The sequence below is a fragment of the Bos taurus genome, chromosome 12, assembly GCF_002263795.3.
Source record: "Bos taurus isolate L1 Dominette 01449 registration number 42190680 breed Hereford chromosome 12, ARS-UCD2.0, whole genome shotgun sequence".
Classification (NCBI taxonomy): Eukaryota; Metazoa; Chordata; class Mammalia; order Artiodactyla; family Bovidae; genus Bos; species Bos taurus.
Window position 1 is genome coordinate 2025787 of NC_037339.1, and position 1153433 is coordinate 3179219.

The 1153433-nt window shown below is 40.1% G+C and overlaps 1 protein-coding gene, 5 long non-coding RNA genes and 1 pseudogene across 8 annotated transcripts; 5 read left to right on the top strand and 2 right to left on the bottom strand.

Annotated features, from left to right (window-relative positions):
- Positions 1 to 92679: 92679 nt before the first annotated feature.
- LOC789865 (large ribosomal subunit protein uL3-like) lies at positions 92680 to 93889 on the top strand (annotated as a pseudogene).
- Positions 93890 to 155047: 61158 nt separating this feature from the next.
- DIAPH3 (diaphanous related formin 3) lies at positions 155048 to 718661 on the top strand. Its single transcript, NM_001192614.2, is given in 29 exon segments — positions 155048 to 155381; positions 184714 to 184746; positions 207243 to 207410; positions 230971 to 231075; positions 287974 to 288104; positions 322969 to 323043; positions 323126 to 323195; positions 327985 to 328121; positions 329880 to 329985; positions 350185 to 350295; positions 350583 to 350701; positions 351504 to 351620; positions 357626 to 357744; positions 360358 to 360422; positions 365775 to 365879; positions 368518 to 368799; positions 369558 to 369672; positions 411046 to 411141; positions 422546 to 422589; positions 422591 to 422641; positions 426720 to 426821; positions 469263 to 469502; positions 483542 to 483671; positions 502419 to 502543; positions 510342 to 510506; positions 539392 to 539527; positions 576851 to 576946; positions 577433 to 577492; positions 717431 to 718661. Coding segments are annotated over 29 exon segments (3546 nt in total). The 5' UTR covers positions 155048 to 155201; the 3' UTR covers positions 717694 to 718661.
- On the top strand, positions 288805 to 295911 carry LOC132346732 (uncharacterized). The gene is made up of 2 exons (XR_009496647.1): positions 288805 to 291486; positions 295243 to 295911. It is a non-coding gene; the product is annotated as an uncharacterized lncRNA (long non-coding RNA).
- Positions 354058 to 354818, bottom strand: LOC132346733 (uncharacterized). The gene is made up of 2 exons (XR_009496648.1): positions 354661 to 354818; positions 354058 to 354290 (listed from the first exon to the last, which is right to left on the bottom strand). It is a non-coding gene; the product is annotated as an uncharacterized lncRNA (long non-coding RNA).
- Positions 405048 to 422717, bottom strand: LOC112449030 (uncharacterized). Its single transcript, XR_003037477.2, has 2 exons — positions 422507 to 422717; positions 405048 to 405375 (listed from the first exon to the last, which is right to left on the bottom strand). It is a non-coding gene; the product is annotated as an uncharacterized lncRNA (long non-coding RNA).
- LOC132346731 (uncharacterized) lies at positions 603985 to 613851 on the top strand. Its single transcript, XR_009496646.1, has 2 exons — positions 603985 to 609896; positions 610819 to 613851. It is a non-coding gene; the product is annotated as an uncharacterized lncRNA (long non-coding RNA).
- Positions 718662 to 913407: 194746 nt separating the features above from the next.
- LOC112449031 (uncharacterized) lies at positions 913408 to 960133 on the top strand. 3 transcript variants are annotated; one of them, XR_003037479.2, is made up of 4 exons: positions 913411 to 913756; positions 922341 to 922424; positions 951744 to 953037; positions 959007 to 960133. It is a non-coding gene; the product is annotated as an uncharacterized lncRNA (long non-coding RNA). The 3 variants fall into 3 exon arrangements; XR_003037478.2 differs by lacking the exon at positions 959007 to 960133 and having other exon boundaries at positions 913408 to 913756; positions 951744 to 953151; XR_009496649.1 differs by lacking the exons at positions 913411 to 913756; positions 959007 to 960133 and adding an exon at positions 919300 to 919394 and having other exon boundaries at positions 951744 to 953151.
- Positions 960134 to 1153433: the final 193300 nt, after the last annotated feature.

Below are 1153433 nucleotides of genomic sequence, written 5' to 3' on the forward strand. Positions count from 1 at the left end.
GAATCCCTCACTCTCCGTGTCTGATCAGACTCAATATCTAATCTCATCCTCCACCACCTTTGGGGTGATGTCTGATCACCCTGAGGTTCCTTCAGCAAGAATCCTGCTAGGTTGGTTTAGCCAAGATTCTTCTTTTCTTCTGAGGTTTTCCGGTAGCAATTTTCTACTCACTGACTCCACCCTCCTCCTTGACTCTAAATTCCCATTCTTTGTTGTTGTATTTGGAGTTGAGGCAATTTCTCTCCGCCTGCCCCCGCAAGACCCCAGCTCAGAGCTCCCTGCGTCTATCACAGTAGTCCCCCTGAATCAAGTCTGACTTAACATTCTTTAGTGTCATCAATGTTTTTCTTCAACATCAACAATTAAATGTGGATTTAGAAAGGTGACCCAAGGGACTTCCCTGTTGGTCTAGTGGCTAAGGCTCCAGATTTCTAATGCAGGGGCCATGGGAATGGGAACTAAGAACTCACATGCTGAGTGACATGCCAAAGAACAAAACCAAGTGACCCAAGCCTCAGTCCTCACATAAACTGGTCAAACCACAGTGAAGTGGGTCCCATGATACTGTGATACCAGGTGAAATAATTATCTTACTTTAGGACAAATCATTGGAAGGACAGATGCTGAGGCAGAAACTCCAATATTTTGGCCACCTGATGTGAAGAACTGACTAACTGGAAAAGACCCTGATGCTAGGAAAGATTGAAGGTGGATGGGAAGGGGACAACAGAGGATGAGATGGTTGGATGACATCACCAACGCAATGGACATGAGTTTGGGTGAACTCTGGGAGTTGGCGATGGACAGGGAAGCCTGGCATGCTGCAGTCCATGGGGTCACAAAGAGTCAGACAGGACTGAACTGAACTGAGGACAAGTCCTTTAGGTGTATGGATCCAAGATATTTCTATTTTCTATTACTTCTGTTGTTTTATGCCAAAGCAAAAACAACACCCAGTTGTGGATGTGACTGGTGATTGAAATAAAGACTGATGCTGTATGAACAATAATGGATAGGAAGCTGGAATGTCAGGTCCATGAATCAAGGCAAATTGGAAGTGGTCAAATAGGACATGCCAAGAGTGAACATTGACATTTTAGGAATCAGTGAACTAAAGTAGACCCGAAGGGTGAACTTAACTCTGATGACCATTATATCTACCACTGTGGGCAGGAATCGCTTAGAAGAAATGGAGGAGCCATCATGGTCAACAAAAGATTCTGAAATTCAGTACTCGGATGCAACCTAAAAAACAATAGAATGACCTCTGCTCGTTTCCAAGGCAAACCATTCATTATCACAGTAATGCAAGTCTATGCCCCAACCAGTAATACTGAAGAAACTGAAGCTGAATGGTTCTACGAAGACCTTAGAGAATTAAAAACCAAAAAAGATGTCCATTTCCTTACAGAGGCCTGGAATGCAAAAGTAGAAAGTTAAGAGATACCTGGAGTAAAAGGCAAATTTGACCTTGGAGTACAAAACAAAGCAGGTAAAAGGCTAAAAGAGTTTTGCCAAGAAAACGCACTGGTCATAGCAAACACCCTCTTCTAACAACACAACAGAAGACTCTATATGTGGACATCACCAGACGGTCAATACCGAAATCAGATTGATTATATTCTTTGCAGCCAAAGATGGAGAAGCTCTGCTGCTGCTGCTAAGTTGCTTCAGTCCTGTCTGACTCTGTGTGATCCCATAGACAGCAGCCCACCAGGCTCCCCCATTCCTGGGATTCTCCAGGCAAGAACACTGGAGTGGGTTGCCATTGCCTTCTCCAATGCGTGAAAGTGAAAAGTGAAAGTGAAGTCACTCAGTCACGTCTGACTCTTTGAGACCCCATGGACTGCAGCCCACCAGGCTCCTCCAGCGATGGGATCTTCCAGGCAAGAGTACCAGAGTAGGGTGCCATTGCCTTCTCCAGAGAAGCTCTAACGGCAGCAATAACAAGACCGGGAGCTGACTGTGGCTCAGATCATAAACTCCTTATTACAAAATTCAGACTTAAATTGAAGAAAGTAGGGAAAACCACTAAGCCATTCAGGCATGACCTAAATCAAATCCCTTATGATTATACAATGACAGTGACAAATAGATTCAAGGGATTAGAGCTGATAGAGTGCATGAAGAACTATGGATGGAGGTTCATGACTGAACAAGAGGCAGTGATCAAGAGCATCGCCAAGAAAAAGAAATGCAAAAAGGCAAAATGGTTGTCTGAGGAGGCCTTACAAATAGCTGAGAAAAGAAAAGAAGTGAAAGGCAAAGGAGAAACAAAAGATAAATTGAATACAGAATTCCAAAGAATAGCAAGGAGACATAAGAAAGCCTTCCTCAGTGATCAGTGAAAAAAATAGAGGAAAAAGATAGATCGGGAAAGACTAGAGATCTTTTCAAGAAAATTAGAGATACCAAGGGAGGTGATGGAATTCCAGTTGAGCTATTTCAAATCCTAAAAGATGATGCTGTGAAAGTGCTGTACTCAATATGCCAACAAATTAAGAAAACACAGCAGTGGCCACAGGACTAGAAAAATCAGTTTTCATTCCAATCCCAAAGAAAGGCAATGCCAAAAAATGTTCAAACTGCTGCACAATTGCACTCATCTCACACGCCACCAAAGTAATGCTCAAAATTCTCCAAGCCAGGCCTCAACAGTACGTGAACCATAAACTTCCAGATGTACAAGTTGGATTTAAAAAGACAAAGGATGAACACTGGGGTACACGTGTCTCTTTCAATTCTGGTTTCCTTGATGTGTATACCCAACAGTGGGATTGCTGGGTCGTATGGCAGTTCTATTTCCAGTTTTTTAAGGAATCTCCACACTGTTTATAATAGCCAGGACATGGAAGAAACCTAGATGTCCATCAGCAAATGAATGGATAAGAAAGCTTTGGTACATATACACAATGGAGTATTACTTAGCCATTAAAAAAGAATACATTTAAATCAGTTCTAATGAGATGGTTGAAACTGGAGCCGATTATACAGAGTGAAATAAGCCAGAAAGAAAAACACCAATACAGTATACTAACACATATATATGGAATTTAGAAAGATGGTAACGATAACCCTGTATGCGAGACAGCAAAAGAGACACAGATGTATAGAACAGCCTTTTGGACTCTTTGCGGGGGGAGGGGGGGATGATTTGGGAGAATGGCATTGAAACAAGTATAATATCATATAAGAAATGAATCGCCAGTCCAGGTTTGATGCAAGATACAGGAGGCTTGGAGCTGGTGCACTGGGATGACACAGAGGGATGGTATGGGGAGGGAGGTGGGAGGGCGGGTTCAGGATTGGGAACATGTACACCCATGGCGGATTCATGTTGATGTATGGCAAAACCAATACAATATTGTAAAGTAATTAGCCTCTAATTAAAATAAATAAATTTTAAAAAATAAATAAATAAAAAGGCAAAGGAACCAGAGGTCAAATTGCCAATATCTTCCGGATTATTGAAAAAGAAAGAGAGTTCCAGAAAAACATCTATTTCTGCTTTATTGATTATGCCAAAGCCTTTGATTGTGTGGATCACAGGAAATTGTAGTAAATTCTTAAAGAGATGGGAGTACCAGATCACCTGACCTGCCTCTTGGAAAATCTGTATGCTGGTCAAGAAGCAGCATTTAGAACTGAATATGGAACAACAGACTGGTTCCAAATTGGGAAAGGAGTAGGTCAAGGGTGTATATTGTCACCCTGCTTATTTAACTTAAATGCAGAGTACATCATGCCAAATACCAGGCTGAATGAAACACAAGCTGGAATCAAGATTGCTGGGAGGAATGTCGATAATCTCAGATATGCAAATAACACCACCCTTATGGCAGAAAGCAAAGAACTAAAGAGCCTCTTGATGAAAGTGAAAAAGGAGAGTGAAAACGTTGGCTAAAACTCAACATTCAGAACACTAAGATCATGGCATCCGATCCCATCACTTCCTAACAGATGGATGGATAAGCATTGGAAACAGTGGCTGACTTTATTTTGGGGCACTCCAAAATCACTGAGATGGTGACTGCAGTCATGAAATTAAAAGATACTTGCTCCCTGGAAGAAAAGCTATGACCAACCTAGACAGCATATTAAAAAAGCAGAGACACTACTTTCCCAACAAAGGTCTGTCTAGTCAAAGTTATGGTTTTTCCAGTAGTCATGCATGGATGTAAGAGTTGGACTATAAAGAAAGCTGAGGGGCAAAGAATTGATGCTTTTGAACTACAGTGTTAGAGAAGACTCTTGAGAGTCCATTGGACTACAAGGAGATCCAACCAGTGAATCCTAAAGGAAACCAGTCCTGAATATTCATTGCAAGGACTGATGTTAAAGCTGAAACTCCAATTCTCTGGCCACCTGATGTGAAGAACTGACTCATTGGAAAAGACCCTGATGCTGGGAAAGATTGAAGGCAGGAGGAGAAGGGGATGACAGAGGATGAGATGACTCGATGGACATGAGTTTGAGTAGGCTTCGGGAATTGGTGATGGACAGGGAAGCCTGACATGATGCAGTCCATGGGGTGGCAAAGAGTTGGACACAACTGTGCAACTCAGCTGAAAATATTTCTATCAGTTTATGGCTACATTTAAGGCAAACAAGATGTTGGACCCTCCAGGAAAGAAGGTGCCACTTCCAAAGGGAGCCTCTTTGAGTCTCTGCTTAATCTTCATGAAGTCCTTGAAGACTTGTTCAAAACAGCTGGTTCAAGAAAACTTTTGGATTCCAGGCACTGGAAAGTATGTGAAACTATTAAACTTGAATATTATACATATGTGAAGAAAACAAGAGAATACGTACCATCTGAGCCAAACCATACTGAAAATACAATTTCATCACTCACCTCCCTCTATAGCCAATTCACATGGAAATCAAACTTTTGTGTTGTATAGACTGCAACCATAAACTTAGATGCATGGCTAGGAGAAAGAAAATGATGAAGCTGCATGATGCCCTAGAAATAGTCAGGGCTGATTCAAAACAATGGAAGCTCTGTTACTTAGAGCACAGTTTGTCTACTAACAATCAGCCCACAAAAGGCTCTTGTTGTGGCTAGTCCAACATGTGTCTGAGCCTGGGACTCTGTGCTTTGATAGTGAGTACTGATTTGAAAGTCACGAATTTTCAGTTCAGTTCAGTGCAGCACTCAGTCATGTCTGACTCTTTGCAACCCCATGGACCACAGCATGCCAGGCCTCCCTGTCCATCACCAGCTCCCGGAGTTTACCCAAACTCATGTTCATTGAGTCAGTGATGCCATCCAACCATCTCATCCTCTGTTGTCTCCTTCTCCTCCGGCCTTCAATCTTTCCCAGCATCAGGGTCTTTTCAAATGAGTCAGCTCTTCGCATTAGAAAGCCAAAGTATTAAAATTTCAGCTTCAAGATCAGTCCTTCCAATGAATATTCAGGTCTTATTTCCTTTAGGATGGACTGATTGGATCTCCTTGCAGTCCAAGGGACTCTCAAGAGTCTTCTTCAACACCACAGTTCAAAAGCATCAATTCTTCGGTGCTCAGCTTTCTTTATACTCCAACTCTCACATCCATAAATGACTACTGGAAAAATCATAGTCCTGCTAGAAAGGACCTTTGTTGACAAAGTAATGTCTCTGCTTTTCAATATGCTGTCTAGGATGGTCACAACTTTCCTTCCAAGGAGTAAGCATTTTTTAATATCATGGCTGAAGTCACCACCTGCAGTGATTTTGGAGCCCTAAAAAATAAATTCAGTCACTGTTTCTGCTGTTTCCCCATCTATTTGCCATGAAGTGATGGGACCAGATGCCATGATCTTACCTTTGTGAATGTTGAACTTTACGCCACATTTTTCACTCTCCTCTTTGATTTTCATCAAGAGGCTCTTTAGTTTTTCTTCACTTTCTGCCATAAAGATGGTGTCATCTGCCTATCTGAGGTTATTGACATTTCTCCCAGCAATCTTGATTCCAGCTTGTGCTTTATCCAGCCCAGTGTCTCTAATGATGTACTCTGCATATAAGGTAAATAAGCAGGGTGACAGTATACAGCCTTGACATACTCCTTTTCCTATTTGGAACCAGTCTGCTGTTCCATATCCAGTTTTAACTGTTGCTTCATGACCTGCATACAGATTTCTCAAGAGGCAGGTCAGGCGGTCTGGTATTCCCATCTCTTTCAGAATTTTCCACAGTTTATTGTGATCCACACAGTCAAAGGCTTTGGCATAGTCAATAACACAGAGATAGATGTTTTTTCTGGAACGCTCTTGCCTTTTTGATGATCCAGCGGATGTTGGCAATTTGATCTCTGGTTCCTCTGCCTTTTCTAAAACCAGTTTGAACTTCTGGAAGCTCACAGTTCACATATTGTTGAAACCTAGCTTGGAGAATTATGAACATTACTTTACCAGCATGTGAGATGAGTGCAATTGTGTGGAAGTTTGAGCATTCTTTGGCATTGCCTTTCTTTGGGATTGGAATGAAAACTGATCATTTCCAGTCCTTTGGCCACTGCTGGTTTTCCAAATTTGCTGGCATATTGAGTGCAGCACTTCCACAGCATCATCTTTTAGCATTTGAAATAGTTCAACTGGAATTCTATCACCTCCACTAGCTTTGTTCATAGTGATGCTTCCTAAGGCCCACTTGACTTCACAATCCATGATGTCTGGCTCTAAGTGGGTGATCACACCCTCATGATTATCTGGGTCATGAAGATCTTTTTTTATAGTTCTTCTGTGTATTCTTGCCACCTCCTCTTAGTATCTTCTGCTTCTGTTAGGTCCATACCATTTCTGTCCTTATTGAGCCCATCTTTGCATGAAATGTTCCCTTGGTATCTCTAATTTTCTTGAAGAGATCTCTAGTCTTTCCCACTCTATTGTTTTCCTCTATTTCTTTGCACTGACCACTGAGGAAGGCTTTCTTATATGTCCTTGCTATTCTTTGGGACTCTGCATTCAGATGGGTGTATCTTTTCTGCTTTACCTTTAGCTTCTTTCTTTTCTCAGGAATCTTGGAGATCAGCAAAAAGGTGAAAGTGAAAGTCCTGTCTAACTTTTTGCAACCCCATGGACTATACAGTCCATGGAATTCTCTAGGTCAGAATACTGGAGTGGGTAGCCTTTCCCTTCTCCAGAGGATCTTCCCTTCTGCAGAGGATCTTCCCAACCCAGGGATCAAACCCAGGTCTTCTGCATTGCAGGCAGATTCTTTACCATCTGAGCAACAAGGGAACCCAAGCATACTGGAGTGGGTAGGCTATCCCTTCTCCAGCAGATCTTCCCGACCCAGGAGTTGAATATTCCTCTCTTAACAAATTATTAACATTTGGATTGTTGGAAGATAAGTTTAGCAAATGTGCTTAAACCCAATCATATCACTTCATTTTGCTCCTCTTTGGGTGTTCTAGAAGAAAATGTAGAAAAGAGCCTGCAACTTTCAGGACTTTGTTTTATCCTAGGCAAAAACAAGTGTAATCTACAAAAGGACATCTTTCCTCTGTTTTTGTAAAATAAGATCCTCTCTCTGTTAATAGTGGTATATCAGTATTAGTATTAGTTTCTTGATTCTAATAATATATTATGGTTATAAAAAATGATATTGCTGTGGAAAGGTGGGTGGAGGATACACAGAAATTCTTCTCCAATTTCTTATGAGTCTTGAATAAAAATTTTTAAAAATCAACCAATCCAAACAAAAAGATCTTTCTGCAGACACATTTGTCTCAATCTGCCCCCAATTTGTCAGAAAAGATTGTTGTTGTTCACTCACTCAGTCATGTCCAACGTTTTGTGACCCCACGGACTGCAGCATGCCAGGTTCCCTATCCTTTACCATCTCCCAGACCTTGCAAGGACTCATGTCCATTGAGTTGCTGATGCCATCAAACCATCTCATCCTCTGTCTTCCCCTCTCCTTATGCCTTCAATCTTTCCCAGCATCAGAGTCTTTTCTAATGAGTTAGCTCTTAGCATCAGGTGGCCAAAGTACAGGAGCTTCAGCTTCAGCATCAGTCCTTCCAATGAATATTCAGGACTGATTTTCTTTAGAATTGACTGATTGGATCTCTTTTCAGTCCAAAGGATTCTCAAGAGTATTCTCTAACATTACAGTTCAAATGCATTAATTCTTTGGTGTTCAGCCTTCTTTATGTCCAACTCTCACATTCATACATGACTGCTGGAAAAACATAGCTTTTACTAGACGGACATTTGTGGGCAAAGTAATGTCTCTGCTTTTTAATATACTGTCTAAATTTGTCATCGCTTTTTTCCCAAGGAGCAAGACTCTTTTAATATCATGGCTGCAGTCACCATCTGCAGTGATTTTGGAACCCAAGAAAATAGTTTGTCACTGTTTCCATTGTTTCCCCATCTATTTGCCGTGAAGTGATGGGACCGGATGCCATGATCTTTGTTTTCTGAATGTTGAGCTTTAAGCCAACTTTTTCACTCTTCTCTTTCACTTTCATCAAGAGGCTCTTTAGTTCTTCTTTGCTTTCTGCCATAAAGGTGGTGTCAAATGCATATCTGAGGTGCTTGATATTTCTCCCGGCAATCTTGATTCCAGCTTGTGCTTCATCCAGCCCAGCATTTCCCATGATGTACTCTGCACCTAAGTTAAACAAGCAAGGTGACAATACATAGCCTTGACCTACTCCTTTTCCAATTTGGAACCAGTCGTTTGTTCCATTTCTGGTTCAAACTGTTGCTTCTTGACCCACATACAGGTTTCTCAGGAGCAGGTAAGGTGGTTTGGTATTCCCATCTCTTTAAGAATTTTCCACAGTTTGTTGTGATGCACACAGTCAAAGGCTTTAGCTTAGTCAATGAAGCAGAAGTAAACGCTTTTCTGGAATTCTGTTGCTTTTCTATGATCCAATGGATGTTAGCAATTTGATCTCTGGTTCCTCTGCCTTTTCTAAATCCAGCTTGAATATGTGGAAGTTCCCAGTTCATGTACCTCTAAAGCCTAGTTGGAGAATGTTGAGCATTACTTTTCTGGCTTGTGAAGTGAGTGCAATTATGTGGTACTCTGAACATTCTTTGACATTGCCTTTCCTGGGGACTGGACTGATAACTGATCTTTTCCAGTCCTGTGACCACTGCTGAGTTTTCCAAATTTGCTGGCATATTGAGTACAGTACTTTCACAACATCATCTTTTAGGATTTGAAATAGCTCAATTGGAATTCCATCACCTCCACTAGATTTGTTCGTAGTGAGGCTTCCTATGGTACACATGACTTCGCTTTCCAGGGTGTCTGGCTCTAGGTGAGATAGAGCACACCATCGTGGTTATCTGGGTCATGAAGATCTTTTTTGTACAGTTCTTCTGTGTATTCTTGTCACCTTTCTTAATATCTCATGCTTCTGTTAGGTCCATACTGTTTCTCTCCTTTATTGAGCCCATCTTTGCATGAAATGTTCCCTCAGTAACTCTAATTTTTTGAAGAGATCTCTAGTCTTTCCCATTCTATTGTTTTCCTCTATTTCTTTGCATTGATCACTGAGGAAGGCTTTCTTCTCTCTCCTTGCTATTCTTTGGTACTCTGCATTCAGATTTGTATATCTTTTCTTTTCTCCTTTGCCTTTTGCTTCTCTTCTTTCTCAGCTATTTGTAAGGCACTTCAGACATTTTGCCTTTTTGCATTTCTTTTTCCTGGAGATAGTTTTGATCACCGCATTCTGTACAATCTCACGAACCTCTGTTCATAGTTCTTCAGGCACTAAGTATATCAGATCTAATCATTTGAATCAATTTTCACTTTCACTGTATAATTGTAAGGGATTTGATTTAGGTCATACCTGAATGGTCTAGTGGTTCTCCCGTCTTTTTTCAATTTAAGTTTGAATTTTGCAATAAGGAGTTCATGATGTGAGCCACAGTCAACTCTAAGCCTCCTTTTTTCTAATTCTATAGAGCATCTCCATCTTTGGCTGCAAAGATTATCATCAGTCTGACTTAAATATTGACCATCTGGTGATGTCCATGTGTAGAGTCATCTCTTATGTTGTTGAAAGAGGGTGTTTGCTATGAGCAGTGAGTTCTCTCGGCAAAACTCTGTTAGCCTTTTACGTGCTTCATTTTGTACTGCAAGACCAAGCTTGCCTGTTACTCCATGTATCCCTTGACTTCCTACTTTTGCATTCCAGTTCCCTATGATGAAAAGGACATCTTTTTTGGTGTTATTTCTAGGTCATCTAGGTCTCCATAGAACCGTTCAACTTCAGCTTCTTCGGCATTAGTGGTTGGTGCATAGACTTTGATTACCATGATACTGAATGGTTTGCCTTGGAAACAAACATAGCTCTGGAAAAACCATAATTCTGACTACATGCACTTTGTCAGCAAAGTTCTGTCTTTGCTTTTTAATATGCTGTCTAAGTTTGTCATAGCTTTTCTTCCAAAGAGCAAGTGTCTTTTAATTTCATAACTTCAATCACTGTCTGCAGTAATTTTGTAACCCAAGGAAATAAAGTCTGTCACTGCTTCCACTTTTTGTTCATCTATTTTCCATCTATTTGCCATAAAATGATGATACCAAATAGCACAGTCTTTGTTTTTTGAATGTTGAGTTTTAAGCCAGCTTTTTCACTTTTCTCTTTCACTTTCATTAAGAGGCTCTTTAGTTCCTCCTTGCTTTCTGCCTCTTTCTGCCATAAGGAAGTGTCATCTGCATGTCTGAGGTTATTGATATTTCTCCCTGAAATCTTGATTCCACTTGAGTTTCATCCAGCCCAGCGTTTCTCATGATGTACTCTGCATATAAGTTAAATAAGCAGGGTGACAATATACAGCCTTGATGTACTCCTTTTCCTATTTGGAACCCATCCATCTTTCCATGTCCAGTTCTAACTGTTCCTTCCTGAACCTACATACAGGTTTCTTGGAAGTTAGGTGAGGTGGTCTGGTATTCCCATTCCTTTAAGAATTTTCCAAAGTTTGCTGTGATCCACACATTCAAAAGCTTTAGTGTAGTTAATGAAACAGAAGTAGATGTTTTTCTGGAATTCTCTTGCATTTTGTGTGATGCAACAGATGTTGGCAATTTGATCTCTGGTTCCTCTGCCTTTTCTAAATCCAGCCTGAACGTTTGGAAGTTCTCAGTTCATGTACTGATGAAGCCTGACTTGAAGGATTTTGAGGATTACCTTGCTAGTGTGTGAAACGGTTGTGTAGAAGTTGGAACATTCTTTGACATTACCCAGTCCCTTCTTCGGAACTGGAATGAAAACTGACATTTTCCAGTCCTGTGGCCACTGCTGAGTTTTTCACATTTGCTGGCATACTGAGTGCAGCACTTTCATGGCATCATCTTTTAGGATTGAAAAGGCTCAGCTGGAAGTCTGTCACCTCCGCTAGTTTTGTTCATACTAAGCTTCCTAAGGCCCACTTGACTTCACAGTCCAGGATGTCTGACTTTAGGTGAGTTATCACATCATCGTAGTTATCCAGGTCATTGAGACCTATTTTGTACAGTTCGTCCATGTATTCTTGCCACCTCTTCTTAATATCTTCTGTTTCTCTTAGGTCTTTACCATTTCTGTCCTTTATTGTGCCCGTCTTTGCATGAAATGTTACCTTGGTATCTCTAATTTTCTTGAAGACATCTCTAGTCAAGATTATCTGTATTTTTAGCAGAGGAACCTTACTCATCGCCTTGAGATGACATAAAGGAGGTGTGTGGAGAATGCCTGGTCTATTCTGGTGCAGCTTTGGGGCAGAAATATATTAGGGTTTTGGGCATTTGTCTTCTGTGGGGGAACAGAGTTCACAAAGGCCATGGTTTATGAGGAAACAGTAGAACAGGGGCCAGACTGAGCATCCAGTACATGTCACACCCCAGTGACCAGATCCCTCTCCAGGGTCAAGCAGACAGGGAAGGCAATTCACCAGCCCTTCTACTTTTACCATTGGTGTCCCATCCTCCCTGAACACCCACTCTCAACTCTCCCAGCTAGACAAAACCACCACAGAACTCACCTCATTGCCTAAAGGCTGGCAAGAAAATGTCCTTCTCTGACTGGATAATGCAGACTCATTAGGCTCCCATGGAATCCCCATTGCTCAGTACTCCAGACCCACCCCATGGCCAAGCCCTTCAATTTCCCACCCTGCCAAAGCCAGGGCCCCTCCCTTTTAAAATATATAATTTTATTTACTTATTTTGGGCTGTGCTGGGTCTTCATTACTGTGTGTGGGTTTTCTCTAGTTGCAGGAAGCAGAGGCCATGCTCCAGCTGTGGTGTGCAGGCTTCTCACTGCAGTGACTTCTTTCATTTCTGAGCACGGGCTCTAGGCCATGTGGGCTTAATAGTTGTGGTGCATGAGCTCGGTAGTTGTGGTTCCTGAGATCTACAGCACAGGCTCGATAGCTGTGGTGCATGGGCTTAGTTGCTCCATAGCATGTGGGATCTTCCCAGAACCTGCATTGGCAGGTGAATTCTTTACCAGTGAGCCACCAGGGAAGCCAGCCAGGCCCTGTTATTAGTCAGGGTCTAGCTGCTCCTTTTCTATTTTTAAATTTGGCCTATCCTGTTGGTTGCTGTTGCATTTGAAATGACTGTACCACAGCTGCTTGGATCAGCTGGTACACATGACTAATTCATCAAAGATATGTAGAGGAAAGCATTAACATTGTCCTGGTTAGCTGACTATGAAGCTTGGCCAGTTTAGACACTGGCCCCAAGTCTTCAGAAAATATAGGAGAGATTAATAGTAGAGGTAGCGGTCTTCCATCTCTGTATGCCTCTGAGTCCCACAATAATTTTATTACTTGGCTACTATATGTGGCTGATGTGGGAAAGATCTCAGAAAGATTATGAGTAAAGCATTGGAAGAAAGTATCATTAAATACACTGATCAAGCCAATTCTTCACTGTGGCAATGGTATTGGAAAGTGTTGGGTATGTGTGAGGAATACAAGCCAGAGATGATATCAGATGTGAGAGAACAGAAGGAGGCAAAAGATAAGAAACAGAATATAAAGTTGAACCATATGAAATAGCCATTTGTGTAGGTCAAAAACAAAATATCAGCAATTTCAGTGTTCAGCCTAATAAAAAGATGCTTCTATGGTCTCAATTAAGATATGCTTCAAGAAATAAATAAGCTATTTCATATCATTGAATAGCTCATTCATATCATTGAATAGCTCATTCACTTTGTCATTCATTTGACAATGATTTACTGAGATACTACTATGTGCCAGGTAACATTCCAGGTGCTGGGATTCAGTAGCAAGTAGGACAGCCAAATATCTCTACCCTCTGGTAAAGAAAGACATTCAATAAACAAACTATACACATATATCAATATACACACTCAAAAGCATCAAATATGCAATATAATGTGTTAGCAATATATGCGTATACATACGTATGGTCAGGCCACTCAAAATGACTGTTCTCTTGCTCTCTATACATCCCCTGCATGGCCAGTGCTTGACTCGCCTGCACCCTACTCACCTGAACTTCTGTATCTTGCCCCAGTCATCAGGTGATGCTTGTTCTTATCAAAGGGGCAGTGAAGACAGTGCCCCACCACAGTTTTCCCTGGTAACCGATGAGCCAACATGATGCTTATTCTGCCTATAACTGGCAATCTCCCCATCCCCCTGGGCATGAAGCCTGCCCATCATGCACCACACTTAGTAGGGTGTTGCTCCAGGATCTTGCTTCAGACGTATAAGATCCCTTATCCATTAAACCACTGATGGCTCTGCCAACAACTCTGGTTTCTTTCTTTGGTCTTGAGGCTGGGAAAGCACAGGCCTTTTGGCCTGAAGAGTGCAGCCCAACAACATAGTATCGCTATCTATCACAAGCAATGATATACTCTAACATTATATGTAATAAACATATCAATATGTTTATGTACATGTATGTATACACATTATCAGATAGTGATGCCAAAAGCTTGACATCTGTGCACCAGTGCCAAATTCAATCTTGGAGAAAGAGTTTTGGGTGAAGTAGAAAAGAATAGCTTTGTTTTTTTGCCAGGCAAAGAGGGAAACAGTTGGTCCCAGCCTTGAAAACTTAAGTTCCAACCTAGGAGGCTTTGACAAGGAGTTCAAAGGTTCAAGGGTAGGATTGATGATAGGATTAGAGTGTGTGTACAACCTCTGCTCTGCATCAGGGACTCATTTGAAAAGACCTTGATGCTGGGAAAGATTGAAGGCAGGAGGAGAAGGGGACGACAGAGGGTGAGATGGTTGGATGGCATCACCAACTCAATGGACATGAGTTTGAGCAAGCTCCAGGGGTTGGTGAAGGACAGGGAGGCCTGGCATGCTGCAGTCCATGGGGTCACAAGAGTTGGACACGACTGAGTGGCTGAACTGAAGTGAACAACCTCTGCTCCTCTAATCTGGTCTCAGGTAATGTTAATGACCTTCTCTGGTTCCTTTAATGTAGCCTCAGGTGGTCTTTTCTCTGGTATGAAGAATGCTGACATCTTATAGAGTTTAAAGACATAATTACGTGTATTCTTTGAAGCAGGACCCTGCCCCAAGACGGCATTATTGTTTCCTGGCTACCCCTCCTTTGTCTTTTAATCCCTTCCCTTCCCTAACTAGCAACTAATTGAATCTGCCCTTTGGAAATCAGGGCAAGACATGGAGGCTGGAGTCCTTTTATCATGGAGGATAAAAAGGCTTCCACAACAAGGAGTCCTACTGGGTCCTGCTTGTTTTCGATAATAATATGTACTATAAAGAAAAATAAACAGGAAAGGAAGATACAGAGTAATAGGTTACCCAACAGTATGCAATCGTAAATATAGTGATTAAGAATCACTTTATTCATAAGCTGACCTTTGAGGAACGATCTAAAGGAGATAATGGAATAAACCATGGGGATATTTGGAAGAAGAACTTTCAGGAGGAGGGAAGAGCAAAAACATCAAGGTGACCCCAATGCAATGAGTGAAGGGTAGAGTAATAGAAGTGCATTCAAAGAAGTAAAAGGGAGCCTACCTTTTCAGGCACTATAAAACTTTGTCTGTTGCTCTGAGTAACGAGGGAGCCATTGGATAATTTTGAGCAGAAGAGAACTACGCTCTGATTTATATTTTAAAAGAATTCTGGCTGTTCTGTGTGAGTGAGAAGAGGACATGGAAACTGTTCTGGTGATTCAGGGGAGAGAGTGAGAGGTAGTGGTCAGGCTTGAGGCATATTTTGAGGATTGAATGAGTAGTGTTTACTGTAAGATTGGGCATGGGATGTCAGAAAAAAAGGAATGAAGGAAGACTGAAGTTTTTGGTCCGAACAACTGAAAGTGATACCAAAACGCCCTCTCCGTGCAGCAGTTCCAGATCAAATCTGAGACTCAGAGTTTTGGGTCAGGTAGAAAAGAACAGTTTTATTGTTTGCCAGGCAAAGGGAGACATAGCGGGCTCATGCCCCTCAAAATTCTGTGTTCAACCCATGAGAATATGACAAGGAGCTTTACAGTGATGATTCAAGTGTAGGTCACTGATAAGGACCAGGATATGTGCAGAGCCTTCATTACTTTAATTTGGCCTCACTTCCGTTCAGTTCAGTCATTCAGTCATGTCCGACTCTTTGTCACCCCATGGACTCCGGGAGCTTACTTAAACTCATGTCCATTGAGTTGGTGATGCCATCCAATCATTTTATCCTCTGTCGTCCCTTTCTCCTCCCGCCATCAATCTTTCCCAGCATCAGGGTCTTTTCGAATGAGTCAGCTCTTCGCATCAGGTGGCCAAAGTATTGGAGTTTCAGCTTCAACATCAGTCCTTCCAATGAACAATGAATATTCAGGACTGATTTCCTTTAGGATGGACTGGTTGGATCTCCTTGCAGTCCAAGGGACTCTCAAGAGTCCTCTCCAACACCACAGTTCAAAAGCATCAATTCTTTGGCCCACAGCTTTCTTTATAGTCCAACTCTCACATCCATAAGTGACTTCTGGAAAAACCATAGCTTTGACTAGACAGACCTTTGTGGATAAAGTAATGTCTCTGCTTTGTAATACGCTGTTTAGGTTGGCCATAGCTTTTCTTCCAGGCAGCAAGCATCTTTTAATTTCATGACTGCAGTCACCATCTCAGTGATTTTGGAGCCCAAAAAAATAAAGTCTCTCACTGGTTCCATTGTTTCTCCCTCTATTTGCCATTAAGTGATGGGACTAGATGCCATGATCTTAGTGTTCTGAATGTTGAGTTTTAAGCCAACATTTTCACTCTCCTCTTTCACTTTCATCAAGAAGCTCTTTAATTCTTCTTCACTTTCTGCCATAAGGGTAGTGTCATCTGCATATCTGATGTTATTGATATTTCTCCCGGCAATCTTGATTCCAGCTAGTGCTTCATCCAGTACAGCATTTTGCATGATGTACTCTGCATATAAGTTAAATAAACAGGGTGACAACATACAGCCTTGACCTACTCCTTTCTGAATTTGGAACCAGTCTGTTGTTCCATGTCCAGTTCTAACTGTTGCTTCTTGACCTGCATACAGATTTCTCAGGAGGTAGGTCAGGTGATCTGGTAGTCCCATTTCTTTAAGAATTTAACACAGTTTGTTGTGATCCACACAATCAAAGGCTTTGGCATAGTCAATAAAGCTGAAATAGATGTTTTTTCTGGAACTCTCTTGTTTTTTTGATGATCCAGAGGATGTTGGCAATTTGATCTCTGGTCCTCTGCCTCTTCTAAATTCAGCTTGAACATCTGGAAGTTCACGGTTCACATACTGTTGAAGCCTGGCTTGGAAAATTTTGAGCATTACTTTGCTAGCGTGTGGGATGAGTGCAATTGTGTGGTAGTTTGAGCATTCTTTGGCATTGCCTTTCTTTGAGGTTGGAATGAAAACTAACATTTTCCAGTCCTGTGGCCACTGCTGAGTTTTCCAAATTTGCTGGCATATTGAGTGCAGCACTTTCACAGCATCATCTTTTACGATTTGAAACAGCCCATCTGGAATTCCATCACCTCCACTAGCTCTGTTCCTAGTGATGCTTCCTAAGGCCCATTTGACTTCACATTCCAGGGTGTCTGGCTCTAGGTGAGTGATCACACCTTCGTGGTTTTCTGGGTCATGAAGACCTTTTTTGTACAGTTCTTCTGTGTATTCTTGCCATCTCTTCTTAATATCTTCTGCTTCTGTTAGGTCTGTACTGTTTCTGTACTTTATTGTGCCCGTCTTTGCATGAAATGTTCCCTTGGTATCTCTAATTTTCTTGAAGAGATCTCTAGTCTTTCCCATTTTATTATTTTCCCCTATTTCTTTGCATTGATCACTGAAGACTGCTTTCTTATCTCTCCTTGCTATTCTTTGGAACTCTGCATTCAAATGGGTATATCTTTCCTTTCTCCTTTGCCTTTCACTTCTCGTCTTTTCTTGGTTATTTTTAAGGCCTCCTCAGACAACCATTTTGCCTTTTTGCATTTCTTTTTCTTGGGGATGGTCTTGATCTCTGCCTCTTGTACAATGTCACAAATCTCCATCCATAGTTCTTCAGACACTCTGTCTATAAGATCTAATCTCTTGAATCTATTTGTCACTTCCACTGTATAATCATAAGGGATTTGATTCAGGTTATACCTGAATTGGTCTAGCTGTTTTCCCTACTTTCTTCAGTTTAAGTCTGTATTTGGCAATAAGGAGTTTATGATCTGAACCATAGTCAGCTCCCAGTCTTGTTTTTGCTGACTGTATAGAGCTTCCCCATCTTTGCCTGCAAAGAATATAATCAATCTGATTTTGGTATGACCATCTGCTGATGTCCATATGTAGAGTCTTCCCTTGTGTTGTTGGAAGAGGGTGTTTGCTATCACCATTGCGTTCCTATGGCAAAACTCTGTTAGCCTTTGACCTGCTTCGTTTTGTACTCCAAGGTCAAATTTGCCTGTTACTCCAGGTGTTTCTTGACTTCCTACTTTTGCATCCCAGTCCCCTATAATGAAAAGGACATCTTTTTCGGTTTTTAGTTCTAGATGGTCTTGTAGGTCTTCATAGAATCATTCAACTTCAGCTTCTTCAGCATTACTGGTCGGGGCATAGACTTGGATTACCATGATATTGAATGGTTTGCCTTGGAAATGAACAGAGATCATTCTGTTGTTTTTGAGATTGCATCTCAGTACTGCATTTTGACTATGATGGTTTCTCCATTTCTTCTAAGGGATTCTTGCCCACAATAGTAGATATAATGGTCATCTGAATTAAATTCACCCATTCCAGTCTATTTTAGTTTGCCAATTTCTAAAAATTTGATGTTCATTCTTGCCATCTCCTGTTTGACCACTTCAATTTGCCTTGATTCATGGACCTAACATTCCAGGTTCCTATGCAATATTGCTCTTTACAGCATCAAACTTTAATTTCATCACCAGTCACATCCACAACGGGGTGTCAGTTTTGCTTTGACTCTGTCTGTTCATTATTTATGGAGTTATTTCTCCACTGACCTCTAGTAGCCTATTGGGCACCTACCAACCTGCATCTTTCAGTGTCCTATTTTTTTTTTTTTTTTTTTTTTGCCTTTTCATACTGTTCATGGTGTTCTCAAGGCAATAATGCTGAAGTGGTTTGCCATTCCCTTCTCCAGTGCACCATATTTTGTCAGAACTCTCCACCATGACCCATCTGTCTTGGGTGGCCCTACACAGCATGGCTTATATTTTCATTGAGTTAGACAAGGCTGTGTTTCATGTGGCCAGATTGGTTAGTTTTCTGTGACTGTGGTTTTCATTCTATCTGCCCTCTAATGGAAAATGATAAGAGCCTTGTGGAAGCTTCCTGATGGAAGAGACTGACTAAGGCCTCAGGTTGTCGCCTAAAGAGCCTCTGTAGTTCTCGGGGTTATCAAATTGTGGCCTTCTCTGTGGAATTAAGAATATTTCATCAAGTAGTTAACACCTTCCATAATGGCAGGTGGGGGATTATTTCTGCAGAAGAGCTCAAAGATATTGGTATGTGTATTCCTTGCAAGGGAACCAGAACCCTGCCCCAAGTTTGTGCTATTATTTTATAAAAATTATTTAGTTATTGGTTGTGCTGGGTCTTTTTTGCTGCATGCCAGCTATCTCTAATTGCAGTGAGTAGACGTAACTCTCTAGTTGCAGTGCATGGACTTCTCATTGAGGTGACTTCTCTTATTATGAAGCACAGGCTCTAGGCACACAGGCTTCAGTAATTGCAGCACACGGGCTCAGTAGTTGTGGCACATGGGTTAAGTTGCTCCGTGGCATGTGGAATTTTTCTGGACCAGGGATTGAACCTGTGTCCCCTGCATTGGCAGGTGGATTCTTGTCCACTGTACCACCAGGGAAGTCCCTGTGCCATTATTTTTTGGCTGCTCCTCCCTTGATTTTATATCCTCTCCCTTTTTCTCATTAGCAACTGTTTGAACCTGCCCTGTGGAACTCTGATAAGACCATGCAGGTTGAAGCCTATTCCCTTCAAACAAGAAATGGGGGACACAGAAAGGCTTTAATGCCCAGGAGCCACACAGGGTCCTACTTGGTTTCAAAAGCATGGAAAATTGAAAGAGTAAGGAGCAGAAAACTGCCATAAAAGTGAAACTGCACACCTCAGATGGGACTTGAACCCACTGTCTTTTAACTGAAGTCACATATTAGGTCTCAGGACTTAATGAAGCTCAGTCTTTCATGTGTCCTCACAGAAGGAATTCAGCAAGGCAAAGTGATTGTTAAGAAATATCAGTAAGATCTTACCAAAAAAAAACGTGAAACTTATTGAGGGAGATACACTCCAGAGACAGAGTGTGGTCATCTCAGAACATGAGAGACCCCAAATGTGAGCTAGTTAGTTTTGTAGGCTTTGTAATTTCATAGGCTAATGAGCAGGAGGATTATTCCAACTATTTGGGGGAAGAGATGAAGATTTCCAGGAACTGGGCCATTGCCAGTTGTTGGCTGTTTGTGGTTGGTCTTGGAATTGTCATGGTACCTACAGGCATGTAATTTAGCACGCTAATGTACTACAGTGAGCATATAATGAGGCTCAAGGTCAACTCAGAAGTCAAATTTGTGGCCATCTTCAACTCAGTTTGTTCTAACCAGTCTATGTTATATTCTGAATGTATGTCATTATTTTAAAGGTTGTACCTTGTCCCCTCCCCCCATGTTTCAGAAGTAGTTTTGGAAGGTTGAGGGGAGATAAGCTATGAAGAGTTCAGTTTAGTTGTGTCAAATTGGAGACATCTATTACGTATCTAAATGTTGCTGAACACTCGTTCTTATGCCCAACACAGTGAAGCCAAAAAAACCAAAATGTCCAGGTTTGGAGCAGAGAAACGCTTATTGCAGGGGAAAGCAAGGAGAATGGAAATGTCACATGAGTGTATGTTCCTCGGTTCTTTGTCTCGTCACAACAAAGATTTGGAGCAACGGACATTTAAGCTCTCGGCGCGTCACAGCTATTGGGTCTTGGACAAACCGTGCAACAGCTCTTAGGCAAATCAGTGTTACAGCTCTATTTTATTTAGAAGATAGCAGGAGAGTGAGGGGGGGGGGCGGTGGGAGGGAGAGAGAGAGGGAGAGAGAGAAAGAGAGAGAGAGAGAAAGAGAGAGAGAGAAAAGAGCGCACGCACGCGGGAGAGAGACTTCGAGAGAAAGCGCTTTGGCTCCTCCTTTTATATGTTTTTTTTCCTCCACCTGGGCCTGCCCTATGCAAATTGGGCTTAGCCAGGAGTGCTGTTTGTTCTGCCTGAAGTTTTCACTCTGGTCCTCGGACCTTCCTTGTCTTTTAGCCACCGCCATTTTGGACTCCTTTTCCCTATTCTACCTACCTAACAGAAACCTCAAATTCCCAAATAGGTTTCTGGGGAAAGTTTTTATAAGCAAAATTTAGGATGAGGGCTACAGGGTATATGACTTTCTTCTGAATGGCTGACTGTGAGGTAATAGGGCAGTGCTTCAGAAATCTTCTGCTCAGCCGAAAATCACCCTGCTCCACCTGGGTGGAGACCTTGGAGGAAGAACTCTGACCCTGCCCCAAGGTTGGACTTTTGTTTGTTGACTCTTCCCTTATTTCTGGATCCTCTCCCCTAATTAGCAACTGCTTGAACTAGTCCTTTGGAACTGAGGGAAGATCAAGAAGGTTGAATGAAGCCTATTTGCTATTAAAAAAAAAAAAAAGAAAGAAAGAAACATGAAAAGGACTCCACTGTACCAACAGTGTCCTCCTCAGTTTCATGAGGATCATAATATTGTTACCTGAAATCTGGGTTTGCCTCTAGGTAAATGACACAACCAAGCCAAAAGACACAACCAAGCAAAGATGGGGAGAGGGAAAGATGGATTACTTATAGCAAGTAAGGAGAATGTTGTGGGAGTGGGGGAGGGTGGGCAGTAGGATTTTCCCAAAGCAGTGTTTCCCTGAACAGCAAAGCTGGAGAAGGCTTAAGCTAAGGGTGCCTGCATATTCATGAAGGGCCTCAGGCAGAGGAAAAGTCAGCATAGAATTGGGGCAAAGGTCAACAGAGTTCAAGCTTTAGATGTATGAAGTCACAAGGGTCAGAAAGGTCAACATAATTGATCCTTAGGTTCCAACTGGTCTGGGGTCTCAGCAAAAAGCTACCGTCCTCCACCTGGGTGGGGGCCTTCGTTCTGACAGAACTCAAAGACGTGTGTTAGATTATGATGTTCCTTTGAGGTGTTCCTTTGAGGAGGAACTAGAACTCTATTTTATATCACTCAACCATTGTTTCTTGACTGCTTCTCCTTTGTTCCTGCATTCTCTTAAATCATTAATTCAGTTCAGTTCAGTCGCACAGTAGTGTCCGACTCTTTGCAACCCCATGAATCGCAGCACGCCAGGCCTCCCTGTCCATCACCAACTCCCAGAGTTCACTCAGACTCACATCCATCGAGTCAGTGATGCCATCCAGCCATCTCATCCTCTGTCGTCCCTTTCTCCTCCTGCCCCCAATCCCTCCCAGCATCAGAGTCTTTTCCAATGAGTCAACTCTTCGCATGAGGTGGCCAAAGTACTGGAGTTTCAGCTTTAGCATCATTCCTTCCTGAGACCTATTCAAGGGCACGTAGAAGGCAATGGCAGTACTCTTTCCAGTACTAATTTCTAGTAGTAATTTCCAGTACTCTTGCCTGGAAAATCCCATGGACACAGGAGCCTGGTAGGCTACAGTCCTTGGGTCGCAAAGAGTTGGACATGACTGAGCGACTTCACTTTCACTTTTCACTTTCATGCATTGGAGAAGGAAATGGCCACCCACTCCAGTGTTCTTGCCTGGAAAATCCCAGGGACAGGGGAGCCTGGTGGGCTTCTGTCTACGGGTCACACAGAATCGGACACCACTGAAGCGACTTTGCAGCAGCAGCTCAGACACGACTGAACTGACTTAGCATACATGCATGCATTGGAGAAGGAAATGGCAACCCACTCCAGTATTCTTGCCTAGAGAATCCCAGGTATGGAGGAGCCTGGTGGGCTGCCATCTATGGGGTCACAGAGTCAGACACCATTGACGTGACTTAGCATTCAAGGGCAAGCACTGAAGCAGACTTAGACCACAAAATGACTTAGGCCAAAATTGACTTCTCTTATGTTAGGAAAACCATGCCTGTTTCTTTTTTGAGGGGATCCACTAACCTAAATAGAATAACCCACAATTACAAAATGATAATATTCATTCCAAAGCCAAGTGCATAAACATTTTCATATATTTATAATTTTTAAGACCCCGCTAATGATTGCTTATGTGGTTATATAAATATCTGGAGGTTTAAAATTAATTAGCCCTTATATTAACATATTATTTTCCCAAATGAATAGGAATTATAACAACTAACCACAAAGAGTGTTATACAAGAATAAGCAAAGGTAGAATTTGATCTAACTTATTTTTCATCTAGGCAAAGCTATGGTTTTTCTAGTAGTCATGTATGGATGTGAGAGTTGGACTATAAAGAAAGCTGAGCACTGAAGTATTGATGTTTTTAAACTATGGTGTTGGAGAAGACTCTTGAGAGTCCCTTGAACTGCAAGGAGATCCAACCAGTCCATCCTAAAGGAAATCAGTCCTGAATATTCATTGTTCATTGGAAGGACTGATGTTGAAGCTGAAACTCCAATACTTTGGCCACCTGATGTGAAGAGCTGACTCATTGGAAAAGACTCAGATGCTGGGAAAGACTGAAGGCGAGAGGAGAAGGCGATGAGAGAGGATGAGATGGTTGGATGGCATCTCTGACTCAATGGACATGAATTTGAGTAAACTCTGGGGGTTGGTGATGGACAGGGAGGCCTGGCGTGCTGCAGTCCATGGGGTCATAAAGAGTTGGACACGGCTGAGTGACTGAACTGACTGGTTTTGCATATTAATCACATAATTTGGAATTTTTTGTATTTAAAAAAAAAAGTAGACACATTCCTCCACTCTGGCTACTGTTGATTTCCCTTCCAAAGTCATCTGCTCTAACAAAACTATGAAAATTGAAAACTATTGATCCCAGTTTATCCACATGTACTTGAGAGAAATAAAATCTGGTCCATTTTTAATTTTTTTTTTTTAATTCATGAGCTTATATCTGGCATTCAGTCATGCAGAAGTGTAATTTGCTACTCATGTTCTCTTCATTTTAAAGTCAGCTTATTCGAGTCTCTGGTGTCAGAACAAATGTATCCAGAGTTCCAAAGCATGTACATCACCCCTTTCATTTCACAGCATCCCAGAGAAATCAGGATCTGAGGCCACTCAGAACACAATCTATGCTGATCCCAGGCCAGTGGGTCATAGTAACCCTCAAACCTGTGGGTCAGAGACAAATGGATGTGTGAAGCAGAAATACAGTTACATTTATGTCATTACTTCTGTGATTCAATTGATTCAACTTGGACATTTTATCACATTTTTCACTTGTTTCAACAGCCTTTAGGTAAACAATAAAAGAACCTTGGATTTCAATTAGCAGGAAAAATTCTTAGATGGCAAAAAGAATGAAGAGAGGAATGAGGGAAGGATGCAGTTAAGGATAAAGATAGAATTTTTTTTAAAGAAAAGGAAGGAAGTATGGGAAGGAGGGAGGGGAGAAATGAACCAAGGACTCCTCCAAATCCAACTCTGGGTTTATTACATTTTCTTCAGTTTTTTTCTGCATCTCATTTCCTAGCCACTACTTTGCTAAGTAGTTTTGAGATTCTGACTAGTCTGGTTTTGTGATTTCTGTCCATCTAATTATTTTCCTTCTATTGATAATAATCCTCAAAGAACTTAGAAACAGATATGTTTGCCTATTTACCTAAACATAACATTTTGATCTAAGCAAAAATCCAAAGTGAAGAGCTGATTATACAATTAACAGCATACTCCAATTTAGCCTCAAAATCACCAAGGGTTCCTTCCTAACCTCCTGAGGAAGGGATAGGCTCCCCCTCATCAGCGAGAACTACAATAAATCTGAAATCTCATGCTTGGGCTGCTATCTGTGAATAAAATGTGTTTGAATACAGAAAGCTTCAGACTGGTATTTTTAAATTAAATTATCCAGGTAATTACACAATTCTTCATATCATTACCCTATTAGCAGCTTCAGCTGATATATGCATCAACTAAGCTAAGGGCTTGTCTGAATGCTAACTTTTTATTCTGCTTAGTTGCAACCACTGAGGTTCCCTATATTCCTTTTATTGGCCAGTCATGTCCGACTCTCTGTGACCCCATGGACTGTAGCCCACTAGGCTCCTCTGTCCATGGGATTTCCCAGGCAAGAACACTGGAGTGGGTAGCCATCCCTTCTTCCAGGGGCTCTTCCTAACCCAGGGATCAAACTGAGGTCTTCTATATTGCAGGCAGATTCTTTACCATCTGAGCCACCAGGGAAGCCTTTTTTAGTCACTAGTTTCAAAAGAAATGTAAGGAAGGAAAAAAAAAAGCTAGAAAGAAGAAGGAAAGATGAGTGATTTGATCATCACAAACCCCAGAACCCTGTTAAAAAGTATTTGTACTTTAAAAAATCTTTTTTGCTGAAAGCTTTTTCAGGAGAAATAAATTATACTGACTCTATATAAATAAAAGCAGAAAAAGAGCAAAGACGAACATGAACATATATTACCAATGCCATTCATCAAATATACTTGACACTTCAATCTAATCCGGCAAATGAAAACACAGAAGTTTATAGAGTTATAGGAAGTAAGCAATTTAAACATACCAGGGCACGAGGTCATCTAACAATACAAGAAGGAAGATGTTCCCTTTTTTCTCTTTCATTCTTTCACTTCTCTCAGATACTGATTGATATCCATGTTTCTCACAGGGTGAGGTGATCTTCAAATCAGATAATTAATAATAGCAGTCCAAATGTTCCTGAACAATCCTCCTTGCTCTAATGTCCTAAAATAAAAGGACTTTTCATGCATTTCACACCATCATTATAGTGCAGGGTTTCTCTTTCCATAATAAAGTAATACATTTCTTAACTAATTAGTTCATTAATTTTAAATGTGATTCCAGTTTTAAAAAAAATACTCATTGAGACAGTTAATCCTTCTTAAAAGTGTGTGAGGTTATAAAAAACAGTTCCCTGAGCACTGTCACCACCAATCATTAATGGTCTGAATGGGTGAGGAAATACAGAGCTGAGAAAAACACATCTCATTTGTTTTTGAAGGCAAACCTCCAAGGCTGCTTTATAACCAGAAATCATATCCATGTCATGCAGATGCTGTGGTAAACTTTACGGTTCCAATTAGGAAAGGACAGTTTTCAATGCACTGCTCAAACGCTTTGCTAGTCTATATGTAAATACTTCACTAAAACCACTGAACGGTGATGGAGTTCAATATTAATATCGCAAATTAAAGATGACATCTGAATGCCTACTATCCAGAAGAGTGATCAGCGCTCATGGCAAGGCAATAATCAGCGGCTTAAGCAACTTTCAAGCACCATGGGGGAAAAAACAAATGTGATGGAGCTTGGAAATTGCATTGGTGCATGAAGAACATACCATAGAGCAACTGCAGATTGACCTGGTGATGAAGTGGAGGATACGACCATATGCTGCCATAAAGGATATTTGGAAACAGCCTCGAGAATATCCCCCAAGAGCTCATGACTATTACCTGGTGTATTCCCATTAATTGACAAAGTAAACTATCTGTAAGAGTGAAATAAGCTGTCAAAATAATTGCCTGTCCTGGGAGGAAAAAATTGCATGAAAGATGATGATCACACCCACCACATTTTTCCACCAGAAATACTGAAGGATTATGATGCCTAGATTTCCCTTAAGTTCCATCATCACTGCCTTGAAGAGAAGAATGATTTCCATTTCTGTACTTGGATCATCTGGATTGGGAAAATAAGTATGTGAAAGTGAAAATTGGAATAGAAAGTCATATGAGAGGTAAGAGATGATCAGAGAATTTAGAATCCCAAACACACTGGGACTCTAAATCCCAGACTTAGAATCCCGAGTCTGTGATATTCTAAGGATACTACTCTGAGCCTGCATCCTCTGGGAAGTCAGGTTTTATTTCCAGAAACCAGTCATATGAAGCAAGCAAGGGAGTGAGCACTGATGGCCTCAGACACGAGGCCTAAATCTAAGAATCCCCTCAAAGGAAGCCACGCAGCTCCGCAGACACCGGTCCCTCACTTCTTCCTTCTTGTTGCGAAAAAGTCAAGAAGTGAAAATGAACACAGATGCAAAGAGATATTATTTTCCCATGACAGCCTGTGCTGGGGTCACAAGGACAGACTGTGAGGGAAAGTCTGCCGAGGTTCAGTTCCTGGCCCTTCTACCTCCCAGCCGTGTGGCCTTGGGTAGGTTACTTAATCTCTCTGTGCTTCAGCTTTTCTCTGTAAAACGTGGCCGCCTCACAGACCAGGGCCGGCCCTGTGTCCTACAGCTGCCATGCTTGCTGGGCTTGGTTGCTCAGTCGTATCCGAGTCTTTGCAACCCAATGGACCACAGCCCAGCAGGCTCCGCTGTCCGTGGGGATCTCCAGGTCAGAATACCAGAGTGGGTTATCATACCCTCCTCCAGGGGATCTTCCCAACCCAGGGATCGCACCCAGGTTTCCCGCATTGCAGGTGGATTCTTTCCTGTCTGAGCCACCAAGGAAGTTGTTTTTGTCTTCCTGGCCCTAGTCTAGGGCCATGTTGAGAGAGTAAATTAAGGATCCAAGGTTGTTCTGGCCTCAGTTCATCCTCTCTCTGCTTCAAAAATGAGAAAGGGGATTTTTTTTTTTTAATGTCCAATGGATGAGTTGTTTTTAACTCCAGTTGTTGGATTCCACATTTCATTTATCTATTTAATTACTTATTTTTGGCCGTACTGCAGCATGCGAGGATCTTCGCTTTCTGACAGGGACCAAAGCCATGTCCCGTGCAGTGGAAGCAAGAGTCTTAACCAGTGGACCTCCAGGTAGGTCCCCAGAAGGGGAACTCGTCTCCTGGAGCCTCCTCATCCTGGCTGCTGAATCAGGGCCCAGGGGTGTTCCTCCCCGACGCCCTCTCCACCTGCAGACCTGACGGCGGGCCGGGCCCACAGCGCCGCCCTGTGGCCTGCTGTGTGCTGTTTTCCCACCAGGTTGCTCTGCTTTCAAGCAGGGGAGATAGATAGATCCAGCCCCAGGCAGAAAGTGGAGCGAAACGGCCCTGAGCCCTGTGCCGACTCCGCGTGCCTCGCCACTAGGGAAACTCAAGTCTTCTCCCCTGGTTTTTTTTCGGGGGGGATTTGCATTAGAATCCTTGTCTCAGGGTCTTCTGGGCAAACCCAGACTAAGACACTCAGTTGGTGTCTTCTGCTGCTGTCACTGGAGTGTGAAAAAGGTTAAGGAACGCCGGTGGTTGCATACCTTTGGGTGTTAGACACTGTCAGCAGGCACCTGTGAGCCGGTGAACCAAGTGGAAAATGACCCTAAACACTGGCAGGCCATGCTAATCTTCATTACTTTTATTTGTCAACTACTCTCTTCCTGAATATTCTTTTGTTCCAAGAGGCTTTCAACTAGGAGTATGTAAAGGAAAGAAACAGGAGATAGAAAGAGTACCGAGAGAACCCTGCTTTCTGCTCTAACTGCTGTCCGCAGAGACAGGCTGCGCAGAACAGATGCTGTGTCAGGTTGAGATTCCCTCACCTGTACTTTTCCAGGAGGCTGACACCAGCAGGACGATGTGACGCGAGAGCAGGGTCCCTGTAACAACCATCTACCACGGCTGCACAATCCATAACAGCTGTGATAGAGAAAGCAACTGTAATAAAGACACATTACCTCGCCTCTGTGAGATCAAACAATGCTCAGATTGATGGAGGCTGCACTTTGATGTCTCCTGAAAAGTCCGTGTTTCTGGATATCGCTGAACTACCAAGGCTTTTCCTAAGGTAAGGTTAAAAAAATAATTGTGGTTTAGGCTCCTATTTCAAAAGGAGAACAAACTGCTATTTAAGTTCTGTGTGAGGACAACAGAGACCCCAAATATAGACAGTGTCTCTGACCTGCTGTACCATAGAAGAAAAATAAAGCTGGGCCATCCATTAATACCTGCCTTGAATTCAGGAGTAGTTGGAGTGCAGGCCAGGCAGGAGGTATTATTATTTCTTAATGGCTACTTTAACAGAGATGTACATGTGAGCCTTCTTCATGGGCAAAAAGCTTCCATTCTCTAAGATGCCTGTCACTCTCCAATTAAAAACATATTTATTGTCAAGGGGTAGTAGAATATTGGTTTCCTTCCACCTGTATTTTGTCTATTGTTGAAAACCTTACATAAAGAAAAAGTTAGAGGACGAGATGAGCTTCTTGTAAGTCCAGAGTGGGGAAATACTGCCACTTAAAAAATAACATTTCTGAAAGAAAGCAGAGGTGTCAGAGACAAAGAGAAAAGGGGGTGATGTGTCAGTCAGTCAATAGTCTTTATTGAACACTCACTGTGTGGGGAGAACACGAAAGGCATAATACACTCCTTGCTTGTTCTCCAGGAGCTTGGGATCCAAAGAAAGGACAAGCATTAACACAAGGAAACATGCATAAAGCATATGACTAATTGCAACTTAAGAGAGCCATGTGTGAGTGAATGAGAGAGAGTATGTGCATGGGTGGGTGGGTGTGTTTAAAAGGAGCTTTTCAGTGTTTTCAGGACTGAAAGTAAGATACAGTCCTGGTAATGAAATCAGAGAATAAACCACTGAACACGGGAGAAATGATACAAGAATACCAATTATCCTGTAGTACTTTTGTCTTTCAGTTGACTCTTCTCTGAGTGTAAATCAGAAGTGGAAACATAACACAGGATACGTTTCTTCTCATTGGGATGTCGAGTAACTGGCATCCTCCCTTGTCTGATAGCTGACGCTTCAAAGATATGCATCATGTGTATTACTGTTCCACCTCACGAAAGTGATTTGACTTGAAAATGCAATGACAGAGAGCCATATTGGGGAACAGAAATTGTTTACATAATTGCTTGGTCTGTTGGTGAATACAGACCTTCATTTAGAATTCATTATTTTATAAACTGCACAAAGGGATTTCTAAGTTGTCAAGCTTGGTTTGTAAAAAATAAAATAAAAAGATAATGATAAAATGTCTGGCACCAGCTTTTCTGACTGTAATTTTTTTTCCTTCATTCTATTCATCTTCCCAGTCATAGCAGGTACTCCATCAGCTGTGATAGCTGCTATTTTCTCTGGATTTAGATCAAACAACCTCAGAACATCCATCAGGGCCATTTTTACATCCTTTCTCCTTTGATGCCAAACCCCAAAGATTCCCTATCACGTAGAGTCTGCAAGTTGTTGGACTGACGAGCATTAGTAACCTTGGAATGTCACCCAGACGCAGCTTTCATACTGGAGGAGGCTAATGAATTTTGCTGCAACCAACTTGGTCTTGAAATGATTTTTCTTTAGGTCACCTTTCATAGTTAAAATACTTTGCTTTCTCATAGTTTACTTTTTGTCTGCCCAGTGAAAGTGGCAGAGAAGACTGGGCCAGAGAACAACAGTTTGGAGTGCAAAATTCTGATGTGTGCTTTTAACACTGAACATTTTTAAATCATCTCAACAAAACCTTATTTTTTACACACACATATTAAAATTATATTAAGTGTACATATATTGTTTGGTTTTATTTTTAAAGGATATCTTACGCTTAAAATGTTAAAAACCCTAAAGTGTGGACTTTACTTTTATTATCATATTTAGCAGATGAGGACCATCTAAGCAATTAAAGTCTTGTCCAGATTAAAAAATGTACAGTCTCAAAAGCCCATATCAGAATTTTGTGCTCTAGACTCTCTTGTTTTGGGGCTCAGTCCTCTTTGCCACACGTACTCAGCAAGCAAAAATAAAACCAGGAGAAAATGACCTAACAAAAAATCATTTTACACACACACACACACACACACAAGACTTTTAAGTATAAATACAATTTTCATTCAGTTCAGTTGCTCAGTCATTTCCGACTCTTTGCAACCTCATGGACTGCAGCATGTGAGGCCACCCTGTCCATCACCAACTCCCAAAGCTTGCTCAAACTCATGTCCATTGAGTCGGTCATGCCATCCAACCATCTCATCCCCTGTCGTCCCCTTCTCCTCCTGCCCCCAATCCCTTCCAGCATGAGGGTCTTTTCTAATGAGTCAGTTCTTCACATCAGGTGACCAAAATATTGGAGTTTCAACTTCAACATCAGTCCTTTCAATGAATATTCAGGACTGATTTCCTTTAGGATGGACTGGTTGGATCTTCTTGCAGTCCAAGGGAATCTCAAGAGTCTTCTCAGACACCACAGTTCAAAAGCATCAATTCTTAAGCACTCAGCTTTCTTTATAGTCCAACTCTCACATCCATACATGACTACTAGAAAAACCATATCCTTGACTAGACGGACCTTTGTTGTTGTCAAATCAACGTCTCTGCTTTTTAACATGCTGTCTAGGTTGGTCATAACTTTTCTCCCAAGGAGTAAGCGTCTTTTAATTTCATGGCTGCAATCACCATCTGCAGTGATTTTGGAGCCCAAAAAAATAAAGTCTGCCACTGCTGTTTCTCCATCTATTTGCCATGAAGTGATGGAACCAGATGCCATGATCTTCATTTTATGAATGTTGAGCTTTAAGCCACCTTTTTCACTCTCTTCTTTCACTTTCATCAAGAGGCTCTTTAGCTCTTCTTCACTTTCTGCCATAAGGGTAGTGTCATCTCCATATCTGAGGTTATTGATATTTCTCCCGGCTATCTTGATTCCAGCTTGTGCTTCTTCCAGCCCAGCGTTTCTCATGATGTACTCTGCATAAAAGTTAAATAAGCAGGGTGACAATATACAGCCTTGACATACCCCTTTTCCTATTTGGAACCAGTCTGTTGTTTCATGTCCAGTTCTAACTGTTGCTTCCTGACCTGCATACAGGTTTCTCAGGAGGCAGGTCAGGTGGTCTGGTATTCCCGTCTCTTTTTTCCCCACAGAATTTTCCACAGTTTATTGTGATCCACACAGTCAAAGGTTTTGGCATAGTCAATAGAGCAGAAATAGATGTTTTTCTGGAACTCTATTGCTTTTTCGATGATCCAGTGGATATTGGCAGTTTGATCTCTGGTTCCTCTGCCTTTTCTAAAACCAGCTTGAACATCTGGAAGTTCATGGTTCATGTACTGTTGAAGCCTGGCTTGGAGAATGCTGAGCATTACTTTACTAGCGTGTGAGATGAATGCAATTGTGCGGTAGTTTGAGCATTCTTTAGCATTGCCTTTCTTAGGGACTAGAATGAAAACTGACCTTTTCCAGTTCTATGCCCACTGCTGAGTTTTCCAAATTTGCTGGCATATTGAGTGCAGCACTTTCACAGCATCATCTTTTAGGATTTGAAATAGCTCAACTGGAATTCCATCATCTCCACTAGCTTTGGTCGTAGTGATTGTTTGTAAGGCCCACTTGACTTCACATTCCAGGATGTCTGGCTCTAGGTGCGTGATCACACCATCGTGATTATCTGTGTCATGAAGACCTTTTTTGTACAGTTCTTCTTGCCACATCTTGTTAATATCTTCTGCTTCTGTTAGGTCCATATGATTTCTGTCCTTTATTGAGCCCATCTTTGCATGAAATGTTCCCTTGATATCTCTAATTTTCTTGAAGAGATCTCTAGTCTTTCCTATTCTATTGTTTTCCTCTATTTCTTTGCACTAATCACTGAGGAAGGCTTTCTTGTGTCTCCTTGCTATTCTTTGGAACTCTGTATTCAAGTGGGTTTATCTTTCCTTTTCTCCTCTGCTTTTTGCTTCTCTTATTTTCACAGCTATTTTTGTGCATGCCAGATACAATTTTGGCATGCATAAAAATTTGCTGGTCCTTCAAAACAACTGAGTTCCACAGGTTTAAGAGCCACTAGTGTAGGGCTATAATATGCAAAACTATTTATGTTCTGTAATGTGCTCATGTAGAGAAGAGTGTCCATGTGGGCAAGTCGAGAGTTCAGGATTCACTTATTTACATAATTAATAACATTTGCTGACGACTAATGATATGCATTTCGACTGTTTACCCCCACCCCCATGCTCAGGGGCAGAAGAGACCCTCAAAATTTCAGTCAGGACAAATTAAAGAGAATGCAACTTGAGTTTTCCTCCCTCTCTCCAGTTTCTAACTACCAGCTGCGTTACCATGGTAACAGGGGTCCTGCCCTCGGCAGCACGTAAGGAGCGTGGGGCCTGGGAAGACTAGCCTTGTCCTGCTGCGCCTGCGCCGCTCTTCTCCACCAGGGGACGCGCTCCGCGGTTTCCGGACCCGCCCGCCGGTCAGCGCGGAGGGTTCGCGCACCGCTGTATCACTCCATCCGCGGGCGCCCAGAGCGCCCCGTCTCCCTACCCCGCCTGAACGCGGCTCCCACGGCTTTGCCCCTCTCTTCTAACCCCGCCTGAACGCGGCTCCACGGGCGCTTGAGGACCCCGGACCTGAAGCTGTCTGGGGCTGTCCTCCCGTGCCGGCCCCTCTCCACACACTTAATGCCAATTCTGATTTAGTAAGACTGGCCTGGGCCTGCATCTCAGGGGCGGGTCTAGGCACAAAATTCAGGGGAGTGACAGAAAACTTAGCAATCAAGATGAATGCAGTTTTAATGCAACAGTAATAGTATTTAATGCAATATTTGAAATATATTTATTAAAATTAAATTACCTTGCTGTTTATTAAATTATAGTAATATTTGTTAATAATTATTATAATACACGTTTATATAAATAATAATGCAATGTTGATATTTAATGCAACATTTTGAAAAATACAAATTTTACCCCAAAACCCATGATGAACAGAATATCCAGCTTTTAAATGCAGGATTAAATATCCCAAGCAATGTTAATCTGACCACATTTTTAGCAGCAAGTCCCCAGAGTCTAACACATCTTAATTTCCTCCAAGAGGTAACATTTACCCCCCATTTTATCAGTTGTGTCCCAATGTGCTTAATCTGAGCCCATGTTAGGACCACTGATACTTGTCCAACATCTGTCTGACCCTTACCACTAAGGTGAAGTGGAAACTATAACTTGATGAGGAAACACTCTAGAGCAGTGGTTCTAAAGTGAGGGAGCAGATTTACCAATGCTTGGGAACGTCTTGGGTTGTCACAAGATCAGAGGGCTCTACTGGCATCTGGTAAGGAGACGCCAGTGCTGCTGCTGAGCATCGTGCATTGCACAGGTCAGCAGTGCGTGCGTGTGTGCTGAGTCGCTTCAGCTGTGTCCAGTTCTGAGGCCCTATGTACTGCAGCCCACCAGGCTTCTCTGTCCATGAGATTCTCCAGACAAGACTACTGCAGTGGATTGCAAGTGCCCTCCTCCCAGTGATCCTCCTGACCCGGGGATCTTCCTGACCCAGGGATCGAACCTGTGTCTCTTACATCTGCCTGCATTGGCAGGCAGGGAAGCCACCTGGGAAGTCCAGTGTTAGGTCGCATAGTCATATTCAACTCTTTGTGACCCCATGGACAGTAGCCCGCCAGGCTCCTCTGTCCATGGGATTTCCCAGGCAAGAATACTGGAGTGGGGTGCCATGTCCTACTCCAGGGAATCTTCCTGATCCAGGGATTGAACCCAGTTCTTTTATGTCTCCTGTGTTGGCAGGTTGGCAGGCAGATTCTTTACCACTGAGGCCACCTAGGAAGCCCGTATTATTACTTAATTATAGCTATACGGTGGGGTTTCCCTGGTGGCTCAGACGGTAAAGAATCTGCCTGCACTGCAGGAGACTGGAGTCCAAACCAGTCGAACTCCAGTCGGGAAGTTCCAGATCGGTCGGGAAGTTCCCCTGGAAAAGGGAATGACTACCCACTCCAATATTCTTGCTTACAGAATTCCATGGACAGAGGATCCTGGCAGGTTACAGTGCATGGGTCACGAAGAGTCGGACATGACTGAGCGATGATCACATAGCTATATATAGACTAATTTATATATAATATACATATAACATTATATATAATGTTAATATAGCATTTTCATCTCATAATAATCTTTTAGGAGCATTTCAAATGATGGCACTCAAACTTACTCTGTATACTTTTGATGACAAAGCTCCAAGCCATAAAACAACTGCAAGTGGTTTTAAAGAGTCCTAAAGTAAATTTTGTCTGCTCTGTACAGAAATCTAAACAAAGCATTACTATATGCATAGTGGTTATTGCAGAGCTCTGGATTGATGATTTGCATACTGTGTCTCAGCTCCAAAGCCACCTTTTTGTGACCTGCTCTGTGGTGCTGGGGCTGAGATTCTATGAACAGTGTTTCCCAGGCTCCCCGTGGGCCCCCGTTCTGTTAGGTTAGCTAATGGAAGGCAGGAGGAAGATAGACGGTGTTTCTGTCTTGTTCTCTTGCTCCAACAGTCCAGCTTCAGGCTCTTTGAAAACTCTCAGCACCTCTGGCCCCCACACCAGCTATGGGGTGAAGTAGAGCCCCCCTGAGGTAGAAGTTGCTTCCAAAAGTTACTAACCCTGGGGCTACTTGACAAGTTCCTCTCGGCTCTTTCAGGCTTCAAAGTCATGTAAATAATACCCTGCATGAAATCCCTGTGCTTGAAATACCTATTTTGGCTTCTGTTCTCCTGACTAAAAGCTAGCTGATATAGCTTATTATGACAATAAAAATATGGATTATATAATATATAACAACAAATGCATGCAGTGTGATTGCACCTTTTCAGATACAGCTTATTGACTGTGCATTTCTCAGTGACTCTACTAGAAATTTCATATGCAAGACATTATACCGCATGGTTGGAACAGAACAGGTGCTCATGAAAGAGTGTACTTCCCTGCCATTTGTGCTTCCTTTTTTCCCAACCAGAGGAAGTTAAAGAACAAAATTATTTTTTAAAAAAGATTCCCGCTCTTGATCAAAAGAAGCAATCTCTGGAATGTATTTCAATAATGTACCTCAACCAGATGTTAACTAGAGTTTTCTCCTTTTTAAAAAGCAACGGTGCCCATCCAAGAGGAAACACTAATCATCTCACTCTCCCTTTGGGACAGTGGAAAATTGTTGCTTGCAGATGCCGCCTCGTTGATCACATGTGGGTCTCTGTAGGTGACTGTGTATAACTCCCATTGCTCTATTTCTGACTTGCCTGTTTATTTTTAACAAATACAGGTCCACTTTTCTATACATCCTGAGTGTTCTTAAGTCTTTAGGAAACCTGAATATTTTGGCAGCCTGGCTTCAGTCATTTAAATTATACTATGCACAACTGGGAATGTTTTTCCTAAAATATAGACTCCTAGGAAAGTTGAGATTTATGAATATTCTGACAGTCATTTTATTTTATACAAACACAGCAGTTAGTGATTTTTATACCACTTCAATGACACTTGGTAAGTAGGTAGACAATAAATAAATGACTGCATTTTTATAAAACCAGTTAGACATCTTCAAAAATACAATACTCATTCTTCAAAATATTCCTGTTAAAGGAAAATTTGTGTGTGTGTGTGTGTTTTGTCTTCATTCACATCAATCAAACTGAGTGAAGTCCACGGTTCTGTTTATATGGCCACTTTCTGCAAGTTACCAGTGGCCCAACACCACGAACTATCCAGTAAATGCAGGACATTTGGGATGCTATTTATAGTAGAAGTACCAAAGGGACAGAAGATAGAGGTCCTGCTTTCTTAATCAGTAGTCTTCGGCAGGCAGTGATGGGGTCATCATGTGTCTTTGTATCAGCGTGGGAAACTTTGTAGATACACGCACACGCAAAGGGCTGTTTGGCTGCACTGACCCATGCTTAAGTGATAGATAATTCATGGAAGAGAAGCCGTGTGGAACTTAGGGGAATAGTCACAGTGATCTGCATAGTCTATGTAGTCTGTTGTTTTAACGCAAGTTCCTCCCCAAAAAACAAAGCCTGAGCCCTAGGCTTTTGTGCAGGTAGTTTATGTTGGAAACTGATCCTATGTATCAAATGTGAAGGAGCAGGGAGAGTGAAAGCAGGAAGGAGGAGAGGGCAAATGGAGTATGCAGTGCTGAGTTGGTCACGGTTCCGGAGTTCCACCCTGCGGGCACCTCCTAGTGCTGAGAGGAGCGGTCTGGTCCGCCCTAAGAACCACAGGGAGAGGCCCAATCCACAGGCTCCAGGATCCCCCTTGGAGCTCCTCTGGTGAAGAACCGCCCACTAGGTGTTAACTCTCTCCTATTCCTGAGGCTGCAGGTGTCCCCCACCACAGGCAGGGAGCCCAGGCAGGTGAGAGAAGCAGCACTTTCAGCAGGAGATGTGCAGACCTGTCCACGGTAGCCACAGCCTCAACAGGAAGCAAGACAGAGGACCTAGGGCAGGGCTCTGATAGGACCAAGGGAGTCTGCTACAAAAGAGAGTTCAGCCTTAGGCTGCCGTCAGCATTTTCACTGCAAGTACCTTTCACTACATTCTGGTTTATACTTCCTCTCTTTCGTTTTTTTAGCTGCACCGCAGCTTGTGGGATTTTAGTTCCCTGATCAGGGATTGAACCTCTGCCCTCAGCAGTAAGAGCGCGGAGTCTTAACCACTGAATCGCCAGGGAACTAAATCGCCCTATATTTTCTTATTTTTGTAAAACATTTTATTTTCCCGGATGTTTTACTACTAAAAATTAATTTCTTGGCTCCTGTGTAAGTGATATCTCACCAACTTTGAAGAAAGGTAAACGTTCTTGTCTTTTAATGTGGCTAGGGTTTTAATTCTTGCTGTACACCGTAACTACTCACAGAGCCATCCCTACCTTGGGGTGAGGGGAGACAAATATTTTTTCAAAGAGCAACTGTCCATATAAGCAACTTGTGTTATTTGCTCAGTTGTGTCCAGCTCTTTGTGATCCCATGGACTGTAGCCAGCCAGGCTCCTCTGTCTGTGGAATTCTCCAGGCAAGAAGTACTGGAGTGGGTAGCTGTTTCCTTTTCCAGGGGATCTTCCTGCCCCAGGGATTGAACCCCAGTCTTACTCACTGAAGGCAGATTCTTTACCATCTGAGCCATCAGGGAAGCCCAGACAATAAACAATTTGAGTTATATAGAGTCAGTCTGGTCCCCAGTATGTTCTGGTGGCCCATACATTGCTCTGACAGAAAGACTTTTTGCAAGAACAATTTGTTCAAGGGGCTGCCCTCCAAGTATGGGCAACCAACCGCAGGGCTCCAGGCAAGCTACCAGTGTGGGTCCAGGAGCTTCGCAGAGCATGTGGCCTCCACACCTGAGGCTGGGGCAGGCCACCTTACTGGGCTGGCTGCCCACCGGAGGGGGCTGCAAGGGTTTGCAGAGGCGCTCCACCCACAGGGGAGGGGAGCAGAGAGCTGGCAACCCCGGCCCAAGGTCCAGAGCTTTCTGTGAGGGTCTCAGCACAGGGTTCTCCTGGACACCTGGTTTTTCAACATATGCTTTCTTGTGACCTAATCACTGTTACTCTGGCAGCCTAAACACTTGGAGGAATGGACTTCTCCTTGGTGAGCCTGAAGTGGAGCGGGAGCCTGTGCTCCTTCCGTCCCCTCCCCTCATGTCCTCTGCTTGCCTTCTGCCTGTAGAGAACTTCAGTCAAAGATTAAGTTTAATCAGAGAAATGAGAAGTACAGAAACAAAGGAAAACAATTAAAGGAGACCAGATAATAATAATGTCATCATTAAACATAGTCAGGGACCTTCAGTTCTTCCTCAACGGCTGTAGACAATATTCTGAGCCACATCCTGTGAGCTATCCTATAGATACTAAAATATCATGGACATCACCAGATGGTCAACACCGAAATCAGATTAATCATATTATTTGCAGCCAAAGGTGGAGAACCTCTATACAGTCAGCAAAAACAAGACCAGGAGCTGACTGTGGCTCAGATCATGAACTCCTTATTGCCAAATTCAGACTTAAATTGAAGAAAGTAGGGAAAACCACTAGACCATTCAGGTATGACCTAAATCAAATCCCTGACAATTTTTCAGTGAAAGTGACAAATAGATTCAAGGGATTAGATCCGATAGAGTGCCTGATAAAGTATGGATGGAGGTTTGTGACATTGTACAGGGGACACAGATCAAGACCATCCCCAAGAAAAAGAAATGCAAAAAGGCAAAATGGCTGTCTGAGGAGGCCTTACAAATAGCTGAGAAGAGAAGGGAAAAGCAAAGGAGAAAAGGAAAGTTATACCCATTTGAATGCAGAGTTCCAAAGAATAACAAGGAGAGATAAGAAAGCCTTCCTTGGTGATCTGTGCAAAGAAATAGAGGAAAATAATAGAATTGGAAAGACTAGAGGTCTCTTCAAGAAAATTACAGATACCAAGGGAACGTTTCATGCAAAGCTGGGCTCAATAAAGGACAGAAATCATATGGACCTAATAGAAGCAGAAGATATTAAGAAGAGGTGGCAAGAATCCACAGAAGAACTATACAAAAAAAGGTCTTCATGACCCAGATAATCACAATGGTGTGATCACTGACCTAGAGCCAGACATCCTGGAATGCAAAGTCAAGTGGGCCTTAGGAAGAAGCATCACTACAAACAAAGCTAGTGGAGGTGATGGAATTCCAGCTGAGCTATTTCACATCAGGGTAAAGAAGTTAACTACAGGATGACCAGACTGTACTCCTGACATCAGCTGCCACAATTCTGAGAATTGGCCTCAACGAAATGGAAACAAACGGACCCTGGAACTGAAGACTAACTGTACCTAAAATAACCAAGATGATGCTGGTCAGAGCACCAGAGACCACCGTGAAGAGGACCGTCGGAGCTGCCTGTGGTGCTTCTGTGTGTGGCCCCTCCTCCTTTCCCTAAGTGCTCTTGCCCCGTGAGGTGCCTGCGGTGGGGAGTCAGCCTTTGGTCAGAGGTCCACCCTCCTCCCCCAACCCAGTTGCCAGCATCTGAAATAAAGCAAACTTTCCTTTCCACCGACCTGTTCTGTTTATTGGCTTTTGAGTGGCAATCTGGACCCTACATTCTTTTGGTAACATGCTAAGGCCAAGCGTTTATAAATTGGGCTTAATGCAGGACAGAAATACATATATATATATATATGTATGTATATGTTTATCAGGACCTGATTTTTATGTGCAGTGTAACAAAGGAACAACTCACTAGCAGTATTAAAACACCATCTTCATGTTTTATATATTACTCTCCATACATTCACATTACACTTAGAAGATACTTCTGGTTTAAACAGAATGGAATGTATCTCACTTTCATTTGATCCGTAACACAATCTATAGGTAACACTGTATATTTTCATCTTTAAAAGATACCTCTTTGTTATTTTAATGCTGGCTTAATATTTCTTACACCTATATTTATATCACAGATTCTACTGAAAACATGATTATCAAGGTCAGACAGTGCAGATATTGTCACATACACCCTTTCTTCAGATGACAGCGTTATGCTGCTGCTACTGTTGAACTGTTTCCATGAGGTTAACATATAAAAATGTATTATTCATGAAAGAAAATGCATTTCATATATTTTGCCAATTGTTATTATTGTTCTAGAGGGGGAAATAAATGAAAACGGTGGTAGTTGTGGAAATGCATCCTTATTTGGAACTTAATATACAATACCAATTTAGACTACTTACCTTTTTCAACTTTATACCTTCCATTAAACTCAAAGCTTGATGTCAGCTAAACTCTATAAATGTTAATTTAAGGTCAAGGTGCTCCTGGGAAGCATTTGAATGCTTAGAGCAGAGCCCAAGAAAACTTCTTTTCAAAGATTTATGGGATAATATGTCTCTTTTCTGAAAAATAGGAACTCTATTTCTACTTTTTCCAATCACTTTCTATTTCAAGCTCTAGGACACACTTTCCTTTATGGACCTTTCTCAGATGTTTAATGGCATTCTGGAGATGTTAAAATGCAAATTTTTTTCCACGTGTAAGGTATAGTGTCTCTCCTTTAATCTTCATTTAGTAATGCCAAGTGCTCTCTATAGTGAGGAATGAATGAATCATCTGTAACTTGGAAGCCCGTTCATCCAGAAAGTAGCCACAACACAAATGCATCCCTTTCAATATCCAAACTATCATGAGGTGGGGTTTTTGGTCAGTGGTCACTTCTGAAATCATGAACAAAATGCATTTAAGGTTTGGTTCCAATGAGGCCCACGGTCCATTTTTCTTTGTTGTCTATGTTACTAAGTGAAATAAAGTTGGGCACACAGGATGCTACGCACGTCCCTCCCTTTAGTCCATCAGAGTTTCTTTCAACAGGGTTCTGGAATCTTTGGGGGGGAGTGGTTGGGGGAGCAGCTCGCCTTGTTATTTGGTGGAAGCCGCAGCCCTCTCTGTTCTACGCGTGAATGCAGACTTGAGAGTGACCTCTCCTGAGGAGGGGGCGCGTCATCGCCACGCCCACACAGGTCTCGGATTCAGGGAGGAGACAGGCCACAGTCACTGCTCTGCTAGGATCCTCTGCCCACTCACCCAGCAGCTGGTCATGGGAGGTAGGTCTTCATGGCCCCTTCAGCATTTTCTATGACATTTTATGCAGCACACCGTCTCTGAGAGCAAGTAGTGGAAGGCCAGCAAATACATGGGCTCTCCGGAGGTTTATTAGATGGTTTGGCACAGCAGCTTTGTCCAGAAAGGGGTAATGTTGATCAGGCAGGGCGATGACATTTTTCTCTCAGAAATTTGAAAGCGAAAAGACCAAAACCCAGAATTGAGCAATTAGCAGAGGGGTTGGAGGTGAAAGGATACACAGAGCAGGCTGTTTGCCGAGGCTACCAGGCAGTAAAGGTTATAAACGAGCAGAAGCTCTAATAACGCCAGAGTCATAAAGCAGAAAATGGGCATCGGAGAGAAATTCCTCAGAAACATCAAGAGAGAGAAGTGAAGTCATGTTAATTACAAAATACCAGGATACAAACTGTCTCCCTGAGACCATGCTGTAAACCTCTTCCTAATTCCCTGAAATACTCATTGTCCTCATTCCCTGCCTTTCCTGTTAACTGAAGTGACCCGAATTCTTTGCTTAGGACTAACAGAAGGGGGCATGCAAATAGCTTTGGAAGCTTCCAGGTAAAGCCTGGAAATTAACTAAAGAACCCTTATCTTCTGATGGAGGACTCTTGGAATCACAGGACTGACCAGAGTTTGAATCATACACTTAACGACAGTCATTGCATTCCTGAGGCAAATCCTAATTAACACCTCTTTGTCTGATGAGGCTGAGGGACCCTGGGGGTTGGCATGGCTGTGACAACAACAGCCACAGGAACCCTGAGACTTCAGAGTAACTAATGCCTGAGGGCCTGGGGGAAGGGTCCTGTCCTGGACCACTCTGCTGGTGCTCAGTTGCTCAGTCGTGTCTGACTCTGTGATCTCAGGCTCTTCTTTCTGTCCACAGGATTTCCCAGGCAAGAATACTGGAGTGGGTTGATATTTCTTTCTCCAGAAGACACACCCACATTGACACTATGAAACCTGGTTTTCTAGATAGGAGCACATCTTGCGGCCTCTCTTGGGTATCTGAGTGTAGAAGAAAGATTCCACAATGTCTCTTGGAGACCTCGACACTACAGATTTCCTGCCATTCACGTGGGCTGCCCACTGGGAGCTCATTCTCTCAGGGAAAATCTGGTCTCAAATGATCAGAGTTAAGAGGACAGAGGGAAACTCCAGTGGCCTCGCCCAGCCTCATCTCTGAGGTGGTGGGGGGTGGACAGAGCGCTGAGGTGAGAGCTGAGGGCACTTCACCTCACTTTCTGGGTCTCAGCTTCACCAGGGGAAACTGGGTGATGGCTTAGATGAAAACGGAGACCCCAGCTCGAAAAGCCGAGGTCTGGGATTTGACGCTGACATCTCCACAGGTTTTGGAGCCCTATTCGCTCTCCCGGGTATAAACTGGGGGATGGGAAGGAATATTTTTCTGTTAAGAGCTTTGCAAATGTGGGCTTTAATTGCCATTCGATAACATCCAAGGTTGCAGATACATATGGAAATACTGTCACAGTCAGCTCAGACTCTCTAATATTCTGACCTGATCAAATTTGAAAGATGCATGAGTATGAGTGTTGTAGCCATGCGTTCCAGGAAACAAACCCACTCAGAAGGACAATGCAGACAGTGGAGTGCAGTTTATTACACCGGCGGGCCTAAGGCAGAGTCTCCTCTTAGCCAAGGACCCTGATCCGTTTTTGTGAAAACCTTATATACCCTAAGTGTACGTGCCCAAACCCACCTCCCCAAATTCCCTGAAACTAGTCTGAACAAAGGAAAAGAAAGATCAAATCAAAGTTAACCGGTGATTCATATGCCTTAAGCCTACGTAGTTAACAGTGGACAATTATCAATAGGCCTGTGGTCATATCCCAATAAGCATAATAGAATTTATGATTCTATTAAATTACACAGATAATAAGGGTATTCTTTTAGGAGACAGAGAGTCTAGGTATGAGCCCTGGGCTCTTCCATCAGGAGGGGTGGGTCTGGTTTTCCAGTTGGTATGTCCTTTCCATAGATACTGGGCATATAGCTCAAAGTCCACAGTCCAGCCCAAGATGGAGTCCTGCTTTCAAGATGGAGCCTGTTCTGTCTGTTTGCTCCTAATGAGAAAGGGTACAATTCTTTTTAGCAGGCAGTGTAAGCAACTGTCCATCAGGCAGTCTGGAAAGATCAGGGAATTGACTTTTCTCTTGAACCTCAAGCAAAGGCTGACCAGAGCCGGTCTACAACTGCCCCTCAGGTAGGATATCATTAAGGCACATGTTCTGCCTGGTATTGCAGAGTTTCTCTAGTGGGATTTGGCTCCAGATGCCCTCTGTTGAACCAGTGCTTAAACTGGCCTCTGAGCCAGGGTCCCATCTCCTGCCTGCCCAGTATATCTCTCTCTATGTGTGGTGTGAGGGCAGGGTAGTTAGTTTCAGGAAGAGAATGCACATGTGCAGAGGTCTGGGGCAGAGAGAGCAATGGTGAGTTGGGAAAATAGCAAGTAGGGTCATTGTACCAGAAACTTAAAGTGGAAAACAGTGAGAGGTGAGATGAGATGTGAAAGCAATGGCCAGTTATGCCTAAGAGGCCAGATTGAGGGTTTGGACTTTAGTACATGGTAATGGGGAGTCACTGAGACTTGTTAGGAGGGAAATGACACCATCAGTTTTCCTTTTTGGAAAATTGGCTGCAACATGGATAAACAAGAGGATGCAGAAAACTGGAGGCAGAAAGACCAGCCCTGAGTCAGCTGGAGGTGTTTAGATGAGAGACCCTGGGGGTTTAGATGAGGCGGTAGCCGTGGGTTTGGAGAAAAGTCGGCTGTTATGCAGAATTTCCTTGGCACCCCCAAGCAGAAACAGGCGGCCTTTCTCTACTCTCTGTGAATACTAAACGTCTTTCTGAATACTATACATCTCTCTGTGGTTGCGTTTATCATAGCAGATTATAATTGTTTGCTTGCATGCCTATTTCTCCACTGGACAGTAAACTTCCTTGAGGTGAATACATGTTTGTTTGTTTGTTTTTCATTTTCATCTTGTGTCCAGTCTGCCAGTTCTCTGCTTGGCTCATGGTAATTTCTTAGATATTTGTTGAAGGAGAAATGTTTTCTCCCTTATACATTCCACCCATTCTTCCAGTTCTGCTACTTGGCAACAGTAAGGAATATATTTAAACCTGTGTTGTTGCAGGAAGAGGGACATTTTCCAGGGCCTGGAAAGTGTTAGACAAGCGGGCTTTTGTCTAACACTCAGAAATGAATTGTACAAGGAGACACACTTGCTGACAAAGCAAGAGACTTTATTGGGAAGGGGCGCCCAGGCAGAGAGCAGGAGGGTAAGGGAAGCAGAGAGGACTGCTCTGCCACGTGGCTCACAGCCTCAGGTTTTTGGTGACGCGATTAGTTTCTGCGTTGTCTTTGGCCAATCATTCAGGGTCCTTCCTGGTGGCTCACGCATTGGTCAGGCAAGATGGATGCCAGTGAGAAGGATTCTGGGAGGTGGTCGAACACGTGGCATCTCCTTTTGACTTTTCCCAAACTCTTGAGGTTGGTGGTGACTTATTAGTTCTGCGTTCCTTATCAGGACCTACAGTTGTGAAATAACTCACACAAATTGTTACTATGGTGCCTGGCCAGGGTAGGTGGTTTCAGTTAATGTTACCCCTAACAGTTTTGTATTTAAAGTCTCTTCAGAGCTCCCCTTTCCTCTTCCAGTTTCAGCAATCTAATCCTTTCAATGGTTCTGTGGTGTCTGACTTGGTTTTGAATCCTTCACCATCCTAGTTCACCTAAGTAGGCAGAACTCCTAGGACTGGGCATCACACTACAGGGAACTTGGAGGAGAAAAGCCAAGCTCCAGAAGGTAAGTGAGACTGGAGACCACCCAGCACTGTCTCATGGACCACTGTCCACATGCAACCTGCATGATTCTTTTCTCCAAGGGCCAACCTAGAGACTAAAGCAAAAAGAAAGTGCCCCGGGGAGGTGAAGCACTTGCCCATGTATTGCACAATACTGTCCTTTATGTAAAGACTGGGGAGCGTGGGTAGACTGTGGAGGAAAGGTCAGGTGGGCAAAGGTGGATGTGCCTCCTAGCAAAGAGCACAAGGACAAACAGCCCCCGAAATAGGAACCCAAGGCCGTCTGTGTTGCAGTGCATCCCTTTGGAGGCCAAAGGTCAGAGTATCAACTTCAATCCCACTCACAAGTTAGCAGCCATCGCTTTCCCATAAAACTGAAGTTTTTAACATTCTTTGTCATTTTCCTTTAGATACACATGTATAAGCACATACTTTCTAGCGGGAGAAGGAGAAAGACAGCAATATTGAAGGAGAAAAGTTCCATTGTTCAGTTGCTTCTAAAGTAAATGATGGAAAATTATAAGCTAATTTACATATGGGAGATTAGCAGAGTATCCCTTTATTCCTATTAATATATTTTCCCTTCCTAATTATAAAGATTTGAATCTTTTTAAAACAACTTTATACAAAACATTTGTGTGGATATAAGAACTGCATGTTAAATGCTAATTCTGGATGAGTTATTTGCATAACCTTACAAAGGAGCTAAATTGCTTGTATTTAATAATAAATAGAGAGTTTAAAAGGATTGCGGGTATCTTGAGAAAACTTGAAACAGAGAAAAAATTTGCTTCTATTTTCAGATACGGACTTTTTTTCCCCCCACTTTGAATTTAAAACTGTTCACCGCCCTCTAGGGAAAACTTATCCTAACTTTTTGATAAGCTTGATATTTCAAGGCTCCAGCAGCATAACAATTCAAATACATTGAAGGTGAAGAGCTAATATGTTTTAAAATTAACATGGATCATTTTCAAAAAGATAATAAACTGCATCTAAAATAGTTCTACATTTGGAAAATGGAAATTTTTGAAGATTCTAGATATGATAGCCATATGGAGAGAATTATTGAAGTTATCCAGAGAATACAAGGAGAATCAAAATTCATAAAGAAAGAAAGATGGAAGACTCTTCTTTAAATAATGTGATTTGACAGTGTTATGACTCAGCAGTTGTTATTTCTGCAGGTGAGCAGGTAAAACATGCTAGCAGGTATAACACGTGCAGTAACTAAGATGCTAAATACATCTTAACTTTGATTTGATGTTCACACTTTGTGAAATCAGGAACCAGTCTCTTAATCAGCATTCCGTACAGCAGACCCTTCATCTTTCTCTTCCCCTTCCTCCCCTCAATTCCTTGCTCTCTTGATTTTCCTCTGTCTCTTTGCCAATTCTTCTTCAGACTCTTATGTAGATCTTTCTTTCTCTCTTTGATATCTCTTGTTGACCTCTAATTCAGTCCTCAGCCCTCCTTTATTTTCACTTATCCCCCTTTTTCTCAGCGATCTCTTCGGTTTCCATGGCTTCAAATTCTATCTCTATGCCCCAAATACCAAATTTATATTCCCAAACCTATCTTCTGAGTCCTGGTTAGCAGATGTTTGTCAGCCCCCTCCTCTCAGATGTCTGTCAGCATCTCAAATGCAAGAAGTCAGCCCAAAACTGTACTCGCGATGTGGCTCACCATTCATGTCTCCCCAAACTTCTCCACTTCAGCAATTAGCATCACGTCCACGCACTCTAACTGCTTGATATCAACATTCTTTCTCTGTCGTGTCATGGGAAAAGCATGTCAAATCTTTTCACTGTCTTCTTTTACTCTGTTGTCACCTTAGTCTAAGCCATCACCCCACGTGTTGGCTTTCCTGCCTGCTACTGACACACATTTCTCCTCCAACCAGTTTTTCCTACAATAACAAGAAAGTAATCTTTGTATGTCATTCATTATTACCAGCTACCTTTCCTTAGAATTGACTTAGAATTTCCTTATAATTCCTTGGTTAAGCAGATTCTATAGCTAATTGCAAAATGGCTACTCTGAGTTGTCACAAGTCTGACCTGGTCTATGAACATGTCACTTTTATATTAAAACCCTGTCAGTGGCGTTCTATTACATAAGAGTAAAATATAAACTCCTGACAAGGGTATTATATACTGATTGTTTGTGTCCCCCATAAAATTCATATATTGAAATCCTAAACCCTAATGTGATGATATTAGGAGGTTTAGGTCATGAGGGTGGTGCCCTCACGAGTGGGGTTAGTGCCCTTCTAAAAGAGACCCTGGAGAGCTTCCTCACCCACTTCTGCCACGTGAAGAGACCTCAGAGAGCTTCCTCACCCCCTTCTACCATCTGAAGACACAGCAAGAAGATGGCCATCTGTGATCCAAGAAGCTGACCCTCACCAGATAGTAAATATTCTGGTACCTTGATCTTGGTCTTCCCGGCCTCCAGATCCATGAGAAATAAATGTTTGTCTTTTAAGCCACCCAGTCCCCAGTGTTCTGTTACAACAGCCCAAATGGACTAAGACAAGTGGTCTACAAAGACCCCAGGTGATCTGACAAATTACCCCTTGCTTATCTTGCAAAATTAATCTCTTGCCCCCTCCACCTTCCTCATTTTCCTTCAGCCTCACTGGCCTTTCAGCCCTTCAACTGTTCTGTGCTTTTTCCAGTCTCAGAGACTTTGCATGTGTTGTCCCTTTATTGAGAATACCCTGCCCCTGCTTTTATGAAACTGACTCAGTTCTCAGCTTAAATGGCACTCTCTCAGAGAGGTCTTCCCTGCCCAGCAGTTCTGAGTGAGCCCTCTTCTGCAGTGTACCATGTTTCATTTTAACCTGTTTGTTTCCTTCAAAGCAATGATCATAATTTTTATGTCTTTTTTTTTTTTTTTTTTACTTGTCCAGTAACAGCCTCTTCTACTAGATTGTTAATACCCTAAGGACAGGGATTATATTTGTTTTATTATCTAAAGAGCTTAGTACAGTGCCTGTCACATCCTAGGCCTTCAATAAATATTTGTAGAGTTAAGGAAGAGTAAATGAATGAGCTGAGGGCAATACAGGAGGAGGTTTCCTACAAAGTTTTTCATGAGTGAAAGAAACTAGTCAGCTGCTAATTATCTAAAAACTGAGTGGTAAATGGCTGTAGTTTGCTACCTGAAAACTTGATACAACTTCATACATAATTTCTTTCAGGAAGAAATTATGATCTACAGCAATATTTTCAAGTCTGGAGAATATTAAAAGTTTTAGAATGTAGCCTTTCAAAACATCAAGTGCCTATTGTATTGAGGTTTTTAAATTTTTCAAAAGATTTAAGCTGAATTGCATTCTCTTTATTTACTCACAAAATACATGCACAGCCTGAAAAAATAGTCAGGTCCAACAAATGACAGGGACAGCACACAGAGACTGAAGTGGGCTGTCTGTGCAAGTCTCCAATTTTCCTGGTGGGAGACAGATAAATACCATAGCAAGGTGACTCTGGAGTAGAATTACTCACCACTGTGGGTTGAGACCAAATGCCTCTGAGAGTATGTGATTCTATGACTCTCAACATATTTAATGAGTTGATATGGCTCCTTGGACTTCTATACTATTTTCTCTGTTCCAGTATAAATTTTCCTTGAGTTTTAAATATTGCTTCTGTAATTATCTAAAATAATTACTTATGCAAGGATATTGTAAAACCCTTGGCAATGGCCCCCCCCCCACCCCCGCCAAAAAATGTTTTGCATCCTACCAGGGAATAGCCTCTGCCCTGCTGATTCCTTTGAGTGACATTTCAAAGCTGATTACTTAGTCCTATTCAGACAGATATCCCACTGCAATCAACATCCTTCTTGTGTTTGCCTCAATAGGGATTTTGCCTTAATAAGAAATATAGAATTGGTTTCTTAGTGATAATTACGATAATAATTTTCAAAGGACAAGTCTTCCCCTTAATAAAAAATTCTTCTGTAAGAGCAAGCATCCTTGAATCTTATCTATGCTAATTTTCAAGTGAACATTTTTAAAAATCAATTTTGATACTGGAGACTTATGGAAGGATAAGTAGAACTCAGAAATGATAGATTCTGTTTTTATGTGGATGTAGATGTTTACCTAATGCCAACAGTAGGGGGAAAATAAGCAAATTTGTTTATTAAGGTCTTCTTTAATCTTCCAATGCCAGAGATAACCTCAGATTCATATAAAATAAAGCATCCCACCATTGTCCTAAATTAATTAATTAAAACCAATAGAGGCAGCCTTATCAGAGTATTGTCATCATTGGAATTTAATATAAAGCAGGCAGTGTTTGGATGGCTTGTGACTATTTAGCACCTCCTATTTCCATCCATTTCAGAGAAGGCAATGGCACCCCACTCCAGTACTCTTGCCTGGAAAACCCCGTGGATGGAGGAGCCTGGTGGGTTACAGTCCATGGGGTCACTAAGAGTCGGACACAGCTGAACTACTTCACTTTCACTTTTCACTTTCATGCATTGGAGAAGGAAATGGCAACCCACTCCAGTGTTCTTGTCTGGAGAATCCCAGGGACAAGGGAGCCAGGTGGGCTGCCGTCTATGGGGTCGCACAGAGTCGGACACGACTGAAGCAACTTAGCAGGATTTCCATCCATTATCCACCATTCACCTCCAATAACATATTTTTAAGTAAAAAGAGAGCATTTGTTAGGGTTTAATTCCTCAGCTCTCCCTTAAATTCACATTGCTGCTTCTAAGCTGCTCATATTTCAGGACTCTGGATCTACCAGTGGAGATGACAATGTAATGAGGTAGCTAGACTATGCAAAGATTCTGAAGGAACACAAAGTAAAACATGTGACTGGGAGGCAGTGAGTACAGGGTACGGGTACAGGGTTCTCATAACACTGTCTCTACAGCATCATAGATCAAGGCAGATGCCTACATTTCACTGTTACAATGGTGAGAGCACTGAACAAAGAGTTGAGTGAGCAGGAATCTAATTCAGTCATGCCACTGCTAGCTGTGGGTCCTTATCCAAGACTTCAATTTCCTCATTTTAAAATTGAATGTATAAGAGTTCTGTTCGTGGGAACATAAAGTAAACATCATTTCCCTGTTTGTCATATAAAATAAAACTTTAAAACACCAAACATATATATAAAACACACAAGAAGCCACTGAAAGATGGAGAGAAGAAGGCAGGCAAACAAGAGACTTTGGAACATGAAAAAAAACATGGTGCTGAGTTCTCTAAGCTTTCTTTTAGCCTCATATATCCAGACTTGGAGCTGAAAAAGCCAATGATATGGGAATGCCAATGGGAGCAAGGAAAAACAAAAAAACAAAAAAAATCTGCTCTTTCTAGACAAGAAATAAAAAATGGGCAGCCCATTAGGACAGAAACTTTGGGAAAATAAAAGCCAAGCATCAGAGAAAAGACCATGGAGCTACCCCACTCATGCTGGCAAAAGCTGAGTGGAGTACTTACACTCAGACACACTATAGCAGAGTGCCCCAGCAGCCCTCCTAAGGTGATGTCTGAGAAGACCACGTGAGAGGATGGAGCACTCACCCCTGCTGACCAGTAGTGAATCCCCTTTCTTATGCAGTGTTACTGGAGGCCACATGAGAGTCTGTAGTTCCACCCCCATCCAGCACTAGGGAGACCTCCCTCCCCTTCCCTGTTGAGGTAGTGTCAGACGAAGTCTAAGGAACAGTTGGTACTTTCACCGTCAACCAGCAAGAACAAGGCCACCTCTACTGTGGTGTCAGTGGAGACCACAGCTGTGCTGAAAGATACTCATCCAGCCCTAATGAAGATTCCTCCCACCGGGTGTCAACAGAGGCTGGATGGCCACAGAGGTGACCTTTACTTGGCAGTAACGAGGAAGTGCCCTCCTCTTTCCCCAAAAGAACAAGTGTCAGAGAAAGACAGTTAAAATAAATGGCGATCCACAGTCTTAAAACAAAATGCAGAAATAATCAGGTTTGCACTGAAAATTACTCATCATAATAAGAACAGGGAAGATCTCAAAATGAATTTGAAAAGACTATTGATAGATGTGCGGAGAAGGCAATGACACCCCACTCCAGTACTCTTGCCTGGAAAATCCCGTGGATGGAGGAGCCTGGTAGGCTGCAGTCCATGGGGTCACTAAGAGTCAGATACAACTGAGCGACTTCACTTTCACTTTTCACTTTCATGCACTGGAGAAGGAAATGGCAACCCACTCCAGTGCTCTTGCCTGGAGAATCCCAGGGACGGGGGAGCCTGGTGGGCTGCCGTCTATGGGGTCACACAGAGTCAAAAACGACTGAAGTGACTTAGCAGATTGATAGATGTGAACACTGAAATGGTAGAGATGTTAGAATTATCTGACAAAAATTTTTAAGTAGCAATTAAGTATGCTTCAGTGAGGGGCTTCCCTGGTGGTCCCATGGTTTGGAATCTGCCTTGCAATTCAGGGGACACCAGTTTGATCCCCGGTTTAGAGGATCCCATGTACCTTGGGGCACTGAGCCCGTGTGCCACAGCTACTGAGCCTGCACGCTGCTGCTACTAAAGGCCATGTGCCCTATAGCCTGTGATCCTCAACAAGAGAAGCCTCAATGAGAAGCCCTGTGTACCCCACTCACTGTGACTAGAAAAAGCCTGTGTGCAGCAACAAAGACCCAGCACAGTCAAAAATAAATAAATAAGAAGAAAAGAAATTGCTAAAAAAAAAAATGCTTCAATGAACAATTACAAACTCTTGAAACTTTTGAAAAACAGAAAACCTCAGCAAAGAATTCGAATCTATAAATAAAGAGCCAAATGGAAACTTTTAGAACTGCAAATGCAATCAATCACTGAAATAAAGTAGACACAACAGCAGAATGGAAGTGACAAGAGTAAAGAATTAATGAACTAGAAGATAGAACAATAAAAATTACTCAATTTGAGCAAAAAGAGAGGAAGTAAACTAAAAAATTAAATGATAAGAGCCTCAGAAATCTGGGGTACTATAACAAAAGATCTAACGTTTGAGTCATTCAAGTCCTGGAGGAGAGGAGAAAACAATGACATTTAAAAAATACACAAAGAAATAATGATTGAAAACTGCCTAAATTTGGCAAGAGACATACAACCAGAGACTGAAGGAACTTAGTGTAGCCCAAGCAGGGAAAAACTCAATGAAATCCGTCACAAGACACATCATCATTAAACTTCTGAAAGCAAAAGACAAAGACAAAATCCTAAAAGCAGCCAGGTAAAATGACATACTTGCAGTGAGGGAAAAATAATTCAATGACAGTGGAATGCTCAGCAAAAATCATGCAAGTCAGAGGGAAATGGAAATCAAAAAATATATTGAACTGAATGAAACTAAAAACACAACATAAAAATTTGGCATTATACGCTAAAGCAATGCTAAGAGGAAATTTATAACACTAAAATCTCTGTTAACAAGGAAGAACATTCTCAAATCAGTCATTTAACATTCCACCTCATGAACCTGGAATAAAAAGAACAAAGTAAACCTAGGCAAGCAGAAGGAAGGAAATAATAAACAACAGAAGTTGGTGAAATTCAAAACAGAAAACAACACAGAAAATCAATGGAGCAAAGAGTTGATTCTTTAGAAAATCAATAACGTTGATGAAACTTTAGTATGACTGACAAAGAAAGAGAGAGAGAAGACAAATCATCAATATCAGGAATGAAACAGAAGCTATCACTAAAATCCCTACAGGCATCAAAAGATAATAACTGACTCTCCTTCAACAAATGAATGGATAAAGATGTGGCATATACATACTATGGACTATTATTCAGTGATTGAAAAGAATGGAATGCTGTCATTTGCAACAACATGGAGGGTATTATGCTTAATGAAATAAGTCAGACAAAGATGAATACTGTGTGATACCACTTATGGAGAGTGACAAAGCTGGCTTGAAACTCAATATTCAGAAAACCAAGACCATGGCCTCTGGTCCCATCGCTTCATGGCAAATAGATGGGGAAACAGTGGAAACAGTGAGAGACTATCTTTTGGGGCTCCAAAATCACTGCAGATGGTGACTGCAGCCATGAAATTAAAAGACACTTTCTCCTTGGAAGAAAAATATGACCAACCTAGAGAGCATATTAAAACACAGAGACATTAATTTGCCAACAAAGGCCCGTCTAGTCAAAGCTGTGTTTTTTCCAGTAGTCATGTATGGATATGAGAGTTGGACTATAAAGAAAGCTGAGCGCCAAAGAATTGATGCTTTTGAACTGTGATATTGGAGAAGACTCTTGAGAGTCCCTTGGGCTGCAAGGAGATCCAACCAGTCCATTCTAAAGGCAATCAGTCCTGAGTGTTCATTGGAAGGACTTATGCTAAAGCTGAAACTCCAATACTTTGGCCACCTGATGCGAAGAACTGACTCATTTGAAAAGATTCTGATGCTGGGAAAGATTGAAGGTAGGAGGAGAAGGGGATGACAGAGGATGAGATGGTTGGATGGCATCACCAACTCAATGGACATGAGTTTGAGCTCCGGGAATTGGTGATGGACAGGGAAGACTGGTGTGCTGCAGTCCTTGGGGTCACAGAGAGTTGGACATGACTGAGTGACTGAAATGAACTGAGGAGACTAAGAGGTGCAAGTTGCTATGTAAAAATAAACAAGCTATAAGGATATATTATACAGCACTAGGAATATAGCTAATAATTTATAATAACTATAAATATTTTTTAAAGGCTTCCCTTGTATTTATTATTAATATTTTAATTATAGATATATTTAAATAACTATTTAACATATGAATCACTATGTTTTACACCTGAAGCATATAATATTATAAACCAACTATACCTCAATCAATTAAAAAAAAGTAAAAACAAAAATAAATAAACATTTATCCAAAAAAAACAGTTTGCTACAGTACTATACAATACACAATTGGTTGAATATTGTGATATGGAATCATAGACATGGAAGGTCAACTACAGGTTATATGTGAATTTTTTACTATGTGAAGAGCTGGTGTCCCTAATCCACATGTTGTTCATGGATCAAATGTACTAAAAACAACTCTATACAAATAAACTTTACAACGTAGAAGAAATGGACCAAATCCTCAAAAACACAACTTACTACAAGTCACCCAATAAGAAATAGATAATGTTAATAGCCCTAAAGCTACTAAGGATATTGGATCCATATTTTGTTAAACTACGGAAAATAATTATGTGACTTTAGATGATTCTACTGGAGAATTCTACCAAATGCTTAAAAAAGAAGTATCACCTATTCTACATACAAGCTCTTCAAGAAAATAGAATAGCAAAGGACAGTTCCCAATTCATTTTATAAACTAGTGTTACTCTGATACCAAAGCCAGACAAAGACAGAACAAACAAGAAAACTGTACACCCAATATGCCTCATGAATATGGATGCAAAGTCTTTAACAAAATATTAGCAAATAGCATTCAGCAGTATATTTTAAAAAAGAATTATATACCATGAGCAAATGAGAGTTATTCCAGGGATATGAGAGAGTTCCTATATTTAAAAATCATTCAATGTAATCAATTTGACATAATCCACTATATTTAAAAAAGAAGAAATAACATGATCAAATCAATCAGTGCAGAGCATTCAACAAAACTCATGAAAAATAGGAGTAGAGGGTAATTTAACATAATTTGACAAAGATCATCTACAAAAAGCCCTACAACTAACATTATACTTAATGGTACACTGCAAGTATACCTGCTTTCACTGATGTTCTTCAACACAGGGCTGAAATTTCTAACCAGTGCAATAAAGCAAGAAAAGGAAGTAAAAGCATATAGGTCAGAAAAGAAGAAATATAACTGTCCCTATGACAGAAGACATGATTGCCTATGCAGAAACTTTCAAATTCTACCAAAAACGTCTCCTAAAACCGATAGGTGGATGCACACAGTGTGATAGGATACAAGATCTACATCTGAAACTCGATTGTATTTTCATAGATTGTTACTAACAATGAACATGAGAATACAGAAAAACATAATACTAATACAGGAGCTTAAAAAAATCCTTACATGTCAACCTAACAAGACCTATATAGGAGTTGTATGTTAAAACCACACAATGATGATATAAGACATTAAGGATTTAAATAAGTGGATGTTTATGGACTAGAAGAGTCAACATAGTAAAGATAACAATTTTCCCTAAACTGATGTACAGACTTGGCACAATTCCTATGAAAATTATCACAAAAATTTTTTGTGGAAATATATATGTATTTATTTATAACTGCATGTGAATTTACAATTATCTCAAAATAAAAGTTTGACGTAAAAAAAGAAGGTAGCAGGGTAGTCTCTCATATAACTTCTCAGAGAAGTTATATGAGAGATTCTGAGAGATTCTCATTCAGTTATCATTCTAGTTGAACAAGTGTAAATACATAGACGTGTAAACATAAGACACAGCCAGTCAGAATGGCTGCGATCCAAATGTCTACAAGCAATATATGCTGGAGAGGGTGTGGAGAAAAGGGAACCCTCTTACACTGTTGGTGGGAATGCAAACTAGTACAGCCACTATGGACAACAGTGTGGAGATTCCTTAAAAAACTGGAAATAGAACTGCCTTATGATCCAGCAATCCCACTGCTGGGCATACACACTGAGGAAACCAGAAGGGAAAGAGACACGTGTACCCCAGTGTTCATCGCAGCACTGTTTATAATAGCCAGGACATGGAAGCAACCTAGATGTCCATCAGCAGATGAATGGATAAGAAAGCTGTGGTACATATACACAATGGAGTATTACTCAGCCATTAAAAAGAATACATTTGAATCAGTTCTAATGAGGTGGATGAAACTGGAGCCTATTATACAGAGTGAAGTAAGCCAGAAAGAAAAACACCAATACAGTATACTAACGCATATATATGGAATTTAGAAAGATGGTAACAATAACCCTGTATATGAGACAGCAAAAGAGACACTGATGTATAAAAAAAAAAAAAAAGACACAAAGGTTAATTTAAGCTAATACATTTTTAGCATTTATGACTGAAGTAGAAATAGGTCACTAAGTTGAAAATTAATAGACTATATTCAGACTGGTAAATTCTTGCATATTTACCTCAGGTTGAAAATAGCAACTATAGGGTCACCTAGTGAAACTATCTGGAATAATGCAAAAATCTCACGCACATTTCTTATAATCCGCAAAAAGCTTGTAGACAAAAATTCTATCACAGGCTCGTGGCCTGGGGCCAGACTTTGAGAGAGTGAAACGACAATCTCCCATTCTCCACAAAATAACATTTTAAAGAAGCACAAGGTTATACAAACACTGTGTTAATCTGGCAAAAGCAAAGAGAAACTATACACATCAAAACAATACAAAATAAAACAGAAAAGATGACCTATTCTCACAGTATGTTATTGTTCAGTCACTAGGTCACGTCTGACCCTTTGCGACCCCACTGACTGCAGTGTGCCAGGCTTCCCTGTCCTTCACCATATCCCAGAGCTTGCTATTCCTTCCATACAGAAGAAGCCTGGAGACACTGTCCACACCACTGGGGCGAAACTGAAGATGTTCATTCAGGGTGCCTGTGTTTTCACTACAGGTTAGAGAGCTTCTAAAGTTTTGGGTCAGTTCAGACACATCTACTCAGCAGCTTTTTAGGAATCTCTGTATGTGCTGGGCTTTGTGCTAGCACTGAGGAAGCAAACGCTATTTAAGTGCTTACATGGTTCAGTTGAAGGCAGGGATAAGGCAGCCCCGACCAGCACTGTGAAAAGATGGAGGGAAGCACCGGTGGGGGGGGCGCCCCCAAGGAGGCACTTCTGTGATCTGAGGGTTCACAGCAGTGGAGGGGTGGAGAGAGAGCAGGCCAGAGAAAAGGTTGCCGAGATCACACCACCAGACTGGGTCTTGAAAGTACAAACGTGAGAGGGAAGGATTGGGAAAGAAATTTGAGACACAGGAAGGGAGAAGGAATCTGTGTGAAATACTGAGGCTTGAAGCCTATGATGCCTCAAAAATTCTATTTCTGGAGCAATTGGTGAAGCTGGGGACTCTGGGGACACTGAAGAGAGACCCCGAGGAGAGTGAGTCACAGAACTAAAAGCAAGGGCATTAACCCGCACAAAGGAAGGTGGGCCGCCATGCAGAACGCCAGCCTCTAGCCTCTTCCACCAAAGGCAGAGGTTCACTCAGACTTCAACCTACACGTCATTCTCTAGAGGATCTTGCTGAAAAGCACTCTGATACAGTAGGTTTGAGGATGGGCCTGAGATGCTGCATATCTAACAGACTCCCCGAGCGATGCTGAGTCTCCGGGTCCATAAACCACACGATGAACATTAAAGGTTTAGAATGCTCTAGTCTCCAGAGTGGACATGGACAGTAGCTAGGGAAGGAAATGTTAGGGCTTATATCTATGTGAGCATACTAAATCGCTTTAGTCATGTCCGACTCTTGCAACCCCATGGACTATAGCCTGCCAGGCTCCCCTGTCCATGGTATTCTCCAGGCAAGAATACTGGAGAGAGTTTTTATCAAAAATGTAGGAAATCAAACGTTATGCAGTAGTATACAGATCAAATCTGGCACCTTCACTCATTCTGTCTCCTGGGCAGTTGGCGTGTGTCATATGTAAGGTGTCCTGCAGGAGGGGCAGACATTCTGTAACGTGGAGGAGTTGACAGTGGCACCTTTTCTCCTATGTCAAATTTCAATTTATAGCCACATACTGCAATTATAACTAATTATTCAGTGGGTTTCTAGATTCTATTATCTAATGTTAACAACTTGAATTACATTAGGAATATAATACAAAGTGAACAATCAAGTGACAATTTCTGCTACTCTTGGAATGAGGTCTTGGTAGCTACATAGTGACATCAAAACAATGATTCCAAGATCTAATTCCAAGTTTGTTAAAAAAAATAAATCTAAATTATGAATAAGATTATTTGCAGTATTTTTTACATCTACAAATATTAATAATTAACAATTAACCCCACTATGACTGTAGATTGTTCCTTGGGATATTCGTGAAACCTTGGGATATTCATGAAACAGGACTTTCCAAAACAAAGCATTTCCATGGAGAAAGACTATAATATTTTTCAGCCACACTTAAAGACATGTAATTGTCATCCTGGAGCAAAATTTTACTAAATTTGATGTTACATTTTTAGAAACCACTTTTGCATCTTCTTACATAATAGCAGAGACAAAAAGTCACACACTGGGGAGTGGCTTGATCTTTCTGATATATCCCACCACCAAAAATGAACATGAAAAACAGACGCTAACCAACACACAGAATACCAATAGTGACTCAAGGAAGGACTCCCCATCTTATAGGTCCCCAGGTCAACACCACTCAGCTAAAGGTTGAGAATAGTACACGGGAGATTCTTTATTCTTATTTACAGAGTTGTGATGGTCTCTGTCGTACATCAGTGCCAATCAGTCATAATTATATATATACACCCCCTCCCTCTCGAGCCTCCTTTCCCCCTTCCACCCCTCCAGGTCAGCGCCAGACTGGGTTCCCTAGGTTATATAGCAGCTTCTTGCTACACAGGAGATTTTGATGGGCCTGGAAAATGGTTTACATCACTTTTGCTCAGTTTCCATTGACCTGAACTCAAAACTTGACTGTAACTAACTGCAAGAGAGACTGGGAAATATGTCTACCAAAATTTTAAAAAGAGCTGGTTTTGAAGCCAATATCTCTGTTGAGTATGTAAAGCTGAGAAGTGAGCCAAGGAAGTATTGATATCATACTTGATGGTTAAAATGTGTGCATGTTGGCTTTTTAAAAATTATTTCAAAAAATAAAAAAAGCATAAAATAGAACTAGCAGCCAATCTGTTTTGGGTATATGATTTTCTTTTACAAAGTTTTGTTTTATTTTGTTTTTGAAGATATACCAGTATTTAACCCTATTTGAAAAATATAGCTAAAGAAACAAACAGGGAGAAAAGCTTAAGATCAGCTAATATTTTATTCAAAGTACATATAATAACTTTTTACTAGAATTCTTATAAAACTAATGATCACATTAATAGATATTAGGGTATATTATGAAGACTAAGCATTAAAATATGTGAATCTAGATGGGTTTACTTGCTTTTAAAATTAGTCTATAAACTAGTATATAAAATATCCATTTCTGAATGCTTAATTGATATCTAAAAATATTCTTTAGAATTTGGGGAATTAATCTAATTAATTTTGCTAGGCTGACAACAAAATCACAGAAAACAACTCAAGAAATGCAGACCATATAACAGATGACTGTTCTTATTATCTCTGGAAATAATAATTCCCAGAGAAGATAAAACGTTCATCATACTGTTGTAAAATGAATGAAAGCTGCAAATTAAAATTCCAAATCCTGATAACATAACTGTACAAGAGGGGAAAGTGAAATTTACAAGGAACAATTAGAAAAATTATAAATACTTAGGATTTCAAAATTATTTTATAATGTATTTGATTGCTGAGCTATTAAGATTTTTCTCTCATAAAATTATAATAAATTCTAAGCAGTCTGAAAATCCTATCAGCAGGAAGCATGTGTCTTTTTTTAATACAATGTGGCTTTAAAATGAGCAATTCCCAATTATTAACCTTAAACCATCTCAACAGACAGAAATAGAGATAAATGCTTTGTTTTTCTAGAGCCTCACACCAGGCATTTTCATCCTCTCCTTGCTTCATAGGAAGCAATTAAATCTTTGCATAGAAGATTTACAAGTCTTTGGAAAAGCAAAATCATTAGAACAAAACAATGTGGCCATTTAAAAAGAGTATCAGGGTAGGTAATAACAATTGAACTTTGAGTTATTAAAGCAATAAATTTTTTAATCAATTTGGGAAGTATGATGAGTATCCAAAATCTTTACTTGGTATTAAATGATTTTTCTCTCCTAAGAATCATTCTCAGACTGACCTCTTAAGCTTTCTTCAAGACTTAACTCAATTATTTTTTTTACTCAGACTTTCCAAAGAAATAAAGTACTTTTGAAAATCAGCATGGTACACAGTAGTAGCTATCTGAGGGGGAGGGATATGGGCGGAGGGCAAAATAGGTAAAGGAGGTCAATTGTACAGTGATGGATGAAAGCTAGACTGCTGGTGGTGAGCATGCTTGCTGCAGTGTATTCAGAAGTCAAATATAGTGTGGGACACACGAAACTCATAATGTTATAAACCGATGTTACCTCAACATAGTCATTATGGTATTTGTTTTATTTTGTATAATTCTTTTTTTCTTTTTGGTTGTGCCTTCTGGCATGCAGGGATTTTAGTTTCCAGACCAGGGGTTGAACTCATGCCCCCTGCAGTGGAAACAAGGAGTCTTAACCTCCAGACCACCAGTGAAAGTGTTAGTGGCTCAGTCGTGTCCGACTCTTTGCAACCCCATCAGCTATAGCCTGCCAGGCTCCTCTGTCCATGGAATTCTCCAGGCAAGAATACTGGAGAGGGTAACATTCCGTTCTCCAGGGGATCTTCTCAACCCAGGGATCAAACCTGGGTCTCCTGCTTTGCAAGCAGAATCTTTATCATCTGAGCCACCAGGGAAGCCCAGAATCTTAATAGAAGTTAGGTATCATATAAGTTTTAGGATATTTATAAAAACTACTTCTCTTTTTTAACATGATGCAAAGTTTAGGGTTGCTAGAAGCAAGAGCACCATTGTTATTGCTCTAAGTAGAGCGAAAGTTTATACATAATGATGTTTGGCAGATCATAGTTTATGACATCATGGTAGGATGGTCCCCAAAGCAAAAGAATGAAGCAAGGTGCTTCAAAGGCCCAGTTTTAAAGGAAGCATACTTGAGATTGCAAATAGGAGCTGAGAAACCAAGACTGGAATTTGCTTCAAGTCTCCTGGGGAAGCTCTTTCAGCTACAGAGAGTGCAAAGACCATACAAAAAAAAAAAAAAATCTTTCAGCTGAATGCTGATGAATGTGTACCCGAAGTGCTCACACCGGCAGACTTACTGGATATGGTCCCAGTTGGGAGAGGCAGCACAATACCATGCACTCATGACCTATCAGAGTCAAAGGACAGGCTGATAGGGACAGCCAAAGACACAGTTCAGAGGCACACAGCTATGAGCCAAGACCAGTTCAAAAAGGCCCCCAAATACTTCCAACAGGATAGAAGCATTCATTTCACGGTCCCTTTTAAGAAACAAATAAAAATCCTCAAAATACTGCCTCTATCCTTGGCCTGAGTGAATGGTCTAATCTGTTTTAACCCCGTCTGAAACTCATATGCTGCAATCTCAACTTCCAAATATGATAGTACTAGAAGGTAGGGCCTTTGGGAGGTGCTTAAGTCATGAGGTGAAGCCCTTATAAATGGGATTAAGACTGTTGTAAAAGACATACCACAGAGTCCCCAGCTCCCTTCCACCGTGTTGGGACACAACAAGAGGCCCCGGCTACAGCAAGGAAGAGGGCCTTCACCAGAACGCGACTGAGCAGGTGCCTCCAGAGCCGTGAGGTATCAGTTTCTGTCGTTTAGAAGCCACCCAGTCTGCAGAGCTTTGTTACAGCCGCTTGAACAGATCAAGACATGATCCTACACCTTTTACTTGGATTATTCATGGAGCCCCTTATCTCCTTCAGCCTCTTCCGGGACTTCTCAGATTGGAGCATGCGCTCCTGTCAAGCTAATCTTTCTAAAAATATATTTCCATGGTTTCTTTATCTTTTCACAACTTCTGTAGCTCAGTGAGGTTGACCCACGTGGAAGACTGTTCACAAAAATGGCCCCTGCCTGTGGCCCACGCTCTGACCAGTGATTTTTCTGCTCCGCCCATTAGGAGGAAGAGTGTAATCCCCCACCATCTTAGTCTGGCATTGTGATCTGAGTTGACCAACAGAATGTGGCAGAAATGACAGTGTGCCAGGTGTAAGCCTGGGCCTCAGGAAGTCTTGGCACACCTCTGCTCTTCTCCCCTGTGCCCCTGATGGGTGGCACCAACCAGCCAGCCAGCGTATGAGGTCAGCTGCAGCCCTTTAGCCAAAGGCCAGCCAGCCTAGTTTGTGAGTTACTCTGGATGAGTCAGTCGTTAGTTGCCCTCTTAGCTGACCACAGCACAACTGACAAAAAGCTCAGTTGAGGTCCACTCAACCTGGTGCAGATCCGTAGAGCAACAGACAGCAGCAAATAGCTTTAGGTTGTGAGGTGATTTGTTACATAAGGAACAGCTAAGGAGTGTAGCCTCCACACACCCATGCTTACTCCCACCTCTTTGATTACATCCTCCAATCGTCCTTCCTAGAATGTCTCCTTCTCTCTCCTCCATCTTCAACTGTCCAAACACTTCTAAGACCCAAGTCAAGTGCTATCTTGCAAAGCCTTCTCTGCTTCAACCTGTACGCTTATCTCTCTTTAGTTTAGTAAAAAATTTTTTTCATTTTTCTCAGTAATATTTCATGTATCCCATATTTGATTATACAAACCCTGAGTTAACCTCAGTCCCTGACACAGAGATAGCTCATCTTGAATGTTTAATTAATAAAATTCACTACCTGAAAGCAAACCGACCTGATAGTCTTTCCACTCATCCAACCTGTGACCTGGTTTAGGCACCAATACAACTCCCTCAACTGACCATGTCTTGGAACCGATTAACAGGTGCAAAACTTTCGCTGTTGAAGCTCTTTATAAAGAGAATTGATGACTATATAACTACAGTTTACTTCAGCCATCAATTTCCTTTAAATAAAAGAACTGTGTTAGTAGATTTCTCATATATATGTATATAAAAGCTTAAGGGGATTTCTCCTTTGTTAGAGCTATCAGTTTCTGTTTCTGCTTATTAAGGATGCACTTCATATTCATTTTACTTGACACTACAGGAAATTGTGCATTCTCGGGCTACATAATTCTGAGCTTACTTCTGAATTGCTTTGACTATCATTTCAAACTGTCACAAGGTCATTTGATTCTTAACATGCATCAGGTAAAACAAGAAATATGTACATACATACTAATGTAAATTCCATAATAAATTCCTATATTCAGTATTATCCATGACCAACTCATGTTCTAACATCACTTTTTTCAGAATGTATGATACTTACACAAGATATGGCAAAAGTTACAGCATTGGATTTCAGTCCAATAAACAATTATAGCATATTTAACACTTTGGATTCATTTGCCACCTCAATACAATTCCAACAGTTAGATGAGTAATTTAGCTACTTAAAAACTAATTTCTTTTAGAGTAGTTTTTCTTTTACTGACTTTTTCTTAGTATGCTCATTACTTAAAATCTTGTCCCAGCTCTTATGCTAAGATTAGTGTTAAATAATAATATTATTGGATATTACTATTACACGTAAGACTCTCAAGAAGTCAATTTAAGCCTAACAGTTTACAACTTGACTCATGCAGAAGCGGTCTTCTGTTAGAAGTGGTACTACTTTAGAAGGAGTAAGAGTAGCTCTTCCTAATTTGAGGCAAAAATTTACTGAGTATTTGTTAAGTGTCAGATATGTGGAACGAACTTGAGCTTTATAATCTGATATAATTAGCACAATAATCCTACAAATAGGCATTTATACTAGTCTCATTTTTTGTCAATAAGGGAACTGAGGTTTTGAAAAGTTAAGTAACTTACCCATGATCACACAGATAATGAATCATATTTTAAATATTACATTCTTCCCAGGTTGCTCTTGTTTTCAAGAAGCGCAGAACTATCTTTAAGGTTCCTCTTGAGATCACTGCGATGGCAAGTCTCCCACCTGTTTTCACACTGTATCTCCTTTATCTAGATGACTGCTGCCCTCAGTGAGACCAACCCAGGGGACTGGGTTACGGCTCATGTCATTTCTTCACATAAGTAATTTTAATTTTTTGTCTTGTCTGCTAAACTCATCACTGTAAATTTAACTCAGTTTGAAACTTGAGTTTTAAATCTTGAAAAACACTTATGTTTTAAAAAGAGATATTCAAAGAGGAATTGTTTAACCCAAAGGAAGCAATTGCTGGGGATAGAACTTGAGGCAACTGTGAAGATGTAGGAATAGATCAGTGGTTCTCAGTCTTGGCAGCACTTTAGATCACTTTCAGAGATTTAAAAAAGAAAAATCTTGATCCAGAATTCCCCAGAGGTCTGATTCAATTGCTTTGTACGGTAGATACTAGGTACCAGTCTGCTTTATAAAAGCTTCAAAGGTAATGATAATGGTGAACGAGGGTAGAAAACCAATAGTTTAGATACGAGATCACAGAATATCTACATATCTAAAATATTGGATTCGGCCTTCATTTTTCTCTAATGCTGTGTCAGTCTGTGGCAGTGAGCTTGCTCTCTCAATGAAACACAAATTTCTTACCAAGATGTGGGTGGTGGTTTAGCTGCTAAGTTGTGTCCAACCCTTGCAACCTGCCAGGCTCCTCTGTCCATGGGATTCTCCAGGCAAGAATACTGGAGTAGGTTGCCACTTCCTTCTCCACTTCAAGATTTTTAAACAAACTTTTTCTATGAAAGTACTAGGAAAAAAACAAAAATGGGGAGAAATGTTTGTAATGCTGAAATGTAAAACGCCTGAGTTAGACGTAAATCCCAGAAGCCAAGACAACAACAAAAAAAAGATAAATTAGGCTACAATATGAGCAATTATTTTTGCATAGGCAAAATAACCATCAATTCAGTTCAGTCGCTCAGTTGTGTCCGACTCTTTGCAACTCCATGAATCGCAGCATGCCAGGCCTCCCTGTCCATCACCATCTCTCGGAGTTCACTCAAACTCACGTCCATCGAGTTGGTGATGCCATCCAGCCATCTCATCCTCTGTCGTCCCCTTTTCCTCCTGCCCCCAATCCCTCCCAGCATCAGAGTCTTTTCCAATGAGTCAACTCTTCGCATGAGGTGGCCAAAGTATTGCAGTTTCAGCTTCAGCATCAGTCTTTCCAAAGAACATCCAGGGCTGATCTCCTTCAGAATGGACTGGTTGGATCTCCTTGCAGTCCAAAGGACTCTCAAGAGTCTTCTCCAACACCACAGTTCAAAAGCATCAATTCTTCAGTGCTCAGCTTTCTTCACAGTCCAACTCTCACATCCATACATGACCACGGGAAAAACCATAGCCTTGACTAGATGGACCTTTGTTGGCAAAGTAATGTCTCTGCTTTTTCAATATGCTATCTAGGTTGGTCATAACTTTCCTTCCAAGGAGTAAGCCTCTTTTAATTTCACAGCTGCAGTCACCATCTGCAGTGATTTTGGAGCCCAAAAAAATAAAGTCTGACACTGTTTCCACTGTTTCCCCACCTATTTCCCATGAAGTGATGGGACCAGATGCTATGCTCTTCGTTTTCTGAATGTTGAGCTTTAAGCCAACTTTTTCACTCTCCACTTTCACTTTCATCAAGAGGCTTTTTAGTTCCTCTTCACTTTCTGCCATAAGGGTGGTGTCATCTGCATATCTCAGGTTATTGATACTTCTCCCGTCAATCTTGATTCCAGCTTGTGCTCCTTCCAGCCCAGCGTTTCTCATGATGTACTCTGCATAGAAGTTAAATAAGCAGGGTGACAGTATACAGCCTTGACGTACTCCTTTTCCTATTTGGAACAGCCTGTTGTTCCATGTCCAGTTCTAAGTGTTGCTTCCTGACCTGCATATAGGTTTCTCAAGAGGCAGGTCAGGTGGTCTGGTATTCTCATCTCTTTCAGAATTTTCCACAGTTTATTGTGATCCACACAGTCAAAGGCTTTGGCATAGTCAATAACACAGAGATAGATGCTTTTCTGGAACTCTCTTGTTTTTTCAATGATCCAGCAGATGTTGGCAATTTGATCTCTGGTTCCTCTGCCTTTTTTAAAACCAGCTTGAACATCTGGAAGTTCACGGTTCACATATTGCTGACGCCTGGCTTGGAGAATTTTGAGCATTACTTTACTAGTGTGTGAGATGAGTCCAATTATGCAGTAGTTTGAGCATTCTTTGGCATTGTCTTTCTTTGGGATTGGAATAAAAACTGACCTTTTCCAGTCCTGTGGCCACTGCCAAGTTTTCCAAATTCCCTGGCATATTGAGTGCAGCACTTTCACAGCATCATCTTTCAGAATTTGGAATAGCTCAACCGGAATTCCATCACCTCCACTAGCTTTGTTCATAGTGATGCTTTCTAAGGCCCACACATTCCAGGATGTCTGGCTCTAGGTCAGTGATCACACCATCGTGATTATCTGGGTCATGAAGATCTTTTTTGTACAGTTCTTCTGTGTATTCCTGCCACCTCTTCTTAATATCTTCTGCTTCTGTTAGGTCCATACCATTTCTGTCCTTTATCGAGCCCATCTTTGCATGAAATGTTCCCTTGGTATCTCTAATTTTCTTGAAGAGATCTCTAGTCTTTCCCAGTCTGTTGTTTTCCTCTATTTCTTTGCATTAATCGCTGAAGAAGGCTTTCTTATCTCTTCTTGCTATTCTTTGGAACTCTGCATTCAGATGCTTATATCTTTCCTTTTCTCCTTTGCTTTTCGCTTCTCTTCTTTTCACAGCTAATTGTAAGGACTCCCCAGATAGCCATTTTGCTTTTTTGCATTTCTTTTCCATGGGGATGGTCTTGATCCCTGTCTCCTGTACAATGTCACGAACCTCAGTCCATAGTTCATCAGGCACTCTATCTATCATAACCATAAATAAAGTCAAAAGAAAAACCTCAAACTGAGAAAAGCTTACTTGCCACATGTTGACAAATGGATAATCTCTCAAAGTACAAAGAGTTTAAGAGCTGAGAGGGCTGGGAGCAGCAATACCCCAAGAGCAATGAGCACACTTGGAAACCAAATCTTGTTTTCTAAATGAGATCCTTCATTAAAAGGAACTGGCTTGTAATCTTCATAAGTCTCAGGATCAGGAAAGTCAAGGAAAGACTGAGAAACTGTTCTAAACAAAAGGAAACCACAGATACATTACAACTAAATGCCACACCTCACACCAGATCCTTTTTCTATAAAGGATGTCAATGGGACAGTTGGCAAAACTTGAACAGAATCTGAGGACTAGATGGTAATAAAATATCAACTTTGATCACCTGATTTGGGTACTTTGGGTTATACAGGAACATAATCCCTAAAGTATTTGGGGGATTATGGGGTTCACATCTTAATCTCAATGGTTCAAAAAAAAATCTTTGTTCTGTATTCACAATTTTTCAATAAGTTAAAAAAAATTTTTTTAATGCAATGCACTGGAATTTATTAGAAAGCTCAGTGAGATGGAGATGTGAATCTACATATTTTCCCCCAAGGAAAGCAAGAACAATAACGGCTCTCTAGGTACTAGATATGGCTAAACTATACAGAATTTGTAGATATCAAAAATGCTACCTTGAGGCTCCCTCAGTGACCTAACCTTGTCCTCTAACATTTAGGATTGCTGGGAGTAGAGGGACTTCCAATAAAGGAAATTACTTTTATTTCCTTCTCAAAATTCAGTGGAAGAAATCTAGAGAAATATATATATAAATAAATAAACTTCCACAGTAAGTTTGAACATTTATGCATTTGCAGTTTAAAAAACCGCTTTTTAAGTACAGACATTTATGAAGTTCCAACAAATATTTCACAAGTACACTTTTTTTCAGAAGTACACTCAGTTTTTGTAGAATGCTGCCTCTTATCAGAGATAAGAAAAACATACTGTTCATTGAATTAGACCTTAAAGAGACCTCTGGAGCTTATCTGACCCAAATACCTCCTGCTGGGTTATAACCACCACCACCACCCCCATCCCTTTGCTCTGCCCTGGTAAGAAAAGAGATAGAAGTCATCCTCTGATCCTGCGAGCTCGGTGGTCTGCCGCAGAGAGCCCGTCCCTGTACGGCCAGGCCTGCTTCCCTGCGGATCCTCCGGCCAACGTGGATGTTGATGTTCCGTGATTCACAAGCTCCGCGGGCAGCAATGCTTCCTCCCAGCTGGGGGTGTTAATCCTCCTGAACCATGTGGCCTGTGGACCAAGCTAAACCCAAAAGGGCAGAAACTGCCTTTCATTAGACTCCAAGGATATCTACGGGACACACAATGGTCCTATTTCACCCCTTCCCACCGTGTAATCACCTTTCACACAAGATTGCTTCTTCGAGTCACCTGTCCAACGTCTCCTCCCGGACTTCACATGCCCTGCAAAAGGGACATGCACTCAGTCCCCTGCTCCCCCTTCCTTACCCAGCCCCCTGTAAAATGGACCCATCAAGTGGACGGACTGAATTACCCCCACATTTTTGGCTGTCACCTAATAGGAGATGAGGGCCCAATGTGGAGAACACCACAGGAGAGGAAAGCCAAAACCAGAGATAATGCTAAAGATAGTGGAATGACTGGGGAAATCTGTCCCTGGAAAATTGGGATTCAAATGTTTTATACCTGAAATAAACCACAGGAAATCAATGAATCTTCATAAAACCACAGAGTGGGAAAGACTTTAGAGTCGCTTTTTCTGGCTGAACCCTGTTCACCATGAATATTCACAGTTCTTGAACAATAATCCACATTCTTCATTTACAAAAGTTTTTTTTTTCTTTCCTCCTTAGATACAGAAGAAGCCAAGTCTGTGTAGTGTGGCCTGGTCCCTATACTTTGTTAAGGATGTAGAGTCTGTATTTCCTGAGTCTCAACCTCATTATGAATGAGGAGCTATTATTTTCCCCATTTCTCAGATGAGAAAAATGCTCCCTAGAAAGGTTCAGTGGTGTATCCAGGGCCACACAGCATGAGTCGCAAGGCCAGGCCCTGAAGCCAGAATAACATGATTCCAACAGGCTATTTTAGTCATCTCATTTTTGAAAAGTAATTGACTATATGATAGACACAGGAGAATATCTGTGACATATGCATAATATTCCAGTTATTTATCGCAAACCATGTGGCTGAAAACAGCCGTTTAGGCCACTGGGCCGCCGGAGCCGCAGTTTGCTCAGCGCCCTGCGCAGCTCACCGCCCCCCATGGAGCAGCTTCCAAGGCTGACAGCCCAAGCCGACCGGTGGCGGCAGCGGCCTTCGCTTTCCCGGCCAGAGTCCTCTGCCCTGGGGGCAGGTGGCCGCCCTGCGAGGTCTCCTGGGGGACTCGGTCCACGGATGAAGGTGCCCCCGGCCCTGTGCGAGGCCCCGCAGGGTGGGTGACCCCGCGGATGGACTCTCATGAGCTCCGACCCCAGAAGAGACCGCAGCGTCTGGGTCCTCTCCCAGGGCCCCCGTGGGGCCAGCGGGTGCGGGACGGACCCTTCCTTCTGCCCCGAGCGGGTCCAGCCTCTCCCTCCAGCCTTCGACACTTCATCAGAGAGTATTCCTCCCTGTCTGGGAAAAAAAAACAAAAAGCAGCCTCCAGGAAAATCCATCTCTTCCTCAAGCTTCAGAACACGCTCGAGGACTGATGCCCCCCCCCCACGCCCCCACACCCCACTTAAGGAGCTCGGGTGAGGGCGGTTCTGAGGTTCTGTCCCTCTCCCCAGCCCTCAGGAGGGGCATTGCTTTAAATTCTGTTATGAAAACACAGCCATCTCCTAATTTATCTCGCTTGGAAATCCGGTCTTGAAAGTACCCTTTCTTCAGTTCAGTTTGGTAACTCAGTCTTTGAGACCGCATGGACTGCAGCAGCCAGGCCTCCCTGTCCATCACCAACTCCCAGAGTTTACCCAAACTCATGTCCATTGAGTCTTAATGGGAGCGCCATGCGGTCAGTCGGTCCCCGACTAGGAGGTCTCACAGCTCCTTTCCTGTTGTTCCCATTGTGTATGTGTTTGTGTGGTTTTTAATAAAATGTTGACTTAACAACAACAATAAAAAACACCAGTTTATTACTACTGCTCACAGTTCTGAGCATTGATGCAGCTCAGTTCCCACTTGGGTCTCCACAGGTAGTTGCAGTCAGGTGGTGGCTGGGGCTGATGTCAAATCTGCAAACTCTCATGTGCTAGACATGCATGATGACTCACTCACTCATACATCTGGGGCCTCAGCTGGGATAGCTGTTCAGGCATCACCGAGTGTCTGTGCAGCCTCTCCTGTGGCTAACTTGGGCTTCCGCACAACATGCTGTTCTGCTTGCTTTCCCAGTGTGTGTGTTCTAAGAGGCCAAGAAGGCAGATACAGAGTTTCTTACCATTTAGGCTTATAAATCACATAGTGCTACTTCTACCAGTTTCACTGTGGGAGGGGATTATACAAGAGCATGAATACTGGGAAGTGTCCAACGTCCCATTGAAAGTCCAACTTTGTAGACTAATTACTAAATACAAGTTAAGATGCATAATCAAAGCACCAATAGCCATCAAGCCACCCTTCAATAAAGAAGTAAAACATTACTAACACCACTGAAGATATTGTGTTTCCTCTTGACCCTTCCCTCTACAAGTTGTAAATACTATCCTGAATTGTGTGTTTTTATTCTCTTGCTTTGTTTAAAAAAAAAAAGGAAAAAAATGAAACAGTGTCTGTATGTGTACAAGTTGTTTAATTGTGCTCATTTTAAAACTACTGGAATGGTATCAAACAATGTGTAGTCTTCAGTTACTTGCTTTTTTTATTCTCAAAACTCTATTTGTAAGTTTCACCTATTCTGCTGTATGTAAGCAACAGTTAGAACTGGACATGGAACAACAGACTGGTTTGAAATAGGAAAAGCAGTACGTCAAGGCTGTATATTGTCACCCCGCTTTTTTAACTTCTATGCAGAGTACATCATGAGAAATGCTGGGCTGGATGAAGCACAAACTGAAATCAAGATTGCAGGGAGAAATATCAATAACCTCAGATATGCTGATGACACCACCCTTATGGCAGAAAGTGAAGAACTAAAGAACCTCTTGATGAAAGTGAAAGAGGAGAGTGAAAAAGTTGTCGTAAAGCTCAACATTCAGAAAACTAAGATCATGGCATCCGGTCCCATCACTTCATGAAAAATAGATGGGGAAACAATGGAAACAGTGACAGACTTTATACTTTATTTTGGGGGGCTCCAAAAACATTGCAGATGGTGACAGCACCCATGAAATAAAAAGACGCTTACTCCTGGGAAGAAAAGTTATGACCAATTTAGACAGCATAGATGCTTTTGAACTGTGGTGTTGGAGAAGACTCTTGAGAGTCCCTTGGACTACAAGAAGATCCAACCAGTCCATCCTAAAGGAAATCAGTCCTGGGTGTTCATTGGAAGGACTGACGCTGAAGCTGAAACTCCAGTACTTTGGCCACTTGATGCGAAGAGCTGACTCATTTGACAAGACTCTGATGCTGGGAAAGATTGAAGGCTGGAGGAGAAGAGGACGACAGAGGATGAGATGGTTGGATGGCATCACCAACTCAATGGACATGAACTTGGGTGAAGTCCGAAAGTTGGTGATGGACAGGGAGGCCTGGTGTGCTGTGGTCCATGGGGTCACAAAGAGTCACACACGACTGGGTGACTGAACTGAACTGAATTGAATCAATACTTATTTTTACTGTTGTAGAATATTCTATTTTCTTGAAAGATACCACAATTTAACCATTCTCTTGTTAGAGGATATCTGGAGTGTTCCTGTTTTTTGCTACCATACTCATCACAACTATGAACATTCTTGTGCTTGTCTCCCACGGTCCAAATATTGGAGGCTTTCTCAGACATATACCCAAGAAATGACACTGGGTCATGGATCACAAGGAAGATAATCTTTCAATCAGTCTCCCTGTCTCCAAGTTCACACTCCTTTAGTCCATTCTCTACATACATGATAGAGTGATCTTTCTAAAATACAAATCTGGTGTCATTCCCTTACTTTGGGGCCTTTGGTGAATGCCCAATGACCATACCAGTTAGTCTCAGACTTTGTGTATGTTAGATGAACCTGAGGGGCTTGTCAGAAACAGTGTCCTGATCCTGCCACTGGAGATTCTGACACCATCATAAAGGCAGATGTGTGTCTTTAACAAGCTCCCCATGTAATTCTGTTGCATACCAAAATTTGAAACTCATTTCATAACATGATAAAATTCCAACCCTATTTTACTTTAAAACCACTCCACAATTTGTTTCCTGTCTATGACTCCAGATTTATCTTCACCCCACCCCTCAAATACAGCAAGACGAAAGGCTTCAAGTTCCTGAAATGTCTCCTCTTGCCCCAATGCCCATTCCATTTACTTCTTATTGTTGCATCATAATTCTATACTCTTGATTATTTTTACAGTCAGTCTCTCTTTATTATGGGGAAAGAACCTGGAAATCAAGGATTCTTTTCTATTACCAAAATATTTCCAACATTGTGCATAGTATTCAGACACTTAAGCAGCATCAAAATCATTGATTTTCCCAAGGTCCCAAAACCAGTTAATGGTGCATCTGGGACAAGATACCACAGTTTTTTTTCATTTCTAGTCCAGTGGTATTTCTTTACCATGTAGTCGGTCTTAATGACATTATCATAGTGTTCCTGGTATCTAGACTAAAAGAACGGTGACCTTCATCCTCATTCTTAAGAAGGACTGCATATTCACTCCTGAAGGAGTATGTTGAAAACAGTGTGGGAATCTATGTAAATCCTCAGATTCTCCAAAGCATAGTAAATTCTGATTTTCCAAAGCATAAGAAAGTTTGCTTTGGTAAGTATTTTACCTTTGAAAATGATTCTATCAGTGTTTTTAAGGTTGTCTTTGGGAAAGTGTTATCTAGTTATTTTAGCACTGATTTTGTTTTAATTTGTTTTAACTTTTACCTTCACTTGCATTATACACCCTTTCCCTATTATTTATAGTTGTTTCCATTGTTTTAATAAAAATGCAGACCATTGTAGAATCTAAACTACTCATATTTTATAATGCATTTTGGGGAGATGCTCTTTGAAGATTTCCCATAGAACAGAATGTAAATAGAGTTGTTGTTGCTGTTTTTTTGTTGTTGATTTGGCTTCTAGCTTTAGGATTCTCTTCAAATGCTTTCTCAGACTTCTCAGCTCTTCTATAATTTAGTGTTTCCATGTTTCTGAACTGCTCCTTTGTAGAAAAGCCATGCTATAAGCAACTTCAAATATACATATAAACAACAAAAAGATTTTTCTGAAAAAAAAAATCAATTAAGGTGATTTTAAATGAGGTTAATTGCACCCTGAAATAAGCCAAGATATTTCCCTTTAGTGACAGATCTTATTTTATTAATATGAATTCTTGCCCTGATAGTGAGCCACAGAAGACAATTTGAGACAAGAATAATTAATTAAAAGATACATTTCATGAAGCAGATGACATTGACAGAGTAAGAAATAAGCAAAGCAGAATTCACAGTCTGAAGATGAGGTACTAACAAATTTCAGCCCTTTCAAGTGGTATAGGTATTTTCTTCTGATGCACAAAAATGCAGAAGGCAATTCAACCCTTTAGAGGTCTGTTTTTCATCAGCTTTGATCTTAAAATTGAGACAAGTGTTTGGAGTACTGTCGCTGATAAGGAGCAAAGCGAGGGCTGGAAGCACACTTGAACAGAATGTGGTTGCTCACACCCGGAACGATTAAACACTCACTGCATTTTTTCAAGGCAAATTCCACAAGTCACATAGTTTTAGAAATCATTACAGAGAAAAAGAACACCACACACAGTACTTTCATAAGAGCAAACGCTGTCATGACCACAGAATACCAAAGAATAAGCTCTGCACATATTCCCAGTTTCATCTTTAGTTTTCCTTGTTTGTTTCTAGACACTATTTTCTCTGCCACTGACAGTGTTTACCGTCTCCGGTTGTCACATAATGAAACAGAAGCCGAAAGCCTGATTATGGCGTTAGTAGTTTAGAAAGACACCAACATAGCTAGGTGTCATATTACCTTTGTTTTATTTTTATTATTTTAAAAATTCTCTCTCCTGAGACAGGCTGTTTTTTTAGTCTGAGGATCCTGAGGAATCCTAGGTCAGCAGAGTTTTGGTAACTGGAAGGTTACGCTCATAGCTAGCTGCAGGGTTGAGATGGGCTTCCTTGGTTGCTCAGTTGGTAAAGAATCCACCTGCAATGTGTTCAATTCCTGGAGAGACATGTGTTCAATTTCTGGGTGAGGAAGATCCCCTGGAGAAGGAAATGCAACCCACTCCGGTATTCTTGCCTGGAAAATCCCATGGACGGAGGAGCCTGGTGATGTCACATGAGTCAGACATGACTTAGCAACTAAACCACCACCATAGTTGAGATGCAGTCCAATAAGATGGAAATTACTAGAGATGTTTCCCCCCTGGAAGAGGAAGCGATGTCCCAGATGCCAACCCTTCCTTGCCATTATAAAACCCTAGGGCCCAGGCCAAAGGTGGACTAATAAAGTGTGGGACTTCCTCAGCTGTGCATTTCATTCACTGCCCCTCTTCATTTCAGGTGGGGACGCACCTGAAAAACAGAAGCTTCTCACTTAACTACTGGGCTTTAGTTTCCCACTTTGCTTTAACAGAATGTGTGAAATCTCTTGAGAATTGTACTTTTTTGTTATCTATGCTAAATATTCATGTGAGACAAAGTAGTATAGTTCATGAAATCATTTAAACATTACTCAGGAGATACTGCAAGGCCCTGGAAGCAGAAAAGGGAGTAAGACATAACATGCCAGACCTCAGACTGTCAAGGTCTAGTCAGAGACACAGAGAGGCAAACATCTGATGACAGCTTAGCATGGGAAATGCAGTCATCACCTCCGCAGGGAGCTGCAGGAGCAGGGGGAGGGTGAACTCATCCTGCTGAGGTTCCGGGAGAGAGGGGCTGCGACACGGTGACAAAGGAAGGATCAGCTGAGGTGGAGCTCTCCAGGAAGAGAAGGCATGGAAAGCCGTTCCAGAAACAGCTACCGGCAGAAGCCAAGGCTGGTGCAGTGTTTGGAAAAGCGTGTGGGAAGCAGCTCGTTGGGAAAGTTTGTTAGCGAGTGATCTCTTCGGATGAGGGAGAACCTTGGAGCAAAAAGTTAATTCCCGTACCTCTAGCACTGGCACCCAGAGAGATGCAATCATCTTTAGAGTTGCTCTGAGAAAGGGAGGAGAGGTGGAGATGGGGCAGAGGCTGCAGGGGGTGCGAGAGGGGCTGCTGGGAGGAGGAGGTGGCAAGGCGCCCCGGTCGTGCCCTTCTGTTTACAGACTGTTTCTGCATCTAGGTCTTTACCAGGAGGATTCTTTTTCATTTCTGCACTGGTTACCTCAGTGACGGGGCCTCAAAAATGACTAATGGACCTCATGAGTGACCAGAATCAAAGATGTTCCCAGCTTTGCTATGTCCTAGGACAGCGCTGTCTAAATCCCAAGAAAGAGATGCAGGTTAGAGATCTCTGAAGAAAACCAAAAGTAGGAAAGAGACAAACACTTCCTCCATAGGTAGTGGGGTCCTGAGGAGAGCAACTCTTTGGGAGAGCTGAACCTCTGACAGCAGTGAAACAGGAGAAAAGCAGAGGCCTGTCACCTGCAGGACCGGGGACTCTTGGCCAGACTTACTGCTAATACTGTGAGGGGTGACTGAGGAGACAGTATTTCCAGCCCTAGAGGGGTGCTCCACAAAGATTCAAGGCAGACCGAAATTTGAAAAGAACAAAGACACATTCTCACTGGTGTCCAGGTTTTCACACTTGCTACTCCTTCTGCCCCAGCTGACACTGTGTCATTGGGTTTTGAAAATTCAAACTGTAATGAAACACGGCCATGCCCATTCTTTCAAACATTGTCTACAGTTGCCTTTTGGCTCCAATGGCAAGGTTAAGTAGTTGTGACAGAGCTTTGTAGCCCATAAACCCTAAAACATTTACTATCTGACCATTTCCAGAAAAAGTTGGCCAACCGTTACTCTGATCTATCTTAGAATTTTCGGGAAATACAGTATATATACGATCAAATCAAAAATGGTACCACGATGATGCAATCAGCCAGATCCAGAATGTTTCACATTCCACCCCAGCACTGAAAAGAGGAGAGGGGTATTATAGTACACAAGAGAATTAACACACACAAATTCATAAAATTCGCCAAATGTAAAACAAGAGGGAATGAGTGGCAGGATGTCTGTGAGTTCAAATGCAGATTTCTAAAAAATGTCACAGATTCAACAAAACCTGATGATTGAATCTGACCAGACACAACAACCTGTGAGCTATTGTATGGATGGTGAATGCTCCTTCATGCAGCTGATTATTATTATTATTCATTTGTTTCTCAAGCTTTTTCAAATTAAATATCAGTGATTTTAATGTCTTAGTTATTAATAGGTCTATTTATCACGCCCTATAGAGTTTTATCCTCTTGGATTTCTTTTAACTTGGAATACCAGCGTTTTCTCCCAGTGCACCATAGTTGGTATTTTCCCAAGATTAATCATGTGTCACGATTGTCTACTGCATATTTCTAACCTTGTTAGTTCCATGTGTACCATGTTTCTATTCTTTCCTCTGTTGAAAACACCTCATTTAGTACTATCTGCAAAGTTTAATAAATTATTCGTTCTCTCAAAGAACTAATGAGAATATGAAATGAAACCTTCTAAATGGTAACCAGAGTCTGTGGCACTGTATGTGATCTTAGTGAAGCTGCTTAATCTCTAGGTACATCTCCATTTCAATACTTTTCACCATTCCTTCATTCTTTGCACTTATTTTACTTATTATCTTGAGTGCAATTACTTATAAAGCTACTTCTTGCTTTTTGTAAGAATGAGTATCAGAATTATGGGATGGACAAGTTGATATACTTCTTTTCTTAAAAATATTTGTTTGTTCTCCTGAAAGTAAATATTTCATGGAAGAGTTGCATGAAGGAGTTTATGCATGAATTTGTTTTTTGATTCTGCTGCTGCCATTTAGCCACATTGTGATTAAAATGTGTGTTTGTAAAATGCAAACAGGATAACTACAAAAAAGATGTGAAGTGCTGCTCTAAATTCTTTCTAAGGAATGAAATTGGTTATAGAAGTTAAACACAACCATGTAAGATAAATGAGAATTTACCATATAAGCATCAGAATCTGTACAGAATTTCAAATGACAGATCCATAGAAAGATGCCTAAATGTCCTCTTTGAAAATTGAAGGATAAAGGACTAGGAATTTCATGGAAAAAATGGAGAAAAGACACAAACACAGCTCACCAAAAAGGTATAAAAATAGTCCACAGTATATGAAAATATTTTCAATAAAAATATATTATAAATATCAATTAATTAAATGTTTCACACATAATTAGAGAAATTCTAATTAAAACAACACTGAGATACAAGTTCTCATTATGTAATTGGTGATATTAAGAAGTATGACAATATATTCTGTTGACCAGGCTGTGGGGGAATAGGAACTCTCATACATGGCTGCAAGAATGTAAAATAGTTAAAATGAATCAGGAAGTATAGGAAACTCAAAACACTCCAGGCAACAAATTTGGAAAAGAGTGTTGGGACCATATATTATAAGGCTAAAGACAAAGAACTGTACCCAATATCGTTACTAAACTTGCTTTTCACTGTGATCTTCACTGGGTTTTCACTCACAATTTAGTAACTTCATTATGTGTATTCCAGAATGGATTAAGTAAATAAATATATTGCAGATCATGAGAGTTTGGCTTCCCACTGCTGGAGAAAGAATGAGGCAGGCTAGAACAAACCACGGGGTGGAAATTTGGAATCAGAGGTATCAGTATGAATTCACAGTCTTTAATATATTCAGAGAGAGAGGGAAGAGTGTATGTGGAATGTATGTGTTAGACATACATTATACTAATATTTCTTATATTTTGTCCTTACTGGAGCCTAGAAACAGTGACATTTCAGCATTGAGCCCACCTGGCACTCAGATTTTGGTTTTAAATCATTATCCAATAAAAGGAGTATATTCTTGGCTGATTCCAGAACTGAGGCAAGAAAAATGCGAGAGGAATCTGAAATGTATTGTGGTGTCAGAGAGTAAGGAAATGATGAGGACATGTGAAAAACACAAAAGTTCACTTGAAGGAGCTTCCCTGGCTAACGCTGGGGAAAGGAACAATATTAATAATGAGACTAATAGGATATAACCTATAGAATGAAATAAAATTCCATGATTCATACTGAGAGAAATAAATCATTAATACTTTTATGTGAAACTTTTTCCCCCACAGTATCTTCTTCTATAACAGTAAGACTAGAAATATTTATCTTGCAATATTGTTATGAGGATTAATTAAGAGAAAGGGTTTGAAAGTACAATTCAAACTACATGAAAGGTGTCTACAAATTAATTTACTTTCCTACCTAGAGGGACAGGAAAGGTGGGAGGTGGGAGGGAGGTTCAGGAAGGAGGGGACATATGTAATTTACTTTCCTGCCTCATTTTCTTTTTGTACAATCATTTCCTAGAAAGCCAGAATATCACAATTTTGAAGTGAAATGACTGTGGAGTTTTGATTTAGTTTTAGAAACATGATCTTACTATTTTTTTTTTTTTTTAGCAACCTCCTTCAAAATGGAAGCATATGCCTATTGACTTGTCAATGATTGTTAGCCTAGAATAGTCTTGAGAAATTCACCATTTCCGCATGAATTCTGCCCCGGCTGCTTCTTACCTCCAGGTGCGTTCTGGAAGTGATGCTGAGACTGGAGCCTCAGAACACGCGATCCTGCTGCCTGCCCTGGACAGCTGGCCGTTAGAGAGCACTGCAGGCCTGCAAGAGGCGCCTGTCCTCTCCTTGGAGTTCAGCTCGCTGGGTAAGCAGCTGTCATCTGAACAAAGACGCTGATTTCCCGTGGAGGAAGTTTCAGCTTGGTTGGAAACTTTGGGTGGTCCTCTTTCATGGTTGTTAAAAAGAGTCTGATGAAGCCCTATTTTCTATGCATGTTGTCCTCTCCTTGATTTAACATAATCTTCGAAGGCAGAGAATGTTTATACTTTTCTTTGATAATCCCTTAGCATCTAGTTTAATAGTCTGCACACTGGACTTGATACTATCAAGCCAGTTTTGGGTGCCAACTAATCTTAGGATACAGATATAAATCCAGTGTTCCTTCTGTTAGAGGGAGATAACCCTACCTGCCTTTTACATATTATATAGAGCTATGTAGTCATACTATTTCTTAAAGTTAGACAAACACTCTGTGATTTTTTAATAAGAGCTTTGAACTCTAGCATAAGGGTAAATAACTCATTGAATATACTATGACTTCACTTATTCAACAAATATTTATCGAGCCTTCATGATACCCTGGCATTGTATTAGTAGTAAGGGTAAAGAAGACTTGCTGCTGCTGCTGCTAAGTCGCTTCAGTCGTGTCCGACTCTGTGCGACCCCATAGACGGCAGCCCACCAGGCTCCCACGTCCCTGGGATTCTCCAGGCAAGAACACTGGAGTGGGCTGCCATTTCCTTCTCCAATGCATGAAAGTGAAAGTGAAAGTGAAGTCGCTCAGTCGTGTCCGACTCATAGCGACCCCATGGACTGCAGCCCACCAGGCTCCTCCATCCGGGGCAAATAAATGGTAGTATCTGCCCTCAGTGGGCTTGCATTCAAATAGAGTATAATAGCTGTGTAAGTAAGTGTAGCAAAGTGCCATGGTATATGAGCTGTGATAACTACTTCTACAAGATACACTGGGACTCAGGGAACGTCCAACAATTCCCCTGAAGTTGTTGAAAAAAATGTCAGAGAAAAACTATCAATTTGAGCTAAGTTGGAAAGAGAATCTTGCACAGCATGATGAAGAGGTAAAAGGGAAGCTTGACTGAAAACATGGAGACCAGTGAGGGGAACAGTTCCAAAAGTATTGGCTGGAGACAGGGCAATCTGAAGCAGCAGGCGGGCCCCAGCTCTGTGCAGGGCTCAGCCAAGGGTCGAGGGCAACATGTATTGAATGTGTGAAAGAGGACACTAATAGAGATGATACATGTTAGAGTGGATGTGACAGGAAATCATCGTTCATTCATTTAACAATCATTTATTATACATCTACTAAATGTCAGACATTGTTTTAGGTAATGATTTTACAGAGTTTATAAAATAGAGTCTGTTTTCAGGAAATGTATACATACTGATGGGAAAGGACAATAAACAGTCAAATAAATATTGATATAAGTCAGATGCGTATAAGCGATGTGCACAAAAGTGAAGCAGATGAGGGCACGAGGGGCAGCAGGGGAGTGGGCTGCTGATTTTATGTCAAGTGGCTGGGGATGGTCTTTCTGAAGCTTTCTGTATTAGCGGAGAACTGAAGGAAGGAAGGTGGGGAGATGAAAGGTGCAGAGGAAACAAGAAGGCTCGTATTTCTGCACAGAGGGAGGGAGAGAGGGCAGAAAGGCAGTGGGGTGGCAGAAAGGAAGAGTGGGACGGATGCCCTGAGCAGACCGTGGGAGGACGGCCTCCAGGAGCTCTGTGTCCCAGGGGAGTGCACAGATACTGAAAGGGGCCCTGGGGCCTCCACTGGCAGCTCCTTCCATGGCGGAGGTGGCATCTCCAAGGGCATTCCGGGCTCCTGAGCCCTAGGCCGTTGAAAGGGAAGACTCAAGTGTCTTCTTTGTTGGCTTCCCAGGGCCACCTGAACAGTTTGGGAAAAGCAGACTGAGGCAGTGGCAAATGATGGCCGTTTGGATATGTTGAATTTGAGTTTCCTAAGGGAGGGCCAAGGGGGATGGTTTATGTAGGAATCTGTAGCTCAGGAAAGACTTGGAAGTGGACAAGAGTCATGTGCTCCTTGGTGACAGTGATCTGTGGGGAGGTACGTGGTCACCAAAGGAGGAAAGAGAGGAGAAGAGGACTAACGTCAGCTCAGGGGAATTACCGACATTTTAGACAGGGCAAGAATAAACAAGCCTGCAAAAAGTCTGAGGAGGAAAGTTGGGGAGCAGGAGAAACGTGGCATCATAGAAGTCAAAAGAGAAGAGATTCCTCAAGAAGACAGGGATGAGGACTTCTCTGGCCGTCCAGTGGTTACGACATGGGTATCACTGCTGTAGATCTGGGTTCAGTCCCTGGTTGGGGAACTAAGATCCCACAAGCCATGCAGTATGGAAAAAAAGAAAAAAACAGCACATCAGGAATAATCAACATTGTCCAGTGAGAAAACACCAATGGGAAGTGAGAACACAAAGATACTGAACGTGGACTCTTTTTTTTTTTTTCAAGAAACTTGAAACATGTAAAGGGAAGATCAGAGAGTCGACAGCTGGAAGGAAGTCAAGGCAATTGAGGTGAGGCAGTCTATGTTTTGTTTTAAAGCTAGCTGATGCTTAAGCAGTTTGTAGCCTTTGGGGACCAAGTCGTCCCTGAGAGGAATCTAAAGGTCTAAGAGAGAGAGGAGATAACTGGGTAAACGCTCACAAGAAAGGAGAGAATGGAAAGAAAGCAGTTCATTTGGAAGACTGGTTTATAAATAAGAACTCTCACTCTTCTTACTAAACTATGATGCTGTTGTTATTTAAAATGTGAATATTTCATCCAAGTTTTTGGAATATTTAATTAAAAAATTGTGGATTTTTACATTAATTTTGCTATCTTGAAACATTGCATTAAAGTATTTATCTTGATTATGAAGTTTTTGTCCTTTAAACTTTGCACCAGAAACAATCACCCTAGTCCCAGCCCTATTTGAAACAGACACACCTTATCTACCAATGAAAGTGTTGTTAGGATTAATCATCAAGGAGAGAGGCTAATTCTAGAAAAGCACTGGAGACTAGAGGTACATTAGCGACTTAGGCAGAGATGAACACTGCCTGTATTCAGAGATGTAAAGGTCCCGAGTTCCAGGAAAGCAGACACATTCAATGGCGTCCCTAAAAGGCCACAATACAGAAAGGCACCAGCAAGTAACACATCCCTCCCACACACAGGTAGGCCTGGCCTTGGGCATGAGCACATATGATACTCACCATTAGATGCTCACTAACTCACTCTTCTATGATCTAACCCTCTAACTTCAGTAAAATCTTCTTTCTACCAATGACAAACTATTGCCTAGCAAAAATATCCCAGACTCTAGCTAATAAGTTCACATATCCCCCAATTGTGGACCCATTCAGTGCATTTTCTCGTTACATACATTCCTTTCTTTTCACCTAACTCAATTTATGTCCTTCCTCTTGGGACAGCTTCTTCTCTATCTCTGTCCGATATGTTTATGCAATCGATTTATGAGTTCCATATCTTTGCTGCTTTTCTAACAATGTAAGGTGTTACCCACACAGTTGATTGACACAGTGTTTTTATTTTTTGTTGAAACCTAAGTACTCTTGCCTGGAAAATCCCATGGATGGAGGAGCCTGGTGGGCTGCAGTCCCTGGGGTTGCTAAGAGTCAGACATGACTGAACGACTTCACTTTCACTTTTCACTTTCATGCATTGGAGAAGGAAATGGCAACCCACTCCAGTGTTCTTACCTGGAGACTCCCAGGGACGGGGGAGCCTGGTGGGCTGCCATCTATGGGGTCGCACAGAGTGGGACACGACTGAAGCGACTTAGCAGCAGTAGCAGCAGCAACTCAATTCTTCATTACTACTGATTTTCAGTGTTCACTAGTGATCACTGAAGAACAAGGGAAACCACTTGTGACCATCAGAGTTCACAGCATTATTAGAAAATAGCTAGTTGATGGGAAACTGTCCCACAAACCAGTCGTGGAAACTTAAGTCAGGGTTTGGTCAGGCATCCACAAAGAAATAGACATCCATTGACACTGTCTTTGCCAAGAATGTGATGGTAAACATTTAACAACTAGCTCTCCAGAAAATAAAAAAGCCCTAACTTTTTTGTACTGAACAATTTCCATAGCGTAAATGCTCTTGCAAAGATTGATTTCAAGTTGCCAACCTGATATCACTGAATGTAGAATGGAAAGAAGTCACAGAATAGCATAACCTTCTATGAAATTTCTGCCATAAACACAATAAATGCAGGCAGTTGTAAAATAGCAAAGAAGTGACGAATTTTGAGTGTTTATTATTTTTAAAAAATTAGCTTAGTTCTAAGTTTACACAATTCAATTTTTAAGAGTGGCTTGCAACATTTTTGAAAATTTAACAATCATAAGGAGCCTGTGTGACAGAGCTCCAGGACAGCCTTACTCCTTACTACCCTTAGTGAAAAGGAGTCGGTTATAAGGAGACAGACATGAAGCATAAACCTCCTTATTGATAAGACTAGCAGCAGCTCAGGGGAATGGTGCAGGCCTGCATGGAAGGAACAATGGCAGAGAAACTGGGAGACAGAGCAAAAGGAACGTTTCAATGCAAGGGTTCAAAAGGAAAATGCACAATCACGACTGTCTTACCCTCTGAAAAATTCCTGATGCATTGATATACCTAGTTTTGTGCTATACAAGTAAGACCATGCTACTGTATTTGCCCTACTCCACTAGTCTGCTGGGTAACTTTTTGTTTAGAAACTTGAAAAGCTTTTCCTTTCTAGGTTTACAAAAAACCAGTATTTCACTCTGGAGTTAGAAAATGGGGCTCATTGTAAGGATGGTTAGTCTTCTCAAAAATAATACAAGGGGTTGTTATTATAAAATAATGCCTCTAGGATCCTTTTTTTAAAAAATGTATCATGCTTGGGTTGGAGGAAACATTCCATTCTCTCCAGTCTTATGTCAAAGTCAGAGCAGTTTGGGAGAATGTCTTTGTACCATCTTTGGGTGGGCCATGGTCTGGACCCACATTTCCAGTGATCAGTCCCCAGAATTGAAAGGCCTGGACTTAGGATGTGTGCAAACTAATTACTGAGGGGAAGCTCATTCTGGAGAGAGGCAAGAAAGCCAACTGCTTATTATGGGTTGCTCCAGAACTCCAGCCTGTCACACCTTGGCGAAAGCAGAGAATGCAGACCTGAAAATGCAGTCTTAAACCTGCAGCCATTTCTATGCCTAGTGGCAAAGCAGAATACTGTAAAGCAACTTTTTCATGAATGTAGCTATTATATATTATTATTTTATATTTGTGTGCTACTTAATAAATTGTCATCCTTTGAGCAAATTGCATGTTGATTGCTTCTCTATTCTGGCTATGAAGTCTGCCAGTCAGACAAAGCATTCCTGGCATAGGGCGGTGGTTTTCCAACAATCTTCCTGATAGGAGAACTTCCTAAACTGTTCCTCTCTGCTGTTGACTTCTGAGTAAGATTTTATTTGATAAAAGAGTTTCCCCAGCTCAAAAGTCAAATTCAGAAACCACTGGTAAGAGAGAAAAGAGTCTGTACCTGTGTTACATGACAAAAGTAAGAAAGGATTAATCTGGAAGCATTGGAACATCATTGTTGGAATTTATACTTTGATACAAGCCAGTTGGTTTAAAGCTAAAAGAGATGTGAAAAAAGCCCTCAATATTAAATTGAAGATTGTTGTCCGGATATCATTCTTACTCAAGGACTATTGATTTTTTAAAAAATCAAGCTGTTTAAAAATGTTGTGCTAAGGATGAGACCATATTCAATGACAAATGGACTGCATAAACTGTCTTCCCAGAGCCTTATCAAAGCTTTTCACATGGTGCTTGGATAGTTCATTTTTTGATGGGCAGAATCTGAGTCGTGCACCCTTATCTGGCTTCATTATTATGGATATGAACATGGTTCCCGAGACTCTCACTGGTTCCACAAAAGGAGATTTTTAAAAAGGCAACCTGATAAATTCCCCATTCAATGAGAGCTGAGGAGTGTTTTATTCCACTGTACTGTAGTTTAAAGGCATGTGACCTGAGTTTCTGCAGGAAGTTGTTTTTAATAGGGAGACTATTTAGGTTACAAACCTTGAACCCTCCTTCTCTTCCTCTAAACTCAATTTAAGTGCTTTTCCCCTCACATCTATTTATGCAAGAGAGCCTGGAATGAAAGAAAGGAATCTGGAAAGAGGAAATTGAGAGCCCTGCCAAACACCTGGAAAAGCATTTAAGAAGAACATGCAATTCACTTCATACGAATTCAGATCCATCCAATTCACATCTGAAAAAAGGAATAGTTTTTGATCTGAAGCCCCAGAGGACCACATTTCTACTACTGATGCTCTCCAGTGTGTGCCGTTGATCCCTTGTTTTTTCATGACTCAAAAGTTGAAAAGGGCTTAACTAGTCAGTCAGGAAAGAAAGAATCTTATCATTAGGGTAAGTAGTATCGGGCTCTCAGTTTCTTGGCAAGGATATTCACTACAGGCTGGGCATTATGCTAACACTATCCGATTATTTCTTATAGCAACTCCAAGGAATGAAACCTTATTATCTCTACTGTGTAGGTTAGGTAATTGAGGTTTAGAGATATTATATGATTTACCCAAGGTCACTCAGCCAGCAAATGATAGAAAAAGGATGTGACTCGCCCAGCAGTGGGACCCCAGGCCTGAGCATTTCACTGCAGATCCTACCACAGTGGAGGTGAAGGAACCCGTCAATGCAGGGATGGAGAGACAGCAAAGGTCAGGAGCAATTGTCCTTTTCCTCGTAAGGGCTATTTTAGGCCTTGCTTCTTAGCATTCATCTACACACTAGAATACTTTTTGTTTCCATACATAATGCAAAATTGTCTACATCTCTAAAATTTTATTATGAGCCTTATGTAATAATTTGTATAAGGTCAAATTTGCATAAGTCAAGTGTTAAATAACCCGGTTAGCATCTGCACATCACTATCTGTAACTAAATAGAAAGGGAAATGAGAAAGACTGGTAGGATAGGTTTTTCACACAGAGTCTGAGAGAAAAAGGATTATAGGGAATAAAAAAGCGGGTATGGAGAGGCAAACAGAAACTCTGAGAAAGGAACCCAGTTGAAGGGGAGAACTTGACTCTTTAAAAAAATTTTTTTTAATTATGAAAGTATGATATATTTTGAGCTTCCCCAGTGGCTCAGCATTAAAGAATCCACCTGCAATGCAGAAGACGCAGGAGATGTGGGTTTGATCCCTGGAGGAGGGCAAGGCAACCCACTCCAGTATTCTTACCTGGAGAATCCCATGGACAAAGGAGCCTGGCGGGCTACAGTCCATAGAGTCACAGAGTCAGACAAGACTGAAGTGACTGGGCGCACACAGCACATGATAACATATTTACAAGAAACCTGGAAAATACAAAACAAGGTTACATATAGTTCCACTATATCTTACAATTATTTTTTACATAAATAAATTTTGGGTAGATTTTTAGTTGGAGTTTCAATATCAAACTCTCAAAAATCAATAGAATGAATACACAGAGAAGTTGAAGGATATAGTAGACTTGAAAATTACTGTGAACCAATTCAACATAATTAAGATTTATACAATTTTCACATAACAATAGGATACAAATTCAAGTTCCCATAGACTGTAAACTAGGAGACACTGGAACATATCCACGGACATAAAACAAGGTGCAAAAATTCCATTGTCTAAAGGTAGAACTTAATTCTTAAGTCAATTATAAAAATTCACATGCTAGCCTGGAGCCTTCTCACTTCTTTTTCTCTTTCTCCTTCTTTCCCTCCTCTCTCACACTCTGCCCTCTTCCTACCTCCCTCTTTTCTCTCTTTCATTGCTTGTTTGGTTATTAAGCTCTTTCAGATTCTCAGAAACATAAATATGTTCAGGACAGCTCAACCACGGTAGTTACTTATAAGAATACTGGAGAAAATAAGGAAATAAGAAAAACAAGGAAAAGTCCAGCATTTAAACCACCAGGTCTTGGGAATAATAGCTCTCTGTTCCGAGTAGGACTGCAAGGACACTGAGAACAGCATTCAGCGGCTCACAAGGTTGCTGTTGGCCCTCCCCACATCAGAGAACTCCGCCTCTGCCTCAGCTTCTGCTTCACTCAAGATCACAGATTCTACTTACTCTTTCTGCCTCATGGCATTTTCTTACTCTTGACTTCAACTATCTCATAGTTTGTTTTTTTTTTTCCCTCCTGTATATATCACAGCTTTTGACAAATCATACGAGAAAATCTGGTTTAACTCATTCTTTTATTTGAAGAATATTTAGCATGAGACACTTCTCTTATATGTTTCCTGGACACCCATTTCCTCCCTGTATTGAAGACTTTTCAGAACATCTGACCAGTTCTCAAGAATCCCTTTAACTATTCGTCTACCTCCTTGTCATTTTGTACATGATCCCACTCACCTGTCAAACAGACCAGTCCCAAGACCAGCCGATCAGAGTTCCTCCTCTGGCAGCATTGAGAGAATGAGCCTATCCAGGTAGCTGGGTTTCTAAGTTATATAAGAAGGCTGTCTTCCTTCTTGCCATGGACTGTCTCATTTGTTCCAACCCAGACAGAACTCAGTTCTCTATCACCATTATCATTACAAATACCTGGTCATCAAATATCTTTCAACTTCTGTAATCTGTTGTTAATGAGGAGAAGGGTAGTCATGCAGTTTCTTCCCTCCTCCCTGTCCTTTCTAACCCTGTCCCTCCTCAGTCACACTCTTCTTGGTTTATGTGTAGATTTTGTAGCACTCAGCTTGTGCAATTTGAGCATGTCCTCAGGGCTCACCCACTCAGCCCACCAACTCATCCGAGGATTACTTCAAACTAGGTATTCCTCTTCAGAGGAATCCTAGGCAATTTATTTTCCTTAGATAGCTTTGTTCTTGGGAGCTGTGACCAGATTTTTAACTGTGACCAGTGCTTTAGAATAGCACTCAGACTGGTGAACCATCTTGGGGAACAGATGAAGAGAAGCAGAGAGGAGAGTCAGAAAGAACACTTCTGGTGGACAGTGTCTCTCCAGTCCCTGTCTCTGTCCTCTCTAAGGTTAGGCTGCATTCTCTCCCTCGGGTTCTCTGAAACAGCCCGTTAGTTAATAATTCCTTCTTTGCTTAGATAGCCTAGATTAGCTAGGCTATCTATCTGTCAGCCAATAACCCTAAGTAAATACTCCTCTGTCAAGAAAGCCTTACTTTTTATCACCACTGCCAGTTATGTCTGTGCTCTTTCTTGACTTAAAGCTTCTCAAGGGCAAGGGCTGCATTTGTCTTGCTCACTGTTTTATTCCCAGGACTTAGCATGTTTCCTGGATACTTAATAAATATATTTGGATTGACTCTACAGTTATCGATTACCACCTGCACCAAGCACTGTGAATGAAAGACAAAAGACATGATCCTCACAGTGCTTAGAGTCTGTGCATCCTTGCTCAGCCCTGTCCGACTCTTTGCAACCCCGTGGACTGTAGCCCTCCAGGCTCCTCTGTCCATGAGATTCTCCAGGCAAGAATACTGGAGCGGGCTGCCATGCACTCCTGCAGGGAATCTTCCCTTCTCAGGGATCAAACCCATGTCTCTTACCTCCTCTGCATTGGCAGGCAGGTAGGTACTTTAACCGCTAGCGCCACCTGGGAAGAGTCTAGTTGCTTTCAAATCAGCCCAGTTCTACTTCTACTTTAAGTGTCCCTTGTATTAGTGAGGACTTTTTGAGCTTTTGTGAAGGAGGTAGGGTTGGCTCGAGTGATCAAATCTCACAAGAGGCAAGGATAAAACTGGGCTGGGGGAACAGCTGGAGCCAGGGATAAATGTGGCCAGGACTTTTCTCCCTTTCTTGTCTCTGTCTGTGGGTTAACTTCTCCACATCAGGCTTACTTCCTCCTGATCTGTGGTCCATGGGGTCGCAAAGAGCCAGACACAACTGAGTGACTGAACTAACCTGATGGAAGAGAGACAACCAGCAGTCTTCACGCTTACATTTTCCCAGCTTTATCATGAGTTTCCATGTTTACAATTTTTAAAGTACTGGGGAGGCCTTCCAGTTGGCTTGGATTTTGTTTAAGGCACTTCTCTGGGCCATCACTGTGGAGAGAAGGTACCAGGATTGTTTCAGTTTGGGTGTCCATCCCTACACCAATCACAACCAGCAGGACCTGTCAGCTGGTGGCAGACAAACTAATAGGTGTCTGCCTATTCCATCTCCTTGACCTCACATGTACCAACTCCTTTCCCTGACTTTATTTGACAAATATCTATTAAAAGCTCATTTAGTGCAAAGTATTGTGCTAGGCTATTAGATTAAGCATTTACATTTAATGTATCAAAATTAAACTTTTTAAGGAAAGCAAACATGTTTCCTTAATCCCTACAGTCATAATTCAGTCTTTTCTGCATTTATTTTTCAGAGTCAGTGTAGCAAAACCTTCAAGCACTGGTTTATTGGGACCATCCTAGTACACATGAGTCGGGTGATTTTTATCTTTTGTTCCTATCCTTGCCATCTTTAATCTGTCAGGCAGTCCTGAATCTATACCATCAGGCTTGTTTGTTCTACTTCTCTATCCTTTTATCATGGTTCCATTAACTCACATCCAAGGGTGTCAAGAGAATAAATAGTCCAATAAAACAGAAGAATATACTTCCAGTTTTAAAAAGAAAGAAGCATACAAGAAATACATAAATCATACCATATGACAATAGCCTAGAAGATTGCATGGGAGGATCTTTGTGCTTTCTGCAGGAGAAAAGAAAAATGGAATTTCCGTGCCTTGCATCAGCACTTGACAGCTGAATATTGGGCAGTAAAAGGAGGAATGGGTGTCAGGAATGATTTTGCCTGAAATAAGCACAAATCCATGGAGTATGACCATATGTTTTCCCTGGCAATCATCTTATAATTCAGGATAATTTAAATCTAGCCTAAACCTACATTTTATCTAAGAAATTCTTAATCATAAACATTTCCTCCTCATAGAACACAGTCTCTTACAACATGGGCTTGACACGCAACTCCCTATCACTTAATGTCACACCTATGTAATGGACACTCGTGTCTCAATGAGCTCTTCCCAGATAAACAGAAGGCACCTGTCCAAGAGTAATAAACACTTGGTACACAGGTTGCTAAGAGCACAAATAAAGATAAATTTGTTAGCCTGACCTAAATGTTCTCTGGATCTCAAATTAATCTAATGTTATCTGTCATTTGGCACTTTCTCTATCTAAACTGAAAAGACCACTCTATTGTCAGGGTCTCATCACTCTTTTTCAAGAAGTAATTGTTCTTTTGCCTCCTGGTGCCTCCCTGCTGCTTCAATGGGGTACACTGTGAGCTCTAAATGTAGCACCCAGATTCAAGCAGAATATAATTCAAAGTCATTCAAAATCAAATGTTGGGTTCCTGGAGTCAATGCTGATGTAAGGCTAAGCCTAACATTTAAGGGGAATTTTTTTTAGATTTTCTACATGACTTGAATTAGAAATTTATTATATTAGCATTTAAAAATGCACTTTAGAATTCTCAATTTAAAGTCATAGTTTTACAGTTGAGGAAACCCAGACTCCAAGAACTAATTTCCCCAAGGTCACACAGACCTTAATGACTGCCAGCTTATTTTACCTTAATTATAGAGAAACTGAAACTATTTAACTGCTCAAAATATGTTCTATACATTTTAATTTGTTTAGTTATGACAAACAAAGAAATTTTCTCTGTCAATAGAAAGCTGGATTAATGAGCAGCCAACAAGCTTACCTGCCAACTTCTGTAGATATTCACAAGTTAATAATTAGTTTTCCTTTCTAGGAAATAAAGATTCGTACACCAGTCTCTAAGAAGGAGAAGAACCACTGAGAAGGTCACCAGCTATAAATAGAGAAAACTCGTGCCCCAACCTCCCCATTAAATAAGAACACTTACACTAATATTATTACTACTATTACTATTTAACATAATATAACCTCTGATGTCCTCCCAGAGCAAGTTCTGGAATGAGGTTTATAGCTCTTAGGGACAGATTCTCCTTTTACAACCAAAGCTTGTTTGCTGTTGTCTAGAAACCTGGTGTTTGAAAAAAGTCGCTTACTGACAACTATGACCAAAATGAAAGCTTTTCCTCATCTGAACCTAACCTGATCTTCTGCCTGAAACAGGCAAGATAGCTTTACAATAGGACAGAATCACACTGCAAGGGTCATGTGACCACTGTGTGCTCCCTGCAAACCCTCCCAGGCTTGTGAATTTCCCTTGTTTGCCACTTCTGCCACTTGATCGGTCCTTCTACTTCACCTACCCTCTCCACAGGATTGCCATACAGTGGTACAGATTTTTCCCAAGCATCAGCCCATTTTATTTGTTTAGAAGCAACAGTTCTCCAGCTGACTCTGTTTGTCCTCCTATCAGGACCAAATGCTCTTAGGGAAATTATTTTTTTATTATTATTATTATTTTAAACTTTTTCCTCTTAAGATAGTTTATATAATCCTGCATTTGTTTAACATCAGAGTGAAATTTAAATAAAAGGAAATTTGCTAGCCTTCCTATGTTCTACAGGAGGCAGATGATAAGAATTGTAAATCCTGTACTACACAGCACTGAAACAGAATGCACATGTGCATCATGGAGGAATCTCCCAGCATAATGCTTAGCAAGAGAAATGGGACACAAAGAGAACATGCTGAGCAATCCCATATTTGTCAGTTTCAAAGTCAACAAACCTAAGTCTATGGTTATACAGGTCAGAGAGTGGTTGCCTTTGGCTGGGGTATCAGCCATCAGTGGGCATCAAGAACCTGCTGGTGACGCTAGAAAAGTAGTGTCTTGATGTGGGTAGCGGCAAAAATACCTTATATAAGTACTCACCTAGTGTAAACGTGAATTGTGTACATTATGATATGTAAATATGCATGTATTCTGCTTTAAAAATATATCTTTTTTTCTTAACTTTTGTTTCAAGATCCAGTGATGTTCTTGATGTGATTTATATAAGAAGCATTCCTCAAGGTCAGGTTTCCCTTTTGGCTCAGCTGGTAAAGAATCTGCCTGCAATGAGGGAGACCTGGGTTCAGTCCCTGGGTTGGGAAGATCCCCCGAAGAAGCGAAAAACAACCCACCCCAATATTCTGGTCTGGAGAATTCCATGGACTGTATAATCCATGGGGTCACAAAGAGTCAGAAATGACTGAGCCACTTTGCCTTTTATTCCTCAAGATCACCATTACTGTAACTATAAATTTCTTTTTCATGGTGCACAGAGTCTGTTGTCCCAGCCTTGATCAGTGAGGAAGCCTATGTTTACCCCCACCAGCCTGGTTGCTCTTCCAGGAGACAATGTTAGCCAGGCTGTTCTGCAGAGGATGTGGGCTCCCATCTCCCTCCACTGGGCTGCATCTTCCAGTGTTGTTATGATCACCTGGTGTTTTCTCCTGGTCAGAATTATCTTCTAGATATCCAGAGTACACACACATCTTTATGGATATGCCAGGAAAATCCAAAAGAACACTCAGAAATTTTCCTTCAAGTATTTTTAAAATATTTTAAATATAAAAGCATCACAATACCAAAGAATATTGTGTTCGATTCATAATCTTAATAATTAATGAAGGAAATGAAGGAGTGTGATCCCAATGATTATAGCATGCTAACTAATCACTTGGTTTCCTGTGTCCACATTCTTTGTCCATCCTTGTCTGCACATACAAATAATTTAAAAGATATAGTCATATCATATAGGCATTAAAACAGGTACACAGATAAATAGAATGTAAGAGAGTCTTTCCAATCTGGATGTCTTTTATTTCATTTTCTTGCCTAATTGCTCTAACTAGTACCTCTAGTATAACACTGAATAGATGTGGTAAGAGCAGATATTCTTGTATTATTCCTAACCTTGGAGGATCTAGTTTTCCTTCTTTAAGAATGATGTTAGTTGTGGATTTTTAGACATGGCCTGTATTAGGCAGAGGGCATTCTACTTTCAGTTTATTGAGTTGTTTTTTTTTTTTCATGAAAGGATATTAGATTTTGCCAAATGCTTTTTCTGTGTCTGTTGAGACGATCATGTTGTTTTTTTCTCTTCACTGCATTAATGTGGTATAATATATTGAATGATTTTTGTGATTGAATTACCCATGCTTTGAGCGGATAAATCCTACTTGGTTATGGTGTATTATATTTTTATATGTTGCTAGTATTTAGTTTGCTAGTATTTTGTTGAAGATTTTTGCATCTATATTTATAAGATATTGGTCTGTAGTTTTCTTGTGATGTCTTTGTCTGGCTTTGGTATCAGGGTCATACTGGCTTCACAGAAAGGATTCTTGGACTTCTACAGGCAGCATCTGATGGCAGGATGTCTCCCAGGCATTGGTTCCTGGGCTTCCTGCCTTAGAAGTGCAGCAGCCAGCACCAGGGGAAGGTGACAGGCTTCCCCAAGGATGGTTCTTCCAAGCCCGTGTACCTCTCAGCTTTCCTTGGCTACCAGGCTGGCATGACCCATGTTGTGAGAAAGGTTGATAGACCAGGGTCCAAAGTGCATAAGAAAGAAGTTGTGGAGGTTGTGACCATAGTGGAGACTATGCCCTTTATGACTGTGGGCACTGTGGGCTGCACGGAAACCATATGGGGCCTCCAGACCTTTAAGTCCGTCTTTGCCAAGCATATCAGCAATGAGTGCAAAAGGTGTTTCTATTAGAACTGGGATTAAATATAAGACAAACACCTCACCAAATACTGTAAGAAGTGACAGTATGTAGAAAGCAAGAAGCAGCTGGAGAGGAACTTCAGCCCTCACCCAAATGTGCCTGCTTCCTCTATGCCAGAAGAAGGCCCACCTAACGGAGAGCCAGGTGAACAGAGGCCCTGTGGCCAAAAAAATTGGACTGGGCCCATAAGAAACTAGAGCAGCAGGTCCCTGTGAACCACATATTTGAGTAGGGTGAGACGATTATTTGTCATTGGGACGACCAAGGGCAAACACTACAAAGGGATCAGCAGCCATTGGTACACCAAGAAGGTACCCTGGAAAACCCACCAAGAGTTTCACGAGGCTGCCTGTATTTGGGTGTGTCATCTTGCCTGGATGGTCTTTCTGTGGCTTGGGCTAGGCAGAAAGGCTGCCATCACTGTACAAGATCAACAAGAAGATCTATAAGATTGGCCAGGGCTACCTCATCAAGAATGGCAAAATAATCAAGAACAATGCCTCTACTGATTACACCCAAAAGCATCAGCCCTTTGGGTGGCTGTATCCACTGTGGTAAAGTGACCAACGACTTTGTTATGCTCAAAGACTGTTTGGTAGGAACCAAGAAGAGAGTACTCAGCCTGTGCAAGTCTTTGCTGATGCGGACCAAACAGCAGACCCTACAGAAAGTTAACTTCAAGTTTATTGACACCACCTCGAAATTTGGCCATGGCTGCTTCCAGATTGTGGGAGAGAAGAAAGGGTTCATGGGACCACTTAAGAAGGACTGAATTGCAAAGGAAGAAGGGGCTTAGTATCGGAATAGATTGTACAACTGGCAGAATCTCAATAAAGTTAATTTCCAGTGACAACAAAAGAAGAAAGTGTTCCCTCTTCTATTTTTTAGAAGAGTTTGCAAAGGACTGATGTCAATTCTCCTTTAAATGTGTGGTAGAAATCATCAGGATATAATTTCCTTTACACATTTAAATGGTATGGTATTAACACAGTGCTGCTTTAGCTTGTATTTCTTTGATAACTAGCAAGGTTAAACGTCTTCCCGTATGTTTCCTTATTAATTATCTCTGTTGGTATGTACTGTTTGTTCATATCCTTTCCTCATTTTTATATTGGGGTCTCAATGTTTTTCTTATCAAGTTTAATGAGCCTTTTAGAGTCCAGTTCAGTTCAGTTCAGTCGCTCAGTCGTGTCCGACTTTTTGCAACCCCATGAACCGCAGCACGCCAGGCCTCCCTGTCCATCACCAACTCCCGGAGTCCACCCAAACCCATGTCCATTGAGTCAGTGATGCCATCCAACCATCTCATCCTCTGTCGTCCCCTTCTCCTCCTGCCCTCAGTCTTTCCCAGCATCAGGGTCTTTTCAAATAAATCAGCTCTTTGCATCAGGTAGCCAAAGTATTAAGAGTTTCAGCTTCAACATCAGTCCTTCCAATGAACACCTAGGACTGATGTCCTTAAGGATGGACTGGTTGGATCTCCTTGCAGTCCAAGGGACTCTCAAGAGTCTTCTTCAACACCACAGTTCAAAAGCATCAATTCATCCACGCTCAGCTTTCTTCATTGTCCAATTCTCACATCCATACCTGACCACTGGAAAAACCATAGCCTTGACTAGATGGACCTTTGTTGGCAAAGTAATGTCTCTGCTTTTTAATATGCTATCTAGGTTGGTCATAACTTTCTTTCCAAAGAGTAAGCATCTTTTAATTTCGTGGCTGTAGTCACCATCTGCAGTGATTTTGGAGCACAGAAAAATAAAGTCAGTCACTGTTTCCACTGTTTCCCCATCTATTTCCCATGAAGTGATGGGACCAGATGCCATGATCTTAGATTTCTGAATGTTGAGCTTTAAGCCAACTTTTTCACTCTCCTCTTTCACTTCATCAAGAGGCTCTTTAGCTCTTCACTTTCTGCCATAAGGGTGGTGTCATCTGCATATCTCAGGTTATTGATATTTCTCCTGGAAATTTTGATTCCAGCTTGTGCTTCCTCCAGCCCAGCGTTTCTCATGATGTACTCTGCATAGAAGTTAAATAAGCAGGGTGATAGTATACAGCCTTGACATACTCCTTTTCCTATTTGGAACCAGTCTGTTGTTTCATGTCCAGTTCTAACTGTTGCTTCCTGACCTGCGTATAGGTTTCTCAAGAGGCAGGTCAGGTGGTCTGGTATTCCCATCTCTTTCAGAATTTTCCACAGTTTATTGTGATCCACACAGTCAAAGGCCTTGTCATAGTCAATAAAGCAGAAATAGATGTTTTTCTGGAACTCTCTTGCTTTTACCATGATCTAGCAGATGTTGGCAATTTGATCTCTGGTTCCTCTGCCTTTTCTAAAACCAACTTGGACATCTAGAAGTTCACAGTTCACGTATTGCTGAAGCCTGGCTTTGGAGAATTTTAAGCATCACTTTACTAGCATGTGAGATGAGTGCAATTATGCAGTAGTTTGAGCATTCTTTGGCATTGCCTTTCTTTGGAATTGGAGTGAAAACGTTTTCACTGTCAATCCAGGCATACACACACAGGTGCACACACACACACACACACACACACACACACACACATATATATCAGACATACCTAATCCATAAGGTAATATCCTCCCTCTGAGTCCCTGCTGATGGTTCCATTTAGGGAGTCAAACTTGCTGAGTGCCATGCCTACATGCTCAGCTCAACACAACATCTAATTCAACTTCCCCCAACTTTTTTACACAAAGTGTTAAGTGTTAGTGTAGTCGCTCAGTCGTGTCCAACTCTTTGTGACCCCATGGACTGTAGCCCACCAGGCTCCTCTGTCCATGGGATTCTCCAGGCAAGAATACTGGAGTGGGTTGCCATTTCCTTCTCCAGAGGATCTTCCTGACCCAAGGATCGAACCTGGGTCTTCCACATCACAGGCAGATGCTTTACCCTCTGAGCCACCAGGGAAGCCCAAAGGAAACATCAAAATGGAAAAGAAGCCATTTAACTAGTATGTATCTTGAAAAATTCATTCAGTTCACCATTTTAATGAAAAGCTAATGAAGAGGACTTGAGTCTTCTATAGGGACAACATTGGTTTAATAAGACCAATTGGCATATGGTCTGCTTAGAGGATTTTAAACTAAAATGTTATTCCCTACAAGCCTATAACAATGCCTGGACAACCCTCGTTAGAAAATGTGTTATTTGTGATTAGATTTGGAAAAGACTTATCCCATATATATTTTGTGTGGGTTATGTGTGTGAAGGTGAGTGAAGGTGAGTGGACTGTGGGTGTGTGAGTTTAAATGAAAGAAAAGGAAGTAAAACACATAGTTTTTTTTTTTTTAATTCCGTAATTTTTTAAATAAAATTTTATTTACTTTCTTAAATTTCTCACAATTTAATATTCCACAGAGGCATTTTTGCTAGTACAGAATAAGAGACAAATCACTCAAAGTCAGCCTCAATAAAGTAATTTAAACTACCTAGTATAGATTTTTCCCTGGCTCTTTGCACTGTCACTGGAAACAAAACAGCTGTTTATGTTTAGGAGATTTTCATCTCCTAGTCTCTTGTCACTTTAGATGAGTACACACACAGTTATACAATGTTTTCTCACACCAAACCTATAGGAATAATATACATGTTGACTATATGGAAGGTGCTTTAATTATTCTTGTGTTTTTCATTCTTCTTTAGTCTATTTCTCCTAATCATAAATTGAGCCTATTCTGTACATTTTATTCCTTTAAGAAGTTGTTGTTTAGTCTAAGTCATGTCAGACTCTTTGCTACCATATAGGTTGCATCATGCCAGGCTCCCCTGTCTTATTTCTTTTAGGATTAACTGGTTTGATCTCCTTGCAGGTCAAGGGACTCTTAAGAGTTTTCTCCAGAACCACAATTCAAAAGCATCAGTTCTTCCAAGCTCAGCTTTCATTATACTCCAATTCTCACACCTGTTCATGACTAATGGAAAAAACCGCAGCTTTGAGTGTATGAAACATTGTTGGCAAAAGTGATGTCTCTTCTTTTTAAAACATTGTCTTGGTTTGTCATAGCTTTTCTTCCAAGGAGCAAGTGTCTCTCAATTTCAAGGCTGCAGTCACTGTCCACAGTGATTTTGGGGCCCAAGAAATAAAATCTGTCACTGTTTCGACTTATCCCTGGCCTATTTGCCATGAAGTGATAGGACTGGATGCCATGATCTTAGTTTTTTGAATGCTGAGTTTCAAGCCAGCTTTTGCACTCTCCTCTTTCACCCTCATCAAGAGGTTCTTCAGTTCCTTTTCACTTTCTCCTGTTAGAGTGCTATCATCTGCATATCTGAGGTTTTTGCTATTTCTTCTGGCAATCTTGATTCCAGCTTGTGCTTCATCCAGCTCAGCGTTTCACATGATGTATTCCGCATATAAGTTAAATAAGCAGGGTGACAATATACAGCCTTGATGTACTCCTTTCCCAATTTGGAACAAGTCTGCTGTTCCATGTCGAGTTCTAACTGTTGCTTCTTGACCCACATACAGGTTTCTCAGGAGGCAAGTAAGGTGGTCTGGTATTCCCATTTCTTGAAGAATTTTCCACAGTTTTTTGTGATCCACACAGTGAAAGGCTTTGGTATAGTCAATGAAGCTAAAGTAGCTGTTTTTTCTGGAACTCCCTTGCTTTCTCCATGATCCAACACATGTTGGCAATTTGATCTCTGGTTCCTCTGCCTTTTCTAAACCCGCCTTGTACGTCTGGAAGTTCTCAGTTCATGTCCTCCTGAAGCCTCGCTTGAAGGACTTTAAACATGACATTGCTAGCATGTGTAATGCAATTTTACAGTAGTTTGACCATTCTTTGTTGTTGACTCTCCTTGGGATTGAAATGGAAATTGACCTTTTCCAGTCCTATGGCCACTGCTGAGTTTTCCAAATTTGCTGACATGTTGAGTGCAGCACTTGAACAGCATTATCTTTTAGGATTTTAAATAACTCAGCTGGAATTCCATCACCTCCACTAGCTCTGTTCATAGTGATGCTCACTTAGGCCTACTTGACTTCATAGTCCAGGATGTCTGGCTGTAGGTGAGAGACCACACCATCATGATTATCTGTGTCTTTAAGACCTTTTATATATAGTCCTTCTGTGTGTTCTTGCCACTTCTTAATCTCTTCTGCTTCTGTTAGGTCCTTACCATTTCTGTCCTTCATTGAGCCCATACTTGCATGAAATGTTCTCTTGATGTCTCCAATTTTCTTGAGATTTCTAGTCTTTCCCATTCTATTGTTTTGCTCTATTCTGTGCATTATTCATTGAAGAAGGTCTTCTTATCTCTACTCGTTACTCTCAAGAACTCTGCATTCAGTTGGGTATATCTTTCCTTTTCTCCCTTCTTGCTGGGGTCCAGCCCCGGCTGATCCAGGGTATTCGAAGGAGAGACGGCATAGGCAACCTATTTATTTAAATATTTATCAAAGATATAAAGAGTAATAGAATGAGGATAGCTCAGTAGGAAAATTCAGTGGAGAAAAGAGGCTGAGTAGCTTGGTTTACGCGGGAGACCAATAAAACTTCAAGACAAAAAGTTTGCACCACTTACATACGCCGCAGGCATCCTTCTGTTCTCCCGAAGGAGAGGAGACACTGAGGCCTCCCTGGTCGGATCTTAGAAGCCCAGGCATAATTAGCAAGCATGGCAGGTTCCACACTCCAGATGGAGACTCAGCCAGAATTTGAGAGAGAGAGTGACATGGGGAGACCAAGTTTTGGTGAACAAGGCCCGCACTTTATTTTCCAAAGTAGTTTTTATACCTTAAGTTATGCATAGAGGATAATGGGGGAAGGGGTGGAGTCATGCAAGGACAGCAGCTCCTGGTCCTAATCGAAGCCAGACTTTCAAACTTATCATATGCAAAAGTTCAGGTGATTTACATCATCTTCTGGCCAGGAGGCCTGTTAACATTTTAAGAAACTTATTTTTCTCTAAAGGTGATTATTCCAAAGTCAGGCACCAGCCTTCCAAAAAAGCATTGGACAAAGCTGCACTCCTATAAGGCAAAGGTGAGGTGGGCTCAATCAAGAAAAGAATTAACTCAAGGGTCCAAGGTTACAAACATTAAAGCTACTACTTACACCAATCATATTAATCAATACACTGCCAGGGACACAGCAGGTAAGGGATATGGAGACTTAGCAGCAAACATTGGCCCAATAAGTGAAAAACCCTTCACCAATACAGTTTCTAATCAATCTTTTAACTATTCAAAAGAATCTGTGTTTAGACAGTTTAGAACATCTCCTGCCTCTCACAGTTGGGAGGCTCTGAACAATCACTTGTGGCCGGAAAAACCTATTCAGGCAGGCTAGAGGACTTCCAAAGGAGTTTGTAGGTTGAAACACTGTCACACCCAGGACTTATTAACTGGAGCTGTAAGCTAACTCTTTTTTCAGAGAGAGGTAGTGGGGGACAGCTCCCCGTAAAGTCAGAGGTGTAGGTGAAAGCACAAAGCAGAAAGCAGGCACACTCTGGTTTTGGGGGTAGATACTCGAGAATTTCCAGGGGGACTCCTGAGGCTCGATCCCGCCTTTGCGTATGCCGAGCCTCCTTCCTCATGACCTTTGTCATGGGCGGAGTTCCTCACTCTGGCTTCCAGCAGTGATAGAATTCCAGTTGAGCTATTCCAGATCCTGAAAGATGATGTTGTGGAAAGTGCTGCACTCAATATGCAATATGCACTCAATATGCAATATGCTGGCTCCTGGCACCTTCTGTTTCACTTTTCTTTTCTCAACTGTTTGTAAAGCTTTCTCAGACAACCTCTTTGCCTTTTTGCCTTTATTTTTCTTTGGTATGATTTCGTTCACTGCCTCCTGAACAATGTTACAAACCTCCATCCATAGTTCTTCAGACATTCTGTCTGCCAGATCTAATCCCTTGAATCTATTCATCACCTCCACTGCATAATCATAAGTGATTTGATTTAGGTCATAGCTGAATGGCCTTGTGGTTTTCCCTACTTCCTTTAATTGAGCCTGAATTTTCAATAAGGAGCTCATGAGCTCAGCCACAATCAGCTCCAGATTTTGCTGACTGTATAGAGCTTCTCCATCTTCGGCTGCAAAGAATATAATCAATCTGATTTCAGTATTGACTATTTGGTGATGGTCATGTATAGAGTATTCTTATGTGTTGTTGGAAAAGTATGCTTGTTATGACCAGTATGTTCTTTTGGTAAAATTCGGTTAGCCTTTGTCCTGCTTCATTTTGTAGTCCAAGGCCAAACTTCCTGTTACTCCAGGGATCTTTTGACTCCCTACTTTTGTGTTCCAATAATGAAAAGGACTTTTTTTTTAATGTTAGTTCTCAAAGGTCTTGTAGATCTTCATAGAATCATTCAATTTCAGCTTCTTTGTCTTTAGTGGTTGGAGCATAGACTTGGATTATTGTGATGTTGATTGGCTTGGAAACAAACTGACATCATTCTCTTCTGTTGACTCCATTTCTCCTAGGGATTCTTGCCCACAGTAGTATACATAAGGGTCATCTGAATTAAACTCACCCATTCCCATCCATTTTAGTTCATTGATTCCTAAGATGTCGATGTTCACTCTTGCCATCTCCCGCTTGACCATGTCCAATTCACCTTGATTCTTGGACCCAACATTCCAGATTCCTATGCAATATTGTTCTTTAAAGCATCAGACTTTACTTTCACCACCAGACACATCCACAACTGAGCATTGTTTCTGCTTTGGCCCAGCCGCTTCATTCTTTCTGGAGCTATTCATAATTGCCCTCTGCTCTTCCCCAGTCATATGGAAGATATGGGGCTCATCTTCCAGTGGCATTTCTTTTTGCCTTCTCACACTGTTCATGGGGTTCTCTCAGCAAGAATACAGGAGTGGTCGGCCACTTCCTCCTCCAGTGGACCGTGTTTCATCAGAACTGTTCACTATGACCCAGTCTGTATTGTGGCCCTGCATGATATGGCTCATAGATTCACTGAGTTATGCAAGTCCCACTGCCACAGCAAGGCTGCGATCCATGAAAGGGGTTTTAAGAAGTATCCCTACATATTTTTATGTGTAATTTAATAAAGCATAAGTATCTCTAGAAGCTTAATAGACAATGTATGCCTACATGATCCTTGCAAAATGTACCTAACCTTTCTGGTCTGTTACCCCATTCCTAGTAGGATGATAGCTCTTTCAAGATTGTTGAGAGATTCTACCAAACCTTTGCTCCAGCCATCTTAGCAGATGTAACAAGAATAGAGGCCACTGAACAAATAAAAGGCAGCATAGGATCAAGGAGCATCATCAAGGACCAAATCCTGTCCTCTCTGCTGCCCAGATGACTCAAAACCCTTGCCCTTTAGCTGAAAAATCACCCTGAGTGAAGGGAAGGAGAAAAGAGACAGAAAGGCCTTAACGTTCTGTAACTATGTTAAATCATGGGTAAGTAAGGAAACACTGGACTGACTGAGTCCACCATGAATTGCCCAGATTGACTTTTCTACATTAACCTGCCACTGTGAGGCTCCTTCTTTGAGACAAAAAAAAATACCAGACGCCTATTCTCTTCAATCACAGTTGGATCTAGTTTAACAGAGTAGTTGGAAGATTTGCGGAGGAGGGGTAGGTAGAGAGAGGACTGTTTCTGTAAACTTTCTCCTCATTATATCTTCATGGATATCCTATCCATTATTAGATCCTAAGCACTGACATCAACACTTATACATGTGGTTTCTTTTGAAGTAGACAAAAGTGTGAGTTGCAGCTGGTGCTGGAGAAGACTCATGAGAGTCCCTTGGACTGAAAGAAGATCAAATCAGTCAATCTTAAAGGAAATCAACCCTGAATATTCATTGGAAGGACTGATGCTGAAGTGGAAGCTCCAATACTTTGGCCACCTGATATGAAGAGCTGACTCATTGGGAAAGACCTTGATGCTTTGATTGGGAAAGATTGAGGGCAAAAGAAGAGGGTAGCAGAGGATGGGATGGTTAGATAGCATCACCAACTCAATAAACATAAATTTCAACAAGCTCTAGGAGATAGTAGAGAACAGAGGAGCCTTGTATGCTGCAGCCCATGGGGTCCCAGGGTTGGACACGACTTAGCAACTGAACAGCAACATCATTGCTGGAAAACTTTTTTCCAACCTCATGTCAGTCTTTATGTTTGACCTATTGCTAATGGAAATGTTCTACCAAATCCAGGAAAAATACACCCTTTACACACCTTACTCACATAATCATCAAATTATGAAAATATCTACAGTCCTAAGTGTATCAACATTGCCAGTAACTGTAACTGGGTCATCAGAACTTGAAATAGCTAACAAGCATTACCATTAGCAAGAGCCCATAGAGCAGAGGTCGAGAGTTAGAAGTTCATACAAGTGAAAGGCTTCTAAAAGCTTTAACATGGGAAATTGTTTACCAGCTCTTTCCATGCAGTGACACGGATACGCTTTATTCATCCTGGGAGCATATACACATTGATGTTGTGAAGCAAGCACCTCTTTCCCGTAGACAACTTTCTTACTGCCATTAGTGATCATGCTTCAGATAGGAGTCAACGTGGCACCTTCACATTATCTCTTTCTACAACTGTGAACCCCTCTCAGCACATTGCAAGAGCAGGAAAATGAGTAAATGAAAACCTGAAAACATGTTGGAAACAGAAGCACCCCATTTAATTGAACTGAAAAGTTCTTCCTAAGTTTGTGGCAAACTCACTTGGCAGCAAAGTGTGAACTGATATACAACTGTTTAAAGACTATTTACCCTAGTTAGCATGAATATTCATTCATTTCTCTGCAGAAATAACAATGTGCTTGATTACAGGGCAAAGACCTGTTGGGAACATTATATTATACATCAGCACATTACGTAAGTTATATGCATTTGATTATCTTTCTGAAATTCAAAAATCTCTGAATTCTAAAATGTTTGTAGCCTCAAAGGTTTTAGGTAAAAAAGAGTAAATTTGTACTCATTTTTCTAATTAGGTTATATAGCATTAGTCTAGCCACTTTAATTTCATATGGTAATATACTTGGTCCATATTCCTGATTCTAGTTTCCTCATTTATATCCATGCCATAATATATCTCATCTTAACTGAAGTACTAGGTAATTTATGATAGCTGAGCACTTAATTTGAATATATGTATGTATACGTACGTAAAACCTATATGTTTATGTGACACAAATACACACAGAGAACTGCTTTGGGAACCACCTCAAATTTAGTAAACACAGGCATATAACTGATACTTTCATTCAACAACCTATTTCTCAGGAGCAAAGTTTAAATCAAGTGTGCTGGCAGTAACAGAAGGAATATCACTGAAAAGCCTAGTTTTAAAGAGGCTGTCTTCACGAGGGGAACTCTCAGATATCTCTTCAAATTGCTGAATATCTTAAAGGAAGTTGATCATCATGCTGGGAATCAATTTATATGTAAACTGTTTAAAGAGCTTGTATGTGACATCCACAAACACAGAGAGCACTGCAAGAGTTTCTTCTTGAAGATATTGCAAGAAGAGCTTAGGTTTCTATTTTTCAAAGAACTGTAATACATATTCTCTGTATTTGGTTTTGTATAATGAGGCTGTTAATAACAGCCACCCCAAGAGTTGTTTTGAGAGTTAGATAACACGTTAAAGGAAAAAGCAAGAGAGTTCCAGAAAAACATCTATTTCTGCTTTATTGACTATGCCAAAGCCTTTGACTGTGTGGATCACAATAAACTGTGGGAAATTCTGAAAGAGATGGGAATACCAGACCACCTGATCTGCCTCTTGAGAAATTTGTATGCAGGTCAGGAAGCAACAGTTAGAACTGGACATGGCGCAACAGACTGGTTCCAAATAGGAAAAGGAGTACATCAAGGCTGTATATTGTCACCCTGTTTATTTAACTTATATGCAGAGTACATCATGAGAAACGCTTGACTGGAAGAAACACAAGCTGGAATCAAGATTGCTGGGAGAAATATCAATAACCTGAGATATGCAGATGACACCACCCTTATGGCAGAAAGTGAAGAGGAACTAAAAAGCCTCTTGATGAAAGTGAAAGTGGAGAGTGAAAAGGTTGGTTTAAAGTTCAACATTCAGAAAACTAAGATCATGGCATCTGGTCCCATCACTTCATGGGAAATAGATGGGGAAACAGTGGAAACAGTGACTGACTTTATTTTTCTGGGCTCCAAAATCACTGCAGATGGTGACTGCGGCCATGAAATTAAAAGACGCTTACTCCTTGGAAGAAAAGTTACGACCAACCTAGATAGCATATTCAAAAGCAGAGACATTACTTTGCCAACAAAGGTTCATCTAGTCAAGGCTATGGTTTTTCCTGTGGTCATGTATGGATGTGAGAGTTGGACTGTGAAGAAAGCTGAGCACTGAAGAATTGATGCTTTTGTACTGTGGTGTTGGAGAAGACTCTTGAGAGTCCCTTGGACTGCAAGGAGATCCAACCAGTCCATTCTGAAGGAGATCAGCCCTGGATGTTCTTTGGAAGGAATGATGCTAAAGCTGAAACTCCAGTACTTTGGCCATCTCATGCGAAGAGTTGACTCATTGGAAAAGACTCTGATGCTGGGAGGGATTGGGGGCAAGAGGAGAAGGGGACGACAGAGGATGAGATGGCTGGATGGCATCACTGACTCGATGGACGTGAGTCTGAGTGAACTCCGGGAGTTGGTGATGGACAGGGAGGCCTGGCGTGCTGCGATTCATGGGGTCGCAGAGTCGGACACGGCTGAGCGACTGATCTGATCTGATCTGAACACGTTAAATGTCAAGCCCGATGCATTCTACATGGTACCACTGTGAGGTAGAATAGCTAGAATCATTGTCCTCAGTTTTCAGATGGGGCCCAGAAACCGTAGGTGGCTTGTCCAAAGTCACATGATCAGTACACTAAAAAGTGACACCTGATCTTATTTTGCCAGCAGCAAGTTCAGTGTTCTTTCCACAACTTCTTACTATCTAAAATAAATGAGGAAGACACGGCAACCCACTCCAATATTCTTGCCTGGAGAATTCCACAGACAGAGGAGCCTGGCAGGATACAGTCCTTAGGATCACAAAGTGACAGACAAAACTGAGGCAACTTAGCAAGCATGCATCCTTTATCATAACTTTTGCTAAGTGGAAATAGCTTTATTATTTTTACTGATTATTTAAACAAAACATGCTCATTGTATAAATAACTGCACAGATTGGAGAGATGTAAAGAAAAAAGTACAGAAAAATCACATCATCCAATCACCTAGAAATACCCATGTTTAATTAGAAGCATCATCTTTAAGACATTTTTCTATGCATAAACAAATGTAAATACAATATAACAGGGTTTCCCTGGTGACTCAGCGGTAAAGAATCCACCTGACAATGCAGGAGATATGGGTTCGATCCCTGGTCCAGGAAGATCCCACGTGCCATGGAGCGAGTAAGCCCGTGTGCCACAGCTACAGAGCCTGTGCTCTAGAGCCCAGGAGCCACAGCTACTGAAGCCCACACGCCCTAGAGCCTGTGCTCCACAGCAAGAGAAACTCCTGAAATGAGAGCCCAGCACACAGCAACAAGCGAGCAGTCCCTGCTCGCCACAACTGCAGAAAAGCCCACAGAGCAATGAAGACACAGCGCAGCCAAAACTAAATAAATAAAATTTAAACAAATAGCTATGGCTTCCCAAAAAACCCCAAACAATGTAACAATTAAAATAGGATAACACATATCATTTTATAGTGCATTTTTTATAAAATAAATTAGACATCTTTACATATTAATAAATATAGGTTTTAGTTATAAATTTTAAAATATTTACTAAAGTGCACAAAACTTACAGTTATACTGCTTAATTTATCTTAAGACCACAACTAGTAGAAAAGTCCATCTGGGCAATTCATGGTGGACTCTGTTAGTTCACTGTTTTCTTGGTTACTTATGGTTTGACATAGTCACAGCACTTTGGGATTTTTTCTCTCTTTCTCAGTCACTTCACCCATGGTGATTTTTCAGTTGATGGTCAAGGGCTATGAATCATCTGGGCAGCAGAAAGAACAAGGTTAGACCCTTAATGATGCTCCTCTGTCTTATGCTGCCTTTTATCTGCCCTTTAGGCAGCAGGTTTCATTCTTGCTATGTCTGGTAAGAGAGTTGGAATCATTCCCTGACAGCTGGCTGTCAGATTGTGTATTCTGCATCCACTTTATCCCAAACACAAGGTCTCTTCAAGTCTTACCACCAACCCATCTGCCTTAGTCTGTTAAAACTAAGTATACCATAGACTGTGGCTTACACAATAGACATTTCTGTTTCACGGTTCTGGAGGCTGGGAAGTCCAAGATCAAGGTGTCAGCAGATTCAGTGTCTGTTAAGAGCCTACTTCTTGGTTTGTAGACAACTGTCTTCTAACCATGTCCTCACATGGTAGAAGGGGCCAGGGAGCTTTCTGGAGCCTCCTTCATAAGGGCACTAACACCATTTATGAGGGCTCCACCCTCATTACCAAATCACCTCCCAAAAGCCACACCTCCTAACACTGTCACTTTTCAGGGTCAGGATGTCATAGGTGAATTGTGAGGGACACAAGCATCCGGTGTATTACATCATCTGCACCCTCTCAGTCACCTCCCGATGCCAAGCTGAGATCAGCCTTGGGACTACCGCTGAGACACCTAACACAGGCATTGCTATCCCACTGCTCGGGCACCATGCCACTGTGGCCCTCAGAGATGTGCATTCTCATGGTCAGAACTTACGAGTATGATACTTTACGTAGGAAAAGGGACTTTGCAGATGTGATTAGGTTAAAGATCTTGATATAGATTATATCAGATTATCTTGGTAGGCCCAACATAATCGTAAGAGCCTTATTGAAAAGGGAAGTACGAAGATCAGAAGCTGCAAAGGAGATAAACAGAGAGAGGGAGATGCTGGAAGATGCTACACTGCTGGCATTAGAAATAAGAAAAGGGTTATGGGTGAAGGAAATCTCTAGAAGCTGAAAGAGGCAAGGAATACATTCTCCCCTAAAGCCTTCAGAAGGAATGTAGATTCCACAACAACCTTGATTTTAACACACTGAGACTGATCTTGTGCTTCTGACCTCTAGGATTATGAGGTAATAAATTGTATTAAGTCACCAACTTGTGGTAATTTGTTATAGCAGCAATTTGAAACTAATACACATACCAAACATAGAGCTTCTTTAAAGGCAGTACCTAGAGAAGTAAAGCATAGGCACCCTCTTCACGGGTACGCCTTAATTGAAATTGGGTTCCTATTCTCCCCACTCACCCCACTGCCAAAGCTTGGTCAACACGAACGCAGAGAATTATATTCCTTTTCAGAGAACACTGATGGCGTTCAGGTTTGTTACTCTACTCTCTCTCTGTGAAAAATAAAGCTGCTGCTTTGCCCAGAAAGGAGAAAAACTCACTAGACAGTTACTCTTCCAAATCTATCACTTGTTCTGACACTTTAAGACTTCGACTTCTAATATGAACAGCCAAACTTTTCAAACTAAACATTGTTCTCTCACAAAGTCCAGCTCTTTAAGCCTAAGCTTTCTAATTTTAAGTTTAAAATTTCATTCACATACATACGTATTAAGTTTAATTTGTTCTTTTCCTGAGCCAGTAAACGCATTGATTTAGTGATAGGTGGAGAGAGAACCTGGGTTAATATCACCACAATTTATCTCTGTTCGTATAAACCTCCATCAACAGTTTTTATTGAAGTACAGTTGATTTACAATGTTGTGTTAATTATTACTGTTCAGCAAAGTGATTGAATTATATATATATAATATATATATTTTAAAAAATACTCTTTTTCATTATGGTTTATCATAGGATATTGAACATAGTTTGCTGTGTTATGCACTATGAATTTGATGTTTATCCATTTTAATATATAAAAGCTTATGTCTGCTGACCCCAACTTCTCACTCCATCCCTCCCCCAAACCCTGCCTGCTTGGCAATCCCCAGTGTGTTCTCTAAGTCTGCGATTCTGTTCCTGTTAACAAACGTAGCTTCATTTGTGTCGTATTTTAGATTCTACATATAAGCGATATCATATGGCATTTGTCTTTCTTTTTCTGCTTATTAATATGATAATATCTAATTGCACCCTTGTTGCTGCAAATAGCATTATTCCATTCCATTGCATATGTATACAATATACAATTCATCCATCTGTCATCCACCAACATTTTTAATGATTATAAAATATTCTACTATATGGTGACTCCAGAATATATTTACCTAATTCCCTTCTGATGGACATTTTGATTGCCAAGTTTTTGCTAATATAGTGTAGACATGGAGTGGAAGGGGAGGGTGGGACAGATTGGGAAATTAGCGCTGCTAAGTCACTTTAGTCGTGTCCGACTCTGTGCGACCCCAGAAACGGCAGCCCACCAGGCTCCCCTGTCCCTGGGGTTCTCCAGGCAAGAACACTGGAGCGGGTTGCCATTTCCTTCTCCAAAGCATGAAAGTGAAAAGTGAAAGTGAAGTCACTCAGTCGTGTCCAACGCCTAGCGACCGCATGGACTGTAGCCTACTAGGCTCCTCCACCCATGGGATTTTCCAGGCAAGAGTACTGGAGTGGGGTGCCATACCAGGCATAAAATAGATAGCTGGGGGGAACCTACTATAAAGAACAGGAAGCTCGGCTCAGTGCTCTGTGATGACCTAGACGGATGGGATGGGGGTGGAGTGGGAAGGAAGTCAAAGAGGAAGGGGATATGTATACATAGAGTTGATTCATTTTGTTGTTCCACAGAAACTAACACAGCATTGTAAAGCAATTATACGCCAATGAAAAATAAAGACCTACATGATTCTAAGTTTAAAAAGTGCAGAAATGAATTTTGATCAGTTGTGACATCATTTCTTTAAAAAAAAAAAAAGCCTTGGAACAGATATTCTAGTTCAAAGTGTATGCACATTTTACACTTGGAAACTTGTTACCAAGCTGATTTTCTCTTATGCTGGAAGTACCAGTTTTTCTTTTGTGTATAGTCCAGTGTATGAGAGTCCCCTTTATCCACACTCTGTCCAATCAGAGGAGTTAGCAATTTTTCTTTATCCACAATGGATCAACAATAATATTGAATTGGTATTTTATTTTGTATGCCTTTGACTATTGGATTAAATGTTTACTGGTCATTTTTAGGGTAGCTCAAACTGTAAAGAATCTGCCAGCAATGCGGGAGGCCCGGGTTCGATCCCTGGGTTGGGAAGATCCCCTGGTGGAGGGCATGGCAACCCACTCTAGTATTCTTGCCTGGAGAATCCCATGGACAGAGGAACCTGACGGGCTACAGTCCATGGGGCGCCAAAGACCTTCTCTAGATTCATCAGTCATATCCTCAGTCCATTTTGTTTTTACGTTGCCTTCTTCATATAAGCTTTTTCATGCCATCACAACATTTTTTCCTATGCTTGTCACTTATCTTTTTTCCTTTATTTATTTCTATGGTTTCTCTGCCTCCATTAGATTGTCAAGTATGTCAATCATTCCCTTAAATGTTCTGATTTAGCTAGCACTCCTGCCTTTAATTTTAGTACTGTTGGTGATTTGCAGAATGTGATATCTGAATGTTTGGATTAAGCAGGAACATTTAAAAATAAAACCTTCTACTTTTCTCCCCCCAAAGTATTTATTTATTTAATTGATATGGTTGCATTTAGGTCTCCAATCTTACTATTATTTTCTTTCTTTTTAACATACAATTTTATATTAGTGTTATTGTGATATTTTGTGATTTGATATCTTCATGTTTTTATAAAATGATCCCCACATTACTGTCCAGTTACCATGTCACACTTGGAAACTTGTTACCAAGTATAACAAGTTACTGGCTGGTTACCATTATAATACAGTTATTACAATATTGTTGACTATATTCCCTATGCTATATATTGTATCCTCATGATTTATTTATTTTATAGCTGGAAATTTGTCCCTGTTAATATCCCTCATTTATTTCACTCAACCCTTTACCCTTCTCCCCTCTGGTAGTTTGTTCTCTATATCTGTGAGTCTGGTTCTGTTTTGATTTGTGTGTTCACTTGTTTTGCTTTTTAAATTCCACATAGAAGTGAAATCGTATGGTATTTGTCTTTGTCTGACATCGCACTTAGAATAATATCCTCTATGTCCACTCATGTTGTTGCAAATGACAAGATTTCATTCTTTTTTATGCTGAGTGAAATATTATATATAATGGAATATTATTTATTTATTATATATAGCTCCACATATATGATAGAATGTTTCATATATATATATATGGTTGCAGATGATGTGATACTATATATATAAAATCCTAAAGACACCACCAAAAAGTATTAGAACTAATAAATAAATTCAGCAAAGTTTCAAGATAAAAAATTACATACAGAAATCTGTTGCATTTCTATACACTAACAATGAATTATCAGAAAGAAAAATTAAGAAAACAATCCTATTTCAGATCAGATCAGATCAGTCGCTCAGCCATGTCCGACTCTGCGACCCCATGAATCTCAGCACGCCAGGCCTCCCTGTCCATCACCAACTCCCGGAGTCCACTCAGACTCACGTCCATCGAGTCAGTGATGCCATCCAGCCATCTCATCCTCTGTCGTCCCCTTCTCCTCCTGCCCCCAATCCCTCCCAGCATCAGAGTCTTTTCCAATGAGTCAACTCTTCGCATGAGGTGGCCAAAGTACTGGAGTTTCAGCTTTAGCATCATTCCTTCCAAAGAAATCCCAGGGCTAATCTCCTTCAGAATGGACTGGTTGGATCTCCTTGCAATCCAAGGGACTCTCAAGAGTCTTCTCCAACACGACAGTTCAAAAGCATCAATTCTTCAGCACTCAGCCTTCTTCATAGTCCAACTCTCACATCCATACGTGACCACAGGAAAAACCATAGCCTTGACTAGACGAACCTTTGTTGGCAAAGTAATGTCTCTGCTTTTGAATATGCTATCTAGGTTGGTCATAACTTTCCTTCCAAGGATTAAGCGTCTTTTAATTTCATGGCTGCAGTCACCATCTGTAGTGATTTTGGAGCCCAGAAAAATAAAGTCTGACACTGTTTCCACTGTTTCCCCATCTATTTCCCATGAAGTGATGGGACCAGATGCCATGATCTTCATTTTCTGAATGTTGAGCTTTAAGCCAACTTTTTCACTCTCCACTTTCACTTTCATCAAGAGGCTTTTGAGTTCCTCTTCACTTTCTGCCGTATTGCATAAAAATAATAAAATACCCAGGGATAAATCTAAACAAGGGGGTAAAAGCTTATACTTAGAAAACCATAAGATACTGAAAAAAGAAATTGAAAACAGCACAAATGGAAAAGCATAATGTGTTCATGGATTGAAAGAATGAATTTTGTTAGAATGACCATACTCCCCAAAGCAATCTATAGATTTGATCAATATCTCTTAACTAATTGTTCATGGGTATGTACTTAATTTTCATCCGGTCATTCATGGTGCACAAGCTTCTCTCGTTGCAGAGCGTAGGCTCTAGGGGGCGTGGGTTTCGGTAGTTGTGGAGTGTGGACTCAGAAGCTGTGGCACACGGGCTTAGTTGCCCTGCGGTGTGTGCAGTTTTCCTGGACCAGGGATCGAACTCATGTCACCTACATTGGCAGGTTAACTCCCAATTACTGTACCACCAGGGAAGTCCAGTTTCTTAAGTTTGAACACATTGGAACAGCCTTGCATTTTTACTCTCTACTTCCCTATGTTTAATGTTGTTTTATTTTCTATTACTGTTTTGTATATCCCTTAACTACTTATTGTGGGTGTAGATGATTTTGCTATTAATATTTTGTCTTTTAACTTTCCTACTAGCTTAATAAATGATTGGTCTACTACCTTTGCTGTATGTTTGCCTTTACCAATGAGATTATTTTCCTTTCATAATTTACATATTTCTAGTTGCAGTCTTTTGCTTACAGAAGTCTCTTTCTGTGCTCTAGTTCACTGATCCATTCCTTTGTATTATCTAATCTGCTGTTGATTTCTTCTAGTGTATTTTTTTATTTCAGTTATTGCAGTCTTTCAATCTAGTTCTTTATCTTTTGAAACTCTTTGCGAACTTTTCACTGTGTTCATCCTCTGTGATTAACCTCTTGTCAATCCAGTTTAATGGAGCTGAACTCTTTTGTTTGTAAAATTCTTCCTCTTCCTTCAGATCTGAATGGACTTTCTGTGTACAGCATTCTTGTTATAGTTTTTTTTGTTTGTTTTTCTTTCATCTCTTTGAACATATTTTGCCACTCTCTTCTTGCCTGCAAAGTTTCTGCTGAAAAGTCAGCTGATAGTTTTGTGGGAGTTTCACTCTACCAAAATAGTTGCTTATCCCTGCTCCTTTTAAGATTCTCTCTTGATCTTTAACTTTTGCCATTTTAATTAGTGTCTTGGTGTGGGCTTCTTTGGATTTCCTTTGTTTGGGACTCTCTGTGCTTCCTGGTCCTGTAGGGAAGTTTTCAGCTATTATTTCTTCAAATAGATCCTCTGACCCTTTCTCTTTCTTTTATCTTTCTGGGGTCCTATAATGTGGATGCTAGTATGCTTGATGTTGCTCCAGACATCTCCTGAACTATCCTCAATTTAAAAACTTTTTTTTTCTTTTTCTGTTCAATTTTGATTATTTCCACCACTCTGTGGTCTAGTTCACTGATCCATTCCTTTGTATTATCTAAGCTGCTATCGATTTCTTCTAGTGTATTTTTTTATTTCAGTTATTGCAGTCTTTCAGTCTAGTTCTTTATGTTTTGAAACTCTTTGCAAACTGTTCACTGTGTTCATCCATTCTTCTCCTTAGTTTATTGAGCATCTTTATAATCATTCCATTAAACCCTTTATCAGGTAGTTTGTTTAGCTCTACTTTGCTTAGTATTTTTTCTGAGGTTTTTATCTTATCCTTTAATCTGGAACATAGTCCTCTCTCACCTCACTTTGACTAATTTTCTGTGTTTAGTTTTACGTGTTAGGTATGTTAGTTATGTATCCCAATTTGGAGTAGTGGTCTTATGGAGGAGACATCAACGGGCCCCAGCTGCATACTCCGCTCAGGTCATCAGATATATATGCTCCAGGATTATCTCCTATCTGAGCTGCTTGGGCATTTCTGTTGTGGCAGGCCTGGCCACGGTGGGTATACTAGTAGGCAGGGCTGGCCTATGGCGCAGGGGACTGCTAGGCCCTGCCTCATGTGGTGGCTGCCGACCCACTTCTGTGTGTCAGGATCTACCTGTGGGACCAGGGGGACCCTGAAGCTGGCGTCAGCCTGCTGGTGGTAGCTGGGGTCAGGTCCAAGGGCAGTCCATGCTGGTGGGCAGGTAAGCTCCCTGTGTTAATGGGCTAAAAGGGGGATTTCAAAATGCCACTTGCTTACAGAGCGTCAATACCTTCTTTGTAGAGCAAGCTTCCAAAAACGGCAGCCACCAGCATTTATGCCCCTGTGGGGAATCCCAGTTGTCTCCTGCCTCTTCAGGAGGCTCTCAAGATCAGCAAGTGGCTCTGACCCAGAACCCTTTCAACTTACTGCTTTTGCACTGAGGCTAGAAGAGTGTGAGATTTCGCTTATACTCTTTAAGAGTAGAGTCTATGTTTTCCCCAGCTCTCCTGTATCCAAGCCCCACTAGTCTGTAAAGCCAGTTCTTCCAGGGGCTCATCTTCCTGAAGCAGGACCCCTGGCTTGGGGAGTCCAGCGTGGGGCTTGTAGCACTTGCTCCTTTAGGAGGACCTCTACAGTTGGGATTATCCTCCCATTTATGTGCTGCCTATCTGAGGATCTGGGTCACAACCATACCAAGCCTGCGCCCCTCTTCTAACTGTTGTTTCTTATACCTCCATCTGTGGAAAACCTCCCCTGCTAGTCTTCGGGTTGTTCTTGTAGATAGTTGCACGATAGATAGTTGTAATTTTGGTGTGCCCATGGGAGGAGGGGAGCTCAGTCAAGTTCTTCCTTCTCCAAAATCTTGGCCATATTATACAAATAAACAATGCAAACGTAGTTACAAATAGACATTTCCTTGACACATCACCCGGCTTAATTTTATGATAAATAAATAGGTGTACTTTGTTTACCTGAAGATTTGTTGTTTTTACTAAGTTGTGTCTGATCCTTTTGTAACTGCATGGACTGTAGCCCACCAGGCTCCTCTGTCCATGGGATTTACCAGGCAGGAATACTGGCGTGAGTTGCCACTTCCTTCTCCAGAGGATCTTCCCAACTCAGGGACTGAACCCGTGTCTCCTGCATTGGCAGGCGGATTATTTACCACTGAGCTACCAGGGATGCCAACTGAAGAGTAAGGGTCTTTAAAAACTGTCAGCTGAATAACTTTCTGAACTTATCCAGTAATGTTTGTAACAGTTTGTCCCAAAGAAAGCACAGTCACTTAATATTTGTGATTCCACTAGGTGTCACACTTAGCATCTTTTTCTTCTACAAATTAATAAACTCTAAAATCCATTTATCTGAGATTTCTTTCTGCCATGTCTGTTCTTTGCAGAATTATTTGAATTTTTGAGATGGTTTGGAACATTAGTCTCTAGATAGTTTCTTTCAGTGTATACTTAGGTGACTGGAGTTGAATCACTGTTGGGCACACCAGAATTGCCTCCCCAGAGAGCTCTGTCTGCTTTGTTAGGTAGGCATATAAGTTGCATCTCCAAAATAAATGAATCCTCTAAAATCACCAATGGGGAACCTCAGGGCAGTGTTTATATTAGACTACCAGATCAAATATTTTAACTAAAATGAACAGTCAATTTAGTCAGGCTATTTAACTGATAGTAAAGCAAGCAGTTTTTTGTGTGTGAAATTAAGGAACTAACCAGAGATTTTAAATTAAAATAATTTTCATAGCCTTGATATTTAAACACAGTGTTGCCCTTGGTTCTCTGTGAGGTGTGTGTGCCTGAGTGTGTGTGTGTGTGTTTGTGTTCATGTGTATATTGAGAAGTTGTAAGTAGTAAAGAGAGAAATTCATGTATGTAATTGTTTTATAGGTAAAAGTGCTTAACATGGGGTTTTTTCCAAGTATCAGCAACTCCTGCAGAGACATTCTTGATAAACTGATATAAATGAAGAATTATCTAAACAAATACTATTATGGTTATGTTCCAGATAACCTACATGTCTCCACTTAAAATAACTAAGTAAGTGATACTGTAAAACAGGGGTCCCCAGATGCTGGGATCTAATGCCTGGTGATCTGAGATAGAGCTGATGTAATAATAATAGCAATAAAGTATGCAATAAATTCTCAAATCATCCTGAAACCATCCCCCCCATCCCTTGGTCATGGAAAAATTGTCCTCCACGGAATCAATCCCTGGTGGCAAAAAGGCTAGGGTTCACTGCTGTGGAATACGACATAGCTATTAAAAAGAACAAACATAAATTTAAAATTCATAGTGTTTATAATTTTCCCCTCACATTTGTCTGACAATTGAAACTTACTTCAGTCAGCAAACAAACCTATTCAAGAATTGGCAAGCTACAAATGGAACCAAAACCAATGCACTTATTTAAAAGAAAAATTAACAGCTGTGACTTAAAAAGTGTTGTATTGAATATTTCTAAATGTCAGATATCTTCAATCTAGGAATCTTTAATTTTACTAAAACAGCTTGGTTAAAAGTTGAGTATTATGTTTTTTCACTGATAAATTCAAGTAGCTTGTACAAAAAGTATCTGACATATTTTCACCTTAAAATCTTTACTACAGTCAAAAAGCTTTGATTTCTCTTGACCACATTCTATCTAAATCAAATTCATTTTTGTCCAATAAAAAGTTCAGGAAGACTGCATGAAAATACTATGAATGTTGAAATACCAGACATTTTCTAGATAATTTTATAGAAAAGATAATTCTGAATAGGATTCTTTTATCTTGATAATGTGCTGTTATTCATTTTTCTTGGAACCACTTTTTTCCGATACAGTTTTTCTCCTGTAGTGGAGAAACCATTATTTTGCTAATAGTTAACAATATATTTCCCAGATGGTCATTTCCTCTGCATTGCTTCCTTGACCTTTCTCTTCAGCAGCACGAAATTCTTTTCTACAAATTCTTTCCAAAGATATCTACTAGCTTTTAACAAGGAACCGAACAAACTCCCTAATTGCTTTTCACCTCTGACCAGCTAGTCACTTTTGGCTGCAGATTTATGTGTCCAGAATACCTAAATTCCTTATCATGCTTGTTATCAATTGTTCCTTTTCAAGATCTTTGCTATTTCTAACTAGTAAAAACATCTCTTCGTTTTTCTTGTTATAGAAAATTTTTTTTTAAAAATTCCAGTGTCAAAGGACATAATTAATTTAGTACTTACCCTTATTTATTAGTAAGTTTGCTTTCTTTCTTTGTAATTTCTTCCCCTGATATATTTGTTAACACTCTGCTGATTAGTGTTAATCCTTTATATTAATAGAATATTTTGCTTACTTGCAAATATATATGTCTTTTCAACTAAAGTTACCCCTTATCTGATGTGTTTACTTCCTTGTCATCTTCTTATTTCCCAAATAGATTTTATTCATCAAAATCTTTTGGTGGTATGTGCTCAAGTCACTTGTTCTATAGAGTTTTCATTTCTTTAAGGAATTAAAGCTATGCTGGGTTTGCATTAAAATCCTAATTCCTTCACACCTCTTGATTTAACATTTTTATTCTGCACTTGGATTAACTGTGTATTTTTTTTCATGAATTATTATATAGTCAAGTCTCTAATGTTATACTGGAGTCATTAATTTTCTCTACCTATATCTGCTTTTATATCCATAATGTTCTAGAAAATACTGGGCTTCCATGGTGGCTCAGTCAGTAAAGGATCTGCCTGCAATGCAGGAGACACAGGTTCAATTCCTGGGTGGGAAAGATCCCCTGGAGAAGGAAATGGTAACCCACTCCAGTATTCTTGACTGGAAAATCCCATGGACAGAGGAGACTGGTGAGGGTTATAATGGAGCCTGTTATACTGGAGACATTAATTTTCTCTACCAATATCTGCTTTTATATCTATGTGAGTATGAGTGAAAATCCCTCAGTTGTGTCCGACTCTTTGCGACCCCATGGACTATACAGTCCATGAAATTCTCCAGGCCAGAATACTGGAGTGGGCAGCCGTTCCCTTCTCCAGGGGATCTTCCCAATCCAGGGATCAAACCCAGGTCTCCCACATTGCGGGTTGATTCTTTACCAGCTGAGTCACAAGGGAAGCCCATTATGTTCTATAAAATACTAATTTATATTTCAACAAAAAAAGATCTTAAAATTTCCTAAAAAAAAAGAGGCATTGTCTTCTATCTCTTCCACAACATCTTAAGAATCTAACATTTAAAATGTGTAAGTCACTCAAATGTGTCTGACTCTTTGTCACCCCATGGACTGTAGCCCATCAGGCTCTTCTGTCCATGGAATTCTCCAGGCAAGAAGACTGGAGTGGGTTGCCATTTCCTTTTCCAGAAACAAGTAGTAGTAAGACGTAAAACCAATGCTTTGGAAAGATAAAATTAAGGAGCAGCAAAAATGGTTAGAAAAAAAGGAGACCAGGTGGGAGAATACAGCAATAATACAGGAGCATGAACGGGAATGGAGAGAACACTTCAGGAGATTGTGTTTAAGACAGAATATTCTGAATTTATGGACTGGATATGTGGGGAAAGGGAGAGGGCAGAGCTAGAGATGAAGCTGTGGTTTCCAGCTCAAGTGGCTGAGCAGATGCAGTGCCTTTTAAAGGAATAAGAAAGTCAGAGGAGGAGGCAAGTACAGTTGACTATTCAACAATCAGAGTGGGGAAGGGAGTTAGGGGCTCCACTCCTCCAGAGTTGAGAGTGGGGAGATAACTTTACAGTCAGCATCCATGATTCTGATTCTACAACCACAGATTCAAATAACCAGAGATCATATAGTCCTGTAGTGTTTATTTTTAAAATAGGCATACCTGCCTATTTAAATAGAGTACCCCTACAGTTCAAATCTGCATTGTTCAAGGGTCGTTGTAGAGAGTGTGCAAAATTATCAGTTCTATTTTGGACAGAGTGTTGCTGGAATTTGGAGAAAATTGGTTGTAGTTACCCTGACTACATAGCACAGAATTTAAGATTAGGGCCAAATAAAAATGTAGGATTTAACCCAAGAGGATAGTTCAAGTCATGACAGAAGACGAGATGCCCCCAAAATAAGAGAAAGGAGAGTAGTACACCTTTATGGGTAAGAGAAGAAAAAGGACCCAAGAGGAAGAAAAGCTCCAGAGAGAGTGAATTAAAAGTGGCAAATGCTACTGAAATGGAAAGATGAGGCCCGAGAAAACAGCATCTCTAATAAGAGTAAGAGGTACGTTGAGTAGTGGAGGGAGAAGCCAAATTCAAAAGGGTTAAGCAGTAAGTGACGGTAAGAAACTGAAATAAATTTGAATTTGTCTGCACCCCTCCCGTTTTTTTTCATCCCAGAAACACTGGTTAGGTTTGTAGTCACAGGCCTCTTTCCTTTTTTTGGCGTTCCATGGCCCTCCAGATAGTGATTTGAGTAATTAAGTTCTTCTTAAATAAAGAACTAATTTAAGAATATAGTGATTAACTTGTTGAAATGGGAAATTCACCAAATCTGTTTTAGGAAATGTTTGAGTCTTGGTACTGCAGTTTACTAACTATGATCTTGATTGGGTTACCTAAGTGATCTGTGTCTAGTCCTCATCTATAGGTGTTAATATGAAGTAATTTTGAGAATAAAATAAACACATTATTGAAAGAGCTATGTAAGTTGTAACACACTCTACATAAATTAAGTTTTATTGAGACTCCCTTATTTATGTAAGGGATCAAGAAACACGATGTTAATTGATTTAAGGGTAAAGGTTTGACCTGGGGGAAAGTGTATACATTAAAATAAGATTAGGTGGAGTTATTGATGTTAGAGAAACAAAGAAAAAGAGAGGCCTTCTTATTCTTCTTTTGAAGACTTAATTCTTTCTTGTTTTTCTTCTGAGTAATTAAAGTTAATTGAGAGCTCCTCTAATCTCTCCCACTATCTCTCTTTTCTACCTACCCTGTGTCTCAGAACAGCTGTTCCTAGAGCTGGAGAATGCAGCCACTGCAAGGACTGTATAGGGTGGGTCCCTTTCTCTGTCTCAGAGATCCTTTACAGAGATTTCTACCTAGTCACCACTCCCTCCTGAAAGTTTAATAGTGCAGGTTTAGTTTGTTTCTTCACTGTGGCCCTTTATATAGCCACAAACCATTGCAACGAGCTAAATTTCATTGTCCTTATGTACCAATTTTCACCTTCTGCAAGGTTATTATTGCCTCTGTGGAGAATTTGTGCTTCAACTTCTTTCCCCTCTGTCCATTCTCATGGTAAGTCTCTCTGTAGCTGAAAATATCTGAAAGCCATGGGGAGGAGGAGCTCACAAATGCAGTCTATACAGACCACCCTCCTAAGGCACAGGGCTGGGTGGAGAGGGTGGAGAGTGGACCCGTATGGTTAAACAGAAGGTATCAACACAGAAAATATGCCAGTAGCCATGAAATACATCTTCCATGTGGGGTGGGTTGGAGAACAGGCAAAGTCAAAAGTCAGAGGAGGTGTGTTCTAAAGAAGACAGAGCAGACAGGCAATCAGATTGATAAAAAGAGAGCTTAACACAAAAGCCAAACTAACAGCAATGGCTGGGATATCTTAAGACCTAGTTCTTTTCCAATATTTAAAGCATGAATCCTTAATCTCATGCAAGGATTGACACTCTCCTGCTGCTGTCTTAGTGGGTTCTTAGTTCATTAAGCTTCTGCCAGGGATGTAGTCCAAAACTGTTGAGTACAACTTTTCATTTCATGAAAGGATTAATGAGACTTAAGACGTGATGTGGAAGAATTAAAACTTGTGTCCAATTTCTAATAGACTTCCTGGCACATCACATTATACTGCAACATTTCTTTGACCCAAATTTCTCAACTATTTCCTGAAAGCTTCCACTTAATTCTTTCACATTTCACTTGACTTCCCTTTAGATTTTACAAACAGTTACAAACATTCACACTGGAAAATTATACCTGGTAAATAATTCTCAAGCATTCACACATGGGACTTTTTTCTCTTATCACTAATTATTAGTAAACCCCAAATTTTCATATTATATAATAGTTTGCCATTTTTCTGTGGGTATTATTTTTATTCTTTGTCTTACAAGGTAGCTGTCCCTTAGCAAGTAAGTAAAGCTAGCTTATCAACCCACATTCATATTTAAATCAGCCTTGTGCTTAGCAACTTTCAGGACCATCCATGAAGTGACTCATAAACACAAAACATTTGTGTACAGTGAGCTGTCTCTTCATTTTAGGGCACAAATTATGCATTGTGGTGGTTTTTAGAAAAAAAGAAATTTGCAAAGATATAGTAAGGGTGCACAATAATTGAACATCTATGGTTATAAAACATAGAAGAAATATATTTCTCACAGGATTTTCATTTTGTTACCCTTTTAGATGGCACATAGAGAAGTCTTCAAATATGCACAATTAGAAAGAATAAAGGAGTGACATAGTCATTATTCTTTTCTGATAAAGCCCTGAAACAAACTGAGTTTTCTCAATTTATCTAATACTCTTTATAAAAGGCACAAAAATGAAACAAATGGTAATTTTAAGAGAATAAATACTGATTCTGTTCTGCTTAAAATAAAATTATGTATTCGCTTGTAAAAGAAAAGACGTCAGAGCTAGCACAGAAGAATGAATTCATGTTATTAAGAATTCACAATTAAAATATTAAAATTCTGGCATTATAAAAATGCTCATAAACCCACAACCATCACTTGATGTCAGGATGATATTATAGTCATTAAAAAATAATATTACCTAGAAATTCCATCTGAACAAAGAAATTATGTAGAGGAATTTTATTAAATAAAATTAACATTCCTAAAGATATTTGCAATCTACTTTGTAACTTTTGTGATTGTGAACTACAAATAAGAACATTAAGTACGTATTTCAACCTGGTGATGTACAATCACTTTTTATTTTGATCACATATTGAGTTCTGCAATTTGTAGGAAATACTAGCAAATGTATATTCAGATCAGCTTTCAATGTTTATATGAATATAACATGTTTATATGAATATTTAAACATGGTAAAGATACATTTCTTAGCAACATGACAACTCAATAGGCACTAAGGATAGTGAACTTAGCACTGCTGCTGCTGCTGCTGCGTCGCTTCAGTCGTGTCCGACTCTGTGCGACCCCATAGACGGCAGCCACCAGGCTCCCCGGTCCCTGGGATTCTCCAGGCAAGAACACTGGAGTGGGTTGCCATTTCCTTCTCCAATGCATGAAGTGAAAAGTGAAAGTGAAGTCGCTCAGTCGTGTCCAACTCTTATCGACCCCATGGACTGCAGCCTACCAGGCTCCTCCACCCATGGGATTTTCCAGGCAAGAGTACTGGAGTGGGGTGCCATTGCCTTCTTGAACTTAGCACTACCAATATGTGAATTCACCAATATATTCATCAGCAAAATATAGAACATTTTTATTTATTTGTTTTTGCCTTCATAGTACAGTACTATAATCAATTTCTAAATGAAAGTCTGAACCCATCTTTTAGATTTACTTTATCTGGCATTAGAAGCAAGAATTGAGTAAAACAATTGAGACAAATTTGGAAATATGTAATATAACTGCAAACTTACTAATATAAATGATAGTATAACAACAATAAATGGACATTTTAAAAGTATATTTTTTCTTATACCATGTAAAATAGAAAAATTCATCATTATGAAAAATTAACTTTTTTCATTTGTCAAGGTTCTTTCCTTTCTAGACTGTATGCATTAACAATTAAATTCTCAAAATTTGTTAATGGAGGTATTTTTCTGTGGAAAAAAAAATGTCTTTTTTCTTTATAATGGAGAAAATGATATGTACTACTTCCCAGAATGTGACACTTGGCTTTATTATACTGCAAATATGGGAATAAGGATTTTATGATTTTAGGGGAAGATTAAATTTTGTATAACAAAATTATCATTTTCAATATATTCCAGCAAACTGTTATTTTCACTATCTTCATACATATGTTGTCTCTCTAAGGAAACATATTTGAAATCTCAGGGTTCATATATTCAGTTTACCCAGAAATATCTCTGCAAATCTTACCAAATTAATTTTTCCATGCCTGTTTTTAGTCCTCAATTCAGTTCAGTCACTCAGTTATGTCCGACTCTCTGCAACCTGATGAACTGCAGCATGCCAGGCTTCCCTGTCCATCACCAACTCCCAGAGCTTGCTCAAACTTATGTCTGTTGAGTTGGTGATGGCATCCAACCATTTCATCCAACTTTTAGCCCTAGTAGTATACATTTGTTTGAAGTAACTACCCCTTTGCCTTAATTTGTAAATGAAGCAAATATATAAGTTCTGCTATAAGAATATTTTAGTTACTTATAAGTAGAATACACTGAGACATAGGACACCCTGTCCACAGTTATTTATTCTACCTGTATGCTCAAGAATTAATGTTTCATGCTTTCTTTTTCACTGCTACCTACATAATAGCTTGCTCTTCTTGGTCAAGTATATTCCTTACCTTCTTCCCAGACTTACTGAAGTCCTATCACTGTTCCTTAAACTTTTTCCAAAACCATAGAATTGTGCAATTGCCTTCATAGTAAATGGCAATAGACATTGACCACTGTGGGCTTCCCAAGTGGTGCTAGTGGTCAAGAACCAGAATGCCAACACAGAGATGCAGGTTCAATTCCTGGGTTGGGAAGATCCCCTGGAGGTGGGAATGGCAGCCCACTCCAAAATTCTTGCCTGGAGAATCCCATGGACAGAGGAGCCTCGTGAGCTACAGTCCATCAGTCACAAAGAGTCAGACAAGACTGAATCTACTTAGCACTCATGCATTGACCACTGTGGAAGGCGGAATAATGGCCCCACAAAGAAGTCTGTGTTCTAATCTCTGGAATCTGTAAAAACATTACCTTACAAAGCAAAAGAAAAGTCAGGGTGCAGATGGAATTAAAGTTGCTAATCTTAAAATAATGAGATTATACTTAATCACTTGGGTGGAGCCTTAAAAACAGAGGAGAAGCCTAAAGAGTCAGTAGAGGTGTGATGATAACATGAAGAGGCAGGTGAGATTTGAAGCTTGAGTAGGACTTGCTCTGAAGTTACTTTAATATGGAAGGAGAGGACCATCAGCTGATGCATGTGAGTGGTCTGTAGAAGCTGGAATGAGCCTTCAGCTGACAGTCAGCAATAAATGGGAATCTCAGTCTACAACAGTACGATGTGGATTCTGCCAAAATCTTGCATGAGTCTAAACATGCATTCTCCCCTAGAGCCTCCAGAAAAGAATCGGCCCTATTACACCTTAGTTTTAGCCTGGTTGAGACCTATTTTGAACTGACTTCCAGAATTATAAGATAACAAAATGTTTCTGTTGTTTTAAGCTTCTAAGTGCGTGCTAAGTTTCTTCAGTGGTGTCTGACTCTTTGCAGCCCTATAAACTGTAGCCTGCCAGGCTCCTCTGTCCATGGGATTCTTCAGGCAAGAATACTGGAGTGGGTTGTCATTCCCTCCCCTAGAGGATCTTCACAACCCAGGGACTGAATCCACATCTCCTGCATTGACAGGCAAGTTCTTTATCACCTGGGAAGCCCTGTTTTAAGTTTAGTTTTTGGTAATTTGTATGACAACAATAGAAAACTAATACAATCACATTCACCTCCAACTGTTAATATACTAATTAATTTATTCTATCATCCATTAACTCTCTTATAGATATATAGGGTTGGTTCTGTTCCACTGTGACCAACTGAGTGAAGGGATTCAGCTCCCGTTCTTCTCAGAATTATATTATTAGCATAGGAGCAAATAGGAGAATACATTGACTAAAGAGTCAAAAACAAGAGTGGAAACATCAACAAACAAGAGATTTTAATGAATTTGTGGAAGACAGAGAATGTGTGCATGCTAAGTCACTTCAGTCGTGTCCGACTCTTTGCAAACCTATGGACTGTAGCCCAAGTTCCTCTGTCCATGGATTCTCCAGGCAAGAATCCCAGAGTGGGTTGCCTTGCCCTCCTCCAGGGGATCTTCCTCACCCAGGGAGCGAACCCTTGTCTCTCATGTCTCCTGCATTGGCAGGCAAGTTCTTTACCACTAGTGCCACCTGGGAAGATACAGAGTAGTTGGCAGCATATTTGTGAGTAACCCGGATTGGAAGAACGTACAGATCAAAACCTACACAAGAAAGTTAACAGGGAGAGTCAGTTCAGTTCAGTCACTCAGTCGTGTCTGACTCTTTGCAACCCCATGGACTGCAGCACACCAGGCCTCCCTGTCCATCACCAAGTCCCAGAGTTTGCTCAAACTCATGTTCATTGAGTCAATGATGCCATCCAACCTCTGTTGTCCCCTTCTCCTCCCACCTTCAATCATTCCCAGCATCAGGGTCTTTTCTAATGAGAAAGCTCTTTGCATCAGGTGGCCAAAGAATTGTTAGAAGTACAGTTATTTCCTGCCAAGCCCTGGGAGACTTCAGAATCCGTATTGGATGGTTTTAAAATAGAATGAGATGGAAATCAAGGTGATTATGTGAAGCAAAGTCTAAAGATCAGCTGTGCAATTTTCCTCATCAGCATCTCTAGATTAAAAACAAACGAGGTAAACTGCCAGAGAAGGCTAAGGATCTAGAGTGGGGATTATCTACCAGAATGAGCCTCCTTCAGACTGCAAGATGGGAGAGAAGAGGATGTCCTGTCTATTCCTTCCCTTCAGGTGAAGATAATCAATAGATTTCATTATATTTGCCAGGCAAATATTATAAACATTGACAATGTGAATGATAGACATGGCAGGGGGAACTGCTGAGAGAAGTGGAAGGAATTAATTTCCTCCTTTTATGCTAGTTGAGAGATTTCATCTAAAGATGCTGAAAGGAATGGGCTCTATTACACCTTAGTTTTAGCCCGGTTGAGATCTAAGAAAGAAGATTCAAGTATGCATATTATTTAAAACCACTGTGAGGTAACTTATCGTGGTGGGCAGTCTCTAAGTAGCCCACAATTATCCCTACTTCCAGCATTCATGTCTTTGTGCCATCACCTCACCTTGAGTGTGGGTTCGGGTTATTGATTGACTTCTAGGAAACAGAACACAGCAGAAATGAGGGGCTATCAATTTGAGATTAGGTGATTAAGAGAAGACTGAGACTTTAAGCCTGAGTGCTTCCTTGCATTGTGAACCAGGAGGGCCAGCAAGCGATCCTTTCCCTATTGGTGAGCCTTCAGATGAGACCCAAATCCTGGTTGGTAATTTGACTGCAATCTCAGGAGAAATCTTAAGTCAGAGGCACTGAGCTAAGTCACACCAGATTCCTCACCCAAGGAAACTGTGAGATAGTAACTGCTATTGTTATATTATTTATTATTATACACCTATTACATGGGTAGTTTTTTATGTAGCAGTAATGAATATACAAATTTGTATACATTTTTACATATAATCCACACATCATTTTTATTGATTTTGTAAATAGATTTTGCTGTATAAAATTTAAAATTTTTTATTCAAATGTATCTCATAATTTTTCCATAAATTAACATTTTCCTATCTATAAATTATACATAGAGTATGCTAGATTTTTTTTGAAGGATAATTGCTTTACAATATTGTGTTGGTTTCTGCCATACATCAACATGAATCAGCCACAGGTTATACCTATGTCCCCTCCCTCCTGAACCCCCCTCCCATCCCTCTAGGTTGTCGCAGAGCATCGGGTTGAACTCCCTGTGTCACACAGCAAATTCCCACTATCTTTTTTGCATATGATAATATATATGTTTCTGGGCTGTGCTCCCAATTTGTCCCACCCTTTACTTCCCCCACTGTGTCCACGTGTCTGTTATCAATGTCTGTTTTGTGTAAGGATGTTTTTTAAAATTTTACAGCTATAATTTTAATTCATGTGATGTTTACTTTCTGGCCAGAAGAGGGTCCAAATAGACTTTTCCTGTATGCCTAGTCAATTTTACCAAAAAATTTATTAAATAATCCATCATTTTCCTACTTTTGTAAACAAATAAAATAAATTTAATGAATTGTCATATGTAAGTGGATTTGTCTCTGAAGGCTATTCTGTTCTACAGACCCACTTGCCTCTTCCTATACCAACAGCTTATGGATGTGCTGATGCATGCTCTAGCTGCTTACTAACAAAAGCTGTGACCCCATCCGAATAGCTTTTCATTTCTACTTTTACTGGCTACTTAAACTACAATGTACAAAGAGCTCAAGATGAATAAGAAAAAGACACATCAATTTTTTAATTGACCAAAAAAATGTTATCTGCCAAAAAAAAGCAAATTCAAATGACCGACAAACATAAAACTCTCCAATATGCAGTAACAATCTATTAAATTAACAATGGCTTCCCTAGTGGCTCAGACAGTAAAGAATCTGCCTGCAGTGCCAGATACATGGGTTCGATCCCTGCATTGAGAAGATTCCCTGGAGAAGGGAATGGCTACCCACTGCAGTATTCTGGCCTAGAGAATCCCATGAACAGTGGAGCCTGGGGGCTACAGTCCATGGGGTTGCAAAGAGTCAAGCACGACTGAAGTGACTCAGCACACACAAATTAACAATAAGATATATAACCTTACCCTATCTAACTGGCAAAAATTTGAGAGTTCAAGTTTCTATTTCCAGTGAGAATGCAAAGTAAAAGAATACTTACCTTAATGGCAAGGGAGTGAAATTTGCATTGTGCTGTATAAACCTAATAGAAGAAGCAGATATTAAGGAGAGGTGGCAAGAATACACAAAAGAACTGTACAAAAAAGATCTTAATGACCCAAATAACCATCATGGTGTGATCACTCACCTAGAGCCAGACATCCTGGACTGTGAAGTCAAGTAGGCCTTAGGAAGCATCACTACAAACAAAGCTAGTGTAGGTGATGGAATTCCAGCTGAACTAGTTCAAATTCTAAAAGATGATGCTTTGAAAGTGCTGCACTCAATATGCCAGCAAATTTGAAAAACTCAACAGTGGTCTAAGGACTGGAAAAGATCAGTTTTCATTCCAATCCCAAAGAAAGGCAAGGCCAAAGAATGCTCAAACTACTGCACAATTGCACTCATCTCACACACTAACAAATAATGCTCAATATTCTCCAAGCTAGGCTTCTATAGTACATGAACTGAGAACTTCCAGATGTTAAAGCTGGATTTAGAAAAGGCAGAGGAACCAGAGATCAAATTGCCAACATCCACTGGATCATAGAAAAAGCAAGAGAATTCCAGGAGGACATCTACTTCTGCTTCATTGATTATTCTAAAGCCTTTGACTGTGTGGATCACAACAAACTGTGGAAAATTCTTCAAGAGATGGGAATACCAGACCACCTTACCTGCTTCCTGATAAATCTGTATCCAGATCAAGAAGCAACAGTTATAACTGGACATGGAACAACAGACTGGTTCCAAATTGGGAACCAGTATATTGTCACCCTGCTTATTTAACTTATATGCAAAGTATATCATGCGAAATGCCAGGCTGGATGAAGCACAAGCTGGAATCAAGATGTTGGGAGAAATATCAATAACCTCAGATATGCAGATGACACCACCCTCAAGGCAGAAAGTGAAGAAGAACTGAAGAGCCTCTTAATGAAAATGAAAGAAGAGAGTGAAAAAACTGCCTTAAAACAACATTTAAAAAATGAAGATCATGGCATCTGGTCTCATCACTTCATGGCAAATAGGTGGAGAAACAATGGAAACAGTGACAGACTTTATTTTCTTGGGCTCCAAAATCACTGAAGATGGTGACTACAGCCATGACATTAAAAGACACTTGCTCCTTGGAAGAAAAGCTATGACCAACCTATACAGCATGTTAAAAAACAGAGATATTACTTTGCCAACAAAGGTCCATATAGTCAAAGCTATGGTTTTTCCAGTAGTCATGTATGGTTATGAGAGTTGGACCATAAAGAAAGCTGAGCACCAAAGAATTGATGCTTTTGAACTGTGGTGTTGGAAAAGACTCTTGAGAAGTCCCTTGGACTACAAGGAGATCAAACCAGTTGATCCTAAAGGAAATCAGTCCTGAATATTCATTGGAAGGACTGATGCTGGCACTGAAGCTCCAATACTTTGGCCACCTGATTTGAAGAACTGACTCATTGGGAAAATGAGTCATAGGTCACACCTAGGAGTTCCACTCATGGGAATCTGTACCATAGAAATAAATAGCACTGAAGAATACTCATGATCTTCATTTTCTGAATGTTGAGCTTTAAGCCAACTTTTTCACTCTCCTCTTTCACTTTCATCAAAAGGCTTTTTAGTTCCTCTTCACTTTCTGCCATAAGGGTGGTGTCATCTGCATATCTCAGGTTATTGATATTTCTCCCAGCAAATCTTGATTCCAGCTTGTGCTTCTTCCAGCCCAGCGTTTCTCATGATGTACTCTGCATAGAAGGTAAATAAGCAGGGTGACAATATACAGCCTTGACGTACTCCTTTTCCTATTTGGAACCAGTCTGTTGTTCCATGTCCAGTTCTAACTGTTGCTTCCTGACCTGCATATAGGATTCTCAAGAGGCAGGTCAGGTGGTCTGGTATTCCCATTTCTTGAAGAATTTTCCACAGTTTATTGTGATCCACACAGTCAAAGGCTTTGGCATAGTCAATAAGGCAGGAAAAGATGTTTTTCTGGAACTCTCCTGCTTTTTCGATGATTCAGTGGATGTTGGCAATTTGATCTCTGGTTCCTCTGCCTTTTCTAAAACGAGCTTGAACATGACACCAGATCATGGCATCTGTTCCCATCACTTCATGGGAAATAGATGGGGAAACAGTGGAAACAGTGTCACACTTTATTTTTTGGTCTCCAAAATCACTGCAGATGGTGACTGCAGCTGTGAAATTAAAAGACACTTACTCCTTGGAAGAAAAATTATGACCAACCTAGATAGCATATTGAAAAGCAGAGACATTACTTTGCCAACAAAGGTCCATCTAGTCAAAGCTATGGTTTTTCCAGTGGTCATGTATAGATGTGAGAGTTGGACTGTGAAGAAAGCTGAGTGCCAAAGAATTGATGCTTTTGAACTGTGGTGTTGGAGAAAACTCTTGAGAGTCCCTTGGACTGCAAGGAGATCCAACCTGTCCATTCTGAAGGAGATCAGCCTTGGGTGTTCCTTGGAAGGAATGATGCTAAAGCTGAAACTCCAGTACTTTGGCCACCTCATGTGAAGAGTTGACTCACTGGAAAAGACTGATGCTGGGAGGGATTGGGGCAGGAGGAGAAGGGGATGACAGAGGATGAGATAGCTGGATGGCATCACCAACTCGATGGACGTGAGTCTGAATGAACTCCGGGAGCTGGTGATGGACAGGGAGGCCTGGCGTGCTACGATTCGTGGGTCGCAAAGAGTTGGACACGACTGAGCAACTGAACTGAACTGAACTGAAGAATACTCATTTGTCTCAGTCAGTGAGAGGTATCTGACTCTTTGCAACCCTATGGACTGCAATCCACCAGGCTCCTCTCTCCATGGATATTCCTGACAAGAATATTGGAGTGGGTGGCCAGTTCCTCCTCCAGGGGATCTTCCCAATCCAGGTATCAAACTCACATTTCCCGTGTCTACTGCATTGCAGGTGAATTCTATATTGCTCAGCCACCAGGGATAAACAGCACCTAAGAATACACTATAGAATGTTTATTGTAGCAGTGATCATTGTGGCACAAAGCTAAAAACATTTTTCATGCCATTAATAAAAGTATATTCAAGAAATCATAGTACATGTATATTATGAAATCTTCAACTGTTTAAAAGGTGTCTCATAACTATCCTAAATGAGCAAGAAGAGGAAAATGCAGTAAAGTGTTGGTAACACGATCTCAATTTTGTAAAATAACTAATGAGCAAAAAAACTATGAGTATCATCTCTTTGCATGTAGAATAAGATCATAAAAAATGACTGTGTCAGCTGAAACCTTGCACATTGATTTTAATAATCAGTAGAGAAAACTATGATTGTTCTGAAACCCTTAACAAATTTGGTCAATACTTTAGTTCTCTCAGTGTCAATTACACATATACATGCTACATATACATGCTAAGTCCCTTCAGTAGTGTCCAGCTCTGTGTGACACTACAGACTATAGCCCGCCAGGCTCCTCTGTCCATAGGATTCTCCAGGCAAGAATACTGGTGTGGGTTGACATGCCCTCCTCCAGGGGATATTCCCAACCCAGGGACTGAACTCGTGTCTCAAGTCTCTTATACTGGCAGGCGGGTTCTTTACCACTAGGGCCACCTGGGAAGCCCCAATTATATAGAATTAGGTATAAAAGTATAGAGAAATTATCAAATGTAAAATGATATATTTAGTACACTTTAAGTTCAAATGTTGGGATCATTAAGAATTAAATGATTTTATTTCACTGTAAAAAACCTATTAAAACAAACTTACCAAGGATGATTGGAAGAGTACGGCCTTCTCCACTGGGTAACTCACTATAGCGGACCAAGTCTCTTTTCTGTGCCTTGGCAAACATTGCTCTCCTTCTCTGTGTTTGGCCACGCCATGTTTCTGGGCCAGTCTCAGCTCCCAGCCAGAGTTTGAATGCTGGCTGTGGCAGTGAAAGCCCAGGATCCTAACGGCTAGGCCACCAGGGACTCCCGTCATTCTTCTTTTAAAGACTGACTCAGCTTCTGATGTTTTATCCTTTTAATATTGCAAAATATCTCTAGAAACAACTTAATGTGAAGTTTTCTTTTTTATTTGCGTCACTTCCTCGGGGACCCGTTCTCCCATCACAATCACGTTCTTTACTGATGTTGGTAAGTTCACCATCACTCGGTCCCTCTGGCTGCGTAGCTGGAGTCTCTCAAAGGGCAGTAGTGTCAGCATCCCCATGGCCAGTATTTTCATGTTCAGTTGGAGTTTCACTTCAGCATTGTGACTTTCCATTTTTTTCCTGCACTTTCATCTTTGTTGTATACTTTCATTTTTGATTATTCATTTCGCAAAATGTTACATAGTTTTACCATTGGGAGACAAGGAAACAGTATACTACATGCTTTGCTGTCAACACACTGAATAAAAAAATAGGCAGTGATCAGTCACTAACAGATTTTGAAAAAAGTGTCATGATTGGTCATGATCATAATGTATATTTGTTATTTACAAGGTGACTTGTAGACTAACAAGTTGGCAGTGAAGTTTGTACTTTATACGTGCATTCACAGTTAATATATTGTGGCAACTGAAATTCAAACCACGTTCTTAGAAGACTGGTGTTACTTCACTGAGCTGTGGTCAGAAAAATCTGTTTACGTAGTAACTGCGCAAAGTGAAAATTTGCTATAGGTTTACTCATTTTAACCATTTTAAGTATGTAGTTCAGTAATGTTAAGTATGTCCACATTGTTGTACAATAGATCTCCATAAATTTTTCATCTTGCAAAACTGAAACTCTTCATCCATTGAGCGATGTGTATGTTTTAATCATGCGACCTCATGGACTGCAGCACGCCAGGCTTCCCTGTCTTTAACTATCTCCCAGCATTTGCTCAAGTTCATGTTCACTAAATTGATGATGCCATCCAACCATCTCACCCTCTGTCACACCCTTCTCCTCCTGCCTTCAACCTTTCCTAGCATGAGCATCTTTTCCAATGAGTCGGCTCTTTGGATCAGGTGGCCAAAGTATTGGAGCTTCAGTTTCAGCATCAGTCTTTCCCATGCAGATTCAAGGTTGATTTCCTTTAGGATGGACTGGTTTGATATCCTTGTTGTCCAAGGAACTCTCAAGAGTCTTCTCTAGCACCACATGAAGAAACATCAAAAGGTTTAATTGGCTGTTTAATAGGCAGGAAAGCTATGACAAACCTAGACAGTGTGTCAAAAAGTAAAGGTATCTCTTTGCCAACAAAGGTCTGCATAGTCAAGGCTATGGTCTTTCCAGTAGTCATGTATGGATGTGAGAGCTGGACCATAGAGATGGCAGAGCACTGAAGAGTTGATGTTTTCAAACTGTGGTGCTGGAGAAGACTCCTGAGAGTCCCTTGGACAGAAAGGAGAGCAAACCAGTCAAACCTAAAGGAAATCAGCCCTGAATATTCATTGCAAGGACTGATCCTGAAGCTGAAGCTACAATACTTTGGCCAACTGATATGAAGAGGCAACTCATAGGAAAAGACCCTGATGCTGGGAAAGCTTGAAGGCAGAAGGAGAAGAGAGCGACAAAGAGTGAGATGGATGGATGGCATCATGAATTTAATGGACATGAACTTGGGCAAACTTCGGGAGACAGTGAGGAACAGGGAAGCCTGGCATGATGCAGCAGTCCGTAGGGCTATGAAGAGTCTGACACAATTTGGTGACTGAACAACAGTAACAAACATTTTTGAAATGGGAATTAACAGAGGGAAAATTAGGCAAAAAGGAAAGAAAGAAAGAAAGAAAGAACTGCGTTAAGATAAAAACATATACCGTATTATCACATTTATGTATTTATGATAAGCGTGTGCAAATATTTGTGTATATATGTAAATAAAAATAAAGGTAACATTAAACAGAAATAAAAGTTCAATTAGCAAACTTTGAAAGGGAAAGATAGCAGAAGAGGTAGGGGTAAGCTAATTTTCTCATCTTTCATAATACAGTCAGTTGATACTGTTGAATACTATTAAACTGAGAAAACAGGACATAAGTATAATATTCAGTATTACACAAGTAATAACCAAAGGAACTTGAAATAAAAACAGGTAAATGTAGTTATCTCTGCTAAATAGTACTAGGAGTAAAGAATGGGAGATTTTTGCTTTGTGTTTTATAATCTTCTATAAATTGGATTTTTTATTACCATATTTATTTTATTTTTATAACTTGAAAAATGGTAAACTTAGTACATATCTCTGGGTGCTTACAATCAAGTTTCACACCACATAAGAATTAAAGTACTACATAGGGCAGTAATCATTCTACAGCATAATTATCTGTTTTGAAATATGCATATAATATAATCATTTTTCCTTAAGAAGTGAAGTTTAGTAGTAGCATTAATGAGGAGAGAGGAGGCCTGCACTAAAACTTCTGTGATCATTATGCAGAAGGTAGTGTCTAACACCGTAAAATACTAAGATGAATGAAGGTAAGTAACAGGACAGCAGTGAGAACATTAACCTAAAATTTGAAACCAATTTAAATATTCTATGGTCAGCTCTACTATATAATGAAAAACCATGTCAGTTTCCTCCTTAAGTGAATCAAGGCACTTTAGGATTACTATTAGGCAGACATAATAGAAAAATGGATCTTGATCTAAGAAGTTTTCTAAAACATGCTTGATGTTGAGTAATTTTAGAAGTCATTCATTTCCTTTAAAACCAGTCACATCTAAATTATGGCTTTAAAAATAATTGTGGGCAAATTTGTGACTTCCAGAGAATGTGTGAATGTGCATAAATATGGCAGGAGGAGAGTGATTGAATTGCCAGAATTTATAAGTAACAATGATAACCTTTTATAGATGTTAAATACCTTGGAAAGCATGATAGTGTGATAGCTGTGTTTGCTCTCCTGCTGCTGTTCTTAGAAGAGTGTGTTGGTATTTTTGGATAAAGCTAAAGGAAGGTGTGGACTTTTTATTTGAACATAATGTAAAGCTGTGGTTGGTAACAGGCATTCTTCTCTCGAAGTTTTGGCATTGAAAGATAACATATTAATGGGAGAAATTAGATTTTGTTTTTCAGGAGGAGCAGAAGATTCAATTACACTTTCTCAATTCAAATTTTCAGAATGGATCATGTAAAGAGACAGAAAGAATGAAATAAATTAGCAAGCCAAATGTAAGAAAATATCTGTTGTTCAGTCTTATACATGGCGTTTAAGGCAAGTAGACTATTTGCTTGATCCCAGCTATCTCCAAATCCATATGAAAATTCCTCCTGAAGCTATTTCCAGGACTTTTACAAAAGCATTGACTCTTCAGAGTTTAAGAGAGAGAGAGACAAAGACAGGGTAAGATAGATTAGTCGTTTATTAACATTAGCATGATTTCTTCGTGAAAATGTACAGAGGAGTTTCCATGAATTAGTGTATACAAAATCTCTGTATTTTCAATTTATGTGCTTTATTTTGTAACCACACACTCAAACCTACTAATCACCTACCATGATTAAAATTTCTTTTTACTTCTCAATTTAGTCCTCAAGATATAGTCCATATTAACAAAAATAAAGCTGTGAAAAGAATTGAGTAATCAAACCAATAACTTTCAAAATGTTTAGCATTTAAGATGACTGGCAATTCACATTAGTGATTGGGCAATTCTCCTTGTTACTCTGGGTAACAAAAGCAAAATGTTGATTCTATCTTTATGCTTTTTTTTTTTAACCAATTCAGTCTGCAATAAATTCCCAATTGAGCTCTTCCTAAAAATTAAACTTAATTCCTTTCTCTCTGAGAGTATGAAGAGCCTCTTTCTACTCTTCAATAAACTTTCAATAATGCATGTGCCAAGGCGTAGTCAGTAAACCCACATATAGAAGAAAGGAAACTCTAGAATATAGTTCAAAAGTTGAATGAGAAAAGCAAAGAAATAAAATAGTCTGGATATCTGAATAGGTAATGGCAGGTAAGGAATGTATAAAAGGGATTCTTAGGATTGTTAGGAAAGTTACACCTGGTAAATGTTTAAAATTCCCTCTTGTTATTTCTGAATCTTCAGACGAGCCTTGTATATCATGGCAGACTGCCCATCTACACTGAGGGGAATTGTGAGAGAGGTCAAATCCTTATAGATAATGTGCACTGGCTCTGCTTATGAAAACCTGCCCTGGAGAAGAGCCCTGGTCTTCACACTGTAAACACACGTTTCCTGTCACTGTCCGTCCATTGGTCCTCTCAGTCACATCATGTGTGAGTTTTGCAGAAAAGGGTTAGGGCCAGCAAGACTCACTGTGCTGTTTATCTTTTATGCTATGCTGCTGCTAAATCGCTTCAGTCGTGTCCAACTCTGTGCGACCCCGTAGATGGCAGCCCACAAGGCTCTGCCATCCCTGGGATTCTCCAGGCAAGAACACTGGAGTGGGTTGCCATTTCCTTCTCCAATGCATGAAAGTGAAAAGTGAAAGTGAAGTCGCTCAGTCCTGTCCGACTCTTAGCGACCCCATGGACTGCAGCCTACCAGGCTCCTCCGTCCATGGGATTTTCCAGGCAAGAGTACTGGAGTGGGGTGCCATTGCCTTCTCCAGTTTATCTTTTATATAAAAATCCAAAAACTTTACCATAATCCCAATTTAATGATGACATTTTTTATAACCTTGGATGCACACTAGCATTAGAGAATGTATAAGAAACTAATCTTTATTGAATGTTCATACTGTAATATTATTCATCTCATTTAATCTTTACACTGTGGATCAGAAAGATTAAAAAACTGCAAACAATAAAGATGACCAGTCAAACCCCACGGGTTTTGTGTGGATATCTCAGTTTTGCCTGGTAAGGATACTGTTCCATCTCACCTTGATCGATGCAAGCATCCCAGTCTCCTTTTAGGAATTCCACAGCAATTCCTCATGATTTGAATGCACCTGCCCACCTCATTCTCTCCCTTGTGTGACTTCTCCTCTGCCCCATTGCTTCCCCTCAACAAACCTAGGCATTTCACTCAGATGTGATCAATCAGAGCCCTCCTTAAACTTTATTTGCTTGAATTAGTGAAGACCAGCTAAACCATTTCAGTAGGAGAGAAAAAGTGGATGTGAGAGATGTCAGGGAGAAAGAGAGGAAAGGTCCCGGTTGACTTGATCTAGTGCACCATTCTCACGGCCATGCAACGTGCACGTCGCACAGGAGTGTGAACTTGGAAGGGCCTCACACAGAAAGTTCAATGCTCTGCTGTAGCCATCATGAATACCTTATTAAATTTTAAACAAGGCATCTTGTTTTTTCATTATGCAAATTATATAACCAATCCCAAACCCTGGGTCCAGCTTCTGAGATCTAGTTCTTTTTATTATTATATTTTTCTGTTATTTAAAAAGACATGCCCTTTTCTGCTTAAGCTAGTTTGAGTTGAGAATTTGTGACTTGCAATGGAAACACTTGTGACAAGCATATCTTCAAACCTGCACTTTCTATCAGTCTTCAGGTGAAACCATCAACCCTTGATCATATGGAAGGATAAGTTATTCACTTATGAATGATTTATGCCACAGTTTTAACACTAAATGCTGTTTTCCTGCCATCTGTCATGCTTTCAGCCAACTTCACAACATCAGTTAGATCGTCCATGGAATGAAAACTAATGTTAACAACTCCAAAAAATATGTATGTTGCATTTAAATAAAATGTAAATACTTAAAATAAAATATAAATTTAAAAAAAGCATATATGATACCTATATAGCAGGCAGCAAATGCATGCCAGGGAAAATTATATACATACTTTAGAGTGATTTTCAGTTTATAAAATGTTTATATATACAACATATTGCTATGCTGCTAAGCTGCTAAGTCACTTCAGTCGGGTCCGACTCTGTGCGACCCCATAGGCGGCAGCCCACCAGGCTCCCCCGTCCCTGGGATTCTCCAGGCAAGAACACTGGAGTGGGTTGCCATTTCCTTCTCCAATGCATGAAAGTGAAAAGTGAAAGTGAAGTCGCTCAGTCGTGTCCGACCTCAGCGACCCCATAGACTGCAGCCTTCCAGGCCCCTCCATCCATGGGATTTTCCAGGCAAGAGTACTCGAGTAGGGGTGCCATTGTCTTCTCCAAACATATTGCTATAAGCAGCACTAAAATCTGTTTAGAAAGTTCAGTTCAGTCGCTCACTCGTGTCCAACTCTTTGCGACCCCATGGACTGCAGCATGCCAGACCTCCCTGTCCATCACCAACTCCCGGAGTTTACTTAAACTCATGTCCATTGAGTCAGTGATGCCATCCAACCATCTCATCCTCTGTCGTCCCCTTCTTCTCCCACCTTCAATATTTCCTAGCATCAGGGTCTTTTCCAATGAGTCAGTTCTTCACATCAGGTGGCCAAAGTATTGGAGTTTCAGCTTTAGCATCAGTCCTTCCAATGAATATTCAGGACTGATCTCCTTCAGAATGGACTGGTTGGATCCCCTTGCAGTCCAAGGGACTCTCTAGAGTCTTCTCCAACACCACAGTGCAAAAGCATTAATTCTTTGGCACTCAGCTTTCTTTAGAAAGTTAGGTTAAACTAAATGTAGTACTTAATTTCTAAAAGCATTTGAGCAAATTTATTAAGGACAGAGGAACATGCGGCTACTAAAAGTATCAATAAATAGATTAAGACTGAACACTAAGGTTTAACAAAGTTTTGGTGGAGGGCTAACACGTGTTTTCATCGCCTTGTGGTTCTGTCTGTCAAAAATACAAGAATTAGGAAAAAAAATCTGGGCCTGAGTGTCCTGGGTGTCCGTCCCCCTGAAGACTTTAACAGGGCCTCATGTACCCGGCTGTCTGTTCAGCCTCCTCCTGAATGCTCATTTCTTCCTTGGCCAGACTAGTTTGTCCTTGGTCAGCACCACTTTTCAGGAAACGGGTGAAGTGCAGCTCTTCCTTGTCATGGTGTAAATGAAGAGAGGATGTTTTATTTTGTTTACAACAGTTCACTGCCTCCTGGTAGTAAGAAATGAAAATTAGGTTTAGGGAATCACATAACTGAGAGAGGTGAAAATAGAGTTAGAGCAATGGCAGGACCTTAAAATGAATTCAGGATTTAGTAACCATCTGAAAGACAACAACAGATGGTAAGTTTAGAGGTGTACAAATATAATGGGAAGAGGTCAGATGAATTTCGATAGCAATCGCAGGAGAACTGCGTGATTGTTTTGAGGAATAAAGAAGAGAGGAGAAACCATATGGTGAGATAGTAATTAGGCTCCAGCATTTGCCTTTAAGAAAAGGAAAATCTTGGAAACTTATTTATGAAGATGTAACCTGAGGTCAAGGAAAGGATTTACTGGAAAATAGAAGAAAGAGAGATGACATTAGGGTCTAAATTGCAGACTCTTGAAGACATTTTACAGTAAAATTGAAACTAGAAAGATGAAAAAAGGAAAAACAGTCATTTAAACAACACTATGAATCAGGCTTCCTAACGATAGAAAGAATAGAATAGTACTGAGAAATTGAAGAGAGATCCCAAAGAAATTATTTATAAAACTAACCCAAACCATTTGACACTGAAGATAAACTTAGTGAATTCTCTGCTTATTAAAATGCAGATCTCTTCTTCATGTCCAGGAGGAAAAGCAGAGACAGTGCAGAGAGAAGTCTCCGCAGTGTGGTGACCACCTAAACATATTAAGAGCTTGCTAAACGCCTTGCTAAAATCATTCCATTCTCCAGGTTAGGCCAAGTTTTCTTTTAAGTCAACAAAAGGTATATATTTCATGACTTCAGGGAACTAGTCTGAATGCTTTTCGGCTGCCTATTCTCCAGTCAAGGCAACCTGCAGGTCACGTTGGTTTATGGCAGTTTCTGCCTGAGAGGTTTCCCCTCTTCTTCTTGAGAGGGATCAGGGAGTTGTGGTAGCTGGAGGAGCTGGATTTTAAACCTGAGGAGAAAGTAGGCAATCGATAACCTTTCAGAGTGCTCTATGGCCCCTGTCTGTACAGTGCGCTGGGTGGGAGGTCGGTTCAGCCTTGCAGGAGAACAGGGCCTGGGGCAGGGCAGTGGTGTGGAGAGAACGGATTTGAGGTGTATTGAGGATTGACAGGATTTAGAGGCTGAATGTGAAACGGTGCAGGTTTCTGCATAGGTAACTGGGTCAGCCGTGTTGCTGTCTGCTGAGGTGACTGAGTGAGAGGCAGAAAGATGTTGATCTCACTTTTTGTGTGTTGGATTTAGGTGTCTGTGGGATGATCTTTTTTTTTCTCCTCTCCAGTTCTGACTGCCAGCCTTCTGATGAATATTTTTCTTAACAAAGATTAATGTACTCTTGATGTCAAAGTTATCAGCCCTTTAACCTAGGAAAAAACCCAACAGCTTTAATTATCTGATTCTCAGAGGGGCAAACATTCCTCCTTTTCATACTTTGGGCTGGTGCTCACTGTTCACCCTGTACCACCTTGACCTGGGTATAAGTTGTCAAAGGCAAGAAATGTCAAAAATAACTTTCAGGATTTCTGCCTGGAATGCTGAAGAACTATGGTGGTCAGATCAGATCAGTCTCTCAGTCGTGTCTGACTCTTTGCGACCCCATGAATTGCAGCATGCCAGGCCTCCCTGTCCATCACCAACTCCCGGAGTTCACTCAGACTCACGTCCATCGAGTCAGTCATGCCATCCAGCCATCTCATCCTCTGTCGTCCCCTTCTCCTCCTGCCCCCAATCCCTCCCAGCATCAGAGTCTTTTCCAATGAGTCAACTCTTCACATGAGGTGGCCAAAGTACTGGAGTTTCAGCTTTAGCATCATTCCTTCCAAAGAAATCCCAGGGCTGATCTCATTCAGAATGGACTGGTTGAATCTCCTTGCAGTCCAAGGGACTCTCAAGAGTCTTCTCCAACACCACAGTTCAAAAACATCAATTCTTCAGCGCTCAGCCTTCTTCAGAGTCCAACTCTCACATTCATACATGACCACACGAAAAACCATAGCCTTAACTAGATGAACCTTTGTTGGCAAAGTAATGTCTTTGCTTTTGAATATGCTACCTAGGTTGGTCATAACTTTCCTTCCAAGGAGTAAGCGTCTTTTAATTTCATGGCTGCAGTCACCATCTGCAGTGATTTTGGAGCCCAGAAAAATAAAGTCTGACACTGTTTCCCATCTATTTCCCGTGAAGTGATGGGACCGGATGCCTTGATCTTTGTTTTCTGAATGTTGAGCTTTAAGCCAACTTTTTCACTCTCACTTTCACTTTCATCAAGAGGCTTTTTAGTTCCTCTTCACTTTCTGCCATAAGGGTGTTGTCAGCTGCATCTCTGAGGTTATTGATATTTCTCCCGGCAATCTCGATTCCAGCTTGTGTTTCTTCCAGTCCAGTGTTTCTCATGATGTACTCTGCATATAAGTTAAATAAACAGGGTGACAATATACAGCCTTGACATACTCCTTTTAGCAATTGGGATGGAGATTGTGAGAGGTTCAGTTTTGTTAAATGTTTAAATTGGGAAAATACTAGAATTGTGATATCATAAAATGTCAGCCTGGATGGGACTTTCAAGGAGAAGGAAGAATAACACTGAACACCTGATGTGTACCCAGCACTTTGCTGGAACCCTTTCGTATGTGTGCTAAGTCGATTCAGTAATGTCTGACCCTTTGCGACCCTATGGACTGGAGACCTCCAGGCTCCTCTGTCCATGGGAGACTACAGGGAAGAATCCTGGAATGGGTTACCATGCCTTCCTCCAGGGAATCTTCCTGACTCAGGGATCAGCATCTCTTATATTTCCTGCATTGGCAGGCTGGACTTACCACTAACACCACTGGGGAAGCCCCGAACCATTTTGTATATGTTACTTCAGTTAATCTTGAAAATATGCTTGTAAATTATTTCTCCTGTTTTGTAAATGGAAATAGAGATTCTCAGAGGATGAGTAAGTAGCTCAAGTCACCCAGTTAGTTAGTTATATAGTGAATATTTTACAGCATTTAGAGGATGAGAAGTGAGCTGATATCACTGCTGGTATCGCACGCCTGGTGGCTCAGATGGTAAAGACACCCGTGTATTGCACGGGTGTCTGCAATACATGATACCCGTGTTCCATCCCTGGGTTGGGAAGATCCCCTGGAGAAGGAAACAGTTATACATTCCGGTATTCTGGTCTGGAGAATTCCATGGATAGAGGAGCCTGTCTGTTGCAAAGAGTCAGACAGGACTGAGCAACTTTCACTTTTTTTAATCTCATGCCAAAAGTATGAAAGCTGGTTCTTAGGTGGCAAAAAAAGTCCTCTTTTTATGTATGAAGCACTGATAAATAAGTACAATAGACAGTGTATCCAAACTATTAAAAATGTACAAGGGGGCAATTAGGAGAAACGTCTATGAAGACTCTTTAAGGGTGTGATAGTATAAAAAACAAAATTGAGAAAAGCTGATTTAGATCTCATGTTATTTAATAATTTTTTACTCTATTTTTCCAAATCCTTTTTTGTTTCATATGAAACCTTGTGTTGAAGAATTATATGTACTATAAGTAAAAGCGGTGTTAAATATCCCTTGGAAGAGGGCCCAGAATCATTCCATTTCCTTTTCCCTCCCTGTCTGTAGTGGCCTTGGAAGGACTGATATGAAAGATTAGAGCTCTGAGCATCTTAGCTGGAATATCTGAAGAACAATTTAACCTCTTAATTTTGCAGATAAGAAAACTGATACGTTCTTGTATCATAGAATCATGAACTCCTCTAGTCATTTTGTTACTTGAAAGCCATGTAAAAAGTGGAACTGAACCAGATTTTCTACCTTGAGGCATACTGCAAGGTGAGATGTTATACCCAGCAAAGGTCAGGGAAAGACCGTTTAGAGAGACATCAAGAGAAATAAGCAAGTAGAGATGTTTGAGAGGATACTCGTCACAAGAAAAAAACATTTTTTTTGTAATTATATAAGGTGACATGTGTTAAGTAGAATTATTGTGGAATCATTTCAAAATATGTACAAGGTATTCCCTGGCAGTCAGTGGTTAGGACTCTATATTCTCACTGCCAAGGGCCCAGGCTCTATCCTTGGTTGGAGAATTATGATCCCACAAGCCGAGAGGCACAGCCAAGAAAAAAAAAAAAAAAAATATATATATATATATACACACACATATGAACATCAGTTCAGTTCAGTTGCTCAGCCATGTCCAACTCTTTTGACTCCATGGACTGCAGCATGCCAGGCCTCCCTGCCCATCATCAACTCCCAGAGTTTACTCAAACTCTTGTCCGTCGAGTCAGTGATGCCATCCAACCAACTCATCCTCTGTCATCCCCTTCTCCTTCTGCCTTCAATCTTTCCCAGCATCAGGGTTTTTCTAAGGAGTCAGTTATTTGCATCAGGTGGCCAAAGAATTGGAGCTTCAGATTCAGCATCAGTTCTTCCAATGAATATTCAGGGTTGATTTCCTTTAGGGCTGACTGATTTGACCTCCTTGCAGTCCAAGGGACTCTCAAGAGTCTTCTCCAACACCACAGTTCAAAAGCATCAATTCTTCACCGCTCAGCTTTCTTTATAGTCCAACTCTCACATCCAAACATGACTACTGGAAAAACCATGGCTTTGACTATACCAACCTTTGTCGGCAAAGTAACGTCACTGCTTTTCAATATGCTGTCTAGGTTGGTCATAGCTTTCCTCCAAGGAGTAAGCATCTTTTAATTTCATGGCTGCAGTCACCATCTGCAGAGATTTTAGAGCCCCCCAAAATAAAATCAGCCACTGTTTCCATTGTTTCCCCATCTATTTGGCACGAAGTGATGGGACCAGATGCCATGGTCTTCACTGTTTGAATGTTGAGTTTTGATCAGCTTTTTCACTCTCCTCTTTCACCTATCAAGAGGCTCTTCAGTTCCTCTTTGTTTTCTGCCATAAGGGTAATGTCATCTCCGTATCTGAAGTTATTGATATTTCTCTTGGCAATCTTGATTTCAACTTGTATTTCATCCAGTCTGGCACTTCACATAATGTACTCTGCATAGAAGTTAAATAAGCATGGTAACAATATACAGCCCTGACCTAGTACTTTCCCAAATTGGAACCAATCCATTGTTCTATGTCTGGTTCTAACTGTTGCTTCTTGACCTGCATACAGATTGCTCAGGAGGCAGGTAAGGTGGTCTGGTATTCCCATCTCTTTCAGAATTTTCCACAGTTTCTTGTGATCCACACAGTCAAAGGCTTTGAGGTAGTCAATTAAGCAGAAGTAACTATTTTTCTGGAATTCTCTTGCATTTTCTATGTCCACTGGATGTTGGCAATTTGATCTCTGGTTCCTCTGCCTTTTCTAAAACCAGCTTGAACATCTGGAAGTTCTCAGTTTGCATACTGTGGAAACCTAGCTTGGAGAATTCTAAGCGTTACCTTTCTAGCATGTGAGATGAGTGTAATTGTGCCATAGTTTAAACATTTTTTGGCATTGCCTTTCTTTGAGATGGAAATAAAAACTTACCTTTTCCAGTCCTGTGGCCACTGCTGAGTTTTCCTAATTTGCTAGCATATTGAGTGCAGCACTTTCACAGCATCATCTTTTAGGATTTGAAATAGCTCAACTGGAATTCCATCACCTACACTAGCTTTGTTTGTATTGATGCTTTGTAAGTTCAACTTGACTTCACACTCCAGGATGTCTGGCTCTAGGTGAGTGATCACACCATGGTGGTTATCTGGGTCATTAAGATCTTTTTTGTATAGTTCTTCTATGTATTCTTGCCATCTGTTCTTAATGTCTCCTGCTTCTGTTAGATCCATACCATTTCTGTCCTGCATTGTGCCCATCTTTGCATGAAATGTTCCCTTGGTATCTCTAATTTTCTTGACAAGATCTCTGGTCTTTCCCATTCTATTGTTTTTCTCTATTTCTTGGCATCCATCACTTAGGAAGGCTTTCTTAACTCTCCTTGCTATTCTTTGGAGCTCTGCATTCAGATGGATATATCTTTTCTTTCTCCTTTGCCTTTTGCTTCTCTCCTTTTCTCAGCTATCTGTAAGGCCTCCCCAGACAACCATTTTGCCTTTTTCCATTTCTTTTTCTTAGGGATGGATTTGATCATCACCTCCTGTACAATGTTACAAACTTCTGTCCATAGTTCTTCAGGCACACTGTCTATCAGATATAATCCCTTGAATCTATTTGTCACTTCCACTGTGTAATCATAAAGAATTTGATTTAGGTCATGCCTGAATGGTCTAGTGGTTTTTCCTACTTTCTTCAATTTAAGTCTGAATTTTGCAATTAGGAGTTCATGATCTGAGCCACAGTCAGCCCTAGTTCTTGATTTTGCTGTCTGTATAGAGCTTCTCCATCTTCGACTGCAAAGAATATAATCAATCTGATTTCAGTATTGACCATCTGGTCATGCCCATGTGCAGGGTCTTCTCTCATGTTGTTGGAAGAGGTTGTTTGCTATCACTAGTATGTTCTCTTGGAAAAACTCTGTTAGCCTTTGCCCTGCTTCATGTTGTACTCCTAGGCTAAACTTGCCTGTTACTCCAGGTATCTCTTGACTTCCTAGGGAATTCCAGTTCCCTATGATGAAAAGGACATTTTTTTTGGTGTTAGTTAGAGAAGGTTTTGTAGGTCATCATAGAACTGTTCAACTTCAGCTTCTTCAGCATTACTGGTTGGGGCATAGACTGGGATTATTGTGATGTTGAATGGTTTGCCTTGGAAATGAACAGAAATCATTCTGTCATTTTTGAGATTGAACCCAAGAACTGCATTTCAGACTCTTCTGTTGACTACGATCGCTACTCCATTTCTTCTAAGGGATTCTTGCCCACAGAAGTAGATATAATGGTCACCTGATCTAAATTCACCCATTCTGGTCTCTTTTATTTCACTGATTCCTAAAATGTCGACGTTTACTCTTGCCATCTCCTGTTTGACCACTTCCAATTTGCCTTGATTCATGGACCTAACATTCCAGGTTCCTGTTTAATATTGCTCTTTGTAGCATCAGACTTTATTTCCATCACTGGTCACATCCACAACTGGGTGTTCTTTTTGCTTTGGCTCCATCACTTCATTCTTTCTGGAGTTATCTCTCCACTGATCTCTAATAGCATATTGGGCATCTACCAACCTGAGGAGTTCATCTTTCAGTGTCCTATCTTTTTGTCGTTTCATACTGTTCATGGGGTTCTCAAGGCAAGAATACTGAGGTGGTTTGCCATTCCTTCTCCAGTGGACCACGTTTTGTTAGAACTCTCCACCATGACCCTTCTGTGTTGGTTGGCCCTACATGGCATGGCTCTTAGTTTTATTGAGTTAGACAAAGGTGTGATCCAAGTGATCAGTTTGGTTAGTTTTTGTAATTTTGATTTCCATTCTGTCTGCCGTCTGGTAGATAAGGTCATATATACCTATATGTGTACAAATATAAAATTATTTTGTTGTATACCTAAAAGTAATACAATGTTACATGTCAACTAAAAAAAAAAAAGAACGATACTTTATCAATGGCAGCAAATGGAGAGGTGATCAAGGATTGAGATCTGACATAAAATTATCTGATCACATGTGGCTGCAGTTTCAGAGTAATGTGCAGCCAGAGCCTGATTTCATTGGAAATTGTAAATATTTCAGACATGTAGGCAAAAAACCTAAGGATGCTAACTTTGCTAGGCATCGCAACTAATTATACAATATGCTTTCATGACAAGATAGAGACATCAATAGGTTAGTCACAGCAAATTAACAAAATCATTGTCAGTCTACTGTGTTAGGATGAGCTCAGCTAAAGAATTAGAACCAATGCAAATAGTGCATACAAAAGAATGCCTTTAGAAGAGACCTCAGTAAAGAAAGGCTTTATTAGATTTATATTAGATTTTATAGAATGCCCAGAATACAACAATTCATCTAAGATTAAAAAAAAGAGAAACATATATGGTGATGAGAAAGAGATATTAATGAAAGTAAAAGAATATATGAAAATCTCTGTAGGGTACCATAGAATTCTAGCTAATTTTACATGTATTTTTTGGCTTTGAGTGATATTGTTACTATTTGTTATTGTTAGACTAATTATCATCCAAGTGACTCAACAAATTATATCTATGTGTTAGTAATTGTGTTTTAATATGAAGGAATTAAACTGCAATCTTATCATAGTCTTAATGATTTCTTAATTTCTTTTTGCTATTTATTTCAAATATTGGGATTGTGATCTGGTAGTAACATTTAACAGTTTCAGCTGAACCTTGAAAGTGTTAGTCCCTCTGCTGCTGCTGCTAAGTTGCTTCAGCCGTGTCCGACTCTGTGGGACCCCATAGATGGCAGCCCATCAGGATCCCCCATCCCTGGGATTCTCCAGGCAAGAACACTGGAGTGGATTGCCATTTCCTTCTCCAATGCATGAAAGTGAAAAGTGAAAGTGAAGTCGCTCAGTCGTGTCAGATTCTAGCGACCCCATGGACTGCAGCCTACCAGGCTCCTCTGTCCGTGGGATTTTCCAGGCAAGAGTACTGGAGTGGGGTGCCATTACCTTCCCTCAGTCGTGTCCAACTCTTTGCGACCTTGTGGACTGTGGCCCGCCAGGCTCCTCTGTCCATGGAATTCTCCAGACAAGAATACTGGAGTGGGTTGCCATTCCTTTCTCCAAGGCATCTTCCCAACCTAGGGATTGAACACAGGTGTCCTGCATTGAAGGCAGAGTCTTTACTGTCTGAGCCACCAGGGAAACTCCAACTGAAACTTAGCTAAGTGTTAATATTAGCTAATGTAAGTTAATTAATATTTAAGGAATGCTCCTGTTTCCTTTTAAACAGCTCTATCATCTACAAACTTGGGCAGATTATTTTTCTAATAACAGCATCATAGGAAACTATTAAGCATGACATTAAACTATGCTATACTAATTACATTCCTTATGAAAAATTTCTATTTGAACTTACAGCATAAGACCCTGGAGAAAACTTAGCAGAGCACAAATTACTTAAATGTGTTTTAAGAAGAATAGCATACTATATAATAATTTTGCTTTTCATACCTTAAATCAACTGTTCTCCACAATGATTCATTATGGTAGCATGATCTTCTTGACCTTGTTAAATAGATTATTTTTTTAAATGTTAAAGCCTCTGTGATTGTATAATATAGCAAAGGGAAGAGCTTGGTTCTATCATGAACATTTGTTCAAAGTTAATATTTTCTTCTTACTAGAATATTGCTCTCATTGAGGAAAAAACCGGATAAAACTAATTGTGATACACGAAGGGGGAAAAGAGTTTATCAGGAGTCAGAAAATATTTTTCTATAAAGGGCCAGATAGCAAACATTTTAGGTTTTTCAGGCCAGTGTATCTATCCCAAGTATGCTACAGTTACAGAGCAAAAGCAGCTATAGACAATACATAAAAGAATAGGCATAGGTCTATTGCAATTACATTTTCTTTACAAAAAATAAGCAGCATATAAAAATTACAGTGAGGTGCCTCTTGACACACACTACCATGGCTAAATTTAAAAAGTCAGGGAAAAAAATTTTTTTGGCAAGGATGTGCAGAAATTGGAACCATCTCTGCTGATGGGAATGGACGATGGTGCAGCCACTTTGGAAAGATATGACAGTTCCTTTAAACAGTTAGCATATGAGCCAGTAATACCCCTTCTGTGCATGTATCCAAGAGAAAGAGACACTTAAAGCCACACAAAAAGTCATACATGAATATTTATAGTAGCATTATTCATAATAGTGAAAAGAAAGAAAAAAATCCAAATGACCATTAATTGATGAGTGGATAAACAAAATGTGTTATGTGCTATACCCATACAGCGAAATATTGTGTTGGCCAAAACCTTCCCTTGGTTTTTTAAGTAAAAAGACATTTTTCACTTTCATCAAAAATTTTATTGAACAATATACTCATCGTTTTGTTCTACTATCTTCTCCCATTTTTCAAGCAACTTCATAATTCCATCTTCTTTAAAACTTTTTTTCCCCAAAACTTTTTATCTTTTTGAGCAAAGAATTCTTCCAGGTGCCTTTAAAAGTCTTCCAGGGAATTGAAATTTTTTCCATTAAAAGAATTTTGTGAAGACTGAAATAAATGGAAATCTGAAGTTCCATTGTCTGGCGAATATGGCAGATGAACCAGAAATTCCCAGGCAAGCTGTCACAGTTTTTGGCCGGTCATCAAAGAAACATGTGGGCTTGTGTAACCTGGATGGAAGATTATGAGTTTTCAGTCAGTGAGATAGTTTTCATCGAGTGATACTTTCAGCTGGTCTAATTGGGAGCAATACTTGTTAGAATTAATCGTCTGGGTTTCTCGAAGGAGCTCATAAGAGAGGACTCCCTTCCAATCCAACCATACCTACAACAATCACCTTCTTTGGATGAAGACCAGCCTTTGGTATGGTTGGTGGTGGTTCATTTCACTTTGCCCCATGATCTCTTCCCTTTCACATTATTGTACAGTATCCACTTTTCATTGCTTGTCACTATTTGTTATAAAAATGGAACATTTTCATTATGTTTCAATAGAGAATCACATGAGGAATTGTGATCAAGAAGGTGATTTTTGCTTAACTTATGTGAAACCCAAATATTAAAGTGATTATTAATAACATAATCAAGCTGGTGCAAATAATTTTCAACACTTGATTTGTATATCTTGAGTATGTTGGTTATCTCCTGCATGGTATAGCATTGATTGTTCTCAATTAATATCTCGATTTGATTGTTATCAATTTCAATTGGTCTACCCAACTGTGGAACATCATCAAGTGAGAAATCTCCAGCATGAAACTTTGCAAACCACTTTTGACATGTTGGATCAGTAATAGCACTTTCTCGATACACTGCACAATTCTTTTTGTGTGTTTTGGCTATGTTTATACCTTTCTTGAAATAATAAAGCACAGTACACTGACAATGTTGATTGCTTTCCTCCATTTTCGCTGTTAAAATGGCTATACAAAAATTCACCAATTTTAATGTTTGTTTGTTTTTCTTTTAAATGCAACTGAGAAGACAGCTGTCACACACAATCTAAAAAATTGTTTCTAATTAAGTTAAAGACAACTAAGCGCTGCTACAGCCATTTTATGGAAAAAACCGAATGAACATTTCGGCCAACACATTGTATCTCAGTCCTTCAGGGATTCTTGGCAATGTTTGGGGAAAGCGAGTAGTTAAAGTCAGGAATGCTACTACACTGTATAGGATGGTCCCTCCTGTAACATCCAGCTCCAGAAATTAATAGTGCTGAGTTGAGAAACCTTGTATAGACCCATGCATGATGTGTCAGTGATAATTCTGTGAATGTGATTTGACTTTTCTAACCTAACATTCTATTGTAAAACAGCAGCGATTTTAACCAAGACAGATAAACATGTAGAAAGAGTGGTAGAAGCCATGACTCATATCCAGTCCTGGAGGCAGCACTGCTTTATCTTGCCATCAAGGATTTGGAAGAAAAGTACAAAGTCATTACTAATGGCCGGACAATTATTTGAATACCCTGTCATTAAGCACAAAATGCTACAGAATTTATGGATAGTGAGGCATTCCTCCACTGGAGTCAGGTGTTAAAGCAATGGTGAAAATGGTAATATTAAATTTCACTAGGTTTGAATTAGTGAGTGTGGTTAAAGTCGTATCTGTGATCCCATGAATCTCGCCAGGCTCCTCTGTCCGTGGAATTCTCCAGGCAAGAATACTGGAGTGGTTGCCATTTCTTAGTGGTTTGTATTTTAATACACTGACCACTTGGAAAGTATTCCTGGCAAAGAGTAGAATTTGTAATTTAACTGAAAGAGGAAAATATAGTGATTTTCCTTGTTTGCTCTGTACTAATTTAAGTGAGAGAATGCATTTGAGAGGAGAGAATAGAAAAAAATGGGAAGGCAGGTGGAGAAGGATATCTGTTTGATTACTCAAAATTAAAAAAAATCAACGTCATCCTAAAAGGGAATTAATTACTTCACTTTTCTTTACATGAACTTAAGGAAAAATTAAATAATTACTTTAATTATTTAATTAATAATTACTTTAATTAAAATGAACTTCCTTACATGTTAGCTCAATGCCAACAAATTAAAATTTTCTGAAGAAATTGGAAGAGTTAAGGGAGCTATATCTAAAGTTCCTTTATTTCTGTCAGTTTATGTATTTTGTTAAAGATTTGATATTAAAAAAACTTATTTTCACACCAAAAAACCCCTTAATATGAAACATTTCCAATAAATAGAAAATTACCAAAAAATAGACACAAATATTCCCACTTACTGAGATTAAATATGTGTTACCATTCTGCCAGATTTACTGTGGATCTTTCCCTTTTTTTAAAGCTGTAATTCTCATAATATTTTAATTCTGTTCTGAAATTGGTTTACAAATATCTCTACATAACACCAAAGTCAGTGATTCAATAAATAAGAGGAATGTACTGATTGCTTTGCCAGAAAAATAAGCCTTATAGATTTATATCTATTTATGATATTTGTGGAATCAGTTTCCCAAGGCTCATGAAACTAAAGTGCGTGCACACCACATACACACACACCACTATATTAAAATCAAATAGATTTATAGTATCAAACTAAATACTGTGTAAAATTTATAGCCAGATACACAAAATATGAATTTGACTCATGACTACACTGTGGATCATGGGTACCATACCTCGGAAGTATGAGTTTCAGTTAAGAAGAGGGAAATAAGTGCTTGGGTGGATTTTAAGTGAGCATTAGTCACCACCACCATCACAAGAAATTAATTTAATTACAGTATGCAAAGAGTTAACATACATGTGGATATTAAATTGACCCTACAATAAAACTTTAATATCTGCAAAAAGACATTTGAATGTATGGTTTATAAAACCACTAGCTGCCACAGATTTGCAGTAGATGGTGCGGACAATCAGGTTTTTATACCACCATCAGGGAAATGGTCTTGGTGTGTCTTCTATGTATCAAGGAATAGCAGAGTGCAGAATTCAATATGCTGGACAAGGTTTGTTTATTCCAGGGTCTTTTCCTTTTAATAGATAAAAACATTTACAGAAGCTTTAGCGATAACATTTCAGCTTAGTTCCTTCCTTATTCTTCCTTTCTTCTTTGGAACTAGATGACATCATTGTGTTTATTTCCCTCATGTTTTTGCAGTGCTATCACACATACACATTACATTTATATATATTATGCTATATATAAATGTATGTAGACACTTAATTTCTCTATTTTTGAGATTTATCCATATGTAGGTCTAGTTATTTGTTTTAAATGCAGTGTAGAAGTCTACTGCATAACAAGCCTCTCCGTATTTTATTCTCTCCCTGACTGCAGGATATTTAAATGCTTTACCCTCTTCAGTTCTTATAAATGTTCAGGAAATATATTTGCACAACATCTTTGAGCTTCTCCAGGGAGACATGAGACATGGAATTGCTGGGTCATAAGTACATGCACCTTTACCATTTCCAAGTTGCTGCCTACACTGGCTTTACCAGTTTTGCACTCCTATCATCTATGCAGAAATCCCTACACATAGGTGAAAACTCGGTGACATGGAACTTTGTCATTTTGCCAGTCTGATGAGGGTAAAATGGTATCTCATAGAATTGTCATTAAAAAAAATATTGAATGGAAATGATCCATCCCTTCCCGCAACTTTTCACAACTTGCTTATACAATCATTAAGAGTGAACCCTCATAAGGATTGCATTACTAATTGTTTGGACGTTTAGACTGAACAGAAATGATAAAGCCAAGAAACACATTCCTAGATTCCAATCTTCTCCAGGTCTGCTTTTTGCTTCATTCAGCTTTGTTCCAGTCCTGGGCATGGAGGCCGGCACAAGGTAGCGCTTCCAAAATTGCTGACTCGGGGTTTCATCATATACTTCTTGTTGGGGCATCAGAATGAGGGGCAGTGCATGCTGCTGTGGTGTTTAAGTAATAAACATATATAAAATGTACTTTAAAAATGTGAAGTTTATTAATAGACAAAGATATTTTCATAGGTGCATTATAGTTACAAAGAATTTCCATGAGAAAAATGTAAAGGTGCTCTATATAAAGCTTGAAAATCAATTATAATAATAGTTCCTGCTTATTTATATTTAGTACCTTCTCTATGCCCAGGACGTGAGGTGGGCCTTGGTGTTTTTGGAAGCTGGCCTGACATTCACAGATAGGCCTTATTGTTCTTCTCAAGGACACAACCAGTTTTACAGAATACGGTTGGTGGGAAGTCACTACTAAACTTTTCGAGACTATCAGTGACTGTCCTCCTTTGTCAATTATGGCTTTAGCCTCATTCTTTAGCCTGCCATCCAACCAGATAAGATTTACTGTTACCGAATCTTCAAACAGTCCCCAGTCCCGGACAGCACTGAAATTCAGAGTAACCCTTCTCATTCTGCTTCTGAAGAGTCTTCCAAAATCACCTAACCAAAGTCCAAATCCTTTCAGGCCTTTCTAGCACCTCTTACTGAGCAACCCCATCCCAAAGTGCATGTTCTCATTCTTTATGAGTAATAAAATTCCAGTGGTTCAACTACATGCGTTACTCCTTCCTGGTAGTCTTTGCTGGGAGGGGCTTTCACAGACATTTCTAAGAACTTTACATATGCTGTCTCATTTAAGGCTGACAATTCTGATTGTTAGGTATTGTTATTACCCCCTACTGCATTTGAAAAAGCAAAGGAAAGAAATTTTAACATCACCTTCAACATCACATAGCTAGTAAATAACAGGAGTAAAATGTGCATATAGGTCCAATGATCACGCATAGGTAGTTACTACATACTTGCAGTTCTCCTGACCTTTCTGTTCTCCTGAACTTTCCCCTAAAGATTAGGTACTTTCTGAGTATAGATACTGGCACAGAAGCTTCCTACAAATAAATAAACATAATAACAAATACAAATAAAACAAATAAACAATCCTCCCTCCCTCCCCTGCCCAACTGTAGTGTGAAGACTTTACTTGAACAAGGCCCATTTTCTCAACCTCTGTGCTAGCCCACATCCCATCCAGTTAGGACATCACAGAGGAACCTGTGCTAATCAGCAGGTTCCCACTGGCTATCTATTTTACACAAGGTAGTGTATATACGTTAGTCCTCATCTCCCAGTTTGTCCCACCCTTCTCTTCCTCACAGTGTCCATATGTCTGTTCTCTCTCTCTATGTCTCTATTCCCGTTATGGAAATAGGTTCATCTGTACCACTTCTCTGGATGAAGCACAAGCTGGACTGAAATCAATAACCTCAGAAATGCAGATGACGGGCTTCCCTGGTAGCTCAGATGGTAAAGCGTCTGCCTCCAATGCGGGAGACCTAGGTTCGATCCTGGGTTGGGAAGATCCCCTGGAGAAGAAAATGGCAACCCACTCCAGTACTCTTGCCTGGAAAATTCCATGGATGGTGGAGCCTGGTAGGCAACAGTCCATGGGATCGCAAAGAGTTGGACATGACTGAGCAATTTCACTCATGCAGGTGACACCACCCTTACAGCAGTAAGTGAAGAAGAACTAAAGAAGCTTTTGATGAAAGTTAAAGAGGAGAGTGAAAAAGTTGGCTTAAAGCTCAACATTCAGAAAACTAAGATCTATGGCATCTGGTCCATCACTTCATGGCAAATAGATGGGGAAACAGTGGTAACAGGGGTTGACTTTACTTCTGGGGGCTCCAAAATCCGTGCAGATGGTGACTGCAGCCATGAAATTAAAAGACGCATACTCCTTGGAAAGAAAGTTATGACCAACCTAGACAGCATATTAAAAAACAGAGACATTACTTTGCCAACAAAGGTCCGTCTAGTCAAGGCTATGGTTTTTCCAGTAGTCGCGTATGGATGTGAGAGTTGGACTATAAAGAAAGCTGAGCACCGAAGAATTGATGCTTTTGAACTGTGGTGCTGAAGACCCTTGAGTCCCTTGGACAGCAAGGAGATCAAACCAGTCCATCCTAAAGGAAAGCAGTCCTGAGTGTTCACTGGAAGGACTGATGTTGAAGCTGAAACTCCAATACTTTGGCCACCTAATGTGAAGAGCTGACTCATTGGAAAAGACCCTGATGCTGGGAAAGATTGAAGGCAGGAGGAGAAGGGGACGAGAAAGGATGAGACGGTTGGATGGCATCATGGACTCAACGGACAGGAGTTTGGGTAAACTGGGAGTTGCTGATGGACAGGGAGGCCTGGCGTGCTGTGGTCTATGGCTCACAAAGAGTGACTGAGTGACTAAAGTGAATTGAACTGTACCATTTTTCTAGATTCCACTTATATGCATTTATATACAATGTTTGTTTTTCTTTTCCTGACTTACATCACTGTTTGACAGACTCTAAATCTATCCACATCCCTACAAATAACCCAATTTCATTCCTTTTTAAGGTTGAGTAATATCCCATTGTACCTATCCATTCATCAGTAGATGGACATCTAGGTTGTTCCGATGTTCTGACTATGACTCCTCTAGACCTTGCCCCTGCCTGGAACGTCTTTTTGCTGAAAGTCACGCCACTCTTTTCTGTCCTAAGAAAGTCTTTGCATCCTTCCTTTCTTCTTTCCAAATCCTCTCCTTCAGATTTAATACATTTTTTTATTCTCAAGAACTTTTAAATTAACTGCTATAACATTTATGTTATTTCATCTGAGTAAGGATTTGTGAAGCATATTATTAGACCGTGAGCTCCTCTAGGAAGCGCTGTCTGGTTTTTGGTGGCTGCCTCTGCCACCCTTGAGCGGGCTCCCAGCTCTCAACAGGTGCTCAGTCTGTGGAGAAAGCGTCCTCCGGGGCGTCCTGGGAGCTGCGGTCCTCTCCTGCTTAGCGGCCCTTCAAGTACAGATCCCAGAGGAACTACTTTTCCCAGTGGCCGTCACCCCGGGGCCTCCCGAGACGTGCGGAAACGGGAAGCAGATGACTTCGCCTCCAAGCTCTGCTCAAGTGGCTGCGCTGGGCGGGTCCCGCCTGGTTCCCAGGTCAGCCGGAACCCATTCTCCGAATTCCGAACACACCCAGACTAGTCACTTCCCGGTACGCTTCCCACATTTCCAAGGCCGCACCTTCAACTTGGGCCGCCTGGGACCCCAGAGGCTCAAGCGCCGCAGAGAACGGCGGGCCCGCCAATCACGCTTCTTCTTGCCCGGAAGGGGCGGTGCCCAGGGCGCTTCACTCCGAGCGCAGCTTCGGATTGGCTGGGCCCTGGCTCGGCGGCGGCCCCGGATTGGCTGGGCCCAGGTACTCGTCGGCGGCGGGACTTTTCGGATGTGTTGGTGGCGGCCCGGAGGCAGCGGTTGGACTGATCCGGGCAGGCGCCGTCGGCGGCGGGACTAGGGACGCGCGCGCCGCGGACGCCGGGCTCCCGCCAGTGGCTTGCAGAGCTGCGGCCTTCTCCCCCCTCGCCTTCCCGGAGCCGCGGAAGCATGGACCGGCACCGGCCGCGTCTGCGTGCCCAGGCGCAGCGCTCGGCTGTCGGGGCCGCCTACCCTGCGTCCTCCCTGGGCCGCAGCCGCCGGGACAGCGAGGCGCCGCGCCGGAAGGGTCTGCAGCGCCCTCCGGCCCCCCGCGGCCCCGCGGCGCCTGCGGAGAAGCGCCCCAAGTTTGTAAGTTGGGCCTTGGTCCGGGCGGGCTGCGACCCAGTGATAGGTCCCTCGGTTTTCCTCAGCTCCTTTCCTCAGCTCCAGCGTGGCCGACAGCGTGGGCGGGTTCCCTGGGCGTAGCCGTGAGCTACGCTTTATTCTAGATCGTCAAGAGTTGCGGTCTCTAAACGGGTTACGACGGCAGGCCCAGTTCTATTTGGATCCTTTGACAAACACCTGATCACTGCCCCAACTTCCTAAGGCTGTCGTGAGAAGCAGCTTCAAGTATAAGTCCTGATGTCTCTCGTGCACTTTGCATTTTTAAGTTAAACTTTTCCTTTTTCCCATAGCATCTTAGAGTATGAGATATATGGAAGTGATCTTTACTTGATAGGATTGCTTTTTCTGCTTCATGTTTTAATTCCCAAGAAGAAGTTTTTAAAAGTAGATTCAGTTCCTTTCAGTTCAGTCGCTCATTCGTGTCCGACTCTTTGCGACCCCATGAATTGCAGCACGCCAGGGCTCCCTGTCCATCACCAACTCCTGGAGTTCACTCAAACATCTATCGAGTCGGTGATGCCATCCAGCCATCTCATCCTCTGTCGTCCCCTTTTCCTCCTGCCACCAATCCCTCCCAGCATCAGAGTCTTTTCCAATGAGTCAACTCTTTATAACTTTACGAATTGAAACGGCTTTTTTTTAAAACTTGGCGGGTCATGCAGTCACCGCTAAAGAATGTTATGTTTAGCTTGGAAAGAAGTCTGAGTATTTGAAACCTGCTATTCCGGTTGCTTCTCTTACTCACTTTAACGGTCAAAGAAGTGTCGTGATTAGCGCCTTGTAAATCTTTGTATTGGCACTAACTAGTGAAAGAACAGACAGAGAAGATTGTTTTGTTGTCTGTGTAAATAAACCACAAGCAAATTACATAGAGGGTTGATACATTTGGAGTGAGACAGAATTGAAAATTTAATACCCCTCCATTTTACTTAGGAATACAGAAAAACATTTTAGTCGTAGGTGAAATTTTAGAGTACAGCTTGTTCCTTCTGTGAACATTGTTAGAAATATGAGTCAAGATACACAAATTAAGGGATGAAGGCTTGTGGAGGAGGAGTGAGTAGCTACATATAACAGTCAAAAATGATACATGAATAAAACAGAGCAGAGCCTGAGATGTATCAGAATATTGAAAATGAAGGACAACATGGATTAATGATGCAAAATTAAGTATAAAGTTGGCCATCAGTTCAGTTCAGTTCAGTCGCTCAGTCGTGTCCGACTCTTTGCGACCCCATGGACTGCAGCCTACCAGGCTCCTCCATCCATGGGATTTTCTAGGCAAGAGTACTGGAGTGGCTTGCCATTGACACTGCTTACTTTACTCTTTTTCTTCTCTATTTGGCATTTATGGTATGTGCACCTTTGGACTACGTACACTGACTTGCACCCGTGGTAGAGTGGTCTCTCCCTCTGTGCTTGTTAAATTTTGTATTGATAATTTCAATGCTTAGTCTTAACCTGTCTTCTAGGAGGCCTAACTGGGGAGAGTTTTCTTTGGGCATGATCTGAGTCTATGTCTACCAGGAGCCTGAAAGAGCCATCTCTCCGTTGGATTGGCCTCTTAGAGGGCCTGGAGTTCCAGGGTCAACTCTAACTCTCTAGCCTAGGCTCAGTATCCCAGTATCAAGGTTACCTTCTGAGCAGGCGTTCCCAGCCCGCCTGCTTCTCGCTGTTCTCAGTCCCACTTCAGTGACACTTGCTAATCGGTTGAAGGGTGATTTTGGACACTACTCCTTCCTCATGAGATCTCAGCAGTGCCCCAAATAGTGATTGTTCTGTCGTTCAGTCTGCTGTACTGCTGGACCTCAAGTCCGTTTTTGGCTTTCTCTTGATTTGGAATGAAGATGCTAGCTAGTCTGAATCCCTCCGGGTCACATAGTCATTAGGTCACCTGGTTGCTTTTGACTGTAACAAGTCATGCAGGTTGGTGATAATGTGCGTGACTGGTGTTTGCAAGCCGCAGAGCTGCAAGCTTGTGTGGAACTGCGGGTAAACTGGCCACTGGCTCCTTAGTGTAAGAAGGTAGGAGCTCTGGTCCCCACTGAATTTCTGTTGTACTTTGAACCTAGATAAAGCAGACGAGTCCTTGTTTTCTGTTACTTGTATAGTTGTGGGCCTCTAGTTAGTTTTGAATTGTGTATACACGTCTGTACCATAGACCTTCTCCCCATAGATGTATGAAAATACTAGAGATTTGTCTGTTGTAAACATAGGATAGTTTGGCTGCACAATAAATCAGCTTCTTTTGGGCTGCTTGTGAACTCACCCACTTGGTTTCAGCAAGGGATGTGGCAAGCAGCGTGTGTGTGTGTGTGTGTGTGTGTGAGTGTGAGAAGGTCCTGGGGATAGTTACTGGGGACAGCGTGCCACCAGTGGAGGCTGGAAGGACAAGGCAGGAGCCTGGGTGAAGACTTCGTGAAGGTGAAGAGAATTCAGTAGGATCATTAAACTGGTACTTGCCCTAGGTCACACCATTCGTACCTGGACCCAAGTTCTATTTCCCTTCTAGAACAAAACAAAACGGTTTCCTACTCATTGTGAAAATTCTTCAGTGACACTAGGCGTTTAATTCTTACCTCCCATTACTAGAAATGCACAGTAGAGATGGGGACGCTCCCAGATCCAAAGCGAGAGCAGGACGTGTGGCTTCAGGTGGTCTCCATCTCCAGGATGTGGGTCCCCCTTTGAAAGGGGGCCTGTAAATTCTGTGATCCAAGCTGGCAAAGTAGCTCATCTTTTTCAGTTAGGATATCCTTTAAGAGTTCTCAAAGACTTCAGTGTAAATTTCATATCTCATCTTATGGTTTCCATTGTATAGATTGTTATTACAGTATCTAGTTCTGTCATTACAGTATCCTCAGTTTTGAAATGAGAGCTTTTTCACCAGATCCATTAACATCTGTATGTCTACTGTGGTTGATCATTGTTAGTGATAATAGTTAACCATAATGAGCCAAGCACTGTTTTAGGTGTGTCATAGATTTCAGCTCCTGTAATCTGTTTAACAACCCAGTGAGGTAGATACTATGAATTAGCCTTGTTTGCTAGAAGGGGAAACTGAGGTACAGAGGTTAAACTGCCTTTGCTTGCATTGTTGCCTGGGGGCGAAGCTGGGATTTGACTCCAGGGAGGCTGGCTCCAGAGGACACATCCTTAGTCCCTGTCCTGTGTTACTCTCCCATGCTAGTGGGAATTTTACTCGTTGCTGCTGCGTTTTTCAGAGAAGACAATGGCACCCCACTCCAGTACTCTTGCCTGGCAAATCCCATGGATGGAGGAGCCTGGTGGGCTGCAGTCCGTGGGGTCGCTAGGAGTCAGACAGGACTGAGCGACTTCACTTTCACTTTTCACTTTCCTGCATTAGAGAAGGAAATGGCAACCCACTCCAGTGTTCTTGCCTGGAGAATCCCAGGGACGGGGGAGCCTGGTGGGCTGCCGTCTGTGGGGTCTCACAGAGTCGGACATGACTGAAGTGACTTGGCAGCAGCAGCAGCAGCTGTGTTTTTCATTCAGGAACCATTAACACTAGTTAGTAATGTCTTTAAGCGATATAGATTTAGTGATTTCCTGATTGTAAGCATGTTGTGAGATGGGAAGAGGTGTTCGGTTGGAGGACTTTTGCTTATTGTACTGGGAACTTGAGAACTGGAATTGGGGTGGGCTTGGTGAGAATCCTGTCTGCCCACCTCATTTCCTTGGGCTTCTTTGGAGGTAGAAGTGGTTGGCTGAATAATGATCCCCCCCAAGATTCAGCTCAATTCTGTCCCTCAGTTGTGTCCAACTTTTTGTGACCCCATAGACTGCAGCACGCCAGGCCTTCCTGTCCATCAACTCCCAAAGCTTACTCAAACTCATGTTCATCGAGTCCGTGATGCCATCCAACCATCTCATCCTCTGTCGTCCCCTTCTCTTCCTGCATTCAATCTTTCCCAGCATCAGGGTCTTTTCCAGTGAGTCACTTCTTCACATCAGGTGGCCAAAGTATTGGAGCTTCAGGTTTAGCATCAGTCCTTCCAATGAATATTCAGGACTGATTTCCTTTAGGATGGACTGGTTTGATCTCCTTGCTGTCCAAGGGACTCTCAAGGGTCTTTTCCAACACCACAGTTCAAAAGCATCACATCTTAATTTCTGGAGCCTGGTTACCTTATGACAAAAAACGACATTGCATGCATAATTAAGTTTAAAAAAATGGAGATATTCTGCGTTATCTGGGTGGGCCCTACATGCAAACACATTTACTTAGGAGAGGAGGTAAAGGGAGATTTGACTACAGAAAGGAAGAAGGTGAGGTGACTGCAAGGGAGATCCAGTGACACACTAAAGAATGCTGCAGTCATCAGAGGCTGGGAGAGGCAAGGGGCTGCTCCCCATAGAGCTTCCTGGGAGATCGGCCCTCCTGACACCTTGATTTTAGCCCAGTTGAAAACATTTCTGTTGTTTTAAGCCATCAGGTTGTGGTATTAATAATCTGTTACTGCCGCCACAGGAAACTAACGGCAGGTGTGGTTATGAGGTTGACCACATTGAAAGTTGGCTTCACAACTTGTAAGTGTATGCTTTAGGAGAACCATCAGATCATTTAAATCTCTTCTTGTGCTATCATTTATTTTAGATTTGTGATCTGAGTGAAAAGATGCCCACAGTTTGGTTTCCTGGAAAGACTAGAACCTTCATTCATCTTGCTGTGCTGTATCTTTCTCATAAAGTGACTATGATAATGATACAGGCGATTTCTGTGTGGTTTTTTTTGAATTAATTTCTTCATTGAGTCCTCAGAAAAGTGATGCTTTCAGTTGTCCTAGATTTGTACTGTCAAGAATTGGAGATTATGTTCTTAGCTGAAGGCTTTAGGCATCTGGATTTTATTCATATCAAAACTCCACCTAACCCAGCAGGCACAGAAACCTATTTAAAGTAAAATCGCTTTATTCAGCCCAGTCTTCTAAGCAGAGTTGTCTTTCGGTATCCACAGGGGATTGGCTCCAGGACCCTCCTTAGATGCTAAAATCCATGGATGCTCAAGTCCCCTGCATAAAATGGCATAGCATTTGCATATAACCTATGCACAGTGTGTTAGTCCCTTAGTTGTGTCCGACTCTTTGAGACCCCATGGATTATCCTGTGGCAAATTCAAGTTTTGCTTTTTGGAACTTTCTGAAGCTTTTTTCCCCAAATATTTTTGATGTGTGGTTGGTTGACTACTCGGACTTGGAACCTGCAGATAATAGAAGGTTGAATGTAAATTACTCTGAATCATCTCAGGCTTTCTTTTCTTTCTATCCTTCCAATAGAAAAAAAAGTTTACTTTTGTTTGTTAATATGACTTATTAAAAGAAACAAAATATATCCAGTGGCTTTTGGGGAGTATATTAGCTGCTGAAAATAGATGATAGATGGTACATACACTTCTGGATCATGTGGATCTTTGTGAGTAAGAAGGGGTGGGAGCAGGGATGATTGTTTTAGATTTAGAGAAGGGCTTAATTGCTTTTTTCAAAGACTCATGTCTTTAATTATGAAGCAGCAAACTGACATACATTTATTGCACTGTGAAACCTTGCATCTCATCTAGTCTGTCTTGCAGCAATTGCTTCTGAACAGATGTTACCTGAAACACCTTTGTGCAGTTGGTAGAATGCTAAAATTTGTCATGCTTTTATTATTGTTGTCTTAAATTAACTCTGCTTTATGGCATAACTTTATTGCTGTGTCCTAGAATCTTTATATATTTATTGCCTTATAAATTGGATTTAAAATTGGCTTTTTATATGGAATGTAAATTAACATGTGTATAACTTGTTTATGCTTACAGAATAATACAAGACAAAACTGCTTTGTCTTACACTAATGCAGTTGTCTTTAACTCAGCACATAGTATACTGTCTCCAAACTTGGAATGAAATGAATGCTGCAGAATGTGCTTACCATCACACTCTGCTTGTTTATCACAGAAACTAATTTGACTTTTAGATCTATAAAATATAGATTAAGCATAACCTTTTACTTCATGGGATATTAAGGATCAAAGCATGAGCTTTCTTTGAACAGGATCTACAAAGGTAACTCTCTCTCAATAGCAGCAGGGTGGCATTGAAACCCCTTAGCGCTGAGAGTAATTTTCGCAAATAGCAAATCACATAATGATTATTAACTTAGGGGAGAATTTAAGAGATTCAGTAAGTTAAGTTTTGATGCTGGAATATTCAGAGTACTGTCTAATGAAAACTACTTGGAAATGCTTGCCGTAGATTTTGTTCTTCAAACGATCCACTGCCATCCTTTCTCACAAATTTTCTGTAGAAGAGACATTATGAATAATTTTTCTGGGCAGTGACTTGTATCACTTTTAGGGCTTGGGTTCCCACTGAGTCACTTATTAGCTGTGTGAACTCAGGCGAGTTGTTTAACCTCACTCTGTGCCCGTTTCCTCATGTGTAAAAGGAAGCTGTTGGGAAGATTAGAAATTAAATGTGATGGGTTGTGAGGTACCTGTAACAGCGTTTAGCCTTTATCTAAATATTTACGATTTATAGTTTTGTTGTTGTCATCATTGGTAGTAATAGTAGTAGTGGTAGTACAATTTTTGTGTAGGCTTTAGAGCATTGGGAACATTACAGTGCATATTTGAATATTGGGAAATCTTAATTGGGCCATACTTTTTCCTCAGATGAGATGGAAGCATTCTGTTCCCTAGTTTTACCTTGACATTAGCTGACATGCACAGTGATGGAGACTTCTGATTCTTACCACTGAAAGGTCAGAGCAAGTTTCTGAATCCTTGGGAGGGGAATGTTTTTATTTGTAAAACGAGTTTCATGCAACTATGAAACTTGAGTACCAATGAAGCTTACAAAAAGGAACTTGCAAAGGAAACAACCTCAAATTTAGGGAAAAAATTCTTGTGACACTCCATTGTGAATTGAATGATAGTAAAAATAATGTTACTTACATATGTATATATAAAAAGTTAAGTATAAATCTTTATGCTTTTGGCTCTTTTACAAAACAGATTTATATATAAAATCCAAAAGAAAACTATAAAAAACCAATAAAGTTTAAGTTGGTAACACTGATTTAATGTAATTGATGATTTTTGTTGAAATTGCATCCTCATTATTAGATTTAATAGTGGAAAGATGTGTGTGGTTTGCTGGGTTCCTTTTGTCACCTTGGCTCTTGGGGCAGAAGTGGAATTCCAGAGCTGAGGAGGCTCAGCACAGACCGGAACATCCAAAGGTCCAGCTCCGCATGGCGGGTGGAGTCCTGTCACCGAACACCTTTGTCCTTCTCATGAGGCCTGGGCTTGAGGCTCTAAAGTGAACAGTCTCACTGGCTCTTCTGGCTGAAGTAGTGAACTCTTATAATGTGTTTATGATAAAAAAGAGCCATATGTAATTTTTTTTAAGTAAATTATATGAAACTGTTGAAAAAGAGCAGAAAGAATTGGAGCCAAGGCCACCAGACCCTGTATTCATTTTTTCTTAACTTTCTGTAGCTGTAGGTTTATTGTTCCTTGAATAGTGTCATTTTCGAATTATACCGCTTTTTGGACCTGAATTCTTCCAAAGTGTAGGAGTTGTGAAACCTTGGTATGCTGTCCATGTTGTTGGGCCTGCTGACACCATGTTGGTAGTGCACATAAACGCAGGCGTGTTCACCAAAAGTGCCTGAGGGAATGTGGTTGAGAGAGCTTCCCTGGTGGCTCAGCTGGTAAAGAATCCACCTGCAATGTGGGAGACCTGGGTTAGAGCCCTGGGCTGGGAAGATCCCCTGCAGAAGGGAACGGCTACCCATTCCAGTATCCTGGCCTGGAGAATTCCATGGACTGTAGCAGCTTTCACTTTCAGATTGTCCAGGACGTGCTTGGTGGTGATGGTTTAGTCACTAAGTTGTGTCCGACTCTTGTGACCCCGTGGACTGTAGCCTGCCAGACTCCTCTGTCCCTGGGATCTCCCAGGTGAGAATATTGGAGTGGGTTGCCATTTCCTTCTTCACCAGAATGGGCTTGCTTTATTTCTAATGTTTAATATAATCTTAAAAAAATAGAGAGTTTTAAAATTCTGATAGAATTGGAGAGTCTGTAGAAGGGCCCTGCAGACCTCAGTTTGAGGAACTTGGAGATGACGTAAGAAGTGAGGAGAGTCCCCGAACAAGCAAAAGTTTGTCCCTTTGTTTAGTGTTTCATTTTGTGATGAACTAAAAGTGATTAGTAAGTATTTATCAGTAGCGGACCAGAAGTGATTAGTATTTATCAGTAGTGAAAGTAAAGTCGCTCAGTCATGTCCTGACTCTTTGCGACCCCATGGACTGTAGCCTGTCAGGCTCCTCAGTTCATGGAATTTTCCAGGCAAGAGTACTGGAGTGGGTTGCCATTTCCTTCTCCAAGGATTGTATATAATGTGCTTTAAAACAGTCTACCTCTAAATGGTTTTCTGAGGGTCAGCATTTCCCTTGCAGTCTTTAAAAAATACATTTTATCTTACAAAAGTGGTACAGAACACCATGTACTGCTCACCAGTGAGCTTCAGAAGTGAAACATCATAAATCCTACTGAAATGTTCATTTCTTCCCCTTCTGTCTGTGTCTCCTTATTATCTTTGCTTTTCATTTCTTTGAAATAAGGGCTTATGTGATTTAAACTTTTTTTCCATTTTAATTTTTTTTGGTGAGGGGGTTTCCAATTTATATATATCTCTTTTTCCCTAAAAATAGACCCACCAGAGCACCTGACCTGCCTCTTGAGAAACCTATATGCAGGTCAGGAAGCAACAGTTAGAACTGGACATGGAACAACAGACTGGTTCCAAATAGGAAAAGGAGTACGTCAAGACTGTATATTGTCACCCCGCTTGTATAACTTATATGCAGAGTACATCATGAGAAACGCTGGACTGGAGGAAACACAAGCTGGAATCAAGATTGCTGGGAGAAATATCAATAACCTGAGATATGCAGATGACACCACCCTTATGGCAGAAAGTGAAGAGGAACTAAAAAGCCTCTTGATGAAAGTGAAAGTGGAGAGTGAAAAAGTTGGCTTAAAGCTCAACATTCAGAAAACGAAGATCATGGCATCCGGTCCCATCACTTAATGGGAAATAGACTTCCCTGTGTGCTAAGGGCCTTGGGATATTCCCAGATAGCTGTGGTCTGTGTCAGACCTTCAAGGAAAAGATAGCTAAGTAACCTGTCCAAAACTCATCAAAGAAATTATTGCTAATTCTAGGCTATTATAGATGTTAAAAAAAAAAAAAGTATATGCTTTTTTTGGAGATAATTATCTGGTGTAGAATTTCTTAAAACTCTCAGTAAGATATTGATATGTGGATTGATCTAATTGTAAGATACATAATGTTACATTTATTTTTCCAATTTATTGTGAGGTATCTTTACAGGATGTGGGGGACTTTTTCCTGTAGTCACTGCATTTTGCTGAGGTAGGCTGTTTATTTGGGTGTCATAAAAATGAAACTTTGTTAACATTCAGTTTTTAAACAGGATTTGCAAATTGGTGGCATTAATTATGGATTGTGCTATGGTATTAAACTGTTGCTGTTTACCAAAACTTTGGATGGAATGCAATTCAAATGACAATTACAATTCATTTCTAATGAAAAATTTGACAGCCTGAGAAATGAACATGAAAAATAGAATGCACATAATCTATATTCAGAAATCCAATGTGACAGTTTCATTTCTTTATAAAAAGTGATGGTTTCCATTAAAACCATGTTCTCACTGCACTCACCTCTCTTCTGAGGGTATTATTTTGCTCTTATTGATATGTTATCTCCAGCCTTCTCTAGTTGCTATGTGCATATGTTTGTAAGCTTTGGAAGTCATTTTCTCTTGGTGGTGCCTGATATAGGCTTAAGCTTACAATGTGAACACTTGGTTAATTGAAAATCTATGCAAAACTGTTCTTGTAATCTTACACCACCTGATTCACTAATCTATTCATGATTAATTTACATTTAAATGTTATCAGTATACCTTTAATGTCTATTTTCTTTTCTCTAAAAGATTGCAGTTGGGGGGCGGTGAGGGCATGTAAGTGTGTGCTTAGTCGCTTGGTTGTGTCTGATTCTTTGCAACCTCATGGATTATAGCCCACCAGGCCCCTCTGTCCATGAGATTTTCCAGGCAGGAGTTCCAGAGTGGATTGCCATTTCCTACACGAGAGGATCTTCTTGACCAGGGATCGAATCCATGTCCCCTTTGCAGGTGGATTCATTACCGCTAACACCACCTGGGAGGGCATGCAGAGACACATCTGGGTCATTGGAGGACTGAGCCTGCTGACTCAGGACCTCCAGAGGCCTGGCAGCGTGGCTTAGAACCTACCTCCCGCCCCTAACCGCTGTGTTAGAGAGGCTAGGGTTATATGTCCTTGGGGTAAATTAGCTTCTGTGCCTCAGTTACCCTGTCTGTAAAATGGAATAGATAGTCATAGTATTGTGAGGATTAGTCGAGGTAATGCTTGTTATTATAATAGCTTGGGCACAAAACTAGCAGTTAATACATGACAGCTGTTATTACAGCTCTTTCTGGAATTGCCATGGGATTAGGGTCCGATAAACTCATTGAAAAATAGTGGAAAATTCTGAAAGAGATGGGAATACCAGACCACCTGATCTGCCTCTTGAGAAATTTGTATGCAGGTCAGGAAGCAACAGTTAGAACTGGGCATGGAACAACAGACTGGTTCCAAATAGGAAAAGGAGTACGTCAAGGCTGTATATTGTCACCCTGCTTATTTAACTTATATGCAGAGTACATCATGAGAAACACTGGACTGGAAGAAACACAAGCTGGAATCAAGATTGCTGGGAGAAATATCAATAACCTCAGATACGCATATGACACCACCCTTATGGCAGAAAGTGAAGAGGAACTAAAAAGCCTCTTGATGAAGGTGAAAGTCGAGAGTGAAAAAGTTGGCTTAAAGCTCAACACTCAGAAAACAAAGATCATGGCATCTGGTCCCATCACTTCATGGGAAATAGATGGGAAACAGTGTCAGACTTTATTTGGGGGCTCCAAAATCACTGCAGATGGTGACTGCGGCCATGAAATTAAAAGACGCTTACTCCTTGGAAGGAAAGTTATGACCAACCTAGATAGCACATTCAAAAGCAGAGACGTTACTTTGCCAACAAAGGTTCATCTAGCCAAGGCTATGGTTTTTCCTGTGGTCATGTATGGATGTGAGAGTTGGACTGTGAGGAAGGCTGAGTGCTGAAGAATTGATGCTTTTGAACCGTGGTGTTGGAGAAGACTCTTGAGAGTCCCTTGGACTGCAAGGAGATCCAACCAGTCCATTCTGAAGGAGATCAGCCCTGGGATTTCTTTGGAAGGAATGATGCTAAAGCTGAAACTCCAGTACTTTGGCCACCTCATGTGAAGAGTTGACTCATTGGAAAAGACTCTGATGCTGGGAGGGATTGGGGGCAAGAGGAGAAGGGGACGACAGAGGATGAGATGGCTGGATGGCATGACTGACTCGATGGACGTGAGTCTGAATGAACTCCGGGAGTTGGTGATGGACAGGGAGGCCTGGCGTGCTGTGATTCATGGGGTCGCAAAGAGTTGGACACGACTGAGCGACTGAACTGAACTGAAGTGAAACTAGTTGAAAGTTAAAAATATCATAAGTCAAAAGTGCATGGACCATGCCTTACCTGCTGAACATCATAGCTTAGCTTAGGCTACTTTAAACGTGCTTGGAACATTACGTTGGCTTATAGTCAAGCAAACTCTTCTAGCAGAAAGCCTGTTCTGTGATGAAGTGTTGAATGTCTCTTGTCATGAATTGAACACTGTTCTGAAGGTGGTAGACAGGCTGGTCGTCCTGTCCGGAGCGGTTGCTTCTGCCGTGACCATGTGGCTGACGGGGCTACAGGCGCCTCCCTGCCCAGCATCAGGAGAGGACCCTGTACGTGTTGCTAGCCTAGGAAGGGCCAGAATTTAACATCTGGAGTACAGTGTCTAGTGAGTAAGTATAGGTTTTGCGTCATCGTAAAGTCACCCCTTTCTAGATGGGAGACTGTAGTTGTATTCCTTTGAATCTTTCCCAGACCCCAGAGTGGGGGAGATATCTGCCTCTGCAGTGTCGGACATCCTGAAGGGCAGGTGACCAGATCTCAGTTACTGACGGCGTCTTGACCTTTCTCCTTCCGCTGCTCACCTCCCTCCACCCTCCTTCCCCCATTCCTGGTGTCCAGGGCCCTGTTCTTGTGTCCAGGGACCCGACCTCAATTCCAGTGGGTACACATAAAGAGCTTGGTCCCTGGATGCATTCTGCTCCTTTCTGTTTCATCTAGACCTTCATCTTCTGCCCTTGCCTCTCTTTCTTTCTGTCAGCCTCCTGCTGACAGCATTTGCTCCACACCGTACAGAAGTAACCCAGGACTTTTTGAACTAGGATGCCTTCACATTCTTTGCCTCTTCAAACCTGATAGAACATGGAATATCAATAAATAAAAGAGCACTGGCCTCCATGTCCACTTGCTTCCTGTCTCCAAGCCTGGAGCGACCTGACAGGCTTGTGATGGACCCATGCTCTGTGGCCTGGGGGAGACCCCGCCAGCCCTGCAGACTGCACCTTAGACATCGGGACTCTGTGGACCTACTGATTGGCAGGGCCTTCAGCCTGTCGGTCACAGGCATTATCACTGGCACTGCACTTACTCTGCTCTCTGGTGGACTGTACACTCCTTTAATCACTTACCACAGTGCTTTGAAGCAGGACTCTCATGACCCTGGTGTTACACTTGATGGGACTGAGGTGAGGAGAGAGGTGTGGGCCGTCCCAAGGTGTGGCTGGGGACGGAGCCTGTGGGTGGCACGCAGCCAAACGGGCCAGGGCCCGGGCTTTGAGCTAGCTTTCTGGCTGCTCCTGTTGCTTAGTTGCCCCATTGTGTCTGATTCTTTTTCGACCCCATGGATTGAGATTTTTCCAGGCAAGAATACTGGTGTGGGTTGCCATTTCCTTTCTCCAGGGGATCTTCCTGACCCAGGGATTGAACCCACATCTCCTGCCTATGTCTCCTGCATCGCACGCCTGCATCAGCAGGATTTGACTGCCGAGCCACTGGAAAGCCCCACTTTCTGGTTACATCCTTTTTTACTTCTCTCAGCGTTTGTGTTGAGACTATTCACTCTTTTTACCTTCTCTATGGGTCTGATTCCTTTTTGTTGTTAACAGTTTTTTAAATTGAAAAGGTAACGTATGAACCTCTTAAAAAGCCCAACAGTATAAGAGTTCAGAGTGAAATTCACTGACTCCCTTACATCCCAGTTGAGATTTCCCCACACAGAAACAGTGATGACTTTCATTATTTTCACTTGGATGCTTTACTGGTACTCTGTGTGTATGTGTAGCTCCCTCTTGGAGCTGCCCCGGGATAGCATTCGTTGAAACTGTCGTAGAGATCGTTTCTCCTGCCTCTCCACACTCAGCCTTGACACCTTCTTCAGAGAGAAGATAAAGGCCATATTGCTTGAACCGGCTTAATTTCCTGCTGTTGCACCAACAATCTATATCTGTAACTCTTCCTCCTTTCTCCTCCAGTATCTGTAGAAGTGTCAGGTTAACCCCTTGGCCCCTGATCTTGATCCAGTTCCATTGCAAGAGGCTGTTTCACTCTCCACAGGTCCCGTCTTATTAAAATGCTCAGATATCTTCTACCCTGAAAGAAAAAGCAGGAGCAAAACCAAACAGCCTTCCTCTCCCAACTTTCCCATGACCCAGACACCTCTCTGTACCATGCTCTGTTTCCTTCCCTGATAGCCAAATTCTGTGAATTCATTGTTTTCATTTATTCTGTAAATGTTTGAAGGGCACAGTTGGGTACAGTTTGGTCCCTGACTTCAGGAGGCTTGTGCTCAGTCTGGGAGATGGTGGGCAGTATTACCAGGGAACCCATGTTGTGTCATTTTTAAGAACTCAGACTCTGAAGTTAACCTGGGTTTAAGTCCTGGCTCTGAAATTGGTAGTTCTGTGACCTTGGGAAATTACTTTTGTAACTGTTGTTGTTTGTTTATTCATCTATGAGGTGGGAATAGTAGTACCTGAATTACAGTTAGACATGGTGTTTCAATGTTATATTGGGGGTTAACACGTAAGTACTAACAGCTCTCAGCTCATTGCTCCTGTCATGATGGCATTAGCCAAGGGTAGAGAGCGCTCATAAAGGGAGGATTCAGACACCTCCCACAGGCTTCTCAACTTTTGCTTCTGTCTTTCCACTAAAATTTGACAGGTCAACAACTGCCAACCCAGTGGCTGGTCTTCATCTTCAGTTCAGTTCAGTTCAGTTGCTTAGTCATGTTCGACCCTTTGCAACCCCATGGACTGCAGCACACCAGGCCTCCCTGTCCTTCACCAACTCCCGGAGTTTACCCAAACTCATGTCCACGGAGTCAGTGATGCCATCCAACCATCTCATCCTCTGTTGTCCCCTTCTTCTTCTGCCTTCAATCTTTCCCAGCATCAGGGTCTTTTCAAATGAGTCAGTTCCTTGTATCAGGTGGCCGAAGTATTGGAGCTTCATCTTACTAGACTTCAGAGTATGACCCATCATTTCTTCACATGTTTGCTCTAACTTGTTCTTCTCTTCTAATGTTTGCTTATCTATCTTCCTGCCCTCTTGGTGTTCTAAGTACTATCTTTTTGACCTTTTACTTTTTTTGACTTAAGATGTCCTTCCAGCATGGATTCATTCATTTCACTAGCTACCTAGTGATACAGGAGTCTACCTGTGTCAGTGCTGTTCAGTACAGCTTTCAGTGATGATGGAGCTTTCTGTTCTGCTGTGTCCAGTTTGATATTCACCAGTCATATGTGGCTAATGCTATTAGAGGGCTGATTTTTAATTTGATTTAGTTGGAATTAACTTTTGAAATAGCCATATGTGACTAATGGCTAATGCCATACTTTGACCCACATTCAGGGACTGCCTGTGGCCTCAGAGTCTTTATTTGTAGGTCAGACTGCCTTTCAGCGATGTGATGGTTTGTTCCTACTGGATAACTTGCACATCTTGTTCAGGCAAAGATGATGCACTTTCACAGCCTCTGAAGCTACCCTCAGCGATGGGTTTTTAGTGAAACGCCATCAGTGAAAACAGAAACAGGCTTGGGATCACATCTGTTAGAACGGCTGTCATCAAGGGGAGAGAGAGCAAGTGTTGGTGAGGATGTAGAGGAAAGGGAGCCCTTGCGCACTGTTGCGGGGAATGTAAGCTGCTTCAGCCTCCAAGGAAAACAGTATGGAGGTTTTTCAGAAGGTAAAAATAGAACTATTATATGACTCATCAATCCCAGCTGTGGGTATATATCTAAAATAAATGAAAACTGAACCTTGAAAAGGTATCTGTGATGCTTCCCTGGTCTAGATTGGTCAAGAATCTGCTTGCCAACGCAGGGGACATGGATTCAATCCCTGACCTGGGAAGGTTCTACATGCCACGGATCAGCTGAGCCCGGGGCCACAACTACTGCACCCTTGCTCTCAAGCTTGTGAAGTACAGCTAATAAACCTGTGTGCCTAGAACCCACGCTCCCCAAGAGAAGCCCACTGGAGTGAGAAATCCATGCACTGCAACTAGGGAGTAGCCCCCACTTGCCTCAGTTAGTGAAAAACCCGCATGGAGCAACAAAACCTGGTGGAGCCAAAAGTGAAGCTACCTGGATTCCCATGTTTATTGCAGCATTATTCACAGGAGCCAAGATACGGAAGCAACCTCAGTGCCCATCCCCAGGTGAACGGATAAAGAAGATACGGCACACACTGAATATATACAGTGGGATTAAATTCATCCAGGAGAAAGACATGCTGCTGTTTGTGACAACGTGGTTGGACCTTGAGGGCATTATGCTAAGTGAGAAAAGCCTGAGGGAGAAAGACAAATACTGTATGATATTACCTATATGTAGAATCTGAAAAAGCAGGGTAGGGGAATGTGTTAAAGGAGATCAACTTTGGAGAGATGAATTAAAGGGTATAAACTTAGAAGATAAGTTCTGGAAATCTAATGTACAGCACAGTGATTATAGTCAACAATGGTGTATCATAAAATCAGAGTTGCTCAGAGATTAGATCTTAATGTTCTCAGCATTAAAAAGATGATAATTATGTGATGTGATAAAAGTGTTAGCTAAAGCTACTGTGGCAGTCATATTGCAAAACATAAATGTATCAGTCAACATGTTGTATACCTTAAAGTTACACAATATTATATGTAAATTATATCTCCATAATATAAAAAAAAAGCAGGCACAGTAGATTTATCTTCATATCCTCACAGGAGCGACAGTAATCAGTCATTTGCTCTAGGTTATTATGATCACTGAGAGACTTCCGTGCCTGTGGCTGTCAGCTGCTGACTCCCCCATAACCCTTGCTGACTTGTTAGTGTGCTTGAATGGTGCGGTAATCAATATAGAACTATGTGCTTTCAGAAGTCTTTACAAATATACTTGGGTTATTACTAGAGAGTCATCACTGAAGTCTCCTTGGCTTTGTTGGAGGATTGCCAAGGGCAGTTTAGGCTGCAGTTGCTTGATCTGGCAGCTTGACTATAGAAATTGTTGTGTTCAAAACCCAAATTGTGACACAGAATGTTATGTGTTGGAATGTGGCTGTGTCATCATGTAACACAGTGTAAGTTTGATACAGTATTGGACTGCTCTGTATCTGATCTCATTCATGAATTTCTGTCTCCAAGTATCTCAAATGTCTTTGGATAAGAAGTGCAATGAAGAATATTAAGGTGAGGAACCCATGTGTTTCAGCACGTGTAGCACTGGAAAGATAGTTACTTATATTATTTTTTGAATAGTGGAAAAGGGAAATAAGTGACCTAGGTTATTTATTTTTTCCTCTGAAACCTATTGAATTGTAAACTCCTTTGAGGGCAGATGCTCTGTTTTATAGGTATTTATATACCAGACCAGACATGATGTCTTGCTAGCTTGCATTCATGCTGAGTCACTTCAGTCATGTCTGACTCTTTGCGACCCTGTGGACCATGGCCCGCCAGGCTCCTCTGTCCATGGGATTCTCCAGACAAGAGTACTGGAGGGGCTGCCATGTCTTCCTTCAGGAGGTCTTCTGAACCTGCATCTCTTAGATCTCCAGCATTGGCAGGCAGGTTCTTTACCACTAGTGCTGTGTGGGAAACCCCTTGCTATCTTAGATGCTCAATAATGATATCTTGCTTGGTTAGCATTTCTAAAAGAAGTGTCAAGTGTAACCACATTTTATGTATAGTACTGGGACTGTATGTAAGAGCTGGAATTGTGCTCTTTTTCTCCCTTCTTCAGACGTCAAATTTGTAAATATACAATAATCTTTTTAACTCATTTTAAGTAACAAACCAATTTAGAAGTAGTAATAAAAAGTAGTAATCAAATTATGCAAGAAAACTTAGTGGTGATTTAAAATGTTATTTTAAAAAGTTCAAAGTTATCAATAATTTAAAAGAAATTTTCTTTAATTAGACTTGTGTATGTATGTATTTTAATGATATTTTGAAATGTGGATATTTTTGTGGCTTATGTTTAGTCTTATTTGGAAGCACGTGGTATATAAGGCATGTACTAAACTGTAAATTCTGTGAATAACAAAAAATACTCATTACATTTCTATTTTACACTTAAGCAACTTTAAAAAATAAAAGGGAAACTCCCTAGCAAAACATATATTTTTGCATATATATGTTATAAACATATAAAATTGACTAAACATAAAATTTAGTCAATTTTCAGAAGTTACAATCCTCCTGGCTTCTTATATTCATCACCTCAACTTTCAAGATAAAACTTTTTAGTCAGTATTATAACACTTAATAACAGTCCAGTTGGAATTACGCTTGTGTTTCTTGCTAAGATTTTATCTTCAATTTCTTTGCCTCATAAACAACTCAGAAACTGCTTTATTTCTGCTGTGGGTCTTCCTCCCTAGGTTTGGGATGGCGAAGACTGAGGGAAGGGAAAGGGAGGGGTCTGAGCCTGGGTTTGGGTCTCATTGACCAAGACTCCGTTCTCAGACTGGCCACTCTGGTAGATCACTTGTGTGACAGTCAGTTTCCTGATCAGTGAGATGGGGATTCCCTGGTGACTCAGTGGTGAAAGAATCTGCCTGCAATGCAGGAGACACAGGTTCGATGCCTTGATTGGGAAGATCCTGTGGGGTAGGAAATGGCAACCCACTCCAATTTTCTTGCTTGGGAAATCCCATGGACAGAGGAGCCTGGCGGGCTACAGTCCATGGGGTCACAAAGAATCAGACACAACTTAGTGACTAAACCAAGGTGGGATAATGGCTAATTTGTAAGATTGTTGGGTGTGTTAGTAGTTACAATAAGGCTCACTAAGTGTTGCTAGGAATGGTGATGTGCAGTGGGCTATATCATATGGCCTTCATTTTTCAGTCTTGGTTTCTGTCTCAGTCAAGGCCTTTTTTGGGCTTAAAGGCACATACATGATGTAGTTTAAGCTTAGAAAGAGCAATTGTAAAGAGGCATGCGGCTGTCCCTGGGATCAAGAACAGCAAGTTTAGCTGTTCCTCTCTTGGTCTGGAGCTGAGAGCTGAAAGCTGGCAGCTTCCCTTTGCTGGGATCACACTGTCCCCTGTTGCCTCCTAAGAGGCATCTGCTCCACTCTTGTGTGTCTGCATTGTGTTGCTTCTACTGCTTTGATTTTCACACAGCTAATCCCAGAGCCTCACAGTCCTAGGTGTATGTAACGCTCTCGGTCCTAATTCTCATATCTGAATCCCAAGTCCGGATTTCTGGGAGAGTGAGGGTTTGATTGGCTTTGCTTGAGCTCTGCTTACTCAGCTGTGGCAGGGCTGGCTTTCAAAGAACAGGAGGACTGCCAGTCCCCCCTCTGATAGCAAGAAGGGATTGTGTGCTTGAGACACATAAAGCAATAGATGTCTGCTTTAGCTGCACCTGTGGGACTTTGCAGATTCCCTGATGCTAGGCACTGAAAGACAGAGTTCGTAATAGTTTGCCCAATTTAGTGGGCAATGGTTATATACTAGAGTCACCAGGAGGAGCTCAAGTACTTATGACAGGCCCTATCTTTGGGTATTTTGATTCAGTTGCCTTGGGATATTACTCAGGCATTTGTATTAGGAAAAGAAAACAAAAATTCTAAACCATTGGCTTAATATGTTCCCCTCACTGTGGTAAGTCTAGTTCAAAGATAAGGGAAACAAGGTTCCTGATATGTTTAAGAAAAGAGAAAAAAGATATACACATGATCTGCCAGATAGTGATTGTAAATGAAAGAGCCATGGACAACAGAGGTGGAGTCACCATTTCCTGACAATAGTGATGGTTCACCCACGCGTACTGTAAATGTATATGTGCATTACCTACTCGGTCTGTTTGCTTCCCTCACATCTTATTCTCCCCTGAAGCTGTCGATGTCCTGAGGCCCAGGCAGCATGCTGGCTTTAGGGATGGTGCTGAGAAACTGCTGCTGATTGGAATTCTCAGCCCCAAAGAAAAATGGCAGCATGTGAGAGATGCCAGCAGCTGAAAGGAGGGTGGTTGAATACCAGTGACACTCAGCAAAACCTGAGAAACCTTTGTGCAGGTCAAGAAGCAACAGTTAGGACCAGACATGGAACAGTGGACTGGTTCCACGTTGGGAAAAGAGTGTGTCAAGGCTGTATATTGTCACCCTGCTTATTTAACTCATATGCAGAGTACATCATGCGAAATGCCAGGCTGGATGAAGCACAAGCTGGAATCAAGATTGCTGGGAGAAATATCAACCTCAGATATGCAGATGACACCACCCTTATGGTAGAAAGCGAAGAGGAACTGAAGAGCCTTTTGATGTAGGTGAAAGAGGAGGATGAAAAAGCTGGCTTAAAACTCAACATTCAGAAGATGAAGATCATGGCATCTGTTCCCATCACTTCATGGCAAATTGATGGGGAAACAATGGAAGCAGTGACAGACTTTATTTTCCTGGGCTCCAAAATCACTGCGGATGGTGACTGCACTCATGAAATTAAAAGACACTTGCTCCTTGGAAGAAAAGCTATGACCAACCTAGACAGCATGTTAAAAAGCAGAGACGTCACTTTGCCAACAGACGTACATCTAGTCAAAGCTATGGGTTTTCCATAGTCATGTATGGATGTGAGAGTTGGACTATAAAGAAAGCTGAGCACCAAAGAATTGATGCTTTTGAACTGTGGTGTTGGAGAAGACTCCTGAGAGTTCCTTGGCCTGCAAGGAGATCCAACCAGTCTGTCCTAAAGGAAATCAGTCCTGAATATTCATTGGAAGGACTGATGCTGAAGTTGAAGGTCCACTCCTTGGCCACCTGATGCCAAGAGCTGATTCGTTGGAAAGGAGGAGAAGGGGACCACAGAGGAAGAGATGGTTGGATGTCTTCATCGACTCAGTGGACATGAGTGTGAGCTAGCTCCAGGAGGTGGTGAAGGACAGGGGAGCCTGGCATGCTGCAGTCCATGGGGTCACAAGTAGTTGGACACACCTGAGGGACTGACAACAACAGAAGCAGAGTTGCTGATAAAGTGGAGTCAACTGTCACTTAGCGTTTATGTTGATACTTTTAGCGTGTTGTTATACGTAAGCATTTGTAACTGTTGCGTTCGGAGAATGAAGGCCCTTATCCTCTAGATGGCCTGGTTCGGATCTGCCCCTCTTCCTCTTCTCTGATTTGATTCCTGTCACTGCAGCTGCGCTGACTCTCTCCTTTGAACACTAGATGGGCTCTCTCCTAATCGCCTTTGTTCTGGCTGCTCTTTTATCTACAGTACTTTCCCCACTTGTCCACGTAGCTACCTCCTTAGTCCACTTCCAGTCTGCTCAGTTGCTGCCTTCTCAGTCAGTCTTATGCTCACCCCAGTTCCTCCTTTTAAAACTGCATCCTGCAAACCCTCCCACTCTGCTTTCCGGGCCTGCCTTCCTTTGAAGAACTTTTCATTTTTAACAGAGCTCTCATCACCTTCTAACATCTTCTGTAGCTTACTGTGTTTGTTGTCTGTTTCACCAGTGGAAGGTGAGCTTCTCTAGGACAGAGATTTTTGTTTTACTGATGGATCCCTTGCCAGTAATGTAGTAATATTTAATAAATAATGTTGAATGAATGAATGTTTTAGGAATCTCATTCTGTGAGGGTAAATTTTGCCCTACTAGTTTTCCCTAAATCATGGCTAAAACTTATTTCTGCTTTAGTTTTAGATCATTATTAAATATTTGCGTGTTAATTAGCAAGTATTTACGCAAATGTAATTAGTATATAATTAGCAAATATAATTAGCATACAGCAGAGACTCTGCCTTTTCTCCCTGTCAGCGTTAAACACTTCTGTTATGGTGCTTGTCCCACTGCCTTGCATTTGGTTATTCACTCACTTGTCATGCTCATCCTTTGGTTGTAAACTTGTAAGGGCAGGGCTTGGGTCCTCTTTATATTTACCGAGTGTCTTGCACATTTTGGGAGCCTAATTGTATTGTGTAGTAGCCAAAATAAGGATTATGGGACTAAATTGAAAAATCATGTCTTATTTCTTATACTTTGTTATCTTGTCTTCATTTGCATTAAGGGGTTATCAAGTGAGTGGTATTTACCTTAGCTTTCTCAGGATGGCATGGGATCACTTACATTTACAATAAGGAACAAAGATAGATTTCTTTTATTTCTGACATTAATAAGTGTCATAAAGTAGAAAAATAAAGCTAAGTCAATATATTATTGTTGCCACAGAAATTGAATTTATGTCAAAAGGATTTGTGCTTGTGATGTAGTGATTCGTATATTTTTCTTGAAATTAAGTCTCTAGCAGGTGACAGCATCAATAATTCACAAAACCAAGGAGCCTTTTGAGATAGGTTAATTTATATATATGGATTAGAAAACAAATGAATAATGTGCTTAATGTATTCTGACATATTTGAAAATATGCACCAAGAAACTCAGCCTATTAAAAAGGCTGTTCACAGTATTTATTAGATTTTTATTCTTACTTCTTTTACTGTCTCATATATAACATTTTTATTTAAAAAGGAACTAATCTGTATTTTCTGCTTGGTGTGAAAAGTATTATCCGTAGTAATTAAAAACCTTTCCTCATTAAAAAATAAATATGCTCATTCTAGACAACTGAAGAAATACAGAAAAAAAATGTAAAAATAAAAAAAGTTCCAAATCCCACAATTCAGATAGATAAAATTAACAATGGTTCCTGTCTGATTTTTTCCCATAAGTGTATATATTAACAAAGTTAGAATTATATTGCAAATGCAATTTTACTTCAACTTTGTTTCATATAACATTATATTATAAGCATTTTCCCTATGGCAGAACTGTAATCTATTTACTCTTTCCCGTATTCTGAGTTTTAGGTTGATTGCAATTCTGGTTATCTAAAATAACAGTGTAGTGATATATATATATATATATGTTTGTATATAAGAATACTTGATTGTCTTTCTTATTCTTTCTGTAGATTCTAGAAATAGAATTACTAGGTTAAAGAATAATTACTAGTAGAATTCTTAGTTTGAACATTGGATTTATTTCACCAAAATTGTTCTCTAAGGTTTAACCAAATTTATTTTCTTTATGGTGATGCTAGAATGTAAACAAACAAAATCCTTCTCAAATAATAGATGCACTGATGCTTGGTACCGTATGAGCCTCAGGAATATCCAGTCTAACTTTGTGTCTTATGCGTGACATCTAAGAGATGAGGCAGTCTCAAAAATAACCTAGTAGTTGGATAAGCTTCAGGCTGATCCTGGAATCTCTGGGACCATTTAAAATCTTCCTACAGCCAATACCCAGCCTTCTTCGGGTGATGAAAAAGGTTTTCGGTTCTCATGACCTGGAACACGACTTACTTGTAAAGGGGCTCAGGGGTGTGAATTGTCTTTTCCTGGACCCATTAGAGAAGAGTTTCTGATTGGGCAGTTTAGGTGAAAGAAATTGGAACAGCTGAAGAGAATATCTTAAAATAGATATGAAACCTGTGTTCCTAGGATTAGTCATTAGGTTTTCCCTTTGAAGGAAGAGGAACACTAGAATTCTGCTAGAATAAAACATGACTTGTAAGGTGTTCAGCCCCTGTGATGTGTAATCCAGGTGAGAGTGCCAAGCAGCGATTTGAGAATTGCTTTTTCTGGAGAGGTAGTTGTTTTCTCGCAGTTACGTGGCAGACTTTTGATCCTTTTGAAAACCTTGTGCCCTCTTAGAAATGAATCTTTTCTTTTCACATGTGTAAATGGTTGAATGATGCCTCCTCCTGAAAGACAGTCTTTTATAAAGAAGGAGTTATGGAGAAGGCAGGTCTGGCTTCCTAGAGGGTAGGAGTGCTGAAGCCATAGATAATGGACAATGGACAGGTGTTTATTGTCCTGAAATAGGCAGAATTACAGTTTTGAGTAAAGGAACAGATGAAGGTGCTGGTGAGCTTTTTCTGCTTCTCACTTGTTCTAACATCGCCTCACTCACTTTCTTCTACCTCAAACTACAAAAATGACCACATGAACATTGAGGCGACTGAAAAAAGCTTTACTTTGTAGTATCGAAGAGCCAGCTCTGCTCTAGTCCTCAGGGCTGGGGAAGCGTCAGTGTTATTTTTGAACCCTTCTGAGATATTGGAGCCCTTGAAGAACAGTATTTTCCAGGTGTATCGTGTGGTTCCTGGGAGATGACCCTTAGATTTATCCACAGGTGTGTCTAGTGTCACGGTTGCTAGTGGTAGCGTTTCCCATTTCTATACTCTTTATAATTAGCATTGATATCAAAATAAAGACAGGTGTGTGTGTGGACCAGAAATGTTACTAGGTTAAAATACATATTCATTACTGCTTTAGTGGAAGGGAATAATCTGGACTTAAAAAAAAAAATTTGAGCAGATTGTGATTAAGAGAGGGTTGAGTCGGGCCCTTTGCCCTCAAGGTGTAACTTTGTTGTGTTGGTCAGAACCTGTCACTCATTTTATCAAGCAAATAGTGTCATGTTGTGGTTTGATATAATAAACAATCTTTGATACTTAGGTACTAAATATATGCTTATGAGACTGAATATTACCTTAGAAAGAGATTAAGCATTTGAATAAACAATGCAATTGGCAGTTCATCCTGCACCCAGAGATTGTTGAATTCCCTTAAATCAGTGCTAATGGGTGCCTTCAGGGACTGTCCCCAACTACTGACTCCCTGTCTCTCACTTCTCTGAAATCATCTGCTTCTTCTCTGCAGCCTTCTGTTCATTTGTTTCAGGGACATGGATTTTAAACGGGCCGTGGGACCGGTGTTGATCTGGATGCCGCCCCGGGGATGTTTAATGCTGATGGTGGTGGAGTGGGGTCCTGGGCTCACTGCAGCAGAGTTCTCTTGGGCCCCAAAGTGTGCAGGATCCCGGGCCCCACCCTAGACCTGCTGTACCAGGACCTTCAGAAGCTGAGGCCTGTCACCTGCTTTTACAAAGCAGGTCTTGGTGTGTTTCTTGTGCACACTAACAAGCTGAAAACCAGCTGGTCTGGACGGTCAAGTTGATCAGAATTGGGTCTGAGTCACTTGTGTTTGAAGACTTCAGTCTTCCAGTTTTCCTCTTGTTGGTAATTTCTCATAATGAGCCAAGTAAGCGGTATAAACTTAATAGAACTAATTGCAACAGCTTGTTGCAATTGTTCTGAAATATTTCCACGCTCTGACTCTGCTGACAGTGATCCGAGCCTGCTAGCTTGATGCCTGGTGGGCCTTCATGTGTCTGAGGACATCAGTAGACAGATCCCTTGCTCCCTGCTAACCCACAAGTGCCAACCAATGAAAGAAAAGGTAAAATTTGCTAAGAGGCTTGGGCTACAGTTTAGAATCTTTTTCTCATTGCATATGAACCTCAGAGGTTTGTATGTTGCTTTGTATTATATAATTTATTTGGTCTTTGTTACTTGTTAACTAAGTTGGTGGGAGAAGGACTGTTCTTCATACCTCTTGATATTGACAGCGTTTTGCACAGTACTCTGAAAGCTGTAGATCTGGTTTTTGACAGCATGTGCTGTCTTCAATAAAGGTTTTGATGCCTTGCTTAAATGGGAATATAGAAGCCTGTGTTCTGTGTTTCTGTGTCCTCACCCCGCCCCGCCCCGGCTTTTTGATTCTTATGTTCTTTTGAAAAAAAATATTTAAAGACTTGTTCTCTCTTTCAATTTCAGAGTGATCCTGTTGACCATTCATCCTAGGAGCTGTCGTTAGTAGAAGGCCTGTCTATATGCAGAGCTGCTTGCTTTTTAGGGAGAAATAGAATTAGCAATTTGAGATACATCAGACCGCAGGAAGATGGGTGAGGTTTTGCTGAGGAAGAGACTCCCAGTGTGCAAGTACCACACCTTAACCAGTTACCAGTGGTCCTGGTTTCAGAGTTATTGGTATTTTGATATTATCACCACTTTTGTTTTTATCCCATGGTTATAAAGCATTGACACTTATAGAATCATAGGCCAGATAATGGAACTAAAGGTCATAAAGCCACATCTAGGTGTAAATGCTTTAATAGGTCTAACATTCTGTGCTTTTAACTTTATTCCCCCACTCCCGCAGATACAACCCTAATGTTGCTATCAGGTTGTTATTTTTAAAAGTGTTCCTATTTGATTTCATTTACTAGTGGTTTTATGTTTCTGTTTCCTTTCTGGTGTGGATGTCAGCAAATTCTGCTCATAAACTGGATTGATGGGGCCATTCCTGTTTTCGCCACCAGACAACGTAGTCAGGGGCATGCTGGTAGCTATGAAACAGAAATACTTCTTCATTTCTTTAAGTGTCTTGGTTAACCAGACATTTAAACAGTATTTTATGTACTAGTATAAGACCAATAATATAGTAAAGTTTTTTTTTTTTTTTTAAATTAAGGGTGTCACCCTTATAGTTTTGTATCTACAGAAGCAAGGCCAGAACTCCACAGTTATCTGAGGCTTCTATGTCATTCTGTCTCAACTTTTTTTAGAAGTCTGTAATCTAAACAGGTAGGACTTTGACATAACCTAAATTTTATAATAAATTTGAATTAATAATTGATTTTCAGAGATCCTACAAAAGATACCGCTTGATCTAACCTGTACATTTTTTCACTAAATATTTAGTATTTCTCCTCCCCCACCCCCTATCATGTTTGAAATGGACTGTGATTAGACAATTAAGTTTTTAGGAGAAATTACTCACCTTTCTATCTACTCAGATTTTTTTAGAGCTAGTTTGTCTTTAGTGGTTTGTTTTAGATTGCGTGTTGGCTGAACAAATAGCTATATAATCTCTGTTTGCTGTAAGCTGAATCTTGAAGTAGAGCTTATTCTATCTTTACTGTTTTGATGTAGCAACCAACACTTTCAGATGCGTTTTCTTTAAGTCAGCATCTCTCGTCCTGCCATGGGCCCTGGAACTTGCTGCCGTTGTGCCTATTGGCTTCTGCTGGAGGGAGAACGGATAGATCAGTGTGTTCCAGGAGAGACGGAATTGTGAACCCGACCTGAACTTCTTGCTCGTCTCTCAGACTGTTAAACTACCCCTTCCCATGCTTTGACTTTCTCACTTTTCTGTGTAAGCCTTATAATTCTGTTGTAATACATCACATGTTCTTTTTTGTGAAAGATTGTCTGTAATAATGTAGTTTGTAATTGGACTTACATGCATGCTTGTATAGTTTCTGAAGAACAGGCCAAGCATTTAACAAATTGATTGAGTTGCTAGACCCTCAATGAAGTAGTTTAACGACATTAAAAAAAAACTATTACCCAAAAATGAATCCTTATGTGTCTTGTTTCTACTCAAGAGCGACTATTTTTCTGAAAGTTATGAGTCCAACTCTAGTTTAAAAGGCTGTCCTATTTTTAGGTCTTTGAAGGTAGATAAAAATATTCCTCTTGTTTATTTACATGTTCTGAATTTTACATCGTGTAACCTATATTCTCTACATTTTCTGTACAATACTTTATCTTCTGTGCTGTTTTTAGTTCATAAATCTTGCATAGGTTCTAGTCTCGTTTCTCTTAAAATTGTTTGTATGCTTCTGTTGTTTTTTCTCTCTCCTTTAACGTCACTTTATGGCATTTTCCTCAGACAACTCAAACTGGCATTTTGGGATTATTCATTTGTGTCAGTAACAGTTTTTCACTGTCTTAAGACATACTCTCCCAAATAGGACTTCAGCATGATGCTTTTTCATTAGTCTCCCTTTTCAAACCTTAGGCCGCTTAGAATGCTGTGTATCAGAAGTTGGCTGTATTCCTTTTTTCTTCTCAGATGAACTTGAAATGATCCATTTCAGGTGTGATGTGAGTTGCGATTGGGCTGATACTTCTAGTTGGAGAATAAGAGAGCTGTGTGTTTAACCAGGTGGCGCTAGTTGTAAAGAACCCTGCTGCCAATGCAGGAGACATAAAAGACATGGGTTGGATTCCTCCTATGGGAAGATGCCCTGCAGGAGAGCATGGCAGCCCACTCCAGCGTTCTTGCCTGGAGAATCTAATGCACAGAGGAGCCCGGCGGGCTGTGGTCCATAGGATCTAAAAGAGTCGGACACAACTGAAGCTACTGATGACACACACACGTGGTCAACCAAGTGCTGGAAGCCTCTGCTGGCGGGAGGGCACACACACAGCTGGCAGTTAGAGGAGGGGACCCCACACAGGCTTGCCTCTACTCCTTTCTCTGCAAACTCAGGAGCAAGGTGGACCTAGGTTTAATTCTAGTCCCGGTCTCTGGGCCGAGACTGGCCTCTTCGCGCCTCAGGGCCACTCCCGCTCTCACGGGCCCCTGTGTGTGCTTGTTAATTTCAGTGCTGAAGTTTGTAGTGATTAACTAAATTCTACAGCCCAGGCTTCAACATTACTCTTTCATTAATCCAGTATTACTGCTAGTTTGCTCCTAGTTGAGAGTATGTAGTCTGCTGATCCAGCAGTTCAGTCTGGAGCCTAGTGGCATGCTCACGTTCTCTCTGGTGTACACTCAGCTCATGCTGGGCCCCTTCCATCCCCGTTTCTCCTGCTCTATGAGGAAGAGCATCTCTGAAAGGGAGAAGAGTCTAGGGTAGTGATTTATGCTGTACAGATTTTCAATCTGGATTGTCATTGAGAATAGATTCATGAGTGTAACAGTGAATTCCACTATGTACAAGTGTGAATGATAAATTTCATTCTGTCGATAAATGTTGAATTTACCTACGTGCCACTTATTCCATTAGATGATGAAGTGTTAGTTGGTCAGTCGTGTCCAACTCTTTGCTACCTCATGGACTGTAACCGACCAGGCTCCTCTGTCCATGGGATTTTCCAGGCGAGAATACTGGAGTGGGTTGCCATTTCTAGCTCCAGGATTAGATGTTCACTGCTAACCTATGTCCTTTTATACTAATCGTAGACTTGACCTCATTTCCTCCTTAGGAAATGGTGCTCGATCCTTTCTCTACCATTTTAAAGGTCTAACGCTACAATGAATAATAAGGAGAAGTGAAACTGACTTCAGCTACTTGAGTACAAATCTCCCCCAACTCCAGAATTTATAAAAACTTGGATTGTTTTTCCCCCAAATGCTTAATTTTGCTCTTGAACTCTACTTTGCAGGAAACCAATTTATTCACTTTCTAAAGTGGCCTAGTGTTTGTCTAGCAAGGAAATCAGCAAAAGGGTTCTCAAAGAAGTAGCAATGAAATTGAAAAGTGTCTACTGTCACCACTGGTGATAAATCAAACTGATGTTAAAGATGCAAATAGTCATTCCAGTGCTCTCTTCTCTGCTATTGGAATTGTTTAAGTTAATTAAGCTAGCAAAGTACTTCATTATCTATTATGCTGCATGCTAATGGCAGATTTTAAAGTTTCACTTTTATCATTTGAAAAATTTTCTGAAAATCTTATCTAAATTCCTACATCCATTGCCATCTAAGTCTGTATACTTAATGGTAACTAATACTGTTATTTGGGAGAATATATTTATTGTACCACAGTGAGGTTTCTAGTTTGTGAGGTTTACAAAGCCAAGAAATTTTAGGAGACTAATCACATTCAAGGTAACTTTTGTCCATCTTTTTGAGAAAGTGATTAAAACAATATACAATGCATTTTTATTAGACTCTCAGGAATTTAATTATATTCAACTTTGTAGTTTCCAGTTTGTAGTGATTAACTAAATTCTAATTTAGTTAATTAATTTAGTAGAATTTTAAATGTACTCTATTAACTAAAATTAAAAAAAGCTGTTATAAATTACTGATATGATTGATTTCTTTCATTTGCAGCATTTGAATATCAGGACACTGACGGATGATATGGTAAGATGATCCTTGAGGTTTCCTTTGTTATAAATCTTAACTAACCCTCTTATGTTGATGGTGTGCTCCACTAACACCTTTAAGATTGCTACAAACTGCATGTTTTGAAAATGGACTCTTTATTGTGCTAAAGTAAAGATTGAACTGGTGAAATATATTATATTGTTGCTTTTGAAAATAAAAGGGACTAGTCAATATGTTCATTTAAAATTTTTGTTTAATCACAAGTTGTTAGTCAACTTGGAATCATTCAGATCAGTTCTCTTTCTTTGGGGATGAATTGCACACTTCAAAAAGAGGTACAAAAAATAGTTAAAGACATGTCAGCTTTTCAAAAATATGTAGTTACTAATTAAAGTAAGCCAGACTAAAACATCACTGATATATTCTTAAAGGTTTGTTTAAAAACGAGAGAACTAGATATGCCTTACCCTGTATTGTGCATGCTGAAAATAATAAGCTCTTATAAGTACTTAAAACTTCATAGCACCATTATAGATTTTTATATATTCAAATAAATTTTTCTGAGAAATATAGTTTTGAATGTAACACTAGGTTATTGGTAAAGGATGACAAGACCCAGATAAACAATACAGAAGCATGATAAAGGGCCAAACACAGCACTCTGATAACGAGGATTTGAATTCAGCTTCACTTTATGTCCAATGTGAAACAGTACCTAAAATACAGTGAGCACTCAAAAACTTCAGCACCTCGCTATCCAAAATACCATCTTAGGCACGTGGTTCAGGGGGCATACAAAGATGAATGAGACATAGATCTGGACATGCACGATTTAAAAAACTGAATTAGAATTCTACATTTTACTTCTCTGGTAGAATCTAAGGAAAGGATATTTATATAAGCTTCTCTGGATAACATTTTTTTAATAGGATAATATTCAGAAACGGTGGTAATATTGAGCAGTAATGCAGATTTTGGGTATAGCTTCTCACCCTGCCAGGTGGGTGATGTCCTTATTTAGTGCTGAGCGCAGCGGGGCTCAGGCAACTGAAGTAGGTGGCTCGCCCGCATGTGCACGGCTGGCAGTGGTGTAGCTGTGGCTGAAGTCCTGTTCTTCCTTGCTCCAAACCCACACGCTTGCTGTGCTGACTTAGCTTTCAGATGATTTCTTAAGGCCGACAGTAAAACCATGTGTGATTATTATGTGTGATCTTTTATGAGAATTTACAGTGGTATATTTGTAAAGCCTCATTGAGATATAATTCATATAGCATGTAGTTCACCTATTTAAAATGGACAGTTCAGTGGTTTTTAGTATTAATATATTTGCAGAACTGTAAAACCATCACCACAATCAATTTTAGAACATTTTCATCACCTAAAAAGAAACCTCATACCTATAAACAGTCACTCCCAATTTATTCCCAACTCACCTAGCCCTAGGCAATGGCCAGTCTATTTTCTGTCTGTAGATTTGCCTTTTCTGGACATTGCATGTAAGTGGAATCGGTTGCTCTTTCGTGACTGAGTTCTTTCACTGGACATCGTGTTTTCAAGGTGCGTCCATGTCGTGGCCTGTGTCATTGCTTCCTTCTGTTGCTGAGTGCTTTCTGTGTGATGATATTCTTGAGGCTTGTTCATATTTTATGGGCACTCTATGTTTTTTTCCCTCTTTTCATTCAGATCCCACCCTTATCTTTGTTTTGTTACTCTTTTTTTTTTTTGCTTTGCCACCCCTCAGTCTACCCCACGTTCTAGAGTGGCTGCAGCCTACTGCGCTGGAAACCAGTGTGCTTTGATTTTCTGTTAGTTAATGGGCTCCTTCTCAGGGAAGACTTTCTCCCTCCCGCCTCTTTTCCTCACCTTTCTCCTTCTCCTTGTCCCTTGGTCAGAACTTTTGGGCTCTACCACACCCTGTGCATATTTTTGTCAAAGCAGTATATGATTTATGATCCGTCTTTCTCACTAGTTTAAATCTTTTGAAGACTGAGACAGTATGTTGTTATTAATACTTCCAGACAAGTTGTCTGGCACATGTTAAGCATTTTCATCAGTTTGTTGAACAAATGAAAGAGTGAGTCTCGGTTTTGCTAACCTGGTATTGTGTTTGTCTTGCATCTGGTCCTGGCATAGCCCTGACAGGCTTTCCAGAGATGGATCTTGGCTCTCCACAGGGTGGATCAGCTTTGACAAGGACCTGCTCTCAGCCTTTCCGACCACCTGCCTGGGTCACTGACTGTTGCCTGCCTTCAGCTTAGATGGTTCCATGTTCCCCTTCTCTCCCAGGGGAGGCTTGAGCAGGCAGGCTAGTCTGGGCAGCTGGCCCAGGGTTCTGGAGGCCAGAGAATAAGCATGGCTCTCTTGAGCAGGAGACCCTGAGTCAGCCCCTTCTTGGCCACTGCTGACGCTGCCCTGTGGAAAGAGCAGTGGACTCGGAATCAGGAGTTTCTCGTTGGGAGACAGAACTTCACCACTTCTCTGCTCTGTGACCGTGGTAGATCTCTTAGATGGTTCACTTACACATAAAGCAGGACTAATCTTATACCTTTTCTGCTTTCCTCTTAGGGTTTTGGTGAATCTCATTTAAGCTCAAGTATGTTGAGCTGCTGCATTCAGTTCTGTCCCTATTTACAAGCTTTAAAAGATACTTCCCGGTGTGGACAGAGGGGTGGTGTGACCAATTCATCTGCAGTTGAGTCTTACAGGGGGTGTGTGTGTGATAGATCGTGTACAGATTTGAGGAGAGAAAGGAAAGCTGGATACTTTGAGGGCTCTTTAAACTGTTTCTGATGAGTTGCAGCACATGGAAGCATTTGCCACTGATGTTTGATGTGTGCTAGCAGTGTGTTTTGGAGAAGGCAGTGGCACCCCACTCCAGTACTCTTGCCTGGAAAATCCCATGGATGGAGGAGCCTGGTAGGCTGCAGTCCATGGGGTCGTGAAGAGTCGGACATGACTGAGCAACTTCACTTTCACCTTTCACTTTCATGCATCGGAGAAGGAAATGGCAACCCACTCCAGTGTTCTTGCCTGGAGAATCCCAGAGACGGGGAGCCTGGTGGGCTTCTGTCTGTGGGGTCTCACAGAGTCGGACACGACTGAAGCGACTTAGCAGCAGCAGTAGCAGCAATGTGTTTTCTAATTAAACTTTCCCACCACTGCAACCTGTGCTGCATGTATGCCTTTAATATAGAACTTCCTGATGTGAATAGACTTTTTTGGGGCAGGACTTGGGACAAGGCATATAGGAATGATGTCTGCTGTAGTCATGTGTTTGAATAACAATATTTTAAAAACATTAGTCGAGACATCTTGGGAAACACTAATGTTAGAAACTAATCTTAGGTTGCTTTTTGTTAAAGGCCTGCAAAAGCACTTCACATTTCAAGGTAGTTTCTTAAATTACTGTCAGAATTAAATTTCATAGGACACTGTTGGATTAAGAGAACGGAGTATTACTGTAGCCTTGAGGTCCATAGGCAGAATTAATATACTTTAAACAGTGTTCGTCCTATGAATATCTGGGCATCTGCTGTGTGTAAAATGCTGTTCAAGGTGCTAGGGTAATATAAAGGTGAAAAAAGTAATTTAGCTTAAAACACTCTTTTGTTTATACCTGGGTTGAAAAGAAAGGTTTCCTTGTAGAGACAAAAAGGTTGGGAGGAGGACAGTGAGGGCCAAGTGTGAAAGGTAAGCTGGATGAAATTGAATGTGCGTGTCACCATGCTAAGTTTTCCATCAAAGTGTCCCCTGGGTGTTTTTGTGGGGAAGGGGTTATTTTTGACCTGCTTTTTTCTCCCTTGTCCTTCAGAACCATTTGTCTAAAGTGCAGTCCTCCTGCTGATCTTCCTCTCTCCTTTTATCTCGCTGTAGCCAGCATTACTATTGTAATCCCTTGTGTGGCCTGCAGCAATGGTTTTCAAGCTTCTTTGACTAGGATCCACGGTAAGAAGTACACTTTAGTTTGTAGCCCAGCACAACAAACACAGATTCTCTCTGTTGAAACAAAAGTTTTTAGGAACCTATATTTAATGTTTCTAAGCGTAATGGTTAAACCAGATCAAACCAGCCCATCCTAAAGGAAATCAACCCCAAACATTCATTGGAAGGACTGACGCTGACGCTGAAGCGCCAGTACTTTAGCCACCTGATGCGAAGAGCCGACTCTTTGTAAAAGACCCTGATGCTGGGAAAGATTGAAGGCGAGAGGAGAAGGGGATGACAGGGGGTGAGAAGGTTAGATGGCATCACTGGCTCAATAGACATGAATTTGAGCAAACTCCAGGAGATGGTGAAGGACAGGGAAGCCTGCATGCTGCAGTCCATGGGGTCGCAAAGAGTCGGACACGACTTAGCGACGGAACAACAACAACAAAGCCTAATGAACTCTGATCTTTTTCTTTCCCTTCCTTTCTACTCCTTTTACTCCTATCCATCCCATGAAAAAAAAGAAAGGTGATCCAGTCCACTAAGTGGGCTTCATGACGCCGAATAGTCTACAGTTTTATTGATTATTTCAGAGGACTGGCTTTTGGTCTCACTCATTTTCTTTATTGTTCTTTTATTTTCATTTAATTGTTTTATCTTTATTATTTCTATACTTTTGCTTTATTCTTTTAACAGCTTCTTTGGGTGGAAGCTTAAATAATTTATTTGAGAACTTTAGTTTTCCAATGAGAATTTTATGCTGTAAATTTCCTTCTGAGAACTACTTTAGCTGTTAATCTTCTGAATATTTGAAATAGTTTTAAGTTTCCTATTGATTTCTTCTTTTCCCCATTGATTATTTAGATATATCTTGTTTAATTTTCAAATATTTGAGGATTTCCCGGTATCTTTATGTTGCTGATTTGTAATTTAAGTCCCTTGTGACCAGTGGTTTCGTACTTTGTGTGATTTCAGTCTTTTCAGTTTGAGGCTTGCTTTCTGCCCCAGAATGTGGGCGGTCTTGGTGGATACTCCATGTGTATTCTGTTTGTGTTAGAATTGGTCTATAAGTAGTAAATATGCCAAGGTGGTTGATAGTTTTGTTCACGTCTTCTATATTCTGATTTTCTGTTGCTTTTTCTAACAATTACTGAGGAGTGTTGAAGTCTCCAACTATAATTTTGGATTCTTAAATTTTTCTTCTTAGTTCTTTCAACTTTTGCTTCATGTTTTATGAAGCTCTGCAATTAAGTGCATATACATTTTGTATTGTTTCAATTTATCATTATGAAATGATCCTTTTTATCTCAGTAATATTCATTACTTTTTAGTCTTTGTACATTTAATGGATTTCTCTGCTCTGCCTGATACAGTTATCTCCTTCCCTTTTGAAGAACAAAGACTTGGCTTCTGTGGCCCACACTTTATAGGTTTCATACCCCTTGGACTGTTCCTTCTCTGTCTCTGCTGTGTGTGTGTCTCCTCTGCCTTTAACCTTACACATCTTGTAGACTGTTGTCATCTCTCAGCCTGCTCTCCTGCAGCCACTCTTCTCTTTGTCTCTGGTGCTTGGCTTGGGTGATCACCTCTGTGTGTATCTGTCTTGACTTTTCCTCAAGCTGAGGCATCCATGCGTTGGCCTATTGAATACCTTCAGATCGATGTCTCATTTTTATGTGAAACTCTTTGTGTCCTGAATTAAATTTGTCACTTCCCTCTTAAGCATATTTCTGTCCTGTATTTTCATAGAAGGTAACTTCACCCTTCTAATGTTTCGTTAGGACTCACAACTTTCTGTTGCTTCCTAAGAAGCCAGCTTCTTGGGGGTACTTCCCTGGTGGTACAGTGGTTAAAACTCTGCACTTGCCATGCAGAGCACATGGGTTTGATCCCTGGTTCAGGGAACTAAGGTCCACCATGTCGGGGAAAAAAAAAAAAAACAAACTGAAAAAAAAAAAAGCCAGCCTCGTGCACCGCAACCAGAATGACCTATCTGAATTGCATGCCTGACAGTACTTTGCCCTGTTTGTAACTGCGTAGTTGCACCTTTACCTATAGGTCAAGCCTAAAGCTTTTTGCTGTGGCACATAGGCCTCCGTGGTAGGACCCTGCTTCTCTAACTTGATATACGTCTCTCAGTCAGCAAGCAGGAGTCAAGTAAGTTGCTGGAGAATTTACTCAGGGAATGTGAAAAAACAGCTGCTGCTTGGAAAAAGGTGTGTTAAGTGATAATGAGGACTGTTTATTAGCTGTGTGCCAAGTAGCATTCCAAATACTAGCTTTATGAACACATTTAGTTTCCACAACAAGCCTCTGAGTAGGCCTTGTTACTATTCCATTTTTCAAAGATGAAGAAACTGAGGCAAGAGAGAGTACGAGTAACTTGTGTAAAGTCATGTGAAGCAGCCAGGAAAACTGACAGATAGGCCCCAGGGAGCATGATCTTTGCCACGAGACTTACACTGCCACTTAAGCTCTGTCCCTGTCTCAGTGTAAAATCTGAAAGTGTTTCCTTATTTTCTGCTTTTCTCCTGCAGTCATTGGAATGAGTCTTCTGACCTTGAAACTGACCAGGAAAAGTTGTATCCTAGCCATTGATCTTAATCCTAAGAAATTATAATAGTAAAGACATATTGTATTTAAGGAGTTTTCTGTGATAAGAAATGAACTGTTTTGAGTATTTCTAGTAAGTAAACAAAACTGGAAAAGTCGTCTCAAAGGAGTAGTGATGTGTGTGACTGAGAAATAGCAACAGGTAAAGGATATGTTTTCTTAATTGCAAAGAACATAGAAAAACTTCTGTCTGGAAACCACAATCTTGCAGCAGTGGCAGCTTGCCCCCAGGTGTACAGGTAGGCTTTCTAGGTGCCCCTCCCAGGTCCTCCTGGAAGGGACTCCAGACTGTCTGTGGTTTCGTGGTCTGGGCGTGCATGCAGGGGGATCTGTGAGAAGCTCCCCCTGTGCTCCGTGGGCTTGCAGACCCGCTCGGTGTACCTGACTCTGCTGCGTTCCCAGGTGTTTTTCCTTCTGCTGCTGGGCACTGCAGGCTGAGAGCTCAGGCGAGTGTGCCTGCCCAGCCTCCGATTTGTCTACCTGCATGCTGTGCCTGTGGAGAAGGCAATGGCAACCCACTCCAGTACTCTTGCCTGGAAAATCCCATGGATGGAGGAGCCTGGTAGCCTGCAGTCCATGGGGTCGCTAGGAGTCGGACACGACTGAGCGACTTCACTTTCACTTTTCACTTCCATGCATTGGAGAAGGAAATGGCAACTCTCCAGTGTTCTTGCCTGGAGAGTCCCAGGGACGGGGGAGCCTGGTGGGCTGCCGTCTATGGGTCGCACAGAGTCGGACACGACTGAAGCGACTTAGCAGCAGTAGCAGCATGCTGTGCCTGTACCTACCTGGATGTGTGGTGTCTTGTGGAATATATATAAATTAAACATCACAGTTATGAAAGAAAATAAAGTGATTTTGATTATCTGAATTTGTGCCTAAGTCCGAAGTCTGGTCATGGAACCTAAATCATTAACTTTTTCTTTTTAAAGTTCAATGGAAAAGAATAATTTAAAATAATTTTATCATATGGGCCTGCTGCTACTGTTGCTAAGTCGCTTCAGTCGTGTCCGACTCTGTGCGACCCCATAGATGGCAGCCCACCAGGCTCCCCGCGTCCCTGGGATTCTCCAGGCAAGAACACTGGAGTAGGTTGCCATTTCCTTCTCCAGTGCATGAAAGTGAAAAGTGAAAGTGAAGTTGCTTAGTCGTGTCCAACTCTTCTCGACCCCATGGACTGCAGCCCACCAGGCTCCTCTATCCATGGGATTCTCCAGGCCAGAGTATTGGAGTGGGCTGCCATTGGGCCTAGTAAGATTTAAAGCTTTCTGTACTGAATTTAAGTTTATTTGCATTTTTATTAATTTATTTTTCCTTTTAAAGTTAAAAACAAATGATAAAGCAAAATGTATCATAATATATTCCACAGCTGTCCTGCAAAATTATATATTCAAAATATTCTGTGGAAATTCAATATACCAGGAACTTACCCGGTGGTGCAGTGGTTAAGAATCCTTCTACCAGCGCAGTGGAGTGGGTTTGAGCCTTCGTCCGGGAGGATTCCAGGTCCCAGGGGCAGCCTGCGGGCCTCGAGCCTGCGCTCTGCAGCAGGGGAAGTCCCCGCACTGAGAAGCCGGCACACAGCAGCGAAGGCCCAGCGCAGCCAAGAATCAACCAATAAGGGAATAAAGGAGGTGCACCAGCGGGACAACTGAATATACCTGAAAATAAGTCGTAAAAAACTTCAACTATTCACTCAGTTTGGTGGGCCTTTCAGAGCATATTAATATGAGTTAATTAGCACTTCCTGTATTTAGATTTTCAGTAGTTAACACTTCAGTGCTATCTTGGATTTTTAAATATTTATGGGCTGGTTTAGAGAGCTCCTCCTCAAATCAGTAGGAACTTGGAAATAAGATCAAGAGTTCTCAGAGCTGAGTATGCTAAGATGCAGTAGGGTATGCAGACTTGTTTATTCATCCTTTTATCCATTAATTCATGGAGCCTTTATTGAGGGCTTGGTACTGTTATAGACATGGCAAAGATGAATAATATGTCTCTGCCCTCTGGGAACAGTGAGGAAAAAAACTTGTGTACAAAACCAGTATGCAGTTGAAGTGGGCTGGAATGGTGAATGGTAAGGTCAATTTTGGTCTTGGAGAAAACTTCATAGAGAAGGTGACTTTTCAGCTGTTTCAAAGGACAGGTTGGAATACAGACTGGCAGGAGTGGTAGTAATTTTTTTTTTCTTTCTAATGATTTTACTCGTGGATATCAGTGGAATGGATTACAGTGCCTATGTCAGGTTGGCAGGTAGAAAGCAATTGTTGATATCTTCAGGTAATTTTTGGGTATGATTGGTCTAGGTCTTGAAAATAATGTAACATTTATAGAACTAATTTATATTTCCTTTCAAGCATATAGTAGTATAATATTTGAGTATATGTAATTAGAAATTGTACTTTAAGTAGATGTGGATAAATATAACTTTGAGATATTTGGAATATTCAGTTCAACTCAGTTCAGTCGCTCAGTCATGTCCAACTCTTTGCAACCTCTTGGACTGCAGCACGCCAGGCCTCCCTGTCCATCACCAACAACAGGAGTTTACAAAACTCATGTCCATTGAGTCAGTAATGCCATCCAACAATCTCATCCTCTGTTGTCCCCTTCTCCTCTTGCCTTCAGTCTTTCCCAGCATCAGGGTCTTTTCAAATGAGTCAGTTCTTCACATCAGGTGGCCAAAATGTTGGAGCTTCAGCTTCAGCATAAGTCCTTCCAATGAATATTCAGGATTGATTTCTTTTAGAATGGACTGGTTGGATCTCCTTGCTGTCTAAGGGACTCTCAAGAATCTTCTCCAACACCAAAGTTCAAAAGCATCAATTCTTCAGCGAAAAACTTTCTTTATAGTCCAACTCTCACATCCATACATGACTACTGGAAAAACCATAGCTTTGGCTAGACGGACCTTTGTTGGCCAAATAATGTCTCTGCTTTGTAATATGCTGTCTAGGTTGTTATAACTTTTCTTCCAAGGGGCAAGCGTCTTTGAATGTCATGGCTGCAGTCACCATCTGCAGTGACTTTGGAGCCCAAGAAAATAAAGTCTGTCACTGTTTCCATTGTTGCCTCATCTATTTGCCATGAAGTGATGGGACCAGATGCCATGATCTTTCTTTTTTGAATCTTGAGTTTTAAGCCAGCTTTTTCACTCTCCTCTTTCACTTTCATCAAGAGGCTCTTTAGTTTCTCTTTGCTTTCTGCCATAAGTATGGTGTCATCTGCATATCTGAGGTTATTAATATTTCTCCTGGCAGTCTTGATTCCAGCTTGTGCTTCCTCCAGTCCAGCATTTCTCATGATGTACTCTGCATATAAGTTAAATAAGCAGGGTGACAATATACAGACTTGACGTATTCCTTTACCGATTTGGAACCAGTCTGTTGTTCCATGTCCAGTTCTAACTGTTGCTTCCTGACCTGCATGCAGATTTCTCAGCAGGCAGATCAGGTGGTCTGGTATTCCCATCTGTTTCAGAATTTTCCACAGTTTCTTGTGATCCACACAGTCAAAGGCTTTGGCATAGTCAAGAAAGCAGAAATAGATGTTTTTCTGGAACTCTCTTGCTTTTTCAATGATGCAGCAGATGTTGGCAATTTGATTCTCTGGTTCGTCTGGCTTTTCTAAATCCAGCTTGAACATCTGGAAGTTCACGGTTCACATACTGTTGAAGCCTGGCTTGGAGAATTTTGAGCATTACTTTACTAGCATGTGAGATGAGTACAATTGTGCAGTAGTTTGAGCATTCTTTGGCATTGCCTTTCTTTGGGATTGGAATGAAAACTGATGTTTTCCAGTCCTGTGGCCACTGCTGAATTTTCCAAATTTGCTAGCATATTGAGTGCAGCACTTGCACAGCATCGTCTTTCAGGATTTGAAAGAGCTCCACTGGAATTCCATCACCTCCACTAGCTTTGTTTGTAGCGATGCTTCCTAAGAGCCACGTGACTTTGCTTTTCAGGATGTCTGGCTCTAGGTGAGTGATCACACGATCGTGGTTATCTGGGTCATGATGGCCTTTTTTGTATAATTTTTCTGTTTATTCTTGCCACCTGTTCTTGGTATCTTCCACTTCTGTTGGGTCCATACCATTTCTGTCTTGCATTGTGCCGATCTTTGCATGAAATGTTCCCTTGGTATCTCTGATTTTCTTGAGGAGATCTCTAGTCTTTTCCATTCTATTATTTTCCTCTATTTCTTTGCATTGATCTCTGAGGAAGGCTTTCTTATCTTTCCTTGCTATTCTTTGGAACTCTGTATTCAGATGAATGTATCTTTCCTTTTCTCCTTTGCCTTTCTCTTCTCTTTTCTCAGCTATTTGTAAGGCCTTCTCAGACAACCATTTTGCCTTTTTCCATTTCTTTTGTTTGGGATGGTCTTGATCACCGCCTCCTGTACAGTGTCACAAATCTCTGTCCATAGTTCTTCAGGCACTCTTTTGGATCTAATCCTTTGAATCTATTTGTCACTTCCACTGTATAATCATAAGTGATTTGGTTTAGATCATACCTGAATAGTCTAGTGGTTTTCCCTACTTTCTTCAGTTTGAACCGGAATTTGGCAATAAGCAGTTCATGATCTGAGCCACAGTCAGCTCCTGATCTTATTTTTGCTGACTGTATAGGGCTTCTCTATCTTTGGCTGCAAAGAATATCATCAATCTGATTTCGGCATTGACCATCTGGTGTTGTCCACGTGTAGAGTCTTGTCTTGTGTTGTTGGAAGAGGGTGTTTGCTATGACCAGTGTATTCTCTTGGCAGAACTCTATTAGCCTTTGCCCTGTTTCATTCTGTTTCCAAGACCAAATTTGCTGATTACTCCAGGTATTTCCTGACTTCCTACTTTTGCATTCCAGTCCCCTATAATGAAAAGGGCATCTTCTTTGTGTGTTAGTTCTGGAAGGTCTTGTAGGTCTTCATTGAACTGTTCACCTTCAGCTTCTTCAGCATTACTGGTCGGGGCATAGACTTGGAGTACCATCATATTGAATGGTTTGCCTTAGAAACCAACAGAGATAATTCTGTCGTTTTTGAGATGGCATCCAAGTACTGCATTTTGGACTCTTTTGTTGACTATGATGGCTCCTCTATTTCTTCTAAGGGATTCTTGCCCATGGAAGTAGATATAATGGTCATCTGAGTTAAATTCACCCATTCCAGGCCATTTTAGTTCGTTGAGTCCTAGAATGTTGACGTTCACTCTTGCCATCTCCTGTTTGACCACTTCCAATTTGCCTTGATTCATGGACCTAACATTCCAGGTTCCTATGCAATGTTGCTTTTTACAGCATCAGACTTTACTTCCATCACCTGTCACATCAACAACTGGGTGTTGCTTTTGCTTTGACTTCATTCTTTCTGGAGTTATTTCTCCACTGATCTCCAGTAGCATATTGGGCATCTTCCGACCTGAGGAGTTCAACTTTCAGTGTCCTGTCTTTTTGACTTAGAGTGGTACACATATACTAACATGTGGTATACTATATAATGGGGAAGCGCTAGGTGTATGGGCATCTAATCCAGTCTTGAGGTGTCAGAAAGGCTACTGCATGAGACGTTGTGCAAACTGAAGCCTAAATTGAAATTATCCAGATAAATGGATAGGTTCTAGGCACAAGAAATATCTTGTGCATGTGTAGAAGTTTCTAGGTTATTCATTATGTCTAGATGATATAGTCTAATGGTGGTGGGGTCACGAAGAGATTTTCTTAAGAGGAAGTAAGATTAAGGTCAAAGTGGGCCTTTGAGCCATGGTAAGATATTTGAGTGTCATCCTCTGAGCCGCGGGATTACAGATGATGAAAGGTTTGAAGTACAGCAGTGAGGGACATGATTTGGTTTGGATTTCAGTAAGATCTGCGCAGAGATTAGTTTGGGGAGTGGTAGGGGCAGGGGCCAGTGGAGACACTGGAGCAAGTTAGGAGGCTATACCAGTTGTCCAGGTGGCCTGAAATAGGGCAGCAGTGGTAGCGGCAGAGGGCAGAGGCAAGATGACTTAAGATACGGTCCACTTGGTTTGATTTATGTTTCCTAGTTAATTTTCATTAAAGTTATTATAGTTCAAATCACTTTTCTGCTGACTGGAGACAACCTCAGGAGTCCACATCTTCAGTATGCGTCTGTATGCTTCTCCCCCAGTCCAGGGCCGTGTATTTTTCTAATCTGACAGTATCGCCCAACTTCTGAAGCCTTCAAAAACCCTCCTACTTTGCCCTTTGGAACTCAAAGTCTGTCATCTTTGAATGTTTGCTTTCCTTGTTGCAGTACTTGAAACCTAGGGGTTATTTGAAGACTTTATTTTCCTGTTAGCTTTTTCCTTCAAAGGCTTCCAGCTCTTCTTGAGCATTTCTATTGCATTTCTCCATGTTAGTCTCAACTGTGGGTCATCTCATCCCTCCCATTGATTCATTGCAAGCATTAGAACTTAAGTTCCTCTCTTTTACACCACTATTTATGTTATTTTTCCATTCGTACCTACCAGGGACACTTACTCCGGGGTCTATGGTCCCCCAAGGGGTCTGTGGTAGAATTCATGGTATAATTGAACTTAATGGGAAAAGGATTAAATCTTTTAAATTAAGCTTTAAGTAAAATTTAGTATTTAAAAAAATTATACACATAAGCAAGACAAAAAACCAAATGACCAGCTAAACATAGGAACAGTAGGTTTGGGCCTGTGACTTTATCACAGATAAAGAAAGCCTCTTTCCTGTGTGGGCATTTCCACTGGCTAGTCTGCATATGGCACTTGGCTGTGGAATACATATTGCATATTCAGTTCAGTTCAGTTGCTCAGTCTTGTCCGACTCTTTGAACCCATGGACTGCAGCATGCCAGGCTGTCCGTCACCAACTCCCGGAGTTTGCTCAAACTCATGTCCATCGAGTTGGTGATGCCATCCAACCATCTCATCCTCTGTTGTCCCCTTTAGTCCTGCCTTCAGTCTTTCCCAGCATCAGGGTCCTTTCCAGTGAGTTGACTCTTTGCATCAGGTGGTCAAAGTATTGGAGCTTCAGCTTCAGCATCAGTCCTTCCAATGAATATTCAGGACTGATTTCCTTTAGGATGGACTGTTTGTATTTCCTTGCAGTCCAGGAAACTCTCAAGAGTCTTCTCCAACACCACAGTTCAAAAGCATCAGTTCTTCAACGCTCAGCCTTCTTTATGGTCCAACTCTCACATCTGTACATGACTACTGGAAAAACCATAGCTTTGACTAGACGGACTTGTGTTGGCCAAGTAATGTCTCTGCTTTTGAATATCCTGTCTAGTTTTGTCATGGCTTTTCTTCCAAGGAGCAAGTGTCTTTTAATTTCATGGCATAACTTATTATCAAGCAATTTAAAGGAATTTCAAGATTATAACTGTTAAGCGTATTTCTCACTTAATGATATTAAAACACTGTATAAAATCTAAATGTGAACAAATCATTGTAAGTAAGTAATTTTGGGGAGGTGGTGATACATTTTCATCTTTTCAAAGAAGGATCCTCTGGTTAAAGAACTTTTTATAAATTTCAGTAATACAATTTAAGAGTGGGAAGTGGCCATTTTAGGAGCATTGAAGGTAGGGTGTAGTAGTTGGTAGGTTGGTGGGAATTGTTACCAGGTGATAAGATTGTACCTATGACTGAGATGCTTAGCTTATCCACTTGAAACAGTGAATGGGCAGTTTTCCTCCCCAGAAAGATGTCTCTGTGACAGTGATGTCACTAGCATTTTAAAGAGCATGGGACTCGTTAGCTGTTCACATGCACCATCTCCTGTAATTCTGATTTAGCCTCACCTGATTTTCTTTGCATCCCTTTCCAAAGACTCTTTTGAGGTTCCTTCTCCACCCCAGAATTAATCACTGGTCTCTATCTGTTGCTAATTTACTCGAGGGCGTTTACAGTATTTTTTACCTTTATTTGTAATTTGTTACTGTATTATTTTTTTCCCCAAGTGGTAATCATCTGTGGGATGGCACTATTTTTTGTATATTTTATCATCCAGTAATTGCTTAGTCATACCTTCAGGTATGACTGCCAGCTACTATTTTGTAGGCTAAACACACAATGGTGCCTATCAGTTGTCTGCTGCTGTGTAACAAATTAAGCCAAATCAGCAAACATTTATTATGTCATATTGTTTCTGTGGGTCAGGAGTTTGGAAGTTGCTTGGCTGGGTGGTTGTGGCTTCGTGTCTCATGAGGTTGCAGTGAAGATGTTGGCTAGAGCTCTCATCAGCTGAACGTTTGGGGCTTCTGGGATGGCTCACACACATGGCTGTCGGCAGGATGTCTCCCTGCTTCTCTAGCTTCGTTAGCTCAGTTCTTTGCCCCATGGGCCTTCCCCTAGGTCTTCTGAGTGTCGTTGTGATCTGGCAGCAGGCATATCCTAGAGTGAGTCATCCAAGAAGGAGCAAGACAAAAGCTGTAATGTCTTTTGTGACCTAGTCTTGGAAATGACACTCCATAATTTTCATAGTGTGCTGTTGCTTATACAAGTCAGGAGATCCCTGAGGACTGTCCTTGAGAATGGCCAGCACAGCTGAGACAGCTGAAGATTTGTCTAGCGCGGCACTTACATTTTAGTGGGAGAGAGGCAGAGTTCAACACAGAAGAAAATGACAAGCTTTCTTAAGTCATACTCAGCACAGATGAAGGAAATTAACCGTGTGCTGTGATAGACGGGAACGTGAGTGGGCTCATATACTACTTTAGATGGAGTGGTCTGCCTTTTAACCTGACGCTGAGAGGTGAGAGGTACTTTTATTTCTATTAACTATTTCTATTAATTAATATGGCTCACTGCCATATTAATTCGGAGAAGGCGATGGCACCCCACTCCAGTACTCTTGCCTCGAAAATCCCATGGACGGAGGAGCCTGGTAGGCTGCAGTCCATGGGGTCGCTGGGAGTCAGACACGACAGAGCGACTTCACTTTCACTTTTCACTTTCATGCTTTGGAGAAGGAAATGGCAACCCACTCCAGTGTTCTTGCCTGGAGAATCCCAGGGACGGGGGAGCCTAGTGGGCTGCCGTCTATGGGGTCACACAGAGTCAGACACGACTGAAGTGACTTAGCAGCAGCAGCAGCCGTATTAATTAAGCATGGCGTCCCTCCTCCAGATAGCATTATAATGGCACTCCCTCAAGTCTTCTGTGAATGTAACCAGTTCTTCAACAAAGATGCTATTGTGGAAATTTGAGGGGTTTGCTTAGGGTAACCCAGTAAGTGAGGGGCTGGGCAGGATTCAGAAGTCAGACTCTGGAGTTCTATTTTTAATCAGCAAGTTGCTTGGTTAGTAATAAATTAAAAAGCCAGGTTATTTTAGCTGTTAGGTTTTTTTCCTCCTCTTCAATGTAGTGCAAGATTGCGATTGATAATTTTGAGTGCTTTTTTTTTTTTATTTCAGGTATGTGTTGAAATAGAATTAATTCAATAATTAAAATGAACCTTTATTTGTTTAATATTCTCCTGGATTGCATGAAAATATCTTCTCCCTTCTGGATTCTAAGAATGTGTGTTTATGATCACACATAGTTTTTCCATCTTTTCAAGTTTTAAAATGACTAATAATTACATATCTTCCTTTTGTTTTAAATGTAAAAAAATCACTACTCTGTTAGTATTGAAAAACATTGTAACAGTAAAAAGTGTGTTTCCACTCTTACAGTGTTATAAAATAGCTAAGCGTCCAGATAGTTTTTTAGAGCCTGTTTTTGGTTTAATTAATTTTTTAAACTGTCATTACTGATTATCACTGTTAGATAATACTCAGTAGGGTGCTCATTTAACTTCCCCTGAAGATAAGTGATATTAATTTATAAAATCCAGTACACCCCAGACACAGCTGAAGCCATATTAATTAAGTGTGTGTACCACCTCCAAATAGCATTATAATGGGATTCCCTCAGTGTTCTGTATATTTAACCAGCTCGTCAACAAAGGCAAACTGTATACTTTGCCTACTTGGGTTGTGTTTCTATCTCAACTTTAAGAGAATTTCACATGAAATTAAGAGTAGCCATCCAAGTGCACATTGTAAAATACATACAGTTGCAGTCAAATTGCCAAATGTAAACAAAAAGTGATGAACACAGTACGATGGTGATTTCTGTCATGTTTTTATATACAAAACTGTTTTAAAAGTTTGCTTTTATGTTCTCTTGTGCCTTGCTTTAAGCAAATTGTGTGTGTAATTCCATGAAAGATGAATTAGGAGTGATTTTTCCCCCCTATTTATGAGTAAAGTCATAGAATCATCCCTTTAAAAAAGATAAAACTTCCTTAGAACATTTACACTGATTTGATAATAATGTTCACTCTGTACCTGGCTTTGTAATCGTGCTCACAGTATTTGGAATCTTCTTGTAGCACTCGATAGAGCATCACATACCTGGAAATGTTTTCACTTTAACCCTGAGGTCTTCAACAAATTCAGTTTACTGTTTGTTCTAGTATAGGAGGAAGGGTTGGATTTATTTTTCTCCTGTGGCTCCTTCCTTATTTTGTCTTTCATTCCTTTCTGATCTAGTAAAATGAAAGCATTGAAATTATGAAACACTGATTTTTTTTTTTTTTTTGCATCTTTATAGATTTAGGAGTCAGAAGGGGGATGTGCTAATTTTTCCTATCTTGTCATTAGCTAGCTAGGCTAGAGATCTGGTGCACATTTTTTTCAACACTTGGATAAAAGCCAACCCTCGCCTAGAGTTCAGGTGCTAAGCATATGGTGGAGATGTGCTAATTCTGTATTATTATTGTACAAATTGTAGTATTATTTATTGATACTAATGCAGTTCTATGTCTAAAATCATAATGCATTGAGTTTTAAAATTTTCTTTGTGCTTTTTTGTACTCTAAATTTGTTGCTCAGTCGTGTCCGACTCTTTGCGACCCCATGGACTGCAGCACGCCAGTCCTCCCTGTCCATCACCAACTCCCAGAGCTTGCTCAAACTCATGTCCATTGAGTTGATGATGCCATCCAACCATCTCACCCTCTGTTGTCCCCTTCTCCTCCTGCCTTCAATCTTTCCCAGCATCAGGGTCTTTTTCAATGAATTGGCTCTTCACCTCAGTGGCCAAAGTAATGGAGGTTCAGCTTCAGTCCTTCCAGGGAATATTCACGGTTGATTTCCTTTCATATTGACTAGTTTGATCTCCTTGCTGTTCAAGGGAATCTCTAGAGTCTTCTCCAGCACCACAGTTTGAAAGCATCAGTTCTGATGCTTCTTTAGGGTCAGCCTTCTTTAGGGTCCAACTCTCACATCCATACATGACTACTGCAAAAACCATAGTTTTGTCTCTATGGACCTTTCTTGACAAAGTGACGTCTCTGCTTTTTAATATACTGTCTAGGTTTGTAATAGCTTTTCTTCCAAGGAGCAAGTGTCTTTTCGTTTCATGGCTGCAGTCACTGTCCACAGTGATTTTGGAGCACAAGAAAATAAAGTCTGTCACTGTAGTCTAAATAGCATGACATTTTTATGTATAAAAGTGTGTTGGAGCTTGTTTGTTGTTATTTAAACAAGTAGTTTCCTCATTGAAGAATTAAACAAATGCATTGAACTTGATGGTTCATTTCAGTCTCTTAGTACAGTGTGTAGATATAGAAGGGGCTCAACTAATAATTATTGTTATTTTTATGACTTTTAGAGATTTTTATTTTAAAGCATTTTGATTTTTGGTGAAAACTAAAATTTTGATTTCTTCTACCACTGTTGGAAGCTAAGTATTCATAAATTAGCTTGTGAATTGCTTAAGCTTACTCCTCCCATTTATTGACATGTTTACGTTTATAATATTGATGTTGCATTAATAGTGTTTTGCTTAATTTCGCTTCCTTATAAGTTATTAATGCACTTTGTGTGTGTGGTGTGAAGAGGAGTCAGTATAGTTTCTACACTCAAGGGTTGATGTTACATGTATAGACTCAATGGCAATGAAGTAGTGATTCAAAAGACTGAGGAACCAACCCCGTTTCTTAACTGTTCAATGTCCCTAGTGTTTTAAAACAAGTATCAAGAATTGAAGTACTGATGTCCATAGAGATAACTTGTGGACATATATTCATGTGAAATAATTTCATATTTCTGAGCTGTTTCACAGCAGGGAGGTTTTATGTTGGTGACTTAGCTGCCCTTTTTCTTTTGCTACGTTGTATATACTTCCTATTACATTTTCTACATAGCCATATAATTACCTGTTTATGTGCTTGTCTCCTCCACCGGATTGTTAGTTATTTACATTCACATAGCTCATTTATTTTTGTATCACTGACTTGCTCTTTATTTCTTTTTGTGTATTTGGTATTCCGTTTCCATCAATTCTGCATGAAAAACCTCTTTTGACACTTTGTAGTGGAGGTCTGCTGTAGACAGATTCTCTCAGCTTTTGCTTGTCTGGAAATGTCTTTATTTTGCTTCTGTTTATGAAAAGTAGTTTTACTAGACATTGAATTCTAGGATGAAGGTATTTTTCTTTCAGTTTCTCAAGGATGCCATTCGGTTGTCTTTTGCTGGCATTGTTTCTGGTGAGAAATTTGTATCATTTTTGTTTGGTATTTAATGTCTTCTTTTTATGGTTTGCTCTTTATTTTTAATTTTCAGTAGTTTGACTGTGAGGTTCCTACGTATGGGTGTTTTGTTTGCTTGTTTTGTATTTTTTCTGGGGATTGCTGAGCTTCTTGGATCTGTGAATTGATAGACGCATATGTCTATATCTGTATTTATAATACTCTTTTCTCTTCTGCTGGGGACCCTAGCCACACTTGTGTCACAACATTTCATAGTGTATCATGAATATTGGTTATTCTAGTTTGTTTGTTTGTTTCAGTTTGAATACTTTCTATTGATCTGTGTTTAGGTTCACCAGTTCTTTCCTCAGCAGTGTTCAGGTTCTTTTTAAGCCCATCTAATGAATTCTTCGTTTCTGATACACTTTTCATTCTAATAGATTAAAAAAATAGTGTCCATGATTTGCTACTGAAAGTCCCCAAATGATGGTCGTAGTTTCATTATACCCTTTAGCATTATTTTTATGAATCTTCTTTTAAATAGTCTGTCTAGTAATTCTGCCGTCTAGGCCATTTCTCGGTCACTTCTTTTGACCATGAGCCACATTTCTTGCTCCTTTGTGTCTTCAACATTTGATTGTATGGTGGACATTTTATTTAATTACAGTAGAAGTTAAATAATATTTGCTTCCAAGGGAGGGCATGCCCTTCTTTCAGACTCTTGAAATGGGGGCTGTGTCTCTGTGATTGCTAGTTGAGCTGGGTTTGGTCTTCCTGCTGCTAGAGTTTTATTCAGCTTGTCTGTGGCCTCACATGCTTTGTGGACTTGGGATCTAAGTGCTAATGAGATTCTGGCAATTTGCTTTTTGGCATTAACACTTGAACTTTGGCTTTGGAAACCATGGAATATCTCTTTCTGCTTTAAAGTCTTGATGCCCATTTTTAGGATTTCTGTAGTGTTCTTTTTTTGTTTTCAGTTCCATTGCTGACTCTCTTTCTTCAGAGACTTGGTATCCTGCCCGCAGCCTTCAGATAGCAGCTGGCGTGTGTGCTCTGAAGGTCTGGGTTTCTCTCAGGTCTCCTGGCTGGTCCAGAGGCTTTGGCAGGCAGCTGCTTTGCACTGGGAGAGGCCTCTCCTGCCTCGGAGCATCCCCATATTCGGCTTTCCTTCTCTAACCCTGGCCACAGGCATCTACCCCATGCAGTGTGTGAAGATTGAGGGAAAGAGTTGATCGGAGGGTGCAGACTCGCTCCATGGCTGGGACTTCATGACCCAGGGCCTGGAAGTCATGCCAGCGCTCATGTGGCTGTCAATAGTTCGTTAAAAAACTTGGCTGGTTTTTCTTTACCTGTACTGAATTTATTTTTCTTCTTCAGCTGCTGTCAGGGATAAGAGCAGTCTGTTTCCTCCCAGTATTTAGTCAGTACCGGTTTCCTTGTGTCCTCAGCTTCCTGATGGGTTGAAAACAACAGCGAGAAGAATTCTGTAGGGTGTCTGGCTTCTTTTGGTTGTTAGGATGAGAGCAGTGGTGTTGTGGACTACTCTGTAATCCTGCCAGAAGCTGTCGTGTTGTTAGTACTTTAACATTTAGTTTGTGTTAGATGGGCCATGTGTGAGTATATGTATTACATGGTATTTTTCCTTAGGATTATCTTCAAAGTGAATTTAAAGGCCTGTTTTGAAAGACAAGTCTTATTATCTTTGCATATTATTATTTGAAGGCTTCCTTTGTGGCTCAGCTGGTAAAGAATCCTACAATGTGTGAGCTCTGGGTTCAATCCCTGGATTGGGAAGATCCGGGGGAGGAGGGCATGGCAACCCACTTGGACATTCTTGCTTGGAGAATCTCCATGGACAGAGGAGCCTGGCTTGCTGCAGTCCATGGGGGTCGCAAAGAGTTGGACATGGCTTGGCAACCAAGCACAGAGCATTATTATTTGCAAAAAATCCTATTTCTTTAGTGAAGTGAATAATCAATACTGTGACTTACTATCTCTTTAAATAGAGAATTTAAGTGTTATATTTCTTTAATGGGCCCTAGTAGCTCTATTCAGTAGAACCTCTGTCATGATAGAAGTATACTTTATGTTTTGCCCAATATGGGTGCCACTAGTCTCTTGTGGTTCTTGAACACTTGGTATGTGACTAGGGCAGCAAAGGAACTGAGTTTTAAAATTAATTTATATTTAAATAACCACATGTAGTTAATGGCTACCACAGTGAATAGTACAGGTTTATGTACTATACATATATATGGTGAAAACAGTAGCTTAATGTGTGCACAGTTATGCTGAACAGTTCCAGAATCATAGTGTTTTTTAAGTACCCTTCTTTCCCTTTTTGATGGTTACCACTTGAAACACTGTGTGTGTCTGGATTCTCTGTGAGGAATAGAACTTGATAAGTACACGCTATTTTCAATGAATGAACAATTAGCTTTGTAAAATAATCTATGCATTTTCAAATATCCGTGGACTATTTGTTGATACAATTGTAGAAGAAATCTCATTGCAATAAAAATCCAGTTTTATTTCTTGAGGCTTCAGTCTACTCTGTGGTGGTGGTGGTGGTGGTGGTGGTTTAGTCGCTAAGTCTTATCTGACTTTTGCGACCCCGTGGACTTATGAGCCCACCAGGTTCCTCTGTCCATGGGATTCTCCAGGCAAGAATACTGGAGTGGGTTGCCATTTCCTTCTCCAAGTCTACTCTGTAGTTATTCATAAAGTTCAAATACAGACTGATCTGAGTAAAGAGAAATGTGATGTCTCTCAGGCCAAGCTATGGAGATATAAGTAAAATTCAGTTCTCAAAGTGCCTAAATCACATCTTCCCATCCCCTCCCAGTCCTAGTGTAGTATGTGCTATGAAAAGGACGCTGGAGGAGGGGGCTCGAGGGTGAACTCTGAGTACCAGTGTGATTGCCAGCCACCAAATTAGCTGGGCTTCCCTCGTGGCTCAGTTGGTAAAGAGTCTACTTGCAGTGCAGGAGATCAGGGTTCAATTCCTGGGATGGGAGGATCCCTGGAGTAGGGCATGGCAACTCACTCCAGTGTTCTTGCCTGGAGAACCCCATGGATAGAGGGGGCCTGGCGGGCTATAGTCCATGGGGTTGTAAGAGTCAGACAGGATTTAGTGACTAAACCACCAAATTAGCTAAATTACCTTTGTAAAAATGCTTAATTTGTTAATCTGTAGCAAAGGTCATTTATCATTAGAATCTTCATTCTATAATCTTAAGATTGGAAGGAATCTTTTGAGTTTTTCTCTCTCTCCTGCCTTCAGACAGGATAATTATGGAGACTCTTCACTTATTTTTATATTTATTATTTCTTTTAATCTTAAAATTTACGTGCTAAATTGAATGCCTCCTGATGAAATCACAATGATGATACAACTGACCCTGTTTTTTCATTTTGGAAATTAAATAAGTATTGTTGAGAAGGGATTACTTACACGTGTGCTTTTTATTTTATCTTTCTTCATAGATGGATAGATTTGCCAGCATAAGAATTCCAGGGAGCAAAAAAGAGAGGCCTCCACTTTCCAACCTGAGGACTGCATTTTCAAACAATGATTGCTCTTCAGAAATGAATGAAAACATTCCAAAACCACTGTCAGAGAAGGAAATCTTAGAGCTTTTTGAAAAGATGATGGTAAGAATTTTGATTCATTATACAATTTTTGATGTAAAAGCCTTAGCTTTGGCTTATGTTCATGGAACTAAATGTGTATGAAACTTAGGTTCCATAGGTGATTTCTGATATCATTGAGATAGCTAGCACTCAAGGCATAGAGAGGTTTAGGATTACAAAAATAAGAATCTGAAGAAAAGTGTCATACCAGTTGTTTTACACAGAAGTACATAAAACATAAACCCTCTAAAGTATCAGATATACTTTTATCTTGAATAGATTATCTAAGTGCTATGTCTGGCTCAGTTGCATTTGACAATGACAGTCATAGTGCTTTGCTGTGTGTGTTGTTAAGTAGGCTGATTTTTGGACCTTGTTTAAGCTCTTAGTTCTCACAATAACCATGTTTGCATAGTCCTGCAACAGTTAAGTCTGCAGACACTTGAACTCACTTGCTTTGGGGTGTGCCTTTATAACTCTTCTATGCTAAGTCACCTCAGTGATTCATGTCCGACTCTGTGCGACCCCATAGATGGCAGCCCACCAGGCTCCCCCGTCCCTGGGATTCTCCAGGCAATAACACTGGAGTGGGTTGGCATTTCCTTCTCCAATGCATGACAGTGAAAAGGGAAAGTGAAGTCACTCAGTTGTGTCCGGCTCTTAGCGACCCCATGGACTGCAGCCTACCAGGCTCCTCCGTCCATGGGATTTTCCAGGCAAGAGTACTGGAGTGGGGTGCCATTGCCTTCTCCATAACTCTTCTATCAGATCAGATCAGATCAGATCAGTCGCTCAGTCGTGTCCGACTCTTTGCGACCCCATGAATCGCAGCACGCCAGGCCTCCCTGTCCATCACCAACTCCCAGAGTTCACTCAGACTCATGTCCATCGAGTCAGTGATGCCGTCCATCGAGTCAGTGATGCCATCCAGCCATCTCATCCTCTGTCGTCCCCTTCTCCTCTTGCCCCCAATCCCTCCCAGCATCAGAGTCTTTTCCAATGAGTCAACTCTTCACATGAGGTGGCCAAAGTACTGGAGTTTCAGCTTTAGCATCTTTCCTTCCAAAGAAATCCCAGGGCTGATCTCCTTTAGAATGGACTGGTTGGATCTCCTTGCAGTCCAAGGGACTCTCAAGAGTCTTCTCCAACACGACAGTTCAAAAGCATCAATTCTTCGGCGCTCAGCCTTCTTCACAGTCCAAATTTCACATCCATACATGACCACAGGAAAAACCATAGCCTTGACTAGATGAACCTTTGTTGGCAAAGTAATGTCTCTGCTTTTGAATGTGCTACCTAGGTTGGTCATAACTTTCCTTCCAAGGAGTAAGCGTCTTTTAATTTCATGGCTGCAGTCACCATCTGCAGTGATTTTGGAGCCCAGAAAAATAAAGTCTAACACTGTTTCCACTGTTTCCCCATCTATTTCCCATGAAGTGCTGGGACCGGATGCCATGATCTTCGTTTTCTGAATGTTGAGCTTTAAGCCAACTTTTTCACTCTCCACTGTCACTTTCATCAAGAGGCTTTTTAGTTCCTCTTCACTTTTTGCCATAAGGGTGGTGTCATCTACATATCTGAGGTTATTGAGATTTCTTCCAGCAATCTTGATTCCAGCTTGTGTTTCTTCCAGTCCAGCGTTTCTCATGATGTACTCTGCATATAAGTTAAATAAACAGGGTGATAATATACAGCCTTGAGGTACTCCTTTTCCTATTTGGAACCAGTCTGTTGTTCCATGTCCAGTTCTAACTGTTGCTTCCTGACCTGCATACAGATTTCTCAAGAGGCAGATCAGGTGGTCTGGTGTTCCCATCTCTTTCAGAATTTTCCACAGTTTATTGTGATCCACACTGTCAAAGACTTTGACATAGTCAATAAAGCAGAAATAGCTGCTTTTCTGGAACTCGCTTGCTTTTTCCATGATCCAGCAGATGTTGGCAATTTGATCTCTGGTTCCTCTGCCTCTTCTAAAACCAGCTTGAACATCAGGAAGTTCATGGTTCACATATTGCTGAAGCCTGGCTTGGAGAATTTTGAGCATTACTTTACTAGCGTGTGGGATGAGTGCAATTGTGCGGTAGTTTGAGCATTCTTTGGCATTGCCTTTCTTTGGGATTGGAATGAAAACTGACCTTTTCCAGTCCTGTGGCCACTGCTGAGTTTTCCAAATTTGCTGGCATACTGAGTGCAGCACTTTCACAGCATCATCTTTCAGGATGTGGATAGCTCAACTGGAATTCTATCACCTCCACTAGCTTTGTTCGTAGTGATGCTTTCTAAGGCCCACTTGACTTCACATTCCAGGATGTCTGGCTCTAGGTCAGTGATCACACCATCATGATTATCTGGGTCATGAAGATCTTTTTTGTACAGTTCTTCTGTGTATTCTTGCCATCTCTTCTTAATATCTTCTGCTTCTGTTAGGTCCATACCACTTCTGTCCTTTATCGAGCCCATCTTTGCATGAAATGTTCCTTTGGTATCTCTGATTTTCTTGAAGAGATCCCTAGTCTTTCCCAGTCTGTTGTTTTCCTCTATTTCTTTACATTGATCGCTGAAGAAGGCTTTCTTATCTCTTCTTGCTATTCTTTGGAACTCTTCATTCAGATGTTTATATCTTTCCTTTTCTCCTTTGCTTTTCACTTCTCTTCTTTTCACAGCTATTTGTAAGGCCTCCCCAGACAGCCATTTCGCTTTTTTGCATTTCTTTCCCACGGGAATGGTCTTGATCCCTGTTTCCTGTATAATGTCACGAACCTCATTCCATAGCTCATCAGGCACTCTATCTATCAGATCTAGGCCCTTAAATCTATTTCTCACTTCCACTGTATAATCATAAGGGATTTGATTTAGGTCATACTTGAATGGTCTAGTGGTTTTCCTTACTTTCTTCAATTTAAGTCTGAATTTGGCAATAAGGAGTTCATGGTCTGAGCCACAGTCAGCTCTTGGTCTTGTTTTTGCTGACTGTATAGAGCTTCTCCATCTTTGGCTGCAAAGAATATAATCAATCTGATTTCGGTGTTGACCATCTGGTGATGTCCATGTATAGAGTCTTCTCTTGTGTTGTTGGAAGAGGGTGTTTGTTATGACCAGTGCATTTGCTTGGCAAAACTCCATTAGCCTTTGCCCTGCTTCATTGTGTATTCCAAGGCCAAATTTGCCTGTTTCTTCAGGTGTTTCTTGACTTCCTACTTTTGCATTCCAGTCCCCTATAATGAAAAGGACGTCTTTTTTGGGTGTTAGTTCTAAAAGGCCTTGCAGGTCTTTATAGAACTGTTCAACTTCAGCTTCTTCAGCGTTACTGGTTAGGGCATAGACTTTGATTACTGTGATATTGAATGGTTTGCCTTGGAAACGAACAGAGATCATTCTGTCGTTTTTGAGATTGCATCCAAGTACTGCATTTCAGACTGTTTTGTTGACCATGATGGCTACTCCATTTCTTCTGAGGAATTCCTGCCTGCAGTAGTAGATATAATGGTCATCTGAGTTAAATTCACCCATTCCAGTCCATTTTAGTTGGCGGATTCCTAGAATGTCGACATTCACTCCTGCCATCTCTTGTTTGACCACTTCCAATTTGCCTTGATTCATTAACCATGAGTTAATATAATTTCAGTCTAGAAGAAAAAGAATATAACCCCCCTTTTTTTTTTTTTTTTGCTAGCCTTTGCATCTGTTTATGAGACTTGTATAAGGCAGATTTATTCAACACTGCCTTTGAGGACTCAAAATAGTAAACTGCCCCCTTCTTCATGCATCGTGTGTTTGAACCACTGCCTAAATTGTCTGTGATATTCTGGAATGGTACTGTTTTGGTTCACCTATTAAGACAGTTTTCTCCCTTGTGTCATAGTTGCTGGTGTCATCTGAGTAAGTAGAGCAAGTAGGCCAGTGATAGGCATTTGCGAAGGCATACCACCAGCTGTTAAAGTATAACCACATAGGAAGTACAGAACACAGTCGATGGTTTTCTGTTCTGAATATGATGACTTTAGAAGTATTTTTCTGTTAGTCTTACCCTTCTCCTAGCTAAGAGTATTAGTTTTATTTATATGAACAAGGCAGATGGATATTGGCATCTTTGAAGTGTTAATATGTTTAATAACTGGACCAGATCACTTTTTAAATCTTAAACAAGTCTCCCTGTTGGCAGAAGATCTTTTGCAGTCAACTCACTTTACTCAGCAGAAGTAAAGTGAATTATTGCTTTCTTAGGACTGCCAGTTTGCTAATGGTGAGTTTGTCACAACTAAAGGCTTTAAAAGAAATAAGGACTGGGTTCTTCTTTTCCTTTCTGATACCTTGACCGTATCACAATACATTGCAGGGAGAACTTGGAGAAAAGTTCTCCAAGCTGAAGCTGAGAAGGGCCTTTCTCCTCCTATAAATATGGACTCAACTGGTGTTTCTCAGGCTTGTCAAGCAGAGTACCACATCTCTGACACATTTAAAGCTATTTCTAGGTCTGGGGAGAATGCTAGATTTAAGTTGGGGTTTATTTTTGGCTTTGCCTATCTGTACCATTTTTATTAATTAAAATCCTTCAGAGGAGGCAATGTTGAATACTCTCCTGTTTTTGTTTTTTGGCATTTGCTAAAATGAGATTTCATTTAAAAGTAGTGTCTAGATTCTTTGTCTTGGCATTGTACAGTTTAAAAAACTTACGTTCTCAGAGGTACTTAGATACCTGATTTTTTTTGCATTGAAGTAAAAACTTTGTTTTAAAGAACGAAACAGAGAAAGGTTTTTCCATTTCCTTTCCTCTCTTTTTCCTCCTCACGATGGTCCTTTGAGAGACAGTGTGCTGACTTGATTGCTTAGTGCGAAGTACAGTGTCATCCTTCAACATTCGTACTTATTTCACTTTTACTTAGAAAATGATTTAGTTGGTCTCTGGGTAACAGTTTTAGTGAATTTTTAAAAAGTAATGATGTGTTTTTAGTTCTGCTACTTAAAGGCTTTTCCCCCCTGTTGTCATCTAGTGAAAGGAGAATTTTGATCTGAAAGCTCATTTTGCTTCCTCTGTGGATCTTAGATACATGAAATAGTTGTATGAGCATCGCTATATACACAACTTTGATTTCTGGATGTCAGATTTCAGTGGTTGCTCTTGAACTCACGGTGGGTCTGTGTAGCTGGCTTTTTGACCAAGGTGAACATGGCAGGTGCAGATTGGAAGTGACCCGTTGTTCCACCCAGTGCCTCTTTCAACCAGCCCTTTCAACTTATTCCTGCCTGCTGCCAGATAGCTTTCACCACAGGCCCAGGAGGTATCCATTTGCTTTTAAGATAACGCAACCCTAGTTTAATTTAAATAAGTTAACCTCTATCCGGAGAAAGCCTCTCCCTTGCCCGTTCAGGGCTTCTCCGCTCAGAGCCTGCCGCGCTCTCGGTGGGGCTGTGGGGGACCTGCTCCGTTCCCCGCCCTGTGTTTCTCCTCCCCCTGCTCTTCAGACCCAGTCTGTCTCCTGCAGGGTGAGCTTGGAGGTGAAGGGAGGAGAGCAAGGGTACTCTGCCGGCCAGGGGGTGTTGATAGTCTGGCCCTGGTGTCATGGAGTGTCGTGTTGGTGTTTTACTGCTGCTTGTAGCTTATTGCCCCAGGTTTGATGGCTTGAAACCACACCAGTGTATCAGCGCCTTGTAGTTCTGTAGGCTGAAGCCCAGGATGACTCAGCTGGTTTCTCTAGGGTGACAAAGCTTAAGTCAGTGTTGGATGGGTGGACTCTTCTTCAGAGATTTTGGGGAACACTCTTTCTTCCGAGTTCATGTTGTTGACAAAATGCAGTGCCCAGGTGTTGCAGGTCTAAGGTCCCAGTTTCCTTGCCGACTGTCATCTGGGGCTGCCTTAGCCTTGAGAGGCCCCTTTCCTCCCTTCACATGAGTCCTCACGTCTCAGACACATCAAATCCATCTCACGCTTAGAATTTCTCTGAATCCCCCTTCTGTGGCATCTCTTGCCTTCATGTGGAGAAAGTTCTCTGCTTTTAAGGGTTTGTGTATTAGATTGGGCTCAAACAGAAAATCCAAAATACTTCCACTGATTTAAAGTTTGTAACCTTAAGTACAACGAAAAAGCCCCTTTTGCCATGTGATTTAACATATTTGCAGAAGCCAGGGTTTAGGGCATGGATACCTCTGGGGGACCATTTTGCCTGCCACAGGTATTGTTGTCGTTTAGTCACTAAGTTGTGTCTGACTTTTGCAACCCCAAGGACTGTAGCCCACCAGGCTCCTCTCTCCATGGGATTTCCCAGGCACGGATACTGGAGTGGGTCGCCGTTTCCTTCTCCAGGGGATCTTCCTGACCCAGGGATCAAACCTGTGTCTCCTGCCTTGACAGGCAGATTCTTTCCCACTGAGCCACCTGGGAAGCCCCTGCTAGCAGTATGAGAGACTACAGACGTGATTACAAACACCTTTCTCCTGTGGATCTCTGTGGCTCTCCTGATCACGGTGTCACCTTTGTGCTGGTGGCGTCTCCTTTGAACATCAGAGGAACCTTCTCCCCCTGCCTCCCACGAGCCCGTTCCTCTCGTGGGTCCCCTTGGGGTGCAGTGCCTCTGAGCCGGCCAGGCCTGCTCCTCTCCAGGATCCATATCCTCCATGGGAAGCTAGTGTGTGCTGTGCCCCAGCCCCTGTCTTGTTCCATTCAGAGCCTGGCCTCCACAAAGCATAGTTGACTCTGGCGCTTTCTGCTCACAGCTTTTCCTTTGGGGATTGTTTTGTTGCAGATGTGTGCCCCTCTAGCTGCAGGTGGCTGCCCAGCTGTCAGCCCCTGCTTGTACTGTGTCACACTGCATAGCTGGCCTCTTATGTTTCTCGTTTCCTTTGGGTGTCAGGACACTTCTTCCGTCTCCTGAGTTTCCTCCTCTGGCCAGTTCATACTTGTTTACTTTCCATGTTTCTTCCTCTGTCTGTCCTTTTATTTCCTCTGAGTGTTGCGTCTGTCGCTTTTGTTTCGTCTTTGTCTACCTTGGTTCACTATACAACCCCTTCTGGGGAATTGGAGCCCTTTCATTTTGTAGAATATCCCATATATTCTGACACTCTGCTGTGTCTTTTACAAAGAGCAGCTATAATTGAGAGCTCTTTAAAAGATGTTAAACCTCAATTCATTTTTTTATTTTTTCCCAGTGTTACTGAGTTACAATTGACATTTAATATTGTGTAAACTTAAAGTACACAATGTGATGATTTGATAGATGTATATTTTTTAAAATGATTGCCACAATAAGGTCAGTTAACACATCCATCACCTCACGTAATTATCATTTTTTCCCCTGTGGTGAGAACGTTAAGATTTATTCTCTTCAAATCTTTCAAGTATGATTTTTTTTTTAACTAGTGTTACCATACTGTTCATTACATCCTAAGATTTGATTCATTTTATAACTGTAAATTTGTACCTATTGATCATTTCTCCACCCCTCAGCCCCTGGCAACCACCAGTCAATGCTGTTTCTATGAGTTTGGTATTTTTAGATTCCACATTTCAGTGATAGCATACACATTTGTCTTTCTCTACCTGATTTATTTCACTTGGCATAGTGTTCTCAGGGCCCATCTGTGTTGCCACAGGTGGCTAGATTTCCTTTTTAATGGCTGAATAGTACTCCATTGTACCCCGTCTACCCCCCCACACCCACACCCACACCAGTTTCTTTATCCATTTATTTCTCAACAGATATTTGTTTCTTTATATTGGCTATTGTAAGTAATGCTGCATTGAATAGGGGCATGAAGATATCTTTTCAAGTGTTTTTACTTTCTTCGGATAAATACCCAGAAGTGGAATTGTTGGATCATATACTTCTATTTTTAATTTTTTGAGGAACATCCATACTACTTTCCATAGTGATTGTAACAATTTTCATTCCACCAGGAGTGCATTTTTTTTTTTCACATTCTCCCCAGCACTAGATACTTCTTTTTTACACCATTCTAACTATGTGACCACTCCAGTATTCTTGCCTGGAGAATCCCATGGACGGAAGAGCCTGGTAGGCTACAGTCCACGGGGTTGCAAAGAGTCGGACACAACTGAGCGACTTCACTTCACTAACTGTGTGAGGTGATATATCGTTGTGATTCTGATTTGCATTTCCCTAATAATTAGTGATGTTGTGTCTCTTTTCATGTACCTGTTGGCCATTTGTTTAACTTTTTTTGAAAAATGTTTTTTTAGTTCTTTCCAATTTTAATCAGATAATATTTCTTTGCTTTTGAGTTGTATGAGTTCTTTATGTATTTTGGATAGTAACCTCTTATCAGATATGTAGCTTGCAAATATTTTCTCTATTTCACAAGTTGCTATTTAATTTTGTTGATTAAATTTTTTTTTTTGCTGTGAAGAAGCTATTTAATTTGATAAAATCCTTCATATTTATTTTTGTTTTTGTAGCTTGTGCTTTTGGTGTCATATTCAAAAAGCTCATTGCCAAAACCAACATGGAAAAGCTTTTCCTTTATGTTTTCTTCTAGGAGTTTTAGAGTTTCATGTCTTACATTTAAGTCTTTAATACATTTTGAGTTAATTTTTGTGAGTGCTATAAGGTGGGGTCCAGTTTTTTCTTTTCTTTCTTTTTTATTTGCATGTGATTATCCAGTTTTTCCTTCTTTATTAAGGAGACTATTTCTCCCCATTGAGTATAGTTGGCTCCCATTTTAAATATTAGTCAATCATATAGTGTAGGTTTATTTCTGTACTCTTGATTCTGTTCTGTTGTTCTCTGGGTTTGTTTTCATACCAGTGCCGTATTGTTTTAATTTCTGTAACTTTGTAATATAGTTCAAAATTGATATGTGTCATGTCTTCAACTTTGTTCTCTTTTAAGATTGTTTTGGTTATTCATAGTCTTTGGTGGTTCTGTTTCTTTTTTTCTATAAAGAATACCATTGGAATCTTGATAGCATTGCATTGAATATATCGATGGCTCTGAATAGGATGGACATTTTAATTATGCTAATTCTTCCAACCCATGAACACAGGATATTTTTCTATTTATTTGTGTTTTTTGTAGTTTTCTTCATCAGTGACTAACAGTGATGAGTGTCTAGATTGTTCACTCCTCAGAGCTTGTGTGTAAGTTTCTTGTGTAATTTTATCCTTTATTTATAGTTTTGATATGTCTCTATGCTAGATTAAGTCCATGCAACATTATCCAGCTGGTTTATCATCTCAACTGCCTGTTGAATTAAGTGTATCTTTTTAACTTTTAAGATGTTTAAGATTTGATGTTTCTTTTCACCTTCAACTCTATGTTTTGGTGGTGGTGAACTTTAAGATCACGGTATCTGGTCCCATCACTTCATGGGGAATAGATGGGGAAAGAGTGGAAACAGTGTCAGACTTTATTTTTTTTGGGCTCCAAAATCATGGCAGATGGTGATTGCAGCCATGAAATTAAAAGACGCTTTCTCCTTGGAAGGAAAGTTATGACCAACCTAGATAGCATATTGAAAAGCAGAGACATTACTTTGCCAACAAAGGTCTGTCTAGTCAAGGCTAAGGTTTTTCCAGTGGTCATGTATGGAGGTGAGAGTTGGACTGTAAAGACTGAGAGCTGAAGAATTGATGCTTTTGAACTGTGGTGTTGGAGAAGACTCTTGAGAGTCCCTTGGACTGCAAGGAGATCCAACCGGTCCATTCTGAAGGAAATCAGCCCTGTGTGTTCCTTGGAAGGAATGATGCTAAAGCTGAAACTCCAGTACTTCGGCCCACCTCATGTGAAGAGTTGACTCATTGGAAAAGACTCTGATGCTGGGAGGGATTGGGGGCAAGAGGAGAAGGGGATGACAGGATGAGATGGCTGGATGGCATCACCGACTCGATGGACGGATGGACAGGGAGGCCTGGCGTGCTGCAATTCATGGGGTCGCAAAGAGTCGGACACGACTGAGCAAATGAACTGAACTGAACTGAACTTTATCAAATTTTGGTTTGCTGGATAACTTAAAAATGTTAAAATAATGAATAGGAAGAGAAGTTTCATATATTCATACCTTTTTTGTCTTTTCACTTTCACTGTATGTTGAGAGAACAAAAGCTGCAAGGTCATCTATCAAGCTGTGATCATCAACAGGCGTTAAATGAGTGCCAGTGATGACAGAATTACTTTGAAAAAAATTATTTAAATTCTGGACTTCCTGTCATCACTTGTAAGCATGGAAGAAATGATCTAATAAAATTGCACAGAGTACTTAAGTATGAATAGTAATGCTCTAATCTTTTCTTGAGAATATGTTTCCCAGGCTCTGTTGTAATGTAGGAGAGAGTGCATTTATCGATTGCCATTAGTATTGTCTCTTCAGCGTGTGTTTGAAGTGTCCATTGGCATTAAGAGCTTAGATGACCTGCTGTATAATACATATTTTAGCTTTAGTGTGAGGAAACATAGTACAGATAATACTGAAGCCATTCAAAATTTAATTTTGAAACAATTTTCAGATGTATTATAAAGTTGAATCTACTTTGTTCAATGGCGTTGTTTTTAAATAGGGTATTTGAGGTACACAAAAACAGTAGAAGCTATATAATTAATTGGACTACTTGGTGTGCTTTTGCAATCCCAGCCTCCTTTTTGAGGTATACAAAAAAGAATAGAACACATGTAATTAATTGAAATACCTGGTGTACTCCTTTCAATTCCATCTTTCTTTTTGTGTTGTTAACCAAAATTTCAGAGAAACAGGGACCTGACTGAATAAAGATTGGGGTTTGTTAGGACTGTAGCCCAGGAGATACAGATTCAAGGAGCACTTGAGTTGTGTTCCTTTGGCCTACAAATTGGGGGAGGCTTAGGAAGACAAAAAGCCCTGCAAGGTTAGTAGAACTGCAGTTGGAAAGAAGTAAGGGTACTTGTTGAGCAGGGATAGGCTGGGGTCTGAAATGATTCCACAGCTGTGAAGGGGACGGACTTTGAACCTGTTAACCCAGTCCAAGCTGGTACTTGCTTCTTGCTTCTCAATAAGTGGAGAGACAAGCTGTTGGGGCAGGGGATAATTTTTTCAGAAAGCCAGCAGGTCTAGAAGATGGTGGACTAGGTTCCCCAGAGAACCATCCTATCTGAGTTAGAGTTCAGGCTGCTTTTATACAGGTGGAGGTTGTTGCATACTTCTTGGTGCAGAAATTCTTTGTTCTTGCCATTGTCCACATGGTTCCTGTAAGTCTTCAACAACACAAATATTATTTCTGCTCCTCAACATTTTTTCTCTATATAAATGAAAATGTTATACATTTAAGGACTAAATATTTAATCCCTCTGTCCGTGGAATTCTCCAGGCAAGAATACTGGAGTGAGGAGCAATTCCCTTCTTCAGGGAGTCTTCCCAACACGGGGACTGAACCCAGGTCTCCTGTGCTGCAGGCAGATTCTTTACCGGCTGAGCCACCAGGAAAGCCCAGTGAGTAAAGTGCTATACATTTAAGGGTTAAACCTGGAAGGTAGAGCCTTAAGAATAGGCTACCAAGTATATTTCAGGCTATAGGCAACATTTTTTACAAAGATACAGAGCCAGCATGACTAAGCAAGGCAACAGAGCACAAAGGTTAGAGCTAAAGGAATCGATCCAGAATGCAGTCAGGTTTGTTCTTTGTTAGAAAACTACAAGGGTGCAGCTAGCAGATACTATTTTGAAGTGGTTGGTTGTGTTCTTGAGTTTGTTAAAGTTGAGAGAAAATTCACATTCTCAGTGAAGCAGGAATGTGTCTAAAACCACATCTATAATGGTCTGGCTCCCTTTGGATGCCTGAACCATAGTTACTCCATTTTGATTTTTAAATAGTCTTAAATATATCATCAGTATATTTTTCAAGAAATTCTCTATCCTGACATCATAGGTCTGTTCTTACTATATTCCTAAAATCTGATATGAGACAGTATTTTTCCTACATGGGTAACTAGTTTTTCTATTATATTAATATCATTATTAAATAATAGAATATTATATTAAATAAGCATTCTTGTCCATCATTTGTAATATCTCCACTGTTATATATCAAGTTATTACTCGTATCTGTGTTTGTTTCTGAGGTCTGATTTGATTCATTGTTCTATTTGTCTGGCTCTGCAGTTATATCCATTGTCTTAATTACTTTATAATAAGCCTTGATATCTAGGACTTCCTCTCTTCAAAATTATCCTGACTGTTCTTGGCCACTTTGTGATTTTGTATTAATTTTACAGTCAATTAAGTTTAATTATAAATCTTGTTTGGATCTTGATTGGAATTGCAATAAATTTATTGATTTAGATAGAATAAATACCTTTGTGATATTAAATTTTCCTGTGAACATTGGGTACATTATATCTATCTATTTATTTAGAGATTTTTCTGTTCCTAAACTGTAACATTTATAATTTCCCCTTAGAGGTTGTGTGTATCTTTTATAAGATTTATACCTTGGTTTGTTTCTAAAATGTAACTAATATTTTTAAAAACTTAAAATTTTTAGTAAGATTATTAATTTGTGTATTGCCTTTTAACATTCAGTAATCTTACTGAATTCTCAGTTTTTATTATTTGTAGAGTTCCTCATATTTTTCTATGTATATAATTAGGATATCTGTGGCTAACTTTTACATCTTTTTCTGTTCTTATTCCTTTCTTTTTCCTTTTGTTGCACTGAGTAGAAAACCCCAGAAAAGAGTTCATATGTTTTTTTTCCCTCTGTTCCTAAAGTATTTAGTAAAGAATTTTGTTTTTCTTCATTTTCCATTTCAGTTATGTGAATAAAGTTGGCCAGCCCTTCACTAGAATCTTCTTCTGATAGGGTAGACGCATGGCTCTGCTAATTTTTATCCTTTGAGTTGAATATATCATCCGTTACTGATCAAATGAGTGACTGTTTTTATTCATTATTTCATTAGATCAGTTTTCTAGTACTTTCATAAGAACTGTATTTTGATGGGCTTTGAACATTGAACTGTTTCCCTTTGTTCCGTTTATGCTTTCACGAGTATACTGCATGAATTGTTGAATGAGTTGCTTTGTTTCTTCTGCTCTGGTGAATACCATGTCTAAGCAAGAAGAGATAAGTACATATAGAGTTAAATAGTGAAGTAGCTTTGTGTTCTCAGCTTTGTAGTCAGTTCAGATATCTTTGAAATGTAGGGTCCAGAGGAAAAAAAGAAGAGCTCAGGTGAACTAATGAAATCGAATTGATACTTTTTGGTACAGTTGCTGGGAGCAGAGTTCATCTCACTGTCTGTATTCATTGTTGTCACTCTTTGGGCACATGCTAAAGATAATTTTTCTTTTTTAATCTTTTCTTTTCCTTTTTCATAGTTGTTGTTAAGGATTTATGCTTAGCTATTTCTTCAGTCAGACAAATGAATGAATCCCTGTTGTGTTTGATGTGTAAGTGGTGTCTTAAGGGCCACCAGGAGTCTGAAGGAACAGAAGCCAAGGAGGACTCCTTTGTGTTAGTTCCCTAAGTGCTTATTGGCTGCTGTAGATTCCTACTAGCACTTTGTTGATTTCAAGCATTAGCAGTTTTTACAAATCTACTTTTTCTGTATTGTGGGTTTTTTTATTTCTTAAAAACTGTAAAAGTGTATTTTGGGCTGGCGAGATAAAATGAGAGAGGTTCTATGGTAATGCTTTGTTCTGATCTATTAGTTGTCACCTTTCTCCCTCTCCTTTAGGTAGAAATTGAAAAATTTGGGGAAAGATTGTTTAAAAGCAATCCAAATAATAATCCAAAAAGGAGGAGGAGGAGAAAGAGAGGGTGGAAGTGTAAGGCGATTGTCAAGTTGATTCATGGGCTGTGTTTGTCAGGGGAGTGATGTCAGTGCTGCGTTGTTTCTTCTAGAGCCAGATAAATGAGAAAATAAATGATTTAGGAGCATTGGATTTTGCCTGATGGGAGTTTGTTGACCCAGTCAAATGATTAGAAAGGGGAGTTTTCAAAGGATAAAGGTTATGCTAATGTTTAAGATTCTGCTGTCGCTAATTAGGAAGTGTGCAAGTAGAGCCTTTTCCAATGGTGAAGGTTTTTTTTTTTTTCAGTCTGATTTTCTTCTCTAGGGAAGTCGGCCTTTGTGTTTTGTCAGATGACCATTTTATTATCCTTTATGTAATTTATGAAGAATTGGCCATTTGTGGAGAGCAAATAAGTGAGTTAAACCCCTTTTATAAGTAGCACTGTTCTTTTCTGCTGGACTATGTAACAGCTGTGATTGTAGGTGCTTATGCATAAGCTTGAACAGTTCCAACCAGATTATTCCAAAATAAATTAGAGTTGAGCAGCTTGCTGAGTGTTACTCTCATTTCTTGTCTGTTCTGCTGAAATTTATAGTATGTGAAAAATGATACTTAAGTTTCTTGTGTGTTTGTTTAGTCTCTGATACTGGCTTTAGATTAAATTAAAATTTGGTTTCAAATGGAGATAGTTTGAACTCTTTGTGCAAGCTCCAATTAGAATATTTGGTTGAATAAGAATTTTATGAGTTCACTGTCAACCTCTGGATAAGTGCTGTTTTCTGGCTGCAGTCCTGTTACTGAGCTAGCCATCTGATTTCCCATTAATTTTAATTGGATTGAGTAAGGACATTGAGAATAGAATAGTGAATCTAACCCCACTATTGGTGAAACCAAAAAACCGACTCTTCATAATCATGCTGCTAAGTCACTTCAGTCGTGTCCGACTCTGTGTGACCCCATAGACGTCAGCCCACCAGGCTCTCCTGCCCCTGGGATTGTCCAGGCAAGAACACTGGAGTGGTTTGCCATTTCCTTCTCCAATGCATGAAAGTGAAAAAGTGAAAGTGAAGTCACTCAGTCGTGTCCAACTCTTAGAGACCTCATGGACTGCAGCCCACCAGGCTCCTCCATCCATGGGATTTTCCAGGCAAGAGTACTGGAGTGGGGTGCCATTGCCTTCTCCGTTTCATAATCATAGTTCTGTATAAAAATGAAAGGATTATTATAAAGGTTTATATAAGAACATGAGCTTCCCTGGTGGCTCAGACGGTAGAGTCTGCCTACAATGCTGGAGACCCAGGTTTGATCCCTGGGTTGGGAAGATCTCCTGGAGAAGGAAATGGTAACCCACTCCAGTATTCTTGCCTGAAGAATCCCATGGACAGAGGAGCCTGGAAGGCTGTGGTCCATGGGGTTGCAAAGAGTTGGACACGACTGAGCAACTAACACTTATTTAAGGACATAGTAAACGTGATGGACAAAGAAAGAAAAGCTGTGTTATAGCTTTAGCACATTTATGGGCATCTTGAATATAAAGTAGTAATATAAAGTTAATTCCAAGTTCCAGGGTTTTGGTTGTACTTATCTTTTACAGGTTTCCTGATTTTACTTAGGCTTAATCTAAGAATGGAGTTTATTAAATTGCTGAGCTATGTGAGATTCAGTTATCGTGTACTGTTTGAGAGTATGTGATTACCTGGAATGAGATCATGAAGCCTTCGATTTTGCATTTGGCACTACACTGTTCCTGGTGGTGAGAACACAGCTCAGTAGGGCTAAGCATCGGTAAGACCTTTGACACTGTGTGATGGGGAAGCTGCATTCCAGTGAGGGGAAGCATAGAATCACACTTCTAGAAGAAATATGGGTAAAATTGTGCTTATAGTATGTTGAGCTCTGAGGTCTCAGAAGTAATTAGGGGATCAGGGTGGACTTCTTAAAATGCTTAACCAATTTGTGGCTGTACTGGAAAAAATTTTAGCAAAACTGCTACCAAGAACAATTATTTTGGCTTTAACCCATGGAATAAAGCATTGAACACTATTGAAATCAGATGATAACTGTTGACTTAGTAAGAATGCTTGATTTTGGTATTGCTCTGCTTCCGGTTTTTACATTTTAATATTTTGCTTATTCATCCATATGGATGTTTTGATCCACTGTTGTACTGTTTTTCTAGCACCTATTTTATAACTCTAGTCATGCTTCTGCTTGTCTGTAGTGTTTTTCCACTGTGGGTGAATTTCCTTGCACCTGACCATCTTCAACTTGCTGCTTGTATATTTGCTTAATTCTCCAAATAGTCAATCATTTTAAATTTATTCTCTCCATGGCATTAACTATCCCACTCAACTTGATGTATGTAAATTTAATGAGCATGCTGTCCTGTAAAATCCACATTCATGAATGAAAATAGTCTAATGTTTGTAGTTCAGTTGAAAAAGTGTCCACTCTCTGTTTGCCATTCTCTGCTTGATTACTCCTCGGTGCTCACTAGTTGCGTGTATGCGCGTGATTATTAAGATTACATCTTTTTCCCTTTCTCAGTTTTGCCAAAGAAAATGTGGGAGGTATATATTTTGTGTCAGTGTTTTATCAGCCTAGGATGGAGTCAAGGTATGTAAAGATAATAGCAAACTTGAATTATCCTGGTTTGTGGGAACTTCCAGCCCCATCTGACACACAGGAAGAGTTCTCTGGTGCATCTTAAAAGCTGCTGGCTTGACTCCATGTCATTGACCTGGCTTCCAGGTGAGGGCCACAGCTCCCCATTTGGTGTTCTTGTGCAGGTTAGGAAAATGTGTGCCCCTTCTTTCCTCTAAGAGGATGCAGCACCGCACAGAGTCACCCCCTCTGTCTTGGCGGTATCTCAGCCTTATTCGCATCTCAAGCAGGGGCTGCTGTGTAGGCGTAGGCTGATCTAGGTGAGTGGCTGCGTGTGGTTCTGCTCGTGCTCCCTGAAGACGTGACAGACTTTTAGCTTGGCCAGTGCTGGCACCACCGCCTGGAGACCCTGCCTCTGGAGCTGGACCTGGTTTCCGTCATTGTTCTAGTCTCAGACTCTGATTATTATCTCTGGCTCTGGCTCCAACTCCATCTCCCAGAAAACTACCTACGTTTCATGTTTGTCCCAAAGAAGTTTAGCAAATTCTATTTGGGAGTTTTTGTGATGTCTCATTTGATAGATATCTAAAGAGTATATGCACTGTGAATGACACAGCAAGTGTAGAAAAAAAATCTTTTAAAAATTATCTGTGATGGAGGAAAAACAAAAGCATATATAAAGGAGAACTAGGGCTTGAGGGGAGGCTTTTTTCTTTGAATTTTTAATCCATTAGGGATTATCATCTTTATGTAATGAGACCCAACAAGCTAGAAGAATTTAGTGAAATGGGATGGAAGCAAGGTAATTGATGTGCAGTGCCCTTTTAGGAGGGGAGAGGAAAGAGGATCCAGAGGATAAATGAGTGGGATTATCTTTGAATCGATACAGGAGTTGGTACAGGAGAATGAGTGTGCAGATAAATTGGTAATAGAACAAACAGGAAATTGATGGTGTGTTCCTTTTCCTGGAGAAAATTAAAATGTGCTTACTGAAAATGATAGGTAGACATGATGGTTTCGTAGCTTCTGGCGAATGGCCAGTTTGAAATAAGTACTTTAGGGAATGTGAGGAGAGATTCCTGTGATTTCCCATCAATGTTAGAGGAACAGGTAGATCACAAAGTTAGCCTGCTTGGGAGATAATGGAGTAGGTCATAACACTGAGGTTTCACTGAGGTCGAGAAATAGGTGGCTTGGAAGTGGGAGAAGTGAAAAGATGGAAGATTGTGATCAGAGAGGAGGATCTTGGACATGATGATGATACTCGAGGTAGGACTGTTTTTAGATAAAAGGCCCAGGTGTGGTCATGAAGACCACGGGTGAGGAAAGTGGAAATGAGGGTTGCTGGTTGTGGGGAAGGCAGGAGGGGTGTCACAGCATGGGCAGTAGGGGGAATCCGCTCCCAAGGGTGTGAGATGGCCTTAGCCCCAAAGGAAGGGGGCTGCAGATAGTAGAGATACATAATATGGAGATAAGAATGGACGCACAAAGCTGAGCTGCAAGGCTTATGGTCAGCTTACAGAACTTCCTTCCGTCTCACTTCTCTAATCAGTAAAGAAGAGACAGTACATAACCCAAAGGGTTTTTACTGAGTATTAAACAAATGGTGCTTCTGAGTGTTGTAGCACAGTGCCTGGCTTGAATTTAACCATTGTTTAAGATTAGAAACATGGTCCTTGTGAAAAGATGTAGCAAGGGATGCTAGGAGAGTGCGTGAGAAGGGTGGTTCACAGAGCACCTTTGGAATGGGTATGGGAGGACATGTGAACAACTTGAACTTTGTGTTTTGGAAAATTCCAAAAGATACCTGACCTTTAGGTTTCTAATGGACTTCTGTTAACGTGTGTCTGATTCAGATTTATCGATAGTGGTTCCTTTACTTCCCTCTCCTCTATCAAGTTTGTGTGTATTTACTGTAACCAAATACACTACAAATGTACTCCTTTCATTTAATGGACTTTTAAAAAATTGCTATATATATATTTTTGTTTGTTTTTAGCCTCACTGTGCAGCTTGTGGGATCTTAGTTCCCTGACCAGGGGTTGAAGCCCAGCCCTTGGCAGTGAGAGTGCACAGTCCTAACCCCTGGGTTGCCAGGGAATTCCCCCCAAATTACTGTATTTTTAAAAAATGTGGGATGTTCAATTTTTCTTGTTCTTTTCAAGTTATTTTATATAGCAGAATTTTTATGAGTATTTTAATTTAGTTCTTAAGAACTTTATTTTGAAATAATCTTAGAAGAGTTGCAAAAACGGTATGGAGGATTCTTTTATACCCTGCACCCAACTTCCTAGAATGCCAACGTCTTATATAACTTTAGTGCTGTTATTAATACTAAGAAATTAATTAGTTTCTAATTAATTAGTTTCTAACCAACCATCATTGGTTCTTACTAAACCACGGACTTGATTTAGATGTTGGCAGTTTTCCCACTGAAGTGCTTTTCCTTTTCTGAGATCCAGCCCAGCATCCCATCTTGTGTTTGGTTTGCCATGTCTCTTGCGTCTCCTCATCAGTGGTACTTCTTCATCTCTGATCATCTTGACACTTTCCAACAATCCTGCTTATTTTGTATCATGCCCCTCAGTATTTTTTCCTTCAGTATTTCTTCCCTGTATTTTTGAAATCTGTCCCTAGTGCTAGTCAGACTCACATAGTAAAACAGCACAGTGATTCAATTTAGGTGTAGCTTTTAATTAGAAAGTAATTAACTAGAGGAAAATTACTTTTTGGTGTTGCAACTCCCAATTTCCCCAGGCAAAAAGGTTGTGTTTAAACATGTATATGAAGGTAGTGCTATAAATGAATTAATTTACAATGTATGTTACTAAGGCATTAGTAGTACTTTAGCAACAAAACTGATAATTACTCTTTAGACTGATCAAAACTGAAGTTTTGATTGATGACTGCTCAAAAAATATTTTTGAATGAGATATATTCTGTTAAATAGCCAACTGATAAGGTTTTTCCAATTAAGGAAATCCATATTTATCTTATATCCATGGAAGTATTAGTCTCATTCAAAGTATTCCTCAGACCTTGTAAAGTTATGTATTCTATGCATCATTTGTTCATTATTTTATTTATTATAGGTATTTAATGAATTATATATCAATGTTTGCATATATGGAAATAAACTGTTTTTTAGGGCTTTTATAAAATCCGTAACTACCGTGTCCTTCTCTGTCCATACAATATGTAGCCGTATTGATTGACTTATGCTTGAATGGAAGAATTGGTAAACATGCATAAGTTTGTGTTGCTTGTATCAGCCATACACGAGGCCCTCTGTATTATTCAGTTCTGCTTAGAAAGTAATCTTGTTATAACACTAAGTACGTTGTACTCAAATGGTGTCCTGGATGCCGTTGCTGCCCCTCTAAGACCCCCTTTGCATGGCTGGTACAGGCACACGTGGGTGTGCGTGTTGACTCCTGGTGGCTCACAGCTGCCATCTTAATCCAGAGCCGTGGCTTCAGGGAGCCGTGTTCCTGCAGACAGTGGCTGACTGACTCGGGTGGTGTCAAGCTTGTCTGTCCATCTAGGGACTACTACTGCCCACTGCATTGCAGGCTCAAGTGAGAATCCAGATGCAGCTGCTTTTTAATATATATATAATTTAATTTATTTATGGCAGTTCTGGGTTTCTTCCTTAAGTCCACATGTACAACGTTTGTGCATAAGCTCATGTCATCTTGAAAAGGCATTTCACGAAAGAAAGCAGTAGTCTTTTCTTTCTTACAAGTCTCCGTCTTACAATTTTGTTTTGATTTCAGTCACAGTAATGGGCTTTCTGTTTTTTAGTTTTCTGTATCTATTAAGTATTTTAATTTGCAGGTTAAAGAGGCTGGATCATGTTTGGCCATTAGATGGAAACTAAAAAACATAGTGAATAATTTAAAACACAGGTTCTTATGTACCCACTCCTACCTTTTGTAACAATTGTTTCTTAACTTCCTCACCACTTTTCCTTAAATATTGTTTATAGATCATATAAGCTGTCTTCACTCATAATTAAAAAATCAATTTATTACTTTACTGTTCAGTTCAGTTCAGTCGCTCAGTGGTGTCCGACTCTTTGCGACCCCATGAATCGCAGCACGCCAGGCCTCCCTGTCCATCACCAACTCCTGGAGTTCACTGAGACTCACGTCCATCGAGTCAGTGATGCCATCCAGCCATCTCATCCTCTGTCATCCCCTTCTCCTCCTGCCCCCAATCCCTCCCAGTCTGACAGTCTTTTCCAATGAGTCAACTCTTCGCACGAGGTGGCCAAAGTACTAGAGTTTCAGCTTTAGCATCATTCCTTCCAAAGAAATCCTGTGTGTGTGTGTGTGTGTGTGTGTGTACGTGTGTTCAATTGTATCCAACTCTGTGATCCCCATGAACTGTAGCCTGCCAGGCTCCTCTGTCCATGGAATTTTCCATGCAATATTGGAGCGCGTTGCCATTTCCTTCTCCAGGGGATCTTCCTGACCAAGGTATCAAACCTGCATCTCCTGTGTATCCTGCATGAGCAGGAGGATTCTTTAGTAGCAGAGCCACCGGGGAATAATACAAACAGTTGGCCATTGACTACTCAAGAAGGTGCAGTAAAGTCACATCCTGGAATCTTCGCCTCATGCCACTGTGAATGCAACAGCTACAATGTAGGTTGATACAGGTATTGTTCTGTTCTGTTGGTTCAGATACCACAAGCAGTATTGTTCTGGGATACCTGAATTTCAGAAATGAAGCACAAATGATGGTGCAGCTTAAAACGAAAACTGGAACTATAATTTACACAGTAGTTGGATTTTTGGAAAATTCAATATATATTAAAGATATATAATATAAAGTATTAAATAGGTAACAACTTACCTATTAATTCCATTGTATGTCTAATTTCACGGAATTGGAGTCTAGGCTTAGGTAATTATGATTTTCCCTCTCTGTTTGTGCATCTCTCAGTGGGAGACAGGAAAATTCCTTGTGCAGGACTAGTCCATGTGTCGCAGAATGTCTAGCATACCTTTCCCCTGTAAATACTGGTAGCATCACCTCAGTCACCATGACAACTGAAATGCCCTGAGACATTTCCAAAATGCTTCCTAAGTAGTGTTAAGGCCTGTTGAAAATCACTGGCTTAGAGAGAAAATAAGAAAATAAATAATTATTCACATAATAGGATGTTTCTAACCTGAACAGCCAAGAGTGACATTACTAATTACTACCTTTTATTGGAATTTCAAATGCAACAACTTCTAAGATCTGAAATTTTATATCAAGGTGAAATGAAGGGAATTTTGACTTTTAAGTGCTTCAGAGGTTTGCTAGCCAAAACCTGAGTCAGCTAAAGGCATAAACTGTAGCATCTGAATTGTAGCACCCTTATAAAACTTAGAAAAAAATTTAGCTTTCAGCCTCCCTAGGTGATCCAAAGCCCTGATTTTTATGGGCCCAGTTCTGAGTGTATATGGAGTTTATATACATTCAAATGTCTTAGCATTGCACACAAATGACCCAAGGCTAAGATCAGAAGGAAGTCCATTTGAACTGCTCTTTCCTTCAGCCACTTTTGTCTTACCTCAGCCTCCCTTCCTTTGTCAGAATAACCTTTTCCTTAAGCAGATTAATTGATAGATTCTGGTTGCATTTCATATCTTTATCTGGATATTCATGACTTGTGTTTTTTAGTCACAGTTAGACCTATAGCTGGATCTAGGTTACATAAACCCTTATTTTGAATGGTGCTGTTAAGAAATGTTAGGTTTTTAGGTGGTACCTCTTTTCATGAGAGCAACTTTTATGTGATTTAGAATATTCAATAAATTAATTAATGTATGTTTTTGATAGGGATAGGTTTCCTGGATAGCTCAAACAGTAAATAAATAATCTGTCAGCAATGTGGGAGACCTGGGTTTGATCACTGAGTCAGGAAGATCCTTTGGAGAAGGGAATGGCAATCCACTGCAGTATTCTTCCCTGGAGAATTCCATGGACAGAGGAGCCTGGTAGGCTACAGTCCATAGGGCTGCAGAGTTGGGCACAAGTGAGCACTTAACACTTCATTTCTTTGCTGGGTAAAGAAGTGACAGTTCAAACTGTAAAATTCTTTGCCTTTTGTTGGGATCAGTATTAGGTATTTGGTATATGCGGGAAACAGATGGGGAAACAGTGTCAGACTTTGTTTTTTGGGGGCTCCAAAATCACTGCAGATGGTGACTGCAGCCATGAAATTAAAAGACTCTTACTCCTTGGAAGGAAAGTTATGACCAACCTAGGTAGCATATTCAAAAGCAGAGACATTACTTTGCCAACAAAGGCCCGTCTGGTCAAGGCTATGGTTTTTCCTGTGGTCATGTATGGATGTGAGAGTTGGACTGTGAAGAAGGCTGAGCGCCGAAGAATTGATGCTTTTAACTGTGGTGTTGGAGAAGACTCTTGAGAGTCCCTTGGACTGCAAGGAGATCCAACTGGTCCATTCTGAAGGCGATCAGCCCTGGGGTTTCTTTGGAAGGAATGATGCTAAAGCTGAAACTCCAGTACTTTGTCCACCTCATGCGAAGAGTTGACTCATTGGAAAAGACTCTGATGCTGAGAGGGATTGGGGGCAGGAGGAGAAGGGGACAACAGAGGATGAGATGGCTGGATGGCATCACTGACTCGATGGACGTGAGTCTGAGTGAACTCTGGGAGTTGATGATGGACAGGGAGGCCTGGCGTGCTGTGATTCATGGGGTCGCAAAGAGTCAGACACAACTGAGTGACTGAACTGAAATGAACTGAATTGATATGCTTGCAGCTTATCAGAACCTGGAAAGGGACTGGCTTATTTTTTACTTTTTACGATATGTGAAACGGTGCTTTCAGAATGGTGCAAGATGGCTTTAGGTGCAACTGTTGTAAAAAAAAAAGCTTATATATTTTTATATAATATATATTTCACAAATATGTATAAATTGTGACTCCTAATATATTTATGGAAGGCAGAAATCTTCAACTGTCTAATTATCTATAATGATGTCAGTGTAATTTTACTAGCCTGTTGTGAATTTTAAGTTTTTCTGGTAAGTATTTTACCTGCTCAAATGATCTAGAATACTCTTCTCTGTATCTCAAAGTTTCTTTCTTTCTTTTTTCCTCCAGGCAGAGCTACATGGAAATCATTCCAAAACAATTACTGCTGCTTTAGTCACAAATTATTGATTTTCTGTTCATTGTGTATGTAGAATTGCTGCTCTACTTAGATTCTAAAACAAGGCTTTTTAATTGTGTTTTCCAGGAAGATATGAATTTAAATGAAGCTAAAAAGGCACCATTGCGGGAAAAGGACTTCAGTATCAAAAAAGAAATGGTGATGCAGTACATTAATACTGCTTCCAAGACAGTAAGTAAAGCTGTCAAGTTGAGAAATACTGCTGAAACATGTCGTAGTACAGCGAACAATGCATGTGTCTAATGGAGCACCTAAGTTTGCGGGCAGCTGTAGTCAGAGAGCTTTTAAATGTATAATTAAAGGTACAAGTATTATAGTAAGTTTGTTTAATTTACAAGTATTTCTTACCTTATGGCTTTTAAACTTTTATTTTTTAGCCATTCACAGTGTTAAGAAACACTGTGGTTGCTTGATCTGCTCACTTTAGATCATCTCTCCTTGTTAGTGAATTAAGATGGGTATTGATCTCTCATGTCACTTATAAATTAGGATAATATTTGTATTTTAGAAAAGTGAGACTGATTTGACTCTAACTACCTAACTCAGAATGCATAATCGTGGCTTAGAGGCATATGTTTAATGTGAGTTTCCCTGTGGGTAAAATTAGCTTGTAACAAATTGTAAATGTAGACACTGAGAGGAGCCTTACGTCTCCACATGGCTGCTGCTTTTCTAGGGAAACATGAAGTATGTGGGTGGAAGTAATGACTAAATGTCTGAGAAACACGACTGGCACATAGAATTTATTTCATGGAACAACAAATGAGCTTGACCAGTCATAGAATTGTGACTAAATGGATTGGATGAAAAATATACAGTGGAAGCTAATGAGGAAGCAAGGCTCAGTAAAAAGACAATAGAGAATGCTTTTGGCTGAACATAAAATAGAACTGAACTGGAGAAAAATAACTAAACACACTGTTGTTTTCACGGGATACTTTAGCCTATGGCCAGTTTACAAGAATATGAGTTATTTATACTGTGACTCCATTTATCTACTTAGGCCAGTCAGTGACTCAGGTATTGCTTTTGGAAGAAAGACTCAAGTGATGTTTAATTTTTAAGCATGTCTCATTTTTTGGCAGCCTGATGTTCAGATGTGGAATTCACTGAGTACTGTGTTTTTCCCAGCTCTTTCTATAGATGGGCCCTGCATCCTGCCACTGAAATTAGCAGTGGGGCTTTAGACTGTGTTTTAGACTGACTATCTTCTGTTTGATCTTGGACATCTAATTTTGTCTTTTTGATCCTCAGTCTCCTTCTACATAAGATGGAGCTAATACTAACTTCACCATATGCTTGTTGTCAGAATTAAATTAACTGTGATTAGAACATAACAGATTTTTAACTGGTTGGTTGCCTCTTGTGGTAGCAGAGGTTGTAGTAGCAGTTGTTTACTTTTTATTTTTCTTTGTGATTTATTATTCTTACTGTTGAAATCATTATACTACAAAACACAATTAAAAATATAAGTAAATGTATCTTAGTAAAATACAAGTTTCTCATTAGTCTGCATTTCTAAGACATTCACTAAACATAAAGTGTCTGTACGTAAGGCACTACTTAAGGCCCTAGTGATTGAGCGCCAGAATAGTGTGTCATTGTGTTGTATGGAGCAACATGGGACACACATGACAGAAACACACAAGCATGTCATGGGAGGTCAAATGTGACGTGGGGGGAAAGCAGGGGGAGTGGGGATGGTGTAACTGGTTTCTGTAGAGTCATCGGGCAGAGTCTCCTGTTGCTGCTTTTGCTGCTGCTAAGTTGCTTCAGTCGTGTCCGACCCTGTGCTACCCAGAGATGGCAGCCCACCAGGCTCCGCCGACCCTGGGATTCTCCAGGCAAGAACACTGGAGTGGGTTGCCATTTCTTTCTCCAATGCATGAAAGTGAAAAGTGAAAGTGAAGTCGCTCAATCGTGTCTGAGTCCTAGCGACCCCAGGGAGTGCAGCCTACCAGGCTCTGTCCATGGGATTTTCCGGGCAGGAGTACTGGAGTGGGGTGCCATTACCTTCTCCAGAGTCTCCTGTTAGAGAATTTTAAATCCAACAAGCATGAATTCACTTAATATAATTACAGGAGATAATACATTAGTTAGAACTGGTTTAGAAAACCTTGGCATAGTAGTGCAGTTTAATTCTGGGATTTCAGATAAACTTTTTAATAGAACAGAACATTCTGAACTTCTACACAGTGGATCTGTTTCAGTTCACATTCACTGATTTTAAACTTTAATCCTCTAATTATTTTGGACTCCCCGAATTAGATAATTAGATTATCAGAATTGAAATAGATTAACTATCTGAAGTATGAGTAAAGCTTTTAATTGGTGTGTGAAGGGTCATGACTCTCCTAGAAGGGTTCTGAATAATTTGGCAAATGGTTAACATTGTAGAGAGTTCAAGCTGACCAGTCATCTACTTTTGCTGTGGAAGTAAAAACACATTCATTAAGTATAGGATGTGGACTTTGTTATGCCAGTATATTTAGGTTAATGAGTACTGAAAAAATTTCTCTGAGAAAGGCAATGAGTTCATAGATAGGTTGTTCTAGGGAGAATGTGGCAAGTTTGTGTCAGATGTTACCATTTTAGCCTTAGAATCTGCTTTGAGATTCTCTTTTGTGGGTAAGCATTAATATTCTTTTTTGGAAGATAGTATATTGATGATTTGATAACACTTTAGCAATGTTAACCCTTAAATTAGCCCTGAAGTAGATCAGCTTGACTTTAAAATAGGGGGGAGGGGAACACTAAAAAAGCCATCAATCAAACTAGATTGTTTTCAAGATCTTCCAAGTTTTGGTTTAGGTGGCTGAATACTACAACTGAATTTCTTCAGTTAGGAAATATTATTAAAATGTACTAAGCAAATGTCATATTTAGAAGCTAAAAATGCCATACTCACATGTTTCTAACTTCCTAGGGCCTTTTGGCCTGTGCAGTCTGATGGCTGGCTCTGGTGAGGCTTCCGAGAATGCTCTCCCTGGACCAGAGTGGGCAGGCTGCCTTTCCTGCTGGTCGTGGTTGGGCTGGGTATGCGGTGCTCGGCAACTGACGCCCTGGAGCTGCTGCTCTGGCTCGGTGCAGGCCTGTGCCAGACTGTGCTGTGACGTGAGGTGGTGTCTGCTGTTATTTAAGCTGCCTGGAGCTGGGTTTTGCTTTGCTGCTGTAAACATCCTGTAGGCCATCCAGATGTCCTTTTGGGTATGTGGAGTGTCTCTTTAATTCCCTCTGGAAATTTCTCTTTCTAACCAAGTCAGTTCAGTTGCTCAGTCGTGTCCGACTCCTTGCGGCCCCATGAACTGCAGCACACCAGGCCTCCCTGTCCATTACCACCTCCCGGAGTTCACTCACACTCAAGTCCATCGAGTCAGTGATGTCATCCAGCCATCTCATCCTCTGTCGTCTCCTTTTCCTCCTGCCCCCAATCCCTCCCAGCTTCAGAGTCTTTTCCAATGAGTCAACTCTTCTCATGAGGCGGTCAAAGTATTGGAGTTTCAGCTTTAGCATCATTCCTTCCAAAGAACACCCAGGACTGATCGCCTTGCTATCCAAAGAAGTATCTAAAAGATCTTTGGAGTCACTGCAAGGCTTGGTGGCCATTTCTTGGTAAATGACTTGCTTTAGATGATTAGCAGCAAGTTTGTTGGAAAATTGGAGAAGGAAATGGCAACCTACTCCAGTATTCTTGCCTGGAGAATCCCATAGACAGAGGAGCCTGGCAGGCTACAGTCCATGGGTCACAAGAGTCGGACATGACTTAGTGACTAAACCTATTGGAAAATGCATGCATGCATCCTTGGTCGCTTCAGTCATATCCGACTCTTTGCAACACTATGGACTGTAGCCCTCCAGGCTCCTATGTCCATGGGATTCTCCAAGCAAGAATACTGGAGTGGGTTGCCATATTCTCCAAGGGATCTTCCTGACTCAGGGATTGAACCCATGTCTCTTATGTCTCCCTCATTGGCAGGAAAGTTCTTTACCACTCGCACCATCTGGGAATTACTGGAGAACACTTCTTTCAAAAAGACAGTGGCACTAGTGGTAAAGAATCCGCCTGCCAATACAGGAGATGGAAGAGATGCAGGTTCAATCCCTGGGTCAGGAAGATCCCTTGGTGTAGGAAATGGCAACCCGCTCCAGTACTCTTGCCTGGAAAATTCCATGGACAGAGGAGCCTGGTTGGCTACAATCCATAAGTCTCAAAGAGTAATTAAAATAAATAAATTTATATATAAAAAATGTGTTGGACACGACTGAGCACACATCACTTGCCATTTCCTACTCCATGGAATCTTCCTGACTCGGGGATCGAACTGGCATCTCCTGTTTGTTTGTCTTCTGCGTTGCAGATGGATTTTTTACTGCTGAGCCACTGGGGAAGCCCAGCCTGTTGCAGAGGATTAGTAAAAATCTCTTTCCCATCTGTTGAGAAGAAAGAATTTGCTGTTCCACTTTTAGGCTTTTTCAGGGTAATTTGTGGTGATTCAAAATGGAGACAACCTGAGAGGCCAAAACCTGTATCTTAGAAAGTGAAAGCAAACCCTCTGGAAGAAGAAGACGGTCAGAGCTGTGAGAGGGAGTGAGGAGAGGAGTCAGCCTGGCCAGGAGAGAAGGGACGGGCCGGAGGGGCGTCTGGTATGGGGAAGAGGGGGGAATCGGGGGTCTGGAGAGAAGGGATGGGGCAGAGGGGCATCTGGTGTGGGGATGAGGGGGAAATTGGGGGTCTGGAGAGAAGGGACAGGGTGGAGGGGCGTCGTGCCCTGGGGACGTGGGGTTTCAGGGGAGAGAGGGAGAGACATTTGAAGGGTTTGGAAAGACATTGTGTTTTACCCTATATAGTGAAACACCTTTATTATGTCTTTAAGAACCACTGTGTCTCTAAGAAGGACCATTCATCTTCTTTTTCTTTTTCCCTAATTTATTTTTATATACTGAGATGATGACACTGTCCAGGCAAGTTCACTTCTATACAGACTACAGCCAGACACCTGTCAGCATATAGTCTTTTTTGGTTGTAGATATAATGCTTTAAAGATCTTTCTTCAAAATGTATACTTCTAGTTCCTGAGGATTGTGCTAGCTTGGAATCAAAAGTTTTTACAGGCTCCCCAGCCTGTGCCTCCCTCCCCCTGCCCTCCCATCCATATGTCTTTGGAATCTGTCCCTGCTACAGGTAACAAGCTCGTTTTAGGTGGGCTTCATGAAAAGACCCAACCTCACATTTCTAAAGTGCCTAATGAAAGCATCCATCCTTCATTCCCTGTTTGTGTCTTGATTTTTCCTATTTGATTTCTTTATCCAAGGAATGAAGCATAAACCCTCTTTTATAAATGCGCCTGGAAGTTTACTAGCTTCCTTTGACTTTGTTTCTAGTTTTTTTCTTTCCTAGGTTATCAGGTCGAGTGGAATCAAGTGGCTTCAAGTGTTCCTCTGTTAGAGAAGTTTGGATGGCATTTAACTTTACTCTTTGAATTCTTTCTTAAATATTATTTCTTCTTTAGTCTTCTTTAGTAAGAAATATAAATGGCAACTATTAAGAACATAATTTTAAAAGATACATAGAAGACTCAAAATTTTTTCAAAAAGTGTGATGAAATGACTGAGCGTATATTGAGTTCTATGTAGGATTATAGACTTTCATATATGTATATATATATACATACATGTATGTATGTATATAGGTGAGTATATGTAGTGTTCAAAAGTCTTTTGGAAAGGTATTAGCACTTGTTATAGCTCAGTAGGACGTGGTATTCTCAAACACGGAGGACGTGGTTTTCTGCATTATCAGCCTTCTAGGCATATTTTGACCAGGAAAGAACCACTTTGAGGAAATATTAGTTGTATGCTCATTTGTATGTGTGCTTTTTCTCTAGGTAGAAAATCTTAGACTTGATTTGTTAATATTTAATATCAGTGAGGGTATTTTCATACCTTTTAGTATGCATTTTATTTTTTAGAGTTCAGTTTCATATGTTAATTTTGGAAACCTAGTCAGATATAGGTCAATCAAGTTGTTGTCTCTGTTTTATTTCCTCACTTTTTGTCATTATGGTTATTTAAACATAGAAACTTAGATGAATCATAATTAGTTACACATTCTTGGTAGAGTTAGCATGGATTTTTCTGGCTTATATTTCAGGTTTCAGATTTGATCAAAGCACCCCTGTAACATAAAAGCTTGGTTAAGTGTGTGCTGGTACTTGGTGTTAGACACTTATCATCAGTGCTCTTGGGATACTTTGCCTGTTTGTCTCCAGGTCTTGAAGAGAGAAAATTTCAGAGCCTCAGAGCAATGGACCAATTTCTTGTTGAGAGTATTTCCTAATCTATCTGGCATTTTCATTTTCATTTGTGCCTTTATAGGGCAGGTTTTTGCAGAAGGCAATGGCACCCCACTCCAGTACTTTTGCCTAGAAAATTCCACGGACGGAGGAGCCTAGTGGGCTGCAGTCCATGGGGTTTCGAAGAGTCGGACACGACTGAGCGACTTCACTTTCACCTTTCACTTTCATGCACTGGAGAAGGAAATGGCAGCCCACTCCAGTGTTCTTGCCTGGAGAATCCCAGGGATGGGGAAGCCTGGTGGGCTGCCGTCTATGGGGTTGCACAGAGTTGGACACGACTGAAACGACTTAGCAGCAGGGCAGGTTTTATTTATGTACAACTAAAATTATCTTTCAACAGCTCAAATTCATCCAGCTTTCTTATGAGTTGTTCTGAGCAGCACCAGTGGTATATTGTATTCTCTGTTGTTACCGTATTGCGTTTTTGTTTAGGCAGGAGATGAATATAAAGGTGACGGTGATCTTTTCTTTTTTAATAGGAAGAAATTATATTGGATTCAAACTAGAATCGTATATTTTTGGTTTTTTTAAAATCTTACTGTTAGTTAAGACATTTTTTCTTTTATTATAGCACTTTAAAAAAGATTCATCAGATACAGAAACACTGTTAGTTATTGGTAAAATTGACTAGAATTTTAGAGCCTGACAGGGTCAGTGGTGCTTTTACCGGTAAACAGTTGTGGCATTAGAGGTCATCTGAGATTGTTTTCATCTTGCTTATTGAGTTGTTGTTTGATCTATGATATTTTGCTGTGTTTGTGATTACTTTTTAGATTTTATGAATATAATTAATCTTATGTCTGATAACTGCAAAAGGAGTGAAAACTTTGCAAGTGCCAGAAAGAAGAGGCCTGTGATTATGATGTAGATGAAAGGGAAGAGCAGGTATTTGTATGGAATGGACCTTCTGAAAGCAGGAACGGTTCTAAAGAATAAGTGAAAAATTGAGAAAAACGCTGTGTATGTATGATTGTTTTTCAGTGAATGAAAGGGAAAAGTATGTCAGTGGAAATAACAAACAATCTATAATAAAGAATAGAAAAGAATTTTATTTGAGGAACAGTGGTGTTCAACCTTGATATATCCATTAGAGTCATTTGGGGAGCTTTAAAAATCTTGATGTCTGGGTTCTGTCATTTTCAATTAAGTCAGGTGGGACCCAGGGATCAGTGTTTAGTAATGCTCTCCTGGTGATTCCAGAGTACAGTCAAGGGTGAGAACTACTGGACTGGACAGGGTGAACCTTGTCACTAGGTGCCTTCATGTAACCTTAATTCAGCCAAAGACTAGAAGTTAATAGGATTGAAAGGCTGAGCATGGTGAACATTTACTCATGAAGCCGTTATTAAGCAACTGTGGGTTCTGGGCTAGTTTGCCTGTGTGTAAGTGAAAATGAATGTTCAAAGGCATGCTGTAACTACAAAGAAATTCTCTGACACTTGGCCTCTTGTGAAAAATCATCAAAGTAGGGGAAGGTTATCTACTATAACAGATGGAAGAACTTGGTCTTTTTTTTGGAAAAAGATGCCCAGCAAGGAGGGAGAGGGTGTACCTGGTTTTCAAGTTTCAGTGGTGCCAATAAATTTAAACTCCTCTTAATTTTGGTTTGTATTAATACTTAATAGACATACTTTCAGTTCTTACTTACTCCTAAAGAGAGTAAATCCTATCCATGCTTAAAAGTGGGTTGACCATCTTGTGTACAGAAGGCATTCCTTCCCAATTTCGTGCTTCCCTGATACACTACCATTTCCTCACTGGTACAGTATTCTGTCCTTGGGTTTCTGTGAGGTATGAAATTGTCCAAAAGTAAATTCAGACAATCTTTTTGTCTGCATGCATGTGTGCTAAGTTGCTTCAGTTGTGTCTGACTCTTTGCGACCCCATGGTCTATAGACTGCCAGGCTCCTCTGTCCATGGGGTGGTCCAGGCACGAATACTGGAGTGGGTTGTCATTTCCTCTTCCAGGGGATCTTCCTCACCCAGGGGTTGAATCCACATCTCTTATGCCTCCTGTATTGGCAGGCAGGTTCTTTACCACTAGAGCCACCAGGGAAGGTTTTGTCTATTCCTTGTATATAATTGCTGTTAAACTAGTCTTTTTTTTTTTTTTGGTAGCCTTTGGGAAAGCTGTATTGCATTGATCAGTGAGTTAAAAATAATTTTGCTGTTTTTGTTTGTTTCTGTTAAGGATAGTTTTGTTATTCTCTTTCATATGGTAGAGATCTTTTAATTTACTCAGGTGGTCTTTTACTTATATTAGGTCTGAAATTATCTTAGAGCATTTCAACATTTTTCAAATGAAGTATGTGAGAACCTCCAGATAGTAACTAGGACCAGAAACTAGGGTTTCTGATTTTCTAAACCTTTTTATTGTAAAGTAAAACACAGTTATAGAAAATACTAATAAATATGTAGCTTAATGATTTATAAGAATATCATGATATCAATAAACAGAACCTTGGCAGCCATCTTAGAAACTCCATCATAAACCCTGTCAAACTTTGCTTTTTTATCCTTAAATCACTACCTTGAATTTTATGGGAATTATTTCCTTGATTTTCTTTAATTTTATCACTGAAAATTGTATTACCAGATACCATTTGTTGTTGCTTATGTTTTGATATTTGGAATATCTTAAAGATATTTTAAAATATTTTAAATATTCAAGTTCCTCTCCTTCCCTTTATTTTATCTGAGGCAGTCTGGATTTTACTGATTGCATCCTTGTGATGACATTAATGTTTCTCTTTCTCTTTCTTTTTTATTTCCTGCAAAATGGCAGCTAGTTCAGAGGCTAGATCAGACTCAGGTTTGATCCCTTTGGTAGGACCATAGGAGTATGTTCTGTATCAGAGGTTACTTTATATATACTTTATAGTTCTGTAATTTTGATTTCTGTAATTTTGACTTCATTTATTAGTTGGAATATATTTATAAAGAGGCATTTTCTCTCAAATACTGATTACCGTGTGATATAGGAAATTTAGGATAAATCCTTGATTCTTTTTGCCAGTTTTCAAGATACTGAATTAGTTCCCTATCATCCTATAAAAAAGGTGATCCTTTATTTTTGGTATTATTAATGAAGCTCAAATTTTCCCATCTTCAACCAGTGGGATCTTGTCCAGCTGGCCTCTAGTCATTTTGAGGTGACCCTGCTGTTCTACATAGTTTCATTTCTATCTGGTGGGATAAGATGACCTGCACTCCCCTCTTTTCCCACACTAGACCTGGAATCGGTCATTTCTTTTGGTGGGAAATAATACTTCAAGAACAGTCTGGTTGTCAATGATACTTATTGCTAGTGGGTTAATTACGGTTTGTAGGCCTTTTCAGTGGAGAGATAGCAAAGGAAAAAAATAAATGTGTATGTGTTTAAAAGTTTTTTCTTTTACATTTACTGTCCACATCTCCAACTGTTTTTGTTGTTATACTATATTTACATGGAGTGTATAGCCATTACATTTTATATTCTTTTAGCCTTTACTATTAGATTGGTACAAAAGGAACAGTGGTTTTGGACCCTGAATTTTAAATCATTATAACTAGGCTCAAACACATCTCTATTAATCAAAATAGGAACCATTACAATCAACACATTTTTTGCCAAAAAGGAATAAGTGTTTAGTTCTAGCAAAAAAAAATCCATGTTGTGGAATTCAGTGACCTCCTGGAAACCATTTTCTGCTTCTGCTGCTTGTGGAAGCGTTTTCCCTGCAAACAGTTGTTGCGATGCTTGAAGAGGTAGCCGACGGGCGAGAGGTCAGGTGAGTACAGTGGATGAGGCAGAACCTCGTAACCCGAGCGCTGGTTGGTTGTGTCACATGCGGGCGCACGTTGTCGTGGAAGAGAACTGGGCCCTCTCTGGTGACCAGTGTTGGCTGCAGGTGTTGCAGTTTTCAGTGCGTCTCTTTGTATTGCTGAGCATACTTCTCAGATGTGATGGTTGCGCTGGAATTCAGAAAGCTGTAGTGGGTCAGACTGGCAGCGGACCACCAAACAGTGACCGTGACCTTTTTTGGTTCAAATTTGGCTTTGGGAAGTGCTTTGGAGCTTCTTTTCAGTCCAGCCACTGAGCTGGTTGTCTCCGGTTGTCGTATAAAATCCACCTTTTGTTGCATGTCACAATCTCATTGAGAAATGTTTTGTTGTTGCATAGAATAAGAGAACATGACACTTCAGAACAACAGTTTTTTTTTTTTTGATATTTGCTCAGCTCTTGAGAAATCCACTTATCAAGCTTTTTCACCTTTCAATTGGCTTCAAAGGCCGAATGACCATTGGTCAGCATTGAGTTCTGTGGCAACTTCTTGTGTGACTGTAGAGGATCAACTTCAGTGATTTCTCTCAGTTGGTTGTTGTCAATTCCAGTGGCTGACTACTCTGCCCCTCATCGTCAAGGCTATCATCTCCTTCACAAAACTTCTTGAACCACCGCCCACAATGTACATTCATTAGTAATATCTAGGCCAGATGTGTTGTTGATTATTGTGAATTGTCTCTGCTGTTTTATGACCCATTTTGAAATTTAATAAGAAAATTGCTGAATTCGCTTTTCCCGACCCAGGGATCGAACCCGGGTTTCCCGCATTGTAGACAGACACTTTACCGTCTGAGCTACCAGGGAAGTCATATAATTTCCATAGTCTAAAATAAATACATGAAGAAGAACTAAAGAGCCTTTTGATGAAAGTGAAAGAGGACAGTGAAAAAGTTGGCTTAAAGCTCAACATTCAGAAAACTAAGATCATGGCATCCAGTCCCATCATTTTATGGCAAATAGATGGGGAAACAGTGGAAACAGTGTCAGACTTTATTTTTCTGGGCTCCAAAATCACTGCAGATGGTGATTGCAGCCATTAAATTAAAAGACGCTTACTCCTTGGAAGGAAAGTTATGACCAACCTAGACAGCATATTAAAAAGCAGAGACATTACTTGGCCAACAAAGCTCCATCTACTCAAAGCTATGGTTTTTCCAGTAGTCATGTATCGATGTGAGAGTTTCTGATCACCGAAGAATTGATGCTTTTGAACTGTGGTGTTGGAGAAGACTCTCGAGAGTCCCTTGGACTGCAAGGAAATCCGACCAGTCCATCCTAAAGGAAATCAGTCCTGAATATTCATTGGAAGGACTGATACTGAAGCTGAAACTCCAATTCTTTGGCCACCTGATGCGAAGAACTGACTCATTTGAAAAGACCCTGGAGCTGGGAAAGATTAAAGGTGGGAGGAGAAGGGGACAACAGAGATGAGATGGTTGGATGCATCACCAAGTTGATGGACATGAGTTTGAGCAAGCTCCGGCAGTTGGTGATGGTCAGGGAAGCCTGGCATGATGCAGTCCATGGAATTACAAAGAGTTGGACACGACTGAGTGACTGAACTGAATTGAAAATAAATATAAACTATATAGCAAATAATAAGTCATTAGCAAAAAAACATAGAGTGAGAAATGTGCATTAAAATGATGTATACCTACATTTATTTAAGAATGTATTCTAATATCAAATGACAAAGTTCAACAATGCAAAACCACACTTAGTTTTGCATCCACCTAATAATTCTGCTTTCTGTGTTTGTCTCATTTATTTTTAACATGTATATATTCATCTCTCTTAGTTCATTTTGAAATGGTGAGTTGCAGTTTGCCGCGTTTCCAGTTGTGTTTTGTTGTCAGTAGGGTTGCTCAGCCCCATGTTGGTCTCCCTCTCAGCACTCTCTCCACAGCGGGGATCCTGGAGGGAGCCCTGACCGCAGTGCTGGGACAGTGTCCTCACGGGGACACCGGCGACTCCAGGATCTGCAGATCTTCCTACCTCTGACCTGCACCCAGAGCTGGGGTGGGCCACACCCCTCCTGGTTCCAGCTGCTGTTCTCACGCTGTTTAAGAATAGCTCTGGGCTGTTTCTGATATGTTTTCACATCTTCAGATGTCTTGTTGCTTTCTCTGCTTCTTTACATCAGACCATGATGCTGTGAAGATTTTGTGACTGTTAAGTGGTTTCTCTCCAAATGATTGGATTTTGAGGATCATGGAGATACCTTATTGCTCAATATTGTTAGGTTTTGCTGTTTAGTTGTTTTGTTTGTTTTTCTGTGGAGATCCAAAAACTATACTGTTGCTGTCACCTACCCAGATCCTCTAGTCTTCTGATTTTTGAGTCTCGTGTTCTTTTCCTTATTTTTGGTCAGTTTATGTCTTTGGTTAAAAACCGTTTCTGAATTGTTAGTATTCTTCCTGTTGCTTGCCCCACCCAGTCTTGACTTTCAGGGGAGAAAATGGTATATTAATGCATAACATTTTCCTATGTAATGTCAACTGATAGCACAAGGTTTTGCTGTTTGTTTCATTCATAAACTGTCATCAAACCTTTTAATGGTTCATGACCTACAAGTATAATTAAATAAAGCACTAACTTTAGTCTTAATTTCTATATTATATTTGTGCAGTGCTATCATGTAATATAATTTAAATAAGTTATGCAGAATGCATTGTGATTTATATCCCATTGATCATTGGGAAATTCAGACTGCCCTTCAATACTCTACCCCACCCTGGAAAAACAGGTCTCATCTGCTTGTGTGTGTCTATAAATTAGTGAGTGTGTTAAATCTATCTCAGCATGAAATCACTTCAAGTGCTGAAAGACTATCTTAAAGAATTTAAATTGATTGCAGATGTTGGTGCAATTAAGCAGGCCTGATGAGCTCAGAATCATGTTTCTCAGATTTGAATATGAATATATTTAAAAAATTATAGAGATGTACTCCATGTAAATGGAGTTCATAGGTATCTGAGAGTTTCTGTCACCTTGTGCTTTAAGATGGTTCAGCACCGTAAAAAGTGATGTGTGACCCCTTACGCGTATACCTGTATTACTTAAATGAAAATGTGTTACTCATCTTAAGGATGTGGTTCTGTATATCTCTAACCAACTAGAATTGACTTTGAATGAATATTTTTCCTCGTTATTTCATTTGCCTACTAATTAGTCTACTTTTGTGCCTATAATTCATTTGAAAATTAGTCTATAGGTAGAGCCCAGTGGCTTGTGGGATCTTAGTTGCTGAACCAAACCAAGGATTGAACTTGCACCCTTAAGTCCTAACCACTCAACTGCCAGGGAATTCCCTCTCCTTTAATTGCTTTGGCTTTAAACTGCTGAGATGTAAAAGAAAATTTTCTATTTATTATTTTAAAATATAACATACTGACTTGCAAATTAGAAAGTGAATTCTGAATGACTGTCTTAACAAGATTAGAGTGTACAGTGTGCTCATTTTCAATTTATTTCAGATTGATTTGTACACATTAAGTAATTAAACTCATCAGTTTTTGCAACACATTGTAAAATGTTATGGACATTAGGACTTTATTATGTATACTGTAGTAAAATAAATTACAAAAATGGTGAGTAATTATATTTAGAAACTATTTTTAAATACTAAGAAAATTACTGAAATAGTATAGTAACACTAGTGATTTGAAATAGGAACAAAGAATACCTTATACTTTTTCTGGATGGTGTGGATTAAAGCTCTGTTCTATAATATTTTATAAAAGCTTATTTTACTCATCACACAGAATGTACTTTGTCTTCAGAGGTTGAGAATTACTTTGTTATTTCTAGCTTTGTGATTCCAGAACATTCATTATACCTCTTAAAGACTTAGTTTACTGAACAATAAAATTTAGGAGTGTTTGTATGAGAATGATGGGATGAGACATAGGGCAATGATTAAAGTCTCATGTTATCTTTATTTTAAGTCTCTTGCTATTCATCTTACTGAAGTTTACGGTAAAGTATAAAATGGGACTGGGTGAATGCTGTAGATGAAGCATTCTTAAATCTGATTATACTGGAATAAAAAATTGAATACAAATTATTAAAACTGGTCATTGTTAAAAATACATAGTCTTTTTTTTTACATAGAAGATAAAATTATATATTCATCTGCTAGTACTGAATCTAGAGCCAAGCCCTTTGCTTTGAGTAGGAGTTTCTCCTACTTTTTTCTACATAAAGCATGAAGCATCATCCATGATCACCACTTGTGTATTTTAATGCAACCAAGAATTTATACTTGTAAAAACAGTCTAAGGTCAGCTTTACAAGATTTGTATGATTTTTATAGTGAGATCTTTTCAGTTATCTTGATCATCCTAATATAAAATTAATTTTTTTCAAAAGCAGGTCATCCTAATCTTGATTTTTCTAAGCATTAATTTGTCACAGAAGCAACCATTTTCATTTTCATATATTATTACATTAACAAGAGCAAAATTATCGTACTTCATAAACAGTCTGGGGTTTATTTTAAAAAATCAGCTCTTGGTGTTTACAGATTTCGATTCCTAGGAGTATGGCCTACAGCATACTTTGGGCTTTGATCACTCTGTGTTACACAGTTTGGTGGAAAGCCCGATACTGGATGTCTGTCTCTAGCATGTCAAAGAAGTCACACACTGGTGAACTTTATTTTTTTCTTTCCTTTCTCCAATGGGGTCAGAAAAACAGGAAGATACTGGCTCCTGCATCTGAGAAGCCCTGAGGTATGCTGGCTTCAGAGAGGCCTGGATCTGGATTCTCAAGTGACATAAGGACTGTGTCTTTTGTATCTCTTAGTACTATTTTGCCATGTCTTGTCTTTATTCATGTAGGTTCTTTCCATGCTGTATCTAGATGGTTTATAGAAGCTTCTGGCTTAAGTTTCTGTATTTTAGGTTAGCAGACTCAAAATTTTTGATCACTTACCCTATCAATTAAAAGAAAAACAACTGATCATATGTGTGTGCAGTGCTGTGTACTATGCTCAGTCTCTCAGTTGTGTCCGACTCTTTGTGACCTTGTGGACTGTAGCCTTTCAGGCTCCTCTGTCCATGGGACTCTGTAGGCAAGAGTACTGGAAAGAAGAAAGTGTTAGTTGCTCAATCATGTCTAACTGTTTGTGACCCCCTGGACTGTAGCCTGCCTCTCTGTCCATGGGATTTCCTAGGCATGGATACTGGCTGCTGCTGCTGCTGCTGCTGCTGCTAAGTCACTTCAGTTGTGTCCGACTGTGTGCGACGCCATAGGTGGAAGCCCACCAGGCTCCTCCATCCCTGGGATTCTCTAGGAAAGAGTACTGGAGTGGGAGTGGGTTGCCATTTCCTTCCCCATGCATGCATGCATGCATGCATGCATGCTAAGTCGCTTCAGTTGTGCCTGACCCTGTGCGACCCTATGGACAGCAGCCCACCAGGCTCCTCTGTCCATGGGATTCTCTAGGCAAGAATACTGGAGTGGGTTGACATTCCCTTCTCCAGGGAATCTTCCCAACCCGGGGACTGAACCCATGACTCTTGCATCTCTGTATACCACTGAGCCACATGGGAAGCTCTTATGCTAATAAGCCAATAAATGTTTATTATAAACATATCCATTATATTAATACTTCATATATAAATTATATTAATGTTTTATCTGTAATATATAAATGAATTGAGGATATTAAAATATAAATCAAAGTACTAATAATTAATTAGACAATATTTTTGTCTTATTCACAAATTCTTTTTTTTTTTTTTTTTTGTAGTTTTTCATCACACTTTAGGTATGTTAGATTCATGACAAACAGATAAATATCTCTTTTTCCCCTACTCATATATTTTTATACAACGTACAAATTACTGATGACTTGTTATTTTCAGTTCTAACTGTTGCTTCCTGACCTGCATACAAGTTTCTCAAGAGGCAGGTCAGGTGGTCTGGTATTCCCATCTCTTTCAGAATTTTCCACAGTTGATTGTGATCCACACCATCAAAGGCTTTGGCATAGTCAATAAAGCAGAAATAGATGCTTTTCTGGAACTTGCTTGCTTTTTCCATAATCCAGCGGATGTTGGAAATTTGATCTCTGGTTCCTCTGCCTTGTCTAAAACCAGCTTGAACATCAGGAAATTCACGGTTCACATATTGCTGAAGCCTGGCTTGGAGAATTTTAAGCATTACTTTACTAGCGTGTGAGATGAGTGCAATTGTGCTGTAGTTTGAGCATTCTTTGGCATTGCCTTTCTTTGGGATTGGAATGAAAACTGACGTTTTACAGTCCCGTGGCCACTGCTGAGTTTTCCAAACTTGCTGGCTTTTTGAGTGCAGCACTTTCACAGCATCGTCTTTCAGGATTTGGAATAGCTCAACTGGAATTCCTTTACCTCCACTAGCTTTGTTCATAGTGATGCTTTCTAAGGCCCACTTGACTTCACATTCCAGGATGTCTGGCTCTAGGTCAGTGATCACACCATCATGATTATCTGGGTCGTGAAGATCTTTTTTGTATAGTTCTTCTGTGTATTCTTGCCATCTCTTCTTAATATCTTCTGCTTATGTAGGTCCATACCATTTCTGTCCTTTATTGAGCCCATCTTTGCATGAAATGTTCCTTTGGTATCTCTGATTTTCTTGAAGAGATCCCTAGTCTTTCCCAGTCTGTTGTTTTCCTCTATTTCTTTGCATTGATCGCTGAAGAAGGCTTTGTTATCTCTTCTTGCTGTTCTTTGGAACTCTGCATTCAGATGTTTATGTCTTTCCTTTTCTCCTTTGCTTTTCGCTTCTCTTCTTTTCACAGCTATTTGTAAGGCCTTCCCAGAAAGGCATTTTGCTTTTTTGCATTTCTTTTCCATGGGGATGGTCTTGATCCCTGTCTCCTGTACAATGTCATGAACTTCATTCCATAGTTCATCAGGCACTCTAATCAGATCTAGGCCCTTAAATCTATTTCTCACTTCCACTGTATAATCATAAGGGATTTGATTTAGGTCATACATGAATGGTCTAGTGGTTTTCCCTACTTTCTTCAATTTCAGTCTGAATTTGGGCAATAAGGAGTTCATGGTCTGAGCCACAGTCAGCTCCTGGTCTTGTTTTTGCTGACTGTATAGAGCTTGTCCATCTTCGGCTGCAAAGAATATAATAAGTCTGATTTCGGTGTTGACCATCTGGTGATGTCCATGTATAGAGTCGTCTCTTGTGTTGTTGGAAGAGGGTGTTTGTTATGACCAGTGCATTTGCTTGGCAAAACTCTATTAGTCTTTGCCCTGCTTCATTCTGTATTCCGAGGCCAAATTTGAGAAATTTGTATGCAGGTCAGGAAGCAACAGTTAGAACTGGACATGGAACAACAGACTGGTTCCAAATACGAAAAGGAGTACGTCAAGGCTGCATATTGTCACCCTGTTTATTTAACTTACATGCAGAGTACATCATGAGAAACGCTGGACTGGAAGAAACACAAGCCGTAATCAAGATTGCTGGGAGAAATATCAATAACCTCAGAGATGCAGCTGACAACACCCTTATGGCAGAAAGTGAAGAGGAACTAAAAAGCCTCTTGATGAAAGTGAAAGTGGAGAGTGAAAAAGTTGGCTTAAAGCTCAACATTCAGAAAACGAAGATCATGGCATCTGGTCCCATCACTTCATGGGAAATAGATGGGGAAGCAGTGGAAACAGTGTCAGACTTTATTTTTCTGGGCTCCAAAATCACTGCAGATGGTGACTGCAGCCATGAAATTAAAAGACGCTTACTCCTTGGAAGGAAAGTTATGACCAACCTAGGTAGCATATTCAAAAGCAGAGACATTACTTTGCCAACAAAGGTTCATCTAGTCAAGGCTATGGTTTTTCCAGTAGTCATGTATGGATGTGAGAGTTGGACTGTGAAGAAGGCTGAGCGCCAAAGAATTGACGCTTTTGAACTGTGGTGTTGGAGAAGACTCTTGAGAGTCCCTTGGACTGCAAGGAGATCCAACCAATCCATTCTGAAGGAGATCAGCCCTGGGATTTCTTTGGAAGGAATGATGCTGAAGCTGAAACTCCAGTACTTTGGCCATCTCATGTGAAGAGTTGACTCATTGGTAAAGACTCTGATGCTAGGAGGGATTGGGGGCAGGAGGAGAAGGGGACGACAGAGGATGAGATGGCTGGATGGCATCACCGACTCGATGGATGTGAGTCTGAGTGAACTCCGGGAGTTGGTGATGGACAGGGAGGCCTGGCGTGCTGCGATTCATGGGGTCGCAAAGAGTCGGACACGACTGAGCGACTGATCTGATCTGATCTGTTATTTTTAAGAACTATACAGTTTTATGGGCTTGATACCTTTTTAAAAGTAAATTTTTAACTATTTTTTATTAGTTTTCTTCTAAAAATTGTACTCTAACCCTCAATTTTAAATCCCCTTTTAACTTTAATTACCCATTATTTTTATCTTCTTAGGACAGAATCTGTCATACCTATTCAGGAATGTTCTGGGAGCACACACAAGCGTGCTGTAACCTTTGTTAATGGGGGAGAATTTTGTTCCTTGAAGTTGCTGTTGACTTCCATCTTGTCCACATCAACCCTTTCTGGTTCCTCTGTCTTTGTACCAGTAATTAGCTCCCATCCTCCACTTCAGTTCAGTTCAGTTCAGTTCAATCGCTCAGTCATGTCCGACTCTTTGCAACGTCATGAATCGCAGTATGCCAGGCCTCCCTGTCCATCACCATCTCCCGGAGTTCACTCAGACTCACGTACATCGAGTTGGTGATGCCATCCAGCCATCTCATGCTCTGTCATCCCCTTTTCCTCCTGCCCCCAATCCCTCCCAGCATCAGAGTTTTTTCCAATGAATCAACTCTTCTCATGAGGTGGCCAAAGTACTGGAGTTTCAGCTTTAGCATCATTTCTTCCAAAGAACACCCAGGGCTGATCTCCTTCAGAATGGACTGGTTGGATCTCCTTGCAGTCCAAGGGACTCTCAAGAGTCTTCTCCAACACCACAGTTCAAATGCATCAGTTCTTCAGCACTCAGCTTTCTTCACAGTCCAACTCTCACATCCATACATGACCACTGGAAAAACCATAGCCTGGACTAGACGGACCTTTGTTGACAAGGTAATGTCTCTGGTTTTCAATATGCTATTTAGGTTGGTCATAACTTTTCTTCCAAGGAGTAAGCGTCTTTTAATTTCATGGCTGCAGTCACCGTCTGCAGTGATTTTGGAGCCCCCCAAAATAAAGTCTGACACTGTTTCCACTGTTTCCCCATCTATTTCCCATGAAGTGATGGGACCGGATGCCATGATCTTCGTTTTCTGAATGTTGAGCTTTAAGCCAACTTTTTCACTCTCCACTTTCACTTTCATCAAGAGGCTTTTTAGTTCCTCTTCACTTTCTGCCAAAAGGGTGTTGTCAGCTGCATCTCTGAGGTTATTGATATTTCTCCCGGCAGTCTTGATTCCAGCTTGTGTTTCTTCCAGTCCAGCGTTTCTCATGATGTACTCTGCATATAAGTTAAATAAGCAGGGTGACAATATGCAACCTTGACGTACTCCTTTTCGTATTTGGAACCAGTCTGTTGTTCCATGTCCAGTTCTAACTGCTGCTTCCTGACCTGCATACAGGTTTCTCAAGAGGCAGATCAGGTGGTCTGGTGTTCCCATCTCTTTCAGAATTTTCCACAGTTGATTGTGATCCACACAGTCAAAGGTTTGGCATAGTCAGTAAAGCAGAAGTAGATGTTTTTCTGGAACTCTCTTGCTTTTTCGATGATCCAGCGGATGTTGGCAATTGGTCTCTGGTTCCTCTGCCTTTCCTAAGACCAGCTTGAACATCAGGAAGTTCACGGTTCACATATTGCTGAAGCCTGGCTTGGAGAATTTTCAGCATGACTTTACTAACGTGTGAGATGAGTGCAATTGTGCAGTAGTTTGAGCATTCTTTGGCATTGCCTTTCTTTGGGATTGGAATGAAAACTGATGTTTTACAGTCCTGTGGCCACTGCTCAGTTTTCCAAATTTGCTGGCATATTGAGTACAGCACTTTCACAGCATCCTCTTTTAGGATTTGAAATAGCTCCACTTAGCCACATTTATTAAAGGTCTAATTTGTGCTGTTTTGATCTCAGCACTGCCACTCTCCTTGCTAATTTAGTTAGGTGTTAAACTTCCCAGGTGGCTTGGTGGTAGTCTTTCTGCTGGTGCAGGCGATGCAGGAGAAGTGAATTTGATCCCTGGATTGAGAAGATCTCCTTGAGGAGGAAATGGCCACCCACTCCAGTATTCTTGCCTCGGAAGTCCCATGGCAGAGGAGCCTGGCAGGCTTTAGTCCGTGGGGCCCCAGAGCATGGGGCACGACTGAGCACAAGCATGAATGAGCTTTCTCTTTGCTCATTGGTTAGTGCTTGAGGGTCCTGAGGAGGTACGTGTACCCGGGCCTTTTTGTATAGTACCTGGAGGAAAAAGAAAGACACGCGTCAAGGTCATGTGTCATCTGGACAACATAGATTCCTTTGTGACAGTATTATCTTTGTGAACTTATGACTGTCTACATGTGACAGATTTTGAAGCCTGACAAACTTGGATGTTCAACATTCTAAGATGTATGTATGTATTTTGTGGGCAGGTATACAATCTAATCTAATGTATTAAAATCCAAATATTATTTTAACATTACACAATCAGAAATACTATTATTGAGGAGAAAATTCTTGTATTGTCTTCTCTCTTTGTCGGCTGGTGTATATAAAATGTCACATGACAGGAAGTTGCTTACTTGGTTTGTTGGATGAGTCACTGTGAAGATATTGGGGTGTGTGCTATAGCATCATGTGCTTTCCCTGTCTTCACTGTCATCATACTTCATGTATGAATTACCTTAATTGAGTTAATGAGAAGTTAATGAGTTAATTCCTTGAGTTAATTGAGAAGCTCCATGTGGACAGGGAATTCCTAATGCAGCAGAAATGAGATCGTTGGCGCCCCTTTTCCGGGGGAGTCTCCGTGGAACTCTGAAGAACTTTGGGTCTCTGGATATGTGTGCAAGTAGCCCCACAGACTGCCTCCTCATGTAGCGTATACTCCCTACTGTTAGAGTACCCCCGAATTCCTGAGGCCATACTTTATACTGTAATTAAAATAAATTCATTTTATCTTGAGGTTACACTTGGTCTTGGTGCACATGTGTAAATTCTTGGGTCATTTTAATAGGAGCCGCCTTATCTGTTATATTTTGATTTTTACTAATTCATCATCTGAAGTCAATTGTAATTTAAGGGATGAGGGCATTGTAACAGTTGGCAAAATGCACCTCCCTTGAGGTTCACTTGTTAAGTCCTTCTAGAGGAGGATGTGACAGGAGCTGTTGTCCTCATTTACTCTTTCACTAAGTATTTTTATTTTTATAGCTTGTGATCTTTATACATTTCCCCCTGTCATTTAAAATAAATTTCCTTAAGACACGAAGGCTGTTTAAATGATCAAAATGATTAGAAATTCTGAGATCAACTTATTTTGTAATCAAGTAACATTCTAGTGTCATTCATTTATTCAGATACTCAAATTTTAAATTATTAAAATCAAAGATACATCTTAAAAAGATAAGAGTATTACTTAATGAGGTGGTCTTCAACCAATGTGGAATAATTTCTTAACTATTCTATTGCTTTTGTCTGTTATTCCTTACTGAGAAAGGAATATGATTTTTCAATACTTTTCACATTAAAAGTTCTGTAGAGGTATGTTTTTTTATGAGATATGATCAGAATTCAAATATCATCTTAATATGAAAATTAAAAATAAATAAATGGCTGTAAGTAATTATTTAGTTTTGTATAAAGCTTTAATGTGACTAATGGGGAATGCACTGAATAAAGGTACTAAAACTGTAACAATTTTAACATTTTTTTTCTTATTTCAAAAATACTTCCATTGTTACAGAAAGTTTAGAAAATATGACATCATAAAGAAGGAAAGAAAATCTATCAACCCAAGATACAGTCTAAAAAAGAATAAAAGAATCTAAAGAGAAATTATTATAACAATAAAACTAAGGTTTCAATAGTAGAAATATTAAATGTGACATTTCCTTCTGTGTCAGCAATTCGGCAGAAGTCCAACGGCTAAGGATAGCAAATGGGCTAAAGATTCAGTTCAGTTCAGTCGCTCAGTCGTGTCCGACTCTTTGCCACCCCATGAACGGCAGCAAGCCAGGCCTCCCTGCCCATCACCAACTCCTGGAGTCCACCCAAACTCATGTCCATTGAGTCCTTCTGGACTGTAATGCTGAAGCTGAAACTCCAATACTTTGGCCACCTGATGCAAAGATCTAACTCATTGGAAAAGATCCTTATGCTGGGAAAGATTGAAGGCTGGAGGAGAAGGGGACGAAAGAGGATGAGATGGTTGGATGGCATCACCGACTCAATAGAGATGAGTTTGAGTAAACTCCGGGAGTTGGTGATGGGCAGGGAGGCCTGGTGTGCTGCCGTTCATGGGGTCGCAAAGAGTCGCACAGGACTGAGCGACTGAACTGAACTGAATCCTTAGCCCACTTGCTATCCTTAGCCTTTGGGCTTCTGCCTAAGAAGATACCGGAACAGTGTGGCCTTGAAAAGAGACTGAAGTGGGTTGTGAATGACCTAACATTAGCTCAATATTTTAAGCTAACAATAGCTTACAAATATTAAAAAATAGAAAATTGAAAGAGAGGCTTTCTCTGGAGGTACAGGTGTCAGCTATGGCATTATCTCTAGCACCTTTTGAGGGAATGGGAACCAGATGAGTAGACACTCGAGAGACCCACTCAGGAGCTGACTGTATTCTTTTCAGTTTAAGGACATAGGAACTGGAAACTGACTCTTGTCTGTGAATGATATTTCTGAGGCAAGCGGCTATGTGAGCTGCTTTGGTGTCAAAGCAAGGAGACAGGATTAGACCTGGTGTTGGAACAACTTGGGCTTTTATCAGAACAGTGACTAGATATGGCCTCTTAGAAGGGAGTTGACTTTGAGTTGTCTTGGAAGGAATTTTGTCCAAGGGGCCCACCTGCACATGCAGTGACCCCACAGAGAAGGCCTGTATGGGCTGGACTGCCAGATCTCAGCGAGGGAGGCTCTGAGTCACCCACATTTGCAGCATCTGCCTGCCAGCCAGGACAGAGGACGGTGTGGCAGTGACACCTGATTATAGTAGTTTCCATGCCTTAGCTTTCTTTCCTCCCTATTCTCTTTAGCCCCAAAGGTGTTGGAGGAAATCCGATGAGTAGGGATGATGGAATTGAAGGACAAGGTGGGAAAACAGTGAAGCTTCTCAGCCATGTTCAACATTATAGATTTCCTAATCTCAGTGAGGCCACGCTGAGGAATGGGAGGAACTTTAAGTTAGTGAAGCTTGAGGTTTTAATATTAGGCCTATCTGTTCAGTAAGGAAAACGCAGCCTTGCTAGGCTGGGTATGTTATATGATGTATAGAGTATTACTCAGGGGTGATATGACTAAAAATAATCTTGGAGTGAGAGTGTTCTTAAGGAAGTTTAAATCCAGAAAATGTAAAGGAAAAGGTAGGTACATTAAAAAAAAAACTTTTATTTGGCTGCTTTGGGTCTCAGTTGCAGCTCTTGAGATCTTCGTTGTATCACGCGGGATCTTTGGTTCTGATGCACAAACTCTCTAGTTGTGGTGTGTGGGCTCAGGAGATACCACGCGCAGGCTTACTTGTTTTGTGGCATGTGGGATCTTAGTTCCCCTGCTGCTGCTGCTGCTAAGTCGCTTCAGTCGTGTCCGACTCTGTGTGACCCCATGGATGGCAGCCCACCAGGCTCCCCTGTCCCTGGGATCCTCCAGGCAAGAACACTGGAGTGGGTTGCCATTTCCTTCTCTATTAGTTCCCCTACCAGGGATCAAACTCAAGCCTACTGCATTTCAAGGTGGATTCTTAACCATTGGGCCACCAGGGAAGTCTGTACATTTGTTAATGTAACAACTTAAGGTTTCTGTATGGACAGTGACAGGGAGAGGGAGGGAGTAAACCAAATTAGAAGAAATAAAAAAATGGAAGAAATAGTTGCTGCATGTTACTAATGTGTAAAGAACACCTACAAATCATTAGGAAAAAGATGAATAACCCAATAGGAAATTCTTTACTTAATATGAGTAAGCAATTTACCTAAGAAAAATACAAATGGCAAACAGCCACTTGAAAAGATGTTCAATCTCAATATGTAAATTAAAATAGATATAGAGAGCATTTTTCATCTCTCACAATAGAAAGCTCAAAGAGTGCCGACAGTGCGTGTTTGGTGAGAGTGTAGGAATATGAAGTAGTGCAGCCTTTTTGGAGTCCAATTGGCAGTATTTTTCAAAATAAAAAACTTGCATAGCTTGCTTATCTAACAATCCCACTACTTTAAATCTATTTTTATCACAATACCTTGAAGATAAAAGATGTAAGAGATTGTTCATTGTAGTACTGGTAGAATAGCAAAGGAATTTAAAATAACTAAAGTATCCATCAGTGGAGAAATGGTTAAGTAATTTACAGCACATTCATGCTGTGATCAGTAATACAGCTATTAAAATGAATGAATTTATGATTTGGAAAGTTAGCTGATACAGAAAATGATAGAGAAGCATGTGTATAGCACAAACCAAATTTTGTTTAAAGAAAGTTGTTTTGTGAAGACATACATGTATATGTGAATAAGTTGGTGCCTGTGTATATTTATCGATTTTAAGGAAAACTATTGATATACTCTAACCAAACTAGTTAAAAGCACTTGCAGATGTCTGTCATTTGGGGCTAGAATTGGAAAATTTGAGGCAAGAATTTCAATTTTTGTCTCATCCTTAAATAAAAGGAGTCCTGGGATTATGTATGATCTACTTTTTGATGTTTTTGTGTATTTCTCAAGATGTAAAGAGTGTTTTTTTTTTTTTTTTTTTTGGCAAAGAGCAAAGAGGATGATGTGGAGTGAAGAGCAGAATGGTCACTGACCAGATTACATCAGACTTTTGCGTGCGGCTAGGTGCCTGCTTCTTTATTTCAGGCTGCAGTAAGCCGGTCTTGCTTCTACCACATGCAAGAAACTTTGGGAAGCTAATGTAAGACAAGGTCTCAAGTATGTCAAGGAGCTCACAGTTTGGTAGAGACAACATGTGTCAGCAGATGGAATCAGTACAATGGGATCCGTGGGCCCTAAGTGGATAGTAAGGTGCTGGATTGTTGCCTGCAGCTGTGTTGAGAATGCCTCATGTTCTTTCTTGGGGGGGGCTCATGGGGAGACCCTGGACTCTCCCCAGTCACCTGGCTGGTGCCCTAAGCAGGTCAGTGGGCCGCTCCTACTGCAGCTTCCTTTATACAAGTTTTCAGTATTGGTACCAGAAACTGTCTTTTTAGAATAATATTTTCTTAGCAGAATCAAAATCTGATGTTGTTGCTAATATAAAATACCATTTTTGTCTTGTTTACCAAGTCATTTTGCCATAGTGCAGATGGCCTGATAACACGGACCACATTTCAATTAGGAAAATAAAAACAAATCAGCAGAGTTAATAGTATGCTGTTTGCAAAGCTTTTAAATACAACTTGGAATAGCACACAAATTCATTTTACATTTTTGTAGTAAATTGGCACTCATTTAATAATCACTTTTATTTACTAGAACTTAAGTTTTGGAAACATCTGGATAAATCTATGGCTAATTTAAATGTTTAGTTTGTGATCATTGCCAAATAGTGTTTATTAAGCATTTACCTATGCGTGACAATGCTGGATGATGTAAAAACCATAATAAATGAAAAATATAGGAAACCTTGGAGACTTGACTCATAAGAGTTGTATTAGCACATTAAAAATGTATGAAAAGAATTATTTATATTTGAAGTATTTCTTGTGATTTTTTTTCTGTTTGCCTTAGAATTTATTTAGTATTACTGTAATCAATATGAAATAATTAGGGCGCTAGATCTGATAACATCTAAATTACTTTTCATTTTTGAAAATTCTTTGTTTCCTCCCTTTACCAGGAAATGCTTCTCATGTATTATTCCCTGCTTTCAAAAACTTGATGTTTTTATCTTAATATATTTTCAAAAAGTAATGTATATCATTTTATCAATAACCTCAGATATGCAGATGATACCACCCTTATGGCAGAAAGTGAAGAGGAACTCAAAAGCCTCTTGATGAAAATGAAAGTGGAGAGTGAAAAAGTTGGCTTAAAGCTCAACATTCAGAAAACAAAGATCATGGCATCTTCATGGGAAATAGATGGGGAAACAGTGGAAACAGTGTCAGACTTTATTTTTCTGGGCTCCAAAATCACTACAGATGGTGACTGCAGCCATGAAATTAAAAGACGCTTACTCCTTGGAAGGAAAGTTATGACCAACCTAGATAGCATATTCAAAAGCAGAGACATTACTTTGCCAACAAAGGTCCGTCTAGTCAAGGCTATGGTTTTTCCTGTGGTCATGTATGGATGTGAGAGTTGGACTGTGAAGAAGGCTGAGCACCGAAGAATTGATGCTTTTGAACTGTGGTGTTGGAGAAGACTCTTGAGATTCCCTTGGACTGCAAGGAGATCCAACCAATCCATTCTGAAGGAGATAAGCCCTGGGATTTCTTTGGAAGGAATGATGCTAAAGCTGAAACTCCAGTACTTTGGCCACCTCATGCGAAGAGTTGACTCATTGGAAAAGACTCTGATGCTGAGAGGGATTGGGGGCAGGAGGAGAAGGGGACGACAGAGGATGAGATGGCTGGATGACATCACCGACTCGATGGACGTGAGTCTGAGTGAACTCCAGGAGTTGGTGATAGACAGGGTGGCCTGGCGTGCTGCGATTCATGGGGTTGCAAAGAGTCGGACACAACTGAGCAACTGATCTGATCTGATCTGAATGTATATCATTGCAGATAACACATTGCCGACAACATATAAACCAAAAAGAAAAAAAAGTAGCCATCCACAATTTCTTCACCAGAGATAACTGTTTTTAAACATTTTTGGTTACTTTTATTCAGTATGGAAAATGAGGCTGAGACTATCAGCTCAAGAGGTAGTATGAAATACTGTGTATTATGACTGCACGTATGGTGTCTGGCACATATGTTAGGTAAAGCATCTCATAGTACTAATGAAAGGAACATTATTTTTACAGTTTCAGCCTTATTTCTGATTTTTGTTTTTCCTTTTTTGTTTTAGCAGTGTCTTCATTATGTTCTAACTCTTCTTATTCTGATACTTATTAGAGACCCTTAGTAACTGTAACCTTATAAGTAGTATAGGATACTGTTTGTAAAAAGTACATTTGTCATGTAAATGTATTTTGATATTATCCAAGCTCAGATGGTAAAGAATCTGCCTGCAATGCGGAGACCTGGATTTGATCCCTGGGTTGGGAAGATCCCCTGGAGAAGGGAACAGCTAGCTACCCACTCCAGTATTCTGTCCTGGAGAATTCCAGGGACTGTATAGTCCATGGGGTTGCAAAGATTCGGACACGACTGATTGACTTTCACAATGCTCCATTTCAAACAAAACTTTAGTGTTTGTATATATAAAAATTCAGTCTGATCAAATACTTGTCTTTGGAGAGTATCAATGAGTATATTTTTTTCCCTGAAATTCATGAAGTTGGTCACAGTATGTCAGAAATCGGTCGTGGCATGCCAGAGATTAGTTTTCATGTTCACTGGTATAAGGACATGATTGAAAACTTCTTAATGAAGTTAACTTAGCAAGAACAGGGAAATGATGGAGCCATTTTGGAAAACCTCTGTTAAAGGAATAGAGGGAGAGAACACCAATAAAAAATTCTGAGGCGGTACTGCAGCTTTCTCTTCAACTGTAGATATGATACAGAGAGTTCGAGAAGAATTAAATGGTATATTCTAGGGAGAGGAGGGCTCAGGTGGAAAAAAAAATGTTTCGCCTCAGGAAGATTGGCAGAGGGGCACTGAGAAGAGACATGGATTAGGAGTTTTCTGTTGGTCATTTGTAAGAGAAACTCTGGGAGAGAGCTGGTGAGGGCATGTCTGTGAAGGCTTAAGCAGTGAGTATATTGAAGAAGGAGGGACAGTGAATACACAGCGTACTTGTCAGTTTTTAGTGGTGATAGAAAAGAAAGAAATGAATTAGTAACCTGAGGGGAAGCAGAATAATTGAGGGAGGTTTGAGTGAGGGTGTGTCTGGTTGAAAGGTTTGTAGAAATGGAATCACTATACAGAGAAAGGGAAGTAGGGGCTAGGATTAGACTGACTGTTTAATGTTAAAAGTCATAAAAATAAAGGAGCACACATGTTTCTCTGTGTAGGGAGTCTTGTAAAGATGGAAGAAACTGGTTTCCTTGATGGAAGATGAAAGATAACTGTTCACTGTTCTGAGTCTTTGTTCTAATAGTCAGGCAAAGGTAGGGATAGAACTGAGCTGATGGGTGTTAAACCGGTGTTGAAGGAATGGAATATGAGTAAAAACATCTGAAAATTCTCTGGAAAGCCCATTTGAGGTTGGAAGATATGAACAAATACTAATGAAAATTCTTTTTAGTGTGATATGAAGCGTTTGTGAAAATATAGTCTTATGTAGCTCCCTCCCCACTCCCCCGTCACGTCTCTGGAGAGCCTGTGGTTAATGCCCTTGTGGTCAACTCTAGCCGTGTCTACCGAAGCCTGGAAGGGTATGCAGTAGAGATTCACATGGCCTGTCCTGATGGGGACAAGTAGGAGGCACAGAAAAAGAAGGTGATAAATTGGAACTATGATGTCATCTTCTGTTTAACTACGAATAGACCAGGACAGTCTAGATCGGACAAATAGCACCAGTTTAAGTGACTCGGGGATTAAGGCCAGGTTGAGGAGCAAGTGAATAGCAGAAGGTCAGATAAGGAGCTAGAATATATTCTAGGAAATCAGCCAAAGGAAGAAGCAACATGTGGATCTGAGAACTTCATGTTAAGCATGTGCTTCCTTGGAGTCCGGAAGTCAAGAGATGTATAGAAGCAGTGTAACAGATGAGGTTAATATCACGTGACTGGCCCTCTGGGAGTGGTTAGATGATGTGGTGTGTGTGTTGGGAATGAGGTGTGGGACTAAAGAGAAGTGTTGCTCCTGGATTGACTCATGGTTGCTGTTGGGAGTGAGTGTCAGGAACCTTCTTTGGGATCCCATCATGTGAGTGCTACAAACAGCGTGCGATGCTTCCCTGAGTCCGCGCCGCTGCCACCTCCATACAGTCTTCCAAAGCTCCGGGAAGGCACTGTGGCAGCCTGTCGCGTTGGCTAAATCCAGAATGAGCTTTAGTAAAACTTCTTAGGCATTCTGGGGGCTGTTTTTGCCTGATTGAGAGCTCCTGTCCCTCCTGAGTCAGAGCTGCTTTTGCTCCCCTGGGTGCTGAGCCTGTGGGTCTGAATCCTCATTCCTTTCCTGCCAGCATGAGAGGAGCTCAGCACCAGGTTTTGGGGCAGAAAATATGGCCAGAAATTTTGCCTTCTGTGGTTGTTATCAAATGGTTATTATGTAGACGAACTCATCTTCTCTAATTGTTAAGAAAAAGAATGGTAGAATTATATATACAGAAACAAAGCCTTCAGGAATCTGGGTTTTAAAATGTAAAATTGTAAGTACTTTCTAAAATTAAGGATTAGCTATTATATCCATAACTTTCTAGCCCAGTATCTGGAAATGAAGCTTACATCACTTATGGTATAAAAAGATAGAAAATTCAAAGGATAAAAATTCTGTGAAATTGTATGCTGAGCAAAAGACACATTTGTCAAATGGAAACTCTAAGTGTATTATTACCATCGTTCTTAGGGGTAATTTAAATAATACTGTCAATTATACTTAAATTCCAAAAGCTTTAGCTATTGTGCATTAAGAAATAATTAGATTCATTTTTCTTAAACCATGTAGTGATATTTTCTCTGTATAAACATGTGGAGACTTAGAAACGTTGACATGGGTAGTGAGAATAGGAAATGATTTGTACAGTACCGATTTTCTAGTACTAGCGTCAAAGCCGTAGTGTATCAAACTTAGCAATTCATGTGGGAAACAGCATTGCATACTAACCAAATCTCTTTTAGTTGTCAGTTATAGAAGCCCAACTTAAACTAACTAGAGCAATAAAGGTAGTTGATTGATTCTTCCCTGGAAGAGAAGGGTGTGGCTAGGATGAAGAGCTCATACCAGGATCATCTCTCCCCTTGTCCTTTGGCCTCTGAACACTGATGTCTTCTGACTACAGATCAGCTTCTTCCAGAAAGGGGAACCTTGAAACTGTAGGAGCAAACATCAGGACTTCTGAAGGTACAGTGGACAAGAACCCACCTGCCGACGCAGGGACACGGGTGCTGTGTGCCTTTTGTGCAGCACGTGGGCGTCTCCAGTGGTGGCACGCCAGAGCTCCAGTGGTGGTGCACGGGCTCCTGAGTACTCGGGCTCACTAGTATGGTGTCTGGGCTCAGTTGCTCTGCAGCATGTTGGAATCTTAGCTCTCCAACCAGGGATCGAACTTGTGTCCCCTCCTTTGGAAGGTGGAATCTTGGCAACTGCACTGCCAGGGAAGTCCCTTACAATCTAATTTAAAAGAAGGGAATATATGCTTGTTATAACAAATCAGATAAGGTATGTTTCAAGCATATTTCAGTTTTTACAGCTTCATCCACTCCATTAACACTGTAAATATTTTACACCGAGGAAACCAGAGATCAGAGTGGGATGTAATTCTGATGCAAAGATCTTGTTTCTTCCTCTCTGCTAATTATTTTGTCCCATATTTAGCTGTGAAAGTGAAAGTCACTCAGTCATGTCTGACTCTTTGCAACGTGGAATTCTCCAGGCCAGAATACTGGAGTGGGTAGCCTTTCCCTTCTCTAAGGGATTGAACCCAGGTCTCTCACATTGCAGGCGGATTCTTTACCAGCTGAGCCACAAGGGAAGCCCAAGAATACTGGAGTGGGTAGCCTATCCCTTCTCCAGGGCATCTTCCCGACCCAGGAATCAAACCGGGGGTCTCCTGCATTGCAGGTGGATTCTTTACCAACTGAGCTATCAGGGAAGCCCTGTCGTTTATAAGAAGAATAATCTGAGAAACAGATTAGCTTTTATGCTGTTATATGTTTTTGAGCTTTTTACTAACACGAACAGATTAGATCTGTAGGGTACCTTGTGTATGTGAAGAGGCAGGGTGATTTTCTTCTGTAAATCAAGGAAAAGAAGAAACAAAGAAGACGGGCTTTCACTATAAATGTTAACAGTGATACTTGAAAGTACTACTCAGAATTGTGGAGGCAAATAATTGTGTAATTAGCTGGAGGGATAGAAAAACAAATTGCTTCATTTTAAAGGCTGGAACAGCTGGTGGTTTTGACAGCACTCCCCCAACATTTTTTGGTAAATTCCCAATGAAGTTTTGTTGTGTTTTTCTTTCTACATAAACATAATCAACACAATAAAGAAGAAAATGAACCGATGACTAAGAGCATCAGCACATTTTTTTCTTCAGATGTGCCAGATCTTTATCCTTCACTGAACCATCAAATAGAGACTGGCAAATTAGAACATCCATGTTTATTTAATCAGCTCTCTCCACCCTGACTTTGGACTCCACCTCCCCAATTCCAAAAAATAAAACTTGAGGGTGCCAAATAAAAAGAAGTGTCCTTATTTGACATAGTGTAACTTTTTAGCAAGAAAATATACAAAATTTTATATAAAATACTTTAAATGCCATGTTTTAAAATGTAAATTAAACATTTAAAAGGAATTCAATTTGCATGTACCTATCTAACCTTAGAAATAGCATAAAGCATCAAAACCAGTATATTTGGAAATGGCGTTCTAGCACTTTACAGGCATTGAGTCCGCCTATCTTTAGTGTGTGTTGGGCAAACTACGTCAGAATAAGTGCGCCCACATGACCACGGCTTCACTGGGGACTTGGCAGCACTGGCAGCCCCAGTGTCCTGGTCCCTGCCCACCCTCCTCCTCAGATAATTCCTCTCCTGACATCTCACACTACAGATTTTTTTTTTCTGTTTTATAAATATTTTTTAAAAAGTTTATTGTGGTGGCATACAATTCATCATTTTAGCCATCATAAAGTATACAACTTATTGGCATTTATTATCTTTGCAGTGTTGTGCACCCATTGCCACCATCTAGTTCTAGAACATTTTCATTAACACCAGGGGAGACTGCGTGCCCTTTCAGCAGCCACTCCCCGCCCCCTACTTCCTGTATATTTGACCCATAGAAGCCTCTTCAAAACTGGTTCGTCTATCCTTCAGCACACCCCCTTCCTTCTTTGAGCACTTCGTCACTCTCCATCCAGCATGAAATCTTCCAGGGTCATCTTGTGCTGTCCTAGCCTGTCCTTTTTGTGGAGAATGCAATTTAAAAATCATGAGTGATAGGTCTTCTAATAGGATGTCTTAAACTTCTACGCCCTGTAGACAAATTTAGGACACGAATATGTATATGTATGTGTATGTTCACAGACATATATATATGCTGTGCATGAAGGTATATGACACATTTATATACATGTGTTCATATTTGGATATTACATATGTATATGTATAATGAATACATATAAAATATATGTACATCCATATGTGAACATCACATGTATACAGACACCCATCTTACATATATTTTTTACCATCTTTGCATGTGTTTCTTTTCCTATCTTTATGTATTTATCCATTCAAATGCACCCCCTCTGTCAAAACCACACCTTCAAATTTTATACTCTAGCTTATTTTTCTGACGTTATTGATCACTTAAAATGCAATTAGGTTTATTTGATTTGAGTTAATTTTAAGATTGTCTTTCCATTGTTCTTAATTATTTTTTCTTTCTGAGTATATGAAACATCAACATAGTACTAAAAATCTGAATTATACAAAAAGGTATATTCAGAGAATTGTCACTTGCTGTCCCATTCTCTCATCTTCTCTACTAGGTTCTTTGTGTGTGTGGTGCAGTGTGTTTGTGGGTTGTGGCTCACTGTGGTTTATTCAGTAACTATCCTCTAGCCTTTGGTAGAAGCAACTGACTGTTAACTGCTATCGCAGTCCCCTTTTGAGGCTTAAAAGCTAAAGAACACCTCAATTCTAATCATGGTTAAGTAGGTGGAAAAGTTATTATGCATTCAATGGTTGGAGCAACACTTCTTAAGTAAAAATAGTCTAAATATTCAAGTGGGCCAGCAAAGGAAAGCTTTCTTCTGAATGGAAGGGTAATTGATGCTAGTTAGGTATAGGTAGATAATACAAGAAACATAGCATGTTGAATGTCTTCTATAATTTATTCAAGCTAATATCTTAGAGACTAAAATTAATGTGGGATCAATTTTTTTTTTTTTCTTTGTAAAGATATTTTACAAACAGTGGGAGAAGAGCAGCAGATTTTCTGTATTTTATCATGTTTCTTTGTAAAATGTACTTGGTAGTAATTCTAACCTTTTAACATATGCTATTTTTACTGTATGCTAAGGCAACTTCTAAAGTTATAGGAAGAATTCTTGGCACATAATCGTGTTCTTCAAATGCTTGTGAAGAAAAATAACCTTAGCTCTTTATGAGAGCTCTGTGCTAAACTTAGTTTTGTTAGTGAATGCTCCTTTCTGTAGTGCTTTTCATCACTCATTGTTTCTACTGCGAGTTTGCATAATATCATCTCTGAATAGCAGATTTTATTGGCAATGGAGATCTATTGGGGTTGTAAATGTTCTGGAAACAAGTAATTCATACTGCAGTGACAGCTTAGTATTTCTTTTGATAAGTAACATTAGAGATGCTAAAAATCATTTGAAAAATGCAAGGAAATTGTTCCAGTGCATTTTAATAGCAATATCCATGATAGTAATTTAGGTTATAATGACCTTCTTGGCACCAACTGTGCTTACCCCTTTTTGTACAGTGCTGACTCTGTTGTTTTTTAAAAATGTTGTTATTATCAATGCAAACTATTTCTTTAAATAGTCTTCACATTTTTTATCATTTTATTTATCTTCTCAAGTCTCATCACCTGAATAAGTATCAAGAATTGGGGAATTGGCAATGCTAGTGAAATGAGACAGTTAATTTAATAGTTACTGACATAAATAGACAAGCACAGAGACATATACACACTCATGCAAGAGTACACACCCTCTCTTTACTCTGTGAGCTTAGGTGTTTTGACTATTTTGGCTTTATATTGATGAAATTTTTCTATTTTCTGCAGTTAACCTGCTGAAAATTACAAAGTGAATGCCATGGAGAATGGTCCTGCGTCGAGTAACTTTTCATACAAAAAAGCACTTAAAATTCCAATCTATTTTTACAGTCCCCCAATATTTTAAGTTTGTAATCTCTAGAGGCTGTACTTTGGATCTTCATGTTAAAAAATGCTGATTTTTCTTGATGGATTTATGTGTAATTACAAAACTAACAAATTGCCTGCCGTTGGGGATGCTGCATGGTGAGTTTTGGTGTCGAGTACCTACTTTCTGAGAGGAATTACTTCCGATTTAGCAAGCGGAGTGATATTTTACAGTGATTGGAGTAATGTGTTAAGAATGTAGTGTCTGCCTTCTGTGATATCTCAAGTAAAGTGGGCAGAGTTTTGCTTAAAGCAACTACCATGTTTTAGACACTGTGTGTGTATGCATGTGCTCAGTTGTGATCCACTCTTTGTGACCCCATGGACTGTGGCCCACCAGACTCCTCTGTGCATGGAATTTTCCAGGCAAGAATCCTGGAGTGGGTTGCCATTTTCTACTGCAATTAGACACTCTGAAAGGAAAGTGAAAGTGAAGTCGCTCAGTCATGTCTCACTCTTAGCGACCCCATGGACTACAGCCCACCAGGCCCTCGGTCCATGGGATTTTCCAGGCAAGAGTACTGGAGTGGGGTGCCATTGCCTTCTCCCGTTAACAGCGGCTGCTGCTGCTGCTAAGTCGCTTCAGTCGTGTCCGACTCTGTGCGACCTCATAGACGGCAGCCCACCAGGCTCCCCCATCCCTGGGATTCTCCAGGCAAGAGTACTGGAGTGGGTTGCCATTTCCTTCTCCAATGCATGAAAGTGAAAAGTGAAAGTGAAGTCGCTCAGTCGTGTCTGACTCTTAGCGACCCCATGGACTGCAGCCCACCAGGCTCCTCTGTCCATGGGATTCTCCAGTACTGGAGTGGGGTGCCGTTGCCTTCTCCGACTTTTCACTAGTACCTTGGAAATATAACATATTTTTAATTTGTCATAGAAATGGTATTCCAAATGACTGCTAATAAACAAATGAGACAGAATAATGAAAAAACATATGCTGATAAATCTTACACCTGAACTGAGATGAAATGCAGGCATTGAGGCAGGTACAGATGAATCTGTTCTAAGAGGTCAAAGGAAGTGGTTGCTATTTTCTTTAAAATTCAATAGCAAAAGAAAGAATGTTGATTTTAGAAAAATAGAAATGGTAAGGGAAATAAGTACTGAAAATATATTACTTTTTGTACTTTAGAATACTTTTAATAAAAAAATATGACAAGAATAATGTATGTACTTTTCTGTCTATCCTGCATGTGGTATTTTAGAATAGAATTTACTAAGGGATTAAAAAAGATTTAAAAACTGTGTTGGATAAATACCCTTCTAATTTTTGTGATGTCAGGCAGACAGCCTTATCTCACTAATGTGTTTCGATACCACAGGGGATAAAGCTTTCTAAGTATTTTCATCTTCGTGGCTAATGGACTTAGAAACATGCAGGCATGAGTATCCTCCTCCCTCCCTGGCTGCCTGCTTCCTTTGAAGTTATGTGAAATGGAAGAAACACAAGAAGGGCCGTGTGTAAAAGGCATAGTTCTGATTATTCATGTAACATAGTATGTTCTCCCCTGAATTTCTTTTCTTTTGTACATGTATTTTGATAGTAATATAATAGGGGAGAAGTGGTGCTGAAAACTAATCTTTTGTTTATCTTTATTTCCTATGTCTTTATTTTTAAAGTTTTCTATTTTTTAAATTATAAAAGTGTGATAACACATTTATAGAAGACTGGGAAAATACAGAGCAAAGTTAAATATAGATCCAGTATACATTGAAATTATTTTTTAAGTAAATAAATTAAGATTTTTAGTTGGAGTTTCAGTATCAAGCTCTGAAAAATTACTAGAATGAATAGACAGAAAGGTAGATGGGTATAGTAGATCCAAAAAACACTATGGACCAATTTGACATAATTAAGATTTATACAATTTTCACACAACAGCATAATACAGATTCTGTTCAACTTCCCAGACACTGTAAACCGAGAGATACTGGAGCATATCCAGGGACATAAAACAAGGTGCCAAAAATTTTATGATCTGAAGGTATTGAAATCGTACAGTCTTCTTATCACTGTGGAATTAAGTAAGAAATAAATATCACAAGATAAAATAACCCACATATTTTCAAGTGCAATGTGACATTTACCAAGAGAGACCTTTGACTTAGTGATTGAAGGCCTCAATAAAGTTAAAAGACTGATAAAGCATGGAGGGTAATTGCAGAGCAGAAAGCATTTACGTCAGAAATTAATTTCAAGATAAGGAATTAATATCAAAGATACTTAAAAAAAAAACCCATGTATTGGAAGTTAAGTGTTTACTTTTAAATGATGGATTTATCTAAGAAGGAAAATTAGAAAATATTTGTAACAGAATAAAAATGAAAAGAGAAATTTTCAGAATATGTTGCATGCAGCTGAAGCTACTCAATGCAACTAAATACAATGTGGAATCGTGAATAAGGTATGAAAACAAAAATAATGGACACTAGCATAAATTTTGTGAAATTTGAACAAAATCTGTGCTTTAGTTGGTAATACTATATCACATATTAATTTCCTAGGTTTTATTTTGTTTGGATACATGGTGTTTCTTAATATTCTCAGAATTGGATTAGAAGTTTCAAGCCTCATTCAAATTAAAAAAATAACTAAAATAATAAGCTTTCTAGACTTTAGGAGTAATATTAGTTGCCAGAGTAAATGGAACTATATCAAAGTTTTTATTGAATATAAATTAGAAATCTAGCACTCTATTCATACTTAGTCAAACAACTGGGAGCAAAAATGTTATAGATTTTTCATAAAATTTGTAAGTTTTCTAAAATATCTATATTTTATTATACATGCTATTTATTTTATATACATGCTATATATATACATATATATACACATATATATATGTGTATATATATATATATATATGTAGGTGTGTATACACATAGGTTTCCCAGGTGGCTCAGTGGTAAAGAATCAAGCAGGAGACACAAGAGACATGGGTTCAATCCCTAGGTTGGAAAGATCCCCTGGAGTAAGAAATGGCAACCCATTCCAGTATTCCTGCCTCAAAAATTCCATGTACAGAGGAGACTGGCAGGCCATATTTCTATGGGGTTGCAAAGTGTTGGACACAACTGAGCACATAGGTTCACTAGAATCATATGTAGAGCTTTGGAGGAAAAAACAATACCTGGGCATTTATATTTTTCAAAAATTTCCAAGATAATTCTAATGTGCATCTGAATTTTAAAAAGTGATTATAGGTTTTTCCTTTAAAAGGTAATTTTAGTGATAGAGAGTTCTATTATTTTCTGTTGATCAATCATGATACAATGATAATAAAAGGAATAGTAGTTAATAATCACTTTGTAAAGATATTTCAGTTTTCACAATCAATAGCCAGTCAAAAAATAAAAGATAATTACAATTGCAAGCCATAATGGAAACATGATTAACCTAATATAAAATAGTTGCATACTATTTGAGGGATTAAATAGAGTGATGTGGTAAATGAAAGTGCATGCATTCACATGTTTTCATCCACCCAGCCAGTCTGTGTCCTTTGCTTGGCTCATTTAATCCATTTACATTGAAGGTGATTATTGACATGTATGATCCTATTACCACTTTCTTGTTTTGGATTTATTTTTTGTAGGTCTTTTCCTTCTCTTGCATTTCCTCCCTAAAGAAGTTCCTTTAGGATTTGTTGTAAAGTTGGTTTGGTGGTGCTGAATTCTCCTTACTTTTGCTTGTCTGGAAAGCTTTTGATTTGTCAAATTTGAATGAGAATCTGGCTGGTTGTAGGTTGTTTCCTTTCAGTACTTTAAATATATCATGCCATTCCCTTCTGACTTTTAGAGTTTCTGTTTAGAAGTTAATTGATAACCGTATGAGAGTTCCTTTGTATGTTATTTTTCATTTTTCTCTTTTTGCTTTAAATATTTTATCTTTGATTAATTTTTGTCAGTTTGATTACTGTGTGTCTTGGTGCGTTCCTTCTTGGGTTTATCCTGCCTGGGACTTTCGGTGCTTCCTGGATTTGGTTGACTGTTTCTTTTTCCATATTTGAGAACTTTAAAGCTACTAGCTCTTCAGATATTTTCTTGGGTCCTTTCCCTCTTCTCCTTTTGGCACCCCTATAATCAAACATTGGTGCATTTAATGTCCCAGCGGTCTCCTAGGCTGTCTTCTTCTTTTTTATTCAATTATTTTTTTCTTTATTTGGTTTTGCAGCAGTGATTTCCGCCATTCTTCCTTCCAGGTCATTTATCTTTTCTTTTGCCTCAGTTATTCTGGTTTTGATTCCTTCTAGTGTATGGTTCATTTCTGTTTGTTTGTTTTTTAGTTCTAGGTCTTTAGTAAGCATTTCTTGCATCTTTTCCATTCTTTTGCTGAGATCTTGGATCAGCTTCACTATCGCTATTCTGAATTCTTTTTCTAGAAGTTGCCCTTATACGCACTTTATTTAGTTGTTTTCCTGGGATTTTATTTTGTCCTTTCATCTGGGATATAATCCTCTGCATTTTCATTTTGATTAACTTCCTATGATGTGAATTTTCCTTCTGGTTGAAGAAAGATTGTCGTTCTTGCTCGTTCTTGCTTCTTCTGTCTGCCCTCTAGTGGATGTGTCCAAGTGGATGGGAGGGACTAGCAGTGGAAAAAAATTGAGTCTTGCTCTGACGGGCAGGGCCATTGTTTAGTTAATTCAGTTGCTCAGTTGTGTCTGACTCTTTGCAACCCCATGAATCACAGCATGCCAGGCCTCCCTGTCCATCACCATCTGCCGGAGTTTACCCAAACTCATGTCTGTCAAGTCGGTGATGCCATCCAGCCATCTCATCCTCTCTCATCTCCTTCTCCTCCTGCACCCAATCCCTCCCAGCATCAGGGTCTTTTCCAATGAGTCAACTCTTCACATGAGGTGGCCAAAGTATTGGAGTTTCAGCTTCAATCTATCAGTCCTACCATTGAACACCCATTCTCCTTTAGAATGGATTGATTGGATCTCCTTGCAGTCCAAGGGAATCTCAAGAGTCTTTTCCAACACCACAGTTCAAAAGCAGCAATTCTTCCGTGCTCAGCTTTCTTCACAGTCCAATGCTCACATCCATACATGACCACTGGAAAACCTGTAGCCTTGACTAGATGGACCTTTGTTGGCAAAGTAATGTCTCTGCTTTTCAATATGCTATCTAGGTTGGTCATAGCTTTCCTTCCAAGGAGTAAGCGTCTTTTAATTTCATGGCTGCAATCACCATCTGCAGGGATTTTGGAGCCCCCCAAAATAAAGTCAGCTGCTGTTTCCACTGTTTCCTCGTCTATTTCCCATGAAGTGATGGAACCAGATGCCATGATCTTCGTTTTCTGAATGTTGAGCTTTAAGCCAACTTTTTCACTCTCCTCTTTCACTTTCATCAAGAGGCTTTTTAGTTCCTCTTCACTTTCTGCCATTAGGATAGTGTCATCTGCATCTCTGAGGTTATTGATATTTCTCCCAGCAATCTTGTTTCCAGCTTGTGCTTCTTCCAGCCCAGCGTTTCTCATGATGTACTCTGGATATAAGACTCTACACATGAACATCACCAGATGGTCAACACTGAAATCAGATCATATTCTTTGCAGCCAAAGATGGAGAAGCTCTATACAGTCAGCAAAAACAAGACCAGGAGCTGACTGTGGCTCAGATCATGAACTCCTTATTGCCAAATTCAGACTGAAATTGAAGAAAGTAGGGAAAAGCACGAGACCATTCAGGTATGACCTAAATCAAATCCCTTATGATTATACAGCGGAAGTGAGAAATAGATTTAAGGGACTAGATCTGATAGAGTGCCTGATGAACTATGGAATGGAGGTTCGTGACATTGTACAGGAGACAGGGATCAAGACCATCCCCATGGAAAAGAAATGCAAAAAAGCAAAATGGCTGTCTGAAGAGATCTTACAAATAGCTGTGAAAAGAAGAGAAATGAAAAGCAAAGGAGAAAAGGAAAGGTATAAGCGTCTGAATGCAGAATTCCAAAAAATAGCAAGGAGAGATAAGAAAGCCTTCCTTAGCGATCCGTGCAAAGAAATAGAGGAAAACAACAGAATGGGAAAGACTAGAGATCTCTTCAAGAAAATTAGAGATACCAAGGGAACATTTCATGCAAAGATGGGCTCGATAAAGGACAGAAATGGTATGAACCTAACAGAAGCAGAACATATTAAGAAGATGTGGCAAGAATACACAGAAGAACTGTACAAAAAAGATCTTCATGACCCAGATAATCATGATGGTGTGATCACTGACCTAGAGCCAGACATCCTTGAATGTGAAGTCAAGTGGGCCTTAGAAAGCATCACTACAAATAAACCTAGTGGAGGTGATGGAATTCCAGTAGAGCTCTTTCAAATCCTGAAAGATGATGCTGTGAAAGTGCTGCACTCAATATGTCAGCAAACTTAGAATACTCAGCAGTGGCTACAGGACTGGAAAACGTCAGTTTTCATTCCAATCCCAAAGAAAGGCAATGCCAAAGAATGCTCAAACTACCGCACAATTGCACTCATCCCACACGCTAGTAAAGTAATGCTCAAAATTCTCCAAGCCAGGCTTCAGCAATACGTGAACCGTGAACTTCCAGATGTTCAAGCTGGTTTTAGAAAAGGCAGAAGAACCAGAGATCAAATTGCCAACACTCTCTGGATCATGGAAAAAGAAGAGAGTTCCAGAAAAACATCTATTTCTGCTTTCTTGACTATGCCAAAGCCTTTGACTGTGTGGATCACAATGAACTGTGGAAAATTCTGCAAGAGATGGGAATACCAAACCACCTGACCTGCCTCTTGAGAAACCTATATGCAGGTCAGGAAGCAACAGTGAGAACTGGACATGGAACAACAGACTGGTTCCAAATAGGAAAAGGAGTATGTCAAGGCTGTATATTGTCACCCTGCTTATTTAACTTCTATGCAGAGTACATCATGAGAAACGCTGGGCAGGGCCATGCCTCATGCCAGTTGTCTGCTGATGGGTGGAGCTGCATTCCCTTCCAGGTAGTGTTTGACCTGAGGATTCCCAGCCTTGGAGTCTGCAGGCTCTGTTGTAGGCACATGCCAAGGGGCGTCTCCCAGGATTGCTGCTGCCAGTGCCCTGTCCCTGTAGTGAATCCACTGCCTACCCATCCTCCACAGGAGACCTCCAACACTAGCATGTAGTTCTGGTTCAGTCTCCTATGGGCTCACTGCTGCATTCCCCTGGGTCCTGGTATGCACACGATTTTGTTTGTGCCCTCCAAGAAAGGAGTCTCTGTTCCTCAGATTCCCTGGGGCCTCCTAGTCTCTTTCCTGGATCCCAGGCTGGGATGCCTGACGTGGGGCTCAGAACCTTTGTAACAGTGGGACTGCTTCATTGATACTGTTGTTCTCCAGTCTGTGGGTTGCCCACTCGGCTTGCGCCCCTCCTACTGTCTTAATTGTGGCTTCTCCTTTGCCTTTGGATGTGGGCTGTCTTTTTTTGATGGGTTCCAGAGTCCTCTTTTCGATGGTTGTTGAACAGCTAGTTGTGATTTTGGTGCTGTCAAAGGAGGAGGTGAATGCAGGATCTTCTACTCTGCCATCTTGAACCAATCTCCTATTTCCTATTTAAATTGAAATATTCCTATCAAACTAAGCATTCATTCGTAAGAGTGTTTTTTGTGTGTGACTTACCTGTTTGTCCATTCTTGTTATCCGTAGTCTCTGTATGGCTTCTGTTTAACAACCTCATTCATTCACTGAACACTAGGTACTTTTCAAGGCACTGGTGACGCAGTATTGAATTCAGTTCCCATGAGGCAGATGCTGCCCTAATAACCTGTGTTCTAGTGGAGGAGATGGCAGCACACAGAGGTTGTGATGTTCCTAGAAGTTTTGCCCACCAAGCTCATTGCTTTTCTTCTGCTCCACCACTGTCGTCATCCTTCCTGCGTTGATCGTTCCTGTAGATGGTCAGTTTAACATCTCATGCTGTCATTTCCTTGACTTTATCACTTCCAAAAATCTCTGTTTTTCTACCCAGTCTCAACCTCCCATTACCTTGGATAGTAATATACCACCTCTAAATATGATTGCAAACTTCCTTTCCTGAGCATTATCTAACCTCATACTTACTTAATATTCCCACTGTAAGAATTCTGTCACCCTTTAAGAACTGGACTTCCTTGGTTGCTCAGTGGAAAAGAACCTGCCTGCCAATGCAGGAGATTTGGGTTCAGTCCCTGGGTCAGGAAGATTCACTGGCAAAAGAAATGTCAACCCGCTTCAATATTCTTGCCAGGGAAATCTTTAGGACACGACTTAGCAACTAAACAATAACAACCACAATCTACTGACTCTACAGTTTTTTCATGTCCATCACCTTGTCATTTTCATCCTGTTCTTATCTTTTTGACCGTAGATGCACAGTCCTTTGTTCTCTTTCATAAATATTCAGTGCGTTTGCCTCTCTGTTCACATACACTCTGCCATTGGTTAATGGAACTATCTGCTTGCTCTGTGTTTTCATGTCAGCCTAGCATACATCTCAGTTCAGTTCAGTCGCTCAGTTGTGTCCGACGCTTCACTACCCCACGGACGGCAGCACGCCAGGCCTCCCTGTCCATTGCCAACTCCCAGAATTTACTCAAACTCATGTCCATTGAGTCGCTGATGCCATCCAACCATCTCATCCTCTGTTGACCCCTTCTCCCCATGCCTTTAATCTTTCCCAGCATCAGGGTCTTTTCAAATGAGTCAGTTCTTTGCATCATGTGGCCAAATTATTGGAGTTTCAGCTTCAACATCAGCCCTTAATGAATACCCAGGACTGATCTCCTTTAGGATGTACTGGTTAGATTTCCTTGCAGTCCAAGGGACTCTAAAGGGTCTTCTCCAACACCACAGTTCAAAAGCATCAGTTCTTTGGTGCTCTCACATCCATACATGACTACTGGAAAAACCATAGCTTTGACTAGATGGACCTTTGTTGGCAAAGTAACATATCTGCTTTTTAATATGCCTTCTAGATTGGTCATAACTTTTCTTTCAACGAACAAGCGTCTTTAAATTTCATTGCTGCAGTCACCATCTGCAGTGATTTTGGCAGCCCCCCAAAATACATTCTGTCACTGTTTCCACTGTTTCCTCATGTATTTGCCATGAAGTGATGGGACCAGATGCCATGATCTTAGTTTTCTGAAGTTTGAGTTTTAGGCCAACTTTTTCACTCTCCTCTTTCACTTTCATCAAGAGGCTCTTTAGTTCTTCACTTTCTGCCATAAGGGTGGTGTCATCTGCATATATGAAGTTATTGATGTTTCTCCTGTGGCAGTCTTGATTCCAGCTTGTGCTTCACCCAGTCCAGCGTTTCTCATAATGTACTCTGCATATGAATTAAATAAGCAGAGTGACAATATACAGCCTTGACATACTCCTTTCCCTATTTGGAACCAGTCTGTTGTTCCATGTCCAGTTCTAACTGTTGCTTCCTGATGTGCATACAGATTTCTCAAGAGGCAGGTCAGATGGTCTGGTATTCCCATCTCTTTAAGAATTTTCCAGAGTTTGTTGTGGTCCACACAGTCAAAGGCTTTGGCATAGTCAATAAAGAAGAAGTAGATGTTTTTCTGGAATGCTCTTGCTTTTTCAGTGATCCAGCAGATGTTGGCAATTTGATCTCTTGTTCCTCTGCCTTTTCTAAAACCAGCTTGAACATCTGGAAGTTTACGGTTCACATACTGTTGAAGCCTGGCTTGGAGAATTTTGAGCATTACTTTACTAGTGTGAGATGAGTACAATTGTGCAGTAGTTTGAACATCCTTTGGCATTGCCTTTCTTTGGGATTGCAATGAAAACTGACATTTTCCATTCCTGTAGCCATTGCTGAGTTTTCCAAATTTGCTGGCATATTGAGTGCAGCACTTTCACAGCATTGTCTTTTGGGATTTGAAAGAGCTCAACTGGAATTCCATCACCTCCACTAGCTTTGTTCATAGTGATGCTTTGTAAGGCCCACTTGACTTCATATTCCAGGATGTCTGGCTCTAGGTGAGTGATCACAGCATCATTATTGTCTGGGTCATAAAGATCTTTTTTGTATAGTTCTTCTGTATATTCTTGTCACCCTTTCTTAATATGTTCTGCTTCTGTTAGGTCCATACCATTTCAGTCCTTTATTGTGCCCGTCTTTGCATGAGATATTCCCTTGGTACCTCTAATTTTCTTGAAGAGATCTCTAGTCTTTCCCCTTCTATTGTTTTCCTCTGTTTCTTTGCATTGGTCACTGAGGAAGGCTTTCTTATCTCTCCTTGCTATTCTTTGCAACTGGGCATTCAAATGTGATCACATGGACCACAGCCTTGTCTGACTCAATGGAACTATGAGCCGTGCCAGATAGGACCACCCAAGATGGATGGGTCACGGTGGAGAGTTCTTACAAAATGTGGTCCAGTGGAGAAGGGAATGGCAAACCACTTCAGTACTCTTGCCTTGAGAACCACATGAACAGTTTGAAAAGGCAAAAAGATAGGACAGTGATAGATGAACTCCTAGGTCCGTAGGTGCTCAATATGTTACTGGAGAAGAGTGGAGAAATAACTCTAGATAGAATGAAGAGATGGAGCCAAAGCAAAAAGAACACCCAGTTGCGGATGTGACCAGTGATGGAAGTAAAGTCTGATGCTACAAAGAGCAATATTACATAGAAACCTGGAATGTTAGGTCCATGAATCAAGGAAAATTGGAAGTGCTCAAACAGGAGATGGCAAGACTGAACATTGACATTTTAGGAATCAGTGAACTAACATGGACTTGAATGGGTGAATTTAACTCAGGTGACCATTATATCTACTACTGTGGGCAGGAATCCCTTAAAACAAATGGAGTAGCCATCATAGTCACCAAAAGAGTCCGAAATGCAGTACTTGCATGCAGTCTCAAAAACGACAGAAGGATCTCTGTTTCTTTCCAAGGCAAGCCATTCATTATCACAGTAATCCAAGTTTATGCCCCGACCAGTAATGCTGAAGAAGCTGAAGTTTAATGTTTCTTTGAAGACTACAAGACCTTCTAGAACTAACTCCCCCAAAAGATGCCCTTTTCATTATAGGGGACTGGAATGCAAAAGTAGGAAATCAAGGGATACCTGGGGTAACAGACAAATTTGGTGTTGGAGTACAGAATGAAGCAGGGCAAAGGCTAATAGAGTTTTGCCAAGAGAACGCACTGGTCATAGCAAACACCTTCTTCCAACAACACAGAAGACTCTGCACATGGATATCACTAGATGGTCAATACCAAAATCAAATTGGTTATATTCTTTGCAGCCAAAGATGGAGAAGTGCTATAGTTATCAAAAGCAAGACCCAGAGCCTACGGTGGCTCAGATCATGAACTCCTTATTGCCAAATTCAGACTTAAATTCAAGAAAGTACGGAAAACCACTAGACCATTCTGATATGACCTAAACCAAATCCCTTAGCATTATACAGTGGAAGTGACAAATAGGTTCAAGGGATTAGATCTGATAGAGTGTCTAATGAGCTCTGGACAGAGGTTTGTGATATTGTACAGGAAGCAGTGATCAAGACAATCTCGAAGAAAAAGAAATGCAAAAAGGCAAAATGGTTGTCTGAGTAGGCCTTACAAATAGCTGGGAATAAAAGAGAACCAAAAAGCAAAGGAGAAAAGGAACGATACACCCATTTGAAGCATGCGTCTGGGAGGAAGCATGCAGCCACCCTGACTAGTGTTTTCTAATGAGCACAGCTGACAGAGCGAGCCTTTAACAGGTATTCTACCACACGACCCTTGTCAGCGTCCTGTTTTGCTTTCTCAAAACGGTCTCTTATCTTCTCTCATACCTGCAGCTCTGCACCCTGACTTTTAGCTGATTGTATTGCTGCTTCTGTCACTGAGACTGTCGATGTAATCAGAATAGAACTGCCCTACCTTACTTCCTAATCAGCAGATCTGACAATCTACCTCAGTGTGTTCCCTTTGGTTTTGCTTTTGCTCTTTTTAGAGTGCAGTTTCCTTGCTACTGCGTAAGGTCAATCCTTCCTCTTGTAGGTAGGTCACATCTTGAAAAACCTTCTTAAGGATTTTGGTTGTTATTGTTTACTTTTTTGTCTTCCTGCATCAGTACCTATCCTTTGCATCTACCAGTTTCTTCCTGTCTGCTTGGGTTATTCCCATCAGTATGCAAACAGGATGTGGTTTTCCCCTCATCCCCGGTATCACGCCACAGGGGTTCCCTTCTAGCTAGTTTTCCTGATTCTTTGCTCTCATTTACAGAATCTTCTCAGAAAAGTTTCCCATTCTTCTTGCTTTGTCCCTTGAACTTCTGATCTGGCTTATCTCTAGTCCACCACCGAAGCTGCTCTTATCAAGGTGATAGTTATCAGTAGGTGGTGACACCATTCACTTAGTTGTTGACACCTATAGCTTTCTCATCATCTTTGTGTTTTCATTCTTTCACACCTCACCCCTCCCATTCAGACTGCCTGTAATTCTAATCTGATCTTCCTTCCTACTGAGCAAATCTATGCCTTCCATCACTGGCACTGGATACTAGGCTGCTTTCAACTCTTGACCAGAGGATGGAAAAGACAGATTCTAATTCGTTTCCTTGTTTCATGTTTTGCCTCTGTGTTGCCACACTGTAGCTAGAATAATCTTCTAAAAATGTTTATTACGTCTCACAATTTCTATTCCTGGTACTCTCAAATGTTTTTCCGTCTATTCTGAATAAAACCTAAAGTCTCTACCATGGTTTATAAGACTGTCTGGGACCAGGAAGCTTTCTTAAGAGGCCAGATCTGAAACAGTTCAGGCTTGCGTGTTATGTATGGTCTCCAGTGGCTTCTGCTGCTGCTCTTCTTCTGTCTTATCTTCCTCTTCCTCTTCTGTATTGCAAGCTTTTAGAAACGTGAAAACCATTCTTCGTTGAAATCATATGGAAACATTTGGCTGTGGGCTGTGTTTTGTCAATCCCGTGCCTGTTTTATCTGTCCCTGTCATCTATAAGTCTTTGCCACCCTGACTGGGATTCAGATGAGTTTCCTTGCTGTCCTTTAGATATGCCAAGTTCCCTCCTGCCTTAGTGCTTTAATTTGCTCTTCTGTTTGCTTGAAGGACCCTTCTCCCAGAATGCCTGTGCTCCTTTCCTTTCTTCATTTTGCTCTCTTCTCAGATTTTCTTTTCTTCTTCTTTTAAAAAAAATATTTATTTAGTTATTTGGCTGCATTGAATCTCAGCTGTGGCACTTTGGATTTTTGTTGCACCACTAGGTTTCTCTAGTTGCGGCATACAGGCTTCGTTGCTCTGTGGCATGTGGAATCTTAGTTCTCTGACCAGGGATTGAATCCGTGTCCCCTGAGTTGCAAGGTAGACTCTTAACCACTGGACTACCAAGGGAGTCCCTAGGTTTTATTTTCTTAGAAAGAAAAAAATGTCATTTGCTCAGACCTATGATTCTTAAATAGCTGTTTCCCCTACTACTCATTCTTTTTCTTCTGTCTTCCCCATTTAGGTAGTTAGCACTACATTTGGCTCATGCCTAGTATCTAGGAGTCATTGTTGACTTTTATTTCACCACTGTATCCACATGATACAAACAATGTCTGGTACATAGTAGGTACTCAATATATCGTTTAAGTAATAAATAGTAGTTAAAGTTAGTTTTTAAAAAGATTTATTTGGCTTTATTCATTAATTCAGCATCCCATCTAATAAATAGAAAAGCACTCCGAGGAACTGTACAAAATGGAAGGTGTTTACAGAAGAAGGAGTGGTGTGTAGGGAAGTTTTCAGCAAAAGAAAGAACTTTTTCAGTCCCAGTCATCTCTTCTTTTCAGGGGAAAGGGGACAGAAGCGGGTCTTCTGTCTTCTAGCCTCACTAGAAGCACTAGCCTCACTAGTGCTTATCAGGAAATTTCAGATTTGCCTGTTTATAGGTCACATCCCTGGAAAGATTGAAACTGCAATCAAGTCTTGGTTTGCTGTCCTGGGGGCAGAGACTCCATTTTGGGTCTGTTTCTTCTCCTGTTTTTTTAAAAAAAAACCAGCAATGGTTTATGTTCTGCTAGTATCATCACTATCTGAGTATCAGAAGGGCCATCTTATACTTTCTTGATAGTCCTAAAACTTCACATTGATGTCTATTAGAAAAAAAAAGCACCTCTGCTTCAAAGATATTAAAATATAGGGGAAAGTGCTCATGCTAGATTTGATGAAATAGGATCCATGCTGTATTACCTTAGACTTAAGGCTCAACTTCCTGCTCTTGAAAATGGAAACAATGCAGCCTATCACCTAAGACTTCTGAGGTGTAAGAAATAATGTCTACAAACTGCCTGGTGTAATACTGGTGTATTATATATAATACTAGTGCATCACTTGGGGTCCAGCCAGGCAAAGAAGAACCTCTCCAAGTATGTAAAGCACAGAATTTAATGCTGGGTTTTGGTGACACTGTGAAAGAGGTGATGAAAGGACTGGGAAACCCAAGAGAGGACAATGAGACAACCTAGAGGTTAGCAGAAACAAGGAGCTGCCCACACTCCTAATCTGGAGGGACAGATGGAGGAGGTGACGTTAATGGAGCCTGGGGAAGCAGCATCCTGTGGGAGCTGGAACCGTGCAGCATATCCTATAGGAGCTGGGGCTGCAGGGGAGCCTGTGTGCTTCTGGAGACGTGCCAGAGCTCACACAGGACAGGGAAAGAGAAAGCACCCAGCTTTTCCCTCCCTTCTACCTCCAGTCTCCTGCCTTTGACTCCCGTTGGCCAAACCCACACCTGAAGGCAGATGCTCTGGAAGCCTGGGAAGCTGTGTCGTGCAGGGACAGGACAGAGCAGAGCAGAGGGCAGGGATGGGATCTGCAAAAGGGAGAGCGGATGTTCCACAGAATTAGGGCGAATGGGCTTGTATGCGCATCCTAGTTGCAGTTGTGTCTGAGTCTTTGCAGCCCCCTGGACTGCAGCCCACCAGGTTCCTCTGTCCATGCGATTCTCCAGGCAGGAATACTGCAGTGGGCTGCTGTTTCCTTCTTGGTAAAACAGGTTTGGGAAAACCTTTATTCTGATCTGATACAGTGGCATTCTGAGATAGATTTCCAACCTCAGGCATGTTCTCCTTTGAAATCTCATGAGAGCTTCTACGCAGACAGATGCCATTCTGCGTCACTGAGCTCACAGCTCGGCCAGAGTGGAGTTGCAGTGTGGCAGAGTCAGGACGACCAGATTCTGCTCTGGGTTCTCCAGGGCTTCTGAGTGAGCTTTGTAGAGGGCCACAGTCTGCACTCACGCTCGAAAAACGGAAATCATAGCTCTCAGGCGGCTTTCTCTCGCCTGTAACACACTCCACTTGGCTCTTCATCTTTGCAACCCCCTGTCTAGAAGTCTCTACAGTGTTTTTTAAAGAAAGGAGGGAATAGTCTAAGAAAATAGATGACGTACCCAAGGTCACAGAATTGGCAAATCTTAAGGAATTCAGTCTCCCCTCTTCCCACGCCAAGGCCGCTGGTTCTTTTTTTTGCCTGGGGCATCTTCTGGTCCAGGAAGGCTTGTGCAGAGAAAGGCAGGAGTGACACCCACTAAAACCCTGTGGCACCTGGTGGTGTGCTGCGTGCAGTGTGCTGATTGGCGTGGCAGCAGAGGGTGACCTGCTGGGCTTGGCTGGCGTAGGACGCACCCACCCTGGGGAGCTCAGGGTCGTCTCCTGCTGGCTGGTGTCCGGTGCCTCGGTGCCTGGGGGCAGTTGGAAGCCCCTAAAGTCCGTCTAGTCAAGGCTATGGTTTTCCCAGTGGTCATATATGGATGTGAGAGTTGGACTGTGAAGAAAGCTGAGCTCCGAAAAATTGATGCTTTTGAACTGTGGTGTTGGAGAAGACTCTTGAGAGTTCCTTGGACTGCAAGGAGATCCAGCCAGTCCATTCTGAAGGAGATCAGCCCTGGGTGTTCTTTGGAAGGAATGATGCTAAAGCTGGAAACCCCAGTACTTTGTCCACCTCATGCGAAGAGTTGACTCATTGGAAAAGACTCTGATGCTGGGAGGGATTGACTGGGGGCAGGAGGAAAAGTGGACGACAGAGGATGAGATGGCTGGATGGCATCACCGACATGATGGATGTGAGTTTGAGTGAACTCCGGGAGATGGTGATGGACAGGGAGGCCTGGCGTGCTGTGATTCATGGGGTTGCAAAGAGTCGGACACAACTGAGTGACTGAACTGAACTGAACTGAAAGGTAGTTTAGTGCAGAGTGGTGAGTGTTTTGAAAAAGAAATCCATAGATAAGGGCAAGGACTCAGTTTGCGTGGCTTAGAGAAGCCAGGTCCTGGTACGGTAGTTTCGGCGAGGTGCGACTGATGCCGGGGGAGCCCGTGCAGGCGCGCAGTGTGGTGTCGAGGTGAGCGCGCTGAGGCAGGGAGTGCCTTACGACAGTGCGGAAGCAGAGGGTTCAGACTGGACAGACTGGATGTGGTTCAAATAGAGAATTCTCTTTTGCCAGTAAGTTTATTCTCTTTTGCCCAGCGTCTGTTGGAAAAGCCTGTGTACTGCTCCGTTTCAGACGCTGTCTGTAACCCCTCGTTCTCTACCCAGGCGCACTGGTGATAGTGAACAGCTCTGCTTTCTTGTCTTCAGTCACCGTGGCCCCAGAGGAAACACTGACAGGTTGCTCTTGGTCTTTCCTATAAAGGGAAACATACACTGTGTTCTATTTGTTTGTTTGTTTGTTTGACTTCTTTAACTCAGCATCGTTTTTGTGTTCATCTATCTTGTTGCATTATGTAGTGAACTTTTTTTTTACTGTTTCATAGTATTCCAGTGTATGGGCTTCCCAGGTGGCTCTGTACCCACAGAAAATCTGCCTCAGTGCAGGAGATGCAGGCGATGCGGGTTCAATCCCGGGGTCAAGAAGATTCCCTGGAGGAGGGCATAGCAACCCACTCCAGTATTTTTGCCTGGAGAATCCCATGCACAGAGGACCCGGGTGGGATACAGTCCGTGGGGTCGCAGAGTCCGATACTGAGCATGCTTGCACACACTCCACTGTATGGCTATACAACACCTTGCTGATGAGTATTTGCATTGTTCCCAGTCTTTGGCTTTTGTGAATAAAGCTGTTCTGAATGTCACAGGGAATTTTTTCCTCTCCTGCTTAATACCTCACTGTCTACTTGCTGAGTCAGTATGTATTTAACTTTAAAAGAAATCTCTAACTGTTTTGTAAAGTGCTGGTGCCATTTCACGTCCCCACTAGTTGTGTGGAAGCATTCCAGGTGCTTCACACCCTCACCATTCTAGGAGGGGTGTAGGATTATTTTGCTTCTTGTTTTGTTTTGCAATTCCGATTACAAATGATCCTGAATACTATTTCTTGTGCTTATTGCCCATTCATATATCGTCTCTTGTGAAGTCTTTTATTCATGTTTTTAATTGGACTGCTTTTCTTATTACTGTTGAGTTGTAGGAGTTTATTAAATGGTCTGAATAGAAATCTTTTATGAGATATATTTATATTAGGAGATGAAGTCTCCTGTGGACCCTAGATATTCCTGTATATTCTTTCTGGTTATGCCAGCAGTGCAAGGCCTGAGGATTGTTTATCCAGATCATTTTTCAGGATTGTGTTTACAGTGAATCAACCTTAGAGATCACCTTAGAGAGGATTTCCCTTGTGGCTCATCTGGTAAAGAATCTGCCTGCAATGTGGGAGACCTGGGTTTGATCTCTGGGTTGGGAGGATACCCTGGAGAAGGGAAAGTCTACCCACTTCAGTATTCTGGCCTGGAGAATTCCATGGACTGTATAATCCACTGGGTCTCAAAGAGTCGGCCTGAGCAACTTTCACTTTTACAACCTTAGAGATGAAGTTATATCTCTGTGGATAATTAATGGGCTTGTTACTGTTCACTGTAGAAGTGGTGATTACCCTAAGCTCAGGGTTCTTCTCTTGTGATATTGAATACGATCCCTTGCATGTGTAGACATCCATCATCAGCGATCTCTGCATCATCTGTTTGGGACTTTGTTTGGGTTGGGGAACCAACATGTGTGATAGAGTCCTTTTGTCACTAACTCAGAAGTCTTAAGTTTTCTCTCAGTACTCATGAAGCAGTAACAGGCTAATTTAGCTCGTATATAGAGTAGAATATTAGACTCTGCATAGTTCTTGCCATGTATTGCAGTGTTTTCTCAATCTGTGGCTTACATTTCCTTTTAATGAAACTGTCTTAATAAAAGAGTCTTTTGAGAAGTGGAAGATTTACATTTTGATGAAATCCAATTTTATAGTTAGTGCCTTTTGTATGCTAAGGAATCTTTGCTTTCCCCAGGATAGTGAAGGTTTTCACTATGTTTTCTTCTAGATATTTTTTAATTTTAGCTTTTTTAGGCTCACATTCTTTCATATGGATGTTCGGTTATTCCAGCACCAATTATTGAAAAGATTGTTAATACCCGATTGAATTGCATTGAGATCTTTGTGAGAATCATTCATTACATAGATTCAAGTATATTTCTATACTTCGTTCTGTTAATTCTATTTTGATTACTGTAGCATTTCAGTAAATCTTGAAATCAGATGAAATGTCCCCAACTTTATTTTTTTCAAAATTACTCTGTTGTAGGTTCCCTGCATGTCCATATTAATTTTAGAAACTGCTTCTCAGTTTCTTCAAAAAAGCTTGCTGGGATGTTGATGGTTATTATATTGACTTTGTAGATTATTTTTCAAAAGCTGTTTTTCTTAATGGATTTCTGGAGATTGAGTCATCTGATCCATGAACATGGTATAACATTTTCATTTATTTAGGTCATCTTGTCTCCACAGTGTTATAGTTTTTAGTGTATAGATAGTTCTCTTCTTCTGTTAAAATTTTTCTTAATGATTTTGTATTTTTTGATGTTATTAGAAATGGTTTATTTAAAAGTTTTGTTTTCCAATTGCTGATAGTATTTAGAAATAAGAATTATTTTTCTATGTTGAGTTTTGTTCTATGACTTTGGTAAATTCCTGTAGATAATCATCTTGTTTGCTTATAGACAGGTCTACTCTTCCTTTCTAATCTGTGTGTGTGCTGTTGTTATTATTGACCTTGCTATGTTCCTGAATAGAATGATGGGAGCCGACATTGCTTCTCATATTCCCAGTTTTAGGGGCAGCCAACATGTTGATTTGGCTAACAGGAAATTATAGTAGTTGGAAGACTTTATGAATGGAGACATTCTGTTCATTGAGTGCCCTATTCTGTGTCCCTAAAGCAAATTAAAGCATTGTTAAGGTTTTTGGATGCCTGTGCTCATCTCTCTAGGAACTTTGTTGTGAGGATCCCATAGAATGTGAATTCAGCTAGCTCTCATTTCATGGATTGGCATCATTTGGTTCAATTTAATTTACTTATAACTGTAGCCAGAGGGAGCTGCTGCTAAGTCGCTTCAGTCGCGTCCGACTCTGTGCGACCCCATAGATGGCAGCCCACCAGGCTCCCCTGTCCCTGGGATTCTCCAGGCAAGAACACTGGAGTGGGTTGCCATTTCCTTCTCCAGTGCATGAAAGTGAAAAGTGAAAGTGAAGTCGCTTAGTCGTGTCCGACTCTTTGTGACCCCATGGACTGCAGCCTACCAGGCTCCTCTGTCCATGGGATTTTCCAGGCAAGAGTACTGGAGTGGGGTGCCATTGCTTTCTCCAGCCAGAGGGAGGGAGAGTAGAAATTCTAATGTTTTTATAAGTCTTTATATTTTTAAGTCTTTATATTTTATATATTTTATAACAGAAGTCCAAGGTAATATTGAAAGGTTACAAGTTTAAATATATCAGAATAAGCACATAATTTACATATATTAAGTAGCTCTCAGAAGAAACTGTTCAGGGACTTAAAAGTGGCTGTCTTTGTGAGATAGGATTAAGAGGTGGGCAGGTGGCTTTTTACTTATTTTAAAAAATACCTTTATATCACTTTTAATCCAAATGCACTTATTGCTGTTATTCTTATATTTTAGAAGTATTTTCTTTAAATACTGGAGTTTACCTAAGTATTGTTGAAGGAAACCATTCATCTATTCAGTCTTGGTTTATTTTGATTCTACCAAAGTTGTAATTCTTTTCAATAATAAATTCAGAAAGGACTACAAAAGATTATCTAGTTTAACCTCTGTTGATATATATTTGGATAAAATTATTGGCCTGGCAGCCTACATCAGAACCTTGAAAAAATTTACGATACAATCAAACTAAATGCTCATTAATAATGGTGTAAATTAGGTAAGTGGTAGTATGTTAATCATGGAAAAAGGCATGGCAGTCCACTCCAGTATTCTTGCCTGGAGAATCCCCATGGACAGAGGAGCCTGGCAGATGACAGTCCGTGGGGTCACAAAGAGTAGGATGCAACTGAGCAGCTAAGCACAGCACACAGCACAGCGTGTTAATAACAGTCTGTAGGCAGAAAGAAAATAATTTTCTTTGGGAATTAAGTGTTAATACTGGACTATGTTCTTTAAATATTACTCACTGATAAAATATCATATATTTTTATAAGTATGAAAGTTTATATATTATATATAATGTAGGAGAAAAAATACTTAAGACATAGAAATATCAAACTAATAGTTATTTTTAGACACTTTTTCTTTGTTTTTCTGTTTTCCAAATTTTCTGTGTTGAATAAGAAGCAGATTCATAATTTAAAGCAAAGAGATGGATAAATGATATACTGGTACAAGTTGAATATATTCTCTTTTTAATGAGAGATAGCATAGTCACTAATTTAAAAATCTGATATTTTCAGTTTTCTCACCATTTCATTTTTATTTTATCATTTGTTCTTTGAGATTTTGCCCTGAAATTTTCTTTAGTAAATTAGGACTTGCTGACTATGAAAATCACCTGTTTACCAGGGCTAATTTGTTTTGCTTTATGGGAATGTTTCCTTGTGCAACAGTGTAGCCAAAAAATGAAAAAGAAATGGGAAAAATACATCTAATTTCCTACCATCCCAACGAATCTACTTTTGGACATGTACAGATCCTTTCCTTCCCCTTGGATTTATAATCTGTAATTTAAATAGAATTCTGAAGTTTATTGTTGGTTGGACATCCTCATGTTTAGACGTCCATCTGTTAGATGGACATTCTCATGTGGTCCATCTGGACCATACACGTACACCTGTTCAACAGGTCTTTCTGCTTCTGATGCTTCGGATCTCAGAGTGGAAGTCCAAGTTCTTTGGTGGCCTATAAGGCCTACAGTCCTCTCCATCACAGATCTCTTTCCAGACTTCTACAAGGTTCAAGCTCTCACATCCTTCAGACTTTGATTCTAACATTCAAGTTTGAGTCCTTAAGAGTCTTCTCTGGGAGACTTCTTTGACCACCCTGTTTGAAATTCACCCCACTTCCTATGCTGCTTATTCCTCCTATTACTTTTTTTTTCCTCTGTAGCACTTAACACTATCTACATTTGGATGTATTATAATTACTTTTCAGTTACTGTCTGTCTTTCTTTACCCTTCCCTGTGGAGAGTAAAGTTCTGTGCAGGTAGCGATTTTTGTCTCTTGTTCACTGGTCTTTTTTCAGCACTTAGGACATTGACTGGCACTTACTAGGGAATTAACGTGTGTTGAATAATGAGTGAACACCAGCTCTTCTCATCTGAGTTTCATACTGCTGCTGGTGTGATGAGCTGTTTGTGGAGTCGTGCTCTACTGCTCTACGACCTGGCCTCTCATTTTCAATTGTATGTGCTTTCGTATATTTTTTGGGGGTGTGCTCATGTGTTATATTTTTGTCTGAAAGGTATTCTTGACTAAGTTTTTGCCTCCTTAACTCTTCTTTACTTTTCCCTTTGCTTCTTCCCTTTTCTCTCTGCCAAGTTGGCTCTTCTTCCTTTGAGCCTTTGGTGTCATGTTAGAGAAATTAGGAGCTTCCCTTGTGGCTCAGATGGTAAAGAATCTGCCTGCAATGCAGGAGATCCAGGTTTGATTCCTGGGTCAGGAAGAATCCCCTGGAGAAGGGAATGGCTACTCAGTCCAGTGTTCTTGCCTGGAGATTTCCATGGACAGAGGAGACTGGTGGGAGGAGTCCATGGGGTTGCAGAGTTAGACGTGAATTAGCACTAGAGGAATTAGACTGCACTGAAAAGTACTGTTTTTTTTTTTTGCTTGGGTTTCTCCTTCCAGACTTAGGTATTGATAATCTCTGTGTCTGTAATGCCTTGAACTAGGTGCTTAATGATTTACAACTTTTTCTGTATTGCTTAGAATATTTATTTTAATGGAGTTATTCTTATATTGAGGTTTGGTTTTATTTTGCATGTTCCTAAAACACATTGGTATATTTTTGGATATTTCCTTCGTTTTCTGTGATAGTCTGGATTTGACAAGGCCATTATTTTATAATTTGAAAACCTGTTGATGATATGTTGCTATGTTTCATGGATACCATGGATTATGAATTTATAGATTTATGGGCAGAAGTAAGGAAATCATTCTCTCGAAATATTGCTGTTAATGTGAAAGGTGCGATTAATGCAGTTGTAACTATTTTAATAATCTTCACACAGCATGAATTCAGTTTTTTTAACTTATTTTTCAGGGAAGTCTTAAGAGTAATCGACAGATCTCACCTCAGGAATTCATCTATGAACTGAAGATGGGGTCTGCGGATGAGAGACTCTTCACGTACCTGGAGTCCCTCCGCGTGTCTTTGACAAGTAATCCTGTGAGGTAATTTGTCTATCTGAACATGAGGGCATGTTACTGAATTAAACAGATGCTATGATTTGTCACTTTTATACTTCATGGTGCCTGTGAATAAATAGCTGGTCTATCTCAACAATTTTTCAAGGCAACAATTGAATACATAATATTTATATGCGTGTGGAAATATAGTCTCAATATACTTATTGTGTTTATTACTGAGTAATATATAGCTTTAAAAAAATCATGCCTTTTTTCCCTTAGAATTTTAAAAAACTTAAGCTATTTTTCAAAAGAGAATTAATCATGATCAGAAACTATTGATTTAATGTGGTTGAGTTTCACTCTGAATTTTGGCATTGTGTATATACTGGCTCATTCCTGTTTGACATAGCAAGAAATGCCAATAACTGGTTTTTTTCTTTTATTGGAAGGGGTATCTTTATAGGAGCCCATAGGTTAGTGTTGTGAAGTTTAGCAAATAAATATATAGGATGCCTGGCAAAATCTGGATTTTAGACATACTTACACTAAGAAATTATTTGTTATTTTCAGAAATCCAGATTTCACTAGGTGCCCTGTATCTAGCCATACTACAGTAGGTTCCTTGATAAACCAGTTTTTAGACTTTTTAGCCCAGCATAGTCTTGAAAAATTTTAAATAGGGGTTGTTATAAAATGAGCAGTCATAGAATTTCCAAGCTGTAAGAGTTGAAGGTAGGTTAGTTTTGATTTCTTATTTGTATAATAAATGAATGCTTATTTCTATGTAAATATATATATATATATAAAAATATATTCTAGTCTTCTCTCTATATGCATATATATGTGTATGTGTGTATAAAATGTAGATAAAGGGCCAGAGGGCCAGAATGACAAACTATATTTGGAGGTTAATGATATGTAAAATAATTTTTTTGATATTCTGATATTCTGGATATTTCTTAATTTTGGCTACAGTAAGATAAAAATCCTTGACAGTATAATTTTTAAAATAAAAAGACCCTACCTGCTGAGAGACATGAGAGTGAGGTTTAACTAAGGAGTATGAAGAGTGAGCAAAGAATCTCTATTATTTCAACTTTATCTTTATTTTTCCATATTTTACCATTTTAGTCTATTCTCTAGGGTATAAGGAGAAGGAAATGGCAACCCACTCCAGTACTCTTGCCTGGGGAGTCCTGTGGACAGAGGAGCCTGGGGGGCTGCCCTCTATGGGGTCACACAGGGTCGGACATGACTGAAGCGACTTAGCAGCAGCAGCAGCAGCTAGGGTGTAAATTAATGGTGGGCGTGAGACCAGGGACTTCATGTCTTAATATTTATTTGACAGGTGTAGTCATATATGAAGAGTTCTGGTTTCCAGTTTAATCTGTACTGTTAAATGTTTTCATTTAAAAAATGTTGATGAGCACCTGCTGTTTTCTAAGTACCATCTTAGATGTGTGGCTTGAATAAACAGCAGAGTAGGTCCAGGCCCTGTTCCTGTAGAGTTTAAATGTAGGAAAAGGATATGTTGGGGTCAACTGAGGAACTATACTCATTTTCAGTTTATCTCCAGCCACCTGACACTGGAGATAATCACAGAATTTCAATGTAATTAGAAGTAGACTCTGCCATTACCTCATCTTCTTATTTTGAGTATTTGAACATGTTAGAGAAAAAAGCTGTGAGAGGACTGTCTGTGTGAATTCAAGCATATTACAATGGATTTAGTATTTCCTGTGATTCTACCTAAAGGTACTGGGAGATGATGCTGTATGTTTCATTTGAATCTTGTTTCAAAAATAAAAGTTTGTGGAATTATTTCCTTGAGACTGGCCAGTTCTAGAATATATTATCAGGAAGTCACAAGTATTTGTTTCCTATGAAATAGTATTTTTGACTGGAAAGAATAGAAAACCATATTATTAGGGAAATGTTTCTGAAATCATGGTGCTTCATGTAGAAGGAAACTGAGGTACTCAGGAACATTTCTGTGCCCAGTGCTCCAATGAGAGGAGAAACTGAGCTGAACATGTGCAATGTGAATCTGTGTCTCTGATCAAATCTTTGGACTTTGCAGTTATGATGCAGTTAGCCGATAAAATCAATTTTTCATATTTTCTTTTTAATACATTATGTGATTAAATTTCAAGAGAGAAGGAATTCTAACTTTTTGTAAGCTTTTGAGATTATTATTAGATCTGTAGTATTACTGAGAAAATCAGAGTTAAATTTTTTAATGTCTGTGAATACAGTTGAAAAGTAAAGTAAGCAAGTGAACTGATTAATAATGGTTTTGGATCAAGATTTATTTAAATCAAAAATCAAGGAAAAATTAGGAGCAAACCCCCCGCCCCACCCTGGCGCCCCATCCCTGATATGCAATATTTTAGAGCCATTCATCAACCTCTGAAACTCTGCCTAGTGATTATGAAATATGTTATCCTTTGACTATCTGGATAGGGAATTAAGTGTAAACTAGTGTTTAAAATACCAAATTATTTGCTTTGTTTTATGAAGAGTTGATTTGAAGATCACATAGTTCTTCTGTTTGAAGTTTTATTGATTATTCAACATTCTTAAGTACAATTTTGAGCTTAAAGACAGTTCCTTTGTAACGTTTTAGTTGATGTCCACTAAAAGATGAGTCAACAACTATCTTTACACTTTCAAATATATGGATGTAAAGATGTAAAAAGTAGATACTAGTATCATTATGATTGATGTGCATTTTAGTCCGTACTCATCTTTGCAAGTAGCAAATTATAGAATGCATCTTCATTTGCCCAGTTTGACGTGGCTGTCAAGAAAAAGACTTCTGTCTCAGGAACAGCAGTCTTCTTGGATCTTTGTGTTTTGTGACTTTTAGGCATTAGTTTCTTTTATTCACAGTTAATGTGTACATTTTGAAGTTTACTGTTACTATTTTACAAGATACCATTTGGTTAGAAGATTTGTAACAAGATTTTGGAACTAGGTTTGATTAAGTTAATAACTGAAACTTTGAGAAAATCACTTTAGGAAAATTTTTCATAAGATGTAAGTTGGTAGCTCAGCTGGTAAAGAATCTGCCAGCAATGAGGGAGACCTGGTTTGATCCCTGGGTTGGGAAGATCCCCTGGAGGAGGGCATGGCAACCCACTCCAGTGTTCTTGCCTGGAGAATCCCATGGACAGAGGAGTCTGGCGGGCTGCAGTCCATGGGGTTGCAAAGAGTCAGATGACTGAGTAAGCACATGTTTACTGAAAAGCAGGTAAGCAGTCTGTGTGTGTCATTATTCCATTTAATCAGTATGTTTGGAATGTAGGTTTTCTGCATTTCTGGGCTTGAAAACACAAAACTGGTAGGAGAACTTACTTTTGGAATTGCTGAATGTTTTGTGCCGTGCGCCGCATGTGTGAGAACAGAGATGGAAGAGCTTGTGGTGAGTGATGAGATCACTATATTCCTTCTTGTCAGCCTGATCTGAAGAAAAGAAGTCAAGACCCAAATTTGAAGTTACTGATAGCTTGACTTATTATAAAAATTATTTGTATAAAATGTTTAACATTAGAAAGGCTACAGTGACACAAATACCCACTTTTCACTGATGAGGCTACTGATGAGGCTAACCTGCAGAATGTTGCCTATGACTTTGAAGCTTCCATGCCCCCCTCCTCAATTCAGATCACTTGAATTTTGGATTTATCATTTCTTTCTTTGCATTGTAGATAATCATGTATGTATCCCTGATATTCTTCTTGGTTTTTAGATCTTTTGATCTAAAATGATCTAAAATTAAGTACTTAAATGGCATCATCTTCTGTGTTTTCTTTGAAGACTTTCATTTTCCTCTCAGTTTTTATGTATTTATAGCTGTTGTGTACAGCTACTCACATTTCATAACAAGCATTTTTCATACCTTTTTCTTATATTTTAAATGCTATCAGTTCAGTTCAGTTGCTCTATCGTGTCTGACTCTTTGTGACCCTGTGGACCACAGCACACCAGGCCTCCCTGTCCATTGCCAACTCCCAGAGTCTACCCAAACCCATGTCCATTGAGTCGGTGATGCCATCCAATCGTCTCATCCTCGGTCGTCCCCTTCTCCCACCTTCAGTCTTTCCCACCTTCAGGGCCTTTTCCAATGACTCAGCTCTTCGCGTCAGGTGGCCAAAGTATTGGAGTTTCAGTCCTTCCAATGAACACGCAGGACTGCTCTCCTTTAGGATGGATTGGTTGGATCTCCTTCAGACCAGGTCTTCCCAACACCACAGTTCAAAAGCATCAATTCTTTGGTGCTCAGCTTTCTTTATAGTCCAACTCTCACATCCATACATAACTGCTGGAAAAACCATAGCTTTAATTAGATGGACCTTTGTTGGCAAAGTAATGTCTCTGCTTTTTAATATGCTGTCTAGGTTGGTCATAAGTTTTCTTCCAAAGAGCAAGCATCTTTTATTTCATGGCTGCAGCCAGCATCTGCATTGATTTTGGAGCCTCCCCAAATAAAGTCTGTCACTGTTTCTAGTGTTTCCCCATCTATTTGCCATGAAGTGTTGGGACCAGATGCCTTGACCTTAGTTTTCTGAATGTTGAGCTTTAAGCCAACTTTTTCACTCTCCTCTTTCACTTTCAGCAAGAGGCTCTCTAGTTCTTCACTTTATGCCATAAGGGTGGTATCATCGGCATATCTGAGGTTATTGACATTTTTCTCCCAGCAATCTTAATTCCAGCTTGTGCTTCATCCAGCCCAGTTTTTCTCATGATGTACTCTGCATATAAATTAAATAAGCAGGGTGACAATATACAGCCTTGACAATACTCCTTTCCGGATTTGGAACCAGCCTGTTCTAGTCTGTTAGAACCAGTCCAGTTCTAACTGTTGGTTCTTGACCTGCATGCACATTTCTGAGGAGACAGATCAGGTGGTCTGGTAGTCCCATCTCTTGAAGAATTTTCCACAGTATGTTGTGATCCACACAGTCAAAGGCGTTGGCATAGTCAGTAAAGCAGAAGTAGATGTTTTTCTGGAACTCTGTTGCTTTTTTGATGATCCAGTGGATGCTGGCAATTTCATCTTTGATTCGTCTGCCTTTTCTAAATCCAGCTTGAACTTCTGGAAGTTCATGGTTCACATTGTTGAAGCCTGGCTTGGAGAACTTTGAACATTACTTTACGAGTGTGAGATGAGTGCAATTGTGCAGTAGTTTGAGCATTCTCTGGCATTGCCTTTCTTTGGGATTGGAATGAAAACTGACCTTTCCCAGTCCTGTGGCCATTGCTGAATTTTCCTAGTTTGCTGGCATTGAGTGCAGCACTTTCACAGCATTATCTTTTAGGATTTGAAACAGCTCAACTAGAATTTCATATCCACTAGCTTTGTTTGTAATGATGCTTCCTAAGGCCCACTTGGCTTCTCATTCCAGGATTTCCGGCTCTAGGTGAGTGATCACACCATGATTATCTGGGTCATAAAGATCTTTTTTGTATAGTTCTTCTGTGTATTCTTGCCACCTCTTCTTAATATCTTCTGCTTCTGTCAGGTCCATACCATTTCTGTCCTTTATCGAGCCCATCTTTGCATGGAAAGTTCCCTTGGTATCTCTGATTTCCTTGAAGAAATCTCTGGTCTTCCCCAGTCTGTTGTTTTCCTGTGTTTCTTTCACTGATAGCTGAGGAAGGCTTTCTTATCTCTCCTTGCTGTTCTTTGGAACTCTGATTTCAAATGGGTATAATCTTTCCTTTACTATTCCTATTTAAAGCATTCCTTTAAGTAGTATATGAACACTTATTTTAAAAAAAATCTTGTCTGATAATCCTGTGTTGACTTTGTAATTCATATCAGTTTAGAAATATATTGGAATTTATATGATGTTTCCCTTCAGAATTTCAGCTTATGCTGCTTTTTCCGTGGTCCTCTTCTTCCTCCTTCTGTTCGTAATTCCCCTATTCTTCTCTGTATTTTTTTTCTTCTTCTTGCTCAGATTCTTTTAATAGATTTAAAATTTCTCGTTTTATTTTTCTTCTTTTACTAATTTGGAAGACTTTCTTTTTGATCTTAAATAGAAGAGAAGTTTAACATCCACATACTTAGAAAGGAAACTGCTTGCATGTACTTTAAGGAACAGAAGAAAGCAATATCTTTTCTTCTGAACCTAAAATACATCAACACCAATCATCTTCTCTTAATTTGTATGCTAGTTCTGTGTGATGTTTTAATTTTTTCTTTTTTCATATTGTAAATTAGCTGTCTTTTCTACTGAGATACTTCCCAGGTGATGCTACTGGTAAAGAACCTGCCTGCCAGTGCAAGAGACACGGGTTCGATCCCTGCTTCTGGAACATCCCCTGGATGAGGGCATGGCAACCCACTCCAGTATTCTTGCCTGGAGAATCCTACAGGCAGAGGAGCCTAGCGGGATACAGTCCGAGGGATCCCACAGAGTTGTACACAACTGAAGAGATGTAGCATGCACACACGCACCACTAATATATGCTGCAGATAAATATTTATATGTGTTTATATACACATACTTATCATTTGGTTTTGGTTCATCATTCTTTTTTTCTAACTTTATTTTTGTTTCAAATATATCATTATATTTCCCTAGTGAGAGTACTTCAGTGGTAAAGCTCTCTTTTGTTTGAAAGTGAATTTCTTTGCCTTTACTTGTTTGAACAATAGTTTTCCTAAGGGCATGAAATTATTTGATCTTTTCTTAGTCAATTGAGGATATTGATACCGTTTTTCTTCTTTGTTACATTGCTTTTTTGAGAGGCAGGTTCTTTCTCTAAAACTCGCTCTGTTCTAGGTAATCTGCCTTTTCTCTCTGGCTTTATTATATCTTGTTTTTGATGTTCTCTAGTTTGTCCTGTGTGTCAAGGTGGATTTTTTTCTTCTTTATTTTTACTAGGGATTTTTTTGGGTTTCCTGGGTTGAATGGTGTCTTTAATAAATTCTGTGAAAATATCAGTCATTGACTCTTTGAGTATTGACTGCCCTCCCCATTTTGTATGTTTTCTACGTTCTTACTCCATGTAGTGTTATTTCCTAACCTCTTTGAAGTTTTGTCTGTTTGTTTCTCTGTACTGTTAATATATTCTAGTTTCCTAATTATTTTCTTTTCCATTGTCTAATCTGTTGTTTAATTTGTATGTTGTATATTAAATTTCCACTCCATTATAATTTCATCCCTAGATGCTTGCTCCTTGGAAGAAAAGCAATGACCAACCTAGACAGCATATTAAAAAGCAGAGACTTTACTTGGCCAACAAAGGTCCGTCTAGTCAAAGCTATGGTTTTTCCAGTAGTCATCTATGGATGTGAGAGTTGGACTGTAAAGAAAGCTAAGTGCCGAAGAATTGTTGCTTTTGAACTGTGATGTTGGAGAAGACTCTTTAGAATCCTTTGGACTGCAAGGAGATCCAACCAGTCCTTTCTAAAGGAGATCAGTCCTGAATATTCACTGGAAGGACTGATACTGAAGCTAAAATGCCTAATACTTTGGCCACCTGATGCGAATAACTGACTCATTGGAAAAGACCCTGATGCTGGGAAAGATTGAAGGAGGGTGGAAAAGGTGACGACAGAGGATGAGATAGATGGTTGGATGGCCTCTCCGACTCAATGGACATGAGTTTGAGTGAACTCTGGGAGTTGGTGATGGACAGGGAGGCCTGGCATGCTGCAGTCCATGGGGGTCACAAAGAATCGGACATGACTGCGCAGCTGAACTGAACTGTAAACTGTATCTTTATTCATAATTTTTGCTTTGTTACTTTTGTCCTATTTATTATTTCTCTAAATATATTACATATTTTATATTCTTTGACTGTAATTCCAGCAAATAAAGGTTTCCTAGGCCTACTCCTGGAGGTTTTTTTTTTCCTGCTTTACTTGTTTCTCGATTGTCTGTGTGTTTTTAAGTTTAGAATGTGTCCTCCTATTCCTTGGAGCTGCTTCTTTGAGATTTATTTTGAAAATATTTTGAATTAATCTAAATGATTAGTCTAATTAAATTTTTGTTTTTCTATTACTGAGTGCATAGTGACCGAGGGCTGCCTTAAAATAAATTGATTTCTTTTTCCCTCCACATACATATGCAAGGTTGGGTTATGAATTATCAGAAGACATTTGCCTTGATGTCCCTCTTTATTGGATTGTCTATTGCTGGTCTCTTTCCTACTGAAGGTGTGGCCTTCTGAGAGCCTTGTGTGTCTCAGGCTTGATGGTGGCTTGAGGCTGTAATTCTTGTCTCATTCACTCTGCTCAGCTCCCACAAAGGAGATGTTGGGTTTCCAGGGCTTTATGTTGGCCCCAGAGCAAATGAAGTTTGAGGCAGGCTTTCCTGTCAAAATTTTTTTCATTCTCTCAGGTCCTGCATTTACTTTAGTCCTTTTTTAGTATCTTTCTTTTGTTTGGCCTCTCAAGAACCTTCTTTATGACTCATCCCTAAATCCCACAAAAAAGAGACCTTTTACCATTTATTCAATTTCCTGTAATGCAGCTGCTGTCCTCTTTGACATGTGCAAAATACTGGGTTTTACGGCAATACTAATTACACTTCATTTTTACTTTTGTTTTCTGAACTATGTTAAAAAAAATAGATACAGAAAAAGAGCAAGGAACAAAATCAGCTGTACTGCTGGAAAATAGAGTGAAAAACAAAACTGGGACTTGAAGGTGAAATGTACTTCTTAACTTCTTTCCACTGAATCATTTACCGTGTTGCCGTAGCTAGAAAGACCAGGAAGCTGCCGGCCAGAGTCCTGTGCGTGTGTGTTTTGTGTACTTCATCAGGTTGATAAATCAGTTCTTCTTGGGGAATATTCTAATAAGGAGATGAAAGGAGTGGCCAGAAGTAAGCCTTAATGTTGTTTTCTGGGAAATATAGAAGAAGACCTCTCCCCCTGTAGAAGTGAGGGAGGGTGGATAATATTCTTATTAATAACATGCTCTAGTTTGTTTTCATTCTCATGATGTTTCAGAATTTTAAATTAAAGACATGAAATATAAAGTTTCTTAAGAAAAAAACCAGCCTTAGAAAAATCAGCAATATGTGCAGATTTACAGTGATAGTCACAGTGATAATTTCTGAAATGGGCAAGAGAAGTAAACGTTTTCCTTGGAGATGTACATTCTTGTAGTCTTCCTGTCTTGCCTTTTCCTGCCTTTTCTCTCTTTCTCTTCCATAGTTATGTCAGGAAGATATGCAATGCAGGTGACTCTGTGTTTTCTTTCCTATGCTGTTCACTACAGTAGCTATCTTATGGCTATTAATTAAAATTTAATGAAAAAAGGCAACATTTCAAGTGCTCAGGAGGCACATGTGGCTAATGACTCCCATGTTGGACAACACGTATGTACTGCTTCTGTTGTATTTTACTAGATAGTGCTGCTTAAATGCTTTGGTTTTTCTGAGTTTTTGTATATATACATAAAGATATCAAACATTTCTTTGATATGTTTATTACATGGTTGCTATGTTCTCAAAGTTATGTTCAGGACTGTGAAAATACATAAGGAATTAAAGTCTGAAAGATTAAAGGGTATTTTTTAAAACCTCCAAGGATGAATGAATACTCATGTAAAGAGAATCAAAGAGTGATATAAGGCAGCGGTCTTCAACGTTTTTGGCACCAGGGACTGGTCATGGAAGACAGTTTTTCCACGGATGGAGGGAAGGCAGTGGTTTGGGGATGATTCATGATTCACATGATTACATGTGTTGTGCAGTTTATTTCTATTATTCTTATATTGTGGTATGTAGTGAGAAGATTAAACAGCTCACTGTAATACAGAGTCAGTGGGAGCCCTGAGCTCAGGTGGTAACTCGAGCCCTGGGGAGTGGCTGTAAAGACAGATGAAGCCTTGCTGGCTCTCCCACTGCTTACCTTCTGCTGGTGCTGGCTGGGGACCCTGACCTAAGGGAGGCTGCCTACACAGGGACTGCTGCCTTAGCAGTATATGGCTAAGGGAGTGGGCTTCATAGCAATGTCCAGAGCCAGAAAGGAAGGGAGAGGCTGGGGTGACAGGCCGTGCTGTAGCTGTGGTCCGTGGTAGCTTTACTGGGGCTGCCTGTAGTCAGGATGAGGGAATCACCAATACGGCACATCCTAGAAGTCATGGAAACATCCTCTTCGGTAGGTTGAACATATTAGTGAGGTGCATGTTTCTTTTAAACGGAATTTTCCTCACAGATGTGCATACTTTGACCTCTTAGAAGCAATTTTTCCAGGTTGTTTTCCAATAAGAAGTCAAAGTGAAAGGTAGGATGTTACTATTCTTTACCTCTTTAGGTACTGCCATATATGTTAGGATATGTCTTTTATTATTTATGTGTAAATGATCATTCAGGATTCATAACTTTTATGATAATATTGCTTATTAAAGAAATATTTGTTGAAAATGACCTCTAATTTTAGGCCATTTTGCTGTTCTTTCTGAAGTGGTTGAAATGAATGAAATATTAATGAAAAATGCCCTGGAAGAAAATAGCTATTAATGTTTTCAGGTGCATACTAACTTGATATTTTTGAAGGGCAAGCTATTACTTCCCAGTGCATTCACAGCCCGTCCAAAGCTGGTGTCATTTTTCTGAGAGCCTCTCTGGAAGACTCAGTGTTCCCCCGTGGTTGGGAGACTTTCTCCTTTGTGTATTGTCATTCATACTGTAGCTTGATTTTGGCTTATTGATATATTAAAATGTATTATAATTATTTGGTTGTGAAGTTAACTTTGCCTGTACTTAAAGCTTTGACTTTGAAGGCAAGGTTAACAATAAAAGTAGAGTACGTTGAAAATAGAGTAATTGCTTTTAACAGAGAAATACATATTTTCTGCACAAGGTGAATAGAGCATATATAGCTCAATTTATACATGAGCTGAAAAGTCCTAGAATTATAAAGTGCTGCCAATGTATTTTAAAATATGTCTCCCAGTCTTTTTAAAATAAAATATAAATTGCTGTTTGAATTGCCAAGATTAATTTAAAAAATCCTATTCAAATATTAAGTCAGTTACAGTATAACATAGGGTCTCAAATTTTGCTTTTAAAATAGAGTAATTTGATATTTAGGCATAAAAGGAATAATGTATGAATGAAAACTAATTATTTGTAAAATCAGGTTGCTCTTTGCTAAGTCACTTCAGTCGTGTCTGACTCTGTGCGACCCCATAGACAGCAGCCCACCAGGCTTCCTGTCCCTGGGATTCTCCAGGCAAGAACACTGGAGTGGGTTGCCATTTCTTTCTCCAATGCATGAAAGTGAAAAGTGAAAGTGAAAAGTGAAAGTGAAGTCGCTCAGTCCTGTCTGACTCTTCACGACCCCATGGACTGCAGCCCACCAGGCTCCTCCATCCATGGGATTTTCCAGGCAAGAGTACTGGAGTGGGGTGCCATTGCCTTCTCCAGGTTACTGTTTAGAAGACTACAAAAAGTTTTATGCCATAACAATTTGGGAAAAATACTGCTATTAATCTGAAACAATTTCTCATGTATCTAGAGACAAAATATAAGAAAATTACTTCTTTCCAATGATAACTGTCTCCATTTTCAGAGAATGTAAACCTTCTGTCTCAAATCTGTAACGGCTATCAGTATGATGTTATTTACTGAATACTTTGGTTTCTTTGGTAAAGATAAATATTTTTAGTGGGAAATTATTGTATTGTAGGCACTAAAGCTTCTAGTTACTTAGTATCCTACATACAAGAAAATTAAATAGTTTAGTTCTGAGACTAATTTTTTGGCCTTGTTACTATGTGTTAAAATATATTGCTGTGTGCATTAAGTAAAGGATTTAAAGTATGATGATCCTTGTGTTGGTATTCCCTGACATATCTGTACATAAAGAAATATGTAATTGTACATAAAGAAAGGCAAGAGAAAGAAGTTTCAATTTTCATGATTCAGAAAACCATATAGAGTAAATGCAGTTTTATATTGCTGCATATTTCTAGTTTTTTTATTACAAAGGGTAATGTACATCAGAAAACAGGTATACTTTTCATATGTTAAACATCCTTTGTGTGTTAAAATTTATAAAAGAAAATTATAAAATTATAAAGATGTATAATTACAAAAGAAAAATATTTTGTTAAAATTTAGAAAAGAAACATTGAATTTTGATTAATTTAAATTTAAATATCCACTTGTTACTTGTGGTTACCCTGTTGGACAGCACTCTTGTAGAGATCTGAAACTCATATAATTTTACCGTGGCGCTTGTTTTGAGCCTTTGCACTCTTACGTGTAGACATGGCTGCTCCCTTTATCATGCTGTGAAATTCCGAGGTGGGGGGTAAACTGTTCCACTGTTGTAGAGCCTTGATATGGGGCTCAGAAGAGAAGATCAGAGGCAGGTTAAATAAACTTCATAGTAATGAAAGAATAGGGAAATTCAAGCGTGAAAGGAAGTGACATGAGCCTGGCTTGCTCGTTCTTCAGGATCGAGGGCAGGTATTTGCGTGTTTCTGTGGACCTTCCTGTTACAAAGCTAGAAGAGATGCAGGTGCTTCTCCTGGTTCTCACACTGCTGAGAGTCCGTCTGGAGAGGAATGTCTTAACAAACATCAAAGAGTAAATGGTACCATCAGGTGTGATCTCAGTAAGTTCTTAGGTATGTGGTATGGATAACATGCCCCTAGAGTACAGCAGAGGGTGTATTAATCTACCTGGGTGAGGTCCCACAGTACCAAGAGGCATACTGGGGAAGGATGTAGAGAATAGAAGTTAATGAAACAAAAGAGGTCATCAGTCCAGAAAAAATAAGGGACCCACAGTGAAGCTTTTAGGTGGAAGCTGGTCAGACTCTATAGTCTGTGATGCCATCCAACCATCTCATCTGTCATCCCCTTCGCCTCCTGCCTTCAACCTTTCTCAACATCAGGGTCTTTTCCAATGAGTTGACTCTTCATGTTAGGTTGGCCAAAGTATTGGAGTTTCAGCCTTAGCATTTGTCCTTCCAATGAATGTTCAGGACTGATCTCCTTAAGGATTGACTGGTTTGATCTCCTTGCAGTCCAAGGGACTCTCAGGAGTCTTCTCCAACACCACAGTTCAAAAGCATCAGTTCTTCAGTGCTCAGACTTCTTTATGGTCCAACTCTCACATCTGAACATGACTACTGAAAAAACCATAGCTTTGACTGTACAGACCTTTCTTGGCGACGTGATGTCTCTCCTTTTTAATATGCTGTCTAGGTTTGTCATACCCATCTTCTAAGGAACAAGCATCTTTTAATTTCATGGCTGCAGTCACTGTCCGCAGTGATTTTGCAGCCCAAGAAAATAAAGTCTGTCACTATATCCATTTTTTCCCCATCTATTTGCCATGAAGTAATGGGACTGGATGCCATGATCTTCATGATCATGAGGATGTCATGATGTCCTCTTTCACCTTTATCAAGAAGCTCTTTAGTTCTTCTTCGCTTTCTGCCATTAGGGTGATATCATCTGCATATCTGAGATTGTTGATACTTCTCCTGACAATCTTGATTCCAGCTTATGATTCCTCTAGCCCAGCATTTTGCATGATGTACTCTGCATATAAGTTAAATAAGAAGCATAACAATATACAGCCTTGTCATACTCCTTTCCCAGTTTTGAACCAGTCCCTTGTCTGGGTCTAACTGTTGCTTCTTTGAGCCAATGGAGAAACTTAAATTAGCCAGAGTTCAAACAAGAAGGATGCTACTGGGAGGGATTGGGGGCAGAAGAATAAGGGGATGACAGAGGATGAGACAGCTGGATGGCATCACCGATGGCATCACCGACTCGATGCACATGAGTTTGGGTGAACTCCGGGAGTTGGTGATGGACAGGGAGGCCTGGCGTGCTGCAATTCATGGGGTCACAAAGAGTCGGACACGACTGAGCGACTGAACTAAACTGAACTGAACCAAGAAGGAAACTTGAATTGATCCTTGAAAGATGAGATCATTCCATTTGTTACAGAAGAGGCAATTCTGTAGAGGGGAGCCTTGTGAGTGAAGCTAGGAATGACCTTGATAGAATCAAGGGCAGATTATGAACTTAATAATTAAGTTTATGAATTGATCTGATGTAGTGGAGAAGTATTGAGCAGTAGTGGCGAGTATTTAGAATGGGAGCAAATAATGGAAGGTCTGAAATGTGGTAACAGTTTTTCTTTCCATGTATGTTGGCTGTCAAATTAGTTTGTACTTGAAATGAATAATTTAGTTAATGCTTTCCTAAAGAAAAATACGTTTGATACTAAGAAATTTACTTACTAACACTTAAACTATCTGATAGTTTTAAACTATTTCATTTTCTGCAGTCTGTTTCTTTTAATGGTTGACAAGTTTTGAATGGAGCGCATAGGGGTATGTGTGTATGTGTTCAGTCGCTCAGTCACGTGCAACTCTTTGTGACCCCCTGAGCTGTAGCCCACCAGTTACTCTGTCCATAGGATTTTCCAGGGAAGACTACTAGAGTGGGTTGCCATTTCCTACTCCAAGGGATCTTCCTGATCCAGGGATGGAAGTGTCTTTTATGTCTCCTGCATTAGCGGGTGGATTCTTTGCCACTGCACCACCTGGGAAGCTCACCCAATGGTATATATTATTTTAAATCCATAGTTCTCTTCCTGCGGTTTCATCTGAAGATAAAGAACTCATGTTTCTTGTATAAGGTGGTTCATTTTTTCATCATTGCAGTTAGTCTGCTTTTCTTTTAAGTTTATCTGTAATACTTTCTCTGAGCATTTTATCCCCTTTAATATATTGTAGCTAAAATAACTATGAGAATGGGTTATTCACTTTGTTTCTTCATTATCTCATCTAATATTAGAGGGGGGTGAATAGTTTTAAGTACATAATTTCTTTAAAAGTTAATTCCTAGAAAATATGCATATTAATTGTTTGTATTTTGAAGTTTGGTATGTTTTACAGTCAGAGCATTATTTAGTTCCTGAATTCCCTGTCTGCCTGTATAATATAGTGTAGATTTTGTGGATAGACTATTGAATGGGATGTGGGTGTGTTTGTTTTGCCCTGCTGGGCATGTTAATTGCCTTGTACTCTCCCCTAGAACTCTTCATCTTAAGTGTTAATATTTAGTCACCTTGCTAAGAGTGGGTGAGAATGAAAGCTTAAAATAAGCTATAATTATATTCAGCATTGGTGATATAGTGCTCTGACAGAGGAATATAAATTGGATCTGGATATTATACATATTAAAACTGACCTTCTAAGTTTAAGATCTGAAATTTGTTTCTTTGTTACATGTGGCCAGTAATATATTTTTTCCTCTTTCAAGAACTCCTTATATTGATTTTTAGCAAAATAATTTTGTATTTCCCTAGGCATTAGTGGAAAATTATTATTTTTGGTAAGTAAAACATAGTGTCTTACAGCAAAAAGTATAAATTCTTGCCTGGAAAATAAACAGTACACAAAAGCAAAATGAAAGAGAAATGAACAGCATCACCTGTGTGCAAAGACACTGTAACTGCTGGGTGGAAGTGGGGGTGGATAAGGAAGCGCCCTTGTTTACTGCCGTGGGGCTCATTTAAAAGTGTTGGTAAAGTAGGGAACCATAAACTGAACGATTCATGTATACCCTTAGTGGGGTTTTTTTTGATTCACAACATCAGCCTGCATTTTGCTCCTGGACATGAGGCGTGGAGCCCAGAGCTCTTCTTGCGGGGACACGGGCTGCCTGCCCGAGCCACAGCTGTGTCGTTGTCCTCGTGGCGGTGTTGTCTGTGGAGCAGAACTGTGAGGGCTCTGCAGAGCAACCTGAGTATACAGTCCTTACTCTTAAAGAAAACTTCTCTTTGATCTCTCCCAGTAAGTTTACACTTGTGTCTACACCTACTTCTATGGCACTTTTTAAATGTCATCTTTTAAAAAGTGTTTGCAAAGCATTAGACTTAGTTTTCATAGAAACAGCAACTCTTCCCAATGATTTGTTGTCTGTGTAATTTAGATTATATAATAAGAAGTGCAGCTTGCAAAAATGGGTTTGGAAACAAATCCAACTGATTCTTAGTGGGAGCAGAAGTGTGTGGATGTAGGGAGTGTTCATTTTGCCATGGATGTTAGCCTGTATTTCAGACATGAAGAGGAAGCCAGTAGGTAAGTAAGTGAGCTGATTGGGTAGGAGATAATTAACAATGTGTTTGTGTGGCTCTGCATACATGACTCATTTCCAAAATATGAACAAGAACATGTACTTTTGAAAAAAGTAGAAAATATCATATTACCCTATGGTAAAATACCATATTACCATATCTACTTTTTAAACTTCACATATGTTAGCATATTTCCATAGCAAGTTTGTAGGCATAAAAGTTTCTTTGATTAAGGATTTTTTCCTAGCCCATGCCATGTTCAGTAGTTATCTTACCTGCTGCTTTAGCATCCTTTTTTTTATGTTTGTCCTAAAGCTTATTTTAATTGTTTTTCCTTCAAATTTCTGCCATCAAATCTTTGTCCCCTATTATGTTTATTTTGTCTACTCTTATCACCCTTTTTCTTTTTTAATTCTTCTGCAATCACTGTTTTACTGTTCAGAGTTATTTATAAACTGGTCTTGAATTGAGCCTTTTAATGGTTCTTTTCGGTTTTTATTTGAGCTCACTTGAGCAGTTGATCCCTGCCTCTTATCTATTTTCTCTTTCCACATGATTTGTATTTTTAAAAATATTTTTTATTGAAGTATAGTTGCTTTACAATGTTGTGTTAGTTTCTGGTGTGTTCCTTAGGATTTATTAGGTCATCTTCACTGTCTTTTCTCAGGTGCCTTGGTTGAGAGTTTCTTTGTATTCTCACATGTTAACTGTAGATGCTTCAGACTTGTGTTTCTAAGAAGACAGAGTAGATACACTTTTACCTATTCCTCCCACTAGGCATAACTAAAAGAATAAGACATTGTATGTGAAATAAATCCCTAGTGACATATAGGCTAGGAATCTTGGGACCCAAGAGATAACATGAAGGTGAGCTCTCTGGATTTTCTTTTGCCTCTTCTACCCCAACTTTGGACCTAAAGAAGTCAGCAAGCTAGAAACACCAGTAAGCACAGACAGAATTCCGATAAAAGGCTGCTGTTTACTCTTAAGCCAAAGGGCCATGAAAAGGCAGCTGGCAAGATAGAAAGCTATGATACTAACCGGTGCAGGCCTTCTGAGGACCACAGAGGACAACCCTTGCCTCACCCAGCCCTCCATCAGAGCCTGCTAGAGCCCTGGACTCAGAGCCCCAGGCCGCAGGAACGCGGAGCTCGTCTCTCCCCACTGTGGGGGCGCCATAGGACGTCACGGAGAGTCAGAACTGTCTCCACAGTCCAGTAGTCACAAGCTCGCTCTCCTCTCCACCTCCCATGTTGGTGGAAGTTCCGTGCAGAGCATGGAAGAGGCAGTCCTGTCTCTCCCTGCCAGAGAGGTGCCACGGAGGGCAGGTGGGGAACCCACGCTCCCACCTGGTCAAGCACCTCTCCCCTGAGTGGAGGCCAGGCGCGGAGCCTGGGCTGAGTTCCCAGCCGGCAGAGTTGGTGTGCCGCCTCTCCGTCCTCTACTGGAGCAGTGTCACAGGGAGCCAGCCTGGAAACAAGAGGATTAAAGAGGTCAAAATCTCCTAGCTTGATACCCAAGTTTCTCAGATTCAGTATAAAATCGTCATCCCAAGAAGTAAGATATCAGACTGAATGAAAAAAGACAGTTTGTAGATACCAGCACTGAGGTGACATAAATACTGGAATTATCTGACAAGGATTTTTAAAGCAGCCATCATAAAACTATTCTAGTTAGCAATTATACACATGCTGAAACAAACGAAAAAAATGAAAAGTCTCAGCAAAGAAATAGAAACTTTATTCTTCTTTGAAGATCCAAATGGAAACTGTGTAAGTGAAAAATACAGTGATTGAAATTAAAGAAAAAATAGTTTACTGGAGGGGGCTCAATAGCAAAATTTAGGGATGAGGGGAAAGAATTGGTGAACTGCAGTGTAGAATACTTAAAATTAAAAATTACCTAATCTGAATAATAAAGAGAAAAATAAATAAATAGATGAAAAGAACAGAGTCGTAGGGGCCTATGGTACTATTATCAAAGGTCTAAATTTTCTGTCTTTAGCGTCCTGGAAGGATTTGAGAAAGAGAGCAGGATAAAAAAAATTGCTTGAAGAAATGGTGACTGTATACTCCTCAAATTTGGCAAAAGACATCAACTTAAAGATTAAAGAAATTGAATGAGCCAGAAGTGGGATAAACCCAAAGAAATTCACACTAAGACACATCATAGTGAAACTTCTGAAAACTAAGGGCAGAGAAAAAAGTCTTGAAAGCAGCAAGAAATTACACTTTAGTTATGGGAAAAAACAATTTCAATGACTTTGGATTTCTCATTAAACTGTGAAGGCCAAAAACAAGTGGTGAAAGTTTTGTGTGAAGAAAGGAAATAACAATCAGCTCAGAATCTTACATGCTGTGAAAATATCCTTCAGTAGTGAAGGAAAATCAAGACATACTCAAAGGGAAGAAAACCAAGAGAATCTTTAGCCAGCAAACTTACCTAAGAAAATGAGCAAAGTATGTTTTCTACATAGAAAGGAAAAACTAGAAGAAGGAGCCTTGGGATATTAGGTAGAAGAAAAGAAAACTGTAAGTAAAGGTAACAGTCAATACAATATACTTTCCTTCTCTTGATGTTTATAAACTTGATGGTAGAAGCCAAATTTATAACACTGTCTGATGCCATTCTAAATTTGTGAGGAAGAAATACTTAAAAAACAATGATTCTATAATGGGAAGAGTAAAGGGAGGAAACTGCAGACTGGGTGGCTTAAACAACACATTTATTTTCTCACAGTTCTGGGGGCTAGCAGCCAACAGGGTTGGTTTCTCCTGAGGCCCCTTTCCTTGACCTGTGGATGCCTGCTGTCTTACCGCGTCTGTACTTGGCCCTTCCTCTGCATCCTTGGTGTCTCCTCCTCTTAGAAGGACACTAGTCATACTGGATTAGGGCCCTCCCCTTATGACCTTGTTTAATTACTCCTTAAAAGACTGTATCTCCAAATGGAATCACATTGTGGTTTTGGGCTTCAGCGTATGAGTTTTGAGGGACACTTTTCCATCTGTGGTGGTCTTCCCTGGTGGCTCAGATAAAGCGTCTGCCTGCAATGCAGGAAACCTGGGCTCAAACTCTGGGTCAGGAAGATCCCCTGGAGAAGGAAATGGCAACCCACTCCAGTACTCTTGCCTGGAGAATCCCATGGAGGGTGGAGCCTGGTAGATTACAGTCCATGGGGTTGCAAAGAGTCGGACACAACTGAGGGACTTCACTTTCACTTTTCCATCCATAACAGTAGGGAAGATTTCTATAATTCATTCAGACTTGTGAAGTGATGACACCAAGAAAAAATGTGATTACATTATGACGTAACATCTAGAGCAGTCACTTCAAAGGGCAATACAAAGAGATATACATAAAAACACAGTAGGTAAATCAAAATGGAATGTGAACAAATGCAAATAAACTGTGGGAAAGCAGGAAAAGGAAGATAAAGTGAACAAACAAAAGCCAAGAAATGGTAGAATGAAGCACTAACACATCAACAATTATATTATGTGTAAATGGTTATATGCTAATTAAAGGAGATTTGCAGAGTTGATTAAAAATATCACTAGTTATATATTTTCTATCAGAAATTTACTTCAAATATATTTATATAGGCAAATGGAAAGTAAAAAATATTATACATATATATATAAATATTAATAAAAAAGCACTTGTGGCTATTTTAATATAATTTAGACCTCAGAGTAAAGAAATAAAAGAGATTGATTGTATATAATGAGTCATACCACCAAAAGCGCAATCCTAAACATGTATGTGTCAAATCACAGATGTGTAAAACACAAGAAGCAAGAAGAAAAAGGAAGAACTGAAAGGAAAAATGGATAAATCCACAATTAGATTTGGAGACTTCACAATTCAGTTAACAATTGATACAACACATGAACAGAAAACCACTGAGGGTATATAAGAAACTCAACACCGCCATCAAGCAAAAGTATATATTTATAGGAGACTCCATCCAGTGGTAGCAGAATTCCTTCTTATTATCACTGAACATATACCAAGACAGACCATGTCTTGGGCTAGAGAGCAAACAAACCTCATCACATTTAAAAAAAAGTGAAATCATATCAAATGTGTTTTCTCACCAAAATGGTCTCAAATTAGAAAGATAACACGAAGCTCTCTGAACATCTGGAAAGTAAACAACAATAGCAAGTAATACACTTCCACATAGTTCTTGGGTCAAAGAAGATGTCTTAAAGGAAATTAAAAATAAATACCCAACTTAATGAAAATGAGAATTGTTGTTGTTTGATCACCAAGTTGTGTCCGACTCTTTGTGACCCCATGGACTGTAGCATGCCAGGCTCCTCTGTCCTTCACTATCTCCCAGAGTTTGCTCCAATTTGTGTCTATTCAGTCAGTGATGCCATCTAGCCATCTCATCCTCTGCTACCCCTTTCTCCTTTTGCATTCAGTCCAGCATCAGGGTCTTTTCCAGTGAGTTGGCTGTTGGCATCAGGTGGCCAAAATATTGGAACTTCAGCTTCAGCAGGAGTCCTTCCAATGAATATTCAGGGTTGATTTCCTTTAGGATGGACTGGTTTGATCTTGTAGTCCAGGGGACTCTCAAGGATCTTCTCCAGCATTATAATTTGAAATCATCGGATTCTTTATTACTTTAGCCTTCTTTATGATCCAATTCTCATATCTGTACATGACTTCTGGAAAAACCATAGCTTTGACTAAACAGACCTTTGTCAGCAAGGTGATGTCTCTGCTTTTTAATACACTGTTTACATTTATCATGTGGGCTTTAAAGGTGCCTCAGTGGTAAAGAATCTGCCTGCCAGTGCAGGAGATGCAGGAGACATGAATTTGATCTCTGGGTTGGAAAGATCCCCTGGAGAGGGAAATAGTAACCCACTGTAGTATTCTTGCCTAGAAAACCCCGTGGACTGGAGCCTGATGGGCTACGGTCCATTGTGTCACGGAGTCAGACATGACTGACCAACTGAGTATACTTAGAGCTAGGTTTGTTATGTCTTTCCTTCTGAGGAGCAAGCATCTTTTAAATTTTGCATCCTCAGTGGTTCTGGAGCCCAAGAAAATAAAATCTGACACTGCTTCCAATTTTCCCCCTTCTATTTGCCAGGAAGTGATGGGGGCAGTTGCCATAATCTTAGTTTTTTGAATATTGAGTTTTAAACCAGCTTTTTCATTCTCTTCTTTTACCTTCATCAAGAGGCTCCTTAGTTCCTCTTCACTTTCTGCCATTAGAGTGGTGTTATCTGCATACATGGAACAACAGACTGGTTCCAAATACGAAAAGGAGTACGTCAAGGCTGTATATTGTCACCCTGTTTATTTAACTTATATGCAGAGTACATCATGAGAAATGCTGGACTGGAAGAAACACAAGCTGGAATCAAGATTGCTGGGAGAAATATCAATAACCTCAGATATGCAGATGACACCACCCTTATGGCAGAAAGTGAAGAGGAACTCAAAAGCCTCTTGATGAAAGTGAAAGAGGAGAGTGAAAAAATTGGCTTAAAGCTCAGCATTCAGAAAACTAAGATCATGGCATCCGGTCCCACCACTTCATGGGAAATAGATGGGGAAGCAGTGGAAACAGTGTCAGACTTTATTTTTCTGGGCTCCAAAATCACTACAGATGGTGACTGCAGCCATGAAATTAAAAGACGCTTACTCCTTGGAAGGAAAGTTATGACCAACCTAGATAGCATATTCAAAAGCAGAGACATTACTTTGCCAACAAAGGTCCGTCTAGTCAAGGCTATGGTTTTTCCTGTGGTCGTGTATGGATGTGAGAGTTGGACTGTGAAGAAGGCTGAGCACTGAAGAATTGACGCTTTTGAACTGTGGTGTTGGAGAAGACTCTTGAGAGTCCCTTGGACTGCAAGGAGATCTAACCAGTCCATTCTGAAGGAGATCAGCCCTGGGATTTCTTTGGAAGGAATGATGCTAAAGCTGAAACTCCAGTACTTTGGCCACCTCATGCGAAGAGTTGACTCATTGGAAAAGACTCTGATGCTGGGAGGGATTGGGGGCAGGAGGAGAAGGGGACGACAGAGGATGAGATGGCTGGATGGCATCACTGACTCGATGGATGTGGGTCTGAGTGAACTCAGAGTTGGTGATGGACAGGGAGGCGTGGCGTGCTGCGATTCATGGGGTTGCAAAGAGTCGGACACGACTGAGCGACTGATCTGATCTGCATACAACATGAAAATGCAACATTAAAAATTTTGTGGGACACATCTAAAGTAGTACTGAGACAGAAATTTATAGCACTGAACACATACATTAGAAACAAGGAGAAGCCTCAAACCAGTAATTTTAGGTAACACCTTAAGAATCAAAAAAAAACCCAACAAAATGAAAATTCCCTGGTGGTGCACCGGTTAGGAATCTGCTGAGAGTGCGAATTTAATTCCTAGTTGGGGAACTAAAATCCCATAAACTTTGCCGCAAGGCCAAATAAATAAATAAATAAAGGAGCACATAAGCTCAAAGTAAGCAAAAGGAGGGAAATAATAAATAGTAGAAATCAATTAAATTGAAAGCAGAAAAACAATAGAGTAAGTCAGTGAAAGAAGGAGCTAGTTTTTTGGAGAGATTGATAAAATTGACAAGCCTTTATTAATGTTAATGAGGGAAGAAAGAGAAGACAAATTACTAATACCAGCAGTGAAGCAGAGTATCACTACAGGCCGTACATCAAGAAGGTAATAGGGGAATGCTACAAACAACTGTAAACACACAAATTTGACTAGTTAAGATGAAAAAGACTGATTCTTTGAAAAGCATGAAGTACTACAGCATACCCAAGATGAGACAGAAAATCTGAATAGACCTCTATTAAGGAAACTGAATTACTAATTTAAAATTCCTTGAAAGAGCAAGTACAGATGATTTCGCTGGAGAATTCTACCAAACATTTGAAGAAAATAGTATTATTTCTACAGTCTCTTGCAGAAAATACAAAAGCAGGAAACAGTTTGCAATTTGTTTTATAAAGTTTGCACAGATAGCAAAAAGAAAAAGACAATAAGACAAAACAAAAAGAAACCCCCTACTTTTACATAGCAGTGTCCATCATGAATAGAGACACACAAATCCTTTTTGTAATATACAAAGTTAGAGAAAAAGAGTCACATGATCATATCAATCAATGCTGACAAAGCATTTGACAAAACCCAACACCTATTTCATGATAAAAACTCTCAGTAAAATAAGAACAGGTGTTATGGATTGGATTGTGTTTCCCAGAAAGATGTGTTTAAATTCTAATTGGCGCCTTAGAATGTGACTTTATTGCAGATGTAGTCTTTTATTGGCTTCCCTGGTAATCAGCTAAGACAGTAAAGAATCCGCCTGCAATGTAGGAGATGTGGGTTTGATCCCTGAGTTGGGAGCATCTCCTGGAGAAGGGAATGGCCACCACCCCAGCATTCGTTCCTGTGAAATCCCATGGACAGAGGAGCCTGGTGGGTGTCCATGGGGTCACAAAGAGTTAGACACGACTGAGCGACTAGCACTTCTACTTTTTAATCCCATATAAGTGGTGTCCTTATAAGAAAATAAGAGACACAGAGAGCACACAATGTGATGACAGGATGGGCCTAGATTAACAGTTACACCAGAAGCTAAGAGGAGGCAGGGAGAATTCTCGCCATAGCCTCAGAGGGAGTCTGATTCTGCTCTGACAGTTTAATTTTGAGTGTCCATCCTCCAGAACTATGAGAATAATTTGTTATTTTAAGTCACCCACTGTGTGACACTTTGTTATAGCAATCGTAGGAAACTAGTGCATAGGGGTACTTTAACTTGATAACATGAGTCTACAAAAAAGGCTTAGAGCTATCAATACTGTCGTATTTAATGGTGAAAAACTGAATGATTTTCCCTGTGATTTGGTGCAAAGTAGGGACATTCCCTCTTACACTCTTAATCAACTAGAAGTTCTAGCCAGAGCAGTGAGGCCACAAATGAAATAGAATACATATGAATCAGAAAAGAAGAAATAAAGTTGTCCATTTTGGAGATGACATAATTATTTACACAAAGTTCAAGAACTAATTTGAACTGAGTTCAGCAAGATTACAGGATTCAAGATAAAAACCAGTGTGTTTTGCAAGAGGAAAGTTTTAGAGCTCTGCTGTACAACTGTGGGGGTGCAGTTGACAGTAGAGTACTAGGCACCTAAACATTCTGAGAGTTGTTGTTCAGTCACTCAGTTGTGTCCAACTCTGTTCAACCCCATGGACTTCGGCATGCCAGGCTTCCCTGTCCTTCACCATCTCCTGAAGTTTGCTCAACTTATGTCCATTGAGTCAGTGATGCCCTCAAACTATCTCATCCTCCATCTCCCCCTTCTCGTCCTGCCTTCAGTCTTTCCCCAAATCAGGGATCTTTTCCAATGAGTTGGCTCTTCTCGTCAGGTGACCAAAGTATTGGAGCTTCAGCTTCAGCATCTGCCCTTCCAATGAATATCCAGGACTGATTTCCTTTACGATTGACTGCTTTGATCTCCTTGCAGTCCAAGGGACTCTGAACGGTCTTCTCCAACACGACAGTTCAAAAGGATCAATCTTCAGTGCTTAGCTTCTTTTATGGTTCAACTCTCCGATCCATATGTGACTACTGGAAAGACCGTCACTGTGACTATGTGGAACTTTGTAAGCAAAGTAATGCGTCTGCTTTTTAATACAATCTCTAGGTATGTCATAGCTTTTCTTCCAAGGACAAATTTTTTTTTAATTTCATGACTGCGGTTACCATACGCAGTGATTTTGGAGCCCAAGAAAAGAAAGTCTTTCACTGTTTCCCCATCTATTTGCCATAAAGTGAAAGGAGATCAGCCCTGGGTGTTCTTTGGAAGGAATGATGCTAAAGCTGAAACTCCAGTACTTTGGCTATCTCATGCAAAGAGTTGACTCATTGGAAAAGACTCTGATGCTGGGAGGGATTGGGGGCAGGAGGAGAAGGGCACGACAGAGGATGAGATGGCTGGATGGCATCACTGACTCGATGGACGTGAGTTTGAGTGAACTTCGGGAGATGGTGATGGACAGGGAGGCCTGGCATGCTGCGATTCATGGGGTTGCAAAGAGTCGGACATGACTGAGCGACTGAACTGAACTGAACTGAACCGATGGCATAAGATAGATGCCTTGATCTTATTTTTTGAACGTTGAGTTTTAAGCCAGCTTTTTCACCTCTTAGATCTTCATCAAGAGGCTTTTTAGTTCTTCTTCACTTTCTGCCATAAGGCTATTGTCATCTGCCTATCTCAGGTTATTGATATTTCTCCCGGCAGTCTTGATTCCAGCTTGTCCTTCATCCAGCCCAGCGTTTGGCATGATGTATTCTGCATCTAAGTTAAATAAGCAGGGTGACAATATACAGCCTTGATGTACTCCTTTCCCAGCTTTGAACCAGTCCATTGTTCCATGTCTGGTTCTAACTGTTGCTTCTTGACCTGCATACAGTTTTCTCAGGAGGCAGGCAAGGTAGTCTGGTATTCTATTCTAAGAATTTCCCACAGTTTATTGTGAGCCACAAAGTCAGAGGCTTTAGCATAGTTAATGAAGCAGAAAAAGATGTTTTTCTGGAATTCTCTTGCTTTTTCTGTGATCCAAAGGATGATGGCAATTTGATCACTGGTCCCTCTGCCTTTCCTAAATCCAGCTTGTACGACCCAGATAATCATGATGGTGTGATCATTCACCTAGAGCCACACATCCTGGAATTGGAAGTCAAGTGGGCCTTAGAAAGCATCACTACAAACAAAGCTAGTGGAGGTGATAGAATTCCAGTTGAGCTATTTCAATCCTGAAAGTTGATGCTGTGAAAGTGCTGCACTCAATGTGCCAGCAAATTTGGAAAACTCAGCAGTGGCCACAGGACTGGAAAAGGTCAGTTTTCATTCCAATCCCAAAGAAAGGCAATGCCAAAGAATACTCAAACTACCACACAATTGCATTCATCTCACACGCTAGTAAAATAACGCTCAAAATTCTCCAAGCCAGGCTTCAGCAACATGTGAACCGTGAAATTCCTGATGTTCAAGCTGGTTTTAGAAGAGGCAGAGGAACCAGAGATCAAATTGCCCACATCTGCTGGATCATCAAAAAAGCAAGAGAGTTCCAGAAAAACATCTATTTCTGCTTTCTTGACTATGCCAAAGCCTTTGACTGTGTGGATCACAACAAACTGTGGAAAATTCTGAAAGAGATGGGAATACCAGACCACCTGCCTCTTGAGAAATTTGTATGCAGGTCAGGAAGCAACAGTTAGAACTGGACATGGAACAACAGACTGGTTCCAAATAGGAAAAGGAGTACGTCAAGGCTGTATATTGTCACCCTGCTTATTTAACTTCTATGCAGAGTACATCATGAGAAACGCTGGGTTGGAAGAAGCATAAGCTGGAATAAAGATTGCCGGGAGAAATATCAGTAACCTTAGATATGCAGATGACACCACCCTTATGGCAGAAAGTGAAGAGGAACTCAAGAGCCTCTTGATGAAAGTGAAAGAGGAGAGTGAAAAAGTTGGCTTAAAGCTCAACATTCAGAAAACTAAGATCATGGCATCCGGTCCCACCACTTCATGGGAAATAGATGGGGAAACAGTGGAAACAGTGTCAGACTTTGTTTTTTGGGTCTCCAAAATCATTGCAGATGGTGACTGCAGCCATGAAATTAAAAGACGCTTACTCCTTGGAAGGAAAGTTATGACCAACCTAGATAGCATATTCAAAAGCAGAGACATTACTTTGCCAACAAAGGTTCGTCTAGTCAAGGCTATGGTTTTTCCTGTGGTCATGTATGGATGTGAGAGTTGGACTGTGAAGAAGGCTGAGCGCTGAAGAATTGATGCTTTTGAACTGTGGTGTTGGAGAAGACTCTTGAGAGTCCCTTGGACTGCAAGGAGATCCAACCAGTTCATTCTAAGGGAGATCAGTCCTGGGTGTTGTTTGGAAGGACTGATGTTAAGCTGAAACTCCAGTACTTTGGGCACCTCATGCGAAGAGTTGACTCATTGGAAAAGACTCTGATGCTGGGAGGGATTGGGGGCAGGAGGAGAAGGGGACAAGAGAGGATGAGATGGCTGGATGGCATTGCCGACTCGATGGACATGAGTGAACTCCAGCAGTTGGTGATGGACAGGGAGGCCTGGAGTGCTGCAGTTCATGGGGTTGCAAAGAGTCGGACACAACTGAGTGAGAGAACTGAACTGAACATCTGAAAGTTCTTGGTTCACGCACTGTTAAAGCCTAGCTGAACGATTTGAGCATTTCCTTGCTAGCATGTGAAATGAGTGCAGTTTTGCGGTAGTTTGAACATTCTTTTGCATTACCCTTGTTTGGAATTGGAATGAAAACTGACTTTTCCAGTCCTGTGGCCACTTTTGAGTTGTCCAAGTTTGCTGGCATATTGAATGCAGCACTTTAACAGCATCATCTTCTAGGATTTTAAGTAGCTGAGCTGGAATTCCATCTCTACCACTAGCTTTGTTCGTAGTGATGCTTCCTAAGGCCCACTTGACTTCACATTCCAGGATGTCTGGCTTTAGGTGAATGATCACACCATCGTGGTTATCTGGGTCATGAAGATCTTTTTTGTGCAGTTCTTCTGTATATTCTTTACGCCTCTTCTTAATATTTTCTGCTTGTGTTAGGTCCATACTGTTTCTGTCCTTTATTGATCCCATCTTTGCATGAAATGTTCCCTTGGTATCTCTGATTTTCTTGAAGAGATTTCTCGTCTTTCCCATTCTTTTGTTTTCCTCTACTTCTTTGCATTGATCACTGAGGAAGGCTTTCTTATATCTCCTTGGTATTCTTTGGCACTCTGCATTCAGATGGGCATATCTTGCCCTTTCTCCTTTGCTTTTTCTTTCTCTTCTTTTCACAGGTATTTGTAAGGCCTCCTCAGACAGCTATTTTGCTTTTTTGCATTTCTTTTTCTTGGGGATGGTCCTGATCACTGCCTCCTGTACATGTCACGAACCTCTATCCATAGTTCATCAGGCACTCTGGCTGTCAGATCTAATCCCTTGGATCGGTCACTTCCGCTATATAATTGTAAGTGATTTGAGTTATGTCATTCCTGAATGGTCTAGTTGTTTTCCTTACTTTCTTCAATTTAAGTCTGACTCTGCCACAGTCAGCTCCCTGTCATGTATTTGCTGACTGTATAGAGCTTCCTCAGAGGGTATATTTTTAATTTTCTGTTTTTTTTTTTTTCACCTGAACAAAGTGATACATTGTATTTCTGTATGCTAGGAATTACTTTTGGAAAATGACACTTTTTCACTCCTCCAAAAAAACTCTATTGTAAATTTAACAAATTATCTATAGGATTTATATGCTGAAAACTACAAAATTATGATGAAGGAAATCAGAGAAGGTCTAAATAAATGAAGAGATATCCTGTGTTCAAGAATGAGAAGACCCAGCCCTGTTTGCTTGATTTTTTGGGTTATTAGCAGAATTCAGTTCCCACAGTCCTGGGACTGGCATCCGGGTTTCCTTGCTTGCTGTCAGTTTATACTTGTCTCAACCTTTTAGATTCCCCGGGCATTCCTTGGGGCTCATAGCCCCTTCCTCCATCTTTACAGCCTCTGACGGCACGTTGTGTCCATCTCAAGCTGTGAATCTCTTTTCCGTATCATCTCTCTAACCCAGCTGGGGAAGGGTCTCAGCTTTAGTGAATTATGTAATTATATTTGGCTCTTCTGGATAATCTAGTTTCTCTATTTTAAAGTCATATGATAGTAGTCATAACTCTGTAATTAATTTCCCATTTCTCGTGCAAGGCAATGCCTTCCTAGCTTCTGCTGTTAGGACGTGACCGTCTTAGTGGGACGGGAGTGGGGTTGCTCTGCCTGGCACATGTGCACCCAGTGGTGGCTGCCTCCCCTGCCGTGGCCTGTCAGTGCCCGTGGCATTGTTCAGTCATTCCTTCATTTGCGTGGTCAGCACCAAAATCAGGTGATGTGTAAGTCTCTTACATAAAGTAGTGTTTGCATATAATCTATATGCGTTCTCATGTATACCTTAAATCATCTCTAGATTGCTTATAATACACAATACAATGTAAATTAGGCTAGGCAAATTGGTGTTAATACAACAGAAAGGCTATGTAAATAGTTGCTGGTATGTGGCAAGTTCATCCTTTGCCTTTTGGAACTTTTTGGAATTTTTGTTTTTTCAAATGTTCTCGTTCTGCAGTTTGTTGAACTGATGGATATGAAGTGCTGACTGTGCATAGGTTTTACACAAGGTCCTTGTTATGTGTTTATTACAAGGTCCTGATCCAGCTACTTGTGCTTGGCATAGGCCTTACCTTTCGTATTTAATGGTTTTGCACGTGTTCCCTCTGGCTTAGCGACTTCTGTTTCTTTCTGCCACTGATCTGTTAAGACTCAAGGCAGACATCAGCCTGTTTGGCCCCTGGAGGGGTCGATGCTGCTGCACCTTCAGTTCCTTTGTTGCCATGATTATAGTGCTATTTACATTATGGAAATAATTTTGCTTGACATTTCTTTTAACTGATAGTCTGTGCATTTTCTTTAAGGGCAGAGAACGTGTTTTTTCAGCTTTGTATTTCTCATTCATCTGGTCCCATCACTTCATGGCAAATAGATGGGGAAACAGTGGAAAGAGTGGCTGACTTTAGTTTTTTGGGCTCCAAAATAACTGCAGATGGTGATTGCATCCATAAAATTAAAAGACGCTTACTCTTTGGAAGGAACCTAGACAGCATATTAAAAAGCAAGAGACGTTATTTTGTCAACAAGGGTCTGTCTAGTCAAGGCTATGGTTTTTACAGTGGTCACGTATAGATGTGAGAGTTGGACTGTGAAGAAAGCTAAACACCGAAGAATTGATGCTTTTGAACTGTGGTGTTGGAGAAGATTCTTGAGAGTCCCTTGGACTGCAAGGAGATCCAAGGAGAGATCAGTCCTGGGTGTTCATTGGCAGGACTGATGTTGAAGCTGAAACTCTGGCTACCTGATGCGAAGAGCTGACTCATTTGAAAAGACCCTGATGGTAGGAAAGATTGAGGGCAGGAGGAGAAGGGGACAACAGCGGACGAGATGGTTGGAAGGCATCACCGACTCAATGGACATGGGTTTGGGTGGACTCCGGGAGTTGGTGATGGACAGGGAGGCCTGTTCTGGAGTCCATGGGGTCGCAAAGAGTCGGGCAGGACTGAGCGACTGAACTGAACTGAACTGAGTGCAGTATGAAGCACACAGTGAACCCCTACTAACGGCTGACTGACTTGATTAATGAACGGTTGTTTTAGTAGTGGTGAAATGTCAACCTTCGAGCAGCAGTCAAGTCCTAAAGTGTGATGTAGGACAGGGACTCAGGTTCATCATCCTTGGTTCAGGATGGACAAGAACTAGTTCTGGGATCACGATCGATGTTTCTGTTTTCGAAGGCTGAGACAGGCTCGGTGATGCTGCATGGAGCATGTCATCACTTGGTGCGTTTTGCTACATGTATAAAGTTCCGGGCAGGAGCCTGGGCATTGGCAGACCTAGATGCTGTTTCAAGCGACCTTAGCTTCTCTTAAGGTGACCTGTTACCTATACAGTTGACCCTTGAACAGGATGGATTTGAACCACATGAGTCCACTTCTAAGTGGATTTTTTTCGGTTGTGAATACTATTATACTGCACAATCTGAGCTTGCTTAAATCTGCAGATATGGAGGAACCCCAGATATGGATATGGAGAGCTGACTATAGTCATACACTGATTTTTGACCAAGTGGGGGGTCAGTGACCTTAAGCTGTGTTGTTCAAGGATCAGCGTGGGAGGTTCTTCAGCTTCGTTCTAAAACCATTTGAGTCTGTGCCAGACTTAGTCTGTGCCAGGTGATTTAAACACAAATAAGCAATGGTCCCTATCTGGTAGGTTTATTCCACCTCTGACAATCTGTGATGCGTTTGTCTTTTTCTTCTTTAGAGCACACTTGGGAAGAGAGGTAATAACTTTTGTCTGTAGGAAACAGATAGTGCTTTTCTTTGGCCAGGAAGTAAATTTGAGACCCAATTACCATTTTTGCTTTTTGAGGTGACTGTATTTGTTTCATAAAGCCAAAAATACACCAGAAACCACTTTGCACTTTTGATGTCATCCTGTGTCTGGAAGAAGTAACAGTTTTCAAAGCCTAAGCTTCTTTGAACATTTAAAGGTGGTTTGAACATTTAATCCAAGACCAGCTGCCCCTCTCCCTCCTCTTTTTTTTTTTTCCTTTCTTCTTCTGTTAGTATTTCACCTCTTTTTTTTCTTCTGCATTGAGACCCTTCTAGGAAGTGCTAAATGGTAATACACTTAGAATCTTGAAGCAATTAAAAGAGAAGAGTTTGGTATTTCCTGTCATATAATTTTAAGAGGTAGCTTTTGTGTTAAATTAGTACTTAACATGTTACTTTTTGCTGTTTTAAAGCAATTTTTTTTCCATTACAAATGTCATACTAATCTCTGTCATTTCTATTCATGAATAAAAAACAGTTGCACAGAGCTTCTTCATTCATGAGTGCAAATTTTAGTTAAACCCGTGGTGCCCTATGACGCTGTGCTGACAGGCACAGAATACATAGCACAGATTTTGTTTCCTGAAGATTCATTGTCTATAGATCAGTTGATCATTTTTTTTTCCAGGTTGCTTCTTACATTGATGATGAGAAATTTTTCACTTCTGTAGAAAGCTATGGATTTTAATAAACCTCTGTCAGGACTGCAAACCTACCTACTCAATATCACTTTTTTATCTTGAACATCTTTTCCAGGAAAGATAGGAGATGATATTTGCCCCTACTCTTAAAAATAACTGCTGAAAATTGTAGGGCTGAGGGCAAAGCTTTTGGGACAATGAGTTTGTGAGTGATAACTTCTTAATACAATATGTTGGTCTTGCAAATTTTTAAGAAAAACAAGAAACCTTTTTATGCATTTATTTTGTTTTAAACCATTACGTATTCAGTAATTGCATTCACCAGCTTTCATTTTATGTTTAAATATTAGTGCTTCTTTTGTTATCAAGCATCTTAGCTTCCTCCTCCTGCATCCTGTCTGACTTGCCCTGTTTTTGGTATGTTTTACAAAATGTAAAGTGTAGTCTGGCTTTCAGAAGGCTGTTGCCAGCCTCTCTGATTTTATTGTTGTTGATAAATCAATTCCCACCATGAGTTAAAGGCTTATCGTGTAAAGTAACAGGGTATAGTGCTTCTTTACATTCAGCTTTTATAGAGAATTAGTTCATGCGTAATACTTTGGCCACCTGATGCGAGGAACCGACTCATTTGAAAAGACCCTGATGGTGGGAAAGATGGAAGGTGGGAAGAGAAGGGGATGACAGAGGATGAGAAGGTTGGATGGCATCACCGATGCAATGGGCATGAGTTTGAGTAAACTCCAGGAGTTGGTGATGGACAGGGAAGCCTGGTGTGCTGCAGTCCATGGGGTTGCAAAGAGCTGGACACGACTGAGTGACTGAACTGAACTGAATATGCATGACTGGGTGTGATTTTTACTGTAATGACTCATATTCTGCTTTGTAGAAAACAGTTATTTAGTTTGTCCAGAAATAGTTGATTTGAGAACTTCTGTGGATCCCAGTATTCTATTATTAGTTGTTATATTAGTAATGATAAATTTTTGAAATAGCTCTGTTCTATTAATATTATTTATTAGTCAGACTTGATTTACCTGGATTGATATGCTTCCTAAATTTTATAGTGGGCTCCAACATGAACATACTATGTGCATGCGTGTGTGTGTGCTAAGTTGCTTCAGTTGTGTCCGACTCTGTGTGACCTTACGGACTGTAGCCCGCCAGGCTTCTCTGTCCATGGGATTCTCTAGGCAAGCATACTGAAGTGGGTTGCCATACCCTCCTCCAGAGGATCTTCTCGACTCAGGGATCAAGCCCGTATCTCTTAAATCTCCTGCATTGGCAGCTGGGTTCTTTACCACTGGCAGCACCTGGGAATTATGTGCAATAGTATCTTCTTTTTCCATTAGTATAATTTTAAAGTATCTGTATATTTTGTTATAAGGCAGTTTTAGGAGTAGCAAGTTTATTTTCCATAACGATTGAAAGTGATATAAGTATGAATGATCTTTATATTAGCTTTAGAATATTTTTTATGGGTATACTTTTGAAAACAGAGATTGTTGAAATTCACTAACTTTTACTGTGAAGTACTAAGACAGGAGGGCCTGATGAGCAGAGTCTGTCCACATATCTTAGTGCCAGCTCTCAAAAAACCCTCTAATTACTTCTTGTGTGTTTGATTTCAAGCTTCCCTGCTGCAAGTGAAATTAGAATAAGTACAGAATAGGATGTCATCAAGGAGTTAAGTGGGATGTTATAGGTGTTTTCATGAAATGTGAAAGTAGATTTGAAATGACTACAGGTAATTTGTTAAGTGCATTCTTGAATTATTCTTATGGATAAGAGATGAGTAAAATGGTTTGAGAAGAGTCTGTCAATCTAAATGGCAGATTCTTTTTTGGGTGGTGGTTAAAATCAAGCTGGTTTTAGAAAAGGCAGAGGAACCAGAGATCAAATTGCCAATATCCGATGGATCATCGAAAAAGCAAGAGAGTTCCAGAAAAACATCTATTTCTGCATTATTGACCATGCTAAAGCCTTTGACTGTGTGGATCACAACAAACTGTGGAAAATTCTGAAAGATATGGGAATACCAGACTACCTTACCTGCCTTTCCCCCACTTTTTATAAGATAAATTGTTACCATTATTTTATTTATTGTGCTAGGTTTTTCAGATCACTGCTGATTCTCCTAGGGTAGTTTTACTATAATAGGTGTGAGCTGTTGTCTGTTGGCAGAGTTATCCTAATTACTTACATGTTGTTCTTTAGTTGCTAAGGGAAGGTGAAAGTGAAGTCGCTCATTCGTGTCTGACTCTTTGCAACCCCATGGACCATAGGCTCCTCTGTCTGAGGGATTTTCTAGACAAGAATACTGTAGTAGGTGGCCGTTTCATTCTCCAGGGAATCCTCCTGACCCAGGGATCGAACCCATACCTCCTTCATTGCCAAGTGGATTCTTTACCACTGAGCCACCAGTGGAAATCCCAGTTACATACATACTCTGATTATATTAATGGGTTTACAGAATGGAGGTGGTTGTGTCAAGATGGAAATACTCATTTAAAAATAATAATGAAGCTTTTTTGAAAAATACAGATGAAGTTTGAAATTTTAAGAAATTGTTAACATGTATAAGGATGTATTTTAGTGATTCGGAAAATTCTCATAGAACATGCTTTTTACAGTATTTTGACTACATTTTTCAGTAATCTTTTTCTTTATGTAGACCAGAGTCCTGTCTCTTCAAATGTTGCTACCTTGCCCAGTGTCTGCTCTTCGGAACAGTGTAGACTGGGGCTTGCCCAGTGGTGAGCTGGTGAATGTTTAACCGCCAGCTCTCTGGGTGAGGTGGTGCTCTGACCAGCAGCGTCAGCTGCTTCTGTCGTGTCAGTACTTCCAACATGGCAGGTTTTAACTGCTCATGTGATGTCAGTGGACATGGGGTAGGGGCGCTCTGGGCATGCGAAGCTCTCACAAAGCTGAGTGCAAGCTGGGGTCCGCATCCCATTGGCTGTCCCATCATTGCTGCTGCTTTCACAACTAAGATTGTGAATCATGAATCCCTTTATATTATAGTGTTATTCTTTTGTTGTAGTTATGACTAGATTATCACAAGTGCAGAATATTTGTGAGTATATGTCATTATCATGATAAAACTCGAATACTGACTTAATATAAGACTGTCGGTTTTTCTGTTTTTCAGTTGGGTGGAAAGCTTTGGACATGAGGGGCTTGGATTATTACTGGACATCTTGGAAAAGCTGATTAGTGGCAAAATGTAAGTATTGCTAATCATTATTTCCAGTTAAGCTACATTTGCATGTCCATGGATGATTCCAACACTGATATCTTTCATGCAGACAAGAAACAATTGTGAAGAAGAATCAGCACAAAGTCATACAGTGTCTGAAGGCCTTGATGAATACCCAGGTATGCACATAGGTAGCTGTATTGTTCTTTATTAGTTCTTACAGAAATTTTTATGAAGTGGAGTTATGTAATACAGAATTTGCACCAAAGTAATGTATTGCTTTGGTAAGCTCTTCAGTTTATAATGGAAAAATATTGAATTGTGTTGTTCTGGTTTTGTGTCAAATGAACTGTGTATCAACAGGAGATACTTGGGGATAAATAGACCCTCTTCTGCTGTTTCATTCTTTGTACACAGATTAATTCTCTTTTCCTCCTGTCCTTCCTCCCTACCTCAGTACCTCCCTGTCTGTCTGCGTTTTGGCTCCTCTTTCTTCTTCCCTTCCTTCCTTTTTAATTTTCAAAAGTATAGCATGAATCAGCTTGGAAGTCATACATGATTATTAAATATGATCTTCAGTAATACTTATTACCAAAGAATTAAGTTGGAAAAACTTAGTTTTTATAATCTAGGAATTTAAATCTTTAATGAAATTAATGTGAACAGATATGAACAGATCCCAGAGGTGGAGCAATGATACTTAATGCAAGTGCAGCTAATGCTTAAACAATGCATGTTTGAACTTCACTGATCCACGTACTTGAGGATTTTTTAAATAAATACATATTTGTACTGTAAAAGTATTTTGTCTTCCTTATGGTTTTTTTCAATAACATTTGCTTTTCTCTACCTTATTTTAAAAATATAGTATATAATGCATTTGACATATAAAATATATTAATCAACTGTTTTTGTTATTGGTAAGGAGTCAAGAGTAGGCTAAGTAAGTAAGTTTTTGGGGAATCAAGTATTATACTCAGATTTTTGACTGCCTGAGGAGTTGGTGCCCGTAGTGCCTGTGATGTGCAAGAGTAAGCTGTAATATTGAAACCAAATATAATATGGCTAATCTGCAGTTTGAATATTTAAGGAGCATACATTAGAAGAGAGAAATGGTTTTGCCCTGTACTGAAGTTCGGTTTCTCTAACAGTGTTTCTTTTCTTTCATACTGTTAACTGCAGAAGTTAGCTCTGTTCCAGGATGTGTCTCTAGCTCTAACATATAAATGTATCTACCTCCTGATCGTGTGCAAAAATGATAAGTGTTTTCGTTCATTAGACAGTGGGAGAGGAAATTTTACCTATGGTAGATGATGTGTGTTTTATGGCAAAACTGTATAGTTCTGATAATTTTTAAAAATTCATTTTAAAAATAAATCCTTAGAGAACTTCATACTTAAGTACTTGTTAAATTATTAACATTTACTTTTCTATTGATTAAATGCAGCAAAAAGTTACATTTTCTAATTATTTTTCTTACTGGACTATTTATGAATTTTTCATCATTTTCTGAAGCCTAAATTTCTGCTTTTAGCCAATGAAATATTTTTAACCTCCATGCTTTCTCTAATCAGATATAATTTCAGGGAAAATTTCTGTTATAGAAATCACAACCCCATTCTATGTTGAACTGATTGTTCTGTGACAGTTTGATTTTAGATATATTATGTAACTTAGTGAATAAAGGAATCAGACTGTTAATAAGGGGTTTCCCAACTGAGCCTGTAATGCTTGCTGTGGCGGCAGTTGGGGTGGGGGGTGGGACCGCCTAAAGTAGGAATATGAATTGGGAATATCAGTGGTGAAAGCTGAGTAAAAAAAACTCAGGAATGTTTTTTAAAAACCAAAGGAGTATTTGAATCATAATTTGAATTTGAGAAGAATGTCATGGTTAAAGTGAGGGGTTATATAGGAGGTAATATTCTTACTTGGTTTGAGATCAAATTGGAAAGAGAGTAAACTTTATGTGTTTATATTCTAATTAATATAATGTGATTTAATTGTTATAGTAGTGGATCATTTTGTTTCTAGTTTATGTATATGGAGTTTATATATAGTTTATGTATATACATTAACTATATTATCATTTGCATTTATTGCTACCACTCATGCTGATACAAATAAAAAATTACTAAAAAACTTTACTGGTACTTGGAATTAGTATTTTAATGTCTGAATTGTAAAGTTAATTGTATGTGGGATTTTTTGGTTAATTTTTTTTCCCGTACCTACTGTCAAATCTGTATAAAAGTTAATTGAATGATGAAAAATATAGTCTTTAAGAGAAAAAACAAGTATGATACCTATTATGAGCAAATCTAATAGCATTGCATGCAATAGAATACTAAATAGAAGTTTATAGTAGTTTTTAACTAGAAGAAAATTTTGATTATTTATGAGAAAATAAAAACCAAGATAGCTTTTGGTGTGTTTCTTATGGCACTCAGCTAGCTCGCCTTGTTCCTGAAGCCAGTTTCTTCCTCTTTGCTGCTGGGATTAACTCACTGTGGATAGTTATTCAGCACTAGTGTTCGTGTGTTAGGCATGCTACACAGGATTTAGGGGATTCACCTTCCCCCATCGAACACAACTTCAGTGGCCCGAAATTCCATCTCTTAAGTAATAATAGGCCTCAAGTAGAATGCAAATGGAACCTGGCACTGGTTCTCAGTTTAGAACGCGTGTGTTTTCCTATAATCTGAAGTGGATTCTTGACATTAAGTGGAGAGACATTCTCAGACCTTCCGCAATTTGCCATCATCTCTCTAACCTTATAGTAGCCTTTATTTAATGCACTTTGAATGCCAGTGCTGGTAAGTTGACTGTTTCTCTCACAGTCCGTGGGTTTTGTTTTATTATTATTTTTTTTTAAATAATCGAATGAGAAAAATTCTATAGAAGTATGAAGCAGTTCAATCTTTAGCTCTAGATACTCATTTGTGGTAATCTGGCCTCCTTCCAGTCTCAAAACAAGCACCGTCCAATATTCTATTGGCAAAGTCAAGAGAATATTGCCTGTGAAGAAGCTTTGAGTTCACAGGACGCTGGTGGGAACCAGGAGATCAGGGAATGCTCCCATTCTGATGCGGGAAGGGCAGGTGCTGGCCCAGGCCAGCCCAGTGTGTGGGAAGGGCAGGGAAGTGCTAGCCTCAGGTTATTAGGACAGAGCCAGCCTTTTGGTACTTGGTAATCAGTGGCTGATTGACTTTTTGAATTGGGTCTCAGTGATAATTTACAAACCTCTGACAATTCCCTGGAATGATTGTCAAGGCATGTTATAGTCTCTGGCTCCATGCCTGCTTTTCTTTGTTTCCAGGTATGAAACAGCTTCGGATATCACAAAAGTGAGCATTTCTTGGCTGCTTCTTTGTAAACATTTCCTTGTGGCCAACAGGATAGAGAAGTCACTTCAGAAATCATACCCTGGGGCCCTTGGCCCTTCTGTTTGTACTTCCTTCTTTTTACCTGTGTTCCTTAGACAGTGGTTTGAAGTGAGTGCAATATTTCACTACAATGTGAAGCTTCTTTAAATAAATGCCATTTACAAGATAGGAAAGATAAATAAGATTTCATAGCACTCAAAGCATTTGGATCTAAGATTGTTACAGATTTAACTTTGATACTGATGAGTGAATGAGTGAGTGAAGTCGCTCAGTTGTGTCCGACTCTTTGCGACCCCGTGGACTGTAGCCTACCAGGCTTCTCTGTCCATGGGATTCTCCAGGCATGAATACTGGAGTGGGTTACCATTTCCTTCTCCAGGGGATCTTCCCGACCCAGGGATCGAACCCAGGTCTCCTGCATTGGAGGCAGAAGCTTTAACCTCTGAGCCACCAGGGAAGCCTGGTGATACTGATATCTAATGCTAATTTTGAGTTTAATTGGGATTAAGGTCCTTTTTAGAGCTTGGTATTAATAGTAATTCTATTTAACTAATTTCTCACTCTTTAAAAGGATCCTCTGGGATGTAGCGTGAATAAATAGTACTGTTGTATTGCTTTCATTCATCCTCTGTTATTTGATACTTATCTCCCATAGATTGTAAGTGGGCCCTAAGAGAGGTATACATCTTTAAATCAAAATACTGAGTCGTTAATATAATTCCTTATTTTCCAGTAGGATGTGACATCCTAGCAGTAGCAAACAAACCTTGTTTACATTCAAAATCATCCCATTTATATTAATATTATGTGTTGTCTTTCTGATGACAAAATATCATTCTGATCAGAATACATATATTCTGCAGTAGTTTCTACATGGTATCAGCCCAAATCACCCTTCAGCTTCTGCCCATTTATGAACCAAGTGTTACTGTCTAGGCCTGCAGTGTGGAATGCGGTTATCACGTGCGGCTCCTGAGCCCTTGAGATGTGACCACTCTGAACTGAGATGTGCTCTGAGTGTGGAATACACATTGGATTTTGAATACTTAGGAGAAAAGAAAAAGTGAAAATATCTCATCAGTAAATGCTTTGTAGTGATTACATGTTGAAATGATGACCTTTTGGATGTATTGAAACGCTTCTATTAAATTGAGTTTTACTTTTTGCTTGGCATTTTACGTAGTGCCAGGGGTTCACACTGTAATTCTCGGACAGTGCTCTGTGGTCCTGTACCTCCTACCAGCCTGCCTTCCCACAGGAGAGTTCCTCCTGTGCATTTTGTGTGTGCCTATTGGGGATCTCAGTATTCCTCACTGCTTTTCCCTTTCTCTAGTTGGCCACCTGCCTATCTAATAATTGTCAGTTATGTTGCTGAAAATTACCTGTGAGCGGTCATCTGTATTTGATTGATTTTTTTAGTTTTTAATGTAAAGGGAATAGTTATATGAATTTTTTTTAGAATGTTATACATTCTTTATATTTTCTCACTTTACTACATGTACGAGTATAGTTTCTTATAAACATTCTTTTAATAACTGCATTTTCTTACCACTAAAATTTAACCCTTTTTCTCCAAATGCTGTAGTATGGCTTGGAAAGAATTATGAGTGAAGAGAGGAGTCTTTCTTTGCTAGCCAGAGCCATTGATCCTGAGCAGCCTGGCATGATGATGGATGTGGTTAAGCTCCTTTCTGCAGTGTGCATCGTAGGGGAGGAAAGCATGTAAGTCTCAACTTGTTTCTCTCGTTACACAGTAATTTAATACAGTTTGATTCAATAATGTTTTCATTATTCTATTTTAGTCTAGAATTTATTTTAAATAAATGAAGTATACTTAAGCAGCTTATTTAGATTCATATTGGCTGAACAGAAATGAAAAATTTTTTTCTCGTAATTGATACAGTAGTTAAGGACTGACATGTTTCTATGAAAAATGGATTTCTTTATTATTTTTAAACTGTTTTGAACTCAGACCTTGAATAAATAGTCTAAATGAAGACTTTGAAAAATATACAGATTGGTTCTGTTTCTTATGATTTTTTTCAGATAGAAGTATTAGTGAATAATTGATACTGTAATGGTTGAGGGTAGAATGTGTTGACCATAAAGTGTATCGTAAAGTTTAAACTTTAAAGACGTTATCTACAATTTCTAAAGCTGTAACTAAAAAGCCATTACATGTATTGAAAGATAAAGATAAACCTTTTGTCTTTTTAAGGAAGATTAGTGTTCTTATTACAAGAGAGCATTTAAAAATTACTTAAAATGCCTTTTATATATGGTAAAGATATTCAAACTGAACAACCAACAGAGCAAACAGAAATGGCCTTCTGACCTCCTAAGTGTGGGCAGAGCCCTATGAGTGAAACCCCCAGCACACATTGGAAACTTGTCCATGGGGGGCCTGTGGGTCCGCTGACTGGAGCCCTGCTCAGCTGGACTTTGCTGGGGAGGCAGCAGGCACCACGTGGCTGGTGCCCCTCCCTGGATGAGGCCAAGTCTGCTGCAGTCCCAGCTGCAAAGCCATGCGTGCAGCTTTAGCACTCTCCCGTTTTAAGAAGGCCACCCAAGGGTGAATTTAATGTAGAAGCATGGTGTGCCTCCTCTGTGCTCCCCTCGCCTCTCTTTCTCTCTGCTCCCTGTGTCTTCTTCCTCTTCCCCCTCCTCCCCTGCGTCCTGTGCCTTCTCTTTTCTCTTCCTTCTTCCCTTCTTGTCCTTCTCTTCCTTTATCCTCTTTCTCCTTTTCCTCCTTCCTCTTCTACTCTTTTTCCTTCACTTCCATATTACTTTTATTATTTCTTGACTTCAGATAGATTGTTTAAATGATGTAAAGAACTGTTAGGACTAAAGTGTCTATGTCCACAAACTGAGATTTTACAGTATACCGGGTACTGTTAGCATAAGTATTCTTTAAAGAAATAGCAAGTATATTTCTTACATAACCACCATTCTTTATATTTGACTATAATTACTTACTGCTGTATGTGTTTGGCCACCAGAAGTTCATTTACTTACACTCAAGGCAGAGTAGAGTTGTAGTGATTAAAAGCAGTCTGGATCCTCATCCTTGCTCTAGCACTCTACCATTTAGTAGATGTGAGACCTTAGACAAATTGCTTAACCCTTTTCTGCTTCAGTTTCCTAACTTACAGAATAGAATAGCAATAATACCTACTTTATAGAATGACGTACATTAAAACTAGCTAATATTAATATTTATAACAGTTTATATAGTACCTGATGTGTAGTAAGCACTATATAAATGTTTGACAAATAAATATGATCATAGGGTTATTATGAGGAATAAATGAATATTTAACATGGTTTCTGCTTGATATGTGCTATGTAATCAGTAAGACACTTATAAAATGTTACTGCTTGCCTAGAAGTAGTGACTCTGGAGCGTAGTAGGTTAAGCTACTAATTTTGAGTTACTTGGGTTATTTGCTGTTTGCAGTTTAATTTGTAATTTTCCAATAGCCTTGAAGAAGTCTTAGAAGCTTTAACATCAGCTGGAGAAGAAAGAAGAATTGACAGATTTTCTTCTATTGTGGAAGGTCTTCGGCACAATTCAGTTCAGTTGCAAGTAGGTTTCATGTTTATCATTAATATATTTTGTAAATGTTTACTGACTGACTTATATTTAATAATAACATGTAAAACTGTTCAGATCAGTTCAGTCACTCAGTCATGTCCAACTCTTTGCGACCCCATGAATTGAAGCATGCCAGGCCTCCCTGTCCATCACCAACTCACAGAGTTCACTCAGACTCATGTCCATCGAGTTGGTGATGCCATCGAGCCATCTCATCCTCTGTCATCCCCTTCTCCTCCTGCCCCCAATCCCTCCCAGCATCAGGGTCTTTTCCAGTGAGTCGACTCTTTGCATGAGGTGGCCAAAGTATTGGAGTTTCAGCTTCAGTATCAGTCCTCCTATCGGAAAAATTGAGAGTTTTCATGAGTAAAGAGACTGAGGTATACGTAGAGATGTTCAGATATTTTAAGTGCTCCCAAAACATCATGTTAGATTGAAACATTATAGTACCCAAGTTACCTATCTAATATTCATTTAATTTTTCTTTCTTGACACAATAATTTTATTGCTATAATTTTTGTTATAGCCATTGCTAATCAAACGTGAGTATCTTTAAAGAATTATTGTAGCCTGATTTCTATCTTCAAATTTTAAAAAATCTAATTGATGTGGTTGGGACCTGGCTATAGAGAATTTTTAAAGATCCTCAGATGATTTTAATGCATAATAAAATTTGGAAACTGAGGTTGCTAATAGATATGAAGTAAATCTGTTTTACACTTAGACATTATAGTTTTAAATTTTATTTTAAAACTGTATACCTTAGCCATTTAGTTGTTCTCAACTTGGTAGGAATAGAATAGCCAGATCTTAGTGTTAAATTAATAAAAATGAGCACCATATTTGATGACAAATCAGAAAACGTTCACTTAGTTCAATCGCTCAGTTGTGTGTGACTCTTGCCAGCTTGCCAGGTTTCCCTGTCCATCACCAACTTACTGAGCTTGCTCAAACTCATGTCCGTCGAGTTGGTGATGCCATCCAACCATCTCATCCTCTGTCACCTCCTTTTCTGACTACCTTCAATGTTTCCCAGCATCAGGGTCTTTTCAGAGGACCTGCTGTTTGTATCAGGTGGCCAAAGTATTGGAGCTTCAGCTTCAGCATCAGTCCTTCCAATGAATATTCAGGACTGATTTCCTTTAGGATGGACTGGTTGGATCTCCTTGCAGTCCAGGGGACTCTTCTTCTCCAAGAGTCTTCTCCAACACTACAGTTCAAAAGCATGAATTCTTTGGCTCTCAGCTTTCTTTATAGTCCAACTCTCACATCCATACATGACTACTGGAAAACCTTAGCTTTGACTAGATAGACCTTTGTTGGCAAAGTAGTGTCTCTGCCTTTTAATATGCTATCTAGGTTGGTCATAGCTTTTCTTCGAAGGAGCAAGTGTCTTTTGATTTCATGGCTGCAGTCACCATCGGCAGTCACTTTGGAGCTTAGGAAAGGAAAGTCTGTCACTATTTCCATTGTTTCCCCATCTATTTGCAATGACATGATGCAGTCAGATGCCATAATCTTCCTTTTTTGAATGTTGAGTTTTAAGCCAGCCTTTTCACTCTCCTCTTTCACTTTCATCAAGAGGCTCTTTAGTTCCTCTTCACTTTCTGCCATAAATGTGGTGTCATCTGTGTATCTGAGGTTATTGATATTTCTCCCAGCAATCTTGATTCTAGCTTGTGCTTCATCCAGCCCAGCATTTCACATGATGTGCTCTGTATAGAAGTTAAATAAGCAGGGTGATAATATACAGCCTTAATGTACTCCTTTCCCAATTTGAAACCAGCCTGTTGTTCCATCTCTGGTTCTAACTGTTGCTTCTTGACCTGCAATACAGATTTCTCAGGAGGCAGGTCAGGTGGTCTGCTGTTCCCGTCTCTTTAAGAATTTTCCACGGTTTTTAGTGATCCACACAGTGAAAGGTTTGGTGAAGTTAATAAAGCAGAATTAGATGTTTTTCTGTAACTGTTGCTTTTTCTGTGATCCAGTGATGTTTTTCATTTGGTCTCTGGTTCCTCTGCCTTTTCTAAATCCAGCTTGAACATCTGGGAGTTCTCGGTTCACATACTGTTGAAGCCTTGCTTGGAGAATTTTGAGCATTGCTTTGCTAGCATGTGAGATGAATGCAATTGTGCGGTAGTTTGAACATACTTTGACATTTCTTTTCTTTGGAATTTGAATGAAAACTGACCTTTTCCAGTCCTGTGGCCACTGCTGAATTTTCTAAATTTGCTGATATATTGAATGCAGCACTTTCACAGAATTAACTTTTAGGATTTGAACTGACTCGCCTGGAGTCCCATCACCTCCACGAGCTTTGTTAGTAGTGATGGTTCCTAAGGCCCACTTGACTTCACATTCCAGGACGTCTGGCTCTAGGTGAGTGATCACAGCATCGTGGTTATCTGGATCATTAAGGTCTTTTTTTGTATAGTTCCTCTGTGTATTCTTGCCATCTCTTTTTAATATCTTCTGCTTCTATTAGGTTCATACTCTTTCTGTCCTTTATTGAGCCCGTCTTTCCATGAATGTTCCCTTGGTATCTCTAATTTTTTTGAAGAGATCTCTAGTCTTTCCCATTCTGTTGTTTTCCTCTGTTTCTTTGCATTGATCACTGAGGAAGGCTTTCTTATCTCTCTATGTTATTCTTTGGAACTTTGCATTCAAATGGGTATATCTTTCCTTTCTCCTTTGCCTTTCTCTTCTCTTCTTTTTTTCAGCTATTTGTAAGGTCTCCTCAGACAACCAATTTTACTCTTTGCATTTCTTTTTCATGGGGATGGTCTTGATCACTGTCTCCTATACAATGTCATGAACCTCCATCTATAGTTCTTCACTGTCTATCAGATCTAATCCCTTGAATCTATTTGTCACTTCTACTGTATAATTGTAAGGGCTTTGATTTAGGTCATTCCTGAATGGTCTCGTGCTTTTCCCTACTTTCTTCAATTTCAGTCTGAATTTGGCAGTAAGGAGTTCATGATCTGAGCCACAGGCAGCTCCCGGTCTTGTTTTTGTTGACTGTATAGAGCTGCTCCATGTTTGGCTGCAAAGAATATAATCAGTCTGACTTAGGTATTGACCATCTGGTGATGTCCATGTGTAGAGTGTTCTCCTGTGTTGTTGGAAGGTGTTTGCTATGACCAGTGCCTTCTCTTGGCAAAACTAGTATTCTTTGTCCAGCTTCATTTTGTACTCCAAGGCCAGAAAGTAAGGTATTGCCTAATTAATGATTTTTTATAACCTTTCTGAGGATGGTGTTTGTGAATCTCCTTCTGATGGCAGCATTTGCTGATGGCAGTGATGAGCCCTGTGTGATTGGTGTCTCTGGGAAGTAGGCAGCTTTGAAGGTCTGAGTCCAGTGTGGTCACTCTTGCATGAGTCCAGTCCCTGGAGCTTCTGGAAATGAGCCCGTCTTTCCTCATGTGGGAGTGGAGGCTGGGCTGTATGTCTGCTCCTGAGTTCAGTCCTGATTCTCGTTTGCTTGTGGGCTGGGGCCTGTTCATTCGTATACCTTTACCCTTTTTTCCCCTTCCCTCCTTTCTCATTGGCCCCGGATTTCTTGTTCACCACAGTTCTAATGAAGAGTGAACCTGAAAGAACCTGTGTAGAGAAAAGCTGAGCAATCACTTTATCTGAATTTTCCTCTAAGACTCTTGTACCTTTAACTTGTATAGTATTTGTGCAAATCCTAGTAGGTTATTAGATTAATTTTGGTAATTTCTGCAGCATATTAGAAATTATCTCTAATTTTAAAAAATCTCAGTATAAAATGTGATAGTTACATGTAAAGTTTAAGTAAACATCTTTTTGTTCTAATACATGCTTTTCATATTTAATGACACACATATACAAGAATGATAAAATGAATAGAATTTTGAATCAGCCAGACTTGAATCTGAATCCAGCTTTTCACATCCTTCCTTTATGAGATTCTAGATCTCTTCCTCAATCTTTTCTATACCTCAGTTTTCTCAGTTTCAAGATGCGATAATCTCAGTACCTAGCTCATTGTTGATGCAAGGATTACATAGGATATGAATTCAAATGCTTAGTACACTGCTTAGTTCATTAACAGAAGCATTCACTAAATGCTGGTTTTGAAAAGTATTTTAGTAAATTGAAAAGACAAAGTCCGTGGAGATTAAATGTGATCTTCCATTTTTTAAGCAAACATTACCAGTGCTGATATTAAAATTGGTACTTAACTATGCAACATTTAATGAAAATTTATTTTAAAAAATTTATATTCACACATGAATGCATGCACAAATTTTTATAGTGGTTTTATTTGTCATAGCTCCACACTGTGAACAACCCCGATGTCCCTCAACAGGTGGGTGGTTACACTGTGGTACACCTGTACTTAGAATACCCTTCGACATTAGAAAGGATGAACTACTAATTTATATAACTTGCATGGATCTTGAGAGAATTATCCAGATTGAAAAATGCTAGTCCTAAAAGGTTACACGCTGTGTGATTCCATTCTTGAAATCAAATGGAATGTGATTCCATTCCTGGAATCAAACTAAATTATAGAGAGCAGTTCTCTAAGAACAAGTTACTGCTTTACTGGTTTTCAAAAGCTGTCATGGGGTCTGAAAAAGTGCTGGACATGTCTACAAATAATAGCAGGGAGGAATGTTGTGTGATTAAAGCTGTTCTGTATCTTAATTGTGCACATGGTTATAGAAATCTGTACATGTGATGAAATTGTGTAGAACTGTACATGCATCCACAGTTGAGTGTAAAGCTGGTAAAATCTGAAAAATCTCTGTGGATAGTAGCAATTTCAGCTTCTTGGTTTCAGTATTGTACTATACTGATGCAGGATGTTACCAATGGGAGGAATTGTGTGAGGAGTACTGAGGACTAATATGTATTTTTTTTCCCAAACTTGCCATGAACCTGTAATTACATCAAAATAAAAGGTTTAAATCTTGATAAAATTGAGCTTCCAACTTTTTTTTTTGCATCATTATTACATCATTTGATATTTGAAAGGTGTGAGGGAAAAGCTATGAAGGGCTTGCTAAGACCTAAGCCAAGTTCTGCCTAGGCACGTTACAGCGTTGGCTCATTAAATGGGAAGTTTGACCTTTGTTGTTGTTGTTTAGTCACTAAATTGTGTCCAACTCTTTGTGACCCCGTGGACTGTAGCCCGCCAGGCTCCTCTGTCATGGGACTTCCCAGGAGGGTCAGTGGAGCAGACTGCTGTTTCCTCCTGCAGGGACTCTTCCCTGCCCAGGGACCGGACCTGGGTCTCCTGCTTGGCAGGCAGACTCTTTACCACTGAGCCACCTGAGAAGCCCTAGGTGGTTTATACTTTTTGGTTATTATAATGCTACTGTGAATATTTGTGGAGATGATATTTTTAAACAGCTGATAATTTGCCTTAGTGTTGGGGCGTTAAGGGTGGAGAGGAGGGGCCTGCAGCAGCCACTTCCTGGACAGCTGTGAAACCATGCAGTCAATTCACTTCTTGAGAAATTGTTACCAGGATGCAGGTGGCTGATTATATTTGCTTTTATGAAACCAATTGCCTTATTAATTATATTTTCTGTTATGCTTAGTAATATTTTTTTTTAAGTCCTATAAACACTGAAGTTTCTTGATAAAATTTTTAAAGTTTAATTTTCATTGAGAAGTAAAGGTCATTAGCATCATTTAAATTTCTTTGTTGTTTTTCTGATAAGTTCAGGTTAAATTTGTGTGGTCTTGATTAAGAACAGACAATGGGAAGAATTTTGCTAAATTCTAATATCCCTACTGAATAGTTTTGTTGAGAGTTTTTACACTAATGGACGTTTCTTCTTATAAAGCCAAATATATGAAATAGCTAACAGGTAAGAAGTTAAAAGTAAAGATATTATTTTCCAGATAGCTAACTTAGGGGGAGATAACTAAATTCTTTTTCTGGGATTGCTTGTGCTCTATTTCCTTTGAAATCGTCAAACAATACTGTAGTAGTAATAGCTAAATATCTTTTCTTTTTGGGTGTTTCTCAATTAAATACAAATAAAAAATATTTTAGCACTGGCCAGTTATCAGTTTTCCAATAAGGCTCTAAGCACCCATTTTATTCCATTAGCTATATAAGTTGCACTTATTAAAATGTACTAGACAGGAGTGATACTAGCAAATCAAATAAAAAATAAACTTTGTCTCTGAATGAGGTAGAAACCAGTTGTTTGCCTTTAAATTGGAGAAAATGGGAGATAGTAACATTTAAAAAAATCCTCATTGTTTTTTTATTGCAAAATATATTTATTCCAAAGTACTTTTTAAAGGACGATTGTTACATTTTCTTGAGTCTGGTAATAGTAATTATGAAGATAATGTGACTGCTTCTGATTTTGATAGAATTGAGCAGACTTCCACCCCTTTCTCCAAATAGTATAGTAAGAAAGTGCCAAATTGAGTACCATCAATAACTTAAAATTATTTCAGGATTTCAGTTCAGTTCAGTTCAGTCACGCAGTTGTGTCCGACTCTTTGCAATTCCATGAACCGCACTACTCCAGGCCTCCCTGTCCATCATCAACACCCGGAGTCCACCGAAACCCATGTCCATTGAGTCGATGATGCCATCCAACCTTCTCATCCTCTGTCATCCGCTTCTCCTCCTGCCCTCAATCTTTCTCAGCATCAGGGTCTTTTCAAAGGAGTCAGCTCTTTGCATCAGGTGGGCAAAATATTGGAGTTCAACTTCAACATCAGTCCTTCCAGTGAATATTCAGGACTGATTTCCTTTAGGATGGACTGGTTGGATTTCCTTGCAGTCCAAGGGACTCTCAAGAGTCTTCTCCAACACCACAGTTCAAAAGCATCAGTTCGTTGGCGCTCAGCTTTCTTTATAGTCCAACTCTCACATCCATACATGACTACTGGAAAAACCATAGCCCTGACTAGACGGACATTTGTTAACAAAGTAATGTCTTTGCTTTTTAATATGCTATCTAGGTTGGTCATAACTTTCCTTCCAAGGATTAAGCGTCTTTTAATTTCAGTTACTTTGGAGACCAGAAAAATAAAGTCAGCCACTGTTTCCACATCTATTTGCCATGAAGTGATGGAACCGGATGCCATGATCTTAGTTTTCTGAATGTTGAGCTTTAAAGCCAAAATTTTAACTTGCCTCTTTCATATTCTTCAAGAGGTTTTTTAGTTCCTCTTCACTTTCTGCCAGAAGGGTGGTGTCATCTGCATATCTCAGGTTATTGATATTTCTCCCGGCAATCTTGATTCCAGCTTATGCTTCATCTAGCCTAGCGTTTCTCATGATGTGCTTTGCACATAAGTTAAGTAAGCAGGGTGACAATATACAGCCTTGACGTACTCCTTTTCCTATTTGTAACCAGTCTGTTGTTCCATATCCAGTTCTAACTGTTGTTTCTGACCTGCATACAGGTTTCTCAAGGGGTAGGTCAGGTGGCCTGGTATTCCCATCTTTTTAAGAATTTTCCACGGTTTACTGTGATCCACACAGTCGAAGTCTTTGGCATAGTCAGTAAAGCAGAAATAGATGTTTTTCTGGAACTCTCTTGCTTTTTTTGATGATCCAGCAGATGTTGGTAATTTGATCTCTGGTTCCTCTGCCTTCTCTAAAACTAGCTTGAACATCTGGAAGTTCATGGTTCATGTATTGCTGAAGCCTGGCTTGGAGAATTTTAAGCATTATTTTACTAGAGTGTGAGATCAGTGCAAGTGTGTGGTAGTTTGAGCATTCTTTGGCATTGCGTTTCTTTGGGATTGGAATGAAAACTGACCTTTTCCAGTCCTGTGGCCACTGCTGAGTTTTCTAAATTTGCTGACATACTGAGTGCAGCACTTTCACAGCATCATCTTTCAGGATTTGAGATAGCTCAGCTGGAATTCCATCACCTCCACTAGCTTTGTTCGTAGTGATGGTTCCTAAGGCCCACTTGACTTCACATTCAAGGATATCTGGCTCTAGGTGAGTGATCACACCATCGTGATTATCTGGGTCATGAAGATCTTTTTTGTACAGTTCTTCTGTGTATTCTTGCCACCTCTTTTTAATATCTTCTGCTTCTGTTAGGTCCATACCATTTCTGGCCTTGATTGTACCGATCTTTGCATGAAATATTCCCTTGGTATCTCTAATTTTCTTGAAGAGATCTCTAGTCTTTCCCATTCTGTTGTTTTTCCTCTATTTTTTTTTTTTCCATTGATCGCTGAGGAAGGCTTTCTTATCTCTCCTTGCTGTTCGTTGGAACTGTGCATTCAAATGCTTATATCTTTCCTTTTCTCCTTTGCTTTTCACTTCCCTTCTTTTCAAAGTTATTTGTAATGCCTCCTCAGACAGCCATTTTGCTTTTTTGGATTTGTTTTCTTGGGGATGGTCTTGATTCCTGTCTCCTATACAATGTCAGGAACCTCTGTCCATAGTTCATCAGGTACTCTGTCTATCAGATCTAGTCCCTTAAATCTATTTCTCACTTCCACTGTATAGTCTTAAGGGATTTGATTTAGTCATACCTGAATGATCTAGTGGTTTTCTCCACTTTCTTCAATTTCAGTCTGAATTTGGAAATAAGGAGTCCATGATCTGAGCCACAGTCAGCTCCCGGTCTTGTTTTTGCTGACTGTATAGAGCTTCTCCATCTTTGGCTGCAAAGAATATAATCAATCTGCTTTCAGTGTTGACCATCTGGTGATGTCTGTGTGTAGAGTCTTCTCTTGTGTTGTTGGAAGAGGGTGTTTGCTATGACCGGTGCGTTCTCTTGGCAGAACTCTATTAGCCTTTGCCCTGCTTCATTCTGTACTTCAAGGCCAAATTTGCCTGTTATTCCAGGTGTTTCTGGACTTCCTACTTTTCCATTTCAGACCTTATAGTCTTATATCAGAAAAGAAAGTATAAATGTAAATATGCACTTAAATGTACATTACTTTCTTTTCTCAATTGTGTCATACAGAGATTTTCATCTTCAAGGAAAGTAATTCTCTCTGGTTAATTTAAGCAGGAAATGGGGCTGAGTGCCTTACAGAATTTCTAGTAGGCTGTGGCCCATGTGTGGATATATGTAGCAGCAGGAATGCAGAAGAGGAGAGAGCAGACCACATCCAGGAGTGTCCCAGGAGAAACAGCACTCAGAATCCCTGCCCTGGGTGGCACTGGGGGGCTCTGCCACGCTGCTGGGAGAGCTTCAGCTACACCCCACAGCTTCCCTCACAGAGTCCAGCCTTCCTCTGTGTGATTAGCCTCCTGTGGTCCCTGTGTCTTCTGGAGACGCGGGTTGGAATAAGGTGGATGGGCCAGTCTCTAGTGTCTGTCACAGTTTGATTTTCATTTCTCTCCTGTAGTTAATTTTTCTATGTGTGTTTTCTCTCTTCTCTTGTTCAAACCTGTGTTTTGGGGCACAGGGTTGATGGAATTGTGGTATATTTTTGTAAGGAATGGAATCAAAGTGTTGGAATCCTGGAGTGTTTTTGGGGGGCTGTTTTACTTTTCCTCTGCGCCTGCGTCCTCAGTGATAGCATGCTGCACCTTCCCTTCCTACGGTGTCTTCCTGATCCAGTGTTCCTGGACTTGTGGCTGGGAGGGTCAAGAGCACAAAGGATCTGTGATTTCTTGCCACTGTGATTTCTTGCCACTCATAACCTGCTGTGTTTGTCTGCCACCCTTGTAGGGGTGCTGCTGTCCAAAGACACGGACTCCTAGGTCTAAAACAAAGGACTCCCTTTACTCACAGGTATAGCAGTAGCTCGAGCCCCAGATTCCAAATGGAGGGGTCACGTTAGAGCAAAGACACTCTGGGCAGCAGTTACTCTGACCAGTACAGGCTGTGATGAGATTCGTTCAGTTTGTCTTCTTGAGTATTTGATGAAGCCTGCTGGTCAGCAGTGCTTCAAGCAGCAGGTTGAGGCTGCTCTGCACTACTGACCTTAGCCCTGCCTCTCAGATCGCAGATCCTGCCAGCCAGACATAAACCACTAGAGTCTATGTTGCTGCTGCTGCTGCTGTTGCTAAGTCGCTGCAGTCGTGTCCGACTCCGTGCAACCCCATGGACTGCAGCCTACCAGGCTTCTCCGTCCATGGGATTCTCCAGGCAAGAACACTGGAGTGGGTTGCCATTTCCTTCTCCAATGCAGGAAAGTGAAAAGTGAGAGTGAAGTCGCTCAGTCGTGTCTGACTCTTAGCAACCCCACGGACTGCAGCCTACCAGGCTCCTCCATCCATGGGATTTTCCGGGCAAGAGTGCTGGAGTGAGATGCCATTGCCTTCTTCAGAGTCTTATGTTAGGACTTCAGAAAGCTTTCTTAGTTTCTTCTGTTGCAGTTTCACTGAAGCTTAGGTTTGAATGATTGCACAGATTTTGTTCAGCAAGGTGGACATCGGGGCAACTCTTTCATCCATGACAGCCCTGACGGTGAGTTGAAGCTGATGAGTGCCTTCTGGGGCTGACGCCATGTCATTGACCACTCCAGGCAAAGCCAGGGCCATGTTTCTCAGGGCCTGTTCCCTTAGTGTCTCATGGTAGGGATCTGTCTCCTGGGGCACGTATGTACTTTCTCTCCAGGAAACTTTCCAGAGGAACCAGAGTTGCCTCAGGGTAGAAAGATGACCACAGCTATCTAAGGCTGTACGTGTACAGGTCCTGATTCCTCAGACAGATAAACACCTCTTATGCGTGCCTCTGAGGTGCATGTCCGTGTTTTGCACTGAGAGGCAAGTAAACACCTGGCTTTTGAAGGTGCAGGTGCTCCTGGGTGGGACATGTTGTCTGTAGTTCTCGGGATCCCCCAGTTGGGATCTCTGTCAGTTGGAAAGCTGCTGGGTGACAGTGCTTTCAGTGAGGCCTCCCAGCTGGCTGGTCAGAACATTGAGTCCAGTCTTTGTTTTTGAAGGGGCTGTGTGATGGCCTGGCAGAGACGGCAGCTGAGTCACAGGAGAGGAATTTTCAGCTTGGGGAGCACAGATCTTTCAGAATGGGCTTGGGTCTGCCTGCCCTTTGGCTGGAGGGTGGATGCAGTCTCTGTCTTCCAAGGTGGTTTGTTGTAAAGACAGCCTGGTAAAAGTCTTGCAGAAGAAAAGTGGTCTCCACCTCTACTTGCAGTGCTTTCAGACCCCTGAGAGCCCCACGCAGCGTTTCCTGGCGGCGGCGAGCACAGCCCTGCCCCTCTGCCCGTCTCCTGCGTGGCTTCTTTTCCCTCAGTCTGATGCTCTTGGTGGTGTTTCTGTACACTTGCTGTGCCTTGATGTCACGTGCATGGAACAAAGCCTTCACTCATTTTGGTTCGTGTGACAGTACACTAACTGCTGTTTAAAGGGAAATGTGTTTTCTAGAGTTTCTCATCAGAGAGGAGGAGAACGAGCCCCATCAGAAAGCAGATGTGAGTGAGGGCCTGTGGGGCCGCACGGCTCGGAGGGGTAAAGTTCTGGTTCTCTGGTCTTCGATGTGCTGATGCCAACCTGTAGCAGCTTTAGTTTCTGAGCTTGATCAGAATATATTTAAATATAAACATACTTTAAATATGGGCTTCCCTGGTAGCTCAGATGGTGAAGAATCCACCTGCAATGCAAGGGATCAGATTCGATCCCTAGGTCAGGAAGATCCCCTGGAGAAGGGAATGGCAACTCACTCTACTCTTCTTGCCTGGAGAATCCCATGGACAGAGGAGCCTGGCGGGTTCAAAGAGTCAGATACAACTGAGCAACTAACACACGCACACGTGCATACATACTTTAAATAAACTTAAATCCGTAATTGCCTCCAGGTTTCTCAAAATTTGACTTAGTATTCTTAGATACTTACAGTTAGCTGGATCTTTGCTGTATTTCTGTGGACCACTCTTATTTTTTACTGTTTTTTTGTTCATTTGGCTGTTTTGGGTGTTGGTTGCGGTGCATGGATCTGCGCTCTGTTGTGGGGTCCTTTGACACAGGGCAGGAACTCTGTAGTCTGGCGCTCGGGCTCTGGAGTGTACAGGCTCCGTACTCATGGCACATGGCATCCTAGTTCCCTGGCCAGGAACTGAACCCGTGTCCCCTGCATTGCAAGGCTGATTCTTAACCATTAGGCCACCAGGGAAGTCTGGACTACATAGTTTTTACTAATAACCCAAATCTTATAATTTCTCTTCACCCATTATTGAAGCACATAGCCATTATTCTACTTCTTTCTCTTTTTTTAATTGTGGTAAAATATACATAACATTAAATTAGATAATTTGAAAATAATACTCTTGCTGCAACTTGCCTTGTGGAACCAAGACTGTTCATCTGGGTTGGCTGGTGGAGCCCATGGGAAATGCAGCTCTGTCACACCTGTTGTGATGGGTGTCACAGGGCTGCAGCCGGGGCTGTTGGTTGTTTATACTCACTGCAGTCAAAGATTAAAAGTACATGTTCATGGCTGCTATAAAGACAGAGGTTTCTTAACTTAAAAAAAAAGGAGGGGGGAAGCTTCTTCAGTCTCTGTGGATTTTGTTGACTTCAATTACAGAATAGGTCTGTGACAGAGGTTTCTTAACTTAAAAAAAAAAAAAAGGGAAAATAAAAGGTTTATCAGTCTCTATGGATTTCATTGAGTTCAATTACAGAATAGGTCTTTGCAAATTTGATTGGATCAAATTTTTCCATTATACTAAAAAAAAAAAAAAGGAAGTTTTTCCTTTTTTTTAATGTAAAAAATTGAGGGGCTTCCCTAGTGGTCTGGTGGTGAAGATGCCATGCTTCCAGTGCAGGGAGTGCAGGTTCAGCCCGCGGTCAGGAGACTAAGACCCCACAGACTGCACAGCACAGCCAGCCCCTAGAAAGATGCTTACCTGTTGGATAACTGGTTTCCGTTCACTAAAGTGTTAGAACCAGAGCAGGAAAAGTGACCTTCAATTCAGCTATCACTGTGCTTTGAAATATGTTCAGTTCAGTCGTGTCTAACTCTTTGCGACCCCATGAATCACAGCAAGCCAGGCCTCCCTGTCCATCACCAACTCCCGGAGTTTACTCAAACTCATGTCGATCAAGTCGGTGATGCCATCCAGCCATCTCATCCTCTGTCGTCCCCTTCTCCTCCTGCCCCCAATTCTTTCCAGCATCAGGGTTTTCAAATGAGTCGACTCTTCGCATGAGGTGGCCAAAGTACTGGAGTTTCAGCTTTAGCATCAGTCCTTCCAGTGAACACCCAGGACTGATCTCCTTTAGAATGGACTGGTTGGATCTCCTTGCAGTCCAAGGGACTCTCAAGAGTCTTCTCCAACACCACAGTTCAAAAGCATCAATTCTTCAGTGCTTAGCTTTCTTTACAGTCCAACTCTCAAATCCATACCTGACCACTGGAAAAACCATAGCCTTGACTAGACGGACCTTTGTTGGCAAAGTAATGTCTCTGCTTTTCAATATGCTGTCTAGGTTGGTCATAACTTTCCTTCCAAGGAGTAAGCGTCTTTTAATTTCATGGCTGCAATCACCATCTGCAGTGATTTTGGAGCCCAGAAAAACAGTCTGACACTGTTTCCCCATCTATTTCCCATGAAGTGATGGGACCAGATGTCATGATCTTAGTTTTCTGAATGTTTAACTTTAAGCCAACTTTTTCACTCTCCTCTTTCACTTTTAGCAAGAGGCTTTTTAGTTCCTCTTCACTTTCTGCCGTAAGGGTGGTGTCATCTGCATATCTGAGGTTAATGATATTTCTTCCAGCACTGGGCAATAATTGACAGATATGACATTGAAGAAAATGTTACAATGCCGGTTTGAATTTAGCCAAATTTATTAGCTTTTGTTTATTTCCCTCATGGTTAAGACCCTTAAGGCCCTTAGGCTCAAAATGTACCCGAGTTTAATTTTGCCCACAACCAAACAAAGGTCTTCCTATAAGGAATCGTCATATAACTTCCTATAACTTGATTGACTGTTTCTTTTTGTTTCAAGTATCTCCTACCCCCTCAAAAAAGTAAATGATAAGTAAAGTTACTTTTAACATCAAGTAAGTCATTCTCACATTTATTGAAGGCCCAAATGAAGACTACAGGGTATAGCTGGACATTTTATTTTATTTTATTTTATTTATTTTTATCTTTTTCATATTTTATTTTATTTATTTATTTATTTTTTTTACAGAGTCCATAAGCCTGTTCTATACATCAGTGTCTCTTTTGCTGTCGTGGACATTTTATTTTTTAAGACCACTGTTGGGGCCTTCCAAAAGGATGCAGAGATCAAATTATTTTAATTCCTCTCTGTTTTTGATTACTACTTTTATTGAAGCTTACAACAGTATGGTTACTGTATCTGTATGAATCAAAAGGTTAATATATTAAATGAACAAGTAAATAATATGCCATTAAGCTAATAAACATTAAAGAAGCAAGAGTAAAATAATATTCTAATGTAAACTCATTGTCATTTGGAGTACACACCTCAGTATAGTAAACTAGTGGGTAACATTTTTATCCTAGAGTATACTGCCAATTTTCTGAATCTATGTAATGCGTTTTTTCACTTATGCTATAAGAGACCACCAGAAAGATGAAGGTAACTCATGACTCAAGGTAACTGCAAAGTTTCATAACCAGTCAATTAATTATTCAGTGATTGCTGTGCTGGGTTCTGCTAGATATTAGAACAATAAAGATGAATGAAATACACTCCTTAAGTTCTTAAGAAACTGATACTCAGGAATTCAGAGCTTGCTAATATTTCATATGAATATTGCGATACTAGAATCTCAACAAAATGGAAGAACACAGAAAGAATTCATGGATATCTCAGGGGGAGTGTCAGAATAAATCCTTAAAAATCCTTGTTCTGTCTTGAATTCAACTGTCCATATTCATGTAAATTAGAGCCTCTTGATCCTGTAATTTATTTGCCTGAATTTGTATGAGATATATGCAGTTACCACAAGCTCTGACTTGTCCTCTTACTTTGTCTATCATTTATAGCAATTTTATTAGAAATATAAGTAAAGTATAGGACTTTACATTTGCTGACATAATCCACCCTTTTTTGAGTTTGTCTTCGTAATGTAGTAGTCAGGTTGTTTATCTTCTCGATTAATGCTTGAGATTTTAAAATTCCTGGGTATTTCTTTTGTTGCACTGGAGGCAAGATATTTGTCTATAAGCATCATTTACTCATTTTAACTTGATAAATGTGGAATTTGATTGTGCAAAGAGAGACAGATGATTTCTGCTGTGGAGCTAAGAAGATGAATAGCTGTATAACCTGTTTCTTCCAGGCACAGATAGCAGGTATTCACAGATTCTGATAGAATTGTTACTTAAGTACTTTACTGGTGCTGGTTTGCAGTCTGCATTCAGCTTGTGAAGCTGATATGTGTTCAGTGTAGTATTGCCATCATTTTACATATGGAAACATCTCCTCATATTCAGGATGAACCTGTTGCCCAATTGTGAGCTTTCTAAAGAATACTTTCTTTCGCTGTTTGTTGGACACCTTTTCAGTTCCTTTGGCATAATCTTGGAGAAAGCATCTGTGTTGTTGGCCTCGGCATAACCCGAACAATCCCGTGGTTGGTCTTAAGCATCACAGCTCTCAGTGTGCCTGGAATTTTGTGCTCAAATTTGTTAGTCGAAAAAGGGTTGGGAACCGAAAGTTAAAGATACATAAAATGTTAATGTTTTTCTCCTTTTGTTTTGCACATAGTGATAGATAGCATTACATTAAATTATGTGGTAGAGGAAATTTAGGTAATATGTATTTACATATGAAGAAACCTCCTCACTTCATTTTCAAGGGTGGAAAATTACTTTGCTGATTAAGTGATGTTAATTCCTGTGTGTGTCTTTGTCTTGCTGTTTAACTTCTTTCTACTTCTAATGAGTTTCCTTTGATCATTTACCTTGTTCTAAGATTGCCTTTGACAAGCTCTGTCCCTCTTATTGAATATCCTTGTGAGTTTTGCTTACAGTTTATTTGTCCCCCTTTCTAGTTTATGTCCTTGCTGATACTTTCCCCACTATTTGTGATTATGGTTTTGGCTACTTATTTTCCTCATCCTTGGCTGTGTGGGTTTTGCTGGTCTCAGTTTTTGCAGTTCATTTTCAGTTTGTTGCTACTCCTGAGGAAATCCTCAGCTATCCTGAATTCTAGCTGGCAGGCCTGTGCACATGTGTGCAGACATGTCTTTATAGCTAGAAGTTGTGTTAAAAGTAGCTTTTCTCATGTAAGGTTCCTTTTTCATAATTGGGGCAAGAGTAACAATTAAGTTTATAGCATTTACTTTCTAAATCATTAAAATGGAGTCCATGATCTAACACCTAAAAGATGTCTTAGTTAGAAACCTTGTTTGAACCAAAGGTCAATAAGCAGTGTTTCTAAAGTGTTATAAAGTGTTAATAAAGTGTTTCTAAACACGTGTTTGCAGTAAGGAGGAGAGTATTTGAGGGTCAGTTTAATCGTATGCTTTCATGTACTGGTTGTTGATGGGACATGAGAGAGAGAGTTTTCCATGTGGAAGAGCAGTTCTGTCCCTTTGTAGAAACTGCTCGTTGTCACCAGTTTGCCAAATGCAGTGGTAATGATCTTATTTGACACAGTTGATCACTCTCTCTGTTGACACACTTTCCTCCCATACTTTTCAGACTTCTCCTTGTTTGTTTTGTACCACATTATAGCTTTCTACTTTTCTTTAACTCATTTCCCCAACCTGCAAATCAAAACCTAAAGTTGAAATTGATGAAACTGAAATGTCACAGCCAGTTCTTGGACCTCTTCTCTCTCTCTTCTCTTCTCTTGATGATCATCTGAGATTTGTTTTTTACATGCAATTGCTATGGTAATCTCTTTCTTGATCTAGGGTCTCCTATATCCAATTTCCTTTTCTACTTCTTTGGATAAGGACCAATAATAGATATTTCCAACTTAACATCTCTAAAACTGAACTCCTGATCTTTCTTCCCAAACCTGTTTCCTCTGTTTATCCTTATTTATTTTCCATCTTAATAAATGACTGTCAGCTTTTCAATTGCCCTGGTCAGAAGTCATGGAGTCAGTCTCGCCTCCTCCCTTTCTTTAGTAGTGATTTCTGTCTTGTCTTTTCATAGTTGTGTCCCCAGTACCAGCAAGTCCTTAGTAGACATCACTAACAGGCTTGGAAGGAATGAAATGCATAACCTAATGAACAGAGAGGGTCTGATGCCCAAAGATAGAGCCTTTATGTAACTTAAAATGCTCCTAGGAGGAGGGCAGAAACTCCTGTTTTCTTTTATCAGTTCTGGGGTGAGGTAGCTTTTGTCTGCCTTTGAAACTGTTAGTATGGCATAGTTAATGCAAATTAATGGAGATCATATATGCTATGTAATTGGAACATCGAGCAGAACATGATGATTAATTCCTTATGATGAATATCACAATTTCATTATTTCCTGGAGTTTCTGTTAATATCCTAGCATTCAATAACTAATTTTTTAAATGAATGTGTGATTCTTAATGTACATTTCATTTTTAAAAGCAGAATTTATTCTAGAGTCCTGTGAAATTTCTTTCTCTCCTTGCATTTCATGTGTCTTAATACTCCTACCTCCTATCTTGTTGAGAAAGAAAGGTGGGAGAACTTGCGAATTCTTTTCTTTGGTCTCAACCACATGTTCACCCAGCCATCACATGTTTTAGAAAGGTTGTTCAAGACCTCCTCATTGCTCACTGAGGTTACCACTATGATAGCTTTATTTCCCTGCCATGCTGTGTGGCATGTGGGATCTTAGTTCCATGACCAGGGATTGAACCTGTGGCCCTTGTCTTGGAAGCTCTGTGTCTCAACCATTGGACCGTTAGGGGAATTCTAAGATCACTTCTTCACTTAATCTGTTACCTCTGTTATTTCCTCTCCTCTGCATGAAATCCTTTATGATTCTCCCTATTTCCAGCTGAACCAGCACTCTCTGATTTGGCCTAGGAGGCTGTGCTTCATCTGTCTGGCCTCATCTTTAATGAGTCCTTCCCCTGCACTCCCACTTCCTACCTTTACAGACTGCTCAGAAAATCTGAATTCCTTGTGATTCAACAGAACGCCCCAGGGCTTTGAATATGTTAACTCTTATATTTGAACACCTTGGTCTTCCTCTTCATCTGGCTGCTTGTCTTCCGATTAATCCTTGAGAGTCAGTTCTGTTCCTCAGCTGTCCTTGTTTTTGTTACTGTCTCCATATGCTCACATGGTATATTCTCATAAATCTGTTAGAGTGAATTTATGTTATTGTACCTACTTATCTTCACTAGGTTAGCCAACATGTGCCTTTTGAGTTGCTGAGCCTTTTCTGCTGTCTATAGAAATTTATTTATATGCTGGTATGCTGTATCGGTGTGAAATCATGTGGTAAAACAGGTCCAAATATCTCAATGTATGTATTAGAAACCTAGAAGAAACTCTTGGTCTTTACCTTGATTATAGAGGTTTTCATCTGTAAGAAAATAAATCAATACATTTTACTGTATGTAGACATATATTTACAGGATATAAATTAATCAGAGAGTGGGTATAGGTCATGATAATGGTAAATTACCATTAGAATTGGGAAGGGATCTTAAAGAATTAAATTCATTATTTCAGTTTGTCAATTTCCTATTTTTCCTTTTACGGGAAATTGCCTTTGAAGTGTTTCCTGGAAGCAATTTGGATGATCCTTTTCCTTTCTTTCTCCTCAATTTTGTGCTAATATTGTTCTATACATATTGACTTTCCATTTAGGTGATATTTGCTGCTAATTTTTAGGTTGTTTATTTTTGCTGCTTTCTTTGGGTTGTCTATAATTTGCATCTTTTCTGGAAACCTGGTGACTAATGCTAATTTAATTTCTCTGTACGTAGAGAAACATGATTCATATGCTGTTTGGGATCTTTTATAATGCTGAAAAAAATTTGTGGTTACTAGGTAATGACTGGCAAGGAAGTGCAAAGAAAGCCTTTTAAACTTGACTTTTTGACATGAACTGTTTACAGCTGAGTGAACATGTACTGAAAGGTAGACTCTGTTTTAAGTTTTTCTTTTCTTTTTTTTCTAAATATGTTTTTCTTTTCCCTCTCTTTCAGGTTTTGACAGTAGAGGCATGCTGGCTAGATTTTAGTGTTTAGATATCAAACAGAACAATTACAATATATTTCAACCAGCTGGAACTCAGACCCCTGTTGGTGTTTTAATCCCAAAATGGCATTTTAAATTCATATAAACCTTGCCTTAAGGGATGGAGAAAGGACAATTTAGAGAACAGCATGAGGTTAAACATATTGATCAGTAGGCTAGTCTTTCTTGTTGGCTTTTGGTAGAATGCAGACTTAGAAAAATAACCATCAACAACAACGAAGAATTCTTTGCTTCCCTAGAAACTACCTCCTTTGTTTTCATTATATAGATTTTTGATAATGAAAGATACAATTCAACCAGTGATTTAAAAAAACAAAAACAAAAAACGATATCCAAGTTGAAAGTTGGAGTTCCAGGGTAAAAGTTGAGAAAAAAATGAGTTTTTAATATTTTAGCTCAGTTGGCCATGTTATTTCTTTATGTCTTCTTAATAAACATAACATACAGTAGGTCTGAATTTTTGTCAAAGTGCAGGGACCAGTGCCTGGTCAGTTAAGGAAGTAAGTAAGTGTTAGTCACTCAGTCGTGCTCTACTCTTTGCGACCCCATGGACTACAGCCCACCAGGCTCCTCTGTCCATAAGATTTTCCAGGCAAGGATACTGGAGTGGGTTGCCATTTCCTTCTCCAGGGGATCTTCCCAACCCAGGGATCAAACCAGTAATTAGCCTTACAATGTTCATAATACAGTTTTTGGTTATAGCAACCACATTAACTAAATTTATGCCTTAGTTAATTCTTATTGACTTAAAGTCTTGGAGTTTCTCTTGATGAATAGGAAGTTATTTTATTATCCTAGTTTAGGTAAGTGTTATCTAAGGATATTTATAGTTTTTCAACTAATGTGTGTTCAGTTTATGTCTTGTGTGCATGGAATGATATTTTTGGACAAGAACTTAACTTTTGGTTGGAGTGAATTAAAAACTCCTCTGAAAATATATTTCTTGTATAATTTATAATTGACTAAAGTATTTTACATTCAAATTATCGTTTTAATAGACTCACCTGTGAAGGAAGATATTTGAAAATACTTGGAACACAGCCTTGATGTCTCAGCTCTAGTACTCCTTTTTCAATGTCTGATCCAAGTCTAAGTCTTGCTGTGTAATTTATTATAGGTAGCGTGTATGCAGCTCATCAATGCCCTCGTTACATCTCCTGATGACTTGGACTTCAGGCTTCACATCAGAAATGAATTTATGCGTTGTGGATTGAAAGAGATATTGCCAGTAAGTGCCCTGCAGTCTCCTTATTAATATTTAAATTAGAGAAGTACTTGAGTAGGGGGAAATTTAGATAAATTACTTTCAAGAATAATTTATCTATGGGAAAAAAGGCTTGAGTATAAAATCTGTTTTTGAAATACAGACGATAAGTTTTGAGTATTAGTTAACACTTTAAGTCTTTGAATGCTATAAATCAAGTTGAGTGGTTCATTTATTGTTTATATTTTTCATTAATTTTGTGTATTATTAAAACCAAACAGTTCCTTATAATTTCTATTTAATATCTGTAGAATTTAAAACATATTAAGAATGATGGCTTGGATATCCAACTTAAAGTCTTTGATGAGCATAAGGAAGAAGATTTGATGGAGTTCTCCCATCGCCTCGAAGATATTAGAGCTGAATTTGAATATCCTTTTGTGTGATGTCCAATCAAATATGTATTAATTACTAATAATTACTGCTAAATCTCAAACAGTCAGCCCCTAGCCCTAAAATATAAAACTTCAGAAGCCATTTCTAGGTAAACGCTATAAAATCAAAACTTTATTGAATCAGAGGGATGTTTGTGTAAACCTTTTTATTAGTTTCTATGTGTTTTTATGAAAACATGCTTATATAACTGAATGTGGCACCTGAAATCTGGATGCTGTAGGCCTCTTAATGTGTACCTGCGCAGTCTGTTCTTTCTGTTTGGAGCCCCCTTGCCCATTGCTTTCCCGCCTTAGGAGGAGGCCCCTTAGCCTGCTGGTTATTTCTGCCCTGTACCTTGCGTGTATTTTGTTAGGGGCCTTTGCTGGCTGTGTGCATCTGCAGATGTCTGTGTTTGTCCAGAAATGAGCCACATATCTGTCCTCCACGGGGGAGCGCCACGGTAGGTAATGCCTGGCACCAGCTCTCTCGGTCACGGCTGCCCCAGAACCCAGTGCAGCCTTTGTGACCAGCTCTCCGCCACTTTCTGCCAGAGCGTCTTGGCTCAAGAGAGTAAGATTGGTTAGAGTCGACTGTGGAGGAGAAGCCAGAAAGTATCAGGTGACGTTATCATTTGCACAGTTTCCCTCTGTATTTTATTATATGCTTAGTCTATATGATACCTATTTTAGAGTAAGAGAGTAATCTTTTGAGGCCTTACACAGCAGATTCCGTGTCACATTACTGCAGTTATTTGGTGTAGAGAATAAATAAATCCACATATTCCTTAATCAATTTACTGAAGTGAATGATCTTTACAACATGGTGTGGAACACAGTTAAGGAAACCAGAGCAGAGGGATATTTCATTTCAATTCTGCAGCATCTTTTGCTGATTCGAAATGATTATTTTATAAGGTAAGAGGAAGCTATATTCTAATATTTTCTTTCACTAATAAAATTATATTGTGAAATTCACCAGCTGTTTGATTTGAGCATGCACATATTTTTAAGATTTCTTTCTTTCATAGTATTAATTCATAGTATGCAGTGTTTCCTATGAGCATATATTTAGATAGATGATGGTATAAAATGATACTACTATTACTTTTTAAGCTCTAGCAGATTCTTGGTTACAACTTTTCATCTGAATAAAAATAAGAACTGGCAACAAATTTATTTATTACTAATTTATTGCATGATGGATAATATTTTCTGGTTAGTCCTTAGGCAGTAGGAATGGTGTTGATAAGTTTCTTTTCATAAGTTATAAAAAAGATATTAAAACATCACTTTTATTAGTGTTTAAGTAGGGCTTCCCTGGTGGCTCAGAGGTTAAAGCTTCTGCCTCCAATGTGGGAGACCTGGGTTCGATCCCTGGGTCGGGAAGATCCCCTGGAGAAGGAAATGGTAACCCACTCCAGTATTCTTGCCTGGAGAATCCCATGGATGGAGAAGCCTCATAGGCTACAGTCCATGGGGTCACAAAGAGTCGGACACGACTGAGCGACTTCACTTTCAAGTAGCTAGAAAGTTCCTTAATAGTACAGTTAAGTTTAATGTTGTTAATGTATCAGAAAGCTAGACCAATAACTTTTGAAGTCATTTGATTATACCTTAGACATCTTAAGCTCAACAAATTGTTTAAAGAAATTAACTGTTATCCATATCTGCCTGTAGTTGTATGGGTTTCCCAGTTGGATCAGTGGTAAAGAATCCACCTGTCAATGCAGGAGACTCAAGAGATGTAGGTTTGATCCATGGTTTGATCCTGGCATAGGAAATGGCAACCCACTCCAGTATCTTGCTTGGAAAACTCCATGGTCAGAGGAGCTTAGCTGGCTACATGCATGTCCATGGGGTCACAGAATCAGACACGACTGAGTGACTGAGCACCACCATCTGTAGTTATATATGGATAGCAGCACTGAAGCTGCTCTATTGTTAAGAAGATTGAAATGGTAACATGAGTGAGACTCCTAGCCAGATATGGTGTATGCTCAATAAATATTCTCTATACCCTCTTTCCTTTTTTATTACTGTTTTATGAAGGAAGCTAAGATCTTTTGAGTATGAAGCCATTTTGGCCACCTTTAACTTTGCTGAAATTTTTTTCTCAAATACAGTGGATAGTATGTCTTGTCTTACTCTGATTTCAAGTAGGAGTTGTTAGTTTCATTCAGGCTGTGTCCTCTGGGTGATGTCAGAGGGAGTAATTTAGGTTTTTGATGTACCTAACAAGTGAACAGAAATCTAAACAAGGTAAAACTTTAGGTTGAGATGAGTATGACCACCTGCCCTACCTCATTCCTTTGTAGAATCGGTAAATCCCAAGGTCTTTTAAAATATGAGTCAGGAACCTGTTTGAGGCTTCATTTGTTTGTTTCTCATACTTTATTAAAATAAGACAGTTTATTGAACCACTCTATAAATGCTAGATAAAAAATACTAATACTTGATTAAATAAGATTTTTGAGAATCATGCTGCTGCTGCTGCTAAGTCGCTTCAGTCGTGTCCGACTCTGTGTGACCCCATAGATGGCAGCCCACTAGGTTCCCCTGTCCCTGGGATTCTGCAGGCAAGAATACTGGAGTGGGTTGCCATTTCCTTCTCCAATGCATGCATGCATGCTAAGTCGCTTCAGTCGTGTCTGACTCTGTGCGACCCCATGGACAGCAGCCCACCAGGCTCCTCTGTCCATGGGATTCTCTAGGCAAGAGTACTGGAGTGGGTTGCCATTTCATTGTACTCTTCTGAAAATTTAAAAGTAAACTTGAAAGTTTTACTCATTCTAAAGTAACCCCATCCTTTTCTTGATCTCTGTATTTTCCAAGAATTTAAGACTGTTCATTGCTTTTGAAGGTTTGAATGTGTCTATAGTGTGGAAAAGGGCTTCTCTGGTGGCTTAGTGGTAAAGAATCTGCCAGCAATGCAGGAGCCTCACAAGATGTGGGTTTGATCCCTGGGTCGGGAAGATCCCTTGGAGGAGGGCTTGGCAACCCACCTCAATATTCTTGGCTGGAGAATTCCATGCATGGGAGCCTGGCAGACTACAGTCCACAGGGTCGCAAAGAGTTGGACTATCCCTGAAGCGACTTAGCACACACGCATAGTGCTGCGAAGGAGGTTATTTCTTACTTAGGATCCTAGTCCCTTATATCTGTGCTCTAGGGGACATGTGGTTTTTAAACCTCAGAACAGATTAAAAAGCACAACTCTTGTGGGGAATGCTCAGGCAAGCCTATCACTTTAGTAGAATCAACTATCTAGAGAAATATTACATTGTAGTGTTACTGAAAATACAAGTCTGTGTGTCTGACTCACAGTGAGGCCAAATAACACTAAGACATGGAGTTTGGAACAGAGAAAAGTTTACTGCAGAGCCAGCCAAGAAGATGGGTAGTTCATGCTTTAAAAATCCCAAATTCCCCCAAAGCTTTCAACAAAGCCCTTTTATAGGAAAGGTGGGTAGGGACGTGGTTAGTTGGTACAGACTTCCTGGTGTGAAATCCTTGTTCTTGAAGTCAGGTCACATTCAGGTGACGATGTTCCTGTAAATCTCTACCAAACAAATGTTCTTCTCTGTCCTGAAAACAAGCACCAAGTCCTAGGGCACAGCTCTCACCCTCCAAAGCCCAGGTCCTGGCCAAGAGGAGGCCCACCTCGGTTGGCAGCTCCCTCAGGGTCAGGTTCCCAGACTCAATCCAGACGTCATCGCTGAGGAGCCCGGTGCCCAGGATCCAGCTGGCCCTCCATTCCTCAGGCCCCCAAAAGGGGGCAGGAGGCAGGGCCCATAGTCTGCGGCCCAGCCGGACGGCCGCCGCTCTCCGCTCACAGAGACAGAGGTTGCAGAGCGGTTCCCCAGGGCCTCAAGGCCCCGGCTCGTGGGTGGCCGTGGGGAAGTCTCCGGAGCCTCCGTGACGCACCTCCGGCCTCCTCCCTGGGTGCCCAGCTCACCCTCTGGTCCCAGGCCAGGGAACGGGTGGGAGGACCCTGGCGGAGGCCAGGGTCTGCTCTCCCTGACTCCCCGTCATGGCCGCGCCCCACTCTTGGTTGACCACTCCACCCACCGTGGCTTCCTGACAGGTGGTCGCCTGTGGGCGGGGCCCACTGTAGCACCAACCAATGACTGAGTGGGACCTGTTGCCAAGTAACGGGCAGAGTACTGTTGCCCAGCAACAGCTCCATGCTAAGGGCTGCCCTCACTGTTCTCTGTCATAGTACCATTATCAAAGTTATATTAGTGAGCCATAGAAGTTCCCCTCCTTTCCTCAGTTTTTCAGTATCACCTTTGAAGTTGGATAATCATCTGTGTTCCCTTCTTCCTTGGCTCTTTCAGCCCAAGGCCCTTGGTATTCATTCCAGATGTGGTTGCTATGAAGGCAGAGTTCTTCTTGTGACTGTTTAGTAAAGATCCCATTGGTTCTTTCCCATGGACCAAAATTCTCACTTATTTATTACTATTTGTTGTTGTTTATTCTTCTTTTAAAAATTATTTATTTTATTTTATTTTTTTATTATTATTTTTTTTTATTCAATTTTAATTAAAAAAAAATTATACATGTGTTCCCCATCCTGAACCCTCCTCCCTCCTCCCTCCCCATGGGCTTTACAGAATTTTGTTGTTTTCCATTAAACCTCAACAAGAATCAGCCATAGGTGTACATATACCCCCTGCCTTTTGAATTTCCCTCCCATCTCCCTCCTCATCTTACCCCCTAGGTTGTTTATTCTTATAGTGGGAATATACTTATTACAGGATAGAGTCAGAATTATGGTCATTTACATAATACTTTTGCTATATATTCTTTAAAATTTTTTTTTGTTATTTACCTTTTAGTTCACATACAGTAAATTTTACTTTTTGTTGTGCAGTCCTATGTACCTTGTTCTTTTGGGTTTACCTCTTCATTTTTTTGGTTTTGCTATCTCAAATGGACCTGGATTTTACCTTTCAGAGGTCTTCAGTTTTCTGGACATTTTCACTTGAACATTTAGAATTAATATTGATAATTAATAAAATTTTTAAAGCTTTTAATAAGTTATTTTTCATTGTAGACTGCAAAATATTCTCACTTAAAAGAATCCAATCTATGAATTTAAATCTTTGCTCAATTTTGCTTTTGGGACAAAAGGAAATTTTACTGAAATGGAACTCAGTTGGAAAGTAAACAGCAAAGGCCCCACGAAAAATCAAATGCAGCAAGATAATTGGAAGGTGAATAGAAGATCAAATTCAATTCTGTAGCAAATTATTGATGGCTTATTGTGTGCAAAATAGCGTGTGAATTGAATGTGCATGGAGATAATTTCTGATTTTGGTAAAAAAACTGCAGAGAAAGTGAAGGTGACTTCAAAATATTCTCCAACAAAAATGACATTTTATATTTATTCCTTAATTAGGTTGTTTACATATTCCTCTGACATATTCACTACCTTACTAATATCTCACATCGAGATTATTTTCTAGATTTACGTTTATGGAATCCATAAGTATATTGTTCTTTACTTGTACTGCCTTGCTGAAAGAGTTTCTGTATCAGTTTTCGTCTGCATTATAAATGAGCTCATAATTTAGAATGGTGGAACTGAGAAAGCATTTAATGAAATTATGGTTTTAAAAAAATGACACAAAATAACTTGTGTTAATATAAGAAATGTTTTATTAAAATAGCATCAAGATGACATTAAATAAGAGTAAAAAAGGGACAGAATGTGTCATCTCAATTTTTAAATGTGATAGAAATGTGTGCAATTTATATATTAATACCTCAAGTGTAAATGTGGTTGTTATAGCTAAGATATTAGCTAGGAGATTATTTCTTTGAAAGAAGTTGAGAAAATTGAGGAAAGCAATGATTAGGCCTTCTTGCCTTGATCTGTACCTAAGGATACTCTCTTGAATACTGTTACTCTATGACAGTTAATGAACATTTTCTTATTTGCTAATGTTGAACTGTAGTTTATTTTATTCAGTGTAATAAATGGTTTATTGGGTGTAAGTAAGTAGGTCCAGAGCAGCAGATCATAGGTTATAGGGATGGAAAGCTGAAGTTGCTGAGGTGCCATCACATAGTGAGAAGGAGGTGGAGAGGAAAAACTGTGCAAAATGTCATTGAGAAGAAGTAAGTCTTCCTGGGTGGTTGGGATGGAGGCCTGTGCCCCCTGCCCCTGCCCATAACTGTAGTTTGGTTTTGTTTGTAGAATCTTCTGGAGACTTTTTTTGCATTTGTTGGCTTGAGTTGTTTCAAAGGATGTTCTTTAACTTGTTACTCATACAGGTGGACTGAACTTAATTGTAGTTACAAATGAAGCCTGCTTGAGGATTTTAATTAAATTTAAACATTGGAGAAAAATTGTTAAACTGAATTTTTCTAGCTTTCTTTTAAGTAAAAAATATTCTTTTGATACTATTTATAATACACACTATTCCAAAAATTGTAGAAACACAGTGAACTGTATGGTTTTAAGAAACTTCCAGATAATTTTTTAGAAAATATGTCTTCTGATTTGTAAAATAAAATGAGTTAATGGTAACCCTTTTAGTACAGTATAGTGATAGGCTGATGATCTCTGCAGAGGACTGTGTTTAAGCATGTATCAGTATCACTTCATTTGAATATTCTCTTTTTCACTGCCTACTAATTAAGTCAAGGTTCTGACTTTCATAAGAAGATGATCTTTAACACACACTATTTATAACTAAAAGATTATGAAAACATTAATGTGTTAAAATAATTAGAAGGAAAGTGACATTTGTATTTACTCTCACTCCCATGTTAAGTCTGTTATATCAACTGTTAAAACTGTGCAGTAGTATATTATTGAACTGGAAATCAAGCTACTGAATGAAATAGCTTTGTTTTGATGTAAAGTTACACTGATAAATTGAGTGTACCTTTATTCTTTTCCTTGGTTCTAGGCAACAGTACTTCAAATTAATTGATGAGTGTGTATCTCAGATTGTACTGCATAGAGATGGGATGGATCCAGACTTCACATATCGAAAAAGACTAGATTTAGATTTAAGTCAGTTTGTTGGTGAGTGTGTCTCTGTTATTAAAATGGAAATACCTTCTGTCCCTTACCCATGGGTTAGCGCTAGAGCGTTGTTTCTTGCAATGTGGACTCTGGAGGGTCCTGGATACCCTTGCAGAAGGTCCTACTAGTCAAATCTATTTTCACAATAGTACGGAAACCTTATTTGCCTTTTTCACTGTCTTGATATTTGCAGAGTAATATTGAGAAAACTGCTGGCACGTTGTAGTGAAGCAAGGCAGTGGCACCAAACCCCAGTAGCCCTGGGGTTCTTTGGTAAAACAAAAGAAATGAAACGAAACTGCTATTTTTTACTTAAGAATGTCCTTGATAAAGAATTAAAAAATAATAATTTTATTAGACATTTACTGTTGTGTATACTGTGTGAATATATTCTGTGTGAATATATTCAAAATTCAATATATTGTATTTGTGAGTCACTTGTGCTGCAAACCGGAGACCACAAGGAAGTACTTGTATAATTGTCTGAGTTGCCAGCTGAGATGCCTGCCTTTTTTTTTTTTTTTTCTTTTAATCTTTGAAAAAATGATTGTTATACAAATTGTGGCTACTTAGATGTGAGTGTTTGGCATACACTTTCCTAAAAATCAAATGAAGATGATAGACTATATAAAATCCAAGCATTTATATAAAAATTTGCGTTTGGAAAACTTGGATTTGCTACTGTCATCTTGTCAGCTTTGCAGTGCTAAATTTTTTTTCTGATGAGATTAGTGGTGATATTACCCTACATGATTATTTTGACATTGTATCATGAGATGTATCACCATCTGAAGGATCTGTAAGACTCTGTAAACCACTCTTTCCCAGATGACCAGGGCTTGATGTGTCTAAATGATTTAAAAGTAACAGAGTGCAAAACAGTCTTTGAAATGATATGTGATTCCACATGGTAACTAATGTTTAAGAAGTTACCATATGTCAAATCTTGATTTAATATTCAAAGAGTATTATTTGCATGAAGTTGATTTTTTCCTCATAAAATATTTGAGTTCAGGAAGAAGTGTGGGATGTATAGAATGAGAAAGTAGTAGATAATACTAATGACACTGAAAAAGCAAATACTTGTTTCTCTCCCTAAGAGAGAAGACATTAGAAGTTCCTGGGGGTGGGAGGGACATAGAAATAAAGGAAAATATTCTCTAAATAGGTAGCAAACTAAAATATGGGAATGATTTTGAATAGTGTCTGAAGAGAAAGTTTTTCTACCTGGACATTAGGAATATTTTTCTTGAGTAGGTGAGAGGTTTTGACATTGAATTCTTGAGAAGGAAATAAAATCTTTGAATACTTATTGGCTATATAAGTGAAATTAGTTACATAGTTAAAGAAATTTATTGTTTATTGATTATAAAAGTTTCAAATAAACTTATAGACACAATGAGTGTCACTGTGTTAACATGTTCAGATGGGAGACAGATGTTGGAAAGTATAGGGCACAGATAACATACTAAGGGGGATTCAAGAGATGCTGTCTGTGTAACAAGAATCAGAGGATTAAGTATTAATTTAGTGCTACAGAGCCAGCCAAATGAACAAAAAATTATAGAGAATTGGGATTATACAGGAAAGTGTTTTCTTAGGAAGTTATCCATAATGCCCTACATAGTTAAATCAAGAAATAATTGTGTACATACTGTATTTAGAGTTAAGAAGCTAACCACCAAAGTAATCTAATATAGAAAGAGCTGTGAGTGGTCCCACTTAGGAAGCGGGACTAGTTTTGGATGTAGTGATTTGGTTGATTCTTGTTTCTCATAAGTTGTTTTGTAGTATGTTTTATTAAACAATGTTCATTATTACTTTCATTAAAAAAGAAAGAAGGGATATAGTAAATCATGAGACATCCATATGAATTACTTCTCCTGTGAAGTATCCCGTCAGGTGGATTCCTATCAGAGCCTTTTAATCTATTATTAGTGGATATTTAAGTTATTTACAGTTTTTTGCTAACAGTATTTTAATGAATATTCTTACTTAAAAGCAGAGTCCTAAAAATAGGATTACTGGGTGAAAGAAAGTATTTAAGTTTTTGTACATATTGCGTAGTTTCTTATTAGCAAAGTTCCTTAATTATACTTCCAGCTGCTTTTAGGAGAGTTGGGTTCCCCATGCTATCTCCAGTACTTGGCATTAGGGATTATTTAATCTTTGTTTATTTCTAATTAAATTATGTTTTCATATTATTAGGAAAATTCAGTTATCTGTTCTTATGACTTATCAATTTTTAGATTTTTATTCCTAATTTTATGCTTATTGCTATTGTACATTTTCCCCATTTGTATTGGTTATCATCTTCTCCTTTTCCTTCAAAATATGAACTGAGGATAGCAACCTTTGGGTGTTATATGTACAGTTGAACTCTCTCTTCCTTTTGCTTAACACAAGGTTAAAATTGTAGTTGGGTTTATCTTTCCTCTTATATTTTATGACCTTGGTATCATGCTTAGAAAATCATTCTCCATTCCAACATTATATATTTCTCCATTTTGTTTATTACTGACATTATTTCTAATTTTTCTCTGTAATTTTTTTTCTTTGTAAACTTTTAAAGTAACAGTGAATTTAAGAAAAATTTTGTCATTGCAATTTTAGATATTTGCATAGATGAAGCAAAACTAGAAGGGTCTGAAGAGAAAGCATCAGAACTTAACAAGAAAGTAAGTAGTTTGACTAACTTTGCAAGACTACAGGGGGGCTCCTGCAGCTATATTTCTGCCTCAGGGACTCTGTGTTCTTCCAATTTCCTTCTTTACTTCCTTTGGGTGTTTGCACAAATGCCATCCTCTGAGGACTTCTATTTAAACATTTAAACTCCTTACTCCCAACTCTGACTTTCCGTATGCTTCTGTCCTTGTTTTCCTACTGTTGTATTTATCACCATTTGACGTGCTACACCATTTATGTATCTGTGTGAGTATATGCAAATGTCTTGTCTGTTTCTCCCTCTGTAATAAAATTTATGAAGGATTTTTGTTAGCTTTATTCATTATCATGGCACCTAAAACAATTCCTGGACTGAAAACTAAACATATTTTTTGAATGAGTGAATAAATAAATGATCGACAGTATATAGAATCAGAATTTTAAGGTTGGAGTATTTCTCAAGGCCTCAGATAATTTAGGCCCTTAAGATTGAAATTATATCTAAAAATTTTAAGAGAAAGTTTAACTTGGTTTTGGTTTCGATTAAAGTTGCTTCATAAGACTAAGCAGAACCATTTAAAGTTGTCTTTTTCATAAGTCATAAGTATTGGATGTTAGCAGTTTCATGTGTTTCTGTCCCAGGAGTGTTGTTGACCATCCAGGCGTCCCCCCTTTTCTTTAAGTTAGTGTATTATGCTTTTGTCTCTACTTAGTGGGTACCTATTACACTTGTTCTTTGATCTTAAAATTTTATTTTTAAATTTTATTATCTTTTGTTGTTGGATTCTTCACAGTTTAAGTAGTTTATTCTGATTTTGAATTCTTGGGGCTGGTTCCTTTCATTGGAGGAATCATGGCAGTAACTGCTACCACTGCTTCAGTGAACATTGTACTCAAGGAACATTTAGACTGAGTTAGGCACCATGCTAGTGAGTCTACATTTTTGATGTGTCAAGCCCTAAATGAACCTTGAGAGAATTGTACATTTTTAATAGACTTTTAAGATAGAACATCTTGAGTGAAAGAGTGAGTGAAGTCACTCAGTCGTGTCCGACTCTTTGTGACCCCGTGGACTGTAGCCCACCGAGCTCCTCTGTCCATGGGATTCTCCAGGCAAGAATACTGGAGTGGGTTGCCATTTCCTTCTCCAGGGGATCTTCCCGAGCCAGGGATCGAACCCAGGTCTCCCGCATTGCAGGAAGACACTTTAGAACATGTTAGGGCTTCCCTAACAGTTCAGTTGGTAAAGAATCCACCTGCAATGCAGGAGAGGCCAGTTCAGTTCCTGGGTCAGGAAGATCCACTGGAGAAGGGATAAGCTACCCACTCCAGTATTCTTGGGCTTCCCCTTGTGGCTCAGCCGGTAAAGAATCTGCCTATTGTGTGAGACCTGAGTTCCATCCCTGGGTTGGGAAGATTTCCTGGAGAAGCAAAAGGCTACCCACTCCAGTATTCTGGTCTAGAGAATTCCATGGAAAAAAAAAAAAAAATTCCATGGACTGTATAGTCCACGGGATTGCAAAGAGTTGTACATGACTGACTGACTTTCACTTTCACATGGAGAACTTTGTAAGTGCCCTAAGACATCCTAAGTTTCGCCAAATACTTAGAGAATATTATCTCCCAGGCCTTTGGCTGCAGGCTCAGATTACAGCTGAGGATATTAAGATCGCTGTTTTTGCAAAGTGACTTAGTTAATGGGGGAAACAAAGTAATAGATACTTTAAATTATGTGTCATAAATGTTCTAGTTGATAGATGTTTGTGTTGTATGGTGACCTCTCACCCACTGACTCTGTGTTCCAAGCTCAGTAAATAATACTTCGACTCACTGTAGGAAGGGAGTAGCACGCTTTCAAGTTATTTGGTTTGAATGAATCTCAGATAGTTTAAATTGGCTTTTATAATCATTTTTTTTTTTTTGGTTTACAGTATTTGAATATGATAACTTTCTCAAAACACTGTTTTAAAATTGTAAGCTTTTAATGTAAATAGAAGAAAGACCTTGTTCAAGGTTAGTTGTCTTCTTTTAGTCAGCAGTTATGTGTCTTAGGTATACTCAGAAAATATTGTTCATTCCATAAAAGATTTCTATTGCCATACCATTTTGTATGTGTCAGCAAGAATTTTTTCTGATAGCTTTATAAGGACACATGTAAATACTTTGCTTTAGGCAGGAAGCTATCATGGTTGCTAGACACATTCTTTATTTTAATGCATAAATTTGAAAAATGAAGACTAGAAATGTCAGAAAGTACATAGAGAGTATTGAGTTATCAACCTTCTTGTATAGATGCACTAATTCACTTACCTGAGGGAATGAAATTAAGTAGAGCCTGAACCTTAACTGCGTTTCTTGACATTTTTGCATGTAATTTTGTAAGCGTAATATTGCTCTACTGACTCCTTTCGGAGAGGAAGCCTATCATTTCAGTTTTTGTAAAGTGCATCTTTAATGGAGATTCATTTTATCCTCAAGGCTACTGTGATTTGACTATGGATATTATAAAAATGCTAAAGCAAAGTTTATATTTTGTCTGATCCTTTTATAGGGGAGGATGTAGAAATTTCTCTCTCTTGTAAGTAATACAGATACTCTCAGTATGATAAAGTTAATTTAGTAAGCTTTCTTTGAGTATAGTAACTATGATTCTGGTTGTTTTGATAGTTTTATTTTTGTTCCGATAAATAATTCTTTTTCCTTCTGCATCTTATTCTAAGACCTAAGACAGGACAGTGTACATATTGATATTATGAGAAAGGCGGCTTCATTCTTACTCTCATAAGAATTTAGTTTTCTATTTCTTGCTAAGCAGCAGTAAACATCGACTGAGCAGTCATAAGGAGAATAGCGAAAATGACCTCATAGAGATTTTTGAGACTGGGAGATTGAGGACCTTTATGATATTGACGTGGTTATTCAACATATAAAGGAAAGTTTGACAGGAATTGGCTGATGATTTCACTCAACAAATGAGTTTAATTTATAAATATAAAGCTTTTGGAAAGGTGATGAATAAAGCAGAAAAATCTCATTATTAGTGAGCTTCCAGGTTGGTGAGCATTACTGAGGTGTATGATACTACATTTTGATAGTTTTATAATACAGGATGATAATTGATGGTTTAGGAAAACCCGGTGTGGTGTGTAAGCCTGTAGGAAGGATCTCAGGTGGCCAGGGAACACTTGCCCTAGGAAGTGATGGCTAATGTGAGCCCTGCTGGATAGTGGGAGGCAGCAAAGTGACTATCTGAGGAGGAGGCATAAGTACATTTATTTTGAATTTCTTATATCAAGCTTAACATCTTCAAAACCAAATTCTTTATTCTTGTCTCTAAAAATGTCATTCCCTCAAATTATAATCGTTTTTTGCCAGCTTGCAAAGCAACAGAACACCGTCGTTATCTTCGCTCATTTCCTCTGTTCAGTCAGATGCTAATTTTCGATTCTGTTATGTATATATCCCCCCCCTTTCTTTCCCTGTTTTCTTGTCCTGTTCTCTGACCTGCTCCAGCAGGGCTTGCATCCTTGCTTGGATAGCTGCAGCGCCTGTTTCTGTGACTCTAGTCTATCTTCAGTCCATTGTCCGTGCTGCTGCTCCTTGGGTTTTCCAAAGTGCGGATCTGATTACATTGCTTTCCTGTGATAAATACTCTAAACATTGTCTGTAGTTATTAGGGAAAAGAAAAAAGCTTTTTGGTTTATTGTAAACTTCCTTTCCATAGTTTCGCTCTGGTGTATCTCTAGCTTCATCCTCTGCAGTTTGTTCTCAGACTTCATTTTGTGGCCCTTACAAGGGATGGCTTGTCATTCATGTATGCACTGTACTAGTCACTATCTGAAATGCAAGCTACGCTTCTCAGCTAATGACTTAAGTTCTTCAAACCTTAGATCAAGCATCATTGCTCCAGGAATGACACACATGCCTCCTGTCCTTTCTCTATTGTGAATAATTTTCATAGATTTTGGATGGTTAGTTTGTTTTGATTTTGCCATCAGACACTATGCTTACTAAACACAATGATCATATTCTTTTAAACTCTGTACCCCTAGTCCCTGCCACTCTGAGAAACACGTAATAGTCACGCTGTTGGATATTTGTTGAATAAAGGAAAGAGGTGGAATGGGACCAGATATCAGATGGTTCTTAGGTATTAGGTTAATAAGTGTGGTTTTTATAATGAAGCCACTAAAGATTTAAGACAAAGGAGTCATGATATGTGAGCTATCTTTTGGATGGAACAGCAGTATTAAAAAAACAAAGTTTGTAGAGAGAAAGACAGTATTGGTTTTGAAAATACTGGAATGCTTCCTTACTCTTGAAAAACCTTCCTTAGGTTGGAAATATATTTATAGACTGGTTTGCAGTCTGGAATGCAGTTGTGAATCTGGAGCTGGTGATGGGAACTTGGAAGCCACCAGTGTATGGAGACCCTATTCCTAATCCAAAGCCTAACCCTCATTTGACTGTATTTTAAAGTCTCAAAGCTACATTTGTGAACTATTTGTATTTTTTAGTGATTACTTTCTTCCTTTTTAAAAGGGAGTCAAGTACGTGTTCTCGATCATGAGACAGAACTCATGTTCATCTCTGCTAGTAGAGGGATTTTAGTGAAGATGATGGCCAGGTGAAACTGTTTTCAGTGCAGGATGGTGACTTGTGACAAGTGCCTATATCTAGAAGACTCATTGGATTTACCAAATTTTATCATTTGCCTTCTTCCTTCAAAGTGTGGCACTAAGGTCTTTGAAAGATTAATTTATCATTAATTTTCTAAAGATTAATGATGAAGAAGATGGAGTTTATCCTCTTAAACTTTTATGAAGGTTAGAACCTATATTGGGTTCTTAAGTTTCTGATGTTATTTTACAAAAATAGGAAATAATTGATGCATTTGCAAAGTGGAGTTATTTATTAATAAAAAAATATTGAAATGGAATTCTTTTAAATCATGTTGATAAACTTGGGAAGTTTCAAGTATACGTTTTCACAGGTAAGGGTCAGGGAATTCAGTACAGTGCCTTGCTCTCTATTATTTTACACAAAGTTGCAATGATACTTGGGGACCCTTAAGAAAAATGCCAGCGTTCTGTAAAACTGTAAGCCCAGTTTGTTCTGAAGAGAGGAGAAGGTCACAGATTTCATTTCTGGCTTTGTCTGCTCCTTTGCAAATGAATGATTTTGGTGGGACCCTGAGAGACCTAGAGAAAAGCTGTGGGCGACTTAGCAGAAAGCTACCACCACTCCTTTCAGAAAAGTTATGTGCCACTAACAGAGCATTAGAGTCAAATTTCTTTATGAAGAATAGTGCTTTTTATTTTCATCTTTCTCTGTGTCTTGTATGTTTCTCTTTTTTTTTTTTCCAGTTTGAAAAAGAGTTTACCGACCACCAAGAAACTCAGGCTCAACTGCAGAAAAAAGAGGCAGAGATTAATGAGCTTCAAGCAGAGTTACAAGCTTTTAAATCACAGGTAAAATACTATCTACCTGGAGTGAATTTGGGTATTGAAAACTTATAGGGTAACAAAGGTTGTATCATGTCTTCACAGCATCAAAATTTTGAAACTTTAATTTTTCTTGTATGTTTTCATATTTTTGTTTATATATATTTCTATTCTGCTGTGTTTAAATTTTTTAAGTTATTTTGCCTTTTTTGTTTTTTTAATTTGCATTTTTTAAAATGTTTAATCTCTTCCTTGTGTTTCATTTGGGTTTTGTTCCTGATGTCATGTGTTTGCTAGATAATTAAGCACTAAGGGTAAGAAAGTCTTTTATTATTAGATTTGTCATTCATCACTGATCTTTATCCCACTACAGAAAATTATTGCTCAAGCTATTTATTTTTCAAAACCTTCAGCCTATGGGTACCTTGCAGTGAAAGATAACCTCTAGCTGAATGAGAACATTTTCTGATAATTTTTCAATTTCCAAAAGTAAACATTTAAAACACAACAAAAAAGGGAGCAAGTCTGGATTATGAAGTAGATAGCTCACATATATACTCTCTGCACACAAAACAGTTAGGTAGCAAGAAATACATTATCTACATGTTTTACATGGATGAAAGTAAGGAAGTAGAAAATTCATAGCTAAATTCCTTCATGTAGATTTACATGCAAGATGATGAGCAGTAAGTATAGTTTTGCTATCTTCCTTTCATCCTAATTTATGGTTATGTTGAAATAATGTTAGGCATACTTTTCCCTATGTTATTTGCAATTTTGTTCTCTTTTTTTTAGTTAGTGTATAGTTTTGTTGCAGAGTCTGTCTGAAGATACTCTAGGAATTATCTGTTAGTGTTCAATTTTGGGGGAAAAAAATAGAATCTTTCTTTAAGAAAATTCTCAGTGATCATCTTTCTCTAGTGCTGCAAGAGAAGGTACCACAGTTTGTTGAAAGTTTTCATCTTTCTTATGTGGTTCCCTCTCCCTCATATTAAAGAAACATTCGGCTGTGTTTTCTATATTTCAGATTGAGCTTTAGACACTGAAATATTCATGACAATTTTTTCCTGGTCCAGGCTAGTATAAATTTAGACTTTCCTTTCTTTTAATTTTTCCTAATTGAAGCATTTCTTGTAAATCTATGCTAGAAAATTTTAGTTTATAGAAAACATATTCACTGTGTTTGAATATGTTGTTGCTGCATATGATTTTATATAAAACGGGAATATATTTACATTTTGAAACAGATTAAATCAAGCGGTCTCCTATGTTGTTTTAGATTGTGTACAGTGATAACCTCTGTTTATGTCTATCAGAAGAAAGCCTGTTATTAGAGATTTGACATTGACCACATACTAAGTTTTGAAGAACAAATGACAAATCCTTTCTTTGGATTAGTTTGTATTTCTCATGGAATATTTGCATTTGTCTTAATATACTTCTCTTTGATCAAAGCTGTGCTGATGATAAAGGTTATGAATAAAATGTGTTCTGTTATCCATGATTTCATTCCTTGTGTCACTTAACAGCCAAGTGCTGTTAGACGCTGGGCACAGACTGGGGGCACGGTGATAATAGTGTCTGGCCTCAGCAGTGACATTCTCAATCACACTCATCAAAGTCTAGAGCAGAAAGGCAGCTATACCTTTGTTTTAAGACATTAATTGTTAACTATAAATGCCTATTGAATGTGAGTACGATGTACATACATCCTTAATGTTCAAAGGGCTGTGGTATCCATTATTACAGCAACCCAGCCCAACACTAAAGTGATTCTTTCTTTATATGTAATGTTTTTGATAAGGCATGTTTTTTGATTGTGGTCTCAATTTCTCTTAAATACTTTTTTTTTTTTTTTTGCTGATTTTGGATGTTGATTTCAGGCCTTTGTGCATAATCTACTTTCCATAATTTTACCATAAAATTTTTAAATGATTTAGTAATACTTATATAGCTATATGGCTTAGAGTTGAAGTTAGTTTCAGGAAATCATCATCACAAAAATTATTTCTCAACTCCTATCACCTTCATGGTAGTAAAAATGCATCTATTTTTATTAAGCAACAGAAGCATAAGGATAGAAGTGCCTGGTAACCAGGTCGTGTCTTGCTTTTGCAGGTCTTACTAAGAATCTTAGTTAATTTTTCCTCAAGGGCAATGTGGCAATATTATTTCCCTCTCTTTTTCTGGATCTTATTTTTTTTTTTTAATTTTTACTAACTTAAATGCTGGTGTCCCACAGAATTCTGTATATAAACCTTTCCTCATGCTCTGTCCTCTGGGTGAAGTTACCTGCACAAATGGCTTCTTCAGTTGTCCTCTTGAGACTGCTGACTTGCAGATCTTTTAGACCCGGGTCACTATTCGCCTCTTGGACATTTCCACCCACATGACCATAACTGCCTTAAAATGGGGAGTAATCTTTCTGGCAGTTACATTTTTAAGAAAACAAAAGCTATAATAATACTCTTAAATTGGGGAAAAAATTTGTTGAAATTTTGTTTGTAGGTTAAACCACATGGCATTACTGAAATTCAGTTGTTTTTGGTTTCAAACAAAATTTTTGAGAAACTTTTGGTTTCAAACAAAATTTTTGAGAAACGTATGCTTGGACCTGCCTTGTAGAGAGCTCTTTGTCATGGTTCTTATTGTTTTTCCCCTGTAGTTTGGTGCCTTGCCACCTGGTACCTGTTTGCCTCCTTCAGATGGAAACGGAACCGGCCCTCCAGCCCTGCCCCCACCGCCGCCCCCGCCGCCCCCACCGCCGCCCCCACCCCCGCTCCCGGGGCTGCCCTTACCGCTTGGCGGAGGGCCTGTGCCCCCGCCCCCTCCGCTGGGACTTCTCACTGGACAGACCGCTCCACCTCCACAGATCCTGCCTTTTGGGTTAAAACCAAAGAAAGAATTTAAACTGGAAACCAGCATGAGAAGATTAAATTGGTTAAAGGTATAACAGAAACAAGTAGAGAAATAATACTATTTCTTAGATTAAAGCTTAAATTTGTATTTACTGGTATATAATTTCCTATGGGAACCTTATGCAAAATGGTATTAAATAAACAGGAATTCTTTTAAGAAAAGTGTTGAGTTTAAAGCCCTTTACTGTTGACTAAAGCTTTCTAGTTTATAAATTGTGTAGGAGTCTATGATAATTGACTGGGATTTGGTTTATAATCAAATGCATACATATAACATTTAAATACATACATTACATAATTTAATATTATCATGATTATACCATGTATTTTGAAATGTTTTAAAAAATACAGAAAAGTTAGTATTCTTAGGAACTTTTTTATGTTGGTAGCTATTGCAAAAATTATTACTTGCTGGCTGAGGTGGATATTTAGTAGAGACACAGGAATTCAGAATCCTGCAGAAAGATGGTTTCACGGATCACATAAACTGAGCATTGTTAAAGATTAGGAGAAGTATAACTGAGAAAGAACAAACTTCATTGCATTCAGCTTCAGTCCCCAACTATTTGAGAGTGGAACCTTTTTTTTTTTAATCCTTTTCCCTAATAACACCTTAACTTTCTACAGAACTTGTATTTCATTGAATACACTTTGTAAAAAATATTATGGAGATTACTCCATAAATATCTGCTGGCAGCTCTGGGATACTGGGTGTGTAGATGGTGACTGGGTAGGGGACAGATGATACACTCAACCGTTTGTGAATCTGTCTTCTCTCTGACTGCAGATCAGACCTCAGGAAATGACTGAAGACTGTTTCTGGGTAAAAGCAAATGAAAATAAGTATGAAAGTGTGGATTTGCTTTGTAAACTTGAGAATACGTTTTGTTGCCAACCAAAAGGTAAGTTTAATATCTTGCTTATTTGTTACTTTTAGTATTTTAATATTGCAACTCTTTAGATGCTTTCAATAGTATTATTTGTATCCTATAAATGATGTTTTTACATTAATAATGGATAAATGAAGTTAGTTTTTTTATGTAGAGGATCAACCAAGCAATTTTTAAAATGCAAATGATTAATACCAGAGTTAAAAAATTTCTACACGATACCTTCTTTGAAGATATTCTCAGTTAGACTTTCATAAAGGAGGATATTTTCAGAGAAAATTTTGATATGAAAATTCCCTCTGCTGCTAAGTCGCTTCAGTCGTGTCCAACTCTTCGCGACCCCATGGACTGCTGCCTACCAGGTTTCTCCATCCATGGGATTCTCCAGGCAAGAACACTGGAGTGGGTTGCCATTTCCTTCTCCAGTGCATGAAAGTGGAAAGTGAAAGTGAAGTCGCTCAGTCGTGTCTGACTCTTCGCGACCCCATGGACTGCAGCCTACCAGGCTCCTCCATCCATGGGATTTTCTGGGCAACAGTACTGGAGTGGGGTGCCATTGCCTTCTCCCGAAAATTCCCTCTAGTCAATGAGAAATAGAAGAACAAAATCAAAGTGTGAGTCTTCCTCTAGTCATAATTTTCCCACTCTTTAATGTTGCAGTGACTACCATGTAATTAATTAGTATGGCTCATATGGGATAGAAATTATCAGATTTATAGATTATCTTGAAAGGTAGCTTGAAATAGAGTCTGTGAGTAGATTATATCATCTTTTCATTATGAACAATGAAATTCATTTTCAAGAGCTACCCACAGATAGCTTTTACCTACCTATGCACTGTGAATTTTCTCTTTTTAACAATTATATTTAGGAATTACTCTTGTCTGAAATTTGATTTTGTTATGGGCCTACCATTTATGTTTCAGGGTTGATACTTACATATACTGTTTATTTCATTTTTGAGTAATACATTCTAGATTTGTAGTACAAACCCTTCACATCAGGCATTATCTTTTATTTTTCAGAAAGGAACCTTTTAACAGACTTATGCCACTTATATCCCTGAGCTCATCAAACAGAGAGGTGGTAGGGAGAGATTGCATTGGACAGAGCTGGGAATACTTGGTGTAGACTGAAGTGCTGACTTCTTAAAGTGCCTACTGCGTGCTAGGTACCATGCCAGAGGCTTTATGTATCTGATTTAACTTGATCATCACAGCAACCAAGGGGTGCTGGCAGATACCAAAAACATCATTTGCATTCCTTTGAAATGCTTTCTAAATTAAAATTAGAAACTGTTTCTAAAAAATAATATGTTAGAAACTCTAACAGGTTAATTGTAAATTAGATTTCTAGAATTTGTTTTAAATCCAAAGCCTTTATCAGATATTTTGAAACACCATTTTTCCTGACTAAAAGAGTAAAAATAATATATTTTGATCTTTGAAAACCAGGGGAATTTCTTAGTAAGCTAACCCTAGTAAAACTTGTGAAGTAAGCAGATCTTAATTTTACCTTTTGATTATGGAGAATCAAAATTTTCTTTAAAAAAGATTAGTGCACTCTTCAGGCAATCAAGGAAAATATATGGCAGTTAAAATGTGTATTTGCATGTAAAACACTTCAGAATTTCAGATTTCATAATCTGGAATTGATTAGTTTTCCCTTTGCTTTTCTTGTAGGTGGAAAGGGTGATATCTAAAAGCTGTTTAAGTAATACTGCCATCCAGCTACTCTTTTTTTCCTCTCTGTACTCTGATTACTTTCTTAATTAATGAGGCTCAAAAGGGAAACTTGTTAGCATGCCTTCAATTTAGCTGTAGTGTAGCCTTAAATGAAATAATTGGACCTTTAAAAAATTCTTAAGTCATCTAACTTTAGCCTTATGATTTAAGGTTGAAAAAAATAGACATTAGCTCAATCTAATATCAGTTGTAAAGGTTAAGGTGAGGAAATGATGATCCTTTTTTGAATATTCCATATTTCAGTATCTTTCTGACTCTGCGTGTATCCCCAGAGCCCCAAATCTCTCTTCAGTTTGACTTAGAGGCTGGCAGAGGTCTACGACATCTTTTCTTTCAACTCAAATGCAGCTTCCTCTTTTCTGTGACATTATATAAATGATCATTGGAAAAATGAGGAAGCCCACGGTCATAATGCTGGGCAATGCCAACATCTTACAATGCCAACAGGAGGCAAGCTGTGAGGGCGACTGTTTTTTTGGTCAGGATTTTAAAGAATAATTCCTAGAAAGCATTAGTTGAGGAGCCTTAAGTGTGCTTTTTGGCCTGATTAGTATTTTATTAGAAAAGATCATTTGTTAATGCTTTCAGAAGGACAGGACTTTGTGTAGATATAGGAAAGACAAGAAAGGAAGGCAAGACAAAGGTGCCTGGAAAACTTAGACAAGACACAGGGGTGTTGGATAGGTTGCTCCTTGTTCCTTTATTCATGGCCTGGCTGCAACTTTTGCCTGTTTCCCATGATGCCGAACTTTTCTTTGAATCAGTTTTGTCATTTCTGCAGAATTCAGAATGGAAATGCAGTTGCTCTCCCCTCTCTAGCAGGCAGGGGGCGATAGAGGCATGAACATGGGTTGATTGATTGTTGGCTTGCATCACAGTTTGGCAGGAAGGACACAGGATTCAGATTACTGAAAAATTAACGGATTTTTAGAGAAAAGGTGTGTTTTGCTTGTTTTTTTTTTTTTTTTAAACTTGTAGTACCTCTTTGGACTAAGAACCAAGGCTCTTTCTCTGATTACAAAGGTGAATGTTCCATTCCAGGCATTTTAAATGGTAGACACCAGTCTTTGTGCATTTGAAATTGGCAGAAAGGAAAAAGAAAAAAAAAAAAAACAGAACTGAAGCCAGTAATTTAAAAAGAACCTTGGAATTCTCTCTCATGTTCTTTATTTTTTTTTTGTTACCAAGTATGGTTCTTTGTCTTATAACGCTTTAGGTTTATGAGGCATTTAGGTTAAGATAATTGGGTTTCAGAGGGCTCATACCCAGAAAAGGAAGAGGAACTAATCATTCCTGTTGAGCACTTGTGGTATGCCAGCCCTGAACTGGGTCGTCTTCATGTGACCTTGTTTAATCTTTACTGCATCTCTTCTGAGGTTTTTCTCTTGGTCTGCTGATTGAAACAATTGTAACCACACAGTACCACCCTGCCCCATCAACTCACAGATGGAGCAAGATGTTCTTGAGAGAGTTGAGCCTTTCCTCTTAACTCATGTTGCTCTTTATTATTTTTCTTCTCTTTTTTTCCAGTTAGATTTTACTTATTTTGCTTTTTAAACTAATCTCCTTCCTATGACTTTTATACCATTGCTTCAATAGGAACGTGTTTTGTGTCATAAGGAGTACAGAAACTCCTAAGTCCTTTCCTATGAAATCAATATTTTTTTCTGATTCAGTTATATCATTTTCTTTTTTATACTTTATTTCCCTTGTAAGTATCTCACTTTAGTTTTCTTGGTTCTCTCCATCCTAAACTTTTGAGATGAATCTTAGTTTTCTATAGTTTAGATTCTTTTGAAAATAACATGTTGGCATTTTTCCTAATCATATATTTTTTTTCTCATCTGCCTCATTAATTTCTCCTGCTTTTTCTCTATCCTGTTTATCTACAGTTGTTCACCTCAAGTATTTACAGGGGACATATCGTATGTGAAGACTTGTGTTTGGCACGGGGGACACTGTGGTGAGGAGGTGGACTTGGCCCTAGGATCACACGGCCTTGTGGCCTCGGTGCTGTGCACTCAAGTTCGCAGCTGAAGTGTAACAACCAGGAGTGAGATAACCAGTGCTCATCTTGATTATAGAAAAGACGACTATGTTTTACTGTTTCAGGCTTCTGCTAAGACTTAACAAGGTTATGAAAGAGCATTGTTTATATATCTCTCAGAAATTTAATCACAATATTCATATACTGAACATTTGGTATCATCAAAATAATGCTAATGACCTGTGTATTTTTTACCAGATTGGAAGCATCTGGTGGTTAATTTTTACAGGCTGTTGGCAAATGGATTAACGTATACTAACAGGTTATTGGTGTTGGATTTATCAAGTAAAATTAATATTAATTACATTCATTATTCACAAACTGTTAACTTAATAGGGATTAAAGGGCTTTCTGAAAGTATATGAATAGTCTAATTCGTTTAGACTGATTAATTATGAAAATGTGATTCCACAATTGTTAGCTTTCTGAAGTAATCACATTTTATAACAGGTGTGTCCTCTTTGCCAGATAGAGTCAATAAACTGGTTTATAAATAATTTCTCAACTGAACAGTTATGGCATATGGAAACAGTTAATGGATTATGTACTTAAAAACAAATCAAGCTTAGATTTCTGACATCATAGTTCAGTGGACAAAGTATTGAGGTAGAGAGTGATAAACCATGGATTATCCCAGTGACTTGGCTGTGTTCAGGATGTGTCTTTGTGTTTGAAACACAATTTATTACTCTGTACAAGCCAAAGTGTATAAAAATCCTGAACTACCTCCGAAGCCTGCATTAAGATGAACAATATAATTTGTAACAGAGAAATATGGTTCTTGAGGGCATGTTAATATAGAAATGATGCCAAAATGAACATATCTTCAATATCTTGCAGATTTCTGAAGACATTTGACAAACACTAATTTAGGAAGATTGGGGAGGAAGTTTGTGGAGAATTAAATATTTTTCTAGGGATCTATTTTGGTTTTTGTCTGTGTGACTGAATCTGAAAACAACTTTAAGGAAATTATGAGGTAGGTCAGGAATGTCATGCTTGTTTCACCATTAGGGAGTATCTCATTGTTACCAATTGTATTCTCTGTTGTATTGCAAAAGAAACCAGAATTTATTCTGAAAGCTTTAGAGGGAAACCTAGAGAGAGAGGGTATAGAAAGGGGTTGTTTAGGTTAGAGCTACAGGCAATTTTCAGGTCCACAGAATGCGTCAGTCACATGCTTAGTTACCCAGCATACCTTTGGCATGTTGTGATAGAAGCTTTAAAAGTCCCTGTAAGTAGACATGTTTTCTTATATACTGTGGTGATGCTGTAAACAGAAAGGGAGGAGGGTTGGATTTGCTTATATAGTATTGGGGAGTGTGTGCCCATAAACGCGGCTTTTTCCCCCTTTCCTTTTTTCTCTGTTTTGTTTCTTCTTCCATCAGAGAACGGAATGGTATCAGGGCATTGGATTCGACTAGAGTCATTTGACTAGCAGTAGATTGGGCAGTGCCGTCTCCTGTTTTACAAGTAATTCATCTTGGTATTTTATTTCTGGTAGCAGTTTTCTGTGGTGCACCTTAACAAAATTGTAAATTTGTTACATTCTGTCATCATCTGTTAGGATTTTTTCTCTTAGGATTTCTCGTCCATTTCCTGCATCTTCTGCCTTCTTCCTCATTTACACTGGCATCTCTTGTTACCGTCTGATTACTCAGTGTACACTTTGCAATTGCCTTGTCTGCAGTATGTTCTATTGCTCAGGATTCCCACATAATTAGTGCACAGTATTATTCTCCAGAAAATAAAAATGAGGCTCTTCCTTCTGAGTGTGTTATTTTAATCTAAAGCAATATTTTGTAAATCTGGCCATTCACCACTTCCCCTCTTCTCTGTTCTTTCCTGCCCCTTCTCATCCCTGGGCCCACCTCCACACACACCACTTGCCAGGCTTTGAAGACCGAGAATCACGTGGAGTTAGCACTGTACCTGATCCATCTCTGGAGCACAGGCAGGGAGTGGGCTCGTGGTAGGAGAGTTATAGGAGATGGGTGCTCCTTGCTGAATTCCAAGCTATAGGAATTCGATAAGAAACAGTGTATTAAGTTTATTTGTAAGAGGAAAAAAAAAAAAAAGAAAATTTCTCATGGAGATAACTTTATTATAATTATGTAACCTTGAATTTCCTAAGTTACATTTGGATTATGTATTTATGTATTAGTTAAGCTGGGTGTTCCTCCCGCTCCCCTTCATTTGGGCATATACTTCAGGTCATTTGGGCATATACTTTCAAACTTTGAACATATTCTATGTATAGAATAAGCTTTCATGAATGTCATGGCATCTGAGGAGAATGCTAGTTTAGAGACCTTTGTTTATCACAGGTCTGACTTGTCCAAGTGCATGTCTGTGCCTTAAAAGAGTGGATATTTCAAAGTTAGACACGCTGTATCCCAGGAGTTCTTAACTTGGAGTCTATGAACTTTGATAAGAAAAATAAAAGTAACATCATTACTTGGTCACTAACCTCTAATCAATATTTAGTTTTTCCTTCAGTTATAAACAATAAACAGAGCAGAAGCTATTCCATTTCTATCTGTAATGGAATACATTACATTATGTAATGTATTTGTGTGTACTTTGCATCTTGCGTGGGTGCATTCACTCTGTCACATCCGACTCTTTGTGACCCCATGGATTGAAGCCTGTGAGGCTCCTCTGTCCATGGGATTCTCCTGAGAAGAATACTGCAGTGGGTAGCCATTTCCTCCTCCAGGGCATTTCCTAATCCTGATATCGAACCTGTGTTTCCTGCACCTCCTGCATTGTAGGCAGATTCTCTACTGCCAAGCCATCGGGGAAGTCCGTGTACTTTTATATCACATGAGAATTGTTTCAGGTACGTTGAAATATCACTGAAACTCATTACTACTTCAACATTAGCATATAAATTTTTAGACTGTCAGCTAGACTTTGTTACTTAAGACTTGAATAAAAAATCTTATTTTGTCAGTTGGGTTCTCCTGGAAACAAATGCTGAGATGTTGAAGTACAGGAGGGATTTTTAAGAGTTAAGCAGTGGGTAATGGATGTGAAGGGCAAAAGATGGTGAGAGCAGGACTGGGCAGGAAGAACCAGGACTGTCCTGCAAATCTGAGAAGTTCTCAGCCCTGGAGCCCAGGATGCGTGTTGGGGCGGGACGGGGGTGGGGGGGGGGTCCCGGATTGGAGCCTGCTGGCCGGCCTGGGCACTCCTGCCACACTCGGGCCTTGGCTGGGGCTCCAGCTGTGGAGGGGCCGGGAGGGCTCGTGGCTCGTAGCCTGTGAGCTCAGGGTGCTCTTTCTGTAGCTGACTGGAAAGTTCTTTTCTGAAGGGAGATCTGAGCATCCCATCTCCATGGTTGTCAGATGTGTGACTGGTCCACAAACTGGCATTCAGTGTGTTTTAATAACTGCATTTGAGGACAGTTTACTCCCTTAGAACTAGTATGCACTTTCTATGCATTTAAAATCAAGAGAAGGGGTCTACCTCTCTGATCGCAGTACGGGTCCGTGCCCGCAGATGTTGCAGGCCCTACTGTACAGGTGAGACTGAGGTCAGGGGCCTGCCCTCACCTGCCACCTCTTCACATGTACGTGGCTTTTGGGCTTGCTTGTTTTGTAATTGAAGGGCCCAGTGTGTTATTTGTAATGAGATATTTCATCCAACTTAGAGTAATTTTTATGATGGTTCCAACATCTGGACATCCATTTATTAAATAAGGCATTTGTTAATACAAACATGTATCAAATGTGGAACAAATATAAAACTTACTCCCTAATTAGACAATAAGAAAGCAACAATATTAATAATGTGTCCTTTTTAAAAGTAATGTTTATTTCATTTATGTCATTTTATTTGCTCCCCAAAGCAATCCTGTGAAGCACCCCAGGCAAATGTTCCATACATTTTATCTTTAAGAAAAAGTTGTGCTCTTCAAGTGAAGTTCAGCTAAAAGGAGCTGCCACTCTGAATGGAATACAGATCTGAGTGTAAAGTCATTGCTCCTTCTTCTATGCCATGCTGCTTCTCTGATTAAAAGAAATCCTATTATGTTTTATTTAAAGTGCTCTTCTTTGATTTAAAATAATTTTCCTCTCATCTCCTGCCACCTTACCACTGCCCCACAGCAGTTCATCCTCATCCCACGATTTATATTAAAGGCTTTAAAAACCTGCCGTTTTTTATTAAGACCATCTTTCATCATTCGGTACCTCTTTTCACTTCTGTAAGTATTTGAGCTGTAAATACTAACATCACGCTGTGGAGTGTGTGGAAGAAGTGAGAGACTGGAGTTCAGCTACAAGTGTGTGACCCCAGCCGTTACAGCTGTAGGTCTTTCCTCTCTAAAATGTAGGAGATAAGATCCAGCTCATAAGGTTATTTTGAGGATTGTATAATGAATATTTTAGGACATCTTTTGCAATGCCCAGTTCATTGTAGTTGCTCAAGAAATATTAGCTGAACTTAAATTCTGAGAACGCAGGCTCATCTTTACTTGCCTTGTTTTGTGTATCATCTCTGAATCTTCTACAATAGTAACAAGTTAAATGACCTCCCTTCACCTTGACCTCACTTTCCAGTGAAGCTTTCTAAACTGCTCTGTTAATGGACCTCTGGTAGTAGTTACGTATGAAGACTTCTAGAATACCAGTCGGTATATCTTGTTTCTTTCATTTTTGTATACATCTTCAACTGTGAAATACTTTATTAAGATTCTGTGGAGAAGGATCTGTTGAATCAATGTAAAGACCTTTATTTCCCTATTTTTAAAAATTTTTCTGTATTTTTTTTCTTTTAGTTTTTGAGTGATTAATGGAGCTGGTGCCCGACGATGTATAATTTTAATAACTGAAAATTTTAACTTTGGTTTTCTTGGTGTGAATCTGTTTTAGATTATTGAGCTGATGAAAATGATCTTGGAAAGCTCATTCAGTTCTTTATAAAACCTTACTGGATCTTGTTAGTAATTCATTATGCTTGATGGTTATTTATAGTTTCAGCCTAATGAGGGTGATATGAATGGCTTAATGTCTTTGTGGAACTGGGATGCATTAAGGTCCCAGTCCCCAACCTTGTTGGCACCAGGGATCAATTTTGTGGAAAACAGTTTTTCCGTGGACCAGATTTATTAGATTTATTGTGCACTTTATTTCTGACCTAATGCCACCACTGATCTGACAGGAGGTACTCGTCTGCAGCCCGGAGGTTGGAGACCCCTCTTTAAGGCAAAAGGAGCCTTTAGTTGATAGGCAAATCAGAGTGCCAAGTAGAGCTTTTGGCCTAAATCCCTGCAGGGTTTGCAGGAAAGATGAGAACTGTTCATTTTCTTAGTTTCATAGAGCGCTAGCAGAGGTTCAGAGGAGTGATCATTTCTCAAGAACAGGCTCTTCCTCTTCTTCTTTTCCAGCTCTGTGATGTAACCTAAAGAAATTATTTAGGTCAATTGTATAACACTGTCTTTTATACATATCATTTAGCCTAACTCTTATTTCCTAAACAGGTGACAAATTGAAGAAATACATAAAGAAATGTCTTTAGAATGTAATTGAAAATGGCTATTGTATTTCTTCTTCTCCAATAGCCTGTCTAGTAATAATAGGGGAGGCAAAACTCTGAAAAGTGTTTATCTCTGAATGATTTACAGCCTGGAAACATGAGATTGGCAGATGAACTTGGAAATTTACATGCTGCATTAGTGTATGTAAATTAGTCTTTTCTGATGAATACAGAAAAGGAAGTTTGCCTGCAGGAAATAGTACTCAGTTAAAAGTGATTTTAACTAAAAGAAGCCTGGTGGTTTGTCCCAGGGATGGCAAATTCAGTATCCAGTGACATTAGATTAACTTCTCCTCTCTTTCCTGTCTTTCACCCCAGTTTCAGCATAGCCCAGCTGGCAAAGCGGGAGGGAATCATTATGCTCATGCTCACAGATGGGGCTTTGTATTAGTTTTTTATTGATGCTCTAACAAATTTCTCCAAATTTAGTAGGTTAAACCACGTAAATTTACTGTCTTGTGGTTCTGTAGGTTAGAGTCCTGTGTGGGTCTCATTGGGCTAAAATCAAGGGCTGCATTCTGGAGGCTCTTAGGGAGACTCTGTCCCCTGCTTTCCAGCTTCCAGAGGCTTCCCACATTCTTCAGTTTGTGGCTTCCTCTTCAGTTCCTCAAAGCCAGTAGCAGTGAGCTGAGCCTCCCTCACCTGATATCCTTGAGTACATATTTCTCAGATTCTGACCTAAATCAGGAAAGTTTCTTTAAAGACTAGTGATTAAATTGGGCCCATCTGGATAATCAGGGAGACTCTCCTAATCTTAAGGTTTTTAACCTTAACCACATCATCAAAGTTTTCTTTTCTTTGTAAGGTGACGTATAAAACAGGCTCCAAGAATTAGGATTTGGAAATCTTTGACAGAGAAGAACAGGGCTTCAGTTCAGTTCAGTTCAGTTGCTCAGTCGTGTCCGACTCTTTGCGACCCCATGAATCGCAGCACGCCAGGCCTCCTGTCCATCACCAACTCCCGGAGTTCACTCAGACTCATGTCTGTCGAGTCAGTCATGCCATCCAGCCATCTCATCCTCTGTCGTCCCCTTCCCCTCCTGCCCCCAGTCCCTCCCAGCATCGAGTTTTTTCCACTGAGTCAGCTCTTCGCATGAGGTGGCCAAAGTACCGGAGTTTCACCTTCAACATCATTCCTTCCACAGAAATCCCAGGTTGATCTCCTTCAGAATGGACTGGTTGGATCTCCTTGCAGTCCAAGGGACTCTCAAGAGCCTTCTCCAACACCACAGTTCAAAAGCATCAATTCTTCGGCGCTCAGCCTTCTTCACAGTCCAACTCTCACATCCATACGCAACCACAGGAACAGGGCTTAGGAGGCCGTAAAGTACAACATTTCACAAGATACTTGACCCTGTTGATTCTGCTCATTAAAATTATATGTTTCCTTTTAGCTCTGCGTTCCCTTAATAGGAATGCTATTTTTGGGTCCAGGGGCATTTTGACTTAATTATTTAAATCATTTGTTCTGTTCACTAAATATTTATTGATCTGTGGATCTTTACTAATCACACTAACATGGTTTTGTTACCATAGTTAAGTGCCTTTCCAAAGCCTTAGGCAAAATCGTCATATCATGTCTAAGAGCCAGGCATTAATTTGCCTCTTCTTTATTTAAATATACTATATTTAATTAATGTGCAACAGGTACCGTATCCTACTGTATATTTTCCAGTTTGTAATATATACAATTAATTTCATTTTTTTCTAAGATATTAATAAATTCTGCATATATATATATTTACTTTTTTCCCAATTCAGAAATACCCTTCAGAAAGCTGCAGTAAAGAGCCACTGATATCTATAAGCAAATTGGTTCTTGACTTTCAGTTGTTATCATTTAATTATTATTATTTAATTATTTTCTAATTTAGAAAAAGAAATGTGTTATATTGTTTAACTTACAAACTTTTGTTGGGAGATAACTGTTTCTGTATTGCCTTCTTGAAAAACTTAATTCTCTCACTTTGAAGTTTAGTTATATTTTAAAGTACAGTTTGTTTTATGACATTTCACAACAGTATTTTTATCTGAAGAATATTTATATAATGCTCAAACCTAATATGCATCTACAAATGGATATGAACATATAAATGATTATAATTGCATATTTCACTAGATAATTTAAAATATATATAAAAAAAGTTTAATTGGGGAAATTTCATCACTGAGAGAAATCACATTTATCAAAAGATCTAATACAGCTGCATTTCACATAGAAAAAGCAATTTATTTTAATTTAATTGTTGTCTCTTAGTTACTTGCCAGTGTCCTCTTCTGTCATCATATTGCCTTAGACTCATTCCTCCTGAAGTAGGGCTCTTCTCCCTTCTTTAATCTTCTTTTCTTCTTCAGTTAGAGAGCCAATTATTTTTCAGGGTTTCTCAGGTCTCAGTGGGAGAGCTTGGTGCTCTTGGTCCCGTTACTGTAAGATTCAATCCAGAAGAGTTGAAATAGCCAGTGGGATCATTGTGTTTGTTTTTGAATAAGGGACATTTGTTTTTAGAGCTTTTGTGTTTTTCTGTTTAACAATTATTCATGTTTTGAATACTTTTTAACTTTCCTGAGTTTTATTTAGCTTCACTTAAAATCTTATCTAGCTATATAAAAGTGAATGTGAACTTTAGTGTTTTTTTTTTTTTTTAATTTTTCAGCACTTTATTATTTTTTTTTTTTTTGATAAATTTAACGCCTTTCATTGCCATACCTCATTTTACTGTGCTTTGCTTTAGTGAGCTTTATAGATACATGTTTTTGTTTTTTTTTTTTCCTTGTTAATTTTCTGTTTAGTTGATCTATCCATAAGTGTGAGTGGGGTATTAAAGTCTCCCACTATTATTGTGTTATTGTTAATTTCTCCTTTCATACTTGTTAGGATTTGTCTTACATACTGCGGTGCTCCCATGTTGGGTGGATATATATTTATAATTGTTATATCTTCTTCTTGGATTGATCCTTTGATCATTATGTAGTGACCTTCTTTGTCTCTTTTCACAGCCTTTGTTTTAAAGTCTAATTTATCTGATACGAGTATTGTGACTCCTGCTTTCTTTTGGTCCCAATTTGCATGGAAAATCTTTTTCCAGCCCTTCACTTTCAGTCTGTATGTGTCCCCTGTTTTGAGGTGGGTCTCTTGTAGACAACATATGTAGGGGTCTTGTTTTTGTATCCATTCAGCCAGTCTTTGTCTTTTGGTTGGGGCATTCAACCCATTTACGTTTAAGGTAATTACTAATAAGTATGATCCCGTTGCCATTTACTTTATTGTTTTGGGTTCGAGTTTATACACCATTTTTGTGTTTCCTGTCTAGAGAATATCCTTTAGTATTTGTTGGAGAGCTGGTTTGGTGGTGCAGAATTCTCTCAGCTTTTGCTTGTCTGAAAAGCTTTTGATTTCTCCTTCATACTTGAATGAGATCCTTGCTGGGTACAATAATCTGGGCTGTAGGTTATTTTCTTTCATCATTTTAAGTATGTCTTGCCATTCCCTCCTGGCTTGAAGAGTTTCTATTGAAAGATCAGCTGTTATCCTTATGGGAATTCCCTTGTGTGTTATTTGTTGTTTTTCCCTTGCTGCTTTTAATATTTGTTCTTTGTGTTTGATCTTTGTTAATTTGATTAATATGTGTCTTGGGGTGTTTCTCCTTGGGTTTATCCTGTTTGGGACTCTCTGAGTTTCTTGGACTTGGGTGATTATTTCCTTCCCCATTTTAGGGAAGTTTTCAACTATTATCTCCTCAAGTATTTTCTCATGGTCTTTCTTTTTGTCTTCTTCTTCTGGAACCCCTATGATTCGAATGTTGTAGCGTTTAATATTGTCCTGGAGGTCTCTGAGATTGTCCTCATTTCTTTTAATTCGTTTTTCTTTTATCCTCTCTGATTCATTTATTTCTACCATTCTATCTTCTAATTCACTAATCCTATCTTCTGCCTCTGTTATTCTACTATTTGTTGGCTCCAGAGTGTTTTTAATTTCATTTATTGCATTATTCATTATATATTGACTCTTTTTTATTTCTTCTAGGTCCTTGTTAAACCTTTCTTGCATCTTCTCAATCCTTGTCTCCAGGCTATTTATCTGTGAGTCCATTTTAATTTCAAGATTTTGGATCAATTTCACTATCATTATTTGGAATTCTTTATCAGGTAGATTCCCTATCTCTTCCTCTTTTGTTTGGTTTGGTGAGCATTTATCCTGTTCCTTTATCTGCTGGGTATTCCTCTGTCTCTTCATCTTGTTTAAATTGCTGAGTTTGGGAGTCCTTTCTGTATTCTGGCAGTTTGTGGAGTTCTCTTTATTGTGGCGTTTCCTCACCGTGTGTGGGTATGTAGAGGTGGCTTGTCAAGGTTTCCTGGTTAGGGAAGCTTGTGTCGGTGTTCTGATGGGTGGAGCTGTATTTCTTCTCTTTGTTCAGTCGCGCTATGGGGAGGGAGGGAGGGATGCTGCAAACAAATGACACTGGCGTGTGCTCGCAGTGCCTCAGCCACACTGGGTCTGCCCCCGCTCATGGCGCATGTAGCCTCCCTGCCCACACTGCTCAGGCTCTAGGTTGTTCCGCCGGGAACAATCCGAGGCTGGCCCTGGGTTGCATGCACCTCCCAGGTCCAAGCCGCTCAGGTTCAGGCACTCAGGTAGTCCTCAGAGGCGCAGACTCAGCTGGGGCTGCGTTTTGTGCTCTTCCCAGGTCCGAGCAGCTCAGGTGATGAGGTGTTTGGCGAGTGCCAATGTTGCAACTTATCGCCTCCCCGCCACTTGGTTATCTGGGTGTAAAACCGGCGCACCTTCTCAGGCAGATGTTGACCGTCCAGACCCCCAATAAGTTTTAGTTAGCAAAGAAGCCAATTTTATAGATAATGTCTCTCTGGGGCTGTGATTGCCCCCTTCCGGCTCTGGCTGCCTGTCACCGGAGGGGGAAAGTTTGCAGCCGGCTACCTCTGTTTAGTCCTTTGTTCCGTGCGCGGGCTGGCGGTGTCTTAGGTTAGGGCTGGCTTTTCGCATAGTAGATATCCCACAGTCTGGTTTGCTAGCCCAAATTATTTCGCTCAGATAGTGCTCAGGGTATTCAGGCCAGACTCCCACTCTCAGCGATGCAGCCCGCGCCGCGCCTCCCTGCCCAGCCCCCGCTTGCTAATGGCAGATGCAGGCGTCTGCTCTGCTTCTACGCTGGAGGAGTTACCGTAGGGCTCGCAATCTGCGAGTTTTAATTGTTTATTTATTTTTTCTCCCTGTTATGTTGTCCTCTGTGCTTCCAAAGCTCGGCACGGATTCGGCAGTGAGAAGGTTTCCTAGTGTTTGGAAACTTCTCTCTTTTTAAGACTCCCTTCCCGGGACGGAACTCCGTCCCTCCCTCTTTTGTCTCTTTTATTGTCTTTAATATTTTTTCCTACCTCCTTTCGAGGAGTTGGGTTGCTTTTCTGGGTGCCTGATGTCCTCTGCTGGCATTCAGAAGTTGTTTTGTGGAATTTACTCGACGTTTAAATGCTCTTTTGATGAATTTGTGGGGGAGAAAGTGTTTTCCCCGTCCTACTCCTCCGCCATCTTGGCGCCTTCCCCTGAATGTGAACTTTAAAAATTGACCACTCATTTGTATTTCCATTAGACTTAAGCAGATTTAGCAGTGTTTTCAATACCAATAGGAAGGGAAACAGCAGTCTGTGTCAGGTTCAATGTGGTAATAGTACTTTTGTGATAGATTTACCGTATATGCATGTATATGTATATATACACACGTGTGTATATATCTGAAAATATATTGTTCCATAGACTAGTCAGTCCAAAAATGACTAATCAGTGGATTAGTTTTTGTTTTTTTGAACCATCTTTTTTCCTCAGCTAGATTGTTGAGTGCAGATTAGGCAATGGATATCATGATCCCAAGCCCACTTTTGTACCTCTGAGGTGTGCTTTATCAAAAGAGCTATTTTCGTGAATGTGTTCATGATGAATAGGCATAACCTACAACCTCAATAAATCACAATTTTTCATTATTCTTCATTATACTAGGATTGTAAGAAGGCCTCACAGCTGCTAGAATCAAAAAGAAGTGAGAGAAAGGAGCTGACTTACAAGAAAAGGGGAAATAGGTGCTTGCTCAGCTCCTGAGTGGGCCCAGGCCTCACATTGTAAGAGTCCGGCCTTTGTCTGTTCATGTGAGAGGCTTAGGCCCTGAGCAGTTAGAAATCTAAGTTTCCAGGTTGCATCTTTAGAAAGGCGTTGAAAGTCAGGGGTTCATTTCTTCTTGACTTCATGCCTGGAGCTCACGCCTCTCTCTCCTGCTGAGACTCTGAAGGAAAGGTGGGAGAGGAAGGTGAGGGAGCATGCTGGGGGCCTGGCTGGCAGTCCCTGCACACGGACGTGGAAGTGAGCATGCTGGGGGCCTGGCTGGCAGTCCCTGCACATGGACGTGGAAGTGAGCATGATGGGGGCTTGGCTGGCCGTCCCTGCACACGGACGTGGAAGTGAGCATGCTGGGGGCCTGGCTGGCAGTCCCTGCACACGGACGTGGAAGTGAGCATGCTGGGGGCCTGGCTGGCAGTCCCTGCACACGGACGTGGAAGTGAGCATGCTGGGGGCCTGGCTGGCTGTCCCTGCACACGGATGTGGAAGTGAGCATGCTGGGGGCCTGGCTGGCAGTCCCTGCACATGGGCTTGGAAGTGAGCACGCTGAGGGCCTGGCTGGCAGTCCCTGCACACAGGCGTCGCGGTGACCCGAGACCCATTCCCTGACTGCAGTGCGGCATAATGGCACATAATGGCATAATTCAGTCCTGTCAGCCTTAGAAGCTGTGGTAGCTGTTTCATTCATTAGTCACCTTCTTACAGCGTTTTTTTTTTTTCATATTGTTTTCTCGTAGTCTTTCTATTCTCAACACAGTAATGTAAACTATCTTCAGATTTATCATCTCTAGAGATATCACCGGGGAAAGCAATGGCACCCCACTCCAGTACCCTTGCCTGGCAAATCCCATGGGCGGAGGAGCCTGGTAGGCTGCAGTCCATGGGGTCGCTAAGAGTTGGACACAACTGAGCGACTTCACTTTGACTTTTCACTTTCACGCATTGGAGAAGGAAATGGCAACCCACTCCAGTGTTCTTGCCTGGAGAATCCCAGGGACAGGGGAGCCTGGTGGGCTGCCGTCTGTGGGGTCGCACAGAGTCGGACACGACTGAAGTGACTTAGCAGCAGCAGAGATGTCACATTAATCATCTCCCATGTGTGTACACATTCTAAGGGAGTCAAAGAAAACGGGCCTTCCCTGTCTCACATTTGTAGCTTTCTGCATTCAGGTTTAAACTTATTTCTAGCTGTATACTTCTCCCTGTTTTTCTGCTCTGTGCACCACACTCCAGTACATTTGATCTACTTTTCCATTAAATTTGGCTGTGCGTTTCATTGCCCCTCTCTGGGTCCTCATCACTTACTCTGCACTTTTTAATTTGCAGTCCTTACCCATTCTTTGGCTTCTAGGAAAATTCCGCATGGGAGCTGCTGCCGCCTTCTTGCCAGCGTGTCATTGACAGGTTAGCACTGGAGAGCCCTCCTGGCCTCCTCCGTGCAGTGCCACGCCTGCCATCACAGGGACCAGCCAGTCCTTTCTACTCGGAATGCACCAGAGCTCTGGAGGCCTCATTCCTGCCCCCTAGCTTTCTCACTCCCTCTGCTCCCACCTTCGTCTCAGTTCTTCCACTTCAGCAGGACTGCAGAGCCTCTGTGGTACACCTCAGAAATGCCGGGGGCACTCCTGCATGGGCTCTTTCCTACTTGGAATGCTCTTATTTCAGGTAACTGCTTGGGTCAGCCCCCACTGCCTCCATGTCTTGACTCAAATGTCACCTTCTCAGTGAGTTTCTTATGCTTATCTCCCAGTTTAGTTCTGTCAGCCTGTGTGTTCCTCCGTGACCTCCTCAATCCAATTCTCCCTTTTATTTTTCATTTTTTTCCCCACTCATCACCTTTTAACATCATAATTATTACTTATTTATGAGGTACATATTTATCATTTTCTCTCTGTGCCCTCACTGGAAATTAAATCCTTTAGGAGAGCGCTTTGTTTCATTTACTAATGTGTCTTAAGCACCTAGGAGACTTGCCTGGCACCTGTTCAGTTGCTAAGTTGTGTCTGACTCTGTGACCCCATGGACTACATCATGCCAGGCTCCCCTGTCCTTCACTGTCTCCTGAAACTCTCTCAAGTTCATGTCCACTGAGTCAGTGGTGCTATCTAATCATCTCATCCTCTGCCACCTGGCACCTAGTGGGCACCAGATTAATTTTGGCTGAAATGAACGGTTTTTCATTCCTTTAAAGAAGACATATAATAATTTCAACTTCCTCAAGCAAATTGTCTTTTTAAATTTTAAACAAATAGGAATTTTGGATCAGTAGATTTCTAAGTCGTGTCCGACTCTTGCAACCCCATGGACTGTAGCCTGCCAGGCTCCTCTGTCCATGGGATTCTCCAGGCAGGAACATTGGAGTGTGTTGCCATTTCCTTTTCCAGGGGATCTTCCAGACCCAGGTTGAATCGAACCTGGGGATCGATCCAGGTCTCCTGCATTGTAGGCAGATTCTTTACCTAGTGAACCATGGGGAATTTTGCAAAGAGAGTAGAGTTGGTTAAATGATCTAGATTCCAATTAACTCTACCACTGATGACTTTAGCTCTGCTGAGTGATAGACTCTTTTGTAAATCAGGTAAAAAATTAAGAGAATAGAAGGTGGTTGAAAGAGTTTAGGTAAATGCTGTTATTGTTGGATGAACCTTGATTTGAATCAACAGCCCCAAGAACAACTGTTAGCAAACAGATTGTAACAATTCATTTATTTATTTTTTCATTTATTTTTCCTGAAAATTGCTCCTTTGTTGGATGTTGATTTTTTAGTTGTTAATTGGGGTACAATTCACGTCGTGTGAAATAAACTGATTTAAAGTATGCTTTTCAGCAGCATTTAGTACATTTACAGTACATTTACAGTGTTGTGCAACCACCGCCTCTGTCTAGTTACAGATGACTTCCATCAAGTCAAACCCTGTCTCACTCAGCAGTTTCTCCCCATTGTCTCTTCCTCTTCATCCTGGCAACCACCAGTCTGTTTTCTGTGTCTAAAGTGACCTTAGCTGGATGTTTCATTTAAATGGGGTTATGCAATGTGTGACTTTTTTAATCTGGCGTCCTCCAGCATGATAGTTTTGAGGATCATCCACATTGTAGGGTGTATCAATATTAAATTCCTTTTGTCGTTGCTTGGTTGCTAAGTTGTATCCTTCTCTTTTGTGACCCCTGGAGCTGTAGCCCACCGGGCTCCTCTGTCGTTGGGATTTCCCTGGCAGCAATACTGGAGTGGATTGCTATTTCCTTCTCCAGGGCATCTTCCCAACTCAGGATCGAACTAGTGTCTCCTGAATTGGCAGGTGGATTCTTTACTACTGAGCCATCAAGGAAACCCAGAACGTTGAGTTTCCGCCCCTGGGTGGGCTCAAACCAGCAGCCTTTTGTGACGGCCAGATGCACTAACCGACTGCACCACTGAGAGAAATAGATTTCTTTTAGTGGCTGAATAATGTCCTCCTTTCCTCCAAGGAAAGCTGTGGCAAACCTAGACAGCATATTAAAAAGCAGAGACTTCACTTTGCCAACAAAAGTCCATATAGTTAAAGCTATGGTTTTTCCAGTAGTTATGTATGGATAAAGAAGGTTGAGCACCGAAGAATTGATGCCTTTGAATTGTGGTGCTGGAGAAGACTCTTAAGAGCCCCCTGGTCTGCAAAGAGATCTAACCAGACAATCTTAAAGGAAATCATCCCTGAATATGCATTGGAAGGACTCGTGCTGAAGCTGAAGCTCCAATACTTTGGCCACTTTATGTGAAGAGCTAACTCATTGGAAAAGAGCCAACTCATTGGAAAAGAGCCTGATGCTGGGAAAGATTGAGTGTACGAGGAGAAAGGGCTGACAGAGAGGATGGGTTGGTTGAATAGCATCACTGACTCCACAGATGTGAGTTTGAGCAAACTCCAGGAGATAAGTGAAGGACAGGGAAGGAAGCCTGGTGTGCTGCAGGCCATGAGATTGTGAAGAGTCAAACACGATTTAGCAACTGAACAGCAAAAACGTGTTATGATTTGTTTACCTGTTCTTTGCTTGATTTGTGCTATTTCCTCCTTTTGGCTATTGTGAATAGTGCTACTATGAACATTTGTGTACATATATTTGTTTGAGTATAGGTTTTCGGCTCATTTTGGCATTTTTGAATAACATCCAACAGCTTTCCAAAGCAGCTGAATTGCTTTACATTCACACCAATAATGTACATGGGTTCCAGTTTATCCATATCCTTCCAACATTTATTTTCATTTTTTATTGATAAGTATGATGGACAGGGAGGCCTGGCGTGCTGTGATTCATGGGGTTGCAAAGAGTCGGACATGACTGAGCAACTGATCTGATCTGATCTGATTGATTTTGAGTTGTAAAAATATTAAGAGTTTACTGAGAACTGTCCTTTTATAAAGATTCGGGCACAGAAAAGAAAGTCAAGGATGTTAACTTCTTTTTTTATAGAGGCTAATGAAAGCTTTAATTACATAGAGAAACCTCAGGATACAAATAAAATTTAGTTATAACAAATTTATTGAGTGAAGTGTAGTATAAGATTCAAATGGTTATAACTGGGAAGCTTGAGATTTTACAAGAAAGATAAATGTTTTGTGGGTTATTTTGTATTATAACTATGAAGTAGTACATATGTGTTAATAAGTAACAAAATATTACTTATGTCTTTATTAAAACTGTATAAAGATAATTACTCTTGACTATTTAAACTGCTAACATTTATTCATTATAAAACAACTAAGTTACGGAAAATTTAGAAGTGAATGGAAGAAAAGAATACCATCCTAAATACCACTACCCTTCTTGAATTAATCATAAGACTTGAGTATATTTCCTTTTATCCTTTTAATATTTGTATATGTAGTATAATTTTTTGTTGCTTTCACACATGGTTTCTCTGCTAAGTAGCTTTTATCATATCTTGATTGACCATATTACATCAAATCATTATATCACAACTATTAGACATTTTAAAATCTGTTGATTTACACCGGAGTAATTAGAAAAGACTTTATAAAGGAGGTAGCTTCACCTTACTGACCCCATACATAATTCATCTTTTGGCTTTAGTGTCATTTTCTTAGAGAAATGCTTTCTATGACTTTCCAAATTAGGTTTGTAATTCAATCTCATATTGCTCATTGTTTTTCATTCATAACACTGGCTTGTGATTCAAACAAAATTTGTATTTTCTTTTTAATATTTGCTTTTCATATTTGATTGTAATCTTTACACGTAGGGCAGAATTATGTCTTCTCCCCTCTGTTTTCCCTTTACTCAGGTCAGTGTCTTATATTAATTGAGCTTAATAAGCCAGTTGGATGGATGAGCAAATGAATACAGAGGGTGGTGGAGCTGAGACTGTGAACATGTTTGCTGGGCATGTTTGGCAAATATGTGGGCTTGGAGGTTCACGTGCTGATAGAGTGAACTTTAGTCTCTGGAGATGGGGAGAGGGATGGGACAGTGTCATTGGAAGATGAATGTACAGAGAGTTGTGTTTATATTATGGAGGCCTTTATGTGCAAATTTAAGGATTTAAATTTTGGTCTGTCTCTTGTTTATATATAAGTTAATTTAAAATATTAAATATATTAAATTCTGTCACAAAGGTTGGAATGTTTTGAATAGAAGTATAGCATGATATAATCTATGCTTTAGCATGAAAATTTAGTGTTGTGCTGGTCTGTGTCATAGTAGAAAGTCCATAGGCTGGGATATCAGTTAAGACACTAATATAATTAATGGGGGATTAGTGATGAAGTTCTGAATCTATAATACTTCCATGGGAATGCATAGATGGGAGAGATTTGTGGATTATAGTAAACCAGGTTTAGGTAATTATTGGCTGATGGACTTTTGAAAGAAGTGCAGAGCCATGAGGTGATTTAGGTTTATAGCATGAGTTAGGTTGATGTTTATAGATTTTTTGGCTGAAGACAAACTCGTTTTTATCCAGTTGGCTTGGGATGCTATTATGGATCTCCAGCATAGTATGGGAAAGCTTTTCTGTAAAAGGCAAGAATAATTATTTAGTCTTTCTGGGCTGTAGAGCAACTGGCATAGTCATGCAGCTGTGCTGTTATAGTACAAAAGTAGCCACAGACTCTCTGTTTACTAGTAGTCATGGATGGCTCTGTTCCAGTTAGTTCTTTGTGTACCAAACAGGTGGCAGATAGGCCTTAGCCCATGGGGCTGTAGTTTTCTGACCCCTGGGTTATGTTACTGAGGTTTTATTTCAGATTGTATCATTAATGCATAGTGGATCCCAGTGGAGGTTATGTGATATCCTTCAGCAGTGATCACTAACTGGAAATAGGACTAGCGAAATGGACATTGTATTTAAATGTGAAATAAATCCACCTCCCAGACATTTGTGATTAAATGTCGAATAAGTAAGACAGAGAAACAATATGATAGGAGCTACCTTAAGAAGTTTGATCAGAAAATCTAAGCTGGGTGGTGAGAGAAATAAAGATTGATTGGGTGTCAGCAGGAAACTCCGTAGAAGTACAGGTGTAGAGATTTTATCATTTTTTTCTTTTTTGGCTGTGTCATGCATCTTGCAGGATCTTAGTTCCCTGATCAGGGATCAAGCGTGTGCCCCCTGCAGTGCACGCACGGAGTCCTAACCACTGGACTGCCAGGGGTGTCCTAAGAGTTTATGAATGTTCAGAGCAAGTTTCTTGAACATGAGAAGAGTAGAAAACTGTGGAATTTTAAGTACTACATCTTGGAATAATAACCTTGCAGAGATAGTTCTTATTCTAACAATTGTGCAACCAGAATGTTAGAATGAAATAGGGGAAACAGAAGCAAGATTCTAAGGTAGAAATTAACAGTGAAAAGCTTCAGCTTTGGAATCAGATTGCCTGGTTGGAAGGAATTCCGTCTCCCAGATTTTTCTCGACTTTGGATAAATTTTCACAATATTTTTCAGATTAACTTTAATTTTCTTGTTTGAAAAACAGAGTTAATAGCTACTGAAAGGATTATTATGAGATTGTGTCTATTGAATGCCTAGCATGAAACCTGATTCCCATTACTTCAAAAATGGCAACGTTTTTATCATTATCATATTAGTTTCATTTTATTTGTATTGCATCATGGCAAAGAAGTAGAATAGCTGTCGAAGCTTTAATGACTGGGAATTGGACTGGATATTCCAATGACATTCTCTTCTATATCTAAGAGTCCTTTTTTATTAATATAATTCCACGTTTCTTCAGTGATAACTAGTTTATTTCTCTGACTTCCCATATTTAAAGCATAGGATTTAGTCCCACTCTTTTGAATAATTACAATCTTATGAGATTTATTATAAAAAATGTTATTAGAATGTTGTGAAACTGTCCCTTTCTCTTGGTAGTCTTTAAATTAGATCATTGCTGCTGCTGCTGCTGCTGCTGCTGCTAAGTCGCTTCAGTCGTGTCCGACTCTGTGCAACCCCATAGATGGCAGCCCACCAGGGTCCCCCATCCCTGGGATTCTCCAGGCAAGAACACTGGAGTGGGTTGCCATTTCCTTCTCCAGTGTCTGATGTTGCTGCATCAGAATTATTGCTTCTATTGATGAAGTGGCACAGTAACTAGGGTCGATGCTTGCCATCAGTTTATTTCAAAACCGTAAAGTGTTAAAAGAATCAGGGAGTGAGCTATGCAGAGTTAAAGCTAGAATTGCTGCTTTTGCTAATGACATTTTCTTAACTTTTTTTGAAAACTATTGAAAATGAGCATATGAGTCTTTATACTAATTGTAATGCATTACTGTACCCCATAATCTATGAGAGTGTTCACCTCTGCACTCTGCCTGTCCAGCTGTTGTCTTGAACAATTATCAGCAAGTTATTATTCCGGTATGAGCTGTGTCATGCTCGAAAGTGGGATAAAAAAAATGTTAATGAGTGTGCATGAATGTTGGTTGATGAAGGTTAAGTGGTTGCAGATACGCTCTCTGCATGCTTTCCTGTGAATGATCAGACTGAGGCAATGGGTTCTGATGAGGGATTACAAACAAATGGTGCTGATTGACAGTTTTTGATTGAACATTAAAATGGTATCTAAAGGCAGATTCTGTGTTTCAGCTCAACAATAGACACAGTGTTGTTGACCCCCAGTGCAGCACCACACTTCAGCATCAGTTTTGTTTTACAGTTTTCATTTTTTTCTATTGTACGAGATTTTCACATTCTCTCATTTTATATTACACATTATTTGAAAGATGTGCCTGGCAGTGGTGGTGTCATTTAAATTTTTTTTTTTAATATGTGTATTCGGAGAAGACGATGGCACCCCACTCCAATACTGGATGGAGGAGCCTGGTAGGCTGCAGTCCATGGGGTCACGAAGAGTCAGACACGACTGAGCGACTTCTCTTTGACTTTTCACTTTCATGCATTGGAGAAGGAAATGGCAACCCACTCCAGTGTTCTTGCCTGGAGAATTCTAGGGACAGGGGAGCCTAGTGGGCTGCTGTCTATGGGGTCACACAGAATCAGACACGACTGAAGCGACTTACCAGCAGCAGCATTAGGTACTTATGTTTTTTAGACTAATAGCTGCAATTTTAAGTATGATCAAATTATTGTATCCAGTAGCTGTTCATGTTGATAAGCATGGGCCAGTATTCATCAGCACATGTTCTTTCTCTTTGTGTCAGTTTGCACATATTTTGAAATGATGACTGAAATAATTTTTAGCATTTGTTATTTGTATGCTAATTAAAATTAGCTGTGTATATATTCCCTAGGAATCCTTTGAGTTGATTTTTGTGAACATTGCATTTCACATGCTATATATTGACCAAAAACTTAAAATACAGCCTTTTTTTTTTAAAGAAATGACTGCATGGAACAGTATTAAGTGGTGTTGATAAGGCTTTCTTATTTTCTTCATAATTAATAAACCAGAACTTGGTTTTCAGCTTTTATGCTTTGTAAAGTGTAAAATGTTACACAGATATTTGTTTTTAACCTTTTTAGTTGAAAGGACAATCCATAAGGATCACAGTGCTTTGCATCTTGTAACAAATAGAAAAAGTGGGAATGTTTGTTAAGTGAACATTAAATTAGAAAGTTAATAGGGTCTATAGTGATCATTTTATCATTTGATAGGTGAAAATTTGATAGCTAAGCAGAGTTGACTTAAACTGTTTGTCAAATGAACCATCATTGAATGCATTTGGGTTATTTGCTGACCATTGAGAAATGTTTTCTTTCCTTTTTATGTGCCTTATAGAGACAATACCCTGTAATTCATTGTCTATTTAATGTAAGAGTTTTTAATAATAACCCATAGTGTTATTCTTAATTTTTATATAGATATATTTTAATAAGTGAAGCTTGCTTTTAAAAATTTAATTTATAGTTTAAAGTTTTTTTCAGTAAAGTTAATTCATGATTATTATAGAAAATACTTATGCATGCACCCTGAGTTCTGAAGGAAATAGGACTGGAACACCCACCCACACCTTTGGCAATGGTTCCCACATCTATTCTGTGGATCGATCCTCCTCTGAAGAAGAGGGCCTTATCTCCTAGCCCAGCAGCTTTGTGCTTAAGGACTATTTCTCCTCAGAGCTCTGTAATCCCTATTGTATTAAGTGCTGAAGTTTTCATGCTCCTATGGCTTTTTTTCTGTCAGTGAGTGAAACTGGATATACAAATCATACTCCCTCAAGGCTAGCTACTTCTTAATACTATGCCTAGGATTGCAGTTATCTGCCATCAGCAGCAGAGGCTCTGGTTTTGGTTATTGAATAAATCACGGCACATCATGGAACTTAGCTGACCAGCCAGTCAGCCAAACAACAAATATTACTGGATGCCTCCCCTATGAAAGGTAGTGTCCTATGTCCTGGGATGTGGTGCTGAGCAAGACAGATATAAATTGTGCTTTGACATAATATATTTTCAAATGGAGAAGATAGAAAATGAATAGGTAGATAAGGAAAAATAACCGTGGTGTTGGAATGTGCTCTGAAAGTAATGAGCAAGTTGTGATGGTGTTGGATTGGAGAGGATGGTCATGGAAAGGCTCTGAGGTCGTGACGTTTAAAGGGAGACTCAAAAAGAAGTAGAAATTTGCCTGCCAAGGGATCGAGGTGCAAGGTCTCCAGGTAAAGGAAGCTGCATGTTCAGAACTGCTCAGGTTGGAAAGAGTCTGGTACCCAGGATCTGTCAAGTTCAGTGTGGCTTGAGCGTATTATGTGAAGGGGAAAATGGCAGAATATGAAGTCTGAAGCCTTCTCTGGAAAATCTGAGCTGTTCTGGAGGGTGGCTGTGCTTTTTGAAAGCAAGGAGGAAGCATGAGACTAATCCTGAAGAAGGAATGGTGGGGGCAGAGGAAAAGCTGACACACTGTTGAGCTGCCTTCTGCCTTAGGGCGTAGGAAGACCCATGATGGTGATGATGGCGCTGATGGCCAGGTGAGGGGGTGGGTGGTGTTACAGAGCTAGGGTGTGACCTGCTTCCAGCCTAGAAAGACTGATGCCAACGGAAAATTCTTTTTAAAGAACTTGCTTCTCTAAAAAAGAGGTAAAAGAGTCTATAGCCCCTTTATTTCTAACACACAGAAAAGCTTTTTTGAAATAAATTAGTTCTTTTACTCAACTATGCATTAAGAAATGAATATATTTGAATAAATAAATAATCAAAAATCCCACTGAATCCAAATCATGGGTGTCCATCATTTAATTCAGCTTCCCTTTAAGGGTTGGTTTCTCTCCTGTCTGAGATTCACAGTGAATTCATGTGTGATGATTATTCGTAAATTAAACCCTCCTGTTCTTCAGCTGCCTTAAGTGGAATAAGATGAAATGATTGAAGCTCTTGCCCTTTGGATTTGGTTTTTACTCAGCTTTCCTTCTGCATTCTATAGAAAACTTAGTGAGAACTATTATTTTACTATAATGTGTGTGTATACAAATATATATATTTATATATATACAGAAAGTGACTTTTCATGGAGATGAGAGAAACAGAATGCATTCAAGTCTTGTGTTGTCTGTCCATTTTTTAAGGCCCATGTCTGTGATACCCTTTATGAAGATTTCCGTTATCAGTCTAGCCATATGTTATTTTTGTTTGTTTGTTTTGCTCATGTGAACCTTCATGCATCTTTTTCTTGATAGACCTCATTTCCTTTAGTCATTCAAAATTTTACTCATTTTTTAATAAACTCTTTTACTAGGCTTTTTATTGGACATGTATCAAATGGTGCTTCTCTAAAACTTTTCACTTGATATAAATGATTATATCATTCTATATTTTATCTCTGTGCATCTTACTGCCAAAACTTTAAAATTCTTTAAGGAGAGGGAGTGTTTTATTTTCTGTGTCCTGTGGATAGCCTCAGTGCCTTCTGAGTGAGTGAGTGAGTGAGTGAGACTTCAGATTTTCTTTCTAGTGACAGGTGTCCCTGGGGAGCTGCACCCTGACGTCTGTCACAGGTCTCATTGTTGGCACTGCTCTAACGGGCTCTCTTCCCTGGGTGTCCTCCTGCAGGAAGTGGAGGGTGGTAACAGTGAGAATGGCCTGGGGTCAAGCTGGATTCCTGTCCTGAATCTGCCATTAGCAGTTGTTGGCCTTGAAGAGGTCAGTTCTCCTAACCATAGTTACATATCAACAAAACCAGAGTTCATTTTAGTTTAACATTCATAAATTACCAAAATAAATTTTTTAAATCATCTGGTTTTAAATAATAATAATAATCAGATTATAATTTTATCTGGAATTAGAATTTTATCTAGTTCTAGTTACTAGAACTAGAACTGTGCTAATAGTGGTAAACTGATCAAACATTTTTTTTTTCCTTGTAAGGGAATAGATGATCACTTGGCACAATTAAAAGTAGACACAACAAATCTAATATATGTATAAGGATGTTCATTGTAATGAGATTTTCGATAGTAGAAGTTTATAAACAACTTAAAGACTCACCAGTAAGGAAAATAGTTAAATTAGGATATTGTTGAATTACTGTACCTAGGAGTATACTATGAAGCTTTTAAAAAGAATGTGGTCAGTCCATAAATACCAATATTAAAAAGTATTAAGGGATTATTGCTTTGTGAAATAAGTGAAATGTAAAACATGGGGTAAAATCTAATTCAGTTAAAAAGGAAAAAAGAATTCTAAAGTATATTTTTGTATGTATGTGTATACATCTGTCTGTGTTTATACTCAGACACATTTTATATGTAGCCTTTTAGAAGACAACCAGTGGCAGTTTTTTGTTACTAGTTATTATCACCAGTACTGGTTTTCTTTGGGGAATGTTTGTAGTAACATGTAGTAAGGTAAAGCAGCCTTCACTTTTTGTACTTTTATACTGTTTGAATTGCCTTATAATGAATTTTTAAAATTTATTTTTCCTAGAGAAGAATTCCAGAATAAATGGGCAATTAGCTGGAATAGTATGTTTAGTTTTTCTTTTCTTTTCTTTTTTTTTAGTTCTTATATATTTTATATGTGTATTGTTTAACTGGAAAGTAAAACAGTGACTTATCTTACTCAACATAAATGAATCCCCCAAATTGTAACAAGATATATATAGGTCATTTGTTTTATTTTTAAACAGGAATCACCTTAGCTTTCTGAAGTGAAAGAAATTTTTGTCAAATATATAACATAAGCAAGGTTCCATTAATTCAGTAAACTGCATTAAGAAAGCAATATATTTGATAGTTAATTATTCCAAATGGTGCCAGTGATCAAAAAGGACACTCATTTGTAATAGAGGGGATCTGTGTAATGGTTGTTCCTGAAGAATGTTTGCTCAAGTGTGAGGACAGCCGTAATTGATGAAGTGAAAAGTTGCATGTATCTTTCTCAGGCTTGGCTTCCCTGGTGGCTTAGACAGTAAAGGGTCTGCCTGCAATGCGGGAGACCTGGGTTTGATCCTTGGGTCAGGAAGATCCCCTGAAGAAGGAAATGGCAACCTACTCCAGTACTCTCACCTGAAAAATTCCATGGACTGAGTAGCCTCGTAGGCCACAGTCCACGGGGTCGCAAAGAGTTGGACACAACTGAGAGAATTCACTTCACTTCTCAGGCTTGGAAGGAGCAGCTTGTGAAAACCTGTGAAAGAATTGTGTATATTCAAGTAAACTAGGAGGACTATGTATTGAGATAAGATTTTAAATTTGAGAATTTTGAGGTCTAGTATTGTATTTCCCTGGTGGCTCAGATGGTAAAGCATCTGCCTACAAAGCAGAAGACTTGGGTTCAGTCCCTGGGTTGGGAAGATCTCCTGGAGAAGGCAATGGCACCCCACTCCAGTGTTCTTACCTGGAAAATCCCATGGACGGAGGAGCCTGGTAGGCTGCAGTCCATGGGGTTGCAAAGAGTCGGACACCACTGAGTGACTTCACTTTCTTTCACTTTCACATTGTATTTCATATTGTATTGTCGCTCAGTGGTAAATAATCTGCCTGCAGAGCAGGAAACCCAGGTTCGATCACGCCAGAAAGATCCCCTGGAGAAGGATGGCAACCCACTCCAGTATTCTTGACTGGGAAATCCCATGGATAGAGGAGCCTAATGGGTCACAAAGAGTTGGACACAATTGAGTGACTGAACAACCACAACACAATAAGACTTTGTGCTTCCCTTAAATTCTGCATCTTTCTTTTCAGCTGCTGATAGTGGGATCTTGTCCTTAGTTTTACACAGCTAAAGAAAATCCTATAAAACCATTAAATTTTTTTCTAAGTACTCAGTTCTTGCAATTGAACCACAAAGCTTTTAAGACTTTTGTCTCACTGTTGGTATTAACAGTAATCTAATTTTATGCTCAGAGTTGAAGGATGGCCTCCTATTCTAAGTGTTATCTTTCCCCCCAGAGGAAATAAATGCCATTGATCCTGAAATGACAAGTCTCTGGGAAAAATCTCAGGAAAGAAAGAAATTAATCTTCAGTAATCATCTCCAATTACTATCGGACTGTACTTTCTCTGCAGAGTAGAATGACTCTCCACCTTTAATTCTGTTTAATTATCATCACATTTGCAGTTTCCACTGATGGGCAGACTAGATAGGCTCGAAGTGGCCAGGACAGAAAAATTTCCTGAGTGGAATATGCACAAGAACAGGAGTTCAGAAGCCTGATGTGTACTCACCAGATTCTTAACCTCCTCTGCCTTAGTTTTTTGTTATAAATTGAGATTTTCTATTACATGGCTTTTTACTATCCATTTTAATTGGGAGAAAAAGGGTTTGAAACTTTCAGAAATTCAAGTAATCATTTGATATATGGATTTGATGTTTTGAGCATGAAGTTAAGTTGTCTTAAGAATAGAAATATGATTTATTTAAAACATTTTAAAGATTAGGAAATTTGACATGCACCAGAGAGTCACAATTAGTAGGTGTTCCTAGGTGTCAGAAGTGTTGTTCTGTTTAGTATTTCATTTCCTGTTCTGCATTGCCTTGCTGGTATATGTCCTTTGATCAGTAACTTTTACTGTGACATTTTCATGAAGCATTTAATCTGGAAATAGTTTCTAATTAGTAAGGTTAGATAGTTTATAGTAAGTTATATTTCAGTCCCTGTAAAGATTCTTCTCAACTAAGATGTTAATGCTTCTCTTCTGAATTGTCAGGTGGCCCAACATAATTGTGAAGTAATTGAGTTTATAGCGAGATTCTCTAGTAGATTTAAGCCACTGCATTTCCGTTAATGAAAGGTTTCTTCCCTTCCCCTTCACAGAATGGTTCTGTTAAGTACTGTCTTCTTTTTTTCGTTTTAATAGCACATTTGGTTAGTCTGCTAAAGGTAAGATGTTTTTTTGGGAGGCAGGCTGGAAGACAAATTCTAAGAAATTTTTGTTGGACATTGGCAATTATAAAGCATAAGGGGTTCCGAATTCAGTTTTGACTCAGCTCTCCTTTTTCCTTGATACAATACCCGCATAGGGACGCACAGCACAGAAGGATGAGACCATTTTTTTATAGTGACTTCTGTCTGAGTGCATGAACAGGACTGTGAATCTCAGGTAGTGGTCTGAGGCTGAAGACCCACACAGCAGCTGTCTAGATGGAGCAGTGACCAAGCAGATGAGAGGGTTGATGCCAGCTAGAAGTACCCGACCCTCCTACCTGCTGTAGGCTCTTTAGCAAGGGAGGGGTTAACAAGTGAGAAGATTACAGTCTGTGCCTCATCTCTTAGAGTGGAGGGATAGAAGGAAGGAAGGAGAGCCATTAGATCTCCTTTTGTATAAAAAGCTGCCCGTGCTTTTTTACCTATTATCTCTGATTACAAAGTAGTTGATAACAGGCTACCATATTTTTAGATATCTGAGAGCTGGGTTGTGACGTTGAAGAAAACAGAAATGTGATTAGGTACTTAAAACACCCAAGAATTAAGTTCCTTGTCCAATTAGGAGAGAGAATACAGAGTGGGGGTGAGAGGGGAAGGACTGTTTGGTAGCAGTTTTTCTGCGTCAGCTGGAGACGAGGTAGGCCGTCGTGCCTGTGAGGCACTGTGCGGGAGGACAGGAGTTACACCATCACACCTGTGGGGCACTGTGCAGGCAGGAGAGGGCTTACACCATCACACCTGTGGGGCACTGTGCAGGCAGGAGCGCGATCGTGGCCTCACCAGTTCTTGGGAAACGGGGAGGAACAATCTGTGTTATAAGTGGTCCCAGCCTGATCTAGTTCAAGAGTTTGGAAATCACTTAGATTTCTGTCCCTTCATTAAAATAGCAAAAAAAAAATGTTTTGACTGTAATCATTCCTACATACATCTTCAAATCAAGAAGTCGTCAAATTAACATTTTAAGAAAAACAAGGATTTGAAATCCAGCCTAAATAATTTTTCCTATTTTAAAAAATTGTGGTTAATTTACATAACAGAATTTTACAATGAAACTTATTTCAAAGTGTATAGTTCTGTGGTATTAAATACATTCACATTGTTTCATGGCCATTACTGCCATGCAGCTCTAGAACTTTTTCATCTTCCTCATCTGACACTCTGTACCCATTAAGCACTAACCCCCCATTTTCTTGTCTCTCTAAGTAGAAATCATGTTTTGAAACGTTCCCGCAGTCACAGTATAGCATGTTCCTTCCTGGGGCTCCGTTAGACACTTCCGTTTAGTGGGACGGTGCGTGTGGGACCTTTGAGCTGCAACTAGGGCAGTGATGTGTACACGCGCTAGAGGTCTCCATGGCTGTGTTGGATTTACACAGTGTGAGATCGAGCCTGAAAGGACAATATCATAGGTACACAACTATCTAAAGTCCAGATTAAAAAATAATAGTCCAAAGTTCGGGTGGTTATGGGAAGGCAATTAGCACATAATAGTTGATTCTAGAAAACAGGACAAATAATGGAGTTCCATTTAGATAGGGTAACTGGAGGCCAGTATGATCTGGAACCTTGGCAGCATCCTGGAACATAGAGGAATAAAATGCAGTAACTGAGAAATCAAGGAAATAACTTGAATTTTCAACTGAGCTATCAGAGATGGGTATATACAATTAGGACAGCGTAATTACCTATCAGAAAGGCTGTGTAATTAAGGTTGAATTGAACCGAATCAACATCCAGGTATTATCTCCATCTCTTCTTCCCCATAACTGGCTTCTGTGTATGCACATGTACACAGACACACACGCATTTTTCTGATCAGGGATGACACCTATACCCCTTCCTAGGACAATGCCAAGTCCATAGTTGGAGACAAGTCCAAGGTTTTTATGATAAAGTACCAGAGCTTCATTTTTCTAACACTGAAATGCAAAATTCATGTTGATGCTCTATACTCTGATTAGTGTTTTTGCAAAAATGCTAGATCCTAAAGAATGTAAGCATGCTGTTACTGAATAGAATTATGTTCATTGTAAAATTCTGCTTCTTAAACCTGAAATTCTTTCTCAGTATTTTGGAGTAATCGCTTTTATGTCTGATCACATTTCTACTGAGTTTTGTAGTCTTGCAGACCATTTTGATGAAACTCTGTGTCATGTTTTCCCTGCACACTGATACATCAGGGATGACCTGTTCTCTATTTAATATGGCATTGCTTTTTATCTTTAGTTAATATAATTGATCATTACTTTTTCTATTCCCAGGTTGCTTAGCATTGTGTAAACAAATACTAATAAGTTGGCTTATTAAGTCTCTCCATTCTACACCACGCTAGATATCCAGAATTACCTCTGTCCTCATTTGGATTTAATCCTTCTTTTAAATTAGGAATGTACACCAAGTTCTCATTCTTTTCATAAGAGGTTGTTTTTTTCCCCCTTCAGTAGATTTTCTTCTTATGCACTAGCATGTCAAGCATTAACTTTTAGTCTTTGTTGTGTGATTTCTTTAGCAGAAATATATTTCTACTTTCTAATATCATCAGAGGATATATGGGAGTAGCTTGTACTGGCAAAAACAATAGTTAGAAAAAATATTTTTCATGAATACATGTAATAATCCATGACTGGGAAACAACAAAATTCAGAAGGAATTCATAGGGGTAAGGACTAGAAAGATTCCTTGTAGTGGGGAGATTTTGAGGATACAATTTAAGGATGTTTTTATGAGAAGTCGTGATGGAGCCAAGAAAGATTGTGTGAGGATGAACTTCGGTTGTCTTGTAGCTGAGTGTTTGACTTTTTCATGATTCTTTTTATTTTTTTCCCTCATAACCTATGGTTTATTCAGTCAGAAGTCATCTCAATTTGTAATTAATTTAATTAAAACAGTTAACATTAAGACATAACCTGATACATAGGTTTGACTGTCTTGAAAGTGAAAGTCGCTCAGTTGTGTCTGACTCTTTGCTACCCTGTGGACTATACAGTCCATGGAATTCTCCAGGCCAGAATACTGGAGTGGGTAACCTTTCTTTTCGCCAAGGGATCTTCCCAACCCAGGGGTCAAACCCAGGTCTCCTGCATTGCAGGCAGATTCTTTACCAGTTGAGCTACAAAGGAAGCCCAAGAATATTTGAGTGGGTAGCCTATCCCTTCTTCAGTGGATCTTCCTGACCCAGGAATTGAACCAGGGTCTCCTACATTGCAGGTGGATTCTTTACCAACTGAACTATGAGGGAAGAGGGTTATTTTTCTCCGTAGCACAGCTTATTTAATTTAAAAAAGCTGTTGAATATGTGATTTAGAAGGACTTGATGTTTTATTTGGTTTGAACTCTTGTTTTTCTGCTAAGACTTTGGTCATGAAGGGGTGTTTACAACAAGGGAACTTACAGGAAGTGGTTCTTTTAGTTTACAATGGCAATACTTTTCAGATGAGCAAAATAGCTCATTTCTGTGATTGCAGAGGTCCTCAGGATCAAGCACTTCTGTAACATTTATTTTGAAAAGTTTGTATTTTCATATAGGAAAAAGAGATGGGGAAGACAAGTGCTTTTAGTTAAGTGGGTAGAAATCATAAGTATTTTGAAGTATAGGCATTAAATTCCTTATAAAGTGTATTCCCAGTGCCTTAATAATCCTTTTGTACATGGTTTAAAAAAAAGTCTAGCTATGACTCTAGTTAAAGGCTTGATAAATAGTGAAATCTTTCTCCGTATCCATATAGGACTTGAGTTGCAGAGAGAAGTCCTTCAAGAAAATTTGTTTTATGTCCTTGTCTTCTAATCACATAAAGAGAAATGTATTTACTTGCTATACTTTTGATGGTTGCTGTTGTTGAATCATTCATTCTATAAGGTTTTATTTAGTGCTTAAGCTACTCTCTTATATATTATATAATTCTTAGCCTTGAATTACCAGATAGACAGCTTTTTGCTTGTAAAATGCTCTTATTAGTTATGGCAGTCATATTAATATTTGAATAGAAAAATAACCTGTTTCTCCCCTATTTATTTTCTTTGTATTTAGATACATAGCCATTTATCTTTGTGCCTAGAAATATTAAAACTGGGTTTGACAGATCAGGTGTGACTGAAGCTATTTATACAATTATAGTTTTCAGTACCAAAGTGTTTACTTTGATATTTTGCCAAGGGGATATTGCCAATGAAAAAATAACTAATTTATTCCAGGTTTTCACTTTTTTCTATGTATTCTGTATCTTCTGCCTCTGAGCTGCCTGTCTTCTTTGAAACCATATCGTCTTATCACAGTCTCCAATGTTAGTAACTTTCAGAAATCTGCTTTCTTTTCTCAGCTTTTCATCTGTTTTCAGTTCACACCCCTGAGTCTCACTGATCCATTCCATTCACCCCTTTTGGCTGAATAACTGAGCCTCCCCCTAAGGGAGCCGCCATGTGAGAGTAGTGATGAGTGAACTCTTGATTCTCCTTTTGGAGCTATATAGTTTTTCCCATAGCCCTAATCCTGCTCATTGTTTTCAAGAGACCAAGCATTTCTCCTCCTTCCCCGGTCCACTTCCACTGCATGTCTCCCATCACCTGGAACCGTGAAGCCTGGGGGGGACCCCATGCTCAGCCGGTTGCAGACTATTCTCCTGCTTCAGGTCCCCTGCCCCAGAGCTGATCTGGGCCTGTGGTGTGGGACCAGGGTTCTTGTCTGGGATCTGGTGACAACTGAGGCCTTTTTGTGACCTCGGGCAAGTAACTCATATTTTCTGTACTTGACACAGAAAAACCTGGGCTTGATACATGTTTCCTCATTGATATAATGAGATGGTTAAACTTCATATTCAAGAGCCTATAAATGTGGATGCTGTAAATTTTTGATACTCTTTATTGGAGTCTTAAAACGCCAGTAGTTAGCAAAGCTGGAAAGAAAAGCAACCACAGTTATGCAGATGATGTCTAGTTTATAGCTGTCTGCCCCAACCTTCCACCCCGCCTGAAGGCTGTGGTCGGCTTCAGTGGTCATATACTTTACGTTGAGATGATTCTTACTGGCTTCTCTCAGTGTCACCGAGAATGGTTATTCAATCGGGTGCACTTCCTTTTATCCTCTGAAGGCTAATGTTATGATAATCTAATGAACAAAAAAATGGTAATTTAAACATATAACGTAAACTTTAATAGCAGTTGTGCTAAGTGAAAACTCGGAGAAGGCAATGGCACCCCACTCCAGTACGCTTGCCTGGAAAATCCCATGGATGGAGGAGCCTGGTAGGCTGCAGTCCATGGGGTCGCTAGGAGTCAGACACAACTGAGCGACTTCACTTTCACTTTTCACTTTCATGCATTGGAGAAGTCAATGGCAACCGACTCCAGTATTCTTGCTTGGAGAATCCCAGGGATAGGGGAGCCTGGTGGGCTGCCGTCTCTGGGGTCGCACAGAGTCGGACACGACTGAAGTGACTTAGCAGCAAATGAAAACTAGAAAAAAATTAAAATGCTTAGTACTTTAAAGATATATTGTCATAAGATAGAATAACCAGAAAGCACTAACAAATAAAAAAATTATATGTATATATAGAATAAAACATTATTAGTAGCATTTATTGTTTAAAATATTCAATTATAGAAGTAGAAAACTGTTACATTTTGTGCCTCTACTAGCTACTTACACATTTATAACTGCATATTCTAGAATTTTCTGCAGTCCTTAAATTATACCTTAAATAAATGAACCTTAAAATTTATGTGGAATCTTACTCCACATAAAGAAAAAGGTCACATTTTTAATCAATCTGATTAGAACATAATGTAAAATGAACTAGAATAAATTGTATAACCATGTACCATGGAACTATGATTTTTAACGGAAAATGTAGTATGAAAGAAGAGATTTTGAAAGGAGATTCTTTATATAATTTTGCAGCTATTTTTGAAACTTTGAAAATAGAAAAAGAATAAAGAGAAAATATAATTAAAAAAGACTTTTTCAGTTCATGGCTCTCGGCAACAAAGAAAGCTTTGTCGTCTTTGACTTAATTCTGACATAAACCCTTATGAAAGGTGGCGTAGGTTGTGTTAGTGATCAGAACCATTCGTGAACAGGATTAATCTTCTCGGAAAAATGCAGCTTTACTCGACATCTCTAGGAAATGAGATCAAACACAGACTTCTAATGGCAAAAAAGCGACATCACAAATATAGATGGCACTAATAATCTGACATCCTGACTCATACTTGAGGAAAGCCAGTCTTTTAGAGAAAGGGTGTTGGTCCTGGCTTCAGAAGGCACGCCAGCAGTGGGCGGGGAGTGTCTAAAGGTGCTCTCCTCTGGGCTCCTGAGCTGCGGTCAGGCACTCTGTTTCTTGCCCCTCATTTCTCTGTCACTGCAGGGGTTAGGGGATGGTTTCGGGAAGGTAATGATTATTTCCCTTCATTCTCACAAGTCCTTAGAGGACAGTGCCCGTAGGGCAGGGATGTAAGCCACAGTTGGCTTCTTATCTGGCCCTCAGGGGCCAGGTTTCAGATTCTGGCACTGGGATCCCAAGCTCAAGTTCCCTGCAGAACCCTGCACTCTCCTGGCTAGTATTCGACAGAGTTACCATCAGCATGGGTAACTGGATTTTGTGAAAATTTTCATTCTTACTAATAGCCTCCTTTATTCTTATTTGTCTTTGTATGTTAGTCGCTCAGTCGTGCCTGACTCTTTGTGATCCCATATTTCTCTTTAACGCATCCTTATTGTTGGCAACATGTATATCCTGCTTTATCAGTGACCTTTGCATAAACATTTTCACTGGTTTTACTCTCATTTGAGGCAGTTCATGATATGGCTGTGTGTGTTTTTTTTTCCCCCACAGCAGTACTTCTCATTATTTCTCAGCATGAAAGATTTTAACCAAATCAGTCTGTTTGGATAATAGACTTGATTATCTGGTTTCATAACTATGTAAGTGGGTTTGTATCTTTTTTTAATCCTTTTTTTTTTTTTTAATGAATTTCTTTTTAGTTTAGAAACTCATTTTCTTCCTGTCTCTTTACTCTGTTTCCATTCCATCTTTCCCCAGCCGTCCTTTAACTATCTGGTAGCAGAGAAGAGAGGAGAAAGCCATGGTGTCCATTGCATGGCGTATGCTGATACATTAAACTCCACAAGAGTTTAATTTATTGTTTTTATTTAAAAAAAAAAAAATTGAAGTGGCCTTGGTTTCTGATTTGCAGGTTGAAGTAGTGAAGAGTGCTAGATAAACTTTTTTTAATGTGACATCTAACATATTTTGCAACTAGTAGAAAGGTTGAGTCAAAGTGTAGTGACCTTCATTCTTTCATTAGGTCTGTTGCTTAAAGATACTTACCTCAAACATTATTTTTCTTACAATGATTATGATGATGATGACAATAGTCACAGAAGTAGTATTACTCTTATGTAAGTTATATAAGCAAGTGCATCAGGAATTGTTCAGTGTAATGCCTAGCAGATATTCAGTCAATATTATTTAAAATTTAAGGTTATTTGACTTTTTTCTTTATGTAGACCAGAAGATATTTCAGAATGTGATAGGTTACTGCTGTTGAGAAATAAATTGATTTTTAAAAATGTAGAGACAAGCCTTTTAGTTGAGGATCAAGATAGGAAGATAAAATGTATACATTTTCTAAAAAGTAAAGGATTATCATTGGTTGAGGTTAAGGAAAGGCACTCCACTAATAAAATTTTTACTATCCTTCATCTGAAAATATTAACCAATACAAAAAGACAAGGAAAAGACTTCTATACTAGGAATAAGGAGATGAATGTGCGGTTATTTGCTGATACCTGGATAACCTATGACAACCAGTAAAATAATTACTAGGATGGATACATTTTAGCTCTTGACATGTGGAAGTACAAGAGCTCCTCAAACTGCACATGTTTAAAACTGGACTGGGTCAAAAATGTTCCTCATTTGTTGCTCAGTCATCATCTGCCTGATTGCTTAAACCTGAGGGTCCCTTTCTTTCTCCATTAGTCTGCAGGTACACAGGTACATGCGCATATACATACAACAGAGCTTTACTGAGGTCCTGCTGTGTTCCAGGCTTGGGGCTAAGTATACACTGGTGAACAAAGTAACTGCCTCTAACAGCTTGCTTTCTCATGCAGGGAGAGAGACACTATCAAATTCATGTTATGTGGGAGTAAGGGCTTCAGAGGAGGAACCAGGCAGAGCGCTGGTGATGGGGCACACCAGGCGGGAACACGTGCTGGTCTGTGTGAGGGAGCACACCTGTGCTGCTGGGGTTTAACAGGAGTCTTTCGCTCTGTGTCCTGAAGAGACTGCAGCTGGTCAGACTTGGAAGTGGGGAGACTAGTTAGAAAGCAGTTGTGATACAGGTGAGAAAGGATAGTAGCTACAAGCAGTGTGGGGGAATGTAGTAGCCAGGGATCCAGTAAGGGGTGCTTATTTTAGTGAATATTTTGAGTTAGAATTGACAGGATTCACTCTTGGTCTAGATGTAGTTAGGGGTTGGTGAAAAGAAGGGTGACTTTAAGCTTTGTGACTTGAGCAGTCGCAATAAGAGTGTTCCCATTTCTCGTGGATTGCTACCACTCCCCTCTGTCTTGCCCTTCTACCGTTACTTTGTGCCAGGCTTTCAATTCACCGGCAGTGGGCTGCGTTGTTTTCTAAAATATAGTTCTTTTGATGTCTCTCTCATGCTTAAGACTTCAGTGGCTTCACGTTGCTCTAAGAAAAGCCAGAATTCTTCAGTCAGTCAGTTTAGTCGCTCAGTCGTGTCAGTTGATCAGTCGTATCCGACTCTTTGAGACCCCATGGACTGCAGCATGCCAGGCCTCCCTGTCCATCACCAACTCCAAGAGTTTACCCAGACTCATGTCCATTGAGTTGGTGATGCCATCCAACCATCTCATCCTCTGTCATCCCCTTCTCCTCCTGCCTTCAATGTTTCCCAGCATCAGGGTCTTTTCCAATGAGTCAGCTCTTTGCATCAGGTGGCCAAAGTATTAGAGTTTCAGCATCAGTCCTTCCAGTGAACACCCACGACTGATCTCTTTTATGATGGACTGGTTGGATCTCCTTGCAGTCCAAGGGACTCTCAAGAGTCTTCTCCAACACCACAGTTCAAAAGCATCAATTCTGCTCTCAGCTTTCTTTATAGTCCAACTCTCACATCCATACATGACTACTGGAAAAACAGTAGCTTTGACTAGACGGACCTTTGTTGACAAAGTAATGCTTAAAAGGTCTCACATATTCTGGTGCCATTTATTTCCACCCAATATTCTTTGTTCTTATTATCTTACTTGTTTCTGTGCCCTCGCAGAACCTGAATCACTATCCTTCCATAATCTGTGTCCTTCCTTCTCCCACCCCAAACATTTCTCACTTGCCTAATTCCTTTTCTCTTTCTAGCTTTTGTTTAGATATCATTCATTCCATAGAGACTGCCCCTTAAAAGTATGAGTTAATCTTCTTTAGTCTCCTGTGGTTCTTACCCAAACACTGTAGATATATCTACGTATGTACTTTAATTGGATTGGTTCTTAAATTTTTTGAGGCCAAGACATGTCCATTTTGTCTAGCATGTTCTTTTTTAGTTGGTGCTTAGTAGATACTTATTTGAATGAAAGAATAAATAAGTAAAGTGAATGACTATAAAACATACATGCAAAATTCAACAAAATTTCTATATTCTACCAGTAACTAGTAACAAAGTATAGTGGGGAAAGTTTGAGTTAATCAGTATGTCCAGAGACCTAGGAGTGTAATACTTACGGCACCTGACATTAACAATAAGTATGCAGGATGCCTATGCAGAATGCTGTGTTAAGTTGAAAAATTATAGACAGATGTCATGTTCATGATTAGGAAGTTTGGAAATTGTCAACATATCAGATTTACCTCAATCTGTTCACGAATGCCTTACAATTCAAATGGATTTATTTTTAGAACTTTGGATTGCTCTTAGGTTCATGTGGAAAATAAATGAAAAAAGTGAAGAATGTTTAAAAAGAAAAATAATTTGAACAGCCAATTAGTAAGATATATCATAAATCCTACAGTGCTGAAGGCGGGATGATAGTAGCCCAAGAGTAGTATGTGGAACCGTGGAGCAGAATTAGACGTCCAGGAAAGCAAATATAGACTAAAAGTGTAATGTAAAATCAGTTGAGAAAGATGGTTGATTATTCATAAAATGATAGAGATAATTAGTTAATAAACATTTTGAAAAACATAAAATTTGATCCCTGTTTCACACTATGGACCCAAACATGTAATTATAATGCTTTTCTGATATACAAAAATCTAATTATAATGTGCTATCTTATATATGAAGATTGTTTTTGAAGTTTCTTCAACATTAGTGATTTATTTATACACATCTAGCTAAACGATTTGGTCTGTTTTTTGTTTTCGAGATCCTGATTTTGTCTAGATGAATGACTTTCGTCAGAAGTGCTGTCCATGTGTACAAAGGAGAGGAACCAGGACAGGATCACTTTACTGGTTACAGCTGTTAACCTTGACTGTCATGTACTGTGCTGTAATCACAGTCCATATATTGTTCAGCAGGATGTATTTATTCTCTTACTTATTTTTTAGCAAGGACAGAGAGGTTAAATACATTTGCTGATTTTTAAAAGCTCAGATAAAGTAGGCTGAATATTAAAATTTGAGTATTTTTCAAGTATTTGGAAAACAAATTATAAACATTCTACTGTCCAGTTTTATATGTCTTTTTAAATAAATAAGGTATTTCAAACATAAAACCTCTGAGTGTTTGCTTAACACTCTTAGAGCTAACTCCTTAACCTATCCCAAGTGTCAGTACATTTATTTTTATGATCGTGTACTGTATATTGTTGAGATGAACTCACTGTGCTTATTCTTCACCTGATGGCTTTGGTTTCCATAGTGAACAACAACTTTGTTTATGTTTTTTCTGTTAGACTTTTAAATATTTACTCTTAGTTGTTTTTTAGGGAAAGAACTGCCAGACCCTATATGAAATAGTTTGGGTCTTGGGATGTCTACTATTCTTTTTCTAACTGATTTAAACTGTTTATGTGTTTTTTAAGATTATTTCATGACAAAGTTTATATCTTCTGACAGTTCAGTGCCTAACATGGATCTATCCTTGGTTTTACAGAGAAAAGAGAAGAGGAAGATTTTGAAGAGAAGAAAGCTATTAAGAAACGAATTAAGGAACTTAAATTTCTAGATTCCAAAACTGCCCAGAACCTTTGTAAGTATCAGATTTCAATATAATTAAATTAGAAAAACACACCATTGAACACACTGGTTCCTTTAAATTATGTCATTTTCTTTTTGACTTTTTTCATTTTCTGTTAATTTTATTATTATCACTTAGATTAAGAGTTAACTTTGCTTTCCTTTGACTCATAATTCCTGAAGGAATTATAAGTTAAGTTCTTCAAAAGATTAATGCATATTAGAAAATAAAGCTAGGAAAGGGATTTAAAATAAAAATATATTTCCCATTACTGAAAATAGACCTACCCTTTAAAGTCTTTCTTTTAAATATAACAATAAAGAATTATGGAATTTAGGTGATGACATCATATTTTGGGGAAAAAAATTGGTAGTGGATTTTTTCTTTTGTACCTCTGAAACTGTTATTTGTGATACTTGATCAGACACAGAGGAGTTTGGAATATTAATGGGAATAAGGATGGTGATTAAAATGAATTCTGTTATCCCATCTGAGCAGTTCAAAGCCTTTCCTCAAAAGTACTGCCTTGAAATATTTTAGATTTAATTACTGTTACAGGAGCTAAATACTTAGTATTGAATTGTCTTCCTGGCTGAATTGCTGTGGGAGAAGAGGGCAAATGGGTTTGCTTCTGACTCATTTCAGCTGCATCTTAAATGCGTCAAAGACACTTCTGTTTGGAACTGAGATAATGTAATCTGGATATATTACTTTTTGATGCTACAAGATGGATAAAATGTGGAGAATTTAGAGGCAAGAAGAGCTAACGTACTCTGCCGTTCAGTTATTAAGTGCTTAAAGTGAGCTTTTCGCAATCACTTGGACAAAACAGTCCTTGGCGAGAGGATGAGCCTCCATGCTGTTGATGCAGGAGGGAGTTAGAGCAGTGTCCGGAGAAGGCGGGGTTGACACTCCTTTGTGAAAACTCTGGAAGCCTCTTCTTACCCTGCTCACTTTTGGCAGAGAGCTGTCTCTTTTTCTGCAGTGTACGCCTGACAGGATATAAGCTTGACAAGGTCCTATGGACAGTGTGAAGAAATTAGTGTTCTGGCAAAAGCAGTGTTTTCATTTCTGGGCACCTGCTGATTGTGCATAGCTGCCGCTTTGCAGTGGAGCCATGTGGCTTGGTTGGGCCCAGGAAGGTGCCAGCAGGGATGCGGCGTGGAGGACTTACCTGCTGTGGGACCAGCTCCAGGGCGCTCTGCCTGCACTCAGGGCATTGTCCTCCCAACGTGAGAACTGTAAGGCAGGGGGCCTGTGTTCCTGTTGTCTGCTGAACATGTGGTCTAAAGTAGAAAGGTATTGGGGCCGGGAGGTTAGACCAGTGAAATTTTGGTATTTGTTGTTTCAGGAAACTTCCCTCTTAAAGGAAAGGAAAAGCATTACTAACTTCAGTCAGTTCAGTTCAGTTCAGTCGCTCAGTCGTATCCTACTCTTTGCGACCCCATGAATCGCAGCACGCCAGGTCTCCCTGTCCATCACCAACTCCCAGAGTTCACTCAGACTCATGTCCATTGAGTCAGTGATGCCATCCAGCCATCTCATCCTCTGCCGTCCCCTTCTCCTCCTGCCCTCAATCCCTCCCAGCATCAGACTCTTTTCCAATGAGTCAACTCTTCGCATGAGGTGGACAAAGTACTGGAGTTTCAGCTTTAGCATCATTCCTTCCAAAGAACACCCAGGGCTGATCTCTTTCAGAATGGACTGGTTAGATCTCCTTGCAGTCCAAGGGACTCTCAAGAGTCTTCTCTAACACCACAGTTCAAAAGCATCAATTCTTCAGTGCTCAGCCTTCTTCACAGTCCAACTCTCACATCCATACATGACCACAGGAAAAACCATAGCCTTGACTAGATGAACCTTTGTTGGCAAACTAATGTCTCTGCTTTTGAATATGCTATCTAGGTTGGTCATAACTTTCCTTCCAAGGAGTAAGCGTCTTTTAATTTCATGGCTGCAGTCACAATCTGCAGTGATTTTGAGGCCAAAAAATAAAGTCTGACACTGTTTCCACTGTTTCCCCATCTATTTCCCATGAAGTGATGGGACTGGATGCCATGATCTTCCTTTTCTGAATGTTGAGCTTTAAGCCAACTTTTTCACTCTCCACTTTCACTTTCATCAAGAGGCTTTTTAGTTCCTCTTCACTGTCTGCCATAAGGGTGATGTCATCTGCATATCTGAGGTTATTGATATATATATATACCCCTTTTCCTATTTGGAACCAGTCTGTTGTTCCATGTCCAGTTCTAACTGTTGCTTCCTGACCTGCATACAAATTTCTCAAGAGGCAGATCAGGTGGTCTGGTATTCCCATCTCTTTCAGAATTTTCCACAGTTTATTGTGATCCACACAGTCAAAGGCTTTGACATAGTCAATAAAGCAGAAGTAGATGTTTTCCTGGAACTCTCTTGCTTTTTCCATGATCCAGCGGATGTTGGCAATTTGATCTCTGGTTCCTCTGCCTTTTCTTAAACCAGCTTGAACATCAGGAAGTTCACGGTTCACGTATTGCTGAAGCCTGGCTTGGAGAATTTTGAGCATTACTTTACTAGCGTCTGAGATGAGTGCAATTGTGCGGTAGTTTGAGCAATCTTTGGCATTGCCTTTCTTTGGGATTGGAATGAAAACTGACCTTTTCCAGTCCGGTATCCACTGCTGAGTTTTCCAAATTTGCTGGCATATTTAGTACAGCACTTTCACAGCATCATCTTTCAGGATTTGGAATAGCTCAACTGGAATTCCATCACCTCCACTAGCTTTGTTCGTAGTGATGCTTTCTAAGACCCACTTGTCTTCACATTCCAGGGTGTCTGGCTGTAGATGAGTGATCACACCATCATGATTATCTGGGTCGTGAAGATCTTTTTTGTACAGTTCTTCTGTGTATTCTTGCCACATCTTCTTAATATCTTCTGCTTCTGTTAGGTCCATACCATTTCTGTCCTTTATCGAGCCCATCTTTGCATGAAATGTTCCCTTGGTATCTCTAATTTTCTTGAAGAGATCTCTAGTCTTTCCCATTCTGTTGTTTCCCTCTATTTCTTTGCATTAATTGCTGAGGAAGGCTTTCTTATCTCTTCTTGCTGTTTTTTGGAACTCTTCATTCAGATGCTTATATCTTTCCTTTTCTCCTTTGGTTTTCACTTCTCTTCTTTTCACAGCTATTTGTAAGACCTCCCCAGACAGCCATTTTGCTTTTTTGCATTTCTTTTCCATGGCGATGGTCTTGATCCCTGTCTCCTGTACAATGTCACGAACCTCATTCCATAGTTCATCAGGCACTCTATCTATCAGATCTAGGCCCTTAAACCTATTTCTCACTTCCACTGTATAATCATAAGGGATTTGATTTAGGTCATACCTGAATGGTCTAGTGGTTTTCCCTAGTTTCTTCAATTTCAGTCTGAATTTGGCAATAAGGAGTTCATGGTCTGAGCCACAGTCAGCTCCTGGTCTTGTTTTTACTGACTGTATAGAGCTTCTCCATCTTTGGCTGCAAAGAGTATAATCAATCTGATTTCGGTGTTGACCATCTGGTGATGTCCATGTGTAGAGTCTTGTGTTGTTGGAAGAGGGTGTTTGCTATGACCATTGCATTTTCTTGGCAAAACTCTATTAGTCTTTGCCCTGCTTCATTCCGTACTACAGGGCCAAATTTGCCTGTTACTCCAGGTGTTTCTTGACTTCCTACTTTTGCATTCCAGTCCCCTATAATTAGTAACTTAAATAATGTCAAAACGTTCTGTACTTTGTGATTTTAAGAATGTTTTTTGTCTTGAAAACTGTTAATGGCCTCCATTATAAATTGTCTTGTTCGGGGTCCTAAAGAAATATTATCTTGAATATGATTCTTTTTAGGTGGGTTAGCTGTGGTAAGATAGCCTAAATAGCCATCTGAAAGTTGAATGATTGGTCTTTTGAGCAGTGTTCTTTAGTATTAGTTATGCATTACACACATATACTAAACAGGATTCCAGGTTCAAGTGCAGTAGTTGACGTGCTGGTTCAGGATGTGCCTGTTTAGTCTTTACTGCAGAGTCTCCTTGTCGGTAGTTCTGTTGACAGTGTATGTAGGTTGTTGGTAGCATGGCAGTTGAGTGACTTGAAAAAGATTGCTGATTTTGAAAATGGCTGTTTAGAGAATACAAAATAAAGATGGATACTGTTTGGGTTGCTGTAGCTGAGCATGTGAATCCATTCATTTAATTATTAGACACATTTTAAAGTATAAGATCAAAAGGTCAGAATTTATACCAGGTCATCATATTATGATGTAATCCATCTCGAATCATTCTTACCCTCTCTGAGTGTAGCAAGTGTTATGATTTAAGCTTTAAGAGGCTTTAGCAGCCTATAATCTTTACTGTAATTATAGTCTGATTCACAGCTGGTTTTTGTCTATGAAATTCAGTCTTCTGAGATACTGAATTCTGAGAAGAGTCACATGATGGTGACAAGACTCTGTCTTATCACTTAGAAGCCTAAGGTACTTTCTCTTAAATTTCTCGTAACTGAAACATTTCACAGAGTTTTGGGGAAGGATCTAAAATCTATTGATTTATTTACCTATTTGTTTAAAAATGGGTTGTGTGTGTTAGTCTCTCAGTTATGTCCAACTCTTTGGGACCCATGGACTGCAGTCTGCCAGGCTCCTCTGTCAATGGAATTCTCCAGGCAAGAGTACTGGAGTGGGTATATTTTGGGTTTCTGAAGTTTGTCCGAGTCTGGGTTCAGGGTAAAAGAATTCTAGCCATTCTAGGATGAAGAGATGGCTTGGGAGTTTTACAAGTTTCTATGCTTTACTAGATTTTTTTTGGAGTGGATATTAGAGCTGTAAAGGGGGGAAACCTGGAACCTAGAAATTAGTATAAAGGTTTAAATATTTATAAGTTCCCTTGCAGAAAACATGTATGACTGGTTCTAATATCTGCACATTCTACACTCCTTTACTGCACTCAGAACTTCCGACTGGGATCAATATAATCACATTTTAAGGGATAAGATGCATGTTAGTAAAAATATTCAGTTTAATGTGTATTTTGGATGCTTTAAATAAACATCTTATATTATTCTCCATAACTTTTAAATACAGTGTTTTAAAGATCTGTGCTTCTCTTTTGATTTGTGTGTTATGCATTAGTTCATTTTCAGCTCTTGTGTAATTTACTTGCTGTTCAGTTCAGTTCAGTCGCTCAGTCATGTCCGACTCTTTGCGACCCCATGAACCGCAACAGGGCAGGCCTCCCTGTCTATCACCAACTACTGGAGTTTACCCAAACTCATATCCATTCTACCATTCTTGCCCTTAGTTATGGCAAATGTTTTCCCAAAAGGTTATTCATAAGCAAAAACCCCCCCCCATATTTCAGTCTTTATAAATATATGTTATTTTAATCATGGAATAATACCTGAAAGTAGTGGATGAATTACAAATATAGAAGCAAGTTAAGTAAGTTATATCTATCTGCAAAGTTGATTTTTCTATTCAAATTTAACTTGTCTTTCATATATTATTGTTAAACATGTATTATTAGTTATAAATAGCATGGGTAACTAATGTTGCTTATATTTATATGATTAGATAACTGTGTAAGTGAGATCATAGAGGTGTTTCATCTGCAAAGTTAGGGGGTTCCCAGGGCTGCTGTCACTACTGAAACCAGTGGCAAGTTCAGGGGTCCCCAGGACCACTCTTAAGGTTGATAATTTGTTTGAAGGACTCATAGAATTGACTGACCGCTGTTTTACTCATGGTTATTACAGCAAAGTGATACAGAGGGAAAGGCCCGTGGGGCAAACGGCAAGAGGGAAGAGGCCCGTGGGGCCGAGTCCAGGAGAGCTGTAAGCATGGTGTTGCAGTTGTCCTCTCCCACTGGTGACAAGGACAGCACTGGCTTCTCCCAGCAGTGATGGGGGACACTTCTCACAGGTTATTGCCAGCAGGGACCCAAGCCTTGGTATTTAGTTTGCACTGGGTCTTGATATAGCTGATTCCCCCATATGTTTGACCTTAGTTTCCAGACCCTCCACAGTTCAGGCTAATAGGCTGTGGCCCAAATCTCCTAGTAAACAAAGACACTCTTACTAAGTAGGACATTCCAAGGGCTTACAGAGTACCTCATAGGAGCCAGACCTCACTTGGGTAAACTTAATCGTTTGCCACACAGTAAGAATCTGCCTGTAGGAGACCTGGGTTAGATTCCTGGGTTGGGAAGATCCCCTGGAGAAGGGAATAGCAACCCACTCCCGTATTCTGGCCTGGAGAATTCCACGGATAGAGGGGCATGGTGGGCTACAGTTCATATGGTTGCAAAGGGTTGGACGTGACTGAGCTGCTAACACATTCATTACTACTATGGGAGCCTGGTAGGCTGCCCTCTGTGGTGTCGCACAGAGTCGGACACGACTGAAGCGACGTAGCAGCAGCAGCAGCATGGCTGCTTTGGGGCTGCAATGGTAGAATTGAGTAGCTGTGACAGATTGTATAGGCTCATAAAACCTAAAATATTTACCAATGTGGTCATTTATAGAAAAAGTTTGGTAACCTCTACTTTGAGTATAGCGCTTCCCTGGAGTGGTAAAGAATTTGCTTGCTAATACAGGAGACATGGGTTTCATCCCTGGGTTGGGAAGATCCCCTGGAGAAGGAAATTTGCCTGGGAAATCTCATGGGCATAGGAGCCTGGCAGGCTGTAGTCTATTGGACATGACCTAGCAACTGAACAACAACAACTGCTACTATAAGTATATACCGGTTCTGCATTTGTACCAGTTTTCTCTTCCAATATCAGAGCTTTTGAATGTTCCCATTCTACCACCCCTCTAATACTTGGAGTTTTACAAGAAGCTAGTGTAGCTTTAAAGAAAAAAAAATACCGTGTTTAGGACTTGTTTAGCTTCATTGTTCTGATGATTTGTCTGTCTCTAAAATTTTGGAAAGTGACATTTTCTTTTTAAATATGCCTCTTCCCTGGTGTGTGTGTGTGTGTTCCTTTCAGAACTCCGAGACGACATTTTTAGGTGTCCATACTCATATTCCATGTCTCTTAACTTAGGATTTTTCCATCTCCTTGTCTTTGTGGTTTGGAGAACATCTCTGCTTATGTTACTTGTTTTCTCTTTATCTGATGTCTAATCCATATGAATTTTCTACTTCAGTAGCTAGATAATGCATATTTTTAAAGATTTTTTTTTCTCCCTCAAATACTTGTTTCTTTATAATACAGTTCTTTTGTTTCCTGCTCAATGTTTCAAACTTTTGTTTCATTTCTTTAAGTATTTTTTTCATTTTCTCCAGGTTTTCTAATTTCCTTTCTTTTGGGATAGATCAGAAAAGGATTTAAAGATTAAAGTAAAAATAACTTTTAAAAAACATTTCAAAGTTCTCTCCACTTTGCCATGCCACCTGAAATAAAAACTATGATTTATTTCTCCCTCAATTATTATGTTATGCTTCCATGTAATTCTTTCCTTTTAATCTTTTTTTTAAAGATACTCTTTATTTTTTATTGGAGGATAATTGCTTTACAATTTTGTGGTAGTCTCTGCTGTACATCATCACAAGTCAGTCACAATTTTATATATATATAAAATACAGAGTTTTCCATTATGAAATTTAAAAGTATTATTGAGAATTCAACATTTTTTACATTTTTTATACCTGGTATGGGCTTCCCTGGTGACTCAGATGGTAAAGACTCTGCTTTCAGTGCAGGAGACCCAGATTCGATCTATGCGTTCAGAATATCCCCTGGAGAAGGGATCTGTCTGCTCTGTCCATGGAATTCTCCATGGGATTCTCCAGGCAAGCCTCAGTATTCCTTTCTGGAGAATTCCATGGACAGAGGAGCCTAGCAGGCTATAGTCCATGGGGTCAGAAAGAATCAGACACATATAAAATAAAAAACTCCCTCTTGAGCCTCTCTCAATTCCACGCCTCTAGGTCATCATAGAGCACCAGGCTGAGCTCCCTCTGTTATATAGCAGCTTCCTTCTAGTTATCCATTTTACTAGATAGGAGTGTATATATGGTAATGCTACTTTCTTAGTTTTTCTACCCTCCCTTTTCCCCACTGTAGCCACCAGACCATTCTCTATGAATGCTTCTCCATTTCTTCTCTGTAAATAGTAGTGTTTTTCTAGATTCCATATTATGCATTAATATACAATATTTGTTTTTCCTTTTCTGACTTATTTCACTGTGTATAACAGGCTCTAGGTTTATCTACCTCCCTGCAACTGACTCAGATTCATCCCTCCATGGACATGGGTTTGGGTGGACTCTGGGAGTTGGTGATAGACAGGGAGGCCTGGCGTGCTGCAGTTCGTGGGGTCACAGAGTCACACAACTGAGCAACTGAGCTGAACTGAACTGAACCACAACTTCCTTATCTGTTTATCTGTTGATCCTTTTAATCTTTTTATTTAATGTTAAAACCTTTTCTACAATTTGTTATTGTGTCCATAGTTAGGTTTCAAATAGAATTTATTGTTTCTCAAAGGGAGTTTTAAGGATTGTGATTAATCTTACTAATCCTTCTAAACTTGCAATCCAGATAATATCTTAGCAATTTACCTTCTCAGTTTGCTTATTTCTGATGTTTAACAAATTACATATTATTCGTTGGTCATTTTTTCTTGCTGTTTTGAGTTATCATACATTTTTCTCCTTTGGATCTCACTGTATTCTGAATGAACTGGGGAAAAGCCTTCTGAATTTTGAGGCACATTCATCCCATTGTTTTAGGTGATTTGACATGAGTGTTTTCTTTTTATTTTGTCAGATATAAGTCTTTTCATATGTTTTTTCATTGATTATTATGAGTAAATTCTATAATCATAAATGAGCTAATTTTCCACGTTCAATTTCTTTTAGTATTCGTATGTTAATGTTTGGACTTCTCTTGTGGCTCAGCTGGTAAAGAATCCATCCGCCTGCAATGTGGCAGACCTGGGTTTGATCCCTGGGTTGGGAACATCCCCTGGATAAGGGAACGGCTACCCACTCTAGTATTCTGGCCTGGAGAATTCTGGCCTGGGTCACAAAGAGTCGGACACAACTGGGCGACCTTCACTTCATTTCATATTAATGTTTACATTTAATCCTAGGATCATATGCAACTTGCTTTATTCATGATGTATAGATTTAGATTTTATTCCCTCTCGGTTATTCATTAATTATCTCTTTAAGATCATATAATATTTTTGTGCTTTCTGGTGTCTACTAATGGGTTATCCTTTAGTAATTCCAGAAATCTCTTTTGCAGTATCATTTAGCTCATTTGTTCCTTCTTGTTCTTGCATTATTGAAGATTATACATATTATTATTTCTAGCAGCATATCCCACATTTATAACTGTTGAGTTCAATATGTGTGAATGAAGCTGATGATAAGAACACAAATGATGTTCTTATTATTCATCTCTAGTTGATCCATGGTATCCTCAGGAATATAGTCTTACTCCAAGAAAGAAGCATCATGTTTTCTCAATTTCATGAAAAATAGTGTTTTTATTTGAAAATACCTACAAATAAATGATAACAAGTTTGGTATATAAAAGTAGTGGGTAGTGGTAATGAGGTCTGAGTGTGTTCAAGAAGTAACATCTATCACTGGAGAAAAGAAACAATAGTAGTAGAATAAGGGGGAACCAGTAAAACATTAAATCTAATGCTCTGAAAATATTCTTATACACTTCAGTAACTTTTGAGAAGATCATTGGGTTTGAACATGTATGTATGTAAGATGTATGAGGTAGGCGTGAGTTAGTTGATCAGTGTGTCTGATTCTTTCTGACCCCATGGACTGTAACCCACCAGGCTCCTCTGTCCATGGAATTAGTGGATGTATATGGCAGTGGATAGTGGAAGAATAGTGGATAGCTGCTGGTATTCTTGCCTGGAGAATTCCACGGACAGAGGCGCCAGATCCCTTTTCCAGGAGATCTTCTCCACCTAGAGATCAAACCCAGGTCTCCTGCATTGCAGTCAGATTATCATCTGAGCCACAGGGAAGCCCATGTGAGGTATAAAAAATGTAAATAATGTTGAATTCTCAATAATACCATTTTATCCCTTCTAGTCCATTTGGATAGTTTCCATTAAAATTTGTGTTCTAATATTGCATATTTAAGCTTTAGTTCTATGCAGAATGTATTTCTCTGGCATATTGTCTGAACATGAGGGTGCTCTTATGACTTGTAAAAGTGTTGTGCACTGCTTAGCAGTTTTTTTGTTTTAATTGGAGGATGATTGCTTTACAATATCGTGATTGTTTCCGCCATACGTCAGCATGAATCAGCCATTTGTGTACATGTGTCCCCTCCCTCCTGAACCTCCCTCTGCCTCCCTCCCACCCAACCCCTCTAGGTTCTCACGGAGCACTGACTTTGGGCTCCCTGAATCATACAGCAGATTCCCACTAGCTATTTATTATATCTGAAAATGTTTGTTTCAATGTTACTCTCTCAAATCGTCTCACCCTTTCCTTGCCCCACTGTGTACAAAAGTCTGTCCTTTATGCCTGCATCTCCTTTGTTTCCCTGAAAATAGGATCATCAGTACCAGCTTTCTAGATTCCATAGATATGCATTAATGTATGATATTTGTCATTCTCCATCTGACTTACTTCACTCTGTATAATAGGCTATAGGTTCAGCCGTCTAATTAGAACTGACTGAAATGCATTTCTTTTTATAGCTGAGGAATATTCCATTGTGCATATGTACCACAACTTCTTTATACATTCATCTGTCAGTGGACATGTAAGTTGCTTCCATGTCCTGGCTACTGTAAATAGTGCTGTGGTGAACATTGGGGTACATGTGTCTTTTTCCATTATGGTTCCATGAGGGTATATGCCCAGTAGTGGGGTTGCTGGGTCATATGTTAAGCAATTTTCTGGGAAAAAAAAAACAAAACTTTTTTAAACTATTTAGTAAGGGCAGAAGATATTATGTAGACTAATAACACACACGTCTAGATAAATATTATGTGTACATATTGGGGTTTTATGGTTCTTTTCATTACAATATGATACCTCTATAGTGTACTAATCCATTTCAGTTTTTAAAAAATCATATCAAAATTGGCACATTCCTATATTAGGCTAGTAACTAAGGATTAAAAATCATCCTCAGAACCAACATAATATAGAACTGTTGTTTAAATGTAGTTCTAAAACTGAGGAAGAGTAAGAAATGTGTTACTGAAAGATTCCTCCACAGTAGTTATATTGAATATTTAAAATTTCTCTTTTTATGAATCATTTTTTATTTTATATTTAGAAGTACATCTCAGATTCTTTTCTTACATCTGTAAAGCAGTTATCCTTCAATTAAAAATAAATAAATTAAAAAAATATTCTTTCCTTACCTTCTTTACTATGGCTCTTTTTTTTTCCCCTCCTCTTAGCAATCTTCCTGAGCTCTTTCCGGGTGCCATACGAGGAAATCAAAACTGATGATATTGGAAGTGGATGAAACACAGTTGGCAGAGTCTATGATTCAGGTAAACAAACAGACAGAGAGCTTAAATTCCTATATTTCATTGCAGGCTTCTCATTAAGCAGAAATCTGTAAGTGAAGCAAAATTATTAAACCAAATCATTCAACTGGAAAATCTTCGCTGCATAATTACTTTTAGCATAAGTTCTGCGTTGCCAGGAGATAGAGCTTTGCATGTTCTTGTAACTGCAAACTAAATATAATGCTATCAAATGATTACATTTCAGTTATTTTAAATGACTGTTTCTGAAAGGCAGATTGTTTACTTTTACATATATGTATTTTTTTTTACAGTTAAGTCTAATAATATGCTAATTTAAATTTATTTGTATGATTTATAAAGTCATACATGGCTTGGGCTTGTATGACTTATAAAGTTGTATTTTTGTTTGGTAAAGAAGATTGAGGGAGTTTTCTCTTTATTTAGAATTACTGTTACTAACAACCCTTACTTGAGTCATTTGTGTTTCCATGAATACTAGAAATTGTTTGCATAGTATTCTCAGTCATTCAGAAGGCTGGAACTTCTTGGTTTTTTCCGTCCTGTCTTCTAAATGTGGTGTAAATATATAATTCCATCAGTGACTTTTGCTAACTCTCAGACTCTTTAAACTACTTAACTCAACAACCTTTGTTCAAGCTTGTTTTTCTTCCAGCAGTTTCTCATAGTTTTTGTCTTTATTCCTTTTGATTGTGTATGTGCTTTATTCCTGGGATTAGATTTCCAAGTTCTTCCACTAAAATGTTTCTACTTAATGCATATGTAGTTTTTATAATGCATTTGTAAGTATTATAAATATATAAATATTTATATTTAGACAGTAGCTTTTAACTTGATTATATAAATATTTTGCACGATCATGTCTTGTTGTTTGAGTGGAAAAAAGTTTGGATTTTAAAATTCATGTCCGAAGAATATTCAGTTCCACATAATTTATTAACATATTACTTCTTTATTACTGTTTTAACAATTTACCACAAATTTAGTGGCTTACTATAAAACAAATATATTGCATTTTTGTAGCACAGAAGTCTGGTGTGGCCTTACTGTGCCAGAGTCCAGGTGTTAGCCGACTTGCATTCCTCTCTGGAGGCTTCAAGCTGTTTTTGTTTTCCAGCCCCTGTGACTGCCCGCATTCCTTGGCTGGTGGACACACTCCTTCATTTTTTCTCAGCCAGTGCCTTTGAAGCTCTGTTCCTCTGTTCACAGAAACCTTGTAGAGGTGGCCTCTGTTCACATCTTCCTCTTACTATTGTGCTCTCCCTCTTCCACTTTTTATGACCTTTGTGGTTATATTGGGCACATCCGGATAATCCAGGATAATCTCTCTGGTTTAGGGTGAGCTGATAGCAACTTAATTCCATTTTAAACCTTGGTTCCCTTTGTTGTGTAAGTTAATATTTAATAAGTTCAGGGAATTAAATGAAGAGCTCTTAGTGGGGTTGGGTCATCATTCTGCTTACCACACTTGGTAAATATAAATCCAGTCTTATGAATTGAAAATCTAAAAATTTACTGTGGACATATGCAAAATCTTTATATATTCATTAAAAAATAAGAATTTCATGCTGTTTGAAGTCTTATTTTTAATTTTAAAAATACTTTCTAATTGTACAGTGAAGAACTTGCCTATTTTGAACAGAGCATAGAAAAAGCAGTACTTTGTTAATAATCATTAATTAATTTAGCACATATTTTATAGTGCCTACCATATAAAGGAATGGTGTTAGGCTCACTCAGGTATAGGCTTGATCAGACACAAACTTTACCTTTGTAGAGTTTATAGTGTGGCAAGGGAGATGGCATTTATATATATATATATACACACACACACACACATATATATGTATATATATGATTATAATACAAGGTAAACCTGGCTGTATTGAGATTGTTAGACCTAGATAATATGTGAGGTATGTGAATGTGTGTGAGTGTGTGTATGTGTTAGTTGCTCAGTCATGTCCAAGTCTGCGACCCCATGGATAGTAGCCCGCCAGGCTCCTCTGTTCATGGGATTCTCCAGGCAAGAATACAGAGTGGGTTGCTGTTCTCTTCTCCAGGGGATTTTCCTGACCCAGGGATCAAACTCAGGTCTCCCGCATTGCAGACAGATTCTTTATTGTCTGAGCCACCAGGGAAGCCTGAATGTGTGTGTAAAGGTCCCTAAAGGTTGAAATTAGTTAAGTTCAGTTCAGTCACTCAGTCGTGTCTGACTCTTTGCAACCCCAGGGACTGTAGCACGCCAGGCCTCCCTGTCCATCACCAACTCCCGGAGCTTACTCAAACTCATGTCCAATGAGTCGGTGATGCCATCCAGCCATCTCATCCTCTGTCATCCCCTTCTCCTCCTGCCCTCAGTCTTTCCCAGCATCAGGGTCTTTTCAAATGCGTCAGCTCTTCACATCAGGTGGCCAAAGTATTGGAGTCTCAGCTTCAGCATTAGTCCTTCCAGCAGAAGGATCCTGTGAGAGAAAAGCTGTGTGGGGCAACTTTGAAGACTTTATTTTGAAAGGAACTTAGGATGGGAAATATGATAAGGGGAACACAAAGAAATGTTGGGCCTGTAATTTTACAAATCTAATAGTTTTATTACTTTAGAAAACAAAAATAATGAAGTAAAAAAAGTAATGAATTTGTGATGAAAGATTAAAATTTAAGTATGTATTAACTAAAAATATTCACTAAAAATATTAACTAAGATGATTTTATGGTTATCTAAAAAGATGCTGAAGAAATTCAGTGTAATAAATAGGTCAGCTATCAACTAGAAAGATTAAAAAAAACCGAGTCTTTTATTAATAACCGAGTCTTCTGGTCTTAGGCAGTTTTACTGAGAGAAACTTCTATTTATAAGGGAAAATCATATTTCTTTATTTTTTATTCAGTTTGGTAGTATTAATGTTGAATATTTTTTTAGAGATAATCTTAAATTGCCACTTTTTTGTTTTTGGCTAGTCAATCAAGTTTTTGTCCAAAGGTACATAGTGAGTGAAAAACTTGTTCTTTGATCTAACTCTTTGATACATAACATTCTCTAACATTATTTTTTAACTAATAACACCATTGGGGATTTTTTTTTCCTTAATATATTTCCTTATATATATATTTTTTTTCCTTAAATATATTTCCTAAAATATATATATTAAAGCCTCGCATGGTATAGGCTTAATTATAATTTGAATTTGACTTTGGGCTTGTACAGAGTTTGCTTATGCTGTAATTTGGAATTGTGAGCACCAACCATTATTTTTTTCTTAATTTTAATGTCAGTATACTAATTTGCTATAATACTATTATTGTCAATCATATTTTGATACAGAGGATCTATATAGACTTTGTCAAAGGGATGGTTTAATCATTTAAGTTCTAACAAGGAAGCATAATTATATGTATTCCCTTTCTGAGCTGAAGATGATTGAGGCAAAGGACCATTGACAGCCATGGCACTTAAGTTCTCTCTGTATTCTTTTATCTGCAAGGTTCATCATCCTGTGTCTTCAATGCCTTTTCAAGTTTTCTTTCACATCAGAAAAGTTAGGTTGTCTTGTTTTAGAGATATCTTCATTTTTATTATTAAAACTGTAATCATATTAGTTGAATCTTGCAAGTGCTGTCATTAAAATTCCCTTGATTTCGTTTCTATTCTTTCTCTTGCCTGTTAGAAGCAATATGATATCTTTTGTCCCCCTGAGTGAAGTGCTAAAAAATGTTTGGTTTTGCCTGAAATTTTCTGACATTTAATTGCCAATAGCTGAAATGTAATTGATCACATTTATCCAGGTGAGAAAGCTGTTCCTTTGGTATAGGTTGAATTCTCCTTTCTCAATTATATAGCTAATCAAATAAACATTGAGTAGTGCTTGATTTGAATATGTAATAATCCTGGATAGAGAAGAGGAAAATTAGTTGCTTTCAAGATACAGAGACGAAGCTTAAGGCTTAGTATTTGGGAAGTTAACTAGAAATAAAACTGAAGATTAACTTGGTCAATGATTTCCTTCTCACAGTTTATTAATAAATTTTCCTAGAATTTAAGAAGCACATTAATGAAGATATTTTCTTTTGGTTTTACTTTTAGAACTTAATAAAGCATCTTCCCGATCAACAACAGTTGAATTCACTGTCTCAGTACCAGAGTGAATATAGCAACCTATGTGAACCCGAGCAGTTTGCTGTCGTGGTGAGTACCCTGTCAGCTCTCTGGAGGGGACGTCTGTGCTGTGCACAGAGGAAACAGAATGTGAGGCTTTCACGTCACTACTATTCACAAGCATTCAACGTCCACCTTGCTTTTCTTCTTAACCTGAGGATATTTATGGAAAATTATCTTGATTTTAAAATGCATGTTGAAATTCTAACCATAAATGAAATCTAAGGAGTTCTTTCAAAAGTACAAACGTGATTTTTTATCTTTTCTATTTAATGTGAAAATGTAAAATGAAACCTGCACTCCTACGACTAGAGTGGATTGTGCTTTATTCTCGAGCAGTGTTTCCAACATATCGCAAGAGTAGCTTCACTTTCTCATTCTACTCAATCACTTCAGTTCCTCTCATGTTTTAAACTCTAAAATTAGAAATACAATTTCTTTTTGGCAATGAGGATGAAAAAATGAATGCATTTTATAAAATCTTCAAGACTTCCAGCCTCCAATTTTATAGAAGTTGGGATCTAAAGAGATGAAAAAAGACTTTCCAATGTTATATGTTAGCTCTATTGCAACTTGAATTTAAGATTTTTATCAAGTTTTCTTTTCTCCTGCTCTTACCTTCTACCATTAAATTATCATGTTGACATTGGGTACCTCAGCCATCATGATGATGTTTAAAGTACTATTTCATTTTTTTCTAATATATAAGATTTTTTTTCCCTAGAGTCTTCAGCTATATTGTTACCAACCTCCAGGGACGTGGTAGTATTATATTTCTATAATTCTGAAAGCTTGGATTGGATTACTAAAGGACTGTGTTTACATACTATTATTTGTCGTGTTATTGACACTTGATTTTAAACTTCTTCCTGTCTCTTCATAAATCCAATCTACTCAGCTCTCTCTGCAGTGACTCTCCTGCCCCCAAAGTTCACAGACTCAGATTAGAAAGAAAAAAAAGGCAGGTTTTTCCTCTTCATAGCCCTGTAATTTTTATTATAAAACTTTTAAACGTTATTTTTAGAAAAATGCTATTTTTTTAACCCGAGTCTCTCCAGAGAGCTCTTTTATCCTCTTGTCTCTCTCTCTCTCTCGCTTTCTTTATTTTCTTGTTTATTTTCTGTCACCTGATCAGTCTTTCTCTTGATCCCTGTGACACAATATCTTCCATATAAGACAAGAGAGAATTTGCGTTACATTTTTAACCACAAGCTGCTTAGATTTTTGATGTTTGTTCGTCCTTTTTGACTCTTGAATGAAAATCATAGCATGTAAAATTACAATTTTAAAATATTCCTATCCATGTTAAATATGAAACACAAACTTATATGAAAATATCTGCTTACCAAGAAACTCTTTATGTTGCATATCATCACAGAGATTTAAAACTATTCTCATGTTTTTCCTGGTGATTGTCACAGAAGAATGAACTCTAACTTGGAGATGTTTTAGGTTTATTTAAATAGCCAGGTTATGGCTGCTTTGAAAAACGAGGATTCCCGTCAAAGAGGCATGACTTACAAGTGTTGTACTTAGAGGGGTCAGAAAGTTAAAATAAGTATATTCCCAGATACCAGGGCTTTAGACATGGTAATTTTGATTTTAAGACAGAAATAGTTTCAGCACATGTCAATGCAAACTTGACCTTGACTCTACACATTCTGTGCTGATCATAACTGACTACAAATGGAATATAAAGAGAACAAGAGTGATACTGTTGAAAACCATCTGCTATTATCTGTTGATTATGAACATTTCTAAAAATACTATTTCAAGTTCTGGTTTGTGTTACACTAACATCTTAGAACTGGCCATGGAACAACAGACTGGTTCGAAATAGGAAAAGGAGTATGTCAAGGCTGTATATTGTCACCATGCTTATTTAACTTATATGCAGAGTACATCATGAGAAACGCTGGACTGGAGGAAACACAAGCTGGAATCAAGATTGCCGGGAGAAATATCAATAACCTCAGATATGCAGATGACACCACCCTTATGGCAGAAAGTGAAGAGGAACTCAAAAGCCTCTTGATGAAAGTGAAAGAGGAAAGTGAAAAAGTTGGCTTAAAGCTCAACATTCAGAAAAGGAAGATCATGGCATTCCGTCCCATCACTTCAGGGCAGATAGATAGGGAAACAGAGGAAGCAGTGTCAGACTTTACCTTTTTGGGCTCCAAAATCACTGCAGATGATGACTACAGCCATGAAATTAAAAGACGCTTACTCCTTGGAAGGAAAGTTATGACCAACCTAGAGAGCATATTGAAAAGCAGAGACATTACTTTGCCAACAAAGGTCCGTCTAGTCAAGGCTATGGTTTTTCCTGTGGTCATGTATGGATGTGAGAGTTGGACTGTGAAGAAGGCTGAGCGCCGAAGAATTGATGCTTTTAAACTGTGGTGTTAGAGAAGACTCTTGAGAGTCCCTTGGACTGCAAGGAGATCCAACCAGTCCATTCTGAAGTAGATCAGCACTGGGATTTCTTTGGAAGGAATGATGCTAAAGCTGAAACTCCAGTACTTTGGCCACCTCATGCAAAGAGTTGATTCATTGGGAAAAAACTCTGATGCTGGGAGGGATTGGGGGCAGGGGAGAAGGGGACGACAGAGGATGAGATGGCTGGATGGCATCACTGACTCTATGGACGTGAGTCGGAGTGAATTCCGGAAGTTGGTGATGGACAGGGAGGCCTGGCGTGCTGCGATTCATGGGGTCACAAAGAGTCGGACACAACTGAGCGACTGAACTAAACTGAATATCTTAGAATATATTTGTTTTGATGAAGAAAGAAAGACAGTTGAAGAAAAATGTGAAGTTTTATATGAAGTTTTTTGGGGGAAGTGGGTAGCAAATAGTAATATTCTTCACTTCATCTTTTTTTCCATTCCAGTTTTTCACCATTTTCAGTCTGGCTCTCTACTTCTCAAACCCCCACGCATCACCCAAAAGACAGGAAAACTTTCGTAAAGTTCTATACAGTTGAGAGTTACCCCCAAAATGATGAACCACATGTGATGCCTGATGTTTTCTATTCTTTCTAATTTAAAAACTCAGTGAGTTCACTAATTGATTAAAGAGTGATGTCTTTTCAGTTTATCAACATTATATAAATTATACCATAATTTTGGTTTTAAGAAATTGATTATAATTACCACGTGTATTTTTTAAAGATTCTCATAATGCTGTTTCATTTTTAAAGTAATAAGCTTAGTATACTTGTATATATATTGAAGATGGGCTGTTAACTAGAGGTAAACTAAACTGCAGATTCCTACAAGACTTTGCTCTCATAGAAAAACCTTTACTTATTGACTAAACCTATATTTAAAGTGCTAATCATTTCTGGCTGAAAAATCTTCAGAGTCACAAACAAGAAAGAGTCAGAGGTGGTCATTCCACCCCAAATAGGATCGAAACTTGCCTTTTTACTTGTTTTTATCGTAGATAGACTGGTGTTAACTGTTTCATCTTCAGGTTCTGTGCACTGATACTGTCATTTCTAACATTGTTTTCATTTTTATAGAAATCAGTTAAAACCCTGCAGTTATTTTCGTTGCCAGTTTACATTTTTGTTTTATCCAATTATGTAAATTCATTAATTTGATTCATATGAATTACAGATGTAGTCTATTTAAATAAACACTCAAATTTGATACAGTGGATAAAGTTACTAAAGTTGTTTGCATTATATAATCTGCTTTAATTCCACACAAGAATTATGTAAAACAGCAAACAAACAAAATCCAGCTTACCTGGAAATCAGTGTTTGTCTCTATTATTTCTGTTTCATAGAAAGGTGGTTTGTGAAAGTAACACATCCAAACTGCTGGTAATCAATGTCAATTAAAGGCCAAATAGAAGCTACTTCCTTGGCCATCTAGTGGTTAAGACTCCAACCTTCCAATACAGGGGGCGTGGATTTGATCCCCTCTCAGGTAACTAAGGTCCTACATGTTCTGTGGTGTGTCCCAAAATACCAAATAGAATATATAAAACACAACATGTAAATTAGAAGTATGTTCTACTTTTGTCATATATTACTTACATACAAGTATCTGGGTCATGGAAAAAGCAAGAGAGTTCCAGAAAAACATCTATTTCTGCTTTCTTGACTATGCCAAAGCCTTTGACTGTGTGGATCACAATAAACTGTGGAAAATTCTGAAAGAGATGGGAATACCAGACCACCTGACCAGCCTCTTCAGAAACCTATATGCAGGTCAGGAAGCAGCAGTTAGAACTGGACATGGAACAACAGACTGGTTCCAAATAGGAAAAGGAGTACGTCAAGGCTGTATATTGTCACCCTGCTTATTTAACTTATATGCAGAGTACATCATGAGAAATGCTGGGCTGGAAGAATCCCAAGCTGGAATCAAGATTGCCAGGAGAAATATCAATAACCTCAGATATGCAGATGACACCACCCTTATGGCAGAAAGTGAAGAGGATCTAAAAAGCCTGTTGATGAAGTTGAAAGAGGAGAGTGAAAAAGTTGGCTTAACAGAAAACGAAGATCATGGCATCTGGTCCCATCACTTCATGGGAAACAGATGGGGAAACAGTAGAACAGTGTCAGACTTTATGTTTTTGGGCTCCACAATCACCGTAGATGGTGATTGCAGCCATGAAATTAAAAGATGCTTACTCCTTGGAAGGAAAGTTATGACCGGCCTAGACAGTATATTAAAAAGCAGAGACATTACTTTGCCAACAAAGGTCCGTCTAGTCAAGGCTATGGTTTTTTCAGTGGTCATGTATGGATGTGAGAGCTGGACTGTGAAGAAAGCTGAGTGCCAAAGAATTGATGCTTTTGAATTGTGGTGTTGGAGAAGACTCTTGAGAGTCCCTTGGACTGCAAGGAGATACAACCACTCCATTCTAAAGGAGATCAGTCCTGGGTGTTCTTTGCAAGGACTGATGCTAAAGCTGATACTCCAGTACTTTGCACACCTCATGCGAAGAGTTGACTCATTGGAAAAGACTCTGATGCTGGGAGGGATTGGAGACAGGAGGAAAAGGGGATGACAGAGGATGAGATGGCTGGATGGCATCACCGACTTGATGGACATGAGTGTGAGTGAGCTCTGCGAGTTGGTGATGGACAGGGAGACCTGGCGTGCTGTGATTCATGGGGTCGTAAAGAGTCAGACACGACTGAGTGACTGAACTGAACTGAACTGAGTGGTCTATCGAGTATGATATTCATATATACTATTCAGAAATGTGTGAATATCCATTAAATTGTATGTCCCTTATGTTTTCTTGGAGAAGGCAATGGCACCCCACTCCAATACTCTTGCCTGGAAAATCCCATGGATGGAGGAGCCTGGTAGGCTGCAGTCCATGGGATCGCTAAGAGTCGGACATGACTGAGCGACTTCACTTTCACTTTTCACTTTTGGAGAAGGAAATGGCAACCCACTCCAGTATCCTTGCCTGGAGAATCCCAGGGATGGTGGAGCCTGGTGGGCTGCCGTCTGTGGGGTCACACAGAGTTGGACACGACTGAGGCGCCTTAGTGGTAGCAGTATGTTTTCTGTGAAACACTAAACCGTTTACTATGTCTATATTCTCTCCACATTTCCTATAATACAGTTTACATATCCACTTTTATTTATTTCTCCCTTGAAGTTGAAGCAAAGTTCTTTAATCCTGATATTATCTCTATTCTTTAAAAAATAGTCTTAATGCAGGTGAGCTATATCTCGGTACTTTTATGGTACTAAACGTTTAATTGCTCATCTTATTTATGTTTTTTCCCAGTAATTCAGAATCTTAAGTTGCGTCCCTGAACTTATTCTTGCAGCCCTTCTAACTGAAGCCTTGGCAAGTTTGAGCAGGACAGTCACCAGGTGTGGGAGGTGGCCCTGCTGATGCTTGTAGTCTAGTAGTGCTGTTGACATGGTGATAGCTGGTACCTTTTAGAACTGATAACCCAGTGCTACGAATTCAGGACCTAGGAGTTTATTGATATTATTGACTTGTTTTGTGGCTGATAGCTATGCTTTCCAGGAAATTTTGGCATAAGGAAAAAAGAACACGTCAAATAGTCTGAACAAGCTGTCATTTAATTCTCAGACCAAGTGTTCTATTCAAATGATATTTTGTTATTTTAGAGATGGGTTCTGAGAAGTGGTCCATCTTTATATCGTTTTGTGTACTGTGAAATGAATGAGACAATTTACAGTGAGTTTTATTTGTTGATTTAGGTTTTGGGCTCCCCTGATAGCTCAGTTGATAAGGAATCCACTTGCAATGCTGGAGACTTGGGTTCGATCCCTGGTTTGGGAAGATCCCCTGGAAAAGGGGAAGGCTACCCACTCCAGTATTCTGGCCTAGAGAATTTCGTGGACTGTTTATAGTCCATGGGGTGGCAAAGAGTCCAGTCACGACTGAGCTAGTTTTACTTTCTAGGTTTTGGGCAGAAGACATTGAATACTAACCAATGTGCTAAATTTGAAACATTGTTTTCCCTAGACAGTCCAGTATAAAACTCTTTGTTGAGAAATTGTTTCATATTTGGAATGCCCTAGTCTCATGCTTTATTCAGCTTAATTTTCTATCAGTAATATTACAAAAGGAAAATATCCTGCTTAGAAACTCTCATTGGATCAGTTAGCTGTCTTTTTTCTTGGATTCCTTATTTTTCCTCTCAGCCTTACTATCTCCTTGTTTATTTCCCTCAAATACTGCCTACTCATCAAAGGCTGGTTTCTGTTGAAAGAACCTGATTTTAGTTGTATGACTGTATTTTTTTATATTTGCAGTCATCTTTTGATCAATAAGCCATTAGGCAAAATCACTGTGCTCACAGTGGTACGGTTGGTTAACTGTGTGAGAAGTAAGATATGTAAATATTCAATGGGATCACAAGATTTAGCTGAAGCTTAGAAAGAGGCCTAAAATTTGCATTTGAAACTCGGTATACTAGAATTTCTTTGATTAAAAATTCTAAGCTTTTGAGTATTTGTATCCACATTATTTAGTTCTTTTAAGCTGCCAATTCTTCAAAGCAATTGTAGTGTTTATAGGAAATTGAATTGAACAAATGTTTTGTTTGTGTACTGTATTTTGATCTATCACCATTTGGTGTCACTGTAGGGCAGGGCTTTTAAACTTTGTGCAGTAGAGACTTTTATTTTTAACCAAAACATGTTGCAAGAAGTTCATGCAAATTTTCTTCCATTAAAAATGCCTCATTTTAAAATACACCTAAATATTCTTGTTATAAAACATTTAAATAACGTATAAAAATATTGAATACAATGTAGAAGTTTCCTTGTATCTCACTACCCACTGCATTCCATATAAATGATCTTTTTAAATGTTTTGCTGGCTTTCCAATCCTATTTCTTTGTATTTACAAATGTGTGCATACTCATTTGCACATTGTTCTAAAACTTCACCGTGAAATGTTTTGGAGACTTTGTTTTTATGATGTGATATTTTGAAATTCCTATATGGTATTTCATGCTGTGCTCAGTCTTGTCTGACTCTTTGTAGCCTCATGGACTATAGCCTGCCAGCCTCTTTTTCCCTGAAATTTTCCAGGCAAAAATACTGGAGGAGGTTGCCATTTTTCACTTCAGGGGGCCTTCCTGACCCAAGGGCTGAACCCTTGTCTCCTAAGTCTCCTGCACTGGTTGGCGGATTCTTTACCACTGTGCCGCCTACTGATATTTTGACTTTTTCTATAACTATTTCCTCAATGAAGGATGGTTAGTTTTTGTATTCCCCCAGGTTTTAAAAAAAAAATTCTGCATGCCTTGTTTGTGTATGTGTTTGGAGGGAGTGTTTTATAGAGGTTATGTGCATGAACTCTGGGTTTAAATCCTATATCAACCTTACAAGCTTTGTGATCTTGGGTAGTTGTTCATTTTCCTGTACCTCACTTTCCGTATTTGTGAAACTTACATTAGTTTCCTGTTGCTACTATAACAAAGTACCACAGACTTAGTGGCTTGAAACGAAATACATTTATTGTTTTAGAATCCTGGAGGTCAGAAGTCTGGAATGGGTCGTTAATACTGTGTTCCTCTGAGAGCTCTGGAAAGGATTTCCTCCTGGCCCTCCCTGCGTTTGGCGGCTGCCACACTCCTGGCTTACCGTCTGCCATCCCGCTCCCTTCTCCTTTTGTCATCTCCTTCCTTGGCTCTCTCCTCAGCTTTCATAAGGACATTGTGTTTATATTCGCTAATCTAGAATAATCAAGAGTCTTAATTTAATCACATCCACAATGTCCCTTCTGCCATGTAAGTTAACATATTCAGAAGTTTTGGGGATTAGTCTGTGACCCTATTTGGGGGAATCACAATTCTGCCAGCCACAGGCCAGTGGTCGTGTCTGCCTCCACTACTACAGGCCAGTGGTCATGTCTATTTAATACTTCTGATGCTGGGAAGGATTGGGGGCAGAAGGAGAAGGGGACGGCAGAGGATAAGATGGCTGGATGGCATCACCGACTAGATGGCCGCGAGTTTGAGTGAACTCCAAGAGTTGGTGATGGACAGGGAGGCCTGGCGTACTGCGATTCATGGGGCCGCAAAGAGTCAGGCACGACTGAGCGACTGAACTGAACTGAACTGATACGTGTAAATCAGCTTGTAATCCAAACTCTTCTAAGGGTTAGCTTTTGTGATTAATATTATTATTTCTTTGTAAAAGTTGCAGAATTTGAATTCCTAGGTGAAAACTTCTGTTAATCTTGGTCATTCCTGCCAAGTTAACCTTCTAGAAATTATGTCAATTTATATTTTTATGAACAATATACATGAGGATTTTTGTCTTGCACCATCACTAGTACTTAATATGACCTTTTTATTCCACTTGTGATTTTATTCTTCACTCTATATTTCCAGGCTACCGATTGAGATTGACACAGTTTATTATATATTTATTGGTTATTTATACTTCTTCCTGGATTCACTTTCTTACTATATTATCTTTCTTTCCTTATAGTTTGTAGAAGCTCCTTATATAACCTATGAGTTATTCCTTTGTAAATATTTACAGATTTTCCTATTGCCTCTCACTTGTCCTTCCATGTTTATTTATGATGTCTTCTGTATCCTACGTTTTTGAAGTTTGATTATGAAAATGAATTGAAGAGTCATGTTCCTCACTCAAGGCGTGTTCTGTGTTTTAGGACAAGCTCAGTCCTTTGCACATAATTCATATCAGTCGCTCAGTCATGTTCAACTCTTTGCGACCCCAGGAATCGAAGCACGCCAGGGCTCCCTGGCCATCACCAACTCCTGGAGTTCACCCAGACTCGTGTGCATCGAGTTGGTGATGCCATCCAGCCATCTCATCCTCTGTTGTCCCCTTTTCCTCCTGCCCCCAATTCCTTCCAGCATCAGAGTCTTTTCCAATGAGTCAACTCTTCACATGAGGTGGCCAAAGTATTGGAGTTTCAGCCTCAGCATCAGTCCTTCCAATGAACACCCAGGACTGATCTCCTTTAGAATGAACTGGTTGGATCTCCTTGCAGTCCAAGGGACTCTCAAGAGTCTTCTCCAACAACACAGTTCAAAAGCATCAATTCTTCGGCACTCAGCTTTCTTCACAGTCCAATTCTCACATCCATACATGACTACTGAAAAAACCAAAGCCTTGACTAGATGGACCTTCGTTGGCAAAGTAATGTCTCTGATTTTTAATATGCTGTATAGATTGGTCATAACTTGACTTCCAAAGAGTAAGCATCTTTTAATTTCATGGCTACAATCACCATCTGCAGTGATTTTCGAGCCCCCAGAAATAAAGTCTGACACTATTTCCACTGTTTCTCCATCTATTTCCCGTGAAGTGATGGGACCAGATGCCATGATCTTAGTTTTCTGAATGTTGAGCTTTAAGCCAGCTTTTTCAGTCTCCTCTTTCACTTTCATCAAGAGGCTTTTTAGTTCCTCTTCACTTTCTGCCATAAGGGCAGTGTCATCTGCATATCTGAGGCTATTGATATTTCTCCCGGCAATCTCGATTCCAGCTTGTGATTCTTCCAGCCCAGCGTTTCTCATGATGTACTGTGCATATAAGTTAAATAAGCATGGTGACAATATACAGCCTTGACATACTCCTTTTCCTATTTGGAACCAATCTGTTGTTCCATGTCCAGTTCTAACTGTTGCTTCCTGACCTGCATACAGATTTCTCAAGAGGCAGATCAGGTGATCTCGTACTCCCATCTCCTTCAGAATTTTCCACAGTTTATTGTGATCCACACAGTCAAAGACTTTGGCATAGTCAATAAAGCAGAAATAGATGTTTTTCTGGAACTCTCTTGCTTTTTCCATGATCCGGCGGATGTTGGCAATTTGATCTCTGGTTCCTCTGCCTTTTCGAAAACCAGCTTGAACATCTGGAAGTTCACTGTTCATGTATTGCCGAAGCCTGGCTTGGAGAATTTTGATCATCACTTTACTAGCGTGTGAGATGAGTACAATTGTGCGGTAGTTTGAGCATTCTTTGGCATTGCCTTTCTTTGAGATTGGAATGAAAACTGATGTTTTCCAGCCCTGTGGCCACTGCTGAGTTTTCCAAATTTGCTAGCATATTGAGTGCAGCACTTTCACAGCATCATCTTTCAGGATTTGAAATAGCTCAACTGGAATTCCAGCACCTCCACTGGCTTTGTTTGTAGTGATGCTTTCTAAGGGCCACTTGATTTCACATTCCAGGATGTCTGCCTCTAGGTGAGTGATCACTCCATCATGATTATCTGGGTTGTGAAGATCTTTTTTGTACATGTCTTCTGTGTATTCTTGCCACCTCATCTTAATATCTTCTGCTACTGTTAGGTCCATGCCGTTTCTGTCCTTTATCGAGCCCATCTTTGCATGAAATGTTTCCTTGGTGTCTCTAATAATCTTGACGAGATCTCTAGTCTTTCCATTCTGTTGTTTTCCACTATTTCTTTGCATTGATCGCTGAGAACGGCTTTTCATCTCTCCTTGCTATTCTTTAGAACTCTGCATTCAAATGGGAATATCTTTCCTTTTCTCCTTTGCTTTTTGCTTCTCTTTTCACAGCTATTTGTAAAACCTCCTCAGACAAGCATTTTGGTCTTTTGTATTTCTTTTTTTCTGGGGATGGTCTTGATTTGTGTCTCCTGTACAATGTCATGAACCTCCATCCATATTTCATCAGACACTCTGTCTATCACATCTAGTCCCTTAAATCTATTTCTCACTTCCACTGTATAATTATAAGGGATTTGATTTGTGTCTTACCTGAATGGTCTAGTGGTTTTATAAGTACGTGTAAATAGCAGTTGATTAAGTCTTCTTTGGATGGTGTGGAACATCCTGTAAAGTTATAGAATGAGTGAAATGCCACTTACCGTCCCTCACTGTCTCCCTAAGCTACTTCGCTTGCTTCCTATAACTTTTACATGGATGTCTAAAATTCTTAAAATAATATCCCTTAAAAACAAAGTAACAAAAAATCTTCATTGAAGTATAATTGGTACACAGTAAAAATGCATATATTTAAAACTTGTAGAATTTGATTCATTTTGATATAAGTGCACTTGTGAAACCATCATCATAATCAAGATAATGAACATGCTCATCAACCCCGAGTGCTTTCTCAGACTTCTCCATGAGCCTCTCCTTCCTGCCCGCTCAGGCACCAGCGTTAGGTCTCTGAGGAGCAGCCACAGCCACTCCTTCCGCCCCTTGTCTCGCCTGCCCTGTGCTTTATCTCCCAGACCACTTACCCTGTTCTCAGGGCCCGTGCCCAGGCCCGTCCACAGCCTGCTGTCCCTATTCTCTGCTTTGGGAAACGCTCTCTGGAATTCTTTCTCTAGCACTTCTGTTATTCCTTGCACAATTCAGGATCCTTCCTCTTTGTTATCATAATGCTGGGTACTTTCTGTAGATGGTTCTTATTTCCCTGAAGTATGCCACAGATTTCATTTATGCTTGGCACTTTTGAACAAGCTGAAGTATACGAACTCATCTTTATATTCCTGACCCATGGTCCATCTTGAGCTACATGGTGGCTACACCATACAGGCTAAGTGAATATGTGAAAAACGAAAGAGATGAAGAGAAAGGAGGGAAAATATATATAGCAAGAATAGTAAAATAAAAATGAAGTTAAGAATTGTTTTTGATATTTTACTTTTTAATTTGTTTTCTGACTATAATAATTTGTAATACTTTGAAATTATCAACAATTATTAGAAAAAAGGTTCACAGAAAAATTGGGGGCAAGTTACAGAGATTTTCTGTATGCACATGCATAGCCTCCCCCTTTATCAATATCTTCCAGTAGAATGGTACATTTATCATACTTCATGAACCTACACAAACACATCATAATTGCTCAATGTCCATCGATTACCTTAGGGTTCATTCTTGGTGTTGTATGTTCAGTGGATTAGGACAAATATGTATCACTCCTGGGTGTTCATTGGAAGGACTGATGGTGATGCTGAAACTCCAGTACTTTGGCTACCTCATGCAAAGAGTTGACTCATTGGAAAAGACACTGACTGATGCTGGGAGGGATTGGGGGCAGGAGGAGAAGGGGACGACAGGATGAGATGGCTGGATGGCATGACCGACTCGATGCACATGAGTTTGGGTGAATTCCAGGAGTTGGTGATGGACAGGGAGGCCTGGTGTGCTGCGTTTCATGGGGTCTCAAAGAGTTGGACTCGACTGAGCGACTGAACTGAACTGATAATGACGTGTGTCCATCATTATGGTACGATACAGATAGTTGTTTTTAAAAATTACATTTTGAAATGAAAATGTTGTGTACTTTTGAGATAGTGATTTTAAGTTTTGTTAAAATGAGTCTCTGGCCAATTATTTCTTTGGTAAGAAGGGGTTAATTTAAAAGTATATCAAGTAGCCAACAATTTTGAGCGTAAAAGTCTCAATTTATACTTGTATTCAAAACAGAAGATAACCACCCTACATGATTCTGCCACCTACTTTGTAAGCTTGTCCCTTTGTAGACTCAGTCCGTTTGTAGACTTATTCCACTTTCCTCCTGGTGCCACACCTCTGTTGGACTTTTCTTGGTCCTTTTTAACTCCTGAGGCCATGCTGTTTCAGTCTGGGGTACTGAAACACTCGGGTACCTGCCTTATACAGTGCTGCTTTTGGTACTCAAAAGAAGTTGAATATTTTCAAAGGTATTGAGGAAATTCTGGTTTGGTTTAAGAATCATGGCTTATTGAAACAACTTCAGAAGAGACTGACCAGAGTTGGTGTGGAACCTGAAAGAATATGTCCACTGAGTCATCGCTTTCCCAGACTTAACATATCCACGTCTCTTTCATTCAGGTGTTGATTATTTGGAGTGCTTTGCAAATGTCCAGATTCAAAATCGTTCATGTTTCACAGAATTATCGGTTTCTTCTTTTCAGAATCCATTTTGGCTTCTTATAATTACTGTTTCCTTTTCTCCTTAGTATTCTTCTTCAGTCTTGTCTGTCAGTGACATAAATCTCTCCAGTCTCTCCTCCTGGAAGATAGGAGCCCTGTTTGTCTTCAGTTGCGGCCTTTGTCCCAGGTCCTTCACATTTCAGTATGCTCTAGACAGCACTTTGGCAACCTCATTTGCAGATCTTTCACCATCCAGGAGGATGTTTGTTTAGAATAATAAACTGTTATAACTCTGTCCATAGCTATTTAAATCTTAAAGGTCTGCTTCTCTTAAGATCATAAACATTCAGCTGTTGTTCAGTTATTCTTGTCTCTTTGCTTTGCAACCTTCTTGACATGTTTCTACCAGGATCCAGTACTTAATATAGGCTCTCTAGCACAGATGGCTTTTCTTCCACCTAGTTTAAAGCTTATTAATTTAGCTTGCTTTCAGTTGTCATTGGTCTGTAGCCTGAAATTCTTGAGACATGTCATGCTGCTGTCATTTTCCTTATAATCTGATTTCTGCTTTTCATCTCAGTCAGTGGTCCAAGTCAAAATGATCACAACGCCGTTTGAATTTTTAGCAAAACTTACAGAAATTTTGTAGGTTTAAGTAGTTAAACATCAGTTGTCAGGTAAGAGAAATTTCTGTTTCACCCATCCTAGTATTTTCTCTGAAGATTTTTTTTCTCTCACAGATTTCATCTTAATTCTGCCTACATATGACATGGTGGAGGTACATGTTGACAAAACTCTTAAAAGGCCATTTACACCTTTTCTTTACATGATTTTTGGTAGTATAAAATAATGTATAACAGATTTATTGATTTAGGCAAATATACTGAAATATACAGAAAATTAGAGACTTTTTTTTATGGTTGAACTTAACATGGCTTCACTGTTGGTAGATTGAGTATATTTAAGAACATTTCTGATATTAATTTGAGTTCTCATTTAGATGATTCTGAGAAAGTGGCTCCATGTCCACTAGCCTTTGGTTAGTGGGTCTGAATTACCAGACTTGTATGGATGAATTTAGACCTTGAGATTATATTGGTAACGAAACCACTATCTCATGTGTTTCATTTCAGTACCTGTCCTCTTGGTTCAGCAGTGATTCACTCATTTGTACATTTATTTGACAAATATTTATTGGACACCTCCTCTGTGCTTGGCCTTTTTCTGGATTCTGAGTTTGTTGCAGGGAATACGTCTCTTACTCCTCCTTGGTCTTACATTGTAGTCGCATATAGTGACAATAGATAAGAAATGAAAGCTCTGGGTCAGGTGACCCTCAGTACTCCTCAGCCCATGGTGGTACGAGGCGGGTACATGTGTGTGATCAAATGCCTGGGGAGGGCCTCTGCCCTCTGAGCAAGCACCAGAGTGACTGGCTCGGGGGACTGCCCACAGACAGAGGCCGCGGAGCACCGGGCTTTGGGGTCAGTGGGGCTTGGCACAGGGAAGCCTGGCTGATGCAGAGCGAGTGGAGGGGCGGGCAGCAGGAGAAAGGAGAGGGAGGCCCCAGGACCGTGCCTGCAGGGTGTGGGGCCCATGGCCGTCATGCTAGGAAATCACTGGAGATCTTTATATGGAGAAGTGAAGTTATCTGGTCTGTGCTTTAGGTTTAGGTCAGGTTGATTATTCTGTCAGCTGTGTGAGGAACAGGTGGTGGGGTAGGGGCATAAATTGAAGCCAATGGCCACTTAACATGCTAGAACAATGATGAAGGTGAGAAAGGGTGGTGGCTTGATGGCAGTGTCCATGGTACGAAGGGCTATATAATATTTCAAAATTAAGGAAGCCAGGGTATCCAATACGTTGGATTTAGGGAATAAGAAGAGTCCAGGATGACCCCAAGGTGCTTGCCCTGTACAATTAGATAGATAGGAGATCCTATTTCCAGAGAATAGGAGAAGACTTAAGAGAGAGAAGCAGACTCAGGGAGGGAAGATCACCTGAAACATCTGTGTGAGTGGACCTATACAGAAAGCAGTTGGGATGTAAGCTGGAAGTCAGGCTGAAGGCATAAATTCGGGAGCTAGTCACATACTTGTGGAATTTAAAGCTCTGGAACTAGATGAGATCACCCAGGGTGTGAATCAGAAATGTAACACAGGAGGCCATGAGGGCACAACAAAATATGCAAACCTGACTGTTTATCTCAGTCTTCTCCCTGGAGAGGGACTCACCATCTGCAAGGGTTTATTTGTTTTTGCTGCTGGTTACCACCTCTCTGAGGAAAACTGCAATCCCGGGTCTAGGGAATTGTACAAGGTGATTTTTTGATATGACACTATTGCAGTTTGTTTCAAAAGCTAGGCATGAGGCAGGGTGAGAGGGCTGTTTGGCATTTGTGGGATAAAATTCATCAGGGACTTTTGGAAAGAAGCTGGTGGTCATGAGAACAGTGGTCATGGAATATGTATCTGTGAAAAGAAAGAAAACACTACTTTTGCCTGTAGGTCTTGCTCTTGGAAGGAAAATGGAATCATTTCTGATATAGTAAAAAATGTATAGTGCCTATATTATGAACTAAGATAATGTTAAAATGCCAGAAGTGTGCAGACATATTCTGTGATACAGTAACTCTCGTTTATTCAAGGGATAGAGTTCATTTAGTTCAAATCTACATCAAAATAGTAATACCAAATCCTGTCATTAATGGGAAAAACCACTCATCTACTACCGATTGTGTTCTCTGTAGAGTGGGAAGGTAAGTGGACTTGAACTCTGAGTGATTCTCTTAGAAGCGTTTGTTACCCATATTCCCCTGGAATTAGTAGAATGTCAGCTATGTTAAATAACTCTGCAATTCTTTAATTTATGAAAACTAATAAAAACACAGCATGATCAGAACAATATGCTATTTCATTGAGTTGCTAACTCTCGTGAGTTTCTCAAAAAGTTTGAATTTTCAAGTGTGATGTATATTGGTCTAACCACTTTTTCATGTGTTAGCAAAAGGTACATTGTATTGTTTATGTTCTATCTTACAGGCATGTAAAAATGTAAAATGTTGTGAAATAATTTGATAATACTAAGAAGTGATATCTATGTCAACTCATCTTCACTGCAGTCTGTTCTTAACATAGCAGCTAGTGACATAAGGAAATGGCAACCCACTCTAGTGTTCCTGTCTGGGAAATGCGGTGGACAGAGGAGCTGGTGGGCCACAGTCCACGGGGTTGCAAAGAGTCAGGCACGACTGAGCACACGTGTAAGCAGGCAGTGACATAAGGTGGAGAATGCTTTGTCTCTCCCTGTAACCTTATTCTGGCTTCCACCTTGGAGGAGGAGCCTAAGTCTTTGCTATAGGTGACAAGTTTCTGCATATGTAACACGGCCCCGATGTTTTGTGCCTCATTTTCCACCACTCTCCTCTGGCTAACTCAGCTTTAACCATGTGGCCTCCATACTGTCCTATTGGCTGTATGGTCTCCTTGGACTTATTTTCTATATATATGAGGCTTGCTGCCTCATATCCTTTTGATATTTCTTCCTCAGTCAACTTTTGGAGGTCTTCTCTGAGCACCCTGTTTGAAATTGCATGTCCAGTTGCTCATATCACTTCTTTTTCTTTTCCCTACTTTATTTTTCTCCCAAGCTCTCATTACCTTCTCATTTACTATATGGTATTCTGTCCATTAACCTGTCTATTAGTTTATGATAAGAATGGTCATGGTCACAACACGAATCATTCTCTTAGACATATGTTAGTGAATTTCTAGTATCTTGAACAATATCTGGCATGTAATAAGCATAATAGGTATCTGATAGATGAATAAATAACTATCCCTATGATGCTTGATAGTTAATTTTAGATACTGAAAAACTACAACTATTTAGTCTTATCTTACTGAGGCTTGAATGCAGCATGTTCGTAGCACTGGAACACAAAATCTGGGTTAAAACAACTTCACCTTGGTATTTGAGATTCCTGCAAATATCCTTCATTGCATTTCTAGTCTAATTAGACAGACCTGGGTTTGAATTCTTAGTTTACCATTTACTAGCTTTGAAATATTGGGTAAGTTTATTAATACCCCTCGGTGTAATTCTCTTTATAAAATGTGCGTGAATTTAGGGCCCATCTCTCTAGATTGTAGTGATTAAAGGAGAGAGTGCATGTTTGGAGTCAATAGTGAATAGTGAGTGCTCAATTCTGTTAGCTGCTGTTGTCCTCATTATAAGTTTATTTTGAATGTTTTTCTTTTCATCTGTAATGATCCAGTTCAGGACCTACTTTCTTTCTTTAAAGCTGGTTTTTACTTTACATTTAGAATTTTCTCTCTCACCCTGTTATTTTCTAGCATGTTTTATGTTTGTACTTTTGCCTCATCACTGTCTTAAGAATACTCTCCTAGGGTATGCACAGCCATATAGTTTCAGGTCCAGCACGCACCCTTCATCTCTCGTCTTGTGTGCACTTGACCTGTGATCAGCATCTCACTCTATTGGCTGAGTCTGCTCTCTTGTTCTCTCCTCTCCTCTCTCTCCCTGGTACTGCCTTTCTGACGCCATCCTGGCTCTTTTCTACCTCTTCTTACACTTCAGTGAGCATTTTGCTCAGAGTCTTCCCTCTGCTCTCTTTTCGTACCTTCCTCTTTCTCAAGGGTTTTATTCACTCCACAATTGTTTTCTAATAACTCTTGACTATTTTTTTTAGAGCTCCCAGTCTTTTTGTACTTTAACTTTTAAACATACACAATTTAATGTCACAAAGTGGCAAAGGGCATCAGTTAGGAGTATAACATAAAGGCCAGTACTGACTCATGAGCCATCTCAGTTCTGATCAGCTGCCATGACTTCCAGGTCTCATGATAAGTTATGGTGGTAGAGTATTTATATTCTATTCATGGGAACAGTTTTCAAGGGAACAATTGAAATTACCGAGAAACTGATTAGAATGAACATCTCATATTAGTTGCATGTGTTGGAGCCAGAAATATGAGCTAAAAGCTTTCTACCTCTAGCTCTCTGACTAGGTATATCCAACTGAGGATCTTAGCCTTAGGAATCTCCTGAAATTAAAATCATCCAGTTGCATACAATAATAGCTTCATAGTTATTATAGAAAGTGTGCTAAGAACAAAAAATACTCCAAATTCATTTTGACTGTCTCAGATATTATAAAGCAGCAAGTTAGCCTCTGCTGTAAATCGTGTCATGCAGTAGGAAAGCTGGAGGATATTAAAACCTTACTCTACATTAGTTTAGTCTGATAATTTTTTTTTATATAGCATCTGAGACTTGTTAACACTTAGAAGATGAGAGTGTGGATAATAGGAACAAAGAGGGAGATTAATTTTGGAGTTTCAGGTCAATGACATATGTATTGTATCAAATTAGCAATTATAGGACACTCAGGTAAGTGCATGACAGTTATAGTACTTGAATTTGAAAGTGCAAGGTATAGTTGCTCACTCGTGTCTGACTCTTTGCAACCCATGGATTATAGCCCACCAGGCTTTTCTGTCCATGGAATTCTCCAGGCAAGAATACTGCAGTGGGTATCCCCTTCTCCAGGGGATCTTCCCAGTCTACAGACAGAACGCAGGTCTCCCACATTGTAGGCAGATTCTTAACCATCTGAGCCACCAGGCAAGTGAGGTACAGTTCACAAGGTATATTTATATACATGTATCTGATGCATCTGTCCTTCTGAGACAACAGTCCCTTAGGCTTATAAGAACTGAAACTCATTTAGAATATGTGATTTAACCAAGAAGTCCCACACCTCACAAACAGAAGAGAAGGATTCAAACTCGAGATTTCTGACTCCACATTTCTATACCATATAGATTTTCTACTTCTTTGGTTCTAGAAACAAGTCTATTGGCACAGTCTTGTATGTATACAAGAGGTAGGAAAAGGCAAATGAATGCAAAGGGAAAGTTTTTCAAGGTAGTCTTTAGCCTGCATTGCAATTTTGCTTGAACTAGTCCCGCCTCTGCTTTTCTTTGCAGAAACTAAAAGCTAACCATTTTTTTTCTTTAGAAACTCAGAGCCCATATGGGAGGGAAATAAATGCTCTTCTTCCTTAAGGAGCTGGCATGTCAACTGCCTCGTCCGGCTTATTACTCTCTGACTACTCGCTTCGCTTGAGAAGCCTTCCCCTCATTTTCTGTCCCTGGGTTGACAGGGAACTGGTGCTTTGAGGCCCAGAGTAAGAGCCTTTGGAAACTCCTTTAGATGCTCAGAATCTCAATTGCTTACGTTTTACTCAACCTAGTTTGCACTGTGGCTCCTGGCACGGAGTGTTTGTGGGGAAGTTTCAGTCCTTTGGTTTTTTTTTTTCAGTCCTTATATTTTTATTTTGTTATTGAATTGTATGTTTCATTAGACATCCTTATCTTCCACACCAGGCTTGGCTTTTTTGAAAGGATAAATGCAACTGTTTTCTTTTCTCTAACATTGGGTCAAGTTTCCTGTCCTGCAACTCAGCTATTATCCATTATTAGTGCTATTTTTCATTCTTTACCAAGAATGCCAATTTTATATCCAAGGTGACATATTTATTTAAGGACTGATAGGGAACAAAGTAGCTTTTATCCTCTTTAGTGAAAAGCTAACATTAACTTTCTTACACCAGTATCACTAGTGCCAAATCATTTGACTTTTATTTTTGTCCAAATTCCCATCTGCTGCTGCTGCTGCTGCTGCTAAGTCGCTTTAGTCGTGTCCGACTCTGTGCAACCCCATAGACAGCAGCCCACCAGGCTCCCCCGTCCCTGGGACTCTCCAGGCAAGAACACTGGAGTGGGTTGCCATTTCCTTCTCCAATGCATGAAAGGGAAAAGTGAAAGTGAAGTCTCTCAGTCGTGTCCGACTCTTTGCGACCCCATGGGCTGCAGCCCACCAGGCTCCTCTGTCCATGGGATTTGCCAGGCAAGAGTACTGGAGTGGGGTGCCACTGCCTTCTCCATCTGCTAGAAAAATCTAATTCTCTGGGTGTATGTGTGTGTGTGTGCTGTATCACTTATTGACTTCCATTATTGATCACCATTGGCTGACATTAAAGTTATTATTCACTTTAGTCTAAATTTTAGTATGTTTGAGTTCTCATGGTTTGGAGTTTTATTTTGAAACTGACTGGACTAGTATTCTGTTGATGTTTTGGTCATTGGGGTCACATTGTGTGTTTCTTCCTGTAGAAAACTATGTGACAGCACTGAAATTTTATGCTGTGGGCAAGCAGTGTCTTCGGTCCTGTTTATCAATGTTTATTTTGTAAGTGCCTCCCCCGGAACTGCTGGCCACAAGGCAGCACCTCAGTCGTTCTGATCAGTTGAACGCCAGTGTACCCTGAAAGGATTTCAGGTTCTACTGGCTTTGTATTGTGACTTTCCATGACACTGTCTTTATTTATGGTTTTCTTAATTTCTGAGCCAGAATTTTTTGAGGCATTCTATATTTTGAATGTAATTAAGAGGAAGCTAGTTTGGTTAGCTTCACGACAGGCCGTTCCTTTATTCCTTAGTTGTCTGTTTGCTATTCAGTTCTGATTCTATTACTTTACACATTTTTTTTTTTTTGGCCTAGTTTTGCTTTTCTTCTTCTTAGCCTTTAATTTCTTAGTGGATTTTTATAACCTTCTCTGGAACTGTCTGTATTCCTATCTACTGTTAATTTTAGTAATAACCTCTCTTGCCAGTTGAAGACCACTCCCTCAACCAACTTTAACCACTCCAAAATTCAGGTTCTACCTATTTTTTCCTAATCATGGGTCTTAACTATAGCCTAATCCTTAATTAGTTATGCCCCTTGTCTAAACCCTGCCGTCAGCCTTCACTGTGTCTTGGTGCACCTTAGTGAGAGCCATGCAGTTCTCCCGTGCTGCCGGAAAGCACATCAGACTCGGCCTCTGGCATCTGCAGACAAAGCAATAGACATCCTTTATTACTGAAGGGCGGAGGAATCACCTGAAAAAGGTATCACAGCGGTTTAATTTGAATGCTCCCAAAACACACCCACCAAGTTAATGGCTTGAGCTGAAACATGATCCCAAATACTGAATGAATTTCTGAAATGCCATTGATTTATTTTTAGAAGCCCTTGAATGAATTTTATTTGTCCTAATGTAGAAACAGAATAAAAACTGTGAACAATCAATACTAAGAAATGCAGCAAGGTGTCATTTTTAATGGGTTTCTGTTTGGAATAAATGCAGAAACACCTTTGCCATTAATATTCTGGCATTAGAAAAAGAGCAAATATTTATAAAATGGCATAGGAAAAATAGATAAAGAAATCAGCCATTTAAGAGTATTTTAGGGAGAGTTATTATTTTAAAATATGACTTAGCAAATGTTATAGGAAAAGGTCCTCTATATTACTCTTTTAAAAAACCAAAATCTGGCCAGTTTTTTAAAGAAAAATTGTACATGATTTACTTCTCACCCGTCTGTTCTGGCGTGTGTCTGATGGTAGGGGAATCACCTGGATCTGTGGGGCCGTGCGCATGCTCGGTTGTGTTCTGCACGCGCTGTGCCCAGGTCAGCACTGCTGTCACTGGAGCGATGGACACCAGTCTCGGCCAGCATGGCACAGAGCTCTGCTTCAGATTTCCTCAAGGCTGATCTTTGTCTGATCATTTTCAGAGGCCACTTGTACTTTTCATAACCAGTTGGAGCCTAGATTTGATCAACTCCAGTGACTTTTTCATCTTTTATGTGGCCACCATCTTCCTGCCTTAGGTGTGGGATGCCCCCAAGCACAAGCAGCCGTCAAGATAGCCAGGGAGTGAGAAACTTCTTTTATTACTTCTGAATAAACTAATCTACAGCACAGTTTCTCCTGTGTCACTTTCTCTTACCCCCACCACCCTGACCCTGCCTCCCTGAAGTGCACCCCAAACTTCAGTGTCTGTCAGTGAGGTCAGCTTCTGGAGGAAGCGAAGAAAGGGTCAGCTGGCTACCATTATGTCCAAGAGTCTGAGTTCTGTTTTTTGATATCCAGCTCCAATTTGCCTTTTTACTCTATGACTGACCTTTACCTGGACCACTGATTAATCTTGAATATGTAATAAGTTAACCAATTGTGAATCTATAGGATTTAGGTAAAGTGGCTCTTGAATGTTAGCATCTTGATTATGATATTTTAAAGACTTCTGAGAATCCCTCTTTTGTTAAGTGAAATTCTGAAAGTGAGGCATACCTAAGATTGCCATACCTAAGGTGCTTTATGCACTGGTCATAGCAACCCTCTTCCAACAAAACAAGAGAAGACTCTACACATGGACATCACCAGATGGTCAGTACTGAAATCAGATTGATTATATTCTTTGCAGCCAAAGATGGAGAAGCTCTATACAGTCAGCAAAAACAAGACCGGGAGCTGACTGTGGTTCAGATCATGAACTCCTTATTGCCAAATTCAGACTTAAATTGAGAAAGTAGGGAAAAGCACTAGACCATTCAGGTATGACCTAAATCAAATCCCTTATAATTAACAGTGGAAGTGACAAAGAGATTCAAATGATTAAATCTGATAGCGTGCCTGAAGAACTATGGATGGAAGTTCGTGACACTGTACAGAAGGCGGTAATCAAGGCCATCCCCAAGGAGAAGAAAGGCAAAAAGGCAAAAAAGAAAAAGAAAGAAAGTGAAGTCACTCAGTCATGTCTGACTCTTTGCGACCCCATGGACTGTAGCCTGGCTGGCTCCTCCATCCATTCACAGGATTTTCCAGGCAAGAGTACCGGAGTGGGTTGCCAATTCCTTCTCCAGGGGATCTTCCTGCCCAGAAATCTAACCTGGGTCTCCTGCATTGTAGGCAGACGCTTTTACCGTTTGAGCTACCAGGGAAGTCCAAGAAGGCAAAATGGTTGTCAAATGAGGCCTTAGAAATAGCTGTAAATAGAAGAGAAGTGAAAGGCAAAGAGGAAAAGGAAAGATATACCCATTTGAATGCAGAGTTCCAAAGAACAGCAAGGAGACATAAGAAAGCCTTCCTCAGTGATCAATACAAAGAAATAGAGGAAAACAATAGAAGGGGAAAGACTAGAGATCTCTTCAAGAAAATTGGAGATACCAAGGGACCATTTCATGCAAAGATGGGCACAATCAAGGGCAGAAATGGTATGGACCTAACAGAAGCAGAAGATATTAAGAAGAGGTAGTAAGAATACACAGAAGAACTGCACAAAAAAGATCTTCACAATCTAGATAATCACGATGGTGTGATCACTTGCCTAGAGCCAGACATCCTGAAATGTGAAGTCAAGTGGGCCTTAGGAAGCATCACTTCGAGCAAAGTTAGTGGAGGTGATGGAATTCCAGTTGAGCTATTTCAAATCCTGAACGATGATGCTGTGAAAATGCTGCACTCAATCTGCCAGCAAATTTGGAAAACTCAGCAGTGGCCACTGGACTGGAAAAGGTCAGTTTTCATTCCAATCCCAAAGAAAGGCAATGCCAAAGAATACTGAAAGTACCACACAATTGTACTCATCTCACACACTAGTAAAATAATGCTCAAAACACTCCAGCCAGTCTTTCATACCACGTGAACTGTGAGTTCTGATGTTCCCGCTGGATTTAGAAAAGGCAGAGGAACCAGAGATCAAATTGCCAACATCAGTTGGATCATCGAAAAAGCTAGAGAGTTTCCGATAAACATCTACAACTGCTTTTGACTATGCCAAAGCCTTTGACAGTGTCAGTTCAGTTCAGTCGCTCAGTTGTGTCCGACTCTTTGTGACCCCATGAATTACAGCACACCAGGCCTCCCTGTCCATCACCAACTCCCGGAGTTTACTCAAACTCACATCCATTGAGTCAGTGATGCCATCCAGCCATCTTATCCTCTGTCGTCCCCTTCTCCTCCTAACCCCAATCCCTCCCAGCATCAGAGTCTTTTCCATGAGTCAACTCTTCGCATGAGGTGGCCAAAGTACTGGAGTTTCAGCTTTAGCATCATTCCTTCCAAAGAAATCCCAGGGCTGATCTCCTTCAGAATGGCCTGGTTGGATCTCCTTGCAGTCCAAGGGACTCTCAAGAGTCTTCTCCAACACCACAGTTCAAAAGCATCAATTCTTTGGCACTCAGCTTTCTTCACAGTCCAACTCTCACATCCATACATGACCACTGGAAAAACCATAGCCTTGATTAGATGGACCTTTGTTGGCGAAGTAATGTCTCTTTTGAATATGCTATCTAAATTGGTCATAACTTCCCTTCCAAGGAGTAAGCATCTTTTAATTTCATGGCTGCAGTCACCATCTGTGGACCACAAAAACTCTGGAAAATTCTTCAAGAGATGGGTATATCAGACGTCCTGACCTGCCTCCTGAGAAATCTGTATGCAGGTCAGGAATCAACTATTAGAACTGGACATGAAACAACAGACTGGCTCCAGATCGGGAAAGGTGTACGTCAAGGCTGTCTATTGTCACCCTGTTTGTTTAACTTACATGTAGAGTACATCTTGAGAACTGCTGTGCTTGATGAAGCACAAGCTGGCAACAAGATTGCTGAGAGAAATATCAATAACCTCAGATATGCAGATGACACCACCCTTATGGCAGAAAGTGAAGAGGAACTAAGGAGCCTCTTGATGAAAGTGATAGAGGCGAGTGATTCAGTTCAGTTCAGTCGCTCAGTTGTGTCCGAATCTTCGTGACCCCATGAATCCCAGCGTGCCAGGCCTCCCTGTCCATTACCAGCTCCCGGAGTTCACTCAAACTCATGTCCATAGAGTCAGTGATGCCATCCAGCCATCTCATCCTCTATGGTCCCCTTCTCCTCCTGCCCCCAATCCCTCCCAGCATCAGTGTCTTTTCCATTAAGTCAACTCTTCGCATGAGGTGGCCAAAGTATTGGAGTTTGAGCTTTAGCATCGGTCCTTCCAAAGAACACCCAGGACTGATCTCCTTTAGAATGGACTGGTTGTATCTCTTTGCAGTCCAAGGGACTCTCAAGAGTCTTCTCCAACACCACAGTTCAAAAGCATCAATTCTTCGGCGCTCAGCCTTCTTCACAGTCCAACTCTCACATCCATACATGACCACAGGAAAAACCATAGCCTTGACTAGACGGACCTTTGTTGGCAAAGTAATGTCTCTGCTTTTGAATATGCTATCTAGGTTGGTCATAACTTTTCTTCTAAGGAGTAAGTGTCTTGTAATTTCATGGCTGCAGTCACCATCTACATTGAGTTTGGAGCCCCAAAAAATAAAGTCTGACACTGTTTCCACTGTTTCCCCACACTGTTTCCCCTGTTCCCCATCTATTTGCCATGAAGTGATGGGACCAGATGCCATGATCTTCATTTTCTGAATGTTGAGTTTTAAAACCAACTTTTTCACTCTCCTCTTTCACTTTCATCAAGAGGCTTTTTAGTTCCTCTTCACTTTCTAACATAGGGGCAGTGTCATCTGCATATCTGAGGTTATGATTCCAGCTTGTTCTTCTTCCAGCCCAGCGTTTCTCATGATGTACACTGGAAAGTGATTAAGTTGGCTTAAATCTCAACATTCAGAAAACTAAGATCATGGCATCTGGCCCCATCCCTTCATATCAAATAGATGGGGAAACAGTTCAGTTCAGTTCAGTCGCTCAGTTGTGTCCGACTCTTTGTGACCCCATTAATTGCAGCATGCCCGGCCTCCCTGTCCATCACCATCTCCCGGAGTTCACTCAAACTCACGTCCATCAAGTCAGTGATGACATCCAGCCATCTCATCCTCTGTCTTCCCCTTTTCCTCCTGCCCCCAATCTGTCCTAGCATCAGAATCTTTTCCAGTGAGTCAACTCTTGGCATGAGGTGGCCAGAGTACTGGAGTTTCAGCTTTAGCATCATTCCTTCCAAAGAACACCCAGGGCTGATCTCGTTTAGAATGGACTGGTTGGATCTCCTCGCAGTCTGAGGGACTCTCTAGAGCCTTCTCCAACACCAAAGTTCAAAAGTATCAATTATTTGGCGCTCAGCTTTCTTTACAGTCCAACTCTCACATCCGTTCATGACCCATAACACTGGAAAAACCATAGCCTTGACTAGACGGACCTTTGTTGGCAAAGTAATGTCTCTGCTTTTCAATATGCTATTTAGGTTGGTCATAACTTTCCTTCCAAGGAGTAAGCGTCTTTTATTTAATTTTTTTCTCGAGTAGCAAGTTTTTTTATTTTATTTTATTTTTTTTACTTTACAATATTATATTGGTCTTTTAATTTCATGGCTGCTGTGGCAGACTTTAATTTTGGGGGCTCCAAAATTACTGCAGATGGTGACTGTGGCCATGAAATTAAAAGACGCTTGCTCCTTAGAAGAAAAGTTATGACCAACCTAGATAGCATATTAGAAAGCAGAGGCATTACTTCAGCAACAGAGGTGCATCTAGTCAAGGCTATGGTTTTTCCAGTGGTCATGGGTCATGAATGGATATGAGATTTGGACTATAAAGAAAGCTGAGCACCAAAGAATTGATGCTTTGGAACTGTGGTATTGGAGAAGTGTCTTGAGAATCCCTTGGACTGCAAGGGGATCCCACCAGTCCATTCTAAAGGAGATCAGTCCAGGGTCTTCATTGGAAGGACTCATGCTGAAGCTGAAACTCCAATAATTTGGCCACCTGATGTGAAGAACTGACTCATTTCCAAAGACCCTGATGCTGGGAAAGATTGCGGGCAGGCAGAGAATGGGATGGCAGAGAATGAGGTGGTTGAATGGCATCACCAACTCAATGGAGAGGAGTTTGAGTAAACTCTGGGAGTTGGTGATATACAGGGAGGCCTGGCATGCTGCGCTCCATGGGGTCGCAAAGAGTCGGACACGATGGAGCGACTGAACTGAACTTTGAATGAATAACAATAGCAAGACAAATATAAAGAGGAATAAATTATGGGTATTCATTTTACAATAATGTGCTTGAGATATAAGAAACTCTAAAGGGTGATAATGGTGGGTCAGCCTGTCACAACTGTATATATTTTGTATTTTCCATTTGTTGATAACCTGTTGTATTTCACGTCCTATAGCTCACATGTGGAACATTCTGTCCTTTTGCACATAGCAGCTGGAGATCTTTTAGTGTAAAAATAATTGTGATTATGTCACTTCTAAGCTTAGAATACACTAATGGTCTCAAATTTACCTTGTTATATTAATGAAGCCATTTTTTGTCCTTTTCCTTTTAACCTATTGTTGTTATAGGCAGCGTATTTGTTGAATATTGCATTTTTGTTTCAAGTCTAGTGTAATGATTTTGCCTTTTTAAGTAGAGTGGTCATTTTCTTTTAATGTGGTTGTTAATCTATTGGGATTTGAATCTCACATCTTGTTATTTATTTTCTATTTTCTTCATCTATTCTTTGGTATTTTTTTACTATTGGGTTGAGTATTTTAATGACTTTATCTTTCTCTTGCTTGGTTTGTTATTACGTTTTGTGTGTCATTGCATTAGGGTTTACAGGATACATTTTTAAGTTCCTTCAAATGATATGATGTCACTCTACGTGTGGTATAGAAGCCTCACTATAATATGCTCCCGTTGGGGCTTTGTGTATTTGTTATCACACGTCTTACCTTGGGTTATGTTTAAAACTCTTACCATGTTGTGATTTTTACTTTCAACAAAGCGATTTTCTTTTTTATCTACACACTCCAGCATTCTTCACTCTGTTGTGTAAATCTTGACTTCCATCTGGAATCAGCTTTCTTCCACATGAAAAACTGCCATAACATTTCTTCCAGCACTAATGAATTCTTTCAGTTTTTCTATATATGTAGAAGTCTTTTCTACCTCATTTTGAAGTATTTCCATCGGTATGGAATTCCAAGGTGATCATTTTTCCTTTCATAGTTTTAAACATGTTACTACACTGTCTTCTTTTTTGAATTATTGGGGCAGGAAATTTGCCATAACTCATAACTTTGTTTCTCTGTACATGTTTCTCTTTTTCTCTGGTTGTTTTGACGATTTCTCCTTCGCTTGATTAATTTGATTGTAATGTAGTTTGGGTGTATAGTTTTCTTCATGTTTTGTCCTTGGGTTTCACTGAATTGAATCTGTGGATACTGGGTTTGTAGTTCCCTCTAAAGTTGAAAGTTTTATGGCCATTGTGTTTGTCAGATATCTTTCTGCATCTCCTCTCCTCTATTTCTGAAACTTAAGTTGCATATATATTTTATTATTACATACATGTCAGGCTTCTCAAAGTTGTTCCACAGCTCACTGGTGCCCTTTTTATTTTCTTCTCTCTTTTTTTCATTTTGGACATGTGTTTCAGTTCACTAATCTTTTCTTTTATGCTATTTGATGTTTTTCTATTCAGTCAGCTCAGATAGCAAAGCTTTCTATTGTCGAAATTCAGTGCAGGTATTTTTGAAAAAACGTCTTTCATGTCTCTACTTAAAATCCTTAATCTTTTCTCAGCCTTGTTAAGCACATGAGTTATGGTAACTTTAAAGTTTCCTGTCTCATTCAATATCCCATGAATTATGAGTTTTCCATTTTGCCTCCTGAGAGCAAGTACTGTCCCCATCTTTATCTGAGAGTTGGGTGCGGTTCCCTCCAGTGCTTCTGACTGATTCTTTCCTCAGTCTTCAGTAGTTTCTCACATTCGTGTGGTGTATACTACAGTTAAAGACATAAGCGGAACCTTTTGAGAATGCTGGAGCTTTCTGTCTGCATTACCGTTTCCTGTCTGGTACTCTGTCCTGAGAACTCAGCTGGGTTGCCATCCCCAGCTCTTACCTCTGTCTCGGTTGTGACACCTCCTGGCTCCCCCTGGGCTCCTTTTCAGACAGCAAGCTGGAGCAGTCATGGAATGCACCTGTTTTCCCCTTTCTCGATCTGTCTTTGTCTGAAAGCTGTTGCCTCTGGGTGTGGAGGCGAAGGGAGATAAATGCAGTCCCTCTTTTTCCATTTTTGGCCTGAAGGGGAATTTCTCTCTGATTGTTCTAATGAGTTCTAAATCCATTTCAATTTGTAAAATGATCTAGTATCTGTTTTTTAGCCAGTGCAGGAGACCCGGATTCCATCCCTGGGTTGGGAATATCCTCTGGAGAAAGGAATGGTACCCACTCAAGTGTTCTTGCCTGGAGAATCCCACCGTCAGAGGATCCCTGCAGGCTCGAGGTCCATGGGGTCATGAAGAGTCCGACACAACTGAGCAACTTTCAGATGTCACCACTCCCTTCTTTGTCCACTGGTTTCAGCTGCATTCATTTTCTGTTCCCTGCTCAGGTTTGCTGTACGCCTGCCACTCGCTCTGTCTTGGCCCAGATACCCCTTCCCTGTGGCAGGACTCATCATCTTGATGCCTCCCACCATTCTCTGTGTTATCCTGCATATTCAAGAGCAATTATCCTTATCTAAAATGATCTTACCTATTTATATTATTGTTTCTCCTTTTCTTTCCCTTTCTTTATCTGTTTACTTTAGTACATCCATTTGGACCAGGTCCCTGTCATCTTATATTCAATATGATTCTTTGGCACATAATATATATGCAGTAAATAATTCGATATATAAATGAATGAGTAATTTTATCTGTCTCTCATATAACTCCAGAAGTAGTCGTTAACTTTTCATTGCTGAGGCAGCTTGTTCATCCATCTAGTAACTAGTACAGCTCAGCTGTGAACCATACTTTTATGATGCTGAAGGACAGCCTCCTTTTTTTTATGGTGGCAGTCACTCTTGTGTGTTTGCTGTAGGTTCCCCCTGTACTTGAATTTGCTTTTAGCCCTGGTTTCTGTATGCTTCATCACTGGAGCAAATTTATTTTTAATATTTAAAGATTGACTTGAGTTAATGATAAATACAAATTACTTAGTATGTTTATGGAGGAGTTTAAATTATTGAGCTGTTGAATTTAAAATTAATTTCGGGGAATTTTGTCAAGTTGCTACTTTTTCTACTTTGGTATTTTAAATCTTTTAAATAGACAACTAAAAAGTGGGGCATTTGAGTCCATAATAAGAATTATGGTTGTTTTTTTGGTATAGAAACACGATTGTTTCTTGTTAGACCATCTATGTAGTATTGAAATTTTATGGCACAATCCACTTAATGTGTTTCGTTTGCAAAAACAAAACAAAACATCATTATAGTCACATACTAATTATTAGCCATGAATCATTCATTTGAAAACAAGTCTAAAGGATTTTTTAGTTATAAGCAAAAAGGTCTCTTATGAGTCCTCACTTTTCAGACAACATTGTTTTAAGGTTGATTTTTAGATTTGAGTATTATCTAGTGCCTGAGAATCATTTCCTGTATTCTGCAAATCTCATTATATAGATCTAGATACTGTCTTCTAAGACTGTTTTGGAAACATAATGGAAAATGGGAGACTGGACTTATGGAACTAAGTTAGTATAGAGTTAGACAATTTTATTGTGCTGGTGGCTTAAGGTGTAATTACAATAGATATTGACTTGTTTATTTTATATCTTATTCTTGAAGCCATCTGGAAAGCTCTATAAACGTACATTTTTAGTAAAGTTGAGTGAATACTATAACCAATATTCTATATTTAATGGCTGTCCCCTTTAACACAAAGGTGAACATTGGATGAAAATAGTTTGTACCCATACTATTTATATAGTCTTAAATCATCTTGCTATAAATAACATTATATAAGAAAATATTGTAACTTTACATTGGAAAAACTGATGGACATCACCTTAGCTAAATATTACATATTATTATAATATATGTACACATATATTTTTCCTTTAGTATACATATATATGAAGAGGAAGAGAGAAAATATGATGAAGCAAATGATACAAAATGGAAATATTTGGTTAATCTAGGTAAAGAGTTTTTTGTATTTTTGAAACTAAACTTGTAATAAAAGCATTTTAACATTCCATTTACAGTAATAAAACCATAAAATACTTAGGAACAAATTTTTAAAAATCTGTGGGGGTCTCCCTGGAGGCTGGGCTGTGCATATGTGGAGCAAGATTTGCCATATGGCACCTGTTGCACAGTGAGAGTAGGACAGAGATACCAGGGGTCCATCATTCCTAGGAGTCATTGGAGTTCTGGCCCTGCCAGAGTAGAGGTAACTCTCACTAACATACTTGGCATTCACTCAAACAACTAGTAAGGTTGTACCTCAGGAAACATGACCAACATCCTAAAGGAGTACCTACACTAAACTGACCCTAGCAAAATTAAATCTACAGTCTTCTCTGGGAAGAATGAGTCCTAACAAGTTAGAGGGGCCAGGGAAACACCTCCCGCTTTCCACAGAATGTGAGACTAAGCCTTTTAAGACTATAAATAAGCCTATGGAGAAACTTAAAGGTGATTACCCAATGATTGATTTGCCTGCTAAATCAAGAAGGAACATTCTTCAAAGTAGTATTATACCTCAGTAGTTATTATGGCATTTTATTATTTAAGAAGTTGTAGCTCAGCTGGTAAAGAATCTGCTTGCAATGCAGGAGACCCTAATTAAATTTCTGGGTCAGGAAGATCCACTGGAGAAGGGAAAGTCTACCCACTCATTCTCGGGCTTCCCTTGTGGCTCAGCTGGTAAAGAATCTGCCTACAAAGCAGGAGACCTGGGTTCGATCCCTGGGTTGGGAAGATCCCCTGGAGAAGGGAAAATATACCCACTCCAGTATTCTAGCCTAGAGAATTCCGTGGACTGTATAGTCCATGGGGTCGCAAAGAGTTGGACAGGACTGACCAACTTTCACTTTCACAGTTAATAAAATAGAATGTATAGTCAAAGGAAAAAGCAGTCAAATCAACAAGAGGGGCCTGATTTTAGATTTCAAATGTAAAGACTTTAATGTGGATATTATAAATATGTTTAACGAACTAAAGGAAATTATCTTTGAGAATTAAAGGAAAGCAAAACTGAAAAGTTCAGTAACTGAATTAAAATATTCAATTTGTAGGTTAAGTATATTGGAAATAGACAATCTAAAACACCTGTAATTGTAGTCCCAACAGGACAAGAGAGTGAGATTGTGGCTGGCAAAATATATGAAGAAATAAGGGCAAAGAAATGTCAAATTGAGTGGAAAAAATAAACTTATGGTTCAAGAATCTCAGTAAACTACATTCAGGATAAATATAAAGAAAAAGACACTTTGGCACATTCTAGTGAAACTGCTTATAGACAAAGACAAGAAAGTAATTTGAGGCTAAAGGAAACATGAAAAATTAAGGAGATGGATATAGCTGATTTTCTAGAAATAATCAAAAGCAGAAGTCAACAGAATGGTGTATTTAAAATGCTGAAGTAAACAAACTCTGTAAACTCAAAATTCTCTATTTAGTAGATACCCTTCCAAAATAGGGTAAAGTGAATACACTTTTAATTATGTGAAAGCAAAGAGTTTGTGCCCATCACAGCTGTCCTACCAGAAAAGCTAAAGTTGCCTTGCAGGCCAAATGAAAGTGATACTAGATGAAAACTGGTATCCACAAAAAGGAATCAGTACCATGTGAAATAATAAATGAACTGTGCTTTTTTTCTTCTCATAATTTACTTAACAGAAACCTAATAATTAAATAATGACATTGCAGGGTAGTGTTTGTGTAGAAGCAAAAGCTGTGATGGTAGTTGCACAAATGGTTGGGTAGGATGGATGGAATTGCACTGTTGTAACATTATGACACACATGAAATGAATCAGAGTGTGAAGTGTGACTGAAATGCTAAAGGGGGGAGTCAGGAAATGAAAACCGTAAAAAAGCATAATATTGACTTAACAGTCACTCTAAATAGACTACATAAAGATGCATACTGTTCGTCCTACAGGAACCAGGAAAAATCAGAAGAAAAAAAATGGAGTACTAAAAATTGCTTGATAAACACAAAAGCGGGAAAGGAGAACAGAGATGTAAAGGGCAGACAGGACAAATACAAAACACATAATAAGCAGTAAGAAAAGTAGCATAGCTATGTATATTTCAGAGAATGCATATTTCAAGACAAACCATCTTTTAAGAGATAGTGGCATTACACAAGGATACAAGGAGTAATTTACAAGAAACAATCATCTTAAATGTGTATGTACCTAATAAAGAGCATTAAAATTCATGAAACAAAACCTGTAGAATTAATGGAGAAATAGATAGCTTCCCAATCATAATGAGATTTTAATGCCCCTCTTTCATTTAATTCTAGTAAAAGTATATCAAAAAAGAAGACAGTAAATATTTGAGAAACAAAACTGTTCTATCAACCAGATTGTTCTAATTGGTATTTATAGAAAATTTCCCATGTAACTGCAAAATATACATTCTTTTCAAATACACATGGAACATTCACCAAGGTAGACCATATGGAAACATAAAATAAGTCTCAGTAATTTTCCAAAGATTGAAATCTTTTAGAGTATGCTTTCTGTCTAAATTAGAATTAAATTGGACAAAAACAATAATAGAACATCTCTCACTGTTTGAAAATTGGATAACATAGTATTAAATTGTTTGTGGGTCAAAGAAGAAATTATTTTGAAATTCATGAAAATGAAAGCACTGAAAAAATAAAACAATTCTCAAATTTCAATCAGTAATCAAAGAAGGGCCAAAATAATTACTACAGACCCATATCATATATAAACATACATGTAAAAATTGTCAATAAGATATTTTTGTATCAAGTAGTGCATAAAAAGGAGAGTGTATTGTTACCAATTTGTACAAGGTTAGTTTAACATTTGAAAATTAATTAATGTAGTTGACCATATTATAAAACAATAAGGAGAAAAATCATACAATTATCTATATACAAAATAAAAGCATTTGACAGAATTCTATCTTGTTTATGATATGTAAGAACTCCTAGCAAGTAAAAATAGAAGAAAACTTTTTCAACCTGATAAAGGACATCTGTGGAAAACATGGGACTGTCCTCATGCTTCGTTGCAAAAGATTAAATTCTTTGTCATTTATAATTTGTGAAAACAGACAAGGAAATCTATTCTTATCACCTTTATGCATTATAATATATATTCTAACTTGTGTAATAAGAAAATGAGATAAAAGGCCTGTATTTTGGAAATGATGTAAGTGAACTTATTATCTATGTGAATAGATAAGGAATCTATAGGAAACTTAGAAGGTCACAAAATAGTTGCTATATGAAAATCAGTTGTATTTTTCTATATAAGCAAGGATATATTGGAAAACAAATTAAAAATAGTACTATTTACAGTAGCATCAAAAATGTAAAGTATATAAGGACGCATTTCACTAAACATGTGCAAATTTTCTATACTACAACTACCAAGTTATTGCTGAGAGAACCTATAGAAGTTGTAAATAAATGGTGATATATATACCATGCTTCTAGAGTGGAAGACTAAATTTGTGAAGATTACATTTTTCCCTCAAATGATCTATAGATTCCTAATATATTCAGTCTCAATCAGTCCCAGCAGGTCTTACAATGGTAACTGACAAGATTGTACAAAAATTCATATGTCATGCAAAGGACTTGGAATGGACAAAATCAATTTTGAGAAAGACAAATTTGAAGGACCTAGAGTACTGATTTTTTATCAAGACAGTAATGTTTTCTCTTAAAGATATGTAAACTTTTTTTTTAAAAGTTTAGAGTTGAAAGACTCACAAAGATACCATCAGTTGATTTTCAACAAAGACTTGAAGGCCAGTGAGTAGAGAAAGGAACTTCTTTGTACCAAATGATGCTGTGAAAAGTCCTTCATCATACCATGTGTGCATGCTAAGTCACTTCAGTCGTGACCGACTCTGCAGCCCTGTGGACTGTAGCCCACCAGGCTCCTCTTTCCATGGGATTCTCCAGGCATGAATACTGGAGTGGGTTGCCATGCTCTCCTCCAGGGGATCTTCGTGGCCCAGAGCTTGAACCTGCGTCTCTTAACATTTCCTGCATTAGAAGGAAATGGCAACCTACTCCAGTATTCTTACCTGGAGAATCCCATGGACAGAGGAGCCTGGTGGGGCTATGGTCCATGGGGTTGCAAGAGTCTAAACCACCACCAGCGCCACCTGGGAAGCCCTCATCATACCATACAGACTAGTCAATGAAGGGGGGACTACAGACCTCCACGTGAAAAGATAAGGCTTCCAGAATAAAGCCTAACATTGGCAGACAGGAGTAAGTGGTATAAACCACTTTGTAAAAAGGTTGACAATTTTTGTTCGGTTAAGTATACATTTACACTCTCCCTTTTAGATATTTAATAGAAATGAAGACTCAGATAAGAGTTTTCATAGTATCCTGTGTGAGTGTCCCTGGGCTGCCACAGCAGAGGTCCACAGTGTCAGTGGCTTGAAACAACAGTCATTTATTCTGTCACACTTGTGGAGACCTTTGGTCCCGCATGACACTCTTGGCAGGGTTGGTGTCTTCTGGAGACTCTGAGGAAGAATCTGTATTCTGCCTCTCTCCTAGCACCTGGTAGCCTTTGGTATTTCTTGACTTGGAACAACATGCCATTCTTTGCTCCTTCCCATTCTTCACGTTTCCTTCTCCTGTGTGTGTCTCTCTCTCTGCTTTCCCTTAAAATGGCGTGGCATTAGATTCAGGGATCATCCTAAATCCTGCATGGTCTCACCTGGAGGTCTTTAATACTCAGTCATACTACGTGTATGCAAATCTCGAAGCCATTTTATTGAGTGAAAGAAATCAGATACAAAAAGTGCTTACTGAAAGTTTCATTTATATAAATTTCAAGAACAGGCAAAACTTAGTTATAATGATAGCAGTGAAAACATTGGTTTTTTGTGTTAGCGTGCGGATTGTCTGGAAGCAGACGTGAATGAATTTAAGATACCAGAATGGTTCCGGGTGTTATGCCAGCTTTTTAATTCATCAGATATGAAACTTATGTGTGAAGAGGGTTTTGCTAAGACTGCCAAATTAAATAAGAAGCCTCTCGCTCTCTAACTTCACAACTTGCAGATCCTGAGTATCTGCAGAACTCGTTTGGACCTGCTGTGAAATCCTTAGTGGTCCAGAATTGATAAGCATTTGTACAAAAAGAGAAAGCATATCTGATGTCTATAGCAATTGTCTATTTCTTGATGAGCTGAAGGAATATACGTTTTATCCTTTTAATATTTTTTGTATAATTCTTGGCTTTATCTTGCTCCTATGGCAAAATGTAAAAAAAAATGCCATGTGTACTTTGCTGTTGTACAGTTTAAAAAGTAACTTTAGCTTATCAGTTTTATTATCATAAGGGCACATTTATTTAAAAGAACAGTCTTGATAGTCTGAGCACTATCCAGGAATAAGGCACTTGAATAGCTATGTTTTTGATGCCTTTCCTGAAGTGCAATGAACTTTTTTTTTTTTTATTCTGAGGATTCTGGAGATCATGAAAATATTGGCCAGCTAAACAGTAAAAGGTAGATATTTTTCATATAGTTTGCTTAGGCAAATCAAGTTCTAAACCCCTTCTGAAGGATCTTAGTCTCTTGTTAGACCTTCTTCCTTCTCAGATGGCACTTTCCTCCCATCCCTGTGTTGTTTTTTATAGTCTTGTCTTTCACAAAGATCCACTTGTTTTTTTCACCTTCTCCTTACTTCTCACACCTGTCTTACAAGGAGTGGAAGAATTAGCTAGTATGAAAATGTGAGTGGCAAGTGCAGTATCGGGACAGTAAAAGTGGATCTGAAAATATATAGGGTAGTTGGGTATACCCAGAAGGAAAGAATGGAATGTGAAGAGTAGCAGGCAGAGCTCACAACAGGGTATCTCGTCTCCATAGTGTTTTATCTAATAACTGCTATGGGGAAATTAAAGTGTGTTCTTGTCCGTAGGAAAATACGGTAGAAGTAGTTTGAGTATCAGATGGCTTTTAAGTTGCAGTTGTTAACTTTGATGTTATGATGCTCTGAGTGTCTTGCACACTTAGTTGACAGCAAGTTAGCTCTAGACTCATGCCCTCTGGCCCTGTGACCTTGCAGGAGTCATTTAACTTTCCAGAAACACTGTCCCATTATTCCTTATAATTATGTATTTAGAAAGTGTCTAAAGTAAAGGTTTAAAGCAGTATTCATAAATTAATTCAGACTCAAGCTAGTAGCTTTTCAGTCAGCAGGTTACTTATGTTAGAAAGTTAAATGAATGATTAATTAGTCTTACAACAACTTACAACAAGGTATGGAGTGTGTTCTCAAACTTCTTGTGAGGTGTGCCTGTGCAAGGCTGCAGGCAAGAAGTGGGAAAACCCAAAAGTTTTGAAAAAGTTTGCTCCTGAAATACCATGTTTGTAAAAGAAACTGAATAAAGAGGACCAGATATGGTGTTAAATGTAGTTGGTATAAAAATGTCAAATAGATTCTGTTTTTCTCCCCCATGAAATAATAGATAAAATTAAAATTATATGTGAAAAACATAACCATAATGAGATTATGGGAGATTATATCTCCTGGAAGACTTTTCCTCCTTTTTGCCCTTTCAGACAGATGGCAAGAATTTGATGACACAAGGGCAGCAACCACGACTTCTGTGCCGCTCACAGCACTGAGTGGGCACCCAGTCAATGCTTGTTGGTTCATTGATTTTCTAAAGGTCTTTTTGTCTTACTTTGTACCTGCTCCAACCATACAAATGTTGCAGTGAACAAAATCTTGAAATAAAAATTACTCTTTGTTTTCTGGATATTGCTTTCGATTTTATCCAGTCTCTGTTCTTAGGTGTTTTCATTCTGGTATGTGACGTCTGTGGTCATGTGATGGGGTGGTTGCCAGAGCACTACTCCCTGCCTTCAAAAAATAGTAGTAAAATCAAAACATTTTTACTTTCTTTTTTATGCCTTTAGTTTGATCTCCAAAGTATAACTCAGTGTTATCAGATTTTGGTGCTGTGAGTTTACATTGCTAAGACCCTGTAGTAAAAAATGTAAAGGATGCCTCTGGAAAAAATGAATTCTAATTTGTTCTAACCTTCTAATTATTTGCTGTCTTATAGTTAAGTTTTATAATAGTCTTTCCTTTTTTTTAATGACTTTCTGTTAGCTTTGAGAATATTTTTTGAGCATCATAGCTCTCCATTTCTCCATCCAGTCTAGTCTTTGGCAGATAAATTTTTGAGGAAGAAAACCAGAGTGCAGATGTCCAGTTTGAAGGGCTGAAGAAACCCTAAGGATTTTTAAAAAAATTTATTTTTAAATTTTTAACCTTTTTCTTTGATCCCATCTGAAGAACTAGACTTTGATTTGACCAATAAGAAAAATAACTGCTGTTATCTTTGTAGATCACAAGATTTAGGTCTTAGAACATTAGGTTTCATTGAGGTCTTTTCTTTCTTTTAAATAAAAGGGAAAGCCATTTGGTCTGGGGCATCAGTGTAGGCTGAACGGTAGACTATAAACAGGCTCAAGTTCTGGTGATTTCTCAAGTGCCTTTCCAATATGGTAATTTTGTTCACTAAAATGCATTTGTTTATTTTCAGTCAAGATACTAACTTTTCAAATTTGGGAGGAAAAAAACAATATGAAAAAGACATCTAATTACAAAAAGTGTTAAAAGATCTGTTTACATTATTCTTCCTGACTTTGCTTTGTTGGGACTTTCCATAAACTCATAGCACTTTTCCCTGCATTACATCACAGACTTTATTTTTTCAAGGAACCTGTCCCTAGTGCCAGGTAGACTCATTACTCATATAAATCTAGGTTATATTTTTCTAGGAAAATTTATTACTTTGTACTGGCTACATATGGTGAGCTTGTCAGCAGGAAAGCTTTAACAAACTTTGGGGTAGTTTAATATAGGCTTTTAGGTAGTCCTTTTGCTATTTGCACATGAGGTAGTATATTAATATATGTTAAAATTAATATATATATAAAATTTTGCAAAAATAATATTTTGCATCAGATATTAGAGAATTCTTTCCTTGTTTATTGTTGTTTTTGTTCATGTTCAGTCTCTTAAGTCATGTCCTACTCTTTGTAACCCCATAAACAGCAGCTCAGTGATTGCATCTAACCATCTCTCATCCTCTGTCGTCCCCTTTTTCTCCCGCCCTCAATCTTTCCCACCTCTGGGTCTTTTCCAGTGAGTCAGTTCTTCACATCAGGTGGCCAAAGTATTGGAGCTTCAGCATTAAGAGTCTTCTCCAACACCACAGTTCAAAAGCATCAGTTCTTCAGATCTCAGCTTTCTTTAAAGTCCAACTCTTACGTCTGTACATGACTACTGGAGAAACCATAGTTTGACTAGATGGACCTTTGTTGGAAAAGCGATGTCTCTGCTTTTTAATATGTTTTCTAGGTTGGTCATAGCTTTTCCTCCAAGGAGCAAGTGTCTTTTAGTTTCATGGTTCTTGTTTACAGCAAAGTACCAAATACTTGACTTTATAATCATTACTGAGGGCATAGGCTGAAAGCAGAGATGGCTGTGGGTCCATAATACCCCTTCTGAATGGCTATAACCATATATGTGCGTGTGACTGCTCCCTTGTATGTCTTATTGTTCTGAAGACTAAATTAAAAGTAGCACAATCTGGAATCAAGATTGCCGGGAGAAATATCAATAACCTCAGATATGCAGATGACACCACCCTTATGGCAGAAAGTGAAGAGGATCTAAAAAGCCTGTTGATGAAGGTGAAAGAGGAGAGTGAAAAAGTTGGCTTAAAACTCAACATTTAGAAAACGAAGATCATGGCATCTGGTCCCATCACTTCATGGGAAATAGATGGGGAAACAGTGTCAGACTTTATTTTTGGGGGCTCCAAAATCACTGCAGATGGTGACTGCAGCCATGAAATTAAAAGACGCTTACTCCTTGGAAGGAAAGTTATGACCAACCTAGACAGCATATTCAAAAGCAGAGACATTACTTTGCCAACAAAGGTCCATGTAGTCAAGGCTAAGGTTTTTCTAGTGGTCACGTATGGATGTGAGAGTTGGACTGTGAAGAAGGCTGAGGGCCGAAGAATTGATGCTTTTGAACTGTGGTGTTGGAGAAGATTCTTGAGAGTCCTTTGGACTGCAAGGAGATCCAACCAGTCCATTCTGAAGGAGATCAGCCCTGGGATTTCTTTGGAAGGAATGATGCTAAAGCTGAAACTCCGATACTTTGGCCACCTCATGCGAAGAGTTGACTCACTGGAAAAGACTCTAATGCTGGGAGGGATTGGAGGCAGGAGAAGGGGACGACAGAGGATGATATGGCTGGATGGCATCACTGACTCGATGGACGTGAGTCTGAATGAATTCCGGGAGTTGGTGATGGACAGGGAGTGCTGCGATTCATGGGTCGCAAAGAGTCGGACACGACTGAGTGACTGAAGTGTTCTGAACTGACTGAATACAGTATCATACAGATGGTCCAGTACAATATAGTTATGTACAAATAGTAAATTTGTAATATTTAAATAAGGATACAAATTCCAGGTAAGTAAGTCCATTTGGAAACATTGTATAACAAATGAAATGACTTTATGAGAAGTAATCACAGCTTATATCTACTTTCTGTGCTAAGACATACAACATCCAAACAATGATTTGTGCCCACTAAGAATGAGTATCCTAAGAAGGCCTCACTTTGTCTTTCTAAAATTTATTTTTATTACTAGAGTCATTCTATAAAGTAATTAGTAATATTTCCCATACTTTAAAAAAATGTCCCTTTTGAGCTTACAGTTTCTATCCTTCTAGGAGAAAATATTTTCTGTATATGGGAACTTGAAGACATTGCTTGGATTCAAGGAATTTTAAGACATTCCTTAGAGTACTTTGTAGAGGGACTTCTTAATAACTGTATTAGTTTAGGTTTTAGAATCTTGATTGTATACACGTAAACATTTAACAGGTCAAATGGGTGGGAGAATACTATATGTACATTAGATATTTAAATTATTTGCTGAGAAAGTAGTAACTCTGAGAGTTCGGTTCATCTGAGGATACTCTCTCAGAGGTATCTCCTGAGAACTCTTTATTGCTCCAGTTTTGTTAGATGAGTTAACTGGGTTATCTTTCTGTGTTAGTAAGGTGGTATCTGTAGTGTCCTGTTGGAGTCTAATATGTTCAGGCTTTTGTACGGTATATTTTATTTTAAATAACAGTCGTTATATTATGAGCAGATAGCTTTCTGTCTCCTTAATGAAATCCTATAAGCTTCACATGACTTTTTTTTTTTTTTTTTTTTAGCTTTTCCTTTAGGGTCTGTGACAAACACAACTCTTTCCTATTTTAATCTTATATTCTGTCACTGTTTTTTCCTTGACCTTGCCTCAAAATACTGATGTTTATGATTGTTATTGAAGTTCACTGGTTTTGGTACTGCTGCACCATCAATCTGCTTTGTCTCAAATTTCTAATATGTTTGGTCAAAGAATTCACATGTAACTTAAACAATGTACATCCCAAGTCCTCCGGCTCCTTCCCTCGTGTGTTGCTTGGATGTGGTTTGGGGGTAGATTGAAGGCCGGAGCTTGCTGGCCCTCTAGCCCCTTGTTCTTTGCGATGCTCTCAGCCTCTCTCACACCCAGGACAGGAGCCCGAGTCCGACTGCGCCTCTCGTGTGCGTGGCCGACTGTGGCCGCCGCTGGGCTCCTGCTCTGCGCGCTTCCCAGCTCTAACTGCCCCAAGCCAGTGGTGGGTGTCACTCTGCAGCCCTGTGTTTCTGAAGGAAGTCAATTTAGCACAAATTGAGACCTATTTACTGTCCCTCGATCTAACACACACTGTTAGTCAGCACGGTTCTTGCAGACAACAGTTGCTCTTTGAAGAAAACAAACCCTCTTTAGACCTGTCTGAATCTGTTAAATATGACCCAGCATTTTCAGTATTGAACAAAAATTAAAGCAGTGCTATGTATGAATGCTCTGTAATTTGTTGCATCTGTATCCTGTTACCTTTTAAAAATTGTTTTTAAAAAAATTATGTGTACTTTATTTCTCAGTTAAACTTTGTCACTTAACTGAAGCTTTCTTTTCAACAAGCATTTAAATTGTTAATTTTTTCTTTGAGGGATGACTCTGGATTCTTCACAAAAACATGCAGGGTTTTTCTCTCTTCCCGCTATCAGTTTTAGGGGACATATTGCTTCTTCCGTACTGTCATACCAATAAATCATCCCAGATTACTTGCAGCCACACAGTACTAAAGTATACCATGCATTTTAAAGGAAATCTGCTATTTTCTCTTTAATCAGATGAGCAATGTGAAGAGACTACGGCCACGGCTCAGTGCTATTCTCTTTAAGCTTCAGTTTGAAGAGCAGGTGAACAACATCAAACCTGACATCATGGCTGTCAGTGCTGCCTGTGAAGAGATCAAGAAGAGCAGGGGCTTCAGCAAGTTGCTGGAACTGGTGTTGCTAATGGGAAACTACATGAATGCTGGCTCCCGGAATGCACAAACCTTTGGATTTAACCTTAGCTCTCTCTGTAAAGTGAGTTTGTTATTTGTTTTTCCAATTTATTTCTTAATTGGAGGAAAATTGCTTTACAATGTGGTATTGGTTTCTGCAATACAACAGCTCAAATCAGCCATAATTATACATATATATCACCTCCCTCTGAACACTTATTCTTAAATGTCAGCCCTGACTGCATTATTTATTCTTTAATTTGATATGCTCATTGTCAATAACTTAAACTGAACCATCAACCCAAACCCAGAGTGAACTGAGCTAATTTACTCAACCTCTGAACTAAATCCAAATATTACTTATCTCTGATCTGCAAATTCAAATGAAGGATTTTTGTTTAATAGCAAGATTGTGTTGTAAATCTATGGCTTCTCAAACTGATGAAATGGAACATCAAAATATTATTTAAGCCTAATATTCATTCAATATAAATACCTGCATATAACAGTATATATATTGAGAATTGCTTGTGATTGCCACTAAAATTTTTACCTTTGGCTATTTAAATATTTCTTTGCATTTTTCTTTTTTGAAAGCTGACGAAAGGGAAAGTAAATTGAGACTGCTTTATATAAAAGGAAAGTCATATTAGGAATAAACATAACTCAGAAGTCATTAATGTTTTGAGATATTTCTATTTAAATATAATGTTGGAGGAGATGAAAATTTAGTAAGTTTAGAGGTTTTTTCCCCTTCAGTTTTTTCTGTAGGTTAAATTTTCTTAGAGCAAATCCATTCAGTGTTTTATATAGCAGAGCTCTAAGAAGCGGACCATAGTAATAGTGCTTTATTGATCTGCTTACAACAAATTCTTCTCAGTTACACAGCACAAGAAAAGCTTTCTCTTATTCTTGACCTGGTCACATCTACACTCCCTGATTAAGGAATTTGATTATTGTTATTGCCAGTTTGATAGGGGAGGTGAGAAACACGCTCAGCTTTAGCTGTCGGTTGCTGAATGGTTAGTCTCTTGGTGCTTTCCTGGCTTTTCTTGCATGATTCCCCTGGCTTATGCCTCCTTTTGGTAGCAGTGCCTTGTGAACTTTTCTCCTCTCCCATATCCATCTTTTCACTCTTCTCTCCGTGTTTTCTTAGCCTGCTATGTTCAGTGAAGATCCCTAGCAAGAATTAAGATGGGATTCATAAGACATGTGTTAAAGACTGCACATTTATAGAGTGCTTACTCTTGTGTAAAACGCTTGTCCTCATCATTTCATTTTGTGTATATGATTAATATTTACCTGGGATACATGGAATTCATATTTTTCATATGTAAGCCATTAAGCATACTTAAATATTTCAGTGGACCTGTATACTAAAGTTATGGCAGCAGAGTTAAGAGAGAACGGCTAGCTGGACTACGGGAGGGCAGTTACTCAGTCGGAAAGGAGCAGGAATTTGAGCTGGATCTGGAAGGATGAGTGGGTGTTCCCTGAGAGGAAAAAGCATTCTAAAAAAGCATCAACAGTTCATATAAAGGGTTATATCATGGCATGTGTGAGTATACCAAGTGATCAGTTATTGTTGAAGGGGCTTCACTGGTAGCTCAGATGGTAAAGAATCTGCCTGCAATGCTGGGGATTTGGGGTCGATCCCTGGATCAGGAAGATCCCCTGAAGAGCGAAATGGCAACCCATTCCGGTATACTTGCCTGGAGAATTCCATGGACACAGGAGCCTGGTGGACTACAGTCCATGGGGTTGCTAAGAGTCAGACATGACTGAGCGACTCACACTTTCCCTTTTGGATGGAGGAGGAGTGGAGAAAATAGAAATGAAATAGTAAGCTGGTCTCAATGATGAAGAGCTTAGGTGTCATGCCGTATGGTAAAGGCTTTATGAAGGCATGTTCTGTAGATCAAGTGATGTTATCATCTGTCTTCCAGGAAGATAATTGTAGCAGCAGGATGGAAGAAAGGCAAGCTGCACCTTCCAGTACTGTCACCATTAGCCATATATGACTTTTCAAATTTCAGTCAATTACTATTTAAGTAAACTTAAAAATTTTTAGTTCCTCAGTCACACTTAGCATGTTTCAAGTGAGTCAGTGTCCATATATGCAGACAGTGTAAGTATAGCACGTTTCCATCACTGTTGTATTGGACAGCGTTGGGTTAGGGGGTTATAGTGGGGAGAGACTCAGTGATCGGCTGACCTGTGTCACATAACCTATGAAGGCACCAGGGGAAATGGAGCTGAGAGGATAGCTGGGGATGGAAGAGGAAAAAGGGAGGATTCAAAGATAATTCCTTGCTACTGACATGTTTGAAACTGTTGCTCAAAAGAGAGATGAGTTCAGGCTGATTTTGGTGTTTCCTATCTCTAGTTTCTAGAGTAGGCAATGGTGACCCACTCCTGTATTCCTGGCTGGGAGATCCCATGGAGAGAGGAGCCTGGTGGGCTACATACAGTTCTTGGGGTTGCGAAAGTCAGATATGACTCAGTGACTAAACCACAAACAACAGTCTCTGTTACCTCAGTGTCTTAAAAGGCATCTGCTTGAAGCTGCCTTCTTTATATATTTTACATATATTTGAGGGTCCACTATGAAATGGTCACTGTGCTCTGAGATGATGGAGGTCTGACTAAGGTAGTTGCAAAGGGGTAGAGGGGATGGAGGGAAGTGTCCACGTTTAAGGAACATCTAGGAATTGGGAAGGCATGGTGATTATGAGTTTGGAGTCTGAAGGGCAAGGAGGCAAGCAAGATTGCCAATTCAAGCTTCCCCTGAGAAGAAAGGAAGAAAAATAGGGCTGGGGGTGAGATGGCAGAGAAGTTGAGTCCACACGTGGAAACTACTGGAGTTTGCTTCAAACTGCTGAGCATCTGTTCTGGCTTCAGATTGTGTATCTCGGAACAATGACAAGCTCACAAGAAGCTGACCACATGCCTTCCCTCATGCCTTCCTTCAAAGAGAGGTGGAGACAAGAGGTTAGGTCTGATTAACGAAGAGGAAGTGCCTCGTGTAGTGCTTGGTCCGTAGTAAATGCTGAATAAATAGCTGTTGAATGGATAGCAGTGCACAAAGCAGTACATTCAGTGTTGCGTAAAGACAGTGTTGTTACGTAGTTGAAAACAGATATCCTCTCATATTGATACACAGTTGCTGATGCATAATGATTTAAAACCCTTTGCAAATACAGTGCCTGCTGCTAATATTTTACTGTAGTCAAGCTATAAACCTGTTAATCTGTCTCCAGATAATAGGGTTGACTATATTTTCAGTCAGCGTTACTGGATATTTTGATCTTCCCTGTTAGGAGCCTTCTGTTGTACAAGAAACAAAATAAATACTACAACTTCATATTTTTTATTAGCCTACATGTCAAGTTGAAAGCATATATTGAACAAGATGGTATCTCATCATGTTTGTTATCAGAAGTAGCAGCTTGATCTTTGACAATTGTGATTGAATTTTCACACTGAGCATGAAGCATTTGCTTTGATGATAAGCCCCGTACAAGGAATTCCATATTTATTTGACAGTAGAAAGACAGGGTAATATTTTAATCTGTTCAAACATGCTGGGTAATTATATGCCATTTAATATTCTATATCCAAAATCTTTACTTTTAAGTGTGCTTTATAAATTTAGCTTAAGTGTATGGAAAGTTAAATTGTTAACTTTGCATTGTTCAGAGATAAATACATGAATAGTGAATTCTATATGCATTGTAATTTGGTTTTAGGGACTATATTATCTTCTTTTATATCTGATTGAGATGACTAATAAACTATATTATAATTTATATTATGATAAACTATATTACAATAAAACTATAACATCACTGACTCATTGGACATGGGTTTGAGCAGTCTCTGGGAGATGGTAATGGACAGGGAAGCCTGGAGTGCTACAGTTCATGGGCCACAAAGAGTTGGACACAACTGAGCAACTGAACTGAACCATAATAAATGAGTTCAGAAAGAAAAGATTTTACTTTCTTTTACCCAAAGATTTGATAGGGTCTGTGATAAATATAAAGATAAAATTTGAGACATAAAGTAACCATAGACTAGAATGTATTAAGATGTAAGCGTAAATTAAAGTAGGTGGTAGGCTTGAGGCTTTCTGATGGAAAAAGTGAAGTGCAGAACATGGTCATGAGACTTTGTGAACTAAATATTTTAATTTCTCTTATTAGCCAAGGCTGCACTTCATGCGAAATTTTGCCTGAATTTCATTATAAATGGAACATAGGATGTCGAGCAGTGTTCTTTTAAATAGCAAATGAAAAAAATCAATGTCATGAAGATCTTTCTTTTAGAAACATCTCCCCGCCCCCCATCAGCCACCCCCTTCCCTTGCAAATATGTACTCAGAGCGTGTTACAGGGTAACACTCTAAGAGAGCCCTCATAGTGAGATGCTGCTTCTGCTGCTATTTAGTTACAGTCATGTTCGACTCTTTGAGACCCTGTGGACTGTAGCCTGCCATGCACTTCTGTCCATGGAATTTCCGAAGCAAGAGTACTGCAGGTCCTGAATAAAGTATAATAATCTCAAACTGCTTATTATCCAAATTTAAGTAATATCTTTGGAGGATTTTACGAATGACAAGCACTCTCTCCATTCTTCTATATAGTCTGATGTTTATCCTTTTAAAAAGCCAAGCCATCAGAAAGCAAGGCACTTATACCATTTTGCTTAAACTAGGGATAGCATTACTATAACTGAAAAGTACAGATATATCATCTGTTAATAAGCAGTTTGAGATTACATTCTTTTATCCGGACCTGCTCTTGACTAAATGCAAATTTGTATCCTTAGAAATCCAATCAGCAATCAGGTAGGTGCTTGTCTGACCAAAATGCCCACCTAGAAATATGTGTATGTTGTTGGTGCTAAAATTAGTAATTTTAGAGAATCTGTGTGGAGCCAGTTAAGTCAGTATTCTAGAAAAGGGGGTTGACTCAACCATCAAACTCAACACCATATCAAATATATGAGATGATTTTAACTTGTTTTTGAAAAGATGTTGTCAATTCAGAAACAATGATTATAACATACTTGTATATATTACTGATGTCTGCTAAAATGTTTGATTTCTAAATAACGAATCATCCTAATCAGTACAGTTGAATGATGGAGCTCTTGTTCTAGGTAGCTAAACTGACTACCTGTACTGGGATAGTAAATATAAGTTTTGGAAGAGTTTACCGGTTATAAGAAGTTATATCAGTTTATGTAGTGTTAGTTGGAGGGGAGGGATTACAGAAAAACATCACTGTTGATTTATCTATAAGTTTATCCATATTGTCACTTATAGGAAATTTCCTATTGTCAGTGGCAGTAGAATGTTCAATTAATTAATTTCAGAGGTGAAGCTATCAAAGCATATGTAATAATGGGACGGTTGGTATCAGGAGTTAGATATTAAATGCAATGGTGGCAGGCCAGTTTGAATTTTGTCTGTTACCTTTTCAAGTGCGTGAAATTCTTATTTGGTCTGTATGTTTCTTTTATAAGCATAGACTAACCAAAAGTCGGATAATTTCACCAAAGCTGTGATGGGGAGAGTTTTTAGAAATGTGTTTAGTCTCTTCATTCTTTGGTGCCTTTGCCAGCTGTTGTGAGTGATCTCTTGAAGTGATCTCTGTGCACAGCTCTCCTTCAGGGCTTCAGTTCTCACCCCACAGTGCCCTTTACAATTAGCAGTGTGTCAGCCTCGCGTCAGATGAGGTACTTCAGCAGGCGTGGATACGGATCCTGATGCGCGGCATCTTCAAAAAGATCCCACAGGTGATCTTTAATGTTCAGACTGAACCGAGAATCATTTTATCTGTCTTCTGCCCGACTTACCCCAGAATGAACAATCCCTTATAGGTGGCCTGGAACCAACCATCCAACAAACATGCAAAAGCTAAACCTAACCAATATGAGAGCAAAACAAAAACGAAACAACTCTATTTCCTCACTTAAGGATGAGTGGTGAGAATATTCCCCAAAACTGCTGCTTTTCTTTGGTGCCACACTGAACACTGTTCTGAAAGTGAAGAAGATGAGTGAAAGGAGTATGAAGCTCAGTGACACGGTGCAACTGAAATAAGTTGATGGTCAGTGTCCTGAGTTATTTTTCAGGACTTGATCTTAGAAAGCAGAGTTTCAATGATTATGAAGAGCAGGAAGCAAATCCCTCTACCTGTTACATGTGGTTTATATTCTGCAAGCTTGTCACAGTCACACAGGTTACCACTCACCATCTTTTTTTGTGAAATCTTGATTCTTGTATATATCACCTTTTCCTTTACTATCTGAAGTTATTTTTAAGAAAGACCTTTGTCAAACAAACCCATTGTTCCAATGGCATTTGGTTTTTCAGAAGGATTTTAGAAGAATTTTTATTTGCTATCGGATTGGAAAGCCACCCCAGTAAGTTTTGGCATCCTTTGAAAATAAAGCAGTTTCTGGCCAAAGACTTGAAGATAACAAATGCCACACATCCAGCCAATTAAGTCTGTGAAAAATCTGACTTCCAAAGCAGTGTGAAATTCCTTAGACTGCTTAACTCTATCGGAGTTACTCATTAACATATTTAATCTATAGCATTTTCCAAGAAATAATTAATTAGCTTTACTAAATAGTGTTTCTGATAAATTATTCATATTACCTTTGTTTTCTCAGTTGCTCTTAAAATTAGAATTATCCCTTTATTAGAATTATAAAACCCAGGTGGCTTTGTTCATGAAGAGTCAATGTGCTGCTCATGTGCTGTCCTCTCCCCGCTTTCAAAACCAGAATTCCTGTTCTGTCAAACTCCCTGTCTCTGAAGCTGACAGCCTCAGATTCCTCCACTGTGCTTAGAGATAAAAAAAAAAAAAAAGAAAAGATCTTAATGACCCAGATAATCACGATGGTGTGATCACTCAGCTAGAGCCAGATATTCTGGAATCAGCTAGAGCCAGACATTCTGGAATGTGAAGTCAAGTGGGCCTTAGGAAGCATCACTGTGAACAAAGCTAGTGGAGGTGATGGAATTCCAGTTGAGCTATTTCAGATCCTAAATGATGATGCTGTGAAAGTGTTGCACTCAATATGCCAGCAAATTTGGAAAACTCAGCAGTGGCCACAGGACTGGAAAACATCAGTTTTCATTCATATGCCAAAGAAAGGCAATGCCAAAGAATGCTCAAAGTAGTGCACAATTGCACTCATCTCACACACTAGTAAAATAATGCTCAAAATACTCCAAGCCAGGTTTCAACAGCACGTGAACCGTGAACTTCCAGATGTTCAACCTGGATTTAAAAAAGGCAAAGAAACCAGAGATCAAATTGCCAACATCTGCTGGATCATCGAAAAAGCAAGAGAGTTCCAAAAAAACATCTACTTCTGTTTTATTGACTGTGCCAAAGCCTTTGACTGTGTGGATCCCAACAAACTGTGGAAAATTCTTCAAGAAGTGGGAATACCAGACCACCTGACCTGCCGCTTGAGAAATCTGTATGCAAGTCAGGAAGCAACACTTAGAACTGGACATGGAACAACAGACTGGTTCCAAATAGGAAAAGGAGTACGTCAAGGCTGTATATTGTCACTCTGCTTATTTAACTTACATGCAGAGTACATCATGAGAAATGCTGGGCTGGAGGAAGCACAAGCTAGAATCAAGATTGCCGGCTTGAGTATTAATAACCTCACATATGCAGATAACACCACCCTTATGGCAGAAAGTGAAGAAGAACTAAAGAGCCTCTTGGAGGGTAATAGAGAAGAGTGAAAAAGCTGGCTTAAAAACTCAGCATTCAGAAAACTAAGATCATGGCATCCAGTCCCATCACTTCATGGCAAAAAGATATGGAAAAAGTGGAAACAGTGACAGGCTTTATTTCCAAAAAATGAAAATTAAATAAATAAATCTGAAAGAAAGTATTCTCTTAATCCAAGAAAAAACATGGATAAATGTATAATATTAAATAAAAGAACTTAATCTGAATAGCCTATATACTCTTATCCCCAACTCTGACATTCTGGAAAAGACAAAATTATGGAGATAGTAAAAAGGTCAGCATTTCCTAGGGGCTGTGTGGGAGGAGAAAGAAGGAAGGGATGAATAGGTGGAGGACAGGAAATTTTTCAGGGTGGTAAAAGTATTCCCTGTGACTCTGTAATGGTAGATATGTGACATTATACATTTGGCAAAACCCATACAACTTTGACAGAACGAAGTCCAAAATAAAGTTTGGTTCTTAATAATAATGTATCAATAATATCAATATTGGTACATACAATTTAACAAATGTATCACTACTGGAAAATGTTGTTGATAAAGGAATTTGTATGTGTAGAGGAGAGAGTATATGGAAAATCTGTATGTTTTCCTCAATTTGTCTTAAAGCTGAAACTGCTCTAAAATATAAAGTCTGTTAATTAAATAAATTAATCATGATAAAACCCATTTAAAATTAATGTATTTGATCCATTTATGTTAACTAAAGAACACTGATCTCTTTAGAATCTCTTGTGGAATAAGGGGATAGTGTAAATAGAAGATCGAACAATATAATAGTCCAACAAGATAAAATTTTACTAAAATGCAAAAATGGTTTTCATGCTCACTAAAATCCAATAGAAGTATGTTTAAAACATAATTAAGAGATAGTGTGTCTGTGAGGGTATGGCAAAAATTTAGTTTAATTACAGAAGTTGACATTATTGAAAGCATTTTCTTCCTTATTTAATGTTTTAATTCTTGTCATTTAAAAATGAAAACCAATCATTGGTATAAGTTATTTTTATATGTGAATGCCCATAAATTTAATAACTGTTTTACCTAATATAGTTTATCTTTACCTTCTTTAAAATCATTATGAAAGTTTTGTTACATGTGTTAATGGTTGTGGCAGTGGCATAGAAGATCCAAAGCATCTTGTTTATGTTAAGATTTTAAATATCCATTTATTTTGGAGAGATACACAGTATTTTTGAAAAGTGTAATCAACACAGTGATTGTTTTTTAAATGTGCATTTAAACATATCAGGGAATAGTTCATTCTATAGTTGTAGTTGGTTTCCCTAGTAATTGTGGACCTAGACATTGACTTTTTTAACTTCATATCTGAGCAATTATGATCTATTCATTGGCAGTTCATATTCAGACATCCATTTACGTGTGGGTACATGGAACATACATATAGAGGTGTTGTTTCAAAGATACACTAAGGACTTTATTCTGCAGGTGATTTAAGACGGAATGTGATGTTAGTAAATATACTTGGCTAGGTCTCTCAAATATGAAACTTTATAGTTTCATTCACACATGTTGGTATCATGTTTTGACAGCACTGATCCTGTTAGCAATATGGAAAGACTTTGAGCTTTCCTGGTGGCTCAGATGGCAAAGAATCTGCCTGCAATGCAGGACGCACTAGTTCAGTCCCTGAGTTGGAAAGATCCCATGGAGAAGGGCATGGCTACCCACTCCAGTAATCTTGCCTGAAGAATTCCATGGACAGAGGAGCCTGGCAGGGTAAAATCCATATGGTCTCAACAAGTTGGACATAACTGAGTGACTAACACTTTCACTTTTTTCACTTTTGCATTTGAGGTAAAATTCAGGTAGCATTTTATTAATTGTATAGATGGATCAGTAGAAAGAATTCCATGCTTTCAGAACTAGAAGAGATTTCAGGGTAGAGGAATAGAGGCTTTCCAGGCTAGAATTAACATATTACAGAGTTTCCGTACTTTAAGTTGCGTTCATTAGCGTTCTTTTATTGTCTTACTATTTTTAACCACTGTGTTTCTGAGAATTTTGATTCTTTTGATGCATTGTTTGTGTGTGTGTTTGTGTATGTGTGTGTGTGCTTAGTTGTTCATTTGTGTCCAACTCTTTGCAACCCCATGGACTGTAATCTAGATTAAATATTTTGTAGAAGAGCTGTATTTTATAGTGGCTAAGAGCTTTGGGTTCACATAGAATTGGGTTCAAATAAATCTTGGTTCTATTGCATATTAGCTGTGTGTTCTGGGATGTGCTGCGTGATCTTTCCAGTCTCTCGTACTCTCTTAATAATGAGTATAATACCAGCTGCTTCCTCATAGGGATGTTGTGTGTTGTAAGCACTTAACTGGTGTTACAGTATTTGGCTAGTCCTGTCTCCTAGTAAGTGCCACACAAACAAGAGTGGCCGCTGTTGTCCTCAGTGTTTGCATTATTCACAAGGTAGGGTCTTCTAGAATGTTTGCGGAGTCATTACAGACCCTCATAATTTTTTCATTTTCCTGGTGTTCAGCAATGTCTACAACATCTCAAGAGTCAGTGCCAGCTTGATAATGTAATTAGAGTACAGGAACATATATAATGAGAAACAGTTACAAATCTGACAGTATTCTTAAGATAAAAGTTTCATTATTCGGATTATAAGGGGTTGTAGTTCTTTGGATTCTGAAAATTACCGAGAAGATGCTTAGTTTTAATTTGGAGTATTTTCTTCCTTGTGACTAAAACAATGAAATGTTTTTTAAATGTCATCCAAATATGTGCTGAATCCCTTAAAAATATTCCAAAACCTTTCATTGTAGCTACAAAGGTGTTCTATCCCAACTGACAACCAGGCCATGATTTATTACAGGATCTCTTTTTAACATTATTTTGTTTGGAATGAACAGAGTGGTTGAAGAAACTCCATCCATCTTTTTGTTTATTTGACATCTACAGCACATTAAATGTACCTTTAAGAAGCAATATATAAATAAGAAATTCTCCTTAACAGTAATGATTACTCATCAGTAAGATAATTTCTTGACAGTGATACCAAAGGAATCCTGTCAAGCAATGTTAGTGACAATTTAAATAAAGCATATTTCTTAAACTTAAGAATAACGTTTTAAAGCAGATATTTTAGCTTCGTTTTCTTTACAAGGGAAAGACTATGTTCAAGTTGTGCTTTTCTCTTTAACAAAATTAGCATCGTCTCTCAAGCTTTCCTTGTTCTAGCTCAATTGCTGATCATGTATGATGGATAATTAGTAGAAATAGAGTGTGCCCTTTTTGTTTTTAATGTTTATCAAAAGGTAAAAAAAAATATTGATCACATAAGTGAAGACTGTGATACATGTATTTTGTTGTGCTTTCATACATTTTCACATGCTTTCTGGAAGGATATTTTTGTTTTTTGATTTCTTTTTTTTTTTTTTTTCTTTACGTGATTTGGGGGAAGGAAGGAAGGGAATAGAGTAATTGAGGCAGTAAGAATACCTTCTCAGCATTGTGCACTTTTTCCTGAGAATGTTAGGAACTGAATGAACAATCTCTGTCCTGGAATTTCGAGCAACTAGTAGTTTATTAAGTTCATCCATTATGAACAAATTGTCACTTATCTGTGTTTCTTAACTTCTTATCTTTTATTAGGTATATTTTCAAATCTAATTTGGAATTTGAGTATTTTTTTAAGCTCATAATTGTTAAATACAGATTTTGGAGGAATGGGAGACTTTTACTTATTTATTATTCAGTGAGTATATTTTCAAATGATAGATGGTGACCTGTATGGGAGTTGCTAACCTGCTGATGTCAACCGTACAGCCAGGATAGAACCCTCCTCCCTCAGTGTGTTGTCTTTATGATTGTCTCTATATATTTGAATCTCTATTTGGCCTACATCCTTAACATTTATTAAATTTGTAGATGCCATAACCTATAGTATGTACCAGAATTCTAATTCTGAAATCTTATCACTCTTGAGGAAAGATCAAAATGATCCAGTTGCTTATTGTTGGATCATAGACATTTCTTGATATATTTCAATCCTTGAAATAGCTGGCCATTTAGTTACATCACAAACAGAGCTAGAAGCTCTTGCAGGCACTTGTTTTAATCAGCATTCCACACAGACCATGTGTCTGGACTCACGTGAATGGAGCATGAGGAAGGCAGTACACTGGTGACAGTCAAGAGCCGGAAGTTCATAGAAGGAGGAGTGTTTTCCAGCCATCGCTTTAAAGAGGGAGGTGGGGAATAGAAGAATTCAGTATTGTTGTTGTTGTTCAGTTGCTAAGTCGTGTTCCACTCTTTGTGACCCCATCACATGACAGGCTTCTTTGTCTATCACTATCTTCCTGAGTTTGCTCACACTCATGTCCATCAAGTTGGTGATGCCATCCAACCACCTCATCCTCTGTCGTCCCCTTCTCCTCCTGCCTTCAGTCTTTCCAAGCATCAGGGTCTTTTCCAATGAGTTTCTTCACACCAGGTGGGCAAAGTATTGGAGGTTCAGCTTCAGCGTCAGTCCTTCCAATAAATATTCAGGACGGATTTCATGTAGGACTGACTGTTTTAATCTCCTTGCTGTCCAAGGGATCTCAAGAGTCTTCTCCAACACACAATTCAAAAACATCAATTTTTTGGCACTCAGCTTTGTTTATAGTCCAACTCTCACATTTGTACATGACTACTGGAAAAACCATAGCTTTGACTATATGGACCTTTGTTGGCAAAGGTATTAAAAATGTCTTTGCTTTTTAATACTCTGTCTAGGTTTGTAATAGCTATTTGTCCAAGGAGCAGGCATCCTTTAATTTCATGGCTGCAATCACTGTCTGCATTTATTTTGGAACCCAAGAAAAGGAAATCTGACACTGTTACCACATTTTCGCCATCTTTTTGCCATGAAGTGATAGAACCAGATGCCATAATCTTAAATTCTAAGTATGCTCTCTACAGTTTATCACCCTCAAGGGATAAAAAGTTGGTTCTTAGGGAGCAAAATTGTCTTTCCTGTCTTACAGTCTTTTTGTGTAAAGCATAGATGTCCATGCAGTACAGAAACAGATATACAGTGTATGTATCATTTTTAAATTTCATATTTACAAATGATTAGGAAAAACATGCCTGAAAAACTTAGTCAGCAATAATGAAAAATAAGTTAAGAAATGAAATATAATATACACTTACATACATCTCCATCCTTTCCCAATGTCTGCATTTAGATGTTGAGTAGAAGCTTCAAGCTCCCTTGTCCGAAACTGAAGCAATCCTTTCCCTCTGCCCTGCCCAGGCCTTTCTCCTCGCCCTCCCTGTTCAGCTTCTGTGAATGGCGTCACGTGCCGGTCCGTTCCCACCTCGTCCCCTTATCTCGCCAGAGGCCTTACCGCAGTGCAGTCTGTTTTCTTCCACTGCCTGGATTATTACTGCAGCTTTAAAAATCATTCTTCCTGCTCTGTGCTTACCCTTGTTCTAATCTTTTATCCACATTGTGCTAGAAGGATCTTTCTAAAATGTACGCCTGATTATCTCTCATCTAGTTAAAAACCTCCCGGTTCTTAGGGATCAGAATTCTTTATCCACAGAATGGTCTGCCTTTATTTTAATTTTCTGGCTTTTTCCTTCTCAGATTTCTTTCTACTCTCTCTACTTCCCCCTCCCCCCAACATACACTTTTATTCTGGAGTCACTTAGACTCCTCTCAAGTGCCACTTTCTTCGTCATCTTCGGTCTTATTCAAATGCTCTGCTACTGTGCCTTTGAGGTTTTTGCTTTGCTTCTGCAGCCACATACCACTTCCTGTCTACTGCTGTTCAGTTCAGGTACCCTGTCCTCCTAGGCACACTGTGTGATTATTTTTACCATACTCTTCGTCACATAGGAAGAAATGTGTATTTTCCTTTTTTTACACTAAACGGCTTCCTGAGGAACAGCTTATTTGTTGCTGAATCTCCAAATCCTGTAGTATCTAGCAGGCATTCTATAAATATGTGCCAAATGAAAAAATGAACAAGTGTGTGAGGCTGCTTTAAGTGCTAATATTGTATAGATTCTTAGGTTGTCCTGTTTTCCTGAGCATTTTACCATATATTTTCCCCCCATGAAATATTGCATACTAGATTGAATTAAGCTTATTCTTTCTTTATGGGAAATATTAATGATTTAGACCAAAGAACAGTATATGATAAGTAGCTTTTCAAGTGTTTAAACATTGGCTTTTCAAATACAGCATTAACTAGTTTTAGAACTGATTTATTTCTTATCTGTAAAAAAACAGGATTAACGTTATTTAAATAAAAAGATTATCAAAATATTTTTGATTCTCTGTAATTTTTTCTCCCTCTCCTTCTGTTCAGCTAAAGGACACAAAATCAGCAGATCAGAAAACAACACTTCTTCATTTTCTTGTGGAAATATGTGAAGAAAAGCATCCTGATATCCTGAATTTTGTGGATGATTTGGGACATTTGGACAAAGCTAGTAAAGGTTTGTGCTTTTATAGAAAACATTTTCATATTCTGGGTCTTAAGTTGGTATAGAAAATAATGCCTTTTATTTGAACGTACTTGCCTCTTTGTCACAGTGTTTTCATACTGAATGCATCATTTTAAAATTAGAAAGTCACTGGAAATTTGCTTTATGAATTGTCATTTCTGCAGCTGTGAGTTTAGTTTGTTTGACTGGGTAATGAGACCCTCTGTTCAGAAGCTGGGAGCTCTGCAGTCTCGGCCCCGTGGACCCCTGCAGCCCAGCTCTGCCAAGCCCCGCGCTGTGGCCTGCACGGTGCTCCCTGCACGGGGGTCACTTCCGAACACCTGGGACGAGTGTGAGTCTGAGCCAAGCGCCGTAGGCAGCATCCCCTTGGCCTGAATTCCGAATCTCCATCCACCCGCCTTGCACGTAGAGTGTGCTTCCTTTGCCTCAGCAGGTACCAAACTGCCAGAGATTCCAGTCACTCCTCCCTAAAGCCCCAGGTTCTAACCTTCTTATCCCCACTGTGGATTTATGTCTGGTTATACAAAGGATCAGAGACAGGATAGGCCTTATTGATATTATTTATATTCGCCTTGAATATGACTTAGGCAATTTTTTGATCATCTGAAGAATCTAGGTTGTATATCAAATCAGTTCTGTGGGAAAAAACTTGACTCAAAAAATGAATTTATGAGTACACTTGTGTATGAATATATACAAATGTATGGATATATATTTTGGATGATACTTCATTTGGACCAGGAGAATATCTGTATCCTTTATGTGTAGGCCACTGGTTATTTATCAACTTAAAGAAGAATACTTTTTTCCTGCATTATACTGAATATTTCTTTTAAAAATCACTTGTATCATTTTATACTCCTATGAAACTTATTTCTTCTATAAAGTGGGGTTTATAGCACGTTTTTTGCAGAGAGACATGTGACTGCATGAGAAATTCTTTCACATTTTTTCCTGAGATATATGTTTCTTTCAAGTGTATATCTTGTACAGCTGTTGCAAAAAAAAAAAGTTGGAAACAATGTTTTTTTAAGACATAAACTAAACTTTTAAACGTTCTCTCTTGCAGTCTAATGTTCTAATGACATTGGATTACTCCTTAGTTTGCACTTGTGCTTCCATAAAATGTTCTTAGCATAAGAAGATAATGTCTGTATGTCTAAGTGTAAATGTTTTAAGGGAATTTAAAAAGGGAAAATAATCCAAATAATTTTCTCATAATTAGCAATGTGAGATTGAGCAAAAGAGCACAGAGAAGAAAAGAAAAACATTAAAAATGACTCACTGATACTCAAAATAGCTTTTCAGTGATTAAGTTCATTAATACAAGGATGATAACATTCTTAAAACGAATTTTCTTACATTTTGGAATAAAATTTGACTATACAGGAATGAAAAAGAATTGAAAGTGGGTTTTCTTGATGAACGTTAAGCTTGATAAGTAACAGAGGAAAAAGTGTTACCGAGTGCCTTGAAATATGGAGGAATTTCTTTTCCTGTGGAAAAGATTGTTGAGTAGTTATTATAACAGCTTATACCAGCATTATGTCTTTAAAAAGAATTAAATCAGTGTGGGCCTTTTCTGATAATAGCAGCTTGGATTTCTGATCATTTCACCATCTTTTCTACTAGTTCTAAAACCGAACAGTAAGCTGGAATATGCTTCTTTTTCAGATGTCCTTTTTTAAAAATAAAGTTTTTACTTACGTCTTTATTGGGGTTGCGCTGGGTCTCCTTTGCTGCACCTGGGCTTTCTCTAGCTGTGGCAGGCCGGGACTGCTCCTGGTCGCAGTGTGCGGGCCTCTCCCTGAGCTGCCTTCTCTTGTTGTGGAACACAGGCTCTAGGTGTGCAGGCTTCATTGCCCCTGAGGCCTGCGGAACTTTCCCAGAACAGAATCTAGCCTGTGTCCCCTGCATTGACAGGCTGATACTTATCCATTGTGCCACCATGTGAGTTCTCAGATGCATTTTTTATGGTAAAACTTATTTTCTAACAGTTTTTGCTATGAATTAAGTTTTCAAAATATCATTTATCTATTTTGACTCATTTGATTGTGCTAAAAATCCAGTATAAACATTGTATTTTGCTTTTGAGAAATGTTTAACTTTCATAAGGGCTTGCTTGCAGAGTTGTAACTCGGTAATGAGATTACCTTGTGCTTTCTCTTTCGGTGTTTCTGTGGGGGCATTCTGGGGCCTTGGAGGCTTTAGTTTCCATCTGTTACAGTAGAGCCGTGCATATGTGTATGGATCAGCAGATACCGTGAACGAGTTTCACAGGGAGCAGCCGACTTCATATTTGAAATAGAAAAGCCATCACTGAGAGAATTTTTTTTATAGTGTAGGTGATTGTTGAACCTAATTTCTTTTTATGATTGTATTACCTTATTGATGGATGAGATTTTAGAGGAACAAATTTAATGTTTTAGATGAAATAAGTCTATGTTTGCTTTGGAAAGTTTTAGTGCTCTTGTATTTTATATCATCATTTGAAAGTTTCCAGATTTGAAGTCTCCTCAATGAGCTATCACATGAATTAAAAAGTGTCTTTGTTTTTGAGACACAACAAATCCTGGCCATTAGGTACTCCTGGATCAGCAGGGAGAACTTTCATTACAACTAATGAGCTTACCCGTATGACAATTTTCAAGAATCTACTTCATTAGGGCTGCTTCTCTGCTAAAGGATAATGGCTTACAGCTTTTCTGTTGTATTTCAGTGAAAATATTTTGGGTCATTATTATATTTCTGTATACCATTGTAATGTTTCTTTCCTTTATGGATTTTGAAGGGTTGGATACATTTTCCCCTGGTCTAAACAGTTGAAATTAATGAACTCTAATCCATGATGGTGTTACTGATTATTTCACAATAATTTCATCATTAAATTGGAATGGTATTTTACTAATGATTAGAAAATATGACCAAACTTTGGGGATTTTGGAATGTATTAAAATAATACCAAGGTAAATTTACAATTTCACCTTGTTGAACCCATGTCTTTTTAGGGTATTATAGCTCTTCCCTGGTGGCTCAGATGGTAAAGAATCTGCCTGCAATGCAGGAGACCTGGGTTCGATCCCTGGGTAGGAAGATCTTCTGGAGAAGGGAAAGGCAACCCACTCCAATACTGACTGGAGCATTCCATGGACAGAGGAGCCTGGCGGGCTACAGTCCATGGGGTCCCAGAGTTGGACACGACTGAGTGACTAACACTACTATTACTACTACTACTACTATAGCTCTTCCAGATATTTCCATTCTTCTCTAGATAGTTAACCCTGAATTCTCGAGGTGCCATGCTAATGTGCTTTGTGCACAAGTGCTAATGCACTTATTCATTCATTTAACAAGCGCATGCTGTGTGACTACTGTGGACTGTCTTGCTGCTGGTCCAAGGTGTGGTTTCTGTGTCTTGGCGTAGCCCCAGTTACTTTACTCTCATCTGACTTCTGTCCCAACTGACTCCTCCCTTTTCCTCTCACATATTTGACTTCTTTTCCTTCTTCTATACATCTTTTCAGTAGTGCTGTTATTGCTGATCTGATACTGAGTCCTTGCGTTTTTTTCTCCCTGTAGCTTCTCCTTAGGTGATCTCTTTAGTCCCCAAGGGCTTAAATAGAATCATTAAATTAATGACTTACAAATTTTTTTCTAGACTTCCTTCTAAGCCCCACACGTGTATATCTAACAGCTTACTTTTCAATCTCTAGCTATGTTGCAATGTATAGATCACCCTTTGCTGTAAATGTGGCTCTTGATTACAACTCCCTTACTATCTCTTCTCCAAATTTGATTTACTTGAAAAAATCCTTCTTTGTCCACTTTCTTCTGATTTCCTTTTTCTCATTTCCGTGACCCTTTGCAGCCCTTAGCACCTCAACTGAGAATGTGTGGTAGTTTCCATGGGGAGTGGCTGCTGTGCTGGAAGGGCCTCTCACTCTCTCCTGTGTCAGGAACCTGACAGGAAATGTCCTTTCCTTTGGTGCTTCTTCCTGGTGCTTGCTGGGAGCCTCACCTAAGTGTCTGTGTATTCCAGTCTGTATTTAAGAGTAAATTTTTAGATTTTCCAGAAGGTCTTAGACCACTATTTAAGGACTACTACTCTGTGTTAGACACTATTCCTGGAAGTGCTGAGAAAGGAAGTAGCTTCCAGAGAGAGGGCAATAATAAGTGTGTTTTCAGAGTGGGTTTAATGATTGCCTGTTTCTTATTTTTTTTTAACTTTTTCCATTTCTACATTTTCAGCTTTCAAGAGCATTATTTGATGTTTTATATTTGAGTTTTTGTTTGCTCCATTTTATAGACCTCTCTGCTTTTAAGACTGTTTGCTTTTAGCTAGTAATTCCTTGGTCTGACTCAAATATTTGTCAGTCAAATACATCTCCTGGTTTTCAATTCCTCATGACTTTCCAACATTTTATGATAAATGCCTTACTAAATACCAAATGTTTGTCTTTTGTTCACCTACTGTGAGCACTTAGAGCGCTTAATTTCCAGGTGGCTGCCACCTGGAAATGCACAGTGTATGAAAATTTCCAATTCATCTGCTGTAACAAGCAGAAAGCATTTTCAAAGTCTTCCATTAACCTCTTTATGCTATAGACTTCCAAAAATGACAATTAAAAATGTATTAGCAAGTTGGATATGTATTTTAGATATTCAGTATTATTTATTATTTCAGCTTCATTTTATATTTTAAGTGTATATTGTAAATATATAAAAGTATTTATTGTACAACAAAATTAACAGCACAGCTAACATAATTTTTGGAACCATTGTGTCATGAAGACTAACGTTGGAGTCTCATAGTTTTGCAGGATAAATAATTATTTTGGTATTTCAGATCAACTGTAAAATACTAGAGTTTTAGGAATATACACATTTGTGTGTATGTCTGCCAATACAATGAAATAATTTGACAGGACACATTAGTGGGGGGGGGTGGCATTTATAATATAATTTACTTAAAAGAAAAAACAACCATGTAAGATATCACTTTAACTGAATTGTCAATAAAGAGCAAAAACTATATTGTTGTGGGCTGAATTCTGTCCCCGTATGTTGGAGCCCTTCATATGTTGAACCTCTTCCTGTGTTGAACCTAGTACCTCAGAATGTGACTGTATATGGAGATAGGGCCCTTAAACTGGTGATTAAGTTAAAATGGGACCCTTAGTGTGGGCGCTAATACAGTCTGACTTGTGTCCTTATAAGAAAAGGCAATTTGAATACACAGAGGAGACATCATGGCTGAGCATACAAAGACCAGCCCTGTGAGTGCACAAGAGAGAGTAAGAGCCAAGGAGAGGTGCTTCAGAAGAAATCAAGCTTACGAATTAATATAATAACTGGAAACATTTTTCTTGCTTAGTTTTTTGGCATTAGAATGGCCTATTTTTTGTTGTTGTTGCTAAGTTGTGTCCGACTCTTTTGTGACCCCCATGGACTGTAGCCCGCCAGGCTTCTCTGTGCATGGAATTTCCCAAACAAGAATACTGGAATGGGTTGCCATTTCCTTCTCCAAGGGATCTTTCAGATCCAGGGACTGAACCTGCATCTCTTGCTTGGCAGGTGGATTCTTTACCACTAAGTCCCCTAGGAAACCCAGAGTGGCTTATACTGCATGATTTTTACTTTATCAGATAATTTAAGGAAACAGTTATAGACCTGCAGTGTTGGGTGTTCACTAGTAATCAGTTTAGGAATAGCAAAGGTTCTTATACAAACCATGAATTATCACATGATTTTAAATAATTATTACAAGTATGCATCAATTCTTTCTTGACTATAGGCATGACACATAAATTAGTATATGTATGAGGAAATACTGAGGCATTCTAAATAAATATATTCATGAGTGTTTACATTTAATTTTCAGAACGCGTTCTTACATCTCCTGGATTTTATTTTTGAATGCATTCATTTACATTGAGCTAAATTTACAAATTTTAGTTTCGTTTCATCATGTCTTTGCTCACTACATCTGCATATATTTCTTTACCACTCTCTCTGTTTTGCTACTATATAATAGTTGAATTTTTCTGGTAAGCAAGTAGCCAACAAAGACTAGTTGAACTCTGAATTATCTATTGACACTTTTCCAAAATTGAGATATGAATAGATGGTTTTACCCTTTTTTTTATTAGCATGTGGAAATAGTGAAAATATTATTCTACATATGGATGGAGAGTAAGAAGCTATGTCAAAAAGCTAGTCTGTGACTCCTGTTTAGTTGTCTCAATGATCTATTTTGACCATCTCTAGCCATCTAATACATATACTCAGGAATTGTAAAACAATTTTAATATTACTACAAACTAAATATAATTTAAAATAAATTTATTTTAAAAAGGCAATTCACATGTAGGTTTGCATATACTTACTAAAAGAGCCGTTTATGTAAAATTTTACATTCAACAAGTTAACACTTTTAACATAAAAGGGTATGATGAAATACAAATGAACCATTCACAAGGTAATTGCAGCATTTATGAAAAATATTTATAGTGCACTGGGAATGTGGTGTACTGGTAAAGAACCAATAGGTTCAAGTTGTTTGGTGAGCAGGATTTTACTTAAATCTTGCCAGTTTATTTCCACGGACTGTCTATGTAAATTTGGCATCTAAAGTTGAAATTGGCGACTTGCATATGAGGTTGTAAATATTACACTATTTTATAATACAAATGTAAACTGTTTTGGAAGGCAGCAGAAAGGAATACAGAAAGATTATGGCCAAAATCTCTAGAAGGATTAAGGACTCTGTAGACTGACATTGAAACACACTGGCATGAAGGAACTACTTGCAGTTAAAGATTGCTTTCTGAGATATGGAGCTGGGAACATTTCCTGAATTGGCTGCTGCTCGGGCTGATAGATGATGATGAAGAAGAAAACTGCATCAGGAAGACCTCTATATCTTTTTGGAGGTTAGCAGACTGAAAGTGGCATCAATACAGTGTTAATCTTTTTGAGAAACTAGCAGTTTACAGTGTTTGCAGATTTTTGTCCTCCTGCAGATTTGCAATAGCTACTTGAACAGTTCTGTCAGCATCACCTATGAGCCAGAGCTAGCGTCAAGTAACAGGCCAGGGGCAACAGGGACAGCCAAGGTCTTGGAGCTCTCTTAGGCTTCTGGGTGGAAAGCAGTATTTACTGCACTTCAGTTTTGCAACATGAACTGGGAAATTACAAACCAGGTAGATAAAACTCCAGGGTGTTCTGAAGGATAGCTTAAATATAACAAATCTATGTACTATAAAGACGCCTATGCAGTGGATGGAGCAAACACAGTTCTGGCTGGCTGCTAAATTTCATTACTCACAAGGTTGACATGTAACCAACTGGGTGAAGAGTCGTGGAGCTGAAAAGATGCTGAAGGTAGAACTGCTAACTGCTTCCCAGAACCAGACTGTTCATACAGCTTACAGAGTCTTGAATTAGTAGTTGTATTAGTTTCCTAGGGCTGCCATGAGCTATCACTACACTCCGGTCGCTTTAAACAGCATAAATTTAGTACCTAGCTGTTTAGAATACAGAAATCCAGGTGTTGGTAGGATTGGGTTCTTCTGGAGCCTCTGGGGAGGGGCCATCCAGTGCCTCTCTCTCAGCTCCTGGTGGCTGTCGCCAAGTCTTGCCTTGATCTGCCCTGTTTTCATAGTGCTTTCTTCTCTGTGCCCCTGTGCTCCCACTTCTCACTACAAAGACACCAGTCATTTGATTTAGGTCCCACCAGGATGATTTCATCTTGAGATCCTTAACTCTTTACAAAGATCCTGTTTGAAAATAAGTCACATTCTGAGCTGGGTGGATGTGGAGTTTGGGAGACACTACTCAACCGAATCCTGCCATCCTCGTTATCACTCCCATAAGTGCATGGAGGCAGCACCATCATCTCTGAGTATTATAAAATAATACTAAAATTAATTATAAAAACTAATTATAAAATAAGAGTACACTGTTAGGTTTATATATGGAACACATTTATATTATGTTGTGAAATGTTTGGGCATTTAAGGGTTATTGTTGATGAGCTTGTGAAGCAATTAAAACTGAAATTTATTAACATGCCTCTGAATTTAAGGAGGTTTTATTGACAGGTAGTGATGATTTCAATAGTTCTAATAAATGACTTCAGTGAGTGAAATAAAAACGTGATCAGTTCAGTTCAGTCGCTCAGTCGTGTCCGACTTTTTGCAAACCCATGAATCGCAGCACGCCAGGCCTCCCTGTCCATCACCAACTCCCGGAGTTCACTCAGACTCATGTCCATCGAGTTGGTGATGCCATCCAGCCATCTCGTCCTCTGTCGTCTCCTAATCCTCCTGCCCCTCATCCCTCCCAGCATCAGAGTCTTTTCCAATGAGTCAACTCTTCGCATGAGGTGGCCAAAGTATTGGAGTTTCAGCTTTAGCATCAGTCCTTCCAATGAACACCCAGGACTGATCTCCTTTAGAATGGGCTGGTTAGATCTCCTTGCAGTCCAAGGGACTCTCAAGAGTCTTCTCCAACACCACAGTTCAAAAGCATCAATTCTTCGGCACTCAGCTTTCTTCACAGTCCAACTCTCACATCCATACATGACCACTGGAAAACCATAGCCTTGACTAGATGGACCTTTGTTGGCAAAGTGATGTCTCTGCTTTTTAATATGCTGTCTAGGTTGGTCATAACTTTCCTTCCAGGGAGTAAGCGTCTTTTAATTTCATGGCTGCAGTCACCATCTGCAGTGATTTTGGAGCCCAAAAATATAAAGTCTGACACTGTTTCCACTGTTTCCCCCTCTGTTTCCCATGAAGTGATGGGACCGAATGCCGTGATCTTCGTTTTCTGAATGTTGAGCTTTAAGCCAACTTTTTCACTCTCCTCTTTCACTTTCATCAAGAGGCTTTTTAGTTCCTCTTCACTTTCTGCCATAAGGGTGGTGTCATCTGCATATCTGAAGTTATTGATATTTCTCCCAGCAATCTTGATTCCAGCTTGTGCTACTTCCAGCCCAGCGTTTCTCATGATGTACTCTGAATATAAGTTAAATAAGCAGGGTGACAATGTACAGCCTTGACATATTCCTTTTCCTATTTGGAACCAGTCTGTTGTTCCATGTCCAGTTCTAACTGTTGCTTCCTGACCTGCATATAGGTTTCTCGAGGCAGGTCAGGTGATCTGGTATTCCCATCTCTTTCAGAATAGTTCTACCTTATATTAAGGGAGAGGCTGTTGTTACCATCATAAGCTCTGAGACTAGACAGATGGGGTTTAAACTCCCGACTGCCCATTTCTCATCCTCGCTGGGCCCTGTTTTCTTACGTCGAAACTGGGGATGATACTAGTATTTAATTTAGAGCTTTGATGTGAGGACTCCATAGGTTTCTGTGTGTAAATATTTATAAAATTGTATATAGGACCTAGTAAGCACTGTGTAATATTCTCTGCTTTTGTAGTAGTTGTAGTTGCTGTTGCTTTTCAGTAATAATTTCTTATTTACACATATCTTCCTATGCTGTTATTAATGATGCAGTAAACATGGATCTCTGTAAATATGTATTATTAATTTTAATGTATATTCTCAAAAGTTGTTTGAACGGTTTCCAGCTGCATCTTGCCTGAAATATATGGAAGCTTTAGCGTACAGGACCAAGAATTTTGTAGATTTATGTTGTTAAAAGACTTTTGTACTTTTCTAAAAATTATAGAATAACATACATAAAAGAATTTGCACAAATCATAAATGTATGGCCCAGTGCATTTTCACCAGTTGGATACATCAGCATAGGGAGTGGAATTTGGAAAATGGATTCTCTTTACCCTCTGTGCTGCAGCCTGACACTAGAGTTTTATTTCGTATTTTGAAGTTTGGTAGAAGATTTCTTTTGAAAAAAAGGTTTCTACTACTAAATAGCCTTTGAAACCAAGTAGTCTCCAGCAGGTCTTCAATGACTTACAGTTCTTTTTTTCTGCAGATGTTTGCATGTTATGTGAGATTAAGTTTATTAGCCCAGGATTATTGAGAAATGCCATATGGAAGTATGAACTAATACTGATCATAAATGATAAAAATAATAGAAACATTCAAAAAGATTTTATTCACATTCATAGGAAAACCTGAAGAAAATGTCTTCTTAGATAACCTTCCCCTCTCTTCTCAGAAGCAGAGATTTAAAATTGATCAGTTGGTAGACCCATGTGGCATATAAATGTCTGTCACCATCATGTCAGCTTCTCAGCAGCTGTCTGTCAAACTACATATTCTCTGAAAAAAGAAATAGTGTTCATTAATAGTTTTTGATGTGTTTTGAAAGGATTCTTTTCAAAATGTTTATTGAACTCTCACTGCCTAGGAAACACTGTCCTAGGCACTTATACTAATAAGGATTAGACTAACAGAAAACAAAATCAACCAAACAAAAAAGAATAAGTCTTAGACTGACGTTGAGTGACAGAAGAAAAGGTGACAGCGGCTCATATATGATGCATTCACTCAGTCAGTGTTTGATGAGTTGTTTTTTGAATATATCTTGTATCTCAGGTGCCATTCGGGGTACTGGAGAGAGTTGTTGTTTAGCTTGTAAGGCATGTTCCCCTCTTCTGTGACCCCATGGACTATATAGCCCACAGGCTCCGCTGTCCATGGGATCTTCAGAAAAGAACACTGAGTGCACTGCCATCTCCTTCTCCAGGGGATCTTCCCGACCCAGGGACTGAACCCACTGCTCCTGCATTGGCTGGTGAATTATTTACCGTAAGCCACCAGGGAAGCCCACTGGATAGAGTACATGAACACAAAAGAAGTCTCTGGTCTCTGGAAATTTATACAGACCAGAGAGAAGTCAGTGTATATCATCTTGGGTGGTTAGCTGTGGAATTCTAGGCCACGTACTTTTTTTTTTTGGAATTTAAGAGATCAGAGAAGACCTTTGCATGAAAACCTGACAAAGTGTGAGGAGGTAAGACAAGGTCTGTGAGAGAAGCACATAACAAGAGGGGCGCACAGGCGCCTAAGCCCTAGATACAGGTGTGACCCGGGATTGGGGGTGGAGAAGGATGTATCAGGTGATACAATCAGAGAGGTTACATCCCATGGGACTTGCTGGTCATTGTAAGGACTTTAATTTTGCTCTGAGATGGGGAGCCATCGGAAGGGTTTTGAGCAAAACAGTGACAGCTGACTTGCGTTTTCAAAGGATTGCTTTGGCTGCTCTGTTAGGAAAAATGGAGAACAGTGACGGAAGCAGTGAAACCACTTGATGCTGTAATAATAATCCCAGGGAGAAAGAATGTTGGCTGGGACCTGGAAGAGGTAGCAAGGGAGGTGAGAGGGTTTAAGCAAAGCATCTACGTTGAAGGTAGAACCACCTGGATTTATCCTGGGACTGGATGTGTGGGGTATGAGGGAAAGAGCGGAGTCATAACACCAATCATTTACTGAGATGCAGGAGCATAGTCCAGGAGGAAGATAAGTTCCAGTTTGAAAATGTGAGTTTAAGATGCCTATTAAACATTAAGGAAAGATATTCAACCAGCAAATTGGAGTTCAGGGCAAAGATCTAAGCAGCACAAAAATAATTGTCATGTATCACGTTGAGAGATACACAGTCCAGGACTTGTAAGCCTGCATGGTCTCCTGTAGCCATACATGAAAACTCATTGCACAATTTGCAAATCAGTCTATTCTTAATATTTACCATGTGCGTGTGTTTTTAGTCAGTCATGTCCAACTCTGCAACCCCATAAAGTAGCCTGCCAGGCTCCTCTGTCCATGGAATTCTCCAGGCAAGAATACTGGAGTGGGTTGCATTCCCTTCTCCATGAGATCTTCCCGAACCAGGGATGGAACCTGGGTCTCCTGCACTGCACATGGGTTCTTTACCATCTGAGCCTCCCTCCCACACACACGTGCACAAAATCATTATCTTGAGGGAACATTTTGAATAATGTTACAAACATCTCTATTATTGGTCTGTTTTGTATAGTATTTACCATAGTCTTGAACATCTTATTGGTAGAAAGTAGTTTTCAGCTTCTTAGGTAAATATGGTTTTCCATTAGATAGACTTCTCCCATCAGTACTGCTTTCTCTTCTAACAGTCTTGTGTCTTTCACACCCTCCTCCTGGTGGGGGAGGGCAGGGCTGCTGCTCTCGCCCTGGCATGGGTGACGCGGCTCCGCAGGGCCGACCAGAGCCCACCACCGATGTGCGCCTCCTCTCCTCTGCCTTCCCTTCCTCCAGACTCCACCAGAGAGAGAGGTGGTTCCCTTGCAGTGTGATGTGTAGAAAAATGTAACAAAACCCTCATTGTCTGAACAGATCTTCCTTGACTTATGATGATGTTACACTCAGATAAACCCTCACAAGTTGAAACTAAGTTGAAAACTCATTGAATATATCTTCCTAACCAAAGATCACAGCTTACCCTAGCCTAACCATGTTTAGAACACTCATATTCACCTCTAGTTGGGCAAAATCATCTAACAGCCTAATTTATAAGAAGGTGTTGAATGTCTTATACTGTTTATTGATTACTGTCCTGAAAGTGAAAACCAGAGTAGTTGTATGGGTACAGATCGTAAGTATATTAATTCTTCACCCACATGGGATGACTGGGAGCTGCAGCTTGCTCTCCATCATCATGAGAGCATGTCCCAAACATTGCTAGCCCAGAGAAAGAGCAACATTCAAGGTCTAAAGTATGCTTTCTGTTGAAAGCATATCGCTTTCCTCACCATCATAAAGTTGAAAAATCCTAAGTGGAACATAAGCAAATTAATACCTAATGCAAATTATAAAATGTATTATTATATGGGATCCCCTCAAGAATCAGACAGGGTGATGGACAGGGAAGCCTGGCGTGCTGCAGTCCATGGGGTCACAAAGACTCAGACAGGACTGAGCGACTGAACAAGAACAACAACAAGAATCAGAACAGGGCTTCCCAGGTGGCCCAGTGGTAAAGAATCCACCTGCTAAGGCAGGAGACACCAGGGATGCACATTTGCTCCCTGGCTTGAGAAGATCTCCTGGGAGAGGAAATGACAACCCACTCCAGTATTCTTGCCTGGAAAATCCCATGGACAGAGCAGCCCGGCAGACGACAATCCATGGGGTCCCACAGAGTTGGACAGGACTGAGCGACTGAGCATGCTCCTATGCATGCAAGAATCAAGACAATGAAAAAAAGGAAAAACTGAGCAGAAGGAGGCAAGCTGAGGATTATCGGCCACTCATGGCCGATAGTCGTTATCGGCCGATAATGCTAAAAGAAGCATTGCATTTTTAAGTTTACACGTTTGCTTGTTATGAACCAAACTGCAATTTATTTTGAGTTTGTGCTGTTGTACCATCTTATTTTAGTTTTATACTTTCTGTCAACATAATGCATTTTATAATGATACTCTAGAACTTAGATTTTGTCTTCAGCCTACTTAATATTAAAGATTTTTTTAATGCTACTGAGGTTTTTGTCCATCATGTCCATCCAGTGTATTATTTTTGACGTGCGTATTGTGAAATACTCTTAAAGCTTTATTATTACAGTTGTCTAGGAAAAATCATATGTTTGGAGCTTTAAATGCTATAGGCTTTAGTTTGTCTCATAGAACAATTGTGTTTAGAATAGGAAGGGTAATTTAGTTTGCGTGTTTACATTGTTTTTTGGTAATATGTTGCTTTTAAAGCATTCTTCAATGACATCAACTCCTCAGTAGTGTATCATGGTATGTAAAAATGAGTGTGACATTTCTTAGTAAGCTTGTTATGAAATAAGGACCAACACCTCCAGGAGATATTCATAGATGATTAGTATTTAATTACAGAGATTACATAAATGTATGCAATTTCTCCATTTTTATTTGAAATTTTAATGTGGTAAATCATAGAGGACATCATATTGCAGAGAACCTGTATACATGATTTCTGTATCATGATTTCTGAATCTAAATATTTATAGTTGTGATTTTAACTTTTATTCAGAGCTTTTCTAACACCTCTAGTGTATAATTATCATAATGACTAGCCACTTGGAGAAAAGTCTGTGTCTTAGCTTTTAAAGTTTTAGATATTTAATCTATTATGTTTTCCCTTTTTAGTGTTTTAACCTCTTGAGAGGTTAAAGTTAAACCCAAAATTCATTCTTTGAACAAATATTTGAGTATCTGCCCTGTGTTATGTAAACCAAGGTGCAAAGATGCATAAAATATAGGTCTCTCTCCTCAGGAATCCCTGGGCAGTTAGGAGAGGAAGACACATGCTAAAAATAATGGGTGTCATCCTTGCAAAGATAGATATGATTGCTAGGCCTGACAGGTGGGAGGGGGCATCACCAGGACCAGATTGGCGTTTCGGCCTCTTACTCTAAAAGTATGAACAGGAGTGACTTGGGTGGAGTGGGCAAAGCAGATAGACAACACCGTTTCCAGCATCAGGTACGGAATAGATGAAGGGCATTGGGTGGAATCAAACTAGGAGTTGATTGGGGTATGAAGTGTGGCAGGTTAGGAAATAGGACTGCTCTGTCGGTGGAACTCTGATGTTGCTGTGTAAGGAGTTTCTTGTCTGGTTTTTAAGCAGAGGTAGAGTATCTTTCGGAGAGGGCAGTGGCACCCCACTCTAGTACTCTTGGCTGGAAAATCCCATGGACGGAGGAGCCTGGTAGGCTGCGGTCCATGGAGTCGCTAAGAGTCGGACACGACTGAGAGACTTCCCTCTCACTTTTCACTTTCATGCATTGGAGAAGGCAATGGCAACCCACTCCAGTGTTCTTGCCTGGAGAATCCCAGGGACAGGGGAGCCTGGTGGGCTGCCATCTATGGGGTCACACAGAGTTGGACATGACTGAAGCAACTTGGCAGCAACAGCAGCAGAGTATCTTGAAACTAATGTTTGTCTGAAAACTTCCATGTACAGTTTGGATATGGCTCTGAGAGAAACAGTAGGAGACCAGAGGTCAAAAAAGAGATTAGTGTTCCAGATCCCTTGAGTGGTTTTCCACTTAGCAAGCAAGTAGGTTTTATTTGTCAAGTACCATGTGAGGGATGTCACAATCCTTTGGATCTGAGAGTTCAAGGGAGGAAGGGTCAAGACTAGCAGGTCTCCAGCACAGAAGACAGCATTATGGTTTTACTGCCCACAGTCATATGGATATTGCAGATGGGCGGTTGGCTGGGAGCAGAAACACACAGTGTCTGAGGTGACTCAGGGATATCCCATCTGACTGAAAACAGTATAATGCAGAAGTTGAAAGTGCCTTAAAAATATCTAGTCAACTCTGTTTTATGATGACTATTTTGTTACTTCTAAATAATGAAAAGGAATAAAAAGATAAGATTAACTTATTGGTCAAGAAATGTGACATAATTGAAAGATAAAATTCATACACATCACATACAGAGATACCAATAAATTAACACTTTCAAGGAGTGCAGTTTAAAATTCTCTGTTCCCGTTGGGACTTCTAATAGCAAAAATTATCATCACTGACCTTCAAAGAACTTGAGACACGTTCAAGTTAAGCTATGTGGTTAAACTGTGTCCAAAGATGTATGTGAGTACTGTCTTCATATATATAATTACTGAAGAGCACCAAGGACATTCTTAGATGCTCTTTAGTTTATACATCAGATGGCCCTGAGCATTCAGTTGTATTTTATTCACATAGAACTTGCATGCACCTTTCTTTCTTCTGACTGTGGTTTCGTCTTTATTTAAAAACCAGCAGTGAAAAGTTGATCAATTACAGTTAAATTACCTTAACTATAATGCACAAATAATGTAATCAAGTAGAACTGATGAAGCTTAGATAACGGCTTAATGGGGTTTCTATCTGTTAAGCGGAGAAGGCAATGGCACCCCACTCCAGTACTCTTGCCTGGAAACTCCCATGGATGGAGGAGCCTGGTAGGCTGCAGTCCATGGGGTTGTGAAGAGTCGTACACGACTGAACGATTTCACTTTCACTTTTTCACTTTCATGCATTGGAGAAGGAAATGGCAACCCACTCCAGTGTTCTTGCCTGGAGAATCCCAGGGACCGGGGAGCCTGGTGGGTTGCCGTCTATGGGGTCACACAGAGTCAGACACGACTGAAGCGACTTCGCTTAGCTTATCTGTTAAGTAGCCACAGAACCATTTTGTGAGACAACTTTTTTCTCCTTATGATACCAACCTTAGATGTTTGAATATGCCCTAGAGTTTCCTAACATCCCAAACATTTTACTCTTAAAATTAGCAACTTTTCTTTCTACAGCACTTTTCCTGGCAATGATGATGGTTGTGGTGATTTTGTTTCTTTGTTTGTTTCCTTTGATTTTAGTATTGCTTTAGTCTTTAAGGCATTCACTGAGTCTTACTGAGTTCTCCGAATAAGATTAACATCTCATAATCCATTTTATTTTTATTTTTTATTATTTTTTTAAATTTTATTTTATTTTTAAACTTTACAATTCTTCATCCTATATTACAGCAGTTGATATTTATGAAATATCAGTGAGGTAAAATATGAGGCGACATTCTTCCTCTTTTGCTCATGTGGTGATAGAACATCATCCCTGACCCAGCTGGCTGCCCATGAGTTGGGAAGGGCTCTCAGGATCCCCTGGAAGCCTTTGCCTGAAGCCCTTCTCCCACCCCCTGAGGAGCTCGCGCTCTGTCTCCAGTCACGAGCCGCCGGCCCCCGCTGAGCACAGGCCTGACCGCCAGGCAGCTCTGAGGACAGCTCGTGGATCAGAAGTGCGCCCCTCTCAGCCTGCCTGCAGGCACTCGGGTCCCGCCTGCTGACCAGACGCACACTGCCGTGTCCATGGGACAGAGGAAAAACTATGCATTTGACTTATGTCCTGGTTCCTAATATCCTTGTTACATGATGTATGCCAACGAGATGACTCAGGGCAGGTGGGAGCAGGGCCAGCTTGGGGAACTTCAGGATGGGGCACTGGTTGACAGAAGTACCAACCAGGAGGTCAGAGGGACACACGTTTCAGCCCTCCCTCTCGCCTCCAGGTCAGGCAAGAGAGCCCACGATCAGGTTAATCACAGCTGTGCTGTGAGGCTTTGCTGAGACGCTGAGATGAAGAGGCACAGAGGCCTTATGTTACAGTGAACACGTGGGTGCTCCGGGAGGCCATGCATGCACTGCACCCAGAGAACGTGGGGCCTCGTGCAGCCCTCCTTCTGTGTTCTTGTCCTGTACATGTCTTCATTTGGCTATTCCTGAGTTCGATCCTTTACAATAAAAGCTGTAGTAGCAGGTACAGTACTTCTGCAAGTTCTGTGAGGCATCCCAGTAAATTATAGAAAATAAAAGGGGTGCGGGGAGTGCATGAGAACCCCTGAATTTATCATTGGTTAGAAGTACAGGTGATCCCCATAACTTGCCCTCTCAAATAAGGGCAGTCTTTATGGGACTGAGTCCTTAAACATGTGGGTTCTGGGCTAACTCCAGGCAATGAGTGTCAGTGAATTGGGAGACACCAGTAGGTACTGGAGAAGTGGATGGTGTTAGAATGATGTATTAGACATCAGATAAAAACAAATAATCCACTTATGTTCCTTCCCAGTGTTTGCCTTGTGCTTTTTGTTACATGGAAGTTCCTCAGACTTATTTGTCTTTTCTCTAGATATCTATCTGCCAGATTTGATGTTTGTCTGTGTGTAGTAAAATGTGATCAGTGATTTAATCATAATATTTTAAGTATGTGATTTTGTTCAATAATGTGTTAATACATTTAATTTAAATGTTAATTAAAAATACAGTTTATTTGTCTTCCAACCATCCATCTATCCACAGAATACTTAAGTATATTCCCCTGGGTTTAGCTTTATGTGGATTACTTGTGACTTTTACTAGGCAAGGATGTATACACAAAAACACTTTATTATTTAATAAACAGAGTTTACTTGTTCTCAGAGTAACAGTAAAGAAAGTTTGAAATTTGTTTCCCATGTACTCAAAGAACCCCTGATATCTTTTCATTCTTGATGTAGGTGACCTTGGACAAGAGAGCAGAGTTTCCCCATCTTTTCTTTGTACATTTTTCCCCTCTCAAAAGACCATCATTTTGAAAAGTGCTCAAATTGTGTTGAAATAGATTTAATTTTAAAAACATACTCTTTCTTTGCCATCTTTTTCTTTTTTTTAATTTTATTTTTAAACTTTACAATATTGTATTAGTTTTGCCAAATATCGAAATGAATCCGCCACAGGTATACCTGTGTTCCCCATCCTGAACCCTCCTCCCTCCTCCCTCCCCATACCCTCCCTCTGGGTTGTCCCAGTGCACCAGCCCCAAGCATCCAGTATCCTGCATCAAACCTGGACTGGCGACTCGTTTCATACATGATATTATACATGTTTCAATGCCGTTATCCCAAATCCCCCCACCCTCTCCCTCTCCCACAGAAGTCCATAAGACTGATCTATGCCGTCTTTTTCTTAATTGACTGATTATTTTGTATTGTTTATGCAGGTCAAGGACTTTGATTTTCAACAAAAGATATTTCTTAAATGTGGTTTGTGTATGTGAGCTTTACCAAAATTTTCCTGTTTTTAAAAATCTTTTGTTTTCTTCATTTCTGGATTTAAAATTTAAAAGGTTTTTAAAACTTTAACTGAAATTCACCTTTCCTTTATTTTTGTGGAATTTTCATTGTTATTGTAAGGTTTTTCATGTGTTTTGTTTCTAGAATATTTTACTTTTTTATATTATGATTTTGTCCTTTTAAGGCATATAATATTCTCTCTTTTAGTTTCTGTAGAAACCCTGGAAAAGAACTTGAAGCAGATGGGAAGACAACTTCAACAGCTTGAGAAAGATTTGAAAATCTTTCCCCCTCCTGAAGACTTGCATGATAAGTTTGTGACAAAGATGTCCATATCCTTTGATATCTAAGTAACTTTAAATGACTAGTTAATTAGGAATACAATTTACTTAACCTTTTAAGTGTACTTGCATAACCAGAAATCACTGTATAATGCCCAATTACAGAAAATTTATCCTTTACCTTCTTGCAAGGAAATTTATCAAGGGTTTTGCCTGTAGTGAATAATACAGAGATTTATTCTGTTAATTTTATTCCTTTTTTTCCTTTTTATTAATCTAATACATTCTCTCCTCATTTTTCTTCCATATGCCCTATTTCCTTCTGATGTTCATGGTAAATTGAAAGGATAGAAAGATTCAATTTGAGGAAGTTTGAATTTAATATCATGCTGTGATATAGATACTTTTGAAATGGACCAATACTTTTGAAGCAGAAGAAGACTTTATAAACTGGTGTGCCTGTCAGCTTAATTTCAACAATGAATTTTTACATATCAAAAATTAACGCATATTCGAGAAACTTTAAAATTTCCTTTAGAAATACTACACTGTTCCAAAAAGCAAAACTGAACTTACACAGTCTTACTGGTATAGGTATTTTCCTGACCCAAGTTAAATGGACCAATACATGTGTGTATATATGTCTGTAGATATGCATATATACATAAAAACTAATAACATTAGGAGTGTCCTGCTTAATTTAAGGTTCTTTGAATTTCATTATCTTTGGTTGCACTAACTTTGTCAGTGGGAAGTGAAAGTCGCTCAGTCATGTCCGACTCTTTGCTACCCCATGGACTATACACTGGAGTGGGCAGCCTTTCCCTTCTCCAGGGGTTCTTTCAAACCCAGGAATCAAACCCAGGTCTCCCGCATTGTAGGCGGATTCTTTACCACTTGAGCCACAAGGGAAGCCCAAGAATACTGGAGTGGGTAGCCTATCCCTTCTCCAGGGCATCTTCCCGACCCAGGAATCAAACCTGGGTCTCCTGCATTGCAGACAGATTCTTTACCAACTGAGCTATCAGGGAAGCCCCACTTTGTCAGTGAACTCATCTGTAATGAGTAATTGAAGTAATAAACTTTTTTTTTTATTTCCAGAAACTAATGTTGAGTTGCTTTCCAAACCATTCTGTGAAATTAGAGACATATCTTTTGCCTTATAATAAAATATTACAACTGTACATTTTTAAAATCCCATATGGGCTTCAGAATTCCATGTGAAAGGATAACCCACTTCTAAACAAGCACTTATAAGTAGATACTCCTAATATTTTATTTTAAACTGAGATACTTAAAATAACTACTTTTCCTCTTTTCATTTCTTCTTCCCTGAGATTTGGCAAATCACAAAATTATTATTTGGCTTGTCATAGACTTTATTGTCCTGTATACTTTCAGCTTAATTGTGAATTAGTTCAATTTTAGCTTTCTGCACCATCTCTTTTGGGAAATATCATAAAAATTCACTCGAGCAATAATCAATTCAGGCTAATGTGTTTGTTTCCTTTCATATGTTTCCTATCCACACAGTTTCTTCTTTTATTAGGCAGGATATCTTTATCACTACATTTGAGAAGGTTATGTTTTGAAAACTGAAGATGAAATCTGTGTTTATCCAAGGTGTTTGCCACACCTTCTCCTTTGGCAAAGTATGGTTAAGCCTAATTTATTATTGTAGAATTACATGTTGCATCATTCTTAACTCCCCCCACCCACCATTTTATGATGTTACAATATTCATATGTGACAATATTGTGATCATTAAGAACTGTTCATTGAGGCACTTTTTATTGTTCCCTATAGATAGAAAGCATTTTTGAAAAGGTTTTGCTTGCATACAATTTCCAGTAATACGTTGTGCATGTACTAATTATGAATCTCAGTTATCTGGAACATAGGACCTGAAATAAATTCTTGAGATTAGAATAAGGTTAGTAGAATCCTGCTCAGCAGACAATTCAGGACCTATCCATATTTGTGTTCATATGACACAGAAGCTGAATGATGTTGGCTTATTGAAAGGTATGCAGCTCATAAAAAGCAGCCAGCAGGAAATCAGAAACAGGAAGGATGAAGCTTTGTTGGAAACAATTTTTCATTCTGAGTACAATTATACTCCATGGACAAGAAAGCTCCTACATCCTGTCGCTAAATATCACAACCTAGATGCCTCTAATGAACTGATTAGCATTCATGTATCTCTTGGAAGTCAGATATATGAACAGTTGGTGCACTTTGCTATTGACAAAGCTTGTAATCATAAATATTCTTTGCTGAGATTAGATTGCACTCGTTTGCTTTTCATTTTAAACATACTAGTTTCTAAGTAATTAAATTCATTCATTGCAAAGCTTTGTTTACTTTAATTAGGACTGACAAAGTCAGATTTTGAATATTAAATACATTTATACAGATTTTATTAAAATGGAAAATTGTGAGCTTCTTACATCTTAGAAAATGGAAGAATTTGGGGACTAAATGCACAATAAATAAACCTGTGTTTAACTAAAGTTGGGGTTATTAACTCTGGCAGTTTGTTTATGTTTTAGGTATTAGTGCTTATTAGTTGAAAGACATACCAAACGTTTGGTTCATCAGTTAATTCTGAAAGAATATGTGTGTTATCAAAGTTATTAATGGTTCATTTATGCAAATAGATATCTAGATTGAACAATCATGATTTACTGAACTATTAAATAATTTGTTAATTGTTTTATATTATAGTGATACAATTTTATTGTAATTTCATGAAATTTCATGAGTAGCACTCAATTATAGTATATTGTATTTTTATTCTAGCAGTACTTGTTTTCTTTACATGCACATCTTAATATTAAAAAATTCAAAATTATATTCTTTAAAAGGCATACACAGTTATTTCATTATCACATTAACTTTTTAGTAATAATTACCCTACTTTTCAGTTGCTAATAAGTCTGGTGAGAAGTGTAATTAGAGTAATTTCACTGTAAGTATTTGCCTGAAATATTTGTTATGTGATTTGTGGTAGGGTCACCAATATTGTTAGGTGTACATACTTTTAAAATTCTTTGTCCATGAGAAACTGGGAAAATGCCAGGATTAGTGTCATGTGATGCTTATTCCTTTCTTTTGACCTTTACATTCTGGAATATATCTTAAGGAAAAATAACAAATAGATCCTAGCACATCACCCTCAGAATTCTCCTTACACAGGCCTTTGCATTTCTCTTTTCTCCATGTCCCACTGTCTCCCAAGTCTCGTAGAAAAAATCATTTTACTTGATATTTTTGTATTTGCCATAGAACTTACATGACAAGTTATTTGTCACTTTTCAATTTTTTAGTCCTCAAATTTCTTCTTTGTGATCACAGTTTATTTTCACATTTTCCTTTTTGCTGTCCCGCTGTATAACAATATTTTGGACACTCCAGAAATTACTAGGTAGATGCTAAAACTGTCCCAATAAATTCCTTGAGAGGAAAACTTGCATATTACTTGTATCTATATTTCACACTGCATAAAGCACAGAATTTTTCTGGTAAAGCAACTTAGTACATTTTAATTTAATTTAAGTGTGATTAGGAAGTAAAATGGAAGAGTGGAATGAGTGAAATGTAAACTTGCATAATACATGGTCCATTTGCAAGAGTGGGAAGTTAGGTAATTGAGTGATTTGTAAGAGCAGATTTTTTCTCTTAAATTAGTCTTTCCTCCTTTTTTTCCCCTTGCTTTCCCTCACTTGTTTTCCATTTAACACATTGTCAACAAACTTTAAAGACTTGGGTTAAAATATGCTGCTCTTCATCCTCTGTACAGCCTCAGGTCTACAGTGATCTCTTCCTTCGCAGAGGTCTTGGCACATTCACCATGTTGGGCTTGACAGGCATGCATCGGTCACTGTCACTTTCTCAGCCAGGAGTTCCCTCACTACTCTGCATAAGTTAGGCTCTGTCGCCCTGTACAATATCACGAACAAATGTTTGTTTTTATCACCCTTATTCCTGTCTGAATATCTCATTCATCTATTTACTGTCTGTCACCACTCTCTAGAATGCATGTTTCATGGAAATGGGGACTTTGCTACCTTGTTAGCCAGGGTTTTCCATTGTGTCTAGAAGAGATGTTCTCAGTGGGGCTCCGTGAATACTTGTAGATTAGCTGACTGCCTGGCCGTCTGGGTCCCGGGTCATTGAGAAGATCTTTTAAAGGTGTTAGATGTGTAGCACCGGTTGAAGCTGATCCTTGTAACGTGATTAATGGAAGTAAAAGGTGTCTTAGGTGGGGAGGTGCAATGATATGCCAATAAAAGTAGAATCTATTTGTGCTGTATTGCTTGCGAATGAACAGAATTTGTTTAAATCCCAAATCTCAGTCTGACTACTCAGTTGGCCAAAACTAAACACATGTTGTCCAGCGTGTGTGAACACAGATCTGGTTCTCCTGTACCTTTCAAATGGGGAAATTCCACTGGGTCAAGTAGAAGTTCATCAGAATATTGCCTTAGTCTTGATAAAGGAAAAGAAAATAGATTTCACAAAAGTGTCATGTAATTGGATATATATCAGTGTTTCTGTAATGAATTTTATCAAACTTTTGTTGATAGCCTGCCTTTCTGTAAAGCTTTTTATAAATATAGGACTTGTGCTGGGGAAAAAATAAAGCCTTGTTACTACTACAATTATGGGCATTAATTTCTAACTGAAGTTCAACAATTGGCATGAGAACACCTGTGTTTGCTTTTTCTTTCAAATGATGATGATTTTTTTTTTTTAATCTGAAGGTTCTGCTATCTCTTAATGAGATAGTACCCATCACTAGCCTCATTAAAGTGGCCCTTTATTCCATTCTATCAGATAGTCATTTATACTTCTGAGAATTTATTTGGCTATTTCCAACATCATTGCAATTCAATCACAATCTTAGCATTTTTTGTCAGTAATTCCACTATTTAAAGTTGTACTTCATTTCCTTTGGGAGCAAATTGTTATACAGATAACAATGATGCTGCTGCCGCCGCTGCTGCTAAGTCACTTCAGTCGTGTCGGACTCTGTGTGACCCCATAGACAGCAGCCCACCAGGCTCCCCTGTCCCTGGGATTGTCCAGGCAAGAACACTGGAGTGGGTTGCCATTTCCTTCTCCAATGCATTAAAGTAAAAAGTGAAAGTGAAATCGCTCAGTCATGTCTGACTCTTAGCAACCCCAAGGACTGCAGCCCACCAGGCTCCTCCGTCAGATAACAATGATAAGAATATTTAAAACTCTAGCTGTTTGAAAAAGACCATGTAATTTCCATGGTTTTGGCTCTTGATCCTCTTTCACATCGTATCATTTAATGGAATTTTGCTATTTTTATTAAGTATGTCCAGGCATATTTCTGACATTTTATTAACTCTTGATTCTTACCTGAAAATCTAAGAAGTGTTATTGAATAATAGGGCTTTATTTTAACTTATTTACCAAGCCTATTCCTGTGAAAGAAGGCTGAGCGCCGAAGAATTGATGCTTTTGAACTGTGGTGTTGGAGAAGACTCTTGAGAGTCCCTTGGACTGCAAGGAGATCCAACCAGTCCATTCTGGAGATCAGCCCTGGGATTTCTTTGGAAGGAGTGATGCTAAAGCTGAAACTCCAGTACTTTGGCCACCTCATGCGAAGAGTTGACTTATTGGAAAAGAGTCTGATACTGGGAGGGATTGGGGGCAGGAGGAGAAGGGGACGACAGAGGATGAGATGGCTGGATGGCATCACTGACTCGATGGACGTGAGTCTCAGTGAACTCCGGGAGTTGGTGATGGACAGGGAGGCCTGGCGTGTTGCAGTTCATGAGGTCGCAAAGAGTCGGACACGACGGAGTGACTGATCTGATCTGATCTGATTCCTGTGAATGGGCATATTCCTAGGTATTAGAAAAAAATTATTAGTATTTGTGGAGTGATTCATGTTGGTGTATGGCAGAAACAAACTCAATATTATAAAACAGTTATCCTACAATTACAAATAAATAAACAAAAACCTGAAAGCCTTATAAGTCATGTTGAGGCAAAATATGAGTACCTGTAGAACATACAATTAGGAATACCCACCATGTAGTACAACCTGTTGTCCAGGGCAACTACTTTTTAGGAACTCTGTTAGCTCATAACATTACATCCAAATTGTATGTGTTTGTGTATGAATGTATATATGCACGATTTTATGAAGAGAGTTCCATGATTTATATTAGGCTTTTAAAAAATTTATTTTGTAATTGGAGGAAAATTGCTTTACAATGTTGCGTTGATTTCTTCCATACAGCTTTGAATTAGTCATATATATATATCTATATATCCTCTCACATCAGACTTTTGAGACTTCTTATTTTTCCTACCACAATTTAAGAGTGATGACAGTAGAGTGAAATTAGTCATCGCCACCAATACAGTTGCAAATGATTTGACTTAATACAACATCTAGAGAAAGGGCAGACAGTCACAGGTGATTAGCCCCCCAAATGTGGCAAGTTGCTTAGTCGTGTCTGAGTCTTTGTGACCGCATGGACTGTAGCCCGCCAGGCTCCGTCTGTAGGATTTTCCAGGCAAGAATACTGGAACGGGTTGCCATGTCCTTCTTGAGGGGATCTTCCTAACACAGGGATTGAACTGGGTCTCCCACATTGCAGGCAGACGCTTTACCATCTGAGCCACCAGGGAAGCAAGAACAAAGCACGTCTAAGGGATTGAACTAGAAGGACAAAGAACTTCATTGCACAGAGTACAGTGGACTGCAAGTGCTGTGTACTCAGTGGAACAAGTAATCACTCTTAGCCGCAGAGATTAGACAAGGGGGCTTCATGGAAGAGGAAGAATTGAACTAAGCTTAGAATGATAGGTTTGGACAAGCAAAGGCAGAAAACGATTCCTCTTTTAAATGAGAGTTAAGGCAGCTCAGATGGTAAAGCATCTGCCCACAATGTGGGAGACCCGGGTTCAGTTCCTGGGTCAGGGAAGATCTCCTGGAGAAGGAAATGGCAACTCACTCCAGTATTCTTGCCTGGAAAATCCCATGGATGGAAGAGCCTGATAGGCTACAGTCCATGGGGTCACAAAGAGTCGGACATGACTGAGTGACTTCACTAAGGCTATATAAATGATCTGTGTGGATGTAGTCTGTATTTGGGACATAAATTTTAGTTCATAGATTGAATAAATGAACCAACATTGATTTCTGAACTTGGTAGGTAAATAAAGGGATGCTTACTGTACATTACAAATGAATCAGCAAAAGTTCCATGTAATGATAATTTCTGAATGCATTTGAAATGTGATTTCTATTTACATAAATTCACTTCACCTATAGCATTTCACGAATATGGTTGTTTCACAAGACAGTATATGGAGATACATGTATGTATTATTAGAATTGCTTACGATTTTTTGATTTTAGGTACAGAATCTTGTTCATTCAAGGATTAAAAATGATACTAGATATAAATGCATTGCCCACTAGTACTATTTTGATCTAGATTTTTAGAAAGTATAAAGAGACATTTGAATATTATTGAAACTACTGAACTATGATTTTAAATCATATTATGGGATCTGATAAGATAGGCAAATTAGAAGAAAAATATCCTTGAACCCAATCGTAAAAGCAAAATGTTAAATATTTAACTTTTCTGATTGTTTTACCACTGTTAATTAGGAATCACAGTGAAGATTTCATCACTGTACAGTATGTATTGAATTGTAAGAGTGGTTAACTCTAATAGTTTTGGCATTTTGGAGATGTGTAATAATGGCTAACAATTAAAACATATTACTTAAGGATTTCTTTTTCCCTAAAACATTTCTTTGTAAATTTCAGAGTACCTTAACTATAATATACAGCTTTGTTATCAGTGCAAAAGAACAATATGAGAAACTTTCAAAATTACATGAAAACATGGACAAGTTATACCAGAATATAATGGCGTACTATGCCATCGACGTGAAGAAGGTGTCCGTAGAAGACTTCTTGACTGATTTGAATAACTTCAGAAACATGTTTATGGTATGTTAAAAATCTTAATTTGTTTTTAAAAAGTATTTATATCTATATTACTTCATTTACTGTTTAGTAATTCATTCTACTCCTGTTGTCTGTAGTAAAACTTACGTTTTCAGATGTTGAAATTTAGCTGTAAAAATTTTAGATTTTTAAATCTATTGAAAAATGTGTGTTTTGTTCTCTTTTGGGCCTTCCCAACGTTAAGTTGTAATCAGAAATTTTGATTGAAAAAGTGACAAATTCTGAAGTTTTTCATAAAGACTCCCCTCCTGGCTGATTACAAAGCACTTTTATAATAAGTTTTTGGCTCTGAATTTGTTTCTTTATGCTTAAGATAAATTTTTATTTTTGTGGTATAATTTCACCAAATTCTGTACGGTTTTTATGAAGCTTTTTTTTCCCTTTTCTTTTCTTAATGCATTGTACAATAAGCTACCTGCGATTTGCCTTTGAATGGATTTTAAGTTCCTAGGGTTTCCTTTAGATGCTTTAATAGGGAGGTCAGGTCTCTGATGTGGAATCCTTTCATTTAAGCATTAAAAAGATCTTTTGAAAAGTATTAGCTGATTAAATGGGGGAAAAAACCCACACACATATTAAAGTGAGCAAGCATTGTTGTCTCCCTAGGGAAACTGGTGATACATTTTCATTTCTACGATGAAAAATTACATTGTTCGTAATAGATGGGTGAGTCACTGTTGTGTTTCAGCAAATGTTTTTGGGGATTAAAAACTTTTGAGGTATAAAGAAAAAAAAAGATTGAATTTAAAGAAGGTTGAATTTATTTTTAATTTCAGGAAAGCTTTATTGCTGAATTTATTGGACTTAGTTATAATCACCTGATTATGACTAGATAGCCTTTCAATAAAAAGTCAATATTTTAAATGAAAATTGGTTCACAAGTCTAGTTTACTTCCTCCATAAATTCACAGTGTTTTTCAAAATTATTTTTTCACTAGCAGAAAAAACTTTGACTATTAGATATACTTATGTGCCCATATGTGTGATGTACTGCATAATATGCTACTTTAATTTTTATGTTTTATGAGTCAACATGGTTTAGTAGAAATAGCAAAGGCTTTACAGTTTGAGAGAACAGGGTTTGGATTCCACACTAGTTATATGACTATAAATACTTGTAACATTTTTGAGCCTCAGTTTCCATATTTGTAAAAGGAAATGTTAATTCTTCTCTGAGGGTAGTATTTAAATACTAAATGAGATAAGTATTAAGTATCACAGCTCTTGGTACATGGTAGTTGCTTAATTATTATGCCATGACGGGTTAACTCAGTAAACTTGAGGTACTCAAACCCTGCACATTTCAAAGAAATTGCTGGTCCTTGGCTGGCTCTGGGGAGAACAACTGTAAACTCTTGGAATATCCTGCCCAATAAAGTAGTTTTTGTATACCCGGGACCTTGGGCCAAGCTAGATAGTTATGCAAAAAAATGTGGTTTATTATGAACACTTGTTTTTGTTCACCTGGGGCCTGGGACCATACTGTGTCGCCTCATCCTTTGTGTGGTGTTGAAGACTGAGGGGCCAAGGTCATTCATGGTGGTGGTGGTCTACATTCTGGTCTGCATGACTGACCTCCTCAATAACTCTTGGTATCAAGGCTTGGTTGAACTTCCCTTCTTGGCAGTACATCATATCACATGTGTTGTGACGTGTCCTTGCTGGAATAATGAAATTCTACTGGGAGAAGACAACTGTGATTTTACTCTGTATCTTTTCCTTGTAAGAAGCTGTAACAGCGAGTATAACAAAGTTTCTGAGTTCTGTGGCTCCTTCCAACAAATTATCAAACCTAAGGGTGGTCTTGAGGATCCATGACATAAAATTACAAAATAATAATACCCATCAGATACTGAGTATTTTCTATGAACAAGATAGTTTTCCAAATGCCTTACACGTATCAGCCAGTCTTCCTGATAACTCTGCATCCTTTTGCTGTTTCTGTTCCCCACTTGAGCAAATGAAGAAAGAGACCAAGTCCATATTGTATGGTTTTGAATCACATCTAATTCCACATCTGCCTTAGATCTGGTAGGATTTCTGTGGGTAACTTAGCATCCTTAGTAGGCGGTGGGCAGAGGGAAAAGTGTTTGAGTGGAGAAAGGTTCAAGGTGGAGGGTGATAAGGTGAGAGCTATAGTTTGTTTCAGAGTTCACATGGCTCCTGAAAGTACCTGCTACCACACACTTCCTACATACACAGACATGCACACACTCGCTCATATTCATGTTGTACTAAATTAAAATCATTAGAGCTAAGTATAAAATACTGTATTTGAATAAATAATTTGGAGAGGGAATTTTCTTTAGAATAAAATTAAGCATAAAGAAGACTATAAGGGAAGTACAATTTTGCAGACAGATTTTTTCTTCCTTTTTTTATGGTTATAGTCCTTGAATTTTAGAGATTGTGTCCTTTTTTTTTTTTTTTTTTTAATTGGGAGACGTTTAGAAAGACCACAGTGTCAAGACTAATAGAAATTACTGAGAAATAAATGTCTGTTTGTCATTGTCTTCTGATCTCTTAGGTTGCTGTTTAATTCCATACTATTCAACTTCAGAAACTATGCTAATTTCAGTGAGTTAGTATGAAAATATTAGGGATAGATGTGGAACTTTCATATGTTGAAGGTTGTTCTGGAAAGTCACATTAATACAATAGACATCTAGGCTGCTTCCATTTCCTAGCTGTTGTAAAAAGTGCTGCAGTGAACATTGGAGTATTGAAGTACATGTGTCTCCTTCAGGTGTGGTTTTCTCAGAGTATATGCCCAGTAGTGGGATTGCTTGGAGAAGGCAATGGCACCCCACTCCAGTACTTTTGCCTGGAAAACTCATGGACGGAGGAGCTTGGTAGGCTGCAGTCCATGCTAAAGATCGGACACAACTGAGCGACTTCGCTTTCACTTTTCACTTTCATGCATTGGAGAAGGAAATGACAACCCACTCCAGTGTTCTTGCCTGGAGAATCCCAGGGACGGGGGAGCCTGGTGGGGTGCTTAGGTCTATGGGGTCCCACAGAGTCAGACACGACTGAAGTGACTTAGCAGTGGGATTGCTGGGTCATATGGTAATGGGGTTCCTGGGTCATAGTCCTTGTTTTTTAAGGAATATACATACTGTTCTCCATAGTGGCTGTGTAAATTTACATTCTCACCAACAGTGCAAGAGGGTTCCCTTTTCTCCATATCCTCTCCAGCATTTATTGTTCATAGAATTTTAAATGATGGCAATTCTGACTAGTGTGAGGTGATACTTCATTGTAACTTTGATTTGCATTTCTCTAATAATAAGCAATGTTGAGCATCATTTCTTGTGTTTTGTGGCCATATGTCTTTGGAGAAATGTCTGTTTAGGTCTTCTGCCCATTTTTTTATCGGGTTGTTTGTTTTTCTGGTATTGAGCTGCTTGTATATTAATGGATGTGTATAGAATCTAGAAAGATGATCCTGATGAGCCTATGTTCTGGGCCGCAGTGGAGACACAGACACAAAGAACAGTCTTGTGGACCCAGTGGGGGAAGGAGAGGGTGGGACGAATTCAGAGAGGAGCATGGAAACACGTACACTACCATATGTAAAAGAAATACCCAGTGGGAATTTGCCGTGTGACACGGAGAGCTCAGCCCAGTGCTCGGTGGCGACTAGCGGGGCGGTCTGGGGTGGGAGGTGGCGGAGGGGGTTCGGGAGGGAAGGCTGATTCATGTTGATGTATGGCAGAAACCAGTACAATATTAGGAAGCAAATATCTTGCAATATAAAATTTTTTAAAAATACACTAAACAAAGACATATTTTCTCTTTAAGTTTCTATTAAGATATGTTTACATTGTTAACATGCTGAATATGTTAAAATATGTTCACATTGTTACATCATTCACAGGCATTAGTGACCCAGGTCATGAATGAGCAGGAAATTCTCCAGAAAGTAGAGATCTGTCTGGTATTGCACATAAGAAGTTGGAGCACTCATTCTACACCTGCCCTCTACTACAGCAGCTTTCTGTGGAGTGTTTGCTCTGGAGTTCAGGTCATTCTCCTTATTTTTCCCAGTGCCCGGTGCACTCCCTCCATATTTTGCCTGGCTTGTTTATTGTGCTCACCTTTCTGATCTCTGCTGAGACTTTTCTTCATCTAGTATCAGATGCCCCCAACTACAGTGGGTGACATTCTCTCATAGCTAACACATCTACTGTCAGTCAAATGCCAGGTCCTATTCTATCATTTAATCCTTATAACAACAAATAGATGTGGTATGTGTACTGTGATTATTCCCATTTTACAGATGAGGAAACTTAGGCTTAGAGAGATAGTGACTTGCCCATTGTTACACAGCTAACAGGTGACCAAATGGAGATGCTAGTCCAGGGAGTCTTCCCAGTGTTACTAGAATCTCCCATCTAATGTGTATAGGAAGAGCTGTTCAGCTTCTTTTCTTTCTCTCTCCCTCTGTCCTTCCCTTCTTCTCTCCCTCGCCTCTTCCTTCCTTCCTTCCTTTTTCCTCTCGCAGACCCTTTTTGCATTAGTTAACAAAGGAACGTGTATTCTCGTCTGTTTTAACAGGGAGGCTTTCATGATCTTGTGGCTTCCTCTGAGAAACAGCTGTTCATTGTGACAGCAGTTTTGCCCCAATCTTTTCTAGTTGGGGATTCTCAACTAGGAATCAATTTATTATTGTTGTTTTAGCAATCTGTTGTGGGCGGTGTGCTCATTGGGAATGGTATCTGTTTAGAACTATTGATCAGCTATCAAGAATTAGGGAGTAAGCTTCCATTGTAATGTTTTAGCTTTATTTTTCTTATTATCTTCAGCCAAATACAGTTGCCACTGATGGAGTTGCTAGGACCCTGTCCTAGATGCTCTTCATGTGTCATCCCACTTTCTGCACAGCATTTTAGTGAGGTACAGAATGTTACCTGGAGGAAACTATGGGCCGGAGGATAACAGTCCATGCCTTAGCAGAGCTGCTTCAGAATTGCCATGCACGGGGTCAGACGGAGGGCTGCCTTACTCCACACCCTGTATTTTTCTCATTTTTAATACCATTTCTAACTACATTGTTCGTCAGAGAGTTTGTAAGAAAAGTCCAAATGTAATTTCTAAGGGTATTTTTGATAACTTACTAGAGGGAATCATCACAAAGCATTCTTCATTTCCTCACCCCTTCATAGAATAATTTTCTGTTTACATTGACGAGTGCATGATAGAAAAATGTTTGCAGGTCTGGTTCTGTTTCAAAGCCTAAAATGTTCACTTTTAAAATTAGAGGCCTATTAATACAAACCCTTGTGGTGAGGTGAGGGTTAAGGGGAGGGGTAGAGAGTCAGTACCTCTCTGTAATGGATTTTTATTTCCTGTAAGACTGATGTGGGGGATAAAGTTCAAATTGGAGGCACTAGGTGGAATGTCAGACCTCACACTGTAGGCTGAGGGAATTGGTGGCCCACCAGGCATGAGACTTCACCAAAATTTGTGCCTTCAGTCATGTACTATTCCATAACAATGATTGCTTTCCACTTTGGTCTGGTTTTAAACTCATTGTTATATGCCATTACCAATGGACCTGTTATGAATAGGGATAAAATGCTTCTCCAGGATGAACTGATGAATTTTTGTCGGATCTTAAAAGAACCCTTTTGTCCGTCTTTATTTTATCCAACAGCTGTAGCATGCTTGTGTTTGTTGTTAGAGGTTAAGGCTAATCTTAGTTTCTCTCATTGGTCACTGTGACTTTGAAGAATATGTTTGTCCTGGTCCCACTTCCCACTCATCTTCACGTTACAGAATTTTGTTCAAACTGCTTTTACATCCTTAGGCTCAAATTACATGGTTTCTTTGTCAAGACTCTCACCTCTTATCCTGATAATGCTTAGGTTCTTTATCATTGAAAGGTCTTTTGCTACTTTCTTTCTTTAACCAGAATTAGTAGCACATTGAAACAACACTCTTAACTCCTTGAGCAAATTTCACCGTATACCTCATTTATATTGCCAAACATTGCATCTTCGACAGATACGTCTAAGTGCTTTTACTTCTTAGAATTCCTTTGTTATTTGTCGTCTTATAAGTAACATGTTTAAAAACAAAATTTCTAATAAATTTTATTTTGAAGAATATAATATTTTTCTGTTTTAATTAGACATATCTAACTATGTAGATATTCCCCAACAAATATTCCCTTCCATCAGGAAACTTCCACAAGCCTCTTATCCTTGTCCATCAGACAACAGACAGAAAGAAAACCACACTTAGAGAAAACTAACCAAACTGATCACATGAACCACAGCCTTGTCTAACTCAATGATATGAACCATGCTGTGTAGGGCCACCCAAGATGGATGGGTCATGGTGGAGAGTTCTCACAAAACGTGGTCCACTGGAGAAGGGAATGCAAACCACTTCAGCATTCTTGCCTTGAGAACCCCATGAACAGTATGAAAAGGCAAAAAGAAAGGCCACTGAAAAATGAACTCCCCAGGTCGGTAGGTGCCCAATATGCAACTGCAGAAGAGTGGAGAAATAGGTACAGAAAGAATGAAGAGCTGGAGCCAAACCGAAAACACTGCCCAGTTGTGGATGTGACTGGTGATGGAAGTAAAGTCCGATGCTGTAAGAACAATATTGCACAGGAATCTGGAGTGCTAGGTCCATGAATCAAGGCAAATTGGAAGTGGTCAAACAGGAAATGGCAAGAGTGAACATCGACATTTTAGAAATCAGAGAACTATAATGGACCAGAATGGTGAACAGAATTCAGGTGACCATTATATCTACTGTTGTAGGTGATGAATCCCATAGAAAAAATGGAGTAGCCCTCATAGTGAACAAGAGTCTGAAATGCAGTACTTGGGTGCAATCTCAAAAATGACAAAATCTTCTCTATACCCGAGGCAAACCATTCAATACACAGTAATCCAAGTTTATGCACCAACCAATAATGCAAAAGAAGCTGAAGTCGAACGGTTCTATGATGACCTCTAGAAACAACACCAAAAAAGATGTCGTTTTCATCATAGGGGACTGGAATGCAAAAGTAGGAAGTCAAGAGATACCTGGACTAACAGTCAATTTTGGCCTTGGAGTACAGAATGAAGTACTAACAGAAATTTGCCAAGACAACACACTGGTCATAGCCAACACACTCTTCCAACAACCCAAGAGACGACTCTACACGTGAACATCATCAGATGGGCAATACTGAATTCAGATTGATTAAATTTTTCTCAGCAGAAGATGGAGAAGCTCTATACAGTCAGCAAAAACAAGAACACAAGCTGACTGTGGCTCAGATCATGAACTCCTTATTGCAAAATTCAGACTTAAATTGAGAAAGTAGGGAAAACCACTAGTCCATTCAGATATGACCTGATCAAATCCCTTATAATTATACAGTGGAAATGACAAACAGATTCAAGGGATTAGATCTGATAGACAGAGTGCCTGAAGAACTATGGACAGTGGTTTGTGACATTGTATAGGAGGCGATGATTAAAACCATCCCCAAGAATAAAGAAATGCAAAAAGGCAAAATGGTTGTCTGAGGAGGCCTACCAGATAGCTGAGAAAGGAAGAGGAGCTGAAGGCAAAGGAGAAAAGGAAAGATATACCCATCTGAATGCAGAATTCCAAAGAATAGCAAAGTAGAGATATGAAACCCTTCCTCAGTGATCAGTGCAAAAAATTAGAGGACAATGGAATGGGAAAGTCTAGAGATCTCTTCAAGAAAATTAGAGACACCAAGGGAACTTTTCATGCAAAGCTGGGCACAGTAAAGGACAGAAATGATATGGACCTAACAGAAGCAAAAAATAGTAAGAGGAGGTGGCAAGAATACACAGGAGAACTATACAAAAAAGATCTTCATGACCCAGATAACCACAATGGTGTGATCACTCAGCTAGAGCCAGACATCTGAGTGCTAAGTCAAGTGGGCCTTAGGAAGCATCACTACAAACAAAGCTAGTGGAGGTGATGGAATTCCAGCTAAGCTATTTCAAATCCTAAAAGATGATGGCATGAAAGCGCTTCACTCAATATGCCAACAAATTTGGAAAAGTCAGCAGTGGCCACACTGGAAAAGGAAAGTTTTCATCCCAATCTCAAAGAAAGGCAATGCCAAAGAATGTTCAAACTACCTTACAATTGCACTCATCGCAGAGACATTACTTTGCCAACAAAGGTTTGTCTAGTCAAGGCTATGGTTTTTCCTGTGGTCATGTATGGATGTGAGAGTTGGACTGTGAAGAAGGCTGAGTGCTGAAGAATTGATGCTTTTGAACTGTGGTGTTGGAGAAGACTCTTGAGAGTCCCTTGGACTGCAAGGAGATCCAACCAGTCCATTCTGAAGGAGATCAGCTCTGGGATTTCTTTGGAAGGAATGATGCTAAAGCTGAAACTGCAGTCCTTTGGCCACCTCATGTGAAGAGTTGACTCATTGGAAAAGACTCTGATGCTGGGAGGGATTGGGGGCAGGAGGAGAAGGGGATGACAGAGGATGAGATGGCTGGATGGCATCACTGACTCGATGGACGTGAGTCTCAGTGAACTCTGGGAGTTGGTGATGGACAGGGAGGCCTAGCGTGCTGGGATTCATGGGATTACAAAGAGTCGGACACGATTGAGTGACTGATCTGATCTGATCTGAACGTACTAGCAAAGTAATGCTGAAAATTTTCCAAGCTATGCTTCAACAGTATGTGAACTGAGAACTTCCAGATGTTCAAGCTCGATTTAGAAAAGGCAGAGGAAGCAGAGATCACATTGCCAACATGGGTTGTATTATAGAAAAAGCAAGAGAATTCCAGGAAAGCATCTACTTTTTCTTTATTGACTATGCTAAAGCCTTTGACTGTGTGGATCACAACAAGCTGTGGAACATTCTTTACGTGATGGGACTACTAGACCACCTTACCTGACTCCTGAGAAATCTATATGGTTAAGAACAAACATTTAGAACCAGACATGAACAGACTGCTTCCAAATTGGAAAAGGATTACGCCGAGAATGTATATGGTCACCCTGCTTATTTAACTTATATGCAGAGTACATCATGAGAAACGCTGGGCTGGAAGAAGCACAAGCTGGAATCAAGATTGCCAGGAGAAATAACAATAACCTCAGATACGCAGATGACACCACCCTTATGGCAGAAAGTGAAGAGGAACTAAAAAACCTCTTGATGAAAGTGAAAGAGGAAAGTGAAAAAGTTGGCTTAAAACTCAACATCCAGAAAACGAAGATCATGGCATCCAGTCCCATCACTTCTTGGCTAATAGATGGAGAAACAATGGAAACAGCGACAGACTTTATTTTCTTGGGCTCCAAGAAAATAATGGCTGCAACCGTTGAATTAAAGGACACTTGCTCCTTGGAAGAAAAGCTGTGACAAACCTAGGCAGTCTGTTAAAAAGCAGAGACATTACGTTGCCAACAAAGGTTTGTCTAGTCAAAGCTATGGTTTTTCCAGTAGTCATGTATGGATCTGAGAATTGGACCATAAAGAAAGCTGAGCACCAAAGAATTGATGGTTTTGAACTCGGGTGTTGGAGAAGACTCTTGAGATCCTTTGGACTGCAAGGAGATACATCCAGTCCATCCTAAAGGAAATCAGTCCTGAATATTCATTGGAAGGACTGATGCTGAAGTTGAATAGCCAATATTTTGACCACGTGATGTGAAAAATTGACTCATTTGAAAAGACCCTGATCCTGGGAAAGATTGAAGGCAGGAGAAGGGGATGACAGAGGATGAGATGGTTGGATGGCATTATTGATACGCTGGACATGAGTTTTAGTATGCTCTGGGATTTGGTGATGGACAGGGAGGCCTGGCTAGCTGCAGTCCGTGGGGTCACAAAGAGTCCGACACGACTGAGTGACTGAACTCAACTGAACTATGTAGACTTTTTACGTTTACCGTATTATATATTCATGTATAGAACTGATGTGCTTACACTTAAAGAAGCCAGACTTTTTGATTCATGTAGCTTTTATCCTGGTCACATGCACATTGTCTGTTGGGATGTTGAGGTACTGGGAAAAATCACTAGGCATCCTGCTTTATAAAGAAGTTCAAAGACCGTATATATCTGGACACCTCAGTTTAGGGTTAGGGTTTTGAGGTCAGCAGTAAGCAATCCCTGCCTTTTAAAAGGGATTACTGTTGGATACACAAAAGTTGGAGGAGCACTGTCGTTTTTTTGTGTGTGTGTGCTTTGGGTTTTGATATATGTGCTGAACATTCCAATTATTATTTTCTAGTCCATAAAGTCCAGTTTGTTACTCCCTCAATTTTGTTTCTCACATATATACCTCCCATCTGAATTACGTTTGATTACAATCAAGAAAAAGAATTCCCTTCGATTTCTTCACATTTTAACTGATTGCTGAATTCTCGCTGTGATAAGCCTCAGCTTTGTTTGTAATAGTGACGTTTTGCTCTCCTTGTCACGACTGGTGAGACAGCAGGGAGACACTCCTGGCTGGCTGTGCAGGCTCTGTCTTTCGAGTGCCTTGGGTGGTGTGACTTTGGCAGGTTACCTAACTTACTGAGCCCCAGCTCCCTGTTAATAACAGCTTGCGTTTCTTAGGGATTTTACAGTTTGAAGATCAGATGACATAATGTTTGTTTACCCTCAAAATAAGTGAGTTCTCTATGGAGAATACAAGTAATTTTCAACTTTTCCATTTCATTATAGTAAGCTTGATAGTTTAAATACTTTATCTCGTTTATGCTTCTTTATACAATACTTGGAAATAAATAGCTACCTATTTTCAATCAATAGCTCTTCTTTAAATTATGTCTACAGTTTTGTAAAAGTTATGTTTCATCTAGTTAAAGATTTATCTTTTATGTTTGCGGACTTTAAGTTGAATTTTGTTTCATGTGATTGAAAGATACTGTGTAGTAAGCAAATATAAAATCAGTTGTAACTCATTTTGTCCTGCTGCTTTTGTCGATTAAATACAACTTATCTTTCCAATGAATACTAAAACTAGTGATTTGCTGAATAAAAATGAAATCATCCAATGAGAAGATATTTTTAGTGTAAAATTTTTGTATATAGGGCAGCTAGCACAAATCTCATTTGCCAAGTCATTTAAATTACCCAAAATTGATTTTTGTCAACATTTGTGATGATTACTGTATAGACCAAGTAGGTGACCAGCAGGAACTCCAAGGGCACTAAGCATCTTCTATGTGTTCCTGAAATTTTGAAGATGGGCTTACTGTAGTTTATCAGAGAGAAGAAAATCATGGAAAGTTCCTGGGATTGGTTGTCAAGCCAGCTTATATATTTCTAATGGGGAGTGTCTTCTATCCTGATTTTGTTGGGGATACAATTTGAAAATTACCTTCACTGGAACTATTGCTATTCCGAGATCATACTTAGAAGTATAAAGCTCCAAACCTAGAACAAAATAAATATTCTATTGGATCTTCTTTAATTGTTATCCTTTAGTGTCTGTTTATTTAAAGAATTACATCGGTTCCAGGTGCTGAATAAATTTGGGTTTGCAACTTGAAAATGAATTCTGTTAGGTTCTTCTAATCTTTTTTCTCGATTACACCTAGATTAATTGGCTTAACTTTTCTCTTTTCCTAAAAGATTTCTTCTTACGATGCATTGCTCAGTGGGATAATAAATGCATTTGACTGACAGATTTTGTATGAATAAATTACTGGTGATTTGTATTAATGTATCTCTTACATTTTAAATATTTTGTTTACTGAAATAATATCTCACAAAGTAAAGACTAGATAATTTTTTAAAATAATGTAATCACATTTATTTAAGAATGTATTCTAATATCAAACAGCAAAGTACAACAATGCAAAACTGAAATTGCTTTTGCACCAACCTAATATTTTATATTGGGGTATAGCCAATTAACAGTGTTATTGTAGTTTCAGGTAAAGAGCGAAGGATCGCAGTCATACATATATGTGCATCCATTCTCCCACCAGACCGCTCCCATCCAGGCTGGCAATAACACTGAATAGAGTTCCATGTGCTATACAATAGGGCCTTGTTCATCCATTATGAATATAGCAATGTGTACATGACCTTCCCAGACCTCTTAACTCTCCCTTTCCCATTGAAACCATAAGTTGTTTTCTACGTCTGTGTGTCTCTGTTTTGTAAGTAAGTTGATTTATATCATTCCTGATTCCACATATAAGGGATGTCATATGATATTTCTCCTCCTTCTGACTTACTTTGTGCCACAGTCTAGGTCCATCCATGTTTCTGTAAATGGCATTATTTCCTTCTTTTTAAGGGCTGAGTAATATTCCTTTTTATATATGTACTGCATCTTCTTTATCTGGAAAGACTAGATTATTTTAATACAGTAATAAGCATGGCAATTGATAATGGAGAAAAAAGAACTCAACTAAATAGCTGATAGATCATAATAAGTATATTAATTCACATAATTGAAAAGATAGCACTTAAATAGCATACCACAAATGAAAGTGAATAAAATGGCATATTCTTTGTACATTAAATATACTGGTCTTCCATGCTCTGAGCAAAGAGAGAGAAGGAGGGAAAAAAAAACACCTGAGTTAAGGCTACTTTTTGTGTTATGTTTAAACATTACCAGGTTTACATGAAGGTTGCTGGGTTTTGACTGGATAATTTCCCTGAAGAACTGATTAACAATAGTTAAAAAAAAAGGCTGTCCTGTCAACAGGCCTGTCTCTAAGCACTCTTCCTCATGGTTGCTGTCTTGTCTCTAGTCGTGCCTTTATTTAGCCTTTTGATTGGGATATAAAAAGAAAATATTTATCGTATATCACTTCCAAATACAAGTGAAGAAAACATATTTAATGGAAAAATCAAGTTCTACTTCGGGAAAATCTTAGTTATGAACATTTCATACTGTATTTGTTAAATACGTTGTTGAATAGTTTGAAAAATCTCATTTATTTGAAAATTTTAGAAAGTTCTTGAAGGAATTGCAAACAAACTCATAGCATGATCATGAAAGGCCAGTAACATTAAGTCCCTAATGAGTTAATATGTAATTTGGTAAAGAGCAACTTGAAGCTAAAACTGTTTAATCATAAGCACCTGTGCATCCTTTGGGACATTCTCAAAGGATAGTTTTCTGTTTTCATAAGTTTCACAGGTCGTGGAGAGTTCAGCTAATAACACCTTGTCGTGAATGTTAAGGTGATGAAATTTTGGTGCCAGGATACCATGCTTCGCAGTTCTCATTGATAGCATTTTTTAATTGGATTTGGTAATACCAGAGGACATAACTTGATTAATTTTTACTGTCATTCTAGATGCCTTTCTAAAGCATCTACCTTGTAATTATTGCAAATAGAGGTTTCTAAGAATAAATTTGTTTTTCATGAAGTAGTTATATTTAGTTAAAAAATAATTTTGATGGAAAGCTGATACATAGATCAGATCTACCTTTTATATCCTTAGAGGCTTTTTGACTGGTAGTAATTATCTAATGTTTTTCTTTCATGTTCCATATAAGTAGGAGTACAGGAATGCATTTTTAAGGTAGTTGTGAAGAATTTCTAGGAAGCAGTCATGCAATAAAGCTGAGTATTGCCTCTTTTTAAGGTTAAGTAAAGTCCTAACTGGAGAAGGCAATGGCACCCCACCCCAGTACTCTTGCCTGGAAAATCCCATGGACGGAGGAGCCTGGTAGGCTGCAGTCCATGGGGTCGCTAAGAGTCGGACACGACTGAGCGACTTCACTTTCACTTTTCACTTTCATGCATTGGAGAAGGAAATGGCAACCCACTCCAGTGTTCTTGCCTGGAGAATCCCAGGGATGGGGGAGCCTGGTGGGCTGCCGTCTATGGGGTCGCACAGAGTCAGACACGACTAAAGTGACTTAGCAGCATCAGTAGCAGTAAAGTCCTAACAAGCATTTAGTGGGAATGTGCTAGACTCCTCTATGATTGTTTACTTTGAGAAAATTAGCCTGTGTCTTCATAGTCCTAATACCCATCTCTCTGAAAAGCATGCAGATTTAAATTCACTTTGTCTTATCTCATTTCAAGGACTTGAGACAAAATTGACCACTTAGGCAAGAAGAGAAGATTTTTGAGTTTAGTAAAAACTGTACTAAGAATTTCTTGGCTTACATAGCTTAAATATCCGTTAATGTTGACAAGCATGTAACTCTGGACAAGGAGATATTTATAACTTTTTTTATTTAATAAAATTGCCATGAATTTTCTGTTATAGAAATATACAAGAAATTATCTTGTGTTGAACAGTGTTGAGGTGGGCAGATTAAACTATTTAAATAGGCAACAATCAAATAGAGAAATAAAATCAGAAAGTCAGGATCTGTGCAAGTCTACTTGTGTACTCAAAATTTTATATTTTAGTACAATTTTATCTTATAAATACGACATATGTTTGTCAAGTAAAGGCCTATTTGGAATATACACTATTTCTTTTTCTTTTTTTTTTTTCCTGAAATATATACTATTTCTTAGGCTTTTTGAGGAGAGGGTGATAGGCACATTGATTTTTTTCTTTTTTTTTTTTCCTGAAATATACACTATTTCTTAGGCTTTTTGAGGAGAGGGTGATAGGCACATTGATTTTTTAAAATTTATACAGGAAACCCAAACCGGAGCTCTGTGACAACCTAGAGGGGTGGACTGAGGTGAGAGGTGGGAGGGAAGTTCAAAACGGACGGCACATATGTATACCTATGGCTGATTATGTTGATGTAAGGTAGAAACCAACATAATATTGTAAAGCAATTACTCTCCAACTAAAAATAAATTAAAAAAATTTTACTTTGAGGGAAAAATAAAGCAATTATTAATTGTATCATTGGGCAATGTTTTAAGTTAATTTATCAAAAATGCCAAATTTCAAGTGAGGAATTTTTTGGGAAAGCACAGAAAACTAAACTCTTCCAGGAAGAAAAAAAAAGTCTCATAAAGTATATTAGATTTTTAAAAACAATGTGAGCGTCTGTGTGTGTTGTATGCTGGGCACTTCTGTAAGCCCTTTAAATGTATTAATTCATTTAATTATTACAGTATCCCCATAAAGTATATGTGTAAGTGCAATTCATATATATAAGAATTAAGTCTTTAGTGCTAAATAGCTAGACTTGAAGTCAGGAATACATCTAACTTCCATGTTTAATTCAACTCTTTATTTTCCCTGCCAAGTAATCCAACTGTGTTGTATGCATGCTTTAATAGTGCTTCCTATCAACTCCATGTCCAATCATATTCCAACGTCTCTGGATGGAAGGAATTTATAATTCTCATAAGATCTGTGAAAACTGGCATTAGCCCATTTTTTGATAGAAGTATATAAACGACGTAAGCTGGAAAGTGGCTCTTCCTTGATTTATTGCTGGATAAATAATTGTGTATTTGAGGTATTTGGTTAATGATATAGTAATAATGAAAATAATTTTATAAGTTTGTAGTAATATAATATTACTAATAATAGTAGGAATAGGCACTAACATTTATATAAGGGCTACTGTGTGTCAGGCACTTCTGTGAGCCATTTTCATGTATTAATTTATGTAATTCTTACAATATCCTGATTAAGTATTATTTTGCCCATTTTACTGAAGAGGAAACTGAGATACAAGTCACACAGCTATTTAGTGCCAGGTGGAGTTTAAAACAAAGACAGTATGACTTAAGATTTGTTCCTTCTAACCAGTATGCTCTCTATCAGATCAGTTGCTCAGTCGTGTCCGACTCTTTGCGACCCCATGAATCGCAGCACGCTAGGCCTCCCTGTCCATCACCAACTCCCGGAGTTCACTGAGACTCACGTCCATCGAGTCAGTGATGCCATCCAGCCATCTCATCCTCTGTCGTCCCCTTCTCCTCTTGCCCCCAATCCCTCCCAGCATCAGAGTCTTTCCCAATGAGTCAACTCTTCGCATGAGGTGGCCAAAGGACTGCAGTTTCAGTTTTAGCATCACTCCTTCCAAAGAAATCCCAGGGCTGATCTCCTTCAGAATGGACTGGTTGGATCTCCTTGCAGTCCAAGGGACTCTCAAGAGTCTTCTCCAACACCACAGTTAAAAAGCATCAATTCTTTGGCGCTCAGCTTTCTTTATGGTCAAAGGACAAAAGGAAATTAAACTTGTACAGGTTACAAATGATACCTGATTATTTATAGAAGCAAATTAAAAGGTCTGTGCAGGCGGCAGTTATAATTTAGATCCTTAAAATTCTCACAAATTAAATTTAATCAAATAAGAACACTTAATCACAATCAACAAACACACAGAGAAACAAGGGGTTGTATGGTAAAATGATCTGTAAGAACCCTGAGACTCTACATATTGAATTACAATTTGTGAAATGTTAAAGGAAATAGCAGATGAAATTAAAGAGAGAAACTGAAGATTACCAAAGATGACCAAGTAGGTTTTCAAAAGAACCAAATATAATTTAAGAAAATCTAAGTATGATGGTTGAAATTAAACATGCATTAAACAGCAGACACACGTTTCACATACTATCAAGTTTATGCTCAAAATCCTTCAACCTAGGCTTCAGTAGTACATGAGACGAGAAGTTCAACATATACAAGCTGGATTTAGAAAAGGCAAAGGAACCAAAGATCAAATTGCAAACATCAGGTGGATCATAGAAAAAGCAAGAGAGTTCCAGAAAAACATCTGCTTCTGCTTCACTGACTACGCTAAAGCCTTTGACTGTGTGGATCACCACAAACTGGAAAATTCTTAAAGAAATGGGAATACCAGACCTCCTTAGCTGCCTCCTGAGAAATCTGTATGCTGAATTCTTAAGAAACAACAGAACCAGACATGGTGTTCCAAATTGGGAAAGGAGTACGTCAAGGCTGTATACTGTCATCCTGCTTATTTAACTTATATGCAGAGTACATCATGAGAAACGCCGGGCTGGATGAAGCACAGGCTGAAATCAAGATTGCAGGGAGAAATATCAATAACCTCAGATATGCAGATGTCACGAGCCTTATGGCAGAAAGTGAAGAGGAACTGAAGAGCCTCTTGATGAAGGTGAAATATTAGAGCGAAAAAGCTGGCTGAAAACTCAGTGTTCACAAAACCAAGATCAAGGCATCCAGTCCCATCACTTCATGGCAAATAGGTGGGGGAACAATGAAAACTGTGGCAAACGTTCTTTTCTTGGGCTCCAAAATCACTGTGGATGATGACTACAGTCACTGTCCACCTGAATATTCATTGGAAGTCAACCTGAATATTCATTAGCAATCAACCCTGAAAATTCACTGGAAGAACTGATGCTGAAGCTGAAGCTCCAATAGTTTGGCCACCTGATACCAAGAGCTGGCTCAATGGAAAAGACCCTGGTGCTGGGAAAGATTGAGGACAAGAGGAGAAGGAGTCAACAGAGGATGAGATGATTGGATGGCATCACCGACTCAGTGGACATGAATTTGAGCAATGTCCAAGAAATAGTGAAGGTCAGAGAAGCCTGGTGGGCTGAAGTTCATGGGGTCGCAGAGTCTGATACGACTGAGTGACTGAACTACAACACCAAGACAGCAAACTAGACTCTGCTGAAGAAAGAAATGCTGAATTAGACACTCGCTCTAAGGAAATTGTCCAGAATACAATCCAAGGAGAGACTAAGATTAGAAGTGTATAAGACAGTTAAGAAACATGGAAGACAGTGTGTAGAAGGCCTTCATCCTTTACAATGAAACGTCTCAAATAGATACTCAAAGGAATGAATGAAAGACAACATTCAAAATGATGGCTGTGAGTTTTCCATATCAAATATCTACAGAATAGGAAGCACAACCTATGCCAAGCCAGATGAATAAAATGAAATTCACTTGAAGAAAATATTGTAGTGAAACTTTAGAATAGTAAAATACAAGATCTTAAATGTAGACAGAAAGAAAACACATGATCGGTGTGCATCAACAATTAAATGCAAATAACTTTCTGTTAGCAAAAATGGGAACAAATAGACAACTGAGGTATTTTCAAGTGTTAAGAAAAAAAAGTTCTTTTAAAATGGGATATTCAGCATAAGCTCTTTATAGAACAAGGACAAAACTAAACCAATTACAAATTAACTAATAATAAAGGTGTTTCCTGTGAATACCCCTTTGTTAGAAGACTTTCTAGAGGAGAGTTTGGCAGCCTTTTTGATGATCCGATAGTAAATACATGCAGGTCTTAGAGTCTCTGTTGCAACTACTCAGCTCTGCTATAGCTTACAAACACAGCCATGGGCAGTAGATAAATGAATGTGTGTGACTATGTTCCAGTAAGACTGTATTCATAAAAATATGTAACTAATCCAAGAATTGTAGTTTGCTTACCCCTGCTCTGAAGGAGACATTTCAAGAAGCAGTTTTCTTTTTAAGAAAAAAATTAGCAATAAAGTATACAATAAAACAATGTGTAGTTCCTTTTGCAGTGAATGGGATAGAACTTAACTACTGGACAAATTGTTAAGTAATTTGAAAGAGATGTTGTTTGGAGTTCAGCTATTTATATTCCCTGTATTGTTCAAAGAGGAAGAAGGGAGGTCAAAATATCAATTAACTTGAAACTTTGTTAATTTGTGTGATAAAATTACAAGTATAGCCAGTAAAAAATAGTGTAAGTTCCAAACTGGAAGAGGAGAAATGGATTAAGAAAGATATATGAAGTAAAACAAGCACACAAAAATGTCTAAAAGGAGCATAGATAAAGGAGGACAAATAGAAGGAATAGTGTAAGATCTGAAAAACATAAAATAGACTTAAGGGAATATTACTTCATGATGATAAAAAGCTTAATTCACCAGAATGATACAGTTCAAAAACTTGAATGTGCATTATAACATACCAAGGCAGACATGTAAAATATGATAAACTATAGGAATAAGTTGACAGATATAGCATTATGTTGGACAACAACAAAATTCTCTAACTTACAGATGCTGCTGCTGGTGCTAAGTTGCTTCAGTCGTGTCTGACTCTGTGCGACCCCATAGACTTACAGATGAGTCGAGCATAAACATATTACTAAAGACATGGGAGCTTTAAACAATTCAATTATACATGTATATGGAACCCCACCCAGCAATTAAAGAACACTCATTCTTCTCAATCACAGGTGGATCTTTTATCAAGTTTATCATATACTAGAGATCTGAAATGTGTGTGTGCTGAGTCGTTTTAGTTGGATCTGACTGTCTCTGACCCTATGGACTGCAGCCAGCCAGGCTCCTCTGTCCATGGAATTCTCCAGCAAGAATACTGGAGTGGGTTGCCATTTCCTTATCCAATAGATTTGAAATAAATTTTAATAAATTTCTAAATTTCAACTTTATTCATTGACCACAATAATATGAAATGTGAAATAAAATTTAAAAGGGTGATGTTTTAAAACCACTTAGAAAAAAATATAAAAACATACTAGGTAGCTCATGTATCAAGGAAGAAATCATAGAAAAAAATAGACCAGAACAGTATTTAAATCAGAATTTGTGGGGCACAGAAATAGTGATATAAAGAAATTTATATGCTATTCTTTGTATTAAATGGAGAGAGTAACATGGAAACTTATATTCAGTTCAATTCAGTTCAGTCACTCAGTCGTGTCCGACTCTTTGCAACCCCATGAATTGCAGCACGCCAGGCCTCCCTGTCCATCACCAACTCCCGGAGTTCATCCAAACTCATGTGCATCAAGTCAGTGATGCCATCCAGCCATCTCATCCTGTGTCGTCCCCTTTACCTCCTGCCCCCAATCCCTCCCAGCACCAGGGTCTTTTCCAATGAGTCACCTCTTCACATGAGGTGGCCAAAGTATTGGAGTTTCAGCCTCAGCAAAAATTACATTACCATATGTAAAATAGATAGCCAATGGGAATTTGCTGTGTGTCTCAGGAAACTCAAACAGGGGCTCTGAATCAACCTAGAGGGGATGGGTGGGGAGGGAGATGAGAGGGAGGTTCAGAAGGGAGGGGATGTATGTATACCTATGGCTGATTCATGTTGAAGTTTGACAGAAAACAACATTATCCTGTAAAGCAATTATCCTTCAATTAAAAACTGAATAAATTAAAAAAAATAAAATACCAGAAAGGCAAAGTTAATAAACTAAGCATCTGACTTGAGAAATTTATGAACAGTTATACAATCCAGAAAAAAAACAGAAGGAAATGAAGGGAGAAAAGTGACTTTAGAGAATTTTTAAAAACCAAAATGTAGTTATTTTGGAAAGACAGTTAAACTTCTGAAGAGATTGATTAAAGAAAAAAAAAGTAAGGAGAATATAAGAAGGAATATAACTCTAGATGTAAAAGATACTAAAAAGAGAAGCATAGTATAAGAAATTTGCAGGCCAGAATTGGAAAGATTGATGAGATAGATAAGTTCATAAGCAAGAAGATTTCGTATTGAAACTGACTTTAAAGGAAATAGAAAGCTTGAATAGGTCTATCAGTTCAGTTCAGTCGCTCAGTTGTGTCTGACTCTTTGCGACCCCACGAACCGCAGCACGCCAGCCCTCCCTGTCCATCACCAACTCCCAGAGTCCACCCAAACCTATGTCCATCGAGTTGGTGATGCCATCCAACCATCCCATCCTCTCTCGTCCCCTTCTCCTCCTGCCCTCAATCTTTCCCAGCATTGGGGTCTTTTCCAATAAGTCAGCTCTTCACACCAGGTGGCCAAAGTATTGGAGTTTCAGCTTCAACATCAGTCCTTCCAATGAATACCCAGGACTGGTCTCCCTTAGGATGGACTGGTTGGATCTCCTTGCAGTGCAAGGGACTCTCAAGAGTTTTCTCCAAAATAATTTTAATTTAATGACTTTTCAAATCTGCCAAAAAATTAAATACTTGGCCTGAAAAGTTTTATAGATGAGGTTTCTCAATTTTTAATTGATTATTCTAAACTAATAGAGTGTAAAAAAAATTATGACCAAATGTTCAAAAGGATACATTCTCCATGTCCAAGTTGAGTTTATCTCAGAAATGGAAGTGTGTGTTTTGTTAGACTATTTACATCACTACATTAATAGTTTCAATACATTGAGAAAACGCTTAATAAAATCCAACCCTTTTTCAGTTTTTAAAACAAAGGAAATAATCTAGTTGAAACTTCTATCTTGCAATGTGAATTTCCATCACCTAATGAAATTTTAACTCTTAGCTAATACAGTACATACTCAAGAAAGAAAAATATAAAAACTGGAAAAGAAGAAGCTAATTACTTCTTATGTTATCTATAAACAGTTCAAAAAGGAACCTACAGGAAAATTGTTAAAAATAAGAGACTTTATAAATGAAATATATGGAATGAACTACATTTTATACATTAGTTACAAAATATTAGAAATTATATTTTTTTAGAAAGATATCACTTACAATGGAATAATAAATGGCAACAAAGAGAAGATACAAATAACAAAAGACCTGAATGGTGTAAATTCTAAGTTTTTTTCAGTAGACTTTAAAAAGACAGTAGCTCTGTTGGTAAGAATCTGCCTGCAATGCAGGAGACTGCGGTTTGATTCCTGTACTGGGAAGATCTGTTGGGGAAGGGATAGGATACCCACTCCAGTATTCTTGGGCTTCCCTTGTAGCTCAGCTGGTAAAGAATCTGCCTACAATGCGGGAGACCTGGGTTTGATTCCTGGTTGAGAAGTTCCTGTGGAGAAGGGAAAGGCTACCCACTCCAGTATTCTGGCCTGGAGAATTCCATGGACTGTATAGTCCATGGGGTCACAAAGAATCAGACATGACTGAGTGACTTTCACCTTCACTTTCTTAAAAGACAGAACTGAATGGAGAGCCATATCATGTTCATACGTGGAGAGATTAAATACTAATATAGAGATATAAATTCTGTATTAACTACAGAATCAGTAGTTCTGTTCAGAATCGTAATAGGCATTTTCAACAACTTTAATAAGTCTGTTTTGAACTATAGATGACAAAGCAAAGGCCTGAGAATAGTGAAGTCATTTCTAAAGAAGAAGAAAAAAAATATTTTGTTATCTGTATCTTCTCTTTTTATCATTTATTATTTCATTACAAATGATTTCTTTCTAAAAAATTACAATTTCCAATATTTTATAACTAGTGTATAAAATAGTTCATTCTATATATTCCATTGATAAAGTCTCTTATTAATAATTTTCCTGTTGGTTCCTTTTTGAATTATTCATAGATAACATAAGAAGTAATTAGCTTCTTCTTTTCCAGTTTTTATATTTTTCATTCTTGAGTACTGTACTGTATTAGTTAAGAGTTAAATTTCCATCATTTGGTGAAGAGGGCTCACCTTAATACACTATAATAATTAAAACAGAATGGATGGTACTACTGGTAAAGAACCCGCCTGCCTTTGTAGGAGACAAAAGAGACGTGGGTTTGATTCCGTGTCAGCAAGATCCCATGGAGGAGGGCGTGGAAACCCACTCTAGTATTTATACCTGGAGAATCCCATGCTCAGGTGAGCCTGGCAGGCTACAGTCCTCAGGGTCGCAAAGAGTTGGACATACTGAAGCAACTTACCATGCACACATGCATGGTATTGGTGCAGACATGGATACAATGATCAAATGGACTGAAACAGCTCCAAAGCATCAACACTTAAAATCCAGATAAGTGGCTTTGTTAAGTCAGTGATGGAAAGGATAGGCTATTTGTGAAATCATTATGGATCAACTCATTTTTCATGTGAAAAAATTAAATAATATGAGGAATCATACCTCATTTTATTCACAAATGTATTCATAAATGTTGATCCCAGTTAAATAATATAGGTGCTGAAATATGAACAACATCATTTAAGAATTTGAGGAGAAAACATGGAAGAATATCGTTGTCTTTCATGTACAGAAGGATTTCTTAAATAATGTATTAAAGGTATGAACAATGAAGGAAAAGAGGTTTTTGGCTACTATGTAAATTTGAGAACTTCTGTTTACAAAAAGGCAACATAAATAATGCACAATGATATGTAAAAGCCAGGAAATTACATGCTGGATATTTATGCTTTAAAAAGCATAAAGTTAACAAAAAATAGTATCCAGAATATTTAAAGAGCTGTAAATCATTAAGAAAATGATAATATAATAAAACAGTGGATAAGAGATATGAAGAGGCATTTCATTAGAATAGGAAATGCAAATGTTTTGTAAATGGGTGAGAAAATGCTTGAATTAGTAACCATAGATATACAGGTTAAAAACATGATGTAATACTATTATATACCTGCTGTATAGATAGAAGACTGATAACAGTATTAGTGAGTATGTTAGCTATGATTATGTATTGATGGTGGGAGTATACTCAGTCACTTTGAAAGCATTTTGACCTCATTTAGTAGAAAAACGGAAGATGAACCTCTTCTTTTGTTCATCAGTTGTGCTTCTATCCTAGAAAGCAGTGAATTTCAAACTATTTTGTCCTCACCCATAATGGAACCTAAAACTTTTATATTATGTGTTTTTTAGAATTGAGAGAAACATTAATATCAGTCCTTATGTTCTAAAATGTTATGTTCTATAATGAAGGAGTGTGCTCTTTCACTTAAAGAATATCTGTCAGCAGTTTTTAAACAAATCTAAGAATCAATGAGACCTGCCATTTACAAAAAAAAAAAAAGAAAGCTCTGACATATATACACAGGGAAATGTACAAGAATGTCTGTAACTGCATGATTCATCATAGGTCAAGAATTGGAAACAACCCACATCCCACTGACAGAAGAGTAAACAATAATACCCAATTTAATTTTATAAACAGTGACAAGCAAGCACAATTTATACATAAACATATGGATGCATCTTAGAAATATAATGTTGAGTGAAGAAAACAAATCATAGTAGTTTACTTATTAGGATACAGCAAATATCAAAAAAACTAAAGAAAAAAAATGATTACAGTAGGCACATCTTATAAAAGATTACAGCGCCAGACTTCTAAATTTTACATTCCTACATATCCATTTAATTTTACTGGCTTTAGGTTATTTTGGTTTCTCTGAGAGAAAATATGTTGTATAATGCTGTAACGTATATTTAAACTAGTTGTGATGAAGCTCTTGTTATTGCATTTAGTTATGTAGAAAGCATATATTATAGTAAACCAATTGTGAACTGGTGTATTTTATTTCCTTCCAGAGTACACACACATGCACCCATACATGTGCGTACATGGCATGTGTGTATGTATAGTTCTTCAGTCGCGTCCAGCTCTTTGAGACCCCATGGGCTGTAGCCCGCCAGGCTCCTTTGTCCATGGGATTCTCTAGGCGAGAATACTAGAGTGGGTTGCCATACCCTCCTTCAGTGGATCTGTTTGTTAACATACATGTATAGGCAATGGCACCCCACTCCAGTACTGTTGCCTGGAAAATCCTATGGACGGAGGAGCCTGGTAGGCTGCAGTCCATGGGGTCGCTAAGAGTTGGACACGACTGAGCAACTTCACTTTCACTTTCCACTTTCATGCATTGGAGAAGGAAATGGCAACCCACTCCAGTGTTCTTGCCTGGAGAGTCCCATGGACAGAGAAGCCTGGTGGGCTGCAGTCCATGGGGTCGCACAGAGTCGGATACAACTGAAGCGACTTAGCAGCATACATACATTCATTAGTATTCCTGTATATTTTTATTACTGTATTTTTATAGATATTTTAGAGTCTTTTGTTATTATTTAAAGCACATGAGCCTTAGGAACGGAGGTGGATTGTTGGTTATGCCTTCACCATGAATAGTCCAGATGTGTCTGAAGGTTGAAAGCCCTCTGTTGTTGCTCTAGACTGGTAAGCCCATGGATCTTTCAGACAAAAGCACGCACCAGGTTGTATCTGCAAGTTCTGCAAGCACGCAGGATTTCTTTTGGTATTACATAGATGACAGCTGGGGGCAGTGCACTTTATTTGCCAACTGACTATGTAGTAAACCAGGTAAAGCATAGGATGATTTAGAGAAATTGATAGCTAACTGTCTTCATGTATGTGCATGTGTGTGCTCAGTCCCTCAGTCATGCCCAACTCTGCAACCCCACTGACTGTAGCCTGCCAGGCTCCTCTGTCCATGGGATTTTTCAGTTAAGAACATTGGAGTGGGTTGACATTTCCTACTCTAGGGATCTTCCCAACCCAGGGATCAAACCCACCTTTCTTGTGTCTCCTGCATTGGCAGGCAGATTCTTTACCTCTGTAACACCTGAGAAGCTCTTACCTTCATATATGACTCACCCTCAACTTCCTTTCTGGCTTCAAATTTTGGAATTGAAGAAACTAATAGGCAATTATATCTAGAATAATGTGGTTTTAGGACCAACTTTTCTGTTTTAGGCTACTTTTACTTCTCAAAATTTAGCATTAAAAAAAACCCCAAATTACCACTTGAACTGAGATAGTATTTTCAGACTAAATGCCTATTTCTGTGCTGTCTGTTGGTATTTTTCCAGCTATAATTCTTCTAATGTCAGAATAAGATATTTTTAAATGAAATAGTCTTTTAAATGGAAATCGATAGTGCATTTTCCATAGAACAATATAGCTTTAAGGACTCCTTCAGACCTTATTTCTCAAGGTAAACATTATTTCTATAGATCCCGAGAAGTAATTTTGACTTTTTATTACCCAAAGAGTACTAAAAAGGTTTGACAATTATATCTAGTAATAGGTTACCTATTTGATGTTCTCATTGAAATGCATCTAGTCATTAAAGTAGAAAATTCACATCTGGAAATTGTATACTTTAATAAGTTTCAAGGAAAAGCTACACGATATTTTTACCTATTACCTGTTCCTCTTACTCCTCCCTCAAACAAGAAACAAGTTTGATCCCCATGTATTTGCCTGTCCTTTTCTCTACCACTGTTCAGGTTTCCTTTCCCATCTTGCATATACTTACATGGGTGCACACACGCACACAGAGGCATACACACTTGCCTTTAAGAGCACACTTATTTTCTACTTTGGGGTTGCCTTCTCCTTTCCTAGCCTACGTTGGTTTTTATAGCAGTTGTCGTCCTGTACCTGGTGCTTAACGTATACTACATCAATATGAAGGCACAGAGCAGAGAAAACAGAAACTGTAAGCAGCTTTCAGGTATTGCGCCTGCCTCTTAGTGCTTTCATTGTAGTGAACTAGAACAGAATTATTCTGAGCCAGAATAGAGGATGCAGATTCCATTTTGAGGAAACAATTAATTGCATATTAAAATGTGTATTTTTGGAGCTGGAATTTCATAGCTTACCAATAGCATTTAATGTTAATATATGTCATGATCTGTGAAGTTTCTGAGAATTTACCAAAGTTTCTTGATTTCCATAATTTCATCAATGTTGGTAGAAGCCAGAAGACCATGGGTCAGAAACGAAGAATAGCTTATTATAGCAAAAATAGTAGCCAAAGTAAACAGATTTGTGCATTTCTGAGCTCAGAATTCCCACAAGGCGATGTGAAAAGGGCTGGGTTTAATACCTGCACTCACAGGGCTTTGTATCACTGGAGGGAAATCCTGAAAACCCAGTCTTCTTTCAGAATTAAGACTATTTAACCGTTGCCCCAGTTTATCATTCTGGACAGGAAACAAATCCACTTAAGAGGGGAAAACTGCCTCTGTTTTCTAAGACTGTTCATATCTTTGAAAAGGTAGTTTGGAACAAAAATGCTTCATTAGGCTTGCATCTTAGTTTTACTCTCTTACTTGAAAATCTTTTGTTGTTTCCTAGTTCCCTTGAAGGAAACTGTAACTCCTCATCTTGTTCTTGAATATCCTAAATGATCGGGTCCCTGCATACCTCCTGACCTCATTTAACACCACCGTACTGGCCTCTTCTCTTGACAGCCCACCAAAAGCCTTTGCATTTGGCTCTCCCTAGATCATTACCTGGAGAAGGCAATGGCACCCCACTCCAGTACTCTTGCCTGGAAAATCCCATGGATGGAGGAGCCTGGTAGGCTGCAGTCCATGGGGTCGCTAAGAGTCGGACATGACTGAGCAACTTCACTTTCACTTTTCACTTTCATGCACTGAAAAAGGAAATGGCAACCCACTCCAGTGTTTTTACCTGGAGAATCCCAGGGATGGCGGAGCCTGGTGGGCTGCCGTCTGTAGGGTCGCAAAGAGTCGGACATGACTGAAATGACTTAGCAGCAGCAGCAGCAGATCATTACCTAGATAGCTCCTTGACTTTTTGTGGCTCAGACGGTAAAGCGTCTGTCTACAATGCGGGAGACCCAGGTTCGATCCCTGGGTCAGGAAGTTCCCCTGGAGAAGGAAATGGCAGCCCACTCCAGTATTCTTGCCTGGAAAATCCCATGGACAGAGGAGCCCAGTAGGCTACTGTCCATGGGGTTGCAAAGAGTCGGACATGACTGAGCAACTTCACGTCACTTCACTAATACCAAGTGGGAAGCCTTATCTGACCAACTAAGATAAAATAACTCTCTAGGAATTATATCACATCCCTCCTTTTTTTGTAGTACTATACTTGTTAGAGATTTTAATTGTTTATAATCTGTCTTTGCCTCCGGACCCAGCCTATCACACAGAATGTAAACTTGTTTTAGATCTATTAATATGTATCTAAAGTCTTTAACACAGTACCACTTACTGTTAGGGCTTCCCAGGTAACACAGTGGTCAAGAATCTGCGTGCAGTGCTGCAGACGCAGGAGACTCAGACTCAATCCCTGGGTCAGGAAGATCCCCTGGAGGAGGGCTGGGCAACCCATTCTAGTATTCTTGCCTAGAAAATCCCAGAGACAGAGGAGCCTAGAGGGCTACCGTCTAGGGGCTTGGAAAGAGCTGGACACAACTGAGAGACTGAGCATGCTCGCATGTATGCATTTACAACTCAGTCTCTCAGTAAATGTTCTTTGCATGGATGAGTTAATACTCCCTCTATTCTATTCTTTTTGTTTCTCCTTTTTTCCCTTGTAGTTTTCCTTTTAATTATTTTGATCAGTAATACCAAACTTTATTATTTGATTTCTAATGAAGGACTTGCCCCATCTCTTGGGTTTAAAAAAAAAATATTATAGTCAAGAAGATTAAAGCCTCACCAAAATAACATGGCACATACTTGTTTAATTATACACTTTTCTACTTAATTCTATTAGTGATAAATTAGCAGTTAGATAACCTCTTTAGCTTCATCGGTACTGAGAAGCCTGAGTCTCCACAGGAGATTGTAATATGATGACATGCTGTTTGTTGGCACTTTGAAAAATTCATGTTTACCTGCTGATTCCTACAAATGCCACAGGAATGGCATTTCTTGATTTGCATAAAGCTTATAAAAAGTGCAAAAATAACTAATCTCATATCTATTGAGATCTTATGTTTCACTTGTCATTATTGGTTTTGATGAACAGTCAGAGGCGCTGACTTTGAAATGCCATGTATTTCTTTAGTCATCCTTGTGATACTTCTATCTGTATGAAAGAAATTGTTAAACATAGATTATCATATAAGGTAACCATTACAATATTTCTGCTCTTTATCATTTTTTCATCAGTTATTTTTCTTGTATTCAGTGGTTTACTTACTAAAGGAGGTATGGGAGAGTAATACATTTGCTAGGCACTCTTTTGGAAGTACATATAGGAAAACAGTTTTGATTTGTAAATTAAGTCCTTTTTTATTTTTAGTTTCTGTCTTCCTTCTCTTAGTTGATTTCACTAAGATGCAGGTGCTTTAAAGGTAACAGTTGTATTTTTAGATACATAATACATTTAACAAGGGTTCATGTGCTAATCTTTTAAAAGACTGTGTTACTAATTAAAGAAGTAACCATTACCTAAAAGATATTTAACTACAGTTTTACAGGTGAATAATTTTACATTTTCTTTGTTTAATCATTGTAGTTAAAATTGATCATTTTCCAAAATTTGTTTATAACAGCAAGCAATGAAGGAGAATGTCAAAAAAAGAGAAGAAGAGGAAAAAGAAAAACGTGCCAGGATAGCCAAAGAATTGGCAGAGAAGGAAAGATTTGAACGCCAACAAAAGAAAAAGCGCTTATTAGAGATGAAGACTGGTGAGTACTATCAAATTTGCTATTTATACTGTGTACCAAGATTAATCGGCAGTTTAATATCCTTCTGTGAAAAAGGAAGACGTGTTCACTTATGTCTGTAGTTAAACAGTAGAGCAATTCTTTCTTTTATGGGCTTTCCCCACTTCAGATTAATAACAAGTAGTGTTTTCATTCTGACATTGGTCATGGGTGGTTTTGCTGTAGTTCCATTATATGAGCATTTCTTTGGCTACTACTTAAATAACTAGTCTGCAGTAATTTATTTCAGTGAATAAATTAACAACTATAGGAAACTGTGAGAAACTCTACAGGACAGGTAACCTATTTTCTTTAACAAAATACTCTTAAAGAAGGGGGAGAAAATGATGGAAGGGACACTTAATGATTAAGAGACGTATCAACCAGCTGTTATAAATGGAACTCATGTATACTGCAGTCCAAACAAATGTAGAAAAACGTAGTCTGAAAAATTTGAATGCTTTAGTTTTTCTTGTAGACATTATTAGAACATTGTTGTGAATATGTTTTAAAGTGTCTTTTAGAGACTCATGGTGAAGTTTTAAAGATGAAGAGATGTAATGTCTTAGATTTCAGTCAAAATAGCCTTACGTGACTGGAATAGGCATGTGTATAGATGACACAAGATTGACTACAAATAATAGTAAAGTTGAGTGATGGGTACTTGGAGGGTAGGCTATGTTCACGATACCATTTTCTCTACTTTGAAATTTTGAAATTCTCTATTTTGAAATTTTCTTTAATAAAAAGTTTTTAGAAAAAATTGAAAAGTATAAAAATTACTGTTTTGCAGAAACATATATGTGTATTTTCTAAATTTAAAAGGTATCATTAACTTAGAAGCAAAAGAGGTAAAATATAGTTATATTTTTGCCCCCTCAAAATCCTGGCTCTTCCACCTTCAAGCCACCGAGGACTGGAAGACTAATTAAAATCTATCAGCCTCGCTGCTAAATTACCATAGTTTACAACTTAGGGCTGCAAATTCAGCTGAAGTTTCCCTGGGGGTAAAGACCAAGATGCCTTTTTTTCCTTCTTCACTTCCATTTTTAGAGACGTATTTTATCTTTAATAAAGCAAGCTGAGTACCATAATATATTGCACAAGTTTTTCCCAGGGGTTAAAAAATCGTCCAAGCACAATTTCTTTTTATAAGAGTACACTTGAAATTCATAAAGTCTTCTCAGAAATATCTTAAAGTGTTAACATAATGTAGATCAGGACAATTTAGCATTGATTTTTAAAAGATGCTTCTGGAAACCTTTTAAAATAATATATTACTGTCTAGTTTACCAGACATTCAGGTGTTTGTACATTATTAGTTCATTGAGTTTTGGTTAACAAGTCATCTGGATGGGTTGCTTGATGGCAGATTGACTGTGTATTGTATGGGGATTTTACCTAAGGGTCTGTCATACAAAGCCTCTTATCAATCAACCTGGAAAGTTGAAACCTGATAGGAAGCAAAAATTTTAATGAACCTCGTATCCAATGTAATCTTAATAATATTTTCATTTAAATTTCTTTTTCTTTTGAAGGAAGCTTCCATTTTTAAAGATAACTATGTTTATTTTATTTTTCAATTTGAAAATAATATTTTCATGTTGTAGAAGACAAATGGGTGGCCATTCCCGTCTCCAGGGGATCTTCCTGACCCAGGGACCGAACCTGGGTCTCCTGAATTGCAGGTGGATTCTTTACTTTATGAGCCACCAGAGAAGCCCTAAGTTTATTTTATTTTCCAATTTGAAAACAGTAATTTCATGTTATAGAAGATACCTAAAAAGTATTTGAATCAAAAGACCATAATCCAAAGAATCACTGTTAGTATCTTGACCTGTTTTTCTTTCAGTTCTAAAAGCTTCTATCTTTTAACAATAGTTACATGATTCTAGCCAACAGACAGTTTAGTGTCTCACATTACTTCCTGAATTTCCAGAATGTTTCATTTTATGTAAATTGTGATTTTTAATTTGTAATTTTTAATATCTATGTTATTGCATCCATTGGAAGTATCATGTCTAATTTAACTTGCAGTTAATTTTATATTTGTCAGTATGAGGTCATAGAGCAATATTTATTTTCAACTTTTCTGTGTGATAGTTATTTATACATACCTAATGCATAAGTAATTGAAAAGTGTTTGTAATTATTAGAATATGAAAGAAAAAAGGTTAAATAGTTTTAAGATTCTTGGTGCATGCTACCAAACTGATTTCCAGAAATATTTTTCTACTTTCACCAACTTTTAATATTTAGTTTATGAATGTGCCTTGGTTTGATATTTCTCATTTTGTAAGGTTTTTGTTAACCTAATAGATTAAAAAGTTGTATTTTATTATCTTAACTTGCATTTCTGTGAATACTACTGAAACTGAACTTTTTTCCAAATGTCTACAGTGCATTTGTATTTCTTCCTTTGTGAGTGGCGTTGTCTTATTTTTCTCATAGATTTATGTATTCATTATGTATCAATATTTACATTTAAAAATTTTTATTACTTTTTTTTTAGATAACATAACCATGTATTACTGTATCAAATGGCAAAGCTCAACAATGCAAAACCAAAATTACTTTTGCACCAACCTAATCATTTTACATACCGTAATGCATATGTTTCAGTGCTACTCTCTCAGTTCTTCCAACCCTCTCTTTTCCCCTCTGTGCCCATCAGTCGCTGCCTTCGTCTCCATGTGCCTTGCAGATAGGTTCATCAGTACCATCTTTCTAGATTCCACATGTAAATTGCTTCCTTTTTATGTAATATTTTATTGTAATCTTTGCTTTTGTGATTTTTTTCCTATCATAGCTAAGTTTAGAAAATCGTTCCTTTGATAATTTCTTATTCTACTTCAATTTTTTTTTCAGTTTAAGTTATTTGTAATACTATTTTCTCCATTTATTTGTAATTCTTTCTTGGTTATTATATATTTGACATGTAATTTTTAATATGCTAGAATCTGTTTCTGAGTTCTGTCAAAACTGGTCTATTTTTAACCATCATTTATGGCCAATAGTTTGTTTATATTGTGTTAAGGTTGTTACTTTTCTATTCTTAATTATTAAAATAAATTGAATATTTTTATTTTAAAATAAATTAAAGTTTTCTGTTGCATCCTTTGCTAATTATGACCTACTGGATTATTTTATAGAACATTTTTCATACTATTCTTCCCCCATCATGATGTGAAAAGTATCATCATGGATGAGTCTCAAATAAATGTAAGGCTCTCACTTGATGCTGCTGCTGCTGCTGCTAAGTCGCTTCAGTCATGTCCGACTCTGTGCGACCCCATAGACGGCAGCCCACCAGGCTCCCCCATCCCTGGGATTCTCCAGGCAAAAACACTGGAGTGGGTTGCCATTTCCTTCTCCATCTCACTTGATAGGAATTTCCAAAACCTTTAGATGCTGAGGCCCATTTATGCCATACATTCGTCATTTTCCAGGAGAGAATTCTTTAAAGGATATTCTGGCTGACATTGACTTACATAAACTATTAAATAAATACTTTAATACATCTTAAAAATATGTATTATGTGTGACTTTTAAAAGGTTTAATCAAAGCCTTTTGATAAAAGATGATACAACTTTTGGTACAACAGAAAGCTTTGATGTAGTTCTTTTGTAAACATTTGAAAATTTTGGAACTCAAGTTTTTTCTTATAGACTATAGGATTTTAAAGAATCTAGAATCTAGGGCTATATCCCAAATTTTATGGTACATAAACATATAATTTTCTCACTAAAGTAAAAGACCTCTTCTGAAATCCCAGTAAATAATGATTATTCTGAATGGTCTTTAATTTTGCTTTAAACATACCATGATTATTAGCATAGAAAAACAAGGTATTCAGTCTCAATATTATTGTAGCTGTTATAACCAAGTAAGTCATTTAAGTATCAAATATATTATTACTGATTTGTTGATACCTTTCTTCATATTTAAAAACAGTACAAATATGAAGTAACCTTATTCTTTCCATATTAGATGTAGACATGCTTTTTGTCATTGGATATTATATTGTTATGAAAAATATAAGGGCTGAGGTCTTCCATTATTATTTTACGGTATAGAAAAAAGTAATAGCTATGCCACATTTGTTTCTTCTATTCAGACAGTTTTTTTCCCTCCTCAGTGATAAATAAGGACAAATAAGATTTCTGTTGTAATGAAGTTTAAAATTCTAATACGAGGGTCATTATCTTATAATCTTATATTTGTAATTATCTTATACATCTTATACATAACCACATATATAAGATAATTTCAGATTATAAAAAGGTTATGTGAAGTAAAGTAAGACAAGATAATGAGATAGAAATGGAGACTGGCCGTGTTGGTGAGTGCACTTGATGAATTTTGGTCCTCAGAACTCAGAAAGGAGAATATTAAGATAGCAGACTTACTAATTTAAAGTATTGGTTACAAAACTCCTTATAAACTGTTAGGATAAATAGGCTCATGTGATTTACTATCCTATATATGCTAATATTGTGAACTTTTTAAACATCTTATTGTGAAGATCAGCTAAAATTTCATGTATTTCTTTCTGGGTGTTCTTGTTTTCATAGAGAACATACTATTACTGTAATCTTTGTAGAAGTTACCAGCCTGACTTTCCTTTTATCTAAAGAAAATAGAAGGGCACATTGTTTAATTTACAGTTGTGTTTGTCACCTCTCTGGATCAGGAACTGTTTGTTTTGTCTTGTTTTTGTGTGTAGAACACATACCCCTGAATGATAGAGGGGAGAAAAATCTTCAACCCAGCCCTGCCCTAAATACACAGGGAGCTACCTTCCACCTATTTTTATGACTGTAGTATTTTCATCATGCAAATAAGAACTATATTTTCACAGAGGTACAAATTCTTGCATCACCACCTGAGGTAGTGGAGTAAATTTAATTCCTGCTCTTTCTTATCCATCGTAAATCACTACTTGCCCTTGGCAAGAGAGCGAACAACTATTTTCAAGTCTACTATTTATTATCACTATCATTTTAGAATGTTATTTTTGTTAGTAGAATGAAAATAAACACTGAATAGTGCGCTAAGTTTTACTGAGAAGAAAAATGCAGCATTAAAAACCCTTTAGAGCAGCAAGACTAAGCAGCACCACATCTCGTGTTATCATGTGATGGGATTAAAAGGCTGTTTGTCTCATTTTCGTTCTCTTTGAAAATGATGAGCCTGGAGGTCTCTTAAATATTCACATGTGCAGTTTGTGGCTATTTCTGTTGAATGGTTTGATATTACATAAAACAAACAAACAACTGCATTTTCAAGATGTCTTTGTTTAATTGGTTGAATTTTGAATACATTTTCTAAGGTTGATGTTTAAATTTGAGTTATTTTAATTTGCAAGATACTGAAAGTATTAAATATCTGATGTAGAAATTTGTAAGTATAGACACTAAAATTTATTTAAAGTGCATAGCTATCATTATATGTGATCATTTCTAGTGAGACCAATAGTGAATTTATGTGATTATGTATGACTTTTTCAAAACTGCACTTCGATTTCTTAATCATGGGAAAGAATAGGGTGTTTGATAATAGAATTCAAGTATTATGCTTTAAGATTTCCCAAGTATGTAAGTTGATTCACTTAATTTTTAAATTGTGCATCAGAATGGTCTTGAAATGGACCCAGTGTTATATAATTATGTTTTGTGGAGGAAGTAAATAAGAGCTTATTTAATGGAGCAATAAAAACTATATGAGCAGTTTCTACATTTTAGTCTTTAGGTTGCAATTTGTTTATTATTTATTAGACTTAAATGTCTCATTTGGTACAACTTCAGTCTATTAAATAAAGAGATAATTAGCTTTTAGAAATCTGTTGTTTACCCACATGGCCAAAACTGCTCCTTTGTTTTCTATTTTGCAATTTAGAATAACTAAGCAATTAGGCCTCCATTTTAGAGGAAATGCATATTACAGAAATACTGCTTGGGAATGTCTCTGCCAGTCTTAACAGAGATGCAGTTAATGTGTGTACTTGCTTTTACAAAGGACTGACATTTACCCTTTCCTCTACATATATATAAAACTTAGATTATTTTCCATAATTGCATATAGCCTAGTTTTATAGACTTTCTCTTTTCTGGTGCTATCAGTTTTGTAGCATCTTTTGGCTATTGATGATGCATGAGAGACAGTAATTTATTTCTCTACTTAGAAGAATATAATAAATTGGTATTGCTTTTTTTCTTACCTTCAGATTTTATGAAATAATACTAATGATACTAGTAATAAAAGCAATAACATCCAATATTACTGTTATTATTACTACTACCCACGACCATTTTATAGATCACATATTGTTTTCCAGGCTCTGAATATGTTCATTACTGCATGTAATAGTTGCAATGATCTTGGGAGACTGTTTTTATCAGAGTCAATTAATTCCTTTTGTACACAGTCACAAATTTAGCAAGCCAGCACTCATGTTTTCTGACCAGAGTTCATATTTCTATTTTTATTTCTTAAAAATTTTTAAATTGGCCTATAGTTGATTTGCAGTACTGTATTATTTCAAGTTTACAGCTTTAGATTATTTTCCATTATAGGTTATTACCCTTTAAGAGATGCAGATTCGATCCTGGGGTTGGGAAGATTCCCTGGAGGAGAAAATGACAACCCTCTCCAGTATTTGGCTGGAGAATCCCATGGGCAGAGTAGCCTGGTGGGCTACAGTCGATAGGGTCACAAAGAGTCAGACGTGACTGAAGTGACTCAGCATGCGCACATAGGTTATTACAGGATATTGAATATAGTTCCTTGTGCTATACAGTAAATCCTTGTTGTTTATGTTATATATAGTGGTGTGTATCTGTTAATTCCATGCTCCTAATTTATCCCTCCCCTCCTCCTGTCCTCTTTGGTAATGATGTTTGTTTTCTATGTCTGTGAGTCTGTTTCTGTTTTGTAAATAAGGAGATCTGTATTATTTCTTTAGATTTCACATATAAGTAATATCATATAGTATTTGTCTCTCTCTGTCTGACTTACTTCATTTAGTATGATATAAGGTTAATAACCCAAAGGTTGTATTTTTTGTTATTCCTTTACTGGTGACGACTTAACCATTATAGAGAAAAACGGGACCAAAACAACCTTAGTAATTGGTGACAGGCACTGGACTATACCTATGTGGAGAATTGTCCTCTCTGAAAACCTTTGAGAGGCGCTTCCCTTTGTCCTCGGAAGTTCTGAGAGGACTGCCAAATTAGGAGTGCTTCCCTGATGCTTCTTTGATTCTTCTGCTCGTTCGAAGATTTGGAGGAGGGATTTTTCAGTGGTCTGGATAGTTCTGAGCCCATAGCTCAGCAGCTCTGAAGGGAGCAAAAATGTCACCAGGATTTTCACTGCTTGACCCAGGTTGGAGGTTAGGGACCCAGGGACTCACTGTGCCGTGTTTTTAGAAGGGCACAGATACCTTTGTGTGCTTTACTGGAGCTCAAGTGACCTGAGACACCCCATCCCCAGCTCTACCCTGTGACCTTTTGTTTTTCCTGAGTGTATTGAGACTGAGACCCCATGAAGTAGAATCAAGGGTTGTCTGGTGGGAGACTTTTCCTAGAGTCTCACCAGTACAATGCAGGTTTTCATGTGTGTGCAGAAGTCTCTCACTGGAAAGCACAGCTTCAATTGTGGAAACTCAGTCAGAGAGCAGCTTTTGTGTGCCTCACAGATGTCTTCTCTGTGTGGCTGTGCAGTGCTCACGTGCCATTTTGTCTCCTTGAAAAAGGCCCGGAAAAGAGAAATTAGGAGAGGAGGCTCGCAAACTTCTCTAGCACCATGAACCTTGAAACCTTGATTCTTTTTTTTTCTTTTTTTTTTTACTTTAAATGTGTCCTTCTTTGTTAAACATCATTATGGTACATCTTCACACTAATTGGTTTATGGCTTATCCAATATTTAAAAATCACTTGCATTGCCCTTCTTCTGAGAATTATATAATATTCAGTTCAGTTCAGTTCAGTCGCTGAGTCAATAATTTTGATCTTATTACAGTGCAAAGATGCTATAACTTTAATAACATCAGCTGTGTTTATTGTATGTGGTTGAGGACTCGATCACAATAGCATCATCCTTATGTATAATCTTGAGTACTCCTTAGATAACGTCTCCCTAATCAGTAGTTATTAATACACTGTACACTTTCCAAACAGTGTGTTATTGTCACCATGAGCCCTTCCATGTCAGATTGCCAGTTCTGAGTGGAATTATTATTTGTATTTGATGGAAAGTTGTTATCCTTAATTTCAGAGATAGATGTTGAATATTGTCTTGTTTTCAGTCATGATCACAAACCTCTGTCTTTTAAAAAACTTATCTCATTTCCATAGTCTAATGCATTCTCTTTAAACGTTACATGAATCTCTTTTTTTAGCATTTACCCTGAGAAATAGAGGCCTCCATAAACCGTCAGTTGCTTTAGATCCAGAGGGTATAGACTTTTGAACCCGACTGTTACTTTATCCAGTCTATCACTTTACACTATTTATACATATGTATACACACATATCAGGGATGATATAAATTTCACCTTTTTTTCAACTACTATATATATGTGTGTGTGTGTGTATGTGTGTGTATATATATTATATATATATATTTGTGCAGGGCAGCCAATCAGAGAAAATTTCAACCAACACAGAATTGTTTAGGTCATTTGAACAGTAAATATATCTACAACCCCTTTTACAACTCAAAAATGTATGGTGCTCTGAAAATCAAAAACTTTTGTGTCCAAACTGATTTGATGCCAAACCTGACTTGAATTGATAGGCGGCTCCATCCAATGTGAATATTCGTGCTGCAGAAATAATACGATTTTTAATTAGAGGATGCAGCTCTAAGTTGCTCCGGGTTTGTTGTGATTTTACAATGTGTACACCTTTTGACCTTTCCGCAGTCTGCAAGACTTCAGTTCTGAAATAGCTGACTGCAGAGCTTACAGATAAGAGACTGTAACCTTGAACTTCTCAGTGACTCTCCTCCTCTGTGTTGAACTGGTTATACCATCCACTCCACCTCTGGCCTAGTCATGACTACTTCTCTGAGTTTATGTCAGATGTTCTTTCTGCCATCAGTACTTTTTTCCTAATTCTTAACTGACTGAATCTTACAAAATGTGATTTAACAATTCTTGTATTCTCCAAAAAGTCATCTCTGAAAATTTGCCCTTGATTGTAGACAGTCTCTTTTTTATAAACTAATATAATCTTGCCATATTAATTATGTATTGAATATTTGGTTATGCTCATTTTATTTGCTTTAGTCTTATGCTTCTAATAGGTTGTGCATTTTTCAAGAGCATGGCCTTATGCATTCTTCTTTTTATAGGACCTAGCACACTGTGTGCACATAGTAAATACCCAGAAAGACACTTAGAAGATTTGCCAAAAAATTGATACATAGTTAGCTGGTTGAAAGACATCTGTTTCCTTTTGTGTTCAGTTGAGCATATTGTTATTTACATGGAAAGTAAAAATGTAGATCAAGCTACAGCTCTTGAGCCAAGTCAGCCTGCACTTATTTTTGTAAATAATATTTGCTGGAAGATAGCCACACTCAGATCTTTACATATTGTCTATGGCTGCCTCTGTGGTACAAGTGCAGAACTGAGTGAGTAGGACACACACCGTTTGTCTCATATTTGCTACTGGTTTTTTGAGAAAAAATCTCCAACTCCTAATATATGTCAGTAATCTATAGATACTGTTCTTTCAGTTGGGTAACACTGAGTTAAAATGAAAACTGTTCTATTACCTTTTTTTTTAATCTTCCTGTGGCCAAAGCGTGCATTTGCAGACTGGCTCATCTGCATTGCAAACTGAGGATCTGGTGGTTAAATCAGTAAAAAATATTGATATGCATTTCCAGCAGCAGATTACCTGACTTTTTTAGGTTCTGTTCATTTGGAACGGAGAGTTGTGCAGTTGAACTTCTGACGTGCCAGCGAAAGCCGGGACTGCCAGTTGGTCCCGATCCAGCCAGCACGGCCGTTGTCCTCCTACCCTTTCATCCGCGCTTTGTCCACAGCGTTCCTGTGCTATTGTTTGTGTGTCTTTTGATATGAAAATATCAATGTGTCAAAAAGGTATGGGGGAGCCAGGTGTTTATTTCCTTATTAATAGGCCGTCTCTCTTCTCTTCCGATTTTTGGTCGTTTTGACATTAAATCCCTAAAATTGAAGAAAATTCATTCAGTGGTATTGAACTTGGTCAAGAAAGTTGCTCCAAGTCTGAAGTGATTATCTTGCTGAGTAAAAAGAAACTCAGTAGTGTTTGGCCTTTGATGATGACTAAGTATACCCTTAGGCAGACTGGGAAAATTAACCAGAGAAATTGAATATTTATGTGTTACTTGAAAAAGGTATAAATAGGCATTAGTGCTTAGATGAAATTAGACATTATTTTGTAATAGGATTTTAAAATATTGTTTCCTGGATAGCTTCCTTCCTGAGATAGCCAGTGTTCTTCTAGAAAATTAGAAGCAGTGTAATATTAATGAAGTTAACACTGAGGACAGCCTTTACACAGGCGAGGATGCCCTAAGGCAGGAAGAATTTGACAGACTGCTGTAATACAGAAAATAGATGACTGACTGTTTTTGGAACAAGCAATTCTCGAGAGACATTGCCAGCTAGAGTGAATTATGTCACCATCGAACTTTCACCAATAATTATCATTAATGGGTAAAAGTGACAGTAATTTTAGTTTAATAGAATCCTTTGAATGTTCATTTTTAAACTATTAGTGGTATTCATGAAGGAACTCTTGCAAAGCAGAAACATTTCTGTCAAAATTAGTGTTGAGTTAGAGGCTCCATCACCAGCTTTCAGGAGAGTTGTGTAAAGGATCATTGCAGGAGGAGCCTGCAGTGCCCTCCAAAACCATTCCCTCTCCACTGCCGTTAGTTCCAGGCTTCCCGTGTGCAAGATTTCCTCCTTTTAGCTCAACTGCAGAATATTTTTCAAATGTCATAAAGTCAAGAAGATTGGTGAACAAAAGGAATTCTTTATTTAAAAGCCAAGAATTAAGAAAAAGGCAGGTTTTCTATTGCACTTAAAATGTGTAAGTATTGATTGAACTGAAATTATGATCACTTGTTTCCAATAGATATTCTCCATGCTAATTAGATTATGTTTTCACAGGTAAATAAAAGTACTTACTTTTCTCTTTCTTTGCCCTCCATTATTTATTTTAATATGGAGCAATGTTGAGGTCTCAAAAAAGCATAGTAATTGTTGATAGTAGTTAGTCACTATTTCTTCATTGCATGGAGTATTTTTATTAGATTGAGGTTAAATCAGTAAGTAAATAAATCTGTTAAGTGTGTGTCTCTGTCTGTTATCCTCTGATTTTAGCTTTGGTAGATGAAAGTATCACTGTGATCATGGGAAGCACCTTTGATCCTTGCAGAAAGGCCCTACTGTTTGCTCACCTTCCCCACAGACTGCAGCCATTGGAGAACTGTTCCATGGGATGCTCAAGGAACTTGGTGTTCTAACTGATTCTCCTATTTCAGCACTTTGCTGTGCCCAGTGTTGCAATCTGAGACAGTGATGTTTCCTGAATCATGGGGGTATCTGCTGAGATTGAACATAGAATGGCCTCATGATACACTTAGAGGCATAGTGGAGAATTTATGAACTGTCTCTTCTGTGCCTGGAAAGTTAGAAGAGCCCAAATGATGGCAAGCTTTGCTCAGAACTACTGCACCCACATCATGGGGGAAAACTTGGGAAGGAGAGTTGGTGTTCCAATTTTCCTCCTCCCCAAGAGGAAATTTCAATTTTATGTTTTGCACCATCCTATTCCTAAAGCAGTGCACCTTGATGGACTAGAAATAGAATACAAACTCATTGCCATCTATCGACTATAAAAAGGGAACACCAAGAAGAGAAGGGAGACGTATCCACAACAGTGTTTAGCATTGTTAGAATCAGGTAGAGAAATCACCCAGTGGTACAGCTTGTGTGTGTGTGTGTGTGTGTGTGATTGCTTTTACCCTGCTTCAATTAGAGGTCAACTAATTATGAAAATAAAAAGCAAACGTTTCAAGAATTTGGTGTACTCTCCCTAAAAACTTATCAGAGCCCTCTTTGGAGTAAAAAGTTTCTCTCATTTCATTACTTAGATGATATGTATCTTCTATAAAATATGAAAAAAGAAGAAAATGACACAAAACATTTACTACAGTTATTTTGACACTTCAATTAATGTTCTGATTTAGCTGCTTTATACGTGAAAATTAAACATACTCAAATTTCTTAAGAAATTTACAAACTAAAATTCTTTCGTACAAAAATAGTCACATTTTAAAAAAATAAACCTTTCAAAGTGAGTTCTGTTTTAATACAGTATCTTTCCATAGCAGGTGTTCAATAAGCACTTTTAAAATATTAATGAAATTCATGTCTGTAGGACAAAAATCCCTCAATTGTGCACATTCTATTTGAGTAGACTCACTTCAAAATCACTGCAGATGGTGACTGCAGCCATGAAATTAAAAGACGCTTGCTCCTTGGAAGAAAAGCTATGACCAACCCAGACAGCATATTGAAAAGCAGAGACATTACTTTGCCAACAAAGATTTGTCTAGTCAAAGCTATTATTTTTCCAGTCGTCATGTATGGATGTAAGAGTTGGACTATAAAGAGAGCTGAGCACTGAAGAATTGATGCTTTTAAACTGTGGTGTTGGAGAAGACTCGAGAGTCCCTTGGACTGCAAGGACATCCAACCAGTCCATCCTAAAGGACATCAGTCCTGAATATTCATTGGTAGGACTGATGCTGAAGCTGAAACTCGAGTACTTTGGCCACCTGATGTGAAGAGCTGACTCTTTGGAAAGACCCTGATGCTAGGAAAGACTGAGGGCAGGAGGAGAAGGGGACGACAGAGGATGAGATGGTTGGATGGCATCACCGACTCAATGGAGATGAGTTTGGGTAAACTCTGGGAGTTGGTGATGGACAGGGAGGCCTGGCATGCTGCAGTCCACGGGGTCTCAAAGAGTCGGACACGAGTGAGTGACTGAACTGTCTGACTGACTTAAAGATAAACTGACCCAATCCCATTACAAGATATGACATCTGTCAAGTTTGTTGCTTCTATAGCATTGATATCGAATAGGTATTTCAGTCAAGAGAACAAATTCAGGTCTGCAAAGATACAGTATTTCTATAAATAGAGTTTAATTTCTAACTCTGAACCACCAGCCTGCCTATTGGTAAAGAACTTAGGTAATTCTCTGTGTGTTTTAGCTCAGTAATTCTAGTGTAGAATCCAGTTATTGATGTTTGAAATTCCCTGCCAAGGTCTCTCCCTAAAGGAACTCCAAGCTTGAAAGTAGCTTGGGGTACACTTCTAAGGTTGTGTATTCTTCTTGACTGAGTTCTGTCTGGACACCAAACACCCTCCCTGCTTAGATATAATTTCTTCTGCCTGCTTTTGGTAAAAATGATGTCTGCTTTGCTCTTGAATCATGACCCATGAGATCTGATGGGTTGCTCTTGATACCTCCTTTGCTCCCTGACATTTGTTCTTGTTGTTCAGTTGCCAATTCATGGATGACTCTTTGCGACCCCATGAATTGCAGCACACGAGGTTTCTCTGTCCTTCGGTATCTCCCGGAGTTTGCTCAGACTAATGTCCATTGATTTGATCATGCCATTCAACCATCTCATTCTCTATCAATCCCTTCTCCTCCTGCCCTCAGTCTTTCCCAACATCAGGGTCTTTTCCAATGAGTTGACTCTTCTCATCAGGTGGCCCAAGTATGGGAGCTTCAGCTTCAACATCAGTCCTTCCAGTGAATACTTAGGGTTGATTTCCTTTAAGATTGAATGGTTCATTCTCCTTGCAGTCCAAGGGACTCTCAAGAGTCTTCTCAACACCACAGTTCAAAAACATCAATTCTCCAGCACTCAGCCTTTTTTATGGTCCAACTCTCACATCCTTATGTGACTAGTGGAGAAACCATAGCTTTGACTAGACAGACCTTTGTTTGCTAAGTGATGTTTCTGGTTTTTATCTTGCCGTCTAGGTTTGCGATGCTGAGACGTGTATCTGAGTTCTTTGATGGGGCTTTCTAGCCTGCTTGTCTCCCCAGCCAGGGTCCATGGGGGTTTCTTGCTCCTCCTGCAGCTCTCAGGTCCTGGGGTAAGGGGTGTTCTGCAACCCGCTTGCTCCTGGGCCAGATCTAGGCACACAGTGCACGTGCCTGATGCTTCCTGGATCTGCTTGTTGGGCACAAGGCGCTTCCACTCTTTATTCCACTCTCCATGACTCCATGGGGGATTCTGCATGTGGTCCCATTTCCTCTGGAATGAGGGGCAGTGTGCCGGGGTCCCACCCTGTGTGGACTCTCCGTGTTTTCTAGTCTCCCACCAGATGGGGGTTTTTCCATCTATAACTCAGGTATATGGTGTGTGTTCTCTCCTATGTGGAGAGCTCCTGTATTCAAACGGTTCTTTACGCTTCCACTTTATGGAAGAAGGGAGGTTGGGCTGCCGTCTGAGCAGCTGTCCTGACGCCTCTGCTGTTCTGTAGAATTCCAGAATCCTGAAGTAGGTGGATACTGAATGAACGCATAGTGATGTAAGTCAGGGCTTCCATGCCTGGGAATCTACTGGCCTAAGTGAGTTAAGTCACAGAGGCATGAAATCCGTATTTTCATAGCAAAAACCAAAGTAGCAGGTGAGTGTTTAGTACAGCTGTAAATGGCAACCCACTCCAGTGTTCTTGCCTGGAGAATCCCAGGGACTGGGGAGCCTGGTGGGCTGCCATCTATGGGGTCACATAGAGTCGGACATGACTGAAGTGACTTAGCTGTAATAAAAGAGGAAGCTAAATTGGAAGATGGGAGAGTATGCTGCTGTGTTTTGGATTTTTCCTTCATCCTGTAGGCACACTTCAAGGGCATTGTGCAGACCAGTGGTAGCGTCTTCATAGAGAGAGGGTTCCGATAGCAAAAAAGCATATCGATTAGAAAATGGTGGGCAGTAGAAAGACTGAGAGAAATTAGGAGACTTGAAATTTTGCAAGAGTTAAATTGCAAATGCCTGAACTAGGATGTACTCAAAACAGGAAGACTGGATGGATTGGAAAGGCAGTTAGAGGTAGTAGCAATAGGCTTTTGTTGTTGATTGGGTTTTCAGAGCCTGGAGAAACTTACATGACAGGGTGGATGATGTCTATATAGCTTTAGGACACATTAAGTTTGGATCTCTACTTTCAAGCCTTTTTATTTGGATGGCAATTGAGCTTCCCAGATGGTGCTAGTGGTCAAGGGTCAAGAGATACAAGAGACAAGGTCCCATCCTTGGGTCGGGAAGAACCCTGGAGGAGGAGACGGCAACCCAATTCATTATTCTTTTCTGGAGAATCTCATGGACACAGGAGCCTGGTTGGCTATACCCTATGGTGTTGCAAAGAGTCCGGTATGTCTGTGACTGAGCAGGCACGCTAAGGCCTGAACGGACCTGGCATAAGGTTATGGCACAACAACTGCGCATAGATGTTAGCTTTTTTCTTAGAGGAAGGAAATAAATTTCTTTGTTAACAAAGACAGTTTAGTTGTCTTAGGCATTTTAGTAAGTACAGTAACCAAGGCCACTTAAGAGCAAATCCTGTTAGCTCATGAGGATATAAGCTCGGGGCAGCTCCCCGCTGGAGTCTGACCGAGACTTGGGACGTGGGTCAAGTAACACAGACTGCGTGTCCCGTCATCCTCTTTGAAGGGAACTGGGTCAGTCCTCCTCCTCCCACCTTAGCTGATATCAGCTCAGATTTCAGTGCCAACGCTCTGGGATTCTCAGTGTAGAAATTTGTTTTCATATTTATTTATCTGGCATATATGATGTGATTTAACATTTTGTGATTTTTTTAAAGCATTAATCACACCTTATCCAGCAGAACAAAAGACAGCCCTAAGGTTTCTGTGTGATTTACTCTTGTGGTTTTAAATTTCTGACCAAAAAATGCACAAATTGGCATTGGAGTGCCTGCCTTCTTTAATAGAATTATTAGATTATTACTGTCATGGTGAAAATGTTGCCTTCATCTAACAGATACTTATGGAACACATAGTATGCCATGGCACTGTAAAATGAGCAAACATCCCTGCCCTTGCGGGCTTACATCCTGGCAGAGAAGACAGTGTTTAAGATGAATTTACTGTAGTGTTAGAAGTCAGTAAGTTCTGAAGAGAATAAAATAAAGCAGGGTCATGGGGATAGGAAGTAGGGAAGGAGTGACATGTTTTTAACTTGCCCAGGTTCGCTTTGTGCAGACTGTGAGCATCATGCTGTAGTGCTGAGTGCCCCAGCCTCGGGGTCCACATGCCCGGGTTTCCAGCCCCAGCTCTACCAGCCACGACAGTGAGCAGATCAGTTACCTTCCCAGAACAAAGTCTTCTCATCCATAAAGCAAGGTTTCTTTTGACTCTGAAATCTCATTGATATTCTACAAATTAATTTTTAAGTAAAATATGTACTGTGTTAGAGCGCAAACAATCAAATGTGTTTAGCTCTCCAACTCATTTTGTAACATTGTCCTCTATTAAAATACAAAGTCTTTTATGATAAAACTCTTTTGCATTTGGCAGTGACTAGCAGTGTCTCCCCATGTGCAGTGTGTTGTTTTATTTTTCTTTCCATTTGGCTGTAGGACAAATGTGAAAGTTAACTTGTTTAACATGTTTTCCCCATGCTTTGATCAGTGAAAGAAAGATATGTGTTTAGACAAAGTTACTGATAAGAGGAACTTGGGAATATATGTATGTATGCAGATGTGTGTGTGTATATATGAACAGATCTTTTCAGTAATGAATTGTCTCGTGTGAATTACTAGTCTGCTTCTATATTAACTTAATTTTCTGAGTGGAATATGTTTAGTATGTGTGTAGAACAGAAATGAAAATGTCATTGATTATAGAATTGGTTGACCCTTTCACAGATTGACAACTTCTTATTTTCCTTGACAATACTCAGTCAGCACTTCGGTCTGTTAAGAGCAGAGCTCATTAACATGCATAAACTAGCAGCCTGATCTAGTTATAATGTATCTTTAATGTCTGACTTATGCAGCGTAGTGTGGGTCCTTAGTCTTGTAATAAAATGTAGAGTGGCCTCCCATGAGCAACAAGATCTGAGATCAATATAACCTGGATAAAACCTTTATCCATAACAACTGTCATTAGGAATGACTAGCATTTCACTAATTAGCTCACCATTTACAACCCATAAGCTTCTCACAGATGGTGGATGTTTATAAACACCCACAGATGTGTGCACAGCTGACTCCCAGTTATCCGCAGGAGTAGGGGACATAGATAATTTAGATTTGCTTACAATACAAACCCCTCATTTTAGCTAGTTTCAAGCTCCTTTCTCTTTGGACTTTTTACCACAGCTGTTAATGAAGTAGCAAATTAACTAATCTAATTTCAACTTCTCCTCTTATTGATGCATATACCCCCTGGTGAAAGCACTAATATGTACAAATATGGTCACAAGATGGCTGGCAAGAGGATGAAAACAGGGACCTCAGGCTTAGACGAGTACATGGAGCCATGGCGAATCATTACTACATGTTGGTAGCTGTGTGTCTAGGAAGAGGTTTCAGTTTGTGAAAGCACAGCAAGCCTCCCACGTCAACAGTGTTATACCTAAACTCCCAGGAATAGAAGAGAGTATCGTAGGCAGTCTGGTCCTGTGTTAATTGTTTCTTTTCCAATAACTCCTTCTGTAATTTGATCTCAGGTTTTCATTGTAGTATTAGTCTGTTCACTGTCTGATGCTGAATGAAGATGAGATGTCAGTGTGATAACCTGAGCACATGAAGTTATTTACTTCCCTTATTTTCTTCAGCCTGAAGAGTCTTCCTTTAAGCTGATCTTCCTTTGGCTCATCTTCCCTGGTGGCTCAGACAATAAAGTGTCTGCCTACAATTCAGGAGACCTGGGTTCAATCCCTGGGTTGGGAAGATCTTCTGGAGAAGGAAATGGCAACCCACTCCAGTGTTCTTGCCTGGAAAATCCCTGGATGGAGGAGCCTGATAGGCTGCAGTCCGTGGGGTCGCAAAGAGTCGGACACCACTGAACGACTTCACTTTCACTTTCGACGAGTCTTAGATTTGGCTCTTATCTTCTAGGTTTTTAATCTGAAACTTTCATCCTCCTGTATGCCTGCCATGCTATGCCATGCCAAGGCACTTCAGTCATGTCCGACTCTGTGACCCTGTGGAGTATAGACTGCCAGGCTCCTCTGTCCATGGGATTTTCAGGCAAGAATACTGGAGTGGGTTGCCTTGCCCTCCTCCAGGGGTTCTTCCAGACCCAGGGATCAACAGGAGTCTCTTAAGTCTCCTGCATTGGCAGGTGGGTTCTTTACCACTAGGGACACCTGGGAAATTCTCTCTTTTGTGCAATGAACTGTATTTTACTTGTCCCAGAAAGTTTAAAGGCATTGTTTAAGTGTACCCAGAGCCAGGAGTCATGTGGAGATAGTTGAGGTCCACAGACCGTTTATTTACAGAATAAGATGTGAAGGGCAAACATTTTGCTTCCTAGTGACCTGCAGAATGTGTACCATTTCTTTAGGCTGAGGCATTCATAAGTTAGTATCAGTTGTTTCCCAGAGTTTCCTTACTCGAGAAACAGTGCTTTATCTTACTGAAGAGGAAAATTAATCATTCCACAACAGCATGTTATAAATATCCAAAAATGTTTAAAGAAGAAATTTTATAATGGATTAAATGGTGGTCAAAATTATAAATTGTAGAACATGAATTGTAGAAGAATGTAGAAGAGTAAAGAACTGTTGCACCACTGGAGCTATCCAACAGATCTGTAACTCTTCACATAAAGGATGCTGTAGTTTTGTTGTTGTTTCATTGAAAGAGTTTGTAAGTGCTGATTGGGCTTCCCTGGTGGCTCAGACGATAAACAATCTGCCTGCAATGCAGGAGACCTGAGATTGATCCCTGGGTAGGGAAGATCCCCTGGAGGAGGGCATGCCACCCACTCCCAGTACTCTTGTCTGGAGAATCCCATGGACAGAGGAGCCTGTAGGGCTACAGTCTGTGGGGTCTCAAAGAGTCGGACACGACTGAGTGACTAAGCACAATGACACAACAACAACAGGTTCTGTAAGACTCTTATTGGATATTTCCCCAGTATGAAAAGTGACTGGGAACTGTGTGCTTTGACAGATCCTTTTATGTATCCTTCAATAGTTGCCATCTGACTTTAACAGGTAGTGCTGTTCTCTGAGATAAGGAACACCAGGAGGAGATGAAGTTTGGGGGAAATGGGGACGAAGTATCTGTAGGACACCTGAGTTCCCATGTCTGGTGAATGATTGCCTATGGTCTATGGTAACCAACTCCTCCCAGTTTGCCTGAGGCTTTCCCATCCCTGTATTCCAGGAAACCCCTTAATCTTCGGTCAGTGTAGTCAGAGCTCAGGAGTAGAAGTTTTGCTGGTGGTGGAAACTTAGAGTTCTTAGTTTGCAGAGCTATAGCAGTTATTAAAATGCTGATGGAGCATGTGACGGATGGTGTAAATGTGGACAGAGGAAGAGGAGGTGGGAAGAGAGTTTTGGAAGCAGTCACATGGAGGAGGGAAGGGAATGAAGAAATCCTCATATCATGAAGCCCAAGGGGAGAGACTGTTTCAAAGAAGAGTTAGTCAGTATTGCCAAATGCTGCCCAGATACATAGAGTAAACCGACTGACAATATCCTATTGACATCAGCTCGAGGGGCAGGGAAGAGGGTTGATGAATGAGTAAGGGAGACTGAGATCTAAGTCGGGTAGGCACCAGAGGGGTTCAGGATCAACAGAGCACGAAGCATGTGCTGCATTTGTTTAAATGTAGATCGAGGGAAATGAGAAGGGAAAGGAGGCGGGGAAAGACTGATCTCAAACAGAGCAAGATCCTGAGGGCAGTGGGAACAGAGTGAAGAGAATGTGGTGTCGGTATAGGCAGAGGAAATTGTCTTGGGCGCGACGACCTCTGCTAATGTAATGGGTGAGAAGGCAGAAAAGCTGGACCCAGTGCAGATACATTTGTAGATTTAATGGTAGGAGATTAAGGGTTTTTTTATCAAGTCATTGCATTTTATATCTGATACAGAGCAAGTCCTTTGCTGAGGAAGGGTAGCTGGTTGAAGGGCTTGAAAGAAGCACTGAAACAACCTGTATAGGGAGTGGGTGTGAGAGCCTCCAGGTAAACATAGATGGAGTGCTGGATGGCACGAAGAATGCAGTTGAGGTTGGCAGCTGTGATTATGTACCAGCCCTGATTCTGCAGTGCTGTTTCTCACCACAGTTATTCGGCAGCTAGTGTGTAGTGCCAAGAAGATAGAATTTTCAGTTCATTTAAGTTTTACTAAGAGTCTGCAAAAAGACCCTACGGGAGGAGGAAAGTAAAATAATGGCTTGTGAACCATGGTCAAAGTGATGAACCTCAGATAGGCAAGGAGATGACAGTGGGGCCGGGGTGCAGAACATATTCCTGGAGAAAGGACAGGATGCGGAGAGGAGGGGGAGGGAGATGAACAAAGGGAGGGAAAAGGACAGATGGCTTGTATGAATGCAGGTTAATAAAAGTAAAAGAGTTGTGGGTGGTAGCAAAGCTCAGATTATGGCTGTGAGAGTGGGTAATGTAGGATTGATAACCTGAAGATTCAGGAGGTCAAGGAACTAATTTGCTGTTAGACTGGTAGTTCATATGGAGTTGAATTCATGCAGGATGATGGCAAGACTTGGCTAGAAGAGGAAGGCTGAATCAGATGACAAAGTCAGATGGTAAAGACATATGAGAGGATGAGCAACATCTCTAGAAGGGGCAGGGAGACCATCTCTCCAGTTTAACAGTAGCGGTCAATGGAGTCTTCATTGAAGACACCAAGGTAGTAGAGAGTTGCTTATGTTAATAAATATTGCAAGAAGGAGGGGTCAGAAAGGACTTGCCTCTTAGATGTGGTGACTGAATGATAGTGATAGTGGTGTGACTGGCCTCAACACTTTAATCTAACTGTAGCCATTGTCCAGTAGGTGGCTTGTAGGAGGGACCAGGAGGCCACTGCAGACTGGCCTGATTCTGGTATTTCTGGATACTCCTGGTCCTCGGAGAAGGAAGATGTCTCTGCTCTTTTCCTATGAGGAAGTAGTCATCAGTGACGTGTATCTCATTCATCACCTGGTTCTGGAGAAAGGCATCTGGCTTCCAGTGAATTTGGGGAAACCGAATCTGTGACTGTTTGTTGAGTTCTCAGCTATGAAAGCCACTGTTTCTTTCTGCCTTGAGGCATTTCCTGAAACAACTCTGAGTACAGCTCAGCAAAGCTGAGGATCTGAGTACTTTTCAGTTATCACACAACACAGAGACAGAGTATCAAGAGGCTCATAGTGTCAGAGGGTCACAATGCAGAGGGTCAGGAAAAGTCAGTGTAGTGGAAAGCATGTCAGCTTTAGGGTCAAAGACAGTGGTTCAGACCTCTCCTTTGCTGCCTGCCTGTTACAGCGCTTTTGGTGCATTACTCACCTCCTAGAGCTTCAGGTTCCCTGGCTTTAAAATGCATCTGGTAATAGCTGCCCTGCAGGGCTGGAGTGAGACTTAAAGCAGAAAATCTAGGTAAAATGCTCCACACAGATCCTAGTACATGGGAACTCAGTGATAGCTCCTCATATACCTAGCTCACATTTAGTTTATGTTCATTTTGATATGCATTCTTTCTTTTCTAAATAAAGTTGTTCTCAAACTTATGTAATACCAGTTTTTATCTGGGGGTTTCTGTATTCCTTTGTCAGCTTTTTGTAGTCAGGGCAGAATCTTCCTTTGTTCCCTTGAGAGTTGAGCACAGTTTTGCCTCCAGTCTCTTTGCAGTTGTTAATGAGTTCATCAGAAGTTCATCGTCTCCCATTTTCATTTCTTTTCTGTGCTACTTGCTTTCTCAAAGCATATGTCAGTTCCTTTTCCTCCTCACTTTCCACTCATTCAGACTGGCCTTACTGTCTTTGCTGACCTCTTTTCTTTCAAAAATATGGTGCAGTCACCCTGATTAAGATTTTTTAAAATCTTTAGTTTGTAATATTAATGCCACAATTTCCACATCTGATTGAAGAAGAAATACTCGTGCAGAATAAATCTGTATTTGTCATTTGAAATGTACTGAAAAAATAAAGAATACTTAGTACTTTGAAACACAAATTCATACTTAAAATGAACCTAAAACTTGAATCTAGTAAAAATTACTTTGTGTTGGCAAGATTTGCAGAAGTGAGGTGGCATTTAACTAGGAGTTTTCTTGGCACACACAAGATTAATACACAAATTTTCACTGTTTACATGCTATCTATAGGGTTGTGTGTTTTACAGTACAAGTAAAACCGTCTTCAGAAATGTAAGTGCAAATACAAGTACAGATTGTTTTTGTTGTTTAGTCGCTAAGTCTTGCCCAACTCCCTGCAACCCCATAGACTGTAGCCCACTCGGCTCCTCTTTCCATGGGATTTCCTGGGGAAGAATACTACAGTGGGTTGCCATATCCTTCTCCAGGGAATCTTCCCGACCCATGGATCACCTGCACTGGCAGGCGGACTGTTTACCGTTGAGCCACTTGGTTAGTACAGATACCAAAGAGCAATCTCTGAAGTGACCACTGAGCAGTGGTGGCTGTTTCTCTGGCCTACTGCCTCTGTAGTAAACAGTTTCATACCACTTTGCTTTCTCTCTCGGAGCATTCTTCATTTAGATAGTCAGGATTACGTGTTGAAATTGCCCTTAGACTCTTAGGTCCCGTGACAACAGGGCAGGGGCTGGTTCCAGTGCCTGCCCCATATTCCTTAGTTTCATATTTGTAGGATTGAATTGAACTACAGACTTTATAGTTTTATATTTCCAACTGCTTCTTGGACAAAGCAGTTTGACTCAAAATCAGTTCATTGAAAACCTACCATATCATGTTCCACATAAAACCTGGTTTTTATGTTCTCACTGTGGGTTAATGATACCACCATTTGCCTCGTCACCCAGGCTTGACATTTTCACACTATGCCAGCTTTAATCATAGTGAAGTCCAACTTTGATTCTTTCACACCTGTCAGCAGCCCTCCGTGGCAGCTCTCCAGCCTGAGCCCGGCTCCCCTCACCCCCTCTCGGCACCATATGCTGCTGTCAGAGCCTGACTGCTGGGTCCCTCTGGGCCCTGGTCACTGGCTCAGCCACTGCTGGTGAAGAGGGGCCCCCACGGCCTCAAGCCCATTTGTCCCAGCTTCTTCTGAAGGAAAATTCCTGTGAAATCACTTCTATTCCCTAGCTTAGTCTCCCCTGGATTCTTGGTATTGAATTAATCATTTTTATTTCCTCTATCTGAAGTCATTTCATTCTTTGTTCCAAAACTCTGTGAGGAACAAAACCATTGAAAAGTCTTCTTCCAAATTTTCTAATATATGAAAACATTAAAAAACAAGTTTAAAATATATGATAATATGTTTTCAATAGGAAGTAAGCAGTTACACAGTCAGACTTATTTCTCAGAGTACAATGAAGCTCTTGTGGGTGAGCTTCTACTTAGAATAGTGATGTTGTGCCATGTAATTAACCTTTTGCTCTCTGGGTTACTGTGTGATTATAGGGTCATGGGTGTTCATCGTGTGTGAGAGTCTCATCTTGTTAAATGTCATCATCATTTCACATCGACATATGTATTTCAATAGATAGATTATTTTCCCATGACTTTCTGTGCTTTTTGTATCTGAGGTCCTCTATTCAGCACCCTTAACCCTGTATAACACACAAGGACATCTTTGTCAACATTATTTTGTCAGGGAGTCAATACTGATTTTAAATGTGTTTTCTTTAGTAACTATTAGAATAGGTCACCATGAACAAGCTAATCAGAGTGGGTCACTTGTGGAGTAATTGCTAAGCAGAAAGTCAGGAAATTTATCCTCTGCTTTGTAAGTAATATTTGTGAGTGATCATGGAAAGGTCTACTCAGTGTCTTCACTGATTAATAAGTGATTGGCTTTTTCCAGTTACTATGTTTTGGATTTTGTCTATATCAACAATTTAAATATGTTTCATTATTTTTTCTTGTCTCAGCATGCTTTGGTGTAGGAATGTCATAGTTTACGAAGTTTGTCTCCTGCAAATTGACATTTAAGTTGTTTTCAATCTCCTTTTATTATTTATAAACAACATTGTAGTGAACATCCTTGTGCACGTATGAGTTAAGATAATTTTCTTAGGAAGAAATTATTTCATCAAGTAGTATGTGTGATTTATTTCTGATCCAAATTGCATTGCAAAGATGTTGCATTAGTTCTGTATTTCGCCTAACAATGTGTGAAATGCTCTGTCTTCGAATCTTCACCAGTTATCCTCAGTTGTTATTGCCATGCCCATAGGTGAAAAGTGGTCTCTTACTGACATACTTGAGAAACCTTAATTATGAATGAGGCTGAGGATTCTATCCTCTGTATAAAAGCCCCGTTTGTTTGTCTTCATGATGCATTTCCTGAATACATCATTTGTCTGATTTTTTGCTTTTTGTTTTTATTGAACTGTTGCTTTTTTTTTCTGAGTCATAAAGTTCTTTATTTCAAGAAAATCAGTTTTAGGGAATATGCCCGTTTTCAAATATTTTCCCTAGTTTCTCCTTTTGTTGTTTATGTTAGTGCGGACTTTGTTCTACTATTCTTGTGATTTGTAGATATGTATTATAGTACAGACCATATGACATCTGGGTATTCAGATTTTTCCTAGGATGATCTTCCCATTTCAGCCCTAATGAAAAATACACTTTTCCATATTATCTACTATTCTTTGCAATTTTTTTTTTTTAGTGTTGAAACATCTCATCCACTTGGGATTTATTTTGCTGTTAGTAGGAGGGTAGGATCCAAGTAAACTACCATCGCAGTGGCTATTGAGTCTTCTCTTATTCTCTACTGATTTGAAATGCCACATTTATCATGAATCATGAATTGAGTTTTCATATTCAATGTAAACTTCAGTCATGAATTTCATTTATTCAGTATGAATTACCAAGAGCCATATGTACTGTGTATTATTTTCCACATCTGTATGACCACAGAGCCACCACACCCCTCCACACCCCCACAACATGCACGAACACACAGAACTTCTCAGAGGCTCATATTCTGTGGCACACATTCTGTCTGACCTACTGAAGTTGTGTTTGGTGGTTTTTGTTTTTTTTTTTAATATATTGGTTTTCTATTTAATACAACACAAATAAGTTTTTTGATAATATTTTGTAATAACAAACTCATTCATAGATTGTATGGTTTCTTTAAATCCTGTGCCTTATGTGTGTTTATATTCCAAAAGTGGTTGTGCCCTTTTTATTTGAGAGGAGAATTAAATGAGCAGACAATAACTGATTTTTCTGAAATCCTATCAGTTGTTTATATTATTAATAGTTTTTGAAATGAAAGACCTTCATAAAAAATTCCAGAAGAAGGTAAATCAGATAGCTTCATGAATTAAACTAAAAGACTATGATGCCAAAGTCATTTTCTTACAACTATCTAAATCGTAAGAAATTTAGAAATTAAAAGTTTATAACAATACATTTTGATTTATAACAGTAAATTTATATTACCACTTTTTCCTGGTTGTTTATATAATTAAAATAGAACCATGCTTTAAACATGACATCCAGTAATGGATTTCTTTCTTTTTTTTTTTTTTTTTGAGACTGGAAAGTTCATATAAGAAAAATTCTTTCTTTTACAAATGCCTCTATAACTTTAATATGGCATGAAAATTTAGATTCCAATCTGAATATAATGTAACAAATAGTATAATAATTATAGTTTATACAGTCAAATGTATCTGCAAAATATTTTTCACTCAAGCTTTGAAAATATAGTCTTATATTTTATCCAGAGCACCTTAAAGAATGGCCCTGTGGTCTGTGCTCAGAGTTACGATGACTGTCACGGTGCCAGGCTTATCCACGCAGTAGGAAAGGGTAGCCTCATGCCACGGCAACCACAGCTGTCACGGTGCCAGTGGACCTTCCACACAGGAGGAGCAGGGGGGTGGGGGGCGGTTATCACATCTGCCTCTTCTGCTTCTAGCAGCCCCGTGCAGGTGATCACTTAGCTTTATCAGTCAGATATTATATGTATCAGATGTATATATTATACCTCAGAGGGCCACCCTCAGGTTTACTACACGGCAGCTTTGGAAAATGAGGTTTTAGCTTTTCCTGCCTCTGTAGTGGAAGCAGACCAAGAGAGGATAGGGAATGGCTATGTTGTGTTGGCCGGTCAGCAGTGTGTGCCATGTTAGTGAGTAAGAGTAGTCATCATAATATTAAAACTAACTAATATGGACTGAAACCCTGCTGTGTGAGGCAGTATCCTGAGCTCTTTACGTGGACTAGCCCACTGATCCTCACAGCAGCCTTTTGAGGTGGTTGCTGTTATTACCCCCGTCTAACAGATGAGGAAACGGGGAGGCGCAGGCGGTCTCTCAGGCAGGCACACAGCTGGTGAGAGCCACGAGTTAAGTGCAGCAGTTTGGCTCCTTGACTTCATTTTTGTTTTGGGAAAAAAGAGAAACTTTCTTCTTTGTAAAAGATTCTAATTTTTTCCTTCTAACTTGTTTTTTGTTTGTTTTTTAAAGATTTATGTATTTTTAATTGATTGTTTTACAATATTGGTTTGATTTCTGTTATCAGCATGAATTAGCCGTGGGAGTACGTATGTTCCCGCCCTCTTGAATCTCCCTCTAACCCCCAACCCATTCCCACCCCCTAGGTTATTGTAGAGCCCCCGTTGGAGTTCCCTGAGTCACAGGGCAAATTCCCCCTGGCCGTCTATTTACATGTGTTAGTGTGTAGGCTTCCACGCTGCTCCCCATTCATCGCACCCTCTCCCTCTGCTCCCCTACCCGTGTCCATCAGTCTGTTCTCTATGTCTGCATCTCCACTGCTGCTCTGCAAACTGCTTCATCTGTAACATTCCTGTGTATCAATTATGAAAAGTCAGAAAGAGAAATTAACGAATCAATCCCATTTACCATCGCAACTGAAAGAATAAAATACTTAGGAATAAACCTACCTAAGGAGACAAAAGAGCTGTATACAGAAAACTGTAAGACACTGATGAAAGAAGTCAAAGATGACATAAGCAGATGGAGGGATATTCCATGTTCCTGGGTTGGAAGAAATACTTCCAAAAGCAGTCTACAGATTCAGTGCAATCCCTATCAAATTACCAACGGCATTTTTTCACAGAACTAGAACAAAACATTTCCTTCTAACTTGTAATAGGAAATATATTTAATTTAAGATATGCAAATAATGAAGAATAGTGCATAAAACCAGAAATACTAAAGTATTGGGTTTTTAAATATAAAATTCCACTTTCATGGTTAAGCCACTCATTTAATTATAGTATAAGAGAGAACTGTTCTAGTTATTGTTTTATTCCTTAAATTCCAACGAAAATTGACTTTTTAATTCTTCTGAGTCAAATTTTCAGTTTCACATCTAGATTAAGACACATTTGGAGGGCATGTAGTTTTCAGGGCATTACCATACTGTGTCCCCCTTTGCTTGGCAAAACAATAATAATGCTAATTGTGATAATAGTATTGTATACACTGAACAACAGCAAAATACATATAATAATAGCAAAGCTATTTTTTCCTACTATGCTGTTGTTTTGGGGTCATTAAGTCGTGTCTTTGTGACCCCATGAACTGCAGTAAGCCAGGCTTCCCTGTCCATCACTATCTCCTGAAGTTTGCTTAAACACGTGTCTTTTGAGTCGGTGATGCCACCCAACCATCATCCTCTGTCGCCCCCTTCTCCTCCTGCCCCCAAGCCTTACCAACATGAGAGTCTGTTCCAGTAAGCTGGTGTTTAACGTAAGGTGGCCAAAGTATTGGAGCTTCAGCTTCAGCATTAATCCTTCCAATGAATATTCAGGGTTGATTTCCTTTAAGATTGACTGGTTTGATCTCCTTGCTGTCCACGGAACTCTTGAGTCTTGTACAGTACCACTACTCCATACCCCCACCAGCCCCCCACAAAAAAGACACATTTAAAGACATCACTTTAAGTTATTCCTGTCTTTTTGCTCTCTGGCTTAAGTCATATTTTGAGCTTTGTTCTAGAAGGCTGAAGACTGAATTTGGTGACCTAGACAGTCTTAACTAGCAGCATGAACAATAAATTAATGTAATTTTGTTGTATCCACTGTCTTGTGTTTCTTTTAAAAAGAGTTAAGTTTAACTCTGAGCCTCTGAATTTTGGACTTCAGTTGCACACTTTCAACACTTCTTTGCAGAAACTGAGCTTTTCTTCCCTATCCTATGCCAAACTCTAGGCGGTTAATATATCTTTTATTATTACTGAAGTCATATCATATGTGGTGAGACTTAAACAAGGTGTGCCAGAAATGGTGGAAGCTGTGGATGCACATTCAAAGTGAACACAATGAAAGATGTTCACAAGTTGCGAACAGTTGTGAACTGTTTACATTACATACTAGTTGTGTATTAGTTTGCCTTGTCGCTTCACCCTCGGCTCTCTTTTCTTATATCTACACACACCCTTCCTAACAGAGCTCATGCTCTGTCGTAATACCAATGATGACCACGGCAAAGATTAACTGTTAAGTTCTTACAATGTGCCAGGAACTCTGTTGAGTGTTACACATGATTTAGCTTCTTTAATCCTCCCAATAATCTTATGAAATAGGTGCTATTATTAGTCACACATTAAAGTTGAGGAAAAAAGAATGGGGGTTAGTAAGGTTAAGTACTTTTCCCAGTCACACCAGTTTTCTAATTGGAAAGCCAGAATTTAAATTCAAGTTGTCTAAATTCAAAACTTGTATTCACTACCATTTCACTATGTTTATGTATTGTTCTGTGTCTTTGAGTATGACCAATATGCTTCTACAGTTCAATCTATTATTAATACTATAACCAATTCTTCTGCCCCGAGTTTTAAACCTGTAAGCCTTCTAGACACTATTAATCACCTGTAGTTGGATATCTCATGATCATCTCAACATATACAAACTGAATTCTTCTCTTGGCTCAGGAGCATTGTACCATGAAGCAAAAATAATTCAGTACTTCATGAATAATACCAACTTATATTCAATTGGCTGAATCAGAAACTTGCATATTAGCCTCAACTTCACTTTGTAATACACACATCCACAAAAACCAACGTTTTTCTGTTCTTTGTCCTTTTTCTTTTCCTTTTTCAACACTTTTGCTCTTTATCTGGTTCCTGCAATTGCATTTTGCTTGGATTTAAGTCACAAAAGGCAGGGGAACCGGAGATCAAATTGCCAACGTCCGTTGGATCATCGAAAAAGCAAGAGAGTTCCAGAAAACCATCTACTTCTGCTTTATTGACTACACCAAAGCCTTTGACTGTGGATCACAGCAAACTGTGGAAAATTCTTAAAGAGATGGGAATACCAGACTGCTTTACCTGCTTCCTGGGAAAACTGGATGCAGGTCAAGACGCAACAGTTAGAACTGGACATCGAACAACAGACTGGTTCCAAATCGAGAAAGGAGTATGTCAAGGCTGTATACTATCACCCTGCTTATTTAACTTATATGCAGAGTGTATCATGCAAAATGCTGGGCTGGATGAAGCACAAGCTGGAATCAAGATTGCCGGGAGAAATATAAAAAACCTCAGATATGCAGATGACACCACCCCTATGGCAGAAAGTGAAGAACTAAAGAGCCTCTTAATGAAAGTGTAAGAGGAGAGGTTAAAAGCTGGCTTAAAACTCAATATTCAGGAAACCAAGATCATGGCATTCAGTCCCATTACTTCAGGGCAAATAGATAGGGAAACAATGGAAACAGTGACAGACTTTATTTGGGGGGGGGGTGGCTCTAAAATCACTGCAGATGGTAACTGCAGCCATGAAAATAAAGACGCTTGCTCCTTCAAAGAAAAGCTATGACCAACCTAGACAGCATATTAAAAAGAGAGACATTACTTTGCCAACAAATGTCCGTCTAGTCAAAGCTGTGGTTTTTCTAGTAGTCATGTATGGATATGAGAGTTAGACCATAAAGAGAGCTGAGCACAGAATTGATGCTTTTGAACTGTGGTGTTGGAGAAGACTCTTGAGTCCCTTGGACTGCAAGGAGATCCAACCAGTACATCCTAAAGGAGATCAGTCCTGAATATTCACTGGAAGGACTGTTGCTGAAGCTGAAACTCCAATACTTTGGCCACCTAATGCAAAGAACTGACTCATTGGAAAAGACCCTGATTCTGGGCAAGAATGAAGGCAGGAGGAGAAGGGGATGACAGAGATGAGATGGTTCGATGGCATCACTGACTAATGGACATGGCTTTGAGCAGCTCCGGGAGTTGGTGATGGACAGGGATGCCTGGCGTACTGCAGTCCATGGGTTCACAAAGAGTCAGACATGACTGAACTAAAATCAGTAAAGCTACCTTCTCTTTATTTTCCTTGCTCTTTGTCTTGTCTCTTCTCAGAGTGATCTTTTTAAAATAAAACTTTGACCTCATTAGTTCTTCACTTAGAACAAGTTAATGGCTCCCTTAAAGGCAAACCTCAAACTCCACAGTCTGGCATGTTCAGTGCTTTGTGAATTGGCCCCTACCTCAGCATCACCTCTCAGCAGCCTTACTGGTACCCTGCCCTCCATTCCTGCAGACGTGGGAGCTCTCCCCTGTGTTTCATGTCCCCTGTACAGCTGTCCTGGGCCCTCTGCAGGGCCTGCCCTCTGGCAAATGACTTCTTTAAGTCTTAGGTCTCCAGGATGCCTTCTGTGAACGTTGTCCCCTCTCTCTTTGTTCTCTGCCAGAGGTCCTTCCTCGGTGGAGATCTCCATTGCCTTATTCTCCATTGTGTATTAGACCTATTGTTACCTGTCTTCTTTCCCTTGTCATAGGAAAGTACATTTAGGTCAAGAAGCAGCCTCTTTCTCTTCCCTTTCTCTTTTTTGGTTTTCTCATCCTGTTGGGAATTTTTAGATTTTTCGTACTTACCACACTGTGGACTTGTAGTCTGCCAGGCTTCTCTATCCATGGGAATTTCCTAGGCAAGATTACTGAAGTGGGTTGCTATTTCCTTCTCCATGAGATCTTCCTGGCCCAGGGATCAAACTTGAGTCTCCTGCACTGCAGGCAGACTTTACCGTCTGAGCCACGAGGGGATCCACGATGTGATTTCTACAGATTTTTTAATGGAGTACAGCATGCTTACAGCATGGTAAATGATCCTTCCCTTCACCCTCTCAACTCCCACTTCCCAGAGGTAACCGCTTTTAATTCTTAGGTCCCTCTTTTTTTTCTGATATTTGCCTCTTCTTTATTTCTAGTAACATAGGCTATCATTGTCAGTTTTTCATTTTAGACGTTGAGTTCCTAAGTGGCAAAAAGTTTAGTTCCTTTGTGCCCTCTCCCCACTTACACTGTCCTCATTACACCCTTTCTCCTTTACCTCCACTGTCACCACATTGTAACTATTTCATACTTGATGGTCAGAGAAGAGCCGGTGAATGCAGGAAACACAGAAGACCTGGGTTTGATCCCTGGGGCTGAAAAGATCCCCTGGAGGAGGGGATACTCCAGTATTCCTGCCTGGAGAATCCCACGGACGGAGGAGCCTGGCAGGCTACAGTCCAAAGGATTGTGAAGAGTCGGACACAACTGAGTTTGCAGACATACATACATAATAGTGCAATGATGTCAATACTCCTCACCCCTCTAGTTAGTATTGCATGATTGCTTCCTCTAGGACAGCAATATTATTTCTAGGTAATTAACTAGTAATTAACAAAAATTGCTTGGTATTTGTGTATACCTATCACTGTTCTCTTCAACTTTCTGACAGGTCTGTGAAATAAGAAAGAATATTTTTATAAATGGCCCACCCCAGCAGACTTGCTTCTAGTTTCTTGGCCCCCTTTCTCTCCTGTAACCTAGTTGTCCCCCTTGTGATCTCCTTAACAGATCTCCTCTCTGCCTGTCCCCATACCCTCTTGACTCTTCTTTAGAAGTATCTCATCCCTAACCCTCCCTCTGTTTCCCTTGAAGCCAAGTGACTTTTAAAAATACGATTTACAAATTAAGCAAGGTGATATGTTATTCAGACAAAGCACAGCTTTGACTATTGCAGTTAGTCTATTTATTTAAAAGAGTTTTCACAGCAGGAGAGAGGCTATAAATATTTTGAATATCAATTGACTTGTAGTTAAAGAAATTGAATTCTAGTCTATAATAAAAATGGCTAATTTTTATTTCTCTGGTTTATATTAGAATAGTGTAAACATGAGTCTTTTAAATACTTCTTCTGAGTCTGGAAGATCCCTTAAGAAGGAAATGGCAATCCACCTCAGTATTCTTGCCTGAGAAATCCCATGGACAGAGGAGCCTGGCAGGCTATAGTCAGTGGGGTCGCAGAGAGTCGGACACCACTGAACAACTAAACAACAGCAACAAAATCCTTTGTTATACCTCACTTCTGTTTTTATTTTTAACTTTTGCCTTTGTATCTGCCTTTCTTCTGCCAGATGTGTTGTTCCCTCCCCAGTCCCTGCCATGCCCACTCATGTTGCTAACAGGTTCTAATTCACTGGGAAAACTTCCGTATCCAATATAACCCTCCATACTGAGCTCACTTTTCTGCTTCTGGAGAGCTGAAAACACCTCTGGTTAATTCTTGGGACCTAGTTAATTCTTGAATGCCTAGTAATATTCTGGTGCATCATAGCCCTCAGTAAACGTGTGTTAAGTGAAAATTTCAAATGCATTTTCAGCATTTGGAAAAACATCTTTATTTTGTGTCTCCATCTTACCCTTTGGACTATTTTAAGAGTCTTCTTGTATTTCTGATCTGAACTTCCCTTAGAAATGATGTTATTCAAAGGCATAATCAAATATGCTATAAAAGAGTTATTTAATTTATAATGTATCTGAAACAATGCTGAGAACATAATTGAACAGTACATAAACTTCCTATAGTGTACCATGGAGTTCATTTATGAATTTATTTCCATACATTTTTGTATCACTTAGCAATTTACCAAGTGCTTTCATTTGTATGATCTCATTTGATCGTCTCCTGAACCATGGACATGTATTATCGCTATTAGACATGTCAGGAATGATTACATAGCCAGTTGACAGCTCAGAGTAGAATGCAGGGCTTCTTAATCTGATGCTATACAATTTTCACTATAAGAGTGGGGAATGGAAGCCAAGCAAAATGTTAACACTGGAGAATTAGTCCAGGGACAGAAGTTCCAGGTAGAGACTGATGGATGGGAGAAAATGTTTGTGGAGAAACACAGGTAGTTGCCTTTAGTGGAGGAACAGGTTGTGATGTTGGAAATCAGAGATATGATTTAAAGAGCAATTGGTGTCAGTGTCAGGGCCAAGAGAACGAGTTGGGACTTTATATTGTGGCAAGTGAGTGATTTTGAAAATTTGTGACTAGGGGATCATAATTCTGCTTCAGTGCTGTATGGAATGAATTGAATTAGGGAGAAACTAGAAGCAGTATCATTTCAGGCAACACATACAGTATTTCAAGTGAAAAATAGTTCAGTTCTAGACCACCGACATTAAGTTTAGTCAGAAAAGGAAACAGTGGATCACTTCCTGGGATACTGGCATGTGCTGAACAGACACGTGTGGCCAGAGGAAGGAGGGAGCCAGTCAGCATTGTTGACACTGGTGATGGGGGTGTGCTCCCACTCACCACCCCCATCACGACTTCTGTTCTTCTGTGTGGGGACTCCTTCCAGCTGACCACACCCCTGCTTCATTTGCTGATAGAGTCAACATACGCTGATAAACACCTTCTTTGCTAAATGTTAAATGAAAGCCATAATCCTTGCCCTCAGTGAACTCATAGTCTCGTGGTAGAAATGATCACATAAACAATATTATAGAGGATTTATTGAAATATGTACCTCGAGCCATTAGGACACAGAAAGGCACCTAGTTCAGCATATATAGGTCAGGAAAGGATATTTAGTTGTCTGTCTGGAAGGAGAAGGAGATAGCTTGGTGAAGAAAGCAGGAAGGATGTTCTATGCAGACAGAACAGCATGATCAAAGGCATGAAATTGAGGATGTGAAACTGTAGGTAGTTGTTTAGTGAGCCTGACCATGTCAGCATCTGTCTCCTAAGAACAATGGCATTATCCTACCTGACCATAATATAATTATCACACTCAAGTGACTAACATTGGTATAATATAATTATTTAATACCCAACACATTTTAAAATTGGGCTATCCCAATAATGTCATATGTAGCTTTTTTGCAGTACAAGAACTAATCAGAAATTGTGTGTTGCATTTTGTTGTCATGTCTCTTTAATCTCCTCTAACATAAAATGCTGTTTCTCTAACCTTTTCTTCTCTTTTTTTCTTTCTTGGTCAATATTGATGACTTTTAAGAACCTAGACTAGTTGCTTCACAAAATATTGTTTCCTTACATTTAGATTCAGGTTAAATATTTCTTCACAGGTTATATTGTGTCCATTTCAGTGCATGACCTCAGGAGACAGTTGTTGTCCATCACTACTGGTGATGTCAAATTTGATTATTTGGATAAGGTGTTACCTGTGAGATTTCTCCATGCCATGTTGCTCCATAACCTCACATACAATAGTTTTTGTAACCATTGATGATTTCTGCTTAATTCTTACTGTGTGAGTTGTAATATGGCGAATTTTTTTTTCAATACAGCTTTTTCTTCCCCTTTTTAAATAAAATTTAAAATGTTTAGTGTCAGTATGGATTCATGATTCTTTTTTTCCAATGTATAATAATGCATTCTCATCATTACCTATTCAGTGTTCTACTGCTGCTGCTGAGTCGCTTCAGTCGTGTCCGACTCTGCTCGACCCCATAGACGGCAGCCCACCAAGGCTCCCCTGTCCCTGGGATTCTCCAGGCAAGAACACTGGAGTGGGTTGCCATTTCCTTCTCCAGCACGTGAAAGTGAAGTTGCTCAGTCGTGTCCGACTCAGTGACCCCGTGGACTGCAGCCTACCAGGCTTCTCCATCCATGGGATTTTCCAGGCAAGAGTATTGGAGTGGGTCACCATTGCCTTCTCTGATTCAGTGGTCAGACTGTCCTAAATTTGGCTAAGGCTGTTCTTCCTTCCCTGTTAGCTAAGGCTTCCCTGTTAGCTCAAATGGTAAAGAATCTGCCTGCAGTACAGAAGACCCAGGTTTGATCCCTAGGTCGGGAAGATCTACTGGAGAAGAGAATGGTAGCCCACTCCAGTATTCTTGCCTGAGAATTCCATGGACAAACCATGGAATCGTAAAGAGCTGGACATGACTGAGCTACTCACACTTTCACATTCGCTTTCATTCTTCAGTCTGGCCCCTCCACCCATCTGTCTTTGAGCACTTTCTTATTTTCTGGCACAGACATTTTCTGTATGTTCCTGACTCATTTCTTTCTTCCTTGATCTCAGCCCTAGAATCAGCCCTTTTTCTATGTATTCCAGTTCCTACTAGTGAGTAATAGTATTTAGAAGCCAAGATTTGAGAGCCAAGTGTGCTCATTGCTCCTGTGGTGTCATTACTTCTCGGCTCTGTGGGACCACAAAGCTAGAAAAAGTACTTTTTTCAAAGCTTGAGCTTATCTGATACCTTTCTGTCTAATCCAGCACTTCATGGTTCTTCCTCTCCTTCTCCCACTCAGTATTTATATTTCCCAGCAAGCATTCCATGTTCTGCATCAACGTGTCTACCCATCTGCTCAGGCTTACAATACTCATGTAATAGTTTCACAATCACTTCATCAATACTACTGTCAACAGCAAACTTACTGTGGAAAGTTCAAGGTTTCCTTTTACTAATGAGATATATTCACAACTAATGTCACACTAATGATAATATCACCCTAATGAGATATATCATATATTTAGCTTTACCTGCAGTTCTTTTTAGGAAAAATGTACTTGAGTTTGAGTGTAAATTTCCAAGATTGCTAGATACTAATTAAAATATCTGAAATATTTAATGTGTTTTAATTAAAATAGCCATCAAGCCACTTTAGAACTAAATTTACATGTAAGTTAACAATCTCCAAATACCCTATTGCTCACCCACCTTTTTTCACATTATACCTATGAAGTTTAGTACTTTTCTAAAAATGAAACAGAACCAGGTTGCAAACGGCCGATACATATTTATATATCTGTTTATAAACCATAAATGAGTATGTTGTTTGTACTCTACTGCATTCATTTGTCATATGTTCTCTAGAATAGGATTGCATTTCAAAAAAAGAAGTAAAAAATCCAGAGGAAAATAGTTACGTAGTATTTTAGATATGACTGTATACCAGTCACACAACTTCATAGAGAATGCCACTACTCTCTCAGGGACCAAGAAAAAAAATCTTTGTCATTTCCATAGATTTAGTTTGAACCAGTAGTTTCTTTGAACCTTTTTTTTTTTTTTAACAGCTTCCTTTAAAAAACATTTAGCATGGGCATATGTAACTGTAGATTATTACAAAATAACTGAATACAGAGAGCTGGCTCTATATCCAGAATCTCATCAATTATATGTAGAATGTCAGTTTAAACTAATCATAATGTGTTTCTATCCTTCAGATTTTTCAGAGCCTCTTTTGGTTTATCTTTCATTAAAAAGACAAACTTTTCATACTTTCTGTAAAAGTTTGCAGTGATTGTTCTGTGTCACTGAAAGTTTGAGGACAATTACCCTCTGATATGAAGAATCAGCTGTTGGGAGCATGTTCACAGAAGTTGGCCTGGAAATATAATTTTGTACAATAAATTTAGACAGCAGAATCTCTATAACAACAGAAACATTCTCCCACACCTGGTCGATTTTAGAATAGGAGCTCTGATGCCTTGAAAATAACCCATTTCTACAAGGGAAATGTGATTTATGATAACCCGAGACACAGATACGACTAGACCCACATTCCATTTACAGTTATTGTGCCACCAGACTATAAAAACAGTGCTCTAAAGTGAATCAGTGGAATTTGGTTCTCTTTAGTGGACAGTGGCCGAGGCATTAATGAGACAGATTGCATTAAAAGACATTTGATTTCTGGGGGAGTTAAAGTCCTTTCATATTGTGAAATTGTGGCTTAGTCCTGGCATCTGATCTTCTTCCCCCTACCATACCATCACCAGTTCCTGCGCATGCTTTGACATTGCTATGGTAACCCAGAGGGATGATGGAATTCCCGGCTTCTCTTTTCACAGAGGGTGATGAGACAGGAGTGATGGATAGTCTGCTGGAGGCCTTGCAGTCGGGGGCTGCCTTCCGCGACCGAAGGAAAAGGACACCGAAGCCAAAAGGTGAACATTATGCTTCTTTCATGTTACTTTCTAGGGAACTGTAACAAAGGACAACACTCCCCTTTTTTATAATTCTTTTAAAGTCGCGTGTCAAGAATGTAGTGCTGTGGGCAACAACTCCTCAGGAGTTTTATAAATGCGCTTAATCCTTCCTTTGCAATGACAGGTGTCAGAGAGAGAAGCGTTCCAGTTGGCCAGTGTCACTAGCATATTAACAAATCAATGCGCTGAACCTGGCAAAGCCTGATTAGTGGGACAGGTCTCATCTAAGGGACCATATGTACCTTATCCCAGTGGAGTTCACAGTAGCATAATTAAATGAGAAGTAAAAGTCATAACATTATTGCTTCAAGTATATCAGGGTATTGAAGCATTGCATCGCTTCCAGAAATACTTAACCTTGGAAAAATGTCTAACATTGTTATACTTCCTGAGGTGAACAGAGCTCTATATTAAGTTTCTTTTATATATATGTATTTTTAACAGATATTCGGCAGAGTCTCAGTCCAGCGTCTCGGAGGCCTATTCTGAAAGTTTGTAACCATGGTAATAAACCGTATTCATAAATTGCACATTCTTCTCATCTACTTTTATCCTGTTGATCTGAGATTTTAGTAGGCTGCTGTGATGTTCTTGAGTTTCAATGTGACTAAAGTAGTAAAAATGTGTGGATGTACATATTTGTGATGAGATTGTACACTCATGTTTTTCCATCCCTCCATTAGTGCCTTGAGGTAGTGTCAAAGATTCTTCTTTCAGGTCTCAAGTACACAGTTTGCTTTTATTATTATTATTTGAAGTTACCTCACACATTTATAATCATTGTTGTCCAATGTCTCCTTTCAAAAACATTGTTTTCTCTTAATCCTATTTTGAGCAGTGTATTTGCTTTACATTAAGATACAGTTTGAAATATTGAATTGTTACCTGTCTTACTCTACCACGTTTGCCAGTACAGTGTGAGACACTGTGACTAGCTCTGCGGCCAGATCTTTAACACAGATGAGCTTCATGTGGTATTACTGTGGAAGGGTGTGCTAGAATCACTAAGAAAGGCCAGCTGCCTTCGTCTCCCATGTTTATCTGATTCTGGCTCCTTCCTACATCCCCAGCTGGCTCCTGAACCCCCGGTGCATGGAGCCCTCTTTCTGTCTTCAAGACGCCAGTTCGTGTGTATCGGGCTTTGTTTACTTTGGCTTCCTTTCTCTCACTGTTGTGTATTATGGTTTCTGCTTCCCTTTCCTAGTCAAAATCAAATTCATCCATCGTGACTGACATTTATCCAGTGAGGTGTTAGCAAAGTTTACTAGATTTATAAATGAAAAGATACTTGACAGACTTTATTTGGGTTGTTTTGTGTACAGATGAGTTAACGTTCTAGAAGTATTAAGGTGTGACTGAACAGAAAAACTTATGTCGGATTTCTACAATAACCTAAAAAGAATATGACGTAAATAGAAAGGGGCATGAATGTAATGATCTTTTAATAGATGTGTAGATGCTTACCGATCAAGATGAAGTATACATAATAGATGCTTAATAAATGAAAGAAAAGGTAAAAAATGTACACCAAAATTTTAAATAGATCTTTTGACTTTTTTCAACAGTTTGTTTTTATTGTTTTGCTTTTATCTATTCTAGAAATAGGAAGAAAAAATTGTACTAAGTCAGAAAAATTCACTGTGGATAATTAATTCCTAGCTTTGGGTAATTATTTACTAAATATTGGCAAAAAGTGTAGAGAATAGAGAAACTCAGACAGTCTGAGAACTTTAAGAGTACAGAGCTAGTTAGTGACACAACTGTAATATTAGTGTTGATTCCCATCATGTTTCTTATTTGATGGCATATGTGTACTTAGATTTTTTAATTATTATTATTAATGCAGTATGTGAAATAACTCAGCCCCCACTGTAAGTTATTAAAGAAAAGACCCAGTCAAGATATGATATGATTATAATGGCATACAGATACCCATGCTGTGCTTAAGTATTCTGGCTGCTATGAAGGGGAAAACTTTTTAAGATAAATTTGTATACTGGCCTTGAGAAGAACAGTCCTTTTGTGACTATAATGTTAGTAACGTGTCCAGGCTACAAAGGTTTGTCTATAATTATGAATTGTGATATTTTTGATCCAGAGGAAAAAAGCAGGTAAGAATTGCACTTCTATTTCTATCAAGGCTGATATACTATCTTAAGTCTAAAGCTTTTGTGATAATTAAGCAAGTAAATTATATAGCAAATCAAAGGAGATATATCTTAAAGATCAAATTCTCTGTTCTAATATACATGTAATGGGTTAAGGTATTTTAAAAACTTATTTCCATTGATATTTATGTTTTCCCTTTATGTTTCTCACCAAGTAAAAAACAAAATTCAAATGAACAGAGTGATTTTTAAAGATACATGTATAATGGCAGATTTATTAGACTAGACCTTGAAAAATGCAGAATTTGGTTAAGAACATTACAACAAGGATCATGAGTGTTTTTTGAAAAGATACATTTTAGAATTCATTTTTAAATCTATTTTGAAAAATTACTTTGTTTTCGCTAAAAATATTAACCTTACAACTGAACTATGTGATTGAAATGTAATGTAAACCCCTTTTGTTTTTTTATTTACTTTCATGTACTTGGAGAAGGAAATGGCAACCCACTCCAGGATTCTTGCCTCGAAAATCCCATGGACAGAGGAGCCTGGCACGCTATAGTCCACAGGGGTCGCAAGGAGTCGGACACGACTGAAGCAAGTTCACTTCATGTACTTAAAACTAACAACTGACACTTGCATTTTCTAAAAATATATAGTAGTTGATATCTTATTATTTTTCAAAGATCTATGAGATTTTCTACAATATTTTAATTATCTTTGCATCTTAATAGTAATAATAGTATTAATAGGCTAATTTTTACTACATTACTTTGTTTATTGAGTTATTTGAGTTAGAAGCCAGGCAGTATGTTGAAATGCTTTATATATATCCTTTTTAATCTTCTTAATAATCCTATCAGATAGTCATTGTTTTTATCTCTATTTTATAGTAAAATATAACCAAAAATTGAACAGGTCTCATAGTTTGCCTCTGGTCCTGTGGCCAAGTTTCAGACAGAGGTCTGCCTGACTTCCGAGTCCAGCCTCTTCCTCTCTGTGCTATGTCGTGTCTGAACACAGCAGCTTGAATCACTTTTTTTTCCTCTTCTCATCATCCTGATGAGCCACGTATGTCCATGTTCTTTCTCTTGTGACATAAGTTCATGCTATTGAGATACACTCTCACACGCACTCGGACATTTTCTAGCCTCTGGTCTGTCTCCTCCCTTGTTCCCAGGTAGAAACACTAGATAGCACTTTTATCTGAGTCTTGGATTGCAAGAATAAATCACCTTCTGGAATTAGGACCATTGTTTATTTCTTTTAATAAACTCTATTAAAATATCTATATTAATTTAATAAACTTATACTGTTAGAAAGATCATGAAAGTTTTAGATTATAAATATAGACTTTGTGTGTGTGTGTAGACTAGAAAGAGTCTTTTTATTTCAGAATGAGAAAATCCTGATAATGTATCCTCTGAGACCTTGGAGCTAAAGTTTCACAAGATATATTTTGGCAAAAGATGACCTGAAGCACTCTAACTCCTATAAACCTCACAAACAGAGAAGTTGTACACACTGAATAATCCAGCCCTTGTGCTGGACTAAACCTCTACTCAAAATACTTTGGTTAAAACCTTTAGCTGTTTTATTTTTTGCTTTGTCTGTTAAGACCTAGTAAGAAATTGTGTGTGGTGTTTTTCTTTGTTAAGCCTTCACTTACTCAGTTGTTTAGCAAAATGTATTAAGCATTGCTGGACATTTTAGATGCAGAGATACCGTCTAAGAATCCACCAGCCAGTTAGGAGACAGCTGAGTAACAGATCTCATGTGTCTGGTTAATGCCAAGATAGCAGTAATGCACAGAGCTTTTGGAATACCGTAAAGACCAATCCAGACTTTATGAGACAGTTCAGATTTGGCCTCTAGAGGGACCTGAAATCAAAGCTGAGTTTTGAAGGATAAACAGAAATGAGGCAAAACCCTGATGGCAAGAGTGAGGCAAAAAGCAGAAGCAGCATATGCGCGCCCTCCCAGTCTGAGCCCTGAAAGGCTGTGCGCCCTGCAGTGCTCCTCTCTCCCTTCGTCCACTCTCCTCCCCTCTCTGTGTCCACAGTCTGTGCTCCTGTCTGTGTCTGTTCCTGCCTTGCAAGTAGGCTCAGCGGTCCCATTCTCCTAGATTCCATGTACATGTGCTAATAGACAGCATTTGTTTCTCTCTTTCTGACTGACTTCACTCTGTGTAACAGGCTCCAGGTTCAACCCACGGACAGAGCAGTACAGTCCATGAGGTCACAAAGATTCAGACCTAGCTGAGCACACACAGGTTCATCCACCTCACTGGAACTGACTCAAATTCATTCCCTTTTATGGCTGATTAATATTCCATTACCACATGTAGAATAGATGGCTAATTGGAAGTCGCTGCATAACACAGTGGGCTCAAGCTAGAAGGGTGGAATGGGTGGGGTATGATAGAAGGAATTTGAAGAGGGAGTGGACATGTGTACTTAGGGCTGATTCACGTTGTATGGTAGAAACCAATACAATACTATAAAGCAATTATCCTCCAATTAAAACTAAACTGAAAAAAAAAAAAACTATTTGCTCTTACTAGTACCTGTATGCTCTTTCTAGCACCCTGGTTTTTCCCGTTTTGCACCATGCATTTCCCTTAAAGAGTTCTCATACAGTGTCTGCCTCATCACTCCTCAGTCCTATCGGTGCAGGCAAGGAAGGTCTCTGCCTTGTTAACTGCTAAAGCCCCAGTTGTTCGCTGGGTTCATGCCTGACACATGGATGTTTTTAGTAAGAATGTGTTGAATGAATATAGACATGTCTATGCTTAGACTTGAATAGAACAATTAATGTACATTGAGCAAAATCACATCTGCGGTTGTTACCCAAATATGTAGGCCTTAGTATGTCACTTGCTAAAGCCCTAACTGTGACCAAGTAACTCCTTCTCATCTTCTTCCTAGAATATTATCTGTCATCAGAAGGAGATATTTGATCATCACAGGTTTGAAGATTATTGCATCAGATGTGAAGGGTGAGGTTCAATCTTGATTAGATTATTCACTCCTTAGCAGTGTGGAGTAACTTATTAATTTGATTTCTTTCCCTTGCTTAATCAAGCAAAGTTTAACAACAGTAAATAAATGAAAGCATCTACTAATATGTACAGGGCGTTGTCTCATTTCTTTACTCAACACAGTGCATTTGAAATCTAAAGATTTTCTATAGTTGATAGAAAATAGTAACTCAAGATAATCAAAATATTTATTAATGCATTTTAATAAAATCATACCATATTTGGGTATTAGTGAATAAACTGACCTGGTTAAAAATAAAGGCCCAGATAAGGAAGAAGTATATTGAGAGTCTGATGCCAGGCCAAGAACTTGGACTCTTGAGGCTTTTGAGCAGGAAAATGACAAGTCTGAGCAATTTGTATGACGCATGTTAGAACAAAGAATGGAAAGGACCTAATAGCCACTTTGAAATTTCCATAGATTGGCTTCAAGGAATGGAGAAAGTCAGAGAGCTTATCAGGGTGTGAGGTGAGAATCCAGGTCTAGAGCTCTGTGTTGAGATCCTCACAGAGAAATGCTCACAACTGCATACGCAGATGAGTTATCTGCAGGAAATCCTCTAACTTAGAGAGTACAAGGACTGAGCCTTAGAGATGGACACAGGCAGTGATGGAAGCAGATAATGGATGAAAAGGAAGATCACATGATAGAGGAACCTTCAGTGTAGATTGGAAGAAGACTTTCAAGGATGTGGTTTACCCCATTTTTTTTCTTTAGTTGTTGCTTTCCTTTTATCTTTATAAAACTTAGTGGTATTACAACTGAGGAACCAGTGTTTTTCAGGGTACAGTAATTTCTACTCTCTTCAGGGACTTCTTTTCCCCTGTAGACTCTAAAACGTTTGTGACAAAGGTTTCACAAACAGGAATTGTTCAACCACATCTTATGGAGCATCTGCTAGCAGTTTGATTGCATCTCATTAGATGGTTCTCTTTTCATTAAGTGGTACTGTGGAATTTTTTTTTTTTTCAGTTAAATGGATATAGAGTAATCAGAAAGAATTCTATAAACTATATGCAATTAAAATCCCTAATGATAAAACTATTTAACTGTGACAAAATAAGATAAAACATAATCAAAATTTTAGGCAAACAAGTATTACACATTTTTAGTGAACATCCATAACCTAAACAAAATCTTGCTATATTATCTTTACACTAAATCAATTCTTAATAGCCTTAATTTGGATTTGATTATCTATTTTTACTCTTCCACTTATATATGGAGCTTTGAGAGATTTTTATAGAAATAAGATTGTATTGCCTCCAGGCACAGCTGCTCTGCCACTCTAGGATTGGAAGTCAGAATTAAATGTGAAGCTAGTTAGATATCTTTGAATTAGCATATTTCTCACAAAATAACTCTAAAGGAAGCTCACAGGACAGGTTTGTTGTCGATGTATTAAAACTTCACACACAACCATCCCCCCTCCCTTCTGCACTCAGCCTTCAGTCCCTTTATTTCTTGACCTACCTTTTCCATGAGCAGCAAGAATTTGTCTTGAGGCAGAATTATGAAATTTGTAAGATTTTCAGTGGTGTCTACTGAGCACGAGCTGCCTTCAGGCTTTTCTGAAAATAGGGAGGACAATACCAAACCAATCTCTGTCTAGAAAACCTTATCTATCAAAGTGGAATACGGGCTACCATTTTCATTAAACAAAATAATAATAATGTCCTATTTTAAAGTAGAAAAGCATAACAAATAATATGGCTTATTTTCTTGAGTTTATTTTTTGTTCTCTTTCTGATGAATTTGTGCCTGTCTAAGGAAGGGAACTATTAAAATACTAATTGTTTTTGACACCCTTACACTTGGGCTTTCAAGCGGAATTAAATACTACCTGTAACTGTCAAAAGACTTAAATATTTTTTAAGGAGACTTTTCTAGGCCAGGAATGTAAAACAGTTTGGGTGATTCTACATTTTATTCAAACATCAGGCTCTCCTCTTTCCTGTGCAGTCAAGCACAGGAGAACAGACTCTAGGCTCCTGCCCAGGGCCCGATGCCCTGTGGGTGGACAGAAAGGCCTTTCCCATTTGTAGTCAGGGCGGGACAACCTTTTGGTCAGTCCTTATGAGACAGACTCTTAAGCATGAACAGGTTAGAAAATTCTCAAGTAGTGAGGACCTCAAGTTGTTTGAAAAGGACATTTAAGCAAGAAATAACAAATGCCTTTCATTTAATGAGCATTCACAGTTGTACACCGAAGGCTGAGACTAAATTGAGTGAAAAGGAGATAAAGGACCATTGTATGAAGAAAGGGATGTCCTTGACTTCCCCTGAAATAGTTGTTATGGTTAGTATGTATCTGTTTGTGTTACTTAGTGGACTATAATTGTTACTTTTAAATGTTTTTGGTCCATTCTAAATCTATCCTTTTCTTAAAGCATAGGGTCAGAATCTGGATTTATAAGGAGTCAGTAGATGGACAATGGCACCCCACTCCAGTACTCTTGCCTGGAAAATCCCATGGTCGGAGGAGCCTGGTAGGCTGCAGTCCATGGGGCTGCTAAGAGTCGGACACGACTGAGCGACTTCACTTTCACTTTTCACTTTCATGCATTGGAGAAGGCAATGGCAACCCACTCCAGTGTTCTTGCCTGGAGAATACCAGGGACGGGGGAGCCTGGTGGGCTGCCATCTATGGGGTCACACAGAGTCGGACACAACTGAGGTGACTTAGCAGCAGTAGATGGACTTTAGAAATTCCTTGAACTCTGTTTTTGTTCTAGATTTTGTGCTGGGGCTTTTTTTCCACGCCCTCCCCCACCCCCACCCCGACAACCCCCTGCTAAAAGGATCTGTTGATTTTATCAAATTCCCCAAAGAATAAAAAATAATTTTTTTCTTGTTTGATTATTGGTTTGTTACAAATTTTCTGTTTCTACATGTTATATTTTTATACATATATGCATGATGCATTTTCCACATTTGTGACTGCATCAGTAAGAGTCTCATGATGTTTAATGTAATTTTTTTGTCATTTGAAAACTAATCTTTAATTGACATAGTCACAAATGTGGGGAACATATCAAATGGTTGATGAGTCTGTAATCCTAGTGACAAGCTGTTTAGGATAAGCAGTTAAGGTCCAGTGAACCCGCGCCGCTGTGGAGGTTCACTCAGGATGCAGGGAGCGGACGATATCACATGTACTGACGACGGTCATTAGTCATGCTGACCTCCCGGGCAGGAAGATGTGCAAGACTCGCTACACTGCAGCTGGGAAGGAACAGTCTCTGAGGGGCCAAGAGACAGAGCGGTACGCAAAGCCATAGGCTCGAGAACAGCCAGGTCCATCACGGATGGAGGCTCACCGGGCACAGAGCGGACCCAAGGGCACAGACAACACCTCTAACCTCTGGCAGAGCGTTTCTGGTAGAACAGTAGAAACTGAAGCAGACAGTGCTGAGTGCAGGCATCATGGGGGCTGTCCTTTCTAAAAGTCTGGGTATGAAAGAATGAAACAGAAGGGAGATAGCTGGAACTAAAACAGGTTGTAGTTCATTGAGAGGGTCGTGACTCTTTGTCTTCTGTGTGGCATTGGCTTCACCACCCATTCTAAAGGGAAGGCACTCTGGTGGGGAAAGATGTGTGTTTGCTGGGGCGGTAGTGAGGGTGAGGTTCCTGGGGATGGGATGCGAGAGTACAGGTTTGAGCACCTGGATGGTGAAAAGGAAGGGTGTGTGGAGAGAAGTCGACGTGAATATTGAGTCAGAAGCTTGGGGGTCTCACCTGATGATATCCTTTTTCTTTGAGAACTGGAATGCAAGGGCTTCTCCTGCAAGTGGCAGGCTGTGTGGGGAAGGGGGGCAAGGGCAGCAGAAAATAGCACGTCTCCTGGATGGATTGTGAAACGTTACTGCTCAGGAGATGCAGGAAAATGTTTGCATCAATGGTCCAGCTGAAAAGAGAGATTACTTGTGTATAAGTAACTGTCTGTAAAACCTGAGGGAAAGAAAAGTAGCCGAGGTGCTCCCCAGGTCCTGTGACAAAGTTGGTTCTTCAGTTTCCTGAAAACTCTAAGGGTTAATCTCCAAGTGTAACCATAGGGATCAGTTTGGCAGTGGGCCAGCTGAGTGAGCTTCAGCGCACCAGCCAGGCAGAGTATCCTGGTTTTGAGAGGATAAGGTGTTCCATGTAGTAGTAGTTACAACAGTGTAGCAGTTAACTGATTAAGTCGAGGTAACTCTGTTGGAACATCTGTACCATGTATGTTTCAGCGTGGTTTGGGTGTCCTGTTACATTTGAGGAAGGCATTCTATCAGGGATGGCAGTGACCTCATGCTGCTGGTTTTCCTCCAGGCAGGTGCCAGCTACATCATGTGTCTGAGGTCTTTTCCTACAACAACACTTGGTGCTAAACACTGGTTTCTAAGGGACTGCTAGATTTGTTTTTATATTTTATTTTATTTGTCCTCATTAAAAATAAAGGTCAGTTTGGAGTAGTCACAGATAGAAACCACTTTCCAAGTGTGGTCAGTATCAGAAATAAACGTTTTGCCAAATGCCTGTTGGGCATAGTAGTTACTAAAGCAATAGCTGTTTGTACTCACTGACTATCTGTAAAAGTATTCGTATTTTTAAATCCCGTTTCTAAAAGCCTTGGGTGATCTGGCCAAACAGTCTGACCTTGAAAACAGCGTGGAATCAGGCACTGGCTTCAGGGGCAGTTAGGCCTTGCTGTGACTTCTTGGTCTAATGAAAGGAGACCCTAGCCGCTTATTTAACCTTGGGATTTATTTTTCCTCAGCTGTAAAAAAAAGAAATTATACTATGTGCTTCTTAGACTGTTTAGAACATTAAGTGAAAACATGTGAAAGGACTCTACTAAAGTACCTGTGTGGCGTGCTAAGTTGCTTCAGTCGTGTCCAACTTTTTCCGACCCCGTGGACTGTAGCCTGCCAGGCTCCTCCGTCCATGGGATTCTCCAGGCAAGAATGCTGGAGTGGGTTGCCATGCCCTTCTCCAGGGGATCTTCCTGACTGAGATCGAAATCTCACCTCTTTCATCTCCTGTGTTGGTGGGCAAGTTCTTTCTTTACCACTGTTGCCACCTGGGAAGCCAGAGTACCTACAATTGAGTAGATATGCTGTAAGTTCAGTGTTTGGTAGTTGCTCTGCATTTTTTCTCCTTTTCTGCCTACCCTGCATGATGCATGTACCTACAATTGAGTAGATATGCCATAAGTGCAGTGTTTGGTAGTTCCTCTGCATTTTTTCTCCTTTTCTGCCTACCCTGCATGATGCATTTGTCAGTAGAAAGTTAGTATAAATTCTTGTTTAGTGGCAGTAGTATGCAGAATGGTGTACTAATTAGAGAGATGGAAATTAATTCTTTTACATACGGTAGTCTCTATACTGTACTTAAGATGTGGCATGAACTAGTTTCGAAGAGAAAAAGAAAAAAAATTAAAAGTCTATAGAGACTTTGGTTTTAAAATAAAATAATAAAGGTGTTTTTACCTCCTTTTCCCCTTGGGTGTTACCGCAAAGCCACAAGGAGAAAGAGCAGCAAAAACCAGCATCAAATTCTGTGAAGTCAAGACATGGTCAGCCTGGAACAGCAAGATGTGAAGACAGGAAAGAGAATACTGTGGGAGGAGGAAGCTGGGATCCGGGGGCTTGACGGCTTCCAAGCAGATTCCCCAAACCGAGGGCCTGGGAGTGCTCTGTGGGGATCCTGGAGGTGGGTGTCCAAACTCAAGGTGTGGGCAGGGCGGGTTCCTCCCGCAGGCTCTGAGGGAGGCCCCGTCCCCCCGTCTCTCTTCTGGAGGTGACTGTCCTCCAGGTTCCTTGGCTTGCACCGCGTCACACTCATCCCAGACTCTGCACGTAGCCCCGCAGTGTGTCTCTGTGTCTTCATGTGCCCTTGCTTTTGGCCGTACCACATGGCATACGGAATCTTAGTTCCCCAACCAGGGATCAGACCCACGCGCCCTGCAGTGGAAGCGCAGAGTCTTAACCGCTGGACCACCAGGGAAGGGCCTTACGTGACCTTCTTATATGGACCTGAATCTTGGTTAGGGCTCCCCACCTTAACCTGGAGAAGGGCATGGCAGCCCGCTCCAGTGTTCTCGCCTAGAGACTCCCATGGACAGAGGAGCCTGGTGGGCTACAGTCCATGGGGTCACAAAGAGCTGGACATGACTGAAGCGACTGCGAGCACACACCCCCCACCTTAACTTGATTGCATCTGCAAAAGCCCTGTTTCCAAATCAGGTACCCTTCATAGACACCAGGTGCTAGGGCTTTGACATGAGTCTCAGGTGGTACAGTTCAGTCCGCAGCAACAGGGACCCCAGTGAGAAGCACTCATGTGCCCTCACAGGAGCACCCAACGGCTCAGCAGCCACGGGTGCCCGGAGGCGCCAACAGGAGGGGCAGGGCGTCCAGCAGGAAGCAGGGTGCCGGGGGGCAGGGTGGCCCCACGCAGGTAGCAGGTGCCACAGCCAGACCTGCGACCCCCTGGCTGCACTGCATTTCTTCCTCTCTGAGCAGGTAAGAGTACAGACGGCGTCCAGAAAACTCAGGCGGAGACTCTAGAGCTGGGGTGCCGGTCGGAGGCAAGGTAGTGCGTGAAGACAGGAGTTACCCGAACACAGAGGCGGGTCCCAGGAGAGGAGGGGATGTCAGTGGGACAGTCCTGTTCGGGCCCAGCCGCCGCTCAGTGTGAGCCAGCTCACACTCCAGGCACAGGACAGAGGGTTCTCCTGGGGACAACCGACAGTCTAGAGAGAAGGCTTTCAGATACTGGTGTTTTGGACCCTCTTCCCTCAAAAACTGCTAGCTTATTACAAGAGTACTCCACAGAGAAGCCCACTGGTTAACAAACCTACTCACACAAGATTTTTCTCTGAACTATTCATTGGGGTCAAGGATTCATTAGCTGACACTTGAGGAAAACATTCAACCTAAAACAACAAGGGGAAACAAACCAGAGGAGCTCGTAGTGAACAGAGAAAATGTGGAGGAAAGCACCATAATTAAAAATTGCAAAGATGTCAAGTATCTCAGTGATATGTCATATTTATAATATATGCAGTATATATATAAAAGGATTAGAAACAAATCTGTTGGATGAAAAATATGGTAGCAGAAAAAAATAGTACAGTATTTGGAAAAGCATAAGCAGAGTTGGTTATAGGGAAGATAAGGGGGAAATGTAGAATTTACAGATAAGAGACAGAATTTACAATATGATGTATCTAACTTTATAATTTTTGTTATATTAATATTTGTATAATTGTATATAAGGAAAGTTATGACCAACCTAGATAGCATATTCAAGAGCAGAGACATTACTTTGCCAACAAAGGTTCGTCTAGTCAAGGCTATGGTTTTTCCTGTGGTCATGTATGGATGTGAGAGTTGGACTGTGAAGAAGGCTGAGCGCCGAAGAATTGATGCTTTCGAACTGTGGTGTTGGAGAAGACTCTTGAGAGTCCCTTGGACTGCAAGGAGATCCAACCAGTCCATTCTGAAGGAGATCAGCCCTGGGATTTCTTTGGAAGGAATGATGCTAAGGCTGAAACTCCAGTACTTTGGCCACCTCATGCAAAGAGTTGACTCATTGGAAAAGACTCTGATCCTGGGAGGGATTGGGGGCAGGAGGAGAAGGGGACAACAGAAGGTGAGATGGCTGGATGGCATCACTGACTCGATGGACATGAGTCTGGGTGAACTCTGGGAGTTGGTGATGGACAGGGAGGCCTGGCGTGCTGCAATTCATTAGGTCGCAAAGAGTCGGACACGACTGAGCGCCTGAACTGAATTGAAGTGATGTACAATTGTATAATTGTATTGCAAAGCTTTGAGGACAAGTATGGAAAGAGTGATAGGCACTTGGAAAATGAGACAGTTATTCTAGAAAAAAATGATATACAGTTGACCCTTAAACACCATGGGTTTGAACTACATGGATTCACTTCTATGTGCAATTTTTAAATATTAAACATTATAATACTACACCATCTGTTGGTTGAGTCCATGGATGTGGAACCACAGTTGGCAGGAACCTCATGTATGGAGGAACCTCACATATGACTATAAATCATATGTAGATTTTCATATGCTCAGAGGTCAGATCCCCTAACCCCATATTGTACAGGGGTAGGATACTCTACTTGAATTTAACATGGCCTCATATGCTATTTTATAGTCATAATAGTAATAAACACTCTGGTAGACAGATTCCAAGGTGGCCCTCAGTGATCCTTGCCTCCTAATGTTCTTTATTATGTAGCTCACCTCAGCAACATTTTCTAGGATTAGTCTGCAACTAGTTGAATAGGGCAGAAATGATAGTATATCTCTTCTGAGATTGGGGCTTCTCCAATGGTTCAGTGGATAAAGAATCCGCCTGCAATGCAGGTGTCACAGGTGATGCGGCTTCGATCCCTGGGTCAGGAAGGTCCTCTGGAGGGGGAAATGGCAGCCCACTCCAGTATTCTTGCCTGAAAAGTCCCACGGACAAAGGAGCCTGGTGAGCTACAGTCCATAGGGTCGCAAAGAGTCGGACGCAACTGAGAGATGAATCACACACACACATCTGAGATTAGGTTGCAGAAGATACTGTGGTTTTCCTCTGGGGTGCTGTGTCTCCCCCTTTCTCAGTTCTGGGGGAAGCTATGTTGTAAGAAGCCCTATGGAGAGACCCAAGTTGTGAGGATATTAAGCTTCAATCTCACAACAGGAAATCAATGTCTATAGTCAATGAATCAAGAAATAACAGGAAAAGCGTCAATAAGGCAAGAGAGTCAAGGACAATGGACTTTTATATTTTATTGGAGGCCTTTTGGATTTCTTTATAAAGTAGCCATTAACTTTCTTAGAAGTTAAGGTTAGAAATATTAAAGTTCTAAATGGGTAACATGGGCAGTCAGGATGGGCAAATGCCTGGTGACTCAGTTTATCTCTGTTAAGAATAACCGGAAGCGCAAAGTTCTCCTTACAGTCATTGGTTATCTATCTCTTTTACTAAAATACACTGATTTTATTTTTATTTTTCATTTTCTCTCTTCTAATACTATGTATAAAAGGGACTTCTCTCTCTTCTAGCTCTCAGCTTTTCATTTTTATGTGATCCAGAGACTGAAGTGCTTTTCACTGTGTGTTTTTTCAGAGTGATGAGTCAGTGACGGGGGTCCCTCTGGCTCAGGATAGTGACTGTGCTTCTCCATGCGAGTCAGGCCATCTTCCTGCTTCTTTTGTGTCCTGTAGACAACACTGACCAGTGATTTTGCAGCATGTATCTGACTCTTTTTGTCCTTTGCAATTCTTAATGTGAGAGAGAATGATTGAAATGCATGAGAGAAAATCAGGTCCCTCTACTCTGTGTGTGTGTGTGTGTGTGTGTGGGTTTGGCTTTTAGAGCAAAGTAGCCTTCCAGTGCTACATAAGAACTTGTCGTCTAATCTTTAGTCACTGAATCCTCAGAAAGCAAGGGAATGGGATGAGATTTGCATTTGGAATTCATACTAGTTACTATTATTGACTGTTTGTAAATAAGTTGTCTTAATACATGATACTGGCTTCATGAAAGCCAAGGATGCATTAGTGTAGCTAAAAGAACTGTTTGTGTTTTGGAGGGGAATGGTGGTATGACTACTTGTTACATAGTCTAGGTAAGGAGATAAATATTTTTATACTTTAAAAGCATCTATAAATTTATTTAAGAAAGCATTGACATGCATTGAGAAAGCTACATGTCCCATCGATTCCCAAGTAAATTAGAAATTATTAGTGCTAGCCATGATGTAAGTTATTATAATATGACAGCATTTGGCTTAAGCAGTTTCACCATTTATTAGCTCTGATATTAGAATAAATGATAATGATCATTAAGTGCTATGTACATTATCATTTAACTAATCATGCTTGCAATCTCCTTGTATTAGTCAAACCTCTTTGGGTTAATTAGTCAGAGGAGCTGCCTAATCCCGATTTCTAGAGGAATAATGAAATAAAGGAACACTGAAGTATGCTAAAGAAAGTGTTAGTGCATCACCATTTACCTTATATATTGGCTTCATTTACCCTCACTCAGTCCATTATAGTAGCATCAAGGTTAAAAGATTCTGGCAATTTTTTTTATTTTGAAATATGATTGGGCCTATTAAATTATATGCATATATTTTTCCATTAAAGCACATATGCAGCAGAAAAGTCCTAATGTGATATGCAAATAAAAACAAAATTCTTATTTACCAATATATCCACATTGAAAGATAAACCAATAAACACTGTTTAGATTGAGCATTTAAAATGTTAGTAACATTTTATACTTTGATTCTGACAAGTTAATAACTCAAGATGTGTCGAATATCAAGGCTACAAATATAAGATACAACCAGGAGACTTTTATTATTAGTCCTTTTATTATTCTTGTTAATATAGTTAGGCTAAGGGGTCCTTAAGCTGATGCTTGATAAACCATGAGCAGAGTTTTATTTAATCCAAAGTATATTTTATCATTGGATGAAAAGTATAATTTCATCCCTTTTTCTTAGTCTTTCTCATGTCTCAGAGGGGGAGAAAAAAGAGAAAAGGATCTTTTAAAATTCATGGTGACCTGTCATGAGGCAACTTCTCAAATGATGATGATCATCTGTTTTTGAACATGCAGGCACAAGTCAGTGAAGGGCATGGTGTGTGAAGAGGTAACCAGTGGAGTCTCCAAGCAGAGAAAAGCACCTTCTCCTGAGAGCACCCCTGGGTCCATGCCACACTTGCACCATTGGCAGTATTGTCCTCTCTAATACGTCTCAGGGTTCTCATCATGTCCTAAACACTGCTCTCCCTGTTTGCTACTCACTTGCTGGAAACTGGACAAGGCCTGTTACTCTCCACTCTACTGATGTTAACCTCTTACCTCTTTGTTCACTGATCCGCATTTCCTTTGCTCACATAAATACAAAAAGACATGATCTGCTCAGGGTGAGAGAGACATACATGCAGTAACAGAATGAAGCAGACAGAGTCAGTAACTGGGTACTATGTTGTAGAAACTTGGGATTTTCCTAGAAAGTAACAGTCTTCCACATATTCTTTTATTTTAAAGCCAGGAAAAGGGAAGGTTTGGAAGGCGCTGTTTTTCAGCATTTGTGGTGAGTTCTCCTGCCCTGCTGCTAACCCTCGCTGTGGTGGTCTCTGTACTGCGTCCGTGCCTGTCTGTTTTGAGAAGTGTGATTTGTTAGTTTCCATGTTGTAGACCCACAGGGTCCCTCATGTGTTCCTCTTCTAGACAGATCTGTAGTCCTATCTAGAATCTCTTTGTAGAGATCTTCTTTAACTCTGTCCATGTCCTCTTTCAAGAAATACCATGTACTATTTCTACATTGTTTTTTTTTAATAAAATTATTTTTATTATTTAAAAAAATTTTTAACAATTTTATTGGAGTAGAGTTGGTTTACCATGTTGTGTTGGTTTCAGATGTACAGTAAAGTGATTCAGTTATTATTTCTGCGCCTTTTTGCTAAGATCAAGTATAGTATCTGATCTTACGTCAAAATCGGGCATTAAAGACTGTAAATATACAGACTGTTGCTTCAGCAAAACCCTCTCTCAGTGTCACTAAGGCACTTGGCACTGTGCATTGCACTGCACTGGGAAGTAGTATTTTGTTTTATTTAAACCTTTCTTATTCTCTTACACTTCTTGATGGTGGTAGGCTTCCCTGCTGGCTCACAATGGTAAAGAACCTGCCTGCAATGCAGGAGACCTGCCTGGGTCAGGAAGATCCCCTGGAGGGCATGGCAACCCACTCCAGTATTCTTGCCTGGAGAATCCCATCGACAGAGGAGCCTGGTGGGTTACAGCCCATGGGGCTGCAAAGAGTTGGATATGACTGAGCGACTAACACTTGCAACACTCTTGGTGATGCTGTGGTAGTGCTGGTGGTTTAGTTGTGTCTGACTCTTGCAACCCCATGGACTGTAGCCCCGAAGGCTCCTCTGCCCATGGAATTTCTGAGGCAAGAATGCTAGAGTGGGTTGCCATTTTCTTCTCCAGGGCATCTTCCCTAACCCAGGGACTGAACCCACATCTCCTGCATTGCAACTGGATTCTTTCCTGCTGACTCACCAGTAAGCCTTAGAGTTCTTGCCTCATTTTAGATATATACTTTATATAGAAGAATAATGTGTATAAAACTACAACTACACACTTCTGAGCATCTGGCTTGATGAATGCTCATAAAGTGAACTTACCTGTGTAACCAATACCTCGATCAGGAAAGGAGCCCCTTCCAGCTCCTTCCTCCAGTTCGTAACCTCACATCCCACCCTTGTCCTGACTGTGACAGCAGTAACCAGGCTTACTCTGTCTCTTTTTTTATGAATACAGTCTTACATTTTGTATCCATATTGTTGTATGTGGTTATAATTTGTTTATTCTAATGATTATTTAGTATTCCACCCTGAATATATGAATGTTAGTTCTTTTATTGGTAGATATTTATACTGTTTCTAGAATTGGGGTATTATAAATAGTACTGCTAAGAACATCCTTGTAGGTGTCTTCTGGATCTGTCAGAAATATATGTAGGAGTGTAGTTCACTGAATAAGCCTACGTTCAGCTTTAGTGAATACTGCCCAACAGATTTCCAAAATAATTGTGCCAGTTTATACTTTCATCAACAGTGTATGAGAATTCATTTCAATAATTCTGGTTGAATTGAGATATCTCATTGTGGTTTCATTTTGCATTTCCCTCATGAGTAACATAAATACTATTCCATGTTCCTTTGGCTTTTTACATAATATTTTTCACATACTATCTCATTGTGTGAAGTGGCTATCTGAGTCTTTTGCATATTTTTCTATTGGCTTGTAGGTGTTTTTCATATTGAGAATAAATAGATTTTGATACAGCTTAGAACTCCATCATAATACTTATGTCAAACTGCCCATTAAAGGCAAGACTATGTTACTTTATAGTACTATAATATTCCACATCACTCAGATCTTTGAATGAGAGACCTTATATGACAGGTATGGTCAGTATATGTTAAAAGAGCAGCATCTTGCCAAGTGTATAAACTGTTGCTATAAAACATTATCCTCAACTTGTAACTCACAAACCTGTATCAGAGGTGAACTCTCAAAGTAACAAACTTACAATGCACTTAGATTTAATTTTATAAAATTTGAGTAACTTTTTTTATAAAATACTTTTGAATAGTCTATTACCAAAGAAAAAATTCAGTGCAATGCACATGACTCTATTATTGATGAGTTAGAACCAGATTAAGTGAATAAATGTATACATTTCTTCTAGAACATTATTTTCATTTATTTGTCACAAAAAAGTATATCTTGCAAGGTCAAATTTCAACACATTAATTAAGATAGTTTTAAATTAATAAACTTAATATTAAATAGAAGCTACTTTTTTTTTACATTATTTATTTTCAATTGAAAGATAATTGCTTTTCAGTATTGTGTTGGTTTCTGCCAAACATCAGTATGAATCAGCCATAGGTATACATATGTATACTCTTACTTTTTGAATGATGATTCTAACCTTTCAGTTCAGTTGCTCGGTTGTGTCCAACTCTTTGTGACCCCATGGACTGCAGCACGCCAGGCCTCCTAGTCCATCACCAACTCCCGGAGTTTACTCAAACCCATGTCCATTGAGTCGGTGATGCCATCCAACCATCTCATCCTCTGTCTTCCCCTTCTCCTCCTTCCCTCAATCTTTCCCAGCATCAGGGTCTTTTCCAGTGAGTCAGTTCTTCACATCAGGTGGTCAAAGTATTGGAGTTTCAGCTTCAGCATCAGTCCTTCCAATGAACACCCAGGACTGATTTCCTTTAGGATGGACTGGTTGGAATTCCTAGCACTCCAAAGGACTCTCCAAGAATCTTCTCCAGCACCACAGTTCAAAAGCATCAGTTCTTCAGTGCTCAGCTTTCTTTATAGTCCAACTCTCACATCCATACACGACTACTGGAAAAACCACAGCTTTGACTACACGGACCTTTGTTGGCAAAAATGTCTCTGCTTTTTAATATGCTGTCTAGTTTGGTCATAACTTTCCTTCCAAGGAGCAAGCGTCTTTTAATTTCATGGCTGCAATCACCATCTGCAGTGATTTTGGAGCCCCAAAAAATAAAGTCTGACACTGTTCTACTGTTTCTCCATCTGTTTGCCATGAAGTGATGGGACCAGATGCAATGATCTTAGTTTTCTGAATGTTGAGCATTAAGCCAACTTTTCACTCTCCTCTTTCACTTTCATCAAGAGGGTCTTTAGTTCTTCTTCACTTTCTGCCATAAGTGTGGTGTCATCTGCATATCTGAGGTTATTGATATTTCTCCTGGTAGTCCTGACTCCAGCTTGTGCTTCATCCAGCCCAGAATTTCTCATGATGTACTCTGCATATAAGTTAAATAAGTAGGGTGACAATATACAGCCTTGACGTACTCCTTTCCCTATTTGGAACCAGTCTGTTGTTCCATGTCCAGTTCTAACTATTGCTTCTTGACCTGCATACATATTTTTCAAGAGGCAGGTCAGGTGGTCTGGTATTCCCATCTCTTTCAGAATTTTCCACAGTTTATTGTGATCCACACAGTCAAAGGCTTTGGCATAGTCAATAAAGCAGAAATAGATGGTTTTCTGAAACTCTCTTGCTTTTTCGATGATCAAGCAGATGTTGGCAACTTGATCTCTGGTTCCTCTGCCTTTTCCAAATCCATGGAAGGGGGAAAAAATATGTAGTTCACTAAATATGCATTGCTAAGTTCATCACTTAGCCTGCTTCCTTATTCTTGAAATGTCATACTGGACTACCCCTATAGTAAGGATGGGCCATACATACTTGAGCAGCTTCTTTAGAGTTTTGCCTTTAACAAAATTCTGATCATTATAATAAATAGCAGTTTATTCAGGATAAGTTAATAGACGTTCACAACTTTAAGGCTTTGGTATACATATTGACGCAGTGATGTGGGGTGGATGAAGGGATTATATGAATATATACTCCTACCAGCATCTAGTGACTTGTCCACTTTTCAAACCCTCACCAGCACTAGATGCATTTAAATGCTGTCTCATTATTTTGCATATTTAATTAGCAATGAAATTGTTTCTTCTTTTTTCTTATTATATTTGAGAAAATACGAGGGACAGGGAGATCAGAAACAGCAGGGAAGGATAGAAACTTCCTCAGTATTTCTTATCAAAATATGTTATCCATTAAGGAAAAACTATAAAATTTAATGTTATCTCTTCTGTCTTTTTTTCTCAACTAGTAGCAGTTATTATTACTGTTTGTTTGTGATGATATTTCAATGCTGCTAGTCCAGGATTAGGTTTTATTTTTACATTTTGGTTATTAATAACAATACATATAACCAACTCCTGTTTTATTGGAGCAATGAGGTAGAGAGAGACAGATGGAAATCACAGACAAACCTAAACCCCAGTGGCAGTGACTTGTGAAAGGGAAAGCTAGGATCTCAGGCATACTCACCCATCCTACCCTGGGGGATTTGGGTTACTAGGCAGCAGCTAATAGATCTCTGTAGATTCTTGTGACTAATCTGGGTCTACTTGATATCAGCAGAGCCTGCTGAAAAGTAAAGAAACTGAGCCAACCAGCAAACTTTTCCTCTGGACAACTTTGGCCACAATTTTAACAGATTATTTTTCACTGAGTTTATTACATGAATTCAGTTAATAAAAGATATTTCAATAATGAAGACAATTCTGAATATGATTACTTTGCTAAAACGTTAATTTTTTAATTTATAATTTATATACCTTACTTCTAGGAAGACTTTGAGGTGACTTAGAAAAGAAAGCACAGACCAATCCTGTAATTATAACAGAAAACAGATGCTGTAAGAAAAGAGAAACAAGTTGGCCTCTTAGCTTAGAGCTATAATTCTTAACTTCAGAATCCATCAGAAACCCTTGAGGGGCTTATCCAAACCCAGGTTGCTAGGACCACCACAGAGTTATGGATTCAGGTTTGTGGTAGGCATGAGAATTTGCATTTCTCATGAATCCCCAGAGGCTGTTCATCCAAGGAACCATACTTGGAGAAACACAGATCTTAGGCTGTTTTTTGTTTCTTGAGTTTTGGGAACCATCACTGATTAATACTAGATGTTTTAATTAAATAGTTTCTCTTTATAGCTCATCATCTGATCACACATAGTAGCTGTGTTATCATTTTCATCAGTTTCTTCATATAAATATAAAGGATATGATTGGTTATAATTTCTGGTTATTTTGAACCTGGCCACATTAAACACACCTAGAGAGTTTTTAAATGTAACCAATATGGAAGCTTATCTCCACAGATTCTGATTTAATTGGTCCCTGATGGAGCCTGAAACAATAGTTTTGAAACCTTTCCTGGTGGTTCGAGTGCTCAGCCAGGGTTGTAATACATAGATGGAAGAATAGTCTGTATTGCCTGCAAATAGTCAGCTGGTTCCCTCTGTGCCTTGCCCCCTGCCCCCCATCAATGTGCCCAGCTACTCACTCCCATTTTTATCTGTGTGGTATGCTTTTGGTTCTTAAATATGCTGTTTTGTTCTTCTCTTTATTGAAGTTCATCTGTTTTTGATGAACTATTTCTCTAATCTATCAAGGTCATTTTAAATTCTTTCTTTCTTCTAAAGTGTTTAACTCCTGCCCAAATAAGTATCATCTGCAAGTTTAATGAGCAGATTTTCAATTTCCTAATTGAGACTGTGCTCATTAAGTTTTAATGTTTTAAAATTTTATTGCAAATTATTCCTAGCATGCATGTGATGCTACCTTGACTTTGCCCTGGCCATGCACATTTTCTTCATTATCAGTGAACATTTATTTAGTGCTTAAATGTTGTGTGTTACTGAGTCAAGTTCATGACTTGTAAATAGTTGAAAGTAAGTGCTGAATCTGACTCTTAGTGGTTTTAAGTCTACGGAGAATATGTTGTAGCATGAGCTGCGTGAACAGCACAGGATATATAAGCATATAAACACAGAAGTTGCGCACTGTCTCTAGTTCACTGGTCAGTGGATGTCCTGACACACACTGTGGCTGCATAGAGCGGAGACTGAGAGTGCCAGCTGCCTTTTACTAGCTGTGTAACCTTCAGCAAGTTATTTGCTCCTTGTTCCTCAGTTTTCTCATCTATAAAATGTGATTTTGATCGTTCTTGCCTTGATTTGTTGTAAAAATTTTTATCAGATAGTGCATGAAGGATTCTCAACAGAGCCTAGTATATAGCAACAGTACAAATAAATAGTAACGATTAAGTCAATTAATTGGGCAATTGATAGTAGAAAATATTTAAGATTTGGTTTGACAAGACTGATCATTAATAATTGACACTAAGATATCTGGGACCTGTCCTACTCTGGAACTTTTCATTCATACAAGTTTAAGCATGTTTTTCTGTAAGCAGATAGTTTAGATTTTCATTTGCAGTGTGTTCTGTTTAACATGGAAAGTGTTCTATGCAGTTAATTGTAACTACTGAGTGGCAGAGCCAGGATTCAAACTCAGGACTTCTGTCTGCAAGATGCTAATTGCTGAATGGTAGTGACAGAGAGAAGAGATTGCCCCAGACATGAGGGGTAAGGTGAGCGAGAATCTTTTTCGAAAGAATAAGATTCCATAAAGAATAAAGAAGCCAATATTTGACCATATACTATGTGTTAAACATTCTTGAGTGCATTGTTTATATTGTCCCATTCAAAGTCTCAAAAAGGTTAAGTAATCCTTGCCCCAAATCATAAAGTGGATAAACGACAGAGCTAGGAATTCAACCCAGATCTGTTGGCAGCACAGTCCATTGTCTAAGTCACTTCTATAAACTGCCTGCCCTTGAATGGAGTCAGATTGCTTTTTCTGGAGTAGAAGATGCACTCAGAAATGATTTAGAGTGCAGACAGATAAGGTGCAGACAGAGGTACTGTCTACTTCCTGTTTTGTGACAGAGTAAATTGGAAAAAGCAACTGACGGATTTTCTCTTGAGTTTCAGTTCAATTCAGTTCGCTCATTTGTGTCCAACTCTTTGCAACCCCATGGACTGCAGCACGCCAGGCCTCCCAGTCCATCACCAACTCCCGGAGACTACCCAAACTCATGTCCATTGAGTCAGTGCTACCATCCAGCCATCTCATCCTCTGTCGTCCACTTCTCCTCCCGCCTTCAACTTTTACCAGCATCAGGGTCTTTTCAAATGAGTCAATTCTTTGCATCTGGTGGCCAAAGTATTGGAGTTTCAGCTTCAGCATCAGTCCTTCCAATGAATATTCAGGACAGATTTCCTTTAGGATGGACTGGTTGGATCTCCTTTCAGTCTAAGGGATTTCAAGAGTCTTCTCTAACAGCACAGTTCAAAAGCATCAATTCTTCAGCGCTCAGCTGTCTTTATTGTCCAATTCTCACATCCATACATGACTACTGGAAAAAAACCATAGCTTAACTACACTGACCTTTGTTGTCTAAAAAGTAATGTCTCTGCTTTTTAATATCCTTTATAGGTTGGTCATAACTTTTCTTCCAAGGACGAAGTGAATTTTAATTTCATGGCTGCAATCACCATCTGCAGTGATTTTGGAGCCCAAAAAAATAAAGTTTGACACTGTTTCCACTGTTTCCCCATCTATTTCCCATGAAGTGATGGGACCAGAAGCCATGATCTTAGTTTTCTGAATGTTGAGCTGTAAGCCACCTTTTTTCACTCTCCTCTTTTACTTTCATCAAGAGGCTCTTTAGTTCTTCTTCGCTTTCTGCCTTAAGTGTGGTGTCATCTGCACATCTGAAGTTATTGATCTTTCTTGGCAATCTTGATTCCAGCTTGTGCTTCTTCCAGCCCAGTGTTCATATGATATACTCTGCATACAAGTTAAATAAGTAGGGTGACAATATACAGCCTTGACGTACTCCTTTTCCTATTTGGAACCAGTCTGTTGTTCATGTCCAGTTCTAACTGTTGCTTCCTGACCTGCATGCAGGTTTCTCAAGAGGCAGGTCAGGTGGTCTGGTATTCCCATCTCTTTCAGAATTTTCCAACGTTTATTGTGATCCACACAGTCAACGGCTGAGGCATAGTCAGTGAAGGAGCAGTAGATGTTTTTCTGGGTGTCTCTTGCTCTTTCCATGATCCAGCGGATGTTGGCAATTTAATCTCTGGTCCTCTGCCTTTTCTAAAACCAGCTTGAACATCTGGAAGTTCAAGGTTTACGTATTGCTGAAGCCTGGCTTGGAGAATTTTGAACATTATTTTACTAACCTGTGCAATAAGTGCAGTTGTGCGGTACTTTGAGCATTCTTTGGCATTGCCTTTCTTGGGGTTGGAATGAAAACTGACCTTTCCAGTCCTGTGGCCGCTGCTGAGTTCTCCAAATTTGCTGGCATATTGAGTGCAACACTTTCATAGCATCATCCTTTAGGATTGAAATAGCTCAACTGGAATTCCATCACCTCCACTAGCTTTGTTCATAGTGATTCTTCCTAAGGCCCACTTGACTTCACATTCCAGAATGTCTAGCTCTAGGTGAGTGATCACACCATCGTGGTTATCTGGGTTGTGAAGCTCTTTTTTGTACAGTTCTCCTGTGTATTCTTGCCACCTCTTCTTAATATTCTATTTCTGTTTGGTCCATACCGTTTCTGTCCTTTACTATGCCCACCTTTGCATGAAATGTTTGCTTGGTATCACTGGTTTTCTTGAAGCAATCTCTAGTCTTTCCTAATCTAATGTTATCTTCTATTTCTTTGCATTGATCACTAAGGAAGGCTTTTGTATCTCTCCTTCCTATTCTTTGGAACTCTGCATTCAGATGGGTATATCTTTCTTTTCTCCTTTGCTTTAGCTTCTTTTCCTTTCTCAGCTATTTGTAAGGCCTCCTCAGACAACCATTTTTCTTTTTTGCATTTCTTTTTCTTGGGGATGGTCTTGATCAGTGCCTCCAGTATAGTATCATGAACCTCCATCCATAGTTTGCAGGCACTCTGTCTATCAGATCTCATCCCTTGAATCTTATTTGTCACTTCCACTGTATAATTGTAAGGGATTTGATTTAGGTCATACCTGAATGATCTATCTTTTTGCCTTTTCATACTGTTAGGGTTCTTAAGGCAAGAATACTGAAGTGGTTTGCCATTCCCTTCTCCGGTGGGCCACATTTTGTCAGAACTCTCCACATGGAGTCGCAAAGAGTTGGACATAGCTGAGCGACTAAACTGAACTCAGCTGAAGTGAACTGGACTGAATGGTCTAGTGATTTTCACTACTTTCTTCAATTTAAGTCTGAATTTGGCAATAAGGAGTTCATGATCTGAGCCACAGTCAGCTCCCAATCTTGTTTTTGCTGACTGTATAGAGCTTCTCCATCTTTGGCTGCAGAGAATACAATCAGTCTGATTTGATATTGACCATCTGGTGATGTCTGTGTGTACAGTTGTCTCTTGTGTTGTTGGAAGCGGGTATTTTCTACCACCAGTGCGTTCTCTTCACAAAACTCTTTATTAGCCTTTGCTGTTTCATTCTGTACTCCAAGGCCAAATTTGCCTGTTACTCCAGGTATTTCTTGACTTCCTACTTTTGCATTCTAGTCCATTGTGAAGAAAAGGACATCTTTTGGGGGACTTAGTTCTAGGTCTTGTCGATCTTCATAGAACCGTTCAACTTCAGCTTCTTTGTCCTTAGTGTTTGGGGCATAGACTTGGATTACCGTGATATTGAATGATTTGCTTTGAAAATGAACAGAGATCATTCTGTCATTTTTGAGACTGCACCCAAGTACTGCATTTTGGACTCTTTTGTTGACTATGAGGGCTCCTCCATTTCTTCTTAGGGATTCCTGCCCACACTAATAGATATAATGGTCATCTGAGTTAAATTCACCCATTCCAGTCCATTTTAGTTCACTGATTCCTAATATGTCAGTGTTCACTCTTGCCATCTCCTGTTTGATCACTTCCAATTTGCCTTGATTCATGAACCTAACGTAGAAGGCAATGGCACCCCACTCTACTCTTGCCTGGAAAATCCCATGGATGGAGGAGCCTGATAGGCTGCAGTCCATGGGGTCGTTAAGTCGGACACGACTGAGCGACTTCACTTTCACTTTTCACTTTCATGCATTGGAGAAGGAAATGGCAACCCACTCCAGTGTTCTTGCCTGGAGAATCTCAGGGATGGGGGAGCCTGGTGGGCTGCCGTCTATGGGGTTGCACAGAGTTGGACACGACTGAAGCGACTTAGCAATAGCAGCAGCACGGACCTAACATTCCAGGTTCCTATGCAATATTGTTATTACAGCATCTGACTTTACTTCCATCACCTTTTATATCCACAACTGCACGTTGTTTCTGCTTTGGCTCTGTCTCTTCATTCTTTCTGAAGTTATTTCTGTACTCTTCTCCAGCAGCATATTGGGCACCTATCCACCTGGGGAGTTCATCTTTCAGTGTCATATCATTTTGCATTTTCATACTGTTCATGGGGTTCTCAAGGCAAGAATACTGAAGTGTTTTGCCCTTCCCTTGTCCAGGGGACCACATTTTGTCAGACCTCTTCTCCATATCCAGTCCGTTTTGGGTGGCCGTGGCTTATAGTTTCATTGAGTTAGATAAGGCTGTGATCGGTTGGTCAGTTTGATTAGTTTTCTGTGATTGTGGTTTTCTTTTCCTGTGCCCTCTGATGGAAAAGGATGTGGAAGCTTCCTGACGGGAGTGACTGACTGAGAGGGAAACTAGGTCTTGTTCTGGTGGGCGGGGCCGTGCTCAGTAAATTTTTAATCCAATTTTCTGCTGGTGGAGAGGGTGTGTTCCCTCCCTGATCTTTGACCTGTGACCAAACTATGGTGGGTGTAAGGAAGATAATGGGGACCTCCTTCAGAAGGTCTTGTGTGTGCACTGTTGTATTTAGTACCCCAACCCTGCAGCAGGCCACTGTCAACCCACGCCTCCTCCGGAGACTCCTGGACACTCATAGGAAGTCTGGGTCAGACTTGTGTGCGGTCTTTGCTCCTTTCTCCTGGTCCTGGCACGTAGGTCGTGGTCCTTTACAGTTAGGTTGGACTAAATTAGACTGAAATTAGATCCACGTTCAAGATCAGGAGGGGTGGCCGTGAGGAGATACCCCTTGTCCAAGATAAGGAGCAGCAGCTGTGCTTTACTGGAGCAGCCGTGAAGAGATATCCCACATCCAAGGTAAGAGAAACCCAAGTAAGACGGTAGGTGTTGTGAGAGGGAATCAGAGGGCAGACACATTGAAACCATAATCACAGAAAACTAGTCAATCTGATCTCACGGACCACAGCCTTGTCTAACTCAGTGAAACTAAGCCATGCCGTGTGGGGCTACCCAAGACGGGCGGGTCATGGCGGAGAGGTCTGACAGAATGTGGTCCACGGGAGAAGGGAATGGCAAACCACTTCAGTATTCTTGCCTTGAGAACCCCATGAACAGTATGAAAAGGCAAATTGATAGGATATTGAAAGATGAACTCCCCAGGTCGGTAGGTGCCCAATATGCTACTGGAGATCGGTGAAGAAATAACTCCAGAAAGAATGAAGGGATGGAGCCAAAGCAGAAACAATGCGCAGTTGTGGATGTGACTGGTAATAGAAGCAAGGTCCGATGCTGTGAAGAGCAGTATTGCATAGGAACCTGGAATGTTAGGTCCATGAATCAAGGCAAATTGGAAGTGGTCAAACAAGAGATGGCAAGAGTGAACATCGACATTCTAGGAATCAGCGAACTCAAATGGACTGGAATGGGTGAATTTAACTCAGATGACCATTATATCTACTATTGTGGGCAGGAATCCCTTAGAAGAAATGGAGGAGCCATCATGGTCAACAAAATGCAGTACTTGGAGGCAATCTCAAAAACAACAGAAAGATCTCTGTTCGTTTCCAAGGCAAACCATTCAATATCACGGTAATCCAAGCCTATGCCCCAACCAGTAACACTGAAGAAGCTGAACCTAAACAATTCTATGCAGACCTACAAGACCTTTTAGAACTAACACCCCCCAAAAAATGTCCTTTTTATTATAGGGGACTGGAATGCAAAAGTAGGAAGTCAAGAAACACCTGGAATAACAGGCAAATTTGGCCTTGGAATATAGAATGAAGCAGGGCAAAGGCTAATAGAGTTTTGCCAAGAGAACATACTGGTCATAGCAAACACCCTCTTCCAACAACACAAGAGAAGACTCTACACATGGACATCACCAGATGGTCAACACCAAAATCAGATTGATTATATTCTTTGCAGCCAAAGATGGAGAAGCTCTATACAGTCAACAAAAACAAGACCAGGAGCTGACTGTGGCTCAGATCATGAACTCCTTACTGCCAAATTCAGACTAAATTGAAGAAAGTAGGAAAAACCACTAGACCATTCAGGTATGACCTAAATCAAATCCCTTATGATTATACAGTGGAAGTGAGAAATAGATTTAAGGGACTAGATCTGATAGATAGAGTGCCTGATGAACTATGGATGGAGGTTCGTGACATTGTACAGGAAACAGGGATCAAGACCATCCCCATGGAAAAGAAATGCAAAAAAGCAAAATGGCTGTCTGGGGAGGCCTTACAAATAGCTGTGAAAAGAAGAGAAATCAAAAGCAAAGGAGAAAAGGAAAGATATAAGCATCTGAATGCACAGTTCCAAAGAATAGCAGGGAGCCACAAGAGAGCCTTCCTCAGCAATCAATGCAAAGAAATCCAGGAAAACAACAGAATGGGAAAGACTAGAGATCTCTACAAGAAAATCAGAGATGCCAAGGGAACGTTTCATGCAAAGATAGGCTCGATAAAGGACAAAATGGTATGGACCTAACAGAAGCAGAAGATATTAAGAAGAGGTGGCAAGAATACACAGGAGATGTATACCAAAAAGATCTTCACGACCAGGATAATCATGATGGTGTCATCACTCACCTAGAGCCAGACATCCTGGAATGTGAAGGCAAGTGGGCCTTACAAAGCATCACTATGAACAAAGCTAGTGGAGGTGATGGAATTCCGGTTGAGCTCTTTCAAATCCTGGAAGATGATGCTGTTAAAGTGCTGCACTCAATATGCCAGCAAATTTGGAAAACTCAGCAGTGGCCACAGGACTGGAAACTGTCAGTTTGCTTTCCAATCCCAAAGAAAGGCAATGCCAAAGCATGCTCAAACTACCGCACAATTGCACTCATCTCACATGCTAGTAAAGTAATGCTCAAAATTCTCCAAGCCAGGTTTCAACAATATGTGAACCGTGAACTTCCTGTTGTTCAAGCTGGTTTTAGAAAAGGCAGAGGAGCCAGAGATCAAATTGCCAATATCTGCTGGATCATCGAAAATGCAAGGAGAGTTCTCGAAAACCATCTATTTCTGCTTTATTGACTATGCCAAACCTTTGACTGGGTGGATCACAATAAACTGTGGACAATTCTGAAAGAGATGGGCATACCAGACCACCTGATCTGCCTCTTGAGAAATTTGTATGCAGGTCAGGAAGCAACAGTTAGAACTGGACATGGAACAATAGACTGGTTCCAAATAGCAAAAGGAGTACGTCAAGGCTGTATATTGTCACCCTGCTTATTTAACTTATATGCAGAGTACATCATGAGAAACGCTGGGCTGGAAGAAACACAAGCTGGAATCAAGATTGCTGGGAGAAATATCAATAACCTCAGATATGCAGATGACACCACCCTTATGGCAGAAAGTGAAGAGGAACTAAAAAGCCTGTTGATGAAGGTGAAAGAGGAGAGTGAAAAGTTGGCTTAAAGCTCAACATTCAGAAAACTAAGATCATGCCATCTGGTCCCATCACTTTATGGCAAATAGATGGGGAAACAGTGGAAACAGTGTCAGACTTTATTTTTGGGGGCTCCCAAATACTGCAGATGGTGATTGCCTCCATGAAAATAAAAGATGCATACACCTTGGAAGGAAAGTTATGACCAATCTAGATAGCATAGTAAAAGGCCAAGACATTTGCCAACAAAGGTCCGTCTAGTCAAGGCTATGGTTTTTTCAGTGGTCATTTATGGATGTGAGAGTTGGACTGTGAAGAAAGCTGAGCGCTGAAGAATTGATGCTTTTGAACTGTAGTTCAAAAGTTTCTCCAAAACTGTGGTTTTGGAGAAAACTCTTGGGAGTCTCTTGGACTGCAAGAAGATCCAACCAATCCATTTTAAAGGAGATCAGTCCTGGGTGTTCATTGGAAGGACTGATGCTAAAGCTGAAACTCCAATACTTTGGCCACCTCGTGCGAAGGGTTGACTCATTGGAAAAGACCCTGATGCTGGGAGGGATTAGGGGCAGGAGGAGAAAGGGAGGACAGAGAATGAGATGGCTGGATGGCATCACTGACTCGATAGATATGAATTTGAGTGAACTCCGGGAGTTGGTGATGGACAGGGAGGCCTGGCATGCTGTGATTCATGGGGTCGCAAAGAGTCGGACACGACTGAGCAACTGAACTCAACTGAAATTAGAGTGAGTTAGGTTTATTTATGTGCATATATAAATAATTTTTTTAACTCTAAGATTATTTGTTCTTGTTCTTGACCTGGTTTGGTTGTCCTTAACTGAAAACTAAGTAATACAATAGTATTACAGTACAGTCTGAACTCTGGAGATACCATTTTGAAGCTGATAGGATTATTTCTAGCAGACAATAAAATATTCTTACTTTTCATACTTACTACTAATAACGAATAACAGCTTCTTACTACTAATAAGGACTTCCATGGTGGTTCAGACAGTAAATAATCTGCTCACAGTGCAGGAGACCTAGGTTCAATCCCTGTATTGTGAAGATCCCCTGGAGCAGGAATTGCGATCCACTCTAGTATTCTTGCCTGGAGAATCCCACGTACAGAAGATAAAGTCCAAACTGTCACCAACACTTTCACTTTCACTACTAATAAAGAGTTTACTTTTTTAAATCCTTTATAAAATGAAAATAAATGTGTGCTTTAGTAAAGGGATATAATTTCTGATCAGCTTGTTTATTATGTATGTGTTCAGACATCTTATACCAAAACCCATAGCCAGTGTGCTCAGTGAGAGTTCATTTCTCTCTCTTTACGCCAACTTCACCACATCCCCAGATAATAATTTAAGCAGTCTGAGTAAATTGAATATCATTATGCTTACTGTACGTACCACTAATTTTGTTTTCAGTTAGACTTTTTCCATTTTAGAATTTGTGCTTACTGTTGTGGGAAAAGGAAACTGAAGTTTTAGAATTACTGAATTACTAATAATAGTTGTATAGCACAACACAGTTGAGGTAAAGAGAATGTTATAGACTTGGTTTTGAATTTCAGCTTTACTGCTTATATGCTGGCAGTTACTGAGTCTCTTTGCACCTTGGTTTCATCTAATGCCAGTGAGGAGAATTTATGCCCACCTTATAGGATGACTGTGAAAACTGAATTTAACAAGCCATGCACAACGCTGTGTACTCATTAAAAGTTAACTGTTATTATTGATGATAATAGCTGGTTCCATGCTGACAGGAGTGTTGGTTGAGAGGGGGAAATATTTGAGTTTTGAAAATTTTAGCAAAGATGAAAGGAAGATTGTCCTCTGCCAAATTCTAGCAACTAGGCCTCACTGTCCCATGCTGCCTGCACATCCTGCCCTTCCTGGCTCGTTAAGTGCTCTTGGATCAGATCCGAAGAGTGGTTTACATGACTGTGAGTGGCACTGATCCAATTATGTAGCTCGCCTGCAGAGCCATTTAGTGGTAGCCAAGGTAGCTTATTTCTATGTCATTTAGATTAATTTTTCCATTTAACTTGTATTACTACCAAACCCATTGCAAGATATTTCCAGTTTTCTGCTTTCAAAATTTACTTTTAAAAGCAGTGATAAATAGCCTTCTGTTTGATTTTAAATGGTTTTCTATAGCTACACAATTTTAGCTTCACATAAAAATTGCTTAGATGTTGTTGCTCCTTCCTCCATAAAATTGCAAACACCTAGGGCTTGGTTGAATATCCAGGTGTACGGAAGCTCAATGTTAATTTTTCAAAGGTTGTATATATTTCTGATATAGCAACTGATTGCGGAAAAAATGGGTTTGTATATTGTTGCAGCAATATAAGTAACAGCTGCCTCTTAAAATAGGAAATAGAAAAACCAAGTTAAGAGGCATCTAATGTGATCACTAATTATTTTACCGGAGTTTTCAAAGAATGTATCAATAATGGGTTTTTGTTTCAGGCTATTTGCATCCAGAACCTTGGCTTCCAAAATTAAGAAATCAGCTCTTATTAATTACACTTAAATATGACGGCGGCAGAGATCTTTGTGCTGTGAAGCGAGAGCCTGATCTCTGGCTGTTTGGATCTGTACTTGGTGTAATGTGGTGCACTGTTCTCAGCCAAAGCCCTGTGTTGTCTGGGCAACTCCCGTTGCCATAGCAATGAAATTCTTTTGCGGGAGCAGGGCGAATGCTAATTGTAGCCATTTGTTGTTCCTTCTGTCGATCCCTTAACTAGCACAGTTGTAGAGCAGCCAGAGATTCTGGGTGAACAGCACGGAGTGCCCCCAAAAGCATTACTGCTGAAGGCAACCGGCTGCTCTGCTTAAAAAATCACTGGAGCAGCCGCCGGTGCAGGCAGTGCCGCTGTGTGGGCAGAAGCACAGCGTGGCTCCGGCCTGACAACTGTTGAGCTGGGCCTGGGAGGGAAAGAGAAGGCTGTTTGAAACCTGTTGAGAAGTTGCTGATGACATGGAGATTAATTTGACATCAGTCCCTCAGAGGTAGGTAGGCATATCATAACAACTGTTTATCCAGGCTAAAAGCAGTACTGGAATGCCCAGAGGCTGTGGGAGACAGATCAGTGGTTCTTCCTTTCATTTCCATCCGAAACTGCATTACTGTGGCCTAAGGTAAAATGATTCATTTGGTTGGAACCAACCAATTGTAATTCACATAGGTATTAGATTCAGTTAATATTGGTAACTCCCCCCTCTCTTTATAATCCCTTATTTTTAGAGACTCATGATTTAGCTGCCAGAAATGAGTTGAAACTGAAAATCATCTCAACATAAATGAGAACAGACTCCTTTTGAAAAATAAATGACCAAGTAATATCTACCAATTATGTGGTCTATCATGCTACTTTAATTCAAGAAAATACTATTAACCTAGCTCATAATTCATTGTAAGGTCTAATTGCTATAGGTACTTGGGTAAGAAAAAAAATAATGGTAAGAGAAAACATGTGAGGCACAATTATACTGTTACATTACATTTTCCCTCTAGAAGTGTACTGACCCATAAAGATTGGTCAAGTTCATGAGACTTTTAAAAACTAGCTTCTGTGTAAGCATACTAATAAATTTCAAGGTAGTTTTTATAAGGTATAAATTTAATGTATCTGCCTCTTAATATATGTGCCTCTATATTAATAGACTGAAGGTACATCCTGGCTGAAATGTCCTTAAAAAGTAGAGAAACTGATATCATAGGCTTGTTATACAAAACTATTCATCATAGTTTTTTTGTTTGTATTGAGATGGTCAAATTAGCTATAAGGATAGTGCATCATAACCACAGATTCCTCTTTTTACTGGGGTGTAGGGAAAGAAGTCTTTCAAGTCAGTGTGTTTTTTTTTTTTTTTTTCTTAAAAGAACTGCATGTATATTTAATATTTTTATCGCTTTTCTTGCTCTTTACAGGGAGGCAACTACCAGAATATCATTCAGTGTACTGAAAGAAACTGGTTTCTGATGATAGTGATCATAATAAGTCATTTGTGTGCTTCAGACACTAAACAAATTAGTCCCATTCCATTGTTTAAAATAGATATTCAGCCCATAAATTCCAAGAAGAGACGATTTGAAATTTGTTGAAATTTTCTAAGATACACAGTTTTCTTCTTTTCATAATTTTTAATTAAGAGAAGAAAATATCTGTAAACTATATAATAAACACTATTTTTGAGTATTATCTATACCTTACTTGTGAACTTCATATACAAGATATTACAGATATTCCTTAATAAACTTTTTTGGAGTTATTTTGAAGATTATTTTTACTAAATCTTCAACATTAAAATATTTGGTTGTACTTCTAAAACACTACGTTCTCAGTATAATAAATGAAAAAAAGAGCTTATTTATTTATTAATGCCTTTAATTCCTCAGCCTACAAAAATCAAGTTATTGTTAAATTTACCACCAAGCATGACTTCTGCTGCTGCTGCTAATGCTGGGGCTAAGTCGCTTCAATCATGTCCAACTCTGTGTGACCCCATAGACGGCAGCCCACTAGACTCCGCCGTCCCTGGGATTCTCCAGGCAAGAACACTGGAGTGGGTTGCCATTGCCTTCTCCAATGTGTGAAAGTGAAAAGTGAAAGTGAAGTCTCTGAGTCGTGTCCGACTCTTCACAACCCCATGGTCTGTAGCCTATCTATCAGGTTCCTCCGTCCATGGGATTTTCCAGGCAAGAGTACTGGAATGGGTTGCCATTGCCTTCTCCGAGCATGGCTTCTGGCCCCCCTTAAATGATTAGGTCTCCCATAGAGTTCCAAGAATGATTGGAGTCTAACCTTACCACCAGCCTGCACAGAGAGAATTTTTGTCAACACACCATTTAGCAGTGGACTGGATGATGACTGGCCAGATAGATTTCCATCATGATCAGTCCTCAGTAGCCCTCTGAAGAAATCAGAGTAGACCATCCATCCTCAGTCAACCAAGGGTCTTTTCCTTAATAGCTAGAGATGAAAAGACTAAAATCTGATTATGGGATGAGTAATGCTCTCACATCATAGAAATTAAGCCTCATCCAAAAAGCCAGCTCTTTGAGATACCTACAGCTTTCTTCCAGGGGCAGAAATAGACCATTGCTGCTTGTGTCCAGAGCTGACCACTGGGGAAACCCACAGCCCAGCTTGTCCTGTTGGGTGATCTGTAGGACTTTGCTCTGAATGATGTAACATGCCAGCACCTGGCTCACTTGGGCCAAACAAACTGAAGCATTCCCAAACAACTTCCAGGGAAGGTGACAGCCCGCAGGCATTTAGAATTAGGTTGCTTGGTAGGAGTGAGTCTTTCAACAAGCTCCATCTGGGAAGCAGGAGTTGACCGTGGAAGGAGGAGTCCGGGGCCCAAGCTGCTTCTCCTGCCTCAGTCCGGTGTGGGTGGTGGGATACTCTCTTCCTGACATGATGGATCATTCATATCCGAGACAGTTGTCCTCTTGAGAAGAGACGCCTCCTGGGGCGTGTGTCAGGAAACCTAGGAGAGGCACATGAGCACGCCCCGTTAGGTGCCCTCCACTCCATCAGCAATGAAGGCGGGACCTGATGGCTTAGAAGAACCACTCTGGTGGGAAAATGAGGGAGTGAGCGACCTAAATTTTAAAATTCTTTGTTAACCCCCATTCAAACACTCTCTCCTTGTCCCTCCTTTTAAGTCAAGGAAGCTTGAAGAAGCTTATGTCCCACTGTAATTCTCCGTGGAAGATTGATGAGCCATTCTCGCAATACATAGATGGAGGAAGCCTGCCTTAAAAATCTGACTGTAAAATCTGTACCTCATATGGCTCTTTATTAGAAGATTCAGTTCCTTGTGACCTGTGCCACACTCAAGCCCTTCCTAAGTACGTACAGCTCACTGATAGTCCTGAAAAACAGTGGTGGTTTTTTTTTCATATAGTGGTAGTTGGTAACGTGGGTCACCTTGGCAACCTGTTAGATATTTTTTAGCAGTTTTGAGGTTTGCAGTTTAGTTCATTTTTACAGTTATTTCTCAATTATTTTTAGTCAACCATGTCTTATTCATAGTTTAGCCTTCTTTTTCATTGTGCCCAGCATTAAACAATTTGCTCCTAAGAAAACTAGTTAAGAATTAATGTTTATAACTTTGGATGATAGTTCAAGTTTTTAATTTTTAAAACTTCGATTCATTTTTCTCCTTGTCATTACATGAAAATTATTAGTCAAAAGCCAGGAACTATCACTCTCTAAATTATAAATTATACATAATGAACAACTCTGTTGGTAATTCCAAACCTTCTTGCTATGTGTCAGAAACACTGGGAAGCCTCATTCCAGAACTACTGAAGTAGAGCTTCTGGGGTAGGTTCTCAGGAACTGTTTTTAAACAGAGTTCTAAGATGATTATTGTGTCCCTAAGATATCCCTAGTGGGAGAAAGAACATTTTGGAAACAGTGATCTGAGGGTGATATTCTTCACTTTTTGATGTCTGGTTTCAATGTGAAAACAAGGTTCCAGGAATACAACTAACTGGCTCATATTTTTATTTTTTGTTCTTTTTTGCTGTTTCTTTTTCTCTAAAATGAAAGTATTTCAAATATTTGACTGTTAAAGATATGTACATAAAAATGGTGTTAAATACGTAGTGGATTTAAAAAAAAAAAAAACACAGGTGGTGGTGTGGTTTAGTCATTAAGTTCTATCCGACTCTTTGTGACCCCATGGACTGTAGCCCACCAGACTCCTCTGTCTATGGGATTTCCCAGGTAAGAATCCTGGAGTGGGTTGCCGTTTCCTTCTCAAGCAGATCTTCCCCACCTAGAGATTGAACCTGGGTCTCCTGCATTGCAGGAGGATTCTTAATGTAAATCTTATTAACTAGAAATAAAATGTAAGCAATATATAGAACATGGACACAATTGCTGGTTTAAAGGTGTAAAATGTTGTTATAAAAGAACACCCCAGAGTGCAAAAAAAAAAAAAATAATTGGGACTGCATGAACCAGTAGATTGGAAAGATTCATTTTTAATCCATATCCTTCCAGACTATTTACTTAGACTAGTTTGAAACATACTTTCAGCATTAGCGAAATTGCCAAACAAACAGAGCAGACATAATTGGCTGAAATTTAATTAGAAAATGTCTTTGTTTAAAAAATAATTTTTAGGAAACCCTGAAGTGTACATTGATTGTATGCATTCATTTTTAGTCAGTTTGCTGGTGACAGTTCACCTAGAGCTGAGAAGGATAGCTCTAGGTCTAGCCTCCAGTTCTCTGGCTTATGGCAAGTCACTGTTTCAACAAAGTCTGGGCTTCTGGGGCATGGAATTATAATGAGGGACAACTTAACCTATGTTTATGTGTAGGTACAACCTCAGTTTGCCTTATAATATTACACACACTTGGGAACTGGTAACCACTGGCTTGCAGGCATTTCTCAGTTGAGCAAAAATTGTCTGTTGCACACACTAGTGTCATCAAAAAAGAAAAGAAAAGAAAACATGTAAGGAAGCAAATAAAAGAAGAGTTTTAAGAATTATAATTTGGGAGATACAAATTCAGGGAAGAGAAAGAATTTAATTTATAAAGCAAAACCATGAGGCTGTATTCTGACACAAGAAAGGAAATGTTTATCCTTGAGGAATGTCTGTCCCAAGTTGATTTTGTAAGAGTTTGATAAGTATTTTCACTTTCTGGCTAGTGTTCTGAGTTGGGATGATAACAGAAGGTCAGGTTCCATCCAGGCTGGGACATGCGTGACCTCCACTTCCTCAGTGGCTCTGGCCTCCGTCTTAGAGAGCTCACTTAGCGGTACCAGCCCCATGCTGAGTTTCCTGCCATGCCAGCCATTAGTGAGTCTGTTTCTTCTCTTTTCCCACTCAAATTTTAAGAGAACTCAACACCCTTGAACTGCTTGTCTGAAATACCATTTCCAAGTTCTCCCCTAGTATTGGAAGGATCACTTTTCAGATATACCAGAAAAATTCCTAAAACCTCTGGCATTCTGTTCTTATAAATAGCTAACCCTTAGGTTAAACAGTAATCACACTTGAGATGGCACTGGCCCTGCCATGTTGGGTTTTGGTCCTGTCTCTTTCTGTTTCAGTTGCTTTTTTGATTCTCTTGCTTCGTTCTTGTTAAACATGCTGACAAACCTCAGGCTGTGTGTTAAAACCAGAGGAAAAGGAAAGACAAAAAAGTACCTTAAGTTTTAAAATAACTTCCTTCCAGGCAGGCTAAAGTTGTTAGGTCTTATGAAAGCAACTACAACAAGAAACCTTTCTGGACCAGAAAGGCCCGAGTTTTATAAGTTGTCCTTAGACTGACTCTCCGTCCCGAAGTAAAGTGCTTTAGTGGCTCCACATCTCACTCCCTGAGAGTCTTCTCCCTCATCAGGCAGGTTTCAAAGCTCCCTTTGATGTCAGCTTCCAGGCCTACATTCCTTCCCACTCCTGGTCAAAGAAAAAGTCCCTGCGGCTCTGTGCTGCTGTAGTGCATTCTGCCCGCCTTCCACCTGGTAAGCTTACTGTCATTCTTACTGGAATATGAACTCCTAGATGGCGGGGGTCATTGTCTCCATCTCCCACTCCCTAATACCTAGTAGAGTGCCCAGCAAATGTGTATAAGTGGTCCTGGCGGTGGTCGTGGTCAGTTGCTAGTTTGTGTATGACTGTTTGCGACCCCATGGACTGCAGCATGCAGGGCTTCCCTGTCCTGCACTGTCTCCCAGAGTTTGCTTAGATTCATATCCAGCTGTGAAAAGAAGAGAAGCAAAAAGCAAAGGAGAAAAGGAAAGATATAAGCATCTGAATGCAGAGTTCCAAAGAATAGCAAGAAGAGATAAGAAAGCCTTCCTCAGCAATCAATGCAAAGAAATTGAGGAAAACAACAGAATGGGAAAGACTAGAGATCTCTTCAAGAAAATTAGAGATACCAAGGGAACATTTCATGCAAAGATGGGCTCAATAAAGGACAGAAATGGTATGGACCTAACAGAAGCAGAACATATTAAGAAGAGGTGGCAAGAATACACAGAAGAACTGTACAAAAAAGATCTTCACGACCCAGATAATCACAATGGTGTGATCACTCCAGACATCCTGGAGTGTGAGCCAGACATCCTGGAATGTGAAGGCAAGTGGGCCTTACAAAGCATCACTATGAACAAAGCTAGTGGAGGTGATGGAATTCCGGTTGAGCTCTTTCAAATCCTGAAAGATGATGCTGTGAAAGTGCTGCACTCAATATGCCAGCAAATTTGGAAAACTCAGCAGTGGCCACAGGACTGGAAAAGGTCAGTTTTCATTCCAGTCCCAAAGAAAAGCAATGCCAAAGAATGCTCAAGCTACCACACAATTGCACTCATCTCACACGCCAGTAAAGTAATGCTCAGAATTCTCCAAGCCAGGCTTCAGCAATACGTGAACTGTGAACTTCCAGATGTTCAAGCTGGTTTTCGAAAAGGCAGAGGAACCAGAGACCAAATTGCCAACATCTGCTAGATCATCAAAAAAGCAAGAGTTCCAGAAAACCATCTATTTCTGCTTTATTGACTATGCCAAAACCTTTGACTGTGTGGATCACAATAAACTGTGGAAAATTCTGAAAGAGATGGGAATACCAGACCACCTGACCTGCCTCTTGAGAAACCTGTATGCAGGTCAGGAAGCAACAGTTAGAACTGGACATGGAACAACAGACTGGTTCCAAATGGGAAAAGGAGTACGTCAAGGCTGTATATTGTCACCCTGCTTCTTTAACTTATATGCAGAGTACATCATGAGAAACGCTGGGCTGGAAGAAGCACATACTGGAATCAAGATTGCCAAGAGAAATATCAATAACCTCAGAGATGTAGATGATACCACCCTTATGGCAGAAAGTGAAGAGGAACTAAAAAGGCTCTTGATGAAGGTGAAAGAGGAGAGTGAAAAAGTTGTCTTAAAACTCAACATTCAGAAAACAAAGATCATTGCATCTGGTCCCATCACTTCATGGCAAATAGGTGTGGAAACAGTGTCAGACTTTATTTCTGGGGGCTCCAAAATCACTGCAGATGGTGACTGCAGCCATGAAATGAAAAGACGCTTCCTCCTTGGAAGAAAAGTTATGACCAACATAGATAGCATATCGAAAAGCAGAGACATTACTGTGCCATCAAAGGTCCATCTAGTCAAGGCTATGGTTTTTCCTGTGGTCATGTATGGATGTGAGAGTTGGACTGTGAAGAAAGCTGAGCGCCGAAGAATTGATGCTTTTGAACTGTGGTGTTGGAGAAGACTCTTGAGAGTCCCTTAGACTGCAAGGAGATCCAACCAGTCTATTCTGAAGGAGATCAGCCCTGGGATTTCTTTGGAAGGAATGATGCTGAGGCTGAAACTCCAGTACTTTGTCCACCTCATGCGAAGAGTTGACTCATTGGAAAAGACTCTGATGCTGGGAGGCATTGGGGGCGGGAGGAGAAGGGGACGACAGAGGATGAGATGGCTGGATGGCATCACTGACTCGATGGACGTGAGTCTGAGTGAACTCCAGGAGTTGGTGATGAACAGGGAGGCCTGGCGTGCTACGATTCATGGGGTCACAAAAAGTCGGACACAACTGAGCGACTAAACTGAACTGAGTTATTGATGCTATCTAACCTTAGTGGTTATTATTATTTCTACCCATAATGTTGTTACTGGGTCCAAGCTTGCTCTACTTGCTGCTCAAGGAGTTGAGGCCAGGAAGAGACTTTAATCGGGGAGCCAGCTGACTGAGAAGATGGCAAGCTAGTGCCTCGAAATAACCATCTTAACAGGGTCTGGATGCCAGGTTCTTTTATAGATCAGAGAGAAAGAAGCAATGAGGAACTAAAATTGAAAGGAGAGAGGGAGGGGCAGTGGGGAAGTTAAGTGAAAGGGTCTTCAGTCTTGCAAAACATCTCCAAGGGAATGTCCAGCCTTTGGAAGTGCTGTGTTAATCTCTTCTATTCACAGGTGGGTAGGGACATATTATCTCTCTAGGAGCTTATTGAAGGGACTTTAGTTTATAGTCAAGCAGAAGGCAGGGTCCCCAAGGCAAGCCAGTAAGTACTATTAAGAGCAAGGAAAAGCAAGTCAAACAAAAATTTCAACATGGAGTCAGAATTGACTTCTTCCCTGCAACAGTCTCATTTGTCTCTAGATCATATTTTTTCAAGTAATTGGTATCACAATCCAAATATTGGATATTACATCTTCATGTGGTATCACACTTTTAATCATCTTTAAAACTTAGGTTTAAAAAAAAAATTAGGTTTTATTTTTACTTGCTACAGTCTTTTTTAAATTTTACATACTGCAGAAGACTGAGTTTTTGTGCATGACTGATGTACACATCATGAATTCAGTGTTCTCAAAATGAACTTGCCATATAACCAACATCTATATGGTTTTTCAATGATATAGAAGCTTACCAGGAATAATAAAGAATTGGTCTTCGTATGTGGGATTCCCTTGTGGCCCAAAGGGTAAAGAGTCTGCCCGCAATGCAGGAGACCTGACTTCGATGCCTGGGTTGGGAAGTTCCCATGGAGAAGAAAATGCACCCACTCCAGTATTCTTGCCTGGAAAATCTCATGGACTGAGGAGCCTGGCAGACTATAGTCCATGGGGTCGCAAAGAGTTGGACACGACTGATCTTGATATGAAGTTAGTGTTGGAAATGATTTGCCACCATTTTACTTGGTTCTGTGTGTGTGTGTGTGTGTTTAGACAAGGAAGTGACAGTGATGCCTGTGGCAAGTAGACTTTTTCCCTCTGTTAAAGTGCTTTTTAAATTCTCCTTTTTGCATTCCCTTGACAATTTCAAAGGAAATTGAATTTAAATATGCTTTTCTAGCAGCATTTAAATGTATGTAAATGGATTGTAAATAAAAACTTTAAAGGAAATGAAGATGATTTACAAATATCCCATTAATTCCCCAAGCATCCCTATATGACTCTGAAAAGGGCAGTTGTCTTAGAATCATAAGGCTGGAAGAGACTCTTCAGTGGATCTATGAGTAGCCTTACAGAGAAATAACTGGCCACTTTCTCTTAAAATGCTCAGCACAGGAAACTCCGCACTCTCTCTGGAGAGCCCTCAGTGCGGGCTGTCATAGGGACCTGTGAGGGTGAGAGGAAGACAGAGCACGCCGTCCCTGGAGGCCTCCCTCAGCACCCCAGCCCCAGCCAGACACAGGCCTCGGGAGCCACTTGGGCCCCCCGCCCCCGCCCTTATCACCATCCCCGCGACCGAAGCCCCTGCCGTGCCCTGAGCACCACCACAGGCCAGGGTCCTGAGTAGACTTCTCCCCGCTCTGAGAGGCTGCCACAGCTGGCCTTCCCTCAGTGCCACTGCCTTCCCTGCCCTCCCGGTTCCTAGACAGTTGGTTTTATTATATCAGTGGGGTTCCCTTCACTCTCCTTCCAGGTTTCCTCCCTTCCACTTCACTCCTATGCACTGCTGCTGCTGCTGCTGCTGAATCGCTCCAGTCGTGTCCGACTCTGTGCGACTCCATAGACAGCAGCCCACCAAGGCTCCCCCGTCCCTGGGATTCTCCAGGCAAGAACACTGGAGTGGGTTGCCTGCTACTGAAGAGACCATCTAAAATTACAGACATTTTCGTGCTCCGTGCAAATGCCAGCCGTTCAGAATGTAACTCCCCCCCACACACACAGTGACCCTGCCTGTACCCCAGACGCACTTTTCTGTGCTCTGTCACCAGACGCTACCATTGGCTATGCTTAAACCATTTGCCGTTCCCAGTATGGCTCAAACATTTCAACTTGTTTAATTCCTTCGTCTTCTAGGAATGGTTTCTCTGGTATTCTCTGGTATTTCACATTCAAATTTTTATTAAGATTAAAAATGTGAACTCGCACTCTGAGAACTCTCACCCTTAAAGTCTATCATCTCTTCAATTCTGAGGAGTCTTGTCATCATGTGTGAAGGGTGAACTATCAAAGCTGCTTCAATATAAACATAAAATGTGATGAAGTAAAGTATGAAACATGACCTAGTGTAGAGTAGACATGTCTTGATCTGTTCTTTTTCCCTTTTTTTCTCTCCTTTTAGTAGTATCTGTATTCAGATCACATGCTGGTTGTAAGAAATAGAAACTTGAAGTGGTCCATTTTCAAGAGAAAAACTCTTGAGTGGAAAATCACTAACAGCTAAACATGCAAACATGATAAAATTGAGACCTGAACTCTTTAGATAAAGTTAGGGATGGGGGAGGGAGATCAGACTGGATCCTAATGAAGATAGGGCCCCACCCATTGCCTGGGCTCTAAACTTGTCTAAAGGCTTGCAGACTTGACAGTTCATGCACCTGGAGGGTTATCTAAGCAAATATGATGTTAGCAGACAGGATAAACTAGCAAGAAAGTCTTTGTTAAGAAATGTAGATATAAGTTGGAAAGGGAGAAAGAAGGATACCCTATAAGGAAATAATGAAGCTTAGGTGACGTCCGGGAGGATTGTACACCCCATCAGTTCAGTTCAGTCGCTCAGTTGTGTCCAATTCTTTGCCACCCCATGGACTGCAGCACACCAGGCCTCCCTGTCCTTCACCAACTCCTGGAGCTTACTCAAACTCATGTCCATCGAGTCGGTGATGCCATCCAACCATCTCATCCTTTGTTGTCCCCTTCTTCTCCTGCCCTCAGTCTTTCCCAGCATCAGGGTCTTTTCAAAGGACTCAGCTCTTCACATCAGGTGGCCAAAGTATTGGAGTTTCAGCTTCAGCATCAGTCCTTCCAATGAATATTCAGGACTGATTTCCTTTAGGATGGACTGATTGGGTCTCCTTGCAGTCCAAAGAACTCTCAAGAGTCTTCTCCAACACCACAGTTCAAAAGCATCAACTCTTCGGCACTCAGATTTCTTTATAGTCCAACTCTCACATCCATACACGATTACTGGAAAAACCATAGCTTTGACTAGACAAACGTTTGTTGGGAAAGTAATGTCTGCTTTTCAATATTCTATCTAGGTTGGTCATTACTTTTCTTCCAAAGAGCAAACGTCTTTTAATTTCATGGCTGCAATCACCGTCTGCAGTGATTTTGGAGCCCAAAAAAATAAAGTCTGACACTGTTTCCCCATCTATTTCCCATGAAGTGATGGGACCGGATGCCATGATCTTCGTTTTCTGAATGTTGAGCTTTAAGCCAACGTTTTCACTCCTCTTTCACTTTCATCAAGAGGCTCTTTAGTTCGTCTTCGCTTTTTGCCATAAGCGTGGTGTCATGTGCATATCTGAGGTTATTGATATTTCTCCTGGCAATCTTGATTCCAGCTTGTGCTTCATCTAACCCAACATTTTGCATGATGTACTCTGCACATAAGTTAAATAAGCGGGGTGACAATATACAGCCTTGATGTACTCCTTTCCCGATTTGGAACCAGTCTGTTGTTCCATGTCCAGTTCTAACTGTTGCTTCCTGACCTGCATACAGATTTCTCAGGAGGCAGATCAGGTGGTCTGGTATTCCCATCTCTTTCAGAATTTTCCACAGTTTATTGTGATCCACACAGTCAAAGGCTTTGGCAGAGTCAATAAAGCAAAAGTAGATGTTTTTTGGTGTTTTCTTGCTTTTTTGATGATCCAGTGGCTATTGGCAGTTTGATCTCTTGTTCTTCTGCCTTTTCTGAATCTAGCTTGTACATCTGGAAGTTTCCAGTTCACGTACTACTGAAGCCTGGCTTGGAGAATTTTGAGCATTACTTTGCTAGCATGTGAGATGAGTGCAATTGTGCGGTAGTTTGTGCATTCTTTGGCATTGCTTTTCTTTGAGAGTGGAATGAAAACTGACCTTTTCCAGACCTGTGGCCACTGCTGAGTTTCCCAGTACAGCCCATAGTACTTAGCCAACGAGGAACTGGTGAGAAGGGACCTGCGTGTTTGGGAATAATTTGCTTGTTGTAACCGCTGTGGGTATGCCTGCATGCCAGACACCTGATCTTGCAAGACCGACATTAAATGTCTCACTTTCGCTATGCTTCATGTCTCCAAGTCCATTCCATGGCTTTGAACATGCGATTGGGTTCTCCCACTGGTCTTTTTCGATTACTACTCATTTGTGGACTGCTGGAAATACTGTAGGGATGGCTTGCAATGTGTAGGTGGTGACAGTGAGTTCCTGTGATTTCAAGCTGAGATTCAAATTTCTTCAAATATTCTCTTATTGCCCTGGGTCATCTTTTGCCTGTCAGTGTCCACATAATTGTGGCTGATAGTGATGCTTCTTAGGTCCCAGGCTTTTTGTATCAGAACCCAGTATCATCACTGCTCTGCCTGGAGCCGACTCCCTTGGCTGGGAGAGTGCCCTGTTGCCGTTGTTTCTCTTTCATGCCCACAGTCTGTACTAGGCTGTAGTTTCTGACTTGTCTCTACCTTGCCCCAGCCATTTCTTCATTTGGCTGTTAAATCAAATGCTGTTCAGGACTCTGAAACCTAAACCTAGAGAATTTGTGTTTGGTGAAAATCCACAGGGGTGTGTCAGCAGTATCCATCCTCCGATTCAGTGTTTCACAGACAAGCCTTTTAGCACATTATGATTCTTCCCATTTTGTCATTGAAGATTGAGGGGTTTTTTACATTGTCATTTAACCTTTTTCTGCTTTAAGTTTTGATATATATGTGTTATTTCATTTTTGAACTTTTTACTGAAATGTTACATACGTGCAGAAAAAGGTACAAATTGTACAAGTAAGTAGCTCAATATATTTTCTCAAGATAAACATACCCTGTAACTCCACTCACTGCAAGGAACAGAGCAACCCCGGTACCCCCAGGAGTGCCATTGCCATTCCCCCCAGTCCTTGCCACCCCTGCCCTACCGCCGCTTCTCAAGGATAACCACTCTGTGCTGCTAAGACCGCTGGGTACTGTTGCTTGTTTTTGAACATCATGTAAATAGAGTATCACAGTCAGTTCTCTTTGGAATTCGCCTTCTTTCCCTCAACATGTCTGTTAGAGTCAATTGTGATATTACGCAGAGCAACTGTTTCCTATTTCTTATTGCTAATATTCCATTATTTGGTTAGCCTATAATTTGTCCATTCTGCTGTTGAAGTACCTTTGATCGGCTCCCAGCTTGGAGCTGTTCTGAATAGTGCTACTATGAACATCCTCAAATATACATTTTGGTGCACAGATGTGGACATTCCTATCAAGTAAGCACCTAGGAGGAGAGTTGCTAGATCACAGTGTATGCTAATGTTTACCTTTCACAAGTACTACCCGTAGATTTTTCAAAGAAAATTTACTAATTTATCCTTCAGTCAGCAGTGATTAAATTACAATTGCTTTACATGCTCAACAATGTTTAGTATTGCCAGTTTTTTAAAAGTTCTTTTTAATTTTAACCATTCTGTTGGTGTGCACTGGTATTACACTGCGGCTTTAACTTGTATTTCCTTTAATTTGTAACCTCTTTTATGAAGTGCTTGATTAAGTCCTTGTCCAGTATTCTGCTAGGTTGTCTCTTTGCTGTTAGTTTGAGGAGTTCTGTGTATACTCTGGACCCAGGTCCTCTGGTGGATATATGTAATGGAGCTGTCTTCCACTCTGTAGCTTGCTTTTTCACTTTTTCAGTGATGTTTTTTATTTTTAAAACAAAAAGATCTTACTTTTAACATAGTCCAGTTAATTGAGCTTTTCTTTATGGTTAACAATTTTAGTGTCCTGGTTAAGAAATCTTTGCCTTTCTCAACATCATAAATATGTTCTTATTTTCTTCTAAAAGCTTTTTTGAAAATAAAAGATTCTATATTTAATGCTACTGTTCAGAATATGAATTCTTTAATGTTTCTTTTATTCTTTTTATTTATATCTTTCTCTTGTATTTTTCATCCTTTTTCATATGTATATTCATGTACTTTGGTAAAATATATGTGATGCAAAATTTATCATTTTATCCATTTTTAAGTGTACAGTTCTGTGGCATCAAATACATTCATATTATTGTTCAACTATCCCCACTCTCGATCTTCAGAACTTTTCAGTCTTCCCTAACTCAACTGTGTACTCAGTAAACACTAGCTCCATGTCTTATTTATATATTTTATACAATAATATTTTTAATACTTTCCACTTTTCTTGTAGCAGTGTTAGCACCAGACCTGTGTACAAAAAGATACTGTAAGCTCTTAATCCCAAATTTTTACAAATCCTAATTCATAACTTTAAAGTGCACTATCAAAAAAGAGCAAAACTTAAATATTTTGAAAATTTTTTGTTGTTCATTTTTAAAAAATTTGTGTTAAATGATTTAGCATTATTGAAATTACATTAAGGAGGCTGAAAAGTATTCTTATATCAATTTAAGGCAATGCTCCTGACAAAAAATCAATTAAGAAACTATGAATAATTTCTACAGACTTCTTTTTGTATTTATAAATCATATTACAATGAATAATATTCAAATAGGTCAAAGTTTGAAATGTAAAAGATTTTATTTTCTAGGCTTTTACTTTAGGCATATTAACTGTATTTGAACTGAGCTATAGATTTTATTCTTACATGAAATCTTTATCAGTCTACCTAATTATTTTTAACCTGTTTAAGATTATGTAAGTAATTTAGTATTACAGAGTAGAATATATTGCTAAACTCTTTTTGCAACCCTTTCTCTTGTGGCCAGCAGTCTTCACAGTCCTCTTACACTAACAGTGCCTTCCATTGGTATTCTTTCTAAAGTACACTTAGATCTCTAATAGTAAATGTATAGTATTATGTAGAAATGAGAAACTCAAATAACTAGTACAATAGCATAAGGAGTATTGGAACTTTTTTCTATTCCTTTATATTTACTGACATTTTCTCTTTGTGTTTTCATTTTCCATGCATGAACTCCTAAAATATCCCTGTAACAGGAAGAAATTCAAGAGGAAAATAACCTTCCCTGTGTCTTCTTTCCATCCCTTTCTTTTAAATAGCACCTGCTTGATTTTAAGTTTTTCTTCAAGATGATCATATGTGTCTTACCAGGCATGACGGCTGGTTAAACTAAAAATGACCTGTTAATGATACGAGTGGGCCACAGGAAACACCTGCCCCCTGGTTTCCCTGTAATTCCCGGTCACCACTTCACCTCACCCGTGTGCTCACCATCCCCACTGGCCTTGGGTGTGGATACTTAGAGCTCCCCTCTGCTCACCAGCCCTGAGAAAATGCCCTCCACGCTTCCAGGCTGTACCTTGTCAACTCATCTTCCTGCTCTGCCACCCCCTGCTCCTCACCACCTTACTGTAGTGTAGAGTATGAGGGAGGAATAAGTATAGTGTTTCTCTAATATAGATCAGATGGATATAAGTTATTTTAAAAAGGCAGACAAGTTATCTAATTCAAAGTTGTTCAAAGTTTCTTGAACCTTTGCATACAACTTGATGAAGTTTTTCTCAAGATACCAAAGCTAGAATTTGCTTGCTTTTACTTTCTTCCATGGCATTTTTATTTCCTTCTTAGATGTTCATTGTGTGCTAATTTTGTAGTTTCTAGAAGGCCTAGGTCCATGGTGTTAGACGTAGCATGTGGGAAATCCCAGTACACAGGCTAATTAAATGTCATTAGTACTATCTTTGTAATTAATATTAGAAAATAGCATTTACTGAGCGTTCTCTATGTGACAGGTACTGTGTACTTATCTTAACTCTTATAATGATGCTGTGAAGCAAGTCAGACTGTTCTATTTCCACAGTAGAGAGAGGTGACATCATTAACATATGACCTTATATGTAGAGTATGGTAAGAAGGGATTGGAACTTGGATCTTTCTGACTCCAAAATAGTTATCTCTTTAGATCTGTCTTTAATTGTTCTTAGACAAGAGGGTATTTTCCAAAGATACAAGGGAAGAATCTTAAGAAATGATTCTGCAACCTACCCTTGAAGAGGTAGGTGAGAAGGGTGCAGACACAGTATCCCCATGAATGGTGCATGTCTGTTAACCCTTCATGATTGACATGTAAGTATGTACACTCTTGTGTATTTTCCAGTGCCTTCAGTTGCATTTTTGTAGCACTTAAATTAACAGTAGTCAATGTAGCACTGTGGTAAGAGGATATGCATTGTGATAAGCAGACCAGGGTTCAAATACCTGGTTTGATATTTACTTAATGTTTACTCTTTATATACCTCTTCTTTACAGTCCATAAAATAAATGTATTTTGTAGATTGCTGTAGGTATATTAATTAATCTTAATTATTTTAGAACTTAATTGTTCTGTGTCAAGGGTTTTCACAGAATGCCTAGTGTGAAATAATACTTAACGGACATGAAAAACCGTAGATTGTGTTATATTTCTAATGTTACTCATACTGGTGGTATTGTCATCAGTTCTCTGAATAACACTGTGAGCCACACGTGTTGATATTAGTATTCCCAGTTAACAGATGAGAAAAGGCATACTCGGAGTAGTTAACTGACTATCTCACGTGGCTAAATACAGAATAAAGAGTTTCTGATTCTTGGATCTAATGTGGGGCTTCCCGGGTGGCACTGCTGGTAAAGAACCCGCCTGCCAGTCCAGTTTATACATAAAAGACACCAGTTTGATCCCTGGGTCAGGAAGATTCCCTGGAGAAGGGAATGGCAATCCATTCCAGTATTCTTGCCTGGAGAATCCCATGGACAGAGGAGCCTGGTAGACTACAGCCCATAGGGTTGCACAGGGTCGGACACGACTGAAGCGACATCTAATGTGGGTTTTCTAGTATACCTTGTAGCTTCCAGTAGTTCAATATTAGAATGTCAAATGCATTCAAGATTCAAAATATAGATCAGTAGATGGAATGTCAGGTTCCCCTGGCAGCACAGCTGGTAAAGAATCCTCCTGCAGTGCAAGAGACCCCAGTGCTATTCCTCGGTCGGGAAGATACCCTGCAGAAGGGGTAGGCTACCCACTCCAGTATTCTTGGGCTTCCCTGGGGGCTCAGATGGTAAACAATCCACCTGCAGTGCAGGAGACCTGGGTCCAGTCCTTGAGTTGGGAAGATGCCCTGGAGGAGTGCATGGCAACCCACTCCAGTATTCTTGCCTGGAGAATCCCATGGACAGAGAAACCTGGCGGGCTACAGTCCATAGGGTTGCAAAGAGTTGAACACAACTGAGCGACTAAGCACAGTACAGATGAAATGTTATTAGTTTAGTTTCATGCAGCACGTTATTCTAGAGGATCACCTTCTTAATAAACTGCAAATTCAAAACTTGGGCCTAAACATGAGGGATAAATCCTTACAGCATAGTCAAAAGAAACAGAAAGTAAAGAGAGAATTTAAACTTCATCCCTGAAATGTTCTTAATATGTGAAATTGAATTACTTCATTGCTGTTCAACCAACACACACACACACACACACACCTTCCAAAACTGGGAAAGCCATTGGTTTAAACTTCACCCCTGAAATGTTCTTAATATGTGAAATTGAATTACTTCATTGCTGTTTGACCAACACACACACACACACACACACACATACACCTTCCAAAACTGGGAAAGCCATTGATTGTAAACCCAGTCAAGTTTCTGTGAACAGACGATATATTGGTGAAAATATTTCAGTATAAAGGAGAGACAAGGAATAATGTTCAGGGGTCAACTGACTGCCTTAAATTTAGGAAGAGACATTCAGGTCAATCTGTCACTGTTATTGCAAAAGAGACAGAACTGATTTGATTTATAGAATTCCCTTATGGGTGCTACAATATGCTGTTATATGAAGGAGTAAGTTTTTCAAAGTGGTGCCACTTATACCTGTCTTCATGGATTAGTGGAGTTACAGGTTTTAATTGTATAATGTTGAGGAATATAGTCTCTCGTGCATGTTTTCTCCTTGGTAATCTTAGTGTCTGACAGTCCAGCAAATCTCTTCCAGTTGGAGGCGCCCTAACAGGGCGTTCCCTTCCCAGCAGAAGGAGAGGAAGCGCTCCGTAGGAAATCTGACCGGTGTTCAGCAGTAGGTACTGCTTGGCATGCCGGTGTCTTCGGGTCTGGCCAGCGCTTGGAGCGCAGTCGCTCTGGGAGAGCTCTGCTGAGCCCTCCCGGCTTCAGCAACCACTTCAGGTGCCAGGATCGTGTTCATCAGCCCCTACTGCTGTGGTCCGCACCCATTCTCAGGCCGTCTTCTTACCGAAGGTCTTTTTTGGCCTCAAACCATTGTTAACAGGGCTACCAGCTGTGGTCAGGGAATTCTATAAAATGGGTAATTTTACATTTTAAATGAAGAAGATAGGTATCATACATTTCTGAGGCTTGGCAACTAAACATCAGGTGTTTGAAGGTGAGGGTTTGTGTATAAGGGGAGCAGTGAAAATAATATTTAATGAGCAACTACCAAATGTCCACTGAAAATTCAGCCTTTTCTTGAACAGGTTAATTCATTTCAAACTCAAATCAACCTTTTTGAGGTAAGTCCATTTTTATAGGTGAGAAAAAGGCAAACTAAGAGAGAGCAACTTGCATCGTACATCCAGTTATTAGTAGCTGAGCTGAGATTTGAATCAAGCTGTGTGAATACGTGTGTGCTGGGGTTTGGAGCTGGTAGGACTTACTGCCTTACTCACTGCAGCACTCTACATCCACGACCTCCTCAGCCTCCTTGGTTGGTTTCGGTCTTGTTTACCTGCCTGTGTTTTATTCGTTTTTCTATATCTAATGCTTTGCTTAGCATAAAACACATAACAGGTTTTTGCTAAGTGGTAAGGAAATGATAAATGAACATAGAAAAAATATAGGCATTGAAATCAAGTTGAACTGACTTTGAGTTCAGTTTGACATGCCCCTGTGTCCTTCTTTATAAAGTGAAATAAACATGTCTACCCTTGGTGTTTGAGGAGGCAGTGATATCACACATGTAAAGGCCCTGTCTTTGCCTCATGTGAAATAGGTCCTTAATATTTCTTCCCTTTCTCCTCTCCCCTTAAAGAAATGCTTTGTGTTATTATGAATGATCTTTATTTTATTTTTATTGTGTAAGATTCCTGTGAGAATTATTAATTCTCACTTAAAGTAGTTTTCTACCTAATATGATGCCAAATGTATCCAGATTTTATATTATTTTTTGATGCTGAAAATTGAATAGTGAGGTGTTACTAATTCTCAAAGTGTTCTCCAAATTCTGCAAATTTAATCAGGGCTGTTTTCTTTTCCTTCAAATGATTTAGTGTTATTTAACTCCACAAAATATTTAAAGTGTACTGGCCTTACTTCATAAGTAATAACTTGTTCAGAAAAAATTATATTTTCATATCTGTGAAATATAATCTTTACATTTGGTTAATATTCAATGCTTGTTGACTAATACTTGCTTATTACATTATATTTAAATGTTTAGTTCATTTTGTAATGACAGTGCGAAATAGTAAAAAAAAAAAGTCTCATTTAGGGAAATTTTGTTAAAATATTTCTTAAATAATCAATTAAAAACATGATGTCAGATCTGTAATATAAAAGGAAATGTCATTTTTCTCTATTATGTCTAAAATCATAGAATTTGAATATAAAATTTCCACTTTCAAAGTTTTAGCAGTATTTTAGTCGTTCACTTTAAAAATCAAAGAATAGGAACATTGTGTGGTATTAAATTATGAGATTACTTGCTTGTACTATTAGACACTGTAAGAAATAAATTTTGGCATTAATCTACCTTAATAGTTCAGGATGGGGAACACATGGATACCTGTGGTGGATTCATTTTGATATTTGGCAAAACTAATACAATTATGTAAAGTTTAAAATAAAAAAAAATAGTTATATTTTTAAATCTTGAAAAGAAAATGAGGCCAGGTGGACTAAAGAGAGTCTCCAGCACCTTTCGACGTGGTGGAATTGCTACTGATTTATGACAAGTGCCAGTAGGAGCAGGCCGGGACTGGTTTGTTGCTGTCAGATGAGAACTGAAAACAGACAGGTTTTGTTATCAATCTCTGGTCGTCGGTGTCAGACAGCAACGGCTCTTATAATTGATTCGATTGCTCTGAATGACTTGAGCTTTAGTGGCCAGAGCCGATCGTGGCCACTGAACCATGCAAGACATTGACATAAAGAGGAGGTGACGTGAGCCCTCAGAGGCAGTCAGATGATTTAGAGGGGCAAATTTACCTACCAATTCAATAACTCATAAACTCTACTTTTGATATGAAATGATGTTGATGAACAAAAACAACTAGTTTTTAAGTTAGACTTTATGGTGCTTTTTGTTGGATTATACTAGCCTTTTATATTTTCCTTTTTACCCCCCATGACTCTGTTGTCTATAAATTACACTTATTATATGTCACTCCCATTACTAAGCCATTTGATGGGAACGTGAGTTTTACTGGAGAGCAAAGAAAGGGAGACCATATGGACCAGATATCTACCTTCGTATATGACCTTGATTCCTGATTTTGGAGAATATGAATACATTGAATTTCCTCGAATGAAGCACCTTCAAGAACTAAACACAGTAGAAGGCTTGAATTATTGACTATATCTGCCTCATCATCTAAATAAAAGCATTTCATTAGGTGTATAAGTATTAGTCATTTGAGCAAACATACAGGCGTGTGTGTATGTGTGTGTTTTATGCGTGTGTGTGTTGACAACCTGCTTTCTCTGCCATAGTTTTCTCACATGCGTGGATTCTGATTTAGACCAGATGTGGAAAATGTTTCCTCTCAACAGCCTGTTGACTGGTAGTCGCTTCCCGAAGCATTGCATAGGGAAAGGCTCAGTTGGAAAAAACATCGTGCTCATCTAGTGATGTCTGTGTTCAATGCTGATTATGACATCTTTATGAAAATGACACCTTTTGTACTACATTTTCTGACTTTAAGTAGGTGTGTGTGCATGTATGTGCAATGTGCATGCGGGCATACTCAGTCACTTCAGTCATGTCCAACTCTCTCTGACCCTATGGACTGTAGCCCACGTCCATGGCATTCTCAAGGGAAGAATCCACATTTGTTTGGGGTTTTCTCTTCCTAAGCAAATATTAATATATATCAGAAATTTAAGACATCATAGATACTGCAGGCACAGAAGACTTGAATATACCTAAACCCTGGTATCTTGGATATCATTCTTCAAACTTTATCTGTAATGAATTCATCAATGGTGATAGTTCATCCAGAAATCTTTCAGGATATTTTATTTTTTAACTTAGATGATAGAACACACTAGTTAGAGGCTTCCCAGGTGGCTCCGTTGTAAAGAGGCTGCCTGCCAATGCAGGAGATGCAGGACATACGGGTTCAATCCCTGGGTTGGAAAGATTCCCTGGAGGAGGAAATGGCAACCCACTCCAGTATTCTTCCCTTGAGAATGCCATGGGTGGAGGAGCCTGGTGGGCTGCAGTCCACAGGGTCACAGAGAGTCGGACACGACTGAAGCGACTGAGTATGCCCGCATACACATTGCACATACATGCACACACACCTACTTAAAGTCAGAAAATAGTAAGTTCAGTTTTTACCTTTACTTCATTGTGATGTAGTCTATTTTCTTTTCTAATCTACTGTATTTCATTAAAAATAATATAATAACAATCGAGACCTGATATTTTAGAAAATACTATTCTGAACTTATTTTCTCAGTTTATTCATTAAGTCACTAAAACCAAAACTGAGAGGTACCCTTTGTGGAAACAGAAAAAAATATTAGTAGTAAATTAATGCAAACCTCACAGTCTCCTATTAAGATGTGAGAGAAATTGAGCTCCTGGCCGTCACAGAATTTATAGACTGAAATGTAAATACAACTGTATATGTTCTATCATTAACAGCCAACCTTTTTAACCTTATAACAAATAGAATTACAAATAAATATTTGGATTATACTAATGAGAAGAATATGGATAGACTAAAAAACTTTATAAACAAAATGGTTTTGAGCTAAATTTTGAAGGAGTAGACAAAGATAAATTTGTTTTTCTCCAGAAAAGGACTGTTTAGGGAAGGTGTTTTAATAGCATTCTATACAGATGAACAAAACATGACAGATCAAATTTTACAGAACAGTGAAGCTCAAGGTTGGAGATTGTTAACTCACTGTTGTGGTTCTGAATTACTCTAATATCCTACAAAAATTCAGCATAGTTTAGCACAATGATCAGTTCTCATAATAATAAGCTTTAAATATTTTCAGTGACATAGACACCAGGGTTCTGACAGATGATCAGTAAAGACCCTCTAGATGTTAAAAGTCTTCAAATTCAAATAAAACCAGCAGAAAATTAGCTAGATATCTTTCTAAATTTGAGTACAAGCATTTTCACTTCAGCTGTGAAAATCCAAGCAACCTGACTTTTTGGTTCTGGCTGTTTTCCTTTTTTTAAGAAAAAATAATTATACTGAACTATAGATAACAAGCAGCCTTATACGATCTTCAAATATGGCAATTATGTCTTTTACGTTGATTTACTAGCTCATTCTGTTTCTAAGCTTTTTAACTGTGGCGATCAGTATAATTACAGGGCTGCCTATATTGTGTGAAGTTGCAATTTGCAGGTCAAAAATGTTATGCAGAAGAAGGTATGGTGGCTGTCTAATTAGATTGCTTAATATTTATCAAAATGGCACTCGTTTTTGTTGTTGTGCTTTGCTTGTCTCAGCATTCCAAGTGTTCTTTTTAATATAATTATATGATTGGATTTTCTTTTGCATTTTATGAAACATTAATCATAGTTAAAAACTTAAGCTTGAAATGTGATTCGCTTTTGGACAGAATCTAGAGTTTCTTCATCAGTGTTTTGGAGTTGAAGCTGAGAATTCACTCAATAGAAAGATGTTCATTGTATAGCTCCTGTAACACCTGTCAGAGATTCTGGAACTCTAGCTGGTTTTACTATTGACGGACCTTACGAAGTTTACGGTCTCTTCCAGCAGCATTCTGCATTCATGGGACTTTTAGAGTCAACACCTTGTCAGGAAATCTGGTGCTTGTTTTCTTTACCTCGAGAATGTTTTGGTCACAAGTGGTTCCAACTTATTCTGACAAGTGCATTATTTTGCCTTCTGAGTATCATGATTAGTGATGTCATCCAGAGTGACATCATCTATTCCTAATGACCCCGTGGACTGTCACACGCCAGGCTCCCTGTCCATAGAATTCTCCAGGCAGGAATACTGGAGCGGGTAGCTGTTCCCTTCTCCAGGGGATCTTTCCCACCCAGGGATGGAACCTAGATCTCCATTGCAGGCAGATTCTTTACTGTCTGAGCCACCAGGAAAGTCCTATATCTCTTTATACAGATAGAGAAAAATTCATCTACATAAGTGTATTGACTTTTTTCACTAAGTATCACTGCTTCTCTATGGAACAAGGATCAAATCCAGTTTATAAATCATATATACAGGAAATTTAAGATGACCCCAACACCCCACCTCAGACACATGGTCTTTTGTTGTCAGTGCTGTTGTGGCTGGTCCTGGCTTTGACAGTAATGTTCAGAAGAGAGTCTCTTGTATTATTCTTGATCAGGGGCAGAATTTAGAATCTCTGGTCATGACCACCGAAAGTCAGGCCATTTGACTGTGTAGGTGATTGTGACTGAGTCTTGTCCCTTCTGTAACAATTGATGTTTTCTAGTTAAGAGCATTAAATTTGTCATTTCAACAAAGTGTGTACAACCTACTAATGACGATCTCAGATGAAAAAACTGTGCATCCATACAAATCGAGATCATACCTCCATCCTTGGGATATAGTTGTGATGATATTGAAGACACGAGTCAACAATAACCATCACCACAACAGACTTCATTTTCTTTTAAATTAGTAAAAAATTAAATATCTTATGATATTCACCTGTTTTTATATTACTGCATGTCCTATAAAATATCAATGTTAAGTCATTTACAATAAAATTATCTACAGATTTTTTTTAGAAATAGATAAGCTAATTATAAAATTCAAATGGAAAAACAAAGAAGCGAAAACTAGAAAAAATATTTTAAAAAGAGAGAGAAACTGGCTAGTGGGGTTCTAGCCTTACCAGATATGTTATATAGCACAAAGCAACAAACAGGATATTTGGACAACGTATTTCAACTCACGAAAAATTAATTTCTCTATTTTGTTTTTAATGCCGAAATTGTCAGACTTGTTGTCCAGTAAGAACCCTCTTCAAGTTTCTTACCCCAGATTTTTCTTAATGTGTCCCTACATTTTGGCAACAAGATGTTCCAGGCTCATTTTGACTATTGACTTTCCCTGCTGCAAAATTTGGAATCAGCTACTCTCCACAGCACTCACTTTCTTTAACAGAAAAGGCTGTTAGAAACCAAAATGTGGGCATTATGGCTGCATATCAGTTTATGCACAGTTGGCCCTCCATATTCACAGATTCAACCAAATTTCAGAAAGAAAATATTTTAAAAATTCCAGAAACTTGAATTTGCAGCACACTGGCATTTATTTATGTAGTGTTTACATTGTATTTACAACTGCTTACATAGCATTTACATTGGTTAGGCGTTTTAAGCAATCTAGAGATGAGTAAAAATAAATATAAGGAGGGTGTTGGAGGGTGTTCTAGGATTACATAAATGTTATGCAAATACTATGCCATTTTATTAGGTTGGTACAAAAGTAATTGTGGTTTCAGACTGTGAATTTTAAATCATTATAACGAGGCTCAAACACATCTTTATTAATCAAAATAGGAACCAATATGTTTGATTGATTCCAATAGGAATCAATATATTTTTGCCAATGAGAAATAAGTGTATTTATTCCTGTAGTGTAAAAGTCTGTGCTTTAGGATTCCATGAACTCTTGCAAAGCATTTTCCGCCTCCTGCTGGTTATGGAAACATTTTCCATAGAAAAAGTTGTTGAGATGTTTGAAGAAACGGTAGTCAGTTGGCAAGAGGTCAGATGAGGCAAAACTTCACGTCCAATCTTGTTGCCAAAATGTAGGAACACATTAACAAAAGTCCAGGGTAGTGTTAAAAGGACATAGCACAGACTTTATAAGGCAAAACTTCATATCCCAATTCATTCAGCTTTTGAAGTGTTGGTTGTATAGCGTGCAGTCAGGTGTTGTGAAGAATTGGGCCCTTTCTGTTGACCAGTGCCAGCCGCAGGCATTGCGGTTTTCGGTGCATCTCATCAATTTGCTGAGCATACTTCTCAGATGTAATGATTTCACTGGGATTCCGAATGGTATAGTGGCTCAGACAGGCAGCAGACCACCAAACAGTGATCATGACCTTCTTTTGGTAAAGTTTGGCTTGAAAAGTGCTCTGGAGCTTCTTCTCAGTCCAGCGACTGAGCTGGTCATCACTGGTTGTCATATAAAATCCACTTTTCATCGCATTTCACAACCTGATCAAGAAATGGTTCCTTGTTATTGAGTAGAATAAGAGAAAACAACACTTCAAAAAGAATGTTTTTGACTTTCAGTCAGCTCCTGAGGCACCCACTTATCAAGCTTTTTCACCTTTCCAATTTGGTTCAAATGCTGAATGACCATAGAATCATTGACGTTGAGTTCATTGGCAACTTCTCATGTAGTTCAGTGACCCTCTCAATTGGTCATTGTCAGCTTCTGATGGCCAGCCACTATCCTCCTCATCTTCAAGACTCTCATCTCATTTGCAAAACTTCTTGAATCACCACTGCGCAGTAAGTTCATTCGCAGTTCCTGGGCCAAATGCACTGTTGATGTTGCAATTGTCTCTGTTGCTTTACGACCCATTTTGAGCTCAAATAAGAAAATTTCTCAAATTTGCGTTTTGTCTAACCTCATTCCCATAGTCTAAAATAAATATAAAATAAACAGCAATTAATAAGTAATTAGCAAAGATATAAATCAAGAAATGCTCATTAAATTATGTACAACATAACATTTATTCAAAAATGCATTCCAATATCAAGTGGCAAAGTTCAACAATGCAAAACTGCAATTACTTTTGCACCAACCTAATGCATGAGATGGGCATCCATGGATTTTGGTATCCTTGTGATTCCTGGAGCCAATCCCCCATGGATACTAAGGGATGATTGTATATAGTTGTAGGCTGGCTGTATAAGACCATAACTAGGCCACTTTAAAAGAAATTCCTTTTTTAAGTTCCATAATTCATGATGGTTTATTTTCTCTACATCACATCTTCCTAATAATAGAAATAGCAGCCAACATTAATGTAGCTCCTACTATAGCTTGGAACTGCATGATGTTGCCTCCACTGCCTCCTTCTATGTAGCTAGGCAGTGTTTTGCCCTTACATATAAGTAACTCATTCCATCGTCACAAAAGTCCCATAAGGCATAGGTATTTATGTGTGAATGTGTGTGTGTGTGTCTAAAAGAGGAACTTCACAGAAAGTTGCTAAATAACTTGCTCAAGGTTAAACAACTAGTAAATGTCCCAGGTGGGATTCAAACCCATGCATTTGTACATATCCTTTGTTTGAGAGAAATGGATGAGTGAGGATAAATACACCTATGGGACAGGATTTCCAAATTCCAGTTTATTTCAGGCAGACATTTGGGAAAGAGGTGACTGTGTATCAGCCCAGACAAGTTAGAATAGGCCTCTTCTCCGAATATCAAGCAATGGTTGCTCTGTTTTATGTGACCTAAAGGATTTAAGACCTAATTATTACCCCAGTCTCCTAAACAACATGCAGTGCCCCTAGGGATCTGACCACCTAGCTGTTGCCAGAGGGAAGGTAACACCCCTTTGTTCCTTCAGGTCACACTGACCCTGCAGGACATCCGCAGAGACTGGCTTTGTTTTTGAAGAGGCTTCTCAGAATTAATTCACTGCCTCCACTGAGAAGCATAGTAAGCAGTAAAACACTTCATGTGAAAAAGAGACCCTCTGAAAATTTTCAGTCTTTTTATAGAAAAGATAGTTTGTATGAGACCCCTTTATCAACTAAGTACATTTTATTATCGTCTTTGATTTCTAGCCTCTAATCTTTAATATATTCACCGAGAGCTGTTAGCCAGCAGTCATACATTATCATTTTTAATGTGTTTATATTTACTTCTTTGTGCCTAAGGCTAATTTTTAAAATTATTATTATCATCAAATATCTAGTGAGGATAGTTAACGATCAGTTGTAAACTGAAATCCTAAGACAGGAAGAGTCTAAAAGATCAACCCTCTTAAGAGTGAGGGCCTGCAAGATCAGCCATCTGGAGACTGTGCCTCTGGATCTGTGCCTCAGTGGAACAGGAAGAAATGCTTAAGGGGTTGAGGATTCCTTGGCTGGTTAACTGGACCAGGGGGCTCAATTATCTCCTGAGGCCTACAGGTATCTCATGATACCAGGATCTGTGCACACAGTGCAGAGCCCAGCGAGGGAAAGGTCCGGGAGATGAGAGCCTTCACTGCCTGCGGCTGATGGCTACCCTCTCCCCAGGTGTTAATGTTTAGGTTAGCTAGCTGTATCTGTGAACAGCATATTCAAACAAATTCAGAATTGATTCATTGATTCCTGTCATACTGTATGTGTGTGCTGGAGAAAACATCAGTTACATATAAAGAATTACATATGTAAATACATATGGAGGTTGATACACATACATAAAATATTATTAATATTGGGGTAGAAATAATTGGTTTTGTACAAAGTTCTTTCTGTGAATTTGGTTATATGAAATAACATATGTAAACCTATATATTTAATTCTTGCACTTCTAAACTGAAGTTCTAAAATATGTGATAGAATGGACCTTGCAATCTATCAAATATGGCAACTATGTTTTCAAAACAAGTACTTCCTCCCCAAGTTAATAATCAGGTTTGAGTTTTAATAAGTGATTATAAATTTTTAGCAGAGAAAAGGCATTGGTCAACAAAGTGTATGGTGATATTTTCTTTTCCATCTCTTACCGTGGTAATGAGGCATTTTCTTAAGTCATTTTCTGCGTTTAAAATGATAGTGTTCGTGTTCTAGCAATAATTGTAGAGGTTTGAATTATTATAAACCTTGAATATCAATTCCTCCCCTTCCGTGACAGTTCTACCACTAGGGAAGTCAGGCTTGCAAGGTCTAATTACTGCAGCGTTTTGATATCCCCAGCCACAATATTGGCAGGAATTTAAGCCATGGTAGAATTCATTGGTGACACCGTTGTAACTAAAAAGCACAGAATCTGTTTTCACTTGTTCAGGATGGGAAAAAAAGTATCAGATGATGTCAAATAGTCTTGCTGTAGGTTCAGAAGTGCCTTGGACGATTCTAATATGAAATGCTAATTATTTGCAATAGGATGTAAATAAGATGGCACCAAGTCTTATTTGCAGTGACTAATGAAAGCTGTTGTACTGTAATCAGTGACATACAGAGCAACAGGGCACTTCATTAGGAAAACCGTAGTTGACAAGCAGTTAATGCATGCCAGTCTGAACCTTTCCTCTTGCTCCTGTTTGCTTCTATTATTTCTTCTCGTTTATAATAATAAGTCCCATATGGAAAACATATAACAAGGATAAGATGAAACTAGCAGCTAAATTTTGCCAAGCTAGACCAAATATCTGCAGGCTGTAAGTCTCCTTTATCTTTTCTTTGCCTATGAGAAACAGCTGCCATATTAGGCTGATTGAAAATACAGCGGTTTTCTAGTCAGCAAATTGCTAGTATGAGAATTTTTCATGTTCTCTCTCCAGACTTGAGCAGAACTTAACTATGCTACAGATTATTTTATTTTCCAGATATGTATTACATTTCAAAGTTTAACCACATTTTCACTTCTCATACTTTAGCAGCAGGGCACTTTTAACAAATAAAAATGAAAATTGCTTGATACACTGCTCTCTTCTCTGTGCTATCCAGTACATCCCTTAGTATATAAAGAAAAGTTGAAACCCTGGAATAGTTTTTCTGTCATGGGTTGTATTTTCATCACAGCAACAGTAGTATAGAATATTCTTTCAATACTAACATATAACTATTTATAAAAAAAAGTTTTATTCCCCACAGTTGGAAAAATTAGGAAGGTGACTACTTTTCTGTGTCATTTTTAGACCTAATTCTTTCACTGATTCTCCATGACTACCATAAAGGAAAGCCAGCTCATTGGTCAGCATTTCATGGTCCCTGTCTTTTTTTAAAAGATTTTAAGGTAACTTTTCTATTTAAAGTATGAAGAAGTAACTGCAAAGTCAGTACTGTGATTTATTTCTGAGCTTCCTAACAGCCATATGTAAGAAAGGAAGCAGAGTGGGTTCTAGACTAACAAAACTTGAGCTGAATTCTCTGGGCAAGAGCATGTTTGAATCTAGGTTCAAGGAAACAAAACCCAGGAAATTCCAAGAGTCCGGGGCAAGTTGAGAGTTTAATTTACTCTGTATTCCCCTTTAGTTAAAATGCCATGAATTAGCCATACTGAGCCCTTTCCTTCCATCTGAAAATGTCTTAAATCTTTTAGACAATCTTTTAAACATCCATTTATACCAGCTCCTAAGCTGGTATAAAATAAGAAGTGGTAGTGCATGCAAGGGCTTTTCCCCCTGTTTTGTCTAGGATTGACAGATAAAACACAGATGGTCAGTTAAATTTAAATTCTAGTAAACAATGAATCCTTTTTTTAATATCAGTATATCCCATAAATACTTTAAAAATATAAATATACCCCTTATATTATTCATGGTTTATCTGAAACAATTGTTAATCTGAAATTCAAATTCTTGCTTTGGTAAGTCTGGCAACCCTACCCACAACCTGCAAGTAAGCCTCACAAACTATAATAAGGGATTGTTCCTTTATCACCAAAACTTTCTTTTTTACATTTTTATTGAAGTAGAGTTGATTTACAGTGTTGTATTACCTTCAGGTACACAGCAAAGTAACTCAGTTATACATGTACATATATCTACTCTTTTAGATTCTTTTGTCATATAGGCCATTACAGACTACTGAGTAGAATTCCTTGTGTTATATAGTAAGCATCCTTTTTTTCCTTTTTTTTAAACTTTGGTTGAGACGTTGATGGCCATTAATAGAAAGACCATTGTTTGCTAACAAAGAGAGGCTTAAAAAGGATCTTTAGATCCTACACGATAACCAAACCAAAAAGGAAACTTTTATCAAGAGACCTGGTTATTTCAAGTGAGCTATGAAAGAACACAAACTTATACATGTACCCAGAGTATGGTTAAATTAAGTTTCCAGGTATTAATAAAATTGCCAGAGAGATTGTGTCTTCTGGGAAGTTGGATGGCTGCATGGCAGGACTGGACGCGGCATTATCTTAGCTCCTTTACATCCAGGAACTAGTGGAAATCCGCAGTTTCCAGAACACACTCCTGGAAAGAAGGGTCTCACTGTATATACTGTTCTGTTGTCCTTGGGGTTTTAAATTCTGGATATTATTCTGAAAGTACTTAGACTAACAATCTGAACACTTCGCATCAAGGGACTGTTTAAGCATTGGTCTCTCCTCATCCTTGAACACATGTCAGTGTCACTAAGAACACACCTTCATTCTGAGTGCCCAAAAACAGAGTAGCATCCATTAGTCCCTGAATATTATGTTGGAGTGGTCCTTTCACTATAGACTTTAAACTCTGCCTTGCTCTTTCTCTGCACACAAACTGGAAGTCCATTTCTTGGAAGGTGTATTTATGTTCTGGCATGTGTTTAGAGGGTGCAGAAACCAGAATCCAGTTTAAGCAGAAAAGTATAATGGCATATTAAACGCATTACAGTACCATTGGGAGAAATGAAGAGACAATCTAGATCAAGATTTCTGAATAACATCAAAACCAGACCACAGGCCACCAATGCAGTCACTCAGTCCTCTGTGAGACGAAACTGCCTGCCAAGCTGGGGAGCTGCTGCTCTGGAACCTCACTGCCAGTCCTGACATAAAGTCCCCATGATCTGAAGGCCACCATAGTTACTCTCAGCTTCAGAACTGTCCAGTGCCCTCGTGGTCTATGCCAGCATAGCAGATACCCAATTTTTAATGCCTTTCAGCACCCACCAAGTTAGTGACCAGATCCGTGGAACTCACCAATGTGTCCAAAGTCACATTTGTGAGCAAAATTAGCAAAACTGTGGTCTCTACTTTACTTCTACCTTCCTAACCTTGAGCAGTTCGGAGACTGGCCAGACCAAATCACATCCAAGCTGGATGTGATTTTTGAAATGGTTCTTAGTTTTCCAGCCAGTATAACACAGGAAGGCAATGCAGTAAGTGGTTAAAATGGATGTTGAGTGTCAGTTCTCCATAACCAGGATACATAACCTTGTTTACAAGTAATCGGCATATCTTAGTAATTAATCTGCCTCCTACAGAAGGGAAAAATCAATAAAGGCCATGTTACAAGGCTCTCACATGCTTTTTAGAAAATGTTTCTGAGGACCTTCTGTAACTTACATCATTAGTATTTTCATCTATAAGGTAATATACAATTCTTGAACAGTCGTCCCCCCCCCGCTTTAAATTCCTAAGGGCTTTGAACACGAAGGACTTTGAACACCGACTCTCCAACAGGGATAATGAGATGTCTTATGGACAATGTTTTGACCACAGTTCTATATCAAATGTAAAACCTTCTTTATGTGATTGTATCTTTATTCAGAAACATTTGCCTTGCTTTTGTTGTCAAGTGAAATCTGACTCCTGAAAGGACAGCAGCTGCCAGTGCCTTTCTAGCTGTTACTTTGATGGTGCTCAGAAACTGTTTTTCAGAACTAATCTGCCTTGACTGATTCTGCTTTGGTTCCTCCAGACTCGAGCAGGTAGCCTGATGGGACTGGCATTCCTTCCCTTTTCACCTACTGTTACGGCCGGGTTGATGACAGTGGGCACACTCAGACCCGCCCAGAGGTTCTTCTGTTCATAGCACAACCTTCTTTTCTCTCTTTGCCATTATTTTTCAAATGGACCCAAATTGAAAAGGCAATGCTGAGAGGCAAATAGGATAGAATTAGTGATGGTCCAGAAACACTTAGGGCTGTTTTTCCCTCAGGACTTTTATTTTGTGGGAAATAGACAAACCCACATCATTAATTCACTTCATTCTTACACAGTTGTGGATATGTTGACAATAACTTTAAAGAACCACGAGTTTACAGTTTGAGTACTAAAGTACGGTTCCTCCTTTTATGTAACTTGAGGAACCATTGTTGTATGAAAATCACAGAGCAGTAAATGCAATAAAAATCATCTTTATTTATCAAAATAATATTTATTACCAAGACATGAAAAATGAAACTGACAAAGTAAGTTATACATTCCTATCAATCTTTTGCAAATTTCATGTATTTATTCAGTAAAAAGGCCTTAATTACAAATTCCATTTGAGCTTTTCTAATCAAATTTTCGTATAAATTGGTTGTAACTGTTATCCATCCTTTTGGGAAAAAGGTGATTTTTTAAAAATAGAACCAAAAAAGATGTATCATAGTAAGAATGTAAAATATAAATCAAAATTCTCAACTTACATAGATGGTTAAAGAGCTATTTATGGAATTTTTCAGTATGAAAATTCAGCCAAGTATACAGTTAGTAAGTTGCATTCTTTTGGATTGCTTTAATAGGATAAAAATTTGGGGAATTAAAGCTAAATTCCTACAATACTTCTTTAATAGCAACCGTATACCCCACCCCACATAAATTCTTCTTAAATTTTCACTTGGTTTGTTACATATGCTAGTCTGTCAATGAAAATGAGTTATTGGGGCAGATAAATAAATGGCCTTACAATATTTGCTTACTAGCTTAAATAACTGTCTATAAGTGTATTCTGCTAAGCTTTGAAAATTCTAGTCATTTTCCTCTGTTTGCCTAAGGTCTTTCTCATACATTCAGTTTTATAGATAACAGTCAGGCGCGTACAGAGAAGAATACTTGCAGTGGTGATGTATTTGATGGTGTTTCGTCCATTCAGCCAGCATCTTTGAGCAACCACGTGTAGAACCTTTCTTACAAAAGTGGCACAGTGTTACCTGACCTGATTGAACTTCCATGTTTTATAGAAGAAACTACTGACATTACATCACATTTTCCACTTTTATTAAATAAGTTATTTCCAGATTTTTATGAAAAAAAAAATATTATTTTTTCAAATAATAAGCCTAAATGGTTTCATTAAATGGTAATAGTTTCTAATATTTTAGATATTATTTTTATTAATTTTTAGACTCTGTGTTTTAACTTAATTTTGACTAAGTAAATCATTCCCATGGTTCAAATTGAGAATTTCTAAAGAAAATACAGTGAGCAGTCCCTCTTCCCCTTGTCCTTCAACCAGCCAGTTTCCCCCTTCCCAGCAAAAATGCATATTGGTTAAGATTAGATTCAAGTGCATATAAGAGAAGACTCAAATATCATTGACTTAAATACTTCACTGAGAGAGATTTAAAGGTCTGATGCTTATACTGAAATTCCACAGTGTCATCAGGGACTTGGACTCCTGTCTTTTTTGTTTGCAGTTGTATAACTTTGACCGTCATTGGTTAGCTCTCATCCACATTGACTGTAGATTTTTGAAGGTGGTGACAAGAACATCGGTAACCAACATGTAGAGTCTGTTTGGTGAGTCTTCATCCTCTTTCCATCTTCTGGAGGACCGCACGGGGGTCCAGGATGGGCCATCACTGTCCCTTTGGCTCCGCTTTGTTGAGTCCAGTGTCTGTGCACGTCTGGGGTGCCCGCCTCCTTCACAGGCACGTGCGTCTGGAATCCCAGTCCGTGCAAGTGCTTGTGAATGTTGATGGTGTGCTCTCCGGTCACCCTTCATTCATGGCAAGCCTTCTCACCATTCTGCTTTGCAGGAGCCATTCTTCCAGGTCCAGGTTGGAAGAAATGCGGGTGAGGAATTGGCTCTAACGGTCTTTATGCTTACCGTCTTTATCCTTTAGCTTCTAGTCTCAAGGCTGCTTCCTCGTCCAGTTTGGCTCCTGGAGTGCTAGCTGTCATTTCTGTTACTCCAGGGAGGAGAAAGAAGTCAATAAGAGCGGAAGGTCCTAGCTCTTTATAGAGCTTTCCCCAACATCAAGAAGAGGAGATGGAGAGAAAAGTGCGGATTACAGGGGACTCCTGTGAAAGAAATGCCTGTCGTGGACAGGGCATGAGCAGCTGGTGCGAAAGTGTGCCCTGGATGGACATCAGCAGGGGCAGCAGCAGCCAGAGGCAGGCTTCACTGATAGTATTTCACCTTTTTGTTCAGGAGCAACCTGTTTTTTTCTTTTTTTCTTTCTTTTGGCAAGAACATTTAAGGTTTGCTTTCTTAGCAGGTTATAGTTATACAGTACAGTGTTATCAACTGTAGTCACCCTATTATACGTTAGATCCTCTGACCTTACTCCTTTTATTACTGAAAGTTTGCGCCCTTTTACCTTTCCCTGTTTCCCTACCCATACCTCCCACTACTGGAACCACTTTTCTAATCTCTGTTTCTGAGTTTCATTTTTGTTTTTTTCTTTTTTGGATCCACAGAGAAGTGACTCCATGCAGTACTTTCTGTCTAGTTTATTCTGCTTAGCATAACGGCCCTCCAGATTCATCCATGATGTCAGGATGAAATGGAAGCACTTCCTTCCTTTTAAGACTGAATAATACTACATTACATATTGTATACACATATATGTATGTGTGTGTGTGTGTGTGTGTGTATATACACACATGCCACATTTTCTTTATCCATTCATTCTTTGATGGACACTTAGGTTATTTCCATACCTTGGCTATTGTGAATAATCCTGTAATGAACATAAGAGTATAAATATCTCCTTGAGATAATAGTTTCATTTCCTTTCTAATCTTTCTGAAAAGTAAAAACCAGCTCAAAGGGTTACTGTACTGGCTTAGAGCCTACCAAAAGTATTTCACAAATAATTACTTTTTTAAAAAAAGATACTACTTTTTCCCACCTTTCTCAACATTTCACTATCAAAAATTCTCAGTTACACATACTATATAGTACATGCATTAGTGGAAGAGTTTGTTTTAAAGAGATATTATTAGCAGACAGTACCATCTGACTTTTGGAAACTTGCTTATGGTGATCTCCTTCCTTCCTGGTATCATTTTAACAGGCTTATCACATTAAGCTAATTCATTGAGCATTTCCCATTCAGTAGCTATGAATAGGATTAGATAGGGTGTTTTATTTAGGCCAGGAACACTCTGGTATTTATAATTTATAATGTTTTTCGTTAAATAAAACACTATCAATATTTTTGAAAATTTGGATGATTTGTCAAGTGCTAGACAGATTTGATTTTGAGCTATTCAAAGGTAGACTTTAGAACAAGAGGAATTTAGCTTTGTAATTACAAGACTTATCACAGTACCTTCTCTAAAGGTTTAGGATCTTTAGTGGTTTATGTTCAGTGTTACTCTTTTTAAAGGGAGGAAAGTTGAGTGTGAGTTTTTCCTCACCACAGGTGACATAATGTCAGGAAGGCAGCCAACAGCATAACCTTGACCTTTAAGCCTGTTTCCTCACTGTAACACTGAAATAGTAACTCCAACAATAAAAAATTGTTATGAGTCTAAAAATGAATATATAAAGGATCTGGCTAGTACCTGGTTCATGCTAGTTCAGTAATTACTGATTTTTCTTTCTTTCTGTTGGTAAATTTCCCTGTTGTGGTTTAGTGATTTCTGCAGCGATGATTAGAGATAAAAAGTTCATTATGATTAGTGACATATAGGATTGCCCATTTTAATAATTGTCTTTTTTTTAAACATTTGGAATTCAGAGGCTAGCACTTTGGAAGATATATCCTCCTATACATAATTCTCTTGGTTGCTGTAAACTCAATGGTAGTAATTTTGAGGTGGGTTATGGCTGTAGAGAAAAGTCACCACTGTTTCTGTTGCATGGGTAACTGGAAGCGTAATGTAGTCGTTACAGATCTTCCTTATTTGTTTATCTTGGTCGTTCTGGATGTTCTGTGATGCGTGCGGGCTCTCTCCGGTTGCGGGGGCGGGGGGAGCTCTGAGCACATGGGCTTAGTGGCTGCGACGCACAGGCTCACGGGCTTAGTTGCCCCGCAGCGTATGGCATCTTCCTCGACCAGGGACTGGATCCACGGCCTCTGCGTTTACAGGAATCCTTAACCCTGAACCACCAGGGACGTCCCTCGTTATGGGCTTTGTGGGGGCTTTTGTATAAATACAGTATTTTCAGTATATAATGGTCATTCATTACCTAATAGTAAATACATAGCCAAAAAGTAAGACTTCTCCCAAAGCCTTGGCTGGACCAGGAACGTTGGGCTCTTGGACGACAGATTAATGCAGAACTTGGAACTAGACAAAGCAACAGAGACCACAAGTTCTGTCCCAGTGAATCACTGGGTGGCGCTGAAGGTGGCTGGCCGACAGACGGCTCCCTCTGGGCAGACTGTCGAGTATGCCCCTGAGAAGCACTTACAGACACTCTTAAGTGCTTACAGCTTAAATCAATGCATATAGGTTAAAAACTGACATTTTAAAAATTGTACCAATATATTATGCATTTTTAACATTTTAATGATCATAAGAGTTTTTAATTGTTTCACAAACTCAGAGTAGTTCTAAGTATTTTTTTCTTAAATTATCCCAGCCCTTGTTGGTCTTTTGAATATATTTGTTCTGTGTTTCTGGGTGCATTTTGTGAGAGTTACTCCAGTGTGCAATTTTTTAAATTAAATTAGAATTTATTATTATTACCTTTATTTTTTTAATAGACACCCATGTCACTGTAGTTACAATCATCACAAAGGAGAGATGAGGTAATAATTTGAGTCAAGTATCCCCCTGTTGGGCTTCCCTGGTAGCTCAGCTGCTAAAAAATCTGCCTGCAATGCAGGAGACCCCAATTTGATTCCTGGGTCGGGAAGATGCCCTTGAGAAGGGATAGGCTACGCACTCCAATATTCTTGGGCTTCCCTAGTGGCTCAGACAATAAAGAATCCACTTACAATGTGGGATACCTGGGTTCAATCCCTGGGTTGGGAAGATCCTCTGGAAGAGGGCATGGCAGCCCACTCCAGTATTCTGGCCTGGAGACTCTCCATGGACAGAGGAGCCTGGTGGGCTACAGTCCAAGGGGTTCCAAAGAGCTGGACATGACGGAGCAACTCAGCACAGTACATCCCACTGGTGGTTAGATAGTTCATCTCTTTTAAAACAGAGTTCAATGAGTGAATGTGTTTTATAATGATTCTGTTAGACCCACTTATTTTATGCGTTTAGGAGCTAGTAGAGGGAATGTAACTTCCAAGATCAGGTTTCACATTTTCCATCAGCCACTTATAGTGAAACCTTCTTTGACTTGTTTAAGCTATCTTATGTTCAGTATCATATTTATAAAATGGAGATAATAATATCTACTTCAAAAGGTCTCTATGAGTACTTGAAGCTATTCAGATGTCAAGAGTTTGGTCTGCATGTTGCCTGGCAAAGAGCATTTGCCCTTGAGAGGAACCTGTATTTTTGTTGCCGACATCGTTTTCATTATCGTCAGTTTTGAATTAACGTTTCTTGGATGTCCAAGTCCAGCATTATTGCCATGAATTTAAGAAAAGTGAAATCATGAATATTTATGCATTTCAATATAAAAATTTTCATCAAGAGAATAATATGGCTCTACCCATTGTAACCCACTGCTTGTGGGTTATCTGTTGAATTACATATCTGTGCATTGAGATTTTAAATCTAATTGATATTAATATGGCTGGTCCACTTTACAGTGTAGGTTTTAAACACTCTCATCCTTCTGCAAATCTTTAGAGGTGCTCAGTGGTGTCATTATCTTCATGCACACTTTAAAAAATGCTTATGTGGAAGCAAGCACTGTATATGCTCACTTATGGTATCTTATTTACTTTTTACAGTAAGTGTGCAGGTGAAGATTATCATTCTCATATTAGATAAAGAAAACATCAGTCTTAGAGAGTCTATAGGATTTGTTCAAAGTCATGCCTGATCCTGTATCCCCAGGTCACTCTTAATTCCATTAAACTGCCACTGTTTTTCTCAAAGTGCTGTGCTGTGCCGTGTTTAGTCACTCAGTCGTGTCCGACTCCTTGAGACCCCATGGACTGTAGCTCACCAGGCTTCTCTGTCCATGGGATTCTCCAGGCAATACTGGAGTGGGTTGCCATGCCCTTCTCCGGGGGATCTTCCCAACCCAGGGATCTAACCCAGATCTCCTGCATTGCTTTGCCATCTGAGCCACCAGGGAAGCCCAGAAGTGCTATAATTGGGACAGTCTGTGGGAACTTCCTCTCCTCTGTTAACTGGGGAAAAGATTTTGTCTCAATCTAAAGAACATGCTCACAGTTGGGACGGTACAATGACAGGCTGACTCCCTTAGGACGGGCCGACCTCTTTCCCAGTTTTAAGATTCAAGCTCAGGCGGAACTGTTGTTTGACAGGAATGCTATGAAAAGTTCAGGTCTCTGTGAGCGACTGGGTTTGTATCTAGTGAAGGTCTCCCCGAGACGCAAGACCGTGCCCTCTGGAGATCCGTGTCCTCACCCCTCTAATCAGACGCCGCGTCACAGAGGCTTTATCAGTGCTATCACAGAGCTTCAGACCCTCACAAAGGTAATGCTAGAGGACAGGTGCGTTAAACAAATATTTGATTGCCTACCTTGTTATTGGGAACTTTGCTAAGCAGATAATTTGTGACGTCTTCTGGAGGTGAATTCTGAATAATTTTTTGAGGACAGATAAATTCATGTGTGCTCATTAACATCTTGGAGAAGGGCATGGCAACCCACTCCAGTATTCTTGCCTGGAGAATCCTATGGACAGAGGAACCATGGGGTCACAAGAGTCAGACATGACTTAGCGACTAAACCACCACCACCCTTAACATCTAGATAATAGATGGTTATATGGTAAGCAGTAACAAATAATGGATGCCTGAAAGGAAAGAAGACAACCATGTGCCTCATATAGATAGATAAGTGGGGAAATAGGACCTGCTTCTGGTACATAAACATCTCAACTTATAAGAAGTTTTGGTTAAAAGAAAATTATTTCATGCTGCCCCTCCTCATTTGTCTCCCTGATTTCTTATTTAAAATGGGGAAGTTTTTTGGGGGGTGGGGGCGGGCGGGATGGGTAGAATACCAGAAACACTTTTAGTATAAAATTGAACTGTATATTGTATGCTAGAAAATGGGACTACATACTCTGCATATACCAGCCAGCTCCCTGAGAGCCCTTGTCAGCCATCCCATGAAGCTAAGAAAGCTTAGATTTCTTGATACATAAGGTAATAAATACACCTCCTGTTTAAGTCACTTTAATAAGTAATGTGTCTCTTGAAGTTGGAGCATCTTGATTTGGATGGGCTGAGAGAAGGAGCCCTGTGAAGGTGAAGTTGGGGATATGACATCTTATTAAAGGAAGAGGGACAGGAGAAAAGGTAAAGAGGTGTAAGATTTTGACATCTTTCTTTTAAGTAAAACTTTTTTACTTTTAGTTTAACTTTTGTAAAGGCTTCAACAGTGTCATCAAGGATTTGGACTTCTTCTTTGCTCTCTGTGGCTATTTTTTCTTGGGCTCATCAATTCATGCTTGCAAGGTAACTGACATCACAGCAGCAAACACCCACATCCAAAGACAGATGGGTCTAGGAACAGCTCTGTTCTTTTGAGTCTCTGCTTTCAGGAAGGAAAGCTCTTTGCCAGCAGTTTAGCTGCCTTCTCTGCCAGGACTAAACCATGGCCAGTGGAGAGGCCGTCTCTGCCACTGAAGAGCCCTCACTGTAGCCTTCTAGCCGCAGCCCGGTGCCCTCCCTTCTTCACGTCTTTACTTTCTTTATCCCATCCCCTGCGGCAGAATGTTTCTACTGAAAACAGAGATTTGATCAGGTCATTCTACACTCAGTGATTGTTGGTGGCTCCCCTTGAGACACTGAAGGGAGTCACCTACTCCCTGCCCTCCCCATCCCAGATCAGCCTGCACAGCACATCCATGACGCCAGTCCTGCATGGAGTCAGGCTGGGTCTTAGTCCTACTGGTGAACGCTTTAAGACCATACACTGAATGTGTTTTTAGATTTCTAAAAGCAGGGACCTTCGGGATACGGCAGATGATGTATTATGTGAAGATAGTCATCAGTATTTGTTAAGCAAATATTTATGGTATACTTCTTATGGGTCAGACACTGTACTTGGAGTATAGGATTGAACAAAATGAACACTGTAATGCTGTCAAGGAGCCTATGATCTAGGAATAAGGACATTAAATTGAACAAGTATTTGTAAGTCAGTGTGACAAACGTTAGAAAGGTAGAGAGTGACAGGAGACTTACTAACAGGAGGACAAATCCTACTCTGCAGGTGAGCTTCCCCAAAGAAGGTGTTTAAATGAGAGCTGAGTGGGTCCTTGCCAGGTGCAGATGGTGAGGACGGAGGCCAGGCATGTGGGGAAGAGATGGAGACTGACTGACATGTCGGGACCCAGACAGGAGATGGTGGTGGGGGGAACCATAAGTGAAGCAGAGAGGACAGAAAGAGAACATGGAACACAGTCAGGAACCGTATGTGGGGAATGAACCTGTGACGTGAGCACATGGATTCGACTGTTGTTCCCTGAGAAACGGATCAGGGCTTGGTTAGAGAAGAAAGAAAGACTTGAGAGAGCGTGGTGCCAGCTACCGCATCAGTCAGCCACTTGCTGTTGCCGGACAGAATGCTGTTCGGACAGCACAGCCCGAGGCGCCAGGCCCTCCAGTTAACGTGTCGCTGTCTCTCCCTCCGTCTGCTCTGTGGTCAGCACCTGCAGATAGAACACCTCTGAGCTGTGTGGCTTATGTTTACACTGCTGTCTTCACTACGCCTTTAACCATCTCCCTTCGCTCTGGCCCTCGAGTTCAGTGTTCCTGTACTCTGTGTGTGTTTCATTGTCCCACAAGAGGAATTTACAGGATGAGGTAGATACTTAGCAAGTCTGCAATATCCTGTAGGTCAGAGTCTCCTGCCAGTTGTCCAGGGACCCATCACCACTGCTTTATGACCCAAAATGTGGTGACTTGTATTTATCTGTTTATGCAACAAATATTTTTTTTAGCATTAGATTCATGCCAGTGATACACTGGGCCATGGAAAGAACTTGTGTTTTGCAGTTATTAAAATGTAAAATTCTGACTTTCCCATTCACCAAGTCTGTGAACACAGGCCAAAAACTATTCTAACAGTCTCTGTGCTTTGACTTCCCTATTTCTAATACGTTTCATGAGTTGTCCTGAGGATTCCATGGCATAAGTCAAGGGCTTAGTAATCTATCATGAGAAATAATATAGGGGTAAGGGCGATGTCGTGAGAGCAGGAAAAGAAGTCTTTGAGGCTGTGGGCAGTGTGATGCGGAGGGAGGGAAGAGCGGACGGTGGATCATGAGGTGGGGCGTGCTGGTAGTTGACCATGGCAACAAAACCGCCCTTGGCTGCTTTCCTCAGAAGGGCTGTGAATAAGAAGACACTCAAGGCTTCAAGGACTGTCCAGTACAAAGGAGTTCTTAAATTTAGTTGGGCTCTATTGTTAAGAAACAAATCACTGTGCTCACTTAAACTTGGACCTTGGAGAGTGTATTTTATGAGTTCAATCCTGAATTACTTTCACAGTTCAAGAACACTGAAAAAGTGACTTAAAAGTGTACAATTATCTAACTATTGCAGAAAGTCAATTTAGGGGTGGAAAGTCTATATTAAAATGGAAAGAACAGTGCTCACTTGCATGTATTTTAAAGAGCACGTTAAAGCCCCGCTTCTTGGCCAGGGTGCCTTATAGTTGTTCAATTACATCCTCTGAGCGTTTTGTCTTTTTGACAGAACAAACTGATTGCAAAGTAGAGCTTTGTTCTCTGTAACTGTGTTGCTTAAAAACTTTCAGGCAAAATTCAGAGCTCAGTGTGAATACTCTCTTTATTTTAATTATTTTTGTTAATTTGTTCTTTTGAATAGTTTTTGTGGAGGAAAATTTCTTCAAAAAAAAGATGTAGTAAACAAGTTTAAGAAATTAAATATAATGATAATAATAGCTAACACTTATTAAGTTCTTAGTTTATAGATTAGGCACTGTGCTAAGATGCGTTATCTCATTTGGTAATCACTATCGTGAGATGATGAGAGCCAGCCTTCTCTTCATTTTTCAGATAAAGAAACTAAAACTTAGACTGTCCCACACTCACACAACTCAGAAGAGAAAGAGCCAGCATTCACGTCCCATGTTTCTAGCCGTGTTGTTAGTTGAACAAGTTCTTTATTATTCCTTTATCCTTGTTTCTTTAGCAATGTTTGGATAAGGATTGAGTTCAAATTCAGTGAAAGTTGAATTCCATACTTTTTTGAGCATTGAATCACCATTTTATTCAGTTCATTTCAGTTCAGTCGCTCAGTCGTGTCCAACTCTTTGCAACCCCATGAATCGCAGCACGCCAGGCCACCCTGTCCATCACCAACTCCTGGAGTTCACTCAGACTCACGTCCATTGAGTCAGTGATGCCATCCAGCCACCTCATCCTCTGTCGTCCCCTTCTCCTCCTGCCCCCAATCCCTCCCAGCATCAGAGTCTTTTCCAATGAGTCAACTCTTCGCATGAGGTGGGCAAAGTACTGGAGTTTCAGCTTTAACATCATTGCTTCCAAAGAACATCCAGGACTGATCTCCTTTAGAATGGACTGGTTGGATCTCCTTGCAGTCCAAGGGACTCTCAAGAGTCTTTTGCAACACCACAGTTCAAGAGCTTCAGTTCTTCAGCGCTCAGCTTTCTTCACAGTCCAACTCTCACATCCATACATGACCACAGGAAAAACCATAGCCTTGACTAGATGGACCTTTGTTGGCAAAGTAATGTCTCTGCTTTTCAATATATTTTCTAGGTTGGTCATAACTCTTCTTCCAAGGAGTAAGCGTCTTTTAATATCATGGCTGCAGTCACCATCTGCAGTGATTTGGGAGCCCAGAAAAATAGTCTGACATTGTTTCCACTGTATCCCCATCTATTTCTCATGAAGTGATGGGACCAGATGCCATGATCTTCGTTTTCTGAATGTTGAGTTTTAAGCCAACTTTTTCACTCTCCTCTTTCACTTTCATCAAGAGGCTTTTTAGTTCCTCTTCACTTTCTGCCATAACGGTGGTGTCATCTGCATATCTGAGGTTATTGATATTTCTCCTGGCAATCTTGATTCCAGCTTGTGCTTCTTCCAGCCCAGCGTTTCTCATGATGTACTCTGCATATAAGTTAAATAAGCAGGGTGACAATATACAGCCTTGACATACTCCTTTTCTTATTTGGAACCAGTCTGTTGTTCCATGTCCAGTTCTAACTGTTGCTTCCTGACCTGCATACAGGTTTCTCAAGAGGCAGATCAGGTGGTCTGGTATTCCCATCTCTTTCAGAATTTTCCACAGTTTATTGTGATCCACACAGTCAAAGGTTTTGGCATAGTCAATAAAGCAGAAATAGATGTTTTTCTGGAACTCTCTTGCTTTTTCAATGATCTGGCGGATGTTGGCAATTTGATCTCTGGTTCCTCTGCCTTTTCTAAAACCAGCTTGAACATCTGGAAGTTCACGGTTCACGTATTGCTGAAGCCTGGCTTGAAGAATTTTGAGCATTTCTTTACTAGCATGTGAGATGAGTGCAATTGTGCGGTAGTTGAGCTTTCTTTGGGATTGGAATGAAAACTGACCTTTTCCAGTCCTGTGGCCACTGCTGAGTTTTCCAAATTTGCTGGCATATGGAGTGCAGCACTTTCACAGCATCATCTTTCAGGATTTGGAATAGCTCAACTGGAATTCCATCACCTCCACTAGCTTTGTTCGTAGTGATGCTTTCTAAGGCCCTTTTGACTTCACATTCCAGGATGTCTGGCTCTAGGTCAGTGATCACACCATCGTGATTATCTTGGTTGTGAAGATCTTTTTTGTCACTTGTTCTGTGTATTCCTGCCACCTCTTCTTAATATCTTCTGCTTCTGTTAGGTCCATACCATTTCTGTCCTTTATCATTTTATTAATATATCCTAATCTACTTCCTTGTAAATTTCATGCCTTTTTCAAATTGCAGTTTTGATTATCGTGTGTTATGTCATTTTTAACTAACTTTAAATGTAGAGAGTACATTTGAAATAAAAATAATGACTATTTTTGAAATAAAAGTGTTTGCAGATATTGTAATTTTCTAAGCCCAAATTTTCTACCTTAACTGTCATCCATCTGCTATTTTTCAAAAAGACCAACTTAATAAAAGTAAATATGTTAAAACCAATGATTCTATAAAATTACAGGCTCACTCTGAAATAAAAGTTATTCATTAAAAATATGAAAAACACAAAAGATATGTTCTCATTCAGATACCTTGTCTTTGACAGAGGAGGCAAAAATATACAGTAGAAAAAAGACAGTCTCTTCAACAAGTGGTGCTGGCAAAACTGGTCAGCTATGTGTGTAAGAATGAAACTAGAACACTAACACTGTTCACAAAAATAAACTCAAGAGGGATTAAAGACCTAAACATAAGACCAGAAACTATAAAACTCTTAGAGGAAAACATAGGCAGAACACTCTCTGACATAAATCACAGCAAGATCCTCCATGACCCACATTTAGAGTAATGAAAATAAAAACAAAAATAAATGGGACCTAATTATATTTAAAATCTTTTTCACAGTGAAGGAAACGATAAGCTAGGTGAAAAAACAAGCCTCAGAATGGGAGAAAACAATAGCAAATGAAACAACTGCCAAAGAATTAATCTCCAAAATATACAAGCAGCTAACACAGCTCAATACCTGAAAAATAAAAACCCAGTCAAAAAGTGAGCAGAAGAACTAAATAGAGACTTCTTCTCTATCCAAAGAAGACAGAGAGATGGCTAATAAATACATGAAAAGATGCTCAACATCAGTCATTATTAGAGAAATGCAAATCAGAACCACAATGAGGTATCATCTCGCACTGGTCAGAATGACCATCATCAAAAAATCTACAAAAAATAAATGCTGGAGAGAGTGTGAAGGAAAGGGAACCCTCTTACACTGTTGGTGGGAATGCAAACTGATAAAACCACTATGGAGAACAGTGTAGAGATTCCTTTAAAAAGCTAGGAATAAAACTACAATCCCACTACTGGGCTTATACCCGGAGGAAACCAAAATTGAAAAAGACACACATACCCCAGTGTTCACTGCAGCACTGTTTACAATAGCTAGAAAATGGAAACAACCTAGATGTCAAATGAATGGATAAGGAAGCTGTGGTACATATGCACAATGGAATATTACTCAGCCATAAAAAGGAATGCATTTGAGTCAGTTCTAATGAGGTGGATGAACCTAGAGACTATTATACAGTGAAGTAACTCAGAAAGACAAATATCATATAATAATGCATATATATGGAATCTAGAAAGATGGTATTGACAGTCCTACATGCAGGGCAGCAAACGAGACACAGTTATAAAGAACAGAGTTTTGGACTCTATGGGAAAAGAAGAGGGCGAGAGAATAGCACTGAAACATACACATTACCGTATGTAAAATAGATAGCCAGTGTGAGTTTGATGTATGACTCAGCACCCAAAGCCGGTTCTCTGTGACAACCTGGAGGTATGGAGTGGGGAGGCTGGTGAGAGGGGGGTTCAGGATGGAGGGGACACATGCATGCCTATGGCTGATTCATGTTGATGTATGGCAAACACCATAAGTCAGTTCAGTTCAGCTGCTCAGTCATGTCTGGCTCTTAGTGACCCCATGGACTGCAGCACGCCAGGCCTCCCTGTCCATCACCAGCTCCTGGAGTTTACTCAAACTCATGTCCATTGAGTCGGTGCTACCATCCAACCATCTCATCCTCTATCGTCCCCTTCTCCTCTGACCTTCAGTCTCTCCCAGCATCAGGGTCTTTTCCAGTGAGTCAGTTCTTCATATCAGGTGGCCAAAGTATTGGAGTTTCAGCTTCAGCATCAGTCCTTCCAATGAATATTAGGACTGATTTCCTTTATGATTGACTGGTTTGATCTCCTTGCAGCCCAAGGTATCCTCCAATTAAAATAAATAGTTTAAAAAGATATATGCCCATTTAAAAACATTTTTAATTGCTATTTTGTTTCAAATGGACATAGATCCTGTGTATTTTTTATAGATTTTAATAAGTTTATATATGTCTCACATAGTTATCTGTAGTTTATGGAAAGAGGTGATTTATTCATTTTTATAGCCGTCATACTTAGCAGTTAAGAAAATCATACATGTCAATATAGATTTTTTGAAACAATGAACTTTTAGTTTTTGACTATCCACAATAAGGAGAGTCCCCCCCTTTTTTTAAGTCCAGAAGAAAGACAGTATATGGGGTGGGGGGAGATTATAAAAGCAATACAGCTTTAAAATATTCAGAAAATGTATTCCAGATATAGGTTAGGCTTGTGGGGTACAAATTTGGGAATTCTCAATAGACACATGTCACTTAAACAGTTAGACTGAGTGGCTGACCTCAAAAATAAGTGTGGGCAGAAAGGTAATGCTCAGGGCCTGAGCCCTGGGACTTGCTGTGATAACACTTAAGGGCTCAGGACGGCGAGGAGACACACAGAACACTGAGAGGAAGACCAAGCGTTCTGATGTCCTGGAAGCCAAGCAGGGCGATCTCAGGTCGAGTGAGTGACACCAAGGCTCACTACCACGGAGGGAGTCAAGTTAGGTGAGAACTGAGACGGGACCATTGGTTTTCTTATTGTGGAGGAGACTCTGCAAAGGGAAGGACAAATACCTGATTGAAACAGGTTCAAAAGGGAATAAGAGGAATTGGAAACTGAGATTATAGATAATTCTTTCAAGGAAATTTGATATAAGAGGAAGGAGAAGAATGAATTGGTAGTCTGAGGAAAAATTTAGGTCCAGGAAAGGTTATTTGTTTGTTTTAAGATGAAAGTGCATTTGTTTGCTAAAGAGAAGAACCCAGGGACACAGATAGAAGTTGATGCTGTAAGAAGATGGTGAGTGGGTCGCAGGAGTCTTGTCCTTGAATGGGAGGCTGTGTGGTCTGGGTCAGAGGACGGGGTGGCCTCCTTAGAGCTGGACCGGTTCATGGTGGAGATGGAGGGAAGGCACGGTGTTGTGGGGAGGGAAGCAGGGGAAGGATGGCACAGTGAAGGGATTTTGTAGTTCTTGCCTCACCAGTTTGTAAGTAATCTTCATTTCTTGTCTTCTACTTTAAGAATTTTATGGGAAGCTTTTTCTGTATTGTACAGTTTATTTAAACTACTTTCACAGAAATATTCAACCTTGGTATGAAATATATCTTCTCCTCTTGTAACTTATAAACTGTGGGGGATTTAAACTTTCTATAAATACCAGATTTTCTCCTTCAGTCCCTTTGATTCCAATTACCTCTAATATGTTCACCCAATTTTAACCTTCTCAAACCTTACTCAGCACTTTTCTTCCTGATATGTTGTAACTGTGAGAAAGTCCATTTTATTTCTCTGAGCTTTCACAGTTAACTTGAGAAAGCCCTGTTTTCCAGATATTTAACTGGTTTCTAAATTACTTAACCAGGTGCCAACATGCTACATTTAATGTACCAAGTAATGATTACTGATTGCTGGTCAATCCGTATTCTAATTGCCTTTCTCCTCAAGGTATTGTTCTCTTGGGGGAAATTGTCAGCTGTTCAATGTTTTGAGACCAGAAACATTTTAAAATGCATTAAAACCTACACTCGGAGCTTGGGAGAAACACATTCAGCTGGCTCTACTAGTAGGTTCTAATCACTTTTTTCATGTAATGAATATGATTTCACTTTGTGTTACAGTCTGTTTTCTCAGACAGATGGATATAACCATTTTCTGAAATTATTTCCACAATAACTGCTAATAATAAATTCATAATTACTTCATTTATATGTATGTGTCAATTCTACTCAATCAAAATATTCCCATAGAAAATATGTTATTAATATAAAATATTAACATTTTTGTTGGTAGTTTCAATTTGAAGAAAGCAATATAATTCTCTTACTGTCCAAAAGTGCTCATATAACTAAATTATCCACAACATCTGAGAATGACTAATAGGAGAGAGAAGACAGAGAAGGAAGAGAGGTTATCTCTTGGGGGCCACTCTGTTTACTGATGTTAGTAAACAGAGATCTTTCACAGCTAAAGCTTGTTTTAAGAATTCTTGTTTAAGAATCTAGATAACAAAAGAAATAACCTCTTAAACTGATGATGTGTGGCTTTGGCCAGCTTTGAGTGTCTCTTCATTTGAGGTCTTCTCTTACTTTACAAATCAAAATATCAGAACATTCTTCAAAGTATATTAAGAAAATATACTGACGTAACTTAAGCACCATTATTTGCAGCCAGCTTTCAGTTCCACAGTTTGTATTCTACTCGTGTTCTTAATGACTCTCATTTCTTCTTCTCTGTTTGATCTAGTAAGTCCTCAACTGAAGCCAGGAAGAGGTGGCTTCATTTCTTTACTATTTTTTTCATTTTATGTATTATTAAGTTTAAGTTTAAATGTGTCTAAGAATTATAAGATATAAGAACTACATGCATACATGTATCTTAAGTGATAACAGCAGTATCAAGAGTGAAGTGAAGTGAAGTCACTCAGTCGTGTCCGACTCTTTGCAACCCCATGCACTGTAGCCTACCATGCTCCTCCATCCATGGGGTTTTCCAGGCAAGAGTACTGGAGTGGGGTGCCATTTCCTTCTCCAGAGGATCTTCCCAACCCAGGGATCGAACATGGGTCTCCTGCATTGTAGGCAGACACTTTACATCTGAGCCACCAGGGAAGTCAAGAGTGAGGAAGCCTATAAACAGTATGGACACTGTTCAGTTCCGTGAAACAGAATAGAATTGTTAGAGACCTGCTTAGTGACATTGGCACAGAGAAGTGTTATATTCTAAGCCTAGAGATACAGGCTTTGTTTGGGTTTTTTGTGGGATGTTTTGTTTGTTTTTCTCAATCAATTCTTTTTTTAGTTGAAATAAAGTTGATATGCAATATTATGTTAGTTTCAGGTGTACTACATCGTGATTTGACATTTGCATGCATTGTGAAATGATCACCATGATAAATCTAGAAAAGACTTTGTGAAATCTGAGTAATTTCATCTGCCATAACCTTCCATGTACTTCCACGTACTCTTCTTCCATGTATTCTTACTTCTCACTTTCCAGTGCACATTGTATACTTTGAAAATTATACAGTTAACCGTCGGACTATAAACGAAATCCTGAAATACTTACTTCAGCCATATTTCACTCTTAGTAATTTTCCAGTTTCTTGAAATTGCCTTCAGAGCCAATTTACAAACCCCACAAGAAATCCCATTTACCTCATAGTCTTCCCTCATTGATCAGAAATTTTATGAGTTGCCTTTTTTATCAAACCTTGCTCCAAAGGGATTCTGTTTTTTTTTTCCTAAGGCCATATCTACTTTCCAGGGGAAACTTTTCCAGCCACTATTGAAAACAAAGACGCTGCAGGCCCTGAAATAGAAAAATGACAGATTGTTCTGACCAGAATCTGAGGGCTATCAGGGACTGAGAATATGAGTTTTCAAAGAAACTTTTGAAGGGCTTATTGTTAATTAGGGTCCTGATAGGTTTAAAAATTCATTGTTGCTCTCTTGTTATGCCAAGAAAGGACTTTTTTTATAATCAAAATTTTTTGCCAGTCTGTGTCTTTGGTGTACAAAATGTGCTGTTTTATTTTTTTATTGAAGTGTAATTGACATTCAATATTATATTAGTTCCAGATGTACAGCATAATGACTCAACATTTGTATATACATTGTGTATAGTTACTCTCTGTGCTGTTGTTCATTTTTGAATGCACAACCCTGTTTGGCACATGATAAGGACCCACTAAATGGTGGTAGAATTTTTAAGTATTTCTTGGAAAGACAAATTATCTTATTTAAGAATAATTATTATTCAGGCTTCTCTTATCTTACCAATACATTGATCACACATTCATCCTTTTATTCTTTCCACCGTTTTTGAGACCTGAAGGTGCAGGTGTAAAAACAATAGACAAAACTCAACTTCTCTTGGAGGATACATTCTATAGAAGAGAGAAGATGATAAACTAAATGAATAAAATACCTAGTGTGTTAGATGGTGAAGTTTGCTACGAAAAAAACAATATAGCAAACTTTTGCTTCCGGTTGAGGGTGGAGCTGGCCGCCGGTCATCATCCCTGCCGGAAAAAATAGAATGCCACATAAAACATACAGATCATCCAAGAGATACAGAAGCAGTGAGTTCAGAGGAACGAACCCTGGAGAGGAGCTGGCTTCTCACTAATGCCTGCTCCTGTGGGATGAGACCTGCACTGCTAAGGCTCAAGGCTGGGGCTCTCGCTGTGGCCCCAGGAAGAGGGTGGCTGCTTCAGAGCAGCGGAACCAGCCAAGCTCCGACAGTCGTGTGGGGCTGGGCTGGCAGAAACGAGCCTGGTGGGGCCTCAACACAGACTCAGTTTCCCTCTGTGATGCTTACTACTGTATTCCAAAGGTGTGGGAAGTCAGGAATGGCAGTAGACTCAAAGTCTAAGTAGAAAATGTCTTTTTGAGGAAATCACAGCCTGTCAGGCAAGCATTTAGAAACTCTTGAGGGCGATGCCCTGGAAACTGGGGCAAATCGGAGTAGACTGAGTCTTACTAAAACTATAGCTTAGACTGGGGTTAGCTCAGTCCCTGATTGAGTGAATCCTAAGATAGTCACTCACTCACCCTTACTAGGAGATGAAAGTATGAACCCTTAGGGAGAACCATTATCTGGGCACAAGTATATACAGGAGTTTGAGCAAACTCCAGGAGATGGTGAAGGACGGGGAAGCCTGGTGTGTTGCAGTCACCATGGGGTCGCAAAGACTGAGTGGTTGAACAACAAATAAGTATATACTTGATGTCTAGATTGCAATAAAACATTTCTATATATGTCAAGAGATAGGACATATGAACACACATACACAAGAAATATATATGCAGATGATCCAGACATCAAACTTGTTAGATGTTGGACAAGGACTTTAAATGAGATTGAAATATTCAATCTCAATAAATACTCAATAAAACTTAAGAAATAAAATAGATAAAAAGATAAGAGTGTTTTACTGGAGAATGCAGTTCAGTTCAGTTGCTCAGTCGTATCTGACTATTCGCAGCCCCACGGACTGCAGCACGCCAGGCCTCCCTGTCCATCACCAACTCCTGGAGTTTACTCAAACTCATGTCCATCGAGTCGGTGATGCTATCCAACCATCTCGTCCTCTGTCGTCCCCTTCTGCCTTCAGTCTTTCCCAGCATCAGGGTCTTTTCAAATGAATAAGTTTGTCACATCAGGTGGCCAAAGTATTGGAGTTTCAGCTTCAGCATCAGTCCTTCCAATGAACATTCAGGATTGCTTTCCTTTAGGATGGACTGTTTGGCTGTCCTTGCTGTCCAAAGGACTCTCAAGAGTCTTCTCCAACACCACAATTCAAAAGCATCAATTCTTTGGCGCTCAGTTTTCTTTATAGTCCAACTCTCACATCCATGACTACTGGAAAAACCATAGCTTTGACTGGATATGGATAGGCCTTTGTCGACAAAGTAATACCTCTGCTTTTTAGTGTGCTGTCTAGATTGGTCATAACTTTTCTTCCAAGGAGCAAGCATCTTTTAATTTCATGGCTACAGTCATAATCTGCAGTGAAAAGAAGTAAATGGAAATTCTAGAGTTGAAAAATACAACATATGAAAACAAATTGATGGGTAAAATGAATGTTAAAATGTCAGTATAGGTAAAACCAAACTGATGAACTTCCTAATGACCTGGAAGACAGGTCATTAGAAAATATCCAATCAGAAACACAGAGGGGTAAAAAGAAAAAAATGTAATGAACGTGAGACCCCCGAGTATGTTCACTAGCACTGACCAAAAGACGTAAGATGGTAGGATACATATGTAACTCAAAGAGTTGAAATTAACTATATATTTTATTTGACCCAGTATTAAATAAAATATTATTTCAACATGTAATAACGTGAAAATGTTCTTATGGATACTTTGCTTTCCTTTACTCACGCAAAGTATGTTTTACACTTGGCCACATCTCAGTCTAGACTCTCCATGTGCTGTGGCTGCCGTCTTGGCAGGTCAGGTCTACGTGTATGTGGTTGGGACCCCAGAAGGAAGAGAGAAAGTAGTTAGAAGGAATATTTTTTAGAAGATTAGGTAGGAAAGGGGATGAATACAGCTAAGTATTGGTAGCTGGAACATGAAGTATATGACGTTAAAGGAAGAAATGAGAGAAGGCCTCTCTAAGGGCAATACTGAGGGCTAGACATGGAGATGAAGGTATAGGTGGCTTTGGCTGTGGAGGAGACAAGAAGATTGAAAGCAGTGTCCGGAGGTAGTAATATGCTGGCATTTTTTTTTTAAACATCAAGGAGGGTGGTATGTGATGGAGGGATTAACAGAGAAATGAGAAGATTGACGGAGGAGCCTGGTAGGCCACAGTCCATGGGGTCGCGAGGAATCGGACATGACTGAGCAACTTCACTTTCACTTTTCACTTTCATGGAGAAGGAAATGGCAACCCACTCCAGTGTTCTTGCCTGGAGAATCCCAGGGACGGGGGAGCCTGGTGGGCTGCCGTCTATGGGGTTGCACAGAGTCGGACACGACTGAAGTGACTTAGCAGTAGCAGCAGGTCAGAGAAGCAAAGGGGAGCCAGATCACATAAAGCCTTGATAGACTTCTTAAAGTTTATTTAGAGATAAAGAATACATAGGCATACCTCATTTTATTATGCTTCAAAGACTCTTTGGTGGCTTTAACCCGAATGAAAGTTGTGCCAACCGTGCATAGAACAAATCTCTTGGCACCGTTTTTTCAGTAGTATTTTCTCATGTCGTGCCTCTGTGTCACATTTTGCTGGTTTTCTCAGTATTTCAGACTCTTCATTATTATTATATTTGTTATGGTGATCCATGGTCTTTGATGTTACTGCCACTCGCTGAAGGCTCAGATGATAGTTTCTTAGCAATGAAGTATTTTTAAATTAAAGTGTGTACATTTTTAAGACATAATGCTGCAAACACTTAATAGACTACAGGATAGTATAAACATAATTTTTATATGCACTGAGAAACCAAAAAATTTGTGTGACAGCCTTTATTGCTTTACTGCAGTAGTCTGGAAGCAAACCCATACTATTTCCGACACATGCCTTTATCTCTGCCTTTTCATGTTCTGTTTATTCTCTTCATATTATTGAACTACAATAAACAATGCCAGTTATTTCTCCACCAAAAATGAGTTTGTTCAGAATCAATAAAGAATTGTAATTCAGGGTTTGCAACTATGGCAAGCTAGGTGCAAGTTCCCACACAGGAGGGAGAGAAGACTCTTCCAAAGTGGGGAAGGGACGCTGAGAGGGCTGTAGTAAGCGAAGATTTTATGGGAGGAACTGGGAGTTTGAAGTAACAGTGGCTTTTCATTGGCTCATTTGTGATAGTCTCTTATTATCTGAGTCCTTGCCAGGCAAGAAATGCGGTCTTCTCTCTCTGGCTGTGCTGGGTCTCTGCTGTGGCACGCAGATTCTTCACTGCCACACTGGCATTCTCTGGTTCCGGCCAGCAGGCACTGCTCTGGTTGCAGTGCACAGGCTCTTCATTGCCATGGGTGGTCACATCGCAGAGTACAGACTCTGGGTACTCGGGCTCAGTACTTGTGGCGCACAGGCGTAGTTGCACTATGGCCTTTGGGAGCTTAGTTCCTGGACCAGGGATCAAACCCATGTGCCCTGCACTGGCAAGCAGATTCTTAACCACTGGCCACAGCGTGTGCGTGTGCTCTCCTGTCCGGCTCTTTGCAACCCTTTGGGCTGTAGCCCAGTAGGCTCTGCTGTCCATGGGATTTTTCAGGCAAGAATACTATGGGTTGCCGTTTCCTCCTCTTGGGATCTTCCTAACCCAGGGATCGAAGCTGCATCCCCTGTGTCTCCTGCATTGCAGCAGGTTCTTTACCCACTGAGTCATCAGGGAAGCCGTCTTAACCTCTGGACTACCAGGGACGTTCCAGGAGAGGTAGTCTGTCTTCTTCCTATTGAGTGCTGATATTGTTATGGTGTGAGAACTCCCCCTTTGGCCTCCTAACTCTAGTTTGATTGAGATTTCTCTTTATTCATTTTTACAGTATTAAGAGTGGGGATCTTAAGGCTTAAAAATTGGCTTTGGTTTTTCTTCTGTTGTTAATTGAAAGAATACTTTCTAAGAGTGACTGATTAGTAAATTCATGCAATGCCATCAGAAGTGTGCCCCTAAGCATGCAGTATGAAGAGTCTGGGTGGCTGTGTGTTTGTTTGGAGATTGACTTTCAGAAGTCCCTTTCCCCTAGTCTCTGGGATATGATCACATGTTGTTGTTTAGTCACTAATTCATGTCTGACTCTTTGTGACCCCGTGAACTGTAGTCCATCAGACTTCTCTGTTCATGGAATTTCCCTGACAAGAATATTGGAGTGGGCTGCCATTCTCCAGATTTTCCTGACCTAGGGATTGAATTAATGTCTCCTGCTTGATTGGCGAATCCCTTATCACTGAGCCACCTAGGAAGCCCTCTATTAGCATAGTTGTTTTTTTTTTTTAAATAACAACTTTTCCACACTGTGAATGTAATAGCTTATCAAGAAAATCAATAGTTATTCAATTTCAAATTTCTTACATTTTTTTTCTATTTTAAAGATTAAAAATAGCCACATTCAATTAGTTAAGCATGCATTTTTAAAATTATAAATAGCTTATTCTTCAGTATATTGTGTATTAGGGGACAGGAAGATCATCTGGTTAAAAAGATAAGGCATTTCTTCACCTGAGAAATGAAGATATTAAAACAAAGGATGCATGGGTATTATATATTGTTTTACTACTCAAAAGTGTTTAAAAATGTAATTCCTATAGCCAAGATGGAAAAATAAATATGAAAATTCACTTGCTGAAGTTGAAGAGAGGACTAATTATGGTGAAGGAACAGACAAAAGAGACAAAAGGCTGGGGCTCTTCAGGAACTGACATTAGCTCTAGGCTTACTTAACACTTTTACAAATAATCTGGAGAAAGGCAGTACTTGGCCAAATATCAGAGGTTTTAGAGAACGCAAAACTTTGCAGTAGAAAAGAGTCAGTACACTGGTGAGGGTCCTTAGGGAGGCTTAGGCAGTTCTGTGCATGGGTGTGGGGGTCAGTGTGGTTGAGTGCTGAGATGGGCAAATGCAGCAGCCCAGGGCTGGTCAGAGTTGTGTGTGTGTGCGCACAACTTAAAAGCAGTGGCTGTTTTCCTTTTTGAAGAGTACTCTGAAAATCTGATTAAAGTTACAAACTTTTTCCTAAGGAAAAGTTCATAATCCTCATAACAAGAAGTTATGTGTCAAGATGGTCTTGAACTAACTTAAAAGTCCAAAATAATTTTCCTTGAGGGAACAAATATTTACTGAACTTCAGTTATAATCTTGGCCCTGTATAAAGTACTGGAAAGACAAACTTGGTGTGTAACCTTGTGTAAGTTACAATTTGGGCAGGAGATAGATCACCAAGCATTTGTGCTGTAATGTGATAACTGTTCGCACCCCCTTGCTAAAATGCCGTGAGAGTGCCTCACGAGGCATCTAATTCATATTTGAGGGGTGAAATGGGGATTTCAGAGATGGCTATGAGGGAGCATCTAATTGACATCCAGTGGTTACCTTCAATCGAAATTTCACCCAAAAAAGTCTAGAAAGATATCTTGATTATAGCTATATTGCAAATATGTATATCTGTAGGTCTGATATACCTCATAATAGGTGCAGTGCAATAAAGCAAGTAATATGAACAGAAGGACAAGAGCAATTTTTAAGTGTGTGATATTTTGGACTAGAAGGCAGAAACTAAGTGAGAGTCAATGTAATGTTGGCAAAGACTTACTCACCAAATCCCTCAATACTAGAATAAAAGAGATTGTCCTTGAAGCTTGACCTGGGTAACTTCCTTTACTAAGTAAATAAACTTCAGGACTCATTATCCTAAAGATGATGCTAGAAGCAAATATTAATGGAAGTTAAGATTTTAGAAAGAGTACCAAAATAATCTATTTCACGTCTAAGGCTCCCAGGTGACGCTAGTAGTAAAGAATCCACCTGCACTGCAGGAGATGCAAGAGGTACGGGTTCCATCCCTGGGTCAGGAAGATCCCTGGAGGAGGAAATGGCAACCCACTCTAGTATTCTTGCTTGAAAAATTCCATGGACAGAGAAGTCTGGTGGGTTACAATTCATGGGCTTGCAAAGAGTCAGACACAACTCAGCGACTGAGCACAGCACTACCAAAGGTAGCTAGTCTTTATTAGTCGGGGCTTCCCAGGTGGCACTAATGGTAAAGAACCACTTGCCAATGTAGGAGACATAAGAGACTTGGCTTTGATCCCTGGGTCAGGAAGATTCTGTGGAGGCGGGCATGGCAGCCCACTCCAGTATTCTTGTCTGGAGAATCCCATGGACAGGGGAGTCTGACAGGCTGCAGTCCATAGGGTCTCAAAGAATAGGACACAACTGAATCGACTTAGCACACACACACGATGACTTAACTGTCATAGCAAATAAATCCTGGAATCTCACTGACTTAACGCAGTGCAGGTTAATTTCTCTCCCACACGAGGTCCAGGATAGGTTAGAAGACCCCCTTCCATCATGTATCTACACCCTCTAGAAGACTACAGTCTCTGCTGAAGGGAAGGAGGGAAGGAGACACTTTGGCTAACTGCCTTATCCTTAATGTGACACACGTCACTTCAGCTCAGTCAGAGACCATAACTAGTCACATGGCCCCACCGTAACCGCAGAGCAGGCCAGGGAGTATTGGAAGGCACCTGAACTACTTGGTGAGCGCCGTCTCTGCTACACCTTTCAGTACTGCGTTCTTTGTGGACAAGTGTCAGCAAAACCATGTGGTGGCCTAAGGAAGTTGTGTGTGCACCCCTGCACACACGTACATGCCTCCCTCTTTTCCAGGGTTTGCCAAAACAAGAAACTCCCACCAACGAAATCGAGTTCTGTCTGAGCAATTGCTGGATAAAAGGGAAGCAGACGGTTTGTTGTACAGAAATGTGCTGTTAGAATTCCTGTTCCTGCCTCTTTGTCCTTCCCCAGGATAGAACTAGCGTGATGGGCTGAGTAGCACACTGTTGGTACCACTAACAAAATGGGAAGGTAAGGAGGAAGAAGAGCAGGGGTTTCTCCCAGGGAGAAGAGAAGTCGAATTTAGACATGAGGGATTTGAAGAAAGAGAAGATGGCGTCCTGCACACAGATAGAAACTGGGGTCTGCAGCTCAGAGAAGTGCTGAGCATCAAGTGTCAAGTTTGGAGCCAGAAGCCTACACTTGAAGCCATGGGCACAGGTGAGCTCTCTAGAAGAAAGTGCCAACAATTAAGGTTGACATATAGAGGGAGTGAGGTTGAAGCTCAGAGGATCATAGGGTAGAAGTGAAGGAGCTATATGACTGTAGGGGCAGCAAGGATATCCTGAGAGGTTTGGAAGGAAAAGGAAGACAGAGCGTAGGTCTTTCCACCCAGTTTGGAGATGAGAAAACCCAGGTGTGGGTCGGACTGGGCGCTCTTCATCTGAAAACCTTCCGGTGAGATAAGGGACCCACAAGGCTGAATCGTCCACCCGCTCGTGTTTCTGACCTCGTTTCTGCTGCTTTTGCCTTGGCTGGCTTGTCAGCTGCCCCAGCCTCCCTGCTACCCCTGAACGCCCTCATCTGCACCTGCTGTTGCTTTTGCCTGAAACTGTTCCTTCCAGAATATATGCATGTTGACCCTGTCTTCCTGCTGATCACTGCTCTGTTTTCTCCTGACCCGAGAGGCTCACTCTGACCATCCTTTGTAAAGTAATGACTCCAGCCCTCAGCGTGTTTACTCTGCCCTTTTTCTCCACTATGCTGACCACCCTCTAACGTCTGATGTCTTTACTTGTTTTATTTGTCTCTTGTGACTCCCCTGCCTCACCCCCAGACCACAGGCTCACGAGGGCAGGAACGTTTTCAGTTTTTCTGTTTGCTCTTTCTAGAAAAAAGCCGGATTGATAATGGGGGTTCAGTAACTGTTGAATGAATGAATGGATAGAAAAATGGTCCTTTGTGGTCACCTATATTCTATTTTTTCCTTTTTTTATTGAAATACAGTTGAGTTCTAGTATTGTGTTAGTTTCATGTGTTACAACAAAGTCATTCAGTTGTATATGTATGTATATATATATATGTATATATAATTTTTCAGATTATTTTCCTTTATAGGTTATAGTAAGATATTGAATATAGTTCCATTTGCCATACAGTGAATCCTTGTTGCTTATCTGTTTTATGTATAGTAGTTTGGATCTGTTAATCCCAAATTCCTAATTTAGCCTTCTCCCCTACCTCCCCCTCTGGTTCCATAAACTTATTTTCTATGTCTGTGTCTGTTTCTATATTATATAGATTCATGTGTATTATTTTTTAGATTTCACATATAAGTGACATCATGTAATATTTGTCTTTATTACATGTATATTTCATTTTTAATGAGAATATTTTAACACCCCCAAGAAAAGGACATATGGTAATTCTCAATGTATATAAATTTAGCTTCAGGAGTCATCATTTTTGTCATTCTGTCTCAGTGAACACTTGGGAGCACTGTTGGGGACCGCTTCACCATGCCATCCCAATTCTCTTAGCTCTGTTAATCCTTGCTGGGTATTATTTGTGTTGTTCATAGGAAATAAATTGCTTCAAGCTGATTTAAGGAAATAAGAATATTTGCTTACTTCCTATTTTTAAAGGAAACAGGAATATAGCTTATGTGCTTCTTTTTGTCAAAATATACAATTACAGTACTTTTTTATGCACCATTTTGACATCACCTGTTTTTCGCATATTCATTCCATAATATTTTTAAAACAGATTTTTAAGATGAAAGGAATATTTGCTGGTGCTTTGTTATCTTTAGTATCATTAAATTTAATTTCACAGTCAAGTTGCTTCAATAACTGCTAAGTTCTAAATTTCTGATTTCCAGATGTAGCACGTTTTCATAGAAGGTTCATTGTTAGTATTTTTGATTTTTTCTCCCTTTTTTTTTTAGTTGCTTTGAGGCAGTAAAACAGTTTTGTGTTCCTTCATTAGAAAGACATCATTTTAAGTTATTTTAAGTCTTTGAAAAGACCACTTTACCACAGGGAATTGGAGCAGCGGATGGGAAAAGGTTTTAAAACCCATATTAAGCTCAGAATGAAATTGTAATCAGACAACCAATTATTTAATTTTCTTAACGATGCACTTACTAAATGTCAATGCAGTAACTTGTAGAGAGAAAAATAGTAAGAGTATGAAATGTATTGATACCTATAAAAAGGAAGACAGGCCCCTGTTTCAGTACTCATAAAATAAGCATGCTTCAGTTTATGCATGTTTGGGCAAAGGTATTTTATTGAACTTTCCTAGGTGTTTAATTCTTACCAACACATAACAGAATTTTTCTTTCTTTGACCACCAGTACTTAAAATATTAGTTAAAAAAACAGCCGGAAGCATTATTTATTTCTAAATAAAATGTTATATAGAAGCAACCATTTTACAAGCACAATTAACATCTGACAGGGAAAGCCTAATCATTCATTATTCCTAACCCCTTTCTTTAAATATAAAAAGATTAGTGTAATAAACAAATGGCTAGGTGATTTAAAGTTGTTTTTAAATACCGTGAACACTTGTCATAGCTTTTATCAAAAGGTAATCTTTGTTCATAGCTTGTATGGAAGTGGAACCTCAGATTCCAGATAGTTCCAGTGGTGAGCCTGAAACAGGAGTCTCAGTCACTGACGGGAGGAGTGATTCTTAGGTCTGTCACGTGTTACAGTATGTCTGTCTCAGCCAAAGTGGCAGTACAGTCTCCTGATAGCTATAATGATTAATGTGCATTCACTCATTGCCTGTTTGTGGTGATATTTAAATAAACACTATAATGTATATATAAACACACACACATAATTATAGATATTGGTACATGAATCTCAATTCCTTCTTTGAAAAGCATTTCTGCCCTCTTGCTTGTTACTGTCAAAATGTAGAGTACTTTGAGGATGTATTACTAATAATATTTCATATTAATGTGTCTAAATTTTTACAGCTATCATTGGGTTATGTAACCCTCAATATACCACATACTAGTCAAAGTAAATCATTTGGAAATTTAGACTTAAAATAATCCAAATTTCTTGGGATGTAATTCCTTAATCTATTTGAAATACAATTCAAGTTGTATTTTACAAGTAACTAGGGTAGAATTACTCACTTTTCACTTCCATGCATTGGAGAAGGAAATGGCAACCCACTCCAGTGTTCTTGCCTGGAGAATCCCAGGGACAGGGGAGCCTGGTGGGCTGCCGTCTATAGGGTCGCCAGAGTTGGACACGGCTGAAGTGACTTAGCAGCAGCAGCAGGATAGAATTACAAGCCCATACATCTCAATTAATACATCTCAACTAATAAAATGAGAAGATTTTTTGGTTTCTTCATTAAGGGTTTGCATAAAATCAGGCGCCTACTCATCGCATACAAATAGAGAAAACATAAAGAAAGCACTGTAGAAAATTCAGTTTAGCATTACAGAGATTGCTGCAGCCCAACAGCTCTTTATCTGTACTAGTGTATGAAGGCACCCCTAGCAGGGCGTCAGTTTTCACAGCCATTTGGTAGATTAGAAAGCAATTGTAAACAGTGTAAAACCCACATTAACTCCTGTCAACATCCGCTTTTTTTACTCAGTTATGGATTTGTTTGAAATAACAGTGAGATCTAAAGTGACTGCATCTACATCACAGATTGTATTATAAATATGAATGAACCCAATGTAACAGGATGCGTAGCACAGCATGGCGGGCGTTTGTCCTTCCTGTCATGGGAACAAGTTTATGACATCAGGGAACATGGCACTGTCTCTAAGAAATGACTCCACATGTTCTCAAATGGTAGTCATGTCAACTGACAGGTTTTCAGAGGGCCCCAAATTTTATATTCTAATATTATACCATTAATAACCATCTGTTGTTTAATGTTTAAAAGTCAGTTCATCTGATATGAAATCCAATGAGCTATTTCTAAAAAGTGATCATTAATTAAATAGTGTGCCATTTTGATTTTAGTAGATTATCTTGGTTGATCTCTGGCTAAAAGCCTAAGATCAAGTAACCATTTCATCTGAACCGACACTGATGAATGGGACTGGATACGACTACACAGAATTTCTTTTGAATGAAAGAGAAAAGTTGCCACACCCTTACCTTTCAAGCTTCAGTAAGGATTTATTTAGTAAGCTGCTGCTTTCTTCCATTTGAAAGACGTGAGAATGTACCTCAGTCTCTGATTTTTATTTTGGTTCTGAAGATAACCACTCTGAAAGGTTTTGGTGGTGGAACAAGGAACTGTTTTAAGTCATTTTTTTCCTTACTGTTAGATTAGAAGAAAGTGTACCAGTGCATATCTTTTTAATTGCTTGATTCAGCTTGAATTGTCATTCTTTTTTTAGATAAGGGTCATTTTATCCTACTACTTAATGTCCTTTTGTTAGCATACTCTTACTTTTGTAAAAGTTTAATACTTACTTCTTAAGTACATCTTTTAGTCTTCAGAAAGAGTAAATGCATGTTTTAGTATCAGAACCTTGAATCCAAATGGGTTTTGACAGTTCACTTAATAGAAGACCCTTTTTACCTGATTGCTGACCTCTCTTTGTTAGGAGCTTTGCTGCTCACTTTTCTGATGCTTAGGAGGACGGGCAGTGGGCGCTGACAGAGCTATTTGTGTCACGACTTTCACGTGAGAAGTACCATATTTAATGCTTTACATACCTTCTATTATCTCATTTAACAATTCTCCTTTTAACTGGTAAATATTTGAAGTGGAAATTATTTGAATATATTGAAGAGTGGGTTATTTCCAAATACATAGTTTATTTGCAAATGCAAGTCCCAAGAGATAATAGAAGGTTAATATTACTCCCCCTGGCCTTTTTCATCCTAACTCTAGCCATCACCTGAGTTCTAGAGCCAAGAAAGATGAGGAAAGTCCCACTGTGCTCATCTCTAAGGGAGAGACATCCATGCTTGCTTCAAGTAAATATCAGCACCCAGCAGTATTTACTGCTAACCCCCTTTCCCTGTAAATGGAGCTGGCCACATTATGTGTGTGTGCATACTCAGACATGTCCGACTCTTGTGACCCCATGGACTGTACCCTACCAGGCTCATCTGTCCATGGGATTTTCCAGGCAAGAATACTGCAGTGGGTTATCCTTTCCTACTCCAGGGGATCTTCCCAACCCAGGGATAGAACCCATGTTCTATCTTGCATCTCCTGCATTGGCAGCCAGATTCTTTACCACTGTGCCACCTGGGAGGCTACATTATAGCTACAGCAATCCTGTTCTTCAAGTTGAGACATAAGGCACGATGAAGCCTACCTAGAAACCTACAAAATATATTCATTAGAAGCTGTGGCAGTGATTCAACATTAGAAAGATGATTGGTATGTTCATTTTTATCAACTGCAGCACTTTATGATGCTTATGGAAATATTCTTGGTAAATTATTCAATCAAATAAATTTTACATGAAGGTTTTACTAACAAGTCTAAAAAATTATTTTCAACTAAATTCAGTCAGACAGATGGATTTTGTTCTCCAGGTGGTTGCGTGTTTTTTTGCTTGATAACCTATCTGGCAGCACTCTTTTGAACCTGTGAATATTTATATTTCAGGGCCCTCTCAATAATTAAGAAATCCTCATTCAGTACCAGATGTTTCAGATGACTAAACAACTTTGTTTTATTCTGTAACTGTATTTTTTGTATTCTCTTTTTTTGTTTTTAATAACATTTCCCTAAGAATTGGGAGCAAAGCAAATATATACTAAAGTCTTCGGTTCACCAAGAAGCTATGTTAAAGCTAATTTCCTTTATTAAGTAGAAATGTGGCATCCCAAGAGCATTATTTATTGTAACAATCTGATATTTTAGAAGCTATCAAAATTAGTTGGTTTATAATGTTTATAATGTTTTCAGCTCTTAGGTTGTTAAAGTACCCAACTAAGAAACAAATTTAACCTTAGAAACTATGAAAATACGCTTTCCTCCAATGAATTATGTAACTTGTTGATATAGAGCTTTACATTTTTCAGTTAGGAATTGTGCTACAAATGAAAAATGACATGTCTTCCTTTCTAGTAAGCTAGACCAAAATAAAAATGTATCAACCTCATAAACTTATTCCTGGAATAAAAACTCTGACCCAAGAAGAGATTCTTAATTCTTACACCAAATAAATCTTCAGTGTCCTCTAGAGGTTGGCAGTCATGCACAGTTCTCTGAGTGTTTTGCCAGTCTCTGATTTTGTTTTACTTTGATCAGATCTAGTCAAAGACTTATTTTTCTTGGTATTATTGAGGTTGATTATTGGTCATTAATTTCAAGGCCAAGAAATTTAGAAGTGTCTCATATCATGGTAGGCAAATGAAGGTGGAGTATTTAGCAACTATGGTTTATAGATAGCACCACAAGAATAATCCAGAATCACTAAAATAAAACTTATTTGAACAATCACATTTTTCAGGATATTGCTAAAAGGATTTTTCTTTGTGGTGAATTTAGAATGTTGTATGCTAAAAAGATTATCATTTCATGTTTATTTCAGAAAGTATTTCATTGAAAATTTACTTTTGGCCTTTTAAAAAAGAGGATTATAAATATCCTTTAAAATTCAGATTAAAAAAGTCAGTGAGTCTGTTTTGTAAATAAGTTCATTTGTATCATTTTTTAGGTCCCACATATAAGTGATATCATACGTGTGTCCATCTCTGACTTACCTCACTCAGTATGATAATCTCCAGGTCCATGCATATGGCTGCAAATGGCACTGTGTCATTCTTTTTTATGACTGAGTAGTATTCCACTGTACATATGTACCACATCTTCTTTATCCATTCCTCTGTCAGTGGGTCTTTAGGTAGCTTCCATGTCTTGGCTATTGTAAATAGTGCTGCAATGAACATAAGGATGCACGTAATCTTGCAAATTATGGTTTTCTCTAGATATATGCCCAGGAGTGGGATTTTTGAGTCTCAGATTTCAAAAACAAACTTTGGTTACCAAAGGGTAAGAGTTTGGGGCAGGGATAAATTAAGTATTGGAATAAACATATACACACTATTAATATATACAAAATAGATAATCAAAAGGACCTGTCATATAGCACAGGGAATTGTACTCGATATTCTGTAATAACTTATGGGGGGGTGAAAAAGAATGGATATATGTATAACTGAATCACTTTGCTGTACACGTGAAACTGACACAGCATTGTAAATCAGCTGTAGTCCAGTCAGTTCAGTTCAGTCACTCAGTTGTGTCTGACTCTTTGCGACCCCATGAACTGCAGCACGCCAGGCCTCCCTGTCCATCACCAATTCCCGGAGTTCACCCAAACCCATGTCCATCGAGTTGGTGACCAACCATCTCATCCTCTGTCGGCCCCTTCTCCTCCTGGCCTCAATCTTTCCCAGCATCAGAGTCTTTTCCAATGAGTCAGCTCTTCACATCAGGTGGCCAAAGTGTTGGAGGTTCAACTTCAACATCAGTCCTTCCAATGAACACCCAGGACTGATCTCCTTTAGGATGGACTGGGTGGATCTCCTTGCAGTCCAAAGGACTCTCAAGAGTCTTCTCCAACACCGCAGTTCAAAAGCATCAATTCTTCTATGCTCAGCTTTCTTTACAGTCCAACTCTCACATCCATACATGACCACTGGGAAAATCATCGTCTTGACTAGACGGACCTTTGTTGACAAAGTGATGTCTGTGCTTTTTAATATGCTGTCTAGGTTGGTCATAACTTTCCTTCCAAGGAGTAAGCATCTTTTAATTTTGTGCATGAGGTACTCAAATTTGTCATATAATTTTGTAACAATTTCCTTTGTCTTTTTATTTAAAAAACACTATATAGTTTTCACTATTTTGTAGGTAGCACATACTTTTTGAATTTTGCATGAACTTTGTCACTTTTCTCTAAGATTGGAAAGTATGCTATTTTTGCTCTGCAATTTGTTTTCATCTTAGATTACAGTACTAAGATACTAAATATTGTATGATGCTACTTAAGAACTATCAAAAGAGCTCTTGCCTTCAATTGTTGTTACAACTAAGAGAGAAGACTTTGCACTGATAACTCTCTTCATTCTTTGAACTCAGGACATATACTATAAAAGCTGAGTTCAGGTAGGTTATCCATTTTAAATATAGTAGTATAGACTAACAAGGACCTACTGTATAGCACAGGAAATTTTGCTCTATATTAAGTAACAACTTAAATTGGGAAAAGAATTTGAAAAAGAAGAGATACGTGTATATATATTACTAAATCACTTTGCTGTACACTTAAAATTTACGCAGCATTGTTAATCATCTATGCTGCTAAGTCGCTTCAGTCGTGTCCCACTCTGTGCGATCCCATAGACATCAGCCCATCAGACCTCCGCCGCTGAGATTCTCCAGGCAGGAACAGTGGAGTGGGTTGCCATTTCCTTCTCCAATGTATAAAAGTGAAAACTGAAAGTGAAGTTGCTCTCTTAGCGACCCCATGGACCGCAGCCTACCAGGCTCCTCCATCCATGGGATTTTCCAGGCAAGAGTACTGGAGTGGGGTGCCATTGCCTTACTCCAATATAAAATAAAAAGTTAAAACTGAGTTTTATGACAAGGACCGTCAGAGAGATACACATCTCGGCAGGTCACATTCCCACTTAATATCTGTCAGTGGCCCCCGGTGGTTCTTGGAGTAAGATCCCAGGCCTCTCCAGGTCTCAGCTGAGTGACTGAATCACTTGCCTTAGGTCACGTTTTCTAACCACAGGAGTCTTCCACGCACAGGCTTTATGCAGAGTTTTCTGCCTGGAATGATGTTCTCCCATTAAACCTGCATCACTAAGTCTTTAATTATCTTTCTGGTCTCAAATATTATTTTCTCACTGAAGCATTCCTATAACTGCCTTGTCTCTGAAACTTAAGTCAGGTCCCCTGTTACACTTCATAATTGCATCCTTTACTTTCCCTTCATTGCATTTACAAGTTATAATTACATATTTGTTGGATTATTTGTTTAATGCCTGCCTTTCCCAATAGAACATAAGCTCTATGATTAAAGAAAGAGTTGGAGTCAGAGGAAAGACTTTATTATATTCAGTATTTCACACTTTTGACAGGTAAATTCGAACAAAATAATTCCCAAGGAGCAACACAGAGCCCACCAACCATAAAATCCAGGAGAGGCTCTTTGTGTCGCAGAGGAGGTGCGTAGACTAATTTTCAGAGGCCTTATAGAGGAGGGGCGCTGGTGGTGGGTGGTTTTTATATGGAAAGTGTGTGCACTAACTGTTCATTTGAGGCATGTCTCTTGACCACTCTGAGCTTCAGTTTCCTGTGAAAGAAAACCTGAAGTTCTGTGGTTATAATATTGTCAGCCTCAAACAGAATAGAGTGAGACTGGGGCTCTAACATTCTTTGTTTTCTAGAACGTGGGTTATAGGTGGGAACCATGTTGAGGATTCCAGACAACCAAGAGTATAGAACTTCTTGCTTTGGAGGGATGGCGTGCAGTATAGAAGGGCTGGAGGAGGGACACAATTAGAAACTGATAATCTCTTTGGCTCCAAATTTACCGTGTTACCAATATTTATCATTTACACCCCTTTTTAGCATCCCACTCCTAAACCTCAGCCCTCCTTTTGCTCACCAAAATTTTATTGACAAATTCTCAGGATTCAGGAAAATAGCTATGAAAACTGACATTCTTTTCTTGGGGGGTAGGGAACCACTTTTCTCAAAGCTGTAAGGAATCTGAACCAAGTAAGATAGGAAAAACATAAAATTTAATTCCATTTTTATTCACCAAAAGCATAGAACAGAATACTAACAACTATAGCTGGGGTATCCTATATTCTGAATTTTATGTGTGGATTTTTAAAACCCTTTTTGACTTGCCTTAGGCTGAATGAAGTCCTAATGAGTACATTGCATAAGCTTCATGCTGAAGGGTCAGGATTATTTTTAACTAGTGCTTATAATGGATCAGTGGACTATGTCCTTTTATTTATATTACACATGAAAGAAGCATAGTTTACTTAGTCCTAAACACTCTCCTTCAGCCATCTGCACATGGATATGTACTTGAATATTAAAAAAATTCCTGGTAAACGTAAAATGTACTTGAGCAGAAACACTTCCCTTTTTGTCTCCTTTCCGTTTCTCTAGCTTTGTTTCCTCTCTTTTAGTTATTAGTTCTACATGCATTAACTAAAATTGATCTGTGTACACACTGAAGTATCAGATGAACTTTTATTTTTAATTTCCTGAATCATGTGTTTACAGTGAAATGGTTTCTTATAGTGAAAAAAAATCATAATTTTGCTAATGTAAAAGCACATTAGTTTAACAGAAGTAAGCATAAGAAAATTGTTAAGATAAGCCAACTTTTATTTTACATGCTGATCCTTTATCATATTTCCTAAAACATTAAATATCATTAGGCAAGCTCTTATCATCTTTGATTTCATATAATTTAGCAAAAGATTTGTGAAGGTTAATAATACAACACACAGAGTTAAAAACAATACTAATGAAATGAGATAAGGAGGCAGAAATCTCCATTCTCCGTGCAGGGCAGGAATCTCTGTAACTTTCTGGATCTAGTCATCTTCTTTCCTATGGAAAAGACAAGAAGATAAGATAGTCCAAGAGGCCCCAAGATGGACCAACTTTGCTTATATACTAATTGTGATCCTTTTGGGGGTTGGGGTGGGATAGGGTTCACTTTTGCTGAAGAAGAAGTTTTTTCTCTTTTTCTGTTGAAGTATATTGAAGTATAGTTGATGGACATGAACTTGGGCAAACTTTGGGAGATGGTGAGGGACAGGGAGGCCTGGCGTGCTGCAGTCCATGGGGTCACAAAGAGTCAGACAAGACCGGGCGACTGAGCAACAACACAGTTGATTTACAATGTTGTGTTAATTTCATATGTACAACAAAGTGATTCATTATGCAGATATACAATCTTCTTTTCAGATTATTTTCCCTTACAGGTTATTATAAAATATCAGGTATAGTTCCCTGAGCTTCTTTCTTATTCCCTATACACCTTAAGTACATTTTACAATCTGCATTTCACAGGTTATCATATTTTTTTTCCCCTTGGTATCAAGAAAAAGATCTTGTTGGTCATCTATTTTATATATAATGTGCATATTTTAATCCTGAACTCCTAATTTATCCCTTTCACCCCTCCCCACTTTGGTAACCATGAGTTTGTTTTCTACGTCTGTGGGTCTATTTCAGTTTTGTATATAAGTTCATTTGTATCATTTTTTTTAGAATCCATATTATAAGTGATATCATATGTTTGTCTTTCTGTTTGGCTTACTTCACTCAGTATGATAATCTCTGCTGCTGCTCCTGCTAAGTCGCTTCAGTCGTGTCCAACTCTGTGCGACCCCATAGACAGCAGCCCACCAGGCTCCCCCGTCCCTGGGATTCTCCAGGCAAGAACACTGGAGTGGGTTGCCATTTCCTTCTCCAGTGCATTAAAGTGAAAAGTGAAGGTGAAGTTGCTCAGTCGTGTCCGATTCTTCACGACCCTATGGACTAACCGCAGCCTACCAGGCTCTCCCGTCCCTGGGATTCTCCAGGCAAGAGTACTGGAGTGGGGTGCCATTTCCTTCTCCATGATAATCTCTAGGTTGATCTATGTTACTTCAAATGGCATTGTTTCATCTTTATTATGTCTGAGTAATGTTCCATTCTATAAATGTACAACCTTCAAAATAAGAAAAATTTGCAAGCAATGCAACCAACAAGGGACTGATCTCCAGAATATGCAAACAGCTCACACAACACAATATTAAAAAAAAATAACTCTCTCCCTTGTTTTCTTGATGAGTCTGGCTAAAGGTTTGTCAGTTTTGACAATGTTGATTATCTTTTCAAAGAACTAGTTTTTACTTTCATTGATTTTTTTCTATTGATTTCTTCATTTTTTTTTTTTTTCATGTATTTCTGCTCTGATCTTTCTGATTTCTTTCCTTCTTTGGGATTGTTTGTTTCTCTTTCTTTAGTTATAAGGTTGGTTATTTGTGATTTTTCTTGTTTTCCTGAGGTAAGATTCTATTACTGTCAACTTCCGTCTTAGAACTGCTTTTGCTGCATTGCACCAGTGTAGGAGACGTAAGAGACTTGGGTTCAATCCCTGAGTTGGGAAGATTCCCTGGAGGTGGAAATGGCAACCCACTTCAATATTCTTGCCTGGAGAATCACGTGGAGAGAGGAGTTCTTAGGGTTGCAAAGATTCAGACACAACTGAAGCGACCTAGCACGCATGGGTTTCGGATCCTTACGCTTTCATTGTCATTTGTCTCTAATATCTTTTATTTCCTCTCTGATTTCTTTGGTGACCCATTAGCTGTTTAGTAGCGTATTGTCTACCCTCCATGTGTTTGTGTTGTTGACAGTTTTTGTGTTTTTTTTTTCTTGTAGTTGATTTCTAGGCTCAGAGCTTTGTGGTGGGAAAAAGATGTTTGATATGATTTCAGTTTTCTTAAATCTACCAAGGTTCACCTTGTGGTACAGCGTGTGATCAGCCCTGAGAATGTCCCATGTGCGCTTGAGAAGAATGTGTATTCCGCTGCTTTTGGATGGAGTGTTCTGTAAATGTCAATTAAGTTCATCGGGTCTAATGGTTCATTTGCCTGAGTTTCCTTATTGATTTTCTATCTGGACAATCTGTCCATTGGTGTAAGTGAGGTTTAAAGTCTTCCAAAACATTATTTTGTTACTGTCAAGTTCTCCTTTTATGGCTGTTAGTATTTGCCTTGTATATTAAAGTGCTCTTACGTGTGTGCATATATATTTACAACTGTTATATCTTCTTCTTAGATTGATCCCTTATTCATTATATGCTGTCTTTATTTGTCCTCGTAAGAGTCTCTGCTTTAAACTCTATATTTTGCCTTCTATGTTATTGATACTCCATATTCCTTTTGATTTCCATTTGCTTTGAATACATTTTTCCATCCCCTCACTTTCTGTCTGTATGTGTCCCTAGATCTGAAGTAGATCTCTTGTAGACAACATATATGGGTCTTGTTTTTGTATCCATTCAGCCAGTCTGTGTCTTTTGGTTGGAACACTTAATCTACTTACATTTAAGTAATGATTGAAATATTTGTTCTTAGTGCCATTTTGTTAATTGTTTTGGATTTGTTTTTATAGGTCGTTTTTCTTCTGTTCCACTTTTGTTCTCTTCTCTTGTGATTTGATAACTAACTTTGGTGTTGTGTTTTTACTTTTCCTTTCTTATGTGCATACCTGTTGTAGATTTTTGGTTTATAGTTATTATAAGATTTTGATATAGCAGTCTATATATAAACAAGATTGGTTAAGTTGCTGTCTTTTAATTTCAAACACACTTCCAATATCCTGCACTTGTGTTTCTTCTTACAATTGCTCTTCTTACAATTGCTGTTTTGATATCATGTTTGCGTGGAGATGGTTTCCTACCTTTACTGTATGTTTGGGCTTCCCCAGTGGTTCAGTGGTGAAAAAAATCTGCCTACAATGCAAGAGACACAGGAGACATGGGCATGATCCCTGGGTTGGGAAGATTCCTTGAAAGAGGGCATGGCAACCCACTCCAGTGTTCTTGCCCAGGGAATCCCATGGACAGAGGAGCCTGGTGCACTATAGTCCACGGTTTTGCAGACAACTGGACAAGACTGAAGCAACTGAGCTCGTGCTGTATATTTACCTTTCAGTTTAGTTCAGTTCAGTCACTCAGTCATGTCCAACTCTTTGCAACCACATGAATTGCAGCACACCAGGCCTCCCTGCCCATCACCAACTCCCAGACTTCACTCAAACTCACATCCATCAAGTTGGTGATGCCATCCAGCCATCTCATCCTCTGTCGTCCCCTTCTCCTCCTGCCCCCAATCCCTCCCAGCATCAGAGTCTTTTCCAATGAGTCAACTCTTCGCATGAGGTGGCCAAAGTACTGGAGTTTCAGCTTTAGCATCATTCCTTCCAAAGAAATCCCAGGGCTGATCTCCTTCAGAATGGACTGGTTGGATCTCCTTGCAGTCCAAGGGACTCTCAAGAGTCTTTTCCAACACCACAGTTCAAAAGCATCAATTCTTCGGTGCTCAGCCTTCTTCACAGTCCAACTCTCACATCCATACATGACCACAGGAAAAACCATAGCCTTGACTAGATGGACCTTTGTTGGCAAAGTAATGTCTCTGCTTTTCAATATGCTATCTAGGTTGGTCATAACTTTCCTTCCAAGGAGTAAGCATCTTTTAATTTCATGGCTGCAATCACCATCTGCAGTGATTTGGGAGCCCCCAAAAATAAAGTCTGACACTGTTTCTGTTTCCCCACCTATTTCCCATGAAGTGATGGGACCGGATGCCATGATCTGAGTTTTCTGAATGTTGAGCTTTAAGCCAATGTTTTCACTCTCCTCTTTCACTTTCATCAAGAGGCTTTTTAGTTCCTCTTCACTTTCTGCCGTAAGGGTGGTGTCATCTGCATATCTGAGGTTATTGATATTTCTCCTGGCAATCTTGATTCCAGCTTGTGCTTCTTCCAGCCCAGCGTTTCTCATGATGTACTCTGCATAGAAGTTAAATAAGCAGGGTGACAATATACAGCTTTGACGTACTCCTTTTCCTATTTGGAACCAGTCTGTTGTTCCATATTTACCTTTACCACTGAGCTTTTCCATTTATAATTTTCTTGTTTCTAGTTATGGCCTTTTCTTTACTGCTTAGAAAAGTTCCTTTAGCTTTTGTTGCAAAGATTTTTCAACATCTGCAAATCAATCAACCACATCAACAAACTAAAGAATAAAACTATATCATCATCTCAATAGATGCAGAAAAAGCTTTTGACAAAATTCAACCTCCATTTATGATTAAAAACAAGAAAAACTTCAGAAAGTAGGCAGAGAGGGAACATACCTCCATGTAGTAATGCCAGATATGACAAACCTACAGCTAGTATCATACTCAGTGGCGAAAAGATGAAAGCGTTTCCTCTGAGGTCAGGAGCAAGGCAAGGATTCCAGTGTCATCACTTTTATTCAGCATTGTTTTGAAAGTCCCAGCTACAGCAGTCATAGAAGAAAAAGAAGTGAAAGGGATGCAGCTGGAAGAGAAGAAGTACAGCTGTCACTGTTGCACTTCTCTGGTGGTCCAGTGGTTAAGAATCTGCCTTCCGATGCAGGAGACATGGGTTTGATTCCTGGTCCTGGAAGATCCCATATGCCATGGGACAGCTAAGCCCATGTGCCACAACGACTGAGCCTGACTGCCACATGCCTAAAGCCCACACACCATGTTCTGCAACAAGAGAAAACCACTGCAGTGAGAAGCCTGCCGCCACAGCAGAGAGTCACCCCCAGTCTCTGCAGCTGGAGAAAGCCTGCACACAGCAATGAAGACCCAGTGCAGCCAAAACTAAAATAAGTAAATAAGATGTAGATGACATGATTCTGTACATAGAAACTCCTAACCATGCTATCAGAAAGCTACTAGAACTTAACAATGAATTTGGTAAAGTTGTGGGATACAAAATTAATACCCAGAAATCTGTTGCATTTCTATACACTAACAATGAAAAATCAGAAAGAGAAATTAAAGAATCAATCCCCTTTACCATCACATCATAAAGAATAAAATACATCAGAGTAAACCTACCTAAGAAGACAAAAAACCTGTATTGTAAGATGCTAAAAGAACTCAAAGATGATACAAAGAGGTGAAAAGATACACCATGTTCTTGGATTAGAAGAATCAATATTGTCAAAATGGCTATACTAGCAAGGCAATCTACAGATTCAATACAATCCCTTTTGAATTACCAGTGGCATTTTTCACAGAACTAGAACAAAATATCCTAAAATGTGTATGGAACACAAAAGACCGACCACAAATAGCCAAAGAAATCTTGAGAAAGAAAAGTGGAGCTGGAGGAATTAGATTCCCTGACTTCAAACTATACTACAAAGCTACAGTCATCAAAATAGTGTGTACTGGCACAAAAACAGAAATATAGTTCAATGGAACAGGAGAGAAAGCCCATAAATACATCCATGTACCTTTAGTCAATTAATCTACAACAAAGAAGGAAAGACTAAACAATGGAGGAAAGACAGTCTCTTCAATAAATGGTGCTGGAAAAACTGGACAGCTACATGTAAGAAAAATGAAATTAGAACATTCTTTAATACCATACACAAAAATAAACTCAGAATAGATTAAATATCTAAATGTAAGACTAAATACAATAAAACTCTTAGAAGAAAAGATAGGCAGAACACTCTCTGACATAAATCACAGCAATATGTTTTTCAAGCCATCTACTAGAGTAATGGAAATAAAAACAAAAATAGACAGGACCTAATCACACTTACAAGCTTTTGCACACCAAGGGAAACCGTAAACAAAACAAAAAGACAGCTCACAGACTGGGAGAAAATATTTGCAAATGATGCAGAATTAGTCTCCCAAATTTACAAATAACTCATGCAACTCAATATAAAACACACACACACATAGACAGAATACCTAAATAGACATTTCTCCAGAGAAGACATACAGATGGTCAAGAGGCATGTGAAAAGAATGCCACTCAATATTGCTAATTATTAGAGAAATGCAAATCAAAATTGCAATGAGATATTACCTTGCATCAGTCAGAATGGCCATCATCAGAAAATCTACAAACAGTAAATGCTGGAGAGGAAGTGGAGAAAAGGGAATCCTCCTACACTGTAATGTAATTGATACAGCCACTGTAGAGAACAGCGGTATGAAGGTTCCTTACAAAACTAAAACTAGAGCTACTAGGACCCAGCAGTCCTCCTCCTGATGCCTTGAGTGCCTCAAGGTTTAGGACCTTCTTTGCCTTTGCGTTCCCAGCCCCAGCACCATGACTGGTAAGTGTATAGTAGGCAATCTGTTACTGTTTCTTCAATGCATGAATTAAGTAACCAATTATATGAAATGTGGAGGTACAGTCTTGTACTTTGAAACCAGTTGTATTCCCAAAGTTAATTTTTAAATCAGTTGTTTTGAAATTCGCAAAGCAATTTCCCACAGAAACAATGTTATAAATGTTACAAATGATGGGTACCTTCCCAGGCTAGCCCTCAGGAGTCTGTTTAACCCATAATGTAGCTGAAACGCCATGCAGTTGTAATGAAAAATAGCAGAAACCAACACTGGTACAAATGTGCCATATTTTCATTCCATTAAGTAAATAAATTCCTCTTCTATGTAGAATTGCAATACTGGGGAAATTGCATCAATGGGCAAATGTACTGTGTCCCAGCAACAAGAACTGCACATAGGCCAAGCTTCTTTCACTAGCTTGCCTAGTAAGTCGTTTGGCCCAACTTTGTACATCTGTGTCCTCCAAACTTGGTATTTCTTGCCTGCTCCCTGAAGAAAGAGCAGAGTATAAGTACACATTGAAACATACAGGGAGAACACTGGGATGTGTATCATGGAATAAAGTACCTACAGACAAATGAAATTAAACTGAATTATAAACATTTAATGGAGTAAGATCTAGGGTTTAAACCTCATTTGGCCTGCCCCCAAAGCTGGGAGCTGCTTAACCATCATGTTACCCTCCTTTCATAATGGGTTCTAGGACCCGTGAGTCAATCTCCCTGGGCCTTAGTTTCCTCTTGGGCAAAATGCCTTTGGAGTTGATGACGTTCCAGTTCTCAGTGTCTATACTTAATACTATCTGGAAAGAGTGGTTACTTTGGTGGGATTAAAAATGTCCTGGAGGCTAATCAATATGGTCTGAGTTTCTTCAGTTTTCTCTTCTGTGATGAGTTTGCTCCAAGCCCCACTTGCAGAAGGAAATGGCAACCCTCTCCACTACTCTTGGCTGGAGAATCCCGTGGATAGAGGAGCCTGGTGGGCTACAGTCTACGGGGCCGCAAAGTATTGGACGCGACTAAGCGACTCACACAAGCCCCACTTGCATGCTTTATATCTTTACTGTTTTATACAGTTGTTTCCTTAGTCTGCTGAGCATGCCTACCTTAAAAATCGTGTTCCCCAACTTCGGCTGTCAAAATCTACATAGGAGTGATCTTCTGTCACATGGCCGTCTCCACCCAAACTTAGAGAAGAGCTCTCTTCTCGTTCCTTCCCCTGGATTGTATTCCTTCCCAGGAAGAGGGAGGTTTCTCCATTGATTCTGGAGCACCAGATAGTATGCTGCTAGCTGTCTGATCAGCTTTCTTCTCTATCAGCAGCCATCTGTCTGTGATGACTGCTCCGTTTGTTTTTTATTTTAGTGCAACCCCTTTTAGCGCCTTCGTCTGTTTTTACCACGCCACCTGTGCCTCCCGCTTCCCCAGCTCATTCATTCCTTCCTTGTGTGGGTGCTGGAGGAGACAGAGTGCGGTGGATCAGCAGGGTCTGCTGTCCTCCAGACAAGATGCTGGAGGCTCACCCCCTTCTCTCCGACCGGCTGAATGCCTCTTTCCTCAGTCTATTCAAACCCTCTTAATTTGCTGCCCTATATTTAAACTTCCCAGAATATTTGTGTCCTTTGAAGAGACTTTGCTGGAACAAAAGAAATAAGTTGCTAAATTCTTGAAATCTTTTAATCCGTAACAAGAGATTCAAATTTGCCTCTCGCACAATCATTGCTTTCCTTCCATGCCTCAGAGTCAACTAGTCTGTAACCCCTTCTAGGGAGACAGCTGTTATTGGGTTAGGCACCATTAGAAGAATGTTTTCTGTGTGTCTTCCCTGACACAATTTGATGTTAAAAAAGTTAGTATTCGATGACCCATGTTATGTTGTCTTGATTGTCTTCATATGTTCATCTACATGAGTGTCACTTGTCCTGAACCTTAAGATCTACTAGATGGGACCTTTGTAATAGTTTTTAGTAGATTTCCCCTTAAGAGGGATACCCTGCAAATTGTTTCTGAAGTGTCTTAGTCCCGTTATTACTGCAAAGCTCAACTGAGTCCCTGCCAGTGTGAAGCCTGCCGTCACTTAAACTATCTTCAGGAAGACCTCACTCCTCTGAAATCCTAGTGCATTTGTTGTGTGCACAACTCACCTGGTACTTCCCTGAGACTAAAAGTGAGCCAAATAAGCACTTCTTTTGTCCATGATCCCTTTCAGCCCATTAACAGTACCTCCAACTTCTTGGTGGTATGTAACTCTATAGCTCATACATATAGGTGCACAAAAAAGATTCATTAATTCATTATTCAATTATGTATTGGCTTATTTGTGAAGCTGAAATTTTCAGTAGCTCCATATTTTGACCTTTTCAGTTATTAGTGGTTTTTTGGTCTGTTTTCAACTACTCAGTTGCATTTTTACCATCAATAGGTTATGTCTATAAATAGAGGTCTAGAGACATTTCTAATGTATTTAGGAAGAAGTTCAGCTTTTGAAATTGCAAATGAATGTTGTGGTAGTGATTAACTGAAGCAAACATATTTTTAAGCAGTTTATCTGGCTGAGGGAAAAAACAACAATAGAGGCATCCCTTGTGACTAGAGTTTCAATGACTTCCTTCAAAAATAGTGATTTTAAAGTATTTTGTTTCCTTTTCCCTTAATCTCTCATATTATGAATAATATTTAGATGAACTCCCAAAGCAACTGGGGAAAGAAAATCTTTGCTGTTGATTTTGGATAAAATATGAGACATTTACTTTTGTGAATTTTAATCTCGAAGATTTGAACTCAGTGTTTTGTTCTCTGAGCTTCTGGGTCATTCAAAGATTTAAATTTAAATCTTTGTGGTTTTGACCACTAGAAAGACCACTGAAACACCTAAGTATGACAGTTTTTGTTAATAATATCTATAGAAGCTCATTAGTCTTTTAATTATCATTTTAGTAACTCCCAGATGGGTAATGTCTGTCTTTCTATAGGCGTTTTATAGAATAATCATCCTAATGTTACACTGCATTGTAGTTCATTATTTCTGTGAGCTTTTAGTTTTACTTACATTTGCTTAGCAACCAAGTTAATTGTTCAAAAGTTATTATTCTAATTAATTATGCTGAATCCTTTAGATATATCATTTCAAAGCACTGAGATGTCAGATTTTGTCCTTTTTGTAAAAAGAGTTAAAACTCTACTTCTTATATTTTTGACCTTATAAAATTCTTTCTCCAAATTTCAAAACCTTATTATCTCAAAGTACATTAACAGATCTGAAAATTCATGTGTTCTTTTAAAATATATACTTATTGAGGACATATATTAGATGAAAAGTTTTATCAGCTGTAATTTCCTTTAAAAAAAATTTTTTTTTTAATCCAAACTAAGTTACTTCTCTCTGGTTTAAACATGTTGGCTGATTTTTAGACTTGGATGAATTTCACTGTAAATTTCTGTTCGATGTGACTTGAGTACCCAGGAGCTGTCAGGATGGCTCAGTGATTTAACGTTGGTGTCCTGCAGCTTTGACTGTAATCAGCAGATGCTGTGGTATTACCATAAATGTTTCCCTAACTGCTTCTGTCAAAAAGAGAAAATTCTTCCTGCCCTGAGTCTGCTGCTTCTGATTAAATTCAGTTTGCCTTCTTTTGCATAATTAATGTCCCATGATGATCTCTAACCTTTTGTTTTTAATATTGCCTTTTGGTCTAGACTCTCTTTACGCAGAGGCTCCACTAAGAGCAGACAAAGAGAAAGGGATGCTGCTTTTACATGAACCCCCAGCACCCGCATGGCTCTGAAGTTGTTTCCGTTTTATATACCATCACTTGTCAAAGATCATGAAAGGTTCTGGTCTTTGCAGTGTTTCCATTGTTGTGCTACGCTCTGTTCTACTTCTGAAGGCTGTTTCTGCAATGCTTTGGTGCACATGGTTTTGCCTGAGGCTGTGTGATGGGATCTGCTTTAGAATGTGCTCACCTGGTGTATTAACTGTGATAAACCCCTGGCACCAAGCAGGCAAAAGCCTTCCTGGTCTACAAAACTTTCTGTACCTCTAGCCCTAAGTTTATCAGACACTGTATTTGGCGCAACAAAGGCAATGTCTAAAAATATGTTAAAAGTGAATGCCCTGTTTTGTCAATGAAAGCATTCTTTACGTTATTCCAATGGGAAAAAAGATCCTTGAATTTATTAAATATCAGCAACTTTTCTCTGAAGAGCCCAAAGTGCTTCATCATTTTCCTGTTTATTCTGTTAGAACCTGTGAGGACGCCTGCTGGCAACCACCTGTGACTGTCTTTCTTTTTCAAGTAGAACATCGATGTGACTAGACAGCCTTTGTGATGTCGTTCTTACTGTATAAGATAAGAAGCGTACACGGCATCTCCAAGGCGCTAAATCCAACCAGCAGCAATGGGCAGATTACAGCTTAGAAATGCTCTGTCGTCATAGTGTCTGAAGTGAGGGTCCTGCATGTTCCTTCATTTCAGAAGAAAGGGTGAAAGGCTGAGCATCACATTTTCTGTGGTTTATCTACTTCTTTCTCCTATAGAAGATTCTACTAACAAATATCTATCACATTATTTTTTGTGTAATTTTATTTTCTTCATTGTATCAAAGGACTTTAGAATGGAAAAGGATCTTAGAAAAGTGTTCCTCTTGTGAACGACAAAGCTGAGTCTAGGTGACAGAAAGCCACAGGTAGTGGCACATTTTATTTGGGGATTTTCAGTTCTAAGTCACTGAAATGTTAACTTTGAATATAGATTTTCATTCATCTCGGATTAAAGCAAATAAAAGAGAAACAAGGTAATTTCAGAATAAATGTATCAGACCCCACATATATTCCCCATAAAAGCCAAAGTTATGATCAGCAAAACTTTGCCTTTTTCTCCCTCAGACTCTTTTCCTACAAAGTCTTTAAGCTCCTAGCTGCTTTGCTCTCCTGCAGCTCCACTGTATTTTTTTCCTACGCAAACACCAGCACCACTTTGCCATCTCTCTTCATAGTAGCCAGCCACATCTACAATACAGAGCACCGCCTTCAGCAGATCGGCTCGACTGTGACCCCGAAGACAGTGGCAGGGCGCCGCGCGGCGCACGGGGACTTGCGTGTTCGTGCTGCTTCTGCCTTTCCTCGCCGGGCCACGGAGCAACCCACTCACTGTCTGGGCTCAATCTCCTTGTTGGTAAATGGAAATAAGCAGTAACCACCTCACAGGGGGATTAAATGAATGCCGTGTGTGCTAATGTGTGCACACACCTGCTTCTTTGAGACCTGTATTTGACAGCCAAGGAGAATCAGGAAGACACTTGGGAAAGGCAAGAATACAAGAGAAAGAGTGCTTGTGTTTGATTAGCAGTTTCAGTGGTTCTTCGTAGCCTGTTTCCTCGTTCTCAGTTTATTCGTGAACATAATGTGTTAGTTACTACTCAAAAAAAAAAGCCATAGATACGTCTTTTTCAGGATAGTCGAAGGACGTCACTAAGAAAAGTGCCAGCATTTTACAAAAATGTGAACTATTTCTCTGGCTCTAAGGAAGAAAAATCTCCTTCCTACCCCAAGCGTGTCTCCCTCACACCACTTAAAAAAAAAAGCTTTTCATAATTTATTAATAGAGGCCCTGAGATCCTTAAATTTGATTCTTAAATGTATTGCTGTTATCATGCTTTAAGGAGATTATTTTAAATGACAAAGAGCTATAATTCATAAGTAGTATTGCTGCCATTCTCATCAGATAATAGTCAAAATTTGGATATCTACCCACCTATTCCCAGAAAGTTAACACATACATATGCATGACTGGATTTATCACTTTAACCATGAATTTAATGATACTACATGTAAGCATAAGCCAGTTCACTGATGAAATAGGTTATACTGAAAATATTAGAAGTGAGTTTGTGTTTTTTACATTGAAAGACATATCTTGCTTCATCAATTATTCTGTTAAAGCATCTACGGCTCAGCTTTTACTCAGAGTTACATGACCTCAGGAGTACATGTTACTAATCTTCCTGCTGTAACCATCAGAGAAGAGGGCAAAACACATCAAGATTTGTGATGAGTAGACCCTAATAATGGCATACAATGTGGTGGTCTCTCCACATCTGAGAGCTTTCGTACAGGTTTTTGTCATAAACATCCTGTGAAGGTTTGGCTTATTTAATCTTTGCAAGTAAAAAAAGAAAGGTGCTGAAATAGAGATGAAGAGAATCATTCAAGGGTATAAAAAGTGGATGAGAGTGCTGAGAAGAATCCCTTACAGTTTTTCCTTTTGCTGTGCTGTGCTCAGTTGTGTCCGACTCTGTGCGACCCCGTGGACTGTAGCCTGTCAGGCTCTTCTGTCCGTGGGATTCTCCAGGCAAGGATACTGGACTGGGTTGCCATGCCCTCCTCCAGGATATTTTCCTAAACCAGGGATTGAACCCATGTCTCTTGCATCTCCTGGATTCTTTAACCACTAACGCCACCTGGGAGGCCCTTTTAGATATAAACTAACCTGTAAGTGTAATTCCCTGGTGGCTCAGTCAGTAAAGGATCCCCTGCAATGCAAGAGACTGCCTGCAGCACAGGAGAGATCAAGCAAGATATGTCTTTCCTGGGTTTGAAGACCCATAGAGGAGGACATGGCAACCCATTCCAGTACTCTTGCCTGGAGAACCCCATGGACGGAGGAGCCTGTGGGCTGCAGTCCACGGGGTCACAACAGTCGGGCACAACTGAGCGACTTCATCACCACCACCCACAGCCCCGTAAGTGAGCACCCTCTGACCCAACTCACCACAGGTGTGGAGTTTGCAGCTAACCAGATGAGCCAGGGAAATTGCTGATGGTTCTCTTTCATGTAACTCTAAAGAACAAACAAATCAGTGAGCCTACAGCTTGATAAGTGGAAAGGTTGTTCTGTGGCAGTAAGCTCAGCTAAAATCAAATCTGTAGAGATGGCAGCAGAGGGAGTAAAGCTAACCTTGCCCCCAACACAAGGGCCTTTAATCCGTCTGAGGCAATCGTCACAGCCTCTCTAGTGGGGGAGACACAGTTGCAGAGCCAGGAGTGTTGTCCTGGTCTAACAGGGAGTGGCCGACCTCGGGGCCTTGGTTTTCTTGTGTAACGGGGCTGTCGGCAGCAGCTTCCCAGAGAATGGCATGGGGCAGTCACTGAAGCCGCCCGCTCATTGTGTCCAGCACACAGAGGCACAGTGCATGGTAGCAGCAGCAGCGTCTCCATTTGACTGAGACCCAGTGAGAGATGTCTGGTAGAATGCAGTGGAGAAGGCATACATTAATAGTCAGTTACCCAAGCCCATCATGCTTCTGGTAAATGCAGGAGGAAAAGAAGAGGATGCAATGAGCATGAACAAGGTGGGCCGGGGCACTTCCTGGGGAGTGGCCTCCCTGCTGGAACACTGTGACTGATTCCACACTGACCACAGAGAGTGGAAACCGGACACCAGTCTCTCAAGAGAGGCCCGTGTAGGGCAGTGGATCCAGGTCGCTCTGCTCCCCGTGAACACAGCCTTGCCTGCAAGGAGACTAACAGAGCTTTAACTGCAGGGAAGAACGGGGGAGGCAGCACCGTTCTCATCTGCGTCTGGAGCCAAAGTGCCTGGGACTCAGAAATTCTGATTCCAAATCCATCTCCTTCATGTGTTGCTCCTCAGATCCCGCCCAGTTCACCGGCTATGAGCTCTCCCCGATTTGATCGGCTACTTTCCTGCATTCCTGTGTAGGCTCTTTCTTCTCTCCCATCTCCTGCCTTTCCATCCATCCCCCAAATGGCCTAATTCATTGGCTCTCCTTAGAAGACGTTCTCTAACCAGAGCCTGTTACCTTCTGCTTGCGTTCCCTTCATTTGTCATCTGCCAAAAGGGACATCCCCTCCCCTCTACTCTAAGCATTCTCTTCTGAAATCTAACACGCCCACAGGACGTAAGTGTTTGTGTGTATTATTTAAGAGGCACAGATCCTAATTTTGCTAAAAGATATCATAACAGATACCAAATTCAATAATGCATTTACAAAATGAGAGGCATAATTGACAGCTCAGAACACTTTTTAAGCAGTTCTTGCTGTTTCTCCTTGTTATATAGATATAGAGATACACACATATATAGATGATAGGGAAATATAGATATATGTAGGTAAATATAGATATATCAAGGTGGTTAGGTTGTAGGCTTCCTGAAGGCAGGAGATGTGTCTGCTCATTCCTGCTGTACTCCTGACACCTAGCATAATGCACCCACTGTTCATACTTTTGGACTCAATGAATGAACACATGTTGTCCCTCTTGGATCCTACAGCATGCCAGAAATTGATGGAACATAGCCTCTGCCCCCTTGAGCGTAACGCTCAGGGAGTACAACGTACTGCATGCAGAGCACTGCTCTCAACACCACGAGGGGTGAGCAAAGCACAGGTCCTGCTCCCAGTAGTGTATGGTTTCGCCACTCGATTCTGGCTTATTTGTCAAAATAACTAGCTTTACGTATTTCCTAACATATTAGTGAATCTGGGCCATAAATTTTTCTACTTCTATGAATAACTAGTTATATTGCAATTTTAAATATAGACAGTACTTCATACTACACAAGCAAAAACCCTGGAAAAATAGATTCCCGATTCTGTCTAACTAGAGAGCTCAATAAATTTTTAAATTATTTGTCAGAGATAATATCGGTAAAAGTGAAGTGTCTCATAGTTCCTCTTGGTTCCTTCTGCTAACACAGGAATACTGTCTACTTCTCCTTCAGCAGTTATAGCTTTTTTTTTTTTTCCAGTTAAATAACAGTGCTATAGTTTGAAGCCTGGAGCTGAATCTGGTTCCAATTGTGCATGAATTTGAGCTCTACCCTCAAGTTGCTCCTGACCTTGGGCAAGTTTCTTAACCTCTCAGCTCATCCCTTCCTCCTCTGTGAAATGGAGAGAATCAACATCTCACTCGATTAGATTGTAGGATGACTCATTTAAAACACCTCATGCAGACGGGCACTTAGTAAGTGCTCACACACGTTCAGTTCAGTCAGTTTAGTTCAGTCTCGCAGTCGTGTCTGACTGTTTGCAACCCCATGCACTGCAGCACACCAGGCCTCCCTGTCCATCACCAGCTCCCGGAGTTTACCCAAATTCATGTCCATTGAGTCAATGATGCCATCCAGCCATCTCATCCTCTGTCGTCCCCTTCTCCTGCCCTCAATCTTTCCCAGCATCAGGGTCTTTTCCAGTGAGTCAGCTCTTCACATCAGGTGGCTAAAGTACTGGAGTTTCAGCTTTACCATCAGTTCTTCCAATGAACACCCAGAACTGATCTCCTTTAGGATGGACTGGTTGGATCTACTTGCAGTCCAAGGGACTCTGAAGAGTCTTCTCCAGCACCACAGTTCAAGAGCTTCAGTTCTTCAGTGCTGACTTTCTTTATAGTATCAACTCTCACATCCATACATGACCACTGGAAAAACCATAGCCTTGACCAGACAGACCTTTGTTGGCAAAGTAATGTCTCTGCTTTTTAATACGCTGTCTAGGTTGGTCATAACTTTCCTTCCAAGGACCAAGCGTCTTTTAATTTCATGGCTGCAGGCACCATCTGCAGTGATTTTGGAGCCCCCAAAATAAAGTCAGCCACTGTTTCTAACTGTTTACCCATCCATTTGCCATGAAGTAATGGGACTAGATGCCATGATCTTAGTTTTCTGAATGTTCATTTTTAAGCCAACTTTTTCATTCTCCTCTTTCACTTTCATCAAGAGGCTTTTTAGTTCCTCTTCACTTTCTGCCATAAGGGTGGTGTCATCTGCATATCTGAGGTTATTGATATTTCTCCCTGCAATCTTGATTCCAGCTTGTGCTTCCTCCAGCCCAGCGTTTCACATGATGTACTCTGCATATAAGTTAAATAAGCAGGGTGACAATATACAGCCTTGACGTACTCCTTTTCCTATTTGGAACCAGTCTGTTCCATGTCCAGTTCAAACTGTTGCTTCCTGACCTGCATACAGATTTCTCAAGAGGCAGGTCAGGCATCTCTTTCAGAATTTTCCACAGTTTGTTGTGATTCATACAGTCAAAGGCTTTGGCATAGTCAATAGAACTAGATGTTTTTCTGAAAGTCTCTCGATTTTTTGATGATCCAGCGGATGTTGGCAATTTGATCTCTGGTTCCTCTGCCTTTTCTAAAACCAGCTTGAACATCAGGAAGTTCATGGTTCATGTATTGCTGAAGCCTGGCTTGGAGAATTTTGAGCATTACTTTACTGGCGTGTGAGATGAGTGCAAACGTGCGGTAGTTTGAGCATTCTTTGGCATTGCCTTTCTTTGGGATTGGAATGAAAACTGACCTTTTCCAGGCCTGTGGCCACTGCTGAGTTTTCCAAATTTGCTGGCCTTTTGAGTGCAGCACTTTCTCAGCATCATCTTCCAGGATTTGAAATAGCTCAACTGGAATTCCGTCACCTCCACTAGCTTTGTTCGTAGTGATGCTTTCTAAGGCCAACTTGACTTCACATTCCAGGATGTCTGGCTCTAGGTGAGTGATCACACCATCGTGATTATCTGGGTCGTGAAGACCTTTTTTGTACGGTTCTTCTGTGTATTCTTGCCACCTCTTCTTAATATCATCTGCTTCTGTTAGGTCCCTACCATTTCTGTCCTTTATTGAGCCCATCTTTGCATGAAATGTTTCTTTGGTATCAAACACATTAATATTGTTTTTTTATTAGTCTTTTATAAAACAAAACCTGAAGTTGGGAGGAGAACGTACAGTTGCACTAAGTGCCCTGCATGTGAACATATTCCATTAGGAAAATGCATTTGTGAGTCCAGCTTGTTAGTCCAACAAAGCTAGCCTAGGTGCAGTCCTAGCACAGGTGGCTATATAGTGTTGTACTCTAATAGATTTACAGTGTTTGTCACACAAATAATACAGAAAAAACAAATGCAAGAAGTAAAATAATTAAAATCTTACCGTATAGTACCTTGAAAAGTATAGTAGAACAACAAATACAGCAGCTGGCATATGGGACTGGCATCCAGTGGACAGGAAAGGAGTTACTGATGCAGGAGGGAGGGGTTGGGGACGGGAGAGCCAAGGACCGAGAGATGAGATGAGAGACTGGGGGCAGGTTGCCGTGGCAGCCACGCCTGACGCTGATGGCACACGCGTTCACAGCTTCGCAAGTTTGCAACTTGTTCATGTTTAGGGGACTTACTGTATTTTATTAATTGTAATTTTATTATAATCAGATGGTGATAAAGTGACTATATTTTGTTAGAACTAAATCTGAATTTCATGTTTGCAAATTGTGTTGTAGTTGAAATTTTTGTTGTTTTTTAACCAAGTATTCTTGGTTTGACACATAGTAAATAAAGCTCATTGGACAAATGAGGAATGACTCACCTCATTATAATTAGACATTCTGAAGTTCACAGCAAGCTTCCAGCACTGATTACTTCTTTCCTCGGATAAGATGTAAGATGATATGGCTTGCCTATTCCGGAAGAAAACAGACACAAGGTATTACATTAGAAACATAAAATCATTGGTGTTGGAAAGGCCCTGAATATTAGGATCACCAAATGGATTTGGTGGAACTGCAGAACACAGAACTTCTTTGATCTACTGCAGAAGAGGCTTTTTTATGTTACAGGATTCCATTACTTGAAATGATCTTTTTCCTGTTCCAGTCAAGTGAGAGCCTGTGTGGAAAGCTGGTACCATGACGAAATCTAAGGTCATTAGAAATAGAATAGTTAATTAGCAAACGTATTATTACTGTATTGTAGCGGTTATAAAAGAATGTATTACGTTCCATATTTTTAAGTCACTAAAGATAAATTATTCTCAGTGCTCTAGTGCCCATTTGATGACTAGTGACGGTGTGACTGTCTGACCTCTGGTGGCAGTAGCTCGTAACTGACTGATGAAATCTCAGCTCTTACGAGTTCTACAGGTGTATGCTTAGCTTCGGAATCTCTGCCGGTCTGACTGTGGGTGTGCTGCCTCAGAGAGCAGAGTCCAGAGCCAACTTTGTGGACCTCTCAGTCCCGGTGCCTGAAATGCGTCCACAGGTGCCGTGCTAAGGCCTCGTAGCCAGCTGTTCCGTGCAGCGTTTTTAACAGACGTTCTGAAGTTCACAGCAAGCTTCTAGCGTTGATGTTCAGCATTATTTTAGAGGCTTGCATGAAGTATTTTTAGAGTCGGTATCTGGTAAATATCCACATGAATGTGTGTTTCATAATGTGTAGATGTTACGTGTTTGTGTGAATGTCTTCTGCTTCAAATTGAAGCATTACCATTCCTCATATGCTGCACCATGAGTTATAGATGCTACTTGTAAACAAGCAAGAGGCTGGAACTGACCAACAATTTGAAAATACTAAACCACTGTACTAAATAGACTTATATACTCCATTTAGATTGGTGCCCCAAACTGAAAAAGACTAGGAAAATTTACATTATCTTCCCTGGTGGCTCAGACGGTTAAGAATCTTCCTGCAATGCAAGAGACCTGGGTTCGATCCCTGGGTCAGGAAGATCCCCTGGAGGAGGGCATGACAGTCCATGGGGTTGCAAAGAATCAGACACAGCTGAGCCACTAATACTAAGGCTGAATAATTCAAAGAGGAACATTCTGCCATGTGATATTAACACGCTTTCCTTTGTCTTTAACATAAACCATTCTGGAGTATTTATTTAACTTTTTCTTTTCATACTTGGTATCTCAACTAACTGAGTCCTTTCACCTCAATAGCTTAATCAACTATAAATTGCTAGATTATTATTAATGTGGGTCTCTGGTAATTTTTTTTAAATTTCAGGTACAATGTGGATTATAAAGTTCCACATACTTTAAGGTTTCTTCTGTGCTAACACTTGTAGTTCTTTTAGGAGAATATACAAGAAATGGGACAGCCAACAATTGCCCCATCTTGTCCTGTGACCACTTACAGTCAGCACCTTCTTTAGCTTACCAAGAGTACTGCACCATAATATCTTTCTTTTCTGCCTGCTCTGTGATACATTTCTCCCGCCTTGTGTTTTGTGTTACCATGGAGACAGGAGGTGCTCCAAAGCCCTGGGAAGATGGGTGGATGCGGGTCTTTGAGGAAACTGTCCCTGCTGGCTAGAGAAGCCTGAGGCAGGAATCTAGCAGTAAATGGAAAGAGGGAATTACGTAGTCAGACCTGACTGTGTGTCCAGAGCATCTTAGGAAGCACAGGCCCAGCTGATGCTGCATTCAGAATGAGTTGTTTACAGAAACCAATTTTTCCAAAATCTCGATGCAGCCTGGGCTTTCATAGGAACCAAGCTTAGATTTTTATTGCAAGAAAATAACTGAAGTGACATTGACTTATGTTTCCTCATTAAAAGGGAGCAGCTTCTAAGAAAGATCCTCTTTGCCTGACTTATTTTGCCGATCAAAAATTTCACCTTTAAAATGCAGATCGATATTCTTTGACTCAGCCGAAGCTATCAGAAGTCAGATTGCAGGCTGAGCACAAGGGACTCTACAACCAGCACCCAAATCATTGATCCAAATATGCTAGTTCTAAAAATAAGTAGTTTTTACCCTAAATTGTCCTGTACGCCTTCCATATTTTAGAAACAGAATCTAAAGCCTTTAAACATTTCTGTTTCCTACCATATTATTTTAACTCATACTTGTTAATATTTTTCTTTAGGAGAAATCTGCTAAAAGATTTCAAAATAACATTTTTTCATGCCTTTTCCTTCGGATATGTGCATGGGAATTACTGCTGAAGGCAGCCTCTTTTTCAATAGATAAGATCCATACTAGGGGTGTTTCCTGGATTTTTGTCAGGTATTTCGTAGCCTAAACAGGGACGGAACTCAGATATGTTGAGACACCATCAACATATCTTCCTAGATTACTGGTCCAAGGGCATAGTATGCAGAATTGTAATTTGGAGGAAGAAGGCCAGTGAGCTATAAATCTGTAAAAAGAATATGGTTGAATAAGATCCTCCTGCTTAGCTCAGACAACAGCAGGAGGCAGTCATATAATAGCCTGAGCTGCTCTCTAAGGTAATGACTGTGAGTCATGCCAAAATCTTTTTTACTCATTTTCTAGAAATACAGGAAACCAAAATCTTAGTCATTTCAGATTTTATAGTGAAACTTGGTACCATCAATCCAGTACACGGTAATGCTGCTGGGCTATGAATAGAACAGTCAGAAAAGGCAGGTCTATCAGCTTTAACAGGTGCCTCTGCACCTTGGCCCAGTGTAGGTCCTGTTCCAGTTGGAATAGGAGAATGGCAAGAAACAAAGGTCAATCTCATTTTGGAAAGAAGGAGAGTCACATTTGGTATGTTAGATCCTTCTAATTTTCACTGATTTACTAAAACGTCTACAGAACTGCAAAGTAAAAGAATCTGAATGGTAACTTGGTCTCCCTGTGCCTTGGTGGCTGCATAAACATATGTCAAAGCAGAGACAGTGGAAACAATAGGTATGTCATTATAGCATTCAGTTTCACGATTGCACTTTGAATCTTTAGTCATTGCCTATTTTCCCGTTCACAGAAGTTACATAAATCCAAATTACCTGGGAATGTACAACTGTGGCTTCCTTTCCTTATAAAACAAAATCACAATGAAATGCTAAATTTTGGAACATTACATTCTTTCACTTGGATGTTTTTCGTGTAGCTAAAAAAAATAATGTTTGAAAAGCATTTTCCTTCTGTAGTAACTGATTCCTTTAATACTTTATCTTTCACTTATGGACCTAATCTCAATAAGGTATGTATTTGGGAAATTTTTTTTCTCTCAGTTTTAGGGTTGTATTTTTATCTGCGATTTATTTCCCTATATAATTCAAACAGCACATATTTACCTGATATCTAATTATTATTGTCATACAATCTGTGACCATAGAACAAAACTAAGATTTCTAATCTGAGTTACATAGGGAAATAACTTGCTGATTTAAATGCATTCCTGATACTGAGGAGGAAAATTCCAAACTGCATATCCATACAAAGCTGGGGCTTGTGATCTTGATTTTATAACTTTTACTTTAGCCCTTTGAACTGTACATCCCCCAATATGGTGACATAATAAATTTAGAAGTATTTTTAGCAAATATGGGGAAATGGACAATATTAATTTCTACTAGGATATCAATTAGAACTTTTAACTAAAGCTTAAAAATTATTTTTGGTATAATCCCTAAATTTTGTTAATACTAATTATTAGCTTTCTAATAGTACACATTTTTGGGGGCTCCAAAATCACTGCAGATGGTGATTGCAGCCACGAAATTAAAAGACACTTACTCCTTGGAAGGAAAGTTATGATCAACCTAGATAGCATATTCAAAAGTAGAGACATTACTTTGCCAACAAAGGTCCATCTAGTCAAGGCTATGGTTTTTCCAGTGGTCATGTATGGATATGAGTGTTGGACTGTGAAGAAAGCTGAGTGCCGAAGAATTGATGCTTTTGAACTGTGGTGTAGGAGAAGACTCTTGAGAGTCCCTTGGACTGCAAGGAGATCCAGCCAGTCCATCCTAAAGGAGATCAGTCCTGGGTGTTCATTGGAAGGACTGATGTTGGAGCTGAAACTCCAATACTTTGGCCACCTGATGCGAAGAGCTGACTCATTGGGAAGACCCTGATGCTGGGAAAGATTGAGGGCCAGAGGAGAAAGGGACGGCAGAGGATGAGATGGTTGGATGGCATCACCGACTCGATGGACATGGGTTTGGGTAAACTCCGGGAGCTGGTGATGGACAGGGAGGCCTGGTGTGCTGTGGTTCATGGGCTCGCAAAGAGTCAGACACGACTGAGTGACTGAACTGAAGTGAATAGTACAAAATCCATCTGAGATAGTTACTCATCACTGGAGTTTTCTTTTTTTTTTTTAATATATATTTAATTGGAGGCTAATTACTTTCAATATTGTATTGGTTTTGCCATACATCGACATGAATCTGCCACGAGTGTACTCGTGTTCCCCATCCTGAACCCCCCTCCCACCTCTCTCGCCATCCCATCCTTCTGGGTCATCCCAGTGCACCAGCCCCAAGCATCCTGTATCATGTATCGAACCTGGACCAGCGATTCGTTTCACATACGATAACATACGTGTTTCAATGCCATTCTCCCAAATCATCCCACCCTCACATTCTCCCACAGAGTCCAAAAGACTGTTCTATGCATCTGTGTCTCTTTTGCTGTCTCACATACAGGGTTATTGTTACCATCTTTCTAAATTCAATATATATGCATTAGTATACTGTATTGGTGTTTTTCTTCCTGGCTTACTTCACTCTGTATAATAGGCTCCAGTTTCATCCACCTCATTAGAACTGATTCAAATGTTTTCTTTTTAGTGGCTGAGTAATATTTCTTTGTTTGTATGTACCACAGCTTTCTTATCCATTCATCTGCTGATGAACATCTAGGTTGCTTCCATGTCCTGGCTATTATAAACAGTGCTGCGATGAACATTGGGGTACATGTGTCTCTTTCAATCCTGGTTTCCTCAGTGTGTATGCCCAGCACTGGGATTGCTGGGTCGTATGGCAGTTCTATTTCCAGTTTTTTAAGGAATCTCCACACATGTTCTCCATGGTGGCTGTACTAGTTTGCATTCCCACCAACATCACTAGAGTTTTCTGTAAATATACCTGATTCAAAACTCTTACAGGTGTTAGCACTGGTAGAAATCCCAGGTTCTAGGCCTGTGCTGTCAGGACAGTAGCCAATAGCTGTGTGTGGCTCTTGAGCTCTCAGACTGTGACTAGTCTGAATTAAGATGTACTTGCAATAGGGTCTATGAATTTTGAGTGAAGGAAGTAAGTTTTGGCTGTGCATATGTATTTGAGACATGTATATGTAGATAGAAAATAAAAGAGAGAATAGCTACTGAATAGAAGAACTAGGAGCATAGAACCATTGGTCATTTCAACATTTAATAATGTGGAAAAAGACAACAGCTAATTCCAATTCAATAGCAAACTAAGACATGTTTTATTTAACTTAAATTAATTTGAGCTTTGCCAGTCTTCCATGTAACTAGTTTGGCTCAAGAGCTGTGGTACATTTAGGCTTCTCCGAATTGAGACTATTTCCCTTTTTCTCAAATGCTACAAAGAAGCCTGGAAACACTCAAACTGATAGCAGAAAAGATACCATTTCTCTATTGAATAGAAAACTATTTTCAGTTATTTATTCATTAAATTATCTATCTGAAAATATATATTTATTTTTATAAAAATATATATTGTGTGCTTATACAGTACAAATTTATAACATATAGAACAGAATTCTGAATTAACTCTGTCTTTGAATTATTACATGTATGTGTGTATATGTTAGTTGCTCAGTCTTCTCCAACTCTGTGACTCCATGGACTGTGACCCGCCAGGCTCCTCTGTCCATGGGATTCTCCAGGCAAGAACACTGGAGTGGGTTGCCATGCCCTCCTCCAGGGGATCTTCCCAACCCAGGGATCGTACCCAGGTCTCCTGCATTGCAGGCAGATTCTTTACCATCTGAGCCACCAGGGAAGCCCTAAAATATGTATATTGTAATTTAAATTGTGGACTTAGAATGTTATTACAAAGATCTAAGTGTAACATTGATTATAAAATACAGCAATATTTTGCATTGTGAAAATACACAGCACAAAACGCTTCCCACAGGCTCGCGGGCTGCTGCTTCATTGTGTCCTGTGTGCTGCCGTCCTCAACATGGAACCTCCTTCTCGGGTTCTGAAACAGCTACTCTGCCTCTCACACTAAGTCTTTGTGGAGGAGAAGTAAATAAGATTTTTTTCTTTTAAGGACATAGATGGGAAATTAAACATGTTGCTTTCATTTACTTTCACTGACCCCATCTAGTCTCTGGTCATATGGGGCTTCAAGGAATAACAGGAAGTATAATCTGCACCTGTATTAATGAATTTAGGGGGAATTACCAGTTTTCTATATCAGCCTGAAAAGATTAGATATAACAAAGCTTTTGTCCTTATATGTGAATAAATATATGGAAAAAATATGTACTATAACTATAAAATACATATTTGATTTTGAAGACTTAGTACAAAACAAAAATTAAGGATTTCGCTAGTATATTTTTTATTTTGCTTACATGTTGAAATGATAATAGTTGACATTGGTTAAGTAAACTGCCTTGTTCAGACTAGTTACACCGGGTTTTCCTTCCCCAGTTTTTAGGGTGACCACTGGACAGTGTTAAGTAGCATGTGTAGCTCACTTTCATGATGCTTGTTGTATCTCCATTGGACAGTGCCATTCTAGACTCGAAGCTAGGTCCTCAGGAGGCCAGAAAGCACAAATGTGTACATGAAATAAAAGTTGACATGTCATCAGTTTCTCGGAGTGTTCTTCTGAAGTGTTTTCTTTGGGAAGGATTAATATGAAGTCAGGTGGTAAAACTATGGCATGCTTAGGTTTTGTCACTCAAGAAATAATGTTTTAAACACCTGTTATAAAGCAGGCACTATTCTAAGAACTATTTTATTTATTCTTTGTGAATGAAACAAAGATTGTTGCCTTTGTGGAGCTTACATTCTAGCAAGTTAGATCAGAATTAGATGATACGAGTTTGTTTTTCTTGCTCCTTGAACATGCTGCTTTTGTTTCGATATGGCTAGTGAATGTGACTCTATATGTGGTGACAGGCTGGGGAGACCTAAAGGAACATTTTTATGTATAAAGTCATACCTAAAGTTATTTCATTTAAAATCATCTTCATTACATGCATTGCAGGACTGAATTCTCCAATGAATAAACACAGATAGTTTTAAGCAGATTTTTATTAGGCTGAAAATCAACTTCAAGTTTATAAGGTTATATTCAAAAAGATTCTATGAGCATCAGTTCTCGTGTGTTTTGGTACTGGTACACGAGTTGGGTTTGTTTTTTCTGCAGAATTTTGGACTAACTAAATAATGGTTTTGCATGTTCATAATAGAAATGACAGGACCCAGAATGTCTCAAGGCCTGAGCACCTAGCATGGTGGATAAGTATTCAGCGGGTTAACTAATGAGTTAACTTAACAATGACTTCAGCTTATGATCTCTGGAAGAATAGTTGAAGAAATTGTGGATGTTTGGCTTGGCAAAGATTTGGGGATTGCGATATCTGTCTTTAAATAGTTGAAGAACTGGTGAATGGAAGAGGAATTAGACTCTCTCTTTTTTGTAATATAAATTTATTTATTTTAATTGGAGGCTAATTACTTTACAATATTGTATTGGTTTTGCCATACATTGACATGGATCCGCCATGGGTGTACATGGGTTCCCCATCCTGAACCCCCCTCCCACCTCCCTCCCCATCCCATCCCTCTGGGTCATCCCAGTGCACCAGCCCCGAGCGTCCTGTATCATGTATCAAACCTGGACTGGTGATTTGTTTCACATATGATAACATACATGTTTCAATGCCATTTTCCCAAAGCATCCCACCCTCGCCCTCTCCCACAGAGTCCAAAAGACTGTTCTATGCATCTGTGTCTCTTTTGCTGTCTCACATACAGGGTTATTGTTACCATCTTTCTAAATTCCATATATATGCGTTAGTATATTGTATTGGTGTTTTTCTTTCTGGCTTACTTCACTCTGTATAATAGGCTCCAGTTTCATCACCTCATTAGAACTGATTCAAATGTTTTCTTTTTAATGGCTGAGTAATACTCCATTGTGTATATGTACCACAGCTTTCTTATCCATCCGTCTGCTGATGGATATGTAGTTTGCTTCCATATCCTGGCTGTTATAAACAGTGCTGCAAAGAACATTGGGGTACACGTGTCTCTTTCCCTTCTGGTTTCCTCAGTGTGTATGCCCAGCAGTGGGATTGCTGGATCATATGGCAGTTCTATTTCCAGTTTTTTTAAGGAATCTCCACACTGTTCTCCATAGTGGCTGTACTAGTTTGCATTCCCACCAACAGTGTAAGCGAGTTCCCTTTTCTCCACACCCTCTCCAGCATTTATTACTTGTAGACTTTTGGATCGCAGCCATTCTGACTGGTGTGAAATGGTACCTCATTGTGGTTTTGATTTGCATTTCTCTGATAATGAGTGATGTTGAGCATCTTTCCATGTGTTTGTTAGCCATTTGTATGTCTTCTTTGGAGAAATGTCTGTTTAGTTCTTTGGCCCACTTTTTGTTTGGGTCGTTTATATTTCTAGAATTGAGCTGCAGGAGTTGCTTGTATATTTTTGAGACTCTCTTAATACGGCCCTAGTGGGAAAAATCAGTAGGACTAGTGACTAAGATCTTAGGGGAACAAACACTAGATAAATATAAGTTAAAACATTTAATTATTAGAGGAATATATTGCCTTGTGAGATGGTGAGACTATGACTAGAGGTCTTCAGATTTAGACTGGACAACCATTGGATGGGATTCTGAGTAAAGGGAATTCAGGCTTTGGATAGATGGTTCTGGCAACTCACTAAGGGTCTTTCCAAACCTGAGGTTGGCCTCGATATTATATGATTCTGTGAAAGTGAAATGGAATTGAAATAGCATACCTTACTCATTTAGGGGAAAAAAAAAAAAACTGCGTTTGCGGTATCTAGTAAATGTTGACTTAGGAAATATACAAAATATAAATACATAAGCACACTATAAGATCCCACTTAGAAATGGCCTAAGGAAAATATTTAGTTCCTACAGTATTCATCTGGTTATTTTCCAGTACCGCTTCCTGGTCATTAGCATGGGGTATAGGCTTCTCCTCAAATCTCAAGTGTAAAGTGCTCTTTTCCTTTCACAGTATGTCTTTTGCCATGGCCTCATCCTCTGCCCCCAGAGCTGTGGGGGAGTAAGATGTGAATTCTGTTTGCTGGAGGCAAATATCGAAGTCTCTGTGACCTTGAGGTTCATGGACTTATCTAAACCTCAGTTTCCTCATTTATTAAATGTTAGTCGAAGTGTTAGTTGCTCAGTCATGTCCGACTCTTTGCAACCCCATGGACTGTAGCCCCACCAGGCTCCTCGGTCCATGGGATTTTTCCAGGCAAGACTACTGGAGTGGGTAACCATTCCCTTCTCCAGGGGATCATCCCAATCCAGGGATCAAACCCAGGTCTACCACATTGCAGGCAGATTCTTTACCGTCTGAGTGACCACAGAAGTTGTTAATACTTTTATCTTAGAGTTGTTGAAACATTTTTAAATAACAGTAAAAGGTTTAACACGGAGAAGGCAATGGCACCCCACTCCAGTACTCTTGCCTGGAAAATCCCATGGACGGAGGAGCGTGGTAGGCTGCAGTCCATGGGGTCGCTAAGAGTCGGAGACAACTGAGTGACTTCACTTTCACTTTTCAGTTTCATGCATTGGAGAAGGAAATGGCAACCCACTCCAGTGTGCTTGCCTGGAGAATCCCAGGGACAGGGGAGCCTGGTAGGCTACCATCTATGAGGTCACACAGAGTCAGACACAACTGAAGTGACTTAGCATAGCATAGCAAAAGGTTTAACATATATTATGTATCCACTAACTGTAATATCAAGCTATATACCTGTATAATTTGCCTACATTCTTCCTCATAAACTACCAGACCAACCCATGAATTTATTTACTATCTGGTATCCATCAGTTGACAGGCAATTGCATACTTTAAAAACCATTTACTTAATGGCTGCTAAGCCACACACTGGTGACCACTAGTGCCTGGTAGCTTGAGACAGCTGTCAGTGACAGATAGCAAGACTAGTAATAGTAAACAGACGCTTTGGTTGGTTTTGGTATGTAAAAGTTAAGAGGGAGTTGCTTTGCACATGAAAATTTGAATTGAAAATGTGTTCTGTGATTGTGCAAAACAGCAGTGCTGTCTTTAAATTTTTATTCAAAGGACAGTGAAATAGACCAAGACTGAATTATTGTTATTATTGTTCAGTTCATCAGTCATGTCAGATTCCTTGAGACCCAAAGGACTGCAGCATGCCAGGCTTCCCTGTTCTTCAGCATCTCCCAGGGCTTGCTCAAACTCATGTCCATTGATGAGTTGGTGATGCCATCCAACCATTTTATCCTCTGTCATCCCCTTGTCCTCCTGCCTTCAATCTTGCCCAGCATCAGGGTCTTTTCCAATGAGTCCGTTCTTCTCATCAGGTGGACAAAGTATTGGAGCTTCAGCTTCAGTATCAGTCCTTCCAATGAATATTCAGGACAGATTTCCTTTAGGATTGACTGGCTGGATCTCCTTGCTGTCCAAGGGACTCTCAAGAGTCTTCTCCAACACCACAGTTCAAAAGCATCAATTCTTTGGCATTGAGCCTTCTTTGTGGTCCAGCTCTCACATCCATACATGACTACTGGAAAAACCATAGCTTTAACTAGGTGGACCTTCATCGGCAAAGTAATGTCTCTGCTTTTTAATATGCTGTCTAGGTTGGTCATAACTTGTCTTCCAAGGAGCAAGCATCTTTTATTTTATTTTATTTTTTTTATTTTTTTTGCATCTTGTAATTTCATGGCTGCAGTCACCATCTGCAGTGATTTTGGAGCCCAAGAAAATAAAGTCTGTCACTGTTTCCCCATCTATTTGCCATGACGTGATGGGACTAGATAGCATATTGAAAAGCAGAGACATTACTTTGCCAACAAAGGTCCGTCTAGTCAAGGCTATGGTTTTTCCAGTGGTCATGTATGGGTGGGAGAGTTGAACTATGAAGAAAGCTGAGCGCCAAAGAATTGACGCTTTTGAACTGTGGTGTTGGAGAAGGCTCTTGAGAGTCCCTTGGACTGCAAGGAGATCCAACCAGTCCATTCTGAAGGAGATCAGCCCTGGGTGTTCTTTGGAAGGAATGATGCTACAGCTGAAACTCCAATACTTTGGCCACCTCATGCGAAGAATTGATTCATTGGAAAAGACCCTGATACCAGGAGGGATTGGGGCCAGGAGGAAAAGGGGACGATAGAGGATGAGATGGCTGGATGGCATCACCGACTCGATGGACATGAGTTTGAGTGAACTCCAGGAAATGGTGATGGACAGGGAGGCCTGGCCTGCTGTAATTCATGGGGTTGCAAAGACACAACTGAGCAACTGAACTGAACTGATGGGACCAGATGCCATGACCTTTGTTTTTTGAATGTTGAGCTTTAAGCCAGCGTTTTCACTCTCCTCTTTCACCATGATCAAAAGGCTTTTAGTTCTTCACTTTCTGCCATAAGGGTGGTGTCATCTGCATATCTGAGGCAATTGATATTTCTCCCAGCAATCTTGATTCCAGCTTGTGCTTTATCCACCCTGGCATTTCTCATGATGTGCTCTGCATATAAGTTAAATAAGCCAGGTGACAATATACAGCCTTGATGTACTCCTTTCCCGATTTGGAACCAGTCAGTTGTTCTGTGTCCAATCCTAACTGTTACTTCTTGTCCCACATACAGGTTTCTCAGGAAGCAGGGAAGGTGATATGTTATTCCCATCTCTTGAAGAATTTTGCACAGTTTCTTGTGGTCCACATAGTCAAAGGCTTTAGCTTAGTCAATGAAGCAGAAGTAGATGTTTTTCTGGAACTCTTTTCCTTTTTCAGTGATTCAGCGGATGTTGTCAATTCCATCTCGGGTTCCTCTGCCTTTTCTAAATCCAACTTGAACATCTGGAAGTTCTCGGTTCATGTACTATTGAAGCCTCACCTGGAAAATTTTGAACATTACTTTACTAGCATGTGAACTGAGTGCAATTGTGTGATAGTTTGAATGTTCTTTGGCATTACCCTTCTTTGGAAATGGAATGAAAACTGATCTTTTCCAGTCCTGTGGCCACTGCTGAGTTTTCCAAATTTGCTGACATACTGAGGGCAGCACTTTCACAGCATCATCTTTTAGGACTGGAAATAGCTCAACTGGAATTCCATCACCTCCACTAGCTTTGTTTCTAGATATGCTTCCTAAGGCCCAGGATGTCTGGCTCTAGGTGAGTGATCACACCATCGTGGTTATCTGGGTCATGAAGATCTTTTTTGTACAGTTCTTCTGTGTATTCTTGCCGCCTCTTCTTAATATCATCTGCTTCTGTTAGGTCCATACAGTTTTTGTCCTTTATTGTGCCCTTTATTGTGTATGAAATGTTCCTTTGGTAGCTCTAATCATCTGGAAGAGATCTCTAGTCTTTCCCATTCTACTGTTTTCCTCTATTTCTTTGCATTGGTCACTTAGGAAGGCTTTCTTTTTCCTCTGTGCTATTCTTTGGAATTCTACATTCAGATGAATGTATCTTTCCTTTTCTCCCTTGCCTTTAGCTTCTTTTCTTTTCTCAGCCATTTGTAAGACCTCCTCAGATAACCATTTTGCCTTTTTGCATTTCTTTTTTCTTGAAAATGGTTTTTATCACCACTTCCTTTTTTTTTTTGACATTTAAAATTTTTTATTGAAGTATAACTGACACACAACATTATATTAGTTTCAGGTGTACAACATGATTTGATATTTGTATATATTGTGAAATGTTCACCACAGTAAGTCTAGTTAACATCACCATATACAGTTATATAATTTTTTTCAGTGTAAGAATTTTTAAGATCTAGTCTTTTAGCAACTTTCAAATGTGCAATATAGTATTATTAACAGTAGTCTCCATGCTGTATATTACATCCTACAAATTATTTTATGACTGGAAGACTGTAAATTTTGACTCTCGTCTGTATCTCCTTTATCCATTCATCCACTGATGGACATTTAGGCTGTTTCCATATCTTGGTTATTGTAAATAAGGCTGCAGTGAACATGGGTGTGCATATTTTCTTTCAAATCAGTGTTTTCACTTTCCTCAAATAAATAGTCAGAAATAGAATTGCTAGATGATATGACAGCTCTATTTTAAATTTTTGAGGAACCTCCATGCTGCTTTCCATAGTAGCTGCACAAATTTACATTCCCACCAACAGTGCACAAGGATTCGCTTTGCTGCACCTCCTCTCCAACAGTTATTACTTGTCTTTTGATAATAACCATTTTAGCAAGTATGAAGTGATATTTCACTGTGGTTTTGATTTGCATTTTCCTGATGATGATGACGCTGTGAAAGTGCTGCACTCAATATGCCAGCAAATATGGAAAACTCAGCAGTGGCCACAGGACTGGAAAAGGTCAGTTTTTGTTCCAATCCCAAAGAAAGGCAATGCCAAAGAATGCTCAAACTACCACACAATTGCACTCATCTCACATGCTAGTAAAGTAATGCTTAAAATTCTCCAAGCCAAGCTTCAGCAATACGTGAACCATGAACTTCCAGATGTTCAAGCTGGTTTGTTTTTTTTTTTTTTAATTTTTTTTTAAATTTTATTTTATTTTTAAACTTTACAATATTGTGTTAGTTTTGCCAAATATTGAAATGAATCCACCACAGGTATACATGTGTTCCCCATCCTGAACCCTCCTCCCTCTTCCCTCCCCGTACCATCCCTCTGGGTCGTCCCAGTGCACCAGCCCCAAGCATCCAGTATCGTGCATCGAACCTGGACTGGCGACTCGTTTCATACATGATATTATATATGCTTCAATGCCATTCTCCCAAATCTTCCCACCCTCTCCCTCTCCCATAGAATCCATAAGACTGTTCTATACATCAGTGTCTCTTTTACTGTCTCATACACAGGGTTATTGTTACTATCTTTCTAAATTCCATATATATGCATTAGTATACTGTATTGGTGTTTTTCTTTCTGGCTTACTTCACTCTGTATAATAGGCTTCAGTTTCATCACCTCATTAGAACTGATTCAAATGTATTCTTTTTAATGGCTTAGTAATACTCCATTGTGTATATGTACCATAGCTTTCTTATCCATTCATCTGCTGATGGACATCTAGGTTGCTTCCATGTCCTGGCTATTATAAACAGTGCTGCGATGAACAATGAACATTGGGGTACACGTGTCTCTTTCCCTTCTGGTTTCCTCAGTGTGTATGCCCAGCAGTGGGATTGCTGGATCATAAGGTAGTTTTATTTCCAGTTTTTTAAGGAATCTCCACACTGTTCTCCATAGTGGCTGTACTAGTTTGCATTCCCACCAACAGTGTAAGAGGGTTCCCTTTTCTCTACACCCTCTCCAGCATTTATTGCTTGTAGACTTTTGGATTGCAGCCATTCTGACTGGTGTGAAATGGTACCTCATAGTGGTTTTGATTTGCATTTCTCTGATAATGAGTGATGTTGAGCATCTTTTCATGTGTTTGTTAGCCATCTGTATGTCTTCTTTGGAGAAATGTCTATTTAGTTCTTTGGCCCATTTTTTGATTGGGTCATTTATTTTTCTGGAGTTGAGCTGTAGGAGTTGCTTGTATATTTTTGAGATTAGTTGTTTGTCAGTTGCTTCATTTGCTATTATTTTCTCCCATTCTGAAGGCTGCCTTTTTGCCTTGCTAATAGTTTCCTTTGTTGTGCAGAAGCTTTTAAGTTTAATTAGGTCCCATTTGTTTATTTTTGCTTTTATTTCCAATATTCTGGGAGGTGGGTCATAGAGGATCCTGCTATGATGTATGTCAGAGAGTGTTTTGCCTATGTTCTCCTCTAGGAGTTTTATAGTTTCTGGTCTTACGTTGAGATCTTTAATCCATTTTGAGTTTATTTTTGTGTATGGTGTTAGAAAGTGTTCTAGTTTCATTCTTTTACAAGTGGTTGACCAGTTTTCCCAGCACCACTTGTTAAAGAGATTGTCTTTAATCCATTGTATATTCTTGCCTCCTTTGTCAAAGATAAGGTGTCCATATGTGCGTGGATTTATCTCTGGGCTTTCTATTTTGTTCCATTGACCTATATTTCTGTCTTTGTGCTAGTACCATACTGTCTTGATAACTGTGGCTTTGTAGTAGAGCCTGAAGTCAGGTAGGTTGATTCCTCCAGTTCTATTCTTCTTTCTCAAGATAGCTTTGGCTATTCAATGTTTTTTGTATTTCCATACAAATTGTGAAATTATTTGTTCTAGCTCTGTGAAGAATACCGTTGGTAGCTTGATAGGGATTGCATTGAATCTATAAATTGCTTTGGGTAGTATACTCATTTTCACTATATTGATTCTTTCAATCCATGAACATGGTTATCACCACTTCCTGTACAGTGTTACGAACCTCCGTCCATATTTCTTCAGGCACTCTGTCTATCAAATCTAATCCCTTGAATCTATTTGTCACTTCCACTGTATCATCATAAGAGACTTGATTTAGGTCATACCTGAATGGTCTAGTGGTTTTCCCTACTTTCTTCAATTTCAGTCTGAATTTTGCACCGAGGAGTTCATGATCTGAGCCACAGTCAGCTCCCAGTCTTGTTTTTGCTGACTGTATAGAGCTTCTCCATCTTTGACTGCAAAGAACATAATCAATTTGATTTTGGTATTGTCCATCTGCTGATGTCCATATGTAGAGTCATCTCTTCTGTTATTGGAAGAGAGTGTTTGATATGACCAGTGAATAGAAGTGTATATATCTAGTTAATGCAAAAATCCTAATTTAATTGTCAGTTATCTCCTTTATTCAGAAATGGCTTTTATCTGTCATCTCTGCTTTCTTTTGTTTAAATTGGGGGAGTAATCTTTTTTTATCATTTTTGTTTCTACTTAATTGGTTTCTATAAGAATTTCTTGACACTCCTAAAAGATTTTTAGATACATACAAAATGCCCTTTTGATCTTTTTTATCTTTTTTTATCTTTTTGATCATTTTTTATATGTTTTCAATACAAAAAGTAAAATAAACAGCAAAATGAAGCAAAGAAAAGACAATTATTTATAGCACCAGTAAATCAATAGTAAGGAAAACCACAGGGGTAAAGGCTGCAGGTGGCCAGCAGTAACTTCAGTTATTGCATAGATTAAAAACATATATTTGTCACACACTTTACTATCATGTAGGCCCAGTAGTGCTTTAAAATTATATTTATGGGTCATTTTTTCTCCTGCCAAAGAAATGGTATTACTGGGTAAACCAAACAGCTGCTTAATAGGTCAAAGTAATAGTTAAGAGCAAAAGGTAAGGAACTGTAAGGAGAGATCAAATTTCAGGAAGACTGAAGAGATGCAGTCAATTTAGGACACCAGAGTTCTCTATTCTTCCTCCTGTCAAACTACCACAGGCTCACCATTGACCACAAAAGGCAGGAGCTCTATTTCATATTTCATCTGAGAATTGGCACTTCTAAGAACCCAGTGCCCATTAGAACCACAATGTGATGGAGGATCAATACTGACTTAAAGGAAATAATGCCTCTTTCTGAACCATAACTGATATTTCCTGTAGCAGAGAGGGTTTTCCCCAAGGGCTGTCAGCCAGCGCCTTAGCCTTGCCTTCTTAGCTCAGGAAACATAACAGCTGTTGGCTGAAATACTTCCTCATTTAGATGCTGGATTACATACATTTATATTTTCTTTTTTCTCAGCGACTTTCCCGGTTCTTGTGTCTTTTATGTTACTCAAGAAATGATGGAAAAGTTAACTCAGGAGGGTGGGTTGGGCATGGTTTTTTGTTTCTAACTTTCTTTGTCATCCAAATCTTCTGTATTCTGCCAAGGTCATGTTGGATCCAGCCCAGTTTGTGGTTTAAGGCTTTTATTCTCTCTCTCTCTCTCTCTCTCTCTCTCTCTCTCTCTCTCAGGTCTAGCAGATTCTCTGTATTTGAGACCCATTCAACTTTTCAACAATTTCCAACTTTTCATTTAGTTTCAGAAAACAACAACAACAACAACAACTGTGTGGGACTGTAGAGCCAAGTCTACAGTAAGAATCACATAAGGAATTAAATGGAAATAAGTGAGTTTCCCTATCTTAAAGGATAATGACGTGTATTCTCACCCTGTTTATTGCCACAGAAACATAAATACAAGATGTGTAGATTGGATTTCCTTACTGGCCTAGCACTAAAAATAGCAGCTGGCCCTGGCCCATCTGTACTCCAGTCACCAATGGCCTGGATATTAGCAGTAGTCCTAGATAGATCATACTTCTTTTCACAGACATCAATTACAATATCTTAAAGGTGGAAAAAAAAAAAAAAAAAAACTTGGATTTGATTCATAAAATAATAGCAGAAGTTTCCTGTCTTTGGAGAACTAAGGAAGCATTCTGATGCTGCTAAGTCACTTCAGTCGTGTCCTACTCTGTGCGACCCCATAGACAGCAGCCCACCAGGCTCCCCTGTCCCTGGGATTCTCCAGCCAAGAACACTGGAGTGGGTTGCCATTTCCTCCTCCAATGCATGAAAGTGAAGAGTGAAAGTGAAGTCGCTCAGTCGTGTCCGACTCTTGGGGACCCCATGGACTGCAGCCCACCAGGCTCCTCCGTCCATGGATTTTCCAGGCAAGAGTGCTGGAGTGGGGTGCCACTGCCCTCTCCGAGGAAGCATTCTACTTTGCCTTGATGCTTTCATCTCCATTTAAAGAGCCCATGTGTCCAAGTGTGTCACCTTGTATTTGGAACTAATTTCACATAAAAAAAGATACAAGCCTACCGGCGTCAAATTGCGATTTATTTCGTAACTCTGAGCACCTGTATATAGAGTTTTTGCCAACTTGCAGAGTTGCAGTATCGCCCTGATGTTTGAAGTGAACCATTTAGAAATTAAGTGCATGTTTTTTGTGTGGAATTTGGGTCTCCAGTTCAGCCCACAGGAAACCACCAATAGCAGACTTTTAAAATAGTATCAATAATAATGGCAAAAGACACCTGAACCAACATTGTAATAAAATGTCTGTATAAAAGAGTACTTCCAACTTGGGAGCTTTCTCTACTCATAAACATTTTCTCTAGTTTGCAGTGGGACAGGGGATCCTTCGCCTACCTAACTTCATTCGTACTTTGCAGTTTGGGATGTGACTTCCTCAGTGCTACAGCTTGGGCCTCCCAAGGCTGAGAACCAGGATGGAGGCTGTTGGGATGCTGAGAGATAAAGGTGCAGGCTGGAGGGAAGTGTTACCAAGGAATTTCTAACAGCTATACGCTCATTCTAAAAGGAGCTCTCTACTTTCTTTTTTATTTCTTCAGTGGTCTCAGGAATGACCTCTTTTTATGTTATTCTGTCTTGTCTATTGCTTCTCAAGAAAGATTCTCCGTCTAAAACCACAGAAGAGTTACATGCCAGCTTGGTTTTTCTTCTTATCACTTTGTGCCTAAAGCTAGCCCAAAACTATCTAAAGTTTTCTCAATAGGGTGGAAACGCTTTTCCCTGCATTGGCTGCCCAGTGTTATCCACCTAATTCTCTGCAGAAGCAGATGGTAAAAGAAAAGCCCATCCTCTGCTGGGCATTTCATCCTTGGATCTGATATAGGTCAAGTAAAGGAGAACAGAAGTATCCAAGGAGTAGCCAACCTTGTTTTTAGCAACACTAGTTTATTAGTGGCCTTGACGAGAGCTGTCTCAGAAGAGTGAAGGGTCAGAAGGGAAGACCCCCAGAGAAGAGAATGGCAGCCCACTCCAGCGTTCCTGCCTAGAGAATTGCATGGACAGAGAGCTTGGTGGGCTACAATCCACAGGGTCCCAAACAGTCAGACACAACTGAGTGTCTGAGCATAAAGGGTCAAAGGCATGATTGGAGCGGGTTCAAGAAAAAAAAGGGAAGAAAGGAAATGAGGCAGCAGTATCAGCAGTTCTTCTGAGATGTTTTGTTACCAAGGCAGCCAACAGTGGAAAAGGGAATAGAGCAGGATATGGAGACAGAGACATTTCTTCTTTAAAGATTGGGGTCGTTACTGCAGAGTACCTGTATGCTGAGGGAAATGGTTGCCTGAAGAAGGAAACCTTGAAAATGCAGGAGAGAAGAAGGCACAGCTGCCACAGGATGGAAGGCAGGTGCCCACCCTGAGGAGTGGTCCTCAGAGGGAGCACGGGGGGAAGGAGTGTGGATGCTGCAGTGAGCAGCTGATGGAGGGTCTCTTCTGATCCCTCTGTGGTGAGTGAGGTGAAGGTGAAGGGGAGCAGGCTGGGTGTTTGCTGAGAGAGCAAAAGGAGAGAGGATGGGCTAGGAGAATGGACAAGGAGTGCCAGGGCCCTGTCAGGGTAAAGGTTGTACCTGAAGTTCAGAGTCAGGAGTTGAGGTAGTACCAGGAGAGAAAAGGAGTCTGCGTGTGACCTTGGAGATACTGAGGTAGCTGACATAGGTACACCATTCACAGAGTTATGCGGGCAGGAAGTCTGTCAGAAAGCATTTTGAAGCATGAGTACAGGACATTGCTATTATGAAACTTAGCTTTGAATTACTTAGCACTTTTTCTTGGCAAAAAGCTTTTTAAATTTCTTTAAGACAGCGTTAGTATCTCCAGAGACAGCATTTGGCTCCTGCCACTGATTTACTCAGTAACTAAGTCTAAGCAAATGATTTAACCTCTTTTTGCTTTTACCTCTCAATCTATAAAATGACAGTGGCAATGTTTCAAGTACAACAAATGCTTTAAAAATAAAAGTGCTACATAAATACAAGCTATTAATAAAATGGTATTTCAACCCTCATGAGTACGGTCACCAGAAAGTCAGAAAGGTCAGAGCATCTGAACAAGCCTTGGGTGGCAGAAGCCTCACTTGGAAGGCTTGGGCAGAGGAAGGCACAGCCAGGTACCTCGAAGGAACTGTCACCCTCATCCTTCCCTTTAGTTCTCACACCTGCTCTCGGAGTCTGACTGTTGAAACCTGAGACTCACAGAGGTGAGCTAACCTGTAAAGCCAAGGGGTGGGACTTGGACTTCAACCCCGACGGACCTTAGAATCCCATGCTGTTTTCACTTTGCCACATGTGGGATTGGGCTTGATACGTTATAGCCGGGAAAAGCGTGGAAGACTTTACCTGTGTCCAATATAGACCTGTATTTTAGCCAATCGAATCTCTTCTCTGCCATCAAAAATGTAATGAGAGTTGCCCAGCAGCAAAATAAATTATAGTTTGTTGGAGATATCATCATGATGGAGTTGTTCACAAGAACTCAAATGACAAGAAAAGATAGGAACGTTTGGGAAGGAGCAGTAAGCAGACTAAAAATTTGCACTTAGCTACAATGCAGTTTTCAAACACTTTGGGGCAGGAGAGTTGATCCTAGAAAAAAAAACTTTTGTGTGTGGTCTTGGGAACTGTAGGAATACAGTGTTAGCTGTGCTTTTTACTGCAAACATGATACGCATGTTATAAACTAGAGAGAGAAACATTCTAAGAGAAAGTCACTGCTCTGTAGATTTTTACTTTTGAGTAACAATTGCCCACCTGATAAAGAAGGTGACAGGAAGAGTGTATTTATTTTCTTCCAACAGCTAAAAGGTGATCAGACTTCTAAAATTTGTTGAGATTGTCCAGAAAAGTGAGTAAAACACTCATCCATCACCGGGAGCCCCGGACAGGAAATGACAGTGCAGTAAATACCTTCAGCAGCTGCCTTTTAACGTACAAGCTGTTTTCAGTTGGAATTTTCAGCACTCACATAAAACACACTGTCATGAGTGACTGCTTCTGCTCCAAAGTCATCGCTGTTGGGATAATGGAACATCTCTCAGCGAATAACCAAAAAACTTTAAATGTCATGTCAAGTTTGTTGAAGCCATTTCAGGCCACGTTCAAGGTTATGAGAATATTGAGGGTTCTGTGTTTGGTTTTTTTTGAGTTTGAGATCTACATGAGATTACTCATAAAGTTGTACGATGTGAGAATTAATTAGGAGAAAATCTGTTGCTCTTTGGGAAAGTCAATTGGCTAGAGTCATTTAGCTGTTAGCTATTATACCTCTTCCCTCACAGCCTGGAGAAGTTGGGATTGCTGTCACTTACCAAAGAACATACATGTGTGTATAGTTTACAGGTCTGTATTGATACATGTGTATGCATTTGGCAAATTATGACATTATTTTGATTTGCTAGGAAATTTTGACAATTTGATTTTTAATTTCCTGTTAGTTTTGACAATTTGATTTTTAATTTCCTGTTAGTTTTTTCTTCTTTTTATTTTCAAAAGGAAATTAATCTCATTATTATTCAAACTAATGCCTGTCTTAGGTGTAGAAATAATTTGCCCACTGCGTATTTATTGAGCACCTACTTTGCTCCACAGCCATCCTAGGCACCAGTGTTACAAGCAGTGTTTAGAACAATGTCCTTGCTCTCAGCGGAGCTTATGTTCTAGTGAAGACATAGACAACAGACAAGTAAGCAAGTATACGATCTGTCCCGTGGTCATAGGTTCTGTGAAGGAAAAGACAGAGTGATGAAAAGGTGAGTGCTATTTTAGATGGATGATCAGAGATGGCCTCTCCCAATAGCACTTGAGCAGAGACCTGAATGAAATGCAAGACCAACCTTGCTAATAACTGAGTGATGGGCGTTTCAGGCACAAAGGAAGCAGGAAGTAAGCATTAATACTAATGAAATAGTTGCCTGTTTATATTTTTTAGCTTATTCTTAACCTCTGTGTGTTTATTTTAAATCTTCCTTACTCTTGAATATTTTTTAGTTTAGTCTGTCAAAAAGGACTTGTTTGTTGAGAATAATTATTTCCGTGTTTCATAATGTGCACAATCCTTGCTTATCACAGTAATAAGTTTAATGTTTCTTTCTTCCTTACTGTAGAAAATCAGAAGTTGCAGTTGACAGAAGGGCCACGTTCACACTACAGTATCAATTGCAGCTCAACAAGGACTGCAGTCGCCAAGGAGCTTAATTATAATCTAGACACTCACACGTCTACAGGGAGGACCAAGGCAGTTGAGAAGAAGGAGGCCTGTGATGCAGAAAGCAACAGAGAAAAGGAAATGGGACTTATTGGCTCTGTTTCTAAAAACGAACCCATTCCTGAAGTTGAAGCCCTGCTGGCAAGATTACGAGCTTTATAAATTAAACTGGTAAAAAATGATTAAGCCAAATATAAAGCCATGCTGTAAGCTGTAACACTTGAAAAAAGTGCTTTTTATATCAGTGACTTTATATAGTTTTAAATTAGGATATATATTAGAAAAATAAAGCTAAATACATGATTGCAGTGCTTCTCCTATGTACTTGAAGTTTTGGCTTATTCAAGATTGTAATGGGCTTTAAATGCTTTTCTTGTCTCCTGGTGTTCGTGTGTTCTATATTTGGTGGTTGAATTATACATAATGCTTCAGAGAGCAGGTAGGTGGCCAGGTGTTCAACAGTGTGTCCTTAAGAAAATACCATCTTTTCAAGTCACTGTGATTTTTACTTTACTATTTTCAGCATTAGTGAACATCAAATCATCAGCCTCCAGTCTTGCTACTTATCCATGTATAGTCCGTGTATGTTATTTATAAAGGGCCAGGTTCCTCCTTAATTGGGATCTGTATGCTGTTAACATAGCACAGAAAACATAAAACTGGATATAATAAAGCTGTGAGGAGATGATTGGTAAGCTCATTATGATCATTGTTGAATTCATGTTAACTAGACCCTGTTGGAGACTATATGGCAACTGAACACATTTCCAAAACTGATGTAATGGGAATAGATGTCCTCTCTTTGCAGAACACACATACCTTAGTGTAAATGGATGTCATGTTACAGTGCTGCCGAAACTCTTAGGGGAGAGAGCGTTTTTTTCCCCCTAATAATGATGATTCTGGGATCGAATTGCCATTTTGAAACTTTCCACATTAAGAATTTTTAATTTCTGTGAACAGACTTGAAATTGCAGTTCCTTTGATCTGACAATCAATAACTTTAACAAAAATCTGAAGTGTTTCAAGGAAAGTCTTCCTATGTAAAGGTTGCAATTTTATCCTATTGGGGGCATCATTAATTCTATTAATTCTATATCAAAGAAAATAAACTTTGTTCTTTGCACTAAATAAAAAAAGTTGCACCTTTTTGTTTTGTAATTAGCATATTCTGTGGATTAGGGGGAAAGAGACTGTGCTCTGCGGTCTATCTAAGCATCTCTTTTGCTTTATGACATGCAGTAAGCAAGTGACTGCTCTTTTACCTTCAGTTAAAAAGCAGTTATATGGAACTAGTCTGGCGAGGTCCACTGCTTTTTATTTCCTTGTTTAAGTTGCCACCTCCTTTCAGCTCCAGGTTAATAAAGTTAATTAATTAGAACAATGAACCAGGCCCTGTTTATAGACACTGGGGAACAGAGTGTGATCCATAGTCAAGGTGGGAATAAATTGTTCTCATCTGTGTTGCTGAAATGTGTGTTTTACCCTCCAGTTGCAATTCGTATTTTCCTGAGAACACATCTTAAAAATCAGGAAAGATGAAGGATATTTACTCATTTAAGCAGACAGGAGCCCTTAACAGCAAGGAAGGAAGCTAAATGCAGGAATCCTGATTATCTGGTCTTCACATGATTTTGCGAAGGCTTGAGATTTTCAGAAACAAAACTAAAATTCAACCTAAAAGTTTGGACACACCAGATGGCAGGTAAGTGTCAATTTAGGACTGGGGAGCAGACACAGGGGAGAGGCCGTCTGGCCAGTAAAGGAGAGTGAAGTTGACACAGTCTCCCAGGGGTGGAGGAAGGCAGGGAAGCCCCGAAACTGAGCAGTCTGCCCCAGGGCATCTGTCTGCAGAGGCTGAAGGACATGCTCAGGCCTGGACAGGAGGCTGCAGCTATGAGGGGAAGCACAGGACAGTTGACAGAGGTAAGAGGCAACCAAGAAACACTGGTTTCTGATGCAAGTGTTTCTTCCAACAATAAGCAAGGAGGTATAATTAGGATTTTTAAAGTCATAATATTCCTTTAGTCAACTTTGGATGAAAACTATAGGGAGGCAGACCTTGAGATACAGTTGTGTTTCTGAGCAAGGAGATTTTGTTTATTTGAATTAGTGAATAAAAAGTCAGTACCTTGACAAGGATGCTCCGTCCAAGCTAGTGACACACCCCAAAATAGATTCCCCTCCCCTTTCTCTCAGGTCAAAGGAGAGAATTTAGCAAGAACACAGACAACTAAGTGATCATCAAGGGGTCCAAAAGCAAAGACCTGCTTGTGGGAAGCCATAAGTTTCCCAGTAAAATATTTAAAGTAATTTAAAAATAAGAAAAGCAATCTAATCTAACTATATACACATATATATCCTTTTCTTAACATGTATTTGAATAGTTAAAATATGCCAAACATCTAATGTTTATGTTAGCAAGTAAACATTTTAGTAACTTATCTGAAAAAACTTCTGTTAAAGCTAAAAAATGCAATTATTTATATTAAGTAAATCTAAAATTCTTAGTTGTTACAATAGTGTTTATTCAAAAACAAGAGTTATTAATGATTTCAAAATGTTAGTTTAGCCACAAATGATTGTTTCTTAGGTTATTCATTCTCATTTTAAAATATCATGATCAGCCACTTCAGTTGAGCCCACCAGGCTCCTCTGTCCATGGGATTGTCCAGGCAAGAACACTGGAGAGAGTTGCCATTTCTTTCTCCAGGGGATCTTCCCCACCCAGGGATCAAACCTGAGTCTTATGCATCTCCTGCATTGCAGGTGGATTCTTTACTGCTGAGCCACAAGGGAACCCCCTAAAATGTAATTCAGTGTAGATCTGAGTTTACTAGTTAGAAACTAAATCTATAATGTACAAATCTTTCATCTTATTAAACTCTCCTTTATAGATAAGCATCAGTGGATTTTGGTAGTAAGTTTTGTGGCAACCTTTTGTACAGAGTGTAAATTTTGGAAAGTTGTGAAGTGAAGTGAAGTCGCTCAGTCATGTCCAACTCTTTGTGATCCCATGGACGGAGTAGCCTGACTCTGTCCATGGGATTTTCTAGGCAAGACTACTAGAGTAGGTTGCCATTTCCTTCTCCAGGAATCTTCCCGACCCAGGGATCAAACCCAGGTCTCCCACATTGTAGACAGACGCTTTACTGTCTGTAGGTCTTAATATATAAACGGCTAATGTGAATGAAAATTTTTTAAACTGGCCTTCATTGTGTTTTTCTTCATGTTAATTATTAAAAATTTTGAGATCCAGGAATTGTAGCTATCAGTGACCCACTCTTTATTTTTGTCTGGTGAATTGGTCAGTGGTAGCTGTTATACACCCTTGCCAGGCATGACTATTCTTAAAATAGGTCCTAGGGCCAAACTGTTCAATCATTATGCTCAAGAGCTACTGTTTAGCAAAACACGTGGAGCTGCCAAAGAGCCACAGCGACTGGATGACATTTCAGAATTGAATCCAAATCTCCCCATAAAAAGAAAATAATGGAACCTTAAACCATAAAACTTCATTATTCCTAAGTAGGCGATTGCCTTTTAAAGTAGATGTAAGGGAATAGGTTACAGCTAAGGTGGGAATGGAGTTTGAGGTAGAATGAAAGTGAGCCATGCCCCTAATTAGAGTTTGACTGTGAGGGTCTCTTTGCCTGCTACTCACCTTGTTAGATTTTGAGCATCACATTTGGCTTCATACTCTCTTTTCAGCATCTCCAAGACGACAGGAGCTTAAAAGGAATCTTAATTTATTTCCGGAAACCATAAAATGATATTTTTTCCCCTTTACTATCCCTTTTGAAATTCTAGCCATTGTATAAAAATGCTTTGAAAATTCCAGAAATTGTCTTCTTCCAGTGAATATCATTAACATAAATCCAGGTTCCTACAGATCTATGTTGTTATACATGTTATGCTAATTGATACCTAAATTTTTTAAAGGGATTCTGATGATGAAATTGGAAGCCAAATTATTAGATTATCATTTCAGGACTGCCTATTCATTTTCCTTTACAACAGCCTTTTAACATATTATGCATTATTTAAGGTTCAAAGTGAAAGCATTAGTCTCTCAGTCATATCTGATTCTTTTTGACCACATGACAGTAGCTCGCCAGGCTCCTCTGTCTATCGGTTCAATTCAGTTCAGTTGCTCAGTCATGTCCAACTCTTTGCAACCCCATGGACTGCAGTACGCCAGGCCTCCTTGTCCATCACCAACTCCTTGAGTTTACTCAGACTCATGTCCATCGAGTTGGTGATGCCATCCAACTATCTCATCCTTCTCCTGCCCTCAATCCTTTCCAACATCAGGGTCATTTTGGTTGAGTCATCTCTTCACATCAGGTGGCCAAAGTATTGGAGTTTCAGCTTCAGCGTCAGTCCTTCCAATGAACATTCAGGACTGATTTCCTTTAGGATGAACTGGTTTGATCTCCTTGCAGTCCAAGGGACTCTCAAGAGTTTTCTCCAACACCACAGCTCAAAAGCATCAATTCTTCAGCACTCAGCTTTCCTTATAGTCCAACTCTCACATCCATACACAACTACTGGAAAAACCATAGCTTTGACTAGACGGACCTTTGTCGGCAAAGTAATGTCTCTCTTTTGAATATGCTATCTAGGTTGGTCATAACTTTTCTTCCAGGGAGCAAGCGTCTTCTACTTTCATGGCTGCAACCACCATCTGCAGTGATCTTGGAGCCCAAAGGAAATAAAGTCAGCCACTGTTTCCACTCTTTCCCCATTTATTTGCCATGAAGTGATGGGACCAGGTGGGTCTGACAGAATGTGGTCCACTGGAGAAGGGAATGGCAAACCACTTCGTATTCTTGCCTTGGGAACCCCATGAACAGCAAGAAAAGGCAAAATAATAGGACACTGAAAGATGAACTCCCCAGGTCAGTAGGTGCCCAATATGCTACTGGTGATGAGTGGAAAAATAACTCCAGAAAGAATGAAGGAATGCAGCCAAAGCAAAAACAACACCCAGTTGCAAATGGGACTGGTGATAGGAGCAAGGTTCGATGCTGTAAAGAGCAATATTGCGTAGGAACCTGGAATGTTAGGTCCATGAATCAAGGCAAATTAGAAGTGGTCAAACAGGAGATGGCAAGAGTGAACATCGACATTCTAGGAATCAGCAAACTAAGATGGACTAGAATGGGTGAATTTAACTCAGATGACCATTATATCTACTACTGCGGGCAGGAATCCCTTAGAAGAAATGGAGGAGCCATCATAGTCAACAAAAGAGCCTGAAATGCAGTACTTGCATGCAATCTCAAAAATGACAGAATGATCTCTGTTCGTTTCCAAGGCAAACCATTCAGTATCACAGTAATCCAAGTCTATGCCCCTACCAGTAATGCTGAAAAAGCTGAAGTTGAACATTTCTATGAAGACCTACAAGACCTTCTAGAACTAACACCCAAAAAGATGTCCTTTTCATTATAGGGGACTGGAATGCAAAAGTAGGAAATCAAGAAACACCTGGAGTAACAGGCAAATTTGGCCTTGGAGTACAGAATGAAGCAGGGCAAAGGCTAATAGAATTCTGCCAAGAGAACATACTGGTCATAGCAAACACCCTCTTCCAACAACACCAGAGAAGACTCTACACATGGACATCCCCAGATGGTCAACGCCGAAATCAGATTGCAGCCGAAGATGGAGAAGCTCTATACAGTCAGCAGGAGAAGGCAATGGCAACCCACTCCAGTACTCTTGCCTGGAAAATCCCATGGACGGAAAGGCCTGGTAGGCTGCAGTCCATGGGGTCGCTAGGAGTCGGACACGACTGAGCGACTTCACTTTTACTTTTCACTTTCATGCATTGGAGAAGGAAATGGCAACCCACTCCAGTGTTCTTGCCTGGAGAATCCCAGGGATGGAGAGCCTGGTGGGCTGCCATCTATGGGGTCGCACAGAGTCAGATATGACTGAAGCGACTTAGCAGCAGCAGTAGCATACAGTCAGCAAAAACAAGACTGAGAGCTGACTGTGGCTCAGATCATGAACTCCTTATTGCCAAATTCAGACTGAAATTGAAGAAAGTGGAGAAAACCACTAGACCATTCAGGTATGACCTAAATCAAATCCCTTATGACTATACAGTGGAAGTGAGAAATAGATTTAGGGGACTAGATCTGAAAGACAGAGTACCTGAGGAACTGTGAACGGAGGTTTGTGACATTGTACAGGAGACAGGAATCAAGACCATCCCTAAGGAAAAGAATGCAAAAAAAGAAAAATGGCTGTCTGAGGAGACCTTACAAATAGCTGTGAAAAGAAGGGAAGCAAAAAGCAAAGGAGAAAAGGAAAGATATACCCATTTGAATGCAGAGTTCCAAAGAATAGCAAGGAAAGATAAGAAAGCCACCTCAGTGATCAATGCAAAGAAATAGAGGAAAAGAATACAATGGGAAAGATAAGAGAGCTCTTCAAGAAAATTAGAGATACCAAGGGAACATTTCATGCAAAGATGGGCTCAATAAAGGACAGAAATGGTAGGGACCTAACAGAAGCACATGATATTAAGAAGAGGTGGCAAGAATACACAGAAGAACTGTACAAAAAAGATCTTCACGACCCAGATAATCACGATGGTGTGATCACTCACCTACAGCCAGACATCCTGGAATGTGAAGTCAAGTGGGCCTTAGGAAGCATCACTGTGAACAAAGCTCGTGGAGGTGATGGAATTCCAGTTGAGCTATTTCAAATCCTGGAAGATGATGCTGAGAAAGTGCTGCACTCAAAAGGCCAGCAAATTTGGAAAACTGAGCAGTGGCCACAGGCCTGGAAAAGGTCAGTTTTCATTCCAATCCCAAAGAAAGGCAATGCCAAAGAATGCTCAAACTACCGCACGTTTGCACTCATCTCACACACTAGTAAAGTAATGCTCAAAATTCTCCAAGCCAGGCTTCAGCAATACATGAACTGTGAACTTCCAGATGTTCAAGCTGGTTTTAGAAAAGGCAGAGGAACAAAAGGTCAAATTGCCAACATCTGCTGGATCATCGAACAAGCGTCAAGGCTGTATATTGTCACTCTGCTTATTTAACTTATATGCAGAGTACATCATGAGAAATGCTGGGCTGGAGGAAGCACAAGCTGGAATCAAGATTGCCGGGAGAAATATCCATAACCTCAGATATGCAGATGACACCACCCTTATGGCAGAAAGCAAAGAAGAACCACAGAGTCTCTTGATGAAAGTGAAAGAAGAGAGTGAAAAAGTTGGCTTAAAGCTCAACATTCAGAAAACTAAGATCATGGCATCCGGTCCCATCACTTCATGGCAAATAGATGGGGAAATAGTGGAAACAGTGGCTGACTTTATTTTGGGGGGCTCCAGAATCACTGAAGATGGTGATTGCAGCCGTGAAATTAAAAGACACTTATTCTTTGGAAGGAAAGTTACGAACAACCTAAACAGCATATTAAAAAGCAGAGACATTACTTTGTCAACAAAGGTCCGTTTAGTCAAGGCTATGGTTTTTCCAGTAGTCATGTATGGACATGAGAGTTGGACAATAAAGAAAGCTGAGCGACGAATAATTGATTCTTTTTAACTGTAGTGTTGGAGAAGGCTCTTGAGAGTCCCTTGGACTGCAAGGAGATCCAACCAGTCCATCCTAAAGGAGATCAGTACTGGGTGTTCATTGGAAGCACTGATGTTGAAGCTGCAACTCCAGTACTTTGGCCACCTGATGCAAAGAGCTGATCATTGGAAAAGACCCTGATGCTGGGAAAGATTGAGGGCAGGAGGAGAAGGGGACAAGAGAGGATGAGATGGTTGGATGGCATCACTGCCTCAATGAACAAGAGTTTAGGTGGACTCTGGGAGTCGGTATGGACAAGGATCTTGCCTGGCGTGCTGCGGTTCATGGGATCACAAAGAGTTGAACTTGACTGAGCAACTGAACTGAAGTGAACTGATGGGACCAGATGCCATGATCTTAGTTTCCTGTCCATAGGGATTCTCTAATCAAGAATGCTAGAGTCAGTTGCCATTCCCTTCAATGGGGAATCTTCCCAGGGATTGAACCTGTGTCTCCTACATTGCAGGCAGGTTCTTTACCATCTACCACTGGGGAAGCCCTGTTATGTAAGTCTATTATGTATTTAGTGTTTTTTTTTTAATTGTATATAAAGTTTGAGACTTTTCATTTTCTCTTGGTATTTTTTATTCCATTTTATGTTTGGATTAAAAACCTATTAATAAAAATTTCTTTTCCCTTGTTTTCTAACTATGGGTTACTAAAAATTTATTTTAAAGTGCATCTCCAATGACAATCTAAATATTTTATATATAGTTTGGGTGTAATTGGTGGTCAAATACAAAGAAGCTATAACAAAATAAACATTGAATCAAGCATCCGGTGAATTACTTCTTGAGAAGAGGACCAAGTTCTCAGGTGAGTGTGTCCAGTTAATTTTCCCTGAAGTGTCTGTTTTCAGGAGCATGGCTGATGCTGACAGAACAGGTCTATGTTTATGTAAAAAAAAAAAAAAGTATATTAACCAGAAATGTTTAGTAGCATACATATTTAACAATATATTTAATAATACATATAAAGGAAAGTTATAGATGGTGTAGATACATTAACAATATGTACATTATTATTTACATGCTTTGTCATAATTTCAAAATTTGGTATGTGTAAAGCATTCTCTGTTAAAATATACCAAAATCTGGCAACAAAATTTAGAACTCATAATTAAAGTACCTGACTTCTGAGGGAAGCTCAATTTTAAGGTGAGGCATTTCTTCCCCTTCGCTTCTGTCAGGCACAAATACTTGACCTTTTCCGTACAAAACCAAGCAGGTGCCTAATAAAAGCAAACAGGTGCCTCTCTAGCCTGAAAATAATGGCGTTTTTTGGAGGGCTGCGTCCTGACTCCCTTCCTTTGCTTCATGACCTAACAAGGGCCGTTCTGATGCCTGCGAGAGCACTGACTGACATCCCACGCCTGCAGCCTAGTCTGAGCATGCGAGTCCAATCTGACTGACGATAAATAAAATCTTGTCGTACTCTTATAGGATGTTTGGCAAGGACAAGAATTAAGGCGCTTTTATAAGTCCCCAAGGAATCTGGTGATATTTCTAACGTGATCTCACACATCATTCTGTCCCGCCTGACCTTCCTTGTATCACCCTCCTGAATTATAGCTTGTATCCGTTACCCTCCCCTCCTTCCGCAGCCTCTCCTCCAAATAAAGGAGTGCTGACCTGAAGAAAACAAATCTGGGTTTTTTTCAAGTTTATAAGAAAGTCAGTTAAAGTGTCCTGGAACTCGCTCCATATGTTTTCTGCCGAACATTTACTGCCTCCATTAGATTAAATGTATATCTCACATTATGAAATGAATCCTGAAGATCTCTTAGAGGTTAAAGGACCTCAGAGAGAGGTGTCCAGCTTCGCCCCTTAATCACTTCTGGGGTCTCAGGATGTTATGAGAAACATGATGTATTCACCCAGTTCACCAATCTTCCACCCACTTCTTCAATGATTAGTTCCTTTATCCTGACAGTCACTCGGGAGAGTTGCCTCTCAGGCACTTTCTCTGATTCCACTTACAAAGGGAGTTTTTTTGATATGTTCTAATGGCTTTCCTTATGCTCTCCAGAGAAGCTTAACAACTTCTGTCTGATGTGCTGGAGAGCACACTTACGTAAGAACAGGCACACTTCAAGGACACTGTTAAGCATAACGATGTTTGTGGCTCATGGGGACAGCATCCATGCCCATAGAGACCACAGACCCAGTTCAGGAGGGCGACCATGGTTAGGATGAGTGTTCCCTGGGCCTGACCCAGGCAGAGCATGGGGAAGGTAACATTTGATGCTAAGTGCTCCTCATAAGTTGAGCTTCTCCATAATGGCTTCTCCTCGTCTATACTTGAACCTCCTTTGAGTTCTTTATGTGGATGACAACAGCATTTGCTCCTTGGAAGAAAAGCTATGCCCAACCTAAACAGTGTATTAAAAAGGAGAGACATCACTGCCAACAAAGGTCCTTCTAAGTCAAGGCTATGGTTTTTCCAGTGGTCATGTATGGGTGTGAGAGCTGGACCATAAAGAAAGCTGAGCACTGAAGAACTGATGCTTTTGAACTGTGGTGTTGAAGAAGACTCTTGAGAGTCCCTTGGACTGCAAGGAGATCCAACCAGTCCATCCTAAAGGAGATCAGTCCTGAGTGTTCATTGGAAGGACTGATGCTAAACCTGAAGCTCCAATACTTTGACCACCTCATGTGAAGAGTTGACTCATTGGAAAAGACCCTGATGCTGGGAAAGACTGAGGGCAGGTGAAGAAGGGGACGACAGAGGATGAGATGGTTGGATGGCATCACCGACTCCATGGACATGAATTTGAGCAAGCTCCAGGGGACAGTGAAGGACAGGGAGGCCTGATGTGCTGCATTCTGTGGGGTCACAGAGCGATGGATATGACTTAGCAACTGAACAACAAAGAACAACAGCAGTGTTACCCTTCATTGAGGGCACGTGCATTTTACATATGACCTATAAGAGTTGAAGGTCTACTAAAGGAGAACTGAGAAGAGACATGGTGAGGGAGTCCACCCCCACACACTGAACGGAACCCTGCGTCCCACCCTACCCTTAATTCTTTCCGTCTCACACCGCTGCCATCTTGTCTTCAAGGGAGCCAGTTCCCCTTCACTACTGAGGTCAAAGCATGGACAGAAGTCCCCTTCCTCCTTCCTCCTGCAAAGATGAGATTTTGAAAACATTTAACAAAGCTCTGAGTAGAAAAGCAGAGGAACAGATAGAGGTAGGAGGAAGTATCAGGACATTCAGGCTAATAAACAAGAGTTATCCTCCATAGCAAGCAGTCCCCCCTTATTTTGAGGAGAAGCTGGGGCCTGCAGTCCTCTAGTAGGAGGGGTCTAGTGACCCATTCCTGAGGTGCCACCCACCCTGTGGCAGCTTCGGGTGTCCTCCAGAATGGCAGCCACTGATTCAGTTCCAGGGTCCCAGCCCCACACTCATCAGGGTTGTCTGGGCACGGTATGTGAGGGGTGTTCTTCTTTGCAACCCTGTGAACTATAGCCTGCCAGGCTTCTCTGCCCATGGAATTCCCAAGGCAAGAACACTGGAGTGGGTTGCCATTCCCTTCTCCAGACCTTCCCAACCCAGGGATCAAATCCAAGTCTCCTGTGTTACAGGCAGAATCTTTACTGTCTGAGCCCTTATGGAAACCCATGGGTATTTTAGCCTTGCCTAAAGCTCAGAAATAAGACGCCAGGCCTTGCTTGAACTGTATTGTATCGTGTTGACACTGTACAGACCCCGGGTTTGACATCTTTGTTGATTTGTGTTTGGGGTGGTGTACTGACTGCAGGATGTGGGTGGGTCAGAAGCCTGCACATGTGTGGGGTGTTAGGAGGAGGGCCAAACAGGCCACCAAGGTCAGAGGAGGTTCACTGAGGGTGCAAGCGGGGCGTTCTCCAAGGCAAGGGCTGGAAGCAATGCAGACGCAGTAACAGTGCGCCTGTGTTCAGAGCACGGGAGGACTCGGGACAGGCTCGCAGCCTGCCGGTCTCTCAACGATTAGTGTGGAAAAGATAGCAAGCTTACCCTGTGTGTCTCCAGAGGACAGCGCTGGTGCCAACAGCCTAGCTGGAAAAGTATTTCAACCACAGAGCCCCCAGAGATGAGAGGCTGTCCATCACAGTTAGGATGTCATCGAGCCTTAGAATTCAGGCACGACCTTGTGAGGGACTTTGAGTCATCTTCAAACCCCTGTTCCACACCTGAGGTGAACGGACTTGCCGGCCCCCCACCCCAGGAGACCGTCTCCTGGTCTGTGAGCTCCCGCCCTCCTCACACAGCCGCCCTCACCAAGCCACCAGAGCGAGCGAAGGCTGGCCTCTGACCCGGAGAGAGTAGAGGAGCCTATGACTCAGGTAGAGGGTGGGCATGTACAAGCCCTGCAGGACTTGATCGCTCTCAGAATCTGGGTTCAGTGATTGTATGGAGTCATAAGTGGGCCCCCCAGCCTGGGGCTTATCACCTCTGTGCTGTCACACACTCTGCTTATCTCTTTGAGGAACATAGTAACTGTCTTGGTTTATTCATGTACCTGATCCAGGTCTTGCAACTGAAATAAATCTTTCCACCCCTAGAAAGAGTCAGACATGACTGAGCGACTGAACTGAACCCTGGAAAGAAGTAACGACTGAACTGAACCCTGGAAAGAAGTGGTCTGGAAAGGCAGAGAGCTTAGTGGGAAAGAGCTGCTGAGGACCTTGGCCACGAGGCTGCCTCGTTCTGAGCCACACAGCAGCTCACGCCTGGCACGTGGAAAACACTGATGTGGGCTCCACACTGTCCAGGGGTGCCATGTGTCTTACCTCACTTATGTGTGTAACAGCCTAATGAAGAAGAGTTGTTCTCAGAGCTCGTTTTACCAGTGAACAAGTAGAGAAGGAAGTTAAGGAATTTATCCATGGTCACCAGTCAATACAGACTGAATTCAGAGTTAAAATCTAAGCATTCCAAAACTTCAGACCCTGAAATCTTAAGCCATCCTGTCTCCTTTTGTGATTGTAAAATATCTTTTAGAAAAACACCAGAGGTAAGATTCAAACACCCTGCCTGCTCCTTGTTTTGCAGTTTTATAGTTGCCATTAGAGATGACTCACCACTCAGCTTCATTATTTTGTTTGGAAATGCTACGATTTCCCAGAATCTCCTATACTTATATACCAAAGATGAAAAGAGATAATTTTATAAAATATTTTCTCATTTGAATTCCTGTCATCAATGTGTTTCTTTGAGTACAGTATTGTCAAATAATCACACACATAAATATAAGGCAACTAAGTTTAAACATGAACATCTGTTGCCATTGCTGGTCAAAATGACAGGAACATCAGGTCCTCTGAGGTTGGTCAACTTTGCAGACACCACTCCCACGAGGAATGCTTCTCCTGCACAGATGAACAGCTTGTCAAGCCCTCTGTGTTTTGAAGACTTGTGAGATTTCTGTTCGTATGGTACATACAAAAGATGAGTTCTTCCCAAACCATTAGCCTCTCAGCAAAATAACAATGTACATCATTTTTGGTTTTCCCTTGGCTTCCTTTTTTCTTTCTGAATATGGGGGGAAGTGGAAGTACAATACGTAAGTCATAATTTTGACAAGACATTTTTTTGCCAAAAAAAATCACTTTTGCTTAAAATAGGCCTTTTAATAACATCTAGAAAATTGAGTACATTTGAGTTTGAGGTTGTTTTAAAAATAAATTGATAATGTGTAAATTTTTTAGAAGGTGGTCCACTCATCAAGATATTTCTCGTATCTTTGATTAGTACTGAGCAGTGCACTTTGGAATAACATACTTTGAGAGATTTCTGAATTCCATTATTTGAGCAGCAATTTATGTTCCACTCATACAGCAGATAAAGAGATTTATTGTAGATGAACTGAACCAGTATTGTCCTCCCTATATATGCTTTTTTTCTATTCTGTATCTAGCAATACTAACAAATAAATAACTGAATTTTTAAAAGACAATTTAATGAAAATCAAATTTGCCTGTTATTACTAAAACATCTAAGGTTTCTATTTGTCTATCTTTTTTGTCCTCAAATGTAATTCTTCTAAAGTTAAAAGTTACTGACATTATTCTTACACACAAATCTCATGGCTTACAAATCCATTATCTGACTTGCTTATATTGTTTGTCTTTTTTTTTTTACTTGCTTATAGAAAACAAGCTCTATACTTTGTTAACTACCGTATCTCCAGTGTCCTGCATGATACCATAAAGCTCATTAAAATGTACTTCTACTGTGTTGAAAATAATTAATGATTTGTATGTTTATAAAATATCAATTAGTTTCAAGGGCCCATCATAAGCTGTTCAGATATGAATCCTTTTGTAAGTCCACTCAGTCAATAATGCCAGGGACTCTGCTGAGAACTGGGGACATAAGGCTTAAGGAGGAGAACCCCTGCCATTAAGATGTGTATAATTCACCAAGGAAGACGAACAGGATAGATGTGCTTGGGCTAAGAAACAGGCTTTAGGAGAATATAATGGGAGGCTAACTGGGCTAATGGAGGGGTTGGGGAAGCTCTCCTGGGTGGTGACTTCAAGTGGAGAGGATGGCAAACCTCTCCAGAGAGAGAGAGCTCCAGATAGAGGGAACAACATCCACAGAGGTTTTGCAGATTTAAACTGCATGAACTTTTCATTTAGGGGCACAAAATAGGTATGAGGTTGAGTGGAAGCTAATCAAGCCAGCATCCTGCTTCCTCTATAACACACGGACATGTTTTTCTTGAACCGCCGAAATTTTGTTTTAACTTGACAGGAGGTTGAATAAATTTCACTGAGCCACCTACACAAGGAAAACAACTAACTCATGGTATCGAACATCCTTAAGTTTTGTTTCATCTTTATAAAAGCAAAATGTAACCAAATTAGGAAACTTCAAATTTTTATTAATTTTACATGCATCGAGATTTATATTTAAGGTATTCGAAGGTGAACACCTGTTACTATATTAATTATGGTAAAAAAATTAGTCTGCACTAAATTATCTCGGTATTTAAGGCAAGCATATCACCTTCCTACTAATACATTTTCAGTATATGCTTTCGTGTGTTTATTTTAGAAAACAGCCATAGGGTTTAAGATTCAGTATGTCTCTCTAACTTTTAACACTACTGGTACATGCCATTAGATCACCCACACCACTGTGGGACATACATTCTTTAGAAATGATAGGGAGGAAAAAATAAGAGTATGCAGAAATAAGCGTTTTGCTTGCTTTTTCAGAGAACTCTATTTTTTTTTTCCTCCATAGATGCATACTTTTCTAACAAATGCTAACAGTGATGTTTTCTCAAAGACCCATGCAGGCAAGGTTGTATCCACTAGGGAGCTTCCCAAAGACAGTCATTTTCACACAAAAGAGCAAAAAATCCATAGATCAGCCAACTAATTTATGCTTCATTAATGTCACATACCCAGAAAGCATGAAACTTCCACATGATCTCAAAGAAGGCAAATAAGCCAAACAGAAGCGACCAAAACAGGCCTGACGTTTTCATCTGAAGAAGCTTCTGTCACGCTGCCTCAGAGAACATGGTGTATGCTGAAAGGGCAGAGCGACCGCGCTGCTGCTACACGCATGTTCCCCTGGCCAGCAGACAACTACAGAGGGCACTCAAAGCAAAGTGTCTGGGGGCCCAAGTTGATTAATGTGTAGCTTTATTTCACTTCGGGGTGAAGCACCAGAGGGAAAAAAGACCATAAGCTCGTTTGACAACTGTAAAGGTCACAAAGGTAATGATGGCGGGAAACGTGAAGCTGTCAGGGAGGCGGGGACCCTGCGCTCAGAGCTTGAGGCAGAAGCTGCAGGAGTGAGGTGCCAGCTGACCACCAGCCACGGAGGGTGTGAGACAAATGAAACCTGAACCTCCTAGGACCCCGAGTTCTAGTGTGGGACCCTCTTAACCCCGTCAGTAAAATGAAGAGAGTCGTCTGACGCCAGGATTCCCAGCTCCAAGGGCTTCACCGGGGTCGGCATCGTCTGAGGGCCTGACGGGAAGCTTTTGCTCGCTGGGGTGTGCGTGTCACAGACACTCACCTCAAGTTAGCACACTGCCAGCTCCACAAGCAGGTGAGGGGCCAGGCCGCCCCTCCCGTGACGTTCCCCGTCGAGAAAGCCCCGTGTAACTGGATGACTGACCACTTAGGGGACCCTGTCTCTCTCTTCCAGTGCCTCGAAGCTTTCAGTTTGCCAATAGAGTAAAGCCCTTGAACCCCAACTTTGGACCCTAGTAAAGGCTGGTCCCAGGTTGACGCTCCCTCCCTGTCTGGCGACCTCACCCACACTGTGCCCTGTATCCTGCCAGCACCTGTGAGCGATGACGCTTCCTCCTCAGGTCCCCGGATGACCGTTCACCAGACGGCGTCGTGTGAGCCTGAGACCCGCAGGGGTCGCGGGCCACCCCCTGCCCCTGCGATGGGAGGGCGCGTCCCCGGGGGCTCCCCTCGGTCCTACAGACCAGGCAAGTGCCCCGGGCACTCCTCGCTGAGAACACGACTGTCATTAGACTGGGACCAGAGAAAAGGCAGGTGTCTCCTGTTCGTCTGGGCTCACCGGCTGGTGGAAATCAGCCTGTCACAACCCTCGGGGTCTGTGGGAGCTGGAACTGGTGGTGTTGGTAACCCCACCATTCCCTATTGCAGAACAAGAATCTGAATTGAACCATGGCCAGCAGAGGGCCAGGACAGGAGCACCTGCCAGTTTGCTCTGTGTTTTCAGACAAGGAAGGACCCTGTTCCTTTATTTCTCCAAGTCTTCAGATAAACAGCCTGTTCTTGAAGATTGTATAAGGACACACAATCCTAACACAACTGTGACTTTAGGACCTCCCTAGACTGAGAGTTCTGGGGGAAATAGGAATAAAAGGAATAGTTTCCAACCACTTGTCGGTGACCTGGAGCACTAGCCTCCCCAGCTGGTAACGGAGCATTCCAGCATACACCGAGCCTTGCACTTCCCTAACGCCCTCCCATTTCATTCAGCTAAGGGCTGTGGGGCTGGGAGTGCCAAGAGCTTCTTCCTCCAGAGTGGGAAGAGCACAGAAAAGAATCATCCGATCAGTATAATCCCATAAAACTCACATGTCATTATGATAGGGACAAAAAGAAATCAATGTGGAGGAATTCACATCCTTTTTCCTGCCAACCCACATGCTCTTGCTTGGATCTCTCTGTGGAGGTCAGAGTGATGAGTGAGGAGTGGAATATTTGGGGAATTTGTAGAAAAGGGTAGTAGGATTTACACTGAAAAGAACAGAGCAGACAGCAGGAGTGGGTAGAAGACAGTAGGGACGCCCCCGGTGAGACGGTGCTGAGGCCCCGGAGGCGGTTTCCTGTGTGGACCACACAGCCCTGCAGCTCTCCTTCCTGAGGCCTTTTAAAAAACACCCAGATGATTTCTAAGGCAACCGGAGTCAAATTTGTGGGATGTATATAAACGGCTGGGCCTGTACTTGGGCAACGCCTAGCTATCCAAACAGGAGACAACTCATGTGAATGCTTGCAGCCTACTCCAGAACTGCCCGTGTCGTCTGGTTTTTGTTATAACTGTCATTTTAAACCTTTGTTTCCTCTAAACATATGACTTGTTGCTGCTATTTTTGCACTTCCAGAAGTGCAGTTTCAGCTTCCAGCTCACATTTCCATCCGTAATTGTAACAAACCAAACGGTTCTAGTGGAGAATACTTCTCTGCTCCACTTTCGGCATCTGAGATGTACCCCACAGAGCAAGCCTCTGTGTCACACTGAGTGAAGAGAGAACAGTTGTGCACCCAGGAGATCAAATTAACTAATGAGGTAGATTTGACATTCATGGGTGAAACCCCATAGACGGCAGCCCTCCAGGCTCTCCCATCCCTGGGATTCTCCAGGCAAGAACACTGGAGTGGGTTGCCATTTCCTTCTCCAATGCATGAAAGTGAAAAGTGAAAGTGAAGTCACACAGTCGTGTCCAACTCCTAGTGACCCCATGACTGCAGCCCACCAGGCTCCTCCATCCATGGGATTTTCCAGGCAAGAGTACTGGAGTGGGTTGCCATTGCCTTCTCCATGAAATGTCTAGTTCTCTTTAATTAACAGTAATCTTGGGCTTCCCAAGTGGCTCAGTGGTAAAGAATCTGCCTGCCAATGTAGGAGATGCAGGCTCAATCCCTGAGTCAGGAAAACCCCCTGGAGAAGGAAATGGCAATCCACTCTGCTATTCTTGCCTGGGAAAAAACCCATGGACAGAGGAGCCTGGTGGACTACAGTCCACGGGGTCACAAAGAGTCAGACATGACTAAGCACACACACACACACGAGTTAATATGTATACAGAAAGGGGCAAAATCATTGCTCCTGGTCCAAGAAATCAAAACAATGATGGTGCCATTGATAAAAAGTGAAAGAATTGGGAAGTGTGCGAGTGTGGGTGTGCATGTTTGCTTGGGGGGAGGAATGAGAAGTGTGGAGGGTGGAGGAGTTCTGGCAATGAGGGGAAAATAATAAACAGGACAGAGCAGAAGAGGGAAAATAATAGAAATGTTATTTACACGTATTTTTAAAGTTCATGTATATTATTATTTTCATGTTGGCTGTACCAAGTCTTAGCTGCTGCACGGGCTTTTCTCCTGTTGCAGCAAAAGGGGCTGTTCCCCAGTCGCAGTGAGACCTTCTCCCTGCCATGGCTTCTCTCGTTGCCGAGTACGGGCTTTAGGCCCACAGGTTTCAGCAGCTGCGGCCTGCTGGCTCTGGCACTCGGGCTCAGTAGCTGCGGTGCACAAGCTCACTTGCTCCGTGGCACGTGGGATCTTCTGGACCAGGGATTGAACAGGTGGCCCCTGCATTAACAGGTGGATCATTTACCACTGAGCCACCAGGGAAGCCCCATTTCCATGTATTAATCATTAGAGAAGGGCCCACAATATGAGGGTCTTTTGTTGAAAGATGACACAGTTGTAAAACATTATAAGATGACACATTTGTGATGTGAAAATGATCTCCTGAGGGAAGAGTGATTGCTAAATACTCACTATGGAGGAAAGACAGGGACAACAGCAACACAGATGGGGTTTGCTTGATTGTTCATAAACACAGTCCACCTTAGGAAACTCAGTTAAAACATTAGAAACTGCAAAAAAAAAAAAAAAAAAAAGGTCTCAGGACAAACCTCTAGGGAATTACAAACACTGGCCTTTGCAAAACACAGAAAATTCTCTTTTAAATGTCCTATAGTCAGAACAGTTTCGTTTTATACATACCTTGGCTTTATGCAAATATTATAAATGCAATTATGAAGAAACTGGCAAATACCTTAAATTTCACTGAAAATCATCACCACTAACATTTTGGGATGAAATGATTTTTCTTACATATTGTTTTCAGACAAAAAAAAACCTGGTTCCTTGACTTTTCTATCAGATGTTGTGAGTAGAGCCAGTGGAGCCTCTCTCACAGATGCTCTGAGGGCTCCCTCTCAGTCCTCCATGGGGTCACACAGGTCCCCAGGCTGAAACATGCAGGGCGAACTGGGCGGGGCTCTGGGCTCTTAATCTGCATCTTTTTCATCTGCACCATTGTTCCTTCAGCTCCTGAAAGTGTTGCTGAGAAGCAGTCTACACACGCCTCCCCCAAGTCCTGCTCTAGACAGTTGAGGAGTCCTTGCAAGTCCATCCTGCTGGTGACTCCACTGAACCCAGACTAGCAGCCACGCTTGGAGTCCAATCTCCATGAGTTTCCTGAATTTTGTGTGCACCAGCTGGAGATCAGAGTCTCCATGATAGATGACAAGGTACCTAAGGCAAGGTCTGGGAGGGTCCCAAGCACAGGACCTTCTCTCGCCCTGGAGTTGGGGTATCTTCCCAGCATGAATGAGTTCAGCAACCTGGAAAACTCCCCAAACTCCCGACTACTGGGATCCGGCCTCTCTCCCTTCTCTGAAGAAAGTAGGGTAAGGCTGCAAATTCCACGCTTCTCTTCATGGCTCGGTCTTTATGGTGAACAGCCTCCATCCAAGAACACACATGGAGTCACCTCATTAGAACAAAACATACCAAGTGCTCTTGTCACTTAAGAATTTACAAGGGTTTCCAAGCCTTGTATCAGGGATGCGGTCAAAGACTAAACGTTAGAACAAGGGATGTTCTTTGTGGTCTTCTCACCCAGAAAATCACAAGGCTCTGTGCCAGGCACCACGTGCAGATAACGTGCTCATGCTAAGTCCCTTCACTCGTGTCCAGCTCTGTGCGACTCTATGGACTCTAGCCCGCCAGGCTCCTCTGTCCATGGGATTCTCCAGGCAAGAATACTGGAGGGGGTTGCCATTTCCTCCTGTAGGGGATCTTCCCAACCCAGGGATCAAACCAGTGTCTCTTACATATCCTGCAGTGGCAGGCTGGTTCTTTACCACTAGCGCCACATAGAGGTGTGTGTGTGTGTATATATATATATATATACACACACACATATATCTATATTCTAGTATTTCACTCTTCTTCCAAATAATACAACTCCTTAAGTACTTTAACATCTGCTAAACTCTTCAAAAGTACATGTAATCTTTCTTTAATTTCATAAATTAATGTTTCACATAATTTTTAAATTTATCTTATATTTACCAGTGTCATTTCTGTTTCATTTCAAACTCATCTGGAATCATTTTGCATGTGCCTTCAGAATTTCATTCAGTGAGAAGTAAGTAGTAAAATAAGTAGTTTTATCAGTAGTAAACTCAGTTTTTGAGAAGTTCTCTTTATACTGTTCTCATTCCTGAAAGATTTTACATTTGTATAGTTTCTTTTAGTACAATGATGATATTATTCCACAAATTGCATTGTTGCTATTGAGGGTTGTCAGTCTAACTGCTGTTCTTTAGAGCTAATCTTTTAGAGCTAAATTTTTTAGATCTAATGCTTTTCTTGCTGAATACTTTTTAGATTTGTCTTTGAGGTTAGGCAATTTCACTATGACTTATACAGGTGTGGCTTTGTTTTTATTTAGTCTCCCCAAGATTCATTTAATTTCCTGAATATGAGTTTTGCTGTCACTCCACAATTCTAAAAATTTATGGCTGTTTTCTCATTGAGTATTGTTTCTCTTCTATCTATCATCTTTGGGAACTCTTATTAGATATATCCCATAGACTGCAGCCCGCCAGGCTCCTCTCTCCATGGGATTCTGCAGGCAAGAGTACTGGAGTGAGTTGCCATTTCCTTCTCCAGGGGATTTTCCTGACCCAGGAATCGAACCCAGGTCTCCTGCACTGCAGGCAGACTCTTTACTGAGCTACAAGGGAAGCCCAGATATGTCCAAGATGTTGTCAGTTTTCTTTGTCTCTTAACTGTGCTTTGTATAATTTCTTCCAGTCTGTCTTCCAGAACAGTAATTTCTCTCCAGCTGTGTCTAATCTTCTGTTTAATCCATCCACTGTTTTTAACATGTACTGTTACATGGTTCATTGTATAAAGCTGTTCACTTCTTTTTCAGGTCTGCTTTGTTGCATCTAGTAGCCTCTTATTCCTTCCTCATATTTTCAGGCTTCTCCTTTATTTATCTACACATATTAAACACAGTATTTTAGAGTTAGCATCTGATCATTCTTATGTCAAAACATCTTGCCAGTTTGTATCTGCTGGCTCTTCCTTTTGGTGTTTTATTTCCTTTATTTTTGAATGTGAGCTTATTTTCTTTGGAATCTTCTCTCTAGAGTTCTTTGAGGTTTAGGCTGAATTTTTATGCCTACAGAGAGGATCTGTACTTGCTTCTGCCAGTTGCCTGAGGCTACTGCCAGCTGGAAGTGTTTTCGGACTAACTGCACCAGATAATGAGAATTCTGACTGCAGAACCCTAGGAGGTCTGGCCAATCCTCGGGGTAGGATTTTTCCATTCATTGGAAATAGATTTGTCCATGCAGTGCCAAGGCAGTGACAGGCAAGTTTCTTTGCTCTCTCCTGGCACACAACAGGCCTTAGTTCTCATTCACTCTTACAATAAAGGTATACTGGTCCCAGGCAGGGCCTTGAGTTACCTTGTCCCCTTCTCATGGTACAAGCAACAAAAAAAGACATCTGGGTCACTAGGGTTGGCAGACACCTTCAGAGCGAAAACTGTTTCAGCCCTCAAGTATCTCACAGGGTTCTACAATTCCACTTTTGACCTCTGCAAACTACTATGCCTTTCCCAGCTCAGTAATACATTTTAAAGAGCTTAAAAACTGTTAATTTTTTTTAGGGGAAAACAATTTCAGGCTTTGTATTCTACAATAGTGCCATAAGTTCTGTCAATATTTTTTCTTTGTATATGTCCTATTAGTTTTTTTTAAGTATACAGAATTTTGTATTTTACATAACAAGACTGAAAACTATTATTTCATATTTTCTTGACATAATTAGAAACACCTATTCACATTTGCTTCAAGATTATAAATGTGTGTTCTTCTAGTATTTTTATTGGTTGTTTTTTCTCATTAAAATGATTGATTCCTTTTCAATTAGTTGTGATATAAGAAATGAAGTTGGGAATCCAGCTTTTTATTTTTTACAAATGGTGGCCAGTTGCCCTAACACCTTTTATTAAGGAATCATTATTTTCCTTAAGGATTGGAAATACTTCCATTTTCATAAAATATATTCCTGAATATTAATAGTATTCCTGTATTTTCTTGTGTGAATTTCTAGGCTCTATTTTCTTTAACTCATCTGTCTTCTTGCGCAAGAGTTAATTTGTTTCAATTAATGAAGTTTTAAAATCAACTGAAGTGTCAGCTAAACTGAGACATCACTCATCACTTTTGCTTTTTAAATATTTTTTCAGAAAATTTTTAACCATGTTCTTGAATATTTTTTCTTCCAGATGAAGTTAAGAATTAGTCTATCAAGTTTCTATTAAGTTATTCTATCAAGTTTCCTGATAGTCTTGTTAAAGTTGTGACTAGGAAATATGCAGTTATTTCCATACTCCCCTTTACATATTTTACAATGAGTATCATTAAAATATTGCTGTGGTTTCCTTCAGGGAGCAATCACGAAAGTAATCGTGTCTTTAAAGGGCTTCACGGAAGAGAAGTTAGTGAAGGGACTGCTTCCAGAGGTGTGGGCAGGTATGAAGAAGCCAGCAGGGGATGGGGCAGGAGCCCCAGCCCCCGAGAGGAAGGGCCCTGTACCCTGCTCCCTCTTCCCTCCTCTGTTTCCTGTTGTGCCTTCCATCGGACAGGCCAGAGAAGGCAATGGCACCCCACTCCAGTACTCTTGCCTGGAAAATCCCATGGACGGAGGAGCCTGGTAGGCTGCAGTCCATGGGGTCGCTGAGTCAGACACGACTGAGCGACTTCACTTTCACTTTTCACTTTCCACTTTCATGCATTGGAGAAGGAAATGGCAACCCACTCCAGTGTTCTTGCCTGGAGGATCCCAGGGACAGAGGAGCCTGGTGGGCTGCCGTCTATGGGGTCGCACAGAGTCGGACATGACTGAAGCGACTTAGCAGCAGTAATCAGAAGCCAGAGAAAGAGGAGCTTCGGGGAAAGCTTCTCCTGCAGCACAGAGGCGGTGGGAAAATGGATGCATAGGGGCAAAGGTGAAAGACAGCACAGCTCAATTTATGGCCTGGTAGCTTTTACACTTGCAGCACTGTAGTGTTGTTAAAATTTGAAAGATATTCACGGAGAGACTCCGTGGAAAGTCATTCTAGAGAAGTGCCTGACTCGTTATTCTGTAGCCGGGTGACACTGTGAAAATTCCATGCACTGTTACCTGAATTGGTAACAGTTGTTTTTCACTTGCAGCACAGCTCCTTCCGGCGGCCAGCCTCTCCTGTCAGGTGGTGAAGTGAGAATTTTCTGGTGACGGAGAGCAGCAGTGAGCAGAGAGCGCTGTCTCCATCTGTTCCCTCTGCAGACACGGAACCTCACATCTCATCTAGTACAGGACAGGCTCTCATCAGCTTCGACTTCGAAAAACGATTTCTACTTCTTGATTGTAAAAGCCCCGGAAATGCCGCCGAAGATGTTTATTTTTCTCCCCCCAAAAATGCAGAATGGTACATTTTTTCACAAAGAGAATCCAGAGAAACTAAGAAACAATAGTGTACATCCAAGAGTACCTGGAAAGTGTGCAGGGATCAGCAGGTGAGGATAAATTGAGGCCTTTCTAGGAAAGGTTATTTGAGATCATTGCTCTCCTACCACTAATTTCTCTGCTGCCTAACCACACGAATCTGCGGTCAAATGCCTTTCACTTAGTGGGAAGTGAAAAACCCAGTGAAATCAGCCTTTGTCAGCCCTCTGCCAGCGGACATTGTCCCTCCTGATTTTACCTTCAGCCAAGTCTTTGTTGTAAGAACAGACACGGCGCTCCTCCTGGGAATGCACGGCAGCCAGAGCGTGCGGAGCGGACAGGCTTCCACTGAGGGACAGACGGGAGCGGCGGTGAACGCTCAGCTCTCGCATTAGCGCCAGTCATCTCCCCCGTTATGTGCCAACAGGGTGGTGTTAACCATGAGTCATTGTTTTCCATGGAAACACTTCCTTCAGTCCTGATGATGTGCTTTGGCATCAGAGCATCGGAGCAAACGCAGAGAACGCCCCTGTGCTGCCCCCGCAGCCCTGATAAATCACCCATCAATGCAGTCTCAGAGAGAGACTCTAGCAAATGAACAGATTATTGGATGTTTTCAGGTCATTTGCAGTATGCGATGCTGCCTAGGATAAAGAAAGCAAATAGGTCTGTCGCTTTTCTGTGTCACGTTCTTTGCCATGCACGTTCTAGAATGGATTAGGGCAGGGCCAACCTTAAGGCCAGGCTCACACCGCTAATTTTTGTGCATCATTTCTGGTTAATGCACCATGTTGTGAATATAGTTTTAAAAATAATTCCAGAGACAGGTTTGCTTTTTGTTCACTTCTGGAGGCAGATTTGTTGGGGCCTGATTTTGCCTTTCCTGTGAACCCTCCCCGCCAGCCTCCTGGGCCTCTGCAGCAGGATCACCTCCCAACGCCTTCCTCCTCCTCAGGGAAGGGCGTGGCCAGTGTGTCGGGGGCATCACGCCCTCCCTCCCTGTAGGGTCTCAGCCACAGCTCAGACCCCTCGCTTGAACGCTAAACCTTCTCTGTCTGCTGGATCCCCCACTGATGTGCTCTCACACCTTAGAGTGCACACGTAGGGACCCAGCTGGCCACTTCCTTGCACCATTTTCTAACCCAGGATACAGACATCAGACTCAGTGTCTCAGTTTCCCTTATCACCTCATGTTCAATCTTTTTAGGTAAGACTCTTACCTTCTCTTGCCGAGATTGTTGTTATTACAATAGACACCCAACTACCTCTCTCTGTGTCTCTAACCTCTCTGGTTCAGTTCACTGGAGGATGCTGCCGGATTAATCATATTGAAAAATCACTCTAGTCACGTACCTTTGTTTCAATCCGAAAGCTTGCTGTGGCTCTGTGGGCCGTATGTGGGTCTATTACCTGTCTAGTAACTCACTGAATCACAGTTTAGGCTTTGGGCTGCTGCACCACCTCAACAGAAAGTTAGCCCTCTCATTACTCCCTGGCCCAGCAGGCTGCAACCCATTAGCCAAATTCCGTCCATCACCTGTTTTGTAAACGAAGCTGTGTTAGAACACAAGCATACCCACCTGTTCACATGCCATCCGTGTCACTTTTCACACTGTGGTGGCGGAGTTGAATTGTTGCCACAGAGACACCTCAGCTCACAAAGCTTAACATCCTTGCCTTTTGGCCACTTAGGAAATTTGGCTGATTCCTGTCCTAGACATATCCTTATATTAAAACCAAACTTTGTAATTTGCCACTTTCCAAACACTAAGCCCTGTACTTCCCACTTATATATTCCTCGCTCTCCTGGAAGGTTTTTCCTGCCCCAATACTACCATCCTTTCAAAATTTTCCTCAAATGTCACCAATGGAATAAACCTTTTATCCAGTTGCTCTTGAATCGCTTGACCATTGAATCACTTGTTTGGCAAATGTCTTTACTGAGCATCTATCATCCGGGTTCTGTGATAGGCCATGTGGGCCTTGTGGAAATAAAGGCCCTGATAAACTCACTACCGAATAGAAGAATCACATCGAACAACCACACATCTAGGCATGTGATGGCATATTCATAAGTGGTATAAAGAAACATCAAGGTGCTACAAGAGAATATGACAGGAAACCCAACTTCAATGAAAGAATCAAGAGAGGCTGAGAACTAAATGGTGAAAAAACAGGGGTTAAAAGGGTTCCAGGCTCCAGGAGTCCCGGGGAGGTGACCCTGGGGCAGAACAGAGCTTGACAAGGTTGAGGGACTGATGCAGACTCAAGTGACTGGTGCCTTCTCAGAGAGCAAGGGAGAATGTGCAGACTGCAAGGCTGAGAGGCAGGCAGAGCCCAGTCTGGAGGAGCTTTGGAGCCCATAGGAGTTTGAAGTTTTTTTCATGAAAAATCACTTGTATAGTTTTGAGCCTGAGAGAATATGCTCTGATTAAAACAGAACAAAACAAACAAACAAAAAAGCCTTGTTTTGGCTTCTGTGTGGAGAATAGTTTGGAGAGGATGGAAATGTACCCTCTCTGTCCTCTAACTCCTAGCACACTTTGTTAACTCTCCTTTATGACCTCCATCACCCTTCCCCTTGTCTAGTCATTGCTTCTGTGAGACCCCTAGATGCTCACATTCTGCGGATCCTGGATTCTTTCATCCACCTTTGAATCTTCTGTACCATCCACCACTGTGCAATGCATAGACACGTAATAACTGATGAATTAAGTTGAATTAGTTATCCAGATTGCCCTGAAATTACAAACTTCCATATTTCTCTGACCCAACATTTTTAGGCTCAGCTTTATTCATTCAATCTTCCCTGGTGGCTCAGAGGTTAAAGCATCTGCCTCCAATGCGGGAGACCTGGGCTCAATCCCTGGTTGGGAAGATCCCCTAGAGAAGGAAATGGCAACCCACTCCAGTATTCTTGCCTGGAGAATCCCATGGATGGAGGAGGCTGGTAGGCTACAGTCCACAGGGTCCCAAAGAGTCAGACATGACTGAGTGACTTCATTTTCACTTTATATATTAATCTCGTTGGAAAGGAACTGAATTTCCCTTGGGTATCTCCAGAAGCAGGACAAGAGGAGGGAGTTATATAGAGCAGATTTGGGCACGGTATTGGCATGTTACGAGGGCTATCTTGTAATAGATAGCCCATAAAGGGCTATCTTTATGAGGTTAGCAAGGATGGAATCAGCTCCCTTGTGATGGAAGGAATTGCTAATCATTCCTGGTTTGTGCCATGATGGCCAAAGACACTGTGGATGATGTCATGGGTTGAATGGCAGCTCCCAGGAGATCTGTCCACATCCTAATATCAAGAACCTATGGGAAACAACATCTTACTTGGAAAAGGGTCTCTGCAGATATAAACAAATTGAGATCATCCTGGATTATCTAGGTGTGCCTTAAAGCCAATGAGGACTGTCCTTGTATAATACAAAAAGTTCAGTTCAGGTCAGTTCAGTTGCTCAGTTGCAACCCCATGGACTGCAGCACGCCAGGCTTCCCTGTCCAACACTCCCAGAGTTTGCTCAAACTCAAGACCATTGAGTCGGCGATGCCATCCAACCATCTCATCCTCTGTCATCTCCTTCTCTTCCTGCCTTCAATCTTTCCCAGCATCAGGGTCTTTTCCAGTGAGTCAGTTCTTCGCATCAGGTGTCCAAAGTATTGGAGTTTCAGCTTCGACATCAAAAAGTAAGAAGATGAAAACCCAGCGGACAAGGCCGTGTGGAGATGGAGGCCAAGACTGGAGTGACACTGTCACAAAGCAAGGAGTGTCTGAAGCCATCAGACACTGGAGGAGGCAGAACAGATCCTCCCACAGAGCCTCTGGAGGCAGTGTGGCCCAGCTGACATCTTTATTTCAAACTTCTGTCTCCAGAACTGAGAGAATGAATTTCTGTGGTCTTAAGTTCCTGGAAATCTGTTACAGCAGCAATAGGAAACTAATACTGATGGGGTTCCCCTATGGTGAAATCTATTTCCCTAGGTCCATGGTTTTCAAGCAACTTTTTCAAGGTTTAGATCCTTCAGTTCAGCTGGGGCATTACTGGGAAAGCAAGTAAGTGGTAAACATATAGAAATTCCCCTGCTGTAACTGAAGAAAATGGCCAGAGTCCTGCCTGCTTGCCATTCCTCCACTCTCCAGAGGTCTGTCAGCAGCTAGATGATTTGCAAGGCCCTGTGCAACTCAGTAGGCTGATATTTTAGATGACAAAGGAAGACAGAAGTCTAGGAAACATGGGTGAGTTAGGTTGGGGATGCCCAGAAGCCAGCCTTGAGGTTATTGGGGAGGTTATTCCAGGGGCCCCCCCAACAAGGAGTGGGGAAAGGAGATGGGAAACTGAAGGGTACGTTAGAGGGCAGGTCACTTCTGTTGGCAGCTGGGTTGTATCCTGTAAGCGCTTCTGGAAGGTGGTACATTCTCCCTGAGAGGCTCCAAAGGTGGAACTCTGATCCACTCCACTCAGTTCGCAGCTGGTTAGGGCTATGCCAGGGATGTCACTCCCCAACACCTCTGACCCATTCCCTTCTCCCGCTGAGCATGCATGTGGCCAGCAGGAACTCTTGGACAGAGCCCCAGTGCTGGCGTCATGGAGCCACTGGCACAGACTGGGATGGTGCAAATGAGAGGAGATGGCAGGCTCGGCTGGCAGGGCTGGGAGACAGTCCGCTCCAGCAGGGAACCAGCGAAGAAGCTGCTCATCTCCCTGTGGGTAATCCTAATCCTGGGATGGAAACTGTGCTCCAAAATTAGCTTCTGAAAAGAACCTAAGAGTGGATAAACGTAGATGTATAACTCATTCACTTTGCTGCGCACTTGAAACCAACACATCGTAAATCAACTATACTCCAATAAAAATTAAAAAAATAAAATAAAATGTGCTCTTGTGCAGCTAGTCAATCAACTATTTGTATAAATAACTCACAGAACAATTGAGCATTTGCAACCTAGATAGTGGCACATAGAGCATGTGGGCAAAGGAAGAAGAGGAATAGAAAGTGTCAATTGTCCAAATGAATTGACTCTCTGTCTTAAATAAGTTCTCAGAAAGAAGGCCTAGGGACAATGTCCTGATATTTTTATTAAAGGGTGTTGAGGATTAAACGTCCTTAAACTAACAAGATTCGGCAGGTGTACCAGGTTTGTTGGTGGAACACCAAAGAAAGACACAAATAGCAAATGATGCTGAGTACATCACTATTTGTGGTTGGCAGAGTCACAGGATATCAGAGGAAGCAATTGCTGTTGCTATTGTTCACTTACCAAGTCGTGTCCAACTCTTCGAGACCCCATGGACTGCAGCACTCCAGGCTTCCCTGTCCCTCACCATCTCCCAGAGTTTGCTCAAACTCATGTCCATTGTGGAAAAAGCAGCAGCAACACACTCCAGTACTCTTGCCTGGAAAATCCCGTGGATGGAGGAGCCTGGTAAGCTGCAGTCCATGGGGTTGTGAAGAGTTGGAGACGACTAGCGACTTCATTTTCACTTTTCACTTTCATGCATTGGAAAAGGAAATGGCAACCCACTCCAGTCTTCTTGCCTGGAGAATCCCAGGGACGGGGGAGCCTGGTGGCCTGCCGTCTATGGGGTCACACAGAGTTGGACACGACCGAAGCGACTTAGCAGCAACAGCAGCAGCAGCAGCATGTCCATTGTGTTGTTGATGCCATCCAACCATCTCATCCTCTGTTGTCCCCTTCTCCTCCTGACCTCAATCTTTCCCAGCATCAGGGTCATTTCCGATGAGTCAGCTCTTCACATCAGGTGGCCAAAGTATTAGAGCTTTAGCTTCTGCATCAGTCCTTCCAATGAATATTCAGAGTTGATGTCTTTTAAGATTGACTGTTTGGATCTCCTTGCTGTCCAAGGGACCCTCAAGAGTCTTCTCCAACACCGCAGTTCACAAGCATCAATTCTTTGGTGCTCAGCGTTTTTTATGGTCCAACTCTCACATCCATACATGACTACTGGAAAGACCGCAGCTTTGACTATACAGAACTTCGTTAGCAGTGAAGGAGCTGTGTGGTGGTTCAAAGCAGGTAGGAAAGTCCTGTCAGCCCTGAATGGAATCCAAGCTCCACCACTCACTAGTAGTTTGACCTAAGTGGACAACTCTTCCTCTTGTGTAACAACAGGGTTAGTCTAGTTCTAGTGAGGCTGAAGGAGTGACATGATGAGATGCATGCCTGCACATGGCTTAAGGGCTTCCCTCATAACTCAGCTGGTAAAGAATCTGCCTGCAATTCAAAAGACCTGGGTTCGATCCCTGGGTTGGGGAGATCCCTGGAGGAGGGCACGGCAACCCACTCCAGTATTCTTGCCTGGAGAATCCCATGGACAGAGGAGCCTGGTGGGCTATAGTCCATGGGGTCACAAAGAGTCGGACATGACTGAGTGACTAAGTCCAGCACCACAGGGCTTAAAACGTCATTTACTCAGTCTGTTGTTCGTAAGATGCTCAAGCCTTTGTTTCTGTCTCTCAGGGACACATGGCCATGGGAATGAGCAGGAAGAAGGGGATTTGGGCCCTCCCACTTCTTCAAGGGCACAGGGCAGAGCTAGAGATTTTAAGTCACTGTAATGTTCTCTCCAGATGCTCAAGACTGGGGATCTTGAGAGTTAGTTGACAGCATGCCAAGCTGTCATAAGCCATCAGACTTAGGCTGAAATCTAAGTCTGCAGAAAAAGAGGAGTGACCTCTGTGCCCGGAGCTTCCTGACCACCCGTGACTCCCTGAAAGTGCTGTCTCCTGGTCTGCGGGAAACCAGTGCTCCCGGCTGGAGGGCCGCCGTGGGAGCATCCAGCCCCGCCGGTCCTGCTCCAGCTCTCCAGACCCTGTCCTCATCAGCGTTTCCTCAAGCATCCACGTTCCCACTCACTTTGCAAAATGCCCCTGCTCTGAACCCTTCCACCCCAAGCTACTGACTGTTCATGAATATTTTAAGCAGATATATTGGAATTAACAAAAATATCTATCTCTAGGACTTTTTCCTTTGAGGAACCTGAAGATAAAATTTGAGCGATGCCGAAGTCCTCCTGGAGCTGCGTCTGTACCTGCAGAAAGGCAGATTAGCGAGAGGACTGTCTTCTGACGAACGGCGTGAGTCATCTTCGGGCTAAGAGCCTGGAGTTTCGATGCCAGCTGTGCTGCCAACCCACCGGCAGGCCCAGGCAAACTGCCGACACTCGCTGTGCCTCAGTTTTCCCATATGCAAAGAGGAGATAAAAATATACCTCCCCAGTGGGGATGTTCTGAGGATTAACGGAACAGTATCAGGAAAGCACTTTGTGGTGTTTTATACGCCAAAAGGTATTACCATTATAAAAATGCACAATGTGAGACTCTATTTTTTACTTTGTGACTTTGATGGCATGAACAAACTTCACCCTCCAGCTTTTTAATATGATTATAAGCCCTTTACAAGAATACAGCTTTCACACTGCACAGCAGGATACATAATATTTCTTATAAATTTAATTTAGAAAACGGCAGGAAAATAATGTTGAGGATTTTCCCTAACCCTACTAAAGCAAGGCAATTCCATTAACACTGCCACTCCGTCTCTAACTCCACACATGGCGCTTTAAGATGACAGTCTTCTAAGATCCCTGCCATTCTTTGGAACAATAAAGGTAAACTTGAGATATGGGACACGTTTTGTCTCTGAATTTGTTTTCCTAAAGCTGAGCATTTGGATAGCTAACAACACCCTTCGCGTTTAGCTCTTCTTTTGAAGTAGCAGGCTGAAAAGTTCTAAGGTAAGTTTCACATTGACTTCCAATAATGGATGCTCTTCCCTTAGCTGCCCACGCAGGGCTTCTGAATGCCTGCAGCCACAGAGGAGCTGGTTTACACACCACATGCCAAAAGAGAGAGTGGGATTGGGAAGCTTTTAGCTTTTGGTTAAAGATGAGCAGGTGCTTGCCTCAGAGACTGAAAAATGATTCACTACTTTGGACAAATCATCCCTGGTGAGAGGGCATCTGGATCTCCCTCTTGGGAGGGATGTGCACTAGTCTTCTGTGGCTGCTGTAACAGGTGGTCACAAACTGAGCAGCTGAAAACAACACACGTGTACTATTTTACACGTTCTATGGATTTTAAGTTCAGTGTGGGTCTCATGGGTCACAGTCAAGGCATCCACAGGACTGTGTTCCTTCTTGTGGCTCCAGGGGAGAATCCAGTGCAGACTCTTCCTGCCTCTGTGGTCTCCTCCTTCCATCTGCAAAAGCAGCCGTAGGAATAAAGTCAGTCTTTTTTGTTGTTGTTGACCGTGCTGGGTTTTCGTTGGTGTGTGCGCTTTTCTCTGCTTGCAATGTGTGGGCTTCTCACCAAGGGGGCTTTTCTTGCCGCTGAGCACGGTCTCTAGGCGTCCAGGCTTCAGAAGCTGTGGCTCGCGGCTCAGTAGTTGTGGTCGGGCTCTAGAGAACAGGCTCAATAGTTGTGGCCCACGGGCTTACTTGCTCCTTGCGATGGGGCATCTTCCTGGTCCAGGGATTGAACCTGTGTCTCCTGCATTGGTGGGCAGATTCTTCACCACTGAGCCACCAGGGAAGCCCATGTCCTTCTGCAGTCATCACTCTGACCTCCTCTTCTGTGTCCTTCTTCTAATTCTGAAGACTTTTATGACTGCGTTTGGCTACCCAGATACTCCAGAATAATCTTGCCCATCTCCCAGTCAGCTGATTGGGACCCTAACTTTCCATCTGTAACTTTAATTCTCCTTTACCATGTGATTTAACATATTCAAAGTTTCTGGGGAATAGGACGTGGATGCATTGAGTGGTGGGAGCCTTCTTCTGCCTACCACAGGATCCAAGTATCTTCCCAGCTGTTGTTACAATGGGTGGGCCTCACAGACTCCAGGGATGGTGCCCTGGCATGCTGTTCCTGGGGTCAGAAGGGATGTGGGACCACTGAGCTTCCTCCCTGCTCGAGGCTCTCCTTCCATGAGCAAGGCCATCTTTCTTTTCAGGCCTTGTTCCCCAAGTCCAAGTGTCACTCTGCCCATTGGTGAGCAGTTCATCAAGTCCAGGTCAGGGCCGACACAGGCCTCTCATGGAGACAATTGTTATCATCTTACGAGTGATCTGCATACATTTTGAACATTCTCAACACTGACTGCTAAACTCAGTCCTCATTATAAACTCTGTCCTCCATTTGTTGAAACACCAACTGGTTTATGTTTTCGTGTCCCCGACTGAAGCCAAATCCGGCCGTGGTTGAACTCACCGGGACACTCACTATGCTTAGGCACCCAGCACCCTCATCCCTCTTGAGACATGCAAAATGCCTTCTTGGTGCCCATGATCATCCATATCCCCTTATTTTTGGCGGAATTTGTCCGAGGGCAGACTCCTGGGTTAGAAGCAATTGATTAATTACCCAGGAATTTCTTATCCTTGGAAAGCAACCCTGCGGAGCAAAGGAAAGGAGTCGGGGAGGTTCCCACACCCTAACACTCCACAAGAAGAGGCCTTTGGTCTCCAGGGCCCTCAAATCCTTCCATAGACAGCATCTGTTTCAGCCACAGCTCGTCCCATGTGGAGGCAAACGCAGCCCAAGCATCCCTTCTGGAGATTCTACAGTATTCAAGGAGGGGAGTGAGGTAGACTGACTGGCAACCAGAGATTAATTGGGTCTGTGTGGGTAAGTGGTTGATGGAACAAGGTCAACTTCTGCTCTGCGTCGGCTTGAAAGAGGATGTGGAGATTGGAGTCAGGAGGCTGTGAAGGGCAGCCTCGGGGTCAGAATGACAGCAGCTCGGGGAAGGCCCTGGGCTGTGAAGTAAGCCAATCACAAGCGTAAATGAGCTGGGGCGCTGATGGTGTGTGGCAGAGACCTTCGTGCTTTTAGACTGACATTCAAATGACTCAAGTATCACTCGCCTCGGCAGCCTGATCTGCACTAAGGGAAAGTGAACTCAGATCATCAACCAAGTTTATCGTTTACTAAACAGAGTGTTAAAAGGTTTCTGGGCCCCTGAGGTTTGAAGCCTCTGTGATAATGCCGCAATAAGGTATAGTTAAAGCAACTCATGGGTGGGCCCGTTTAAAATATTTATCTCTAAATGAGCCTATTAAATTTCTAAAAATGTTAAATCTATAACATACAGACCTTTCCCCCAAAGACAGATGAAAAGAAAAACACATCAAATGCCTCGGCGGGCATCACTCCTGACCCATTTGAAGCGCGAAACTGTGAAACAGCCCTGGTGATTTCTTATTCTATGTGGATATCCATCTTCAACGGGAGGTGGGAGGGAGGGAAGGGGGAAGATAAATAAGACATTTGCAGCAATGGAAGAGTTACCCTGTGGAAGAGTGGTTGATCACAGCAGCGGGGAGTCCACGTGCACAGCGGGGGCCGCGTCCAGGTCAGCCGGAGGCCACTCCCCCGGGGCGGCTCAGCACAGCCTTAGAGGCCGCGCCCCTCTGAGTCTGGTGTTTCCCAGCGAGGACTCCAGCTAACCAAACTCAGGAGTCTAAATGTAGACAGGGTATTATCTTATTAATATTCATCGGGAAATATGCTTTTACTGGCAGCCAGGATACTAATGAGTCAGGTATGTAGGAAGTCGAGTTAGTAATGAACAAGCTGCTGACTTGCAGAGAATCACATTAAAAGAGGTGCAGACTATGGGGTGTAGGTAGTACATCCCAGTCATGGGGTAACTTGCTAGAAGGGTTCACGGCTATAACATGGCACACCTAATTATGTCACGTTAAAACTAATACTTATTTAGCATCCAGACCTAATAGGCAGAGACCTAAACAGTTCACATGCTCACAGGTTTTATTCCTACTTTACAGGAAAGGAACTTGTCCAGTTAGAATTGGTAACTTGTACTAGATCTCATGAGCTACAGGGTGATGGATCTGAGGTTAAAGCCAGGTCTGTCTGCCTCCAGACCCAGGCCCGTAGCCACCATTATATACTTCCTCTGCACTCGCCGCAGTGTTCCAACCGCAGATTGACTGCTCCTTCCCTGACAGTGCTAGAAAAACACTGCCAAACCCTTGCTTTCTAACTCCCCTTTGTTTAAACTGCCACATTGACCATTCCTTGCTGTTAACATAATTTTTCTTCTGTCTCCTCTCTTCTAATTCATGCATTCTGTCGGCAGCCACAGTGATCTTTCTAAAGCACAAATCTGATCCTGTCACTTCCCCTGCTCCAACCTTAATTGGGTTCCATAGAATCAAACACAAATGCCTTTGCCTGGATTTCAGGTGTCTTGATGATCTGCCCACTGCTTATTGCCCCTTCTTCACCTCCCCTCCGCCTCTTCCACACCCCACTTTATTCTCCTGCTGTATTTAAACTGCTTTCTGTCCTTGGAGTCTCAGTTACTTTCTCTCGCTGTCTCTAGCTCTCACTCTTTTTCCTGCTTTGTCGGCCTCTCTCCAAATCTTTCCATCTCTCAGTCTCTCCTCCCTGCCCCTCTTCCTCCAGTTCCTCATTCTTCCCTCCTTTTCCAGCTGACATCATTCATCCTTTTATTCCACAAATATTTATTGCACTGGATACATTTTCAGGCACTGTTTTAGGCACAACGGTGAAACATGATAGAAAAACAGGAGCTATAATTTTAATGGTGGAAGACAAACAAGATCATGAAAGCCAATAATAAGGGGACCCTCCAAGTATGATAAGTGCTATGTGGAGAATTAAACTGGAGGTGGTATGGTGGTCAAGGAAGAGCTCAAGGAAGACAACTGGGGCTGTGACTCTGTGGTGTGATCTGGGTGATAAGGGGACCAAGCAGCCATGTCACATTTAGGAGGACCAGCCTATACACAGGCTCAAAGTTGGGAAGGAAGTGGGTGACTCTGGGGCACAGAAAGTCCACAATGGCCTGGAGTGGGCCACAACAGTAGAAGCTTAGCCTGGAGAGAAAAACAGGGGCTAGAGCGTATTGGATTTTATCACCCCCCCAAAAGGAGTTTGAATTCTATTCCATTAAAGGGAAGCGACTTTACACTGATAAGTAGTATAATCTGGTTTCCGTTTAAAAATAATTTGAGATATGATTGATATATAACCAATTTCTGTTTTAAAAAATTTGGCTGCTGTGCTACAACTGGAAGGTGTGTGTGTTGGGTTTGGGAGGAGAGCATACAGGAAGGGCGATTAGTTAGGACTCCACCAAAGTCCAGAGAAGAGATGATGGAGCTGGACAAGAGCAGGGAGCGTGGCGATTGTGAGGCAGAGGTACATTCAGAGTATTTTGGAGCTGGCCAAGTTTGTTTCTGAATTGTTTTGGGAGTGAGAGGTCAGGGGAGGTTTGTGATTAAAGGAAAGAGATGAATCGAGGATGATCTCTACAATTTGGTGAAGGCAAATGAATGGATGTGATGATGTATTTACAGCTGGGAAAGCTGAGAGACACTGGTAAATAAGTGCTGTAATCTCTATGAGGGCACAGAAAGGTACGTGAACAATAAATATATGATATATGAGTAAGTGAACTTAGTGAATTACTCCAACTTCTTCCATTTACTGTATTTGGATTAGATAATATCTCTGACTCAATGCAAGTATGATTGTGTGTTGGTGTTGTAAAATCTTAGCCATGTACAGGTTATTTCTTGAGATCTATCATTTCTTCATCTAACTCATCTCCTAGATTTTGTTTCTGGTTTTACTTTAGCAGTCCTGAGGGTCCTGGGGAGGGCAGGAGCCAAGCTTTATTTGTTTTACTATCAGCCCCTAGTGCAGTATCTATTAATAAGTTGACCAATGAACACAGGGTTCAGCTTTATCAAACATTTTATAGCAATCTGGGCCTTGGGTTGCTGATTGGTTATCTCCCAAATCTGAGATTTTTATGATAGAGACGGTTGGGTGACATGACAATAGAGCTTACAGAGGGACATGGTTTAAAGGAGGGCTCTATTTACAACAACATAAAATGAAGTTTCAGACACTCCTATGACTCTACTGTCTCTTTTCCTATGGGAAAGTCACTTGGAAACTCTTCATACTGAGGAGGCTCCTGGGAACAGGGTGATATTCTGAGTGTCCCAAGCTTAGATTTCCAAACTGATTTCAAGTAGCTCGTCTCCTATGATACGAAACAGAGCATCAGATTATTTCCTACTTTCCACCTGCCTTCTTTAGGGAGACCTTGATGTGAGGATTAACTGAGAGATGAATGTGAACAGCTTTGCCTTAGTAAGTGCTGGGTGTTACATTATACCACCCATTTGAGCAATATCTGTATTTATCCAATGAAAGCTGCCTTCTAATAATAAGTATTCAATTATGCTGTAATACCAGGGCTCGGGTCATTTTGGTTACAAGTTCAAAGGTTGAATAAATACACAAAACAGCCCAATACTAAGTCAAAGGTTTGGAGTCTAGACTAGCTTTCAATAATAAGGTTCAAGAGAGGCTTGTTTATTAAACCATCACCTATTGAGATCCACTGTGGTGATAAAGTACACAGCAAAACCCCAATAAACACTAGGACGCAGAGTAAGCACTCTAAGGGGACTAACAAAAGTTTAAGTTCCTTCCAAGAGTAATTATATGTTTTTAACAGAAAGGAGTGATGAGTAAAGATTCCGGTCTTAACAAAAATTTCCCCAGGAGCAGTGAAGAGCTAAAAGATCACGTGGATAAAGCCATCAGATTACAGCTAGTACTTTAGATTCATCTATTATTTCTGAAGTTTTTTTTTTTTTTCCTGGCAAAAGGACAGGAAGCTCTGAGTTATAGGATGTATATGAAAACAGGCTAACCAAGTGACTGGGACCTTTTTTTTTCAGCAGAGGGACTGAATAACAAAAAGAAGCAGGAGTTTACTTGTTTTCCATACAGGAAAACAAACAAACTCCTTCACTGTGTATGTCTTGATGGTTTTGTCTTCCAACAAACCCCCAAACACAGATAAAGCGCTTCAAGTGCCAGTTTGAATTTGGCAGGCAAGTTGAGCTGCAAATGATCTAATTTATCTCAATTCAAATCAGCTTAGCAGATTTGGAAGATACTACATGAAAATAGGTAACATGGGAGTCGCAAACACATGAATTTTAAGGTCTTTAAGCAGAAGTGACTTCCTAGGACTAACTGCTTCCTGTTATCCTTCCAGTAATCAGTACACACAGAAACCTGGGAGACAGGACAGGCTACTGGGTAGCTTGCCTATTTAAATGCTTGGCTCAAAAATAAGAATTACAAGCCACCTGCCTCCTTTTCAGAAGGAAAGAAACTTTCAAAAGGCAACAATCTAGCTGAAACCCTAGGAAGACTTGGGAGTACAAAGACAGGCCGCAGTGGGAGAACACAGTAATTATTCAATAATTATTGGCAGTGAATAAAATGCATGAAATGCAGGTGTAAATTATAAGGCGAGAATGCCGTCATATTCTAACGGCAGTGCCTCCTCCGCCCAGAAAAGAGCACCCCTGTGGATGCCTTTTCCAAACCCTTTACTTTGCTAAGGGGAGCTTTAGAAAGGGCGGCAGACTGGAGCTTTATAGAAGGCACAGCACGTTTAGTAAGAGGACTGGACCTCAGATCACCGAAAAATTCTGGAACTTCACCTTCCCTTTTTCTGAATTTGGTGACTTTAGTTTAAAACATAAGCAGTAAATGGGATGTTTCCTTAACCTGAGAACAATGAGGGAAAACAGCAACACCAAAGAAAACTGAACCAAAAAATGAGGCTTTCAGGCATGGGCAAATTGACTGTTATTTTTATGGCAATTAGGGCCACTGAAAACAAGCGATTAGTGTTACAGAATGCCTTACACTGGTATGCTGCTTTGTGTGTGTGTGTGTGTGTGTGTGTGTGTGTGTGCCTATGTTAGTCACTCAGTTGTGTCCGACTCTTTGCAAGCCCATGGACTGCAGCCCTCCAGGCTCCTCTGTCCATGGAATTCTCCGGGCAAGAATACTGGAGTGGGTTGCCATTCCCTTCTCCAGGGGATCTTCCCGACCCAGGGATTGATCTCAGGTCTCCTGCATTGCAGGACAATCCTTTACCATCTGAGCCACCAGGGAAGCCCAGAATATTGCTTTATGGTTTACAAAGTGCTTTTGTATCCATTTCCCATGGCTCTCACAGAAACCTTGTTTTAGGTAGGAATTATTAAATGAAGCAAGGGGTATGCAAAGTGTCTGGCATATGCTTAGCATGCAGTTGGCACTTGCAAAGTCAGAATACTAGCAGGCAGAGAGGTTAAGTGAGGATCCCAAGGTCACATCTTTTGTTTGTACCTGCTGCTGCTGCTGCTGCGTCACTTCAGTCGTGTCCGACTCTGTGCGACCCCATAGACAGCAGCCAACCAGGCTTCCTGTCCCTGGGATTCTCCAGGCAAGAACACTGGAGTGGGTTGCCATTTCGTTCTCCAATGCATGAAAGCGAAAAGTGAAAGTGAAGTCGCTCAGTCGTGTCCGACTCCAGCGACCCCATGAACTGCAGCCCACCAGGCTCCTCCGTCCATGGGATTCTCCAGGCAAAAGTACTGGAGTGGGGTGCTATTGCCTTCTCCGTGTTTGTACCTAAACCATCTCAAATTCAGGTCTTCAGATTCTCTGCACAAACCACATTTCCACGACCTCATACTGATTTTCTGGGTTCTCAGGGCCCAAAAAGAAACAACCTAAAAACGTCCACTTATGCAAGAGTTTCCATTAGCTTCTCCACAGAAGATGTTAATTGGTAGTAATGTTAAACAATTTCATTTCTTTGTCGTCTTCTAGAGGTGATGATGATGGGCAGAAAAATGAGCCATCCAAAGGACAGAGGGAATTTCAACCCTTAACTCATTAATCAGTGCTGCTCTATGAAAAATTGCAGGAGTTTCAAGACTTTTTTCATGCACTCATTCCTTGGTTACACAACCTCAAGCAAGGAGTGCATTTATCTGATCAGTGGACACTTCCCATCTTATATTCTTCAGAATCTTGGTGCCCATCCAGCGCAAAATGAGAATGGGATTTAGAAAACACGGGTTTGATTTTATCAGTATATAAAACTGCAAACCTCAGGACTCAGAGGGGATTTCTGAATCTGACTATCTCTGCCTGCCCTAAATGTTCCCAAGGAGATGGCCTTCAATTGGAGCCTGGGTGAGACTTCAATTTATCCTTTACCCAAGGAGGATGCCTTCATTTGTACATCCTGTGCAGAAATCTTGTGAGCTCCAGATCCTAGTCTGCTGGGTCGTTTCTACTTTGATGTCTCACAGACACTTCAAAGTCAACATCGCAAGTGGTACTCAACATTCCCTCAAAAATGGCTGTCCCTCATTTCTTGTGCCCTGTAGGATGGGCACACTGTTTACCTGCTGCAAGTCTAGCCGAGACCCAGGAGACCTCAGAGGGTCTGGGTGGGCCACACAGAGGTTAGGTTCCCCAGAGAACCCCAGCCCTCACCCCAACTGGTGGGGTGCAGGGCCCTAGAATAAGACGGACTGCTCTTGACAATACTATTCCCAGCATCCCTCTCTGACCTCCACCTGCTTTATCCCTGAAGCCACCCAGATAACAGTCCCCAGCACTCAGCCAATGCCACTTCAGGCAGGGGTCGGCTGAATGCCTGCTTTTTCTGATGAAGTTTTACTGGAATGGCCACCCACACATGTTTGTGAATCTAAAGCCGCAAGGCCAGAGCTGAGTGGTCATCCTGACAGAGAGCTTATGTTCCACAAAGGCTATCTGGATCTTTACAGAAAGATGCTGGCCTCTGCCTGGACAGAACATCAGATGGATCCCATGGATGCCCAGAGCATCAACCCCTGCCCAGGTCTATGAAGGTCTCTCCAAGCCCAGCTCCTAGTCTCTGAGCCTCCACTCTTGGCATCTGTGTTCTCTAGAACTCAGTGTCATCAGCAAAATCCCCTAAATCCTAAGCCTCAAAGTGCCTTGCGTTTTCTTGTTCCTGTGGATACCTAGCTGTTCCTTGAGGCCAGCCTTTTCCCTTGTGACTGCGCAGTCGCTCAGTCATGTCTGACTCTTTGCGACCCCATGGACTGTAGCCTGCCAGGCTCCTCCATCCATGGGATTCTCCGGCAAAAGGGGTTGCCATGCCCTCCTCCAGGGGATCTTCCCAACCCAGGGAGCGAACCCAGGTCTCTTGCATCTCTTGACTGGCAGGCGATTCTTTTCCACGAGTGGCACCTGGGAAACCCCAGCTTTCGCTGCTGCTGCTGCTGCTAAGTCACTTCAGTCGCTGAGGCCCTCTCAAATAATGGCTGTCTTCCTTCCACCACCCCATGGACCATGGGACCTAGAGCGGAGATACTTTTCATTACCATCCAGACCATCATTCTTCCTGCCTCCCTGACTCCACACAATGTCTTCAGTTATACTATTTGATACCCTCTTTTTAATAATGACTTACCATTTTCTAATCTTTTGTGTAATTAGTTGAAGGATTTAGGCCCAGAATTACTGGAAGCATCCCTATCACTATTATATTATCCTTTGTGTTTTTATGTATATAGACATCTAGGGATAATTTGTCCAACAGTTTGTCTTTACTTCTCATGAGCTTATCTTCCATTGCACCTTAGTTATCCAAACCCATGGTGTGCTTTGTTACCCGTTACATATATCGCTTTCAAAATTTCAATTTGAGGCATCCCTCTCTGATCATTACCTCCTATTTTTTCATCTCACTCTAATACCTCCATATCAATAATTTTTTTACCCCCTTAGACCTTCTATCTGGGGCTTCTCCAGTGGCTCAGCGGTAAAGAGTCCACCTGTAATGCAGTAGCCACAGGAGACAGGTTTGATCCCTGGGTCGGGAAGATCCCCTGGAGGAGAGCATGGCAACTCACTCCAGTATTCTTGCCTGGAGAATCCCATGGACAGAGGAGCCTGGTGGGCTCTTGTCCATTCAGTCACAGACAGCTGGACACGAATGAAGTGACTCAGCACAGACCTTCACCCTTGGACTCTACCCCTTTCTGCTGCCCATCACTGTCCTACGTCCTCACTTCTCTCCGTTATACAACTTAGATGCCAGACTCCGTATTTATAGTTGTTCCCTTACATCACCCTCAAATCCCTTCTTACTTTCTCTCTCCATTGTGATCACATTCAAAACTCTAATCTTGATCAAATCCAACTTTTCACATTCTTCTTTACTGTTCCCAAGAAGCTGATAATGGTTAGAAAAAAAAAAAGCATGCACAGAATGCTGCTGGCTTTAAATGAATGTCCTCAAGGGGCTCTCAACATCGCACAGGGAACCCACAACAGTTTCATAGTCAGTGCACCCTCTAACTCTCAAATATTTCACACTTACTTTTCTCCTGTAACACCCCCCTTCCAACCCTCCCTCCCCCACACACACTCAGCGATGCCTTTGATTCTTATCACAGCAGCGAAGGAGTTGCGGGGCACTGGGCTCCCTACCTCTCTCTTCCCTGCGGCTTCACCTTCCCCACTTGAAGAACGGTCTCTGCCCCCACAGCACGCTAACCCGCCACCTGTGCCCTGGACCCCATGGCCTTCTGCCCAGCCCAGGACGTTCCCTCTACTTTTAACCCCTTCTCTTCCCCGTTACCCACTTCTCCTCTTTTCTAGACTATTCCCACAGGCACATACACTTGCCGGTATGTCTCCAATGTGAAAAGCTGAATCAAAACAAAAGCAACAGAACACCTCCCTTGACCACACATTGCCCTTCAGTCCCTTTTTTCTGTTCCTCTTTGGAAGAAAATTCCTTAAGAATTTCTCTACACAGCATCAACGAAAACCTTCAAAACTGCAAATCAAATTATGCCACACTTAGCCGGTCAGTCCTCCAGAGTTTTCCCCACACACTGAAAATAAATTCCCAAGTGCTAACCACACTTTAAGAACCTTATATAATCAGACCCCCAACCTGACCTCTCCTCTTATTCCTTTTCTCCACAGTCGTACTCTCTGTCTGCTTACCCTGCTTTATCGTTTTCATAGAAGTCAGAACTTGACTGTGGCTGGATGAATGTGCCTGTGTACTAAGTCACTGCAGTTGTGTCTGAATCTTTGTGACCCCATGAATTGTGACTCGCCAGGCAAGAATACTGGAGTGGGTTGCAATTTCTTCCTCCAGGGGATCTTCCCCCACCCAAGGATCGAACCCATGTCATTTACACCTCCTACGTTGGCAGGCAGGCTTTTTTTTTTTTTTTTTTAAGACTAGTGCCACCTGGGAAGCCCTGGTTGGATGAATAACAGTCCCCAAAGATATCCCATCCTATCCTCAGATCCTGTCAATATGTTTGTCCCTTTGCATAGCAGAAGGGACTTTGCAGATGTGATCAAGTCAAGTTGAGTTGAGGAGATGATGCTGGATTATCTGGGTGGGGCAGGAGCCCTTACAGGGAGGCAGGGGGATCAGGGTCAGGGAGGACCACAGACAAAGAAGGCGGAGGTCAGAGTGAGGCTGGGGCAGGATGGGGGCCGTGAGCCAGCCGTGCAGGGGCCTTGAGAGTTAGAGACACCGAGAAAATGGAGTCTCCGAATGCAGTCTTGTTGGCACCTTGATTTCAGCTGGTAAGATCCATTTTCAGACTTCTGAACTCCAGAATCGTAAGGTCATGAATCTGTGGCATTTTAAGCCACTATGTCTATGATATTTTATTACAGCAGCAATAGGTAGCTCTATACTGATCTTATGTAGTTTCTTTACCTGTTTACTATCTGTCTTTCCTAAGGCAATGCAAGTCCCATGAATTGAGGGTCTGCCTTCTCTTTTTCAGTGCGATATGCCCAGCAGTCAGAGGATGGATATTTGTTGAACTAACAAATGTGTACCTGACTGTAGAACAATGAACGAGTCACTGCATCTCTGTCTCGAGCATGTCCCTCATGCTTCCTGCTGGCCACGTGGCACAAAGATCACGAGAGACAGCTCTGGTTACTCCTTTGACCCCCGTATGTCTGATTTCCTTACAGGGTCCAACTGCATTGAAGAACAAGTCCTGAATTCTCTCCAGCACTCAGATACTCTGTCTATGGATCACCATCAGAATGTTAAATTAAGGAGCTCGTTTTACTTTCTGGAAATTTGTCCATTTCTCCTGTATGCTGCCTGATATATGAGAAGACGGATTTAATAGAAAGGGCATTAACTACAAATTGAATCCTAAATTCATTTAAACCCATTTGCTTTTTTTCCTCATTAGAATATAAGTTCATGAGGGCCCAAATGTCTAATTCACTGCTTTATCCTCAGGGCTCAGAAGTCCTCAGCTTGGTACTTAGTAGGCTGTAAATCAGAATTGAATGAATGAACAAGTTTTCTTTAATGTCTCCGCCTCTCAACCTCAAATCCAAACAGGCTCCAAATCCTGTAGATTATCTTCCCTAGCACATTTGATTCTGCTCTCTGTCCTGTCTGGCCTCAGTTCGGGGCTCCCACCCTCCCTACTGGGGTGAATGGAACAGTCCCAGAACTTCTGCGCACCACTGCTAGAAGGTCTGGCTCAGATCCAGTCACACTAACCTCCCAGCTTCAGTGGCTTCCCTGTTGCCTACAGAACAGAGGGCCCCTCTGGGCATGGCGTCAGCGACCACCCATATCCTGAACCTGGCCCTGCACACTAGGATCAGCACGTATTCAAGGTCTGGGAATTTAGATCCAAGACTGGCCCATCTTCAGGAGTAAGCCTGCTTTCCCCTCCTCTCATTGGCCATCTGCACACACTGTTTAAATTACACACTGGCACATCCACCTCTCCTAAGCTCGTCTAAAGTTCTAAACTTCCCTTTGGTTTTCAGGGAAGAGCTTTATGGGCAAAAGGTTGGGAGTGTGTGACTTTCTTCTGATTGGTTGGTGCCGAGGTAGTGGTGGGATTCCAGGAATCTCAACCATCAGCCTTCTGGTTCCAATGGTCTGGGGCTCACCGTGCTCAGCCTGAGGTAGTCACCCTCAGCCGGGCTGGGGAGGGCCTCACTCCTGTGGAAGGACTCACAGCTCCACATTGACTGTTTCATCCCTTGAGGAGGTTCCAGGACACGTTGAAACAGGTTGCTGTACTGTATTTTCCTGCTCCCTCCTCCCCTGTTTCTGCACCCCCTCTCATCCCTGCACAGCAACTGTCTGAACCTTCCCTTTGGAGCGCAGGGAAAATCAAGGACCCGGAAGGAAGCCTATTTCTTACAAATAAGAAACAGGGACATGGAAAGGATTTGTCCTTGGGAGGGCCCCACAGGGTCCCACTCCCTTTCAGGAGTTTCATTTGTCCAACAGAAAAAAAGACCTGTTTGTTCTTGAGGATTAAATTAACCAGAAAGATGCTCCACACGATTGGTATTTAAGGGAGGAAAGTTCAAATGGAGATGCTGACTGGGGAAGCTCATCGCCGAGGCACGCACGCCTGGGTCTCCCTGCACACCGGGATTTCATAGGATCCTGGCCATATTTAAGATAAAAGGAGATACTTTAGACTCATTGGAGGAGGTCGAAGGTCCTAGCTGTAAACAGACATTTTGCTGAAGGTAAGGGGAATTTTGAATGTCGCTGAGCATTTCAAGTGCTCACGGGCTGGAAACACCTTTGGAGGTAAAAAAAAGAGCTTTAGTGCTGCTTTCTTCCCTCAGTGGACTCCAGCTGTTTGTGGTGAGTGCCCACGGGGCATCAGGGCGCCCACAGAGATAATGGGCAGGCTCTGCAGCTCCAGCTGACACCACAGCCAGGAGCTCTCCCCAGAGTTTACCGACTGATCAAGTGCATAATAAATGAAGGAAACCTTTAGCAGGGGTGATAAAAAGTCTAAAATACTTCTCTGTTCTGATTTAATTTTCCAAGTAATAAAAGCTTCTAACATTAACAAAAGTGGTGGAGCTCCTAAATTATTTTTAAAAATCTTTTAAGATTTTTTTGAATACCTCATTCCAGTGACTAATCAGGAGATGACACCAAAATAGCAGGTGACTGAAATTGTTCCATCAGTATTACAAAGCCAACATTTTATGGATTCAGTCCTTTTGGATTTGATTTTCTAATTAGCTTTTAAAAGAGAAATACAAAGGTTAAAAGCTGCTGCCTTTCTAGAATTGAAGTATTTAAAACTCCACTGCCAACCTGGAAACTTAATTTCAAAGCTAAAGCAATCTGGCCACAGTATCTAAATAAATATCTAATAAAATCTGTTTATAGGTGAGACAAACTAAGACTTATGACAAATCTTGTTATAGACTGTTTCTTTTTAAATTCAATGCTTTGTGGGCATAAATAGTGTCTTTATAAACCCTATACTAAAGGCCTATTTCATGCTGTTGCAAGCTATGAAACAAATGTTATGTATATGTCTTATATTCTTCTAGGTCAGATTAACAAGTGGAGTTGATACTTTTTTCTTTTTTCTAGCAATTGTTAGAAAGGCAGAGAAGAGTTGCAAATGGAAAAGAACAAGTTTGGTGACATAATGACTCAAATTCTTCCAGAATCCCATCCATATAGTATGGTTTTGTTATTTAGTCTGACACACAAAATTATACATATTTTCACTGGTCAAGTGTGTTCATCCTTTCCTTTGATTTCTTTCATGATTTCATGTATAGAAGTGGAAGTTGTGTGTGTGCAAATCTCTCAGTTGTGTCCGACTCTTTGCAACCCCATGGAATGTACCCTGCCAGGATCCTCTGTCCATGGAATTCTCCAGAATACTGGAGTGGGTAGCCTTTCCCTTCTCCAGGGCATCTTCTCAACCCAGGGATTGAACCCAGGTCTCCTGCATTATAGGTGGATTCTTTACCAGCTGAGCCCCAAGGGAAACCCAAGAGTACTGGAGTGGGTAGCCTAACCCTTCTCCAGGGTATCTTCCCAATCTAGGAATCGACCTGGGGTCTCCTCCATTGCAGGCAGATTCTTTATCAACTGAGCTATACACCCGTATTTTTTTCTGTAATTTTGTATACTTACATTTTTATTGAGGTGAAATTCACAAAACTATTTATACATATATTTTATTATATATTTTTAATGTATCATATATATTTTTGTATATAAATAACCATTTAATTTATAAAATATGTGACTTAGTATAACACGTACAGAGCAAAATTTGCCACTCCGAAATGTATTCTTTAGGCATGAGGATTAATTTAGGCTGATTATTTTTAAGACCCAAAAGAACTTTTGACCTTCCTTGTCTGCATACATGTGCTCAGTTGAGTCCAACTCTTTGTGACCCCACAGGTTGTAGCCCACCAGACTCCTCTATCCATGGGATTTTCCAGGCAAGAATACCGGAGTGGGTTGCCATTTCTTACTCCAGGCTTCCCTATAACTGCCCAAAAGAATGTAGATTGAGGACTTGCTCCAGGAAGGGCGCTATCACCGTAGATAAATATTTTATGAACTAACCAGGTGTGGTAGGCAGCGAGGAACCCAGCAAGGCTTCTTTGTTAAATTTCCTCTCTGTGCCCCACCATCTCTGCATGGAACAGCAGACATTTGTTTACCAAACATTTGGTTTTCCTTCTCCACATGAATTGTTTTCCTCCCCTTGGAAGTCCCAGACCCCTACCCCACAACACCCACTTTTGCTTTTAGTTAAAGGTTACAATTTCTTACTCCAAGGGATCTTTCCAACCCAGGGATTGAACCCACATCTCTTGTATCGCCTGTATTGGTAGGTGAATTTTTTACCAGCTGTGCCACCTGGGAAGCCCTAGACACTTTAAGATAGCATTTAAGATGAAGGTTTTGGCCATTTGGGAGAGTTATTCATTTGGGGTCTCTACCATGCATTGCTGTTGTTCAGTCAGTCGTGTCCAACTCTTTGTGACCCCATGGACTGCACAACACCAGGCTTCCCTGTCCTTCACCATCTCCTGGAGCTTGCTCAGACTCATGTCCATTGACTCAATGATGCCATCCAACCATCTCTTTCTCTGTCGCCCCCTTCTCCTCCTGCCTTCAATCTATCCCAGCATCAGGGTCTTTTTAAATGAGTTGCCTCTTCACATCAGGTGGCCAAAGGATTGGCGTTTCAGCTTCAGCATCAGTCCTTCCAATGAATATTCAGGGTTGATTTCCATTAGGATTGATTGGTTTGATCTGCTTGCTGTTCAAGGGACTCTCATGAGTTTTCTCCAGCATCACAGTTTGAAAGCATCAATTCTTTGGCACTCAGCCTTCTTATGGTCCAACTCTCACATCCATACATGACTACTGGAAAAACAGCTTTGACTATACGAATCTTTGTTGGCAAAGTGATGTCTCTGTTTTTTAATATTCTGTCTAGGTTTGTCATAGGTTTTCTTCCAAGCAGCAAATGTCTTATACTTTCATGGCTACAGTCGTTGTTTGCAATGATTTTGGAGTACTCTTCACATTCATTCTGGTGTCTCCATATTCCTTGGTAAGGTACCTAGTTATTTTATCTTATTACTTTGTGCATAACATTTCCTCCTAATATTAATTTGGGGGCGTTTATGTTGTTAATTTCACTTATTAATTCTAGTTCATTTTCAGTTTATTATCTATTTTCTATATAAACTGCTGTACATAAACTTACATAATTTGTAAGTAACAATAATTTTCTTTCTCTTTTCCAATAAAGTGAAAGTGTAGCTTTTCCAATAGCTATAGCTTTATACCTTTTTGTTGGGTGAGAACTTTCAAGACAGCAGACTTCTTTTTGTTTATTGTTATACTCCCAATGCCTAGAAAAAATGTGCTTAATATATATTTTTGAATAAAGAAGAGGGATTTTTGTGTAGTAATTATTATAGTGGGCTTCCCAGGTGGGCAGAATCCGCCTGCCAGTGCAGGAGATGTAAGAGACATGGGTTTGATCCGTGGCTTGGGAAGATCCCCTGGAGGAGGGCTTGGCAACCCACTCCAGTATTCTTGCCTGGAGAATCCTGTGGACAGAGGAGCCTGGTGAGCTACAGTCCATAGGGTTGCAGACATGACTGAAGTGACTTAGCATATATGGGTACAATTATCATAGTAGGCATTCTTGCTTCACTAAATTTTCAGTAGAAAGGCTTACAGTATTTTATTTGGTTTGAAAAGGATATTTATTGTAGGAAAATAGTTTTCTATTCCTAATTTTTAGAAGTCTTAAAATTAAGAATGGGAGTAAATTTTTATCAAAAGTGTCTTCAGAATGTACTATTATAACATTTCCTAATGATTTTGACTTTTGAAAAGATATATTAACAAATTTACTCTTATCAAGTTATGCTTGGTGACTATGAAAATATTATTATAAGGTTTTCTTGAACTTAATTCACTAGTACTGTATTTGGAACTCTCATATAGTTTCACAATTAGTTTGAAGGGTGTGAAGTTGAGAGGCTTGCCTCTGGGCTCACTTCCTGCCTCACTTCCCCTCAGGGTGTGGTCCATGTATTCCTGGAAGGGATGGAACTGACATCAGAAAGGAAAGGATCAGCATAGCCCCTAAGGAAACGGGACTGGTATTTCACATTGGAAATCAGTCCTCATTTTATTCAAATTCTCGGAAGCCACAGACTGGCATCAGCTGCGATGACGTCTCACAGCTGTTGTTAGGTCAAAGAATTTGCACCAATCCCTCATTGTCTACAGATTTTTCTTTCCTTTTCCATATTCTTTTCCTTAAAGGAGACTCAAGCTACCATAAAACTTGTGTTTTTTTCCATTTCATGAGATGGTTTTATTGTTGTTGTTTCCTTGAGATAGGTTCAGAACCCTAATTTTCATACACTTTGTTGGGCATTAGGAGTCAAAGTCCATTTATCAGAAGCCAGAATAACTGGTAGTAAGAGGATTAAACAATTCATATTCAGAGCACTCCGCGAAGGGTAAGGTGGGAAGAACACTCCTTAGCTAACCAGTACCCATCCCCCTCCTGTGTCCCAGCACTGCAAGCGTGATGCAAGAATGCATAGCACGAATGCACAATGCAGTTCACCATGCATATTTTTGCTGTCTCAAAGTACAGAAAGTACAGGGCAGGGGAAAATCACTTAGTAACTTTTAAAAAATGCTTCTGCCATCAACAGAGCACTTGTGTCTCCCACACCCCCAGTTCCTATGCTGAGATCCTAATGCCCAGTTGTATGGTATTAGGATGTGGGACTTGTTTGAAGTGCTTAAGTTATGAGGTGGAGCCCTCACGAATGGGATTCATACTTTTATGAAAGAGCCGCACAGACTCGTCACTCTCCTTCCACCGTCTGAGGACTAAGATGGTTTCAGACACAATCTGTGACTGACATAGTCAGTGCTCCCTGTGACGTGCACGTTTCAGAACACACATCAAAGACAAACAGAATGATTATTTTGGATAACGTTCCAACTTGAATAACAGAAAATATTATTACCTCCTTTCAGATACTGGAAAGTTGATTATAATCTAGGTTAATGTCTATATGAATATAGTAGACCTTGTTTACTCACTAAGTCGTGTCTGACTCTCTTGCAACCCCATGGACTGTAGCCTGCCAGGCTTCTCTGTCCATGGAATTTTCCAGGCAAGAACACTGGTGTGGGTTGCCATTTCCTCTTCCAGGGGATCTTTCCAATCCAAGGATTGAACCCACGTTGAACCCTGCTTCAGCAGGCAGATTCTTTACACTGAGCCACCAGAGAAACCACATGTCAGTGGCTAAATTTTATCTTTTCAGCCATACCGTTGGTAGAGTTGTGGAAACATTTTCCACATTCTCAAGTGATTAGGACCTGCCTAAATAAAATGAGCTGAACAAAAGGGAACTCCACATCCTCCAGATACAGTCTTCACAGTGCCTGGCACTTTCTAGGTGTTCAATCAATATTTGAGGACTAAATAAATGAATATTTTTGGTACCAATGGATGCAGTTGACTATGTTTGAATAAATATGAAGAAAGTGACCAATACTTTCTACCCTTTCATGTAACACTATAATTTTTAAAATAAAAACTGAGAAAAAAAAGTTACCAGTTCCTGTGAAGTTACATGAAAGACCTAGGAGAGTAGCCGTCAAAGTTACGCATTCAAAAAGTTTCTGCGGGCACATCCCCTTCCCCTCACATCCTCTTAGGAACAGAGGTGGGGACAGGAGTGGGAAGGGGGGGAAATTGAAAATGGGCTTCAGGGAAGAGCAATAAAAATGATGAGCAGGTGGATATATGATTATGAGGAAACGCCAAGAGAATCAGGACTTTAGACAGATGAAAGGAGAATGAGAAAACTTAATATTCTCCTTCAAGGATATGAAAGGTTATAATGAGGAAGGCACTGGCCAGCTTCTCTTAACTGTCACAGAGGACAGAACTAAGAAAAAGAAGGATACTTTATAGAGACTCAATAGGACGTCATGGTAAGGCCTATTTAATACTTGGCTCTGTTACCAAAATGGGATGGGGGAAGGTAGGAGACATCAGTGGTTCTCAAGTAATGCTAATGAACCAGCATTATTAGCATCACCTGAAAACTTTTTAGACATGCAAATTCTGGAACGTGGTCCCAGCCCTACTGAATCAGAAGCTCTGTGGTTGGGACTCAGCAACAGCCCATTTAACAAGCTCTCTGGGTGATTCTGATAGACTTTAGGCTTGAGAATCATTTGTTGTTGTTGTTGTTGTTCAGTCGCCCGGTCATGTCCGACTCTTTGTGACCCCATAGACTGAAGCATGCTAGGCTTCCCTGTCCTTCACTATCTCCCAGAGTTTGCTCAAACTCATATCCACTGAGTCAGTGATGCCATCAAGCTATCTCATCCTCTGTCACCCCCTTCTCCTCCTGCCTTCAATCTTTTCCAGCATCAGGGTCTTTTCCTATGAGTCGAATCTTTGCATCAGGTGGCCAAATTATTGGAGCTTCAGCATCAGTGCTTCCAGTGAATATTCAGGGTTGATTTCCTTTAGGACTGACTAGTTTAATCTCCTTGCTATCCAAGGGACTCTCAAGAGTCTTCTCCAGCACCACAGTTCAAAAGCATCAATTCTGTGGTGCTCAACCTTCCTTATGGACTTCCCTGGTGGCTCAGATGGTAAAGAATCTGCCTGCAATGCAGGAGACCTGGGTTTGATCCCTGGGTGGGGATGATACCCTGGAGAAAGGAATGGCAACCCACTCCTGTATTCTTGCCTGGAGAATCCCATGGACAGAGGAGCCTGGAGGGCTACAGTCTGTGGGGTCACAAAGAGTCAGCTATGACTGAGCTGAGTAGCACTTTCACTTTGAGAATCATTGGGATAAATAAATTCTCATGGATGTTTTGTTTCTAGATATTCTTGAGAAACAAAAGTCTTGAAGAAAGGAAGACATTAAGTCTTTCTCAGCATAATATTATCTGTATTTTGTCAAGAAGACAACCCCCATCATGGTAGTTTATATCCATCACTGCTAAATTATTGGCTGTTTGGGGATATAAATTAGATTGTAATCAGCAATAGTGAAAACTGCTCCAGAGGAAAATGAATTCCTTTTGCTCTGGAAGTTACTAAAAGTACTTCACAGAGAATGCCACATTAAAAAAAATAAATTCAACATTCAGCACTAGCTGAGTGTTAAAATGTCAGTATCTGGCGAAAGAGGAGGACACACAAAACGATATTGTGATTGGGGTTGCTTTTATGAGGTAGCATTAGTGAAGAAGTGAGACTGGCTTGTACTAGTGATGGAGATGTGAGATAGGCACACTGACACATTGCTAGAAAGATCGAAAAGGCTACCACCACAGTCTTTCTGGAGCAAAACTTGGCACTGTACATTAAGAATCGTAAAAATATTCCACCTCACTAATCTGCTAATTTAACTTTTAGTAAGTTTAAGAAATAATCAGCGATATAATCTAGAATGTTTGTTGTAGTCTTATTGATTAGTAGTAAGATTTTTTAAAGCAATCCCTAATTGCTTGCAGATTTTCCTGATACAGGCAAAGAAATAAAAGTGACCATATATAAAGGTTATATGTAAAAGAAGTATTCATTCATTGTTTATAGTGCCCCCCCCCAAAAAAAAGCCAAACAAACAGAATCTGAAAACAAATGAATACCTTTCATCAAGGGAATGGTTAAACACTAGTAATTGATGTCATGAAATATTACATGGACATAAAAAAAAGAAATCTAAACCATTGTCTTGGAGGATTTTTCATAATGCAGTGTTAAGTGATAAAAGCAAGATGAAAGGAAGAATTCATAACATGTTTTCATTAAAAACAAAGACAACTTGGCCATATATGTGTATGTTTGTTTGATTATATTAAAATGTATGAATGTGGAAGCAAGCCAAAATATGTGTTTAGAAAATACAGCTATGATAAAATTAACATGTATAATATGTTCCTGTATATGGAAAATTATACAATTTTATGTGTATTTATTTGTAGCAAGATACTTGAAAGTTTACTGACACTTCTTTGGGTAGTAGGACTTAAGGTGATTATTGCTTTATTCCTTATTCTTTTGCATACTGCTTGATTTCTTTGTATAATGAGCATATGAAACATAACTTTTTTGTTGTGGAAAAAAAAGCTCTACTAGTGGAGGTATAAAAATGAACAGAATCTGCTCACTGTTGTGATTTAGGAAATAGGAAGCAGAGGAGAAACTGTGCTGCAAACGTATGAATGACCAGAGATGGCTTCTGTAGAGAAGTGTTAGATGAGGTTGCATAGAGGAAGGAGTTAAGGAGAAATGGTGGAGGCAGCTGCAGTGACTACAGGGTTAGAGGTAGTTTGTGGGAGACGCGGGCTCTGAGAGCCTAGAACTGTTTGCATTCTGAGAAGAAGGAATCTGGGCACTTAAGGACCACTGAGACGACAGCTTCAGCTCTGCTGGGTGCTGGGGAAGGTGTGAGTTGGGATGTTTTCAGGAAGCTTTCCTGTTGATTCCAGGCATGCAAGTTACCTGTGTCTGATGGCTAACTTTCATGGTTCCAACTACCTATGCTTTCCAAACAGCCTCTGCTCTGACCTGCTTGTACTTCTGGACAATTGAGGCAGTAAGACGGGGAGAAAAAAAGCAGGAAGCTGATTCCTGACTCCTGAGTTTCCCCACCTCTTCCATCTTGGGGCCCTGGGGAGAGGAAACGAGTTCCCTTCTTACTGTCACACACTTTGTATTTGGCTTCCTTTATAGCACTTACTATAGTCTCTATAATATAATATTATAATTTCTATGATACAGTTTCTTTTTTGTTGTTAGCATCTGCAATTATCTTCAAAGTTCTTTAACATTATGGTCTGATATTGTGAGATGTAAAACTTAGGTTAAGCCCATTGTTGTTGGTTAGTTGCTAAGTCATATCTGACATGACTGACTGACTAACACAGCACATCTGACTCTTTTGCAACCCCTTGCACTTTTGCCCACCAGGATCCTCTGTCCATGGGATTTCCCAGATAAGAATCCTGGAGTGGGTTGCCATCTCCTTCTCCAGGGGCTCTTCTGGACCCAGGAAGAGCATTGGCAGGTGGGTTCTTTACCACTGAGCCACCAGGGAAGCTCTTATACAGGGATTAATTTCAAAAGCTTGGTCATGATATGGTCAGCTAGGATGCTAATTACATACAGCTGAAGGGTCAGATAACAGTATCAGAAAGGACCACACTCCAGATGTAACTGTCATAGGCCCTCCAGTTATCCACATCTCCATCAACAACAGATTGTTTCTAATTAGCATATTGATATTCAGAAATAGATTTCTATTTGCATAAAATGTAGCCTGTTGCTTCCTGTGGGGGATATTAGAAAATGAACTGTCAGTTGTGAAATTAAGGTATTTAATATACAATGAATGTCTAGTAAACAGCATAAATAGGGTATACAAATCCAGCAATCTTGTGACTGCACCCTCAGGGACTGCACTTTAAAGTTCTGGTTTGTAGCCATGAACTCTAGGCTCTGTCAGGGTATCCAGGTGACAGAATCTTGCCTCTTGAAACTTGGCATTGTCCAAAATGAGCCTTGCATGTAGCTAGTGGTTAAAGCATTTGAAAGGGAGGAGAGTGGATGCCTTTTTCAATCTACAGAAGTCATATGAATTTTATCCTAATACTTGCTTTTCTAACAAAATTTTAGTTAATAAACATCTATTGGTCTGACTTGGTTTTCGCATAACCTACTGTCAGGAAATAGCTGACTCTCTCTACCTGAAACTTCTCTGAAGTGAAGTGAAGTGAAGTGAAATGAATTTGCTCAGTCGTGTCCGACTCTTTGTGACCCCATGGACTGTAGCCTACCAGGCTCCTCAGTCCATGGAATTTTCCAGGCAAGAATACTGGAGTGGGCTGCCATTTCCTTCTCCAGAGGATCTTCCCTACCCAGGGATTGAACCTGGGTCTCCCACATTGCAGGCAGACGCTTTACTGTCTGAGCCACCAGGGAAGCTTCTTTGGTGGCCACCATTTTCTATAAAAGAGCCTAAGAATTGTCATATGGTCAATGGGTCAGTTTGTAGTAGTTGGCATCTTGTTTATGGTCTTCCTATTTCCTTAGAATGTGAACTCCTCATCTGGCTTATACACAGGAACCTAGTGCAGGGGCCGCTGTGGTACGTGTGTGGGAATAACTAACTTGTGAATCAGCTGGCTGTGCTTTCCAGGGCTCCTTCCTACTCTTCTCCAACCTTCTTGCTGAAAGTAATCAAAGAAGCAGGACCTTTTGATGCTATTCAGGGCACAACCCACAGCTTCAGTGGGATCAGACAAGGAAAAGGGACTCTTTCTAGGCTGAGTTATGAATTTTATTCTTGGGCCCTTGGGAAACATGTATTGTGGCCACATATTTACCCAGACTTCTTTTTAGGAGTGGTTGTGACGGATTGGATAAGTGGAAATGAAATAGTGCAGTAATAAAAAGACTGGTCTTAGAATCAGTCTACTTTTTTTTTTCTTTTAATGAATTTTTTATTGAAGGATAATTGCTTTTACAGAATTTTATTGTTTTCTGTCAAACCTCACCATGAATCAGCCATAGGTATACAAATATCACCTCCCTTTTGAAGGGAAGGTGAGATGTGTGGAAAGAGTAACATGGAAGCTTACATTACCATTTGTGAAATAGCCAACAGGAATTTGCTGTCTGGCTCAGGAAACTCAAACAGGGGCTCTGTATCAACCTAGAACAGTGGGATGGGACGGGAGATCGGAGGGAGGTTCAAACAGTCTACTTTAACCCTGCTCCTCTACTTACTGGTATGATTGTGGGAAAGTTTCCTCATAAAATTGGTAGTGACTTACAGGTTTGTTGGGAGAATTCTCAACAAAGGATTCTTTATAGAGAAGAAAAGGAGATAATACATGTAAAATATTTAGAAAAGCACCTGCCACGCCGGAGGTAAGCTCTGGGTGATAATTAGCGATTCCTCCCATCAGCATTATTTACACCAGGAAGCACAGTTGTGGATACAGTGTTTGGGTACCAGGCAGATGCTCATTCCTCTAAGTGAGGGCTTTCAAACTGGCAAAAACACTGACTCATCTGGAGAGCCTGTTAAATATTTGGATTTTCAACCCTTGCCCCTGGAGACTGATTCAAAGTCTCTGATCTGTAGCCAGAGATTCCCCTCCGGTGATCCTTCTGTTAAGCGAAGTTGGGGAACACTGCTTTAAGTGAATAAGGAAATGAATTTCTAAGCACCTGCAATTATTTGGTTTAAAGCCGGCTTCTGATTAAGAAACCTGCCTGGGGCAGTCTTTGGTGCCTCAGGGCACCTTTTGGTTGGGAGAACTACTTTTCCGCCTTAAAGAAATAAGAGTTTGGGCTTTGGACTCCAAAACAGTTGGGTTTGAATCTGTTACTGGAGTGTGACCTCCAGCCTTTCTTAACTTTCCATTTACTTATCTGTAAACTATAAACAACAACAGTTCCTCTCTTCCAGGATTCTTGTACGATTAAATGAAATTATTTTTCTATCATCTATCTACCTATCACAGTTCCCGTCCAGAGCAAAGTCTCAGTTCTTGCTTAGTCACTAAGTTGTGTCTTACTCTTTGTGACCCCATGGACTACAGCATACCATGCTCCTCTGTCCTCCACTGTCTCCCAGGGTTTGCTCAGATTCATGCATACAAGTTCAATAAGTAGGGTGCCAATATACAGCCTTGCTGTCCTCTTTTCCCAATTTCGAATCAGTCAGTTGTCCCATGTTTTGTTCTAACTGTTGCTTCTTGACCTGCATACAGGTTTCTCAGGGGAAGGTAAGGTGGTCTAGTACTCCCATCTCTTTAAGAATTTTCCAGTTTGTTGTGATTCTAAATCCTAAGTAGGATTAGTCATAATCTGTCTTCCCCTTCCAGTGTGGCTTGAGATATTCCTCACCCTCCTGTTGATAATAACTGAAAGTTCTGGACAAAACTGAAAAACCAATGACCTAAAGGCATGAGAGAGTGAACAAAAGCAGGCAGGTCTGGACAGGATTAGATACCTTAAAAACGGAGAAGGCAAGAGCACCCCACTCCAGTACTCTTGCCTGGAAGATCCCATGGACGGAGGAGCCTGGTAGGCTGCAGTCCATGGGGTCTCGAAGAGGCGGACACGACTGAGTGACTTCACTTTCACTTTTCACTTTTATGCATTGGAGAAAGAAATGGCAACCCACTCCAATGTTCTTGCCTGGAGAATCCCAGGGGTGGGGGAGCCTGGTGGGCTGCTGCCTATGGGATCACACAGAGTCAGACATGACCGAAGTGACTTAGCAGCAGCAGCAGATACCTTAAAAAAGGGAACTGCATGGACAAATTACTTATTTCAATAGTATTTAGTCTGAGGGCAGGCCAAAGTTGGCATTGAGATGTAACTAAAACTGGCCTAAAGAAACAGAGGATAAATTCATGCAACAACAGCTATTGACAAAAAAGAGGAGATTCTGGAGAGTTTGTGATGTTAATGCCCAAGTTTGTTTTTTTTAATAAAATCTGCCCAAGTCTGACTAACTGTCAAACCATGCATGGGACAGATTCTAGCCAAAATATTAAAGAACTGAACTGAATTTTAAGGTATTGTCCAAAAGGCAGTATTTTCAGTTTGACTCTGAGGTAGAAATTGCTAGGCAGTCAGTGTAGAACTCTGAAACCTTGTCTGTTTTCAGTAAACATCCCGCCCCATTAACCTAAATCTATACCCTTTGTCCCAGATTCCTGGAATGTGTCCTTGGTCTGATAAATTATCAGTACTCAGCTCTAGGAATTAACACAATTAACTTGTGTTCCATATGCCTGAGGGAAAAACAACTGCTAATCATCAATCTTAAGCCTATACAACTGGTCCATTGTAAAATGGCCAGGGGGCATGGAAAAGGGTGGTGACTTAATTTGGGGATCAAGATAAGCCATAAAGACTAAGTTAAGCATCCTGACCTTTAAACTTATTGGTTAAAAATGATGTATTTTAAGGACAGGAGCCAACCAAAAATGTACAGATTAATACTGATAAAGATAGAAAACTACTAGTAATGTCTGACTTTTTGGTGACTCTTTACCCCCTCTCAGTGTCTGTGCTGAGGGCTTTGTACTTTCCTTCTCTTTAATAAATCCGATTTGCTTGCTACCTTAACAGTTAGCATGTTCGTGAAGTTCATTCTTCAGCTCCGTGAATAAGAACTCAGATTCCTGTTTCAACTCCAACAAAATAATTGCTTGTTAAAATAGAAAATCAGTTTCTAAAACATAATACTTACAATATCAAGGATACAATCCTAAATATTTTGACTTTTAAAGAACTGGAAACATGTAACCCTTTCTAAGAGAAAGGAAAACTCTGAGATGAACTAGATGTTAGAATTAGCAAAAATTTTAAAGTAAATATTTAACTATGCTTAAGGATATAAAGAAAAATATGTCTTCAATGAATGAAAATATAGAAAAATCTCAGCAGAAGGAAAAATCATTTGGATGTTGTAGAAATGAAATACAATGCCTGAAAATTTTGAAATGTTACTGAATGCATTTAGCAATAGAATGTAGATGATGGAGGGAAGTTAGTTAACTTGAGGTAGATTAATAAAAATGATCAAACCTGAATCATAGAAAGAAAAAGATTGAAAAAATTGAATGGAGTCTCAGGGTCCTATGGAATGATGCAAAAATTTAACATAAGTAAAACTGAAGGCTCAGATACAGAGGAGAAATGAAATAAATCCTAATTCTGATCCTCATGTGAGTAAATATAGCTGGGGTAAAGAAGGGGGCATGAAGAAATTTACCAGAATCTCACCCTTTAGGAAAAAATTCTTTTTAGATGTCTTCCTCTACTATCTATTAAAACTGTTCTAAGCTTTCAAAATGAAAATAGCATCTCCTATTTGAAATACTGACTCTTTTTAAGGTTCTTTCTCCCTCTTCTTCCTCCTGCTTCTTTTTCTTCCCCTCTTCCTTCCTCTCTCTGCCCCCTGCTCTCTGCCTCCCACTTCAGCAAATGTTTGTTGAGTTATTAATATATTTTCTGGAAAACAAGAACTTTATCTAGTTCTTATGGCTGGCCTCCTACTGGAGAGTACCTATAAAACTCCCTTTCTTAGTTGTAAAGATTTAATGCATCTTGGGTTGAATTGGGGAGGGGTTGGCATGAGCAGCATTTTTCTCTTGCCTACTAGACTTAATTGAGATCTGAAAGGTCAAAAGGAAAGGATCACCACTAGAGATTCACCCCAGCACCAGATTCTCTTTATGAGTTTGTCTACTCAGAAATGTGTGGAGCTGGGTTTCATGCATCATGGGTGTAGATGTTGTAGGTGCTGCTTTGGTTCTTTATAGGATTGATGAGAGGTTGCCGTTGTCTTAGCACCCACTCACCTCTGATCTATTGCTGTCAGAAGATTTCTTTACTCTCTGGCAATCCATCCATTTACTGGGCAATAGGAATGGTATTTTAAAATTTCAGTGGCTCATAATAGCTGACCTAACAAAGTCTAAGGTTCTTATTTTGAGATCTAGGCTCCTTCTAGCTTTTAGACCATCTTAAGCTCTCAGTTCAGTTCAGTTCAGTTCAGTCGCTCAGTCGTGTCCGACTCTTTGCGACCCTATGAATCGCAGCACGCCAGGCCTCCCTCTCCATCACCAACTCCTGGAGTTCACTCAGACTCATGTCCATCGAGTCAGTGATGCCATCCAGCCATCTCATCCTCTGTCGTCCCCTTCTCCTCCTGCCCCCAATCCCTCCCAGCATCAGAGTCTTTTCCAATGAGTCAACTCTTCACATGAGGTGGCCAAAGTACTGGAGTTTCATCTTTAGCATCATTCCTTCCAAAGAACTCCCAGGGCTGATCTCCTTCAGAATGGACTGGTTGGATCTCCTCCAACTCATTAATACCCCAGTTGCTTCATGTTTCCACATTTCTCCTCCCTCTTCCTTGTCTGATGGAGGTTTGCTGCTGCTGCTAAGTCCCTTCAGTCATGTCCGACTCTGTGCAACCCCATAGACTGCAGCCCACAAGGCTCCCCCGTCCCCGGGATTCTCCAGGCAAGAACACTGGAGTGGGGTGCCATTTCCTTCTCCAATGCATGAAAGTGAAAAGTGAAAGTGAAGTCGCTCAGTCGTGTCCAACTCTTAGCGACCCCATGGACTGCAGCCTATCAGGCTCCTCCGTTCATGGGATTTTCCAGGCAAGAGTACCAGAGTGGGTTGCCATTGCCTTCTCCAATGGAGGTTTATCCAGCAATAAAATGACAAATGAATCAGAATCATGTTCAGGTGTGACCTGTGAGAATCAACCCAGACAATCCCAGAGAAAATTAATGATTCTTTCCTTCATGCTATCATATTAAATCAATCTAAACAATTCCCCCCCTACATCCTATCATTTCTGAAATCAGGAGAACTTTATCACTGCTGGTATCTTATGATCACTGGTGGCCAGGAAGGCAGCAGTCATAACATAGTTATTTTTTATGCACATGCTTAAAGTTGGTTATTATATATGGAAACATGACTGACAACTGTAAACCCTCATTGTCAACACACTATTTAAAGAAGACTTTCAAAGAAGGATCATGAATCTTATTTGTTTGAAATCTTTTGTTGACAACTTCTCCATAAAGTCAAGAAAAAAGCATCAAATACTTGCAGAAAGAGTATCAGCAACTTGAAATAAAATTCTATTTTACGTAGAAAGATGTAAACTTGAAAAGCTCTGACTCAAAAAATGATATTGAAAAGACAAATTTTGAATTGGAAGAAATTTCAGGAGTGTATTAATCAACTTATCTCATATTTTCCTTTCAATGTATATACAATATAAAATGGTACATTTAAAGGTCCTTTCAGTAAGTATAAAATAAAGCTTTTATAATAAGAAAGCATTTATATTGCTTATAAAGTGATAAGAAAGCATTATTATAATTTAAGTGGTAGTAGTATTTCTTAATGAGTCTTTACATAATAGTACATTTTTACATTTCATAGTATCTTAGATTTGATAAGATAAAAAACTATTTTTGTATATTCTGTTATTGCACCTGTCCTCCAGATTGTTTCAAATCTACTGAAATCTGTTAGCTGTAAGCTTCTTAAAAGCCAAGTGATGCTATATATATATATATATATATATATATAAAATTATACATCATATATTTAAACACATATATGTGATGATATATAGGCTATACCATCATATATGTAAACACATATATGTGATGATATATAGGCTATCCATCCAATTATCTACCTACCCCTCTATGTATGCATGAAGTAGGCTATTTGGTATATAGAAGATTTTTATAAATTTTTCTTAAAATAAACTAAATTATAAAGGAGATCAAGAGTTGACAAAGCCAGCATAAAAAGATCAAATGGGTTGGAAGCAGTCCTAGATCAAAAGTGTGCATTTCTCCTTGGCTAATCCTCTCTTTCACTTTTTGTTTAGATTAGCATTGCATTGAAAGTCTACTATATTATCTCCACACTCAGAACACTTGACTCTAAGACTGACTCTAGGAAGGGTCCAGTAGTGACTATGAAAAAAGTGTAAATAGGAGAGGCTATTTGTGAGTGGCTATGTAGCCATGTGGTTGAGATAGATGGTCAGTACCCAGTGTTGTAATTTTCCTTGTCTCCTTGAACTTAAGTTTCCAATTTTAGGAAGTACAGTATAAAAAGATTCTATCAAATGACAATTAATTTTACTTACTACTTTAAAATGTATAGGCATCCTATTTATCCAAATCAAATATACATTCAGAAAGGATAGGGAAAATAAATATATTGTTAATTTTACTTCACTTTTGCCACATTATATATTTGATAAAATACTTTTTTTGGTATACTTATATATTTATTTTTTCAAATTCTTTTCCCTTATAGGTTACCAAAAATACTTTCGTTTTAGCTTGTGGCTTAAATAGTTTTTCATATAAATCATGGAGTAGAAAATTTAGCTCATTAATGACCAACATAGGGCTTACTTAGAGAGCATATGCACATTGTTAAACTGATGAACTTAATCAGACTTACTTTATCTCAGAAGATGTCTAACTTCATTTTTTTTAAAAAAATTAAAATATTTTTAGGTCATTATAGACTCACATAAAGTTCCAAAACCAGTAGAGAGAGATCTCAGGCACACTTCATCCAGTTTCTCCCAGTGGTTACATTTACATATCAAAACCAGAAATGTTAGATTGTTTGTTATAGTCACAAATCTTTAAGGCTGTGCTGTTATTAGTTAATTTTTCATTTAGATTGGGTAATTTCTACTGTTTTGTGTTTTAGTCAACTGATTTTTTCACCTGTCTTCTCCAAGTCATTTGCTGCTGTTTTCAACATTGAGCTTTTAAAATCTCAGCTATTGGTTTTTTCAGTTCTAAAGTTTCCATTTGGTTCTTTTTTATATCTTCTATTTCTTTGCTGAAACTTGCTATTTCTTAAAATTAGTTTAAATCATGTTTGTAATTGCTAATTGAAATCCTTTTATCATGGCTGCTTTAGAATCTCTATCAGATAATTCCACCACCTGTGTCATCTTCGTGTTGGGGTATATTGATTTTCTTAACTCATCTAAGATTTTCCTAGTTTGTGGTATGATGACTGAATTTTATGTATTCTGTACATTTTGAGTGTTGTGTCTCAAGATGCTGGATTTCATTTAAATATTTTGTTTTAGCAGACCTCCTCTGACACCATGCTGGTGGGCAAAGGTGGATACCCTGTGAGATGCAGCAGAGGTCGATGTTCCGTGAACACTCTGGGGTAGGGCGCCTCATCGCTGTTGGGCGGGGTGGGTGTTTAAGCTTCCCATCTTGCCTCCAGTGGGAGCTCTTTTTACCACTGGGTGATGGTAAACGCCACGGGTTCCTGCTTAGCTTTGTCTGACACCACCCTGACAGCAGGGAGGTACATCTTGGGAGTGAGGATCTAGCTCAACTTTTTTCATAGTATCTGCCTGGAGTAGAAAGCAGGTTTGGGGGAGTTTTTTAACCCTGTACCTGTATGTTTCTGGTTTCTCTTGTGCTCAGTCTAGAATATATAGAAGGCAAACAGAAAAACTAGGGAAATTATCATTGTGCAGTTCCACAGATTGCAAGGTCCCTCACTGGTCTGCCTTCTCTCTTCCTTTCAGAGGCTACTTATTTGCTTTTTATATAATGTCTTGAATTTTTAGTTGTACTTAGTTGGAGGAATATAGAGAAGTGTGTCTACTCCATCTTTTCCTAGAATTGTATATCTCTCTGACTTTATTTTTAAATTAAATAAATGTATCAATAAGTAGATTTTTCAAGTATATAATAGACATTCTGAAGAAAAAGTATGAAATTCATCTTATAAAAATGATTACTAAAATATTAGTTCTATATTTAAATTTTTTGATTTAATATGTCTAATTTATCTATTTTGTACTAAGATATACAAACAAAATAATTCAATATATAGTTTCTCCTTCTTAATTTGTAACATTGTAGTATAATGTATAGGTAAAATTATTTCACAAAAATTAGAGATTATTATAATAGTCATGGCATTACTTAGGTAAATGTGTGGGCACATGCGTTATGTTGTATGTGTGTGTATGTGTCATATTTTGGTGTCTGTGTTTTAGCTATAATTAAATTATATTCAGGTACACACATAAGTAAATAATAACCCCATCATTTTAGTTTAACACTATGATCAAAGTTTCTACATATGAAAAAAAGAGAAAGGTATATAAACTTCTGAGAATGAATCAGTCCGGCAGTAGCATAGTTTTTTATTACTAACAGGTAGCAATATTAAATTTTTCATAAGATGAAGATAGAATAAATATTTTAAAATATGACTAGATAAAATAGTTTTAAACTTCCCTGGTGGCTCAGCTGGTAAGAATCTGCCTGCAATGTGGGAGACCTGGGTTCGGTCCTTGGTTTGGAAATATCCCCTGGAGAAGGGAAAGGCTACCCACTCCAGTATTCTGGCCTGAAGAATTCCATGCACTGTATAGTCCACGGGGTCGCAAAGAGTTGGACACAACTGAGTGACTTTCCCTTTCACTATTTAATAATATACACCAATTTCTGAAAGAAATCTTATAGGGGTTTATGTGAGGGTTTTATCTAATCCACCTTGCAAAATTTGGAATCCTAAGAAACATTCTACTTAACGTTTAAGAGATCTGTGTCACAAACCCATTCTGTTTTGGCTGATAGTGCATTTTATTGTCTGATGCAAGCTGCGTTTTTCCCAGCTTATAACATGTCTTAGGGATGAGCCTCGAGAATAGCTGAAAAAAGTGCTTATATTTCAATGTATAAAAAGAAGGGACCACTTTTTTGTCTTCAGTATTTCCTACAGATATTCTTTTTACTTTGCTGTCAACAGATTCTCCCTCATGAATCCATATTTCAATGTATAAAAAGAAGGGACCACTTTTTTGTCTTCAGTATTTCCTACAGATATTCTTTTTACTTTGCTGTCAACAGATTTCTCCCTCATGAATTCCCCCCTCCCTCATGAATCCTTTGATAACAGTCAGGAAATAGAAGAAGTAAAGTCATTAAGCAAAAATAATCAATTTACTCCCCTGTTATTGCATTTTACTTTTATTATCATCAGCCCCACCTTACTGTATATGTGCATTTAGAATCTGGCGCACACGATTTGTTTGTGCCCTCCAAGTGTCTCTGGAGGGTGTGAGCTTTGACTTTAAATGTGATTGCTCCCGTCCTTCCACCTCGTTGCAGTGATTGCTCCCGTCCTTCCACCTCGTTGCAGCGTCTCCCTGTCCTCGGGCATGGGGTATCTTTCTTTCGGTGGGTTCCTGCATCCTCCTCTTGATGGTTGCTCAGCATCTAGCTCCTCTCAGGAGAAGATGAGCAAACGTCCTTCTACTCTGCCACCTTGTGAAATGCCCACTTTCAGTGACACCCTTGTGCTGTGAATGGGGGCAACCACCACATCTCTTAGGGTTTTAGTTTTTTCGCAGAATTCTTCATGACACGGGGAAAGGCAATTTTTTCTTAGGCAGGACATCGGAACACTACCTCTCAGAGCTCACTGTCTTCCTTTTAAAATGGAACTAATACTGAATGCTCTGCAGGCCGTGGAGCTAGGTCAAAGCACTCTTCATTTTTAATGCCCACCTTCATTCTTATCAGAAGTACATAAAAAGAAGAAAGGACTGGAAGTCATAAGAACTTAGAGTGTCTTGCAGAGTCATGAACGAAGGTCCTCTCCCCTGATAATCTTTATAAAGGGGCTGGGGAGTGAGGCCTTGGCTTACTTTCCATAAAGTGAGAAAGGGGCCATTGGTGAATCCAGGTACATTCTCAGGCAAATCCTTCTCAGGAAAAGGTATGAATGCAGTCTGAGAACCTGGAACTTATTTTCTTGAAACTATAGTGGGGTACTTCCCTGATGGTACAGAGGATAAGAATCTGCCTGCCAATGCAGGGGACACAGGCTTGATCCCTGGTCCAGGAAGATTCTACATGATGCAGAGCACCTAAGCCCAGGCCCCACAGCTACTGAGCCTGGGCTCTAGGGCCCGTGAGCTGCAACTGCTAGAGCCCGTGCTCCCCAAGATGAGAGGCCAGCACAGTGAGAAGTCTGTGCACCGCAACCAAGAGCAGCCCTGGCTTGCCACAGCCAGAGAAAGTCCGTGGGGAGCCACGAAGACCCAGAGCAACCAAAAAAAGAAAAGGAGAAAGAGAAACTGTCGGGGGGATTCTGGTTCAGGATGGTGACATAGAGGAACTCCAGATCTACAGCTCCATGTAGAACAAATTCTCCTGGACAAAACCTAAAAGCTGGCGACACATTAGGCGAAGGAGAGAAAGCCCAAGTGGAAGCAGGGAGGAGAGGCTGGGACACAGTCCAGTCCTAACGCCTCGCCCCTGCCACGCTGTGATGGTTAATAACACTGCAGCGCATGTTTGAAAGGAACTTGGAGAGTGGATCTTGAAATATCTCATCAGAGAAAAAGAAATTTTGTACCTGTATGTGGCGATGGGTGTGAACTGATTGTGATGATCATCTCGCAGTATATACACATATTGAATCATTTACATTGTACACCTGAAGCTAATGTAATGTTATGTCAATTTTATCTCATTAAAAAAAAAAAAAATGCCCAAACATCTATAGGAATTCCCACAGTCCTTGGAAAGCCCTCCCAGGGCTACCAGTGTCTGCTTTGACTCTATCTGCTCAGATCAATGGTCTGGTGTATGGACCTTGGGATGCGAGAGGGAAAAAGAGAGCTGATGTGGTATCAGAGCCCTCGGAAGATGCCTCTTTAAAGAACTGCTAAATTATCAGTGTGCTCAGTGATAACCCTGACACAAAAGTTGTGAGAGGACACATGCTGAGTTTGAAAACTTAAAATTGCTTTTTTTCATGTTGGTTAGAATAATCACACATTCCGTTTTTGTGCACTCTTGCTTATTTCTCAAATTTTGACTCTTTTCATTAAAATTATATGGGGTAATCACCTATTGATAGAGGTTTAAAATTAGCTGGAAGGGTACAAGGGTCACTAATTGGATTAATGTATTCAAACAATGAAGCTCTCTCAGGGCTAAAATACTGCCCTATGCTCCCTTTCTCCTGAGACAAGCCTGATTTTTGTTGATAACATTAGCATTTGTGCATAAAGGAGACAAAAAAAAAAAAAAAAAAAACCCTCACAAGTTGCTTGTCCAGCAGTTAGAGAAATCCTTAGGATTTTTATACTTAGAATGAAGATCTATTGGTTAGGGATTATTAAAATTGTAAAACTCAGAGACTGGGAGCTGATGATGCATAACATCCCTGAGTAGAAAAGAATGAACTGATATTATCATTGCATCTAAAGGATAGGGTAGAAATTTTATATTTTATCAGCTTCCCAGTCCTCCTTGACTCCTTTCATTCAGGTCCAGTGTGGTTAGTTTGTAACTTGTCACTTCCCATCTTTGCAAAGTCTGATGAGAAGCTAATCAAAACATTTTAAGGAGATGTAAGAAGGAGATTCCCATGGACAGAGGAGCCTGGCGGGCTACAGTCCACGGGGTCGCAAAGAGTCGGACACGACTGAGTGACTTCACGTTCACTTTCACTTTTGGAGAAGGAGGTGGCAACCTACTCCAGTGTTCTTGCCTGGAGAATCCCAGGGACGGGGGAGCCTGGTGGGCTGCCGTCTCTGGGGTCGCAGAGAGTCGGACAGGACTGAAGCGACTTAGCAGCAGCAGTAGCAGCAGCAAGAAGGAAGTTATACGGAGTGAAGTCTGCGCAGTGAAGAGCTAGGGTGGTCCTCACTGAAGTTACCCATCGCCCATTCACTCGCTTGGCTCTGTATCCAGTCGAGGAGGACCACTTGGGGAGCCGTATTTCTTTCTACCTTGGAGGAACCCTTCTGAGTCAGGAAGTGGATGGTGGAGTACTTGCTTCTTTTATTTAGAGTATTCCCAGTCTTCCATTTACAATTTTGTTTGGTTCTTCATGAAAAATTCCTTTGGATAACTACAGTTTATGCCAGAAGAAGAAACTGTGCTTGTTTTCATATGTTATGGTTAATTAAATTGATTCTAATCAGTAAGTTTGCACATTTGAACTTAATTTTGGAGATTTTTTCAGTAAGCCCATAGTAGTGATGGGCTTTAAATGGAGGGTTTATGGAGATATCTTTTAATGGCCTTGATGTAAAGCACCAAGAAAGTTTATAATATTTTTAATGGAGAATGGATAAGCAGGGGAGCAGAACATAAGATAGTTTTTAAGTATTTAGAGACCTTGAATTTTTGTTTGCTTTGCAAAGTCTGTTAGTCGCCCCTGACAAGAAGCCTGCAGATTCAAGTGTCTGCAGTCGCCTGTCCCTTCAAAGCTGCTCTCTGTGGGGCTCCTGATCTGGCCTGATGCAGGCAGGGGAAGGGATTATGTTTTATCCCCATTGAATGGATGGATCTTTAGTCTTTAGTTCTCAATATATACTGTCCCAAGACAACAAAATATGCTTCACCATTTTGATCATGTGGCCTTTGGCAGGAAAGAGTCTACATGTGACTCTGGGACAAAGTCAAAATACTCTAAACGAAGTGGCCTTCATTTAAAGCTGTTTGGTTAGGCTTGGTGGGCAAAGACTCAGTTCCACTAAGCCACAGAAACTTAGGCCTCTAGTGACGTTCAGTATTCCATCAACATTTCATAGTTGTGATTTCCTTGCAACTGGAGTGATTTTTTTCAAGGTAGCATAGGCACAGAGTGCAGAGATGGAACTCAGTGCCAGGCCTTCTGACCCCAAGCCTAATGCATTTTTAATCCCCTGTGTTGTGTATAATGTCGATTATTTTAACTTATCAAGACTAGCATCCTGAATATGCATGTCATTGATTGCACACAAAAATGATTAAATGCAAACCAATCACCACTGCTTAAAGCAATGGCAGATACATATCTTGCCCCGTAAAGGCCCCACTAAACAAGGATGTTAAGAGGGGAACATGCTCCCTGGGGCTCATAGCCCCCAAATGCCTTTCTTTGATGCTAATTCCCACTGGGAACCAGGAATTTCCTGCTACTTTTCACCTCCTTCAAGAGGAACACTAAACTACGGTGTTCTATTTTCTCTCTGGGCTAGCAGATTCCTAAGGACAGTGACTATGAGTAGTCCACTTGAAATTTCTGTCCATCATAATAACTATCATGCTGATAGCTCAGTTGGTAAAGAATCTGCCTGCAATGAAGGAGACCCCAGTTCGATTCCTGGGTTGGGAAGATTCAATGGAGAAGGGATAGGCTACCCACTCCAGTATTCTTGGGCTTCCCTTGTTGCTCAGCTGGTAGAGAATCTGCCCTGCAATGCCGGAGACCTGGGTTTGATCCCTGGGTTGGGAAGATCCCCTGGAGAAGGGAAAGGCTACCCACTCCAGTATTCTGACCTCGAGAATTCCATAGACTGTGTAGTCCATGGGGTTGCAAACAGTCAGACACAACTGAGTGACTTTCACTTCACTGACATACTCAACCTGTAGATGCTGAATGAATGAAAGGGCCTAGATAACTGGAGTGACTTGTCTAGATGGAATTAGCATTGAGAAAATTAAGTACATCTTGCATTATTGAAGCAAAATAAAAACTTCAATAACTCTGCTTTCTTTTTTTGACATGCCAGCTTCCTTCATTGTTAGCGGCCTCCTCCAGGCTTGCTGAATTTGACTCTCTGACTCTGTGGTTTCATCTGCTGCAATTCTGTGGATCTGGCCTTTCCTGCTCCATCAGTTGTCAAGCTGCTTCTCTTTTAATGCAGCATAACAAACTGTTTTAATAATGCATTTGTTGTACAATGAAGTTCTCTTAAATCTAGTTCTGATAGCGATTTGGAAGCACAATATGCTTATATTTTCAAATTTTGCTGTTGAAAGAAACTGAAATCTGAATATTTCTCTATCATTCTGATAAATTTCCATCATGGACCCTCATGTGAATAGTACAATTTAGCCAATGGCCTCTTGTGGATAATAGACCAATGCATCAGAATTAAACAGAGCTGAGTCCATGCATCTTTTAAAATCATCAAATACAAAGTCCTCCTGGTCACATAAATATAAATGAAAGGTTGATTGTATTACAGCCTGCAAGCATACAGTGTGTGTTAAGATAGCTGCATGGCAGCCTACGCTATTGATTATTAAACTCAGATGTGAATTTTTCCATCAGGGTCTTCAGAGTTTGGATTCTTTATTTTTCTCTTGGTAGCCACATCTTAAAAAAACCTATATTTTTTCTTTTTACATGCAGGAGGGCAGAATCTTTCTTAGAGGCCAGGGCAGTGCTTCGGGTCTAGTGAAAGGGAATGGATTCTCGTACTGCTGCGTTCTGGGCACCATGTCCTCAGCACAAGACTGCTGTAGGCCTTGCTGGGTTGTCCTGGGAAGCTGCAGGAGAATTCTGCACTATTGCACTGAGTCTGTCACAAGTTAGGCTGCAGAGGGCTTTTCTTTGGTCTTTTCCAAGCAAACTCTTAAGTTTTTCAGACTATCTGTCGTTACTCCTTCAACTCCAGACAAATTTTTCAAAAGGGAAGATCCTCAAGTGGTGTAGGAGGAACAAGGGATTCACAGAGGTGTTACAACAGGTACATTCATAGAGAGAGCAGCTCAGAATGTTTTTCTTCCTTACAATCTCAGGAAGGAACACATCAGTGGCTCCAGAATTTCTACAACATTAAGTTCAGCTACATGAAATTGCTGACATGCAATCATTCTTGATGTTAAAAAAGGTTATTTAGTGTGGTTCAACCTTATGGAAAGAGCTTAGGAACAGCAAGTTGGTTGGAGGTGGGAACTTCGGAGGCTTGTAATTGGATTAGCAAATAAAACCAAAATCATTGTTTTAACTATATATATTTCTATATATGGATTGCTTAAGGGAAGCACTAATGGATATTACTGGGGGCCAAAATCCTCTCAGTAGCCACCTTCTGTGCTGTGCTTGATGGAGAGAAGGCAGTTGGGTGAAGGGCTCTGTGATAACCATCAAGAGTTAATACAGGTTCAGATTACTCTTATACACACATTCTTTGCTTTTTCTTTCTGGTTCCTCTATTTTTCAATTGGCCAGTGACTTAAAGAAGAGAAAAAGAGGGAATTTACCAGAAATTAGAGAATATCCCCCAAATATATCAGTTATAAATAGAGTTAAAATTCAGTGAAGCAGAATCAGGCATATGAATCATAACTGTGATTTTACTAGGGTAAGCACTTATGGGAGCAATTTGTCAATATGAAAGAACATATTTTGAAAATCAAAGAAAACATACTTTAGGCACTCAATGACAGTGCATTTTATGTAGCACAGAAATCCTGGCCAAACAAACTGTAGGCATATGACTTTGATGGGGACGCTCTGCATTTGTGGGGCTCCGTGTGTGTGTCTGTGCGTGCGAGTGTAACATGAAAGACTACAGGGACATTTATAGATGTATCAACCTCTTTGTGAGCCTCCTTTCTTTATTTCATCCCCCTTAATTTTTCTGCTTCTTAACTTCAGTCTTGACTGTCACATTGTAGAAGGAGAATGTCATGTGATGAGGCTGTGTACTCAGTGTGAGACCACCTGAAGTCCTCAATGGACTGGTTCTGGGATGCTAAAGCTGTTTATTCTACAATTTAAATCCTCTGTGAAACACCAGTGCCCCAAAGAAGGAAGGTATACTGACTTTTCCATCACTTCCAATCTCTACTTCATTACCAAGTCCTGTGTTTTTTATTCACTGTATGTTTAAAAAATTTGTTTTCACCTCTTCTTGCTATATCTACCATCACTGCCTTAGTTCAGTCTCTCATCTTCTTTGTCTTGGACTTCAGCAACCATCTCCCAATGGTGTCTTTCCCTCCAATATCTGGTCTTATCCTCCTCAAATGCACTCTCCACAGTCTGGCATTCAAAACTGAGCAGTTAATCTACTGTGTAAAGCCCTTTCTCCACAGAGCAAATTCTAGATGGCAATCATTACATGCTTTGCTTCCGTCCCCATCACCTTGAGTAACCCCATCTCCTCCACTGCCCCTCACACTGGTGACGGCCACACAGAGCATGGCACTTCATGCCGCCACCTCTTCCTCCGCCCAGAAGGATCTCTTCTGCTTAGAGTTTTGTTCTTCAGTCTCTCAATCATGTCCGACTCTTTATGACCCCATGGACTGCAGCATAACAGGCTTTCCTGTCTTTCACCATCTCCCAGAGCTTACTCAAACTCATGTCCATCGAGTCTGTGATGCCATCCAACCATCTCATCCTCTGTCATCCCCTTCTTCTCCTGCCCTCAATCTTTCCCAGCATCAGGGGCTTTTCCAATGAGTTGGCTTTTCACATCAGGTGGTCAAAGTATTGGAGCTTCAGCTTCAACATCACTTTTTACAATAAATATTTAGGACTTATTTCCTTTAGATTGACTGGTTTGACCTCCTTGCAGTCCAAGGGACTCTCAAGAGTCTTCTCCACCACCACAGTTCAGAAGCACCAATTCTTCAGTGCTCAGTCTTCTTTATGGTCCAACTCTCACATCCATACATGACTACTGGAAACACCATAACTTTGACTAGATGGACCTCTGTCTGCTTGGAATGACTTTCTCCAAACCAGAGCCCACAGTATTTTCACATGGTCACACCCATATTGAGTTGTGCTTGTTTCATTCACTCATTTACTCATTCTTTCTTTATTTTACTGCTCAGTTGTCATGGATAGAAGGTTAAGCCACAGGTTTTAGTGACCTTACTTTTATGTCAGGATGAATACAGTTGGCCCTATGTATCTACAGATTCTGCATCCATAGATTCAACCAACCATGGATTGAAATATTTGGGAAAAAACACCAGAAAGTTCTAAGTAGCAAAACTTGGATTTTCTGCACACCAGCAACTGTTTACATAGCATTTACATTTTAGCTAAAACTATATATAGCATTTACATTGTATGAGGTATTCTAGAAATGATTTAAACTCTATAGAGGAAGGATATACACACTGCTATGCTCATTGCAGTATTATTTACAACAGCCAAGATGTGGAAGCAGCCCAAGTCCTCACCAATAGAGGAATGGGTAAAGAATATGTGGTACATACACACACACACATATATATATTCTATTGTGTATATATAGATATATAGATTACGAGTCATAAAAAAGGACATAATCTTACCATTTGCAACAAGAGGGATGTAAAGGGTGTTATGCTAAGTGAAATAAGTCAGAGAGAGAAAGACAAACACTATGATTTCTTTTCCATGTGGATTCTAAAAAAACAAACAACAAAAAACCTAACTAAACAGAAACTGAGTCATAAGTACAGAGAACAAACTGGTGGTTGTCGGGGTCGGGGTAGGACATGAGAGAAACAGGAGAGGGGATTTAAGCTGTACTATTTTCCAGTTACAAAATAAATGAGTCATGAATATGAAATGTACAATGTCAGGAATATAGTCAATAATTATGTCATGTATTTGTATAGTGACAAATGATACTAGATGTATTATCGTGATTATTTTGAAATGTATAGAAATTTTGAATTATTATATTGTGCATCAAGAACTGAAATAATATTCTAGGTTTGTTGTACTTCAAAACTAAACAAACTCTTGAAAAACAGGTCAGATTTGTATTAGGGGATTAGGGGAAGGGAGATTAGATGAAATTAGTCAAAAAGTACAACCTTCCAGTTATAAGATAAATAAGTACTAGAGATGTAATGATTAATATAATTAACATGATTAATATAATTAACACTGCTGTATGTTATATATGAAAGTTGTTAAGAGAGTAAATCCTAAGAGTTCTCATCAAAGGGGAGAAATTTTTTCTACTTCTTTTGTTTTGTATCTATATGGGATTATGGATGTTCACTAAATTTATCATGGTAATCATTTCATAGTGTATGTAATTCAAATCATTATACTGTACTATACTCCTTAAAATTATACAGTGCTGTATGTCAATTACAAACACAAACAAAATGAATAAATAAAGTGTATGGGAGGCTGTGCTTAGATTATATACAAATACTATAGAAGTTTATACAAATGACTTAGTATTCACAAATTTTGTATCCACAAATGTCTTGGAACCAAACCCCATGGGTACCAAGGAACTATTGTGCTAAATTTTTTAAATATAAATTTATTTATTTTAATTGAAGGTTAATTACTTTACAATATTGTATTGGTTTTGCCATACATCAACATGAATCCGCCACAGGTATACACGAGTTCCCCATCCTCAACCCCCGTCCCTCCACCTTCCCCGCACCATCCCTCTGGGTCATCCCAGTGCACCAGCCCCAAGTGGGGCTTTGGGGCAGAAGGAGAGCAAGAGAGTATTATGACTTAGACTAATTATCTAATATTACTCCTTAGAGATGGTTTGATGGGTTTTTAAGTTAGGGTCCATGGATATCATGTATCAGTGTATTTCTTTCTGGGGATGAAGTCTACAGCTTTATTTATAGCCTCAAAGGAATTCAAAACCCAGAAGGATTAAGAGGAGAGTGTATGTATATCTTTGTGTGTGTGTGTGTGTGTGTGTGTGTGCATGTGTGCACATTCCAGCTACCTTTTCTTATTCTTAGAAAATTTCCTTCCATTTTAGACCATTTCTACTCATATGCTATTTGTAATAAATTGCCTTTTCTTTCAAACATTCACATTTATGCCTCAATTGAAAAATCTTTGCTGAAATTTTAAGCAATTCTTTATCTTTTTCCATAAAACCATATTATTAGTACAAACAGATGTCTGACAATCAACAGAGAATGTTTAAACTTGGGCTTCAAAGCTTTTGAAAGATGTCAGATTACAGAAATAATGATTACTTTTATCATAGATGTATTACTAAAGATCAAAGTCACAAAGTAAAATTTGTTGGCACAAGTTAGAAAAAGGTAAAACAACAATAACAATAGCAACACAGATATAAGAAAATATCTTAAGAGGAAAGTATTGTTCTTGAAAATATGTACTTAAGTCAGACACAGTAAACAAACACAGAAATATGTAGACAGATTAAAAGCCTCTCAAATGGTAATGATGACCCTATGTGCGAGACAGCAAAAGAGACACAGATGTAAAGAACAGTCTTTTGGACTCTGAGGGAGAAGGTGAGGGTGGGATGATTTGAGAGAATAGCATTGAAACATGTATATTATCATATGTGAAGCAGATCGCCAGTCCAGGTTTGATGCATGAGACAGGATGCTCAGGGCTAGTTGCACTGGGATGACCCTGAGAGATGGGATGGGGAGGGAGGTGGGAGGGGGGTTCAGGATGGGGAATACATGTACACCCATAGCTGATTCATGTCAATGTATGGCAAAACCCACCACAATATTGTAAAGTAATTAGCCTCCAATTAAAATAAAGAAACTAATTAAAAAATAAATAAATAAAAAGAGCTAAAAAATAAATAAATACTGAATCCCCCCCCCCCAAAAGCCTATCAAATGCTCAATTTAAAACACAGTTATCTAATGAGACCATGGATGTGAAAGAAGATTTTATTTGAAAGAAAGATTATCTTGGATAGAAATTGAGAATATTTGTGAAGATTGTATTAAGGAATTTGAAAACACTTTCTCTGATATCTAAATAACTAATTTTTTAAGTGAAAGAATTAAAGCTTGAACTTTTCAAATAAAGACAAATGAGAAATGTTTGTATGCTAGAGAGAATAATTTAGTGTAATAGTCTCAAAGGTTTTTTTTTTTTTTCCTCCCCTGTATGTTCTAAGTTACAGTATGCTTGGGAATTGAATGGAATAAATATTGCCCTGGGAAATTTAGGTAAGAATTGGGCTTCTCCCTGTTTGGAAAAGAGTGTAAGTGATTGAAACTCCAAAAATGATAAAGAGTGTGTAAAGTGAAGAAGGAGAAGAAAGAATTAGGAAAAATGGTGAGGAATAAGAAAAGGTAGAGGAAGAATGAAAAAGAATAACAACAAAGAGGCTAAAAGAAAGAGGAGGGAGTAAAACGGGAAGGAAAAAAAGAGGAGCGGAGGAGGAAGGAGGAGGAGATAGGGAGATAGGAGATACAAGACTGCTGGGCTGGAATGCCTTACTTGTGATTGCTGTGTGCGATTCTGAAGAATCTTGAGAATTGTGTTCCCTGGCCCTCTACACTGCCTGGTAAAGGATCAGGAGAGAACTTCTCGGAGGCAAGGTCCCAGTAGTTATGCATTTGTGCAGTGTAAGAAGATTGCCTTTTCACAAGGTCTTAGCTGGGACCAGAATTTACAGAAGAGAGAATTTATTTCAAATCAAAAGCCTTGAGCCAATGTGCCCATGCCATGGGATTCACCGGCCCTATTGTGTACCCTGACATCCAGAAACAGCTGGCTTAGTAGCTCAGTGGGATGGTCCATGAAGACTCAGTTACCACTCTGGTTGGGTTGCAGCCTGTATGTTATTCTACAAGACATGGATTCAACCTGAGCCAGTGACCAATATCTGGTGCTGTTTTTTCCACAGCCAGAACACAGGAGTCCTGACACCAAAGAAGTGTGGCATATCTCATTATTATCACCAAATATCCTTAACAGTTTTTATTTATCCTTGTGTTACTGAACTCAAGTTCTGGTGCTTGCCACTCCAAAGACAATACTTGAGAGACAAGTGTTGGTAGGAGTGGAATTGCTTTATTCAGGAGGTCAGCAACTTGAGGAGAAGGTGGACTAATGTCCAAAAGTCAACTCCCCACTGCCGACTGGGGGCAAGACCTTTTAAAGGGGAGTTTTATGGGGGTATAAGCAGAGCAAGGGAGCTATGTGCAAAACAGCACAGTCAGCTCTGACGATTACCTTGAAATTAGTTCTGCAGTGGTCTGGTCAGTGTCATCTTGATTGTTATAAGTAGAGCTAATCTTCAGTTCCAGGATCAGTTTGTTCCCATTTCTTTGAGGCCAGTTCTTGCAATTGTATAAGATGGAGCAACTAATGTCAAAGCTATAGTCTAGTCATCATGTTGGTAACTTCTTCCACCTGGGTAGGGGTTTCAGTGTCTGCAGAATAGCTCAGAGGATATGACACAGAATATTTATCTATAGCTCTTGAGGAGGAACTAAATGTCTTTGACTTTGTTTAATAAGTTAACTGTTATTATTTCATCCTGTTTGACTGCCTTTCTTTGTTTCTGCATTTTTTCATTTCTTTCATTAAATTTATTTAAAAGAATCATTGCCAGGACTCATGCGGAGGAGCTTTTCCCTGTGTTTTCTTCTAAGAGTTTTATGGTGTCAGGCCTTACATTTAAGTCTGAAATCTGTTTTGAGTTAATCTTTTTGTGAGCAGTGTAAGAGAAGCATTTAGGCTTATTCTTTTGCAGGTGAATATTCAATTTTCCCATAGCATCTTTGTCCTTGTTAAATATCCCTTTTGAAAACTCCTCTGTTTCATCACCAACAGAGTTGGCTTTGTTGTATGTGGTCAAGAGCTCTGTCTGATATTATCCATTGCCCACTTCCTAACTTACAAAACTAATACTTATAAAACTAATAGTTTATGAGGGGCTTCCCTGGGGGCTTGGATGGTACAAAATCAGCCTGCAATGCAGGAGACCCTGGTTTGATCCCTGGGTTGGGAAGATCCCCTTGAGGAGGATATGGTAACCACTCCAGTATTCTTGCCTGGAGAATCCATGGGCCAAGAGGAGCTTGGCAGGCTATAGTCCGTGGGATCATAAAGAATTGGGCATGACTGAGTGACTAACACACACACAATAGTTTATGAAACATTCATCTAGGTGATTAGGAAGATTCTTGGATTTTGTAGGCAAATGGCAGTTTCTAGATATTATTACAATATCCATTTTTATAGATGGGAAAACTGAGGCTCACAAGAGTCAAGTAACTTAATAGGTGGCAGGTCTGAGGCCTGCCAGTAGTGTGTTGCTCTATCCTGTGATTCTTTTAACTATCTGGACGGGATGGGAGGAGAAATTGTCAGACCTGAGAGTGTCACGACTGCACTCTGAGTTCATTGTTGTCAGAGAGTATCAATATTGTCTTGAAAGCTTTGTCTGTTTTCAGTACACCTGCTGCTCTGATGAGTAAGTCACTTGCCATCACAGGAGAGATTGTAGAGGACACCAGGAATATGGTTCAGAAATCTCTTCTAAGCATTTCCCATAATATGTGAATGGAAGCTTTTCTGCTCTTCCTTTCTAGGACTGGAAGGAGGCGTTCTGGAAATCAGGAATCTTCCTCATTGTGTTGTAATGCATTCCCTTAGCTGTGTAATCTGGCTCAGAGCTCCCCACCTCAAAGCCCTCAGGGGCCTTTGTTGGTGCTACCGAGCTCTTAGGCCTTGATTTCCCTGCTCTTTGATCTCTTAATTTCCCTGTCTTTGCTCTTTTCTCTTAAACTACCTTGCTATTCTTTCCAATACTTCTCCTCTTCCCCACAGAATGAAAGTTCTGGAAAAATGTTCTTTGCACCTATTGCTTAGATATAATAGCTTTTGTGGATTAGAAAAAAGTTTCCTGATATTTCTTAAATAATGTGATACTTAACTTCATTATTTCTAAGACTTTCTCCAGGCTAAATAAATGCTGTTTGTAGTGTTTGCACCTTCCAAATAATTGCAGACATTTCTTTAGTCTTGCAATTATAAATATTTATCCCCATTAACCTTTTTATTTGCACCATACTTGGTGATTCTCAGTTCAGCTTTGTTTTCTATTCTCTGATTTTTTTTTCAAATAGAATGTTGTTATTGTACAATCACTAAATCATGTTTGACCCTTTGTGACCCCATGCCCGGCAGCATGCCAAGCTTCCCTGTCCTTCACCTGGAGTTTGCTCATGTCCACTGAGTCAGTGATGCTGTTTAACCTTCTCAAGTTGAATACAGGGCTCCAAATTAGACATTCTATTCTAAGTTCAGATCCATTAGAGTTGGAATGAAGGGACATGGGATTTCCTCTCTGCATAAGGCAATAGTTTTGTATTTAACCCAAGATAGGTCTCCTTTTGGGGTGGGAAATGGCAGCTTTCATGTAACATCATAAGATGTGCATATTCTATGATTGCTGTCATATATGTATTACATATTCTGTATCTCTTCCTTTTTTCCTTCTTTGTATTTTTAACCACTGCAGGTTTATTTATTACTGTGTTGTCTTCACTGTTATTAGCAACAGCTCTCAATGTAGTGTCATCTGCAAACTTCATTTAAGTACCATTTGCTGTCTCTGCTAGATCATTAATAAAGATGTCAGCCATAAGCATCTTGGAAAGTTGCTACAACTTCACTTTTAGGAAAAGGGGAGGATGTAGAGGAAGTGTTTCCTGACATAAAATATTGAGCTCCTCTCCTTGTTTTATTGGTGTCTGAGGCCCTCCCAAGTGTCTGCTGAGACGGTGGCCCCTCCGCTAACAGGGACTTGGCTGCATGCTGCTTCTTGTCATGTTTTCACTGTGTTAAAATGAGTTTTCTTAAATTAAAAAAAATCACTGATTTTTGTTAAATCAACAGGAAAAAATGTCAAGTATTTCTAAAAATTTGAAATGTTGATATTTGGGAAGTCAGATAGGCAAAGAACTGAGGAATAACATTTAAGCCAAAGAATTCTATTATCTCAGGAGGTGGATATAGATAAAAAACAAGCCTAAAGAAAGGAACTCATTTACCTGTCCCCAGGTGTGTTTTGGGTGAAATTTATGTATTTCCATCTTTCCCTTTTCTCTGATCTGCTCAGGGCTCCTTACACTGTCCACATCTGTCTGCCAGCCTATGTTTGGATAATGAATACATGCCCTCCAAGCTGTATGACAGCCTCTTCATCTTAGACTGGGGCAAACTTTTAGGTGCAGCCATTGAAAAACCTTTCCTCTTTCACATGTCTTGTCATCACTCTCCTTTTCTCCTCCTGAAACTCAGACATGGATCATCACTTAGGTGCAGGTTGACTGACCTCCCCAACTCTCCAAAATCTGACAAAATCTGACTTAGGACCCAAGCAGAAAAGAAATTGCCAAATCAAAACAGATAGTCCACATACTGCAATTCATTGGTTCTGATTATATACACAATTCCAGCAAGCTGGTGGCCAGATTGATGATTCTTTGTGTGTGTTTGCTGTGTTCCCTCCTCTTTCTTTCTAAGCAGGGAGAAATTATGCATGGTGGGAAGCAGAGCCTGCTGAAGAGCTAGAGCTGTCTCTGTCATTTGTGATGTCAGTCTGGACTTCAGGCTTTCACAATATTTCTGCAAATGTTACTGCAAGAGAGGAGAAAGGTTTACACAAGACTGGGAAGGTCAAAGCAGAACTGAAGGCCTTGCCTGCAGCAGTCCTGGGATCTGATCCCTGTAGGGCTGGGGGAGGGGGTAGGAACTGATGCTGAAAGATCCCAGAGTCTTAGGCACATGTGGCCACAGAAATACTCCTGGGCTCTGTGAGCAGCGGGAAAGAGGCACTTGGAGGAAACCTACATCTGGTGTGCACTGACAACTGATGACCATGGGAACTCAGGGGAACCTTGACACAACCTGGGGAGAAGAGACCAGTGACACCAAAGAGTGCTATTTCTTGCCAGCCAGATGGCATGGATCTTGGAGTTAAAGAGATTTAAATAAAACAGTAAAAATGCTTTTTCCCACCTAAGTTGTGGTCTTAGAGTTCTCTTTGCTCTATTTGATTATCTACTTGCCTGGTGAGTAGTAAACTAAAGTGGATAACTGGTTTACTGAAAGTCACAGAGGGTTCACACTACTGACATAAAGAAAATAAAATCCTTTGATTTGGAGGGGACAGTTCATCAAGGATCCCTGGGGAAGTGGCAGGTGTGGAAGAGTTTATTGTCCCCAAGCGTCTGTCCCTCCTTCAAGTCACAGGGTACACCACCTCCCACTGTATTTCCCAGACTCCCTTACAGTTAGCTGTGATCATGTGACCACATTTTGGCTGCTGAGAAATGAGCAGAAGCCACTTTGCTGCACATCCTTAAAAATAAAGTCGATTGGACCTGTTCCCTTTGCTCCTTCCTTTAGGCTAGAACAGAGACGTGGCATTGACCCAGCTTTGATCATGCAAGAAAAAAGATAATCCAGAAGAAGTTGAAGAACCAAGACAGAAGAAATCTGGTTTCCTGAGTGACTTTTCAAAGAGAAGCTACTCAACAAGGCTACACTATCCACACAATTACAGGAGAGAAATAAACCTCTGTCTTATGAAAGCCTTTCTATTTTTAGTGACTTTTTGTTACAGGAACTTAACATTTACTTCAACATATATAGAAGATACCAATATTTGCTTGCTGCATCTGTTATCAAACATGTAAACAATAATGTTAACATCCTCTGTTTGAGAAGTAGAGAGTGAATTATAAAAATTCTGAAGATTGGATGTTTAAGTTTTAAACATACCATATGCATAAACATTATTTTTGTCCTTGAATTTTATGTTTAATATATAATGAGAAGCTCTACCTCCCCTCCCCCCACATCACCAAATATTCTTCAGAAACATTCTTTTTAATGACATGACATCTGGATATGCATAATTTATTAATGAACCTCATGTTGTTAGGTGTTTAAATCATTTCCAGGCTTTTAGGTTATTTGTAGTGCTGCCATGAATATTTTGGCACATAAATCTTGGTCTTTCTCTTTTATAATTTCCTAAGGTTGGTGTCTTAGAAGTAGAATATGTGATGTAGATATCAATTTTCCTCTTTTTCCCAGTCCTGGACCATCCAAGACAATCTTCAAACAGTCCTAATACCAAACCTTCGCCCTATGTATCTCCAAAAAAAATATTTTAAAAGATGTTTTATCCAAATTTGCTTCTAAAATGAAATTCATTTTCTATAATATGAAGTTCTGGAATCTCCTTAATTACGATTTACCTTTTACAAATTTATTTATTTATTTTGACCGCATATTAAGTTTTTTATTTTTTCTCTCAAGTGTAACGTTTTAGATAATTTCTAAATAACCTTTTTTTAGCTTTTAAAAAATATTTATCATTGACTGATTATTATTTACAGTATTGGTTTGATTTCTGTCATACATCAACCTGAATTAACTGTAGGTATAGGTGTACATATGCCCCTGCCCTCTTGAATTTCTCCCACTTCCTGCTCATTGCCACCCCTCTAGGTTATTACAGAGCCCCCATTTGAGTTCCCTGAGTCATGCAGCAAATTCCCATTGGCTATCGATTTACATATGTTAGTATAAATGCATCCATACTACTCTCTCCGTTTATCTCACCCACTCCCTCTTCTCCCCCACCCTTGTGCATAAGTCTGTTCTCTATGTCTGCGTCTCCATTGCTGCTCTGTGAACAGGTTTATCAGTACCATCCTTCTAGATTCCATATATATGCATCAATACACGGTATTAGTTTTTCTCGTTCTAACTTTCTTTTTTTTTAATTTTGTTTCTTATTTATTTATTTTTACAATATTGTATTAGTTTTGCCATACATTGACATGAATCCACCATGGGTGTACATGTGTTCCCCATCCTGAGCCCCCCCTCCCATCTCCCTCTCTATCCCATCCCTCTGGGTCATCCCAGTGCACCAGACCCTAGAATCCTGTATCATGCATTGAACCTGGACTGGTGATTCGTTTCACATATGGTAACATATATGTTTCAATGCCATTCTCCCAAATCATCCCACCCTTGCCCTCTCCCACAGACTCCAAAAGACTGTTATATACATCTGTGTCTCTTTTGCTGTCTCGCATACAGGGTTATCGTTAACCATCTTTCTAAATTCCATATATATGCGTTAATATACTGTATTGGTGTTTTTCTTTCTGGCTTACTTCACTCTGTATAATAGGCTCCAGTTTCATCCATCTTATTAGAACTGATTCAAATGTATTCTTTTTAATGGCTGAGTAATACTCCATTGTGTATATGTACCACAGCTTTCTTATCCATTCATCTGCTGATGGACATCTAGGTTGCTTCCATATCCTGGCTATTATAAACAGTGCTAGGATGAACATTGGGGTACACGTGTCTCTTTCAATTCTGGTTTCCTCGGTATGTATGCACAGCACTGGGATTGCTTGGTTGTATGGCAGTTCTATTTCCAGTTTTTTAAGGAATCTCCACACTGTTGTCCATAGTGGCTGTACTAGTTTGCATTCCCACCAACAGTGTAAGAGGGTTCCCTTTTCTCCACACCCTCTCCAGCATTTATTGCTTGAAGACTTTTGGATAGCAGCCATTCTGACTGGCATGAAATGGTACCTCATTGTGGTTTTGATTTGCATTTCTCTGATAATGAGTGATGTTGAGCATCTTTTCATGTGTTTGTTAGCCATCTGTACGTCTTCTTTGGAGAAATGTCTGTTTAGTTCTTTGGCCAATTTTTTGATTGGGTCATTTATTTTTCTGGAAATGAGCTGCAGGAGTTGCTTGTATATTTTTGAGATTAATTCTTTATCAGTTTTGTTTGCTATTATTTTCTCCCATTCTGAAGGCTGTCTTTTCACCTTGCTTATAGTTTCCTTTGTTGTGCAGAAGCTTTTAAGTTTAATTAGGTCCCCTTTGTTTATTTTTGCTTTTATATCCAGTATTCTGGGATATGGGTCATAGAGGATCCTGCTATGATTTATGTCGGAGAGTGTTTTGCCTATGTTCTCCTCTGGAAGTTTTATAGTTTCTGGTCTTACGTTTAGATCTTTAATCCATTTTGAGTTCATTTTTGTGTATGGTGTTAGAAAGTGTTCTAGTTCATTCTTTTACAAGTGGTTGACCAGTTTTCCCAGCACCACTTGTTAAAGAGATTGTCTTTTCTCCATTGTATATTCTTGCCTCCTTTGTCAAAGATAAGGTGTCCATAGGTGCATGGGTTTATCTCTGGGCTTTCTATTTTGTTCCATTGATCTATATTTCTGTCTTTGTGCTAGGACCATACTGTCTTGATGACTGTGGCTTTGTAGTATAGTCTGAAGTCAGGCAGGTTGATTCCTCCAGTTCCATTCTTCTTTCTCAAGATTGCTTGTGGCTATTCGAGGTGTTTTGTATTTCCATACAAATTGTGAAATTATCTGTTCTAGCTCTGTGAAAAATACCGTTGGTAGCTTCATAGGGATTGCATTGAATCTATAGATTGCTTTGGGTAGTATACTCATTTTCACTATATTGATTCTTCCGATCCATGAACATGATATATTTCTCCATCTCCATTAGTGTCCTCTTTGATTTCTTTCACCAGTCTTTTATAGTTTTCTATATATAGGTCTTTAGTTTCTTTAGGTAGATATATTCCTAAGTATTTTATTCTTTTCATTGCAATGATGAATGGAATTGTTTCCTTAATTTCTCTATTTTCTCATTATTAGTGTATAGGAATGCAAAGGATTTCTGTATGTTGATTTTATATCCTGCAACTTTACTATATTCATTGATTAGTTTTGGTAATTTTCTGGTGGAGTCTTTAGGGTTTTCTATGTAGAGGATCATGTCATCTGCAAACAGTGAGAGTTTTACTTCTTCTTTTCCAATGTGGATTCCTTTCATTTCTTTTTCTGCTCTGATTGCTGTGGCCAAAACTTCGAAAACTATGTTGAATAGTAATGGTGAGAGTGGGCACCCTTGTCTTGTTCCTGACTTTAGGGGAAATGTTTTCAACTTTTCACCATTGAGGATAATGTTTGCTGTGGGTTTGTCATATATAGCTTTTATTGTGTTGAAATATGTTCCTTCTATTCCTGCTTTCTGGAGAGTTTTTATCATAAATGGATGTTGAATTTTGTCAAAGGCTTTCTTTGCATCTATTGAGATAATCATATGGTTTTTATTTTTCTATTTGTTAATGTGGTGTATTACATTGATTGATTTGTGGATATTGAAGAATCCTTGCATCCCTGGGATAAAGCCCACTTGGTCATGGTATATGATCTTTTTAACGTGTTGTTGGATTCTGATTGCTAGAATTTTGTTAAGGATTTTTGCATCTATGTTCATCAGTGATATTGGCCTGTAGTTTTCTTTTTTTGCAGCATCTTTGTCAGGTTTTGGTATTAGGGTGCTGGTGGCCTCATAGAATGAGTTTGAAAGTTTATCTTCCTCTGCAATTTTCTGGAAGAGTTTGAGCAGGGTAGGTGTTAGCTCTTCTCTAAATTTTTGGTAGAATTCAGCTGTGAAGCCATCTGGACCTGGGCTTTTGTTTGCTGGAAGATTTCTGATTACAGTTTCAATTTCCGTGCTTGTGATGGGTCTGTTAAGATTTTCTATTTCTTCCATGTTCAGTTTTGGAAAGCTGTGATCTCTCCATTTTCATTTCTAATTTTATTGATTTGATTTTTCTCCTTTTGTTTCTTGATAAGTCTGGCTAATGGTTTGTCAATTTTATTTATCCTTTCAAAGAACCAGCTTTTGGCTTTGTTGATTTTTGCTATGGTCTCTTTTGTTTCCTTTGCATTTATTTCTGCCCTAATTTTTAAGATTTCTTTCCTTCTACTAATCCTGGGGTTCTTCATTTCTTCCTTTTCTAGTTGCTTTAGGTATAGAGTTAGGTTATTTATTTGACTTTTTTCTTGTTTCTTGAGGTATGACTGTATTGCTATGAACCTTCCCCTCAGTACTGCTTTTACAGTGTCCCACAGGTTTTGGGTTGCTGTGTTTTCATTTTCATCCCTTTCTATGCATATTTTGATTTCTTTTTTGATTTCTTCTGTGATTTGTTGGTTATTCAGCAGCATGTTGTTCAGCCTCCATATGTTGGAATTTTAAAATTTTTTCTCCTGTAATTGATATCTAGTCTTACTGCATTGTGGTCAGAAAAGATGCTTGGAATGATTTCAATTTTTTTGAATTTACCAAGGCTAGATTTATGGCCCAGAATGTGATCTGTCCTGGAGATGGTTCCATGTGCACTTGAGAAAAAGGTGAAATTCATTGGTTTGGGGTGAAATGTCCTATAGATATCAATTAGGTCTAACTGGTCTATTGTATCATTTAAAGTTTGTGTTTCCTTGTTAATTTTCTGTTTAGTTGATCTATCCATAGGTGTGAGTAGGGTATTAAAGTCCCCCACTATTATTGTGTTATCGTTAATTTCCCTTTTCATACTTGTTAGCATTTGTCTTACATATTGTGGTGCTCCTATGTTGGATGCATGTATATTTCTAATTGTTATATCATCTTTTTGGATTGATCCTTTGATCATTGTGTAGTGTTCTTCTTTGTCTCTTTTCACAGCATTTGTTTTAAAGTCTATTTTATCTGATATGAGTATTGCTACTTATGCTTTCTTTTGGTCTCTATTTGCATGAAGTATCTTTTTCCAGCCCTTCACTTTCAGTCTATATGTGTCCCCTGTTTTGAGGTGGGTCTCTTGTAGACAACATATGTAGGGGTCTTGTTTTTGTATACATTCAGCCAGTCTTTGTCTTTTGGTTGGGGCATTCAACCCATTTACGTTTAAGGTAATTATTGATAAGTATGATTCCATTGCCATTTACTTTATTGTTTTGGGTTCGAGTTTATACACCCTTTTTGTGTTTCCTGTCTAGAGAAGATCCTGTAGCATTTGTTGGAGAGCTGGTTTGCTGGTGCTGAATTCTCTCAGCTTTTGCTTGTCTGTAAAGCTTTTGATTTCTCCTTCATATGTGAATGAGATCCTTGCTGGGTACAGTAATCTGGGTTGTAGGTTATTTTCTTTCATTACTTTAAGTATGTCCTGCCATTCCCTCCTGGCCTGAAGAGTTTCTATTGAAAGATCAGCTGTTATCCTTACGGGAATCCCCTTGTGTGTTATTTGTTGTTTTTCCCTTGCTGCTTTTAATATTTGTTCTTTGTGCTTGATCTTTGTTAATTTGATTAATATGTGTCTTGGGGTGTTTCACCTTGGGTTTATCCTGTTTGGGATTCTCTGTTTTCTTGGACTTGGGTGATTATTTCCTTCCCCATTTTAGGGAAGTTTTCAACTATTATCTCCTTAAGTGTTTTCTCATGGTCTTTCTTTTTGTTTTCTTCTTCTGGGACTCCTATGATTCGAATGTGGGGGCATTTAACATTGTCCCAGAGATCTCTGAGATTGTCCTCATTTCTTTTAATTAGTTTTTCTTTTTTCCTCTCTCATTCATTTATTTCTACCGTTCTATCTTCTACCTCACATATCCTATATTCTGCCTCCGTTATTCTACTATTGGTTCCCTCCAGAGTGTTTTTGAAATCATTTATTGCATTATTCATTATATATTGACTCTATTTTTATTTCTTCTAGGTCCTTGTTAAAACCTTTCTTGCATCTTCTCAATCCTTGTCTCCAGGCTATTTATCTGTAATTCCATTTTTTTTCCCCAATATTTTGGATCATTTTCAGTGTCATTATTCAGAATTCTTTATCAGGTAGATTCCCTATCTCTTCCTCTTTTGTTTGGTTTGGTGGGCATTTATCCTGTTCCTTTACCTGCTGAGTATTCCTCTGTCTCTTCATCTTGTTTATATTGCTGTGTTTGGGGTGGCCTTTCTGTATTCTGGGAGTTTGTGGAGTTCTCTTTATTGTGGAGTTTCCTCACTGTGGGTGGGGTTGTACAGGTGCTTGTCAAGGTTTCCTGGTTAGGGAAGCTTGTGTCGGAGTTCTGGTGGGTGGACCTGGATTTCTTCTCTCTGGAGTGCAATGAAGTTTCCAGTAATGAGTTATGAGATGTCAGTGGGTTTGGAGTGACTTTGGGCAACCTGTATATTGAAGCTCAGGGCTGTGTTCCTGTGTTGCTGGAGAACTTGCGTAGTATGTCTTTCTCTGGAACTTGTTGGCCCTTGGGTGGTGCTTGGTTTCAGTGTAGGTATGGAGCCATTTGATGAGCTCCTGTCAATTAATGTTCCCTGTATTCAGGAGTTCTCTGGTGTTCTCAGGATTTGGATTTAAGCCTCCTACTTCTGGTTTTCAGTCTTATTTTTACAGTAGGCTCAAGACTTCTCCATCTATACAGCACCATTGATAAAACATCTAGGTTAAAGATGAAAAGTTTCTCCACAGTAAGGTACACTCGGAGAGGTTCACAGAGTTACATGGAGAAGAGAAGAGGGAGGAGGGAGATAGAGGTGACCAGGATGAGATGAGGTGGAATCAGAAGAGGAGAGAGAAAGCTAGCCAGTAATCACTTCCTTATGTGCGCTCCACAGTCTGGACTGCTCAGAGATGCTCACGGAGTTATACAGAGAAGAGAAGAGGGAGGAAGGAGACAGAGGTGGCCAGCAGGATAAGGGGGTAAGGGGAATCAAAAGGAGAGAGACAGATCCAGCCAGTAATCAGTTCCCTAAGTGTTCTCCACCGTCCGGAACACACAAAGAGATTCACAAAGTTGGGTAGAGAAGAGAAGGGGGAGGGAGGAGATAGAGGTGACCTGGTGGGGAAAAGGGATAGTCCAAAGGGGGAGAGAGCAGTCAAGCCAGTAATCTCATTCCCATGTAAAAATAGGTACTGAAGATTGGGTTCTTAAAGGTACAAAATTGATAACAAATACCGAAAAGCAAAGATTAAAAATCTAGAGTTGGATTTTCAAAAATATAATATTAAAGAAAAAAAAAAAACAAACTCACAAAAGTTTAAAAAATAGGGTCTCTTTTTTTGGCAAAGTAATAGTAGATTACAAAAATGAAAATTAAAGAAGTAATAGAGGACTTAAAAATAAAAAAAATTAAAAAATGATAGTAAAAACAGTAAAAATATATCCAGGACTTTCTCCGGTGTTGTTGTGGGCAGTGTGGGGTCAGTTCATTTTTGGATAGTTCCTTGATCCGGCTTATATTTCTCAAGATCTATAGGCCCCTTCCTATGTATTTGGTACTAACTACAGAGTTTTAATCTATTGCACCTGTCACTTTTGAGGCGGTTCCCTCTGTTTTAGCTTCTTCTGTTTGCTGGTCTCTTCAGTGTCTAATTTCCGCCCTGACACAAGGGGGTGGTGGTGGACACTTTTTTAGGCTCACTTGCTCAGTTGTGCAAATAAGTAACACTGGCATGTGCTCACAGTGTCTCGGCCACACTGGGTTTGCCCCGCTCATGGTGTGTGTGGTTTCCCTGTCTACACTGCTTAGGCTCTAGGTTGCTCTGCCAGGAACTGTGTGAGGCCAGTCCTGGGTTGTATGCACTTCCCAGGTCTAAGCCGCTCAGGTTCAGGTACTCAGGTACTCCTCAGAGGTGCAGACTTGGTTGGGCCTGCGTTTTGTGCCCTTCCCAGGTCCGAGCAGCTCAGGTGACCAGGTGTTTGGTGAGTGCAGTCGCTGCAACTTATTACCTCCCCTGTCCCTGCTGTTTGGTTTTCTGGGTGTACAACCAGTGCACCTTCTCAGGCAGATGTTGACTGTCCAGAATCCCAAGAAGTTCTGTTTAGCAACAAAGCCTGATTGCAGTTTGGTAGATAATGCCTCTCTGGGGCCACGATTGCCCTCTTCTGGCTCTGGGTGCCCTTGCCTGCACTGGAGGGGGATAGGCCGGCCTGCAGCCAGCTAGCTCTGCTCAGTCCTTTTTCTATGCGTGGGCCTGATGGTGTCTTAGGTTAGGGCTTTCCGCGTAGCTCTAGTCAGTCCTTTGTTCTGTGAGCAGGCCTGGCGGTGTCTTAGGTTAGAGCTTTTCACGTGGTAGCTATCCCACAGTCTGGTTTGCTATCCTTAGTTCCCTCAGATTGCCCTTGGGGCATTCAGGCCTGGTCCTTACTCTAAGTAATGCAGCCCAGTGCCTCCCTGCCCAGCCCCCGCTTGCTAGTGGCGGATGCAGGCATCTGTGCTGCTTCTCCGCTGGAAGTTACCGTTGGGCACATAATCTGTGGGTTTTAATTATTTATTTATTTTTCCTCCCAGTTATGTTGCCCTCTGTGGTTCCAAGGCTCACCACAGACTCAGCAGTGAGTGTTTCCTGGTGTTTGGAAACTTCTCTCTTTTTTAAGACTCCCTTACCGGGACGGATATCTGTCCCTACCTCTTTTGTCTCTCATCTTTTATATTTTTTCCTGCCTCCTTTTGAATACAATGGACTGCTTTTCTGGGTGCCTGATGTCCTCTGCCAGCATTCAGAAGTTGTTTTGTGGAATTTTCTCAGCGTTCAAATGTTCTTTTGATGAATTTGTGGGGGAGAAAGTGGTCTCACCATCTTATTCCTCTGCCATCTTAGGACCGCCCACAAATTTATTTTTTGATTAAATTTGTATATGAATACTCTGCTCCAGTTCAAATATTCTGTTACTTGAATGAGACTTAATATTTTATGCATTCATGCCCTTTTACTTGAATGGAACACCCCTTTTACCGTCTTTCCATGTCACTATATGTTCATTCTTCAAGATACCCCTTACTATTCGCCTCCTCTATACAGGCTTTCCAGAGCTTCCACCCACATGGATATCTATTACCATGCGAATGTTGGAGCACGTCCCTTTTCATTACATATTCGTTGTATACCTTATATGGCACTACTGGGATAACCCTAAACGATTGCCCTCAAGTGGTTCTTGAACAATTGTGTGTGTGTTTATATGTATAAAGGATATATTTGGAGGTGCTTACTTTCCACAGACCCATAAAGCTCTAGGTGCTCACAAATCTCCAGCCAAACTGATTAACAGATGAGCTTCTGAGCTAAAGGCAGGCAATGCAGACTGACTATAACGGTGAGGAGAATGTTGCCCAGCAGAAATGACAACCATAGTGCTGTTCAATGAGGTGATGGACCCTAGAGCTCAGAGTCAGGCTGCATTGGGCCATGTTCAGATATGTGAGCAGTGGAAACCAGGAAAGACAGAAAAGAACTCAGAGCAAAGGATTTATGAGAGGCAGAGTTTAGAGAACTCATCATCAAGAGAGGGAGCGCCTCTTAATTAAGCACCTGCCTTAATTCCTAGCACCGTTCTGATTTCCAACATATTTTACATGAGGCTCAGCTGTATTTCCTTTTCTTCTTTGAGATAGCCTTACAATGAATCACAATTTTATTTTAGTTCCCTTTCACGTGATTTAAAGAAGCTTGAAGAGGACAAGTCCAATCAGGGGTCTGAGTTCCTTAACAGTAGGAACAATACCCTATACTTTGTTTTCTCTCCTGCAACTTTGTCCTATAAGTTGGTTCAAGCAATTTCCTAAAATATTTTTTATCTCTTCACAATCTCTTATTTCTGTCACTAATGATACCCTCTCCCAAAATGCATCTTTTCATGTATATATTCTTATAACTTCAGCATTTATATGGTTCTGATTGGATTTGAGTCCCAGTTTATCATTTATTAGCTGTGAGATCTCACTATAAAGTGAGAAGATTACACCAGCAGATTGCTAGAAAGCCATTTATGCCACTGGAATTAGAAACCATGATTAACCACCAGGGGAAAAATTTTGAGTTAGGGGCCTAACAATTACATTCATAATTTTCCCACTGAGCAAGTGTCATGCATGGAATAAAAATACAGCTTTTTAATAAAAACTAAGCTCATCAACAGAGCACATGCAAATATGATGATATTTGGGTTTGGATGATGTAGCACTCTACTCAGATACAGTATGTGTTTGTGTGAAATATTTAAAAGAAAACAAAACAGATGTATGGTAATTGAAACAATGCTACCGGATTAAAACAAACAAAAAAAAAGGATCCAAGACAGACAATAAGATCTTTAAGGAGATGTATTACTCTGTTTATTATGAATGTTAATTATTAAGAGATCTCTTTGTTTGAGAGAGAAATAGCAAAAGCTCACATTTCTGGAGTTTTTACTTTATGCTCAGCATTTTACTTACTACATGTCATACAAATCAACCCTCAAACAGTTCTATGATATGAATTCTGTAAGTTTCCATCTTACAGAAAAGAAAATTGAGGTATAGGGGGTAAAATGATCTTTCCAAGAATTTGAACATAAATAATCTCTTTGATTATTCATGTCAAACTACATTACTTCATTGATGACTCCTGTTTGACATGTAAGAGTGAAGAAAACAGCAAAATCTTTATGTATCATGGCGTTTCTTATTCACACCTGCTAGAGTGCGAGCTCCAGAGCCTTGTAAAGTTCAGTCTAGTTATTTCTAGCAGTATCCAGAGGATGTTTTATATGTGTTAATGACCAAATTTGACTGGCGCCCATGGGTTGCACCAATTACTTGGGGTCAGATAATTGAAAGGACTCAAAGGACTCTAATAAGGTATGCTCATGAATGATTTATGACAAGCAAAGGCTCCATGGTACCAAGATCCAGAAAACACAAAGCAACAGTATGGGAGCCTGGAACGCCTAGGCACAGCTTTGAGTCCTTTTCTCAGTTGTGAAGAATATGTTCTGTCTCAGGATCATGGGCCACCAATGTCACCATGAGGTAATCTGTTCCAGGAAGACAAGGCACAAGTCTTCTTGGAGGTCTTTCATGCCTCACTGATGACACAGCCAAAATCAGTCTGAGTGACCAAGTAAACCAGGTGAGGAACCATCAATCTATACATTGTCATTAAACAAGGCAGACGAGCTGGCACTGGGTATCTCCAGGACAATTTTGGGCTTTAAACAGCGTACCATAAATCATTAGCTAGAACATTTCTTTGCTATCTCGGCCAAGGGTCTGTACCATAGCTCCAGGAATCCCTGGAGATGCCTGCAGATGAGCTACAAATACATCTCATTGCAACAAAATGTGGATTTATCACTTAAGAAGTTCTCCCTTGCTCTAGCCCAGTGCTCAAACAATAAACTTTCTATAAAGATGGAAATTTCCTTGATTTATGATGACCAGTAGAGTAGCAACTAGTGGCTGCTGCTGCTGCTGCTAAGTCACTTCAGTCGTGTCCGACTCTGTGTGACCCCATAGACGGCAGCCACCAGGCTCCCCCATCCCTGGGATTCTCCAGGCAAGAACACTGGAGTGGGTTGCCATTTCCTTCTCCAATGCATGAAAGTGAAAAGTGAAAGTGAAGTCGCTCAGTCATGTCTGACTCTTCACGACCCTACACTTAAAATATGACTAGTGTGACCAAGGAACTGAATTTTATTTTTAATTTTTTTAATTTATTTTTTATTGAAGGATAATTGCTTTAAGAATTTTGCTGTTTTCTGTCAAACCTCAACACAAATCAGCCATAGCTGTATATGTATCCCCTCCCTTCTGAAGCTCCCTCCCACGTCCCTCCCCACCCTACCCCTCTAGGTTGATACAGAGCCCCTGTTTGAGTTTCCTGAGCCATACAGCAAATTCCCGTTGACTATCTATTTCACATACAGTAATGTAAGTTTCCATGTTACTCTCTCCACACATCTCAGCCTCTCCTCCCCTCTCCCCATATCCATAGGTCTGTTCTCTTATGTCTGTTTCTCCATTGTTGCCCTGTAAGGAAATTCTTTAGAACCATTTTTATAGATTCCATATATGTGTGTTAGAATACAATATTTATCTTTCTTTCTGACTTTCTTCACTCTGTATAATAGGTTCTAGGTTCACCCACATCATCAGAACTGACTCAAATGCATTCCTTTTTTTGGCTGAGTAATACACCACAACTTCTTTATCCTTTCATCTGTCGATGGACATCTAGGTTGCTCCCGTGTTCTAGCTATTGTAAATAGTGACGCAGTGAACAATGGGATACATGTGTCTTTTTCAATTTTAGTTTGCTGGGTCATATGGTGGTTTTATTCCAAGTTTTTAAAGGAATTTCCATATTGTCTTCTATAGTGGCTGTATCAATTTACATTCCCACAAACAGTGCAAGAGGGTTCCATTTTCTCCACACCCTCTTCAGCATTTATTGTTTGTAGACTTTTTGAGGAAGGCCGTTCTGATAGGTGTGAGGTAATATCTCATTGTAGTTTTGATTTGCATTTCTCTAATCATGAGTTATGTTGAGCATCTTTTCATGTGTTTATTAGCCATCTGTATGTCTTCTTTGGAGAAATGTCTGTTTAGGTCTTTTTCCCACTTTTTGATTGGGTTGTTTGCATTTCTGCTATTGAGTTGTATGAGCTGCTTGTATATTTTGGAAATTAATTCTTTGTCAGTTGTTTCATTTACTATTATTTTTTCCCATTCCGAGGGTTGTCTTTTCATCTTGCTTATAGTTTCCTTTGCTGTGCAAAAGCTTTTAAGTTTAATCAGGTCCCACTTGTTTACTTTTGTTTTTATTTCTGTTACTCTAGGAGGTGGGTCATAGAGGATCTTGCTGTGATTTATGTCATCAAGTGTTCTGCCTATGTTTTCCTCTAAGAGTTTTCTAGTTTCTGATCTTACATTTAGGTCTTTAATCCATTTTGAGTCAATCCTTGTGTAGGTGCAGGTGTTAGGAAGTGTCCTAATTTCATTCTTTTATATGTAACTGTTCAGTTTTCCCAGCACCATTTATTGAAGAGGCTGTCTTTGCCACATTGTATATTCTTGCCTCCTTTGTCAAAAATAAGTTACCCATAGGTGCATGGGCTTATTTCTTGGCTTTGTATCTTGTTCCATTGGTCTATATTTCTGTTTTTGTGCCAGTACCATACTGTCTTGATGACTGGAGCTTTGTAGTATAATCTGAAGTCAGGAAGAATGGAGTCCAGTTCCATTTTTCTTTCTCAAGACTGCTTTGGCTATTTGGGGTCTTTTGTATTTCCATATAAACTATGAAATTTTTAGTTCTAGTTCTGTGAAAAATACCATTGGCAATTTGATAGGGATTGCATTGAATCTATAGATTGCATTTGGTAGTATAGTCATTTTCACAATATTGATTCTTCCTACCCAGGAACATGGAATATCTCTCCATCTGTTTATGTCATCTTTCTTTCATTAGTGTCTTATAATTTTCTGTGTACAGTTCTTTTGTCTCCTTAGGTAAGTTTATTCCCAGATATTTAATTATCTTTCTTGCAATGGTGAATGAGGTTGATTCGTTAATTTCTCTTTCTGATTTTTCATTGTTAGTATAGAGAAATGCAAGTGACTTCTGTGTATTGATTTTGAATCCTGCAACTTTGCTAAATTCACTGATTAGCTCTAGTAATTTTCTGATACTATCTTTAGGGTTTTCTATGTAGAGTATCATGTCATCTGCAAATAATGAGAGCTTTACCTCTTCTTTTCTGATCTGGATTCCTTTTATTTCTTTTTCTTCTCTGATTGCTGTTAACTAGGACTTCCAGAACTATGAATAATAGTGGTGAAAGTGGATACCTTTGTCTTGTTCCTGATCTTAGGGGGGATGCTTTCAGTTTTTCACCATTGAGAATAATGTGTGCTGTAGGCTTATCATATATGGGCTTTACTATGTTAAGCTAGTTTCCTTCTAGGCCCATTTTTTGAAGAACTTTAATCATAAAGGAGTGCTGAATTTTTCCAAAGGCTTTTCCTGCATCTATTGAGATGATCATATGTTTTTTATCTTTCAATTTGTTAATATAGTGTATCACATTGATTTGTATATATTGAAGAATTCTTGCATTCCTAGAATAAACCTAACTTGATCATGGTGTATGAGATTTTTGATGTGTTGCTGAATTCTGTTTGCTAAATTTTGTTGAGGATTTTTGCATCTATGTTCATCAGTGATACTGGTTTGTAGTTTTCTTTTTTTGTGTGTTGTTTTTGTCTGGTTTTGGTATCAGGGTGATGGTGGCCTTGTAGAATGAGTTTGGAAGTATTCCTTCCTCTAATTTTTTGAAAGAGTTTTAGCAGGATAGGCATTAGCTCTTTTCTAAATGTTTGATAGAATTCTCCTGTGAAGCCGTCTGGTCCTGGGCTTTTGTTTTTTGGGAGTTTTTTTTTTTTTTTAATCACAGCTTCAATTTCAGTGCTTATAATTGGGTTGTTCATAATTTCTAATTCTTCCTGGTTCAGTCTTGGGAGATTGAACTTTTCTAAGAATCTGTCCATTTCTTCCAGGTTACCCATTTTATTTCCATAGACTTGTTCATAATAGTCTCTTGTAATCCTTTGTATTTCTGCATTGTTTGTTGTAACCTCTCCTTTTTCATCTCTACTTTTGTTGATTTGATTCTTCTTTTTTTCTTGATGAGTCTGGCTAAAGACTTGTCAATTTTGTTTATCTTCTCAAAGAATCAGCTTTTATTTTTATTAATCTTTACTGTTGTTTCTTTCATTTCTTTTTCATGTATTTCTGCTCGGATCTTTATAATTTCTTTCCTTCTACTAATTTTGTGTTTCTTACAGGTTTTTTTCTTCTTGTAATTGATATCTAGTCTCATAGTATTGTGGTTGGAGAAGATGCTTGATACGATTTTAATTTTCTTAAATTTACTGAGGTTTGATTTGTGACCCAAGATGTGGTCTATCCTGGAGAACATTCCATGTGCACTTGAGAAGGTGTATTCTTCTGCGTTTGGATGGAATGTCCTGAAGATATCAATGAGATCCATCTCATCAAATGCATCATTTAAGACTTGTGTTTCTTTATTAATTTTCTGTTTTGGTGATCTGTCCATTGGTGTGAGTGGGTGTTAAAGTCTACTACTATTATTGTGTTACTGTCAACTTCTCCTTTTATGTCTGTTAGTATTTTTCTTAGATTTGAGGTGCTCCTATGTTGGGTGCCTAGATGTTTACAAATGTTATGTCTTCCTCTTGGATTGATTGCTTGATCCTATGTAGTGTCCTTCCTTATATCTTGTAATCTTTATTTTAAGGTCTATTTTGACTGATATGAGGATTGCTACTCCAGCTTTCTTTCTCTTCCCATTTACATGGAATACATTTTTCCATCTTTTCACTTTCAGACTATAGATGTCTTTAGGTCTGAAGTGGGTTTCTTGTAGACAGCATAGGTATGGGTCTTGCTTTTGTATCCATTCAGCCAGTCTGTGTCTTTTGGTTGGAGCATTTAATCCATTTACACTTAAAGCAATTATTGATATATAGTTCCTATTGCCATTTTTTAAATTGTTTGGGGTTGATTTTGTAGATATTTTTTCTTCTCTTGTATTTCTTGACTATGTAAGTCCCTTTAACATTTGTTGTAAAGCTGGTTTGGTCATACTGAATTCTCTTAACTTTTGCTTGTCTGAAAAGCTTTTGATTTCTCCATCAATTTTGAATGAGATCCTTGCTAGGTACAGTAATCTTGGTTGTAGATTTTTCCCTTTCAATACTTCAAATATATCTGCCATTCCCTTCTGGCCTGTGAAGTTTCTGCTGAAAGATCAGCTTTTAAGTATATAGGATTTCCTTTGTATGTTGCTTGTTGCTTCTCCCTTACTGCTTTTAATATTCTTTCTTTGTGTTTAGTCTTTGTTAGTTTGATTAGCATGTGTCTTGGTGTTTCTCCTTGTGTTTATCCTGTATGGGACTCTTTGTGCCTCTTGGACTTGACTATTTCCTTTTCCATGTTGGGGAAATTTTCAACTCTAATCTCTTCAAAATTTTTCTCATACCTTTTCTTTTTCTCTTCTTCTTCTGGGACCCCTATAATTTGAATGTTGGTGTGTTTGATATTGTCCCAGAGGTCTCTAAGACTATCCTCAGTTCTTTTCAATCTTTTTACTTTATTCTTCTCTTCAGAAGTTATTTCCACCATTTTCTCTTCCAGCTCACTGATTCGTTCTTCTGCTTCAGATATTCTGCTATTGATTCCTTCTAGAGTATTTTTAATTTCAGTAATTGTGTCATTTGTCTCTGTATGTTTATTCTTTAATTCTTCTAGGTCTTTGTTAATTGATTTTTGCATTTTCTCCATTTTGTTTTCAAGGTTTTTGATCATCTTTACTATCATTATTCTGAATTCTTTTTCAGGTAGGTTGCCTATTTCCTCTTCAATTATTGGGACGTCTGTGTTTTTAGTTTGTTCCTTCATTTGTGTAATATTTTTCTGCCTTTTCATTTTTTTTTTTTTAACTTCCTGTGTTTGCATTCTCCTTTCCCAGGCTTCAAGGTTGGATTCTTTCTCCCTTTTGGTTTCTGCCCTCCTGAGGTTGGTCCAGTGGTTTGTGTAAGTTTCGTATAGGGTGAGATTTGTGCTGAGTTTTTGTTTGTTTGCTTTTCCTCTGATGGGCAAGGGTGAGTGAGGTGGTAATCCTGTCTGTTGATGACTGGGTATGTATTTTTGTTTTGTTTGTTGCTTAGATGAGGCATCCAGCACAGGGTGCTATTGGTGGTTGGGTGATGTCAGGTCTTGTATTCAAGTGGTTTCCTTTGTGTGAGTTCTCACTATTTGATACTTGCTAGGGTTAGTTCTCTGGCAGCCTAGGGTCTTGGAGTCAGTGCTCCCACTCCAAAGACTCTGGGCTTGATCTCAGTAAGGGTATTGTGACCCATTATCACTGCTGTGTCTTTTCTAACAGGTGTTGCCAGATCTATGATGTAAGTCACCCCAGGTCACAGCTTAGGGCCCAGAACTTTTGGTTTAGATATTTCCGTGGCAAGAGTAGAAACTCAGGACCTGAAATCCTCCATAGGTACAACTGCTGGGGTATGGAAACTTTATTTGTAATTGACAAATCACTGGATAAATTTTAAATTTTAATTAATTTTTGTTTAAGATCCATTTGTGGATCCTGGTGACCATATCAAACAGTGCAACTGTAGACTGTCTCTGTGCTGGACTCGGCAATCTCTGTTAGACACTATTGTGTCTGCTGGCAGCATTGAGGCTTCCACTTGGCACCACCTTTGATATGGATACTGTTACCAGAAATGCTGGACTGGATGAAGCATGAGCTGGAATCAAGATTGCCGGGAGAAATATCAATAACTTCAGATAGGCAGATGACACCACCCTTATGGCAGAAAGCAAAGAAGAACTGAAGAGCCTCTTGATGAAAGTGAAGAGGAGAGTGAAAAAGTTGTCTTAAAACTCAACATTCAGAAAACTAAGATCATAGCATCTGGTCTCATTACTTCATGGCAAATAGATGGGGAAACAGTGGAAACAGTGACAGACTTTATTTTGGGGGGGCTCCAAAATCACTTCAGATGGTCACTGTAGTCATGAAATTAAAAGACGCTTGCTCCTAGGAAGAAAAGTAATGACCAACCTGCTGCTGCTACTGCTAAGTCGCTTCAGTTGTGTCCGACTCTGTGCGACCCCATAGCCAGCAGCCCACCAGGCTCCCCCGTCCCTGGATTCTCCAGGCAAGAACACTGGAGTGGGTTGCCATTTCCTTCTCCAATGCATGAAAGTGAAAAAATAAAGTGAAGTCGCTCAGTCGTGTCCGACTCCTAGCGACCCCATGGACTGCAGCCCACCAGACCCCTCCGTCCATGGGATTTTCTAGGCAAGAGTACTGGAGTGGGTTGCCATTGCTTTCTCTGATGACCAACCTAGACAGCTTATTAAAAAACAGAGCCATTACTTTGCCAAAAATGGTCCATCTAGTCAAGGATATGGTTTCTCCAATAGTCATACATGGATGTGAAAGTTGGAAATTGGTCCTGATTATTGATTGGAAGGACTGATGCTGAAGCTGAAACTCCAATACTTTGGCCACCTGATGCGAAGAGCTGACTCACTGGAAAAGACCCTGATGCTGGGAAAGATTGAAGATGGGAGGAGAAGGGGTCAACAGAGGATGAGATGGTTGGATGGCATCACTGACTCAATAGACATGAGTTTGAGTAAACCCTGGAAGCTGGTGATGGACAGGGAGGCCTGGCGTGCTGTGGTCCATGGGGTCACAAACAGTCGGATGTGACTGAGTGGCTGAACTGAATCTTTGGTAGGCATTGCTGCTACTTCTGCTAGTATGGCTATGTCCAATGGCACTGCTGTGCCCTCTGTGGGGTATGGTGGTGGATGGATGTACTGAGCCACTCAAAGTGAGTGAGACTTGCTGCTGATTGCCTATGCAGACTCCCACTTGCCCAGTGTCAGAATTTGCCTCCCACTCTAGACATCAAAGATTAGATTCTCATTTCCTTCACCATTTGTACTTATGTCATGAGCACGTAACCCCACCTTGGTGAATGCAACCTAAGGAAATGTCTACTTTGGTTGTAAAGATAGATTTCCTCTGTGATAAAAGAGATGCATTCGATAAAGCAACTCTTTACTTCGAGCAGATATTGGGGCTGTGGCATCCCCACTGCAAGGCGCTGACCCACTCCTCAGACTGATCCAGCGAATGCTGAAGATGCATGAAATATAGCCATTATTCTTAAAAATTAAATTGAAAGAAGTAGTGAAAGTGTTAGTTGCTCAGTTGTGTTCTATCATTCGCAACCCCATGAACTGTAGCTCATCAGGCTCTTCTGTCCATGCAATTCTCCAGGCAAAAATACTGGAGTCTGTTCCCATTCTCATCTCCAGAAGATCTTCCTGACCCAGGGATTGGACCTGGGTCTCCTGCACTGCAGGTGCATTCTTTACCGTCTGAGCCACTGGCAAAACTCCAAAATTAACTTAGAAAACCAAATTTTTATACACACTCAGAGTTTAAAAGGGTCACACTGTTCCATCAGTTCAGTTCAGTTGCTGAGTTGTGTCCAACTTTGCAACCCCATGGACTGCAGCATGCCAGGCTTCCCGGTCCACCAACTCCTGGAGCTTACTCAAACTCATGTCCATTGAGTCAGTGATTCCATCCAACCATCGCATCCTCTGTCTTCCCCTTCTTCTCCTGCCTTCAATCTTTCCCAGCATCAGGGTCTTTTCAAATGAGTCAGTTCTTCACATCAGGTGGCCAAAGTATTGGAGTTTCAGCTTCAGCATCTGTCCTTCCAATCAATATTCAGAACTGATTTCCTTTAGGATGGACTGGTTGAATCTCCTTGTAGTACAAGAGACTCTCAAGAGTCTTCTCCAACACCACAGCTCAAAAGCATCAATTATTTGACACTCAGCTTTCTTTATAGTCCAACTCTCACATCCATGACTACTGGAAAAACCATAGCTTTGACTAGACAAACCTTTGTTGGTAAAGTAATGTCTCTACTTTTTAATATGCTGTCTAGGTTGGTCATAGCTTTTCTTCCAAGGAGCAAGCATGTTTTAATTTCATGGCTGCAGTCACCATCTGCAGTGATTTTGGAGCCCAAGAAAATAAAGTTTCTCACTGTTTCCATTGTTTCACCATCTACTTACCATGAAGTGATGGGATTGAATGCCATGATCTTAGTTTTCTGAATGTCGAGTTTTAAGTGAGCTTTTTCACTCTCCTCTTTCACTTTCATCAAGAGGCTCTTTAGTTCTTCTTCACTTTCTGCCATAAGGGTGGTGTCATCTGCATATCTGAGGTTATTGATTGCAGCTTGTGCTTCATCCAGCCTGGCATTTTGTATGATATACTCTGCATATAAGTTAAATAAGCAGGGTGACAATATACAACCTTAATGTACTCCTTTCCCAATTATGAACCAGTTCATTGTTCTATGTCTGGTTCTAACTGTTGCTTCTTGACCTGCATACAGATTTGTCAGGAGGCAGGTCAGGTGGTCTGGTATTCCCAGCTCTTTAAGAATTTTCCACAGTTTGCTCTGATCCACACTGTCAAAGGCTTTGGCATAGTCAATAAAGCAGAAGTAGATGTTTTTCTGGCACTCTCTTGCTTTTTCACTGATCTAGTGGATGTTGGCCAATTTAATTTCTAGTTCCTCTGCCTTTTCTAAATCCAACTTGAACATCTGTGAGTTCTCGGTTCACATACTGTTAAAACCTCACTTGGAGAATTTTGAACATTACTTTGCTAGCGTGTGAGATGAGTGCAATTGTGCAGTAGTTTGAACGTTCTTTGGCATTGCTTTTCTTTGGGATTGGAATGAAAACTGACCTTTTCCAGTCCTGTGGCCACTGCTGAGTTTTCCAAATTTCCTTACAAAAGAATTGTTAAATGACTCTTGTCACCCTTAATGCAGAATACTGTGACACAACTTTTGCAGCTTTACATATTGTTTGATTTTACAGTGTGAGAGACAATTTTAGTTCTCTTTTGCACAAATACCCACCTCTCCCACACACTGTGGTCTCTTTCCTCCATCTCTTCTATACACATAGTTCTATTATCATTTAAAAAAAATTTAAGTATTTATCAAAAATTAAAAAAATATACTATTTTTAAAGGTTACTTTCCATTTACAGCCATTGCAAAATATTGGCTAGACCCCTTGTGTTGTACAATACATCCTTGAACCTATCTTAGACCCAATAGTTTGTACCTCCCATTCCCCCATCCTTATATTGCCCCTGTCTCCCACTGTTTTGTCCTCTGTACCTATGAGTCTGCTTTTTTTCCTTTTTTTTGCTATATTCACATTTGTTGTATTTTTTTAGATTCTCCACATGTGATTTCATACAGTATTTCTCTTGCTTTGCATTATTTCCCTTAGAGTAATGAACTATAAATCCATCCATGTGATGCTGCAAATGGCAAAATTTTATTCTTTTTATGACTGAAATAGTACAAATATACTCCATATTCTTTATCCCTTCATCTATTGATGAAGGTGTCTACTTCATCTGTTGATGATGGTGTCTACTTAGGCTGCTTCCACATCTTGGCAATTGTGAATAATTCTGCTATGAACATCAGGGTACATTTATTTTTTCAAATTAGTGTCTTTTTTCAGATATATACCCAGAACTGGAATTGCTGGATTATATGGTAGTTCTCTTATGTCAAGGAAGTGATGATTTGTTCTCTTTCTCCAGTGAACCCCTGGTCAAACAAATCATGGTTTGTCCGTTTATCTGTTGACATTGAGTTGTTTCCCCTTTGGTGCTATCGTGAGCAAGGCTGCTCGGTATATTTGAGTAAAGTCTTTGCAGAACTTATGCTGATAAAGTTCTGATATCCTCCTGATAAACACTTAAGAGTGGAATTGCTGGGTCACAGGGTGTGTGCATGTGTGTGCTCACACACTCAGTCATCTCCGACTTTTTGAGACCCCATGGACTGTAGCCTATGAGTTTCCTCTGTTCATGGAGCATTCCAGGCAAGAATACTGGAGCAGTTTGCCATTTTCTTCTCCAGAGGATCTTCCCGACTCAGGGAATTGAACCCCTGTCTCTTGCATCTCATGCTTTGACAGGGGGATTCTTAATCACTGTGCCACCTGGGGTGAAAATAAAGTCCAATGTTGTAAAGAACAATAATGCATAGGAACCTGGAATGTTAGGTCCATGAATCAGGGCAAATTTGACATGGTCAAGCAGGAGATGGCAAGATTGAACATCAAAGTCTTAGGAATCAGTGAGCTAAAAATGGATGGGAATGGGTGAATTTAATTCAGATGACCATTATATCTACTACTGTGGGCAAGAATCTCTTAGAAGAAACGGAATAGCCTTCATAGTCATCAAAAGAGTCTGACAGGTAGTACTTGGTTGCAACTTCAAAAATGACAGAAAATAGTTCTTTTCCAAGGCAAACGATTCTCATCACAGTAATCTAAATCTATGTCCCAACTATTGATGCCAAAGAAGCTGAAGTTGACTGGTTCTATGAAGACCTATAAGACCTTCTATTGGAATGCAAAAGTAGAAGTCAAGTGATACCTGGAGTAACAGGCAAGTTTGGCCTTGGAGTACAAAATGAAGCAGGGCTAACAGAATTTTGTCAAGAGAACACACTGGTCATAGAAAATACCCTCTTCCAAAACAACATGAGAGACAACTCTATACATGGACATCACCAAATGGTCAATACTGAAATCTGATTATGCTCTTTGCAGCCAAAGATGGAGATACTCTATATAGTCAGCAAAAGCAAGACCTAGAGCTGGCTGACTCAGATCATGATCTCCACATTGCAAGGTTCAGGCTTAAACTAAAGAAAGCAGGGAAAACCACTAGGCCAGTCAGATGTGACCTAAATAAAATCCCTTATGATTATACAGTGAAGGTAAAGAATAGATTCAAGGTATTAGATCTGGTAGGCAAACTGCCTGAGTAATTATGGACAGAGGTTCATGAAATTGTACAGAATTTAGTGACCAAAACCATCACAAAGAAAAAGAAATGTAAGAAGGCAAAGTGACTGTCTTAGGAGGCTTTACAAACATCCGAGAAGAGAAGAGAAACAAAAATCAAGAGAGAAAGGGAAACATATAGCTCACTGTATACAGAATTTTAGAAAATAGAAAGGACAGATAAGAAGGTCTTCTTAAATGAACAATGCAAAGAAATAGAGGAAGACAATAAAGTTGGAAAGACTAGAGATATTTCCAAGAAAATTGAAGACATCAAGGGACTATTTCATGCAAGGATGGGCACATAAAGGACAGAAATGGTAAGGATCTTACAGAAGCAGAAGAGAATAAGAAGAGATGGCAAGAACACATAGAAGAGTTAGACAAAAAAGTCTTAATGATCTTGATAAACACAATGGTGTGGTCATGCACTAGGGCCAGAGATCCTGGAGTGTGAATTCAAGTGGGCCTTAGGAACCATTACTATGATATAAGCTAGTGGAGGTGATGGAATTTAAGTTGAGCTATTTCAAATCCTAAAAGATGATGTTGTTAAAGTGCTGCACTTGATATACCGGCAAATTTGGAAAATTTGCAGTAGCCACACGACCGTAAAGATCAGTTTTCATTCCAATCCCAAAGAAGGGCAATGCCAAGGAATGTTGAAATTACTGTACACTTGCACTCATTTCATATGCTAGCAAGGTTATGCTCAAATTCCTTGAAGCTAGGCTTCAGTAGTACGTGAACCAAGAACTTTCAGAGGTACAAACTAGATATAGAAATGGCAGAGGAACCAGAGATCAAATTGCCAACATTCATTGGATCTTGAAGAAAGCAAAGGAATTTCATAAAAATATCCACTTCTGTTTCACTGACTATGCTAAAACCTTTGACTGTGTGGATTACAACAAAATTCTTAAAGACATGAGTACCAGACATCCTTATCTGTCTCCTGAGAAACCTGTATGTGAGTCAAGAAGCAACAGTTAGAACCAGACTACTGATTGATTCAAAACTAGGAAAGGAGCACATCATTGTATATTGTCACTCTGCTTATTTAACTTATATGCACAGTACATCATGGGAAATGCCAGGCTGGATGAAGCACAAGCTGGAATCAAGATTGCTGGGAGAAATATCAACAGCTTCAGATATGCAGATGATACTACCCTAATAGCAGAAAGCAAAGGGCCTCTTGATGAAGGCGAAAGAAGAGAGTGAAAAAGCTGTTTTGAAACTCAACATTCAAAAAACTAAGATCATGGCATTTGGTCTCACTGCTGCCACTGCTATTGCTAAGTCACTTCAGTCGTGTCTGACTCCGTGTGACCCCATAGACGGCAGCCCACCAGGCTCCCCCATCCCTGGGATTCTCCAGGCAAGAACACTGGAGTGGGTTGCCATTTCCTTCTCCATTGGTCTCATTACTTCATGGCAAATAAAAAGGGAAAGTGGAAGCAGTGACAGATTTTCTTTTCTTGGGCTCCAAAATCACTGCAGACAGTGATTGTAGCCATGAAATTAAAAGACACTTGCTACATGGAAGGAAAGCTATAACTAACTTAGATAACATATTAAAAAGCAGAGACAGCACTTTGCCAATGAAGGTCTGAATAGTCAAAGCTATGATTTTTCTGGTAGTTATGTATGGATGTGAGAACTGAACCATAAAGAAAGCTGAGTGTCAAAAAACTGATGCTTTAGAATTATGGTGCTAGAGGACTCTTGAGAGTCTCTAGGACAGAAAGGAGATGAAACCAATCAATCCTAAAGGAAATCAGTTCTGAATATTCATTGTCAGGATTGGTATGAAAGCTGAAGCTCCAATACCTGATGCAAAGAGCTGACTCATTGGAAAAGACCCTGATGCTGGCAAAGACTGAAGAAAAAAAGAAGGGGATAGGAAAGGATGAGATGGTTAGATAGCATCTCTGATTCAATGGACATGAGTTTGAACAAACTCCAGGAGATAGATGAGGACAGAGGAGACTGGCATGCTGTAGTCCGTGGGGTTGCAAAGAGTTGGACAGGATTTAGCAAATGGACAATGGTGGTCTATTTTTAGCTTCATGAGACACCACCATGCCATTTTCCACAGTGGCTACACCAATTTACCTTCCCAGCAACAGTGTACAACAGTTCCTTTTTCTCCAGATCCTCGACATTTGTTATTTGTGTTCTTGGATGATGGCCATTCTCACAGGTGTGAGGTGATATCTCATTGTGCTTTTGATTTGCATTTCCCTGATGATTAGCAATGTGGAGCATCTTTTCATGTGCATGCTGGCCATCTGCATTCTCTCTTTGTAAAAATGCCTATTCAGTTCTGTGCATTTTTTAATTGGGTTTTTATTTTATTTTATTTTTTGATGTTGAGTTGCATCCACTGTTTATATATGTTGATATTAATCTCTTATCAGTCACATTATTTACAAATATTTTCTCCCATTCAGTAGATTGTCTTTTTGTTTTGTCTATGGTTTCTTTTGCTGTTTAAAGCTTTTAATTTAATTAGGCTGTATTTTAATTTTTGCCTTTATTTCCTCTATCATAATTGGATAGGATCAATGCTTATTATGAGTCTGAGATTCTGAGAATCAGATTTGAGCATACAGTGATCAATGATTACATTTCTTCCTGCACAGCTTTCTGTTCCTTTTGGAGTTAATAAGTCATTTTGTTTATTTGGATAGTTTTATGGTGAGGTGTGTCCTTATAACCATAATTGATATTCTCTCAATTACATCTTTGTGAAGCTTCTTCTATCAAAACCTGTGACCTGCTCCAGTCTGGAATGGGTTCCCTTTGTGCTGTATGACTTGCAGGCTTGGTATTTTGCCTTACCATAATTTGAGATCTAAGAAATTAATTCCTGGATTCAGGATCCTACGTCTTTTTCTTTATTGACTTTCTTTCTCATTTTGATGAAGTCCACTGTTGGTTAGCTTCTGGATAAGTGGTCAGCGGGAAATAACATTTTTGAGACCTTATTCTCCTCTCACTTTATTTGATAATTTGTCTACAAATAGAATTCTACATGAAAAATACTTTTCCTTCAAAATTTTACCAACGTTGAAAAATTGTTATCCAGTCTTCAGATGCAGAGGACACCATCCTTATGGCAAAAAGCCAAGAGGGACTAAAGAGCCTCTAGATGAGCTTGAAAGAAGAGAGTGAGAAAGCTGGCTTAAAACTCAACATTCAAAAAACTAAGATCATGGCATCCAGTCCCATTACTTCATGGCATATAGATGGGGAAACAATGGAAATAGTGAAAGACTTTGTTTCCTTGGGCTCCAGAATCACTGTGGACGGTGACTGCAGCCATGAAATTAAAAGATGCTTGCTCCTTGGAACAAAAGCTATGACAAATCTAGTCAGTGTATTATAAAGCAGAAACACATTTCTTTGCCAAAAAAGGTCCATCTAGTCAAACTTACTCAAGAAAGCTGAGTGCCGAAGGATTGCTGCTTTTGAACTGTGGTGTTGGAGAAGACTCGAGACTACAAGTTGGACTTGTTGGACTGCAAGGAGATCTAACAAGTCCATCCCAAAGGAAATCAGTCCTGAACATTCATTGGAAGGACTGATGCTGAAGCTGAAACTCCAATCCTTTGGCTACTTGATGTGAAGAGCTGACTCATTGGAAAAGACTCTGAGGCTGAGAAAGATTGAAGGCAGGAGGAGAAGGGGATGACAGAGGATGAGATGGCTGGATGGCATCACTGACTCAATGGACATGAGTTTGAGTAAGTTCCAGGAGATGGCGAAGGACAGGGAAGCCTAGTGTGTTGCAGTCCACGGGATTGCAAAGAGTCAGACATAGCTAAGTGAATGAACAAAGTCTTCCATCTATTGATTGCAAAGTCTGATGCCATTTTGATTTTTGATTCATTATTGATTCCTTTTTTTTTTTTTTTGGCAGCATTCAGAATCCTGCTTCCCTGACCAGGGATAGAATGAGCGCCTCTTGCAGTGGAAACATGGATTTTTAATAGCTGGGCCCCCAGGAATGTCCCCATACTGCTTGTTTTTAACAGTTTTATTGAAACATAGCCATGCATATTTATTTGCATATCATCTATATCTGCTGTTACACTGTAGCTGCAAAGTTGCATAGTTTTGACAGAGATTGTATGGCCTGCAGTGTCTTAAAACATTTTTTTACCTGACTCTTTATAGAAGAAGCTTACCAATCCAAGTCCTGTGTTGGTTTCCTCTTTAAAGATTTGTAAGATTTTGTCCCCAGTGTTCTGATGTATCCCGGCCCGTATTCAGTCATTGTGTTAAGTACAGCGTCTTTCATTTCTGGTACATTATCTTCAACTATCCCCACTCTAATTTCTTCTCTCTCTTTTTAAAAAAATTTCTTCGGTTCTCTATTATTTGAATCATCCTCTATATTTTCTCTCCTTTTATTTTTTTAAACCTCTTTGCCTTTTTACTGTAACTTCTGAGATATTTTTTAAACTGTCTTCTAAAATTTCTACCAAGAAACTTCTAAAAGCAGAACTTTTTTGGATCTGCTAACATATTTTTCAATAAAAACTATATCCTCTTTAACTCTCCGAGGCTAATTGATGCTACTTTTTGTCTCTGACACTTTTCTCTTCCCTTTGTAACTTCTGTCTTACATGGTTTTGTTTGCTTATGTGGGGCACTTTTTCTGGAGAAATTCTTTTTTTTTTTTTTCTAATTTTATTTTATTTTTAAACTTTACATAATTGTATTAGTTTTGCCAAATATCAAAATGAATCCGCCACAGGGAGAAATTCTTAATATGAGCTTTCTGTGGCCTTATCTTTTGGGCTAGTCAGGTTTTCTAGGGAAGGCTTTTATAAAATCTGGCCTGGGAGCTTAAACGTGGGGTTAAATGGGAGAAAAGGTCTGGGGATTGGTTCTCAACATTTAATGTGTTCATTTTTTCTAACCTTCCAGGCTTAAGAATGATCTCCCAGCCATCAGCTGAGTCTAGTGCTCCAGTCAAGAGACCACCAGGCTTCCTTGGTGCACAGCAATAAAGGATATCCTGCAACGTAAGAGATATGGGTTCAGTTCCTGGGTCAGGAATATCCTCTGGTGGAGGAAATGGCAACCCACTTCAGTATTCTTGCCTGGGAAATCCCATGGTCGGAGGAGCCTGGTGGACTACAGTCTGTGGCGTTGCCAAGAGTTGGATGTGACTGAGCATCAGCGGCAAAAGACCATTTGTCCTAGCCTTCATCTTCTGCCTACAGGAGAGAAGGGTGGTTGCTCAGTTGCACATGTGGGGAATGGGGTCTGGGAGGGGCTCCATGTTGAAGAGATGGAGCAACTCAGCTTTGGTACTCTTTTGTTCCCCCTGCCATTATGACCCTTTTGAAATCTTGCTTGTACTGCAGGAGCTAGAAGCCCAGGAACTACATTCCTAGAATTATTTGCTGGCCAACTTCTGGATTCATGTCTTCCAATAAGAGACATGCCTGCAAGACTGGGAGGTATAAGAAAGGTAGAAACCACATCATTGACCTCTAGCAGTTGTAGGCAATTTTGTGGACTTCAGCAAACATGAGATTTTATAGTTGCCTCGGAGTATTTTCTTGAAAACCACCTGCTTTGTGATTCAGACAGCTGTGATCATCCTTGGCAGTTTTCTGAAGTTTCTGAAGCTTCTCGGTTTTCTAAAGGACTGACTGCAAGTCTGAAAAGTAGCCGTGGCTTTCTCTGAACTGCGTTGTTCTAATTTTCTCAACAGTTTTGAGGCATCTAATTCTCTGTATTGAATCACTTCCTGACTGGTACAGAATCTCAGTGATTCTTGATGGACTTTCAACCAGTCCTTCTGTTTTTAGCCTCACCTTTACTCCATGCCTAGAGGTGACTTGGTAAATTGGGTAATTTCTCGGCTTCCCCCACTGCAGACTTTCTCAGAGTTGATAAATCAAATACAACTTGCTCACATGCTTTCAGACTTTAAAATTTTTGCATCTTTCTTTGTTCTTGGGGGTTTATGTCTTTGATAAAAGAGTCATTCTCTGTTTGTCATTTTACAATGGATTTCAGGAGGAAGTGGAGAAATTCAATCCTGCATTCAATTCACTATCTCAGCTTCTCTACCTGAGTCGACCTCAGCTTCTCTATTGACTCTTCAATCATTCCAATCTGGACACCGGCCTGCTCTCCAGCCTCATCTTGTACCATTTTCTCATTTATTCCATTTACACTGATCTTTGTGATATTCCTTGAACCCACCAAAGTCTTTCTTGCTTCAGGATCTTTTACATACTTTATTACTTTGGTCCCTCTTCTCATCCTGGATGAGTCTAACCTTGCACCTGTTTTTTATCTCTCTCAGAGAGGCCATCCTTGACACACTCACATATAAAAAGTTTATCCCCTTTTTTCTCTCATGAAAACAATTATTTTCCTTTATTGCATTTATATTTTACAGTCATATTTATTTGCTTATTTTTAAAGTCTATCTCCCTCACAAGAATATAAACTTTATACCTAGTACACATAATAGGACCTGTATCAATAACTGAATGAAGTGAAGTGAAAATCGCTCAGTTGTGTTTGAGCCTTTGTGACTCCCATGGACTGTAGCACACCAGGCTCCTCTGTCCATGGGGATTCTCCAGCCAAGAATACTGGAGTGGGTAGCTTTTCCCTTCTTCAGGGGATCTTCCCAACCCAGGGATCAAACCTGGGTCTCCAGCATTGCAGGCAGATTCTTTACCATCTGAGCCACCAGGGAAATCCAATAATTTGAGTAAAGAAAAATTATTTTTAAGAATTAAAGAAAAGGAACATTATATATTACTTGGCCTGATGGTGAAAATATCATTCAAATAAGAAGGACATTCAGTTCAGTTCAGTCAGTCGTGTCTGACTCCGTGAGACCCCATGGACTGCAGCACGCCAGGCTTCCCTGTCCATCACTAACCCTTGGGGCTTGCTCAAACTTATGTGCATCAAGTTGGTGATGCCATCCAACCATCTGATCCTCTGTCTTCCCCTTCTCCTCCTGCTTCCAATCTTTCCCAGCATCAGGGTCTTTTCAAATGAGTCAGTTCTTCACATCAGGTGGCCAAAGTATTGGAGCTTTTCAAAATATTGGAGTATTTCAGCTTCAGCATCAGTCCTTCCAACGAATATTCAGGACTGATCTCCTTTAGGATGGACTGGTTGGATCTCCTTGCAGTCCAAGGGACTCTCAAGAGTCTTCTCCAACACCACAGTTCAAAAGCATCAATTCTTTGGTGTTCAGCTTTCTTCATAGTCCAACTCTCACATCCATACATACTAGAAAAACCATAGCTTTAACTAGACACATCTTTGTTGGTGGAGTAATGTCTCTGCTGTTTTTAATATGCTGTCTAGGTTGGTCATAACTTTCCAGGGAGCAAGTGTCCTTTAATTCCGTGGCTGCAGTCACCATCTGCAGTGATTCTGGAGCCCAAGAAAATAAAGTTTCTCACTGTTCCCATTGCTTCCCCATCTATTTGCCATGAAGTGATGGGACTGGATGCCATATCTTAGTTTCCTGAATGTTGACTTTTAAGCAAGCTTTTAGTTCTTCTTCGATTTCTGCCATAAGGGTGGTGCCATCTGCATATCTGAGGTGATTGATATTTCTCCCAGCCGTCTTGATTCCAGCTTGTGCTTCATCCAGCCCAGCATTTCTCATGATATACTCTGCATATAAGTTAAATAAGCAGGGTGACAATGTATAGCCTTGAGGTACTCCTTTCCAAATTTAGAACCAGTCTTTTGTTCCATGTCCAGTTCTAACTATTGCTTCCTGACCTACATACAGATTTCTCAGGAAGTAGGTCAGGTGGTCTGGTATTCCCACCTCTTGAAGAATTTTCCACAGTTTATTGTGATCCATGCTGTCAAAATCTTTGGCACAGTCAATAAAGCAGAAGTATATGTTTTGCTGGAACTCTCTTGCTTTTTTGATGATCTGATCGATATTGGCAATTTGATCTCTGATTCCTTTGCCTTTTCTGAATCCAGCTTGAATATTTGGAAGTTCATGGTTCATGTACTATTGAAGCCTGACTTGGAGAATTTTGAGCATTACTTTGCTAGTGTGTGAGATGAGTGCAATTGTAATGAAAGGACATTATAGAAGATTAATTTCTTAAAAGATTCACCCTCAAAGTATAAATTTCCCCATTCTGTTTTAATTCTACAAACTATTATCAAGGAAAAAAGGTAACAGGACCAGTTTACAGGCTATATGGCTTAATATCCCTATAAAGCCTTTCTTTCTTCTTTTCCTCTTTTTTTTTTTTAACTGAAGAAATCCCTTCATTTTCTTTTTTCATCCCCTTAGGCTTGAGCCTCTTGGAAAAAAAAAAAAAAAAGAAACTTGCTTAATAGTGTTCAAATGAAAACAAAAAAGGAAAAGTGATGAGAAAATTAATATAATGAAATAATCAGTGCAAATGACATTCCATTGTCCAGAAAAAAAACCCTCAATCAACTCTCTTAGAATTACTGAATCTGATGAGTAATTGTGGCTTAATCTCTAATTGTAAGATCAAGGCACATTGTCAGGAGTACTGCCAACATTAAATAGACATTTTACAGTGCTCATTTTAAGGTGGAACTTTAAAGAAATCAAAAACCATTAATCAAAAGCATAAATCACCTACACCAGGTATTAACCGAAAATCCCTAAATCTTGTAAAACTAAAATTTACATTCATCATCAAATAACATTCATCAGCGCTATTCAAGAACAGGAAGTTTGGAGAAAATTTTTTATAATAATTTCAAACTATATCCTTATCAGATGACTGAGTCTGAAGTGCGTTCACACAGCTAAAAAAACAAGTTTTTAGAGGTTGGGGATGTAAAGGGAAGACATTTATTTACAGTATTTCTTTAATGAAAATATGTAATAATGTAATCATTGCTTAAGTTCTTCTTTAATGTTTGGGAAAACAATTCAATGATATTTTGTATAAGCATACACATAGCAGTTTACAGTTTTGAAAATGCTTTCCCATGTATTACTCATTTTGTAATAAGTTTTATTTTTATAGTGATTTCTTAACCTCATTAAAATTAAATTGACATGACTGGGCTAAGCAATCATTATGACTTTTTCCAGCTTTGATTCTATTATGTTTTCAAACTAGGGCTTTGCCTAATCACAAGCACAGTTCAGCAAATCCCTCTCCTCTCTGTGTTTCTGTGTTTGTCTCCGTCACTTTGGTGCTCTCCCAGTAGACACACGGAAGGGCATGCTGATTAAATTAGTCAAATTAACTCTTTGCCTGACTCCATCCTCATTAGGCTAATGAGCACACTCAGGAGTATGTCTGTGTGTCTCAGTTGTCTTAGGTCAGAAGTACCATCACTAGGAGCACCAGTGAAAAGTTGTAATCGTGACACTCTTTAGGAGTTTTTAGCTGGCAGCTCATTTTCCATCGTTTCTCAAGAGAGAGCATGTGGCTTCACTGAATAAAAGCTGCAGTGTGTTGGGTGATCTCATTTTCTCTGCTGACTCACTGTAAAAGAAGGTATAATTTTGTCTCCTCTCCCAGGAAAGAATTTCTTGGGTCGGCAAGTGTGAGAGATGTTGAACAAGTATCCATCAAAGGGAGGGGGAATCCTATTACAACCATAAGGTGCTGGAAAATGATAGATCTTAATGATGGAGTAGCCGTGCGAATAGCTGCTTCACAGGTTTGTTTTGATGAAGTGTGTGTTCGTATGTAGAGGATGAGAGGAGGTGACTTGGAGATGGATGTGGATGTGGGGGAAAGATGAATGAGGGAGGGAGTTGTAACAACCGGTTTCGAGGGTTGAGTGCCTTCTGATTCTAAAAGGCATGGTTCCTGGTCCAAATGACACAACAGCGCAATTTATTTGACTAAGTGACATTTCATATACATATGAAGCATGGATCTAACATTTTCAGACTGGCTAAATGATTTTCAGTATTTGGGTACTTTTATAAAACTTAAAACACTGAAGGTTGATAGCAAAGTGGTCTGCACATGGTGGGTGCGAAATTCACGGGTTTGAGTGGTCAGAAGTCCTCGGTGAGTTGTGCTTGGATATCACTGCTGGCCGAGTCCCCACAGGGGCTGGCATTGGCCTGCACAATGGCTTCCTCTGGATGAGCAAATAGTGTGACTGAAGATGCAGCAGTACACCCAGGGATTGTGGGCCCTTTATGATGGAAGTCCTTACTGGTTTTCTAGGAGGAAAATACATTGCTATCTCTAACCCTATGAGTGAACTGTGAACTTCCAGATGTTCAAGCTGGATTTAGAAAAGGCAGAGGAACCAGAGATCAAATTGCCAACATCTGCTGGATCATGGAAAAAGCAAGAAAATACCAGAAAAACATCTACTTCTGCTTTATTGACTTATGCCAAACCTTAGACTGTGTGGATCACAATAAACTGCGGAAAATTCTTCAAGAGGTGGGAATACCAGACCACCTGACCTGGCTGCTGAGAAATCTGAAGGCAGGTCAAGAAGCAACAGTTAGAACTGGACATGGAACAACAGACTGGTTCCAAATAGGAAAAGGAGTACGTCAAGGCTGTATTTTGTCACCCTGCTTATTTAACTTATATGCAGAGTATATCATGAGAAATGCTGGGCTGGATGAAGCACAAGCTGGAATCAAGATTTCTGGGAGAAATATCAATAACCTCAGATATGCAGATGACACCACCCTTATGGCAGAAAGTGAAGAACTAAAGAGCCTCTTGATGAAAGTGAAAGAGGAAAGTGAAAAAATTGACTTAAAACTCAACATTCAGTAAACTAAGATCATGGCATCCAGTCCCATCACTTCATGGCATATAGATGGGGAAGCAATGGAAACAGTGAGAAACTTTATTTTGGGGGGCTCCAAAATCACTGCAGATGGTGACTGTAGCCATGAAATTAAAGGATGCTTACTCCTTGGAAGAAAAGTTATGACCAACCTAGACAGTATATTCAAAAGCAGAGACAATACTTTGCCAACAAAGGTCTATATAGTCAAAGCTATGGTTTTTCCGGTAGTCATATATAGATGTGAGTTGGACTATAAAGAAAACTGAGCAGCAAAGAATTAATGTTTTTGAACTGTGGTGTTGGAGAAGACTCTTGAGAGTCCCTTGGACTGCAAGGAGATCCAACCAGTCCATCCTAAAGGAGATCAGTCCTGAATATTCATTGGAAGGACTGATGCTGAAGCTGAAACTCCAATACTTTGGCCACGTGATGCAAAGAACTGACTCATTTGAAAAGACTGGGATGAAAAGACTCATTTGAAAAGATGCTGGGAGACATTGAATGCTAGAGTAGAAGGGGACGTCAGAGGATGAGACGGTTGGATGGCATCACTGACTTGATGGACATGAGTTTGAGTAAACTCTGGGAGTTGGTGATGGACAGGAAGGCCTGGAGTGCTGCAGTCCATGGGGTCGCAAAGAGTTGGACACGACTGAGCAAATGAACTGAACTGAATCCTATGAGTATTGGGTGAGGCATAAGTTTCTCTCCACGGGGCTCTCAGGAGAAAACTGTGTCCCCAAGTAACGTAGGTCTGGAAGTAGAAAATGTGCATATACACAACCAGCAAATATCTAATGTTCTGGAAATTATGTGAAAACTATGAGCCTTCAAAAACGCTGGACAATTTTTTTGAGTTATGGTTTTGTAGTGCACAAACCCCTTTGTTTGGTTCAAGTCTTTTGTGTGTGTGTGGGGGGGGGGGCATTTTAAAAGTAATTTTATTTGTTACAATATTGTGTCTGTTTCATGTTTTGATTTTTTGGCCACCAGGCTTGTGGAATCTTAGTTCCCTGACCAAGGATAAAACCAGTACCCCCCTGCTTTGGGAGGCGAAGTCTCAATCACTGGAGCATTAGGGAAGCCTCTCAGTTCAAATCTTAATTCAGTACTTCTCAGTTGTATGACATTCTCCTGAACAGCTCAGAATACTGATTGGTAGATCCCAGATCTGTGTTTATGGCTCTGTGGCAGCTGAGAAATTTGTCTGCTGGGAACCATAGCTGATCCAAGCAGGGCCTGACACAACTCCTGTAACAAAGAAACCCAAGTTTCTACACTTCACTTTTCATTCACCCAGGTCTTGCCAAGATGATTAGCACTTGCAAATATCTAGATCTATCTTTGCCATTGGGATCAGGCTAACTCAGAGACAAGTACCATGGGAAAAACAAAGGCTTTTGGAAATGAACACTCTTGTCACCACACTGCTTCAGATTTCATCAGCAGGTTTATGTCCTGGCTTCATCTTCTACGTCTGTTTTTACTTTCCGTTTCACCATCCATAAAATGGGATAATTTAACTACCTATAGGGCTTCCCAGGTGCCACTAGTTGTAAAGAACCCAGCTGCCAATGCAGAAGACGTTGGTTTGATCCCTGGGTCAGGAAGATCAGGAGGAGGGCATGGTAAACCATTATGGTATTCTTGCCTGGCGAATTCCATGGACAGACGAGTCTGGTGGGCTACAGTCCATAGGGTAGCAAAGAGTTGGACAGGACTGAATCGACTTAATATGCAAACACACAACTGTTTATATCATAAGGTCATTGTAAGAACTGAATGAAGTAAGCCACAGAAAATGCTTAATACTCAGCCTAGCGCAGAGTAAGTACTCAAGAAATATTAGCTGCAATTACACATGTAATCCATTGAATCTAGGGCTGGAATAGTTGCTTGTTTTTTCTAAATTTAAGTATAGTTGGGTTTTACCATTTGTGGTATTTTAAGGTATACAACAAAGTGATTCAGTTATGGTGTAGTTGCTTAAATCTTAAATATTATAGTGATTATAGTGATTAAGGACACAATATTTTTCTTTGATAACCTTTTTTTTTTTTTAATTTGATAAAATCTTGCTAGTCAAGAGGAAGGCTTATAGCTACTAGGAGCACATGAAATAGAATGAGTCCTTGAAGACTGATTTCAACACTGTCACTCTTGCAAAATGAGGATAATTCACTTTCTCTATTTTTGTCCACTGGAGGGAAGGGCTATGCAAGCAAAATGACTTAAGCCCTACAGTCTAACTGAGTTGGGTGATGTAGCTCTCTTAGCGAACACTAGCCCTACCCAGTGGGCACAAAGGAATGAACTTGTAAAGTGGTACTGAAATTTCAGAGGATATAGTGGATATTCCGTATCGAACTGAGCTCAAAGATCCAGAGCAAGTTTGGAGAAATGTGAGAAGTTACCTGGAGTGTTGCCTGTGGCCACAGTGAGGCGCGGCCCAGGAACTTGGAAAAATCACCTTCCAAGTATTTCTACGAAACAAACAATATATTAGAGCAAAGATATATGATGACCTCACAGAGGTAGAATGCCTCCTAGGGTAAAATGGAATAGAAAGTACTCATATGGCAAAGGGGAAAAAATAAATGTCTTAATCTGAAAGCTTAAGTCAACAAAAAGGTCAATAATAGGGTAGTCAAAGAGGGCATGGACTATCCATCTCCAGTCCTGTCCAGAAGACTGGTGCCCTGAACCATGAGCCCAAGGCCCTGGCCTGTGCATGCAGGCATCTCAGAGCAGATATTCAGGTTAGGCAAAAACTTTTGATTTCATGCCCATCAGACAATCTTCTGGTGAGCATCGCCCTGCCTAGATTTACCCATGAAGAGAGACAGTTTTGCTGTAAGTGAATAGATTGGTGGTCTGGAGTCTTATGTCAGCCTCAGGAGTTGTGTTGGTTTGAGTATGCCCCTGAGTCCAGTTATTCAAGAACATACTGAATTTCCAACCTGCATCCATGATCCAGACCCTTGGAGACTGTACTGAGGATCTCCCGCTCTGTGCAAACCTGTCGGAGGCTAGCTGGCTTTTCCCAGAAAGTATTGCTCTATCTTTTTCAAACTACAGCATGCATTTGACATAACCATAGAGGAAGTCAAGGTCTTTGTCAATGCAGTTAATACTGTTATCACCACCACAGAAATACTTGTGAAAGGGATTTAAAACTTGTCTCTGAATTTGAACTTCTTTTCTAAGTCTTCCAAGTACTAAAAATCGAGTCTCTAACAATAGGACTTTCAGACTTACAGCAAAATAAAACAAGAGTAAAAGACAAGTCCCCTTTGCAAAATTCATCTCATCTACTATTTTTAAGTAGGAATATGTTAAGAGACAAAGTTTAGAAAATGATAAAATTAATAGCCATGCTATAAATCGCTATGAAATCTGAGCTTTGAGGAGATGCACGAATGACCTCTGGTAGCATTGATCAATAAATCTATCAACGGTTTAAATCTTTTCTAAGATTTTTTTCCTTCTTTCATATAATTTGATACTCATAACAACCCAGCAGAGTATAGATAAGTGAATACTAGCAAGTATTATTATTATTATCTGAAAGTTGAAGAAACTAAGACATAGGGGATGTATAGGGCTTCCCCACACAGGGCATTAAATGGTTGGGTAGTAGAAGAGAAAAGAGGCTCAGGCCTCACCTTGAGTCCTTGGGTTCCCCACTGCAGCACACCATTTGCTCATGCCACCTGGGCTACTGACAATAATCAAGGCAGAACTGATTGCAGAACAATCTCCACAGTTAGTGACAGAGAAGGCAATGGCACCCCACTCCAGTACTCTTGCCTGGAAAATCCCATGGACGGAGGAGCCTGGTAGGCTGAAGTCCATGGGGTTGCTAAGAGTCGGACACGACTGAGCGACTTCACTTTCACTTTTCACTTTCATGCACTGGAGAAGGAAATGGCAACCCACTCCAGTGTTCTTGCCTGGAGAATCCCAGGGACGGGGGAGCCTGGTGGGCTGCCATCTATGGGGTCGCGCAGAGTCGGACACGATTGAAGTGACTCAGCAGCAGCAGCAGCAGTAACAGTGAAGACTGCATCCTAATCCACTCATTTCATAATCTATAGGTAGTCGTCGCCTAAGAAGGCTCCAGCTTTAAAAACCATTCAGATTAGTTTGTGGGACTGTTCTCAATTATCATCATCACCCTGACCCTTTATTATGTGTTGTTTCCATCACAGATTGTGATCAACAACTCTATATTATCAGGCCCATGTTTCTAAGTCTTTTCAAGATTCTTAGCCAGGGAAGAAAGTCTGTTTGTTGTCTTGGAAAAGTTTGATTCCCATAGAGGCATCAAATCTGTAATTCTGGTCTTTTCATTATAGCCTCAGATAAAAAAATATCACCTTATCCCTTTCAACACAACTCTGGAAGTGGCTATTTATTCTTTTATAAACCCTTTTTACTTTGTTGCTGTTTCCTTCTGAGACTTCCTGCTTTTCACTGATTCCACTCCGGTTGGTTGAAAATGCTAAACCATTTTTCTTTTTCATCAGATCTGTTCTCTTCAAATTCCTCTGCTGCCTTTTGTAACCACATTTAAACTTTGTGGGATTTTTTTTTCTTCTTAAGATTCCTATCAAACTGAATTTTTAAAATAATCAAAATAAATAATAACTATAATACAACACCTCAGTTTTCAGCAACAAATAATTTTGGCAATGAGAAGGAAAAGAAAATTAACGCAGTGAATGTATTTCCATACCATGCTTAGAAGAATAACTGTAGGAAATTATTAGATTCTTTTCTGTGAATGTCTTATAGAACCTGGCATTCTGCTGTTTTTCCCTTAAAAGGGTGTGAATTATCTTGTCAGAAGTTTCTATAAAGGTAAATGTGAACCAGGTAGTTTTAAATAGAATAAGAAACGGAGCCAGGGAGGAGAGAGAGAGATTGGGATGGCTGGACCAAGAACCAGTGCTCAGCACAAGTTTGCGTTATGCAGTTTCTCTGACCAGGCAGGACTTTTCTACATCCATAGCAGCAAGGCCCTGTGATACCTTCCAGCTTCTGTAGAACAGCATGTTATGGCTCCGTATCCTATAGTTCCTATCTTTGTCCCAAGGAATAGGAACTGGTGTGTAAGGAACAACCACAGAACAGTTCACTGGAGACTTGTAATCAAATAAAAAAACTGAATTTCTATGCTCCTATTTTAGAAATGCACCTCTTATTGAACAAAATGACCGAGGCACTCCACAGTGCATTATGAGTATTTCTATAGGCCTTTGTGAAGGATATTGCCTCTGGAGACAAACCAGTGCTTTCTATAAATACGGCTCAGGTCAAGACCTGTCAGTCTTGATTCACTGGTATTTTGAGCTGTGTTACTGGAAGTCTGGGGTGGGTAGAGGTTGACAGAGCAAACACCAGTCCACTCTGAACCCACAAAGAATATCAAACCTGATATTCAAATACTCAAAATAGAAGATACTTATATCATGTCAGTCTCCCATTAGCAGGAACTGAATGCAATAAGCTTTAGCTTTTCAGAATTACTTTATGTAAAATGACATAAATCAGAAATTAAGTTTGAGAATAAGTACAGTTTTTGACAACAGTACATTACAATTAGCATTAAATGTATTGACTGGTCTATGACACGGTGCTGTTTACCAAAGCAATCTTGTCGTGTCTGCTCTTCCGCTTATTCAGGTGGAAGTTTATGACATTTTCTATGCTAAGTATCTTGCCTTATATCTCTTTTTCTTTCACATTGGTAAATAGAAATAAGTTTTCTTCTTCAAAGATACAGAACAGAAAGGGATCACTAGAAAGCCATTAATATGTCTTTCAAGATTAACAGGTGTTAATAAAATGAAGTAATAAAATTGCTAATTAGATTTGGAAGGTAGAACTGTGGCAAGGAATATTTTTTAGAGAGTTAAAAAAAATTACTTTTCTTATTCAAAGGAGGTAGATTAGAATACAACCCTGGTGTTGGGATCTGGAATGGCCTATTTTCTTTGGAAGGCCTCTATTTGCTGATTTATTGAATCCTATTTTCATTGCTTCCTTGGGACAGAATACTCAGTTTTCTTAGATTTTATTCTCTGTTGCAAATGACAAGGCTTGAAATTATTTGATTTCAATTGATGCCTTTTTCCTCTGGAAAGCTGCAGAAAAGGCAGCAGGCAGCAACTATTTATGCATTTATTTCATTATTAGTGCCCATATACCTTCCAACTCTTAACTGCTGCAAATAAGCATTTCATATTTGCCAACCTTCACAATGATACTTTGGTCACTATCAACTACTACTGCCTTTTCATAGGTGTGTGTAATCCACACATATATGTCTTTGCAGAAAAGAATATTCTGTATATGCTATTGGAAGAATTTTGAATAAAAGTGGCTATAACTTTGATTTTTCAGATAGAATGCAAGGAAATACAATTTTAGTTTTGGCCTATTGTCAACATAATTTGAGGTCTAGAAAATTATAAGCCTTTCATTAATGAACCAGAGAAGGCAATGACAACCCACTCTAGTACTCTTGCCTGGAAAATCCCATGGATGGAGGAGCCTGGTGGGCTGCAGTCCATGGGGTCACTAAGATTTGGACACTACTGAGTGACTTCACTTTCACTTTTCAGTTTCATGCATTGGAGAAGGAAATGGCACCCCACTCCAGTGTTCTTGCCTGGAGAATCCCAGGGATGGGGGAGCCTGGTGGGCTGCCGTCTATGGGGTCACACAGAGTCAGACACGACTGAAGCGACTTAGCATCAGCAGCAGCATTAATAAACTTATTGGAAGAGAAATTCCTTTCTGAATATTTAGTAGGTTGAAGATTCCTGGACAGTGAATGAGTCTTACATGCCTTTTTTTTTTTTTTTTTTTTTGCCATAACATCTAGTAAGAGTTCTGTAATTTGTAATCTTGCTTCAAAAGACTACTGAAGGTAGATTACCACTAAAAACACACGGAGAGTAGAATTGCTAAAGATAAAGGGAAAGAATTCAAATGTGATAGGCAGGAAGAGAATTATACTCCAAGCCTGGGCTAATATTGAATTCTGCAATTTTAGCTCTAAGCTTCTTGAGACAAGAAATAAAACATGATGGATAAATATTTTTCATTATTGAATGAAAGGAGGTAAATCATTTTGACAAGAGCGACAAGCTTTTATTGGTTAAAAAATAGTCTGAAATAGATTCATCATATGGATCTGTAGAGGGAGACTACTGAGCTGCGTGAAGTCTATGTTAAAGAGAATTTTTCAAAAGCAGAAATGTTCTTGGTATGATTATTTCTTATACAGATACATGAACAAAAATAAATCTGCTTGCCTACTATGAAAATGTAGCTCAGCAGTCACCTTGGACAAAAACGTTGCATGGAAAGATTCTCATATTCTCAAAATTAGATGGCCGCTTGGAGCTACATAAACAAAGAAAAGTTGGAAAGAGTTCAGCATCATAACAGCAGCAACAAAAATACGCTCAGGCAAAAGCTGCACTAAACAAAAGCCTCACCTTGGCAAGTAGCTGAGTGAAGTTGCTCAGACAGGGCAGAACCCTTCCTGAGAAACCCCTGCTTCCTGGCTGGGAAGGCCCCCCCACCCCCAATCCTAAGCGTTTCCGGTCGTTTTGTGTAAGAATTCTGCCCAGGGTGACATTTGTTAGTTTCCACATACATCCCTCACTGCACCCTGATCCAGACACCAAGTGGAGGCCCTCTTCCCTCCGTGCCTCTCGCATACAACCCCCTCTGCTAAACGCCTTCCCTCCACGGCCATCTCCTCCGCCACCGGGATCAAACCGAACTTCTGGCAGTCCTGTGGTGCCAACGAGCATGCGCAGAAAGCGCGTGCGCATTCGCCCCCATCGTGTCCCATTCTTGGTGACCCTACGGACTGTAGCCAGCCAGGATCCTGTCCATGGAATGTTCTACTGGAGTGGGTGGCCGTGCCCTCCTCCTGGAGATTTTCCCAAACCAGAGCTCAAACCCAGGTTTCTCATGTCTCGGGCGTTGGCCAGGTGGGTTCTTTACCACTAGCTCCACCCGGCAAGCCCCGTCAGTCTTAGTCTCTGTTTAAATATGCTTTCTTCACAAACTCGTCCTTGACAGCCCAAATCCAAGATAGCTGCTACCAGATCAGTGATTCTTATCCCTAGCTACATGTTAGAATCACCTGGGATGCATCTGAAACATTCTGCTTTCACAGATTAAAACTAGAACGTTCTGCTTTGCTGAGTGAGGCACAGATAGTTTTTAAAGTTCCTCAGGTGATACTACTAAGCAGGTAACGCTATGCTACCATATGATACGGTATACCGTATGTTCCATATGATCTCTTATTCTCTGAACTTCCCTAGCATGACACTCACCACCAGTTCAATTCAAATACTAATTTACTGAGCCTTTTCTTTGTGTATAGGATAAGTTAGTGACTAGATACTAAAACAGGCCAGATGTCCATCTTTATGGCGCTTACAGATGAAAAGGGAGACAATACTGAGCAAATTGTTTAAAGTGTGATGAATGGAGGTAGGATGGTTTGGTGTAACAAAATAGTCATCTAGTAGAGTAGATTGAAAGACCATTTGCAATTCTTGACATCCACCCCATAATGACCAGACTATGGAACTTGGCAGTGCCCTTCCACAGAGGTCACATTCCGTTGCATTGGCATTGGGGTTGCGCTGACATTTTCCATTGTTTTGGTCAATGGAAAGTTAATGGATGTCAAGGAGCAGAGGATGTTAATGCATTTGACATTTTGTGCTGCAGTGATCCCCCTCGAGGAGAGCATGCTCTGAGAAGTCTGAGGCGCAGAATGAACACAAATGACTTAGACCTGAACCTAACTCACAACAATGATCCAGTTCCAGCCAACCTTTGGCCTGAAGCACAACGTATGCTGAGGCCTGGCCCAGATTAAGCAAACTACAGAGAACTAGGAAACCTGTGGGCAGAACACATACTTGTGGTTGTAAGCCTCCATGTTTTGGGTGATTTGTGATAGAGCATCACAGTGGAAATAGCTAATTAACATACCAGTCTGGGGTTCAGACCATGTTGCATTTGGTGAAATAAACCATGTTTACTTATTCCTCCTTGTATTTCCTGTCCCTGCCACACAGTGATACATAACAGATGCTCAAAAAATATGTGTTGAAGGAATGGAAATATGGTTTCTGGCCTCAGTGATCTCCTAGGCTAGTGTGTGAGACAGGTCTTTGAGTAAATAGTTACAATGCTATGCGATAAATGCAGTAATGTAAGAGCTATGATCACATGGAGGTGGAAAATCTTCAAGTGTGGTGTTACCAACATCAAGGGCAAGTGTCAAAAACCAAGCACTCAGATTTGAACATAATAAGAACCCATTTATTTTACCATCAGTAGCTTATGTTAAGTTTCCTGGTACAAGCTGGTCTACTTTCAAAATCACATAAATAGATTTATAGTTTCTTCCATGACTCAGTAAATTGTATATGTTTAAAGATTTTCAACATATACAGTGAATAAAATTATATATATGTATATCTATATATATAGATATAAAATCTACATTGCATGCAAGGAAAAGCTTAGAGGTGGGGTCTACTGAAATGAAATGTTAGAGTTGTACACTGCTTAAATATTCTGAAAAAGCAAGTTGTTACCTTATAAAGGTATATTATATTTATTTATCTTACAAATGAGAACTTAGGAGAAACTGGACAGAGGGATAGGGGGATGGAGCTGGGGGCAGAGGGGAAGATCAAAATATAGGGTGTGCCTACTCCCTATTTCTTACTTCACATTAAAAGTAAAGGTTCTCCCTGAATAACCAGTGATCAAAAATTCTGTCTTCTGACCTTGCCCTTTGAGAGGTCATTGACCCTTAACCTGGTCAAGGTTAAAAATGACTGTCATTCTTGACCGGGTATTGCAGAAAGACAGATGTTTAAAAAAGGGTACCCATAGGGAAGAAATATTAATAGCAATATACTCCCAAGAGCAGAACCTCTCAGCATTTGCTGGGTCAACTGGCTGGCTTCTTTCTGCTACCTCCTCTGCAGCCTTTTGGCTCCTCTTTGTCTTCTTCACTAAGCCAGTCACTCTCGTTTATACACTTTCTAGCTTCCAAAAACTGTCCTGAAATCTCTAATCTCCTGAGGTCTCTTCTTGCACGCTCTTTTTTCCTTGTGGATTAATGTCCTTTTACTGATATTTTAGCCAGGTTTGAGAAAGCAGAGGGCTAAAGTGCTTGGAGTCTACCTGCCACTTTTCAAACCAGAACTTTAAAATATTATTCATTTTAACTAGAAATCAGAAACAATCTAAATTTCCTGAGACAAGGAAGCTGTTGAATATATTAGGTGTTACATGCATGCCAAAATAACATGTATGCACTCAAAATCATGTATTGAAGATTATTTAATAAGAAGAAATACTCGTAATAGAAAATGATTATGAAAGTCAGAATATAAAATTCTCTTTACAGTATGACCTCAATTCTTTGACTGACATATCAAAGTAATAATAGTATATATGGATGAGGAGAGTGTAGCAAACTTATTTCATTTATTTCAAGACATTCTACTTTTTGAATGTTACTTCTATAATCAGAAAAAATAATTTTAAAAAACATATAACAATGTTTCTTCATATCTATTTTTTTTAGCTAATCTCTCCAATCTTGACTATGAATAATTTTACCTGTTGGTGAATAAAGCAATCACAATCTGATTATTTTGCCATCCAATTATCAGATTGATTGGTTACATATTTTTTCAAAGTCTAAATTTCTAAAAATCTAGATATTTAAGCTTCCAGGATTCCATTTCTTCAGGGACATTTTGCTGCTTTCTACTACTTTCCAGATAAATAAAAAAAGTGAGTGGGGTTTTAGAGAGAAAGGTGTTCAAAATGAAGCATTACTAACACAAACACACCTTTTCAGTCATTTGCCTTTTGCATTCAGCTTTGCACAACTGGGTATGAAAAATATTCCCATTTCATCTATACTAAATGTTGTAAATTACACTGTCAACAGTCCCTTAGGTCTACCTAACAGTCCACTAATAATTTCAAGCAGCATGACCAAGGAAGGAAGCTGCACCCCTAAATAAAGCAGGAGATTCTGCTTAAAGCCTCACCATGGGACATTTCATGTATTCTGAATCTCTATGCAGTGATTTGTTCATTTCTAGGTTTTCAGATTGCAAGGAAGTCTTCTAGATCACAGAGGTGAGAGTATGAACATTTTCATCTAGGTTGTTAAATTCTTAGCTCGAGTGAGAGGGTACGTACATCTATAGTCAATTACCTTAAACATCATGATGGTTCTTTTTTTTTGTAAAGAGTTTCTTGCCCTTGAATGAAAACCCAAGCTCCTTGCCATGTTCTTTAAGACTATTGTGCAGTGTATAATTGTTCAGTTGCTAAGTCATGTGCAGCTCTTTGTGACCTTACTGACTGCAGCATGCCAGGTTTTCCTGTCCTTCATTAGCTCCCAGAATTTGCTCAAACTCATCGACCCATTGAGTTGATGATTCCATTCAACCATCTCATCCGCTGTCGTCCCCTTCTCCTCCTGCCTTCAATCTTGCCAAGCACCACGGCCTTTTCCAATGAGTCAGTTCTTCCAATCAGGTGGCCAAAGTATTGGAACTTCAGCTTCAGCCTCAGTCCTTCAATGAATATCCAGGATTTCCATTCGGATTGACTGGTTTGATCTCCTTGCTCTTGAGAGTCGAAGATACTCTGCAACATCACAGTTCAAAACCATCAGTTCTTCAGCACTCAGCCTTCTTTATGGTCCAACTCTCACATCCATAAATAACTACTGGAAAAACCATAGCTTTGACTATATGGACCTTTGCTGGCAAAGTGATGTCTCTGCTTTTTAATACACTGTCTAACTTAGTCATAGCTTTCCTTCTAAGGAGCAAATGTCTTTTAATCAGTTTGCAAAGGTAATGTTAAAGAAATGAACAGGGGAGGGTCTTGGAGGTGAGAGATGGGAACTGTGGGGAACACAGAGAGCCTGCAGAGCTTGGCTTTTTTGAGGAATGGCAAGAAAGGCTCTGTGGCTGCAGCACAGGGAGCAGGATGGAGAGTCACATGGTCTTCAGCAGTATGGTAGCCCTCCACTGTACCTGCGAGGGTGTGTTCCAAAACCCCTTCACGATGCCTAAAACCGAGGTTATCCCAGTGCCCCGTGCATACTGTTTCTTCCTATGCTAATGGGCAGGTGGTGTGTACAGCTCAGACGCACCCAGCAAAGGGACGATTTAGGTCCGGAAAGGACTGGGTGGGATTGGCCAGAGATTTCATCATGCTGGTCAGAAGACAGGAAGTTGTATTTATTTCCAGAATTTTCCATTTAATATTTTCAAACAACTGTAGACTATGGGTAACCAATTCCACAGGAAATGAAATATGGACTATACCGTGCTGCTTTAAACTGATCCAGATCTCTGACTTGGCCATATAACTTCCTCCCTAAAGCATTGATCCCATACCCTGTTCTCGCGACAGCCAACATCGTGGCTCTCCCATCCAACAGTGTCCCCAGCAGGTGGGCACTACAGCAGGGACATTGGGGAGTGCTCTCCTCCCACGGTGGAACCCCTGCAGCAACCCTCCTTGCTGGCTGAAAACAGCCTTAGACTCAGTTACTTCTTACTGACCCATACAATCACCCTGCTCCTGATTTGGAAAAGAGAGAAATTTTGAGATAACCAGAAAATAACTTAAGAAAGTAACTTTACTCAGTCAGATCATAAGCAATCTGACCTGTGAGAAATTCATGTACTTCCCCACACAGGGATAGGATGAAGCATGTGAGATATGGGGGAAATACTAATGTTGGTCTCATCTCGTTAACTTCATCTGTGAAGCCCAGAAGAATGCTTGGTACATGCAGGTACTAAAGTAATGTTTGTGATATGCATAAATAAATGGCTGATTCTAGGACGGGGATAGGAAGATACAAGATGAGCCTGGACCATCTTGTTATGGCAGAAGTAAATAAGAGACCCAGAGAAATGTGTGGACATAACAAAAGCACACAAAAGTCAGCTTGAAGAGGCTTTTGCTGGCCAAATCTGAGACAATTTTAAGCATCACAGTAATCAAGAGTAGTAACCCACTGAATAAAACAGGAATATATGAACCTATGCTGATAATAATTAGATGGTAAAAAATTGGGAAAAGAGAGAGTTCTTCCTTAAAGAATAATTCAGACAGATAAATGTGGATGGAAGAGTAGAGTTAGAAATTCACCAGTTTTCAATTACCATAAAAAGATTGGTTTGGAGCACGAATCATTACTGGATACTAAATCTAGAGGGAAGAGTGTGATGAAGAGCAGGATTTTTATATATTCTTAATATGATTACCTCCAGATTACTTATTAGTTGTAATGATAAATTCAAAGCAGTGACATGATTTTGATTAAATACAATCTAAATGGAATATGTGATCTTAAGCTGGATCCTGTGTTGGAGGTTCCAAAAAATGATAAAAGACTTTATTAGAACAATTGACAATATCAGAATATGGACTGCTTTAAATAAAAAGCATATCTATGTTAAATATTCTGAAGTTGTACCAATGATGCATAAAATGATATATTCTTACCAAATCTATACTGAAATGTTAAGGGATAAAGGGACATGATAGATGCTATCTATTTGAAACAAGTTTAGACAGGAAATATTAGACAGAACACATGCATAGAAAGGAGAAGATGCAACAAATATTGCAGATGTTAAAATTTGTTTCTCTGTGTAAAAGGTATTATGCTTTGTATTATTTTGGCATCTTTTCTATGAGTTTGAAATTATTTCCAAATAAAAAGTTAAAGATATAATATAGCAAATACACAAAACAAAATAAGGTCAGAGAGGGTATAAGCCAAATACTACTGCTGGTCAAATAACAGGAGGAATTTTGACCAGAGGAAATGAGAGGGCAAGGAGGTCTTTAAGTCAGGAAACAAACAAACATCTACGTGTATTCATTCTCCCCCAAATTTCCCTCCCATCCAGGCTGCCACATAACATTGAGTAGAGTTCCCTGTGCTATACAGTGGGTCCTTGTTGGTTATCCATTTTAAATATGGCAGTGTGTGCATGTCCCTCCCAAACTCCCTAATTCTCCCTTCTCCCTATCTTTCCCTTCCCTACAGCCCTCAATTCATTCTCTAAGTCTGAAGACTGTCTGTTTTGTAAGTTCATTTGTATATTTTCTTTTTAGAGTCCACATATAAGGAGTGTCGCAGGATATTTTTCCTTCTCCATCTGACTTACTTCGTTTAGTATGACAATCTCTAGGTCCATCCATGTTGGGAAGATTTTTCAAAGTATGATTTCAGAGAAGAAAAGATTATTTCTAGCTCTTTCTAAATCTAAAAAAACACTAAGCAAACAAATAATTCCCTATGTGCTGCTCACATATTTAGTTATAAAATAAAATCCCAAATAATGCTGCTCAGAAAATGGTAAAAAAGTGAGAGAGAAGACAAGTTATTACAGTGAACACTGGCCCCAGTTCAAATTCCCTCAGAATTTTCAGTTTATTCAACCACTTATAAATTGATGAAAAATTATTTGAAAGATTTGCATTTCTGATAATCAGCAGCTCTTTTCTTTCCTCAAGTTTCTTCAGCCTGCACAATCAACCCTTTCAGATGAAACAGGATTCTCCTGTTCGGGCTCCCCTCCCTGAGCTGGGAACTACTGTGGAGCAAGCAAAATGCCCTGAACCAGCTGCTCGCTACTCTTCTGCTTTCTGGGCAAAGAACACATTCTGCCTGGTCCTTGTGGGAGTTATCAATGGACTCAGGGAGAGTGATTCACAAGATCAAAGGCAGCTGTGAGGTCAAGGGGGCCCAGCTGGCCCAGAGGCTCAGCCCCCAGGAGGAGGTAATTGGTAGTTCTGTGCTTCAGTGGAGTGGAGTGGGTAAAAGCTGGATTAGAGAAGGTCAAAGAGAGAATTGAAGGAAAGAAATTTACAGGAACAGGTGTGGACTTTTGGCTAAGAGAAATTATTTAAGCAAAAGAACAAGGTCAAAGGAGAGAGAACCAAAGCCCAAGGAGTCAGCAGGAGACACTGCACTCTCCTGGGACGTGGCTCAGAGCCTGGGCCCTGTGAGCATGAGGGAGCTGGCAGTGCCACCAGAGGAAGGAGCTGGAAATCAAGGTTAATGGAAAGCTACTGATTATGAAGCAGAGTTGGAGAAGTCAGACCCAGAGAAACAGAATCCAACAGAGTGTAATAAGAAGGGCATTTAAATCCATATGTCAGAGTGGTTAATGGATTAGAAGCTGTGAAAAGTATAAGTGGGACAAGGATAAAAGAGGAAAGAGTTTTACTAAAGAAAAAGGAACAGAGAGAGGCTTCCAGGAAGAAATATTTTATGTTAAAACAGTGGCTAAGCCAACCAAAAGAACTCAGCACAATGTTCTTTTACATAGGTGCCTAGAAAACGCATTATTTTAAAAGTTTTAAACATAAAATATTTGCTTCATAAAACTCTTCCTTTAAAATACATACAAAATATAAGACAAAAATAATAGAATGAATACTCACAAGCCTGCTGCTCTATGTTGGAACTAGCACATCACCAACACCCCGCAGAATGGAAGTCTGGGCCCCATCCCCGACCCCCTGCACAGAGCGTGTGTGGAGTCATACATGTGGGGCTTATCCTTTCCTTTGTAAAAATATTTTTTCCACATATGTGTACATCCCAAAGCGTTACATTGGTTAGTCTTCTCTCTTTTTGAGCTTTATAAATATGGTAACATGGGCCCACTGGATGTAGTTTTAAATACTTTTATCACTGATGTTTATTTCTTGTATTAGTCAAGGTTCTCCACAGAGGCAGATCCTGTGGGAGATATATATTTAATTTTATTTATTTTGAGGCATTGACTCATATGATAATAGGGACTGGCAAATATGAAATTTGTATACCAAGCTGGCAGGCTGGAGATGTAAACTCCAGCAGAGTTTCTACATCACAGACTTGAGGCAGAATTCTTCTTCAGGAAAATGCCAATCTTTGCTCTTAAGACCTTCAACTGATTATATGTGGCCCACCCACATCACAGGCCACTCATGGACCCACATCATGGGCCCATTACTTTGTCAACAAAGGTCCATCTAGTCAAAGCTATGGTTTTTCCAGTAGTCATGTATGGATATAAGAGTTGGACCATAAATAAGGCTGAGTGCTGAAGGATTGATGCTTTCTACGGTGTTGTAGAAGACTCTTGAGAGTCCCCTGGACTGCAAGGAGATCAAGCCAGCCAATCCTAAAGGAAATCAGTCCTGAATATTCATTGGAAGGATTGATGCTGAAGCTGAAACTCCAATACTTTGGCCACCTGATGTGAAGAGCCAACTCATTGGAAAAGACCCCGATGCTGGGAAAGATTGAGGGCAAGAGGAGAAGAGGATGACAGGAAGAGATGATTCGATGGCATCACCAACTCAACAGACATGAGTTTGAGCAAACTCCAGGAGATGGTGAAGGACAGGGAAGGCCAGCATGCTGCAGTCCATGGGGTCACAAAGAGGCAGACACGACTGAGCGGCTGAACAACAACCCACATCATGGTGGATAATCTGCTTTACTTAAAGTCTACTGATTATACATCTTAACTCACATCTGAAAAGTATCTCCACAGCAAATCTAGGCTAGTGTTTGAGGAAACCACCAGGCACCATAGCTTGACCAAGTTGACATATAAAATCAACCATCACATGTTTCTAAGATTCCCCCTTGTTTTGTGTAGTTTTAGTTCATTTCAGCTCACTCACCATTCTTCCACATTCTCTTATCAACTGACACTTAAATGTTTCCATTTCTCTGGTGTGAACAAAGCTGCAGTAAATATTCAGGTGCATGTCCCCTTGTGCACTTATTCAATAGATCTTAAAGAGGGTAGGAATGGGATTGCTGGGTTGTAGGCTACACTAGTTCAACTTTAAAAGCTAGTGCTGAATTGCTTGCTAAGGGGATTGCATCAACTTACATTCTTTCAAAACATTTAAATACTTGGAGTTTTTTTCAATATTTGAGATCCAAAAGTAAGTATAGATATGTGAAGAGCTGAATTCATTTGATGATTTGATCCTTATCCATGCTTTCTTCCCTTGTACCTCCACACTTATCCCTCAATTATTTAGAAGCTGAAATGAGAAGTGAGGCAACCTTTATGAAGAGCTTTAAATAAAGACATAGTAAGCTACTCTTACTATTGTCTTACTGTTGGAGAAGGAAATGGCAACCCACTCCAGTGTTCTTGCCTGGAGAATCCCATGGACAGAGAAGCCTGGTAGGCTGCAGTCCATGGGGTCGCACAGAGTTGGACACGACTGAAGCGACTTAGCGGCAGCAGCAGCAAACTACTCTTTCATGCAGTAGGTATTTTCTGAGCATCTGCTATGTACCCAGCAGTATGCTAGGCATTGGGCAGGATATATAATGATGGATGATGCTCTATCCATTGGAGAAGGAAATGGCAACCCACTCCAGTATTCTTGCCTGGAGAATCCTGTGGACAGAGGAGCCTGGTGGGCTGCTGTCCATGGGGTCGCATAGAGTTGGACATGAGTGAAACGACTTAGTAGCAGCAGCAGCTCTATCCATGCCTTCATAACTAAGGGTCTAGAAGGAACTAGATATACCAATAGACAACTGTAGCAGTGCTAGGATTGAGCAAGTATACGTGTCAGCATACAGTAGGGGTACTTATTTATAGTCTAGAGAATTGAGAACATTTCATAGGTATTTAATCACTTATGGTGACTAATAATATATAGGCATTGGTAGTCATGGGTGGATATGTGGTTTTATGGTTATTAAATATTTGAGTTGCTATATAGTGTCTATTGGAGATTGTACTAAGCCTACCTCCCTGGAGTAATATAAGATTTTTTACATATACAGAGAATTTCAGTGAAGCAAAATTTCAATTTTCCATAGCAAGAAATCACTACCCTCAAGGTGGGAGAAACCAGTATTATGGAACCCAAATTTGCATTGGTCATGCCAGAGCCATCTCTGAGCATTTCTTTTGGAAGCTTCTCCTTATCTCTTTGAGCAAGGTAGAAAGGAAGCTGTGGAAGTGATTTTTTTTCTTGATCCTAACATGAGCATGGCTTGAACTAAAAGTTCAGGAAGAGAGCAAAGAGATTTTTCATTCTCTCCAGTGATGGCACAAGGGCTATTGCTTTTCATCTTCTTGAGTCCTAAGATGTCATTTACCTAAGTCTGCCAAATGATACAGTTTATTTCTAAATGATACTCTTCTTAGAATAACGAGCATTTATTTCTAGGGTAGTGGCTCTTAGCCTGTTGTTTCTTTGCTACATATTTGTTAACAAGTGTGTTTATTAAGAATGCAAGCTCTTTTCTTTGCATAATTCATTTTCTGTAGCTACTCTTCCTAATCAGGTCGTTGCATTCTGTAATAAGCGTCTTTATAGGAATGCATGACTATAAAAATAGGCTGAAATTCAATACACAGAAACAGTGAGCTTCAGACCAGCTAGCAGAAAGATTTATTTTAGCAATATAGCTCTGTGGAGGCTGCTGCCTGGTACTTTTTATCCAGCTTACAACATTTTATCTCCTTATGTTGGTCAGAGTTAGTCCTAAGAGTAGGATTCATCTTTAGGAAATCTTGAGTGTCAATAAACTATACTGGCCTTCCTGAAGGCTCCAGCCCCATACATTCTGAGGAGTAAGGCACACCATCCCAGTAACATATTGGTTCTTTCCGACTCTACACTCGACCTGCCTCTTCAGTCAATTTGTCCGTCCCTCTCCTAGTAACAGTAGAGTCATAGCATTTGCAGTGGGCAGGTCACAGAGCTGTAAGCAGGGCCATTAAAACACAATAATCTTTGGGAATCGTCCACGTTCACAGCACCTTCCCCCTCCCTGCCACTGCTCTTCTGAATGCAAATACAGCTAAACAGAACCCTATGGAGCATCCCCCAAGTTCCCTTCCCCATATCCTCTGCTTTAGCTCCTCTCTGAAGTACATAGATAATAGTATCTGATGCGCAAATCCTGAACTGTTTTCAGTTCAGTTCAGTTCAGTCACTCAGTCGTGTCCAACTCTTTGCGACCCCATGAACTGCAGCACGCCAGGCCTCCTTGTCCATCACCAACTCCCGGAGTCCACCCAAACCCATGTCCATTGAGTTGGTGATGCCATCCAACCATCTCATCCTCTGTCGTCCCCTTCTCCTCCTGCCCTCAATCTTTTCCAGAATAAGGGTCTTTTCAAATGAGTCAGCTCTTCGCATCAGGTGGCCAAAGTATTGGAGTTTCAGCTTCAACATCAGTCCTTCCAATGAACTGTTTTACAAATGCTAAAATCCCCACCAAATGGAAGAAATTAACTACTCTACTGATGACCATGAGCACATGGCCCCAGGTCTTCTGGTGCCTGAGGACTGATAATGATAATCCCTGTGACATCATCATCAAACAGAGAATTGTGTATGAGCCGATCACATAGCCTGGGATGTCCTCCCCTCATCTTGCCTTTAAAAATGCTTTGCTGAAACCCATCGTGGAGTCTGGGCTCTTTGAGCACTAGTTGTCTTGAACTCCTTGTGTGGAGCCTTAAACACTGCAATTTCCTTTACCATAAACCAGGATCAACAGATGGACTATACTGTGTGCCAGTGAGTGGACCCTCATTTGGTTGGGTAACACTAATAGCCAGTTTTATGGTGCCTTTCACAAAATTCCCTTGCCCTCAGTGAGGGATTAGAGAATTTTTTGAGAAATAACTCTTTCAGATAAAGAGATCTCCAGATACTGACATTTCTCTTTTACCAAAAGCCTTGTTTTCTTCAGAACTAAACATCATCCAGTTTAGCTCATGGGTGGAGAAGTCATGCCAGTGTGCACCATGCTCCACTGATGGACAAGTCATACTCAGGAACACTGAACTTCTAACCAGCAACTTTGGAATTGCCAGCCTTAAATGTGAATGTTCAGCCAAGGATCACTATTTATTTGAGGAATGCATCCACCATTAAAGTGAACAACAAACAAACAAGTAAAAAAGTTCCCATAAAACACAGACAATGCAGAAGAAAACAAACAAAAATCTATATTTAATATCTTCAAAGCAATAAAAGATACTATATCTATAAAACAAACACAAGAGGCTATAAAAAAAAAACAGTGGATTAGAAAGAGCCCTTAAAATTAGAAATATGGTAGCAGAATACACAATTCAATAAAAGAACTAGAGGATGAAATTGAGGATCTCAGAAAATAGAACCAAAGGGGACAGAAAATAGAAGAAAGAAAAGAAAATTAGAAAATCAATCCAGAAAGTCTAATATCAAACTAGTAAGAGAGACATAAAAACAAAGATGAGGAAATTATAAGAAAAATAATAAAAGATTTTCCAGTCATGAGAATACTTAAAAAAAAAAAAGGATCTTCCCTGTTTTCCTTCTTGGGAGGCAGCTGGAAGATGAGCTCAGGCAAATAGAGAGTAAACAGAGAAAGACCCCGAAAAGTGGGTAGCCATGGAAAACAGCAAGGAGATCAAATCAGTCCATCCTCAAGGAAATCAACCTTGAATATTCATTGGTAGGACTGATGCTGACGCTCCAATACTTTGGCCACCTGATTTGAAGAGCTGACCCACTGGAAAAGATCCTGTGGGAAAGACTGAAGGCAGAAGGAGAAGGGGACAACAGAGGATGAGATGGTTGGATGGCATCACTGACACTATGGATGTGAGTTTGAGCAAGCTCCAGGAGATTGGTAAGGACAGGGAAGCCTGGTGTGCTGAAGTCCATGGGGTCCCAAAGAGTCGGACGTGACTAAGTGACTGAAAATAACAACATCAACAATCTAAAACAAGAAGGAAGAAAACAAAGCCTTAGATGTGCTTGGGAGGAGGAGCTGACAACTTGATCTAGATCGACATCTAGTTAAAAACTGGAAGAATATTAGGGACAATTACAGAGAAAAGGAGAAACAATTAACTTTAGGAAAAGATAATGTACAAGAAAGGAAATGTAACTGTAGCACACTTGTTGACTCAGTACAGTATTTGTGTAGCTATAATAACAGAAAATAACAATTATGAGATAATATTGACAGGAAGAAGGGATGGGAAGCAAGGATGAATGGGGCTGAGGATGAGGCAGCAATGTTGAAGTCTCAGCCACCGTGTATATGTGTGTGTGTCTGTGTGTGCGCGTCCGTGCGCTTACTTGCTCAGTCACGCCCAACTCTTTGGGACCCCATGGACTGTAGCCCACCAGGCTCCTGGGTCCATGGGATTCTCCAGGGAAGAATACTGGAGTGGGTTGCCGTTTCTTCCTCTAGGGGATCTTCCTGGGTCTCCTGCATTGCAGGTGGATTCTTTACCTTCTGAGCCCCCAGGGAAGCCCCTCAGACACCATAATAAGATTATGTTATGTCTACAATGAATAAATCAAAAGGTAGCAGGATAAACATATTACTTTAAAATATGGAGTTACGCATACAGAAGAAAACTATCAAAAACGTGGAAAGAGATGGAATCTGTGGAATGGACTCCGAGATGGGAAATACGAAGGCAGGAGCTGCTACGTTCAGCTTAAGTCTTATAACCTGCTTCATGTTTAAACTGTGTGCATGTGTTCCATTGATGGAACCAAAAATTAACTTTCAAAATAATGTAATAGGGGTTCTTAATTACTATGCACAGCTCTAATTTTTCCCTTAGGACCAATCACTAGAAATGAAATGACTGGATCAAAGGATTTGATCATTTGAGGCCATATCTATATCTATACATCTGTATGTTTATATCTAGATATATTATTTGTATATATATATATCTAGATAAGACATATATCTAGATAAGATATATATCTAGATAAGATATATTTATCTTTTATATTTTATTTATATTTATATTATATTTATATTTTAAAATTTGCTTAAAAATTATTTTAGGTTCAACATTTTAATTTATTTTAATTTTCAGTAGTGCCTTATATTGGAGAAGGCAATGGCCACCCACTCCAGTACTCTTGCCTGGAAAATCCCACCGACTGAGGAGCCTGGTAGGCTGCAGTCCTTGGGGTCCTAAAGAGTCCGACCCGACTGAACGACTTCACTTTCACTTTTCCCTTTCATGCATTGGAGAAGGAAATGGCAACCCACTCCAGTGTTCTTGCCTGGAGAATCCCAGGGACGGGGGAGCCTGGTGGGCTGCTGTCTATGGGGGAGCCTGGTGGGCTGCTGTCTATGGGGTCGCACAGAGACGGACATGACTGAAGAGACTTAGCAGCAGCAGCAGCAGCAGCAGTGCCTTATATATGAACCACATTATACCATCTATGATAAATGATCCAAACCTATGTAAGCACAGATTAAACGAAGAAGATAACCTTTCAATCCCTTTCTGGTCTCCACTTCCCTGCTCAAGAGCATCCAACCATAACAGGTTTTAGTTTATAGATAAAACATATATACAAATACTTATTTTTGTATAAAAGGAGTCACACAACCCTTGTTTTACAAATTGCTTTCTACGCTTAAGAATACAAATTGAGAATTTCCCCAAGTCAAGGTTTTAAATATTTGCTTGTATGCATTTTGAACAATGTATTGTGATCCATCCACCAAGCCAGGGTGGACCTCTACCTCAACAGTGGTCTTGACGACGTTACACAGCACCAAGAGGGTGTGAAAATGCTTATTACTCACATAATGAGGCTTTCTGAGAAGAATAAAGCAGGCTCCCAAGCTGGTCTGGAGGAGGTTTAAGAAAGCAGCGAAGGGATGTTTCAGGCTGGTTACGGAGCCGGAGCCGCAGCGGGCAGGGGTGGGGCGAGGCCTCCCACCGCGGCTCGTGTCTCGCGTGGTTTGAACTGAGCGCCGACAGACGGGGCTTGCCAGGGTGGGGCCGGCTCCGGCGACGGGGCATGGAGCACGCCTTCTCTTTACAGTGTTGACTGTTCCTCAGAACTTGGGGTACACAGGCCTTCGTCACTCTGGGAAAATAATCCTCTGACTTCCCAGGAGTGGATGGAGCTGAGAGACAGACTGAGCGATAACTGCATTTCCTGTTGGGTTGGTAACCTGCCAGGCACCGGGCCAGCGCCCATGGCGGTGATGGCCATGACGAGGCAGGCCGGCCTGACAGCGCCGGGCGCCCCCTCGAGTCTCCATCTGGAGGGGCCCCTCAGCCCGGGCCTTGTTTTAACGCCAAACAGGACTAAACAACCGCACCAGGACCAATCCACCTCTCTGAAGGTCCGTGTTCCCAGCCTGGTTGTGCCCAGCTGTCTCCAGTGGCCAGATGTTGTTTCGGGCTCATTTCCTGTTTGCCTCCGGAGGCCTTTCTCTGTCTCTTTTAGGGAATTGAGTTATCCTGCACTTTGGTCCTCCCCTCTCAGAGCTCTGTTGGCAAAGAGATAAAGGGTGGAAGGAGGCCTAACATTTTCTCAATCTCAGAACCACAGGACTGACAATTGTCTACTCAGCAAGTGTGAAGGGCCAACTGAGAATAACCAGAAAGTGTGCTGACTGAGGTCTAATCACTAAATTTTGGGTAAAAGCTTGAAAATGGCCTGTTGATAGTACATAATAACCAGAACGATTATCCTCTCCCTTGCCGAGAATTCTAATTAATGGGGAAATGCAAAAGAAAAGGGTGAGCTGAGAACAGAAGGTCTCAGCCATCAAGAGCTTGACTCTCCCAGCAGCACTTAGAGCCCTAGGAAGTGTTTAAGCCCAATTTGACATTTCAGATGGAGCAGATTAAAGTCCAGGGTTTTCTCCACCTGGCATAATCCTAGCCTGTGGAAGGCACAGTTAATAATTATTCCCCCTAGCCTAGAGAGCATTCCACAATAGAATCTCTGATCTTGGCAAGCCCAGGGTGGGTCGTGGCCAGCACTTTCAAAGCTGGCACACAAAGGTCTGGCCGACTCTGGGTGAGAAAGTCTTCAGCGTGAAGTGTTCCTGCTCCCTTGTTCCCGGCCACTTTCCCACCACCTCTGCATCACTAATCTCTCAATTCCACTGTGCTCTTGGCACTTGAGAGTGACTTTGTGCTCAGAGGAACAGGTGGGTGTGTGGAGGAAAAGGAGGGAGACTTGTAATGGCTGAGCGTATTGGGAGAGATGGGCCAAAGGTCCACAGTGGTCTGTCCCACCAGACGCTGGAAACTTGAATTGGTGACAAGCTGAAGGGTAAGGATTTGGTCACTCACTAATGACAACAATGCGGGGTCACTCAGGAGGGGAGAAGTTACAATTCAAGGCAAACCCACATACAGATATTGGGCAACTGTGCCGTCCAGATATGAGGGGACTCTGACAGCCAAGCTGACAGAATGACAGATAATATTCCCAGAGGAAGGTGCTGTAAGGCAGAGTTTCTGCCACTGAGTCACTGCTATCAAACTGCAGGCCTGGGACTCCCTGACTGTCCATTGGCTAAGAATCTGCCTTCCAACGCAGGGGAGGTAAGTAGGTTTTGTCAAGGGAGCGTAATCTCCTTGGTTCTGTCTCATCTCAACAAAAATTTGAAATGATGGACTTTAAAGCCCTTAGCGTGTCACTGCTCTCAGACAATGTTATAGCATTGTTTTATTTAGAAAATAAATAAAATTTATTTATCAGTTTTATTTAGAAAATAAAGGAAAATACGAAAATAAAGGAAAATACATCCTCAAGGCGTGAGGGCGTGCCGACGTGGAGAGAAGAGAAAGAGAGAAAGAGCGCACGCATGGGAGAGAGAGACCCCCTGGCCCTTTGGTTCCCCTTTTTACATGTTTTTTTCTCCCCCTGGGCCTGCCCTGTGTAAATTGGGCCAGCCAGGAGTGCTGTTTGTTCTACCCGAGGTCCTTACTCCAGTCCTCAGACCTTCCTTTGTTCTGTTTTCGCGGGCTTTTCCCTTCCTTGTTTTTTAACCACCACCTTTCTGGACTCCTTTTCCCTATTCTGACTACCTAACAGTTTGATCCCTGGTTGGGGAACTAAGATCCCACACGCCACAGGACAGCTGAGCCCTCAAGCCACAATGAAGACCCAGCACAGCCAAAGTTCAAAGAAAAAAACAAAACCCACAGGCCCCAGCTTTGCTTTGTCATCTGTAATTGGTGCACCTTTGCTCACTTCCTTTTCCTTGAGGTAAGACTTAACTCTAATTTCCCAGAGGTAAGACTGAGGAGATGACTAACTATTCCAGTTTCTTCCTGGAGATTTTATATTTAAATCACAAACACCATCAGATAAGATAATATACATAATCACAGCCCTGTGCCAGGAACACAGTGCTCACCTAACTGGTGCCACCCTCTACCTAGAGACGCATGCCCCAGCCCTTCTCCCTCACCCATTTTCATTTTCCTTTTCCCTCACGCCTCTCATGCACCCCCTTTCCCTCTCCTTTTCTCTCACTATCTTGGTATTTTGTGGGCTATCTCTGCACATATACTGTCTCTCCTATGTTGGATCAGAAGCTCTGGAGAATAGGACCTGTGTTCCTGGGTTTTTCTCTCCACTCTCATTGATTGGCACAGGGCCTCCCCAGTGGATTCACTTATACACACCAGAAAGTGACCCATAATACAGCATCTCACCCCCAGTGGAGGTTACCCCTCTACGGGAATTGCCTGACTCACTCCATCTTCAACCATTTTAAAGCAGGGCAGGGCTGGTCCCAGAACACCTAAGTGTCACTGTAAGCTCTGTGTGTGGCCCCCATGGATAAGGTACGAAGGCAGAGAAAAGCGGCGGGAGACAGAGGCGCTGCTAGGCAGTTACAGCTTATTTCCTGTATTTGATGGGCTTCAAAACTGACCAAAGCTGTCTTGAGGAAGCTTTGGACCAAAAGGATGAGGGGAGGATGATTTGCTTGGGAACTTAACTCAGAAGACTTTCTCAAACCATGGCCTTTCTAGCTAAGGGATGAGCACCTGTATTTAATAGACGGTTAGAGAAAACCTTGGGCCAAAGTAGCTAAGGGAGAGGCAAAAGTTTTCTTCCCTTTTCTGAGAAAGGAATGAAAAAGTAAAATGCTGCGAGGAGGTGTGGTGCTTCTCTCGAGAAGGAGCTGCTGGTCACTGGTCACTTTTCATGGGCCCTAGTATGTGGATATGGGTCATGCGCCTGCTTCAGTGCTCTTCATTAGAGTCTCTGTCCCTTCATCCCCCGTCTATCATAAGCACCCACTCTGCCCCTCCAGAGGCGTGTTTACTACCCAGACCTTCAGACTCCAGGTCCCTGCCAGGGCTGTGCACCAGGCCCAGGTTATCCTCCCTGGCCTTAGTTGTTACCTCTGAATATCATCTGTCTTCTGTGCCATTCATTCAGGTCCTGATTCTTGACTTGAAGTCCATGCTTTCTTGGGCCATTTCGGGGTCCAGCCTCTGCATTCTAATGCATTCTTTCTATTTAGGAAGATTCCCCTAGGAACCCAATGGTTTAAATACAAAGAAGAACTTCTAGTGGTGAGGATTTCAGGCATAAAAATGGACTAGGGGGGTGGGTCCATCTGCGTGGGGAAGGAGACAAAGCTTGAGCCTTGGTGTCCCATTGGTCAGGTTGGAACAAAGCTTCAGACTTCACTTGTAACATTCAGCTACCATTTTGGAGATGTGCCCTAGTACATGTTGAAAATCATTTCCTGGCTTGGACGTCAGGAAATCTGAGTCCCAGGTCCAGGTTACTGCTCAGCAGCTGTGATATTAGGAGACTCTGGGTCTGTGTTTCTCATCTGTGAAATGAACGTCAAGGATGAGGTCATCTGCGAAGTTCCTTTCAGCTGTGATTCCGTGACTTTCTGATATGGAACTTTGTAGGACTTGCTTTAAACATGGTGGTAGGAGATTATTAAATGCTACTTAGAGAGGGAGACAGAGTGACTAGGAAAGGCCAGGGTAAATTTGGTCATTTTGTTGTCTCAGTGTGAAAAGCAACTCTGGAGGCAGTCCTTCCCTAAGCAGCTCTAATTTGTGTGGAATTTCCATTGCTGAACTAGAAACACTCAGTGTGAATACTTTCAATTAAGTTAAATGACTTCATGTTCTGTTAAGTTCAGGCTGGCTAGGAATTTCATGACTTTTCCCTGACTTCATTACAATAATGCTTAGCACTAGGTTCACATGTGTGATGTCTACTTGATAGTATTTGCATAATTGTGCAGCTATCAGGAGAAGGCAATGGCACCCCACTCCAGTATGCTTGCCTGGAAAATCCCATGGACGGAGGAGCCTGGTAGGCTGCAGTCCATGGGGTCGCTAAGAGTCGGACACATCTGAGTGACTTTACTTTCTCTTTTCACTTTCATGCATTGGAGAAGGAAATGGCAACCCACTCCAGTGTTCTTGCCTGGAGAATCCCAGGGACGGGGGAGCCTGGTGGGCTGCCATCTCTGGGGTCGCACAGAGTTGGACACGACTGAAGCGACTTAGCAGCAGTAGCAGCAGCATCAAATTATGTTGAGTCCTGGCTGGATGAGGAATGACAGTGAATAGCATAATTGTGAGACTTCACAAGGTACTGACATTTGTGCTTACGCACAGAAGAATTCAGCAAGTAAGACTACTACAGTGGGAGTGTGATTGTGAAGGCTTCATGGGAAAGTTCACGGATTCAAATGTAATTAAGCATGAATTAAACATGATGAGCTGCAGGGCTGATTCTAGCATTGCCGAAGATACATTATGGAAATCCTTTTTGGAAATATGACCAGCTCCTTTTTAAACATATGTCAGATGCCTAACATATGGTCTCCTAAGGCCTCCAGCATACCTTGGGTGATCCAGGGCAGTCAGCGTATGCTTGGCACTGTGGAAGGTCTAGCTGATCAGCCAGGAAGCCAAGAACATGATGGGCAATTGACCCATCCTTGTCAGAATCTCACTTTTCCTTTTAGAACAAGTATTATAAATTCAAAGAGAAGTTTGAGCCTTTGTAGGATACAGTGCTGTGTCCTGACTTTTCATGCTGGTGCAAGAAGCAACAAATCATGAATGTAGGCTAACGTCTATTTTCAAACAGTTTACAGGGATGATAAAGTAAAGAGATAAATTTCAAGAGTCACACTCACTAATAAATTGACAACTTGATACCTTGTACAGTTTGAGGGACAGAGGAAACCTGGAAAACAACACCCTTATAACTCTCTCTCATCCCCTGATGTCTTTTGCATCCATGTCCCCCAGTTTCCTTTGCACCCTTCTCTCAGTCTCAAAGAGAAGAAATAAATGAGGAATCTGAAGGCAGAACTGCATGTTCAAGCCTCACAACTGATTGCTGTGGGGGCACTGATCTGCTTTTGGGGTCACCTTCCTTATATGTAAAGTTAGGATAATTACATTACCTTTCCACCTCACAAGGCTCCTAAGTGAATGTGATGTGATGACTACAAAAGCCCTTCATCTATATCTGTCTATGTTTTTATCACCTAAATAGAAGATAGACTTCTGATTGGCTCTGTTTTCTGATCATATCCCTAGTGGACTATGGTAGATAATGATCAAATTAATGCGAATAACAACATCAGTGACCATGTATTATATGTACTCTGTGTGAAGCACCATACTAAACATCTTATAATTGCTTCATATATTTATGGAGAGACTTTAATTGTATGACATGATCCTCTCTGAATTCTAGAACTGTAAAGTGTGAGAAGGCTAAAAATGTCTAAAATATAATAGCTAGTTTCTCTTTTAACTTCTCTGGCTGTAATTACTGAAGTGAAATATGTTTCTCCATTTTTGGGCAGTGGTTTGTGGTCTTCATATCAGAAGTTGTGGCTGCATCCTGCTCCAATGAAAGGTTTGGGAACATTAAGTACTTTTTGTTTGTTTTTAATCATATCTAATAGTTGTACGAAGGAAGTTTCCTTTATCCAGCCCTTTATTTTTTTCCTGCAAACCCAGATACACAGAATCACCTTTGTTCAGTTGGAAAGAGAGAAGTTTGGCACTCGAGAAGTTCACTGTTCACAAATAGTGGAGGGCACTGGTCACAAAACAGCTTGCAGGCCTGGTTTACCCGAATAACATTAATAGGGGTAGTAATTGTGTTCTTCAGGTTGGACGGAGGAGTCTGGAACTAAGGAGGTTGGGATTGTTATTTGAAATTCGTCTGTGTATAAATGTTGGGTGATGCCCGGTGGATGAGATCTTAGAAGTAATACGCAATGCTGAGAAGAGAAACGGAGCAGAAGAGAAGTCAGCAGGACAGACCACAAAGGAATGGAGAGATAGGGGGCTGGAGTCACAGGAACGGAGAGAAGAGAAGTTGGCCCATGGTGTCAGATGCAGGGAGGGAAATACAGGCAGAAAAATGTTCATGGGGTTGTTGATTTGGTGAGAGCTGTTTCAGTTGTGCCAGGTGAATGCCTGCATGCTAAGTCGCTTCAGTTGTGTGTAACGCTATGGACTGTAGCCCACCAGACTCCTCCGCCCATGGGATTCTCCAGGCAAGAGTAATGAGGTGGGTTGCCGTGCCCTCCTCCAGGGGATCTTCCCAATCCAGGGATCGAACCCTCATCTCATGTCTCCCGCATTGGCAGGCAGATTCTTTATCACTAGTGCCAGCTCAGAAACCTGCCAGGTGAATAGGAGGTGACAAAGTGGAAATCGTTAGGCATAAAAAAAACTTTTAAGCCACCTGTGAAAGTAGGGAAGGAAAGGGTTAAAAGGATAACAATTATTTTAAACAGGGAGAGACTTATCTGTTAACAGTGAGTCGCACAGAAGTTGAAGACACAGGAGATGAAAGGAGGATGCATTTGATGGAGTAGGTTCTATGAGGACTTGGATAAAATGTGATCCTGAGTGCACAGGTGGGGTTTGGCTCCAGCAGCTGAAGAACCATCTCTTCTGAGGTGGAAAGGAAGAGAGCAAAGATCCAGACAGCTTTTCAGGTCAACAAGTAGGGTCAGGAGGTTGAGGTATTTCTTACTCTATGACTTTCAGTTTCCCCAGTAGAATAGAAGGTGCAGTTGGCTGAGAGTCAAGCTAGAAATAGAATTTGAGGGCAGAAGAGAGTGTGCAAAAGAGCCTGCTCACGTGTTAACATTTTTGGATGGATCTGGTGAAAAGTGACTAGGCGTGCGGGGGCTCAGATGAGGGAGGGGGTCATTCATTAGGAAATGTGCCATTCTACACAAGAGAATTCTCTCCTGAGTTCTATGATCATCTGATCAGGTATGTGAGTGGAAGGGTAGATAGGCGAATTGATGCAGGGTTGGAGGTTTTCCTGGCAGGTTCGTTCAAGAGACAAAGATCACAAGATGACTCAGTAAGAGCCTGCAAATAGAGTCTCAGTAAGATTCAAGGACAAGTGAGTGTGCTGAGGGAGGGAGTCAGCCCGGTCAGCTTTACCCTCTTTGTTTTTCAGTTCTCTCCCTTCCCCTATTCACAGACCATCTGCTCAGCTGTGGACCTTGATTCCACTTGCCTGGTTCCTAGTGTCCCTTTTCTTTGCATTGCATCTTTCACAGTCCACCTCAGGCACCATCTGATGCCCAGAAATCCTGCCACCTGGAGATGCCTTGTTTTGCCAGCCAGGCCCCTGGGACCAGATCCCTGCATGCCACTCCATTCCATAGAAGGCGAGCCTTCATTGCACACCTTGGGCCCAGTATTTGGCTCCTGGCTCCTTCTAGGAGGTGCTGTGTCTCCTCTCCAGATTGGTTACTCTCCTGCCTCCATGTTCCAAGGTCAGGATGTTTTCTGGGAGCTAGAAAAGACAGACTTGGAAAGCACTACCCTCATTTTTATCTTATTGAAATATGTCACCTGGACATGGCAGAAAGAAGAAAAATTACCATTGAAACAGTTAGTTTCCTGCTTTTTGAGACTGAAAAGATGATTGCACATGATTAGGTCATAGAAGAGTGACTGATAAATGGTCATATATTCAAATATTGGTCATATATTCAGCTTTTCTGGAATAATTCCAAGAAATCAGCCTGTTCCTGCTCTCCATCTTGACCATGTTTTTACTGGACGTGAGAGGGTCAAAGCCAGAGCCGGCCTTGGATTTTAGGGATGTCAACAGGCTGCTGGCTCTCCGCCCTGGAGCGTTCTCCTGCTCTCTGCTTGTTATGCAGGTCAAACCTGAGAGCCCTTCTGTGAGCTGGCTGCAGGCCTTCCATCTGTCTGAAGCTCAGTGGAACTTCAGGTATCACAATAGGAGATTCACATGCACTGACAGGATTTTTATTTCACCTGCTGTTGATGGTTGATAAAGGAGACAAAAGTGGAAGTGCCATATACTCAGGCTATTCCTTTTCTATCCAGGATTCACTGAATAAATATTTATTGACCACCTACTAAGTGCCAGACGCGTCCTCTCCTTGGTGCTAAGGATGCTGTATGGAATGCAAATGGACACAATTCTGACTAGTACAGTTGGGGAGGGATAGAAAGACAGTAATTAAATAATTTTTGAAGTAAATGTAGCATTTCAGCTATAATCAGTGTTAAGGAGAAAAAGTGTATTATGTTTTGAGAACAGGTGAGATGTTCTTTTCTCACTTGGTGAGGTTAGGGAGGATTCTTAGAGGAAGTGACATCTGAGTTGAGATGCGACTGATGGGTAGGAACTCACTAGGTGTAGAGTGGGAGGAATGGGTTAAGGCCCTGAGCAGAAAGGAACCAAAGGATGGTTGTGGGCTTGCATTCAGAGAATGTGGTGAAGTGTGGGTCAAGATGAGCCCTCAGAAGGGAAAAAAAAAAGAAAAAAAAAAACCCTTTACCATTCTTTTAGAGAGGAGTTATAAGTTAATATTTATGAAAGATCACTCACTGCAGTATAGAGAATAGATCCAAGGTGGGAAAAATGATTATTGGGTAATAACAGTTAAGGGATAATTTCAGTGGCCCAGCTAATCAATAAAAATAGGCTGGAGTAGGACTGTGGCAGTAGAGAACTCACACTGCATTTTGGAGACAGACTAGTAGGACGTACTGATGGATTAACGTGCCTCAGGCAGAGGGAAAGTGAGGAGCGACAGATGATTTCCGGAACACTGCTTCGCAACTGTGGCGATGGTGGTGGCAGTTAGTGTTCAATCAGAAGGCTAAAGGGGAAACCATTTTGGTCTGTTAGGGCCCCAGATTAATACAATAATGTTTTTTTTTTTCATTTCATATAAAGTTCAGAACTCCTAAATCATTATTTTTAGTTTTTTAAAATTTGTAAACAAGGTATTTGTGAAAAGTGTATTTGTGGATCTTTTGAAATTGTCATTTGAAATTATCATTGACTACATCCTTAACATGTAGTCAAAGACGAACAACTGCATTAATAGCAAGAGGCATAATGTATGTTTAGAAATATGGAGGACAAAAACTCAAAAGGAAGTGGGAATTTAAGGCTCCCAATGGAAGAGAGAGAAAGTGTGTGTGTGTTTATGTAGGAGTATATGTGGGCAGATTATAGTCTATAGATGAGCTTATTTTCTTAGCTACCACATCTATAAATTTGCTACAGGCTTCCCCCACCTTGGTGTGTCATGAGTATAGTAGATCTTATCCTCCTATGTAATGATAAGTTGAGACAAATTTTCTCCTTCTTGGTTTTATGGCTATTTCTTCTAAAATATGGAATAATGTTTTTTGTTTAAGTTACTGTAAATAATCATTCAACTTCAATGCTGAATATTCCAGCTCTTTCCCCCACTCTAGTTCATTGCTATTGCTATTTCGTGTTAGATGGGGCACTGGGTCCAATTATAGCTTTGCATTTAATTACAAACTTTGCATATGTGTGCATTAATTAGAAGATTTTATTGCTTTGTATTTTATGGCTGGAGGTTGTGAACTGTAGCAATCCAATATACCACTTAAGGGGATAATACAAATTTAGAATAATAAAAAGAAATTTATAATGATCATCTCAGGCATCCAAAGTATTGTATAGAAAAATAATAAAGCATAAATGCAATATACACAGGACTCGAGCCCATTCTCCTTCTTTAATTAAGACGTTTAATCTTATAAAGAAGACATTTAAAGATCTAGAACAACATATACCTGACACTTGTTTAGGCTGAGGATCTAAAAGTAGGACCTTAAGAGTGTGTTTAAATGTGCCTCCCCATTAGAAGAAAGGGGTCATGATGTTAAAACCCATTGTTCTAAGGTCATCTGTATATGAAAAAGAAGTCCCATGCCTATGAGAAGGGACACATATTGCTTGAATAAGCCTTCAGTCAAGAGGCCTGCTGCTAGAAAAGGGTGAACCTCAGTAAATTAGCAAAACAGTATTTTGACTGAATATTGTAAGACCAAAGACAAAGTAACACTATATAAATGCTGTAATCTAGTTAGTGAATATGCTTCTCACAGGGTTTGTGTTAGAAATCCTGAAACATTTGATTATGTACTGCTGCTGCTGCTGCTAAGTTGCTTCAGTCGTGTCCGACTCTGTGCAACCCCATAGACGGCAGCGCACCAGGCTCCCCCATCCCTGGGATTCTCCAGGCACGAACACTGGAGTGGGTTGCCATTTCCTTCCCCAATGCATGAAAGTGAAAAGTGAAAGTGAAGACGCTCAGTCGTGTCCAACAGTTGCACAAATGAGACTGCATATCCACTTACATGGTAAATAATAAAGTAGACACTCCTCTTCACAGATCACAGCCTTGCTGCAGTAAAGGTATTTACTTAACTCTATGAACTATTTCAAATCCTGAAAGATGATGCTGTGAAAGTGCTGCACTCAATATGCCAGCAAATTTGGAAGACTCAGCAGTGGCCACAGGACTGGAAAAGGTCAGTTTTCATTCCAATCCAAAGAAAGGCAATGCCAAAGAATGCTCAAACTACCGCACAATTGCACTCATCTCACATGCTAGTAAAATAATGCTCAAAATTCTCCAAGCCAGGCTTCAGCAATACGTGAACCGTGAACTTCCAGATGTTCAAGATGGTTTTATAAAAGGCAGAGGAACCAGAGATCAAATTGCCAGCATCTTCTGGATCATTGAAAAAGCAAGAGAGTTCCAGAAAAACATCTATTTCTGCTTTATTGACTATACCAAAGCTTTTGACTGTGTGGATCACAATAAACTGTGGAAAATTCAGAAAGAGATGGGAATACCAGACCACCTGACCTGCCTCTTGAGAAACCTATATGCAGGCCAAGAAGCAACAGTTAGAACTGGACATGGAACAACAGACTGGTTCCAAATAAGAAAAGGAGTACGTCAAGGCTGTATATTGTCACCCTGTTTATTTAACTTCTATGCAGAGTACATCATGAGAAATGCTGGGCTGGAAGAAGCACAAGCTGGAATCAAGATTGCAGGGAGAAATATCAATAACTTCAGATATGCAGATGACACCACCCTTATGGCAGAAAGTGAAGAGGAACTCAAAAGCCTCTTGATGAAAGTGAAAGAGGAGAGTGAAAAAGTTGGCTTAAAGCTCAACATTCAGAAAACTAAGATCATGGCATCTGGTCCCATCACATCATGGGAAATAGATGGGGAAACAGTGGAAACAGTGTCGGACTTTATTTTTTTGAGCTCCAAAATCACTGCAGATGGTGATTGCAGCCATGAAATTAAAAGACACTTACTCCTTGGAAGGAAAGCTATGACCAACATAGATAGCATATTCAAAAGCAGAGACATTACTTTGTCAACAAAGGTCCATCTAGTCAAGGCTATGGTTTTTCCTGGGGTCATGTATGGATGTGAGAGTTGGACTGTGAAGAAAGCTGAGCACCGAAGAATTGATGCTTTTGAACTGTGGTGTTGGAGAAGACTCTTGAGAGTCCCTTGGACTGCAAGGAGATCCAACCAGTCCATTCTAAAGGAGATCAGTCCTGGGGGTTCATTGGAAGGACTGATGCTAAAGCTGAAACTCCAGTACTTTGGCCACCTCATGCAAAGAGTTGACTCACTGGAAAAGACTCTGATGCTTGGAGGGGTTGGGGGCAGGAGGAGAAGGGGACGACAGAGGATGAGATGGCTGGATGGCATCACCGACTCAATGGACATGAGTTTAAGTGGACTCCGGGAGTTGGTGATGGACAGGGAGGCCTGGTGTGCTGCAATTCATGGGGTTGCAAAGAGTTGGACATGACTGAGCGACTGAACTGAACTGAACTGAACTGATGAAGCCAAGAGCCATGCCCAAGGCTGATGAGTCATAGTAAAAAGTTCTGACAAAACATGACTCACTGGAGGAGGGAATGGCACCAACTCCAGTATTCTTGCCATGAGAACCCCATAAGCAGTATGAAAGGCAAAAAGATGACACCAGAAAATGAGCCCCCCAAGTCTCAAGGTGTCCATTGTGCTCCTGAGGAAGAGTGGGGGACAATTATGAATAGCTGCAGAAAGAATGAAGCAGCTGAGCCAAAACAAAATGACACTCAGTTGTGGATGTATCTGGTGATGAAAGTAAAGTCCAGTGCTGTAAAGAGCAATATTGCATAGGAACCTGGAATGTTAGGTCCATGAATCAAGGTAAATTGTAAATTGCTCAAGCAGGAGATGCAAGAGTGAACATCGGCATCTTAGGAATCAGTGAACTAAAATGGACGGGAATGGACAAATTAAATTCAGATGACCATTGTATTTACTACTGTAGGCAAGAATCCCTTAATAGAAATGGAGTAGTCCTCATAGTCAACAAAAGAGTCCAAAATGCAGTACTTGGGTGTAATCTCAAAAATGAAAGAATGATCTTGATTTGTTTCCAAGGAAAATCATTCAGCATCACAGTAATCCAAGTCTGTCCCCCAAACACTGATGCCAAAAAAGCTGAAGTTGAAAGATTCTATGAAGACCTACAAGACCTTCTAGAACTAACACCAAAAAAAGATGTCTGTTTCATCACAGGGGATTAGAATGCAAAAGTAGGAAGTCAAGCAATAACTGGAGTAACAGGCATTTTTGGGCTTGGAGTACAGAATGAAGCAGGGCAAATGCTAACAGAATTTTGTCAAGAGAATACACTGGTCATAGCAAACACCCTCTTGCAACAACATGAGAGACCATTCTACACATGGACATCACCAAATGGTCAATATTGAAATCAGGATGATTATATTCTTTGCAACTGAAGATGGAAAAGCTTTATACAGTCAACAAAAACAAGACCTAGAGCTAACTGTGGCTCAGATCATCAGCTCCTTATTGCAAAATTCAGACTTAAATTGAAGAAAGTAGGGAAATCACTAGGCCATTCAGGTATAAACCTAAATAAAATCCATTATGATTATACAGTAAAGGTGAATAGATTCAAGGGATTAGATCTGATAGACAGAGTGCCTGAAGAAATACGGACAGAGGTTTATAACATTGTACAGAAGACAGTGATCAAAATCACCTCAAAGAAAAAGAAAGACAAGAAGAGAAAGTGGTTGTCTGAGGAGGCTTTACAAACAGCTGAGAAAAGAAAAGAATGGAAAGGCAAGCAAGAAAGGGAAAGACATATTTAACTGAATGCAGAGTTCCAGAGAGTAGCAAGGAGAGATAAAAAGGCCTTCTTAAATAAACAATACAAAGAAGTAGAAGAAAACAACAGAATAGGAAAGACCAAAGATCTCTTCAGGGAAATTGGAGTTATCAAGGGAATATTTCATGCAAGAGTGGGCATGAGAAAAGACAGAAATGGTAAGGATCTAACAAAAACAGAAGGGATTAAGAAAAGATGAAGAAAAATACACAGAGCTATACTAAAAACGTCTTAATGACCCAGATAACCAAGATGGTGTGGTCATTTCCCTAGAGCCAGTCATCCTGGAGTGTGAAGTCAAATGGGCCTTAGGAAGCATTACTATGAACAAAGCTAGTGGAGGTTGATGGAATTCCAGCTGAGCTATTTAAAATTCTAAAAACTGACGCTGTTCAAGTGCTGTACTCAGTGTGCCAGCAAACGTGGAAAACTCAGTAGTGGCCAAGGACTGGAAAAGGTCAGTTTTCTTTCCAATCCTAAATGCCAAAAGATGTTCAAATTACTGTACAATTGCTCTCATTTCACATGCTAGTAAGGTTATCCTCAAAATCCTTCAAGCTAGGCTCCAGCAGTACATGAACTGAGAACTTCCAGATGTACAATCTGGATTTAGAAAAGGCAGAGAAACCAGAGATCATATTTGCCAGTATTCACTGGATCATAGAGAAAGTGAAGAAATTCCAGAAAAATATCTGCTTCATTGACTACACTAAATGCTGGGTTGGATGAATCCCAAGCTATAATCAAGATTTCTAGGAGAAGTATCAACAACTTCAGATATGCAGATGACACTACTCTAATGGCAGAAAGTGAAGAGGACTAAAGAACCTCTTGATGAGTATGAAAGAAGAGAGTGAAAAGGCTGGCTTAAAACTCAACATTCAAAAAACTTAGGTCAGGGCATCTGGTTCCATTATTTCATGGCAAATATAATGCGGAAAAGTGGAAGCAGTGACAGATTTTATTTTCTTGGGCTCCAGAATCACTGCAGACAGTGACTGCAACCATAAAATCAAAGGATGATTGCTCCTTGGAAAGAAAGCTATGGCAAGCCTAGACAACATATTATAAAGCAGAGACATCACTTTGCTGCCACAGGTTTGTAAAGTCAAAGCTATGATTTTTTTCAGTATGCATGTAGGGATGTGACAGTTGGTCTGTAAAGAAAGCTGAACACTGAAGATGATGCTTTTGAATTATCATGCTGGAGAAGACTCTTGAGAGTCCCTAGGACAGCAAGGAGATCAAACCATTCAATCATAAAGGGAAGCAAGCCTGAATATTCATTGGAAGGACTGATGCTGAGGCTGAAGCTCCAATACTTTGGCCACCTGGTGTGAGGAGTCAGGTCACTGGAAAAGACCCTGATGCTGGGAAAGACTGAGGTCAGGAGGAGAAGGCAGAAACAGAGGAAGAGATGGTTGGATGGCATCACTGACTCAATGGACGTGAGTTTGAGCAAATTTCAGGAGACAGTGAACGATAAGGGAGCCCTGTGTGTTGCAGTCCATGGGGTTGCAGAGAGTCAGAAACAACTTAGCGACTGAACAACAACAAAAGTAGGCAATAAACCAGGTTTCTCATTATTGGAGGAAGAGGGAAGGCTAAAACAAAATCCATGGTGTTGGCCTGAAATCAGCATCAGTATAAATTCCTTGACTTTGATATATACAAGCAGAGAGATGGGTACCAAAATACAAGTGTATCCTCAGAGTTACTTGGGTAAATTATATAAAGTGTTACAAATATTAAAGTAGCAAAGGGTTAAATAAAGGTCAGTGGGCTTGACAGCCTCAGTAACCTTCCCTTCTACTCTGAGTGATGCTAGGATGAATGGGTCTGTGAAGAGAAGCTTCTGTGAGTCGGGTTCGTCTCGGAAGAGTGCCTGAAACCAGAGAATCCCTCTGAGAGCCACAGTGACCAGTCTCTTTTCACGGTTCTTCAGGCCACTAGGAGGCGATGATGGTGAGAAACCCAATGGGGTTTGGAGTGAGGTTGTCTATTGCCTATCTAACATTCCCTCTCCCCATCTACCCTTAACATAAGCCCACTTTTGTTCAGAAGCCGGTCCTCCCCACTGCAGCCCAAGGAGGTAGCAGATCGTATCTCCAGTTCCAAGGGCCTGATTGGTACCAGGGGTATCATGTTTATTTAACAAATATAGAGGCCAAGCCTTGATTATGGGCCAAGCCTTATTTTAGTTGAGTAAGAAAGTTCCAGATTCCTTACACAATGAAGTTGATGTCATAGTGTATGTGGAAAGAAATGCACAAACAACAGAACAAAACACATGGTGATGAAAACTAAGGAGAATGGGGCCTCGGCAGGGCCAAAGGGGAGTGCAGGAAGACGGTGCTGGGGAGTAGTTGTTATTTGAAAGGGTGTTTGGGGAAGGGCTTGATGACGTCTTACACTCTCCTTCCCTTGTCTTGCTTTAAAATGACGTCAGTTCTGCTAATAAAACCAGGGGGAAGTCTACTGGGGAAACTGTAGAAAAATGTTTCCTCACAACAAACGCAAGAAGAGGCACTCTCTCCTTCCTCTGGATGTTGTAATTGGATGTGATGCCAGGAAGTGCAGCAGAAATCTTGTTCCAGTTTGACAATACCAAGAATGGCAGGGTGAAGAGAGAGAGAACAAAATTCGAACCTTGATTATTCTTCTGAGCCACAGAATTAACTAACCCTGAAGTCTTATCTGTGTCTGTGCTTTTTGTAATGTGAAGTAGTAATTTTTCATATTGTGTATGCCAGTTTAAATCAGGGTTTCTTTTACTTGCAGTTGAAGTCATCCTAACTGATACAGAATGGATTCTGCTAGCTCTAATTAACTGCAATAAACCAGTCTGCAAAATTTTAAGTAGAGAGGGGTAGGAAATTGTGATATTGCCTATAACATGGGCATTTTTTCTTGCACACAATCTCCGATGTAAGTTTAGTAGAGTTTGAAACAGTTGGCTAGAAAAAAGACTTCCTGTTAGAGCTTTCTTGCCCAAGACAATGGTATGAGGGAATCCAGACACCATTCTTGGAAACCTCATATTCAGGGAGTCATAGTCCACCTACCCTAATTTCCACCCAAGTATGGATACGAGCTGCAGACATGGAGGAGTACATAGATGTGGGCGAAGACTAGTCCAGAATAAATGAATGATGGAGTAGCAGTGATGGTGGTTAAGTGGGAAAGTGACCACACAGGGTTTGGAGTGAGCCTTTCAAAAATTCCCATTGTAACTGAGAGCTGGTAAGAACTACTGTCTCTGATTACATTGCCACAAGTTGCTGCCCATGGTGGGCAGAGTAACAGACTCTACTTTTGTCCAAGATGTCTACATCTGAACCCCTGGAACCTGTGAGAATCTATGCTATGTGAACAAAAAAAAAAAATTTCTGCTGATGTGATTGTCAGTTCAGTCGCTCAGTCGTGTCTGACTCTTTGCGAGCCCATGAACCACAGCACACCAGGCCTCCCTGTCCATCACCAACTCATGGAACTTGCTCAAACTCATGTCTATCAAGTCAGTGATGCCATCCAACCATCTCATCCTCTGTCGTCACCTTCTCCTCTTGCCTTCAATCTTTCCCAGCATCAGGGTCTTTTCCAATGAGTCCGTTCTTTACATCAGGTGGCCAAAGTATTGGAGTCTCATCTTCAGCATCTGTCCTTCCAATGAATATTCAGTACTGATTTCCTTTAGGATTGACAGGTTGGATCTCCTTGCAGTCGAAGAGACTCTCAAGAGTCTTCTCCAACACCACATTCAAAAGCATCAATCCTTCGGCACTCAGCTTTGTTTATAGTCCAACTCTCACATCCATACATGACTATGGAAAAACCATAGCTTTGACTAGACAGACCTTTGTCGGCTAAGTAATGTCTCTGCTTTTTAATATGCTGTCTAGGTTGGTCATAGCTTTTCTTCTAAGAAGCAAGCATGTTTTAATTTCATGGCTGCAGTCACCATCTGTAGTGATTTTGGAGCCCAAGAAAATAAAGTTTCTCACTGTTTCCATTGTTTCCCCATCTATTTCCCATGAAGTAATGAGACCGGATGCCATGATCTTCGTTTTCTGAATGTTGAGCTTTAAGGCAACTTTTTCACTCTCCTCTTTCACTTTCATCAAGAGGCTCTTTAGTTCTTCTTCACTTTCTGCCACAAGAGTGGTGTCATCTGCATATCTGAGGTTATTGATATTTCTTCTGGCAATCTTGATTCCAGCTTGTGCTTCATCCAGCCTGGCATTTTGCGTGATGTACTCTGCATATAAGTTAAATAAGCAGGGTGACAATATACAGCCTTGACGTACTCCTTTTTCTACTTGGAACCAGTCTGTTGTTCCATATCCAGTTTGAACTGTTACTTCCTGACCTGCATACAGATTTATCAGGAGGCAGGTCAGGTGGTCTGGTATTTCCATCTCTTCCAGAATTTTCCACAATCTGTTGTGATCCACACAGTCAAAGGCTTTGGCATAGTCCATAAAGCAGAAGCAGATGTTTTTCTGGAACTCTTTTGCTTTTTTGATGATCCAACAGAAGTTGACAATTTGATCTCTGGTTCCTCTGCCTCTTCTAAATCCAGCTTGAACGTCTAGAAGTTCACGGTTCATGTGGAAGCCTGGCTTGGAGAAGTTTGAGCATTACTTTGTTGGTGTGTGAGATGAGTGCAATTGAGCATTCTTTGGCATTGCCTTTCTTCGGGATTGGAATGAAAACTATCTTTTTCCAGTCCTGTGGTCACTGCTGAGTTTTCCAAATTTGCTGCCATATTGAGTGCAGCACTTTAACAGCATAGACTTTTAGGATTTGAAATGGCTCAACTGGAATTCCATCACCTCCATTAGCTTTGTTTGTAGTAATGCTTCCTAAGACCCACTTGACTTCGCATTCTAGCATGTTTCATTCCAGCATGGCTTATAGGTGAGTGAAACTACCTGGGTCATTAATTGTACCACCTCTTCTTAATATCTTCTGCTTCTATTAGGTCCATACCACTTCTGTCTTTTTTGTGCCCATCTTTGCATGAAATGTTCCCTTGGTATCTCTAATTTTCTTGAAGAGGTCTCTAGAGTTTCCCAGTCTATTGTTTTCCTCTATTTCTTTGCATTGATCACCGAGGAAATCTTTCTTATCTCTCCTTGCTATTCTTTGGAACTCTGCATTCAAATGGGTATATCTTTCCTTTTCTCCTATGCCTTTAGCCTCTCTTCTTTTCTCAGCTATTTGTAAGGCCTTCTCAGACAACCATATTGCCTTTTTTCATTTCCTTTCCCTGGGGTTGGTCTTGATAACTGCCTCCTCTACAATGTCACAGATCCCCATCTATAGTTCTTCTGGTGCTCTATCAGATCTAATCCCTTGAATCTATTTGTCATTTCCATTGTATAATCATAAGGAATTTAATTTAGATCGTACCAGAATGCTCTAGTGGTCTTCCCTACTTTCTTCAATTTAAGTCTGAATTTTGCACTAAGGAGTCTATGATCTGAGCCACAGTCAGCTTTAGGTCTTGTTTTTGTTAACTGTATAGAGCTTCTCCATCTTCAGTTGCAAAGAATATAATCAATCTGATTTCAGTGTTGACCATCTGGTGACGTCCATGTGTAGAGTCTTCTCTTGTGTTGTTGGAAGAGGGTATTTGCTATGCCAGTTTTCCTCTTGGCAAAACTCTGTTAACACCTTCCCTGCTTCATTTTCTACTCCAAGGCCAAATTTGCCTATTACACCAGGTATTTCTTGACTTCCTACTTTTGCATTCCAGTCCCCTATAATGAAAAGGACATCTTCTTCTTCTTCTTCTTCTTTTTTTTTTGGTGTTAGTTCTAGAAGGTCTTGTAGGTCTTCATAGAACCATTCAACTTCAGCTTCTTCAGCATTACTAGTTGGGGCATAGACTTGGGTTACTGTGATATTGAATGGTTTGCCTTGGAAAGGAACAGAGATCATTCTGTCATTCTTGAGACAGTACCCAAGTACTGCATTTTGGACTCTTCTGTTGACTATAAGGGCTATTCCATTTCTTCTAAGGTATTCTTGCCTGCGGTAGTAAATATAAGGGTCATCTGAGTTAAATTCATCCATTCCAATTCATTTTAGTTCACTGATTCATAAAATGTTGATGTTCACTCTTGCCATCTCCTGTTTGATTACTTCCAGCTTACCTTGATTCATGGACCTAACATTCCAGGTTCCTGTGCAATATTGTTCTGTACAGCATCAGACTTTACTTCCATCACCAGTCATATCCACAACTAGGAGTTGTTTTTGCTTTGGTTCTGTCTCTACATTCTTTCTGGAGTTATTTCTCCACTGATGTCCAGTAGCAAACTGGGCACCTACCAACCAGGGGAGTTCATCTTTCAGTGTCATATCTTTTTGCCTTTTCATACTGTTCATGGGGTTCTCAAGGCAAGAATCCTGAAGTGGTTTGCCATTCCCTTCTTCAGCGGACCACATTTTGTCAGAACTCTCCACCATGACCCATTCGTCTTGGTTGGCCCTACCTGGCACGGCTCATAGTTTCATTGTTAGACAAGCTGTGGTCCATGGGATCAGTTTGACTAGTTTTCTGTGATTGTGGTTTTCATTCTGTCTGCACACTGAGAGATAGGTATAAGAGGCTTATGGAAGCTTCCTGATGGGAGAGACTGACTGTGGGGGAAATTAGGTCTTGTTCTGATGGGCAGGGTCATGCTCAGTAAATCTTTAATCCAATTTTCTGTTAATGGGCCGGGCTGTGTTCCCTCCCGTTGTTTGACCTGAGACCAAACTATGGTGGAGGTAATGAAGATGATCAAGTCCTTCTTCCAAAGTCCTGGGGCTTCCCTGGTGGCACAGATGGTAAAGCGTCTGCCTGCAGTGCAGGAGACCTGGGTTTGATCCCTGGGTTGGGAAGATCCCCTGGAGAAGGAAATGGCAACCCACTCCAGTACTCTTGCCTGGAAAATTCCATGGACTGAGGAGCCTGGTAGGCTACAGTCCATACGGTTGCAAAGAGTCGGACACAACTGAGTGACTTCACTTTCACTTTCTAAAGTCCTGTGCATGCACTGCTGACTCAATGCCCCCAACCCTGCATCAGGCCACTGCTGACCCACAACTCCACTGGAGACTCCTGGACACACACGGGCAAGTCTGGGTCAGTCTCTTGTGGGGTCACTGCTCCTTACTCCTGGGTTCTGGTGCACACAAGGCTGTTTGTGCCCTCCAAGAGTCTGTTTCCACTGGCTTGTGTAAGTTCTGGCGGCTCTATGGTGGGTTAATGATGACCTCCTCCAAGAAGGCTTATGCCATACCCATGACTGCTGCACCCAGTGTCCCTGCCCCTGCGCAAGTCACTGCTGACCCTTACCTCCACAGGAGACACTCAAACACTCAAAGGCAGGCCTTGCTCAGTCTTTGGGGTCTCCTGGTGTGCACAAGGTTTTGTTTGAGCCTTCTGAGCATCTCTGGCAGGTATGGGGTTTGATTCTAAATGCGATTTCAACCCTCCTACCATCTTGCTGGGGATTCTCCTTTACCCTTGTATGTGGGGTATCTTTTTTTTTTTTTGGTGGGATCCAACATTCTCCTGTCGATGGTTGTTCAGCAGCCAATTGTAATTTTGGAGTTCTCACAGGAGAAGATGAGCACATGTCCTTCTACTCCTCCATCTTGATTAGGACAATCAGATGTGATTGATTGCAGATGTAATAAAAATGTGATTGCAGATGCAATAAAAATTATGGAGATGGGAGATTATCCTGGATGATCTGGGTGCACATGTGCTAAATCACTTCAGTCATGTCTGACTGCCACTCTATGGACTGTAGCCTGCCATCCTCCTCCATCCATGGGATTCTCCAGGCAAGAATACTGAAGTGGGTTGCCATGTCCTTCTCGGATTATCAGGGTGGATCCAATCTCATCCCATGGACATTAAAGAGTGGAAATTTTCCAGCTGGGGAAATTTCAGCTGGGAAAAAATTTCCAGTGGGAAATTTTCCAGAGAAATGTGATGGATGAAAATGCAGGGTGGAGTCTAACTCTGAGAGGGATTCAACCCATCTTGCTGGCTTTGACGATGGAGGAAGGGAGCCAGGAGCTAAGACATGTGGGTGGCCTCTAGAAGCTGGGAATGGCCCTTAGCTGACAGTCAGCAAGGCCACAAGGATGTCATTCCTATAGCAGTGAGGAACTGAATTCTGCCAACAGTCTGAATGAGCTGGAAAACAGTCTCCCCTGGAGGCGCCAATAAATGAGCACAGCTCTGCTGACACCTCGATTGAATCTGGAGCCCCATGTCAAGCTTCTGACCCACACAACTGTGAGATAATAAAAGTGTGTGGCTGTGAGCTTCTAAGTGTGTGGTCATTTGTTTTTGTCATCACAGCAATAGGAAATGAATACAGCCAGTGAGTAGAGAGCTGGGTCCTGGCTGGATGAGCATGGACTGAACCACTGGGGCTTGTGGAGGGAGAGGGAAGTGCAACTTTGCAGCAGTCCAGGTGAGCCAGAAGCAGGGGGGTCAGTCTGAGTGCTGGGGTAGAGAAGAATGGAAGGTGCTAATGACAGAGCAGGTATCTAGTCTGTGTAACAAACTACCCCCAAGCCTAGTGGCTGCAAACACCAGCCGTTGCCTGTGGGTCAGTGGTTAGCATGGTCAGCTCCTTGGTCCTCCTGCTCAGGTCAGCTGCATCCTCCTGCACTGCTGGGTAGTTGCTGGTCAGTGAGGTGGCTGCCTCTGGGGTTGACTTGCTTGCTGGGGTGATGACGGGACTGGCCATGTGTTTCTGACCATCCAGCAGATTAACACAGACTTGCTCAGAGGGTCACTGGCAGAGGTCTTGAGAGCAGCAAGAGCCACTTTTCCAGGCTCTGCTTATGTTGTATTTTTCCTGTCTCACTGGCCTGAGGGAGTCACATGCTTGGCCCAGAGTCAGCATATTAGTCTGCTCAGGCTGCCTCCACAAAGCACCACAGACTGGGTGCTTTCAAGACAGAAATGTGTGTTCTCACAGTTTGGGAACCTGCACCTTCAAGGTCAAGGTGCTGGCAGGCTTGGTCTCTTCTGAGGCCTCTCTCCTTGGCTTGCAGGTGGCCTCTTCGCTTGGTCTTTTCTCTGCCTGTGCTCCCCTGGGGTCCTTTCTTCAGAAAAGGAAACCAATCAGTTTGGATCAGGGCACCACCTTAACATAATCATTTTAACTCAGTCACCTCTAGAGGCCTGATCTCCCAATATGATTACATTCTAGGTACTGAGGTTTGGAAAAGACACAATTCAACTTGTAACAGTCAATATGGCAGGAGACTGCTCAGAAACAAGGCTAGTGGGAGGCCTGAACAGATGGGGGGCACAGGAATTAACTCTTAACAATCTATCACAGGTTACCGAAATGTGGGTGAGAAACAGAAAACTCACGGTATTTCCCAGGGTCAGTTTTGTTTATGATAACAGTGTTTTAGAGAAGGTGGTCTGCAAACTATGGCTGGGGGCTAAATCTGGCCCCCTCAATCTTTTTTTATTGGAATATAATTGCTTACAATGCTGTGCTAGTCTCTGCTCTAGAGCAGTGTGAGTCAGCTACATGTATACACATATCCCCTCCTCCTTAAACTTCCCATTCCAAATTATTTTTGTAAATAAAGTTTTATTGTAAACCGACCACACTCACTCATTTGTGTCTAGTCTGTGTTGTAACTGGCTTCCTGCTACAAGGGCTGAGTAAGTAGCTGTGATAGAGACTGTGGGTGCTCAGTTGCCAAGTCGTGTCCTATTCTTTGCAACCCCATGAACTGTAGCCCACCAGGCTCTTTTTGCCCATGGAATTTTCCAGGTAAGAATACTGGAGTGGGTTGCCATTTCCTTCTCCAGGATAGACACTGTACGCCCTGCTAACTTTTAACATATTCGCCACCTGCCCTTTCACAGAGCATGCTTGCTGACTCGATTGTTGGAGAATTCTAAGAAAACCATGAGTTGAGTGGAAGGGTGAGAGAACCAGACAACCAACCAGCAGTCCAAGGAAGGTGAAGGCACAATTTCTGTTGCTGACTTCTGATGAACAAATTACCAGAGAAGCAACAGGTCTGGAACTGTTACAAGGAGAGGTTGGCAGGAAGGCTTTCTTGGAGCAGTTTCACACAGCCTCGGCCACCCACCCATCTGCTGCCCACATGCTGTCGTCCTTTCAAGTGTCATCTAGAGATGTCTACTTGTCAACCGCAGGAACAAAGCAGGAGTCTTGGCCTTGACAGGGATTTCCCCTCCTGTGATATTTCACACTAAGCCTCATTCACACCCAATGTGAAGGCAGGGCTGCTTCTAAAACCCATTTCACATTTTAAAACCAATTCTGTTAAGCATGACTTCAGCTGTCACTTCTTGTTATTTTTGGAGAAGTTTGATGCTCATAAGTTTGAAACATCCCATCCATTTGTTCAATGGACTTCTGATAACTGTCCCTGCCCACTGGCTATGAAGTCAACACCAATTATGTAGCTGACTGCCTTCATGATAGAGCATTTGAGAACAGGCCACGACGCCTGGTTGTGCCTTACTACATTGGGCCGCGTCGTGCTGAAAGGCCTTGAAAACTGGTGCCATTTTAGAGAGGGAACTGGGGAATGCATAAAAGCTAAGAGTAGGTGGAGGGCTGTCTGCACTGCAGACGTGGTCCGCAACCCCTGTTGGGATCGAGAAGTAGGCTTTTCAAACCCTTGCTACATGAGCCTTGTTATTGCCAAAATAGACCACTTGAGATGGAAGTACAGATGAATTTGCTGCTGATGACAGCTCACCAGGACCCTGCTCTCCATTCAGGTACATTGATATGCATATTTGCTCTACTGGAAAAAAAAAATCATCTCCTCTTCTACCCTGGGACGCTGCTTCTGTAGGATCAGAATCTGCTATTTTATACCCACCTGCTGCTGCAATATAAGCAGCCGCGATAGGCATCACGCTATGAAAAGCTCTGAGGAGCACTGTTGCCGTGCGAATTGCTGCCTTGCTCGGCTCTGCTTGGTGATTGCAAGATGGATTGCCAGATTAGCACAGGCACAAGGAGTTTGTCTAAGGAACAGGGAAGGTGATTTTTCCCTGCTTCTCCCAGCAGCTATTTCTTACCAGTCCCTTTGCTTACTGTAAAAAGCGAGGTATTTGTTAATGTCATCTCTTGGTGAAAATTCACAGGGCAGAATCACTGACTCAAGCCCAGAGTGAAACTACTGTGTTTCATCCTGCCCTCTGACTGCCAGACAAGGACTCTTGGGCTACTGGCAAAAGAGGCCACTGGCTTATGCCCCTGCCAGCTCATGGAAGCTTCCAGCACAGTGGTTTGCTGTCCTTTGCTGCTTTATGTCATGTGCTAGCTAACTCAACATAGCCCCCATTCCCGAATGCAGAAGGTTGTTTCCAAACACAAAAAGCGAGTCGATGAAACAGGTAGACGCACAGGCAGCCTGGAGGCATGGAAGCAGCCTGATTCTTCTCCTGGAGACTTGTGCAGCCTGTGTGGGTAATCTATGTTAACATCTTGTCTTCAAGACGTTGACCCCACTTTGATTCAGACGTTCTAGAAAAGAATTCATTTCTTCTCCATTTCAAAGCTGTTTATCTAGCTTAGAAAATAGCTGCTTTAAACAGAAGCCTTTACACTTGTCTGGGTAAATTCAGTTCCAGTTTTTGCTTTGGCCACAAGTCAAAGATAACAGCTGTGCGTGTGCGGGTTCACTGCACTCTATGTGCCTGCTGGCTGCATCACCAACCAGAGGGAATAACCAATAATTAGAACATTTTGGGTCATCTGGGAAAGAACAAAGTTTTCTCTTGTCTGGAAAGGTGACGTGACCTCCCTCTGATTTTCCCGAATGAGGATCTGTCTGTGACTACAGGGGGAGCAGAATATACAAGCCTGGGCTCATGGCCGGCCACCGTGTTCTCCCCTTCCCAAAATATCACCTGATAGATGGAGGCTCAAAACTATATTTAGTGTTTGTTAGCTCAACTTTAGCTCTGCAACAGGCCTGAGCTGTGGTAACAAGCAAAAGTCCTTGTGTATTCCTAGCACATCAGCATTTCTGATCATAATGATTTGTGACTCAGACCTTGAAAGCTGTGGGGTCTCTTCCTAGTTGAATCAATACAAGTTTACATAAATATATGTTTCTGTTTTCCTTTTCTTCTTGCTTCAGCATTCATATTTCCTCGTGGGCAACAACAGACTCTGGGAAGGTGGGGAAAAGAGAAAAGGAGCAGATAGATGATTCAGAAGAAATTATTTGGGTGGGTTCTCACTTCTTTCTTGATTATGACTTTTTTGTTTATTTCATTTGTGAGAGGTAATGTGTTAGAATTTTTATTTGGAAAGGTAAAATGTATCCCATGTATTTAAAGAGTACGATCATTCAATTCTTACATCTGATTACAAGCTAAAGCCATTCCCACATGAGCTGCTTGTGTGTTGGGCTGTTTGGTGCACTGGTACTTCTCATGGCAGCACTGGGTATCCCAAAGCATGAATCCAACAGGGAAGAAGAAACTGGTTTGCCCCAGATACAAAGAGCCAGGTGATCATTCCCTCTGCCTTCAAAATCTCACCCCATCCAGGAGACGATGTTGGCAAGACATATGGTGGTAATTTTTTCCTTGATTTTTTGCCATGCATGGGAGAAACTTTCACTTCCACTCACATAATCAGAAGGACAGGGGAGAGGCCACCTTTTTGAAGACTTACCTTTGGGATGGTTCCTGTTACCAAGACAGGTTCACTCTGCTGCAGGATGTGCCCTGGGCACACGGAGGCTCTCCTGACTGTGCTGTCTGTGGAACATACAACGCTAACTGACGTCACTGTGTGATCTGAAATTCATAGGACTGCCTCTGCTAAGGGTCAGGCGGGAGTGGGATGTGTCCACATTTATCGTATTGGTTAGAGGCAGTTCTGGGCACATTTGTGCTCTTGGTATCAGTTTGAACCCCAAATTCTCTACATCAATCATCCCTGACTTCCCTAGCCTGCAATCCCATTTCAATAAGAGAGGAAAAGAGTAGTTGTTCTTATAAGTTAATGCAGATACATTTTCTGTGTCTGGGTTCATTTGGGTGAAACCCAGCTACCTAGAGATATTTGTGTGGACTACACACATATCTGCGGAGAAGGCAATGGCACCCCACTCCAGTACTCTTGCCTGGAAAATCCCATGGATGGAGGAGCCTGGTAGGCTGCAGTCCATGCGGTCTCGAAGAGTCGGACACGACTGAGCGACTTCTCTTTCACTTTTCACCTTCATGCATTGGAGAAGGAAATGGCAACCCACTCCAGTGTTCTTGCCTGGAGAATCCCAGGAACGGGGGAGCCTGGTGGGCTGCCGTCTATGGGGTCGCACAGAGTCGGACATGACTGAAGCAACTTAGCAGCACACACATATCTCTCATTTATTTCTTTAAGGATACTGTCAATGACATTTTATAATCAAGAGGAAAAAAGGGAACTAATTAGAAAGTGATATGCATATATTGTATCCACTCTATTTAACCAGCACGTGACTGTTGAGATAGATTCTTGAGATGTAACCAAGATTGGGATTGATATTACTAGTTGGGAACAAGGAATCCTGCCTAAAAAAATCATGATATGAAAATACCAATAGCTAGCCCTGATTGCTGAAATTATATACTCAGAGCACAGAGGATACCACCAAGTCATTTACAGGCTCTGGGTCCTGAGGGCTGCGCTGAGAGCAGTGAACTCCAAAGAAGCCAGGACTCTTTAAATTTTATCCCACGATAGAACGAGTAAGTTTAATGGGAGGAGACTGAGGATCACTCCTCCTCCTGAAACAGGACTCACTCAGGCTGCCATGCTTCTGGGCCCTGTCTACCTGGAGCATCCCCCCAGGACTGAAGGAACAAAGGGAGGTGGGAGGGAGAATTCATTGAATCTTAAAGATGAATGTGCTTGCAAATGATTTCTGTGTGAAAATTTAGAATCTGGGGAAAGACAGGGAAGTGTGCAGCAGGGATTCTTTCCTCCGCAGCGCTCTAGCAGTGGGCTGATTGGCGGGAGAAATTACCTGTCCTGCTGAGGAGTGGGGTGTTGCAATGTAATTGGCCCTTCATGAGCCTCTGTTTCTGATGCACTGGGGCCCTTCTGGCGGTTTTCCTCGTGACCTTCCTCGGGTTGGCACACGGCGGGTGTGGTAAACAGATGGCTGGTCTCTATCCACTAATATGTAAAATCTGATTATTTTTTATGCTGGTGCTTTTTCTCTTTTATTCCTCAGTGATTTTATCTCCTTCACTTCTGTCAATGCCACATGTATGCTCATTTCACGATGAAAGAGGACCTCCATAAAGTCTCCTTCTGCTGTGTGGACTTAAATGAGTTTAGTGACTTCAGCTGCAATGCAGGAGACACAGATTCAATCCCTGGGTCAGGAAGATCCCTTGGTGAAGGAAATGACAATCTATTTCAGCATTCTTACCTGCAAAAGCCATAGACAGTGGCCTGGTGGTCTATAAGCCTCGGGGTCATGAAGAGTCAGACATGACTTAGCGAGAGAGCATGCAAAAGTGACTTCAGCAGGACTAATCTCCCAACACACAGGCATAAATTATTATTCAGTTTTCTAGGGACATAAAGAGAAAAGCATAGATGTTTCTATTAAAGAAACAGAAGGCACTTTTCCAATGTATCTGAAGTTAGATATTATTAATGATCATTACAATCACATCCTCATTTTATTCCTACATTGAAGTTTTTCTCTCTGACCTGTCAACATCATGAAAAGTAAACAGTTGGGGAAGGAATAAGTCAGTGTGCACGGTATGGGCAGTAGTGTTTTAGTGCTAGAGCTGGTTTGCTGCTTCCCATTAGGATTTTACCTTTTATTAACCCCTTCGTGTCTAGTAAGTGCTGTCCTGTGCTTAAGGAAAGAAGGGAGGAAATGAATCGTTTAAATGACCTACTATGTGTTAGGCACTACACTAGTTGCTTTTTATTTATTATCTCAGTTAATACTTATATCTTATAACGCCTTGTGGGATGGGTGGTGGTTTTATTTTACAGATGAAGAACTAAGTAAAACAGAGTGAAGTGGGGGAAAGGGAGAGAAAGACAGGAGCTGGAGTTCCAGTTCTGAGTCATGTGGGCTCTGACTTTACTAGACTTTCTGACCCTGGAATTCCAGTGGGCCCACATGGCACTTGAAAGGGGCAGAGCAGAATTATTCCAGCTCGGAGATTGCAGGTGTACTATTGGGTTGGAGGTGGGGCACGATTTCTTACCCCCAAATACTCCTCTTTGGTGTAAAGATTATTTAAGGCTGATTATTTTAAAGAAAGAGCAGACCATGGGGAAACTCTGAAGACTAAGTAGCCGTTACCCTTTTGTAAGAGATATTTACATGCATAAGGGCATTTCTAAGTATGTTTTCCTTGTACCAGGAGAAGGATGGTCAGATCTCTAGAAATTCTTATCAGTGGGGAATGCATGGAATCAAAGTGGCAGAAACACCACCCCCCTGTTTACTGCTGTTTACCTGGTAAACACCCATACCTGGCCATCCCCCTACTCCCCAGCATCTTTTGTCTTTAGCTGGAGATGGTCTTTAAGGTGGTGTCTTTGGTCATTTTGGAGAGTTGCTCAGTTTCTCTGAATATCTCCCAAGTGTACAAGAAGTATGCTGCTGCTGCTGCTAAGTCACTTCAGTCGTGCCCGACTCTGTGCGAGCCCATAGACGGCAGCCCACCAGGCTCCCCCATCCCTGGGATTCTCCAGGCAAGAACACTGGAGTGGGTTGCCATTTCCTCCTCCAATGCATGAAAGTGAAAAGTGAAAGTGAAGTCGCTCAGTCGTGTCCGACTCGTAGTGACCCCATGGACTGCAGCCCACCAGGCTCCTCCATCCATGGGATTTTCCAGGCAAGAGTACTGGGGTGGGGTGCCATTGCCTTCTCCGGTACAAGAAGTATACATGATATTAAATATGTGTTTGCATTTCTCCTGCTAATCTTCTGTCACGGGAGTTCTCAGCCAAGAACCTGGAAGAGTAGAGGGAAAATGTCCTCCTTCTTCAGGAATGAGCTTCTCTGAGCCCCAACAGGAGAACCTGCTGGTGATATCCTCCTTCAGGAATGAGCTTCTCTGAGCCCCAACAGGAGAACCTGCTGGTGATGTCCTCCTTCAGGAATGAGCTTCTCTGAGCCCCAACAGGAGAACCTGCTGGTGATGTCCTCCTTCAGGAATGAGCTTCTCTGAGCCCCGACAGGAGAACCTGCTGGTGATGTCCTTCTTCAGGAATGAGCTTCTCTGAGCCCCAACAGGAGAACCTGCTGGTGATGTCCTCCTTCAGGAATGAGCCTCTCTGAGCCCCAACAGGAGAACCTGCTGGTGATGTCCTCCTTCAGGAATGAGCTTCTCTGAGCCCCGACAGGAGAACCTGCTGGTGATGTCCTCCTTCAGGAATGAGCTTCTCTGAGCCCCGACAGGAGAACCTGCTGGTGATGTCCTTCTTCAGGAATGAGCTTCTCTGAGCCCCGACAGGAGAACCTGCTGGTGATGTCCTCCTTCAGGAATGAGCCTCTCTGAGCCCCGACAGGAGAACCTGCTGGTGATGTCCTCCTTCAGGAATGAGCCTCTCTGAGCCCCAACAGGAGAACCTGCTGGTGATGTCCTCCTTCAGGAATGAGCTTCTCTGAGCCCCGACAGGAGAACCTGCTGGTGATGTCCTTCTTCAGGAATGAGCTTCTCTGAGCCCCGACAGGAGAACCTGCTGGTGATGTCCTCCTTCAGGAATGAGCTTCTCTGAGCCCCGACAGGAGAACCTGCTGGTGATGTCCTCCTTCAGGAATGAGCTATCTCTGAGCCCCGACAGGAGAACCTGCTGGTGCAAGCAGAGGGTATGTGTGTCGTCTATTTTGGTCTCCTGGTGACATAGCTCTGCCCACTCCAAAGCTTGCAAATATTGTATAAATAATAACCCACACTTACTAAGCATATACTCTGGGCCAGACACTCTTTAGTGGCTTAACAGTTCATCCTCAGAACCCTATAAGGTAGATGCTAATATTACCTCCATTTTACAGAAGGGAAAACTGAGGCAGCTTTGAGTAGCATAGAGGTTAAGGCCCCTGTCAAAGGTCACAAAGCTTGTCAGCAGTGGAAGTGGGGTTTGCTCCGAGGCAGGCTGGCTTCCAAGTGATGCTCTTCATCACTTCTGCTTCTGCCTTTCAACCAGGCCCTCAGCCTGTCATTGGTGAGGCTGACTTTTGGGCTTGAGGCTGCTCTTTCTGTGCCTCTTCCCTTTCTTGGAAGGAAGGGAAGTCTCAGTTGTCACATTTTCTAGGAAGTGAGTAGAAATGCTTGCATTCCATCTTTTTAATGTAGCAAAGAAAAAATAGACCAGGCACATTTAGACAGGTGACTACATATCCTGCTATGGAGATAATCAAAGGGTAGTTCACAGAACTATAGTAAAAGCCTGTGTTTATAGCTCCACTCCTCCATATAACTAGCTGGCTGTATACAGAACCGCTCCAAGTCCTTGGCTTGTCAGCTATAAAACAGGTTTAATTTCTAGCTCATTGCATGATTGTGAGAATCAATGAAGATGTTGGGTAGAAAGTGCTTATCAAGGTGCCTGGCTGTAGTAAGCTTTTAATGAAAGATGCTTTTATTAATTAAGATTATTAAAGACCTGGTTGACTAAAAAACTAGCTCCGACTATTGCATCTTAACTCTACAGATGTTTTGAAGGCAGTATGATGTGCAGTATCTTAAATGAGCTTGGGACTTGCCGTGCTCTGATAGCCCCTTTCTTATTGAACACTTTGCTACACAGGAAGCACTGTGCCAAGTGCTTTTTACATACTCTCCAATATTTACAACCAAAGGTCTTTTGGGCCTTGTCCATCTCTAGCCTTACTTCACTTTTCCAAACTGGGAAGGGGCGGAGGTGGGATTTGAATACAAGCTTCAAACCCTCACCGTTATATTTTGTTTGCGGTCTGAAGCAGCAGCAAGGTAACTCCTTATGGAATCCAAGCCTTGAGGGCAGACCAATTAGATGCAAATTATTTTTTCCAAATTGAAGTATAGTTGATTTATAATGTTGTGTTAACTACTGCTGTATAGTAAAGTGATTCAGTTATACATATATATGCACGTGTGCATGCTAAGTTGCTTCAGTCGTGTCTGACTCTTTGTGACCCTAGGGACTATAGCCTGCCAGGTTCCTCTGTCCATGGGATTCTCCAGGCAAGAATGCTGGAGTGGGTTGTCATGCCCTCCTCCAGGGGATCTTGCCAACCCAGGGATTGAACCTGGGTCTCTTATGTCTCCTGCATTGGCAGGTGGGTTCTTTACCACTAGTGCCACCTGGGAAGCCGCATACATATAATATATATATATATATTATACATATATACATATATATTACACACATATATGTATATATATAATATACACACATATATGTATATATGTGTATATGTATGTATATACATATATATGTATATATAAAATATACACATATATATGTATAATATATATATATACACATTATTTTTGAAATATTCTTTCCCATTTTGGTTTATCATATGATATTCTTCTCTCAGTGTCATCAGTGTGACTTGCTGTTTTTGTTCAGTCACTGAGTCATGTCCGAATCCTTGTGACCCTGTGGACTGCAGCACACCAGGCTTTCTTGTTCTTCACTGTCTCCCGGAGTTTGCTCAAACTCATGTCCATTGAGTTGGTGATGCTATTTAACCAAATCATCCTCTGCCAGCCCTTCTCCTTTTGCCTTCAATCTTTCCCAGCATCAAGGTATTTTCTAAGGAATCAGCTCATCACATCAGATGGACAAAATATTGGAGTTTCAGCTTCAGCATCCATCCTTCCAATGAATATTCAGGACAGATTTCCTTTAGGATGGACTGGTTTGATCTCCTTGCAGTTTAAGGGACTTTCAAGAGTCTTCTGCAACATCACAGTTCAAAAGCATCAGTTCATCAGTGCTTATCCTTCTTTATGGTCCAACTCTCAAGTCTGTACATGACTACTGCAAAAACTATAGCTTTGACTCTACAAATAGGATCTTTGTCAGCAAAGTAATATCTTTGCTTTTTAATATGCTGCCCAGGTTTGTCAAAGCTTTCCTTCCAGGAGCAAGTGTCTTTTAATTTAATTGGTTATCTGTATTTCTTCTTTGGAGGAATATCTACTTAGGTCTTCTTCCCATTTTGGGTTGGTTTTGTTGTTGTTGTTGTTGAGTTGTATGAGCTATTTGCATATTTTGGAAATTAAAACGTTGCCAATCACATTGTTTGCAAATATCTTCTCCTATTCCTTAGGTTATTTTATTTATTTATTTATTTGCTTCATTTATGGTTTCTTTTGCTCTGCAAAAACTTGTGAGTTTGATTAGGTTTCATTTGTTTATTTTTGTTTTTATTTCTATTGCCTTGGGTGACTGACCTGAGAAAACATTGATATGATTATGTTAGACAATGTCTTGCCTATGTTCTCTTCTAGAAGTTTTATGGTGTCATGTCTTATGTTTAAGTCTTTAAGCCATTTTGAGTTTATTTTTGTATATGGTGAGAGAGAGTGTATTCTAACTTCACTGATTTACATGTATTTCACAACTTAGACTCAAATTCTTGATAGCTAAGGGAACTTAACTCCTCTGACCTTTCTGAGTCTGTTTTTCCAACTAGAAATGCAATAAGATGCCAGATCCTGCAGCATTCTGTTTCAAGAAACAAAGGAAAGAATTATCTGGGTCTGGCCTGATTTGAACAAGACCTTCATTTCCCAGAGTATGACATGCTTGAAGCCGGATGGCTGGGGTGTCTGTTGTTGCCCCACATCAGGGAAGCTGAGAAACTCAGAAAAATGAAGGTACCTTCAGGAAAAGGTGCTCAGTGGGCAAAACAGCAGGGTTCTCCCCAAATCATTTTTCACATTGCAAGATATGACTAAGAATATTCTAAATATAGAAGGCAATAACCATCAATAATCAACTACCTCTTTCAAGAGGTAAACATGTTGCTTTCATGATGTGTGTGCACGTGTGCTCAGTTGCTTCGGTTGCGTCTGACTCTTTATGACCCTATAGGCAGTAGCCTGCCAGGCTCCTCTGTCCATGGGATTTTCCAGCCAAGAATACTGGAGTGGGTCGCTATGCCCCACTCCAGGGATCTTCCTGACCCAGGGATCGAACCTGTGTCTCCTGCATCTCCTGCAATACAGGCAGATTCTTTACCCACTGAGCCATGTGAGACTGTAAATTAGCTTCTTCTAGTTCAGCAGTTTGAATCATATGGTCATGAAATTAAGGATGGGCTAGATCTGGAAAGAACAAGTTCAAGGTTTAAAAAAAGTGACTTTAGGGCAAGTGAAAACTTGGATACATTTGTAAAATATCACCCAAAGAGCCTGAGTTTTCTACTTGTTCAGCCTTTTTGATGCCATTACATGTATCATTTTGACAATAAGCATAAAAGGGTGATTTGAGAAGGTGAAAATTTTGCTTCCTTGCAAGGAATTTCGCTGGTTGGATTTCAAATAGGTAGGAAATGATTATCATGTAATATTTAAAATAAAAATTTTAAGAGTGACTAAGGCAGTGATGAAAAAAATCACAATTCTCTGAATGTCGCTTCATTCAGTAGCATGCGTTGTCTGCATTTCTTCTTAGCAAGCGGGAAAATGAAAAATGTCGTGTACACACAAGGTTGACAAATTGATTTTTCTTTGTGAGCACACATCTCTCCTTTAAGGATCAGAAAGAAATATTTGTACTCTACAGGTTTAATGGTGAATTTATACCATTAGGTCCATTTAAAAATTGCTAAGAAGAGCACAGAGTAAGACATCAATATTTCCGTGATGTTTCAATATTTACTGGCAATGCTTTCTTAAGTATTACCTGCTCCAATGAAGCCAAATTCAGAAGGTAAATTGTAATTTTCAGGCATTATTATTTACTTTCAGCATTTCTGGACAGAAAATGTAAAATGTTAAAAATACTTCAAAACGACCTTGATATATAATTTTTGCTCTCTCAAAAATGGCTTGATATGTAATTTTTGTTCTTTCTTCACTCAGAATTCCTAAATCCACATAAGATTTTTGCTCTAAACTCTGCTCCTGTGAGAACCCACAGCCCTCAGAATAAATATCAAATATATAATTTTCCTCCTGAGGCCATCTGTAAGATGATTTCCCAAAGGAACAACAAAAAAAATGCTTTTTAAACAAAGGATAAACATGGAGTTTTGAAAACTCTGATTAAACTTCTTGGAAAGTTTTAAGCTGAGGCGAAACGGGATGAATGAGGCTGAAATAGAATTCATCTTGCCAGCAGCATCATGGAGCACTTGGTCTCTTGCCCACGGTGATTTATTAGGGGACCAAGTTCATGTCATTGTGCCTGATCTTCAGAAACCTGGCTTCAAATCCTGATTTTACTCACAATTGAAAATGAGGCTGGTGGTAGCCTCGTTTGACAGGATTGTCAGCCTGCACTCAGGAGAATGGCCGTCTGGACACACAGGGAGTGTGAACTTTCAGGTCAGGGCCTCCAGTGAGTGTCAGTTGAGTTTTTATCTGCAGTGGCCCCGGGAGGTGTGTGGCTGTGGCTCCTGACCCTCTCAGTGGGAAGCTTATTAAGCCGCCTGACAAAGGAGGCTAATACAGTCCTAAAGTCCTCCGAAGAGAGCTTTTGCTCTTTCTTCTTTTCCTTTTTTTCTGGGGTCGAAGCTTAAGAGAATGACTAATTATTAAAATTTTGGAAAAGAAATAGCTCTGGGACTTGGAATATCTGTGTAAAATCTTAAAGGCAGCCAATTTTGCTTCCTGGCATTTACTTGCCTTCATACAGCTTATAAATAGTTTCCATGTGGTTGCTGCTTCAGTACAGACCTCTGATAAGACCACGGGGAAATTAGTTTTGTAGAAGTCTGTCAGTCTGGGGATAATGGGGATGCCTAAGTGAAATTTTTAAGAAAGATTTTTTACAAGAATTTCCGTCTAGAGAAGGAAGGTTATTTGCTAACTTTGTGGAGACCAATAGAAAAAACAGAAGATTTAAAATGATCAATTTTATAGTCTGAGATTAGACAAAAAAACCAATTAATGTCATTAATTTCAGTGTTGAATTTAAGAGAAGAGTGATAAAAAAAATATAGGACTATAGTTTAAGGATTTGTTATCCTGGAATCTCTATTCCCATACAGTGAGGCCACCTCTTACCTTTGGATGATTATATATTTCCTACAAGAGGGAGATGATGGCCATGGCCAGTATCTTAGGAAAATGAATGCCATTCATTCAGTGGTGGGAAGGGAACATGGAGCTGTCTGATTGGAATATAATCCTAGCGGACCTTTTTTAGTAGAGAGCGAGGCTACTTCAGACAGATGGTCTCTTTCCCCCAGAGAAAGGTCATGTCATCCATAGAAAAGCAGGTATTATCTGGAATAAATTATGGTTCACCCCCTATCTTGATACATATTGAATGGAGAAGGGGCTCATGATATTGACTTTTATTTACCATAACCTTTTAAAACATTTACTAAGGGCTAAGCACTATTCTAAAGACCATACAAATATTAACTCACTTACTCCTCATGACAATCCTAGGATGTAGAAACTATCAGTTCAGTTCAGTTGCTCAGTCGTGTCTGACTCTGCAACCCCATGAACCATAGCATGCCAGACCTCCCTGTCCATCACCAACTCCCAGAGTCCACCCAAACCATGTCCATTGAGTCGGTGATGCCATCCAACCATCTCATCCTCTATCGTCCCCTTCTCCTCCTGCTCTCAATCTTTCCCAGCACCAGGGTCTTTTCAAATGAGTCAGCTCTTGACATCAGGTGGCCAAAGTACTGGAGTTTCAGCTTCAACATCAGTCCTTCCAATGAACTCCCAGGACTAATCTCCTTTAGATCTCCTTGCAGTCCAAGGGACTCTCAAGAGTCTTCTTCAACACCACAGTTCAAAAGCATCAATTCTTCAGTGCTCAGCCTTCTTCACAGTCCAATTCTCACATCCATACATGACCAAAGGAAAAGCCATAGCCTTGACTAGACTTTGTTGGCAAAGTAATGTCTCTGCTTTTGAATATGCTATCTAGGTTGGTCATAACTTTCCTTCCAAGAAGTAAGCGTCTTTTAATTTCATGGCTGCGATCACCATCTGCAGTGATTTTGGAGCCCCCAAAAATAAAGTCTGCCACTGTTTCCCCATTTGTTTCCCATGAAGTGACGGGACCGGATGCCATGATCTTCATTTTCTGAATGTTGAGCTTTAAGCCAACTTTTTCACTCTCCTCTTTCACTTTCATCAAGAGGCTTTTTAGTTCCTCTTCACTTTCTGCCATAAGGGTGGTGTCATCTGCATATCTGAGGTTATTGATATTTCTCTGGGCAGTCTTGATTCCAGCTTGTGCTTCTTCCAGCCCACCCTTTCTCATGATGTAGTCCTCATATAAGTTAAATAAGCAGGGTGACAATATACAGCCTTGATGTACTCCTTTTCCTATTTGGAACCAGCCTGTTGTTCTGTGTCCAGTTCTAACTGATGCTTCCTGACCTGCATACAGGTTTCTCAGGAGGCAGGTAGATGTTATGATTATCCCCATTTCCCGGATGAGGAAACCGTGGCACAGAAAGGTTGAGTCAAAGGTCTAGCATGTGGTAAATGGGGAGCCAGATTCAGATCCAGACAGTCCATCCAGCTCTGTGGGCCTTGCTCATTCTAAACCACTAGACAGTGAGGCGTCCCGACTAACTAGTGAAAGTATTAGTTGCTCAGCTGTGTCTGACTATTTGCGACCTCATGGACTGTAGCCCACCAGGCGCCTCTGTCCATGGGCTTCTCCAGGCAAGAATACTGGAGTGGGTTGCCGTTTTCTTCTCCAGGGGATCTTCCTGACCCAGGGATTGAACCTGGGTCTCCAGCATTGCAGGTAGATTCTTTATCATCTGAATCACCAGATAAGCCAATTTTATATATAGTAGGGTGTATGTTTTAACCCCAAACTCCTAATTTATCCCCCCACACCCCTCCATCCCTGCTATCCCTTTTGGTAACCATGTTTTTTTTATTTGTCTGTTTCTGTTTTGTAAATAAGTTCCTTTGTATCATTCTTTTTTTAAAATTCCACATGTAACTAATATTGTATGATATTTGTCTTTTGGTCTCAGAGCTGATTAACCCTGCCTGGTCATTTCCAGCTCTACTGAAATTCTCCATCAGAATGAACTCCTAAGAACTGACTCTTGGACAGATTTCCCCCTAACAGGTCAAGAAGCTTTTTCTGACCCTTCATGGGTAGCCACCCCTATATTGATTTGTAGAATAAACCTGGATTAAAATGACCCTTTCTTCGATTGTCTCCCTCACATTATGTAAGCTTGTGAGACAGGCTGTATGCCTTATTTGTCTTCTCGCAGCCTCTCCCTAGCAAAGCCCCTGCTCCGCAGGAGGTGCTCACAGGGATTCAGAGAGGTTTTGACTACATCAGACCAGCCGACGTTTGCAGTCTGATTTCTGAGGATTTCCGGGCTGTGCCAATGAACAAAGACGGTCTCCTCTTACCACAAGGAATAGAGTTTGTGACTGATTTTAAGAAGTTAAGAAGTGGCTTTACTTGTGGCATTACTTGTCAAACAAAATTTAATGACTATTAGAGATCTTGAAATAGAAATGGGGGAAAATGGAATTTTTATTGGGGAGAAACTCCCCAAATAGCTGTTAAACATCAATTTCACAGAAGAAATTAGAGGGATCTAATTGCTTCTGGACCCATTTTGCCAACACTAAGGTGCCTTAAGAAATGAAAATAGTGCCAAACAAGAGGTTATTATGAACACAGAAAAAGTGGTTTTAGAGGATAAATGCTTCCCTCCTACTTGTCACCTGTTATATCTAGATCACAGACCATGGCATAGTAACAAACCTCCCTTGACCAAAGTCCAACATTTCCCAAATAATCTAAGTACAGAATCTAACCTCTTAGCCCTCTCCCAACATGCCCACTCAATCTAATCATCTCTGCTCCCCAGAGTCTCCCAAGTCCCACCTCCTCGTCGTCATCTGAGGTGATTTTCAGTCTTTATGTGGTTGTGCCTTGTCCCCCTCCCACATGACTGTGTGCACGCATGCACATGCACACACGCGTAGTGGAGAGATTTTATCTTCTTTCAGCTTTTTCTCTCCTCTCGTCTCCGCAGTTTCATAGTAAAGATCAGAAGATAGCAGGGCTGTTTTGTGGAGGCAGGAGATAGTTGGGGATTAAAATTGGCTACCCCTCGCCTTCTAGCTGTGTGGCATTTTCTTATCTGCTTGTAGGGGAAGGTTAAAGTTTGCTCAGCTAGTAAGGAGTTATTTTCAGGATTTGCCAACAGGAGTGGTTTAGACTGTTTGCTGAAGCAGAGGAGATTATAAGTAACCTAGGGAGGGTGTTTGTAGTACTGACCTCTAAGCAGGGATGCACATGTTAGCTGTGGCCTGTCTTTGAGGTTTCTAGGGCTAGGCTATTTCAACATCTGGTGGGTACATCACTGTTTAAGAAACAAACTAAAACTTTGAGAATGACTGCAGCCTTGACAAGAAGTATTCTTTTCCAAGGAGGAAGGCTGCAGCTGTCTAACAATGAATTACAACACTCCACAACTGTCTGGGCAGGAAATGAGGAAGGTTATCCTGGCTATCTCAAAATGAGTGTTTGGGGAATGTGGGAGGGTGTGAGTTGCTACAGACTATTCTGGAATTAGGGCTTTGGGCTTGCCTGATTAGTTTTTATCTCATATTACAGGGTTCTTGGCTGTCAGATTTCAGGTAGCATTAGAAGGGTTTGAACCATCTAAAATCATACAGCATGGTTACATAGATTCCAGATCTGTTAATTAGAGTGAAAAATACGTCTACTTTTGGCAGCAAGCAGATTTCCCTTCATCTTCCCATTTGATGAATAAATGGCATTTAAAAAATTAATATCCGAGTTACATCAAAGTGAAATGTGATAGAGCTATGACTACTGGGGTATCATTTAATAGTTATTATTCCAGAAGACAACTGGTTGTATTTTTGTGAAGAATGTGATCACTGAATAACTGCTCATCAAATGGCCATTTTGTGTGCCCTCCATGTTGCTTCACAAAGTTGTATTCACCAAGCACATCTAAGGTCAGACTTCTCCCCTTTTTCAGAAACTTTCAGTGGATCCCCACAATCCTTGGCAGTGTTTCTCAAATCTTAATGTGCAAAAATTCACCTGGGGGGTCTTAAAAAATTGCAGATCCTGGTGTGATTTGTCTAGGGTGGGGCCTGGGCTTCTGAACATCTAACAATTTTCTGCTGGTCTCTCAAATGCACTCTTTTTTTTTTTTTGGCAACACCACATGACTTGCAGGATCTTAGTTTCCCATCCATGGATTGAACCCAGGCCCTGGGCAGTGAGAGTGCCAAGTCCTACCGCTGGACCGCCAGGGAATCCCCTCAACTGCACCCTGAGCAGCAAGGGTCTGTAGGAGCAGTCTGACGACGGCAGTGCACTAGGCTTCCAGTGTCTTCCCTGGCTGATTGCCCTTCCCGTTCCAGCTCCCCACAGTCACGCTACTGTTCGAGCTCCCCAGGCTGTCCCTATTTCTCGGGTGCATATGTGCTGTCTTTGGTGATTTTAGGATGTTAGCCCCCGTCCATGTCTTACTTGCCTTTCTTTATCCAAAGAACTCCCATTCTCCACAACCCCTTCTCAGCTCGTCTCTACCCTTCCCACTCATTAGCATCATTCTTTCCCTGACCTGCTCTCCTCTTGCATTTTGTTCGGAGATCAATTTTGCAACTTACTACTGTCTGCCAGACCATATATATTAGGTGTGTATCTGTCCTTCCCTATGAACTGTGCACCTCTGGTGGACAGCTATCTCATGCTACACATTTCTGCCTCTTCTGCAGTATTTTGAACAATTTCTACATAGAGCAGGTACCAATAAAAGTTTGCTGGAGTTGAATAAAGCTCACAAATTGTGTGAAATCACCCCTCTAGATGGGTTTCTCTTGAAAAGTTGAAACTCACTGGCTTTCAGAGAAACCTCTTCAATGTTCTTTCCTGAGAAGATATGTCTTACTCCTCGGTAATTAGGAATCTCTCCTGGGTGGTTTTTGAAAAAGGTTTTGATTTGGAGGATCTATGAGTGTGACTACGTGGGCTAAGCTTCTTAAAGGGGCAACCCAGCTGAGAATCACAAAAGAAAGCTGAGGCTGCTTCTTTTGCCTATCATACAAACTGGCTTTTCCTTGTGCTAATGAGAGCTGCTTGTGTTGACTGTGTAACAGGAAGTACCTTAATCCTTTTTCAATCGACTTCTAAAATTAGCTTTATTTTGTCCTTCCCAAAGAATGATGAGATGTGTCACTTTTTCACTTTCAAGGGGCTTGATTGGAGAATTGGTGGTCCTTGCCTAGAGTATGGGAGGACATTCCTAGCTGGGCAATATTAATGAACAAGCTTTTTGAATCAGAGTGACCCGGGCTCTACTTTTGATACTGTAACATGTTAACTTTGTTATCTTGAACACAAGCAATATTTAGCCAATTTGACCCTCCTTTTTCTCATCTCAAGATAGGGTAAGTCATACCCACAGGAAGGATTATTTATATTAAATGGAAGAATGTGTGTAAATTGGCCCCACAACAAATAGTGGTGGGTCTTATTGCAATCAATTTCAGACATCACTGGCCATTTTTTTAGCACTTAGAGTCCACCATCCATGTTTATTAATCACATCTCAACTATTAAAAGTTGGGGGTGAGAGACGGTCTTTGTTTGTTGCTGTTTGGTTTTGGGAGTGCTGCCCAGCTTGTGAAACCTTACTTCCCGGACCAGGGATTGAACCTGAGTCCTGAGCAGTGAGAGCACCAAGTCCTGACCACTGGACAAAAAGGGAATTCCAAGAGAGGGGTTCTTGACTTTAGCATCCAAAGTCCTGCTTCTTTTTATAGAGCTCTGGTCATTGTGTTGAGGCCAGCCACAGGCTTCTTCTAGTGGTAGAAGGAATAACTTTGTTGGTGACGTGATTTCATTCCAAGTCCATAGACACTGGGACTTGGGACTTATTAAAATAATGGTCTCAGTGAAGCTTGCAGTTATAGTGAATAATATTCCAAGTTAGGAAACTTCTGTTTTGGATGTGGAAGGGAAGTTGCCCAAGCAGCAAAGTCTGCTTTCCCTGTTTATCTTGGCCCAGGTGGTAGATCTTTGTACAGGGCTGACTTGAATTAATAAGCATCAGCACCGTGGTTGTGGAAACATGTCCAGGCCTTGCCCATCAGTTTCCATTTTCATGTTTCTTGCATAGGTTGGAAACATGGAAGGACACATGAATTCAATTTAACAGTCCACTAAGTTTCAAAGAAATGATCACATCTCTGAATCTAAGTGTTTTAAACAAGATTTTTCAGATGGTAAGAAAAGACAAATCCCTTGTTTAGCAAACAGAAGCAGTTTAAACATTAATCATCCACCAGACATTAAGTGTAATCAAAGGTTCCATTTTAGTTCAAGTATAACTTATGTTCCCCAATTAATTACTTACAGGACTGTGTAGTTTGCATTTTGAAATGAATGTTCTGCTTCCCAGATGCCTTCTTGTAGGAATACTGTGACCCTTCATGGAGAGGCTGGTTCTCTTATCACAGTGTTTTCAAGGCCTCTTGGGGTGTGAAAAGATACAGTTTAAGTACCACCTGCCATATTGGACCCATTAAGGAATCTGTGAAGTTGGAATGCAGTTTTGACACTTAAGCAGGTTACATTCTTGGCAAAGAGACTGTGAGTTGAGATGATGTAATTCAATTTTGATTTTTTCCAGAGAAGCATTATTATAAGGGAGCTATTTTCTTGACAAAGGGTCAAGTCTTAGTGGATTTGCAGGAATGAGGCTATCACACTAGTAAGGAACCTCAAAGTAATCTGGGTCAGCTCTCTTTCTTGAGTCAGAGAAATGTTATTCTCACTTTTCAGATGAAACAAGTGGAAGTTATTTAAAGGCTCAGTGTTCTGCTAATATGCCAACTAGGGGTGGGGTTTTGGAGGGTGGAAAAAGGATCTAGAGCAGCACTGTCCAACAGAACTTTCTGCAGTGATAAAAATGTCCTGTGTATATCTGCATTGCTTAACACAGCGATGGTTAGCCACACGTGGCCACTGAGCACTTGAAACGTGGCTAGTATGACTAGAAAACAGAATCTTCAATTTTATATAATTTTACAGAATTTAAATTTAAATATAACTAGCCACATGTGGCTAGCACAGGTAAACCCACACTAATTTTGTGCATTTTGAAAGGCAAGAGCTATGTAACAAAATGAAAGCACAGCCAAGAGAATAAAATCTGATGACATATCCATCTTGCTGACTGAATTGGTTGTTTCATAATGAAGTTTAAGGATCATCAATCTGCTGGTCAATACCAAGGAATGTTAGTGGTTTATAGCATGGTAAAGTCTCAGAGCCATTCAAACGTTTTTATTGTACAAGAAAGAAAAAAGTATAAAGAGAACGCTAAGGGCATGGGCGAGTACGGAATAAAACTTTTAGACTTAGGACAAGAATCAAATGGCATATCTCAGAACAGAGTTAAGGATTTTAAAGATGGATTTCTAAGGACAGTGGAGGGAGTTTCTGTGCAAAATTATGGAATTTATTTTTAAAAAACTATACATGGTTTGACTTTGGCTGACCATAGGTTGGAGGCAAAAATTACACTTCTTATAATTCCTGTCACTAATTTGATTTTACTTTCAATTTTAACATATACCTACCTTTAAAAAAATTGTAATAAAAATTACACGAGATCTAATGTCCTAAATTTTTGATTGTACACTACAGTATTGCAGTAACTATAAGCACGATGTTGTGCAGAAGATCACTAGAGTTTTTCTATCTTGCCTGACTGAAACGTTACACTTACTGAACAGCAGCTTCCAGTTTCCCTCTTCTCCAGCCCTGAAACCACCATTCTACTTTCTGCATGGAATCATGCAGTATTTACCCTTCTGGAATTTGCTTATTTCCATCAGCATAATGTCTTCAAATTTCATTCATGTTGTAGTGCATGACAGGATGTCCTTGCTTTTTAAGGCTGAATAATTTTCCGTTGTATGCATATAATCTTCATTCATTCATCAGTGGACATCTAGCTTGTTTCTGCTTCTTGGTCATTATAAACAATGCTGTAATAAACGTGGGAGTGAATGCATCTCTTGGAGATTCTGATTTCAGTTTTTTGTGTGTGGGGGATAAAATATCCAGAAGTGGTTACTGGATCATATAGTAGTTCTCTTTTTCACTCTTTGAAGAATATCCATATTGTTCTCCACCATGGCTGTACCATTTTACATTCCTATTAGCAACAGGAATTGCTAATAGAAATTCTCCACATACTGACCCACATTTGTTATTTTATGTCTTATTTATTTATTTTTATAATGGCCATCTTAACAGGTATGAAATGATATCTCATTGTGGTTTTGATTTGCATTTCTCTGATTCGTGATATTGCATATCTTTTCATACACTTGGTTATATGTATGCCTTTTTATGGATAAATGTCTATTTAAACCTTTTGCCCATTTTTAAATCCAATTATTTGTTTTCTCTTTTCTAATGAGTTATAGGAGTTCTTCAAATATTTTGGTCATTAATCCTTTCGGAGACATAGAGTTTGCAAAAATTTTCTCCAATTATACAGATTGCCTTTTACTCTTTTTTGATTATTTTCTTTACTTTGAAGAGTTTTGTGTTTGATATAGTCCCACTTATTTAATTTTATTTTGTTTTCTGTGCTTTTTGGTGTCCTATCCATTGCCAAGACCAACATCAAGAAGCTTTGCCTTTATGTTTTCTTCTAGGAATTTTACAATTTTAGATCTTACATTTAAGTCTTTAATCCATTTGAGTTGGTTTTTGTGTAAGGTATGAAATAAAGATCCATTTTCATCCTTTTGTGTTTAAATATCCATTTTTCTCAGCACCCTTTGAAAAAAATAATGCATTGTATATTATTATCTATAATAATTGTATATTGTGTATTCTTGGCACCAGTGTTGAAGATCAGTTGATCATATATGTATGGGTTTATTTCTAGATTCTCTATTCTGTTCCAGTCATCTATGTCTGTCTATAGGCTAGTACCATACAGTTTCAATCACTGTAGTTTTGTGACATATTTTGAAATAAAAAATTGTGAGGCCTTCAGCTTTACTCTTTCTTAATATTGTTTTGGCTATTTAGAGTCTTTTGTGGTTCCATATGCATTTTAGGATTCTTCCCCCCCCCCCCCCGCCGCCCCCCACTATTTCCATGGAAAAACCCTTGGGTTTTGATAGAGATTGAACTGAATCTGTAGATCAACTACTACTTAGGTTAGTATGGACATTTTAATAATATTAAGTCTTCCAATCATTGGATACGGGAGGCCCTTCAATTTATTTGTGTCTTCTTTAATTTCTTTCAGCAATGTTTCGTGCTTTCAGTGTACAGGTTTTGCATGTCCTTAGTTAAGTTTCATCCTAAGTATTTTATTCATTTTGATGTTATTGTTAATAGAATAGTTTTCCTAATTTCTTTTTGGATTATTTATCGCTAGTTTATAGAAACATAATTGATTATTGATTTTGTAGCTTACCAGTTTGCTGTATTAATTTATTTGTCCTAATTTGTGTGTGTGTGTAATCTTTAGGATTTTCTATGTGTAACATTATTTCATCTATGAAAAAAAGTCAGACAAGACTTAGTGACTGAACAACAACATCTGTGAACAGAGATGATTTTACATCTTCTATTCTGATATGGCTGCCTTTTATTTGTTTTTCTTCACTAATCATCTGGCTAGGACTTCTAGTACTATGTTGAATAGAAACAGTGAGAGTGGGCATCCTTTTTTGCTCCTGATCTTAGAAGAAAAGCTTTGAGGTTTTCTCTGTTATGTATAATGTTAGTTACGGATTTTTCATGGATGCCCTTTATAATGTTGAGGTCTAATCCTTCTATTCTTAGTTTGTTGAGGCTTTTTAGGATGAAAGAGTGTCAGATTTTGTCAAATTTTTTTCCATATCTATTAAGATAATCATGTGATTTTTAGTCTTCATTCTGTTAATATGATGTATCCTTCACATTGATTCATTTCCATATGTTGAAACATACTTACATCCCAGGGATAAATTCTACTTGGTCGTAATGTATGATCCTTTTAAGGTGTGTTGAATTTGGTATGGTAGTATTTTGTTGAGGGTTAAAAAAATATATATATATACATTAGAATATTGGCCTCAAAGTATCTTTCTTTGGCATTAGTAGTTGGGGCATAGATTTGGATTACTGTGAAGTTGAATGGTTTTCCTCGGAAACCAATCAAGATTGTTCTGTCATTTTTGAGATTGTAACCAAGTACTGCATTTTGGACTCTTGTTGACCATGAGAGCTACTCCATTTCTCCTAAGGGGTTGTTGCCCACACTAGCAGATATAATGGTCATCTGAGATAAATTTGCCCATTCTCATCCATTTTAGTTCACTGATTCCTAAAATGTTGATGTTCATTCTTACCATCTCCTGCTTGGCCACATCCAATTTACCTTGACTCATGGACCTATCATTCCAGGTTCCTATGCAATATTGTTCTTTACAGTATCAGATTTTTACTTTCACCACCAGTCAAACCCACAACTGAGCATTGTTTCCACTTTGGCCCAGGCTCTTCATTCTTTCTGGAATTATTTCTCTCCTCTTTCCCAGTAGTATTTTGTACACCTCCTACCTGGAGGACTCATCTTCTGGTGTCATATCTTTCTGACTTTTCGTGTTGTTCATGGGGTTCTTGAGGCAAGAATACTGAAGTAGTTTGCCATTCCCATCTACAGTGAACTGTGTTTTGTCAGAACTCTCCACGATGACCCATCCATCTTGGGTGGCCCTGCACAACATGGCTCATAGCTTCCTTGAGTTACACAGCTGTATTCCATGTGTTCATTTTGGTTAGTTTTCTGTGATTATTGTTTTCATGCTTGAGGCTGTGGGATTGTAGTTCTTGCTTTTTCTATAGAAAAATAGATGCTTTCGACTTATAGTGCTGGAGAAGACTCTTGAGAGTCCTCTGGACAGCAAGAAGATCAAACCAGTCAATTCTAAAGGAAATCAACCTTGACTTTTCATTGGTAGGACTGATGCTGAAGCTGAAGCTCCAATACTTTGGCCACCTGATGTGAAGAGCTGACTTATTGGAAAAGATCGTGATGCTGGGAAAGATTAAAAGCAGGATGAGAAGGGGATGACAGAGGATAAGATGCTCAGATAGCATCACCAACTCAATGGATATAAGTTTGAGTAAACTCTGGGACACAGTGAAGGACAGGGAAGCCTGGGATGCTGTAGTCCATAGGCTTGCAAAGATTTGGTCATAGGGTTGCAAAGATTTGGTCATTGGGTTGCAAAGATTTGGTCATTGGGTTGCAAAGATTCGGATTTGACTTAGTGACTGAATAACAACAAAAAGGGTCTTTTCTGGCTTAATATCAGCATTAGCTGCTCATGTTAAATGAGTTTAGGTGTGCTCTGTTCAATATTTTGAAGAATTTGAAAAAAATTGGTGTTAATTTGTCTTTACTTATTTGGTAGACTTTAGCAGTGAAGTCATCTGGTCTTGGACTTTTCTTTGATTACTGATTCAATCTTACTAGTTATGAGTGTATTTGGATTCTCTATTTCTTCATGAGTCAATCTTGGTAGATTGCATGTTTCTAGAAATTTATCCATTTCTTCAAGGTCATCCAATTTGTTGGAATGTAATTGTTTATAGTTGTCTCAGTATCATTTTTATTTCTGTGGCATCAGTTTATATCTTTTCTTTCATTTCTGATTTTGTTTATTCTAATCTTCTCTTTTTCTGGGTCAGTTTAGCTAAAAGTTTGTCAATTTTGTTGTTGTTTTTTTTTAAACAACTCTTAGCTGTGTTGACTTCTGTTGTTTTTCTATTTTCCATTTCTGCTCTAATCTTTGGTATTTCTTTCCTTCTGCCAACTTTAGGCTTAGTTTGTTCTTATAATTATCTGAGTTGTAAAATTGGGTTATATATTTGAGATTGTTGTTTCTTTTTTACTGCATACCTTTATCCCTATAAACTTCCTTCTTAGTACTGCTTTTGCCATATCCCATAAATTTAGTTATGCTGCATTTTTTTTGAGATATTTTAAAATTTCCCTTTTGATTTCTTCTTTATCCCAATGTATAAGAGTGTGTTGCTTAATTTCCACATACTATAGATTTTCCAGATTCCTGTCTGTTACTGGTTTTCATTGTGGTTGGAAAGATATTTGCTATGATTTCAATCTTCTTAAGTTTGTTAAGACTTGTTTTGTGACCTAACATGTGATCTCTTCTAGAAGCACTCCATGTGTGGTTGAGAAGAATATATATTTTGTTGCTGTTTGTTGGAACATTGTATATATTCCTTTAGGCCCATTTGACCTTTAGCCTTGCTCAAGTCTGTTTCCTCATTAATCTTCTGTTTGGATATTTTATCCCTTATTGAAAGTGGGGTATGGACAGCTCCTACTATTATTGAGCTGCTGTCTATGTCTCTCTTCAGTTCTGTCAATGTTTGTTTTATGTATTTAGGTATATCCACCTCTGATGTTGAGTTATCTCTGATGTTATGTTAATATATTGTTATATAGTCTTGTGAAGAAGAAATATCATTGTATAATGATATAATAACATATCTTTTATCATTGTATGATGTTTTATCTTTGTCTCTTTAGACAATTTTCAACTTAAAGTTTATTTTGTCTGATATAATTATGCCCACTCTTGCTTTCTTTTGGTTACCATTTGCACATAATATGTTTTCCATCCTTTCATTTTCAGCCCATGAGTGTCCTTAAATGTAGAATTTGTAAACAGCACAGAATTAGATTTTTTTTTTTTTGGTTGCTTTTAAATTAATTAAACCATTCTATGTCTTTTGATTGGATAGTATAATCCATTTACACTTAAAGCAATTATTAATAGAAAAAGACTTACTATTGCCATTTTGTTAGTTTTTTTCTGTCTTGTAGTTCTTTAGTCTTTTCTCTTAGTCTTCTCAGGCTGTTATTAAAATATATCACAGACTGGGTAGCTTATACACAACAGGAATTTATTTGCAATTCTGAAGCCTGAGAAGTTCAAAATCAATCTCCTGGCAGGTCAATTCTTCCATATTAATAATGTCACTCTTCTATATACCTGCTTTTGATTGTGTTTAGAACTCTCATTTAGGCCAAATGATTGAAAAACACTGTATTTAATATTTACAAATGATTTCCTATCACTTATATTAGTTAAGGTTCTTCAGAGAATTAAAACCTTCAGAAAAAAATAATTATAATAAAAATTATGTATATAGTTTTTTTCTTTTAAGAAACTGTCTTACAGGATTGTGGGGGGAAGTTTTAAATCTGTTTGGCAGGTTATTGTACTAAAAACTCAGGTAAGAACTGCAGTCTTGAGTCTAAAATCAGTAAGGTAGGTTGCTAAGTCACTTCAGTTGTGTCCGACTCTGTGCAACCCCATAGACAGCAGCCCACCAGGCTCCCCTGTCCCTGGGGTTCTCCAGGCAAGAACACTGGAGTGGATTGCCATTTCCTTCTCCAATGCATGAAAGGGAAAAGTGAAAGTGAAGTCGCTCAGTCATGTCCAACCCTCAGCGATCCCATGGACTGCAGCCTATCAGGCTCCTCCATCCATGGGGTTTTTCAGGCAAGAGTACTAGAGTCGGGTGCCATTGCCTTCTCTGTAAGGTAGGTTAGAAGACTAGAAACTCAGGCAGAGTTTCTATGCTACAGTCTTGGGGCATAATTACTTTCTCTCTGTGAAAAGTCTCAGTTTTTCTCTTAAGGCCTTCAAATGACTGAATAAGTCCCATTTACCTTATTGAGGATCATCTCTTTTACTTAAAGGCAACTGGTTATAAATGTTAATCACATCTAAAAAATACCTTCTTTACATTATCTGGACTAGTTTTGACCAACCAGCTGGATATCATAGCCTAGCCAAATTGACACATAAAATTAACCATCACAATGTCTTGCATTATATAAATTGACTAACCTAGCCTCACAGAGAACCAAAGGTGTCAGGGTAGAAAAGGACATGGGATACTGCATAGTCTTCATATAAAATGAAGACTTGTATGAAGACTTCCTTATAGGTAAGGAAAGTGAGGCACAGGTGAAATGACTTAGTGGAGACAATATGAATTAGTGGATAGAAGTTGGGAGCCAGAAAGATATAAATATAATGTGCAGATTCATCTTTTGTTAGCTGTGTGTATTGTTGGACAAGATATTAACCTCTCTCTGTCTCAGTTTTAACATCTGAATTGAAGGGAAGTGTTCGTTGCTCAGTTGTGTCTGACTCTTTGTGACCCCATGGACTATAGCTCGCCAATCTCCCCTGTCCATGGAATTCTCCAGGCAAGAATACTGGAGTGGGTGGCCATTCCTTTCTCCAGGGAATCTTCCTGACCCAGGGATTGAACCTAGCTCTCCGGCATTGCAGGTGGATTCTTTACTGTCCGAGTCACCAAGGGAGTCCCTTTAACATCTGTATAGTGGAAATTATCTACTACTCTTACAGTAACATTTTGTAAGAACAGTCCATTGCTTAATAAATGTAAATTAACATTATCAATATTGACAACCACACAATTACTTAAACGTAGCTTTCAATTTACTTGGACTATCACATTCCTAGTTCTTCATTCTCTATCGTAATTGTGCTGTCACTAATATGAAATTATGTTAAATGTGATAGACTACCCACTCAACTGCATATACTTTGTATTCCATGGAGTCCTCACTTATTAAGACTGAAATAAAATCAGGGGATGTTTTATTGGTTGCAAATTCTCATCAGGGTTAGAAGATTCCAGAAGTTTTTCCCATTACTACTGAAAAGTATTTGGAGGACTGTTCTGGTGAAGAGTCCTGGATCCATGTTGGTGAATTTCTGAGGTGTTGATCCAGGGCTCTTTGTTTTGTGGCTTTTGTGTTCTCATCATGAACACAGTTTTGCAAGCCTGAGGCTTGGAGATCATGGTGCTGTCGTCTCTGCTTCGTGTCAGAATGTCTGTTTTTGCTGCCTTGAGCCTCTGGCTCACCAGCTTAGCAGTTTCCCCATGCTTGCAGATGTTATGCAGGGAATACCTACATTGCCAGAGCCTGAACTAACCCTCACTTGTGAAGAAATCTCTGTCCTTTGATCCTTTACTGTGTTGTTTCACAACGTCAAGAGCCTAAAAGCTTTGGTTTGAATGGTAGCCAAATGCACAGGCGTTCAGGACTAAGCTTGATCCTTAATCCACAAAATCAAAGGTTCTCCTCTCTCAGCCACAGGTCCTGCTTGTTACCTTATAAAATTGGATTACTGCTGTCACTGGAGCCCTGTCTTTTCCTTTTATCAGCCAATCTAAAAATTTTGCTGCAGGTGTGCCAATAAAATAGCGAGACAGTTCCCACTTCCTACAAACACAGCAGAAAAACTGTCAACTAAATCTGTCTTTAAAAGTCATTTTTCTTCAAACATTTTTGAAACTTACTTCTCAGAAATGTTTTAAAATGCCTTCTAGTGACAGTTTTAACAAAAGAGAAAAATTAGTGTTATAACATTAGAGTCAGAGGACATTCTTCCAGGCTCTACAGTATTTCTTCCCTTCATTTCTCCATTTCTTCTTGGAGGATGGGAGGCAGAGGAAAGAAGCAGGGAGTCAAAGCTAAAGAGTCAGAGAAAAGCTGGGGAACTTGGATTGGGAGCATAGGGTAATTCTTCTCAGACTTTACTGTGAATGGAAATCTTTGTGGATCATGTCAAAAGGCAGATTTATGAGGGGCTACATTTTGTAATTCAAATATAGTTGATTTAGTTTATGCTGTACAGCAAAGTGATACAGCTATACATACACATACATTCTTTTAAAATTAATTAACCTATTTTAATTGGAGAATAATTACTTTACAATATTGTGATGGGTTTTGTCATACATCAACGTGAATCGGCCACTGGTATACACGTGTCCCCCCCCATAATGACCCCCGATCCCACCTCCTTCCCCACCCATCCCTCTGGGTTGTCCTAGAGCACCAGCTTTGGGTGCCCTGCTTCATACATCAAAATTGCACTGGTCATCTATTTTACATATGGTAATGGACATGTTTAAATGCTATTCTCTCAAATCATCCCACCCTCACCTTCTCTTGCTGAGTCCCAAAGTCTGTTCTTTACATCTGTGTCTCCTTTGCTGCCCTGCATGTAGGATCATTGGTACCACCTTTCTAAGTTCCATATATATATGTGTTAATATACAGTATTTGTCTTACTCTTTCTGATTTCACTCTGTATAGTGGGTTCCAGGTTCATCCACCTCATTAGAACTGATTCAAATGCGTTCCTTTTTATAGTTGAGGAATATTCCATTGTGTATATGTACCACAGCTTTCTTATCCATTCATCTGCTGTTGGACATCTAGGTTGCTTCCACATCCTGGCTATTGTAAACAGTGCTGTGATGAACATTGGGGTACATGTTTCTTTCAATTCTGGTTTCAATTCCTCGGTGTGTATGCCCAGCAGTGGGATTACTGGGTCGTATTGCAGTTCTATTCCCAGTTTTTTAGGGAATCTTCACACTGTTGTCCATAGTGGCTGTATTAGTTTGCATTCCCAGTATGCAATAGTGTAAGAAAGTTCCATTTTCTCTACACCGTCTCCAGCATTTATTGTTTGTAGACTTTTTGATGATGGTCATTCGAACCAGTGTGAGATGATACATCATTGTGGTTTTGATTTGCATTTCTCTAATAATGAGTGAATTTGAGCATCTTTTCATGTGTTTATTAGCCATCTATATGTCTTCTTTGGACAAATGTCTGTTTAGGTCTTTTTTCCACTTTTTGATTGGGTTGTTCTTTTAAAATATTCTTTTCTATTATGGTTTATCATAGGATATTGAATATAGTTCCTTGTGCTATACAGTAAGACCTTGTTTATCTACCCCATATAAAATAGCTTACATCTGCTAACCCCAACCTCCCACTCCATCCCCACCCAACACACCCTGTGTTTTAAGTAAAAAGGATGGGGAGAGGAGGAAGCCATGGTATCAAGAGCACTCGGAATGAGACATTTCACAAGTTTGCTCTGTTCCTTCTCTCACAGCTCTGTACAATTAATTTTTCCCCATTACAAATAAGCTTTCAAATTCAAAGAGGTGTGGTAGCTGAGTGAGTTGGGATACAAATGCCATCCAGCTGATGTCAAGGGTCACAGGTGGCCTCTGCTCAGTGCTGTCTGCCTTCCTGGTGACACTCAGTCCCCGGCGAGGTGCACACATTCTGTTTCTCCCATCAGCTGCGCTTTCTACTCTCACCCACTCAGGGGCTTTGGTTTGGCTACAGGCCCCTTCCTAGGGGCTTCCCTGGTGGCTCAGACTGTAAAGAATCTGCCTGCAATGCAGGAGACCTGGGTTCAATCCCTGGGTTGGGAAGATCCCCTGGAGAAGGGAATTACTACCCACTCCAGTATTTCTTGCCTGGAGAATCCCATGGACAGAGGAGCCTGGTGGGCTACAGTCCATGGGGTCGCAAAGAGTTGGACATGACTGAGTTACTAACACTTTCACAGCCCCCTTTCTTAGCTCTATCTTTCTTTCTCCTCCAGGAACCCTACACAGAGCTGGCAGAGTGATTTTTAAAGTGTAGCTTTTGTCAAATGCTCTGCTGCTCCAAAACCTCCTGAATATATGACACACTCTTTGGCTTGACATTCAAGGCTTTCCACAATATATCCCGTCTTCCCAGGTCTCCCCTTCATATCTGCTATGCTGCCACCAAATGGGGGCCCTCCTGTTCGCTTGACTAGACCTTGACCTGCCCTACTGTCTGTCCTGCGCTTATCTGATCTTTCTCCTGTGATGCTCAGCTCTCCACCTCAGCAGGCTAAGATCCTTCCTGTGCTTGTCTGTCCCCCTCAGCCAGTTATCAGTGGAAGTTTCCAGAGTCCGTCTCCGAGTACATGTTCCTTACTCGTGTGGTCTCAACTCATTTGTTTGTACCAACCCCATCTTAGAGCAGGATGTGAGGCAGTCTTCCTAGGTGTTATCATCATTTGGTATTAACCCTCCCTCACCCTGCCTGTCAAGGCCCAGAGAGCAGACCCAGCACTAAACAGTATCTCATGAATTAAGTTGCATGATGCTATGAGATTGAAAACTATAAATGGGATTAGATGGTGAATGAATTGTCAGTTGAGCACTGCTGGACTATTAGTTCTTAGGTTTTTCTAATGAGCTGACTGGGGCTTCCCAGGTGGCTCAGTGGTAGAGAATCTGCCTGCCAATGCAGGAGATGCAGGTTCAATCCCTGGGTCAGGAAGATCCCCTGGAGTAGGAAATGGCAACCCACTTCAGCATTCTTACCTAGGAAAATTCCTAGGCAGGCTACTACATTCCATGTGGTCACAAAGAGCCGGATAGGAGTGACTGAGCATGTGTGAATGAGCTAATAAAGCTCAGAATCAAACGTATGCCTGAAAATAAAGTATAATGTGTCCAATGCCAATTTTCATCATTATCTGTAAAATGCAGTAAATAAACCCCTGGCTACTAAGGTTATACTTTTTTTTCTTTTCTGTATCTGCAACCACAGGATAACTAGTACTGGATAGTGCCTGGCATGTAGGAGAGGCTCACCAACTGTTGATTTCCATCCTTTTGCTCTCTAACTGCTTAATTGCATAGGACTGCTGAAAGGATTGCTTTGATCCAGAAAGCTTGCACAGCAGTGAGAAGGGAGTGCTTGGTTTTCGGCATCTTATTTAACCACCAGGTGTAGAAACATCTTGCGAAGGAGAAAGTAGGGAGCTACATCTCCCTGGAAACCTTTTCGGTATTCTTAGACAAATCAGAAGAGCAGTGAATAGCCACTGATAATAATAACTCTCTAGGCACCACATGCCTTTGTCTTGCCAGAATGTTTTCAAATGATTGTCAGTCTTTGAGTTCTTCCGTAAAGCAGTCCTCCTGCGATGAGTCAGTTTGAGGAAACACTACCACTTCTTGTATGATGGAGACTAAAGAAGGAAGATGAAACACAGTCTAGACACCAATTTAGTCAGAATTATTTAAATCCCCGTCCTCTGCATTACTAGAACTGGCCCGCATGTCATTAGCATTGATGTCAAGACTGAAAAGGTAGTTCTCTGCATGCATTGGTAACAGTGACCCTCTGAAATTAACATGCGATTAGAGTCACCTCAAAACTTGTTAAAAGTGTAAATCTCTGAGAAATTCTGCTTTAGTAGTTATAGAGTAGCACTTACGACTCTGATGCAACTGGCTCTTGGATTACTTTACAGTGTTTATATACAGTTGAGGAAATTGGGGGTCAGAAATGCTGTGTGTTTTTCCAAAGATCACATAGGTAGAAATACAGAAGAACCAGGGTTTCAGAGATTCCAGAATAGTTTTTTTTTTTTTTTAATGCCATCTACATTTATTACCTCTAACTCACAGTCACCTCCAATTATCTAGGGATACAGGTCTCAAAAATTAATACAAATTTTTGTGTATGAATCAACTGGGGAGCTTGTCAAAGTGCAGATTCTGACACAGTAGATCTGAGGAGGGGCCAGACATGCTGCATTTCTGACAAGTTCCTGGGAGATGCTGGCCTGTGGTATACACATTGATTGCCAGGATCTAGGACATGGCCAGGTATGGACTGAAATATTTAATGAAATGAGAGTTGGTCATGAGCTACAATAAATGGATCTGACTTGTAGCCTCTACTGTGGATAACAAAGAGCAAATTGAAGGCTACTAGATAAATAAAAATAAAATTGAGTTGCTGAAAGGCCCAGGGGAATCAGTGAGTCTAAAATTAGGTGGTGGTCCTGAGTAAATCTCGCCTTGCCTTTTTCCTCTACTTTGGGGCAGTTTTCATGGTGATGTGTTTCCCTGGGAAGTGAGTGAGTCTGATGAAGGATTGCTTTGATCTAGAAAGCTTGCACAGATGCTTTTTCCTAGAGATATGATCAAAGTAGCAAGAAGTAGAGAAGATACATGAGAGAAATAGAACCAAAGCATGGCTGGGATTAATGTGGATTTCTAAAGGTTCTGAAATGATCTAAAAACAAAAGTGAAATGAAAAGCATTTATGTGTGTTCATAAGTACAGGTAACAGGTTTTCAAAAAAATCATAAAATTAGGTTATGGAAGTGAGATTATTAACCAGAGAAAGAAAAATAGACACATAAAATTACCTGCTACTTTTTCTGAAGTTTTCAAGACTAGTTATATCTTTTCAGAAAAAAGAAGAGAAATAAAAATTTGCATTGCAGTAGAAGTATTTTATTTGGCATATGAGAGAAGTTCAGAGTCTCTAAAAGTCTGAAAATAGTGTATCGGGGGAGGATATAGACACAACATTCCCAGAAATTTTTAGAAGGTGATGCTTCTTCTCTGAAAAACTTCAATCAATTAGGGTTGGAACTCGTATTATATGCCAGGCACTGGGCTGGGTGCAGGAATACTGCAATGATAAAAATTGTACTCATGCAGGAGACAGGAAACAGGTATGAAAATAGTTAACTTCAGAACAATGGAATCAGTGCATTCTTGGAACTGTGATCAAAATGTGGGAGGTCAGTGGAAGAACTGCAGTCAGGGGAGTCTGCAGAAAGGATGTAATACTTAATATAAACATTGAAGAATCAGTAAGAGATGGTCTGGAAAAGTTTGTTAATATTCACTCAGTATTATTTATTGTTATAAGATGTCCATAATAGAAGATATCCTATGGAAGCTAGCAGTTCTAAGTTCAAATTCTACCCTACTCCTTTCTGATTGTATAGACTTGGTCATATTATTTAACCTATCTGAGCCTAGATTTTTTTATTTGAATAAGACTAAGGTATATACTATGAGGAAATAAATAACAATAAATGCATGCCTCCCAGTCTTCTAGATATGTTTGAATTCCAAGGTCCACAGATTTAGGGTCCCACTGGGATCCTGACGCATTTCTGAACACATGATCCTTTGGAATGAGGCTGCTCTTCTTGGGTTGAATTCTCTGTTTTAAAATTTCCATTTATTTCCTGGTCTAGATTTTCCCTTATGATACCTGTACTATGTTAAATAGTGTCCCCCACAGAATTCATGATGCAGAAACTTAGAGTATGACCTTATTTGAAAGTTTAGAAAGGTCTCTACAGATATAATTAGTTACATTACAATCAGGTTCCAAGTAGAGAATCCGTCTGCCAATGCAGGAGACGCCAAGAGATGTGGGTTCACTCCCTAGGTCGGGAACAGCCCCTAGAGCATGGCAACCCACTCCAGCATTCTTGCCTGGAAAATTCCATGGGCAGAGGACCCTGGCGAGCAACAGTCCACAGGGTTGTAGAGAGTCAGACACGACTGAGCATGCGTGCACCACAGACTGAATTATGGTGGGCCCTCTGCTCATGGAATTCTCCAAGAAGAATACTGGAGTGGGTAGCCATCCCTTTCTCCAGGGGATCTTCCTGACCCGGGATTGAACCGAGGTTTTCAACACCACAGGCAGATTCTTTACCATATGAACCACCAGGGAAGCCCAACTACAGATGTAATTAGCTACCTTACAATTGATCGGGTCAGACTGAATTAGGGTGCACCCTAAACCCAGCATGGCTGGTGTCCCGGAGAGAAGAGGAGAAGCCACACAGAGAACCTGGGACCTCAGTGAAGACCTCAGTGAAGACAGAGGCTTAACTGGAGTTATGCGCCATGAGCCAAGGAACACAGAGGACTGCTGACAACCACAGAAACTAGAAGCAAGAAAGGGTTCTTCTCTGGGCTGTGGAAAAGCCTCTGGAGGAGACATGGCTCTGCTGACACTGCAATTCTGGATTTCTAGCCTCCAGTACTGCGAAAAAATACATTTCTGTCGTTTCAAGCTGCCCAGGTTGTGACACTTTATTATAAGCACCAAGAAAATAACACAACACCTATACGTCATCCACCTTCAGTTCGAGTCCCAAAGTCAGTTCTAAAGGTATGTGCTTGCTGTGCAGCATTTCAGCTTGACCGGGCTGCCTACCATGTTGCAGAATCCTCCTCCTTGTGTGCATCTAATCAAGGTGGCACAAGAGACACTTCTGTGCAAGCTTTAGGGGGCACAACTGTAATTGCAACGACCGGATAGTTTTTGTGCTCAGAAGGCTGAGCAGGGTCACCGGGTCTTCTGTCACTCTGCACAGAGGTTCACACCTGCTTGTCCACCCCTTGGTCTATGATTGCTCCATCTTCCCCTGGTCCTTTTGCAGTTTCTCTGACTGCTAGCCAAGAGTGTGTCCGACCTTGTAAGAAGGATTCATTTTTCTCCTGTGGGGGACAGTGAGGTGCCACCCGGTGTCTCCACACGGTGCCAGCTCGTCTTCTCTGCCCACTTTACATCTACCTTCCCTTCTGGGCCTCCTGCCCTCTGGACATCAAGCTCCAGCATTAGATGCAGAGACAATAGCTTTTCAGAGACTATTTACCAGCTCCCTCAATTTTGTAAGTCAAATCCCAGCAATACATTGCTTTTCTGATTGGATCCTCACAGATACAGGCACTCAGAGCTCCATAGCTCCATCCCAAGGTTTCAGGCAGTCTGTGCCTGTCTGCAGATGAAATGGCTGTATTTTCAAAGTCCTTGCTCCCAAGATTCTTGAAAACACCAGGTGAAATGCCAAGCAGTGTTGGGTGTGAACTTACCTATTGTGGTTTTCAGCTTCTGTGAATTCAGCAGCTCAGGATTAAGATCTCCCGTTTCCCCTGCCTCATGTTTGTGATATTTCTCCATGCTCTGGTACCACAGAAAAAGAAAATGACAGTCATTTACACTGCTTCCTTCTTCTCTTAGAGGGAGGAGGAGGCCTCAGGTTCTGTTTTATGGAAGCTTTCTTAGCCCTGTGCAGGCCAACTTTGGCTCGGCTGAGCTTGGAACACAGTGTCCGAAGCAGGGACCTCAGAGGAGCCCTGACTGTCAGTGACAGCCCTGTCCCTCCAGCTTGACCATAGAGCTTTTCCCCAAAAGTCAGACAGCATCATTGGGAAGTCCTTGTGCTGATGGAAGAAGATGAATCGTGATGATAATGGACATCAAATTTTTTTTAAACTCCCATTCACTTTGTGCATCAAAGCTGGACATATTAGCAGCTGGCTCTACCAGCCGCTGCCTCATGCCAGCCCTGAGCTGGCTGCCCTAAGGCAGCCCACAGTGAGAACGTCACGCAATTATAATGAAGATCCTGGAACGGGATGAATGACTCCATTCACTGCAAACAGAGAACTTGCTGTGGATGTTCAGTTACGCACATGGGAGACCTCCAGGATCATGTAGAAGGGGAGGTGAAGTGATGATGTCAGCTTGGGAGAAGAGGGTTAGTGATAATATAAGCAAAAGGGGCCTTGCTGTTCTCAGTTCATGCTGGCGTGTCAGTAGAGTGCGATCTGCAACCTGGCACTCTGCTCCGAACAGGCTGCTGATAACAGTCATTACTCACTGTCTCTAGAGGGTCCTTCTCGGCGCTCGGGGCTGACTAACCAGCAAACAGCCACCTTGACAGCCCAGCTCCCACGTAGCAGCTCTGATTCCTTGATCATTCCTTTGGAACACCTGAGGTCTGTATATTTTTCTGCCTTTATTTACCCTGTGCTTTCTTCGGGGACATTTCTTGCCTCTTGTCTACTTTGGGAACTCTTGTATTTTAAGAACTAGTTCAAATATTACTACATTTGACATCCTCAGACAAAATAAAGAGGTTTTTTTTTTTTCTACTGTGTTCTTCCAGCATCTTCTTTAAACTTCTATTATTATCTACAGTAAAAAATCATGTAATTATTGACTGACCTGTCTAACCTAAAAATATTGAGTTTCTGTGGACTTGACTGATTCATCAGAATTTAGAAGTTTCTGGAATTAATGCGGAATTGATAGATTTTTTTGAAGAGAATTAAATAGTATTGGAAAGACAGCAGTTGACTTGGCTGAAGAGCTTTCAATAAGGGATTTGGGCACTGGGGTTCTAATCTTAATTTTGTTTATCACCATCTGACCTTTGAATTATTAGCCAGAGTTGAGTGACACCAATAACTATGAAAAGCCTGAATTTCTTCTTGCCTTGATTTCTTCTTTTGTGCATTGACCAATGTGATATTTACTTTGATAACTTTCAGTTGTGTCTGGAAAGTCAAATGAAATAAAAAATATAAAAATAATCCCCTTCACCTCTACCCATCTCTAGACAGCACTGAGCAAAGTTTCAAGTAACTTTCCTCATTTCCTCAGAGGTCACTAACTGCCTGACACGGGGCTGTCAAAGCAGGCTGACCTGGACTGGGGCTGTGTTTCTCTGGCAGCTGTGATTGGTGGGGAGGAGGTCCAGTGAGGGTCAGTGGCTTCCAAGGGTTAGGAACATGACTGTCCTATTTGTTGTGGGCTTTGGGCTTTCTTGGGGCTTCCCTGATAGCTCAGTTGGTAAAGAATCTACCTGCAATGCAGGAGACCCTGGTTTGATTCCTGGGTCGGAAGGATCTGCTGGAGAAGGGATAGGCTACCCACTCCAAATTCTTGGGCTTCCCTTGTGGCTCAGCTGGTAAAGAATCTGCCTGCAGTGTGGGAGACCTGGGTTCAATCCCTGGGTTGGGAAGATCCGCTGAAGAAGGGAAAGGCTACCCACTCCAGTATTCTGGCCTGGAGAATTCCATGGGCTGTATAGTCCATGGGGTAGGAAAGAGTCAGACACGACTAAGTGACTTTCACTTTCACTTTGGACTTTCTTGCTCCTTCCCCTGTGCCAGAAACTTGGTAAAAATGGTAGTGATCAAGAGAAAGACATGAGCTTGAAAATTCAGGTTATTTAAATGGACTGAACTCCCCGAGAATAATCTCTTGAAGAATGTTTCTTGAGAGGCTCTGAAGGGTTACTGAGGGACAGAGTAGCTCTTCAGCATAAAGGTCTTTATGAGGGAGAGGGTCTGATTGCACTGGGATGACCCAGGGCCCCTCTTCTGTCAGTCTGCCCAGATACGAGCTGACATGACGATTTTCTTTGGCAATTGGCTTCATTCAGTTCAGTTCAGTTCAGTTGTGTCTGACTCTTCACGACCCCATGGACCACAGCACGCCAGGCCTCCCTGTCCATCACAAACTTTCAGAGTTTACCCAAACCCATCTCCATTGAGTCGATGATGTCATCCAGCCATCTCATTCTCTGTCATCCCCTTCTCCTCCTGCCTTCAACCTTTCCTAGCATTGGGGTCTTTTCAAATGAGTCAGCTCTTTACATCAGGTAGTGAAAGTATTGGAGTTTCAGCTTCAGCATAGTCCTTCCAATGAATATTCAGGACTGATTTCCTTTAGGATGGACTGGTTGGATCTCCTTGCAGTCCAAGGGACTCTCAAGAGTCTTCTCCAACACCACAATTCAAAAGCATCAATTCTTCAGTGCTCAGCTTTCTTTATAGTCCAAATCTCACATCCATACACGACTATGGAAAAACCATAGCCTTGATTAGATGGACCTTTGTTGGCAAAGTAATGTCTCTGCTGTTTAATAAGCTGTCTAAGTTGGTCATAACTTTCCTTCCAAGGAGTAAATGTCTTTTAATTTCATGGCTGCAGTCACCATCTGAAGTGATTTTGGAGGCCCCCAAAATGAAGTCAGCCACTGTTTCCATTGTTTCCCCATCTATTTCCCATGAAGTGATGGAACCAGATGCCATGATCTTAGTTTTTTTAATGTTGAGCTTTAAGGCAACTTTTTCACTCTCCTCTTTCACCTTCATCAAGAGGCTCTTTAGTTCTTCTTTCACTTTCTGCCATAAGGGTGGTGTCATCTGCATATCTGAGGTTATTGATATTTCTCCCAGCAATCTTGATTCCAGCTTGTGCTTCATCCAGTCCAGGATTTCTCATGATGTACTTACTCTGCATATAAGTTAAATAAACAGGGTGACAATATACAGCCTTGACATACTCCTTTTCCTATTTGGAACCAGTCTGTTGTTCCATGTCCAGTTCTAACTGTTGCTTCCTGACCTGCATACAGGTTTCTCAAGAGGCAGGTCAGGTGGTCTGGTATTCCCATCTCTTTCAGAATTTTCCACAGTTTATTGTGATCCACACAGTCAAAGGCTTTGGCTGCTGCTGCTAAGTCACTTCAGTCATGTCTGACTCTGTGCGACCCCATAGACGGCAGCCCACCAGGCTCCCCTGTCCCTGGGGTTCTCCAGGCAAGAACACTGGAGTGGGTTGCCTTTTCCTTCTCCAATGCATGAAAGTGAAAATGAAAAGTGAAGTCCCTCAGTCGTGTCCAACTCTTAGTGACCCCATGGACAGCAGCCTACCAGGCTCCTCCATCCATGGGATTTTCCAGGCAAGAGTACTGGAGTGGGGTGCCATTGCCTTCTCCAAAAGGCTTTGACATAATCAATAAAGCAGAAATAGATGTTTTTATGAAACTGTCTTGCTTTTTCGATGACCCAGTGGATGTTGGCAATTTGATTTCTGGTTCCTCTGCATTTTCTAAAACAAGCTGGAACATCTGGAAGTTTAGGGTTCACGTATTGCTGAAGCCTGGCTTGGAGAATTTTGAGCATTACTTTTCTAGTGTGTGAGATGAATGCAATTGTGCGGTAGTTTGAGCATTCTTGGGCATTGCCTTTCTTTGGGATTGGAATGAAAACTGACCTTTTCCAGTCCTGTGGTCACTGCTGAGTTTTCCAAATTTGCTGGCATATTGAATGCAGCACTTTCACAGCATCATCTTTTAGGATTTGAAATCACTCAAGTGGAATTCCATCACCTCCACTAGGTTTGTTCATCGTGATGCTTCCTAAGGCCCACTTGACTTCACTTTCCAGGATATCTGGCTTTAGGTGAGTGACCACACCATGGTGGTTAATGGGTCATGAAGATCTTTTTTGTACAGTTCTTCTGTGTATTCTTGCCACCTCTTCTTAATATCGTCTGCTTCTGTTAGGTCCATACCATTTCTGCACTTTATTGTGCCCATCTTTGCATGAAATGTTCCTTTGGTGTCTCTAATTTTCTTGAAGAGATCTCTAATGTTTCCCATTCTATTGTTTTCATCTATTTCTTTGCATTGATCACTGAGGAAGACTTTCTTATCTCACCTTGCTATTCTTTAGAACTCTGCATTCAAACGGGAATATCTTTCCTATTTTCCTTTACTTTTTGCTTCTCTTCTTTTCGCAGCTATTTGTAAGGCCTCCTCAGACAACCATATTGCTTTTTTGCATTTCTTTTTCTTGGGGATGGTCTTGATTCCTGTCTCCTGTACAATGTCATGAATGTCCATAGATCATCAGACACTCTGTCTATCAGATCTAGCCCCTTAAATCTATTTGTAACTTCCACTGTACAATCATAAGGGCTTGATTTAGGTCATACCTGAATGGTCTAGTGGTTTTCCCTACTTTCTTCAATTTCAGTCTGAATTTGGCAATAAGGAGTTCATGGTCTGAGCCACAGTCAGCTCCCAGTCTTGTTTTTGCTGACTGTATAGAGCTTCTACATCTTTGGCTGCAAAGAATATAATCAATCTGCTTTCAGTGTTGACCATCTGGTGATGTCCACGTGTAGAGTCTTCTCTTGTGTTGTTGGAAAAGGGTGTTTGCTATGACCAGTGTGTTCTCTTGGCAAAACTCTATTAGCCTTTGCCCTGCTTCATTCTGTACTCCAAGGCCAAATTTGCCTGTTACTCCAGGTGTTTCTTGACTTCCTACTTTTGCATTCCAGTCCCCTATAATGAAAAGGACATCTTTTTGGGTATTAGCTCTAAAAGGTCTTGTAGGTCTCCACAGAACTGTTCAACTTCAGCTTCTTCAGCATTACTGGTCAGGGCATAGACTTGGATTACCGTGATATTGAATGATTTGCTTTGGAAACAAACAGAGATCATTCTGTCATTTTTGAGATTGCATCTAAGTATTGCATTTTGGACTCTTTTGTTGACTATGATGGCTCCTCCATTTCTTCTAAGGGATTCCTGCCCACAGTAGTAGATATAATGGTCATCTGAGTTAAATTCACCCATTCCAGTCCATTTCAGTTCTCTGATTCCTAGAATGTCGACGTTCACTCTTGCCATCTCCTGTTTGACCACTTTCAATTTGCCGTGATTCATGAACCTAACATTCCAGGTTCCTATGCAGTATTGCTCTTTACAGCATCAGACTTTGCTTCCATCACCAGTCACATCCACAACTGGGTGTTGTTTTTGCTTTGGCTCCATCTCTTCATTCTTCCTGGAGTTATTTCTCCACTGATCTCCAGTAGCATATTGGAGATACCCTACATCCAAGGTCAGTAGCTGTGGCAGCAGGGTGCTGGAGTGGCAAGTGGCCAAGAGGAGCTACCCCACGTCCAAGGTAAGAGAAATCCAAGTAAGATGGTAGGCACTGAGAGAGGGCATCAGAGGGCAGACAGACTGAAACCACAATCACAGAAACTAACCAATCTAATCACACGGACCACAGCCTTGTCTAACTCAATGAAACTATGAGCCATGCCATGTAGGGCTACCCAAGACGGACCAGTCATGGTGGAGAGTTCTGACAGAATGTGGTCCACTGGAGAAGGGAATGGCAAACCACTTCAGTATTCTTGCCTTGAGAACCTCATGAACAGTATAACAAGGCAAAGTGATAGGACACTGAAAGATGAACTCCCCAGGTCGGTAGGTGCCCAATATGCTACTGGCCTCATTATAACCCAGGATGAACTAAAAAGCAGGTAAAAATGGCCTCTGATGTCTTCACATCCCCTTTGACCTTTCTCCAACATTGTGGTAGGTGCTTTTCCCTTTCTTGGTAACATGCAGGGGCCTTATTTTATCCCTTAGCTGTCCAAAAATCACTGCTTCCTTTTTTCCTTTTCTTAAAAAGAATTAGTGGTTTATTCTTTTAATTATTAAAAATTATCACTTTTTAATGAATCTCTTTTTAATGAATCACTTTTTAATGAATCTCTTTCTTCTCTGTCTCCAGGATTTTATTGGGGTGTAATATAGCACAATTTCAAAATAGACTATAGTGATACAAACTGCAGAGGAATGGTATTTTCTGATAATTCCAATATCTGTGCTAATTAATAGTTGTAGACATCTGCACATTTGACTGTGATGTGTTTTGTCAGAGTTTTAGTGATTTCTCCTGTGTCTATAAAGAAGTGGTGAACTTCAAACACTCTCCAAATGGAAGCTTTTAAAATCAAGAAACAATTCATGCCTCTAGGGTGAGTCAAAACAAGGGGATCATTAGATTTGGGGGTGGGGGCAGCGGTAGCTATAAGATAAAACGAGCAGATTTTGTTTTGCTTTCATATTAATAACACAGATGGTGACACCACTGAATACAGTCATATCTTAATAAATTATAGTTACACTGGCAGCAACAAAGAAACTTAGAATGAATACAGAGCAAATAGACACTTCTTCATAAAGTAATGAGAGTTGCCATTAACATGATGAGTTTTCAACCAGTCAAGTAAAAATAAAGTTTGCTAATGAGATATGACAACTTTAAATATGGCACGTGGAGTGAATTCACACATTAGGTATGGAAAAAAAATGAGTTTTCTAGTTATAAACACAAGATACATTTGTATCTCATTAGTGAAAAATAAAACTTACTAATAGGTGATAACCTTGCTGTATCAGTGACATCAAGAGTGCCTTAATTATTGTAATGCTGTAGAAGTGCCTTCCATGTATGTTAGCGAAATAGACTAAAAACACTCCTCTGTGAAAATGAATGATTTCCTGTTCTTCCCTTCATTTAAAGCAGTAATACACACCTGGTATGTGCTCATCCCTGCTCCCTTTTTGTCCCGCTCCTCCCTCCATTTCACAGACTCTTAGCTGGAAAGGGTCACCTTGTTCATTCACTCATCTGATGCTTGGATGCTTTCCAAAGGAGAACAAGCAGAAGCACTTGGGCGGCTCTGGTGATTGACCCCCTGAAGCGCCCGCTCTGTGCTCGGATGCCCCTGACGGCTCAGAGCCCTCCTGCTCTGCATCTCCTTTGCACCGGCCCCAACTCCACTTGCTGGGGCTGCACGGAATAGTGCCAACCCCTCTTTGAAATGACAGCCCTTCATGTAGTCATGAAGCCATGCAGAACTTTTTTTCCTCAGACTAAACATTCTGCATCTTTCTATCATTCCTCACAAAACAAAGTCCAGACTCTCTTCACCATTCTGGCTACTTTCTCCTGTCCACATCCATATGTGGATGATGCTGCATCCACATAGGTACGGCATCAAAATGAAATGCAACTCTAGAAGTGGCATAACCACGCAGAATAAGACTGCAAGTTTTCTTAATTTTTGTAAAAATAAACATGTTCATTCTGCTTGGACTCAAATTAATCCTTTCTAAGTCATATGAGATTGATTGAAATCAGTGATTTAAAAAAAATCAGAGCTTCTACGCAATGGCTGCACTTCATCCTGTCCTTGTACAGCCATTTATATGGATCCACAAGTCAGATGGTGACTACAGCCAGGAAATTAAAAGAACACTTGTTCCTTGGAAGAAAAGCTATGACAAAACTAGACAGCATATTAAAACACAGAGACATCAATCTGCCAATAGCAATCTATATAGTCAAAGGTATGATTTTTCCGGTAGTCATCTATGGGTGTGAGAGCTGGACCATAAGGAAGGCTGAGCACCAAAGAATTGATGCTTTCTAACTGTGGTGCTGGAGAAGACTCTTGAGAGTCCCTTGGACTGCAAGGAGATCCAACAAGTCAATCTTAAAGGAAATCAACCCTAATGTTCATTGGAAGGACTGATGCTGAAGCTGAAACCCCAATACTTTGGCCACTTGGTATGAAGAACTGACTCATTGGAAAAGACCCTGATGCTGGGAAAGATTGAAAGCAAGAGGAGAAGGGGATGACAGAGGATGAGATGGTTGGATGGCATCATTGACTCAATGGACTTGAGTTTGAGCAAACTCTGGGGGATGGTGAATGACAGGGAAGCCCAGTGTGCTGTAGTTCAAGGGGTTGAAAAGAGTAGGACATGACTGAGCAACTGAACAACAACAGCATGTCAGACCATTTATTTATTCCTACCAATCTTCATTTTGGGCTTCCCTGGTGGCTCAGACAGTAAAGAGTCTGCCTGCAATGCTGGAGACCTGGGTTCCATCCCTGGGTTGGGAAGATCCCCTGGAGAAGGAAATGGCAACCCACTATGGTATTCTTGCCTGGAAAATTCCATAGACAGAGGAGCCTGGTGGGCTACAGTCCATGGGGTCGCAGAGAGTTGGACACGACTGAGCAACTAACTTTACTTTTACTTTAATATTCATTTTGGGGTCGATTCATTATTTCTACATATTACATTATTTCATTATTTCTACCTATTACACTCTTCAAAAAACCTTTCAGAGTATGACAGAAATGTTGAGATCATCCAATCCAACATCAAACAAAGATGCAAAGTCATTAACTCCAATGAATGACAGTTGGAGTCCCTGAGGTTTCACTGTCTCCTCTTCTCTGTCTTGGTCTCTTGTGATAATCTCTGTACTTCCGGCAACATTGCCTTTTCCCACTGGGTTATTGAATCACTGATTATAAGAGCCCACTAGGAGAAGGCAATGACACCCCACTCCAGTACTCTTGCCTGGAAAATCCCATGGATGGAGGAGCCTAGTGGGCTGCAGTCCATGGGGTCGCTAAGAGTCGGACACGACTGAGGGACTTCACTTTTCATTTTCACTTTCATGCATTGGAGAAGGAAATTGCAACCCACTCCAGTGTTCTTGCCTGGAGAATCCCAGGGACGGGGGAGCCTGGTGGCCTGCCGTCTATGGGGTCACACAGAGTCAGACATGACTGAAGCGACTTAGCAGCAGCAGCAGCAGCTTTCCTTTGGGCTTCCCAGGTGGTGCTAGTGGTATAGAACCTGACTGCCAATGCAGGACACATAAGAGATGCGGGTTCGATCCCTGGATCGACAAGATACCCTGGAGAAGGGAATGACTACCCACTCCAGTATTCTTGCCTGGAGAATCCCATGGACAGAGGAGCCTGGTGGGTTACAGTCCGTGGAGTTGCAAAGAGTCAGACACGACCGAAGCGACTGAGGATGCACAAATGCAGCTTTCATTTGGATCACTACTGTAAAGCATTATTGTGAAAGATACTTTCTTGTTTCCTTTACAGAAGAAGTCCTAAAATGACATCCTTTTCCTTCCTGAGATCTGGTGTTCCATTGACATTTGGGGAGACAAATTTAGTGATCTCAGGGTAAGTGCTGATACCTCGAATTGCAGATGCTTTAATAACAGTAACAATAAAAAAGATGAACCTTCTCACTGTGTTGGGATTCAGGAAATGTTCATTCTAATCCTGGCAGTATCTCCTTGGGCAAGTGAACTCATCTCTCAGAGCCTCAGCTGCTGGAATGAAAAGAGCCAGACTGTGTTTTGTGACCTCGTGCCTAATGCTTGGCTATGTGTAGAAACGCCGCAGTTTCTTTATCAAGGGAGCAAGTTTAAAATTTCATCATTAGAAACTGAGTTCTTTGTGCTAAGGCAGGAGGTCTCCTTTCAAGTCCAAATACTCCATGGGAAAATTCACGCGTTTAAATTAGCTGCTAGTACTGCAGAGCACTGCTTCCTGGAAGGTGCCCAGTGGAACAGTTAGTGAAGGAAGCTCTGAACGGGGTGAAATTAATAGCAAGAAAGTGTAGCTGGGAGAGAGCTGAGAAACCACACTGGGAAATGGAAGGTCTCATGTGCTCCATGGAGATTCCGGAGGGAGACTTAGAAGCTGTGAGCCCAAGTATGGGAGGATGAAGACAAATTACTGTAGGAGCTGGAAGGGAATTAAGGAGACCACCCAGTCCCATCCTTTCATTTTCCAGATGAGGAGACTGAACCCGAGGTTGCCAGCTGTAAGTGGCAGGTCAGGTGTCTGGTTCCTTTGCAGTGCTTTTCCTTTCGATCATGAAGACAAACTGCACCATTTCACCTGAAACGGCTTGCTCTCAGGGTCCAGGACCATGCAGAGTGAGCAAGATTGATGAGGTGGTTGCAGCAGTCTATCTGGGAGTGGAAAAGCCTCTTCCTGAGGCTGCGCGACCATGCTCTCAGCACCACCCAGGTCAAGACGTCAGTGTGGCTGCCTCTGTGGAGATGGCAGAGACCTCAAGGTAGAGCACTCTTAGGTGCCTGTCTGGGGAAGCCGATGGCACTGATTAACTGGGCTCCAAGTCCTGCTTGAGGACATTCACAGAACGATTCTGCAGCTGAACATGTAGTCCCAGATGAAGACAGATGTCACCAATCAAATGGCTCCTAGACGAGGAGAGGACGCTCATGGAGCGAAGGGTGAAAGCCTTTGGGGAGGGGGAAGGGGCTCCATGGCCTTTGCTCCCTCCCAGGGCATGGGCTGAGAACTTTCAGTATTAGCATTTGCAGGTTTTGTTCCTGAAAAGTCGCCACTTTTGGATTTTTCTTGAAGCTTCAAGCTTGCTCATGGTGGCTGAATAATGACTGGTCACCTCCTTCTACCATCCTGGATCTCATTTGAAAGGAAGGCTTCTTAGGACAACACTCAACCGCTCCCCACTCCCCAACCTAACTCTGCAAAATGAGAGTCAAGGGCAGCGTTGCTTCCTGAGCAGCCCTCTATAGTGGTGCTTCTTAAACGCACAGGGCATATGAATCACCTGGGCATCGTAAAATAATGCAGCTTCTAACTCAGCAGGTCTGGGGTGGAGCCCGAGGTTCTGTCTCCTGAACAAGCTCCCAGAAGATGCTGATGGTGCTGCTCCGTGAACCACTCTTTGAGTGGTGAGGTAGAGTTCCAGCTTAGTGTCAGCCTGACATGGGGAGACGCTCGTGAGGTCTGCTTGGGTGGTCTTTCCCCACTCCATTCCCAGGAGTGTTTAACCAGGACCTTCCTGGGCCCAGGGGGAAAATGATTGAGCCTATTAGGCACTAGCAGTGAACATAGTTCTTTGCCCCTAAGCCTCCTTAATCAAATCAGCAGTATTTGTGGGTGGGACTGTTTGCTTTCACAGACACCCTGCACTTGCCCACAGTAATTAGGTAATTGAATTGCAAACAGTAATTAGCTGCCTAACTGCCTGCTTGTTCATGCAGGTATCCAATTTGCTTTTGAAATGTGGGTTATACTGGTGAAAGTGGAAGCTGCCTAGAAAGACTCCAGGCATGATTGGGAAGATCCACTGAAAATCCCATTCGGAGTGAGTGGCTGCTGCCTCCTTCTCCCTTATGTATATATATATATATTTAAAAATTTTCTCCCTATTCTAGTTACTCTGATTACATTTTTCTCTTCAGATTCAGAGAATCTTAGTCCCATTGTGTTACTTAGGAGAAAGGAGAGGTGATATTGGATGCTTGCTTTTGTGTCTTGGGAATAAAATTAAAAACTAAGTGTTGTGCAAGAGAGTGACAGCTGGTCTGCTGCTTTCTTAGTGAACTGACAAGCTTGTTTACTTCCCGAGAGCTTGTCTCTCTGCTCAGCCCATCAGAAAACAGGTGAGGGCTTCTGCTGCTGTACCTGCGGGATGCATGTTCCACGTCATGGCCTCACAAACACGGCTCTCTTTAAACCTGTGCTTATTTTCATAACAAGAAAAAAGCTTAGAAATCAGAAACATCTGCTTCTCTGATGAAGTGAGTTTGTGTCCAGGCTTCCCACGAAGCTTCAGTGAGGACATGAGGCGATTCCCCCCACCCCTTTTGAAATTGTTATTTGTTTTAAAATACGTCCCTCAATTCTGTCTTCCCACCCACCTTTAATGTCTAAGACTAGACTCTCCTGTATCCTGGACATGGGTCCCTGAGCATCTGGGCATGAGGTTGGTATGGTTATCTAATTCACATCACACTCTAGAGTGCTTGGGAAGCTGATTCTAAGGGATGACCTTGAACCTGCTGACCTACAAAGTAGTGTTCAGCTAAGCCAGCCTATCCTTTCTAAGCTGGTCTATCCTTTCTAAAGGTAAAATCGTTGAAACCCACCATTAATCCAAGTGTAGAACAACAGAGAGTTTGGTTAGAACGGTGCTGTCTTTGTAAATAATTTTATGATAGTGTTCATTTACCCATGCTGCATTGTTGGTCTTTACATTTCTTTCCTGTAAAAATAGTTTTGACTAGATTTTTGCATGAGGTGGCTCAGATGGTAAAGTGCCTGTCTGCAATGCAGGAGACCTGGGTTCAATCCCTGGGTTGGGAAGATCCCCTGGAGAAGGAAATGGCAACCCACTCCAGTAGTCTTGCCTGGAAAATCCCATGGACAGAAGATGCTGGTAGGCTACAGTCCATGCCGTTGCAAAGAGTTGGACACGACTGAGTGACTCCACTTTCTTTGCATGAAGGTTAAATTTTAAGGGGGAAAAGTATCTTTAAAAAATCCCCTCCTTTTTAAAAGGATGATTGACACAAAACCCACTGTGTAGAGTCCAACTTTAAAGGATGTATATAAAACCTGGAGAAGGAAATGGCAACCCACTCTAGTATTCTTGCCTGGAAAATCCCATGGACGCAAGAGCCTGGTAGGTTACAGCCCATGGGGTCGCAAAAGGATGTATATAAAAGAGGACATAAAAGCATTTAAGCTAGATTGTTGAAATCCATTTAGTTTTAATTTTATTACGAAGTATATTGAAGGCTGTTACTGAGCTTTTGGAGGTAGGTGGAAATCTGAGGTGTCATCAGTACAAAATGAAAAGGAACGAAAAACCAAGGGCAATTTTATATTCAGCATAACAGGATAAAATTAACAAAAAATATGATCTTTTTGAAATAATAATGAAGTAATTTTTAGGTTAATATGAGAAATTAGAACATTAATGACTGTTGCTCATATAATATAAAGAGATAAGTTTTATATTTTTAAGGTTCTCCCTACTTTTTTCCTCAGATTTTTCAACAGGCACTAAAAGAGTCCCTAATATTGTTCTTTCTATAATAGGGGCTGCAAAGATTCCCGAAGGATTAGGGGTTTAACCTTTGCTCTCTTTCTTTGAGGAGAAGGGAGTGTGCTTTCCCAAGGTATTACTCTGAGAACAACGCTGAATTTGGTTTTTCCCTTCCATGCCTCCTGGAGTTGCCTTCATTTAGGCCTCCTAATTTCTCTGCTGGACCATGGCAATCCCATCGGATGAGTTGTCCCTTCATCCTTTTTCTCTTCTTGTGCACACTGTCCACACTGGCACCAGGATTATTGCTTTAAAAAAATCATCACATATTCCGAAGGGTTCCTGCTGCTCAGAGTTAAAATCCATACGCAGCCTGGCTGCTATCTTGTTAGGGAAATCTTGTCAGCAGCTCTCTGCCTGGCCATGCGCCCAGCAGCCTTGTCATGATCAACTTCTCAGCCTTCCCTGAATTCCTGTCTCTCCTTACATCCTGTCACCTGGTTCAGTGGATAGGGACTCAGACCAGGATGAAAACAGGGACCGGTTGTAGGGTATGGTCCAAGCTCGGGTAGAAGGGAAGGACTTACGGGGAGATAATTGGGACTGATTGTACTTTAATCCTTTCAAAGGTTTATTGAGTAGAAAGAACACTTGTCTAAATAAGCTCAGTGCATAGCAGTTATCCATAGCACATTGCTTTATAACCAACATTCAAGGAATTATATTAGCCTCCTGGCTACAGAGCATATGGAAGTCCAGATGGGTGTATGTTTTTTTCCTTTTTCATTTTGTTCCACTTGTGCTGACGGTATCAGATTTTTCCATCTCCAGAGTCATAGCTTGTACTTGTAACCATAGTGGGTTCAGTGGAAAAGAAGAAGGGAAGGTACAAAATGTGTTTTATGAGGAAAGAACAGAGTTCACCTTCCTTCTTAATGTCTGGTAATAACACGGGTATCCATGACGATCAGCTCCTCTCTGGCAGGAAAAATTCAAGGTTTGGTGATCTTTAGGAAAGAGTCCTTTTAGAACATCTGCAGCTTCACAGAGCTGAACGAATCACTGGTTGAGTGAAATTTTCCCTTTAGATAATTTATAATCTGAGAATGCCTTTCTGGAAACAGCATCCAACCTTTGATTTTGCTTATTCTCTCTTCTCTCCCTTGTAACCCACAGGGCAAGGCAGGGACAGTAGATCTTTCAACAAAGTGGGATAACCTTCATTTCCAGGAAGCTGGAGAGAGGAGGGCCAGGGGAGCCGAACTGGTACTGAGATTCCTCTTGCTGTTGGGAGAGGTCTCTAATGATTCTTTCCTGGGAATCTCAGCAAATGAAGGGAGTTCAGCAGTCCTAAGAGCAGGAACAGGACCTAGAAGGCACAAAGACTTTACGTCTGCATGTGTTCCTGTGCTGTGCTCAGTCACGTCCGACTCTTTTGCAACACTACAGACTGTAGCCCTGCAGGCTCCTCTGTCCATGGGATTTCTCAGACAATACTACTGGAGTCGGTCGCCATTTCCCCTTCCAGGGTATCTTCCCCCAGGGATTGAACCCACATCTCCTGTGTCTCCTGCATTGCAGGTGGATACTTGCCCCTGAACCATGGCAATGGTAGCAATAAAAATGCATGTGGACATGGTTGCCTTTCAGTCATAATCGTGTAACTTACATTGTAAGTGAGCACATGTTCACCTACTAATTAGGACATTTTGTGAGAAATGTAATAAATGTCAGGTATTTTGTTAGAAGAAACAAGATTTACCCTGTACTGTAGAAAGTGAAAAAGCACGTAAGCCCTTACTGCCAGCTGGCTGCACTCCTGTGAAGGCCCTTCCTTGATTGGTATTCAGATGAATCAAACCAGAAGCAAAGCTGATCAATGGAAAGTCCATTCTGTTTAGAGTTGTCTCCTTCAACTAGTTAATAAGACAACACAGAGTAGTGGGGAGAAAAGTGAAAACCTGTGAGTGATAAGCTTAAACTGCCTGTCTCCTAGCAAGAATGGGCAGGCAATTTGAATCAGATCACTTGGAAAAGCCAAAGGTGGTGATTTAGGAAGCATGCAACTTGCTGGACCTGTGACTGGGGTAGCTCTGAAGCTGCCTCTAGAGGAGGAGGTATATTCACTCATCAGCAGGCTCTAATGAGAGTTGACACTTGAACAACACAGTTTGAAGTACATGAGTCCGCTTAGTCATGGACTTTTTCAGTAGCAAATATTGCAGAACTACATGATCTGTAGCTGGTTGAGTACACGGGTGTGGAACTGTGGATGTGGGGAAAGGTGTATACAGAGGGGCCAACTATAAGTTACGTACAGATTTTCTAGTGTGTGGAAAGTCAATGGCCCTAATGCCTGTGTTGCTCCAGGGTCAATAGTATGATGGATGCCTAAAACTGGGGAAATCCAGTGAATGTGATTTATCTCTGTTTTGATAGGGGTCACTGCTGAAAGATATAAGCAAGGGGAATGATAGAGGACAACCTATTAGAGATATACAATTCAGGGAGCTCTTGATTGTACCAAACACTGTGCTAGGCAAAGTTTTGAAATCTCCCAATGGACTCTGTATTCTAGTTTGAGGTTTCTAAAGCCTTAACTCTCATTGTCCACATTGCATTTCCTCTTCATTTCAAGAGTAGAAGGGAGAGACTGGCAGCCTCACATGCTGCAGGCGGGATGCTACGTTAACAGTCCATATTGTGCTCAGTCTTCTCTTGCCAGGCAGATCACACAGCCGTAGCTTGTGCAGTTGAATAAGATGGTGCCTGCATCCGTCCTTCAAGTGGGAAGAGTATGCAAAGCTTTATGCCCAGTGGAGTCATGATGGCTGAGCTCAATAGATGATGCCCATCTTTTGCTGTTATGGGCAGCGTCGTTTCACTTCATAATTCATTCATTGAGGTCCTACTACCCAATATCTCAAAAGATGACTTTATCTGAAGATAAGACCTTTAAAGAGGTAGTTAAATTAAAATGAGGGTGTTAGGATGGGCCTTTGAAATCTGGCTCATGTCCTTAGAAGACTCGGATGCAGAGAAAGAGAGACACTAGGGGTGTGCCTGCAAGGAGGGACACGTGAGGACACAACGAGAAGGGGGCCATCTGCAAATCAGGGGAGAGGCTTAGAACACACTCTTCTCTCATGGTCTTCAGAGGAAGCCAACCCTGCCAGAACGTGACCTTGAACTTTCAGCCTCCAGAACTATGAGAAAATAGACTTCTGTTGTTTCAGCCACCCACTCTGTGGTTTGTTATGGAAGTCCTTGCAAAGTAACATACTTGACTTTGTATCGTTTGAATATTCTGTGGTCCAGTAACTTGATGGGTTAAACTTTCAAAGGAGATGAACTTTATTTTTCCCTGGTTTCCACTCAGACAGCAGCTGTTTCTCCATTGCTGCTCATGGTCACCCACCTGGATATATTAAGAACACTGTGTGTATTATTTGGTAATTTCCTGAGCCCAAAGAGGCACTGTTAACTTGTCTCACATGGGCTGAGTTCTTTAAGACTAGAATCTGAAAAGTCTGCTAATATTTGATATTTTAATATTGACGTGCTTGAGGAGACGGCTAGGAAATAAATGACCACTTCAGAGCTGTTCTGGCTCAGTGATCCACAAGCATACTTTGGAAGGACTTTGATCTTCTCCAAGGCTCTATGTAAATTCAAAGTACATAGTATTTCTAAAATATCATCTGTGATTAAAATTTTTTCTATTGGATGTGGATGGAAATCACATAGATAATATTTAATAATCAGGAGACTGACATGTAAATCACCATTGTTTGAAAAAGCTCACTGATGCAAAGATGTAATTTTCTCTCTCCTCCTAAACCAGTAAGAAAGCAAATAACAACCTTCTTGTAGTCCTGTGGTTAACAGATTGAAGATTTGTGTTGGGGGATATTAGAAATGCTTTTTTTCTGGAGCTTTCTGGTTGATAAAGTGTTAGATAATGCAAGCATTTTACCGAAATTCATTTCCTCTGCTTAATGACTAATTGCAGCGAAATACACATGGCTTCAAAAATAATGTCTTTTCTATTTGCATTTTTTCCTTCTGATTCTTATATTTAAAATTCCAGTTGTTCTAGAAATCATGATATGTCTAACACTTTTTGAAAATTATATAGATCAAAAGAGAAAGCATGTTCATGAAAAGCTTTGATAGTTTCCTTCTAATAAACCCCCTTTTAGACATTTTTAATTTATACAGAAAAGTAATGTTCAGTTGGGAAATGCTCAGATATTGTGCTTTAAAGGCTTAATTTATGTGATCAGCTTGATTCACATGGTGCACATTATCCCTAACTTGTTGGCAGAGGGAAAAATTTAGCTTGATAACATTTTATACACTTTGTGAAAAGAAAATATGCTTATTAGGGAACCCAGGAGGCAATGCTGAGCTGCTGCTAGCACAGGTACCAGCCCAGTGCGTGCTCAGTTGCTGTGATTGGGCTAGGGAGACCGCTGTCTGTCCAATTTTCTGCTGCTCTAGTCCCTAAGAGATCACTAATTCGTTTCTTATCCTATAGCCAAATCCAATAGCAACAGAAGACAACATCTGTGTTCAATGGGTATATTTTTGCCAAGTTACATTAAATAATTCATTACAAATGTTTGTAGGCTGAAATTAGCCTTTATTAAATATAGAAGCAGGCATCATTACCATTCCCTGATGAGTATAGTCAACCCCTTATATGGTTCCTCTCTCCAAGTGCTATTGTCAGGACTTTACAATTTCCTTTTTAAAGCATTTCATACTCACCAAGTTCTCTGGGTGAAACTGTGTCCCTCTAAGAAGGCGTTACCTTTCACACTCCCCCAGTTTTCTGGGCGGAACTGTGTCCCTCTAAGAAGACATTACATTTCATACTCACCCAGTTTTCTGGGTGGAGCCGTGTCCCTCTAAGAAGACGTTACATTTTTAAGCCCCAGGACCTGTGCATGTGTGCTCAGTCACACCAGTCATGTCCAGCTCTGCACCCCAGGATCCAACCCATGTCCCTCAGGTCTCCTGCATCAGCAGGCGATTCTTTACCACTAACACCCCTGGGAAGCCCAGGATCTTCAGATCATCAAATTAAAGTGAAATCATCAGGGTGGGCTTGAATCCAGTATAACTGGTGTCCTCAGAAAAAGGGTAAATTTGGACAGAGACAGACACACACACAGAGACGCTGACAGGGAGGACAGTGTGGAGCCACAGGAAGGATGCCATTGATGAGCCCAGGAGGCCAGGAGAGAGGTCTGGAACAATTCTCTCTCACAGTCTTCAGAAGGATGCAACCCTGCTGATACTTGGATCCCAGACTTCTAGCTTCCAGACCCATGAAGCAGTACATTTCTGTTGTTTAACTGACTCAGTTTGTAATTCTTTGGTAAAGCAGCCTTAGGAAACTCACGCACTAACTGACATTAAGTCTACCATACCAGGTTAGGATAGTTCCACCAATTGGGAGTCTTTATTTGGGTTACATGGGATCCCAGGTTAGCGTGTCACTTCATGTAAAATTGCACCACCAGACTTTTTAAGACCCTCTATTTATTTTTCCTCCTTAGCACTTACTGTCTAACATGCTGCATATTTATTTGTTCTTTTTTGTCATCTTTCCCTTCACTAGAATGTGATCTTCGTAAGCGCAGGGAGTGTTGACTGTTTTGCTTAACAATATCCCCAGCTTGTACAAGTGCGGTTCTCAGATACTTGTGAAATGAATGACTGAAAGGATTAATCGCCTCCTCTTCTTTGTCATCTCCCTGCATCCCATATACACCTCAACACCCATCTTACTCGGAACACAACTGCTGCACAGAAGAAGAGGTAAAGTGAGAGTACGTTCCCTATAAGGTGCTGGGAAATTTGCCTAATCCAGGATCTAGTCCATTCCAGATCACAGGTGGTAGGAGAATAAGATGATCGTTCTTCAGGGCAGATTCTTTCACCTTTCATTTCTATTCATCCCTATGTCTTGGGGTCAGCCCATTTCAAATCGATGAGATTTCAGTAATTCTGGGGTAAATAGCATTTATTTCATAAAGGATGGCACAGCAATTTTGAATGTCCATATTTTGCTTGAAATCTGTTTTTAGACTAACTGCTCATAAGGAAAAGTCAACAAGCTGTAACCTGCCTGGGCTCAAATTTCCACCCAGTACATTTTGGTAGGCACTGTGTGTGAATGAGACAGTCAGCAAGCCCTTGTTTGAGGTTATGAGAGGATTTCATGCCTGTGAAAGGAGAAGCAAGACTCCATTACCCTGACCCTGTGGGCAGGGAATCGTTAATCTGGTTAAGATTATGATGTCCCAGGCTGAGCTGTCTCCTCAGCTTCTTCTAACCTAGAATAATGTGGTCTGGGCTCCCCAGGGGTTTTGTTCAATTTATCTCGGGGTTGGCGCAATGCAGTGATACTTACTGGAGCACCATGGTTTTACATTGCTTAAACTGGGATTTGTGTCAGTTACCCCACAGCCTTTGATTGTGTGGATCACAGCAAACTGTGGAAAATTCTGAAAGAGATGGGAATACCAGACCACCTGACCTGCCTCCTGAGAAACCTGTTTGCAGGTCAGGAAGCAACAGTTAGAACTGAACATGGAACAGACTGGTTTCAAATTGGGAAAGGAGTAAGTCAAGGCTGTATATTGTCACCCTGCTTATTTAACTTATATGCAGAGTACCTCATGTGAAATGCCAGGATGGATGAAGCAAGCCGGAATCAAGATTGCCGGGAGAAATATCAATAACCTGAGATATGCAGATGACACCACGCTTATGCAGAAAGCAAAGAAGAGCCTTTTGATGAAAGTGAAAGAGGAGAGTGAAAAAGTTGGCTTAAAACTCAACATTCAGAAAACTGGGATCATGGCATCCAGTCTCACTACTTCATGGGAAATAGATGGGGAAACAATGGAAACAGAAACTTTATTTTCTTGGGCTCCAAAATCACTGCACATGGTGACTGCAGCTATGAAATTAAGACACGTGCTCCTTGGAAGAAAAGCTATGACCAACCTTTTGTTCAGCATTTTAAAAAGCAAAGACATTACTTTGCCAACAAAGGTCCCATCTAGTCAAAGCTATGGTTTTTCCAATAGTCACTTATGGATGTGAGAGTTGGACTATAAAGAAAGCTGAGCATCGAAGAATTGATGCTTTTGAATGGTGGGATGGAGAAGACTCTTGAGAGTCCCTTGAATTACAAGGAGATCAAACCAGTCAATGCTAAAGGAAATCAGTCCTGAATATTCATTGGAAGGATTGATGTTGAAGCTGGAGCTCCAATACTTTGGCCACCTGATGTGAAGAACTGACTCATTGGAAAAGACCCTGATGCTGGGAAAGATTGAAGGCAGGAGGAGAAGGGGCCAACAGAGGATGAGATGGTTGGATGGCATCACCGACTTGATGGACATGAGTTTGAGCATCTGGGAGTTGGTGATGGACAGGGAAGCCTGGCATGCATTAGTCTATGGGGTCACAAAGAGTTGGGCATGACTGAGTGACTGAACTGGACTGAACTGAAAACTGAAATTTATAATTCACCTGTGGATTTTCCTTCTAGTCCTAGAACAGAGAGGAGCAATGGTCTGGGGTCAGAAAGTCTCACCGCTCACTCTACATGTTGTCTTGGGCAGATTACTTTGCCTTTGAGGCCTATGAAAAAGGAGTAACAGTAGTTAACCCTACAGAATTATTGTTAGAGAAATTCTGTTAATTTCTCTAACAGAATTATTGTTTAGAGAAAAAAAAATGTATGTAAGGCTTTGGAACGTGATAGGTGTTTTGTAAATGTCAGGGTGCTATTTCTCCTGGAGGCTGGCGATTCTGATAATGTGTTTACTTAACCTACAGGCTCTGGGCTGCTCAGACTTCAGCAGAAATATTGATAGTGGAGCTTTTCTCATTGGTCGGGGAGAGAGGGATGTCTCTGATCAAATTTGGCTCTTCTATGTTATAGCTCTGGATGTGCTTCTGTGCAGGAAGATCGGGTTGCGGATGCCAAGGGGAGCAGGAGGGATGTTTGTGAACTCAGAAAGAGCCTCAAGGGCTTTGATAGAGTCTTCCATAAAATCCCACTTGGAAAACTCCCCAAGAACCAAAACCCTCTTGCTTTGATAGTTGTTGCTATTATCCCAGACCCAGAGGAGATTTCTGAGTCCTCTGCTGTGCCCCCTCAGGCAGAAACACTTAGCTGCCCTTTAGCAACAACCTCACTTGCTTTTCTGAAAAGCACTGACTCCCAACTCCACTAAAACGGTGTGGATGTTCATTAAAGCACTTCACCAACATACAGAAAAAAGAAAATCAACTTGAAAGATAATTGATGAGCAACCTTTTTCAGTGTTTGAAAATATGCCAGCCCATCTAGCAGAAGCCACTCTGATTGTTTTGGATTTTTTTTTTGTTATTGCTGTTTGTCATTTCGGTATGATAACCACCTGTAGTCATTAAGTGTCCCTGTTTCTAGCACAGGGCCTCAAACATCTGCTGCTGCTGCCAAAACATCCCTCAACAGACTTAAACTTTATGTCCCTGAAATGGGAATTTCATCTGCCATCGTTGGCATTGGGCGTATATCTTCTTTAGCCTGTAGTCTGGCGAATCTCGACTTCAGCTCTGCTAAAGCAGTTTGTACCGCCCTGCTCATCCTTGTAAGTGGGCTTTTGTTTTCAGGTATTCCCATAGATGTCTTAACTCTCCTGCTGGACTTCAGGCTCAGTGAGGGCAAATATGAAGTTTCCTGCAGTTTTATGTCTCATTCATACCTAGCAGATTGGGGGCTCAGGAAATGCTTCTTGAATATATTTTTGTTGCAGTGTTGTAGACACTGGATACTGGACAGTTGACAGACAAGGAGGAAAAAGGGAGGAGAGAGAAGAAACAAAAAGAAATCACTTTGGTTGTTTCTTTAAATGAAATGATTTCCTAGGGTTATATATTTGTCATAAATCCTAAATTACTGCAGCAACTCAAATTATCCATACTTATAATAAAGGGTGAAGACTCTGCACTGATATATATTGGAGGTTTTTTCCTTCCCCCTTAATGTAGGTTCTCAAAATAAAGGATGCTAGATTGAATTTTCCCTGCAAATGGTTTATTCTGGAAATCCTTTTCTCCTAAGCACAACTCTGGGTATTTACAGCTGCTGCACCTTATCAGTCTCACTTCAGTAAATTATCCTGAGATATCATGATATTGTGTCTCAGAGGTTTTAAATACATTAACATTGTATTATTATCCTTTGTTTTTTTTTTTACTGGAAAGAAACTGATGTAATTTGACCTTAACCTATGAAAATGTGATCTTCCATTCAGACTAAACAGGGGTTTTGTATCTCCTGGACCACATTTACTGTAAGTGCCTTCTGTGTGTTCTAAAGGATGTGTTTTTCAGGGTCCCTAAGTGAAACCAAAATTGTGTGCGCTGAAAAATATTTTGCTTTCCAGAATTTCCTGAAGGCTTAAAGAAGTGTACAAGCATGAATCACAATAGGAATATAGTTAACTATCTAGGTGGCAGTTATTTTGAGTAAAAATATGCTTTTATTTTGTTTAAATATGGAAATATTATTATTTTAAATGATGAATATTATACTTGTGGATTAATTATACAAGAAATGTAGAAAATTAGACATTAAGAAAATTGCAAAAATTAGTCCACATATCTTCGTGGGTGGGGGAGGGTCCCTTGGCAGGCTAGAGTCACTGTCCTAGTCTATACACTGATTTTGTCCAGGCTTAAGACAAGACAATTTTTAAATAGAAAACCAGACAAAATTCAGGAAACCAAATGAACTGTTTTTTTTTCTTTTTTAAAATTTACATATATTTTTAATTGAAGGATAATTGCTTTACAGAATTTTGTTGTTTTCCGTCAAACATCAACAAGAATCAGCCATAGGTACACCCATGTCCCCTTCCTCTGTTTTATATTTTTTTCTTAATTTAAGACATAAGCAATAGCTGAGGACAGTGCTGCCCGAGGTCCATTTTGGGGTCCTTCAGGGTAGCCCCCCAGCATGCTTACTGAGCTCAGAAAGTATCCAAGTTAATCTGGAGAACACCAATGGCAGGTCATTCGAAATAGAAGGAAAAGGAGGTTTGCAACATCTCTTTGCTGCAGGCTCAGGATTGCTGACAATGTCCAGTCTGTGTTCAGAGAAGAGAAAATAAGTGATATAAAGAAATCTTAGTGAGCATTGCCCTTTTGAACTTATTTACTTCATAATAGAAGCCAGGGGATGGATGTGAGCGTGCAATCAGTGTGCTTGTGTTGTGAATGTGTGTGTATGTGTGTGGTTTACATGCGGCCCGTGCGTGTGGGCGAGTGGATGTGTTCCATGGAGTGTGTGTGTTTGCTCTTATGTGCACATGTGTGAATGTTGTTTGTGTGGTACATGTATGTGTGCCTGTCATGTGTGTTTGTGTGTATATGTGTGTGTTTGGTGTATGTGTTTAGTGTATGTGGAATATGCGTGTGTATGTGCAATAGATTATGTGAGATTTGTGTGTGGCGTGTATGTGTGAGGAGGATTATTTATAAATATGCTTTTGTAGAAGGAAAAGTCCTCCAAATTTTATGCCCTTCAATCCAAGCTCCTCTTTGTTTAAAGGTTATCGTTCTGAGGCACAAAGCTGAGTTTAGCTTATCCCTGCTCAAGAGAAAAAAGGGAAGGAAAATGTCACTTCCTGGGGCCTAGAGAGGGCGGCGGGGGTGGCCCCCTTGGCCTGGCCTGCGCTCCCCTTCCCGTGCTCCCGGCCCTCTTGCCGGGTCCCCCCAGTGGTCTCGGGGCGGCGGGGCACGCCCTGGGGCGTGGGCCCGGCTCTGGGTGGGACTCTCCGGTCCTTTCCACCACGGAGGAGCTTTGACTGTGGACAGGACTTAGGTCTCAGCCTAGCTTTCTCATTTAGACAGAGGGAATGAGAATAGTACTTACTGTCCTTGAAGAATGAGGGTGTCACTGTGAAGATGGAACAAGTTAACCTATAGAATGGACTCAGAACAGAGTTGGGCCAGCAAATGAGTGCCTTGGAAGACTTAGTTCTTATCTGCCTCAATGCATCCTGGCCTCCCTATGTACATGCTTTTTCCTTTGAAATAACTTTTCCTCTCCTACACGTGTCTAATACCTTCCTGGTCCCACAAATGCCATCACTGAAGTCAAGTATAAAACTTTCACTAAGGAAGCATATAGGTCAATGGTTTAGTGCTTGCATTAGGGATCAGAAAGATCTGGAGTAGCATATCCAGCCTCTGTTCTTTATCAAGTCCTTTTTAAAGGATAGCTTTGTCATCAGTAAATCAGATGAACTACTAGGTCCTCCCTTTTCAGAGAATCAGCAGCCTTATACGAGTCTACGTACGGGAACACTGTAGGGGAGCAGCCCCTCCACTTTGGGTGCTGTTGACAATTTTTCTTCTGGGCGTGTACACTCAATTATCCTCCTTGTGTTATCCTTACCGAGTGCGTGCCTAGATTGTGTCCATTATTTTTCTTCCCCTCCTTTGCCTAGCACAGTGCTATGTTCATGATACTCCCTCAGAAAACATTTGTGGAATAAGCCAATAATAAGAATGAAAGAGGAATCAGAAAGTGAATCATGAATTTCTAGGGTCAGCCTAAAAGCTATTACTGTAAGAATATATAACGATATTGATAAACATTCAGAGAGCTGCCTTTAAAAGTTTCATAGCTCAAAGAGACCCTGAAACCTTTGGAAGGCAAAAAAGACTTTTAAGAACCTACTTTAATTTATTTTCATCCCCATTTCTTTTGTTGTCATGTGGTGAAGAAGGCTGATTCTCAGGGTCATAGCAAATTGATTTTGTGCTGTGCACTTAAAAGAACTGAAGTGGGTTCTTAGAGTTTTGTTCACTATTACTGCTCCTAAGCATTCTCATCCTGATCATTGATTTAATTTTTTTCTTACAGTAATAGCATTTTGATCTACAACAAAAAATTATTTTAGCAAAAATATTAGCCCTGTGGATAATTGTTAAGGTACTTTTTTGGGTGTTGTAAATATATGTGTAGAAATACCATAACTCATATGATTTTCAAACATCATTTTTGTGGAATGCAACAAATATGGTATGTTTCTAGTATTTATGTTTTTAAATGCCTTTAAAGATCTTTTTATAATTTGTTATGCAAATGTTCATGACTGTAGTAGCAGTTAAAATGTGGATGGTGAGAGGGAATATGTGTAAAATGTTATATTTTATCATTTTATTGTTTACCTTAAAGAGAGTGTTTTAAAACTTTCTTAATTTTTCTCATAGTAGTTGAAAAGGCTTTCAGGCTGCCTGTTCTAATGGTTTACAGGAGAATCCAACAATTGCCTTTGTAAATATCAGAGCTAGTACATAAACTCTAGAGGGACCCAATCTGCAGCAGCCTGAGTGGGTCACTGGGAGATTGATTTTATGAATTGGTATTCAAAGTGTTTCTTGCCTTAATAAAATGTAGCCTGAATGGGGTCCTATAATCCACCATTTTCTCAGATTTTTCAGCTGTTTTTTCAGATAATATTCTGCTGGGAGGCTATGTCCAACCATCTTACAAAACAGTAATAAATGGACTGTTTGCCCTTTGCTGTGGTTTTAGTCAGCACCTTGGAGAGTAGAGGTTAAACCTTAAAAAAGGAAGTGATGGAAAATAAAAAAGGAAATTTCATAATGTGATAAAAAAATTATTCCAATTATAAGTGGGTGATGTATAAAAATACTCCATCGATGAAATGGCTTTCCTCACTGTGTGGAAATTAAAGAATCCTTGGACCCGAACCCCTTTAATACCCCCAAACAAGACTTCTGCCACAGCAGGAAGTCAATTATCTCCATGGCAACCAAAACAAATAGTGAATATTGCCTTAGCAGACAAGGTGGATAAAAGGTGCACCTAAAATTAATTTATGTCTTGGGATCAGACACTTGAGATGAGAGAACTGGTCCATAAAGTACCCAAGAGGAGCTATTAAAAGAGAAACAAAATAAGTCCCTTGTTGAGTTCCCTAGAGAGCTGTGGTTGAAGCGTGTAAATCCTTTTTGCTTTGCCTTTATGGGGGAAAGTTGTCAATATGTCCCCATTTACATGGCTGCTTTGATGATGGCCCCTGTAAATCTCAGGCCTGCCAAAGAATGTTTATTAAGAAGTGCCTTCAAGAGTGATCTCTTAATCCATCCTCTAGTACAGCAGGGATATTTTTTATTATTATTATATACATCAATTCTGAGATGCAGAGATGCCCCCAAAGATTAAAGTTCAGAGGATTTTGAGTCTATAAAAGTCTTGCATTATAAAAACAGGAAGAAAGAAAAAAGCTCTCCCACAAACACATAGAATTCTCAGAAGCAACCATGGAGCTGTAAATTTTTCATTACATGCAGAAATTAAAAACACTAATTAAAGCACTGTTTGGAAAATAACTCCAAATATTAAAAGGAACTTTTCAAGGGGAAAAGTCTCTCTGATTTCCTGCACCTGGAGATGTGGCTTTTGAAGTCAGGGGGACTCAGGCGGGCCTTTCTTAACCTGCAGGAAGATGGCGGGACCGGAAGGCTGGGCAGGACGCTGAGCCCAGGCCCTCCCTGTGAGGGCAGAGTGTTCTCCCCAGCCTGGACCCCACTTAGTGCTTAGCTGCACTCAGTTTCCTCTTTGTAGTAGGTTCCCCCCACCCCTCACCATTTTTCTGAGATCATAGTTTCCTCTTACATGCAACTTTCAATCAATCTGAGAGTCCAGCTGTTTCTTCTTCCGGAGATTTCTTGCCAAGTTCCCTTCCTTTCTAGCTACCCTTGAGTGCGTGGTTACCAAGTCACTTCAGTGGTGTTGAACTCTTTGTGACCCTATGGACTGTAGCCTGCCAGGCTCCTTGTCCACTGGATTCTCCAGCAAGAATACCGGAGTGGGTTGCCATGCCCTCCTCCAGGGGATCTTCCCGTCCCAGGGATCCAACCCACGTCTGCATTGGCAGGCAGGGTCTTTATCACCAGCACCTCCTGGGAAGCCCATCCCCCCTTATTGCAGCACAGTTGGGTGACTTTCATAGTCCCCTAATGTACTCTGCCCTCTTCTTGCCCTCCTCAGTCCTGTCTTTGCTATACATTGGTGGCATTCTTTTTTTCCAGAAGATCATTTTAATTTTCACTTCTCTCTAAAAAATGTAATGACTTCCTGTTGCCTGTAACATAAAATACAAATTCCTCTATGTGGCATTAATGGTTTCCCACCAGCTAAATTTAACCTGCATTCTAAAATGTCTTCCCACTAATTGCTTCCACAAGCCCATCCTTCTTCTCATTGTCGTTTACCACAAAAGCCTTATAGTTCTCCGTGGGTCTTTACTTGTGCAATTCTTGTTACTAACTGGAATAGCCTCCCCCATGAGCACTTACTTCCTCCTCCCCAACAAAAAGAGCACCTCTCCTGCATCACTTAAAAGCCAGCTCCTGTTTCCTGTCTCTGAACACTTGCTAGCCCTAACCCTCATGGTCTCACTTTCCTCGGACCTCTGTACCTGTGGTAGGCAGAATAGCCTACAAAGATATCTATCTTCTAATTCCTGGAATCTGTGTTGTGTTAAACTATGGGGCAATAAAAATTTGGCAAGTGTAATTAAAGTTGTTGTTGCTTAGTCACATAGTTGTGTCTGACTACTGCAACCCCATGGACTGTAGCCTGCCAGGCTCCTCTCTCCATCGAAGTCTCCAGGCAAGGATACTGGAGTGGGTTGCTATTTCCTTTGCCAGGGGATCTTCGTGACCCAGAGGCTGAACTTGTGTCTCCTGCATTGACAGATGAATTCTTTACCATTGAACCACCAAGGAAGCCATAATTAAAGTTACAGACCTTTAAAATAAGGGAGGAATCCTGTATTACTCAGGTGGTCTCAGTCTTATCACATGATCCCTTAGACCCTTCTCTGGCTGTAGTCAAAGAGATGGGGCAGGAGAGGAGGCAGTGAGATGCAGCAGAAGGAAAAGGTAGAGGGTCTAGGTGTGATGAAGACTTCATGCACTGTTCTGACTTTGAGATACAGGGACCCACCAGGAAGGACTAGAGAGAGGCTCCTAGGAGTTGAGTGGCCCTCAGTTGACAGCCAGCAAGAGAATGAAGGTTCAATTCTTCAAGTGCTAGAAACTGAATTCCTTCAAAAACCCAGGTGAAATAGGAAGCAGATTCTTTCCCGATATTAACAAGAGTTCAGCCTTCCAAGTACTTCCAGTTTTCATTCCAATCCCAAAGAAAGGCAATGCCAAAGAATGTTCAAACTACCACAAAATTGCACTCATCTCACACATTAGCAAAGTAATGCTCAAAATTCTCCATTCCAGGCTTCAACAGTATGTGAACCATGAACTTCCAGATGTTCAAGCTGGATTTAGAAAAGGCAGAGGAAACAGAGATCAAATTGCCAACATCCATTGGACCATAGAAAAATCAAGAGAGTTCCAGAAAAACATTTATTTCTTCTTTATGACTCCACCTAAGCCTTTGACTGTGTGGATCACAATAAACTGTGGAAAACTCTTCAAGAGATGGGAATATCAGACCACCTTACTTGCCTTCTGAGAAATCTGTATGCAGGTCAAGAAGCAACAGTTAGAACCAGACATGGGCCAACAGACTGGTTCCAAATTGGCAATGGAGTATGTCAAAGTTGTTTACTGTCACCCTGCTTATTTAATGTATATGCAGAGCACATCATGTGAAATGACAGGATGGATGAAGCACAAGCTGGAATCAAGACTGCCGGGAGAAATATCAATAATCTCAGATATGCAGATGACACCACCCTTACAGCAGAAGGTGAAGAAGAACTAAAGAGCCTCTTGATGAAAGTGAAAGAAGAGAGTGAAAGGGTTCACTTAAAACTCAACATTCAAAAAACTAAGATCATGGCGTCCAGTCCCATCACTTCATGGCAAATAGATGGGGAAACAATGGAAACAGTGAGAAACTTTATTTTCTTGGGCCCAAAATCACTGCGGACAGTGACTGCAGCCATGAAATTAAAATACACTTGCTCCTTGGAAGGAAGGTTATAACCAACCTAGACAGAATATTAAAAAGCAGTGAAATAACTTTGCCAACAAAGGTCCGTCTAGTTAAAGCTATGGTTTTACAGTTGTCATGTATTAGTGAGAATTGGACCATAAAGAAAGCTGAGTGCTAAAGAATTGATGCTTTTGAACTGTGGTGTTGGAGAAGACTCCTCAGAGTCCCTTGGACAGTAAGCAGATCCAACCAGTCCATCCTCAAGGAAATCAGTCCTGAATATTCATTGGAAGGGCTGATGCTGAAGCTGAAACTCCAATACTTTGGCCGCCTGATGCGAAGAACTGACTCATTTGAAATGACTCTGATGCTGGGAAAGACTGAAGGCAGGAGGAGAAGGGGATGACAGAGGATGAGATGGTTGGGTAGCATCACTGACTCAATGGATATGAGTTTGAGCACGCTCTGGGAGTTAGTGATGGACAGGGAAGCCTGGTGTGCTGCAGTCCATAAAGTTGCAAAGACTTGGACACGATTGAGCAACTGAACTGAATTTCCAAGTACTAACCAGGCCTGACCCACCTTAACTTCTGAGATGAGATGATATTGGACACATTTAGGGTTATACGACTGTAGACAACCTATAGAATAGGAGAAAATATTTGCAAATGATGCCATGAACAAGCAGTTAATCTCCAGAATATACAAACAGTTCATACAGTACAGTATCAAGAAAATAAAAATCAACCCAATCAAAAAATGGGCAGAAGAATTAAACAGATATTTCTCCAAAGAAGACATATAGATGGCCATTAGGCACATGAAAGGATGCACAACATCTCTAATTATTAGAGAAATGTAAATCAAAACTACAAACAGCAAATGCTGAGAGGGTATGGAGAGTAGGGAACCCTCCTAGACTGTTACTTGGAATGTGAATTGGTATAGCCCCTACGGAGAGCGGTATGGAGCTTCCTTAATGACCTAAACATCAGTCAGTTCAGTCGCTCATTCGTGTCTGACTCTTTGTGACCCCACGGACTGCAGCATGCCAGGCCTCCCTGTCCATCACCAACTCCCTGAACTTGCTCAAATTCATGTCCATTGAGTCGGTGATGACATCCAACCGTCTCATCCTCTGTCGTCCCCTTCTCCTCCTGCCTTCAATCTTTCTGAGCATCAGGGCGTTTTCAAATGAGTCACTTCTTCACATCAGGTGGCCGAAGTATTGGAGTTTCAGCTTCAGCATCAGTCCTTCCAAGGAATATTCAGGACTGATTTCCTTTAGGATAGACTGGTTGGATCTCCTTGCAGTCCAAGGGACTCTCAAGAGTCTTCTCCAACACCACAGTTCAAAAGCTTCAATTCTTTGGTGCTCAGCTTTCTTTATAGTCCAACTCTCACATCCATACATGACTACTGGAAAAACCATAGCTTTGACTACATGGACCTTTGTCAGCAAAGTAATGTCTCTGCTTTTTAATATGCTGTCTAGGTTGATCATAACTTTTCTTCCAAGGAGTAAGCGTCTTTTAACTTCAAGGCTGCAATCATCATCTGCTGTAATTTTGGAGCCAAAAAAAGCAAAATCTGCCAGTGTTTCCACTGTTTCTCCATTTATTTGCCATGAAGTGATGGAGACCAGATGCCATGATCTTCGTTTTCTGAATGTTGAGTTTTAAGCCAACTTTTTCACTCTTCTCTTTCACTTTCATCAAGAGGCTCTTTAGTTCTTCCTTGCTTTCTGCCATAAGGATGGTGTCATCTGCATATCTGACATTATTGATATTTCTTCCAGCAATCTTGATTCCAGCTTGTGCTTCCTCCTGCCCAGCATTTCCCATGATGTACTCTGCGTATAGGTTAAATAAGCAGGGTGATAATATACAGCCTTGACATATTTCTTTCCCTATTTGGAACCAGTCTGTTGTTCCATGTCCAGTTCTAACTGTTGCTTCCTGACCAGCATACAGATTTCTCAAGAGGCAGGTCAGGTGGTCTGGTGTTCCCATCTCTTTCAGAATTTTCCACAGTTCGTTGTGATCCACACAGTCAAAGGCTTTGGCATAGTCAATAAAGCAGAAATAGATGTTTTTCTGGAACTCTTTTGCTTTTTCGTTGATCCAGTGGATGTTAGCAATTTGATCTCTGGTTCCTCTCCCTTTTCTAAATCCAGTTTGAACATCTGGAAGTTCACGGTTCATATACTGCTGAAGTCTGGCTTGCAGCTGTCATATGATCCTGCTATCCCACTCTAAGTATACATCTAGAGAAAACCATAATTTGAAAAGATACATGCATCCCAATGTTCACTGAAATGCTATTTACAATAGCCAAGACATGGAAGCACCCTAAATATCCATTGATAAATGGATACAGAGGATGTGGTGTACATACAACTGAATGTTACTCAGCTGTAAAAATGAATGAAATAGTGCAATTTGCAGTAACATGAATGGACTCAGAGCTTTTCATATATTAAGTGAAGTAAGCCGAACAGCCTGGAGAAGGAAACGGCAACCCACTTTAGTGTTCTTGCTGGAAAATCCCATGGACAGAGAGCCTGGCGGGCTACAGTCCATGGGGTTGCAAAGAGTCGGACACGACGGAGTGACTAACACACACACACACACATGCCAAACAGAGGAAGACAAATATCATATGATATCACTTATATGTGGAACCTTCAGAAAATACGAGTGAACTTACATACAAAACAGAAATAAACCCACAGACAAAACAAACTTATGGTTACCAAAAGGGAAGGGAGGATAGATGCATTAGGGGTGTGGGATTGACACTTACACTGCTGCTGCTGCTAAGTTGCTTCAGTCGTGTCCGACTCTGTGTGACCCCATGGACTGCAGCCTACCAGGTTCCTCCGTCCATGGGATTTTCCAGGCAAGAGTACTGGAGTGGGTTACCATTGCCTTCTCCTAATACTTACACACTACTGTATATAAAATAGATAACCAACTAGAACGTATGCTCTTCACTTACATCTGAGCTGGACTTTTTCTCCTCCTATTGTCCCACAGAGCATAATAGAATCAGTGCTGTGGGGGTTTCAAGAAGACTATAGCTTTTGCTCCTTTGCAGCGCTCGGCTGCAGTGAAGAAGCCCAGGATGAAAGAGCAAGTGGAGAGAGGCCCAGGCATCTGTCACTTCAGGCTTTCGTACTTAGGGCCCAGGTCATCAGGGTACACTGTTCCAGTCAAGCCACCAGCTTGCTGCAGACACAGAGTCCAGTTGAGATTGGAAGAACTGCGTGGTCAGCCCCCAAAATCCCGAAATATTTGATGATAAGTTGATAAATAAACAACGATAAATTGTTCTTAACATGCTCAGCTTCATTTTCTGTCTTGTTTGGTTTTGGCAGCAATATATAGCTGATGCTAAAGGTTATCTTAAATTTCTTTCATATTCCCCCTTAGCCTCCTTACAACCTAGCCCACCCTTGTCCATTATAAACACTCAAGTGTTTTGTGGTGGAATTAATACCTGCTTTTTCCTTGGCTTGATCTTTTTACAAATTCAATTTATTTAATTTTATGTTTACTAAGTTAGATTTTTTAGTTGGCTCTCTTAGAAGCCTGATCACATATTTGCAAGGTAGTTTCATAATTTGGATAAAAATATACTTATCTTTGGGGCTTCCCAGGTGGCTGAGTGGTAAAGAATCTGCCTGCAACACAGGAGACACAGGTTTGATCCTGGTCCAGGAAGATCCACTGGAGGAGGAAATAGTGACCCACTCCAGCATTCTTCCCTGGGAAAACCCATGGACAGAGGAACCTGGTGGGCTACAGTCCATGGGTTGCAAAGAGTTGGACACAACTTACCGACTGAACAACAACAAACTTACCTTTAAGCTGTGTAGACAGGATAAGGCAAGTAAGAAAGGTACCCCTGACTCTCATAATTGGATAAGTGTGTGAGTTGTATGTCTTTGATTTATGCTGATTTTGTGCAAGTCATATAGTTTCCTGGGCGTTGATTGGCTTGTCTAAGTTGGGAGGTCTGGATCAGAGGTGCTGTGCGGTCTTCTCCAAGCATTCTGTTTACAGACCTGGCTTAGACAGTTGTGGCCACAGAGGCAAGAACTGCTGAGTTCGTTCCAAGTTTAAAGCAGTTGTCAAAGAGGAGAAACTGTTTTCTCTGGGGTAGAAGACAAGACCCAGTGGTCACTGCTTTCATGGTATGTTTTGTCATTTGTTGGGAAGGAAATTAATTTGTGATCCTTGTCCAGCTCCCTTGGTCTATATCATAAAATACGTCACAACTGGCAGGTGGCTGGCAGCATCAGCAGGGAGAGCATGGAATCATTTTAGGAATGAATGGGCCTCTTTAATTCAACAATCACATGTTTTCAGAAGACCATTGGAACTTATTTACTGCCACCAGTTTCCTCACTGGAAATACTTTCTAATCAGTTAGCACAGTCACCCATGATTTGGCAAATTTTTTTATTTTTTAAATTGATTTTTATTGGCGTATAGTTGTTTTACAATGTTGTCTTAGTTTTTCCTGTATAGCAAAGAGAATCCACAGACTCAAACCATATGTCAAGGCCTTTATAAGATGTGTAAATTCTGTTTAAAAAATAATTAGATTTTGCATTTTTCAATAAGTAAAAAGAAAATTACAGTTGAGATTATGCTCCAAGTATATTTAGTTAGATCTAATTAGAGTAATGTTCATCTATCAGTGTGAAATTAGGAACTTTCTATTAGATTAACAACTTTATTTTTCCAAGCAAAAATACTATGTGACTTGATGCAAACCAATATTATCTAAAGAAATAAATTTACTAAAAAAAAAAAAAAAAGAAAGAATGGGTCTTTTACACCTTGCAGAGTGGCAGTTTCTTTCATATTTGTGTTACAATAAGCCTATTGCTGCAACGCTTGAAGATGCTGAAGCCTGCTCTATGGTTGGTGAGTAAGAGGAAGTAAAAAAATAGCTTTCTTAATCTAAACTAATTTAAATATCTTATTCCTTAGGGAGAAAATTTATGACTACAAATTTCTTAATTGTTGTTATATGGTTACTGCTCTCTATAGTAAGTGTATGCTGTTGATCACACTAGAGTGAAATGACCTCTCCCTCTGGATGAAATATTTAAGGCCTGCTGGGAGAAGGGAATGGCACCCCACTCCAGTACTCTTGCCTGGAAAATCCCATGGATGGAGGAGCCTGGTAGGCTGCAGTCCATGGGGTTGTGAAGAGTCGGACACGACTAAACGACTTCACTTTCACTTTTTACCTTCATGCATTGGAGAAGGAAATGGCAACCCACTCCAGTGTTCTTGCCTGGAGAATCCCAGGGTTGGTGGAGCCTGACCGGCTGCCGTCTATGGGGTCGTGAAGAGTCGGACACGACTGAAGCGACTTAGCAGCAGCAGCAAAGTGTTCAAGCTGGTTTTAGAAAAGGCACAGGAACCAGAGATCAAATTGCCAACATCTGCTGGATCATTGAAAAAGCAAGAGAATTCCAGAAAAACATCTATTTCTGCTTTATTGACTATGCCAAAGCCTTTGACTGTGTGGATCACAATAAACTGTGGAAAATTCTGAAAGAGATGGGAACACCAGGCCACCTGACCTGCCTCTTGAGAAACCTATATGCAGGTCAGGAAGCAACAGTTAGAACTGGACATGGAACAACAGACTGGTTCCAAACAGGAAAAGGAGTAAGTCAAGGCTGTATATTGTCACCCTGCTTTTTTAACTTATATGCAGAGTATATCACAAGAAACGCTGGGCTGGAGGAAGCACAAGCTGGAATCAAGATTGCTGGGAGAAATATCAATAACCTCAGATAAGCAGATGACACCACCCTTATGGCAGAAAGTAAAGAAGAACTAAAGAGCCTCTTGATGAAAGTGAAAGTGGAGAGTGAAAAAGTTGGCTTAAAGCTTGACATTCAGAAAACAAAGATCATGGCATCTGGTCCCATCACTTCATGGGAAATAGATGGGGAAACAGTGGAAACAGTGTTAGACTTTATTTTTTTTGGCTCCAAAATCACTGTAGATGGTGACTGCAGTCATGAAATTAAAAGACTCTTACTCCTTGGAAGGAAAGTTATGACCAACCTAGACAGTGTATTCAAAAGCAGAGACATTACTTTGCCAATAAAGGTCTGTCTAGTCAAGGCTATGGTTTTTCCAGTGGTCATGTATGGATGTGAGAGTTGGACTGTGAAGAAAGCTGAGTGCCGAAGAACTGATGCTTTTGAACTGTGGTGTTGGAGAAGACTCTTGAGAGTCCCTTGGACTGCAAGGAGATCCAACCAGTCCATTCTGAAGGAGATCAGCCCTAGGATTTCTTTGGAAGGAATGATGCTAAAGCTGAAAGTCCAGTACTTTGGCCACCTCATGCGAAGAGTTGACTCATTGGAAAAGACTCTGATGCTGGGAGGGATTGGGGGCAGGAGGAGAAGGGGACGACAGAGGATGAGATGGCTGGATGGCATCACCGACTTGATGGACGTGAGTTTGAGTGAATTCCGGGAGTTGGTGATGGACAGGGAGGCCTGTCATGCTGCAATTCATGGGGTCGCAAAAAGTTGGACACGACTGAGTGACTGAACTGAACTGAACTGAATAGGCAGGTGGGCAGCAGCTGCTGGGTCACAAGCTATTCCTTCCACTCTCAGGTCTGAGGATTATATGAGCTGATGCCTCTAACCTCCCGCTGTCTCTGATCTTCATTTCATAGGCAGGAACCTGAAGCTTCCTTGTCCTCCTGGCAGTTCCCACCTTCATCTCCTGATTCTAGACCAGAGACCAGCAGTTTGAGAGCAACCGACCTTTCCCTCTAAGTCTAGTCCACCTTCCTGGAATTTATTTCTTTATCCCTGAATTGGGAAGTAAAGATAAGACATCTTCAAAGTTTCATAGCAATAGAGGCAAGAATACAAATTTTTTGTATCTCTAGCCTGCTTCATACAGATGGACTACATCTTCACATGTGAGACAGAAATAACTTCATTGTCATTCAAGGAACCCGGAAACTTCTGGTTCTTTCCAACAGTCATATGTCACACACTCCAACGTTGTCTATAACTTAAGTTTGGTGTACTTTCCACAGCATTCTTGCAAGTAATAACCACATATTTTTAGGCTTAATAAAAGGCAACATTATAAAAATTAATGGTCACTAGGCCACCTGCAAAATAGTAATATAAATTAAAGATTAGTAATACTTAACATTTTTTTGTATAACTATCTCTTCTAAACCAGTATAAATTGAGGTATATTGAGAAGCTTGCCATATTCACTTAAACGTACAAACACTAAGTATAAAAATACATTTCAAAACTCTTGTAAGTACTTCTGCTTCAGGTATAATGGAGCTGAGGACCAGAATTACCTTCCCTTCTTAAGCTAGTAGAAAACTAGATAAAACATGTAAAAAATGATTCTTGCCCACTGGAAGATGAGAAATGGAGAGTGATTCCAGGAGAAGAAAAGGAGCTGAGGTGCTTTCTATAACTGCCCCAGGTAATGAACTGGAAAGGGTGTTCTGACTACATAACTGGGAGAGAAAACCAAAGGCCAGCCTGTGGGTCCCAGTGACTTGAGGATACAGAGTTCAGAACGTAGGAAGGACGGGATCTGGCCTGGACAAGGGTGAGGAGAACAAGCCATTTGTCTCAGGCACAGAAGTTAAAGGGATGCTGGAAACTAAGTACTCAAGATAAAAAAAAAAAAAAATCCAATATTTTAAAAATTAAACAATATAGAAAGCTCATGATGAGCAAAATATCAAACTTTTAAAAAAGACAGAAACTGACTCTGAACATGCATGATTTGGCTGCCCTTGCCTTACTCTGATCTACCTCTGTCAGAATTTTTAATTTTGGTGAAGTCCAACGTGTCAATCATCACTTGTATTTGGTTTACTAAATCTTTGCCTATAGCAAATTTGCAAAGATTTTCTCCTATATTTTCCTCTAGGAATTTTGTTGTTTTTACTTTTAAATTTAAGTATGAATTTTATTAAATTAATTTTATTTATGTTGTGAGTTAGGGGGTCAAGATTCTTTGTTGTTGTTTTTTTTTTTTCATACAGATATCTATTGGTTTCAGCATCTCTTGATGAAGTGAATATGTTTCTCTATTTGATGACATTTTGGCTTTTGTGAAAATTCAGTTGGCCACACATATGTATATAGGTTTTTGGACTCTATTTTATTTTCATGAGATGTTTGTCTGCCATTATATCATTACCATCTTGTCTTGACTATTGTGACTTTTAGTAAGTCTTAAAATGAGATGGTGTGATTATTCTAGTTTGTTCTTTGATTTTGAAATTGTTTTCATTATTCTAGGTCCTTTTATTTGTATATCAATTTTAGAATGAGCTTACTAATGTCTATTACTATGACTTTCAAGTAAAATTGCTTGAATCTGTAATTCAAATTTGAGGAGAATGTGTACCATATCAAGCCTTCTAGTTTATGAACTTGGACTTGTAATACTGTATATTTCTCTCCAATTAGTCTGCTGCAATGGCTCTCCATAATGCTGTGCAGTTTTTAGTATAGAGATCGTGTGCTTTTCAAATTAAATTTATTCAATTAATTCAATTTTCCAATTTTTTGCTGGGGTATAGACATGTAATTGATTTTTATATGTTAAACTTTTGCTAGCTATTAATAAATTCATTAATCAATTTCAAAAAATTTGTAGATTCCTTTGAAATTTTATGTAGAGAAACTTATATGGTCTGTAAATAGAGATAAGTCTGTTTCTCCATTTCTCTTTTCAAATCATGCTCTTCCTCACTCCCTCCCCTGCATCCTTTCTTTCTTCTGTCTGTATCTATCATCTATCTATCATTTTCCAATTGCAATAATTAAGACCTCTTGAGGCTCTGTATGTTTTTCTTCAATATTTTCTCTCTGCTTTTCAGGTTGAATTATTGCTTTTTGTATATCTTCACTATCACTAATTCTTTCGCATGCCAGCTCTAAGATACTGTTAACCTCCATTCTCTCATTTTAGTCATTTTACTTGAAGTTGTACAATTTATACTTACAATTTTTATTTCTCTTCTGAGATTTCCTATTTATTTACTTATGGCTAACTATACTTTCTTTTACTTTTAAAACAACTTTTCTTTAGCTCTTTGAACATATTTACAGTTGCTGCTTTAAAGTCTTTGTTAAATCCAACACATGAGTAATCTGCGGGATGAATTATTTTGGCAGTTTTTTTTTTTTTTTTGCTGAATATGACTCATGTTTTCTTGTTTCTTTATGGATTTGGTTATTCAGTAGTCATCTTTGATAGCACATTGTAGAGATTCTGGAAAATGTTGATTTTATTTTGGTGGGCAGTTCAATTACTGGCTGGTCATCTTTGACTTTATAGTCTTGGCCTTAGTAATCTGCTTTGTTAGGATAGATGTTTGGAAAGATGTTTGGAGGGGTTTTCCAGCCTCTCACTTGATGGGACTCAATTTCTGCACTTTGTCTTCCAGGAGATCTTGTCAGGGTTTGGTTTTAGATTTTATTTGGGTAGATATGGAAAAAGGTATAGGTCTTACTTCTAAAAGGCAGTGTTTTGTTGTCCTGGAGGATATCCAAAGTGCTAGTGAAATTTTAACAAGCACTGATTGACCACTATTATCTCTTTTCTAGGTTTAACCCTGCAGCAGCTGCTTTCTGGAAGCCTTCTGTGATATCAGTTTGACCGTGCACAGCACAGCCTTTGGTTATGTGGTATATGAGGAATCTTCTGTCCACCATTTAAAGTCCCTACTGTGTATATCTTCTGCTTCTGGGGTCCTGGTCCTATAGATTCCAGCTGTTCCAACTCTGATCTCTGCCTTCTTAGCACAGATGGATTGCCACCTGGACTCCAGCTCACCACACTGCAGTCAAGAAGTTGTTCCAAGATTTCCCTGGTGGTCCGGTGGTTAATACACAATGCTCCCAGTGCAGGGGGCACAGGTTTGATCCCTGGTTGGGGAACAAAGACCCCTGTATGCTTCCTGGTGAGGGCAAAATAAAATCAACAAAAACCCTAACTTGTCCCCAGTCAGACAGCTGGGTTATCATGAATGAGACTCACATTGTGAGTTCCTTTTTCAGGGAGCACAGCCTTGAACTGCTTGTGATCCATTGCTGAAACCCAAATGCCTCCTATATCTGACCCATTACTACACTTGTTTATGATCGGAATGCTACTCTGGTACTAGTTATTGCATTATAGTCAGCATCATTTTAATCTTTATATAATATTAATGACAGTTCTTTATATTTGTTAAACATATAGGCTCTGACAGTAAAGAATCTGTCTGCAGTGCAGGAGACCCGAGTTCAGTCCCTGGATCGGGAAGATCTCTGGAGAGGGGAATGGCAACCCACTCCAGTATCCTTGCCTGGAGAATCCCATGGACAGAGGAGTCTGGCAGGCCACAGTCTGTGGGGTCGCACAGAGTTGGATATGATTGGTGCCTGAGTTGGTGATGGACAGGGAGGCCTGGCGTGCTGCGATTCATGGGGTTGCAAAGAGTCGGACACGACTGAGCGGCTGAACTGAACTGTACACTTTACACTGTAGTTTTGATCATACGACCTTCTTGTGAATACGCAAAAAACAAAAATATAAGTGAAAGGAATTGAGTATTTTTCCTAAAACTTCAAATTCTTTTGAATTACTTCAAGTCAGAGTTGTTGGTGCTTGTAATTTTCCATACCGTTGTATGGTGCTCTGGGCCACTGAGATCGCTACTGATTCCTCAAATGACTGATCCATTGATTCTCTGATTCTCTTCAAGTTACTGTCACTTCTGAATTTTGATGTTGATATGTTTAAGGAGTGTAAATGTGCAGCAGCTTTGTATGTTATGACTGCCACCTGGTCCACAGTAATTATGACATGCCATGGGCAGTAAGAGAGCATCCAGATCTTCAAGATATTAAAATGTGGGTAAGTGTGCAGATTAGAATCAGTGGCATACAGTATCTGACTCACACTATATGCATCTTAGTTGTGAGAAAATTATAGACTAACTCAAAAAATAAAAACAGTTTTATTATATTACAGGGACTGTATTTAGCATGATTCTAGAATTAATCACCAGTCTTTACTCTTGTAACTAACACTGGATATATAATATAATCCACTAGTAATTTTTATTAATATAACTTAACAGGGAATCAAAGTTAATTTTGTTTTTTTCTTCCAAAGTCAATTTTGAATATCAATGTGGAAAAAAAATGTAGAGAAGAAAGAATGATATCTACATACAAGGATTTATCAATTTCCTGTGTTAGGGCCAAGGGCAGGCTGCCCCAACATATACCTCAATGGCATAGAGATTATTTAGAATTAAAATTACTTGAGAAGCAGTTGGTAAAAAAAGATACAGAAAACACTCTTACCCTCCACATTTCCCCTGAAAGCAGGAAATAAATCTTCCATGTGAAAGTGTCCTTCCTATACCAGGGGGATAGAGAGATTTCTTATAAACAAAGTTAGGGAATTCAAGGCTAAGAAAGCTATAAACAGGCTTTATTACTTCTTCATTAGTCTGCTTCCCCAAGCACAAGCCTCTTTCACAGATACTTTTTTTCTTTGTATAAAAATAATATACAAACAGCCTACTTTGTTCACTTCAGGGGTCCTATTTCAATGAGAGCTCTGTGTCTATGAATTAAATTAGTCTTTTTCTCTTGTTAATCTGTCTTGGTCAATTAATTATTAGACCAGTTAAGAGAACTCAAAAGACCTTGACCCTATATGAAAGGTGGGTAAATATGCTTTAGATGAAAAATAAACAATTTAGTGTGGATTTCTTAACACATCACTGCTTACATTTTGATACATTTGTCTTTGTAATGCTAAATAAGAGGGCTTCCACTCTACTATTATTATGTCTGTTTTACAAAGGAAGAAGTTGAAATAAAACCCAAGAAAGAGTAATGAAGGGAAAAACTATGATTCCACAGTCACCAAGTGGTGGATGTGGGATGCCCACCGCAGTGCAGTTTCAAAGACCCCCACCCTCAAGTTTAACAGTCTCCCACTGAGTCCCCATGTGTACTTAGAAAAAGCATTTAGCTTCTCCAGATTTGAATATTTTATCTGTTAAATAGAGGGGATTGTATCAGATATCTTAGTTCTATTAATTCTAATAATTAACTTCTATCACATAATTCTCTACAACTTAAGCATGGCTCCAATACTTAAGTTCTTCATGAATACTTTTACCAGACAGAAACAGGTGAGGAAAAATACTTTCAATATTTATTTGAATTTTTACAATACCATAGTGGTAATAGGGCTTCCCGTGTGGTGATAGTGGTAAAGAACCTGCCTGTCAATGAAGGTAGATGTAAGAGATGAGGGTTCGGTTGCTGGGTTGGGAAGATCCCCTAGAGCAACCCACTCCAGTATTCTTGCCTGGAGAATCCCATGGAGAGCAGAAACTGTGGGCCGTATGGCCCATAGGGTCGCAAAGAGTCAGACACGACTAACGTGACTTAGCACACATGCACACATAGAGATAACAGCGTGGCTAAACTGAGACAGCCCAACTAAGAGTTGCTGAGGTCTTCTTTGATGATTTTATGCCTATCCAAAATTTCAAATTCCTTTTATATGGGCTCAAATATCAAGATAGTTGACATTTCCCTTGTCAAATATTCTAAAATTTTGTTGCTGTTGTTCAGTCACTAAGTCATGTCTGACTTTTTAAGATCCCATGGATTGCAGCATGCCAGGCCTCCCTGTCCATCACCAACTCCCAGTGTTCACTCAGACTCACGTCCATTGAGTCAGCGATGCCATCCAGCCATCTCATCCTCTGTCGTCCCTTTCTCCTCCTGCCCCCAATCCCTCCCAGCATCAGAGTCTTTTCCAATGAGTCAACTCTTCTCATGAGGTGGCCAAAGTACTGGAATTTCAGCTTCAGCATCATTCCTTCCAAAGAAATCCCAGGGCTGATCTCCTTCAGAATGGACTGGTTGGATCTCCTTGTAGTCCAAGGGACTCTCAAGAGTCTTCTCCAACACCACAGTTCAAAAGCATCAATTCTTTGGCACTCAGCCTTCTTCACAGTCCAACTCTCACATCCATACATGACCACAGGAAAAACCATAGCCTTGACTAGATGGAACTTTGTTGGCAAAGTAATGTCTCTGCTTTGGAATATGCTATCTAGGTTGGTCATAACTTTCCTTCCAAGAAGTAAGCGTCTTTTAATTTCATGGCTGCAGTCACCATCTGCAGTGATTTTGGAGCCCAAAAATATAAAGTCTGACACTGTTTCCACTGTTTCCCCATCTATTTCCCATGATGTGATGGGACCAGATGCCATGATCTTTGTTTTCTGAATGTTGAGCTTTAAGACAACTTTTTCACTCTCCACTTTCACTTTCATCAAGAGGCTTTTGAGTTCCTCTTCACCTTCTGCCATAAGGGTGGTGTCATCTGCATATCTGAGGTTATTGATATTTCTCCCGGCAATCTTGATTCCAGCTTGTGTTTCTTCCAGCCCAGCGTTTCTCATGATGTACTCTGCATATAAGTTAAATAAACAGGGTGACAATATACAGCCTTGACATACTCCGTTTCCTATTTGGAACCAGTCTGTTTTTTCGTGTCCAGTTCTAACTGTTGCTTCCTGACCTGCATACAAATTTCTCAAGAGGCAGATCAGGTGGTCTGGTATTCCCATGTCTTATTTTCCACAGTTTATTGTGATCCACACAGTCAAAAGCTTTGGCATAGTCAATAAAGCAGAAATAGATGTTTTTCCGGAACTCTCTTGCTTTTTCAATGATCCAATGGATGTTGGCAATTTGATCTCTGGTTCCTCTGCCTTTTCTAAAACCAGCTTGAACATCAGGAAATTCACGGTTCACATATTGCTGAAGCCTGGCTTGGAGAATTTTGAGCATTACTTTACTAGCATGTGAGATTTGGAATAGCTCAACTGGAATTCCATCACCTCCACTAGCTTTGTTCGTAGTGATGCTTTCTAAGGCCCACTTGACTTCACATTCCAGGATGTCTGGCTCTAGGTCAGTGATCACACCATTGTGATTATCTGGGTCGTGAAGTTCTTTTTTGTATAGTTCTTCTGTGTATTCTTGCCATCTCTTCTTAATATCTTCTGCTTCTGTTAGGTCCATACCATTTCTGTCCTTTATCGAGCCCATCTTTGCATGAAATGTTCCTTTGCTATAACTGATTTTCTTGAAGAGATCTCTAGTCTTTCCCATTCTGTTGTTTTCCTCTATTTCTTCGCATTGATCGCTGAAGAAGGCTTTCTTATCTCTTCTTGCTATTCTTTGGAACTCTGCATTCAGATGTTTATATCTTTCCTTTTCTCCTTTGCTTTTGCTTCTCTTCTTTTCACAGCTATTTGTAAGGCCTCCCCAGACAGCCATTTTGCTTTTTTGCATTTCTTTTCTATGGGAATGGTCTTGATTCCTGTCTCCTGTACAATGTCACAAACCTCATTCCATAGTTCATCAGGCACTCTATCAGATTTAGGCCCTTAAATCTATTTCTCACTTCCACTGTATAATCATAAGGGATTTGATTTAGGTCATACCTGAATGGTCTAGTGGTTTTCCCTACTTTCTTCAATTTCAGTCTGAATTTGGCAATAAGGAGTTCATGGTCTGAGCCACAGTCAGCTCCTGGTCTTGTTTTTGCTGACTGTATAGAGCTTCTCCATCTTTGGCTGCAAAGAATATAATCAGTCTGATTTCGGTGTTGACCATCTGGTGATGTCCATGTATAGAGTCTTCTCTTGTGTTGTTGGAAGAGGGTGTTTGTTATGACCAGTGCATTTTCTTGGCAAAACTCTATTAGTCTTTGCCCTGCTTCATTCCGTATTCCAAGGCCAAATTTGCCTGTTTCTTCAGGTGTTTCTTGACTTCCTACTTTTGCATTCCAGTCCCCTATAATGAAAAGGACATCTTTTTTGGGTGTTAGTTCTAAAAGGTCTTGTAGGTCTTCATAGAACTGTTCAACTTCAGCTTCTTCAGCGTTACTGGTTGGGGCATAGACTTCGATTACTGTGATATTGAATGGTTTGCCTTGGAAACAGAGATCATTCTGTCGTTTTTGAGATTGCATCCAAGTACTGCATTTCGGACTCTTTTGTTGACCATGATGGCTACTCCATTTCTTCTGAGGGATTCCTGCCTGCAGTAGTAGATATAAAGGTCATTTGAGTTAAATTCACCCATTCCAGTCCATTTCAGTTCGCTGATTCCTAGAATGTCAACATTCACTCTTGCCATCTCCTGTTTGACCACTTCCAATTTGCCTTGATTCATGGACCTGACATTCCAGATTCCTATGTAATATTGCTCTTTACAGCATCGGACCCTGCTTCTATTACCAGTCACACCCACAGCTGGGTATTCTTTTTGCTTTGGCTCCATTGCCTTCATTCTTTCTGGAGTTATTTCTCCACTGATCTTCAATAGCATATTGGGCACCTACTGACCTGGGGAGTTCCTCTTTCAGTATCCTATCATTTTGCCTTTTCATACTGTTCATGGGGTTCTCAAGGCAAGAATACTGAAGTGGTTTGCCATTCCATTCTCCAGTTCACCACATTATGCCAGATCTCTCCACCATGACCCACCCATCTTGGGTTGCCCCACAGGCATGGCTTAGTTTCATTGAGTTAAACAAGGCTGTGGTCCTAGTATGATTAGATTGACAGGTTTTCTGTGAGTATGGTTTCAGTGTGTCTGCCCTCTGATGCCCTCTTGTAACACCTATCTCCTAGAGTTAGCTCAAATTCATGTCCATTGAGTCAGTGATGCTATCTAACTATCTCATCCTCTGCTGCCCTCTTCTCCTTTTGCCTTCATTCTTTCCAAGCATCAGAGTCTTTCCCAAAGAGTCTGCTCTTTGCATCAGATGCCAAAGTATTGGAGCTTCAGCATCAGTCCTTCCAATAAATATTAAGGGTTGATTTACTTTAGGATTTTCTGGTTTGATCTCCTTGCAGTCCAAACAATTCTCAAGAGTCTTCTCCAGTACCACAATTTGAAAGTATCAGTTCTTTAGTGCTCAGCCTTCTTTATGGTCCAACTCTCACATCCATACGTCACTACTGGAAAAACCATAGCTTTGACTAGACAGACTTTTGTTGGAAAGTGATGCCTCTGCTTTTTAATATGCTGTCTGCTGCTACTGCTGCTAAGTTGCTTCAGTCATGTCCGACTCCATGCAACCCCATAGACGGCAGCCCACCAGGCTCCTCCATCCCTGGGATTCTCCAGGTAAGAACACTGGAGTGGGCTGCCATTTCCTTCTCCAATGCACGCACATATGCCTGCATGCTAAGTCGCCTCAGTTGTGTCTGACTGTGCGACCCTATGGACAGCAGCCCACCAGGCTCCTCCATCCACAGGATTCTCCAGGCAAGAATACTGGAGTGGGCTGCCATTTCCTTCTTCATATGCTGTCTAGGTTTGTCATAGTTTTCCTTCTAAGGAGCAAGCATGTTTTAGTTTCATGGCTGCAGTCATCATCCACAGTGATTTTGCAGCCCAAGAAAATAAAGTCTGTCACTGTTTCCCCATCTATTTGCCATGAAGTGATGGGACCAGATGCCATTATCTTTCTTTTTTGAATGTTGAGTTTTAAGTCAGTTTTTCACTCTCCTCTTTCACCCTCATCAAGAGGCTCTTTAGTTCCTCTTCACTTTCTGCCATTAGAGTGGTATCATCTGCATATCTGAACTAACATTAAAAAAAGAACTAACACTGAAAAAAGAAATAACACCAAAAAATGATGTCCTTTTCATCATAGGCGATTGGAATGCAAAAGTGGGACATCCTAAAACTAATGCCAATCAAATTTTTGACACCTGAATTCAAATATCCTTTTTGAATAATGGGCACACTCCGTTTCTTTTGCAGCCTCACAATTACTTCCTGATCTTGAGTAATGAACAGCCTTTGGTGAACATCTAAGAGCACTACCTAATAGCACCTCACTGTTCTGGAATCCTGTAACAATTTCTCTGGCTTGGTCAATATGTATTAGGCATTCTGTTTCAAAACTTTAATCATAACTAAAAAGTCTACCATTATTTGGTAAGCTTTTAAAAATATTTGACATTATTAGTGTCTACTGGGCAGTTTACCAAAGATGGATTTTTCCTTAAAACTGTGCATGTTTGGAATCCTGTGTCATTAGACGTAGAGTTGAACTAAAAATGTGTATAAAGTAAATGATGTTGATGAGCATAGAGTGCTATTAAGAATGTATATAATACTATGTAATAAAACAGATATACCCAGGAAAGTATAGTTTTCATTATATGAAAATAATTCTATTTTCATATTATTTATTATTTGATTTAGATCAGAGACTTTTATAATTAATTCCTAATCAATTCTTGGCAAAGTTTGCTGCTTTTACTTCCAGAAGATAAAGTGCATAGCAAGAATAAGCTATTTCAGAATTTTCCCATGTTTTTGCACTCTATTGCCTTAGCCCTGCATTTATCTCTCAGTTTTCATGTACAATGATCTAAATGAAATTTTTGAGATGAATATTAGTTTTTCACAACATACAACATCTGGTCCCAATTGAGGTAATAGGGTTATAGTCAACAGGATACAAAGTACTCATGAAAACATTCATGTTGAGAAAGAACCTTCTGGGACAACTGAAAGATGGATCTTCTGTTTGCTAGGGGAATGCCTTCCACTGGAGGCTGAGGAAGCACCAGGACTGGAAGACAACACAGATTAGTGTTGATATGAAGATGAATCTCAGACCCAATCTGAGATCAGCCACCCACAGAACTTTGTTTATTTCTAAAATGGATTGTTCAGATATGGCGTTCCTTATGTGCAAAAATGTAGTGAATAAAGAGACAGAGGGAGAAGGGTGATTGTTCTCAGATAAACTGGAAACATTTATTAAATCTTGTTTTATCTTAAACATTTCACTAGGAGAGTGTGTGTAACATTGGCTTAATATCAGGGTAGGGAATGAAGAAAATAAACAAATGTGTCTCAGAATATATTTCTTTAAACAGACTCTTTTTCTTCCTTTACTCAAAGTCTTTTTTATTTATTTAAATAAAGTTAAAAAGTAAAGTCATTTATTTAAAGTCTTTTTTAAAAATTGACTTTGTTTTGATCCATATAACAACTTCAGATTTGAGAAACAGAGGGAGCCACAAAGGGTAAGTTATTAGCAAAGGGAATAGAAATAATTAGGTATACCTTCTTGCCCTTTCATATTTATCAAGCTCATTTCGTTCTATTTTAAAGCACTTCTGTGTCAGATGTATACTGGTAATTATTTTCAATATAAAACTTAGGCGAGGGAGAGCCGGTGTGCTTTGATCTCAGGACGTTGTCTTACTGTTCTGAGGTAGACACTGTAGGGATGCTTGCTGCGCCTCTTTTCCCAGAATCCCTCACTCTCAGCAGAGACCGCGAATGGCACCTCAGGGTCTTACACGCTCCTGCCTACCTCTTAGGTCTGGCCGAGCCTCCTTTGCCACCACTGCTCTAACAGTGTGACTGGCTCAATTTCCTTGTTGCAGAGAGAAAAAAGTATCTTTACTCTTTGAAGTGTGATAGCCTCTGGAAGTATTTTTGAATAAACATCATTTTCACTAAGATGAGTTTCCTCCCTGTATCTCTTTGTTATTCTAGGTGATTGTTCTCCCAGAGGCTTGGTTCTGAGGCGCTTCTGTGCCAATTGTGCTAACAAAACCAGCTTGTGTAGGTGGCCCTACCAGGGATGGTACTGCTTTCTCAGGGAAAGTTCCTCCCTGCTTATTTAAGGTCCCCTAACTTAGAAAGCATCACTACGAACAAAGCTAGTGGAGGTGATGGAATTCCAGTTGAGCTATTCCAAATCCTGAAAGATGATGCTGTGAAAGTGCTGCACTCAATATGCCAGCAAATTTGGAAAACTCAGCAGTGGCCACAGGACTGGAAAAGGTCAGTTTTCATTCCAATCCCTAAGAAAGGCAATGCCAAAGAATGCTCAAACTACCACACACTTGCACTCATCTCACACACTAGTAAAGTAATGCTCAAAATTCTCCAAGCCAGGCTTCAGCAATATGCGAACCGTGAACTTCCTGATGTTCAAGCTGGTTTTAGAAAAGGCAGAGGAACCAGAGATCAAATTGCCAACATCCATGCTGAATCATTGAAAAAGCAAGAGAGTTCCAGAAAAACATCTATTTCTGTTTTATTGACTATGCCAAAGCCTTTGACTGTGTGGATCACAATAAACTGTGGAAAATTCTGAAAGAGATGGGAATACCAGACCACCTGATCTGCCTCTTGAGAAATCTGTATGCAGGTCAGGAAGCAACAGTTAGAACTGGACATGGAACAACAGACTGGTTCCAAATAGGAAAAGGAGTATGTCAAGGCTGTATATTGTTATCTTGCTTATTTAACTTATATGCAGAGCACATCATGAGAAAGGCTGGGTTGGAAGAATCAAGAAAAAAGCTGGAATCAAGATTGCCGGGAGAAATATCAATAACCTCAGAGATGCAGATGACACCACCCTTATGGCAGAAAGTGAAGAGGAACTAAAAAGCCTCTTGATGAAAGTGAAAATGGAGAGGGAAAAAGTTGGCTTAAAGCTCAACATTCAGAAAACGAAGATCATGGCATCTGGTCCCATCACATCATGGGAAATAGATGGGGAAACAGTGGAAACAGTGTCAGACTTTATATTTTTGGGCTCCAAAATCACTGCAGATGGTGACTGCAGCCATGAAATTAAAAGACGCTTACTCCTTGGAAGGAAAGTTATGACCAACCTAGATAGCATATTCAAAAGCAGAGACATTACTTTGCCAACAAAGGTTCGTCTAGTCAAGGCTATGGTTTTTCCTGTGGTCATGTATGGATGTGAGAGTTGGACTGTGAAGAAGGCTGAGTGCCAAAGAATTGATGCTTTTGAACTGTGGTGTTGGAGAAGACTCTTGAGAGTCCCTTGGACTGCAAGGAGATCCAACCAGTCCATTCTGAAGGAGATCAGCCCTGGGATTTCTTTGGAAGGAATGATGCTAAAGCTGAAACTCCAGTACTTTGGCCACCTCATGTGAAGAGTTGACTCATTGGAAAAGACTCTGATGCTGGGAGGGATTGGGGGCAGGAGGAGAAGGGGATGACAGAGGATGAGATGGCTGGATGGCATCACTGACTCAATGGATGTAAGTCTGAGTGAACTCCGGGAGTTGGTGATGGACAGGAAGGCCTGGCGTGCTGCGATTCATGGGTTCACAAAGAGCCGGACACGACTGAGCGACTGAACTGAACTGAACTGAACTGAGTGACTAACACATTCACTTCACTTATTTCCCAACCTAGGCAGCACTGAGAAGGTCTTCACTTTGAACATCCGCACGTCAGTGGAGAATAAACCTCCTTCCCTCCGCCTTCAGCCGTTCCCATATCTCGGTCTTGAATGAAAACAATCTGACTGTTCTGAGAGGCACCTCCTGAGCTCTTCTCTTGCTGCCTCAAACCAAAAGGCCTTTTTGAAGCTGGGGTTGTCTTTAACCAGAAACCTCAAAAGTGAGTTCTACAAAGAAAATGTATATGTGTGCATGCATGTTAGGAAATCGTAGAATAATGCTTTTTCACAAGGTTTTTATCATCAACTGTTAATTAGAGAGTTTCAGAGTTCACCTAGGTCCTAGGGGAAGAACAGGGACAAAAGCAAGCCCCCAATAGTTGGATTCTTCTGGGACCTAAATTATAAAGTTTTATCAGGAGAGTCTATCCTTTAATTATAAGAACACTTTTTGAACATGGGGTAAATCTCGGGAGGTGCCACTTAGTTCATTGTTGAAGGAATTTAAAAAATGGCACCCCAGTGACTTGACAATTTCATGCCATTTCAAAAGGGCCAAGTTTATATTCAGACACAGGAAAACTCTGGAGTGTTACCTGCATATATGTTAATCAGCCGCCTCCTCGTGAAGAGCCCACAGTGGCCGGCGCGCTACGGAACCAGGGCTTCCTAAGGTGTGGCCAGTGCCTCCTCACCGAGCTCCCAGGAGCAGTGACCTCTGTTCGCCTCAAAGCCATGAAGCTTCTGCAGTGTGTTTCACAAGGGCTTCACCTCCACTACTCGATTTCACTGCCAGGCCCTTCATCTCAGTGGACAGGGTCCGTGCCAGGGCCCACACAATTTCAAGAGGGAAAAGAAAGAACTCTCAGCTCCATCAGAGTGTCAGGAGTCAGAGACTTTAACACCAGGCCCAAGGCCTCAAATCTGGTCTGATCATGTCAAGTCAAGAGGGAATGGGTCAGCACTGCAACACCCTCGTCTACCAAGTCACTGTGATTCAAAAAAAAAAAAAAACAAACCCAAAAAACCTTTCAGAGAACATATTGGAGTAACATGGAACACAAAAATGCCAAGTTTAAGGAGTAGGTGTAGAGAGGGTAACTATTGTATTTTCAGAATTGTTGGTATTAGCTTCAATAACTTAAAAGTTGTGAGTTCTAATCTCATTTTCAAAGCTTTTTTATTCCTTACAGTTTTTTCCCCCGCATTTATGGTACCATCCTCCTTAAGTCATTATGGTGAGAAATAATTCAAATGTGTTTAAAGTTATATTTTTTTCCTTTGGGACAAAAACATTGCTATTTAAATGTGAAATAAAAGTTTCTGGTTTCAGAATTTATTTTTCTCCATCTGAGGCGTTGAACCAGTTGGAGACTAAAACTATCAGCCCACTAAAGATCCAACAGAATCACGTTCACTGTTCAGCCTGGGTTGAAAGCAATGTTTCCAGCACAAATGCTCAACAGACATTCAGTGGAACTACTCTCCCTTCAAATTCTTAACACCTGGCGAGTGACCAAACATTTTTTTAAACAGTAACTGAAAAAAATATCAATTAAAGCAGATATTTTAAACTCTTACATTGTCTGTCACAGCAGACCTTTAGATTGGCAGATTTCCAGAGAGAATGAGTGACTCTTTTGCACAGGATGGAATACATTCTGACTCAAAGAGTTCAGCCCACAGTCTAACTGATGCCTTGTACAATCTGCATACATTCTTTCTATAACTCTTGTTGCCAAATTACATGTAATAAATGTGTTTCAGAGATCTGACTTTCTTCCCCCGACCCCAGTAAAAAAGTACATCCTTTACAGAGTTATTTTCATGCTCATGATTTTTCTGCCCTTCCAAGTATGGTGTGTTTTGGTTATAAGACAAGCTTCATCCGAAATCTTACAGCTAAGAGCTTGGTGATGAAATCTCTCAGGGAAACTGCTTTTGGCTGGAGCACTGTCATGGTGCTTTTGGGATCTAAGTGTTGGTGCTCCACGCTCATTTAACAGTATCTCTGGCCGCTATCCTGCAGATGCCAATAGACTCTGTCCTCTGTCCCTGGGTGTGACCAAAAAAAAAAAAAAATCGTCTCTACGACCCTCCAAATGTCTCCTGGGGGGTAAAATCACTCCCAACTCCACTCCCCTGAAAACCAATGGATTAAAGGGCTGCTGTTAGTACTTGGTATTTCAATTTCATCTGAGTTAACACATTAGTAACAGTGTATTGCATTTATAATTTGCAAAGTGCTTTTCACATAGAAGTACTATATTTAACTCACCCAACAGCCCTAAGACACATTTGTCGACAGTCTTCTTTCAAAGGAGTAGAGACTGGCTCAGGGAGGGTAGGTGACACACTCTTACAGTGACAGGTAACAGCAAGCTTAAGGTGGAGTTTCTGGGACACTCCCCTTGGTCTTCAGCCCTCACAGGCCAGTGGTTGAGCCTGTCTGCTATGACCATGCACTGGGCTGTCTTACTCATTTCTTTCATGTTAAGGATGGAAGGAAGCCTAGAGGTTTTCTGGTCCATCTCTATTTTAGAGAGGAGAAAACTGGGATGCAGAGGACACAGGTGACCTGCCCAGAGAGCAAATGTGGCAAAGTCAGGACTAAACCCAAGACTCCAAGTTTCCTAACCGACCCTCTCCAGTATTCTTGCCTGGAGAATCCCCATGGACAGAGGAGCCTGATGGGCTACTCTCCATGGGGTCTCCAAGAGTTGGGTGCAAAGAGTCGGACATGACTGAGTGACTGAACTGAACTGAATTGAAGAGTTGGACACAACTGAGTGACTAAACACAGCACAGCAGAATCAACATTCCATGAATGAATGATAAAACAGGATACAAATAAATACGTGTGTGTGTGTGTGTGTGTGTGTGTGTATGGGTGGGTGTGTGTCTGTGTGTACTGAAGAGGGTAGAGCTCCCACCTGTGCTTTCCAGTGTTTGAAATGGTGATGACCGCCTCTCCCAGTTTTATCAGGTGGAGTATATCTGCCTTGGAATGAACGTCAGAAGAGAAAGAGTGGGAGAAGGGAGGGAAGACTAATTATTGTGCTTAAGAAGAGAGGCTTTCCACAAACCTCATTCCACACCCCAACTCCCTACCCTCTCTCCTTACCATAGATGAGAAATTGTCAAATTCTGTAAATTCAGCGCGTGTGGGGAGGGTGGGGGTTGTCTGCCTGGCCTGGGCTGTCTGGAAATCAGAATGCTCTATGCTAATATACTCGTGTCCTGCACACTGATCCTTTGTTTCCATGCCCCCAAAGTCTTTGCTTATGCAAATCAAACCACTGGGGCACTTGAACTTGTAAATCACATCATCTCCCTCACATGGGATGGATTGACAGGATCTGAAACTCCTTGACTGTTGGGAGGTGATGAATGGTACTTATTTAGCCTGCATCTTTGATCTGGGAGCATCTCCCAATTCTGCTTTCCTTCATGGTGCTGCCCTGCCTGCTGAGCACCTGCGATTGTGAACACTGCTCAAAGGAATCAGAGGGCTTCCAACCGCAGATATCTTGACCCTCTTTGAGGAGGAAGGGCTTCCCAGGTGGCACTCGTGGTAAAGAACCCACCTGCCAATGCAGGAGACATAAGAGATGCAGGTTCAACCCCTGAGTCCAGAAAGATCCCCTGGAGGAGGGCACGGTGACCCACTTCACTGTTCTCACCTAGAGAATCCCTGGACAGGGGAGCCTGGCGGGCTACAGTCCCTAGGTTCGCAAAGAATCAGACACCGCTGAAGTGACTTAGCAGGCACCCACACATTGAGGAAGAAAGAAAGGCACTCCTCAGAGACTGTGCTGAGTTCTGTGTCTTCTTTGAGGGCGGGTTTTTCTCTGATTAGTGACTGAACATTGAGTCTTCCTGGAAAAGGCTGTTTGCAGTCTGTTTCACAGGTAAAAGAGCCAAGGAGAGTTAAGGGACATTTCAAGCGCCCAGACCATAGGGACTGAGTCGCAGGTGGAGGCTGCCGCCTTCCCCAGCTGCCTCTGCAGCCCGCATCCTGTCTCAGAGCTGGTCCCCTTCGCAGGGGACCGGGAGAGTGCTGGAGATGAGGGAGCAGGGACTAGACTGTACTGGTAATGACAGTTGAGCTGCTTGGACAAGGTGTGCTTGTCCAAGTGATCAAGTGCGATTCCTTGACAGTGAGCGAACTCCTGAGTCAGCCTCCCTTGTCTTGGAATGTGTGTTACTGCATTTATTTGTTGGGGAGAAATTGACGAGAACAATACTTGGGCCCTCCAGCCCCAGTCTGAGCAGCTCTGGCTTTTAAGGGGCTGGTTGGTCTCCCTCTGTGTGTTTGAAGGGTTTGACAATTGCAGCGTGCTCATTTCAGCCACTACCTGGGTGGCATTCTCCATGTGGGCAATGTTCCAAGACTTCTTTTGAACTGAGTAGCTGGAACTCAATATACATTTTCCCATAGAAACAATGTCTGTAAGGCTTCTTGGATGGTGGACAAAAATTGATTGGACCAGAATGTAGCTGAAGTCCTGTACATTTTGCAGTTAAAAGCTAGCAAGAGAAATTAGAAGCATTAGAAGTTTGTAAAAAACATTACATAGTATATTTAAACCTATCTAAGTACTTAGAGATTTCCATGGTGGCTCAGATGGTAAAGCGTCTGCCTTCAATGTGGGATACCTGGGTTCGATCCCTGGGTGGGGAAGATCCCCTGGAGAAGGAAATGGCAACCCACTCCAGTACTCTTGCCTGGAAAATTCCATGGACAGAGGAGCCTTGTAGGCTACAGTCCATGGGGTTGCAAAGAGTGGGACACGACTGAGCGACTTTACTTCACTAAGCACTGCAGAAAAAACCACAAGCCCCTTGGCCTAAGCTGCCTACCTTAGTCTGATACTTTGAAGAAGTTGAAACAAGACCCCCTTGTGGCATTTCCCTAATGTACCACCGGAGTTTAGGAGGGAGGAAGAATGAACAGGGGATGCCCATCGAAATGCAGAGGGGAGAAAACGTGACTTCATCACCCTAAGCCAGACCCCCTCCACCACTCATTGCCCTTCAGATTGTCAGGTGAGAGAGTGTAATGAATGCTGTGGGTCCCCACCCATATGCTCCTTGCTGCCCTTCAGATTGTCAGGTGAGAGAGTGTAGTGAATGCTGTGGGTCCTCACCCATGTGCCCCTTCAAGCACCAGGGCCCCAGATTCTGGGGGTGCTGCTGCTGAAGGCTCACAGCTGAGTGCCTCCCCAGGAATCACTTTTGTCTGCTGGAACTACCTTGCCTGAGACCATGACCCCTTCCTGGAGCACTCCTGCTCTAAGAACCTGCCAATTTAGAAATCCAAAGCCCTGGCCCCCTTGCCTCAACTGGGACAACTCTGAGGGACCATGCTAGCTTCAGTGGTCTCTGTAGGATGGACCCCTGTGTGACCATCTCCCAATGCATTGCCTTCCTCTACCATACATCCTTTCCCATCACTTCCATCCTTCACTCCTGTGGACGCGTCAGTCCTAACCGCATCTTCAAATAAACCTGAGTGCAAATCTCATCTCAGGGTGTGTTTCCAGAGAGCCTGACCCAAGACAGACAAGCAGACAAGGATGAGTGAAAATGAAAAGGTGGCCAGTAGGGATTCTGTCCTTGACTGGTGGTGGCTAGGCTGGTTCAGTTCAGTTCAGTTCAGTCGCTCAGTCATGTCCGACTCTTGTGACCCCATGAATTGCAGCATGCCAGGCCTCCCTGTCCATCACCAACTCCCGGAGTTCACTCAAACTCACGTCCATTGAGTCGGTGATGCCATCCAGCCATCTCATCCTCTGTCGTCCCCTTCTCCTCCTGCCCCCAATCCCTCCCAGCATCAGAGTCTTTTCCAATGAGTCAACTCTTTGCATGAGGTGGCCAAAGTACTGGAGTTTCAGCTTTAGCATCATTCCTTCCAAAGAACACCCAGGACTGATCTCTTTTAGAATGGACTGGTTGGATCTCCTTGCAGTCCAAGGGACTCTCAAGAGTTTTCTCCAACACCACAGTTCAAAAGCATCAATTCTTCGGCACTCAGCTTTCTTCACAGTCCAACTCTCACATCCATACCTGACCACTGGAAAAACCATAGCCTTGACTAGATGGATCTTTGTTGGCACAGTAATGTCTCTGCTTTTTAATATACCATCTAGGTTGGTCATAACTTTCCTTCCAAGGAGTAAGCGTCTTTTAATTTCATGGCAAGGCTTGTAGCTGCTCCAAAAGAAAGATCACCGTCAGGATTCCAGCAGAGAGAACCCTGCGCTGAGGTGAGAGCCGTTTACTCAGGGAGGGAAGGTAGGTAACACCATTTCTATGTTAAATGGATCCAGTGACTCGGCCAGAGCGATCTTCACACAGAATGCTGAAGAATTCAGGAGAGCTGCACTCACCAATCTTTCTCTAGCATTTCATCAGGGTTGAATGACAGCTGTTTCTGAAGCAATTTGGACATCTTGCTTTCTCAGGAAGACTCTTGTTGAGATGTAAGCCTGGTATTTCTGAATAGAATGTTCAAAGATTATTGATCACGGAAACATCTTTCCTCCAAATAACTTCTTACTGCCAGTCCGGTCAGCAGTGGTGCCAGGTGGGGCTAGGGGTTTGCTCACATTTTTGACCTGAGGCTTGGGTTGTGATGTTCCTCATCCCATAGCTCTGCTTCTTAGTTTTATCATATTGAGCTTCTTCCTGTGGACCAGATACATATTAAAAAAATGGGCAATATGAAAAAAAAATATTTTCAAGATTTCTGAGAGCTAGCCATCTTTCCCAAATGCTGAGACTGAGGTGTATCTAGCAGGCAGTGGACTTCTAGCATTTGTGAGTTCACAGTGCTGTGGACGGACTGGAGGAGGACCAAGGACCCCAGGATGAGAGTGTACCTGTCTCCCGTGCTAAAGAGCAGGCAGTCAGGGTCCATCAACACTTGTCTTCAAAGCCTGTTTTCCCGAAGACCAAATGTGGTACAATATTATTAGGGGAGTTCAAAAAACAATTTGAAGGCCAATAAAGGAGAATTTGACCTGACACGCATGGCAGACCCCAGAACAAAACATTATTTTATACTCTGATGTTTTAGCTATTGTTTTCCAGAAGGATGAGAAATGTAAAACTGTAATGGTCACACTTATCCAAGGATCGGCAGCTTACAGAAGGAGCAAGAATACACAGAATTGTTCTGGAGGCCAGAGTGGATGGTTAAAACCTGACTTTTACAAATCCAATACTGTTTGGCTGGTCTGATAATGCAAGGGCTGAATTTTAGGTGGCAACCTGACTAACTGTAAGGCTGAATTTTAGGGCAGAGTTTTAACATGAATCTCTTTAGAGAAAGACCCCCTTATCATGTTGATAAGAGGTCATTAAAAAAACCTTTTGATTTGGAACCACGGGTATATTCAATTGTAAGATGAGCATCATGATATCCTCAGAAAAGGCCTAAATCCATCATTTATTAAACAAATGTCACTGAAGGCCAACCATGTGGTACTGAGCAAATGATTGAAAAACTGCAAAAGTGAAATTTCCTTCCAGATTGCAAATTGTTTTACATAGAACAAAAGATTCCAGTTATTGTTAATTTTTATGATATTATGAATGCAATAGCATTTTTATGATCTGTGGGTAAAATCCAACTTCTTACAAACGTTTATAAAAGATCTGTGTGACTGTGTCCTGCTAGTCCTTCCTCAACTGCACCTCTCCCACTTAGGGTGGACTGTGAATGTGTCTTGCTCTCTGCAGGTGCTTCTCTGTTTGCCTGGGAAGCATTTCCACACAACACTGTCCCTCAGCTCCTCTACCATCTCTCCTTTTGACTTGCTAACTCATACTCATTCTGGGGATCTAATATTAAATTTCATTTTCTCTTAGGAGGACTCTATGAACCCTTTGGTGCTCCTATAATGTTCTGTGATTTCCCCATTGAATTACTCTGCTAGAGCTGACATCACAAAATACCACAAGCTAGGTGGCTAAAAATCAGAAATTTTCTGGAGGCTGGAAGTCCCAGACAAAAGTCTGGCAGGATTGGTTTAGGGTGGGATCTCTCTTCCTGGCTTGTAGATAGTCCCTTTCAAGATTATGAGCTCTCTCCACTCAAGTGTCTTTCCCTAAGGACACTAATCCCATCAGATGAAGGCTCCACCCATGTGTGTGTGTGTGTGTGTGTGTGTGTGCTCAGTCATATCCGACTCTTTTGTGATTCCATAGGCTGTAGCCTGTAAGGCTCCTTTGTCTGTGGAATTCTCCAGGCAAGAATATTGGAGTGGGTTGCTATTTCTTTCTCCAGGGGATCTTCCTGACCCAAGGATGGAACCCTTGTCTCCTTTGTCTCCTGCATTGGCAGGCAGATTCTTTATTACTGTGCCACCTGGGTTATAATAATGACCTCATTATACCTTATGATGCTGTGAAAGTGCTGCACTCAATATGCCGGCAAATTTGGAAAACTCAGCAGTGGCCACAGGGGAAAAGGTCAGTTATCATTCCAATCCCAAAGAAAGGCAATGCCAAAGAATGCTCAAACTACTGCACAATTGCACTCATCTCACACACTAGTAAAGTAATGCTCAAAATTCTCCAAGCCAGGCTTCAGCAATACATGAACCATGAACTTCCAGATGTTCAAGCTGGTTTTCGAAAGGAGGAGGAACCAGAGATCAAATTGCCAACATCTGCTGGATCATCAAAAAAGCAAGAGAGTTCCAAAAAAACATCTATTTCTGCTTTATTGACTATGCCAAAGCCTTTGACTGTGTGGATCACAATAAACTGTGGAAAATTCTGAAAGAGATGAAAATACCAGATCTTGCCTCTTGAGAAACCTATATGCAGATCAGGAAGCAACAGTTAGAACTGGACATGGAACAACAGACTGGTTCCAAATAGGAAAAGGAGTATGTCAAGGCTGTATATTGTCACCCTGCTTATTTAACTTATATGCAGAGTACCTCGTGAGAAAGGCTGGGCTAGAAGAAGCACAAGCTGGAATCAAGATTGCTGGGAGAAATATCAATAACCTCAGATATGCAGATGACACCACCCTTATGGCAGAAAGCGAAGAGGAACTAAAAAGCCTCTTGATGAAAGTGAAAGAGGAGAGTGAAAAAGTTGCCTTAAAGCTCAACATTCAGAAAACGAAGATCATGGCATCTGGTCCCATCACATCATGGGAAATAGATGGGGAAACAGTGGAAACAGTGTCAGACTTTATATTTTTGGGCTCCAAAATCACTGCAGATGGTGACTGCAGCCATGAAATTAAAAGACGCTTACTCCTTGGAAGGAAAGTTATGACCAACCTAGATAGCATTTTCAAAAGCAGAGACATTACTTTGCCAACAAAGTTCCATCTAGTCAAGGCTATGGTTTTTCCAGTGGTCATGTATGGATGTGAGAGTTGGACTGTAAAGAAGGCTGAGTGTCGAAGAATTGATGCTTTTGAACTGTGGTGTTGGAGAAGACTCTTGAGAGTCCCTTGGACTGCAAGGAGATCCATCCATTCTGAAGAAGATCAGCCCTGGTATTTCTTTGGAAGGAATGATGCTAAAGCTGAAACTTCAGTACTTTGGCCACCTCATGTGAAGAGTTGACTCATTGGAAAAGACTCTGATGCTGGGAGGGATTGGGGGCAGGAGGAGAGAGGGACGACAGAGGATGAGATGGCTGGATGGCATCACTGACTCAATGGTCATGAGTCTGAGTGAACTCTGGGGGTTTGTGATGGACAGGGAGGCCTGGAGTGCTGCAATTCATGGGGTTGCAAGAGTTGGACACGACTGAGTGACTGAATTGAACTGAACTGAACATTTTACCTTAATAACTTAATTACATTCATAAAAACTCTGCCTCTAAATGTAGGTACCTTGGGGGCTGGGGCTTTACCTAAATTTCAGATAGACACAAACAGTCAGTCAGTTGACTCTTTGTGACTGCATGGACTGTGCACACCCGGTTTCCTATCCCTCACCATCTCCTGGAGCTTGCTCAAACTCATGTCCATTGAGTCAGTGATTCCATCCAATTGAGGTAGAAATTGCTAAGCAGTCAGCAAGAAAGGGCAGTAATTAACTTCTGTTCCATATACCTGAGGGAAAAATAATTGGTGATCATTAATCTGGAGAAGAAAATGGCAACCCACTCCTGTACTCTTGCCTGGAAAATCCCATGGACCAAAGAGTCTGGTAGGCTACAGTCAATGGGGTCACAACGTCAGACATGACTGAGTGACTTCACTAATCTTAAGCCCATCCAACTGATCCATTGTAAAACAGCCAGGGGGCAGTAAAAATGGTGGCAACTTATTTCAAGGATCAAGAGGATCCATAAAGATGTTGTTAAACCATTTTTACCTTTAAACTGATTGGTTAAAAATAATGTACTTTGGGGGTGGTCCTAAGATGATGGAGGGATAGGATGGGGAGATCACTTTCTCCCCCACAAATTCATTGAAAGAACATTTGAACAGTGAGCAAATTTGACAAAACAACTACTGAATGCTGGCAGAAGACATTAGGGACCCAGAAAGGCAGCCCATTGTCTTTGAAAGGAGATGGAGAAGTCGTGAGGCTACTGTAAGAATAAGACTGAAAACCAGAGGCAGGAGGCTTAAGTCCAAAACCTGAGAACAGCAGAGAACTCCTGACTCCAGGGAACATTAATTGATAAGAGCTCATCAAAAGCCTCCATACCTACACTGAAACCAAGCACCACCCATGGGCCAGCAAGTTCAAGAGCAAGACATACCATGCAAATTCTCCAGCAACACAGGAACATAGCCCTGAGCTGCAATATACAGGCTGCTCAAAGTCACACCAAACCCACTGACATCGCAAAACTCACTACTGGACACTTCATTGCACCCCAAAGAGAAGAAATCCAGCTCCACCCATCAGAATACTGACACAAGCTTCCCTAACCAGGAAACCTTGACAAGCCACCAGTACAACCCCATCCACAGGGAAGAACCTCCACAATAAAGAGGAACCACAAACTGTCAGAATATGCAAAGGCCTCCCCAGACACAGCAATATAAACAAGATGAAAAGGCAGAGAAATCCTTTACTCAGCAGGTAAAGGAACATGATAAATGCCCACCAAACCAAACAAAAGAGGAAGAGATAGGGAATCTACATGATAAAGAATTCCAAGTAATGATAGTGAAAATGATCCAAAATCTTGAAATCAAAGTGGAGTTACAGATAAATAGCCTGGAGACAAGGATTGACAAGATGCAAGAAAGGTTTAACAAGGACCTAGAAGAAATAGAAAAGAGTCAATATATAATGAATAATGCAATGCTGCTAAGTCGCTTCAGTCGTGTCCGACTCTGTGTGACTCCATAGACAGCAGCCCACCAGGCTCCCCCATCCCTGGGATTCTCCAGGCAAGAACACTGGAGTGGGTTGCCATTTCCTTCTCCAATGCATGAAAGTGAAAAGTGAAAGTGAAGTCGCTCAGTTGTGTCTGACTCCTAGCGACCCCGTGGACTGCAGCCTACCAAGCAATAAATGAGATCAAAAACATTCTGGAGGGAACCAACAGTAGAATAACAGAGGCAGAAGATAGGATATATGAGGTAGAAGATAGAATGGTAGAAATAAATGAAGCAGAGAGGAAAAAACAAAAAAGAATTAAAAGAAATGAGGACAACCTCAGAGACCTCTGGGACAATGTTAGATGCCTCAACATTTGAATCATAGGAGTCGCAGAAGAAAAAGACAAAAAGAAAGGCCATGAGAAAATACTTGAGGAGATAATACTTGAAAACCTCCCTAAAATGGCGAAGGAAATAGTCACCCAAGTCCAAGAAACCCAGAGAGTCCCAAATAGGATAAACCCAAGGCAAAACACCCCAAGACCATACTAATCAAATTAACAAAGATCAAACACAAAGAACAAATATTAAAAGCAGCAAGGGAAAAACAACAAATAACACTCAAGGGGATTCCCATAAGGATGACAGCTGATCTTTCAACAGAAACTCTTCAGGCCAGAAGGGAATGGCAGTACATACTTAAAATGATGAAAGAGAAAAACCTACAGCCCAGATTACCGTACCCAGCAAGGATCTCATTCAAATATGAAAGGAGAAATCAAAAGCTTTACAGACAAGCTAAAGCTCCAATAAATGCTAAAGGATCTTCTCTAGACAGGAAACACAGAAAGGTGTATGAACTCGAACCCAAAACAACAAAGTAAATGGCAAAGGGATCATACTTATCAATAATAACCTTCAATGTAAATGGCTTGAATGCCCCAACCAAAAGACAAAGACTGGCTGAATGGATACAAAAACAAGACCCCTATATATGTTGTCTACAAGAGACCCACCTGGAAACAAGAGACACATACAGACTGAAAGTGAAGGGCTGGAAAAAGATATCCATGCAAATAGAGACCAAAAGAAAGCATAAGTAGCAATACTCATATCAGATAAAATAGACTTTAAAATAAAGGCTGTGAAAAGAGACAAAGAAGGACACTACATAATGATCAAAGGATCAATCCAAGAAGAAGATATAACAATTATAAATATATATGCACCCAACATAGGAAAACCACAATATGTAAGACAAATGCTAACAAGTATGAAAGGGGAAATTAACGATAACACAATAATAGTGGGAGACTTTAACACCCCACTCACGCCTATGGATAGATCAACTAAACAGAAAATTAACAAGGAAACACAACTTTAAATGATACAATAGACCAGTTAGAACTAATTGATATCTACAAGACATTTCACCCCAAAACAATGAATTTCACCTTTTTCTCAAGTGCAAATGGAACCTTCTCCAGGATAGATCACATCCTGGGCCCTAAATCTAGCTTTGGTAAATTCAAAAAAATTGAAATCTCTCCAAGCATCTTTTCTGACCACAATGCAGTAAGATTAGATGTCAATTACAGGAGGAAATCTATTAAAAATTCCAACATCTGGAGGCTGAACAACATGCTGCTGAATAACGAACAAATCACAGAAGAAATTAAATAATGCATAGAAACGAATGAAAATGAAAACACAACAACCCCAAACCTATGGGACACTGTAAAAGCCATGCTAAGGGGAAGGTTCATAGCAGTACAGGCATACCTCAAGAAACAAGAAAAAAGTCAAATAACTTAACCCACTCCAGTGTTCTTGCCTGGAGAATCCCAGGGATGGGGGAGCCTGGTGAGCTGCCGTCTATGGGGTCGCACAGAGTCGGACACGACTGAAGCAACTTAGCAGCAGCAGCAGCACACCCAAAGCAACTAGAAAAGGAAGAAATGAAGAACCCCAGGGTTAGTAGAAGGAAAAAAATCTTAAAAATTAGGGCAGAAATAAATGCAAAAGAAACAAAAGAGACCATAGCAAAAATCAACAAAGCTAAAAGGTGGTTCTTTGAGAAGATAAATAAAATTGACAAACCATTAGACAGACTCATCAAGAAACAAAGGGAGAAAAATCAAATCAACAAAATTAGAAATGAAAGTGGAGAAATCACAACAGACAAAACAGAAATACAAAGAATCATAAGAGACTACCAGCAGCAACTATATGCCAATAAAATGGAAAACTTGGAAGAAATGGACAAAGTATAACTTTCCAAAACTGAACCAGGAAGAAACAGAAAATCTTAACAGACCTATCCCAAGCATGCAAATTGAAACTGTAATCAGAAATCTTCCAGCAAACAAATGCCCAGGACCAGATGGCTTCACAGCTGAATTCTACCAAAAATTTAGAGAAGAGGTAACACCTATCCCACTCAAACTCTTCCAGAAAATTGCAGAGGAATGTAAACTTCCAAACTCATTCTATGAGGCCACCATCACCCTAATAGCAAAACAAGACAGATATGCCACCAAAAAAGAAAACTATAGGCCAATATCACTAATGAACATAGATGTAAACATCCTTAACAAAATTCTAGCAGACAGAATCCAACAACATATTAAAAAGATCATACATCATGACCAAGTGGGCTCTATCTCAGGGATGCAAGGATACTTCAATATCTACAAATCAATTAACGTAATACACCACATTAGCAAATTGAAAGATAAAAACCATATGATTATCTCAATAGATGCAGAGAAAGCCTTTGACAAAATTCAACATCCGTTTAAGATAAAAACCCTCCAGAAAGCAGGAATAGAAGGAACAACCTCAACATAATAAAAGCCGTATATGACAAACCCACAGCAAACATTATCCTCAATGGTGAAAAATTGAAAGCATTTCTCCTAAAGTCAGAAACAAGACAAGGGTGCCCACTTTCACCACTACTATTCAACATAGTTTTGGAAGTTTTGGCCACAGCAATCAGAGTAGAAAAAGAAATAAAAGGAATTCAGATTGGAAAATAAGAAGTAAAACTCTCACTGTTTGCAGACAATATGATACTCTACATAGAAAACCCTAAAGACTCCACCAGAAAATTACTAGAGCTAATCAATGAATATAGTAAAGTTGCAGGATATAAAATTAACACAGAGAAGTCCCTTGCATTCCTATACACTAACAATGAGAAAACAGAAAGAGAAAGTAAAAAACAATTCCATTCACCATTGCAACAAAAAGAATAAAATACTTAGGAATATATATTTCTACCTAAAGAAACAAAAGACCTATATATAGAAAACTATAAAACACTGGTGAAAGAAATCAAAGATGACACAAATAGATGGAGAAATATACCATGTTCACAGATTGGAAGAATCAATATAGTGAAAATGAGTATACTATCCAATGCAATCTATAGATTGAATGCAATCCCTATCAAGCTACCAACAGTATTTTTCACAGAGCTAGAACAAATAATTTCACAATTTGTATGGAAATACAGAAAACCTCGAATAGCCAAAGCAATCTTGAGAAAGAAGAATGGAACTGGAGGAATCAACCTGCCTGACTTCAGGCTCTACTACAAAGCTACAGTCATCAAGACAGTATGGTCCTGGCACAAAGACAGAAATATAGATCAATGGAACAAAATAGAAAGCCCAGAGATAAACCCATGCACCTAAGGACACCTTATCTTTGACAAAGGAGGCAAGAATATACAATGGAGAAAAGACAATCTCTTTAACAAGTGGTGCTGGGAAAACTGGTCAACCACTTGTAAAATAATGAAACTAGAACACTTTCTAACACCATACACAAAAATAAACTCAAAATGGATTAAAGATCTAAACGTAAGACCAGAAACTATAAAACTCCTAAAGGAAAACATAGGCAAAACACTCTCCGACATAAATCACAGCAGGATCCTCTATGACCCACCTCCCAGAAATTTGGAAATAAAAACAAAAATAAACAAATGGGACCTAATTAAACTTAAACGCTTTTGCACAATGAAGGAAATTATAAGCAAGGTGAAAAGACAGCCTTCAGAATGGGAGAAAATAATAGCAAACAAAACAACTGACAAAGAATTAATCTAAAAAATATACAAGCAACTCCTGCAGCTCAATTTCAGAAAAATAAATGACCCAATCAAAAAATGGGCCAAAGAACTAAACAGACATTTCTCCAAAGAAGACATACAGATGGCTAACAAACACATGAAAAGATGCTGAACATCACTCATTATTAGAGAAATGCAAATCAAAACCACAATGAGGTACCATTTCACGCCAGTCAGAATGGCTGCGATCCAAAAGTCTACAAGCAATAAATGCTGGAGAGGGTGTGGAGAAAAGGGAACCCTCCGGAATGCAAACTAGTATAGCCCCTATGGAAAACAGTGTGGAGATTCCTTAAAAACTGGAAATAGAACTGCCTTATGACCCAGCAATCCCACTGCTGGGCATACACACCGAGGAAACCAGAATTGAAAGAGACACATGTACCCCAAAGCAACCTAGATGTCTATCAGCAGACTAATGGATAACAAAGCTTTGGTACATATACACAATGGAGCCAGATACACATATACTCAGCCATTAAAAAGAATACATTTGAATCAGTTCTAATGAGGTGGATGAAACTGAAGCCTATTATACAGAGTGAAGTAAGCCAGAAAGAAAAACACCAATACAGTATACTAAAGCATATATATGGAATTTAGAAAGGTGGTAATAATAACCCTTTATGTGAGACAGCAAAAGAGACACAGATGTATAGAACAGTCTTTTGGACTCTGTGGGAGAGGGCTAGGGTGGGATGATTTGGGAGAATGGCATTGGAACACGTATGTTATCATATGTGAAATGAATTGCCAGTCCAGGTTCAATGCATGAGACAGGGTGCTCGGGGCTGGTGCACTGGAATGACCCAGAAGGATGGGATGGGGAGGGAGGTGGGAGAGAAGTTCAGGATGGGGAATACATGTACACCCGTGGCAGATCCATGTCAATATATGGCAAAACTGCTACAATATTGTTAAGTAATTAGCCTCCAATTAAAATAAATAAATTTATATTAAGAAAACCAAGTAAAATCCAGCAAAAATAATAATAATGTACTTTAAGGACAAGAGCCAAACAAAAATGTACAGATTACTACTGGTAAAGATATAAAACTACTGTAATGCCTACCTTTTGGGGGACTCTTTTCCCCCTCTCAGTGTCTATACTGAGGGCTTTGTACTTTCCTTCTCTTTAATAAATCCTTATCAGTTGCTAATGTGAGTGAGTGAGTATTCATGAAGTTCGTTCTTTGGCTCAGCTAACAAGAACTTGGATTCCAGTTTTACAATTTTCTTGTCCTCTGTTGTCCCCTTCTCCTCCTGCCTTCTATCTTTCTCAGCATCCAGTGTCTTTTTCAGTGAGTCAGCTCTTCTCCTCAGGTGGCCAAAGTATTGGAGCTTCAGCTTTAGCATCAGTTCTTCCAATGAATATGCAGTGTTGATTTCCTTTAGTATGGACTGGTTCAATCTCCTTGCAGGCCAAGGGACTCTCAAGAGTCTTCTCCAACACCACAGATTCAGTCCATAATGCCCATTATATTTCTTGTCCAGAGCACCTCCCAGTGGTGCAGTTCATGAAATGCCCTTCAGGGCAAAATGTAAGTGTCCAAGGACACCCACTACAATGTGAGTGTTGCCCTCCCAATATTGCACCTTCATACGGTATTGCAATTAATTGTTCACTTGTCTTTATCCTTCACTAGAACCAAAGCTTCATGAGGGCAAGATCATGCTTGTCTTGTTTACTACTGTCTCAGTACTGATCACAGTGCTTCATAGATATAGAAACTCAATGAATATATTGAGTAAATGACCTTGACAACAAAACACAACCAGATCAGATCTGTTTGTAATGTTTATTCTAGTCATTTGAGGACAGTTTATTTACTTGGATCCCGGTTTCTGGTACAAAGCCTCTAGTCATGTCCTCTGTCCTATTGCTTTTCTCAAATGGATGTCTTTATCAATTCTACTTTTTTGAGAATGAACTTTAACTATCTTCCTTCAGACATGTGTTGACTAAAAATACGCACAATGTGAGGGTTGTGAGTTAAGTTTTATTTGGGGGCAAAATGAAGGCTGCAGCCCAGGAGACATCACCTTAGATAGGTCTGAGAGACTTCTCCAAAGAAGGAGTAGAGGAAGGTCAATATGTAAGATTTTGGTGAAGGGAAGTTCAATGCCATCAATTGAAGGGGAAGAGGAAGTTCAGTGTCTCCTTTACAAAATGTTTTCTGCTAGTCATGAACAGCTGATGTCACATGAAGGGATTTAGCGATTTTCTAGATACGAAAAGATGCAAGGATAGGGATTATGAAGTCAGTTTCTGAAACTATCTCATTATCTTAAGACGTTTCCCACCAGTTTCCCTGGAGCACAGACTGCCTCTCTCCACCCTGACTCTTCTCAGGCGGTGCTGAAGGTCAGCCGCTGCAGCAGTCACTGGCAACTGCTTTTTCAGTCACTGGCAACTGCTCTTGGCAAGTTCCACTTTGTAGTTGACTCATGTGTTTTCTTCGATGTTATCTTCCTGCACCAGCCTACTTTTTCCATCTGTGCCTCACAGGTTCTTAGTTACCTTGATTCTTAATTTTGGCCTCTCCAGATAGAAAGAGACTCGTGAAAGTGATACAGAGGCAGTTTGAAAACTGTTGATAGAAACTGAGAGAGTTCTAACACTGCAGGACAGCATCTCCTAAAGCATTCTCAGGAGATTTCCAGGCCGGCTTCACTGTTGGGTTGAGGAATAGTTGGGGTTTGACTGGGGAACAGGGAACAAGGTGGGTGGTGTAGTGCGCTGAAAAGAGCACTCAGCAAACCAGGAGATATGTGAATAATTACTATATGCAAAGCACAGAGCTAGACACGGTGGAGCTGTTAATATGACAGAAACCAAGATTCTTGTAGATGATATCCATTTGGAGATATACATTCATGAAAATGTAATCTTCAGCACAAGGCAGAATGTGGGAAAGACTGAATAAACATCCAAAGAAAGAATTAGGAGTTAAAGGAGAAAAATAATCCTGGACAGGGGTATTCCAGAGAAGAATCATGTAGGAGGTGGGGCTACAACTTTTCTTAAAAGGATGGCTTTAGATAGACTGACTTCCAGATGTCTTTCCAATTCATCCTTTCCACTCAAGACCACATTGTTGAGTCACTGGTCATTATTGCTTAAATTTTCTTTCTTTAAATTGTACAGAAGAATTCTCATTAAAAAATTCAGACAGAATATAATAGCAAAATATGAAATGACACATAAGCATATAAATACTGAAGGCTTTAATAATTAAAACAAGATTATATTATACTGTTTTGCAACTTGTTTTTGCCTTGAAAAATATTACTTGACGATTTTTTAATTAATTAGTTTTATTGTTGGCTGCACTAGGTCTTCATTGCTGAGTGCAGGCCTTCTCTAGTTGTGGTGAGTGGCGGCTACTCTTCTTGGCCATGCTCAGGCTTGTCACTACGGTGGGTTCTCTGGTTGCAAAGCAGAGGCTCTAGGGTACTCTGGATTTGGTAGTTGAGGTACATGGGCTTAGGTGCCCCAAGGCACGTGGAGTCATCCCAGACTGGGGATCAGACCCATGCCCCCTGCATTGCAGACGAATTCTTAACCACTAGACCACCAGGGAAGTACAAATAATTTTTTTGTATAACAAGATATACAGCTCATTCTTTGTCTTCCCTTTTTGCTTAGAATTTGATGAAAGGCTATTATTCCATTGACTTCTGGCCTCTTCCTGTACATTCTTTTCCCAGTTGCTGTCAGTAATATTTTAATGAAATGTTACTTCTTTGTTTTGAGTCTTTCACTAGCACTTGTGTTAGTTAAAATCTTTTGATGGAAAGAAATAGATGGCAAAACTCCAACTGGTTTAAGAAATAAATAGAATTGTATTGGTTCTATGTATTGGTTCATTACTGAAGATCCCAAAGTAGGGGGGCTTCAGATAAGTCTCGACCTGCAGGTTCAGTACAGTCATCAGGAGTCTGGATTCTTTCTCTCACTCCAATCTGTGTGCCATGTGTCAGTTTTATTCCAAGCCTGTCTTCCCTCCTGGCCACAGTGTGCCCTTTACAGATGCCTCAGCATTATCAATAATGCTTTTGGACCTCATTCTGTTTGGAAAATCTCTAGAACTATCTCCAAATGGAGACTAGGGGCTGATGGGAAATGAAGAAGCTATGCTAACGAAGCAGTCACACATTTACACTAAAGTATTTTGTTGTTTTGAAGTACAGATTACCGTTGACCCTTGAGGACTCCCCTGGTGGCTCAGCTGGTAAAGAATCTGCCTGCCATGCAAGAGACATGGGTTTGATCCCTGGGTTGGGAAGATCCTCTGGAGAAGGGCATGGCAATCCAGTCCAGTATTTTTGCCTGGAGAACTCCATGGACAGAGGAGCCTGGAGGGCTACAGTCCATTTGGTCACAAAGAGTTGGACCCAACTCAGCAACTAACACTTTCTTGAGTAACATGGTTTGAACATGTGTGAGTTCACTTATATGTGGCTTTTTTTTTTTCTCAGTTATAAATAGTACACTACTGTACAATCCTCAGTACTACACGATCCTCAGGAAAACACTAAAAGTCATTGAATGAGTTAGTATATAAATAGGTATCATTTAAAAAATATATTTATTTATTTATTTGGTTGAGTGGGTTCTCAGTTGTGGCATACAGGCTTAGTTGCCCCAGGACATGTGGGATCTCAGTTCCTTGACAAGGGATTGAACCCATGTCCCTTGCATAGCAATGCAGATTCTTAACCACTGGACCATCAGGGAAGTCCCAAATAGTTATCATTTGTGAGTGTAGGGTAAAAAAATGGATTTAACCGTCATAAAAATTTACCTACCCATTTTTAAGAGATAGTTATTTCCCTTACTTTGCAGCTGAGGAAACTGAAGCTCAGAGAGGCTGGATCATTTCCTTTGGGTCACACAGCTAGACAGTGACAGAATCGGGCGCTTCTCTCTTCCGCTTGCTCTCTCTCTCAAGTCGGAGTTGTTCGGTTCTGATAAATGGTAGACATAAAGTTTCAGCATCGAGCATGATGTCTTGCTGCATTGCTTTAACTGCCTAATGGAAAAATGAACTGCTCAATCTACCTCACGAGTTTCCAGGATTAAGAGATAATGTCTGTGACTGTGCTCTCAAACACAGAGGTATGTAACACCATGTAAATATAAGATATTATTTTATAATTTTCTCTGTATTAATAGCTTCAGCTTCATAATTAGCTTAGGATGAATGCTTTAAGGAAGTTTAATATTTTTATAGGTTTGAAATGCATTTATAGAGCAGGGCTGTAGCCCCAAAGGGAAGGGAGGCAGCCTAATTTTATGGCCAGTGTACAGGGCCGAGACCAAGGAGCTTTGCAAGGCATCTTCGTTTTACTCTTAGTTCTCATTAGCTGAATTCAAATTCCAGTGGTGAAAGTACACAATTCTTCAGCTGCATAGAGACTGTCTCTGTAAAAGGAAAAAACAAATCTATAAATGTAATCATCTCTCCCTTGTCAGCTAACGTAACACAGTAGTAACTCTAAAATGGTTTTCTTTAGGTGCTTTTGTGGGATTTATTCCTCCTGGGATAGATTGGGATATGAGCAACATTTTGTTTCAATAGAGACCTTCTGGAGCTTTTAACCAGTTACAAAGGGTGTCTCTCTAAGCCTGGACACAGTCCTGCAATAGAAATAACACAGGCTTTTAAGTCTTGAAAGAAACGAAAAGAGAAGACCAGTTGCAAATTGTCATTTCATCATCTTGTGGGGCAAATATTATATATCTGGGAAAAAGATTTTTTAAAAGTATGTAATTTAGGAGTGTCTAAAGGTGTTTTGGAAAATCCCATGGACGGAGGAGCCTGTTAAGCTGCAATCCATGGGGTCGCTAAGAGTCGGACACGACTGAGTGACTTCACTTTCACTTTTCACTTTCATGCATTGGAGAAAGAAATGGCAACCCACTCCAGTGTTCTTGCCTGGAGAATCCCAGGGACGGGGGAGCCTGGTGGGCTTCCATCTATGGGGTTGCACAGAGTCGGACATGACTGAAGTGACTTAGCATAGCATAGCATAGCAAAGGTGTTTTGTTAGGTCAGCTGTGTACCGGGAATTTAAAAGGAACGGCCTATAGACCTTTAAATGCTCCCCAGATATGGCAAGCTTAATCTATTGCAAATTATACTTCCCACTCCTTGACCTGGGAGAAAGGCTTTCTGTCTTGCTTTCAGTATTTAAAATCTGAAATAATATAGACCCAGCTACCTAGGGGTCTGCTTCTTGGCCTGGTGCTTTGTCAGCCCAATTGAGATGGGCAGGCTGGAAAGCAGCAAGTTCCCCAGCATAACTCATGGGAGCGAGAGGCAGCGTTTTCTGCGTTTTTTCCAGAGGCTGGCTGGAGATATACTTGCCTTGAGTTTCCGCCAAGACACATCACTAAATAAGAGGGAGGTAAAATAAGGATAAGATTTAACTGCTTCTTTCCAGGGAAGCTTGGAGACAGTCTTACTTCCTTTTTTAAAGTTGGAGGCAATTTTATTTGTTTGGGCAAATCTTATGGGAAATGAATAAGTATCAAATGACATGCTTCAGTAGGCTGAAAATAGATCCCAGTACACGATTTCTTTTTTATTTATCAGCCATATGTATTTATTCCAGGTTTCCTTTTCACAGCCTCCCAGATTGGGAGAATCAGCGATAGTAATAGCTGGCAGGCACAGATCTTTTTTAGTTTGTTTGTTTGGGAGGTTACCTCCCAAATTTTTATTTTGAAAAATTTCAAACCTGCAGAATAGTTGAAAGCATAATGTGAACATTTTGCACATTTGCTTTCCCTCTCTCTTTTTTTTGGCCTAAAGTTGAAAAGTTAGGTTCATGTAGAATCATGAGAGTTCATCTCTAACTACTTTAGTATATATTTTCTTAGAACAAAAACACCCTATCATGGTCATATCCAAGAAATTTAGCATTGGTATGATGGTATATTGTAACATACAGTCCATAGGCAAATTTCTGCCAATTGTCCCAATAATGTCCTTTATGGCTATTTTTTGTTGTTGAATTCAAAGTCCAAAAAAGGATCCCATATTATATTTCATTATCTTGTCTCTTTGGTCTCCATTCACTTAGTACAGTTCCCCTTGCCTAATTTGTTAATTGTGCTATCAATATTTTTTGAAGATTCTAAGACAGATGCCCAGTAGACAGTCCCACAATTTGGATGTACCTGATAAAGCCCCACCAACAGTACTGTGTATGTGTGTATGTATATACACACATGTATATGTATGTATATATGTGTGCATACTCAGTAATTAAGCATGTCTGACTTTTTGTGACCCCATGGACTGTAGCCCACCAGGCTTCTCCATGGGATTTCCCAGGCAAGAATACTAGAGTGGATTGCCATTTCATATATATATATATATATATACACACATACACACGTAGTCAGACAATAAATTTCAAGACCTACTGCTTTTCTGTGTGGTTATGTCATCAAGTTGATGTACAGTTAGGCTCATTTGTTTCTGCTAATATTTAATTTTAGAATTGCTTTTTGTAAATCCTTTTTAATTTAAATTTAATTTTTGAATATGTAAAACACTTACTTGGCTCAAAAGACAAAACTGTATTAAAAAATCTACTCAGAGAAGTCTTTATTTCTATTTCTATCTTTTTCCAAATTTCTACTTACCATTTCTCAGTAGTTTTTTCATTAATTTCTGGTTTATTCTTCCTATATTTCACTTTACAAAAGTAAGCAAATAAATTATATATGAATATATATGTATATATGAATTTTGTTATTGTGCAGTTGATAGGTCATGTTTGACTCTTCACAATCCCATGAACTGCAGCATGCCAGGCTTTCCTGTCCTTCACCATCTCCAAGAATTTTCTCAAACTCATGTTCATTGAGTCGGTGATGTCATCCAACCATCTCATCCTCTGTCGTCCCCTTTTCCTCCTGCCTTCAATCTTTCCCAGCATCAAAGTCATTTCCAATGAGTCAGCTCTTCACATCAGGTGGCCAAAGTATTGGAGCTTTAGCATCAATATCAGATCTTACGGTGAATATTCAAGGTTGATTTATTTGGATTGACTAGTTTGATCTCTCTGTTGTCCAAGGGACGCTTCAATCTTCTCCAGCACCACAGTTTGAAAATATCAGTTTTTCATCACTCAGCCTTCTTTATGGTAAAACTCTCACATCTGTACATTACTACTGGAAAAAAAACATAGCTTTGACTATATGGACCTTTGTTGGCAAAGTGATGTCTTTGGTTTTTAATATGCTGCCTAGGTCTGTCATAGCTTTTACTCCAAGGAGCAAACATCTTTTAATTTCATATATATGCGTAGATATGGGCTTCCCTGGTAGCTCAGCTGGTAAAGAATCTGCCTGCAATGCAGGAAACCCTGGTTCCATTCTTGGCTGGGAAGATCCCCTGGAGAAAGGATAGGCTACCCACTCCAGTTTTCGTGGGCTTCCCTGGTGGCTTAGCTGGTAAAAATATGCCTGCAATTCAGGAGACCTGGGTTTGATCCCTGAGTTGGGAAGATGTCCTGGAGGAGGGAATGGCAATCCACTCCAGTATTCTCGCCTGGATATTCCCATTAACAGAGAAACCTCGTGGGCTATTGTCTGTAGGGTTGCAAAGCGCTGGACATGACTGAGTGACTAAGCACACAGCGCACGTAGCACATATGCGTGAGTATATACGAGTGTCTCTATATGTGTGTGTATGCTGTACTATGCTGTGTTTAGTTGCTCAGTTGTGTCTGACTCTTTGTGACCCCATGGGCTGTAGCCAGCCAGATTCCTCTGACCACGGGGATTCTCCAGGCAAGAATACTGGAGTGGGTTGCCATGCCCTCCTCTAGGGAATCTTCCCAACCCAGGGATCAAACTGAGGTCTTCCATATTGCAGGCAGATTCTTTACCATCTGAGCCACCAGGGAAACCCATGTGTGTGTGTAACATATATTTCTGGTTTTCTGTCTTATGGTAAAGGTTTTATATATATAATATCCTTTTCCTCTGCTTTTTCATTTAATATATCATAGAAATCTCTCCATATTAGTTCGTAGATGTACTTCTTACTCTGTTCACAACTGCATGGTGTCTGTTGTGTTAGTCAGCCTTCTCTGGTGGCACATTTAAATTTTTTCAACACTTTGCTATCAAAGCCTTGACAAGTAACCTGGTGCTTACTCGTACCCTACTTGTAGAGCTGTACTTACAGGCGTAACAGTGTACTAAAAGGTAAAATACACATGAGGTTTTGTTACATATTGCAAATTCCTCTCCATATGGTTGTATCATTCTGCACCTCTGTAGTGTGTGAGCATGTGTGACATAGATATTAACACTTGCTTTATCTTATGGAATCCTAACAACAATATTTTCAGGAAGATTATTTTATTCCCCTCATTTTATGCTTAGGAGAGTAAGGCTCAGAGATCATCACAAATGCCTCCAGGTTCACATGGCTAGCAAGTGGCACAGCCAGGATTTGAACCCAGACTCAAGCAACTGACCACTTCACTCTATGCCTTGCCTGCATTAAGTGGCATGAATCATGTTTTGGTATCCTGATAAAATTCAGAAGAAACCATTTATTTCTAGAAATGAAGTTCCCGAAAATATCAAGGAAAACTAGAGAGTCAAGGGAATTTACCATCTCAAGGAATGTTGGAGAAGTAAGAGAACAGTCCTCATGCTCAGCCTGTTTCTTAAGGAGGTGAGTGTTCAATCAGTTCCTAGGTTGAAGCCAAAAATTCTGATCTAGTGAGTGAAGCTTAAAGAAAAGAAGCTTTAGAAAGGCCTTTTTGTGGAAACAAGGCAAGAGGGTACAGGGAACCACATGTAGTTCTGAGACAGAAGGTGTTGGTGGGAGGAAGACAAGCATTAAGGCCACAGATAAACGTTTCAAAATTTTAGGCAGGTTCTCCCAGCAGAGAGTGGGAGAACAAATCAGGAATCTGGAAAGAATCCAAGGACCAGACTTGGATGGTCAGAAAGGATGAAAAGGCGCAAGCTAATAATAATAGTGAGGTCAACCGGGGACTCAGCCTACAGAAGGCAGCAGCAACGATATCCCTGATGTCAGATGCAGATAACGTCAGGACCCAAGGCAATGGGGCCCAGAGCAGCTGGAATTTGAGAGACAGCCTCTCCAAGGACGTAACACTTGAGGTAAGGGGTGACAAAGGAGAAGGAACTGGCCATGCAAAGACTTGGAGGAACAGCCTTATTGGCAGTGAAAGTGAAAGTCACTCCGTCGTGTCCGACTTTTTGTGACTCCATGGACTATACAGTCCATGGAATTCTCCAGGCCAGAACACTGGAGTGGGTAGGTTTCCCTTCTCCAGGGGATCTTCCCAACTCACGGATCGAACCCAGGTCTTCTGCATTGCAGGCAGATTCTTAACCAGCTGAGCCACAAGGGAAGCCCAAGAACATTGGGGTGGGTAGCCTATCCCTTCTCCAATGGCTCTTCCTGACCCAGGAATTGAACCGGGGTCTCCTGCATGGCAGGCGGATTCTTTACCAACTGAGCTATAGGGGAAGGGAAGCCATCAGGGAAGCTATAGTTCCCCTTATCGGTAGAGGGAATAGCATGTAAAATGAAGACTGGTATGGCTGGGATATATTATTGATGAACAAGGGAGTAGTAATTGATGAGTAATTGACAGATCGGGCAGGGCCTTGACGATAAGGGTAAAAGAGTTTGTGTTTTATCTTAATTACATCTTGGTATTCTTGGGGGAGGCATGTTCCAGAGGACTTCTGAAATGAGTGGCATTTTAGTCATCTGAGAATGTATTTAAATTCAGTTATACAATATATGATATGTTCCAAGGAAATATAAATAGAAGTAATTATTACTGATTGTTAAGAATTTATTTATTTTTAAGTAAGAGTAACTCTTCTTTAAGAAACATGTAAAATGAAGCTGAACCTGAAGTTTGGCCAGCAGTGTGGGCTAAAGGACATTTACAAAAATAAATACATTGCTACTTACATGTACCACCTCCAGATAAGTCATCAACAGCAGTATATTCTTCACGTTCAAGTATGAATAAACTGCATTTCAGTAATACATGTGTAGTAAACATATTTTATTTCACAGAAAGAAGTAGAAATTTTAAAGTATCTTGTGTGTGGCACATGTGAAGCTTACAATGTGGGCCACTGATTTAAATAGGCAGTACCGCCCACCTCCACCCTGCTCATCAGATCTTCATTTTTTGGTGAAATCAGGTTAACAGAAGCTTTCCTTTGATTATAACCCTCATTTTGCACTCAGTATTTATATAGATTCCCAAAATCAGAGGAGTTTGTAATATTAAGTAAGAAATCAAGCTAAGAACATAAATCCTTGAGAAATAAAGAGAGTTAAAAAGTTGAAATATGCCATATCCTAATCATGAAACAGCTAAAATAGAGTAAATGGCAAGACTGTAACTGAGAAAAAATGTTGAAATGAAATGAAAGATGGCTAATATATTTAAAGTCATGACAGGCACATCAAAAATAAGGATAATTTAGTAACAAGTCAACTTCTAAGGAAAAACCCAAACATAATATTTAACATTAAAGCAAAATTATAATTAGCTAAGTAAAAATTCAGTAGGAACACTAAAAATGTGTGAATACATTTTACATGTCCTTCCTTAGGCTGAGCTCTAAGACATGTCAATTGTCCAGGTATCTTTAAATATCTAGGTGTTTGATATCATGTAGAACAGAAATGCAGACACTTGACTGAATTTCCTAGTTTTAGCTGGCTACTTAGCATCATATAGATATAGCTTGAACAACATCTTTAGATTTATGAATTAGGCACAGATAATATTTCTTGTAGGTAACATATAATGCAATAAAACCTAAAAAGTGACCATTCATCAGTTCAAGATTGTAGCTTATTATCTAAGATGACCGTCATATATATATTTAATAAGTATTTTTTAAAAAGTCATTTTATACTAATTTATCTGATAGATATGTTTAGCTAATGAAAATGCCCACTGAGATAGGCAAAATATTCAAGTTCTTTTAATGTAGGTAAAGAACTTCATTTACTGTACACAAATGGCCTTCTATAAAGGGGCATAACAACCTTCCCAGTGTCAGGGAAAGAGTTCCTGGACCACCAATACTCCTGAAGACGTGCTTTGGCCCCTAAGAACATGTGACTGAGATCAGAAGAACTTCAGGCTCTTCCAAGAGGCTTGCACCATTTCTGGAGGGATTCCCTCTTGGACTTTATGCAGATTCTATGGAGACTTTCGGAGAAGGCAATGGCAAGCCACTCCAGTACTCTTTCCTAGAAAATCCCATGGATGTAGGCTGCAGTCCATGGGGTCACCACCAGTTGGACACGACTGAGCGACTTCACTTTTCACTTTCACCTATTGGAGAAGCAAATGGCAACCTACTCCAGTGTTCTTGCCTGGAGAATCCCAGAGATGGGGGAACCTGGTAGGCTGCCATCTATGTGGTCACACAGAGTCGGGCACGACTGAAGCGACTTAGCAATAGCAGCAGCGTGGAGACTTTATCACATTCTGTGGAAGGACTGATGTTGAAGCTGAAATTCCAATACTTTGGCCACTTAATACAAAGAGCTGACTCATTTGAAAAGACCCTGATGTTGGGAAAGATTGAAGGCAGGAGGAGAAGGGGATGACAGAGGATGAGATGGTTGGGAGGCATCACCAACTCAGTGGACATGAGTTTGAGTAGGATCCAGGAGTTGGTGATGGACAGGGAGGACTGGCGTGCTGCAGTCCATGGGGTCGCAAAGAGTCGGACAAGGCTGAGCAACTGAACTGAACTGAACTGTGGAGACTTGGCATCCTGTCTGCCCTCTCCCCTGTACACCACATTCCAGAGTGTTGGCTTTGAGACTGGCTGGATCTGTGCCCACTTCCTGGGCACCCTATTCCCCCAGTGGGAATACCTATAGACTGTGACTAGTTCTTTCTTTTAAAAATGATCAGACCTACAATCTGGAAACGTCAGTTCAAGACTAGAAACTGTAGTCAGTCTAATTTGTTGGAGCATTCTAATGATACCCAGGGTCTAATTTAGGAGTTTATTCTTGATCTGGAAGGCAATAGGGAGTCATCATACATACCTGCTTGAGGAAGGGAGTGCCAAGATGAAAATGATGTTTGGGGAAAACACTGGTGACATCTTTGGAGTGACCTGGAGATACAGAAATGGAAGAGAGGCAGAATAAAAATACGATACATATGAATTTGTCTATCTCTGTCTACTAATTTTGGTTTTAGCAGTCAGCTATGTTATTAGTCTGAGTCAAGAACCTTTTACAGGTGATCTCAGTGGGAGACTATGATTGGCAGACTATAAATAAGTGACTGGCAGCCTGGTAAAGCACACACGCCTTGTCTAAGGGACCAGTGGACCTGAATGGAAGATTAGAAGGGGTGGTAAATGTTACCTTGACAGAGAGGCGTGGTTAGCCTGAACAGTCACTGAGATCAAAGTTACTTGAGAAATGCTTCCACTGAACAGGTTGGTGTGGAACTAAGCTTATGGCTCAAGATTACTCCCAGAAGGGACCTTAGGATGGAGTCTAAAGGGAACTCTAAGAAGGATGCACAACCCATGTTTACTACTCTGAGTCCACACAGGAGGTAAAAAATGCAACCACTATTTTAATAAAAAGAATTTAAAGAATTGTTCAACACCTATTGTTAATAGGTACTACCAAAATCAAAAGGCCCAGAGGGAGCAGTAAGTGCAACTCCAGACTGCAGGAGGAGGGAGGAGGTTGGGATTAGTAACATTGAATGACTTGGAGAGGGGGTCTGTATAGCTACCCCTGAGTCATGTGTTGAGGCTGGTCCTTTGAGGGTTGCAGAGTGGAATCAACAGCTATACTGGAACCAACCGTCAGGGTGAAGAAGGGCTGTTAGAGTGAGATGGCAGAGAAAAGTAACGTGACAACAGAAAATCAGAATGGAAGCAGGATGCAAACAGGAAGGAACAACTTCCCTCTAGCATCCCCTTGTGGGAGAGCATAACGTGGAGCTGCTGGCAAAGGAGGAGAAAAGGTCTTCAAGTCTCAGCCCTGGTGATGCCAAACAGAGTACACAAGGTCGGGTTTGATGCTGAGAGACAACAGTGTAATAACTAGGAAATTGGGTCATCGATACTGATTGGTGGAATGGGTGTCACGAGTAGAATGGTCAGTAGACACGGGTCACGGATGTTCTTTGACAGAACATGATTGAGACACATGATGAGCTTGAGGCCTCTTCCAAAAAGACCTACTTATCTTGAGATTATGAAAAGCTAATGGTGAATAATAAAAATCCCATCAATAGCATCATTGCAGGAGTACCTTTTATGTGCTAGGCTCAACTGTGGATATAATCTCATTTACTCTTCACAACCATATTATCTCCATTTTGCAGATGAGGAGAGAAGAGACAGGAAGGAAATCTAGCACATTATGATTGGAACCCGAGTCTGTCTGATTCTGAATTACCTAGGTGTTCTAAATTATCTAGTAGTTACCTATGTGGTAATTACTACTTGAGTAATCTTCAGCTTTATCAACTCTCTTAAAAATAGCAATCAATGATAGCTTTAGTAAATTTCAGCTATCTGGGGAGAGTATGTAAAAGAACATGGGGAAATTGAAAACTTGTGTTGGAAATGGGGGAACTCATTCAAAAAACATCTCCTCTATTGTGTGGACTTTGTGAGGGCTCCACAGGTATTATTCAAAAAAAACGAACCAATGCTCTTTTCCTATGTATATTTTTGTCTGGATCACTTTTCCCTTGTTGGTTTGTTTGGGCATGTTGTAAGCTTTTCTAAAGAGTTTAGTGATCTTTGGTTGATCATTCATGCTTTGGTATGAGGCACTGAAAACTGACAGAACCTGCATACTGTTGGTAGAGCTTCTAGACTAGAGTCTTCTAGTGGTTAACTGATATTTTGGGGCGGAATCAGCTAATGAAGAATCTGACTGCAATGTGGGAGACCTGGGTTTGATCCCTGGGTTGTCAAGATCTTCTGGAGAAGGGAAAGGCTACCCACTCCAGTATTCTGGCCATGGGGTTGCAAAGAGTTGGACACGACTGACAGACTTTTGCTTTCACTTGTTTCACTTTCTCTAAGTATTGGTAACTATAGGTATTTTCTCTGTCTACCAAAGTAGAAAAATTTTCAAATTTACAGAAAAAAATTTTAAGAATAGTGAATATACATATAATTTTTTCTCTATCATTTATGAGTAAGTGCTCTACATGATACTTCTGCGTGTATTTCCTATATATAAGGATGTTTCCTTATAAAATCAAATCATAGCCACCAAAATCAGAAAATTAACATTGCTAGCACTTAACTTTCAGACCCCATTTAAGTTTTCCCATAATGTCCATTATGGAAAGAATCTAGGCTAGACTACTATGTTGATTTTGTATCTCTTAGTCTCCTTCAGTTTAGGAAAGTTCTTCAGTTCTTCCTCAACTTTTATTGGCCTTAACATTTGTGAATGTCAGATATTTTGTGCAATGTCCTTCTGTTCTGTGTTTTACTGATATTTCCTTCTGATTATTTTCGTGTTATGTGATGTGTCTTCAGCAGGAATATCACAGCAGTAAATTTCTTATGCAACCTATCACAGGGTGGTGCATAATTTTGACTTGTTCTGTTATTAGTGATATTAAATTTGAACACTTGAGTTAGGTGGTGTTTGCCAGGATTCTCCACAGTAATGTTACTTCTTTCCTTTTGTAATTAAGAAGTGTTTTGTGTGGGAGATGCTTCAAGCTTTTGTAAATATCCTGTTTTTCATCAAATTTAATTCATTAGTTGAGATCAGCATGAACTCACAGATTTGTATTTTCTTCAATGGTTATAATTAGTTGTGATATTATTTTCTATTGATGCTCAAAATGCCCTGGACTTGACCAGTAAGAGCTAAGATGACCACTGTATAGTTCTGATGCAGCCCCATCATTCCTGGAGGACTTCTTTTTCTCCAGCCACAAGATCATTGAGAAGCCAGGATATGATTTAATAGTCTCTTTTAGTAGAAAATACTATTTAGAAACCCTGATCTCTATGGTATATATGCAGCACTTAGGTTCAAACATGCACTCCAGTCCATCTTCCTGACTGCTTAGCTCTCCTCGTCCTGCCTAGTTCTCATACCCTTGGGCTGCCTTCCCTCTTTCCCCAGAAATGTAAAGCTATGTATCTGGTTTGGCCCCAGCTACTATTTGAGGTCAGTTTTTCAAGAAAGGAGGAGAAGAGGGAGAATTAAGATCCATATACTAAATGACTTTCTCAGAAAACTGGAGCAACTTCTAGAAGTTGGAGTGAGAAGGCAGAGCCACATGGTTGAGCCTCACTACAGTCTCAAGAATGCACACATACATGTGAGTAATATAAGTACATGCAAGTACTGTATAGCCTCTAAACCAAGTCAGTTATAATACTTTGTTAGGTCCTCAACCAAGAAGCAGGGCTTCCCTTGTAGCTCAGTCAGTAAAGAGTCAGCCTGTAATGCAGGGGACCTGGGTTTGATTGATCGCTGAAGAAGGCTTTCTTATCTCTTCTTGCTATTCTTTGGAACTCTGCATTTAGATGTTTATATCTTTCCTTTTCTCCTTTGCTTTTCGCTTCTCTTCTTTTCACAGCTATTTGTAAGGCCTCCCCAGACAGCCATTTTGCTTTTTTGCATTTCTTTTCCATGGGGATGATCTTGAACCCTGTCTCCTGTACAATGTCACGAACCTCATTCCATAGCTCATCAGGCACTCTATCTATCAGATCTAGGCCCTTAAATCTATTTCTCACTTCCACTGTATAATCATAAGGGATTTGATTTAGGTCATACCTGAATGGTCTAGTGGTTTTCCCTACTTTCTTCAATTTCAGTCTGATTTTGGCAATAAGGAGTTCATGGTCTGAGCCACAGTCAACTCCTGGTCTTGTTTTTGCTGACTGTATAGAGCTTCTCCATCTTTGGCTGCAAAGAACATAATCAATCTGATTTCGGTGTTGACCATCTGGTGATGTCCATGTATAGAGTCTTCTCTTGTGTTGTTGGAAGAGGGTGTTTGTTATGACCAGTGCATTTTCTTGGCAAAACTCTATTAGTCTTTGCCCTGCTTCATTCCGTATTCCAAGGCCAAATTTGCCTGTTACTCCAGGTGTTTCTTGACTTCCTACTTTTGCATTCCAGTCCCCTATAATGAAAAGGACATCTTTTTTGGGTGTTAGTTCTAAAAGGTCTTGTAGGTCTTCATAGAACCGTTCAACTTCAGCTTCCTCAGGATTACTGGTTGGGGCATAGACTTGGATTACTGTGATACTGAATGGTTTGCCTTGGAAACGAATAGAGATCATTCTGTCATTTTTGAGATTGCATCCAAGTACTGCATTTCGGACTCTTCTGTTGACTATGATGACTACACCATTTCTTCTGAGGGATTCCTGCCCGCAGTAGTAGATATAATGGTCATCTGAGTTAAATTCACCCATTCCAGTCCATTTCAGTTCACTGATTCCTAGAATGTCGACATTCACTCTTGCCATCTCTTGTTTGACCACTTCTAATTTGCCTTGATTCATGGACCTGACATTCCAGGTTCCTATGCTATATTGCTCTTTACAGCATCAGACCTTGCTTCTATCACCAGTCACATCCACAGCTGGGTATTCTTTTTGCTTTGGCTCCATCCCTTCATTCTTTCTGGAGTTATTTCTCCCCTGATCTCCAGTTGCATGTTGGGCACCTACTGACCTGGGGGAGTTTCTCCTTCAGTATCCTATCATTTTGCCTTTTCATACTATTCATGGGGTTCACAAGGCAAGAATACTGAAGTGGTTTGCCATTCCCTTCTCCAGTTGACCACATTCTGTCAGATCTCTCCACCATGACCTGCCCATCTTGGGTTGCCCCACGGGCATGGCTTAGTTTCATTGAGTTAGACAAGGCTGTGGTCCTAGTGTGATTAGATTGACTAGTTTTCTGTGAGTATGGTTTCAGTGTGTCTGCCCTCTGATGCCCTCTTGCAATACCTACTGTCTTACTTGGGTTTCTCTTCCCTTGGGCATGGGGTATCTCACTCATCTCACGTGCTAGTAAAGTAAAGCTTAAAATTCTCCAAGCCAGGCTTCAGCAATATGTGAACCGTGAACTTCCTGATGTTCAAGCTGGTTTTAGAAAAGGCAGAGGAACCAGAGATCAAATTGCCAACATCCGCTGGATCATGGAAAAAGCAAGAGAGTTCCAGAAAAACATCTATTTCTGCTTTATTGTCTATACCAAAGCCTTTGACTGTGTGGATGACAGTAAACTGTGGAAAATTCTTCAAGAGATGGGAATACCAGACCACCTGACCTGTCTCTTGAGAAATTTGTATGCAGGTCAGGAAGCAACAGTTAGAACTGGAAATGGAACAACAGACTGGTTCCAAATAGGGAAGGGAGTACATCAAGGCTGTATATTGTCACCCTGCTTATTTAACTTATATGCAGAGTACATCATGAGAAAGGCTGGGCTGGATGAAGCACAGGCTGGAATCAAGATTGCTGGGAGAAATATTAATAACCTCAGAGATGCAGATGACACCACCCTTATGGCAGAAATAAAGAGGAACTAAAAAGCCTCTTGATTAAGGTGAAAGTGGAGAGTGAAAAAGTTGGCTTAAAGCTCAGCATTCAGAAAACGAAGATCACGGCATCCGGTCCCATCACTTCATGGGAAATAATGGGGAAACAGTGGAAACAGTGTCAGACTTTATTTTTCTGGGCTCCAAAATCACTGCAGATGGTGACTGCAGCCATGAAATTAAAAGACGCTTACTCCTTGGAAGAAAAGTTATGACCGACCTAGATAGCATATTCAAAAGCAGAGACATTACTTTGCCAACAAAGGTCCGTCTAGTCAAGGCTATGGTTTTTCCTGTGGTCATGTATGGATGTGAGAGTTGGACTGTGAAGAAGGCTGAGCGCCGAAGAATTGATGCTTTTGAACTGTGGTGTTGGAGAAGACTCTTGAGAGTCCCTTGGACTGCATGGAGATCCAACCAGTCCATTCTGAAGGAGATCAGCCCTGGGAATTTTTTGGAAGGAATGATGCTAAAGCTGAAACTACAGTACTTTGGCCACCTCATGTGAAGAGTTGACTCATTGGAAAAGACTCTGATGCTGGGAGGGATTGGGGGCAGGAGGAGAAAGGGATGACAGAGGATGAGATGGCTGGATGGCATCACTGACTGGATGGACGTGAGTCTGAGTGAACTCTGGGAGTTGGTGATGGACAGGGAGGCCTGGTGTGCTGCAATTCATGGGGTGGCAAAGAGTCAGACACGACTGAGCGACTGATCTGATCTGGTTTGATTCCTGGGTCGGGAAGATTCCCTGAAGAAGGAAATGGCAGCCCACTCCAATATTCTTGCCTGGAGAATCCCATGGACAGAGGAGCCTGGCGGGCTACAGTCCATGGGGTTGCAAGAGTCAGACACAACTTAGTCCGACTAAGACTAAGTGACTAAACCACCAAGCAAAAGACAACATAGTATTTCCACACTCATTGAATGAAAACATGACTATAATGGTTTTATCCAGAGCTCTTCTTGGTTTCCTAGGAGCTGACTTAGAGACAAGGATTTGGGTGTAAGTGATGTGTTTGGGAGGTCATCCCAGCAAATACTGGGATAGTAGAGAAGAAGATGAACACAATTAAAGCTGTCTTCTGAGCAGTTTCATCCATCTCTGAGGATGTCTGGAGCTCAGTTCCTTAAGGGGAATCTGGAGGTCAGTGTGAACATATTTCATTTATTCCAACTGATGGCCAAGGAAAAAGTGACATTAATCTATTACTTCCTTGGTTGTCATTGATTGAAAATTCTGAGTGACATTAAGTCTCCAGAGTGGCCAACCTGACATCAACTCTCCAGTGTGATCACAGACTGATGGAAACTCCTTGGGCAGAGAGTTCTAGGTGTTGGCACGCAGTAAGTGATTTAAGACACACAAGAGGATATCAACAGGGCACTGACCACATTTGCTATAAATGCTGTGTCTTTTCAAAGCTCTGTACTCAAAAGTGCTCATACTACCTTAGGGAGATTTTCAAGGGTGTGTTAGGTTATGCTGTAATTTGTGTTATACCCCAGTGAGACTCCAGTGAACCAGAAAAACCTAATAATATATAAAACACATATATAATGTATGTAATAATACAATAATAAAAGCTTATAGTATCTCATATTTTGAGTTCTTACTATAGTATGTACTATATATTTTATAATATTTTATAAACATATTTATGCAGTTATAATATTGATAGTTATATATTATATATAACTTTATATATTTTATACAGTTACTCTTAGAATATTTTATACAGTTATGATACTTTATACAGTTAATTTTCAAAGGGACTCCTTAAGATCAGTGTGTTAAGTATTTACATTGATGTATAAGGAAACTAAGACTTTGAGAAGGTTAGTAACTTGCTCAAGATGGTACTGCTGAAAGTGGTTCTGTCGGGTTATAAATGGAGGCAGGGAGGCTCCAGAACTACCAGCTTCTCTGTTTGCTAAAGCAAAGCCGTTGGAGCTTCCCCAAAAGCAATAGAAAGAAGATCTCTGAGGAAGAATCACTAAAATGTTCCCACAATCAATCATCTAGTGAAGAAACATCGATCAAGTGATGAGGAAAGCTGGGATTTAGACAGGAGGTCTATAAATGTAAGTAATCAGCCTTAGGTTCTAATTGGAACCCTGGTGTAAAATTTCATCCTGCAGAAACCTACTGAGTTCAAAGCATCAGTCACATCTCTGGAACTCACTTCCAGCTTCTAGGAACTACTAACGAGGGAATCACAAATAATGCAACCGGGATCTAGAGGCTGGAAACAGGCTGTTTGCTGTTTCAGGACTCTGACCTGAGAGTTGATATGTGTAAGTCATACTCTTGAGGTCTTTCACTCACTTTTCAGTTAAAAGAAAGTTATTATGCTTGTTCCTTTTGATTCAGATTCTGACAGGTAGAAATTCTTTTGTTTTTAAATTTTTAAAAATTGAAGTAGAGTTGTTTTATAATGTTAATTTCTGCTGCACAGCAAAGAGATTCAGTTATGCATGTATATGGAGATACACAAACATACACACACACATATACATTCATTCTTATTTATAATCTTTTTGTTATGCTATTTCCAGTATCATGGAATATTGAAAGTATCCCTGAGCTGTACAGTAGGATCTTGTTTATCCATTCCATATACAAGAGCTAACATCTGCTAACCTCAACCTCCCAGTCCATCTTTCTCCCAACCTTCTGCCAGTTGGCAACTACAAGTCTGTTATCTATGTCTGTGAGTCTGTTTCTGCTTTGTTGATAGGTTCTTTTATGTCAGGTTTTAGATTCCACATATATAGGTATTTGCATCTTCAAAATAGAAATTCTTCTCTTGATGAAGGTGAAAGAGGAGAGTGAAAAAGTTGGCTTAAAACTCAACATTCAGAAAATGAAGATCATGGCATCTGGTCCCATCACTTCATGGGAAATAGATGGGGAAACAGTGGAAACAGTGTCAGACTTTATTTTTTGGGGCTCCAAAATCACTGCAGATGGTGACTGCAGCCATGAAATTAAAAGACGCATACTCCTTGGAAGAAAAGTTATGACCAAACTAGACAGCATATTGAAAAGCAGAGACATTTCTTTGCCAACAAAGGTTCATCTAGTCAAGGCTATGGTTTTTCCTGTGGTCATGTATGGATGTGAGAGCTGGACTGTGAAGAAAGCTGAGCATCAAAGAATTGATGCTTTTGAACTGTGGTGTTGGAGAAGACTCTTGAGAGTCCCTTGGACTGCAAGGAGATCCAACCAGTCCATTCTGAAGAAGATCAGCCCTGGGTGTTCATTGGAAGGACTGATGCTGAAGCTGAAACTCCAGTACTTTGGCCACTTCATGCGAAGAGTTGACTCACTGGAAAAGACTCTGATGCTGGGAGGGATTGGGGGCAGGAGGAGAAGGGGATGACAGAGGATGAGATGGCTGGATGGCATCACTGACTCGATGGACGTGAGTCTGAGTGAACTCTGGGAGTTGGTGATGGACAGGGAGGCCTGGCGTGCTGTGATTCATGGGGTCACAAAGAGTCGGACACGACTGAGTGACTGAATTGAACTGAACTGAACTGAATGCAAAAAAAACCTCTTATTTTCAATGTAGAGAACTACTTCTTGTCTCCAAAAAATCTAGGAAAAAAGGATACTGAGTATTGATTGTAAAGTCAATCTAAGTTTAATTCTGCATGAAAGTGATTGAAAACCATGTTAAGATGTTACAGGAAATGTCCACTGCATTTTAAAATGTCTTTAAGAAGGTAAAAAACTGTCCTTGGAACATAGGTACAGTATGGTTGAATGGTTGAATACATATTTTGTTGAAACCAGGCCACTTCCTATTTTAACTAGGAAGATTTTGTTTCAACGTTAGTGTAATTTTAAATACGGTATTGAAAAATGCCGTTGTTCACAGGCATTATATATGTTTGAGCTGATGACCTCCTTAAGTGGGTGCCTTAGGAAAGCGAGTAGGCTATGAATCTTAACGTGGATCTGAATTGAAGAGTTTTAAGGGTTTATTAGTTCAAATGTACAGAAATCATGCAACAACAGGAATTAGACAGAAATTACCCGGGGACAAAAATGTAGCAGGGAGGACAATACTGGCTGAATTAAAAACTCTTTCTACCAGCCACACCACTTTTCACAAGACTTTTCAAACTTTGAAGGTGCCAAGCAATTATCTAAATTTTCAGGCCCTGGACTGAACTGGTGGACTGTCATTTAGCTTTGGGTATTGCTAGGGCCCGAATGGATGAGGGAGACATGTTTCGATTGTACTCAAGACCAGTCATGTGTTTTGTATAAAAAAAAAAAAAAAAATTTTTTTTCTTTCTCATGAGAATACATTTTGGAAGAGCAGATCTTGACTTTACTTAGTCTTATACTCTAGTGATCTAAGTGATTACTCTAGTGATCTAAGTGATTAAAGCTCCCCTACTTCCCTCCATACATTCTGAGTAATTGTCTTAACTTCTTTCTTAGCCCTATACAAGGAAACTTTCAAATACTAACTACTTAAATCCCAATAAAGTAAAGAGATAATAAAAACAAATGAAAATGTTTCCATCTGGAATCGCTTAGATTTCAGGGTGAATAAATTGGCACATACCTGGTGGAGCTCTGGGGCCAAAACCTGAGCTTCTTCTGTTCTGTTTTCATTCCTTCCTACCCTCCCCCCACCCCCCCCCCTCAATTTACTACCCTCTGCTGATTTTCTGGGACTCGAGTCTTCCTGATGGCCATTTGTCACCCCCTCAGCTTCCGTGGCTGTTGGCTATGGATACCCCAAAAGCATCAAGGTGAAGGAAAAAAAAATGAGGAAAGAACAATTAGCTGAATGTTGTCTTCCAGAATTTCAACTAAATTTGGAAACAGAAGCCAAGTGGCAAAGTAAAGATTTTCTTCCCATGGATCTTCTAATTGCCCCCCAGAGGCAGCCGTTGGGATTGCTGAGGATGTTAAGCATTCAAGGTGTGTTGACTGCAGGCTGATAGTCATCAGGCAGATGGCAGGGAATCCGCTGGAAGGCTGAATTTTCTCTGATGCGGGGGAGGGCTGACAGCACAGTAGTTAAGTAGGGGTAGCTGTCAAGGAAAGACGCTTTCCCTTCCCTACAGGGACAATTGAACCACACACTTCCCGGTTCCCAGTTGCCCTGGGCGTTTTTCTCTGTTACAGCATTTCACTCCTGAAATGAATGACGCTTAGCAGGGAAGGTGTCTTTGGTAAGTATTTTACAACAGTGCAGGAGTTAACAGTTTCTTTTTTCATTAGAAGTGAGTTTTGGTGGCTTCGTGACTGGCAGCCTGGAAACTTCTTACTTCCTTTTGATGCAGTGATCTCATAAAGGGTCTCCTTTTCCCAGACATCTGCCAAAGGGAAGGTTATGCTTCTTTCCTTTCTTCCTTCTGCTTTTTTTCCCTGCTTCTCTTCCCTCCCAAGTGTCATAAGAGGGATTTTTGCAACAGTGATAGATACTAGATAATACCATAAACACAACCAACAATGATTTATTTACTAAGATATGTATGTGTGTGTAAGAGAGAGAGAAAGTTTCAAAAAGAGCTTGGGTGACGTGTGAGGTAAAAACTATAGCTCATTGAAAAAGATAACATAAAGGAGAGGAGAAGAAAGAGAATAGTAGTCACTTTACAATATCAGTGAACATACCAATTGTCATTTTAAAAAATGTACATCTGCTGCTGTTACTATTCCACTCAAAGAGAAGTCGCTCAGTTGTGTCCGACTCTTCACGACCCCATGGACTGCAGCCTACCAGGCTCCTCCATGTCCATGGGATTTCCCAGGCAAGAGTACTGGAGTGGGGTGCCATTTCCTTCTCCAGGGGATCTTTCCAACCCAGGGATAGAACCCGGGTCTCCTGCATTGCAGACAGAAGCTTTACGTCTGAGCCACCAGGGAAGCCTCATAGTTAATTAAATTAAATATTGTCAGGGTAATTCTGTGGCAAGCCCCAAGGTAATTCTGTTGCAAGGAGGATAATACACTGTCCCAAATTCAGAATGTGTCCTCCTTAAGAACCGACACTATATCACTCTTATGGCTGCCTAGAGCTTACCTTGGGATTTGGCACACAGAAAGCACTGGATGAAGATTTGTTAACTTGTGTTGAATAAAAGTTAGTAGATTGCTACATCATGAACTCTGCAAAAGTATTTGTGAGAATTAGGGTAATGATTATATGTACGTGGAAGCTGATCTATATGTTATTCTTCTGACCTACACTTCATTAGCACAATCATTCTTCTGCTGGTTGATGCACCCGAGACGTTGCGTAAAGGATCATCTGAAGCATCCAAGAACAATTTGATTATATTCTGCATAATTTGAGTATTTTTAATCTTGAGGATATTTTACTGTACTTTAATTCTTTGAAAACTGGCAATCCATTAAGGATCCAGAAGATAAATTGCTAGAATCAGAATCTTTAATTAACCAAAGCACCGAATGTGCATCAATTAAAAAACTGTTTTGAGGTGGACAGAGTGGGGCTGGAAGGCTGATTTCGCAGGTGCTAGATTTGTGATCTTGCGGAGGTCCTTGACTCTCTCTAAACTTTGGATTCCTCATCTCTATAAAATGAGAAGAGTAGCATCTCCTCCCTCCAGGGCTGTAGGGAGGATGGAAGGAGGTAACGACTGTGCTCCGCACAGTGACAGGTACTCGATAACTACTTCAATAAGTAGCAGGAGTAGGCATCCGTAGCCACCCTGGTGTCTGTACCGGGTTCCACATTGGCTGTGCCCTGTGATTATTTTGTAGAAGATATACTCGGAGAGAGGAAAGCCTGGGTGTGTACCAGCAGGCTTTCTGTGTTTCTGTTCTAGGGTTTGAAACTTCATCCTAAGGAGGAAAGTGATAGGTAGGGGTAAAAGCTTTCCCAGTGTTTGGCAGCATGTTATTAGTATCAGGGGTGGAATTAGTCTGGATGTATATTTTTCCAAATATAATACGTTACTTTCGAAGGTGGAGCTATACACATCCCTGTGTTTTCCCTCCAGTCCCACAGGCAGTTTGAGATCAGTTCACTGAAAATGCCATCTGCTCTTTGTAGTCAGAAATGAAAAGAAACTGAGTTTTCAGTCTCACTCTGAGATTTGCATTTGAATAATAGGTGTCAGGTTTATATTGGTACCCACTTCTTTGAAGTGTGAAGTTAAATGCCTGTGGCTTCACTCAGTACTGGAAGCAAGGCATTAATATCATAATTATCTTTTTCCTTAATGAGATGATACTGAGAAGCAGCTTTAGGAAAACTTATTGAATAAGGTGTTGAAAATGAAGAAAAGACGAGTTGGATGCCTTTCCTTTCTCTCTTTTTGTGGGCCTTAAGTTGGAAAGAGGAAGAAGAATCCATGTATTGTCGCTTGAAAGCTTAGGCTACTTTGCTTGGATGCCTAGATGCTTTTCTGTGAGCTAGATAAAGGCTGAAAGTCTGAGGGGCTCTGTCTTCTGACAACAGTTGGCGTTGTAGGGCTGGACCACTGAGAAAGTCACTGCAGATCTAAAGTATTGCAGATTCTCATTCTGATTCTCATTCAACCTTCTCAGATTCTCAGATTCTCATTCAACCTTCTCCACCTGCAATTTCAGGGGTCTGTAAGACTGTCCTTAGGTTCAACAATTCACTGGAAAGACTTGGAGAAGTCAGAATAGCTGTGATATTCATGGTCTGCGTTTGTCACAGGGAAGGATGCAGATGCAGTCAGCAGAGGGAAGAGCTGCAGAGAGGGGGATCCAGGACACAAGAGCTGGGGCGTCCAGTGGTCCTCTCCCAGAGGAGCTATGTGGACAGGGCCTTTTTTCTCAACACGGTGTCTCGACACATGTGCTTCGCCAACAGGGACGCTTACCCGGTCTTTAACGTCCAGAGTGTTGTTGGGGCTCAGTTATGTGACAGATGACCGTCCCTGTGGCTGACCTTAGTCTCCAGCCCATCCAGGGGTTGAGCTGAGGCCACGTGGACAAGGTTCTCCACCACAAGTCATTTTGTTAGTGTAGACTATCTAGCACCGCCGTGCACCCCGCCCTCACCCCCAACAAAGATACTCTTATCAGTGGACATTCTTAAGGTTTAGAAATTACCTCCCAGTGCTGAGGGCAACGGCCAAACCTAAATCTGGGCAAAGTTAATCCTGTCCTGTATACCACACTCTGACTGCTTCCAAAACAGTAGGAAGTATAGTAGCAACAATACTTTTGATGTTGCTGCTGCTGCTAAGTCGCTTCAGTCATGTCCAACTCTGTGCGACCCCGTAGACGGCAGCCCACCAGGCTGCCCCATCCCTGGGATTCTCCAGGCAAGAACACTGGAGTGGGTTGCCATTTCCTTCTCCAATGCATGAAAGTGAAAAGTGAAAGTGAAGTCGCTCAGTCGTGTCTTTGTGACCCCATGGACTGCAGCCCACCAGGCTCCTCTGTCCATGGGATTTTCCAGGCAAGAGTACTGGAGTGGGGTGCCACTGCCTTCTCCATTTGATACTGATATTAAACAAGGTGGCTCCACAGGGCGAATTCAGAAGCAGCATAGCCAGTGTAAATTCAGCTTATTTCTGGCCCCTTGATTTTCTGAAGGAACTTGCAGTTGTCAGTGATACTTTCTATGTAAGATTCTGCTGGAATTAAGGATATGGACAAATTGTAATCTTACTGCCCTACATACTCAGGCATTACTTCACCGTATCATAAAAGAGCCTGAAAACCTGTGCAATTTTACTTAAGGGATTTCCTATAAACATTATTTTCCTGATCCTGAAACCAAAGTTAGCAATGGAAAGCAATATCCCCATGTTTGGAAGAAAGTTCTTATTCCTGCCAGCTTCAACTAAAAGAGAATTCTTTGCAGACCCACTCATCCCAAACACTGCATAAGGCTCTTTTGGGACTTATCAAGAAACCCATATGAAGAAGTTGTGGGAGACTGAGCCCTAATCAAAGTTTACATTTTCCCACGACATTTCAAGCACACCTGTTGTTAGGGTGTATTGAGTTATTTATTATCAAAAGTTCATGTCCCTCCACATCTCACCTCCCTTTTAATACTCAGTTATGAATTACAAATACAAATGCCTATGGAACTAGGTGCGTTATGTGTGAAATAGGGCAGTAGATGACTAGATATTACTGGAGAGAATGGCAAAGTGGCAGTTATCAGTCTGCTATAGAATTCACATTCAGATTTTGCAAATATTTTACAGGCAAGTGAAACAGATCTTTTGACAGACGTGACTCATGAGTTTGGGACTCCTATAACAAAGGGATACAGGAGCAAATGCCCATATATTAGTAGGACAGAAGATAGAGTTTACTTTTTGGCTTAGCATTTCAGATATTTTCAGACTATGCAATCTGACTTAATGTTGGCTGTAAAAAATCAGTTTTCCAACTTTCCTACAAAATGTAAAAATAAAAGCTAAACAAAGAATTGTACTACATAATGGATGGAGGCATCAAGCAAAAGAATTATGATTTCACCCTATTCATTTTTCATTCTTTGTGGTAGGGACTTGACCAGGAAAGGAAGAAATTGAAACCAAGCAGGACCCTGTGGAACTTGTGGGTCAAATCCTTTCTATGTCCCATTTCTTGTTTGTAGGAAATAGGCTTCCTTGATCTTCCATGACTTCCAAAGGGCAGGTTCAAATAGTTATTAATCGTGGAAGGGAGGGGATGCAGAGACAAGGCAGGAGCAGTCAAGAAAGAGTGCTGCTTTGGGCTGGGTTCTGAGGCCACCCAGGCGAGTATACAATATATACCCAGGGCAGTATATAATATATACCCAGGCGAGTATATAATATATACCCAGGGGAGTATATAATATATACCCAGGCGAGTATATAATATATACCCAGGCGAGTATATAATATATACCCAGGGGAGTATATAATATATACCCAGGCGAGTATATAATATATACCCAGGCGAGTATATAATATATACCCAGGGGAGTATATAATATATACCCAGGCGAGTATATAATATATACCCAGGCGAGTATATAATATATACCCAGGCGAGTATACAATATATACCCAGGGGAGTATACAATATATACCCAGGGGAGTATATAATATATACCCAGGGGAGTATATAATATATACCCAGGCGAGTATATAATATATACCCAGGCGAGTATATAATATATACCCAGGCGAGTATATAATATATACCCAGGGGAGTATATAATATATACCCAGGCGAGTATATAATATATACCCAGGGGAATATATAATATATACCCAGGCGAGTATACAATATATACCCAGGGGAGTATATAATATATACCCAGGCGAGTATACAATATATACCCAGCGGAGTATATAATATATACCCAGGCGAGTATACAATATATACCCAGGGGAGTATATAATATATACCCAGGCGAGTATACAATATATACCCAGGGGAGTATATAATATATACCCAGGCGAGTATATAATATATACCCAGGCGAGTATATAATATATACCCAGGCGAGTATACAATATATACCCAGGGGAGTATATAATATATACCCAGGCGAGTATATAATATATACCCAGGCGAGTATATAATATATACCCAGGGGAGTATATAATAACACTTCTGAGTTACTTTGTAGACCTAAGGCCCTCATCCAGGTGGAGGATGATGACTTCAGGCTGAGCACAGGATTCCTGGGATACTTCTCTATCACCTTACCACCAGCCAATCAGAAGGAAGTCACACACTCTGCACCCCATACCCCACATTTTGCCTGTAAAAACTTCTCCCTCACAAAGCATCAGAGAGGTAGGTGTTTTTGAGCATTAACTACTTGTTCTCCGTGCTTTGCCCCATAGTAAGCCTTCCTGCGGAGAAGGCAATGGCACCCCACTCCAGTACTCTTGCCTGGAAAATCCCATGGACGGAGGAGCCTGGTGGGCCACAGTCCATGGGGCCGCTAAGAGTCGGACACGACTAAGCGACTTCACTTTCACTTTTCACTTTCATGCATTGGAGAAGGAAATGGCAACCCACTCCAGTGTTCTTGCCTGGAGAATCCCAGGGATGGGGCAGCCTGGTAGGCTGCCGATTATGGGGTCGCACAGAGTCAGACACGACTGAAGTGACTTAGCAGCAGCAGCAGCAGCAGCAGGCCTTCCTGTGCTCTAAATTCCCATGTTTCAGATTATTTGGACTTATTGTATGTCCAGTACTCTTGCCTGGAAAATCCCATGGACGGAGGAGTCTGGTGGGCTGCAGTCCATGGGGTCGCTAAAGAGTAAGACACAACTGAGCGACTTCACTTTCACTTTTCATTTTCATTTTCATGCATTGGAGAAGGAAATGGCAACCCACTCCAGTGTTCTTGCCTAGAGAATCCCAGGGATGGGGGAGCCTGGTGGCCTGCCATCTATGGGGTCACACAGAGTCGGACACGACTGAAGTGACTTAGCAGCAGCAGCAGTATGTCAGGCACACAAACTTTGTTTGGTAACAGAATGAGGGAAAACTTTAGATTTAAAAGTACCTAAGCTGCTCTGTGATAGGGATGATGGAAATACATATTTTAAGGTAACCGTGACATGGGAATCCAAGTTCCTCTTTGTGGAGCCGAAGAATGAACTTCATGGACACACAAAGGCTCATGGTAGCAAGTGAATAGGATTTACTAGAGAGAAGGAAGGTACAAAAGTCTCAGCATAGACACTGTGAGGGGGTAAAGAGTCCCCAAAAGTCAGGGATTGCAGCAGTTTTTTATCTTTACTAATATTAATCTGTACATTTTTGGTTGGCTCCTATCCTTAAAATATGTCATTTTTAACCCATCAGTTTAAAGGTCAAGATGCTTAATTTTATATCTTTATGGCTTCTTTTGATCCTCAGATTAAGTCACCACCCTTTTTCATTTCACAATCAACCAGATGTATGGGTTTAAGATTAACGATCACCAGTTGTTTTTCCCTCAGGCATATGGAACAGAAGTGAATTACCGCCCTTCCCTGGATCTGAGTGCTGATCATTTATCAGACCAAGGACACATTCTAGGAATTTGGGACAAAGGGTATAGTTTTAGGTTAATGGAGCAGGATGTTTACTGAAAATAAGACCGAGGTCTCAGAGTCCTACTCTGACTACCTAGCAATTCCTACCTCAACAGAAAGTAAATAACAGTGGTGGTGATGGTTTGGTCACTAAGTTGTGTCTGACTCCTGAGCCCCCCATGGGCTGTACGCTGCAGGGTTCCTCTGTCCACGGGATTTCCCTGGCAAGAATACTGGGGTGGGTTGCCATTTCCTTCTCTAGGGCTTCTTCCCAACCTAGGGATCGAACCGGGTCTCCTGCATTAAGTGGTCTCCTGCACTGCAGGCAGATTCTTTACCGCTGAGTCATCAGGGAAGCCGTAAAGACCAATATCTAATTTTTAAATTCTGGACAGTGAAATAAGAGTGGTAGGGAGACATGGTATAATAGTTTTTACATTTCCTATATAATTTATGGTTACAATATACACAGTTTATAAAATGTATTTATGGAAGGTCAATCTATGATTATTTCATTGAGATTGAAGTATAGCTTTGTGCAATTCTAGTACATGGTAGGGAGAAGGCAATGGCACCCCACTCCAGTGCTCTTGCCTGGAAAAGCCCATGGACAGAGGAGCCTGGTAGGCTGCAGTCCATGGAGTCACTAAGAGTCGGACACAACTGAGCGACTTCCCTTTCACTTTTCACTTTCCTGCATTGGAGAAGGAAATGGCAACCCACTCCAGTGTTCTTGCCTGGAGAATCCCAGGGACGGGGGAGCCTGGTGGGCTGCCGTCTATGGGGTCGCACAGAGTCGGACACGACTGAAGCGACTTAGCAGCAGCAGCAGCAGCACCATGTAGTAGGCATTTAATAAACCTATACTGAATGAATTTTAAAAAGTGCTTGCTTGGGCTTCTTCTCAGCACCCTCCTAGGTTTTCTAATCTTATATAGAGCCCACGTGCAAAGAAAGATGATACACCATGCACAGTGAACAATGGCCATCTTCTTTTCTTTGTACCCAGAATTAGAAGCAGAAAGGCTAGTATTTGAGGGGAAATTATTCTCTTGATAAAATTCCAAGTACTTGAACTTTTATAATGCTGACCTTCCCAGTGAGATTTTTAGATCCAGAGTTTTAGTAAAGAATTGGCATAAGCACTCACAAGTTTGGGTGCTTATCCAAACTGAAATTAATCTCTGAACCTTTAAAGGTTTTATGAGTTCTAAAGTAAGCAGAGAAAGCCAGAGAGGGCAAAGAAATCAGAGAAAAATCAAGGAAAGCGATCACAGCAAAAGCTTCATGGGCCAGAAAGATCACAAGAGTGATTGGAGGGCAGGGGGAGAAACGGAGCGCACGGAAAGGGTTACTGAAGTAGAAGAGGATAACGGAGGAGAAGGGCAGCTTAGAGGGAGCCACGGGGGGACAGAGCAATCAGAGCAGAGGTGTGGAGGGCAGGCAGAGCACCAGGAAGGCAGAGCTGAGGGAGGCAATCACGGTGAGGAGGGCAGGGGTGAAGCTGCACAGAGCAATCGGCATGGAGCAGGAGGGGCAAGAAACACACTCTCAAGACAGGCTAGACTCTCAGCATCCTGTGTTTACAGGGAAGGACGTTTGTAAGCACTTTATTTTGATTGTGATAGTTCAAAATCTTGAAAAGCGTTTTTTCTATTTTCCTTGTTTCTCCTCCCCTCCCTTTGTTACATTTCCTCTAACAGAAGGGTAGATGAGAAGAGAGGGGTGGCTTGATTTTTCCCTAGATACTTTGATTATCAATACATCCATGTGAGACTTAACATGCCATGTATTTCAAGCCTTAAAAGATGAAACTGACTTGAAACAGAATATAAGCTTTCTTTCTTCCTTCTGAGAATTCAATGTGAAGAAACAACTATATTTGATGACAAGGAAAAAAAACATTAAAATATAAATAAAATGCTAGTAATGATACAGCAAAAATAAATGTTTGTGAGTTCAAGTATTAAACAATAGTATTGCTTTCTGGAGGGCATCTCTTTATCACACAATGAGAGAAGAGCTGGCTGAAGCATGCTAAGGTAACACAATGTATTGAAAGATCATTTCTGCATGTCACAGTGCCTAGAATCGCAGTTTTAGCTGATTTGGGAGTTTACATCTCTTCCCAGTTCAATCCCATCCCTTACAGATAAAGAAATAGACATTCAGAGAAATTGGCATAGTGTTTTAAGGCCATACACTGCTTAACAGTAAGACTGTAAGGTTTGTAGTAAACAACATTCTGACAAGATGTGTAACTATTACACCTTCTCAGGTTCTGAATTTATCTGTAGGTTATGTTGAGGTAAACTGTCATATGTAATTGGAATTAAAAGCAGAAATGCAGCTGTTTTGGTGTGACCTCTGAAATAATCCCTGGGTCTAGCTCCTGGGTACGTGTGGTATGTCTGCCCGGTTCTGTCATAACACGCTGATAAGAATCGGCTCTTTCTTTTCCTCAGTCAGCTCTCACATGTACACCTTGACCCAGTCCACTGGAATTTGTTTTACTTCATTACCATAAATGTTTGAAGTGTATTGTGAGTAAGAGGGTAGGAGGGAGGGGTCAAATAAGAGAGATGAATAAGCTATGTCTATCAAGGGCTTCCCTGGTAGCTCAGTTGGTAAAGAATCTTCTGCAAGCCTGCAATACAGAAGACCCTGCTTTGATTCCTGAGTCGGAAAGATCCCCTAGAGAAGAGATAGGTTACCCATCCCAGTATTCATGGGCTTCCCTGGTGTCTCAGAGGGTAAAGAATCCACCTGCAATGTGGGAGGCCTGGATTCAATCCCTGGGTTGGGAGGATACCTTGAAGGAAGGCACAGCAATACACTCCAGTATTCTTGCCTGGAGAATCCCCATGGACAGAGAAGCCTGGTGGGCTACAGTCCATGGGGTTGCAAAGAGTCAGAGCAATGAGCAACTCAGCCCAGCACAACAGTCAAAAACGTGCAACTAAGATCACAACAGGTAAAGGCAGTAACCTTCAAACTAGAAATACAGTATAGAATTTTTATCATCATAAAACTCCTTTTCTGCAACACAACCTTACTGCCGAACAAGAAATCAAGAGAGTTCAGTGCTTACTCTTCCTACATGCTACCTACCCTCAAGATCCATAATTACCTGCATTTCAGATCTCAGTTCTGAGTTCACACAATAGAAACTTTTATTAAAGTGACTCCTGACTTCTAGCAGCAAGCGAGTTACAACAGCTCCTCTGGCTGCAGCTTCATTCTACCCATCAACGTTAAATCCTCTGCATCCTTTTGAGAAACTTACCCAGTGCTTTCACTGCGCTATTTATTCTTCCCTCAATAATAGCTTTAACACTTTAACAATAATAATCCTGTAAATAATTTGGATATTTGATTAGCAGACAGGCACTTTTTTCAAGTATTTTATCAGGAGATAAAATGGAGCTGTGTTGGGAATTCCCTGGCAGTCAGTGGTTAGGACTCTGTGCTTCCAGGTCTGGGGACATGATTGAGGAACTAAGATCCCAAAAGCTGTGAAGTATTGAAAAAAGAAAGAGAGAGATGGAGCTGTGTTAAATATGTTTCTTCTTTACATGGACTTAAGTGTGTATCTCTTCAAATTATAAGTCTTTGAAGGTTAAAGAGTTTGGTTTCTCCTTATGTAACCCCCGCGCAGCCCATGGAATGGTATTCAGAACACAATAGTCTTAATGGGCTTACAGACCTCTCCCTAGTATCTTAAGCAGTTTGTCTGACTTATTCAACAGTTGTTATGGGCAAACCAACTTCATCAATCACTACATCTGTCATTTTCCTTCTTGTATTTTTTGGAACTAATCTGATTGATTATTGTCTTTGATTTTCCCATGCGTGGTTCTTTGCTTTTCACTCTGAGAAAATAACACCTATGTTACTTCATGAACTTGCTGTGAGGACCAAATGAAATGCTCTACACATTTGAACAGTAGGTATAGGATACATTACAAGCAGATGTTACTTTCAGAGAGTTCTTTCCTTTAGTGTGAAAGTATATAGGCAATTTACTTGTGAAACAGGGTATAAATATATTATCTATAAATTTGGCATAGGGAAATGTGTAAATTCTATACTTTATAACAATTAGAAACACATTTTTATCAGGCCAACTATCAGCAGCAATAGTCATGAAAAACAAGTAATAGAAAAGCAATTTTGTTTCAGTGTTCCACTGGCCAGAGATACACAATTAGATGTAAGTACCGCTTACACGTGCATGATGCAGGGTCACGTGCTGCCCACTCGGGCTCAGTGTGGACTCTGGAGCAAGATTGCCTAGGTCAGAATCCAGCTCTTTTACTAAGCAGATGAGAGTTCTTTCTGTCCCTTGTTCCCTATCTGTGAGAAGGGGGTGGTGGAAATGAGCCCCTAACGTTTGTGATGATGATTAGATGAGCTGTCTGTAAAGTGCTTAGGAAAGTGCCTCACATAGAGAAAAGTCTATCTAGTTGTTAGCTGGTGGTGGTTTAGTCCCTAAGTTGTGTCCAACTCTTGCAACCCATGGACTGTAGCCCACCAGGCTCCTCTATCCATGGGTTTTTCCAGCCAAGAATACTGGAGTGGGTTGACGTTTCCTTCTCCAGGGGATCTTCCCAACTGAAAGACTGAACCAGCGTTTCCTAGATTGCAAGCCAATTCTTTACCATTGAGCCACCAGGGAAGCCCCTGTTAGCTGGTTTTACTCTGTTATATCAAAATGTATGATTGAAAGGTGAGAAGCATAGCCAACCGCTCTGGGCTTTGTTGTCCCCAAGATCTAACACCAGGCTTTGTTTGTGAACATGTACAGGGTGGGCAGTGCTTCTCGCTCACTTCCAACTCTGCTGAGTTTTCTTGGTGAACACCTCAGCATCTGCTCAATGAAGAGGGCAAAGAAAATAGCAGATAAGTTGCAAGGAATCAGACACAACTGAGTGACTCAGCACAGTACAGCTCAGCAAGTGAATATAGATGAAATCAAATTAGATCACCGGCCATCACCAGATGGCAAGAGCACAGTCATGGGACTCACTCCAGGGTCCTTACCACAGCTCTGCCCTCGACCAGCCGGGTGGGCGATGAGTTCCAAGCTGGGAGGCTGTATCACGACATGGAGCTGAGCGCTGGGATGGCTGGTGACTCGCTCTGCACGGATGTTAGTTTCTGTTCAGTTTGACACATGGTTCTGTTTTATTTAGGCCCTCTGGCTTTGCTTTAATGACTTGAGAGAAACAGCAGATTTTCATTCCTTTTTGCAAATATTTTAACACTTCAAGATTGTCATTCGCACAGTTGTTACATCAGTAACAAAGCAAGCCTGAGCGGGGCTGGAGCAGGGTGGGTTCCAGGGAAATAGCCTGTCTGTTTCTTCTTTGCCTCATCTGCCATGTATATTTCAGATGTAAACTGGAGATGGAAATGTTTCCAAGTTTTCTTCTTCCAGAAGTATTGATCTCTTGGGCAGAACATAAAGTCTTCACCCCTTAAGCTTTATCACCATGCTTTCTCTACCTTATCAATTCAAATGGATTTAGCATGCATTATCAGTAGTTAGATCTGGACTTTCTTTCTACTTCTTTCTCCTTTAAAGCAATCTATCTAGTTGCAAATGTCTTGTTAGAAGAGATTATATGATTGTTTTTTGGGTTTGTAATCTGTTTGAAGAACTGGCAGCATACTTGGGGATTTAAAATGATGTCTTAACAGGAAACAGCTTCTCTGTTGAAAACCTGATTTCTCACAGAACTGCTTTTTCTTTCTTTACAAAAATTTTTCTACATTTGATCACATTGCTACCAGGATATTTGGTTTTATTTAAATGCAGCAACACAAACATCACTAATCTGGTTTACGCAAATTCATTTGTGCACTCCCTGTCAACAATGGCTTTATCAGCCATCAGAATCTAATTGAAATGGTAGTGCTGCATGTAGTCATCCAATAATTAGAAAATAAACAGATTGAAAATTCAGAGGCATTTGAACAAAAGCCATCAAAGTAACATAAACAGGAGAAAAGGTAATTAAAGAGCTTTCTCTCTTCAGCTTTCAGCATTACAGGTTTATTTAAATACAGCTGTAGCAAGAGACCTGAGCTGGATTGATTGGACAAATTTGTTGGCTAATGCTGTTCTGAAATATGCCCCATTAAAAATGTGGCAAAGAAATTAAAAAAGCATGATAATCATGGCACCTCAAAGCACACTTTATTCCCCCTCTGAGAACCTCCATGGCAATGCATACATGTGACAGTTAATAATAGATGACCAAAGGCACTGCCCTTTATCATCTAAATACCAAATCTTCAGAGACCTGGGGAAAAAGAGCAGTCTGGTCCCTGACTATAAAATTGTGACGTCAGAAGGTTGCTCTACACAGGCTACAAACCTCCACTTGGGCTTTTCTCCTGCTGGAGAAAAGGAAGCTCTCTGACTATCAGAGGCAGTAATGCATGAATGCAAGCAGTTTAGCAATAAGCAATTCAAACTTCTGAAAGAGAGGTAACAAAGCCCAAAGAATAAGCCCTGGTCATGAATGTATATATAGTCCCGGGGCTGGTTGGCATAGCAACTATTTCTGAGAACCTGGTGCTGCTTAAGTAAACAGCTGAAGCACAGAGCATGCCTCAGCTAAGCTGGGTCCATCTGTAGTATTAGCATGCAAGGATCAGAACAGGAACATTTTCTCCCGCGAATCAATGATATTTTGGTATTTCCTCCTAATAACTCTACTATTCTCAGTGTCTCATGGCAAGGCTGTAGTTCTCTTTGTTTTTTCATACAGGCATTTCGTTGAACAGTCTCAGTATAGGTGAATCTGACTGAATTGGTTTGGGAGTAACTAAAAGAGTCTGGGGCGCCCCTGGTGGCTCAGATGGCAAAGAAACCACCTGCAATGCAGGAGACTCCAGGTTTGATCCTGATTCAGGAGGATTCTCTGGGGAAGGGAATCTTCAGTATTCTTGCCTTGAGAATTTTGTGGACAGAGGACCCTGGCGAGCTACAGTCCATTGGGTTGCAGAGAGTCATACACAACTGAGTGACTAACACACACTCACTGAAAATTGTCCAAGATCAGCATCTTTCACCTGTTATTTGCTAAGAGCTTCCAAAGAAATCAAATCAATGATTCAACAGCAACTCATGATGATGATCCAACAAAAACCATATCTGCTGAAGGTTTTACTGCAAAGTTCAGCACACCAGGTAATTGCAAAGGTTTTGGAATCAGACCAACTTAGGTATAGTTTCTGGCTCCACTATGAAAAATGATGTGACATTGGGCATATCACTGGTCTTTTAGGAATATTACTAATTCTTCCCACAACTGTCATCTCATGTATAAAATGAGAATAGTAGTAAATACCTCATGGGTATTTGATGATTAAATAAAACCTGTATTAACATGCTAAGTGCAGTACTCATGACACTGCTAACAGACCCTGCTGGGTTCCTACCCAATGGCCATTTTAGAACTTAATGTGTGCCCTGCCAACCCCTTCACACACAATGCAGCACAAAGTCCCGACTTGTCTAAGCCAAGTGCGCTAGTCTAATGCCCCTTACCAGTGACTGGATGTGTCACCAGAAGTGAATGTGTGACTATTACTCAGTTCAAGCTCATTCTGCTGGCCCCACAACAGGCCAGTAAATCAGGAAATGAGGTGTTGGGGCAAGGAATAGCGACTGTATTTGGAAAGCAGGAAGTCTGAGAAGATGGCCACCTAGTGTCCTAGAGAATCATCTTACCCAAGTCAGAACTCAGGCTTCTTCTATGCTAAAGAGAGATGGTGTTTGTTTGTTTGGTTTGTTATTGCAAACTTCTTAGTGTCAGAATTCTTTGTTCTTGCAGCTGTCCAAGTAGGTCAGGTCATGAGGTTCCTGTAAACCTGCACTAAGACAAAAGTTATTCTCTATTTTGCAATTTTTTATCTCTGTATGAATGCAAAAGTGTCATACCCTTAAAGGTCAGAAGCTTGAGAATGGGCTATCCTGTATATTTTAGGATATAGTCAATATTCTTAAAGTAAAAGCAATATAGTACAAAGGTTAAAGTAAAAGAAATGGATGTAATATGGAGTCAGATTTGTTCTTTCCTATTATCTGGCCACTGATATAGGAGGAGTAACCAGCTGAGTGGTAAGAGAATATATGCACTTGGACTAGGCTACTGGAAGGTTTCCAGGAGTTTCAAGGTTACAGAGTAGGCAAGTAAACACACGATGACAACTTTTATGCATTTGTAAGTGGATACTCTTAAATATTTGGGATTTGTAAGTAAGGAGTGGAAATTTATGCTTGGGATGGACTTCATTAGTATCAGTTCTTCGGGAACTGTGCTATGCAGACTACTGCTTTATAAGCATTTAAAAAGTGTACACACTATGGTGCTTTGAAAAAATAGAGTAATTCACCAGTCTTGTTTCTGTGGAGAAAAGACACAAAAGAAAAGCTGTCTCTTGGAAACGTTTGAGGTCTTCCTGGAAAACCCTTTTCAGCATTTGAGAGAATGTGAACAAGGGTTTTAACTGACAGACCTTTTCCTTCCTTGGGGGTCTGCTCTACCGCCCTTTCTGATGAGGGAAGGGATTTTAATGAGAAAGACTCAGTTATGGGCCAATTTGAGTCTCTTTTATTGATATCAAAAGCAGGGTGCTTCCTGAAAAAAAAGGAACTGAGAATCATTGAGAACTTCTGAAGTCTGGAAAAGAACTCCGAATGTTTTATAGTCAGACTCCCACTCCTTGATACCCCTTATAAATCTTTGCCCCCAACGTAGTCCTTCTAAGTTCAAATTGATTTATTTTTATCTTGCTTTTACTCCTGATAACTTTAAAGTTTTGTGTTTCCAAGAACTTGGAGTGTTTTCATGAATCATGTCTTTTTCTGATTATTTTAAGTTTTTTCTTACTCTGTGAAACTCAGGACTTTACAAAGAAGGATGAGTTAACAAAGGACAAAACTTAGCATCTGTCTGTGAGCTGCAAGTTCCTTTCCTTGGGAGTTTCACTGAATAATCTGCCAGTAATATGATGCATGATATTGTCTTGGCAGTTTATTATTTTGAGGCAATAGAACACAACACATTGGAAGGAGTTATCCTGATCTATCATATCAAGAATCTACAATTTATAGCTCTGTCTATTTGGTAGTAAAAAGACACTCCCTGAGAGCTAGAAGGATTGTGTGTATATGTAGCGATAAGACTATGGTTCTTTAAAAATATTTTGATACCATTCCATTTACATAATATCTGTGACTAGGGTGAAAATTAATTTGTTAACAAGTATATATTTTATGTAAGCATGAAATATGTGTATTTGTTAAATATACATTATTATATTTAATCTCTACCACAGTCCTATGAGGTGAATTATGTGAATTCTCAATGCACAGATGAAGAGCCTGAGGTCCAGAGGAAGTTAAATAAATTGTCTAAGGCCACATAACAAATGAGTGACAGAGACTCAACCCCAGGCTTTTTGATTCTTGATGGTGTTGTTGTTTTCATTTATTCACAGCTGCTTCTGTGGGTACCTGTGGTTTTGACGCAGGATAATACTTTTTTTCATTACCACTTGTAGCAAATATTTCAGAGATGGTTTGCTCACCCAACTTTAAGGCCATGGTTAAAGGCTGGTGAGTTTCCCTTCTCAGAACAATTGGTAACGTCTGCATTCTACTTCCCTTATGGAGCTCCCACACTCCAGGATTATTACTGTTGTTCAGTTGCTAAGTCATGTCCGATTCCTTGCAACTGCACAAACTGCAGCACCTAGCCTTCCCTGTCCTTCACTGTTTTCCCGAGCTTGCTCAGACTCATGTCCATCGAGTCAGTGATGCCATCTAACCATCTCATCCTCTGTCGTCCCCTTCTCCTCCTGCCCTCAATCTTTCCCTGCATTAGGATCTTTTCCAGTGAGTTAGCTCTTCATATCAGGTGGCCAAATTACTGGGGCTTCAGTTTCAGCCTCAGTCTTTCCAATGAATAATCAGGATTTATTCCCATTAGGATTGACTGGTTTGATCTCCTTGGAGTCCAAGGGACTCTCATGAGTCTTTTCCAGCATCACAATTTGAAAGTATCAGTTCTTTGGCACTCAGCCTTCTTTATGGTCCAGCTCTCACATCTTTACATGACCACTGGAAAAATGGTAGCTTTCCCTGGCTATTAGGCACCCACCTTAATTTCCCAAGAGCCAGATGGCACGAGGGCAGCCCCTATGTCCTGGAACCTGTTAATTCAAATTCACTGATCCACAGGAGGCTTGAGAAACCTAGCTCAGCCACCCCACTCACTCAGTCACCCCACACCCCATACTTTCTGCCTCCAGCCCCAGCTAGTTGTGGTTCTTCTTCAGTCCAGCCCTGACCGGCCTTGACCATGGCATTCTGTCATTTGGAGCTGAAGTGATAGGGTTTGCTTTTCCTCTCATCTGTGATGGTTGGATGGCATCACCGACTCAATGGACATGAGTCTGGGTAAACTCCGGGGGTTGGTGATGGACAGGGAGGCCTGGTGTGCTGCAGTCCATGGGGTTGCAAAGAGTCAGATACTACTGAGTGACTGAACTGAACTGAACTGATCCAAGTTTCATTGCCTATGTCTCACCTTCAAAAGATTCTTTACATCTTACACAGAACCACTTTGCAGTTTAAATTTGTCTATTACCTTCTTAGTTGAACTGTGGTGTAGCTGGAAGAGCTCTGGATGGAAACACAGGTGACTGCAGGCTTTGACTGGCCTTGAGCAGGCTTGTCTGACCTCTCTCAGTCACAGCTCTCTCACCTGTAAAATAAGTAGCAACTCTCAATGCAGTAGTTCCTGTTTTGGGTAGGATCCTAACATTTTGTGGTTAAAAATTGGGGTTGCAAAAGTGCAAGGGTATCTGGGAACAAATTGAAAGAGAAATATTCAACCAGAAGGCAGTGCCTACATCCTGTAGATGTGACGCTTTCAGTACGGCTCATCCACATTTAAGTCATGATAACATGACAAAAGGTGTCATGAAGAATTTCTTTTGTCAAAATGACAGAATGGCACACAAAACTGGACTTTAGCTACTAAAACAATCATGGCCAGTATCTCCTTAGGCTGGTTGGTAGTCCGTCATTAGAGCACCAGATGCTTGTTGTAGGGTTCTGAGAGTCTCCTTTCCACAATGCAACCTATGAATTTTAAGACCATTTGTTATAGTTCCTTTGCATCTGTGTTTTTTTCATTCTTTCTCTTTGTTTTTTTTTTTTTTTTCTGGTTGGGAGCTTTAGAAGCTGCTGAAGCTGCAGATTTTGGTATCATTGACCTGCCTTCCTCTTTGTTTGGCAGTTGATGAATCCTTGGGGAGAAGTGTCTGCAATCCTGATGGAGAGCCAGAAAATAGAGCTTCTGTGAACAGCAGCCCCTGGATGCCTGATTTTTCTGAAAGATAAGCTCTTGATCAGGCAAGCAGGGGCTTAATGATTTATGCCTTCATGCCCAACTCCAGATAAAGTTAGACTATATCCTAGAGTGTATATAGAAGGAAAAGCTATTGCAGCACTTTACTGGTTGGTAAATGTAATACATTCTGAAAAAAAAAAAAAAGAGAGAGAGAGAGACATATTATTAAACAGCTTGTATTTGAAATGGTTTCCAAATTTCAGCAGCCCAGGGATAATGATAATAATAGAAGAGGGAGTCTTAAAACACTTTAGGGAGTCTCATCCTCTTCCACCAGGCTTTCTTTTTATTTAAGATTTAGCTTAGAGCTTTGTTCTGTATTTGTATTTTAGAAACAGAATGGGTGAAAATATAGCATTGCTAAGGTTTAGAAGAAGCATGAGATTTTTTTTTTAAACCTCTCCCTACCTTTTTGCTAAAGAAAATGATTGTATTTTAATAACCTAAATAAGAGATAGGCCTAAGATCCTGCCTTGGAATTAAAAATAGGGTGAAAAATAAATAAAGAGTCTAAGTTATAATACCAAATCATTCTAGAATGCCTGAGAGCTTTTGTCTCCTTTGTCATTGGGATTAGTTGTTATACTTAGATCCAACTCTTTGCAACCCACTGAACTGTAGCCCACCAAACTCCTCTGTCTATGGAATTCTCGGGCAAGAATACTGGAGTGCGTAACCATTCCCTTCTCCAGGAGATCTCGACTCAGGGATGGAACTTTGATCTCTCCGCCGCACATTGCAAGTGGATTCTTTACCATCTGAGTCGCCAAGCAAGTATTTTACCACTTAGATTCTGTAATACTTTCTCCTTCATGTCTATCCCAATTCAGTGTATTCCATGAGGTTCCTTACAGGTCATGAGCCACTCCTTGAATGGAATTTTCCCTAATAGAGCAGACCTCGATCCTCTAGGCCCTCAGATCGCTTCAACATTTCTGTGTCCTCATTTGGTTTCAGCGTGCTCTTTCTTCGGATCACTGACAGTTTCTGGGTCTCTAGAGGACTTCCCTCAAGCTGCTGCAGCGCCTTTGCCTGCATGTTCAAGGGGCCCTAAGAGGGGGTGTGCTGGGAGCGTCCCTGTCCTTCAGAGGCCCTGGGCCGGTGGGTGACCGGTAGAGAAGCATGGGAGCTCAGGCCTCTTTCTGAAGTGTTCTCACGTTCCAGCCTTCTCATGCAGGACCTGGTTGGAGTCATCTTCCATGAGACTTTGAAATAGCTTCTTCCTCTTCCCTGTCTTACTTTCCTCATTTCCTTAGCAGTTTATTTTGAGAGCTTTTTCATAATGCACATCCTATCTCAAAGTCTGCTCCTGGGGAAAGAGTCTAAGTTATAATACCAAATCATTCTAGAATGCCTGAGAGCTTTTGTCTCCTTTGTCATTGGGATTAGTTGTTATACTTAGATCCAACTCTTTGCAACCCACTGAACTGTAGCCCACCAAACTCCTCTGTCTATGGAATTCTCGGGCAAGAATACTGGAGTGCGTAACCATTCCCTTCTCCAGGAGATCTCGACTCAGGGATGGAACTTTGATCTCTCCGCCGCACATTGCAAGTGGATTCTTTACCATCTGAGTCGCCAAGCAAGTATTTTACCACTTAGATTCTGTAATACTTTCTCCTTCATGTCTATCCCAATTCAGTGTATTCCATGAGGTTCCTTACAGGTCATGAGCCACTCCTTGAATGGAATTTTCCCTAATAGAGCAGACCTCGATCCTCTAGGCCCTCAGATCGCTTCAACATTTCTGTGTCCTCATTTGGTTTCAGCGTGCTCTTTCTTCGGATCACTGACAGTTTCTGGGTCTCTAGAGGACTTCCCTCAAGCTGCTGCAGCGCCTTTGCCTGCATGTTCAAGGGGCCCTAAGAGGGGGTGTGCTGGGAGCGTCCCTGTCCTTCAGAGGCCCTGGGCCGGTGGGTGACCGGTAGAGAAGCATGGGAGCTCAGGCCTCTTTCTGAAGTGTTCTCACGTTCCAGCCTTCTCATGCAGGACCTGGTTGGAGTCATCTTCCATGAGACTTTGAAATAGCTTCTTCCTCTTCCCTGTCTTACTTTCCTCATTTCCTTAGCAGTTTATTTTGAGAGCTTTTTCATAATGCACATCCTATCTCAAAGTCTGCTCCTGGGGAACTTGACTGAAAATATAACTTTCCTGGTATCCCCTTTCTTTGAAATCTAACAGCAATCTTTGCTTGAACATTAGTAATATACTGTGCCACATTGCTCGATCACTTTTCACTCCAATGAGATTGTGATCCCTCTGATAGTGCTTGGAACCTTATCTTAATATCTACTGTTCTTACTTTGCTGTTTTACCGTGCATCTATATCCAAAAAGATTTTAGAAGCTTTACAATAAATGAGTAAGAAGGATAAAATAAAAACCAGTGGACAGTGGATGGGAAACAAAAAATAAAAGGAGGTGAAAAGAAGATAAATCAACAAGTATTGACTGAGAAAACCAACCACAATCAGAAATAACATTTAGCTTATATCTCTTAGCAGCTAGGACAAAAATGGAAACATGATTCCCTTGCTTAGTTTTCAATGTTCAGTAGTATAAAGTTGCTTTGGTTATCTATTGCTGTGTAATAAATTACCCCCAAATTTAGCATCTTGAAACAACAAACATTTATTCTCTCTCACAGCTTCTCAGGGGCAGGAAGCAGGGAGCTGCTTAAGCGGGGAGGGGGTTCAGGCTCACAGTCTCCAACTGCAGTCAGGCTGTTGGCAGCAGCGGCTGTGCAGCAGGGCTTGTCTGGAACCAGATAATCCAGTTCTAAGCTCACTGGTGTGGTCGTTGGCGGGCCTCAGTTCCTCGCTGGCTGTTGTCCGGAGGCTTCCCTTCTACTCCAGGTACTTCTTCACACATGGCCTGAACGCACTCATGACGCAGCAGCTGGTTTCTCCCAGAGTGAGTCATCTGAGGAAGGAGAGAAAGCCAAAACGGAAGATGCTGTTTTTTATGTGTCCTCTGGGAAATGCTAAGCCGTCAGTTCTGCCGTGGTCACTGGTTTCCCAGTCCATCCCCAGTGCGACAGGGAGGGGCCTATGCAGCGCGTGAACTGGGCGGAGCTGGAGAGCGTGAACTGGAGATCGCGGGGGTCGTCGTGGAGGTTCATGACCACAGACATATATCACATGCATGCATTTCTCCTGAAAGCAGGAATAAAACTGAAAGTCCAAGGGAGAATTACATACGTACGTGTTTTGTATGCTCCATGTACTTGTCATATGAAGGGTTTTCAATGAATATTTATGGCTATGTAAAGCCTACTAGTCTTCCAGGGTGCTTTCTCTAGAAAGAAGACCAAGTCAAATGAAGCTCTTCAGAATAAAACACTCTGTGCCTATAGTATCTGGACGCTGATTTAGGCACCTGTACATCGATCTTCTTTCATAGAATGTGGTGGGTATGTCACTTCCTCTTTATTTCTAATGCTGACACTCTAAAGCACGTGCTTAGGTTTCTTCATCAGTTTCTCAATGAACCTGCTTTTGTCTAAATTCTCTTCATCCTATATCTCCTTTTCATCATGTCACTGTTGCTTAATGACTCATTACTAATAGAATAAAGTCCAATCTCCTTGACTTTTTCAGAAGCAGAATTTATCTATCCAAGTTTTTATTCCATTGCTTGCATCACGAGCCCTTTATTTCAACCTGGAAGTATTATCACTGTATTCCAGATATCCATGCCTTTTTTTCACTCAACTAATTTTTGTAGCTGTTTAATCCCCTGGGGATTTCTTATTCTAATATATGTTACTGCCAAGTGCTTGTTGAGTTGACCTCCTCAGTATTTCCTTTCTCTATACCTCTGTCTTGGAGAAGGAAATGGCAGCCCACTCCAGTGTTCTTGCCTGGAGAATCCCAGGGACGGGGGAGCCTGGTGGGCTGCTGTCTATGGGGTCACACAGAGTCGGACACGACTGAAGCGACTTAGCAGCAGCAGCAGCAGCAGCAGCATACCTCTGTCTTAGTTTGAGATCTCAGTGTTTCTTAGCTAGATTATTAACTTTTTTTTTTTTTAAACTTTCTGGCTTCTTCTTAACCAATCCATCCCCCCTATTGCTCTATTATTTTTATAACATGTCACACCAATCATACCATTTCCTTGCTTAAAATGAACTCACTTAGATCTTTCGCTCTTTTGAAGCTCTGTGATCATCTGTATTGCCTGGGTTACTCATTTTGATGTTCTGTAATGTGTTTCCTCCTATTATCACTTAACTTTTCTCTTTCAGTCATTTATTCATTTATTAATTCAACATATCCTGTGAATACATATGATATGCCACATACCATGCTAAATCTAGGGGGATATAAAGATTAAGAAAAACAGACCCACTTTCTGCTTTCATGGTCTTTAGAGTCTTGTGACAAATAGGGACAAAATTAAATAATCACATTAAAGAGAAAGTGTTATAAAGGGAGGACACGTGGTTGTATAAAGATACATACACAGAAACCAGCCCGAGACCCAGACTTCAGAGAGGTTCCTCTGAGGAGGTGACTTCTGAACTGGGATCTGAATAGTGGACAGAAAGCACATAGTGAAGAGGGCCGGGGGGAGAGTGAGGGTAAGAGAAGGTTTTAAGTGATGCAGTGACATGAGTAAAGGCCGTATGTGGGGCAAGCACATAGAGGAAGGGCGGGGTGATTGGAGCCAGGAACAGAAAAAGGACGTTAGTAGAAAAACTGGTGAAATCTAAGTAATGTATGGAGTTTAGTTGATGGTAACATACTAATGTCAGTTTCTAAGTTTTGAGAAACACATCACAGTCACAGAAGATGGTGACATTAGAGGGAAGTGAAACTGAGGTGGCTGTGTATGGAAACCCTCCACTACCTATTCAACTTCTCTGCATATATAAGATTATTCCAAATTAAAAGATTATTTAAGGAAGAAAGAAAGATGGAAAGTCCCAGGGACCTTGTGCACCATCTTAAGAGTGTTGGTCTTTATCTTGCAGTGAGTGTAAGGCTGTGATGGTTTTAGACAGTGGATGACACAGCAGAGCTGCGTTTGAAAATATCACTGGTATGGGGGCAGTGTGGATGGATTAGAAGGGTAATTGGGTGGGCAAAAGAGGCCAGGTGGGACACTGTTACAATCACTTGACAAGAATTAGATGAAGGTGGGACAGACTCTCTTTGGTGATGTGCATATTCATCAGACATATTTCACAGATGAATAAATTAGTAGACAAATAGATGAACTAATGAAAAAGGATCAGATCAGGGGAACTCAGACTTGCAGGAGTGTGGGGACACTGTCCCAGGCTTGAGGACCGGGACCTGTGATTTCTGACAGAATCAACAGACTCTTCCTCAGGGTTTTCCCTCTTACTTGCCAGGACCTTACTCCAGAAATGGGTGGTTCCTTGTCTTATTTTCGGAATGCTCAGTGCTTGCCCAAAGGTTCTGGGAGGAGCACTGAAAGTAAAGGCAGAGCTTCAAGATACACTTGGAAAGATTTGAAAGTGTTTGATACCAGAAAATGTAAGTAAGTCAAGATGTGGTGAGACATCTGCACAATGGCTCCTTCTTTGGAGCAAGTTCATTCTGCAGATAATCTGTATTTTGCTCTTTTGGCAAAAGAAGCAATCTTAGCTTTCTTACAGCACCTGTAATTACAAGATCTTCACCTCCTGAGGGAGTTTCTAATTTCCCTACGGAGAAAGGAAGCCAGGGGAAGGGCCGTGTATGGGGCAGGTGCCGTACCAAGAGTTCTGTTTTCTCACTTTGGTGAGATCCAGCAGTTTGGGCAGGGGCAGGTCTACCTTTTCTGCAAACTTTTCTCATTTGAAAAGACAGTTTATGGTTTTTAAAGAATTATCTCTTGAACTAATTAGCTTGAAGATTAGGAGGAGACTGCTGAGCTGCTTTCAATCTAGAGAAAGAAGAAACTAAGAATGATTAATATTCCAAGATTATTTCAGCCAGGCAATCCCGAAGATACCAGTTTCTCTCCTAGAACCTTTCTTCTAACATCTGAGCTCAGGGTATAGAGAGAGTTATTGCTATCTGTGTTTGTTTTCGAACACATGACCAGTTTTAGCCAATGGAGTTTATATCATGGATCTCAGAGGTTAATCTTTCCCCTTTCTTGTCTCCTCTCTGCCCCAGACATGCATTCATTTGACTGGCAGCCTGGAAAATTGAAAAATGCCACGGGGGTTATTAAGGTTGAAATCGCTTCTGCTCCTTGAAGCTCTGCAAGCTTGTTATTGCTGCACCTCTAATATTCAGGCATCAGAACAGCACGTATTGTTCTTAGCTTGCTTGACACAGGCCCATCTCAGCTGTAACACCCAGATAGAATGAAGGGGTCTCCAGATGTCATTTCTCTACTCTGAAATAGATCCTTTTAGTCGATTAAAACAGAGTCCTCAAAGTTATTAGAATATATTCTGTGTCTTTGTGCATACGCGTTTGATTTACTTTTGTTCTTATTAAAAGGGGAAACCTGGAGAAAAGGAAAAAAAGAGTCTTCCATAATCCATATTTTAATAATTGCCTGTGCACACACTGAGTCTAGAGAGACTTTTCCTGTTTCTGTAACTGTTTACTTGGCTCCTTATGAAATGAATATTCCTTACCCGGCCTGGTAGACCATGACACAGCTTCATGCCTCTCCTGAATTTGAATTTGGCTCCCTGTGAGCCATTACCACGTGTTGAGTCTGTCTGTAAGATGGAGATATTATTTTAGTGGCTCTTTTTTTTTTTCACAATAATGGCTCCAAGTTGTATAATTTCTATTGAGTCATTATAATGTTAATATATAAATATTAAGAAAACCATTGGGAAAAAGTTACTCTGTAATTGAGAAAGCCTATTTTCCACTGTTAATAACTTCATCAAATTTTTTCCTCATAAAAATATTGAAGGACCTTAATCCATTTAAAAAACCTACAAACATTTATTTAAAAAGAAGAAAGCATCTCTCACCCCACCTTAGTAATAGGAAACAATACCTCCCCTCCACTGGAAAACTTCCATGTGTCTTTAAACACAACAAAGAAACAAAATAAAAACACTCCAAAGCCAGAGTACCCCATGGTAACAAGAAACTTCAGAGAGATTCTTCAGGAGAGAGAATTTGCTTCTATTTAGCTTTAGGGCAATAACATTTTTATCATGTTGCCCCAGGCAAACAATTCAATATTAACAGTAATGTCTGTTTATGACTAAGAATAAGATGGAAAATAATCCACAATAACAAAAAACCCTGATCATAAAACTGAACTTAAATCCATGTCCTTCAAAAATTTCAGCATGTAGTTGGCTTACGACTACATTGGTGTATCAATCAGGGTCCCTGCAGAATTCATTACTGATGGTTCAAATGAGAAAACTTTAATAAAAGGAATACTTAAAGGAATGTGCAGGCTGGAATCAAACGAGAATGAATGAAGGATGAGCAGGTGGTCCACTCAGGACTGAAGCAGGAAGTCATCACCTCGCCCTGACTGAGAGGCTGAGGAAAGCAAATATGTAAACCAGACCCCAGTGAGCCTTGAGACTGTGCAGGGAGAGGGTTGCTGTCAGAATGAATGGACACAGTTGCCACCGTAGAAAACAGAATGCATGTGGAAGAAACATGCCAGCTTCTTCTCCCGCCAACCATCTCCTGCGTCTCTCTGTTGGCCAGCCTTGCTCAGAAGGCGGCCAGCAAGAGAGCCCAGGAGCATGGTGGGCATGGACCACATTCTGGGCACAGAGGAAGAAAGGCGGGGGGAAAAAGGAAGCGTATCCAGAACAGTTGATCTCTGAGTCGCTAAAGGATTAGCATTATTGATGTCTAAAGAACTAAATTATTATACAACCCACTCCAGTATTCTTGCCTGGAGTATTCCAAGGACATACGTGCTGGGCAAGCTGCGACTCAAGAGGTCACAAAGAGTCGGACACGACTGAGCGACTAACACTCAACACTTATGCTTTTTACCCTTCATGAAAAAGAAGCTAGACGTTCTATATTTTGTTTCATATGAGATGAAGATTTCAAAATTATCATAGGCCGGTTTTTGTCTTGCTTTGCAAAAATATCTCAAATTTTATCTAATACTCCAATATCTATATGTGAAAGTGAAAGTTGCTCAGTTATGTCCGACTCTTTGTGGCTCCATGGATTGTATAGTCCCTGGAATTCTCCAGGCCAGAATACTGGAGTCAGAATACTGGAGTGGGTAGCCTATCCCTTCTCCAGCGGATCTTCCCAACCCAGGAATCGAACTGGGGTCTCCTGCATTGCAGGTGGATTCTTTACCAACTGCACTATGATGGAAGCCCTATATAGGAAATTATAATCTCCAAAGGAGTTTTTACAGACTGTATCTCATTTAACCCAAACTAATGTCCTAAGAGGTAGGCATTATTTGACTTATTTTACAGATGAGGAGACGAGGTCAGAGCATAAAATGACTTTCCCAATATCCTGAGTCAGAATTAGAAGCATCAATATGCAAACTTAAGTCTCTTGACTCCAGCCCCAGCTTGTTTGTCTTACACCACTCTGCCTTTTTCAGAATAATAATGTCATAAATTTGTCTTAGCAGCTATACTGAAGAAGAACAGAACTGTCTGTACCTTGCAGAAAATTACATTTTCAGGGGAACTAGAATCTTCAGATCAGGCAAGCTCAGTTTCAGGAAGTAAAGGACAGTCCAAACTATCAAGTCCAGCTGAAGGAAAAGAGGCAGGGAGAGATTCAAGGAGATTCGAGAAGCAGAGACTGGAAAGATACCCTGAGGAAATGATAAGAAATAAGGAGGAATCTTTTAAGGGGAACGTGCATTCCTGAGAGTGTTTGGTAGAGAGTTATTAAGGATGTAAGCAAGGCTTCCTGAGTGTCAGGCAGAATGCTGCAGCAGTTCCTTCTCTTTTGTATCTTTGTCTCTTTTGGCCGTGCAGCCTGCAGCATCTTAATTCCCCAAACACTGATAAAACCCCTCCCCCTTGCAGCGGAAGCTCGGAGTCTTAACCACTAGACTACCAGGGAAGTCTAAACAGCATTTCTTTTTTATTTATTTATTTATTTATTTATTACTTTACAATATTGTATTGGTTTTGCCATACATCAACATGCATCCGCCACGGGTGTACACAGGTTCCCCATCCTGAACCCCCCTCCCGCCTCCCTCCCCATACCATCCCTCTGGGTCATCCCAGTGCACCAGCCCCAAGCTTCCTGTATCCTGCATCAAACCTGGATTGGCTTCTGCACAACAAAAGAAACTATAAGCAAGGTGAAAAGACAGCCTTCAGAATGGGAGAAAATAATAGCAAATGAAGCAACTAACAAACAACTAACCTCAAAAATATACAAGCAACTCCTGCAGCTCAATTCCAGAAAAATAAACGACCCAATCAAAAAATGGGCCAAAGAACTAAACAGACATTTCTCCAAAGAAGACATACAGATGGCTAACACATGAAAAGATGCTTAACATCACTCATTATCAGATAAATGCAAATCAAACAGCATTTCTTAATGTAAGCTTCATTCATGGGCAGAATCACCTGGGTTACTCATTACACAGGTCTACACAAGATCCCCTCTGCCTTAGAGTCAGATATATTTGAGAGGAGCTATGGGCTGGAGAAGGCAATGGCACCCCACCGCAGCACTCTTGCCTGGAAAATCCCATGGACGGAGGAGCCTGGTGGGCTGCAGTCCAAGGGGTCACTAAGAGTCAGATACAACCGAGCAACTTCACTTTCACTTTTCACTTTCATGCACTGGAGAAGCAAATGGCACCCCACTCCAGTGTTCTTGCCTGGAGAATCCAGGGAAAGGGGAGCCTGGTGGGCTGCCGTCTATGGGGTCACACAGAGTCGGACACGACTGAAGCGACTTAGCAGCAGCAGCAGCAGCATGCAGTTGGGCATTTGACATGTCCTGTTCATTAGTCCCTACCCTGCCCCCACATCCTCTCTCCTCCTGCACACTGAGGTGGAGAATCATTGATGGAGAGCAAATTTAAGCAGCTTGACTGAAAAGAGCTCTGCACAGAACTATAAATATTTGGTCACTGTTCAGTTTTCTGGCATGGCTGAATATAAGCCATCTGATTATGTCTCTATCATCCCAACTTCTGTTTCTTTGCTGCAATCATACCTTCTGAACACGTTTTTGAAAATGTATTTTCTAATTTTATGCTTTAATAAACAAGGCATATTAAACACAAATTGACTTTTCAGACTCTTACAGTGCCTTGAGTTAAATATTTTAAACATCAATTATGGTGAACATTAAAGATGTGAATGCAGTAAGTTGGGAAAGTGGGTAGAAACTGTATGGATGATAAGATTGTTTTTAAAAAGGAATCCCTAATACCAGCACATGTTCTTGTTATTTAGTCTCATTTTCATAAAAGTAATGTGGTGAATGAACAACTTGCACGACCTCTAAGGTGAGATAATATGGCTGTTTTTTTTTGTTTTGTTTTTGCAAAATTACCAACAGATGAAGTCATTTCCAAGATCCTTCCTAATCAACACTAAAAGCTTCTTTTCTGTTTTTATCATCATCTCTTTGCAGCATTCAAAATATTATGTATTGTCAGTTTGCTTTAAGACTCAAGTGTTTGGGTGCCAGATATCTATGGTTATAGTATGTTTATTGTATAGAATGAAATATTGATTTTCACTGTTTTTCAATAAAGGTTTTGTTGGTCATTTGGAGCTTCATTCTATAGAATATGGATGCTCTACCTCCCTACACTGTTATAACTTTTTTACCATTTGGAACTCTATAATCTGAGTCATCTCTCAACAAATGGCATTTCAAATCCTGTTTAATGAAGGCTTTAAACAATTGACTGAGGCTGGCTATAACTTAACTATGACTCTATAAGCCATGTGTGCTGATTGGCCTTGCTGATTTATAGGGAGGCAGAGATATTTTGTGGCTTGGTGATGAATCTGCCTGCAAAGCAGGAGATTCAGGAGACACAGGTTCGATGCCTGGGTGGGGAAGATCCCTTCAGGAGGGCATGGCAACCCACTCCAGTATTCTTGGGACAATTCTTGGGAAAATTCCAGGGACAGTGGATGCTGGTGGACATAGATCACAACAGGGTTCACAGGACTGAACCAAGAAAGATACTTTGTAACTAGTAATCTGAGGCTGAGTTAGAGCCACATGTAGAATTTTCCTTCCTTTATTGTAATTTAAAATGGCAACTATATTGCTTCCCCCCCACCTTACTCAAACAAACAACAGCAGCATTATTGATTAATCATAAGAACAAGGCCTGTGGGGTGGTTTTTTCCCCATTACTGGGTCATGTTTTAGGGTAGGTATATTTTGAGTTGTTTTTCCAGTAATGGTCATGGGCTTGAATTAATTCATTAATCTAAGAGAGCAGTCTTGGACTAACATCTGTGGTTTTGATTTGGCTGACGTGGGTGGAAGCTGCAATCTATAGTCATGGAACAAAACCAAAATAAACAGCTTATTTCAGAATTAACTCAAGAGTCTGACCTCATGTGCAACATGCTCTACACCAGGGTTTATTGGTTTTAACCTATGGATATTTTTAAAATTAAAGTCCTTATCTTTGGGGAATTTTCCAGAAAGTCCAGCAATTACTTTTTCAAATATCCATTATTTCTTCAGGGGCATATTTGATAAGAGACAGAAGAAAATATAAGCATCATATATTTTGGTATAAAGATAACACAGCAATTGCTGTAGTAATTTCCTGTAAGTTCTTATCAAAGCAATTTAAAGCAAACAATTGGAAAGTGAAAATTAAACGTGATCACCGTTTTTGGAGAGTGTGCTCACAATGCCAAATAATCAATTGTATTGATTTCCCTCCGTCTGAGCTGACCAGTTGTTTTGTTTGCATGTAGCACCTCAGCATGTACTTCAGAGCACTGTCTAGAAAGAGACCTTAACAGGTGCTGTCACTGGGCTAGGCCATAGAGTTAAGATGGTGCTTTTATAAGAGCTGACACTGACTTGAATGTTATTAATTCCTAGACTGATATTAAAAGAAAAAAATCACTTAGCTATTCTTTTAAGGTTTAATTACATATATGCATGTGTGTATGTCATTTCTCACACCCAATTTTCTTTACCGTCTGTTACACTATTACTGGAAAGCAGATGTTTATTATAAATTATATTTCTTTAATATGTGACTAAGTGAAGATATGGGGTTGAGTTATTTATTTTTTGAATTTATGCGTAAAACATTAAACTATACTAATATCAACTCTGCAGAAACTGTTTAAAAATAGGAGCAACTAGGGTGCAGTATTTCATGACTGAATTCTAAAGCTTTCATACTGAAAGCAAACCAGGAGGTAAGAACAATTGAAAGACTCAAATGCATCACATCTGAAAAAACGAAAGATAAGCTGAAGGTATCAGGGACTTCTTGTCGTATTCATTTCTTCTTGCTGCCCACACTACTGTAAGCCAACTGAGTTTTTTCACAATTCTTGGTTGGAAATTTGCTTTCAAGCTAATATGAATTTTTCTATTCTGTAAATAGAGATTATTACTATTTATTATTAGTTTGGTCATATTCTGAAATTAAATAAAAGTACAGTTCAAGGTTTCCCCCCAGTTGTCTTTACTCGCACTACTGCACAGAAAAACAGCAACAAAGAATTGCTGATTCCCCTCCTTTCAAGTTGACAGTCATTGCTATTTTTCCTTTTCCTGTTTACCATTTGCAATTTTGGCATTTTTCCTCTATATTGATATGAAAAAGAAAAGCTTGACGTGACAAGAAATTGGAACTATTTATATGTTTTGTTTCTTTGTGGTTTGAAACATACCCTGGTCTCTGCATTGGAAAGCAGTGTTTTTCAACTGAGTGATTTTTGCAGCCCCTTCCTTTCTCTGTTCCCCACACCTCAAGGGCAGGTGAAGTGTGGAGACATTTTTGATCGCCAAGACTTGGAGGTGGGAGGGCTACAGGCATCCAGTGAGTAGAGGCCAGAGGTACTGCCAAGCATTCTGCAATGCTCAGAACAGCCAACAACAAAGAATTATTTAGCCAAACATCAGTCGTGACAAGGTTAAGAAACCCTGCTCCCAAATAACCCCCTCCAGGCAAGAGTGGGATGGTTTGAGAGAATAGCACTGAAAAGTGTATATTATCATATGTGAAACAAATCACCAGTTCAGGTGTGATGCATGAGACAGGGTGCTTGGGGCTGGTGCACTGGGATGACCCTGAGGGATGGGATATGGGGAGGGGGGATTCAGGATGGGGAACACATGTACACCCATAGCTGACTCATGTCAATGTACGGCAAGAACCACCACAATATTGTAAAGTAATTAGCCTCCAATTAAAATAAATAAATTAATTAAACAAACAAACAAAACCCCAAATAACCCCCTCCAAAAGCTGGCTTTACCCCTAAATCCATCCTAAAGCATCTCTGGCTTTCAACTGCCAGGTTTCCACGGCTTGTTCACCCATTTCCTAGTTCACACTAACAATTCCACTCCACCCCACTCCGCTATTGAGAGTAACATAACTTTGTATGATTCTAAGGCTTTAAAAATATCTTAACACCTCATCTTCTTTGGGGACCATTTGATCTTCCTGGCTTATCTATTTTGTTCTTTTTTAGCATACTGTTCTAAGTGCTTCTTCACATTTACTAACTCACTTTATGCTCAAAACATCTCTATGAGGACGATATTATTAACATTAACCCCATTTTACAGGCGAGGAAGCCAAACCAAGGTAACTTGGAAAAGGTCAATTCAGTTAGCAAGACTTATGTTCCCAGAGAAGACAATGGCAACCCACTGCAGTACTCTTGCCTGGAAAATCCCATGGACAGAGGAGCCTGGTAGGCTCCAGTCCATGGGGTCGCTAAGAGTCGGGCACAACTGAGCGACTTCCCTTTCACTTTTCACTTTCATGCATTGGAGAAGGAAATGGCAACCCACTCCAGTGTTCTTGCCTGGAGAATCCCAGGGATGGGGGAGCCTGGTGGGCTGCCATCTATGGGGTCGCACAGAGTCGGACACGACTGAAGCAACGTAGCAGCAGCAGCATGTTCCCTTGAGTCTCCCTTTCACCTCTCCTCCTCTCAACAGCCTTAATCTTTTGCTCTTTCTACCACGTTCTGGGCTCAGACTCTCCTGACACCGTGGTAATGTGTTGTTCAGGTAGCACTGAGCCCTGGACTGCGCTGTCCTGGGCTGGCCAGGTGGAGAGAACTGTCTTGCTGACTCAGTTTCCCTCATCCCACTTTGAGGTCTCACCTTGAAAGGTCCTCAGCCTGTGGCTAAACCGTGTGGAGACCATTGTGCTACCGGAAGACTCAAGCATTCAAGCCTGCTCTCCTTCTAGAGTATCAGCCGTCTGCATCAAGCACTGTGAAGGTGCTTTGCACGTATTATCTCAACTGGGTAGACACTGGGAAGCCTACTGCACAGAAGAGGAGATGAAGACTGAGAACTCAGCTACTAACTGCGGGTGTTGACTGGTGATGCAGAGAGTGAGGCGCTGCATTCAGGGCCATATTATTTAAAGCCCCCAGTCTTTCCATGGGATCCTGTTAACTCATGCCCTGCCAATAGTCAGGGACTTCCCTAGCCTGGCTAGGTTTGTCCATAGTAGAGCCTGGTTACTTTCTGTGAAGCACACAATGGTTTTCAGGTGACCACAATGGCTTGATTCATACTGGCTTGGTGTTTTCAAAGTCGGAAAAGATTTCATTCATTTTTACTCTTTCCTTAGAAGCCGGGAGGACCCTATGCCTGAAGGGTGGCAGCCAAGAGGAGTTACCCCACGTCCGAGGTCAGGGGCAGTGGCCAAGAGTACCAGACTGCGACGGCGCAGGAACAGCCGAGAGGAGCTACCCAGCGTCGAAGTCAGGGGCGGCGACTAGAGGAGTTACCCCGCATCCGAGGTCAGGGGCGGCGACGAGAGGAGTTACCCCACATCCGAGGTCAGGGGCGGCGGCCTGGAGGAGCTACCCATGCCCGAGGCCAGGGGCGGTGGCCGGGAGGACCAACCCCACGTCCAAGGAGCCGTGGCTGCGCAGGTGCAGGAGGGCCTAGAGGAGCTATCCCACGTTGAAGGTCAGGAAGGGCGGCAGTGAGGAGATACCCCTTGTCCAAGGTAAAGAGCAATGGCTGCTCTTTGCTGGAGCAGCCGTGAAGAGATACTCCACGGCCAAGGTAAGAGAAACCCAAGTAAGGTGGTAGGTGTTGCAAGGGGGCATCAGAGGGCAGACACACTGAAACCATACTCACAGAAAACTAGTCAATCTAATCACACTAGGACCACAGCCTTGTCTAACTCAATGAAACTAAGCCATGCCCTTGGGGCAACCCAAGATGGGTGGGTCATGGTGGAGAGATCTGACAAAATGTGGTCCACTGGAGAAGGGAATGGCAAACCACTTCAGTATTCTTGCCTTGAGAACCCCATGAATAGTATGAAAAGGCAAAATGATAGGATACTGAAAGAGAAACTCCCCAGGTCAGTAGGTGCCCAATATGCTACTGGAGATCAGTGGAGAAATAACTCCAGAAAGAATGAAGGGATGGAGCCAAAGCAAAAAGAATACCCAGCTGTGGATGTGACTGGTGATAGAAGCAAGGTCTGATGCTGTAAAGAGCAATATAGCATAGGAACCTGGAATGTCAGGTCCATGAATCAAGGCAAATTGGAAGTGGTCAAACAAGAGATGGCAAGAGTGAATGTCGACATTCTAGGAATCAGTGAGCTCAAATGGACTGGAATGGGTGAATTTAGCTCAGATGACCATTGTATCTACTACTGCGGGCAGGGATCCCTCAGAAGAAATGGAGTAGCCATCATGGTCAACAAAAGAGTCCGAAATGCAGTACTTGGATGCAATCTCAAAAACGACAGGATGATCTCTGTTCGTTTCCAACGGAAACCATTCAGTATCACAGTAATACAAGTCTATGCCCCAACCAGTAACACTGAAGAAGCTGAAGTTGAATGGTTCTATGAAGACCTACAAGAACTTTTAGAACTAACACCCCAAAAGATGTCCTTTTCATTATAGGGGACTGGAATACTCAAGAAACACCTGGAGTAACAGGCAAATTTGGCCTTGGAATACGGAAGGAAGCAGGGCAAAGACTAATAGAGTTTTGCCAAGAAAATGCACTGGTCGTAACAAACACCCTCTTCCAACAACACAAGAGAAGACTCTACACATGGACATCACCAGATGGTCAACACTGAAAGCAGATTGATTATATTCTTTGCAGCCAAAGATGGAGAAGCTCTATACAGTCAGCAAAAACAAGACCAGGAGCTGACTGTGGCTCAGACCATGAACTCCTTATTGCCAAATTCAGACTGAAATTGAAGAAAGTAGGGAAAACCACTATACCATTCAGGTATGACCTAAACCAAATCCCTTATGATTATACAGTGGAAGTGAGAAATAGATTTAAGGGCCTAGATCTTATAGATAGAATGCCTGATGAGCTATGGAATGAGGTTCGTGACATTGTACAGGAGACAGGGATCAAGACCATCCCCATGGAAAAGAAATTCAAAAAGGCAAAATGGCTGTCTGGGGAGGCCTTACAAATAGCTGTGAAAAGAAGAGAAGTGAAAAGCAAAGGAGAAAAGGAAAGATATAAACATCTGAATGCAGAGTTCCAAAGAATAGCAAGAAGAGATAAGAAAGCCTTCTTCAGCGATCAATGCAAAGAAATAGAGGAAAACAACAGAATGGGAAAGACTAGAGATCTCTTCAAGAAAATCAGAGATACCAAAGGAACATTTCATGCAAAGATGGGCTCGATAAAGGACAGAAGTGACATGGACCTAACAGAAGCAGAAGATATTAAGAAGAGATGGCAAGAATACACAGAATAACTGTACAAAAAAGATCTTCACGACCCAGATAATCACGATGGTGTGATCACTGACCTAGAGCCAGACATCCTAGAATGTGAAGTCAAGTGGGCCTTAGAAAGCATCACTACGAACAAAGCTAGTGGAGGTGATAGAATTCCAGTTGAGCTATTCCAAATCCTGAAAGATGATGCTATGAAAGTGCTTCATTCAATATGCCAGCAAATTTGGAAAACTCAGCAGTGGCCACAGGACTGGAAAAGGTCAGTTATCATTCCAATCCCAAAGAAAGACAATGCCAAAGAATGCTCAAACTACCACACAATTGCACTCATCTCACACGCTAGTGAAGTAATGCTCAAAATTCTCCAAACCAGGCTTCAGTAATATGTGAACCGTGAACTTCCAGTTGTTCAACCTGGTTTTAGAAAAGGCAGAGGAACCAGAGATCAAATTGCTAACATCCGCTGGATCACTGAAAAAGCAAGAGAGTTTCAGAAAAACATCTATTTCTGCTTTATTGACTATGCCAAAGCCTTTGACTGTGTGGATCACAATAAACTGTGGAAAATTCTGAAAGAGATGGGAATACCAGACCACCTGATCTGCTTCTTGAGAAATTTGTATGCAGGTCAGGAAGCAACAGTTAGAACTGGACATGGAACAACAGACTGGTTCCAAACAGGAAAAGGAGTACATCAAGGCTGTATATTGTCACCCTGCTTATTTAACTTATATGCAGAGTACATCATGAGAAACGCTGGACTGGAAGAAACACAAACTGGAATCAAGATAGCTGGGAGAAATATCAATAACCTCAGATATGCAGATGACACCACCCTTATGGCAGAAGGTGAAGAGGAACTCAAAAGCCTCTTGATGAAAGTGAAAGTAGAGAGTGAAAAGGTTGGCTTAAAGCTCAACGTTCAGAAAACGAAGATCATGGCATCCGGTCCCATCACTTCATGGGAAATAGATGGGGAAACAGTGGAAACAGTGTCAGACTTTATTTTTTGGGGCTCCAAAATCACTACAGATGGTGACTGCAGCCATGAATTAAAAGACGCTTACTCCTTGGAGGGAAAGTTATGACCAACCTAGATAGCATATTCAAAAGCAGAGACATTACTTTGCCAACAAAGGTTCGTCTAGTCAAGGCTATGGTTTTTCCTGTGGTCATGTATGGATGTGAGAGTTGGACTGTGAAGAAGGCTGAGCACCGAAGAATTGATGCTTTTTAACTGTGGTGTTGGAGAAGACTCTTGAGAGTCCCTTGGACTGCAAGGAATCCAACCAGTCCATTCTGAAGGAGATCAGCCCTGGGATTTCTTTGGAAGGAATGATGCTAAAGCTGAAACTCCAGTACTTTGGCCACCTCATGTGAAGAGTAGACTCATTGGAAAAGACTCTGATGCTGGGAAGGATTGGGGGCAGGAGGAGAAGGGGACGACAGAGGATGAGATGGCTGGATGGCATCACTGACTCGATGGACGTGAGTCTGAGTGAACTCCGGGAGTTGGTGATGGACAGGGAGGCCTGGCATGCTGCAATTCATGGGGTTGCAAAGAGTCGGACACCACTGAGTGACTGCTTTGATCTGATCTTGAGGCCACAGTAGAACTGGTCTCTTCCACTTATTCAACATCTAACATAATCCAGCAGTTTTGCTAGTTGCTGCATTTCTGGGCTAGTCTCTTAGACTTCTGGAGTCACAGGTGCTCAGGAGAAACTGCAGCGGGGTCTATGGTCTGACAGGCTTGGTTTGGTGCCAAGGCCGCTCCTCCATGATATTCCTTCTCAGTCAGCTAACTCCTCTAATCTTCAGGCTGCCCACCTTTCAAACTGGGATAGGAATACTTTAAATCACAGGTTGTGAGGAGTCTCAAAATTCCCAACGCAAAAAGACTTCACTGACATGGAGCAAACAGAGAGCAAAACCCCCTACAATTCCCCCTCATTTCAGGTTTAGGACATAGGTTCCCAGCAAGATGTGCCTGAAAGCAAATAAAACATCCCCAAAGTGCTTAGGCATTACAAAAGACAGATGTCACCTATCTGATAACAGGTGGGAGGAGAGAGAAGGTGAAATGTGGAACTTCCATGGGAGATTCTTTAAGTAGATATATTCTAGTATTATGACTCTTTTTGTAGTTTTGCTCTGGGGAAAGTGGTTTCTCTTTGCTTGCTTAACCTGTGTTGTAGAATTCCTGTGTGCAGCCTGGCAAATTATTGCCATATCCTGTTTCAGAGATGGCCGCTCTTCTGTCATGGGTAGAAATTTTCCAGTGCATAAAAGTGTGAAAGTGTATTATGAGGGTGTGAATGTTTTTGTAAGCAAGATATGCTAGATGTTATTTCTACCCACAATTTACTTTTGTGCTTTTTTGGAGGGCTTTGTAAAACCTCTCAAAATACCATCTAGATGGTTTCAGTCCCTCAAGTGAATCTCCATCACCTGTGTGTTCCCTTATTTGTCTGTCCAGTTATGGCAGGCATCAACTTTTGGTAGACTATCATAAGATATTCCTCAACTCTCTGCCAGCCATTCTGGAGACTGGAAAAACTCAAGACTCACCTTGTCAGAATCCCTTTGTAGTTCTGAGAAACCATTCTACCCAATAAAATACAAACAGAAGTCCAGAAGGGAGTCAGGGAAAACTTTTACTTCTTCCTAGTATAAGTGACATATATTGCATACACCGTAAGTACTAATCAGTCCTTCTTTCCTCCCCTCCCATCCTCTGTCTTCCTTTCATTCTTGTTGGCGTTGTTGTTGTTGCCTTGAATGAAGTTATGATGACTGGAACCGCAGCAGCCATGTTGTGATAGCTGGACAAGATCCCCCAAATCACAGAAATTCCAGCTTTGATCTTCTGAAATTGCAGGACTAATACCAGCAGCTGCCTACCTCTAGGCTTTTTGTTACATGAAACAAGAAAATCCCATTGCTTTGAATTGCTGTCTATAACTTTTTTTGTTGTTGTTACTACTGGTGACTGATTAAATTCTGGATATGGTAACTTTGACCAACATATTCCATTCACCTGTGAATTCTCATACATTTCCATTTCTCATCTGCTAAAACCTCTGCTCTTTCAGGAAAACATAAATGTTTGAACCAACAACTGCATCAGGAGTATATTCTCTTCTTTTTATGATGATTATTAAACACTGTATTGGACATCCCTTTTACTTCCTGACTTTGCACTGTTAATGTGATATATTTTGCAATATGAATACCTTCTATTTGTTGCTATGCTATCCTGTAGAGAGATGTTCTTAATGATATTCCTATGTTTTTGCTTTGTGTCTTTGAGTCATAAAGTCTAGTTATTTTTTATTCCCGTAAGATGAGTAATACAGAGCTCTCTTCTCATTAGACACTTCAGCAGGTATTTCTGATGGATGGACACATTGCATATTGAATTCTGCCAGCTGCTACTAGGCAACCAGAGAGGGTGTCAGTGTGTGGTGGTATTCACACACACACACACAGCTGGGCTAGATGTGCTCTCATAGTGTCACTTACTTCAACTGAGAAACAGCCAGACTTGGAACTGGATCGGCCCCCACCCCCACTTCTGTAGCTCAGAACTGCTTTTCTCAATAGATTCCCACCACAGGATCCCTTTCAGAGCTCAAGCCCTGAACATTTATGTGGCATGTACATTAAGAGAGTTCTTTTTTCAAAGTGCAGATCTTTTCTCCTTGATTTGGTATCTGACTGTGGTTATTTCTATTATTAAACATCAATGATTCATATTATATAACAGTAGTTATTCAGAATGAGAAGGTATAATATAAAGTAATAAGGTACCTTCAGCTGTGCATTGCTTTATGGTACCTGGGTGATTTAATTTTTTTCATATTTTATTTCTAGCCATCCCTATCATTCCATTGAATTGCACACACAATATTTCTTTTACATAAAAATTTACCTTTTTTTCCCCTTAAAGGAAAACATTGAACAGGGCAATGGATTTCAACCTTTTGAAAGTCAACTTCTTTTTTATACACAAATGCTTGAAAACCCTTATTAATTAGAAACAAAACAGCACCGCCCACATTCCTTTTGCTTCTCTGTGTCATCTCTGACAGTTACGAGAGACAAATATGTTTTTTCTCATTACTACCACTGTTCAAGCAGTAAAACTCAGAGAGAAGAAGTGCAAACAAAACGCCAGAACATAGACATCAGCTCTACATGGACATGGGCTGACATAAACATGATTCAATCCTAGAGACAGAAAACACCCAACATCATCTATTTTTCCATATTATCAAGAATCGGAAGTTTTAAATAGCTCTCCGATGTCATTTCTTCAGGAACTGATTTAATATCCATATTTCTGACTTGAGAGCATTCACGGGAAGACACAGAAAGCCTACATTTCCCTCTTTGAAATTCAGAAGGAATGGTAGCTGGGAAAGCCTGGTTGATTGGAATGAGTTGTTTAAGAACAAGATTAAGACTATAACACGTCCTTAAAAACTCTGCAGTCATCTTTGTGCTTGGTGCAGGGCTGGCCCACTCTTGTCCCTCTGGCATGTATGCAGAATCTAACTTCTGGACAGTTTCTGTTTTGCGGTCTTCCGGCTAGATTCCCGCCTGCAAGGCAGGGAAGCTGCTGGCAAATGCATTTGCTGCACCAGAGTCCTCTGAGATGAAAGTGTTGGGATGTAGAGCTGTTATCACACCCCTTGCAGTCTCATTTTCACTTGCACCTCAGCCACACACTCATGGCTTCCTGACAACGCACTTGATTACAGTGTGGAAATGTCTAGGTTCAAAGCCAGGCTGACGTCCTGATCGACTCATGGAGCTTGTTTTCCCTTCCTTTCTCTATACTGCTTTGTTCGGACCTCTTCTAATGAAAGAAGTAGTCTTTTGACTCCTGGATTCTCTATTCCACTCACTTTTGCTGTTGATAAATGGAAATGTCATAGCAAGGCTGCCTGGAGATGTGGTTGCTGAAGAGAAAATACCTCTGGCTGGAAGCCCCGCCTGGGCCTGTCTGCCTGTCACCTGTCCGGAGATGTGACTATCGCAACCCCCCGCGGCCGAGCCAGATGCCCCACATCCCGTCTTCCTGCCCAAGCAACAGTTCTTTGAGCCACTCCTCTGCTGCTGCTTCTACCTCTCTCCACTCAGCCATGTGCATCCCTGTAAACATCCCAGGGGTGCAGGTTGTGGGCACTGAAACTCCCTACCAAGCTTACCTGACTGGTGGCTCTTGAAGGGGGATGTTCCCTGAGAGCATGTTTCCTTGGAGTGGAAGATGTTGGAAAAATCACTAATAATAATGTCTGTCACTAACACCTTTTACAACTGGAGTACCACTCATACAGCATCTCAATAGACTCTGACACAGTCTCTCACAGGAAATGATGTCATTAATGTGGGGTTATTATCTGCACTTTAAAGATGAGAAGATACCTTTAAAAAAGTCACCCAGCTAGTGAAGTCAGGATCAAATTCAAGTCTGTGGTTGCTACCCAATTTTGACGTGCCATCCCACCTCATTTAGAATACTCGTTTCTGAGGCCATCAATGCCTTTGAAAATCTCGTAAAAGCTATGAACATTTTCAAAGAAACATGCACAAATATTTCTACACATAGTATTTTCACATAAGCTTAAGAAGGTCGGCTATGCCCTAGTTCTTGATCCCTGACCAGGAGATGAATAGCCGCACTTGGGGGTGGGAAGATAGAAGCAGCGATGGGCAGCCCAGGCCACCCATCAGCCTGTCGGGACAGGGGAGCCATGCCAAACTAAGCCAGCTGCCTACATATTTCAATAATGATTACATTTATGTAACTACATAATTGTTTTCATTGGGTGCTTATTTGTGCCAGACATCCTGCTAAGTGCTTTTCAGGGATTGTTTCATCCATGCTCATTGCAACTCTCTGAGTTAGGTACCTGTATTGTCTCATTTTCCAAAAAGGAATGGAGATTTAAACAATGTGTCCAATGTCAAGATCACCGAGCTGGTCAGTGATTGAGGTGGGATTTGACCGTAGGCTGTTTACTTCCAGATCCTGACTCATATCCATTATACAAATGTTCATCTTGAGTTGTGATATGAAGCCAGCAACATGGATTTTCTGAGGCCTGTCTTCATTATGATTTAAAGGCAGGTATGCTGGGCAGGGAGCTCACTACCAGTCTTTTAAACACAGCACCTGTATGGACGGCTCTGTGTCCTCTGCCTAAGAAGGCCTCCTTGAAATACTGCATTATGTTCTCTATGATTTTTGGGCTTCCCTAGTGGCTAAGATGGTAAAGTGTCTGCCTGCAATGCGGGTGACCAGGGTTTGATCCCTGGGTTGGGAAGATCCCCTGGAGAAGGAAATGGCAACCCACTCCAATAGTCTTGCCTGGAAAATCCCATGGACAGAGGAGCCTTGTAGGTTACAGTCCATGAGGTCACAAAGAGTCGGACACGACTGAGCGACCTCACTTCACTTATGATTTTTGATTTATAACAATGCTGTTCTTCCTTTGCATTAATGTTTTTTCATGGTGCTACTCTACTGTATTTTATGACTGGGAGAACTTTTCTCTGTAACTTAAATTGCAAATCCCTTGAGTGGGATCCACCTCTCCATACACATTGTATATTCTAGAGTAGTGTTTCTGAAACTTTACCATGTACACTGGGCATTTGGGTATCTTGATAAAGTGCAAATTATGGTTTAGTAGGTCTGGGGTGGGGCCTGGGATTCTGTGTTTCTGACACATTTCTTGCTGATACCAATCCTACTGGCCTATGAATCACAATATGAGTAAAACACACTTTATAGGTTGCTAATTGTCAACCTATGTGAGGAGCCAGCAGCTACCCATATGCCAGGACCAGGTTTATTTATTCAATAAACTTTTACTGAGCTCCTATTGTGTGCTAGATTTAAGAAACAGTAGATTTTAATGCTGGATGAGACTTAATTTGAAGTCTTATTTAAAATTTGAATTTGAAATTCAGACTTAAATTGAAGAAAGTAGGGAAAACCGCTAGACAATTCAGGTATGACCTAAATCAAATCCGTTATGGTTATACAGTGGAAGTGAGAAATAGATTCAAGGGATTAGATCTGATAGAGTGCCTGAAGAACTATGGATGGAGGATTGTGACATTGTACAGGAGGCAGTGATCAACACCATCCCCAAGAAAAAGAAATGCAAAAAGGTAAAATGGTTGTCTGATGAAGCCTTACAAATAGCTGAGAAAAGAAGAGAAGCTAAAGGCAAAGGAGAAAAAGAAAGATATATCCATTGAATGAAGAGTTCCAAAGGAGAGGAGAGATAAGAAAGCCTTCCTCAGTGATCAGTGCAAAGGAATAGAGGAAAACAATAGAATGGGAAAGACTAGAGACCTCTTCCAGCAAAGTAGAGATACCAAGGGAACATTTCATGCAAAGATGGGCTCAATAAAGGACAGTAATGGTATGGACCTAACAGAAGCAGAAGACATTAAGAAGAGGTGGCAAGAACATACAGAAGAAAAAAGACCTTTATGACTCAGATAACCATGATGGTGTGAACACTGGACTAGAGCCAGACATTCTGGAATGCAGAGTCAAGTGGGCCTTAGGAAGCATCATAATGAACAAAGCTAGTGGAGGTGATGGAATTCCAGTTGATGTATTTCAAATCCTAAAAGATGATGCTGAGAAAGTGCTGCACTCAATATGCCAGCAAATACGGAAAACTCAACAGTGGCCACAGGATTGGAAAATGTCAAGGTAAGGAAAGGAAATGCCAAAGAATGTTTAAACTACTGCACAATTGCACTCATCTTACACGCTAGCAAAGTAACGCTCAAAGTTCTCCAAGTGAGGCTTCAACAGTAAGTGAATTGCGAACTTCCAGTTGTTCAAGCTGGATTTAGAAAAGGCAGAGGAATCAGAGATCAAATTGCCAACATCTGTTGGATCATCGAAAAAGCATGAGAGTTCCAGAAAAACATCTGATTTATTGACTATGCCAACAATTTTAACTGTGTGGATCACAACCAACTGTGGAAAATTCTTAAAGAGATGGGAATACCAGGCCACCTTACCTGCGTCCTGAAAAATCTGTATGCAGGTCAAGAAGCAGCAGTCATAAATGAACATGGAACAACAGACTGTTTCCAAATTGGGAAAGGAGTACGTCAAAGCTGTATATTGTCATTCTGCTTATTTAACTTATATGCAGAGTACATCATGAGAAATGTTGGGCTGAATAAGTGCCAGCTGGACTCAACATTGCAGGGAGAAATATCAATAACCTCAGATATACAGATGACACCACCCTTATGGCAGAAAGCGAAGAAGAACTAAAGGGCCTCTTGATGAAAGTGAAAGAGGAGAGTGAAAAAGCTGGCTTAAAACTCAACATTCAGGAAACTAAGATCATGGCATCCAGTCCCATCACTTCATGGGAAATAGATGGGGAAACAACAGAAACAGTGACAGACTTTATTTCGTGGGCTCCAAAATCACAGCAGATGGTGACTGCAGCTATGAAATTAAAAGACGCTTCCTCCTTGGAAGAAATGCTATGACCAACCTAGACAGCATATTAAAAAGCAGAGACATTACTTTGCCAACAAAGGTCCATCTAGTCAAAGCTAGGTTTTTCCAGTAGTCATGTATGGATGTGAGAGTTGGAGTATAAAAAAAGCTGAGCACTGAAGAATTGATGCTTTTGAATTGTGGTGTTGGAGTAGACTCTTGAGAGTCTTGGTGATCACCTTGGACAGCAAGGTGATCAAACCAGTCAATGCTAAAGGAAATCAGTACTGAATATTCATTGGAAGGACTGATGCTGAAGCTGAAAATCCAATACTTTGGTTGCCTTATGTGAATAACTGACTCATTGGAAAAGACCCTGATGCTGGGAAAGATTGAAGGCAGGAGGAAAAAGGGATGAGAGAGGGTGAGATGATTGGAAGGTGTCACTGACTCGATGGACATGAGTTCGAGTATGGGAGTTGACGATGGACAGGGAAGCCTAGGGTGCTGCAGTCCATGGGGTTGCAAAGAGTTGGACATGACTGAGCAACTGAACTGACTGACTCCCACTATTCTAACTCAAGGATGACAGAATGGACAATTTTGTTTTCAATTTATCCACAATTAGCTGGGAGCCAGTATGTACATTGAAAGAAGAGTGATTTGGAAATTAGATGGACCAGTATTTCAATCTTTCCAGTTCTGGTGATTTCTTAACCATGTAACAATTATTTATTCCTGAATGAGTCAACAATTTTTATTGTTTACCTTCCAGATACCAGGCCTTGGGCTAAATTCTGCAAGTGTCAGGGATCCATGGGCTTATTCTATACACTGGAGAAAAGACAGTCAAGTAAATGGAGCAATGAGGTGAGTGTGACAAGTGTTGTGACAGAGGAGTGATGAACTATTTCGAGGGTATAGAAAACATCCATATATGCAAATCAATCAATGTGATACACCACATTAACAAATTGAAAGATAAAAACCATATGATAATCTCAATAGATGCAGAAAAAGCCTTTGACAAAATTTAGCACCCATTTATAATTAAAACTCTTCAAAAAATGGACATAGAGGAAGTGACCTCAACATAGTAAAAGCCATATATGATAAGCACACAGCAAACATTGTTCTCAATGGTGAAAAACTGAAAGCATCCCCGCTAAGATCAGGAACAAGACAAGGGTGTCCACTTTCACCACTATTGTTCAACATAGTTTTGGAAGTCCTAGCTACAGCAATCAAAGAAGAAAAAGAAATAAAAGGAATCCATATCAGAAAAAAATGTATAGAAAATTATCAGACACTGATGAAAGAAATCAAAGATGACAAAACAGATGGAGAGATATTCCATGTTCCTGGGTAGGAAGAATCAATATTGTGAAAATGACTATACTACCAACTGCAATCTACAGATTCAATGCGATCCCTATCAAAATACCAATGACATTTTTCACAGAACTAAACAAAAATTTCACAATTTATATGGAAACACAAAAGACCCCAAATAGCCAAAGTAGTCTTGAGAAAGAAGAATGGAGCTGGAGGAATCAACCTTCCTGATTTCAGATTATATTACAAAGCTACAGTCATCAAGACAGTATGGTACTGGCACAAAAACAGAAATATAGACCAATGGAGCAAGATAGCCCAGAAATAAACCCATGCACCTATGGGTACCTTATTTTGACACAGGAGGCAAGAATATACAATGCAGAAAAGACAGCCTCTTCAATAAGTGGTGCTGGGAAAGCTGGACAGCTACAAGTAAAAGAATGAAATTAGAACACTTCCTAACACCATACACAAAGATAAACTCAAAATAGATTAAAGACCTAAATGTAAGACCAGAAATTATAAAACTCTTAGGGGAAAACATAGGCAGAACACTTGATGATATAAATCAAAGCAAGATCCTCTATGATCCACTTCCTAGAGTAAGGGAAATAAAAACAAAAGTAAATACGTGGGACCTGGTTAAACTTAAAAGCTTTTGCGCAGCAAAGGAAACTATAAGCAAGGTGAAAAGACAACCCCCAGAATGGGAGAAAATAATAATGAAACAACCGACAAAGGATTAATTTTCAAAATATACAAGCAGCTCATACAACTCAATACCAGAAAAAGAAACAACCCAATTAAAAAGTGGGAAAAAGACCTAAACAAACATTTCTCCAAAGAAGACATACAGATGGCTACCAAACACATGAAAAGATGCTCAACATCGTTCATTATTAGAGAAATGCAAATCAAAACTACAATGAGACATCACCTCACACCAGTCAGAATGGCCATTATCAAAAAGTCTACAAACAATAAATGCTGGCAAGGGTGCGGAGAAAAGGGAACACTTTTTCACTGTTGGTGGGAATGTAAATTGATACAGCCACTATGGAAGATGGTATGGATATTCCTTAAAAAATTAGGAATAAAGCTACCTTGTGATCCAGAAATCCCACTTCTAGGCATATACACTGAAGGAACCAAAATTGAAAAAGACACATGTATCCCATTATTCATTACAGCACTATTTACAATAGCTAGAACATGGAAGCAACCTAGATGTCAATGGACAAATGAATGGATAAAGAAGTTGTGGTACATATACACAATGGAATATTACTCAGCCATAAGGGGGGACACATTTGAGTCAGTTCTAATGAGGTGGATAAACCTAGAGCCTATTATACAGAGTGAAATAAGTCAGAAAGACAAAGATAAATATTGTATGCTAATGTATATATACAGAATCTAGAAAGATGGTACTGAAGAATTCATATGCAGGGCAGCAGTGGAGAAATAGATATAGAGAACAGACCTATGGACATGGGGAGAGGGGAGGAGAGGCTGAGCTGTGTGGAGAGAGTAACATGGACACTTACATCACAATATGTAAAATAGCCAATGGGAATTTGCTGTATAACTCAGGAAACTCAAACAGGGGCTCTGTATCAGCCTAGAGGGGTGGCATGGGGAGGGAGATGGGAGGGAGGTTCAAAAGGGAGGGGATATATGTATACCTATGGCTGACTCATGTTGAGGTTTGACAGAAAACTGCAAAATTCTGTAAAGCAATTATCCTTCAATAAAAAATAAATAAATTAAAAAAATAGAAAACAACATCCAAGTCAAATAATGGAGTGCAGGAGTTTGTCTGGGATAGGAATTAGTTGTTAACGCAAAGGTGATCTGATTCATGATAATATTGATTTGGAGGCAGGTTTCAAGGCTTTGGAGCTCAATTCAACGCATAGCTGTGAATTATGTAAGTTAGTTAACTCTTCAGGTCTCAGTTTCCTTGTCTGGGAGACAGTAATAAGCACTGTAGCTTCTTCCTGGGAATTATACAAGTAATTCACATTGAGCACTTGGCATGATACCTAGCATGTGTGAGCACTTGTCACATGGAGGCTCTGGTAGAAGCATGTAAGTGTGAAAGAGTGTGTTGCACATGCAAATCTGAAATTGGTTTCCTCAACTGTGTGAAGAGGGTGTGTCTTTTTGAAAAAAGAGGTCTTTTTGTATTAAAATGCAGGGGTTTGGGGACTTTCCTGGTGGTCCGGTGGTTAAGAATCTGCCTGCCAATGCAGGGGACACAGGTTCGATCCCTGGTCCAGAAACCCACATCCCCTTTCCTACAGGGTAACTAAGCCCCCAGGCCAGAACTACTGAGCCCACACCCTAGAACCCGTGCTCCGCAACGAGAGAACCCACTGTAAGGAAAAGCCCACACATCGCAACTAAAGAGTAGCTTCTGCTCGCTGCAGTGAAGAGCATGTGCACCACAAAAATCCCAGCACGCCTGAAAATAAATAAATTTAGAACAATTAGAGGGTTTGAGCAGAAATGTACAAAGACAGAAGCAATGGTAGGGGTGAGAGTAGGTGCTGTGGGGACTGATGGGGAAAGAGAGAGGACTGTATAGGATTTGGGTCAGCTTTAGTTTTCCCATCTGTGGTACGAGAACCTTTCTGAATTGAGACTCAGTACCTCTCTGCTAGGGCTTCCCAGGAGGCTCAGTGGTAAAGAATATGCTTGCACTATAGGAGACACAAGAGACTTGGGTTTGATCCCTGGGTTGGGAAGACCCCCTGGAGAAGGAAATGGCAACCCACTCCAGTATTCTTGCCTGGAGAATCCCATGGACGGAGGAGCCTGGTGGGCTACAGTCCATGAGGTTGCAAGGAGTTGGACACTACTGAAGCAACTAAACACACACACACACACACACACACACACACATCTCTGCTAAGCGAGGCGGATCCACCAGGCTGGGGTTCCAGGTTCTCTTGGTTTCATTTGTCTGGTCAGGTATCTGATCCTTCTTTTCGTTGTCTTTAGCCTGAATTTCTGATCCCTGTTGCCTGATTGCCAGAAGTGTTACCATTGGCCACGTGGACAAGATTATCTGTGAAGTCACTGAAAGCAAAGCTTACATTTGGAAAGTTGTATGTGCTTAATAAATATTTATGAGTGTTGAATGGATGAAGAGTGGATACTTAATAAATTCTTGCTGAACACTTTATTTGTCTGCACCTTGTCTTAGCTGATGTTCCTAAATTTGACTAGTGCTTAATTTATTTGACCACCTCTAATTCAACTAGGCTCATATAGAGTCTTGCTCCGAAAGACTTTCCCCCAGTTCTAACCTGAAACTTTCTCTCCTGAAGAGGGCATATTTTAATTTAATTATTTCTAAGTACTTGAACATTGCAAAACCTTTTTTTCATCTTTACATTCTTTTGGGTTTTGTTACAGTTCTGTCTCTCTGTTTCTCTCCCTCTGTCTGTCTCACTGTCTGTCTGTCTCTCTGTCTCTCACACACACATACACATGCATGGATATGCACACGTGTTTATGTCAGAAGTTGTTAATTTGTGCATCTGAGTGTGTGTGTCTGTGTGTGTGAGTGTGTGTGTCTCTGTGTTATGTCCAATATGTTTCCAAAATGTACTGGAACAAATCCATAATTTATTTGATTTGGTTTCAGTGTACTCTGGAGTTTTGTCTTCTCCAGGTTTTCAGAGTGACTTGCTCCCAAGGCTTTAACTGTCTTGTAAAGATTGATTGTAAACTTTGCTCACTTGAATTGTGATAACAGAGAGAAGTCAGAGATGAAGTTGGAGTACAGATGTAGTGAGGAGTTTGTGGAAAACGAGAAGCCCTGGAGAAAGGAAATCATTCTGATTCTCAGTTTATCTTTCTGGTTGTTTGCCTGATGGCAGTTCCTGGGGACCAGTTTGCCTCCTACACTTCCCTTTCCTGACCTGTTTACATATCTCCTCCAACTATGAAAAAGAAACCTCTTGTTTTTTATATTTGATAGTCTCTGCTAACTGAACAGCCTGGGTTTTCTTCTCCATTTTCTCAATAAGAGAGGATTGGGTAAAAGTTACTGTTCTAGCTGGCTGCTGAAATCTCAGGGAATTATGCCAGCCATAGAGCTTCAGACTGGGTTTATGAATGGGAAAAAGAAGAAGGCTGTAGGCAAGTCTAAGAAAATTAACATTAGACCCTAACACAGAAATGATTTCAGTGGTCAAGTAATCCAAAGTTGGCCATCAATTATCTGTTTCTTTTTTGGGTTCGTTACAGAGAGTCCTGTCTGCTATGTAGCTGCTTCTTACTGATCATACAAATATTCAATGAGAAATTAGACTGTTAAGGTGACATATTTAGCTCTGGTTATTTATATTTTTTACTTTACATATTATTTTTTAGTTGTTAGCAATTTCTAAAACATACGTGTTGGATAACTTTATGGTGAATGGAGTGAAGTAACTCTGCATGCTACCTTTAGAGAAGTGTTGTCATGGAACCTTTTTCTTAGTCTACTCCCCATTTTATTCATTTCCATAACTCATTCCTCAAATTTGAGGGTTTTTTACTAATAGAAAAAAAATAATTGAAATTTATATTATTTTAAAATTCCATACCAAAATTATGTAAAAATAAATGGTTCATAAGGAAAATATAGATTCTTTTTTCTACTTTAACTGTCAGCTCTGCTTGGGATATTTTTTTCTAAACACAAGACCAACTCTCATATCAGCACCTGAGTGTCCACTGAGAGTGCCCTGGTGTGTATATGTGTGTGTGTGTGTGTGTGTGTGTGTTGCAATGAGGTAATACATTTTATTTCGTTCAAAGAAAATAAATATTTTCAACTTAAAACCAACCTAATTTCTGTGTTTAAATTATTTTTTTACAGTTAAACCAAACCATTTAGTTAGCGTATGAAATTACTTAGTTTGATATTTTGTGGCAAAACTATAGGGGTCATGTTTATAACATGTCAGTTTAGAATATGCAGAGTCAAGGAACAAAGATAAAAGGGCTTGTTATATGATTGATCCCACCCTGCCTTGAAACAAAGTCAGATTTCTTTTGTGTCTTTGGTGTTTGAATGAGCAAATAAATATGTGTTGGTTGGTGAAGTTGGAGAGGAGGGGAGAATCATGTCTAATTTTAATGCTTTCCCTTCATTTACCAAAATGTGCTTCAAATTTTTCTAAAAATGCATTTACTTTTCTAAATTGTAATTGCTAACGCTTATGCAAATATTGCATAAACCTTAATTTCTTTTTTGAATACTTTCCACATCTGGTCTTTGCCCTTCCTTTTATCATTTTACTTCACAAGGCTTAACCTCGCCACAGACAATATTCCCCGTCAAAATTGCTGTGCTGAGCTAGACTGATTATCATTGCATAAATATCATCTCCAGATAAGATTTATTGACTGCCCACCCGTGGAAGGCACTGAATGAGGCCTCGCAATAAATGTTATTGAATAGCTTCCACCTCTGTTCATAAGATCTGTGCTGCTCAAAAAGGTAAGGCAAAAATTACCTCATATCCTATTTCCTCCGTCATACTCTGAATATAGATTTATAGTTGGATTTCTTCTTTCTACTTCGTGATCTGGAAACTCATTATGAAGTAGCTGTTCTTTCCTAAACTTTTTAGATCTGTGTGAGCTCTCTTTTATTACTTTTTCATGCTGATATGCTCTGGCATCAAAGATTCCTGAACAAAGGGATATCTCTAGACCTATTCCTTGGTCATACAAAAAACAAGACTTTTTTTTTTCCCCATAAAATAAGAATTTAGTCCAAATGCAAATCATGTGCTAAAGTTCCATTCATTTAGTAGAACATTCATCACTATCCATCTATTTGGTAAGGTTTCAGGTATTTTGATTTTAAAAGTTAGTGGAAGTAAAGTGAAGTTGCTCAGTCGTGTCCGACTCTTTGTGACCTCATGGACTGTAGCCAATCAGGCTCCTCTGTCCATTGGATTTTCCAGGCAAGAGTGCTGGAGTGGATTGCCATTTCCTTCTCCAGGGGATCTTCCCGACCCAGGAAATGAACCCGGGTCTCCCACATTGCAGGCAGATGCTTTACCGTCCGAGCCACCAGGGAAGTACATTAAATACATGATTAGACTTTTAAACCAGTAACATAAATTGGGTTGAAAAGAACAAAAGTGGAAACATGGGTTTGATAACATTAAATGTTTGCTTGACTTTAGCATCATTTGTGTGTGAAAGTCACTCAGTTGTGTCCAACTCTTTGTGATCCCATGGACTGTACAGTCCATGGAATTCTCCAGGCCAAAACACTGGAGTGGGTAGCCTTTCCCTTCTCCAGGGCATCTTCCCAACCCAGGGATCGAACCCAGGTCTCCTGCATTGCAGGTGGATTCTTTACCAACTAAGGCACAAGGGACCCCAAGAATACTGGAGTGGGTAGCCTGTCCCTTCTCCAGGGGATCTTCCTGACCCAGGAGTTGAACCGGGGTCTCTTGGATTGCTGGCAGATTCTTTACCAACTGAGCTATGAGGAAAGCCCTAGCATCATTTAGGAAATATATTAAATAGTTTGCATGAGTGTTTTGGAGATACATGTAGGGAGTAAAAATGGTCATAAGTTTGTACCTTTGAGGAGGACAAAGGGATATTGTCTCATTTGCTTGGTTGCTTTTGGAGAGTGTTGCTTTATGTCACACTCAGGGTGAGGTACTGAATAGACTGGTTCAAATCACAGCTTTGTTTTGCTTTATTGCCTGACTTTGGACAACTCAACTCTTCTGACCCTCAATTTCCTTACGTGTAAAACTGGAACAGAGATATCTGTTTAGCTGGGTGGATGTTATGAGTATTATAGATAATTTAATGTAAAGTGCCTTATACCTAGTCAATATTAGATATATAGTCACTATTAGTATAGCTTTTAGCAGGTCTTGCAAATGTGTTTTAAAAAATCATTTAGGTCCCCAAACTGTATTTGACTTGCAAATCTTATTAACCCTACCCTGTTTAGAGTGGTGCTCTTCCTGCGCCTCTCTCAGTTTTCTTATTACCTTATATTGCTTTCCTTAACCAATTAGTTTATGGAAAATATGCAATGTGTAATCACAAATGAATTTTTTAAAAGCCTACCTAGAAGGACTTATACATCTAAATGAGTCCTTTAAAACGTCCCCATAGGGAAGCTCTCTATTACATCGGCATTACTGCCATTGTTTAAGATCATTTCAGAACTTCCCTTTGAAAATTGCCTTCAAAGTCCATATGCAAGCCATCTAGGAAAACTGATCACATTGCTGAGAGTCACTCCTTATTCATATTAAAAAGAAAAAGTGTCATCTAGCTTGGCTCTTAACTTTATTAAGAAAATATTTACCATGCATTATGTTTAGTTCTCATTTCCTTTCTTTTTTCTTTTCCCTCCCTCCCTCCCTTCTCTCTTCTTTTTTTCTTGCCTACTCAGTTCTATTGGATTCAACAAATATTTATTAAGCACCTAGTATAAGTAGCATTTGGCTTCTCTGGTGGCTCAGATGTAAAGAATCCACCTGCAATGCAGGAGATGCAGGAGACATGGGTTCCAGCCCTGGGTTGGGAAGACCCTCTGAAATAGGAAATGGCAACACCCTCCAGTGTTCTTGCCTGGAAAGTTCCATGGACAGAGGGGATCGCAGAGAGTCAGACACGACTGAGCACACACACAAACGTGTAGCATCCTGAGGGATCTGTGCTCAGTCGTGTCTGACTCTGTGTGACCCCACAGACTACAGCCCGCAATGCTCCTCTGTCCGTGGGATTCTCCAGGCAAGAACACTGGAGTGGGCTGCCATTTCCTTCTCCATGTGTAGCATCAGCGGACAATAACAAGATCTTTGAGTAGTATCGGGACTCCTGTCGAGGAATTCCCTCTCCTAAGGTTAGTTCACACGCTAGCTCACTCCGGATCCTTCTCCTCACCTCCAGCACTGTCAAGGGCAGCTTGCACAGTCAGACACACTCTCCAAGGAGAATTGAGCCTTGAATGTGATGATGGAAGAAGAAATAGATTTTTAAAACTCTAGTCACAGCGATCCCAGGGCAAAACTTCCAGCGTTTTCCGGTCACAGGGACCTGTGCAGCTGCCTTCTGTCTGTTCCTGTGCTGACTTCCTTCTGGTCCTGTGAAAGCCCTCATGTTTCTCCAGCATTTCCCCCCCTTACATGGGGGAGCTGAAGTTGATTGCTGCTGGTATATACAGATGAAATGTCAGCTACCATTTTATCTTCCATGTTTGGTGCTGACATGTTTAACAGCAATGTTTGTATAATTATTCGAATATCTCACTGAACTGTCCTCACTATTTCAAAAAATATATTAGAAAACATAAAAAGGAAAGTGTTGATACAAGTGATCAGAAGTAAATCTCTCAAACGAATATAGCTGAGATAAAAACGAAAATTTAGCATGTCAACAATTCAGGAACATTAGAGCCACAGGATCAAGATAATTGCATAGTCAATTATGAGCAAAAAGAGGAAAATCAAAATAGGTATTAAGTACTAAAATTATACAATCAAATCTTTAAGGAGAAGGATGATAGAACAGATTTTTAAAAATAAGAAATGATATTTTAACTCTTTAGGAACTTCCCTATAATACATATTTTAGTCAGCTTTTATTCTATTGGTACACAAAGGTTTTCAAATATTAATTAGGTTGTTATGTAGTAATAAACACTCAGAAAACTTAAATACTCAAGCACAGTATAATGGTTAAATGTTAGAAATATTTATACAGTGAAATATTATATAAACATTTAAAAACTTTTTTTCATGAATCTTTATAGGTTTGAAAACATGTCCACAAAATGAAGTTACCTATGAAAGAAAAGAATACTAAACTACATGAAAAACATAATCCAAAATTAAAATAGTAAACTTTTTCAGTTCAGTTCAGTTCAGTCGCTCAGTCGTGTCTGACTCTTTTCGACCATATGAATCACAGCACGCCAGGCCTCCCTGTCCATCACCAACTCTGGGAGTTCACTCAGACTCACGTCCATGGAGTCGGTGATGCCATCCAGCCTTATTATATACAGGCAAAAAAAAAAAAAAACCCTGGAAATACAACAAAATATTGACTCTGAGTAGTAAATTTATGGGAAGTTTTTATTTTCTTTTTGAAATACTTATTTTTTTCCCAATTTTGCAAAAAAGGAATTTGCAAAATGTGCAAGAATTTTTTAAAAAAATTAAATAAACTTTTACATTAAAGTTGAAGATTTGGAAATAAGCTAATAAAATATTTAAATATAAGGCCAGGTGAATTGGACAAAAATGACAGGACTGCTATTCTTCAATAGGTTATCTTTGCTTTTCTCTTGCTGCTGCTACTGCTAAGTCGCTTCAGTCGTGTCCGACTCTGTGCGACCCCATAGATGGCAGCCCACTATGCTCCTCTGTCCTGGGATTCTCCAGGCAGGAATACTGGAGTAGGTTGCCATTTCCTTCTCCAATGCATGAAAGTGAAAAGTGAAAGGGAAGTCACTCAGTCATGCCAGACTCTTAGCGACCCCACAGACTGCAGCCTACCAGGCTCTTCTGTCCATGGGATTTTCCAGGCAAGAGTACTGAAGTGGGGTGCCATTGCCTTCTCCAATGCATGAAAGTGAAAAGTGAAAGTGAAAGTTAAGTTCTACAAAATCCCATGTTCCACTCTTCTGTGGTTAACTCTTAATTGTTTTCTTTAAATTTTCTCTGCTAGTCTGTTCCCCAAAGATAAAATCTCGGAGAGGAATGAAGAATTACCTAATGAGTTAAACTAATACAGAAAGCTTGGCCAGAAATTTCAGCTGCTTAAACTAATTTTCTACTTTCATATTACTACTCCACCTCTAGTCAGCCTCATAAATAATCAGTTATCAAAGCCAACTAAATTAATTCTACTATCAGAGCAATTCAAAATATCAGCTGCCTTCAGTCATTAAGTCCATAAAGAATAAACACAGTGAAACTCTTGTTATAAACTTAGAAATAGCTGTAATCCAATAGAGCTCTGTATTAGTTATACATAATAATTAAAAAATTAATCAGCACAGTTTCATATGTATCCTCAAATTATTCTTAATATTTTTAACTTCTGATGTGATCTCTATCTGGATATGTTAATGGGCTAGAAAACAGTGCATTCAGTACCTTTCACATGCCCATATGTAACTTCTTCCCTTTGTTTGCTGAGTACTTGCTATTGCCTTGGCTGTGACATATTGGGACATTCTGGGCAGCTTCATTCTCTCCTATGGGCAGGACTATTGTGTAACAAAGTGCACTGGATCGAAATTCTGGATATGCTGTGTTGAATGTTTAAACCAACAGCAGTAATAGAAGACAACATGTACATTAACAAGATGAGCTTCCAAACATTTTCCTGAATAACATGACATGGAACATAGAATGCCAAAGCTTCCAAAATAACTCACAATTAAACCACAACTCCCTTTAGGCCTGAATAACATTAGGAATATCCAGAAATCTAGGCTTGGAAATTTTAAGTAGTACATTTAATTTCTTTGGGCCTCAGAAATTTGCTTGGCTAGACAGTAGACACTCAACTTCTTCATTTTTCATCAGAGCAAGCTATTACAAGTATATTTGTTGATGCCTTCAGGTACAGAAAAAAATGTTCAGTAGTTAACTTGCTTTTAAGGGATAATAGTCAATTTATTAAAGTTAGAGATTGAAAAATTGAGTTGTTCCTTAAGCTTTTAGGTTTATTTTACAAAATTTGCTCTAAAAGTCTATAGTAACTCTTAAAGGCATTTGATTAACAGTTGGGTCTATTTGCAAGTGTGTTGTTGATGTTGGTTACTGGCTAAGTCGTGTCTGCCTCTTTTGTGACCCAATGGACTGTAGCCCGCCAGGCTCCTCTGTCCATAGGATTTCCCAGGGAAGAATATTGGCCTGGGTTGCCATTCCTTCTCCAGGGGATCTTCCCAACCCAGGGATCGGACACTCTTCTCCTGCATTGTAGGGGGGTTCTTTACCACTGAGCCACCTACACCTTTAAATCATTTAAACTTCATTAGTAGATTTAATATTTTCTTTTTAACTGTGTTGATGATATGACTGGCAAGTCTCAAGAATTTTATCATTTCTTATGCATCTAATAAATTAAAACTACAAATATAAAAGTTTTTTTTTTATGATCTGATACATAAAACCCAAAATTTTCACTTAGAAACATCAATGTATTTAAATTCTGGTTATACATTTTAACTCAGAATTACAAACCTGATGTATTATTTCAATAATCTAAGTTCTCTTAAATGCAACTCATACTTAAAATACCAAATGTTCACTGACTCATTGCTCAGTGAACATAATAATACAATGAATATGATTCTAGAGCTTTGCCATAATGCTAGAAATCTTAAACTATCTATAAATCTCTTAAACTTAACATATTCAAAACTGAACTCTTGATCTTTTATCCAATCCGTGCTCCAGTGACAATCTTCCTATAAGTGCCAACTTTCTCCTTACTGTTGTTGAAGCCCACAAATTTGGAGTCATCTCTGATTCTTCACACTGACATTTGGTCCTGAAATTGTCTAGACTCTACCTGCAAAATATGTCCAGAATCATACCATTCTCACTAGCCTCACTAGACCAGACTAGCCTTCTGGTCTAAGCCATCATCATTTCTTGCATATATTTCCCCCCTTTTACTTTTTAAAAATTGAGATAAAATTCACATAACATAAAATTAACCATTTAAAGGGAATAATTTAGTGGCATTTGGCATATTCACAATGTTGTTCACCAACCCCTTTATCTAGTTCCAGAATAGGTTCATCATCTCAAAGTAGAATGGCATATCCATTAAGAAGTTACTTTCTAAGTCATCTTCCCCCCAAGCCCTGGAAACTACTATGAATCTTTATGAATTTCCCTAATCTAGATATTTCTTATAAATGGAATCATGCAATATGTGACCTTTTGTGTCTAGCATTTTAAAATTTAACATAATAGTTTTGAGGTGCATGCTACTTTGTAGCATGTATCATGCCTTTTTATGGCCGAATAATATTTCATTGTATGTAAATACCACAGTTTATATATCCATTCATCTTGTGTGTAATTTTGTAATAGATGTCCAACTGTTCTCTCTGCTTCTATCTTTGACCTCCTACAGTCTTTTCTCAACATAGTAACTAAAGAGAAGCTTTTAGAATGTGTCACTTTATGTCACTCCCCTCCTCAAATCTTTCATATCATGGTATCACTTGGGCTAACATCCAAAGTCTTTACAAGACCTTGTAGAATCTGAAATACCTCCCCACATCTGTTCCCTCACTCGTAGCCCACACTCTACTCCCCCCTCCACATGCTGCACGGCAGTCACAGTGGTCTCCAAAGTCCTGAAGGCAGCACGCATCCTCCTACTCCAGGGCCTCTGCACGGACCTTCTTCCCTATATTCCCATGGTTTACCCTTTCACCTCCCCAAGTCTTTGTCCAAAAACCTTTCACCATCTTGCCCCTTGCCTTTTAGTCTAGATCCTTCTTACTATGTTCTGTCTTTTCTATAGCATGTATCCCTTTTTTTGTGGCTCAGAGGTTAAAAGCATCTGCCTGCAATGCGGGAGACCTCTGTTCGATCCCTGGGTCGGGAAGGTCCCCTGGAGAAGGAAATGGCAACCCACTCCAGTATTCTTGCCTGGAGAATCCCATGGACGGAGGAGCCTGGTGGGCTACAGTCCACAGGGTCGCAAAGAGTCGGACACGACTGAATGACTTCACTTTCACTTTTCAAGGTAATTGTTGCCTAGAACACATCCTGAGACAAAATTTGAGTGTAAGTAGTTTGTTTGGGATGTGACCCCCAAGAAAAACAGATAGGGGTGCAAGGACGCTGGTCAAGGAGAGGCAGGTTATCAAGCAGATTATCGTGGTGGACCACTGAGGCTCAACTGCTTCTCGCCAAGACGTTAGGAGCCGGGGTGTGTATCCCCCAGCACCACTTCTGTCTTTGGATGAGGGCTCTTTTCAGGACTTCAAAGCTCATTTCTGCTGTTCCTGGAGTGTCAGAAGACTGTGCGCCTGCTGCTCAGGCAGACTTGCAGTTATTTATTCACAATTAATAGCCTTCAACCCATGAGTGTGGAGAAAAAGTAAGCAGGGCACTGGCATCATCAGTGCTGCTCATTTATTATATTTATTCCCTGATGAGAAGCAAGATTTACACAGGGAGGCTTTTTCTATTTTGCTCATTAATGTTTCCACAGTTCTCAGAAGAGTTCCTGGCTCTAGCACACAGGCAGTAGATACTTTAGAATGAATGAATGGATAAATAAAGAGCATACATGATTATCTTGAAGACTCTATATTTAATTCTAAATATACATGGCTTGAACAACATTTCCTTTGGGGGATGTAATTTTATTGCCTCATTGTTTAGAGTGGTTCATGAGGGATGTTTTTGGTTGCCTTCTCAATTTGCTGCAGTAATTAACAATCAGAAGTTCTGATCAGGAAGCAACAGATTCTTTGTCTGTGATGTGGATAAAGTGGATTGATCCTTATATATTTCATTTGACAGGGACTTCATAACTTAAAGCTACAGCTAATCATACACCATAAGTCGGATTACTCTATAATCCTCTTTTAGATGGCTATACCTCTTGATTGAATTTTGCTTATCTTTGGCTCTTAAAATACATAAAATGTTTTTCCTTCAAACATTGGAGACCCCAAATTTGGCAATATTGTTGATTTTTTCGTATACTTAAAAAATTGTTTAGTATGTCAACTCAAGAATTAAAAAAAAAAGTTTGGATTCTGAACATCTCACATAGCTTCCTAGGTTATTCTACTAAAATAAATTTTTTAAATAAAATAAAACCTTAATTAGGAAGCCCAGTCCACAAAACAAATTCTGAGATTATCTGATGAAAGAAGAGTGGGATTTGGGGATGTGTCTTCTTAAAACCACTTGATCATTTTAGAAGTCTTGGAGGCACAAAGTAGGTCCACAGAAATGGAAGATTGTGAGACACCCTTCTAATTCTTTTTCAGATTTTCTGTACAAAAATCTGCTGCCTTTGGGAAAACTCTTTGACTTTCTAATGCACTTTTATATGTAATTAGGCTATAAACATAATATTAAAAGCTACCATTCATTATGTATCTGCCACGTGCAAGATATTGTGGTAATTTGATTTGGATTTCTAAGTAAAGCAGTAAAGTTATTTCCATTGAAAATGAAAGCGAAAGTTGTTCGGTTGTCTGTGACTCCTTGCAATCCCGTGGACTATACAGTCCATGGAATTCTCCAGGCCAGAATACTGGAGTGCGTAGCCTTTCCCTTCTCCAGGGGATCTTCCCAACCCAGGGATCGAACCCAGGTCTCCCACATTGCAGGTGGATTCTTTACCAGCTGAGCCACAAGGGAAGCCCAAGAACACTGGAATGGTAGCCTACCCTGCTCCAGCGGATCTTCCTGACCCAGGAATCGAACCTGGGTCTCCTGCATTGCAGGAGGATTCTTTACCAACTGAGCTTTTAGGGAAGCCCAAAGTTATTACCATTATTAAACATGCAGAAATTGGTGCAGAGTTGTTAATTTATACAGCTAGTAAGTCATAGAACCAATATTTGAACCAATCCTATCTGTCTTATACCTACATAGGTATAAACAATGTTTTGTCACTTAGTGAATATTCAATGAAGAACAGTGGAGAAGCAGCATTTTATATGAAGAACGCTGCTGATTTTTTTAAACAAGTCTCAGGATTTAGGATCGAGAGAAAGCATGTTATTTTTGACTGTAGTGTTCAATTCATAAATTTACCACTACTATATGTGAGAATTAAAATTTATATTGGACAAAAAGTTTTAATCACCAACATAGGAATTTTAATGAGAAAATTCCTTAAGCAGAAAGAGAATGCTCAGTTGTGCAATTTTATCCACAATGGACAGATGAATGAACCCATTACAAAAGAAGACAATGTTGTTCTAAATGCCTTTTAAAGACCCTTAGTTGTGAAGAACAAAGTAATAGCACAATGGGGAGAGCCTCAGAAGAACCGGTGCTACATGTTCACGGTGGTAACGGAGATGTGCATTGGAGGAAGAAGTCTTGCATCAACTGCAGACTCATTGTTTCGACCAAAATTGAAGTGTGCTTTCAATGAGACCAGTTCAGGGAAGGGGAGAAAAAAGAAAAGAAGCATAATACCAACGTATATTGAAATACCTGGAAGATATTAATACAAGGCAAGAGGAAGCTAGTTATAATCATTGGATTTTTATAAAAAACAGCATTAATACAATGTCTGTTGTACAGCTAGACTTTCTTTCTTATGTTATGAATACATTTTTGAAGAATGCTTCTCAATTGGGTTTGCTTATACTACAAGTGATGCAATTTAGGTAATTGTCATAATCATAAGTATGTTCTAGATAGCTTTTCTATTCCCATTTTTAACTGCCTATTCTTTCAATGGGGCCCAAGAGATGCAAAATTTGGGAATATGATTATGTAGCCAGCTGCCTCTATTAATGAGATTAATCTATATTAGACTGAAATGAAATATTAAATTAATCTATATTAGACAGAAATTAAATATTCCCTTAGAAGTCCTCTAGCGTGATGTTTCTAAGCAATGTTATGATTTATGTAAATTGTATGCTGTAAAAGAGTTTGGGAGGACTTAATGTAATATTCTACATTCAAAAGAAATCTTGCTAAATCATCGCTAAAAGAAAATCTAAACTACTGAAAATTTTAGAGAGACTAGAGAGAATATTCCTTAGCTTTTTAAAATGTGCATTCTAATCTTAATGTCATTCATTCAGTGTAAATTTTTTATTATTCCTGATTTAAGTGTATTCCTCTTGTTATTTCTTTGGTCTCTAAGCATTATTACCTATTGATAGTGTCATCCCAGCCCATTCTATTAACACTTATTACTTTTGAGTCTGTGGTATATTCCGAGTTAACTGAGGGGCAGATAGCCCTCTAGGCCCTGCAGCTACACTGCTGAAGATCAAAATTCTGACTGTGGGACTTTGTGGACAAAGTCATCTAATTTCCTTATACCCCAGTTTCTCATTTGTAAATGGAGATAATAATAGTAAATAGCTCTTAGACTGTTTGTGACTATATGAGATTTTATAAGTATGTAAAATAAAGGACAGTGCTTGGTATATAGTAAGTTTTCAATAAAATTAGCTAAATATTTTCCTTATCTTTTTATTCTGAGATTACTTTTGACAAAGTGGGGATTCAGTAATCCCTGGAGTGTGTACTTTGGGTTGAACTTCCTCAGCTGTTACTTTGCATTTTGCTCTTTTGGTAAAGTAATCTGACTAGATGCCACTTTATATAGACCACAGAACAACTCTAAATGTTTAGAGGTGTCTTCAGTTACTAGTCAGATCACTTTTGAATGGTTGAATATCCAGATTATTTCGAATACTTCTGGTGACTAGGACCCAGGCATACCATTGAGTCATTGCACGCCTCTCTATGTGCTAGGGATTTTTCTTTCTGTTTCATCTGAATCATTGTCTGAAACAACTGGAATTTTTTTGTTAGTGGTTGTATCACTGCCTAATAAAAGCAGCTACTACCTATCTTTTTTTTTTTTGGATCTTGTTCCCTTTATTCATTTGGTTTCATGGTAATTATGTCCTCCCTTAGCTGATTTTAGCTTTCCTTTCAATTGAACATTGACTTAATTCTTTTGTTCTTTGAAAGCAAGCCTGGTTTTCTAAACTTTGTGTTTGATAGCTCATCTGTCTATCTACCTATCAATCCGTATCAATTCATTTATTTTTTTTTGTGTGTGTGTGTTTGTCTTTTGTTCTCCTGTGAACTCTATACAATATTTCATGTGGTGATTGTGCCCCAAAGAACAGACACTCTTCTAATTTTGGCCTAACCAATAATGTTGAGAGCTACTGCTGTTGAAAAATTACCTAGCTTGTTTTACATGATATGTCTATTAATGCAATCCGATATAGCATTTGCCTTTTGGTGACAGTGTTACACTGCTGAATCATATTCAATTTTTCATCCATTATTTCTTCCCTGGTGGATCACAGAACATTTGTCTTTATTAGCTCCCACAGTATTGATTTTTGCCCTTTCCTTCTTCTATTGAGATCAAACCACATTTTAATCACATCCTCCAAACTAGATTTTTGTGTCTTAACATAAAAAAATGGCCAAGTGGGAAAATTTTTTTAATGGATTTAAGCAAGCAGTGTTCTTTTGCATTGCATCATGGATACGAGGTATGCAGAATCTTGGGAGACAGTAGGAAGAACTCAATAAATGATTGACACTAATTTTCTTTTGCCCTGAAGATGGTTTTGTGGCTATAAATCACCAAAGACGATTGGTTTCAGCTAATTTGACATGGAAAACTGAATCAGAATTTTACGCTTACCAAGTCTATAGGATGGATGGGCGGAATCTTGCTTATCAACAACCAGCGTTCGTAAGTGTCTACTGTGTGTCGGGCTCCATTCTGGAAGTGATGCTGTGGAGCACAGTCTTCTTTCTACAATGATCGAAAAACATACTCCCAGATTATATCCATGTAATGGGCATCAATTATGGTATTTATTTTAGCCAATTAAATGTTCACCCCAAGAATGTAATCCTTTTTCAAAATATAAACACACTCATGTTATATTACATACTCCAAAGCATTTTTCTACAGTCTCTCTATTTCAGAAAATAATCGTTTCCCACTACTTATGAAATAATTGGCTATTTATAACTTGGCCATTAGGAACTTTGAAAATTTTCGCCTTGTTTAGAAGAAACCTTCATTTTGAAAAATGAATATAATATTAAATAACTGAGTAGGCTGCAAATTACCAGCTAACGGTTTACATCTCAATAGAAACAAAACATTAGAAAGTTTTGTGACAGAATTACTACAAAGAGTGATTAATTGGATCAGGTTTCTTTGACATATGACTATGCTTTCTTTATGGCCTCATTTATTTGTAGCCGCTAAAGGGGTGTTTCAGTCAGAGTGGCTATAGGCAATTCATTATTTCTTGTAAGAAAAAAAAATCAAAATGACAACCTTTTATTTTTAAACGATCAACTGTATTGTCCTTGCTATTTCTAATGATAGCTATTTGTTGAAAGTGACTGTAAAAGCTGGCATAGCCTAAAAAGAATATTGGTTGTATCTATTCCAGCTGTGAAAATGTTTCAAATAGGAAAAGTCTAATTTAATTTGGCTCTCCATTTTTGATATTAAAATTCACAGGAGAACGCTGCAATCCTCTCAGGTAGGCTCAACCAAGGAGCAGTACGTGACATATTCATGTAAAAGTCTGATACCATCTCAAGGGCCACTGTGGTGCAGCTGGTTTGCTCTTCACAGACAGAAAACAAGAGGCAAAATCTCTGACTGTCTCTTTTGAGTGTAATTTACTGTGCAACTTAAACTCTGGACCAGTTTAATGGTCCTAAAAGCAGAGATTCTAGGCCCATGGCTAAATGAGCTACAGTGTTCTGCATTTGCAGACAAGCCTTATGATTTACAAAATTTAATAAGCTGGGTCCTCATGGCATTTCCCCCCAAGTTTCTGCTTTTACAATCACTGCCAAGAAGGTTGTCAAAGGAGCATATACCCATTGGCATAATGAAGCCTTACTTTTTTTTTTTTTTGCAGAAAGTATATATACATATACTCCTCCTATTGATGATTCATTAATGAGTAAATTCTAGACCATTCCTTTTTACCAGATATCGTATTATGTTAGTGACTTTTTTGCGTTGCTTTACCATAGAGATATTGCTTGGGGAACGTTTTTGTGGGTGCCTGCCAAATAGTAGACAAAGGTCAGATGACTTAACAGCTTCTCATCCACACACTGCTTTTTTTCCTTAATAATCTTATTTATTGATTTTTGGCTGTGCTGGGTCTCCGCTGCTGTGTGCAGGCTTTCTCGAGTTGCAGTGAGCAGAGGCTGCTCTCCATTTGTTTACAGGCTTCTCACATGGGGGCTTCTCTTGTTGCAGAGCATGGGCTTGAGAACTCGCGGGCTTCAGTAGCTGTGTTTGCTGGGCTCATCAGTGCGGCTCCCGGCTCTGAGCACGGGCTCAGTAGTTGTGACACACATGCTTAGTCGCTCCACTGCATGTGCGATCCTCTCCGACCAGGCATCGAACCTGTGTCTTCTGTATTGGTAGGTGGATTCTTTACCACTGAGCCAACACACAAGACCCCACACACTGATTCTTTAGGTCAGGTTTGATATTAAGTAAAAGCCCTTTGTCACAACTTAAAGTTTACCTTTTGGGACTTCCCTGGTGGCCCAGTGGGTAAGACACCACACTCCCAGTGTAGGGGACCTGGGTTTGATCCCTGGTCAGGGGACTAGATCCCACATGCCCCAATGAAGATTGGCAGAGCCAAATAAATAAATAAAAAAATTTTTAAAAAGAAACTTCATCCTTTGCATTGAGGGAACATACAGTGTTTTGTTTTGATTTTTTTTTGGGGGGGGTGTCTATTTACTTTAAAAGGTACAACTGTTAGCAGCTTTGCCTAAGAGGTTCCTATTGTATCAGCCTAGATTGTGTTGCTTAAGGCTGGCTCTTTGGGGTCAACTTTGGTTTTCAGATAGAAAAACAAAGCCCTGGGATGATACTGTTACATTAAAGGAGATGCTAATCTTGCCCATCACGCTTTGCTGGCCTTGAGTACCCTGTGTGAGAGTGTTCAGGAGAAGCCTGCAAGTATCACAGCCTGATCTGCTTGGGATGCCTGGCTGGGTTAACAGCATCTTGATAGCTGGCACACCTGGTGGTATTATTTGCTATGAAATAAAATTACCCTACTCATCATAATTGAATTAAGAGTAGCCCCAAGATGACCCTTTGAAGGGATGTTGTTCGTGTTGATATCGCAGACTAAAATTATGCGTCTCCCACTGTTCTAGGCTTATTCATCCTTCCTTTTAAAGATAGGTTTCCTGATACCAAAATAGCCACATATTCCAGATTCTCAAATCGGTTTGTCTTCTGTGTCCTGTTTCCTGTCCCCCATTGTTCTCTTCTATTTTTCCCAATCAACGCCTTGTTTGCTCTGTGACATGATTGACCTGCTTGTAGATTAGTTCCACAGCTTTTGCCACAATCAAAGTCCTGGGGGAATTGTATCCATATTACAAATGTATACATTTTACCCTGTTTGGGAATATTGGCTTAAATATAGTGACAAATGTGAGGAAAAATAGATATATTCTATTATCATAACCTGCTTGCTCTATTTTCTTTCCACTACAGGGACTTTTCATGGGTGCATGGCAAAGCAAATTGCAATCACCTGGGTGTTTTCCACTCTAGTTCTGTCATTCTGAATGATAAATGTATTTACTCTTTAGCTGAGAATTAATATATCTATACATCTATCTACCCATCTACACATACATAGATCTTTATGCATGGGCAGATGATGAGCCACAACCAAAGAGAACAGGTTGAGAATATTTTTTTTCTAGGATCAATGAAAAAGTGTTTTATATTCACATTTAAACATTTAAGGCCTGGAGTAAGACAGTTTTTAAGGTCAACCAGGAAGGAAGATTTTTCCCCTCCTAAGCATCTATCAACAGTCCTTGGAGAAGCAGTCAGCACTCGCATAATTTAATACGCCTTCTCTGTGAAAAGAATGCCTTTTTGACATCATGTCACAACTTGTGCTTCAACCAAAGATTTTCTGGTAGTCTACGCTTTGCTGCATTGATTTTCTTTTATCATTTTAGTCACAAACAGTTTCAAACCCCCTTTTCCTTCTGTGCTCTAGAAACAAGGGAAATAAAACCTCCTGAAAATTATGTGTTTCTCTGGTGCTCTTTCCACATTGGAAACAAGGCACAGTTGCTCCCCTGCAGAGGGTTGGCAGCCCTGTTGAGGCCCCACCGGGCCTGCAGGTCGCCCACGGCTAGACCATGGCATGGCCTGTTGAGGATTTAGCACCAGCCTGACACACACAGCTAAGGACAGATAAACTGAATGATGCGTTTTACCAGCAGGGGCTGCTGCAGAGTAATAATAGTTGGGGATGTTCAGCAGGATAAGACAAAATAAAATGTGCAAGAATGCTCTGTTGGGGCAAGAGATATGGAGGAGGGAAAAGGACAGAAGATAATGAATACAATTGTAATTAGCCAGGGAAATAAAGCGTGTTGTGTGTGTGTGTGCGTGCGCATGCCTATATTATGAATTTCTGGGGAAAAGAAGAGTAAAGCAGTATTGGGGGAGTTTAAGATTAATTAGTACATAGCAAAGCCAACTTTTTAAAACTCATGAGAATCATAAATATTTTTGCAAATATCACTAGAGATACCACTTAAAACTGCAGAAAAATGATGCCTCCTTCACCCTCACCCTCTTCTCTCAAAAATAAACCACATGCTTTGAAGATGTTGTAGTATATTTTCTTCTGGGGAGGTCCCTATTCAGAGAAATAAATCAGATATTTATATGTTTTTTTCCATTGTTTGTTTCTCTAAGACAGTTTTCTGTGAACTGTGGGGCTTTAAAACCGTATGGCGGTTGCACAGATGGGTAACACAAAGTATATATTTATCAGAGAGAGTTATCTGGAATATATGGATGTAGGCTGGCATGTCATATGTGGAAGGGAAAGATTACACTGTATTTTCTTAAAGTGGGACTTTGTATGTGTTTGGCATACTGAGAGTTGTGAATATAAAGATGCGTCCCTGGAATATCTCTCCCTGTTCCCCTCCCCACCCTTACCACCACCAGAATTTCAGTACTGAGCAAAGGAGTAGGTAAGAAAACGTCAGGACACTGTCAACTGACCACATGTTGTACATTGCTGGGGAACAGTTGGTCCTTAAATTTTCACTTTGTATGTAATCCCACAAAGCCTTATTTGTAAAGATCAGTCTTTATAGAGATCACAGTAAATTCTTTAATACAGAATTCTAGTTTTAGTAATCAAGCAAGTAAAGGGAAAGTGTACATAGAATGAAGAAGCTGGAGCACCTGTTGGCAAAATCTCACAAAACAAACTGGCTCTAATAGAAATGCATTTGCTTTACCCAGCAGTTCAAGGAAAGGAGACGGACGAAACTGTTGAGTTTAGCTTTATATAAACACTGCAAACACTTATGTATGCATTGCATTTTCTGATATCTAATTTAAGCTAGTACTGATCAGAATTCCTTTAAAATGACGTTTGGTAACTTGAAAGTGGTCCTGAAAGTCTTTATGAAATGATATGTTATCATTCCTTCCAGGTATGAACAGGGATTAGCTGAAAAACTGGCTGAAAGCTAATGCATGAGTGAATTAGGTTATAAAATTGATACCATCTGTGAAAGTCATCATGAATTCAGTTCACGCCAGTGAAAACTTATTTAGCATCTACTACATGCCAGATACTATGTTAGTAAATAGCAGCCATTAGAAGAATAAGACAACCCAATTGACCTGAAGGGACTTAAAGACTGGTGGGATGACACCAGTACATTTCAAAGCAACAGGAAGGGTGCTGTGAAAGGGATATTCCCACTGTCCTACAGAAGGTCTGGGTGTGGTGGGTCGGTGGTGGGGTTGTGGTGAGTATTTAGCCGAGACTGGGTAGTCAAGGCAGACTTTTTGGAGGAGATAATGCTTGACCTGATTTTCAAGTATTAATGGCAATTAACTAGGGACATAGGTCTTGAAGTTATCTTTAAAGGAATGATTTGTGTATTCTACCATCTCAATTTTAAAACACCCTTTCATATGTGTGACTGTATATTATTTTCAGAACCTTTAAATTAAATTCCTCTAAGGAGAGCCTGACATTTTAAGGAGTAGGACTAAATCACTCTACAGAGTTTTCTATTGATTTAACTTATTTTATATATAAGGAATGGCCATTCTTCAATTGATAAGCAATGAGCAAGCATCTGCTACATAATAGGTACTGTTCTACATACAGGGGTTAAAGCTGCAAATTTAAGACTTTCTCTGCCCTTATTAGTCTTGTGTTACATCACATAGAATTAAAATAAATTTATGAATAATGACTGTCGTAGCTTAGACATACATACTTTAATTTTTCACATACATACTTTAATTTTTGCAACAGTTTTGTGAGATGGTAGACTTGTCTTTCTTTCTCTCCTTTGAAGCAGATGGTCACACATGTACATCTGTGAAGCGTTAAACTTGATGTCCAGAGCCCCAGGAACACCTCTCCTTTGGTCTGATCCCAACATGATCCCAAACTTAATTTTTGAACTTTAAACTGAATCCTGTTCTTAGCCTCTTTGTCAAATTTAATAGATCAAATTCAATAAACGTTTGTTGGTACCATAACCAAGCCATGTTTAGTACTGGGAATACTTTTTCTGGCTTTGGGTGAATTGTTTCATAAATTTAATATTATGCATTTGCACTTACTCAACATTCTCCAAACACTCCAATGACAATGGCAATTAGAACACCCTCCACTAAGCTTCATGGTCCAGATGCTACAATTTTTTCTTCCCTTCTTTCATAACCAGACTTCCCTGAGCCTGATATCTGCTTCCTTCCATTTCTCACTGAGTGCATCAACTCCCTATCATCTATTTTCTATCCCGAATAATAATCTCAGGGTCTATCAGTAACTTTTCAATTATTAAATCCAGAATTTTCCTTAGTGCCCATTGCCTTTAATGAATTTAGGATTGGACTCCCCCTATTTGACTCCTGAGGCAGTTTATCTTCCTGGTTCTCCTTCTGTTTAAAAAGGATGTTTCAGTTGTGTCTCCCTGTTCCTTCTTCCTCCTCTTCCATCTCTGTGGGTGTTTATTGGAGATCTGCCCTCAGCATCTATCCCTCCCCCTTCATTTCTTCCCCAGAGACCTTTTGTGACACCAGTTACCGCCTCCATGCAAATCAATCCTAAGTGTATTCTTCTAGTCCTGATGACCAACCTAGATAGCATATTAAAAAGCTTTGCCAACAAAGGTCCATCTAGTCAAGGCTATGGTTTTTCCAGTGGTCATGTATGGATGTGAGAGTTGGACTGTGAAGAAAGCTGAGCACCGAAGAATTGATGCTTTTGAACTGTGGTGTTGGAGAAGACTCTTGAGAGTCCCTTGGACAGCAAGGAGATCCAACCAGTCCATCCTAAAGGAGATCAGTCCTGGGTGTTCATTGGAAGGACTGATACTGGAGCTGAAACTCCAATACTTTGGCCACCTCATGCGAAGAGCTGACTCATTGGAAAAGACCCTGATGCTGGGAGGGATTGAGGGCGGGAGGAGAAGGGAACGACAGAGGATGAGATGGCTGGATGGTATCACTGACTCGATGGACAGGAGTTTGGGTGAACTCTGGGAGTTGGTGATGGACAGGGAGGCCTGATGGGCTGCAATTCATGGGGTCGCAAAGAGTCGGACACGACTGAGCGACTGAACTGAACTGAACTGAGTCCTGATGCTCTCAGGCAGCCTCAGCGTGCCATGGCTTGGAGTGGGGCTTGGGTTTCCAGCTACAGCCTGGGCTGGGTCATGGGGATGAAAGCCCCAGCCTCCAGCCACTCAACCAGAGGTCAGTGACGATGGCCCTGGCCCTTCAGCTTTGCAGAAAGGAATTTCCGCAAAGACAGCAGTGAACCAAGGAAAGTATTTAGTGAGAGGAAAAAAGTACAGTATGTGTGGATAGATACAGGCGGACTCAGAAGGAAAGTCCCTGTGTTGCGCCCTCTTTGCAGTTTGAATTACTTCATGGGGTATTTCGTACAAGTTTTATTTGGCCAATCATTTTGATTTGCCTGGTTCACAGTCCCTAGTTTGGTGTATCTCAGGATCCTCCCATGTGTGCAGACGCAACTCGGCCAAGATGGACTCTACCGAAGAGGCCTGTGGGGAGCCTGGCTTTAGTCAGCATCACTCATCTTAGACCTACAAGGAGCTTTTCTGCTCATATGTGGTCACGGAGTTCTCCTGACTTTGAGAACTAGAAAAATGTGGTCTGGGCAGGGCATGCCTCCTCTCTTAATTGTCCTGCTGTTCTCCTCTTGGAGTTTCAGTCAGTAGGAAATAAATCTCCAATTGCTTTACCCTGGGCGGAGGGGTGGGGCCTCTGCCTCCTGCCTCCTGACATTGCTTCCCAGCTCTGGTTTCATGTCTCCAGCTAAATTATGCAAAGAGTCTACTGGGTCCTTGCCAGTATCTCAAATTTAACAAGTCTAATGCTAAATTAACCATCTCTTCAGCTAGTTTCTCTTTTAGTAAAATGACCAGAAGATCACAAAGATGACAACAGAGCTTCACAAACCTGACTGAGAATCAGAATCTTTCTGGTGTGGAATGCTGGGCTGGTATTCTAAAACGTTGCTCAAGTGATTCCAGTGCCCAGTCGAGTCAGAAGCATTGCTTTAGGGAGAGAATCATCAAAGTAACTGATCCTAGGTCCTAGGAGGTTATACATTTACTCTGTACTCTCTTTTTTCTCAGATTGGCACTGATATTTAATAGCAATGTGAAACTGCGAGAGCTACTTTATTTCCTTGAACCTCAGTTCTCTCATCTGTAAAATAAATATCAAAATATCTATGGCAGATTGTTGGCATGATGAGTGAGGCTAGGTATGGACAGTGTGCATTTTAGTGACTCTACACACAGGAGCTTTCTAATCTGGTTGCCTCTACCTCCATCCTTTCCAGTCCACTCTCCACTAACAAACTGATTTTCTGTAAGTGTCACTTTTATTTTTGTCATTTTTCTTCACGACTTCAGTGGTTTCCCCTTGCCTTCAGCAATGACACTCAGATCCCTGCTCCAAAGGTAAAAACATCTCTTCAAGAATGCTCTGTGGTGGTTAACCACCTTTAATTTCTGAGGGAGCATCCATGTAGTTCAAAATTTAGAAGCAGATCCCTTTCTAATGTGAATGTTAGTAATTTTGAAATTTGGGTCACATCCTTCCCACTGAACAATATTAGAAAATTATCCTTATCTTTCAGTCAGCCCAGTCCATAAAAACACAACTGCCTCTCTGTAGCATAAAACAATGCACTTGTAACGAAAATGTAAAAAATGATGGAAACAGCAAAAAGCAATTCCAGTGCACCATTATTTTAAATACTCTAGCCCAGGAACTTCTGGGAATAGGTGCCTGAGTGATTCAGCCAGGCCTGCAGTGGCTCTGAAACACATTCCCACTAAGCTGTAAATGACTGATTTCAGATCAGCCTTTGAGCTGAAAGCAGGAAGAGAGAGAGAACATGAATATGTGGGATGCCTGGATGGAGCAGTAGCAAAATAGTCAAGGCAGTAGCAACAATAGTTTAAATCTCTCACTAGGAGAGTTTAATCGTGTTGACCTCCTTCAATTCACACGAGTCATTTGCTTCTTATATTACCAGATGCACTGCCACCTCACTTTTGTCAGTCCCCTGTAAGGATTCAGGTTGAAGAGCACTGTAATTAGCTATTTAGGCTAAAAAAGCTTTCTCCCCAACCTAAATTCCCTCTTAGACAGGAATCAGGACCCTAATGAGGAGGGGTGTTGTTGTTGCTCTTTGTTCAGTTGCTCAGTCATGTCCGACTCTTTGAAACCCCATTGTCAGCAGCACGCCAGGCTTCCCTGTCCTACACCATCTCCTGGAGCTTGCTCAAACTCATGTCCATTGAGTCGGTGATGCCATCCAACCATCTCGTCCTCTGTCGTCCCCTTCTCCTCTGCCTTCAATCTTTCCCAGCATCAGGGTCTTTTCTAAAGAGTCGGTTCTTCCCATCAGGTAGCCAAAGTATTAGAGTTTCAGCTTCAGCATCCGTCCTTCCAATGAATATTCTGGACTGATTTCCTTTAGGATGGACTGGTTGGATCTCCTTGCAGCCCAAGGAACTCTCAAGAGTCTTCTCCAATACCACAGTTCAAAAACATCAATCCTTCAGTGCTCAGCTTTCTTTATAGTCCAACTCTAACATCCATACATGACTACTGGAAAAACCATAGCCTTGACTAGATGGACCCTTGTTGACATAGTAATGTCTCTGCTTTTTAATATGGTGTCTAGGTTGGTCATAGCTTTTCTTCCAAGAAACAAGGGCCTTTTAATTTCTTGGCTGAAATTTAATTTCAGTCACCATATGCAGTGATTTTGGAGCCCCAGAAATAAAAGTCTGTCACTGTTTCCATTGCTTCTCCATCTATTTGCCATGAAGTGATGGGACTGGATGCCATGATCTTTGTTTTTTGAATGTTGAGTTTTAAGTCAGCTTTTTCACTCTCTTTCATCTTCATCAAGAGGCTCTTGAATTCCTCTTTGGTTTCTGCTGTTAGGTGGCTGTTTCTAAACATTCCTGTTCAAAGTCCAAGTTTTAATTTTTAATTGTTGTTTTTTGTTCCAGGGTATGGCTCTTTCATGATTTATTTATCACTCCTATTGATTGGCATCTTTTCCCTCAATTTTTTATGGTCATCAACAGTGCTACAATGAACATCCATGTATATGATGTAATGGTGTGTATTTAAAACTGAGTGGTCTTTAAAACTGACTGCTGAAAGTAAGGAAGGGAGGCTGTATTCTGGGCAGGAATTTCAGCCACGTAGGAAAAATGCTACTGTTTCCCAGAGTCACCTTTAGAGAAAAAATGCAGGTGGTAGAGTGGGAAAAAAGTTAGAGGTGAGAATTTCCTTTTCTTTATGTTTCTTATTTACTTTAGCATTGCTTCATGTTTTAAAAGTAGACATTTACTATAAGTTGAGTTTCTCAACTAAAAATGAGCAGTGTAGTGAGCTCCCCAAACTCTGGAAGGCAGAAGAAGACGGCACAGACACACTTGGACCCCTTGGTTTAGGATGGTCCTTCCTGGAGCCAACAGAAGGGAAGGGATTCTTTCCTGTCTCCATAGAATAAATGAGCACAAACACACACACACACACACATTGTGCTAACCACTAAATTTGTTTCCCAAAAGGGAGAGTTTCTTCAAATTTGCTTTTGTAAAGAAGCTCTGAGGGGGACCACTCCTACTACTCACTCCCTTGAAAATCTCCCTGAAAATGTTGTTTTCTTCCCTCACCCCTCTTCTCCTTCTTGCTTACACTTGCAGACCTGGCATTAAGACCTGAATGATTTCTGTGAATTTTCTTTTCAAAACATACGTGACTGTTGATTTTCAATATATTTAGAAAGCAGAAAGTGTGATGCTTCCAGTTTTGTTTTTTCTCAGCATATATTTGTCAACTTGTGGTCTTTTGTGGTTTCATATGCATGGTAGAATTTTTTTTTCCCTATTTTTATAAAAAGTCCCATTGGAATTTTGATAGAGACTACATTGAATCTGTAGATTTCTTTGGGTAGAATTGGCATGATAACAATATTAAGTCTCCCAATTCATGAAAGTGGAATATCTTTCTATTTGTGTCTTCTTTAAATTATTTTGTTAATATTTTGTCATTTTCAATACACAAGTCTTTCACCTCTGGTAAGTACTCTGGAAAAAGTATTGAAGCTTCTGAAAAAGTTAAAAATGGAACTACCATCTGATCCAGAAGTCCTATTTCTGAGTATTTATCCAAAAGAAAGGTATTAAAGAGGTATTAGCACTCCCATGTTCATTGTAGCATTATTCACAATAGCCAAGATGTGGGAACAATTTAAATGTCCATTGACTGATGAATGGATAAAGGAAATATGATGGATAAAGGAAATGTGGTATATTTCAGTCTTACAAAATAAGGATATTTTTCAATATGTGACAACTTGTGTGAATCTTAAGGATATTATGCTCAGTGAAATCAGTCAGTCACAGAAAGACAAATATGACAAGATTCCACTTATATGAGGTATCCAAAATAGTAAAATTCACAGACTTAAAGAATGGAAAGTGAGTACCAAGGGCTAGAGGAGGAGAAAATGTGAAGTTACTAATCATTGAGCATAAAGTTTCAGGTAAGCAAAGTGAAATAAGCTCTGGAGCTCTGCTGTACAACACTGTACCCATGGTCAACGATACATACTGTGCACTTAAAATTCATTGAGGGTAAAGGTTATCTAAAGTGTTCATACCACAATAAAATAAGATTTAGGAAATTAAATGTTTCATAAAAAGAACTTAAGAGAATACTAAAGTCTGGCTAAGAAACCTTGTTTGCTACTTATACATTATGCTGACCTGAGCAAGATAACTTGATTTTCCCAGAACCTCAGTTTTCCTACCTATAAAGTGATGAGGCAGGAATTCCCATAACACAAGGTTATTGAAAGAGCCAGATAAGATACTCTAAGAGATTATAATGATATTTATCTATTACCTAAAGCTCCTCCCATGGCTTCTGGTGAATGCTAGAAAATGGAAACATGTTTTGATGAATTTTTTTTTATCAGTATGTGCATTAGTCAATACCAAATTGCTTTTCCTTTTGCTATGACACATCTTATTCATGCAAGAGACAAAGGAAGCCGAAGAAGGTAGCAGAATTATTGATGATTTCTCCTAATTTCCTTAGGTCTGCTTTTATCTCTCTTCTTTGTTTAGGATTCTTTTACTTTTACTCAGCAGGCAAAGCAAATAAACACTTCATAAGATAGTTGAATTTCTTCACATCGTTGGAATATATCCTTTCACCTTCCAGCCATTATAAAGTCCATAGCAATGACCAAAGTGGCTTACACAAAAGGAAATTGTTAATGGATAGCACATGGCCATTAAGTCACCCAGAAAGAATCCTGACTTTTAAAGGCATTGTTCTCTAAGGAGGGTGGTATATCTGATTCTATTTTCTCTTGTAAACATAAAATTCTTTCTCCTACAGTGAAGCTCTCTTTATTAATTTTTTTCTGATAGACAAATACATGTTTTTTGAAAAAAAAATTGAGAAATAAGAATAAAGTATAAGAAATCACTGAGGGGAGATTAGCTCAAGATGGTGGAGTAAAAGGATATGAGCCTACCCCTTCTTATGAGAACACCAAAGTCATGACTAACCACTGAATAACCATTGGCAAAAAAAAAAAAAAAAAAGCTGAAATCTACCAAAAAAGATACACTATATCCAAAGACAAAGTCACAACAAGAGGAGGGGCCAGACTGTGATAAAATCACGTTCCATATCTACCAGGTGAATAAGCCACAAACCAGAAAACAATTATACCACAGAAGTTCTCCCAAAGGAGTGAGATTTATGAGCCCCACATTAGGCTTTCCAGCCTGGGGATCCAGCAATAGGAGAGGAGACACCAGAGAACCTGCCTTTGAAAGCCAGCAAGGTGTGACCACAGGAATTTCACAAGACTTGCGGAAATGGAAACTATACTCTTGGAGGGCACACACAAGGTTTCATGCACACAAAGACCCAGGGGAAAAAGTGACCCCATAAGAGAATGTGCCAGACCTACTTGCTAATATTGGAGGGTCTCCTGCAGAGGTAGGGGGGTGCCCTGGCTCACGACGGGGTCAAAGACACTGGCAGCAGCAGTTCTGGATAGCGCTCATTGGCATGAGCCCACCTGGAGCACACCATCAGGCCCACTCAGCAGCCTGTAGGCTCCAGTGCTGGGATGCCTCAGGCCAGACAACAGAAAGGATGGGAACGCTGCCCCACCTATCAGCAAGCAAGTGGTTTCCAGTCTTCCTGAACACAGCTCTGCCCACTAGAGGGACAAGAACCACCCCAACAACCATTGGGGAGGAACCATCCCTTCCCATAAGGAAGCTTGCATAAGGCTCTTAGATAGCTTTATCCACTAGAGGGCAAACAAGAAATATAGTCTAGCACCCTGCAGAACAAAAACAGCAATCACAGAAATTTAGATAAAATGAGATGGCAGAAAAATGTGTTCCAGATGAAAGAACAAGATAAAACCCCAGAGGAAAAACAGAGTGAAGTGGAGATAGGCAACTTACTAGAAAAAAATAATTTAGTATAAATAAGTGAAGATAATCCAGTATCTCAGAAAAAGAATGGAGGAAAGGACCTAGAAGTTGCAAGAAATGTTTTAACAAAAACCTACTGCTGCTGCTAAGTCGCTTCAGTTGTATCCGACTCTGTGCGACCCCATAGACAGCAGCCCACCAGACTGTCCATCCCTGGGATTCTCCAGGCAAGAACACTGGAGTGGGTTGCCATTTCCCGCTCCAATGCATGAAAGTGAAAAGTGAAAGGGAAGTCACTCAGTCATGCCAGACTCTTAGCGACCCCACGGACTGCAGCCTACCAGGCTCCTCCGTCCATGGGATTTTCCAGGCAAGAGTACTGGAGTGGGGTGCCATTGCCTTCTTGGGATTGTCTTCTTAACAAAGACCTAGAAGTGCTAAAGAACAAACAAACAGGTGAACAATGCAATAACTGAAATAAAAGATATCCTGCTGCTGCTGCAGCTAAGTCGCTTCAGTAGTATCCGACTCAGTGCGACCCCATAGACGGAAGCCCACCAGGCTCCCCCGTCCCTGGGATTCTCCAGGCAAGAACACTGGAGTGGGTTGCCATTTCCTTCTCCAGTGCATGAAAGTGAAAAGTGAAAGGGAAGTTGCTCAGTCGTGTCTGACTCTTAGTGACCCCATGGGCTACAGCCTACCAGGCTCCTTCATCCATGGGATTTTCCAGGCAAGAGTACTGGAGTGGGGTGCCATTGCCTACTCCGAAAAGATATACTAGACGGAATCAATTACAGAGTAACTGAGGCAGAAGAACAGATAAGTGAGGTGGAAGATGGAATGATGGAAATCATTGATATGGAACAAAAAAAAGAAAAAAGAATGGAAAGAAATGAGACTTTTAGGACATCATTAAAGCACCAAAATTCACATTATAAGAGTCTCAGAAGGAGAAGAGAGAGCAAAAGGATCTGAGCAAATATTTGAAGAGATAATAGCTGAAAACTTTCCTCACATGGAAAAGGAAACAGTCACCCAAGTGTAGGAAGCACAGAGAGTCCCAAGGAGTATAAATCCAAGGAGCAACATACTGAGACACATAGTAATCAAATTGAAAAGAATTAAAGACAAAGAAAAAATATTAAAGGTAACAAGAGAAAAACAACAAATAATGTACAAGGGAATGGCCATAAGGCTATCAGCTGATTTCTCAGCAGAAACTCTGCAGGCCAGGAGGGAATGGCATAATATATTTAAAATGATGAAAGGGAAGAACCTAATAAAGAATACCCTACCAAGCAAGGCTCTCATTCAGATTTGGCAGAGAGATTAAAAGCTTTATAGACACACAAAAACTAATAGAATTCGGCATCACCAGACCAGCTTTGCAACAAGTGCTAAAGGAACTTCTCTATGTGGAAAAGAAAAGGTTATAACTAGAAACAAGAAAATTGTAAATGGAAAAGTGCACCAGCAAAGGCAAAATATAATAAAGGTAGAAAATTGTCTGCACACAAATATAAAATCAAAACCAGAAATTGGAATTATCAACAGAGACTACCACAAGCAACTATGTGCCAAGAAAATGGGCAACCTGAAAGAAACAGACAAATTCTCAGAAAGGCACAATCTCCCCAGACTGAACAAGGAAGAAATAGAAAACACAAGCATGCCAATCACAAATATTAAAATTGAAAATGTGATTTAAAAACTCCCCACAGACAGAAATTCTGAACTAGATGACTTCACAAACAAATTCTATCAGACATTTAATGAAGAGTTAACTCCTATTCTTCTCAAGTTACTTCAAAAAATTTCAGAGGAAACAACACTCCCAAGTTCATTGAGACCACCGTGACTCTGGTACCAAAACCAGAAAAAAATACCCCCAAAAGAAAAACTACAAGCCAATGTCAGTGACGAACATACACTCAAAAATCCTCAACAATATACTAGCAATCCAATCCAATAACACATTAAAAGAATCATACACCATAATCAAGTGGGATTTATCCCAGGAATGCAAATATATTTCAATATCCACAAATCTATTGATGTGACACACCACATCAACAAACTGAAAAATAAAAGCCACATCACAATAGATGGAGAAAAAGTTTTTGACAAAATTCAACACCCATTTATAACAAAGCTCTCCAGAAAGTGAGCATAGAGGAAGCATACCTCAACATAGGAAAGGCCGTATATGACAAACCTACACCTAACATCATCTGGAGGAGGAAATCGCAACCCGCTCCAGTATTTGTGCCTGGGAAATTCTATAGGCAGAGGAGATTGATGAGCTGCAGTTAACGGGACTGCAAAGAGTTGGACACAACTGAGCACACACATACATACAGCTAACATCGTACTCGATGAAAAGCTGAAAATGTTTCCTCTAATATCAGGAGCAAGACAATGTGTCCACTCTCACCACTTTTATTTAACATAGTTTTTGGAATCCTTGCCATAGCAATCAGAGAAGAAGAAGAAGAAAAAGAATCCAAATTGGAAAGGAGGAAGCAAAACGGTCACTGTTTGAAGGTAACATGATACTATACACAGAAAATCTTAAGGTTGTTACCAGAAAACTACTAGAGATTGTCCAAGAATTCAAGGAATTCTTGTCCAGGAAATAAGATTAATACACAGAAATTATTGCATTTCTATATACCATAACAAAATATCACAAAGAGAAATTAAAGAAACAATTTCATTTACCATCAAATCAAAAGAATTAATTACTGTGGAATGTACCTACCTAAGGATACAAATGAACAGTATAAAAAGGCAAAAGAAAATGACACCGAAAGATGAACTCTCCAGGTCAGTAGGGGCCCAATAGGCTACTGGAGAAGAGCAGAGAAATAGCTCCAGAAATAATAAAGAGGCTGAGCCAAAGCAGAAACAAGGCCCAGCTGTGGATGTGTCTGGTTGTGAAAGCAAAGTCCAATGCTGTAAAGAACAATATTCCACGGGAACCTGGAATGTCAGGTCCATGAAAAAGGTAAATTGGATGTGATCACACAGGAAATGGCAAGAATGAACACTGGCATTTTAGGAATTAGCGAACTAAAATGGACTGGAATGGGCACATTTAGTTCAGTTGACCACTATAACTACTACTACTACTGTGGGGAAGAGTCCCTTAAAGAAATGCAGTAGCCCTCATAGTCAACAAAAGAGTCTGAAATGCAGTATTTGGGTGCAGTCTCAAAAATAACAGAATGATCTCTGTTTGTTTCCAAGACAAACATAATATTATAGTAATCCAAGTCAATGCCTCAACTACTAATGTGGAAGGAGCTGATATTAAATGGTTCCATGAAGACCTATAAGATCTTCTAGAACTAACATGAAAAAAATATGTTCTTTTCATTGTAGGGGACTGGAATGCAAAAGCAGGAAACCTGAGTAACAGAAGGTTAGTAACAGAAGGTTTCCAAGAGAAACCTGAAAGTTTGGCCTTGGGTACAAAATGAAGCAGGGCAAAGGCTAACAGAGTTTTGCCAAGAGAATGCACTGGTCATAGCAAACACCCTTGTCCAACAACACAAGAGACAACTCTACACATGGACATCACCAGATGGTCAATACCGAAATCAGATTTGTTATATTCTTTGCACTGAAAAATAGAGCTCTATACAGTCAGCAAAACCAAGACCAGAAGCTGACTGTGGCTCAGATCATGAACTCCTTATTGCCAAATTCAGACTGAAATTGAAGAAAGTAGGGAAAACCATTATGTCTTTTGGGTAAGACTTTAATCAAATCGCTTATGATTATACAGTAGAAATGACAAACGGATTCAAGGGATTAGATCTGATAGACAGAGTGCCTGAAAAACTATGGATGGAGGTTAGTGGCATTGTACAGGATGGACATTGTACCATCCCCAAGGGAAAAAAATGCAGGAAAGCAAAATAGTTGTTTGAGGAGGCCTTACATACTACTGAGAAAAGGAGGGAAGCAAAAGGCAAAGGAGAAAAGGAAAGATATACCCACCTGAATGCAAAGTTCCAAAGAATAACAAGGAGAGATAAGAAAGCCTTCCTCAGTGATCAGTGCAAAGAAATAGAAGAAAACAATAGAATTGGAAAGACTAGAGATCTCTTCAAGAAAATTAGAGATACCAAAGGAACATTCCATGCAAAGATGAGCTCAATAAAGGACAGAAATGGTATGGACCTAACAGAAGCAGAAGACATTAAGAAGAGGTGGCAAGAATACACAGAAGAACTGTATAAAAAAGACTTTAATGACCCAGATAACCACAATGGTGTGATCACTCACCTAGAGCCAGACATTCTGGAATGTGAAGTCAAGTGGGCCTCAGGAGATATCACTATCAATGAAACTAGTGGAGGTGATAGAATTTCAGCTGAGCTATTTATAAAACTAAAAGATGATGCTGTGAAAGTGCTGCACTCAATATGCCAGAAAATTTGGAAAACTCAGCAGTGGCCACAGGACAGGAAAAGGTCAGTTTTCATTCCAATTCTAAAGAAAGGCGATGTCAAAGACTGTTCAAATTATTGCACAATTGCACTCATTTCATATGCTAACAAAGTAACGCTCAAAATTCTCCAAGTCAGGTTTCAACAGTACATGAGCTGAGAACTTTCAAATGTTCAAGCTGGATTTAGAAAAGGCAGAAGAACCAGAAATCAAATTGCCCACATTGCTGAATCATAGGCAAAGCAATAGAATTCCAGTAATACATCTACTTCTGCTTCATTGACTATGCTAAAGCCTTTGACTGTGTGGATCACAGTAAACTGTGGAAAATTCTTAAAGAGATGGGAATACAAGCCACCTTACCTGCCTTCTGAAAAATCTGTATGCCAGACAAGAAGCAACACTTAGAACTGGACATGGAACAATGGACTGTTTTCAAATTGGGAAAGGAATATTGTTGACTGCTTGTTTAACTTAAATGCAGAGTAGATCATGTGAAATGCCAGGCTGGATGAAGCACAAGCTGGAATCAAGACTGCATGGAAAACTATCAGTAACCTCAGATATGCAGATGACACCATTCTTGTGAAAGAAAGTGAAGAGGAACAAAAGAGCCTCTTGATGAAGGTTAAAGAGGAGAGTGAAAAAGCTGGTTTAGAACTCAATATTCAAAAAACTAAGATCATGGCATCTGGTCCCATCACTTCATGGCAGATACATGGGGAAACAATGGAAACAGAGACAGACTTAATTTTCTTGGGCACCAAAATCACTGCAGATGGTGACTGCAGCCATGTAGTTAAAAGATGCTTGGTCCTTGGAAGAAAAGCTATGATAAACCTTGACAGTCTGTTAAGGAGAGACATTACTTTGCCAACAAAGTTCTGTCTAGTCAGTGCTATGGTTTTTCCATTAGTCATGTATGGATGTGAGAGTTGGACCATAAAGAAGGCTGAGCACTGAAGAATTGATGCTTTTGAACTGTGGTGTTGAAGGAGACTCTTGAGAGTCCCTTGAACTGCAAAGAGATCCAACCAGTCAATCCTAAAGGAAATCAGTCCTGAATATGCATTGGAAGGACTGATGCTGAAGCTGAAACTCCAGTATCTGGCCACCTGATGCAAAGAACTCACTCATTGGAAAAGACCCTGATGCTGGGAAAGATTGAAAGCAGGAGCAGAAGGGGATGACAGAGGATGAGATGGTTGGATGGCATCACTGACTCAATGGACATAAGTTTGAGCAAACTCCGGGAGATGATGAAGGGCAGGGAAGCCTGATGTGCTGCAGTCCATAGTGTCTCAAAGACTCAGACACGACTGAGCAGCTGAATCACAACAGCAAAGGGTACAAAAGACCTTTAATTAGAAAACCATAAGTAGGTGATGTGAGATATTGAAGACAACACAAACGGTAGAAAGATGTACCATGTATTTGATAGGAAGAATCAATATTGTCAAAATGACTATACTACCCAAGGCAATCTACAGATTCACTGCAATCCTTACCAAATTACCAATGGAATTTTTCAAGAACTAGAAAAAAATTGGCTATTTGTGTGGAAGACCTCAAATAGCCAAAGTAATTTTGAGAAAGAAAAGCAGAGCTGGAGGAATCAGACTTCCTGACTTTAGACTCTACTACAAAGCTATGGTAGTCAAAACAGGATGGCACTGGGACAAAAACAGAAAATATATCCATGGAACAGAATAGAAAGCCCAAAGATAAATCTATGCATCTTTGGTCAACTAATCTATGACAAAGTAGGTAAGAATATACAATGGAGGGAAGACAATCTCTTCAATAAATGGTGCAGAGAAAATTGGATAGCTATAATACATGTAAAAAATGAAATTAGAACACTCTTTAACACCAAACATATTAGGGAACTGAATGTAAGACTGGATACTGCAAAACTTTTAAAAGAAAACATAGGCAGAAAACTCTCTGACTTCAGTTGCAATTCCTTTTTGATTTGTCTCCCAGAGTAATGGAAATAAAAGCAAAAATAAACAAATAGAGCCTAATTAAACTCAAAAGCTTTTGTATAAACAACCATAAGGAAAACAAAATACAACCCACAGAAAGGGAGACAATATTTGCAAATGATGCAACCGATAAAGGATTATTCTCCAAAATATGCAAACAATGAATGCAGCTCAATATCATCAAAACGAACAATCAAAAATTGGTCAGATGATCTAAATAGACACTTGTCCAAAGAAGACATACAGATAGTCAAGAGGCACATGAAAATATGTTCAACATCACTAATTGCGGTTGTTATTTAGTTGCTAAGTCATGTCTGACTATTTGTGTCATTAATTATTAGAGAAATGTAAATAAAACTACAGTGAAATATCATTTCATGCCAGTCAGAATGGTCATCATCAAAAATCTACAAACAATAAATACTGGAGAGGGTTTGGCATAAAGGCTCTAATACTGTTGGTGGAAATGTAAATTGGCATAGCCACTATGGAGAACAGTATCCCTTAAAGTGAAAGCAGAGCTACCATACGATACAGCCATCCCACTGCTGGACATATATCCAAAGAAGCACTTGGTTTGAAAGTATACATGCACCCCAATATTCATTGCAACACTGTTTACAATAGCCAAAACATGATAAACTAAATGTTCACCAGGGGATGGATAAAGAAGACCTGATACAAATATATAATGGAATGTTACTCAGCCATCAAAAAAATGAAATAACGCTATTTGCAGCAACATGGATGGATCTGGTGATTATCATATTAAATGAATTAAGTTAGAGAAAGACAAATATCATATAACATCACTTACAGGCAGAATCTTTAAAAAATGATACACATGAACTTAATTACAAAATGGAGGCAGACTCACAGACTTAAGAATGAACTTATGGTTAGCAGGCAGGAAGAGTGAGAGGGAGGGATAGATTGGGAATTTGGGACGGACATGTACACACTGCTATATTTAAAATGGATAATCAACCAGGACCTATAGGGAACTCTGTTCAATATTTTGTAACAATTTAAACGGGAAAAGAATTTGAAAAAAGAATAGATATATGTATATGTAAAACTGAATCATTTTGCTGTATATCTAAAACTAACACAATATTGTTAATCAACTATGCATGCTAAGTTGCTTCAGTTGTGTCCAACTCTTTGAAACATTATGGTCTGTAGCCCACCAGGCTCTTCTGTCCATGAGATGCTCCAGGCAAGAAAAGTGGAGTGGGTTGGCATTTTATTCTCCAGGGGTCTTCCAGACCCAGGGATCAAGCCCTGGTCTCTTGCATACAGGTGGATTCTTTATGTCTGAGTCAACAAAAAAGCTCCTCAATGAACATATGCATTTCTACATTACTTTTAATACATATTTCTAATGAGCCTTTAAAAAAAGCAGATGCCAGGTCACAAAAAACCTTGTAATTTATTAAATTTAATGTAAGAACAGAATGGAACAGTAAATTATTTAAATCATGAATGTGATGTGGTCTGACTTGAATTTTAGGTATCTGTATTGGGTATGGTTCAGTAGCACACAACTGAACAATTCCTTGCCAGTTTCACCAGAAAGGGATTTATTACAGGGTACTAAGCAACTTGGGCTTCCCAGATGGTGCTGGTGGTAAAAAATCCTCCTGCCAGTGCAGGAGACATAAGAGATGTGGGTTCAATCCCTAGGTTGGGAAAATCCCCTGGAGGAGGAAATGGCAACCCACTCCAGTATCCTTGCCTGGAAAATTCCATGGACAGATGAGCCTGGCATGCTTTAGTCCATGGGGTTATAAAGAGTTGGACAAGACTGAAGTGCCTTTATAGTCCAACTCTCACATCCATACATGACTACTGGGAAAACCATAGCCTTGACTAGATGGACCTTTGATGGCAAAGTAATGTCTCTGCTTTTTAATATGTGTCTAGGTTGGTCATAACTTTTCTGAGTTGGACTATAAAGAGAGCTGAGCGCCAAAAAATTGGTGCTTTGGAACTGTGGTTCAAACTTCTTTCTCAAGGGAAAAGTCTTGAGAGTCCCTTGGACTGCAAGATCAAACCATTCCTGAACATTGATTGGAAGGACTAATGTTGAAGCTGAAACTCCAATACTTTGGCCACCTGATATGAAGAAGTGACTCATTAGAAAAGACTCTGATGCTGGGAAAGATTGAAGGTGGGAGGAGAAGGGGACAACAGAGGGTGAGATTGTTGGATGGCATCACCTACTCAATGGACACGAGTTTGAGTAAGATCTGGGAGTTGGTGATGGACAGGGAGGCCTGGCGTGCTGCAGTCCATGGGGTTGCAAAGAGTCGGACATGACTGAGTGACTGAACTGAACTGAAGTGACTTAGCAAGCAACTTATAGACGTGTTAGAAGGACTGGCAGAGCTGATTCTAGTCTGAGCTTCCTAAAACAACAACTGCACAATTCACATTCCCGTGCTGGGTGGCCAAAGAATTGCTGTTTGCTGCTACCACTCCTATTCAAGAATCACACTGCCGTGTACACTCTCAGGAAAACTGCTGAATCAGGGGCTATGGCTGCTCTGTGGGTTGGACTTGGCAACCAGGAAGTTAGGGACCAGTTGGACATCCGAGTAAGTTTTCCTTAAGTTGGCTGCACATTAGCATCACCTTTACAAAGCCACTGATGCTGGGTTTGCACCTCCAGAGACTGTATTTACTTGCCCTGGAACAGGGCCAGTCATATTAAAAATTAAACAGAAAAACCTCTCCAGATGACGTTGGCACAGAGCACAGGTTAAGAAGCATGCATAAGGATCTCAGGATGTCCAGGAAAAGTGCCACGGGATAACCAGTTTGCTTCCTTGCCAGTGCTTTCAGGAGAAATGAGTGACTGCCATCTCATCGTACTTACGTCTCTCTTTTACCCTGGAAGATAATTCTGCTTGGTAAATCAGTATGGAAAACCCAAACTGAAGGTACCTTGGGAAATAGAGCCCTTAAGGATACTAGTCTCTGTTCATGTTGGCAGGACAGGAGGGAGTGGTGTTAAGGGAGCCAGCCTGTAGTATTTTCCACTCTAATCTGTGATTCGATATTTAATGAAGAGGTCTGACCTAAGGCACTGATTACAGGGACATGATGGAAGACCCTATTCAGAGAATTGAAGAAATAGAACAAAGTGGATTTGGATATTTTACTTGCATGGTTTAGTGAAAGGGGAAGACGAAGATAGCTAGCATGTTGGTTTGGGTTGAATGGCTGGGTCATGGGAAGGACAGATTTGGGTTGGTGGAGAGCAATGGATTAAGTTTAATCATGCTCAGTTTGAGATGTTTTTAGATTATGCAGATGAAGATGTCCAGAATATACTTGGATAGCCAAATCGGGACCTCAGGAAAAAGCTGAACAAGAGGTAGAGATGTAGGCATATTTGATATTTAGATTTTAATGAATATTTGGGATGGATGAGGTCACCTCAGGATAAAATCTGGCACAAAATAATGAGATACCAATATTCAAAATGAAAAGGAACCTACATAACAGGGTGGAAAACTAGCAAAGTATGATTTCATAGACACCAAGAGAAAATAGATATTTCTCCAAAGAAGATAAACAAATGGCTCAGAAGCAAATAAAATTGATGTCCAATGTCATTATTCATTAGGAAAATGCAAACTCAAGCTACAATGAGATACCATTTCACACCAACTAAAATGGCTCTAATTAAAAATTATAGATAATACCAAACATTGTCAATGATGTGAGGAAATTAGAACCCTCTTACGTTTCTGGTGCAGACACCCTAGCAAACTGCTTGACATTTCCTCAAAGAGTTACATATCCAGTGACCGTGTAACTCAACAGTTTCACTTCTTGGTATATACTCAAAAAATTTGCACATGAAAGTTCATAGTAGCCAAAAAATGGAATCAATCTAAATGCACAGTAACTAATTAATAATGACAACACATATGCCACAACTTCATGTGATGTTGTTCAACCGCAAAAATTAATGAAGCTCTGATACATGCTACAATATAGATGAACCTTCAAAATGTGCTAGGTGAAAGAAGCCCAATACAAAAAGCCATAGGTTATATGATTTCATTATATGAAATGAACAGAATAGGCAAATCTGGGAGTCAGAAAGTAGATTCATGTTTGCCAGAGCAGGAGAAAATATGGAGTGACCATTACTGGGTACAAGGTCTCTTTTGGGAGGTGATAAAATATTCTGAAATTAGATCATGGTGATCAACGCACAACTTTGTGAATATACTAAAACCCATTGATTTGTCTTCTTTAAAGGGGTAAACTTTATGGTATGTGAATTACATCTCAATAAAGCTACTATATATATATGTATACATATATATAACCTCAGGGGAAGAAAGCATTCAAAGGAAAATATCTAGAGGTCAAAATGTCAATTGATGCCAAAATGTCAAGCTTCTGTTGCAGCAAGTAACATTCGCAGGAGCAGTTTCAATTGTCTGGTGAGGGTACAAGTCATATTGAGGAGTACATGGGAGGTGAGAAAGCACAGACAATCTTAGACAACACTTTCAAGAAATTTGACTGGAAAAAAAGAGAAATGGGTGAACACTGGAGAGGATATGAAGAAGAAGACTGGATTTGACTTTGAAGTATGGTTTTGTTTGCATCTGGGCTGGAGAGAGACTCATATACAATTCAGGGCTTATGGAGAAAGTCCAAAAGAGTAGGCCACAGGAGAGAGAAGAAAATACATAGATTGCAATTCCTGGGAAATCAGGCAGTGTGATAGAAAAGGGTAGAGAATGTTTGAAAACACTGTTTTGAAAAAAAGGAAAGAGATGACTAAGAAATAAGTCTACTGAGCAGCTCTGCGGGTCTTTGAAGGCTTTGAATTTACGATAGTATTAATTCACTCACAATTTATTGAACACTTATACTGGTCCCAATACAGCATACCAAATCATAGGATTTTTTATTTTTTGATGACAATCTAGGGCTGGGGTTTTGTTCAGTGAGGGTAGTGGAGGCAGAGAGGGGTAAAAGAATTGCACACATTGGCAGGAGAATGTCTGAAGTGAAAGACTACATTGTTTAGGGAGGGAAGTGAGTTTAGAAATGAGTTAACAAAGAAGAGATTTCAGGAAGGAAGTCACTAGAGACCTTGCTAAGGTCAAATAATAACAAACAGGACTGTGATTTATTGTCTGCTTCCTCAGTAGCATCATGCATCATGCTAAATGTTATGGGTTATATTATCTTCTCAACAACAACTGTTATTTCCAAAAGAAAAAACAAAGGCTTAGAGAACTTAAAAAACTTGCTCATGTTCATACATCTTATAAGTAGTAGAACTGCTCTTAAGCCCAGAGTGTCTGTTCCAGAGCTCTTGCTGTAACCATTGGGCTGCTTTGCAGCTACAGGTGTTAGGTAACTAGCTGAGTGAAAGAATCACTGGCACTTGCCATGGGCACTTGCTCTCTACTTCTACAAGGATTAAATCATGTGCTGCTGCAGCTACTGATTTTCAACAACTGCTCAAGGAGCAGAAATGATGCACTCTGTGCTCAGGGAAAAACCCGCAGGGCATTTCTTCATATAGTTAGAAATTTTCAGGAGCCATTTTATGAACCCAATTCTTGTATCTCCTCTGATCCAGAAAAGCTCTAAAATCCTTCATGGTGACAACTGTTACTCATGACTAGCAAAAATGTCACAAGACTAGTAGAAATCTGGAAAAATATATGTTTTATTGCTTGTATGCCTTCTGAGAAATCTGTATGCAGGTCAAGAAGCAACAGTTAGAACTGGACATGGAGCAACAGACTGGTTCCAAATTGGGAAAGGCTGTGTATTGTCACCCTGCTTACTTAACTTATATGCAGAGTAAATCATACAAAATGCCGGTCTGGGTGAAGCACAAGTGGCAACCAAGATTGGCGGGAGAAATATCAATAACCTCAGATATGCAGATGACACCAGCCTTGTGGCAGAAGGCAAAGAACTAAAGAGCCTCTTGATGAAAATGAAAGAGGAGAGTTTAAAAGCTGGCTCAAAGCTCAACATTCAGAAAACGAAGATCATGGCATCTGGTCCCATCACTTCATGGGAAATAGATGGGGAAACAGTGGAAACAGTGTCAGACTTTATTCTTTTGGGCTCCAAAATCACTGCAGTTGGTGACTGCAGCCATGAAATGAAAAGATGTTTGTTCTTTGGAAGAAAAGCTATGACCAATCTAGACAGCATATTAAAAAGCAGAGACATTACCTTGCCAACAAAGGTCTGTCTAATCAAGGCTATGGTTTTTCCAGTAGTCATGTATGGATGTGAGAATTGTACTATAAAGAAAGCTGAGTGCTAAAGAATTGATGCTTTTGAACTGTGGTGTTGGAGAAGACTGTTGAGAGTCCCTTGGACTGCAAGGAGATCCAACCAGTCCATCCTAAAGGAAATTAGTCCTGAATATTCATTGGAAGGACTGATGCTGAAGGTGAAACTCTAATCCTTTGGCCACCTGATGTGAAGAACTGATTCATTGGAAAAGTCCCTGAGGCTGGGAAAGATTGAAGGCAGGAGGAGAAGGGGACGACAGAGGAGGAGATGGTTATATATAAAACCATGAGATGGTTATATATATTGAATGGCATCACCGACTCAATGGACATGAATTTGAGCAAGCTCTGGGAATTGGTGATGGACAGGGAGGGCTGGCGTGCTGCAGAGTTGGACATGACAGCGGCTAAACTGAACGGAACCGATTTCTTGTATTCTCCCTTCACTGAAATCACGTATGTACTGGCCTTCTCCCTTGCCTCTTTTGCAGCAGTTTCTCAGAGCTATCTGAGGTGCTGTCTCCTGGGCTGCAGTCCTCATTTTGCCCCAAATGAAACTTAACTTGCAACTCTTGTGTTGTGCATTCTTTTAAGTTGACAGTTGAAAGATTAGGAGTTTTGGTTATTAGATTGTGACGTTTAAGTATAGAAAATCAGACATGAACATTTCAAGTGACGACAGATTTAGAATGACGGGGAAGGTCATTGAAATTATAAAAATAAACAGATGTTTGAGGATAGTTTTAGATATATTGTTCACCTATGTGCTCAACTTTCTGTTAATGCTGGCAGAACTTGTAGAGAAGAGGAAGACCAAGAATTAGGTTATGAGGTTTATAAGTAGATAAAGGACAAAGAAAAGGAAGTTGGTGGAAGACAGTGATACTATGAGGATAAACAGGATACAAGATGGTTGGTGAGGAGTGGTTTGGAAATGGTAGTGGGGATCATATTCCGGTGCTGAGATTTGTGAAATGTGAGGAATTTAATAGACTCTACTGGAGAGAATAGAAGAACCGTTCCCAGAGTAGAGCTAGGGTTTGGTTTAAGGCAGTGGGCCTTGGCTTTTTAAATTTGTATTCCTTTGAAAGCCATTTGAGAATTTGATGAAAGCTATATATTTGTTCCTAGGAAACTGCATGTAAACACACATATACATAAGAAGTGCATACAAGGTAGTCTATTGAATGGAAAATTGATTTCTTTTCAGAGACAGAATGTAAAATCAATCTCTACAAATAACTGCATCTTTCAGTCATGCTCTCTCATACCAACAACAAATGGTCATTTCCTAAAAAGTTAACATAATTGTAACTTGTGTAGATTTTAAAAGTAAATTTTAATATGCTTTTAAACTTATTCACAAAAGAGAAAGAAAGGAGGAGAGAGGATAGGAGAAATCAAGCTAGCTGCAGATATCTGTAAACATAAAAAGAAGAAAGAAAAGGAAAAGAAAGTAGGAAAGAGAAAGAAAGGGAAAGAAAGAAACTAAGTTTTTTAAGGGTTACTTTTATTTAGGTGACTTTAAAAATCAGGCATGAATTTATTGTAATTTTCCTGCCACGGACAGCATCTGTGTCATTGTTCTTCTTAAAGGGAGTTTCTTTGATTTGAAGACAAAGGAAATGATGTTACATGAATTCAGCTGCTCAGGTTGGAAACCTGATCTCTGAAATTCCCCATACAAGTCCCCTCTTATCTGAGGGTGAACTGTGAGACGGTTGATTACACTTCCTACCTCAGCCTTTGAAGTCAGGGTGTTCCATAATTCTTGGCATCAAAATAAAAATAAATGTTTAAGTAATCACTGGCTTTTTTTACATCAAAAGCACACTACATTTTCCTCCTTTCTTTCTTCCTTTCATTTCTCCTTTTCTTTCTTTCTTTTATTTCCAGGTATCTGCAGCTTTCTGCTTGCAGAGACATTAAAGCTTGGTCACTCGTAATTCTAGACTGTGGAAACACTTTATTAACATTACATTTATATAGTTCTTTACCTTCAATCTTCCCTGCAGAAATGAGCAACTTGACCCAAATGCACATATTCTTGCAGTAGCCTCACTGACAGTGATGGAAGACCTTGAGTAAAAAGATGTATCACATTAATGTGGCCAAACATGGCTTCCAAGTAAGGCAAATCACGAATTGACTCTGTTCTGAAAAACTATTAGAGTTGTCTAGTCTTTTTGCTCTTTCTCAAGAACAAAACAAAAAACCTCCCAAACTCCTGACTCTCCAAAGTGACCCCCCAAACAAAAGAGGACAAAACAAAACCCCCAAAACGAATAGGGACATATCTTGCCGGAGGTTAATCAAATGCTTCCAGATTTGCCCTATGGAAGATCAGAAAACCCTGGTATAAAAGTTAAAATGTTCATGTTTTTCTTCCATTTCTTGACTAAATCCTCAAGAAAAACCAGTCAATCATGCTCAGTTTCTGATGAATTTAATGACTTTCTCAGTGGAAAATAAGATTTGATGCCAATATATACCAGTAGGGATAGCAGTGAGTCACATGGACATATGGAGCTTCTTTCTTTACTAAGCTATCAAAAATATCAAGCACACTGCAGGCTTGTCTTTTTCACTTGTTCCCTTTGCCTAGAACATTCTTTTGCAGACATCTGTATGGATCAATCACAACCTCCTTCAGCTCTCTGCTCAAATGTCATCTTCTTGGAGAGGGCCTCCGGTCTCCTCTTAAATGGCACGGAACCCTCCCCCAGCACCTGCCATCCCATCACCACACTATTTTCTGCACAGCTCTTACCACCATAGGACATAACTTGTGTGTGTGTGTTCAGTGACTTGGTCGTGTCTGACTCTTGGGGACCCCGCGGACTGTAGCCCACCAGGCTCCTCTCTCCATGGAATTTTCCATGCAAGAATACTGAGTGGGCTGCCATTTCCTCCTCCAGGAATCCTTCCCGTCTCAGGGATCGAGGCTGCGTCTCCTGTGTGGGCAGCGGATCCTTAGGTACTTGCCACCTGGAAGCACGAGGGTGTTTTTCGATTGTCTTGCTTGAGTACTCTTGCCCCACGAGGTGTAGGCTGTGGTGGTTCTGTTCTCTCTCCCCCAGCACCTACGAGAGTGTTAGTGACTGACAACGTAAATTTGTGGGAAAAATACTCCATCTGCTCCAAGTACAAAATTTTGTCTGAGGACCTCCAGAAAGGAGGGCTCTGTTTTTCCCGTTACTGCTGCTCACTCCTCGGCACGGCTTGAGGCTCCTCACACACATTACTGGCCTCTCCATCGCTGCCCTGTGAGCGTGGGCCTCTCCCATGCTGCCTCACCACAGAAATAAATACAATCTATTTATTTCCTTCCCCGAGGCTATACTAGCATGCTTTGCTAAATATGTGAGGCTTTCATAAGAGGATTACGGAGGAGAAAAAGAAAACCTGGAAGTCAGCTAATTTGTCATTAGCTGTCGTGGGGGAGGGGGCTTGCTGACTTCTTCACTTGGCTGTTGCCACCCTTACAGACTGACGCAATCTGCCCTCTGTTCTCATTCCACAGCCTCTTTCCCCACTTCCTCCCTTTTCTGAGTCCCAACTACCCCAAGAATCCCACCCAAAGTAAACAGAGGAGTAACTCCTTTGTCTGGCTGGGCAGGTGGCAATCTAACATACCCTCACCTTAAAAGAAACAAGTCACTGCCATGATCCACACTCTCCTTGAGGTTGAACCCAATTCTCACAGCACGCCAGGATCATGAAGCAGTATACATCACCACACATTATGTGCACATTTGTGGATGAAACTGATTCTGGATGTGGGAGTCACATCCGTTTTTTCATATATTCTCTTAATGGCAGGAAGCTTTTTTGTAAAGGCCACACAGACATCATTCTTTACCACCTCTGCTTTCAGATCCCACAGGAGCTGTTCCTCTTTCATATCATCAGATACAAAGCGGCCCACTCAGGTTCAGCCCCAATGCAGCTCTAACCAGATCACTCCAGGGGCCAGGGAGCTGTCCTTGCTAGTCATCTGATAAAGTGACAGAAACTGGTCTTTATTGCTCAGAATGAGATCAAAGGATCACATGTGACCTGGATAAGAAAAGAAATAGCCTGGCTCTGTGTTTAGTGTGCAACGGGGTTGTCTTCTTTAGTGGGTGGGTGGGAAAAGTCTCTACACAGGAAAGAAAGTGACTGGGGTGTAGAGTGAATAGACTGACTCTGTAGAGATGATCCAGTTCTCTATTCTGGGCACACAGAAAGCTGTGTTTCCCAGGCCCATTGCTTTTAGTGAGGGAGACCCAAGTAGTCCTGATCAATGAATCACTCCCAGACCAAAGCCAGACAAAAAATGTGTAAGGATTCCTTGTGCTATGGCATTTCCTTCACTGGGAGTTGAAAAAGGTGTGAACTTCAGGTCATATATCACCATTATGGTTGAGTTCCTATCAGACTTGGCCTCCACAGCTAGAGAGCAGAGCCCTCCTTCCCCAGGAATCAATTTTGGCTGAAAGCTTTGAGATAGAAATAAATCTTAACTGTACTAAAAATGAAACAACCAAGTCAACAAATTCTTATTGCCCAAAAAGCACTTCCTAATTTCATTATATTATTTACTTGTAATTATGGTACAACTTGGGGCTTTCCAGGTAGCACGAGTGGGAAAGAAACTGCCTGACAATGCAGGAGACTTAAGAGACATGCATTCTATCCCTGGGTGGGAAAGATCCCTTGGAGGAGGGCATGGAAACCCACTCCAGTATTCTTGCCTGGAGAATCCCATGGACAGAGGAGCCTGGTGGGCTATAGTCCATAGGGTTGCAAAGAGCTGGACACAGCTGAAGTGACTTACACACACACACGCACACACACACACACACACACACACTCACAGTACAAATTAACCTCAAGGACTTTAGTATTCCATAAACAAAATGATTAAAAATTTTCTACCTCAATACAGTTTTCCCTTCATCATACATTTCCCCTGGAATTTGCAAAAAGTCTCTGTATCAAAAATAGCCACAGTTATGTATCTGTTTTCTCTTTTGTCTTCCAATACAAGAAGCACCTTGGCTTAGTGCAGAATTGAATGTAGTGAGAAATAATATCAAAGGCACAGACAAGATTGCAGTAATTGTAGAAATAGATAACCTTACTTGGACTGGAGTGATGGCTGTGAATATGGAGAGAAGTGGATGGGTATGAGAGATTTTTAAGGATTTCAATACATAAGCATTGAAAAGTGAATATATATGGGGTGAAGAGTGAAAGATATTGAGAGTTCAGGATGGATCTTGATTCCCGGCTTGACAAGGCTTTGGCAATGTTCCAGTGTTTCCAATCCAGTATTCTTATATGTAATATAAGGCCTATGAATTTAAGAGAAAACTTTTTCTAGCTTTGTGTTTTCATTCATACAAAATATCTTTATTTTCTTTCCTTTTGTACAATGGTTTAATTGGGTATAGAATTATAGATCAACAGAGATGTTCCTTTATAACTTTGAACATATTACTTTTTGTTTTCTGGAACTTGTTTACTAGTAAAAAGTTTTCTGTTGGTTTAATAAGTGTTTCTTTTTTAAATTTGAAATACAGCTGATATATACATATATGTTATTTTCATATATATATATATGTTAACATATATGGTAGATATGTATATGTTAGTGTACTCAGTAATGATTTAGCATTTGCATACATTATAACATGATAACCATAAGTCTGGTAACCATCTATGCCCATACAAAGTTATTACAATATTATTCACAATATTCCTTCTGCTGTAGATTATATACCTGTTATTTATTATATAACTAGAGCTTTGCCACTCTTAATCCCCTTCAACTAATTCACCCAACTTTCTATTTTCCTTCCTTCTAGCAACCACTATTTGTTCTTTGTATCTACAAATCTGTTTTCATTTTATATTGTTTATTAGATCCCACATATAAATGAGATCATTTGTCTTTGTATAAAATATTTCTCTTAGAATAATAAATACCCTGTAGATCCATCCATGTTGTCACAAATGGCAAGATTTAATTCACTTTATGACTTTTTTCCATTATATATATAAATATTTAACTCCATTATACATACATATATCTACATATATACCTTTATCTAGTACACATCAATAGACACTTGTAACATTGTTGTTGTGGTTGTTCAGTCATTAAGTCATGTCTGACTCTCTGACACCCCATGGACTGCAGCATGTCAGGCTTCCCTGTCCTTTACTGTCTCCTGGAGTTTGCAGATTCATGTCCATTGATTTGGGGCTGCGAGGATGAGATGGCTGGATGGCATCACTGACTCGATGGATGTGAGTCTCAGTGAACTCCGGGAGTTGGTGTTGGACAGGGAGGCCTGGCGTGCTGCGATTCATAGGGTCGCAAAGAGTCGGACACGACTGAGTGACCTGATCTGATCTGATCTAACCATCACATCCTCTGCTAACCCTTCTTCTTTTGCCTTCAATCTTTCCCAGTATTAGGGTCTTTTCCAGTGAGTCATATCTTCACACCAGGTGCCAAAGTATTGGAGTTTCAGCTTCAGCATCAGTCCTTCCAATGAATACTCAGAGCGGATTTCTTCTAGGATTCATAGGTTTGATCTCCTTGCAGTCCAAGTGACTCTCAAGAGTCTTCTCCAGCACTATAGTTTGAAAGCATCAGTTTTTCAGCACTCAGCATTCTCTATGGTCCAGCTCTTGCATTCGTACATGACTCCTGGAAAACCATAGCATTGACTGTATGAATCTCTGTCAGCAAAGTGATGTCTCTGCTTTTTAATGCACTGCCCAGGTTTATCATAGCTTCCTTCCAAGGAGCATGTGTCTTTATTTCATGGCTGCATTCACCATCTACAGTGATTTTGGAGCCCAATAAAATAAAATCTGTTACTGTTTCCAATTTTCTCCATTCTATTTGCCAGGAAGTGATGGGACTGGATGCCATAGTCTTAGTATTTTGAATGCTGAGTTTCAAGCCAACTTTTTCACTCTCCTTTTTCACCTTAATCAAGAGGCTCTTTAGTTCCCCTTCACATTTTGCCTTTAGAGTGGTATCATCTGCATATCTGAGGTTATTGATATTTCTCCTGATTCCAGCTTGTGGAATAATCCAGCCTAGTATTTCATATGATGTACTCTGCATAGAAGTAAAATAAACAGAGTGACAATATACAGCTTTGACGTATTCCTTTCCCAATTTTGAACCAGTTCATTGTTCCATATGCGGTTCTAAGTGTTGCTTATTGACCTGCATACAGGTTTCTCAGGAAGCAGGTAAGGTGGTCTGATATTCCATCTCTTTAAGAATTTTCAAGTTTGATCCACACAGTCAAAGGCTTTAGCATAGTCAATGAAGCAGTTTTTCTGGAATTCCCTTGCTTTTTCTGTGATCCAACGGATATTGGCAATTTGATCTCTGGTTCCTCTGCCTTTTCTAAATCTAGGTTGTATATCTGGAAGTTCTTAGTTCACATACTTCCAGAGCTTAGATTGAAGAATTTTAAGCATAACCTTACTAGTATGTGAAGTGGACTCAATTGTATGGAAGTTTGAACATTCTTTGGCATTGCCCTTATTTCGGATGTAAATGAAAACTGACATTTTCCAGTCCTGTGGCCACTGCTGAATTTTCCAAATTTGCTGACATACTGAGTGCAGCACTTGAACAGCATTTTCTTTTAGGATTTTAAATAGCTCAGTTGGAGTTCCATCACCTCCACTAGATTTGTTCATAGTAATGTTTCCTAAGGTGCACTTGACTTCACATTCCAGGATGTTTGGCTGTAGTTCAGTGACCACATCATCATGATTTTCTAGGTCATTAAGACCTTTTTAATATAGTTCTTCTGTGTATTCTTGCCACCACTTCTTAATTTCTTCTGCTTCTGTTATGTCCTTGCCATTTCTGTCCTTCATTGTGCCATCCTTGCATGAAATGTGAACCTTGATATTTCTGATTTTCTTGAAGAGATCTTTAGTCTTTCCCATTCTATTGTTTTCCTCTATTTCTTTTATTGTTCATTTAAGGAGGCATTCTTGTCTCTCTTTGTTGTTCTCTGAAACTCTGCATTCAATTGAACATGTCTTTCCCTTTCTCCCTTACCTTTTGCTTCTCTTCTTTCCTCAGCTATTTGTAAAGCCTCCTCAGACAACCACTTTGTCTTCTTGCCTTTCTTTTCCTTTGGGATGATTTTGGTCTCTGCCTCCTATATAGTGAGATTACCTTTGTCCATAGTTCTTAGGGTACTCTGCATACCAGATCTAATTCTTCATGTCTATTCATCACCTCCAGTGTATAATCATAAGGGATTTGATTTAGGTCACCTCTGAATGACCTAGTGGTTTCCCCTACTTTCTTCAATTTAAGACTGAAATTTGCAATAAGGAACTCATGATTAGAGCCACAATCAGCTTCAGAGCTTGCTTTTGCTGACTGTTAGAGCGTCTCCATCTTCAGTTGCAAAAAATGTAATCAAGCTAATTTGGATATTGACCATCTGGTGATGTCCATGTGTAGAGTCATGACTTGTGCTGTTGGAAAAGGGTATTTGTTTATGACTAGTGTGTTCTCTTGACCAAACTCTGTTAACCTTTGCCCTGCTTCATTTTGTACTCCAAGGCCAAATTTGCCTGTTATTCTGGATATCTCTTTACATCCTACTTTTGCATTTCAATCCCCTATGATGAATAGGATATCTTTTTTGGTGTCAGTTCTAGAATGTCTTGTAGGTCTTCATAGAACCATTAAGCTTCAACTTTTTCAGCATTAGTGGTTGGGGCATAGACTTGAATTACTGTGATGTTGAATGGTTTGCCTTGGAAATAAACTGAAAATGTTCTGTTGTTTGAAATTGTACCCAAGTACTGCATTTTGGACTCCATTTCTTCTAAGGGATTCTTGCCCACAGTAGGAGATATAATGGTCATCTGAATTAAACTCATCCATTCCTGTCCATTTTAGTTCACTAATTCCTAAAACCTCGAAGCTCACTCTTGCTGTCTTCTCCTTGACTATGTACAATTTACCCTGATGAATGGACCTAACGTTCCAGGATCCTATGCAGTATTGTTCTTACAGCATTGTACTCTACTTTCACCACTAGACACATCCCCAATAGAGTATGGTTTCCTCTTTGGCCCAGCTGCTTCATTCTTTCTGGAGCTATTATTAATTGCCCTCTGCTCTTCCCCCATAGCATACTGGACACCTTCTGACCTGGGAACTCATCTTCTGGTGTCATACCTTTTTTTGCCTCTTCATACTTCCATGGGGTTCTCAAGGCAAGAATACCGGAGTGTTTTACGATTCCCTCCTCCAGTGGATCCATTTTGTCAGAACTCTGCAATATGCCTCAACCGGCTTGAGTGGTCCTACATGGCATGGCTCATAGCTTCACTGAGTTATGCATGCCCCTTTATCACAGCAAGGTTGTGATCCATGAAAGGAACTCTTGTATTGGGTATCCTAACACTGGACTGAACATTAGATGCATATTTCTTTTTGAATTAGTGTTTTTGTTTTCATCAGCAAATACCTAAAAGCAAAATTTCTGGATCATATAGCAGTTATATTTAAGTATTTTAGAAACCGACCTACTTTTTTCCACAGTAGAAGCATTGACTTAAAGAGGTGCACAAGGATTCCCTTTTCTACACCACCTCACCAACACTTTTTGTTATCTTTTGATCTTAGCCATTCTGGCACGTGTGAGGTTGTATCTCACTGTGCTTTTGATCTGCATTTCTCTGGTGATTAGTGATTTTGAGCATCTTTTTAGATGTCCCTGTTGACCATCTCTATATCTTCTTTGGAAAAATGTCTATTTAGTTTTTCTGCCAATTTTTTAATCACCTATTTTTTTTTTTTTTTTTTAATTTTGAATTGAATGTGTTCTTCATTTATTTTGGACATTAACCCCTTAACAGAGGGGTCCCCAGCCTCTGGTATCTGCCTGATGATCTGAGGTAGAGTTGGTGTAATAATAATAAAAATGAAGTCCTAGTAAATGTAATGTTCTTGAATCATCCTGGAACCATCTTCCCCCTGCCCCGCCCAGTCCCTGGAAAAATTGTCTTCCACAAAACCAATTCCTGCTGCCAAAAGGACAGGGGACCACTCTTAACAGACATACTGTTTGCCAATATCTTTTTCCATTCAGCAGGCTGCCTTTGCATTTTGTTGATAGTTTCTTTCACTGTGCTTTTAAAAGCTTTTTAGTTCGATGTAGTCCTGTTGTTTAATTTTGCCTTAGTTCCCTTACCTAAAGAGACAGATCCTCCAAAATATTTCCAAGACTGATGTCAAAGAGCATACTGCCTATGTTTTCTTCTAGGATTTTTATGGATTTGGGCCTTACATTTAAGCCTTTAATGCATTTTGAGTTTCTTTTTGTGTATATTGTGAGAAAGTAGCTGAGTTTCATTCTTTTTCATGCAGTTGTTTGGTTTTCCCAACACCATGTAATGAAGAGGCTGTCTTTTCTTCATTTTATATTCTTGCCTCCTTTGTTGTAGGACAATTGTCCATGTAAGTGTGGGTTCATATCTGGACTCTATCTGTCCCATTGATCTATTTGTCTGTTTTTGTTCCAGTACCATACTATTTTGATTACTTTGGCTTTGTAATATAGTTTGAAATCAGGGAGCATGATATTGCCAGCTTGTTCTTTCTCAAGATTGTTTTGGCTATTTTGGGTCTCTTGTATTTTCATACACATTTTAGGATTATATGTTCTAGTTCTGTGAGAATTACCATTGGTATTTTGATAGGGATTGCATTGAATATGTAGGTTACCTTGGTAAGATAGTCATTTCAACAATATTACTTCTTCCAAATTCATGAGCACCATGTATCTTTTCAATCATTTTTGCTGCAATCAATTTCTTTTATCAATATCTTATAATTTTTTGAGTACAAATCTTTTACTTCTTTGATTATATTTATTCCTAGGTATTTTATCCTTTTGAGGCAATTGTAAATAATACTATTTTGTTAATTTCTTTTATGTATAGATTGTTTTTAGTGTATGCAAATGCAAAAGATTTCTAATATATTCATTTTGTATCCTACAACTTTGCTGAATTCATTCATTAGTTCTAATAGCTTTTTGATGGCATCTTTAGGACTTTCTATACATAGTGTCATGTAATCTGCAAATAGTGACAGTTTCAGTCTCCCTTTCCCATGTGTATTTCTCTAATTCTTCTTCTTGTGTGATTGCTGTGGCTGGCACTCCCAGAGCTATACTGGGGAAAAGTGGTGACAGTGGGTATACTTTTTTTATTCCTGATCTATATTATTAAATTTGGTTTGCTATTTTGTTGAGGATTTTTGCTTTTTTTTTTTTTTGGTATCCATGATATTGACTACTCTTTTTTTCGTGTGTGTTGTCAGTGTCTGGTTTTGGTATCAGGGTGGTGCTGATCTTATAGACTGAGTTCAGAAGGCCACAGAATATATTTCTTCATCAGTTTTTTTGAATCATTTGAAGAAAGTTGCTAATTTGTCTTTGAATATTTGATAGAATTCACCTGTGATGCCTTCTGGTTCTGGACTTTAATTTGTTGGGAAATAAATTCTTTTATTTTTTATTATTAATACTGATTAAATTTCATTACTTCTAATATGTTTATATTTTCTCTTACTTCCTGATTCAATCTTGGAAGATTGCACATTTCTAGAAATGTATTCAATTTGTTTATGTTGTTTATTTTATTGATGTAAAATTGCTCATAGCAATCTCTTAAAATCCTTTATATTTCTGTGATGTTGGTTGAAACTGTTCCTCTTTTGCATCTGATTTTATTTCTTTGGGCACTCTTTTTATTGATGAGTCTGGCTAAAGTTTTATCAATTTTGTTTATTTTCAAAGAACAAACTTTTAGTTTCATTGACTTTTTTTCAATTTTTTAAGACTACTTCACTTATTTCTTCTCCAACTTCTTTCATTCTACTAACTTCGGGTTCTGTTTGTTCTTATTTTTCTAGTTCCTTTAGATGTAAGGTTAGGTTGTTTATTCGAGATTTTTCTGTTTCCTGAAGTAAGGTAAACTTGTGTCACTATAAACTTCCCTCTTAGAATTGTTTTCACTGTGTCCCATTGATTTGGGATTGTTGTGCTATCATTTTCATTTGTCTCCATATCAGTTCAGTTCAGTTCGGTCGCTCAGTCGTGTCCGACTCTTTGTGACCCCATGGACTGCAGTGTGCCAGGCCTCCCTGTCCATCACCAGCTTCTGGAGTCTGCTCAAACTCATGTCCATCGAATCAGTGACGCCATCCAACCATCTCATCCTCTGTCATCCCTTTCTCCTCCTGCCTTCGATCTTTCCCAGCATCAGGGTCTTTTCCAATGAGTCAGTTCTTCACATCAGGTGGCTAAAGTATTGGAGTTTCAGCTTCAGTATCAGTCCTTCCAATGAGAACTCAGGACTGATTTCCTTTAGGATGGACTGGTTGGGTCTCCTTGCAGTCCAAGGGATTTTCAAGTGTCTTCTCCAAGCTCACAGTTTAAAAACGTCAATTCTTTTGTGCTCAGCTTTCTTTCTTTATAGTCCAACTCTCACATCCATTACATGACGACTGGAAAAACCATCTACATCTACTTCTGTTTCCATATATTAAAAAAAAAAATCCTTTTTGAGTTTTTCAGTTAACAATTGGTTGTTTAGTAGCATATTGTTTATCCTCCAAAGTGTATATGATTTTTGCATTTTTTTTTTACTTGTAGTTAATTCTAGTGTCATTACATTGGAAAAAGATGCTTAATATTCCAATCTTCTTAAATTTACCAAGGCTTGTTTTGTGGCCTAGTATGTGATTTATATGCTTCTCTGATAGCTCAGTTGGTAAAGAATCTGCCTGCAATGAAGGAGACCCTGGTTCAATTCCTGGGTAGGGATGATACCCTGGAGAAAGGAAAGGCTACCCACTCCAGTATTCTGGCCTGGGGAAGTCCATAGACTGTATAGTCCCTGGGGTGGCAAACAGTCGGAGATAACTGAATGACTTTCACTCATGTGATTTATCCTTGGAATGTTCCAGGTACACTTGAAAAGAATGTGCGTTTTGCTGCTTTTGAATGGAACATCTATCTATCAAGTACATCTGGCTTAATGTGTTAAGTGTTTCCTTATTGATTTCTGTCTGGATTATCTGTTGTTCATGTAAGTCAGGTGTTAAATCCCCTGCAATTACTGTGTTACTGTCAATTTCTCCCTTTACATGTGATAATATTTTCCTTATATATTTAGGTGATCTTTGTTAGGTTCATACATAGTCACAATCTTTATATTTTCTTCTTTGATTGATTCCTTGATCAGTTTGTAATGTCCTTCTTTGTCCTTGCAACAGTCTTTGGTTTGAAGTCAGTTTTGCCTGATTTAATTATTGCTTCCTCGGCTTTCTTTTTCTTTCTGTCTGTCTGTCTGTTTTTGGTCACTTGGCATCTGTAATCTTAGTTTCCAGACCAGGGTTCAATCCTGTGCTCCCTGCAGTGGAAGTGCAAAGTCTTAACCGTGGGACCTCCGGGAAGTCCCTACTTAGGCTTTCTCTTTCTTTCCATTTGTATGGAATACCATTTTTCATCCCCTCAATTTCAATTTTTGTGTTTTTCCATCTGAAGTTAGTTTCTTGTGAGCTAAACATATTAATGGTCTTTTGTTTTTTTGAATCCATTTAGCTATTCTATGCCTTTTGACTGGACCATATAGTTCATTTACATTTGAAATAATTCTATTATTGATAGATATGTACTTAATGCATTTTGTTGATTATATCCTGGTTGTTTTGTAATTGTTTTTTTCCTCTTCCTTTGTAATTTGATAACTATTTTTAGTGCTCTATTTGGATTCTTCCTTTTTTCTGTGTGCATATATTATAGGTTGTTGGTTTATGTTATCATGTGGTTTATATATAACATCATATATTATTGATATATTAAGTTGATAATATAGAGTTTGAAACACATTATAAAAATCCCATATTCTTGAAATTTTTAATCCCCACTCATGTTTAGTGTTTTTGAAATCATGTTTCACATCTTTTTGTTTCATGTATCTCTTAATTGCTTGTTATAGATATCGTTAATTGTGCTACTTTTGTCTTTTAACATTACTACTAGTATTACAAGTAATTCATCTACTACCTTTATGTATATTTACCTTTGCTAATGCCAAAGAATTGATGCTTTTGAACTGTGGTGTTGGAGAAGACTCTTGAGAGTCCCTTGGACTGCAAGGAGATCCAACCAGTCCATTCGGAAGGAGATCAGCCCTGGGATTTCTTTGGAAGAATGATGCTAAAGCTGAAACTCCAGTACTTTGGCCACCTCATGCAAAGAGTTGACTCATTGGAAAAGACCCTGATGCTGGGAGGGATTGGAGCAGGAGGAGAAGGGGACGACAGAGGATGAGATGGCTGGATGGCATCACTGACTCGATGGACATGAGTTTGGGTGAACTCCGGGAGTTGGTGATGGACAGGGAGGCCTGGCGTGCTGCAATTCATGGGATCGCAAAGAGTCGGACACAATTGAGCAACTGAACTGAACTGAATGAGATTTTTCTTTTCATAATTTTAATATTTATAGCTGTGATCTCTTCTTCTTAGAGGTATCTTTTTAACATTACTTGTAAGCTGCCTTGTGATACTGAACTCTTTTAGCTTTTGTTTGTATGTACAACTCATTATCTAGCCTTCAACTCTGAATCATAGCCTTGATAATATAATATTCTTAGTTATAGGGTTCTTTTTTCTTTCATCACCTTGAAAATATCATGCCACCCTCTCTGGCATAAATTTCTATTGAAAAGTCAGCTCATAGTCTTATGGGAATTCCCTTGTACATGACTAGTTGCTTTTCTCTTTCTGCTTTTAAGATTTTGTCCCATTTTTAAGTTTTGCCATTTTAATTATTATGTGTCTTGTATATCTCTTTGAATTGATCTTGTTTGGGACTCTTTGTGATTCTTGAACCTGAACATCTGTTTCTTTCCTTATGTTAGGGAAATTTTTAGCTATTATTTCTTCAAATAAGTTCTCCGTCCACTCCTTCTCTCTCTTCTCTTTCTAGGGTGTCTTTAATGAAAATGTTTAGTATGCTTTGTATTGTCCAAGAGTTCTCTTTAACTATCCTCATTTTTAAAACTTGTTCTTACTTATTATGTTCAATTTGGATGCTTTCCATCACTTTGTATGCTGGTTTGTCAATCTATTACCCTGCATCATCTAATCTAGTGTTTATTCCTTCTGGTGTCTTTTTTATTTTAGTAATTATATTCTTCAGCTTTGTTTGTAATTCTTTTTTTAAAATTGTACTTTATTTATCTACTCTTCTCCTAAGTTTACTGAGCATCTTTATGATCATTCCTTTGAACTCCTTATCAGATAGACTGCTTTTCTCCACATTGTTTATTTCTTTTTCTGTGTGTCATCATTTCTTTCATTTGGAACATATTCCTCTGGCTCTTAATTTTGATTATTATTTATTTCACTAGACTATAGATATCAAGGGAGCAGGAATCATGCTTGCTATATCTCTCTATGTATGCCCAGTACCTAGACAACTACTCAGCATGGGTAATTGCACTGTATTTTTTGATTGATTAAATGTATACTTGAAGAAATGCTTTGCCTTTTATCTACCCTCCCCTTATGTAATTTTTATGAAGAAAACATTTTAATCTGTCATTATGGCAGAACATTTTCTCACTTGATGGAATTATCTGACCATATCTGCAAAGAACAAATTGTATAAGATGGTTAACAGAACACGTGTAAATGATTTATGAATCACAAATATCTTTTGGATGTTCATTATTCAAGACAGATGCAGACTTACCTTTGAGATATTATGAGTTTGGTTCCAGACCACTGCAATGAAGTGAAGATCAAAGTGAAGAAAGTCATATGAAGTTTTTGGTTTTCCAGTGCATGTAAAAGTTATGTTTATGCTATACTGTAGCAAATTAATGTGTAATACCATTATGTTAAAAAAAAACTAATGTATATGCCTTAAAAATACTTTATTGGTGGAAAATGTTAACCATCTTCTGAGCCTTCAGTCAGCTGTAATCTTTTTATAATAGTAACATCAAAGATGACTGACCATGAATAACCATAACAAATATAATAATAATGTAGTTTGAAATATTGCAAGACTTACCAAAATGTGACACAGATACATGACATGAGTAAAATCTGTTTGAAAATGATGTCAATAGACTTGTTTAATACAAGTTTGCTATAAATATTCAATTTTTAAACAACAATATTTGATAAGGACAATAAAGTAAAGCTCACTAAAGTGATATATGTTTGTATTTATGTTGTCTAATTCTCATTGATATTTTTGTTTTCCTCTTCAGTGATAAAACTGAACTTTTATTCTTTATTGTTAAAAAGAGTCAAGCATTGTTAGTTCTTGGTTTTACTTCTAGTTTTATATGTGACTTTGGGTAAGTCATAAATTAGAACCTAAGTTTTGTCAGCTGTGAAATGGAAAAACTCACATGACAATATAGATTTTTTCTACAGAATGTTGTGAGAAAAAATATAATTATATATATATATATATAACACCTTAATGAAAATATTAATGTATTAATGCACACATATATTTCTGACTGTGTATACTGTTAATATTTAAGTAATAGGGAATGACTATATAAAAATTATACGAAGAGTGATGGTGACTATTAACTGGCACTTTGTAATGTACCAAGCCTGGACCTAAATGCTTCACATATATTTTCTTATTTAATTTTCACAAACATGCATTAATTATTTTTCCTTTCTCTATTTGTACCCCTCCTGGCACCAACCCCCACTCCCCCCGCCCCCAACACACATTCTTTCTTGATCTCAGTCCATGAAATAAGGTGTTATACCCATTACTCCACTGAATGGTTTATTCCTGGGATCACTGATGGCCTCTATCTTGACAATGGTCAATTCTTCCCTCATCTTACTCACTATATTTGTAGCATATGACAGTAGGTCATTTTCTTTTTCTTGAAGCATTTCATTTGCTTGGATCTAAGAAATTCTCCTATAATTTTCCTTCATTTGTCTCATTTTCTTGACCTCTAAATATTGGAGACCCATATAGATTAGACCTGGAATCTCTTTTCTTTACAATTTCAGCATACTCCTATAGTGATTTTACTCAGTTCTCCTGGCTCAAATATACTTATACTCTAATAATGAGCAAATTTTATGATCCATTCTTGACCTCTTTCCTGAATACTTGTACATCCAATGGTTAACTGAATATTCCAACATGGATGCTGAATTAGTATCTCTAACTAAACTCTGTGTAATTCCTCTTTCTTTTTACCAGTTCATTATCCAGTCTCTTTTCATCCAGCTACTTAGACCCCAAATTTTGAAATCACTTTTAGTTTCTTTCTCACAATTCACATTCGATCTATCAGAAGTTATGTTACATCTATTTCCAAATACATGATGATTCTAATCCCTTTGGCTGCTACCAAGTGTCATCTTCCTATTTGAAGTCACCACCACGTCTCGCCTTCACTGTTGCAATTGCTTTTTCTTGGTTTCCAGCATCTACCCCTGGTTCCTAGAGTCTATTCTTCACATAGGACCCATAGCAATCCTCTCAAAACATAAATTGCATTGTGATACTCCCCTACAAAAAATGTCCAATGATTTCCCATCATAGAATAAAATCCAAAATCCTACTATAGCTTATCAGTTCCTGCAAGAGATAATCCCTGGCTACTTTTCTTTTTTTTTTTTCTTTTTTTTTTTTTTCTCTAATTTTATTTTATTTTTAAACTTTACATAATTGTATTAGTTTTGCCAAATATCAAAATGAATCCACCACAGGTATACATGTGTTCCCCATCCCGAACCCTCCTCCCTCCTCCCTCCCCATACCATCCCTCTGGGCCGTCCCAGTGCACCAGCCCCAAGGATCCAGCATCATGCATTGAACCTGGACTGGCAACTCGTTTCCTACATGATATTTTACATGTTTCATTGCCATTCTCCCAAATCTTCCCACCCTCTCCCTCTCCCACAGAGTCCATAAGACTGTTCTATACAACAGTGTCTCTTTTGCTGTCTCGTACACCGGGTTATTGTTACCATCTTTCTAAATTCCATATATATGCGTTAGTATACTGTATTTATGTTTTTCCTTCTGGCTTACTTCACTCTGTATAATAGGCTCCAGTTTTATCCACCTCATCAGAACTGATTCAAATGTATTCTTTTTAATGGCTGAGTAATACTCCATTGTGTATATGTACCACTGCTTTCTTATCCATTCATCTGCTGATGGACATCTAGGTTGCTTCCATGTCTTGGCTATTATAAACAGTGCTGCGATGAACATTGGGGTACACGTGTCTCTTTCCCTTCTGGTTTCCTCAGTGTGTATGCCCAGCAGTGGGATTGCTGGATCATAAGGCAGTTCTATTTCCAGTTTTTTAAGGAATCTCCACACTGTTCTCCATAGTGGCTGTACTAGTTTGCATTCCCACCAACAGTGTAAAAGGGTTCCCTTTTCTCCACACGCTCTCCAGCATTTATTATTTGTAGACTTTTGGATCGCAGCCATTCTGACTGGTGTGAAATGGTACCTCATAGTGGTTTTGATTTGCATTTCTCTGATAATGAGTGATGTTGAGCATCTTTTCATGTGTTTGTTAGCCATCTGTATGTCTTTTTTGGAGAAATGTCTATTTAGTTCTTTGGCCCATTTTTTGATTGGGTCGTTTATTTTTCTGGAGTTGAGCTGTAGGAGTTGCTTGTATATTTTTGAGATTAGTTGTTTGTCGGTTGCTTCATTTGCTATTATTTTCTCCCATTCTGAAGGCTGTCTTTTCACCTTGCTAATAGTTTCCTTTGATGTGCAGAAGCTTTTAAGGTTAATTAGGTCCCATTTGTTTATTTTTGCTTTTATTTCCAATATTCTGGGAGGTGGGTCATAGAGGATCCTGCTGTGATGTATGTCAGAGAGTGTTTTGCCTATGTTCTCCTCTAGGAGTTTTATAGTTTCTGGTCTTACGTTTAGATCTTTAATCCATTTTGAGTTTATTTTTGTGTATGGTGTTAGAAAGTGGTCCAGTTTCATTCTCTTACAAGTGGTTGACCAGATATCCCAGCACCACTTGTTAAAGAGATTGTCTTTAATCCATTGTATATTCTTGCCTCCTTTGTCGAAGATAAGGTGTCCATATGTGCGTGGATTTATCTCTGGGCTTTCTATTTTATTCCATTGATCAATATTTCTGTCTTTGTGCCAGTACCATACTGTCTTGATGACTGTGGCTTTGTAGTAGAGCCTGAAGTCAGGTAGGTTGATTCCTCCAGTTCCATTCTTCTTTCTCAAGATCGCTTTGGCTATTCAAGGTTTTTTGTATTTCCATACAAATTGTGAAATTATTTGTTCTAGCTCTGTGAAGAATACTGTTGGTAGCTTGATAGGGATTGCGTTGAATCTATAAATTGCTTTGGGTAGTATACTCATTTTCACTATATTGATTCTTCCAATCCATGAAGATGGTATATTTCTCCATCTATTAGTGTCCTCTTTGATTTCTTTCACCAGTGTTTTATAGTTTTCTATATATAGGTCTTTAGCTTCTTTAGGTAGATATATTCCTAAGTATTTTATTCTTTCCGTTGCAATGGTGAATGGAATTGTTTCCTTAATTTCTCTTTCTGTTTCCTCATTATTAGTGTATAGGAATGCAAGGGATTTCTGTGTGTTGATTTTATATCCTGCAACTTTACTGTAGTCATTGATTATTTCTAGTAATTTTCTGGTGGATTCTTTAGGGTTTTCTATGTAGAGGATCATGTCATCTGCAAATAGTGAGAGTTTTACTTCTTCTTTTCCAATTTGGATTCCTTTTATTTCTTTTTCTGCTCTGATTGCTGTGGCCAAAACTTCCAAAACTATGTTGAATAGTAATGGTGAAAGTGGGCACCCTTGTCTTGTTCCTGATTTTAGAGGAAATGCTTTCACAAACTCATTCTATGAGGCCACCATCACCCTAATACCAAAACCTGACAAAGATCCCACAAAATAAGAAAACTACAGGCCAATATCACTGATGAACATAGATGCAAAAATCCTTAACAAAATTCTAGCAATCAGAATCCAACAACACATTAAAAAGATCATACACCATGATCAAGTGGGCTTTATCCCAGGGATGCAAGGATTCTTCAATATCCGCAAATCAATCAATGTAATACACCACATTAACAAATTGAAAAATAAAAACCATATGATTATCTCAATAGATGCAGAGAAAGCCTTTGACAAAATTCAACATCCATTTATGATAAAAACTCTCCAGAAAGCAGGAATAGAAGGAACATACCTCAACATAATAAAAGCTATATATGACAAACCCACAGCAAACATTATCCTGGCTACTTTTCAAATTCAACTCATGAGTCAATGAGCATCAGCCTCACAGATCCCCTTGATTTTCCTCAAATTCACTGGAGTATTCGAAACTGGGGATGCTTCCATTTGCTCTTGCCTTTGCTTAGGACGCTCCTTCCCAGGTATTCACGTGAATCACTGATTCATAGTGTCCAGATCTCTGCCCAAATGGCACCCCCTCAGAGGCCTTATTGGCCTCTATGCTTGTCTGATCACAATCAGCTTATTCAGAATTGTTTCCTTTGGAACAATTATCGCTGAGATGATATTCCATTTTAATTTTTTAATTATCAGCTGCTTGAGGGTAGTTCATCATAGTACCCTTACTGTCTAAAACAGTGCTTGGCATATGATAGTTTTTATTTTTGGAGAACATTCTATGATCAAACCTTCTGTTTCCTTCTCCAGTAGGAAAGGTAACTGAGATTCAGAGTAGTCAAGTCATTTTTTAAGATCATGTTATTATTAAAGGATTAGATTTGAATACTGATCTGAGAATAAACCTCATACTTTTAGCCACTATGCTGTACTATAGTGTACTGTGGTATGTATTGTTTTCACTCCATTTGCAATTATCTTGAAAATTCAGGATGCCAAAATCCTGTAACTATTTTGTTACAATTGTCAAAATATTTATATGTGTGCTAACATTTCAGTATTTGTTGCCTTTCAGGGTTTTAGGTCCACACACATCTACACTCAACAGCTTACATTTCAGCATCCCTAAAGGGAGGTTTAAAAAGGAGAGAAATACCTTCCAAAACACACTGATGCAAAGAATTGTTAAAAACAATCAATGATACATCACTGAAAATTGCATAAATGTACCATCCTAGGAATTTCAGGCTATAAAGTGAAGTGATAGAGTCAGGTGACTTTTATCTCTTTGATCCCACATTCAAGTTCCGCATAGGCCTGAAGCAGTGCTTAAACCATAACACCGCTACAAGAGGAGCTATTGACTTCGACATTAGAGGAGCCCTAATGCCAGCTACTGAAGTCAGGTTTTACTGATTTTTAACACTAAGAAGATTTCTCTAAAAGGAAGTCTGGCAATTGTCTTTTTAAGATGCTCTTAAGAAATGCTAAATTTCCTCCTTTTTAACATTACTCCATTTTCATTTTGTCCTCATTTAAAGAAAAACTTGAGTAAGGAAGCCAAAGCACACAACATGTCAGTTTTGCCTGGGTTTATGTCAATGTTTGCATGGAAGCTGAAATACCAGTCTCTTTGCTATTTGATGCCAAAAGTTGAGTATTTGAAAATACCTGAAAGAATGTCACTTTTCTATGAAATACAGTCAGAGTTAACATTTATGAAACCCTAGTTCTATCACTACTAGTTAGGTGACCCTGTTTACATTACTGAACTTCTTTTTTGTCTGTCAGTTTCCTAATCTGTAAAGAGGGGATGATACTAGGACTAATCTTATGGTGTTTGGATGAGGTTAGCTGAGATGACGTCAAGCACTTAAGTAGTTTCTAGCATGGGGTAAGGACTATTATAATGTATGCATGATGGCTAGATCAGGGTTTCCTATTCTTGGCACGTTGGCCTTTTGGATCAGATAATTCTTAATTCTTGGATGCTGTCCTGTGTGTTATAGAATGTTCACAGCATCCACAAACTTTTACCTTCTAGATGACAGTGAATGCCCAACCCCTCCTGAGTCATGATAACCAAAAATGTCTCCAGACATTTGCAGATGTCCCCTGTGGGGCAAAATCACCCTGTGTTGTGAACTACTGTACTAGAATAATGCTTTGCATGTGTATTTTCACAACAAGATTCTAGGGTAGGAACAAATGAGGAAAGTAGACTTTAGGATCGTAAGTATTTACCAAAGACACATAGCTGGGAAGGGCTGGGCTGTTACTAGCATCTGACAGTGCCTGACAACAAAGCTTTGATGGCATGTTAGTTACTGTCTTTTTGATGAGTTGTTCCTGTGCACAATGCCGAGATGTCAACAGTCCACTGTGTTTCTGCTGTCCCATACCCAGGAATCTGCAGTATGTTCATTCAATCCAGTTCAGTTGCTTAGTCATGTCTGACTTTTTGCCCCATGAACTGTACATGCCAGGCCTCCCTGTCCATCACCAACTCCTGGAGCCTACCCAAACTCATGTCCATTGAGTTGGTGATGCCATCTAGCTATCTCATCCTCTGTTGTCCCCTTCTCCTCCTGCCTTCAATCTTTCCCAGCATCAGGGTCTTTTCAAATGAGTCAGCTCTTCGCATCAGGTGGCCAAGTATTGGAGTTTGAGCTTCAACAGCAGTCTTTCCAATAAAAACCCAGGACTGATTTCCTTTAGGATGGACTGGTTGGATCTCCTTACAGTCTAAGGGACTCTCAAGAGTCTTCTCCAACACCACAGTTTAAAAGCATCAATTCTTTGGTGCTCAGCTTTCTTTATAGTCCAACTCTCACATCCATACATGACTACTGGAAAACCATAGCCTTGACTAGACAGACCTTTGTTGGCAAAGTAATGTCTCTGCTTTTTAATATGCTGTCTATGTTGGTTATAACTTTCCTTCCAAGGAGTAAGCGTCTTTTAATTTCATGGCTGCAATCACCATCTGCAGTGATTTTGAAGTCCCCCAAAATAAAATCTGTCACGGTTTCCACTGTTTCACTATCTATTTGCCACGAAGTAATGGGACTGGAATGTGAAGTCAAGTGGGTCTTAGAAAGCATCACTATGAACAAAGCTAGTGGAGGTGATAGAATTCCAGTTGAGCTATTCCAAATCCTGAAAGATGATGCTGTGAAAGTGCTGCACTCAATATGCCAGCAGATTTGGAAAACTCAGCAGTGGCCACAGGACTGGAAAAGGTCACTTTTCATTCTGATCCCAAAGAAAGGCAATGCCAAAGAATGCTCAAACTACCACACAATTGCACTCATCTCACACGGTAGTAAAGTAATGCTCAAAATTCTCCAAGCCAGGCTTCAGCAATACGTGAACCGTGAACTTCCTGATGTTCAAGCTGGTTTTAGAAAAGGCAGAGGAACCAGAGACCAAATTGCCAACGTCCGCTGGATCATGGAAAAAGCAAGAGAGTACCAGAAAAACATCTATTTCTGCTTTATTGACTATGCCAAAGCCTTTGATTGTGTGGATCACAATAAACTGTGGAAAATTCTGAAAGAGATGGGAATACCAGACCACCTGACCTGCCTCTTGAGAAGTCTGTATGCAGGTCAGGAAGCAACAGTTAGAACTGGACATGGAACAACAGACTGGTTCCAAATAGGAAAAGGAGTATGTCAAGGCTGTATATTGTCACCCTGCTTATTTAACTTATATGCAGAGTACATCATGAGAAAGGCTGGGCTGGAAGAAACACAAGCTGGAATTAAGATTGCTGGGAGAAATATCAATAACCTCAGATATGCAGATGACACCACCCTTATGGCAGAAAGTGAAGAGGAACTAAAAAGCCTCTTGATGAAGGTGAAAGAGAAGAGTGAAAAAGTTGTCTTAAAACTCCACATTCAGAAAGCAAAGATCATGGCATCAGGTCCCATCACTTCATGGCATATAGATGGGGAAACAGTGGAAACAGTGTCAGATTTTATTTTTCTGGGCTCCAAAATCACTGCAGATGGTGACTGCAGCCATGAAATTAAAAGACGCTTACTCTTTGGAAGAAAAGTTATGACCAACCTAGATAGTGTATTGAAAAGCAGAGACATTACTTTGCCAACAAAGGTTTGTCTAGTCAAGGCTATGGTTTTTCCAGTGGTCATGTATGGATGTGAGAGTTGGACTGTGAAGAAAGCTGAGCGCAGAAGAATTGATGGTTTTGAACTGTGGTGTGACTGTAAGGAGATCCAACCAGTCCATTCTGAAGGAGATCAGCCCTGGGATTTCTTTGGAAGGAATGATGCTAAAGCTGAAACTCCAGTACTTTGGCCACCTCATGCAAAGAGTTGACTCACTGGAAAAGACTCTGATGCTGTGAGGGATTGGGGGCAGGAGGAGAAGGGGACGACAGAGGATGAGATGGCTGGATGGCATTACTGACTCGATGGACGTGAGTCTGAGTCAACTCCGGGAGTTGGTGATGGACAGGGAGGCCTGGCGTGCTGTGATTCATGGTGTCGCAAAGAGTCGGACACGACTGAATTACTGAACTGAACTGAACTGAATGGGACTAGATGACATGATCTTAGTTTTCTTGAATGTTGAGCTTTAAGCCAATTTTTTCACTCTCCTCTTTCACTGTCATCAAAAGGATCTTTAGTTCTTCACTTTCTGCCATAAGGATGGTGTCATCTCCATATCTGAGGTTATTGATATTTCTCCCGGCAATCTTGATTTCAGCTTGTGATTCCTCCAGCCCAGCATTTCTCATGATGTACTCTGCATATAAGTTAAATAAGCAGGGTGATAGTACACAGCCTTGACGTACTCCTTTCCCAATTTGAACCAGTCTGTTGTTCCATGTCCAGTTCTAACTGTTGCTTCCTGACCTGCATATAGGTTTCTCGAGAGGCAGGTCAGGTGGTCTGGTATTTTCATCTCTTTCAGAATTTTCCACAGTTTATTGTGATCCACACAGTCAAAGGCTTTGGCATTCTGTGTTCATTCCGTGTGGCTTTACAACCCAGTTTCCTTCCATTGTGAAACTTGCTCTTCTTGTCCGCATTCAAGAATGTTATGCTTTTCTGTTAGGACTCAGTTAATGCAGAGGCTTCTCATCTTTCACAAAATATCCATTGTACTCTCAGCTTGACATTAAAGCCAAAGTTTCCACCCATAACTGGTAACAGAATCTTCACTCCTGGTCCTTGTCAATGACAATAACATTGAACTGACTTTTGCATAATATTTATTAAAAGTTTAGTTGTGAAGAATGAATTCAGGAATATTATCTAAAGAATTTGTAGTGCTTTGAGGATAAGGTATAAAAGGAATTAAAAAAAAAAAAAAAAACTTACCAAACTTCTAAATAATATGTGAGTATGCTCACCATGGCCTTTCCTAGATGTTTCTTAATCTGAGTTCTATTTCCAATGATGTAGATTTGTATTCGGGAGAAGGCAATGGCACCCCACTCCAGTACTTTTGCCTAGAAAATCCCATGGACGGAGGAGCCTGGTGGGCTGCAGTTCATGGGGTCGCTAGACTCAGACACGACTGAGCGACTTCACTTTCACTTTTCACTTTCATGCACTGGAGCAGGAAATGGCAACCCACTCCAGTGTTCTTGCCTGGAGAATCCCAGGGATGGGGGAGCCTGGTGGGCTTCTGTCTATGGGGTCGCACAGAGTCGGACACGACTGAAGCGACACAGCAGCAGCAGATTTGTATTCAGATAGGGAGAGGCAGAACAGGAGATTAATTTGTAGTTTTTCATCTTATCTTCCTGGAACCCTCTGCTGCATTTTTCACTTTTGTGGCTTCCATAATATTAATATGTTATGGATTCTCCTCCTCCTTTGGTCAACTCCTTTCTGTTTCCTTTCTTGGCTCATTTTCTTTTGGAAATTTCTTAAATAATTATTCTTCCCCAGGTTTGGATCCTGAATTCATAACGTATTTCACTTTTTATTTTCTTTGAGCAGTCTTCTTCAGTCTCCTCATTTCAGCATACATTATTTACCAGTGGATCCCAATTCTAGGTCTGTGTTCTGGACTCCAGACTCATCTACCTGGTTCCTAGGTGGGCATCTTTACAGGAATGTCCCACAGACACATTTGTTTCAACCCTTTCCCCCGAAGCTGGCTCTTTTCCCTTGCTTGGTGGCACCGACATCCACCCAGTTGCTCCAGGTAGAATTTGTGCATCATATAGAATTTTGCAGTCTCTCATCTCTTCATGAGATTCCCAAATAATCCCCAAGGTTTGACAATTCTACTTTCAAAACAAATCCCCAATTCATCTTGTTGCATATTTTCTGTCATTGTCATTATTTTTCATCAGAACTGCCATCTTCATCTCCCAAAAGGTCATTGGGATAAAATAGCATGCAAGGAGTTAACGACCGTGGGACCTCCTTGATGTGGCCCCGTGCAGCTCTGTCACTCTTTCAGTTAACAGTGAGCTGTTTGAGGTTGTCTATCTATAATAGGTTGGTTTTCACTTTTCTGTCTTTGTTCAACTGTTTCTTTGCATGCAACATCCTTTCCCTAATTATTACATTGTTAAACCTTACTGTGCTCTCCCCGATAACCCACTTCTATAATCCTCCAGTGCAATTATTCTGGTTGCTTTTCTGTGGTTAGTCTTCCATACTGTTTTATAATCTTTAGATTCTTTAACTCTACCTCTATTTATTTTTGGTGCATACCTTGTCTACTATGGGAAGAAGAAATAAAGAATATTACTGAGTGAATGACTGTCAGCACACTAAATTGGTAGCAATCTACTTTACTGAAGGTCTTTTAAAAGTAATGATCTTTCAATGCAGTTGAAAATTTTGCATGATTTACTGATGGGAGATAGCCTTGCTTATACAGTAAATAGAAGACTATGACATTCATTTATCTAAAGATCCTTCAATAGATGTTTTCTTGGCTTGGGTCAGAGATCCTGAGCTGTCAACTACATGTATAGAATAAATCTCTTACACTCCCAAAACACCAAAGGGAGATTTGGCTGGCCACTGGGGTTGGATTCTGGGCATGCGGGATGTTGGATCCTGGGCCAGCAGTCTTGGTCAGATCTAATTTGCTTCAACATGATAACCTTGAAGCAATACCTCTCAGCATCACCTCTGGGGAAAGAATGGAAAAAATGCCAACAATAAAAGTATACATGTGCTTTAAATGTTTACTATTAAGCATATTTTAAAATCATAGGTATTAAAAATTAAGCTGAAAAACAGATAAAAAGAATAGTCTTCATACTGCAAATGTATTTCTGGCTCTACTAACATGTTGCCCACAAAATGTATTTAAGTAGTGACATCTCAGTGGATTAAAAACTATATGAGTAAAAAACTATTTCACATAATTTTTCAGGAATGGATTGAAAGTATTAGAAAACACCTGTTAGATTTATAAATATATATTTCCTTATTAATGCTTATAGTGCTATATGAATATACATTCAATATCTTTTTTCATTGTTTTTTAAATGTGACCACATTTATGATAAACACTATATATTTATATATGTATTATGTTCATACACAGAGTAATAAGCCTTTGAAAATGTCATTGTCCTGAATATTTATGTAGTGTCCTGTCACTGTTAAGAACAATTTTAAATAATAGATATTCTGTAGCATACGTGACATATGAAATAGTTGTTGAGCACAACATTTAATGTGTATTGTGAAAAGAAGTCATTGGAGTATATAGTGTGTTTTGTTATTGACCAGTTTTATTTTTGTAGAAATTTAGCTGATGTGCAATGTTGTGTTAGTTTCAGGTATATAGCAAAGTGATTCAGATATATATATATATATATATATATATACACACACACACACACTTTATTTACATCTTTGTTATCAACCAGTTTTAACCCAAAAGTCAGGAAATCTCATGATTATTTTGTCAATCTCTCTCCTCCTAATACCTGAAAGATATCTATACAGTTGTGAATGGTATCATAAGGATGTCAGCTTGACTTGGTGGATCAACAAGTCATTATTCCTCTCATTTGTACTCATTTTTAATGATCAGCAACTGAGCCCAACAGTATTTTTGTGACACTTTCAATCTATAGGACTGAGAGAGTGGCTGTTTATTCCTATGTTGCTGGAGATATTAGCGTTAACAAGCCGGCTCCTGCACTGTTTATACCAGCTCTGGGTCATGCTGGTGTGGAGGCAGGTGTCTCTTGGGTGGGTCATGCCATCTTTATTTCCCAGACAGCAGCTGGCTGAGGGGTCTCACACTATTAACATCAATGTGAACTGAATGCCAGCTACCTGCTTTATGATCTTAGGTCTAGCAAGGGAAGCATGACACTGCCAGCAGAACCATGCACATTGCCCGTAAAGAGTGGAAGGAGTTACATATGGCAGGTGAACAAAAGTAGTCATTAGACTTCACCTTGTTCATATCCAGTCAACTGACACCGTTGCCCTCACTACTTTAAATCAAGAAGAACAAATTCAGGGCTGCCAACATGGATTTCAGAATGGCATGGCTTTCTTTCTAAATAGTTTATAGATATCGGCTGCAAAACAACTAGAGTTTATTCATTAAGACAATTACTTTGATTTTCAATCATGCACATTCTCTGAGATCCACTAATATTAATATTTTTGTGTATATGTGTTAAAAAGGGAGGAAAAGAAAATTACCATATTCTTTTCAATGTGAGAGCTCTTTCTGTTCTTGGTAGAGAAATTAAGCTCTCAGAGCAAATATGACCCTGAAGAACAGTTCTTCACGGAAAAATATATTATTGTATTAATATTTATTGAAATTTTGAAAAAAATAGTTCTGATTGGCAGAGCTTTGCATAATAAATGTTAAATAGTTTTATGCTTTACTTTCTGTGAATCTCAAGGACCTTTGCCCATTTAGTCTCAGATGAAGATGAAATCTGATTAGTTTGTTCATTGCTGGCAGTCTACAACATTTAGGAGTTACATTTCTTCCTGCTCTGAGCAAATGAATGAAGTTGGAAAAGAAATAATTGTCCTTTAAGTCTGTGGCTACAAAATGGCAGAATAAACACTTGAAAATTGAAGACTGGTTAATTTTCTTTGTTTTAGTTGAAAAGGAAGGCAAGGGGAAAATCCTATTATTTGAACTTAGCTTTAAAAATGAGCTTAGTTACTTGTTGAGATACAAACTAAAGCTAAATTGAAAATACATGGTTTCAGGGGATATTTTTCTTATTTCATACCTCAGAAAGAAATAGTTGCATATCTATTTTTTTTCCTGGTGCAAACATGAGTTCTTTTTGCTGTTTTCATCATTTAAAAACTAAAACCATTGGAATCAATTTTCCCTCTCTCCCCCAGGAAATAGTAGCGCTATCACTAAGTTCAGGAAGTGGATAAGAGCTGAAATAACATAAACACATCCTACTGTATGTAAATATGTAAGCCAATTTAAGGTAATTTAGTAAAGAAAGGCTCTGTTGCTCTCTTAATTTTTCCTAAACACTTTGTTTCATTGTAGCGTGTATTGGGTCTACATATTTTAATGTTCCTTTTCTCTTTACATCCCCCTCTGGGTTTTAGTCCAATAAATTCAAAAATCATTGCCTTTTTGGGATTTATTGGCATTTAAAAGCAGATCCCACAACTTACAAATTGCAGTTGTAGTCTGTGTAAAGTAATAGTCAATAAATAAGAGCGAATAAGAACATTAAAGCTAGATTGTGAAAAAAGAAAGGAAAAAAGCTTATTACATTCTTTCTAAACAAACAAAAACACATAACTGGAAAAAAATCATTTTTATGTTTCCTTGCATTAGATGGGACCACGGAGTGAAACATTCACTGATGAATTACTCCTGTAATCTGTGTAGGAAAAACAGCTACTGGCAAATTAAAGAGTCCTGGAACAGAGCCACGAGAACTAAACGGCTAAAAAAGAAAACAGGCAAACATTTGAGAGTATTCTACAGAATACAGATCTTTCTTCTCCTCCCCATTTTCACTGGTTCATTCATTGTCATGGAAACAGAATTTGTCACAAAGTTCTACTCACTTCTAGTGACCTAGTGAGTAGACTTACAGAGCTGGTGAAAGGTAACTCAGACTGAAGCAATTTTTACAAATGATATGCGCAGGTCATCAACCGATGAATTTTCAGTGGTGCCATTGTGTCAGATGAATAGGTTTTCAAGCCCCGAAGGGTTCACTTTTTTTTTTTTTAATATGCCAGACAGAGAAACCAGAAGCTTTTGCTAGTGATTGAGCGTAGATGACTAACCCCATGAAAAGCAGCTGATTTTAGGTTTTAACTCTTTTCCCCTCAATTGTTTTTTTTCTGTCCCCAGTCTAAAGAAGGTTCAAATCCAGTGCTTGATAGCATTTTCTGGGTTCATTCATCCACCTCAGCAACTCTCTTAGCTCAAAGATGCAAAAATTCCTCACTCATTACAACCTTCTCCCATGTCTCTAGCAAGAGCTATGTGCTGAGAGTCACTGTCTGATGATCTGGACAGCTTTAAGCCCACACCTGTGCCACAGTAGAGTTAACTCCACAATGAAGTGGCTTCTTCATTTCAGGAAACTGACTCGAAGAATTCCCTAAAGAAAAGTGCCATTTTACTACTTAAAAAAAATTAGACATCATCCATGTAACTGCCAAATTCAGGGAAGGTTGAGTTTTTATTTTATGTTCACAATTAGTGACTTGTTGTCATGGAAACCATGCTTCAGCTGATTCTTGAACTTAAATGACTGAATGAGATCAGGCAGAAACCCTCCCCCTTTTTTAGGCTCAATAGTCAATGTGTCTCTCTTTAGTTATTCTGATAACAGAATCACATAAAACATCCATAAACATGCAAAATAATAGCACAGGGCAACATCAATTAAAACTGAATATTCAATAATTCATTCTTTAATTAAAGCTTTTTCCTCTTCTCCTGAAGTTGTAACTTTTCAAGTGTTAAAAAAGACATAAGAGATAATCATTTAGTAAAAGAAATCTTTTCTAATTAGCAGTTTGTGATACACCAATGAAGAAACAAGATTTGAAATTCCTTTTTTATTTTCAATGTTTAATATAGAAAACGAAATGAAAGGGCTTCATTTTGAAAGTCTATTCAAGGTGAAATAACTATGGTTTGAGGCTCTGGCCTTTTCACGCCTGTGTTTCTTTTGTCTCTGAGGGAGGGAGGGTTGGGTTTATCACAGAAACAGCATAGCTCACTCGTGGCTCCTGGCGGCCAGCAGTAATTAATCTGCACTGAGACCGCAGGCATCATGTCCATATTTGCATATGTGACTGTTCTGTGTTGGGGTGGGCAACCACAGCTTCCAACCATCAGACTAGCTTGTCTTTCAAAAGGAAAAATCAAGCTCTCAGGAACTCTGGATTTATTTGCCGACCTCTGTTTGAATGTGGAGTTCACTACTCTTCAGATATACTATTATGTGTTGTGGACACTAAGCTCTCTGTACACATCTGGCTTTGTTTGCTGTCCAGGTACAGGGAGTTCACTTTTCTCACTCCCTTCATTAATGCTAAATCATGCACAAGAGGCCCTTAGGAGAGGGAACAAAGTAAACCTGTCCAATTGTCATCTTTTGTTTTTTGTTTTTTGCTAATGAAAAATAAAGTTGACTATGAATGTTTTTTCCTCTCTTTTATTAAAAATTTTTAATTGGAGGGTAATGCTTTACAAGGTTGTATTAGTTTCTGCTGTACAACAACATGAATCAGCCATAGGTATACATATTATCTCCTCCTTCCTGAACCTCCCTCCCCATCCCCGCCCCACCCCTCTAGACGGTCACACAGCACTGGGCTGAGCTCCCCGTGTGATATGGCAACTTCCTCCTAGCTATCTATTTGCCCATGGCAGTGTATATATGTCAATGCTACTCTCTCAATTTGTCCCATACTCTGCCTTCCCCAGATTTCCCTGGTGGCTCAGACGGTAAAGCCTTCAATGCTGGAGACCTGAGTTCAATCCCTGGGTGGGGAAGATCTCCTGGAGAAGGCAATGGCAACCCCCTCCAGCACTCTTGCCTGGAAAATCCCACGGATGGAGGAGCCTGGTAGGCTGCAGTGCATGGGGTCGCAAAGAGTCAGACATGACCGAGCGACTTCACTTTCCCTTTCTACTCTCCCCTCTGTGTCCACAAGTCCTTTCTTTACGTCTAGATCTCTATTCTCACCGGAAAATGGGTTCATCAGTACCATTTTTCGTATACATGGTATTTGTTTTTCTCTGACTTACTTCACTGTGTAACGCGCTAGGTCCATCCACCTCAGTCCAACTGACTCAAAAGCATAGATGCATTCTTTTTTATGCCTGAGTATATTTATTTTATATATGTACCACAACTTCTATATCCAATCATCTGTCGATGCACAGCCAAGTTGCTTCCATGTCCTAGCTATGGTAAATAGTGTTTCAGTGAACATTGGGGTACATGTGTTCTTTTCAGTTATGGGTTGTTAGGCCATATGGTAGTTTTATTTCCAGGTTTTTAAGAAATCTCCATACTGTTCTCCATAGTGGCTGCTTCAATTTACATTCCTACCAACAAGTGCAAGATGGTTCCCCTTTTTTTTCAAATCCTATCCAGCATTTATTGTTTGTAGATTTTTTGACGATGGCCATTTTTTTTTCAATTAACATTAAGTATAAATTCACCATAAATTTTATGTGACAGGTAAAAACAAAAAATTGGCATAATGCTACATGAGATAGAATTCCTGTAACATACATGTCATGCATGTTACAGAAAATACAGATCTGATACTTATATGGGTCCTGATGTATGGTAACATTTATAACAGCTGTGTGAAAGTGTAAGTGAAATGATTTGGCTGAAAGTCATAAATCCAGACTTTAAAAATAACCTTATTTTTGCAGTTATACTCCATTTTTTAGTTTAGATAAATCATCTAACCTCCCTGTGAGTTAGTTTCTTCATCTTTAAAATAGGAATAGTATCTGACCAACTTAAGTTCCCACAGATGTAATAAAGGCTGTTTGAGTCTTGGGGGCACTTAATACACTTTGATGACTGAATAAATCACCTTGATATTTTCTTTTGCAAATTGAATAGGGACAACAGTGAACATTTTTTTCTTGATAAAGACAAAGGATTTATGAAGAAATAATGTTTAAAAGTTATCTTTTCTCCCCTAAAAATCTATCATAAGAAACAGATTAGGATGAAATATGCTGTTTACAGTCATGCAACAGTCAGGTTTTAAGGTATGTTGAATCAAAGAAAACTGGTAAAATGGGAAGAGTGTACTTGTGCACATTTTATGTCAATTTCTTAAATACTGGTCTGTACTAGGAAAGCATAAGACGCCACTCTAGTTCTTTCCAAGAAGCAGCATGCACAGCGGACAAAGATAATAAACAGGATGTCATGCAGGAGGACAATTCTTTTGATTCTGAGGCCAGAGTTAAACAGGAATAGGGTTTTTATCTTCTTCTTTGTAGGCTTTACTCACTCACAATCCCTTCCATGAAGGTAGAGCAAAACACTCTTTCCCTCCCTAAGAAAAGTGCGGTTCAAAGTCAAACACAGTCAAGAACTAAAGAGAATGATGCTGACGCCTCTCCCTCACTGCTGTGCATCACATGTATTCAGGGAAGTCAGCTAAATACAATCCTGTGGAAACTAGTGAAGAGAAAGCACATTCATATTTAACTTGAATTTCAGTGAAAAGTGAACACTAATAGAATACTGCTCTCTTCCTACATTGATTTCATCTGCTTCAGAAAATTAATAGCCTAAACTGAAATCAGGTAAGTGAAAAATAATTTTCAAGCATACTGCACTCTTGAGGGGAAACTTTCATGCACACACCCCTCTGTTTCAGCACATACATTTCCTCTGTGTCTTTCAGCCCTGTTTAGTAGAGGATGGATGAAAATATAAGCAACAGGTGACACAGTGGAATAACTCAAAGAATTAGACCATCACGGATGTGCACTGCTGTTCCTGGGGACATCGGATTAGTCTGGGTACTGTCTGTGGAGCTGTCTGCCTCGGTCTGTCACCAGAGTGCTTTGGGTCATAGAAGCAGCCTGGTCCATGTTCTGAATCTCAGCATTTACCTTGGAGCTGTCAGCAGCAGTGTTACTTTTCCCACTCCCTGTCCCCCATTGGTGGTGGTAGGGACTATGTAACATGGTATAAACCAGAACTCAAGGAGAAAAGGATATATTGAATCAAAGCTACCATTTTTTTGGGGGGGTGCTTAAGTTTGCATTTTGAAACATGCTGCCAAAGTGCCAGGTAATTCAAATAAATTCATATTCTACTCAGAGACTAACATGCCAATAGTCCTTTCCAAACACAAACTAAGAAGCAGCTTCTGGTTCTTAATTCCTCTTATCACGTGATCCATTTGCTTAGCTCAGAGATGATTGGATTAGTAATCAGCCCCTGAACTGCATATAGTCATTTTATAGGTTGGCCATAAACCTGACTGTGGCTTCCCTGGTGGCTCAGTGGTAAAGAATCCACCTGCCAATGCAGGAGATGAAGGAGACAGAAGTTCAATCCCTGAGTCAGAAAGATCCCCTAGAGTAAGAAAATGGCAACCGTCTCTAGTGTTCTTGCCTGGAAAATTCCATGGACAGAGGAGTCTGGTGGGTTACAGGCCATGAGGTCACAAGGACTTGGACGTGACTGAGCACACACACAGCAGCCTACCAGGTGATCTGATAAAGGAATCCTGTCTCATAGAGATTCTAACACTGGAAGGTGATTAACCCAGTCAGATTCTCTCTTAGTGAGTGGAATAGAGACATCCAGAGAGGAACACAGACAATAAATTAGTCACAAAACTAAGAGACGCATAGCAGGCATGCCGTGGTAGAAGCCATGTGAAAAAAACAGGGAGAGAAGCAGGAAAGTAGTTAGAAAACAGACCAGACCCACTCACAGCAGATAAGTCATCTGTGAGTAGTGACTGGGAGAGTGGGCATGATGAGAAAGAAGGCATTCAAGTTTTCTATGAAACTTGTTTCCTAGAACAACAAACAGCTGAAGATGGTTGCCTGCACTTCCTAATTTTCCCAATCCTCATCATTTCATTAACATGTTAAACATGCCTTACATTCTTTTGTCTCTTTCTTCTCATTATGGAATCACTTTTAGGTAAATGTTATACCTTTTCATTTGTCCCACAGATCTCGCATTTTCCATTCCTCACCCCCACATCCCTGCCATTTAAAAAAATGTCTTTGCTTTTCAATATGAGACATTTCTATTGGCATATTTTCATGCTCACTGATTCTTTCTTGGCTGCAGTCAGTCTACTGATGAGCAGATCAAAGACATTAATTTCTGTTGCTGTATTTTTTATTTCTAGCATTTCCTTTTAATTCTCTCTTAGAGTTTCCTTGTCTCTACTTATTTTACCCATCTGTTCTTGCACGTGGTTCCCTTTCCATTAGCAGCCTAAGGATATAGGTAGTTCTAGGTGTGACCATTCCAAAATATCTGCCAGATCTTAGTCCTCTTCTAAGGTTTGCTGTCTGTTCAGACTGTGCTTTTTCTGTCTTTTATAATGCAGTCTTTTCGTAATTTTGAACTGAAAGCCAGACATGATATATTGGGTATTAGGAGCTGAGGTAATGAGCTCTCTAGTATGAGGTTTTATATTTATCTGGTTAGACTTTAAGCTGTGCACTATTGTAGCTGTATATGTCAGAGGCTAAAATTATTTTTTGTTGTTGTTTGTTGTTTAGTTGCAAAGTCATGTCCAACTCTTTTGTGACTCCGTGGACTGTAGCCTGCCAGGCTTCGCTGTCCATGGGATTCTCCAGGCAAGAATACTGGAGAGAGTTGCCATTTCTTGTAGTTCCTAGCTTTTATTTTCTCTGTTGTATTCAGGTTTCCCTAAAGTCTCCTTTGTACGTAAGGTCTGAGCTATGCAGTAATCTTTAACTATTCAGTTCAGTTCAATTCAGTCGCACAGTCATGTCTGACTCTTTGCGACCCCATTACTGCAGCACGCCAGGCCTCCCTGTCCATCGCCAACTCCCGGAGTTATATTCAAACTCATGTCCACTGAGTTGGTGATGCCATCTAGCGATCTCATCCTCTGTCGTCCCCTTCTCCTCCTGCCTTCAATCTTTCCCAGCATCAGGGTCTTTCAAATGAATCAGTTCTTCCCAACAGGTGGCAAAAGTTTTGGAGTTTCAGCTTCTGCATCAGTTCTTCCAATGAATATTCAGGACTGATTTCCTTTAGGATGGACTGGTTGGATCTCCTTGCAGTCCAAGGGACTCTCAAGAGTCTTCTCCAACACCACAGTTCAAAAGCATCAATTCTTTGGCACTCAGCTTTCTTTATAGTCCAACTTTCACATCCATACATGACTACTGGAAAAACTGTAGCCTATCAGGCTCCGCTGCCCATGGGATTCTCCAGGCAAGAATACTGGAGTGGGTTGCCATTTCTTGTAGTTCCTAGCTTTTGTCTTCTCTGTTGTAATCAGGTTTCCCTAAAGTCTCCTTTGTAAATAAGGTCTGAGCTATGCAGTAATCTTTTACTATAATTCCCCATTATTATTCAGGACTGCTATTGATGAGGTGCAAGTGGGAATTAGGGCATCATTCCATGGTCCTATGACTATGTGTATATCTGTTTTATTTTGTTTACCTGCCTAGGAGGGATTAGATTGAGATGTTTCCCTTCCTCCAGATCTGTTGAACTCTGTCAAAACCCAAGTCAGTTAGGCTCTGGTAGAACAGTTTCCCTTAAGGGAAATCTTTGTTAAGGAGAAAAAGATGTGCTCTAGGAATATTTCAGAATGGTTACTCTCCTTGTCCTCTTCTAGAAACTCCTGATTTTTCTCTGATTTCTCAGTAAGAACCTGGTAGGGCTGCTGGAGGCTGCTCAAGAAAATTTGGGGGGACACTGCCAACGTTGGATCTCCAGCAGGTTTTACTTCTCAACCTTGTCCATACCCACTCTCCAGAAATCAGTTAATTACCCTTTAAGCATCTCTAAAGGATGCTGGCTCTAGCTGCAGTTCCTTCTCCTAGTAAGCCGTAGTTCTCTGTATCTGCCTGTTTCACCAGGCTCAGGTATTGTGGTTTACTCCATCATCTCATTTCTCTGCAGGATCTAAGAAGAGTTGCTGGTTTTCAGATTGTTCAGCTCTTTCCTTGCTGTGAAGAGGGGAGTGACAACTTCCAAGTTTTTTACATGTTGAACTGGAAGCTGGAAGCTATCCCTATTACTTGAAATAACTTGAAATTCCCTGTCTCTTCTTTGCAACCTATAAAGTATCAACAAACATCATGTTAGGTCTGATTAAGGGCCTTATTTTTTCTCTATTTTTAATAAGTTGATCAGACATGATTCCTCTTACCATATTTGAAAATTCTCTTATTTGATGTCCAAAAGCTTGTCTTTAGTCAGAATGAGCTGAGGCAAATGACTTGACTCATTTTACTTGACTCATTTCTTTCTCAATTTCTTCATTAGAAGGATAGAGGGAGAGACAGAAAGAGAAAGAGAGACAGTAACCTAGTATATAATCAGGTAATTCTGGCAAGATGGTGGGGTAGAAGGACATACACTCATATTCTCCTGTGAGAACTCCAAAATTACAAATTGCTGCCGAACAATTATTGACCAGAAAATGTTGGATCCCACCAAAAAAAGATACCCCATGTCCATGGGCAAAGGAGAAGCTTCAGCAAGATAGTAGGATGGGCAAAATTGTGTTTAGAATCAAACCCCATACCTGCCAGAGACGTTCAGAGGGCTCAAACAAAGCCTTGTGAGCACCAGGACCGAGGAGAAAGGAGCAGTGACCCCACAAGAGACTGCCCCAGACTTGCCCATGAGTGTCCAGGAGTCTCAGGTGGAGATGTGGGTCAGCAGTGGCCTGCTGCAGGGTCCGGGGCACTGAGTGGGGCAGTTTGTGCATGGGACCTTTTGAAGGAGGTCGCCATTATCTTCATTACCTCCACCACAGTTTGGTCCCAGGTCAAACAACAGGGAGGGAACACAGCCCTGCCCATCAGGAGAAAATTAGATTAAAGATTTACTGAGCACAGCCCTGCCCATCAGAACAAGACCCAGTTTCTCCCACAGTCAGTCTCTCCCATCAGGAAGCTTCCATAAGCCTCTTATCCTGATCCATCCAAGGGCAGACAGAATGAAAACCAAAATCACAGAAAACTAACCAAACTGATTACATGGACCACAGCCTTGTCTAACTCAGTGAAACTATGAGCCATGCTGTGTAGGGACACCCAGGACAAACAGGTCATTGTGGAGGGTTCTGATAAAACTGGAGAAGGCAATGGCAAACCACTTCAGTATTCTTGCCTTGAGAACCCCATGAACAGTACAAAAAGGCAAAAAGATATGAACTGAAAGAGGAACTCAAAAGCTCAGTAGGTGCCCAATATGCTACTGGAGATTCAATAGAGAAATTACTCCAGAAACAATGAAGAGATGGAGCCAAAGCAAAAACAACACCCAGTTGTGGATGTCACTGGTGATGGAAGTAAAGTCCAATGCTATAAAGAACAATATTGCACAGCAACCTGGAATGTTAGGTCCATGAATCAAGGTAAATTGGAAGTGGTCAAACAGAAGATGGCAAGCGCGAACATCAACATTTTAGGCATCAGTGAACTAAAATGGACTGGAATGGGTGAATTTAAGTCAGATGACCATTACATCTGCTACTGTGGGCAAGAATCCCTTAGAAGAAATGGAGTAGCCCTCATAGAAAAGAGTCTGAAATGCAGTACTTGGGTGAAATCTCAAAAACGACAGAATGGTCTCTGTTCGTTTCCCAGGCAAACCATTCAATATCACAGTAATCCAAGTCTGTGCCCCAACCAGTAATGCTGAAGAAACTAAAACTGAATGGTTCTATGAAGACCTACAAGACCTTCTAGAACTAACACCAAAAAAAGATGTCCTTTTCATTATAGGGGACTGGAACGCAGAAGTAGGAAGTCAAGAGATACCTGCAGTAACAGGCAACTTTGGCCTTGGAGTACAGAATGAAGCAGGGCAAAGGCTAACAGAGTTTTGCCAAGAGAACACACTGGTCATAGCAAACACTCTCTTCCAACAACACAAGAGAAGACTCTACACATGGACATCACCAGATTGATTATATACTTTGCATGTGAAGATGGAGAAGCTCTATACAGTCAGAAAAAACAAGACTGGGAGCTGACTGTGGCTCAGATCATGAACTCCTTAGTGCAAAATCCAGACTTACATTGAAGAAAGTAGGGGAAACCACTAGACCATTCAGGTCTGACCTAAATCAAATCCCATATGATTATACAGTGGAAGTGAGAAAGAGATTCAAGGGATTAGATCTAATAGAGTGCCTGAAGAACTATGGACAGAGGTTTGTGACATTGTACAGGAACCAGTGATTAACACCATCCCCAAGGAAAAGAAGTGGAAAAAGGCAAAACAGTTGTCTGAGGAGACCTTACAAATAGCTGTGAAGAGAAGTGAAAGGCAAAGGAAACATACTCCCATTTGAATGCAGAGGCCGAAGAATAGCAAGGAGATATAAGAAAGCCTTCCGCAGTGGCCAGTGCAAAGAAAAAGAGAAAAACAATAGAATGGGAAAGACTAGAGATCTCTTCAAGAAAATTAGAGATACCAAGGGAATATTTCATGCAAAGATCAGGAGAATAAAGGACAGAAATGACATGGACCTAACAGAAGCAGAGGATATTAAGAAGAGGTGACAAGGATACACAAAAGAACTATATAAAAAGATCTTCATGACCCCAAAAACCATGATGGTGTGATTACTCATCTAGAGCCAGACATCCTGGAGTGAGAAGTCAAGTGGGCTTTAGGAAGCATAACTATGAACAAAGCTAGTGGAGGTGATGGAATTCCAGTTGAGATATTTCAAATCTTAAAAGATGATGTTATTAAAGTGCTGCACTTAATATGCCAGCAAATCTGGAAAACTCAGCAGTGGCCACAGGACTGGAAAAGGTCAGTTTTCATTCCAATCCCAAAGGAGGGAAATGCCAAAGAATGTTCAACCTACTGCACGATTGCACTCATCTCACATGCCAGCAAAGCAATGCTCAAAATTCTCCAAGTCAGGCTTCAACATTGCGTGAATTGTGAACTTCCAGATGTTCAAGCCAGATTTAGAAAAGGCAGAGGAACAAGAGATCAACATCCATTGGATCATAGGAAAAGTAAGAGAGTTCCAGAAAAACATCTACTTCTGCCGTATTGACTACACCAGAGCCTTTGACTGTGTGGATCACAACAAACTGCAGAAAATTCTTAAAGAGATGGGAATACCAGACCACCTGACCTGCCTGTTGAGAAACCTGTATGCAGGTCAGGAAGCAACAGTTAGAACTGGACATGGAACAACAGACTGGTTCAAATTGGGAAAGTAATATGTTAAGGCTATATATGTCACCCTGCTTATTTAATTTATATGCAAAGTACATCATGAAAAATGCTGGGCTGGATGAAGCACAAGCTGGAATCAAGATTGCCAGGAGAAATATTAATAACCTCAGATATGCAGATGACACTACCCTTATGACAGAAAGTGAAGAAGAACTAAAAAGCCTCTTGATGAAAGTGAAAGAAGAAAGTGAAAAAGCTAGCTTAAAACTCAAGATTCAGGAAACTAAGATCATGGCATCCAGTCCCATCACTCCAGGGAAACATGGAAAGATGGAGAACCAATGAAAACAGTGAGAGACTTTATTTTCTTGGGCTTCAAAATCACTGCATATGGTGACTAGAGCTATGAAATTAAAAGACGCTTGCTCCTTGGAAGAAATGCTATGGCCAATCTAGACAGCATATTAAAAAGCAGAGACATTACTTTGCTGACAAAGGTCCATCTAGTCAAAGCTGTGGTTTTTCCAGTAGTCATGTGTGGCTGTGAGAGTTGGACCAGAAAGAAAACTAAGTGCCCAAGAATTGATGCCTTCGAACTGTGGCGCTTGAGAAGACTCTTGAGAGTTCCTTGGACTGCAAGGAGATCCAGTCAGTCAATCCTAAAGGAAATCAGTCCTGAATATTCATTGGAAGCACTGATGATGAAGCTGAAGCTCTAATACTTTGGCCACTTGATGTGAAAAACTGACTCATTGGAGAAGACTCTGATGCTGTGAGGGATTGTGGGCAGGAGGAGAAGGGGACAACAGAGGATGAGATGGTTGGATGGCATCACTGACTCAATGGACATGAGTTTGAGCAAGCTCTGGGAGTTGGTGATGGACAGGGAGGCCTGGCGTGCTGTGGTTCATAGGGTCGCAAAGAGTCAGACATGACTAAGTGACTGAAGTGAACTGAACTAAATCAGATCACTATTGAAGAATACTGAGAGAGACAAAAAGAAAGGGAGAGAGTTATCTAATATATAATCTGATAACTATAGAAGAACACTGCTAGGAATTCAAGCAGAATTTTGGAAAACATGTAACTGGAAAACATGGAGTGCTATATAGATTTAAATAATATAATCTTGCATGCCCTTTTTTGAATATTTTGCAGCACCTTTATGCAATATACTTTGTAAAAAAGCATTCTAAAGTGATATATTTTAGTGTCATTTTCTTCCTTTAAATTCATCTCCTTACCTCTCATTTTCAGATGTGCCATTATTTCAGATAACTCTCTCATGCCTACAATTTTATAGGAATAATTTATGGGCAGGTATGCTCTTGAGAAAGTATTTTCTTGTTATCAGTCTTGACAATAGACTTGTTATATAAAGGGAGTCTTTGAAATAGGAAGTATAATATCAATCATCATTTTAACAGTGTATTTACATACTACAATAGGGACTCCATCACTTTCTTTGTATTTTGGTTTGTTTCATTCATTTTCACTGCCTATACTCTGTTAACACCTCTTACTTGTACTGATGTAATTTTTTTCTTTATGAACTTAGCAAATGTTGTCTCTCTGTGCATTAATAACATGCTGGATGAAGAGGATCAACTTACTAATTCAAGTTTATACAGAATAAAACAGTTGTCCTTGAATTTACATCATCATTATTGCTTTGCAGGATCTTCAAAGAGAGAAAAAAATCCTGGAATATCAATGTTTCTATTTTTCTTTTTATTTATCTAGCCACAAATTCACCTTGAAAGATCAGCTATCACACAGTCCTGAAGACCTTATTTTTCTGTTTATTTATTTTATGCTGAGGGTGGGGAAAGATGTTTGTAAAGAAAAATAATTAGATATGACAAGTTATTTGACAGTTTGCTAAGGCAAATTAACCTTCTTTTAAGACTGGCTGGATGCGAACATCTGGTTTTACTCCAGCCTGACAATAAAGTCTCAGTTTGTGGGACTCCCCTAAAGACTGTAACGTTTGGAAGATGGCAGTGGTGGGCAGCGATGACACTTTTGTTCTATTCTGAGCTCTGTGAAGCTTTCCATGAACAATGCGATGTTTTTGCTTGGTTTGGGATCTGTCTATTGATGTGTTCATCTCTGAGCTGTCTCCAGAGGGCATGAGTACTTTGGGCAAGAAAGCCGCTTTCCTTTCTCATGTAATGGCTGAAGAAACTCATGCACAGTGAAATGAAGTGGCCACTTCGGGGCAGTAAACCGAGATCAGCATACACCGTGTTCACCTTTGAGTCCTGTCCTTCTGCCGTTAGCTACTGTCTCAGTCTGCTTGGGCTGCTCTACCACAGACTGAATGGCTTATAAATGACAAAAATTGATCTTTCACAGTTTTGGGAGCTGGAAAGTCCAAAATCAAGTTGCCCGCATGGTTGCCTTCTGGTGGAATTCTCACCCTGGTTCATAGACTACCTTCTCGCTCTGTTCTCACATAGGAAAGGGGGCTAAGGATCTTACTGGAGCCTCTTTTGTAAAGCACTAGGGAGCCTACTCATTATGAAAGACCCTGATGCTGGGAAGGATTGAAGGCAGGAGGAGAAGGGGACGGCAGAGGATGAGATGGTTGGATGGCATCACTGGCTCAATGGACATGGTTTGAGCAAGCTCCAGGAGATGAAGGACGGGGAAGCCTGGCATGCTGCAGTCCATGGGGTTGCGAAGAGTCAGACACGACTGAGTGTCTGAACAACAACAATCCCCTTAAGTGAGGGCTCCACCCCCATGACCTAAGGACCCCCTCTGCACTCAGAGACCCCTTCTTCTAAAGCCATCCCACTAGGCATTAGGATTTCAACATACAAATTTAGTGGAGCATGAACATTCAAACCTCAGTAGCCTTTTGACTTGTGGTGTTCTTGAGCTCAGATTTAACCTTCTTTTCCCTAGAACTCTAGGACTCTTTAGCTTTCTCTTAAGGTACACACTGCAGTACAGATTATGTATTAGGTATTTATGTGTGTCTTACCTTCTCTCCTAGGCTGCGGCATCTGTGAAGACAGAAGAAACCTATCCTTTCTCTTTTGTCTGTAAAATGCCAATACCAACTCAGAAAGCTAATAATAAGTTGCCATCCACATAATAATTGCATAATTTAAATAATTATTTCTAATATGCCATAAGAATGAAAATCCCAAGGGGTATCCCACTAACATATCTTAATGTCTTTATTTTTTAAGAGAAGGAAAAATAGATACATGTTGAAATGGAAGCCAATTAAGGACATGAATAAGCTTGTAGACAGAGCTCATCTTTCCCTCCTGTGCTATGGGCAGGAAATTTCGGGGGCCAGAAGAAAATAATTTTTTTGGATGCATATGATTCAAAAACAAATCTTTTCTACATTTCGTAGAGAATGGGATGATTCCCAGGGATTGCAGAGGCTTTATCTCCACATTGAACATGCATTGCTTCACCTGTTACTTAACCTAACTCTCTCTAGGCACATCTGTCTCTCAAGTCCACAGCATAAACTTCAACCAACCCAACTCTCACCTTCTGCTGATCCCATCCCAGCTCACACTTATCTGGTGAAAAACTGATATCACCACTGTGGTCGTCAGCAGTTCTCCCTTCTTCCAGCAGGTCAGCCTCTGACCTTGCCCCTCTCTGACAGCCAGCCTGGTTTGAGGGCTTGAAAGTTTTAACTATATTTTATCTCTGGGCCTTCCTGATATTGGTAATAGGATAGGTTGACTAGAAGACAGATTGTGAATGAGAAACTGTTTCTCCTAAACTGTGAACATGGCTGTTTTACTCTTAAAAATCTAGCCTGAAAAATGAGTTCTGCTCCCCTGGTACAGGGTAACTGCAGTTCCTGATTATTTTCATGTTGCCTCTTTGACATAACACCAGTAGTAGAAACAGAGAAAAGCAGCAGACATTACTTATGGGACGTCTGCCCTTAGGTGTTCCATAGATTAATTCCAGATTAAATTTACAATGCCATTGCTAGTTGGTCAAATTTCAGTTTCATTTTTTAAAATGAACAGAAATAAATTTTAGGTTACACTTAATTTGCCTATTATTACATTTTGTGAGCTCAATATATTTGATTTTAACAGGTAATCAATTGAATTTAACAGGTAACCAACTGAATTAAATATTACCACACAGATGGTAAAAACCTCTTGGTATTACCAAAGTTTGGCATGTGGGGTCTGTTTGATCCAATTGAGTGGAAATAGACTTTGTTTAGTGGAGAAACTCACAACAGTATTCCACATCAATATCATTTATGCCTGCTGAGAAATCCAAAATCCACAGAGCAGAAATGTATTGGAGACCACTGGAGTGTGTATGAAAGGGTGAAATGACGGGTGATATTACCATGAAGATGTACCAAATGTCATATGGCCCCATGTAAGAAAAAAGTGACTTATTTCTGATGTAAGTCAAATAAGTTGCATGCATACAATACACAGTAAGAAGGAAAACTTAAAAACTGGGGAGATGTATAATGGGAGTCTCATTCAGCAAATAGTAAAACTTCTTTACTTGCTTTTGTCTCAAAATGTATCTCCCAGAGTTATTGAAAGCAACTGGGAATAATGATTACTTTGTATTTGAGTAACAAAGAGACAGTATTTGGCAAAATTGAAATTGTTATATAACTACAAGGACGTGGCCATATCCTTTCAAGGTATATGATTCCAAGGGAAGGAAAGAGTAGTCATTGCATATTCCCTGGATTCTGGGAAAGTAGATTTCAATATGTTCAGAAACATGGTCAGCACGATTTTGTGGCATGAAAATTCAGAGGGACAGCTGTCTCAAGAAGAGTGTGATAATTGAAGGCTTATCATTTAGAATAGGGATTGGTTATACTGAACATGGCTTTAAAGATGAATGCTGGAATGGGTGGATGAGAGCTAAAGGAAAACAGATTTTCAGCTCAGTGTAAGAAACAGCATTCTAACTTTCAGAACTGTCCAAAGATAAAAATGGACTAGCGTGGGAAGCAGAGTTATTCATCACTTGATGTAGCCAAGCATAAGCTGGATGACTTCTTACCTAAATGTCTAGATAAGAGTTGAGCATCAGATAGGTATTAATAATTGGAGTAGGTGATTTAGAATTCTTTTCAATACTACATGTGCCAATTACTGACAAAAACACTTGCTATGACAAAGCTCAGCTATTTATCTCTACACTGGATACCAGTGCTCTCGTAATAAGCGTCTGTTTAAATTGCGCACGATAGTTTCTTCCCATTCTCTTAATGATTACTCAAACTGTCAATTAAAACTTCTAACTGCTTTCTTTCTCCAAAGTACACATATTTAGATTCTGCCATTTCAGCTATACACACTTCATCTGATGGGGTGCAACACTGAAATTGTATTGGCTACTGATCTCACTATAGTCACTTACGGTGGCTTAGTCGTTAAGTTGTGTCCGACTCTTGCAACCCCATGAACTGTAGCCCACCAGGCTCCTCTGTCCATGGGATTTCCCTGGCAAGAATACTGGAGCAGGTTGTCATTTGCTTCTCCAAGGGATCTTCCCGACCCAATAATCAAACCTGGGTCTCCTGCATTGCAGGTAGCTACTTTACTGACTGAGCTATGAGGGAAGCCCTATAGTCACTTAAACAGGATGGACATTTGTTTTTCTCCTACACAAATCAAGTCTGGAGATAGACACTGTTATGAAAGCTCTAGAAAATCATCAGAGACCCGGTTTCCTTATATCTTTGTTCATCATTCTCAAAATCACAAGGTAACTCTTGGAGCTCCAATAGTCATATTTTTATTGCAGGGGTGAATACAAGAGCAAGGGGCAAGGCAGTTTCCCTGGAGATCCCTTACATCTCAATGGCCACTTCTATTTACAGCTGTGATTGGGAAATAGAATTTTTCAGCTAGGCACATTTCCCAGGGCTCTTTATTAAACATGAAAGGGAGAAAAGCAACTTCAAATAATTGCCAATGGCATCTTATTTCACATTTTCATAGTTGGGCAAGCAATGATTTTTTCTTTGTACAAATACAATTTTCAGTGACATACGTGCTAAGTGGCTTCAACCGTGTCTGACTTTTTGTGACCCTCACGGACTATAGGCCACCAGGTGCCTCTGTCCATGGGATTCTCCAGGCAAGAATACTGGAGCGGGTTGCCATGCCCTCCTCTGGGGATCTTCTCCACCTAGGGATCAAACCCAGGGTCTCTTGTGTATCCTGTGTTGATTGGGAGTCAGGTTCGTTACCACTAGCAGCACCTGGGAAGTCCAGAGTCCTCTGAAAATCAGGAGGCCCAAATCCTCAGCGGCAGGACACTGAAGACATGCATTGGCCTCCAGTGTGCAGGGAGAGGTTATATCCTCAGGCAGTATGTGTGATAGGACCAAGGCAGTAGCAGTCTTGCATTCTTCTTTCTTCAGTTCAGTTCCATCACTCACTCGTGTCCAACTCTTTGCGACCCCGTGGACTACAGCACACCAGGCTTCCCTATCCATCACCAACTCCTGGAGCTTGCTCAACTCGTGTCCATTGAGTCAGTGATGACATCCAGCCATCTCATCCTCTGTCGTCCCCTTCTCCTCCTGCCTTCAATCCTTCACAGCAGCAGGGTCTTTTCCAATGAGACAGTTCTTCGCATGAGGTGGCCAAAGTATTGGAGCTTCAGCCTCAGCATCAGGCCTTCCAATGACTATCCAGGACTGATTTCAGTGACTTGTAGCCAAGGTCTAAAAGATTTGTACATGTCCTGAGCAGGTTAATAACTGGGCATCTTTTTAAAACTTATTATTTTTTAATGTGTTCAACAAGTATTTAGAGAAGATGCTAAAGGAGGAGGAAGTGCTAAAGGAAGAGGAGACAAGAAGTGCAGCTTGTAGGTGAACCTAGGTTTTCTTCTATAGAACAGAAAAATCATCCCTGCTCTGTAATTTTTTTTTTTAACTCTCTTATTAACAGAAAAGACCTGTAAGTAATGTGACATACCCTTCTTTAGTATCTAAGCTTCCTAATCAGTCTTTAGAATTTATCAAGGTATTCATTCATTTATCCAGTAATCTAATAACTGGGGCTTCCCTGGTGACTCATATGGTAAAGAATCTGCCTGCAATGTGGCCGAACGACTCTCAGATGTGGATGTGTTTGGTAGTGAAAATAAAACCTGATGCTTCAAGGAACAATATTGCATAGGAATCTGGAATGTCAGGTCCATGAATCAAATAAATTGGATGTGGTAAGATTGAACATTGACCTCTTAGGAATCAGTGAACTAAAGTGGCTGGGAAAGGGTGAATTTAATTCTGATGACCATTGTATCTACTAGTGTGGGCAACAATCCCTTAGAAGAAATAGACTAGCCCTCATAGACAACTAAAGAGTCCAAAATGCAGTATTTGGGTACAACCTCTAAAACAACAGAGTGATCTCGATTCATTTCCAAGGCAGACCATTCAACACCAGAGTAATCCAAGTCAATGCCCCAACCACTGATGCCAAAGATGCTGAAGCTGACCAGTTCTATGAAGACCTACAAGACTGGCTAGAGCGAATTTCCTTTTCATTACAGGGGATTGGGTTGAAAAGTAGAATGTTGAGAGATACTGTTGAGTAACAGGCAAGGTTGGCCCTGGAGTACAGAATGAAGCAGAGCCAAGGCTAACAGAGTTTTGTCAAGAGGACATGCTGATCATAGCAGACATACTTTTCCAACAACCCAAGAGACAACTCTACACATAGACATCACCATATGATCAATACAAAAATCAGATCGATGATGTTATTTTCAGCCAAAGATGGAGAAGCTCTAAACAGTCAGCAAAACAACACCTGGAGCTGCCTGTGATTAGATTATGAGTTCCTTATGCAAAATTCAAGCTTAAACTGAAGCAAGGAGGGAAAACCACTAGGCCACTCAGGCATGAACAAAATCAAATCCCTTATGATTATACAGTGGAGATGGCAAATACATTCAAGGAATTAGATCTGATAAACAGAGTGCCTGGAGAACTATGGACGGAAGTTCAAAACACTGTACAGGAGGCAGTGACCAAAACCATCCCAAAGAAAAAGAAATGCAAGAAGGCTGAGAAGTTGTCTGAGGAGGCTTTACAAATAGCTGAGGAGAGAAGAGAAGTGAAACAACAGGGTAAAGAAAAGATATACTCAACTGAATGCAGAGTCCCAGAGAATAGCAAGGAGACATAAGAAAGACTTCTTAAATGAACAATGCAAAGAAATAGAGGAAAACAATAGAATGGGAAAGACTAGAGATCTCTTCAAGAAAACTGGGTGTATCAAGGGAGCATTTCATGCAAGGATGGGCACAATAAAGGACAGAAACAGTAAAGACCCAACAGAAGCAAAAGAGATTAATAAGAGATGGTAAGAACACACAGAAGAAATATATAAGAAAAATTTTAATGACTTGAATAAACACAATGATGTGGGCACTCACCTAGAGTTGGACATCATGGAATGTGAAGTGAAGTGGGCCTTAAAAAGCATTACTACAAACAAAGCTAGTGGAGGTGATGGAATTCCAGCTGAGTGATTTCAAAACCTAAAAGATAATGCTGTTAAAGTGCTGCACTCAATATGTCAGCAAATATGGAAAACTCAGCAGTGGCCACAGGACTGGAAAAGGTTAGTTTTTGTTCCAATCTAAAAGAAGGAAATTGCCAAAGAATGTTCAAACTACTGTATGCTTGTACAAGGTTATAGCAAGGTTATACACACACTAGCAAGGTTATACTCAAATCCTTCAAGCTAGGTTCCAGCAGTATGTGAACATAGAACTTCTTGATGTAAAAGCTGGATTTTGAAGAGGCAGAGGAGCCAGAGATCAAATTGCCAATGTTTGTTGAATCATAGAGAAAGCAAGGGGATTCCAGAAGAACATCTATTTCTGCTTCATTTACTACACCAAAGCTCTTGACTCTGTGGATCACACAACAAACTGTGGAAAATTCTTAAAGAGATGGGGGTACCACACCACCATACTTGCTTTCTGAGGAACTTGTATGTAGGTCAAGAAGAAACAGAACTGGACATGAAACCACTGACCGCTTCCAAACTGGGAAAGGAGTACAACAAGGCTGTATATTGTCACCTTATTTATTTATCTTTTATGCAGAGTACATCATATGAAATGCTGGACTGGATGAATCAAAGTTGGATGGGAGAGATATCATCAACCTCAGATATGCAGATGACACCACCCTTATGGCACAAAGTGAAGAGGAACTAAAGGGCTTCTTGATGAAGGTGAAAGAAGAGAGTGAAAAAGCTGGCTTAAAACTCAACATTCAAAAAGAGATCATGTTATCTGATCCCATCACTTCATGTCAAATAGATGGAGAAACAATGGAAACTGTGACAGACTTTCTTTGCTTGGGTTCCAAAATCACTGCAGATGGTGACTGCAGTCATAAAATTAAAAGACAATTGCTGCTTGAAAGAAAAGCTACAACCAATCTAGAGAGCATATTAAAAAGCATAGACATTACTTTGTCAACAAAGGTCTGTCTAGTCAAGGCTATGGTTTTTCCAGTAGTCATGCATGGATGTGAGAGTTGGGCTATAAAGAAAGCTGAGGGTCAAAGGATTGACACTTCTGAACTGTGGTATTGGAGAGAACTCCTGAGAGTCTCTTGGACTGCCAGGAGATAAACCCAGTCAATCCAAAAGGAAATCGGTCCTGAAATTCATTAGAAGGACTGCTGCTGAAGCTGAAGCTCTGATACTTTGGCTAACTGATGTGAAGAACTAACTCACTGGAAAAGACCCTGAAGCTGGGAAAGATTGAAGGTAGCAGGAGAAGGGGATGACAGAGGACAAGATGGTTGGATGGCATCACCGACTCAATGGACATTAGTTGTTTTGGGAGATGGTGAAGGACAGGGAAGCATGGTGTGTTGCAGTCCATGGGGCTCCAAAGAGTTGGACACGACTGAGTGACTCAACAACAACAACAACAACAACGTATGTCTTGGTTATTGTAAATAGTACTGCTGTGAACATAGAGGCGTGTGTAGCTTTTTGAATTTTAGCTTTGTCTGGAGTTATGCCAAAGAATAGGATTGTTGGATTATATGGCAACTGTATTTTTAGTTTTTTGTGGCACTTCCATACTGTTTTCCATAGTGCTTGCACAAATTTACATTTCCACCAACAGTGTAGGAGAAAACCTCACTCTTAACCATTACACACACAAATTTAAGTACTTGCTGAGTTGAATTCCTTCAGAGAATATTTGGATTATACTTATTTAAAAGTTGCCTATCAGCCTAAAAACAGAAAGGATTTGATACGTATATGACATATTCTTTTTTTACCCACATATTGTTCTGCAATGATCTATTGTCTAGATGAAAGCAAAAGATGTAGCTGGCATCTCTTCCTTACTCTTTAGGAAGGTCAACGTCAAAAGGTTCTTGGAAAAAATAGAAGAGTCTAAACTTGGGCTGATCTAGGAAAAATTACAGATGATTAGAGTTAGTAGAGAGAGCAGGCTTTAAATGGGACAAATGTGGACATTAGAAACACTGAGGTGAACTTGAAAGGGAAGAAGATGGGAAAGTGGAAAGAGCATGAATTTTGGTGACAGCAGATCAGAGTTACTTACCGGCTGGAAAAATATAAATGTTGTCTTTATGAGTATCCATTTCTTCATATCCAATGCAGATACTAGCTTTTGATTATAGCCACATTGTTAGGACCAGGAATAATATGCTTTGTATATTTTCATTTAATTGACTTGGGGTGGGGGTTCAGTATCAGGTGGAATTCCAGTTAATAAATACAGAAGGAACTAGGGAAATAGAAACTTAGTTTTAGATAAAGATTATAGTAATAATTGTTGTAGAAAAGATCTACTGATGGCTGCTAAAATTCATGGATAAATGTCTGAGGAGAAACAGGATTTGTGAAGTTTCAAAGTGTCAATATATTTGTTAACTACTAAGGGAGACACAGCAACCTTATGGTGGGGAAATACAATAGATACGACTTTAACCAAGTTATCCAAGTTAGCATCACCAGGAAAAGACAATGGATATCATGAGCTCTTTAATACAACACGTTGAAAGGATCCATCACTTCTGGGTATTCTTATAAAAATCATCACTTTATTCTGATCATGAAAAAACAGATCCAGGCAAAATCCAAGTTGAAAGAAAGTCTACAAAATAACTGATGAGTACTCTTCAAAAGGATCAAGGTTGTGAAAGAGAAGGGAAGACAGAAAATCACAAGTTGGATAGAACTAAGAAGAAATACAGGGAAATGCAGTCCTGAATAATAATAAAAAAAGACATGAGTGGAATAACTCCTAAAATTCCAATAAGATCTGTAATTTAGTTACTAGTATTGTGCCAGTGCTAATTTGGCTCTAATCATTGTCCTGAGTAAGGGGTTAATGTCAGAGGGAGCAGGTGAGGAATATATGAGAACCCACTGTACTATTTTTGCAACTTTCCATCAGTCTAAAATTAGCTCAAAATCAAAAGTTTAAAAAATCTCCTGTGATTCTAATGTGTAATCAAGATTGAGGATCTCTGGATTAGAATGCAGTACATCCTCAACAAATGATAGCTATTAGCAAACTTTGTTAAAAGTCATGCATGACCAATCAGTTCTGCAGTTCGCAAGCATGATTCATTTTATATGTTTGTCTGACCTGGATTTGTCTTTCCAGATACTGATGATAGAATATATTCAAATATGACATAGTCTTAAAAAATAGAAGTCGTCAAAAAGAACTTTGTATTATTCAGCTGTAGAAATTATGTTTTTCCTAGATAATATGAGAACACTTCCTATTTCCCTGTCAAACTTTTCACATTAAAATGTGAGTGACTTTCACCCCTACACAGCATTTGTTTTAAAGCCTGACTCCTTTAATTTCTCTCTAATTTTGTGATTCTTGATGAATATGATGGGGAGTCTCTTTAAGTATGACTTTGCATAGGAAAAAAAAATAGTATCTGTTACTCACTGAACATTATCTACAACAGAACAATTATTTTGGTTTGATTAGCAAGGAAGGAAGGAAGAGGAATTAAGGAGGGATTGTTCTGTTTATTTTCCGGACCAAATTTAGAAATTCGGATTGTTTCTGTTAAGTAGAAAATATTAGGTAAAGCATAAATATTTTCTTCAGCGTATATCACCCACAAGGGACTTTAGCAAGGAAGGAGATAGAGTAGTTATTTACCTCTATGTAGAGTTTTTAAACAATTACTAGTGTGGAAAAACCACTCAATTTTTAAAATCAGAAGATTTGGAATAATAATTTTACTCCATTTCATAACAGAGTTTAAAGTTCTTACTTCTTCTAAAAGGAGCTCCAAGTAAATGATCCATTCTTATGTATCAAAGTAAAAGTGGAAAACTTAAAATATTTAATGAAAAGTGTTCATTTTTACCCTCCATGTTATGAGAACTTAACCTGTGCAAGAAAAGGGCCCTAAAGCCAGTATTTCAGAATGCAGGGTGGTTATCTGGAAAGGTTGCTTAATATCTTCATACGCTTTTCCCTCATCTGTAAATGGGGCTAGTAATAGTGATTTTCTGATAATATTGATATAAGGAGCTGTAAGATCAGTTTTGAATTATCTTCAGCAGAGTACCTGAAGCATAGTATGTACTAAATTATATGTTATCTTTTTCATTGTTGTTGTTTTCTTTTCCTTCTTTTTTTTCCTAAGAAGCATTAAGAGAAACAAAAGGGTAAAGAAGACCACACCCACTTCTGGGAGAGCCAGGCAGTGGCCTGTACCTACACTTACCAGTCAGTCAGTTGGATATTTTTTTTTTTTATGGTAAATAGTTTATTTTTTTAATTTAATTTTATTTTTTAACTTTACAATATTGTATTGGTTTTGCCATATATCAACATGAATCCACCACAGGTATTGACTAGTCCTTGACATGTATTAGGAGTTGAAGGATTATTGCTGAATAAATTAATATAATCACACTCTTGCAAATGTCCTTAGCTTCCTGACTCTCCATTTCTCCTTGTCCTTGACTTGTGGTAACTCTGTTTACTTGAATTCACATGCCCATCTTCTCCTTGGGGGTCCCCAAGCTGGGGAATATTGCTGGAGAAGGTTACCTGTCTGAGCTGACTGCTTCCCTTTGGACCATCACATAATGCTCAAAATTCTCCAAGTCAGGCTTCAGCAATATGTGAACCACGATCTTCCTGATGTTCAAACTGGTTTTAGAAAAGGAAGAGGAACCAGAGATCAAATTGCCAACATCTGCTGGATCATGGAAAAAGCAAGAGAGCTCCAGAAAAACATCTATTTCTGCTTTATTGTTTATGCCAAAACCTTTGACTGTGTGGATCACAATAAACTGTGGAAAATTCTGAAAGAGATGGGAATACCAGACCACCTGATCTGCTTCTTGAGAAATTTGTATGCAGGTCAGGAAGCAACAGTTAGAACTGGACACGAAAAAACAGACTGGTTCCAAATAGGAAAAGGAGTACGTCAAGGCTGTATATTGTCACCCTGCTTATTTAACTCATATGCAGAGTACATCATGAGAAACACTGGACTGGAAGAAACACAAGCTGGAATCAAGATTGCTGGGAGAAATATCAATAACCTCAGATATGCAGATGACACCACCCTTATGGCAGAAAATGAAGAGGAACTAAAAAGCCTCTTGATGAAAGTGAAAGTGGAGAGTGAAAAAGTTGTCTTAAAACTCAACATTCAGAAAACAAAGATCATGGCATCCGGTCCCATCACTTCATGGGAAATAGATAGGGAAACAGTGGAAACAGTGTCAGACTTTATTTTTCTGGGCTCCAAAATCACTGCAGATGGTGACTGCAGCCATGAAATTAAAAGATGCTTACTCCTTGGAAGGAAAGTTATGACCAACCTGGATAGCATATTCAAAAGCAGAGACATTACTTTGCCAACAAAGGTTTGTCTGGTCAAGGCTATGGTTTTTCCTGTAGTCGTGTATGGATGTGAGAGTTGGATTGTGGAGAAGGCTGAGTGCAAAAGAATTGATGCTTTTGAACTGTGGTGTTGGAGAAGACTCTTGAGAGTCCCTTGGACTGCAAGGAGATCCAACCAGTCCATTCTGAAGGAGCCCTGGGATTTCTTTGGAAGGAATGATGCTGAAGCTGTAACTCCAGTACTTTGGACACCTCATGCAAAGAGTTGACTCATTGGAAAAGACTCTGATGCTGGGAGGGGTTGGGAGCAAGAGGAGAAGGGGACGACAGAGAATGAGATGGCTGGATGGCATCACTGACTCGATGGACGTGAGTCTGAGTGAACTCCGGGAGTTGGTGATGGACAGGGAGGCCTGGCGTGCTGGGATTCACGGGGTCGCAAAGAGTCGGACACGACTGAGCGACTGATCTGATCTGATCTGATCTGATGCCATGGATGGACCTTCACCACCACTCAGAAATGTTTCTAAAGTAACTATGCTCCCCAGCAAGATTTTAATTTCAAACCTTCTGTCTTTCACACTTCCCACCCTCTCATTCTTTGCTGAATACATCACTTTATTTTTCATTCAGAAAATAGAAAACATAGAATGAAAACTCAATCTGCCCACAGCTAAATCTAGAAACCTAAGCTCCTTTACCTCGTGTCTGTTGCGTTCCCGCCTGTTACTATGGAGGGCGGTCTCTCCACCATGGCTCTGAGCCTCGCCCACACACTCTCAGGGACTCTCAGTCACCTTTCCTGCTACGCGCACACTTTCCTACATCCTTGGTCTTTCCCTCTTGCTTATTTCCACGTACGTGTAAACATGCCTCACTACTTTCCTTCTTAAAATGCAGTCTTTCAGGGACCTGACATTCCCATCAACTATGCTCCATTTCTCCATTGCTCTCAGGAGCCCAACTTTGTGAATGATCAAGCTTTATTTTCTATCTCTACCTCTTTACCTTCTATTCACTTTTCATCCAATTCTAATCTGATTTTCACCTTCACCATTTCATTGAAGGGGGTGAGTTTGTTGTATGGCAAATTAAGTTGAATTCAGAAAGACATTTAGCGTTAAATCCAAGCCACTGTCTCTAGTTCAGATTGATCAGTAAATGATAATGTGAATTTTAGTTGAAACTTCCACTCACATCTTGACAGATGAAAAAAGGTCATTTATTGGCCCCTTAAAAAGCCTAGCAACTTTATGAATTGGCTAGGAACATTGAAAAATAGACAAGAACTGGAAATTGAGAGTTAAAATAATATGGAGATGAGGTTTTCTGAATGACTGGTTATTCAGCTTTTGTAAATAGAGATCAGGTTGATTTTGACCTTGGTGGGTCACAACAGCTAACTATGACTGATGTCTCAGAAGCTAGGGTAATTTTGGTTAGATGAGGGCTTCTGTGAACAGAGGCTTTGTAGACAGACTGGGGTGGCAGGTGCTGACCTCAGCCAGGCGGTGCAGTTTCTACCTAAATGGCATAGTCAGTGTGTGGATTAGATTAGCTAGAAAATCATCTTTTCATCCTAATTAAGACTTGCCTCAAAACAAGCAGAGTTTTAACATATGGAGTCTAAGTAATTGGAGTTGAGGAACTCAAGAAATTGACAGAGATTGTGTCAGATGGCAGACAAAAATGGAGACCAGGACCTGGGGTCAAAATAACAGTTTGTAAATTCAGTTGGGATTTCTATAGAACAAGCCCAGGGAGTGTTTTGTACAATTTTAAATTGTTTCCATGAAAGAAAACCAAGAATTTTTGTAAAAAATTTCAGTGGTTAAAGTGTGTTTTAGCACTTTGGAAATTTTACTCAAATGAATTGCATGAATCACCCCAATCTTAACGGGCACTGTAGGCTCAACCTCTAACCCATATTTTGAAGACAGGCACTTTTTCACAGTCTCCACTGCTTGCCCTGCAGCCTTGGGATTCATTCTCATCTTTTCCCTGGGTATTGCCATAGCTTCCTGGTCTCCCTCATATGCTGACTCCTCTAGAGTCCATTGCTCTTCACAGCAGCCAGAATGACCTTTTACAAATGTAAATCAAATCATACCACTTTCCTGCTTAAAATCCTGCACTGGTTCCCACAGCAATTAAGTTAAAACCTGTATTACTTACCACGATTTACAGGGACCCTACCTAATCCAGTCACAACCATCCCTTACCATCTTTCCTCCTGGCAGCTTTGCTTCAGCTACCATCCCAGATCATTCTTTTTTCAGAGATTATGCATAATTTATTCCTTCAGCCTTGGAATGCTTCCTCTTTCATCTCCATCCCTCCATTAGTTCCAGTGTCATCTTCTGAGAGAGGCCTTTACTGATCTCATTATCTGGAGCAGTGCTCAACTCATTCCTTCATTTTGACACCTTCTAACCTATGACTCTTTGTGACCCCGTGGACTATAGCCCGCCAGGCTCCCCTGTCCACAGGATTCTCCAGGCAAGAATACTGGAGTGGGTTGCCATTTCCTTCTCCAGGGGGATCTTCCCAACCCAGGGATTGAACCTGGGTCTCTCTAACTGCAGGCAGATTCTTTACTGTCTGAATCATCAGGGAAGCCCAACCTATGACCCTGTTTTCTTCTTTCTGTAACACCTATCACTCTGAAACCATCCTGTTTAATGTATTTATTATGTCTGCTAATCTCACTGGAATGGAAGCTGTATGAAGTCAGGGGCTTCAGTTCATGGCTGCATCCCTAATACCATGCCTGACAGCAAGGAATATCTGTCATGCTGGTTGTTAAGCCATTTACTTCTCCACACCAAACTCCTATTTCTATGCTGTGCTTTGTGTCTCTGAGGCTGGGAACCTGCAAATCACATTTCTCTCCTAGAGTTGGGTTCCTTTTAGGCTCTGTCGACTGGGGGCAGCAGAAGAAAATGACAAGGTTGGGAAGGGAAAGACCTTCTCTGTTCATGTTCCTACTGCTCCTGTGGGCGCCTACGGTCGGTGCCGATTCGCAGATTTCTATGCTGCCAGAACCAGGCCCCTCTCTGTTCCTCAAACACACTGACAACAACCTGCAGAGCCCTTCTCAAAAGACTCCAGCTCCAGGGAGACTTCTAAGCCTGGAAGCCAGCACTGCCCAGTAGAAAGAAAAGGCAAGTCATTTGTAATATTTTGTTTCCTTATGGCATAAAAGTAAATATAAATAGGTGACACAAGTATGCTATTTAACCAAGATATTGAAAAATATTATCATTTCTGTCTATAATCAATGCAAGAATAATTAATGAAATATTTTACCTCCCTTTTTTTCATACTTTGTCTTTGAAATCTAGTTTCAGTTCATCTCAATTCAGATTAACAGTATTTCAAGCTCTCAAAAGCCAAATGTGGCTAGTGGCTGCCATGTTGGATAATACTACTCAAAGTTTAATATTTGCAACATCTTCCCTCATTTTCCAGGCCCAGGGGAGGTCCTTCTGCTGTTACTACTTGTGATAAAACCGTGTTTAACACCTACCTAATCATTCCCTGTACAAATCATTCCTTGTACAAATCATCCCTTATTGAAATAACTAGTCTGCTAGTTATTCCTTAACTGAATTCTATTCAATACTTTTGTCCAATAAATGAATGACGCTGTTGAGGAACTAAGATCATTATACCTTAAAAAGCTACATAGATGATATGGTTTAATCATTTGAAATAGAGTAAAAGACCTGAGTACTGTTGAAGAAAACAGAGCCTGAGGAACAGTCACATAATCTGAGATCTGCTCATTCCTGAGCTGGGGAAATGCTGACTTTGCTGTGGGCTGCAGCGCAGGCTAATTTTGCCACCTGCCCTCCCTACTCCCCTTCATATCACAAAGAGAGATGTGACTATTTTCTGATGGAATTTGGCCAAGATTTTTATAAAACCATGAAATGGTTTTGGGATTATCCACTACAAAATCAAAATGCAGTGTCATACCTTCGCCTCTAACAATTTAGGTAAATCTGAAAATGTTACTTTTTGTAAGCACTATTGTCGGCTATGTGTATGTAAAGCTTAGGCAACTTTTGTTAAAAACAAACATAAACAAAAAAACTAACCATTTTCTCGATTATAGGAGCCTGGAAACCAAGTTCATTGTATTCAACTCCTTACAAAATTCTGCCAAATTGCTTTTTCCTGTGCAAATACAGCTTTACAGCTTCGGTGGTCAGAGTATTTATGTTAGGAATTCTAAATGTGAGTAAAACATTTCATTTTGCCATATGCCAAGAGGCTGGACTATATCTCTGGTTGATTTGGTCACACTGTTTCTGAAGCCGGAAGCTGACAGTGTGGGCCAACTCTGCTTTCATAAGATCAGAGCAACTTTTGTGCTTAGAATGGATTGGAGAGTGAAGGCCTCCTCTCCTAGATCCTGTTACAGAGCCCATGAATTCCGTTCCCTTTGTTTTATCACGTCCCTTACCGTCTCTTAACCTTTCTGTCCTTTGTCTTCTGCTTCCTTTTCCCATTCCCTGGTACTCCACTGCTGCTTTCTCTCTTTTCTCCACTTGGCATTGCTATTCTTTTGTTATCTAAAGGATACACTTCGCCTTAGGACTCGAGGAGCCTGCCCAAGCCAACACAGATGGAGGAAAAGTCTATTTTGGGGGACAATCTTTGCTATACCCTATCTTGATGCATCTGATCTCTCATTTTCCCCTTAGACCTGCTTCAATTTATATTTTTCATTATAACTTTCTTTAGCTTTCCATTCTTTTTGTCATTCTCCAGTCTTTCCCCTCCCACTAATATAAATTTTCGGCACTTAAATAAAGACTTTTCTCTTCAAGGCAGGATGTGAACTTTAGTTAATCCTCAGTGCACGCTCTTTTATTACCGCCGCTATATAAGGCAGGAGAGAGATTGAGACTTTCCCAGATCCCAGAGGGGTCAATTTGGTGTCGGAACCACAAGTCTGATAGGCCCTGCGCTTAGTTCTTTATTAAGACTAGAAGATAAAGTCTCTGTCTCTCTCACATAATGGTTCCCTGGATTTATATAGTGCCCTTTTCCTGAGGATCTGAAAGCATCTGAACATAATTTGCCAACAGCCTCACAGGGCTCAAGGAAATAAATGCTTGCCAATATACCTGTTTGTTAAACAGAATCAGAATCTGTCAAATAGGATTTCATCAGTAGGACCGAAACAAATAGAAGAGACTCCCTCTCCTTTCTTATGCTTTTATGTGGATCTTGCAGAGAATCTGAGTTTGCAAGAGAACTCTGCATGGGTCCTTACTGCAGGTAGTTGCTTGTTGCCTTGTCACAGCTGCATGGTATGCAAATGAGTAGCTCTGGGAGAACAAATCTCACAGGCAGAATGGATTTTCTGTGGGCCAAAGGGCATTTCCAAATTCACTGTGAAGCTGCCCTATGACACCGTTGTGAAATAGGTTAACAACTTGCCCAGAGTCACACTGCTTGTGAATGCTGTGCCAGAGATGGGCACCTCCTTCTCCAGGAGTGTTCCCACCAGCCCACACTTGGCCTCTGATTTCTCCTTATTAGTGAGTCATACAAATTGACTTGTTACCAGAATGGTTCCAGGCATAACTGGCAGCGGGAAGTGCATTGAGAAGGATGGAGTACGCACCTCCTGACGCTGCTCCTGAGGGGGGCTTGGATGTTCTGATGGCACAGAAGTTTCTACTTCCTCTGGTGTAAGGACACCCTGGGGACTATCTTCAGTTATACGAGTCAAAGCTCTGCCTCTTTTATGAGGTAACACGCCCAAGGCTGCAAGTGAAGTGTGTAGGAGAACTGATGAATGGAAAAGTGAGAGATGAGACGCATCTCACTCCCTCACTATAGTCGAGGTGTCTGTTTCAGCTTCCTATGGCTGCTGTAGCAAGTCACATTAAACTTGGTGGCTTAAAACAAGATACATTTATTCTCTTACAATTCTGTAAGCCAGAAGTCTGAAATCAGGATCACCCATGTCGGCACCCTTGAAATTAAAAGATGCTTGCTCCTCAGAAGAAAAGCTGTGACAAACCTAGACAGCATATTAAAACACAGAGACATCAATCTGCCAATAGCAATCTATATAGTCAAAGGTATGATTTTTCCAGTAGTCATCTATGGGTGTGGGAGCTGGACCATAAGGAAGGCTGAGCACCAAAGAATTGATGCTTTCTAACTGTGGTGCTGGAGAAGACTCTTGAGAGTCCCTTGGACTGCAAGGAGATCAAACCAGTCAATCCGAAAGGTAATCAACCCTAAATACTCATTGGAAACACTGATGCTGAAGCTCCAATACTTTGGCTACCTGATACAAAGAGCTGATTCATGGGAAAAGACCCTGATGCTGGGAAAGATTGAAGGCAGGAGAAGGGGATGACAGAGGATGAGATGGTTGGATGACATTACCGACTGAATGAACATGAGTTTGAGCAAACTCTGGGAGATGCGGAAGAACAGGGGAGCCTGGCATGCTGCGGTCCATGGGGTTGCAAAGAGTCAGATATAACTGAGTGACTGAACAACAGCATGTAGGCGGAGTTTGGTCTGGAGGTCTGGGGTAGCCTTGTTCCTGACCTCTTCTAGCTCCTGGTGACTCGGTGATTCCTTGGCTTCTGGCTACATTACTGCATTCTCTGCCTCTGTGATTACATCACCTTCTCTTCTGAGTCCAATCTCCTTCTGCCTCTGTCTGCAGAGACACTGTGATGGCATTTATGACTTACCCAGATAACCCCATAACCCAGGATCATCTTTCCATCTGAAACCTTTCATTTAATCACATCTGCCAAGATACTTTTTCCACATAAAGTAATCATCACAGGGGCCTTTATCCTTCCAAGGGGGGGTGCTAGATCAAGGTAGGAATTTGTCTAATTTCTTAAATCTCTAAAAACACTTTTTTTTAAAAAAAGTTTCATCTCAAAAATTTAAGGAACTTTCTTTCATTAGGGATGTGGTGGCAATAAATACTACTCAGCTACCACTGCTGCTGCTAAGTCGCTTCTGTTGTGTCCGACTCTGTGTGACCCCATAGACGGCAGCCCACCAGGCTCCTCCGTCCATGGGATTTTCCAGGCAAGAGTACTGGAGTGGGTTGCCATTGCCTTCTCCAAAATAGGAACTTAAAATATTTCTGATCTCTGCTGTGTGGTTCTGTTGTAATGGTTGGAGAAATTTCTGGTTTGGTTCTATATTCACTGGGTTATTGCCAAGGGTTGTAATGCTAAGATACTGTTTTCCACAGACTCAAACCTATCAACATACATTTACTAGATTTGTACTTCTGACCATTCAGAGTGGAGCAGTAAAAGAATAAAGTTCTCTTGAGTATTATGTTGGTTAGTTTGTTATGTGGAGCTTGGGGAAGATTTTTGCTTATGAATAGTTTCCTTCCCTCCTCTCCCTCCTTGTAATATAACTGATCATTTTAGTGCCTCATGGCACTTCTAACTTTTCAGAAGTCTACTTTTATTTCCTTAAAGGAGACTATCAGGAGGTATGTTTAGATTTTCACTGTTATTCCTCTCTGTTTGGTCAAGGCACACAGTACTTTTTCTTTTCTCCTATTTGTCTCATGGCTAAAGTAGTAAAAAAAAAAAAAAAAAAAAAAAAGACTGGACAGTTCCTTGAAACATTTTGAAATTTGCTTGTGTTTATCTTTGGTTGAGAAATCTCTTAATATGGAACTATATTTCCTATATAGATTTCATGCAAATGTGAAAAGAATTTCAGTCTATTCTCAGATTTTGGAGGGGAAAAAAACCCTGAAGTTTCATGATTAGATTTGAGGTTTGTTTGAATTGTAGCTTCAAAAAAAAGAAACATGAGATGTGAACTCATATGAAATAATCATCATATGAACAGAACCTTCTTTTGTTTTGAAACAGAACTAAATTCTGAAACACATCAGATTCATAGAAACATTTATGACTGGTTTAGTAATTTTATGGAGAATCATGATCACAAACCTCAGTCTTTGTTCTCCTTACCTTTTCAAATAATTTTCATTCATCTTCCTAAGTATAATGTTGAATATCCCATTTTCCTAGAGCAGTGACAAAATTTCTGTTAATTGAGCAGGATGTTTCATTTCTTTTTATCACTATCCTTAACTCATCAGTGTAAACAACTGAATGCATTCCCCACAGCTGCCTTCCATGATTTCATAGGTATTCAACAACCAGTAGTGCAGTGCACAGATTTCATGTGCTGTGTTTAGTTGCTCAGTTGTGTCCAATTCTTTGTGACCCCATAGGTTGTAGCCCGCCAGGATCCTCTGTCCTTGGGGATTCTCTAGGCAAGAATACTGAAGCGGGTTGCCATGCCCTCCTCCAGGGGATCTTCCCAACCCAGGAACTGAACCCAGGTCTCCTGTATAGCAGGTGGATTCTTTACCATCTGAGCCACCAAGGAAGCCCAAGAATACTGGAGTGAGTAGCCTAACCCTTCTCCAGGGGTTTTTGACCCAGGCAAAACTTTCATGGATCATGTTAAAAAAGAAAGAAAAAAAGACATGATATAAAAAACCCAAAGAGCAATTTCTTCCTTTTTAACTTCCCAAGCCTACATATCAAATTCTGCTATAGCTCCTTGCCCCTAAGACCATCCCAGTGTCTCCATATCTATCACACATCACTGCTCTCATGAGTTGGGCCATCATCACCTCTTACCTAGGTTATCAGTCTTTAAACTATCTTTAAACTATCTCCAAGCTTGTGTTTCTCTACACTAACAGCTTACGGTCTCTCTAAAACCCGGATGATGTGATTAAAATTCTCTAGTACAACTCAGAGAAGGCAATGGCACCCCACTCCAGTACTCTTGCCTGGAAAATCCCATGGACGGAGGAGCCTGGTGGGCTTCAGTCCGTGGGGTCTCGAAGAGTCAGACACAACTGAGTGACTT